The sequence below is a fragment of the Boleophthalmus pectinirostris genome, unplaced genomic scaffold, assembly GCF_026225935.1.
Source record: "Boleophthalmus pectinirostris isolate CB_2022bp ecotype Guang Dong unplaced genomic scaffold, ASM2622593v1 HiC_scaffold_6, whole genome shotgun sequence".
Classification (NCBI taxonomy): domain Eukaryota; kingdom Metazoa; phylum Chordata; class Actinopteri; order Gobiiformes; family Gobiidae; genus Boleophthalmus; species Boleophthalmus pectinirostris.
The window spans coordinates 6,580,551-7,470,550 of NW_026571447.1; the positions used below are offsets into that span (position 1 = coordinate 6,580,551).

Genomic DNA, 890,000 nt, shown 5'->3' on the forward strand with positions numbered 1-890,000 from the left:
CGAATTTCAGGTGGAGGGCAGGAAGTGAAGACAAACACGACAAACACGGCTCTGGAGAACACAGATATGGAGAAGAGTTCTTATTGTCAGGATTTACAGCCAGTAGCGAGGCAAAAGTACGAGCAGTTAGTTGACAAATCTATCGGGCATGACCCCATCTTATTGAAAATGAGAGAATTTTCAACCGAAGTAAAAGATTTGCCGACAATCGAGGCAGAGGAGATCACGAACTATTTAGCTCTTCAGACATCGTTCTACACCAGACAACAGATGAAGGCAAAGTACAAAAGTTTGGAGGCATAGAACTTTTTTTGTCAGTGGATGGATCCTCAACCTTGGTGCAAAACGCCTAAATGATGATTATCGTTTGGTCTTCGCCGGGGTGAGTGTTTCTCTTATTTTATGTGTATAGATGTTATGGGAAAAACTGCAGTGTATCGCAGTAACCTCTATCTGAACTATTTAATGTCAACAAACGTCGTTAGCCGTTAGTCGTTAATGATTCGTTTATGTTTAGGTAAACCACAAAAAACAATTTAGCTTTGGAACAAACCTTTGACGAAGTGGTCACTGCAGACACGAGCATTAGCGAATTCTGCTCCTCCCGACCGAAAACAGCTTTTCCCATTTCTGACCTTTGTGGACGACTATATTCGGTACTCTAAAAAAATCGCTTTTCCTTCTCTCGGTTAGAACAGTTGGCACAGCCGTAAACTACACAACACATCGGCATTTTCCTCCAGTCAGTTCACTTCCTGCCCTCCATCTGATTTTGCGTGCTGACAAACGTAGCCCTGTGACGTCACGTGAAACCCACCTATTAAAGATTACTCAAACATGAACGAATATAATAAAATTTCGGCTGAGTAAATGCTGAGGGAGAAACAACTCTGCCCTACAAAGGCAAAAGAGAGTGTAAAACTGAGAAAAATGACTTTCAAGTTTCTGTTTTGTCAAGACAAAAGTACAATAGGTCTGGCTCCCAAAATTTGACAACAACGAAATATTGAGCTCAAAATGGACCTTTGACCCTTATTTGTCAGTTCCTGTACTCTGTCTTTAAATCATGTGCCAGAAATAAGGAGTCGTGCAAAGGCCAAAGACAGTAACAGTAACAGTAACAGTGTATGTCTTGTGATTTACTTAATAAATATATTTTATTTGAATATATATATTGATTGGCCAAAATACAGATATTTAGCCTTGCCTTAATGTGCATAAAGCTTTATTTGAACACTTTTTTGTAGTAAAACGTTATGGAAAGGTTGTGGATAAGTTTGTACTTTAAATTCAAATTCGATAGTTTGGTCGATGCCGATTATGGTCATTTTACAAAATCTTCAAGTGTAACAACAATAAAGCATATGTTGTGATGAGGAAACAACGTCATAACATATCTCGGAGAATAGTGTAATATGATACGTTCAATATCTGCATTCTTGTTTTAAAAATGATTGGACAATGAGGCTATTTTCTAGGGGTGTAACGATATCCAAGTTTCACAATACGATATTGTCACGATATGAACCTCACGATACGATATTTATTGCGATATCTTGGGAAAAGTCATGATATGGTGGAGAAACTCACGATTAGGGATGTAACAATATTCAAATCTCACGGTACGATATTTATTGTGATATTTTGTGGAGGCTAAACAGCTAAAACTGTTCATATGCTACTTTTTCCTCTTTAAATGCCCTGACAAGACTTAAGCCAAAGAACTAAGACTTAAAAGTGCTTAGAAGTGTTATTTCTTCATGTAGTCTGCACTGAAATGGAGCAAAGGATCATGGTCTATGTAGTTCCCTCTGTATTTTTATTTATTTATTTATTTTTTTGGCAATTGCTGCACCATAACTCTTAATTTAAGCAAAGAGACTTGTAATTCGATATATTGAGATGGTCCATATTCCTTGGTGAGGTGTTCTTATAATGGATATATGTATGGTGAAAATCAAGCAAATAATGGAACGATCACGTCAGCTTCTGCCTTTTATCTTTGCACGACTCCTTATTTCTGGCACATGATATAAAGACAGAGTACAGGAACTGACAAATAAGGGTCACAGGTCCATTTTGAGCTCAATATTTCGTTGTTGTCAAATTTTGGGGAGCCAGACCTATTGTACTTTTGTCTTGACGAAACAGAAACTTTGAAGTCATTTTTCTCAGTTTTACACTCTCTTTTGCCTTCATAGGGCAGAGTTGTTTCTCCCTCGGCATTTACTCAGCTGAAATGTTATTTGGAGTGATTCGTTCATGTTTGAGTAATCTTTAATTGCTCATTTTCAAGACGCCTATTGCCGATCAACCGTTTTTACCTCCACCAGCACACGCCCATTGTTCTGCACGTATTTCATTCTCCAATTTTATTTTCTTAACCTGTAGCTATAGATGAAATCTATATAGTACACAAAATAGCTCAATAGATCTTCTTTATTTAAGCCGATATATCGATTGGCCAAAATACAGATCATTTGTTGGGTCCAATCAGCTGCCTTAATGTGGATAAAGCTTTATTTGAACACTTTTTTGCAGTAAAACGTTATGGAGAGGTTGTGGATAAGTTTGTACTTTAAATTCAGTTTCGATAGTTTGGTCGATGCTGATTTTGGTCATTTTACCCAATCTCTAATCATAACAATCCAATAAAATATGTTGTCATGCAGAAACAACATAATGCCATAGATCAGAGGCCTTTTATAAGTAAAAAATCTTGGACAATGAGGCTATTTACGTTTGTTTTTTAGATTTTTGTCATATAAACATTTGGAGTGGTCCTCACCTCTGTGGCTACGGTCAGGGCGGGCATCAGGGGAGTCAGCATGTTGTACCTCAGCATTGTTACCATGACAAGACAGCGCAGCATCTCCAGGAGCCCGGCCTTTGGTCTAATGAAGAAAAACAACAAGGGACATTTTACAACATCCACTGCTGTGTAAATGTCAGAGCAAGAAGAAATCATGTGTTGAGCTGAATGAGATTACAGTGTATTTAACTATTTTGAAAACATGGAAGAAAGTTGGATATTTTCACCTATTTATTGACTACTGTGATGAGATGATTGTTGTGTGAACCAAAGACAAGCTCAGTTAATTAAAATAGTATTACTTAAGGGGTCATATTCTTACACTAACTCCTCTATTAATACACTTGAACCATGTTATAAGCGGTTTCCCACATCATTAGTTTACACTGAGTTGTACTTTGTGTATGTTGTCACATAGTAATATTAATAGCAATAGTAATAGTAATAGTTATAGTTATACGTAGTTATTGTAATAGTATAGTATTAGGTATAGTAGTGGGTAGTTATAGTTATAATATAGTGTTAGGTGTAGTAGTAGGTATTTACCGTTATAAAAAAAATATTAGGTATAGTAGTAGGTAGTAATAGTAATAGTACAGTATTAGTTAGTTATAGTAATAGTAAAGTATTAGGTATAGTAATAAATAGTTATAGTAATGTAGTATTAGGTATAGTAGTAGGTAGTTATAGTAATAGTATAGTATTAGAGGTACAGTAATAGGTAGTCATAATAATTATACAGTATTAGGTGTAGCAGTAGTTAATTATAGTAACAGTATAGTATTAGGTGTAGCAGCAGGTAGTTATAGTAATAGTGTAATATTAGGAAGAGTAGTGGGTAGATATGATATAGTATTAGGTATAGTAGTAGGTAGTAATAGTGTAGTAAGAGTATTATTAGGCATAGTAGTAGGTAATTATAGTAACAGTATAGTAGTAATAGTATAATATTAGGTATTGTAGTACGTATAGTTATAGTAATAGTATAGTATTTGGTATAGTAGTAGGTAGTTTTAATAATAGTGTAGTATTAGGTATAGCAGTAGGTAATTATAGTAATAGTATAGTAGTAGGTATAGTAGTAATAGTATAATATTAGGTATAGTAGTAGGTACTTTTAGTAATAAATATAGTTATAATTCTGTAATAATTATAGTAATAGTGTAGTATTAGGTATAGTAGTAGGTAGTTATAGTATTGTTATAGCTCTATAATAGTAATAGTAATAGTAATAGTGTAGTATTAGGTATAGTAGTAGGTAGGTATAGTAATAGTAATAGTGTAGTATTAGATATAGTAGTAGGTAGTTATAGTATAGTTGTAGTTATGTAATAGATATAGTAGAGTGCACAATAGTAATGCAGGTTGTTTTCTAAGTAAAAAGCAAATCAAAATCACATTTCCAGACACATTTTGGATAACTGAAGCACATTTGAACAGAAGGTCGTAAAGGTCATTTGGATGTACCTCTGGTCGATGATGAACCCCAGTGCGGTGAGTGTGAGGAGGATGTAGCAGGTCATGCCAAAGACGGTGATCGGAGACAGCAACTGTGGACACAACATCAGCCTTAGAACCGCACAAGATGATGATTTCAAATATAAGCTAGCTTGAATATAATTGTCAGGTTCTTGGTGCGCAGTCAAAGAGCAGTTACAAACCACAGGCCTGCTCCACTGTTTACTTGAAACTGTGATTTAAATATGTCAGACACTGGCACGTGCACTTTTTAACATTCTGCCTGTTATTTTACCCATGACAGCTAACTGGGTCACATGACTTTTGGTTTAGATAAGCCAAAATAACCACCACTATTAGCAACAAACAAATTGTACCTTTTTTTTTTTTTTTTTTTTGGCAAGATAGTAGCAGTGTTTCCAATTAAACATGGAGACTATGGTGGTCTCCCATAGTCTAAAATGAACCTAAACTATACAGTGGCACTGATGTTTATTTTATTGTGATTAATATAAAAGTTAATAAAGTGTTAATATATTAATTACAAGGAGTAAGTGGGTTTTACATTCCACAAATCGCATGAAAGAGAATTATAATATAAAAAGTCTATGTGCCACTAAAGTCTACGGGAAACACTAACTGGGTCACATGACTTTGGATTTGACCAGTTTTAGGCATTGCTGGTTTAGATAAGCCAAAATAACCACCACTATTAGCAACAAACACATTGTACCTTTTTGACAAAATAGTACTAATATTTCCCATTAAAAGAGGTGGCCCTCCATAGTCTAAAATTAACCATAGTCTAAAATGAACCTGAACTATACAATGGCATTGTTGCTTATTGTATTGTCATTAACATAAAAGTAAATATACTGTGAATATATTCATTACAAGGAATAAGTGAATTTTCCATTCCACAAACTGCATGAAAGAAATTTATAAAACAGAAAGTGTATATGCCACTAAAGTCTATGGAAAACACTAACTGGGTCACATGACTTTTGATTTTTACCACAGTTTAGGCATCGCTGGTTCAGATAAGACAAAATAACTGCCACTATTAGCAGCAAACAAATCTTCTTTTTTTTTTTTTTTGTGCAAGATAATAGCAATGTTTTCCATTAAAAGTGGAGACTGTGGTGTCCCTCCATAGTCTAAAATTAACCTGAATTATACAGTGGCATTGATGCTTATTGTATTGTCATTAATATAAAAGTAAATATACTGTGAATATAGTAATTACAAGGAATAAGTGAGTTTTACATTCTGCAAATTGAAAAAAAATTAGAATATAGAAAGTGTCTGTACCACTAAAGTCTATGGGAAACACTAACTGGGTCACATGACTTTTGATTTTATCACAGTTTTAGGCATTGCTGGTTTAGTTAAGCCAAAATAACTGCCTCTATTAGCAACAAACAAAACGTACTTTTTTTTTTTTTCCATTAAAAGTGGAGACTGTGGTGGCCCTCCATAGTCTAAAATTAACATGAACTATATAGTGGCATTGTTACTTTTTATATTGTCATTAATATAAAAGTAAATATACTGTTAAAAATATGAAATACAGGGAATAAGTGAGTTTTACATTCCGCAAATTGAAAGAGAATTATAATACAGAAAATGTATGTGCCACTAAAGTCTATGGGAAACACTAACTGGGTCACATGACTTTTGATTTTACCACAGTGTTAAGCATGGCCGGTTTAGATAAGCCAAAATAACTGCCGCTACTAATACTAGCAGTAAACTAATAATTTCAAATCAAATCAAAGATAGTAGCAATGTTTTCCTTTAAAAGAGGAGACTATTGTGGCCCCACATAATCCAATATTAACCTGAACTAATATACTATACTAATCCTGTTTTATCATGCATAAAAACTGTTAATCCTTTAGTTTCACATGGTCATTTCAGTATTTTTCATCTGGACGTGTTGGGTTTTTAGGAAAATTCTAATTATTCCTAAATGGATATCAGTCAGGCGTGATAATAATGTACAAAGTAATAACAAAACTAAAGGTGGGTTCAAGGTAAAAAATATAAGTTTAAATTTAAAGGTGCCCTATGTAACTTTTTGGTTGGGGTCTATCACCTGCTTGTTTCTATGTTCCACAATATGACACTGAACAGCTCTACTTTACATTTATTCAATTACAGGTGGTTTAACAGCTAAAAAATACTCAAAAACAGGGATTCTGACTGTGAATGAGGTCACCTCTCCATAAATCTGACCTGTAACTTGGTTTAGTTGGGTGTCTATGAAGATAGAAATGTTTAATATCATACTGTGAAACATTCCTGACAAAGCAATAACGTCTCCATGGAGAAAAGAATTTGATTATCTATATAAAAGTGATATAACTGTACCAGGAAGCCCACATACCACTACAGTTTATTAACCTCGATAATGGGCCAGATTCTGCTGTCTGCAGCTGGCGACAGGGGATCGCCTGAGGAAGTCATGGGACTGTCAGCCACAAATCATCTGTTTGTGGCTCTGCACAGACCCACAGCACAAGTATCAATGGCCTTTTATGGTCAACATGAACCAGTCTGTCAACAGGAAGGACAACACATATGTCTTCTGTCTGACAGCTCTCACTGGGGAGCCTCAACGCTCCAGGATTCCTTTTTTTCTTTCTTTTGCATAATTTAACATGACTTATGACACTTATGCAATTTGTCTTTCACTTTCTAACTGATTCTAACTGAATACTTGGATTGGCGTCTTGGCCGAAACAGTTGGCAGCAGTGGGGAGTGGGCTGGCAGGGCTACAAACTGCAGTGTTGTTTACTAACACAACCACAAAATGGAACATTCTCCATGGCAATAGATCAATTTTTGGCAAACTGTGAAAAATTGCAGCCAAAAGAACGATATTTCCATGGACATAAGATAGAGGAGGCCTAAGAATCAGGTTTGCGGAGATGCAAGCCCGCTCATACAGTAGTAAGGATGCATGCTGATTGACATTTTTCAGTGCAATAAAAACATCCAAAATGAAAAAAAACAAACAAACATACTCAGGACTGTCGCAATAACCACAAAAATGAATCACCGCGGTACTCAGAGGCCCACCGTGGTGCATGTTGGGCCACCGCGATCACCGTGACCAACGTGACCTGACCCAGAGTCCTGCACGGGTCCATTTTTGCAGACCCACAACCGCCCGGACTCGTTAACATTCCACCCGTTACTCGTCCGTGCCCATGATAACCCAGGACTAACCCAGGACTAACCTAGGACTCATTCCAGGACTGAACCAGGAGGACTAAACCAGAACGGAAGCAGGACTCACTGTCGAGACGGGCCTGGAGGTGCGCCCGTGTAGACTGTAGGGTGACCGCAGGCAAAAGGACCGGCACCAAACTCCATGCCTTACAGAGATGAGTGCAGCCGTCACCCGATCACGCTTTGCGGACACCCTACTGCGCATGCTCTGGGGTTCTCTCTCTCTTAAGTTCATGGGTACTCGACCTGGTGCAGGACTATAACTCAACCTGCCACAGTGAGTTGGAGAGATGGCAGTGGCACTTGTTCAAAAGCCAAATGTTTCTTTTCCTTCTGCACTGCAGGAGAAATTCCCTAACTGCAACAGCCCTAAACATACTTTTACTTCTGTCTATAGTTTGGCTAAAATATTACACAGTGCGATTTTAAAGCCCAAGATAAGGTCAGATGAATTGTCCGACTTAAAACTCACTGCTTTTGATCAATTCTTTAACTAGATGGGGAGCAAACAATGTAACCCAGTCTTAAGTACTGTCTTAGCAACACTAGAAAAAAAAAAAAAAAAGTCAAAATGTTTTTTAATGGATTGAGGAAGCAAATTTGGCGCTTACGTATCCAGTCTTATTATATCATGATGTATTCTGGATCTAAAGGTTATGTGAACTTCTCCCTGTTTCACAACCCAAGGGACCCACAGCCCGGAGCTATAGTCACATGACCCGGCGTGTCACAGGGAAACGTAGTCAGTTTGTAGTCCGTGCTAACGCTAACGACGCTAGGCCCAGGGGTCGGCTTTGTTAGCTCTGCTGTCAGCTAATCATTTGGAGCAGCGGCGTGTTGTTCTAGTGTCCCCTGGGTAAAGGCCGTTAGCTCATTATACAAGCCACTACTGCAGCCGCTAGTAAACAGGGCCAAAGAGTGTAGCGTGTGACCAATTGTGTAACGCAAATTGTAAGAATCATGTCCCATTTTCTGTACGGCAGTGATTTCGGTCGCCCAGCCAGTCTCTTCTACATTCCGTTCAAATCTAGAATTGGACCAGAGAGCGTGAAAATCCTCAGTCCAAACTTGAGATGTTCCAACCACACAGATCTTGATTAGTTGCATGTGTCTCTCAAATGGAGAAGACAACTCCTCGAACAAAATACATGACTTATTTTACCTGAGATAAATAAGTTTTGCTGTTTCTCGGTCCTTTAATATGTTGTTTTTTCCACTTTTTTCCACATAAGCACTGACAGCCCTGTCTGTTTTTTTCTCTCTGATTCTGGTCAGTCGCGCCTCTGAAATTGGGGATATAGCTCCAGATCCACTCATCTTAAGTTTAAAGTTTGGTCAAAGGGTATGGCTCTGGCTGGACAGGTAATGATTTTGGTAGCATGAATAATTTGTTAATATCTGGATGTAATTGTGGATTAGGGGCACATTTCTTCAATTGTGTAAGAAAGTCAAATATTAAGACGATCCAAATGTTTGTTAGAAAAAGTAAATGTAAAAAAACTGCAAATTCACTCTTTTTATATACATCCTGGATTTAAAAAAAAAATGTATTAATATATTTTAACATTTTATTAATTAATGTTAAGTGTTTCTATTTTTATTTCACCAAAATTTGAATTAAAGGTGCACTATGCAACTTTTCTGGTGGAGAGGGTGACCACCACAAAGCTGTGATTGCTCTGCCTGTACACAGTATGCATTATATCTCGGAATGGGACTTAAAAAAAAAATCTAATTAATTACAGGCTCATTAATGGGTTAATGTTCCACCCCTAATTATATCTAACAAAACATTTCTATATATCTGTTTATTCAACTACAGGTGTTTACAAGCCTGTTATTTGTGCAAGTTTGGGCTGCTAACACCTCTTGTTGTTGTTGTACTCAGAACTGCTCCCGCCAACAGGTTCAGGAGTTTCTGTGCTTGCGGTCACATGTTTTGCATTTAAATGTTATTGTAGAGTTGAGGTGCTTCTGTGATCTACAAACTCTTCTCTCAGTTTGCAATAAAGAACACCTTTGTCAATATTTCCATCGGGTAGTTTTTTGTTGTTGTTTTTTTTTTTTATAGAAATGTACCATCCAGCAACCCAGAGCACTTTCATTGTTGCTCCATTGTTGTTGTAGCTGAAACTGTGTGCTTCAGTATGAGTGGCGTACCACAACATGGTGCACTGACAAATGTTCTGTGTTGTTTGGCGTGCTAAGTGTGATCAAATGTGTTCATATTTTTAATACATGTTATTTTCTTTGTAATAAATTAATCATAATTAACAGGTTAATGTTCCACCCCTAATTATATCTAACAAAACATATCTATATATCTGTTTATTCAAATACAAGTGTTTACACAGATCTGAAGTGTAACTTGCCCTGATTGCATCACCACCATGCCTCCATGAAGATAGAGAAGTTCAATGCAGGAGGTGGAACATGCATCACAAAAGTTACACAGTGCACAGTTAATGTCTATCCATCTATTTTCTTCCACTTATCTGGGGCTGGGTCGAGGGGGCAGCAGTCTAAGCAGAGACTCCCAGACTTCTTCCACCCCAGACACTTCCTCCAGCTCCTCCGGGGGGACCCCAAGGCGTTCCCAGGCCAGCTGAGAGACATAGTCCCTCCAGCATGTCCTGGGTCTTCCCCGGGGCCTCCTCCTGGTGGGACATGCCCAGAACACCTCCCAAGGGAGACGTCCAGGAGACATCCAGAACAGATGCCTGAGCCACCTCAGCTGCTCCTCTAGACGTGGAGGAGCAGCGGCTCTACTCTGAGCTCCTCCCGTTTGACTGAGCTTCTCACCCTATCTCTAAGGGAGCGCCCAGCCACCCTGTGGAGGAAACTCATTTGTCTCCACGATCTCGTCCTTTTGGTCATTACCCAGAGCTCATGACCATAGGTGAGGGTAGGAACGAAGACTGACCGGAAAATTGAGAGCCAGGTGGTTGGAGAGTCCTTGCCTCAAGTGGAGGAGTTCAAGTATCTCACAGTTAAAGTTCTAAATACAATTATTGGCAAAAGCAGCGAAAAAAGTCAGCTTTGGGAAACACTGGACAAGACTGTACGTGTAAAGAAGAGGCTATTTTAATCCCTCTTATTGATTTATAGTGCTCTTGCTCTTGTGCAAACAGGACTATTCCACATCCAGAGTAAAGTCAGTCTGGTCACAGTTCAGGGCCTCCGCTCCTGTTGACCCCGCGTCCAAACACACTGACCTCTGACCTTCTGTGTGTGCTCTTAGGGGGGTATTTACACACTGTTTAATCATCACACAACCCTACATGTGTGCCAAGGTCATTTTGAGTTTACGATTACACAACGGTTACCTCTTTATGTTTTGTTTTGTTTCCCAGGTGTTAAAGGTGCACTATGGAACCTTTTATGGTGAACAGTCCTCTTCATTCGTCCAGGAGTGGTTCAGCGTATGTGAGTTTCGTTGGTCGTCATGTGAGCTCTGTTTTTGTGATCAAGATACATAATTTTGTAAACAAGAGCAGGTCGTTATTATTGTAAAACTCCTCCCTTTTGGGGTTGGACTTAGGAACCAAGAATAAGATAAATTCCCAGTGGATCTGAAAGAGAAAGAGTGTCTCAGGGCAGTTTGAGGACAGGCACAGTCAAAAGTCTCCCTCCTGGCATCCTCTGTGTTTTGAAGTATCACAACAACTCATTCTTACTCAGTTCTGGTGTTTCAGTTGGCGAAGAAAAGGTTAATTCAATCAAAGTATTTCTTCTGGAAGGTCTTCTGCCACATCTATTAAAGCAAGGAATGTCTGTCTGTTTCCTCCTGTTTGTTTGTCTGTTCTACACATAAACACTTATCTGACGGATCTCAAATTTGGAGCGTGTCATCCTTATGGTACGAGTGTGTGCAGTGCCAAGTTTAATGTTGTTAGGGCGAAAAATGCCAAATAAATCTGACTTTTTTGGAGAAAGTCTATAGTCTGCTTCCTCCATCGGTTTGTTGATTTGTTTGTTTGTCTTTTCCATGCATAACTCTCGAACCGCTCTTCCAACTTATCTCAAATTTGGAGGGTGTCATCTTAATGGCATGGGGGTGCACAATGCCAAGTTTCATGTTTTTAGGGTGAAAAACGCCAACAACAAAAAAAGCAGTGTCTGTCTTGTTTCCTCCTGTTGGTTTGTTGTTTGTTTGTTCCACACTAAACTCTCGAGCCACTCATCCAACTGATCTCAAATTTGGAGGGTGTCATCCTAATGGTTCGGGTGTGTGCAGTGCCAAGTTTCATGTTGTTAGGGTGAAAAACACCAAAGATCTCTAGCTTTTTTTGTAAAAAGTCTATAGCAACGACTGTCTGTTTCCTCCTGTCGGTTTGTTGGTTTATTTGTTTGACTGTTCCAGGCATAACTCTTCAACCACTTGTCCAACTAATCTCAAATTTGGAGGGTGTCATCCTAATGGTATGGGTATGTGCAGTGCCAAGTTTCATGTTGGGGTGAAAAATGCAAAATATATCTGACTTTATTTTTGTCACAACCCTATAGCGATGTCTATCTGTTTTCTCCTGTCGAGTTGTTGATTTGTTTGTTTGTCTCTTCCATGTATGACTCTCAAACCGCTCATATGACTGATCTCAAATTTGGAGAGTTTCGTCCTAACCGTACAGGTGTGTGCAGTGCCAAGTTTTACGTTGTTAGAGTGAAAAATGCCACATATCTCTTGCTATTTTTGTAGAAAACCTATAGCAACGTCTATTTCCTCCTGTTGGTTTGTTGGTTTGTTTGTTTGTCTGTTCCATGCATAACTCTCGAACCACCCATCCGACTGATCTCAAATTTGGAGGGGGTCATCCTAATGTTATGGGTGTGTGCAGTGCCAAGTTTCATGTTATTAGGGTGAAAAATGCCAAAGAGCTCTGTTTTTTTTTTTTTTTTATAAAAAAACAAAACAAAAAAAACTATAAACTATAGCAACATCTGTCTGTTTCCTCCTGTTGGTTTGTTTGTTTGTCTGTTCCTTGCATAACTCTCAAACTCCTCATCTTCATCATCAATTTGGAGGGTGTCATCCTAATGGCACTGGTGTGTGCAATACCATGTTTCATATTGTTAGGGCGAAAAATGCCAAAGATCTTGGGCTATTTTTGTAGAAAGCCTATAGTAACGTCTGTGTTTCCTCCTGTTGGTTTGTTTGTTTGTCTGTTCCATGCATAACTCTCGAACCACTCGTCCGACTGATCTCAAATTTGGAGGGTGTCAAACTAATGGTACGGGTGTGTGTAGTGACAAGTTTCATGTTGTTAGGGCGAAAATTGCAAAAGAACTCTGGCTTTTTATTTATTTATTTTTTTAAGACTATAGCATCTCAAATATCCATAACTAGCTCCTTAGTTCTCCACGGATACGGGAAAAACAACCACTTAATTTCACCAATTTCATCAATCAGGTTCCAGTTCCATCCATCGAAAATGGCTCCTTGATCGCAAAAACAATCCAGACGACCACCAATGAAACCTTCTCTACTCCCTACAACTTTTGAACCTGCTGCACACAGTTCACCGCCACCTCCGTCTCTGAATAACACCGACCGTTTTTACACAGCGAGCCCCGCCCAGAGCCGTCACAGGAGCCTCCGCCGTCAAAGTTACCGAGTTGGACATTGTGCTTTGCTACAGCCACGTTCACTTTAGCTCTAATGCTGCTGTTTATGTTCCACTATAGCGTATATTTTTGCTAACCTATAATAAACTGTACGCGGCCGCCTGGTGATGTCATTGCAGGCTGTTTGAAATAGGCCCTGGTTTAGAATTAGCGCTAAACCCATAAATTGGCGCTGCGTGTGCCGGGGACTGTCAGGCGAAATAAGCAGGTGGGCTGGTTATAAATACATGACATGATGTATCGCGCTCGCTCTGATTGCTGCGTCCTCGCGTCTGTTTGGCCCAAAGGCTCGAAAGGAACTGGACAATTAAGGAGTTTGTGTTCACTCGAGGACCACCGGCCCGAGGAGAGAGGGAGAGAGGAAGAGAGAGAAAGAGAGAGGGAGGGAGTGTGTGAAACAGAGAGTGAAAGGAGGTATGATAGGACAGAAAGATGTGGAGTTACAGAGAGAGTTAGAGAGAAAGAAACACAGAGAAACAAAGAGCAAGAGTGAGAGTGAAAGGAGGGATGGATGGGATAGAAAGATGTTGTTAGAGAGAGTGACAGAGAGAGAGAGACAAAGAGAGAAAGGAGGGATGAAAAGGATAGAAAGATATGGCGTTAGAGAGAGAGAGAAAGAGGGAGTGTGTGAAAGAGAGAGTGAAAGGAGGGATGGACAGGACAGAAAGATATGGAGTTAGAGAGAGAAAACAGAGAAACAAAGAGCAAAGAGCGAGAGTGAAAAAAGGGAGGGACAGGATAGAAAGATGTTGTTAGAGATAGAAAGAGAAAAGCAAGATAGATAGGATAGAAAGATGTATAGCAGACAGAGAGAGAGACAAAGAGAGAGAGGATGGATAGGATAGAAACATGTGTAGTTAGAGAGAGAGAGAAACACAGAGCAAGAGTGAGAGTGAAAGGAAGGATGAATAGGATAGAAAGATAAATACTAAGAGAGAGAGTGAGAGAGACAAAGAGACAAATAGAGAAAGGAGGGATGGAAAGGATAGAACGATGTATAGCAGAGAGAGAGAAAGGAAGGCTGGATAGGACAGAAAGATATGAACTCAAGAGAGAAGAGACAGCAAGAAGACAAAGAGAGAAAAGAAGGATGGATAGGATAGAAAGATGTGTAGCAGAGAGAGAGAGAGACAAAGAGAGAAAGGATGGATGATAGAATAGAAAATGTGTAGTTAGAGAGAGAGAGAGAGAGAAAGGGAAAAGAGGGATGAATAGGATAGAAAGATATGTAGTTAGAGAGAGATAAATGAGGGATGGACAGGACAGAGAGAGAAAGAGACAGAAAAAAGAGAGAGAAACAGAGTGAGAATGAGAGTGAACGAAAGGAGGGGTGGATAAGATAGAAAGATATGTAGTTAGAGAGAGAGACAGACAGAGAGAGAGAGTTAGAAATGAAAAGTACAAACATTTGTTAAGAATTACCACATATTGTAAATACCACATTTTATAAACAAGATAAGATTTTTTATTTTGATTTTAGAATGATTAAAATTTAAAAAAAAAGAATTGTTACTGGGGGAGGTCAAGGCATCGTTCGATATCGAGAGTTGCACAGCGAGAAAGAGAGAGTGAAAAGATAGACAGATAGGCAAATAGATGTCAAAAGTATAGAAAATCAGATACTAATATTTAAAAAGTCAATTCTTTAGTATCAGAATTGAGTTTGAAATTTTGGGGTTTGTGACCAGTAATGTCAAGATACAGTATATTTATAATTTTTTGGCTCTGGATTCGATACCGATCTCACCCCGAATACCAATTTTCTGCTTTTTAATGATATTATTTACAGAAGATAGATAAATAAAGAGAGATAGAGAATGAGAAAAAAGATAGATAGAGCAAGAGAAAAAGTATAAAACAGCAACCACAACCAAAGACAGTAGTGCGTTGGATTTATGGCCTGGGTGGGACGGTGCGTGCTGGCGAACCACAACTATGTCCATACGGTATAAACGGCATCCAAAGAAAACTATCCTGAGGAGACCTGTGGGGGGCAGGGGGGCGGGGGGGGGCCGGAGGGGGTGCACGGGGCGCGTTTGGCCAGTGCAGCGGAAAATAATAGACAGGGGTTGTTCTGCGGAGGAATGTCCATCCGTCATTCTGTCACGGAGCTGAGACTTAAGTAAAGGACAAGACTCAAGCCACAACAAACCGTGGAACTGGGAGCAATAATGATGAAAAAATACAGCCTACAATTAAGGCCCCGGACCACCTAGCTCTTAAATAGGGACCGCTTTAGTTTTTTTTATTAGTTGATATTTTTGTAATCCATCAGAAACGTGCTAAAATGAGTGTAAAATGTAAACACTGCATAAAAAAAAGTCAACGAATTTAACCACAAATGTGCACAACTATCACGATTATACTCAAGTTATAATATTCTTCAGCTACCAACAACTAAACACTGTAAAAGATCGATTTAAACAACGCATTTTCAAGAGCCTGTGATTAAAACAAGCGTTCTTGGTCCTGTTTAGGAGTTTGATTTTCAACTAAAAATTATTAGAGTAACTGAAAACTGTTGGCTAATGATTAATGTTATTGCAACGTTGTTTTTTGTTTGAGAGGAACTTGTTTAAGAGCACAAATCAGCTCACTTGGTACAGATACAGCTGAGTAATAATAATAAATAATACATCTTTATTTACTGTATTTTTCGGACTATAAGGCGTTCTTAAAATCTTTTAAGATTCTCAAAAATCAACAGTGCACCTTTATATATTAATTCAGGTTGTGCTTACTGACCTCGAACTGATTTTATGTGGTACACGACGCTCAGAAATGGTTTAGTACAACTAAGGCTGCGTTCAGACGGCAGACTGAAGTGACCCAAATCCAATTTTTTGGCCCCTATGTGACCTGTATCTGATCTATTAATGACAGTCTGAACGACACAGATCCGATTTTTTCAAATGCGACCCAGGCCACTTGGATATGTGCTCCTAAAACCGATACATATCTGAACTTTTGACATGTGACTTCAGTCTGAACAAGCCACAAATGTCACTATTCTGTGCTGAAGTAGGCGAAAATTGTTAATGAACTCCATGTCATTGAAGTGAAGCACATCGCCACTCACCATTCACTCTATGTCTCCACATCCACACGTTCCTTTCAACGGACGTCGCTGCCGCTGCCCCACAAAACACCACGGCCAAAAACCTCGTCCTTCTCCTACTCAATCTCCTCCTTAAAATAAATCAGTTGTACATGTTCTGGCTCTGGTACGAGAGGAACTTTAAAATCTCCAGGTGCTCAATGCTCCGTCCATGTTTGGACAACTTCCGTAAACACAGAGACGCTCGCTGCGGTTGACGTCGTCGTATCTCCAGTGTCACATGCGGGACACTTTTGGGTCGTTTAATGTTCACACTGGAGTCACATACAAGTCGCATTTAATTGGAAATGTGAACGACCTCGCAAAAACATCGGATTTCACAAAACAATCTGAATTGAGCGTTAAGCCCTGCACTCTGAATGTAGCCTTAGCCGCACTGCTTGATGGATTATTAGAGCATTATGGCGACTGTAGTCAGGAGCCTTGCTGAGTAAAGGGTGAAGTTTACTTCGCCCTGCTGCCATCGCCTTGTCGCAGAAAGGATACATGTATGGCCTGTTTACACGAGAGCGCTTGCTAACACTAAAACAACTAAATATTTTATTGGAAGTGCCTTTCGTTTAGACGGTGACGGCGTTTTTGGGGCTTAAAAACATAAAAATCGGAAACCACCCTCCAAAGTGGAAAAGTTGAATACGCTCCACCGTAGCGTTTCCGTCTACACTGCCCAAGACACAAAACTCTGGTCAGATCTGCTCACGTCGCATACACATTTATGTCACATACATACAGCACACAGAAACAAACATGTCGGTTGGCATACATACCCAGTCAAATTCCACACACTTTTGCATCACCGTATGTACGCAGATTTCCTCCCAAAAACGCTCGTCTAAACGCAGAATAAAAAGTGATGACGCAATGCCACTTTTGCATCTTCTGTTCAGACGTCATCATATAAATGTAGTCATATTCCACTGAGTCATGTCCTTTAGTCCGACAGAAGCTCATCGCATCAGTGGCACAGGGAGCAAGCAGTTTTTAAGTTTTTTATAAGTTCCATTTTTGTAAAACATGAACAAGTGTGCGCAAAGCTGCATTAAACACATTATTACTCAGTGTATATTTGCATCATCCTCGTAGGAAATTAAAAAAAAACAACTTCAATTATTCACCCAGATTCACATTCATAATACACATTATTAACGCCGGGCGAATTACGCCACAATCTGCCAATGGATCGTGGACACCAGGGCTAAGGGATCAGTCTCAAGTGTCGTCGGTTTGTTTTGCTTAATGCTCCTTATAATCCAGCACCTTATGTATGAAAATAGACGAGAGAATTCAACATTACTGATATTGCACTGTATAATCTGGTGTGCCCTATAGTCCGAAAAATACAATATAAAAAAGAACAATACCGAAAACATAAAAATAGCATGTAGAAGGCATACAAAAACAGACATGTAAACAGTTCAATCTGTTTGCATCATTGTCTGTTCTTTATGGTCAGATTTTATTATAATAAAGCTCAGATTAAAGTCAAACGCGCCTCAGACAGAGCAGTACTTGAAGTTAGCATCACATAGGGTAACCAAATGTCCCTATTTACCCGGGACAGTCCCAGTTTTGAGCCCTGCGTCCCCTGTCCCAGCAGATTAATCTAAAACCACTGATTTGTCCCAGTTTTACACAAGAACTGTCCCAGGTTTCCCCATTTTTGACCAATTTGATCCCTGCCAACAGTAAATAGAGGCATAAATTGTCACTTGTTTCAGTAAAATACAGAAAAGCTGCTTAAATATGAACAAAACACAACACAGCGCCGAGTACAGAACAATTTTCCCGATTATGCACTCGTTTCTCATTTTTATTATTACCAACTAACCCTATTTTGAAAATCTAGTCACCTTGGCATCACAACCCCAAAAAAGTTGCTGCAAAGTATCAATCATTTCTTCTCAAGTTCTTCAGAGTACCAATAGACCCACGTACCATCTTGCTTTCGAAGAGGTCGTGGTAGGTCTTCAGCACCAGCACGAAGTGAAGCACCACGTAGAGCTGGAGAGGCAGGGCCCAGCGCGGGTTATAGGGCAGCTCCTTCCCCGTCACCTGAACACACAAAAACACAAGTGTGACAAAACAATACACACATCTGAACAAAGCAAGATAGACAACAAATAGCCTGATACCATAAATCTGACCTATTGCATTTGTTCTTATTGTTTATCCAATCAGAATGAATGTATGGTCAAATTTGGCTTGATTTATTGCGATGAATTCACAACAATTTTGACACTAGCAGCCGATATGTAGCAAAGACTTCAGTTATTTCAACATTTCACCAAAGAATCTGGTTTAGCTCTGTGAAAATTAGGTTCTGATATACATGTAATTCTCATTTAGTGGTTATGTTTATTATCCAAAATGTTCACTAAATCCAAAAAATAAAATTATGTATATTGCTAATCTCTCTGAAAATTGTTTTGTTTTGTTTTGTTTTAAAGAACTAGTTTCCCCCTAAAAGAGTTGACTCCTGGTTTGACAAATAGAGCCGCTTTGGTAAATTTGGTAGTTACCACAAAGTCAACAAAATAAAAGGGCAGATCACAAATGGCCCGTTTGTTTTTCAGTAAAAGTGCTGGTAAAAGTGGGTAGGTGTCTCAGAGGTGGTTGGAGTGATCTATATTTGAGCTTTTATTGCCCTGAGTCCGTCTTTTTTCTGCGTTTGGTGAAAATGAGCCTGTGGTGTTCCATTTACAGACCTCTGCATGTTTATGAGCTGTGCTGGTTTTGTCCCCAACACACGAGTTGTGTTGTAACAATGCACAGAGTCATAGTCAAGTGACGTGGAGATACACACATGTACACTATATATGCGTTTATACTACGCTACATACTACAATGGTTAACTGCCATGCGTTATTACTTCATAGCGCACAAGTAGTCTGGTGTTTTGTCGAAATGCGCTACCCTGTCGACCTTACGTTTTTCTGTTTACAGTTGTATAGAGCCAATAAAGCTAACGTCCGCAGTTTTACAACATATTTCATTGGATTAGAGACTCGGGTTTGATTCTGTTTGTACACAGTGATCACTCTTTATACCAGGCATGTCCAAACTATGGCCCGTGGGCCAATGCGGCCCTCAGACAAATTTTTTATTGGCCCTCAGGCTTCCAGGTGAATTGGCCCAAATGACCTTGCATCAATTAAAAATAAAATTTTTACTGCAAGTTTTTTTGAAAATCTACCTTTATAAAGCTAATAGTTAATATTTAGTGTGTGGTTTTAAGGATCTTAGCGTGAATAAAGCATCAGTCTACGGCCCTCGATCAACTCTCTGCTTCGTCTGTGTTTAGATTTGTGGCCCTTGATGAAAAAAGTTTGGACAGCCCTGCTTTATACCTTACTTCTGTACAATTTCAACTCATTTATATGAATATGTGTATTAGTTCATTTGGACAGTCGTATTCTGCTCAAATAGGGCTCCAACTAAAGGGAGCACTTATCGACAGGCCAATTTCACCATGGAATCATGCTCCCACTGGAGAATCACAATCCGTGTATCATTCATTTGTTTTTCAATATAAAACCAAAAATAAGAAAATGAAAAAAATAACTATTTTGTTCATTACTTGTCTCCAAAAACAAAATGAAAAAATGGATAACGATTTTATTTATTTATTTTTTTTCAGTTTTTGATTTTTTGTTCCCTGTCTCAGTCCTGGTCTCAGTCCCAGTCTGGTCCTGGTTTCAGTCCTCGTTTGGTCCCAGTCTCAGTCCTGGTCTCAATCCCGGTCTGGTCCTGGTTTCAGTCCTGGTTTGGTCCTGGTCTCAGTCCCGGTCTAGTCGCGGTCTCAGTACTGATCACCCAACAGTCTACGCAGGCGCACCTCTGGGCCCCTCCCGACACTCAGTACTGGTTTAGTCTTATTTTTGATTTTGTTTTTTTTATTTTAAAAATTAATGAACGAATGATACACGGATTAATCACCATTATTCACTCATTTCTATGAATTCGAGGAGAGGAGCTCATTTTGACAGGCCCATGTCTTCTATCAAATAAGGCTCCCACTATATTAGAGAAACAAATGACTGGAAGCACTGCAGTCTTTATATTTATATCATAGGCTACAGTGTGAATTTTCTATTATAATATAGTTTTTTATATAAAGTTTTCTACATATGGAAACAAAATAAAATACGATGTAATGAAAATGGTCACATTTTTCTATAGCGCTTTTCCACCTTCAAGACACTCAAAGCGCTTTACAACAAGGAACCACTCACCCATTCACACACACATTCAAAGACCAGTGTACATACACACTGGGGGCGAGGTGGGTTAAGAGTGTCTTGCCCAAGGACACAACGACAGCATTCATCTGTTGGAGCTGGATTCACACCAGCCTCTGTGGGTGGGTGAATCTGACCTCTCAGCCCATGATGTTTTAGCCTGATTCATCTGTTGTTGTTTTTTTCAGTCTGACCAAGCAGCATTAGAATTTGTTCGCTCAACAGTGGGCGGGTACTTTTTTCATTTAACCAGTCGCTGCTATTTGGTTGTGATTTATGTAATGCGCCACTAACAAGGCTAACTGGTATATTAAGCTTTTCCCAAATCCCATAGGAAGAAGGGCAATAATGTCTTTCCCCTTGATTAAATTCACAAAACATTCTCTTTGTTCCGGCTTTAAATCCTCGATCTCAGGAATCATTGCCAACACAGAATGTCTGGCTCTTCACTGATTGGCTGGTGCCCGGACTCACACTCCTGGGGTTTTTGCAAACCGACTAGTGTATTCCGATTCCTGACCTAGTCTCTGGAGAGAAATGAATTTAAGGGGAGGCACTAGGTGGCACCAGCCTGGCTAATGATGTTTATGTCGAGAGCGGGATTCAAACTGCCAACCTTCAGATCAGTGGATGAAAGCTCCACCAACTGAGCTACTGCCGATGATGATAAAATCAAATATTGAATCCAAACTATTTGATCATGTAAAGTAGGTATTCTGACACAAATCTAGCACGCACATGTCATTGCTTACACGCATAACTGGTCCAAACATACAATTTAAAAAAAAACACTTTGAAATGTTACTTATTACTCTACGTCTGCCTCGGGAGCTCAAATCAACGGGCATTTAAATTGTAACAGTGCTTGGAGAACACCGGCAACAGCCAAATCACTGTTCTCTGAGTAGAATGTGAAATAAGTCCTATTTGAAACATTTACACACAGTGGACAAAGTTTTCTCTGACTCCGCTTCATGCTTTAAAACTGCACAGTGCACGGCTCCTCGTTGTTTAATGCTTAACACATGTGAGGGCCACAGTTCAGAGATCACGGGCAGTCTTGTATCTACAGGCCCAATGACCGTGTTACTTTTTAATGTGAACGAGGACTCGCATCATAGATCAGGGGTGGAAAAAGTGGAAAAAGAGTGAGCAGAACCATTTGAAACTGAACACTTCCAAAACACACAAGCTGGTCATCGATTTTAGGAAAAATGTCTCTCATCAGCCTATTTCTATCAGTGGTGTAGAGGTGCACGTTGTTGAAAACTCCACATTTTTGGGTGTGACTCGTTCTCATGACTTGAGCTGGCATGAATATACAAGTGCAATTGCTAAAAAATCACATCGGTTTTTCTTCTTAAGCTTTTACCCCAAACCTGCAGCAGGAAACTTTATTTTTATTTATTTATGTACTTATCTTATCTTTGACTAAAATGATGTTTTAATGGAGTCTTTTACTTGTGCTCATTTTCTGTGGTTTGTGTTTTTAAAATGTTTAAATTTGTCTGTTTGAATGTGTGTACGAATGATGTGCGCTCCAGGCTTCTTGCACCCATTTTTCCGATGTGTTTTTTTATACTCCAAATGACAAATAAACTGAACTGATCTGAGTCTCTCCTCCGTTTGCTCCCCGCAGGTAGTCACTCCCCCTTCAGAGCGCTGTCACAACACAGTCAGTGTGCATCCCGCTAATGAAATTGTACTGTTTTGTATCCTGCTTTTGTATATTTATAGAGCATATATATGGGAGCATGGGTGACGTAGGCGTGTGCTTGAGCTTTGCACAAAATCTTACAGCAAATTGTAAGGAGAGTTTGAATAAGGCCCAGGAGAGATCACTAAATTACTCAAACATGCATGCATCTAAAACCTCTTTGCATAATACACCCTCTTTAAAGGTGCACTGTGTAAAGGGTGAAGGGTCTATTCATTGTGTTTCTTCTTGAAGATGTTATTGGTTTGTCTGGGATGTTTCACAGTATGTTGTTAAATATGGGTGTAACGGTTCATGTATTTAAGCCGAACTGTTTCGGTACGGGATGTTCGATTCGGTGCAGAGCTGTGCATGAGTAAATTTGTGCAATTTGTGTGTGTTGACATTCCGCCACTACATGTGCAGCTACACTGAGGCTCTTTAATATTCATGAGGGAACTCGTCTGTGATTGGGGTGGCAGTGTTTACCGCAGCGCTTTATAGTTAGGATGGCCACCTTGACAACAGTTGCCCCCTGCCTTGACTACGTCCCTCCAAACCATGTAAATCCTTGCAAAACTACGGTGTCACGCCCTGGTCCTCACTTTTGCCTTTCGCCAGCACCGAATCTCCACCCCACCCCCTCTATCCATACCCAAGACCTCTGTCCCTAGAGAAAAGGGCAGGGGACACTGTAACTGCAGTAGATCTGCACTTACTGCAGACAATGTGGATAAAGTTGTTTTTTTCTGGTCAAAAATATGTAGATTCAGTAAAATTTCATGCTGGAACTATTAGTGCTGTGCTTTACTTTTTGAAAAGTGTTCACTGTTTACAAAGAATTTATTTTGTATAATATTTCATTCATTTGTTGATTATTTGAGAATATTTAATTTAACTTATAAGTATTACCAAGCAGCACTTTGCATGTATTTTATTTTAATGTTAAAACAAATTGTTGGTTTAATAAACACACAAATAAGCAACAAGCAAATGGTTTTGCATTTTGTTCCCAAACTGTACCAAAAATTAACTGAACCGTGGTACGTACTGAACCGTGATTTTTGTGTACCTTTACACCCCTAGTATTAAACATTTCTATCTTCATGGAGACCAAACCAGACCGAGTTACAGGTCAGATCTGTGGAGAGGCGACTCCGCTCACAGTCAGAATGCCTGTTTCTCTAGGTATGTATGTATGTATGTATGTATGTATGTATGTATTTTTGAGCTATAAAATGTCCTGTAATTGAATACATGTACTGTAACATAGAGATGTTTAATGTCATACTGTGTAACATTCCCGGCAGAGCAATGACATATCCATAAAAACAAGCAGGTGTTGGACCCCCAACCGAAAAGTTACAGAGTACACCTTCGAGAACAATGCCTTGTCATGTTTCTATCCTAATGATCTGATTATAGGAGACTCACACGAGCAAATGAAAATGTTCAAACTAAACTGGACTCGTCTTGACTGTGGAGGGGTTTTCCAGCAGCAGTGAGGCAGCCGATCAGCACATGTGCGTGGGCCCCGGCATCTCCCCGGTCCCAGGGCAGGTATTACTCCACGGGGCTCTGCTTTAGCTCAAACCTCACAGCCCTGTCCCCCTCTCCCCTTTTGTCCCTCCGCCTTTGTGCGCGCTCGGCTTCGGTTCCGTGTTTGGAATGGTCCCGCTGGGTTTAAGGAGCCAATTTAATGGTGAGAGTCCGCGGCACGAGGGGGACCCAACCCATGACACCATCGGCGAGATTTCAAAGCTCCCCAAGGCCCAGGCACAGGCACAGCACAGGCTCCATGCGGTTTCAATCCAGACTGCGTTTAATGAACTTATTGTGCTCCCCCTACAAAGAGTCATTTGATGTGGCGCTCACTTGTAAAACTCGGAGAATGGGAACAATAAGGACGGCTCAGAAGTCATTCACGTCTTTTGTCAAAATGGCACACTTTGGAGGCATATTATGATTTATTCAGGCCATTTTAATGCGTTTAATACTAATACCTTTGCTTTTGGTATTTCACGTTTTATTACTTAAGATAATGTGTATGTATGGAGAATAAAAAGGTCTTTGGTCATGTTCAAAAAGGAAAAGCCACACAGATCATTTTAGTAACAGACGTGCAAGAAAATGGGTTCAGTTCAGTTTTTTTTCCTTCTTCCCTTGATCTCTTTTGGGTTAGTCTTCAGATTTATTCACGCTTTAGCCTTACATTAGACTCGGTTCAGGCTGAGTTGGGCAGGGTTGGGCTTGGGCAGTGCTTGGATTGGAGACCTCTGGGGACATCAGGTGCCACAGTCGGGCGCCAGTTGTGTCCGCAAACAAGACGCTTCACCCACACGCCTAGAATGAATGGGGCGTGTGTGTGAGGGTTGGTCAGAGGAGCCAGTGGCGCAGATTGGCAGCCTTACAGTCTGCCCCGGGCGACTGTGGCTACAATGGTCTACAATCGACTTTGAGCACCTGGAAAAGTGCTCTATAGATTTATTACTTATTAATATTATTATTAGTTTAGATGTGGGTTAGATATTTTTTGTGATCAAATTTTTATTCAAGTGTTATTATTTGCAGTTACACATAATCCAGTTAGCATTGTATTTTTCTCCCTTTTAAACCCCACACCCCCCACCCTTAAACTCCCTATTGATGGGCATCAACAGAAAACATATGTACACACATACATACACATAAATACATTTACAGGATACACACATATGCATATATAATACATATGAGGGATGGGCATGATTAGTTGATTAATCGATAATTGATCATTAAGAATTTCATCGATTACGTCCATTTTAATTGACAAACCGATTGTAGGTTGTAGTGCGTAGTGTAGCGTGACCAAACAGGGGTCCGTACATGTAGCTCTCTGCATCAGAAGGAGCGAGACACAAAAAGTCAGTCAGTCTGCAACATGCCGAAGCGCAAATGCGTATTTAATGATGACTTGTACAAGAAATTCTACACTTTCCGTTGGGGTCGGGACAAGTGTGAGGCCATGTGCACAGTTTACAAAGCAGCACATATGTTTCAGTGTCCAGTGGGAAAAAGTTTTGCCAGGTGAGAGTAGCACAATGTCAACGACGAGTCCCCACCTCCCACCCCCCGTACGGTGTCCTGGTTTGCCTTTGCTTAGTTTATGCAAATTAGCGATGCGGTTTTAAGTTTCGTTTCTGTGAGATTTGCGCAAAGCTGCATTAAACACATTATAATGTCAAACGGGCTGATGTGGCTCTAGAGTGGTTACGGTTTATATGTCGTAAAGTTGAATTTATTCATGCAGATTAGTAGTGCAGATAGTAATAATAATGATGATCATTTTAATATAAAAACATTAATGATTAATCGATAATGGATCGTTAATTTTCCCGATGATCGATTAAGAAAATTTAATCGAATGCCCATCCCTAATACATATATACAGCAACTATATAAACACAAATACCCATATACACATATTATAGTATATATATTATATATACATATACATGTATATACACATTCACACACACACACAAAACATATCCATATCCAGGTTTATATTCCCTCTATACAAAACACAAATTTCCTCCGTTGAAAGACATCAGCAGAAATTGCGTTACATACATACTTATTAAGTACCATACATATAAAGTTGACTGACTCTAAGAACATATATTATAATGAAAAATCTCCAGGTAACAACTATACAATAGATTCAGATCTCAGTTTGATCAATAGATTGGACCAGCAAGAAATGTTTTTGTTTTTTGCTCTGTGCATTCGAGCAGCAGAAAGCTCCAGTTGAACGATTTCTCCGAAAGATAGGAGCCATTCTCTCACAGTCAGAGGCTGAACTGATTTCCACTGGCATATTACTTTTTTTTTTTTTTTGGCAGCTGTAAGACCTGCTTGTAATATGCAATGATCATTAATTGTCAGACTTAGTTTGGACATGTCATTTAGCAAAAGAAACCTCTGAGTGCAAGGTATGGTTATTCCTATTCATTTAGACATTTTCTCTGTGACGTTATCCCAAAATTGTGCCACCTCAGGGCACTCCCATATCATATATACAAAAGTGCCCACAGTTTTTTCTATGCCAAAATCATCAGTGTGGATTGTCTTTTATTTTCATTTGGTGTAATCTTCTAGGGTAGGAGCGAGGGTTAGATCTAATGGAATTTGGAAAGCTTGTATTTTTTAGTTTGTACTTTGAAAAACGGATAAAGGTTTTGAAAAAGAAAATGATATCTTATGTAAAACCTTCAGCTCTTTTTAAATGCAGTGTTTCTTACCTTTGGATTGTCCTCGTGGTCGCCCAGACGAGGTTTACCAGGCTTCCAGCTCGGCCCGTTGAGGAAAGTTAAGAATTTGTGAGCAATACTTTTGTAATGGGTGGACTTATTCCACAAGTACCTGTAGTAGTGGAGCTAAAGGGAGAAGAGAAAACAAGGCTTAAGTCAACACACAATCAAACGCTACATTTACCTGATCTATGTGAGTCCAGGAGCCAGTGTGATGATTCATGTGGACAGGAAAAGATCAGGTTTTGTACAGCTCTCATAGTGGTTTGTCCAATTTTAAGCAGAGGAAAAACTTTTCTTTAACTGCTTTTCTGCGCCTCGACTATAAGCACTCTGTTTGAAACTAATGTAAGTGCAGAAAAGATACTTAGCCTAAAACCAGCACCAAGGAAAATAACATCCATAAATCATCCAAACGTGTGAGCTAACTTGAGTCACCGGTCTGGAATGACTCTTTCAATTAGGGCCGCAAGATCAATCGAAATCAAACCGAAATGGCAATTTAAATGGACGCAATTAGCAAATAGCAAAAGCTGCAGTTTTTAAAGTACAATAATTATCTCTACAAACAGCAAAATATCCAGTGTAATCCTGCACAAAACTGCTAACACTGTAGTTTAGGTCTGTATAAACATGTTCTGGAATGTGATTCTTGTAATTAGTTTAAGCCACTTTGCCTAAAACGTATTAGAATTTGAAAACGTTTGTTCAGCTCTAACCTGAATGTAGATCATTTCAAAAGTCTTGATGGGGAAGACCAGCCCATAGATGACTTTCTCAGACTCCTCTGCGAAAGTGCCTGTGATGAAAGATATTAAAGATATTACACTGTTTTCTGATCTATGTTACAATGTTGTTCCCTCAACAAAAAACATACCTTAAGTTATATTTTGTTTCATTCACACATGTTTAACACACAAATCTTGCACTTTAAGGTTGAGTTCTTCTCTCAAATAGAAAATAATATATTTCTATTCCAACTTGTGATGTCATGTGGTAATACAGGAAGCTCCACTGTGTTTTTAAACTCCACAGACCTTCATTAGAATAATATGGATAATTTCAGCCCTAGATTTGACAAATCTTTACTAAACAAAAGGTAAAACATAGCTGTTAACTACCGCTTCATGACATCACAAGGTAGAAGAGAGCATTTTGAGTTTTGAAGATGTAAACGGACTAATAATAAAGGGTTACTCAAACATGTGTGAATGAAACAAAACACAACTCCAGTTCTGTTTTTGATGAGATAACAACATTATAACATGGTTTAAGTGTCCTTTTTTTTTTTTCTTTCTGCAACCACAGCACTTAAACATTATCGCCTGAATATGTTATAATTGACTCACCAAAGAGACGGTCCCAAATGATCAGAATGCCTCCGTAGTTCTTGTCGATGCAGTACAGATTTCTCCCTGTAAAAATAGAAGAAGGTAAGTACCCTCACAAGCTTACAGTACTCTCCTCAAGCTTTCATTTAGTTTACTGTCACTCACCATGGTGGACTCTGTGGTGTTTTGGAGTGTTGAAAACCCACTCCAGAGGCCCGAGGTGTCTGATGACCTGAAATACAGACAAAAAGAAACTTAGACAAACTTGATCCACAAGGGAAATGATTTGGACACAGTAGCTCACACATCACAATATAACGTAAAAACAAGAAACAAATATATATATATTTTTTTATTTATTTATGTATTTATTTATTGGTATTTTTTTTATTTTCATTTATCATTTTTTTTTTTTATTTTTTTTATTTTTTTTATTTTTTTTATAATTTATTAATTTTTTGTATGCGTGTTAGTTCTATATTTAGTTAAATGATACTATTTTTTAAAAAAGGCATGAGTAGGAATCATCTAAATGGCAACTATATTACACAAAATTGACTTCTGTGAGACTCTTGTGATGTTATAATGTTTCCTTCTCAAAAACAGACCTGCAGTTGTGATTTGTTTCATTCACACATGTCTGAGTAACTCTTTATTGTTGGGCCCAGTTTACACGTACATCAAGTCATTTCCCGTCGTTTGTACCCATCTTTTACAAACAAACATCCAATTCTACTCTGAAAATGAATCTCCGGTTAGAGCGGAGATTCTGGAAAACTACAATTTGGCGTTGGCGTGCAATGTGAGATCAATGGAGTTTTAGGAGCTGACATGCCAAAAGTGCGACCAATGTTTACCTTTTGCTATGATGATGATCGTGGAAGCATTCAGAGTAGGATTCTGATTGACTTGCAGAGCGTTCTCCTTCTTCCTACACTGCTGCAATTTATACGAACACGTTTTTGAGAACGATACTGTGTGCACGATGTTATTTTGGAAAACGGAGGGAGGGAATATTCTTTTCTCAACATACCTGACTATGTGTAAACGTAGCCTTAGTCTGTCTGTATCTCCAAAGCTCGAAACGCTCTGCTCCACCTTGTGATGTCATGAAGTTGTAGTTTTCAAGTTAACAGCAACAAACAGAAATGATCCAAATGATTCTAGTGAAGGTGTACAGGGTTTAAACATACAGTGGAGCACTTTCTGTATTACCTCATGACATCACAAAGTGGACCCGAGTGTTTTCAGTTTGAGAGAAGAACTCAGCCTAAATATGCAGGGTTAGTGCATCAAACATGTGCGAAGGAAACAAAATACAACTCCAGGTCTGTTTTATGATGAGGAAACAACATTAGAACTGTTACATACTGGCGCCCGTTTGCACATCCCATTGCGTGTATTCTTATAATTGTGTCTGTTTTGTGGCGTGGTTGGTCCGGGTATAAATAGGCCGCCTATCAGTGGTGCGCTCTCTTGCTCCTGCGCTCTCGCTACACACCGCCTCACCCTCCGCACACCTGGGCATGCGCTCGTCGCTTTGCTCGCTCCCTTGTCTTGGCTGCTCGGCACAGACTGCACCTGCCTTTTAGCTGTTAGCCTTTTGTGTTTGACCTGGTGGGACCAGCTGTTGTTTGGTCAGGTTAGTTTGGGGACGTCTTTTTTCCTCTAGGTTAGCGATGTTGGTACCGGCTTCTATGGTCCTGTACGGGGTTGGCCCAGTGCCGCATCATTTTGTTCTGTTTGGCCGGATCACTAGGTCCACCTTTCAGTTGTTACTTTGTTTTTGTACTTTTTTTTTTCTAGCGTTTTTAAAGTAAATTAAAATTAACTTAAAAATAAAAACATCTTTTACTTTTGTAACTTTTTCACCTCCTGTGTCCTCTTTAATATGTTTGATCCACCCGGGTCGTAACAAGAACATAGGTCAGAAGATACTAAGGCTACGTTCAGACTGCAGGGCTTAACGCTCAATTCAGATTTTTTTGTGAAATCCGATGTTTTTGCGAAGTCGTTCACATTTCCAATTAAATGCGACTTGAATGTGATCTCCAGTGTGAACAGTAAATGGCCCGAAAGTGTCCCGCATGCACACTGGAGGACACGATGACGTCAACCGCAGCGAGCGTGCTCTGTATTTACGGAAGTTGTCCAAACATGGACGCAGCATTGAGCACCTGGAGATTTTAAAGTTCCTCTCGTACCGGAGCCAGAACATGAACAACTTACTTGTTTTAAAGAGGAGATTGAGAAGGAGAAGGACGAGGTTTTTGGCCGTGGTGTTTTGTGGAGCAGTGGCAGCGGCAGTGAAAGGTTGAAAGGAACGTGTGGATGTGGAGACGGAGCCAAGAGTGGTGAGTGGTGATGTGCTTCACTTCAGTGACACGGAGTTCATTAACAATTTTCACCTACTTCAGCACAGAATAGTGATGTTTGTAGCTTGTTGATAACGTGTAGGTCGAATGAATGCGCTTTGGCCGTTCAGACTGAAGTCGCATGTCAAAAGATCGGATATGTATCAGTTTTAGGAGCACATATCCAAGTGGCCTGAGTCGCATCTGAAAAAATCGGATCTGTGTGGTTCAGACTGTCATTAAAAGATCGGATACAGGTCACATGGGGGCCAAAAAATTGCATTTGGGTCACTTCAGGCTGCAGTCTGAACGCAGCGTTAGATAAGATAGGCCCTTTAACGTAACCGAATTAATACACACATTTTGAGAGCTTGACATCACTGCTGGTGGTTCCCCCATTCAAATATGAGACGTGTGGAAAAAATCACCTTTCAAAATCACGCCTGGACCACTGTGATGTGCAGCAGACTCACACATGGCCCATTCAGTTTCTCTTTTATGTTTTGTATCAGAAATTCTGACAAACGTCTCGATACAATTCAAACTTTTCCTTTCTTTCTATTTTTTATGGGCTCGTCTGGCAGCTACCCGAGAATTTTATCTTGTATGAAAGGGTCTCCACCACCTCTCTGCTCTCACGCGGGGGGAAAAAAAGTGCCTCAATAAATTCAAAAAACTTCAAAAAAAACTAACCATAAAACGAAAATTACATCCCTACAGAAAATACTGACTATTACGAATGCTTTTTGTAATAGCGCGCTCAAACTGGAAGACGTAATACTGCTGTAAAAGTGATACTGGCTCAGAAAGCGCCCCTTTGCTTCTGTTTGGAGTCTTTTCGAAATCTCATTATTTTTTATTGAAGGCAGGTCCCATGGCTGCGCTGGGGCTGGGGCGAGCGGGCGATTAGCCTTGGCACGGCGCGAAAGAAAAGTGCCCACACAAAATCCTGCCCGTCGCGTTACATTTGTCACTTGTGGATTCATAAAAACAGATTGAGCGTGGCGTTTTGCTCATTAAAACCCGCCTTTAAGAATGATCACTGTTGGCACAAGTCGGGCTAGTCATTTCAGCAAATAAATTTAAGTGTATACAAAATAATTAGGTAAATTTTGGCCAATTTTCTAGTGATCGTTATACTGACAATATTTTTTGACATTTTTATGGAAAATTTCTCTTTGTGGTTTTATAATGACAATTTTTCTGGAGTTGCATGATTCTTTGCAACACTTAAAGGGCTCATGTTACACTGTATTCAGATTTATATTATAATATTGTTTCCTCATCACAAACAGAACTTGAGTTGTGTTTTGTTTCATTCACACACTTAACCCACAAACGCTGTATATTTAGGCTGAGTTCTTCTCTCAAACTGAGCACATTCTGTCCATACAGGAAGTGCTTCTCTGTGTTTTTAAACCTTCCAGATCGACGGTATAGTATACGATACAATGTTTTATATAACCGTGCATAACTTTCCAACTATAAAAGAAAGAAACTTGCTTTTTTTTTCCCTTGAAAAGCTGACAGTTGTTAGTCAGTTAGTGCCACCTAGTGCCTCCGCTCAGTTTAATTTCTCTCCAGCGACTTGGTCAGGAATCGGAATACAATAGATGGTTTGCAAGAATACCGGAAGTGCAAGTCCGGTCAGTGAAGAGACAGACATTCTGTGTTGGAAATGATTCCTGAGATTGAGGATTTAAAGCTGGAACAAAGAGAATGTTTGGTGAATTTTATCAAGGGGAAAGACGTTGTCCTTCTTCCTACAGGATTTGGGAAAAGCTTAATATACCAGTTAGCCCCGTTAGCGGCGATTGGTTAAATAAAAAAAGTGCCCACCTACAGTCAAGTGAATGAACCCTAATGCTGCTAGGTCAGACGGTTTCCATGAAGTGAATCAGGCTAGAAAGTTGCAGCTTTACGAGTACATTTCCGGCATTATCACATATACGCTGTGTGATGTTTTCCACCAAACTCATGTACTCCATCCATTTTGATTGACCCAAACTTTGCCAAAGAGTGTAGTGAGTCAAAATGATCGATGCTCTGAGCATCTTTGTTCATAATAATTGAAAATATCGCTCTAAGTGCAGCTATTTCTCAAATAAATGGCAAATTATGCATCTTGGTTTGCGTAATTGCGCATCTCTTGCTATATTTATTGGAAAGGTTTGTTTCACTCAAATGTACAAATCCAAATGTAATAAACCCCATGGAAATGCAGGAAGTGATGTGGCTCTGTGCCCTGGACCCGACACCAGCTGTTTCCATGACTGCAGCAGGAAAGTCATGGGGCCATTGCACTTTTTAGTTTTGAGGCAATAAGGATATTTTGAGTTTACTTAAAAACTTGATATTTTGCACTTTTGTACCTAAGACCCTAAATTAAGTATTTTTTTATGTCCAAAATGTTTATACAAGTTTTTTGTGTGTTTTGTATGAAAGAGTGTCAATTTTATTTTCCATTTTGTATCATTTGTATTTCTGGTCCTATAGCTTTTATTACAGCCATATGACACAACTACAGCAGCAGATTGTGAAATAACAGGTTGTAATGAAAAAAAGGATGTATAACACTTCATTAGGGGGTAAAAGGGGGAGCTTTAATACCAAAATTAAGGAAAAAAAGGACAAATGTGAACTCCATACACCTTCACTAGATTCATATGGATAATTTCTGCCCTGGAATGATCAAGTCTCTACTGAACTAAAGGTAAAAGATACAGTAGGTAGGTTCATGACATCACAAGGTGGAACAGAGCATTTTGAGCTTTGGAGATGTAAACAAACTAATAATAAAGAATCACTCAAATGTGTGAACGAAACAAAACAGAACTCCAGGTCTGTTTTTGATAACATAACAACATTATAACATGACTTAAAGCTCACAAGAGTCAATTTTACGTAACATAGGACTCTTAAAGATACACTATGTAACTTTCCGGCAGTGGATCGTCATTTACCTCCGTGTGAATCCAGAACTGGTACAGGAGGTTCAGCTGGATGTGGACTGCAAAGGCAGAGGGAGGAACCAGCAAGGCCAGAGGCAAGTAGAAAATCTGAAGGACAAAGGCAGATGTTTGAACACAACTTATCTTGGGTTTAATGTTTCATATTTTGCTTTAATTTTTTGTTTTACTTATTGATTTTTTCCATAATTCGAGCATATATATATAGATTACACAATGCAGCACAGATTATGAAACAAAACAAATAAAAAAAAGAGGACAGTGAGCAACAAGAGAGTTCATCTTTTCAACTCAATCATTACAGATTTGTGAAGTTATAGAAAACTTTAAGTGGTTGCCAAGTAGAAGAAAATGTTCTCAAATTTCCCTGGTGTATGTACCTTATTTTTTCTAATTGGAGCTGTTTCATAATGTCTTTCATTAAGATTGAGTAAGATGGGGGTGGTGTTTGTTTCAGTTTATGTACCACACTGATTTGAGGGCGTGATAGATGCCAACTTGACTCCAAAGAGCAAGTATTGGACCTGGCTTTTGCATTTCAATCCTTTTATGAGTCTGTTATGTGCTGTGTTTTTGACTTACCCATGAGGTGAACTGCTGGCTGATGGACTGACGCAGGGCTGTGGTCAGGTTGTAGTACTCAGAGCTGTGGTGAACCTGGTGAGCTGCCCACATAAAAGCCACCTCTGAAAACACAAACACACACGGAATTACTTGCTGTACCTAAACTAATCCTTCTGTTTCTATGGGAGTTTGTTCCAGTCTGATTTATCAGCCAGTTTCACTTCGTAGAAACCGTCTGACCTCGCAGCATTAGGATTTGTTTGCTCAACGGTAGGCGCCGCTAATGGGGTTAACTAATATATTAAGCTTTTCCCAAGTCCTGTAGGAAGAAGGGCAATAATGTCTTTTGATAAAATTCACCAAACATTCTCTTTGTTCCGGCTTTAAATCCTCGATCTCAGGAATCATTGCCAACACAGAATGTATGGCTCTTCGCTGATTGGCTGGTGCCCGAACTTGCACTTCCAGGGTTTTTGCGAACCGTCTAGTGTATTCTAATTCCTGACCACGATTGGTGTGGTCTTGACTACATCACTAGCTGACAATGAACTAGTTTGTTTTATGAAGTTGTTTCAGATGAATATTGTGATGTCAAATGCCCAAATGGTAACATAATGATCAGACTAGAACTATACAGCAGACACAAGCCCTTTAGGTCCTCTTTAACGCTGAACAACAAGAGCATTCATTCAAGAGCTTTTCAACTTTTCAACATTACAGATTTGTGAAGTTACAGAAATCTTTAAGTGGTTGAAAATGTTGTGTAAGTATCTTATTTTTTTCTAATTGCAGATCTGGGGTTCTTGCAAACCGTCTAGTGTATTCCAATTCCTGACCTAGTCACTGGAGAGAAATGAAATTGTGCGGAGGCAGTAGTTGATGACACTAGTTTGTTTCACCAACAGACTGAGAATTATACTGTCCATTGCACTATACAAGAGACTATACCAACACTGAAGACAAGCAGATTTGGATGTGCATTCAGCCATCCATCTCCATCTTAAAACCACAAACCCCTGTTTTGGAAATCATTACATCAGTGGCCTTTTGATGGTTTCTTTTAATGGGTTTAGGTTGTTCATTAATGGTCTAGGGTTTTAACTTGCTACCTAGTAACTTACTGTAATTCTGTTATCCTGTGTAGAACATTCTGGCCTTCTGCCTCCACAGTCTGTTGCTCAGATCAATACTAACTTGTTTTTCTACTGATTGTTGACCAGTCTTGTGTTGATTTGTCCTCGGAGGAGGATTGTGTTTTATCCTATGTGTTTGCATCAGTCCTGTGTCTTATGCCAGTTCGTGGGGTATAAATACTCTGTAGGCATTGTTATGTTGCAGCTTAGGGACGGGTAGTTCTGTGAATGTGCGCACAATTGCTTTAAAGGGACAGTCTGGAATTTTGGACATAGGCCCTCATTTCCTAGTGAGCCAGAGTGTTGGAGACGTGTGGAGACACTTTTTAAAAATTTTCCATACAGTCCTTGTATTTGCAGAGGTCGCTGGTGCTAGGCTAGTGCATGTCAATGGTCATAGTTAGCCTTCTACTAAAACAGTTTTACCCACTCCACAAAACACCAGAAGCAAAACTATTATTACACCAGACTGTCCATGTAAATGTCTGTGTCAATAGTATCATTTTAGAGATAAAACCATCCTTGCATTTGAAGGATTTCTGTCTGAGCAGCAGCAGCGAGTTGTGCTTCCTGATAGAAAGCTTTGCAGCGGCGGACTGATATATGAGAAAATAGTCCCTCAACATGTGACAATTCAAGTTTAGTTTTATTTCAAACATTATTATATCAACACAGACATTTACATGGACAGTCTGGTGTAATAATAGATTTGCTTCGGGTGTTTTGTGGAGTGGGTAAGACTGTTTTTAGTGGCAGGAGAACTACAACCATTGACATGCACTAGCCTAGCACCAGCGACCTCTGCAAATACAAGGACTGGATGGAATATTTTTAAAAAGTCTTTGGATGTCTTTGGACACTTTGGATAACTAGGAAATTAGGTCGTATGTCCAAAATTCTGAACTGTCCCTTTAATAAATCAGACTCCTTGATTTCTGACAACTTTTCAGTTCTTTTATTGTTTGTAGTCTAGAAATTCCACAATAATTTGGCGTCAATGACCAGTTCTTTCATCCAGTTCTTTTTCTGTGATTTTGATGAGGTGCAGATTAGAAAGGGCCCAGATGAGAGATAATGTTGTTTCCTCATCACAAACACACCGGGAGTTGTGTTTTCTTTCATTCACACATGTTTAACACACAAAAGCTGCATATTTAGGCTAAGTTCATCTCTCAAACAGAAAACACTGTTCCACCTTGTGATGTCCAGATGACCACTGATGAAACCTTCTTTGCATTTTTATTTATTTATTTATTTTTTTGCATTTGTTGTGTTTTGATCTAGTCTTTTAGAACTTGTAAAATTACACAGTTACACAGCTACCACAATTCTGTAAAAAATGTAAAAAATGCTGCAGAATACAGTAAAAAATGTTCTCAGTGCCTCAGTTGCCATGACAACACTGACCAGAGGTGAGTAGATAATAACATAACTTTACTTCAGTCTAATATTACTCAAGTAGAAGTACAAAGTAGTAGTCTGACTCAAGAGTAAAAAAGTATCTGTGAAAACTACAGCTCAAAAGTAATCTGATTTATAATTTGAAGTGAATGTAATTGGATGAACAAAGCATTACATAATCTCCAAAATCTGGTATTTTCAAAGGACATACACAAAAAATTTGAAAAGTTACATGATATCTGAAAGAATATATGCAAAAATGATGTTTCATGTTAAAATCAGTTTATATTAAATGAAACGCTTAAGTTCCTGTAGAGGTTTAAATGCAAGTGTCATGGGTTGTTTTTGATGAAAAAGAAATAATCTGGCGTAGTCAAAACAGTGTTGGTGATTTTATTAACAGAAGCGCATTAAATAGTGAAAAATGAAAATAATAAATATATTTACAGTTAGTACCAGCTCTTAAATAGCTCCGGAACACCACTGAGAGGACCCTTTTATAGTACGAGGCTCCTCCCCCAAATCAATTAATAATGAAAAACTGTATTTTCTCCACAAATAGAAACAGATACATTCCCTCTATTCCCTCTTTAATACTGAAAAATCATAAACATTACCATAAACGGAAATACACACAGCACAGATAGGAAAAAATTATGTTATTTATTACAAAAACGGAACATCACATTACTCGTGACGCAACATAATGCAGAAAACCGACTGACACTCGAGTTGGCCGACTGACACATGCACTGAGGAGACGGTGGACATGGAGGAAAGTTGGGCAAAGAAACAAAGGCTATGGGAGGAAAACTCAAGGATAGCGGTAAACGGCCGGGTAAGTGAAACGCCGGTATGAGTGTGCATGTGTATGAAAATCAGCACAGGCCTCCCCGCACGAGCTAACGGGATTACTTCTTCACAGCAGGGAGCAGCACCTTAAAAGTGAAAAAATGCAGAGCACACTCAGGACCTTTCATTTAGACGTGACGGAGTTTTTGGGGCTTAAAAATGCAAAAATCTGAAACCACCGTCCAGAGTGGAAAAGTTGAATACGCTCCGCTGTAGCGTTTCTGTCTACACTGCCCAAGACGCAAAACTCTGGTCAGATCTGCACACGTCGCATACACATTTACGTCACATATATCACCATCACCACCTAGCCTCCTGACATGCAAACCCAATCAAATTCCACACACTTTTGCATCACCATATGTACGCAGATTTCCTCCTGAAAACGCTCATCTGAATGCAGAGTAAAAAGTGAAAACGTGACGCCACTTTTGCATCTTCTGTTCAGACCGTCATCATATAAACATAGCCTTAGTATACCGTATACTGTGGTCCAAAGCAAGAAAAATTATCTGACGAAGGCTTTTTACTGAAACATTATTAAAAAATAATAATAATAATAAACTTTTGGGCATCGGACATCTGAGTGTGCTCTACATTTTTTTCCACTATTAAAAATCTGTTCATATTGTCAACATAAAGCTTTTGTATTGCAGTTTTCCAGGGGAAAGAGCTGCATCTGCGGCTGTAGTCTGCCCTGCATTGAAGACATTTACATCAGCAGGTGCAGGACAAAAGCCCACAGCAGCATGGAAGACTCCACCCACCCAGCACATGGACTTTTTACAGCTCTTCCGTCAGACAGAAGGTTGCGCCACCTACAAGCCAGGACCACCAGACTATGGAACAGTTTTTATCCTGATGCCGTGAGACAGATCAGTTCTGTCAGAAAGCCCAGACACTAATGCACCTTACAAAAGAGCACTGACTTGGAACACACTTTAGAAAACAGGGGCATGTGGGGACTGTTTTTTAAAGACTGTATTTGACATACAATATTTTAACTATTTATTCTTATTATTATCTATGCTGCTGTTGACCTGGACCTAAGTGCAGTATTTCATTTCTGTGTATTTTTTTATACTGAAATGACAAATAAATTCTGATTCTGATTGTGAAAACTGCCATATAAAAACTCAGTAAGATCAGAAAGAAGCCTTTTGTACGGCAATTTTCCTGGTTTTCAATTAGCATGCTAAAAGCAAACTTCCTATTTCTCTGAAGATAAAGATGCAGACGCCACGTAGTGGACATATTTTAACCTTAAGAGCTGCTTTAATATAATACTGTATATTGAGCAAGGTGTATTCTGCTCAGATACATGGGAAAAGAATCAAGTACGGGACATTTAACTTCCTCAGCTGTAGCGTTGAGCCGTGGTGAAAAGCTAAAACCTTTCGGGTGTCCAGCTCTAACTCTTATGGAGCTTTTCCTCCAGCTGGTCAGAAATCCCCGCGCTCCTTTTTACATTCCTCCAAAGCCTCGTGATACTCGCCACGTTAAAATCGACATTTCAAACCTGCGAAATTCAACATGCTCGTTAGGTTCCACTGGATACAGAGAGCGTTTCCGGACCACCTCTGCTCCTGTGTGCTTTTTGGCCCTCGCGCAGGTACAGTAAGCTCAGAAAGAAGTAGCCCGGTAGTCTCCTGCAGGCTGTGTACGTGCTATAATGTCTTCTATATAGTTGTTAAGTGAGGTTAAGAGCTCAGAGGGGCCCCAAAGAGAGGTGGAATTTGGCCGAGATGCATAAAGATTTGGATGCAGACTTATGTTGACAGGAAAACTTAACGGCGTCCAATAATGGAAGATGAGTAGGCGGTGGGTTGGGGGCCAAAGATAATTTTTGTATGTATTTTTCTTTAGATTCACTCTCAGTGGTGTTAAAGCCTGGAAAAATTAAAAGGGTTTGTTCATAATGCATAGAGGATCTGTATATTTTTACATTGTGTAGTTTTATTCACATGTGCAACAAATACCTGGAGTACTTTTATTTTATTAAGTCTCTGTAGGAACCATGACGTGCTCCTCTGCATTTTTGAAGTCCATATCTCTTTGCTTTCCTTACTATCCATCCATCCATCCATTTCCAGTTTAATCAGGGACTCCCAGACTTCCTTCACCACGGACACTTCCTCCACCTCCTCCACGAGGATCCCAAGATGTTCCCAGGGCAGCCCAGAGACATAGTCCCTCCAGAGTGTCCTGGATCTTCCCTGGGGCCTCCTTCTTGTGGGACATGCCTGGAGCACCTCCCCGGGCAGGCGTCCAGGAGGCATCCGGAACAGATGCCTGAGCCACCTCAACTGCTCCTCTCGACGTGGAGGAGCAGCGGCTCTACTCCAAGCTCCTCCCGTGTGACTGAGTTCCTCACCCTATCTCTAAGGGAGCGCCCAGCCACCCTGAGGAGGAAACTCATTTCGAGTGCTTGTATCAGTGATCTCGTCCTTTCGGTCACTACCCAGAGCTCATGACCATAGGTGAGAGTAGAGACGTAGATTGACGGTAAATCAAAAGCTTTGCCTTTGGACTCAGCTCCCTCTTCACCACAATCGTCTGATTCAGCAATCGCATCACTGCAGAAGCTGCACCAATCCACCTGTCAATCTCATGCCCCATCCTCCCCTCACTCGTGAACAAGACCCCGAGATACACTTTGCTTACTCATTCTGATAATCTTGCTGCTCTCTACTGAACTAAAGGTAAGTGGTCATTTGAAAACTACTACTTCATGACACCACAAGGTCGAACATTTTTGAATTTTGAGCTTTGGAGATGTAGACAGATTAATACACACAACTCCAGGTATGTTTTTGAGGCAGGAACAACATTATGACATGACTAAAGGCTCTCAAGAGCCAGCACCACACCCGCCCGTTAACCCCTGATTATATCAAAGTTAAACCCGCACATGCCCGGACCCGTTAACGTTCCACCTGTGACCCGCCCGTGCCCGTGATAAATCACACACAAAATAAAAGCATTGTAATAGAAGCATCCATCAGAATACGAACTGAAAAGTTACGACTTCAAGAATTACAATCAGGAAATGAAACGGTTTCACTTTCTTGAGTATGGATACGAATTCACAGATGCCACTCGACTGTCATCACTTCACAGGCTTTATTTACTGAGCAGAAGAATCATTGATCGAAATGCCGGACGCCACGGACTGAACCGGGACTAAACCAGGACTAAAACAGGAATAAAACACAACTAAACTAGGACTAACCCAGGACGAAACCAGGACTAGACTAGGACTAAACCAAGACTAACCCAAGACTAACCTGGGACTAAACCAGGATTAAAACAGGACTAGAACAGGACTAAACCAGAACCAACCCAGGACTAACCCGGGACTAAACCAGGACTCACTGTTGGGATGGGCTCGGAGGTGCGCCCGCATAGACTGTTGGGTGACCACAGATGAAAGGGCCGGCGTAGAGCTCCACACCCCACAGGGCAGCAGCGCAGCCGTCACCCAATCCTACTTTGCGGACACCTTGCTCCACGGGCTCGGGGTTCTCTCTCTCTTAAGTCCAAAATTAGTCCTGGTTTAGTCCTGGTTTAGACCTGATTAGACCTGGTTTAGATCCAGTTTAGACCTGGTGTAGTCCTGGTTTAGTCCTGGTTTAGACCTGGTTTAGACTTGGTGTAGTCCTGGTTTAGATCTGGTTTAGACCTGGTTTAGTCCTGGTTTAGACCTGGTTAGACCTGGTTTAGTCCTGGTTTAGACCTGGTTTAGACCTGGTTTAGACTTGGTGTAGTCCTGGTTTAGATCTGGTTTAGACCTGGTTTAGACCTGGTTAGACCTGGGGTAGTCCTGGTTTAGACCTGGTTTAGACCTGGTTTAGTCCTGGTTTAGACCTGATTTAGATCTGGATTAGACCTGGTTTAGACCTGGTTTAGTCCTGGTTTAGACCTGGTTAGACCTGGTTTAGTCCTGGTTTAGACCTGATTTAGACCTGGTTTAGACTTGGTGTAGTCCTGGTTTAGTCCTGGTTTAGACCTGTTTTAGACCTGGTTTAGTCCTGGTTTAGTCCTGGTTTAGACCTGATTTAGACCTGGTTTAGACCTGGTGTAGACCTGGTTTAGACCTGGTGTAGTCCTGGTTTAGACCTGGTGTAGTCCTGGTTTAGACCTGGTTTAGACCTGATTTAGACCTGGTGTAGACCTGGTTTAGACCTGGTTTAGACCTGGTTTAGACCTGGTGTAGACCTGATTCAGACCTGGTTTAGACCTGGTGTAGACCTGGTTTAAACCTGGTTTAGATCCGGTTTAGACCTGGTTTAGACCTGATGTAGTCCTGGTTTAGACGTGGTGTAGTCCTGGTTTAGACCTGGTTTAGACCTGGTGTAGTCCTGGTTTAGACCTGGTGTAGTCCTGGTTTAGACCTGGTTTAGTCCTGGTTTAGACCTGGTTTAGTCCTGGTTTAGTTCTGACCCTCCCGTGTGAAATCACTACCTGCCCGCATTACCCACCTGTAAAATTCGGGCACCTGTGGGTACTTGACCTGGAGAAGGCCTCTGGTCCGTGGACGTACACGAGTCAATGTACTGTTCTATTCTAAACTATTCTGGGAAGCTTAATATCTGTTCTGTGAATGTTTAGTATCGATACCTGCTGTAATATCAATTAGTACCAGATTTTCGATACTTTTAACAACTCTAACCTACAGCCCTAATATTTTTACTTTAATGTTACACTTACTCAAGTCGATTTATACACGGCGTAAATTCGAAGCGCCTCCTCTCTTCTTTTACGCACGTATAGATTTATAACACTTGTAGGATTCCGTTGAATGTTGGATAATCCCGTCTTTGTTCGTTTTAGTGTTTTTTTTTCTTTCTCCTCTTCCTCCTCCCTGGCAGCTCCTGGGCTCGGGTCGGGGGAAGATTGATGCGTGTTGTCAGTGATGGGAAGTGGGGAGCGCACGGCCGGACTGCGCCCGTACGCCCGTGAACGGAGCGGCGCGCGGCTCAGCGGGACGCCAAAGGGTTTGGATCGAGGCCGGAGAGAGGAGGAGCGAAAAGGAGTGAGGAACGGTGAGAAACTCTGACCCGGAGGAGAGTTCCCAGCAAGAGAGAGGAGAGGGGAGAGGGAAGAGAGGAGAGAGTGAGAGGAAGGGAGGAGAAGAAGGAGAAAGGGGGTGGAGAGGCAAGGAGACAGGGAGAAAGGGAGGGAAGAGAAGATTGAAAAAAAGGAGAGAAAGAAGAGGGTGAGGTAAAGGGATAGAGGGGGGTGGAGGGAGGTAGGAGAGAGAAGAGAGAGAGGGAGGAGGAGGTGGAGGAGAAAGAGCAAGAAAGAGACTGAGTAAGAGGAAAAAAGAGAGCAAAAGCAAGAGAGAGAGAGGAGAAAGTGGGGGATGGAGAAGAAAGGGGTGATGAGAGAAGGGAGGAGAGAGAAGAGATCGGGGGTTGTGGGAGGCAGAAGAGAGAGACGAGAGAGAGGGAGGGGGGAAGAGAGAGAACGAGTGAGAGGAGAAAAAGAGGGTAAAAGAGAGAGAGGAGAAAGAGTGGTTGGAGAAGAAAGGGGTGATGAGAGAAGGGAGGAGAGAGAAAAGAGCGTGAGGGGGAGAGAGAGAGAAAGAGCAAGAGAGAGAATAAGTGAGTAAGTGAGAGGAGAGAAAGAGAGCGAAGGAGAGAGGGGAGAAAGAGATGTCGGAGAAGGAAGGGGTGATGAGAGAAGAGAAAGGAGAAAGAGGAGAGGGGAGGTAGGAGAGAGGGACGGGGAGAGAGAAAGAGCAAGAAAGAGAATGAGTGAGAGGAGAAAAAATAGAGGGAAAGAGAGAGAGAAGGGTTGATGAGAGAAGGGAGGAGAGAGAGGAGGAAAGGAGAGAGAGAGAAGGGAGGAGAGAGAAGATGAGGAGGGAGAGAGAGAGAGAGAGAGAGAAAGGAGGAGAGAGAGGAGAGGGGAGGTAGCAGAGAGAGACAAGAAAGAGGAAGGGGGAGAGAGAAAAAGCAAGAGACAGAATGAGCGAGAGGAGAAAAAGAAAGGGAAAGAGAGAGGAGAAGGGAGGAGAGAGAGAAGGGAGGAGAAAGGAGGAAAGGGAAGGGACTCTGCAAAAACTAATATCTAAGTAAAGTTCAAATTCCTCAAATTAAGATTTAACTTGATTTGAGCAGATTTCACTTTAAAAAAAAAAAAAAAAGTCAAATGATCTTCCACCGAAACAAGTTTTTTTTTCTTAATTCACACAGCATACTATTGACTTTCTTTACTCGATGTACTCATATCAATACAACATGTTCTTAAATGAAGTCGTTTTAACTTGGCAGGATTGTAGTTTTTGTAGTGCAGGCGTAAAAAAAAAAAAAAAAAAAATGAGAAGAGAAGAGCGTGATGGGTGAGAGGAGAGCGAGGGAGCTTCCATCTGGACAGCAGCGAGCCTCACCGTCCACAGGAAAAGCAGGGACGAATGCACCTCCAGCAAGACGGACAATTGGAATTATTTATTGTTCTGCCAAGATTTCCCATCACACTGACTTCAACTGGAGAAGAAGCTCTCGAGAGGAGAACAAACCTTAAAGAAGACGCGCTTTGCTTTCGTCTGCTGGTGTAGTTAGTCAGATATAGAGAACTTACAAATGCACTTTTTTGCCACTCAAAAAAGTGCATTTGTAAAAGATGAAATTTAAAACATGCCAAATCTTATAAAAAATCTAATATTTTTTTATGACTGTGCATAACTTTCCAACCATAAAAGATAGAAACTTACTTTTTTTCCCCTTTGAATGATAAGACTTTGATAAGATGTCAGGAAAACGGGTGTCCAATATGAACTTTGTTTTCTGCCAAACTCATGTGCTCCATCCATTTTGATTGGGCCAAACTTTGCCAAAGAGTGTAGTGAGTCAAAATGGTCAACTGCTCTGAATGTCTGTGTTCGTAACAAGTGAATAAGTTGATGTAAGTGCAGTTATTTCTCAAATAAATGGCAAATTTTGCATCTTGGGGCCATAAGAACGCTTGCGGGTAAAAACGACAAAATATTTTATTGGAAGTGCCTTTTGTTTAGACCAGGGGTGTCAAACTCATTTTGGTCCGGGGGCCGTATTCAACCGACTTTGATCCCAAAGGGGCCGGATCAGAAAACTCATGGCATATAAACCCCATAAATAATAAGTTCAAATATTTGTGCAGAGAAACGGAAATCTATTACAGAAATCTTTTTTAGCTGATGAACTCTTTCTTTTACAAAATATTATAATATTATGAACAACCTGAAACTTTAAGAAAAATGCAATTTCAACACAATGTTTTAACATTAACTTGTTTGCAAATAGGAATAAGTCAATTTTTCTTGTAAAATTCTGCACTCGGCTCCACTTTTCTCATGTTGGACATTTTTCTGATGAGGGTGTCACGGTCAACAGTCAAAACGATCGTCTTTTAAGAGAGTTTGGAAAGAGGCAAGTCTTCATTTGTGCTGCTCTGGTGGGAGGGGCCACGTACAGAGAGAGAGTAGAAAATCAGCCGAGGGCCAGATTAAAGGTCTTGGAAGGCCGGATCTGGCCCCCGGGCCGTATGTTTGACACCCCTGGTTTAGACAGTGATGACATTGGGGCTTAAAACTTTTTCTATAAAACTATTTCTGGTCCTGTAGCTTTTATTACAGCCATATGACACAATTACAGCAGCATTTTGTGAAATAACAGGTTGTACTGAAAAAAGGATGTATAACACTTCATTAGGGGGCAAAAGGGGGAGTTTTAATAGCAAACTTAAGAAAAAAATCCAGGCGAGGACAGGTGTACTAAAAATGCTCTTAAGTCTGGAAGGGTTAAAGCGAAACTTAACCTGCTCTCAGATAAGATTCAAAAACTGTTCTACAATTGAATGAATTCAAATACAACCTGAGAGGATTCTGTGCATGTGTGTTATCAGACATGGTGTAGACTTATGGAAGAGTTTAGATGACAATATCAAAGCTTGTACTAACTCGGTGCACTTCAAAAAACAAAATACAAATCAAATCTTACAGAAAAAGAAGAAGACTGGATCCATTGTCTTCACATGTAAACCAGGACTATTAACTAAACACATGCTTTTCTTTAACATTACATTTTATCTTGATATGGTCATAAATGATACATTTTGTGCCTTCTTTGTTATTGTATTAGTTTGTACGACCATAAACAAACAAAAAAACCTTACATTCGTCATTCTGAGGGCCTTTACACGAGAACGCTTGCAGGTAAAAACAACAAAATATTCTATTGGAAGTGCCTTTCGTTTAGACGGTGGCAGCGTTTTTGGAGCTTAAAAACGCAAACATTTTAAACCACCTTCCAGAGTGGAGAAGTTGAATATACTCTGCAGTAGCGTTTCGGTTTACACTGCCCAAGACGCAAATCTCTGGTCAAATCTGCTCACACTGCGTACGTGACGTGATAGTGTGTCACAGCACCATTCTAGCCGCCTGGCATGCATACCCAATCCAATTCCATACACGTTTGCATCACCCTATACATGCAGATTTCCTCCCAAAAATGCTCCTGTAAACATGGAATAAAAAGTGAAGACGCGACGTCACTTTTGCGTCTTTTGTTCAGATCATCATCATATAAATGTAGCCTCATTTTGCTTATTTTGCACAATAATAAACGATAAACTTTCGTGCCTTCATTAACATTAGTGTTAGTTTGTGCGACCATAAACGGAAAAAAAAATTGTCCTTACATTCTTCATTCTCATTTTTCTTATTTTGTACGATCATAAACAATCAACTTTTGAGCCTTTGTTAACGTTAGTATTAGTTTGTACGACCGCAAATACAATACAGAAAAAAAGAAAGAAATTGGGTTAAAATTATATATATTCTTCCCACTGCTTTTCGAGAAATGTGCTTTTCTGTTGTTTAGAATATGTATGTAGTATGTGTATGATTATTGTTTCTCTCTTGGCACAAACTCGAAATAAAAACAAATCAAATCAAATCTTTGACTTCCAAAAGGCTTCCAAACTTTTCTGGCCGAGATCCCCAAAATAACCGTGTGAATAACGGTAATTCCTAGTGTCAAGCTGCGTCATTCCGTTTATCTGAGCAGTTTATTGTGTTAACTGACCTAATTCCACAAAAATATACAGTTTTCAATTAAGCTGTCATTATTGTTAAGTTTCATGACGTTTTCGTGTTTCTGAGTTTGATGTGGAACAAAACACAGATCAGGACGCCTCTAGACCCACCGGTTTTTCTCTCACACGTGTTGTTTCAAGCGCCCCTCCACGGCCCTCACTGCAAAACTGCAAAAACTCAAATCTCGCCAAGTTAAGATGGCTTGAATGAAGAAAGTTTCATCATGTTTTGAGTCAGTTTCACTTGGCAAGTAAAATGATCTACCAATGGAACTTTTTGTACTTAAAATATGAAAGTACATCCTGCTGCACTTAAGATAAACAATAACTTTTTTGCACTTAAAATAAGAAACAAAAATCAAATGTTGCTCGAATTAAGAAAACTACACGTAATAGGCTCTATTCGCTTACATTTGGAAACATGCAGCGACGACTTTTGGTGTAGTTCCCGACACTGGACTCGCCGACCGACTGTGATCAAACCCACTGACGTAAATGTGATCAGCGGTAAAATTTGGAATCTTGAATTTGGCCCCTCATCTCTTCTAATCACATGTGTGTGCTCAGAGTTGTGGGGAAATGATCAAAACTGAGGGATGTATGGAGTAAGAAAGCGTTCAGAAATATCCGTGTGCATGAGATAGAAATCTGTGCATATTTGACTGTAGTTGAGTATAAATAAATATCTGTAAACTCTCAAATGAGTCCAGTCGTACATAAAATGTCCTGTGTGTATTTTATCCATCAGAATACAAATGGAAAAGTTACCACATCAAGAATTATAATCACAAAATTCTACTTTGCGGACACACTACTCCGCGGGCTCGGGTTTCTCCCTCTTTTCTCTCACTCTCTCAATTCCAAGATTAGTCCTGGTTTAGCCCTGGTGTAGTCCTGGTTTAGTCCTGTTTTAGTCCTAGTTCAGTCCTAGTTCATTCCTGGTTTAGTCCTGGTTCAGATCTGGTTTAAGTTCTGGTTTAGTGCTGGTTTAGATGTGGTTTAGACCTGGTTTAGACCTGTTTTACTTCTGTTTTAGTCCTAGTTCAGTCCTGGGATCAGTCCTGGTTTAGTCCTGGTTCAGTTCTGGTTTAAGTTCTGGTTTAGTGCTGGTTTAGACCTGTTTTACTTCTGTTATAGTCCTAGTTCAGTCCTGGTTCAGTCCTGGTTCAGTCCTGGTTTAGTCCTAGTTCAGTCCTGCTTGAGACCTGGTTTAGTCCTGGTTCAGACCTGGTTCAGACCTGGTTCAGTCCTGGTTAATCCTGCGATCAGTCCTGGTTTAGTCCTGGTTCAGTTCTGGTTTACTGCTGGTTTAGACCTGTTTTAGTCCTAGTTCAGTCCTGTTTAGTCCTCCTGGTTCACTCTTGGTTTAGTCCTGGTTTAGTCCTGGTTCAGTCCGTATGCGGCGCAAAAGTCCGCCATCTCAATCGATGTTTCTTCTGCTCAGTAAATAATGTTTATGAAGTGATGATGTATTTTTTACAATAAAGTCGCGTCTGTGAATTCATATTCATACTGAAGAAAGTGTAACCATAAATTTTCATTTCGTGATTGTAATTCTTGATGTCGTCACTTTTCAGTTCGTATTCTGATGGATAAAATACACACAACACATTATTTGTACGACTGGACTCATTTGAGAGTTTACAAATATTTATTTTATGCTCAACTCCATATATGCACAGATTTCTATCCTATGCACACGAATATTTCTGAAAGCTTTCTTACTCCATAGGTCTGGTTGTAACTGTTGATTTGCCAAATATAAAGCAGCACTATAATGACATGGAGATAAAGAAAACTGGGAAATTTTCAAATTTTCCTAGATTTTGTCAGACTTACTATCACAAACAGAGTTGTTATCGCATGTTTCCAAACGTTTTTTGACATGAGCATGAATAGAGCCTGTCACACATAATTATTATTGTTCGTTATTGTTATTATTTATTCCTTGTTTTTCTTACTTTAATATGGTTTGAACTCTTTGTTGAGTTGCTTACACCCTTTTAGTTTTTGGTTTGTGTTTTTTTAATGTTCTTTTTCCATAATAATAAATTAATAAAAAAGAAAGAAAGAAAAAAGCACTTATTCCGTTAATCTGTCTTGTCAAGATGAATCTACTCAAATAAAGCAAAACTTGACTGTAGCTGGATGTTGTGTTTGGGCAGTGTGTGTGGTGAGGACCTTTAGCACAGAAACCACAACAGAGATAAAGGGCAAATGGCTCAATTACAAAGAAAAACAAAGACAAAAAAAAAAAATTCTGGTTGTGTAAACTGGGGAATGGGGTCAACATTAGACAGAGAAGCACCGAATCACGATAAGACGATTTTAAGGATGCACCGATATCGATACTGGTGTCACATATTGGTGGAGATACTGGAAAATTTGCTGGATCGGGTATCGGTTCCATATCAGTGAAGTCGATATCCTGGTTTGGCATTTAATTGGATGTAATGAGACTATTTACAGGCAGATTTTGTCTCGTTTCATAATATTTGGACATTTTTCCCTTTTTTCATACAATGCGGGATAAATAACCATTGCATAACACTTTTTTTCTTTATTGCTACTTATTTAGAAGTTTTATTACCATTTTTATATTTTTTTACTCTTTGTTATTGTAATATATTAGGTCCAAGTGATTTCCTGTTTGGATCAATAACATTTGTGAACCCTGACGCTACGTTCAGGCTGCAGGGCTTAATGCTCAATTCAGATTTTTTTGTGAAATCCGATTTTTGTCCGAGGTTGTTCACATTTCCAATTAAATATGACTTATATTTGATCTCCAGTGTGAACTTTAAATGCCCCAAAAGTGTCCCGCATGCGCATTGGAGGACACGACGACATAACATGGAGCGAGCGTGCTCAGTGTTTGACGGAAGTTGCCTAAATGTTGGGCTTGTCTTCCAAAATATGGTCCAGTTCTTCATAAAATGGACAAGTTACATGTCCACGATCGCTTTGTTTGTTTGAGTCTTTAGCCTCCTTGTATTTGGCTGTATTTTTCATTGACATTGGAGCCAGGACCGTCTGTTGCCGCGTTCGGACATTTCTTTGGCAATCATTTCAAAAACCACCCGGTTCTGATAAGACCCCTCCAATTTCACATGAATACAGTGATCCCCCCCAAATATTAATTAACTTGATAACCTCGCTTTCCCTCCATTGACGAGACTCCGAGTCTGACGTGTAGGTGGGATGAATGTGACCTGACCGTTCAGACTGAAGTCGCATGTCAAAAGATTGGATATGTATCACTTTCAGGACCACATATCCAAGTGTCCTGAGTCGCATTTGAAAAAATCTGATCTGTGTCGTTCAGACTATCATTAAAAGATCAGATACAGGTCGCTTAGGGGCAAAAAAAAACAGATTTGGGTCACTTCAGGCTGCAGTTTGAATGTAGTCTAAGTCTAAGTGTAAGTCAATGAAACTATTTAAGGAAATCCCCGCACTGGTATTGCTTAATATCGGATATCTTTAGTCAAACTGTCGATATCGGGACTGAAAAAGCTGAATCGATTTCACAGAGATAGCATATCTTCATAGGAAACAGATAATGACTTTAATCTTAATGAATTTATGATGTTATTGGTGAGGTTAAAGTCATTAAGGTGAAAACGCTGGACTTTGACGATGCTGTAAAACCCACTTCATCTTTGGATCACGTGAACCACCAGCCGAAAATACGACATATTTTAAAGCTGATGGAGGCACTTAACAAAGAAGAGAATGTGGAAACGGCTGATATATTTATGTGCGTATTGTTTGCTCCTAATCAGTCTTAGAATATTCCGAAAAATAGAAAACACATACACGCAAACAGCTTCCTCAGTTTGTGCAAAAAAGTTGTGTACAAATGCTCTAAAAGATGAAACTGAAGGTTAGGAGTTAAAATCAACTACATACTGTGATTATGTTGGTGGGAAAGAAACTTGAAGTGAAATGTTCAAGTACTTTGGTATTCCTAGATGTTATTGGCACAAAAGGGCAGCTGTGTTTACATCAGTCTCCCTCAGGAAAGCAGCAGTGCCAGTAAGTAATATTAATAGTATTATGTCTTATGAACTAATACAAGTACTTTGACTGCACTGACAAATATTTTTAATTGAGCAAATGCTATAATTAATTAAACTTTAATGCCAAAATAATCAGGTCAGTATGGCAATCCTATTACCATTGCATCACACATTACACAAAATTGATTATTGCGAGTTTTAAGTCATGTTATAATGTTTTTCTCTCTTCAAAAACAGACCTGGAGTTGTTTTGTTTCATTCACAGGTTTGAGTAATACTTTATTATTATTCTGTCTACATCTCCAAAGCTCAAAATGCTCTGTTCCACCTTCTGATGTCATCTAGTGGTGGTTTTCAAGTTAAAAACTGCTTTTTACTTTTTGTTCAGTTGCAATTGGCAATTCCGGGGATGAAATTGTCAAAATGATTCTAGTGAAAATGTAAGGGGTTTGAAAACACAGTGGAGCACTTTCTTTCAGATTGAGAGAAGAACTCAGTCTAAATATGCAGAGTTTGTGATTTAAACATGCGTGAATGAGCTAAAGATATTCATTTTGTCTTCTTATGTACTTATAGCCAGGCTGGCGCCACCTAGTGCCTTCGCTCAATATCATTTCTCTCCAGCGACTAGGTAAGGAATCAGAATACACTAGATGGTTCACAAAAACCTCAGAAGTGCAAGTTCGGGCACCAGCCAATCAGCGAAGAGCCATATATTCAGTGTTGTCAACGATTCCCAAGATCGAGGATTTAAAGTCGGAACAAAGAGAATGTTTGGTGAATTTTATCAAAGGGGAAGATGATATTGCCCTTCTTCCTACAGAATTTGTGAAAAGCTTAATATACCAGTTAAACGGTAAAAAGTACCTGCCTACTGTGGAGCGAACGAATTCTAACACTGCAAGGTCAGACGGTTTCCACCAAGTAAACCCGGCTGATGAATCAGGCTTATGTACTTAAGCTTTTTGGGTTGTTTTTTTACAGACAATGCAGTAAAGTGTATTTACCTTGTTGACATGTTTCGGCTGTTGCTGCATCTTCAGAACTGTCCCTGGAGTTAGTGGTGACGTGTCATACATCAGCTGAAGATCCAGCAGCAGCAGCCAAAACATGTCAACAAGTGAAATACACTTTACTGTATTGTCTTTAAAAAGAACCCAAGAAGTTAATGTGTGAATGAAACAAAACACAACTGTTTTGAAGACGAAACAACATTATAACAGATCAGAAACAAGCTGGTAGTGTTGTGAAGTAATAGACTTAACACCCCCTATTCCCATGTGGTCTTATATGTGTGTAATCCCTCAGTGGTCCAGGTAGGTTCCATAGTCGTCCATGTGTGTACACTAGTCTATGTGCTCTTATACTTGTTCTGATACAACTCAACATCATCCTAAAGCAGGGGTCGCCAAACTTTTTTCTCTGGGGGCCACATTATCGCTCCTGATTGTGCTGGGGGGGCCGGGGTCGGGTAGGCCGATGAAGGAATACATGCCGTTGAGGAGCCAGTCCGCCTTTCATCCACCGAATCCTGTCTTCTCCCGTTCGCCCTCGCAAGGTAGCATACCATATTTTCCAGGCTATTAGGCGCTCTGGATTATAAGGAGCACTGTCACAGAATAGTCTAGTTTCGAACTTTTTTCACAAATAAACCGCACCGGACTTTAAACGAAACACAGCAGTTGGACTTTGTTTGTTGCGTTCACGGTGACTCTGGGCTTTGTTCAGTTGTGGCGTGTAGGGAGGGTGCTGTCTGGGACCAACGGATTGTCGGCGTGTTCGCAGTGACTCAGTTGTTCAGTTGTGTCTAGAAGTGGCACATTGCACTCGCTTTTTAGGTTTGTTTTTCCATTCCATTCCTCATCCGTGTGGAGTGATGAGTGTGGCTGTGAGTGTTTTTCTCTGTCTGCTCTGTGTGTGTGTGTGTTTGCGTGCGCTGCGGGTGGTGCAGTTTTGTAGTTTACTGAAGTCGTGCTGGGACACCCGAGTGGATTCGTGTATTGGGCGCTCTGGATTGCTTTTTTGATGGGGTTGGAGGCTTAAGCGCGCGCGTAATAGCCCAGAAAATATGATACACTTTGTGGCGGGTTTTGTTGTGACGACGCAGATTATATTCTGTGAAAACCGCCACACTTTCTTTACATGTCAGACAAACTGCACAGTCCTTACACTGAACAAAAAAAAATCGGTCGTCCACTGTTCTTTGAAAACTCGGCACTCTCTGTCAACTTTTTGTACTCTAACACTTTTCATTTTGCTGTCCTTAACTGCACTACAGAACTTTGCGAATGCATTGACTGTCACTGTCTGATCTTGAGTTTGTCAGGTGACGAAAATTCGGCGGAAAATGTAAATACGTCATATAATTATATAAATATAAATACTTCATATAAATAAATAAAAAATCGACAAAATACAAGATGCAGATGTGTTATTATTTGCCTAAAAGTAATTTTAAAAAATCAGCCATGACAACTTTTGAGGATTGCTTCATAGGGTCAGTTTAAGTGTTGGGGAGCAGAAGGGCTGGGGACCGGTCAAAGGGGTGTGGAGGACCGGAGTCGTCCCACGGGCCTTAGTTTGATGACCCCTGTTCTAAAGCTATTCAGGAAAGGCTCATTTTTGTGCTGTGAGTGTGACTTTTTTAGTATCAATTCTTGCTCAAATAAGTTTCTAGTTCTGATTTGAGTTTTAATATTGATTAGAATCTGATTTTTGTTCGCTTTGACAAACTCACAAACTGGAAACATAATGAATTCGGTTGCCATGGCGTACTTCCCTAAACATTTTCACTAACTAATCGCGTCATTTGAAAACAGCTCTAGAAAGTCTGACAAGCAGAAAACTAACCACAAAGCAGGCCCGTTCAAACACGGCATCTGGAGGTTTGAAAGGGTTTGAGTTTGCGTCCGTCAGCTGCTCGGAGCCCCAGCGTATACGCGACGGAGCTTTGGCACTGACCGGAGAACTGACCTGTCACTCATGGAGGTAATGGGCTGTGAAGGGGTTTGGATGTGAGGGGGTCCAGGAGGAGGAGGAGGTGGCGGAGAGGCCAACCCAAACAGTGAGCTCGGAGCTGGGTAAGAAGCCAGGACGGTCCCCCTCCCTCTTCCTCCTTATCCTCCAGGCTGAACTTCTGCCACGGCTCATTCTTCTATACACAGAGCTCAGTTATTATAATGAACACTCCAGCTCTGGTCACACCCAATTACTGGTCAAACTATTGAAATATTGAAATGAAAATGAGAAATTGTGTATTATTTTTTTGACATTTTGGTTTAGAAATTACTTTGTTATAAAAAGGCTTTTCACCCACTGCCAGTCAAAAGTTTGGACACACCCTCTCGTTCAGTTTTCTTTACTTTTTTACGACTTTATACATTTCAGATACGTACAGAAGACATCGAAAATATTAAAGGTGCATTGTGTAACTTTTCTGGTGGAGGGTTTGTCATCAACTTCTCTCCATGGAGATGTTGCCTGGAATGTTCCACAGTATGGCATTACACTTATTTATCTCTACAGAGACAGCTCAGATTACATGTCAGATCCATGGAGAGGCGAGTCCACTCACAGCAAGAATGTTTTCAGTCAATAAAACCGCATGACCTTGAGTAAAAGCAAAATGGATAAGTATATAGCCATACTGGGACATTCCAGAGCAAGCAACAGCATCTCCATGGAGACAAGCAGATGGTGAGCTCTCCACCAGAAAAGTTACATACTGCATTTTTAAGCAAGAAATAGTAGTAGTAAATAGTTAAATATCTGAATTATTTTTCTATATTTTATATTCAAATCCTCAAAATATCCATCCTTTGCTTTGTTGACAGAGCTGCAAACTCTTGGCCTTCTCTCACTGAGCTTCTTGACTGAAGTCTCTTGAAATAGTTCACTTCACAGCTGTGTCTATGTCAGGGTCAAGAAATGCCAAAAGTGCAAACCACCATTCTAAGCAAAGAGTGGATATTTTTTACTGTTTTGAGTTATTTTGAGTTTATTTTTGTTATTCCATATTCATAATTTAACATATTTTTTCAGGCAAATAATTGTAGACATAAAGGAGGAAATTTCAAACTTCAACACAGCACTAAGGAATAAACCTGATACTCAATACTGATTAGTACTGATGAAACTCACTACAGGAAAGAGGTAGACCTTCTGACCATACCAGCTTGTCAAAGCCTAATCCTGTCACATCTCAGAAGCTAAGCAATGCTGGGTCTGGTTTGTACTTGGATGGGAGACCACTGGGGAAAATAGGGGCCACAGTGGGGGCACCAGTCACAAAAAAAAAAAAAAACTGTTGTTGTGTCCTTAGGCAAGACACTTCACCCATATTGCCTAGTATGAAAGTGGTGTGTGCTTGAGTGATGGTGGTGGTCGGAGGGACTGATGGTGCTGAATGGCATGGCAGCCACGCTTCTGTCAGTCTGCCCCAAAAGCAACTGTGGCCACAACAGTATCTTACCACCACAAAGTGTGGAGTGAATGAATAATGATCCATAAAGCATCTTTGTGACAAATGTCTAAGAAAAAGTGCTATATAAATAAAAAAAAAAAATGACTTATTTACTTCTGACCATAAGGTGCAAAGACAACAACCTCCAGCTGAATGTCGGCAAGACTAAGGACAGTGTTGTCGACTTTAATATGTTTATGTTCATGTGTATACATTTTTTAATTCAACTGAATTTATTCCTATACTGCAATGATGGTCTTATCACAATAGAATGGGGTTTTACACTATTTGTGTGTTTGACTTGTCATGCTGTGCTTTATCGTCCAGATAACTTTTATCTTTTATAGTCGCATAGTCACGATTAGCCAATAAATCACTGCAGCTCTAGTTAATCCAAAACATGCACATAGAGGAAATCCTCCAGAGTAAAGTAGTCCTGACCAAGACTAGCTCAAGATCTGGAGATGGGTCCAGATCTGCTTCAGACAGGCTGCATTTGACCCATCCCTGGACAGTGGATATATGACAGTTTGAATAGTAAAACTGCATTTTTAAAAGTAGCATATTCCAGTCTTTTTGTCAATTCTTTCAAACATGTTTAAAATGTAAACTTTGACTCCTATTCTTAAAAAGGAAATCGCAAATCTAAACTACAACCAGTAAAAAGTCTTATTACATAACTTTTTGTGTCCAACCAGGACATCAGCGGTTTCAGATCTGTGCGTCCCTTCTTAGATCACTTCTGTGTTATCTTTTGGTCCCTCTTGGCTTTATCTGTGTTTTCAGCTGGAGAAATCCTCACATTCTGAACAAACACGGCCAGATCAGCAACCAAAACCATCTCCTACTCCTGACTCATTCCCCAGAGCAGGGGCCTATTGTCAGCCTGGAGATTTACAATGGAGCTCAGGTCAGATAGAGCAAGGCCTTTCACAACTAGGCCTGTCACAATATGCACAATATGACATTTGAAGTGCAAAATACTGGTGAAGAAAATATAGACGATAAAAGATCATAATTAACACCAATTTATACTGCTGATACAATAACCCTAAAGTAGGATTATCCCCAAAAAACTATTCTAAAAACATGAGTTGGAGTAAATAAATAGCAAAATGAGAATTTATAGTCAGAAAAAAATATATTTATTCAACCCTCCACAGCTTTTTTTTTATCACAGTACTAATAAATACCAAAAGGTTCCCCCAAAAGTACCCATGATAAATACTGACCCCTGAAAGCTATTGTTCTCTCATCAGACAAGCCTATAATCTACAATTTATGGTTTCCAGGACCATGGTGCATCGGAAATAACTGATTTAATTCCAACAGTGATAACAGCACAAAGCTGTCCAAGGAGGTAAAAGGTTATCTGAAACAGTTTGTCATGCAAGGAATGACTAGACAACTTTCATAGCACTAAAAACAAACCATAATTACATAAAACGGAAGCAGGTAACACAACAAGAGCCACAAAGTGTACTCAAGTTCACACATGAGAAGCAGTTTTTATGCCACTAACTACACAACTAACCTGCCTAGATTTTTTTATTATGCAAAGTAGCCATGTGTTGTTTTTCCACCAGTCTAAAAATTATGCTTTAACTGAAAAAATTAAATAAATGAAAACTAAAAAGCTGTATAAAGAAGTGAACAAAGTGAGTGTGATGTCGCCCATAGCGTTCAGCTCCAGTCAAGTGAAGCTTGTTGAGGCTTGAAGTTACAAGTTAATTTGTTCCATATTTGCAATTTCAACTGCAACCAAAGAAGTGAGGCAGTAGAAGGCAATGCCACTTCTTGCTTTCACCGCTGGTTTTGCAGAGGGCAGGTGGGGAACAACAATGTCAATCAAACATGTTGATAACACCAGCAGGAGCGACCTCGGCGAAAGTGGGCACTAGTGTTTTGTAGTATTCAAGACTGATCTTGGTCTCCATACCGGCTTCGAGACAGTTTTTTTACAGTTTTGCGCTTGTTTGGACTCGGTCTTGTCTCAGTCTTGAAGGCGCTTGGTCTTGTCTCGGACTCGAGGTCTGACACTTGACGAGTGCGATCATAATTCATCATGACCACTGCTGTCAGTAATAAACTTGTACCGGTGTGCGTGAGAGCGTGGGACTTCTCACTGCAGCCTGTGCGCTCGTCTGGAGCCCCGGACAAAAAAAAAAAAAAACACCTTGAAGCAGTTTTCTGTAAAGTGCCAGTGTAAGTTCTCTTAAAGAAGTGGCTCTCAAAGTGTGGGTGAGGGTCCAAAAAAGGGGCACAGAGTGTTTCAGTGCAGTACAGTTTGCTTGTCTTATTTAAGCTTAAATTAACATTTATCTGATAAAATTGAGATAGATTTATAAAAAAAAAAAAAAAAAAAAAAAAAAGATATATATGTTTCAAAATAACTGTAACAAATAAATGTAGAAAATGACAAAGTGGTCTCTATTTGGTCTTGATGGGCTGTGGTCCTGGCCTTGTTTTGGTCTCGACCTCTAAAACTCCCAGTCTTGTCTCAGTCTCAACCCTCAGAGGTCTTGATCTTGTCTTGTTCTGGGGATCCTGTGGTCTCAGACTGGTCTTGGTCTCGATTAGTGCAGTTTTGACGACACTAAACACTAGTGGGCCGCTCAGTCATTGAGCCGTATGCACAGACTTTGATTGTTAAAGGCCGCCACACACTACAGGATTTTTCAGTCATCAACAATTTGTAAACGTGCGACAAAAAGCGAAAGCCACAGACACGAGGAGAATCTTATGAGACTTAAAATCTCTGATTGCAAAGACTGCAGTGGGATATGGTTGTGGACCACAGGATTTAAAGTTGTGGGCGCGATCGCATCAGCTGTTTCCTGTCTACAGTAAAAACACTCGCTTTGAGACTCTTAAGTGTTCAAAAGATCAGACCACTGCACTTCTATTTTAAATACAAGTCAAAACTGTGTTATTTGTGAAATGTGGTGCAAAACTTCAGATACAAGATTTTTAAAGTATAAAAGATTGGCGATAAAGTCCACAGGAAGTAGAGTCACTATCACTAATCTGCAGCTTCACCTCGATCCGTGCGCTGTGTGGATGTAAACAGACACACGTGAGGAACTACTCCCACCTTTTTACTTTCAAAGAACACTTCAAACCAGAATAACAGCTCATTTTTATGGACTGGATGTCATTATTTGCAGAAGACAATTTCTATGGATAATGTGGATGAGATGCTGCACTTTAAATTTACAACTTTACGAGAGCGTTGTTGATGTTTGGTGGTTACGACATGACACCACACACATGAGGAGCGCAGCAGCGTCAAAATCACACACTCAGATGAAAAGTCCGGTCACAACTCCCTGAACTCGAGGAAGCAAATCGCAGCCAAAATCGGACAAATCTTCTTGTAGTACGTAGCGGCCTTTAGTCACTACAGGTGATTTGAATGTACAGTACACAAAATGCTAAAGAGCTCAGTGCTGTCCTTGAAACTTTTGGTCTGACTCAGCATGTGGGCGAACCCACTCACAGGAAACTGCGCACCTTGGACCTGCTCATTACAAAGGGTGTAAATATTTCAGAGGTCAATGCGGTTCATGTTGCTCCATCTGATTATTTGTGCGTCCTCTTTGAACTGTCTGTTATTCCACCGTAAACCACCAGCTGGTCCTACACTTGTTCGAAGGAGACACAAACGATAACGCACATTGTTCACAGACATGATACACTCTGAAACTGCTTCTAATGTTTCTAATTTGTTGAACTCTGTGACTTCGAGTGTTCTGAATGTTCTCGACACCATTGCCCCGATGAAGGTTAATTATTGTTTTGTTTTTACAGCTCAAATAAACCGCTATTATTCCCCAAAAAGTCTCGACATACTCTAATCGTGTAATCTTCGTGTCTGGCCTTTTGACTTCCACATTGGTATTTTGTTTGTGTTTTGAATTTATTTTTTATAACGTGTTGCACTTGTTTCATCATTGTTTTCGCTCGTAATAACAGACCAGAGAGGTTGAGGGGAGCAGAGCCAAAAGCACTCCATCACTCCGCTTTAATGACTTGCATCCACTGAGCATATTACTAAAAAACAAAGGAAAAGAAAATCAGATGAACACGTACGCCAAGATCTTATTTTCCAATCATTAATATTCCAGTCGACATCATTAGCAATTAAACAACAGGCTATTGACCTCTGTCGCAAGGGTAGATTTCTGTTTAACTCAGCAAAACTGCAAACCGCAACCTCCCACACACCTACATATTACATAATGACAAACCTTATCTCCTCACCGCAGCCCATTAGTGGTTGTTGAAATAATATATCCTTCTAAGAACGGTTTATTTAAAAAGGCAGCTTTGAAAGTACAAGCTACTTTCATGTCAAAGTCAAATTAAAGTAGAATGCATTTGACCCAGGCTTCAAAGGGGCTGGGGCAACTGTCAGGAGCAAAAATATCAAAATAACTATATATCGTATCGTTTAATGTGATGATACAGTATCGATATCATGGGCTGATGTATTTCCAAGAGTATTTTTTGGTTTATTTTACTGAATTATTTTGTTACAGCTGCAGTTTTGTTCCTTGCCCAGAGGAAGGAAACTCATTTATGCGACACATTTGATATTTTCACTGTTTTGATGATTAAAAAGTTTGTGTTTCATCTGAACTGGTTTAACAAAGACTTTTAGGATTGCAGCCATTATTTTTATTGAAGCGTATCGAATCAATTTGAAATACACTACCGGTCCAAAGTTTTAGAACACCCTCATTTTTCCAGTTATTTCTTGCAGTTGAAGTTGTGCAAGTCCAATGAAGAGCTTGAAATGGTACAAAGGTAAGAACTGAATAGACAGAGGTTAAAAAAAAAGATAAAAGATACAAAACGCAAGTTCAAGCTCTGCCAAAACTACCTCAGGAAAAAAGAACAAGATGGTAAAGCTTGAAAACATGGAGTGTCCAGCAGCACAGTGTCCAGACTTAAACCCCATGGAGCTGGTTTGGGATGAACTGGACAGAAGAGTGAAGCAACCTACAAGTGCCACACATTTATGGAAACTTCTGCAACAGTCTTGGGAAGAACTTTCTGAACAATATTTGATTTCTATTGTAAAAAGAACGAGCCACGAGTGTGTTCAGCTGTTATATCTGCCAAAGGTGGACACTTTCATCAATCAAAAGTGTAGAATACATTTTGGTCAAGAAACTGGAAAAAGTGTGGTGTTCTAAAACTTTTGACCGGCAGTGTAGCCTCTATCGTATCGAAACGAAAATTCAGTGTATCGCAGGTATGTATCGTATCATGGCCTATGTATCAAGTTATGTATCATATCGGTAACTTCTTAATGATATCCAGCCCTAGTTATATATGTTATCCTACTGCTAAATTGTTAGTAATTTTTCGCATGTTGTATTAACAGTTCTACTTTTTGAATAACAATACATAAGTTAAGTAATTTTGTTAAGTAATAGTTAAGTAATACGCACTTGTGGAGCAATAAAGTCTGTCTAAGTCTAAGACATGTCTAGTGCTTTTCAAGATATTCATAGAATAGTAGAACAATACGAAGGTCAAAGGATTGATTCTGTCATTGTGTCTCTTTCAGGCAAGACACTTCACCCAGCTTGTCTAGTATGACTGTGGTGTGTGAGAGTGTTGGTGGTCAGGATTGACAGCCTTGCTTCTGTCAGTCTACTCCAGGGCAGCTGTGGCTACCAGCAACAAATGTGGAGTGAATTAATAATGACTAGTGTCATGCCACTAGTGTTTGAAACCTCAACATCTGAATTCAATAGAGTTAGAATAAGGATGGCCTCCACAGTGTCAGTATAATAAACCTGTGGGAAACACTGCTGCACCTGGGACACTTTTTGATTGTTTAGCTACTCTCAAGATGTGTAGAAAATCCCTCAGTCGTCCATGTAGAATCCAGAAATTCAATTTGTCAGCTGGACAAAGGTTTATGTTGGTCGAATACATTTTGCAGCTCATTCAATCTTCAGTTCTGAAGAAGCAGTCTAAGAAGTATTCAACCTAAAAAAAAAAAAATTCATCCAGGTGACAAATTGAATTTCTCCTTTTGCCATGTTTAGCTATGTTCAAGTCAGGAGTACTAGGTCAGGGGTCTCCAGCCTGTAGCTCAAGAACCATCAGTAGCTCTCCACCCACTTTCAAGTAGCTCCCCAAGAGATCTCTCGGTACGATATTATCACAGTATGCATCTCACTGTACGATATTTATTGGGATATTTTGGAGAAACTAATATAATTCTAGATAGGACAAGATTTTGGTGTGAATTATTTCTGTCATAATCCCAAGAATTCAAGTAAAAAACATATATCATGTTGTTTGCACTGAAATGAATCATGGGATATGTAGTTCCTTATGTTTATAAGCTGTTGCAACTATAAAACCATGCATTTAAGCAAAGGAACTTGTGATTCGATATATTGTGACAGCCCACGATATTACTGTGAGAATTTTGACGATACGATATCACGATATTTTGGTTACTGTTACATACCTACCAGTAACATTTCTGAACATGCAGTAGCCGAAATATGTCAACAATGTAAATACACGTTTATTGTTTGGGAAGTTTTTGCTGCACGTCATTTTTATTTGATTAATCAATCAATCGACAGCGCATTCTTTTGTCGACCAAGAATTTCCCCTTTCCCCAAAACCACCACCTCCCACGCCTTTAAACTAAATGATGAACCTTATCAGCTCACCGCAGTCCATTAGCGGTGGAAATATTCGGATCTGTAGAACTATTTATTTGTCAGGGTTGATTTGATCGGGCAAGCTACTTCTGGATGAACTCAAAACAGAACGTCGAAAGTAAAACTAACCACAAATGAGCTGATAGGGACTTTGCCTGAGCTATAAGCGTCCTGGTAGCCGGTGTGGTGAGACGCCATAGCTTCATTTACCTCATGTCCAATCTGGCCCTGAACAGACGAAGAGAAGACGAATGGATGAGTGTAGCTGCTTATAGACTCAGGGCTGTTATTAGTGGCGCTGCTGATGGCGAGTTTGAGCAAACACAATCAAAAGGCCTGTCAACAACATGGCCGCCTCCGGTCCTCACGGTCTCCTCCTCCGTCACCACCTCAGTGCGGGATAGGGTCAGAATAGGCACAGAAAAGCAGAGGCTGCTATCAGTCTGTCTCACGGGGTGAAGTGTGCAGACTGGTGGTGTGCACGTTTATGATGGATGACTAAGGATGGGACAAGATCACATACCACAAGATCTCGCAAGACAAAATTGCCACACGAGAAAAACGACCTTGTGTTACAATAATTACTATGTCGATGGTTATGGTTCAATACATGATGAATGGAGCAATCATTTTTACGGGTCAATATTTATCGTGGTTTCTTTTTCTTTGTAGCAGTGTAGTAGCCTTTGGTTATTTTTCCTGCAATAAGAAAAAAAAAGACATTTTGTGGTCAAGCGCACTGTCTGAAGAGGGGTTTGACCCCGAAACATCTGAGAGGGGGTCCACCGCCTATTCCAACATCCCTTCATTACAACATGTATACATTTACACAGAGCCGGGTATGTTGAGAAACAAATATTTCCCTCCCACCATTTTCCAAAATAACATCGTGCATGTAGCATCGTTTTCAAAAAAGTTTTGATTTACATCGACCCACATAAGTTACGCCATCGAGTGTCGTCATATCTACGCCAAGCCTCTGGGCGGCACCTGGATTAGATTCAAACCTGTAGCTGTTATTTAATTACAGTTGTAAGTTTTACTCAAAAATACCTTGAAAAACATGCATTACTAAGCGGGCTCGACTCTCCACAAATATATTAAAGAAGTGGTAAAATCACTGACCTCCAAACCCTCACTGGTCTCTGGTCGTGGATATGATCCATCAGCTGTGTGTGCAAATGCAAACACATGAAAAGTATTTGCACCAGAAGAAATGCGACTGCTGCTCTGAATGTTTCATGATCATCATCAAAGCAAATGCCAAACCGTAGTTTTTCAGAGTTTTTAGAAAGATTCATTTTCAGAGGCAAATTCGCCGTTTGCATGTAAAAAATTGGTATAAATGAAGGGAAATGTCTCTGTTTTTAAAAATACCCGTGTATGTTTAAATGGGACCTTATACATGCTGGTATTATGACATGCCTCTATGTAGATGTGCAGGTTTTTACTATCACACTTTTTAGTATCGCTATTCTGACACATAGTCAACCCAGGCGCGTCTCTGGCTCTTGTTGGATGTTCTTAATCTCAACAACTCTAAAATCACCACGGCGATCAGTTTGGACATTTTCCCATTGTCTGATATCCTATGTGACCAATGTATTCTCTGATCAAGTTCTTTGTACCAGCCCAAGCATCTTATGATCTACGGGAGCACAAAGTATAATAGGCTATCACATTAATATTATTCATGTCGGAAAAGCAAAATGTTAGAAAAATAGTAAAGTACCACTATTCCTACAATGAAGAAAAAAAAAGTAGAAGTAGTGGGAAGCTTGAAAAATAATGTTTACGCTGCTGCTCTGACAAATAGACGTCAATATCTAAATACCAGCATGTCGGAATAGCAGCGTGTAACCGTTGGGGAGCTCCAAAGAACTGCAGGGCGGATCTGTTTTTGTCTTTTAGAAAACACAAACTGCAAAAACTAAACCGCAGGATGAAGGATGAAACGCCTTAGCACTTAGTTTGTATCTTTAAGGAGTTATAAAAGTTATTAATTCAACTTTCTCAAGCTCAAATCCAAAACCAAAAAATAAGAAAATGTAGACACGATCAATATTGACCCCAAAAATACTGTTCCAGGTTTCATATATTCAAAGATAAGTCGATATTGTAATTATCGTGACAGGCCTAAGTCTTGGTATTTTCTTCGAATACCAATAAACATTCCGCACAGGCCAACACTTTACATTGAATGACACGCTGCAGTTACACGTGTTCACCATCAGAGAGCGCAAATCCTCACACCGCTCCTGTAAAAACACTTTGCGACCACCGCTACTACTATTCCAAACAAGCAGACAAGGGTCATCGCCCATCACGACGCTTTAGTGCAGCTAAAAGGATCCGGGATCACGCTGTGGCCGGCAGAATGACCCCTGCTGACCAGAGTGAGGAGTGAGCCGCGGGGCTGTGGTCAGGAACTGGCCCGCTCCTCGCCGTAACAAGGGGAAAACCGTGCATCCCCAAGCAGCACCACACAATTATCCACCAGCCCGCAACGTTCTGTAATCCAGAGCCCGGCAGGAGGAAATGAAAGGCAAGCGGAAAAGTTCGGGGAGAGCTAAAAAATCCTCCTCCGCCGCAGGGATAAAAGAATTCCACAGGCATAGAGTGAGTTATGTGACACCGATGTGGGCGGTGTTTGTACGCATCAGCACACCGAGAAGACACGGGGAGAGAAGCAGGAAAAAAATATGTATTACTTTAAAATCTGGAAGCAAAGGTGGTGTCAGTCCTTGTTATTGTTATCAGGGCATTTTTATCCTACTGCAATACCTCATGTGTATTGCAGTACCTATAATTATGGGATATTTTAAGCTGTCCTACTACCTACCCTACACAAAGGGAGCTGTCCACCTCATTTAAAGTACCTCATGAAGGGATTTCTGAATTATACATATTGTGCTGAATAACTAAAATGTGATTAATTAAATGATTATTACCATTATAAATCCATAATGTTGATGCACTAATAGATGGATTTATGTTTTATAAGCATCTAATTGTACCCCATCTTAGGCTCAAATATTTCTTTGGCATTTTAGTTTTTCAAAAAGTAGTGCACAAACTGGAGAGAGTTCCATTGGAAAACAAAAATCTGATTTTTCAGAACCCAGTTAAAGACATTTATAATTAAGACTAACACCACCAACAAGTTCTGGAGCGAGTGTGGTATTGTTGGAGACCACACCCATATTTTTTGGGACAGCCCGAAAATAAGGATATTTTGGGTAAGTATCAAGGAGAAGATCAATGGATCTGTCAGATGGAGTGTCTGACTGCCCAACTTCAACTTAAAATTTATATTTTTTTAAGGTGATGGTCGCACCTGTTTACTGTATTTATTTACATATAATTGGGGTTTAGAGTCCAATCTAGACACTTGTGATTTTTGCACTTTTGGCAATAAAGTTCTAAAAAAAAGAGTTTTAAAAAACAAAAAGTAGTGCGCAAACTGGAAAACGTTCAATTGGAAAACAAAAATCAGATTTTTCAGAACACCGTTAAAGACATTTATGATTAAGACTACCACCACCGACAAGTTCTGGAGAGACTGTGGTTTGGTGGTTGGTTGGAGACCACACCAATATTTTTTGGGACTGCCCAAAAATAAGAACATTTTGGGAAAGTATCAAAGAGAAGATCGAAGACACTTTTAGAGCAGATATCCCAGTGGACACTCTTGTATTTTTCTTGACTTGTATCCTTGAAACTCACTCACTGAGGACCAACAGTACATATTACATGTACTTCTGTTAGTGGCAAGGAAAATAGTGACCCTGAATTGGTTTAAGCCAGTTCCACCAACAATTGTTCAATAGACACAAACATTAAAGTATGTTTATCAGATGGAGTGTCTGACTGCCCAACTTCAACTTCAAATTGATATTTTTAAAGGCGATGTTCACACGTGCCATTTCTATTTGACTGAGCTCTGCTTTGTTTTTTATTTGTATGCCTCACCTGTCTACTGTATTTATTTACATATTAATTGGGGTTTAGGGTCCAGTCTAGACACTTGTGATTTTTGCACTTTTGGCAATACAGTAAAAAAAAAAGTTCTAAAAAAAAATAATATATATTAAAAAAAAGTAGAACTGGAGAACGTTCGATTGGAAAACAAAACGACAAGTTCTGGAGAGACTGTGGTATGGTGGTTGGTTGGAGACCACACCAATATTTTTTGGGACTGCCCGAAAATAAGAACATTTTGGGAAAGTATCAAAGAGAAGATCGAAGACACTTTTAGAGCAGATATCCCAGTGGACCCTCTTGTATTTTTCTTGACTTGTATCCTTGAAACTTACTCACTGAGGACCAACAGTACATATTACATGTACTTCTGTTAGTGGCAAGGAAAATAGTGACCCTGAATTGGTTTAAGCCAGTTCCACCTATTATTGTTCAATGGACACAAACATTAAAGTATGTTTATCAGATGGAGTGTCTGACTGCCCAACTTCAACTTCAAATGGATATTTTTTAAGGCGATGTTCACACGTGCCATTTCTATTTGACTGAGCTCTGCTTTGTTTTTTATTTATATGCTTTACCTGTCTACTGTATTTATTTACATATAATTGGGGTTTAGAGTCCAATCTAGATTTTTTGCACTTTTGGCAATAGTTCAAAAAAAAAAAAAAAAAAAAAAAAAAGTAGCGCACAGGAGGAAAAAGTTTGGAGACTCCTGCTCTAGTCCATTAATGACAATTCTCAAACAAAACCTATGTATTCTTGTTTAAAATGAAAATCTCCTCCACTGTTACTGCTCTTAAAGCTGTAATTTGTCTTAAAAATATGAAAAATAGAACTAGTCCATTTATAACTCCTGCTAGTGGCCAAAAGTAAATCCTCCTCATCAACACATTTCCAGCATCCTAATTATTCAATGTGATGACTTTATCTGTGTTCAGTGCTATTTGATTACCTTTTTTATAGTAAAAAATTAGAGCTAGAATCAAATGAAACAGGAAATGTTCTTGTAGAGGTGCAAATACAAGGAACAGTAAAATAAAAGTTTAAAAAATGCATGCACACTCAGCTAGCCGATGTCCCAAAGCTTTTTGTTTTATTTTTAAATAATGTTTTGGCATATAAAAGCTTTCATCAGATAATTTTGTTTTGTTTTGGACCACAGTACGCGTTCAGCTTTTTTGCTGAAACTTCAATTTCACCAACCGGTACATTGGGTTTATGTTTGCACTTTTTTTTTTTATCATATTGGCTATCGGCCTTAACTCTCCAGCACGTGCCAATATTTTGTTTTGGTTATTTGAACAGTTCAGTGCAAAAAGATAAGATTTGTGGAAAAAGGGGCTAAGGGTGAGTTTTGAGTCAATTTAAATAGCATAGTTTGAAAATAATAGTGAAAATAATCAAAATCTGCCCTACATTTCAGTCTAAAAATACTGGCAGACCTTGAAAAAATCCATATCTCTATTCTCTATTATTAAATTATTAGACATTAATCATAAAAATGAAATAATAATATACACTTACTTCACCCATGAGGTTAGACCAGTATCGAGTATCGATATAAAAACAATTACCACAAAAGTACACAGCAAAAACTGGAGGGTTAAAATTTTAGGATAGAATATTTCAGAGTTGTTTTTAACACCAAAAGTGTTATTTTAACTATTTGAAAGTTAAATGGGGGTTTGAGTTGGGGTTATTTGTCAGAGTTGATATGATTGAGGGTAATTCAACTTCCTCTAGTGTTAATTCAACTTCTCTTAGTGTTAATTCAACTTCTCTTAGTGTTAATTCAACTTCTCTTAGTGTTAATTCAACTTCTCTTAGTGTTAATTCAACTTCTCTTAGTGTTAATTTGGCTCCTCCCATTCACCACTTCAAACTCCTGCTAGAGAAGACCAGTTTGAACCAGTTTTGTACATAATTTCATCTTAAATTAACTAAAATAAAGTTAAAAAAAAAATAAAATAAAACACCTCTGTGTGTTGTTTAGCTAAATCAGAATAACTCTACAAAGTGTTATCTGTTTACTCTCAAAACATTAAAATAACTCTTGATTTTGGGGTTACAAGAACAAGAACTTTGGTCCAGTGTTACTTAATTAACATTTCAAAAAATGTTAAATTAACGCTAGAACAGATTGGACTCATATAAACCCTGAGAAAATGTTAAAGTTGATTCTGTGAGAGTCAAGTTTAACACTCCACTTTTTGCTGTGTACTTGTATCATTACTGATTCAGTACTAGTATACGAGTCTGAGTCCATGTTCTCTGACTCTGTTGTTTTGGACGGCCGATGGTGGCATGCCAGCGCAAGCCCTTTAAATACACGCGGTGATCATATTGTGCCCTCCACACAGAGCGGCGTGACCCGGGGCCATGCGGGCAGACGGCGGGCACGCAGCGGGCACAGTGACGTCCCTCTCACACAAATAAACAGCCACGGCGCCGCACACAAACCAGTGATTTCCGCTCTCATCTGGCACGCGCATCAGGAGCCAGCTGCGCTCACAGACCAGCCCTCCGCCATCTTTCATCCTCGCTCCTCGCCACTCCGTACAGGCTCTTGGCTTGGCTGGAGCGGAGCTGTGATGGACCTGGCTTTGGCTCCGGGCTGTGGGCCTCTGGGGATCGAGCGCAGCCTCTCATGTGCTCGAGTCCAGCTGCAGTGAGCTTTAAAATAATGACTTCCTCTGTAGAAGAAGCCAGTGTGTGCTGTCTCCTGCGCTGTCCTGCAGGAGAGGGGGCTTCTAAATCACCACTTCAGGCCCATACATCAACACGGGGCTTTGAACATGGTCCCACCGTGACACGCCGGGGCACTGACAGCTTAAGCAGATCAGGCTCATGGGGGCTACGCTGATAGGAGCTAGTTTGTCTTCTTATCAAAAGGGAATAGGTCATTTTTGGACACATTTTTGGACCAATTTTTACCGTATTTTTCGGACTATAAGGCGCACTTAAAATCCTTTAATTTTCTCAAAATAGGACAGTGCGCCTTATAATCCGGTGCGCCTTAGGTATCAATTCTGGTTGTGCTTACTGACCTCGAATAGATTTTATGTGGTACACGGTGCTAAAAAAAATCTGTCAAAATGTTTTAGTGCGACTTTGGTAAACTATGAAACCACACTGCCTCGCGGAGTAGAAAAGTTAGTAGTAAAGTAAAGGGTGTGTTCTTTCTGTCACCGAGAAAGAACACACATATTCCACTGAGTCGTGTCCTTTAGTCCAGCAGAAGCTGACCGCATCAGGGCACAAGGAGCGAGCTGTTTTTTATGCAAATGAGCCAAGTGGTTTAAGTTTTGTTTCTGTAAAAAGTAAACAAATGTGCTCAAAGCTGCATTAAACACATTATTACTCAATGTATATTTGAGTTGTCCTTTTAGGAAATAAAAAAAAAACTTAAAATTATCCACCCACATTCATATTCATAATACATATTCATCAAGACAGGGAGACAACGCCGGGCAAATTACGCCACGATCTGAAAATAGATCGTGGATGCCTGGACTAAGGATCAGTCTCAAGTGTCGTCCATTTGTTTCACTTAATTCACCTTATAATCCAGTGCACCTTATGTATGAAAATAGACGAGAGATTTCAACATTATTGATATTGTGCTTTATAATCCGGTGCACCATATAGTCTGAAATATACCTCAAGAATTCAAGGTTGAAATAGCCATGAGTCACAAACTAAGCCTGCAGACATTAATTGCCTATTATTTATTGATCGTTTCATATTTCTGACACCAAAACCAAACAATGAACTCTGTAATTTACTTTCGCGATTACCAGGATCATCGTTCCTACAGTACATGCCCAGCTTTGACATACTGACCTAAAAAATGTTCCAAGCCTTATTAAAGGTACAGTGGCTCTGTCAAAAGGGATTCCTCAATTACCATACGCATTTAAAGCATCCTAATTATTCACCAACATTAGTTTATAGGTGCTTTTCACAACTTTCAGAGACCAGAGTGAAGTTTTGCCATTACGGTAAAGCTAACAACAACTAGCATGCTAACACACACTTTCTGAACTGAAATGATTTACTCTAGCTTTTAAAATTCTCACCATTAGGGCCTTATTGAAACCAATTTTAATTCCATAATATATAAATGGTAGGGGTGTAACAGTACATGTATTGTGCCAAACCATTTCGGTATGGGACGTTCGGTTCAGTGCAGGGCTGTGCAATTCGTGCAATTTGTGTGTGTTTACATTCCGCCACTTCATGTGCAACTACATGGAAGTCTCGGCTCTTTAATATTCACAAGGGAACTTCGTCCGTGATTGGGCCATAATACCCGCAGCGCTTTATAGTGAGGGCAGCCACCTTGACAACAACTGTTTACAAGGAATTTATTTTTTTTTATAATATTTCAAACATTTGGTCACATTTTTTCCTATAGATCAGTGGATGAATGCTCTACCATCTGAGATACTAAGGCACTTTTGTATTTAACTTATTAGTATTACCAAGCAGCACTTTGCATTTATTTTATTTTTCCATTTGTATGATGTTAAAACAAATTGTTGGTTTAATAAACACACAAATAAACAACAAGCAAATGGTTTTGCATTTTGTTCCCATACTGTACTGAAAATGAACCGAACCATGACCACAAAACCGAGGCATGTACTGAACTGTGATTTTTGTCTACCGTGCCACCCCTAATAAATGGACAGAACTGACCTCCTAGTTGCCACGTTCAAAATAGGAAGTGAGCATGGGGACTTTTCTGGTTCCAGTTCCACTTGACACTGTATTGAAAAAACATCACCCCTTTCTCCGTAACTGCTGCTGTCAGTCTCCTCATTTTGGTGTTAAAATGTTCACATTAACCCAATCTAAATGATTCTGGGTTTTTTTTTTCTTCACATGATTACAATATTTTGTCTATTTTGTCCTTAATCAATTTCTATTCCTAACAGATAGAACTCTGCTCCAAATTCACCCATATAACCGCCTCATGAGCTTTATTTGACTGGAGTTGAACGCTATGGGTGACGCCACACTTTGGTTTCAAACACAGAGCACAGTAGCTTGTGGTAGCGTGTGGTAGTGTCTGGTAGCGTGTGGTAGCGTCTGGTAGCGTGTGGTAGCGTGTGGTAGCGTGTGGTAGCGTGTGGTAGCGTGTGGTAGCGTGTGGTAGCGTAGCGTGGTAGGTGTGGTAGCGTGTGGTAGCGTCTGGTAGCGTGTGGTAGCGTGTGGTAGCGTGTGGTAGCGTGTGGTAGCGTCTGGTAGCGTGTGGTAGCGTGTGGTAGCGTGTGGTAGCGTCTGGTAGCGTGTGTGGTAGCGTCTGGTAGCGTGTGGTAGCGTCTGGTAGCGTGTGGTAGCGTGTGGTAGCGTGTGGTAGTTTGTTACCGTGAGCGAAGCGGTGGACCCAGTAGTAGCCGAAGTCCACTCCCAGCAGACAGATCCACCAGGTCCAGGGGGAGTCCCACGGCAGCTCCAGGAGGCGGAAGTTTTCCCACACATACATGTAGGTCGTCATCTCGAAGCCTCTGAAAAACAGCCTGCAACACACGAGGGACAGCGCACAGTCAGGTTACTGGTTCAATTCCCACACCCTCCCATGGAGAGTGTGTTTGTAACAGAAAACACATGTATGGTTACTTGATATTTATTGTCAATAGAGATCGAAAAGTACTGTACAGACATGACCACTATAAGTTTTTTATTTAACTATTATTATCCAGTATATAACTATATATTAAGATTAGACTCTGATACCACGATGATAATAAAAAACACAACTTTGTTTAGACAATTTTTTCAACATTAAATCATAGCACTTTCTTTTTTTCATTACTATATGGTCTTATGTGTATAGTCCCTCAGTGGTCCAGGTAGGTTCCATAGTGGTCCATGGGTGTATACTAGTCTATGTGCTCTTATACTTGTTCTGATACAACTGAAGATCATTCTAAAGTTATTCAGGAAAGGTTCATTTCTGTTCTGTGAATGGGACTGTTTTCAGTATCGATACCTGCTCAAATTATTACCATATTTTTCGGATATATGTTGCACTTTTTTTCATCGTTTGGGTGGTCCTGTGACTCCGGTGTGACTTATATATTAAAATTTTCACAGTGAGAGGGCGCCCTAGGTTTGTGTGCCAGTACTACTACTATTACTCCTGTACCACTGTCACTTCACTCTACTGTGCATGTCTCCTGCAGAAAGAGCATCTGTCCTGTCTGTATCATGTCAGTCGATCGCACCATTACTTCTGTATCATTGAATTTTTAAAATTTAAACAAACGTATAAAGACGACTGAGAAGACTGAACACAAATGTCCCCAAAAAGAAAATCATATTTTGCAGATTACAAGTTGCAAGTGGCAAAATCTGCAGCTGAAAACAGTAATCGAGCAGCAGAAAGAAAGTTTGGAGTGAGTGAGAAACTTGTGACAACTGGAAGAGTGTGCCATGCAACTTTCCTGGAAGTCACTGGATGGATCGACAAATCATGGACTTCACTGACAACTGAAACCCTCCTGTCAGGATTCAGAAAGGCTGGAATAATTCTAACTGGAACTGATGCTGAGTTTGACGACAGCTACACAGAAGAGGAAGCGGTGCTCAGCTTTACCTTCAGAGGTCACGGAGTTGCACAGAAGTGACACCGAGGATGAAGAATTGAATGGATTTAGAGATTTGGAGTGAGGTGGAGAGTTTGGTAAACTTGTTCTGTTCTGTTGTTTATGTTATAGTTTATCTGAAGAACTGTTCATATGTGACGTTAACAGTCTGTTCTCTATTCCATAGTTATTACTATAACTTGCCTTTCAAGATGAAATGTCAGTTTCTGGTTTTGTTTTGTTTTTTCATCTTCATTATGCATTTTTGGCTGGTGCGACTTATAGTTTCGAGCGACTTATAGTCTGAAAAATATGGTATATAGCTTCGATACTAGTTTTAGTATTGATTATTATCTGATTTTCAATACTTTCAGAAAATGTACCTAAAGTAAATGAATCACTATATCCTTATTTGAAAGAACACGTTTGTTTTATGCAAAGAACCAATATTACACAAAATAGATTCTCGTGAGCTTTAAGGCAGTTAGAATGTTGTTATTTCCTCAAAAACCTAATTGTTATTAGTCTGTCTATATCTCCAAAATGCTCTGTTCCACCTTGTGACATCATTAAGTGGTAGTTAACAGCTACCTTTTACCTTTTGTTCAGTAGAGACTGGTAATTCCAATTGTGTGTTAAACATGAGATCAGAAAATAGTGTAATCTGGGCCCTTTAACTATGTTTTTGTCATCTGTACAGCACTTTAAGATAAAGGCCAATGATACAGACTGGTGACTTAACGCATGACATCCCCATTAACATGAAAAGCGTAAAACCAAAAGGACAGATTACAGCAGGAGCATGTGACCGCCTTCATTCATCCATCAGGTGGTTCATGGCGCTGTGTGACCTGGAGCTTGTGATAATTTGCTTCCATAAGACAACATCGGGGCCCACTAAGACTACACATTAGTTCAGTTTAGTTTAGTTTCTTCGGTCAGTTAACATAATCATACATACTACAGTGATTTAACATGGAAATTACACATCTTATGCATATCATTATAGTTTTTCTACAGACCAAAGGGGTTTAGGCTGAAGGTTTAACACTTATTTTGCCAAACCTTATTTACATACAGAACAGGACACAAGACGGCAGAACTGTTTACAGAAAATAACGCAAAAATCATCTGTTATGAGTGAGAAAAGAATACGTACTTAAATCTTTTGGGATACACACATACACAATACAGACACACAATCCAATATACGTCAAACACACACACACGCACACACACTGACCATGTACTGTACACTTTAGTATTCACACCTATTGGTATATAAATACACAGTCACTTCATATAATTGCGGGTTAGAGTTAATCTGTAAATTCCATGAGGTAAGATATGATTTATTTTATTTCTCTCTATTTTATTTTTTTATAATTCTGGTCTTATACATGTTTTTAAATGTGTAAATTGTTTTAGAGCCTTTTAATGTTTCGTCCAGACTAGGGATGGGCATGATTAGTCAATTAATCGATAATTGATCATTAAGTATTTCGACGATTTACATTTTATTTTTAATCGACAAACCGAATGTAGGTCGCTGTGCATAGTGTAGGGTGACCAAATGTCCGTTTTTCCCTGGACATGTCCATTTTCCACGTCTTGTCCTGGCCATCCAGTTTTTTTTTTTTTTTTTTCATTAAGTGATGCAAATGTTCAGGTTTTCATTACCTTACATTGGGTCATTAAACTGAGTGTCTCTCGTAGCTCTCTGTGCACTCACAAGGAGCGAACAGACACAAACAGTCGGTCAGTCTGGAACATGCCAAAGCACAAATGCGCATTTAACGATGACTTGTAAAAGAAATTCCCCCGCTTTTCGTCCCGGTCGAAACAAGTGGGAGTCCATGTGCACAGTGCACACAGCAGTACATATGTTTCAGTGTCCAGTGGCGGTGCCAGGAACCTCAAAGCACCAGGACACCGAAAAACATAAAAAAGCTTTGCCGGGTGAGAGTAGCTCAATGTCAATGACAAGGCCCCACCTCCCACCCTCCGTACGGTGTCCTGGTTTTGACAAATGCAAATATATATATTCCACTGAGTCGTGTCTTTTAGTCCGACAGAAGTTGACTGCATCAGCGCACAAGAGCTGTTTTTTTTTTTCTTCACTTTATGCAAATTAGCCACTCACTTTTAAGTTTTGTTTCTGTGAGACTTGCGCAAAGCTGCATAAAAACACATTATAATGTCAAACAGGCTGATGTGGCTCTAGAGTGATAATGGTTTATATGTTGTAAAGTAGAATTATTTGCAGATTAGTAGTAATAATAATGATGATCATTTTAATATAAAAACATTAATGATTAATCGATAGTCGATCATTAATTCTCCAGACGATCGATTAAGAAAATTTCATTGAATGTCCATCCCTAGTCCAGACTGTTCCTCTTACTGTCCTCACTCTCTGGGTTTGACCATCTCTTGGACACTTTGAGGAAACATTTTTATTACTTACTCCTCCAAATTTACTCCCCTGCAAACACTCTGAGGTCCCAGCTCCAGCTCTCGGTGCCTAAGACAAGACTTAAAACCGGGGAGGACAGGACCTTCTCTGTGGTTGGCCCTAAACTCTAGAACGCTCTGGCCTCCAAGTCCGAACAGCACCCACATTGGAGAGTTTTAAGTCTCGTCTTCAGACCCACTTTTATTCTCTGAGTTGTGTGGTCCTCTGTGTTTTTTTTTTATTATTATTTATTTTATTTATTTTTTAATGTATTTTTATTGTTTTTTTTATGATTTATTGCTATTCTATGATTTTGCTCTTATTTTATTTTACTGGTTTTATTATTTTAAGACTAGTATGATTATTTTACTAGTTTATTTTATCATTTTATTATTGTTGTTATTATTATGTATTTCTGCAGCACTTGCAAGTGATGGACCTCAAACCAAAAAGATCAACGCTATTTTCACAACAAAATAATGGACTTTGCTGAGTGTGTGTCTAAACAAGCACAACCTGTACTTGTACAAAAGGGCATGTGCAGTTAAAAGACACACGATGTAACTACTAACGTGGCTGTGATACAAAAAGTCTTTGTTTAAACCACTACATGTTAATACAAAATATTCCCACTTTCATCAACAAAACAGTGCATATGTCCTTCCTCTAAACAAGAACAACATTCATTCTGAGGTTCAGTTAGGGTGACCATATTTCCATTAGTGAAAACCCGGACACCTTACCGGGGGTGGGAGGTGGGGCTTCGACATTGAGCTACAGTCGTCCCTCGCTATATCACGGTTCACCTTTCGCGGTTTCGCCGTTTGTCGATTTTGCATGTTTTTTTTTTTTTTTTTTACACACGGGTGGGTCAGGACTAAACCAGGTCTAAACCAGGACTAATCTTGGACCTAAGAGAGAGAACGCCAAGCAGTTTGTCCACAAAGCACGATCGGGCAACTGCCACGTTTACCTCCGTGAGGTGCGGAGCTTCCATCGGTCCTTTCTCCTGCGGTCACCTCCGAGCCCGTCCCGACGCTGAGTCCTGTTTCAGTTCTGGTTTAGTCCTGGTTTACTCCTGTTTTAGTTCTAGTTCAGTCCTGGATTAGTCCTCCTCTTCAGTCCTGGAATCAGTCCTAGGTTAGTCCTGGATTAGTCCTAGTTCAGTCCGTGGCGTAGGCAGCGTAAAAGTTTGATATAATCTCTGGTTAACGGGCAGGTGCGGTGCTGTACTGGAGGTCTTCAAAAATGGACCAGTGCAGGACTCTGCGCTGTAGGCTCCATTACGGAATAAATTAATCTTCAGTTCGTTACATAAAGAAGGAGGAAAATAACACGACGACAGCAGCAATAAGTTTTAAGAAGGGTTGCACCTGCCCTGTCTGAAAAAAAGTGTATAAAGTGTGTGGTGAGGGGTTTTACAGCCTTAAAACAGATATAATAACTGTAAAATATAAAGTTGATACTTCGGGTTATTTTTAGAACGTAACCCCGCGATAAATGAGGGACCACACTTCGCAACCTGTGCACATGGCCTCCCACTTGTCTCGACCAGGATGGAAAACGGAGAATTTCTTGTACAAGTCACTGTTAAATGCGCATTTGCGTTTCGACATGTTGCAGACTGACCGACTGTTTGTGTCTCGCTCCTTCTGAGTCACAGACGCTACGAGAGACGCTCAGTTTAATGCCCCCAATGAACGGTACTGAAAACCCGGACATTTGCATCACTTAAAAAACAAACCCGGACAGGACACAAAATACGGACATGACTGCGGAAAAACGGACGTTTGGTCAGCCTAGGTTCAGTATTATGGGTGCTTTTTCTTTGCACCATTGGATTTGTTAAGTTTTTATTAATTTTCTAGTAATACGCCAAGATATTGAGCTAAGAAGGATTCAATAAGTGACTTCTCTAGCTCATTATTGCTTCTTTCAGCTATTTTTTGTTGCAGCTCATGCTTTTTAATGATACTGTATATTCAAAAATGTTTTACAGGGATTATCTTGCTTTATTTGAATTGTATCTATGGCATAAAGTAGTTTCAATATTATTGTTTATCCCAATATATTATGCTTCAAAATTTGTTATCATGAAACCTCAACTCCCACGTACTCTTTCAAAATAAACTGTGGTAGTGCTCCTTCTATCATGTTATGTAAGATAAACTTTTAGGAGTTCATCGTTATCGTAATGTGAGTTGTACTTGGATTGAGTCATCTATGTTTGAGTAGTCCAAATACTGTCTGTATTACTTAGCAGGCAGCACGTTCCACTATACATGAAGTTGTACTGTGGAATATTAAACATCAACACTGTTTGACTTGTCTTGCCACATCTGACTGTACATAAGGTCAGGTTTGATGGCCTGTTACATATTATACAGTAAAAAATGTGGAGCAAAGGGAACAGGACGTTGAAGGGCCCATATCACACAGTTTTCTGATCTACGTTCTCATGGCAAAGGAAAAATTCAATCTGTCAACTGGACAAACGTTTGAGGACAGTGAGGTACAGATCTGAGCCAGAGGAAAGAATAGGTTTGAGAGGAGTGTTAAAGAGGCCATTTTTGTTAGAAAAGACAATCCCTCCTTGAACAGAAATAGAGCCTCAGACATCATCTGTTTCCCATCTACAACTCCATCCTAAAACCTAAAACAAAGAGAACAATACGGTTATCCAGGTCAGGGCCAGAGGTGTGAAAATACACTCAGTATGGGCCTGAATGATTATGCTAATTTGACCACACACTCAGTACAGATGGATAGGTCTAGCTACAAACAGAAATTGTAAACAAGTAGAGTCTTAGGTGGTGTCCACACAGCAATGGTTTTTTGGTGGAAATGGTGAAGTTTGTATTCATTTTGGCCTTTCGTCCACACAGAGCTGGCGTCGAGGTTTTTTGAGATCGGGTTCCAGAGTGGAGAAATCTGAGAACGCCGGCGTTGCGTTGTCGTGTGGACAAGCAAACCGCAGCTTTTGGAAAACGATGAAGTCACAACCCCGTCGCAGCCCTCGAAATAACCTCGGAGGATCGCAAGACCGTTGCCAAAATGGGACAGGTGTAGCCTACGGCAACTGAGCTAATCTGCAAACGCTAATGCAAACAACAAAGATTATGCACGGATAATTAAACTGCTGGAATTTTCATCCAAATCTTATGGCTAAAAGCAAAAACTTAAGTTTAACCTTTGCAAAAGAAAACAGCTATATTTCTGGGATACATCTAAAATCGGCTAAATGTAAAGTAAAAAAAAAAAAAAAAAAAGGTGATGAGATATGCATTATTAAATATTATAATCATTGTTTACAGCACCACATACAGGTGTGGCAGATGTATTACATCGTTTTCACTCAGTGCTCCATTGTCGTCTGGATGTGAATATTTACTGATCCAACACGCGTGGACACAAATTTTTTTCAACCCGCAAAAAAAAATAATCTTGGAGCATTGTCATGTGGACATGGCCTTAGTTTCAGAGTAGTTTCAGTGTAGTTACAGTAGATCCTCCCTGCAGGCAGATATACGGCAGTGTCCACCAGCGTCTGAAGAACTGAAGAAGCAGCTTGGAGCTGCAAAACATTTTCAACCTAAATAAACGTTTGTCCAGTTGACAAATTGAGTTTCTCCTTTGCTGTGGATTCTACCTGGACGACTGAGGGATTCTACACACAACTATGTTATCATGTTGTTTCCTCATCACAAACACACCTGGAGTCGTGTTTTGTTTCATTCACACATGTTTAACTCACAAACCCTGCAGATTTAGACAGAGTTCTTCTCTCAAACACAAAACACTCTCTTCCACCTTGTGTTGTCATGTGGTAATACTTCACTGTATTTACTCCATACACCTTCCCTAGAACCTTTTTTTGATCATTTCAGCCCTGAATTTGACAAACTTTAAAGTTACAGCTATTGTTTTATTCAAGAGTATTGAATAGTATATATATCTGTTAACATTAAAACGTCCACTGAATAACATGATGAGGTAAAAGCATTTTGAGATTTGGGGTTTCAGTCTGTCCTTAATACAAAATACACTGGCTGTCCTGACTCACTGAGACTGAAACACATCACCTATCTATTTCAGGTCATTACAAACTATCAGTAATTTCTTCTAAATATCATATATTACATTTAAATGAACTAAAAATACCATTTCATGACATCACAAGGTGGAACAGACAATTTCTGAGCTTTGGAGATGTCGACTGACTAATAGTGCAGAATTAACCAAAGGTGTCAATGAAACAAAACACAACTCCAGGTCTGTTTCTGATGAGATAACCGCATTCCAACATGACTAAAAGCTCAAATGAGTCAATTTTGTGTAATATAGGATCTTTAAACATAAACATATAATATTGTTGAGAGACTTACAGAGGAATCCTGGAGACCATACCACAGGCGACAGAGGTGACCCCGTCGCTGATGGTGGGCAGAGGGGTGTCCGCCTTCAGAGCCCCCACCACCAGCTCCAGAAGCATCAGTCCTATGAAGTACGGAAAGGCCTGCACACGAGACAGTACAACGAAAGACTGGTGAGACTCAAACCGCCGGATCATGTTTGCATAGGGTGACCAGATTTTCAAAATAAATCCTGGGAAATCCTTGGTTGGTGGTGGTTAGTAATAATAAAATTGTGAAACGAGAAAAATGTTCTGCACTCAGCCCATTCAGGACTAACATGTGAGTCAGTAAAGTCACATTTTCTTTATGTTTTGGTCATTTTTAAGCAGCTTTTGTGTGTTTTACCAAAACAAATTACAATTCATGCCTCTCTTTACTGTTGGCAGGGATCAAATTGGTTAAAAATAGGGACACTTGGGACATTTCTTGTATAAAACTGGGACAAATCAATGATTTTGTATAAATCTGCTGGGACAGGGACACAGGGCTCAAAACTGGGACTGTCCCAGGGAAATAGCGACGTCTGGTCACACTATGTTTACATATTATTCATAAATATACCACTTTTTCACTCCCCATACGACAGTCAGACATGTAAAGAAAGTATTGAAATTGTTAGTCAAATTCAAAATACAAATATTTCTAAATAAATGAAAGTGTTCTGATCTGTTATCATATTTTCCTCATTAAAATCATACCTGGAGTTGTGTTTGTTTCATTCACTCTTTCAAACAAAAACTCTTTATTATTAGTCTGTCTACATCTCCAAAGCTCAAAACTCTCTGTTCCAATTTGTGATGTCATGTGGTGATACAGAAAATGCTCCAAAGTGTGTTTTTAAACTCTATACACCTTCACTAGAATCATTTGGATCATTTCAGTCATGGAATTGCCAATCTCTACTAAACTAAAAGTAACATGAAAACTTCCACTACATGACATCACAAGGTGGAACAGAGCATTTTGAGCTTTGGAGATGGAGAGAGACTAATAATAATGTTACTCAAACATGTTTTTGAGGATGTAACAACATTATAGCATGGTTTAAATCGCGCAAGAGTCAGTTTCATTTAATATAGGACCTTTAGTAAATAAAAACTGAACATAATATATTTTCTCTAAAGGGGTTGATTTACGATGGGCTGCTGGGGATCAGAGGGAGTCCTTTTAGGTTTAAACCAACTCCTCTGAAACTGGCAACCCAAATGAGAGACTCGTGTGAGGCTCCTTCTGCTTTGTGATTGAACCAACTAACATAAACAACTTAGTCATCATGTCATGTTTTTGTAATTAAGAATAAATCAGTATTAGAACTGTTGATTTGATTTGAGTATGTTTACCTCGTATCTGGGAAAACAGATAGATCATGTTTATGGAATTTAAAATCAAAAACTTACATTCAGCTCCTTAAAATGGTCCAGTGTGGCATTAATTATTAGCTCATCTTGCATTTGTACTCAATAAGAAGTGTACCCTCAAACACATATTCTGACTGTGACATCGACTGCCGTTCCTCTGATCCATAATTTAACATCTCCTTTATGGAAATCCATTTGTTTAAAGGTCCTATATATTACGCAAAATTGATTTGTGTGAGTTCTAAGCCATGTTAGAATGTAGTTACCTCCTCAAAAACAGACCTGGAGTTTCATTCATATATTTTTAAATACCATATTTTTTGGACTATAAGTCACACTTTTTTCATGGTTTGGGTGTTTCCTGTGACTTATATATTACATTTTCACACTGACAGCCTTGAGAGGCTCTAGGCTTGTATGTCAGTATCTGCTACTACTGTACCACTGTCACTTGGCTCTACTGCGCCAAGATTGTCCTGTATGTATCATGTCAATCGATTAAATCATTCTTTCTGTACCACTGAACATTTTAAATTTAAACAAACTTATGAAGACAACTGAGAAGACTGAAGACAAATGCCCCTAAAAAGAAAATCATATTTTTCAGATTACAAGTTGCAAGTAGAGAAATGTGCAGCTGAAAACAGTAATCGAGCAGCAGAAAGAAAGTTTGGAGTGAGTGAGAAACTTGTGACACCAGGAGGATGCACCATGCAACTTTCCTGGAAGTCACTGGATGGATGGACAAAGCCTGGACATCAGTGACACCAAAACCATCCTGTTGGGATTCAGAAAGGCTGGAATAATTCTAACTGGAACTGATGCTCTCTCTGTTCTATTGTTATTACTAGAACTTGACTTTCAAGATGAAATGTCAGTTCCTGGTCTCTGATTTTATCAAATAAATTTTACCAAAAAAGTGTGACTTTTAATCCAGTGTGAATTATATATATTTTTTCTTCACCATTGTGCATTTTTTGGCTGGTGTGACTTATACTCCGGAGAGACTTCTAGCCCTTTATTATTAGTCTGTCTACATCTCCAAAGCTCAAAATGCTCTGTTCCACCTTGTGATGTGATGTAGTGGTAGTTTTCAAGTTAACAGCAACATTTTACCTTTTGTTCAGTGGAGACTGGTGATTCCAGGGCAATGGAACACATCACAAGGAGGAACAGAGTGTTTTCCGTTTGAGATAAGAACTCATTAAATATGCAGGGTTTGTGTGTTAAACATGTCTGAATAGGAGATATGGGTTTTTTCATGACCAGTGCAAATACTGATTGTTTAGAATCCTGAGCAACTGATGGCTGAAAAGCTCTGTCGATATACAGGACCGATTTTGATCATTTTCTTTAAATTATGTCATTTAAATGTATTAAAAACTCACCCGTCACAGAATATTTGATTTCTGTTGTAAAAAGAACGAGCCACGAGTGTGTTCAGCTGTTATATCTGCCAAAGGTGGACACTTTCATCAATCAGAAGTGTAGAATACGTTTTGTTCAACAATAAAGGTTTTCTAAAACTTTTGACCGGTAGTGTATGCTCTATATGTATAATCGATCTACCTGTAGTGTGAATGAAACAAAACACAACTCTGGGCATGTTTTTGAAAAGTAAACACTAAGGCCAGGTATCAGTGAGTGTGTATACATGCACATCAGTGTCCTGGTTATTAGCCATATCCTGGTCAGTATTCGAGATACTGCATATACATGCACACTGAGAAACCGGGATACTCATATCCCTGTGGACATGATCAAATGGAGTATCCCGGTTTCTTGACATAATCTTACAAATGCCCAAATGCAAAAATTAACTTAAATCAATTTAATAAACCAGGAAAAATACAAACCATGAGCTCCTTTAGCAGAGGAAGCTCGGGAGGTTTAACCAGCGGTGAGGAAATATGAGATATCCCACAATCCACTGCACACATCAAACCCAACAAATTCTTCATTAAAATCTTCTGCATAAATAAACTCAACTTTACAACATATAAACCAGAACCACTGTAGAACCACATCAGCCCGTTTGATCATATAATTCAGCTCTGATCACATTTGTTTACTTTTTACAGAAACGAAACTTAAAACCGCATGGCTCATTTAGCATAAACTGTTAGCACTGATAAAAACAGCTGGCTCCTTGTGCCGCTGATGCGATCAGCTTCTTTCGGACTAAAAGACACGACTCAGTGGATTATGTGTGTTCTTTTAGTGACAGAAGAGATGCTGATGATGGTGAGTCTGTTCTGTGCGTGTGTTGTACAGGTACAGATAGTTCATGTTTTAGATTTTCAGCGATCACACGAGTGCAGGTCGTACGAGTGCATGTTGTACATGTGCAGCTTTAGTGCAGCTCTTTATTTTACACTCATTTCACTCATGTATGATCACTTTATTTATGCTGGTCACTTTATTTATGTCGCTACTGTTGCGGTGAAAAGACTGGAAATTGCTTGTTTTTGGACGCATGCACACTCAACTTTATGTTGCAGTAACCGGGATACTGAGTATACATGCCACAGTATCCCGGTTACTATCAGAATAAACCAGTGACAGTAACCTGGTTTCTAATAACAGGGATACTGAAACCAGGGTACTGCGTATACATGCACCATCAAGAAGCCGGGATACTCTAAAAACCCGATCATAACCGGGATACTGATGTGCATGTAAACGCACTCACTGAGAAATTGCCAATATGACACATACCTCAATACACAGGCCACAATGCGCTATGTTTTTCGATACAGTGCACTTTTTCAATTCAGTACAATTCAATATGATATGTTTCAAATCTATTCAATATGATTCAATAGCTAAATAATGTCTGTGATACTCAAAGTCTGTGCAAAGTTCATATTCAAAACAGTGAATATGTCAAATGTATTTCTTTCTCCAAATGAGCAACACACCAAAAAGATACTCTTGGTGATACAGCGATACAGCAGCTCAAGATATCGATACTGTATCATCAAATTAAAAGATAGATGTGTCAATATATTTACACAACAAAAGTAAACACCGTTATAAAACAGATCTGAAAACAGCCTAATATGGACCTATTCATAACGCAAACCCTGTAACATTTCCATTGTTTATTACACTTCACTTTCATTCACGAGTCTAGTCTACAATTTGACAACAACCATTGCTCATAACACTATTCTAACAACCTTTAATTAATCCCATGTCATAAATCACAGTTGGACGTGCAGACACAAACAGCAGCTCCGCACAGTGAGAGGACTCGCTATGGGGAGGACACTGTTTGCTTTGGAAGACTTTTGCGCACACGGACCTTTCATGTTTTGTGATCCATTCTGTTTGTTTCACTACGAGACTCAACTCTACGGCCTAAAACCACATTTGGTTGGCAGGCGAAGTATTGACTTTCTCTGGTGCTGGAAATCATCACGGAGCCAGTTCAGCAATATGAAATAGAATGGGTATTACCAGCGCTGGATGAAGTACTCCGTCTTCTTACTTAAACGTGCGCTGCGTAGCTTTTTGGGTGGGGGTCCGTCACCTGCCCGTCACCATTGCTCTTTTTAAAATGTTCCACTATATGACATTAAACAGATCTACCTTAAATGATCTACGTAGACTTTAAGTTAATAATGTTTAGGTCTGGAATTGGCACTAAAAACTTACAAAATGTACTTTGTGTTGATGCGAAAGTTTGTTTATAAGGGTGGTTCTCAAAATCTGTTTGTTTTTGTTTTTGGCACATATAAAGCCTAACTTCCCTTGAAATGAAATGAAATCATGTCATGGGTTTTTTATGTTACGTTGAAGGACAAAAAATCCTAAAATTACGTTAAGAAATGTTTACAGACCTCCAATAGAACATTTGTTGTTGCTAAAGTTGTACACTTTTATGACTACAGTTGTTGCCTGACCATGTATTGATCACGTTTTTCTACTCCACTACATTTTAGATCTGGATTGAAAAGTAAAAAGTACTTTTCTTTATGGTTTGAGACCATTTCATTTGAGTTTCTGTCCCAACTTTGAGCAAACCAAATACACAAAAACAGCTCGAAAAATTCATGAGATGAGACCAAGAATAGTGTGGCTGAAGGCATGTTTTTTTAATATGTTAGTTGAAGGACAAACAAGTTTCATGTAAGGAGTGAGAATAAGTCTGTTTTTTTTTTTGTTTTTGTTTTTGGCGCATATAAAGCCTAACTTCCCTTCCCTGACATGAAATGTGGATAATTTTATAAAATACAGTGGCAACCCTGACGTCAGAATTCCTTACCAGTCTTGTTAAACAGAGATGTCAGTGGGATGGGAACTAGGGCCACAGCCCGGGGAAGCTGTGAGGTCCCACACAGATGCACCACATTCAGACAATATGTGCTCTCAGTCAGAGGCACTACATTTTGGAACAGTCTCCCACTATCAATAAGAGAAACTCTCAACACTTGCCACTTCCAAATCCCACTTGAAACAGTGGCTAAAGTGAAACCAGACTTGTGGACATTTTTAGATTAGAACTGTCACTTGTTATTGTTTTTTTCTCTGTTAACTTTGTGGTGTTACCTGCCGAAGGATTATAGATGGAAATGAGCATTCTTGCTACAATCTGACATATTTACACTGCAGTGTCGTACATGTTCATTAATATGCACTGTCCTTATTCAATAAATAAATAAAATAAGATGTTATCATTTTGGGTGTACTACTACAGAATAAAAACAAGAACTCTGTGTAAACTTAATATTATCCATACTTTTCAAAGCCTGATCTCGTCTGATCTCAGAAGCTCAGCAGGGCTGGGCCTGGTTAGTACTTCGATGGGAGACACTGGGAACATCAGGTGCCACAGGGGGACACCAGTCGTACAAACTGTTGTTGTGTCCTTAGGCAAGGCACTTCACCCTCATTGCCTAGTATGAAAGTGGTGTGTGTGTGAGTGATGGTGGTGGTCAGAGGGGCCGATGGCGCAAATTGGCAGCCTCGCTTCTGTCAGTCTGCCCCAGGGCAGCTGTGGCTACAGTAGTAGTTTACCACCACCAGGTGTGGAGTGAATGAATAATGTTCTGTAAAGTGTCTTTAAATGTCCAAAAATATAAAAAAAACTGATGGATTATTATGTCTTCCCAAATTTTACATCCACAAATGTAAAATTGAGAAGTGTCCCCCTAACTTTGCTTGTTTTAAAAATGAACTCAAATCATATATAAAAGCTCTGAAATATATGAATGAACCTAAAGCTCAAAAAGTTTACTCCTACATGTGTGAAATTCCCCTGGACTTTATGAACTCAGGCTGAATGAACTCCACTCTCCTTTGCTATTATCCTTTTTCTCTTCCTAAATGCACTTAAAAAAAAAAAAAAATAAATGTTGTTTTATTACTATTGTATTGTATTGTTGCTGTATAATATGTTGTGTTTATGTTCCCTCATCCCAACATGTAACTGCTGACGACACACAGCCATGTTTGTTGTATCAAGTTTATGCACCCAGTTGTGTGTAAAAAAAACAAAAAAAAACCTGATGTCAGAAAAACATAGACTCACCAAAACTGGCAATTTTACTGAAAATGTGGAAATATAAAATTTGACAAAAGTCTGTGACAAAAGTAACTCAAAGTAATGTAACACAGTCGCCTTTTGGGATAGGAATGTTGTGATATAAATATATAACAAATTTTAGCACAGTAACTGGAAATATATAATGTATTACAATTTAAGAGCAACTTGTCCAACACTGGTTATAAATAAATGATCTAAAATTGGTGTGGTGTGGCGAAAGTTTTCAGAAATGCTTTTGCGTGGGGTTGGACATTGTCATGCCAGACTGGAAGGCAACATTTCTATGTGTGGCAATGGCCTAACATCTAGTCAATGTTCGTGTGTAAATAATAAAAATGTTCAGTGTTGTTTGGTTTGCAGCATCCATGTGTTAGGTGTGCACTTGTGCTTATCTTGAGCATACAAAGTCAAACAATCAGCAAACGGACCACTTTAAGACTCTGAGGCTTTGACAAATACGACAAGAAAGCCACAAAACATGTAGGATATAGGCCTGTGTTTCTCTAATTCCTTAAAAAGAAAAAAAAAAAAGACTATAATTTCCTCTAATCTGACTGGCAGCACAAAATATAGTTAGTTAATGCTCTAAAGCTGAGAAAATGAGCCAGAAAAATGGAAAATGAAATAATACCGAAGTGCCAAAGTGTTTCTATTCATGTCAGTGGGTTAAGGGTCAAATTAATCATGATAGATAGAATAAACTTGTATTTTTTATCTTAGTGGCTATATTCTGGTCAAGTTACACTAAATTCAGTTATTTTTTAGAGGCTAAAACTACATTTGATGCGACATTTAGATTATTTTTTCAATCTGAATCAGCTAATAAATGTACATCATTGAAACGTATTAATTCAAGTTCATGGAAAACTGAGGAATGGTTATGGAGAAGACATGGAAAACCTTAAGTCTGTGCGAACCCTGCAGTTTAATATTAAAAAACCTCATATTGAACACGAGTGGGGCTTTAGGTCTTATTTGAGAAGGTCACGATTACAATTGTGATTTCACGCACAGCATGGCGACAACAAAGTGAGAAAAACAACCTCCAAAAGTGATCATCCAGGAAGCGCATGACAGCAGCACCCGGAGCAGCTGGTCGCCCCTGGCAACGTATATTAGTTATGCCATTAGTTCTGATTGTGATCGAAAAAACTGATGGACCTCAACTTCTGTAACTGTTCTAGAAATATGTCATAACCTCCTCATAGCTTTAGTCAATATGGAGTCTTCAGTTTCTGTTATTATTATGCATTATTTCAACTTTTTAATACACCTTTGGACATCTCTGCATTGGGATTTTATACATGGTGAATAGGGCTGGAAATATGGCAAAATTTTCCAATTCTAATGTACAACCAAAGGACAGACTGTATAAACGGACATAGTTAAACCCCTGGCCGCTGTATTCCAAAAAATATATCTCCTGCCACAAGATCTGCTGCTGACTTCACAATGAAAAAGCCCCGAGTTGATGAATGAAAAGTGCACTGTGTAACTTTTCAGTTGGGAGTATGTCAGGTTCTTGTTTCTATGGACATGTCATTGCTAAAGATGTAACAATAACTGAAATATTGTGATATTGTATCGCCAAAACTCTCACAATAATAACGTGACCTGTCACAATATATTGAATTACAAGGTTGTTCACTGAAAATTATTTATAAAAGAGGGAACTACATGGACCATGATCCTTTGCTTCATTTCATAATTCTCTTAGCTTTTCCAAAATATTGCAATAAATATCGTACCATGAGATGCATATCATGTATATATCGTACAGTGAGATTTAGATATTGTTACATTCCTAGTCATTGCTCTGCTGAAAATGTTCCACAGTACTACATTAAACAGCTCTACCTTACGTTTATTCAATTACAGGTCACATCTTGAGAATAACTATGAGCCAAGCCACCTTAAGAAAGCTGGAAAAGGATACTAAAAGGTTAACAGAAAAGATGAATAATTTACGCTTTAACCTTAGATGTCGACAGAAGCAGCTTATACCCAAGACTTTGCAGAAGAAAGCACCAGAACCAGGACGTAGGGCATCCAGGTTAACCCAGCGTCACCTGAGAGTCATGCTCAGAGAAATAGTCGTCTCAATTATGACATTGGAAACTTAAAATTTGAAATAGAAAACTTACAAAACAGGATAACTTTTTTAGTCCCAAAAGAAATATGTCAGATTATCAGTGACTTCATAGCCACAGGTCAGTTAAGGTTGACCCCGAAGTGAAAGCACCCATTATGGCCCTGAATGATTCTACTAATATGACCCACACTCAGTGCAAGTTCAACAGGCCTAGCTAACTAAGTTTATGTTTACACTGAAACGAATCACTGTATCACCGTATCGGATCTAACCCTAACCCTAACGATTTGTGTCCAGACATGTCGTTTCTGTGTCCACAATCAAAGACTTCCCTATCCACACAGTAACACAAAACCGCCTGAAATGCGAGTCACATGACTAGGCTGGCATCACGACGTCACATGGGCAGTATAAACAAGGAAGTGGAAGATGAAGAAAGAGGTTCCGTTTGTCTATGCTTTGTTTAAACTGTTTGCCACAATAGCGTCACATGACCAATGTCACCAACCCAGCGTATCAGGAAGGTGCAAATCACAGTGACATGGTCCAATAAGGACACAACTAGAGCTCCTACGTCAGCGTATCAACGTTTTCAGGTGTCCACACAGTGCTGGATCAGATCTGTACTCAGATGAATTTGTGGGAGCTGGTGGCACCAGATCATTCCGTCTCTGGAGCCATTTTCCATCTGATTAGTGTGGATGAACATTGCATCCACAACGAAAACAACTCAAATATGTCCTAGTGTGGATGGAGCATAACAGAAACTGTAACCAAGTAGGGTGTTAGTTTCAGAGTAGTTCCCTTCGGGCAGATATAAGGCAGTCCCCACCAGCATCTGACCAGAACTGAAGAAGCAGCTTAGATGAGCTGTGAAACATATTCGACCAAATTAAACTTTCGTCCAGTTGAGTAACTGAATTTCTCCTTTTGTCATGGATTCTACCTGGAAGGCTGAGGGATTTTACACACTCAATTACAGGTAATTTTATAGCTTAAAAATACCACAAAAAACAGACGTTCTGAGTGGAGAATGTGAGTGAGGTTGCCTCTCCACAGATCTGATCTGTAACTTGGACTAGTTTGGTCTCAATGACGATAGAAATGTTTAATGCCATACTGTGAAACATTCCAGAGTAATGGAGAAAAGCATTTGACGGACCCTCCATCAGAAAAGTTACACAGTGCACTTTTAAAACTACTGAACAGACTTTTGTTTCTGTGTTTTGGTGACTGTATCTGCAGGATCAATTACACAAAGTCTGTTGCTCTGGAACACGCCCAAAGACCACTGAGGTTCAACACTTAAATACTGACGCTGAATTCCAAACACTTCCACAGTACAAGATGCATGTGGGTCTGCCGGACTTTTGGCTTTTACATTAGTGTTTGAGCTCAGGTAAAGATGATCAAACAGTGGACACATGTAAATGAAACAGTAAAAAGGGCCCTGTAGCTGACCTGTGACACCAACAGACAAGACCAAGAATAGTTATATGTTATGTTAAAGGACAAAAATTCCTAAAATTACGTTAAGAAAGGTTTACAGACCTCCAATAGAACATTTATTGTTGCTAAAGTTGTCACAGTACATTTTTATGACTACAGTTATTGCCTGACCATTTATTGATCACTTTGTTTGACATGAGCCTCATACAGGAAATTAGCCGGAAAGTTTCCAAGCTGGAAAGTCCCTCACTACAATTTTTAGGTATCTGTAATTTACTTAAGTCAGTTTTGCAGCGGATACATTTTACTTCTGCTTCACTACATTTGAGATCTGGACTGAAAAGTAAAAAGTACTTTTCTTTATGGTTTGAGACCATTTAATTTGAGTTTCCGTCCCAACTTTGAGCAAACCAAATACACAAATACAGCTCAAAAAATTCATGAGATAAGACCATGAATAGTGTGGCTGAAGGAATGTTTTTATTATTATTATTTTATGTTAGTTGAAGGACAACCAAGCTTCATGTAAGGAGTATGAGAATAAGTCTGTTTTCCTAAAGGAATTAAGGAATGTTTATGGACCCCCAGTAGAACATTTGTTGCTGCTAAAGTTAAGTTGACACAGTACATTTTTACGACTACAGTTCTTGCCTGACCATGTATTGATCACTTTGTTTGACATGAGCCTCATATGGGAAATCAGCCGGAAAGTTTCCAAGCTGGAAAGTCCCCCTGAATTGTACCTTTTTATGAAACTAAGTTAGTTACTCTATATACATATAAATAATAAAAAAAAACAATATATCTCAACACATTTGTTCATACATACAACCAAAACATGGAAAAACTATGCACTTGCGTCATGGTACTTCCACTTTTGATGAAGAAGTGAACAGACTATAGCTGTTCAAAAGGTTCATGGACAACTTTAAATGTACCATCAAGGTATCAAACTTTCGCTCTGGCTACGTAATCCAACAGTGGGAATGTAACTAGTAAAATTCTGTGCTGTCCATCATACTCAATATCCTTTTTTAGAAGAAATGTTGTCACTATCCAGTTCAAAGTCTGGTAGATAAAGTAAACTTCGCGAGCAAATGAGGATTATATTATTACATACTGCTTCAGGAAGATCAGTAAAATGACATAAACAAGACCCGACATTTGGTCTCACGACATTCACATTTCATTTTATTATGATATAGAATGCTGATTTTCTAACTCAATACACCACAGCGCGTGATGCGGCCAACTAAATGCCAGCGAGAACGTCCCCCCTCTCCCGGGCACAGCAGGTACCTGTCTGCTGGTCATACACATAGACCGTATATATGAATGGACGTATATTCTCTGTAGCATTTCACTGATGTCATAAATGCCGACGCAGAGCTATACTTTGCCGTTTACTCTGCGAGGCTCCTGACGACGGTAGCTGTAATGCTCCAACAATCCATCAAGCAGTGTGGTTTTGTAGTTTACCAAAGTCGTACTAAAACATTTTGTCAGATTTTTGAACGCTGTGTACCACATAAAATCGATTCAAGGTCAGTAAGCACAACCAGAATTAATACATAAGGTACACTGTCAATTTTTGAGAAAATTAAAGGATTTTAAGTGCGCCTTGTAGTCTGAAAAATATGGTATTTTTCGCACTTGTACATATAGGCGAGTTTCATTGTTGACAAAAGCGCGCGTTGCATGCTGGGAATTATTTTGGTCGGCGGCAAGAAACACAAATTCAACATGATGGACGGAGTGAGAAAGCACATAAAGGGTATTGATCCCGGTTATTTATCCACTCTAACGGCAGAGGACCCAAGACCATTTGACCAGAAATTGGTCATAAGCATCGATGGAGCCAAATCACCCTTTTCAACCCCGACAAAAGGTGGACCAAACCAAATTTCTGGTCAGAATCGCCAACTACCTGGACAAATATTCACTTGGGCGATATCCACAATGACTTGGTGGAAACTCCTGGGCCATTCACAGCAGAAAAGATGAAAACCTCCAAGAGTCTCGATGTGTTGTTGAACTTGTTGGAGTCCATGGTTTGCTAGGATCTTCTACGTTTGCTCTGCGAATGTTTGAAAGCCGTTTAATTCGCCGTTAGTGGTTCTTTTCACTCAGAATATGAAAAAGACATTTTCCTTCTTCCGTGCTTCTATTTGTGCATCTGATAATGCAGCAGGAATTTACCATTATCGGGGATAAATCCGTGAGGTTACGCACTGTGTTTGACCTCTATCGTGTTTCTTGCCTCCGACCAAAATATTTCCCAGCATGCAACGCGGGCTTTTAATAACAATGACGTCAGCTGAAACTCGCCTATACATTTATATCATTTGTCTACAAGGAGTCTACTATCACTACTATCACCATTTACATTTTTGCTCTTTGTTATGATATTATATTGTATTATATTGTATTTTATTGTGATGTGTGAGCTACTGTGTCCAATTAATTTCTCTCCATAAAGTTTGTCTAAGTCTAAAAACGCTTTATTGCAAATGGAATCATAACTGACAATGACTTTTCTTTCTAAATTGTTCATATTTTGGGTCAGAGACAGAGGCTGGGGGAGGTCTTACTTCCGTACTTTGCCGCACAGGTGGGAAGTGAAAGAGCCAGAAATCGAGCACCTCCTGAGAGCAGCGATCACACGCAAAGCCCCACATCCCACATCTGGAAACACCCTCCTTCCCCCTCATCCTCTCCTCTTCCCCTCTTCCCCTCCTGCTTTCCCCTCCCTCCTGTTTCTGGACGTGTCGGTGGGGCGCTCCTCTGCAGTCTATCAGAGTGACAGTCTGAAACACGCGGCCAGGACTTCACGCTGAGACGGAGTGATCGAAGCGTTTTCTCTCTCTCAAACTCAACTTGTGTAAAATCATTGGAATTTTGGGGTTGATTTGCTGGAAATTTGCTTCACAGTTTCACATGAGGGATCACGAGAGGCCGCTTTGGAATAAAAGGGACAAAAACACCAACAAAACCACCAAAAAACACTGTAAAACTGACATTAGGCCTGTTATGAAATACAATATTATCGGCTTATGTTAGATCTTTCAAGACATGTGAATATTTTAGGGGATTTTCTTTGCACTAGTGGGAATTTTTTGGTTATTTTACTCTGCAATAGAAGATTTGAGTTGTAGAAGGTTAAATTATGAACTAAAATTACTTATGCACTACGCAACATTTCTGGTGGAGCGTCCGCCACTTGTTTGTCTCCATGGAAATGTTATTGCTTTGTCTAGAATGTTCCATGGTATGACTTTCAACATTTCCATCTAGTTATTTCTAGTTATTCATTAAGGGGTGTTTTTATTGCTCAAAAATACAATCATTCCTTCTGTGAACAGAGGCACCTCTCCACAGATCTGAACTGTAGTGTAGTGCTGTCACGAATACTGGCTCGAGCGTCCCCCTGAAAGTCCCAGCACGAGGGTTCCATTCTCTCTTGCGTTAGAAAATCTGCATTCTATATCATAATAAAATGAAATGTGAATGTAGCGACCAAATGTCGGGCCTTATCATTGTCATTTTCATTTTACCGATCTCCCAGATACGGCACACCTTTTTTCAGTCTGTAATATCAATTTAATCCTCATTTGCTTGAAGAAGTTTACTATGAAATCATATTTTAAATATTGTTTTCTTGTTCCCCATGTCCTATAGCATCTGTAACTGTTGATTTGGGAGGAAATATGAATTATTTCCTTCACAGCTCTTCGCTGGGTTCTTGCAAACCGTCTAATGTATTCCGATTTCTGACCTAGTCGTTGGAGAGAAATGAAATTGAGTGGAGGCACTAGGTGGCGCCAGCCTGGCTAACATTTTAGATCTAATATTATTAAATCACTGCTCATTTTATTGTAAGGGCCCCCCATGTCCCCTGAGTTTCCTTGATCCACCCCTGTTCCAGTTAGGATTGTCAACAGTATCGAAAATCAGATACTAAAACTAGTATCAAAACTAGATGTTCATTTCAGCAAGTACAAAAAGTACAAAATCACATAACTGGACACAACGGGACAGAACCTGACCTTTTGTTGTTTTCTGTTTCCGCCTTGAATTTGATCAGAGCCAGTGGTGGAATGTAACAAAGTATAAAAGTAAAAGTACGGCTACAGTACTTAAATGTTTAGGTGTCTGTACTTTACTTGCATCAGTTTATCAGTGGATACTTTTTGCTTCTACTCCACTACATTTTAGATCTGGACTGAAAAGTTTAAAAAAGTACTTTTCTTTATGGTTTTGAGACCCTTTAATTTGAGTTAATGTCCCAACTTTGAGCAAACTAAACAAAAACAGCTTGAAAAATTAAGAAATCGGTTGAATACCTTAAAATCAGCTAAATTCTTTAACAAAATCACTACTTTTTTTTTTTTTGCTTTAATTGTTCTAAAAAATCTCTGTAAAATACTTTTACTTTTCAATAGTTTTACTTAATTGTAGATTTTTTCATATGATCCTTGTACTTGAGTCTTTTCTGAACTACTGTAATAAACAAAGGCTATTCTTTTGTGTTGAAAATCACGTTATTGTCTTTAAAAAAAAAGCTTTTAAAATTCTCATCTGGGTGTCAGAATCTGCACTGAGTATCAAGTCAAGTCTTTGGTATCGAAGGTGAGAAGAGTGAGTGAGAAATTGTAATATCTTGCCAATACTAGTTCCAGCGCTCACAGACTTCACTCTTTTCTCACTATGTTTTCATGCACAGAGATCGCCGAGTGCTAGTGATGGGACGACACACAATTTTTACAAGACGAGACGAAATACGAGATTGGGTCCACAAGAACGAGACAAGACAAGGATAAATAACTAGGCTCATAACCACTGCACTGTTCATTATTGTACTGAGGCCATGTGAAGACATGGGCCCGGTCAAGCAGAAGTAAACAGCAAGGCCAGAAATTCTAGTTAATGCATCTGATATAAAAATGTATTAAACAGATAGCATATGTTCTCTAGTTTATGTAGTTTTCTGTACCATTTTTGGTTCTAAAGTTTTAAACAGACCATGTATGAAACATGGAACAAAAATTATTTCCCAAATTTCAAAGACCTGCAAATCATGTCAATAAATGGATGTATTTCATCATATCTTGTGTTTTTCGATCTTTGAACTGCTGATGAAGGTACATGATTTTTTTTTTTTTTTATGTATTTAAAATGATAAAAATTTGCTTGGAAGGACTGACATATTTTATAGAAATAGTTACTTTTCATTTTGAAGTAATATTAAAGTATTCAGAAGAAAAAAGTTGACAAATTATGTCAAATCCTGCACCTTCTACTTGTTTGCACAATTTTCCCTCCGTTACTTTTCCCTCCGTTACCATGACCTTTCTTAATAAAAAATCTCATTACTCAAAAAGTAAGAGGTTTTTCAACCTAATCTTGTACCATATGGTAGAAAACTATATGAAGTAAATATTCAAACCAGTTTGTTAAGGATATGTAAGTGAGAACCAAGAGTTATCACTGTTTGGATTTATTGCCCAAAAAGTGCTGCATATTTCATTCCCTCCGTTACCGACATGAGTTTCCAATATTCCAATTTATCTAATAGCAAATGAACAAAATAGGGCAACGACTTATTGATGGGGATGTGCTGACTCACGACTCGTCACCCTGATCGTACCACCAAGATGTTCCAGTAATGGGAGCAAGATACAACATCCCCAAAGGCTGCTGACTGGCCTGTGCCAATGAAGAGGCACTAAGTCATATTTCGATACATAGGCCACGATACGATACATACCTCGATACATAGGCCACGATATGATACATATTTTGATACATAGGCCACGATACGATACATATCTCGATACATAGGCCACGATACGATACATATTTCGATACATAGGCCACGATACGATACATACCTCGATACATAGGCCACGATACGATACATATCTCGATACATAGGCCATGATACAATACATACCTCAATACATAGGTCACGATACGTTGCATATCTTGATACATAGAGCATGATACATACCTTGATACATAGGCCACGTTATGATACATATTTTGATACATAGGCCACAATACGATATATATCTCGATACAGTGCACTTTCGGTTTGATAAAATATATTTCAAAGCGATTCTAAATCATGGCTGTGATACCAAAAGTCTTTGTTAAACCACTTCTTGCACAAAGTTCATATGAAACACAAACATTTTAATCCTCAAAACAGTGAAAATATCAAATGCGTCGCATAAAAAAGTTTCCTTCCTCTGAACAAGCAACAAAACTGTAGCACTGTAACAAAATAATTTAGTAAAATATATCATAAAATACTCTTGGCGATATATCGATACAGCAGTCCCTGATACCGATACTGTATCATCATATTAAACGAAACGATATACCGATATTTTGCTATTTTTGCACGCCCCTAATCCTTACTATCTGATTCTAAAGTTATATAACAGTTCATACAAAAGCAGAGTTCATTTCAACATATTTTTGTATATTTTTGTCGACTAAAAGTGCTGAGAATTTTGTCAAATAATAAAAACGAAACATAAATAAACGAAAGAAGAGAGCGGACACTAGATCTGTGGAGGACTTCTCAAACCAAATCCCCTGAAGCAGACCCTTAACAAAGTCCAAGAACACGTCTGTGCAAGTCCCATCAGGCAATCACCTACTATCTCGCTTTATCGGAGATTTTAAAAACATCTGGTTAACTTAAAGGTTGTATAGAGGATGTTTTTAAGGGAAGAGAAATACAGTGACTCCTTTTTCAAATGTTGTGCATGCATGACACCACCTTCCTCCTCCACAGCTCCCTCAGTAGAAACATCTCCTCCCGCATCTTTACTCTAGAAATCATGTTTGTTTACAGCCAGTGCGCGTTCAGAATTACCGTTGAAGTGACCTGTCTAGAGGTAATTTAGCGACCGACGTGTCAGTTTTTAGGCCCTTCGTCTGCTTCATTGGCGCAATCGCTGAAAGGAATCTCCAAGAATCACCTCAGTTTGTCTTCGCTCCGTTTCCCCTTCTCTTCTTCTTTCAGTGACCTCAAAAACGGACTTTCTTTTGCGCCGAACTGGTCGTGGATTCTCGTCCGCCATCGCAACAAACTTTGTGCGAAATGCGAAGAAGCTACAGTTTGAAAAAGCCTCTAAGAACCGCTGCGTAAACCACATAATCCCCGCACGCCGACGAGTCAATTACACTAGAAACGTAGGGAGTTTGATTGACAACCGAACAGCCAATAGAAAATGAGGGAGCCTTGTTTTCTATTGGCTGATGTTTATCTGGCCTCACTACATCCACAGTTGATAGATTTTTATTCTTTTTTTTTTGGTCATCATAATTACAAGGCTGCTGCGTCTCTGTAATGGTATTTTAAACTTTCATTGACAATTTGAAACAAAAAAAAAATCCTCTATACAACCTTTAAACTATTACATATTTTTATTCCCTTTGGTGTGGCAAGTATCGGTGCACCTGAGCCCCGTTTCTTGGTTTAAAACTGCACTGTGTAACTTTTCTGCTGGAGGGTCCGTCAAATACTTTTCACCGTGGAGATCTTATCACTTTGTCTAGAATGTTTCACGGCATGGTGTTAAAGCTTTCTGTCTTCACACAGAGTAAACCAGATCGAGTTACAGGTCAGATTTGTGGAGCGGAGAGGCGACCCCCGCACAGTCAGAATGCCGAGATTTTCCAGTTATTTTTGAGCTATAAAACCACCTGTAATTGAATAAATATTGTGGAACATACCAGGTAGAGGAATAACATATCCATAGAAACAAGCAGGTGACGGACCCCAAACGAAAAAGTTGCACAGAGAACTTTTAATCTGAACTAAAACTAAAAATGGTTTGCTTCCTATGTGGGCCAGTTTGAGTCCAAAGATTCGACCTAGATTCGTGTTAGTGTTGGTTTAGTTCCAAGTTTAGTTAAAGTTTTGATGTGGTGATAGTGCAAGTGTGAATGCATTCTAAGAAAAAAAAAAACTACCGGTCAAACGTTTTAGAACACCACACTTTTTTCCAATTTTTTTTACTGTTTACTGTTGACCAAAACATATTCTAAACTTTTGATTCATGAAAGTGTCCAGCTTTGGCAAATATTACAGCTGAACACACTTGTGGCTCGCTCTTTTTACAATAGAAATCAAATATTCTTCAGAAAGTTCGGTAACACTTTCTTTTCGGGTGCACTTATTAACATCTAACCACCTGCTTATTAGCACAGTTGTAAAAGGTTTATTTGTCATTAATTAGTATTTATTTAGTCTAATTCCTCATAAGATTATTCTCTTACTGTATTAGTTAGACATTTACAAACACTTTCCTATTAATACACTCCTTATTACTGCTTATTAATATGATACTAAGCCATTTTTGTCCATGATTTATGATTCTAATAAGGACTAGTAGCAGAAGAAATTTTGTTTTTACTTATTTGCGCCAAAAGCTGATTAGAATCATAATTCATGAACAAAAATGACCTAGTATCGTATTAATAAGCAGTAATAAGGAGTGAATTAATAGGAAATAAGTGTTTGTAAATGTCTAACTAATAGCAGAATAAGTTTATGGGAAATTAGACATTAATAAGGACTGAATAAATACTAATTAATGACAAATAAACCCATTTTCTTCCGCTTAGAAAATGGGTTTATTTGTCATTAATGGATGGATGGATGGATGGACAAATAAACCATTTACAACTATGATAATTAGGAGGTAGTTAGATGTTAATAGTATAATAAGTGTTGCCGAAAGTTCTTCCCAAGTCTGTTACAGAAGTTTCCATAAATGTGTGGCACTTGTAGGTTGCTTCACTCTTCTGTCCAGTTCATCCCAAACCAGCTCCATGGGGTTTAAGTCTGGACACTGTGCTGCTGGACACTCCATGTTTTCAAGCTCACAGTATTGTTCTTTTTTTTTTGAGGTAGTTTTGGCAGAGCTTGGACTTGTGTTTTGTATCTTTTATCTTTTTTAAATCTCTGTCTGTTCAGTTCTTACCTTTGTACCATTTCGAGCTCTTCGTTGGACTTGCACGACTTGAAATTGCAATAAATAACTGGAAAAATTACGGTGTTCTAAAACTTTTGATCGGTAATGTCCATTAAAACATGATAAGGTCGTGTTTGAGAATCTTCTCTCTGAGCAGATCCTAGAGACAATCAAACACCCCAGTCTCTGTACACACTCATCTGCTTTGTGCGTCGTAAAGGACAGGGTCTTTTCTCTTTTATTAAGTAAAAGAAAGTGTCAATGCGATTAGTCTGCAGAATAACAATTTAAAGGTGCATTGTATAACTTTTCTGGTGGAGGATCTGTGAAATGCTTTTCTCCATGGATATGTTATTGTTTTGTCTGGAATGTTTCACAGTATGAGGTTAAACCAGACCAAGTTATAGGTCAGATACGTGGAAATACATCCCTCACTCACAGTCAGAATGTCTGTTTTTCTAGCTATTTTTGAGCTTTTTTTGAGTTGTCATACTGTAAAACGTGACATATCCATAGAAACAAGCAGGTGACCCCCCCCAACCAAAAAATTATACACCTTTACACCATTTAAAAAAAACAAAAAACTATTGTGATTTTTATTTCCGCTCTAATTTAGATTTTTGATTCAGGTTTCATGTTCACAGTGCACATAAACAAATTCACACACATGAAAAAGAATACATCTGCAATTAACAATAATCCCATGCACTTAAAAACAAATTAGGAGAGATCTAAACTACGAGATTTTCTGATATTTAAGACAAGATATTTTATTCCTATCCAAGGACATTGCATGACCTAAATAACTACTCTACCTATCACAAACATTTTACTCCAGCTATGAAACTCATTTACCTTCAAACGCTGGCATAGACCTGTGTTATAAACTATTAATCTTATAAAATAACTCATTAGTCCTGTTTATGAAGCTTTGGGGGGATCTGCATCTAGTTATCAAAGGTTTAAAAAGGTTACAGTGTCTCTAGGGGTGTGCAAAAATATAAAAATATCCATATATCGTATCATTTAATGTGATGATACAGTATCGATATCAGGGGCTACTGTATCGATATATCACCAAGAGTATTGTTTGGTATATTTTACTAAATTGTTTTGTTTCTGCGTTATAGTTTTATTGCTTGTTTATGTGACACATTTGACATTTTCACAGTTTTGATGATTAAAATGTTTGTGCTTCATATGAACTTTGCACAAAAAGTGGTTTAACAAAGACTTTTAGTATCACAGCCATGATTTTGCCTTTGTTTTTTGTTTTTTTGTTTTTTTTTATTGAACTGTATCGAATTGATTTGAAAGATATTGTATTCAGTGTTGGGAAGGTTTTAAAATGTATTCCCGTACAGATTACAGATTACATACGCCAAAATGTAGTTTGTAACGGAATCCATTAAATTACTTAAAGTGAGGAACGTAATCTGAATACTTTGGATTACTTAGTTTGCTGTAGAGAAGCAAAGACTAGAATATCGTAACATAAGATGTTTTATCTGCTAAAAGACAAAAAAAAGGACCAGATTTTACTGAACCAAATTAAAAATATTAATGATAGAAGAGGAGGAGACACGGTCCACACAGCATGATTTAGTCCTGTTAAATCCTGTTTGAGACATAGTTTAGACCTGGTTTTAGTCCTGGTTTAGTCCTAGTTTAGACCTAGTTTAGACCTAGTTTAGACCTGGTTTTAGACCTGGTTCAGTGTCCGTCAATGAGTGGAATTACCGAAAAAAGAAAAAAAAAAAAAAAAAGGGGAAAACAGGAAAATACCTCTGTGTAATCCATTTATTTCAACAAAGTAACTGTAATCCAATTACCACTCACTTAAACAGTAACTGTAACTGAATACAGTTACTCATAATTTGTACTCTAATTATGTAACTCTGGTACATGTAATCTGTTACTCCCCAACACTGATTGTATTGAATCAAAAGTGCACTGTACCGAGATATGTATCGTATCATGGCCTACGTATCGAAGTACATATCGTATCGTGGCCTATATATATATCGAGATATGCATTGTATTGTGGCCTGTGTATTGAGGCATGTATCATATCGGCAACTTCTCAACGATACCCAGCTAAAGTGTCTCTCAATTCCAAATGAGTTAGAAGAATTAGAACAGTGAGCATCGTATTCTAGCATTTGTCAAATTTTGTCCAAATGTTTGTACTATTTACATATTTTTTGAAAATATAAAAAAATAAAAATAAATGAAAGATTGCAGGCTGAGTTAGTTTTTCCACTTGCATAACCTTTGTCTTTTTATTTTTTTGATTCTGAGCATGTGTCTGTGTCATGGGTCTTCTGTAACACCATTGTGCAACTACACTGTGGGAACGGACTTCAGAAACTCACCAACAGAACTTTTCTCATTCTAAACACTGTAGTTATCTGTGCATTAGGACGACGCCATTCTGCCCTTGCACCGAGCGCGCACAGTACCCACCTGCTGCACGTACTGCGGAACCTCCTGCACCGTCTCGAAGGATGACTCGTTCGGCGTGAGCAGGGCGAACATGGCCCGGAACCCGACGGTGGACACGGGCACGGCCGGAGCAGCCATCGCGTCTACCTGCGCAGGTGAAACGTGGAGACCTCGGCTGAACTTGTTTTCCCCCTCGTGTCCCTGAAAGTGGGTCAGCTGGGAAGTGAAAGAGCGTCTCTGTGTCTCAGCTCCGCGGCGCGCGCTGACGCACTCTGAAGGCTGTCCGTGCGCGTAGGTCAGGCTTTATAAGTGAGGACAGGTCACCGGGGGGCAGAGTTTACCTTTGGTCACGCTCTGAAACTTGACTTATTCCCTCTGTCTGTGTCGTCCGGGGAGAATTCCACGGTCGTAGCCTAGTAACGCCCTCCTCTCTCGCGCGCGCACACACATACACATACACACACACGCACACGCGCATACACATATACACATGCCCCGCGCGTGATGAAGAAACATGAGCACATTTTCATTTTTCCCTGAGGCATGCACTGAATGATAAGCTATGGTTGACTGTACACGGTTGTTGCGTAATGGTTTGGTTTGGTTGCGTAAAAACAATATGTAATCCACACTAGAGTCATCATGAGTTAGTTAGCTGGTTTTATCTGTCCTGCATATTTATTGTTGTACTATTTGGCTGCATTAATTGTTGCATTAAGTGTTTATTACCACTAGTCTCAGCTGAAGACAAATAAACAAACTATTGGTTATGGCTTTTGTGGAGCTGTGGGAAACCAAACATGAAGCTTGATTACTAATATTTTATCATTATTCATCACTATTCCCTATTTTATGCAAAAATAGAACTCTAATGTATTAAAATTATATTGGAAATTCTGGTGGAAGTTCACACGTGCGTTTGATAAAAGTATATGGAATGTCAGTGTCGCCCAGTTGAGTTGAGTTGAGTTGAGTTGAGTTCATTGGCCATGAGTCCTTTGATCGACTGTAGTCTGACACTGGCCACACCCAGAGCCGCCGTCAGCTGTAATGGTTGTAATATCCATTGTTTGTTTGTTTTTGTGGTGAAGCCTGATGAAAAAGGGAGGAGCCTCAAAACCATTATGTTTGTAGACGGTTGACCACACAAGAATAGGAATATCATTAAAAACTGGAAATGACATTCCTGTTTGTCCTAATTGTAAAAGGAAACAACATTATTAGTCCATAACAAACATTCACTTGTTCATATGACTTGTATTTGAAATATTTTGTGTAAATAATTATACATAATCTTTTTTTCTGGAACCTAGATGGACGGTGAGTGTTGTCAGTCTTTTTCTTTCTTATTTGAAGATATCACATAAGAATGTGTTTTATAAGTCTATCACTACATTGCAACTATGTGAAACTTGTCCGTTTGTCTTTGCTCAAAAGAATTAGTTTTTGTTATTGCTTTGTGTCAAATTACATCTGACCCAGAGTGTTTTTACAGGGCCTCTGAGCATGAGCTGGATCCAAACATCACTCAAGTCAATGATCTGAGAGTGAAAGAACTTATTCCTCTAAAGCTCAGATGTGTCCTGTAAATTCATTCAAATGCAGCTACACCAAAGTGGGGAAAGTGGTGCTCTGTTTGGGAGCAGAGCCCCCCTCCTCCTGGAGCTTTAGTATCTATGGCTCTCTAAATGACATTTTTTCATTAATGATTACCAGTGAGAGGAAGATATGCAAACACCAAACACACATTTATACTCCACTGTGGACTTTTATTCAAACAGTCCCTGCAGACACAGCGAGACAAGTGATGATGAGGAGTTATTACAAACTGGTTTCACCTTAAAGAAGACATGTTATGCAAAATTACATTTTTAGGGCCTCGTTATAATTGTTTTCATTTCTCATTTACCCTCTCAAAGTTGTATTTAGAGAGTCTAATATTCTAGTAATTACTAGAAGTAATTATTGTGAACTGTGTGCTAGTGTCAGACACAGACTTGCTTCTTTTAGTCAGCAGTGTTAGATCAATAAAACGTCCATATTATAAACTAATGATGCATTTATCTATCTAGCAGACAAAAGCACAGCATGTCTTCTTTAAAAGTGGTAGACGAATCCCTGTCAGTGGATTTACAAGGCGCTGACTACAGTGGGTATAAAATCATGAACGTAATATTATTTACATGTCATTTACATTAGCTAAGCTAACTTTATTTCCTGACACTTGATTTGATCAATAAGTCCATTGCATACAGTAGAATCAAACTGAGTGAACAGTGCAAAGCTTTAGACTCCCTCACTCACAACATGGAATGTTTGCATCTTTCTTTATAAGATTTGCAATTCTTCTGTGATTCTAATATGGGGTGTAAAAAGGAGTGGACAAATCATTCATGAAACTGTGCATTGTGCAGAGCAGAGGTCCTTGGGGCTCTCGTTCTGGCAGTTCCCTTATTTGGAAAAAGGTCAGAGTTCAGAAGTATGATTCATCGTGGTTTCTATGTCAGCTGTTGCAAGCAATTAATGGAACGGTCAGGTCTCAGTCTCCATGTTCATCTGCACGGCTGTAGTCGGGGCAAGTCTGAGCTCAAAATGCAACCAATAAATTCAAAGTACATGACACTTTACAAACTGTCAGGTCAGCTGGTCTTTAGAGTCTTTAGAGTCTTTAGATTCTTTAGAGTCTTTAGAGCTGTAACAGCTTAGGGCTCGTCCACTCCTGTTTACAGTCAGGCGTCATTCGTCACTAATATGACTTCACTTTATATCTACACAATGCTTCTGCGCTGCTGCACTTTTTACACTTATTTAGCATCGCTGTGGACGATGGCAAAGCAGGAAACGGGCATCCTTTGGGCATCTTTGGGCATCCTTCTGGGTCGGAGTCTTAGTCCGAGTTGGGGCCGATCATAAGTGGGCGTGGTCAGAGCTTTGGTCGCTGTCGTGGCTGTCGTCGTTGGCTAGGGAGTCTGTGGAGTGGTGCAGCGCCGCGATCCCAGAAAACTCCGACGGCAGTAACGTTCCCTTCTTCACATTCACCAGTTCTTTCTCTCGAGCTGCTGCCCCCTGCTGGCCTCCTTTCACTCGCTTCCACTTCATCCGCCTGTTCTGGAACCACACTTTGACCTGCAGGAAGTAAAAAAAAAACATCTCTGTCATTTTTGATTAAAACTACGACACTTATCACAAGTGTAGTGTCTGGAAAACATTTGGAAATGCTCTTTAAAGAGGAGGTACGACACTTGAGTCCACACCTCTAACACAGAACATATTTACATCACCATGTTACTTTTTATTGTTTTGAAAGCAACATATTAACATACTTTATAATTTTCAGTTTCATTTTTCACGCTCTTGAGTCCTAAGTTGCTCCCCTTTCAGAGCACTATCACATTTATACAATCGGCCTGACTGGGCGACAGTTGCATGAGGCACTTAGATGAAAACTCTGTAACATGGAAAGGCTCATTTTTATTCATTTTTATTAACACAACATCTTGGCCATCAGGCTTACATGTCTTGGTTCATTTTGTTGACAAATTAGACACAAAAAAACATACAGAGCCAGTTTTTTGTATATATGTTTTGTTCATATGCATTTTTGTACTGAAAAATGGCGTAAAAATTTTGATTGTCCTAATATTTAGTGTTACATTTTTAATAAGTCAAGCTGAGGACATGTTTGAATACTCCTTTTACTAAAACACAGTTAATATTTCATAAAAAAATGTAAATATATTTTCCCATTTTGGCCATTTTTTTTTAGGTTTCAAAATATACTTCCGGGTTAGAAATCACGATATGACACTAGGGAATTCCACTATTGTTACCAAGCAATTATAATGTACACTGGGCCAAAGCTCCTCTAATGTACACAGAGATCTGCATTTGACAAATAAAAATGTACAGAAACACATGCATTTGTTGAAACAATGTTTAAAATATATAATAATATAATATAATATAATTTTTTTAGAATTCTCCCAGTGTGACGTCATCAGTGCTGAACTCTCTAAAATAGAACTCTTTACTTTACTTGTAATTTTCAACACATTTTTCAACTTTTCTTTGCAAATTCCTTCTAAATTGGTGTATTACTATAATTTATATCTTAAAAACTTATTTACAGCAGGTATAATCCCATCAAATTAAGTTAATATGAAGAGAATCATTAAAAAAAACAAAAAAAAAACAAAAAACTGTTACACACTTTAAAATAGACAACAGTCAAAATACAAGCTTGTTAAGTTTGGTGTGCATAGGTGCTACTTTAAGAGGTGATCTATATGCCCCTTTGAGAGAAAATAAATAAATATATAAAATTGAATTAATAATGTTCCATATAAATCTATGTCTGCAATCTGAAATTAAATATTAGAACATCTTCAGATTGGACACTTTTGTTGTTTCTATATGAAAGCTTATATGTTCAGAAAGGTGCATTGTGTAACTTTTTGGTTGAGGGTCCGTCACCTGCTTATTTCTGGATGGATATGCCATTGCTCTGTCTGGAATGTTCCACAGTGTGACATTAAACAGCTCCACATTACATTTTTTTCAATGACAGGTGTTTTTATAGCTTAATATCTAGAAAAACACGCGCTCTGACTGTGAGTGGGATTATCTCTCCTTAGATCTGACCTATAACTTGGTCTCTGTGAAGATAGAAAGGTTTAATGCCACACTGTGAAACATTCTAGAGAAAAGTATTTGACAGAGCCTCCACCAAAAAAGTTACACGATGCACCTTTAAGTGTTTTGTTGCAATTATGTATGTCCCAGTACAGTTTTCTATGGTGTATTCCATGGTGAATTCATCCCCAGTTCAATAATAATAAGTATTTTGAGATTTTTAAAAAAGCCAAATTTTAAAATACTCTAATAATTTGTAGCCTATAATACTGTAAAATAATATTGTTTTAAAGTCATCCACAGTACTAGCCTGATTCATCAGCCAGTTTCACTTCGTGGAAACCGTCTGACCTCGCAGCATTAGGATTTGTTCGCTTGATGGTAGGCGGGTACTTTTTTTTATTTAATCAATCACTGCTATTTGGTCATGACGTATGTAATGGGCCAAATCCCGTAGGAAGAACGGCAATAACGTCTTTCCCCTTGATAAAATCCTTGATCCTTAAATCCTTGATCTCGGGAATCGTTGCCAACACAGACTGTATGTCTTCGTTTACATCCATCTCGACCGCTTTGTTTACTGTTGTGCTGTTCCACCAGACAGGCGCTTGAGTTTGACGTCATGGCTTCACAACTCTTCGCTAATTGGCCGGTGCACGATCTACAACTTTCATGGTTCTTGCAAACTGTCTAGTGTATTCCTATTTCTGACCTAGCAACTTTAGAACATTAGATGACCTTTCAGCAGGACATCTCTAGTTGCAGTATCTATGTTTTATTGTTTATATGTTTTATAATTTGCCGTTTGAATATTCAGTGTTTTCTTATTGTTCTTTTCATAGATCTCTTTAATTACCTCCGCCAAGGAGGTTATGTTTTTGCCGGCGTTTGTCTGTTTGTTTGTTTGTTTGTTTGTTTGTCTGTTAGCAACATAACTCAAAAAGTTATGGACCGATTTTGATGAAATTTTCAGGATTTGTTGGAAATGTGAAAAGGAAGAACTGATTTCATTTTGGGGGTGATCCGGAAGAAATCCTGGATTCTGGATCACTTTGAAATTTTAGTTAACATTGTGGTAAATGGGGCCAAAAATTTTGTTTCTCAATATCTCGGTTAATTATTGACCAAACCCCATGAAATTTGACTCAGGGATGGACCATGGGATCCTCTTTCATATTCCAAAGGCTGATCCGGATCTGATCCAGAAGACTGATTTTATCGCAATTTATATAAAAAATGGGGGTAGTCCTTGGCGGAGGTCTGCGCTCTCTGACTGCTTTTCTAGTTTCATTTAATTTCATTCCATTTGTTTATCTGTCTGTCTGTCTTTTTACTTTATTTTTATTTTTATGTGCAGCTACATCTTGAGGAACATCTCCTGTTTCCTAAAAATGAAGACGGACCACAAAGATGACAGCTCCGGTTCGGCCCCCACCTCCGTTTTCCCTGACTCCACAGCTCCAGCCATATTTACATCTCCAGGACTGATGATTAAGCTGTTGCCTAAAACGGATGCAACATCAGGTAGCAGGGCTCGGGGGGCGCTGAGGGTGAAAAGGGGCGGGGTTATTTATTTCTGGGGTCTTTCATGGGGCTCGCGTGGTCAGGAATAGGGGCGCCATCAATTAAAGACATTCTTGGTCGACGGAAGGCCAGGGCTGCGAGATGAATTGAAGCGAAATCGTAATTTAAACGGTCGCAATTCCCAAATCGAAAATACTAAAATTATTTAAAGGGCCCATATTACGTTGTTTTCTGATCTATTATCATTTTGTTTCCTCTTCACAAACAGAACTGCAGTTGAGGTTTTGTTTTGTTCACACATGTTTAACACAAAAACTTGCATATTTAAGTTGAGTTCTTCTTTCGTTCTCGACAGAAAACTCTCTGTTCCACCTTGTGATGTCATGGGGCAATACAGCAGAGGTGGGACCAAGTCGTTCTTTTGCAAGTCTCAAGTAAGGCCCAAGTCTTTGACCTCAAGTCCCAAGTAAAATACAGTCAAGTCCAAGTCGAGTCCCGAGTCACTGGCCCATAAGTCCAAGTCAAGTCCAAGTCGTCTGCTTTGAGCTTCAACTCATTTCAAGTCTTTAAACCAAAATACCAAATATAGCTTAGATTTTTGCAATTTATATGAATTTTAAACTACGCTGTACTTTAAAAAGTCATTTATATATTTATATTATTTATATATGAGTATTTATAGAAATACAAATGTTTCCTTTTTAAATGTCTTGTCAAGATCTTAGTGCGAATCATTACGGTCAGAATAGAAAGTCTTCTCAAATCACAGGGCTCAAGTCCAACTCAAGTTCTAAGTTGTTGAGCTTCAACTCCAAGTCGAGTCCCAAGTCTTGGTCTATTTTATCAAGTCAAGTCTCAAGTCCTAAAAATTGTGACTCAAATCTGACTCGAGACCAAGTTACAGCTTGCAAGTCCCAACCTCTTCAAAACAGGAAGTCCATCTTCACTAGAATTTGGATAATTTCATTTCTAGAATTGTCAATCTTTACTGAATTAAAGGTAAAACTTGAAAACTACCACTTCATGACATCACAAGGAGGAACAGAGCATTTGGAGCTTTGGAGATGTAGACAGACTAATAATAAAGGATGTGAATGAAATAAAACACAACTCCAGGTCTGTTTTTGATGAGGTAACAACATTATAACTCGACTTAAAGCTCACAAGAGTCCATTTTGCATAATCTATAACCTTTAATTCAATTTCTATTCGATTAGGACGCCACTAATCGACGGACGCCAACCACCCTGGTCAGGAAGTTCACTGTCAGCACAAATATTTATCTTGCATCGTGCTGTGAGACTCTGGAATCCTCTGTAGCTCAGGGGCCACAGCGAGCGGCGAAGGGGCCCCTCACACGCACAGGACCTCTGCTTACACACAGCTCCAATAACACTCACACTTTTCCACTGGCACAAAGCACCAAACGGAAGGCTGTGCTAATGCTTTATGAAACAGCTATAAAACACTTAACGTGGCTGCCAATAGGACATTAAAACAGCAGCTCCGATGTTTGGGGACGACAAAGATTTAACACCACAGTGAAATGACTTTTTCCTTACAGGTTATAATTTTAAATAAACCTGTTTTATTCTGTGCAAATAGATTTAAGCATTTTTACTGCCCATAACAATGTAGATCATAATGGCTGGGATTCAGATTGCATTATAACATTCTATAGATCAGTGTTTGCCAAACTTTTTTTCTGGGGACCTGTATTTTAAAAGTCACAAATCTTCACGACTCAAGTCAATCGACATTATTTGTAAATCACAAAATAAATTTGGGACCATTATTGAACATTAATAAGGATATTTTATTGTTGACTGATTGTATCTCTCTGAACAATTGCTAATTATTACAATTAGCACTGAATTATAAGGCACAATATCAAAAATGTTGAATTCTCTCATCTATTTTCATACATAAGGCGCACCGGATTATAAGGCGCATTGAGCGAAACAACCCTTAAGACTTGACACGTTTTTATTTCCTACGAGGAGAACTCAAATATAGATTGAGTAATAATGTGTTTAATGCAGCTTTGCGCACATTTGTTTACGTTTTACAGAAACAAAACTTAAAACCACATGGCTCATTTGCATAAATTCTAAGCGATTGAAAAAAAAAGCAGCTTACTCCTTGTGTGCTGATGCAGTCGACTTCTGTCGGACTAAAGAACACCACTCAGTGGAATATATGTGAAAATCGGTTCAAGGTCAGTAAGAACAATCAACATTAATACATTAAGTGCACTGGATTATAAAACGCACTGTCTATTTGTCAGACAATTAAGGAATTTTAAGTGCGCCTCAAAAAACTGAAGAGCAGGGGGCGCGCTGAGATGTACGCATATGTATATTGCAGACCTACATGCAGATTATAACAAGGCGACCCATAAAAAATCTCTTGCGACCCACAACCCAGTCTTTGGGAAACAATGCTATAGATAGACTAATATTATTTAAAGGTCCTATATTATGCAAAATAAACTCTTGTGATCTTTTAGCCATGTTATAACCTCCTCAAAAACATACCTGGAGTTGTGCTTTGTTTCATTCACATGTTTTATTATTAGTCTGTCTACATCTCCAAAATGCTCTATTCAACACATAGATGTTTATATAAATGGACATAGCCGCCTCGTTCTAAATCGGAAGTTTGCATGTGGGCGCGTCCAGCTCCTACTGACCCTGGCTCCCATTGATTTACATCATAATATTGTCGCCCCTTTCTCTGTAACTGCTGCCGTGAGCCTCGTCATTTTGGTCTTAAAATGTTCATATTAAAGGAACAGTCCGGAATTTTGGACATAGGACCTCATTTCCTAGTGAGCCAGAGTGTTGGAGACGTGTGGAGACACTTTTTAAAATATTCCACCCAGTCCTTGTATTTGCAGAGGTCGCTGGTGCTAGACTAGTGCATGTCAATGGCCATAGTTTTCCTGCCACTAAAAACAGTCTTACCCACTCCACAAAACACCCAAAGCAAATCTATTATTACACCAGACTGTCCATGTGAATGTCTGTGTCGATAACCAACCTTGCATTTGAAGGATTTATGTCTGAGCAGCAGCAGTGAGTTGTACTTCCTGATAGAAAGTTTGGCAACGGCGGACTGATATCACCTAACACCTATCATACTGGCAAAGTAAAAATTCCACTGCTGCTGAGAAAATAGTCCCTCAACATGCGACAATTCAAGCGATGCAAGGTTAGTTTTATTTCAAACATTATTCTATCAACACAGACATTTAAATCGACAGTCTGGTGTAATAATAAATTTTCTTCTGGTGTTTTGTGGAGTGGGTAAGACTGTTTTTAGTGGCAGGCTAACTATGGCCATAAACATGTGCTAGCCTAGCACCAGCGTCGCTTAGTCCACTTTTTTTTATAAAGTCTGTGGTTCCACCTTGGCAGCTGTTAACTTCATGAAGTTGACAGCTGCCTTTTACATTTAGTTCAGTAGAGATTGGCAACTGAAACGATCAAAATGGTTGTAGTGAAAGTTCAGAGTTTAAAAACACAGTGGAGCACTTCCTGTATTACCACATGACATCACAAGCTCAAAGAATGTTTTCTGTTTGGGAGAAGAACACAAACTGCGCTGACTGTCGATGTAGAAAAACTTAAATATGCTTTGTGAAGTGCTCCACTGTGTTTCTAAACTCCATGCACTTTCACTAAAATCATGTTCATAATTTCAGACTTGGAATTTCCAATCTCTGTTGAACAAAATAAAAGAATGAGAACTTCACATGTCATTTACTTGACACGGGTGTGTTAGAGGAGAAGGAGCAGCCCAAGAACATAGAGAAAAATCCTGCTTACTTGAAAAATGTGAGATTTATTAGGACAAACCGTGTAACGTTTTGTCACAAGGCCTTGATCAGGCAAAGGTTTGCTTCACGACATCACAAGGTAGAACAGAGAATTTTGAGCTTTGGAGATGTAGACAAACTAACAATGCAGGATTAGACACGTGTGAATGAAACAAAACACAACTCCAGGTCTGTTTTTGAGATGGGAACAACCAAAGCTCGCAAGAATCAATTTTGCATCATATTGGATTTTAAAACTTCCTTCCTCAAGATGGACTCTGATTTTCAAGCTACCCAATACTATTTTTTTGTGATGTGTTATATCCTCAGAATTAGGGCTAAAGTCAGTGAAAAAAAGAAAATGAAATACCAATACTAGCTAACATAATGTGAATATTCAGTGGGACAATTCTCTTAAGTCACTCCACCTGCTCTTTATTTATTTAATCTGTCCATATGGACTTATCTTGATCTTGATTCTGACTGCCTGTTTTTATTATGACTGTTCTTGAACTCTGTGTTGCAACCATAAACTGTATAAAGAAGTGGAATAAGGAAGCGCGACGTCATCCATAGCGTTCAGCTCCAGTCAAATGAAGCTCATCGAGGCTTGTAGTTTTAGGGGCGAATTTGGAGCACAGTTGTTATTAATGTTCGTATTTTGATTTAGGGACGAAAGAATGAAATAAAAATACTGGGTTAAAATGAACAAAGACGGATGACATTCTTTCAGTACATGCATCAAGCAGTTTTCCGCTGTTAGGACATCCGACAACAACACAATTACGATGTCCGAACTAAAATATTACAATATCTGAACCACAAACAAAAGCGATATGGTTCAAAAGTCTTGAAAAGATCGGCTTAGACAATAGACGCATCCCACTGGGAAAACAAATGTGGCGGTTTGATGCTCACTTTTTTGGAGGACCCTTCCCAGTATGCATTGCGGGATGACCAGAAGTCCGAAATTTGGGATGCATGTGTAGGAAATGAATTGGAGTCGATGGAGCCAGAAGTGTGCCCATGCTCAGTTCCTATCTTATGTCTATCTTATATCTAGCTAAGTCCATTTATATATGCTATATCTATGGTTGCAACATTGAAATTTCCCTACTCTACAGAGGTAGCCCTGTCACAATAACGAATTTTGAAGTTCGAAATATCGCTGAAATAAATATCGACGATAAACGATAATACTGAAACCAATTTATACCGCTGACATAAAAACGATATAAAAAGAGCAGATTTAAGCCGCAAAAACTATTCTAAATGTACAATATAGTTAAAAAGTCATGAGTTGCAATACATAAACCACACAATGAAACACATCGTTTGCATCTGTAATGAGTTAGTTCAAACTTTTACCTCATAAATCTGATCATAGAGCCAAAAAAAATATATAACTATCAATTTCACAGAAGTGTAACAAAATAAACCCAAATACAGTACTGACCCCAAAAAATAGGATTCCAACTTTCATATATTGAACGATAAGTCAATATAGTAATTATCATGACCGGTCTAGGATCAGATGTGAGATGTGGGCTTTGTGAGGCTTAAAGGTGCACTGTGTAACTTTTCGGTTGGGGGCACGTCATCTTCTTGTTTCTATAGATATGTCATTGTTCTGCCTGAAGATCTACTTTACATTTATTCAATTACAGCTGGTTTTATAGCTCAAAAATACCTAGAAAAACAGGCATTCTGACTGTGAGTGGGGTGGCCTCTCCACAGATCTGACCTGTAAATTGGTCTGGTTTGGTCTCCATGAAGATAGAAAGGCCATACTGCCATACTTTAATGCCATACTGTGAAACATTCCAGAGACTAGTTTCAACCATAGTTAGAACTGAAATAGTGGATGAAGTACTCAATTTTGTAAAAGTACAGATACAAGGGCAAAAAGTTCCTCAAGTAAAAGTAAAAGTATTACATGAAAAAAATCTGCATAAAAGTGTAACTTTTCGGTTGAAGGCCCATCACTTTCTTGTTTCTATGGATATGACATTGCTTTGCTTAGAATGTTCCACAGTATCACATTAAACGGAAGTTCTACCTTACATTTATTAAATTACAGGTGGGTTTTTTTGCTCAAAATACCTAGAAAAACAGGCCTTCTGACTGTGAGCAGGGTCGCCTCTCCACAGATCTGACCTGTAACTTGGTTTGGTTTGGTCTCCATGAAAATAGAAAGGTTTAATACCATACTGTGAAACATTCCAGAGACCACTTTCAATCATAGTTAGAACAGAGAAAGTTATTCAAGTATTACATGAAAAAATCAGCTTAAAGGTACACTGTGTAACTTTTCAGTTGGGGCAGTGCATCACTTTTTTGTCATTCCTCTGCTTAGAATGTTCCACAGTATGTCATTAAAGAGCGCTACCTTACATTTACCCAGCCACAAGTGGTTTTATTGCTCAAAAATACCTCGAAAAACAGACATTCTGACTGTGAGTGAGGTCGCCTCTCCACAGATCTGACCTGTAACTTGGTCTGGTTTGGTCTCCATGAAGATAGAAATGTTTAATATCATACTGCGGCAAAGTAATAACATCTCCATGGAGAAAAGCATCTGACGGACCCTCCACCAGAAAAGTCACACAATAAAACTTTAAGGGTCAGAGCTCAAGAGATTATACAGACTTCCTTCCGCTCCATTTGTCTTCTATTATTTATTTCAGTTGCTGCTGTGACTGCCAGGGGCCCACGCACTGAGACCACTTTCTACCGTAGTTAGAACAGAGGAAGTGACTTGAGAGCAGAGGTGGATGAAGTACTCAATTTTGTTACTTAAAAGTTTGTGTAACTTGTATGTTTGAGGGTCCGTCTGTTTTTCTCCATGGAGATGTGCCTAGAATGTTCCACAGTGTCGCCGTAAACTTAAGAATTGTTAGGTAAAATTCTGAACTTAAAATTGTAATGTAAAATTCTGAACTTAAAATTGTCATGTAAAATTATGAACTTGAAATTGTTATGTAAAATGTAAAAACGTATGTAAAAACTTAAAATTGTAATGTAAAATTCTGAACTTAAAATTGGCACATAAAATGCTGAACTTAAAATTGTTATGTAAAATGTAAAAACTGTTATGTAAAATGTAAAATTGTTATGTAAAATGTAAAAAACTTATGTAAAAACTTAAAATTGTTAGGTAAAATTATGAACTTAAAATTGAGGAGACTTGCAAGTCAAATTACAGGGTAGATTTGTGGAGAGGCGACCCCACTCACAGTAAGAATGTTTTGTTTTTGTTTTTTTAAGATAATTTTGAGCAATAAAAAAAAAAAAACTATAGTTGAATAAATGCAAATAGGTTAGTTTAATGCCATACTGTGGACAATTTAAACCCAAGCATACATCTCCATGGAGACAAATAGGTTGCAGACCCTTTCCAAAAAGTTTTTATTTCTATAGCGTTTTTCACAGACATATATCACAAAGCTGCTTTACAGAACATTTTATAGATTCATTATTCTTTTTCACACCCATCACCAGGTGTGGAAACAGTGCTTAAAGACTAAAAAGTGAAAGTATTCTGCAGAGATTTTTAGACCAATTAAAGGACAAAATGTAGTGATTTTCATGATGAATTCAGCTGATTTTAAGTGTTTCCGTTGATTTCTCAATTTTTGTAGCTGTTTTCGTGTATTTAGGTTTGATCAAAGTTGGGACGGGCTAAAAAAGTCTCAGCCATTTCAAAGTACTTTTTATTTTTCAGTCCAGATCTAAAATGTAGTGAAGTAGAAAGTACAGATACACGTTCTCAAATGTAGTGAAATAAAAGTAAAAAGTATGCACTCTAAAATGTACTTAAAGATTACACAAAATTAACTCTTGTGAGCTTTAGGTCATGTTTAATGTTGTTACCTCATCAAAAACATAACTGGAGTTGTGTTTTGTTTCATTCACACATTGAGAAATGCTTTCTCCAAAGTTCAAGATGCTCTGTTCCACCTTGTGATGTCATCAAGCAGTAGTTTTCACGTTAACAGCTTCTAGTAGAGATTGGCAATTCTGGGGCTGAAATTATCTAAATGAATTTAGTGAAGATGTAAGGAGTTTAAAAACACAATGGAGCACTTCTTGTATTACCATGTGACATCACAAGGTGGAACAGAAAGTTTTTAGAAGAACTGAACCTAAATATGCAGGGTTTGTGCGTTTAACATGTGTGAATGAAAGAAAACACAACTCCAGGTCTGTTTGTGACAGACCTTTAATGTGGCCCTGGGCTGATTTTCTACTAAAATATTTTCATTATATTTTCTATTAAAATATTGGTAATTTTCTGTGGTGCTTATAATAGCAGCGTCTCCAGCGCCTCTGTGCGTGGCCCCTCCCACCAGAGCAGCACAAATAAAGACTTGCCTCTTTCCAAACGCTCTTAAAGGACGATCGTTTTGACTGTTGACCGTGACACCCTCATCAGCAAAATGTCAAAAATGAGGAAAGTGGAGCCGAGTGCAGGATTTTACAAGAAAAATTGACTTATTCCTATTTGCATACAAGAAATTGTTAAAACACTGTGTTGAAATTGCTTTTTTTTTTTTTTTTTTAGTTTCAGGTTGTTCATAATATTAGAATATTTTATAAAAGAAAGTGTTCATCTATTTATAAAGATTTCTGTAATAGATTTGCGTTTCTCTGCACAAATATTTGAACTTATTGCTGTTTTTGGGGTTTATATGCCATGAGTTTTCTGATCCAGCCCCTTTGGGATCAAAGTAGGTTGGATACGGCCCCCGGACCAAAATGAGTTTGACACCCCTGGCCTAGACAAAATGCATTGAAAGTACTTTATAAATACTAACAAAGCTATAATAAAGCATTTATTATTATGCATTTTACTATTAACTAACTTTTATTATGTGTTCCCTAATCTAAAGTGTCACACATAGATCAGATAACAGTATATTATGGGCCCTTTAAGTAAAGTACAGATACCTAAATTTGTACTTAAGTCTTGCATTTTTACTTTTGTGCTTCATTACTATCCACCCCTGCTTGTGAGACACTCCCTCCTTCAGAGCCTCTGTAGTCCTAACTGTGGTCAGAGTGAAAGAATAGAAAGAAACATCTGGAACACGATAGTCCCTCACTCTAGTACATCTGGAGCACAATAGCTCTCGTCTGAAAGTTAGAAAAATCCAGTAGCCGGTGGTGAAGGCCCCTCAGCTGCTCGTAGGCTTTGTCCGTTATCACAACACGGCGTTAATATCCAAAGACAAGCTCACTTTGCTCATGTTAACGTTGACTTCATACTGTGGCTTCAGTGTGTTTGGAGTGTCAAAATCAAGGCTGTGCGTATGTCAAACACAGATCACATTTACAATCATAGCAAAATCTGAAACGCCAGAAACCAAAACACTAAAGGCTTTTTTCTATTGTTGAGTGTAGAGTTTGAATCATAGTCAAATGAATAAGACTGTTGTGTATTTCTGCATTTTCTTTTCTCAATGGAGATGTTATTGCTTCATCTGGAATGTTTCACAGTGTGGCATTAAACAAAACCTCTCTATCTTCTTGGAGTCCAAACCAGACCACGTTACAGGTCAGATTTGTGGAAAGGCGACCAAGTTCACAGTCAGAACGTCTTTTTTTTTTTTTTTTTTTTTTTTTTGAGGTATTTTTCAGCTATAAAACTACCTGTAATTCAATAAATGTAAATTAGAACTGTTTAATGTCACACTGTGGAACATTCCAGGCACAGCAATGACATCTCCATAGAAACAAGCAGGTGACGGACCCCCAACCACAAAGTTACACAGTGCTCTTTTAATTTGATGGGATACCTGTTGGCCTGCATGTTGTAAATATACGTAATAATTTTACACCAATCAAATAATTAACATTTTAAAAACAACAGAGCATTTAAGCTTTTTTTTTTTTTACAAAAAAGGTTAGGGTTAGGGCCCATACAGTTGTATTTGTCAGGGAATAATTGCAGTGTACATTAGAGGAGTTTTAATTCAGTATAGTCCACTGCACAGTTAGCGTGACGTCATCATTTCCAACCGTTAAATTATGTAAAATTATGAACTTGAAATTGTTATGTAAAATTCTGAACTTAAAATTGATAAGTAAAATTCAGAGTTTAAAATTGTCATGTAATATTATAACTAAAAATTGAGAATTTAAAATAGTTATGTAAAATTATGGACTCAAAATTGTTAAGATAAATTATGAACTTAAAATTGTCTTGTAATATTATAACCAAAAAAAAAAATCTGAATTTAAAATAGTTATGTAAAATTATGGACTCAAAATTGTTAAGATAAATTATGAACTTAAAATTGTCATGTAATATTATAACAAAAAATCCTGAATTTAAAATAGTTATGTAAAATTATGGACTCAAAATTGTTAAAATAAATTATGAACTTAAAATGGTCATGTAAAATAATGAACTTAAAATTGTAAGGTAAAACTCTAAACATAACTCTTAATTCTGAACTCATTATATATTTATTTTTATTTATTTGTTTATTTATTTATTTCATTCATATCATATAAAAAGACATCAGCAGTGTCACAGGAGCAGAAAGAAGAGTAATCTTATGTTATCTGCCCCCTTTTCCCTTTTCTAGACAATACATCAACACTGATGGTTACTAAACATTATAACTAAAAACATTATGAACTTAAAATGTTAGGTAAAAGTCTGAATTTAAAATGATCATGTAAAATTTCCAACTCAAAAAATTCTGCACTTAAAATGGCTAAATATTGTTAAAATTGTTAAATATAAATATGTAAAAAATTATTATTATTATTATTATTATTATTATTATTATTATTATTATTTATTATTTATTTATTTATTTATTTTATTTTTTTTTTTTTTTTACAAAAACATTGCTTAAATCATGTGTCGTGTGGACTGACCTGTCTCTCGGTCAGGTCTAGGTTGACGGCGATCTCGTAGCGCCTTAGTCTGGTCAGGTAGTTGTGGTGGGCGAACTCTGCCTCCAGCTCCCGGATCTGCTCCTTGGTGAAGGCCGTGCGCTCCTTCCTGGGTTTACTGCTCACGTCCGATTTATAATTCCCGTCCTGTGACTCTGAAACCAAACACCACACATTTTTTTTAAATATCTTATTACGTAAAATTGACTCTTGTGAGCTTTAAATTACGTTAGAATATGCTGCTACCTTCATCCAAAACAGACCTGGAGTTGTGTTTTGTTTCATTCACACATGTTTGAATACCTTTTTATTATTAGTCTGTCTACATCTTCAAAGCTCAAAATGCTCTGTTCAACCTTGTGATGTCATCAAGTGGTAGTTCCTCAGTTAACAGCTATTTTTTTCTTTCTTTTTTTTTCTTTTCTTTATTCAAGATTTACAATTCAAGGGATGAATTTATCTTATTGATTCTCATGAAAGTGCGTGGAGTTTAAAAACACAGTGAAGCACTTCCTGTATTACCACATGACATCACAAGGTGTAACAGAGATTTCCATTTGAGAGACCAATTCAACCTAAAGATGCAAGGTTTGTGTGTTAAACGTGTGAATGAAACAAAACACAACTCCAGGTATAGTTTTGATGAGGAAACAACATTATAACAAATCAGAAAATAGTGTAATATGAACCCTTTAATCCTTTATTTTTAGTCTGTCCACAAGCTCAAAATGCTCTGCTCCACCTTGTGATGTCATCATAAAGTGAGCAGCTATTTCTAGTGAAGAGGTTTCAACAAAACAAGTTCAAAAACAGTAGATGGAGCTTCAAAGTTGGGCAATTCTTGGGCTGCAAATGATCCAAATGATTCTAGTGAAGGTGTATGGGGGAGCTCTTCCTGTATCACCAATTAATGACATCACAAGGTGGAACGGAGTGTTTTCAGGTGGAGAGAAGAACTCCTCAAGCCTTAGCACGCAGGGTTTCTTTGTTAAATGAATGAAATAAAACAACTCTATGTGCGTTTTTGATGAGGAAACAGCATTGCAACATTGATTTTTAACTTTTTTATTTTTACTTTTTCACTTTGAGCAGATTTATAAGCAAGAACCGAGCGCTGTGTGGCAGGTGCAGAGTGGTGTGCGAGGAACAATGGGGACTGTCCATCACACTTTACAGTTGGGACTTTGTTTATGGAGACTTTAAGTGGCTGGAAGGACTCACGCCTGCTGCACACATGTGGGACTTTAACTATGCTCTCTTTACAGCCAATAAGAGCCCCATCTGCACCCAGCTCTCAACGAAACCAGGCCTGTTTCGGTTTCATTCAGCTGTGAGGTAAATCTCTCTCTAAAAGTGTTGTGTAACTTTTCCGGTGGAGGATCAATATTCTTTTGTCTGAAATGCTTCACAATATGGCGTTAAAGCTTTCTGTCTTCATGGAGACCAAGCCAGACCAAGTTTTTAGGTATTTTTGAGCTATAAAACCACAGATATGTGAATAAATGTGATGTAGAGTTGTTTAAAGTCATACTGTGGAACATTCCAGGCAAAGCAACGACATCTCTGTAGAAACAAGTAAACTCTCAACCAAGAAGTTACACAGTGCATCTTTAAAGGCCCTGATTTGTCCCATGTTTTTGAGCATAATTTGTCCCAGTACATATATGTTGTATAAACAGCTCTTATGATCAGGAAGTGCATGATAGGATGCTAGTTGCTGTTAGCTTCACTGTGGCAGTGAAACTCCACTGTGGTCTCGGAATGTATAAAGAAAAAATGTGTTTGCTGTGTAACTGTGGAGTATTGTATTGTCCTTTAATCAGGAAGTACACGTTAGGATGCTGGTTGTTAATTTTACTGTGACAGCTCGTGAGGTGAAAATGTGTTCTCTGCATAACTGTGGAGTATTTTATTGTTCTGTGATCAGGAAGTGCACATTAGGATGCTAGTTGTTAGTTTTACGGTGACGGCTTGTGTGTAATTATAAAGTATTTAATTGTCCTACGATCAGCAAGTGCGTGTTAGTATGCTAGTTGTTGTTAATTTTACTGTGACAGATCTTGAGGTAAAAATATTTTTGCTGTGTAACTGTGGAGTATTTTATTGTCCTATGATCAGGAAGTGCACATTAGGATGCTAGTTGTGAGTTTTATTGTGATGGCTCGTGTGTAATTGTAGAGTAATTTATTGTCCTATGATCAGGAAGTGCACGTTAGGATGCTAGTTGTTTTACTGTGACAGCCCATGAGGTCAAAATATCTTCACTGTGTAAGTATGAAGTATTTTATTGTCCTATGATCAGGAAGTGCACGTTAGTATGCTAGTTGTTTTACTGTGACAGCCCATGAGGTCAAAATATCTTCTCTGTGTAAGTATGAAGTATTTTATTGTCCTATGATCAGGAAGTGCACGTTAGGATGCTAGTTGTTTTACTGTGACAGCCCATGAGGTCAAAATATCTTCACTGTGTAAGTATGAAGTATTTTATTGTCCTATGATCAGGAAGTGCATGTTAGGATGCTAGATGTTAGTTTTACTGTGATGGCTCGTGTGTAATTGTAGAGTAATTTACTGTCCTATGATCAGGAAAAGCACATTAGTATGCTAGTTGTTAGATTTACTGTGACAGCCCATGAAGTCAAAATATCTTCGCTGTGTAATTATGAAGTATTTTATTGTCCTATGATCAGGAAGTGCACATTAGGATGCTAGCTGTTATCTTTAAAATATCTTTGGGACATAACTATAAAGTATTTTACTGTCCTTTGAGCAGGAAGTGCACGCTAGATGCTAGTTCTTATCTTTAAAATATCTTTGTTGCTTAATTATAAAGTATTTTAGTGTACTGTGATCAGGGAGTGCAGGTTAGGATGCTAGTTGTTGTCTTGGAAATATCTTCCGTGCATAATTATAAAGTATTTTGTTGTCCTATGATCAGGAAGTGTACGTTAGAATATTAGTTGTTGTTAGCTTTACCGTGACAGCTCTTGAGGTCAAAATACTTTCTGTGCATGATTACACAGTATTTTATTGTTTTACGATCAGGAAGTGCACGTTAGAATGCTAGTTGCTGTTAGCTTCGCTTCGAAAGTGAGGAGTAATTTTGGACCACTGCAAACAGTTTGAAGTGATCCAGTTCTGTTTTTCACATTTTTAAGATGGTAAAAATCAGACACAGCACTTTTCAGACATTAGAATACAATTTCAAAATGATTGTTCCAAATCTGAATTGCTTCTAATCAGTATAGTATAGTATAAAAGTAGATGACTGTTTGAAATATAATGCGGGCCTGTTTTGGTCATTTAGCCATGTGTATAATCCAGTCAATAAGGTACAGGGATCAGTCCTGACAGTAGAGTTTCATTTGGAAAGGCATCTGGTATAAAATAATTGCCAAATGTGCCATGATACTTAAAATGACAAGATCTATGCGTAAGTTTTGATTATACAGCTTAGTTAATTTAGTTTGTTTATCAGAGGCTATGTTGTGTACAGGAGCATTACTCAAAGAATGTTAAGAAATACTGAAGAGAAGCTTTGTACCAGACTTTTCCACCTGCGGTTTCTGAGACATACAAAACACAGAACACACAAATAGAATAAAACAATGCACTCGATACACAATTACAATGACATTAAAAGCTCTATCCCCTCTGTTCCCACTCTGCTCCTCATAGACTCTTGTGAGCTTTCATCCATGTTAGAATATTGTTACATCTTCAAAAACATACTGTACCTGGAGATGTGTTTTGTTTCATTCACACATGTTTGAGCAACCCTTTATTATTAGGATGAATCCATAAATCTCAAAATGCTTTGTTCCACCTTGTGATGTCATGAAGCAGTAGTTTTCAAGTGAACGTCTACATCTATATGTTTTAACTGTCTATATGTTCCACATTTATATCAGGATTTTTTGTGCTTATATGTCTTGCTTCTACCCTACTGTTCACAGTATTGATATGTATAAATGTGTAAGTCTGTGTGTGCATATTGGTGCTGTCAAAAGTATTGCAGTTGAATAGTCTTTGTAATGATGTTGTAGTATGTAGGGGTGTAACGGTACATGTAATCTTGTCGAACCGTTTCGGTACAGGACGTTCGGTTCGGTGCATGGCTCTGCATAAGTGAATTTGCGCAATTTGTGTGTGTTTACATTCCACCACTACATGTGCACTACATGGAAGGATGTGCACTTACTGCACACTATGTGGACAAGTTGTTTTTTCTGGCCAAAAAATTTGAAGATTGAGTAAAACTTCATACTGGAACTGTTAGTGCTGCGCTTTACTTTTTGAAAAGTTTTGTTTACCGTTTACAAGGAATACATTTTTTATAACAATTCAAACATTTGTTGCTTATTTAAAAATATTTTATTTAACTTAATAGTATTACCAAGCAGCACTTTGCATCCCCCCCCCCCCCCCCCATGTATAATGTTAAAACTAATTCTTGGTTTAATAAATACACAAATAAAGAACAATCAAATGGTTTTCCATTTTGTTTCCATACTGTACCGAAAATGAATCAAACCGTGACCTCAAAACCCAGATAAGTAGTGAACTTTGTGTTTTTTGTGTACCGTCACACCCCTAGTAGTAAGTCTCTATATGTGTCTATGTAGGACCTGGGTGGGTGGTGGGTGGGTGATTGTACTGCCCAGATAAATAACATACACGTTGGAGCACTTCCTGTATTACCACATGACATCACAAGGTGGAACAGTGTTTTCAGTTTGAGAGAAGAACTCAGTATGCCTAAATCTGCAGGGTTTGTGTGTTAACCGTGCGAATGAAACAAAACACAACTCCAGGTCTGTTTCTGATGAGGAAACAACATTATAAAACAGATCAGAAAATAGCATAATATAGACCCCGTTATAAGTCTATGTGTCTGTATACCCCACGAGCTGTCTGATAAAAGATTCCTTGTCACTATCTATTTCTCTTTCGATGTTTATTCATTATTTTCGTCCTCTAATTTAACCACAAATTGATTGCGTGTGCCTTTTCAATCTGGAACCCATTGCGAAATCACACCACATCTCTGACTTCTCTTCCACTGTATATTTGAAGTGTCCGCTCCTTTCGACTTTCCCTGCGTACGGCCTGATCAAATATTTGACGTGAAATGAGGCAACAAATAAATAACGCCGAGGGAACGGATCCAAGAGAATGATCAATTAAAACATATGTTATTTGTATCACGGCCCCGTCCAGAAATGTCAGCTCCACTCGGCCCCATCAGCTCAGAGTCACAGCATTTGTTTGGGTATTTCCATAAACGTTCCGACGAAAACATGCTGGCTTAATTTGCTCCTTCAGACTTTCCTATTGTGAGCTGGTGTGTGGTTTGTGTGAAAGCTGTGTGATTGCATGCTAATTCCTGCGCCGAGCTGTTGTGTTGGTGGTGTTTTTTGGTGCCCTGCGTGTTAATCTGGAAAGAAAAATTGAAAAGATGCTTTGTTCCATTCTGCAGTTCCTGAGATGTACAAAAAAAAGAAAAAATAGAATACACAAATAGCATAAAACAACGCGCTCTACACACAAACAGTGATTTAAAAAAAAAAAAAAAAAAGACATTCCCACCCTGCTTCTTTTGTGCCCTTAATCAGATACAAGACTTGTGAGTTTTAAAGGTTGTATGGAGGATTTTTTTTGTTTCAAATTGTTAAGGAAAGTTCAAAATAGCATTATAGACATGCAGCAGCTTTCTAATTATGATCACCAACAATAAAAGAATGAAAATCCATCAACTGTGGATGTGGTGGGACCAGCTAAACATCAGCCAATAGATAAAGAGGCTACTTCGTTATCTATTCGCTGTTAGGTTGTCAATCAAACTCTCTATGTTTTTAGCGTAACTGACTTGCCGGCGCACTGGGATTATGTGGTTTATGTTCGCCTCTCACGCATTCCACATACGCAAGACATGTTTACTCAACCAACACAAAGGATCTTAGTGTCTTTCTCGAACTGTAGCTTCCTCGCAGTTTGCACAAAGTTTGTTGCGATCGCAGACAAGAATCCATGACCAGTTAGCGCAAAAGAGAGTCGGTTTTTGAGGTCACCGAAAGAAGAAGAGAAGGGAAAAGAAGCGAAGCCAAACTAAGATGATTCTTGGAGATTCCTTTCAGCGAAGGCGTGCACTGAAGCAGGAAAAGGGTCTAAATCAGACCTGGGCATTGTACAGTTCCCGAGCCACATACGGCCTTTTGTTTGACTCTGATCGACCCGTTTAAGCTCATTTGGAATTACAAAATAAACATATTTTATAATTTTACTAATTTACTACTAATTTTACTACTTTTATAATTTATTCCATTTTACATCTTGGTTTTAATTTTGTTACTTCCCTTACCCAAACGAGCTGGGTCGTAACACTCATGCATGGACTAAAGCTAGCCAGGCTGGCGCCACCTAGTGCCTCCACTCAGTTTCATTTCTCTCCAGCGACTAGGTCAGGAATCAAAATACACTAGGTGGTTCGCAAAAACCCTGGAAGTGTGAGTTCGGGCACCAGCCAATCAAATATTCAGTGTTATCAACGATTCCCGAGATCGAGGATTTAAAGCCAGAACAAAGAAAATGTTTGGTGAGTTTCATAAAGGGGAAAGACGTGATTGCCTTTCTTCCTGCGGGATTTGGGAGAAGCTTAATATACCAGCTAGCCCTGTTAGCGGCGCATTACATACATCATGACCAAATAACAGCGATTGGTTAAATGAAAAAAAGTACCCACCTAGTGTCAAGCAAACAAATTCTAACACTGCGAGGCCAGACGGTTTCTACGATGTGAAACCAGCTGATGAATCAGGCTAGACTAAAGCTGCATGCATTCTGTTTATTTTAGAGGTGTTTTTTCTTTTCTTTTTTTTTCTTTTTTAAAGAAATTTTTTTTGTAAAACAACCTCACTTTTTCATTGCTTAGTCATAACATAAACTCTTACCAGTCTTACCAGCTCATCAAAACAATGATATTTGCTGCTTTTTATAAAGAAATACAGCTAAAATTATGCAGAATTGAGTGAAGCATTTTGGCCTGGCCCTCCACAATAATTTATGGAAAAAAATAATTGCCCATCCCTATAAACAAGCATGATTTCTAGTGTAAGAAGGAGGTGTTTCTACTTGGGGAGCTGTGTGTCTGTGTGTGGCCAAACGGTCGCTGTATTTCTCTTTCCTTGGAAAATCCTCTATGCGACCTTAAAGTCATGTTATAATGTTGTTCCCTCCTCAAAAACATAACCGCAGTTGTGTTTTGTTTCATTGACACATGTTTGAGTAAGTCTTTATTATTAGTCTGTCTACATCTCCAAAGCTCAAAATGCTCTGTACCACCTTGTGATGTCATGTAGTGGTAGTTTTTGAGTTAACAGTTACCTTTTATATTTAGTTTAGTAGAGATTGGCAGTTCTAGAGTTGAAATCATCCAAACGATTTTAGTGAAAGTGTGTAGAGTTTAGGATGCTTGTTGTTGTTAGTTTTAGTTTGAAAGCAAAACTCTGCTCTGTGGACCATCATAAACTGTTCTGAATGAACTAGTTCTGTTTTTTTTTTTTTTTTTTTTTTACGTTTTTAAGACGATAAAAATCTTTCAAGACATTAGAATACAGTTTCAAAACAATTGTTCCAAAACTGAATTGCTTCTAATCAGTGTAGTATAGTCTGAAAGATCAACAATTCCAGGGCTGAAACGATCCAAATGATTCTAGTGAAGGTGTATGAAGTTTGAAAACACAGTGGAGCACTTGTTGTAAGGAGTATTATCTGTTACATAAGGGTGAGTTGTTGTACAGTTGTAGGGAGTATTATCTGTTACATAAGGGTGAGTTGTTGTACAGTTGTAGGAGTATTATCTGTTACATAAGGGTGAGTTGTTGTACAGTTGTAGGGAGTATTATCTGTTACATAAGGGTGAGTTGTTGTACAGTTGTAGGGAGTATTATCTGTTACATAAGGGTGAGTTGTTGTACAGTTGTAGGGAGTATTATCTGTTACATAAGGGTGAGTTGTTGTACAGTTGTAGGGAGTATTATCTGTTACACAAAAGGTTGTTCTGCAGTTGTAGGGAGTATTATCTGTTACATAAAAGGTTGTTCTGCAGTTGTAGGGAGTATTATCTGTTACATAAGGGTGAGTGTTGTACAGTTGTAGGGAGTATTATCTGTTACATTAGGGTGATTTGTTACACAGTTGTATAGAGTATTATCTGTTACATAAAGGTGAGTTGTACAGTTGTAGGGAGTATTATCTTTTACATAAGGGTGACTTGATGTACAGTTGTAAGGAGTATTATCTGTTACATAAAGGCGAGCTGTTGTTCAGTTGTAGGGAGTATTATCTGTCGCATAAGGGTGAGTTGTTGTACAGTTGTAGGGAGTATTATCTGATACATATGACCAAGTAGTTGTACAGTTGTAGGGAGTATTACCTGTTACATAAGTGTGAGTTGTTGTACAGCTGTAGGGAGTATTATCTGTTACATAAGGGTGAGTAGTTGTACTTTTGGTTTAATATATGGAAGATGGAACAGTACTTTTTTGGGGGGTTAGTGTTTATCGTGTGTACATTTTCTTTGTTTTTGTTTTTTTTTGTCATGTGGTGATACAGGAAGTGCTCCACTGTGTTTTTAAACTTCTTACACCTTTACTAGAATCATATGGGTCATTTCAGCCCTGGAATTTCTCATCTCTACTTAAAAAAAAATGTAGCTGTTTACTTGAAAAGTACCAGCTCATGACATCACAAGGTGGAACAGACCATTTTGAGTTTTGGAGACTAATAATAAAGGATTATTCAGACATGTATGAATGAAACAAAACACAACTCCAGGTCTGTTTTTGAGGAGGTGACAACATTATAACATGGCTTAAAGCTCACAAGAGTCAATTTTGCGTAATATAGAACCTTTAATAACTTCATTCTCCTGTTTATTTTTTTTTTCGCAGTTCATGATATTTTTTTTTTACTTCAGCATTCTACACTTCATTTAATACTGCGTTTTGGTGACAGTTGTACACGTCAGAAGCTGCAGTCTTCACCTATGACCCAGGCTTAGCTCCGGCCTCAGTGCAGCCAAAAGATCTCCCTCTAATTAAGAGAGTATTTTTACAAAACCAAATGAAGGAGCCAGGAGAAGATGAGGGGGGAGAGAAAGAGAGAGGCTCCGCACAAGTTCTATTTGTAGTAAAGAGCTCGAAAAGACGTTTATATTTTTATATTATGAGTCCTGCTAATTTGATCTCTATACTCATTTGCATTTGTTTCATATCGTGGATTTAAACCGATTTTTAGTTTTGTAGAGATCTTAAAAATAGGTCAGGTTTCAACAGCTAAATTTGTTGGAAATGATGCTGTGAATTTGAACATAAGCCCAGTTCCACAATATTGACTTTCACTATTAAAGGACATTTTCCGGACTGCCCCATTGACTGTGAACGCCTCCACATAGGACAAGGTTCAAAGTTCAAATGTGAATTCACTTTTTTCAACTGTAGTGCCCCGTTCTGTCTCGTGAAGTACTGCAGTTTTGTCAGACTATAATGTATTACAGCCAGTGGTAGATGAATTACTCAGTTTTGAAAAGTACAGCTACAGGAGTACAAGAGTTAAAAAGTTACTCAAGTAAAAACCAAAGTATCACATGAAAAAGTAAAAGTACTCTGCAGAGACTTTTAGAACAATTAAAGGACAAAATGTGGTGATTTTGACAAAGAATTCAGCTGTTGTACAGTTGTAGGGAGTATTATCTGTTACATAAGGAGTTGTACATAACAGTTGTGTTGTAGGGAGTATTATCTGTTACATAAGTGAGTTGTTGTACAGTTGTAGGGAGTATTATCTGTTACATAAGGATGAGTTGCTGTACAGTTGTAGGGAGTATTATCTCTTACATAAGGGCGAGTTGTTGTAAAATTGTAGGGAGTATTATCTGCTACTCTGTTACATAAGGGCGAGTTGTTGTAAAATTGTAGGGAGTATTATCTGCTACATAAGGGTGAGTTGTTGTACAGTTGTAGGGAGTATTATCTGTTACATAAGGACGAGTTGCTGTACAGTTGTAGAGTATCTGTACATAAGTTGTAGGGAGTATTATCTGCTACATAAGAGTTGAGTTTATTGTTGTAGGGAGTATTATCTGTTACATAAGATGAGTTGAGTATTATACTAAGGAGTATTATCTCTTACATAAGGCGAGTTGTTGTAAAATTGTAGGGAGTATTATCTTGTTACATAGGAGTAGTTGTACAGTTGTACAGTTGTAGGGAGTATTATCTCTTACATAAGGGCGAGTTGTTGTAAAATTGTAGGGAGTATTATCTGCTACATAAGGGTGAGTTGTTGTAAAATTGTAGGGAGTATTATCTGCTACATAAGGGTGAGTTGTTGTACAGTTGTAGGGAGTATTATCTGTTACATAAGGGAGAGTTGTTGTACAGTTGTAGGGAGTAAATGACATAATATTAAAGGTGCACCATGTAACTTTTCGGTTGGGGGTCCGTCGCATGCTTGTTTCTATGGATATGTCATTGCTCTGCCTGGAATGTTCCACAGTATGACATTAAACAGGTGGTTTTATCCTTTGAAAAAGAGGCATTCTGACTGTGAGCGTGGTCCCCTCTCCACAGATCTGACCTGTAACTTGGTCTGGTTTGAAAGGTTTAATGCCATACTGTGAAACATTCCAGACAAAGTAATAACATTTCCATTGAGAAAAGCATCTGACCACAAAAGTTACACAATGCACCTTTAAGAAAATAAACCAAATAATAAATATCAGACTATCAGGTCCTATTCTGTGACTGGTATTTATAACGGACAAGCAAAATGTATCTCAAACCGACAATGCAGTACTTTTTCAACGTGTATTCACATGAAGACAAATGAATAAAACATAAAAAATGAACTAAAACAGCTTTTCCGAAACATATTGAAGTCTAAGTTTTGACAATCCGTAATATTTCCAGTTGGAATACAGCCGTGTGTTGTCAAGTTGTGGTCTTTCAAACAGACTTTTCAAACAGACTTTTTTGATTAGAGTTGCTTTTAGATAGCACTTTACTACTTTCAAAGCAATCAAAATGTTTTTCATCAACGAACCACTCATCCATTCACACACATTCAACACCAGTGTACACAGACAATTGCCCAAGGACACAACAACAGCATTCATCTGTGGGAGCTGGAATCGAACTGCCAGCCTTCAGACAAGCGCTCTTACCAACTGAGCTACTGTTACTTAAATAAAAACTGTACAATTAAACGCAAGAAATGTTGATGGCAAAGTTACAAATCTTTAATTTCACTTCAAGTTGGATTATATCTATTGATTCCTAATACACGCTCAAAATATTAATATCATAATAGTGAGCGCTGGTTATTTAGAAAGAAAATCCAGTTGTTTTAAATCTATACTGTCTATTGAAAGGAATACATGTGCCAGAGTAATGGTATTATTACTATATTTTACTTACTACTACTACTACTACTACTACTCGCACTTTTTGGCAGGTAGAACCAAGACTAGGCTAGAAAATCATGTCTTTTTGTCAACTTTACTTTCAAAAACACACAGACTTATACAGGCTTTATGGATTTTTTTATTGATAGAGTGTAAGTGTAATGTCGCAAAGATTTTCATATATCTTATTTTCATGATTGATATTTTTGATACGTATATGTTTTGTTTTGGGTTTTTTTTTTCGATATTTTGTTCAGTCCTGATTGTGAGTGCCAAATGCTACAGCAGACGTCCCTGTGCCAGTCTCTGTGCCCGTCTCTGTGCCCGTCTCTGTGCCCGTCTCTGCGCCCCATCTCTGTGCCTGTCTCTGCGCCCATCTCTGTGCCCGTCTCTCTGCACCCATCTCTCTGTGCTGCCCATCTCTGCTTGCCCGTCTCGCCTCTCTCTGCCCATCTCTGCACACATCTCTGTGCCTGTTTCTGTGCCCGTCTCTGCACCCATTTGTACCCGTCTCTGTGCCTGTCTCAGTGCCCTATCTCTGTGCTGTCTCTGTTTGCCCATCTCTGTTTGCCCGTCTCTGTTTACCAGTCTCTGTACCCGTCTCTGTTTGCCCCTCTCTGTACCCATCAATAATTGCCCGTCTCTGTTTGCCTGTTTCTGTACCTGTTTCTGCTACAGTATCTCTGTTTATCAGGGGTGTATCGCCAAAATTATATGAAATATCTACAGTACATCGTTGATTGTTTAAATTGTGATGCGACACATTTGACATTTTCACTGTTTTGATTTGAACTTTGGGACTTTTAGTATCACAGCCATGATTTAGACTTTATTTTTTATTGGACCATATGAAACTGAGTTGAAATATATCGTATTGAATTATATCGAATCGTAAGCTCACTGTATCGAGGTATGTATCGTATCGTGGCCTATGTATCGCGATATGTATCGTATGGGCAAATTCTGAATGATACCCAGCCCTACTGTTTACCCATCCCTGTTTGCCCGTCTCTGTGCCCGTCTATGTGCCCGTCTCTGCCTCCATCTCTGTTTGCCCGTCTCTGTGCCCGTCTCTGTACCCGTCTCTGTGCCCGTCTCTGTGCCCGTCTATGTGCCCGTCTATGTGCCCGTCTCTGCACCCGTCTCACCCTCTGACCTCCCCATGGCTCCCCTGTAATTTGCTGGCGGTGAACACAGTGAACACAGAGCTGGTGTAAAGAGGAAAAAGAAAGAAACACGAGCAGAGACTCCAGATTCAGGCTCAACTTCAAATGAGCTCCAGAGTCTTTACGATTCAGCCACAGCACCACAGTAATTAGGCCCCACTGCACGAGCTTTCATGTGTCCACAAAAAACACACAAAAAGTACACAAAAACACACAAAAACACAGAGGAACACAGAGAAACACACGCACACAGACCCTGCCTGTTGTTTAAGGTACAAAAAAACTGCACTGAGTTAAGATTAAGAAAGATTTGTAAGTGTTATACAGCAAAGGTGAAAGAAGTACTCCCTTTTGTTACTTAAGTAAAAGTACAGATAGTGGTGCAAAAAATACTCAAAGTAAAGGTACTCAGTTTTGTTACATGAGTAAAGTTACAGATACTGGAGAAAAAAATACTCAAGCAAAAGTAAAAATACTCAATTTGGTTACTTAATTAAAGGTACAGAGACAGGAAAAAAAATACTCAAGTAAAAGTAAAAGGACTCAGTTTTGTTACTTAAGTAAACATACAGAAACCGGAGCAAAAAAAAAAAACAAAAAAAATATATATTCAAATAAAAGTAAAAGTACTCAATTTTGTTAATTAAGTAAAAGTACAGATACTGGAGCAAAAAAAAAAAAAAAAAAAAAAAAACTCAAGTAAAATTACTCCATTTTGTTACTTAAAAACTCAAATAAAAGTAAAAGTACCCAATATTGTTACTTCAGTAAAAGTACATATGCTGGAATAAAAAAAAAAACTAAAGTAAAAGTATTACATTTTGTTACTTAAGTACACATACAGCTACTGCAGCAACAAAAAATACTTAAGTGAAAGTAAAAGTATCTCTACAAGGTAAAAGTATTAAAGAACCTGTTTAAAAATGTACTTAAAGTGTAACAAATAAAGTTTTTCAAGTCAGAATATAAAATCAAATATAGATTTTTATTATTTGAAACAGGCCTGGTGCAGATAGATACTATTGTATATATAGAAGAAAGGTTTATATGCTTTCTATACAGGAGCAAGTAAAAGTAAAAGTATCACTATTTAAAATATAAGTACCTGTTTAAGACGTATTTAAAGAGTAAAAACTAAAAGTGTTTTGCTCAGATTTTAAGCTCTAATAAAACTGCAGTAACAAACAGTGGCATAGACAGAGTTAGAATTTAATATGTATATTTTGTCCTTGCTGTTTTGATGTATTGTATTTTTGTTTGCACAAATTACTAATGTGTTAAAAATAACTCCTCAGGCTTTGCACTAGAGAATACTCGGAAAAATACACGCACCCAGCCAGACCATTGTGTAAGCTAAAAAAAAAAAGCACACAAGATTAACTGCCATTTTCCTCAACCCGAGTTTCTTCTGTGTATTCGAGCAAAATTTGTCTTGAGCCATTACAGATATATTGTATAAGCAGCTCCTGAGATCAAAATACGCTAATGAAGTGCGCTTTAGCATGCTAGTTGCTTAGTTTATTTGCTTATTTACTAGGCAGAACGCACATAAAAAACACTGAAGTACACAAAGAGGTTTACAGTGATGGCAAAACTCCACTTTGGGCTGAGAAAGTTGTTAAAAATGCTTATAAACTCATCTTTGTGAGTAATTAGGATGCTCAAAATGCATAAGGTAAGTGAGGAATAACTTTGGACCACTACAACTTTCATGTTTTAAGACAGTAAATACCAGCTATGGTGTTTTTAGCATAAGTTTCAAATGAGTTATAATTATCTTTTCTATTCATTTGGATATTGCAACAGTAAATGCCTTAAAAATATAAGAATTACAACAAAAGCTTTCACCAGTTGCAACATTTCCTGTATTTGTTTGTATAAAGATTTTGCAACTTTGAATGTAACTATCTTGACATAGACACAAAATCAGAAAAGCAAAAATTATATGAATTATCTTTTAAAATATTTTTACACTGTCATTTAAGGTTTTGGGGCACATGAATAAATGGGAGGCTTAAACACTAACCGAGCAACTCAGTAACAAACACAGGGTCCACCACCTCTTCCTCCTAAAATCTACACATTACTATACAGAATTAGTCCTTTAAATTTACTGGTGCTAAAACAGACACACACTTTACACTTTGTATGCAACGTTGGACATAACTATGTTGACATAAACACAAAACCACAAAAGCAAAATGGTCAATGCTCACATTTTTATACAGTACTTTTTCACTTTCAAGTCTAAAAGTGCTTTACATCAATTAACCACTCACACATTCATACACATATTCACACACCAGTGCACACACACACACACAGTGGGGGCGAGGTGGGTTAAGTGTCTTGCCCAAGGACACAACGACAGCATTCATCTGTAGGAGCTGGAATCACACCACCAACCTGTGACCGCTCAACCAGTGATGTTTATGTCAAGAGCAGGATTCGAACCGCCAACCTTCTGATCAGTGGACAAACACTACCAACTGAGCTACTATTAAAAATGATCATGTGAATTTGAAAACATGCGAAGTTCCAATTTTGTTTACTTGCATAGTTAAAGGACTTTTTACAGTCTGCCCCGTAGACTGTGAATGGCAATTGTCAGAGTTCGAAGTTCAAAATAGTAAAAAGTCAAAGTATTTTCCACATATTTTGAAGTAAACCTATTATAAACCAGAATATAATATAGATTTTTTTTTTCTATCTTTCACAATTAAAGGACTTTTTACAGCCTGCCCCATAGACTCTGAATGGAAAATGTCAGAGTTCGAAGTTTAAAGGTGAATTCAAAAGATGAAAACTTGACTTTTAAAAGTATTAAACATATTAAAGTACCTTTAAAATGTACTTAAAGAGTAAAAAGTCAAAGCATTTTCCACATATTTTGAAGTGGCCTATTATAAGTCAGAATATAATATAGAATATCATAGATTTTTTCCTCTTTGTTTTTTATTATATTTTCTATCTTTCCCAATTAAAGAACTTTTTACAGTCTGCCCCGTAGACTGTGAATGGCAAATGTCAGAGTTCGAAGTGAAGTGAATTCAAAAGTATCACATGAAAACTTGACTTTTAAAAGTATTAAAAGTATTAAAGTACCTCTTTAAAATGTACTTTAAGAGTAAAAAGTCAAAGTATTTTCCACATATTTTGAAATGACCAAACCTAAGTCAAAATATAAGATAGAATTTTTTTTTTATTATTATATTTTCTATCTTTCACAATTAAAGGACTTTTTTACAGCCTGTCCCGTAGACTCTGAATGGAAAATTTCAGAGTTCGAAGTTCAAAGATGAATTCAAAAGTATCACATGAAAAATTGACTTTAAAAAGTACTTTAAGAGTAAAAAGTCCAAGTATTTTCCATATATTTTGAAGTGGCCTATTATAAGTCAGAATATAATAATAATAGAATATCATTGATTTTTTTTTTCCAATTTGTGTTTTTACTATATTTTCTATCTTTCATAATTAAAGGAGTTTTCATAGTCTGCCCCGTAGACTGTGAATAGCAAGTGTCAGAGTTCGAAGTTCAAAGGTGAATTCAAAAGTATCACATGTTTAAAATGTACTTAAAGAGTAAAAAGTCAAAGTATTTTCCACATATTTTGAAGTGGCCTATTACAATTACCGCTCACAATTCAAGAACTTTTTACAGTCTGCCCCGTAGACTGTGAATAGCAAGTGTCAGAGTTCGAAGTTCAAAGGTGAATTCAAAAGTATCACATGTTTAAAATGTACTTAAAGAGTAAAAAGTCAAAGTATTTTCCACATATTTTGAAGTGGCCTATTACAATTACCTCTCACAATTCAAGAACTTTTTACAGTCTGCCCCGTAGACTGTGAATGGCAAATTTCAGAGTTCGAAGTTCAAAAGTGAATTCATATTTTTCAGACTATAACAGAGCCCCATTCTCTCTTTGCCGTTTTGTCAGACTATAATGCGTTAAGACTTATACAACTTTCTATTTCAGGCTTTTAATATGTGCCAGGGAGAGGTCCAGGGCTTTTTCCCCTCTCTGTGGCGTCTGCAAAATAAAACTTCAAACCCTTTTTATTGTTTCAAAGCAAACTTTTAACAACAGTCTCTCACTAAAGAAAATCCACCCACAAGCATTCGGCTGTGGCACTAGACTGTGTCGCTAGAGCATTTCCACGTTTGATATTTTTTACTACATCACAGATTTTTAGGGTTCAAAATACACACATTTTCATTAACAAAACCCATGTGGTTCTGACTCGAAGCCTGGTTTAGTTTTTTTTGATACTTTTTGTCACATTTCTATTGACAGAATGATGCAAGCATTCACCAGCATATGCAAATGATGGAGGTTAGGGGTGTTAAGTGTCTTGCCCAGGGACACAACAACAGTATTCATCTGTGGGAGCTGGAATGGAGCATTTTCACATTTTATATTTTTTATTATATCTCCGATTGTTAGTGTTCAAAATATACAAGTTTTCATTAACAAAATCCAGATGTTACTGAAATAAAGGAATTTTTTTGTTTTTGTTTTTTTTTTGGGGGGGGGTTCAACACCGGAGTGCAACGTGTCAACGACAGCATTCATTTGTTTAAACTGGAATCGCACCGCCAACCTGCAGCACTGAACTGAGTCACCAGAGCATTTCCTCTATTGATATTTTTTTACTACATCTTTGATTTTTAGTTTGAAATACACACGTTTTCATTAACAAAATCCATGTGTTACTGAAATAAAGGCTAGTTTTGTTTTGTTTGTTTTTTTTAACGGTGGAGGAGAAGGGTTAAAAGTCTTGCCCAAGGACACAATGGCATCATTCAGTTGTTTGAGCTGGAATCGCACCACCAACCTGCAGCACTGAACTGCGTCGCTAGAGCATTTCAACGTTTGATATTTTTTACTTACATCGTAGATTTTTTGCGTTCGAAATACACGCGCTTTCATTAGCAAAATCTATGAGTTACTGAAAGAAAGGTTAGTTTTTTCGGGAGGGGTTTAACACTGGAAGGGAACGTTTAAGTGTCTTGCCCAAGGACACAATGGCAGCATTCATTCGTGGGATCTGGAATTGCACTACCAAGTTCTAAGACTGATCTGTGTCTCTAGAACATTTCCACGTTTGAATTTTTTTACATCTCTGATTTTTAATGTTTAAAATACACACATTTACCTTAAAAAAAAAAATCCATGTGTTACTGAAATAAAGGCTAGATTTGTTTTTTTTTTGTTTGTTTGTTTGTTTTTTTTAACGCTGGAGGAGAAGGGTTAAGTGTCTTGCTCAAGGACACAATGGCAGCATTCATTTGTTTGAGATGGAATCGCACCGCCAACCTGTGGGACTAAACTGCGTCACAAGAGCTTGTCCATGTTTTATATTTTTTCTCCGATTTTTAGTTTTCAAAATACACACGTTTTCATTAACAAAATCCATGAGGTTCTGAAATCAAGGCTAGTTTTTTTGTTGTTTTTAAAAAAATACTTTTTAGTCATTTTTGAAGACATAATGACACCCATTCACGCAAACACACTGGAGGGGAAGGGTTAAGTGTCTTGCCCAAGGACACAACAACAGCATGCACCTGTGGGAACTGGAATCGCACCACCAACCTGTGTCAGTAGAGCGTTTCTACTTTTGATATTTTTTAATTTTTTACTACATCTTCCCAGAGCGATTCGGACACGCAGCTCACTACACTCTGTTCACGTAACTCTGGCGTCTGGGTGAAAAAAAAATCCGCTAAACTCCGATAAAACTTGATTTCTGTCATAAATAAAGATCAGATCAGACGGACGCACGAGTGTTTATGGACTAATAATAATCGTATGAGTTTTTGTCACGCTGAATTTCACGTAAACGGACTGGATTTATTTGCTTTTTGTTTGAAACGTGGAAATTGTCGATCTAAGCCAGCGTTTTTATCTGCGTCATTCAGTCGTGTTATGTTCAGTCAAACACCTGTCGCTGTACACCATTGTTTTCCTGACTCTGGCGATGCATTGTGGTCTACATTGACCGCTCTAATGATGCCCACTACTTTTCAAGGTGCTTTGTTTGAAATTTTGAGTGCACTGCTTTTTCACCAACTGGACATTTGGACACTCCTGAAAATGGCAAGTGTTTTATTCTACTCTTTCTCTCTTTAACTGGATTTGAGTTGATTTCATTTCACAAGCAAAATGATTTAGCGGAATAAGTCTTTTTTTTTTTCGTAATTCAAACAACATGTGATTTACTTTCTTATTTTAAGTACAAAGAGTTGTTTTTCTTACAGTATCTTCAGTGTATTTTCATATTTCAACTACAAAACGTCTTGTTCCATTAGTAGATCGTTTTATTTTAGTTTTCAAGTGAAATTTACTGAAATCAATATAACGTTTTCTTAATTCAAGTCATTTGACCTTGGACTAGATTTGAGTTTTTGTAGTGTATCTTTTGCAGCTCATGCTTCTGTAACAACATTGTAGATTTAAAATAGTTTTTGTGGTTTAAATCTGATCTTCTATCTTCTATTCTACCTATCTTCTATCTGCTCTTCTTCAGCATTATGTCATCGTCAGAATCTGTTATCACAGCAACTGAAATCACACTGCAAAAATTCAAATCTAGTCAAGTTAAGATGATGTGAATTAAGAAAGTTTTACCATGATTTGAGTCAATTTCGCTTGACAAGGAAAATTATCTATCCTGATTCATCAGCTGGTTTCACTTTGTGGAAACCGTCTGACCTCGCAGCATTAGGATTCGTTCGCTCGGCGGTAGGCAGGTACTTTTTTTATTTAACCAATCGCTGTTATTTGGTCGTAACGTATGTAATGCGCCAAATCTCGTAGGAAGAAGGACAATAACGTCTATCACCTTGATAAAATTCACCAAACATTCTCTTTGTTCTGGCTTTAAATCCTCGATCTGTGAAATTGTTGTTAACACAGAATGTCTGGCTTCGTCTACATCCATCTCGACTGCTTTGTTTACTGTTGTGCTGTTCCACAAAAATGGACCCAGTCATGGCTTCACAGCTCTTCGCTGATTGGCCGGTGCACAATCTACAACTTCCAGGGTTTTTGCGAACCGTCTAGTGTATTTTGATTCTTGACCTAGTCGCTGGAGAGAAATGAAATTGAGCGGAGGCACTAAGTGGCTCCAGCTTGGCTAAAAAATGATCTACCAATGGAACAAGACTTTTTGAAGTTAAAATATGAAAATACATCTCACTACACTTAAAATAAAAAGAATGTTGCTTGAATTAAAGAAAACACACACACACTTATTCCATTGGTAGATCATTTTCAAGTTGATTCTACTCAAGAATCATAAAGTAAAATGCTCTTAATTTAAGTCATTTTAAAGGTGCATTGTGTAACTTTTCTAGTGGAGGGTCTGTCACCAGCTTGTTTCTATGGATACGTCATTGCTCTGCCTGGAATGTTCCGCAGTGTGACATTTAACAGCTCTACCTTTTACATTTATCCAGTTGCAGGTGGTTTTAGAGCTCAAAAATCCTTCAAAAAACAGGCGTTCTGACTGTGAGCGGGGTCGCCTCTCCACAGATCTGACCTGTAACTTAGTCTGGCTTGGTCTCCGTAAGAAAAATAGATAGAAAGGTTTAATGCCATACTGTGAAACATTCCAGACAAAGCGATAACACCTCCATGGAGAAAAGCATTCGACGGACAGTACACTCCACCTCCAGCAGAAAAGTTACACAATGCGCCTTTAGCTTTTGTAACTCTACAGCTGGGCTTCTACCTCAAACAAATTTAGCTGGAGGTGAAAAAGAGGAAATCGGAGCACACGTTCTGCACTTAAGCGTCTCTACGGCGATAGCAGGGGTCCAGATGGCGTAACCTGAGCGTGCGTGTATCTCATGCGATGGGGCTGGGGTGTGATGTTTGGACAGCTGATTGGGCGCGTTACACGGCGAGCTTGATTGGTGCGAAGGCGTCCGAGAATGCACGGTACTTTTGTTTTGGAGGAAGTGGGCTTTGGGAGCTGGCACTACAGTTTTCCGATACACTGTGTTGTTTGGAATGGGCCGTGAAGATGAAAGCTCGAGGAGAACAAAGCTGTGGAAATGTTCTGCGTGCTGAAAACTGCTCTACCTCGAGAACTATTCATCAGTTGAGTAGAAAACCATGATGTCCTGCGTTTGATTTTGTTATTAAAGGTGCATTGTGTACCTTTTCTGGTGGAGGGTGGGAGATGTTATTGCTTTGTCTGGAATGTTTCACAGTATGGTATTAAATTTAATCTAATCTATCTTCACGTAGACCTAACCAGACCAGGTCAGATCTGTGGAGAGGTGACCCCGCTGACAGTAAAAATGTCTGTTCTTCAAGGTATTTTTGAGCTATAAAACCACCTGTAATTGAGTAAATGTCAAGTTAGAGCTGTTTAATGTCATACTGTGGAACATTCCAGGCAGAGCAGTGACATCTCCATAGAAACGAGAAGGTGCTAGACCCCTAACCAAAAGTTACATAGTACAACTTGAAGTAAAAGTACAGAAAACGGAGCAGATAAGAATCCTCAAGTAAAAGTATCACATGAAGAAGTCTGCTTAAATAAAAGTATTAAAGTATCTGTTTAAAAATGTTAAAAGTAAAAGTATTTCACACAGATTTTGAGGTTCAATAAAGCTTCAAATGTAGTGATTTTGATAAAGAATTTGTATTTTTTTTCTACTGTTTTTATTTGTACATTTTTGTTTCCCCAGATTATGAATATGTCAAAAATAAAGCCTTTTCAGTAGAGTACTTTTACTTTTCAGTCTTGTTCAAAAATTTTGTGGAGTAGAAAGTACAGATACTTGCTCACAAGTGTAGCGAAGCAAAAGTTAAAAGTTTACGCATTAAAATGTACTTAAATAAAGTACAGATACCTCAAATGTGTACTTTAGAAAGCACAGATCTCAAAGCAGTGAAGCAAAAGTAAAAAGTATCCACAACAAAACGTACTAAAGTAAAGTACAGATACCTAAAATATGTACTTTACAAAGCGCAGAAACTTGCTCTCAAATGTAGTGAAGCAAAAGTAAAAAGTATCCGCAATAAAATGTACTTAAGTAAAGTACAGATACCTCAAATATATACTTCAGAAAGCACAGATACCTGCTCTCAAAGTAGTGAAACAAAAGTAAAAAGTACATGCGGTAAATCGTACTAAAGTAAAGTACAGATACCTAAAATGTGAACTTTAAAATGCACAGAAACCTGCTCTCAAATGTAGCGAGGCAAAAGTAAAAAGTGTCTGCAGTAAAATGTACTTAAGTAAGGTACAGATACCTAAAATATGTACTTTAGAAAACACAGATACATACTCTCAAATCTAGTGAAGAAAAAGTAAAAAGTATCTGCAGTAAAATGTACTTAAGTAAAAGACAGATACATCAAATACGTACTTTAGAAAGCACAGCTACCTGCTCTCAAATGTACTGAAGCAAAAGTAAAAGTATCCACAGTAAAATGTACTTGAATAAATTATGGATACCTAAAACACGTACTTTAAAAAGCACAGATACATACTCTCAAATGTAGTGAAGCAAAATTAAAAAGTATCTGCAGCAAAATGTACTTAAGTACAGATAAGATAAGATAAGATATGCCTTTATTAGTCCCACAGTGGGGAAATTCCAGTGTTGCAACGCGCAATTTCAGAACAGCAGGAAAATGTAACATACAGATAATAAATAATAGCTTAAAAATAATTTAAAAATAGACTTAAAAATAATTGCACATGGATATAATTGAATGGCACATGTTCAGTGTTAGCAGTGTTTGTTGTACAGTCTGACAGCAGCAGGAAGGATACCTCAAATGTGTACAGTACTTCACTACTTTTACTTCATTACGTTGCACACTGGTCCTGCGTAGTACAGTGTGTGCTCTGGTAATCTCATCTGCACAGACGCAGCCACGCAAAGTGGACGCCGTTTTTATTTATCTGTAATATTAAAATTTGACTTGTTATTGTTAAGTTTTAAATGAAACGTGTCTTGCCCAAGGACACAAAAACGGCAAGGGGGGCTTAGTTATTGTCTGTTTTTCCTTACGACCAGCTGAGATATATTTGTATTTCTTTCTTTATTTTATTTTTACTCGTATATTTTTATTTGTACATATGTTTTTGCTACTTGTTTTAAATTATTGTTACCCTTGATATTTTCTCTCGTCGTTGTTATAATATACTGCGTCCAAAGGATTTCCCTTGTGGATCAGTAAAGTTCGTCTGAGTCTAAGTCTAAGTGTCTTGCCCAAGGACACAATAACAGCATTCATCTGTGGGAGCTGGAATCACACTGCCATAATATTAAATTTTACTTGTAATTATTAATTTTTTTAATGAAATGGCCTGAAAGAATCTGTTGAGTTTGCGGCTGATGGAAATACAGAAAGTAGAAGGAGCTTTGCAAAAATATAACTACACTGATTTAGGCTTGTAGTGAATCTGAAATTATCTCAAAGTATCTGAAACTGACTTGAAATTACCTGAAAGCATCTGAAATTATCTGAAAGCATCTGGAACTTACTTGAAATTACCTGAAAGTGTCTGAAATTATCTGAAAGCATCTGAAATGATCTTAAATTACTTGAAATTATCTGAAAGCGTCTGAAATGATCTTAAATTACTTGAAATTATCTGAAAGCATCTGAAATGATCTTAAATTTACTTGAAATTATCTGAAAGCGTCTGAAATTATCTTAAATTGAATTGAAATTATCTGAAAGAATCTGAAATTATCTGAAATTTACTTGAAATTATCTGAATGCATCTGAAATTATCTGAAAGTATCTAAAATTATCTGAAATTCATTGGTAGACGTTTTTGTTCGTATGTAGCATAACAAAATTTGTAGAAAAGTCAAATTGTGTTATCTAGAAAAAAAAAATCCAAATAATTTTTACACATCGGTGTCAAAACATTGGCAAATTTTATCGGCGATGAGCTGCTCTGCATATGAAAAAAACTGGTCGTGAAAAATAAAAAAAACAGATTGTTTCATCGCTAACTAAAATGGTAATTAGAAATACGAGTATAATTTGCTAAATTATTCCAAAATCAAAAATATTTTTAAATCCAATCATTGCCATCCATATAAACATGTATAAACTTTCCATGCAGAAGTGGTGGAAGAAGTACTCAGTTTTGTTACTTAAGTAAAAGTACAGGTAGTGAAGCAAAAAATATACTCAAGTCTAATATTTGTGTAAAAATTGGTGTAAAAATTTGAAAGCACCTGTTTTACAAGCTTCAGATTTGAAAAGACTAGAGTTTGTTCCTTGGCTGTTTTTATTTGTTTATTTTTGTTTGCTCAAACTATGAACGTTTTAAAAATACCCCGCCATATTTTCAGCAGTTTTCATACAATAATCCAAATCCTTTTACTTTTCAGTCTAATTCAAAAGCGTAGATTGGCGTAGAAAGTACAAATATCTGCTCTCAAATGCAGTGAAGTAAAAGTAAAAAGCATCCACCACCAAGTCCACATACCTAAAAATTATACTTACTACTTTTACTACTACTTTTATGTTCCACCACTGGTACACAAGCAGCTACTACTACGAAGTAACAGTTGGTATTTGGTATTTTAACCCCGTAAGTCTCTCCACATGTGAATATACTTTATCTGTTAGTTACAGTGTCTACTATTTGTCACTATATGTTCTGCTTGTGCACGTGCTCGGTCTCGCCTGTTAGTCTCCTTAAGGTGGTCTGTTGAATAATGTGTGTGTGTCCGTGTGTGTGTGTGTGTGTGTGTAGGGGTGCAGGTGGTCCACGCGCTGTGCCCTTTCCCTGCCCCCGTAGCACCTCTTCTTCCACAAATGGAGCGCGCGCCTTCTCCGAAAAACGCCGGCCGATCGGGTTGCCTTCAGGAACGCCTCGGCCCGACCCGGCACCCGACCCGGCACCCGCCCCGGCACCCGCGCACCCGCCCCGGCACGCTGTCAGGTCCTGATTGATTAAGGCGCTGAGAGCGGGTTGGAAATGCTGTGCAGGTCAGCAAAGGAGACTTCACACTGTACTGCAGTATAAAAGCGAGTATCTTTAGGAGTACTTTATGTATTTGGAAGGATAAATGTAGATATGTAGTACTTTACTTTACTAATATAGGACCTGAATTATATTTTTGAAAGTACGGAAGTGCGTTTTTTTTTTTTTCTGCTGACAGTTATTAACACTTGACACAAAACGGAAATGAAACAAAACTGAAATGTACGAAGCCGAATTTGGAATCATTTATCGCTGGTTTTAAGTGACTGAAACTGAAAATATAATCTTTGTGATTTACAAATTTAAAAAAATAAAATTTGTTTTAGATTTTTATACCAGCACCAGTACTAGTTTTTTACCAGTACTCATTTTGCGTAATACAAAATGTGTTTCTTTTTATTCAGGTTTTAGTTTATAGTATAGTTATAGCGGAGTTACTGTGTATTTGTGAAATGTTTTAAAGTTTTAGAGAAGTTTTAAAGTAAATTGTGGATTGTTTTACTTCTGATTTCTCGTTTTAATGCAGGTTTTTCGCAAAAGGGGACAAAAATTCCAGCTAAAATCGTCTGCCGTGTTTGTGTACGTACGATAACTCACAGGTGTGGGCAGAACATGCACCTGCGCTTTGTGTGTGTGAGTTTGCGTGTGTGTGAGTGTGTGTTTGTGTGTGTGTGTGTGTGTGTGTGTGTAGCGGCGTTGAGGTCGACTGTGGTGGACCTGTGTTATTTACTGCGTGTTCGTTTAGAGGCTCGGAGTCACACTGAAGCAGATGTGGTTTTACAGCAGCTCGGCGCAACGTCACATCTGTGTTCAGTATCACAACACCAGGACGGGGACCCAGCCCAGGCCGCGCTCGGACAATAGAACTGCACGGGAATTTACAAGGAACGTTTGTTTTTCTTCTCCATTTTCGTCCAACTTATTAAAATATTATTACCTAATTAGACCATTTGTAGAGAAGTGATATAAATGAAGGTGCTTGCTCTGAGCTGTAAAGAATTTGGGGGGAAACACAATTACAATAAAATGAAAAAGTCCGATTTGAACACACATATTTTACGAGCGTGGTAAAGTTAAAAAAAAAAAGTGCTTATTTAAATATATAGTTTGTCTGAGTGTTTTGTTCAGACTCTTGGTTCTTACCTGAACTCTCGCTCTTCCTCTTGCTTCTCTTGTCGGCCTCAGCTGAGCTCAGGCCGTGTCGATATTCAGCTCCCGTGGGGGTCCCGCTGCCCAGCCCGGGGGTGCTGCTGCCCATGTTGGGGGGACTGGCGCACATGGCAGGCCCTCCGCCGTGGCTCATGTCCTGAGGAGAGGGCCCGGAGTCCTGCGGGTGCAGGGGGTGCAGGCTGTGGCGGCTCACGCTGCTGTTCCCGGGCAGGTGCGAGATGTGCCAGGGTGGGGCCGGGTGGTGCTGCGGGGGCGCGTGGTGCTGCAGGGGCAGGTGGGAGCGGTGCGGGTGGTGGTGCGGGTGGTACAGACCTTCTTCGGGGGGATACCCGGAGATAACGCAGGGAGACGGAGAAGGTGTGGAGGAGGAAGAGGAGGACGAGGCCAGGTCGGGATAAGACACATGATCTGAGCGTCCGTGCAGTGCGAGGGACGACGGGCTGAAGGCCGGGTGTAAGGCCTGACCCGGGCCGTGGGGGCTCCTCAGGCACCCGAAGAGCGTGTGGTCCATGACGGCGTCCCTCCACACAGCACCAGGGCCTGGGACTAAGACCTCCAAAAAGTGACCACGCAAAACCGCTTCGTCACAAATCTTACTAACTGAAGAAGAGCACAGAAGCACCTGTAACCGAGGTCCAAGTTGTGGTCAAGAAGACTGAAGTTCAGGTGGAGCAGGGCGAGCCTCAAACCGTGTACGACGAAGAACAAAACTTAAAGAAAGTCATGTTTGATTTGGGCAAATTCTGTTACCTGAAAATGTCAACTAAAGCTAAAGTCAGAACAGTATCACAGAAAACGTTCTAAATAAAAAAGAAAAACAACAACAATCTAAGCAAACTGCAAACCTTTGGATGAGGCAGACAGAAGTTTATGCAGAGTTAAACTGCAGCAGGCTGAACCTCAAACCCTCAAATCCATCTGGACGACTGGATGACAGACATAAATAAACGCTGCAAAATCCTCAATCCCTAAAGTCACAGAAAACACTGAAAATGATGTCCGTTGGTAATCCTCAAAAGTCCCAGATCTTCCACATGAATCCTGAGCCAGACCTTCTCCCAGTCCTCTCCCCGACGCTTCCTCAGATCAACAAGTGTTACGAGAGAAACTTTTGCAAACGCTCTTATTCAGGTTATAGCATCCAGGCAGCGTCGGACGTGCACGGAGCCTATGCAGATGTCAGCTCTCTCTCCGCAGGCTTAAGGAGGGTTCGGAGGAGCAGCCCGGCGCGGGGAGGATATAAATAGGGTGTAACAGGAGAGGGGGGCCGGCCCTGGGTCCCAGTCTCTGCAGCTACTGACCACATACATGCGATCAGCCTCCAACAAGCACAGCACAATAAATCTGAGCCGTAAAGAGTGTCACGGAGAGGCCCACTGTACGCGGGACTCCGAGCTGACCATCTGAGGAGGTGCTGTCTCATTTTTAGGGAGAGCGAGGACGAGCCGAGTGGGGTTCCAGGAGGAGGGGGGGGGGGGGGGGGGGGGGTTGTAGAGGTGTCAGGGGTTAAATCACACAGTCACGGGCTCTCTGCGGATTTGACCCCTTTAAATAACTGTGTGTAAGTTAGACAGGTCGGGGAGCGCACTCTGTTTCTCATGGTACTTAAGGAAAAAACTGGAATAACATTAGGAGTAAAGACATGGATCTGTTGGAGCGAGGACAAAATATGTTTCTCTTTAAATTACTTCTGTGAAATCTGTACGGGGGAAGTGATGGAACTAAAAACAGAGCAGAAAACAGAAGACGCACGGGCCAAGTTTTGTACAAAATTACTCTAGATACCAACAGATATCATCGTAAAACTGGGCGCAACATCTTTTTTTTAATATAGATTTAGTTCCGTCTTAAGTTATCCATGTAAGTTATAAATGTAGTGGGCCATAATTCACTCCCACATTGCCTTTGACACTGAGTAACTGACACTGACACCACTAACTGAGACAAAACTGTCCCCGGCCGCCATAAAATCAGACATTTTGAAATGGATCTAAAATGAAACACGTCATTCACAGCAGAAAGTCCAATCAAATGTTCATCAGGAGCGTCGGCAGATTGAACTCCCCGTGTTTATTTGACTTACGTTTAAAATGCGTATTAAAGCGTAGATGTTGCAAATATAACGTGAGCGTAATGTGCCGTTATGGAGCTTTAAGAGATGAAAATACGTGTTCTACATTTAAACGTATTCGCCAAACACAAGAACAGACAGAAGGCAGCAGTGCGAGGGGATTTAAACACACTCTTTATTTGTAAAACCAGTTTGGTTACATGACCTGTGTAAGTACATCAGGCTACTGAAGCATGCTCCTAAAATCATCGAATCGTAAATAGAATTTGATGTAATGACGTACATTGTTTTATGTAACCAGGATTAAACATTATTGGAATTACAAATATTCTCTTTTATAACACTGGTCTGGCCAAGTGGCAACAGCACAAAAATACATTTACTTTTACAAAAACTCACAATATTAGACCATGAAAAACAGCAGCAGACAGAGTTTCAGCAGAGGTTTGTGAAGGATAAAAGAATTTCTTTACTCGACTCACACTAAATATAATTCTTATTTTACTCCTGAGGCATTCAGTGACAAATGCTTCACTGTTTCACTGGAACCTCTTCTGTAAAACTACACATATGTGAAAGTGTGACGGATGATAAATACACTTTTTTGCACTTTCTAAGATAACAGTGAAATACTTTGAAATACTTTGAGTGAGTAGATAAGATACATATGTAGATAAGCTCGGGTTGTGGAGTGTAAAAGTCCAATAAACTCCTCAGCGTGTCACACTTCCCCCATAGTAAATGTGAGTTTGTTTATAATAATAATCCCAAAGAGCCGGTGCTTTCCTCTGTCTGTTCCTTCAGTGCCGTGTGCACATGAGTTATGGCTCCTCTCCGTGCCACATGCCGTGGGCTGCAGAGGAAATGATTCACATGAGTCTCGATGACTTTAGCAGATGCTTCTCTGCTCCCAGAGTCTGGGCCTAAAGCTCCACACACAGCCCCAGTCCAGCTCCGCTCTGCTCCCAGGCTCAGACCAGGCTCGGGCCCAGGTGAGTCCGTGTTTACTTTAGTAATGAAGAACATTAGCACGTTAGCCGCTAGCACCTGGCCACACACAGAACAGACTGCTGCTGCTGCGGAGTGAGTGATTACACACGCTCAGTGGGAACTTTCTCTGCACCACAGATACCTTTTATTTTTGTTGGAGAAGTTATTTTGTGTGGGATCAGGTTAAAACAATAGCCTTTCCTGACTTTTCCTTACTGTGCTAAATGAGTCATATTTGGAAGAACATCACTTTTATAATTATTCACTATAATTATTTTATTTATTGATAAAATAGAGTTTGAAAATGGAGTTTTAAAAGTTTGAAATGTGATCTTCAACTTGATGTTCTGGCACTTGTCACTGAGTGTGGAAACTGATCCGTACACTTGTTGGACTGGAGACACTGGAGATGGACTTTCTTAAAAATGAAGTGTGTGTGACTGAATGTGTGTGTGTCTGTGTGTGTGTGCTTGTGTTGTGTGTGTGTGTATCTGTGTGTGCATGTGTGTACTTAGATTTTATTCATCTATCTCTGTTTATCTTTATTGATCCACAAGGGAAATTATGTGTTTGTGTGTGTGTGTGATGTGTGTGCGTGCGTGTGTGTATCTGTGTGTGCATGTGTGTACATAGACTTTCATTTATTCATCTATTTCTATTTATCTTTATTGATCCACAAGGGAAATTATGCATGTGTTTGTGTATCTATGTGTGTGCACGCGCATGTGTGCTTGTGTCATATGTGTGTGTGTGTGTGTGTGTGTGTGTGTATCCATGGTTGCGTGTGTATGTGCTTGTGTCATATGTGTGTATCTGCGTGTGCATGTGTGTACTTAGATTTTATTCATCTATCTCTATATATCTTTATTGATCCACAAGGGAAATTGTTCATGTGTGTTTGTGTGTGTGTAGGGGTGTGTGTGTGTGTCTCTGTGGTTGTGTGTGTGTGTGTGCTTGTGTCATGTGTGTGTATCTTTGTGTTCATGTGTGAACTTAGACTTTATTCGTCTATTTCTATTTATCTTTATTGATCCACAAGGGAAATTATTTGTGTGTTTGTGTGTGTGTGTATCTGTGTGTATCCGTGGTTGTGTGTGTGTGTTTGTCGTGTGTGTATCTGTGTGTGCATGTGTGAACTTAGACCTTATTCATCTATCTCTATTTATCTTTATTGATCCACAAGGGAAATTATGCATGTGTGTGTGTGTATCTGTGTGTGTATCTGTGGTTGTGTGTGTGTGTGTGTGTGTGTGTGTGTGTGTGTGTCATGTGTGTGTATCTGTGTGTGCATGTGTGTACTTAGACTATATTCATCTATCTCTATCTTCATTGATCCACAAGGGAAATTTTAAGTGTGTGGGTGTACGTGTGTGTATGGTGTGTGTGTGTGTGTGTGTGTGTGCGTCTTTGTGTGCGTGTGTGCGTTCTCAGGTGGTGGACCTCCAGCTGTGTGTGTCACTCACGCTGAGTCGGAGCTCCCGCCCAGAGCCTGCGCACACAGAGTGGGATCATTCTGTTTTCTTTAATCACACGCTCTAAAATAAACACAAAAAAAGAAGAGAAAATCACACTTTTACAGATTTAGAATTTTGTTTTTTCATCACGACAAAGAATAGAGTTAAGAATAAGAGAGAAAAGAGTAGAGTTAAAAGGACAGAGCGAAAAGAAAGTTTAACTAAAACAATACAGAGTTAAATAATATAGTTGAACACTTAAAGTTAGAGTTAAGTTAGAATTTAAGTTAAAACAATCCAGAATAAGAGAGAAAAGAATAGAGTTTAAAGAATAGAGTTAAAAGGACAGAGTGAAAAGAAAGGTCAGTTAAAACATTATAAAGTTATAAAGGTATACAGTTAAAGTTAGAGTTAAGTCCAAATTTAAATTTAAAGAATAGATTTAAAAAGACAGAGTGAAAATTGGTAAAATGGTAAAACAATATAGTTATATAGTTAGAGTTAAGTGAGAATTTAAGTTAAGTTTAAGAATACAGAATAAATAAAGAATAAGAGAGAAGAGAAGAGATAGAGAGAAGATTTAAAAGAGTTAAAAAGAGTAGAGTTAAAAGAACAGAGTGAAAAGAAAACAATGGTAAAACAATATAGAGTTATACAGTTAGAATTAAGTGAGAATTTAAGTTAAAAGAACACAAAATAAAGCATAAGAATAAGAGAGAAAAGAATAGATAGCGAAAAGAATAGAGTTAAAAGAACAGAGTTAAAAGAAAGTTAAGTTAAAACAATATAGAGTTATATAGTTAGAGTTAAGTGAGAAGTTAAAAGAATACAGAAGAAAGAACAAGAGAGAAAAGAATAGAGTTAAAAGGACAGAGTGAAAAGAAAATAATGGTAAAATAATACAGATTTATACAGTTAACGTTAGAGTTTAGTCAGAATATAAGTTAAAAGAATACAGAATAAGAGAGAAAACAGTGGAGTTAAAAAACAGAGTTAAAAGGACAGTGAAAATAAAATTATAGTAAAACAATATAGAGTTATACAGTTAAAGTTAAGTCAGAATTTAAGTTAAAAGAATAAGAGACAAAAGAATAGACAGAGGAAAGAATAGAGTTAAAAGGACAGAGTGAAAAGAAAGTTCAGTTAAAACAATACAGAGTTAAAGTTAGAGTTAAGTCAGTATTTAATTTAAAAGAATACATTTAAAATAATAAGAATAGAGTTAAGAAAATGTAAATATAAGTATCAAATATAAGTAATACATTTTTATTTTTTTTTACATGAAGGACAATAAGTAGGGATGAGACGAGACAAAATTTCCACGAGATGAAACAAGATATGAGATTGGATCCACGAGAACGAGACAAGACGAGATTTTAACATAATTCCTAATCTATACATTTCACTGTTCAGTTTCCAACTTTGACCTCATGGTTTTGTTATTTATTTAATTTCTAGTCCTGCTTTTCAGAACTGGAAGAGATGTAACTCACCAACACGTGAGCCGTGAAAAAAAAAATCGCACAAGATCATTTTTCTTGTGGCAGTTTTGTCTCGCGAGATCTTGTGGCACGAGATCTTGTCCCGTCCCTAAAAATAAGTAACAGAACTTCATCAACTAAACTCCCAGTAAAAATAAAACGAAAGTGCACGTTTAGTCAAAAGTTTAGAGACACTTTTTTACACTTATTTGTATTGTAGATTCTCAATGAAGCAAATCAAAAGTATGAATGTACGTGTATGGAATGTAGAAAATAAAAAAATGAACTCAAAAGCTTAAAACTATCTACCCTTTGCTTTGATCACGACTTTGCACTTTTGGCGTTTCTTGACCCTGACGTGGCACAGCAGTGAAGTGAAAACCATTTCAGGAGACTTCATTATAAGCTCGTTGAGAAAAGGCCGAGACTTTTCAGCGCTGTCAAAGAAAAGGGAGGATACTTTGAGGATTTGAATTGAGTTTTTTCACTTTTTTTTTCTTTGCTACAGAATTCTTTATATCTTACTGTATATATTCGATGCCTTCTGTTTGTATTTCAAATGTCAAAGTAATAAAGAAATAAAACACTGAATTAGACGGTGTGTCCAAACGTTTGACTGGTATACTGAATATATTTTTAACTCAGTAATGAAATATTAAATACACAAAGACTTAACTGATGTTTAAAGTATCAGAATACAGCTGATGTGCGTCTTTTACTGGACACAGATCAGATGACAATTTGAAACGCTCTATATAAAACTTTCTAGGAAGCAGATTTTGTTTTTGGTTTTTTATTTTATTTTATTGGAATGCCCCTGGAGATGAGCCATTTTCAAGGAGGTCCAAAAAACACAAATATTAGTAATACACAAGACAATACAGTACAACAGACAGTATACAGGTTTACATTACTTTACATTACATACACACATACATATACACATGCACACACACATACACACATACATACATACATTTACACATGCATACACACATACATACATACATACATTTACACATGCACACACACATACATACATACATATACACATGCATACACACATACATACATACAAACATACATACATATACACACATGCATACACACACATACATACACACATACATACACACATACATACATACATTTACACATGCATACACACATACAAACACATACATATACACACACATACATATACACATACATACATACATACACACATGCATACACACATACATACATATACACATACATACATATACACATGCATACACATACATACATATACACACATACACACATGCATACACACACACATACATACATACATATACACATGCATACACACATACATACATACATATACACATGCATACACATACACACATACACACAGACATACATACACACACACTTACATACATCCATACACACACATACATTCATACATATATACACATACATACATACACACACTTACATACATACATACATAGACACATACACGTACACACACACACATACATACATACACATATACATATACACACATGCATACAAATGAAAAAATAACAATACAACAAACTGAAAAAATAAAAACACAAATCTGAAGGGGCCTTATACTAAACAGATGATTTCTCACAGAATTTCTCTTTTTCGTTTTAAAATATTCTCTCTATCTATTCTGTATATTTCATAGTTCAGGTTGTATCCAATTACTTCACTAGTTTGGAAAACATTTACAACATGATTGGTTTTCTGTTGTATATTTGCCCGGAAAACATAAATCACAGTTTTCATTACCTTTTTTTTTTTTTTTTTTTTTTTTTAATAATGATAGATTTTTTTGTGGGATGATGTTAGAACATTTGAATCTGCTCTTAAAGTGCATTTGACAGATTAACTTTTTTTTCTTTTTCTAAATGTTCCTGGTTTGGTGGGGCGGTAGCTGAAGTAGTCGTCATAGTTTTATGTCAGTTAAGTTAAGACGCTGCAGGTGAATAGGAAAAAAATCAAAAATTTAGCAAGATCTTTAATTTAGAGAGATAATTTTGAAACTTCTACTGTTGTTTACTCTCTTAAATGTAAATAAAAATAGTACAATTTATCTTTCGTGTCTTAAAATATGACATAATATTTCATATTTAAGGGTGTATCTGATTACTTGTACTGGAAGACATTTACAGCATGATTGGTTTTCCGTTGTATATTTGCCTGGAAAACATAAATCGCAATATATACTGTATTTACATTTTTTACATCATTTTTTGTTATAATAATAGATTTGTTGATACATTATTTTGTAAGTGGGATCATGTTGAAACAATTGAATCTGGTCTTAAAGTGCATTTGACAGATTTTATTTGATTTTTTTTCTAAATATTCCTAGTTTGGTGGATAGTGTCTGAAGTAGTCGTCATAGTTTTATATCAGTGAAGTTGAGCCGCTGCAGGTGAATAGGAAAAAATCTTAAATTTAGAGAGAACATTTTGAAACTTCTTCTGTAGTTTACTCACATAAATGTAAGAAAAAAATGTATTAGAAGGTTTTTATCATGTCATGTTTTTATATCAAAACAAGGCCATTTAGGTGTAAAAACTTCTAAAAACTATACAGAGGGGATTTGGGTGATCTTATTTAGTATTGGAGCAAACTAGACCTGACTGAAAATTTGCCTAAAAATTCAACTTTCAGCTCATTTTCTGGAGGTAAAACTTGGAAGAATTGGATTTAAAATGATGTCTGATCCTCATGTCCCAGTGGGGAAAATGTAATTTGAGAAAACGACCTTTGAAATTACAGTGTCCCATGGAACTGTGTGGGCTGGAGGTTGATTAAATGAAATATTAAAACATCTTTCAGTGCAGAGTGGATAATTCTGTAGTTACTTCATTTTACAATGGATACTTTTAACTTTTACTCCACTACATTTGAGAGCAGGTATTTGTACTTTCTAAGACTGAAAAATAAAAGTATTTTTTTTATTGTTGTATGAAAATTGCAGAAAAGAAAACATGAAAACATTTTCATAATTTGAGCAAAGAAAAATATACAAAAAATAAAAAGAGTAAAATAAATTCCAAGCCAGCAAATTCCAACTTTACGCAAAATACTCTTTACTCAAGTACATTTTAACAAGTACCTAGATACTTACTTGTATGTTTGTTCATGTGATACATGAGTGTTTTTTTGTTCTGGTATCTGTACTTTTACTTAAGTATTTTTGTTCATCTGATACTTTTACTTAAGTTTTCTCTCTCTTTCTCTCTCTGCTATCTGTACTTTTACATACATACTCTTACCTGAGTATTATTATTATTATTATTATTATTATTATTATTATTATCATGTATTTATTTTTAGTTGTTTTGGTCTTGTATCCATACTTAAGTATTTTTGTTCATGTGATACTTGTGTACTTTTTTGCTCTGGTATGTGTACTTTTACGTAAGTATTTTGTTCATGTAATACTTGTGTACTTTTTTGCTCTGGTATGTGTACTTTTACTTAAGTATTTTTGTTCATGTAATACTTGTGTACTTTTTTGCTCTGATATCTCTACTTTTACTTAAGTATTTTTGTTCATGTGATACTTTTACTTTATTTTATTTCATTATTATTTATGTATTTATTAAATTTTTTGCTCTGGTATCTTTACTTTTACTTAAGTATTTTTGTTCATGTGATACTTTTACTTTATTTTATTTCATTATTTATTTCATCATTTATTTATTTATTTATTTTCTCTGGTATCTTTTAACTTTTACATGAGTATAGATTTTTTTTTTCCTCTTGTATCTGTAGTATTTTTGTTCATGTGATACTTTTGCTCCTGTATCTGTACTTGTATTGAAATTACAAAAGTGTGTACTTCTTCTTCCAGGACTACAGTCTCTTGTCCCGTTCCTTCTTCACTGGTGTAATAGTGTGTGTGGTGGTGTGTGTATGTGTGTGTGTGCTCGTGTATGTGCTTGTGTCATGTGTGTGTGTGTATGCATGTGTGTCGTGTGTGTGTGTGTGCTCGCTGTGATGTGGGCTGGCCTCTGTGTGCTTTTAAACGCAGCCAGTGTGTGCGCTCCGTCATTATTAGCCCCTTTAATGCTAATATGGAAACATTTCAAGCAGCAGAACTCTTTTATAACATGTCTGAGCGAAAACATGAGAGGAAAAGGGCCCCGCTCCACTTTCATGTGCCGAATATTCAAACAGTATTACACAGATCAAATATGAACGCAGACGTATTATGCCGAATTGACTTTTAAGAGTTTTTAGCTGTGTTAGAAGTCCTTTCCAGTCTCATTTGCAACGTTGTTTTTTTCAAAAGGCTCATATTACTCCAAATTGACTCTCGTGAGCTTTTAGTCGTGTTAGAACGTTGGTACCTTATCAGAAACATACCAGCAGTTGAGTTTTGTTTCATTCACGCTGCATGCCGGAGTGATCCTGCGTTTATCGCCGTGTTCTGATCGTTTTCCAATCTCGTTTGCAAAGTTGTTTTTTTTTAAGTAATTCTTGCACGTTTAGGTAATCGATACTCTCATGCATTCAAGACGTTGTTGAGGGATTACAGATCCAGATACAGATAGAAGATCACATGGGAATATAAAAGAAAGTACTGCGATTTAATGTTGAAAATCACATTCTGTTGTCCAAATCACTGTGACATCGGTATCAGTATTGAGTATCAAGTTTGGGCATTTTAGTCTCGTGGTAGATAGAGACAAGCTCATTTCCGCTCCGTTTCTCTCCAGCGACTAGGTCAAGAATCGGAATACACTAGACCATTTGGAAAAACCCCAGAAGTGCGAGTTTGTGCACCAGTCAATCAGCGAAGAGTCATACATTCTGTGTTGGCAACGATTCCCGAGATCGAGGATTTAAAGCTGGAACAAAGAGAATGTTTAGTGAATTTTATCAAGACGAAAGACGTTATTGCCCTTCTTCGTACGGGATTTGGCACACTACATACGTCACAACCAAATAGCAGTGATTGGTTAAATTAAAAAAAGTACCCGGCTATCATCGAGTGAACGAATCCTAATGCTGCGAGATCAGACGGTTTCCATGAAGTCAAACCGGTTGATGAATCAGGCTAGATAGAGACATGCACAGCCAACAAAAATTGCGACTATGTGCTGGGTCCAAAGACAAAAATAGTACAAAGAAACCCAAAGAGGTCCGCATGGCAGTTCTTTGAAGCTTCCAATTTTTTATTTCAGTGACACCACAATTAGGGGTGTGGAACAATATCGAAATATCAATATATCGCATCATTTAAAGTGATGATACAGTATTGATATTGTTCCTGGCTGTTCAGACTGAAGCCGCATGTCAAAAGATCGGATATGTATCAGTTCTAGGAGCACATATCCAAGTGGCCTGGATCGTTTAAAAAAAAAAAAAAATCTGAATTGTGTCATTAAAAGATCAGATACAGGTCACACAGGGGCAAAAAAATTGGATTTGGGTCACTTCAGTCTGAACGTAGCCAAAGACAAGGGCAGGACAGACAAAGTAATGAGGAGCAGTCGTGTGTGGGGGCTGTAGGCTCTGAGGAAAAGGTGTGTTTTGAGCAGTTTTATGAAGACGTTTAGTGAGTCTGAGTTTCTGATGTGAAGGGGGAGAGGGTTCTCCAGAGGGTGGGGGCAACTGTGGCAAAGGCTTGGTCCCCCAAGGTCCAGTGCTTTGATTTGACCGTGGGAGTGAGGAGGTTAGAGTCGGAGGCGACAGGAGGGTCTGCGAGGGACGGAGGGGCCTGGTTACGGAGAGCTTTGTAGGTGTGGAGCTTTGTTGGATGGGGAGCCGGTGGAGCTGTTGCAGAACGAGGCTGATGTGATCATGAGCGGGTGTGGGTTTTGTTGAAGTTTTTGAAGGTCGGTGGAGGAAAGTCCGTAGTTCAGCAGAACGCCATAACATCATTTGGCCAAAAATGAGTTCATGTCATTTTGTTTGTATTTGAGACATACTTTATCATGTGAATAAATATCCAGAAAAAATTTTGAGCTCAAAATTGACCTTTGACCCTTATTTGTCAGTTCCTGTTCTCTGCCTTTGTATCATGAACCAAAAATAAGGAGTCGTGCAAAGACAAAAGGCAGTAACAGTGTATATTTTGTGATTTAGATAATAAATATATTTTATTTTAAAATCCAACCTCTCGCCTCATTATTTTGTTGTGGCCTTGGCACAGGGTCGGAATAAATATATTTGTATACTTTGTATTTGTTATACTTCAATGATGTGTCTTCAAACTGTTTAACTTTAACTGTGTAAGTGTTGCCACATGATCCTGTTCAGCACTAAACAGGAAATCCAAAGATATATATGTATATATATATATATATATATATATATATATATATATATATATATATATATATATATATATATATATATACACAGCGCTAAAATGTCCAAACTCGATACTCAATACCAATACCGATACCATAATGATAATAAAAAACACTCAGAATTGTGATTTTTAACATTAAATCGTAGTATTTTCAACACAGTTAGAGTTGAAAACCCTAACCAAGAACTTAGATTATACCTAAATTTAGGTTATAACTAAACATGCAAGAATGACTTAAAAAAAAAAACTTTGCAAATAAGATTGGAAAACGGACTGAACCAGGACTGAACCAGGAGTGTCAGGACAGGCCCGGAGGTGCACCTGCGTAGTTGGGGGATCAGGACTGAGACCGGGACCAGACCAGGATCAAACTAGAACTGAGACCCAGACTGAGACCAGTTTAGTCCTGTTTTAGTCCTGTCTTAGTCCTGTTTTAGTCCGTATGTGGCGTAAAAGTCCAGCATCACAGTTTAAGTAACGTTATCTGTTGTTTTTTTCCATTATTCATTTAAACACAAAATTAAAAACTGAAAAAACAAATAACAAATTGTTATTTGTTTTTTTCATTTATGTTTTGGAGACAAATAATGAAGAAAACTGTTGTTTTTTCATTTTCTAATTTTTGGTTTTATACTGAAAAACAAATGAATGAATGATACACAGATTTGGACAAAACTGACACTTTGAAGTCATTTCTCAGTTTCACACTTTGGAGAGTTAAGGTCTTTTGCATTTGTAGTGTAGAAAATATTACTAAAACATGTGTGAGTGAAACAAAACACAACCCCAGGTCTGTTTTTGAGAAGGCAACAACATTCAAACACAACTTAAAGCTCACAAGAGTCCATTTTGCGTAATATCGGACCTTTAAACTGGTTGACGATACCCGCGTGTTCTTTTTTGCAGCTTTCCTCCAGCTGTCCGTCTGTGTGTGAGAGAGACATCGGTGATAAATGCCTCGCACACACACGCTCGCTCATGTTGTGTGTAATCTTTATGGCTCTAACACCGCGCAGAGGAGCGGGGTCTTTGAACGCACCGCGGCCCTCGGCTCCTCTGCTCCAGTGACGACAGGTTTAAGCATAAGAGGAAATCCTGAATGGCGTGTCCATTGTCACGGCGACGTTAACAATGTCGATGTGTTCGTGCGTTGATAAAAGGTATGCCACTTTTTTATGAACATTTTATAATTATTTAACTTTTGATAGACTTAATAAAACACAAACCAAGACTGGATTTGTCATGAACAGTCCTATATTGCACAAAATTGACACTTGTAACTTATGTTATAATGTTGTTTCCTTGTCAAAAAACAGACCTGGACTTGTGTTTTGTTTTGTTGAATTGCGAATTAAACCAAACACAACTCCAGGTCTGTTTTTGATGAGAAAATATAGATCAGAAAATAACATAATATGGGATCTTTAATAATTATTCAGGTTTATCCTTGTAGAGCAATTTACCTTTTTTGTTTATTTTAATGCAGGCATGTCAAATTCAGGCCCAGGGACCAAATTTGGCCTGAGATATAATTATATTTGGCCCTCGAGATCACATCAAATATACAGATAGACTATAGAGACATTATTTATTTAAAATGTTGTTATTATTTTATATTTTGCTTGTTCTGCATTCAATGTTTAAGCAAAACTATTATTAAACATTTATTTTAATAAGAAAAGGTTTAACATTACATATCTCAAAAGAAGAGAAACATGCAGATGTTGAAATTTTTTAATAAATATTTAGTTTGACCCACGACTTAGTCCCAGTTTTTATTTTTGTCCCTCTGTGAATTTGAGTTTGACACTCCTGGTATAAGGTTTAGTTTTGTTTATTTTGTTTCTCGCAAGTTAATTTACACATTTAGTTTTGTGAATTTGTATATTTGTATTGCTTTTTTTAAATTTTACTTCGTTAATATTTCATTTTGGATATTTTACTAATAGTGATTTGTGCTTTTAAACAAATCCCTTTCAAATAAAAATAGTTTTTCAGTCACGCTCGCCTTTTTGCCGTATTTGACACCATTTCTTACAATTTTATTTATTTGTTTATTTATTTTACACTTATTTAGAATTTATTATTACTTTTTATACTTTTTTTCTCTCTGTTATTATCATATATTGTGATGTTTGAGCTTCCGTGTCCAAATAATTTCCCTTGTGGATCATTAAAGTTCGTCTAAATCTAAGTCGAACTCCTAACTCCTCCGTGAACATTCTGCCGTAGACGCACATGCAGAGCCCCCCCAGCACGATCGCAGCGGCGTATCAGCCCTCCAGCCCTCGCACCGGAGACTTTACTTTACTCTCTCTTTTAGTGTTCCTGCAAACGCGTAACATGAGTGAAGAGCGAAGCGTTGCCGTGGCGAAGCGCATGATGTCAGCGTCATTAAAGCGCACTGATCTTTTAATAAGTCTGAAATCACGTCGTTTCATGTGACTCAGTCTGTTAGAACATTAGTCACTCCACAAGTCACTCTGTAATATCTCCAAGTGGGATAGTACTACATCAACTTCATATTTTTATTTTGTATTTTTTATGTTGGCACAGTTTTATTTCAGCACCATTTATCTTGCACTGACATTTGGTTTTATGGTTGATTTTTTGTCTTGAGTGAGTAGTATTTTCTATTTTTGAGTCAGGATATATACTGTACACTCTGCAGTACTATAAGACTCTCATACTTGTACTACCTTTGTACTTTTCTTATTTGTATTAACTAAATAAAAGTGCAGTACTCCGTTTGACGGGTCTGATTTTATTTGTGGCACGGTGGTTGTTTTGTTAAATGTTTCGTGGCCGAACCTCCTCAAAGTCTCATCTCGCCAGATTTGAGAAGCTGAGCAGGGCCGGGGCGTGGGGAGTACTTGGATGGAAGAGTGGGGCCACAGTGAGGCGCCAGTGGCATTGTGTCCTAAGGCAAGACACTTGACCTACATTGAATTGAAAGAAAGCTGAGTAAGCGTGAGTGATGGTGATGCACAGTAAAAACGTTAAAAAAAAAGTTAAATGGGGGTTGGAGTTGGGGTTATTTGTCAGAGTTGATATGGTTGAAGTTAATTCAGCTTCTCTTAGTGTTAATTTGGCTCCTCCCACATAGCAAAAAACTAAATCTAGTCAAGTAAAGATGACTTGAATTAAGAAAGTAAAGTAAAGACAGTAAATTTCAATTGACAAGTAAAATGATCAGCGAATGCAACAAGACTTTTTGTATTTAAAATATGAAAATACATCTTGCTATACTTAAAATAAGAAATCCAACATTTTTTTGCTCTTAAAATAAGAAAAACATTTATTGAATATTGCTTGAATTAAGAAAAACACACTTATACCATTGGTAGATCATTTTACTTGTCAAGTTGAATCTACTCAAATAAAGTCAAATGTTCTTCATTAACTAAAATAAAGTGTAAAAATAAAACACCTCTGTGTGTTGTTTAGCTAAATCAGGATACAACGTGTTATCTGTTTACTCTCAAAATGTTAACATAACTCTTGATTTTGGGGTTAAAACAGGAATTTTGGTTCAGTGACTTAGTTAACATTTCCAAAAAGGGTAAACTGGACTCATATAAACCCTGAGAAAATGTTCAAACTGATTCTGTGAGAGTCGATTTTAACACTGCTGTGTGGTCTGAGTTGGCAGCTTCACTTCTGTCAGTCTGTCCCAGGGCAGCTGTGACTACAATAGCACCAAACCACTGTGGAGTGAATAAATCATGCTGTAAAGCAGAAATGTCAAACTCAGGCCCAGGGGCCAAATTTGGCCCATGATATAATTATATTTGGCCTGTGAGATCATATCAAACATGTATTTAGAGCTGCCCACCGGCTACAGATAGACTATAGAGGCATTATTTATTTAAATGTTGTTATTATTTTATATTGTGCTTCTTCTGGATTCAGTGTTTAAGCAAAACTATTATTAAACATTAATTAGAATAATAAAAGGTTTAACATTATATATCTCAAAAGAAGAGAAAACATGCAGATGTTTTTCAGTAAATATTTAGTTTAGCCCACGACTTAGTCCTAGTTTTTAACGTGGGCCTCTGTGAATTTGAGTTTGACACCTCTGCTCTAAAGTGTCTTTGAGTGTCCAAAAAAAAAAAAAAAACACGCAATATAAATTAAATACCTTATGATTATTATTATTCTTTGCATCTGCTGCAGTGAAGAAAACTAAACAAGCAGAGCCTGACTGTTCACACACATTTCTGGAAGCAGTAACGTGTTAAAACCTTTTTGCAATAATATTGTTCTGTTTTTATATTTAGAGTTTCCACTCATTTTGTATGTACACTCTTTTATCATCAGGACAAGGCCCGTTTATTTGTGTAACAGTTCAAAGTACTTTACAAAGTCCTGCCTGATTCTCAGACAGAAAACTACTTTGGCAAAACTCAACTCTTCTTTCTTTCTTTCTTGTTTCTGGAGGTGTATAAAGTGTGAGTGGAAACAGCTCTGGTCCTGGTTTGGTGCGGTCTGCTCGTGGTGCGCGCCGTGTGGACTCTGCGGTGGCCATTTTGTGAGCGCGTAATGGCGAGGGACAGCCGCTTAGGTCATCCTCTGTAATGGGGCCTGGAGCCTGCTCTGGAGCCTGGAGCCTGGTGACGCTGAGCAGAAGTTTCTCCTGCAGGCTCCACGACACCTCAAACAGCCCCAGGTCACCAGCCGCAGGCCAGCCTCCAGCTCCACGTGCAGCGCCAGGGGTGGGACCGGCACTCTGAAAATGTCTTTGGTTACAGAACACTGAATACTCAAATTAAAACACAGGGACCAATCAAAGTAGAGTTTTCTGAATACTTATTTACTCCAAGTTGCATTCTGTTATAGCTTTATATTTGTTTCACTTTTTGTTATGCACTTTTTCATGTATTTATTTCTTTCAAGCAGATTATTGAACACAAGAAGTACACACATATCGAGTACACTTTATGTACATTTCACTTATATTTTTTTTTTCTTATTTGAGTTATTTGAGTACATTTCCTATCACTGATTAAAGAAGGAAAAAATCACACAAGCTTCATCACAAGACCTGTGTTAATATTTTTCTGTGCAGGCCCCTAGTTTAGTCCTGGTTTAGTCCTGGTTTAGTCCCAGTTCAGTCCTGAGTTCAGTCCTGGTTTAATCCTGGTTCATTCCTGGTTTAGTCCTGGTTTAATCCTGGTTCATTCCTGGTTTAGTCCTGGTTTAGACCTGGTTCATTCCTGGTTTAGTCCTGGTGTAGTCCTGGTTTAGTCTTGGTTTAGTCTTGGTTTAGCCCTAGTTTAGTCCAGGTGGGTCCAGGCAGCTCCAGGTAGGTCTACGCAGGTCTAGGCGGGTCCAGGTGGGCAGCAGACCACCTCCTCTGTACCACACCAGCCTCCAGAGATGTGTGAACCAAAGTCCTGGTCCTGTGTTTGGATGCCCATCCTTCTGTACCTGCTTTTCCAGCTGTTGGTCTCACAATGTTCTTTTCTTTTTTAGCCCGTTGATATGGTACGTCACAGTTTCATTTAGGATCACAACTGTAGACTAAAGGAGTGTGAAGTCGTCCATAGCTTTCAGCTCCAGTCAAAGGATCCTCACAAATAACAATTATAGGAGTGAATTTGTAGCAAAGTTCCATATTAGGAATAGGAAGTGATTTAAGGATAAAAGAGTGAAATAAAAACACAAGGATCATCTACCGCGTGTTAATACGAACACGACTAAACTCCTGACAGCACCAGTTACAGAGAGAGGGCAGCGCTTTTTTCAATACAAAGTGAATCGGAACCAGAATCGATGGAGCCAGAAGCACGCTTATGAATATTTCGTATTTGGAACGCAACAGGTTAGCCGGTTATGTCTATTTATACACTCACTCTACGGCAGGGCTGTCAAAATGAAAAACTGGGACTAAGTCGTGGGCCAAACTAAATTTTCAACAACATCTGCATGTTTTTTCTTCTTTTGAGATATGTAATGTTAAACCTTTTCTTATTAAAATAAATGTTTAGTAATAGTTTTGCTTAAACATTGAATCCAGAACAAGCAGAATATAAAATAATAACACATTTTAAATAAATAATGTCTCTATAGTCGATCTGTAGCCGGTGGGCAGCTCTAATACATGTTTGATATGATCTTGCGGGTCAAATATAATTATATCGTGGGCCAAATTTTGTTTCAGTTTTTCTTTTATAATATGGACTGAAAAATATGTGTGTCTGAAATAAATAAATAAATAATAAATATGTCATTTATTTACCAAAGAATAGACTAAAATAAAAGCATGTTGTTTTTTTTGCACTGGTAAACTTACTGTATGTTCTTACCGTGAGCGAGCTTTCATCTCTGGGCCCAGTCAAGCAGAAGTAAACAGCAAGGCCAAAAATTCTAGTTAATGCATCTGATATAAAAATGTATTGAACAGATACATATGTACTCTAGTTTATGAAACTGTTGACCTTTTTTCTGTACCATTTTTGGTTGTAAAGTTCCATATGTTTTAAACAGACCATGTATGAAACATGGAACAAAAATTATTTCCCAAATTTCAAAGACCTGCAAAATCATGTCAATAAATGGATGTATTTCATCATATCTTGTGTTATTCCATCTTTGAACTGTTGATGAAGGTACATGATTTTTTTTTTTTAAATGTATTTAAAATGATAAAAATTTGCTTGGAAGGACTGACATATTTTATTTTCCTTTCATTTTGAAGTAATATTAAAGTATTTGGAAGAAAAAAGTTGACAAATTATGTAAAATCCTGCACCTTCTACTTGCTTGAACAATTTTCCCTCCGTTACTTTTCCCTCCGTTACCATGACCTTTCTTAATAAAAAATCTCATGACTCAAAAAGTAAGAGGTTTTTCAACCTAATCTTGTACCATATGGTAGAAAACTATATGAAGCAAATATTCAAACCAGTTTGTTAAGGATATGGAAGTGAGAACCAAGAGTTATCACTGTTTGGATTTATTGCCCAAAAAGTGCTGCATATTTCATTCCCTCCGTTACTGACATGAGTTTTTAAATTTTTTGTCAACAACTTGAAAGAATATCACAGGTTTAACTTGACCCTGTTGGAGTGTAACTCTTTCCTACATTCTGATACTTTACTTATTTCAATAGTCCCTCTAGTTTCTGAATAAGAGACTATTTGAATGTCAAAAATCTGCCCGTTTCCCTCCGTTACCGCTTGACCAGACCCCTACACAAACCTGACCTTATTTGGCCATGTTCCTTTCTCTGTAATATTCCACAGTGGCATGAAACCTATCTGTCTCCATGGAGAAAGTTCTGAAGTGTGGTTTTATGACTCTTTGGCTGAATTGATGAGTTGTTTAGACCCGAAACCCTGTGAGATTTTGACATAATTGTAGCAGATAAATGTGAAGCGGAGCCACGTGAGGACGCCCCGGTGCCGTATATTTACAGACGAGATGGTTTCATCAAAAACAAAAATATTTACACATTCTTGGTGTGATTTTCATATAATCACGGCGCTCCTCTCTCAGCTCATGGCATGTTTTAAAGTCTGTGTACAGTCTATCACATCACAGAAATGGTTTGATTACGCAGAGTGCATAATTATCTCAATAATTAATACAATTACGATTAATGGATTCATTTATCCCAGCGTTATTTTCAGTGCCTCCAACAGACTAAACACTGTGAGAAAATGTGTTTAATCTGAAGTATTGTTTTACTCATTCTTCCAGAACTAAATATCTCACTAATCTTGTGTTTTTGTGCATAATTAGTAACACTGATGACTATTAAAGGCCCCCTATTACACACAATTGACTCTTGTGAGGTTTAAACCATGTTAGAATGCTCTTACCTCATCAGAAACATGTCTGGACACGTGTTTTATATGTTTCATTCACACATGTTGGAGTAATCCTTTAGTATTAGTCTCTCTACATCTCCAAAACTCAAAATGCTCTGCTCCTCGTGATGTCGTGAACACCGCTGGGCAAGTTATTTCAAAACTGTAATGTGTTATTTATGACTTGTTACTGTCATTTCAAAGTGATTTGTTATATTACAATATTATTGTGTTTAAAATGTAAGACATTACACGACTATTGCAGCACTTTAAGTTCCTCTCACCAAAATAAGTGTCACTGATCGTCAAATAACAATCAGCGAGAGAAGATGCCAAACTGTTGCGCCGTATATGGACTGAACCCGGACTAAACCAGAGCTGAACCAGGTCTAAACCAGGACTAAACTAGGACTAAACCAGGACTAAACCAGGACTAAACCAGGACTAAACTAGGACTAAACCAGGACTAAACCAGAGCTGAACCAGGTCTAAACCAGGACTAAACTAGGACTAAACCAGGACTAAACCAGGACTAAACCAGGACTAAACCAGGACTAAACTAGGACTAAACCAGGACTGAACCAGAACTAAACCAGGTCTAAACCAGGACTAAACTAGGACTAAACCAGGACTAAACCAGGACTGAACCAGGACTAAACCAGGACTAAACCAGGACTAAACTAGGACTAAACCAGGACTAAACCAGGACTAAACTAGTACTAAACCAGGACTGAACCAGGACTAAACCAGGACTAAACTAGAACTAAACCAGGTCTAAACCAGGACTGAACTAGAACTAAACCAGGTCTAAACCAGGACTAAACCAGAACTAAACTAGGACTAAACCAGGACTGAACCAGAACTAAACCAGGTCTAAACCAGGACTAAACCAGGACTAAACCAGGACTAAACCAGGACTGAACCAGGACTAAACCAGGACTAAACTAGAACTAAACCAGGTCTAAACCAGGATCTAAACCAGGACTAAACCAGAACTAAACCAGGTCTAAACCAGGTCTAAACCAGGACTGAACTAGGACCAAACAAAGACTAATCTTGGACTAGGACTTGGAATCTAGGAATGCCCCTGAGAGAACCCTGAGCCCGTGGAGCAAGGTGCCAGCAGTCACCTGATGATGTACATGGGTGCACCTCCGAGCTCATCCCGACATTCAGAAACATAACAATGGTGTTTCCTCACTGATGATATCGCTGTGATTTTAGCAAATTTGTTTGAAGAAAAACGAAAAACCCACCACTTCAATCCAGGTTAAAAATGCATTGTAACGTGTGATACTGACATTTGTACCCAGTAAAATATTAAAAACGTTTTCCCCTGTAATGCCACATTACTGTTTTACAGCAAAAAGCAATGCATTACAGTCATTTGTTACTTTTATAACGAGTTACTCAGAACACTGGTTGTGAAGTTGTCATTTTCAAGTTAACAGCTACAGCTACTTTTTACCTTTAGTTCAGTAGAGGTTGGTGTTTCGTGGCTGAAATCATCCAAATGATTCCAGTGAAGGTTTATTATGACATCACAAGGTGGTGTTTTCTGTTTGAGAGAAGAACTCAGCCGAAATATGCAGGATTTATGCATTAAATGTGTGACTGAAACAAAACACAACTCCAGATATGTTCGTGATGAGGAAACAACATTATAACATATATCAGAAAATAGTTAGTCATCTACATCATTGTTTCCTAAAGACTGGGTCGCGGCCCTCAGGTGGGTCACAAGAGATTTTTTTTGGGGTCGCCTTGTCACGATATAGCCAGGCTGGCACCACCTGGACTAGGTGGTCATGAGTCAATTTCACTTGAAAAGTAAAATGATCTTACTCAGGCTGGAACCACCTAGTGCCTCCGCTCAATTTCATTTCTCTCCAGAGACTAGGTCAGGGATCAGAATACAAGAACCCCAGAAGTGCAAGTCTGGGCACCAGCCAATCAGCGAAGAGTCATACATTCTGTGTTGGCAACAATTTTCGAGATCGAGGATTTAAAGCTGGAACAAAGAGAATGTTTGGTGAATTTTAACAAGGGGAAAGATGTTATTGTCCTTCTTCCTATGGGATTTGGGAAAAGCTTAATATACCAGTTAGCCCCGTTAGTGGCACATTACATACATCACAACCAAATAGCAGCAATTGGTTAAATGAAAAAAGTACCTGCCTACCGTCGAGGAACAGGTTCTCAGCGAACGAGCGCGCCACGAGAGAATGTCCCGCAGAATGATCAGTGAGATGACCAAACAAATATTTGCTACTGTGAGAGATAACAGTCACAGTGTTTATAAGAATTTGAGTGTTTTGCTAAGAAAGATTTTTGTGAGGAAGGAATTAAGCTCCTGCCCCAAATTGCCGCTTGGTCTCAAATAAATGCCTGGTCTGTTAAGTGATTGAAACAAATAAACGCCAGGGCTATTAATTGGTATTTTACGGTACTCTTGTTCTTTTTTCTTTCTTTTTTACAATGATTATTTCAGCTATGACAATGGAGCTATAGAGACCTGGCATTTTTACCCCAGATGCCCTTCCTGTTTGGGATGAAAGTGGATAAAACAACAGCATGCGCCTTCAGTTTCTGCTCTGAATCGAAAATATAACTCATTAGGGCTGAAAGACTTTGGGGAAAATATTAAATTCTTCTTCTATGTTCAAAGTTCACATTTTAAAAACACCCCGAAGAATTGAAAATAGAATGGAATTGAAATCTGAATGGACAAAGACTGAGATTTAAACTACAGTCTTTGCAGTTTTGTTATGATTTTGTTGTTTGCAGAGGAAATTATGGTTCTTCAAAAATTGCAGCATTTGCGATTTTCTAGTGCGACCTTTTGATTGTGCTTAATCCCGCTCTGTCCCATTCATAAACGTAAATCCCAGTTTTACGATTCGGTTTTGTGTCTGCGCTCAGGTTCCAGAGTGTTGTTGAGGGTTGCCGTGGCGACTGTTCGATGGCTCCTGCGCTGAGGGGACTGACATGTTTGGAGACTGAAATCATCAGAGTGTAAAACCTCTTCTCTCTCTTTTCCACACCCTCCTTCTGACTTCTGCTATTCAGTAATATTAATAAATCTTTTACGTACTTTTGTGTTTTAATTTTCACAAACTTAACCTCTCGTGCTTGTGTCTAGACGAACAGGGAATAAGAAAATAAAAAATGTATTATTATTACCTCCGCCAAGGAGGTTATGTTTTTGCCGGCGTTTGTTTGTTTGTTAGCAACATAACTCAAAAAGTTATGGACCGATTTTGATGAAATTTTCAGGATTTGTTGGAAATGTGAAAAGGAAGAACTGATTTCATTTTGGGGCTGATCCGGAAGAAATCCTGGATTTTGGATCACTTTGAGATTTTAGTTAACATTGTGGTAAATGGGGCCAGACATTTTGTTTCTCAATATCTCGGTTAATTATTGACCAAACCCCATGAAATTTGACTCAGAGATGGACAATGGGATCCTCTTTCATATTCCAAAGGCTGATCCAGATCTGATCCAGAAGACTGGTTTTATCGCAATTTATATAAAAAATGGGGGTAGTCCTTGGAGGAGGTCTGCGCTCTCTGAGTGCTTTTCTAGTTTATATATATTATTTATTACAGTTATCAAATTACAGGTGGAAAAACAAGTATTCTGACTGCTGTGAGTGGGGTCGCCTCTCCACAGATCTGACCTGTAACTTGGTCTGGTTTGGTCTCCATGAAGATAGAAAGGTTTAACACCACACTGTGAAACATTCATTTCTTGGATTACTACTTTGTACCGGAGGTGGGGACTTGCATGTCGTGACTTGGACTTGAGTCAGACTCGAGTCACTATTTTTAGGACTTGAGACTTGATTTGAAAAAATACACAAAGACTTGGGACTCGACTCGGACTTGAGGCCTGTGACTTGAGAAAACTTGAGAAGCATTTTTAAATCTGAATTCTTTCTATTCTGACCGTAATGATCCACTCAAGATCTTGTCAAGACATTTAAAAAAGAAACATTTACATTTCTACAACTCTTCTATACTCTATAAATACTCATGTATAAATATACTATGATTATTTGAAGTACAATTTAGTTTAAAATTCATATAAATTGCAAAAATCTAATCTATATTTGGTACTTCGGTGTAAAGACTTGAAATGACTTGAAGCTCAAAGCAGACGACATGGACTTGACTTGGACTTATAGGCCAGTGACTCGAGACTCGACTTGGACTTTCCTGTCTTTGACTTGGGACTTGACTCGGACTTGAGGTCAAAGACTTGAGAGTTGCAAAACAAAGACTTGGTCCCATCTCTGCTTGTACTGTACTTTTTGATTTTAGGCCGTCCAAAGATATTCTGCTTTTTGTATTCCAGAGCGAAGTTTTGCAGCGGCAGTAACGCTTAACAACAACTAGCATGCTAAAGTGCACCTCCTGATTCTCGGGCAGTAAAACAATCAGACACAAACGGCGCACAGAAGACATGTTTGACCTCAAGAGCTGCTTATACAAAACATCTGTACTGGGGCAAAACACGTTCTGCTCAAATCCATGGGACAAAATCAGGTACACGTCTTTTCATTTCAGTTTTATTCAAGTAAAAAAACGCAGCAGAATTCAGATAGATTGTGCTCGTTTCAGTGTTTTTTCTGTATTTATTTATCGCTGATTAGAAAAGGTCAGATCGCACACACACTCACCACAAGAGCTCTGTGATCTCTGCGTAACGTCACGCTGTTTGAGGATGAAATTGCATGAAACACCACCATGCACTGCCCCCCCCTCCCGAGTCATGTGGCCTTTGTGAATGAGTCAGCTCTTTTGAACGGCAACTTAAGGCGAATGGTTGGAACGGGATCTCATTTTTTAAAGAATCGATTTTTTTTCTTTCTAATTTGTATGGATTTACTGATAAACCCTGAACTAGTGCTCAGTTTTGTTACTTAAAGATGCACTGTGTAACTTTTTTTTTGAGGGTTATTTCTGTCGATGTCATTGCTCTGTCTAGAATGTTCCACAGTATGACATTAAACAGCTCGACCTTACATTTATCAAATTACAGGTGGTTTTACAGCTCAAAAATACCTTGAAAAATAGGCATTCTGACTGTGAGTGGGGTCGCCTCTCCACAGATCTGACCTGTAACTTGCTCTGGTTTGGTCCATACTGTGAAACATTCCAGACAAAGCAATAACATCTCCATCGAGAAAAGTATTTGATGGACCCTCCACCAGAAAAGTTACAAATGCACCTTTGAGTGAAAGTACAGATACTGCATTAAAAAAAAATAAAGTAAAAGTATCACATGAAACAATCTACTTAAAGAGTGAGAAGTAAAAGTATTTCACACAGATTTTGAGATCTAATAAAGCTTCAAATGTAGTGACTTTCAAACACATTTGTGCTGAATTAAATGGATTTTTTTTTCTAGGGATAAAATAATAAAAAATACTTTTACTTTTCAGTCCTGTTCAGAAATGTAGTGGAGTAGAAAGTACAGACGCTTGCTCTCAAATGTAGTCAAGTAAAAGTGAAAAGAATCCACTTTTAAATGTAAAGTAAAGTACAGATTCTTAAGCAGATTCTTAAGTGCAGTGCTTTACTATTACTACTACTACTACTTTTAAGTACTTTGTTATGTTCCACTGCAGTTTTTTTTTCTCTTTCTGTGAGTATTTTGCAAAAGTATCACATGAAACAATCTACTTAAGTAAAAGTATTAAAGGACCCTTAAAGAGAGATTTGAGCTGAATTAAATTGAATTTTTTTTCTAAGTCTCAAATAATAGTAAAAAATACTTTTACTTTTCAGTCCTGTTCAGAAATGTAGTGGAGTAGAAAGTACAGATGCTTGCTTTTAAATGTAGTGAAGTAAAATTTAAAAGTGTCCACTAAACGTAAAGTACAGATTCTTGATATTTATATTTAAGTACAGTGCTTCACTACTACTACTGCTACTACTACTACTACTACATTTAAGTACTTTGCTACATTCCACTACGATTTTTTTTTCTTTTCTGAGTATTTTGCTGTTAAAATGAGTCTTCACAAAACACAAAAAAGAAAACCTCAAGTCAAAGTATCACATGAAAAAATCTACTTAATTAAAAGTATTAAAGACTTTTTAAAATGTACTTAAAGAATGAAAAGTATTTCACAGATTTTAAGATGTAACAAAGCTTCGAATATATCGATTTTATATAGTCAAGTAAAAGTGAAAAGAAACCACTTTCAAATGTAAAGTAAAGTACAGATACTTAATATTTATACTTAAGTGCAGTGCTTTACTACTACTACTACTTTGAGGTACTTTGCTACCTTCAACTACTGGTTATTTTTCTCTTTCTGTGAGTATTTTGCTCTTAAAATGAGAAATGAACTGATCCAAAAGATTCAGATCACCCTAAAAACCCGAAAGTCAATTCTCTATTTCAACTAAATTAAAGAGTAACTGTCCTGGAATTCACTCACTCGATTTTTCTTTCTAAATATATGCATTTTTAGCCCAGATGCCCTTCCTGTTGGAGTGACGAGTCCACAAAACATCAGTATAGTATTTGTTTCCAGTTATACCTCCTGCTATGAACTCCTACTTTACTTTACTTTACTTTACTTTACTTTACAACACTGTATGTATAATCCAAAGCCCATGGGTGCACCGGCTGACTCACACGTGCCCCCTACTGGACGCCCGACACATACACCAGCACGTACATACATATATAGTGTAGTCTGTGCGGTTGGTCTGGTCGAAGCCTCTAATGACAGCGTTTCTCTATATCCTATAATATGTCTGCACTTTCCGAGCTCGATTTAGGTACTACTGGGTGATTGGCAGTTCTGCTTCTTAGATCTGACACAGACAAATAGGAATAATAGAAAAATAGAAAAAATAGAAAAATAAAAATAGAGCAGTCGGAGACGGAGTTTAAAGGTTCATATTATGCTATTTTCTGATCAGTTTTTATTGCTTAAAAACATAACATAAAGACAGTTTTTATTCATTCTGATGGTGCATGTTATTTTTTGGGGTTTGGGGGTCCGTCACCTTCTTGTTTCTATGGTTATGTCATTACTCTGCTTCGAATGTTCCGCAGTGTGACATTAAAAAGCTTTACTTTACTTTTTTTTTCAATTAGACTTGGTTTTATACGTCAAAAAATACCTAGAAAAACAGACATTCTGACTGTGAGTGATTTCACCTCGCTACAGATCAGACCTGTAACTTGGTCTGGTTTGGTCTCCATGGAGATAGAAAGGTTTAATGCCATACTGTGAAACATTCTAGACAAAACAATAACATCTCCAAATACAGTGATACTGAAAAATGAGCTGGATAGGGTATCTGTTCCGTAATATCGATTAAAGCGATATTATAATTGGATGTAATACGATTATACAGACTAATTTTGTCCTAGAACGTCTCATAATGTTCAGACTTTTATTCAAAGAAAGCTTATCTGTAGTTATGTGAAGGATACATAAAAGTCAAAGACTAAAAAGAAAAAGTAAAAGTATTTCGCACAGATTTTGAGATCTAATAAAGCTTCAGACGTAGGGATTTTGAAAAGGATTTGTGCTGAAATTTGTTTTTTCTAGTTTGTTTTTAATAGTGTATGTTTGGTTGCTGAAATTATGAACATTTAAAAAATAAACCCTCAACTAGGGATGTAACAATAACCAAAATATCATGATATTGTATCGTCAAAGGTCTAATAATATTGTTTTGACCTACATAGACTATGAAGAAATAACTGTTCTAAGCACTTTTAAATCTTAGTTCTTTGGATTAAAGGTTGTATAGAGGATTGTCCTTTTTCAAATGTTGCGCATGCGTGAAACCACCCCCCCTCCCCTACAGCTCCCTACGTAGAAACGCCTCCTCCCGCCTCCTCTTTACGCCAGAAACAGGTTTGTTTACAGCCGGTGAGCTGCACATGACTTGTAAACAACTAACTACAGTGTTGGTTAGGCAAGACGGAGAAGTGAGGAGCGGGGGAGCGGTGTGTGCGGACATTTCGTTCGCGGACGAGAAGTGAGGAACAGGGAGAGGAGAGAGGAGAGAGGAGAGAGGAGAGAGGAGAGGGGAGCGGTGCGCGGAGATTCCGTGCCCGGAGAAGTGAGGAGCAGGGGGAAGAGTGGATGGGCAGCGGGGACAGGAGCAGGAAAGGGGTGCAGAGAAGGTTGCATGAAGATTCCGTGCGAATGAACTAGCTACAACACGCAGCAGCAAGCGGACTCTTTCTTTGCCTTGAAAATTACGTTTTCAGACATAGGATATCGCTTTCGTGTTCTGAAAAACGTTTGACTAGCTCTTGGAAATAAAGTACGTTTTCATAATAAGCAGAAGTTTCCTGTCCAGGAGTAATTTGTGGACCAGTGCGTCAGTCTTTAGACTTTGCGTCTGCTTCAGTTGCACCATCGCTGGAATGAATCTTCAAGAATCACCTTAGTTTGGCTTCGCTGCTTTTCCCCTTGTCTTCTTCTTTCAGTAATCTCAAAAACGGACTTTCTTTTGCGGCTAACTGCTCCTGGATTCTTGTCGCCATTGCAACAAACTTTGTGCGAACTGCGAGGAAGATATAGGTCAAAAAAAGCCATAAGAACTGTTGCGTTGGTGGAGTAAACAGCGTCTGTGCGGCTTGCGTCTGTGGACTGCGTGACAGGCGTACGTAAACCACATACCCGGCGGCGCAGGCAAGTCAGTTACACTAGAAACGTAGGGAGATTGATTGACAGCCTGTCAGCTCACAGATAACGAGGCAGTGTCGTTATCTATTGGCAAATGTTTAGCCCCACCACGTCCAGAGTTGATGAATTTTTATTCTCTTTTTTTTGGTCATCATAATTACAAGGCTACTGCACCTTTATAATGCTATCATTGACAATTTGAAACAAAAAAAAAATCCTCCATACAACCTTTAAGTCTTGTCAAGGCTTTATAAGGGGAAAAGTAGCATATTCACAGTTTTATTCACCTCCACAAAATATCCCAATAAATATCGTACTGAGACATGTATATCATAAGATCTCAACCCTCAAGCTTTTCACCAGGTCTTACACAATAAGTACAAATACCTAAAATATTTATTTAAGCACAGTACTTTACTACTTTTACTTTGTTACGTTCCACTATTGTTTTGTTTTTTTTGGGTTTTTTTTCACAATTGGACCTGTTGTGTAATAAGTGAAGCGTGTTTTAAGGAAATAAGCGCCAATTTCTATCTCAACTCTTTTATCAGTCAGTTTCAGATATCAACAGATACTTTAAAGCCAAAGTATCAATATCAGTATTGGAATTGAAAAACCTATATCACTAATGCATCTCTAATATTTAAGAATACATTTTTTTAAAGTACTTTTTTCCCAATTACTTACAATGCTTCTTGGATTTTTTTTAAATTCTGAAAACATGACATGATGAAAAACTTGAAATAGATTTTTCATACTAACCCAGACTGGTGTTTTTATTTTGCTGCTTTGTCCATAAATCAATTCCTATTCCTAATGTGAAACTCGGCTCCAAACTCGCTCCTTTAACTGCAAGCCTCGATGAGCTTTATTTGACTGGAGCCGAGCGTTGTGGGTTATGTCACACTACAAAAATTCAAATCTAGCAAAGTTAAGATGACTTGAATGGAGAAAGTTTCGTCATGATTTACAAGTAAAATGATCTTAGCCAGACTGGTACCATCTAGTGTCTTCGCTCAATTTCATTTCTCTCCAACGACTAGGTCAGGAATCAGAATACACTCGATGGTTTGAAAGAACCCCGAGAGTTGTAAACAGCGCACTGGTCAATCAGTGAAGATTGACAGTTTCAATAGCAGACTGCATACACGCTCCTCCTTTGAACTTCCTTTGTCAAATACAAACTTTGCATTTTTTATCGCACCTTTAATTCGCAAGTTCATCTCATAGAAACACCAATGATCACTGACAGACATGTTCACGCTCTGCTTTGTTTGCTGTTGCGTTACTTGGACACCACTGAGCGTTCCGGCGCACTAAGTACATCACGACCAAACAGCAGCGATTAATAAAAGTATCCGCCTACCGTCAAGCAAATGAATCCTAATGCTGCGATGTCAGACGGTTTCTACGAAGTGAAACTGGCTGATGAAAATTAAATACCTAACATCTAAAATGATCTACCAATGGAACAAGACTTTTTGTACTTAAAATATGAAAATATATCTGGCTACACTTAAGAAAAACACAACTCTTTGCACTTAAAATAAGAAACAAAATCGAATGTTGCTTAAATTAACAAAAACACACTTGTTCCATTTGTAGATACTTTTACTTGCCAAGCTGAATCTTACATTTATGCGAGTGAACGACAAAAGACGTATCGAATGGATATCTGTGTAAACGTTAGAAGTTGTCTGATTCACCTGCCATGTCTTGCCTTTTAAATACATATGCTTAATGAATATAATGAAATCAAACGACCTCGTATGCATCGTATATACACGCGATTCAGAAACAAAGTGTAGAGACCTTGAGACCTTGAGTCCTGAGTCAACAATGGAAAACGCAGCAACAGTCGTGATTCTTTTCCAGCCTCCACCACAATGGCTTCAAAGAACGTCCATAACTTCTGCCCATTACCTCACTGTGTTCTCCTGTTCACAAGTACATCCTTCCTCCACTTCTCCGTCTTTACAGCTTGAGTTCAGTTTTTAAAGGGCCCATATTACGCTGGTTTCTGATCTGTGTTATAATCTCTGCTCATCACGAACAGACCTGGAGTTGTGTTTTGTTTCATTCACACACGTTTAATACAGGTTCATACTGGTGATACAGGAAGTGCTCCACAGTCCGTGTATCATTCGTTTCGTTTTTCAAAATAAAACCAAAATAAGAAAACAAAAAAACAACAATTTTCTTCATTATTTGTCTCCAAAACCAAAATGAAAAAAAAAAAAAAAACAGATAACGATTTGTTTTTTTCAGATTTCGATTTCGTGTTTAAATGAATAATGGAAAAAATGGATAATGGCTGTTTCCCGTTTTGTGACTGTTGTAAACGGAATGGTTTAAACCAGGACTGAACCAGAACTAAACCAGGTCTAAACCAGGACTAAAGAAGGACTAAATTTGTCTCAGTCCTGGTTTCAGTCCCGGTCTGGTCCAGTCTGGTCCCAGTCTGGTCCTGGTCTCTGTCCCAGTCTGGTCCTGGTTTGATCCCGGTCTGGTTCCAGTCTAGTTCTGGTCTGGTTCCAATCTAGTTCCGGTCTCAGTCCTGGTCTTAGTCCCAGTCTCAGTCCTGGTCTGGTCCCGGGTTCAGTCTCGGTTTTGGTTCCGGTCTGGTCCTGGTCTCAGTCCTGGTCTGGTCCTGGTCTCAGTCCTGGTCTCAGTCTTGGTCTCAGTCCTGGTCTCAGTCCTGGTCTGATCCCGGTCTGGTCTCAGTCTGGTCCCAGTCTCAGTCCTGGTCTCAGCCCTGGTCTCAGTCCTGGTCTGATCCCGGTCTGGTCTCAGTCTGGTCCCAGTCTCAGTCCTGGTCTCAGTCCTGGTCTCAGTCCCTGTCTGGTCCTAGTCTTTTCCCAATCTCAGTTCTGGTCTCAGTCCCAGTCTGGTCCCGGTCTGGTCCTGGTCTCAGTCCTGGTCTCAGTCCTGGTCTGGTCCCAATCTGGTCCCGGTCTCAGTCCTGGTCTCAGTCCTGGTCTCAGTCCTGGTCCTGGTTCCGGTCTGGTTCCGGTCTGGTCCCGGTCTGGTCCCTGTCTGGTGCCAATCTCAGTCCTCATCTCAGTCCTAGTTCTGGTCCCGGTCTCAGTCTCGGTCTGGTCCTGTCTGGTCCCGGTCTCAGTCCTGATGACCCGACAGTCTACGTGAGCACACCTCCTGTTTTAGTCCGTATGCTGCGCAAAAGTCCGGCATTGCAGTTTAAGTCACGGAAATGGGAAAAAAAAATTTCATTATTCATTTAAACACAAAATCAAAAACTGAAAAAACAAATCATTATCCGCTGAAAAAAAAAAATAGCTGTTTTTTTATTTTCTTATTTTTGGTTTTATTTTGGAAAAACTAATGACCTGTGTGTTTTTAAACTCCATACACCTTCACTAGAACGAAAGATTTAAAAAAGTACTTGAAAAGTACTGCTTCATGACATCACAAGGTGGAACAGAGGATTTTGAGCTTTGGAGATGTAAATAAATAATAAAAGATTACTCCAATATGTGTGAATGAAACAAAACACAAGTCCAGGTCTGTTTTTTGAGGAGATATATCATGTCTTAAAGCTCATAAGAGTCAATTTTGCATATTATAAGTACAATTTTGGCAGCAGTAGTCTTCTTGTACATGTATTTACGTACATTTCCACCCATGTCCCCGTACTTTTATACTTTTACTTGAGTACAATCTCACAGTACTCCTTCCAAGCGCTGCTCTCACTCGACTCAGCTCAAACCCCGTGACCTCTGCATACTTTCTGGCTCCCTGGTCGTAGTTTCTGGCTCCCTGGTCGTGGCTGTTCCTGGGGGAGCGGAGCAGATGCAGACCGGCTCTCACGATGGGGGAAGTGGAGCTCGGTTCAAGCATTTCCCCCCCGCTCCAGGCTCCAGGCTCCAGAGCGCTGAGCTTCCAGAGGAGACGCGCGGATGTGACGTACGGCGCGGACAATAGCGGGATGTAAGAAGCCAGAGAAGGACCACGGAGGAACTGGAGTGAGAAGAAGCAGAGTCCGGTATGGAGCACATGGGTGTTTGTATAGGGTGAGCTTGTTTATAATTAAAGCCATTTATCACATTTATTACATTTAGTCACACACTGAACAAAAAATTATGTGTAGGTTAGTTAAAATGACTTAAATTAAGAACATTTGACTTTATTTGAGTCGATTCAACTTGACAAGTAAAATAATCTACCACTGGAATAAGGGTGTTTTTCTTAATTCAAGCAACATTCGAACTTGTTTCTTATTTTAAGTGCAAAAAGTTGTTGTTTTTCTTTTTTTTTTTTTTTAAGTGCAACAAGATGTATTTACATATTTTAAGAAGAAAAAGTCTTAGATCATTTTACTTGTCAAGAGAAATTTACTCAAATCATGATCAAACTTTCTTAATTCAAATCATCTTAACTTGGCTAGATTTTTTTATTTATTTTTTTTGCAGTGCAGTCGGATTCAGAGGAGGAAGTACTCTGTTTACTTGAATCATTTTAGGAAGAAGTTGTTTTTCAAAAGGTGTACAAACATAGGCCTGTACTTTTACTACTTTGACAGTTAAGGATACAACTAACAATTCATTTTAAATTATCGATTTATAGTCAATCAATTATTTCTTTTGGACACTGAGAGTTTTTATATGTATGCTCGACCAAATTTGAAATATGGAGGTTTCTAAATAGAGAATATTTACAAATAAAGTGTATTATTGATGAAAATCTGAAATTGATTTGTGTGTGTGTGTGTGTGTGTTGACATTTTCATTTAATTATACCACCGTCATAACAAGGCTATTGCACAAAGTGCATTAATAATACATCAGTCTTATACAGAGCTTTTCCAGATGTTCAAAGTCACTTTACAGTTTCGTTCATTCTTCATTCACTCCACGTTCACTGGTGGTAAGATACTATTGTAGTCACAGCTGACTTGGGGCAGACTGTCGTCGACCCCTTACAGACTTTATAACATGTTTTAATGGTTCTCCCTCATGATTAGTTTACTCACAGTTGTATTTTTTTTTTTTTTATCAACCCATAACATGCTGCACAGGTCTCCAGGAAGAATAGCTGATAGATAAGGTCAATTAAATATAATCAATCTATTAATCTGCCCATAGACTACAGGTGGAAATTAGAACTGGTGCTACAACCTGGTACAAGCATTTCTCCTGTTAAGGTTCATGTAAATTGTGCACTGTCCCTGTCTCATTAAATAAATAAATAAATATTCCTGCAGGTTTGAGTCATCCTGTTTTCCTCTCACTTATAACTCTTTGCACACGTCTGACTCTTGGTTGTACATAAATGTTACACAAGCATTTAAAAAAATCATATTATGCGATCGTTTTTCTCTCAAAAGCTGATTTAAGCATGAGTCTTCTTTAATATGCCCCATCACATTGGCTATGATGTTGGCATGTCTATAAAACCGAAGCCTATGTCTGTGTGCGACTGTCGCCGTGGTGACGGACTTCCTGTACTAAAGTGTGTGTTTGAATGTTCTCCACTTCATAAAGTGGGCCTGATAATAAGAACAATGTGGATGGGCCGAGCAGATCTGTGGAAAGCGAGGATTAAACTCCAGCTCTGTGTCTGGACATCTGTTGAACGCATCGTCCCGTTTGCGGCGGGACCCTGCCCTGTTTGCCGTTGCCGTGGCGATGGGGCGAGCGCGGGGGGCTCGGTGGGACCAAAGAGTGGGCGGCGGTTTGGATGGACGCGCTGTGTTCGGTTCCAGGGCTTTCCACAGGCTCCCAGGGGCTTCATTAAAACAAAAGGAGGACAAGGAGGGGGCGGGACTTCCTGTCTGACTGTTCCAGACCCACTATGACCCCTGAGAGTGAAAGCACTTAGCATCAGAAACTCTGCTCCAGTAACAGACATGTATCAGGACTTTCAAATGCTCAGCCCCACAGAAGAGCACCAGAAAAGGCTTGGAATTATATACTGCGCATGAGCTAAAGTGAGGTGTGAGCGTTGAGGGGAGATCATCCTGACACTCCTGGCCCACTGAAGCTCGTAAATGTGAACTTTTTTATACAGAGCTTTTCCACCTTCAAGGCACTCAAAGTGCTTACATCAAGGAACCACTCACTTATTCACACACACACTCCAGTGTACACAGTGACACTGGAATGAGGGGGGTTAAGTGTCTTGCCAAAAAACACAACGACAGCATTCAACTTGTGGGTCAGTGGATCTGACCACTATTTTAATTTCTAAATCATTTTCCATCAAATTTCTTTTCATGTGAAGCATGTGCAATTATTCACTTAGTTTCATGAATGTCTGAATTACATTTCTACAGATCACTTCATATAACAAAAAGTCAAGGTAGTTAAGGTATAAGCTGGTCTTGACCAAGCCTCAAGATGTGGAGATGGGTCCCTGGACGCTTATAATATGCAAACTTGACTCTTGTGAGTTTTAAGTCATGTTAGAATCTTGTTGTTGTTAGAATGTTTACACTGCAAAAAGAAACATCTAGGTAAGTTCAAATGACTTAAAATTTTCTTAGATAGTAGTGGAGTAGATTCAACTTGACAAGTACAATGATCTACCAAATGGAATACGTATCACAAAATGTATTATCATATTGTAAGTACAAAAAGTCTTGTTCCATTTGGTAGATCATTTTACTTGTCAAGTTGAATCTACTCAAATATGTCAAATGTTCTTAATTTAAGTCATTTGAACTTACCTAGATATTGACATCATCAGCTGCTCATTGCTCCTGACAGTTTGGCCCGGTAGCACTGGTTGTAGAATGGGTCAAATGCATAGACTGTAAATATAAACAACTGTTGTTGTGTCCTTAGGCAAGATACTTCACCTACATTGCCTAGTATGAAAGTGGTGTGTGCATGATTGGTGGTGGTGGTCGGAGGGGCCAATGGCGCAGATTGGCCGCCTAGCTTCCGTCAGTCTTCCCCAGGGCAGCTGTGGCTACAGTAGTAGTTCACCACCACTGAGTGTTGAGTGAATGAACAATGAACTGTAAAGTGCTTTGGGTATATTGAAAGGTGCTATATAAATGCAATGATTAATTAATAATTAATTCATAAATAGACATATATAGCTATATATATGTATACTGATTCTGATTCCAACTCACTTTGCATTCAACAAACATGGCCCCTCTCTCCGCTGCTGTGAAGCTTGTAATTTTGTTTTTAAAATGTTTGCATTAACCCTCTCTACATGACCTTGGTGTTTTTATTTCGCTATTTTGTCCTTAAATCAATTCTTATTCCTAATACGCAACTCTGCTCCGAACTCATCCCTACAACCTTCAAGCCTCAATGAGCTTCATTTGACTGGAGCTGAGCACTGTGGGTGATGTCACGTTGCAAAAACTTAAATCTAACCAAGTTAAGATGACTTGAATTAAGAAAGTTTTATCATCATTTGAGTCTATTTCACTTGACAAGTAAAATGATCTACCAATGAAACAAGACTTTTTGTACTTAAAATATGAAAATACATCTGGCTACACTTAAGAAAAACAGCACTTTGCACTTAAAATAAGAAATGAATGAAGAAAAACACACTTGTTCCTTTGGTAGATCATTTTACTTCTCAAAACAATTCCACTCAAATAAAGTCAAATGTTCTTAACGTGAGACCATTACGCCAATTTCAGTTTGTTTCAGAGTTGATTTTGAGATTTTATTGTTTGTTTTTAAAGCTTTGAATAGACTGGCCGCACAGCATGTCTCGAACCTCGTCCAGATTTACACCCCCGCGAGCGCTCTGAGGTCCGAGGTCCAGCTCCAGCTCTTGGTGACTAAGACCACACTTAAAACCAGAGGGGACAGGACCTTCTCTGTAAGTTCTGGAATACTCTGCCCACCCACGTCCGACCAGCCCCCACACTGGAGAGTTTTAAGTCTCGTCTTAAGACCCATTTTTACGCTCTGGCTTTTAACACCGCGTGAGTTGTGTGGTCGTCTGTGTCTTTTATTTATTTGACTTATTTATTGCTATTTTATGATTTTTATGGTTTTGCTTTTATTTGACTTTTACTGGTTACATTGTTGTAGGACTGCTATGATCGATGTTTTAGCAATTTGCGTTTTTGTTGTCTTCATTTTTCGATCTCTGTGCAGCATTTTGGCTTTGTTTGTAAAATGTGTTATATGAATAAAGTGGATTTGAATACCTAGATGTTGCTTTTTGCAGTGCACGGTCCCTTAAGGCCGCCACACACTACAGGAGAATTTGCCCAATTTAGGCTGCGACTTGCTTCTCCCAGAGTTCGGGGAGGCCAGACCTGACTTTGTGGCTTCATGTGCGATTTTGAAGTTGCTGTGCTCTTCATATGTGTGGTGTCACTGTTAGATCAGAACCACCAAACATCAACAACACTACGATAAAAGCCAATAAAACTGAGTAGCAGGGGCAGAGGAGTGACGGACACAGAGATGCAAGGTACAAACTCAGGAAACAGCGAAAATAATCAATACTCACCTCTTCTAAAGTTGTAAATTTAAACTGCAGCAACCCATGCAGCAACCCATGCAGCAGGCGGTTCCATAGACGAGGACCGTAGTACTGGAAAGATGCCTCTTCATGACTTTGGGAATGACCAGGAGCCTGCTGCCGGAGGAGCACAGAGTCCAAGAGGGTTCATAGGGTAAAAGCAGTTCTGAAAGGTAAGAAGGCCCTAGACCATCAAGACTTATGGACATGGACATGTGGACACATAGACAGATATAGATAGACCTTTATTCCAATAGACCAAGGGGATATTGTTTTTCTATAGAATGTGTTGCTATTAATTCAGTTTGAAGCATTCTCTAAAAGTAAAAAGGCAAAGTAGTTCCTCATGTGTGTCTGTTTACATCGGCATGGATCGAGGTGAAGCTGCAGATTAGCCATAGTGATTCTACTTCAGTCTTGCTCCAGGTTGGGTTCCCACAGATAAGGGCAAATGCTTGCTGAAACAGGCGGGTTTTAACATTTTGGAATTTTACGGGCTGGTGTGCGGGTGGGTAGTAATTACACACAGGCAGGTAAGAACTAAATCAGGACTAAACCAGGACTACACCAGGACTAATCTTGGACATAAGAGAGAGAGAGAGAACCCCGAGCAGGGTGTCTGCAAAGCTCGGCTGCATTTACCTTTGTGGGGCACGGAGCTCTGCGCGGTCTTTTTGCCTGCGGTCACCCGACAGTCTACACTGGCACACCTCTGAGCCTGTCTGACAATGACTCCTGCCTCAGTTCTGGTTTAGTCCTGTTTTAGTCCTGTTTTAGTCCAAGTTCAATCCTGGTTTAGTTCTCCTGGTTCAGTCCTGGAATCAGTCCTAGGTTAGTCCTGGGTTAGTCCTGGGTTAGTCCTGGGTTAGTCCTGGGTTAGTCCATGGCGTGTGTGGTGTAAAAGTCCAGCATCTTGATCAATGTTTCTTCTGCTCAGTAAATAAAGCCTGTGAAGTGATGACAGTCGAGTCGTGTCTGTGAATTCGTACTCATAATGAAGAAAGTGTAACTGTTTCATTTCATTTCGTGATTGTAATTCTTGAAGTTGTAACTTTTCAGTTAGTATTCTGATGACTCCTTCAGTTGGAATGCTTTTAATCTTTGTGTGATTTATCATGGGCACGGGTGGGGAACGGATGGAATTTTAATGGGTCCGGGCGGGTGCGGGTTTAACTTTGATAATCATGGTTTAACAGGCAGGTGCAGTGCTGTACTGCTCGGGTGTGGACGGGCACAGGTCTCCAAAAATGGACCCATGCAGGACTCTACTCTACTTCCTGTGTACTTTACCTCCAGCCTTCTGTGCATTAAAATAGTACTAATACTACAGAAACTACTAGGTTACTGGGCTTTGGTATCTAAACTAGAAGTGACTTAGCGAGGGGTTTCACTATAGGCGAGTTTCATTGTTGACAAAAGCGCGCATTGCATGCTGGGAATTATTTTGGTCAGCGGCAATAAACACTAATTCAACATGACGGACTGAGCGAGAAAGCACCTAAAGGGTATTGATCCCGGTTATTTATCCACTCTAACGGCAGAGGACCCAAGACCATTTGACCAGAAATTGGTCATAAGCATCGATGGAGCCAAATCACCCTTTTCAACCCCTACAAAGCCTGGACCAAACCAAATTTCTGGTCAGAATCGCCAACTACCTGGACAAATATTCACTTCGGCGATATCCACAATGACTTGGTGGAAACTCCTGGGCCATTCACAGCAGAAAAGATGAAAACCTCCAAGAGTCTCGATGTGTTGTTGAACTTGTTGGAGTCCACGGTTTGTTAGGATCTTCTACGTTTGCTCTGCGGATGTTTGAAAGCCATTTAATTCACCGTTAGCAGTTCTTTTCACTCGGAATATGAAAAAGACATTTTTCTTCTTCTGTGCTTCTATTTGTGCATCCGATAATGCAGCAGGAATTTACCATTATCAGGGATAAATATGTGAGGTTACGCACTGTGTTTGACGCTACCGTGTTTCTTGCCCCCAACCAAAATATTTCCCAGCATGCAACGTGGGCTTTTAATAACAATGACATCAGCTGAAACTCGTCTATAGACAGGAAACCAGGAAACAGCTCACAACTTTATATCCTGTGATCCGCAGACATATCCCACTGCAGTCTTTGGGATCAGGGATTTAAAGTCTCAGATGATTCTCCTCGTGTTTTTGGTGTGCTCCTTTTTGTCGCATGTTTAAAAATCGTTTAGGACCGTAAAATCCTGTAGTGTGTGGCGGCCTTTAGTCCAATTCTTTACACAGTCTATGGTCAAGTGCAGACAAATCATTTAACATGCACCTTATCTTTCTTTATTATTAGTTATTTCTCTTGAGCTTGGCAGTCCCTCTCAGAGCTCACCCTCTGTAGACTGCAGGCTGGTGTTAAACCTGAGTAAACATGGCTGTGTGTGGGGCTGGGTGCTAATGAAGCGTACAGAGTGTTTACCATGAGCTGATTGGTCCAAGTCTCTGATTACAAGAACACTAATGCTACCAATTTAATTTAAAGTGCAACAGTGGGGCTGGTACTGTAAACAGAGCGCGATGTCAGGACTCAGCAATTACTTGTGATTATAGATGAGGAAAAATTATGGTGAGAATTTTTGAGAATTTGGGAAACAACAATATCTGGTTATTATAAAATCTACAGAGGTGCAAAGGGGGCACCGCAACCTGATTAAAGATTGAGACGCAGGTACAATGTAAAGGGTCTATATTATGCTATTTTCAGATCTTTGTTATAATGTTGTTTCCTCATCACAAACAGACCTGGAGTTTTGTTTAGTTTCATTCACATGTTTAACACACAAACCCTGCATATTTAGACTGAGTTCCTCTCTCAAACAGAAAACACTTTGTTCCACCTTGTGATGTCATGTAGTAATACAGGAAGTTTGAGAAATGTACACATACTAATTAGCAGAGGTGGGGACTTGCAAGTCGTGACGCAAGTCGTGACTTAGACTCGAGTCAGATTTGAATCACTATTTTTAGGACTTGAGACTTGACTTGATAAAATGGACCAAGACTTGGAACTCAACTTGTAGGTTAGGGACTTGACTCGGACTTGAGGCCTGTGACTAGAGAAGACTCGAAAAGCACTTTTAAATCTGAATTCTTTCTATTTTGACCGTAATGATTCACACAAGATCTTATCCAGACATTTAAAAACAAAAATCAGCATTTATACAACTCTTATATACTCTAGAAATACTCATATATAAAAATACTATGATTTTATAAGTACAATTTATCTTAAAAATCATATAAACTGCAAAAATCTACTTTGGTTTAAGGACTTGATATGACTTGAAGCTTATTTCAGTCTTAAAATGTTTGTGATCCTGATGTTTTTATTTCACTATTGGAAACTGAATTGGCTCCAAATTCGCCCCTATAACTTCCAGCCTCGACGAGCTTCATTTGACTGGAGCCGAATGCTACGGGCGACGTCACACTCCCTTAGTCCATGTCTTTATCAGACTTCAGTCACTATTTTTAGGACTTGAGACTTGACTTGATAAAATGGACTAAGACTTGGGACTTGATTTAAAGGTCAGTGACTTGGGACTTGACTCAGAAGTGAAGCTTTTGACTTGAGAAGCACTTTTAAATCTGAGTTCTGTCTATTTTGACCGTAATGATTCAAACTAAGATCTTGTCCAGACATTTTAAAAAGAAAAATCTGCATTTATACAACTCTTATATACTCTAGAAATACTCAGATATAAATATACTATGATTTTGTAAGTACAATTTATCTTAAAAATCATATAAATCTACTTACCATAAAATCTGCTTTGGTTTAAAGACTTGATATGACTTGAAGCTCAAAGCAGATGACTTGGACTTGCATTTATTTGACTTAGGACTTGACTCAGACTTGAGGTCAAAGATTTGAGACTTACAAAACAACGACTCTGCTAATTAGTGCTGTCAAAAATATCACTTTATTAATGAGTTAACGCAAAACAATTAAAGTGGTGTTTATTTTTATCGCAAACTACTTTTTTCATAAGACATGGCCACTTCTGGTAAGAAAAACTACAGGATCCAGCTGTAAACAAGAAGCAAAACAATATGAAACTGAGAAGCCCCGTGTGCGCGCTGATGTTATTCATATGAGGAAAACATTAAATAAAGTCCGCTCCAAAACACACAGCGAATCCGCACAGACCTTGGGGTAAGGACTGTGGACAGAGACAGAAGTTTTACAGCCCCTCTTTCGGCTGTTCTCACTATTCTGAGCTGTTGTTACAACCACAAACTCACGGAGGAGCGCGTATCACAGCAGGACTCATTCCTCTCTCACTGTTTAATAGATACTGCGTCCACTGGATTTATTTTCTCCTAAAAGTGTTGTAAACAAACGGCAATGTGTGATGATGTTATCACCCTTAGTACAGCAGCACTGGGGCAGACAAACAGTTGCAATAAAAAATAAAAAAAAAAACATTTCCACAAAGCGAGCCTATCCACTTTTCTATGTTGATAAGAGTATTAAAATGATGATTCAAGGGACAAAAATGTGCGACTATTTTTGCAATTAATCATGAGTTAACTATGACATTCATGAGATTAATCGCAGTTAAATATTTGAAACGATTGACAGCACTAGTACTAACACTACTGAAACTACTGGGTTACTGGGTAAAAATTGATTCTAGAGTAGGTTACTGGAGTGGAGCACTTCCTGTTCGAGAGAAGAACTCCGCCTAAATCTGCAGGGTTTGTGAGTTAAACATGTGTAAATGATGAAACAAAACACAACTCCAGGTCTGTTTGTGATGAGGAAACAACATTATAACAAAGATCAGAAAACAGGCTCTTTATTTAAGAACAAAAAGGAAAAGTACTGTAGGAAAAATTTAAGCCATCTGGACTTAAAGACTTTTTTGCTGTTGTATCTACACTTTTACTCAAGTAACAATATATAAATGGACACAGCTAACCCACTAGCCTCTGCATTCCAAATAGGAAGTGAGCATGGGCGTGCTTCGAGCTCCATCAACTCCGCCCCTCTCTCCATAACTGCTGCTGTCAGGCCCCTCATTTCGGTCTTAAAATGTTTGTGATTCTGTTTTTATTTCACTATTGAAAACTGAACTGGCTCCAAATTCGCCCCATAACTGCGAGCCTCGATGAACTTCATTTGACTGGAGCTGAACGCTTAGTCCACGTCTTTATTGATGGCAACAACACTGAATACATCGACAGTAGCTCAGTTGGTAGTGTGTGTGTCCATCGATCCATAGGTTGGCAGTGGGATTTCAGCTCTCACAGATGAATGCTGCCATTGTGTCCATGGGCAAGACACTTAACCCATCTCGCCCCCAGTGTCTGCGTACATTGGTGGGTGAGAGGTTTTTTGTTGTAAAGCCCTTTGAGTAGCGTGGAAAAGCTCTGTATAAAAAGGTCACTATTTACCAATTTACCAAACATATAAAACAAAACTAGAACTAATCCAGTCCTTCTATTGCAAAAAAAGTCATTAGAGTGATTAATCATGCACCTCATGATTCACCTTGTGACTCATTCTTCGTCCAATCAAATGTTCAAAAGTTCTATGGTTTGGTCGACTTGTACACGGTGAAGTTCACACACAAAGTCAAACATAATGAAACTCCTGTTCCTTTGCAGGTAATGTTCACTCAGAGAGAAAGTAAATCTAATCTAAGGGGCATGTGTATGTTCAACAGGACACATGTAAGAACCACTCACATTTTTATAAAGCAAAGGAGTTAAATTATGGAACAGTTGCTGGAATGAGCCTAAACAAGCAACTTCTCTTTTTCAAATCAAAAATAACTTTAAAAAGAATAGTAATGGAAAAATATTTGAAAGAATAACCACAGTAAAGACATTTTTGTTGCAAGTAGGATAATTACGGGGCGGCAGTAGCTCAGTTGGTAGAGCATTTGCCCACTGATCTGAAGGTTGATGGTTCAAATCCACCTCTTGACATAAACATCACAGGTTGAGTTGTCAGATCCACTGACCCACGGTGATTCCAGCTTCCACAGATGAATGCTGTCATTGTGTCCTTGGGCAAGACACTTAACCCACCTTACCCACAGTGTCTGCGTACACTGGTGTGTGAGTGGTTCCTTGTGGTAAAGCGCTTTGAGTGCCTTGAAGGTGGAAAAACCTTCAAAGCGCTATAGAAAAATGTGACCATTTAATTGTTAATTTTTTTTTTTATTATTATAATGCAGTAAAATGTTGCATTAATGTCATTAATTTTGAGATCAATGTCCATGAACGTGCTGTAGTTGGAGAAAAACATAGGTTAAGCTTCAGCTTCTGCCTCCACCTGCTCAGTGACTTACTCAGTGTTTGATTTGGTTGTTCTACAGACTGAATGTGTTTTTATTTATGACATCAGATTGAATATAATGTATGTAGACTTTCTTCCAGTGAGTTACCTTCACAAAAAGAAACTACCAAAGAGCTACTCATGTTAACAGTCACACACACAAAAAAAAAAGAGCATAGAAAAACCTTAGATGGGGAACAGTTAAATACCTATAAAACATAAACCTGCACAACATTAGACACCAAAATCATATATTTCATCAAATTTGCGTCATTCAGCGCAATATGTATAATTCAGAAATCCTTTGGTGAGCTATTTGGAAGGGGCTCACCAAAGTACTGCTACCTGATGTAGACTGTAACAAGTTAATCATGGACTAAATAAAAACACATGAAGTTATGAACATGAACTTCTACCACTGCATATCTGTGATGACATAACCTGAGCACAGTTCTATGTCAAATAATACAAATAATAATCGGAAATGGACACAGTTAGTATATAACAATCCATGTATTCACCAGGCCTGTGTGTGCTCCTGGTGTGAGAAAATGTCAGTCTGTTTGGTGAGTCAGTATAGATACTGCGGTGGGAAACTGCAGTGAGGTCTTAGGAGCCAGTTCCCACCAAAATGAATACGCAACACTGATGAATCCTCCGTGTATCACTGATTACGAAAATCAAATTGCAGAACAAACTAAGTACAAAGCAGTGGTTGTGTATGGTGGCAGTGAAAATGAGGGTAGATTATAGGAGAATAAAGATTACAAAACACAACTCCAGGTATGTTTTTGAGGAAGTAACAACATTCTAACATGGCGTAAAGCTCACGAGAGTCCATTTTGAGTAATATAGGACCTTTAAGTACAGACACCTACAATATTTACTGCTGTATTTATACTTTTGTACTTAGTTAAGAGCAGTAATGAAAAGTAAAAGAACAATATTTAAGTAAAATTTGTAGGTATATGTATTTCTCTTAAGTCAGTTTTACAGTGGATACTTTTTACTTTTACTTCATTACATTTGAGAGCAGGTATCTGAACATTTTAGATCTGGACTGAAAAGTAAAAAGTACTTAAAAGTGTTAACGTTCCAACTTTGAGTAAACAAAAACAATTAAATACACAAGAACAGCTAGAAATTATAAGAAATCAACTGAATCACTTAAATTTTTTTCTCTATCAAAGTCACTGCATTTCATCTTTTAATTGTTCTAAACAATTTCTTCCGCTTCATTTTCTTCCATTTTTCATCCATTTTGTTGTTCTGATGGATGGATTGTTCAAAAAATCTCTGAAAAATACTTAGTTAATTTTACTCTTATCTCAGTATTAAAGTACATTTTTAAACTGGTACTTCACTAGTTTTACTTAAAGGTGCATTGTGTAACTTCTCTTGTGGAGGGTCTGTCAAATGTTTTTCTTCATGGAGACATCATTGCTTTGTCTAGAATTTTCCCATTATGGTATTAAACATTTCTATCGCCATGGAGACCAAATCAAACCAAGTTACAGGTCAGATCTGTGGAGAGGTGACTCCGCTCACAGTCAGAATGCCTTTTTTCTAGGTATTTTTGAGCTATAAAACCACCTGTAAATTAATTTTTCTGACTATAAATCGTACCGGATTATAAGACGCAACATCAGTAATGTTGAATTCTCTCATCTATTTTCATACATAAAGGTGCATTAAGTGAAACAAATGGACGACACTTGAGACTGATCCCTTAGTCCAGGCGTCCATGATCCATCGACAGATCGTGGAGTAATTCACCTGGCGTTGCCTTCCTGTCTTGGTGAATGTGGATTATGAATGTGGATGTAGGTGGGTAATTTAAATTTGTATTTTTATTTATTTCCTACAAGGAGAACTCAAATATACACTGAGTAATAATGTGTTTTAATGCAACTTTGTGCACATTTATTTACAATTTACAGAAACTTAAAACCACATGGCTCATTTGCATAAACTATAAGCGCTGAAAAAACCAGCTCGCTCCTTGTGCACTGATGCAGTCAGCTTCTGCCGGACTAAGGACTGTAAATTAGGCTTCTGAGTACAGTAGCTGTAATGCTTCGACAATCCATGAAGTGGTGCGGCTTCATAGCTTACCAAAGTCATACTAAAACATTTTGACAGATTGTTGAGCGCCGTGTACCACATAAATAATCGCTTTGAGGTCAGTAAGCACAACCAGAATTAATACATGAGGTGCACTGGATTATAAAGCGCACTGTCAATTTTTGAGAAAATTAAAGGATGTTAAGTGCGCCTTATAGTCCAAAAAATACGGTAAATGTAAGGTAGAGCTGTTTAATGTCATAGTGTGGAACATTCCAGGTAGAGAAATGACATAGCCATAGAAACAAACAGGTGCTGGACCCCCAACCAAGAAGTTACACAGTGACTTTTACTTGAGTAATCTTTTGCCCCTGTATCTGTACTTTTGCCTATGTAACAAAACGGAGTACCTCATCCACCACTGGTTAAGAGCGGAGTGAGTCGGGGGCATGCGAGGACACTATATATGCGCGCCCATAACACAGCGTTACCGTTAACGTGTCTGCCCCGCACCCCTCCTCTTCCTCTCCTCCTCTTCCTCTCCTCCCGCTCTGTTTACATGCCTCCATCACACCGCGGTCTGGCCCTCACCATCGAAAGTGATGAGCAGTTTGGAGGAACAAAAGCGCAGCCAGGCCCCAGAGTAAATAAGTCGTAAATCTCCAGCACACGAGCGGCTGGTACAGTGTAAACAGGAGCGCTGCGGAGGGGGGGGGCGGAGGGGGGGAAGGAGGGTGGGGTGGCGTCCCGGGGCTGCTGGGAAAATTCCTGCTCCTCTCCACAAGAAAGAGCGTGCTAACTGCAGCAGGCTCGCCGGGCATCTGCGCACTTTAATCACAACACGCGCCATTAGTCAGACGGAGAGAGGCCAAGTCAGGACTGAGAGAGACGAGCGGGGGGTCCTGTGTGGGGTTTCAATTTGGTATTTTATTTTTATTTTTAGACATATGTAGGCCTAATGGAAAACATGCACACTATAGGTATATTCTCGAGGTTGGACGACTCATTTTACTATATTTGAGATTTTACGAATCTTAAGTATTTGCCGATTCTCTCTCGTGCCAACACGGAGACGATGATGCATGCTTTTATCACCAGTCGAATAGATTACTGTAATGCCCTGCTCTCTGGTCTTCCCAAAAAGACTATTTCAGGTTTGCAATTATTACAAAATTCAGCAGCATGTGTCCTGTGTCCTGACGAGGACCAGAGGGCGGGACCACATTACACCGGTTTTAAGATCACTGCACTGGTTCCCTGTGAATTTCAGGATCGATTTTATTATTTTTTTTCATTTATGTTTTTATTAGAAAAGGTTCGCATCGTTACACTCTGTGGTATTACAGAAAGATCAGATTACTTTTCATTGTACAATCAAAATCAGCCCAAAAGGGGGGATACAAACTTTCCCAAATCTTATAGTATTTTTCCCTTTGTACTCTTAGAGTGTATGTCAATTTCACCAATTTTATAAATTTCTAAAACTGTACCAAACCAGTCCTCAAGTGTTGGGGGGGTTGGATTTAGCCATTTCCTAGTTATTGATTTTTTGCTGGCCGCTAGAAGTGCCTGTAATAGTTTAATATCCCCTCCTCGGTCCAAGATTGTGTTTAGACCCAAATACATAAATGAAAAGTCATCAGGAAACTGAGCAGCAAAAATACCGTTTAGAGCTTTATATATTCCAGACCAGTAATGTCGTAGTACCGGGCATTCCCAAAATATATGAAAATGGTTCGCCTCCATAGTTCCACATTTCTTCCAACATTCGGCATTTGCATTTTTATATTTACTTTGTTGGGGGGTCTTAAAGAATCTTATGATATTTTTCCAACAATGTTCTTTCCATGTCAATGAGCTAGTGGAAGTCCACTGGAAACGACAAATGCTTTCCCAGCTTTCTTTAGATACAATTATTCCTGCTTCGTTTTCCCATCTTTTCTTGATATGTAGAGTAGTATCATTTCTTGCATGAAGGAGAACATTATACAGTTTGGAAACTGCTTTTCTTATAGACGCATCATATGTCGATTTGATGATCTTAAAAAATTCTGTGTCGATTGGTGTCGGATTTTCAATTTTGCAATGCTTGTTGAAATAATCACGCATCTGGAGGAACCTGAAGAAGTCGGCCTGTTCCAAACATTCTTAACCTGCAGTCAGGATCGATTTTAAAGTTCTTTTACTGGTTATTAAATGTCTTAATGGTCTTGGGCCTTCTTATCTTCTTCTTATCTTTCAGAACTGCTTTTACCTTACTGTTATAGAATTTTTGTGTTATGAGCCATTTAAAATATTAATCTATGTTTAGTCATTGTACATAATAAGATGATCAAAATTGCTTTGTGTCTTGTTCAAACTGTATGTAACTATAGAACATCAGCTGATATCTGTTGATGCATTTGGCTGACACGGCACCCGGAGAGGCTGAGAAGGAACTTTGAACCGGGATATGAAATTGATGGTGTAAGCGGGTGCAGTGTCAGCTGTAGTCTGTTCATCAGAGATAACAACTAAAAAGCATGTCGTATAACTATGTCAAGGCCATTGTGTGATAAATAAAAGAGCTGTGGGGAGGACGAGAGCTCCAGTGTTAGGTTGAGGCAGGTAGCTCTCGCACTCCTTGCGCAAGTAAAACAAACCACTGTGTCGTCTGTGGCCTTGTTCTTTACTGATTGAGTCTTGGGTGAATTCCCTGACACTTACGAACCCTCGTGGACCCTGCGCTCCTCCGGCAGCAGCTCCTGGTCATTCCCAAAGTCAGGACACAAACTCACACAGAGGCGTCTTTCCAGAACTACAGCCCCCTTTATGGAGCTGCAGCCGGAGGAGCTCAGGGCTGCAGAGAACGTTCATGTTTTTAAGAGCAGCTCAAGACCCATCTTTTTAGCTTAAGCTTTTGATTAAAATCTTATAATTTTAATTTAATTTAATTTCTATTGTGCACATTTTATTATATGTATTTATTTTAGGCATATTTTTAGGATTTCCAGTGTTTCCTCTGTAGCTGTCGGGTCTGTCCCGTGGGCTCCTGGTGGAGGGTTGGTGCTTGGGCTTCATCTCTCCCCTGGACCCTGTGGTGGTTCCTGGTGGTGGTGGACGTCTCTCTGCTCCTGATATAGACGGCTCCTCTGATGGTGCTTTCTCAACTGGTTCACCTGTATTCAGCCTCACATTTTACTATAGGTGATTTTATGTATTTTACCATGTCAGTGTGTGTGTGTGCATGTGTGTGTGTCTGTGTTGTTTGGTTGTGTTGGGTCGGGCAGCTGTGGGGGTTGGATAGGTTGGTGGGTGGATGGAAATGTGGGATTGTTTTTAATCACTGTAAAGCACTTTGCATTACATTTTTATAAATAAAGTTTGATTGGTTGATTGATTGATTGATTTCATGGATCTATAGCATTTCAAATTGTGCTTCCTGGTTGGAAATCATGACATCCCACTAAGGATTTCCATAAGTGTTACCTAGCAACCATGTAATACTCCCGTAATGTACACAGTGAATATTATTTCATGAATAAAAATGTAAGAAAACACATTTATTTTATATGAATAATGATTAAAATATCAGACACAATTTACATGTACAAAACAAGAATTCTCTCAGTTTCTCTTTAAAATAGAATTATCTACTTCCTGTAATTTTCTTTTTTCTTTTATTTATTTATTTATATATATTTTTTATATATATAATTTTTTTTATTAAGGAATCACAGTATACTCATACAAGATTACAAATCACAATTATTTTTCCTTTTATATTATCAAAAATGAAGCAAAGGCAAAAAATCAAAAGATAATAATAATTATGATGGTGAAAAATAAAATTTAAAAAGGTAAAGAGAGGGAGGAAGAGAAAGAGGAGAGGAGACAGTAGGGTGGTGGGGGGGGGGGGGGGGTCAGTCTGTTAGTCTGAAGGCGGAGTTTTTAATGATTTGCAGTATTCCATAAACAAACCCCATTTCTGTTCAAAACTTTCTTCATTGCCCTTAGTTGCAATATTAATCTTTTCCAATTTAAGAAATCCTGAGACATCACGAAACCACTGAGATATTAAAGGAAGTGCAGCAGATTTCCAGAGAAGCAAAATATTGCGTTGAGCTATGAGTGAAGTACAGGCGAGTATTTTGAAATGAGTACTGTCAGTTAGTAAAGTATTAACTGGGAGACCAAATATAGCTTTAACTTTAACTTGTAGAGCATTAGAAAGTATTTCAGCATATTGTCTATAGTAATTTTGGGCACAAAAAGAACATGTGACTCAAGTTACACGGGCCGGCACGACATCTCTCACATTGGTCTGTAACCTGTGGGTAAATTTCTGATAAGTGAGATTTTACTTCCTGTAATTTTCAACATATTTTACCACTGTTCTTCTCATTTTATTTCTTGATTGGTGTAAAATTGTAATTTATATTTGCAACAGGTATTATTCTAGCCAGGCTGGTGCCACCTAGTGCCTTCGCTCAATTTAATTTCTCTACAGCGACTAGGCCAGGAATCGGAATATAGTAGACAGTTTGAAAGCACACCAGAACCATTTACCATGGATAAGCCCTGCAACACTTAAGTCGAGTTAATGTGATTAACGGAGTTTCAGGAGCCTGACCACGGCTTAACCTCCTCTCCAGCCAACCACGGCTTATCTCAACCACGCCGTCTTTACCAGAAGCCCTATTTATAAGGCCTATCCCAACAACACCGCCCACGTCAGCGCTCTCATCCCCCTCCCTTCCCCCCTTCTGTCTCTCATCCATCTTTCAGCCTGGAGACGTCATCTTTAAGGAAGGGGGTTACGAATCAGCTGGGTGACCATTTTGGATTGGAGACAGAACCCCAGACTTGAGTCCCCCTCCAGCAATCACATCTATCAGTGAGTGTGTATACATGCACATCAGTATCCCAGTTATTAGTCATATCCCGGTTATGGTAGTATTCGGGATACTGCGTAAACATGCGCACTGAGAAACCAGGATACTCATATCCCTGTGTACATGATCAAATGGAGTATCTCAGTTTCTTGACATAATCTTACAAATGTGCAAGTGCAAAAATTAACCTGATTTAAGTTAATAAACCCGGAAAAATACAAACAGGAAGCTCGGGAGGTTATTTGAATAGATCCATGTGTTCTAACCAGCGGTACAGAGCTGAGGTATCCCACAATCCACTGCACAGATCAAACCCAATGTGTAGATTTTTAGATTAAAATATTCTGCATAAATAAACTCATCTTTATAACATATGAACCATAACCACATCAGCCCGTTTGATAATATAATTCAGCTTTGTCACATTTGTTTACGTTTTACTGAAACTAAGACCGCATGACTAATTAGCATAAACTGTTGTTAGCGTTGATAGAATCAGCTCGCTCCTTCTGCTGCTGATGCGTTTCAGCTTCTGTCGGACTAAAGGACACAACTCAGTAGAATATGTGTGTTTTCTGTGACAGAGGAGTGGCTGATGATGGTGAGTCTGTTCTGTGTGTATATCGTATAGGAGATATTTCATGTTTAACTTTTCATTGATCATAAGTGTGCAGGTCGTACGAGTGCAGATTCCTCTGCAGGTTTAGCACAGTCATTTCACTCATGTATGGTCACTTTATTTATGTCTCTACTGTTGCGGTGAAAGGACTGAAAAGTATTTGTCTTTTGGATGCATGCGCACTCAAATTTCTGTTGCGGTAACTGGGATACTGCATTTACATGCCACAGTATCCCTGTTACTATCGGAAAATACCAGCTACAGTCACCCGGTTTCTCATAACCGGGATACTGCCATAACCGGGATACTGAAACCGTATACATGCACTATGACGAAACTGGGATACTCAAAAAACCCGATCATAACCGGGATATTCATGTGCATGTATAATAAATAAATCAATAAACATCTTTATCATATTCGATTGTTGTGGTGTGGTCCTTGCTCGTGAACATGCTTTTAGATCCAGTGATACAGATTTCCTTGATACTCAAATATGTTTATCTAAAACTTTGCATCCATAAACTTATTTCCAGCCCATGAAAACTTACCGCAGACTTCTTCATTCTAGTCTAGAGAGAACTTGTCAAGTAAAATGATCTTGTGGCATGGACTGATCATTTCACTACTTTTAAGTCATTTTCTGATAGATTCAAGTGTTTATATCTTAAATTTTGGCCCTGGTGTGATGTTATGATTTACTAGCCTCATTCATCTGGTTTCACTTTGTGGAAACTGTCTGACCTTGCAGCATAAGGATTTGTTCGCTCGACGGTAGGCGGGTACTTTTTTTGTTTAACCAATCGCTGCTATTTGGTCATGATGTACTTAATGCACCAAATTCCGTAGGAAGAAGGGCAATAACGTCTTTCCCCTTGATAAAATTCACCAAACATTCTCTTGTTTCCAGCTTTAAATCCTCGATCTCAGGAATCGTTGCCAACACACAATGTCTGTCGTCGTCTACATCCATCTCGACCGCTTTGTTTACTGTTGTGTTGTACCACAAAAGGGACCCAGACAGGAGCGACGAGTTTGATATCATGGCTTCACAGCTCTTCGCTGATTGGCCGGTGCGCAGTCTACAACTTCCAGGGTTTTTGCGAACCGTCTGTGCATTCCAATTCCTGACCTAGTCACTGGAGACAAATGAAACTGAGTGGAGGCATTAGATGGCTCTATCCTGGCTAATGATTTACAACCAGGAAGACAAATTTTAAACAGAAGAAAATGGCAAACTTTACCAAAGTTTTAAATCTAATGACGTTAACTGTGTTTCAGTTAAATGAGTAGTCCAACCTGTCATAAACACTTTAAGGTGGTCCTAACCAAGTCTTGCTCAAGATTTGGAGATGGGTCCCTGAGCGTCCAATGCAGAGATTGAATTTTATAGCAGATTTAGAACAACTGAACTGAACAAAGCCCAGAGTCACCATGAACGCGCCAAACAAAGTCCTACTGACCCATCTAACTGTTGTGTTTCATTTAAAGTCCGGTGCAGTTTATTTGTGAAAAAACTTTGAAAATAGACCATTCTATGACAGTGTGTCTTATAATCCAGAGCCCCTAATAGCCTGTAAAATATGGTAACTATAATTTTCCCCCAAAATAAATTATTTGAAAGTACTAAAATTTTTTTTACCTATACATTGCACTGCCCTACATAAGAATAATATAAGTTATGTTAATATCTCTTGGCGTGATTTTGAACATCCACAGTCCTGGGTGTATATTTATTTAAATTATTTTACCTTTATTTAACCAGGAGGCACCTGACAACACAATCAGAACAAAACTGTCAAATCACAAAGTATGACTTTATAAAAACCATTTGCCTCTCTCAAGAAAAACACACGTCTCGGTCACTGCACTTTACAATTTTCTTGAACTTATGACACAATAGATTCCAATTTAAGATCTTTCTGTAAATGATTCCAAGACCATGGTGCTGCGAAGGAAAAGGCAGATTTTTCCAACTCATTAGGGCACCGAGGGACAGTGAAGAGGAACTGGGAGGAGGAGCGAAGCCGGTAACTATCTGAGATTTCCTTCATTCAGCCAAAAGTGGTCCAGCGTAGAGAAGGTTTTAGAGGTGGCTACTGGACGCTGTTTTTGCAATCAAGACTTTTTAACTTTTATCCAGACCCCATTTTCAATTTGATGGTCCTTTGGCTTGAGGCATTAGATACTTTTAACACATTTAGAAACAAATTTGTATTCGAGGGCCGTAGATTAGTGTTCAGTACAGTAAAACTTTTGGAAGACTAAATCCAGGCCAAATTCAGGTCTGTATCTCGATGTAGAAGCTTGAGGTTACAGTGATGGAAATACTTGAATGTGCAGTAAAAAAAAAAAAAGTACAGGATATGGTCACACTGGACAGGTTTTGCAATCAAGACATTTGAGCTTTTATCCAGGGGCCATTTTCAGTTTGATGGTCATTTGGCTTGAGACCCCCTTAAGACATTTATACAGCTCTGAGTTAGACAAGTCCTGCCCCAGAGGTGGACTTCATGGACTAACAGAGTTTCTGATTTGTTATAATGTTGTTTCCTTATCACAAACAGACCTGGAGTTGTGTTTTGTTTCATTCACACATATTTAGACTGAGTTCTTCTCTCAAACTGAAAACACTCCACTTTATGATGTCATGTGGTTATACAGGGAATGGTCCACTGTGTTTTTAAACTCCTTATACCTTCCCTAATTTGTACTTATTTTACTTATGTGTTTAATGAGTAAGTTCTACTATAGTATCACCAATACATTTTAAAGGTTTTACAGTCACTACTCACAAACCCACAAATACTAAATAATACCCAAGTATACTAGATACAGAAAAGGCTGGGGTGGTAGCTCAGTTGGTGGAGTGTTTGTCCACTGATCTGAAGGTTGGTGGTTCAAAATCTGCTCTTGACATAATAAACACTGTTGGCTGGTTGAGGAGTCAGATCCACTGATCTACAGATCTGTGGGAATTCTAGCAATTCCCACAGATGAATGCTGTCGTTATGTCCTTGGGCAAGACACTTAACTCTCCTCACCCCCGGTGTGTTGTAAAATGCCTTGAGTGACTTGAAGGTGATGTATAAAACTGTGACCAGTTACCATGTATTATACATCAGTAAATACTAAACATACAATATTTACTTAATTATTTTGTCACTGCAATGCAATTAATTATAAATGTAAATGTATGTATTTATGTAAATATATATATTTACAAAAATACATACATTTACACTCTAATTTAAAAAAAATTAGTACTAATTACTCAATTTCAAAATTTGGTCAAATTTAAGCTGAAACCACAGGGCCAGACCTGGTGAAGAACAACATTTTTGGTCATATCACGTTTTGGCTCCAAACTGCCTTCAAATGACAAAACAATGCTATAATATGTACATCTGAGGTGGTCTGAGGTTGTTTGGAGACGTTTCCAGCAAGTTTTGAGCAGTTTCAAAATTTGGTCAAATTTGACCCGAAACGACAGGGCTGGACCTGGCGAAATACAAAATTTTTGGCCATGTCAGGTTTTGGCCCCAGACTGCCTTCAGATGACAAACGATGCTCTAAAGTGTACATAGTAAATTCATGACTGTTAATGGTGGTTAAGTACATTTTTACTTAAAACTGACAAGTAAATTGTACCTGATGTTACAGCAGTAAAATGTACTTTAAAAGTGCCAGTGCAAATGTTGTGAGGATTTTTTCTAGTAAATCTTACACTTTCATTTTTCAGTGTCTATAAGAGCTAATGATATAATAATGATGTTTTACTATATACTAGGGATGTCCCAGTCACATTTTTTAGTCCGAGTCCTTTGATTTTGAGTATCTGTTGATACCGAGTCCCGATCCGATCCTATAAAACATTATAAAATGAACTAAAAGCAAAGAATACGTTCCAGGATGTTTGGGGGGATCAGATTGTATTGATTTCAATGTGTAGTATTTGGGCTGAACTTGTGAAAAATCTTGGAATCAGTCTCGGAATGTGTAACTTAGTAAACTTAATGAACTGGACAAATCAGGAACCAGACCAGAATCAGATCAGACCTGAGACTCGACTCTGCACAATCTACACTTTGTATATTTGATATTATATGTTTGCCTGTGCATTATGTTTTAAACATTTAGACTCGTCTATGAAATCCAAATAGTACAAATAAAAACGAGATAACAGAAGCCCCACAGCCTCTCTCCCCCAGTCGCCTCCACTCCCCCGCACTGCCACCACATCCACAAACCCACTGCGGAGCGTGGACCGCAACATCGGTCCCACTGCTCAATAGACACTTCATACCGCTGGATGGGCCCTCACAGCCAAAAGCCCCAGCTCCACTGTGCAACAGCGCTGTTTGTTTTGTTTGCAACAAACAGCGCCGTGCTATGACTCCATCGGCCCCGCAGGTGTGAACACAGGTCATAGAACCACAGGTAAAAGCACTTGAGCACGGCACTGCAGGTGCTGCGGCAGATAGTCACGCTGACTAGACGTGAGCAAATCCAGCGCCTCAAAACTGTTGTGTGCTGTGTGCACTGTGTTGTATATGTATATTATTTATCCAATACCTGATCGGCACATAATGTCTGAGTCTGGATCGAGTCTGCAGTCACGCGATCAGTGCCGATTTCAGATCACGTGATCGGATCGGGACAACCCTACTCCTTACTCTTCGTTATACCTTCATCGTGGTGATTGCTGTGTACTTCCTTGAGTTTTCCCTGGTTCTGTGGGGGGCTGTAAGTGATCCCAATCCGCCTTGTTAAAGTCTCACTCCTCTGGACTCTTGCAGTGTGTGTGTGTGCGTGTGTGTGTGTGTGTGTGTGTGTGCATGGGGGTCGTGTGTGATCGGGGGTGGGGGGTGTGAAGGGTATACATTGCTCCGGGACACCTGGCTCTGCTCTGCACATGTGGGGGCCTGGGGGGGTGAGGCTCTGGAGGGGTACACAGCGCTCTGCAAAAACTCAAATCTAGCCAAGTTAAAATGACTAGAATTAAGAACGTTTTGTCGTGGTTTGAGTAAATTTCACTTGACAAGTAAAATGATCTACCTATGGAACAAGACTTTTTATACTTCAAATATGAAAATACACCTTGATATACTTAAAGGTGACTTTCTTGTTTCTATGGATATGTGACATTAAACAGATCTACCTTACATTTATTCAATTACAGGTGGTTTTATGCTCAAAAATACCTAGAAAAACAGACCTCTCCACAGATCTGACCTGTAACTTGGTCTGGTTTAGATATTTCTTTTTCCAGTGTACTTGTCAAGTTGAATCTACTCAAATAAAAAGTCAAATGTTCTTAATTTAAGCCATTTTAACTTACCTAGACATCGTTTTTTACAGTGACGAGAGCTAACCCCTTTAACGGCTGTGGCTCAAATTAGCAGCACTTTGTAAAGGGGCCCCCCACCCACCTGACTTGGCACGCTCCCCAGAGGCTCATTATCAGGGGTCACGCAGGGGTCAACACCAGGCCTGTCACGATAACGCATTTTGAAGTGCGATGTGTAAAAAAAACGAAAACCCAAACCATAAAGCAGAATGATCCATGAGAAAGCTGCAAAAACTCAAATCTAGCCAAGTTAAGATGACTTGAATTAACAAAGTTTGACCATGATTTGAGTCAATTTCTGCCAATGGAATAAGACTTTTTGTGCTTAAAATATGAAAATGTTGCTGCACTTAAGATAAGAAAAACAACAACTTTTTGCAGTTAAAATAAGAAACAAAATCGAATGTTGAAACTTGACGTTGATTCAAGTTGAATCGACTCAAATAAAGTAAAATGTTCTTAATTTAAGTCATTTTAACTTACCTAGATATTGAGTTTTGCGGTGAAGTATTCTAAATGTACAATATTGTTAAAGAAATATAAATGACAATCAACATAGACTGTACAAAGAAGTGGACTAAGGGAGCGTGAAGACAACCAAAGTGTTCAGCTTCAGTCAAATGAAGCTCATCAAGGCTCGCAGTTATGGGAGCAAATTTGGAGCCAGGTCCACATTAGGGAAAGGAATTGATTTACAGACAAAATAGCGAAATAAAAACACCAGGATCATGTAGAGCGGGTTACACAGAGGACGACAATTTTCCATTGTAAAGTGAATTGGAAATATTCGAAGATCAAGATTTCTCTAAAACTGTTCAAGAAATGTCTAACTTTGTCATGTTTGTGGGTTTTATCAGTATCAAGACTTGTTAAATGCAATATTGCAGAAACTAATCAATACTGGTTTTAGTAGCAATTACTATCTGATTTTTGATACTTCTGACAACCCTGTATTCAGAGGTGTAAGAAGTATTTAAGTAAAAGTACAGCTACCAGAGAAGTAGTAGTAGTGGAATAGAAAGTACAGATACTTGATCTCAAAAGTAGTTCAGTAAAAGTAAAAAAAATAAATAAATAAATCCACTGTAAAATGTACTCAAGTAAAGTATAGATACCTAAAAAAATGTGTTACCTTCCACTTTCGCCTGTATTGCCCAAATTTCTACTGCACTTAGTACCTTTTTGTAGTAATTTTTAACTTATTTAACACCAGTCACTTGTGATCTTTTTTGCTACTTATTTAAAAATTATTATTACTATTTATATTTTTTTACTCTTTGTTATTATATTATATTGTGATGTGTGAACTACTGTGTTGAAGTCATTTCCCTGGTGGATCAATAACCTTTGTCTAAGTGCAATGGTTGATTCACACCGACAGCAGCTGGTGCACCAAACATTCCATTCGAAGCAAAAGCTCTTAGTTTGGTAAATTTTTGTTGGTGTGAAAGCATCAGTCGCACTCGGATTAGCACTAAATTAAGTGGACCGAGACCTCAAAAAAGAGGTGGTCTTGGTCCGGTTGACTCAGGTTCGGTCCCTCTGGTGTGTATGCGATCTCGGGTCCACATCAGACTGTAGGTCCAAACAAACTGTGGACCACACTGGAGACATATTTTATTACATGGTGCGGACCAAATAATCATACTAGCGGTGTGAAAGCTCCCTCAGTCTAGAAGCGGCTTCCTGTGTTTGTAAAAAGAACATTCAAGATCAGGGGTCTCCAACCTTTTTTCTCTGGTGAGCCACCTGTACCAAACGAAAATGCCAGAGAGCTACTAATCAGAAGAAAATGAGTACCGTATTTTTCGGACTATCAGTCGCTCTTTTTTTCATGGTTTGGGTGGTCCTGCCACTCTGTTGTGACTTATATGTTAAAATGTTCCCACTGACAGCCACGAGAGGCTCTAGGTCTTGTGTGTCAGTATCTGCCTGTTACTCCTGTACCACTGTCACTTCACTCTACTGCTCATGTCGGCTGCAGAAGAAAGAGAAAGAGCCGCTGTCTTGTCTGGTATCATGTCAGTCGCACCATTACTTCTGTGTCACGGACAATTTAAAATTTAAACAAACATAAAGACAACTGAAATCATCCTGTCGGGATTCAGAAAGGCCGGAATAATTCTAACTGGAACTGATGCTGAGTCTGACGACAGTGACACAGTAGAGGAAGCGGCGCTCTGTTTACTTCGGGAGGTCATGGAGTTGCTCAGAAGTGACACCGAGGATGAAGAATTGAATGGATTTAGTGATTTGGAGTGAGATGGAGAGTTTGTTAAACTTGTTCTGTTCTGTTGTTTATGTTATAGTTTATCTGAAGAACTGTTCATATGTGACGTTAACAGTCTGTTCTTCTCTCTTCTATTGTTATTACTAGAACTTGCCTGGATTTTATAAAATAAATTTCCCCCAAAAAGTGCGACTTATAGTCCGGTGCAACTTATATCTTTTTTCTTCGTCTTAACACACTTTTTGGCTGGTGCGACTTATACTCCAGAGCGACTTATAGTCCGAAAAATACGGTATATATAAGAGCCACGAGAGCCTTATGAGATACAGGTAAACGCCTATAAAACATAAAACATAAACCATTATCCATTTATTAGTGCACAAAGTTAGGAACCAAAATCATACATGTACAACGGTAATAGATATTTATTAATCAGATTTGACTTATTCAGCACTGTAGTGGATACCTGTGCCACTACTCCACAGTGTTAAAATTAAGTTACAGTACATATAGTTAAATTTTTTCCTTTATTTAGACTTATATTCTGATTTGGGTGCACACATTTTTCATATAAGTCTGAATTATTTACTTACACTTGTTTTGTTTTTTTTTGTTTGTTTGTTTGTTTGTTTTTTTGAGTGGCCAGACAGCGGTAATCTGATTCATCAGCCAGTTTCACTTCGTAGAAACCGTCTGACGTCGCAGCATTAGTATTCGTTCGCTTGACTGTAGGTTTTTTTAATTTAACCAATTCCTGCTGTTTGGTTTTGACATATGTAATGCGCCGCTAACAGGACTAACTTTTAAGATTAATCCTGTAGGAAGAAGGGCAATAACGTCTTTCCTCTTGATAAAATTCACCAAACATTCTCTTTGTTCCGGCTTTAAATCCTCGATCTCGGGAATCATTGCCAACACAGAATGTATGGCTCTTCGCTGATTGGCTGCTGCCTGAACTCGCACTCTCAGGGTTTTTGCGAACCATCTAGTGTATTCTGATTCCTGATTTAGTCACTGGAGAGAAATTAAATTGAGCAGAGGCATTAGGTGGCGCCAGCCTGACTAAGACGGAGGACGCTTGGCAGAGACCATCCACGCTGAACAAAGGGGGGAACACTATTTAATTTGTTAGTTTGTCTAGTTTGTTTTAAGGTCATTTTATTATCACTTATTATTTTCTGTATTATACTTATTTGCCTTTTTGTCACTTTGATTAATTAAGTAGGTTTAGTTAATTATTTAGTGTAATTCTCTCCTCTTGTGTTCAGTTTTAGTTGGCCCTCATGTATTTAAACACTTCTGTTCTTTGTCTGGTTGGATTAGTTTTGTTCTGTTCAGTTTGATTTAAGTTACCCCAGTTGGACCCAGCTTTTTGTTAATGATTTACCTAATTTGAGTATATATATATATATATATATATATATATATATATATATATATATATATATATATATATATATATATATATATTATTTATTTTTTTTTGGGGGGGGGGATTTTATTAAATTTAAACTTATTTTTATATCTTGTCTTTGCCTTTCTCCACTACAAGCACAATCCATGTAATTCATAAATCCCTTGCTGATCTACTTGGAAGAGGCTGCAGAGCTTCAAGTAACTCCCGAGCTGCAGGTTGGAGACTCCTGTTCTAGAGGCTGGTTCTGATCCATACATTAACTCCAAAGCATTTCCAGAGGCAGAGTTAGAATTAGACTCCAAACATCACTGTGAAACATCAGGGCTGTTCTGGGGACACAAAACCACTTGACCACACATGAGTCACTCCAGAGCCTCTTTACAGAAACATGACATTGTGTAGCAGTGTTGTGCACAGTTTATTTACGTAACAATTAGCGCCAAAATTAGCATAATGCTAACGGCATGTAAACAAACATTTCTTAAATCTGACATTATGTTAGACAATAATGACACAACAGTTTAACAGTGAATGAAACAATGACTTTATGTCAGAGTCCTACGGGACACATGTTTATATCAGTAGAGTCTTTATTCACAACTATTCTAAACCAATAGCCCTTATTTCTTTTTTCTTATTTTATTTATTTGGAAAGAGACAGCACATATTAATGAACATTCAAAGTGTAAATACTGTATGTAAAAATTTGTCACAGGACATAGGACGAAAACAAGTCACATAAAAAGCAAATGTAACACTTGCACCTTGACCATACACACAAATATAAGAACAGGTTCACTAGCTAGGACCACACCAACGACAGCATAGTGCGAAGAAAGTTTATTGATAATGTACGAAGCAGGGCAGAGATGGCTGGGTTGAGGCTCTAGGTGGGGGCTCCGTCTCAATCTACAATTGGCCCAGCCGGAACGGGACCCCCCTTGTAGGCGTCTTATGACTGAAAGACAAAATAGGGGATAAGAGGGTGGGGTTGAGTTAAGGCCAATTTACGGTCCAGCGTCAAATCCTCTGCGTCACAACACAGAGAATCTGCATCGACATGTACCCCCTACACAGAGCCTCTGCATCAACCGACGTGCACCTCCGAAATTTTCTAACTACTGTATGCGTCAAAACGCCGCAGACAGCAGGGGAAGCGACGCAGACGAAGAGCTGTGATTAGTCCTCTGTACCACCGCTCTGTATACATTGCCTGTCGGCTTTCCTTTCTTTCAATATACATTGAGAAATAATGTGTCTTGTGCAGCTTTGTGCATATTTGTTTACATTTTACAGAAACGAAACTTAAAACCGCATGGCTAACTTGCATAAACAAAGCGCTCATATAACAGCTCGCTCCTGGTACACGGTCAGCTTCTCTCAGTGGAATATATATGTTCTTTCTGTGACAGAGGGATATTGCACTAATGAGTCTGTTCTGTGCTTTTATCGCATTAGAGATGGTTCATGTTAAACTTTTCAGAGATTATACGTCTGTGGGTCATACACACAGACCGTATATATGAATGGACAGATATCGTCGCCCCCTAGCGTTTTGGCAGTGAATTACTTTGCGGTGCACAGACCTTGACGCAGATCCATAAATCAAAAACGGTGACAAGGCAACGGCGGCAGTGCGCGTTGAGTCGACGCAGAACTATACCTCACCCTTTAGCCGAGACAAACAGGGATGATGGGAAAGGCTGCTACATACAGGCTTCTGGGAAATTCGAGGCGTGGTCGAGGTGAGTTGTGGTTCGCTGGTGAGAGGAGAGGGCGGCTGAGGCGTGGTCCTGCTCCTGAATCTCAGTTAATCATATTAACTACATTTATTTGAAGTTAGAAGTTAAACATTAAACCAGTAGCCTGTTAATGTTAAAATGTAATTGTGTTAAGCACAGTGATATGACTGACCGTAAAACATCCACTGTTTTAAACGTGTATTGTGTAACTTTTCCGGTGGGGGATCCCTCAGACGCGTTTCTCCATGGAGATGTTCTTGCCTTGTCTGGAATTAATTAATGATTTTATTAATTAAACATTGCATTTATATAGCGCCTTTCAAGATACCCAAAGCACTTTACAGTTCATTGTTCATTCACTCTTGGTGGTGGTGAGCTACTATTGACCACCACCAACACTCATGCACACACCACTTTTATACTAGGCAATGTGGGTGAAGTGTCTTGCCTAAGGACACAACGACAGACATGTTTCACAGTCTGTCATTAAACATTTCTATTTTCATGGAGACTAAATCAGACCAAGTTACAGGTCAGATCTGTGGAGAGGCGACCCCGCTCAGTCAGAATGTCTGTTTTTCTAGGTATTTTTGAGCTGTAATTGCATAAACAGAGCTGTTTAATGTCATACTGTGGAACATTCCAGGCAGAGCAATGACATATCCATAGCAACAAGCAGGTGAAGTTACCATAAGTTACACTTTTAAAGCTTTAGAAGATGGTGCAGGTGTTGAGAGCAAAAAAGCAAAGTCAGTCACCTCTAAAACCTGCTCTTATCGTTTGGTTTGGATTTCACAGGTTTGATGGAGAGGTCTAAGACTGCAGGTTGTCCTCTGTGTTTTTAAAGCCCATACATCTATTATCGACTCTTGCGCCCTCTGTGTGGCTGTTGCTTGGCGTCATCGGTGTAACCTGGGGGCGTGGCTTGCTCTGAGTGTTTACAGTAGACCATGTGTTGTGTTGACTGGGCGTTTTGACACAGTCTGGCAAAAACACCGGCTAATACTGGTGACGTTTTTTTCTGGACACACGGTTTATAATAAATCATATAAAACCGAGCTCCAAGTTTTGTGGCATCCGGCGTTTTATTGTTGCATAGACCGGCTCCGCGTACCCACAGCCTTTAGTTCTTCTCTCGCATGGAAAACGCTGCGTTCCACTTTGCCACCAAACAAAAGGTAAAAGGAGCTGTTCACTTGAAATTCCCGCTTCATGACATTTTGAGCTTTGGAGATGTAGACACAGTAATAATTAAAGGTTATGCAAATGCAGAGGTGGGGACTTGCAAGTCATGACTTGGACTTGAGTCACTATTTTTAGGACTTGAGGCTTGAAAATGGACTAAGACTTGGGACTCGACTTGGACTTGAGAAGACTTGAGATGCTTCTCCTGAAAATATATGTTTTTAGAAAATACTTTTCTCTTTAGATTAGCTACATGCTGTGCTGAATTTTACAGGAACAAACTGAAACATGTCCCTCCTACTTCTCTATTTGTTACTTTGGCTGTAACTGAAGTACTGTGATGTGGTATCCTCAAATGTACTACAGTAATATGCAGTACAGTACAGTAATATAGAGTACAATACAGTAATATACAGTACAGTAAAACAGAGGGGACTACATAGAAAATGATTCTTCTATTTCAGTGTAGACTACACGACAAAATATCTGTTATTAAGCACTTTTAAATCAGAATTCTTTCTGTTCTGACCGTAATGACACTAAGGCTACGTTCAGACTGCAGGGTTAACGCTCAATTCCGATTTTTTTGTGAAATCCGATGTTTTTGCGAGGTCATTCACATTTCCAATTAAATGCGACTTGTATGTGACTCCAGTGTGAACAGTTAAACGGCCCGAAAGTGTCCCACATGTGACACTGGAGACACGACGATGTCAATCGCAGCGAGCGTCTCTGTGTTTACAGAAGTTGTCCAAACATGGACAACAGCATTAAGCAACTGGAGATTTTAAAGTTCCTCTTGTACCGGAGCCAGAACATGAACAACTTACTTGTTTTAAGGAGGAGATTGAGAAGGAGAAGGACGAGGTTTTTGGCCGTGGTGTTTTGTGGGGCAGCGGCAGCGACGTCCATTGAAAGGAACATGTGGATGCGGAGATGTAGCCAAGAGTGGTGAGTGGTGACACGGAGTTCATTAACAATTTTCGCCTACTTCAGCGCAGAATAGTGATGTTTGTGGCTTGTTGATAACGTGTAGGTGGATGAATGCACTTTGGCCGTTCACACTGAAGTTGCATATCAAATGATCAGATATGTATCGGTTTCAGGAGCACATATCCAAGTGTCCTGGGTCGCATTTGAAAAAATATGGATCTGTGTCGTTCAGACTGTCATTAAAAGATCAGATACAGGTCACATAGGGGCCAAAAAATCGGATTTGGGTCACTTCAGGCTGCAGTCTGAACATAGCCTAAAATAATCTGTAATCACACTAAGATCTTGTTAAGACATTTAAAAAGGAAAAATGTGCATTTCTATAGCTCTTACATACTCTCTAAATCAGGGGTCACCAACCTTTCTGAAACTGAGAGCTACTTCATGGGCACTGAGTCATATGAAGAGCTACTGGTTTGATACTGAAATAACAAATGTGCTCAGTTTGCCTTTAGTTATACATTATTAATAATGATTCATGATAATCATCTAAGTGAAGACACTGATCACATTAATGATTTCTTACTATAATTATCAACAATTTTTCAGCATTTTAACTTTATTCATCTCAGTGACTATTACATTTTTAAGTGTTAGGGTTAGGTTTGCAATTATCATCATTTCTTCTATGAGTGCGTTTACGTGCACATCAGTATCCCGCTTATAAATGCACTATCCTGGTTTCTTGACATAATCTGACAAATGTGCAAGTGCAAAAATTATATATTTAATAAACGAGCAAAATATATAAACAACTATGAGCTCCTTTAGCATTGGAAGCTCGGGAGGTTCCTCACCAGTGGACACTGCACAGATCCACGTTTCCAAACACTATTGTACAAGTTCTACACTACAGCAGATTCTTACTTAAAATCTTCTGTATAAATAAACTCAACTTTACAACATATAAACCATAACCACTCTAGAGCCACATCAGCCCGTTTGACATTATAATGTGTTTAATGCAGCTTTGCCACATTTGTTTACGTTTTACAGAAACAAAACTTAAAACCACATGGCTCATTTGCATCTAAATTGCTTGTCTAAACTTCCTGTATAATAAACACTAATGAGTTGAGCTATTTTTAGAACTGGCGTGCGGGCGACTCATGTAGTCCTTGTGGGCGACCTGATGCCCGCGGGTACCTGTGTTGGTGACCCCTGCTCTAAATACTCATATATAAATATACCATGCCTTTTTAAGAACAATTTAGTTTAAAATCCATATAAATTGCTAAAATCTAAGCTATATTTGGTACTTTGGTTTAAAGATTTGAAATGACTTGAAGCTCAAAGCAGACGACTTGGACTTGACTTGGACTTATGGGCCAGTGACATGTGACCCGACTTAGGCTTTAGCCTGTATTTGACTTGGGACTTGACTCGGACTTGAGGTCAAAGACCTGAGACTTATTTGAGATTTGCAAAACAACAACTTGGCCCCAACTTTGCTCAAACGTGTGAACAAAACAAAGAAAAACACAACTCCAGGTCTGTTTTTGAGAAGGAAACAAGATTCTAACATGACTTAAAGCTCACATGAGTCAGTTGTGTGCAGTGTTGGGAAGGTGACTTTTTAAATGTATTCCCCTACAGATTACAGATTACAGACCCCAAAATGTAGTTTGTAACGTAATCCATTAAATTACTTAAAGTGAGTAACGTAATCTGAATACTTTAGATTACTTGATTTGTTGTAAAGTAGGAAAGACGAGGAAATCTTTACATCTTTTGTCTGCTAAAAGCCAATAAAAAGCCCAGACTTTACTTAACCAAATAAAAAATATTATTGATAGAAGAGGAGGAGACACGTCCAAGCAAAATGGTTTAGTCCTGTTAAATCCTGTTTGAGACATAGTTTAGACCTGATTTTAGACCTGATTTTAGTCCTGGTTTAGTCCTGGTTTAGTCCTGGTTTTAGACCTGGTTTAGACCTGGTTTAGACCTGGTTTAGTGTCTGGCAATGAGTGGATTTACCAAAAAGAAAAAAAAAAGGGTGTGATAGAACTTTAGATTGTGGAAAGATTTCCCTCAATCTGTCTTGGGTAAATGAATGTGATTTCTACCTGAAACCCAGACCAGTGTCATTAACATGTGTAAAGGTTCCTCAGGCACAACTGTCTCCGCCTTCAGGAAGCCTTTTGTTATCATCAACTGTATGTTCATTTAGCACCAGCCTCTGAAACCAAAGTCACTCTGAATTGATATGTATGCAACTTGTATTTCTGTATAAATACTGAGAGCTCAAATGTTCTGGAGAGACATGGGGAGAGAGAGATGGGGGCAGACATGGAGACATGTGAGATACTGCTGGTGGTGAGAGGCTGTTGGGCTTTGGCCGGAACAGGCCTAGGCCCTGTCCATATCTGCTGTAACAAGAATAAACCTTGGTCTATATTCCAAAAACTCATCGGGCTTCGCAAATGGATTCATTATTTATCTTCAAGACATATATAATTTTTTCCACAACAAGGGATATAGCCCAAAATGTGAAAACAGGAAAATACCGTCATGTAATCCATTTATTTCAACCAAGTAACTGTAATCTAATTACCACTCACTGAAACAGTAACTGTAACTGAATACAGTTACTCATAATTTGTACTCTGATTACTCCCCAGCACTGGTTGTGTGTAATATAAAACCTTTAAATGTAATGTAATACTGGTGACTGTTCTTTTTGGACACACCGTTTATATTAAATCAGAAAAATCCAAGCTCCAAGTTTGGTGGCGTCCGGTGTTTTATTGTTCCATAGACCGAGCTCGTACCCACAGTCCTGCGATTGGGAAACACTTTTACTTTTACTACGCTTTTACCGCACTGCTATTCCTGTTTTATTTCTGCCTGTGTGTACCATATATATATAACCTATAACATACATCTCCCTGGCCGGCTGTCTGCAGGTCCGGAAGCATTAGGCCCACAGACGTTACCACACTGGATTTTGTGGTGCCTCGTTTCTGAAAAGGGGGAAGTGTCGCTGGCTAGGCTCCGCTCTCCTTCAGCCTTTAATTAGATTAGCTCGGTCCCGCTCTGGCACTAGCTCGCGCCGCGCTAATATCTGGTCTTAAGCGAGAGGAAATGACCTCAGCGGCGGTCAGTGCGGTGTTCTGTTACGCCCAATGATGAGGGACTCCCGAGGGCCAGCGCCGCGGAGGAGCACAGGACCGGCTCTGTGGAAAGGGGCTGGCGGTGGCGGGGCGGGAAGGGCGCGGGTGGCGGGTCGGATCCAAAACGGCCAATTAGGTGCTCCGCGGGCCTGGTGGGGATCAATAAACGGCGTCCGAGCGTGGAGCTACTTGGAGGATTACACGAGTACAAAGTGTGTGAGAGCGGGACAAGTCATACGGGGTGGTTTTAAAGGGAAGGGTTGTGTGGGGTGAGTGCTAACATTATGGACTTTAGTGTAAATTCAACCAGAAACGATCTTTGCTTCTCGACCAATCACCTCTCAGACCATGTAGGCAATATACTGTAAATGCACTCTCTTTCCCCTCCGTTTTAGCTATGTACTATAATCAAGCGAATCGATTTCAACATTGGCATAGGGTGACCAGAATTTCAAAATAAAAATTATTGGGACATCCAGACAACCACTGGTGGTTGGCAGTGTTGAGGAGTAACGGATTACATGTTCCTGAGTTAAGTAATCAGAGTACAAATGATGAGTAACTGTATTCAGTTACAGTTACTGTTTCAGTGAGTGATAATTAGATTACAGTTACTTTGTTGAAATAAATGGATTACACGGCGGGATTTTCCTGTTTTCACATTTTTATTTTTTTTTTTTTTTCGGTAATTTCACTCATTCCCGGACACTAAACCAGGTCTAAACCCAGTTCTAAACCTGGTCTAAACCAGGTCTAAAACCAGGTATAAACTAGGTCTAAACCAGCACTAAAGCAGGACTAAACCAGGACTAAAACCCACCAGTCTAAAACCAGGTCTAAACCAGGACTAAACCAGCTCTAAACCAGCTCCAAACCAGGTCTAAACCAGGACTAAACCAGGTCTAAACCAGGACTAAACCAGGTCTAAACAAGGACTAACCCAAGTCTAAACCAGGTCTAAACCAGGACTAAACCAGGACTAAACCAGGTCTAAACCAGGACTAAAACCAGGGACTAAAACCAGGTCTAAACCAGGTCTAAACCAGGACTAAACCAGGTCTAAACAAGGACTAACCCAAGTCTAAACCAGGTCTAAACCAGGACTAAACCAGGACTAAACCAGGTCTAAACCAGGACTAAACCAGGACTAAACCAGCTCTAAACCAGCTCCAAACCAGGTCTAAACCAGGATTTAACAGGACTAAACCATGCTGTGCGGTCTGTGTCTCCTCCTCTTCTATCAATAATATTTTTAATTTGGTTAAGTAAAGTTTGGGCTTTTTTATTGACTTTTAGCAGACAAAACATCTTATGTTACTATATCCTCATCTTTGCTTCTCTACAGCAAATCAAGTAATCCAAAGTATTCAGATTACGTTACTCACTTTAAGTAATTTAATGGATTATGTTACAAACTACATTTTGGTGTGTGTAATCTGTAATCTGTAGGGGAATACATTTTAAAAGTAACCTTCCCAACACTGGTGGTTGGTAATAATAAAATTGTGAAACGAGTGTGTTATTGAGGAAAAATGTTATGTAGAAACTATTCCATGACTGACATTAGGGTCAGTATAGTCACATTTTCTTCATGTTTTGGTCATTTTTAAGCAGAATTGTAGCAGCCAATAATGTAATAATGACCAATTATGTAAAAACTGCCTATAACATAATATTTTTATGTAACAAAGCCAAAAATGTAATAATTTGCTGTAATGTAAGAAAATGTCTGAAGCGATAACGTAATAATCTGATGCCAATAATGTAGTAAGGCATTATATTAAGCACCCTGTACTTCCCTGTGGTCTGCTGGGGGAGCAGCACCAGTAAACGTGACATTGGGCGGATTGACTGAATTGATCCATAATAGTTACAGTTACAGTACTTTAATATTTACAGTTACGTAATTTTGCAAATAGCTTTTCTTAAAAACTGTGTTTTTTGGGCCCTGAGACCAAATGGGGCCGAGTTGGGGTTGGTCCCTATCAACTCGTGATGGCCCAAGATATAAGATAACAGGAAATAATAGTGAAAAAAAGGAGCAAAAAACATCCTGAGGGGTGGACCTGGCTCCCGGCCTGTAAATCATGTGATCGTCTGTGAGCTGAGGACATTTGTCACAGTGAAGGACACGAGGACACTGGACAAACTGCTCTACATCATGAACACTCCTGCTCACCCACTGCACCAGACTATAGAGGGACTGATAATACTCCCTACAACTGTACAACAACTCACCCTTAAGTAAAAGATAATACTCCCTACAACTGTACAACAACTCACCCTTAAGTAAAAGATAATACTCCCTACAACTGTACAACAACTTACCCTTATGTAACAGATAATACTCCCTACAACTGTACAACTCATCCTTAAGTAAGAGATAATACTCCCTACAACTGTACAACAACTCACCCTTATGTAACAGATAATACTCCCTACAACTGTACAACTCATCCTTAAGTAAGAGATAATACTCCCTACAACTGTACAACAACTCACCCACTGCACCAGACTATAAAGGGACAGATAATACTCCCTACAACTGTACAACAACTTACCCTTATGTAACAGATAATACTCCCTACAACTGTACAACAACTCACCCACTGCACCAGACTATAAAGGGACTGATAATACTCCCTACAACTGTACAACAACTTACCCTTAAGTAAAAGATAATACTCCCTACAACTGTACAACAACTCATGCTTAAGTAACAGATAATACTCCCTACAACTGTACAACAACTTACCCTTAAGTAAAAGATAATACTCCTACAACTGTACAACAACTCACCCTTATGTAACAGATAATACTCCCTACAACTGTACTACAACTTACCCTTAAGTAAAAGATAATACTCCCTACAACTGTACAACAACTTACCCTTATGTAACAGATAATACTCCCTACAACTGTACAACAACTCACCCACTGCACCAGACTATAAAGGGACTGATAATACTCCCTACAACTGTACAACAACTTACCCTTAAGTAAAAGATAATACTCCCTACAACTGTACAACAACTTACCCTTATGTAACAGATAATACTCCCTACAACTGTACAACAACTCACCCTTATGTAACAGATAATACTCCCTACAACTGTACAACTCATCCTTAAGTAACAGATAATACTCCCTACAACTGTACAACAACTCACCCTTATGTAACAGATAATACTCCCTACAACTGTACAACAACTCACCCACTGCACCAGACTATAAAGGGACTGATAATACTCCCTACAACAGTACAACAACTCATGCTTAAGTAACAGATAATACTCCCTACAACTGTACCACAACTCACCCACTGCACCAGACTATAGAGGGATAGATAATACTCCCTACAACTGTACAACAACTGATGCTTAAGTAACAGATAATACTCCCTACAACTATACAAATCACCCTTAAGTAACAGATAATACTCCCTACAACTGTACAACAACTCACCCTTAAGTAACAGATAATACTCCCTACAACTGCACAACAACTCACCCTTCTGTAACAGATAATACTCCCTACAACTGTACAACAACTCACCCTTATGTAAGAGATAATACTCCCTACAACTGTACAACTCACCCTTATGTCGATAATCCTATGTCCTGTCAATCATCATATCACTGTTGCACTGTTTTTCTTACGACCTCTTGTACACAGCTCAGATTTTATATTTTATTACTTATTTTTTCAATAAAGTTTGTCTAAGTCTAAGTTAAGGCGACATAAGTTCAGCTGCGACTGACCTTTTTTTTTTAAAGCAGTCACTTCAAAAATGTTGTGAAAGTACTTTATAACTTGCCTTTCCTTCTTTCGCCCAGATGATGAGTCAGAGTGGTGAAGTCGTTGCCGTTGGAGACGCCGGGTCCAGGCCAGAGGACCGGAGGCCAAAGCTCTGGCACCACATGAAGAGCGGCGGAGCTGGGGACTCACAAACCGAGGCTGGACTGGGACTATTACTGAATTATTGAATTACTGAATGAAAGTGAAAACTGCAGACAGGGGTGGCAGGGGCTCAGTGGAAAACGTGCCTGTACGTCAACAACCCCAGGTAGGAAGGTTCACACTTTTGCTTTTGTTGCGTCCTTTGGCGAGCCGCGTCAGCTCATTTGCCGGTACGAATGTGTGTGAGTAACTGGTGGTGCTTTAAAAGGATTGGAAAAAATCGAATAACTATGAATTATTTTGGAGGAGAAATCGTAATTTAAATTGGATTACGTTCCCAGAGCGCGTTTTACTCATTCAGGAGTCTTAATATTTGAGAGAAGACTGGAATATGAACTGAAAAACAAATGCATTTTGTGTTTGTAGAGGTTTAAACTACAGGGTTAGCAGGTTCTTTCCCATAAAAATTATATTATGTTGTTTGGAGAGGACAGCGTTTTACAGAAAGAATTTGACCGTACCTTCTCGAAAATTCGTTCTTCTCTCGTCGGATTTCTGAAGCTAAGCTGGGTTGGGCCTGGTTTGGACTTGGATGGGAGACCGCTGGGAACACTAATTCACGGGGCGGCAGTGGTTCAAGTACAGGCTGTTCTAGTGTTTTTAGGCAAGACACTTGGCACAGATTGGCAGCCGCACTTCCGATAGTCTCCTCCATCCAAGGCAGCTCTGGCTTCAGTGAACGAACAGTGCAAAGTGAAGTGTCTTTGGAGTGTCTAAAAGTGTTCTCTGAAGCTACGGCCAGACTGCTTCATGCTCAATTTGGATTTTTTTGTGAAATCCGATTTTTTTTGCGAGGTCGTTCACATTTCCAGTTAAATATGACTTGTACGTGATCTCCAGTGTGAACTTTAAACGCCCCAACAGTGTCCCGCATGTGCATCGGAGGACACGATGACGTTAAACGCAGCGACTGTGCTCAGGGTTTACAGAAGTCTAAAATAGAGTCCAGTTCTTCGTAAAATGGACAGGTTACACATCCACAGCCGCTTTGTTTGTTTGAGTCTTTAGCCTCCTTGTATTTTCTCGCAGGCTCTTTATTTTTTTCGTTGACATTGCCTGTAGCCGAGCTCGGACATTTCTTTGACATTCATTTCAAAAACCACCTATTTCCGATAAGACTCCTCCAATTTGACCTAAATACAGCGATCCCCTCAGATATTAATTAACTCGCTAACCTCGCTTTCCCTTCATTGACTAGACTCTGCGCCTGACGTGTAGGTGGGATGAATGCGACCTGACCGTTCATACTGAAGTCACATGTCAAAAGATCAGATATGTATCGGTTTCAGGAGCACATATCCAAGTGTCCTGGGTCACATTTGAAAAAATCTGATCTGTGTCGTTCAGACTGTCATTAAAAGATCAGATACAGGAGCCTAGAGGTGAAGAAATTGGACTTGGGTCACTTTAAGCTGCAGTCTGAACGTAGCCTAAGCCATTCTTTATCGTTTTGGTTTGTTTGTGTAGTAATCTAATCTAACATTATAACATGCTTTAAAGATTTACAGAAATGTTAGATAGAAACATGCACATCCAGTTAAAGTTGCGACTGCGTGCTGGACAGACAAAAATTGTGCAGAACACCTGGGCCCATGTATAAAACAGGTGTGAAACTGAACCGTTCACGTCAGAAGAACAGTCACATTGTGGTGTTATTAAAATAAAAATCCAGGAGCTCCAAAGAACTGCAGTGCGAATCTGTTTTTGCACAATTAAAGATTTACAGAAAATATATGTTGGAATAATTTACCCATGTCAATTTATATAAAAAGTGAATATGTCATCGTGAGAAATGAGCCTTGGTTAAAGAAGACCTATGGGCACTATTCATACTTATATCACAAACCAGAAAGACGATGACAACTTCCGGTAGGTTCTGTTCGTGGTAGTAAGTCTGAAATCTAGGAAAAATTAGAAAATGTCTCAGTTTTCTTCATCTACATGTCACTGTAGGGTCCCGTTATGTTCGGCTAATCAACAATTCCAATTATACCTCAGTTTTCATCATTTCCCCACTGACACACAACTCCAAGTCCACTGAGTACATGTGATTAGAAGAGACGAGGCGCCAAATTCAAGATGATTCCAAACAGCACATGCGTATTCAGTCTTCATTTTACAGCTGATCACATTTACTTCAGTGGGTTTGATCACAGTCACTCGGCGAGCCCAAGTTGTCGTCGTAAGTTTCCAAAAGTCTTCCTGGTTTGTGACGTAAGCATGAATAGAGCCAATTGTGCTTGTGTCTGCTGTATAGTTAGAATCTATGACACCTGTGGATCATCGTGTTAGAATTTGGACATTTTAAATTGCAATATTCATCTAAAAAGACTTCATTAAATAAACAAGTCTACAGATGACGAGTTTTTCATTTGTACCAAAATGGCTACGTGACGCTGTTGAATCCTATGTATATCACAGGTTAAGCAAATAAAACTGGAGAACGAAGTAAATAAAGAGCACTGGGCTCATACTAACGGCACTGAAAATGTAGCCAGGCTGGCACCATCTAGTGCCTCCGCTCAATTTCATTTCCCTCCAGCAATTAGGTCAGGAATCGGAATACACTAGACGCTTTGCAAGAACCCAAGAAGTGCACCGGCCAATCAATGAAGAGCTGTGAAGCCATGACGTCAAATCGTCGCGCCTGTCTGTGTACCTTTTGTGGTACAGCACAATAGTAAACAAAGCGGTCGAGATGGATGTAGACGAAGACAGACATTCTGTGTTTGCAACGATTCCCGAGATCGAGGATTTAAAGCCGGAACAAAGAGAATGTTTGGTGAATTTTATCAAGGGGAAAGACGTTATTACCCTTCTTCCTACGAGATTTGGCGTGTTACATACGTCATGACCAAATATGCTTTTGTTAAATAAAAAAATACCTGCCTACCATCGAGCGAACAAATCCTAATGCTGCGAGGTCACATGGTTTCCACCAAGTGAAACCGGCTGACGAATCAGGCTAGGGAAAATGGGGGTTGATCGGCAAAATGGCATCTTGAAAATAAACAATTTAAGATTCCTCAAACATGCACAAATCAGTCCAAATACAACTTCATGAAGGTAAACGAGAAGGGATACAACTATAAATATGGTTAAAAGCTCTGAAAGTTGATTCAGTCTCAGTCTCTATATCTGTCCATGTCGTCTCTCAGGACTTCAGTTGTATCTTAGGTTCGTGTGATGCCATGTAGTGAGGACTGTCCCAGATGACAGGGGGACTATGGGGACCGGTGGGAGTCTTGTGAAGTCTGGATCAGAGCCTGTTCATGGGAAAGACCAGCCTGGGACCAGTCTGAGACCACTCGGACAAATACATGTCACAGCAGGACATTTGGTCTTATCACGAGATTATCACATGCTCCTGTCCCAACTGGACACGCTGTAATCCCCCCTCATCAACTTCCACTGCACAATCTGATTTCTGTTTTCAATATATCCATACACCACAAAAAGTAGAGCCTTGTGAATACAGAAGTACATTAAAAACATGTATTTATAATTTACCAGAGTTACCAGACTAGAAAAAACTATTTGAGGTTTCTTTTAGTTCTATATTACACACTTACATTTGAAAGATTAACTAACAAAAACACAACTCACAAGCATGTTTTAATGAGGAAACCACATCATATCAGATCAGAAAATAGTTCAATATGGGCCCTTTAAGTTTGGTTAAATTAAGTATCTGATATCTGAATTAGAATCTAGATTTATTTTACAGTTTTTTGTATTATTTCAAGCTAAATTATGTGTCCATTATGTCATTATTTTCATTTTTTACTGTATGTCGAATTATTAAAAACTATTTTCTATCTCCACTAACAAATTCCAAAAAATATGAAATATGGAAAAAATAAGACACTAAACAGATTTATTTTAAAAGTCAAAACTCCAGAGCCACTGACAATTTAATACAACTTCCTGCAATTTCTGAATTGAGGCCAATATTTTGTCACAGCTGTGTTTTTGTATTGTATATTTAAAAAAAAAAAATAATAATCTACATCCTCAGTAGGGCTCCAAAAATAAATTTAATTAAATAAAAAATAAATGAAACCATCAAACTAGTATCTGTCTTGTAAATCTAATTTTAATGATCCCAAAAGCCCTCTGCACACAGTCACACGGTGAGTGGATGAGCACAGCCCTGCCCTCTGGCCTGACTGTGTCATCTTTGGCTTGGCCTACAGCAGCTTCCGTAGCCGTGGTGACCTCTGACCTGGGCCTTGTTTGTTTTCAAGGTCTCCAGGAAGAGTCGCTCTGTGTTAAAGTGTGTGACCTCGTGTCCCGAGACAAATGTCTCCCATGAGAGACAATAAAGGATTATCTTATCTCTTATCTTAAGTGTCAGAATCCTTCATACAGACACTATATGCTCGGGTTTAACATGTCCCCTGTGTGATTTTATTTACGCTATTTTTATCTTGTATTATAAAATATGTTTCATGCATAAAGAGAACTAAACTGAACTGTATTTAACTTTTAATAATTGCACAAACAGCTCCAGATCTAATAATTACTCTGTGATAATGTAGTTTTTGTTTTCATTGTAATGATACATAGAAATAAAAGTCACAATGTAGTGGAATGTACTTGTGATATACAAGAGGTGAAGGGGTCACTGTCCCTGTCACCTCTGTCTGATCACATTAAAACATGTACAGTTTGACCTCACAAACTGAACCTGTTAACTCTAGGGTTTGTTTGTAACTGTCTAACAGTGCCCTCCAGTGGATGAATCGTGTACACATCTGACATGTCCGGATGTTTCACTAATGTCCACGAGGTGGCAGCAAATTTATATAAATATTCATGCAAACGCAGGCGCTTTTCCTAATCACTGATGTGAGACAAAACTGGGGAGAAAGACAAGACAACTGAAAAGTTATTTTGAAGAAAACAATGAAAGCAAATGGTCAATGGTGCTACATCTGGAATATATTATTATTCTTATTTATTGGCCCAATTCACAAAGCACGTTCCCAGTTTGAAACACTGTGTTAGCTGACAAAGGCAATAAAAGCACAAGTACATTCTTTTTAGGAAAGAAGTCACCAAAAGGGCTGTTTAAGAATGTTTAAGAAAATACTGATGTTTATTTAGACACAAGATAAATATATTCACTTTACATGATTCAGTCGTACTGCTCCCATATTATTCTTACAGTCACTTGTCCTGTTATTTCATGGCATGGTTTCATGGTTTGTGTAGCAATTGTTCTTTCACTTTCCAGTCTGAGCGCTGAAGACAGCAGGGAGGATTAAAGCATAATAAAATGTTATTTAGCTTCACTGCTTTCAGGAACATGACGTTACGTCACACATGATTAATGCTGCATAGTGCTGAAGTAAACAGAAACACACTGAACATGTGTGGACACTGTGTGCTGTGTACAGGCCTTCAGTTTGCTGCAGGACATAGCGCTGATACATTTGCATGAACTGCAGGTGTTGGACCTTTAAGTTGAGTGCGTCACGAGGCAGGAGCTGAGCTACACTTATTTTGGGGGTCACAGCCTTAAAGGTTTAGGTCCCCCTGTTTTAGGCCTGCAGGAGCAGTCCCACAGAGGCCCCTCAGTGTGGTCCTCTCCTGGTGCAGGGGGCTGTGGTTTGGGCTGGGGTCCTCTCTCTCTCCTGGTTCAGGGTTCTTATATTTCCTCAGGCCTGCAGGAGCTGTCCCGTCAGGGCGGGCGTCCGGTCTTGGATCAGAGTTGATGTGATTTCAACGAGCCGTGACACTGACCTCTCCCAGCTCTCTGGATCCTAAGAGACACAAACAGAGTTATAGACTCAACAACATCACATGAGTCATCTCAGTTACAGGCCCTTTTCACGACACTGCACATCACTGTTCCAGGTGTATTTTTGAACAAAAGCTTTATTTGACAGGACAGTTATAACCTGAAATGGGGATCATAGTCATTCGGTAAATGGTCAGGCTGTGAAGCAAAGGCACAGTGCTGCGGTGCTATTAACCACACATGTGCCACACCCTGAACCACCACATCACCGACGAGCACGTAGACAATGGAGACAAGCAGAAGGAGGCAATCCCCAGGCCAAGTAAGAGTCAAGTTTGTGGAAATGCAAGCCCACTTTTTAAGTCAATAAAAATATCCAAAATAAAAAAACAAAACACGCAACATGTGTGTGAACAGCTCTGCACACTGCACTGTAATGCCTCTACCCTGACTCTTGCCTCACAGTCTACACTGGGTCTACAGTGGGTCTGTAATTAGTCTGCAGTGGGTCTTCAGTGGGTCTGCAGTGGTCTGTAGTGGGTGTGTAGTGGGTCTATAGTGGGTCTATATTGGGTCTACAGTGGGTCTACAGTGGTCTGCAGTGGTCTGTAGTGGGTCTGTGGGTCTGTAGTGGGTCTACAGTGGTCTGCAGTGGTCTGTAGTGGGTCTGTAGTGGGTCTACAGTGGGTTTGCAGAGGGTCTGTCATGGGTCTGCAGTGGGTCTGCAGTGGGTCTGCAGTGGGTCTACAGTGGGTCTGCAGTGGGTCTGCAGTGGGTCTGCAGTGGGTCTGCAGTGGGTCTACAGTGGGTCTGTCGCGGGTCTGCAGTGGGTTTGCAGTGGGTCTACAGTGGGTCTGTCGCGGGTCTGCAGTGGGTTTGCAGAGGGTCTGCGGCACAGACGGTCCTGGTTTCCATCTTTCAGTGGTTTTGCTCGTGGCTCTGAGGTTTTTCTTTGAGTTGCCGTCTGCTCTGCGTCACAGACTCATGTGTTGTATTCTGGAGTTCTTCATAAAACCGTGTTGAGATGTTGCTATGTGCTGTTCAACTGAGTCATTAAAAACTCCTTAAAACAAATAACTTGAATACTTGAAAGAGAGTTGTGTTAAAGGGGCATTATGTGACTTTTTGAATGAAGGCTTTATTAAGGGAGTCCTGACCAAGACTAGCTCAAGATTTGGAGATGGGTCCCACTGCTCCTGAAGTACCCGGCGACCTTGAGGGATGGGTCAAATGCAGGGGACAGATTTCCCTATGAGGTCCTATATTACACAAAAAGGATTTTAATGAGCTTTAAGCAATGTTATAATTAGAGCCTGGCCGATATTATCGGCCAATATGGGCACCTGGAGACATATCGGCTATCGGCCGATATGCTTGCTGATATGGGCCGATATTTCACGTGGGCATGTTATACCTCGTTATAAATCTTAGACTCTCTACATTATGTTCATTTAATCCAATTTACAGACAGATAAATGTCCTAATATGTGGCTCCGCATCAGTATGTATCTGCGGTGTAATTTGTCTGTGTCCGTACTGTCCCTGAACACACCACCAGAGTGACGTCACTTCACTCGCGTGTGTTTGTTTACACCCGCAGCGGTGCGCAACACTGAGATTATATTCTTTTTCGGACAATCGGTTTGAGTCTGGATTAAAAGGATATTTATTAGTGCAGATTTGTGATGTGAGGAGGAGCCTGTGTGAGCGGTGAGTGTTGGAAATACATCGACTTTGAAGCTAGTTTAGGTTTTGTTAGCGGTTAGCTGCTGTAGCTCTCCACACATAAACAGGCTGTTTTCTATTGGTCTATTGTAAAGTGACTACATTGGCCGTATATTTGCTACTGGACCTGCATTGATATGTAAATGAGCTGTGAATAGACGTGTGAATGATCCACATTTATGCATATAATTAACTACCGCGGTGCGCAGCATTTACGGCTAAAGGCTAATAGCGATAGTTTACTAGCTAGGAGTTATGGGTCGTTCGCGATCGAAGCGGCTCTTAGAGCGAACAACGGGTGCTTCTTATTGGGAGCCGTGTTTTCTCTTTTTCTCACTTTTTCTCTTCATGCCGCATGTAGACCCGTAGTTTGACAAGAGCAGCGGCTGAAAACGAAACTTTCAGAAATCTGCGTGTGCACAGGATTAAAAAAAAGTGCATATTTGGCTGCAGTTCAGCATAAAATGAATAAACCAGGACTAATCTTGGGCTCGAGTGCAGGAGAGAGATAGAAACCGAGTCCCGACACTCAGTCCTGGTTCAATTCTGGTTTAGTCCTGCTTGCAACAAAACAATCTCAAGAGTCGCTTGGGAGCTGAAAGAGCCAGCTGCTTTAGTGAGCCGAGCCAAAAGAGCCGGTTCTCCAAAAAAAAAAAAAAAAAAACTGGAATACCCATCACTAGTAGCTAGAATGTGATGCAAAAAAATGCCATTAGGCCAATCTACTGTATGTAAATATGATGTAAAGAGTCAAAATAACAATAAATGTTGCCTAAATAAACCCAATTTAGAATCCACTAGAGCCAAACCTAAGTTTTTTTTATCAATTCAAGATTTACAGTGAATTTTTACATCACTAAATATATCGGTGATTATATCGGCTATCGGCAGCTCCAACTCACATTATATCGGTTTCATATCGGCCACAACAAAATCCATATCGGTCGGGCTCTAGTTATAATGTTACCTCATCAAAAACAAATGTAGAGTTGTGTTTTGTTTCATTCACAGATGTTTGAGTAACCCTTTATTATGAGTCTATCTACATCTCAAAAGCTCAGAATGCCCTGTTCCACCTTGTGATGTCATCAAGCTGCAGTTAACAGCTATGCTTTACCCAGCAATGGACATTACCAGAGTCTAAAAACACAGTGGAGTCTTTTGGAACAGGGTATTTTCAGATCAAGAGAAGAACTCAGCCTAAATATGCAGGATTTGAGTGTTGTGTCATGTGTCGGTGAAACAAAACACAACTCCAGGTCTGTTTGTGGTGAGGAAACAACATTAAAACAAAGCTCAGAAAACAGCGTATCATGGGCTCCTTTAAAGCAACAACATCTCCAGGTTGTGTTCCCACCAGAAAAGCTCCACAGCACATTTGATTAAAACGTTTAATAGTGTAAAGCCTGTGTAACGTGTCTCTCGTCGATGGTATGTAGCGTGACTAGTACTCTCCTCTGATTAGACACTTGCTACATCTGCTTGCAGTCAACAAAATGCAACCAAAATATTCGTCCGTGAGCCCCATGCCTCATCGCTGATCGGTCCGGGGGAGAGACAGCTTCTCCTGATTACAGCTACTCGCTTGTTTACCCCATCACCAATCACGCTGCATTCCTCGCGCTGGTATCTAAAAGCACACGTTCGATTCGCACGCCAAAAATCACAAAGGGTGCTTGTGTTTGGTACAGAATGATAAATGGGACGATCGCGATGCCACCCAAGAGCCGTGCTAAGGATCATGGGAAAGTTGCGCCGAATCCTGTAGAACGCTGGGAGTACTGGAGACAGATACAGGCGTCAAAAACCACAACTAATGGTGAAAGTGCCTATGAGAGATTTTTATGATTCTTTAATTTTGACTTAATTTGGATGGATTATGACTATTGTAAATATAAATGATAGTTTTACACCAATCAAGAAGCAATTTGTGGGGAAAGGTTGAAAAATGTGTTATAAATGACAGAAAATAGAGTTCAAACACTGATGACATTACGCTAGGGAGAATTCTAGTCAAAATTTATCCACATTTTACACATTTTACACATAAGAAACACATTTTTAAATTCATCAAAATAAAGGTGTTTTCTTATATTTGTCAGATAATTACTTATGTGTAGCCTGGAGGAGTTTTTTTTCTAGGTATCGATTTGCAACGAAAAAGTAAAATTTTAAACCTAATAAATGTTTTCCCATTGGGAAAATAAGTGTGAATGTTTTTGCAAAAATCTTAAAGGGAACAGTCCAGAATTTTGGACATAGGACCTAGTGAGCCAGAGTGTTGAAGACGTGTGGAGACACTTTTTTAAATATTCTATCCAGTTCTTGTGTTTGCAGAGGTCGCTGGTGCTAGGCTAGTGCATGTTAATGGCCATAGTTAGCTTGCCACTAAAAACAGTCTTACCCACTCCATAAAACACCCGAAGCAAATCTATTATTACACCAGACTGTCGATGTAAATGTCTGTGTTGACAGAATAATTTCAGAAGAAAAAACAACCTTGCATTTGAAGGATTTATGTCTAAGCAGCAGCAGCGAGTTGTACTTCCCGATAGAAAGCTTGGCAGCGGCGGACTGATATATGAGAAAATAGTCCCTCAACATGCCATAAATCATGCAATGAAAGTTTAGTTTTATTTTAAACATTATTCTGTCAACACAGACATTCACATGGACAGTCTGGTGTAATAATAGATTTGTTTTAGGTGTTTTGTGGAGTGGGTGGCAGGCTAACTATGGCCATTGACATGCACTAGCCTAGTAACAGCGACCTCTGCAAATACAAGGACTGGATGGAATATTTTAAAAATGTCTCCACACATCTCTAACACTCTGGCTCACTAGGAAATGAAGTCCTATGTGCAAAATTCCAGACTATCCCTTTAAATATAATGATCTCAACAGTGAAATTAGTAGTATAACCTTATATAGGCATTGTGGAACTTTTCCAGTAGAGGGTCCGTCAAATGCTTTTCTCTGTGTAGATGTTATTGCTTGGTCTATAATGTTTCACAGTATGATATTAAACCTTTCTCTCTTCATGGAGACCAAACCTGACCAAGTTACAGGTAAGATCTGTGGAGAGGCGACTCTCGCTCACTGTTTTTTTTTTTTTTTTAGGTATTTTTGAGCCTTACAACCACAATAAATGTAAAGTAAAACTGTTTAATGTAATACTGTGAAACATTCCAGGCAGAGATGTGATAGATCTAAAGAAACAAGCAGGTGACAGACCCCCAACTCTAAAGTTACATAGTGCAGCTTTAAGTTGCCTGGCAGCCACAAAAAGACCAAAGAGAGACAGTCACGATCAGCGAGTGGGATCAAAGTTCTGCTTTTAGATTTGAATCTGGGAAATATGAAACATGTTTTATTAAAGTGGGTTATTGAAGCAAGAAGCTGCTGGAAAAACAAATACAGAGAAATTTGAGTTATGTGACTTTGTGACATGAATTTTTAAAAATGAAATTTCAAGTAGGTGCTAGAGACATTTTCTAAGATAGTAGCTTGAGTTGCATGTCACTGCGTTCAGCTCATAAATCTGTATACATGCTTCATTGGGTCCATTCAAAACTGATAATGTTTATAAGAGTTTTTTTTTTTTCTTTTTTTTCTTCTTCTTCTTTCCTGAAAAAACATGACCACGCCCAACCTCTTATCCAAAATCAAATTCATAATCTTTAATCACACATGGGATTTGTTTCTTTGGACCAAATTTGAAGTGTTTTTGATCCAACATGGCTGACTTCCTAGGGTTGGGTTTAAGGTGAGGCCATAATGTTTTTTTTTCATGTCCTGACATTCTCTATTTTTCATTACAGGATTTATCTTTTCACGCTGTTTTTTCCAGGTCTGACTCTTGTTGGCTTTATGAAAAATGATTAGAGCCCATGAGTTCTTATTTCTGATACTCGTCACTCGCATGTTCGTGTTTGTTTACTACTTGTTTTTTGTGCTTTTCGGGGTTTTGTAATATTTAAAAGATGTTTTATTCCAGTCAATTTGTATAAAAAGTTACATACTGTGTCTTTAAATCAATGGGTCTAGTTGGGAGCTGAGCAGACTTAAAGGAAGAAATCTGTCATCTAGCACATAATATGTTCTGCAATGGAATGACTGTATCGTTTACATTCAGGAAATAATATTGGAAGATCTTTTTTTAGTTTAATGTGGCCAGAAATTAAATCAAATTGCGCACACACAGACACACATGCACAGAAAGTGGTAAATTTTTTGTCATATCGCCCAGCCCTAATGTACATAACATAACCTTTTCGCTGTGTACATACTCCAAATAAAATAGTCCTTTTCCATGAGCCACAGCACCACAGCCACACAAGTATTCTGCCTTTGAATATGAACATTAGAGGCCAAAAAAGGAGCCTTAAAACGGGGACAATTAGCACGCCGTCTGCCCCTGGGGACGGCTGCTGCTCAGAAGGCTGAGTTTTCCTTCATCTAGTGCCAATAAGAGCGCGTGTAACAGAAAAAGTCATTATGGAGGCCTGGCATGAGCTGTGGAAAGACTGGAGAGAGGGCTGCGGGTCACACGAGAAGTGCCTAAGCAGATTTACAATGTTATTACTGCTGGATTCTTTTATATGAGCAAAAGTCCCAGTGGCCCTATGAAGTCATATTGACAGAGTCCACTAGGGGGCAGTAGAATTACTTTCAAAGATTGAGCTTCTGTTGGTTGGGTTTTTGTTTAGACCTGTTCCAGTCTTGTTGTTTTAAAAGGAGCTGTGTGTAGTTGTGATAACTGAACACAAGTGAACCTGGGTTCCCACAGCCTTAACCTGCAGGTGACATACACATTTGTCTCATTCTCAGTTTATGGACAGGTCATGTCTCATGTGAAAGCTCAGAACCTCCAAAATTCCCTCGGTGAGCTGCAAAGGCTGCACTAGCACTGATTCATGACTGTCTGCAGGCGCTGAGGTTTAGGTAGTGACCATTCAGATCAGAGAGAAGCTTTTGATTTTAAAATCTGAATTTCAGTATAGAAACTGGCAACACAAATGAGAGACTCATGTGAGGGTCATTCTGCTTTCTGATTGGACAGTCATCTTGAAAACTAAAGCATCAAATAAGAAATGGGGAATCATGTCCAGTATTTTTGTAATTAAGAATAAATCATCATTTGAACTGTTATCAAGGCTTTTTACCTCTTTTCTGAGGTCAGGTTAAAAAAAAAATTCTTACATACAGTTCCTTTCATTAAGTACACTCTAGATGTAATAGATATCAAATGTCGCACTGTGGGACATTCCAAGCAATGCAATCTCATCACCATGTTCTCAAACAGAATGTGACCCCCCCCCTACATACTGCAACTTTATGCCAGAACTTCAGCAGTTGGTGAAGAAAATCTGATTTACAACACTTGATTCAAGTTTGTTTTAGAGAGGTTTATTTATAATTGTTAGAGAAATTCTGTTTCTGTGCTGTACCTCACTACCGGCTGAGTCCTTGCAATCTTGGCCGACGACGTCATCAGAGATATAATACTCCCTATAACAGAGCATAGCCAGACTGGACTGTAATGGACTGAAATAGACAACATTATCACAGTGAGGGGTGCTGTACTGACGGGAAATGATGCCTCTTCTCTCCAATTCTCATTGTTTAAAAACTTTTAAAATGTATAATTCACCTGTCTTTAAATTTAAGTTTCGCTTGTGTATGGTGTCATCTAGTGGACACTTTCGGAATTGCAGGCAGAGGACATGTTTTGAAAAGAACTTTATTGAACGGAAGTAACAGTTGTAAGCAGCAGACATGGCAGCACGCAGTTTGGTTGCCTTTGAGTCCGTAAATTTATTTATTTTGAGGATGCATCGATTTTGTACACATGTTCAACAACTTTAGTCATAATTATTTATAAGTCCAGCATTATGATGTTTGTCTGTAATACTAGTATTGTAATATGGTACTTACACATGAGCCTTCAATGTGTGGATTTACAACCTTGTACTTTTAATCTTGTTTACTGCATATTTTTTGTAATTGTAATAGACATAGAGTAATTTTACATTTGTCTGCTCTACAGTTTCACCTTTTCAAGCATCATTAAACCTGCTTAAAGGTTGTATGGAGGATTTTTTTTTTTCAGTTTCAAATTGTCAATGAAAGTTTAAAATACCATTACAGAGCTGCAGCAGCTTTGTAATTATGATGACCAAAAAAAAAAGAATGAAAATCTATGAACTGTGGACTTAGTGAGGCCAGACAAACATCAGCCAATAGAAAACAAGGTTGCCTCATTTTCTATTGGCTGTTAGGTTGTCAATCAAACTCTCTACATTTCTAGGGTAACTATGCAGCAGTTCTTAGAGGCTTTTTCTACTTGTAGCTTCCTCGCAGTTCGCACAAAGTTTGTTGCGATGCCGGACGAGAATCCACGACCAGTTCTCCACAAAAGAAAGTCCGTTTTTGAGGTCGCTGAAAGAAGAAAAGGAGGAGAAAAGGAGCAAAGACAAACTGAGGTGATTCTTGGAGATTCCTTTCAGCGATTGCGCGACTGAAGCAGACAAAGGGTCTAAAAACTGAGGTGTCGGTCTCCAAATGATTTCTAGAGGAACATTTGAAAAAGGCCTGTCGCTGTATTTCTCTTTCCTTAAAAAATCCTCTATACAACCTTTAAGGACAACCATATCTGCAGAGTTGTTGATGTGAGAGGAGTTTATCGCCATCGTTCTAATTACAGCACACTCATTTATTCAGTAATTAACTTATTCACTCAAAACAGTAGTTTCTGTTTGCTTTCATTCAAACGTGTTGTGTCCAGTTACACTCCATTTTTCCTACTCTCACCATGCATTTTGGTCTGTATTGACGAGTTTAGCGACCTTTTGCTCTACTTTTTCATTCACTGAACAAAAAAGGCGTGATCCCTAAATAGTGCCCCTAAATGTGGAGAACAGAGTGGACAACAGCCTTAACTCATCAAAAAGTCCTAGAATATGGGGCAGGAGTTGGAGCATCCAGAATAATTGATTGACCTCGCGTTGCCCCGGTAACACACCAGAGCAGGATCTGTGGCCTGGGGCAGATTGAGTTCCAGAGTTTGTGACAGCTGCCATCTTGGACCTGATACCCTCCTTTAAAGGTCCAATCACAGCCAAGCTCCAGTTACTCCGGGGTCAGAGCTTTGATTAGAGCCACCGCTCCCTCTCGCCAAACACTCTTTGAACATTAGTGACGCTTTAACGAACGTCCTGTGTGAGGAATACCACTTAAATGTAATATTCGTGAGGGTGACAGGCAGCATCACACAAAATCTGCAAAGGTAAAGACCATAGGAAGTGATGTTTACCCAGCAGCTGAAAGGTAGCCAGTTCAAATCTATCCACAATCTGCGAGAGTCCTTGAGCAAGACATGTCACGCGCAATGATGGATAGCATAATATTCAAAGCATATTGTTGTAGAATAAACTGTAGTAGCCTGAGAGTTGAAGAGATGAGGCATGGAGCTGGAATTCTAACACAGCAGAAGTTTATTTACCATCAGTACAGTACAGGACCCAGCACCCAGAAACATGAAATAGTTTATTTATTCCAGCCTGGTACAGTCCAGTCTGGCTATGCTTCCATTGCAGGGAGTATCTGTGATGACGTAGGCCAAGATAACAAGGACTGAGCTGCCAGTGAGACCCCGCAATACAGCACACAAACAGAATTTATTTTTAAATTATGGTAGCGTACCACAGAAAATGTCAGATTTTTGCAATTTCAACATTTGTCCTCCATTCTTAACTCTATATGCTTATGTTACTGTATGTATACTGTATGTATGTATACTTATACATGCCTGACCAAACAACATCTTCTAACAAAAGCCACACTGAACGATAGAACGATAGAATGACAGAACGGTAGATAGAACGATACATAGAGATAGTTAGATAGATAGAACGATAGACAGATAGATAGAACGACAGATAGAATGATCGAACAATAGATAGATAGAAGGATAGAACGATGGATAGAATGACAGAATGATCGATAGAACGATAGAACGACAGACAGAATGACAGAACAATGGACAGAACGATAGACTGATAGATAAACAGATAGACAGAACGATAAATTGAATGACAGAACGATAGAACGACAGAACGATAGATTGATAGATAGAACGATAGAATGACAGAACGATAGATAGAACGACAGACAGAACGATAGATAGATAGAACGATAGACATAATGACAGAACGTTAGAACAATAGAATGATAGATAGATAGATAGATAGATAGATAGATAGATAGATACTTAATTGATCCTCAGAAGAGGAAATTCAGGTGTTCATGTAGCTCACATTCACACATTTCATCACACACTAAAACAAGTTTAAAAAATAATAAAAGGCAATAAATAATTAATAATCATTAAAAGTTTGAGCAAGACATGCAAAGTCCGTGTGCATAAAGTGCTAGTTCAGTAGGGTGACAGGCGGTGGGTGGGGTTATGATTGCTTATAGAGCCTGATGCTGTGCGGACAAAGAATTTCTTAAACCTTTCAATCTTACACCGGAGAGAGAGGAGCCGACTGCCACTGCTGCTCCTCTGGGCAGCCAGGACACTGTGGTGGGGGTGGGAGCAGGTGTCCATTATGACCTCCAGTCTGTTTCTAATGCGTTCCTCCACCACCGTACTGAGTGACCCCAGCACCCTCCCAATCACAGAGCTGGCCTTCTTTCACCAGCTTCTGCAACCTCCTGCTATTCTTATCCGTGAGACTACTGCCCCAGCACACCACCCCATAAAAAAGAGCACTGGCCACGGTGTGGTAAAACATCAAGATCAGCTCCGCACAAACATCAAATGCCCTCAGCCTCCAACGGAAGAAGAGGCGGATCTGACCTCTTTTATAAAGGGCATCTTTGTTTGGAGTCTAGTCCAAGTTTGTCATCCAGAAGCACCCCCGGATTTTTGTCAGTCCTCACAGCCTCAATGCTCTCTCCCTGAATGGAGACCACCTGAGAAGTCATCTTTGTCCTCCTGAAGTCGACCATCTCCTTCGTCTTGACTGCATTCAGGATGAGATAATTGTCCCCAAACCACTGACTGAAGAAGTTGATGAGGTTGGTGTATTCTCCCTCTTGTCCATTTCTTATACACACCACTACAACTATCATCCGAATACTTTTGGATGTGACAGGACTCAGAGTTGTACTTAAAGTCGGCACTGTACAGTGTATAAAGAAATGGAGCCAGCACTGTACCCTGTGGTGCTCCTGTGCAGCATGAACTTTACTAAATAGACAGAATGGATGGGTCATTTTAAAGGACTCGTCTTATGCTAAATCGACTTTTTTGAGCTTATAACCATGTTACAACATTGTTCATTCATCAAAAAAACAAAGTCCAATGTTGTTTGTCTCTGAGCCTCAGAAAATACACTAATTGAATTTTCACAGGATTGTTGCCTCATAGGTTGAAACGCTTTACTTCTAGAAACAAATTTCTTCTACATATGTCATATCTGCTGTCAATGTCCAAACAAGTAAAATTATAAACTTTAGCAAAATTTAAAACTAGAAAAACTTAGGCATGATTTTTTTTTTTGGTTTTAATCAAATGAGAATAGTGCAGGAGTGTGACTAGACTGAAGTTTCACAAGACGAGACGAGATACAAGATAGGATCCACGAGAACGGGACAAGACGAGATTTTAAAATAATTTACAATAATCTGATCTAGTTTAGAGTTTATTAATTCAGGAAAATTACCAAATTAAGTCATTTTCATCATATGTTTTAATAGCCTAAAAGCATTGTAGGCTTTAAACACACTGTTGCTTTACAATATACTCATTATACAATTATGCATTCTACTTTATAAACTAAATAAATAATTCATTATTGGTTCTTTCTGGCTCACTTGGAGCACATAAAACCATCTCTAGCTAATCTCTCATTTGTCAAAGTAAATTATTGGGTAAAATCTTTGTGAAAAATGAGGCCGGCCATTATCTTCTTTTACAGATTTATGAGCGGTAAATAGGCCGTGAGGGGACTAAACTCTAGCAGTGTTGACAGCTCCATCGATTCTCACAGCGCATTCTGGTGTAATATTGGATGTTTTCAAAGGACTGGCTCGGTGTCTTTCCTGTGTTTTAGGAGTTTATTCCCTCTCTGCGTCATCTCATCTCAAACTGACCAGTGCATTTTGGAAAATTCATAACTTTTATAATGTCTGTGTAACTGGTTCTGAAAAGCAATATTGTACTGGTTTTATGAGCCGCGGTGCACGTGTTGTATGAATATTCAAGGTCAGTACGGTCAGAAACTTTCCATACGCTAGCAAACAAGTTATTTTTTTTTATGTTAGTGCCTTAACAACAAAGTGTTCCAGGAAATTCGGAGCCCCCCAGAAATGCCTGGAAAGAGATTTGACAAAATACTTCACTATCTATACTACTAGACCAAAGGACACACCCCCTCTCAATGTGTTTTTTTTCCTTGTTTTTTACTACTTTCTATATCTTTAACATACAAAAAAGACATCAAATACATGAAGTAAGATGGAGAAAAGTTAAAGAAGTCTATTAATACATTAAAAAAATCAAGTCCACCCTTTGTTCTGTTGAAAAAAAAAACAGAATGTGACTGTGTGTCTAAATTTTTGGTAATGGATTTCACCATTTCACTATTTATTATCAGGTAGGTTAGGTTTAAGAACAGATATATTAGGCTTTTGGAACAGATATATAGGGAAATCAGGGGCTCAGAATTTCCCAAAACAAGGAAACAAAGATAGAGAGCTATGATTGGATGACAGCATACATTGGAAATAGCTAGAAGTGGATTGAGGAAGTGTGATTTCGCCCATAGCGTTCAATCGCAGTCAAATGAAGCCAGTTGAGGCTAACTGTTGTGTAACCAGTATATGGAAATCTGAAAACCAAATAACCAATCAAGAGTGAGGTTGTTGAAGTCATTCGCACCTTCCCTTAGCAACGAAGCATGATAGCTGTCAGTCAACCCTGCTGCTAAATCTATCTGAGGCTGACCTCGGGGAAAAACGTTCTAGATCTAGATTTATAGTAAAAATTGCAAAATAAAAGCACCAGGAGCATGTAGAATGGGAAGAATGAGAAACCTGACAGCAGCAGTTACAGAGAGAGGAGTGACAATATTTCAATGGCAGTAAATTTAAACCAGATTTGACCACTTCACACCCATGCTCACTTTCTGTACAATCTAACTAACGATGGTGCTTCTGTTCTTGCTGGCGGCTTCGGGTTTGTCCTGTTTGTGTTTGCGTCTGTGGCAGAGATACCAGCAAAAAAGATTGAAGACAGGACATTAAAGCTCCAAAAATACGTTCCTGTGTGTGTTTCTACTCTCTCATCGGAGTACTGTTCTGGATCAAGTGTCCCAGTACATGTATTCGGTCCTCCTAGAAATAAACTATAGGGTCTATTCATGCTTATGTTACAAACCAGGAAAACGTTTAGAAACATGTGATGACAACTTCCGGAAGGCTCTGTTCGCAATAGAAAGTCTGACAAAATCTAGGAAAAATGAGAAAATGGCCCAGTTTTCTTCATCTCCATGTCATTGTAGTGTTCTGTTATGTTCGGCTTATCAACAGTTCCAACCATACCTCAGTTTTCATCATTTTCCCACTGATGCACAACTCTGAGAACACTGGGTACATGCGATTAGAAGAGATGAGGCGCCAAAGTCAAGATGATTCCAAACGGCACATACGTATGGAGTCTTCGTTTTACTGCTGATCACATTTACTTCAATGGGTTTGATTAGGGCTGGGCGATATGGAAACCCAACGTTTCCAAACACTATTGTACAAGTTACACTGCAGCAGATAATTAATCAAAATCTTTTGCATAAATAAACTTTACATGACTAAACTTTACAACATATAAATCATAACCACTCTAGAGCCACATCAGCCCATTTGAGATTATAATGTGTTTAATGCAGCTTTGCACACGTGTTTACATTTAACAGAAACGAAACTTAAAACTATGGCTCATTTGCATAAACAGAGCACTCCTTGTGCCGCTGATGTGGTTCAGCTTCTTTCGGACTAAAGGACACGACTCAGTGGTATACAAGTGTTCTCTCTGTGACAGAGGAAGTGCTGCTGATGGTCTTGTCTGTAAATGGTGGAAAAGGTTTGTGGTGCTAGAAGCTTTTCACTGACCAACTTTCAGCGTTCACGCGGTAGTGAGGAGTGAATGAGACACAAGCAGTAAAATCAGGGAGACGGGGGCGCGCACAGATAAGGCAAACAAGCGAAGCTGCCAAATCAGAATTTAATATAAGCATTATATCGATATAGGCGATATGTCAGGATCCATATCGAGTTTAAAAAATACCTCGATATATTTAAAATGTCGAGATATCGCCCAGCCCTAGGTTTGATCACAGTCAGTAGGTACACCAGAAGTTGTCATTGCATCCAAACGTCTTCCTGGTTTGCGATGTAAGCGTGAAAAGAGCCCTTTAGAATCAGATGGGAACACTTCGCACCCATGCTCACTTCCGATTTGGAACGCAGCAGCTAGCAGGTTATTTCCACCTATACACTATGTCTGACAGTGACAGAGTGACAGAGGGTGATAGAAAGAAGGAACAGGAGGAATTGTCAGACTTTGTTATGGAATTTTTTTGGTTTAACAGGAATCCTTAAAAAAAAATAAAACAATTCTCTCCAACAAAATGTAGTGGGAGAGAGTGGTGTTTCCACAAAAGACCTTGAGCTGCGGGCTGCAGGCTCCTGACAGACGCAGCTCACAACACCGCTCTGAACAATGGTCTCTCAGTTGGACGAGGCATGAGGGCAGCTTGGACTCAGCAGGATTTATATAGTACACTTATGCCCACGCCCCACTAATGTGCGCCCACGCTTCATTTGCTTATCAGAGTTTGGTGCAACGGGTAAAGACGTGATGAGAGAGAAAAGAGTGGGTTCGTTAGGGAACATATCTTCTCTTTGCTCCTAGCGTTGAATAGGAGGTGATGGAATGGCTGTTGGTTCTGCTATTGTGAGGAAAAATTAATGAGTCGATATTCACCTTATTCCGGAAGACGCCACCATCATGATTCTTGACAGTAAAGAAGTTCAGTACGGACGATAAAGCTGTTTTAAAGCCCTTCAGAGAATCGGTGCAGTGTGACTTGTCGGCGCACATGAAAATCGAACGTTAAGATGCAAAATGTTTCCCAGATTCTTTATTGACATGAAGAGGTCCCTGATTAACTGGAAGTGCCACCATAAAAAAGTGTTATTTAGGAACATTTAGAGACAAAAGTGAGCAGGAATAAGATGGATGGACACCATTGAAATTTCTTTTACCACAGAGTGTTTCCGAAATATGTCTTGTGGTGCAGCCTCAGAGCACAGTATGTTGGTCTGCGTGTGTGTGCTGTTGGTGGAGTCTCTGTTGACACGGACGTTTATCATTATCATTATCATTATCGTCACTACAAACATTGCTTCATTAGTTAAACAATCAGCTGACCACCAAACTACTTCTAACAAGCAAAGAGACGTGCACACTTTACTGGCCCTACCACGAAGAAGGCTCGTAGACAAACCTCCCAAACTGCTCACTCAGTAGCAATAATTGTATTTACAAATATAAAAATGACAAATTCACGGTGAAGATATAGTTTGACATGAGACGTGCTCAGTTCTGTTTTGTCCACAACATCTACTATAAATAGGAGTGAACTGAGGGAGTGTGACGTCAATCTGTGTATCGTTCGTTCATTCGTTTTTCAAAATTAAATAAAAAAATAAGAAAACAAAAAAACTATTATTTTCTTCACGATTTTTCTCCAAAACAAAACAAAACAAAAATTGGATAATGAATATTTTTTTCAGTTTTCAATTTTGTGTTTAAATGAATAATGGAAAAATGGATAACGGGCGTTTTCTGTTTCTGTGACTTAAACTGTGATGCCAAATTTTTGCATACGGACTAAACCAGGACTGAACCAGGACTGAACCAGAACTAAACCAGGACTAAACCAGGACTAAACCAGGACTAAACCAGGACTAAAACAGACAGGACTGAACCAGGACTGAACCAGAACCAGGACTAAACCAGGTCTAAACAGGACTGAACCAGGACTAAACGAAAGGACACAGGAATAAACCAGGACTGAACCAGGACTGAACCAGGACTAAACCAGGACTAAACCAGGTCTAAATCAGGACTGAACCAGGACTGAACCAGAACTAAACCAGGACTAAACCAGGACTAAACCAGGACTAAACAGGACTGAACCAGGACTAAACAGACTGACAGACTGAACCAGGACTAAACCAGGACTGAACCAGGACTAAACCAGGGACTAAAACCAGGACTAAACCAGGTCTAAACCAGGACTGAACCAGGACTAAACTAACAGGACTACAGGCTCCCAGGACTGAACCAGGACTGAACCAGGACTAAACCAGGACTGATCCCAGGACTGAACCAGAACTAAACCAGGACTAAACCAGGACTAAACACAGACTAAACCAGGACTGAACCAGGACTGAACCAGGACTGAACCAGACTAAACCAGGACTAAACCAGGTCTAAATCAGGACTGAACCAGGACTGAACCAGGACTAAACGAAGATTGATTCGATGATTGAACCAGGACTAAACCAGGACTGAACCAGGACTAAACCAGGACTAAACCAGGACTAAACCAGGACTAAACCAGGACTAAACCAGGACTAAACCAGGTCTAAACCAGGACTACACTAGCTCCATACCAGGACTAAACCAGGACAAAACCAGGACTGATCGCTGGACTGAACCAGGACTAAACCAGGACTAAACCAGGACTAAACCAGGACTAAACCAGGTCTAAACCAGGACTGGACCAGGACTGGACCAGGACTAGACCAGGACTAAACCTGGACTAAACCAGGACTAATAATGATAGTGTTAGTTTGCAATAAAATGAAGCCAAACAGGGACCACATTTGGAAATATGTGTTTGAAACCAAGTCACTCACTCATTTCCTAATGTTAGGTGCTTTCTTTCCCGAGGTTCCTGCCACTAATTGGATTCTTATTAATGTTTATATCTTGGTTTGGGCACAGAATAGTGAAATAAATACACCAGCAGGTTAAAATGAACATTTAAAACAAGAATGATGAGCGTGACAGCAGCAGTTACATAGAGATTAACCAATAGAAGTCCACTGGTGCCAAACCTCAAAGCAGGTTCGATATGTCCATCTAAACATAAATTCTATGGTCCACTCTGGGTCAGAAGCAGCACGTGAAAACTACCCCTTAAAGCTGCAGCCACTGTATGCTTCAGTTCGTGTCGGTCCGATGTTTTGACAAGACCCGAAGGCAAAACATCCCATACATGATTTATGAAGTGTCACGCCCAAAACCTCGAACCCTCCCACGGCTCTCTCCGTACTCCCCGTGCGGTTCTCCTCACACTCCATCACTTACACAGGGCTATCTCAGGTCAGGTGCACGAGACGCCGGTGGGTTGAGGAATTTTGGCAGCGATGGCGGCACCCACACCTCCCCCTCTCCACGTGCACGAGATGGTATCACAATGGGAGACACGTTAACAGAGGTGCTACAGTCCCGGTGCATGTTTGTGAGAATAATAAGGGCCAGTGCAGACTAAACACCAGGGGATCGGGCTGCGCGGTGTGAGCTGAGCGATGGGCTGTGAAACATAGAGGGAGGCCCGGAGACGAGGTTTAACCGAAGCGAACGAAAGCACACACACAAAAGGAGGAATAGGATATAGTTGGTTATTTGTAATCAGAGACCGTATAAAGAAGTGGCCTAAGGGAGTGCGATGGAGCTGGAAGCGCACCCATGCTCACTTCCTATGTGGACCATGGAGGCTATCAAGTTAGCTCTGTCCATTTATGTTTGTAATCTTATAACACTTGAAAGTATATGAAAATTTGGTCGTACCTGTGGTAAATTGTTATCATAGTTTTACATCAGTCAAGTGGAATCTGAGGAATTTGAAAACAGGATACCTCTTTGTCATCAACATAGATTCCATCCAAAAAATAGTTGCCAAGTTTTGGAATTACCTTGACAAATGTTGTACCTGCTGCCCATTCTGAACCCTGAAGAAATATTCAAAAATGTTTCTATATTACATAAAATAGATTCTTGTGAGCATAAAGGCAGAACGTCATTACCTCCTCAAAAACATACCTGGAGTTGTGTTTTATTTCATTCACATATTCTTGAGAGAGGAATTAGTCGACTAATTGTTAATTGATCATTAAGAATTTCGTCGATCACGTTCATTTTTAATCAACAAACTGAATGTAGGTTGCCGTGCGTAGCATAAGGAAATGAGGCTGCGTCTGACACAAACACTGGAGTTGTGGCCTCACAGTCCCACGTTTGGGCTCTGGCTCCTTGGAGACACTGTACCATTCAATGAGTTTACAGCACATCAGCGTCCTGAGTATGATCGGGTTTTCTGAGTATCCCGGTTTCGTCATGGTGCATGTAAACACAGTATCCTGGTTACTGCAACATAAAGTTGAGTGCACATGCGTCCAAAAGATACACACTTTTCAGTCTTTTCATTACAACAGTAGCCAAAATAAATAAAGTGACCAACAGAACAGAACAGACTCAACATCAGCATCATCAACATCCCTCTGTCACAGAAAGAACACACAAAATATTCCACTGGGTCGTGTCCTTTAGTCCGACAGAACCTGAACCACATGAGCGCACAAGAAGCAAGCTGTTTTTATCAGCATTTATAGTTTATACAATGAGCCATGTGGTTTTAAGTTTCATTTCTGTAAAACGTAAACAAATGTGTCAAAGCTGCATTAAACACATTATAATGTCAAACGGGCTGATGTGGCTCTAGAGTGGTTATGGTTTATATGTTGTAAAGTTAAGTTTATTTATGCAGATTAGTAATAATAATGATGATCATTTTAATATAAAAACGTTAATGATTAATCGAAATTGATCGTTAATTCGTTAATTGATCGCTAAGGAAATTTAATCGAATGCCCATCCCTACTTTGAGTAATCCTTTATTATTAGTCTGTCTACATCTGCAAAGCTTAAAATGCTCTGTTCCACTTTGTGATGTCATGTAGTGGTAGTTTTCAAGTTAACAGCTATAGTAAAGGCTATTTTACCTTTAGTTCAGAGATTGGCAATTCCGTGGGTCAAATTTTCCAAATGATTTAAGCGAAGGTGTAAGGGGTTTAAAAAAAAACAACAATGGACCACTTTCTGTATTAAGACATGACATCACAACATGGAACAGAGTGTTTTCTGTTTGAGAACTCCCTAAATATTCAGGGTCTGTGAGTTAAACATGTGTGAATGAAACAAAACACTACTCCAGATATGTTTGTGATGAGGAAACATTATAACACAGATCAGAAAATAGCGTAATATGGGTCTCGACAGACTCATCACAACTCAATATTAAGGCAAGATATTATTTCCCTTCAGTTGTGATTGTGATGTATACTAGACTTTTCCACAAACCGCGCTCGCCCACACCCAAACATGCATGCGAGCGTTCAGTGAGGTCCCAGTAGACTGCCCTAGTACGTGTTGTGCTCATGAAATCACTCCTTAGCCTGCTGAAAAATGTGCGAATCTTAAAACTGCATGTGTCTCCTGCATGGATCTTTTCTTCTGTGGGTGGTCAGAACCTGCCCAAATCTCCAGGCCAAACAAACACATGTGACTGCCTGCTTACAAACTCCTAGAGAAAATCTGGCTTATGTCGATCTTTCAACACAACACGCAGCCTTGTTTGTAGCCTTAAAGTGCATACGATCAATTTTCATGTTTTTCTAATTATTACTTGGTTCGGGGCGAATATTTATCATGGTTTCACATAAATTTTACGTCAATAAGCAGTTGCCATGAACACAAAAATATTCCGTCCAAAATCCAGGAACAGTTCTTGTGTAAAGGGAGGTATTGTTGTGAGTTTATTCATTTGACAAAGAAAGGTGTTAGCATTTAATTTGTCATAATCTGCGATAATCATAACTATTGTGCCCTTGTTAGGTGAGTTTACTTTCCATTTGTAGTTAAAAACCACATTGGAAAAACATGTGCAAAAAGCTCAAAATGCATTAAAAAGACATTAAAAACCACCACATAAATAAACAATAGACAATTATTACAGGAGACATATTGACGCTATGAAATAAACAAGAAACAACCATTAAGGAACAAACAAGTTGAAAGTGCATGGTTCAAGCTTAGAACTAGAGACAGACCGATATATAGGCCAACGAATATATATCGGGCTGATGCGTTTTAGGCTATGGGCTGATATTTCATCTGGTCCATCCACCTGCCAAAATATGTACAAAAAATATGGATAAAGCTATACTTGAGCACTTGAGTCCAAAGAAGGTAGTAGAAAAATGTGACTACACTCTTATCCAGTTTTAAAAGTTTCTAAAACAAGGTTGTGAATGAGTTTGTACTAAACTGAAATAGGGCATTTATGAAATTACCAATATTGGCCCCATGGGTGTAGGTTTGCACAGGGACGGTGGGGACATGTCACAACCAGTATGTGGGGAAGACAAAATAGTCCCTACCAATATTTGCCATTTTATTTGAATAAACAAAAAATATACATTTATTGCGATATTTTTCCAAACTCACTAATATTAATTTAACATGTTTTAATTCACATTTTGTTTATTAGACCTTCTGAGATGTATTCAGTGATATGACGACAGGGTTGCTCCTGCCGCTGTTTCATTGGCTGCAATAGAGTGATGTCATTAGTGGAGCCAGAAGCCTAAACTGGGGAAGCGGCAGGACAGGGCCAGTGCCCGAAGACGGCGTCTTGAGCAGGCGTGAGTGAAGAGGCTGCACAATAAACTTTGAAAAACATTTCAAAAGGAACTTACTTGGCTTCATCTTCAATTAAATTTGTCTTATAATGAGTCACCGCAGAAAAGGGTGACTATCACCACAAGTGCACAACCCAAAAAGAGCCCTACTCGTGCCCAGTTAGCGGCCGGACTCTACAGACAATATTCCATGGAAAAATGAAATATCTCATCAACAACAAGCAAAGCGAAATCTGCACAAACTTCTACATTGCTGTTGTCCCCTAAAGAATCATCTTAGAAGGACAATGGACACAAACTGTACATTTTGCGAATTGAAAAATGAAACCACCTCTCACTTATTTTGGACCTGCCCAGACTCTGTGTGTTTTTGGAAAGAATTCATAAAACATATGGGGGGGGGTTGGGTTAGCTGATAAGGTCCCCACCAAAGCTGAGAGCAAACCCCTTGATCAGTCCTACAGATCGGCCCAAAAATATCGGCAGAGTTCATCGGCCATTGGTTTCCCTGGAAATGAAAAACCCATATGGGTCGATCTCTACTTATAACAGCAGTGGGTAGCTTGGTGAGAAGTCTTAGATTTACTGGAGCGATATCTTCCTTTAGAGGGAAAAAGCTCAAACATGTCTCTGCAGGAGGCCAGAGCGGTCGTGTATGATCTGAAGGGTTTGGTCTCCATTTGTAAAGAGCTTTGAGCACAGGCAGGTCACAGTTCAGTTGTTTTGGCAGAGTGGACCACTCTGTTCAAAGCTTTTCCTCTCTTTGCCTGTAAAGTTACAGAACCACACAGTGACAGAGCCATGGAAGGCTTTCTATGGTGATTAAAGTTCAGCAGGATCTTTCTTTACTTCCTTGTGAATTCTCTTAGTTTCTTCAAAAAGAAGCAACGTTGCCGAGCCTTTTTAAAAATGTTAGGATGCTTTTTCCCCAGCTTAGATCATTACACAAGGTCAGACCAAGAAATGTAAACCCTTCCACAATTTGAACATCAACATCAGCGATTAAAACAGACAAATTATATCGTTCCTTGTTTACATATGTTAAAACTTCTGCTCACAGACATGAAATTTTGTATCTCTGCCTGTTGCTACATCTCGATCACTCGATTTGGGATAACTTTTACTCAGAGTTACCTCAAATCTAAAGTTTCATCACATACAAATTCAAAATACTGTCAGTACATTTATTGTCGTCTCTTTTAAACAACATGTGCATAAGTTTGGAAATAATCATAATAGCCTAATGAGAACTTAACAGAACGTTGTAGTTGTGTGAAAGAGATACTAAAATTCCATAACTTTTCTAGGTCCTGGAAAATTACATTTTCAATTTCCATGACTTTTCCAGGATTTCCATGACCGTGGGAACCCTAACAATTTCATAAGCTTTATTCACGCTTACATCACAAACCAGGAAGACGTTTGGAAACATGCGATGACAACTTCCGGCGGGCTCTGTTGGCAGTAGTAACTCTGACAACATCTAGGAAAAATGAGAAAATATCCCAGTTTTCTTCATCTCCATGTCATTGTAGTGTTCCGTTATGTTCGCCTAATCAACAATTCCAACCATACCTCAGTTTTCATCATTTCCCCACTGACACGTAACTCCGAGTGCACTGGGTACATGCGATTAGAAAAGATGAGGCACCAAATTCCAGATGATTCCAAACAGCACATACATATGCAGTCTTCATTTTAACGCTGATCACATTTACTTCAGTGGGTTTTATCACAGTCGGTCGACGAGCCCAGTGCCGAGAACTACGTGGAAAGTTGTCATCGCATGTTTCCAAATGTCTTCCTGGTTTATGAATAGAGCCTGTTGAGGGCGCTAGAGGGATCATTTTTACGGCGAGCACTAGAGGGTAGTCAGATTGGACTGTTTTTACTTAGGGTAGATAGTTTTGTTTAACATTTCCATACATATTAAGGTTATAGGTAGAAGGAGGGATCTACAAACTGTGCATAGTTTTTTCTCTTAAGTTTTAGTAATATTTTCTGTTCACCGTGTTATAGTGAAATATGCAGTCTAACCTGTCAAATGCACCAACTCCTCCTAGCTGCAGTTATCCGTAAAATCCAAGTAACGTCACATCCTAACCCTGCGGTGTGTGGTTTCTTGATCTTAATCGAGAAAATCAAAGTTGAGTAAACAGGGCTTTGTTACACCCGGGATTGGCCACGGTGGATCAGGCTTGATGTTGTGCACATGTGGAAGAGGAGGGGGGCCGCCTGGAGGAGCTGACCCCACACACAGGAGGGGTCCGTGGGCTTCTGTCTTGTGTGGAGATGTCAGGATAGAGCACACGGCCAAGCACACATATCCACGGGGAGATTACGTACAGTTTAGAAGACATCGTTGGAAAATTAAGTGGTTAGCAAAGAAGAAGGAGGAAGGAGAGAAAGGGAGTTGGATGTCAGTCTGGTTAGTATGCAGAATAAATGCAGAGTATACTTTGGGGCTGCCTCAAGTTTTTTTGTTGGGGTACCTGATTTTCAAACGGTGAACGGATTAAGTAGGTATTTGCATCTATTTAAATCGGGACTAAACACCCAAAACCACATTTCAAATAGAGCTGCTAAAGAGATTGAGGGGGAGGGACGGGGTCTGAAGTTATAAAGAACAATCTGATCAGTCTAACAGGTATCGATGGCAAAAGAGAAATTCAATTTGTCAACTGGACAAACGTTTATTTTACCTGGATGACCGAGGGATTTTATACACCTCTAACAGGTAATCACATTTCAGACTCCGCCCCTGCAGCCTGGTGTGTGTACTCATCTGGATGTAATCAGGGCAGTCTCTAGTGATGTCACCAACTACAAGTAGTTGCCGTGGCTACTGGAGGCAACACACACTCAGTTTCACAAAAATGGCCAAAATGACTTGGACCAGTAGACAATACTATTAAAATGCCATATACACAGTTAAGTAGCAATAAAGCGTTTAGTTCCACTTTAACGCTAATGTTCAGCTCTAGAACAGCTTTTCAGACCGAGAAGTGAAGCAGGGTGGACACTCAGTTCTCATCCCAAACTGTCGTACAGTGACTCACATGGCTAAGATAAATAGTAGAGCCCGACCGATATGGATTTTGTTGTGGCCGATATGAAACCGATATAATGGGAGTTGGCACTGCCGATAGCCGATATAATCGCCGATATATTTAGTGATGTAAAAATTCACTGTAAATCTTGAATTGATTAAAAAACTTAGGTTTGGCTCTAGTGGATTCTAAATTGGGTTTATTTAGGCAACATTTATTGTTATTTTGACTCTTTACATCATATTTACAGACAGTAGATTGGCCTAATGGCACTTTTTGCATCACATTCTAGCTACTGTTACTGTCACTGCTAGTGATGGGTATTCCAGTTTTTTGTTTGTTTTTTTTTGGAGAACCGGCTCGGCTCACTAAAGCAGCTGGCTCTTTCAGCTCCCAAGCGACTCTTGAGATGGTTTTGTTGCAAGCAGGACTAAACCAGAACTGAACCAGGACTGAGTGTCGGGACTCGGTTTCTATCTCTCTCCTTCACTTAAGCCCAAGATTAGTCCTGGTTTATTCATTTTATGCTGAACTGCAGCCAAATATGCACTTTTTTTATCCTATGCACATGCAGATTTCTGAAAGTTTCGTTTTCAGCCGCTGCTGCTGTCAAACTACGGGTCTACATGCGGCATGAAGAGAAAAAGTGAGAAAAAGAGAAAACACGGCTCCCAATAAGAAGCAGGCTCCTGTTGTTCGCTTCAAAGAGTCGGCACTAAGAGCTGCTTTTGATCGCGACCGACCCATAACTGCTAGCTAGTAAACTATCGCTATTAGCCTTTAGCCGTAAAAACGTGCGCACCGCTTTAATTAATTATATGCATAAATGTGGATCATTCACACGTCTATTCACAGCTCATTTACATATCAATGCTGGTCCAGTAACAAATATACGGACCAATTACAGTCACTTTACAATAGACCAATAGAAAACAGCCTGTTTATGTGTCGGAGCTACAGCAGCTAATCGCTAACAAAACCTAAACTAGCTTCAAAGTCGATGTATTTCCAACACTCACCGCTCACACAGGCTCCTCCTTACATCACAAATCTGCACTAATAAATGTCCTTTTAATCCAGACTCAAATCGATTGTCCGAAAAAGAATATAATCTCAGTGTTGCACACGGCTGCGGGTGTAAACAAACACACGCGAGTGAAGTGACGTCACTCTGGTGGTGTGTTCAGGGACAGTACGGACACAGACACAGACAAATTACACCGTAGATAAATACTGATGCGGAGCCACATATTAGGACATTTATCTGTCTGTAAATTGGATTAAATTAACATAATGTAGAGAACTTTATAACGAGGTATAACATGCCCACGTGAAATATCGGCCCATATCAGCAAGCATATCGGCCGATAGCCGATATGTCTCCAGGTGCCCATATTGGCCGATAATATCGGCCAGCCGATATATCGGTCGGGCTCTGATAAATAGGTCTGTTTTTTTCACAGAGTTCTGCTTTTACAACAAAATTAGCTTTTTATGAGGAAATGAAGTTGGGCACTTCAGTTTTAACTGGACGATGAATTCTTGGTCAACTGACATTTTGGACCAGAGCAGAAAGCATAGAGTGAGTTTTGGAGTGAATTTAATCTGCCTTTATACACATTGTAATTATGAGTACTCTCTGTATGCATTAGTTATTATCACAGCTTGTAAGTGTGGTTAGATCAGATGTATAGTTGGATTATAGAGATAGAGTATGAGATCTATAGTTCCATGGTTTAGACCACAGTGGAGTGTACTGTGAACTCTGAATGCTAGCAACTAAATATTGTAGTAACACAAAATTGAAATCCAATTGGCAGATCCAAAATGACACTACATTAGGGGTGTGAAAAAATACTGAAATATTGTTTAACGTGATGATACGGTATCGATATCGTGGGCTGCTGTGTCGATATACTACCAAGAGTGCTTTTTGGTATATTTTACTAATTATTTTGTTACAGAGCTACAGTTTTGTGGCTTGTTTAGAAGAAGGAAACTCATTTATGCGACACATTTGACATTTTCACTGTTTTGATGATTAAAATGTTTGTGTTTCATATGAACTTTGCACAAGAAGTGATTTCACAAAGACTTTTTGTATCACAGACATGATTTAGCCTTTGTTTTTATTGAACCATATCGAACTGATTTGAATTAAATCATATCGAATCAAACGCTTACCGTATCGAGATATGTATCGTATCGCGGCCTATGTATCGAGGTATGTATCGTATCATCAAATTCTTAATGATACCCAGCCCTACTCTACATATAAAAAAAGACTGTAATACAGGATTATAAAGACGATGCATGTTTCCCTGCAGTTTGGTACTCCTTATAAGATCTTGGCCGGGACTCCTCAAAGTTTTTAATTGTTGGCTAATTAATTATTTTATTATTTTTTATCATTATTTTATTATTTACTATTTGTATTATTATTATTATTATTTAATTAGCTAATTAATTTTGATTTAAAAAGGCCTGTAGCTGACTTTTTTCCACGTACTTGAGCAAAATTTGTCTTGCCCCAGTACAGATATATTATAAAACGCTCGAGGTGAACTAAATTCACAGTCACTGCATCTAATTATAAATTCCGAAAATCAGGACGTGTACAGTTAGCATGCTAGTTGTTAGCATTATTGTGACAGCAAAACTTCATTCTGGCCACTGAAAGCTGTGAAAATCTCCTATAACTCTCAGTGAATAATAAGGATGCTCTGAATGCATTAGGTAAGTGAGGAATAACTTTGAACCACTGCAAAACATTTAAAAATGTACTAGTTTTTCATATTTTTAAGACAGGAAAAATCTCGTACAACAGTAAGTGGCCATGAGATAACTTTCTAACGATTACAATAATCCAAAAAACTTAAGTTTTTAGCCGTTTTTAGCCAGGTCTTCAGTGGAACATAAGAGTCAGATTAAAGGCTATGTGAGGAGAAAATACCTTACTACTCTGGACAATGGCTGGATTTGGTGAGAGCTCAGTGTGGAGTGTGCACCCGCCGCACACACAGGACCCATGGGTGCTCTGAGCTGACCCCTGTGGGTGTGAATACAGAGGTGTGACAGCTTAACCCTGGCCCAGCTCTGGTTCCCTGGCTCAGGTTTCTCTGTCTGCCTGTGAGGGGGAGCGAGCGCAGAGGAGATGTCTGATGGATATGGTGAGCGGAGAAAACTCTGAACTGGTCCTGCAGCTCCGATGAAAACATATGAGCAGGTTTTATAGCTGAGTTACACAAACAAACACTGAACAGGACTGAACAATTTAGGAAATGCACACTACCAGTCAAAAGTTTGGACAGACTTTTTCATTTGTTTCCTATTTATTTCCATGATTATTTTCATTGTAGATTCTCAGTGAAGGCATCAAAAGTATGAATGAATACGTATTAAATGTAGTAAACAAAAATAAACTGGAGTAAATGGAGAGTGGCAGTTAAAGTGGCCCACACAGGGCTGACTGTGACTTTCAGCATACACTGAGAACAATTCAACAAGCCTGGTTTATAAAATCATACTTTCAACAACTATTTTTTATAATCGTCTAGTCTAGGGTGACCAGATACCATTTTTTGGACTATAAGTCGCTCGGGAGTACAGGTCACACTAGACAAAAAATGGGTAATGAAGAAGAAAAAAGATATATAAGTCAAACCAGAGTATAAACCGCACTTTTTGGGGGAAATTTATTTTATAAAATTAGAGACCAGAAACTAACATTTCATTTTGAAAGGCAAGTTACAGTAATAACAATAGAATAGAGAACAACAGGCTGAATATGTGTCTGGTATGTTCCAGTTAGAATTATTCTGGCCTTTCTGAATCCTGACAGGAAGGTTTCGGTGTCACTGAAGTCCAGGCTCTGTTGATCCATCCAGTGACTTCCAGGAAAGTTGCATGACTCACCCTCCCGGTTGTCACAAGTTTCTTGCTCACACCAAACTTTCTTTCTGCTGCTTGTTTTCGGCTGCATATTTTGATACTTCCAGTTTGTAATCTGCAAAATATGATTTTCTTTTTGGGGGCATTTGTGTTCAGTTTTCTCAGTTGTCTTTATAAGTTTGTTTAAATTTTCAGTGGTACAGAAGTAATGGTGCAATCGACTGACGTGATACACACAGGACAGAGGCTCGTTCTGCAGGAGACATGAGCAGTAGAGCATAGCAGATACTGACACACAAGCCTAGAGCTTCTCATGTCTGACAGTGTGAAAATTTCAGTATATAAGTCGCACCGGAGTATAAGAAGCAGGAAACACCCAAACCATGAAAAAAAGTGTGACTTACATATAAAATACGGTATTCAAAATTCAGAACTGGCACACACCCAGACTTAATATAAATAAAATTGTGAAAAAAGTGTGTAACGTTCTCGTCATAATCTGATGGTCTTCTGTTGTTGCATTTTTTTTTTTTTTTTTTGCTTCATGGTCATTTGCAAACACAGATTGCTGTATTTTGGCAAAACAAATGACAACTTATGCTCTTCTTTACTGTTGGTAGGGATCAGACTAGTCAAAAATTGTGATAGTCCTGTTTTAGTCCTGGTTTAGACCTGCTCTAGTCCGGGTTTAGACTTAGTTTAGCCCTGGTTTAGATCAAATTAGTCAAAAATAGGGTCATTTCTTGAATAAAACTTGGACAAATCATTGGCTTTGTATAATTCTGCAAGGACAGGGGACACAGGGCTCAAAACTGGGACTGTCCCGGGGAAAATAGAAATGTCTGCTTACCCTAGACTAGTCACAAGTAGTCGCTTATAGCCCTGTCTGTTATTATTACTGTTCTGAGTCTCTGCAAAGCCTCTATGGTCAGTGTTAACATCCAGATCTCAGAGGACACGGACACCCAATACACAACTAAAATAGAACAAAGCAGTACATTTTTACTCCGTTTTGTCATGGGAAAAATACTGTACAGTATATAGGTATGGTATATATGGGTGGCTTCACAATCCTATGTTGACCTCGGGCATAAAACTACCAATTGGCCTGTCATATATAACATCAGCACTGAGTAACTGCTGAAACTAAAGACTTAAAGTTAAAGTACCCAGGACCCGGTGACCCCAGCCCAGATATGAAACCAGTGGTGTCCCGGCAGAACCTCACTGGCGGTGTCTGGTGTCGTCTGTCAGCCTTTCAGAGCGCGTTATGATCGGGTACAGCAGAATAGCCCCTGCCCCCCCTCCCTCTGCTCCATTCTTTCAGCTTCTTTTCTTCTGCGCCTTCCACTAATCTGCCCCGGTTTAGGATTCCCTTCGTGGCTCTGTGAGGGCCAGGAAGTATGGGCTAGAGTAAACATGAGGGCCCGGCGCAGGGGATTACAACAGCCATACATCACAATGACAGGGGCCTTTTCAGCACATGACAAGTGTCCGGAGCCTGGGAGGAGGATCCGATGACACCTCCCGTCTCCGCCGCGGAGAGAGACAGCCTACGACATCAGCACACAACTTCATAGCAAAAGTTATCAGTCTGGTTTTCACTTTTTTTTGCCCATGGTTCAGTCTGACAGACATATTTCCTATGAGAATATTTTTAGTTTTTACTATTCTGGTCTAGGGTCTGTCTGTCTTTTCTTTTGCTTTCAGGCCCCTCTACCAGTCTGATGTGTGCTGTCTGAATCTAACTGTGAAGCATGTTATTGTTGTTATTGGTCATCAGGAAGTGTGTGTTTGCATGCTAATAATGCTGGCTTTACTGATGGCAAAATTCCACTCTAGCCTCTGAGATTTCTGAAAAGTGCTTACAAACTCATTGCAGTGAGTACCATTTTTTTGGACTACAAGTCACACTTTTTTCATGGTTTGGGTGTTTCCTGCAACTTATAGTCCGGTGCGACTTGCGTATTAAAATGTTCACGCTGACAGCCATGAGAGGCTCTAGGCTTGTGTGTCAGTATCTGCTGCTCCTATTACTTCTGCACCACCGTCACTTGGCTCTACTGTGCATGTCTCCTGCAGAAAGAGCCTCTGCCCTGTCTGTATCATGTCAGTCAATCGCCCTATTACTTCTGTACCACGAAAATGTAAAATTTAAACAAAACTATGAAGACAACTGAGAAGACCCAACACAAATGCCCCCAAAAAGAAAATCATATTTTGCAGATTACAAGCTGCGAATGGTGAAATCTGCATCTGAAAACAGTAATCGAGCAGCAGAAAGAAAGTTTGTAGTGAGCGAGAAACTTGTGACACCGGGAGGGTGCATCATGCAACTTTCCTGGAAGTCATTGGATGGATCGACAAAGCCTGGACTTCAGTGACAACTGAAATATCCTGTTGGGATTCAGAAAGGCCGGAATAATTTTAACTGGAACTGATGCGGAGTCTGACAACAGCTCCACAGAAGAGGAAGCGGCACACCGTTTACTTCTGGGGGTCGCAGAGTTGCTACACCGAGGATGAAGAATTCAATGGATTTAGTGATTTGGAGTGAGATGGAGAGTTTGGTAAACTTGTTCTGTTCTATTGTTTATGCTATAGTTTTCTAAAGAACTGCTCATATTGTGAACTTGACTTTTAAGATGAAATGTTAGTTCCTGGTCTCGGATTTTATAAAATAAATTTCCCCCAAAAAAGCGTGACTTACAGTCCTGTGCGACTTATATATGTTTTTTTTTTCATCATGCATTTTTTTGGCTGGTGTGACTTATCATCTGAAAAACACGGTAAATAGAATGCTTGGAATAACTCTGTACCATTGAAAACTGTTAAAAATTAAATAGTTATGTTTTCTTCACATTTTTAAGGCAGTAAAATCTTGTACAGCACCTTTAACTGAAATGGTTACATAAATTCATTTGAATTACTTTGTGTATTTGTACAGTTCCCTCTCTGGTGAAAAATGACGACACGGGGGACAGTCATGCCTCATCACAGAGAAAGAACTTTCAATTCAGACAGACACGACTAAAGGATCACTTTCCCCCCTGACAATCGCCTCAGCTCATGTGATTAAACTATCAGGTTCGGAATCTATTTATCACACGGACGGAACGCCTCCAAAGCAGAGGCTCTAACCATCATTTTTCAACAAGAGTAAGAAGACCCCAAGGACAATAATAGAGAACTGTACAGTGAACATATGACCGCAGTTTAAGGTGCACTGTCTGTTTCTTCTTTTCTTTGTCATTGCCCTGCTTAGAATGTTCCAAAATATGACATTAAACTGTTCTACCTTACATTTATTCAGTTACAGGTGGTTTTATAGCTTAAACATACCTTAAAAAAACATTCTGACAGACTGGTGTCGCCTCTCCACAGATCTGACCTGTAACTTGGTCTGGTTTGGTCTTCCATAAACATGACTTACAGGATCCATGCTCAAATCAAACATAGCTTTCACGGGTAACAACTGTAATGCTGATTTATTCTTAATTACAAAAACATTGGACATGATGGCTCTAGATGCTCATGTTATAATTTGGTGTTTTAGTTCTCAAGACGATTATCCAAATTGAAATCTAGTTGGTTTAAATCTAAAAACACTCTCTCTCTGATCTGAATCCTCACTATCTGCAGACAATCATTAATCAGTGCGTCTGGTACTGTAATATAAGTTGAGAATGAGAAAAACTTGTAAGGCTACGTTCAGACTGCAGGGCTTAATGTTCAATTCGGATTTTTTTGTGAAATCTGATTTTTTTGCACGGTTGTTCACATTTCCAATTAAATGTGACTTGTATGTGATCTCCAGTGTGAACGTTAAACAGGCCAAAAGTGTCCCGCATGAGCATTGGAGGACACGATGACATCACAAGCAGCGAGTGTGCTCAGTGTTTATGGAAGTATGGACGCAGCATTGAGCACTTGGAGATTTTAAAGTTAGCTGTCGTATCGGAGTCAGATCATGTACAGCTTATTTGTTTAAAGGAGGAGATTGAGAAGCAGAAGGACGAGGTTTTTGGCCGTGGTGTTTTGTGGGGTAGTGGCAGCAACGTCCATAGAAAGAAACATGTGGGTGCCGAGTCGCCAAGAGTGGTGCGATTGCAATGTGCTTCACTGCTTCACTTCAATTGAGTTCATACACAATTTTTGTATGACAGGAAGAATGTTTGTGTACATTTGTGCCTACTTCAGCGCAGAATAGTGACGTTATTTGCTTGTTGATGACGTGTAGGTGGGATGAATGCGACCTGGCCGTTCAAACTGAAGTCTCATGTCAAAAGATGTATGGGTTTTAGGAACACATAGTGGCCTGGGTCGTATTTGAAAAAAAATCGGATCTGTGTTTGTTCATACTGTCAAAAGATCAGATACAGGTCACATTGAGGTGAAAAAAATCGGATTTGGGTCAGTTCAGGCTGCAGTCTGAAGAAGTCTTTGTGTTCTTAATCTATCTGCAGGTTTAGGTATTGGCAACACAGACTCAGTTGTGATTGTGTGTTGTTGTTTTTTACTGTATGAGCCAGTGGTGGATGAAGTAGTCAATTTTGTTACTTAAGTAGAAGTACAGATACAGGGGCAAAGGTTACTTAAGTAAAAGTAAAACTATCACATGAAAAAAAAATCTATTTAAGTCCCTGTTTAAAAATGTACTTAAAGACCATAAAGTTATTTAGTAGCATTTAGTATTTAGTAGTATTTTAGTAGTAGTAGGTATTTAGCAGAGCTCTTGAGAACAATTTAAGGATGAAAGCTAGTGATTTTCATAAAGAAATTAACTCATTTTAAGTGATTCCACTGAATTTTTTTATTTTTCTAGCTGATTTTGTATATTTGGTTTGCTCAAAGTTGGGACGGAAACGCAAATTAAATGTGCTAAAAAAAAGTCTGAGCCATTTCAAAGTACTTTTAACTTTTTTATCCAGATCTAAAATGTAGTGGAGTAGAAAGTACAGATACACATTCTCAAAACTGGTGATGTAAAAGTAAAAAGTATCCACTGTAAAACGTACTGAAGCAAAGTAGGGTTGCCTTTGTACTGTTACTTTTGTACTTTGTTACCTTTCACCATTATTAAGAGCACAGGCTACATACAGTTCCTTTAAAAACGTTTGAAAAGATTTAACTTCATTACCACCAAAGCTACAGTGACGTCTGGAAGCCTGGATCCTACCGCTGCACAGGCTCATGACTAAAAGCACTTCATCAGAGTTATGAGGACAAGTGCATAACGTGAGCAGCTCCCTTTTCAGCGTCTCTGAAGAGTTTAGACTAATCTACAACACAAGTCTTATAAGCAACGTCTGGTGGAAATCAAATACACATGTGGCCAGTTTACTGTTACAAATATGAAGTACCTTGTGTATCCTGTGTTAGAGAATTATGGAGGTGAAGTCTCATGCCAGAAGAACAATACACTAATCACCAGTTTTACTCTGAACTCTTACAGAACATCTTACAGGCTTTGTGGAGTTTGGGGCTTGCCTGGCAGGTCAGGACCACACACTTTTACAACACGTTACAGAGACGTTTGGGACTGGAGCTGTAGCGTGTCTCCCTGTTTTCCGATGGAGTGACTGACAGGCCGAATCGGAGAAATGCACGGTCTGAACGTGAAACAAGCATGGTGGCTTATGGGTAAAAAAGAAGGAGAGAGGAGGAACAGCACCCTTTGTCTTTCTTGTAATGTGTTTTGTTTTGATTTGTCCTTGCTTGCTGAGTTACATGCTTACTGAGCTCTGACTGCACTGAGTTATCTGTTATGTATGCATCTTTCTCTCTTTCACATATTTTTGCAGAATAACAAGCACCTTAAACTGTTTCTGAGATTAAAGAAGTTATACAGGGTGTCCGAAAACCTTTGATATCATTTCGTGGGCACAGAATGTATAGAAACAGATCAAGATTTTATATTTAGTGTTTTATTTTGGTTCTGTTTTCAAGTTTAGCCATTCTCTCCTCAAGTGGACTCTGCTCACACACAGTCACCCAAGCCTTCAATACAATATCTGCAAAAACTTCACCAACCGGCAAGCAAATTTGGGCTTGGTACTAAAAATTTAAAGAGGAAAGCCGCTTATGCAGGGCCAAAAGATCCAGATTCCTGCACTGGGTCGGGTACCCGCGGTATAGTTGCTGAAACGGGCGGGTTTTAACGTTCTGGAATTTTACAGGCGGTTATGCAGGCAAATAGTAATTACACACGGGTGGGTCAGGACAAAATCAGGATTAAACCGGATTAAACCAGGACTACACCAGGATTAAACCAGGTCTAATGTTGAAGAGAGAACCCCGAGCCCATCCTAGTTCAGTCCTGGTTTAGTCCTGGAATCAGTCCTAGGTTAGTCCTGGGTTAGACCTGGTTCAGTCTGTGGCGTGTGTGGTGCAAAATTCTGGCAACTCAATCAATGTTTGCGGGTTTAAATTTGATATAATCACGAGTTAACAGGCGGGCGGGTGCGGGTTTAAAAAAATTGACCAATGCAGGTCTCTGAAAGGATCTGGTAGACCAACACCAACATCATAACTGAGCTAGACTTAATAGTTTTCAAGATAATTGCTTTTAAAATTATGTCAATTTTTCAGTCCCATAATAAACTTATGATGTTCAACACCTAAACTGTTAAATTTCACTGAGCTGGACTTAGAAGTTTTCAAGATAATTGCTTTTATAATAATGTCACATTTTTGGGACACCCTGTATATTTTGTTCTGAATGTTATGAGAATATCTGTGAGGAGATCCCTTCCTCATTTGAGACACATGCTACAAATGACTGGAACGAGCCAAATATGGAAAGTTGTTTGAAGAACTTCCTGCATTTGAACCACAAACCGATGGCCATAGCTAGCCCATTAGCCACCACATTACGAAAAGGAAGTAAGCATGGGCATGTTCCAGCTCCAACGACTCCAATAGCTCCAATTCACTTTCTATTGAAAAATCATCGTCCTCTCTCTCCGTAACTTCTGCTGTCAGGCTTGTCATTCTATTCTTAAAATGTTCGTTTTAACCCGCCCTACATGATCCTGGTGCTTTTGTTATGTAAAGCAAGATATAAACATTAATAACAGACCAATCAGGTGCATTCTTTCCCTGAAGTCAGCTTCTGTTAGAGTTGCTGTCATAACTAGTATATAACATGCCCATGCCCCAATCAGTGAAATTATAGCAACATTTTCTTAGCACCTACTGACCAATTACATCAATCTGGCCATACTAAATACACAATAAAATATACCAGCTTTAAGCAATAGCAAAGATTTGTAAACAAAAATTGAACTTTTGAACAATACTGTCCTCTAACCAGGCCCGTCAACAGAGAATTTGGGGGCCTGGGGCAAGAAGCCTTACATGAGCTCCCTCTAATATAAATTACCATATTTTTCAGACTTTAAAGCGCACCGGATTATAAAGCGCAATAAATAATGTTGTATTCTCTCGTCTATTTTCATAATAAGCACCGGATTATAGGCGCATTAAACAAAACAAAACAGTCAGATAGGTCAAGCTTTATTCAACTCATTCACAATAACTCAGCCCAGGCTAAAGTGTGAATCAGGACGAATTTTTCTGTCCGAGCCAGGCCCGCGTCCGACAGAGGAGTGATCGAATCTAACCCAAGCCCGACACAATTAAAATCACACTATTTTCATAGGCCTAATGACGCACGTAGGACATTGTTTGTATGGCCGCTAAAGGACACAGCGATGCAAAATACAAAATTGGGCTATGGCGTAAATAATGACATTTAATACATAAGGCACACCAGATTATAAGGCACACTGTCGACTTCTGAGAAAATTAAAGGATTTTACGCGTGCCTTATAGTCCGAAAAATACGGTAATAGGAAGAGGGTAAAATTCCTGGACACCTAAAACCCTGGGGCCTGGGACAACAGACCCCTTTGCCCCCCTGGTCTACTGCCTTGTCTCTAACCACTCTCTTGACAACATGCACATGACGACAAGCAAACTCATCTGAAGCATAATTGTTGAAAATGTTAAAGTAATTACTAAAAAAATATTAGGTAGACATATGGCAGAAAAATTAAATATAAAACTGTACCTTGGAGTGCTGGACATGGATGCCGTACACGAGGATATTTTTCAGTTTGGCGTCAGAGGCCAGGTCCCTGATTGTTTCTGGCTCTGTCACAGTTTCTCTGATGGAAGACACGTCCACACCACTCAAATGCACCTGACAAAACAAACCATCAGCATATTTAGAAACTTAGCTGAAGTCTTAGCCGGAAATATCCTGTTTCAAATAAAGATTACCGGCTAAATTGTGTAGTTAAGATTTTCGCTTTGTCATAATCAACAGCTAGTGGTTGGCAATAGTGTTTAAAAATAAACCAAAATTATGAAATCGTTTTTGACTCTCATTTGCCTTTTCCCAGTAGGATATATTTGCTTGATTTCACATCTGACAGAAGGCCCACTGCTCACTCCTATCCAGTCGATGCTGATCTTAGCCGCTGCTCCATAACAGAAATAGGGTCACTGACATCCTGTGTTTTTATTGTGAACCCTTAGTTTCCTGCTAGAGTGGAGTGGTTCACTCCGAGTGTCCACGGTGAGAAGGGTCAGCTGTGATCTGACCTGCTCCTTCCCGAGGCTTGGAGATGTACAGGTCCTGAAGACGAGTTTCAATTAATCATTAATGTTTTTATATTAAAATGATCATCATTATTATTACTATTACTAATCTGCATAAATACACTTTACAACATATAAACCATAACCACTATAGAACCACATCAGCCCGTTTGAGATTATAATGTGTTTAATGCAGTTTTACCACATTTGTTTACATCTTACTTAAAACCGAATGGCTCTTTGTGCTGATGTGGTTCAGCTTCTGTTGGACTAAAGGACACGACTCAGTGGAATATGAGTGTTCTCTCAGTGACAGAGGGATGTTGATGATGTTGATGATGATGATGATGATGATGATGACGATGATGATGGTGATCATGTTTTCAGAGATCAGACATGTGTGGGTTTAGAGCAGCTCTTTATTTAACAGTCATTTCACTTTTTAGTTTATTTATGTTGGTCACTTTATTTATTTTGGGTCCTGTTATGATGAAAAGACTGAAAAGTGTTTGTCTTTTGGAGGCATGCGCACTCAACTTCATGGTGCAGTAACTGGGATACTGTTTATACATGAACCATGACGAAACTGGGATACTCAAAAAACCTGATCATACCCAGTACACTGATGTACATGTAAACACACTCACTGAGTGGTACAGTGATCTCCAAGGATGCACAAGTCCTGGAGACGTACAGGTCCTGGAGACATACAGATCCTGAAGATCTCGTCAGATCTCAGAAGCTAAGCGGGGCTGGGACTGGGTAGTATTTGGATGAGAGACCACTGGGAATTCCAGGTGCCACAGTGGGACGCCAGTGTCAAAAACTGTTGTTGTGAGACACTTCACCTACGTTGCCTAGTAAGAAAGCCACGGTGAAAATTGCCCGCCTCGCTTCTGTCAGTCTGCCCCAGGGCAGCCGTGACTACATTAGTAGTGTGAGTGTGGAGTGAATGAACAATAAACTGTAATGTGCTTTGGGTGTCTTGAAAGATGCTATATAAAAGCAATGATTAATTAATTAACAGGTCCTGGAAAGATGGAAGCTCCAGCCGATCACCTTCTCAGCAGAGCGCACAATGCTCTTCTATCTTTGTTGTGATGGAGGAGGTGAGGATGGACTCTGTGATGGTCATCATCTGGGCAGGAACATGGCTTTCCTTGGCTGCTCTCCACAGAAGGTACATCCTCTGCTGGGCCTTCTTGATGAGGGAGCTGGTGGTGGGCTCCCAGTTGGTCCTGGGTGATGGTGATGGGGCTGTCAGACAGAGCTAGGGGGAGCGGCGGTCTTGATCATCTCCACTTCTTCATGTCTTCTGGACATTTAGCTTTAATACACTATTGACTAACTGTAGGCTCTGCTCTGTCTGAAGCTCCAGTAGACTTTAATCTACCCTTTATATGAACACAATCTGGTCAGAGAGAGAACTAACATAGCTGGAACTACAAAAGGAGAGTTGATTTGTGCTGTTAAACAACTCTTTCACACATAAAATTACAGTCACAAGCTTGCTACCATTAGTCGATAGTTTTTCTGTTAGTCACTCTCGGCTTTTTATTGAAAATCAAACTCCTAAACAGAACCATGAATGCTCAAATTGACCACAGGCTCCTGAAAATGTGCTCTTTAAATACATTTTTCAGACCTTAAAAGTTTTTGTCTGTGTTTGCCAATATGTGCATCTTGTCAACATTGTAACAGCTGAACATTCTGCCCACAGAGACACATGCGGAACACCTCCAGAGTGATGTCACTGCAAAATATCATTACTCACATGTCCCCTTTAATCATAAAAACTGTATGTCTCATTGTGTATTATTCAGGGCCAACAAAAAGTGTCATTCGAGGTTGTAGAAGCAAAACTAGGACTGTTGTGAAAATGGGGTAAACATGTGTAAATCCTCGCTTGCGACATCCTTGAAAACGTATCCACAGAAAAATAAAGTGAGATTTTCATTTGGCGTGACATCTGGTATGTTTCAGCCAAATCTGCTTGAAATTTTTGCTGTGGCCGTTCGTGTTGTACCTGTCTGTTTCAAATCATCGTTCACATTTAGAAATCAAAGCACAAATATTTTCCTGGCTTGTATGTGCAGATTTGCCTGGTTTATTTTGGTATTAGCGCAGCATGATTTGAAACGTTCCCGCTGTTGAATGAGAAGTTCTTGTGCACATTCTAAACTATTGTACGTCAAAGCTTTTTTTAATAGTCTTATGTTTTGTATTATTATTTCAGAATTGCATTTTTGAGTTTTTAACCATGCAATAATCCCCACATCAAAAACATACTTGAAGTTTTATATTTGCTTAATGTGCTTTTTTTTCATTAATATTGCTAATAAGGTTGTTTTTCTCTGAGTGCTCAGAAATTACTCAACTTGAAAGGTGCATTTGCTACATTAACATGAGAGCTTTAATTCTGAATACAAATTTATTCCACTTCCACAAAGACGACGTAAACACATAATTCCTAATGAAAATGATTATTTGGAATTAAACTTAATCCTGAAGTAAATGGGTGTTTTATTGCGATTTTAATTAATTTATTCCTTGATCATGTAAACTTTTATTCCTCTTAAAAAGTAATTTGTTGGGTCGCCCTTCTTACACGACCCAGATGATCCGGCTCCACCAGTCCTCACTTCGGACTTTCATCCAGTGCTCTTTGGATTTGTGAGCAGGATGCGGGAGTGGGCTGAGGTAGAGCAACCATCAGTTTGTCCTCTTCCTCCCTTCTCCGACACTCTTCCCTTCTCCTCTTCAGCTGACAGACGTAAAACGTGATGAGAGAATTCTGCTGCTGCTTCAATATCATCGGAACGACTACGAAAAAAGTTTGGATCATGTTCCTGTCCGTGGTGTAACGACAAACCGAGATGACAAAAAAGCCGGTAGCAGCTGAAGTGTGCTTTTTCTTCTGGTCGACGTAAATACGTTGGTGTCCCTGTCCAATCAGAACCTTTCCCCACCCCCAGACATTGAGTGGAATTAAATAAAGGTGATTTAACATGTTTTTCAAGTAAACCTCAATTCGGAATTATTAATTCCATGTAAACTCGAAGAAGAATATTTTAATTCCGAACTATTTAATTCAAAACAATTAATTCAGAATTAAAAAACATAATAAAAACGTGGCCATTGTGTAACTTTTTGTGGTGGAGGGTCCGTCACCTGCTTGTTTCTATGGAGATGCCATTGCTCTGCCTGGAATGTTCCACAGTGCGACATTAAACCGCTTTTCCTTACATTTATTCAATTACAGCTGGTTTTATAGTTCAAAAAACAGATATTCTGACTGTGAGCGGTGTCGCCTCTCCTTAGATCTGACCTGTAACTTGGTCTGATTTGGTCTCCTTGAAGACAGAAAGGTCTGATGCCATACTGTGAAACATTCCAGACAAAGCAATAACATCTCCATGGAGAAAAGTATTTGACACACCCTCCATCAGAAAAGTTACACAATGCACCTCCTGCACAGAAAACATATTATGCATTCTTGTGGCTTTAAAATGCTTTTAGTCACTCTGGGATAAGGATTTCACATTTTCTAACTTAAAATAATGTCTGCATTTGTAAATTATACTTAATAAACTTCCCCTCTCCCTTTAGCATAACATTCTTGGGGAAGTCCTTATGCCCCATGAACACTATGGTAACAGAGCCACGCATTTGTTGTCAAGATAAATTAAAGTATTTGTATTTCCAGTAATGGTTTATGGGTTTTACCTGTGACGCAACTAAACAGGTAAAATGTGAACAGAGCATTTTTGAGTGCTCAGAGTAGATGGTGTTGGATTAATGGGGATTAATATAAGAAAGAAGCATGAAAGAAGCGTGAAAGAAGCAAAACACAACTCCAGGAATGTTTCTGATGAAGGGACAACAAATAAGTCAGTTCTGGTTAATGTGTTCCTTAAGTCCATAACAACCAAACTTGTTATGAGCAAATTGTGATCTCACCAAACACATGGATATACAAGCATGACAGCCCAGTTTTATTGTTAAATGGCTGCAATGTGTAAGCTAGAAGAAAAAAACATGTCTTGGAATGAAAAACACACAAAAGTACTTCGGGCACCGGTCGAACGGAACATATTAAGCCGTGAATGAACTGATTATGAACGATTAGAAAAACAGAAAATTGAAAACATGTCCAAGCTGAAAAGTCACTTAGGCTTACTGATGCATGTACACAGCAAAAAGTGAAATGTTAAAATTGACTCTCACAGAATTAATTTTAACATTTTCTCAGGGTTTATATGAGTCCAATCTGTTCTAGAGTTAATTTAACATTTTTGGAAATGTTAATTAAGTAACACTGGACCAAAGTTCCTGTTTAACCCGAAATCAAGAGTTATTTTAATGTTCTGAGAGTAAACAGATAGCACTTTGTAGAGTTATCCTGATTTAGCTAAACAACACACAGAGGTGTTTTATTTTTACATTTTATTTGAGTTAATTTAAAATGAAATTATGAACAAAACTGGTTCAAACTGGAGGGTGGAGGGTTAACACTAAGGGAAGTTGAATTAACACTAGTGGAAGATGAATTAACTTCAACAATATCAACTCTGGTAAATAACCCCAACTCCAACCCCCATTTAACTTTCATATAGTTAAAATAACGCTATAGATAAAATAACGCTTTCTGAGTTAAAAACAACTCTGAAATATTTTACCCTGAAATTTTTACCTACATATTTATTTTCTGATCTATGTTATAATGCTGTTTCCTCATTATAAACAGACCTGGAGTTGTGTTTTGTTTCATTCACACGATTAACACACAAATCTTGCATGTTCAGGCTGTGTTCTTCTCTAAAACGGGACACACTTGTGTCATACACCTTCACTTGAATAATTTGGATGATTTCGGCCCTGGAACTGTCGATCTACTGAATTCTTAGATGGTTTAAATCTCACAAAAGTACACTTTGCATAATCTAGGACCTTTAATGCAACTGTACACATGCACTCACCCAGAGGACCACCACAGGGCTGAGGAGAGCACGATCTGCTGCTTCTATGGCCGTCAGTAAGGTCTTCACTTCTGATGGACAGCCACTCACCTACAACAAAAAGAGAAGGGTAATTAGAAATAAGTAAAAGTTAAAAATGTGGCTAAAAGTTGCCAAGGTGAACATACAGATATTTGTATGAAGTTCCAGCCCTTGAGGAGGTACGTGGCATTGTCTCCCAGCACGTCAGGAATGATGTCCAGGTTCTGTCAGGTAAGAACAATAAGTGAATTTTATGATTATAGTAACACATTCTACAGACTGAACAGCTTACTTGCATTATAACAAAGCAGTTCGTGTTTAACGTGTTTAAATGTGTTAAAAGTCACTGAGTGCATGTCCCAACCCATTTCATGACACTGAAAACAATGGCTTCAATCTTGTTGTTTTGTATTGTATTAAAGGTTCTTCTTTCAAGGTTCTTTATTTATTTGTCGTTCAAGCATGCGAGTGAAACACATGACAGAACGAAATGTGTTCCTCGAGGCCCAGTGATCAAGAGAGAGAGATAAAAAACGATAATAAATAAGTAATTTTTAAAAGTACATCAAAAACATTTAGGAGTTCCAACAGACAAATACAAGTAAAACATGTGGCAAGATAGAGAGGCAGTCTAAGCAGGAAGTCAGTCTGCACTGTTCAAATCTCTGACAGCCTCAGGAAAAAAGCTGAACTTCAGCCAAGATGTTCTGGCTTTGATAATAAACAAATAAAAATTAGCTTGACTTAATGGAAAAGGAAATTGTGATTATGGATTTAAAAGGAAATATTTGTAAGAATTAGTTTTTAAATTTAATAATCGTGACCTATGAACTCATGCAAGGTAAATTGTTGAAATCAAACATAGTTTTTACTGATAACAATTGTAATGCTGATTACAAAAATATGGACATGATGGTCAAGTTGGTTGCTATAATCTGGTGATTTGGTTCTCATGACCATTATCCATCAGAAAACAGAATGAGCCTCACATGAGTCACACATAGACCGTATATATGAGTGGACATAGTTGATAGCCGCCGTGTGCCAAATAGGAAGTGTGTCAGGAGGCTCTTCAGGCTCCTTCTGACTCTGGCTCCAAGTGACTTACATGTGGATCTTGTCACTCCTCTCTTTGTAACTGCTGCAGTGAGCCTCGTCATTTTGGGCTTAAAATGTCCAATTGTCCATCAAAAAAATCCTATTCATAACATAAAGCCTGGTTCCAGATTTGCTCCTGTGAGCGTGAGCACCACAAGCCTCATTTGAGTGGTGCTGAACACTGTGGGTGACATATCACACTTGCTTAGTTCACTTCTTTTATACAGTCTATGATCTCACACCTGCGTTGCCAATTTCAATGCTGAAATCCAGTTGGCTTAAACCTCACGCTGAATGATTTATCAGGTTCAAAAAGTACTATAATCACAATTGAACCAGAGCCAGAGCCTTAACCTGCAGATAGAGGACACATAAAAGATTTTCTCATTCTCAATACATGGACAGGCCTCATGTAAAAGCTCAGAACCTCCAGAATTCACTCACTGAGCTGCAGAGGCTGCACTAGCACTGATTCATGATTGGCTTCAGGTAGTGACCATTCAGATCAGAGAGAGACATTTTAGGTTTAAACCAACTGGATTTCAGCATAGAAATGAGAGATTCACGTGAGGCTCATTCTGCTTTCTGATTGGATAATCTTCTTGAAAACCAAAACACCAAATAGGCTCTATTCATGCTTACGTCACAAACCAAGAAGATGTGTGGAAACATGCAATGACAACTTCAAGTTCCTGAGACTGGGCTCGCCGACAGACTGTGATAAACCCCACTGAAGTAAATGTGATCAGTAAAATGAAGACTGCATACGTATGTGCTCTTTGGAATCATCTAGAATTTGGCGCCTCATCTCTTCTAATCGAATGTACCTAGTGCACTCGGAGTTGTGCGTTAGTGGGGAAATGATGAAAACTGAGGTATGGTTGTAAATGTTGATTAGCCGAACATAACAGAACACCACAATGACATGGAGATGAAAAAAACTGGGATATTTTCTCATTTTTCCTAGATTTTGTCAGACTTACTATTGCAAAAAGAGCCCACCGGAAGTTGTCATCGCAAACGTCTCCAAACGTCTTCCTGGTTTGTGACGTAAGCGTGAATAGAACCTATTATAACATAAATAAAAGTGACATCATGCCCAATGTTTTTGTAATAAATGATAAATCGTTGCCAGTAAAGTTATGGGCGATTTTAAATTACCTCGTACCTCATTCGTGTTCAGGTCACGTTTATAAAATTTGAAATGAAAAAGTAATCTTACATAAGCTTCCTTTAAGGTTGTCTTTATTGTATTGTAAATCTGTGCATTCATTGCCTGTTGAGTAGCTTCAGCAGTAGGAAACAGCAGCACAATAAGCATTAAGCCGGGACCATTGTGTGTACCTAGACGGGATTAACTAAAGGAAGAAATCAGGGAGAACATGCAAACTCCTCACATAAAGAAACCACACACACAGAAACACCAACACTGCCGCTTTGTCCCCTGTCCATTTGTGCCTTTTTCACATTCTATTTATTTATTTGGACTTTCACACCATGCAAATAACAATTCACAAACAGGAAATAAACACTTTCTTGTGTTGATCTATGCTCGCCACGAGGAGAACACACACAAATCTGAAATGCTAAATGTTATTAAAACCATATGCGAGGTCTTCTGCAGGAAATCAGTTCAGGCCAGCGTGGAGATCAGCTGGGCCTGGAAAAGTTGTTCTAAATGATTTTGATCTAAAGCAGGTTGGGCATGAAATCCTCCAGAATTGTGAGTGTTTATTTGAGTTTAGTCATGCGCTACGGATCCAGGCTGTCATGGAGGCTCAGGACCACACTGAAGAGAGAGCTACCTGCACTGAGAAAAGCTGTTTTGCACCATTATGTTTAAGGTGGTAAGGTAAGCATTGTCTACTGCTGTGTTTGTCAAGTGGGGGTACAGGGACCTGGGAGTGCTTGGAATTATGTCAGATCAAAAAGGTGTATGACAAAATGTAGTTTGTAACACAATCTACATGTTCCAGAATGTTTTTGTAAGATGATTTGGACATTAATATTATTGAAACATGGAAATATAATAGTACCGTATTTTCCGCACTATTAGGCGCTCTGGATTATAAGGTCATTGAATGGTCTATTTTCAAACTTTTTTCACAAATAAACCGCACCGGACTTTAAACGAAACACAACAGTTGGATGGCTCAGTTGGACTTTGTTTAGCGCATTCACGGTGACTCTGGGCTTTGTTCAGTTGTGGCGTGTAGGGAGGGTGCTGTCTGGGACCAACGGATTGTCGCCGTGTTCGCAGTGACTCAGTTGTTCAGTTGTGTCTAGAAGTGGCACATTGCACTCGCTTTTTCGGTTCGTTCCTTCGTTCCGTTCCTTGTCGGCGTGGAGTGACGAGTGTGGCTGCTGGTGTTTCTCGCCGCACGGTCGCTGTCTGCTCCGTGTGTGTTTGCGTGCACTGCGGGCGTTGCGGCTTAGTAGTTTACTGAAGTCGTACTGGGACACCCGAGTGGATTCGTGTATAGGGCGCTCTGGATTGCGGCGCACAGTAATTTTTTGATGGAGTTAGAGGCTTAAGAGCGCGCCTAATAGCCAGGAAAATACGGTAATAATTTATCAAATTCTAGACAGATTCAGATCTAACAGATTCATACAGATTTTTGCATTCCCAAAGCTTAGAGGAGATCTGGAAAATCTCTCTCCTTCATTTTCTGACAGAATTCCGTTACAAACAAACTCGTGTTTGCTAGTGTTTGGTCAGTTTCCTTTTTCCTTTCACCTTAAATTTAGACGAATCACATTAGACATAGATGACATGGGGTGGAGGAGCACAACACAACATGTCTCTGTACTGTGCTGTCGACAACTGCCATACATACAGCCAACGTGGTGGCATTGTCCAAGGCCCCATCTCGACCAGATCTGTTGGTATGTAGCCGTAGAAGCCGTACATCGCCTTGACCCACCTCCAGTCCTGTCAGCCAGCACTGCTCGATTTGTTATTGTCCTTTAACTTCTTGTACATAGCCCACAAATTCTTGCTTTTTGTCCTGCACTGTCCCCTCCCCTTAACCACACCAAACCCCCATGGAAGACAGAACCTTCAGCGGTCCACCCCTCAAACAGAACACCAGTCCACTCCTATGAAAACAAGGCTTTAGATTAAGTAGATTAACAGCACAGACTGGCAAACACAGCACTGTCGGATGTAAATATGAGAGCTGAGCTGAGATGGAGGTGAAAAATCACAACTGGACAACTATTAATTAGGACAACTCCACCAACAGGGAGCCACCATCTGTTTCCTGCTCTGAGAGAATGAAGATCGAAACACTAGACTTATACAGCTCTTTATGGACACGCCACATTTAAATCTAACCACACAAGGAAAACCTCAGGACCAGGCCACCCAGGCTGTGGTCGAGTTAGGGCTTCAGCCTGCGAGATGGGACGTGTAAATGTGGAGGCTGTGGAAAGTGAAGCTGTCAGCGCGCTCCTGTGTGTGGGTGGAGCTAACATCAGGGGTCTTACCATGTGTAGAGGCCCAAAGGCTTTCTGAAGGGACTGGGCCAGTGACAGAGAGACAGAACAGGCACCAGTGAGGACACAGGAGGACAGGGACAGGGACTCTGCAAAGGGACACAGGAAACAGGCATGATAAAGGAGTAAAGAAGATATTATGCTTGAACAACTTTTTTGTAATTTTAATCAACTAAGCAATTGACAGCCTTATATATATATTTTTTTTAAATCTCATTGACTATTAATTATTTACTGGCTGCACAAGGATATGTTTTCTAATCAAATGTATTATTAAAGTTTTACTCCCACTTTCTTTTTGAAAAGTAGCACCACCTAAGACAGGCATGTCCACACTGGGACCCTGGTGCTAAGATTTTATTTACTAAAAGCACTTTAATAAATCTGTCATTATAAACTTAAAATCACAAATTTATCTTAAAGGGACAGTCTGGAATTTTGGGCATATGACCTCATTCCCTAGTGAGCCAGAGTGTTGTGGAGACACTTTTTAAAATATTCCATCCAGTCCTTGCATTTGCAGAGGTCGCTGGTGCTAGGCTAGTGCATGTCAATGGCCATAGTTAGCCTGCCACTAAAAACAAATCTATTATTACACCAGACTGTCGATGTAAATGTCTGTGTTGATAGAATAATATTTGAAATAAATCGTTGCATGTTGAGGGACTATTTTCTCAGCAGCAGTGGAATTTTACTTTGCCGGTAAAATAGGTGCTAGGTGATATCAGTCCGCCACTGCCAAGCTTTCCATCAGGAAGTACAACTCACTGCTGCTGCTCAGACATAAATCCTTCAAATGCAAGGTTGGTTTTACTTCTAAAATTATTCTGTCAACACAGACATTCACTTTGACAGTTTGGTGTAATAATAGTTTTGTTTCGGGTGTTTTGTGCAGTGGGTAAGACTGTTTTTAGTGGCAGGCTAACTATGGCCATTGATATGCACTAGCCTAGCACCAGTGACCTCTAAAAATACAAGGACTGGATGGAATATTTAAAAAAGTGTCTCCACACGTCTCCAACACTCTGGCTCACTAGGAAATGAGGCCCTATAGCCAAAATTCAGGACTGTCCCTTTAAGTTTAAGTAAAAATCTGTAATAACATTTTCCCTTAAATAAAAACAATAACAAAATGCATTTATTTGGGATGTAATCTTTGTAAAAACATACAGCCATAATACCACTCTGATGCAGATCTAAATCTATATCAGCCGATACTGATTTGGAATCACTATATTTCCCTTTGTTTGCCAGTCAAAACCACACAAGCCTGACTGGAGAGGCTTGGTGCTGGACATGGAGTTCGCTAAAAGGGTTATAAATGGACCAGTCCTCCTGGCACACCTTTGTAAAAATATACTGTATAGAAATGAATTTCAACATCCTACCATCACTTAATGCACAGTTTACAGTATGACCCATTCCAATAAGCCAAGTGTAGAAATGACTGATGTGAGAACTCCCCTGTACGTCTCTCCAAGGTGTGGTCAGACTCACAAATATGCTGCTATTTTTTACATCGCTCTGATTGTGGTGGTTTCACTAGTTCGGACTTGTACTGCGTTCATAGACTGCATCCACATGTTTAAACGATTATGCTCCTTTTGAGTGGAATTAAGATATATTTTGGTCCATTGTCTGTACAACTTCGAAATCCAGACAAAGTGACAAAGGAAGTTACTGGAAAAATATAAAAGTGTAAAGCAGAAACCAAGTCACCTTTTATAATGGACTCTGCAGCAGCCAAGTCTCTTTTATAGGTGACCTGAAAAATGAAATACCATTAGATCATCAAGTCTACAATCCATTTGAGAGATTCATAGCTTATAAAATGGTCATATTTTTGGAGGTTAAAGGATGCCAGACTTGTCACTGAGGGAGACAATAAAACAATTTTATATATTGTCGCATGGAGTCAGGACAATCAAGGCAAGCAGTGGTGGTTTTCCTGTAAAATCTCAAACCTTCTGGTGTCAAAATTATAATTATTATACAATCAATGGTGGAATTTTATGTTTTATGTGAACTGTCAGATTGCAGATGTGTTGACTTGGTTTATGGTTCACATCATTGTAATTACTGGGCCTATCCAAATAAAAACAAAGTTCAGCGTCTTCTTTGTCAGTATAAATAAACAAAAGTAAAATGTTTGTTTCACAACATCTTCATTTTTCAGCTCCAAAGATGTGACTGTGGTTCATTGAAAGACCTTAAAATCACAAGATTCATATGTAGGGATGTAACAATAAAATAAAATCGTATCGTCAAAAGTCTCACAATAATATCGTGGACCATCACAATATATCGAATTGAATTAGAGTTTATATGATTGACTGAGATTAAGGAGCAAGCCTCAACCTCCCCCTGCTCCTCTCCAGCCAATCACAGCTCAGCTCAACCACGCCTTGAATTACTTAGAAGCCCCATTTATACAGGCCTATCAGGGTCCTGAATCTACTGGGCGACCACCTGAGACAGAGCCCCCATCCTGAGTCTCCCAACCATCACATTTATGCATCATCAACAAATATCTTCATTGTATTCCTTTGTTTTGACATGGTCCTTGTTAGTGAAATAATAGTTATGGTGCAGCATAAGCTAAAAAAAAACAAAGGGAACTACAAAGACCATGATCCTTTGCTCTGTTTCAGTGCAGACTACATGAAGAAATAACAGTTCTAAACACTACATTTGGCTTATGGCTAGGGCTGGGTATCATCTATTATCTGTTTTATTGCATGTTACATTTTTTTCCCTGCTGTTCTTGAATTGTGCATTGCAACACTGGAATTTCCCCACTGTGGGACTAATAAAAGCATATCTTATCTTATCTTATTAAAAAGTTGCCGATACAATACATAGCTTGATACAGTGATCTTTACGATTCGACGATTCATTACGATATATTTCAAATTGATTCGATACAGTTCAATAAAAAAATAAAGGCTAAATCATGTTTGTGATACTAAAAGTCTTTGTTAAACCACATCTTGTGCAAAGTTAAAATAAAACAATCCCATTTTAATGCTCTTGGCTAGTAAGAAAGTAATAACAAGGAATTGGCTGAAGGATGACCCTTTGAAATTACAGCAATGGACAGATATAATGGAGGCAATTTATGGGATGGAAAAAATAACCTATTATTTGAGACTGAAAGCTGGTCAATTTGAGAAGCGATGGTTAAAATGGTCTATGTACAAAGCTTACTCCAATGTATAAGGTATTTTCTTTTTTCTTTTTTTTAATAGAACCCCACATATTGTTTGTTCTTTTATGTACATTTGTTAAAATTTTGAAAAAGCACAAATAAAAAGTAAAAAAAAAAAAAAAAACACTCCCATTTTAATCATCAAAATAGTGAAAATGTCAAATGTGTTGCATAAATTTGTTTCCTTCCTCTAAACAAGCAAAAAAAACTGTAGCTCTGTGACAAAATAATTTGGTAAAATAGAGCAAATAATACTCCCCACGATAATGTATGATCACATTAGACGATACGATATAGCGATATTTTGATATTTGTGCACACCCCTACTTGTGACTGAAGTTATTAAAGTCTTGTCAAGGCATTTTAAAAGGAAAAAGTTACATATTCACAGTTTGGTTAGCCTTGACAAAATAAATAAATATTGTACTGTGAGACGTATATCGTGATGATATTGTACAGATTGATTTAGATATTGTGACATCCCTGTTCACATGGTAAGTTAGTGGACCCAATCATTAACAAATACAAGGTTTCGAATATTTTCTTTTAAAAACAGTAAATTTCCCATAGAGTTATACAGGCCTTTACCCATTATCCATTATCTGATATTAAGAATCCTACAAGCCTAGAATGTAAACACAACATATGGAAGGAGGCAGATAGCAGCAGTAGATCTTCTTGTAAGTGTACAAGATCAAATAAAAATTGAAAACAGTGATATGAACGCTGGCTGACCTTCCAGAGAGTGGGCGGGCCCTCGATCAGTTTGGCGTTGGTGCCACAGTACTGCAGAGCCAGATGGAGACACTCTGTCCCGTAGTCCAGGTCATAATCTGTGCACTGAGACAGGACACATGTGAGGAACCAAAGTTAAGACCATTTTTATACTTCACCTTCATCACTGTGGCTGGGTTTTCAATGACATAAGAACATTCTATAGGCCAATAATATTTAAAGCCCCTATATTGCACAAAAGTGACTCTGTGAGGTTTAAAACGTGCACTATATAACTTTTTTGGTTTGGTGTCCGTCCGATTCTAAGGAGATGTCATTGCTCTGCCTGGAATGTTCCACAGTATGACTTTAAACAGCTCTCTCTACTTTACATTTATTCAATTACAGGTGGTTTTATAGCTCAAAAATCCCTGGAAAAACAGGCATTCTAATTGTGAGCGTTGCTGTTGGGAGTCGCCTCTCCGCAGATCTGACATGTAACTTGGTCTGGTTTGGTCTCCATGAAGATAGAAAGGTTTAATAGTATATTGTGAAACATTCCACACAAATCCGTATCGTTCGTTCATTTGTTTTTTAAAATAAAACCAAAAATAAGAAAACGAAAAAAACAACTGTTTTCTTCATTATTTGTCTCCAAAGCCAAAATTTAAAAATGGATGATGATTCTTTTTTTCAGTTTTCGATTTTGTGTTTAAATGAATCATGGAAAATATGTGACTTTAACTGCGATGCTGGACTGAACCAGGACTGAACCAGGACTAAACCAGGACTAAAATAGGACTAAACCAGGACTAAAACAGGACTAAAACAGGACTAAACCAGGACTAAAACAGGACTAAACCAGGACTAAACCAGGACTAAACCAGGACTAAAATAGGACTAAACCAGGACTAAACCAGGACTAAAATAGGACTAAACCAGGACTAAAACAGGACTAAAACAGGACTAAACCAGGACTAAAACAGGACTAAACAGGATTAATCCAGGACTAAAACCAGGACTAAAATAGGACTAAACCAGGACTAAAACAGGACTAAACCAGGACTAAACCAGGACTAAAACAGGACTAAACCAGGACTAAAACAGGACTAAAATACGACTAAAACAGGACTAAAAACAGGTCCCGGTCTCAGTCCCGGTCTCAGTCCCGGTCTCAGTCCCGGTCTCAGTCCCGGTCTCCCGGGCCCATCCCATCCTTTTTTTGTCCTAGTTTAGTCCTGGTTCAGTCCGTATGTGGCAAAAAAGTCCAGGCATCACAGTTTAAGTCACGGAAACAGGAAAAGGCCGTTATCTGTTTTTCCATTATTCATTTAAACACACAATGGAAAACTGAAAAAAACTAATCATTATAATCACTGTCCATTTTTTTCATTTTGGTTTTGGTTTTTATCTGTTTTTTGTTTTTTTTTTTCATTTTGGTTTTTATCAGTTTTATTATTATTTTTTTTTTTGGATTTGAAGACTAATAAAGAAGAAAATAGTTGTTTTTTCGTTTTCTTATTTTTGGTTTTATTTTGAAAAACGAATGATCGAATGATACACGGAATCAGTCAAAGCAGAGAAAAGCATTTGATGGACCCTCCAACAGAAAAGTTACACAATGCATCTTTACGACATGTTATAATGCTACAAAAAACCTACCAGCTCATTTGGTATTTGTTCCAGCTCATACTGTTTATTTAAAAAAGGTTTACTGGGATTATCTTGCATTATTGTTATTGTATCCGAGGCATAAAGTAGTTTTAATGTCATCGTTTATCACAGTATATCTCTATAGCAATATATGATGCTTAAAAATGTGTAGTTATTTTGTTTATTTATTTAAAACAAGGACAATGTACAGACACGCTCCCGTACTTTCCATCTGCATCTTATTGTGACAAGTCCAGTCACAGCAGCAAGACAAAATCTCAAATATCGGTATTGGTCCCAGATCCAGCAAACCATCGCTCCCCAGGTGTGACAGTGCAGAGGCTTTAAGATTGATAGCAGATAATTGATCCCAAGACTTCCATTTAAGTACCTACATTCTTCAGTTGACGTGAGCTCACTTTCAGAAAAGGCCAAAACCAACAGAGCGATGAAGTTCAGATCCAAATGTTCCACACATAAAAACACAGCGACTGGAGTTCTAATCAGAGGCATTCCACACGGCTTAGCTCAAAGCGCCGCGGTAATCGGAGCAACATCGAAAGTGTTGTTTACGTGTTTTCATGAGTTGCATTTCCGATATTAAACAGCATTTCGAGAATGACCATAAACACGGTGACAGAGGTGATTAAAGTGGATGATGAAACTCCATTACAGCTTTATTTGTAATCAAACATGAAATGGAGGAGAGAGTGAGTAAAGATAACTGGAAAATGGTCAAACAGGGTAATCAAAGCTCATCTTGCATTTCATGTGGCAATACAGGAAGAGCTCCACTGTATTTTTAAACTCCATACACCTTCTCTAAAATCATTTGGATAATTTCAGACCTGGAATTGCCCATCTCCACTGAACAAAAGGTAAAAGGAGCTGTTAACTTGTAAACTACCGCTTCATGATATCACAAGGTTGAATGGAGCGTTTTGAGCTTTGGAGATGTGGACGCACTAAGGCCCCATCCACACTAGTATGTACTCGAGTCCTTTTCGTTGCAAATGCAGTGTTTGTCCACACTAATCTGATGGAAAACGGCTCCAGAGACGGAACGATCCGGTGCTGCCAGCTCCCACGAATTCATCTGAGTACAGATTTGATCCAGCACTGTGTGGATGCCTGAAAACACTGATATGTTGATGTAGGTCTATGCACCACGAAGTAATTCACCGCCAAAACACTAAGAGGCTAGAATATATGTCCATTCATATAAACGGTCCATGGCTGTGACCTGCAGACGTATAATCTCTGAAAAGTTTAACATGAAACATCTCCAACGTGATGGGAGCACAGCACAGACTCACCATTAGCAGAACACCCCTCTGTCACAGAAAGAACACTCATATTCCACTGAGTCGTGTCCTTTAGTCTGACAGAAGCTGAACCGCATCAGTGCACAAGAGTGAACTGTTTTTCTGAGCATTCAGTTTATGCAAATTAGCCATGTGGTTTTAAGTTTCGTTTCGGTAAAACGTAAACAAATATGCTCAAAGCTGTGTGGATGGGGAAGAATTGCAGATGCAAATCGTTTCTGATACGGTGATTCGTTTCAGTGTAAACGCAGCCTAATAATAAAATTGTTATTCAAACATGCATGAATGAAACAAAACAGAACTCCAGGTCTGTTTTTGATGAGGTAACAACATTATAACATGGCTTAAAGCTGATCTAATAAAGGACCTTTAAAAGTTAAAACACATTCCCATTTCATTAATTCCAAAAAAAAAAACTAACAAAACAGTATTGGCCTGACCTTCTGATAGGCTTGGCAGATGACGTCGTAGATGAACCCCTGTGGCATCTCGCTGGCTCTGTACTTGACCCGCTCCAGGCTGTGGTCCAGGTATCCCTCTGAGGTAGTGGCAATCACTGTGGAGACCAGGGGCCGGATCGCTCCTGCTGCCTGTGGGGAGGGGATGCACTTCATTTGAGCTACAGAATGTTCTCCTATGACATGAAAGCAACATGTTAAAGGTGCACTATGTAACTTCTCTTGTGGGGAGCTCATCATCGATTTGTGTCAATGAAGATGTTACTGCTTAATTGGAGTTAAAGATCCTGTATCTGATTTTGTCCCATGTATTTGAGCAAAAGTTGTCTTGCCCCAGTACGGATGTATTGTATAAGCAGCTCCTGAATATATATATATTTTTTGTGTGTAATGTCTACATCTAATTATGAAGCGTTTTATTGTCTAATAACCAGGATATGTGATGTTAACATACTAGTTGTATTCCTAGCATCCTAATTATTCACCACGATTACAACATTTTTCTTATTATAAGACATACTAGGCATATCTATTAGGCGCACTTAAAATCCTTTAATTTTCTCAAAAATCAACAGTGCGCCTTATAGTCCGGAAAATATGGTAATTAGCAGGGGTCTCCAACCTCCAGTGAGCTACTTTTAAAAAATGAAAATGCCACAGAGCTACTAGTTTTAGTGGTCACAAGAAATTTAACATATATAAGAGTCACGGCGAACCTTGAGGCACAGTTAGACGCCTATAAAACATAAACCATTATCCATTTATTAGTGTATAAAGTTAGGAATCAAAATGACACATGACAAAGGTATCAAGGTGACAATATGTGTGACTCAGAAACCCCGTGGCGAGCTACTTGGAGGGGGGTGGAGAGTTACTGGTAGCTCCCAAGCTACAGGTTGGAGACCCCTGGTTTATAGTTTATCGCGTTTTATAACTCTCTTAGAGCAGACAAAAAAAAATTTTATTAATTACTTCCTGGTTCATGGAAATCAAAAACATGTTTTTAACTAGATGCATACCGCACACAGCTGTCTGCATCCAGCCTAAGAGTGTCGTTCTCATTTTGAGCCTAAGAGAGTCTTTTACAATAACTCTGTATCTGGGCGCAGACTTGCCGGGGAGCCAGGATACACACTTCACACTACAAAAATGTCAGTCTGGTCTCCCTGTTTTCAGATGGGCGTGATTGACAGGTGGATTAGGCAGTCAGGCATACACATGGTTCAACTGTTGGGAAAAATTTAAGAAAAAAAAAAGACCACAGGAGACTGACAAACATGGTGGATTTCAGCAGAATGAAAGAGTGAAAGACTAAACTTTGTGCATGTGAGGAGAGAGAAATTGTATTTTATTTGTAAATGAGCTCCTTCATTTCATATGTGTGACTGAAATGAACAAATCCAAATGGACAATCACGTATTGAGGGGTTTAGATGGGCTTGAGACGTGACCAAGAGTGTGGGGACCAGACGGCCATCAATCTGTATAAAAACTAAAGAGATGTACTTCTAGATTTGCCAGGCGAAGTACAGACCCTTAAAAGAAATAACAGAGCTTTGTAGCAAACTAACAAATGATGACAAAGCATGTTGTATTAAAAATCTATTTCTGAAACTAAATTTAATGCAGTTGAATCAATATCAGTTTTAATGATACTCTGTGTAACTTTTCTTGTGGAGAGTCTGCCACCTGCTAGTTTCCATGGAGATTAGGAGTAGGCACAAAGTCTCATGTCACAAGATCCAGCGAGATAAGACTGAAATAAATTAAAAGATTGTGCACACATGAGCAAAATAATATCGTGAGAAGATTCAGACCTCAATGTTATGAATCATTTGAATGTTACTTTGCACAGAGCCATCAGAACAGCGTGACTCTGGCCCCAGTGTTTTCCATCCATCACTGGAGAAACAAACGCTACGTCTGCCAGCCAATCTGAAGAAGTATTTAAGAGCAGGATTAAAGACGAGAGGGGGGAGAAGAGGAGGAGAGGAGGACAGGGAAGGAGGAGAAGAGAGCGGAAGAGGAGGACATGGGAGAAGAGGAGGACAGGGGAAGAAGAGGACAGGATAGGATGAGGACGGGAGAAAGGAAGAGAGGAGGGGAGAGGAGAAGAAGAGAGGAGGAGAGGAGAAGGAAGGAGGAAGAGAAGGGGGAGAGAGGTGTGGGGGGGCAGGAGAGGAGGAGGAGAAGAGGAGGAGGAGTGGATAGAGAGAGGGGAGGAAAACAGGAGAGGAGGAGAAAAAGAGAAGAGGCGAGGGAGAGGAGAGGAAGAGTGGATGAGGAGATGGGAGGAAAATGGGAGGCGAGGAGGAGGAAAGGAGAGGAGGAAGAGTGGATGAGGAGAGTGGAGGAAAACAAGAGGAGAGGAGGAGAAAAGGAAAGGGACAGGAGAGGGAAGGAAAACAGGATGAGAGGAGGGGAAAAGGAGAGGAGGAGAGGGACAGGAGGAGTGGATGGGGAGAGGAGAGGAAAAGGAGAGAAGGAATGGATTTGGAGAGGGGAGGAAAACAGGAGAAGAGGAGGAGAAAAAGAGAGGACGTGAGGGAGAGGAGAGAAGAAGTGGATGAGGAGAGGGGAGGAAAACAGGAGGAGAGGGGGAGAAATGGAGAGGGATGAGGAGATGAGGAGACGAGAAGAGGGACAGAGGAGAGGAGGACAAGAGTCGGGGAGGAGAAGAGAAGAACATACAAGTCTATGTTTGCTGCTTTTACGGTCGCCACAATCCAAAAACAGTCTTTGTTGTATTTTAAAATCAGGCCCGTTTATGTTTCATAACACACAAAATCAAATATTGTGTCAGGCGGCCATCAGGGTCAGCTGTCATCCCCGACTTAGACCAGCTCAGTTTAGTTTAGAATCATTTGTATGTTTATGCTCCTGAGACTTTTTCACACCAATTAAAATAACTGAACATTCCACTGCACAAACATTTAATTGAACTGGGTCTAAAATAAGAGTAAATAGGACTAAACCATGAGAAATCCAAGAAAAAAGTAGAACTATAAAAGGATAAAAAGGTTCATTCTCCCAGAGGTATGGGCGGTGTAAAATTCAAGTTCAAAAATGTGTTTCATAAACTTAAGGAATTATATGTAGGACTGGGTGATAAGAAAAAAACAAACGATCAAATTTCCTACTCCATATTGATTGATGACATTTTCGTTAATTAAATAAAAAGAAATCCACTAATGCATAAATGAATAAAAATAGCCTTCAGCATTCATTTCCTGAACATAAACAGTACTGTCTGTCATTGGCATTTAAGCCCAGAAATGTGAACTCTGCTCCAAACCACACGCTTTTACAGACAGAGGAAAGGCCTGAGAGCTCAGACACAACAACAGACTGTAAAGAAATAGTATAGTATAAAGAACTAGTTCGGCTCCAGTCAAATGAAGCTCATCGAGGCTTGCAGTTAAAGAAGAGAATTTGGAGTAGAGTTCCATGTGTGGGATTTCGACCGTGAGTATCATAGGACCCAAAGAGCCAGTCATCAATCACCACTGGTTTGGCAGGAAACGGGAGCTTAGAAACGCTGTCAATCAAACCTCAGGGAAATCTGTTATGTTATTAATGTTCATATCATGATTTACAGACAAAATAGCAAAACATCAGGATCATGTACAGTAGGTTACTATGAGTTTTCAATAGATGGTACTGGAAGTATGCTCATGCTCACTTTCTGTTTAGAACATGGCAGCTAGCGGCTTTAACTATGTCCAAACAGTCTTTGAACCCAAGTTTATTATTGACGATTAGAAATTAATTTTAATCCCCAAGTTGAGAAATGCAGCTTAGTTGTCCAAAAAGAAGGGTGCAATGTTTCCTGGGGTGGATGGGGGGGGCGCGACAACCGTAGTTTTGCGAGGGGATTCACATGGTTTGGAGTGATGTGGTCAAGGTGGGGGCAATTGTTGTCAAGGCGGCCACCCTAACTATAAAGCACTGCGGGAAACACTAAGGTGATAAATCAGCAAAGTGCACTTCAGAATACTTATGGATACCTTTTTCTGCTGGTTCAATTACTGAGTAATACTAACTGTTCAGAGACACGATCACTCAGTCAGTAATAAATGAATGTTCAATAATGCTCAAATCCACCTTTATTTTATGATTTATGAATTACGACTGTCTCGAGTTGGGTCGTGAAGGTTTGTGACTTTTAAAATATGTTTCCCTAGAAAAGCAGTTTGGGAAACACTGCACTATAGTGTTCATATCTTCAAAACAACAATATCAAGATATAACCAGCTTCCATTAATAGACATACAGTATATTGGAGATATATGTGGGTACTGCTTTAGTATGGAGAGAATTAAATACAAAATACTGTCAGAAAACTAACCCCTTGTTCCTTGGCAGCCATTGCTATCTTGTACAGGAAGTCCTCGTCCACAAAGGGCCTCACTGCGTCGTGTATGATGACCACTTTAGGCGGGTGCGTCCCTGCCGCCCCTGCCTCCGTCTGCTCCTCGGACTCCCCCAGAGCCTGCACCCCTCGGCGGATGGAGCGGTGCCGTGTGGAGCCGCCTGGTACCACCCGGACCTTGGTGTGTCTGTACCTCTGCACTATGTCTGTCATCAGGGAGAGGTGTTCTGTAGCCACGACCACCACAACACACTGGACCCACCGCACTCTGGATGAGAAAGGAGACAGACTTTTCAATAGTGTTACATTTATTATACTGGATTTTTTTTTTACAGATGGAAAATCTAACTGGATCAGAATGCCACTAAATGCTTTTTGTTGTAATACTGTAGAATTTTCAATATTACCATATTTTCCGCACTGTTAGGCGCTCTGGATTATAAGGCGCACTGTCATAGAATGGTCTGTTTTCAAACTTTTCTCACAAATAAACCGCACAGGACTTTAAATGAAACAACAGTTGGATGGGTCAGTTGGACTTTGTTTGTGGCGTTCACGGTGACTCTGGGCTTTGTTCAGTTGTGGCGTGTAGGGAGGGTGCTGTCTGGGACCAACAGATTGTTGGCGTGTTCGCAGTGACTCAGTTGTGGCTCAGAGTGGTACATTGCACTCGCTTTTTCGGTTCGTTCCTCCGTTCTGTTCCTCGTCGGCGTGAAGTGATGAGAGTGTCTGTGGGTGTTTTTCGCTGTGCGGTCACCGTCTGCTTCGTGTGTGTTTGCGTGCGTGGTGCGGCTTTGTATTTTACTTAAGTCGTGCTGGGACACCCGAGTGGATTCGTGTATAGGGTGCTCTGGATTGCGGGGCGCGCAGTCGTTTTTTGATGGGGTTGGAGGCTTAAGAGCCCTATGGTGCGAAAAATACAGTATTATTTTTTATTAGACAGTCTTTCTTACAAAATGTGTTATCGTGTCTATATTCATCTAACTTTGTAAATCTTCTATTGCTCTGGCCCTACCTGGATGACAAATATCTGAGATGCAGTTTTGTTTATTTTTTTGTATGTAGACTGAATTTATATTATATTTTCTGCATTATTTGGCAGCAATTTAGATCAAAAATACTTTGCTCATTTTGAAAGGTGCAATAAACCCAATGCATTCATATTATTACAATTAATATAATAATAAAACAAAACCATTCACTGATTCGTTCTGTCTATTAATGCTTCATCACTCTGACCAAGGGCTGAATGATTTGGGAAAAATATCAAATTATTTTTCTGAGTTGTGATATGTTTTAACAGTAGGATTTGTTTAAAATTCAGATTTTAATCACGTCCAGGAAAACTGCCAAAAATAACTACAGGATTAGGAGATTTTATGCAGATTAATACAGGATATTTTGTTGTTTTTGAAAGAAATTATGAAACTTCTAAAACCGCAGCCTTTGTGATTTGCTGATTGCATCCATCCATACAAGTTGCAATTTATTTTGATTCTTCTTGCTGCCTTACTCTTGAGTTTCATGGTCAACAGAGACTTCTACCAGGACCTATTCCATCCTTAACACTCACAGTAATACTCCTCCAGCCCAGGGTACAGGAATATGAAGAGACACTGCATCTGCTCTTAGACCCCTGAACATGAATCATTCTGAATTTAAGTTTTTCTTTTTGTGCATATCCAACAGTATTTTGAATCTTTGAACTACTTATCGATACTTTGCAGCAGTCAGCATTCCCTGGAGCTGTGATGTTAACTGTAGGCTCTGCTCTGTCTGTGGCTTTATTAGACTTTATCCTGAGCTTTATCTTACCACAACCTAACCATAAAGTAAGAACTGACTTAGCTGGAACAAGAAAATCAATCCCTTAAACTGGTATTGATCACAGGCTTGACTATGGTAACTCCTAAACATTCCAACATTAGAGATACATGTAGAACAGCCCCACAAGCTGTCACTCCAAAGTATCAATTATTACAAGATCATATAATATCATAGCGTAGGGTGACCAGAATTTCAAAATAAAAAAAAACTGGGACATATCCATTTTTTGATGAAAAATATTGTAATAATAATAAAATTTTGAAATGAGTGCATAAATAAGGAAAATTGTTATGCAGAGACCATTCATGATTAACATGTGAGTCAGTATAGTCACATTTTCTTTGTGTTTTGGTCATTTTTAAGCAGCTTTTCTGTATTTTACCGAAACATATCACAAGTTATGCCTCTATTTACTGTTGGCAGGGATCAAATTGGTCAAAAATAGGGACACTTGGAACATTTCTTGTATAAAACTGGGACAAATCAATGGTTTTGGATAAATCTACTGGGACAGGGGACACAGGACTCAAAAGTGGGACTGTCTTGGGTAAATAGGGACATCTGGTCACCCTAAACATTGTCCATTCTTAAATTACTTTGTAGGACTTCTGACAGTGCATTTTTTGTTCTTATGGTCATTTTCAAGCTCAATTTTCTGTATTTTAACAAAACAAATGACAATACATTCCCCTTTTTATTGCTGGCAGGTATCAAAGTGGTCAAAATAGGGAGACCTGGGACATTTCTTGTACAAAACTGGGACAAATCACTGGTTTTGGATAAATCTGCTGGGACAGGGGACATGGGACTCAAAACTGGGACTGTCCAGGGTAAATAGGGACATCTGGATACATAACTTTTACAAATAGCCAAACCTGCGTGCATCCATCTGATAAATAATGAATGAAAGTGCGTGTCTTGCCCTCACTGGGTCCTGACAGGTTTGTTTTGGTGAGAATATTATGGCTGGAGGCTTCCATAAGTATCCCTGGGGTGCGCACTCAATTGGATGACTTTTATTACACCGTTCCACGCACCTCTCAAAGGCCTGGACCGTGTAGCTGATGAGCGGCCTGCCCAGAAACGTGCAGAACTGTTTCGGTGTCTGGAGGCCGGTTCTCTCCCCCGTGCCGCCGGCTGGGAGCACCACGGACACAGGGAAGTCCACGCTCACATTCCCGGGATAAGGGTCGTCTTTACCGGGCTCGTAAGGAAGGAAAGCTCCGGGATCCGCGGGCCGCTCCGAACCCGACCGACCTATGACGCTTTGGTCCATGTTTTTAAAATTATTTCATAGCGGAATAGTTATTTTATTTAATTTCTAAAGCATCGCAAGCTCAGGGGCGGGGAAAGAGCGACGCGTGGAGTGGTTCTGATGCTGCTGTCAAGCCAAATGTGGAGCTTCATGTATTTCCGGTTTGTCCTTTCAAAATAAAGTTTATTACCGATTTTTATTTTATTTTCTAGCCATTTTTAAACTTTTAACGCCTACTAACTTATTTAATTCAATAAAAAAATTAAAATGTTCAGCAAAAAGAGCTGAAAACAAAACTACAACACATCAAAATCTTGTGTCTCGTGTGGTGTCTTGTCTTTTAATTTGAAAAAAACAACTCCGTGGCTTCTAGTAGATCCCTTGTACGTGAATATGTGACGCCTCCTTGATTTTAGTAAATAAAAAGTAATGAAATAATTTTTATACACTGGAATTAAAATGAAACGCATAAAAATGTAATATTTATTGTTTGAAACATTTGTTATTCTTCAAGTCTTATAGATTTGATACAAAATTATGAAAACAAATATAAAAATATAAAAAAATATATTAGGCCCTACATCATAAATCTTACAACATAACATCTGCATATCTGTAAAAGCAATACACGTTTTTTTCTGGCATTTTATACAAATATTTACATTTTAAAACTTTGAAAGTGTTGTTAACAGCGTAAAAAGAGAACAAAGCAGTTGAACGTATATATTTTCTGGAATTGTATTGCAGATACAATCCTTTGTCACATTAACAAAACCACCAAAGTTCAAGCAGGACTCTCCATTTCAAAGAAACTGTCTTGAGGGATATGTCTATGAAGCTCAGCTGTCCCGCCCACTTTGAAGTTGGCTCCGGTTCCGGAAGTAAAATTTCTATTCATTTTTTCATTCAGATTTTTTTTTTAAATCTAATATTAAAAGGTTCAAAGTTCATAACTCGGTTGTTTTAAATCCAAAAAGCACATTTAAAACACAAGATTTGGCTAAATGTTTTAATATCTTAGAGCAAGGGTCTCCAACCTGTAGCTCAGGAGCTACCAGGAGCTCTCCACTTGATTATAAGTAGCTCGCCAAAGGATTTCTGAATCATATGTATTGTAGAGAATAACTCAAACTTGATTAATTACCATTGTAAATGTGTTATTTTGAACTTTGTGCACTAATAAATGGATAATGGTTTTATGTTTTATAGGCATCTAACTGTACAACATCTACGGCTTGCCCTCCTATGTCCATTCAATTTCGTGCGATTGCCAAAATTAGTAACTCTCTGGCATTTTCATTTTGTAAAAGTAACTCACTGGACGCAAAAGGTTGAAGATCCCTGTCTTAGCGGTTCAAAACGTTTCAGTTACAGATTTAAAATAAAATTATACGCTACCACAGAGCTGATTGGCCCTGAGCAAGCTTTCAAACTCTGAAGTCTATGGGTAAATGAATGGAAAATGAATGGAAAATGCACATCCAGAACCGGTCACTGTTGACTCCATTGCCTTTGCTTCTGTCTGAGGCCATTACTAGTAGGAAACCAGTAACATTTGAGAGAACGAGAAAGGACTTCAAACTGTCTTGTTCTTATTTAGAAAACTGTCATAACCTTTTAAGATTGTTTTCTTTGTGACTACTTTGTGTAGTAGAATTTAAAGTTATTATTACTGATAGTACTAGGCCTATGTGAGTTTGAACTGAACAGATGAAGTTCAGTAATCACATGCAGTCAGTCATTGTGATTTAACCAAGTTCTTTCTCTAATTCCCCAAGTATCCAGGGTAGTCGGGCGCCCTTCCTGATTCTCGGACAATAAAAACGGTTTAGAATTAGATGAAGACGGCACACAGTTTTCATAAAATAAGTTGTAACCAAGTGGGTACCATCCTAAAAGACCCATATAGTCCATATTCTTCCAGCGGGTCCGTTCTCAAGGCTCGTGCCAGTTGTCCATGTACTTTCTCTTGCCCAGTCTCCTCTTGCTCTTGGCCTGGTGTTTGTGCAGGAGGTGCGGCGACGACATCACTTCCTCCTCATCAAACTTGCCTCCTGATTGGTTGTGCTGGCGGGAGTACCTCTTGCACTTACAGGAGGTCACCACGGTGATCTTGTACGTGCGCGTGCTCCCGTCCTGGCACTGCAGCTGGATGCGCTGGGTGCGGGTTTTGTCAGTGACGCACCTCCAGTCCGGACCCCCGCTGCTGCTGCCCCTCTTGCCCCAAAGGCGACTTCCAGGGGCCCCTCCGATCCAGTTGGGCAGGAGCTGGGTGGGGAGGCACTCGCCCGCGCACACCAGCTCCTTGATGGGCTTGAGGCTGGTGCAGTGCCCGTCTGAGATGTACTTGGTGGACCTCAGCTCCCTGCAGCCGATCTGACCTTTATCTGTAGGGAAATAAAAGGGTAAAGTGTCACATTTTTATATAGAGAGCTTTACAGCAAGGAACCACTCACCTATTCACACATTTATACCACACCACAAACACTATTCTAAATCTACAACAAACAAAAAAACATGCTGCATAAATAAAAAGCAGAATGAAACAGTTTTGCACTTACTTTGCATCTGTAATTAGCAGTGGTGTTGTGGGGATTTTTTTTAAGTGGGGGTACACAATTCAGGACTGAATCAGGAGGACCTAACTAGGACTAAACCAGGACTGAAGCAGGAGGACTACACCAGAACTAAACCAGGTCTATACAAGGACTAAACCAGGTCTACACCATGACTAAACCAGGTCTACACCAGGACTAAACCAGCTCTACACCAGGACTAAACCAGGACTAAACCAGGTCTACACCAGGACTAAACCAGGTCTACACCAGGACTAAACCAGGTCTACACCAGGACTAAACCAGGACTAAACCAGGACTAAACCAGGACTAAACCAGGACTGAACCAGGACTAAACCAGGACTATAACAGGACTAAAACCAGGACTACACCAGGACTACACCAGGACTGAACCAGGACTAAACAAGGACTAAACCAGCACTAATCTTGGATTTGAGAATGAGAGAATCCTGAGCCCACGGAGCATTGTGAACACAAAGCGCGATTAGGTGACAGCTGCGGTTAGCCCTGTGGGGCGTGGAGCTCTGCATTGGTCCTTTCGCCTGCGATCGCCCTACGTTCTACACGACCACACCTCCGGACCCATCCTGACACTCAGTCCTGGTTCACTTCTGGTTTAGTCCTAGTTTAGACCAGGTTTAGACCTGATTTAGTCCTGGTTTAGTCCTGGTTTAGACCTGGTCTCTCATGTCTCAGGTCACTATAGGACAGTAGTGCAGATATCATGAGCCTTTGCAGGTTGTTTTCACCATTGCCAAAAGCTCCAGTTTGACACTGAAGTTGTAGCTATTTTATATTTGTTATTTTTTTCATATCTCACGTCAGGAGAAGTGGGTGGACGGCGAACCCCCGCATACCTCGCCCACTACCCCCCTGATAATAAGTCATAGAAGTTATTTATTTAACCTTTCACAGCTTAAATCTTATCATATAGCTAAAAACATAACTAAAAATATATAGTTCCAGCTTTGGAACATGGAACAGTAAGTCAATATAGAAATTAGCATGACAGCATTCATTTTTCTCTTGGATGCAGCTCTGTGCTCAAACAAAGACTGTTTTAAATACTGTGAGTAAATGACAGATGGATTTACAGTCAGCTTTGTTCCACCTTGTGATGTCGTGAAGTGGTAGTTTTCAAGTTAACAGCTACCTTTACCTCGTGTTTAGAAGTGACTGAAATGATCCAAATCATTCAAAACACAACTTCGGGAATGTTTGTGACAAGGAAACAACATTCTAACAGATCGGAAAATAGGCTAAAATTGGCCCTTTAAAAAGCTTTACAGTATTTTAGTATGTTTTTTTTTTTTTTTTGCTTTTTCTGTCATGTGTTTATAGGGGCAGTCTGAAGATATGTGAAGATAGTGAAAGTATAATACAGTTATACGGGCTGTGGGTGTTCAGAGCATTACCTCATCACTACTATTATCATTACCCCCCTCCTTATCTCTCTCTCTCTTCCTCCTCCGCCTCCAACTCTCTACAGAAATACTGAGCATACCTGCACTTGTGTTTGGTTTCACCTGTGCACGTTTGACTAATCTTGACTCTTGTGATTTTAAGCAACATTAGAACATTGTTACCTCTTCAAAAACATAACCAGGGTTGTGTTTGTTTCATTCACACATGTTCGAGTAACCCTTTATTATTGTATCTAAACCTCCAAAGATGCTCTGTTCCGCCTTGTTGCAGTGAAGGGTTTCTGAAGCTTTACAGACCAAATCGCACCTATGATTGGTAGTTTCCAGATTCTAGAACGTGATGATATCATTCTTGCAGATGGGGCAAGGGTTAGTTTTCCCTATTCATTACATTGTACTTTACCATGAAATATCCAAAAGGCAAATGCACAAATGTCGAACTTGGTATTTTCTATTATTGACCAAACTCAAGAGCTCACCGTATTGCAACATAATTTTGCATTTTTACAATTTTTATTTTAGCTGCCCCCCACCTGTATTGGCCCTTAAAATGCTGTGATGGCATCAGAAACCCAACCAGGTTAGAGTAGTTGAAAATCACAACAATGAAATGATAAAAAAATTCTGGTATTTTCAAAATGTTAGACCATATAAACGAGAAAAAATACAATCATATCTGAGGGAGCAGTGCACGAAATGCAAATGTTCAAATAATTTCATTGTGTCCATAAGAAGTTTTTGTCACTTGCAGACTTATTCACAGTGGGAAGAGGAACCAAACTTTACAAAATTTACTGAGAACTGTTATACTGTCACAGGCTGTTACTCAAGTAGTACAGGTATGGTGTCTGAAGATTGCTCTGAGAAGATTTAAGAAGAAGAATTTTACTATAAAAATGACTTGAGCGATTGTATAAGCTATAGTGAAAGATCTCAATCAATGTAATCCCACAATTCAAGATTCAAAGTAAACCAAAATAAAACTGACTCTTGTGAACTTTAAGAGATGTTATAATGTTGTTACCTCCTCAAAAACAGACCTGGAGTTGTGTTTTGTTTCATTCACACATATTTGAGTAATCTGGTTTGTTCTACTTTGTTAACATCTACCTTTTACCTTTAGTTCAGTAAATAAAGGCATATTACCTCATGACATCGCAAGGTGGAACAGTGTTTTCCGTTTGAGAGAAGAACTCATCTGCAGGATCTGTGTTAAACATGTGTGAATGAAACAAAACACAACTCCAGGTACTGTATGTTTGTGAAGAGGAAACTACATTAGAACATAGATCAGACAACAGAGTAATACAGGCCCTTTAATTTGTAAAACAGGTCAGAATGTTCTGTACTACCACCACTGCACACGACTCTGACTGTATTCTGACATGGGCAAGTGAAAAGTCATTAGGCAAACGGGCTTTAGGCTATGTTGACCAGGACTAGGACTTGACCAGGAATAGACCAGTAATAGACTAGGATTGGACCAGGAAAAGACAAGGATTAGACCAGGACTAGACCAAGAATAGATCAGGACTAAACCAGGACTGGTCCAGGATTAGACCAGGATTATACCAGGACTAAACCAGGACTAGTACAGGACTAGACCAGGATTAGACCAGTAATAAACCAGTAATAGACCAGGACTAGACCAGAAATAGACTAGAAATAGACCAGGAATAGACCAGGACCAAACCAGGGCTAGACCAGGACTAGAGTAGGAATAGATAAGAAATAGACCAGGATTGACCAAGACTAGACCAAGACTAGACAAAGACTAGACAAGAACTTGAACAGGACTAGAACAAGACTAAACCAGGACTAAACCAGGACTAAAGCAGGACTAAGCCAGGACTAGATTTTACTATTATTACTATTTGATTGTTTGTTAGTTTGTTTCATTCATTTCAAGTATAAAAAGACATAAACAGTGTGACAACATACAAGAAATGAAAAGGAATGAATGAAAAGAAGCAGAGAGAAGACTTATATCATCTAATAGTTACTTCTAACTTTTCAAATTTATACATTTCATTTCAGTCACAAATATGAACCAATTGCAAAAAGATTTTCACTTTTATGCATAACAATTTACATTTTCTTTTTCATACTAAACACTGTATCCTGTTATTACACTGTTATCAGCCTCACTATTACTCTTTCTCTAACTTGAGTAATTTCTTGGACCACTTTGTACTTTTACTTGAGTAGGGCTAATACAGCATTTGAAGTAACTACTACTCTACCTGTCATGATAATTACTACTTCCACGTAACTTCAATATATGATACCTGGAACAATATATTAACTTTTTTGTGTGTGTGTGTGTGTACGTTTTCTTTGTTATTTTAGTTAATACGATAAGATTTGAGCTTTAGAGGGTTGAATAAATCACTTCTAAGGCTAATTATTATTGCTTAATTCTGCTATTTATTTAGCTTAACTGGGGACTTTTAATGATACTGTTTATTTAGAATGGTTTACAGGGATTATCTTGCTTTATTGCGTTTGCGTCAGTGCCGTAAAGTAGTTTCAATACAATCTTTTACTGCTATAATTCTTATCTGTAGCTCAATAAAATGTGTTATCGTGACAACTCTGCCCACCCGATATCGTTATTTTGTTGTTGTTGTTTTAAGTCTATGTGTCAAATTTAGTCTAGTTTTTGTGGTTGGGCTTTTTTTGTTTTTTAAATTTATCTTCCAGTGACTCACCGCCTCTGTCGTGCGTCGCTCCCCCGACTCCCCTGCCACCCGTCCGGGCTCGGTTCAGCAGCAGGGACGCGTTGCCCTGGAGCTCCGGGCTGCGGGCGCTGTTGTTGCTGCTGCTGCTGCTGCTGCTGCCGTCGTGGGGGGACAGCAGCTCCGTGGCGTCGTTGTTGAAGGCCAGGCAGCAGCTCCGGAGCAGCACGCACAGGCAGAGCAGGAGGTCGTGGCCGCTCAGGTGCATGGTGGCCGGGTCGAGGAGAGGGTGAAGCGGGCTGCTGGCGGCGGTGGAGGCGTGGAGCGAAGACCGCGGGGATGCGCTGGAGCTGGAGGAGCCGTGTGCGCGCTACCGGTCTGGCTTTTATACCCGGTTTTACGCACGGGGCAGGCACGCGCGCTCAGGTGCCGTTTCTGATTGGCTCATGGGATAAACACAGACGTCCACTACTTTCACTTTTTCGTTTTATTAAAGAGCCCAGATTACGCAATTCTCTGATCTGTGTTATAAAGTTTGTGTTTTGTTTCATTCACACGTTTAACGCACAAAACCTATATATTTTAGAGTTCTTTGCTCGGAAAACACTCCGTTCCACTTTGTGATGTCATGCTCCACTGTGTTTTTAAACTCCACACACCTTCACTAGAGTCCTGGAACTGCCAGTCTCTCCTGAACTGATCCACAAGTAAATGATTTGGACACAGTAACTCACACATTACAATAAATCATGCAAATTACTATGCACTAACAAAACCTCTTTCTGTTAAGCTAAAAGTATTTAAATTTTTTGATCTTGTTGACCTGAGAACAGACGTAGTGATGTACAAGGCCTATAATCATCTGCTTTTTCCTTGTTTACAGGAGTTATTTGAGCAGAGAGAGAGTCAGAATAACCTTAGAGGAACAGGTACCTTAAAAAAAAATGAAGATAAGAACTAAAAAAAAAAGCTGACTTCTGTTAGAGGGGTTAGTACATGGAACAACCTGAGTGATGATTTTAATAAGCCTAATACTGCAGAAACCTTTTAAAAAAGAGTATAAAGCGTTATGTTTTGAAAGATATAGAGCTCTGGAATGAATGAATTATGCATTAAATTCAGTTTGTTTTATTTTGTATTTTGTCTCTTATATATACAGTAAGTTGTAAGTGAAATTGTAAATACAAACTTGCTGTTCATATGCTGCTTTCTTGTTTAAACTAGTTTTTAGTTTATAACCCTTTATAAACCCTGTCAGTCATGGTCCATGGGGTTGTAGTCAATGTTTTATTTTGTTTTGTAGTGTTGTAAAATAACCGAATAAACTACTACTACTATCAAAATATAATATAATAAAGTGCAAAAATATAGAAAGGTAAAACAGGGTAGCTGTTAACTTGAAAACTACCACCACAGACATAAGAAGGTGGAACAGAGCTTTTTGAGCTTTGCAGATGTAGACAGACTAGGGTGACCACAATTTCAAAATAAAATTAAAAAAACTGAGACATCCCCTTTATTTTTTTGGTGGTTGGTAATGATAAAATTGTGAAATAAGTGTGTAATAAAGGAAAATTGTTATGAAGAAACCATTTATAACTAACATGTAAGTCAGTATAGTCACCTTTTCTTTGTGTTTTGGTCATTTTTAAGCAGCTTTTCTGTATTTTATCGAGTCAGATTACAATTTATGCCTTACTTTACTGTTGGCAGAGATCAAATTGGTCAAATACAGGGACACCTGTGACAGTTCTTGTATAAAACTGGGACAAATCGAGCCTGATTCATCAGCTGGTTTTACTTTGTGGAAACCATCTGACCTAGCAGCAATAGGATTTGTTCGCTGGATGATAGGAAGGTACTTTTTTTAATTAACCAATTGCTGCTATTTGGTCGTGACATATGTAAATGCGTCAAATCCCGTAGGAAGAAGGGCAATAATGTCTTTCCCCTTAATAAAATTCACCAAACATTCTCTTTGTTCCGGCTTTAAATCCTCGATCTCACGAATAGTTGCCAACATAGACTGTTTGGCTTCGTTTACATCCATCTCGACCGCTTTATTTACGGTTGTGCTGTACCACAAAAGGGACCCAGACAGACACTTGAGTTTGACGTCATGGCTTCACAGCTCCTCTACAACTTCCGAGATTCTTCCAAACCGTCTAGTGTATTCCAATTCCTGACCTAGTCGCTGGAGAGAAATGAAATTGACACTAGATGGCGCCAGGCTGGGTAGGACAAATCAATGCTTTTGGATAAATCTGCTGGGACAGTGGATACAGGGCTCAAAAGTGGGACTGTCCCAGGTAAACAGGGACATCTTAAGCCAGACTATTACTCAAGCATGTGTGAATGAAACAAAACTCAACTCCAGGTCTGTTTTTGAGGAGGTAACTGCATTCTAACATGACACAAAGCTCACAAGAATCCATTTTGTGTACTATAGGACTATTAATAAAATGATGAAATGCAAAAAATTACCACTTTATTACTTTCAAAGGGACTGGGAGTATATGCAGTGACTGAGCACAAGAAAAAAACTCCAAGTTTGACAAAGTAAACTACTGTCAAAAGAGTGTGCAGTTGCTGGAAGACCTCATATTTCTGGCTATAGGATAAGCCTGATTTATTTTCACTCCACCAAAGCCACTTTTGCCTTCATGATAATGTTAACAACTAGCATGCTAACACATATGTCCTGATTCCTGAACAATAAAGCGCTTTATAATTAGATGCAGACGGTATACAGTGAACTCATTTTGACCTCAGGAGCTGCTTATATGAAGATAAATTTTGTGCAAATACATGGAAAAAATAGTAGTAGTGTGCGCCCTACATAATTTTTGTCCTCATTGTGCTTTAACAAGTGCTGGTAATCCAAGTGGGGCGCTGGTTTTTCCGGTGTTTTTGACAGGCCTTGAATGCAGCAGGTGTTGAGTGCGTCTTTTTGTTTAGCCTCAAACAGGAGCGGCGCAGGTTCACTGGCTCCACTTCCGACCCGGACAAGAGAAAACTGTTTACACTCACAGATGAGAGAGAACCCTGCCCCTAAGACTCATGGGAAAAGTACAAGTGGGTGTAGTTTACTTAGTTACATATAAGGGTGCACTGTGTAACTTTTTGGTTGCCTGCTTGTTTCTATGGAGATGTCACTGCTCTGCTTGAACTGTGTGTGTATGTATATATATATATATATATATATATATATATATATATATATATATATATATATATATATATATATATATATATATATATATATATATATATATATATATATATATATAGTATGACATTAAACAGCTCTATTTTTCAGACTATAAGTCGCCCTTTTTTTCATGGTTTAGGTGTTTCCTGCGACTTATACTCCGGTGCGACTTATATATTAAAATTTTCACACAGACAGCCTTGAGAGGCTGTCATGATCCATGGGGTTGTAGTGCTACAAAATGACCCAATAAAAAGAGAGAAGGAAAAAAAGGAAGCTATGTGATTTGAATATATTGGGACAAAGTTAGGCCATGTTTAAAAAAATTTAAATCAAATCTTCATATTGTTCCTTTAAAGAGTATTTTTTATTGAGGTATACTTTTTTATTTGTACTTGAGTAAGAGTTATGTGTGGATGGATGAGCGGTCCTATATTACAGAAAATTGACTCTCGTGAGCTTTAAGATATGTTAGAATGCTGTTGCCTCCCCTTCACACGTTTGAGTAAAAGTCTGTCTACATCTCCAAACTCAAGATTCTCCACCTTGTGATGTCATGAAGCGTTAGTTTTAAAGTTAACAGCCCCTTTTATCTTTTGTTCAGTAGTAATCGGTCGGTAATTCAAGGTCTGAAATGAGTGGAGCACTTCCTGTATTACCACATGACATCACAGGTTGGAACAGATTGCTTTCTGCTTGAGCTAAGAATATAATCTAAATATGCAGAATTTGTGTGAATAAAACACAACTCCAGCTATGTTTGTGATGAGAAAACATTATAACAGAACCCAAAATACTGTAATATGGGTGCTTTAATATGTGCTATTCCTTTTCTAAATAAGTAAATAATACTTATACTTCTGTATCATATTTTGTAGTAAATCTGGGCATTGGTCTTGTGTGAGGACCTGAGGTTTGTGATGGAGACAGAGGAATCTAACACACACTTGTGACGTCACTTCTCTGGTTTGTGTTTGTGTCTCAGTGCAAACTCTGATCTGTATTTACCACAGCTGTCCTCACTAAGACAAAAGCTATATATGATCACTGGAATTACAAAGGACATAACATATCAGTAATAATACTAAAAACTTTGGTGGTGTAAAATGCTATATTAATATATATTTTGTTCACACAATCAAATTAAAAGTACTCTTATATATCTTAAAAAACAGTTTAAAGCAGGGGTGTCAAACTCAAATTCACAGAGGGGCTAAATAAAAAACTGGGACTAAGTCGTGGGCCAAACTAAATATTTATTGAAACTTTTCAACAACATCTGCATGTTTTCTCTTCTTTTGAGCTATGTAATGTTAAACCTTTTCTTATTAAAATAAATGTTTAATAATAGTTTTGCTTAAACATTGAATCCAGAACAAGCAAAATATAAAATAACAAAATTTTAAATAAACAATGTCTCTAAAGTCTATCTGTAGCCAGTGGGCAGCTCTAATGCATATTTGATATGATCTCTGTATAATATACATATATTTGTTGTTGTTGTTAGATTTGTACTGAAATGCAGGTACTGTTAATTATAGCTTATAATGTACAGGAAATGAACAGTCTATATGTATATGAACAGTAGAAAAAAGGGGTGGGGTTAAATAAGTATTCAAGTATTCCTTTTTCTGACACAAGTAAAATCTGCATGACATTTATTTTCGCTTATTATTATAGAAAAGAAATATTTACTTTGTGTTATATCTATGTATTTATGTTCTCTATGCATGTTCTATGTATTACTGTCCGAATAAACATTCATTCATTCATTCATCTCGCAGGCCAAATATAATTATATCATGGGGCCAAATTTGGCCCCTGGGCCTGAATTTCACATGTCTGGTTTAAAGGAACTGTATGCAGCCTGTGCTCTAATAGATTCTTATAGACCTTTATAGATGAAAACTAGCCTCCAGAATTCACTCACTGAGCTGCAGAGGCTGCACTAGCACTGAGTCAGGATTGGCTGCAGGAGCTGGGGTTATGTGACAATTCAGATCAGAGATTGTCCTTTTATGTTGGAAGAGGCACGTCATCTGCAAAATTCCATAAAAATTAAAAGTTAAAACTAAACTTGGGAACTTTTCTCCATCAAGACAGATATGTTTTATGCCATTCTGTGGAAGATTATAGCCAAAGAAAAAACATTTCCATGGAAACAAGAAGGAGAATTCTCACCTCTCGGCCAAATCAGTCAGATTTGTGAAAATACAAGCCCAGTCACGGTAAGGCCCCAAGCTTTTGTATGTTTTTCAATGCAATCAACCCATTTATTATGATTCTGACTTTGTTTTTGTCTATTTTTAGCACTGAAACTGTCAACCCAAATGAGACTCACTGTGAGGTTCATTCTGCTTTCTGATTGGATAATTGTCATGAGAAACAAAACACCAAATTAGAACAAACGACGTGCTCGATGTTTTTGTAATTAAGAATAAATCAGCATTACAATTATTATCAGTAAAAGCCATTTGATTTTGAGCATATTTACCTCGAGTCTGGGGAGAAAGAGGTCAACTTTATGAAATTTTAAATCTAAATCTTGCACGAAAGGAACTGTAAGATGTAAAATTTAAGTCAAAATTTCAAACATACTTGTTATCTAGTCACCCATGTACTAGATCACTATATGGTACAAAGTGAAATGATGCCCTCTGCTGGTCATACATCTGTACTTCAAACATATATTTTCTAGCTCTAATTCATTCAAACAGTTAATACTCATGAATCCTTATTCCAATAAAAACACATTAAGGAGAATGTTTATTTTATTGTTAAACCTTAAGGCCATGATATTCGAGGACAAGATGGTATTGTGCTGTTCCCCTTCCTACCACGAGCTATTATTATTACTACTATACATATTACACTGTGTCTAGTTAAATAATCAGATCCTGAGCATTAGCAATAATTCTATTCATAATCAAAATATTCTCTTTTGGTCTTTGCTATCCGGCTCCATCTTCAATCCACAACAAACACACATACAAAGGCTGTTTTTGGTTATTTCCACACATTTTGCTACAGACTCTTAAGGCAGAATGAGCACATGGCAGAACTTAGATTTCTACAGAGTTAAAATGACTTGTTTGTTGGTCCTATATTACACAAAATGGGTTCTTGTGAGCTTTAAGCCATGTTAGAATGTTGTTACGTCGTCAAGAACGTTGTGTTTTGTTTCATTCATACGTTTCAGTAACCTTTAGTCCTGCTTCTACAACACTCAAAATGCTCTGTCCTTGTAGTAGTTTTAAAGTTAACATCTACTTTTTACCCATAATTCATCCAAATAATTCTAGTGAAGGTGTCCTCATCAATATTACCACCTGATATCACATAGTAGAAGTGAGTATTTTTTGTTTGAGAGAAGAGCTCCTAAATATGCCGGGTTAACATGTGTGAATGAAACAAAACAACTCCAGGGATGTTGATGAGGAAACAACGTTATTACACAGACATACAGAAAAAAGGCATAATATAGACCCTTTAAAAACACATATTATGCTTGAACTCCCTTTTAAGTTAAGAAGTATTTCACATTTTCTAACTTAATGTCTATATTTACCATGTTTTTCGGACTTTAAGTTGCACTTTTTTTCATTGTTTGGGTGTTTCTTGCAATTTATATTCCAGTGTGACTTATATGTTAAAATGTTCACACTGACAGCCACAAGAGGTTGTTCTAGGCTTGTGTATTCCTGTACCACTGTCACTTGGCTCTACTGCACATGTTGGCTGCAGAAGAAAGAGAAAGAGCCACTGTCTGTATCCTGTCAGTCAATCCCACCATTACTTCTGTATCACTGACAATTTAAAATTTAAACAAACATAAAGACAACTGAAACCATCCTGTCGGGATTCAGAAAGGCCGAACTGATGCAGAGTCTGACGACAGTGACGCAGAAGAGAAAGTGGCACTCCGTTTAACCTTTAAGAATTCAAGTGATTTAGTGATTTGGTTTTTTGATGGAGAGTTTGGTAAACTTGTTCTGTTGTTTATACTACAGTTATTTGAAGAACTGTTCAAATGTGACGTTAACAGTCTGTTGTTCTCTCTTCTATTGTTATTACTAGAACTTGACTTTTAACATGAAATGTCGGTTTCTGGTCTCTGATTTTATAAAATAAATTTTCCCCAAAAAGTGCGACTTATACTCCGGAGCGCCTTTTAGTCCAAAAAATACGGTACTTCATAAAAATCTCCTTTTTCTCCTTTTCTATGGCTCCCTCTGGTGTCTGAAACAGGAACTAACATTTAAGCAGTTGAAGTCCTTGAATGCTAATAGAGCCATGTGTTGGTTGTAAACACACTAACTGTAGATGAAGTCCGGTGACAGTTTATGGACTTAAAAACCGCAAAAGACTAAATTTTACATGTGACGCAACAATCCAGGCAAAATGAAAACAGAGCATTTTTAAGTGCTCAGTTGATTTTCATAATATGTGTTCATTAAGGTATAAATAGAATAAGAATAGTCTATGAAAAACTATTCTTCACCTGGAATGTTCCACAGTACGGAATTAATCAGTACTGCATTCATTCAGTTGGACATGCAGTCCTACTATGAGTGGTCGCCTTTCCACAGACGTGAGTCTAGTAGTAGTCTAGTAACTTCCCATAGTGCCCCCACATATTTGTCTTGGTAATGTGCATGGTAAATGCCGTACAGTGGAACATTTCAAGAAAAGCAATAACTGATCAGAACCATAGACTAAATGGACATAACCAAACTCCAAATTCGCTCCTATAGCTGCCAGCCTCGGTGAGCTTCATTTGACTGAAGCTGAATGCTACAGGTGACGTCACACTCCTTTAGTCCACTTGTTTTTACAGTCTATGACCAGAACCAAACAAAACAGCAATCCCAACCAACTCAATGAAATTAAAATCCTTAATTCAAGTCATAATTCACTTTTCTGCAGTGCATCAGCCCACAAACATTCAGAACAATACGCAATATATAAAATAACACATCTCGTCTCAGTGGCACATCCTCGGTTTCCACGGTGACAGAAGTAAATAAATATAGTTTGGACTCCATGATGTTATTCTATTAGGTTTGAGTGTTTATGATGGGGTGTTTCAGTTGTCCGCAGCAGCGATGGGCACACAGTTTGCGTTTTCATTTTCTGTTGCTCCTTCGTTGTTTTTCACAGACAGATCCTCCATAGACTCTGTGGCCTCCTGAACCGCATTGGCATTTTCTGAAACAGGAAATGTATTTATTAAAATTGTGTTTTTAAGTTCCTATATTACACCAAAATTGACTATTATAATTCTATATAACCTTATACAAAGATATTTTCTGATCTGTTATGTTGTTTCCTCAACACAAACATACTCACATTTTTGTTTTATTTCATTCGTTAAACACACAAGCCCTGCATTATTTGGGCTGAGTTCTTTGCTCAAACTGAAAAACTACCTTGTGATGTCATGTGGTAACACAGGAAGTGCACCATTGTCTTTTTAAAGGGATAGTTCGGGTCTTTTGTCATGAATCTGTATAGCATCCCTGTCAGCAGTGTCGTGCATCCACACTGACTTAAACCCGACAGTGTCCGGTGAGCTGAGATCCTGGCCGGTTTTGGTGCTGACGAAAGTAGTCTGGGGTCATGAAAATAAAGTGTTTTTCTTCTCAAAACAATATATTTTCAAAAGAGTCACAAAGCCGTTGTCCACGAAAAAGTCAGACCTCAAAATAGCTTGGCACCATTTTCTCTCCGTTTGTATTAATATGCGCTGCCACCAGCCGCCAGCCGCGCATGAATCCAACACTTTTTTTCAGTAGTTTGGCAGTGTTTACATGCTCAGACCGATGACAGCCGTGATGCAAGAGAGCTAACGTGAGAGCTAAAGCGATAAGTATATAAGCTTGTATAAGCTATATAACATATCTAAAAAATGGTGTGGACTTGTTTATTGATTTGATTATCCAGGCTGTGGAAACCAAATTTCCAAAAATAAAAAAGATTTGTGTGTGCAGTGCGCAATTCAGCAACGACGATTCTGTTCCTTCATGCCCAGGACAGAATGAAGAAATCTGTCTTGAAGAGCACTGCTGTACCTGCACCCCAGGTAAGTGCAATGTTTACAAGCAAACAGGCTATGAAGAATCAGCTAGTAACGTTGTGTCATCACTCACTGTCATATTACCATTGACGTTTCTACAAAACATAACATTATATGTAGACTGTTAGGGGTCCAAGCAGTAGACAGAGCAGCAGTGCGCAGTGATACAGATTCATGTCGAAAGACCCAAACTACCCCTTTAAACTCCATATACCTTTACGTTTCATGACATTACAAGGTGGAACAAATCATTTTGAGGTTTGAGATGTAGACAGAGTAATAATACAGGATTACTCAAACATATGTGAATGAAACAAAACAACTCCAGGTCTGTTTTTGAGGAGGAAGCATCATTCTAACATGGCTTAAAGGTCACAAGAATCCATGATGTCTAATACAGGACCTTGATGTTCCACAGATGCTGTTACCTTTGTTCTGCTGCTGTCTGAGTTTGGCTGCCTCGGCCTCATGCTTTTCCCTCTGCTCCTGGAGCTTTTTACACACTTTCTTATGTGTGAACCAGTGCAGCTTCTGACACGTCTGGTTGCAGTAGATCACCTGAGGAGCAAAGCACATTTAGATACATTATCAGTCAAAAGTCTGGACACATCCTTTCATTTAATGTATTTTTCTTTATTTATCTTTTAAATGTCCTACATTTTCTTTACACACAAAAGACAAATATATGAAGCAAGATACTGTATATAGAAGAAATGAGGGGAAAAAAAAGTTTAATAAATGTACTAAATATGTTTTTCTATTTGGTATTCAAATCCTAGCCACACTGTACTTTCTATATATCTTGCTTCATATATTTGATTTCTTCCATATGTAGAAAGAAAAAAAAAAAAAAGAATATTTCCTAAATTTAAAAGGGCCCATATTAGGCTATTTTCTATGTTAAAATGTTTGTGATGTTTCCTCATCACAAACAGACCTGAAGTTGTGCTTCTTCATTTCATTCACACCTTTAACAAACAAACCCTGCAGATTTAGGCTCATCTCTCAAACTGAAAACACTCTGTTCCACCTTGTGATGTCATTGTGGTATAGGAAGTGTCCAATGCATTTGTAAACTCTATTCTCTACTGAACAAAAGGTAAAAAGTAGTTGTTGAATTGTACTATTGCTTCCTGACTCAAATATTTGTGAATGAAACAAAACACAACTCCAGGTTTATTTATGAGGAGGTAACAACAACATTCTAACATGACTAAAAGCTGACAAGTCAATTTTGTGTAATATAGGGCCATTAATATTAAAATAATATACAAAATAATAACAATAAAACAATTCTGTGACCAAGATAAACTGATTTCGCTTTGTTTCTGTGATGTGCCTTACCATTTTACAGATGGAGCACCTCTTCTCTGCGCCCTTCTCTCCACACGAGGTACAAAACTCAGTGTCCATGAAGCCCACCTGTCCTGTGATGGCCTGGGTCAGCACTGACAGGGCCGTGGGGTCATTACCCTACAGAGAACACAACAGGTGAGCTGTTAGTACAAATGCTTCATATTGACATCCAAAAGGGTTAAAAATGTTGAGCGGTGGGTGACATAAAGCATTTGCCACTTTGTCTGAATAAGCCATGGTTATTAACTCTTTCCCCCACGAAGACGACATTTGACGACCCTCCCTTGTTTCCTTAATGACGTCTTTTGACACCTCCACTGTATCACTAAAGACGTGATTTGACGACCATTAGAAATGACTCGGTTTTTCACATGTAAACAGATACAGTGATAGGTGGGGGCCACTACAACTCATACATATTGATATATGTATGAGTTGTTCCAAGTTGGCGTCCAAGGGGGAAAGAGTTAAAGCCACAGTATGTATTGTTGTATAATTTGTTATTGAGTACAACTTTTCATGGATTGAACGCATTTTGGACCAACAGAACCGGCTCAAAGGTAAGAAACGCGTATTTTATTCTCTGATTATGATGTGAATTTTTAAGTTATCGCGTTTTGGGCTCGTTGTATGGCATAAAATGAATGATATGGTGGTTTTATTGAGAAACTAAGCTTTCAAACGATGTATGGCATGCCAGTAGTGAAAACAATAATGAAGGTGAAAATACAGAGTGAAAATTTTTTTTGGGAAAATCGCCCGCTGGCGGGCGGGTGGATGGTAAGTGGTTTTAACTAAACTTTGACCTGAGAAAAGTATCCATTCTCTCATGTATATGTATATGTATCTATATGTGTGTAATTTAGGTTTTTCATGACTTACGATCTCCACAGGGGCGATGCTGCGGACAAGCTGCTGCAGGAGAGTGGCTTCACAATAAGGGAACTTCCGAATGGATTCTCGGATAAACTTCTCCTGGAAAACCGGGAATCCATCTGTGTCTCTGCCCTTCAGCAAACTGCAGGGGACGAACACATAGGTCAACTGTACAGAGCATAAAAATCAGACTGTACCCTAATTCAAGTACTTCTGTGTATTTACACTTGTCCACTTGTACACTGTCCACAATGAAATGTGTATAATAGTGAATGTGTTGTAAGTCTTGATGTTGTAGTGAGTAATGTGCCTCCATTGCCTCCAACTGAAACAGAGCATTTTTCTTAACACAGAGATACTTTTTTTTTTCATTTTTGTTAAATAAACCCTTCTACCTCGTCATTGAGCTATTTTCATTTTATGCTCTAATGAGCATAAAATGAATCAATGCATAAAACAATACAAATAAAAACAAAAACAATAGAATTAATAGGATCAAGTTGCAGTCACAGTGAGTTACAGCCATCATTGCAATAAAGTGTAAAACTAAACTAAACAGAGACCGGGACCGGACACTTAGTCCTGTCTTAGTCCTGTCTTAGTCCTGTCTTAGTCCTGTCTTAGTCCTGTCTTAGTCCTGTCTTAGTCCTGTCTTAGTCCTGTCTTAGTCCTGTCTTAGTCCTGTCTTAGTCCTGTCTTAGTCCTGTCTTAGTCCTGTCTTAGTCCTGTCTTAGTCCATATGCGGAGCAAAAGTCCGGCATCGCAGTTTAAGCCGCAGAAACAGGAAACAAATCGCTATCCATTTTTTCTTTTTGGTTTTGAAGACAAATAATGAAGAAAATTGTTTTTCCGTTTTCTTATTTTTGGTTTTATTTTGAAAAAATTAATGAATGAATGATTGATATACAGATTCTTTAGGCAGAAATTTTTGAGCTCAAACTATTGACTGCATATATAAATGGACTTAACCACCACTCTCTCTGTGACCCCTGCTGTGAGCCTCGTCATTTGGTCTTAAAATGTTCATATTAACCTGCTCTACATGATCCTGATGTTTTGTTTTTTGTTTTTATTGCTATTTTGTCTGTCAAAAAATACTGCTCAAAATACAGAGCATGTCTCGAAATTCACTCCTGTAACCTTTAGCATGGCGAGATTCGTGTGTTTGGAGCTGAACTCTATGGGTGAAGTCACACTCCCTTAGTCCACTTCTTAACACATTCAAAGGCTCGAACCAAATACCAGCCAAGACAGATAAGACAAGGCAGATAGCTATACGCAAAAAAGTGCAAATACTGGCCCAATATATCTCTATTCTGAGTGCGTATACTCAGTACATGTATTTGTAACTGGTGGTAACAGTCGTGAGGTGTACCCACCACTTGATGAGTCCGTCCAGCTTGTCCTCTCGGTCCCGGAGGAAGGCGGAGCACTTGTGGAGCACACAGCTGATGTAGTGCATCTTCATGGCCAGCACCTCGTTCATGTCCTGCTGTTTGATGCACTTCTCACAAATCAGCTCCATCACCCTCCGGCACTTATCCAGAGCCTCAGCCTCGGCCAGCAGGGGATTCTCCTTCACCAGCAGCACCATCTACAAACACCACAGTTAGGCCTGTCACCATGACACTCTTTGAATATGTGATATGTTGCTGAAATAAGTATAGACGATAAACATGTCTGTGTATTCTGGTGTGTGAATATATGTGGGAATGAGTAGGTGGTTCCTTGAGTGCCTTGAAGGTGGAAAAGCACTGTATACAAATGTGATCTTTAACTGTTTTTAACACAGGTTGTCAGCAATATGGTAAATGGAAAATTATCACATTTTTCTATAGCGCTTTTCCACCTTCAAGGCACTCAAAGCGCTTTACAACAAGGAACCACTCACCCATTCACACACACATTCACACACCAGTGTACGCAGACACTGTGGGCAAGGTGGGTTAAGTGTCTTGCCCAAGGACACAACGACAGCATTCAACTGTGGGAGCTGGAATCACACCAGCCAACCAGTGGATCTGACTGCTCAGCCTGTGATGTTTATGTTGAGAGCTGGATTCGAACCGCCAACCTTTAGATCAGTGGGCGAATGCTCTACCAACTGAGCTACTATCGCCCCATATCGAAGCATTTCCCAGCATGAAAATGTTAGCTGATGTTTGGCACCAATATTTTCTCTGCACTGCCCCATCTGTTTGTTATAGTAGTCATAGTTTTGTCTCTTTAGAAAATGCCACCAGTTTCACTCATGTTGCACAAAGTTTTAAAACAGTGGATGTGTGATGGTCAAATATGTTGCGATGTTTAACAAAATTATATTAGGGGTTGTTGGTTTAACTTTCAACTTCAAATAAAATGGCCTTATATTTGTGTGTATCGTAAGTTTGCTGGTGTCACATTTGCTTTTGTGTGATTGTTGCTGTACATTTCCCTGTCCTGTGACTGTTTGACAACCTTCCAATGGACTGAAGGTGGAAATTATCCATCTTGACTATAATCTTTACATACTGTATTTTTCAGACTGTAAGACACACCGGTTTATAAGGCGCAATATCAATAATGTTAAATTCTCTCGTTTATTTTCATACATAAGGTGCACCAGATTATAAGGTGCATTAAGCGAAACAAACGGATGACACTTGAGACTGATCCCTTAGCCCAGGCGTCCACGATCCATTGGCAGATCGTGGTGTAATTCGCCCGGCATCGCCTCCCTGTCTTGGTGAATGTGTATTATGAATGTGAATGTGGGTGGATCATTTAAGTTTGTTTTTTTATTTCCTATGAGGAGGACTCAAATATACAATGAGTAATATGTTTACTGCAGCTTTGCGCACATTTGTTTACGTTGTACATAAGCGAAACTTAAAACGACAAGGCTAATTTGCATAAACTATAAGCACTGAAAAAAAAACAAAAACAAAAAAACTGCTTGCTCCTTGTGCGCTGATGAAGTTCTGCTTCTGTCAGACTAAAGGACACATTCCGCGAGGCTCCTGACTATGGCAGCTGTAATGCTCCGACAGTCCATCAAACTGCGCAGGTTTGTCTCTTACCAAAGTCGTACTAAAACATTTTGTCAGATTTTTGAGCGCCGTGTACCACAGAAAATCAATTCAATGTCAGTAAGCACAACCAGGATTAATACTTAAGGTGCACTGTCAATTTTTGAGAAAATTAAAGGATTTTAAGTGTGCCTTATAGTCTGAAAAATACAGTATTTACATTTTAAGTTAATTTGGTTACAAAACCAAGTTAATTTGTAAACTGCACAATAATTTAACATAAATGTGGTAAATATCAACAAATATCCAATCCATATCCAAACTCCATACCAGACCATCCCTAATCATTTGTATCCGTGAGGTTTTCAGTTACAATCCCTGTTTTGTTTACCTTGACCGGGTTGAGGTTGGTGCTCATGATGACCTTGTGCAGGGGGCCGGCCAGTTTCGGGGGCAGTTTGGGCTCCTTCTCCAGCCCCTGGGCCCTGGTGTAATAATCCAGTCTGGCTCTGGAGAAGAAGTTGTTGATCACCGTCACACAGTCATGCTGACCTGACGACAAAACACACAAACAAATATAAATACCGTCGTAAAATCAGTTTTGTTCATCTCCAATCATTCTTGAGCGACACATTAAAACCACACTCAATACAACTACAACAGCCTTACATAACAGGTAACCTTAGTTCTGTCAATTATGTTATCATCTTTGTACTGTTTTCCTTACGGCCTCTTGTATATAGCCGAGATATTTTTTATTACTTATTTTCTCTTTTATTTTTTCTTGTACATACACATTTATATCATTATGCCTTATTTGACAAGTGGCTCTTGCTATCTTTTTTGCTACTTCTCTAGAATTTATTTTGCTCTTTGTTATTATAATATATTATGATGTGCGAGCTATTTTGTCCAAGGAATTTCCCTTTTGGATCAATAAAGTTTGTACAAGTCTAAGTTGTTGAAACATAACCACTTCTTCCTTATTATTTGACAAAGAAGGAAATTCTAACTAAAATATTCATAATTTTTAGCATTAATACCTTCATCTTATTTTTTTATTAGTGGTTATTCTTGACATGACCATTGTCCTTTGGGATACATAAAGTTGTGGATTGAAAAGAATACATCTGTTTAACCAGATCCCCATAAACATAGTCTAAGAAGTAACTCATCACTTTTAACCGTACCTACAAAAGCTGCCATCTGCGCGGCTGTTCTACCCACAGAGTTGACCACGTCTGTTTCTGCTCCAGCGTCCAGCATCATGGCGGTGATATCAGTCTTTCCTTAAGGCAGAAAAATAAGAATTTAGAGGGACTGCAATTTGTATATTGACATACACTCAGCCTCTCATTTAGTGTTTTTTTTCTATAAGTTTATGTTTTTTCTACATTCAATATACACACACAAGGCGTCAAAATGTATGAAGCAAGATACATTAAATGATTTAGTAAAGAGAAATAGTTACAAATATTTTTCAACAAAGCAAAAGGGTGGGTAATCTGAAGATTTGGTTATAAAATATATAAAAAAAATGATATATAGTTACGTATTTTTCCTCTGATACATAATTCCATTCCATACATCTTAATATATTTGATGTCTTGTATGTCTAGCAAAGTGCTTGTACTGAATACTTTAATATATGGTCAGCCAAAAATGTTTTGTCAACTGGGTAACACCTTGGATATTTACCACCCTTTTAAAACTACAATGATTCATTCTAAAGTCACAAACTCAAACTCAAACTGACGAAAGTAAAGCCTCAGCCTTTGTGCAGGGATAAGTGAAAAGAAACTGCTCAGGTTTGATCAGCTTTTTTGACAGAACCATTGTGTTTTACTGCGTACTCAGCTTCAGAACTATTCAGACAACTGGATAATGCACATATTTTTGTAGAATTTAAATTTGCTAATGAGCTTAAAGACAGTAATAGGTCACGGTAATGTGGGGGATTGTCTCACCTCTATGATAAGTACAACATCCTAAAATATTACAGCATCTCAACTGGATAACACTTCCCATCGACTCCATTATACGAGTTTTCTTGTTTTAGCCAAAGTGTTAAAGCTTTCACTCATGTTCAACAGATTACAGATTTCAACAAACACATTTATAAAACATTCATTATAATAGACAGTGGAGCATCAACTGGTTAAAGTTACCAAATATTTGATGTCTTCTGTATGTATATTAAAGTGTAAAATGTACACATATAGAAAAAAAAATACTGAATGAGAGGCTGAGTCCAAACTTCTGAGTGGTAGTGTGCATGCTGCTAAAGTTGAATACCTGACAGGCCTGCGAACATGAGTGCCGTGTATCCGTGCTCGTGCTGATTGCAGTTCACATCAGCTCCGTGTTGAAGCAGGAGTTTGCACATATCGGCTTTCCCTTTGTAAGCAGCGTGCATCAGAGGAGTCATCCCATACTAGAGAACAAAACACAACAGCTTCTGCTTGAAATCCTGAATGTTTGAAGGAAAAAATACTTGTGGGGAAATCACTGGGATTTTTTATTTTAGTATTATGCAAAATTGACTCTTGTGAGGTTTTATTCACGTTATAATGTTGTCACCTCATCAAAAACATACCTGGAGTTGTGTTTAGTTTAATTCACACATATTTAATTAATCGTTTATTATTACTCTGTCTCCATCTCCAAAATTCAAAATGCTCTGTTCCACCTTGTGATGTCATGTAGTGGTAGTTTTCAAATTACCTTTAACAGTTCCTTTCACCTTTGGTTCAGCAGAGATTGGCAATTCCAGACCTGAAATTATCCAAATGATTCAAGTGAAGGTGTAGAGTAGAACCCTTCCTGTTTTACCTCATGACATCACAAAGTGGAACAGAGTGTTTTCTGCCTGAGAGAAGAATTCAGCCTAAATATGCAGTTTCTGTGTTACACATGTATGAATGAAACAAAACACAGCTCCAGGTCTGTGATGTTTTCTCATATTTTTACTTGCCACATCATCTGCATGACTCTCAATCTTTTAGTGCTTTTAGTAAAATCAGCTATAATGAAAATACATGCAAATATTTATGTAAATATTTTGGCTAATAAGTTACATTGTGGGATCTTAATGAAAGGTGCCCCACACATCTGAGCAAAATTTGTCTTACCTCAGTAAAGTAGATACAGATTCTAACACTTATGCTAGTTTTGAGGCATAATAAATATTACAACAATGCCACAAAATGAAGTATTCTACAAATAAAAATAAGTGGGGAGTTGTTTATTTTAATTCATTTGATTCATTGTGCTGCCTAGAATGTTCCACAGTATGACATTAAACAGATCTTCTTTACATTTATTCACTTACAGGTGGATTTATAGCTCAAAAGTACCAAGAAAAACAGGCATTGTGACTGTGATTGGGGTCGCCTCTCCACAGATCTGACCTGTAACTTGGTCTAGTTTGATTTCCATGATGATAGTAAGGTTTAATGCCATGCTGTGAAAAATTACGGGCAAAGCAATAGCATCTCCATGGAGAAAAACATCTGATGAACCCTCCACTGAAAAAGCTACACAATGCACCTTTAAAATCACAAAATATTGATTAACACTGATTAACCTCTGATATGTTGCTGCTGCCCTCTTCCACTGTCTGCTAATTAACCCTGTAAATACAATGGTCCCTGAAAGTCTCCTGTTTGTGACATGGGGCCCCAGAGCCTCTTCAGGTGAACGAGTGCTCTTATCTCACACATATGGGCACCCGGGCTCGTACACAAAAGCTGTTGCTATAGTAACGTGGTGTTCACAGACAACGGAGGACGACAACGAAACATATCGACAAAGGTGGTAGACAAATCCAAGAAATGATAATATTGTAATTGTTGTTTTGGCCAAATGCTTAAGTAGAATACAGAATCATTCATCCATAATCAGTGGTGGATGTACAGAACTTTGTTAAAGTAAGTAAAAGTACAGCAACAGAGGAAGATGCTGCTCAAGCAAAAGGATCACATGAGAAAATCTACTTAGGTAAAAGTATTAAAGTGCATGTTTAAAAATTTAAAATTGTAAGGTTTGATAAAGAATTTAGCGGATTTTAAATGATTCAGTTGGTTTCTTAATTTTTTTTTTTTGCCTTTTTGTGTATTTGGTTAGTTGGAACGTTATCTCAAATGAAATGTGCTAAAAAGTAAGTCTCAGCCATGTCAGTAGATCTCAAACCATAAAGAAAAGTAGTTTTTACTTTTCAGCCCAAATCTAAAATGTAGTAGAGTAGAAATTACAGATACATTCTCTCAAACGTAGTGAAGTAAAAGTAAAAAGTATCCACTGTAACACTGACTTAAGTACAGATACCTAGAATTTGTACTTAAGTATTGTACTTTTCCTTTTGTACTTTATTACCTTCCACCATTGTTCATAATAAAAACTTTTTTCTTGTTAAGTGTACAAAAAGAGCGGATTTTATTTAAATACATGGAATACACTACTGTAATAATTTTGTATTTATTCATTTTACTGTGCATTTACAATACTTAGCACCATAGTGTCCTAAGTTGTCTGCTCTTGTGGCTACCCGGCTCACGCACTGAGCAGTTTTTGAAACCTGGTCCACCCCGGACACTGTGGGTTAAAACTAACATTTTAAGATCAAAACGACCAGAGTCTGAGCAGCAGTTACAGGGAGAAGTGCAGAGTTTTTCAATAGAAAGTAAATTGGGGTCAGACTCGTTGGTGCCGTAAACATGCTCATGATCACTTCATTTTTGGAACACAGCAGCATATACAGTCTATGGTTTTCATTTAGAACTCTCTACCTGTATTTTTCAACATGTTTTTCAACTTAAAATAGAAAATTGCCTCTTGATTGTCACAAAATAATTTTATTTTTTTTTTAATTAAGTCAAAATTTGAAAGTCATATTCACTTTCACATGTGGTCACTACAACTTTATGACTCTCCATCCTCAAACAACTGAAGCGACTTAAGTACCGGTCATTTTTGTCTTTCAAAAGGTAATGTAATTAGTTTGAGTTGAAACTGCTATAGGCTGTACATGCTAATCTTCCATACGGTTTCATTTACCTCATCCAGACAGTTCACTCGCACATCTTTGCATCCCAACAGTCGTGACGCCTCCTGGACGTTTCCTACAAGGACAAAATACAATAAATGAGAAGACAACACCAGATTTAACCAAGCTTTCATGCTAGGGTTAGTTTAGTTTGTGAGCCATTAGTGTGATGCGAAGATTGGTTAATGTCATACGTCAATAAAAGATCCTATATGACACAAAATGGATTTTAGTGAGCTTTAAGTCATGTTATAATGTTGTTACCTCATCAAAAACATACCTGTTCTATCTTTTACTTTTACCTCAGTAGAGATTGGCAGTTCCAGAGCTGAAATTATCCAAAAGAATCTAGTGAATGTGTGTAGTTTAAAAACACAGTGGAGCACTTCCTGACATCACAAGGTGGAACAGAGTCAGTGTTTTTGGATTGAGAGAAGAAATATTCAAGGTTTGTGAACATGTGAATAAAACAAAACACAACTCCGGGTATGTTTTTGATGAGGAAACAACATTATAACATAGATCAGAAAATAGCGTAATATTGGCCCTTTAAGCAAGTAAATAATAATAATAAAATTTTAAAAATAAATGATATATAGAGACTTAGGTTTTTTTTTGTTTGTTTGTTTTTTTAATTAACAAAATAATTTACATCATTATGGCAAAGTAAAATGTTCTGCAATTAACAGTCAGGACAGGCAGCTTAAATATTATAGAGGAAATATAAATGAACCAAAAAAAAGTAAAACTAAATAAAATTACTAAGGGACCATCACACTTTTAATTATGACAGCAGCTTTCATTTCCATAAAACATCCCGATGAGTTCTTTTGAAATGTCAGAAAAGAATGGCTTGCTTTTAAAGGTACTAAGGTACTATGTAACTTTTCGATTGGGGGTCCATCACCTGCTTGTTTCTATGGATATGTCACTGCTCTGCCTAGAATGTTCCACAGTATGACATTAAACAGCTCTGTCTTACATTTATTCAATTACAGGTGGTTTTATAGCTCAAAAATACCTAGAAAACAGGCATTCTTACTGTGAGTGGGGTCACCTCTCCACAGATCTGACCTGTAATTTGGGCTGGTTTGGTCTCCATTAAGATAGCCAGGTTTAAAGCCACGCTGTCAAACATTTCTAACAAACCAATAACATTTCCTTTCCATGGAGAAAAGCATTTGACAGACACCTCATCAGAAAAGTTGCACAATGCACCTTTAAAGAACCTGCATTGGTCACATTTAAAATCACATCGAATTTTTTCACATGCATAAGAGTAACAAATATTATATCCTAGCTGGTAAAGTCTGTTAAATTTGTAATCCTGGGTAATAATAAAAAAAAAAAACTATATGTGACCCCAAAAAGCCCAAAATCCACAGATCCATTTTTTTTTAAACATCACTAAAAAACAATCATCAAAACGCTATAAGTAATAATTTAGAGGGGTGCATGCCTGAATAAAATTAACTGGACTTTCTTAGCTTTAGTGGGAATGTTTCAAAGTTTCAAATCGCATAAATAAAATAGCAACACAACAAACCATTCCAAATCCACACCACGGATGATAACAGGTGCTAGCCAGCCCTGTGTTTTCCATAGGGATTAGCTTTAGCACAAGAGGCTTACCTCCTGTGATCACCTCGAACAGTTCCTTTTCACTCGGGGACAGGTCTCCTTTCTTGGGGGCCGACATGTTGCAGACAAAATGGACGTGAAATGGATGAGAAAAAAGGCCACTAGATCGTTATAATGTAGTTATTTCGACTGGCGTGTGCGGCAAGAGCTAAGCACATGAAGACAGCGCCGCTAATGGGAGGATCCACTGGACTGAACCATTGCGACAGTTAAAGGGTGGGAAAGGATTACAGCGGGGGATACGGCATAGTTAATATGTTTTTTCTTTTATATATTTTAGGAACTCATTCAATATATACAAAATACGGCTAAATTAAATGAGTCAAGCATGTAAAGGGGTTGAAAAAGCCATCGTTTTAATAGTGTATCGACAAGACGCACCCCTGTCCTGTTATCGATTTGACTTTCTAGAAAAATCATATGGAGGAAGGGCGCAAACGACAAACTGAAGTGTATAATAAACTACTAATTTCACTAAAACATTGTTAACGTTATATTTAGGAGCTTACGAAAAAAATCAAGTTTTTATTACTATTATTATTGTTATTGTTATTGTTATTTTTGATGGCTAATTTACACCGGTTTTGGCCTTGGCAGTCTTTGGCAGGACAACAGCACCATCTGCAGTTCTTGTGGAAAATTACACTGGTCAAATTAAAAGACACGGTAGGCCTACTGGTTTAAAGGGCCCATATTACGCTATTTTCTGATCTATGTTATAATGTTGTTACTAATGTCATTCACACATGTGTAACCTGTTCATTTTTACAATTGTAATTATATTTTGCTTGTATTTAAGTTCCTATTGAGCCGTTATGGAGTGGATTAAAGGGAGAGTGCCTCCAAAAGTTCCTGCTGTGTTCTGTGGCTCCTTAATGCACCAAAGGTACAGCAAAACAACACAAGCACATAAGTTTAACTCATGTTTAACACACAAATCTTGCATGTAGGCAATTCTTCTTAGGGGCGCATCAAATATTTTTGGTTGGTGAAGCTAAGGTGCTCCCTTCACATGTACATTTAGAGCCGTTTAACAACAGAGTGCACATGGCTACACCTGCACATATGTGTGCACATGTACACAAGTATCTATAGACATTCATCAAATTACACTTTATACACACACACACACACACACATATATATATATATATATATATATATAGATATAGATAGATAGATAGATATAGATAGATAGATAGATAGATAGATAGATAGATAGATAGATAGATAGATAGATAGATAGATAGATAGATAGATAGATAGATAGATTTTAACAGTTAATGGTGGTTTAATAAAGGTTTGATAATGTCCAGTAAAGTTCTACACACAGAGGGCAGCAATCTACAAAACCCAATATTTAATGCACTGGCATAAAATGAGACAACAACTGGAGGCCTTGTGTCCAGGCAAGCTTCCACATCTGCCGCTAGAGCTCCCCCACCTGTCTGATTATAGGAACTGTAGGCTCCTCCCTCCTGCCACCACCCTTACTTCACGTAAAAAAAACGTATTTATTTATTTTTTTTAGTATTTAAAATGTAATAAACTTCATATTGTAAAAATACAGAATAAGCCCTACAAAATCTGACCTTCATGAAAGCTGTGAATGCCCCACGGGCAGTTTGATTTCCCAAAAAATGTATTGCGTACTATGGGACAATATTTTCGGGGCTGGAGCTCCCGGGAGCTGCAGTACCTATGGAGCGGCCACTAATCGATCTCAGACAGAGAGGGAGTCTCCAGAGAGGGAGACCAAAATGGCAAAGCTCACTGCTGCAGTTACAGAGAGAGGGGCGACAGTTTTTCAATACAAAGTGAATTCAGTGGAGCCAGAAGTAGGCACATGGTTACTTCATAATTTGCAAAACACCTGAAAAATTGCACCTGTCCTTTTGCCTGCGGTCACCCGACGGTTTACGCAAGCCAGTCCTGGTTTTGTCCTCCTGGTTTAGTCCTGGTTTAGTTCTAGTTCAGTCCTCCTGGTTCAGTCCTGGAGTGTGTTGTGCTTTCCCAGTGGCTCTTTGGTGCCTCCCAGAGGAGGCGGGCCTCACCTATTGAAAACCGCTGCTTTACAACATTCTGGTAAAACCATCTGAATCCGATGGCAAAGCTTGGGCAAACTGATCGAGCACATTCTGAAATGTTTCATAGAACTAGGAAACAATTACTGCACTTTATTTGACTTGATTTCAGAAATAGACAGTTTCTGGTGAAGGCTTTTCCAAAACAATATTTTTAACATGTTGACAGAATGACAGAATGACAGTAACATGTTCAATATTATTCTTTAAGAATGTACACATGGGTTTAGAGGCCTGAATGATCTTTATACAATATTTTATTTCATTTCACAGATCTGGACCGTTTTTCAAGCAAAAAGTGACCATTACAATAAATTTGACATGAAAATGGCCTTGAAGTAGGAAGATAATATTGAAATCACATTCCTTTTATCAAGTCAAGTAGAAAAAGTGTCATTATACAACAATTTAGGACAAAAGGAAGGTGGGATACAACCTTTTCCCATTGGGAAACTTGTATTCATCGATTTTTAAAACCCTTAGGCCCATACCTAACTCCCAGCCAAAAATCAAAAACTTTTCCAGAAGTGCACAATAATATGAGATTTCACAGATTCCCTTCCAACTACTTTCTGCTGCAAACTGTTTAACATGAATATTTAGCAATAATGTTACTTTCTTTCTTTGTTTTTTGATGGAGAAGTCATTAAATGGACAGTCCGGACTTTTGGACATAGGACCTCATTTCCTAGAGTGTTGGAGACGTGTGGAGACACTTTTTTAAATATTCCATCCAGTCCTTGTATTTGCAGAGGTCGCTGGTGCTAGGCTAGTGCATGTCAATGGCCATAGTTATCCTGCCACTAAAAACAGTCTTACCCACTCCACAAAACACCTGAAACAAATTTATTATAATGACAATAAACGCTTTCTATTCTATTCAATTCTACAATTATTTTGGCACATAAATATGAATGTTTTTATAAATCTATCTCCATTTTATCTGGTTAATGTTCATTTAGGCCTAAAATAAGCTAAGCAAATTGTACTACACTTAAACACTCTGCGCCCCTTTTTAGACCCTCATCCACAGTTTGAACCCCTTCTTTACAGAAACTTCAAAGGTAATCAAGTGGGTTTTTCAAGTTCATTACATTTACTGTTACATGATTTTACCTTTTTCCAGTGATATTTGAAATATGATCGCATTTGTCGAGTGTCAGACCTAGAGTCCGAGACAAGACCGAGACAAGTGCCTTCAAGACCGAGACAAGATCGAGTCCGAAGACGAGACCAAATTCTTAAAAAAGCAGTCTCGAGGCCGGTCTCAAGACCAAGACTGGTCTCGAGTACTACAACACGAGTGTAATCCTTCATATATTCATGGGTTTCCGTTTTCTGTTACATGCAATATTCTGAGGATTTTTCCATTCAAAAGTTTTAAAACTGTTAATTGTCATGGCAACGATACCAGATTCTTATCATTCTGAAATCTACAGATGGCTCTAACTCTGCATGATGTTCAGTGGTGCACTCAATTTTATTACTTAAGTAAAAGTACAGCTGCTAAAATTGTAGTTGTGACTGAGTTATATTTTAGCCATGTAACGGAACTTAAACTTGAGTACAATTTGTCAGTACTCATTCCCTGTGACTGTAATGTAATCTGCACTGTCTGAGAAAGAGCGCAGGAAATAAAATACATTTTTCCCAACCCACTTTTAGTCTAGTGCAGTGAGAGGTTTTATCCAGCAGGTGTCAGTGTGCAGCCACAAATAACACAGATTTCTGCTCCACACTACAGTGGTCATAACTCTTACTGTAGGTCATATATTTTTTGCCTTCAGCATATGAAATTATGTCACACTGTCAGAGCCCATACACAGACTTCTCAGAAAAATACTAAATTAAAATTCTTAGAAATGGAACAAATTCATTTACTGTAGTAAGTGTTCTTATTGAGTTATTAGAGACATAGGGCTGGGTATCTTTCAGAAGTCTCCAGTATGATAGATACCTTGATACTGTGCACTTTCGATTCGATATTTTTGAAATCAATATGATAGGATTCAGTAAAAAATAATGGCTAAATCATGGCTGAGAGGCCTGTGCAAAGTTAATATGAAACCACCCTTCAAAACGATGAATACTCCATGTCCAGTGTTCTTCATAAATGAGTTTTCTTTTCTTGGCAGTATATCAATACAGCAGCCTATGATATCGATACTGTATTATTGATTTTTGAACACTTCTAATACACATTTGTATCTGTTATAAGTTGTATTCACCTTGTTCTGTTGCTGCCATCATCATTTGGGTTGTAGTACTTTGTGTGGGGCTGCTAATCTTGACAAAGTCGTTTTTAAGTCTCGGTGCACTGTGACTTGTTGGTGCTCATGAAAATTGAACATTTTACACAAACGAATGTACTTTAAATTATATTTGAACTGCAAAACCTTTCCCAAATTCTCAGTTGAAATGAATGGGCTCTTTAATCAGTAATGCTACAATAAGTAAGTGTGGTTTAGGAGCGTTTAGAGACAAAAAATGGGCAGGGCGGAATAAGGTGAATAAGATGTACCAGTGATTTATATCCCTCTTTGTAAAATACAGAGAGATATCATTCTGGACTAACCATGCAAGTTAAAAGTGACACATTCTACCAAATCAGCAAATTAACAATAAAGTCTAAAGTATAAAACTGAGATCAACTCAACACAGCAATTTAGGGCAGAAGCTGCGGACCCTGAAAACTCACCTGTTTAAAACTGCCTTTAAATAACTGCATCTCCTGTTTATAGCTCTTTCTTTCATTTGTGTCTGTGTCTGTCTGGATCTATGTGAAGTGTTCGAGCTCTATACAAGTGTTATGTATTACCATATTTTTTTGACTATTTTTGGACACTTTTTTTTTCATGGTTTGCATCCTCCTGTGACTTATACTCCAGTGCGACTTATATATTAAAATATATTATATATTAAAAATTTCACACTGACAGCAGCACGAGGGCGCTCTAGGCTTGTGTACCAGTACTACAACTGTTACTCCTGTACTACTGTCACTGTCTACTACGCATGTCTCCTGCAGAAAGAGCTGCTGTCCTGCTGCAAGTAGTGAAAAATGAATCTTGTGAGGGACTGGTGGAAAGTGGGGATGGAGAACACAGCCTCACAGAAACCGGGCGAGTGCCATGCAACTTTCCTGAAAGTCACTGGGTAGATTGACAAAACCTGAACTTCAGTGGCAACCAAAACCATCCTGTTGGAATTCAGAAAGGCCCAAATAATTCTAACTGGAACTGATGCTGAGTCTGACGAAAGCTACACAGAAGAGGAAGTGGTGCTCCGTTTACCTTCAGAGGTCACAGAGTTGCTCAGAAGTGACACCGAGGATGAAGAATTGAATGGATTTAGTGATTTGGAGTGAGATGGAGAGTTTGATAAACTTGTTCTGTTCTGTTGTTTATGTTATAGTTTATCTGAAGAACTGTTCATATGTGACGTTAACAGTCTGTTGTTCTCTCTTCTGTTGTTATTACTAGAACTTGACTTTCAAGACGAACCAAACTTTGCACCATGGGTGATCGGGCCTTCTCCTCTGCAGCTCCAAGGCTTTGGAATGCTCTCCCCGACCACTTGAGAGCCCCACAGTCTATTTCTGTTTTTAAACAAAATCTTAAAACGTACCTTTTTACTAAAGCCTTTTGTTAATTGTATTTTATTCTTGTTTTATTTTATTAATTCCTGCAATGGTTTTAGCTTGATCCACTGTTTACTGATGCACTTTTTTATTCATTGTTTTTACCTGTAGCACTTTGAGCTTATTTTATGTAAAGTGCAATATAAATAAAATTTATTATTATTATGTCAGTTCCTGGTCTTTATTTTTTCAAAATACATTTCCCCCAAAAAGTGCGACTTATAGTCCGGTGCAACTTATATATGTTTTTTTTCTTCATTACACATTTCTTGGCTGGTGGAACATATACTCCAGAGCGACTTATAATCCAAAAAACACAATATTATTATTATTACCACAGAGTTATCGACAGGTATGACCTCATCCAAATCCCAGCTGTACATTCTCACGTCTGCAGCTCTGATGACATCTCCTAATGCCCCGTTCTGTGTTTTTAATTAACCAAAGTGATGTTGTCCACGACAACCGGACCAGGACGAATGGGCCTTTCAGGAGAGAGTCCATAAAGCACAGTACATCAGATCAGGCTGTTCGCAGTGGGTCCCTGTATCACCGCTACATCAGCTCTCATCACAGCAGAACGCTCAAGATGCTGTCACCACGTCACGCTCTCCTGCCTCCAATTAGACAAATTACTGCTCTCATCATCACGACAACAACTGCAAGAGTCTTTATGGCCAATGGACAAGATGGCACCTGACCACTCCAAGAACAAATGTTGAGCCTGATCATTTCTTATTCACAACAAAAATCAGAATTTTAACAATATTAATCAATTGCTCACCATTGTATTAACCTGTTCATCTTCCGAGGAGCCTGATATGAGCACTTGTACCTTTTCGTAATACATTTCTGTTTGCTTCTGATTAAAGGGAACTCTCAATCTCATGGATCTGTGAAACATTAGCCCACTTTTTTTCAGTTAAATCAGCCATTGTGAGAAGAATCTGGACTAGAAACTGCCCCAAAAAATGATAAAAACAAACCCAAAAAAAAGGCTCATTACAAGTCCCTAAATCTCGTGTTTAGTGAGATCTGCTTCAGCTTTGACATGGGAATAGTCAAGACCGAACAAATGCTCCGATACTGTCTCTCAGGCCATAACCTGGGACCTATACCTATTCTTATATTTACCCCCAAATATTTAGGTGGAATTTGAAATCTGACTTTTCTCTGTGTAAAGTTTGTTCCCAGTTCAAATGAGAGTAAAGAGACAGTTAGAGGACAACAGAGATGTACAACTACAACTCCAGAGCCTCAGCTTCACAAAGAGTCCAGCCATTCATCTGAGCTCTAAAAGATTCAGAAACAGATTTACTTAGAGTAAGTCCGGAATTTTAGGAAAAAATAGAAACATAAAGGAGTTAAAGGCTTAGACTGTAAATGGACATAGCTAGTGTGCGAGCCTCCGTGTTCCAAATAGGAAGTGAGCATAGGTCCATTGACTCCAGCTCCAAACTGAATTTTAACTCTACTAATTATCTGATGTAACTTTCCTAGTGGAAGTTCTGCCTCCTGGTCTCCAAGAAGATGCTATTTCTCTCTGTTGAATGTCATGAGTATTTTTGGAAACTTCTCTATGTTGCATTTATTCAACTACAGATGTTTGTCTTGGCAAAAAATACCTTAAAACACTTTTACTTGCTGTAAGTGTGATCTTTGACCTGTGCCTGATGGCTCATTTTCTTGAAGCTTCATACTGTATTTTCTGCACTATAGGGCGCTCTGGATTATAAGGTGCACTGTCACTGAATGGTCTATTTTTGAACTTTTTTCACATATAAACCGCACCGGATTATAAGGCGCATTAAACGAAACACAACAGTTAGATAAGTCAGTCAAACTTTATTTAACGTGTTCACAATAACTCTCAACTTTGTTCAATTGTAACGCGTAAAAAAAAAAAAGTACTGTCTGACACCGTGTGTGGGCGTCCCTCTCGTCATTATCCGAGTCAGTGTGGTTACTGTTACCTGGCAGTTCAGTGATGATTCTGATCTTGGTGAAAGCTCGGACCACAGTTGATACTGAGCTTTAGCCCAGGCGTCCACGATCCATTGGCAGGTCGTGGCGTAAGTCGCTCGGCGCTGTCTCCCTGTCTTGGTGAAAGTGTGTTCGCCTTCTCTCATCCACTGCTCCCACGCAGCTCGCACTTTCACTTTATAAAAGCCTTGAGTTTAAAGTGGGCGTTGTGAGCGTGTCTCTTGACAGGTGCATTTTGATATTAAAAGGAATCACAGTATGTATTACTCCGCGATGCTCCTGATTATGGGAGTCTTAACGCTGCAAGTGGTGCGGCTTTAAAGTCGTACTAAGACACTCCAATAAATTCATATAAAAGTTGCTCTGGATTATGAGGTGCGCAGTTGTTTTTTGATCAAATTAAAGGCTTTTAAGTGCACCCTATAGTGCAGAAAATACGGTAATTTAATGCCTTACTGTAGATCACTTCAGGCAAGGCTAAAGCATCTTCTTACAGGTGGTAAACCTTTCTTGCAGTGTGCCTTTAAATATTACTGGGAGTTAGGCTGTTGTGATCTATAGATTGGACATAGCTAACCCTCAAGCCGCAAAGCTCCAAATGGGAATTGAGCGTTGGTGCAATTCAGCTCCAATGATTCGGGCTCCAATTCAGTTTGTATTGAAAAATGCTCCATCTTTCTGTAACTGCTGTGTCAGGCTTCTCATTCTGACTTTAAAATGTTCGTATTAACTCGCTCTACATCATCCTGGTGTCTTCATCAACATCAACATATGAACATCAATAACAGACCAATTATGTTCCTGCTTCCTCCAAGGTTGGCCCCTCAAGAGTTAGAAACATGTACCTTGAACAACCAAACTCCCTATTGGCTCTTTGGTTGTTGATACGCATGCTTGAAATTCCAAAATATGGAACTCGGCTCTAAATTAGCTGCTATAACTCTTAGTCTTAAATGGCTTCATTTGGCTGGAGCTGAACGCTATCGGTGACGTCACTCTACCTCAGTCTTTTTTTCTTGTTATAGATCATTTAAACTGACTCCAGGTAGCAGACTGACAGTGTTTCAGTAACTGGCATAGAGTGACCAGACACCCCTATTTACCTGGGACAGTCTCAGTTTTCATCCCTGTGTCCCCTGTCTCAGCAGATTTATCCAAAACCATTGATTTGTCCCTTTGTTTTATAAAAGAAATGTCCCAAGTGTCCCTATTTTTGACCAATTTGACACCTGCCAACAATAAAGAGAGGCATACATTGTAATCTGTTTCTGTAAAATACAGAAAAGCTGCTTAAAAACAACCAAAACACAAAGAAAATATGACTGTACTGGCTCACATGTGAGTCATGAATGGCCTTTGCTTAACAAATGTCCTTAATTACGCACTCTTTTCATAATTTTATGATTACCAACCACCAAAAAGAACGGGGATGTCCCAGTTTTTTATTTGAAATTCTGGTCACAAAGAGTCCAAAGAGCAGTGCGAGAATTGAAACAAAAATATAAAATCAAATAAATGAAAAAATTGTGAGGCCAAAACTGGAAACTGAATCGCAAAATGTATATATTAAGAATTATGTTAAAATTTCGCATCTCGTCTCGTAAAAATATTGTCTTATCACCCAAATGTTCACCCTATCCAGCACCTCTGTGCAGTGATGTAGTGGAGATTTTTTAAGTGGGGTATGTGATTCATGATTCAGGACTAAAACAGGACTAAACCAAGACTGAACCAGGACTAAACCAAAACTGAACCAGAACTGAACCAGGACTGAACCTGGATTAAACCAGGACTAAACCAGGTCTAAACCAGGACTAAACCAGGACTAATCTTGGACTTGAGAGCGAGAGGGAGAACCCAAAGACCGTGGAGCATAGTGTCCATAAAGCTCGACTGGGGGATGGCTGAGTTTAGCCCTGTGGGATGCGGGGCTCTGCACGGACCTCTCTTTTCTCCTGCAGTCACCTGAAGGTCTAAGCGAGCGCACTTCTAGTCCCGTTCCGACACTCAGTCCTGGTTCAGTTCCGGTTCAGTCCTGGTCCCTCATGTCTCAGGTCACTATAGTTCAGTAGTGCAGATATCATGAGCCTGTGCAGGTTGTTTTCACGATTACCAATTATATCTCCTGTTTGACATTTAAGTTGCAGCTATTTTATATATATCTCTACTTTTTTTATATTTCACATTGAGAGAAGTGTGTGGACGGCCTACCCCGGTGTCAGCGGCAAGGTGGGGCATTTGAGGGCCGTGCCCCCCCCCACGTCACGTCACGTCAACCTGCTGCGTCAACTCGTAGCAGCTTCACGATTAGCGGCAGCTGCTACTTTAGCATGAAGCTCCACACAGGAAATGGTGAGGACAGAGTCAAAGACACACTGACAGACCCGTAGCCGGGACATTCGCCGCCGGGACCCGGGGCTGTCGCTGCCGGGACTGGGTCAGTTGCCACCGGGCTGGAGCTCTCGCTGCCGCCGCCGGGGCCAGGCAGAGGATATAGTCTATCCGCTTTTGCCCGCTCGTTTCTGGGTGTAAAAGTTTGTCCTGGGCGTAGCGCAGAGGCAGAAGTCCACCTGGTGTCCTGGTGCTAATATGGACTGGTGGAACTTTCAGATTTAAGTAGCAAGTGGGATTAAGTTTTAGTTTTACAACCAGCTCGTGCACTCGGCTCCTGGACCTCGCGTCACGGACCAGACTGGACCAGGATTTGGACCAGTTTCATCTTTTCATATTGGACAATAGACTTTTGGAGACAGAACCAGTGGGACAGTGGATAGAGGAAACACTCTGCTTCAGTCTCTGGAGAAGGTAAGAGGCTTTTTTTCTTTAGTTTGCGGCAAATCTGTAGATGGAGCGTCACAGAGAAACAGTGTTCTAGTTAAATAGTGCGTAAATGAGCTGGTGTGTGCGGTGGAGCTGCTCTGGTTGTTCTGTCGTGTGCTGTAGGAGCGGCGCTGATGCCGTGTGTTCATGTTGTGATCAGAGCCTCTTATCTTATTGTAGTTTTGTTGACGTTGTTGGTCTGGGTGTGAACGGTGTGTTACGTTGTGTTGTTGCGAAGTTTTCGCGTGGCTGTTCATTGTGCTCTGATATTGTTCAGCCACTAGAAACCAAAATATTCATAATATATATTTCTAATTTTGGCCTTGGTGTCCCTACCAAAAATTATACCACCATTTTTTTTGTATATAATTTTTTTTAAATATCTCACATCAGGAGAAGTGTGTGGACGGCGTACCCTCACGTACCGCGCCCACTACAGCCCTGGTGCTGCCCGATGCGTTTCTATTTCTTGCCCCGTTGCTTCTTTCAGTGATGTTGTTCAGGGGTGTTTTTGATGAGGCTGTTGTTTAATGTTTACAACCAGTGTCAGGCCTTATTGTTTTTTTAATAAACCTCAACCTTTTATTATTGTCTTGTGTGCGTATCGTCTACCACACAGACTCAACAACTATTGCAGCTAATAATAATATTAACAATAATGATAATAATAAAAACACATAATTAGCCTAATACTGTTTAAGAACAACGTGTTTGAATCATTTCTGCTGTGTATGACTCCACCGCGTTAAAGTGTTTCTCAAATGGCATTGCCCCCCTGCTGGTGACCCACGCCCCTCCAGTAGTTGTGCTCTGACGCCGACTCTGGTCTACCCCCGCGTTCCACACCCACTACATCCCTGCATCCGTGTAGTACATACAGTGATTCCTTCTGCATTCATGAACAAAAACAGTCTTGACACTTTTGAATGCCAACAAAGGGTATTTCAAATCATAAAACGCTTCCAAAACTGTGAGAGTCAATAATGTGTTCTATTTTGTATTCATTAAAACGTGTCCTAAATTACAGCGCGATAGAGAGGCTGGGTCGTGGACTGAGGTGGCTCACTAGAGACTGTATTTGGGGCTTTGGTACATTTGCATTCACAGTGTTCCACATATGAGCGAGTTTGGAGTCATTAAATCCACGGAAGGCCACGCGAGGAGAGATTTTTAGGACAACCAAACCGGGAATACTCGTCAAGGTTTTGGAGAAACATTTGAAGTAATATCCAAGTGTTCGGTCGTCCTTGTTGTAAAAATGTACCTTGGAAAAAAGATGAAATATTTAGTATCTCACAATTTCACGGAATTTCTTTCAGTCTAACAGTGCCAGAGAAAAGTAAGAATTGGAAAGTTAACCATCTTATCAACTGTTTCTATCAGCCAATCATCTCCCCAACTAGTTTATATAAATACATTCTCTATCCTTTCCTTTTTACGTCCAGTTCAACTACTTACTACAGTCACTTAAATTCTGTCGCAGTCGCACAATCATCAACCTTTCTATTCTCTTTAACAGTTCTATTGGTGTCTTAGCTGTCATATTTTCTGAACAAATGCCAGAGTCTAAGCACCAAATTCTAACAAGTACTCACTCTATTTATTTCATTAATTCAATACTACTTTACTCAGTAATAATTTAATAATAATGATTTCAAGATGCCCAAAGTGCTTTACATTCAATTTGTCAACTGAAGAAATGTTTATTTAGGTCGAAAACTGAAGAAGGTTCTGGTCAGACGCTGGTGGACACTTCCTTATATCTGCCTGAAGGGAGGAGCTAACTACACTGAAACTACTCTGAAACTAATATACTACCTGTTTGCAGTTTCTGTTTGTTAGCTAGGCCTATCCATCTGTACTGTGGGGTCATATTAGCATAGTCATTCAGGGCCAAAATGTTTTCACAGCTCTGGCCCTAACCTGGCTACACCTATTGTTCTCTATGTTCGGTGTAGCCAGGTCAAGCGGCACCTGGCTAATTCTGCTTGTCTCAAAAACTGCGAAGCTGCACTTCCTGCTCCATTCATTGTGTATTGGGAATTAGCCGGGTTCGTCTAAAATAAATCTATATTATATATACTAATGTACAGCCTCTAGAAGACTTACAGATTACAGATAGCCAGCAATAACTTCAGCAATAGCTTCAGAAGTTGTCGCTGGCTACACATCCCTGTGATGTCATGTGACTCGTGTCATGTGACCCGGTCATGGCTCATGTTTTGTAGTCTTTGTTTATGCTTATTTTGGTGTATCTTTTGCTTTTAGTATAGATGCATCAAGAATTTCGGATTTGCGGTCATTGCACAATGCATACTGGGAAGGATTTTCCAAAAAAGTGAGCATCAAACCGCCATGTTTGATTTCTCAGTGGGATGCGTCCATTTACAAAGCCAGTATTTTCTTGTCTTTTGAACCATATCGCTTTTGTTTCTGGCTCTGATATTGTCATATTTTAGTTTTGGGATTCTGACATAGTTAATTGTGTGGTTGTTGATGTCCTAACACCGGAAAATGGCTCGAGAAATTTGTTTACGAACTCCATAAACGCAAAAGGGAATCAGATGTGTGTGACTGCACCCTCTGTTCAAACTGTTTCCCTTCCCAATGGAATTGAAAAATAGTGGAATTATAATATTCCTTTCTCTTTCAGTGTATACCGTTAAAATTCTAATTGGAATGAAAATAATTTCCATTTCTTCTTTTTCTGGTGATACACAACACACTGATCTACAGTCACACAACTAACATATACAGAACTCATGAAAAATTACTTTTTGTTACACACTAGTAAACACAGACATTCTCATGTGTGACCAATATCACACAAATGTTCATGGGCCTGTGCATATACACACATTGCATTGTGGATATAACAATCATGTAATATGGGCTGAGCTCCTCATAAGCTGCTTCTGTGGTGATGAACTGACCCCACCAATACCTCATGGGGGACCAGGTTACTATCTCAGGTTACTATCTCTGATTGATTAATATAGTTTTCTACCATATGGTACAAGATTAGGTTGAAAAACCTCTTACTTTTTGAGTAATGAGATTTTTTATTAAGAAAGGTCATGGTAACGGAGGGAAAAGTAACGGAGGGAAAATTGTGCAGCAAGTAGAAGATGCATGATTTTGTATAATTTGTCAGCTTTTTTCATCCAAATACTTTAATATTACTTCACAATGAAAGGAAACTATTTCTATAAAATATGTCAGTCCTTCCAAGCAAATTTGTATCATTTTAAATACATTTTTTCTGAAAAATCATGAACCTTTATCAACAGTTCAAAGATGGAATAACACAAGATATGATGAAATACATCCATTTATTTACATGATTTTCAGGTCTTTGAAATTTGGGAAATAATTTTTGTTCCATGTTTCATACATGGTCTGTTTAAAACACATGTAACTTTAGAACCAAAAATGGCACAGAAAAAAGGTAAACAGTTTGATAAACTAGAGTACATATGTATCTGTTGAATACATTTTTATATCAGATGCATTAACTTGAATTTTTGGCCTTGCTGTTTACTTCTGCTTGACCGGGCCCATTTACATCATAGCAAAGGTCTAAACACGCTGACGGTGATTATGTATTTGTAAGCTGCTATTCTCTGTCTAATATTTAAATACAGATTTATATTAGCACAACTCAGCTAATTTCCAGAAAGCAATAAATGTAGTGGGAAGTGCAGATCTGCAGTTTTGAGAGAAGGGGAACTCGCCAGGCGGCTCCATGAAGAGGGCCTGTTTGTCTTGGCGTAGGCATTCTCGCTTCAATTGCCTGTAGTTCATGCATTGATCTCCTGACGACGTTCCCCATTGATTAATTCTTCCTCCGCCCGTTCTGTGTTGTTCCACGGGCTTGTAGACATATTACAGTTCACAGTTACACAATGGGGCCAGTGTCTAATCGTAATACCATGTCAGCGGCGAGGTCACCTGATCACCGACCTAACCCGCGCCTCCCGACACCGCCATACATAACCTGCGTGTGTGTGTATCCAGCTACATAAAACAAATGATCAATAACGCTCGCCCCACAAAACGCAGTTACCCTGACAGAGACTAACGTGTCCCGCCCGTAGACACATGCGCATTCGTCAAACTGTCATGTCCTCAATCTGCCGAGACGTAATGATCCGCGACCGCCGCCATTTTGAGACGGGCAATTTGAAGAAAAAATGAGCGAGCAGGAGAGAGGAGTGAGGTGGTTAAGGCAGTGTATCAAACCAGTGAGGAGGATTTAAAGGGACTATATTGCTCTGTTTTTTCATCTATGTAATCATGTTTCCTCTTCACGAACATACTTGGAGTTGTGTTTTTGTTCCATTCACGTTTACCACGTTTACCAAGTTTTTAATCTCCATACACCTTCACTAGAATCATTTGGATAATTTCAGCCCTAGAATTGCCAATCTCTTCTGAACAAAAGGTAAAAAGGTAGCTGTTATTGCTTCATGACATCACAAGGTGGAGCAAAGCATTTTGAGTTTTGGAGATTTAAACAGACTAATATAATAAAAGGTCAAGGCCGCCACACACTACAGGAGAATTTGCCCAATTTGGGTTGTGATTTGCTTCTCCCTGAGTTCTGGGAGGTGGGACCTAACTTTTCGTCTTCTTGTGTGATTTTGATGTTGCTGTGCTCCTCCTGTGTGTGTGTGTGTGTGTGTGCGTGCGTGCGTGCGTGCGCGTGCGTGCGTGTGTGTGTGTGGGGTGTCAGTGTGACTCTGAGCAGCTCTGTCATATCATAACCTCCAAACCACGGTAACAGCCAATAAAACAGAGCGTCACGGGCAGAGGCACAAGATACAAATTCGGGATATGGCGAAAATGAGAAGACTAGCACTCATGGCTTACAGCAAGAGGGTTTCAGGCTTGATCCCTGGGTCGCCCGGGCATTTCTGTGTGGAGTCTGCATGTTTCTCCCCGTGTCTGGATGGGTTTCGTCAGTACTCTTCCAGACTTTGTGCTCCCATATATCATATGAGCCGATGCAAAACACTTGATCAGAGAATACTTCGGCCACAGAGGATATCAGACAGTGGGAAAATGTCCTCACTTGCGATTCATTTGCATTTAAAAAAGAGTGTCATGTAGACATGTAGTGCGGAGAACACCATACAGCCTAACCGATCAATTCATAGCGCCAGCTCAATAAGAAGACTTTATTACTCACCCTGTATTATCCATAGAATTTGTCCTCCGCAAAGATTGACATCCAGTCGACAACACCGTGCTATTAATCCATTTGAGTTGTTCTTTGAAAGTAAAAAGGTGAGAGTCGCATGTGTGTTTGTTTACGTCCAGCGTGTGCAGATTAGCGATAGTGACTCTACTTCCTGTGGACTTTAGCTCCAATCTTTATGCTTTATACATGATTTTTTCATGTATCTGAAGTTTTGCACCACATTTCACAAATAATAATAACTCAGTTTTGTCTTGTATCTAAACTAGAAGTGCAGAGCTCTGAGATCTAGAAGTGCAGTGGCGAATACTTTTGCTGTAGACAGGAAACAGCTGATGTGATCGCGTTCACAACTTTACAGCCTGTGGTCCGCAGACAGATCCCGCTGCACTACCTACCTATCAATCGATCTGTTGCATTCAGCACCATGGACAGAGAGAGATTTATATGATATGACATATCATATGATATGATTTAAATTGTCGAGCGGCAGCCTTTTAATAGGCGACGACACGTGTTCGTCTGCAATATGTGTCGTGCGCTGTGCATAAGTTAGACTGTCGTTGGGCATAAGTTGGGGACACTGGCACCACGTTAAGCATTAGATGGTATAAGTTACCTATAAGTTATCAAAACATTCTATATAAGTTACTAATATGTTATGTATATGTCCAACTCATTATGAATATGCTATATGTACACCCAAAATTGAAAAAAAAACATTGATGGTTCAGTGTTTGCCATCGTTTTAGGGAAATTCTGGTACGTCTGGCTAAATCTTCAAGGTGTGATCAATCAATTAATAAATCTGCCCAGGGACTACAGGTGGAAATTAGCACTGGTGCTACAACCTGGTATGATACATCTCTCCTGTTAAGGTGAATGTATATTTTGCACTGTCCCTGTCTAAATAAACCTGAAGGTGCAGCATCTCATTCACATTATCCACAGAAATTGTCCTATACAAATAATGACATCCAGTCCACGAAACCGCACTATTAACACAGTTTTGACTTATATCTAAATTGGAAGCGCAGTGCTCTGATCTTTTGAACAGAGTCTCAAAGCAAGTGGTTTTACTCTAGACAGGAAACAACAGACACGACCTCGCTCACAACCTTGTATCCTGTGGTCTGCAAACATATCCCACTGCATCTTTGGGATTTTGCGAGATTTTAAGTCTCATAAGATTCTCCTCGTGTCTGTGGTGTGTGCTTTTTGTTCGTTTAAGACCAAAAAATCCTGCAGTTTGTGGCGGCCTTTACTCAAACATGTGCGAATGAAACACAACGTTATGAATTTTTTAAATGAGGTAACAGAATTATAACCAGGCTAAAAGCTCACGAGAGTCAATTTTGTGCAATTATAGGACCTTTAAGAAGACGTCTTAAAGGTGTAATGCGTAACTTTTTTTGGTGGTCAGTATACTATCTGTTTGTCTATGTTATATGCAGTGTTGGGAAGGTTACTTTTAAAATGTATTCCCCTACAGATTACAGATTACATACACCAAAATGTAGTTTGTTGTGTAATCCATTAAATTACTTAAAGTGAGTAACGTAATCTGAATACTTTGGATTACTTGATTTGCTCTAGAGAAGCAAAGACTAGAATATCATAACATAAGATGTTTTGTTTGCTAAAAGAAAATAAAAAGCCCAGACTTTACTTAACCAAATAAAGAATAGTATTGATAGAAGAGGAAGAGACACGGTCCGCATGGCATGGTTTAGTCCTGTTAAATCCTGTTTGAGTCCTAGTCTAGACCTAGTTTAGACCTGGTTTTAGACCTGGGTTAGACCTGGTTTGGTCCTCGGTTTAGACCTGTTTAGACCTGGTTTAGTCCTGGTTTAGTCCTAGTTTAGACCTGGTTTTAGACCTGGTTTAGGCCTGTTTAGACCTAGTTTAGACCTGGTTTAGACCTTGTTTACACCTTGTTTAGACCTGTTTAGACCTGTTTAGACCTGGTTTAGACCTGGTTTAGTGTTCGGCAATGAATGGAATTACCAAAAAAAAGGGGGGATATAATCCAAAGTTAATTAATTAATTACCACTCACTTAAACGGTAACTGTAACTGAATACAGTTACTCATAATTTGTACTCTGATTATGTAACTCTGGTACATGTAATCTGTTACTCCCCAACACTGATTATATGGGCGTCAATAACATACAAATTTGTTCTTCATACATTATTTCATTGTAATTACAACATAGCAAATATAAATACAAAATGTTTTGGTCATCTACATGTATTTTCACTTTATTCTCATACACTTCTAGTACTCATTTTCAGCGTATTATTTTCACTTTACATCACACACCCTACCAAATGTAAGCCTTTCCATTTATTATAATAATAATACTTTAAGAATGTGTAATGTAGTATTTCACAGGCTTGTCAGAGTCTCTCAAAGTAGCACTCTGTAGTCACTATTCATTCACTCCACGCTCTGTAGTGGTAAGATACTTCTGTAGCCCCAACTGCTTCAGGGCAGAGCAAGGCTGCCGGTCTGTAGGCCTGTCACCATAATTACTCTATTGACTTATGGTTCAATACATGAAAGCTGGAACGATATATTTTGGAGCTGAATATATGCTGTGTCTACAATTTATTTGCAATGGTGGGGAGAGTGTTGCCATTTTTATGTAATACAGTGAGATTTCAGACGTAGAGGCTTGAACTACGGTTATAGTTAATTAGTGCTTCATTTGGCTGTTTATTTGTTGCAGCTCAGGCCTTTTAATGATTGTTTAAAAATTGGTTTACTGGGATTATCCTGCTTTGTGTGGTATAAAATTGTTCCAATATTACTTTTTATCCCAATATTTCCACAGGATAGTCAGACGGTGTAGCTGCCACCTAACGGCACACTGACACACTGTCGGTCTTTATGTGTCTGGACCTTCCATCTACAATGTGTCAGTCTATCTTCATCTGGCTCTACAGGTCAGAGATGTGGTCACTAGAAGATCCCACACTGCAAAAATTAAAGAAAATCTAATCAAGTTAAGTGACTTGAAAGAAGAAAGTTTTATCATGATTTAAGTACATTTAGCTTGACAAGTAAAGTGATCTACCAGTGGATCTTTTGGATTTAAAATATGAAAATACATCTTGCTACACTTCTTACAAAATCTAACATTGCTTGAATTAGAAAAACACACTTAGTCTATTGGTAGATCATTTTACTTGTCGTTCTAATCTACTCAAATGAAGTAAAATGTTCTTAATTTACCGTATTTTTTGGACAATACGGCGCACTTAAAATCCTTTAATTTTCTCAAAAATTGACAGTGTGCCTTATAATTTGGTGCGCCTTATGTATTAACGTATTAATTCTGGTTGTGCATATTGACCTCGAACCAATTGTATGTGGTACATGGTGCTCAAAAATCTGTCAAAATGTTTAGTACGACTTTGGTAAGCCATGAAGTCCGACCGCTTGATAGATTGTCAGAGCATTACGACTACTGTAGTCAGGAGCCTCGCGTAGTTAGTCTGACAGAAGGTGACCACATCAGTGCACAAAGAGCGAGCTGCTTTTTTCAGTGCTTATAGTTTGTGCAAATGAGCCATGTGGTTTTAAGTTTCAAACAAATGTGCGCAAAGCTGCATTAAACACATTATTTGAGTCGTAAAAATCCAAACTTAAATTATTCACCCACATTCATATTCATAATACACATTCACCAAGACAGAGAGGCAACGCCGGGCGAATTACGCCACGATCTGCCAATGGATCGTGGATGCCTGGACTAAGGGATCAGTCTCAAGTGTCGTCTGTTTGTTTCGCTCAATGCGCCTTATAATCCGATGTGCCTAATGTATGAAAATAGATGAGAGAATTCAACATTATTCATATTGCGCTTTATAATCTGGTGTGCCTTATAGTCTGAAAAATACGGTAAGCCATTTTAACTTGCCTAGATATTGCTTTTTGCAGTGTGGGACCCTCAGAATCATCAAGAACAGGAGGCGGCTCCAACACGTCTCCAACAAAGTGCTAAGAGCTCGCAGATGTCAGCCCATTGCCTCCTGCCTCGTAGCACAGCGATGTACTCTTTGGTCTGGCCGTATCCTCCAGACCTCCAGACTAAAGCCATTCTTTTTTTTGACCCCAGTGAGAGTGGCGTCCAGCGGCTCAGAATAGTGAGAGACAGGCACAACATCGTCAGCACAGGAAGAAACTGATTCACCAGATTGGATCTATGCATGACCACAACCCCGTCTTCTTTATTATTACAATTTTTTTATCATCACAGGCCTACCCATCGCCACCTGCACCATTAGCCACTTGGTCCAAATGGGTATCAATCCTCTGACTTTGGGATTGGTGGACAAAGCCGCTAAAGCACTGTCACTCCTATGGCCCCTTATACAGACTTAGCGCTACCTCATCTTGTCCACAGATGAGCAGCTCCTGGTGTGTGCCGAGTGTGTGGGTCAGGAGTTAATTGCGTGTGTGACTTGCATGTCAGACAGAGATATTTCATTGGTTCAGCGTGCAAAAGGAGGACAGTACCACAGACACTCAGAGACACCCGGAGAGTCGGGAGCACACGCTGGAGAAGTGAGGAACAATTAGCTTCTTAATAAGGCTGGAGCAGTGACACATCTATGTAATTACACAGACAAACTGCTGCCTCTGCGTTTGAGACGAGCACACACACACAAACACACACAGCTGCAACTGAACTGGAAGCAGGAGGAAGGGTGAAGACATAAAACAAGTGTACAACATGAACAAACCCTCCCCTATCACAGTGATTTGTTAATGACTAAGTATTCCCGTCAGGAAGCTAAAATCTTACTTGAAACATTCCCCACGTTGAAAGAAGAAACGTTTTTTCCTGATTGAAAGCCTGCATTGTTGCCTGGCAAATCCAGAAATCTCTCTGTAGTTTTATTACAGATTGATATCAGTCTGATCCCAATGCCCTCCAGTCCAACCAAACATTTGTCACTGATAATTTACAAGTAAAATCAACAGAGTTTATTGAGTTTATTCGCTCATTTATTCTGCAATAATACATCATGTTTTTCAGTTCCCTGTGATATTTTTCTCCTTCATTTTTTCAGATACAGACGGGCCATGTGTGACCCTGATTTGTTAATCCACCTGTCAATCATTTGGAAATGGTGAGATTCACATGTGACCAGATTCACATCTTCACTGAGCATTGATGAAGGGTGTATTCTGGATCCCAGGCAGCCTGCATATGCCACTATCAAATCAAACTAAAATTTTAAATAAATATCTTTCAAGTTAAAAAAGGAATTTATGGAAACTAAGGAGTCCCACAGGGGTCTTTGTTTGGACCAATGCTCTTTTAACATCACCTTACAGTGTCATCGTCAGGCTAAGAACACAACTTTCATCATATGTACACAGTGGTGTATGGGGGTGACGCAATTTGTGACGTCAGGAATATTTGATGTTTTTTTACTCAGAATGATGTGGAATTATGTTTATTAACATTATTGCCATTCATAATCACCTACAGAATATAAATCATAGACTACAACACATGTGCCCAGGACTAAACCAGGACTAAACCAGGTCTAAATCAGGTCTAAATCAGGGCTGAACCAGGACTGAATCAGGACTAATCTTGGACTTGAGAGAGAGAGGGCACACCTCTGGGCCCAACACTCAGTCCTGGTTCAGTTCTGGTTTAGTCCGGGTTGCAGGTCTCTATAAGACAGTCCTGCAGATATCATGAGCCTAGCCTGCAGGTTGTTTTCACCATTGCCAATAACTTTGGTTTGACATTTAAGTTGTTTCTATTTTGTATTTGTTATTTTTTTATATCTCACATCTTGAGAAGTGGGTGGACGGCGTACCCCCGTGTACCACTACACCCCTGTATGTACGTCATTATAGTTAATACTTGGAACTCCTCCACTTGGAGCCAGGGGCTCTCCACCCACCTAGAGAGATTACGGATACAAACAGTTTAAATGAATTTCCGCTGCAGGGTGGCTGGACCATCCCTTACAGATCAAGTGAGGAGCTCGGTGACACGGGAGGAGCTCAGAGTAAAGCCACTGCTCCTCCACGTCGAGAGGAGCCAGCTGAGGTGGCTCGGGCATCTGTTCCGGATGCCTCCTGGACGCCTCCCTTGGGAGGTGTTCCAGGCATGTCCCACCAGCCCCGAGGAAGACCTAGGACACACTGGAGGGACTATGTCTCTCGGGTAGCCTGGGAACGACTCAGGATCCCCCTGGAGGAGCTGGAAGAAGTGTCCAAGGTGAAGGAAATCTGGGAGTCCCTGCTTAGACTGCTGCCCCCGTGACCCGGCACTGGATAAATGGAAGAAAATGGATGGATGGATATAGTTAATACATTTGTAGACTTCATTCTAAAACAAATCTCAACCAAAAGTGACAAAAAAACAGGAAAGTCAGACCTCTGAGTGAACTTTCAAACGGATCGTACAAATCCTTATAAATCAGGAAAAAAGTATTCACGCTGAAAATATGCTAATATGGTACAGCCGCTAAAATATTCACTTCTGTACGATATATGATCTCTAATTTATGCAGTAATTAAAAGTCATGTGTCTGCTGGAGACTCACCCGATGACTTCTAATCTTTACTGATTAGGAAAAGCCACAGAGGGGAAAGTGAGGAGGCTATGGGAGAAGTATGGCCCAAAAATCACAATGTAATCTTAATGGGAAAATATCAGGGCTCATTGAACGCCGAGCAGTAATATTTTAACAGGGACCCGAGCGAGCCAGTGATACTTAACACAGTGTCAGGGCAGAGAAATGCTGTAGAGTAAGGTGACCTATAGATGAAGGATGGAGCGGAGGGGTGTAACGTCTAATAACTTACAAAGGGCAGGGGATGGCTCCAGAGAGGTTTGGAGCATCGATAGCTCAAACTGTTCTTCTATATTTTGTGTTCCTTGAAAATAACAACTGTCTGGAGTGATTTAAAGCGAGCGCAGTGGAAATTATTAATGGACAAGAGGAGGAGAGCTCAAACTCATGTGGATTAAAGGTACACTGTGTAACTTTTCTGGTGGGGGGTACTAGTCTCCATGGAAATCTTATTCGTTTAAGAAGAATGTTTCAAAGTACGGCATTACAATGATCTACAATGCAAGCAGGTGTTGCCCTCATAGCATTAGTCACAGTCGCCTTTTTGTTGAAAATCAAACACCATCATTACACTCGTATTGATCACGGGCTCCTGAAAATGTGCTCTTTAAATCCATTTAGCATTTTTTCGTGAGTTTTTAGACAGTCTTCAAACTTTTTTGGCCATGTTTGCCAATGTCTGCAATCGCCATGGTAACCTCTAAACAATCCGCCAACGCACATACACATAGAACACCCCCAGCATGATGCCACTGCAAGGTGTCAATAGACGAATGTAAGATAAAGCCAAGACATTATAGAGTCATATTATGAACTCTTAAACTCTTAAAGGTTGGTGGTTTAATCCTGGCACATAGCAATACATACTGTAGATATGTCCTTGGGCAAGGCATCACATAAACTTCTCAAAATACTTCTAAATATATATATATATACAGTAATAATAATAATAATGGAAGAGTTTCATATAGCGCTTTAATGGACACTCATAAATGCTTTACAGATCATTATTCATTCACTCCACACTCAGTAGTAGTAAGCTAGTTTTGTAGCCACAGCTGCCCTGGGACAGACTGATGGAAGCAAGGCTGCCAATCTGCACCATCAAACCACCACCATCACTCACACACACTGCACTTTCATACTAGGCAATAATAATAAACTAAATCATAATTTAAAAACAAGGTTTACAAAGTGCTGAAACAAAAAGCATAAAAATAGCAGATAGAATGAATGCAAAAACAGACAATCATGCAAACACTCCAATTAACTACAATAAATAAATAAATAATAATAATAATAATAATAATAATAATAATAATAATAATAAAATTAGTATTAAGAAGTGATTTAAAAGATGATACTGATGGTCCAAATCTTATCTTCTCAGGCAGGTCATTCCAAAGCCCAATCACCATTCGTCCAGAGCCTGGACTATGGAAGTGCCTTGCCTAAAGACACAACAACAGTTTTTGCCACTGGTGCCCCACTGCGGCACCTGGAATTCTTAGGTAGTTTTCCATTCAAGTCTACTCAGGCCCAAACCTGCTTAGCCTCTGAGATCTGATAGGATCAGGCTTTGACACACTAGTATGGCCACAAAAAAATGTCACTGTGAAACCTTTTAAAACAACATAAGTAGCCCCATATAAACACTTTGCATTCTGTTACAATACACAGCAAAAACTGGAGGGTTAAAATTTCAGGGTAAAATCACAGTTGTTTGTAACACAAAAAGTTTTAGTTTAACTATCTAAAAATTAAATGGGGGTTCGGAGTTGGGGTTATTTGCCAAAGTTGATATGGTTGAAGTTAATTCAACTTCCCTTAGTGTTAATTTAATTCAACTCCTGTGAGAGAAGACCAGTTTGAACCAGTTTTGTACATCATTTCATCCTAAAATAACTAAAATAAAGTGTAAAAATAAAACACCTCTGTGTGTTGTTTAGCTAAATCAGGATAACCCTACAATGTGTTATCTGTTTACTCTCAAAACATTAATATAATTCTTGATTTCGGGGTTAAACAGGAACTTTGGTCCAGTGTTATTTAATTAACATTTCCAAAAATGTTAAATTAACTCTAGAACAGATCGGACTCATATAAACTCTCAGAAAATCTTAAAATTGATTCTGTGACAGTCAGTTTTAATACTCCACTTTTTGCTGCGTAGTGAACTAGAACTCCATGGTCCACCCTGAGCCGTCCCCTGCTCCTGTCCCCTCAGAGACAGTGGACAGTGGACAGTGGACAGTGGACAGTGGACAGGACACAGGCCTCACGCAGCCATAGATCAGCCATCCGGACCAATCAGAGGTGCATTAGTTTACATCAGGAACACTTAACACTGTGGTTAGTCTGGTCAATACAATCTCCTCTCCTCTAGTCTACATCACTTGAGGACAGACTGAAAGGAGTTTTACACCTGGGAAATCCTATACCCACTATAACAGCTATTGTTTTTAACCTTATTTAAGTAACTGAAGTCTGATATATTTGGCTTGAAACTTGTGGCTTTAATTCCTTTTTAAACATTCTTTTAATCACTGCGGGATTAGTATTTCACATTTTCTAATTTGAAATCAAGCATGCATTTGGAAAACACACTTTATAAACTGCACCTCCATCTCCAATTAGGTGTTTAGGTCTGCAGCCAGTAATTGGAAAGAAGAACAATGAGAAAATAAATAAATGAAATAAACAAATTAAGTTTTTCGCCCCCGTGAATGCAAAGTCAATAGAGCCATGCACGGCCGGTGCTACGCTTTTGGTGGCCCTAAACAAAATTTTAGTTATGGCCCCCAGACAGACAATAAATTTACTTTTTAACCACTGAAAAGTTGAAAGAGATGTGATAGTTATGATTAGATAAATAACTTAGTATGACATAAAAAAAATAAAAAAAAAATCCTCACTCACTTTTATCCTGTGCTTCTTTTTTCTTGCTCAATTTATTTTTTTTTCTTTTTTCATCCTTCAGCTTCACTTCTGAACTTTCTTTTAGAAGCTATTTCTTTGATGACACTGATACTGTAAGGAGTAGTGTTGCAGTACTCGAGACTGGTATTTGGCTTGAGACCGGCCTCAAGACCATTTTTTGTGGTCTTGGCCTCGTCTCAGACTCGACCACGTTTGGACTCATCTTGTCTCAGTCTTAAAGGCGCTCGAACTCGATCTTATCTCAGTTTTGAAGACGCTTGGACTCGGTCTTGTCTTGGACTTGAAGGCGCTCATATTCAGTCTTGTCTCTGTCTTGAAGGCGCTTGAACTCTGTCTTGTCTCAGTCTTGAAGGCGCTTGAACTCTGTCTTGTCTCAGTCTTAAAGGCGCTTGGACTCTGTCTTGTCTCAGTTTTGAAGGCGCATGGACTCGGTTTTGTCTCGGTCTTGAAGGTGCTTGGAGTCGGTCTTGTCTCAGTCTTGAAAGCGCTTGAACTCGGTCTTGTCTCTGTCTTGAAGGTGCTTGAACTCGGTCTTGAAGGTGCTTGAACTCGGTCTTGAAGGCGCTTGGACTCGGTCTTGTCTCGGTCTTGAAAGCGCTTGAACTCGGTCTTGTCTCTGTCTTGAAGGTGCTTGAACTCGGTCTTGAAGGTGCTTGAACTCGGTCTTGAAGGCGCTTGGACTCGGTCTTGTCTTGGTCTTGAAGGCGCTTGAACTTGGTCTTGTCTCGGTCTCAAGGTCTGACACATGATGAGTGATAAAATGCAGGTAGATTCATAAAAAACATTGATATATACAGTATGTTCCCAAATAACTGTAAAATACAAATAAATGTAGAAAATGACAAAGATGGTCTCGAGTTGGTCTTGATGGGCCATGGTCTCGGTCTCAGCCTTTAAAAGTCTCGGTCTTGTCTTGGTCTTGATCTCGGTCTCTGGACTCTGTGGTCTCAGACAGGTCTTGGTCTCGATTAGTGCGGTCTTGACTACAACACTAGTGAAGAGTTTAGCACCTTCCTCCGTCTGTGTCTTGTCTTCTTCTAGAGTTTAACAGCAGCTTTCATCTAAAAAGTTGCATTACCACCATCTAGTGCCACTAATAAAAAATATATATAAAGTCCTGACTGAGATCAATAAAGTTTGATTTTTTTTATCTGATGTCTGCTCCTGAAGCCTCCCTCAGGTTTACTCCTTTCTTCCACGGTCTTCTTTGGGACAACACTTAATAGGACACATTTGATTGACAGCTGAAAAATGGAGAATCGAGAATAGGAGTCAAGGAGAAGTAAGCGAGGAAAGAGAAATGAGATGCATCCAAAGTCTTGTCTCCTTTCTCTCCTATTCATGTTTGTCTGTGTGGAGCTCACCGTTATTTATTCTTTATTTCAGACACAAATATTAATCAGTTCATAATTAAAAAGAAAAACAGGATACAAAAAATACACAAAGCAACCAAATTAGTCCATAAAGTTCATTAAAAAGTGTGGAGATTCAGTGCCCTTTGCTTTCTCAGAGCAGAGGTGTAACGGCATGAGCTCATTTGAGGACTGGTCAAAGTCTTTATGATGGAGTTTTCAGACACCTCCAGGCACTGCATAAATACACGCATCAAGAATCTCGGACTTCCGGTCATTGCACAATTCATACTGGGAATGATTTTCCGAAAAAGTGAGCATGAAACCGTAATGTTTGATTTCCCAGTGGGATATGTCTATTTCGATCTTTTCGAGTCAACCATATTGTTTCTGGTTCGTTAGTTTTGTTTCTCCTCTCGAGAAATTTGTTTGCGAACTCCATAAATGCAAAAGGGAATCAGATGTGTGTGACTGCAAACCTCTGTTCAAACTGTTTCCCTTTTCAACGTAATGAAAAATAGTGCAAGGTGAAGGCGATGGGCAGGATTGATATACAGGAAGGACGAAAAAGGTAACTTTCATTGCCTAAATCATCCCGAGTTTGTAGCGAACATTTTGTGGAGCTTCATCAAAGTGGGATCCCGATCCCTCACTCCACCTCAGTTACAAAGTCAACGCCAAAGCAAAAGGCACCAGCAGTTCACCAAGAAACACCTTCCACTGCAAAGCGACCGAGACTTAATGTTGCTGTAAAATCACAAGAACAAGACAGTGTGAGCTCAGCCTGTTTGACTTCTGCACCTCTCGCTTAACAAACGGGATCCCGCTTTGATGGCGCAAAATGTTCGCTACAAACTCCTAATTCCTTTTTCGTCCTTCCTGTAGATAAATCCTGCCCATCGCCTTCGCCTTTCACTATTTTTCAATTCCGTTGGGAAGGGAAACAGTTTGAACAGAGGTTTGCAGTCAAACACATCTGTTTCCCTTTTGTATTTACGGAGTTCGCAAACAAATTTCTCGAGCCATTTTCCGCTGTTAGAATCCAACAACTACACAATTACAATGTCCGAATCCTAAAACTAAAATATGACAATATCAGAACCAGAAACAAAAGCGATATGGTTCAAAACACTAGAAAAGATCGACTTTGACAATAGATACATCCCACTGTGAAAACAAACATGGCGGTTTGATGCTCACTTTTTCAGAGAATTCTTCCCAGTATGCATTGTGCAATGACTGGAAGTCTGAGATTCTTGATGTGTCTATAATTCTTTAATTCATCACCAGATTGTGCGTTACCTTTCGTGGTACAACACTTGGCTCTAAAACTAGATTTTCATATACCTGTTTTCTAATACATTTACCTTAACCTTACCTTTAGGTCCATGACTCCATCCCAGCTCCCGGTCCATCTCCAGCCGCTTCCACAGCCTTCGTTTCACTTGTACTCTGCTCCTCCTGCTCCCATCAACTATTTTTGGAAATAAAACTTGTAAAGTGAACATTTGCTGTGTCTGCCTTGAGGGTTAGTCTGGCTCTTGTCATTATAACAGATACCATGTTCAAACACAAAGCTTTTTTTCTCTTTTATTTCAAGTGCGTGCAGTGTGTTTGTAATTCATTGAAATAAATTTTGTCAGGCCACGGCAGTTTTCTCTGTGCATGTGTTCCCCCCGGTGGCTGTGGTCCTAAATAACGGCTTAGTATGTTTACGCCATGGGCCGACCCTGAAGCCAGGCGTACGCTTGTGAACACAATTTGACCACAGAATGATTCCACTGATGGTTTATGGACTTAAAAGCTGAGTTAGGCTACGGTCAGACTGCAGGGCTTAACGCTCAATTCGGATTTTTTGGTGAAAATCAATGTTTTTGCGAGGTCGTTCACATTTCCAATTAAATGTGACTTGTATGTGATCTCCAGTGTGAACGTTAAATGAAACTGTCCCACATGCGCGCGGAAGTTGTCCAAACAGGGACGAGCATTGAACACCTGGAGATTTTAAAGGTCCTCTTGTACCGGAACCAGAACATGAACAACTTACTTGTTTTAAGGAGGAGATTGAGAAGGAGAAGGACGAGGTTTTTGGCCGTGGTGTTTTGTGGGGCAGTCTGCTGAAAGGAACGTGTGGATGTGGAGACGTAGCCAAGAGTGGTGAGTGGCGATGTGCTTCACTTCAGTGACACGGAGTTCATTAACAATTTTCGGCTACTTCAGCGCAGAATAGTGACGTTTGTGGCTTGATAACGTGTAGGTCGGATGAATGTGCTTTGGCCGTTCACACTGAAGTCGCATGTCAAAAGATCAGATATGTATCGGTTTTAGGAGCACATATCCAAGTGTCCTGAAAAAATCAGATCTGTCATTAAAGATCAGATACAGGTCACATAGGGGCCAAAAAATCGGATTTGGGTCACTTCAGGCTGCAGTCTGAACGTAACCTTATCGAAGTTTGGAGATTTGCCTGTGATGTAAGAATCCAGGCAAAATGTAAACAGAGAAATTTTTTGCTGACTTTGGATTGATGGATTAATAAAAAAGCCAAAATACAACTCAAAGACTGTTTTTATGAAAGAACAATATTATATTTGGTTTGCATATTTCCATTCAGATGTAGTTAATTTTAAAGGATGCATATTTACGCTATTTTCTGATCTGTGTTATAATGTTAAGTTCTTCCCTCTAAAGGAAAACACAGGAAATGCTTTATTGTGTTTTAAAACTCCATACACCTTTTACAGCCGTTGGAATTGCCCATCTCTACTGAGCAAAAGGTAAAACGTAGCTGTTAACTTGAAGAATACCACTTCATGACATCACACATTGGAAAAGAGCATTTGGAGCTTTGGAGATTTAGGGCACACTCACACTAGGGCTTTAGAACCTTGCCGTGCTCAAGCATGATTGCGTAGAGTTCTATGGCTCGCACTTACACTTGCACATCTGCACCAGACCACGAGCTGTGTGTTTACATGTGCTAACACTTTTAGTGGAGAAGAAAAGTCCAGCGGCAGAAATATCTATTAAATAATGAGGCTGAAGTGCGTTTTTTTATGATCTGTGCTCTTCCTTGAGTTTACAGAGATAAAAACAGCACGAAGCAATGAGGACAGCCAGAGACGAGATGCAGATAAACTTCTGTCTGTCCTTTATTGAAGGTGAGCGCGGGTTTGCCATGTGTTTTGGAGCAGATTTTATTCACTGTTTTTCTCATATGAGTAACATCAGCGCACCTGACAAGGCTCTTACAGTAAAGTCGTGTGTGCCTGTATATGAACAACTGTGCCGTGCTTTGGTCCACCTCCTCCAACTGGGCCAAAGTCCCATTCTGGCTTCAACCATGCCTGAACATGGCTCCATTGTGCTCACACTGGACAAACGTACCAAGTTTTAGAGGCGATCTGTGCTTGGTCACTGTTCTAAAGTCCTAGTGTGATTGCACCCTTAGACAAAGGATTACTGTACAAAACTGTCCCACAGTACAGAGAGCGGAGTGAGCAGAGGAGTTGGACTTGGGGAGGATACTGTTTATGACTGTATAAAGATCTCCTCTGGGAAGTTTATGGTCACTCTGATGCACTTGTCTAAACACTTAACAGCTTAAGAGGTCTTTTGAAAGGGCACACTGTTTTACTGTAGTATTTGGCATCATGAACGACCAGGTGATCACTCATAAAAGTATGCAGGACAGTAATATCTGATCTATACTTCAGAGCTCTCTGGAGAGGACTGTGTATTTAGTTTGTACCTATTTTAAAGCAGCACTGCATGACTTTTCCGGGTGCATCGCCTGCTACTTTTGGGTGCACACAAGATTGGGGATTTTGTCCTGATCGTCCACTACTGCATATCTCAAGAGTTGTTAAGGTCAGAAACAAGCTTACAAACGGTGTACTGTGAAAACTTAAGATATTAGGAATTGTAGTTGGGTGCACCAGGGGACTGATCTGTTTTTATTGTTGAATAAATACTTTGAATGACTCTGTGTACAAATGATGCTTTAGAAATGAACTATATGTCTGTATTGTGCTGGAAGGAAAGACCTGAGAAAGTTGTATTATTTTTAAATAAATAAATGCATCCATTTAAATACAATACAATACAATACAGTAAAACAAAACATATTTAAATATACTATTACATCATCAAAGTTCCGTGTGCTTCTACTGACCGTTGCCAGGTCAACGCCAAAGTTCCTAAAGATCGATTATATAATAGTTCCGTTCTAACTGGTATAAGGACGCACACATCTCAGCACGCTCAGACACTTTTCTCAAGTTTGTCGCCTCTTGTGATTTCAAAACAATGGCAGCACGGAGACTGTACGTTTTAGAAGACGACCGTCGCGTGATCTTGCAAGGTTTGTAGAAGAAATTTTGGAGAATATCAAACAATTCCAGCCAAGGGGTCAAGTAGCCAAAGTTGTACTGTCCTTAAGATTACTTTTTACTTATGATTATTATTAAATGTGGCTACAAAAGTACAAGTAGAAAGTACTGATCGAAAAAGTACACAAGTAACACTAAAACATCAGAACACTACTTTGAGAAGTAGAGTTTTGTTGAGAAGTTACTTGAGCACATGTAAATGAAAGCACCCATCTCTGGTCTTGACTGTGCTTACATGAGTGTAATTTGGATACTTACATATAAACATGTAATAACTAAGTAATAACAATGACATAATGTGTTCACAGGATCCCGGCAGGCCTCGAGCAACTTTAAGACCGGACCGAGCCTTTTCCAAAACAGGAAAAGGAAATCCAGTGATCCAGTCTGTTGCTCTGAGCCCAAAAAGTTGTGTTGTCGAACCTCGACCGATGGGTTTGGAGGTGACACACTGCAGGGCGCTCCCAGGACAGACGGCCACACTGAAGGTACTATTGAAGGTACTACTAGTTGTACCTTGATCAAGTAAAATCCACTTGTTGCACTTTTTCATCGTGACACAAGTAATAATTGATCTGATGTATTTTCAGGCCGCAGTCCTGTGATCGCTCCCAGCTTGGACCAACCAAGCAAAACAAGAAAAAGGAAAGCCACAGACGCAGGGGACGAAATCAAACCTAAAAAATTTCAGCCTGAATCAACGACATCAAACTCAGAACATGAGAGTTTGGAGAAGAGGAGGAAGAAAGAGGAGAAAAGGCTGAGAAAAGCATTGAAGAGAGTGGCTACAGCTAGAGGTACAATACAGACTAACTATACAGAGAATCTGGAGGAGATGTAAACACTAAACCAGAACTAGACCAGGACTAGACCAGACTAGACCAGGACTAGACCAGACTAGACCAGGACAGGACTAGACCAGACTAGACCAGACAGACCAGGACTAGACCAGGACTAACCAGGACTAAACCAGGACTAGACCAGGACTAGAACCAGGACTAGACCAGGACTAGACCAGACTAACCAGGACTAAACCAGGACTAGACTAACCAGGACTAGACCAGGACTAGACCAGGACTCCAGGACTAGACCAGGACTAGACCAGGACTAAACCAGGACTAGACCAGGACTAAACCAGACTGACCAGGACTAACCAGGACAGGACTAGACCAGGACTAGACCAGGACTAGACCAGGACTAAACCAGGACTAGACCAGGACTAGACCAGGACTAAACCAGGACTAGACCAGGACTAGACCAGGACTAAACCAGGACTAGACCAGGACTAAACCAGGACTAGACCAGGACTACACCAGCACTAGACCAGGACTAGACCAGGACTAGACCAGGACTAGACCAGGACTAAACCAGGACTAAACCAGGACTAGACCAGGACTAGACCAGGACTACACCACGACTAAACCAGGACTAGACCAGGACTAGACCAGGACTAAACCAGGACTAGACCAGGACTAGACCAGGACTAAACCAGGACTAGACCAGGACTAGACCAGGACTAGACCAGGACTAAACCAGGACTAGACCAGGACTAAACCAGCACTAAACCAAAACTACACCAAGACTAAACCAGGAACTAGACCAAGACTAAACCAAGACTACACCAAGACTAAACCAAGACAAGACTAAACCAGGACTAGACCAGGACTAAACCAGGACTAGACCAAGACTAAACCAGAACTAGACCAGGACTAAACCAAGACAAAACCAAGACGGAACCAGCACTAAACCAGGACTAAACCAGGAGTAAACTAAGACTAAACCAGGACTACAGCAAGCCCAAAATGAGTGCTGTCAATAAAGGATGATCATACTAATATATTTTTTTCTGTAAAATGAATTCAGTGAGTGACTTGGAGACGACGTACGAGGAGCAGGAGGAGCTCGGGGAGGGTGCATTTGGGTCTGTCTTTTCCGGTGTGCGGATATCAGACCAACAACCGGTAAGATATATACTTTTCATCTTTTACAAAACTTCAAATGCACAGTTAATATAAGCTAAAATTATGAAGGTGCAAAGTCATTTTCATGTAGAGGGTCAGTCTCCATGGAGATGTTGTTTTTGTCTTGGAGACTGTTAAGAATTATGAATCTATGAATTTAACTCTAATTTCACATTTTCAGTCTACTTCATTATATAATGATGTTCTAATTTCTGATTTTCAGGTGGCAATTAAACACATCAAACGAGAGGATGTGGATTTTGTTCCAGTGGTAAGTGAAATATTTTGTTCTGGTTATATTTTCATTTGTGATTTTGGAATATCATTTTACTCTGTGTTTACCTGGGATTGTGTACTAATCTGTTTTGTTTACATTTTTTATTTTTAGACCATTAAAAAGGAGGTATACTCGGTCCCTGAGGAGGTGGTCCTGATGACCAAAGCTGCTCCGGATTGCCACTCAGTTGGAAAGAATCCCTCTGTAAATCTTCTCCACTGGTATCTCCAAGGCCAGGAGGTAGTGCTGGTCATGGAGAGACCCACCCCTTCTGAAGACCTGTTTAACTACTGTCTGAAGAACGCACCAATGCCGGAGGACCAAGCAAAGGTACGCCAAAAAAAAAAAAAAAAAAGTCTGAAAAATAACAAAAAAATTAAAAAAAAGAAGAAAATATACATAGGCTTAAATATTTAACATTTGCATGGACAGTAAAAGTGAGATAACTAGAATAACCAGATAGCCCAATATATATATTTTTAAGAGTATTGAATTTGGAAGACAAAGTTCAATCGATTTAAAAATAATTCTTTCAATCTTTTCTTTTTCATTGTTGTTTTGTCTCGTTCATTTGCCCTTTTTTGTATAAATTCTTCTCGTGCCACTTCTTCAGAGTTGAAGTTGTGGCTTGAAGAATAATGACACTACACCAAAAAGATATTTGTTTATTTTATTTTGTTTTGCATTTATTTTAGCGAGCTTATCTTGGAAACAGTAAGAAATAACATGGATGTTTAAACATCTAAGTCAGTCTTTCTCAAACTGTGGTCCTTTGCAGTTCAGATGATATTCTGATTATGTCCTCCTTTGGGGAAATGCTGTAGTTTAACTTTAGAACAACTCCTGCTTTAGTCCCACGGTCATCATGAAGAACTTGTTTAGACCTCATTTTCATTTTAAATACATTTTGTTACGTTTCTAATCCACGTTCTTCTTATTGTCCGGCAGGTGCTGATGCGGCAGGTTGTAGATGCGTTGGTGGACCTTCACTCTAAAGGAGTTTTCCATAGAGACATCAAAATGGAAAACCTCCTGGTCCAAACCACAGAGTCCGGTCCCAGGATTCGTATCATAGATTTTGGTTGTTCCTGTAATGTCCAATCAGAGCCCTACTGTGATTACAACGGTAATATTCCTAACAAACGTAGTAGTAATAGTAATAGTAGCAGTAGCAGTACAATATCATTAAAGGTGCACTATGAAATCTATCAACCTTCCTACTTATTTCTGTGTTTCTCCTTGTTTTTCAGGGACAGAAGAATTTGCTCCTCCTGAGGCCTTCAAGAATAAAGGTTACCACGCTGGTCCAACCTCAGTGTGGCAGATCGGAGCGCTACTATACGAACTACTGCGCCCTGATGAGAACGAAGAGTTCACCACAAAACGCTGGATCAAGGGAAAACTCAGTGTGAGCGGTGTGTCGCAAGGTACGAGCAGAGAAATACACACATTATTTAGTTATAGTTATAATTATAGTTATAGTCATAGTTATAGTTATATGCCGTACTGTGGAACATCCCTGGCAAAGTAACAACATTTCCATGACAAGCAGGTGGTGGACCCTCCCTCTGAAAAGATAGATTACACAGTTCACCCTTAAACAATGCACAAAACACAGTATGTAAAGAGTGGACCATATGAATTGGGAAATGTAAATCTGGAATGCACAAAAACACAGATCTTTCCCACATCTTTAATATTGTCAACATGAGTTTTTGTCATTTAAGAACTTAACTCACAGTGGGATGAGCAACTCTGAAATGTACACTCTAAAACTTCTCTTGTTTGTTTGTTTTTGTAGAGTGCTCTCACTTCCTCCAGGTCTGTCTGGCAGTGAACCCAACTTATAGAATAAGTTTGGACCAGCTGCGCCACCATCCGTGGTTCAGTGTGGTTTAACACTGCACTGTCCAACCCCATGTACATATTCTGTGTAAATAAGTTTTAATAAACATTCATTACTGTAAATATGTTGTTTTGTCCTACTTTATGAAATATGCTGCAGTTTTTGTTTTTGTGTGTGTGAATGAGATTAACTGAATGCACTGGTGTCATAGATTATAACTACAAGGCAGAATTTTCTTTTTTATGGTGACGGTGAACTTAGGTCACTCGCTTACTTATATTTTTAGATCATCTTTTTATTGTAATCAATAAACACCAAACAATTTATAAGCAAATGTGCAACTGACTTCATTCTAAAGCCAGTGTATTTATCATAATCATGTTAGATATAAGTTACATGCTACAATAGGGTGACCAAACGTCCGTTTTCCCCCGGACATGTCCGTTTTTTGCGTCCTGTCCTGGGCGTCCGTTTTTTTTTTTTGTTTTTTTAAAGTGATGGAAATGTCTGAGTTTTTATTACCTTTCATTGGGCCATTAAATTGAGCGGCTCTCATAGCTCTCTGTAACTCAGAAGGAGCGAGCAGACACAAACATTCGGTCAGTCTGCAACATGCCGAAGCACAAATGCACATTTAACAATGACTTGGACAAGAAATTCATGTGCACAGTTTGTGAGGTGAGAGTAGCTCAATGTCGAGGCCCCACCCTGGTAAGGTGTCCGGGTTTTTACAAACAGAAATATGCTCATCCTATGCTACAAGATCCAAAAACGTGCTACTCTGGCTTTCAAGTGCAAATTTAAGTTGCTTTAAAGTGCTGTGTGGGCACTTGGTAGTAGCATGTCCAATACTTTTTTCTTTATTTTTGTCTGTCCTTTGATTTTCATACTCCTACACATGATAAAATACAGTACGTGGTTATATAACCTGCATATATGTAAACAGGATCCTACTTAATGTTTTACATTAATCATAACTTCCTGGAACTTCAGAGGGAATTGTAAAATAAAAAGTACTATTTATTATTATACATTTGAGGGCCGTGCCCTCCCTAGTGGCCACATGTGCCCCACCTCCCCACCTCCCTTTGATCTACGCATTTCACTTCAGGTTGAGGGCACAAACTTTAGCGCCCAGACCAATGACATCACAGTCTCTGTTTATTTAGTGTAGTGTGATTGGACAACTGTTCTGTCACTCACGTCACGTCAACCTGCTGCGTCAACTCGTAGCAGCTTCACGATTAGTAGCGGCTGCTACTTTAGCCTAAAGCTCCACACAGGAAATGGTGAGAACAGAGTCAAAGACACTGACAGACCCGCCGCCGGGACCCGGGACTGTCACTGCCAGGACTGGGTCAGTTGCCACCGGGCTGGAGCTCTCTCTGCCGCTGCAGCGATGTGTGTAAATAGATGAGAGAATTCAACATTTTTAATATTGTGCCTATAATCTAGTGCCATTTGTACTAATAAGCAATATTTCAGAGAGACACGATCACTCAACAATCTACAGTCAACGATTATATATCCTCATTAATCTTCACAAATTTATTTTGTGATTTATGAATAATGTCTGTTGACTTCGGTTGCAAAAAATTGTGGCTTGTAAAATATGGGTCCCTAAAAAAAGTTTCCTTACTGTGGAACATTTCAGGCAAAGCAGTAACATTGTCATGAAAACAACCCGTTACATTTATATATAGATATATCTTGATGTACCTTTTTGATTTAGAGATTGACAATTCCAGTGCTAACATAATCCAAATGATTCTAGTGAAGATGTATAGAGTTTAAAAACATAGAGGAGCACTTTTTGTATTATTACATGACATCACAAGGTAGAAGAGAGTGTTTTCGGTGTTTTTTGAGAGATGAACTCAGCCTAAATGTGCAGGGTTTGTGTGTTAAACGTGTGAATGAAACAAAACACAACTCCAGCTCTATTTGTGATGAGGAAACAACATTATAACATAGATCAGGAGACAGAGTAGTGCAATGAGACTTCTGAGGTTTTGGGTGGTTTCAAGGACAAATATTGGCCTTATCAATCTCCTTAATTGTTCTACCGTGACTCGAGCGTAAACCAGGTCCTAGGAGCAGGAACCACTTTAAGAGCAGAAAATGAAAGTGTAATTTTAGCCCAGGACTCAGCAGATTAACTGAACAGGTGAAGAGCACGTTTACGTCTCCTAGCAACACTGCAATTCTCAGGTGCACAGATCAGAACAGACTTTTTAAATTTCAATTTCACTTAATTGTAGGTTATAATTTGCAGTTCACATTTAGTAAACACGACCTATCCGGGACCCAGATACAGTATGAGGTAAAAACGTTCAAAGCAATCAAGCAAAAATGACGGGACTAAAAAAAAAAAAAAAAAAAAGAATCCAAAAAGTTTTTACTGATAACATCTGTAATGTTTGATTGGACCTTTTGTAAAACTTTAAGAGCGCAGGCTACACACAGTTCCTTCAAAGGTTGGTTTGTTATATCATTGCTCTGCCTGGAATTGTTATGGCACCACAATGGAGGGACCCAAAAAATGGACACCAGACTAAGGCTACGCTCAGACTGCAGCCTGAAGTGACCCAAATCCGATTTTTTTCGCCCCTATGTGACCTGTATCTGATCTTTTAATGACAGTCTGAACGACACAGATCCAGTTTTTTCAAATATGACCCAGGCCACTTGGATATGTGCTCTTAAAACTTATACATATCTGATTTTTGACATGCGACTTCAGTCTGAACGGCCAGGTCACATTCATCCCACCTACACGTCACAAATGTACACAAACATTCTTCTCATACGAAAATTGTGTCTGAACTCCATGTCTGTGAAGCAGTGAAGCACATCGACTGTTTACAGATTGCAAAAAAGCTTGTCCGAATCTTAAGATATAAACACTTAAATCTATCAGAAAATGACTTAAGAGTAGTGAAATGGTTAAGATAATGTTAGTTATCTTAAAATAAATTAGTTTTAGACTAGAATTCAACAGTCTCAGAATGAGTAAGTCGATAATAAATCTGAAAACAAGATGAATAACCTGATAGAAGTTTTAAAATCTTGGCCAGATCAGTGAAATTTGTCTTGTATATTGACTGACAACACAATTTTAGCTGTTATCTCCGATATTGTTGCGATAATAATATTACTAAGAATGTTCCCCGTGTTTTTTTTATTCTACAGTCAATACTTAAAGGTGCATTGTGTAACTTTTTTGGTGGAGGGTTTGTCAAATGCTTCCCGCCATGGAGATGTTACTGTTCTGTCTGGAATGTTTCACAATATGGCATTAAACCTTTCTATCTTTACAGAGACCAAACCAGACCAAGTTCCAGGTCAGATCTGTGGAGAGGCGACCCCACTAACAGTCAGAATGCCTGTTTTTCTAGGTCAGGGGTCAACGATGTTGGGGCCACATTATCGCTCCTGACTGTGATGAGGGGCTGAGGTCGGGTCGGCCGTAGAACAGAATTGTATGACCAGATCAAAATGACACAGTGCGCCTCATTATGTAGTAGAAATGATTAACCTAGCACAGTCATCCACAATTCTATATCAGCACATATTCGTTACTAGTGGTTTGCAAAAGTAATAAGTACTTCACACTTCATTTTAGTTTGAAATACCACAGATATTCCATTTATTTATTTTCTAATGGCAGTAACATCAAAGGTAAGAAACATCTGGTGACACCGGCAAAGGAGAGTGAAAATACAAATAGTAGGTAGGCCTGTTGGTGTTAACAATCATAACATTAATAACAATTGTATTAATAATAATTGTGTGCAGCACATATAAATAGGCCTGACTAAATAGGTTTAGTCCTGGTTCAGTCCGGATTCAGCTCTGGTATAGTCCTGGTTTAGTCCTGGTTTAGTCCTGGTTTAGTCCTGGTTTAGTCCTGGTTTAGTCCTGGTTCAGTCCTGGTTTAGACCTGGTTTAGTCCTGGTTCAATCCTCCTGTTTTAGTCCTTGGTTCAGTCCTGGTTTAGTCCTGGTTCAGTCCATATACGACGCAAAAGTTCAGCATCTTCACTGTTATTTTGGTGAGAGCAACTTAAAAGTGCTGCAGTAATAATGCAATGTCTTACATTTTAAATACAGTAATATTGTAATGTAACAAATTACTTTGAAATGACAGTAACAAGTCATAAATAACACATTACAGTTTTAAAGTAACTTGCCCAACAGTGGTAATTTACAGGTCAAAACTAAAGCCAAACAATAGAAAAATGGGAATCAAATTCAGTAGTATATGTAAGCATAGGTGACGAATTTGGCGGCAAATGTTAATACATGATTTCATTATTTAAATATAAATATAAATACTTTATATATCATTTTTTAATTGAAAAACAAAACAAAAACAGCAAAAGACAAGATGCAGACATGTTAATATTTGCCAAAAAGTATAAAAAAAAACAAAAAACAGGTCATGACAACTTTGGAGGATTGCCTCATAGGGCCAGTTCAAGTGGTGGGGAGCAGAGGGGCTGGAGGACCCGTTAAATGGGCATGGCTGGTCAGAGTCAGCCCGCGGGCCTTAGTTTGATAACTCTTGTTCTAGGTATTTTTGAGCTATAAAACCACCTCTATCTGAATAAATGTAAGGCAAAGCTGTTTAATGTCATACTGTGGAACATTCCCGGCAAAGCAGTGACATGTCCATATATCTATCTAATATAAGCAGGTGATGCATCCCAACCAAAAAGTTACACAATGTGCCTTTAATGAAAGTTAGTGGAAGCAAAAAGTACATCATTTCCACCATGATTTAGTCAAAGTTCCCTTTACAAAGCAGTAACAGTGACACAGCATGAGAAGGAAAAAAAAGAACAGATTTAAAATAATGGCACAAAAGCAGCTCTCTCAAAGAGCCTATGTCAGAGTGACCTGGTCCAGCTGACCTGGCTCACCGCTGGTCCCCTGCACTCCCACTCTGTGATCAGGGCTACTTCACAAAAAACCACTTCATCAGGAGCTACATTATTATTTTCTTGAGGACTCAATTATATTATATTATTATTATTATTGTTACATCATAGGGCTTTGTTAAAAATAGTCGTGGCTCTGATCTGTTGCCCCGGTAACACAGAATAGTCTTATTTGGGGATGAAGAGCTTATTGACAATTGTAGAAAGTGCAGTTGTGGAAGGAATTCTCAAATACAGACTCAAAATTTCCACTTGATTCCTGCCTAATAATTAAAGCCAGAGTACTCAGTTAAATTAATGAAGTAATTCAATTCTTAAAGGCACAGTACATGATTTTTACTGTATTAAAAAAATTAAAACAGAACTAGATCATTTTAAACAGTTTTCAGTGGTCCAAAAGTTTTCCTCACTTACCTTATGCATTCAGAGCATCCTAATTATTCCCCGCAATGAGTTTTTAAGCGCGGTAAAGCAAAAAGCAACTAGCATGTTAATTGTGCACTTCCTGTTTCATAAGGGGAAAAAAACAGCTTATATTTACATGCAGATAGTGTAGTAGTTTTTTTTACCTCTACACTTTTTGCTCAGATACATCAGCCCCTTTAAATTTATAATTTCAAGACTAGTTTTCAGACGCCATACTTTACCTCTACTTGAGTACCATATTTTTCAGACAATAAGGTGAACCGGCTTATAAGGTGAATTAAGCAAAACAAACGGGCGACACTTGAGACTGATTCTTAGTCCAGACATCCACGATCCATCGGCAGATCGAGGCGTAATTCATCCGGCATTGCCTCCCTGTTTTGGTGAATGTGGATAATGAATGTGAATATGGATGGATAATTTAAGTTTGTTTTTTTATTTCCTACAAGGAGGACTCAAATATACACTGTTTACGTTTTACAGAAACAAAACTTAAAGCCACATGGCCAATTTGCATAAACTATATACACTGAAAAAAAACTGCTCGCTCCTTCAGTTTCTGTCGGACTCTGCAAGTTTAAGATTTCAAGTCTGAAACTCAAAAAAAAGAACACAAAATGGATTTATACAGCACATTTTCCAGAGCTGTGATCAGTATGAGTTTTCATGGTCCTGTTCAGGAGTTTGATTTTCAACAAATGTTTTATTCTTTCTCAATTGTATGTTTTGTAGGACTAGAATTGATTCAAAATTTGAGCCGCTGAAAAGGTTTCTTCCCAGTGTCTCAACTAGGACTATTTTTTGTCGCCATTGCAGTTGCAATAACAGTTTCTCACCAATGCCTCAAGTTTGTCCCCTCCTGTTGCTCCTAGTGAATTTTAGAAGAATCAAACAAAACTCACAATAGACAAATCTAGAACTAGAATGAGATGAATTACAATGAGAGTCTCAGCTTTGTCTTCCGAACAAAAAAAAAGACATATTTGACCCAGCTCTGCTAGGGACAGGGAAGTAACAAAAATAAAACCAAGATGTAAAATGGAATAAATGTTTAATTAACGGGAATGTAAAGCTAAATTAACAAAATACTAAAATATACAGAAAATAACCTAAACTAAGAAACAGAACAACCGAATAAACTGAGTTTCATGCCACAAAAGGGGTCACGCAGGCTTACACAAAATGAGGATTTTTTTTTTTTTTTTTAGATTGTCAATGAAAGTTTAATATACCATTACAGAGATGCAGCAGCCTTGTAATTATGATGACCAAAAAAATAAATAAAATGAAAATCTATCAGCTGTGGACATAGTGAGGCCAGATAAACATCAGCCAGTAGAAAACAAGGCTGCCTCTTTTTCCACTGGCTGTTAGATTGTCAATGAAACTCCCTACGTTTCTAGTGTAACTGACTCACCGGCGTGCAGGGATTACATGGTTTATGCTTAGAGGCTTTTTCAAACTGTAGCTTCCTCGCAGTTTGCACAAAGTTTGCACAAAGTTTGTCGAGATGGCGGACGAGAATCCACGACCAGTTCGCCGCAAAAGAAAGTCCGTTTTCGATGTCGCTGAAAGAAGAAGAGAAGGGGAAAAGGAGCAAAGCCAAACTGAGGTGATTCTTGGAGATCTCTTCCAGCGAATGAAGCAGACGAAGGGTCTAAAAACTGACGCGTCGGTCGCTAAATTATTTCTAGACAGGTCACTTCAGCAGTAATTCTGAACGCGCACTGGCTGGCTGATTTCTAGAGTAAGGAGGCGGGAGGAGGTGTTTCTACTGAGGGAGCTGTGGAGGAGGAAGGTGGTGTCGCGCATGCACAACATTTGAAAAAGGACTGTCGCTGTATTTCTCTTCCCTTTAAAAAAATCCTCTATACAACCTTTAAGGGACACACATGAACTAAAACACAAGTTCCCCAAATTAAACCACATAAGCCCATAAACAGAATCGAGTGACCAAATCAAAAAAGGTACAAAACAGAACTAAACTAAACTACACACAAAACACAAAATGTCAGACTGGCCACTAAGACCAGCAGCTCTGAACAGGTGCTGGTCATCTCCTTAAGTAGAGGGCGGTGGCTGCAGGTGAGGTGGGTGTAGACATGCCCCACCAATCATGGACCCGTGCTCCCGCAGCAGGAATCAGGAGAGCTCAGCAAAATCACTCAAAACAAATTAGAATTAAGGCCTGGGCTGTAACAGTTGCCTAATACTAGCTAGATTGAAACTGTAATTTGATGTGTGAGACAGACGAAACATCTCACCTGTTGTAGTTCCAGCTCAAGTTCTTTATGTTCAGACTGTGTTAAAATTAGTGCTGTCAGGCGATTAAAAAAATTGAGAGATTAATTAATTATGATCTGTAATTAATTAATCTAATTAATCTCTTTTTCAATCTCACCTAAAAATTGCTGAGAAAAGCCTTCAACTTGAGGTATTTTCATTTTAATTCATTATTACATTATTGTGGCAGATCAAAAGACTGATATAGAACAAAAAAAAGTGACTTTATAAAGTCATTTATTGTTTAACAAACTTTAACAGATGCAGTCACTTACATTCCACAGTATCATCATTATTATTCCTATTACTAATGTGCATAAATAAATTCAACTTTACAACATATAAACCATGAACACTCTAGAGCCACATCAGCCCGTTTGAAATTATAATGTGTTTAATGCAGTTTTGCGCAAGTCTCACAGAAACGAAACTTAAAAACCGCATGGCTAATTTGCATAAACTAAGTGAGAAAAAAAAACCAAAATGCTCTTGTGCACTTATGTGGTTCAGCTTCGGTGAGACTAAAGGACACGACTCAGTGGAATATAGATGTTCTCTCTGTGACAGAGGGATGTTGATGGTGAAGGTGAGTCTGTTCTGCATTTGTTGCGATGTTTTCAGAGATCAGACATGTGCAGGTTTATCACAGATGCGGCGAGAACGAGAATGAAAAGTACAATTCTTTGCGAGAGTTTATAATAAGGCAACTCGCATACAGAAACAGTAAAGTTAGAGATTAAAAATGAGATTAACGCGATTAAAAAACATAACACGCTAAATATGACTGTAATTAATTCATCGCAATTAATGCGATAATTTGACACCCCTAGTTAAAATAAAGCACAGATTAAAGTCTAATAAAACCACAAACAAAGCAGAGTTTACAGTTAGCGACACACCACATCACAGGGAACGCTGATGACATCAGGTGCAAAGTACGATCTCTACTAAAAGTTTGGTTTCAGGACTGTTCCATGTGTTATGATTGTTTGGACATGACTGATAGTTGTAGCTTTACTCTGTCCAGCTTCATTTCACCGCTGCTGCTCCACTGAATGACTTTAAATCATGTATTAACATGGACTTCTCGAGGAAAGGACTGAGCCTCAAATGACTGTCTCAAGAACTCTGAAATGTGAAGAGATTTGGCCCTCACACTGGCGTTGGAGATGGTTGGAGGTGGTTGGATGGTTGGTGATGGTTGGAGGTGGTTGGTGATGGTTGGAGGTGGTTGGAGGTGGTTGGAGGTGGTTGGAGTTGGCACGTCATGTTCTTGCTCCTTCTTCAGTTAGTATTTCACTTTTATTACTGTTTGTGAAGCTCAAATATAATTCTGAAACTAGAAAGTTGTATTTTTACCAACCTTTGTGATAGATGCCAAGGGACAAACTACATTTTTACATTTCTACACAACACATTTAAAGAGCCCAACGCTATTTTCTGATCTATGTTATAATATTTCCTCACCACAAACAGACCTGGTGTTGTGTTTTGTTTCACCTTAGCTGGCTAGAACGGTGCCGGTGTGGTCAATATATATATAATGTTATAAAAGTGACCCCCCCTATAGGATTTTGACTTCTCTTACTTTTTTCTTGAGTAGTTACTTATCTGATCATTATCTCTCATGTCATTTACTTTTATTATATATTGCTACATATTCACTTTCTTTTAAGGTATTTTAAGGAATGTTTTGATGGAGAATGACTATTTTGTGTAAATGTAACGCATTGTTAAAATTGCATATACATAGTATTTTGTCACTTTTTATATTGTATTTTACATTGTTATGGTTTTTAGTTTGCCATGTTCAGATCATCTTTAATCATAATGTCAATTTAGGCAATGGTTTGTAAGAATAATGACCTTGAATTTTGTGATGTTGTGTTACGCTGTGGCTAGCACTCATGCCTCACAGCAAGAAGGTTCTGGGTTTGATCCCTGGGTCGCCTGTGCCTTTCTGTGTGGAATTTGCATGTTTCTCCCCGTGTCTGGATGGGTTTCCTCCAGGTGCTCCGGTTTCCCCCATCAACCCAAAACATGCTCCAGGTCTCCAGAACAGTTGATAGTCAAGGTCAGTTAAATACAGTCAATTCAATCATTGTGTCCTTAGGCAAGACACTTCACCCACATTGCCTAGTATGAAAGTGGTGTGTGTGTGAGTGATGGTGGTGGTCGGAGGGACCAATGGCGCTGATTGGCATGGCAGCTGCGCTTCTGTCAGTGTGCCCCAGGGCAGCTGTGGCTACAATAGTAGCTTACCACCACCAGGTATAGAGTGAATGAATAATACTGAATAATGCTCTGTAAAGTGTCTTTGGGGACAGAAAATGTCTGTGAAAAGCACTATATAAATTAATAATAATAATAATAATAAACATATTGGGGGGTCAGATTACTATAGCCATCGGATTTTGACCTCTTTATATATAATAAATCATCATCAATATTCAACTAAAATTACGTGATACTTTACATCATAATAACTATAATAAACATATTGGGGGTCAGATTACTATAGCCAGAGGTATCCCTTATTTAACTACTGAAGATTCCAAATCATTATACATCACTTTGATTACCTGACTAATTAATAACTACTTTGCATTTTCAGTAAAATATGTGTTTAAACAACTAAGTAATTTTTAACATTCAAAAGTTATAATCAACATAAAAAATGCATCTGAGTTCTTCAAAAAACACTTTTAAATATGTCGATATGTTTTAATTTGCAAATATAGTATTAATATTCAAAGTTTTTCTATAGAATTCAAGTTCTTTATTAATAAAATATAGATTTTCATAGGGAGGTCAATATTCTGTAGGGGGGGTCAACATACCATAATAGGCTTCTGACCCTGGGGTCAAAATACTATATGGTATGTTGACCCCGGGGTCACCTCACCGCGGGTCTATACCACACCGGTTCCCGCATCACTTATTCTGGGATCCAAAGTGCTCACCGCTGAACGACCCGTGTTCATACCATTTAAGTGAACACATGACGCATCATCGACAGAGTGTGATTTACCACCAGATAAAAACAAGGCCATACGAAAGCAGATGTCACAGAGTTGAAAATAACAATCATGGATCACATCATCCACACCAGCGAGCAGTTGTACTCATCATTATTTATCTGTGCCAAACTCTGCCGCAACATCTGCTGTGGAGAAAGCAGCAGCGACGCCAAATCCAAAGATGTAAATTTACCAGGTGTTACGAACTGGCTCAGGGTTCGAACAAGAGGGGGATGTTTAAAAAGCGGTACAAAAATAGATACTTATTTAAAAACAGGATGCTAGATAAATTGTGGCTGCGTGGTGGAGAGGAGAGAAGACAGCGAGCAGTCTCCAGTGACCAGCTTTTAAGGTGGTGGACCACACCTACACTCAGGTGCAGCTAGTTACATTGGCCCTCCCACTCTGGAATCTGGAAGTGAGGGGAGAGAGAGAGACAGCAGCAGCACATACACACCCATAAAATACAGACCCAAGCTGGGGCCGTAACACCAGGTGAACATGGATACAGCAAATATTTGGTCTCTTCCACTCACCACTGCACAATCTTTCTCCATCATATTTCACACACACATTAATTTATTTGTTTATTTTACCACGTGTGACCCAGATGACCTGCTGATGTCTACTTTGTCATCACGGTTCACTTGGAAAAAAAAACGTTTTGGTTCCTGAACTCTCAACTGATTTTCAGCGTGAACACGTCAGTTGGTTCAAGATTAGGTGGGGGAACCGGCATGGTTTCCTGACGGCCTGAATACGCTACTTGTGATGCCAAGTGGTAATACAGAAAGTGCTCCGTGTTGTTCTTAAACTCCATAACCCTTCACAAAAATTGGCCCTGGAATTGCAAATCAAAACAAAATGTAAACAGTAGCTGCTAAGTTGAAACCTACAGCTACATGACATCACAAGGTGGAATAGAGCGTTTTGAGCTTTGCAGATGTTACATGGTACCAAACATTAGAAACCATTAGCCATCATGTCATTTCAAAACGTGAATTGACTGCTGTGATTGGTTAAAACTCTTACAATATTAAAAGTGTTGTGCAGAAATTCAGTTTGTCCCTTGGCATCTATCGCAAAGGATGGTAAAAATACAACTTTCTAGTTTCATAATTGCATCTGAGCTTCACAAACAGTAATAAAAGTGAAATATTAACTGAAGAAGGAGCAGGAATTTGACGGGCCAAGTCCAACCAGGTCCAACCATCTCCAGCCATCACCTTCTGCCAGTGTGAGGGCCAAATCTCTTCACATTTCAGAGTTCTTGAGACAGTCATTTGAGGCTCAGTCCTTTCCATGAGAAGCCCACGTTAATACATGATTTAAAGTCATTTAGTGGAGCAGCCAGCGGTGAAATGAAGCTGGACAGAGTAAAGCTACAACCATCAGTCAAGTCCAAACAGGAGGATTACTCAAACGTGTGAATGAAACAAAACACAGCTCCAGGTATTTTGCATTTTTAAAGTCAGATATTACAACATTTTTGCCTGGTAGAGCAAACAGATGCATAAAATAACGAGTCGTGCAGACAGGTTGCATCATAGTTTCGTTTTATTCCTAGTATAAGAGACATACAATGATTTTCTATGAGACCAAATTTTGAAGAATCCAAGAAAAGCTTCATCCTGGAAATCAACAAACAGAACACTGACCCAATGGCGTCCACCGGGTTATGTATTTACACCAACTCAAAGTGAGACCAGTCCCCTCTCCTGTCGGCTCGGAAACAAGAACAAAATCAAATCAAACAAAAAACTAAATTAAAGAACACATATTATGCAGTCTTGGCTTTTGGTCAACTTTGGATAATCAGTGTTTCACGTTTCCGAACTTAAAATGATGTTTGGAAACTATCCCTCGGTTTCCAATCAAGCTTTTAGGTGTCGGAGCTCCCTCTGCTGGCAACAGTTTGCTTAAACTCCAGTAAAGTATGGCATTAAACTTTTCAGTCTACATAGAAACAAGCAGGAGACACCAACAGACCAATTTACGGGTGCGAAGATCCCACTCAGAGTAAGAATGCATGTTTTTAAAGGTATTTTTGAGCAATAAAAGCACATATAGTTGAATAAATGCATTGTATATAAGTTACACAGTGCGGCTTTAAAGTGGAACTAAACTCTAAATCCACCTTCGCTACTAAACTGTGTAAATGGTGCTTTAATGGCATTATCTATTGTTCCAACTGTCTTTTTTTTGTGTGTGTGTGTGTGGCAATTTTAGTGTGTTTAGTGTCTGCTGCAAGTAGTTGTTGTAGTTGGTGACATCACGTAGAACTGCGCTAATTACAGCCGGTTGTTTTTGATCACAAACGTCTAGCAGCAGGGGTGGAGTTTAAAGAGTGGATACCTGTTTGACCAATCACACTGTTCTTTCTCTCTCCAGACCCCGCCCCTCCTTCTTTTCTCACTCTCTTCTTTTCACTTTATTCCGGAAGATGCCGCGGGCGCTGCAATGATTCAGGTTGTTTTGTTTTATTTGGGGGTGCTGATCTTAACAGTAAATAAGTTCAGTGCGGACTATAAAACTGTTTTAAAGCCTCCCAGAGAATCGGTGCAGTGTGGCTTGTTGGTGCACATGAAAACTGAACTTTATGTCATATTTAAGACAACGTTTCCCAAATTCTGCTTTTACATGAATGGGAACGCCGATTAACCAGAAGTGCCACCAAAAAAGGCCAATTTAGGAGCGTTTAGACACAAAAGTGGGCAGGGTGGAATAAGGTGGCTAGTCCTCAGGTACTGCCTAGTTGACTGTGCGTTTGATTATCCTTTCGATTTGGTTTTCTGAGAAAGTTGCCTAGCGACTTGCGTGACATGCCCCTTTTTCTGGGACTCGGGCCTCGGTGCCAGAAAAAGTAGACCAAGCAAGGATTCTGAGTCAGAATCCAAGATGGCTACGCCCACTGTTGTGATGTGTAAATATGAAGTGTTTTTATTGTGTTTGGACACTTTGGTGGTTTAAATCACAATTTCACTCGTATCACTGCAATACCTCACTGTGTCCGTATCACTGGTTATGGGTTTGGTAGTCGGTGTTGTGGTGAGGCCAATATTGAGCAAATACTTGATTTAATGGGCAATAACGTCCCTAAGGTTGTAACAAATAGAAATCATAACATAAAATGAAGTGCAAGTTTAAAAAATTAAATGAATTAAAGTGGCAGAGGTTTCATAAGATGTGGGAATAGTCATAATCATCATCCACGTAGTCTGACACGCCAAACATAATAATAATAATACACTTTAAACTCGGACATGACATAAAATCCGAGGTCCAAGTGGGAGTTGCAAGATAATCGAACACAGGGTTAGCAGCTTTATTTGAAATGTGGTTGCTGTTTAGTCTCATCACTTAAATGTGTAGAAGTCTATATTTGTACCTGTGACCTGGTAAATTTTTTTGGTTTTTTTTCCTCAGAGCAGACAAGTTTGGATAAATTAAGCAAGCACCAACAAAACAAAACAGAACTCCAGGTTTGTTTTTCATGAGGGAACAGTATAACATTGTTAAAAGGTCAAAAAAGTCAAGTTTGCATAATGTGTGTTCTTTAACAAAATAACAGGTAGCTGCCACAATTCCTCTCTGCAGACGTAACGGCTACAATATTTGACCATTTCCAAAACCGATTTAATGCTCCACTAGTTTTTAATCTCCAACTCACCAAATCGATCATAACAAACCTTTGTGGCTGACTGTTTTAAAGCTGCATTGTGTAACTTTCTTGGTAGAGGGTCCGCCACCTGCTTGACTCGCATGTAGAGGTTACGGACACGAGCAGCCACATCAAGAAGCCAAATTACAGGTCAGATCTGTGAAGAAGTGGGCTCACTAACCGTATAATGCAAGCTTTTATGGTCGTTTTAAGAAATAAAAACTCCTATACTCGAATAAATGAAAGATATATTTGTTTCGCCAAAGTAACAACATCACCATGGAGACAAGCAGATGGCAGACCTTCCACCAGAAATCCTACGCAGTGCAGCTTTAACCATATTTTTTCATTTAGCCGCTCTGTACTTTGTAATTTGAATCAATAAAACAGACAAAAATAAAAACAAGTACGTGGTTGCACAGAAGTGGTCAGCGGCCTTTCTCAAATTAATTTAACCTCCAAATACTTTTTACAACAAAACTTAGAATCTACATATACTGAAATCTGTTTGTTAATTTTTAGTTTCACAGTCACATCCATTGTATTCTTCTAGACTGGATACATAAAACCATCAGCCATTATATTTCATTATGTTTCAACTTAAATCTTAAAGTGCGTATGACCTGCTTAAAGGTTTTTAGAATTGTGACTTAATTTGGTGAGAGAATATATGTAAATATAAATGAGTTTTACACCAATCGGGTTTCAGTTTGTGAAAAGAAGGTGAAAAATATGTTGAAAATAAGCTCTTATTCACGCTTGCATCGCAAAACCGGAAGATTTGGAAACCTGCAGATGACGACTTTGTTTGGGCTTTGAACTTTGACAAAATCTGGAAAAACTGAGAAAATGGCCCAGTTTTCTTCATCTAGATGTCAACGTGTTCTTTCTTTTTCCTTTTATAAACTGCCTATTCATTTGTGTATTATCATTTATTTTGTTAAATTAAAGACAGAGATGTGATTGTAGCGTTCAGTTATGTTCGGCGAATCAACAGTTACGACCAGCTCCCTGTGACACGGAAGATGCGATTCGAGTACCGTCCCCGTGGAAAGCTCTGGCAGGTTGTGAAAACCGCTGCTGCTGAATCTACAGTTTTATCTCGCGCCCAGAGTCGGTAACTACCATATGGTAACTACACCGAAAGTTGTCATCCCTGTGTTTCCAAACGTCTTCTGGCAAGTGTGAATAGAGCCTAGTAGAGCTGAAAAGTACTAATGACATCACACTAGGGAGACTCTAGAGTTCTATATCTATTTACATGCAAGAAACACTTTCATATATTCAACAAAATAAAGGCGTTTTCACATTTTTATTTGTCAAATAATCATTTCTGTGTACATTAGAGGGGTTATGGCTCAGTATACTATAGAGTTGTAGTTATAAAATTCCCTAGTGTAATGTCAGAGCTTCCAATTAGGAAATTAAACAAAAACTGAGAACTGGGTTAACCTTTTTTTTAGGTTTAGGTGATCTTTTTGTGATTCACTCAAACGAAAAGTCTGGTCATATGCACTTTAAGGTTCAAAGTTTCTTTATTTGTACCTTTGAGTAGATTTGCCGTCAGTACCATCCATGTTCATTGAAGCTATGCAGAAACAGTGTTACTCCCATGCATTCTAATGACACTAAAGAGGAGCTGTGAGCTGTGACACTCTGGCAGTGAAAAGGTGGACCAAGTCTGACGTGAGAAGGACTTTTATTTTTGACCATTTTTGAATCTAAATATCAGCTCAGCCAATCATGTGCTTCGTATATTGTTTATAACTTTAATGACTATCCCACGGTCCTTTGGGTCACACCCTCCAGACCAGTGTTTCCCAAAGACTGGGTCGCAAGAGATTTTTTTTTTTTGGGTCGCTTTGTCAAGATCTACATGTACGTCTGCAATATACAGTTCTGACACATGACGGCGCGAGTGAATCTCCTGTCCTCAGTAGGGCCAGTGCTTCTATACTTTTACCTTTCACTACTACTGTACATATCTGTGTGAATTGGGATTGTCTGTGCTCACAAAAATGAAGCCAAAGAACAGAAACAGACTGAATGCTGCTCCTGATCTCCTGCTGCGCTCTCCTCCTGCACCCGGACTGAACACGCTACAAAAACGCAGACAGGCCCACCTATCTCAATAGAAATTCCACAAAACCTGTCTTAACATTTCAACATTTCTAATCTTTTTGTCAGTATTTTATTGACTATTCTGTCCCAATATTGCTGGTTCAATTGAATGTTGAAAAAAAGAAAAGAAATGGGCTACATTTAATGTCCAAATTGGCGACTTATGGCTACTTTTCTTTGTATAAAACTTGAGTAATACTAATTGTCCAGAGAGACGATCACTCAGTCAACAATAAAATATCCTCATTAATGTTCAATAATGATCAAATCCAGCTTGTCTATTGACTAAAATATGGGTATAAACTGATGTATTGTATTACTATTAGGGATGTAACGATATCCAAATCCCTCTGTACGATATTATCACAGTATGAATCTCACTGTACGATATTTTATTGCGATATTTTGAAGCGGCTGATATAATTGTAGATGGGACACTTCTCTGCTTTTAAAATACCTTGACAAGATTTTGGTGTGAATTATTTCCATCATAATCTCAATAATTCAAGTAAAAAAAACATTTCTTCATGGTTTCTGCTCTGAAATGAATCATGGGATATGTAGTTCTCGATGTTCATAAGCTCTTGCTACTGTAAAACCATGAATTTAAGCACAGAAACTTGTAATTCGATATATTGTGACAGCCCACGATATTATTGTGAGACTTTTGATGATACGATATCAGGATATTTCAGTTATTGTTACTCTCCGTAACTATTATGCTAAAATATTTATCTCAAACTTGTAGGGAGCTGGATTTTAATGCTTGAGAAAAAGTCAGTTTGGCATATTTGGTATTAAAGAGTGAATATAAATGTAAAAATCTGAGAAGCTTGTGGAGCAAATATATATTGGGTGAGCAAAATCCTTTTATATTTGATAAATCGACATATAGAGTAAATATTTGAGTATTTTTAAAAATTTGAATCAGCATTATTTACTTTGTTTTTATGTAATTTCATTGTAAAATAACACAACCCCCCAGAATACTAAAATGGACAGAAATTTGGGGGCAAGAACACTGACATGGGCCTCCTCTAATATAAAAAGGAAGATAAGGTAAAATTATGGGCCCCTAAAATCCTGGGGCCCGGGACAACAGACCTCTTTGTCCCCCCCCCCCGTCTACTGCCCTGACTGAATCTAAAAACGTTGTTAATAGTTATAAGTCCAAACTCAGCCCACACTTTTCACTACCAGTCGCCACAAACTATTGCAGAAAAACAGAAAGATCTCATAAGAACCAGAAACTGCGAGTCAGTATAAGATAAAACATGTATTTGCTTTGTATAGATCTGCGATAGAGTCCAGCATCTTCACACTTGAGGGATGTGGATAGAACATTCCAGATCTCATAAACATGTGTAGTAAAATACTGTCATCTCGTATTAATATGTAACAAAAAACTCACAGTCAGATATGGCTAATACATGGGTGGAATGAGCGCGTCACTCCGTATGACACATTGACAAGCGTACAAAAAATGAAAATCAAAAAAATGAACCAAAAGACAGCGGGTAACACACTGGAGCCCCTTGCATCCCCCTCCCTTCCTTCGGTCTTAAATAAGGCACACATTAACACATACAGGTAAAGATTTGGCTAGTAGTTATTCCTTTATTTACAACCAATAGCACACAAAGTGAATAAGTAGACCGGCAGTCCATTCTGTGAGCGCCTTCTGAGAGAGAGGAGAGAGGAGAGGGAGGGAAGGAAAGAGTGAGAGAAGGAGGGGTGAGAGAAAGAGAGGGAGATGAAGAGAGAGAGAGAACGATGAGGACGGAGAGGAGAGAGGGGAGGGGAGAGAGGCTCTGACCTGCTCCTCAGCTCCACACTGGGCTGTAGTCAGAGAGAGTTTGGCAAATGCAGAGCGTGGACTGGAGCCGTAGCTTCTGTTTGATCGGGGGGAGAGTTTAATTTGCCCAAAGATGAGATTATTAATAAGGCCTAACTACTCAGGGGACTCCGACTGGACCACGACTTGCACAGACTGCATATGTATATGTATACATATACGGTGTGGCTATAAACACACACATATATACACACACATGCATAATAGAACACATCAGAGGTGGGCGGGGCTGCTCCAACACTACATCAGAAAAGGTTAAGCAAAAGCATGTATCCAAGCGGCGCAGGATCCTGGGTTTGAAGTCTTCAACATAAAGTCCTTCTGTATTTGTCCAAACAAAGTGGTTTAGTAAATCCACACACGACGTTGGCAGTTTAAAATGAGGAGGCATCGTGCCATCCCAGTCAGCGGTCTGTAGGAAAGCAGGGAGCCCAGCTATACCAATATGGTACAGAGATATTCGCTGGACAGACAGAGGAACCACGCTCAGCTGAGGCTTGTCCAGTGACACTGCAGTCACATGACCACCAGGGGGCCTCAGGTCTGATCGTGAGTCAGGTCCGTTCCTCTACAAACAGTGAGTCCCAGTCCTGTTGTAGTCCTCAGTAGTTGAACTTGCCTGGCTGGTTGACCGGGGAGGAGGCTGGGATGAACAGGGGCTTTGGGGGAGTGTCTGGTTTGAGGGAGGAGGCCCGACGCACTATGGCCCCTCTGTGGGGCAGGTCCTGCTCTCCGGTGTAGCTGTGCTGGCGGGACAGGTATCCGTTGGGGATGAGGGGGTAGTGGACCTCACAGCTACTGCCAGTGGAGTTCATTCGGGCCAAATGGGGCGGGGGCTGGTGAGGGCCCCCGTTCCTTTGGCTAAAACTGGGCTGGCGTGGGATCACTCCCCCTCCATTGGCGACCATCTTGTTGGCTGCAGTGAGCAGTGAGTGCCTCTGGGAGGAGTGCCTGCGCTCCAGGGTGGACTGGTGGTGTGGGGGGATGTCCGGGGGGACGTCCATGCGCCTGGTCAGGCTGTCCCGGGGCAGTGTAGAGGAGCTGTAGTACGGAGCCGACTCGGTCTCGGGGATCTGGGGCTGGATGCGGTTGGAGAAGGCCATCTGACCTGCTCCTCCACTCGCCATCAGGCTGGAGGGGCTCATGAGCTGGGTGGGCTTACTGCTGCTGCCCCCCTCGTGGATGTGCTTGAGCAGCTCGTCCAGGGAGGTGACCTCCATGACCTTCTGAGGGTATCCAGAGAAGGGCTGGGACAGAACCCTCTCCACGTTGTGGATCTTGCGCTCCTCAGGGTGCAGGCCGTTGGACAGGCCGTGGGAGTAGGAGTAGACCTGCTGGGGCAGCATGGCGGAGCTCGGTCTGGAGAGGCCACACTTGTCTTTGGCGTTGTTACAGTTCTGGTTCTTCTCCCACTGGTTCTTGAAGGCCTTCATGCTCTTAATGGGCAGCTCGGGGGTGGAGTCTGGTGTGGGCAGACCTGACAGCTCGGAGGAGTGGTGCAGATGGTGATGGTGCGAATGCATCAGGTCTCCCATGGTGACCGCATGGTGGCCGTTCCTGCGGGGCAGGTGGTGGTCTTTGCTGCTGCCAAATAGAGAGTTGTAGATCTTTGGAGAGGACACCTCCATCTTGTCGTCTTTGCTCTGGCTGTCCAGAAGCCCATTGAGCTTGGCCAGGCTGCGCAGAGACAGGGCGTGTGGGATGGGGGCTTCTGGGTCTTTGGCCAGCTTCTTGGTCTTGTGCCCGGTGTGGTTACAGTAACAGGACACGAGGAACCCAGAGAGGAACGCTCCCAAGACAAAGGCCACCAGAACACACGCGATCAGCAGGGTGTAGTGGACACTGTGGTTGGTCTTCTCCACCTCTGGGGGGCGCCGCACACCTGAAACACACACAGAAAACACAACTTCAGTTTAGAGGACTTTCAACTGAGTCAGTCAGTACAGACCTAATCTAGAGCTAATACAGAGCTAATACTGAGCTGATATAGATCAGGCAGCAGGTGGGACAGACTGACAGGCTGTGTACAGGTCTGCACTCTACTGACTGTCCACCGTCTCCTTCCCTCACCTTTCCTACTTCACAGTTCTTTCTCTGGGGGTGTCTTTGGTTTCATGAAAGCTCCCGTCCTGCTGCGTGAAGACTTTAAACACAGACTGGAGCGGAGCAGCCAATGTCATTTTCACACACCTCACTCTTCTGAGCGCCAACATCACAACAAGATCCCCTGGTCCTGACGCACGGCCCAAATCCACACTGCTATCTGATCAGAGAGAAGCGCCTGGGCCGGTCACATCCAGCGCTAATGAAGCCTAGCATAGGCCTGTACAAAACTCTGGGTTGTAAAGGTGTGGTAAATCTAGCATGCAGATGTCCTTGGACGCTGTGACCCCTCCAGTCGTTTTGCCTAATGGCGTGAAAGGCGGCGCGGACGGGAACCTGCCAGCTCGCCTAATCAGAGCCGGTGTGCACGAATGCGAATGCCATCTGTGGTGTCAGGGCCTGTCTACAGCGGGCAGAGGGTGAAGAAGAGGAGGAGGAGAGGAGAGGAGAGGCAAAGGTACAGAGATAGGACAGGAGACAGAAAAACGGATATGAATGGGATACATAAGGTTGATGAGAGGCGCAAATAGATATTATCCTCAAAGTAGAGACTGAGAGTGATTATGTAGAAAGTAAATAAATATGTTTGATTTGTTTGGAAAGTAGTTTGAAAGTAGTATTACACAAAATTGACTCTTGTGAGATTTAAGGCATGTTAGAACATTGCTCCTCCTCAAAAACAAACCTGGACTTGTGTTTGTTTTATCTCCAAAGCTCAAAATGTTCTGTTCCAGGTATGTTTGCGATGAAGAAACAACATTATAACAGTTATCAGCGCAAGCCCTCAAAGTTCAAAAGTAAAATAATCATTAACTTATCATTATTGTAACATACTCAATAGATACAACATGTTAAACTAAAGTCTATTCTGAGATGTGGCTGCTCCAAAGAATTCTCCACAATTTAAGATTTTTCTTCCAGTTAAGATCAGAGCAGATGACTAGAACATCTCGCTCACTTATAAATTCTGATCTGACTGTTCACTTTAAGCGTTCTGTGATGAGACAGTCTGCTTTCTCATACACAGCAGCAAAAAACTGGAACATTCTTGCAGCTGAACTTAAAACTTGCACTAACTCCCACACTTTGTCTCATGGGCTAAAACAATTTCTTCTGAGCAGCAGGCGTGTCAACATTAGGCTTCTTCAAATGTTTAAACATTCTGACTGATCTGACGGCACTATAGATGCATTGTGTAGATGTAAATGTATTTGAATTTTGACTTGACTTATGAAATGTTTGACTTATGTCGTCTGTCTTGTTGGTAATGTTGTTGATGAACTGTACAGCAGGTATCTCCAACCTGAAGCTCTGGAACTACCAGTAGCTCTCCACCCCCTTCCAAGTAGCTCGCCAAGGTGTTCTATGTATTGTGCATAATAAGTAAAATTTGATTAATTACCATTGTAAATGTATCATTTTGGTGACCGATAAATGGATAATGGTTTATGTTTTAGAAGCATCAAGCTGTTCCCCATCTAAGGCTCGCCGTAGTTCTTATATTTACTCAGGTTCTTTGCCACCTAGTGCCTCTGCTCCATTTCATTTCTCTCCAGCAACTAGGTCAGGAATCAAAATACACTAAATGGTTCGCAAAAACCCTGGAAATGTGAGTCCAGGCAGCAGACAATCAGTGAAGAGCCTTATACTCTGTGTCGGCAAAGATTCCCGAGATCAAGGATTTAAAGCCGGAACAAAGAGAATGTTTGGTGAATTTCATCAAGAGGAAAGATGTTATTGTCCTTCTTCTTATGGGATTTGGGAAAAAGCTTAATATACCAGTTAGCCCTGTTACGACCAAATAGCAGCGATTGGTTAAATGATAAAAAGTACCCGCCTACCGTAGAGGGAACAAATCCTAAGATTGCGAGGTCAGAAAGTTTCTACGAAGAGAAACCGGCTGATCAATCAGGCTAGAAATTAGTAGCTCTCTCTTTTTTGTTTTGTAAAGGTAGGAAAAAAGGTTGGAGACCCCTGTTTTAGAGGATACTGATGACAAAGAATTTAAGTGTTTTTAATGTGTAAATAGCTCAAGGACTGCAGGATTGCTCTACAGAGTCTAATGTTTTCTGTGCACCGTCCCTGTTTTAAATAAATGAATAATAATAAAAAGAAAATAGCGTAATACTTGCCCTTTATCAGTCATTCGCGTTTTGTTGTGTTATGTTATACCACAGCCTTGTCTGCACTCGTAATCTTTTTTTTTTTATTACCAACACTTTGATAGCTGAGGGCGAATTATAACTAACTTTGTGTTCTTTCCCTTCAATCCATCCAGTCTGAACAGTGGGTCGTCTACTTCTCCCCAACGTTACCGCCTCGAATACATTTTCCAATTAACAATCTTTCACTCGGAGTTCATTTAGCCTAATGTGCTCAGACTTCTGACCACATTAAAAAGGCATAGATCATAATTGCGAGCGCGATGGGGGAGGCAGTTAGCGGAGGCACACGCAGTGATGTGTGTGCAGACTCTGGCTTTGCTTTTTAATTGGGTGTAATTACATATATTACATAGACAGCCACCCGTGATGTCATAAAGTCAGCTGGAGGGCAGGGGGCGATATAACTTTATGGGAGATTCACTGATTTAGGAGGAAACAGTCAATGTTATGAGCCACAAATGTTGAACCGTATTATTTATTGGGAATTTGCCATGTTATTTTTATGGTTTATTTAATAGTACTGCCAAAAGGGGTTGAACTTTGTGTCAGTTTTTGATTCATATGGATAGGCCAGGTAATTACAGAGATATGAACCATAAAACAGTTCAACAAATCTGCAGTTTGACAGTTAAACATTCAGTTTCACAATAAAATTCTGACAAGTCTGCTCATTTTTAAAGGTGCACCGTGTAACTTTTTGGCTGGAGATCTGTAACCTGCTTATTTCTATGAAGATGTCATTGCTCTGCCTGGAATGTTCCACAGTATGACATCAACCGGTTTCACTTCCTGGAAACCGTCTGACCTCGCAGCATTAGGATTTGTTCGCTTGATGGTAGTCGGGTACTTTTTTTATTTACTGTATTTTCCGGGCTATTAGGCACTCTGCATTATAAGATGCACTGTCATTGAATGGTCTATTTTCAAACTTTTTTCACAAATAAACCGCACCAGACTTTAAACGAAACACAACAGTTGGATGGGTCAGTGGGACTTTGTTTGTGCGCGTTCACGGTGACTCTGGGCTTTGTTCCAGTTGTGGCGTGTAGGGAGGGTGCTGTCTGGGATCGCTGGATTGTCGGCGTGTTCGCAGTGACTCAGTTGTGTCTAGAAGTGGCACATTGCACTCGCTTTTTCGGTTCGTTCCTCCGTTCCGTTCCTCGTCGGCGTGGAGTGATGAGTGTGGCTGTGGGTGTTTTTCGCTGTGCGGTCGTTGTCTGCTCCGTGTGTGTTTGCGTGCGCTGTGGCTTTGTAGTTTACTGAAGTCGTGCTGGGACACCCGAGTGGATTCATGTATAGGATGCTCTGGCTTATGGGGTGCACTGTTATTTTTTGATAGGGTTAGAGACTTAAGAGCGCGCCCAATAGGCCGGAAAATACGGTAGCCATTTGCTGCTAATTGGTCGTGACGTATGTAATGCGCCGCTAACGGGGCTAACTGGTATATTAAGCTTTTCCCAAATCCCATAGAAACAATGACAAATACGTCTTTCTCCTTGATTAAATTCACCAAACATTCTCTTTGTTCCGGCTTTAAATCCTCGATCTCGGGAATCATTGCCAACACAGAATGTATGGCTCTTCGCTGATTGGCTGGTGCCTGAACTCACACTTCAATGGTTCTTGCAAACTCGCTGGAGAAATTGAGCAGAGGCACTAGGTGGCGCCTGCCTGGCATTTATTCATACATTTATTCAATTACAGGTGATTTTATATCTAAAAAATATTCAAAAAACAGGCATTCTGACTGTGAGCGGCGTCGCCTCTCCACAGATATGACCTGTAATTTGGCCTGGTTTGGTCTCCATAAAGATAGAAAGGTTTAATACCATACTGTGAAACGTTCCAGACAAAGCAAAAACATCGCCATGAAGAAAAGCATTTGACGGACCCTCCACCAGAAAAGTTACAGAAGACATAATTAAAGTAGATTTAAGCCAGACTCTAGAATATTGTGATGTTATGTGAATGCCACTGTTGTATGTATATTTTCTTTTTACATTTTTATATTACAAAAAGAATGTAAACAAATGGCCAAGAAGGCCAATTAAGGCCAAAGTATGTAACATTCATTCATAAAATCATTCAGTTAGGGTTATTGCACTGAAAAGCTTCCATCCTTACTCTGAGTTTGAGTCTAAGATTGTAGCGTTTTAATTGCCCTGCACTCTAAAGTACTTTGGATGCTATATGTGTTATATAAATAAAGTTGACTTTGACCTTAACCTGAGCAGGCTACATAAACCTGATTTATTTGGCCTGTAGGTGGGCCTCTCTCCTGCTTGTTTCCATGGAAATGTTGGCTAGAATATTTCACAGTATAGCAGGGGTCTCTAATAGTCTGATTCATGAGCTGCTTTCACTTCGTGGAAACTGTCTGACCTCACAGCATTAGGATTCATTTGCTCGACGGTAGGTGGGTACTTTTTTATTTAACCAATTGCTGCTATTTGGTCGTGATGTATGTAATGCGCCACTAACAGGGCTAACTGGTATATTAAGCTTTTGCCAAATCCCGTAGCAAGAAGGGCAATAATGTCTTTCCCCTTGATAAAATTCACCAAACATTTTTTCCTGCTTTTTTTCATTTGGCTGGTGCCTGAACTCGCACTTCGGGGGTTTTTGTGAACTGTCTAGTGTATTCCGATTCCTGACGCTGGACAGAAATGAAATTGAGCGGAGGCACTGGTGGCACCAGCCTGGCTAGGTCTCTAACCTTCTTCCTCCGAAATCATCTATCACCATGGACAATGTTCTGAAGTCTGATTTTAACTTTCTATTTCTATGGAACCAAGCAGGTGACAGTCCATCTCCAGAAAGTTACACACTGTCCCTTTTGTTGCTTGCTTGAAAAAAGAAGACTAATGGTGTAATACAGTTGACATATTTAATTAAATTGGAGCCCCATTAGTGAAAGGAAATCTGTTTTTCTTCCTGAGGTCCCTAACTATGTTTCCTAAAGGTGCATTGTGTAACTTTTCTGGTGGAGGGTCCATTACATGCTTTTCTCCATGAAAATGTTATTGCTTTGCCTGGAATGGTTCACAGTATGGTATTAAACCTTTTTATCTTCACAAAGACCAAACCAGACCAAGTTACAGGTCAGATCTGCTGAGAGGCGACCCCACTTACAGTCAGAATTGATGTTTTTCTTGGTATTTTTGAGCTATAAAACCATTTGTAATTGAATAAATGTAAGGTAGAGCTGTTTAATGTCATACTGTGGAACATTCCAGGCAGAGCAATGACATCTCCATAGAAATAAGCAGAAAAGTTACACAATGCACCTTTAAGACAAGCTTATGAATAAAACGGTTTCACTTAGCAGTGTAACAATTTGATCGATTACCGGAACGTGCACCCCTTTACCGCATATAAAATCAAACCTCACGTACCCTTTTATTTTCCTCACTCTGAACATAACATTTACCTCAAAACTACACCAATATTCCGTTCACAACATCTTTAGCCTTTAATATCCACCTATAAATACTTTCCTGGACACTCCTCGATGTCCCACAGACTTGTCTTCTGTCGGATTTTCCATACACTTTCAGGTATTGGAAAACTGTCCTATACTTTTCAGGTTAGCGTCCTTAAATACTCCCTTTTCTCTCTCTCTCAGTGCCAGTGACTCATGGGGGCCTGGCACAGACGCCTCCTGGTTAGAGGGCGCTGTGTCAAGTGTCTCAGCGGGAGGTGAGGAGGTAAACAGGGCTCTCGCAACACACACTGCGCATATGGACCTAAAACTAGTGAGAGGGAAAGATGAAATGCTCTACCAAGGGGACAGGGGGAGCACAAGAGCCGCTTTCGGGTAAAATAAAAGATCGTGTATTACGTGAAATTGATTCTTTTGATCTTTAAGCCAAGTTATAATGTTGTTACCTCCTCAAAACAGACCTAGAGTTGTATTTTGTTCCATGCTCTTGTTGGAGTAACCCCACATTATAAGTCTGTTTACATCTCCAAAGCTCAAAATGCTCTGTTCCACCTTGTGATGTCATGAAGCGATGGTTTTCAAGATAACAGCTACCTTTTACCTTTCATTTAGCAGAGATTATCAATTCCAGGGCTGAAATGATCGAAATGATTCTAATGAAGGTGTATAGGCGAGTTTCAGCTGACGTCATTGTTATTAAAAGCCCGCGTTGCATGCTGGGAAATATTTTGGTCGGAGGAAAGAAACATGATAGCGATCAAACACAGTGCGTAACCTTGTGTATTTATCCCCAATAATGGTAAATTCCTGCTGCATTATCGGATGCACAAATAGAAGCACAGAAGAAGGAAAATGTCTTTTTCATATTCTGAGTGAAAAGAACCACTAACGGTGAAGTAAACGGCTTTCAAACATCCGCAGAGCAAACGTAGAAGATCCGAGCAAAATGTGGACTCCAACAAGTTCAACAACACATCGAGACTCTTGGAGGTTTTCATCTTTTCTGCTGTGAATGGCCCAGGAGTTTCCACCAAGTCATTGTGGATATCGCCGAAGTGAATATTTGGCCAGGTAATTGGCGATTCTGAACAGAAATTTGGTTTGTTCCACCATTTTGTCGGGGTTGAAAAGGGTGATTTGGCTCCATCGATGCTTATGACCAATTTCTGGTCAAATCGTCTTGGGTCCTCTGCCGTTAGAGTGGATAAATAACCGGGATCAATACCCTTTACGTTCTTGCCGCCGGCTAAAATAATTCCCAGCATGCAACGCGCGCTTTTGTCAACAATGAAACTCACCTACAGAGTTTAAAAACACAGCGGAGCACTTCTGTATGACATCACAATGTGTAACAGCATTTCTGGTTTGAGAAATCTGCAGGGTTGGTGTGTTAAACATGCCTGAATGAAACAAAACACAACTCCAGGTCTGTTTGTGACGAGGAAACAACATTAGAACATAAAAAACAGAAAACAACGCAACATGGGCCCTTTAAATATTTAAAATGAAGTCTTTTGTCATGTTTGCCATTTTATTTATTTTGAAATTTGAATTTTATTGTGATATATATTTTTTTGCTTTTATTCATATCATGTAAATGTGTTAGTATTCCCAGAGGCGGGGACTTGCAAGTCGTGACTTGGACTTGAGTCAAACTTGAGTCACTATTTTTTAGGATGTACACAATAGTAGATCATTCACACAAAATTATTTCATTAATTGCAATACTACTCATGTGGTATATCGTCTGTCTTGCCCTTGTCCAGAAGGCTTTTTCTATGTTGGCCGCACTAAAAGGCGTATGCGAGATCGTTTAGCTGAGCACAAATACGCAATCAGGGTTAAAAATCAAGATTACCCAATGGCTCGCCATTTTTGTGAGAATCATAATAGCAATGACACTCTACTTCGTATTGAGGGTATTGAACATGTGAAACCACTGGCAAGAGGTGGAGACAGACTTCAAAAATTAAATCAAAGAGAAGCTTTCTGGATTCATAAACTGAGAGCATGTGAACATCCAGGGTTAAATGAGGACTTTGATTTGTCCTGTTTTTATAATTGTTCTTTTATAATTGTTTTTTATATATATATATATATATATATATATATATATATTATATTTTTTTTTTTTTTTTTTTGCCTGTACCATGTCCTGTTCTTTGTGCACCTGTTTTGTCTGCCTCCAATTTACTCCAGTCTTGCTATTGGTTGATGTGTTCTATTTGAAGGCCACACCCATGCTTTGTTCTTAATTAAGCCCTGATGAAGACCAGTTGAGGTCAAAACATGTTGGCTTTGGCCATTCAAATAAAGGCCTTTTAATTATATATTTTTCCTTGTGTGATGTGTTAAATTTTTCTACTGTTTTGGAGTGCCTGGAATCCGTTGTGTCTTGAGTCTTGATCCTTTTTTCCAAGAGCACCCTCTATTTGCTCCTACTGATTGGAACACCTGCAGCAAACAGCCACATTTTTGTTCTTTCTGCACTATTTTTTAGGACTTGAGACTTGACTTGATAAAATAGGCAAAGACTTGGGACTCGACTTGGACTTGAAGGTCAGTGACTTGGGACTTGACACGGACTTGATGCTTCTCCTAAAATATATATATGTTTTTAGAAAATACTTTTCTCTTTACAGTTGATAAATGCAGTGCTGAATTTTACAGGAACAAACTGGTACGTGTCCCTCCCACTTCTCTATTTGTTACTTTGGATGTAACTGAAGTACTGTGAGATGGTATCCTCAAATGTACTACAGTAATATACAGTACAATCCAGTAAAACAGAGGAAACTGCATAGGAAATGATCCTTCCATTTCAGTGCAGACTACACGACAAAATAACTGTTGTTAAGCACTTTTAAATCTAAATTCTTTCTATTCTGACCGTAATGATTCACACTAAGATGTTGTGAAGACATTTAAAAAGGAAAAAATGGCATTTCTACAACTCTTATATAAATACTCATATAGAAATATACCATGATTTTTTAAGTACAGTTTAGTTTAAAAGCAAAAATCTAAGCTATATTTGGTACTTTTTTTGGTCTAAAGATTTGAAATGACTTGAAGCTCAAAGCAAACAACTTGGACTTGACTTGGACTTATGGGCCAGTGACTCGAGATGCGACCTGGACTTGCTCGTCTTTGATTTGAGACTTGACTTGGACTTGAGGTCAAAGACTTGGACTTACTTGAGACTTGCAAAACAATGACTTGGTCTTAGCGTACAGATATATTGTATAAGAAGCTCTTTATTGCTGTGCACTCATGAAGTGTTTCATTGTCTAAGAATCAGGAAGTGTGCCGTTAGCATGCTGATTGTTGTTAGCTTTATTGTCATGACAAAACTCCGCTCTGGTCTCTGCAGTTGTGCTTCTAAACTCATCACTGTGAATAACTAGGATGCTCAGAATGTATAAGTGAGGAATAACTTCAGATCACAACAAAGCTGTATAAAATGAACAAGTCCTGTTTTTCATGTATTAAAAAATAAAAGTACTAAAGCCCATGTTCCAACTAATGAGCCAAATAATGGTCTAAAAATTTTGGAAGGAAAACAAAATCAAATAACAACAATTTCCGAAACATTTTTAGACTCAAACTTTTGACCTGTAGATGCCAGAACGCTGGATTTGTCTTCTGTGCTTTTATATTGTGCACACAGAATAAATTATAATATTACAATTATGAGATAGTGATAACGCGGGGGCGTGTGAATTTTAAGTTTGACCTGACAAATGGAAATGAGCAGTGCTAGAGTGAAGAAAAATAAAAAGAAAAGAAAGAAAACGGGTTTATTTAAAGATTCGCCAAAAGCTTTTTCTCCATGGAGACGTTATTGCTTTGTCTGGATTGTTTTGCAGTACGGTATTAAACCTTTCTATCTCCATGGAGACCAAACAAGACCAAATTACAGTTCAGATCTGTGGAGAGGCGACACCACTCACAGTCAGAATGTCTGTTTTCTAGGTATTTTTGAGCAATAAAACCACCTGTAATTTAATAAATGTGAGGTACAGTTGTTTAATGGCGCATTGTGGAACATTCCAGACAAGCAGGTGACGGACCCCCCATCAAAAAGTTACACAGTGCAGCTTTAAGCATCACATGTTTTAACCTGATGCTTTGTGGTGTAAAGATGCATTGTATAACTTTGGGGTACGCCATTTTTTTGTCTTTTGGGAGATGTTTTTTTCTTTGCTTGGTAGGTTCCGCTAGCCCGATTCATCGGCCAGTTTCACTTCAGGGAAACTGTCTGACCTCGCAGCATTAGGATTCTTTCAGAAAGAACAAAAATGCGGTTGTTTGCTGCAGGTGTTCCAGTCAGTAGGAGCAGGTAGAATGTGCTCTTAGAAAAAGGATCAAAACTCAAACACAACGGATTCCAGGCACTCCAAACAAGTAGAAAAAATTTAAAAAATGCACGAGGAAAAATATAGTTAAAAGGCCTTTATTTGAATGGCCAAAGCCAACATGTTTTGACCTTAACTAGTCTTCATCAGGGCTTGCCTGATGAAGACTAGTTAAGGAACTATATTTTTCCTCGTGCGATTTTTAAACTTTTTCTACTTGTTTGGAGTGCCTGGAATCTGTTCTGTTTGATTAGGATTCATTCGCTTGAAGGTAGACAGGTACTTTTTTTATTTAACCAACTGCTGCTATTTGGTCGTGATGTATGTAATGCACCACTAACGGGAATAACTGGTATATTAAGGTTTTCCCAAATCCACACATTCATACTCTTTACTTTGGCTTTAAATCTTCTATCTCGGGAATCGTTGCCAACACAAAATGTATGGTTTCGTCTACGTCCATCTCGACAGACGCTTGAGTTTGACGTCATGCCTTCACAGCTCTTCGCTGATTGGCCGGTGCGTGGTCTACAACTTCCAGGGTTCTTGCAAACCATCTAGTGTATTCTGATTCCTGACCTAGTCGCTGGATCGGAATGAAACTGAGCGGAGGCACTAGGTGGTGCCGGCCTGACTAATGTTCCGCAATATGGCATTAAAAATCTGTTCAGCCTTTGTTTCATTAAAGGTCATTTTATAGTTCCACCAATCAGATTTGTACCTTTGCCTGCGCACCTCCATAGAGACAGAGAAGTTTAATGTCATACTGTGAAACTTTCAAGGCTGAACTGTTAAGTACATGGAGACTAGCACGTGAAGTACCCTCCCCAACAAAAGTTACACAGTGCACCTTTAACAATATTCCAAAACGCTTTATCTGTATTCAAAATATCGTCAAAAACTCATATAGCTGAAATGTGCATTTGAGCTTCCCGACCTAAACTCTGAGGGAAAAAAGTTTGTGTTTTGTAATTTTTGGGACAAATTGTGAAACTTTTTCTAGTTCATGGGGTGAGCCAATTTGACCGATTTCATTTTTTGCCAACTAGGACTGTAAATTAGACCTTCGGAATGATTCAATATCACCAAAACTCGTGAAATGTCATGAAAAATGTAAAGTCTGAGTGTCATTGGAAATCTGCATGTCCAATTAAGATGCTGCTAAAATACAGTGTTATACAAGTAAAGGTACAGATATAGATATACTACAAAGAAAAGTACAAATATCACTTGAAAAAATCTATTTAAGTAAAAGTACTATGGATGTAACAATACCCAAAATATCTTCAAAAGTCTCTCAGTAATATCGTGATCCATCATAATATATCAAATTGCAAGTTTTTTTTTGCTTAAATTTATTGTTATAGTGCAGCAATAGCTAAAAAAACAGAAGGAACTACATATACCATGATCCTTTGCTCCATTTTGGTGCAAACTACATGAAGAAATAACAGTTCTAAGCACTTTTAAGTCTTAGTTCTTTGGATTAAGTCTTGTCAAGGCATTTTAAGAGGAAAAAGTAGAGTATTCCGAATTTTGTAAGCCTCCAGAAAATATTGCAATAAATATCGTACCGTGAGATGTATATCGTGAAAATATCGTACAGTGAGATTTGGATATTGTTACATCCCTAAAAAGTATTGAAGTACCAGTTAAAAATGTACTTTGTGAGTAAAAATATTCCGGACAGATACTTTAAAATTCAGATGTAGTGATTTTAATACATGAATAATAATACATTTTATTTCTATAGCGCTTTTCAGGACACTCAAAGATAAAAAATGGGCTAATTTCAACTGATTTTATTCTTAATTTTTCTAGTTATTTTTATTTGTATATTTTGATTTGCTCAAACTATGAACATGCTTAAAATAAACGACTCAAAAATATCTGCAGGTCTCAATCTATAACAAAAAAATACTTAAAAACTTTAACTTTTCAGTCCATAGACTAGAAAGTACAGATAGATACTCTTTAAAGTGGTGAAGTAAATGTAAAAGTACACCGTTTCAAATTTAAATACAGATATCTAAAACTTTACACATAGTACTTTAATGTTTATACCAAGTTACTTTATACTTCTAAAATCTCATATTTCTGTAAAACTGTATTTGTAAAGTGACATTTGGTCCTACATTATTATTTTCACTTCTTAATAGATCCACCCACGAGTCTGCCAAAAAGGTTGACCTAGGTTGAAGATTTTCAAAACTTTCTTGTTTACAGAGTGAACTTTTCCAATTCCAATTAATTTGCCAACTTGGTTTGAACATTTTATATTCAATATGACCAAAAGTTGTAAGGTGTGATAGGGGTTGTGTCCATTTCACTCTGAGAAACAAAACTTCATTTTCATCAGAGATCTGCAGCAGCTCCCGTCTTCTCACCATTAATTTAGTATCTATGGTGTTAGAACGTGTGTTAAAGGCTGTGTGAAGTGAGACGGGAGTGCTAGCAACTCCACTTGAGCGCTTGTAAAAGAATGATCATTATGTTAAATTAGAAGACCCATTGCTTTTTTGCAATGTTTGTTGTTGTTGTTCTTGTTTCTGTTGGTACGATTGCACTGATGTCAATATGAAGGATACTATGTTCCATTGTAAAAGAACGTAAATGTTTACTTGCCCAAAATAAGTAACTGAAAATAAACAACAAGACTGGCCAAAATGCAACAGAATACAGGAATTAAAGTGTCTTGTTTAAACAGGGAGTGAAATTAAAAAAGAAAAAAACATAACTTCTCGGGTTCTTTTTAAAGACAATACAGAAGATGTATTTACCTTATCGACCTTATCTGCTGCTGCTGCTGCATCTTCAGAACTGTCCCCGGTGTTGTTGCTGACGTGTCGTATATCAGCTGTTGTTACTTCCTGTAGGCGTGGTCAGCCTAATGGAGCTGGCAGGTCGCTCAGACTGACCACACCTCCCGTCGTCAGGTGTTCTCTGGAGGAGGGTGTCCCAGGTGTGGAAAGGAGGAACACTCCATCATCACTGTTACTGCTGTCCACGCCTCGTTTCCTGATTTCACTGGCCTCCCTGATCCAGAGTTTGAACTTGTTGTTCGCCAACCCACTGCTCATTGGGCGTTCCTCCTTTCACACACCTGGGACACCCTCCTCCAGAGAACACCGGGCGACGGGAGGCGTGGTCAGTCTGAGAGACCTGCCAGATCCATCAGACTGACCACGGCCACAGGAAGTAACAACAGCTGATATACGACTGGTCGCCACCAACAACACCGAGAACAGTTCTGAAGATGCAGCAGAAACATGTTAACAAGGTAAATACACTTGACTGTATAGGTGAGTTTCATTGTTGACAAAAGCGCGCGTTGCATGCTGGGAATTATTTTGGTCGGCGGCAAGAAACACCAATTCAACATGACGGACGGAGCGAGAAAGCACGTAAAGGGTTTGATCCCGGTTATTTATCCACTCTAACGGCAGAGGACCCAAGACGATTTGACTAGAAATAGAAATTGGTCATAAGCATCGACGGACGCCAAATCACCCTTTTCAACCCCTACAAAAGGTGGACCAAACCAAATTTCTGGTCGGAATCGCCAACTACCTGGACAAATATTCACTTCGGCGATATCCACAATGACTTGGTGGAAACTCCTGGGCCATTCACAGCAGAAAAGATGAAAACCTCCAAGAGTCTCGATGTGTTGTTGAACTTGTTGGAGTCCACGGTTTGTTAGGATCTTCTACGTTTGCTCTGCGAATGTTTGAAAGCCGTTTAATTCACCGTTAGTGGTTCTTTTCACTCAGAATACGAACAAGACATTTTCCTTCTTCCATGCTTCTATTTGTGCATCCGATAATGCAGCAGGAATTGACCATTATCGGGGATAAATACGCGAGGTTATGCACTGTGTTTGACCGCTTAGTGTTTCTTGCCTCCGACCAAAATATTTCCCAGCATGCAACGCGGGCTTTTAATAACAATGACATCAGCTGAAACTCACCTATTGTCTTTAAAAATAACCCAAGAAGTTAAAGTATATAAGAAGACAATTGAACAGCTTTGGTTTAGAAAAAAAAACATATACATATTTTTCCAACAAGATGTCCCTCATTTTTAAGCTTTGTCCCACATTTGGTTGTTTTCCATCCGGTCACTCTACTTGGTGAGATACATTTGATTTGATTTGGTTTGACAGGCAAAATAGTACAAGGCCACAAACTGTGAAACTTTGTCGAGTTTATGAACTTAACCAACTTTTCCAATTGTAATTAACTTTTCCAACTAGGACTGAAAAGTCTATGCTCAGTATTAAAAACTTGAAAAACATCTGCTGAAACTCATCATTGTTAATCTGTATGTCAATCACACTACTGCTAAAATCTCCATAAACTGTTCATGTATTTATAAAGTTACATTCAAAATAGAGTTTGGAGCACAGACTTTGACTACCACCAAAACTTTATTCAAACTTCTCTCTCCGTCTGGCCTTGAACACAGTTTGGCTCGACATTGTTCTTTTCACTTTGTCGCCTTATTCGATTCTGTTTCTTTTAAGCAAATTGTGTTTTTTTTTGTTGTTAATATAATAAACCTACTTTTCACTTTCCAATACTAATCATTTTTCTAACTATAATTGACTTTTACTTTGTCGCCTTATTTGATTCTGTTTCTTTTGGGCAAATTCTAACATTTTTGTTTTGTTTTTGATAGAGATAACAATTTCCAATTTCAAATATGAATCATTTTTCTAACTATGAGTAGCTTGTCATTGTAAATCTGCATGTCTAATCACGCTGCAAATAAAATCTCCGTAAACTGTGACAAGCAGCAAAACTTTCTTATATTCGAAACATTTGAAAAACTTCTCTCTCTGTTTGACCTTGAACCCAGCTTGGTTCTGCAGTTTTTTTTTTTTACTTTGTCGCCTTATGCAATTTTGTTACTGTGAAAATTTTAATACAGTTAAGCAACTTTTTCTTTTTTGTACTGTATTTTGCCGATTATGCTTTAAAATGTCATATTCACTGTAATAAAAAATTGGAAGACGTTTGCTGAAACTTGTATTTAAAAGTAACTTGTCATTGTAAATTTGCACGTCCAACTACGCTACAACTAAAATCTCTGTAAACTGTTAATATATTTATAAAGTAAGATTAAAAAATATAGTTTGCAGCACATATTTTGGCTACCACCAAATCTTTATTCCATTTGGCTGAATTTGAAAAACTTCTCTCTCTGTCTGGCCTTGAAAGCAGTTTGGCTCTGCATTGTCCTTCTCACTTTGTCGCCTTATTCGATTCTGTTTCTTTTAAGCAAATTCAGATTTTTTTGTTGTTGATAGAATTAACCAACTTTTCACTTTCCAATATTAATCTTTTGCTAACTATGATTGAAAATTTTACATTCAATATGATCAAAATTTGGAAGATTGCTCTAACTCATATATAAAAGTATCTTATCTTTGTAAATCTGCATGTTTAATTACACTATTACTACTGTATTTTTTGGAGTACAAGTCACACTTTTTTCATGGTTTGGGTGTTTCCTGCGACTTATACTCCAGTGCGACTTATATGTTAAAATGTTCACAGTGACAGCCACAAGAGGGCGCTCTAGTCTTGTGTGCCAGTATCTGCTGCTCCTGTTCCTCCTGTACCACTGTCACTTGGCTCTACTGCGCATGTCTCCTGCAGAAAAAAGAAAAAGAGCCTCTGTCCTGACTGTATCATGTCAGTAGATCGTACCATTACTTCTGTATCGCTGACAATTTAAAATTTAAACAAAGACAACTGAAACCATTGTGTCAGGATTCCGAAAGGCCGGAATAATATTAACTGGAACTGATGCCAAGTCTGACGACAGTGACGCAGAAGAGGAAGCGGCGCTCTGTTTACCTCCGGAGGTCGCGGAGTTGTTCAGAAGTGACACCGAGGATGAAGAATTGAATGGATTTAGTGATTTGGAGTGAGATGGAGAGTTTGTTAAACTTGTTCTGTTCTGTTGTTTATGTTATATTTATCTGAAGAACTGTTCATATGTGACGTTAACAGTCTGTTGTTCTCTCTTCTATTGTTATTACTAGAACTTCACTTTCAAGATGAAATGTTGGTTCCTGATCTCAAAAAGTGTGACCTATAGTCCGGTGCGACTTATATTTGGGTCCTGGTCAAGTGGTAACGGAGGGAAACAGGGTCAGATTTTTTTACATTCAAATAGTTCTTATTCAGAAACTAGAGGGACTATTGAAATAAGTAAAGTATCAGAATGTAGGAAAGAGTTACACTCCAACAGGGTCAAGTTAAACCTGTGATATTCTTTCAAGTTGTTGACAAAAAATTTAAAAACTCATGTCGGTAACGGAGGGAATGAAATATGCAGCACTTTTTGGGCAATAAATCCAAACAGTGATAACTCTTGGTTCTCACTTCCATATCCTTAACAAACTGGTTTGAATATTTGCTTCATATAGTTTTCTACCATATGGTACAAGATTAGGTTGAAAAACCTCTTACTTTTTGACTAATGAGATTTTTTATTAAGAAAGGTCATGGTAACAGAGGGAAAAGTAACGGAGGGAAAATTGTGCAAACAAGTAGAAGGTGCATGATTTTGTATAATTTGTCAGCTATAATAATAATAATACATCCATTTATTTACATGATTTGCAGGTCTTTGAAATTTGGGAAATAATTTTTGTTCCATGTTTCATACATGGTCTGTTTAAAACACATGTAACTTTAGAACCAAAAATGGTACAGAAGACTACATAAACTAGAGTACATATGTATCTGTTGAGTACATTTTTATATCAGATGCATTAACTTGAATTTTTGGCCTTGCTCTTTACTTCTGCTTGACCGGGCCCCATATATGTTTTTTTCTTCTTCATTACACATTTTTTGGCTGGTGCGATTTATACTCCAAAGCGACTTATAGTCCAAAAAATACAGTAAAATCTCCGTAAACTGTGACTAAGACCAAAACTTTATTATATTCCGAACATTTGAAAAACTTCTCTTTCTCTGTTTGACCTTGAACGCAGCTTGGCTCCACTTTGTTCTTTTTACTTTGTTGCCTTATTAGATTCTGTTTCTTTTCGGCAAATTGTAATTTTTTTTTTTTGTGCTGATAGAATTAACCAACATTTCACTTTCCAATATAAATCATTTTGCTAACTACGATTGAAAATTTTACCTTCAATCTGATCAAAACTTGCAAAATATACGCTGAAACTTGTATATTAAAGTAGCTTGTCTTTGTAAATCTGCATGTCCAATCAAAATCTCCGTAAACTGTTAATGTATTTATAAAGTTACATTCAAAAATATAGTTTGCAGCACATACTTTGACTACCACCAAAACTTTATTCCATTCGCCGCATTTGAAAAACTTCTCTCTCCGTCTGGCCTTGAACGCAGCTTGGCTCTGCATTGTTCTTTTCACTTTGTCGCCTTATCTTTTTTTTTTTTTTTTTTTTTTTTTGTCGGCGTCAGAACGGTCTCGGCTCGGCGGCGGCTTAATATAGCCATCTCCGAGTTTGCCAAAAAAGGTACGCGCGACAGATGGGCTGAAGAAAGAGACGGCGAAGGAGGAGATCAAACGCGCTGCGGTGACAGGCGGGGAGCCAATCAGGACGCCCGATGGAGGAAGGCGCGTCTACAAAGAGGAGTGGGAGCAAAGCATGATGGGAGAGGGAGAGGGGGAGATGGAGAGGGATGAGTGAGTGACAGCCAGACGTTCCGCCGCGCTCTGGCAGCTGGGAGGAGGTCGGCGGATGGCCTCGGCGCGACGGGGGCGCGTGGAGGTGTGTGCGCGCTGCTAAAAATAGTCCCAACAGGTGGGTATGTAAACAGATTAAGAACTCGCCGGGATAATTAATGAGTTTTGAATATAATTAATGATGTTTTGTTAAGTTGCTAAATTTAGATCTGTAGATTTTGGGGTAGCTTAGCGTCGGTGAGTCATGCTCCGCTATGTGACTTTTCTACAGGGGGTAGTCAACTGTCTGCTTGGCTCCGTGGAAATGTTATTGCTTTGTAGAGAACGTTCCGCAGTATTGCATTAAACTTATCTAGAGGTCAAGTTTAGGGGTGTGCAAAAATATCGGAATACCGATATATCGTATCGTTTAATGTGATGATACAGTATCGATATCGTGGGCTACTGTATCGATATATCACCAAGAGTATTTTTAGGTGTGTTTTACTAAATTATTTTGTTACAGAGCTACAAGTTTTGTTGCTTGTGGAGTGAAAGGAAACTCATTTATGCAACACATTTGATATTTTTACTGTTTTGATGGTGAAACTGTTTGTGTTTCATATGAACTTTGCACAAGAAGTGGTTTAACAAAAACTTTTAGTATCACAGACATGATTTAACCTTTATTTTTTTATTGAACCATATCGAATCAATTTGAAATATATCATATAGAATCGAAAGTGCACTGTATTGAGATATGTATCGTATCGTGGCCTGTGTATCGAGGTATGTGTATCGAGGTATGTATTGTATCGGCAACTTCTTACTGATACCCAGCCCTAGTCAAGTTACAGGTCTGATCTGTGGAGAGACGTGCCTGCCGACAGCAAGAATGTTCTTTTTTTTTTTAGTATTTTAAGTAAGAAAAACAGCTGTAATTGAATTGAATACTTATGTTGGCGTGCAGTGAAACACTCCAGGCAACATCTCAAACCTATGCAAACAGGAATGGCACCAAAAAAGAAGAAATTAAGTTCTTTAAATATTTAATTTTTCATATTATAACAGTACCAAAGGCTTTTCAAGGCCAAAAGGAAGAAGTAACATATTCGGAATTTTGTCAGTTTCCCCAAAATATCGCAATAATGCTGGATTCTATTGTGCTCGGGACTAGGGGAAAACTGACCTCCACCTCGAGAAAGTGCAATGGAACGGCCAATCAAATCGCAGCTAGTTTGGCGCAAACGGAGTTGGTTGGATTTATGTCACAGCAAAAATGTCAGCGCGCACAGTAAATGGGGACAACTGTCTTTTCGTCATTTTGGTATGTGAAGTTGTGTATGTGTTGTGTATGAGAAAATGTTTTCCAAAAACTTTATAGTGACATTTAGACTTTCATTTGACAGTACACAGAAGCATGTAATAGTCACATTACATTAAACTTTGTTGGGCATCCGTATTTTCCCCAACTGTTGCAATGGAACGTATTTACAAGGGATGTCGGGAGAACTGACTCAGATTTAAGGACTACCGACATTCAATAGAATGTGGGGTAAATATCGAACCGTGAGATGCATATCGTGACAATATCGTATCAAGGGATTTTGATATCGCAGGGTTCCCACACTTTTTCACTGACAAAATTACAAAACTTTTCCATTACTTTTTTATGACCTAAAGTGAATTTTCCATGACTTTACAGCACCTACATGTGTAGAATTGATCAGACTTTTAGGGCTAAATATGAAATGTTAACTCTTTCCACTCACCTTATGGTTTGGGATTATAGTTTCATAGTAACAGTAACATTCAGTAACATTCAAAATCCTGTCAGTGCATTTATTGTCATCTCTTTTAAACAAAAGGTGCAGACGTTCAGAAATAATCATAATAGTCTAATGATAACTTAACAGTACGCTGGAGTTGCATGAAAGAGAAACTAAAATTCCAAAACTTTCATGGAATTTACAAAATTCTATGACTTTTCCAGGCCTGGAAAATGACATTTTAAATTTCCATGACTTTTCCAGGATTTCCATGACCATGGGAACCCTGATATCATTACATCCCTAATTAGAGATATTGGAGTTATTTGGATAATAAAAGACAAACAGATTGATAATGCTGTATTGATCCAGAACTTTTTTGAAATCATTATGTGTCTGTGATAGTCATGTTTGGGAAAACTTTGGATTGACTGCTGATTCTTGCTTTCTGCATTTGCGTTTCTACGTGTAACTGCAATCTTATCCTGTCACTTAACATCTTGTACTTGCTCTCAGCTCGTCTACAAATGTATAAAGTCTTGGATATTGCTCGAAGTCATCAGTTGTGCCCAGAGGACATTAGCTGGTTCAGTCTAAGTTCACTGCATGCCAACAATCCTCCTGGAGCCTTTAAATGAGGAAATGTAGCGCGCTGTCTCCATTCTATTACAGTTATCTCCTAGACTAGAGCCTGTGCACCAAATAGTTTGCGTTCACATGACGTCACCTACAATTCCTTATAGTTGAAATTCTATGGTGGAATTTTATATGTAACTGTCAGATTGCAGATTTGTTGACCTGGTTTATGATTCATATCTCTAAATACCGGGCCTATCCACATGAAACAAAAACTGACACAAAGTTCAACGTCTTCTCTGCCAGGATAAATAAAGAAAATGTAAATATAGCCTCAGAAACAGGTGTCATGATTAAACCCCAAAGATGTCAGCTGAAGGGATTTTAAGACATAAGAATTGCCCATTTTACATGAGAGCTTTAATTCTAAATAAAGTAATTTAATTCTGAATAAAATTAAATTCTGCTTTAAAACAGACCATGTAAACACTGAAAATGATTATTTGGAGTTAAACTTAATTCTGAAGTAAGTGGGTGGTTTATTCAGATTTTAAAGCCAAATTAATTTATTCCTCGATTATGTAAATATTTATTCTTCGTAAAAAAAAAATAATCATTTGGTCGTTCAGCACATGCTCGTTGGGCCGCCCTTCTAACGCAATGACGAACTGCAAGATGGTGGCTCGGAGCAAACGTTGGTCTCGAGCCAAAATAATTTTTTAAATAGTAAGTACGCTGGAAGAACTATAAATAATGAAAAAAGTAGACCATCGGAACGACTGCGAAAAAAGTTTGGATCATGTTTGTGTCTGTGGCATAACGACATACCGAAATGACAAAAAAACGGTAAGCAGCTGAAGTGTGTGTTTTCTTCTGGTCGATGGTTCCGGTCAAGCGGTAATGGAGGGAAACAGGGGCAGATTTTTTACATTCAAATAGCTCTTATTCAGAAACTAGAGGGACTATTGAAATAAGTAAAGTATCAGAATGTAGGAAAGAGTTACACTCCAACAGGGTCAAGTTAAACCTGTGATATTCTTTCAAGTTGTTGACAAAAATTTTTAAAACTCATGTCGGTAACGGAGGGAATGAAATATGCAGCACTTTTTGGGCAGTAAACACAAACAGTGATAACTAGCGGTTCTCACTTACATATCCTTAACAAACAAAATCCTTCCCCACCCCCAAACGTTGAGTGGAATTAAATAAAGGCGAATTAACGTGTTTTCCATGTAAACCTCAATTCAGATTTATTATTTCCATGTAAACTCGATGTAATTCCCAACTATTTAATTCAGAACAATCAATTCAGAATTAAAAAACATCACACAAACGTGGCCATTAAAAGGTCTTAAAAGCAGTTAAACGGTTTGCAGTGGTCCAAAGTTACTCCTCACTTAACGTATGCATTCTGAGTGAAGTTTTGGTATCACGGTAAAGCTACCAACGACTAGCATGCCAACACGAACTTCCTGATTATCTGAAAATATAACTCTTTAAGATTATATGAGGACGGCACACGGTGGAAATCAAATTCTAAAACCTGAACGCAACATTTTAGCTTCCAGTCTGGCTTTTTGGTCCATGGCGGGCAGCAGTAGCGGCGGCGGGGAGGGGAAAAGTGCGCCGCTAACCCGTGTTCCTGAGTCGTGCTGGTGGGTGTGTTTCCAGGTCATTGTCCTAAACAGCAGAGTGTGCACAGGTCTCCATCAAAGCCTTTCAGATTCCTCCGGTGTTCACATAATGGGATGCGGCCGCCCACACCGAGAAGGCCTTTCACCGCAGAGTTTGGACGCGGGCGAGTGAGACGATAGATGGAAATGATGGAACTGTGTGAATGCCAGTCCTGCTAATGGAGTACTTTTTTTTAAATAGTTTTTTTGTTGAATCGAAAATCAGTACGGAAAGTGAAAAGGCATTTGTCAAAACAGAGATTTGTTTTAATATTGGAAAGAATGAATTGTTCCTGAGATAAAAGAAACCAATTTTAATTAAAATTTTAAAACAAAAACAGAAAAACGGTCTCGCCGCACAGTGAACTGACTCAATATTTTTGGCTATTTGATTCATAATGTCAGGTTGGTGGTTTTAGTGTTTCACTTTGAGTCGCGAAAACGTGAAAGTACTTTTGAAATTGACCACAAAAGCCAACATGTACACATTTCATTTATAAGAAAGCTTTATATATCTCGTTATGATTCTGATTTTGTCAGTATGCAGATTTTTGGGTATTGTTGGGTTTTAGATGACATCACAACATTTTCTAGGACAATATTAATTAATACAGATGGAGAGTAGCTAAAATTGAAATTGTTAAAATATAAAATAATGTTGTAATAATAGGTTCTTGTGTTTAGTCAATAATTGAAAATATCAGGTTTAACATTTGTGAGTTTACCTTTAGGAGATTTCATGACAAAGTACTAAGGATGTGCAGTTAATTGAATTTTGATCACGATTTCGATTTGTGTGTCAAACCATCTCCAAACATCGAGTTGAAACGATTTAAAGCTTAACAAAGTTTATTTGGGATATTTTTATATAAATAAGTATATCTATTTTATTTTTAAATATAGACATTGTAGAACAGCTGGATATATAGTTTATTTTGGATACATTTATGTTTTTCTGCTTTATTTCATGTTCAAAGTATATTTTATTCATTTTATATTTTTACATCCCAAAACTGCTCTAAAGTTCATATTTATTTTCAATTTGAAAGTTTTGCTTAAAATTATTAATAACCATGTTTTTTGAGAGAGAAATGCTGAATAAATGCATAGCGTAACTAAAAAATAATCGTTTGAATAACTGTGATTTCAATATTGACCAAAATAATCATGATAACGATTTTTTCCATAATCGAGCAGCCCCACAAAGTACAATGAAAATCTGACCCTTGCCCCCCATTTCAGACATCATATAACATCATCACATTCTAAACTATGAAAAGTACCAATAGGCTGGACTGTTGTGACATCCCAAAGTCTAGAATCTCTACAGTATAAAACAGAACTGGAGGACAGGTCAGAATTCTATGGCGGAATTTGCTATTTGCCAATTCATTGTCAGATTACACATTTGTTGACCTGGTTAGTGGTTCATATCTCTGTAATCACTGGGAGTGTCCAGGTGAAACAAAAATTACATGAAAAGATCAGTCTCCTCCTTTTGCTTGTTTTCAGATTCTAAAATGCAACGGTCATTCTCGCAGATTGTGGACAAGAGCCATTTTTCCCAACTGATTACACTGTACTGTGCCATGAAATATCTAAAAGGTAAACAAATGTTGAACCTGAACATTTCTCTTATAGACCCAAGAACTCACTGTATTACCAGGAAAATCTGCACTTTAACAATATTCATTTGAGCTGCCGCCCATCTGTATTAAATAATATTGTCCTACAGAATGATGTCATCTGAAACCCAGCAATAAATAACACTACTTTCACAGCTTTCACAGCCTCAGAAAGTGGTGCAGAACTGAAGATGTGACTATTGTCTGTTGTTGTCTGACCTAAAGTCGTGGTGGCAGTTTTTGATATGGGTGAGGTGGGCAGAGGTCCAGGGTGGCACTGCTGAGGGGCGGCAGGAGGAGGATACGGTCGGGTCGGTGAGATGTTTCAAAAGCCCCTTCATGCCCACTTTCCTTTACAGCAGGGTTGGGCAATTATTTTTTCCACGGGGCCACAAGAGTAACAGAAAATCTCAAGGAGGGCCGGGCCAAAATGCTTTACTCAATTCTGCATAAGATTAACTGTATTTCTTTATAAAAAACAGTAAATAACATTGTTTTGATGAGCTGGTCAGACTGGTAAGAGTTTATGTTATGACTAAAGCCGGCGTACACTGCGCGATTTTTGGCCCTTTTTGAGCTGATTTTTCACTCTTGCCACAGTTTTTCGAGGATCGGGCTGAGTTTTGGCTTAATCATGTGTCGTCCTTTGTGTAGTAAACATGGGGTAACGAGAACCGATTAATACCTCACGACCAGCTCCCGAATCGACAATCTTAGGTCTCAAGAGTATTAAACCAGTTTGAAATCCAGTCGCCTCTCGTGAGGGTTTCTCACTGATGAAGTCGTTCGTACAGTGTGAGAACATGAATCGTGAGCTGTGAACTTTTAAACCCTGTGATTTGGTCGTACAGTTTGAACTGGGGCTGAGTGAAACAATCGAAAATATCGCACAGTGTATGTCCGGCATAAGTAATGAAAAAGTGAGGCTACCCTACAAAAAATGTCATTTGAAAAAAACACCTCTAAACGAAAGGCAATGCAGCTTTAGTCCATACGTGAGGTAAAATGATAAAATATGTTTATTTTGTAATTCCAGTTTAGCTTAAACCTGCAGGTCAGAGTCAACTAAAGGGCTGTATGTGGCCGGGCACAGTCTATTTCTGGGTATCTGATGATATCATAACATTCTATCGGCCAATATTATTTAATACTGATGGGGGCACCTAAAGTTACCATAGGTGTAATGCAGGTTTTAGTTGCAATACAGGCCAGGGGTGGGCAAACTACGGCCCGGGGGCCATATGCGGCCCTTTAATCTTCTTAATCCAGCCCTCAGAACTTGAATAACAATAATAATAATTTTCAGTGTTTTTCAAAGTCATTTCAAGAAATAGTAAATACCATGGGACTTGAAAGACAGATATTTTGTTGTAGAGCTTTGTAATGATTTTCAATTATGGGATATTTTAATAACATGGGACATATTTTCTACATATCCCATGTTATTTTGTTCTCTTATGAGGTGGATTGCCAAAAAACTCCATCCATCTGCCCCTGGTTCGGCCCTTCCGTCAAATTTTAGAAACCTTTGTGGCCCTCGAGTTAAAAAGTTTGCCCACCCCTGGTCTAGGCACTAATAACAATGATCAGGCTCAACATTTGTGCATTTAGCATTTAGATATATCAAAGCAGAATGTAATCAATAGAGAAAACTGGCTCTTGGCATCATCACATTCCTGAATCTTAAAACCACCAGAAGTCATGATGGATGAACCAATAAGTCAAAAGTTAAAGATCAAGGACTTCAAGAGTGTCTTCCTTATAAATGTCTGTCTAAAGAGGTTTCCAAAATGTAAACAGAAGTCTTGCCAACTTGGACAACACTTTGGTGACAGTTTGTGCTTCCTGAACTTCAGTTCACACAGGGACACCCATCTACAGTAGAATAGACTGAAGTATGTCTGTGTGTGTTATCGCTGCCTCCGCCTGCTCCTCTCACTCCTGCTCCCTGTCAGAGTACACCACTCTACCTCGACTTTTTTCTTACTTATTTATTATGTCACAGGAGCCAAGGTATAGCTCATGACGGCGTCCTTGCAGTGAGAGAGAGTGAAAGGCAGGGAGGATTTATGAACCAAAAGCTGCCAAAGAGAAAAGACAAACGTGTGGTGTCACATTGTCCACTGTAAATCACGATCAGAAGTCTACCAGGTCTAGACAACAGGAGACCATTTTTATTTTTCTTTATTTAACTTTAAAAAAAGCAAAAAATGTTGCTTAGTTTGCCCTGTACCTGATTTCTTTCCATGAATTTTAGAACATTTTGAGCCCTAGTTCAGATATATTGTATAAGCATCTCTTGAGGTCAAAATAAGTCAGCTGTGTACTGTCTGTATCTGGTTAGAAAGTGTTTTATTGTCCAATAATCAGAAAAAGTGCTGTTAGTGTCTGCATATGTCGTCGTAAGCTGTTCCATGATGGTTTGTTGGAATATAATGATGTTAACTACCTCTGTGTCTGTCTGTAATCTGGGCCGTCTCCTAAGAACATGAAGAATCTTGGCAACAGAGCTGTACATGAGCTGTCCACTGGGAGCAATAGTGAACACAGCTCGACAGTAGAAGCTAAACTTTAAAAAAAAAGTGACTAAAACCAGCTGCGAAACACATAAATGCACCTCATTTTTCTTGGCTCTTTTCCAACAGATGTAATCTAAAAACTGCTGTGGGCGCTTAGTATTTGTTGCGCTACTTGGTCTGTTTCAGTCCATTCTCAAACTAACTTTAAGCACCATCTGGTGGTTGTTTAAGAGAATGCAGCCTTCACATTAGAAATATTAGGCAGTATAATAGACCTTTTTCACAACTGCCAGAAGTGCCCCGCTGTAGGGTTTGCAGAACTTCCGGATAATGGTTTTCTATGGCAAAATCTGTGTGGAAATGTCTTGCAATAGTATTCTCCACCAGCTTCAGAAATCTGCCCATCACCAAATCTTCAGCCAACAAGGTCATCAAAGGATAAACATTCTTACATGAAGAATTTACCCATAACTATCAAGGTAAGAAAGACGAAAACTTAAAGGCAGACAATGACTACTGAGCAAAATTATGTTCAAACTTATGGTATCCTAGATGTCTAGCATTTGAACTGCACAAATCGATTTTCAATTTTAATTTTAGAATCAGTCTGAGATAACAAGTTACTTATGTTTGATTCATTATTCATCATTATTAGTGTTAGTTTTGCTCAGTAGTCGTCGTTTTTGTCTTTCTCACCTTGATAGTTGAGGATAAATTCTTCATGTTTATCCTTTGTCGACCTTGTTGGTTGAAGATTTGGTGATGGGGCAGATTTATGAAGCTGGTGGAAAATACGTGAGACATTTCCACAGAAATTTTGACATAGAGAAGCATTAACTTGAAGTTCTACAAAGCTATTGTGGGGCACTTTTGGCCGTTGTGAAAAAGGTCTATTGCAGTGACGGTTTCTACGCTTGTAACGCATGAATCTGTTTCCGTATGAAAGTGGAGCCTTAAAAATGCACTGTGTAACTTATCCACTCAATATGAAGATATACTTTGCCTTGATTATTCCACAGTATGGAAATAAACTTGGTAATCACAATGGAGACAGGGTAATGGTCAGATCTATGGAGAAGCAAGCCTACACATGGTAAGATCTGATGTTTTTGAAGGTATTTTTGAGCTATAAAACATCTGTATTTGAACAAATGCAAAGGAGATCGGTTTCAGGCTACGTTTATATGATGAGGGTCTGAACAGAAGACGCAAAAGTGGCGTCGCGTCTTCGCTTTTTATTCCACGTTTAGACGCAAAAGTGTGTGGAATGGGATTGGGTATGCTTGCCGGACGGCTAGGTGGTGACGCCAGGTGCTGATGTACGCGACGTGAGCAGATCTGACCAGAGTTTTGCGTCTTGGGCAGTGTAGACGAAAACACTACGACGCAACGTTTTCAACTTTTCCACTCTGGACGGTGGTTTCAGATTTTTGCCTTTTTAAGCCCCAAAATGGCCGTCACCGTCTAAACGAAAGGCACTTCTGATAAAATATTTTGTCGTTTTTACCCACAAGTGTTCTCGTATAAACAGGCCCTAAGGTTCTACTATGGAAAATTCTAGGCAAAGAAATAACATCTCCATGGAGACAAGCAAGTAGCACACCTTAGAAGTTACATAGTGCATCTTTAAGACTTCAATTGTTTTACTTACACTTGCACATTTTTTATTTTAGTAGCACCTAAGCAGAGTGAAAAACATCCTAAATTTGTTTTGCAATTTCCGACATTTTCCACAATTTTCCTCAGACTAAATTTACCATCAGCAGTCTTCTAAACTTATGCCTACCAACAGGGTGCAATGTAACAGCGAGGACCACTTTGAAGGACTATTTTTGTAATCCTTCGTCTTCACACCATCTTTAGAGCGACTGTGTTAAACAACAAATCTGTCTCGAATCTCATATCTCCACTTATTGGTGTGTCGCGCTAAAACAGCTCAAGTGAAAAATATGGCTGCACGTGAAGTGAGAAAGGGAAGTATGTTTAGTATGTTGTGTTATAGAATTTCATGTGGTAATTTCAGATGGTGGGCAAGGGATTATGGTTTTCAGATTCTATAATGTGATGGCGTCTTACTTTCATTTTAAGGGATGTAACGGTACACGAATCTCTCGCTACAATACTGTCACAATATGCATCTCACGGTACGATATTTATTGCGATTTTTTTTTTAGAGAGGCTGATATAATTGTAGATGGGACACTTTTTTGCTTTTAAAATACCCTAACAAGATTTTGATGTGGATTATTACTGTCATAATCTCAAAAAATTCAATTAAAAAACATATTTCTTCATGTTGTTTGCGCTGAAATAAATCATGGGATATGTAGTTACTGATGTTTATTAGCTAGTACTACTATAAAACCATGTATTTAAGCAAAGGAACTTACAATTTGATATATTGTGACAGCCCATGATATTACTGTGAGACTTTTGACGATATGATTTCAGAATATTTTGGTTATTGTTACATCTCTACTCATTTCCCTACTGAACATTGAACTTTGCCATGAAATATCCAAAAGTTAAACTCACAAATGTTGAACCTGGTATTTTAAATGAGTAAATACCCCAAGAACTCTAAGTATTTGCATTTTAATTCATATTGGTGGTAGAAAACCTTCCAAATAAACAAGATAAATACACATTATCAACTTATAAAGAACTGGAATTATCTATATGAATCATTTAACTACACCTACAGTCAATCTTTTTCCTCTGGTGAGCTCCTTTACAAAACAAAAATGCCAAAGAGCTACTTATTTTAACAGTTGGAAGAAATTAAGTATATATAAGAGCCACAGCTTTAGATTGGGGACAGTTAGATGCCTTTAAAACATCAACCATTATTCATTTATTAGTGAACAAAACTGGGCATTAAAATGATAGATTTACCAAGGTAATTAATCAAACTGTACTTATTCAGCACAATACGTATAATTCAGAAATACCTTGGTGAGCTACTTGGAATGAAGAGCTACAGGTTGGAGACCCTTGACCTACAGTATGTCTTTTAATCTTTGTGTATATTGTTTATCTGTTTTCTTGTATGCATGTTTATAATAATTACTTAATAATAATCTGTATGTAAATTTGCAATAAATTTGATGGGAAAAAGACACATTTCCTTATTGATTACACTATATTTTCTCCTGAAATATCCAAAAAGTAAATGAACAAATGTTGAATCTGATCATTTCTATTAGTGACTAAACTAATAACAAGAATTCATTGTATTACAACACAATTTTGCATTTTAACCATTTTTACTTTAGCTAAACAGAAATGGAATAATGTAAATACTGTATATGTCTTAATATAGTGATCTCTTTTTTATTACTTTGGCTATTTGTATATACTAAATAAATAAGTAGTTAGGGACGGTACAAGATCTTGTGCCACAAGATCTCGTTAGACAAAAATACCTCAAGACAGTGCACATGTGAGGAAAATGTGAGATTTTTACTAGTACTAGTACAGAGACTAAAATATGAAATCAAATAAATAAAAAAAATGGTGAGGCCAAAATTGGAAACTGAATTGTGAAACGTATATATTAGGAATTGCGTTCGAATCTTGTCTTGTCTTGTTCTTGTGGACTCAGTCTTGTTTTGTGGAAATTTTGTTAGTTATTTGACCGAGATTAGAAGTGTCAAGAAAGTATTTTGGTGCTACGAGCTTCATTTGCATCAAACATGAGGGGGCGCTGTTGTTTCGAGCTGTGCTTCTTGACCAGATTTAAAGTTTGTTTTCAATTTTTTTTTTTTTTTGGCCCTGAGAGCAAGTTTATAACTAATTTTACTGTAACTGCACAACTGATTTCAAATTTTTTACTTTCAAAATTGTGCTGAATCCTATTGGTTATGTAATCAGATAATCAGAAATCTGTTTACTTCCTAAAATTGAAAAAAAGCAGCCTTGTGAGTTAACTAAGACTATTTTAACACTAATTATAACACTAATTATAATAAACCTTAAAATATTAGCTTTTAACTAAACTAATACTAAACAATTAGGCATATTTTAAGCTTTTTACAATATTTTCTTTAAACTGTTGTCTGCAAGTTATATTTTTTTTCTTTACATGTTTAATTTCAGACATTTTTGCAAACATTTCATTTTTCATGTGCAAAAATATACAGTTCATACATTTTCATTCAATTTCATAAAACTGATCATGCAGGTTAATTCATTCCATCACTCAAAAAAATCTAAAATTCTATTATTAAAATTCCATACTGGTCAGTTATGTATTATGTATTTTATGTCACATGCAGTAAATAGTTTGAATAAAATTAACGAACTAATGCAAATACGGAGGTTAGAAGTTAGTAGTTGATTAAGATTTCACCCTGGAAAAACACATGCATTTCAGATTAAAGGGCCCATATGACGCTATTTTCTGATCTATGTTATAATGTTTCCATGTCACAAATATACCTGGAGTTGTGTTTTGTTTCATTCACATGTTTAACACAGAAACACTGCATATTTAGGCTGAGTTCTTCTCTTAAACTGAAAACAACTTGTTCCACCTTGTGATGTCATGCTAGATTTTACCTTTTGTTCAGTAGAGATTTGAAATTCCAGGTCTGAAATCATCATGACATGACATCACAAGGTGGAACAGAGCGTTTTGAGCTTTGGAGATGTAGACAGACTAATAAAAATGCTCAAAATGCTCCACCCTGTTCCACCTTGTAATGTCATGAAGCAGTTGTTTTCAAGTTGACTGCTCCTTTTTACCTTTTAGTTCAGTAGAGATTGTTAATTCCAGGTCTGAAATGATCATGACGTGACATCATAAGGTGGAACAGAGCGTTTTGAGCTTTAGAGATGTAGCCCGACTAATAATAAAGGGTTAATCAAATATGTGTGAATGAAACAAAACACAACTCCAGGTCTGTTTTTGAGGAGGTAATAACATTATCACATGTCTAAAGTGACCAGATGAGTCCCAGTTTTGAGTTCTATGTGCTCCTGTCCCACCAGATTTCTCCAAAACCATAGATTTATCCCAGTTTTATTCAAAAAATTTCCCTCTTTTTGACCAATCTGATCCCTGCCAACATTAAAGAGAGGCATACATTGTCATTTGTTTAGCTAAAATGCCGAAAAGCTGCTTAAAAATGCCAAAAACAAAGAAAATGTGACTATACTGCCTCACATTAGTGCTGAGTGCATAACAATTTTACTTAATTACGCACTCGTTTCACAATTTTATTATTACCAACCCAAACCAGGGATGTCCCGGTCTTATTTTGAAAATCTGGTCACCCTAAACATGTCTAAAAGCTCTAAGAAAACTATACGGGCGATTCTAAGTATTTTAGAGTTGTAATTTTATATTTAGTTTTAATTAATCCTTTATGTATCTACTTATTGACCCAAATGATGAGGAAATGTGACATGTTGAACCAGAGTGATTGGGCATTCAGGGTTATCGTTATGTTAGCATGTTTAGCCGTTAGCGTGTTAGCTCAGTACTGATGCTATTGGGAACCAGCGGCGCATTCTCTCCTAACAGGGCGGAGTTACCCACGAACAAGCCCCGCCCCCTTACCCTCCATCTCCACACTGATCGGCTCCGAGTCAGGTGACCCCTTCTCCCTCACTCGGGGAGGCGGGCCTTCGGGACCCGCGCCTCTGCGTGGGTCACCTGTCTCCTTGGGGGATGCCGGCCCCTGATTGGTTGTGCTGGCAGTTGTGGGTGTGGTCTTCCCTGCGGTGGCGGTGAAGGGGGGAGGGGCGGAGGAAGGAAGGAAGGAGGGAGGGGGAGGGCACAGAGCGAGTGATTAGTGAAATGAAGAACACTGCGGAGAGATGAGGTGAGCCTGGATGGAGAGAGAGCCACCACCGTTAGCAAAAGCAAAACCACCCGTGTACAAGGAAGCAGCCCCGTCTCACCGAAAATACACAAACATGAAACTGTTACACGGACTAAAGCGTGTACAATGTTTACACCAGAAAACTGTGGAGACTTTAACCTCTGCATGCATGTTTCTACACAAAGTCAAATTTATAATGTACCGTATTTTTCAGGCTATAAGGCGCACTTAAAATCCCTTCATTTTCTCAAAAATCGACTTAATCCACTCCAAAAATCTTATAATAATGTGCCTTATAATCCAGTGCACTTTATGTATTAATTCTGGTTGTGCTTACTGACCTTAAATTGATTTTCACATATATTCCGTTGAGTCGTGTTCTTTAGTCTGACAGAAGCTGATATTTTATGCAAATTAGCCATGTGGTTTTAAGTTTTGTTTCTGTAAAATGTAAATACAAGTGCACAAAGCTGCATTAAACACATTATTACTCAATGGATATTTGAGACGTCCTTGTAGGAAATAAAAAAAGGCTTAAATCTCAAGTGTCGTCCGTTTGTTTCGCTTAATGCACCTTATAATCCGGTGCACCTTATGTATGAAAACAGATGAGGGAATTCAACATTATTGATATTGCGCCTTATAGTCCGAAAAATACGGTATTGTTAATTCTTTAAGGGCCTAATGCCGCATTCTGTCGATAGTCGATAAATCTGAATCAGTTCTCCCAAAATCCGTTGTAAATGTGTTCCATTGCAACAGTTGGGGAAAATACGAGTGCCCGAGAAAGTTTAATGTCCAGCCAACTCTGTCTGCACTGAACTAGGCTGAGGTTGTGTTTCGGAACCCCTATTTGATTGGCCTGTTCCATTACACTTTCTCGAGATGGAGGTCGGGTACAATAGAATGCATCATAAAGTATGCAAAAAAGTGACTCTTGTGAGCTGTAAATCATGTTCGAATGTTGTTGCCTCCTGGAGTTGTGTTTTGTTTCATTCACATGTTTGAGTAATCCTGCATTATTAGTCTATGTACATCTCAAAAGTTCAAAACGCTCTGTTCTACCGAGTGATGTCATGAAGAGGTAGTTTTCAAATTAACAAATCTTACTTTTACCTTTTGTTCAGTACTCGTGACAATTTCAGGGCTGGAATCATCTAAATTATTCTAGTGAAGGTGTATGGACTTTAAAAACACATTCGAGCATTTCCTGTATTACCACATGACATCATCAGGTAGAACAGTGTGTTTTCAATTTGAGGGAACACCGCCTAAACCAAAAAATGCAGAGTTTGTGTGTTAAACATGTGTGAATGAAACAAAACACAACTCCAGGTCTGTTTGTGATGAGGAAACATTATAACATAGATCAGAAAATATCATAAATTCATCATTGGCCCTTTCATAGTCTGATTTAACAGTATTCAAGCTGCATTTCGTCGACTGATTGACGATTGTTGGTCAAATACTGGATGGAGTTCCACGCTGACTTTGACATTGAATTCATTTTGATGTGTCACTATGGTTACCGTCTTGCAGCACCCAAAGTCTTAGTAATATAAAATGTGGCGTGACACTTTAACATGTTGAGGTGCTAAAGACGAAGAAATACAGAACTGTTACATCTTATAGTCAAATGACCTCATCTCTTTTTTTTCACAATTTTTAATTGAAATTTAAATATATAAGAACTTTTCTCACCACGTACTTTAATCCTAGTGTAATAGTGTTTAGTGGTAGTGTAGCAGTACTCTGAAAGTTGTGGTAACTCTTTCCACTGTGAGTAAGTCAACTTTCGTCCAGTTATGCAGAATTTATTTTTTTTAAGGGTAGGATTACACTGACTTTTAACTAGACCCTAAAACTTGCCAAGACAAAAAAAAAATCTGAATTTTAACAATATAGATTTTAGTTTAGCCCATTTGTATTAAATATGATTGGCCTAGAATGTTGTAAAATCATCTTAAACCCAGCAACAGGTAAGGTACATACACACTACATAAACATTGTACACACTTTGGTCGCTGTAACTGTTTTACTCTGTCGATACTTTAAAGGTTACGCTACTTTACGCCATTACACCATTAGATCTGTTATAATGTTTCCTCATCGCAAATATACCTTGTGTTTTGTTTCATTCACTCACACAAACTCTACATATTTAGTCTGAGTTGTTCTCTCAAACGTAAAACACTCTGTTGGACCTTGTGATGTCATGTGGAAGTGCTCAATTCTGCTTTTAAACTCCATACAACTGAACTAGAATGAACTGGATCATTTCAGCTCTGGATTTGCTGATCTGTACTGAAAGTAAAAATTTGCTAAACACTCAAAAACAATAGAACAGAGCATTTTGAGCTTTAGAAATGTTGACAGATCACAGAACTATAATAAAATCTGGAAGATGAATCCAAGATGATGTTGTATTGTTTTCAGTGGCCTGTGCTCATTGGTGCACTGCCCAAAAAAGATTTTCACTTCTGCGTTACATCCTGAATATTGGCCCTACGCTGCAAAACGTGGCAAGTCAGAAACGTACAGTTCTGACCGGTTAAAGAGCCAGCCTCTAGAGCAGAGCTTGGTTAACTCTTACAAAGCTGATTTTTAGATGCTTTGATGATTAAGAAAATAATAATAAAGTCCATATTGTAAGAATATAGAAGAAGCCGTATAAAATCTGACTCTTATGAAAGTTGTCGATGCTCTGCGCTTTATAGAACAATTCTTTCTGGGCCAGAGCTCTCGGGAGCTGCAGTACCTATAGAGCTAATCGATCTGGAGTGTCTTATCCAGTTCTTATTATAGATCCATGACACAGACTCGTGGTTAAAGAATCACTCAAACATGTGTGAATAAAACAAAGCACAATTTCAGGCATGTTTTTGAGAAGATAACAACATTCTAACATGGCTAAAAGCTCACAAGAGTCTATTTTGTGTAATATAAAACCTTTAAATATCACTGGCCTATAGAATGTTGTAATGTAATTTGAAATACAGTAGTTGAAGTGTTGGTCAAAATATAAACATTGTACATACTTTGGTAGCTGAAACAGTTTTGCTTTGTCCAAACTTTAAAAGGCGCATTGTGTAACTTTGCTGGTGGAGTGTCTGACAACTTTTCTTCATGCTTTGTCTGGAATGTTTCACAGTACGGTATTAAACCTTTCTATCTTCATGAAGACCGATCCGGACCATGTTACAAATCAGATCTGTGGCGAGACAACACCGCTCGCGGTCAGAATGTCAGTTTTTCTAGGTATTTTTGAGCTATAAAACCACCTGTAATTGAATAAATGTAAGGTAGAGCTGTTTAATGTCATACTGTGAAACATTCCAGGTCCCCCAACCAAAAAGTTACCCTTAAAAATCATACATAAATGCATTGTCATTAGTGAGACAGGGCTGCACACACAACAATGACAGTGACAGAACATGATGGAACAGACATCACCCACATGGAGACGTGTGGTTTAGACCTGCTTAAGTTTCAGTCCACACGCTTGGATCAGCTCACACCTCTGGTCCCGTATACTCTGAGTTTATGCAGCGTCGCTATATTCGCCGCACGTTTCAAAGCGCTGTGGTAAGAACGCTACGAAGTGCATTTCTGAATTTTGTCAAAGCCACAACACAGATACCCGTCAGGTTCCGACAGGCGTGCCAAGTCAAAAGATTTCTGTGTAAGGTGTTTGAGTGAAACTTGGGTTGAGTAAGTTCAGCATAAAAAGTGATAAGAAAGCATTACCAGTACTTCATAAATGTTACATAGTTTCACTTTGGTTATGTTGAGCTAGTCTTCAGTTATACTAGCTGCGTCTTGCAAAATAAAATTAAATAAAATAGTCTCAGTCGCCTTTGTGTCTTAGTCAAAGGTCTGAGTGCAGTTGAACAGGAGGACTGGTCAGGGAGGGTCAGCAGATCTGTGTCAGGGCAAATTGAGGAGAGAAAGAGCCAAAACTCTTCCTCCTCTGTGTCCTGCAGCATCCCAGCAGCCTCCAGGGGGCGCCAGGTGACCACAACAGGAAAGGCCTCATTCTTACTCCACTCTGAATTTTCGGTTGATGTTAAAAGTACTTCCTCTGGAAGGTCTTCTGCCACATTTACTGAGACAAATGGTATAAAAATAGCCTCATTCATCAGCCGGTTTCACTTTGTGGAAACCGTCTGACCTTCCGTCTGAGGATTTGTTCGCTCAACAGTAGGCGGGTACTTTTTTATTTAATCAGTTGCTGCTATTTGGTTGTGCGTCACTGACAGGGCTAACTGGTATATTAAGCTTTTCCAAAATCCCATAGGAAGAAGGGCAATAACGTCTTTCCCCTTGATAAAGTTCACCAAACATTCTCTTTGTTTGGGCTTTAAATCCTCGATCTCAGGAATCGTTGCCAACACAGAATGCATGTCTTTGTCTATATCCATCTCGACCGCTTTGTTTACTGTTGTTGTACCACAAAAGGGACCCAGACAGGCCCAACAAGTTTCACGTCATGGCTTCACAGCTCTTTGCTGATTGGCCAGTGCGCGGTCTACAACTTCCGGGGTTCTTGCAAACCGTCTAGTGTATTCTGATTCCTGACCTAGTCGCTGGAGACACTAGGTGGCGCCAGCTTGACTAGTGTAAAAAGCCTGTAGCATCGTAAATGTCTCCATAGATTCGGGAAAAACAAATCACTCATTTCATACAATCCTTTGAACTGAACTGAACTGAACTGCTGCACTTCTTAGTTGGTTAAAATCCCATGACATGATGTTAAAAACTGAGCTAAAAAAAAAAAAAAAAGTCTCAAAAACTGTTCAGCATATGAGCCAGGCAGCCACAAACCACCAATAGTTTTGTGGTTTAAATCTGCTCTTGGTTTTGGTGTCAGTAGCATAAATTAACTTTATTATTATTGTTTATTGTCTATATTTACTTCAGCAACATATCACATTTCAGAATTTGTTATGACAGGCCTACCCATTGCTAATAACTGGTTGCCAACTACCACAGTGCCCCCACAGGCCAGCGTCTGCCTCACATTCTCCTGGACGACTGCCGTGCGACCACAATCGTATCCATGGGTTTGGTGTGTTGTCACGGTGACCACCAGACCCCCCGTAACAGCTGCTGCTCGGTTTGGCACACAGCCCCCTTCATCGCCTTTATCGTTCACAAGTGCTGATAACTGATCCGCAGCTCCAGACTCGAAACAGCTCAGCGCGATTCGAACAGAAGAAGAAACAAAGACACAATTAAAGTCCACTGGAGCGGCGTTCAGAGGGAGCACCCCGCCGTAGGTGCGCACAGCGGGGGGCTCATTGAGAGGGCTCAAATTTGGAGTGGTGAGTCTTCTCCTGCAGCGAATTACAAAAATGTCTCTATTTCTGTAGTGATACTTTGCAATGACATCACACTAGGGGGTTCTGCACATATGTCTATGAAGGAATGTTTATCGGTTACTATGGTGACATAACGCACACATTACCAAATGCTGACTGAGTTTTCAGATGTGGAAAAAAACTACAAAATGGATTTAAACAACACATTTTCCGGAGCCTGTGATCAATACGAGAATTCATAATCCTGTTTAGATGTTTCTCCTGTTTAAATGTAGGTCCAACCAAGTCAGTTCTTTATGGTGAGATTGTGTTAAAACTTTATTCAGATTGAAGTCTTGAAGGTTTAAGTAACAGAGCTTCAGACAACAGTGCCTCTAGTTAACTTCACCCCCCAGGGAATGTTGATGACATGAGATGCAAAGTATCACTCTTGTGGGAGTCCAAAGAGCTAGTGGTTTGTTTGGTGGCACAGGGGTAGAGTGGTTCTATTTCTCGTCTGAATTAAGGTTATTCTCTTCTCTGTCTGGGTTGAAACTAATTGGCGGCAACCAGACTTACCAGCAGAGATCAACAGTGAATATTTCAGTGTTTTCAGGATTGTCGCAAATGCTGCCGCTCCAGGCCGTGTTTTAAATGGACACTGTGGATTGAATTTGGATTGTAGGACATTTATTACAGATTTTAAAGCAGGAGTGGCCTGCGCTCTTATGGTTTTAAAATGGAACTAGTCACAACTGAATCTGTGTTGCCAGTAGGGATGGGCTTTCGATGAAATTTTCTTAAACGATTGTCAGAAGAATTAACGATCGATTATCGATTAATCATTAACGTTTTTATATTAAAATGATCATCATTATTATTACTATCTGCACTACTAATCTGCATAAATAAATTCAACTTTACGACATATAAACTGTAACCACTCTAGAGCCACATCAGCCCGTTTTAGATTATAATGTGTTTAATTCAATTGTGCGCAACTCTAACAGAAACAAAACTTAAAACCGCATCGAATAATTTGCATAAACTCAGCGAAGATAAAACTACAGCTCTTGTGTCGCTGATGCGGTTCAACTTCTGTCAGATTAAAAGACATGACTCAGTGGAATACAGGTTAGTGTGACCATATTTGTGTTTGTCAAAACCAGGACACCGTACAGGGGGTGGGAGGTGGGGACTCGTCATCGACATTGCGCGACTCTCACCTGGCAAAAATTTTCTCACTGAACACAGAAACATATGTGCTGCTTTGTACACTGTGCACATGGACTCACACTTGTCCCGAATGGAATGGAAAGCGTGGAATTTCTTGTACAAGTCATTGACTGTTTGTGTCTCCTTCTGAGTGCAGAGAGCTACATGTACGGACCCCTGTTTGGTCACGCTACGCACAGCAACCTACATTCGGTTTGTCGATTAAAATGAACGTAATCGATGAAATTCTTAATGATCAATTATCAATTAATCGACTAATCATGCCCATCCCTAGTTGCCAGAGCCTTAAACTGCAAATAGAGGAGATGTATAAATACTTCTCAATCTCAGTATATGGACAGACCAGGCCTCATGTGAAAGTTCAGAACTTCCAGAATTCCCTCACTGAGCTGCAGAGGCCTGCACTAGCACTGAATTATGATTGGCTGGAGGTTTTGGGGTTTAGTTAATGACCAATCAGATCAGAGAGAAGTATTTGAGGTTTAAACTTAACGAAAAAGGAGTGGAACCAGAATAAACCTTGAGCTTCATTCTACTTCTTCTCAAACACTGTTGTTAAATGTTACATTACATCATGTTTTGTGTTAATACTGTTTGAGACAAATAAATTTCATTCATTCACTGAAACCAACTGGATTTCAGTGTTGAAACCGGCAACCCAAATGAGAGAGTCGAGTGAGGCTCATTCTGCTTTCTGATCTTCTAATTAAGAATATATCAGAATTACAAATGTTATCAGCATAAGCTACATTTGATTTGAACATTTTTTACCTCATATGTGGGTACAGAGATAGACTTTTTTTTTTTTTTTAATTAAATTCAAAATCTAAATCTTACATACAGTTCCTTTAAAATCTGCCTTATGTGCATGAAATCGATCGTTTGTTTTGGGAAATTATTTTTTTGAAAATTCAGATTAATGTGAGGGGGAAAACTGATAATTTTACCTAGACCAGATGGTTCAATATTTGTGGACATCTTGCTTGGCTATTACTAGTGGGGGTTTCATTTACATGGCTTTTGGTTTTGGACTTTTTCAAGACTTTTGTACATTCTAAAGTTCTAAAATGATCATAAGAATGGTTAACTTCTATACTAACAGTTCACATTTTTCAACACTCCTAGAACTGCTTGAATGTTGTAACATTTTTAACAACGTTGACCGCTCAGAACACGACTCACTCAGCCATTCTGCTTTACTAGCATCATACTAATACCATTACAGACAAAGGTTGTGACTCTGCTCATAGGCAGAGTCAAAGCCGAGTGCACAGAGGGGGGTTTAACAGTGGCGCACTCTCCACATGATGGGCCCACAGCTCATACTAATCACTGTGCTGGATCCTCCAACACCACGAGGTCCCTTAGGTCCCAATTTGTCCGGTCCAAAAAGAGAATGGTCCTTGAAAGTCCTCGCAAAGTTGAGCGGGGTCCTTTGGTGCGAAGATGAAAGCGAGTGGAGCAGGCTGAGAGCGCAATGATGGAAAACAACGAAGTCTGACTATCTGACTGTGTATCTGACCGCACTGTGCTAAGATTGGGATTAACTTTAAAGGCTTTAAGCTAAATCAAGGCAGGCGTAAACCAGGACTAAGACAAGGCTAAACCAGGCCAAAAGAAGGGCTAAACTAGGGCTAAACAAGGGTTAAACCAGGGTTAAACAAGGACTAAACCAGAGCTATTAAGGGCTAAACCAGGATTAAATCAGGGCTACACCAGAGCTAAACCAGAGTTTAACTACACCAGGACTCAAACTAAACTGTTTGGTCCAGGATTAAACCTGGACCAAACAATGGCTAAACTAGGACTACGCCTGGATTAAACCTGGACTAAACCAGGGCTAAACCTGAACTAAATCAGGGCTAAACCAGAGCTAAACAAGGGTTAAACCAGGGTTAAATCTGGACTAAACCACGACTAAACCAAGGCTAAACCAGGGCTTAACTAAACCAGGAGTAAACAAGGATTAAACCAGGGCTAAACCAGGGCTAAACCAGGAGTAAACCAGGAGTAAACAAGGACTAAACCAGGGCTTAACTACACCAGGACTACACCAGGGCTAAACCAGAGGTAAACTGAATAACCACATTTGTTTTGTATTAGAGTCTTACATGTTCACACTCCTGGGTGTGTGTAAGTCGTGCATTGAACTGAATTCTGATTTGAAAACTTAAATTACAAAGTTGGTCAAAAACTGGTACCATCACAAAATCTACTTTCTAAAAATAATTTTTAAAAACTCTAGTCTCTATATCTGCCCACATTTTAGCTTACTTGTAAAATTTGATGTAAAAAAAAATCTCCAAGCCACATGAGAAATACTCGCTTGACTAGTCCACTACTCAAATAATTAGTAGCTGTAGCCCCAACCTCCCCTGTCCTGTGTGAAAGCTCCACAGCTCAACAGCCTGGCCATGTTCCTGTCCCGGTACACCCGTGCCAGGTGCATTACCGCACTCTCCACCAGGGGGAGTAATGGGCCGTGACGGGGGCAGATGATCATTCTCGATACAGGGCATTAGGCGGTCAGAGGCCGTTCAGGGGCTGGTCAGTGTGACGCACGGTCCCTCACATGACAGAGAGTGAGACGAGGGGCCCCACCGTTCAACTGTCCCTGCCCAAAGCCGCTGCACAGACCACCGGAGTCCACAGTCCCGCTTCAGTGTTCTCAATATGGCTCTGCTCGGGCTTGGGAAATATGTCCAGTATTGTAAAATGAGTTTGAAGTTTGCACTTTTAAATAGGATTGTCAAAAGTATCATCTATTAACCGATACTAAAATCAAGATACTCATTTGAGAAGGTATTGATACAAAAAAAAGTCACATTCACAGGAAAGAAATGAACCTTTCCCAAATAGTACTATGATTTAATGTTGAAAATCGAATTCTATTGTCTAAAGAAATTATGTTTTTTTATATTATTATTAATGTGGCATCAGAATCAGCACTGAGTATCGAGTCTATTTCTTAGGATCAAACTGGAGTTGGAAATTCTTTATCGTGACAACACTAGTTTCAATGCAAATATGGATACTGGCAGCTGAACAAACTCCTCTCTTTGCCCAAGTGAAATGGTTTTGTGGGTTTATAAATGTGTTTAATGTTGACACTGTTCATAACTACAGTAGACCATTATTTAACCAAGGATGTCAATTAAATCTGAGGCAAATATGCAGGGTAACTTGATGGCTTCTATGACAAGTCACCGCTTTACACTCATCAATAAATTCTGTGTTTCAGGTTTCCTTTGAGGTCAATATTTTTCGTTTTCTGACTAAATTTAAAGGGGCAGTCTGGAATTTTGGACATAGGGTCTCATTTCCTAGTGAGCCAGAGTGTTGGAGACGTGTGGAGATGCATTTTAAAATATTCCATCCAGTCCTTGTATTTTTAGAGGTCGCTGGTGCTAGGCTAGTGCATGTCAATGGCCATAGTTAGCCTGCCACTAAAAACAGTCTTACCCACTCTACAAAACACCCAAAACAAATCTACTATTACACCAGACTCTCGATGTAAATGTCTGTGTTGATAGAATAATGTCTGAAATAAAACTAACCTTGCATCACATCAAGTCTTTGCATGTTGAGGAACTATTTTCTCAGCAGCAGCAGAATTTTACTTTGAGACATAAACTTCTATAGACTTTCAGACATAAATCCTTCAAACAACATAAACATAAATCTATAGACTTTCAGACATAAATCCTTCAAATGCAAGGTTAGTTTTACTTCTAAAATTATTCTATCGACACAGACAATTACATGGACAGTCTGGTGTAGTAATAGATTTGCTTTGGGTGTTTTGTGGAGTGGGTAAGACTGTTTTTAGTGGCAGGCTAACTATGGCCATTGACATGCACTAGCCTAGCACCAGCGACCTCTGCAAATACAAGGACTGGATGGAATATTTTTAAAAATGTCTCCACACGTCTCCAACACTCTGGCTCACTAAAACATTAGGTCCTATGTCCAAAATTCCGTACTGTCCCTTTAAGATGGCGGTGCCCTGTGTTTGAATAAAATTTAATATCTACAAAAATTCATGGTTATATTATTTTTTCTAATAATTATTCACAACCGTCCACCCGCTGTTTGTGAACCTGCTCCTGTGCAGTGTTTGAGCCTCTGCAGTTACAAATGTACAGTTATGTTAATGTTGCTAATGTCTACAACATAGACTGTAAATATAAATCAACATAGCTAACCTGAAGTGAGCATTGGCACACTTCCGGCTCCACTGACTCTGGCTCCAATTTAATTTGTATTGAAAAACTTTGCTGCTCTCTCTGTAACTGCTGCTGTCAGGCTCCTCATTTTGGTCTTAAAATGTCTATACGATCCTCGTGCTTTTATTGCCAGCCTAGATGAACTTCATTTGACTGGACCCGAACGTTGTGGGTGACATCACACTCCCTTAGTCCACATCTTGATACAGTCTACAAGTAGATCATGTCATTAACGTAAAAATAAATCACAAATCTTAATATATAACTCATAAATGCAAAAACAATGTCCAGGTTAATAAACAAACTTCACATTTTTTTCGATTTTGTCTTTTCGTTTTAGATACTACTTGTTTCTGCTTTTGCTGTACATAACTCAGACATTTTTTTTTTTTTTATTTCAAAGTTGTGCACAGAAACCATATGCATTGTTTTTGTTTAGGGCCCCAAGGTTTTAGGGTCCCTGAGATCGGACACTCTTCCCATATTAGAGGGGGGGCCATGTGAGGCTTCTTGCCCCGGGCCCCCAAATTTCTGTCGACGGGCCTGCTTTTATTGGTAGGGGCGAATATAGTTCCTGAAGGCGACCCATTTACCAAGAAAGTAAACAAACCAAAACATAATGACACTCAACCGAATCTGTTTTCCAGTCAGTGATTTCTCTCCATCGCAATCATTACAAGTAAAGAAATCCTCCATTTAAATTCTAATACCTTTTGTCTGTTCAAAGTTGTTAAAAAAAAAAGAGAATTTAATTTTTCACTGACCATATGCCGAATCCGCTGCTGTGTTCTGTCTCCGAGTGGTTGCCAGGACATCTGCAAACGAACAAAGAAACGCTCATTAAAAGTCTCACTAACTGCTTTGCGGAGGCTAATTACTGAATGGGACCACTTCGTATAAAAGCACTATAGTTTGTACTAAAGTCTAATGACACTCATAGATGTGGTTTTGCATTTAGAGGAGATGGAGAATATTAGACCCGTGGAAAAGGCCAGTGTGGGTGGACAAAGCTGCCCTTTGTGAAGAAAAAAAATATTTGATAATCCATTATAGTGTATTAGAGCGGGAATCACTTACTGCATATGACGGGTTAGACTACACATTTTACCAAAAATATAGTTACCGTAATTACATTTAACGATGCAGTGTGTAACTTTTCTGGTGGAGGGTCTGTTTATACTTCCATGGTAATGTTATTGCTTTCCCAAGAATGTTCCATGGTATGGCATTAAACATATCTCTATCTATCTAGCGTTTTTTAAATTATGGGTGTCAATACAATAATTCTGTGAATAGGGACGACTCTCCACAGATCTGAACTGTAATGTAGCACAGCGATGTAACCCGCCTGTCTCCCACATGATAGATAAGTTTAATCTGTACTGTGGAACATTCTAGACAAAGCAATTATATTTCCATGGAGACAAGCAGGTGGTGGACCAGTCACGACAAATCTTAAAATTTTACCAAAAAAATCTTGCCTAGTTTTTGTTCTATTCACGCTACATCACAAACCAGAAAGACGTTTGGAAACATGCGATTACAACTTCTCAGGCCCCATTTTCTTCATGTCCATGTCATTGTAGCATTCCGTTATGCTCGGCTAATAAACAATTACAACACGCAACTCCGAGAGCACTGGGTACATGCGATTAGAAGAGATGAGGGCACCAAAGTCAAGATGATTCCAAACAGCACATACGTATGCAGTCTTCATTTTCCCGCTGATTATTTCAATAGGTTTTATTACAGTCGGCTTTAATAGATCCATGTTGAGCGAGCCCATTCTCGGGATTAACGGCGGAAGTTGTAATCACATTCCAAAACGTCTTCTTGGTTTGTTATATAAGCATGAATAGAGCCTATACACCTTCACTAGAATCATTTAGATAATTGCAGATCTGGAATCACCAATCTCTATTGAAAAAAAAAAAAAAAAAAAGAAGAAAAAAAGTTTAAAGGTAGCTATTACTTCGAAAACTACCCCCAGATGACATCACAAGGTGGAACAAGGTGGATTACTTAAACGTGTGAATGAAACAAAACACAACTCCTGGTATGTTTTTGAGAAGGTAGCACCATTCTAACGTGCTCACAAGAATCAATTTTGAGTAATATCGGACCTTTAAGCTTGGCAATGCACTATATCATGGATGCAAATGGAGGTGTACTTACCGTGGCAGGTATCAGGATGCTGGTGATAGCCATTTTGCACATCTTGTTCGAAGGCGCCCCTGTAGATAGATAGAAAAAAAAAAAGCCGTCAGCGAGAAGCGAGTGGATAATGATCAGTTTTATAATGTGTAATGGTTTTAAAAGGTCACGGTGATTAGGGTTTACAAGAGGATTCATTCGAAGGAAAGATACCATCGTTCATCTACGTACTTTTCTCGTCATCTTTGCTTCTACCTTATCAAGTTTTGCATTGGAGTTTGTTTAGTAATCTTGATGTTAGTGCAGATCTCGTAGGACCCATCTCACCCAGCAAACAAATTTACAAGCCTGTATTCAAACACTAATCCCAAAAGCTAGGAAAAGGATACAAAGCAACCACAACATAATAGGTAGGATTCTCGTAGTAATCAAAACTGTTCATGTTTTCAAATGGAGCTGAAGGGCAAGTGAAAATTCTACGGTGTTGTGTGTTGTTTAACTGTTATTTTGCAGATGCGTGTACAGTTGCGATCTCTGTAATTACTGAGCCTGTCCACATGAAATAAAAAATGGCACTGAGGTTTGTTTTTTTTCCTGTCAGCCCAAAAAAACTCTGATTTTAAGGTGTTCGATTGCGGGTAAAAAGTAGGGGTATCATTCAATAACAAATAAATTATCATGACGGTCAGTTGAATAAACTCGAAAGGTGCATTGTGTAACTTTCTGCAACACCCTTAAGAGTTATTTAAGCTTCTGCATAAGGCTGCTTGATTATAGAAAAAATCATTATCACGATTATTTTGGTCAATATTGAAATCACGATTATTCAACAATTATTTTTTAGTTACACGTTACACATGCATTTGTTCAGCATTTCACTCTTTAAAAAAACAACAAAAAACAACACACTATTGATAATTTATGCAAAACTTGTAAATGCTTAAAACATAAAATCAATAAAATATACTTTGAACATGATATAAGGCATAGAAAAACATAAATGCATCCAAAATAAACTACATATCCAGCTGTTCTATAATCAATATATTAAAACAATTTAATAAATATACTTATTTGTATAAAAAATGTCCCAAAATAAACTTTGTTAGCTTTATCGTTTCAACTCGATTATATGAGTTTGGAGATCGTTTCACACACAAACTGAAAATCGCGATCAAAATTCGATTCATTGCACAACCTTACTTCTGCATAACGTAATCTGGTTTAGGTCTGATCAAGTACAGGTCTAGACCTAAAAGGACTCTGAAAACAAAATTAACTAAATTTATTTATTCTATTCTTCTTTAATACTACGTTGTAAATATTCCACATACATGTCTGAACTGGAGAGTGAGTTGCTGTTAATCTTTTAATCTCATTGTGCATGTGTATAGTGTAAATTGTAAATGTGTACAGTGAAAATAAAAGGCATTCTATTCTATTCTAAAATCTTATCTTGGTGATACTTGGGGTGAAACGTTTGAAAACCACTGCCTTAAAACATTTCCTACACATAAAAAGTCCTATATTGCTCAAAATGGACTTTTCTGAGTTAAGTCATGTTATAATGTTGTTACTTAATCAAAAAGATACCTAAAGTTGTGCTTTGTTTCATTTAAACTTTTTGAGTAACCCTTTATTATTAGTCTATCTACAGCTGTAAAGCTCAAAATGCTCTGTTCCACCTTGTGATGTCATGTAATGGTAGTGTTCAATTTGACAGCTACCTTTTTCTTTTAGTTCAGAAGTGATTGAGAGCTGAAATCATCAAAAATGATTTATGAGTTTAAAAAACACAGGCCCACTTCCTGTCATGACATCACAAGGTGGAGTGTTTTCAGTTTTAGGCTACGTTTATATGATGACGGTCTGAACAGAAGACGCAAAAGCGGCATCGCATCTTCACTTTTTAGACAAGCGTTTTTGGGAGGAAATCTGGTGACGCAAAAGTGTGTGGAATTTGATTGGGTGTGCATGCCAGGCAGCCAAGTGGCGATGTATGTGACGTAAACACATACGCGACATGAGCAGAACTGACCAGAGTTTTGCGTCTTGGGCAGTGTAGAGAGAAACGCTAGGGGGGCGCGTATTCAACTTTTTCACTCTGGAGGGTGATTTCAGATATTTGCGTTTTTAAGCCTGTCACCGTCTAAACGAAAGGCACTTCTGATAAAATATTTTATCCTTTTTACCCGCAAGCGTTCTCGTGTAAACAGGCCCTGAGAGAAGAACTGATCGTAAATATGACAAATTTGTGAGTTAAACATGTGTGAATGAGATAAAACACAACTCCAGGAAACAACATTATAACATAGATCAGAAAACAGCACAATATGGGCCCTTTAAGTCTTCTATCATTATCTGTGTCCTATTACTGAATACAAAAAACAATTCAAAGTTGTTCAAAGTCATGCGCTCCTGTACCTCTCCGATATCTTCCTGCTTACCCATAAAACCTCTCTTTTGTCCTACTTTAGTTCCAGAAAGAGACTGAGACAAGAGATAAGTGCCCCCAAACTAGATTACGAGTCCTTTGTGTCTCGCCGAGGTCAGTAATTCTTTCAGTGAGGAGAGAGCCGTAGTGCCCCGAATTTAATTTCAACTCTCCTTACATGATTGCACACCCCCAATTTGCAACAGCGAGAGGGACCCGTCTAGTTCCTGGAGTTATTTTTCAGATCACCATCCACTTCCACCGTGTCCTTGCTTGCTTTCCCCGGACACTTCTCAACTGTACTCCAGCTATTCATTACCCACAATTCCCCAGTCTCTTTGGACGTCGTACTTTGAGTAGCAACACAGTATTGCGCTCTATTGAGACTGGTCAAATTGGTACCTGCACCCCACTTAGTCCCCTCTCTCGCTGTCAAGCTGCACCATGAGGAACAAGTGTCTTGGATGGTCCCATGCAACTGCTTCCATATGGTTCTCATCCAACTATTTGTTTAACTGAAAAAATGTGACTTTATGGTTCTCATAAAATGACAAGAAGTTCAAATCATTACATTAAAATCAACTTTTTGGAGCTTTCTACAACGTTATAACGCTGTTCCCTCATCAAAAACTTGCTTAAGAGGTTTTATATGGCGTCCATGCATGTTTGAATAATCTAGTGATCTCTCCCAGGCAGTTAGCAGTACGATTCTGTCCAATGCTTCGCCCACACGACAATTTTCCATAAATATACCAAAGCATGATACAAAACAATACACTACAACTTCACAAACCTGATACTATGTGCACTAGTTTCATTAGTGCTATGAAAGGGTAGTGACTTAGCCAGGGGAGCAAACGGAGGGGAGACTCAGAGCATTAAAAATGAAAGTGAAATTTATGAAAAGTGCTTCATTGGGATGTTAGTGCTTTGTCTAGAAGGTCCCACAGTATAGCATTAAACTTATCTATTTCCATGGAGACAAGCCCGCAATGCCTCCAGACCAAGTTACAAGTCAGATCTGTGGAGAGGGGAGCTACTGTACGTTTTCATAGTATTTCTGAACACTTAAACACCTGTCATTGAATAAATACAACACAGGTTTAAAGTAAAACTGTGAAACTGGCAAAGCAAAAATATAACATATATAACAAGTTAATATTTAGTTTGGCAAATAAAGCATTAAAAAAAATATCTCTCTTGGTATTATAAGAAAAGTCTGTAACATTTCTGGACTAAATATCTATACTTACATTATACATAGTTTAATTTATCTCTATGTGTCATATTGTAATAAAGTCTGGGCAAGTGTAATGGTAAAACAAGACAATTTAAAAATTATATGAAAAATTATACAATATTACTACTGTTAAATATAGAATTCATAATAGGATTTATTTTCAAAAGTAATTCCATTGTATTGGTACATGATTATTATTTGTATTACATGATTATATTATACAGTTTTCTGGTGTTATGGAAAGATTTTAGTTTTTATGAAGCACATTCCGTCCATTGAACAGCAGGGGGAGCTCTGGTTTGGTGTTGGGTCATTAAAACCACTGACTTGAGACCTGAACGACCGCTGTTTTATTTACTCAAGTTTTATTCCCCTTTTTCAGGTAATAATGTGGTTTTGGTGTACTAAGTTTGTATAAAAGTGATATTATAATTCATATTTGTCATTAAAACCACTGACTTGAGACATGATCGACCGCTCTTTTATTTGCTCAAGTTTTATTCTCGTTTTTCAGGGGCCGTGGTTGTAACACAAGCACTTTCTCAACTACTTGGAACAAAATATTACTGTTGCAAAAACGTTTAGTTTGAATTGCAACTCATTCCAAGCCACTAACATCATCTGCGTAAGTGTTCATCAAATTTAACATTCTTAATAGTTATCAGATTTGTATTTTTATGTATACAAATCTTTACAATGCAACTACGATCCCTAAACATTTCACATTTTACTTTAAAACCAATACAGAGATTCATCAATGCAATACTCGTCAAAACTGTAATTTTCACGTTCCAAAATGTTGATACAATACGATATAAGATACAGATTAGTGACGGCATCAGAAACGTTTAAAAAGTGTTTGATAAAATGTTTGATAGTTCATGATCATGTCTGATAATCGTTCAATTGTGAGATTTCAAATGTATTTTAACCATGTTTGAATCAAATATATTTAATGCAAGGTGTTTAAATGTAATTTTTTAGTAATGCAAAGCTACAATGTTCAATTTTAATGCATTCATAAACACTTTTGGGTTTTTTGCTTCTTCAGGCCTTTACTTTTTATCTAGTGTGCCTTTTTTTATTGCTATATACGTGCAAAATAAATTAATTAAAAAATGGCAGTTAGTATCCCATTGAAGCGTAACATTTCAGGGAGGCTTGGATTGGAACATGACCATAACCTCTCTTGAACTTCTCTGCGAAACATTCTCGTTATTAGCTAAATATTTACTTTTTTAAGCTACGTAAACAGCTTGATAAGATGTGAGGCGTTGGCGTGGGACCGTCTGTACTTGGGAGTTGTTTTTGCGAATACCATTGACTTCCACCGTGTCCTTCTTTTCCCCGGACCCACCTCGACTGTCTGTACTCCAGCTATTCATTACCCACAATTCCCCAATGCGACATCGCTTTGTACATATCACTTTGAGTAGTTACACAGCATTGCGCTCTATCGAGACTGGTAAAATTGGTACCTGCAGGCGCGCCCCTAGTCTACGCAATTGTTCAATGTCAGTGGAAAATATTGAGTGGACTACCAATCTTAGCGCCGATCTGGAGGGACGGACACCCAAACCTGTCATCATTTCTGGGCAGGCGTCGTCGGGCTGCTGGGCTAATGGCACTGGAAATATTCTTGACGAAATCTAAACTGGCAGAAGCAAAAATAGACGATGCAGCGTTTGTGCAAGCTGCTACAGGTTTCCACGACTAATGCTTTTGGAAGAGAAAATGAAACTGAAATTATGTGATTAGCGAACGAGGATTTGCAGTTTGCGTGGCCAGAGATGCATTAGGCCTGTTTTTCCTGTGGGTGAAGAGAGACTGGAGCACGCTCAATATGAAGTTAATGTGGGGAAATTACAAGGTCCTGTACACCATTTTTCCCATGTATTTGAGCAAAATCTGTCTAGTGCCAGTTAGGCCTGTCACGATAATTACTATATTGACTTATTGTTCAATATATGAAAGCTGAAACTATATATTTTGTGGTTCAATATTTATCATGTGTACATTTTCACTGTAAAAGTGGGTAAATTTGGGGTATTTTTGTTCTAAGAAAGTAATACAAAAGTGAAGATGTATGGAGTTTAAAACACAGAACTATAATAAAATCTGGAAGATGAATCCAAGATGGGTTTGTATTGTTTTCAGTGGCCTGTGCTTATTGGTGCATCGTGCCAAAAAAAGATATTTACTTACACAGTACGTCCTGAATACTGGCCTTACGCTGCAAAATGTGCAACAACAGATCTAGGCTAACTCTTACAAAGCTGACTTTTAGGCGCTTTGATGATGAAAAAAAAAGAGAGGAAAGTTTATGTTGCAAAAATACTGAGGAATCTTGACAAAATCTGACCTTTACGAAAGTTGTCGATGCCCTGTCAATTTGATTTCACAGAAAACACCAATGGAGCAGGCACTAACATCGATCTCGGCTCGTGGACAAGGAGGGTGTGTCTTATCCACCAGTTCATAAGTTCCAGTTCAAAACACAATGGAGCACTTACTGTATTACTAGATGACATCACGAGGTGGAACATAGTGTTTTCTGTATGAGAGAAGAACTCAGCCTAAATATGCAGGGTTTGTGTGTTAAACATGTGTGAATGAAACAAAAACAGGTATGTTTACAATGAGGAAACATTATAACATAGATAAGAAAATAGTGTAATTATTTTTCCAGCTGTTTTTGTAGATGTAAATTTTGTTTGAACAAAGCTGGAACATTAACTGTGAAAACAAATGTTAACTAAAAACTTTGAACATAAGATTTGAGCTATGAAAGGTCGAATAAGTGACTTCTATGGGTAATTATTGTCTCATTGTGTTATTTGTTGCAGCTCATGTCTTTTAATGATACTGTCTATTTAAAATGGTTTTCTGGGATGATCCTGATTTATTGTTTTTGTATTTATTTATTTATTTGTTTATTTATTTATTTGAAACAGGGACAGCGCACAATTTTGACATTAACGTTAACAGGAGAGATGCATTGTTCATCAGGTTGTAGCACCAGTGCTCATTTCCACCTGTAGTCCCTGGGCAGGTTCATTGATTGATTGTATTTAACTGACCTTGACTATCAACTATTCTTCCTGGAGACCTGTAGCATGTCTTGGGTTGTTTTTTTTTATCAGTGGCATAAAGTAGTTTCAGTATTATTGTTTATCGCAATATTTCTCTGTAGCAATATATCACGCTTCATTATCATGACAGGCCTAGTGACAGTACAGATATTTTGTATAAGTAGCTCTTGAGGTCAAAATATGTCAGCTATCATAATATCATCTTAACCGATATTATGGAACAGATACCCAATCCAGCAAATCTTTCAGTATTGTGGCCAATATTTGATACCGGTATCATATCAGGGCATACTTATCTTTTACTTCAAAGTTGTATTGGACAAAAATAAGTGAACAAAATTTCACAAGATCATTTTCCTCATGTGTGCACCTTATTGTGACATTTAAATATTTTGAGATTTTGTGGCTCGAGATCTTGTCCCATCACTAATTCACATTGATGTGAATGAGTTCTCTCCCATTTGTCACATCACTGAAGTTATAGTAAGGCAAAAGTCAAATTATATGAACTTTTTTATAGCCAACTAGCAAATGAGGGAAGCTAACTTTGTAGTTTTTCTGAACTTTGTAAGTTTGGTTTGTTAATGTGGAAGAACTCTCTCCGTTGTCACATCACTGCAAAATCTCTGCAGTGTAGACTAGTGAAAGAGGTTTTATAAAGTTTTGGATAAAAAGTAAAATTATATTAACATTTTTACAGCCAACTAGCAAATGAGGTAAGCTAATTTTGTAGTTTTTCAGAACACATACAGGCCACTTGATTACTTAGCTCTAAAACGCTAGATTAAACATTTATATTGGTGTGAAAAGGCTGTCTTTCCATTGTCCAATCATTGAAAGACGTTATAGCAAAAAAGTAAAAATATATAAACTTTTTACAGCCAACTAGCAAATGAGGTAAGCTAACTTTGTAGTTTTTCCTAAGTTTGCAAGTTTTTACTCAGCTCTAAAATGTGGAAGAACTCACTCCGTTGTCACATCACTGCAAGAACTCTGCAGTATAGACCACTGAAAGAGGTTTTATAAAGTTTTGCATTAAAAGTCAAATTATATTAACTTTTATTAACAGCCAACTAGCAAATGAGGTAAGCTAATTTTAGTAGTTTTTCAGAACACATACAGGCCAACTTGATTACTTAGCTCTAAAACGCTAGATTAAACAGTTACATTCGGTGTGAAAAGGCCGTCACTCCATTGTCCGATCATTGAAAGAAGTTATATAAAGTATACCAAAAAAATATGTTAACTTTTTACAGCTAACTAGCAAATGAGGAAAGCTAACTTTGTAGTTTTTCCGAAGTTTGCAAGTTTTTACTCAGCTCTAAAATGTGGAAGAACTCACTCCGTTGTCACATCACTGCAAGAACTCTGCAGTATAGACCACTGAAAGAGGTTTTATAAAGTTTTGCATAAAATGTCAAAAATATATGATTCACTTTTTTACGGTTAATTAACAAATGAGGTAAGCTAACTTTGTAGTTTTTCAGAACACATACAGGCTGCTTGATTACTTAGCTTTAAAATGTGAAAACTCTCCATTATCACAACACTGCAAGAAGTTTTATTAAGAACAGCAAAAAAGTCAAAATATACAAACTTTTTTTTACAGCTGGCTAGCAAATGAGGTAAGCCAACTTTGTCGTTTTTCAGAACACGCTTGATTACTTGGCTCCGAGATGCAATAAACCACAATGTGACTGTCTGTTTATCGATTCAGGTTCGGTGAGGTCCCTTGATTTGAATTTCTCACAGCAGACTCCCAATTTAGCGGCAGGAGTCGGCGGGCAGTTCGAGCAGCGGAGAACTGACGATTTGTCCGGAAGCGAAGGGCTCACTTCAAAGAATTAATCACTTCAATTTGGTGGATGTGTGCAGACGCCTTGACTGGGGCCGACTCCGAATGCGCCGCCCGGGTCAGAATGAAGGGGGGGGCTGCTTTTGCCAGTGGTGGATGAAGTACTTAATTTTGTGAAAGTATAGCTACAGCAGCCAAAAAGGGAAAATTATCACATGAAAAATCTGATCATCAGGTACTGAAGTGCTGAATTGATTAAGAATTGCGCAGAGTTTAAAGGTTCTTCATTACGCAAAATTGACTCTTGTGAGCTTTAAATCATGTTATAATGTTGTTACCTCCATCAAAAATAGACCTGAAGTTGTGTTTTGTTTCATTCGCACATGTTTGAGTAACTTTATTATTAGTCTGTTCACATCTCCAAAGCTCTAAATGCACCGTTCCACCTTGTGATCTCACATAGTTTTGAAGTTAACCGCTACCTTTTACCTTTTGTTCAGTAGATATTGGCAATTCCACAGCTGAAATCATCCAACTGATTCTAGTGAAGGTGCATGGAAATCGGTGTATCATTCGTTCACTCATTTTTCAAAGTAAAACCAAAAATAAGAAAACAAAAAAACAACAATTTTCTTCATTATTTGTCTCCAAAACCAAAATGAAAATACGGATAATGATTCTTTTTTTTTTTTTTTTTTTTTTTCAGTTTTCGATTTTTCTGTTTAAACAAATAATGGAAAAAACTGAAAACGCTTCCCATTTCAACCAATTTTGATCCTTACGAACTGAACCAGGACTAAACCAGGACTAAACTAGGACTAAACCAGGACTGATCCCAAGCCTGAACCAGGACTAAACCAGGACTAAACCAGGACTGAACAGCCGTTATCCATTTTTTCCATTATTCATTTATACACAAAAATTGAAAACTGAAAATTGTTATAACAAATTGTTATCCGTTTTTTCATTTTGGTTTCAGAGACAAATTCATGGAGTTTAAAAACACAGTGGAGCATTTCCTGTATGTTTTCAGGTAAATTATAAAGGGTTTGTGTGTTAAACATATGTGAATGAAACAAAACACAACTCCAGGCATGTTTGTGACGAGGAAACAAAACTATAGCATACACCAGAAAACATCAAAGTATGGGCCCTTCAAGTGATTCCATTGATGTCTAATTTTTCAAACTACTTTTAGATATTTGTACATTTTATTTACTCAAGGTTAGAACATTAACTATGAAAAAAAAAATATAGAAATAAATAAAAAGTTAACCAAAACCTATGAACCTGCTAAAATTACTTTCAGGGATTTTATGTGCAGGTCTCAAACCGTGAAGAGAAATACTTTTAATTTTTCAGTCCAGCTCAGTTCTTAAATGTAGTGGAGTAAAAAAGTACTTTAAAATTCAATTAAAGTTCAGGTTGGGGGTCTGCCACCATGGAGATACTATTGTTATGCCTGTGATGTTCCACAATAAGGGTATTAAACTTAGGCTAGACTTGCAGGTCGTGATTTGGACTCGAGTCAGATTTGAGTTACTAATTTTAGGACTTGAGACTTCACTTGATAAAATAGACTTGACTTGGGACTTGACTCGGACTTGAGCCCTGTGACTTGAGAAGACTTGATGCTTCTTCTAAAAAAATATGTTGTCTCTTTACAGTTGATAAATGCCGTGCTGAATTTTATAGGAACAAACTGGAACATGTCCCTTCCACTTCTCTATTTGTTATTTGGATGTAACTGAAGTACTGTGAGGTGGTATCCTCAAATGTACTACAGTAACATACAGTACAATGGTAAAACAGAGGGAACTGCAAAGAACATGATACTTCCATTTCAGTGCAGACTACGTGACAAAATAACTTATTAAGCATATTAAAATCTTAATTCTTTCTATTCTGACCGTAATAACACTCTTGTCAAAACATTTAAAAAGGAAAAATTTGCATTTCTACAACTTATGTAAATACTCCTATACCATACCTTTTTAAGTACAATTTAGTTTATAAGCAAAAATCTAAGCTATATTTGGTACTTTTTTGGTTTAAAGACTTGAAATGACTTGAAGCTCAAAGGAGATGACTTGGACTTGACTTGGACTTGCAGGCCAGTGACTCAAAATTGGACTTGCCGGTCTCTGACTTGGGACTTGACTTGGTCTTGGACTCGGACTTGGAGGTGAAAGACTTGAGACTTGCAAAACAACAATTTGGTCCCACTTAAGATGCATTTATTCCATTATGGATGTTTTTATTTCTCAAAAATACCTTTAAGAACATGCATTCTGACTGTGAGCGGGGTCTCCTCTTCACAGATTTCTCCTATAAATTTGCCTGGTGGCGTTTCCTGCTTGTTGTTATGGAGATTGCCAAGTTTAATGCCATACTTTGGAACATTCCAGACAAAGCAATAACCTCTCCATGGAGATAAGCATTTCACGCTCTATCCGTCAGAAAAGTTTCACAATTCACCTTATACTTTTGTACTTTGTTACTTTCCACACTGGCTTTTTACACACAACTCCACACCTGACGCAGTGAATTATAGTGCGCACAAATCAACCTAAAAAAGTGCGCTCCAGATAGGTTTCAGAGCCCGGTCCTTCACGAGGGGAGTGAGACAGGAGGTGATTATCCAGTCAGGAACATTTCAGGGACCCGGGGTTATTGTGCTGGAATTATCTGGGAGAAAGTAGAGAAAAGATAGCGTGGATGCGTGACTCAGGCTAGTGCGGAATGAGTCACTGAAATAAAAATGTGATAGAAATTTCCATGGTTACAATTGGAAAATATAAGGCTGGAATTAGAGCTGCTAGGTCATACCCCCCTAAGCTAACAATATTCTGTTATTGTTTTCTTGGGTTTAACTCCAGGAACAGTGATGAGCGCTGTCGCAATACTAAAGTCGAACTAAAAATTCTCGATTTTGATACTAAGGGAAAGTTTTAATATGCAATACCAATTTTGATGTTACGAAACATTATGTTTTAGATGTTAGATTTAGAGACGCACCAGTCTGGTATTGGATATCAGCACCAACACTGAAAAATGTTCCTTCTAAATATCAGTTCTGTCGATATCCTAGTTGAATCTATAAATTGGTGTACCGGATTATAAGGTGCAATATCAATAATGTTGAATTCTCTCGTCTATTTTCATACATAAGACACTCCGGATTATAAGGTGTATTAAGTAAAACAAACGGACGACACTTGAGATTGATCCCTTAGTCCAGGCGTCCACGCTCCATTGGCAAATCGTGGTGTAATTCGCTCGGCATTGCCTCCCTGTCTTGGTGAAAGAAGATTATGAATGTGAATGTGGGTGGAAAATTTAAGTTTGTTTTTTTATTTCCTACATGGACGACTCAAATATACATTGAGCAATAATGTGTTTAATGCAGCTTTGCCACATTTGTTTACGATTTACAGAAACAAAATTTAAAACCACATGGTTCAATTGCATAAACTGTAACCGCTGAAAAAAAACAACTCACTTTTTGTACGCTGATGCGGTCAGCTACTGTCAGACTAAAGAACCCTCGGCGAGGCTCCTGACTACGGTAGCTGTAACACTCCAACAATCCATCAAGTGGTGCGGCTTCATAGCTTACCAAAGTCGTACTAAAATATTTTGACAGATTTTTGAGCGCTGTTTACCACATAAAATCGGTTCGAGGTCAGTAAGGACAACCAGAATTAATACATGAGGCGCATTGTTGATTTTTGAGAAAATTAAAAGGATTTCAAGTGCGCCTTATAGTCCAAAAAATACGGTCATAAGAGTTTTTACTGGCATAGTTGGCCCAGAAAGCCAATGGACAATGGTCACATTTTTATATAGCTTTTCCACCTTCAATACACTCATTCATACACACATTCACACACTAGTGTACGCAGACACTGGGGGCAAGAAGGGTTAAATGTCTTGCGTAAGGACACAACAGCAGCATTCATCTGTGGGAGGTGGAATTCGCACTGCCAACCTTCCGATCAGGGGATGAATGTTCTACCAACTGAGCTCATGAACAACACATCTGGATCAGTTCTCTTAGTTTAGTTACAGTAGATAGAATGCAATTGTTCAACATAAATTTATGGGGATTTCTTTACTATTATCACGTGTTCTTAAATTAATTCTGATATGAAGATTATTCTAAAACTAGTCAGAATTTTCAGTATCGATACTTGATACTTCGTCCCCACTCTCGCTGCAGTGTTGCACCATGAGAAACAACCGTCTGGGATCGTTCCTGGCAATTTCTTCCACAAGTTCTTATCCAACTATGTGTGTAAGGGGTTTTACGCGTTTGTTACTTTATGGTTTTAAAACAACAAAAAGCCAAATAAAACGCAAAGGCAAAATTATACAGTTTCTCTCCCTAAATACAATGTGAACTCAACCCTTGTTTGAAGTGCGCATGTCAGGGTTTGATGTTTCTCTAATTTCTACTTAATTTGGTGTCGTAACTATAAATTATAGTTTTACATCAACTGAGAAGTGAAGAAATGTGAAAAATATGTTGAAAATTACAGGACATAGAGAGTTCGTTTTTAGACAGTTCCATATTGAATGAAAAAGGAGAATTCTGTACAAAATTTAGGACCATTTTATACTGATACTTCAAGCATGACTTTTTATTCATTGGTCAAATAACAAGAGGAGTTTTGGTCCAGTGTACATCATGGTTGCTAAGTAACAGTCATGAAATTCGCTGATTTGAATTGATGTCATGGTTCCCAAACAGGAAGTCAAGTTTGAAACCTAAAAAAAACAAATGGCCAGACTGGGAAATAAAGTGTGAAATCTTAAATGTAATGACGTTAACTGTGTTTTTATAAAATGCGTAATCCGACTTGTCATAGGCGCTTTAATATATTACAAGTCTAATTGCTATTACTACATGTCAGAAAATGGTAATTGGACATTATTCCAAAATGGTTCCGCCCCATTTCAGAGCTGCCCCGTGAGCTTGCAAACGACCACAAGAATGCAGCGGGGAGGTTTGTTTTTACAGTTGGATTGGAACATTACCCTAACCTGGCTTGAACTCCTCTGTGTAGTCTTCTCATTAGCTCGGTGTTGACTTTGTTAGCTACGTAAACAGCTTGATAAGATGCTCGAGCATTAGCCGCCATCTCAAGGACGTTTCTATACGAGCGAAGTTTGTGAGGTTAAACAAGGAATCTGGTCCAACTTCTTTCTTGTAAGTTTGAAGAAAAATCGAGCGAGTAAAATCCTTGGCACTGGCACAAAGAAGAAAAGTGTTTGCTATTAAACTGACCTGACCTTGGAATGGAGCGAGAAATTTATTATTCAGATTTTATTTTTGGTTCATTAATATCACATCTACAACATCTCAGCTTTATGTAACAGATAATACTCCCTACAAATGTACAACTCACCCATATGTAACAGGTGATACTCCCTACAACTGTACAACAACTTGTCCTTATGTGACAGATAATACTCCCTACAAGGTACAACTCGTCCTTATGTAACAGGTAATACTCCCTACAACTGTCCAACTTGCCCATATGCAGCAGATAATACTCCCTACAACTGCACAACAACTTACGCTTATGTAACAGATAATACTCCCTACAACTGTACAACAACTCAGTCTTATGTAACAGATAATACTCCCTACAATTGTACAACTCCTCACCCTTATGTAACAAATAATACTCCCTACAACTGTACAGCTCACCCTTATTTATTTATTTATTTTAAATCAACTCAACTGAATCAGTGACTGAATCAGTGATTCAATTTCTTTGTTTTTGTGTATTTGTGTTTTTGGTTTGCTCAAATGAAATGTGCTAAAAATAAGTCTCAGCCTTTTCAGTAGATCTCAAACCATACAGAAAAGTATTGTCCAGATCTAAAATGTAGTGGAGTAGAAAGTACAGGAAAAAAAAAAAAAAAAAAAAATATATATATATATATATATATATATATATATATACACACACGCATGCACACACACATACACTGTAAAGTTTACATAAAGGTGCATTGTGTAACTTTTTGGTTTGTGGTCCATCTCCTGCTTGTTTCTATTGATACGACATTGTTCTGCCTGGAATGTTCCACGGTATGACATTTAAACAGCGATATACTTTACATTTATTAGATTACAGGTTGTTTTCTAGCTCAAAACTATCTAGAAAAACAAGAATTCTGACTGTGAGCGGGGTCGCCTCTCTACAGATCTGACCTGTAACTTGGTCTGGTTTGACCTCTATGAAGAAAGAAAAGTAATATACTGTGAAACATTCCAGACAAAGCACTAACATCTCCATGGAATAAAGCATTTGACAGACCCTCTTCCTGAAAGTAAGAAAGTAAAGTACAGATACCTCAAAATTGTTCTTAAGTATTGTATTTTTACTTTTGTACTTTGTTACCTGCCATCACTCCTTGTACAATATGTGTGTACAGGGGCAAGACTCGTCTTTCGTTTTTCAAATACATGGGAAACAAATCTGATAGGCTTTTGAAAATTTCTCTCATGTCTTTTGGTTGTCAGTTCAGTTTAATGTTGATTAGTTCTTTTATCCCCAGACCACAAAAGATGTTTTCAAAATCTGGAAATCTCGCCAACAGAATCCAAACTTGTCATTTTCTATTGTGTTCTTTCAAGGTCAACAAACAGACTTGATTTCAGTGACGGTGAATCAGTTACACGGGTACTGGCATGTTGTTGTGGCTCGCTCTTCTACCTGACAATTTATTTTTTGTGTTTTTAAAGAGTTGTGTCAATGAATACAACACCTGACCTTCCAAGCTGATATCATGGGAACGAACTAGAATTTTGATTTGGATACAAACTTGATATTTTAGACAACCTAAAAAAAAAAAAAAAAAAAGAAAGACAAAATCCAAGCACCATGTACTACCAATTTTGATAGCACAAATTTATTTTGACCATGAAGTTTTCAAAAAGTTCAAATGTTAAGAGTCTGAAGGCATGTTGTCTGTAACAATATTATTTTCACTCTGTAAAACATCATTTATAGATTTTTTTTTCAGTATGTAACATTCTAGGAAAAAAAGAAAATAAAAGAATGTTGATGTTTTTTTCTTCTTTTTTTTTTTTGGTTCTGTTGCTGAAAAAAGTTGAAAAACATGTGTCCTTACTCTGAGTGGGCTCGCATCTCCACAAACCTGACTCTTCCAGCTTGTTTCTATGGAAATGCCGTTCCTTTGGCTATAATCTTCCACAGTTTCATAAAACTAGTCTATCCATGAAACTTATCTCTCTGAAGAATGTTCCAAAGTTTAGTTTTAACTTTCGATTTCCATGGACTTTTGCAGGTCATGTGTCACCTCAAAAACGTGACATACTCTACAGTTTTATAAAGTTTCAAAAATATACTGTAAATAAAATGTTGTGTCTTATCCTTGTAGTTACCACCACATCAAGTATTCAAAAATGTAAACATTCACAATCCAAAGTCTATTGGAAAAAATGATAGAAGCGATCAACTATTTACCTGTCCAGAGAAACCTTAACGAAACTTTACAAAGACGAGTGGATCTGGAGCCGTGTCCTATATCTCCCTAATTTCAGAGGACATGATTGACAAGTCGACTAACCAATCAGAGAGACGCATGCTCCAGTCATGTCAAAAACAAACTGACTGGAATTTCTCAGCGTGGATTTTCTCAGAATCAACAACTGACCGAACTTACTACTTATCTCAGGTAAAAGAAATTGCATATTTTATTTTGAATGTTACAAGAACTTTTAATAGGAGATGTCTTCTGCATTTAAGAGAGACGTGATACAAATGAGCAGCTGTGATTGAACCATCTCGAATTTGGACATAGGTTTTTCACGTTCTATAGGCTCTATTCTCGTTTACGTCACAAACCAGGAAGATGTTTGGAAACATGCGATGACAACTTCCAGCAGGGTCTATTCTATTATTATTTGATAATAAGTCTGGCAATATTTCCAAATGTCTTCCTGGTTTTTCACGTTTTATGAGCTCTATTCATGCTTATGTCACAAACCAGGACGACATTTGGAAACGTAATGACAACTTCAGGCAGGGTCTATTGTATTATTATTTGGTACTAAGTCTGGCAAAATCTAGGAAAAATGAGAAAACTTACTACCAAGTAATTTACAAAACTTGTTTAAAATGAGAGAGAGAACTCATCATTTTAGAGGCGATGGAAATTTCAAATTGCCCAATGTTTGAACTAACCATAAAAGTTTCTCTGTGTCTATATGTGGTGTAAAACTCTGGAACAGTCTGGATACACATCTCAAGCAATGCCAAAATATCCATAAATTCAAGTTGTTCTATAAACATATGGTCTGGTCACAGTATATAGAGAGTGGGTTTTACTATTAACAACAATACTGCCTTCTGTAGTGCTGCTTTATGCTTGTTGTTTCCTGTTTCTTGTATCTTTTGTCTGTTGCCATTGTTGGTATCTTTAACCTTACTATTGTTGGTATGCTTTTGTATTATTACAATATGATAAAGTTATTTTACCAAGCTATAACAGTTACTCATTGTCCACATTGTAAGTAGTTCTTGTAGTTTAATGTAAAATGTCTGAAAAATGCAAAAGAACGCTCGTGGTAAATTAGAAGATAGTAATGGAATTAAATATGTTTTCTTATTCCCACTCCTTTTTGGGCTTTTTTTTTGTGTGTAGTTATTTCTATTATGATTTCACTAATGTTACATGTTCCATTGAATAAGAATGTACATCTCTTACTTGCCCAAATAATTTTAAAAATGCCCAAGTTTTCTACATCTCCATGTCATTGTAGTGTTCCGTTATGTTTGGCTAATCAACAATTACAACTATACCTCAGTTTTCATCATTTCCCCACTGACACACAACTCCGAGAGCACTGGGTACAGGGCGCCAAATTCAAGATGATTCCAAACAGCACATACATATGCAGTCTTCATTTTACCACCGATCACATTTACTTCAGTGGGTTTGATCACAGTCGGTCAGCGAGCTCAGTGTCGGTAACTACACCGGAAGTTGTCATCGCATGTTTCCAAACGTCTTCCTGGTTTGTGATGTAAGCATGAATAAAGCCTATTGTCTACATATCATATTTTTCGGACTATAAGTCGCACTTTTTTCATGATTTAGGTGGTACTGTGACTTATACTCCAGTGCAACTTATACATTAAAATTTTCACACAGACAGCCACAAGAGTCTCTAGGTTTGTGTGCCAGTATCTGCTGCTCCTATTACTCCTGTACCACTGTCATTTGGCTCTACTGCGCATGTCTCCTGCATGTGTCCTGCTGCAAATAGTGAAATATGCAGGGGAAAACGGTAATCGAGTTTGGAGTGAGTGAGAAACTTGTGAGGGACTTGCGGAAAGCGGGGATGGAGAACACAGGTAAACGGGAGGGTGCACCGTGCAACTTTCCTGGAAGTCATTGGATCGCTCGACAAAGCCTGGACTTCAATGACAACCGAAAACCATCCTGTCGGGATTGAGAAAGGCCGGAATAATTCTAACTGGAACTGATGCTGAGTCTGACGACAGCTACACAGAAGAGGAAGTGACGCTCTGTTTACCTTCAGAGGTTGCAGAGTTGCTCAGAAGTGACACCGAGGATGAAGAATTGAATGGATTTAGTGATTTGGAGTGAGATGGAGAGTTTGGTAAACTTGTTCTGTTCTGTTGTTTATGTTATATTTATCTGAAGAACTGTTCATATGTGACGTTAACAGTCTGTTGTTCTCTGGTCTATTGTTATTACTACAACTTGCCTTTTAAGATGAAATGTCAGTTCCAGGTCTCTCATTTTATAAAATAGATTTCCCACAAAAAGTGTAACTTATAGTCTGGTGCAACTTATATATGTTTTTTCTTCAAGATGCATTTTTTGGCTGGAGTGACTTATAGTCTGAAAAATACGTTATGTCTCTATTCCAGACCATTCTGAACTGAAAAGAGACTGGCTGCTCAGGCAATCATGCTGTCACCTTTTTTTTTATCATCTCAAATATCTTATCTCTCCATCGCAGCAGCAGGAGAACCATCAGAACCTCCTCGACCTCAATCCGTGCCACGATGCCCTTCATGTTTCCCTTGTATCTTTAAAACTACATTATTTAGTACTTGACATATTTTCTCTGCATTTGCGTGTACTTTTTAATAACTCATCTTCACTTTGTTATGGGGGTTTGTTGGGAGTAGTCGATAACGCTGCGCTCTTAGTGGCGTATTGATTCTACTCCGAGACTGAAAAGCGGCTCCTGGCTCACTGTCCTTCAACTTAATGAACGGCGTGATGAGTCAACCTTACGTAACCCGCCGCGCTCTTTCAGGTTTAAGTTTGGGGGCTATAAATCAGGCCCTGCAGATAAGTTTGTAAACAAGATAAAGTATAAGAGGGCAGGAGAATCAATACGGGGCTTGTGAAGTTTAATTATAAAACCTGGGTTAAGAGAATATTCCGACGTTGCCAAGAGGTGTAGCGTTGCCAGGAAAGAGCTAATCAGATTTGGAGTTGCAGAATCTCTCACTTTACAGAATTCCCCGGTCTGACAAAGCACTCGAGAAATTTTAGTCAATTAATCTTTTTTATTTGATTATGGTGTTTCATATAATTTAAAAAGATAAAGTACCTGATTTGTTTTTGTTCTTAAAAATGTGAAACAAAATGAGCTCTTTTTAAATTATTTGAAGAGTTCCAACGCTCCCTCTCAGTGACCTTGTGCATTCTGCGCATCCTAATGTTCACAACTTTCAGAGATCAGTTCTGCCATCACGGTAATGTTCACAGCAACTAGCATGCCAATGTGCACTTCCTGATTATCAGAGAAAGCACTAATCAGTAATTGTTGATTCATGTATGTTTGAGGAATCCTGTTTTTGCATTTGAGGCTTGGGTGCTACAAACATTTCAATGTTCGTTTAAAAAAAAAAAAAAAAAATCTAAAAAAGCATACCTAAAATATAAATTATAAAAATATAAATTATAAAAAATATAAAAAATAATAAAATAAATAAATATAAAAATAAATTTAAAAAAATTACCATAAAAAACAACTGTTGGGACTTAAAAAATATATATAATAATAATAATTTAAAAAAAAAACATACCTGGAGTTGTGTTTTCTTTCACTCTTCACACATTTGAGTAACTTTATTATTAGTCTCTTTCCATCACCAAAGCTCGAAATGCTCTGTTCCACCTTGTGATGTCATGAAGTGGCAGTTTTCAAGTCAACAGCTACCTTTTGTTCAGTAGAAATTTGCAATTCCAGGAATTAAATTATCCAAATGATTCTAGTGAAGGTGTATGGAGTTTAAAAACACAGTGGAGCACTTCCTGTATTACCACATGACATCACAAGGTGCGCATCACAAGTGCTTTCTGGTTGAGGGAACGCTTGGGGGTAAAAACGACAAATATTTTATCAGAAGTGCCTTTCATTTAGACGGTGACGGCGTTTTTGTGGCTTAAAAACACAAAAATCTGAAACCACCCTCCAGAGTGGAAAAGTTGAACATGCTCCGCCGTAGCGTTTCCGTCTACACTGCCCAAGACGCAAAACTCCGGTCAGATCTGCTCACGTGGCGTATGCGTTTACGTCACATACATCACCACCTAGTGTCACCATCTAGCCCAAACCCAATTCAGTTCCACACACTTTTGCGTCACCGTATGCACGCAGATTCCCTCCCGAAAATGCTCATCTAAATGCAGAATTAAAAGTGAAGACGCGACGCCACTTTTACGTCTTCTGTTTAGACCATCATCATATGAACATAGCCTTAGAGAAGAACTCATAAAATCTGCTATCCTAAATTTGCAGGGGTTGTGTGTAAAACGTGTGTGAATGAAACGAAACACAACTCAAATTGTTTGTGACGAGGAAACAACATTATAACGTAGATCAGAAAACAGAGTAATATGAGCCCTTTAACCAAATACAAAACACTAAATATAAATAAAATCAAACTAAATACCAGAAAAGCATATGTCCAATTTAAACCATATCACATCAAACAACCCACAAAACTTCCAACATCACTCATTTTCATTTTTTACGACAGAAAAAAAAAAAAAACATAATTACAAACAGACTACAAAAGAGTGTCTGGACTAAAATATTTGACTATCGTTGCTCTGTTTGTGATTCCTCTCTTTTGTCCGTCGTTCCCTCTGCCCGTCCTTGGCTGTCTTTTGTTTTGGCAGAGATGGTTATGTCAAATGCATTATGTATGACTCAAAAACAGACGGCTACACAGTGTCTCTCAACTTCATAATAGAGGATTCACAAGCGCATTCTTCTGCGGCTCTGTCTCCAGTGTTTTTTTCAAGATCTTTCTTGTTTCTTCATCACAAACATACCGGGAGTTGTGTTTTATTTCATTCGCACATGTTTAACACACAATCCCTGCATATTTAGACTGAGTTCACCTTCACTAGAATCATTCGGATAATTTCAGGACTGGAATTGGCAATCTCTACTGAACAAAAGGTAAAAGGTGGCTGTTCACTTAAAAACTCGTGACATCACAAGGTGGAACAGTGTATTGAACTTTACAGATGTAGACAAACAAATAATCTTACTCAAACATGTGTGAATGAAATTTGAATTTTGAGTAATATAAGACCTTTAAGGCCTCAAGTGGAGGAGTTCAAGTATCTCGGGGTCTTGTTCACGAGTGAGGGGAGGACGGAGCGTGAGATTGACAGGCGGATCGGTGCAGCGTCGGCAGTGATGTGGTCGCTGTATCGGACCGTTGTGGTGAAGAGGGAGTTGAGTCGAAAGGCGAAGCTCTCGATTTACCGGTCAATCTTCGTTCCTACTCTCACCTATGGTCATGACCTTTGGGTAATGACCGAAAGGACACGATCGCGGATATAAGCGCTCGAAATGAGTTTCCTCCGCAGGGTGGCTGGGCGCTCCCTTAGAGATAGGGTGAGGAGCTCAGTCACACGGGAGGAGCTCGGAGTAGAGCTGCTGCTCCTCCACGTTGAGAGGAGCCAGTTGAGGTGGCTTGGGCATCTGTTCTGGATGCCTCCTGGACGCCTCCCTTGGGAGGTGTTCTGGGCATGTCCCACCGGGAGGAGGCCCCAGGGAAGACCCAGGACACGCTGGAGGGACTATGTCTCTCGGCTGGCCTGGGAACATCTCGGGATCCCCCCGGAAGAGCTGGAAGACGTGTGTGTGGAGAGGGAAGTCTGGGAGGCCCTCCTCAGACTGCTGCCCCCGCGACCCGGCCCCAGATAAGCGGAAGAAAATGGATGGATGGATAAGGCCTTTAAAGTGGGGTTATTATGCATAGTCAATTTTTTTGGAGCTTTCAAACATATCATAACATCGATCCCTCATCAAAAGCATGCTTTAAGTGGTTTTATAATTATGTAATCTAAGCATGTTTGAGTAATCTTGCGATCTGTCCTGGTCACTCAGTCCTGTTTATGGTTATACAAATTTATGGTTATACAAACTTCACAATTCTGACGCAATGTGTAGCTTTGTTAGTGGAATGCAAGCTGATTGTGTTGTGATGGCACTCGGGGAGCAAAGGCAGAAGGCAGGGGGACTCACAGTATAAAGGGTAACACGCACAGACTGTATAAGGAAGCGGACTTAATGAGTGTGATGTCACCCATAGTGTTCAGCTCCAGTCAAATGAAGCTCACTGAGGTATGCAGTTATAGGGGTGAATTTGGAGTCATTTCCATGTTAGGAATAGGAATCGATTTACACACAACAGCGGGAAAAAAGGGTCATGTAGAGCGGGTTGATAAAAACATTTTAAGATCAAAATGATGAGCCTTAGAGCAGTAGTTACAGACAGAGGAGTGACAATTTTTCAGTGCAAAGTCAACTGGAGCCAGAGCCGATGGAGCCAGAAACGCCCCCATGCTCACTTCTTATTTGGAACCCGGCGGCTAGTGGATTAGCTATGTCCATTTATAAATATAGTCTATGGGAACATGGTGATCTAAATTTATGTGTTGACAATTAATACCACATAAAAGTGTAATACCCCCTCTGTAAAACATATAGCGTCTCGAAGCTTTACTCTGCCCCTAAGCAAAATCTAAAAAATCCTCCAGAGTGGGCGGGTGTGGGGCGGGCTCTGGAGCGATGACTGACAGCCAACTGACAGTCACAACAATCGCAACAATTCTGTCGGACCGGTGCGCTCCAGGCTTTGAAACAGAGCAGACATTTGTGCTCAGATCACGCCTTTTCCCTTTTCTCCAGACACGGTGGCACATCGCGGTAACCGGTGGTGCCAGGTAGGGGCGTGGCTGAGATGGGCTCCTCACGTACCACCTGTAGACGCCAGTGGCTGTGCCCGTCACGTAATAACCTGTATTTGACTCTCTAATGGCCGTTAGTCCAACCCGAAAATTTAAATATTCCAGGTAAGCTAAAATGACTTCAATTAAGAACGTTTTACTTTTTTGAGTAGATTCATCTTGACAAGTAAAATGGTCTACCAAAGAAACAAATGTGTTTTTCTTAATTCAAGCAACATTAGATTTTGTTTCTTATTTTAAGTGCAAAAAGTTGTTGTTTTTCTTGTTTTAAGTGTAGCAACATGCATTTTCACATTTCAAGAACAAAAAGTCTTGTTCCACTGGCAGATAATTTTACTTGTCAAGTGAAATTTACTCAAATCATGATCAAACTTTCTGAATTCAAGTAATGTTACCTTGGCCAGATTTTAGTTTTTGCAGTGTACTGGCCGTAGTTCATCCTAAAGAGGCCGCTACAGCCACGGCGTTTGACCCAAAAGTCAGATTTTTAACAAATATGCACTAAAATGCCAACATAAAGCCAGGGATAGATATAAATCTCTATTTTCGAACCATTTACACAGTTTATGAGGAGACAAAAAGTGATTTTGGTGTTTAGTGGCCCTTTAAAAACAGAGTAGACTGGGGAGGAAAAGGAAACGGGAGGATGCTTGAAAGAGACAGAGAGGGGTGGTCCCTGGAGGGCTTTAGAGTGGATCTACCTCACAGTCTGGTCTGACAATCACTACTGTCTATTTCCATTTGTATTACGTAGTGACATCTGCTCTTTTATTTAGTATATAAACAAAAAGCAGGTGTCAAAGTCGCGTATGTAATGTTTATAATGTTTACAGATCTATAAGGTATCAAACAAGTCGAGATGAAAAGACGTAAAACTATATTCAAGTCAAAGCTGTGATCAAAGGGAAGGACACTTTGAAATCCGAGATGAAAGTAAAGTTTAATACGGATAAAAGTTATAAGTTTAGTTTTGATGATGTAAAAAAAGAAAAAAACGTAAACAAATCATAAAATGTAAAAAAAAAAAAGAACAAAGTAAAATAAATAAGTAATAAATCGTAAAAGTTGCTAAAATATAAAGAAAATAATTAAAATATATATTAAAAAATATATAAAAAATATATAAAAAATAAATGATAATTTAAAAAAATCTAAGAATTAAAAGACAAACAAAAAACTAAACTAAAATAAAATAAAGTTAAAGTTGCACTGAGACTAATGATACTGTGAAATATTCCAAGCAGAGCAAGAACATCATCATGGAGACAACGTAGGCAAACCTCCACCAGAAAAGGTACATAAAGCAGCTTTAAAATCCACCAAATGCTTTTATAATTCAATTCTGTACCCGTCTAACCCTGCTCCACTCCACCTGTGCTCAAACCGCTACACTTCAATCCACGTAATAAAATCTATCCTCCAATAACTCTGACCATAAAACATTTTCAGACAAAGTCATTTTCAAGATGGAAAACTCATGAACAACAGAGAGACAACTGTGGGTAGATTCCAGGTTTGCACATGGGGGATCCTGGTGCAGCTCCCGGACTGCACACGGCAATACTCCGAATGGGAAACAGATGTTAGCTGCTGGGACAAGATGGATGGCTTCTTCAAGTGCTCTTAAAGTCGCTTAAAGTACCCTATTTTTACAGTATTAAAAATGAGAAAAACCGAACTATTGAACTTTTAGTGGTTTGCAGCGGTCCTCAAGTTATTCCTCACTTACCTTACGCATTCTGATTTATTAGGTATTTTAGTTATATAGTATTATAGTTACTACTAATTATTCACAACAATAACTTTATAAACGCTTTTCAAAACTAAGTCATGGTAATGCTAACAACAACTAGCATGCTAACTGCACACTTCCTGTTACTCTGGCGATTAAACGCTTTATACTTAGATGTAGACAGTACCGAATTTTTCAGACAATAAGGCGCAATATGTTGAATTCTCTCGTCTATTTTCAAACATAAGGTGCAACGGATTATAAGAAGCATTAAGAGAAACAAACGGGCGACACTTGAGATTGATCCATTAGCCCAGGCGTCCATGATTCACTGGTAGATAGTGGCTTAACTCGCCCGATTTTTTTTATTTTTTATTTCATACGAGGAGGACTCATATACACTGAGTAATAATGTGTTTAATGCAGCTTTATGCACATTTGTTTACGTTTTACAGACATGAAACTTAAAACCACATAATTTGTATAAACTATAAGCGCTGAAAAAACAGCTCGCTCCTTGTGCGCTGATGCGGTCAGCTTCTGTCTAAAGGACATGACTCAGTGGAATATACAGTATATTCTTTCATTGACAGGATGTGCTGTTGATGGTGAGTCTGTTCTGTGCTTTTATCGTGTTGGAGATGGTTCATGTGAAACCTTTTAGAGATTATTACTCCTCGAGGCTCCTGACTATAGTAGTTGTAATGCTCCGACATCCATCAAGTGGTGCAGCTTCATAGCTTCCCAAAGTCGTACTTTGACAAATTTTTGAGCACCGTGTAACTCATAAAATTGGTTCGAGGTCAATACGGTGAACCAGGCGTACCGAATTATAAGACGCACTGTTGATTTTTGAGAAAATGAAAGGACTTTAAGTGTGCCTTATAGTCCGAAAAATACGGTACACTTTTATTTACACAATTGTGAATATGATACTTTTTCCTTTTGGTTCTGTCATTATCCAAAGGACTAAGATTTAAAAGTGCTTATAACTGTTATTTCTTCATAAAGTCTGCACTGAAACAGAGCAAAGGATCATGGTCTATGTAGTTTCCTCTGTTTTTTAGTTATTGCTGCACCATGACTACGCATTAATCTAAGCAAGAGTAATGCAATTCCATATATTATGATGGCCAATGATGTTATTGTGAAAGTTTTGATGGAACTGTATCACTATATTTCAGTTACTGTTGCTTCCCAAGCTGCTTATGCAAACTATCTGTACAGGGGGACGGGAAAAAAATGCTAAAAATACATGGGGAAAAAAATTGGATACAGGCTTCTAACGACATGTTCACCCCTGTGACTTTCCCACACTTATTTCCTGTTCTTGGTCATGTTGGTAACAGCAGCTAATGGCTCCATTTGGACAGCAGCATTCCAGTCTCCCTCCTCCAGGCTCTGCTCCGGTGCTGCTGTGTGCTGCTGGCTGCACGCACACGCATAAATCAAACATCAGCGAAAGGCTCTGAGGGCCACACTTCTTTTTCTATATAGACTTTCACCTCAAACTCCCTTTGTTTTATTTTTTTATTTGAATACTGAAGGGGATGCTTTTTTAGAGTTGGAAAAACTTTATGTGAAAGAAATGTATCAACATCTATGGTTCTGTGTTTCGATATTTACTTGTCGTCCTTGAGGAAGCAGCAAAAGAAAGTTCATTGTGTTATTAATCATGAGAGCAGGCAGTGGGATTAAAACTTGTTTTTTTCCCACTTCTTTCAAAAGTAACAATAAGTTTGCACATTACATACATGTTTTTAGTTGTAGGTCTGTATTGATGGCTACAAGAATGTTATTTATGTGATATTTTAAAGAGAACATTGTGCTTGTGTCTGCTCTATACTTACTTATAATCTATGACACATGTGGATCTTGATGATTAAATCACAATATTCATCTAAAACGACTTCATAAAAGACACAGGTTGGCCTACCTATTAACTATACACCTAGTTTGCTTTGAGAAACCCAATAAAACTAAAATGATTTCTAAACATACACAACCCATTAACTGTGTACACTGTGTAACTTTTCTTACTGCTTGTCTGAAATGGCATTAAACCTTTCTAAATTCATGGAGACCAAACCAAGCAAAGTTACTATTCAGATCTGCGAAGAGGCACAGTCAGAATGCCTGTTTTTCTAGATATTTTGTGAAATAGAAGCAGCTGTAATTGAATAATTGTAAGGTAGAACTGTTTACTGTCATATTGTGGAACATTTGAAGCAAAGCAATGGCATATCCATAGAAACAAGATGGTAACAAATCCTTAAGTACACAAATTTTAATTGCAAGAAAATGACCTAACTGGCCAAATGGAGAACTAATCCATCTCCCGCATCCAACTAGTTTAGAAGGCAGCAGCTCGGCTCCTCACTGGTCTTAACAGATATCAACACATTATCTTTGATTTAGCTTCCCTTCACTGGCTGCCTGTGTGTTTCAGAATTGATTTGAAGATTTTACTGATCATTTTCAAAGCTTGTTTAGGTCTTGCACCAAGTTACATTTCAGAACTTCTAACCCCGTACAAGCCTCCCGCAGCGGCAGATCCTCAGATAGATCCCTGTAGCTGTTCCAAAGTCCAGGCTCTGGACGAAGGCTTATGGAGCCTTTTCAGTCCAGGCGCCTCGACTTTGGAATGACCTGCTTGAGGAGATAATGCTCGCACCATCAGCATCATTAAAGCACTTCTTAAAACTTCAATTTTGGGTCATTCCACCTCAATTCACCCCCCAAAAATTGCTCACATTGTCCAATTGCAAAAAAAAAAAAAAAAAAAAAAAAGTTGGTGTTTGGGTAAGTCATAGCCAAGAAAGTCCAAATCTCAAATTTTAGCATGAGTAACGGTTGCTGAGATATCGCAATTTCATTTGTTCACTTTTTTGCACGGTCGCTGAATTTCAAATTGCATTCACTCAGCAACTACTGGTCTGATATCAAGAACCAAGGTATCTCTGGAAAGGGGATATGTGGATAATGGGAATGGATATTTGGCACGTCTTAAAATGGGGGTAAGCCAACTTCTAGGTAAATCTGTGTGAAAATAAAAAATAAAAACCCTCCAGATTTTTTTATATGTTGTAGTAGATGTATCAGGCTACATTTTTCCTGTTGGTGTCATTGAAGTCGGGCGAGTCTCTTACTGTCAGTTTCAAGGTCAAAATACAGGTCAAAAGGTAATTCATCTCAAAAGTACTCAAAAGCAAAAATGAATGCCAGATTCCTTATGGTTTCCCCTTTCCAGAGATCCCTTGGTTTTTGATATTGGATCAGTAGTTGCTGAGTAAATGCAATTTGAAATTTGGCGACTACACAAAAAAGTGAAAAAATGAACTTGCAAAACTTAAATTTTGGTTTTTCTGGCTATGATTTACCTATATACCAAGTTTCATCAAAATTTGACAAAGTATGGTTTAACTCATTGGGTGACCTGAGGTGGACTGACCCTTTTATCGGTTGGCCTTCCTTTAACTTTCTAGCTTGATTTTGGTTTTTAGCTTGATTTTATTTCTTTTTATGCTATTTCTTTTTATTTATTTATTGGATGGTTTGCATCACTGTCTGTTTTTGTATGCATTCTGTTTGCTATTTTTAAGTATTGTTCTTTGCTGCTTGTCCAACCTTGTTTTTAAAAGTGCATTATAAATAAAGAGTTATTATTATTATAAAACTGAACCAGGCTTAAAGCTACACAGTGTAACTTTCTGAAGGAGGCACATCACTGCATGATTCCATTGGAGTTCTTATAAAACCAAATCTCACATTTTTACTCTATAAAACTGGCACTGGCTTGACTGACAGGACGCCAGCTCGACAATTTCTTCCGGATATCAGTTTGCCCAAAGCGTCGGTATAACGTCCCTCCTGTCCACCATATTTCAGCTGTCAACACTAAGTGTAGGAAGCTTTGGTCCGCTAACAAAAACGCCACTATTTGGGAGTATTCTGGTGTCAGTCTACAGAAAATTCGACACTTTTTACAATCGCGGTAAATGGGAGAGAGGAGGGAACAGCCGCGTAGTCCACAGAGTGAACATGCATCAGTGTCTCGCCTTCCAAGGACCCATCCATCTTGTTTAGCCATTGCCCCAGACTGAAGCCCACTTTGGGGTTTTGTAGCCAGAAGCTCAGAGGGAGGAGATGAGAAAAGCTTCCAAAACCGAGTAAAAATAGAACAGAATAGGAAATATCTTCTGGATTTGTAGGTCAAACGCCAAATGTAGTTCATGGAGATGAAATCTGTCAGTGTGATGGAGTGATGCTAGCTCCCAGCGTGTAAACAAAAGCAACTTTTATGAAGCTAACAGATAATTAACCCAAATAACATGCATGCTGCTAACATTAACTTATTAGTTAATTGACAAGCACGAGACACAGACCTAATGGTGCTTCCTGACAAAAAGCAAAGGGAATTTTTGACTTTGCAAACACACTGACTGTCTGATCTGTTTTAATCACCATGGTTATTTGTTCTCTTAGAATTGTCCACAGTATGGCATTAAACTTGTCTGTCTTGTGTTTATTCAGTTGCAGTTGGTTTTGTTAGAAGTTTAATCTCGTACTGTGTTTTTTTTAGGCAAAGCAATAACATCTCCACAGAAACAAGAAGGTTGCAGATTCATCTTCAAGAAAAGTTACATAGAACACTTTTAAGTATTATGTAGTCAGAATACTGTTTAACATTTACATTTTCCTCTTTGTATTGTTGCAAATATAAATATATGATAACTAATACAATATTATTCAAAAGATTTTTGTGAGGAAAGTGTCTTGCCAAGAGATAGTTTTTCCAGTTAATAACACAGCACTTTATACTTCGAAAAAAAAAAAAAAGCTGCCAGTCTGCACCATCGCCTCCTCTGACCACCACCACTCGTGCACACAACACTTTCATACTAGACAAAGTGGGTGAAGTGTCTTGCCTAAGGACACAATGACAGAACCTGGTCCAAGTCAGAATTGATCCTCTCAGGTTGGGGGATCACTGCTCTGAACACTGAGCCACTGTCGCTCCAGTGAAAGGTAAACTCACAATTTATTCCACTTCCCTGATCCGTATGAAACAATATTGGTCCATAGACTTTTGTGACGTCATGTGAAACTCTGCAGTATGAGACCATCTATTCATTAGCTCAACTCTTTGTAAAGTATTGATTTAAATGTCCAGTTATTCCTCAGCCCATCTACATACATCTGTACAGATACATCTTTATAGATGATGCCAGCGCAGATAGAATGAACATGTATTGGCTGTAAGGCAGAGCCCAGGCAGACTGTCAGGGCAGTCTAAGCATGATGGATGGACAGACGTGTGGCTCCCACGGCTCGCTGCAACATTTGGGTTTATTACAGTGTTAAGGTATTCATCATACTGACACCGCCACTATGCTAACTCCAGATCAGCTTCGGAATAGCAACAAAGTGCACAGGGGAGGTGTGGCTGTTTGAGGAATGATTTTCAAACTTTATGCACAAAATTCATATTTCAAATAAAAAAGAAAATCAAGACTAAAAGAAGAATAAAACATGATATAACCAGAATAGAGTTTGGACTGTTGTTTTGAAGACCTTCAAAAGATACAAAATTCAGTTTTAAATGGCTAATTACAATGTTTATGTGGCAATATGTAACATGTCCCTCCTTGTTTCTATGGCGATGTTATTGCTGTGCCTGGAATGTTCCACAGTATGATCTTTCAGACATTTTTATATGTATATGTGAGCCAGTTTCCCACAGGGGAATGGAGAAGTTAAACTCAAAATATATACTGTTGTTTGTTTTTGGTTCATATAAAGCCCAAATTTCCTTGAGCAGATGAAATATGGACAATTTTATAAAAATACAGAGGCAAAAAAATGTATAATAAATTCAAATTGTAATGAAAATTGGGACATACAAAATTTGACCATGACAAAAGTAACTCAAAGTAACACAAAGTTACATTTTTGTAATATAGTTGCCCAATGCTGATCACAAGAAGCAAAAACTAAATAGAGTCTAAATGGTATAAACTAGACACTTAGTATTTATTCAAACCCAACTGGTCTGGAGGGCTCAACATTTCACGCCGGAGCTTCATTTGAAAACGATTACCTCGACTCCCGCTCCGCTGCACAATATTGACGGAAATACAAATGTGTCCACGGCGACGCAGACTTACGCCGCTAATAACGTCTTTATATAGCCACCTCCGCCCACTCCCGTTCCCAATGACCAGGCAGCGGCAGGGGCGGCAGGGGCGGGGGCCTGTAATTGGCTCCACGTTGGCGGGAGAAGAATTAGCGTGCGGAGCTTCCTGCCAGAGCGCCTGATTAAAAAGGAATCTGCGAGGGATTGTCTCTTGGCGCGAGTGTAATTAAAGGGATTTTGCAAAAGGAAGACGCATCGGACTGAAATGATCGTGCTGGTTTTATTAGGCGAGGTGATGTGAGGAGCGAGGGCTTTACATGTGCCCGTCTGGTAGATTAAAGCTGTATATTACAAGTTCGTGATAAGAGGAACTATTATTGGTGATTGGTGCGTTGTCAAACTCATTAAGAGATCCATTAGACTTCATTACCTTGTCTCCACTACTACAACCGTTACTACAATTTCTACTACCACTACCATCTACTATTACTAATATAACTTTTATTAATCCCACAGTGAGGAAATTCCAGTGTTGCAACGCACAGCTCAAGAATGGCAAGAGACTAGACAATAGAAAATATGCAAAAGTCAAGATAAATAAGTTTAAAAATACACTTTGCAAGTAGAGGAAAAATCACTACTACCAAATACTACTACTACTACAATAATAGGTACACCAATACCAACTACTATTAATGTACTCTTACTACAATTATTACTACTACCACCACCACTACCTATTAGTATTATTACAGTTAACATTATTACACTTTACTACTACTGAGATATGCCGAGATATACTTTGTTTTGACTTGTTAATTGCTACGGCAACAGTGGAAATTTTTTGTGCGTATAATACCATTTTGTTAATTTATTAGGACAAACCGCAATTATAATAAAGGTGCACTGTGTAACTTTACTGGTAAGGGTCCACCACAAGATAGAATAATTCCATAGAAGATATCATTGCTTTGCCTGAAAGGTTTCACAGTATGGCATTAAACTCATCTATGTTGCATTTATTCAGTTTGTGTTTTACTGCTCACAAATACATGCATTCCTACAGTGAACGAGCTCATCTCTCCACAGATCTGACCAGTAACTCGACCTAGAGGCATTGCAGGCTGGTCTCCATGGAAACCGATAAGTTTAATGCCATACTGTATGACATTCGAGACCAGAGGTGTTCAATAGGTGAGAAAAAATAACAGTCCACATCTGTACTCATCTGCAGCAGGACTGATATTGGTAATTGTGCGTGCGTGTATTAGCTGTAAAATTATGTCGCCATGACAACGTGCTCATAGTTTGGAGCGTCACCTTTGTTGCCTTGTATACACCGTGTGGACCTGGACGTGTCTTCTCGTGTACTCTGCGTGGACCGCAACCTCCTCCCGTACGAAGTGTGGGACGCACCTCTAAACCAGAACTAAAACCAGGACTAAAATCAGGTCTAAAACCAGGCCTAAACCAGGACTAAACCAGGTCTAAACCAGGTCTAAAACCAGGTCTAAACCAGAACTAAAACCAGGACTAAAATCTGGAGTAAAACCAGACCTAATCCAGGACTAAAACCAGGTCTAAAACCAGGTCTAAACCAGGACTAAAACCAGGGTCTAAACCAGGACCAAAACCAGGATTAAACCAGGACTTAAACCATGGCAAACCAGGTCTAAAGCAGGTCTAAACCAGGACCAAAACCAGGACTAAACCAGGTCTAAACCAGGTCTAAACCATGGCAAACCAGGTCTAAACCAGGACCAAAACCAGGACTAAACCAAAACCAGGTCTAAAGCAGGTCTAGGACCAAAACCAGGACTAAACCAGGTCTAAACCAGGTCTAAACAGGCAAACCAGGTCTAAACCAGGACCAAAACAGGACTAAACCAGGTCTAAACAGGTCTAAACCAGGACCAAAACCAGGTCTAACCAGGTCTAAACCAGTCTAAACCAGGACTAAACCAGGTCTAAACCAGGACCAAAACCAGGACTAAACCAGGTCTAAACCAGGTCTAAACCAGGACTAAAACCAGGTCTAAACCAGGTCTAAACCAGGACCAAAACCAGGACTAAACCAGTCTAAACCAGGTCTAAACCAGGACCAAAACCAGGTCTAAACCAGGTCTAAACCAGGTCTAAACCAGGACTAAAACCAGGTCTAAACCAGGTCTAAACCAGGACCAAAACCAGGACTAAACCAGGTCTAAACCAGGTCTAAACCAGGCAAAACCAGGTCTAAACCAGGACCAAAACCAGGATTAAACCAGGACAAAACCAGGACTAAAACCAGGACTAAACCATGGCAAACCAGGTCTAAAGCAGGTCTAAACCAGGACCAAAACCAGGACTAAACCAGGTCTAAACCAGGTCTAAACCATGGCAAACCAGGTCTAAACCAGGACCAAAACCAGGACTAAACCAGGTCTAAACCAGGTCAAAACCAGGACTAAACCAGGTCTAAACCAGGTCTAAACCAGGACTAAAACCAGGTCTAAAACCAGGACTAAAACCAGGTCTAAACCATGGCAAACCAGGTCTAAACCAGGTCTAAACCAGGACCAAAACCAGACCAAACCAGGACCAAAACCAGGACCAAAAACCAGGACTAAACCAGGACCAAAACCAGGACTAAACCAGGTCTAAACCAGGACTAAAACCAGGACTAAACCAGGACTAAAACCAGGACTAAATCAGGACTAAACCAGGTCTAAACCAGGACCAAAACCAGGACTTAAACCAGGTCTAAACCAGGAGTAAATCAGGACTAAACCAGGAGTAAATCAGGACTAAACCAGGTCTAAACCAGGACCAAAACCAGGTCTAAACCAGGATGAAAACCAGGACTAAAATCTGCACTAAATCCTACTCTAAGGGGAGGCTCATATTCACCCAATTCACCTAACCCCTGTTCTAGACTAAGCAATAACATTTCCACAAAGACGGGCAGGTAGCGGGCCCTTCAACAGAAGGTTCCATAGTGCACCTTTAAGCATAAAAGCATCAGGGAGACCAAAGCAAGTTACGGGTCAGATCTGTAGAGAGGCGACCCCGCTCACAGTCAGAATGCCTGGACTTGAGTGGAACATTCCAAGCAGAGCAATATTTCCATAGAAACGAGAAGGTGACCCACTACCAAAAAGTTACACAGTGCACACAGAATCCACTCTTAGATGAACCACACAGTTTGGGAATTAAACCTAGGACTTTTTTGGGGTGCTGCTACACTTCGAGATACATTTCCTAAAGACAAAAGAGCAGCTATCTTTGTGTGCTACTGTGGCTTTGACATGTCACAGGGAGCATTAGTCAGGCTGTTCCTTTGTGTTGCCATGACACTCACTTGAATCCAGGCGAGACGGTGGAGCAGGTTCCAGACTTGAGCCAGACGCAGTAAGGATCGCGCGAGGCCAGACAGCTCCTGCGAGGGAAACACAAAACATCACAGATTAAACCGTGTCCCTGTGTCACTATAGTTCTGTTATGTGACAACTTTCCACCGTTCCAGTGTCCAATGTCCAGCGGCAATTTTATAAGGACGACAAAAATAGGTTCTGACAATACACCAACTCCATTTGACACAATTCATTTTTTGCAGATTGTTGGTGCTGACCGTAGCAGTGAGGCTTTATTTTATTTTATTTTTTTGCTATGAAAGAAGAGTCGAATAAAAATGTGGAACCGTCTCCGAATTGACCAGTCAGCAATCCATTGACAGTTCTATTTTTCCTAGGAGGAGGACTGTTGCCATAGCGATTAACAATATAAACAAGGACGAAAACAGGCCCTGATTATTCACCAACGCCATTTGACAGTATTTATTTGACTTTTCGCACATCATCGGTACTGATCGTAGCAGTGGGAAACAGCAGAATAAAAATGTGGATCCATCTTTGAACTGAGCAGTCAACAATCACTATGTATCCATGGGTTTCAGAGTTATGAAAAGGACTGTTGCCATAGCGATTAACAATATAAACAAGGACGAAAATAGGCCTTGACTTGACTTTTTTGCAGATCGTTGGTACTGCAGTGAAGATTTTATTTCATTTTTTTTAAACTATGAAAAACAGTAGAAAAAAAATAGAAAGCCATCGTTGAACTGACTAGTAAACAATCCCTATGTACTAAGTATCCATGGGTTTCCGAGTTATGAGAAAGACTGTTGCCCTAGTGATTAACAACATAAACAAGGACAAAAATATGCTCTGAAAATAGGCCAATGCCATTTGACAGTTTATTTGACATTTCACAGATTGTTGATACTGACTGTGGCAGTAAAGATTTATTTATTGTTTTAAACTATGAAAAACAGAATAAAAATGTGGCCTTTGTATCCATGGGTTTCCCAGTTATGAGAAGGACTGTTGCCATAGCGATTAACAATATAACATCATATGGTTTATCTCTTTAGTGGGTATGGGTAAGTTGTATAACAGGAAGTTAAAACCCATGAACGGCTTGCAATACTTTTTCTTTAAAGATGCACTATGTAACTTTTCCTGAGGGTGTCATCTGTGTAGCCATACCAGCTTGTCAAAGACTGATCCCATCTGATCTCAGAAGCTAAGCAGGGCCGAGCCTGGTTAGTACTTGGATGGGAGACTGCTGGGAAAATCAGGTGCCACAGTGGGGCGCCAGTGGTAAAACTGTCGCTGTGTCCTCAGGCGAGGCACTTCACCTGCATTATCTAGTATGAAAGTGGTGTGTGCGTGAGTGGTGGTGGTGGTCAGACAGGTCAACAATGGCGGAGATTGGCAGCCTCGCTTCAGTCAGTCTGCCCCGAGGCCTCTGGTGCTATTTTACCACCACTGAATATGGACTGTAAAGCAACTTTGGGTGTCTTGAAAGGTGCTGTATAAATGCAAGGATTAATTTAAAAAATAATTAATCTGCTTGTGGAGGAGGCAGCAGAGAAGACCCAGGACACGCTGGAGGGTCTATGTCTCTCGTCTGGCCTGGGAACACCTCAGGGTCCCTCTGGAGGAGCTGGAGGATGTGTCTGGGATGAAGAAGTCTGGGAGTCCCTATTCAGCCCTGGATAAGCGGAAGAAAATGGATAGATGGATAATCTGCTTGTCTCCATGAGATATTATTATGTTACCTCGAATGTTCCACAGTGTGATATTAAACTGATCCATCTTTATTCAATTACAGGTGTTTTTTGTTTGTTGCCAAAATCATGCCTTAAAGCTTGCCTCTCCACATACCACACCAGTAAAGTGGCCTTGTTTGTCTACAGATAGATAGATAAGTTTAATGCTATAGTGTGGAGCATTTTAGACAAAGAAATAAACAGGTGGCTCATATTAAAGGCCTGTACTAGATTTTTCCTTTATATTTGAACAAATGTTATTTCCATGTTATTAGTTCCAGTACAGATATATTGCATAAGCAGCTCTTGAGGTCAAAATATGTCCCCTACAAGCTGTCTGCATCTACTTATAAATGAGCATTTTATTGTCTGATATTCAGAAAGTGCGCTGTTGGCATGCTAGATCTTATTAGCTTTATGACATGACCCCAAAACTTCATTCTGGCCTCTGAAAGTTTAGAAAAACACATATAAACTCATCATGGTGATTGATTAGGATGCTCTGAATGCATAAGATAAGTGCAAATGATTTAAAATTTAAGTCTGATATTTTTTTTCCGAAAACTTGTAAAATATGCAAAGCGGTTTTCAGCGTTACCCAGATTGGTTTATGAAGATGAATAGAATTTAATAGCAGCTCTTCTGTGATTCAGATGTCCCCAAGAAAAGCAAAGCCAGTGTTGTTTCTCTCATGAAAACATAATCCAATTTCCTGGATGGTCCTTATTACAAACCATTATTTTTGTTTAGACTTTTAATAACCAAAAACAAGGGGAAGAAGGCATCCATTTTGAGATAGAGTGATCACGAGCTGTTGTACTTTTACGCTGGTCCCAAGTTTGTGTAATGAGAATTATGCATCAAAGTGCCAAATTATAACTTTACACAAACTCGTGATCCATGGTCTCTGTCAAAGTGAACTTTCTCAAAATGCAAATGGGAGTAATCTACACAAGCATTCCAATTAATACTTCTACATGCAGTAATCTTTCACTAGTACTGCAGCTTCTGTTAGCAACACATGATAGGCTGTAATCAATATCAGAGTTTAATCCAAAAACTTTCATTTAGTCTTTTTTTGTGCATTATCTTCTTGGGTTCTTTTTAAAGACAGTTCTGAAGATGGCTTGCAGCTCACAGCCCAAACATGTCTAAAAGATAAAAACTTTTACTGTAGTGTCTTTTAAAAGAACCCAAGAAGTTCAAATATCATAGTTTCCTCTTAGCTGTGGTCATGATGTTGTTAAAATGGCTTAAGATTTTATCCAAAACTTTATGACTGAAAACCAATGGATACAAATTTAATGAAAACAATCTAATTATTATAAGCTAAAATATACAAAAATAACACAAAATGACAACTTTAAATAGTCACCACCCATTCATCTATCCATTTTCTTCCACAGTCTAAGCAGGGACTCCCAGACCTCCCTCACCCCAGACACTTCCTCCAGCTCCTCCGGGAGGACCCCAAGGCATTCCCAGGCCTGCCGAGAGACATAGTCCCTCCAGCGTCTTCCTTGGGGTCTCCTCCCAGTGGGACATTAATTAATCATTGCTTTTATATAGCACCTTTCAAGATATCCAAAGCGCTTTACAGTTCATTATTCATTCACTCCACACTCAGTGGTGGAAAGCTACTGCTGTAGCCACAGCTGCCCTGGGGCAGACTGACATGCCCGAAACACCTCTCCAGGGAGGCGTCCAGGAGGCATCCGGAACAGATGTCCGATCCACCTCAACTGGCTCCTCTCGACGTGGAGGAGCCAAAGGAACAACATGGAACATTTCTATATAAACAAGCAAGAAGAAGCGAGAAGTCTGTAAAGATGCAAGTCCTCTCACGATAAATAGTGAATCATGAAAAATTAAATGAAAATACATGCTGCATTTTAGTCTATTCATAATGTGGCTTTAATGATTTAGTGATCTCGTGTACAATTCATAGTGTTTTGAAAAACTTGAGAAAAGATACAACCAAACACGGGAGACCACACATTAGGGTTTTGCATGAACTGAAATCTTTTGTCAGTTTAAAAACCGCATTAGCAACTATCAAAATCCAAGCTAGTCATCTCATTTTCTCCAACAGCCTAAATAAATGACGGTGTACATTCTCCTCGCTCGCAGCATTCACATCCCCTCGGCCCTGAGACCTAATTACACAACACTTATGTGAATGGGACACTGGCAGATAGCGTCGTGTACAAACAAACTCTCAAAGCAGACTATCTCACCGAACAGCGTACGAAGCGAGCTCCTTCAAACGCGCTCAAATGCTAATGCGTTCCTCGAAAACATTTGGGGCGAGTGAGGAGAGACGCTTTATAACGAGGCGGTACACGGTTTGTGAACGTGGAGGTTCGAATGAGGGAAGCGCGCAGTAAAAAAGACAGGTTTCAAGAGTAGGGACCAGTAAGTTGGACTTGTTTAATGCCCTACTGTGGAGCATTTTAGGCAAAGCAATAAATAAGCAGCGTATATGAAAGGCCCTACCTGATTTTCCCCATGTATCTGCCTCCCATAAGCATTTTCTTGAGGTCTCCTGCATACTGTCTTTATCTAGTTATAAGGTGTTCTATTGTCAGTAGGGATGGACATGATTAGTCGATTAATCGATAATTGATTATTAAGAATTTCATCGATTACATTCATTTTAATCGACAAACTGAATGAATAGCGTGACCAAACAGGGATCTGTACATGTGTCTCTCTGCACTCAGAAGGAGCGAGACACACAAGTCGGTCAGTCTGTAACGTACCGAAGCACAAATGTGTATTTAATGATGACTTGTACAAGAAATTCCACGCATTCCGTTCCGGTCAGGACAAGTGTGAGGCCATGTGCACAGTGTATAAAGCAGCACATATGTTTCAGTGTCCAGTGGGAAAAAGTTTTGCCAGGTGAGAGTAGCACAATGTCGATGACGAGTCCCCACCTCCCTCCCCCCGTACGGTGTCCTGGTTTTGACAAACGCAAATATGGTCACACTAACCTGTATTCCACTGAGTCGTGTCCTTTCCGACAGAAGTTGAACCATGTCAGTGCTGTTTTTTTTTTTCTTTGCTTAGTTTACGCAAATTAACGATGCGGTTTTAAGTTTTGTTTCTGTGAGAATTGTGCAAAGCTGCATTAAACACATTATAATGTCAAACGGGCTGATGTGGCTCTAGAGTGGTTACGGTTTATATGTCGTAAAGTTGAATTTATTTATGCAGATTAGTAGTGCAGATAGTAATAATAATGATGATCATTTTAATATAAAAAAGTTAATGATTAATCGATAATCGATTGTTAATTCTCCCGGCGATCGATTAAGAAAATTTAATCAAATGCCAGTTCTACACATGCAGGTGCCGTAAAGTCATGGAAAATTCACTTTGTCAGTTTTTTTTTGTCAGTGAAAAAGAGTGGTGACCCTGTGCTCTGTTCCACCTTGGGATGTCATGTAGTGGTCGCTTTCAAGTTAACAGTCTCATTTTACCTTTTATTCGGTACAGATTGGCAATTCCAAGGGCTGAAATGATCCAAATGATTCTAGTGAAGGTTTATGGAATTTAAAAACACAGTGGAGCGCTTCCTGTATTCCCTCATGACACGACAAGGTGGAAGGTGGAAGTGTTTTCTGTTTGAGATGCAGGGTTTGTGTGTTAAACATGTGAGAATGAAACAAAACACAACCCCAGGTCTGTTTGTGATGAGGAAACAACATTATAACAGATTAGAAAATAGCGTAATATGAGCAATTTTAAAGTATTTCGTTTGGACTTTTTTGTCGTTTGAATGGTACTGCACCCCTTTTATGCTTATAAAACATTAAATGAGGGATCATGCCTATATAGAAGGAAATTTTTAAAAAAGGTAGAAGGGGGTTTGGTGTTTCTCCCAAGACATTTTGTACAAAAGAGGTGTAATTTCCTGCATTTTAGTGGGTTTTAGAGAAGGTTTTTCAAAATCCCAACTGCTTTTATTTTTACTCTGAAGGCAATACCAGTCTCTATTACATTTCCAACAATACAGCAAAGCAAAAGAGAGGAAACATTTTCAAGGACACATTTTTTTTAATGTGTTTCTCATGTCTAGAAAACAGGACAATTATTTTCCATAAATATTAAGTTCTTATCACCCTGAATGTTACGTTAATCGAGCTATTTACTCTCCCTCCTGTCCTCCTGACCTGCAACACTCAGACTATATTTACACTGAAACAAATCCACATATCACCGTATCGGAAATGATTTGCGTCCAGACATGTCGTTTCTGTGTCCGCAAGGCTTCACTATCCACACAGCTTTGAGCATATTTGTTTACGATTTACAGAAACAAAACTTAAAACTACATGGCTAATTTGCATAAACTGAGCGCTCAAAAACAGCTCGCTCTTGTGCACTGATGCGGTTCAGCTTCTGTTGGACTAAAGGACACGACTCAGTGGATTATATGTGTTCTTTCTATGACAGAGGGGTGTTCTGCTAATGGTGAGTCTGTTCTGTGCTTCTATCGCGTTGGAGATGTTTCAAGTTCAACTTTTCAGAGATTATACATCTGCAGGTCATAAACATAGACCGTATATATGAATGGACATATATTCTAGCCTCTTAGCATTTTGGGGGTGAATTACTTCGTGGCGCATAGACTTACATCAGCGTATCAGCGTTTTCAGGAGTCCACACAGTGCCGGATCAAATCTGTACTCATGAATTTGTGGGAGCTGATGGCACCAGATCGTTCCGTCTCTGGATCCGTTTTCCATCGGATTAGTGTGGACGAACACTGCATCCACAACGAAAACGACTCGAATACGAACTAGTGTGGATGGGGCCTCAGTCACTCCCACATTTCAAATCCAAACTGAAAACATACCTGTTCAAACTGGCCTATTCACTCCACCACACCATAGCTGCACTGTCCCACTTTAACTGTATGCTTGTAACTGTATGTTTTTTAATTGTATTTAACTTAGTTTGTTTGTATTTGTTTACTGTTATAAGGCGACCTTTGAGTGTCCAGAAAGGTACCTAATAACTAAAATGTATTATTATTATTATGCATTTGTTGTGAACCCAATTGTCTGCAGAACAAATCATGGAGAAGTCCAGATTTTTACTTATGACGCAACAAAACTGGCAAAATGCAAACAGAGCATTTTTGAGAGTGCAGAGTGAATTAATGGATTAAAATACAACTCCAAGTATGTATATGATGAGGGGTCAACAATATAATACAGTTAAAGCTTAAAAAAGTCAAATTCTCTATAATAATAATCCTTTAAGTAGTCTAGAAAGCAGCCATATAAAAATGTTAAGTATATTGTGACCACAGCTTTAGTCACAGATTTTACAAAGTAACAGTTTCTTCAAATGAAATGTCTTATATTGCACAAACTTGATTCTTACGAACTTTAAGTTATGTTATAATGTTGTTTCCTCACCAAAAACATGCCCAGAGTTGTGTTTTGTTTCATTTACACATCTGAAAACATCGCCACTAAGGATGCATCGGTACAGTTTTCCCATGATTGGATATTTATTTCAATACATGGGTCATGATATTGATTCGATTTTGATTTGTTTTTTTAAAAATCTCATATAATTCTTTCTACTGATGAGTACTATATAATAACGCCATGATATTAATGAAAAAATACATACACTACATTACAGTACAACTACTGTACAGTTATAGTTTATATGAATGAAGTGTTTTAGTTCATTTGGTTCAATGATTCACAGAATTTTTATTCAGTCAAAAAAAGAACAAAGCTTTCTCAGTTTGTTTTATATTTTACAATACAGCCACTCTACTCTTAATATAGACTGCAGGGCAGCTACACTATCAGACTTTGCCTTTTTTTGATGATGATTTGATGATTTCTTTTCCGTCTCTCCTCTCACTGAGTTCACACGCCTCATGCCTGTGTCTGCGCTGCTCTGCCTCGTCTCCAGCAGAGACAGTACGTAGCTCCTCCCACTCTGCCCCTTACAGTCTGTGTTCTTATCTCACAGACACACTGTGCTCGTCCATCCTCTTTCTGGACACTCAAACTTTGTTATTTTAGACAATTTTCTGAGTAAAATTTGAGATAGAGTCTGAAAAACAGATCATGTATATTGCGAGTCGTGTTGCGGGTGTGTATACAAGCGCATTTGATTAAAGCCGATGTAAAGCCAAAAGCGATTCTAAAGTATTTTAAAGTTAATATTTTTGTCATTCTTGTGTCTATCAAAGTAAACTAAAAAATGAGTGGAAGATAGAATCTACGTCTGATAGAATATTTCTGCTGTAAGTCCCTATAGAGCCGTTTTCTTGCTGCATTTGAGGACGCTGCGATAACGGTTTTCCTTTCAGACCAAAATAAACAACACAGCGCACACGGAGGGACACGAGCATATCGAACGAACACGTGTATCGAATCGTGACACCAGTATTGAACTATTAGATATTACATCAAATATCGTTGCACCCCTAATTAGTTTAAGTTAACAGCTACATTTTACCTTTTGTTCAGTTAAAATGATCAATTCCAGAGCTAAAATGATCCAAATGATTCTAGTGAAAGTGTTTGGAGTTTAAATGGCCCATCTCATGCAAAATAACTCTTTTCACATTGTATCTTCTGCACATATACAAGCAAAGTTTGGGTTTTGGAACATCCATTACACAATAGTTATGAAATCTTATTGATTTCTTGGAGGCAGTCACAGACCAGGAACTATGAAAGACCGACTACTGCTCATCCCCCCGCCCGTCCTGAGAAAGCACAGGCTCCGCCCTCCAAACGTGACGTAGGTGACGAGTGAGCCGCCCTTCCTCCGCCCATCTCAGGGAGGGAGGGGGAGACAGACGTGCACCCTGATAGACGGTAGGAATAAACTTTTATTCATCATGGTGATACAGCGCGTTCAGCCGCATGTGTTGGACCCGAAATCGGACGAGGACTTTGAGGTGCATGAAGCTCAAGCACCGCGTCAACATCAGCTGAACATTACTGATTGGTAAAGTATTAATAAACACTAGTAGATAAACTTATTATATCGTGTACACTGCAGTGTAGAACAGTGAGCTTATGCTGTTGCTTTTGTTTAGGTGTTCATGTGGGAATTGTCAGACGATGCACACAGAAATGGAGTGGGGGACAGGGGCGGGTGCGAAGCGCTCTCTGCTACATCAAAAGTGTCATAGGTGTAGCTGGCCATGTCATTGTTGTTGCAGGCTTTATAGAAAATGTCTAATAGAAAAGTTGTGTAATCATATTGTGTCTAAATGTGTTTGTTGACATCCAACATACACATTTTACGTTAGCTACTTTTAAACTCTTTGAGTTATCTGACCAACTGCATGTGATGTTTATAGTTTGTTCTACCCACACTGTTGATGTATTTTGGAGGAACATGGAGTATTACATGCGAATATTACAATGAAACCAACCAAACCAGGTTATTTTTGCATCAAAGGGTTAATGTGGGTAGGTCTTATAGCTTTGGAACTAGCACCATTTGATTCCCTGACCCTGAAAATGTGGGTTTAGTAGTTAAAATCAACATTTCAACTTATTCACAGGCTGAAATATTTCAAAAAGAGATTTTTGACAGCCATTTTTTTTTTTTAATTCAATATGGCCGCCATATAAACATCTGGGCAAATGCAAACATTGATTTTCTGACTCGATATACTATAACCTTTCCAAAAATATATAGTTTAGCAAATTCCCACTAAGGTTAAAAAATACCGTATTTTCCAAGCTATTAGGTTCTCTGGATTATAAGGTGCACTGTCATTAAATGGTCTATTTTCAAACTTTTTTCACATATAAAACACACCGGACTTTAAACAAAACACAACAGTTGGATGGGTCAGTGGGACTTTGTTTGGCGAGTTCACGGTGACTCTGGGCTTTGTTCAGTTGTGGCGTGTAGGGAGGGTGCTGTCTGGGACCAACGGATTGTCGCAAGTGACTCAGTTGTTCAGTTGTATCTAGAAGTGGCACATTGCACTCGCTTTTTCGGTTCGTTCCTACGTTCCGTTCCTCGTCGGTGTGGAGTGATGAGTGTGTCTGTGGGTGTTTTTCGCTGTGCGGTCGCTGTCTGCTCTGTGTGTGTTTGCGTGCTCTGCGGGTGGTTCGGCTTTATAGTTTACTGAAGTCGTGCTGGGACACCTGAGTGGATTCGTGTATACGGTGCTCTGGATTGTGGGGCGCGCGGTTGTTTTTTGACGTGGTTAGAGGCTTAAGAGCGCTTCTAATGGCCCTGAAAATATGGTATAAAGAACCGGACTATTAGTTCGTTGTCACGTGGGAGGGTGGCAGAAATACGCTGCAATTTGTTTAAAAAACACTTTGGCGACATATACAAGGCCCACACATCACTCTTAGAAGGTAGAAAGCTCTGAAAAGTTGATTTTGCATGAGATGGGCCCTTTAAAAACACAACGGAGGACTTCCTGTAGTACCACATGACATCACAACGTGGACCTTTAAGTTTCTCTTCCCACTGCGACTACACATGACAAAAGCTTTATGTAGACCATATTAAACCATCTGAACATTTGCATTTTTCTTTTCTTTTTTTGCACACAACTCAATAGTTCAATTTCTGGAGGATTTGTTTGAAGCTGAGCCGTCGTGTCACGAGCGTAAACAACCCCCCGCCAGAGTCGTTTTCTCTTTTTAAATAATTCCATTTGTTCAACACGAGCGGCGAGTTCACGAGATTCTCCTAAGTGTGCGGTTTTCAATAAAGCTCGTATCCTTTTGTGCTGCGTTCAGGGCCCCTCCGCACTTTTACCGTGTTATTATGAAAAAAAAAAAGTCCCATTTCATACATTTCATACTCTTCTGCGCCCGAGCTGCAAAAACAAGGACTTTTCTGAAACCTAATATTGGCAGCAGAGGCCCAGAGAGAGGGAACGTGCCAACACAGCCCTGACAGACAGACAGAGAGAAAGAGAGAGAGAGAGAAAGAGAGGAGGAGGAAAAGAGAAAGTGAAGGAAGAGAGAGGAGGTTAGGGAAAGGAGGAGAGGGGGAACGTGCCAACAAAGCCCTGACAGACAGAGAGAGAGAAAGAGAAACAGGAGGGACGGAGGAGAGGAGGAGGAGGTGAAGGAAGTGAAGGAAGTAAAGGACAGGACGGAGGTTAGAAAGGAGAGGGGGAATGTGCCAATGCAGCCCTGACAGACAGAGAGAGAAAGAGAGAGAGAGCGAGAGAGGGAGAAGGAGAGGAGGAAGAGGAAAAGAGAAAGTGAAGGAAGAAAGAGGAGGTTAGAGAAAGGAGGAGAGGGAGAATGTGACAACACAGCCCTGACAGAGAGAGAGAGAGAGAGAGACGAGAGGACGAGGGAGGAGGAGGGACAGAGGAGAGGAGGGGGAAAAGTGAGGAAGAAGAGAAGTGAAGGAAGAAAGAGGAGGTTAGAAAGAGGAGGAGAGAGGGAATGTGCCAACACAGCCCTGACAGACAGAGAGAGAGAGGAGGATGGAGACAGGAGGAAATGAAGGAAGAGAGAGGAGGTTAGAGAGAGAGGAGAGGGGGAACAGTCAACAAAGCCCTGAGACAGAGAGAGAGAAAGAAAAGAGAAGAGAGAGAGAGAGAGAGAGGAGGGATGGAGGAGAGGAGAAAGTGAAGGAAGAAAGAGGAGGTTAGAGAAAGTAGGAGAGGGGGAATGTGCCAATGCAGCCCTGACAGAAAGAGAGAGGAAAAGAGGAAGGTGAAGGAAGTGAGGTGAGGGAGATGGAGGGAAGAGAGTGGAGGGGAGTGGGGGGAGTGTAGGGAAAGAAGGGAAAGGAGGAGGAAAAGGTGAAGTGATGAAAGAAAAAGGAGGAGGGAAAGAGGAAGTGAAGGAAGAAGAAGGGGAAAGGAGGGAGGAAGTGAAAGAAGAGAGAGGAGGGAGATGGAGGGAGAGGAGGGGAGTGAAGGAAAAGAAGGAGGAAAAGAGGAACTGCAGGAAGAAGGAGACGAGGGAGGGAGGAGAGGAGGAGGAAAAGAGGAAGCAAAGGAAAGGAGGGAGGAGAGGAAAAGAAAAAGAGGAGGTGAATGAAGAAGGAGACAAGGAGGTAAAGAGGAAGTGACGGAAAAGAGAGGGGGGAAGATAGAAGGAGCGAGAGGAAGGGAGTGAAGGGAAATGAGGAGAAAAAAAAGGAAGCGATGGAAGAAGGAGAGGAGAGAAGGAGAGAAGGAAAGAGGAGTAGGAGAGGCATGAAGGAAGTGAAAAAAGAGAGAGAGGTGGTGAAGTAAGGAGGAGAGGGGGGAGAGAGAGAAGAGGAATGAAGGAAGCTTGAAGGAGAGAGAAGTAGTGTAGAGAAGAGAAAAATAGAGGAGAGTGAAGGAAGCACAAAGGAGAGGGAGAAAGAGCAGGAGAGAAAGAGATGGGCAGGATAGATAGAGAGAGGAGTGAAGGAAGAACAAAGAAGAGATTGAGATAGAGCAGGAGAAAGTGAAAGCAGAACAAATGAGAGACAGAGCGGAGAAAGAAAGACATCGGGTGGAGAGAAGGAGAGAGAGAGAGAGAGAGATGGGGAGATTGGGGAGGGGAAAAGAAAAAAAAAGAAGAGAGGGGAAAAAGAAGAAGTCAAAGGAGAGGGAGAGAGAAAGGGAGGTGAAGGAAGAACAAAGGAGAGAAGGTCAGTAGGGTAGAGGGGGAATAGAGGAAAAACAGACAGCAGAATGATCGTCACATGAGTCTCATTTGGGTTGCCAGTTTCAAAAGTGAAATCAAGTATTTTTAAAGCTAAAACGTGTGTGTCTGATGTGAACGGTGACTCCACAAACCCCCGAAGACTCTGAAAACTCAGGTCCAGTCGGGATTGGAGCTTTGGTAAAACAATAAACGCTCCGGTCAAATCCTCGTCCGTTCAGGTGTGTGATAAATAAATGAAGCTGGATTTGGAGTTTTGGAAAACGTTTGACGAGTCTGCTCCACACTTCACACCGTTCACTAACGCGCACAGCCTCCTCTTCATCGCTGCGCCTTTCTGTCGGACGCACAACGGCCGCGGGCGCTCGGCCAATCAGCTGGATCCAATTTATGATCCGAGTCGTGTTCCGAGCGTCTCCGGGAGCGACGAGCTCGCGGGGTTAACGTGAGACGACACTCAGAGCGTTCACCGCCAGAGAGAGAGAAAAGAAAGAAAGAAAGAATAACACTGGGGGAGAGGCGAGTGAGAAAGAGGAAGAGGAGAAAGGGAGAAGGAGAAGGGGAGAGACAGAAAAAGAGTGGGAGAGGGAGATACAGCAAGAGGAAGAGAAAGAGAGAGAGAGAGAGAGAAAGAAGAAGAGGTAGAGAAACAGGGAGGGAGAAAGAAAAGGGAGGTAGAGAGAGGAGAGGAAGAGAGAGGAGGAGGGAGTGGAGGAGAGAGTGGGTGAAAGAGAGAGGGAGAGAGGGAGGAAGAGAGAGACAGTGGGAGGGAGTGGGAGAGAGAGTGGGAGAGACAGAGGAATAGAGAGAGAGAAAGAGGAAGAGGTAAAGAGGCAGGGAGGGAGAAAGGAGAGAGAGAGAGAGAGAAGGAGCGAGGGAGAGGGAGATACAGAGAAAGGGAGAGAGAAGGAGAGTGAAGGAGAGGGAGAGAGAGAGAGGAGGGAGAGGGAGGGGGAGGGAGGGGAGAGAGAAAGCGACAGAGGAGGCGAGAGAGAAAGAGAAAGACAGAAAGGGAGAGAGAAAAGGAGAGAGAAGGAGAGTGAAGTAGAAGAAGAGAGAAGGAGAGTGAAGGAGAGGGGGAGAGAGAGAGGAGGGAGAGGGAAAGAGGAAGGGGGAGAGAGAGAGCGACAGAAAGGAGGCGAGAGAGAAAGAGAAAGACAGAAAGGAAGAGGGAGAAAGGGGGTGAGAAAAGGAGAGGGATTGAGAGGTGAGGTAGAGTGGGGAGAGAGAGGAAGAGAGAGAAAGGGAGAGGAAGAGAGAGAGAGAGAGGGAAGAGGGAGAGAAAGGGACAAAAAGCGGAAGAGAGAGAGAGGAAGAGGTAGGGAGAAAGGTCAGTAAAGAAAGAAAGAGGGGGGGAGGAAGAAAGGGAGAGGGGGAGAGTGAGCAAAGGAGAGAGATAGCGAGAGAGGGAGGGGGGGAGAGGGAGTGAGAGAAAATGAGAGAAAGAGAGGGGGGCCTAGAGTGAGGGCGAGCATTCCGCAGAGTTCCAAAAATAGCAGTCGGGTCGTTGAACATTAGAAGAGTGAAAACAGGACCAGGAGGTTTCTGTGCACTCGAAAAACACCAACAAAGACAAAAACGGAAAAGACTACACAATAAATGTAATCAGGGTCAACTTCTCTTATTTTGAGTGTACCACCTAAAATAATAATAATAAAATAAAACAATGCTAACTAACTTTTTTGCATTTTTGGGTTTTTTTTTTGCAGTGCACGGACGAGGAGCAGGATTTGAACGACGTTGGATCAGTGTCACGTTTTAAGCAGACAGCTGCTTTAGTCCTAGCACAAGATATACACAGTCTAAGCCCTCTGGATAACTCCCGGACTAACCTCCGTACTCGTATTTTACATTTTATGGAAGTGTCCAAATATTATTACTCCGAAATAACTCACACATGGCCGGGATTTACTCGAGTCTACTTTCCAGTGATAAGAAACTTTAACTCAACGTCACATCAGACAAACTTCAGATTTAGAAATGGCAGATTTAAAAGCACAGAAAGGATTTTAATGCAGTCTCATTTTCTCAAATCTTGATGTACGTTGTGTTGAGATGTTGATGGTCTTGATGTTTAAAGTCTTATATGATGCAAAATTGACTCTTGAGAGATTTAAGTTATTATAATTAAGAATGTGCAATTACCATATGTTTTGGACTATAAGTGGTTCCAAAGTATAAGTTGCACCAGCCAAAAAATGTGTAATGAAGAAGAAAAAAACATATAAGTCACACCGGACTATAAGTGGTACTTTTTGGGGGAAATTCATTTAATAAAATCAGAAACCAGGAACTGACATTTCATCTTGAAAGGCAAGTTATAGTAATAACAATGTAAAACATTAATAATTATTTAGATGACTATAGCATAAACCACAGTACATAAGTTTACCAAACTCTCCATCTCACTCCAAATCACTAAATCCATTGACTCCACTGAATTCTTCGTCTTCGGTGTCACTTCTGAGCATCTCTGTGCAGCTTCGGTTGTCACTGAAGTTCAGGTTTTGTCAATCTATCCAGTAACTTCCAGGAAAGTTGCATGTTGCCCCCTCCCGGTTGCCGTGAAGCTGTGTTTTCCATCCCCGCTTTCTGCCAGTCCCTCACAAGTTTCTCACTCACTCCAAACTTTCTTTCTGCTGCTCGATTACCGTTTTCTGCTGCAGATTTCACTACTTGCAGCAGGACAGTGGCTTTTTTTAGCAGGAGACATGCGCAGAAAACTGACACACAAGACAAGAGCGCCCTCTAGAGGCTGTCAGTGTGAAAATTTTAATATATAAGTCGCACCAAAGTAGCAGTCAGCAGGGCCACCCAAACCATGAAAAAACTTGCAACTTATAGTCCGAAAAATATGGTAACTGAATTTTGATCGTGATTTCGATTTGTATGTCAAATGATCTCCAAATTCATATAATTGAGTAGAAACAATTTACGTGCCGGTGAAAGTGAGGACCGGGGCATGGCGATCGTAGTTTTGCGAGGATTCACATGGTGCTCCCGCAAGCGCTTGGTGTCCTGTAATGTGCGTAATGTGAAGCTACAATACCGAATATAACCATAAGCTCACAGAGGAATGTATCACAGCAGGACTCATATCTGCCTCACTATTTCATCGATATTTATGCCGCTGGACTTATTTTCTCCACTAAAGCATTAGCTCTGCTGCCGTGTGATGACGTCATCGGCCGTGGCCCAGTCCCACAGCAATCGGCACAATTTTAAAGTCCTAGTTTCAATTCCTAGTTCAGTTTCATTTCCTAGTTTCTAGTTCAATTTCATTTCTCTCCAGCATCTAGGTCAAGAATCAGAATACACTAAACGGTTTGCAAAAATCCCGGAAGTGCAAATCTGGGCACCAACCAATCAGTGAAGAGTCAGACATTCTGTGTTGTCAACGATTCCCGAGATCGACAATTTAAAGCTGGAACAAAGAGAATGTTTGGTGAATTTTGTCAAGGGGAAAGACGTTATTGCCCTTCTTCCTACAGGATTTGGGAAAAGCTTAATATACCAGTTATACCCGTTAGTGACACATTACATACGTCAACGACCAAATAGCAGAAATTGGTTAAATGATAAAAAGCACCTGCCTACAGTTGAGCGAACAAATTCTAACACTGCGAGTTCAGACGGTTTCTACAAAGTGAAAACGGCTGATGAATCAGGCTAGAATAAATGTATTGCATAACTAAAAAAATAATCGTTTGAATAATCTTTGTGAAAAATTGTGGTGATTTTTTTCCATAATCAAGCAGCACTGATTATAATGCTGTTACATCATCAAAATCCTCATCCAGGTCTGTTTGTGATGAGGAAACAACATTATATCATAGATGAGAAAATAGTGTAACACAAGGCTCTTTCAACTCTTTTAAAGCGATCGAACCTTTAGTCACTTTGCCACTTATCACCTCCCAACGCCATATCTCCAGGAGAAAGACGGAGGGACCACTTTTTGTCAAAATGGAAGCAGCCCAATGGACAAACGGTCCAGATTACAGCTCCAGGCTTCGGTCCAGGGCCGTAAGCGCAGGATGAGTGGGCACATTTAGGAATTGGCAGCAAATGAAGCCGCGTTTTCTTCTTAAACGCGTTAAGAACATGCAGGGATTAGCAGTGTCTTTACTCATTTCAATTTAATATGCTGTAATTTCTGTACACCAGGCTTTGCCCCTAATCCAGAAGTGTGGGCGAAGTAGAGACGCTCAGGCTGCCATGGAAACGGCTTTATGTAATATGGGAACAAACTTCTCATTTGTAATAAACATGGACACTAAAGCTATTTGACATTTACAGTTTTGGACAGGCTTGAGGGCATTACTAAAGTTTGCTGTTTACTTTCAATTTAGGCTTTTTGTGCCCTTTGGCAAGACCCTTCAAGCATTTAGTCAATATCTTTTTGATTCACTGTGCTGATCTTTCCTGTATCGTTTCTGTTTATTTAGGGTCACCAAACGTCCGTTTTTTCCTGGACATGTCCGTATTTTGCGTCATGTCCGGGGCGTCCGGTTTTTTTTTTTATTAAGTGATGCAAATGTCCGGGTTTTCATTACCGTTCACTGGGGGCATTAAACTGAGCGTCTCTCGTAGCGTCTGTGACTCAGAAGGAGCGAGTCACAAACAGTCGGTCAGTCTGCAACATACCGAAGCACAAATGTGCATTTAACAATGACTTGTACAAGAAATTCTCCTTTTTCCGTCCCGGTCGGGACAAGTGTGAGTCCATGTGCACAGGTTGTGAGGTGAGAGTACAGTGTCCCTCGTTTATCGTGGGGGTTAAGTTCTAAATATAACCCACGATAGGTGAAATCTGCCAAGTAGTCAACTTTATATTTTACAATTATTCTATCTGTGTTAAGGCTGTAAAACCCCTCAGCACAAACTTTATACACTTTTCTTAGACAGGACAGGTGCAACCCTTTTTACTTCCTTCTTAAAACTTGTTGCTGCTGTCGTCCTTGTGTTATTTTCCTCCTTCTTTATGTAACAAACTGAAGATTCATTTATTCCAGCAGAGTTGCTTGACTGTACAACACTGCACCCGCGCAGACAGGACCGCACCTGCCTTGTATATACTTTTGCGCTTTGAACCAAGACTTCCTTGAAGAGGAGGACTTATTCTGAAACATTTTTGACCAGGAGAAAGGACCGGCTTTCACAGTTAAACATCCAAATTTTGTTTAAGAGATTAGTCCTGGTTTAGACCTGGTTTAGTCCTGACCCACCCGTGTGTAATTACTACCAGCCTGTAATACACAATACGCATTCATACGCTTTAAAAAATTGCAAAATTGCAGTTAAAAAAAATCAGAGAAATGTCTCCTCTTGCACATTCAGAATAAAATATGCAACTTCTTTTATCTGGGATAAATAAGTTTGGTGCTTCAAATGTTGATTGTGTGACAAGCCACACTATTTCAAAGTCCTTTATGTTGTTTTTTTCCCCCTTTTCTTATGTGTAACTAGTTCAACGCTAAGTATCAGATAACAAAAGCATAGTATGTCTCTAAATGTTTGTAAATGTAAAGACGGATCTTAGACGAGTGCACTGACTTCTTGAAAGAAAAAAAACTTAGAGGAGAGAGAACAGGAGAGGAAAGGGAGAAGAGAGAAAGAAGAGACAGGGAAGAGATAAGAGAAAAGGAGAGAGGGGGAAAAGGAGAGAGAGAAGAGACAGCGGAGTTGGGTGAAGGGATGAGACCGAAGAGAAGAAAAAAAGAAGAGAGGAGAGAGAGTGGAGGGATGAGAACAGGTGAGAAGAAAGAAGGTGAGACAAATTGAAATAGTAAAGACAGAGCTTAGACTTCTTGAAAGAAAAAAAAAACTTAGAGAGGAGAGAAAAGAGGAGAGTGAGAGCAGAGAAAGAAGAGAGGGGGAGAGAGGAGGTAAAGAAAGAAGGGGAAAGGGAGAAAGAGAAGAGACAAAGAGGAGTGGAAAAAAGATCAGAGAGAGGAGAGGAGAGGCACTGACTTACTTGAAAGAAAAAGAAAAAAACTTAAAAGAGAGGAGAGAGATGAGCGGAGACAGAGAGGAGAGGGAGAACAGAGAAAGGAGATAGTAGATAGCGAAAAAGGGGAAAAAAAGGAGAGAGAGAAGAGACAGAGACGAGTAGAGAGAAGGGAGGAAGGAGGAGAGAAGAAAGAGGAGAGAAGAAAGAGTGGAGCGATGAGAGGGGGGAGAGGAGAAACAGAGAAATGGCATTGACTTCTTGAAAGAAAGAGGAGGAGAGAGAAGAGGTGAGAGAGAGAGAGAGAGAAGATGGGAGAGACAGAGGAGAGAGAAGATGGGAGAGACAGAGGAGAGAGAAGAGGTTAGAGAGAGAAGATGGAGAGAGAGAGGAGAGAAAAGAGGGGAGAGAGAGAAAAGATGGGAGAGACAGAGGAGAGAGAAGAGGTGAGAGACAAGAGTGAAGAGAAGGGATGAGAGAGAAAGTAAGGAGAGAGGACAGAGGAAAGAGTGAAGGGATGGGAGGACAGATTAGAAAGTAAGGAGAGAGGAAAGAGGAAAGCGAGTGAAGGGATGAGAGCGGGGAGAGGAGAAAGAGGAGATGAAGAGAGACAAATGAAAACAGACAGCTCTTAGACTTGGAGTGCACTGACTTCTTGCAGGTGCTGTAGTCTGCGCAGCGGCTCAGGGGGACTCTGATCACACATCCGGAGAAGGCCACAAACAGAGCGTGATGGTCCCGGTCCAGCTCCAGGCCCAGGACACGCCTCTCCTCTCCGGGGACGCGCCGCTCGTCTCCACGCACCGTACACCTGAAGAAAGAAAAAACAAACAAACACATCAGTAAGATATTAAACTGTCAACGTGCATTGTGTTTGATTTCTGTGTTAGTCTAAAATGTTTACAAAAGCATTCTGAACCGCTTTGGAAGACAACTAAGGCTACGTTCAGACTGCAGGGCTTAACGCTCAATTCAGATTTTTTTGTGAAATCCAATGTTTTTGCGAGGTCGTTCACATTTCCAATTAAATGTGACTTGTATGTGACTCCAGTGTGAACATTAAACGGCCCAAAAGTGTCCCGCATGTGCACTGGAGACTAGGGATGGGCATTCGATGAAATTTTCTTCGATTATCAATTAAGTCATTAACGTTTTTATATAAAAATGATCATCATTATTATTACTATCTGCACTACTAATCTGCATAAATAAATTCAACTTCACGACATATAAACTGTAACGACTCTAGAGCCACATCAGCCCGTTTGACATTATAATGTGTTTAATGCAGTTTTGTGCAACTCTCACAGAAACAAAACTTAAAACTGCATCGCTAATTTGCATAAAATAAGCGAAGATAAAACTACAGCTCTTGTGTCGCTGATGCGGTCAATTTCTGTCGGATTAAAAGACATGACTCAGTGGAATACAGGTTAGTGTGACCAGATTTCTGTTTGTCAAAACCAGGACAGCGTACGGGGGGAGGGAGGCGGGGACTCGTCATCGACATTGCGCGACTCTCACCTGGTAAAACCTTTTTCCCACTGGACACAGAATCATCTGTGCTGCTTTATACACTGTGCACATGGACTCACACTTGTCCCGAACGCAACGGAAAGCTTGGAATTTCTTGTACAAGTCATCGTTAAATACGCATTTGTGCTTCAGTGCGTTTTCACTTCAGTAACACGGAGTTCATTAACAATTTTCACCTACTTCAGCGCAGAATAGTGACGTTTGTGGCTTGTTGATAACGTGTAGGTCGGATGAATGCACTTTGGACATTCAGACTGAAGTTGCATGTCAAAAGATCAGATATGCATCAGTTTTAGGAGCACATATCGAAGTGGCCTTGGTCGCATTTGAAAAAATCAGATCTGTGTCGTTCAGACTGTCATTAAAAGATCAGATACAGGTCACATACGGGCCAAAAAATCTGATTTGGGTCACTTCAGGCTGCAGGCTGAACGTAACCTAAATGCTCCCCTAGTTTGTGAAGTCTTCAGTCTTACAGCTGGATTTTCACTCCACGAAAAGACAAAGTAGTAGCTGTTTTTAACTCTGTCCAATTTACCCCTAGTTGGCACAAACCCTTTAGAATACCTTTGTCAGACAGTGAAAGTGAAACCAGGATGGACAGCCCGAGTGCAGTCAATCAGAGCACTGCTTTGGTGCTTACTTCTGAGTTGAGTTGAGTTGAGTTGAAAAAAAAAAAAAAAAATCATCTCATTTAGTCAGTAAGGATTGCTTTGACAGTATACTCTAGAGGCTATAAGAGAATTTGCTCGATTTTGGCTGCGATTTGCTTCTCCCCGAATTTGGTTTGGAAGAATAACCCGATTTTAGTCTTTGTGGGGTTTTTTGACGCCGCTGTGCTCCTCGTGTTTGTGGTGTCAGTGTGACTCTGAGCTGCTCTGTCACATCGTACACACCAAAAATCAGTAACGCTACAGCAACAGAAAATAAAACAGAGCGTCAGGGGCAGAGGAGTGACGGACACAGAGGCGCAAGATAAATAGTGAAGTAAATAAAATAGTAAATAGTGAAAATAATGAGGACTGTTATTATTCACCTCTCCTAAAGCTGCAAATAGAGCCCTGCAGTCTCGACGGGACTCGAAGCAAAACAGTGCAGCGCGGGACACATTTTGAAAGCTCATTGCGGGCATGGGCGGGAGCGGGACTGCATAATGCCGGAGTGGGCGGGTAGAATGATAAACTGCAGCTCCCGCAAACTAAATATGAGTGTAAAGTAAAATATACAAATGATGAATGAATGTTATGAATCATACATAACATTTTAAGGTCTAATCTCGCACACATTTTAGACAATTCCTTTCTGGTTCTCCGTGTTTGATAGAGCTTAAGAAAGCGAACGTTCCCATCTTGCAGGAGTTATAGGCGGAAGCGGGACAAAGTATCGCAGATGCGGGTGGGAGCAGGAATGAAAATTAGAATTCTTTGCGGGAGCAAAGGACTCCACAATGCAGAAGTGGGCGGGAGCGGGACTGAAAATTCTATCCCGCACAAACCTCTACTTGTAAATTTAAAGTACAACATCTCCACCGCATTATCCATAGAATTTGTTTTCTGCAAATAATGCCATCCAGTCCACAAAACAACACTATTAATCCAGTTTGAGGCGTGCTTTAAAAGTAAAAAGGTGGGAGTAGTTCCTCATGTGTGTCTGTTTACATCCACACAGCGCACGAATTATATTTATGTTTTAAAAATCCTGTATCTGAAGTTTTGACTTGTATCTAAACTAGAAGTGCAATGCTCTGATCTTTTGAACACTTAAAGAGTCTTAAACAAGTCAATTTACTCTCACAATGTTATATCCTGTAGTCCGCAGACAGATCCCGCTGTATCTTTGCGATTGGAGATTTAAAACCTCATCAGATTTTCCTCGTATCTGTGGTGTGCACTTTTTTTTTTGCACGTTTAAAAATTGTTTAAGACTGAAAAATCCTGTAGTGTGTAGCGACCTTAAGGGAGAAACTTGTCCTGGCTTTGCTCTTGGTTGATCATCAGTTCTGAGTTTAGTTCCAAGTTTAATTCCTTCCGGTTTTTAGCGCAGGATTTCGTTTTTGGATTTAGTGCCAGTTTAATGTAGATGTTCAAATGAATAATGCATGAAATCGTAAAGCGACATAGAGCTTCTAGAAAAGCTTTAGTCTTACATAAAAGACTAATGCATTATGATTATAATATTTAAATAAGCCATATAGTCTAGGTTTAATAAGGTAGTAAATCTCCACAAGTCCGTCCTTAAATCAGGTTTGTGAATAGAAGTAGTTGGAACATTTGTAAAGGTAACATTTTCAAAACAAAAGATGCACTTAAAGGCGTCTTTTGGCTGCAGAGAGAGTGGAGCGGAGCACAGCGGCACAAATCAAAGCACGAGCGCTCGACTGGAAAAACAAGTCCACACTAAAGCCGCAATAAAGCCCCGTGTACGGAGGAAAGGGCAAGAAGGAGAAATAATACACTACATGTGACCGGCCGGACAGAGGGAGGGAGAGGAGAGAAGGAGAGGAGGAAGAGAAAGAGGTGGAGGACAGAGAGGAGGAGAAAGAATAGGGAACAGGAGAGGACAGAGGAAAGGGGGGACGGAGAAGGAGAAAGAGGAGGAGAGAGAGGAAGAAAGGACAGGATAGAAAGAATAAATAGAGTGAGAAGAAATTAATGAGGGAAGAAGAGAGAGAAAGGAGAGAGGAGAGAAGGGGGGCAGAGAAGAGAGAGGAGAGGGAAATAGAGGGAAAGGGAGAGAAAGAAGAGACAGGGGAAAAGGAGTGAGGAGAGGAAAAGAGGGAGAGGAAGAAAAAGGAGAGAGATGAGCGAGAGAGCGAGGAGAGAAGAGAAGAAGAACAGAGAAGAAGAGAGACAGCAAAAAGGGAAAGGTGAAAGACAGAGAGAGAAAGAAAGAAAGAACAGAAGTGAGAGAGAAGAGAGAGAATAGGGGAGAGGAGAGGACAGAGGAAAGGAGGGGACAGAGGAGAGAGAAAGAGAGGGAAAAGGCGAGACAGAAGAGACAAGAGCAGAGAAGAGAAATGAGAGAGAGAGAAGAAGAAAGGGTAGAAGAGAAAGAATAAACAGAGAGAGCAAAGTGATGAGAGAAAGGAGTGAAAGGAGAAAAAGAGAGAGAAAGGAGAGAGAAGAGAGAGAGAGTAAGTGGAAAAGAGAGAGATGAGTAAGAGAGTGAGGAGAGAAAAGAGAAGGTGAGGAGAGAGACACAGAGAGAAGGAGAGGAGAGAGGGAGGAGGAGAAGAGAGAGGAGATGGAGGGAGAGAAAAGCAGAGAAGAAAGGAGAGGAGAACAGTGAAAGACAGAGAGAACAGAAGTGAGAGAGAGGAGATAGAATGGGGAGAGGACAGAGGAAATGGGAGGAGAGAGAGCAGAGAGAAAGAGGGAAAAGGCGAGAGAGAAGAGACAGGAGCAGAGAAGAGAGAGGAGAGAGAGAGGAAGAAAGGATAGGAGAGAAATAATAAACAGAGAGAGAGCTGAGGGATGAGCGAGAGGAGTGAGAAGAAATGAATGAGGAAAAAAAGGGGTGGAGAAAGGGCAGCGTAGAAGAGAGAGAGAAGAGAAACAGGAGAGAAGAGAGAGAGACATATTAAACAGTAAAGACAGATCTTAGACGAGCGCACTTGAAATGAAAACAAATCTGAAGAGTGGAGAGAGAGAGAAGAATAGAGAGGAGAGAGAGAAAGAAGAGAGGTGAGGTAGAGGAGAGGAGGAACATACTTGTCGGGGTTGTAGATGTCCATGTCCTCCAGGAGCTGTGTGTTGAAGCTGGTGTTGGAGCCCTGAGTACTGGCCAGGATCTTCAGCACGTGACCGTTGTCCGAGCCCAGGAACATGACCGTGTAGTTTTTGTACGGGCCGGCGGCGGTGTCCACGGCGATCTGAGTCAACTTAAACCTGGAGGAGAGACAAAAGAAGAAGTTAGATTTAAATATTACGGTTCATGGTAAAACTCAAGTCTGGAAAATATTGTTTGGATTTTTAAAAGGCGCTGTCAGTTTACTGGTCAAAAGTTTTAGGACACCACACTTTTTCTAGTTTTTTACCGTTTACTGTTGACCAAAATGTATTCTAAAGTTTTGATTCATGAAAGTGTCCACCTTTTTGCAGATAGAACAGCTGAACACACTCGTGGCTCGTTCTTTTTACGATAGAAATCAAATATTCTTCTGAAAGTTCTTCCCAAGTCTGTTGCAGAAGTTTCCATAAATGTGTGGCACTTGTAGGTTGCTTCACTCTTCTGTCCAGTTCATCCCAAACCAGCTCCATGCGGTTTAAGTCTGGACACTGCTGGACACTCCAGGTTTTCAAGAGTAAACAGTTTTCAGTTTTTCCAAAGTTCTTCCTCACTTAGTTTATGCATTCTGAGCGGCCTAATAGTTCACCACGATGAGTTTATAAGGGCTTTTCTCAGCTTTCACCTAACAGTGAAACAGGAGTTCTAACTACAACTAGCATTCTAATTAGGGATGGGCATTCGATGAAATTTTCTTAATCGATCGTCGGAAGAATTAACGATCGATTATCGATTAATCATTAATGTTTTTATATTAAAATGATCATCATTATTATTACTATCTGCACTACTAATCTGCATAAATAAATTCAACTTTACGACAAATAAACTGTAACCACATCAGTCCGTTTGACATTATAATGTGTTTCATTCAGTTTTGCGTAACTCTCACAGAAACGAAACTTAAAACCGCATCACTAATTTGCATAGACTAAGTGAAGATAAACTACAGCTCTTGTGCACTGATGTGGTTCAATTTCTGTCGGATTAAAGGACATGACTCAGGTGAATACAGGTTAGTGTGACCATATTTGTGTTTGTCAAAACCAGGACACCGTACGGGGGGAGGGAGGTGGGTCCTCGTCATCAACATTGAGCGACTCTCACCTGGTAAAACTTTTTCCCACTCGACACCGAAACATATGTGCTGCTTTGTACACTGTGCACATGACCTCCCATTTGTCCCGAACGCAACAGAATGCGTGGAACTTCTTGTACAAATCATCGTTAAATACGCATTTGTGCTTCGGTACGCTGCAGACTGACCCACTGTTTGTGTCTCGCTCCTTCTGAGTGCAGAGAGACACATGTACAGACCTGTTTGTTCATACTACACACAGCAACCTACATTCGGTTTGTCGATTAAAATGAACGTAATCGATGAAATTCTTAATGATCAATTATCGATTAATCGACTTATCATGCCCATCCTTAATTCTAATACACACTTCCTGATTATCAGAAAATAAAACGCTTCATAACGCAGACGGTATGCAGCGGACTTACAGTATTTTGACCTCAAAAGTTGCTTATATATTTGCAATATGCCTGGAATTTACTCAAGCATATGAGAGAAAAAAATATTGAATTCAGATATTGTGTTGGGGTCAAGTGGTGATTTTATCTTTTTTTTTTTTTTAAATAACTTGGTGCAGGTTGAAAAAAACACTTGTATACTACACACTGTAAACTAGTCGGTGGCATGTAAAGGTGCACTGTGTCATTTTTCTGGTGGAGGGTCCGTCAAATGGTCTTTTTTTTTTTGCATGGAGATGTTATTGCTTTGTCGAGAATGTTCCACAGTAAGGCATTAAACCTTTCTATCTTTATGGAGATCAAACCAGACCAAGTTACGGGTCAGATCCGTGGAGAGTCAACCCCGTCCACAGTGAGAATCTCTGTTTTTGTAGATATTTTTGAGCTATAAAACCACCTGTAATTGAATAAATGTAAGGTAGAGCTGTTTAATGTCATACTGTGGAACATTCCAGATAAAGCAATAACATTTCCATGGAGACAAGCAAGTGACAGACCCTCCAATGCACCTTTAATGGCAGTAATATTCCAGCTTACAAAAATTTAAAAACTCTAGAAATACGACTCCACTCCATTTCATCCGTGAAGGACATGTGAAATCAGCCAGTGAAATCAGATAACTAGAATAATCAGATAACTCAATAATTGGATCTGTGTTTACATGCACAAAAGAAATTTAATTCTAAAATATCTCTTTCAATCTTTTGCTTTTTCTCTTTACTTTTTGTCTTTGTCACATTCGTTTGCCCCATGACTGCATAATCACCTGCAAAAAAAAAAAAAACCTGCAGAGATGTGAGATGCAGAGATGCTGACACGGCATTTCAATAATCTGATAACTCCAGAAATCAGATAATAGTCAGATTTGTAGTGTGCATGTAAACAGAGCAAGTGTTCATCTAAATACTAAAGTAGTAACAAAACTAGATGCTCACTTGAGCAGGTATCAATACTAAAAAAGTCACACTCACTGGACAAACACATGAACTTTTGTTGAATGTGTTTAGAATGATGTTGAGCTGTATCAGAACAAGTGTAAGAGCACACAGACTAGTGTACACGTCCATGGACCACTGAGGGATTACTGACTAGGGTTATAACTTTTTGAACTTTTTTTCCAAAATCAAAGTCCTGTATCATGATTGGATGAACTTTTTGGTATAATTGAAGACAACACTTTTTTTAAAAAAGTCCCCCCAAAACAAAAAAAATATTAAATACACATTACAGCCAATGATATGAAATGCGAAACCGTGCTAAGTTATCACAAGGGCCATAACAAGTCAATTTGACTGAAAATGGATCAATAATATGTTGGTTATGAGTTTTAAAAAATCCCCAACATCAGCAATGCTCGTTGGAATTCAAGAGCCATCCTTGCTATTCTTGCCTTCATACTCATGGCAGATGCAAGGTGTAGGCTGAAGTGAGTTTGTCTCTTCATTTGCACTGCATGAGCCGACTGATGGTTCTCAGAGCAGAAGTTCCGTGTAGCCGACTTTGCTGAGTTAGAGGAGGCTTAAGCGCCCGACCAATCAGCACTGGGGTGTGTCTCAGAAGACATTGAAAGCAAGAGCCATCAAGAGTTGATATCCCACGCAGTAACCAATGCTGTGAACGAGCAATCAAAGTGATGCAGGAAATTCATGCCACATGTGAGGACAAGAGGAACGTTTCATCATTTCTTGACTTTTACTGGCCTATTTTATATGATCTTTACCCTGATGATGTGTTTTGTTCCTGTGTTATTAAAGAGAAACATTGCCTTTGGTTATTTTATGATTGAACAGATATTAACCTTCTAACGGTTTGATTCTGGTTGTTGGTCGGCTTTACGAAAACTTCATTTTGAGTCCGGGGGGACTTTTTTCAAAAATATGACCAACTGAAGGTCAATTCCTTTCATTACTAGCAAAAGTTCATCAAAATATGATACAGGGTATAGAGGTTGTAAAAAAGTTATAACACTATTACACACATATAAGGCCACATGGGAATATAAATTTGTGTTGTTCAAATACCATTTTTTTGGGATCAGATCCAAAACCAATACTTGGCTTTAGTGTACTCACCAATACCAATACCAGTCCAATACCACATAGTGTAAAGAAGTAGACTAAGGCTGCTCTATTTTGTTACATTACAAGAGCAAAAGTTAAATCTACAAAAAGTTTATCTCTAAAGAAATCAATAGAATAAATTAGATTTTGAGTCAAATTTATAATGATTTTGACCATAAGTGGTGCTGATTTAAGCACTTACTTGCCGTGTCTCTTTCTACCATAGTGCATGGATAAAAACAGTGAGGCCTGCAGAGTAAACAAAGTCTAAGTTAGCGCTGTTGCTGTTGCTGTTGCTATTGCTCTGCACTCTCTGTAGCGCAGTTTTTCTACTAAGTTGAGCGTCCACACTAAAGGCTAAATGAAAGCATCAAAGGCAACGCAAATGTTTTTTCTGTTATTATCAGCATGTTAGAGTCATGTAAGAGTCTGTAGAACATCTAGACCAGAGGTGTCAAACTCAAAATTCACAGAGGGACAAAATTAAAAACTGGGACCAAGTTGTGGGCCAAACTAAATATTTATTGAAAATTTCAACAACATCTGCATGTTTTCTCTTCTTTTGAGATATGTAATGTTAAACCTTTTCTTACTAAAATAAATGTTTAATAATAGTTTTACTTAAACATTGAATCCAGAACAAGCAGAATATAAAATAATAACAATATTGTCTCTATAGTCTATCTGTAGTCGGCGAACCAGCTCTAATACATATTTGATATGATCTCATGGGCCAAATATAATTATACTGCGGGCCAAATTTGGTCCCTGAGCCTGAGTTTGACATGTCTGCTCTCTAGTCTGCATTTAACCTACTCTGAGCATTTGCAGTAGTATTACATAGATACATATATTATTATTCCACCAATGTAAACAGTGGACGTGAGGTCTTCTTTGTGGAAAATACAGAGTGGTATCGGATCGGTGATTTGGGCTGAGTACATGCCGATACCTTGCAGAATACAGATACCTCAAAAAATGTGCAGTATTGGAGCTTTTTCTGACAGTCACCCTAATATAAATGAAAGAATTAGGATTTAATGTTGAAAATGACATTCTATTGTCTAATTAAAGAGTGTTTTTATTATCATTGTGGTATTGGAAATGGTATGGAGTATCGAGTCTATTCCTTCCTCTATCTTCCTCTCTTCCTTCGAGCTTGTGTAGTAGTGTTGACAAAATACTATTACACACAATACACAACACACAATATTTCAAACTCGTACAGCAACTGCCCCCTTCTTCACACATCACACACTGTATCATCACGGCAGTCCAGTTCGCTCTCACCCTCTGCTTTCATTTTGAGCACCGCACTGATTCATATTCACAGACTTCTGCGGCAGGCTCCCGGGGAACAGCTGGGGATTAGGCGACGCGCTGAAGGGCACCTCTAGTCTTAACAGTTGTTGACTTTTCTTTATTGTTCGCTCATTTGCGGCAGCCATATTTCGACGCGGGGTCTGGGGGAATTCCGACAGACTCCCTCTAATGAAGCCGGAGGATGTTTGGCATTCCGGGTTGCGCTCCCGTTCGCGTCGCCGGTTCCTTTTCGGGCAGATGGGCCGGGATGGCGTGTTTACCCACACAGAGAGGAGCGCGGCGACTGGGGCCGTGTCGCGATTGGCTGCCGGATGGATTTCATTTGTGAGTGTGCCCGTAGGGGGGGGGCGGGCACGGCAGATGCGGTGGGTTTTGGAGCCAGATGTGAGAGGAAGGCGCGTGTTTGTCCCCTGAGCGCGGGCTGCCAGGCTGGCTCTGCTCCAGGAGGCAGCAGGAGCAGGCTGGGCTGAAGTGTAAGAGTGTGAGAGGAGAGTGTGTGTGTATGTGTGTATGTGTGTGTGTGTGTGTGTGTGTGTGTGTGTGAGGGACAGAGGACAGAGCAGGTGGAGGCTGTTTGTGAACATATAGTGGAGCTTACTGTGTTAAATAAAGTACCATTTTATTATCTTGAAGACTTTTGTTTTGGTATTTTATGTTTTAGAGCTTAAAATAATGGGTATTTATAGTTTCCCCGAGCGGTTTGAAGGACACATTTCTCCACAGAGACAAAGTGTATTTTAATCGTACTACTACCACCCCTACTACTACAACTTCTACTGCAACAACGACTACTACAACTTCTACAATGACTACAACAATAACTAGTACAACAACAACAACTACTGCTACTGCTGCTACTACTACTGCCCAGATTCCCCAAAGGGCTTTGAAGGATACATTTTTCCACAGAAACAAACTGTATCTGTAACAACTTCTACTACAAGTACTACTACCACCAGCACTATTACTACTACAACTCCTACAACAACAATAACTACTATAGCAATAATTACTACAACGACTACAACAACAACTACTGCTACTACAACAACAACATCTACTACTACTACTACTACTACTACTACAACAACCACTACAACTACAACTACTACTACAACAACACATACTACTACTACTACTTCTACAACTACTACTACCACTACTACTACTAACAACTACTACTACTACTACTACTATTTCTACTACAACTACTACTACCACCATCATTAACACCACTACTGCAACAACTACTACAACAAATAGAAGTACAACAATTACTACTACTACAACAACACTGTACTTCTGAAATATTCATTTTTATTTTATTTTATGTAGGATATTTATACAATTTTTAATGTACTTTCTTTGCCTTGCTTAATTTGTATTATATGTAGAAGATACATGTTTGAAATAAAGAGTCAAACAAAAATTACTGCTACTACAACTGCGACAACTACAATAACAACTACTACTACTACAATGACTACAACCACAACAACAACTACTACTAGTAGTACCACAACTACAACTACTATTACAACAAACAGCTACTACAATGACTACAACTACTACAATGACTACGACTACGACAATGACTACGACTACTACAATGACTACGACTACAACTACAACAACAACTACTAGTACTACAACTACAACTACCCCTACTATTACAACTACCATTACAACAAACAACTACTACAACTACTACAGTGACTACCACTACAACAACTACTACTTCTACTACAACAACTACTGCCACTACTACAATCCTACTACTGCTACTACTTCTACATCTACCTCTTCACCTCTTTTCTTCTTCTCTTCACCACTATTGTTAGCGTGCTATAAGGAGAGGCTGTTGGTCTCTGACCAGTGCAGGCCCTGTCCATTTCTGCTGTAACAAGAATAAATCTTTGTCTGTATTCCAAAAACTCAGCGGGCTTTGCAAATGGATTAATTATTTATCATCAAGAAATATATAGATTTTTTTTTTTCTACAACAATACACTCTGTACACCTCCCTTGTGTACATGAAGCGTACCTGCTGGTGGTGCGGGTGAAGTAGGGCCGGTCGTTGACAGAGGGCACAGACTCGTCCATCAGGGGGTAGGACTTGATGAAGGTCAGAGTGTCATCGGGGAACGTGGTGGAGGATTTGTACGAAGCAGCAGAGCCCTCCCCCGCACAGCACCCGGGTCTGGACAACACAGAGATGAAGAAGACGGTTAGAAGAAGAAGTGCAACATTTAATCTCCATAGAGAAAAACATTTGACAGATCCTCCACCAGAGAAGTTACACAATGCACCTTTGTACCAGATCTAAAAACAAAAGTAGTTCATTTTAAACAGTTTGCAGCGAGCCAAAGTTACTCCTCACTTAAAGGTCATATATTACACAAAATTGACTCTTGTGAGCTTTAAGCCATGTTAGAATGGTGTTACCTTCTCGAAAACATACTCAGACTTGTTTTGTTTCATTCACTCATGTTTGAGTACTGTATTTTTCGGACTATACGTGGCACTTTTTTTCATGGTTTGGGTGGTCCTGCAACTTATACTCCGGTGCGACTTATATATTAAAATTTTCAGAATGACAGCTGCGAGAGGGCGCTCTAGGCTTGTGTGTAAGTATCTAGTACTACTATTAATCCTGTACCACTGTCACTTCACATTCTTCTGCGCATGTCTCCTGCAGAAAAAGACATTGTTCTGCTGCAAATAGTGAAATATTCAGCCGAAAACTGTAATCGAGCAGCAGAAAGGAAGTTTGGAGTGAGCTTGTGAGGGACTGGCGGAAAGAGGATGGAGAACACAGCTTCACGGCAACCGGGCGGGTGTGTCGTGCAACTTTCCTGGAAGTCACTGGATGAATCGACAAATCCTGAACTTCAGTGACAATCGAAACCATCCTGTCAGTATTCAGAAGGCCAGAATAATTCCAGCAATGTCGCTGAGTTGTTCAGAAGTGACACTGGATTTAGTGATTTGGAGTGAGATGGAGTGTTTGGTAAACTTGTTATGTTGTTTGTGCCACAGTTATCTGAAAAATTCTCAATATGTTATGTTAAAAACCTGTCGTTCTCTATTCTGTTGTTATATTATTATAACTTGCCTTTCAAGATGAAATGTCGGTTCCTGGTCTCTGATTTTATAAAATAAATTTCACCCAAGAAATGTTACTTATAGTCCCGTGCAACTTATATATGTTTTTTTCTTCTTGATTACGCATTTTTTGGCTGGTGCGATTTATACTCTGGAGTAATTTATAATCTGAAAAATACAGTATAGGGAGTTGTGGTTTATTTCATTCACACATGTTTGAGTAAGTCTTTATTATTAGTCTATCTACATCTCCAAAACTCAAAATGCTCGGTTCTACCTTGTGATGTCATGAAAAGGTAGTTTTCAAGTTAACAGCTATCTTCTAACTTTTGTTTAGTATGTTTAGCAATTCCAGGACTGAAATTATCCAAATGATTCTAATGAAGGTGTGTGGAGTTTAAAAACACAGTGGGGCACTTCCTGTATTATCACATGACATCACAAGGTGGAACAGACCAGGCAGTGCAATTACATCTCCATGGAGACCAGACCAAAAAGTTACACAGTGAACCAAACCAGTCGTAGCAGCATCAGCTTATTTGAATCTTTGCAAAATAAAAAAGCATCAGGTCATAATTCAAAACGCACTTCGTTGCATCTAATATTATAATTAAAAGAAACCAAGGAACAAAACATCGCAAGCCAAATTCTGTCCTGTGATAATAAATGTCTACATTATATTGTAGATAAGCGTGCCAAGTCTCCACAAATAAAGACTGCGCCATCAATTTAATGTTCAGAGCGCTGGGAGCAGTCTGGTACACAGCGGATTTACTACATCAATTATTACTAATGCATTCAAGTTTGGTAAAAAGCACTTTACATTATACTACAATACAGGCACAAAGCAGTTGGCTCTCCTGACAGAATGCAAAGAGGCCCGATCATGAAGCGAGTTCTTGAGAGGGTCCCCAAGCTCTGCACTCATTCTGAGAAGTTACACCGTGAAATTGCCAGATAGGGTCAAGTTGTACAATAGTGGAATGTGACTTGTTTCATAGGCAAGAGGACAGTGGTGGAATGTAACAAAGTAAAAAAAAAAAAAAAAAAGTACTGTACTTAAAGGAGCACTGTGTAACGTTTCGGTTCGGGGTCCATCACCTTCTTGTCATTGCTCATTGTCACCTTTGTCATTGCTCTGCTTCAAATGTTCCACAATATGACATTAAACAGATCTACCTTACATTTCTTCAATTACAGGTGGTTTTATAGCTTAAAAACACCTAGAAAAACAGGCATTCTGACTGTGAGCAGGGTTGCCTATTCACAGATCTGACCTGTAACTTGGTCTGGTTTGGTCTCCATAATGACAGAAATGTTTAATGCCATACTGTGAAACATTCCAGACAAAGGAGTAACATCTGGAAAAAAGCAGGTGGTGAATCCTCCACCAGAAACGTTACACATTGCACTTTTAAGTACACATTTTAGGCATCTGTACTTTACTTATATACATTTTAAAGTGGATACTTTTTACTTGTACTTCACTACATTTGAGAGCAAGTATCTGTACTTTCTACACCATATTGTTTTATAGTTTGAGAACTGTCAAAAAGGCTGAGGGTTTATTTTTCATTTAACAAAACTGAATATTTCTTCCACCACTGCAAGATGACGTCCAGCTGACTAAATGTAATCATTTTTGCTGTTGTTTCTCAAATTTACTCAAATCAAGATGGACATAATTATTTCAAGCAATTCCAAAGGAAGGGTGTGTATTTGTAATTCAAACTTTATAAACATGGCCCATCTGCGTCCCTGGATACGAAGTAAACATGATCAAATCAAATATTGTTTTCACCGATATCAATGTGAAGTTTATGTAATTTATTCTTAATTGCAAAAACACTAGACATGATGGGCAAGTCGTCAACTTCTCATAATTTGGTGTTTTGGTTCTTAATCCCATTATCCAATCAGAAAGCAGAATGAGCCTCACGTGAGTCTCTCATTTGGATTGTTAGTTTCAATGCTGAAATTCAGTGTGTTTAAACCTAAAAAGCTTCTCTCTGATTTGAATGGTCACTACCTAAAGCCCAGCCAATCATGAATCAGTGCTAGTGCAGCCTCTGCAGCTCAAAATTCAGGAGATTCAGAGACATGAGGCATGGCCTGTCCAAATACTGAGAATGACAAAAACTTGTACGTGTTGTATCTGCAGGTTAAGGCTCTGGTAACACAGGGTCAGTGATTGCAGTTCCTTTTTTAAACAAGTGTACAGTTTACATCAGGGGTCTCCAGCCTTTTTCCTCTGGTGAGCTACTTTTACAAAACAAAAATGCCAGAGAGCTACCAGTCTTTGTAGCCACAAGAAATGTAATCAGTGTAAAAAACAGGGCAAGCCTTAAATGCGGCAGCGTTAGATGCCTGTAAAACATAAACCATTATCTAATTACTAGACTAACAAACTTTATTGATCCACAAGGGGAATGATTTGGACACAGTAGCTCATACCTCACAATATAATATAATAACAAAGAGTAAAAAAATATAGATAATTGGTAATAATACATTCTAAATAAGTAGCAAAAAAGATAGCAAGAGACATATGTGAAATAAGATGTAATTATATAAATGCAAATGCACAAGTCAAAATAAAATAGAATTATTAGTGCACAAAGTTAATACATTTCCAAATGCAACAGGCATTAAGAAGAGAGGTACTGGTATCTTCTGTGCTACAGAATGGAGAGCTCTGGTTTACATACACCACCTTTGTAAAGCGTTTTGAGTGATTGAAGGTGGAAAATCGCTTTATAAAAAATGTGACCACTGAACATTTCACCCCCCACCTTTTCTAATCCAGACTCTAGCAGACTTCCATCCCAAACTGCACTGCACTGTCCTGACCCTAACCCCTCTTTTACTGCTCATTTTCTTAACCACTGGTCACCTGTCTGCTCCTGTCGCCTTCACACACACTTGGCAGCCTGCTCCCGACAGCTCACACTTGTGCCATGTGAGGAGTAAACACACGATGCTGTGTTCACTGTTCTGCTGCAGATGTACAAGGCCCTGGCAGCTGCTGGACTGTGGCAGGAGGGACGGGCAGGTGCCAGGGAGCGCTTCTTTTGTGCGGAGGGGACGATAAACATGTCTGCGCCGTGTTTCTGTCGGGTATTCAGGGAAGGACTGCAAGATTCACCTCAGTCGAATCCAGATTTGAACGGACAAAACTGGTAAAAGGCGGCTATTTACCATAATATCTGTCACGCACAACAGAACATTCTAACCTTGCATTTCAGCTCTGTGCAAACATGTTCTGAAATGTGATTCTTGTATTAATTTGTTGGCTTATATTTCAGGGTTTTTGTCAACAGAATCCTATTAGGAAAGCAATTCTAATTCTTTCAAATCTCAATTAGATATTTTTCCCAAATTTTCATATATTATGCAAAATTGACTCTTTAATCATGTTGGAATGTTGTTACCTTCCAAAACATACCCAGAGTTAAGTTTTGAGTCATTCACACGATTGAGCAACCCTGAATTAAAAGGATGTCTATCTCCAAAGCTCAAAATTCCACCTTGTGATGTGACTGATGAGATAGTTTCGAAGTTAACACCTATTGTTAGTCTCAATTTTGCCTGAATTGTTACATCACAGGTAAAAATCTGGACTTCTCCTGCTCAGTTTTAGTCCATAAAGCATCACTGAACTCATTCTGCAGTCAAAATGTGTTCACAACAAAGGCAACAAGGGCTTAATTTTGTTTTTATTTCTCATTGTTCATTCCCGTTGCTGACAGCAGAGGGAGCTCCTGCGCAAATGAGTGAAACAAAACACAACTCCAGGTATGTTTTTGAGGAGGTAACGACATTACAACATGACTTAAAGATCACAAGAGTCGATTTTGAGTAATATAGGACATTTATGTTATGAAACGCTTATCCCAAAGTTGACCAAAAGGAAACTAAAGCCACAAAAAGGCCTCATATATTTTCTATAAAGTTTCTAAAGTCTCATACCTGGGTTTGGGGACCTGCTCCTCGGGCACCGGGGTCCAGGCAGACTCACTGTTCCTCTGCTCCTTGAATTTGCCGCTGAAGGCCTTCTCGATGTCGTCCATGTAGAAGGCACAGACTGCTGAGCCTGTGATGCTGCAGGAGGGGAGAGAGAGGAGAAAGTACATGAGGGGAGCACAAAGTCGGGGCTGCTTGGCTGGATTTAAGACAGTTTTAAAGTTTTAGGCGCTGTACCTGACTTTTTCTTACTTAAAACAGAATTAGTTCATTTTACACAGTTCACGGTGTACTCACTTACTTATGCAATCCTAGCATCCTAATTATTCACAACTTTCACAGGTCAGAGCAAAGTTTGTGCATCAAGTCCTTGCTAACAACAACTAGCATGCAAACAGCACCTTTGGCCCTGTCCACACTAGTACATATTCGAGTCGTTTTCGTTGCAGATGCAGTGTTCACTAATCCGATTGAAAACGGCTCCAGAGACGGAACGATCTGCTGCTGCCAGCTCCCACGAATTCATCTGCGTACGGATCTGATCTGGCACTGTGTGGACACCTGAAAACACTGATACACTGATGTAGGTCTGTACTCTGCGAAGTAATTCACCGCCAAAATGCTAAGAGGCTAGAATATATGTCCAGTCTATGCGTACGACATGCTGACGTATAATTTCTGAAAAGTTTCACATGAACCATCTCCAACGTGATAGAAGCACCGAACAGACTCACCATCAGCAGAACATTCCTCTGTCAGAGAAAGAACACATATAATACACTGAGTCATGTCCTTTAGTCCGACAGAAGCTGAACCGCATCAGCGCACAACAGCGAGCTGTTTTTTGAGCACTTAGTTTGTGCAAATTAGACATGCCGTTTTAAGTTTTGTTTCTGTAAAACGTAAACAAATATGCTCAAAGCTGTGTGGATGGGGAAGGCTTGCGGACACAGAGACGACATGTCTGGATGCAGATCGTTTCCCATTGGTGATACGCAGACTCGTTTTAGTGTAAACGACGTCTTAGTTTTATATTAAATGCAGACAGCTTATTCCCGGAAGTTGCTATGGGCGTCGCTGTCGGATGATCTTTACATCAAACCAGATCTTTCGCATTTTTTGCCCTAACAACTTGAAACTTTGCACTGCACACACCTGTACCATAAGTTTGACACTTATTGATTAGTTGGATGAGTGGTTCAAGAGTTATGCATGGAACAGACGAACAGACAAACAAACCAACAACCCAACAGGAGGAGACACAGACAGATGTTCCTTGCATAAATAAGTGCAATACGGACTACAAAGCTGTTTTAAAGTACCCAGAGAATCTGTTCAGTTTTCATGTGCACTGACAAGCCACACTGCACTTTTTACACAAATGAAACAACTTAATGTCATATTTAAGATGCAAAACGTTTTCCAAATTCTGAATTGACATGAATGCTATTTCCGTTTAATCGAAATTATCGCCACAAAAAAAAAAAAAAAGGTTTAAGAGCATTTCGAGACAAAAGAGGGCATGGCGGAATAAGGTGGATACTGGGATAAAAGAAAAAAAATGTCACTGCGCAGTTTGGTTCAATAAATAGTCGCTGGAACACATTTTGGCGTGGATCAACATTTATCGTGTGTATTTTTCATTGTACCAGTGAGGAATGTTTGGTTCATTTTTCTGTATAACGATAAGATTTGAGCTGTAGAAGATTGTATTTGTATTTATTTATTAAAGAGCCCCCGCATATTAAAAGACAAGAATCATGCAAAAAACAAACATGTACTTGTAAATATGCAGGACTGTAGCCAAAGCTAATTTCCATCTTAGTCCCCTGATGGACCAAGGCCAACCACATAACCCAGATTGAATAAGTAACTACAGTGACTCAAAAACTAGTTCAGCACTTTGGAAAGCTTTGGCTGTTTTAAAAGTGCTATACAAATATGATGACTGACTGCTACTCTTACTGCTACTATCCTCATCTGTGTCCCAGTCTGACCTGTTGGCTTGCGTGGTGAACACTCCGAGCACGGCGGGGCGGTGGTTGATCTGCAGGACGTTGGTGAGAGACTGGAGCACGTCGAAGTAGAAGAAGGAGTCCCCAGGCACCGAGCAGTTGAGCCGGGCTTTGAGGAAAGAGGTCCAGTACCTCTCCAGCACCCGGGGGGACCCTCCATTATCATTCTTACAGACGCGAGCCACACGGGAGAACACCACCTGAACAGAGACACAACAGTCAGTGTGATATCGTGAACCAACTGTACTCGTAGAGTCTATAAACTTCTATTTTAATACTTCGAGAAATCATAGACCCACTCAAATAAAGGTTCAAAACTTTCTGGCTGGGGCTCTGTCACCTGCATGTTTCTATGGAGATGTCATCACTCTGCCTGAAATGTTCCACAGTATAACATTAAACAGCTCTACCTTACATTTATTCAATTACAAATAGTTTTATAGCTCAAAAATACCTAGAAAAACAGGCATGGGGTGAGGTCTCGCCACAGATCTGACCTGTAACTTGGGCCTGGTTTAGTGTGCATAGGTTATACCATACTCTGAAACATCCCAAACAAAGCAATAACATCTCAAAGAAGAAAAGCATTTGATGGACCCTCTACCAGAAAAGTTACACAATGCACCTTTTAAGACATGTTGTAATGCTGTTACCTTCTCAAAAACATACCCAGAGTTGCGTTTTGTTTCAATCACACATGTTTGAGTACTTCTTTATTATTAGTCTGTCTACATCTCCAAAGCTAAATATTCCTAGCCTGCTTCATCAGCCGGTTTCACTTCGTGGAAACCGTCTGACCTCGCAGCATTAGGATTCGTTCACTCGACAGTAGGCGGGTACTTTTTTAAATTGCTGCTGTTTGTTCATGATGTATGTAATGTTCTACTAACAGGGCCAACTGGTATATTAAGCTTTTCCCAAATCCCGTAGGAAGAAGGACAATAACGTCTTTCCCCTCAGGAATCGTTGCCATCACAGAATGTCTGGCTTCATCTACATCCATCTCGACCGCTTTGTTTACTGTTGTGCTGTACCACAAAAGGGATCCTGTCATGGCTTCACAGCTCTTCACTGATTGGCCAGTGCAGGGTCTACAACTTCTTCTTGCAAATTGTCTCGTGTGTTCTGATTCCTGATCTAGTCGCTGGAGAGAAATTAAATTGAGCAGAGGCACTAAGTGGAAAAAGCCTGGCTAAAACCTTCCCTGTTCCACCTTGTGATGTCTTAAATTATCCAAATGATTCTAGTGAAGGTGTATCGAGTTTAAAAACATAGTGGAGCACTTCCTGTATCACCACATGTTTTCAGTTTGAGAGAAGGACTCAGCTTAACTCTGCAGGGTTTGTGTGAATGAAACAAAACACAACTCCAGGTTTGTTTATGATGACGAAACAACATTATAACACAGATCTGAAATAGGGTAAGATGGGCCCTTTGAAAAGAAAAGTGATTATTGTTACAAATTCAATGCATGGACAAGGTTTACTTTTGCCTGGTGGTGTGGATATACAGAATCGAAGTAAACTTGTTGCCAGATACAATAAACTCAAAAGATGAATACAAATGCACGAGCAGTCAAAAGTGGACAGGCTTTTTCATGTTATGGTTTTCATTGTTTTCATGTCTGTTTACATTGACACTGAAACCATCAAAACTGTGAATGAACACGTGTGGAATGCAGTAAACAAAAACTGTGAATTGACTCCACACATGTTTTATATTTTTGATTCGTCTTAACTTGGCCCTTTGTTTTGTTCAGTGCTTTAGGGCTTCAGCGCTCTTGGCTTTTAACTCCCTGTGAAGAGAAAACCATGTCAGATGACTTCATGAAGCTCAGTGTGAGAAGGTTGAGAGTTTCCAGCACTGTCAACAAAGCAAAGGCTGATTTTTTTTTCATGCCTTCATAATTTCATACATCTTGTCTCATATATTATATCTTCAGTATGTACACAACAAAAGTTTGGACACACCCTTTTGTTTAATGTGTGTTTTTTTCTTTGTTTACTACTTTTTACCAGAGGTCGGACCAAGTCGTTGTTTTGCAAGGCTCAAGTAAGTCTCAAGTCTTTGACCTCATGTCCCAAGTCAAATACAGTCAAGTCCAAGTCGATTCCCGAGTCACTGGCCCATAAGTCCAAGTCAAGTCCAAGTCGTCTGCTTTGAGCTTCAAGTCATTTCAAATCTTTAAACCAAAGAACCAAATAAATTTATATGAACTTTAAGCTAAAAGTCATGGTATATTTATACATTTCTATAAGAGTTACAGAAATGCTACTGTTTCCTTTTTAAAGGTCTTGACAAGAGTGTGAATTATTACAGTCAGAACAGAAAGAAATAAGATTTAAAAGTGCAGTTATTTTGTCGTATAGCCTGCGCTAAAATGGAAGGATCATGTTTTTTGTAGTTCCCTCTGTTATATTGTATTGTTACTAGGGCTGGGCGATATGGATCAAAAAATATATCTCGATATATTTTGCTATATCTCGATATACGATATATATCTCGATATATGTTCAAGAAAAAATAACCCCCTAAAATTGAAAACTGCAAAAACAAATCTGCCAAATTCCACAAGGTCTTTTTTTTATTGAAGTGTAAGAGGTCAGCAGTTCATATAGGAACATTTAAGATTACAAAAAACCCTAATTACATAAATAATAATTTAACTGTAAAATAAAAGAAATAATACATATTTCCTTCTTTTCATTCATAAATAAAACAACTCAACACAAGCTCATCTTTGCATTAACTCTGTTATCCAGACCAGAGCCAGAACCATGAGCTCATTTAGCAGAAGAAGCTCAGAAGGTTCCTTATTTTAACAGATCCATGTTCTTATCCAGCAGTAAGGAGCTCTGAGGTTTAATCCCACAATCCACTGCAGATCAAACCCAACGATTCCAAACACTGTTGTACAAGTTACACTGCAACAGATTATTAATTAAACTCTTCTGCATAAATAAACTTTACAATATATAAAGCATAACGACTCTAGAGCCACATCAGTCCGTTTGCGCACGTGTTTACATTTTACAGAAACGAAACTTAAGTGCATGGCTAATTTGCATAAACAGCGCACTCCACGTGCCGCTCATGCCGTTTAGCTTCTTTCAGGCTAAAGGACGAGACTCTGTGGAATATGAGGATGTGCTGCTGATGGCCTTGAAGCTTTTCACTGGCACCAACTTTCGGTGTTCGCGGCGATAGTGAGGAGTGAAGGAGACAAGAGCGCGCAAAGTCAGGGAGGCGGGGACGCGGAGGCGACGAGAGAGAAGGTAAACAAGCGAAGCGGCGAAATCAAAATTGAATATAAGCATTATATCGATATATACGATATGTCAGAATTCATATCGAGTTTAAAAAATATCTCGATATATTTAAAATATCGATATATATCGCCCACCCCTAATTGTTACTGTACTTTATATTGCTGTAGTACATTTGAGGATACCATAGTACTTCAGTTACATCCAGAGTAATAAATAGAGAAGTGGGAGTTTGAGAAACGTATAAAAATATATTTTTAGGGGAAGCATCAAGCCTTCTCAAGTCACAGGCCTAAAGTCTGAGTCAAGTTCCAAGTCACTGAGCTTCAGGTCCAAGTCGAGTCCCAAATCTTAGTCCATTTTATCAAGTCTCAAGTCCTAAAAATAGTGACTGAGTCTGAGTCAAGTCTAAGTCACAACTTGCAAATCCCCACCTCTGCTTTTTGCATTTTCAAAACATGCAAATTCCATCAAATATATGAAGCAAGATATATGGAATTATGGAGTAAAAACAAAAAAACGTTACATAACTGAACTAAATATGTTTAAATGTTATAATCAAATCCTCAAAGTATCCACGCTCTGCTTTGTCGACAGAGCTGAAAACCTTTGACCTTCTCTCAGTGAGCTTCTTAAAGTTGCCTGAAATGGTTTTCACTTCACCACTGTGCCACACCAGGGTCAAAAAAAATGCCAAAAGTGCAAACAAAGGTTCAGAGCAAAGGCTGGATATTTTATTTTTTCAAATCTAAAGCAAGTTCTGTTATTTTGAGTTTGTTTTTTTGTTTGCTACATTCCATATGCGTCATTCGTTTGAGAATGAACAATGGAAATAATCATGGAAATACAGAAGTAAATTAAAATAAATGAAAAAGTGGGTTCAAACGTTTTACTGGAATGAATATTAACAATGTAGAAAATATGGAACTTATATACAAGAGCTGAAAACCTTTGACCTTCTCTCAATGAGCTTCTTAAAGTCTCCTGGAATGGTTTTCACTTCATCTCTGTGCCATGTCAGGGTCAAAAAAAATGCCAAAAGTGCAAACGAGGGTTCAGAGTGAAGAGTGGCTATTTTATTTTATTTTATTTTTTCAAATTTAAAGCAAGTTTTGTTATTTTGAGTTTCGTTTTTGTTTGCTACATTCCATATGCGTCATTCATAATTCAAATGCCTTCAGAGAATCAACAATGTAAATAATTTTAAGTAAGTTTTAAGTTTAATTGGATATGTATGTGCAATGCATAAAGTAGGGAACATAAATATACAAAAATAAAAACTTTGAATAAGACTGTCTACCCAAACTTATGGTTGTGTAATTAGTAAATGTCTAAAAGAATACTGTTGCAAATACTGGTCAGACAAAAACTGTCATCTTATAGTAAATTTGTGTACTTTTTAATATAATTTGATGATGGTTCTCAAGGCATTTCGTGAATATGGATGAACTGCCTTTTACTGCCAATCTATTGTTTTAAAATCTAAGAAATACAAAGGTACAAAAGGGTTCAGGAAAAGGTTTTATATTTAAAAAAAAAACAAAAACGTAATGGACTTGCTTTCTGCCTTTCTCACCAGTCTTGAGCTCGGGTATCTCAGTTTGTGTTTGTGTAACTGTTGAGAGTGGAGAGTATGGAGTGTATATTTGAAGTAATGACAAAAAAGCTCCGATGTTCCGTTAGCGTGGCCTTACTTTGCCCAGAGAGGTGTACTCTACGGCGATCTCACTGAAGAAGAAGTACACGTAGTTCCCGTACTCGATGGCGTGAAGAAAATGTGGCTCTGAAACAAATAAGCAAAAAAAAAGCCCATGTCAATAACTGCACAATGTTATTTCCAAGGCCCTGTCTGTTTTTCCATCTATCTGAGCAAAATGTGTACAGATATATCGTAGAAGCAGCTCTTGAGGTCAAAATAAGTCCACTGTGAACTTCTCAGCATCTAAACTGGGTTGTATCAAAAGTAAATCAGATACTAATCAATTTAAAAACTAGATACTCATTTGAGCAAGTATCGATACTAAAAAAAGTCACATTTAAAAAGGACAGAAATGAACCTTTTTTGAATGATCTTGAGCTGTATCAGAATAAGTATAAAAACACATAGACTAGTATACACAATCCATCATCGTGGTGTCAAAGCATGGTCAAAAATGAAGTTTCAGATAACCTTGATTAGAACCCTGCATTAGGTTTTAGGATCCAACAGATTTATTTAGGAAGATATTTGGAATGCTCTAGAGGTCGCTCAAGCTGCATGAAGTTTCCTTGAACTTAATGGACTTTCTAAGCAACATTTATGGACTTTCTAAGTAATTTCTATGCAAGTTTCAGTTTGTGTTTGCAGAATAAAATGACAAATTATTTGAATACGCGTTATTTATTTGGTTCACTATGTTACGGCATTGTTTTTCAACTGGGAAACCTATCTGCCTGCCCTGAACACGTGTATACTTGCAGCTAAAGTTGAGAAATGCTTGCTTGATTGTCCAAAAAGAAGGGTGATAAATCCGGAAAAGTCAGTGCACTTCAGGATACTTATGGATCCTTTTATTGCTGGTTCAGTTATTAAGAGTAATCACTAAATGTTCAGAGAGACACGACTCAGTCAGTCAACAATAAAATATCCTCAGTAATGTTCAGTAATGCTCAAAACCACCTTTATTTTGTGAATTACGAATAATGTCTATTGACTTGGGTCGTGAAGGTTTGTGACTTTTAAAATATGGGTCCACAGAAAAAAAACTTTGGGAAACACTGTGTTATAGTATCGGCCAATTTTCAAGTGTCTTGAGCAACCTCTAAATATTTATTAATTTGCATAAAATGTGGACCTAAACATGTCGTCCAGATACGGAACCAAATGCAGGGTTCTAATCTAGAGAATCTAGAAAACACATTGTTTGGACCACCCTAGTATACACCCATGGACCACTGAGAGATTACACACATACAAGACCACACGGGAATAGAAAAGAAAGTACTGTAGTATGATTTAAGGTCAGTCTTGGGAAGGTGACTTTTAAAGTGTATTCCCCTACAGATTACAGATTACATACCCCAAAATGTAGTTTGTATCGTAATCCATGAAGTTACTTAAAGTGAGTAATGTAATGTGAATACTTTGATTTGCTGTAGAGAAGCAAAGACTAGGATATCGTAACATAAGATGTTTTAATATAATAAAATAAAAAGCCCAGACTTTACTTAACCAGATTAAAAATATTATTGATAGAAGAAGAGGAGGAGACACTGTCCATGCAGCATGATTTAATCCTGTTGTAGTCCTGTTGTAGTCCTGGTTGAGACCTGGGTTAGACCTGGTTTGGACCTGGTTTGGACCTGGTTTGGACCTGGTTTGGACCTGGTTTAGTGTCCGGCAATAAGTGGAATTACCGAAAAAAAAAAAAAAAAAAAAAAAAAGGGGGATATAGCCCAAAATGTGAAAACAGGAAAATACCGCCGTGTAATCCATTTAGTTCAACAAAGTAACTGTAATCCAATTACCACTCACTGAAACAGTAACTATAACTGAATACAGTTGCTCATAATTTGTACTCTGATTACATAACTTCGGTACACTTAATCCGTTACTCCCCAACACTGCTTAATGTTGAAAACCACATTCTTTTGCCTAAATAAATAGATTTTTTATCATTATTGTGTTATCAGAAACGGTGTCAAGTATCAAGTGTACTCTTAGTATCAGAATTGAGTCTGAAACTGTAGTATTGTGACACTACATCTAAATATAAATCATTTTGTTGTCCGATAATCCAGAAGTGCGTGTCAGCATGCTAGCTGTGGTTTAGTTTTACCGTCGCCACAAAATGGTACACTTGTAAACTCATCGTGGTGAGTAATCAGGATAATCAGGATGCATAAGTGAGGAGTAACTTCAGACCACTGCAAACTCTTATTAAAAATACTGGTTCTGTTTATTGATGTTCAGGAACAATCAGGTAGAGAGCTTTTAACGGGTAGCATCTCATCTGATCAGAGATAAACAAATGAGTGTGTTTTGAAAATAGGCCCTGGAGAAATGGAGGAAAAGGTGTAAGAGACGAGCAGACAAAATAATAATGAGGATTACATGAGCACAGCTGTAAGTGTAGCCCAATGGAGCAGCTCAAACACTAATAGAAACAGTCAGATCTGATTTCAAACATCTGCTCAATCACACACATATGCTTCAATTATTACGCTATTCAAAACACAACTACTGAAGCTGCAGTGTTGTGCTTTTATGGCCAGATTCGAGGATACGCCCCTTCTCAAAGTATAAATATCTACAGTACTGCAATTAGATTTTATTGTTGATTGATATGCTACAAAATTTAATAATGTTTCTGGAGTTTCCGTCAAATGCTTTTCTCCATGGAAGTGTTATTGCTGCGTCATTGGTTGGAATGTTTCACAGCATGGTATTAAACCTTGCTATCTTCATGGAGACCGAGTTACAGGTCAGATCTGTGGTGAGGCGACCCCTCTCACAATCAGAACGCCCATTTTTCTAGGTATTTTTTTGAACTATAAAACCAACTGTAATTAAATAAATGTAAGGTAGAACTGATTAATGTCATTCTGTGGAACATTCCAAGCAAAGCAATGATCCATAGAAACAAGCAGGTGACTGATCCCCAAACAAAAAGTTACACAGTATATCTTTAAACACAATAGTTATAGTAAAAGTAAAGAATCAATCGTGTATTCATGAACTGAAAACTCTGTACACTCACTACAACAGATTAGTAGCTGTATTAGATGTATGGTTGGACTAAATTAAAGGTAAATAAACAGTTAAAAAAAGAAAGATTTTTTTTCGTCCAAGGTCCTACATTGCGCAAAACTGACTCATGTGAGCTTTAAGCCATGTTAAAATGCAATTGCGTGGGTTTCCATAGGGACGGTGGGGACATGTCACAACCAGTATTTGGGGAAAACAAAATAGTCCCTACCAATATTTACCATTTTATTTTAATAAACCAAAATATACATTTATTCAAATGTTTTTCCAAACTAAATAGTATTAACTGAACATGTTTTAGTTCACTTTTTGTTTATTAGATGTTCTGAGATGTATTCAGTGAAATGACGACAGGGTTACTCCTGCCGCTGTTTCATTGGCTGCAGCAGAGTGATGTCATTAGTGGAGCCTAAATTGGGGAAGCGGCAGGACAGGGCCGCACCCGAAGATGTCGGCTTGAGCAGGCGTGAGTGAAGACGCTGCACACCAAACTTTGATAAACTTTTCAAAAGGAACTTACTCCGCTTCATCTTGAATTAAACTTGCCTTATAATGAGTCTCCATGGAAAAAGAGCGACTATCACCACAAGTGCACCTCTCAAACAAAGCCCTCCTCATGCGCTGTGACCAGCACGACTCTACTGACAATATTCCATGGAAAAATGTACATGTACGTACATGACCTCACAAATATCTCATCACCATTAAGCAAAGGGAAATCTGCTACAAACTTCTACATCACTGTTATCCAGTAAAGCAACCTACAATTAAGTACAAGTAACCCATCAGTTGGTTTCATCAGTTGGTTTACGCCCTTGTTATAATGCTATTACCTCCTCAAAAACAGACCTGGAGTTGGGTTTTGCTTCATTCACACATGTTTGCGTAACCCTTCATTTTCAGTCTGTTCACATTTCCAAAATGCTCTGTTCCACCTTGTGAAGGTAGTTTGCAGGTTAAGAAGCAACCTTTTACCTTTTGTTTGGCAGAGTTTGGCCATTCCAGGACTGAAATCATCTAAACGATTCTAGTGAAAGTGTGGAAGGTGTATGGAGAAGGGATGGGCATGATTAGTCGATTAATCAATAATTGATCATTAAGAATTTCATTGATTACGTTCAACTCGACTAACCAAATGTAGGTTGCTGTGCTTATATTTTATATTCCACTGAGTCATGTCCTTTAGTCCGACAGAAGTTGACTGCATCAGCACACAAGAGCTGTTTTTTCTTCATTTAGTTTATGCAAATTAGCCATGTGATTTTAAGTTTCGTTTCTGTGAGAGTTGCGCAAAGCTGCATTAAACACATTATAATCTCAAACGGGCTGATGTGGCTCTATAGTGGTTAGGGTTTATATGTTGTAAAGTTGAATTTATTTATGCAGATTAGTAGTGCAGATAGTAATAATAATGATGATCATTTTAATATAAAAACGTTAATGATTAATTGAAAATCGATGGTTAACTCTCCCGACGATCGATTAAGAAAATTTTATTGAATGCCCATCCATAGTATGGAGTTTAAAAACACAGTGGAGCACTTCCTGTGTTATGTGTTTTCTGTCTGAGAGAAATATGCAGGATTTGTGTGTTAAACATGTGTGAATGAAACAAAACGCATCTCCAGATACGTTTTTGATGAGTAAACATTATAACATAGATCAGAAAATAGTATAATATGGGTCCTTCAAAGTTTTTTTTTTTTTTTTAACCTAGGTTTATTATTTCTAGGGAAAAAAATATTTAAGATTTACTTAAAAACATTCAAATATAATACAGTTTATTATCACTATATATATAATACTGTTAATGATCACTATACTTACACTATACTTCACTAACCACATTTATATGAAGACATTTTCAGTCACAATAGTAAAAATGGGTTTGACCTGACGTCTCAAAGTGAGTGCACAGTAAAAGAATGTGAGATCTACAATCATGTTTTCCCTTCATTTTGAACCAGTGCTGGGACACTAGTGCCTGCAGGGGTTGCCAGGTGTGCTCTGAAAAAAAAAAAAAAAAATCCCATTATTCGGAACTGATTCACACAGTCATTTAATTTACCCTTTTGGGATGCCATTAACCGATTTCTGAACCAGAAAAGAGACCAAAACTACTGCTAATTTTGCACCTAATTTCTTTGTCTCTCTTTGGTGTCATTTGGTCATGTTCTGATGGAGCGTTTTTCAGCAAATAAAGTGTGCTACAACAGATTCACTGACCCACAGGTTGGCGGAGTGATTCCAGCCCCCACAGATGTATGCTGTGTGCGCTATGAATCTGTTGAAATGCCTTGAAAATGGAAAAGCGTTGTATAAAAATGTGATAATTTACCATAACCACAATCACGTAACAGATTCTTTTCTACCTCAAATAAAAACATTTTGGTTAGTATTTTTACAAACGTGCTTTCTCTAAACTCAGAGATTCAGCTGCTTCCCTCTGGTGAGAGATTTTTAGTCCCAAGATTTAGAACGAATGGTTTTAAAAGGAGCTTCGTTCCAGCTGCTATCACACTGATGAATAATTTGTAGTCTATTTACTTATCGATTTTAGTACCCTGTCTTGGAAAATCTTGTTTTTTATACATTTAATATTTATAGTGATTTTTAGCCAAGAGTGATGAACCATTCTGCACTGGAGCACTGTAACACTTTATTTGTAATTGTATTTTTATGTGTTTATTGTGCAGAGTGTGGATGAATGAAATGTGAAATGTGGGACCAGTCTCTCAAATCTGTAAAACAAATTTACCTACGAGTAAAGCAACTTAACCTAATCGAATTTTTACAAAAGTGACAAGTAAATTTGTGGTCATTACTTCAATTTAAAGGTGCACTGTGTAACTTTTCTGATGGTCCTTCATCTACTTCTCTATGTTGTTGCCTGGAATGTTCCAAAGTATGTCATTACACTTATTTATCTCTAAGGAGACAGTAGGTGGCACCTCAGGGCCAAGTTACATGTCAGATCTGTGGAGAGGCGAGTTCACTCACAGTCAGAATGCAAGTTTTTAAGTCAATAAAAAACATTAACGAAGAAAATGCAAGATGGTTTCTTTTAATGGAGTTTAGTGTTTAAAAAAATTGACTTAAATTACCGTATTTTCCAGACTATTAGACACGCTCTCAAGCCACAAACCCCATCAAAATACGACTGCACGCCCCACAATCCAGAGCACCCTATACACGAATCCACTCGGGTGTCCCAGCACGACTTCAGTAAACTACAAAGCCGCACCACCCACAACCACACTCATCACTCCACGCCGACGAGGAATGGAACGGAGGAATGAACCAAAAAAGCGAGTGCAATGTGACAATTCTGGCCACAACTGAACAACTGAGTCACTGCAAACTCGCCAACAATCCAGCGGTCCCAGACAGCACCCTCCCTACACGCCACAACTGAACAAAGACCAGAGTCACCGTGAACGCAACAAACAAAGACCGACTGACCCATCCAACTGTTGTGTTTCGTTTAAAGTCTGGTGCAGTTTATTTGTGAAAAAACGTTCGAAAATAGACCAATCAATGACAGTGCGCCTTATAATTCCGAGCGCCCTATAGTGCAGAAAATACAAAAGTGACAAGTAAATTTGTGGTCATTACTTCAAGTTTAAAGGTGCACTGTGTAATTTTTCTGATGATCCGTCACCTGCTTCTCCATGATGCTGCTGGAATGTTCCAAAGTATGTCATTACACTTATTTATCTCTAAGACAGCAGGTGACGCCACAGGGCCAAGTTACATGTCAGATCTGTGGAGAGGCGAGACCACTCACGATCAGAATGCAAGTTTTTAAGTTAGTAAAAAACATTAATGAGTAAATGCAAGATGGTTTCTTTTAATGAAGTTCAGTGTTTAAAAAGTTGACTTAATTTACCGTTTTTTCCGCACTATAGGGCGCGTTCTTAAGCCTCCAACCCCATCAAAAAATGACTGCGCGCCCCACAATCCAGAGCGCCCTATACACGAATCCACTCGGGTGTCCCTGCACGACTTCAGTAAACTACAAAGCCGCACCACCCGCAGCGCACGCAAACACACACGGAGCAGACAGCGACCGCACAGCGAAAAACACCCGCAGACACACTCATCACTCCACGCCGACGAGGAACGGAACGAAGGAACGAACCGAAAAAGTGAGTGCAATGTGCCACTTCTAGACACAACTGAACTGCGAACACACCAACAATCCAGCGATCCCAGACAGCACCCTCCCTACACGCCACAACTGAACAAAGCCCAGAGTCACCGTGAACGCGCAAACAAAGTCCCACTAACCCATCCAACTGTTGTGTTTCGTTTAAAGTCCAGTGCGGTTTATTTGTGAAAAAAGTTCGAAAATAAACCATTTAATGACAGTGCACCTTATAATCCAGAGCGCCTAATAGTGCGGAAAATACAAAAGTGACAAGTAAATTTGTGGTCATTACTTCAATTTAAAGGTGCACTGTGTAATTTTTCTGATGATCCGTCACCTGCTTCTCCATGATGTTGCCTGGAATGTTCCAAGGTATGTGATGTACACTTATTTATCTCTACAGAGACAGCAGGTGACGCCACAGGGCCAAGTTACATGTCAGATCTGTGGCGAGGCGAGTCCACTCACGCTCAGAATGCACGTTTTTACATCAATAAAAAAGTATTATTGAGTAAATGCAAGATTATTACTTTTAATGAAGTTTAGTGTTTAAAAAATGGCTTAAATGAATTCAGTGAAAGCTCCTGGAGATCTCGTTTTCAAAGAACAAGAACATACACCATATAAACAATTGATAAACACACAAAAACTCCATAAGAAACGATCAAATAAGACAAAACAAAAAAATAACAGGACAATCTTGCTCACATCCCTCCCTACCCATCACAGATCCATCTCATCTCATCTCAACAGCAATGAGAGTCAGTTTTCAAGGAGCCTAGAGAACTCAGTGATGAAGCCAGATTGTTCCAAAAATCAGAAAAAACTGTTCATTGTATATATTTTCAGTGGTCCAAAGTTATCCTCACTTAACTTATGCATTCTGTTCATCATGTTTATAAGAGCTTTTCACACTCTCGAGAGACCAGAGCTTATCGGACAATAAAATACTTGCTAATTAGTTGAAAACGGCAAGCAGCAGACTTATTTGACCCTCAAGAGCTGCTTATATAACATATTTTAAATAGGGCAAGACACATTTTAATCAAATACATGGGGAAAAGAATCAGATACGGGTGTTTTAATGACTAGTTTGGGGTTGCCTTGGGTTTAAAGGTCCTACGTTACGCAAAACTGATTCGTGTGTGGATGAAACAAAACACAACTCCGGGGATGTTTTTTGATCAGGAAACATTATAATAAAAAGTAGTAGATCAGAAATGGGGCCTTTTAGTGAACCGGAGCGCCTCTCCTCACCTCTGAGCCATTTGGAGTCGTACTTGACGGTCCTCAGAACTGGACTGCTCTCTCCCAGACTGCGGTAGATGACGGCATCACTCGCCAGGAAGTCCGTCATGGTGGCTGAGTAGAAGTCCCCACCTGTTGGCGTGGAAAAAAAGGGGACATGACGTAAGGTTTCAGGGCTCAAAGATACAAAAAGGTGTGTCATTAAACATTTTAGTACCCCTACTCTGAGTTCGATTCCAATTATTCATTCTATCTAACAATGTTTATGCCAATTTTGTCATATTGAGACATTTCAAGGAGGTAAAATGCACTGCAAAGAACATTTTATAGTCAAAGAGTAAATACTGATCTAATGAACAAAAAATCAGTTCCATTATCAGTATCAGAGAGCTTTTTTTTTCCTTCCAAGAGATCAACTGATGGCTTTTTTTTAATGGTTGTTGCCAGTACTGATTGTGTTCAGGGCAGTAGACGGAGGGGGACAAAGGGGTGTGTTGTTCCGAAGTTTTAGGGTCCCAGAATTGGACCTTCTTCCTATTAATTCATATTAGAGGGGGGCTCTGTAAGGCTTCTTGCCCGGGGCCCCCAAATTTCTGTCGACGGGCCTGTGTGGAATACAGAGCAAATGATAGCCGATAAGTTCTGCCAATATTTTTTGGGCCAATAAATTGGGTCGATATTATTTTTCACAATTTATGTCATTGAAATTTCATAAACTATCAGCCCCCTTTTTTAATACCACAAACCATTAAGAGAGTTGTATAGTCAAGTTTTAGGCAACAGATTTACCTAAATAAAATCTCGGCCTTTGTTAAAGATTTAAGTCCGATTGCCTATACGCTAAAAAGTTCAAATATCGGTCTGATATGTCGAACAATGAACATATATCAGTCTCTTAAGTCCTGATGAAGACCAGTCATGGTCAAAACATGTTGGCTTTGGCCGTTTAAGACCTTTAACTGTACTTTTCCTCATGTGCCTTTTACTTCTTTGGAGTGCCTGGATTCCGTTGCGTCTAAATTATATCAGTCTATGTCTAGTTTAATTTTCCTCCCAGCAGATACTGATATAACATTATATTTAAAAAAGTCTGTGCATGCCCATGTTTCACTCCCAGTTTGTCCTCAGTGCATCAGACTTGTTGTTTTGAACAGTACAAATGAAAATAAAAGAGCAATAAGGCAAAAATAAAATATAGTTCTATATTTACACTAACATGTAACAAATTGTTTTATTTCCCCCAAAATAATTCTGGTTATTATTTTTATAAAAGGGAAAAGTCAGTTAGTGATCTTTAACTTAAAATACATTTGTGGGCTTTGCTATAGATTTTATAAGCTAAATATCAGTACTGGCAAATATGAGTTATCGGTGAAGAAGCAAGCCAGATATTGGGGATCGGTACTGGCAAAAAACTCAAATTAAATAAAATAAAAAATGAAATAAAAATCCATAACGGACCATGCTTGGTGTCATCTGTGGTCACGCATGGCTCTCGTTGGCCTTTGGAGCAGATGTAGCAGGGCCGGCCGCTTTATTAACGTCATGTGTGAACTTTGCACAAATGTCAGAGGAGACCTGGAGCTGCTCAGGTATTAGCACAGGGTTAGCTTACACCAGCGATATGTGCAGAAGAGGAAATGCTAATGAGAGAGCGCGCGAGCTTGTAGTCTGACTCTGGAGCGGTCAGATCACCTTGTCAATGCTCCATCTCGCCTGATCTGAGAAGCTGAGCATGCTGGGACCTGGTTAGTACTTGTATTAATGGAAATACCAGGTGCCACACTGGTGCAGTAGTGGTTTTAATAATGTATTGGATTATTTAGCACCTTTCAAGACACCCGTGGAGCTCTCTAGTGCAGTATTCATTCACTTTATACTCAGTGATTGTAAGCTTATTACACCCACAGCTGCCCTGGGGTAGACTGAAAAGTGAAGCTCCCGATTTGCGCCATCAGTGATACGGTTCTAGTGCGTTTTGCAGTGGTATACCATATTTTTCCAACTTAAATCCTTTTCTCAAATTTTCTCAAAAATTGACAGTTAGCCTTATAATTCAGTGCACCTTATGTATTAATTCTGGTTGTGCTTACTGACCTCGAACCAATTTTATGTGGTACACGGCACTCAAAAATCTGTCAAAATGTTTTGAAACGACTTTGGTAAGCTATGAAGGCGCATTGCTTTATGAATGTTGGAACATTACGGCTATCATAGTCAGGAGTCTCATGGAGTACGTCTGACAGAAGCTGACCACATCAGAGCACAAGAACAGAGCTGTTTTTTTTCAGAGCTTATAGTTTATGCAAATGAACCATGTGGCTTTAAGTTTCGTTTCTGTAAACATAAACAAATGTGAGCAAAGCTGAATTAAACACATTATTACTCACGGTATATTTAAGTCCTCCTCGTAGGAAAAAAAAACAACTAAATTATCCACCCACATTCACATTCACCAAGACAGGGAGGCAATGATGGGCAAATTACGCCACGATCTGCCAATGGATCGTGGACGCCTGGGCTAAGGGATCAGTCTCAAGTGTCATCTGTTTGTTTCACTTAATGCGCCTAATAATCCGATGCACCTTATGTATGAAAATAGACGAGAGAATTCAACATTATTGATACTGCGCCTTATAGTCTGAAAAATACGGTACTCAGATTAAAAGATGTGTGAAGAATCCCTCAGTCGTCCAGGTAGAATCCATGAGGAGAAAATTCAGTTTGTCGACTGGACAAAAGTTAGTTTGGTTGAACTAACTTTTGTCCAGTCAACAAACTGAATTTTCTCCTCATACTCAGATTAAAGTCAAAGCTTTGAGACAGAGCAGTGCCTCATGTTAGTTTACAATTCAATAGCTACAATTCAGCCTGTTTACAGCATATTTTTCATCTATGTTATAATGTTGTTTCCTCGTCACAAACATACTTGAACTTGTGTTTTGTTTCATTCAAACACACAAACCCTGCATATTTAGGTTGCGTTTTTCTCTCAAACTGAAAACACTCTGTTCCACCTTGTGATGTCACATAGTAATACAGGAAGTGCTCCCTTATGTTTTAAAACTCTACACACCTTCACTAGAATCATTTGTATGATTTCAGCCCTGGAATTTCCAATCTCTCCTGCACAAAAGGTAAAAGGTAGCTGTTAACTTGAAAACTACCTCTTCGTGACATGACAAGGTGGAACAGAGCATTATGAGCTTTGGAGATGTAGACAGACTAATAATAAAGGATTACTCAAGCATGTGAATGAAACAAAACAACTCCAGGTCTGTTTTCGAGGAAGTAACAACATTATAACATGGCTTAAAGCTCATAATCGTCAAACCAGACAGACAGAAGTTTAATAGTAAAATAATTTGTCATTTATTTTAATTAGCGGGAACAACAAAGCCACAAGTCATATTGCACTGTAGTTTCAAATTCCTCTGTTGGTTTACGAGGTCATATTTCAATCTCCTCTCAAATGTTAAGTCTCCTATTTTCAAATTGTCCTATAAATCTGTCTTAACTGTTTGTACAATAATAAATCAGCATCCATATAAACTACATTACCATAATATTTGATTACACAAGCAATTATTCCGTCTTAATTTCTGTCACGGCCATAATCAAAGTCTAGTTAAGTTGTCAGCGCGTGCTTTGTTTTCTAGCTGTAAGTGACACGCTGTTTGCTAAGACTTCTCTCTTTTATCAAATGTCTAAACTGGATAAACAAGAGATTAGCAAAACACTATTTAATTTTTTTTTTTCCCCATCTAATTCTAAGTCTTCGTCATTGACAGCTCTTTCTTGTGTGAGACAGCTTTATACATCTGACAGACGCTCATTTTTGGTCTTAGTGATTACTGTTTTGTGGTTAAAATTGTGCAGCGTGAGTAAAATTTGAATGATCAAAAGCTTTATAAAATGTGAAATGGTTTAAAGGTTGGATATGATGCAATATTGAGCTTTAATGAATTAATAATTAGGCTTTCTACATCTCCAAAGCTTCAAATGATTTTAGTGAAGGAGTATGGACTTTACAAACACAGCGGAGAGCTTCCAGTTACCACATTATAACATAGATCCGAAAATAGTGTAATATGGGTACTTTAATAAACCATATTATTGTTGCTGGAAAACTGGCTTTGCACTGTAATCATAATTCATATTAATCGTGATATAGTTTGGTTAGGGTATATTTTATTGTCTCTGCATTTGAACCAGCCTACAATGCCACTGTGGCCTGTTGCCATGGGTGACCACAGAGTAGTAGCGCCCATGTATGGACTTTGTTAGGACCCCCTAAGATGGAGGGAGGATCAGCATATTGTGATGTTTAGGTACTGTATTTTTCGGACTACAAGGCGCACTTAAAATCCTTAAATTTTCTTAAACATCGCCTTATAATCCGGTGCTCCTTATGTATTAATTCTGGTTGTGCTTCGAACCATTTTTATGTGGTACGTGGCGCTCAAAAATCTGTCAAAATGTTAATTGGTAAAATGGTAATCTATAAAGTTGCACCACTTGATGGATTATCGGAGCATTACGGTCAAACAGAAGTTGACCTGCATCAGCGCACAAGGAACGAGCTGTTTTTTTCAGCGCTTATAGTTTATGCAAATGAGTCATGTGGTTTTAAGTTTTGTTTCTGTAAAACATAAATGTGGCAAAGTTGCATTAAACAGATTATAACCCAATGTATATTTGAGTCGTTCTCGTAGGGAAAAAAAAAAAAAAAAAAACTAAACTTAAATGACCCACATTCACATTCATAATACACATTCACCAAAACAGGGAGGCAACGATGGGCGAGTTACGTGGACACCTGTGCTAAGGGATCAGTCTCAAGTGTCGTCTGTTTGTTTCACTTAATGCACCTTATAATCTGGTGATCCTAAAATAGATGAGAGAATTAAACATTATTCATATTGCGCTTATATAATGCATATAATATAATATATATATATATATATATATATATATATATATATATATATATATATATATATATATATATATATATATACGGTGCACCTTGTAGTCCGAAAAATACGGTATATGAAATTTGGTTTGGTCCTGTTCTAATCCTAATTTCGTCTCGGTCAAGTCCTTGTTTATCTTTAGCCTTATTTTAGTCCCAATTTTGAAGGGCGAGTGTTTATGTTTATGCAAATTTTAACTTATAGGAACTAGCAATTTTGAACCACTACAATTGCTTCGACTTAAATTGGAATTTTGGGTTGATTTTGATATATAAGCTCTATTCACTCTTACCGGAAGACATTTGGAATCATGCAGATGACAACTTACGGTATAGTTACAGATACTGGACCATAGACTGTATAAAGAATATTTATATATACAGTCTATGTACTGGGCATGTGAAAAAAACATGGATTCAGCAGCAGAGGTTTTCACAACCTGCTAAAGATTTCCATGGGGGACGGGAATCTAATCACATCTTTTATGTCACAGCTGGTTGGAACTGTTGATCTGCCGAACATAACGGAACGCTACAATGACATCTTTATTTTATTTTTTCATTAAGTTAGACAACTTATAATACACAAATTAATAGGCAATTTCTAAAAGTAAAAAAGAAAGAATACAGTGACATCTAGATGAACAAAACCCAGGCCATTTTCTCAGTTTTCCAAGATTTTGTCAGTGTTATTATCGACAACAGAACCCAAAGGAAGTCGTCATCCACATGTTTCCAAATGTCTGCCAGTTTTGTGACGTAAGTGAGAATAGTGCTCACTGTGCATCCTTACTATCCAAAAACAATTAGCCAAAGACATATTTTAAGTCCTAAGCTGAAGCATTCATATTTTTTGGGGTGTAAACTGTCTATTCCAAATTTTTCACCCAAGAGTTTCACCCAAGTTTAAAAAATATAGGATTATTTTCAAATTTTAAACATGTATAGAAAAAATTACAAAAATACTGAAAAATTATCTGACAAACTAATATGAGAATCACTTTTCAGAACATGTTTATGCAGATCTAAACTACAGGGTTAGCCGCCTTTACGCACAATAAGACAGGATATTTGGTTGTTTGTGGAGGAAATGACGGTACTTCAAAAACTGCAGCCTTCCCGATTTCCTCATTACGCCCATTCAAATTCTGATTTTGATTGTGATTAATCTTTCAGCGCTACTTACCGGCAAACAACCCGACGTTGGACTGTCTGGACTCGAAGGGACAGCGCGCCTGGCCCACCACCTCCTCCCCCTCCTGCTCCAGAGTGGACATCTGCAGATAAGAGACGAGACACAAGCCGAGTCAGTGGGACACATCATACAAGCACTTAGCCTCACTGTAAACGTGCTCTTAAACCAGCCTTGTTGCCATGAGACGTTTTATTAGAAATCACTGAAGCATCGTAGGGAGGATTAAGATTGGTTTCATAGAACGGCGTATGGGAGGGCTGCTTCAATAAAACGGTTGAAAGAGCATCTTAAAGCACATATTCACATGCTACCTCGTGTCAGACTTTATTGTTACTCTAAACTAGCATGCTAACAGCTCACATTCTGATCCATCGACAATAAAAGGGTTGAAAGAGTGTCTCAAAGCATTTATTTAGGCGCTACCTTGTGTCCGGTTCATTTATAATGTGGTAAAAACGGTTGTATTTTATTGGTTTCTAAGCACTTTTCACAATTTACAGAGGCCAAACTTTTGTGTTAGGCTAATACAAACAACAACTAGCATGCTAACAGTGCACGTCCTGATCCATCGACAATAAAAGGGTTGACAGAGTGTCTCAAAGCACATATTTAGATACGAGCTTGTGTCCTGTTGTTTATAAAGGTGGTAAAATTTGTTGTATTTTATAGGTTTGTAAGCACCTTCCACAGCCTACAGGGACCAGACTTTTGTGTTATGCTAAAACAAACAACAACTAGCATGCTAACAGCACACATTTTGATCCAATAAAAGAGTTGAAAGACAGTTTCAAAGCACATATTTAGATGTTTGCTTGTGTCTGGTTGTTCACAAGGTGGTCAAAATGGTTGTATTTTATAGGTTTCTAAACACTTTTCACAACTTACAGAGAGCATTCTTTTGTGTTACACTTATGCTAACATCAACTAGCATGCTAACAGCGCACGTTCTGATCCATCGACAATAAAAGAGTTAAAAGAGTGTCTCAAAGCATTTATTTAGATGCTACCTTGTGTCCAGTTGTTTATAATGTGGTAAAAACTGTTTCAGAGGCCAGACTTTTTTGTTACTCTAATGTAGACAAAAACTAGCATGTTAATAGCACACGTTCTGATCCATGGGCAATAAAAGGACTGAAAGAATGTCTCAAAGCACATATTTAGATTCCCTCTTATGTCCGGCTCTTTATACAGTGGTAAAAATGGTTGTATTTATTGGTTTCTAAGCACTTTTCACAACTTACAGACGAGATACTTTTGTGTTAGGCTAATACAAACAACAACTAGCATGCTAACAGCGCATGTTCTAATAAATGGTCAATAAAAGGGTGTGTTTCAAAGCACATATTTAGATGCTAGCTTGTGCCCAGCTGTTTGGTAAGTTGGTTAAAAGGGTTGTGTTTCATTGGTTTGTACTGCTGCATTCTATTGTGCTCAGAAATCGAGAAAGTGCAATGGAACGGCCAATCAGATCGAGGTTCTGAAACATAAACTTGGACTAGTTGCAGCGCAGACCGAGACGGCTGGCTTTAACGTCACAGCAAAAACTCTGTAGGGACATTTTGACTTTCTTTTACACCATTTGACAGTAGACACAAGTTTATTCCTCAACATGTACTAGTCAAACTGCTGTAATTGAGTCGCCGACAGATAACTTTATCTTTCTAAGCACATTTCACAATTTACAGACGTCAGACTTTAGTGTTAGGCTAATACAAACAACAACTAGCATGATAACAGCGCACATTCTGATCCACAGACATTAAAAAGCTTTATTAGAAATCAGTGAAGCATCATAAGGAGGATCAAGATTGTTTTTATAGAGCGGCTTATAGGGGGATGCTGCAATAAAATGGATGAAAGAGTGTCTCAAAGCACGTATTTAGATGCTACCTTGTGTCCACTTGTTTATAAGGTGATAAAAAGGGTTGAATTTTATTGGTTACTGAACACATTCTCTTTCAGCATTACAAATAGAAAAGGCAGCACTGGGGCTTGCGTCGCAGTAGAAGTATTAATGATGATGAATGAGTCTAATATGGGGAGATATTTGCAGTTAAAGGTTATGCAAAAAACAGGGAATAGAAAATGTGTAGACGTGTATATGAGGTATTGTGTATTTGCAAAGAACAATACATAGTTAAAATAATAATTAAAAAAATAAAAGTTATAACTAGCTAATTTAAAAGTGAATAATGGGTCATTTTGGGAGAAAGAAAAAAGAAAAACAGACCAGACTTTTGTGTCACCCTAATGCTACCAGCAACTAGCATGCTAACAAGACACTAAAAAGATGCTTAATTAGGTGAAGATGCAACGGTCTCAATTGACCCTGAGAGCTTCTTTTATAATATCTTTACTGGTGTGACAGAGGCTTGTGGAGTGAGCACTGCACATAATCTTAAAGCTTTACAATTTTCTGGATAAAAAATTACACAATGGGGCTTTAAACTGAATTCATTGTAGGCATTTATTGCAGTATCACATATGTGAACCACAGTTTTACATACAGCAACACGGACTGAGGCTAAAATAAAATAAACTAGAAATAATTCTGTTCAACTATAAAAAGTAAAATGATCACAAATAATTCCAAGACCAAACAATTTTGATGCCGTGTTTATGCCAATATGAACTATAGGAACTAGAACTTTGAACAACTGGACCAACTCAAATTGCAATTTTGATTTCATTTTGACATATTGTGCAACCCGTGTGTGAAGGTACCCTTACTGTCTGAAAATGATTAACCAAAGACATATTTTATGTCCTAAGATGAAGCTTTTTTTTTTTTTTTGGGTGGAAACTGGCTATTGTCAATTTTTCACACAATAATTTATGATCGTGATTTGCAATTAATGTTTTAAAAATATAGGGTTCAAATTTTTTTTTAAGTATAGAAAATTCCAAGATCAAACACTCATTCTTGTAGAACTGAAGTAGATTAAGAGTTAGAATTAACATTGTCATAGAGTTGTCCATTCCAGTAGAGTCCAGTCTAGCTATGTCGTAGGGAGTATTATGTATTATACCTCTGATGACGTAGGCAGCATCACAAGGATTGGGGCTGGCACAGCACAAAGACGCAAAATAAACACTTATCTCTACCAAACATACTTCACAACCCCCCTCTGTGCTAGTCCTGAGCCCAGTGGACACAAACGCATACACAGAGACAGAGACATAAAGACACAGACAGGTGGATTTGACGGTTGACGCTCGGTTGGACTGTCACCGCGTGTTGGACAGCCTCTGTGTGGTGCTCCGAGCAGCTGTCTCCGCAGTCTGCCCACGTGCACGCATGGACAGCCATTCATGTCAACACCGCTCCACTGTCCCACCGGTGTATGACGGCAACAAACCAAACACATGTGCGCGCTCTAATATGGAGGCAGCCAGAAATCATGCACAGACGCTAATATGGAGCTAGTGATAAAGAATATGGCTGGAAATCACAGGGTCCCTCACGAGTCGAAGATGCCTGGCTCACAGTACGATATAATTTTGAAATACATATGATTTAAAATGTCTTTCCTATTACTGACTGTAAAACAAGCAGAAAAATAGTAGCACTGTACCAAAATAGTCAATACTAGATACATCAATAGATTGTGTCGTAGTACCCCAGACCGTTTTTTTTATGGTCTTAGCCTCGTCTCAGACTCGACTGCGTTTGAACTCGGTCTTGTCTCAGTCTTAAAGAGGCTTGGACTCAGTCTAGTCTTGGATCTAAGGTCTGACAATCGTCGAGTAAGATCATATTTCAGTACGGTCGCTGCTGTCTGCAATAAACTTCTTACCATGACATGTGGCTGAAGGTTGCCAATAAAAGTGCACAAATGCATCTGTGTTTGGCTAAGTGCAACTGCAAAACCAGTAAGAAAATGTAATTCCAGTTAGAAACTTGAAAGAACAGGTTTAAAATTATTTTTTTTCTGTAAAGTGCCCATGGAAGTTCTCTTAAAGAAGGGGTTCTCCAACTGTGGTTGAGGGAGCGTGTGGGTGTGCTTGGGTTATCTTAGGCCTAAATGAACTTAAGATAGACAGATCAAATTCAGATAGATTTATAAAACCATTGATATATATCTGCCAAAATAAGTGTAAAATACAAACAAATGTCGAAAATGACAGATGGTCTTGATGGGCCGTGGTTTTGGTCTTGTCTCGTTCTCAACCCTCAGAGGTCTTGGTCTTGTCTCGGTTTCAGACAGGTCTTGGTCTCGATTATTGTGGACTTGACTACAACACTATGAATATATCAGCTTAGTATTTAGTAATTAGTAGTTGTAGTATTATGATATTATTATTATCATATTTTAGCATGCCCTGAAAATAGAACATAATAATACACTATGTAAAATTGCTTGAAAAATACGCATTCTTATGGTGACAGGGCTTGCCTCTCCACAGATGTAACCTGTAACTTTGCCAGATGACTGAACCTATTCTTTACTTTATAAATGCATTCCATTCAAAAAATAAATAAAAACACATTGTAATTATGCACTGCGATATGTTTTTAAGAGCTTTTCACAACTTACGTAACCTGTAACTTTACCTAGTGATGTCACCTGCTTGCAGTGCTTCACTGTGGAACATTACTATCTCCATGGAGACAAACGGGGGAGGGGCCTTGAAGGACTAGAAAAGTTACCTAGTTCACAATTAAAGAGGAGATATTTTACTTCTATGGGATAGTAACTGCTAAGAGTAACATATTTGCTGTTTTTGTATCATGCTTTTGAATATTTATGGAGAATTGTCATGTTGGAGCATGGGTGGCGTAAACTTGTGGACGGAGCTTTGAACAGAATCTTACAACTAACCATAAAAAAGGATTTGAATAGCTCCCATCTAAAACCTCTTCTGGTACGTTTTTGATGAGGCAACAGCATTAAAAGCAAAACAAAATAATTCAATAAAGTATTCGATTTTGCTTTAAAAGTATATTATAGATACTGCAAGTTAAAATCATGAACCCAGATGCTACTGTGTAAAAGATTTCTTCTTGTGAGACCACAAAACATAACTAAATCTACCAAAATAAACAACAACATAGCAGGCTCTTCTCTCTTTTATATTTAATCTACCAAGTTCCGGAGTGAATTTCTAATCCATTTAAAATCTAATTAACTTGATCATTCTGCTTCTCGCATTAAGACAAAACCTACAGCGTCCTATTCTGAGGATTAACATTTTAATCAAGAAGGGATCACGCTATTGCTAATTTATAATCAGCGAGCCTATCCTTCACTGTCACTGCAAAGACGACAAGTTCTTTTGCATCATTTCAAACACAATCACGATCCAAAATGTTGTTCATGATTAATCATTCATTTTCAAAGGCGTGTAGCTTTTGTGTTGAAGGGTCCGCCGCCTGCTTGTTTCCATGGAGATGATAGGGTCTTAAATGGTCTTCAGTATGGCATTTAACTGATCAATCTCCATGGGGATGAGGAAGTGACGCTACCAGGCCAGATTAGAGATTCATGGATATTTGTCTTTTAAGATTTAAAAAACCTGCAATTGAATAAATTCAAGATGGACAAATTTAATGCCATATACCTGCCATAACACTGAGACAGGACATGACTCTCCTCAACGGAAAAGTAGTAGAAACCCTAGTAACCCTTCTGACCACGTGGTGCAGAGACAACAACCTCCATCTGAACATCAGCAAGACTAAGAAGATTGTTGTTGAATTCCAGAGAGGCCACACTCAACTGCCACTGACCATCGATGGTGCTGCTGTGGAGAGAGTGAGCAGCACTAAATTCCTGGGGGGTGCACATCAGTGAGGACCTCTCCTGGACCAACACCGCAGCACTGGTGAAGAAAGCCCAGCAGCAGCTCTACCTCCTGTGGAAACTCAAGCGGACAAGTGCCTCACCACCATCATGAGCACATTCTACAGAGAAACCACTGAGCATCCACCAGCTGCATCACTGTGTGGGACGGAAGCTGCAGTGACCATGAAAGGAGAGTCCTGCAGCCCCGCAGAGTGAACACAGCCAGGAAGATAATTGGTGCACCATTTGCCTCCCTGCAAGACATCTACACCACCCGCCTTACCTGCAAAGCCATCACAATAGAGTGATGCAAGTCGCCCTGAACACAATCTGTTCAGCCTCCTGCGCCCCAGGAGGAGGTACAGGAGCCTCTGTTTCCACACCACCAGACTCACTAACTCCTTCATCCACCAGGCTGTTAGGATGCTGAACTCTCTCTCCTCTCTAACCACCACGCAGTCAGGAAGCAGGAATCTACATCTCCCTAAAGAAGATCTTTGGACTTTTCCTTTTATTTGATTATTATTTAATTTAGAAGATTGAGAGTGAGAACATAATTTAAATTTTCCATATGGAAATTGGACAATAAACTTTTTTAATTGGATCCAAATTGTTTTGACACTTTAAATTTTATTCTGCATGATTCTGTGGAAATAGAGCCATGGATTATAGTCAATTTTCATGGAAACAAGCAGGTGGAGTCAGGTTTGTGGAGACGCAAACCCACTCGCAGTAAGGACGCATGTTTGTTTATGTTTTTCAGTCCAATAAAAACATCCAAAATTGAAAACATGCTTTTATTTTAGTCAATTTTCTGGCTAAAAAGTTACACGATGGAGCTTTTAACTGTATTCATTTTAGGCATTTGTTGTAGAACCACATATGTGAACCATACTTAATTGACTAAGGCTAAAATAATACAAATAAAGAAATCAAATAAAGAAATAATATATAATGGTACTTTTGCAACAGTCAAAAGGACCATTTACAAGAATCAAAAATAAGACTAAAATTCAGCATGAGCCAGTCTCAGTGGAGTAACAAAAAAAAAAAAAACAGGCCAGGAGAGGTTGACTAAGTGATGGCTGTAACCCGAGGACACAAGCTCCCAACCTTGGACTGAATATTCCCCTAAACCCACTCCCACCTCCTACCTCCTCTGCCCTGGGCCCTGGTCTGATACACTAACACTCTAATACGGATTTCCGGATAGCGTTTTTTCCCATTTTTTCCTCTCTTCTTCCTCCTCTCTCTCCAGGCGTCCGGATAGGCATCTCTTGTACTTTTTTTCAAATGGCCGAGCAGACGCGCAGCAGGGGTGGAGATGTCAGGATGTGTGTGTGAAGAGTGAATCGTCTCCTCTGGCACAGACTTATGTAGGTCAGTGGCGAGGTTTTGGTATTGGATGTTTTTAAAGGTGTGATGTGTAAAATGCCGTCTGTGGTTTGATTAAATGGAAGGAATGGAAGGTTTAAGACTACGATATAACAAAATTTTTTTTATAAATGTTAGAGATGGGTTAGATAAATGCAACCTAGAATGTACAGAAATTGTCAACTTACAGCCACAGTATGTAACTTTTGAGCCAAAAAATAAACTGAAATGTTTTTTAAAATGCATGTTTGTTCCATTTGTGTCCTTCTGAACGGGCTTGCTTCTCCACAAACCTGACTCTTACTTTGCCTGGAGAAGGGTCACGTACTTGATTCCATGGAAATGTTGTTCCTTTGACGTTAATCTTCCACAGTATTGCAGAAAACATTTATTAAACCGAATGACTTGTGGAGAGGTGACCCTGGTCTGATACTGTTAACTTGAAAACTACTACTACATGACATCACAAGGTGGAACGAAGTGTTTTGAGCTTTGGAAACTAATAATAAAGGATTGATCAAATGTGTGTGAATGAAATAAATCACAACTCTGGCTATGTCTTTGTAGAGGTAACAACATTTTAACATGACTTAAAGCTCACAAGAGTAAACTTTGAATAACATAGGACGTTTAAATTTCATGTACGAGTTAATGCAATCAGGCAGACGAATGTCAAATAATGCACAGATTTGTTTTCCTTTTGATTGTGTTGCACTGAATAACATGTCCATGTGCCATGTAAGTGTGCTTGCTTCTCCACAGACCTGACTCTTGGGCCCCGTCCACACTAGTATGTATTCTAATTGTTTTCGTTGCGGATGCAGTGTTCGTCCAAACTATTAAGATTTAAACTGGCTCTAGAGACGGAACGATCTGGTGCAGCCAGCTTCCACGAATTCATCTGAGTACGGATCTGATCCGGGACTGTGTGGACGCCTGAAAACACTGATACACTGATGTAGGTCTATGCACCGCAAAGTAGCTAATTCAGAGCTAAAACACTAAGAGGCTAGAATATATTCATATATATGGTCTATGTGTATGACTTGCAGACGTATAATTTCTGAAAAGACATGAACCATCTCCAACGTGATAGAAGCACAGAACAGACTCACCATCAGCAGAACACCCCTCTGTCACAGAAAGAACACTCATATTCCACTGAGTCGTGTCCTTTTTAAGACGGACAGAAGCTGAACTGCATCAGCACACAATAGTGAGCTGTTTTTTGAGCGCTCAGTTTAATGCAAATTAGCCATGCAGTTTTAAGTTTTGTTTCTGTAAAATCGTAACGTAAACGTAGCTGTGTGGATCAGGAAGGATTGTGGACACAGAAACAACGTGTGTGGACGCAGATCGTTTCTGATACTGTGATACGCAGATTCGTTTCAGTGTAAACGAGGTCTTACTTTGCCTGGAGAAGGATCACGTACATGTTTCCATGGAAATGTTGTTCCTTTGACATTAATCTTCCACAGTATTGCAGAAAACATATTTATTAGACCCTATGACATTAGACCTGTAGAGAGGTGACCCCACTCACAATTAGAACTTATTTTTCAACATGTTTTTTACAATAATATCACCAGTAATGAAAATAATTAATGACATACAGTGGGACATTCCAGGCGACGCAATAAATCACACCTCCATGGAGACAAGCGGTTGACCCTTCATCAGTAATGACTTGCTGAAATATGTCGTGAGCACAGACTGAGGTCACAGGCGGGTCACAGAACTCTACATCAAGAGCAAGGGCTGATGGGAGATGTGCATTCCTCATTTCAATTCCAGTCTCCTCCTCTCTCAGATTTACAGTACAACTGCTCCTCTGCTCCGTCTGCTGCTGGGAACCACACGCCTGAAGCCTGAGCTCACCTTCATCCAAAGTTCGGTCCAATCGTCTCAGAAATTAACTCTTGCATTCTGTGGTTTTAAACTAGCGTTGAAATAAATGACGCAATGAATTACTATCAGTGTCAAAGCAGAGCAAAGGGTCATGGTGATGGGAAAGCTATTCAAAGTTGACTGCGTGCAGATAGCCACTTCACTGCTCGGACTTGGAGTTAAATCGATGTGTAACTGCCCCAGGAACACAACGTGCTGATGGTAATTGCAGATACAACAACAAATGCACATTATATGTCTTTTGAATGGGATGCACGGCTATTCTCACATCTAGTGTTAGAGCTGGGAATCACAGGGTCCAACACGATACGATACGATACAGGATACAGGATACATTTACCATTCGTAGTTGACACAGAAAGTCTCGTGTTTGAACTTTTATTTCTAGCTGTTCTGAAGATACTTGAGGTATAAATAACGACATGACACATTTGGATCAGTTTGTATTTTCAGTCTCTGCACTTGTATTGGTTGATGTAAGAGAATTTAAGTAATTTATCCTTCATGTACTGTACATCTCTCAGTTTAATAATGACTCACAGGAGCTAGAGTAACACGATCATCGTCCCTTGGCATACTGTTGGCATACCATTATTTAAACTGCGGCATATTTCTGTCTAACCGGTGCCTACTTGCCTTCATAGTACCGTACTTGCTTTATAAACCTCCTCCTATGGATGCATAGTAAAGTGGATTGAAAACTCAAAGATCATACTATATTCACTTTTGAAATCATACTATGTTCACCATTCAAGTGCCCCCTAGGCCTGCATTATTGATGGTAAATAAACTTCTCCTGCTTAAAAGGGACAGTCTAGTATTTTGGACATTTCCTAGTGAGCCAGAGTGTTGGAGACGTGTGGAGACACTTTTTTGAATATTCCGTTTCAGTCCTTGTATTTGTAGAGGTCACTGGTGCTAGGCTAGTGCATCAACGACCATAGTTAGCCCGCCACTTAAAACATCTTAAACGTCTTAATCACTCCACAAAGCACCCGAAGTAAATCTGTTATTACACCAGACTGTTGATGTCAATGTCTGTGTTGATAGAATAACTTTAGAAGTAAAACCAACCTTGCATTTGAGGGATTTATGTCTGACCAGCAGCGAGTTGTACTTCCTCATAGAAAGTTTGGCAGCGGTGGACTGATATCACCTAGCACCTACTTTATAGGCAAAGTAAAATTCTGCTGCTGCTGAGAAAATAGTCCCTCAACATGCGATAATTCATGCGATGCAAGGTTAGACATTTACATCGACAGTCTGGCGTAATAATAGATTTGCTTCGGGTGCTTTGTGGAGCTAACTATGGTCATTGACATGCACTAGCCTAGCACCAGCGACCTCTGCAAATACAAGGACTGGATGGAATATTTTAAAAAGTGTCTCCACACGTCTCCAACACTTTAACTAACAATGAAGTCCTATGTCCAAAATTTCAGACTTTACAACATCCAGTTGGTCTCCAGTCTTTTACTTCCACCTTTTCTTGGACAAGCTGGAAACTTCTACAACAGTTGATATCAGGTTTTGGATCAGACAAAGTATTGGAACTGGTATTAAATTGAAAAAGCTGCAGGCAACCCAAAGACAGACTCAAGTGAGGTTCATTCTGCTTTCTGATTAGATAACTGTCTTAAGAACCAAAACACCAAATTATAACAGACAATTTGGCCATCATGCCTACTGTTTCTGTAAAGTAAAAGTTATATTTGATTTCAAAATGTCTGCCATGTCCTGGAGGATACAGATTTATGGAATTTAAAATACATACTGTCCCTTTAAGTGCTCTTATAATCGCAGGATCATTATGTCATTTTAAGATGTGAAATTTTCCTCCCTCTGCTATTTTCTTAATCATTCCACCACAGACAGACATTTTTGGTAGTGGAACATAAAATACAACATAATTTAAACACCACACAGCGATAATGTTTTCTCTCCATTATTGCCAAAGCCTTTCTCTTTCACAGCTCCTCCTCCTCTCCCTGTGACCCTGAGGTACAGTCTCTTACATAAAAGCTGCCTGTCTCTTTCTTCTGGCCTCCTGCTGTGTTCTGTCAACACGCTCCTGTTTACTCAACATTAGGTTCTATCATCACCCCTCTCTGAAGTCACATGACCTTCTACGAGATATTGTTATGCCATGAGTATCTGCCGCATGTCACCGGTGTTTTCTGCTGACAGCTGCACTGACAGATCCAAACACATGACATGTTTATTAGTTCTCTGCATTATTTACTGGCGAACTGCCATGGTTGTTTTGGAATGGACGGATGGGTTCTCTGATTGGTTAATCAAGCTGTCAATTTATTTATTTATTTATGCCCGTCAGAGTACAGTTTGGATGTAAAATGTACTTTAAAATAAGGTCTCTAATAATTTCCTCATCACAAACAGACCTGGAGTTGTGTTTTGTTTCATTCACACATTTAACACACAAATCCTGCATATTTAGGGTAAGTTTTTCTCTCAAACTGAAAACACCTTGTTCCACTTTGTGATGTCATGTGGAAATATAGGAAGCACTCTCATGTGTTTTTAAACTCCACACAGCTTCACAAGCATCATAGATCATTTCAGTTGTGGAATTGCCAATCTCTGCAGAATTTAAGGTAAAATGTAGGTGTTAACTTGAAAACTACCACTACATGACATCACAAAGAGGAAAAGAGTGTTTTGAGCTTTGGAGATGTAGACAGACTAATAATAAAGGATTACTCAAAAGTGTGTGAATGAAAGAAAACACAACTCTGGATATGTCTTTGTAGAGGGAACAACATTGTAACATGACTTAAAGCTCACAAGAGTCAATTTTGAGTAACATAGGACCTTTAAATCTCATGTACAGTACGAATTAATGCAATCAGGCAGACGAATAGGGCTGGGTATCGTTAAGAAGTTGCAGATACGATACAAACCTCGATACAAAGGCCACGATACTATACGTTTTTCGATACAGTGCACTTTCGATTCAATACAATTCGATACGGTTCAGTGAAAAACAAAGGCTAAATCATCACTCTGACACTAAAAGTCTTTATCAAACCATAAAGTCTGTGCAAAGTTAATATGAAAAACTGTGAAAATGTCAACACAATTGTAGCTCTTACACAAAATAATTTAGTAAAATATACCTAAAAATACTCTTGGCAATATATCGATATAGCAGCCCACGTTATCGACACTGTATCATCAAATTAAACGATACGATATATCGATATTTCAGTATTTTTGTACACCCTTACAGACGAATGTCAAATAATACACAGATTCGTTTTCCTTTTGGTTGTGTTGCACTGAATAACGTGTCCTTATTCGGAGCGGGCTTGCTTCTCCACAGACCTACCTCTTACTTAATATAGGACCTTTAAATCTCATGTACGAGTTCATGCAGTCAGGCAGACAAATGTCAGATAATGCAGATTCTATATACAGTGCAGCGATTCAACAATCCTGGAGAATTTTAAACCAGCAAGCATCACTGTTCAGAAGGTTTTTAAAGATCTTAATTCAATGAAAGTTTTGGAAAAGTCATGGAATTTTAGTATCTCTTTCACGCAACTACAGTGTTCTCATTAGGCTATTATGATTCTTTCAAAATGTACTGACAGTATTTTAAAAAATGATAATCCCAAACTATAAATTGAGTGGAAAGAGTTTACATTCCATATTTAGCCCTAAAAATCTGATCAATTCTATACATGTAGTGTGCAGCAAAGTCATGGAAAATTCACTGTAGGTCATGAAAAAGTTATCAAAAATGTTTGAAATTTTGTCAGTGAAAAAGAGTGTTAACTACAGGCTTAGAAGTTTTTGTGCAGAAAAAGGTTATGTTCTCTCTTGTAGTGGAAATGATGGTACTTCATCATCAAAAATTATGACTTGCTAATTGCGTCCATTTAAATTGCTATTTCCATCTGATTGTAATTAACTTGTGGCATATTTTAATCTTTGCCAGTGTAGTAGATGAGAATACCATTGTCGACTTTTAGCCAATCAAGGAAATTTAGATTATGACACAAACTGGCCCTCAAAATGCATTGTACGCCATAGCCAAAGATCCTATTTCAACTGTAAATATATAAAGCAGATATATGTATGGCCTGGGAGCCCTCTTACCTTATAGTTCCTGCAGGTGGGGTTGAAGGCGTTGGTCCCACAGGCGAACAGAGTCTCATCGTTCCGTGGCACCAGGACTTTAATGTAGTTGTAACATTCATCCTGAGAGACACACATGAGTCTATTAATATAAATAATATAAACAACTATTAACACAAACACGTAACATACTTCAAATTCACAAGTACAGAGGGGCCATTGGATAAGAAGTATCTTGCCTCTAAGGGTGAATATTTCTCAAATTTAGAACCTAAATTTGTCAGTAAATTTAAGCAATTTTAACACATATTTTTAAACCCACTTTATATAAAACAGCAGGCCCGTCGACAGAAATTTGGGGGCCCGGGGCAAGAAGACTCATATGGGCCCCCCTTCTAATCTAAATTAACAGGAAGAGGATCCAATTCTGGGCCTCTAAAACCCCAACTCCAAACAAAAGAAACATGAATGGTACTGTGATCATTTCATGCTAAAACCAAGATAGTAGATAGTTGGATTAAAGCGGATTTCCTTTTAAATGAATGAATTGCAACTATCCTGAACCCGTCTTTAATAGTCATATATTTTGTGTGCCCAGACTTTTTAAACTGACATTTGCACATCTTAAAGGGACAGTCCAGAATTTTTGACATTCATTTCCTAGTGAGCCAGAGTGTTGGAGACGTGTGGAGACACTTTTTGAAATATTCCATCCAGTCCTTGTATTTGCAGAGGTCGCTGGTGCTAGGCTGGTGCATGTCAATGGCCATAGTTAGCCTGCCACTAAAAACACTCTTACCCAATCCACAAAACACAAAGCAAGAGTATCGATGTGAATGTCTGTGTTGATAACATGTTTGAAATAAAAGTAACCGTGTATCACATGAACCGTCGCATGTTGAGGGACTCAGCAGCAGCGGAATTTTACTTTGCCACTTTGCTAGGTGATATCAGTCCGCTGCTGCCAAGATTTCTATCAGGAAGTACAACTTGCTACTGCTGGTCAGACGTAAATCCTTCAGATGCAAGGTTGGTTTTACTTCTAAAATTATTCTATCAACACAGACATTCACATCGACAGTCTGATGTAATAATAGATTTGCTTCAGTGTTTTGTGGAGTAGTTAACTGTTTGTTTTTGGTGGCAGGCTAACTATGGCCATTGACATGCATTAGCCTAGCACCAGTGCCCTCTGCAAATACAAGGACTGGATGGAATATTTTAAGAAGTGTCTCCACACATCTTCAACACTCCGTCTCACTAGGAAATGAGGTCCTATGTCCAAAATTCCAGATTGTCCCTTTAATAAAATACTGTATACGATTCACAATAAATACGCAACTTTTGTTTCTTTGTTGCTGCTGCCAAAATTTTAATTTCAGTATCTGTATCTGTCTCTGTCTCTATGTTCTGAACTGAAGTACGGCTTGTTTTCATGTAAATATTGTTACTGTACTGTACGTTCCAAAGTATGATTTCTGTTTCTATGTAATCATGCTGGTGATTTCAGAAAGTCACACATTGTACCTTTAAACTCTACAGTTCTGGGCATAAAAAATACGACTGTTGTTACCATGTTTTGTCACCACCTGAGTAGTGAAGCAGTTTAACTTACGTCACAAAAATAGCTTCTAAGTTCGAAAGTCTACCCCTTGTCTTATCCACTACACATGTTTGCTTCCCCATTTTCCATTACAAAAAAATATTCAACTAAACCAGGCCACTGTTCCTCTAGACCTGGAGGCATCAAAAATATCATCTGCTGTTTCCTTCCCATCAATAAACTCTCCTAGCACCTCGCCTTCTTCTCAAATCGCTTCCGAAATGAATCTCCGACCGAAACCAGCCGAAACAACAAAACCACTCACGCTGTTTTTTCCCCGCACCGTACACTTGGCCACGTCCTTCGTCTTCCAAGTCAGCTTCTGCGAAAAAGAAGGGAAAAAAAAACACAAAAACAAAACATGAACAGACGGAAGAGTGGAAGAGTGTGAGCTCCGAGACAAGCTGCTCCTCACTTCGCTTGTTCCAGTGCTATTAGCGGACAGCTGTGCCCGAAATCTCATTAACTTCAATAAACTGTTGTAAGGGAAACACAAATAGACAGAAATGTGGGGTGGTTTCGGAGCGTTGGGAATCTGGTTGAACTCGATGGGAGAATAAAAGATGGAATTCAAAGCGGCGAGAGTGTTATGGCGGAGTAATTAGCGACAATTAACCTTGTGGACTGGTACAAATATATTCTGCAACGGGCTCCTACAGCTCCGCTCAAAAGGAGAGAGATACAGGGCTACATTCATGCTATAATACTCCCTACAACTGTACAACAACTCAGCCTTGTGTAACAGATAATACTCCCTACAACTGTGCAATTACTCAACCTTGTGTAACAGATAATACTCCTTACAACTGTACAACTCACCCTTATGCAGCAGATAATACTCCCTACAACTGTACTACAACTCACCCTTATCTAGCAGATAATACTCCCTACAGCTGTACAACAATTCACCCCTATGTAAAAGATAATACTCCCTACAACTGTACAACTACTCAACCATTGTGTAACAGATAATACTCCCTACAACTGTACAACAACTCGCCCTTATGTAACAGATAATACTCCCTACAACTGTGCAACTACTCAACATTGTGTAACAGATAATACTCCCTACAACTGTATAACTACTTAACCTTGAGAAACAGATAATACCCCTTCAACTGTACAAGTCACCCTTATGTAACAGATAATACTCCCTACAACTTTACAACGGCTCACCCTTATGTAACAGATAATACTCCCTACAACTTTACAACGGCTCACCCTTATGTAACAGATAATACTGCCTACAACTGTACAACAACCCTATGTCCTGTCTATTTAAAAAAAAAAAAAAAGCTATTTTGTATGTTACAAAAGTTAAACACAATTTTATGTATACATTTTGACAGCAAGTTACAGAGCATGCACTAAAACCATAGCTTTTGATTTTTTACCCCCCCCCGCGAAAGGTGAACCGCGATATAGCGAGGGACGACTGTATTATGTATATTACGTTTTTTTCATTCACACATGTTTGAGTAACTTTTTATTTTGAATCTGTCTACATCTCCAACAGTCAAAATGTTTTACCTTTTCATTTTGTTTAGATAGAGATGGGCAATTCCAGGGCTGAAATTACCATTACAACATTATAACATAGGCCAGAAAATAGTGTAATATAGGCCCTTTAATAACAACTCGTGTGACTGATTTCCTGGGTGCTAAACTGACATTTTCAGCTTTAAAAGTCATTCTATAAGCGGTAATGTAATTTCTCTCACCCTCCATACATTTACAGTCTCCTCACTCGTACCTTTATCCCTTGGCTTGTGTGGCTTTACGAAGTTATTAGTAAAACAAACCAAGCATACATATTGAGGTTTTAATATGCAGGTTCTGTGGTCTTTACTTATGCACTGTCTCACCTGAATAAGCCCCCATGTATTACGGATATTCTATAGGGATCTGTGCATAATGGCATATATAGGAAAAAAAGTCATATATTGAAATTGAAATGCAAACCTTGTCATTCACTAGAGGCACTTGAAGAAATTAGTTATTTCATGTGGAGTAGAGAAAGTGGTCACAACCTAAACTAGAGTTTCAGGACGTAAGAGTATTTTCTGATCCATGTTTTAATGTTTCCTCATCACAAACATACTTGGAGTTGTGTTTTGTTTCATTCACGCATATTTAACACACAAAGCCTGCAGATTTAGTTCTTCTCTCAAACAGAAACACAATACAGGAAGTGGTCCACTGTGTTTTTTAAGTCCATCCGGTAACGCTTTATAATATTTAGCCTTAATAAAGCATGAACAAAGGCTTAATTAATAATCATTCACGCTTAGTAACTACTTAATTACTACCTTAATTAGCAATTGCACTTAATTTGCCTGTGCTGTAAATAGTTACTCATAATTATTTCATACTTAATTACTCATGGACTAACCATTTGAGCATTTATTAATCATTAGTAAGCTAGGGGTGAGATGGAGAGTTTGGTAAACTTGTTCTGTTCTGTTGTTTATGTTATAGTTTATCTGAAGAACTGTTCATATGTGACATTAACAGTCTGTTGTTCTCTCTACTATTGTTATTACTAGAACTTGACTTTCAACATGAAATATCGGTTCCTGGTCTCTGATTTTATCAAATAAATTTCCCCCAAAAAGTGCAATTTATAGTCCAGTGCCACCTATATATGTTTTTTTCTTCTTCATTATGCATTTTTAGCTGTTGCGACTTATACTCCGGTGCGACTTATAGTCCGAAAAATACAGTATGAAGCAAAACATATACGAATAAGAGACAGGTGTCAAATAAGAAATTATTTTATAAATGTATATGTACAAGTCAAAATAAATAGAAAAATAAGTAATCAAATCTAAAATCTCAGCTATATACAAGAGGTTCTAGTAAGACAGTACAACAGTGATATAATGATTGACAGGACATGGGGTTATCAGTTACACAAGGGTGAGTTTTTGTACAGTTGCACTAGCTACAAAACCTCCTTGTTTTGTTGCTTCCAGGTACTAACTCCAGTTCAAGTTGTGGCCACTTTCTCTCTTCTCCATGAAATAACCCACTTTTCTCCAAGTGCCTCAAGTTTATGCCAAGGTTATAATTTCACGTTTCACACTGCACCTTTAACTAGCCTGTTTCACATCAATATCCGACTACCTAGACTCATTCAGGCCTTATCTGAATGACTTTCTTTGTGCTTGAGAGAGCCTGTGTATAAGTGCAATCATGTTTCACAAATGAGACCGTGATCGGACGAAGCCGGCCACTTGAAAACTAATACAAACCTGCCTCGCGACGGCCTGGACCACTGCCACTTGAAACAAAAGAGGAAAAAAAAAAACGCTGCCATAAGATAATATAAGAAAATGAAAACAAGATGGAGTGCGTAGTAGTCCTCGAGAATGCGGGGAGGTTAAAGCGGGTCAAATGTTTTTATGATGATATATTAGCCGCTGTATGGTAGCTGGCAGCGTCCATAAAGCATTTTCACTGTTGCAGAAGTAATGGCGCTGTGTTTAATTATAACAGAGATGGAATACACTGAGATGCAAACTTTTATATTAGTATTGATTTCTTAAAAAGGACACCGCGAGCGTTTGCCGGCCATTTTATTAGGTACGGCGACGTGACCAAATGATGGAGGATTGATTGTGTTAATTGAATCATGGGAATTTTAGACGTACTCATTAGGAGATAATAGTTCCCATATGAAAATCGCAGCAGTAAACAAATAAAATAGTGGAAATTGGAGACTAGACGTATATTTTTTTTTAAAGGTTGCTCTATGTAACCTTTCTAGTGAAGGGTTCGTCATCTGCTTGTATCCATGGAGATGTTACTAGTATGTTATTTGCCTCATATGTTAAAAGCCCCTTCAGATTGGAATAGAGTACATACACCATTAAGAACTTTAACATCTTTCAATTCATTTAAATCATCTTTATTTTCATATTTCCAAACTCCTTGTTTATGTTTTTAGCTTGTCTTTTTTATTTTTCAGTTTGTTCTATTATTATTTTCCATTTGCTTGTTTCATTTTTATATAAAGTATAGAATTACAAGACTTTTTATTATTATTATTTATTTTATTTTTTTTAATTTAAATTTTAAATGTTATTTTTCATTTATTTTATTTTATTTTTTTATAAATCTGGTACTGTTGCAGGAGTTGGGAGGAGTGCATGAGGGAGCAAGTGTCTGTGTGTAAGTATGTGTGTGTGTATGTTTTGTAATGTAAACCTGCAAGTTTTGTATTCTGTCTATTGTATTGTACTGAATTGTATTGTGTTGTGTATTACTAATTACATATGTTCCACAGACAGGCCAAATTACAGGTTCAGTTCAATTCTGTTCTATTTTCCCCACAATTTTAAATTACCGTATTTTTCGGACTATAAATTGCACTTTTTTTTCATGGTTTGGGTGTTTCCTGCGACTAAGGTACGACTTATATATTAACATTTTCACATGGACAGCCTTGTACCACTGTCTCTTCACTCTACTGCGCATGTCTCCTGTAGAAAAAGGCGCTGTCCTGCTGCAAATAGTGAAATATGCAGCCGAAAACGGTAATCAAGCAGCAGAAAGAAAGTTTGGAGTGAGCAAGAAACTTGTGAGGGACTGTCGGAAAGTGGGGATGAAGAACACAGCTTCACGGCAACCGGGCGGGTGCGCCATGAAATTTTCCTGGAAGTCAGTGGATCGACAAAGCCTGGACTTCAATGACAAATGAAACCATCCTGTCAGGATTCAGAAAGGGTGGAATAATTCTAACTGGAACTGATGCTGAGTCTGACGACAACTACACAGAAGAGGAAGCGGTGCTCTGTTTATCTCATGGATCTAAGGTTTATCTCCAGAGGCTGCACAGAAGTGACACCGAGGATGAAGAGTTCAATGGATTTAGAGATTTGAAGTGAGATTGTGAGTATGATAAACTTATGTTCTGTTGTTTATGCCATAATCATCTGAATAAATGTTAATTAATTACTATTCAGTCTGTTGTTCTCTGTTCTGTTGTTTTTACTAGAACTTGACTTTCAAGATGACATGTCAGTTCCTGGTCTCTGATTTTATAAAATACATTTCCACAAAAAGTGTGACTTATAGTCCGGTGTCACTTACATATGTCTTTTTCTTCTTCATTATGCAGTTTTTGGCTGGTGTGACTTGTAGTCCAAAAAATACAGTATAATCCCACAAAGGCACAGATTTATATGTATATGTAAATATGTTGACATATATATTATGTACGTCCATATGTGTTAACTGTGAAAAAAACATGGACTCCCAAGGAAGCTGGGAGGTTTGTATATATGGAGTCCATCATAACAGCAGGATTAATTTAGTGGCTTGACAGGTTCAGTTTTTCGGTTAAAGTACAACAGACAAGACAATAAATTCATAATAATAATGATAATAATAATAAACGCAAAAGGAAAAAAAAAGGTCAGGTCTCTGAAGAAGCGATCCCTTGTCTTGTCAGGTTATTTTTGCACAATTAAAAGATCACCAGAAAAGTTCCGCAGTGCTCCTTTAAAGTTTGATGGGGGTTAATTAGCTCCAAGTGCAAAGTGAAATTTCAACTTTATTTCTATAGTCTTCAGTCATGGATATGTTATTAGAATGGTCCACAGTGTGGCATTAAACATGTCTATCTCCATGTAGTAGTAGGTGATACTACCAGGCCCAATTACAGGTCACATCTGTGGAAGGGAGACTGGTCGCAGTAAGAATTCATGTTTTTAAAGTCATTTTAAAGTAATAAAAACACCACTAATTGAATAAATGCTATACTTCACCAGAAAAGTTCCATAATGCTCCCATAAACCTTGATGAGGGTTAATTAGCTCATGCTCATAAAAAAGTCATTTTTGTCAAGCGAAGTCAATTTTCAGTTTATCGGTTTCTCAATGGTCCATTAGCTTCAGCCATAAAATAGTTGAATTTGTGGAAAAGTTGGAAAAAGAAAAAAAAAAAACTTAAGTGGAAAAGTGGACAATTGATGGAATGGCTGGTTTAATTATGAACGTATTTGAGGACTACATTAAATTTGTAGTTTTTGCGTCCGATAATCAGGAAATGCGTGTTTAGCATGTTAGTGGCTGTTACTATTACCATGCTGAGTTATGAAAAGCACTTATAAACTCATTACGGTGAATAATTACGATGTTCAGAATGCATTAAGTAAGTGACGAATAACTTTGGACCACGGCAAACCATTTTAAAATGAATACAGTTCAATGCCGTACTGTGAAACATTACAGGTAAATTTACATCATCTTTGTTGTCATATCTCAAAATTTCTTTTTCTTCTTTATGTTTTTAGTTTGTCTTTTTTATTTTTATTTTTCAGTTTGTTCTATTATCATTTATTATTATTATTTTCCTTTTGTTTATATCATGGTTATATAAAGAATACTACCGTAATTTCTGGACTATTGAGCGCACCTGAATATAAGCCGCATCAACTTTTAACAATAATTTAAAATTGTAAATATATAGACCGCACCTGAATATAAGCTGCATCAACTTTTAACAAAATTTTTTAAATTGTAAATATATAGACCGCACCTAAATAAGCCGCATCAACTTTTAAGAAAATATTAAAATTGTAAATATATAGACCGCACCAGAATATAAGCCACATCTACTTTTAATGCAGTTTTAAAAGTGTAAATATATAGACCCCACCTGAATATATCTTGCCTCTCAAAGCTTTTGTCGTCTTTTTGCATTGAGTCACTTCATCACTCTGCCGTCGCCAAAGTCTCACCATTGACTCACTGATGCCGAGCTCACGTGCAGTCGTTCTGTTTCTTTCTTTGACAGCCTGATCAAACGCCTTTAACTTAAATCATCTACATTTCTTCATGTGTTTTCCATGCACATGAAATGCAAAATAACTGTTCAAACACAATCAAACTAGAATCTTTCTCGGCGCATCACCCCCATCTCTTTGCGCACTCTACTGTGCATGTCTCCTGCAGAAAGAGCCTCTGTCCTGTCTGTATCATGTCAGTGTTTTGTAGGATTTCAGTAGATTTCAGATTCTCCAGGGGGCGGGGTTAGTTGTATCGATCAGGTATGAGTGGATGTCCGGCTACTGAAGTTTGAGACGTTTCATCTCATCATTTACGCACTCACCTGCATCTAACGCATATGGGTAATGACGACATATGCCACTCACTACTGTTCATTTAGCATTTATTCATTTAGTAGTAGTTATCATTACCACGTTAAGTTGTGAAATGAGCTTATGAACTCATTACGTTGAATGATTACGATGTTCAGAATGCATTAAGTGTTAACTGTTTTCAAATGAATATAGTTCAGTGCCGTACTGTGAAACATTACAGGCAAAGCAAAGCGTCTCCATGGCGACTGACCCCTCACTAGAAAGGTTACATAGTGAACCTTTAAAATTGTCTTCTGCCATAAGACGCAAAACAAGTAAATGTAAAGATGAGTCCAAAATGTGGATTTCAAAAACAGAAATCACTATACTGTGCTCTAACCTCAGTAAAATTAATTTGTTTTTACTGCCAGTTGATTTTAGCGATCTCAATTATTTCAAACGGGATTTTGGTGCGACTCTATTGATATTTTATTGTTTTTATAGTTTTTATAGCTGTTCTTTTATGGATGTTTGAGCTCCTTGTTGTAGGCTAGGTTTTATGGCTTAGTAAAAGTGCATTAGTTTTGTCACTGGCGCAGGTTTTGATGGCAGCCGAGGGAGCGGGAGAAGGGACACAAAAGGAGGTAGTAAAAATGAATCCTCAACACGTTTTGTATCAAGAGAGCTCTGGGTGCTTTCAATATGGTGATACAGGGCTGTTAGAAAACTGTGGGATTTGGATGCAAGAAGAGTTAGGATGTAAGGAGAGATATTGACAGATACTATCCTGCCAAAATGTGTTAAAATCCAGATCTGTAAGAAGTTCAATATTGAGAGGACCTTAACAACAACCCCAAAACAGGGAAAAAAAAAATCTCAAATGATTTAAGGTCCTATATTCCCATATTTTTCGGACTATAAGGTGCACCAGATTATAAAGCGCAATATCAATAATGTTGAATTCTCTCGTCTATTTTCATATATAAGGCTCACCAGATTATAAGGCACATTAAGCGAAACAAGACAGACGACACTTGAGACTGATCCCTTAGTCCAGGCATCCACGATCCATTGGCAGACTGTGGCGTAACTCGCCCGTTCGTCGTCTCCCTGTCTTGTGCCTTATGAATGTGATAATTTAAGTTTGTTTTTTTATTTCCTATGAGGAGGACTCAAATATACACTGAGTAATAATGTGTTTAATGCAGCTTTGTGCACATTTGTTTACATTTTACAGAAACAAATCTTAAAACCACATGGCTCATTTGCATAAACTATAAGCTCTGAAAAATGCAGTTCAGCTTTTGTTGAACTAAAGGACACGACTTGGTGGAGGTCGGTAAACACAACCACAATTAACACAAACGGCGCTACGATATATAAGGTGCACAGTCGATTTTTGAGAAAATTAAAAGGATTTTAAATGCTCCTTATAGTCCAAAAAATACGGTACATAAAATTGACGCTTCTGAGATTTTAGCCATGTTATAATGTTCCCTCATCAAAAACAGACCTGGAGTTGTGTTTTGTTTCATTCACATTTGAGTAACCTTCATTATTAGTCTGTCTACATCTCCAAAAATGTTCTATTCCACCTTGTGATGTTATGTAGTGATAGTTTTCAAGTTATCAGCTATGTTTTACCTTTAGTTCAGTAGAGATTGGTAATTCCAGGTCTGAAATCATCCAAATGATTCTCGTGAAGTTGTGTGGGGTTTGACACAGTGGATCACATGACATCACAAGGTGGAAGCAGAGTGTTTTGAGCTTTGGAGATGTAAACAGACTAATAATAAAGGTTACTCAAATGTGAATGAAACAAAACACAACTCCTGGTCTGTTTTTGAGTGTTTTCTGTTTGAGAGAAGAACGCAGCCTAAATATGCAGGGTTCGAGTGTTAAACATGTGTGAATGAAACAAAACGCAATTCAAGTTTTTTCCAATTCAAAAACTTGCTTTAAGAGGTGTTATATATGTCATCCATGCAGGTATGAGTAATCTAGCGATCTCTCCTGAGTCCTATTTGAACACTCCTTAAAAGTACACGATGTAACTTCTAAAGGCGGAGAATCCTCTACTTCCCTGTTTCCATGGAGATGATATTTCTTTGCAATGAATGTTCCACCGTATGGCACTAAACATATTTTGCCTTGCATTTATTCAATTCCAGAAACATTCCATTTATTGAAAAACATGAATTCTTACTACGTGCAGGCTCGCAGGCTTCTCCATACATCTGAACATTAACTTGTCTCCACTGTTGTAACCAAGTTTATTTCCATACTGTGGAATATTCAAGGCAAAGCAATAACATCTCCATGGAAAGAAACTCCTCCAGAAAAAGTTCCACAGTGCACGAGTGAACGTCAAAAACAAAACTGAAACCAAAATCAACGTTTTAATGCTGTTTTTTGAGAATCTAGCATTTTCAAAACAATAAAAGGCAACATGCTGATCTAAATATGTCATGTTTTAATTATTAACCTTTAGAACTCGCTGTTGAATTGCATTTTTATATAGTTTTATTTTTAAAAAGCCTTGGTATTCATATTTTGCGTAAGTACAAAGATGGGAAATGCATTGAATTCTTGTTAATATGGAAAATATGTTTGAAGATGATTATGTAAGATTTCAAATGAGGATTAAAAGCGATTTCTTGTCTTTCGTGGATAACTTACAATATTGTCTAAGCACAACTATTGAGACAATTAAAAACAGATAGAAACAGATTAGATTTATTTGTGTCTATATAAAATGACAGTCTGGTGTCCTTGTAGATCGCACGTTTTTTCTGGTTTTCCAAATTATTCATCATTAGTTAGCAGAACTCTGGAAAAATTTGCATAATATTCACATAATGGTCTCATATAATGCTTTTCTACACACCAACCTGCCTTTCATTTTCAAGTCTCCTTCAGCGTTCATAATAGAAATGTGTCCAGCCCTCCTGAATGCCATTTATCTGACTGAATGCCGTTAATCTGCGTTTTGATTTGAAGACGGCTCTCCTTTATGGTAGAACTCGGGTAAAAATGTGAACTTGTCTCCTCGCATGTAACTATGTCAAAGCCGTGATGGATGAGGCGCAGTGGAGACAGAGCACGGATCCTACCTGCTGTGGGATGATCTGCTCGGACGAAGACGCCAGGTTGATGGCAAACACATGGTCCCTGTGAAAGAGAGAGAGAGGGGAAAACAGAGAGGAGTGAGCCATCTGAGCGTGACATGTATCTCAGATTTGGAGACCACTTCCTTTGGGCTCCCATTTTAAATTCCATTCATATCAGAACAATAATAATAATAATACCCTTAATTCGATATGGTAAAGGTGACACACAATGCAAATTTGACTTTTAGTAGCTTTTAATGACAAGTAGTTACGGGCGGAGCCACTGACCTACAGGTTGTGGTATGATTCCAGCTCCCACAGATCAATGCTGTCATTATGTCCTTGGGAAAAACATTTAACCCATCGCCCCCAGTGTCTGTGTACACTGGTGTATGAATGTGTGTGTGAATGGGTGAGTAGTTCCTTGTTGTAAAGTGCTTTGAGTGCCTTGAAAGTAGAAAAAGTACTATATCTCTAACATGCTAGTGCCATATGAACCATCTCCCACTCTGAGGAGCTCAGAGACAGACCTCCTGCTGGTGCCCAGAGCCAGAACTAAACATGGGAAGTCAGCTTTCAGATTCACGCAGCTAAAACCTGGAAGAGTCTTCCTGAACATGTGAGACAGGCCTCTACTCTGACGCTGTGTAAATCTATCCTCAAAATGGTTCTGTTTAGCTGCATATGACTGAAAGGTTTTCATTTTTCATTCTGCACTCTTCTCTCTAATTTAATGTCTCTCTCTTTTTACTTCTATGATGATTATTTATGTTTTTATTTGTTTTTATTGTGATTTTAATGTAATTCTTATTCTGAAATTTTTTGAATTACTTTGTGTACAAATTCTGCTATACAAATAAACTCACCTTGCCTATATAAAAATATCAACCAATATCTATACAGATTTGCTGGCATCTTATCAGCTGTATCAATGCAAAAATATTGAAATATCAATATACTGTATTGTTTAATGTGATGATACAGTATTGATATCGTGGGCTGCTGTATATATGAGTATTTTGGGGTATTTTTTACAAAATTATTTTGTTTCAGCTACAGTTTTGTTGCTTGTTCAGAGGAAGGAAACTCATGCAGCACATTTGACATATTCACTGTTTTCATGGTTAAAATGTTTGTGTTTCATATGAACTTTCCACAAGAAGTGGTTTAAGAAAGACTTTTAATATCACAGCCACCATTTAGCCATTAGTTTTTATTTAACCGTATCGAATTGATTTGAAATATATCGTATCAAATCGAAAGTGCACTGTACTGAGATATGTATCGTATCGTGGCCTATGTATCAAGGTATGTATCATATCGACTGTTTAAGGATACCCAGCCCTACTGCCCAATCCTCTGTGTGCACAGACTAATGAGTCAAAATGGAAACAGCAGAGTTAAATGGCTGTATATTTCACAAACGTAACAATAATGTGTTATTTTATATTCTAGATAAATATATTTTGTTAGTCTTTTTACAAAAGTGAAAAGTTAATTTGTGATCACAGCAAGCCAAGATATTGGTTTCTGCTACAAAAAAAATCCATATTATTTCCTTTTTGCAAGTCTGTAAAATTCATTGCTTTGATCAACCCCCATTTTCACTGCCACTGGCTCACGGCCACTGCTCTGTACTTAATTTGTTCTCCAATTTTATTTTCGGTGATACGCGTAGGATTCAGAAGCATCGCATAGTCATGAAAAAAAATATCCACTTCTCGGTATCATGATGTGCGGCTATCCATTGGAGTTGCTTTTTGTTGTGAGCGGTTGTTAGCGTGTCTGATCCCAAGGTTGGCAGTTCAAATCTCGTTATAAACATCCTTGGTAGGTTGGTCTTGTGATTCCAGCTCCTGTAGATGAATATTGTCATCTTGCCTTGTGCAAGACACTTCACCCACCTTGCCCCCAGTGTTTGCAGATATTGGTGTGTGAATGGTTCCTTGGTAAAGAGCTTTGAATGCCTTGAAGGTGGAAAAAACACTATATATGTGATCATTTACCATTGATATGCACTATAACGTTCACTTCATAAACATATCTTAGTGGGGATTTGCAATACAGTGGTTTCAGTATTAATATCGACCAGTATCGATACAGATTTGCCAATATCAGATTGCCTGATATCAATATTCAATATGAATATTGTTTCAGCTGTTGTAGTCTCTGTGTGCCCATTTTGAAAAGAGCCAAAATCGTTTTTTACTTGAAGCCCTGACAGTCCTGCACAAGAATTCCAATGTGTATGGATTTTTATGTGTTCACAAATGGCAAATACATTTCTTGAATCTTTAATTTCTTGCCGCCCCTCGGTAATGCTCCCCTGAACATCTGCCCGCCTCACTCACACAATGTAGTTATAAATCTGAATTGACCAATTGTTACAAACCAGTGCTAGGGACAAAGGAAAGTAACACAAACAAGATGTGATGTAAGGTAAGTGGCTTTTATAAAGTAAATGTAAGTAAGTATAATAACAAAAAAAAAAACAGTTTTACATATGATAAATCAAAATTTCCAAATACAACTAAACAATACCTCGATTGGGGTAAATAACTCAAAGAAAATACAAATGCCCAAGGGTCGAGCCAAACTAGCAAATACAAACAAACGACAGCACTTTTATTGGACGAGCTGATGGGATGTGTAGGAAGGGGATTGGAGGAAGGGGATGTCAATCCTCCAACGGGGCACGACGAACATCGGAACACACCCAACAGCGACGGGACCACACCCCACCAATCAGGCGCCAGGTACCACACAGGACATGTCAATATAGAAGGCACACACGGTAAAACAAACTGGGAGCGCCGGGCGAGGCAGAGCCAGGCCGCGAGCCGTAACACCAATGACACTTTGCAGTGACATCACGCTGGGGGTATTCTACAAGTTACAATGATGACAATGCACACATGAGCAAAAAAGTTTTAAGATAGTCTGAAAACTCAAGAAAAATTACAAAATGGATTTAAACAACACATTTTCAGGAGCCTGTAATCAATACAAGTGTGCCCTGTCCTGTTTAGAGGTTTGATTTTCAACAAAAATAGTGAGCGTGATGACCTGCAAATCTAACTTGGCTAATAACTTGTGTCTAGAGAGTGATTTGAGTGGGAGATCAGCTCACCTATTGTAGCTCCAATCAACTCTTTCTGGTCAGACTGTGTTAAAATAAACCTCAGATTAAAGTCTAACTTGAGTAACAGACCTTCAGTTAGCTTCACAGCCCCAAGGAATGTTGACGTCATCAGCTGCAAAGTATCAACACAAAGATGTCCAACAGCAACCAGAATAAAATGTGTAACACGTCCCATTTGACATGCTTTACGTGCAAGCCTGACCCAAAGCAGTCGGCGGCTCAATGTCGTGAGTGTAGCTACAGTAACTGGCTCCTCTTCCCTTTACAAACCTCCCAACACGGACATTTCCAAATATTGACCTAACCTGCATGAATCACTTTGTGCAGGCTGCAGCTGTGAGGTATTGGCCGGCTCCTGGTTCGCCGTTATAAAAGCGCTGTACCTTTAAGAGCTTCTTGGCAAAGCTCGGCGCCGCAGTTTGGGATTAGAGCCAAGCACTGAAACAAGATTTAGCCTGCGCCATCCGAGGAGCGGGCACGGGGACAGAGCTCGGACTTCTGCAGAATTAACCTGGGATGAGGACGGAGGGAGCGGGGCGGGTGGTTAGGAAGGAGAACAGCAGGTGTGGAAGGTGGCAGGATGGTCCAAATTGGATCTAATTTCAGTTTCGATTTTTATTTAAATTTGCATGTTTTTGCTTTTTTATTTTTTGTTTTTTTACATATAAATTTAAGCTTGTATGTTTTTTAATTCATGTTTTTTTTATTTGTATATTTATTTATTTTTTTTCTTTTGCATGTTTTTCATTTGTATGTTTTTTTTTATTTGTATGTTTTTTCATTTGTATTTTTTCAACTGTATTTTTTTCATTTGTATGTTTTTTTCTTTTTTTTTTCATTTGTATGTTTTTTTTTTCCTTTTTACATTTATATGTTTTTTCATTTGTATGTTTTTTAATTTACTTTTTAAATTTTTTTTTAATTTAATTTATTTTTGAGTTGCCAAATAGCCAATAGCAAGTATTTGCTGATAGTGAAATCCATAACTTTGTATGTAAATTTTCTGCTTGTCAAATGGAGATGTGATTACTTTGACTGGAATGTTCCGCAGTATGTTTTTAACCTTATTTAACTAGAATACAGTTTTCATTGCTTAAAAACACAGTTAAAAACATGCATTTTTACTAGGCATAGGGTCACCTATCCACAGATCTGACCTGTAACTTGACCTACTGGCTCCACCTGCCTGTCTCAACTAAGAGTGATAAGTGACAAGCGATGCACCATCCACCTGAAAAAGTTACATAGAGCCGCTTATAGCAAGATCCACAGATTGAAGTAAACATGTAAAACTCACTATGGCTATGTTCAGACTGCAAGGCGTAAAGCTCAATTTAGATTGTTTTGTGAAATCTTATTTTTTTGTGAGGTTGTTCACATTTTCAATTAAATGAGACTTGTGTGTGGTCTCTGAAGTCGCCAAAACCTGGAGATTTTGAAGTTGCCAGAGCCAGAACATGTACAGCTTATTTGTTTTAAGGAGGAGACTGAGAAGGAGAAGGATGAGGTTTTTTGATCATGGTGTTTTGTGGGGCAGTGGCAAAATCTGTGTATCATTGTTTTTCAATTGTTTTCATAGAAATCAAGAATTCAAACAAACAAAAAATAAAATAAACAGTTTCTTCATTATTTGTCTCCAAAACCAAAATGAAAAAATGGATAACAATTTACTTTTTCAGTTTTTTATTTTGTGTTTAAATGAATAATGGAAAAAACAGGTAATGGCCGGTTCCCGTTTCACACGGAGTTCAGACACAATTTTCGTATGACGTGTAGGTGGGATGAATGCGACCAAGCTGAAGTCACATGTCAAAAGATCAGATGTGTGTCAGTTTCAGGAGCACATATCCAAGTGGCCTGGGTCGCATTTGAAAAAATAGTTTTATAGAAAATGTAATGCAAAATGTATTTATCTTGTATCTGTTGTATTTTGATGATTGTATAACATTCAGGCTTCCATTGTTGCTCTTCTATTTCCATTATAACTCACTGGTCTGTTTAAAAGGACATGTCTGATGCACAAACTGGACACGGGGACAACACAGAACAAAATATCACTGCAAAATATTAGGACTTTTTCAATGTCTGACCAATGTGTGTTGAAAAAAACCTTAGCAGCGAAATACAGTCCATCCCTGTTAAAGGAGGTTAAAATAGACAGGCCCCAAACGCCTGAACTGAATGAGCGTAATGTTCCTGCATTAGCATCACACAGAGGCAGTAAACAGTGAGTAACAGCCTGAGGTCTGTGGAGCTCGGATCAGCCTGAAATACAGCTCCGATTAGACCCGTGTGGAGGTGAGAGAGAGACTTAAAATGTTTCACTAAAATATGAGCTCCAAATGTGATTCTCCTGCTAAACTATGAGCGGGGAAATGCTTCAGAGCGCATGGGGCTAATGTGGTGTTTGGAGACGAGCTTTTCTTTTGCAGGATACAGGGATCAGTCTCCTGGTAGGATGGGAAAAACAATACTGGTCATTGTATCAAAAACAGTGACTGGCAAGAATGATGTCTCGCTGTATATTTTATTTTTTTATATCATTGCTTCTGTGTAATAATCAGCAAGTGCACGTTATTATGCTACTTGGTAATTTTACTGTGACTGACAGCAAAACTTAACTATGGCCTCTGAAAGTTGTAAAAAGCGCTTATAGCCCCATGGTGGTGAATAATTGAGATGCTTAAAATTGGGGGTGTAAGGAAAAAAATAAATAAAAATCAGTGATACAGCACGATACTTCACTTCAAAATGTGATCTTTTAAAGTTTAAAAAAAGTTCCATTTACTGTTCTGATGATTATTAGATCCAACTTTGTTCTTGTGAAGGTGTATTTCAGGGGTGTCCAAACTTTTTTCATCAAAGGCCACATATCTAAACACAGATGAAGCAGTGGGCTGATCGACGGCCGTAGACTGATGCTCAGTACAGTGAATAATTGAAATATGTGGATGTTTAACACGTTAGAATGAGCCATCAGTCTTTATTCATGCTAAGAACCTTAAAACTACACAAAATACTACACAAAATATTAAATATTGGCTTTATCCTGGTAGATTTTCAAAAAACTTGCAGTAAAAAGTAAAGTTTTAATTGATGTAAGGTCATTTGGGCCAACTCACCTGGAAGCCTGAGGGCAAAGAAAAAATTGTCTGAGGGCCGCATTTGGCCCACGGGCTATAGTTTGGACATGCCTGTTGTATTTAATCATAATATACGTAACTATTAGTAAATCACAATATATCATCAACATTTTGAATATTAGTGATATATTATTTTAGTATTTAGTGATGTATTGTGATGTATTCAATGATGACACGTATATTTTGATACACATCAGATCATGGCAATGTACTTCTAAACTCAAAATGTGAGAAAAAACTCAAGATCACTGCAAACTGCAAAAACTTTAGAGTGAACTACTTCTGTTTTTCATGTCAAGATGCTAAAAATCAGGTCATGACATATCCCAAGGCAAAAGGTGTTAGTGTAACCTGCCAATTTATAACCGTATAATCTTACATGCAGTAGTAATGAGGGATGTAACACCATTTAAATCTCTCGGTACGATATTTATGACGATATTTTGGAGAGGCTGATATAAGTGTAAATATGACGCTTTTTCTGCTTTTAAAATACCCTGACAAGATTTTGGTGTGAATTATTACTGTCACAATCTCAAGAATTCAAGTAAAAAACATATTTCCTCATGGTGTTTGCTCTGAAAGGAATCATGGGATATGAAGTTCCTGATGTTTATTACCTAGTGCTACCATAAAACAATGTATTTAAGCAATGTAATTCGATATACTGTGACGTCCCACGATATTATTGTGAGACTTTTGACAATACAATATCACAATATTTGGGTTATAGTTACATCCCTACTGGTAATATATTTCAGTACAATTAGTTCCACTCAGGTCTAATAATAATAATAATACATCAGATTTATATAGTGCTTATTTGGACACTCAAAGATGCGACACTGTAGAAAATGGGGAAATCGTGGAGGGAATGCCAGTTTGAACAGGTGAGTTTTTAAAAGTGATGTGAAGTGCTGCAGTGAATCCAAGTTCCTGATGGGTTGTGGGAGCGATTTCCAGAGGGAGGGGGCAGCGGCGGCGAAGGCTCGGTCTCCCAAGGTCCGGTGCTTTGTACTGATGAGGGGAGTGAGGAGGTTGGTGTCGTCTGATCTGAAGCGGCGGGTGGGACGGTACAGACGGTGGAGGTCGTTGAGGGAGGGGCCAGGTTATGGAGGGACTTGTAGGTAATGAGGACGACCTTGTATTGAATGCGGTATTGTGCAGGGAGCCAGTGGAGTTGCTTAAGGACAGGTGTCTATTCTAATATTCAAACGTACCTGGCAGCGATGTAGAGCATGTGGTTGATCCGCAGCATCCTCTGGAAGTCCAGCCCCAGACGAGCCGTGTCGTTGTCCGACATGAGGCCCTGGAAGCTGGGGTACAGGTAGGTCGCTGTGGAGAGAACACACACAACAGTTTGGATAGGCTCCAATCAAAGACCTGCTGTAATTACTCTGGGCTGCATTTTTAATCACAATCACAAGCTAAAATTTACTGCAGACTAAATATTTAGTCTTGTTGTGTATAAAACCTGCTGCCTATGTAGTAGTTGAGACATCCACAATCTTAAACTGCAATGCCAGACTTTTGCACCGCATACGGACTAAACCAGAACTAAAACAGAACTGAACCAGGACTGAACCAGGACTAAACCAGGACTAAACCAGGACTGAACCAGGACTAAACCAGGACTAAACCATGACTGAACCAGGACTAAAACACGACTAAACCAGGTCAGAACCAGGACTAAATCAGGACTGAACCAGGACTAAATCAGGACTGAACCAGGACTGAACCAGGACTAAACCAGGACTAAACCACGACTAAACCGGGACAGAACCGGGACAGAACAGGGACAAAACCAGTACTAAACCAGCAATGAACCAGAGTGTCGGGACGGGCCCAGAGGTCCATCTGCTTAGACTGTAGGGTGATCAGGACTAAGACCAGGACCAGACTGGGACTGAGACCGAGATGAAGACCAGACCAGAACCAAGACCAGGACTGAGACGGTCCTGGTCCTTAGTCCTGTTTTAGTCCTGTTTTAGTCCCATTTTAGTCCCGTTTTAGACTTGTTTTAGTCTTGTTTCAGTCTTGTTTTAGTCCTGTTTTAGTCCTGTTTTGTGGTGCAAAAGTCCAGCATCGCAGTTTAAGTCACAGAAAGGGGAAACGGCTGTTACCAGTTTTTTCCATTATTCATTTAAACACAAAATCGAAAACTGAAAAAAACGAACCGTTTTTGCTGCCTATGTAGTAGTTGAGACATCCACAAACACGTTCTGAAATGAATGACTGAAAAGTGCATTGTGTAACTTTACTGATGGAGAGTCCGCCACCTGCTTGTTTATATGTATATGTCATTGCTCTACCTGGAATGTTCCAAAGTATTACATTAAACAGCTCTACTTTACTCACTACTTTATTCAGTTAGAAGTGGTTTTATAGCTCAGAAATACCTAGAAAAACAGGCATTCTGACTGAGCGAGGTCGCCTCTCCACAGATCTGACCTGTAACTTGGTCTGGTTTGGTCTCCATGGTGATAGAAAGGTCACTGAAAACTGTCCACCCCCACCAACTACAACAAATAAGTTTTAGGAATAGCAGCTGGTGGCAAAATTGTAGTGTAGCCTTGTTATTATTAAAATTCTTAAATTTCAACAAAATTTCAACAATTTCTGAATGCGTAAATGGCATGTTTTTACAGTTTTTCTTTATTTTTCTTAACAATCAAAAAACAATTTCTGGTAACCCAAATTAACAAGACACTTAAGTTCAAGCAGTTGTTGGCCCTTCGTATTTGTTCACTTTTAATGACCACATAATTAGTCTCCAAATGAACCAGCAGCCAATTATTTCCAAACAATTATTCACAAAACAAAATTTGAATCTTGTAAAAATGCGTTCCACCTTGGTATTTAAAAAGCGCTCCCAAGGTTATCCCATGACCTTGTGTTCCTGGAGCAGACAGTGTATGCTAATTCGGGCTCGTGGAAGGTGGACTTTGGAGGAACGAAGAGCTCCTAAGTTGCAAATTAGACGCTAGTGTCAAAGAAGTCAGCGCGATTTAAATAATGGTTCCCGGCGGTGCACGTTTCCGGGGGACCGTGCCAGGAGTCGGGCCAAAACAAAATCAAAAGGCAACTCAATTAACAAGTGTCCCATCGCGAGGGACGAGGCATTCTTTTTGGTATGAAGGGCAAAACAAGACTGCACTTTCATTGTTATAAAAGAGACTTGTGCGAGCTAATGTATTATTGTTAACTCTGAAATGGTTGTACAGAGAGACTTGTTTGATCAACCAGTTCTTTTGGCATTCAATTCAAATCCAGAAGGGACTAAGACTGGACCAAAGAGCGTGAAAAAACTCAGTCCAAACTTGAGACGGTCCAACCACAGCTGCTCAATTGTAGCACGTGACTCTCAAATGTGGAAGCCGTCTCCTCTCGAAAATTCTTCGTAACACTCAGAACAAAATATATAACTGCTTTTACCTGACATAACTACCATATTTTTCTAACTATAAGTCACACTTTTTTTCATGGTTTGGGTGTTTCCTGCGACTTATACTAAAGTGCGACTTATATATTAACATTTTCAGACTGGCCATGAGAGGGCGCTCTAGGCTTGTGTTTTCTGAGCATGTCTCCTGCAAAAAAAAGCTGCTATCCTGCTGCAACTAGTGAAATATTCAGCTGAAAATGGTAATCGAGCAGCAGAAATAAAGTTTGGAGAGAGTGAGGAACTTGTGAGGGACTGGGGAAAAGTGGGAATGGAGAACACAGCAATCAGACGGGTGCCATGCAACTTTCCTGGAAGTCACTGAATGGATCGACAAAGCCTGAACTTCAGTGACAATCGAAACCATCCTGTTGGGATTCAGAAAGGCCCAAATAATTCTAACTGGAACTGATGCTGAGTCTGATGACGGTTACGCAGAATAGGAAGCGGGTCTCCGTTTACCTCTGGAAGTAGCGGAGTTGCTCAGTGACATTGAGGAAGAAGAATTCAATGGATTTAGTGATTTGGAGTGAGGTGGAGTGTTTGGTAAACTTATGTTCTTTTATTTATGCTATAGTTTTCTGAATAACTGTTAATATGTTATGTTCACATACCAGACGCCTATTCAGTCTGTTGTTCTCTGTTCTATTGTTATTACTAGAACTTGACTTTCAAGATGAAATGTCGGTTCTTAGTCTCTGATTTTATAAAAAAAAGCGCAATTTATTTCAATTCAACTTATATATGTTTTTTTCTTCTTCATTACGCATTTTTTGCTGATGCAACTTATACTAGTCAAAAAAATAAGGTAATAGTTTGGTTTCTAGACCAGCCAGTCCCTTCGACATTCTGTTTGAATGAAGTAGGGACTGGGACCGGACCACAGAGGGTGAAAAACCTCTGTCCAAACTTGAGACAGAAGCCATCTCCTCTCAAAAATTCTTGTAACATTCAGAGCAAAATCTAACTTTTTTTTTTAACCTGAGATAAGTCATAGTTTGGTGTTTGTTTTTCATGCGTCTCTCTGATTGGTTAACCTGCCTGTCAATCACACCCTCTAAGATCGCGGAGAAAAGACACAGCTCCATCTCCACTTGTCTTTGCAAAGTTTTGAGAAAGCGCGTGGTTCTGGCTGACCAGGTAACAAAAACACAGCAAGTACAAGCTCTTAATTCAAACGAAACGCGAGCAAATCTAGTTGGAGCGCAGAGGAGGACTGATGCAAAACATGGCTGACACAATATCGCGTTTGGGATTGCGGTGTTTCATTTTTCATTGTTCGCAGCAGCATTTTAGATTGTGTCCTTGGGAAAGTCACACGCAGCCAGATACAAAAGAACAGACTTTGAGGAGTTCAGAGGTTTTGTCAAACTTCTGGTGGTGGAATAACTCTGAGCTCTGAGTTATTGGCAGGCAAAACAATAAATGATGCTGACAATAGAGGTTGGTTGTAAAATTTCATTTGATAAAGTGCTTTTCGGAGTAGTTTTGTGACATCATACTTGAGTAATATATTTGACAGTATAGCAGTACTCTTACTTGAGTAAAAGTTTTGGTTCCTCTTCACACTGTGACAAAAGTTTCATGTTGACCATATGAAATGATTTGAACACTTGTGTTTCGCTCCTTCAGATATGATTTAGGTTCTCAAATTTTTGTGGTCTTTGAAAATACTGGATATTGTGGATTATTTAAAACTTTATCATTCTAATTACACTAACTTCAAACTATAAATCTGATGTTACAAAAACACAGTTACTCCCTTTTACTCCTAAATCAGAATTTTTACTCTTAAGCCAGTATTAACTTTAATAAAAGTTAGAGTAAAAGTTTTGGTTCCTCTTCCCGCTGTAACAAAAGCTTCATGTTGACAATATGAATGTGTTTCTTGCACTGCTCCTTCAGATATGATTTAGGTTCTCAAATGTTTGTGGTCTTTCAAAGTACCAGATTTTGTGCATTATTTCTAATTATACTAACCACAAACTATAAATCTGATGTTACAAAAACACAGTTACTCCCTTTTACTCCTAAATCAGTATTTTTTACTCTTAAATCAGTATTAACTTTGTAGTACTTGAGTAATAGTCTTTTGAAATGACAGCACATAATTGGCGTGGTGGTTTCAGTAGTTCTACAAAAGACAGTAGATTATGTTGTGGTTGAATTTCTGTTTGATTCATAGTTTGGTAGTACAATTGGTAGTACTTTCCGGAGTAGCTTCCTCTATACTTTTACTCCTACTTGACTAATATAGATTATTTGACAGTGTAAAAGTACTCTTACTTGAGTAAAAGTTTCGGTTCCTCTTCCCATTATGACAAAAACTTCATGTTGACGTCTCTATCTTGCCAGGTTTTTACTGCTTGTTCACTGGACTGCTAAATGTTGTTGTTTTAAATATATATTTTTTTTTAACATTGCTTATTTATTATTGTTTTTATCTCTTTCTGGATCACTGGGCCTCGGGGAGCACATTTCGTCCTGTCATGTGTTTCTCTCACATGTTTGAATGACAAATAAAGAACCTTGATGACACGAACGACACGAATGATTTGAACATTTGTGTTTCTCGCAGCGCTCCTTCAGATATGATTTAGTTTCTCAATTGTTTGTGGTTTTTGAAAATACTGGATTTTGTGATTTACCGTTTTTATCCTTCTAATTACTCTAACTTCATACTACAAGCCTGACTTACTCTTACTTGAGTAGTATTTTCCTTTTTACTCCTAAATCAGTGTTAACTTTGTACTACTTGGGCGACAGTCGTTTTCAGGCGGTTTCAGTAGTTCTACAAAAGACAATAGAATTATGTTGTGGTTGGTTTATGTCGTTTTATGCACAGGTCGGTAGTACAGTACATATGCTAAAGTACTTGATACATATGATACAGTATTGACAGTGTAAAAGTACTCATACTTGAGTTAAAGTTTTGGTTCCTCTTTCCACTGTAACAAAAGTTTCATGTTGACAATATGAAATGATTTGAACGTTTGTTTCTTACACTGCTCCTTCAGATATGATTTAGGTTCTCAAATTTTTGTGGTCTTTGAACATACTTGGATTTTGTGGATTTTTTCCTGTTTTATCCTAATTCCACTAACCTTCAAACTATAAATCTGATGTTACAAACACACAGTTACTCTTAGTAGTTTCCTTTATACTTCCTAAATCAGTATTTTTCGTCCGAAATCAGTAATAACTTTGTATTTACTTGAGTAATAGTCTTTTGAAATGACAGTACATAGTTGGCGTGGCAGTTTCTGTAGTTCTACAAAAGACAGATTATGTTGTGGTTGAATTTCTCTGGTTCCTGCATATTTTGGTAATACATTTGGTAGTACTTTCCAGAGTAGTTTTCTGACCATACTTTTACTCCTAATTTAATATACAGTATTTGACAGTGTAAAAGTACTCTTACTTGAGTAAAAGTTTTGTTTCCTCTTCCCACTGTGACAAAAGTTTCATGACACTGACAATATGAAATGATTTTAACATTTGTGTTTCTTGCACCGCTACTTCAGATATGATTTAGTTGCTCAACTGTTTGTGGTCTTTGACAATACTGTATTTTGAGGATTCTTTACTGTTGTATCTTTCTAATTACACTAACCTCAAACTATAAATCTGATGTTACAAAAACACAGTTACTCCCTTTAAATCCTAAATCAGCATTTTTTACTCTTAAATTATGCAACGAATCCCTCAGTCGTCCAGGTAGAATCCATGGTGAAGTTTGTCGACTGGACAAAAGTTGGTTTGGTTGAAGACGTTTCGCCCTACATCGTATTAACTTTGTAGTACTTGAGTAATCGTCTTTTGAAATGACAGTACGTAATTGGTGTGGTGGTTTCAGTAGTTCTACAAAAGACAGTAGATTATGTTGTGGCTGGATTTCTCTGTTTTATGCATAATTTGGTAGTACAAGTGCATTTGATAAAGTACTTTTCAGAGTAGTTTTCTGACCATACTTTCACTCATACTTGAGTAAGATATAAACTATTGAGTAAAAGTTTTAACATTTGTGTTTCTTGCACTGCTCCTTCAGATATGATTTAGTTTCTCATATTTTTATAGTCTTTGAAAATAACAGATTTTGTGTATTATTTAATGTTTTATCCTTCTAATTACACTAACTTCAAACTATAAATGTGATGTTACAAATACACATTTACTCTTACAGTTACTCTTACTTGAGTAGTAGTTTTCTTTTTACTCCTAAATCAGTATTAGCTTTGTACTGCTTGAGTAATAGTCTTTTGAAGTGACAGTACATACTTGAATACTCCATCTGGCTACTGTGCCCATGTGTGGTTTTAAGACTGTGTCCAACTCAAAGAGAAATGGAAACTCGTCTCCTTTCGAATGATCAGCTTGGGACTTTTTAATGGTGAGGTCCACAGCCAGTTCTCTGTCAGCAAAAGCATGTGGTTTGGAGCAGAGTCCGGCTTTTTGGAGACAGAAATGGTACTATTTTTGGTGTTAAATGGCACTGGAATAAAAATCTGTATTGTGTGTTCATTTAGTTTTTGAAAATAAACCAAATCGAATAAAAAAATAAGATGGATCAGATGGAAAAATACAACAAACAACATTATTAGTACTGTGTTTTTTTCTATGACATAAGACATTTATATCCAGGAGTTATTTCAGTGGAATCCTCTAGTTCAGGGGTGTCAAACTCATTTTGGTTCGGGGGCCGTATTCAACCGACTTTGATCCCAAAAGGGCCGGTATCAGAAAACTCATGACATATAAACCCCAAAAATAACAATAAATTCAAATATTTGTGCAGAGAAACACAAATCTATTACAGAAATCTTTTTTAATTGACTAACTCTTTTTTTTTTTTTACTAAATATTATAATATTATGAACAACCAGAAACTTTAAGAAAAATACAATTTCAACACAAAGTTTTAATATTAACTTGTATGTAAATAGGAATACGTTATTTTTTGTTGTAAAATCCTGCACTCGGCTCCACTTTTCTCATGTTGGACATTTTTCTGATGAGGGTGTCACGGTCAACAGTCAAAACGATCGTCCTTTAAGAGCGTTTGGAAAGAGACAAGTCTTCATTTGTGCTGCTCTGGTGGGAGGGGCCACGTACAGAGACGCTGGAGACGCTGCTGTGATAAACACCACAGAAAATTAACAAGATTTTAATAGAAAATATAATTAAAATATTTTAGTAGAAAATCAGCCGAGGGCCAGATTAAAGGTCTTGGAGGGCCGGATCTGGCCCCCGGGCCATATGTTTGACACCTGTGCTCTAGTTCATGGAGCAGCGACTCTACTCAAAGCTCTTAGAACATGACAGAGCCCCTCCCGCTTCTCTATCTGATAATATTACACACACCTAACATAACTCCTGCAAAAAACAAACCAGCTGCTGCAGTAGTTAATTGACTCCAGTGTATTATGGGATGCACAGTTGGCGGTTGGCGTTATCAGTGGGGTTTGATAGACTGGTGCAGATGGTGCTTCGTTGCGGTGCCACCCTGTCACCCACTGGAACCACCGGTGACAAATGGCCCTCATTAGGCCCGGGACACGGCGGCGCACGCAGGGCTAATGGCGTGGCTATTCCTGCTAATGCGTGCGGCGCTCTCTTCCTGATAGATCAATTACGGTGCGCGGGCCGCGGTCTCCGTCACCTCTGGAGTCAATTACCGGTTATTACGTCAGCGGGCAGGGGCTACGGCGGGTGCAGCTCGGGGCAGTGGCCGGGTGGACCTCGGGCAGGGATAGGGTGCACTTCGGGAATGACAGGGTGCAATGACAAGATGCATATTTAAGAAGTGACTAGGTGCACCTCTGCAGTGGCTGGGTGCAGTGACAGGTTGCAGTTCGGGAGTGACTGGGTGCAGTGACTGGGTGCAGTGACTGGGTGCAGTGACTGGGTGCAGTGACAGGGTGCAGTGACAGGTTGCAGTGACAGGTTGCAGTTCGGGAGTGACTGGGTGCAGTGACTGAGTGAAGTGACTGAGTGAAGTGACTGGGTGAAGTGACTGGGTGAAGTGACTGGGTGCAGTGACTGGGTGAAGTGACTGGGTGAAGTGACTGGGTGAAGTGACTGGGTGCAGTGACTGGGTGAAGTGACTGGGTGAACTTCTTGAGTGACTGGGTGCAGTGACTGGGTGCAGTGACTGGGTGAAGAGACTGGGTGCAGTGACTAGGTGAAGAGACGGGATGCAGTGACTAGGTGAAGTGACTGGGTGAACGTCTTGAGTGAATGGGTGAAGTGACTGGGTGCAATGACTGTGTTCAGTGACCGGGTGCAGTGACCGGGTGAACTTCTGGAGTGACCGTGGGCAGTGACTGGGTGAAGTGACTGGGTGAACTTCTGGTGTGACTGGGTACAGTGACTGGGTGCAGTGACAGGGTGAAATGACTGGGTCCAGGGACAGGGTGATGGGACAGGGTGAAGTTCTGGAGTGACTGGTTGCAGCAACTGGGTGCAGCGACTGGGTGCTGCGACTGGGTGCTGTGACAGAGTGCAATGACTAGATGCAGTGACAGGGTGCAATGACTGGGTGCACCTCATGAATATCTGGGTGCAGTGACAGGGTGCACCTTGAATCAGTGACTAGGTTCACATTGGGAGTGACAGGGTGCAATGACATGATGCAGTGACCAGGTGCAGTGACCGGAGGCAGTGAATGGGTGCACCTTGGGAGTGACTGGGTGCCATACAGCGAACTTCCTGGGTGCAGTCATGTGGCACTACATCATCACTGTCATATTGCATCTCCAGTTTCCCCTCCCACTAAAAACATAAACAATAGGCTCCTCCCCTTTTTGTATTTCAGAGGGACTAAATACTAAACAACTGTATAGTCAAAAAAACTAAGTGAATACAACAACAAATAAATATTCCGCAAATACATACACGCTCTGAAGTCCTGCTCACCTACTTTACATGGGAAGATTTGAAAATGTAGGTGAGCCATGATTTTATTTGACATGTGTTATCCATCTTAAATGATTTTCTGTATGAACATTTTATTTATGTACTGTGGAGCCCTGCCTAGAATCATATATCAAACTCTACTGGAGAACTTCCAACAAATGCTTTAACGTCCGCAGATATAATGGACTGTAGAACAAGGTGCTTTTGACAGGAATGATCAAACTTATAGCAAGATCCAAATGCCCGGATTTGCCATAAATTAACCCCAGATGTGTAACAGGACAAAGAGCTCGCAGCTGTCTCAACCTCCGCAGAACATGCAACGAAAACGTCCAACTAGGGTATGAGGAATCACTTTATCCTTATTGCGCCATTAGACGACGTGAATGAGTGAATTATGGGCCCGTTTTATCTTTTAAAGTTAACTTTTCTGATGGCAGGTGAAATATTCCACAACATTAAGCATTAAACTTGACTTGTATCCATGGAAATAAGCGAGTAATGCAACCAGACCAAGTTACAGGTCAGATCTACAGAGAGGCGAGCGAGTTTGCAGAAAGAACGCATGTTTTTAAATGACTTTTGAGCAATAAAAACATGTAAAAATGAATAAGTGTGGGATAAAGATTAATGCCATACTGTCCAAAGCAGGTATAAAATCTCCATAGCAACTACCCAAAGTATTACATGGTGTATCTTTAAAGGTGCATTGTGCAACTTTCTGGTTACTTTTCTCCATTGAGACATAAATGCTTTGTCTGAAATGTTTCACAGTATGGCTTTAAACCTTTCCATCATCATGGAGACCCAACCAGATCAAGTTACAGGTCAGATCTGTGGAGAGGCGACCACACTCACAGAATGCTTGTTTTTATAGATATTTTTGAGCTATAAAACCACCTGCTGTGCAATTAATTTAATTTTGATCGCAATTTTGATTTTGTGCGTCAAACGATCTTCAAACTCATAAACGAGTTGAAATAATTTATTTTGGGATATTTCTTTTATATAAATATATACATTAGTATATATAGAGATTGTAAATATAGAGATTGTAGAACAGCTGGATATATAGTTTATTTTGGAAGTATATTTTATTCATTTTATGATTTATACACCACAAAACTGTTCTAAGGTACAAATTTGTAGCCTATATTTATTTTCAGTTTGAAAGTTTGTGCATAAATTATCAATAACAAAGTGTTTTTTTTTTTTTTTTTTGAGAGCGAGAAATGCTGAGTAAATGCATCGTGTAACTAAAAATTTAATAATTGTGATTTCAAGTATTGACCAAAATAATTGATTTTTTCCATAATCAAGCAGCCCTAAACCACCTGTAATTGAATAAATCTAAGTTAGAGCTGTTTAATGTCATACCGTGGAGAGCAATGGCATCTCCATAGAAACAAGCATGTCACGGACCCATAACAGTTTCACAATGTCATAAAAGTTTCATAGTGCATCTTTAAACTAACATTTGACATTATGACATGGCTACTTCCGACAGTGCTGCTCTTAGTCTTTCCCCCTTTGCTTTACTGTAGAAGATCACCATGGTAACAGACTCACCATCTCTGCCCACCGTGCTGATGGGCTCCAGGTCCTGGGGGAACGGGGTAGCGCCGGAGGACGGGTGCGGCACGAGGGCGATCCAGGCCAGACCCAGGAGAAGCAGGGGCAGAGAGGAGGAAGAGGAGGAGGAAGAGGAAGAGGAGGCCACGGGCAGCCTCATGATGGCACCAGAGCTCCCCTCAGCACAGGCACATGATCCAACCACACGCTCTCCTCTTCTGCCTGTGGGGGAGGAACACAAGATGGGTTCAGATGGACTGGTGCATATCAGGACACTTACATTAAAAGAAATGTATGTATCTTCGGCTCGTACAGTTTTACAAAAAGGTACTGCAATCAAGGCTGAACATCAAGTACTTAAAGGGCCCACAGTACTTTATTTCTGATCTCTGTTCTAATGTTTCCTCATCACAAACAGACCTGGAGTTGTGTTTGGTTTCATTCACATGTTTAACACACAAACCCTGCATATTTAGGCTGAGTTCTTCTCTCAAACTGAAAACACTCTGTTCCAACTTGTGATACCATGTCATAATACAGGAAGTGCTTCACTGTGTTTTTAAACTCCACACCTCTTCACTAGAATCATTTGGACATTTCCTGGAATTGCACATCTTTACTGAACTAAAGGTAAAAGCTGGGAACGTGAAAACTATCGCTTCATGACATGACAAGGTGGAACGAAGCATTCTGAGCTTTGGAGATGTAGACAGACTCATAAAAAGGGGTTATTCATGAGTCAGTTTTGTGTAATATAGGATCTTTAAATGACACAAACTGCATATTCTGACAAAAATTTTGCTGCTTGCATTTCATTTTAATAATATAACTCCAAAGATGTGATAACAATCCACAGCCAGTGTATAGAAAGGTCATGAACCTTATGTGAAAAATGTATATAGTATTTTAGATTCTGTAGATTAGAACCCTGCATTTAGTTCCATAGCTGGCCAAAATATAGGCTCTATTCACGCTTATGTCACAAACCAGGAAGACGTCAGGAAAGATGCGATTACAACTTTTGGTGTAGTTACCGACACTGGGCACGTCGAATGACATCTGAGGTATGGTTGTAATTGTTGATTAGCTGAACATAAAGGAACCCTACAATGACAGGGAGATGAAGAAAACTGGGCCATTTTCAATTTTTTTTTTTCAGTTTTGTTGTCAGACTTACAACTGCAAACAGAACAGTTGTAATCGCATCTTTCCAAATGTCTTCCTGGTTTGTGAAGTAACGTGAATGGAGCCTATTAGGTCCAAATTTTATGCAAATAAATTAATATTTAGAGGTTACTGAAGACACTCTATACTGTAATATATCGAACCAAACAAATAAGACGTCTTCGAATAATTTGCCATTTTATTCTGCAAACACAAACTGAAACTTGCATAAAAATTACTCAGAAAGTCCATAAAAAGTTACTAGAAAACACAAAATTACCAGTAGTCATTTTCCAGGAAACATGCAGCTTGAGCAACCTATAAAACATCTCCTTTTTCTTTCAAATTTCTTCCTAAATCATCTTTTGGATGCTAAAACGTAACGCAGGGTTCTAATCGAGGTTATCTGGAACTTAGAACACCCTAGTATATAGTTATTTTTTGTCATTATGTCCCACTTCCATTAACAAAGACGTTATTTTCATGAGACTAAGTTGACCAAGGTGACTAAGTTTATCAATTCAATCATCATTCATTATTATTCCAATTTTACTGTGTGTATGCATTAGCCTCTATGACACTGACATCGACTTAAAAGAGGTATACACGAAAACAACAACTCAAAACCATAATTCACTGTATACTCCGCAGACCCAGCCTTATCAGCGCTCTTATTAGTGTAAGTGCAGCAGTGTCAGTGGCAGCCCTGCTCTGATTTGCATGCAGAGCCTCGTGCCACTGCAGAGCACCCACTGGCACCTTCCACCACACACGGGGGAGATGGAGGGACGCGAGCGAGAGACAGATAGAGGCGGATGGAGAGAGGGATGAAGGGAGGAAGGGATGAGGAGGTGAAGATGGCCTGACACTGGCGGGCCATGGTAACAGCTCAGCAGCCTCATTTAGCTTCACTCATGGTTCATTAAAGACTTTGGGAGTGGACAGTGCGTGCGTTAGCCCCACTGTTGACACTAGCTTTGACAGCTCCTATCAGCTTTTAAAGGTGACTGTCTAGAAGCATCATTATAATCCTGGAGATCTGCGGTGGTCTGTCAGGGTTAACATGTACCTAAAAATGAGAAAGGGAAAACGCCACTCAATTAACTGGACTTCTTGACCAAATGGGAGACAGTTCTTAGCTTGGTTCTTGAGTATTGATTAGCAGTTTCAGATATCTTGATAAAAGGGATGACAGTATGTGTTTGAACTGATTGGTCCGTCACCTGCTTGTTTCTTTGGATATGTCATTGCTCTGCCTGGAATGTTCCACAGTACGACATTAAACAGCTCTACCTTACATTTATACAATTACAGGTGGTTGTAAAGCTCAGAAATACCTAGAAAAACAGGAATTCTGACTGTGAGCAGGGCTGCCTCTCTACAGACCTGACCTGTAACTTAGTCTGGTTTGGTTTCCATGAGCATAGAAAGTAGTGTCGTAGTACTTGAGACCTTTCGAGAATGGTCTCGTCACAGAGGTCTCACTCTAGTTAGGAATAAAAAAAAAAAAAAGGTTTAAAAATTCGACCCACTTTCTTCACGGTTTTCTGTAAAGAGCTGTAAAGTTCTCTCAAACTGTGGGTGAGGGTCCAAAAAAAGGGTGTTTACCTGCAGTACAGTGTGCTTGTCTTATTTTAAGCTTAAATTAACATTTATCAGATAAACTGGAGATAGATCTATAAAAACATTGATATGTACTGTATTTTCTGGGCTATTTGGCGCGCTCTTAAGCCTCCAACCCCATCAAAAAACAACTGCACACCCCACAATCCATAGTGCCCTATACACCAATCCACTCGGGTGTTCCAGCACGACTTCAGTAAACTATAAACCCACAGCACACGCAAACATGCACGGAGCAGACAGCGACCGTGCAGCGAAAAACACCCACAGCCACACTCGTCACTCCACACCGACGAGGAATGGAACGGAAGAACGAACCGAAAAAGCGAGTGCAATGTGCCACTTCTAGACACAACTGAACAACTGAGTCACTGCGAACACGCCGACAATCCAGCGATCCCAGACAGCACCCTCCCTACACGCCACAACTGAACAAAGCCCAGAGTCACCGTGAACTCCACAAACAAACAAAGTCCCACTGACCCATCCAACTGCTGTGTTTCGTTTAAAGTCCGGTGTGGTTTATTTGTGAAAAAAGTTCAAAAATAGACCATTCAATGACATGCGTCTTATAATCCAGAGCGCCTAATAGTGCGTAAAATACGGCATGTGCCAAAAAAAACTGTAAAATACAAATAAATGTAGAAAATGACAAAAATGGTCTTGATTTGATCTCGATGGGCCGTGGTCTTATCTCTGTTTCGACCTTTAAAAGTCTGGGTCTTGTCTCAGTCTCAACCTTCAGAGGTTTTGGTCTTTGTCCTAGTCTTCGGACCCTGTGGTCTCAGACCGGTCTTAGTCTCGATTAGTGCAGTCTTGATTACAACACTAATAGAAATGTTTAATGCCATACTGTGAAACATTACACACAAAACAATAACATCTCTAAGAAAAAAAAGCATTTGACAAACCGTCCACCAGAAAGGTTACACAACACACCATTAACCTTTACTAACGCTGATTAATGATTGTCTGCAAGTGCTGGGGTTTAGGTAGTGACAATTCAGATCCGTCCTTTTGGGTTTAAACACTGAATTTCTGCATTGAACCTGACAACCCAAATGAAAGACTCGTGTGAGGCTCATTCTGCTTTCTGATTGGGTAATTGTCTTGAGAACCGGACCACCGAATAAAAACAAAAACATTTTCGTAATCAAGAATAAATCAACACTACAATTGTTATCAGTAAAAGCTATATTTGTTTGGACCTCATATGTGGAGAGGAGACACAGTGGACAAAAATAATATTGTAGTTAATTCTGACTGGCGAGTTGGGTAGAATGACCAAAAATAAAGGACAAAGTTCCAACAGAAGTATAGAAAATCAGATAATAATCGAACCGGTATCGATACTAAAAAAAAAGTCGCATTCACAAGAAAGAAATGAGCCCAACTGTTTTCAAAGCTGCTGTCAGAGCTGGGAGGAGACCATAATAATACAAACCAGGAGAGTGAACACCGGTCCGGGACATGTGCCGTTTTATACGTCTCTCTGAAGCTGAAGCAAAGTCTGGCTAATCTCCAAAGAGTGATTTATGTCCCGCTATTACAGGAGATCTGGAGTGAGCGTGCCAGATCCACTCACACAAAAACACTCATTCAACACTGACAATATTTAACCCACATTTGGGCAACAAGGTATTTAAAAGCAATATGGGGTATTTTGAAGAGTGAGGATTTGAAATATTATAAACAGCTGGATGTGTTCTCGGGAATCATTTATTGCAGTCTTGGGTTACAACTTCTCTCCTGATAATTCTGTGCCAGGATATTGTCTTGCTAGAAGAAATAACACTGACTGAGATCTTCCACGCATTATCATAGAAAGTGAAAGAAAAGTCATTATTCAAATCTCGATTGGCCCTCGTACCAAGACTGGGTCACTATAGGAGAGAGATTGGGACGAGGGACAGGGGTTAAAAAATAAAATCTAATTCATACCTGAATCATACTTTTAATCTCAAAGTTTCACAAAGGATATTAACCTCTTAATGCCTAAATTTATACAGATGTATAATGTATTTTCCGGGCTATTAGGCGCTCTGGATTATAAATCGCACAGTCATTAAATGGTCTATTTTCGAACTTTTTTCACAAATAAACCGCACCGGACTTTAAATGAAACAACAGTTGGATGGGTCAGTGGGACTTTGTTTGTCGCGTTCACGGTGACTCTGGGCTTTGTTCAGTTGTGGCGTGTAGGGAGGGTGCTGTCTGGGACCAACGGATTGTTGGTGTGTTTCCAGTGACTCAGTTGTTCAGTTGTGTCTCGAAGTGGCACGTTGCGCTCGCTTTTTCGGTTCGTTCCTACGTTCCGTTCCTCGTCGGCGTGGAGTGATGAGTGTGTCTGCGGGTGTTTTTCGCTGTGCGGTCGCTGTCTGCTCCGTGTGTGTTTGTGTGTTCTGCGGGTGGTGCGGCTTTGTAGTTTACTGAAGTCGTGCTGGGACACCCGAGTGGATTCGTGTATAGGACGCTCTGGATTGCGGAAAATACGGTATATTAAAAAAAAAATTGTGTGTTTTTGCTTTCAGGTAGATGGTAAATTAAGTTGAGATTATTTATTTGACTATAGCCAAAAAAAAAAATCAATAAATAAAAAAAAAAGAAATATGTGTATATTGCAAATTTGCGACAACTAGAAACAAGTGTTTGCCAAAGGTTCTGAGGAAGGTTCTGCATATGCACTAACTGGAAATGAAGCTGGAAATGAAGCCGCTGTCTTGACTTATATCTTGATCCAAATGGTTTGTTGTGTATTTGTGACAGTCAGCGTAAAGGGGTTAAGTAATTCTAAATTTGTGTAATGTGATGCGTTGAGTTTGGCAGTTGTTAGATGCATTATGTACTGGAAATATTACATATAAAACAGGAAACAGCTGTTGCTACATGCCCTAGCTTTGTTCTGTGAAGCATGTTGGCTCAATATGCCATGTTTTTACTTAACTCTGCATCGTCTCTTATCCAGTTATCTCACTCTGTTCATTAGCTCTTCCTTAACCAAAGAGCCTCAGATCCCTGCAGGGTTCGCTTCAGACCTCTAAAAGGGCCAGTACAGTTTGCAATGGAAACTGTAAATACTTTCAGATAGATCCGCTCTAAATCACAAGGCTATAGTGTCCATATGCAGAAATACACCAATATAACTATCGGCATTAAAGAGACAGTGTGGAATTTGGACATAGAATCTCATTTCCTAGTGAGCCAGAGTGTTGGAGACGTGTGGAGACACTTTTTTAAATATCTCCATTCGCAGAGGTCGCTGGTGCTAGGCTAGTGCATGTCAATGGCCACAGTTAGCCTGCCATTAAAAACAGTCTTACCCACTCCACAAAACACCCGAAGCAAATCTGTTATTACAGCAGACTGTCCATGTAAATGTGTCGATAGAATAACTTTAAAAGTAAAACCAACCTTGCATTTGAAGGATTTATGTCTGAGCAGCAGCAGCAATGAGTTGTACTTCCTGAACGATTGACAGCAGCAGACTAGCACCTATCTTACCGACAATGTAAAATTCCACTGTTGCTGAGAAAATGTGACGATTCATGCAATGCAAGGTTGGTTTTATTTCAAACATTATTCTATAAACACAGACATTCACATCGATAGTCTGGCATAATAATTGTTTTGCTTCGGGTGTTTTGTGGAGTGGGTAAGATCATTGCCAAGCCATTGACATGCACTAGCCTAGCACCAGCGACCTCTGCAAATACAAGGACTGGACGGAATATTTTAAAAAGTGTCTCTACACGTCTTCAACACTCTGGCTCACTAGGAACTGAGGCCCTAAGTCTAAAATTCCAGACTGTCCCTTTAAATCTCCAGCTAATATTTTGTTTTGGTCAATCTGCTGCTTAAAAAATACACACAAAGCTTCATTCTAACACTTTAATACGAAGCGATAGCTGCACAAAGTTTTGACTACACAGCTCTCTTATGTGTTTGTGGTAAAAAGAGGCCTGGAGGGAGTTTGCAGTAAATTAAATTACATAATTTGAGGAAAATAATCAAATTGGCCCAAAAACATCGGCAGAGCTTATCAGGCAATCGTTCGCTCTTTAAACAGTATCGGCCCTGAAAAAAACAATATCAGTCCATCTTTATCCATACACTGTAAAAAGCTATATTTAAGTAAGTTAAAATGACTTAAATTAAGAAGATTTTACTTTATTGTCAACTTGGCAAGTCAAATTATCTACCAATATAATAAGTGTGTTTTCTTAATTAAAGCAACATTTGATTTTGTGTCTTTTTAAGTGATTTATTAAGTTGATTTCTTAAGTGTAGCAAGATGTATTTTCATATTTTAAGTTCAAAGTCTTATTCCGTTGCATTTCATTTTACTTGTCAAGTGAAATTTACTCAAATCATGATCAAACTTTCTTAATTCAAGCTATTTTAACCTGGTGAGATTTGAGTTTTCGCAGTGTGGGTATTTAAATACGCCTCTCTTCATGCAGCGCACGTCGTTCTACCTGCCTTTATTAAGCCCGGTGTATCCTCAAGTAGCCCTGACATATGACTCATCGCAGTAGTGTTCATGTCCAGCCACTCCTAAGTGTTCTAGTAAACCCAGTCACCAGCCACGTCAACTCATCCGTACACCCATATCAGCCCCGTTCATTTAGATCCCGGAGAAGTGCGCCGCATTTAGCTCGGGGGTCAAGGGCCATCCCGAGCTCCATAAATCGGCAGGTGGGCGGCGTTGTGCTCCTGTTTACGCTGTGAATTACAACAGCTTGTGCGGACCGCCTCTGGCCAAACAAGCGCGAGGACGGAGCTGAGAAATGACACCCAAAAGCTTTCATTTATGTTAGCGGTGTGCTCGGAGGAGGAGCTGATGGACCGGAGCTTTCATTTAGGAGAGTAGCTGCAGGTGAGGGTGCAGACATGGGCATTTGCACACTTTCGCCACATTTGTAAGAGCAATTTAAAATGATATACTGCAGTGTTTGAGGCAGGGTGTAATTGACCTGAAGACTGTATGTAGCCTATGTTTTTACGGTTTAAAAAAGTTACCGCAATCACAACTGAACCTGGGTGCAAGCGTCTTTAAAGGTCCTATATTACGCAAAATTGACTCTTGAGAGCTTGTTACCTCCCCAAAAACATGCCTGGAGTTGTGTTTTGGTTCATTCACACGTTTGAGAAATCCTTTATTATTAGTCTGTTTACATCTCCAAAGCTCAAAATGCTCGGCTCCACATTGGCAAATCCAGGGCTGAATTGATCCAAATGATTCTAGTGAAGGTGTACGGAGTTTAAAAACACAATGGAGAACTTGTATAACCAGATGACATGTTTTCTGTTTGAGAGACTAAGGCCCCATCCACACCATTACGTATCCGAGTCGTTTTCATTGTGGATGCAGTGTTCGTCCACACTAATCTGATGGAAATGGCTCCAGAGATGGAACGATCTGGTGCCGCCAGCCCCATGAATTCATCTGAGTACAGATCTGATCCGGCACTGTGTGGACCCTGAAAACATTGATACGCAGATGTAGGAGCTCTAGTTGAAGTCCTTATTGGACCACATCACTGTGACTTGCACCTTCCTGATTTGCTGGGTCGTGACATCAGTCATGTGACGTTATTGCAGAAAATAGTTTAAACAAACCATAGACAAACAGGAAACAGCTGAAGTAGAACTACTTGCACAGAACAGACTCACCATCAGCAGAACACCCCTCTGTCACAGAAAGAACACTCATATTCCACTGAGTCATGTCCTTTTTAAATCCGACAGGAGCAGAACCACGTCAGGGCACAAGGATCTGACTGTAATGCTGTTTTTTTGAGAAACATTCAAAAGTTTTATGCAAATTAGCCAAAATGCAGGTTTTAAGGGGTTCTATGTTTACTATAAAATCTTTAAACAAATATGTGTCTTTAAAGCTTGCTGTGAAGCATTAGGGAAGGCTTGCGGACACAGCAAAGCAGTGTGTCTGGCAAACGCAAATCTTGTTTGACGCGATCATGAGTTTGAACTTATCTTGTCTAGTGAATTCGAGTTGATTCAGTTTGCATTGCTTAAACACCAGGCCAATTTACAGGTGATATCTGTGAAGAGGCGACCCCCACTCACAGTCAGAGCATTAAAAACACCTATAATTGAATAAATGCATCCTTTATCCTTTAATACCATATTGTGGAATATTAAAGGTACAGCAATAGTATCTCCATGGTGACCAACCCCAACCTGAAAAGTGGCACAGTGCACACTTAATGTACAAATGAGACTGCTGTGTGTTGTCTGCTTGTAATCAAAGTGTTTTATCCTCTGAGAGTCCAAAAGTGCTCTGTTAGAACTGTTAGCATGCTAGTTGTTAGTAATTGGCTCTGGTCACTGAAAGTTGTGAAAAGTGCTCTTAAACTCCTCGTGGTGAATAATTAAGAAGCTCAGAATACATAAAATAAGTGAGGAATAACTCTGGACCACTGCAAAAACAGAACTAGCTCATTTTAAAGTGAGTGAAAGTCAGGTACAGCGCCTTTAAGTCTCCTCTAAAGTCCACAGTGTGCTGCACAAAAACAAACTGTGCCCCTCTGTATTTGTTTTCCACAGTCCTTCATGATACCGGATCCAAACATCAATTGTAGTAGAGTGTATAGGGAGACACTGGCCTAAAATGGTCTTGGCTGAGAACTTGGGGATATTCTTGTAAACTGGAGTGAAACATGAGCGGCCAGTCTATGGGGAAGCTTTTACAAAACAAAAGGATGGATTACCTTCAGTAACATCGTGGTTACGCTTAGGCCGGGGACTATTATGAGATGGCCTGTGCGTACGAGTGTGTAGTGCTCAGTTACATTTATATAAGTAACTTTTTAATGATGCACTGCGTAACTGTTCTGGTGGAGGGTCCGGTATATACTTGTCTCCATGGAGATGTTATCGTTTTGTGTGGAATGTCCCGCTATGCATACTCCAGCATACTTTTTCTCCTACTTGTGTAATATTTTTATTGAAGTAAAAGTATTATTACTTGAGTAAAATGTGTGGTTACTCTTCCCACTGTGAGTAAATCTACAAGTGACAAAAGTTTGATGTCGACAATATGAAATGATTTGAACATTGGTGTTTCTTGCACAGTTCCTTCAGATGTGATTTAGTTTTAATAATTTTTTTGAGTCTATCCTTCGAAAATATCAAATTTGTGACATATTTAATGGTTTGTCCTTCACATTACATCATCTGCAAATTATAAATCATATGCTATGTCTTGACAGTTAGCTACTCTTCAAAGGGCCCACATTACTCCATTTTCTGGTCTATGTTATAATGATATAATAATATAGTTATAATGTAGTTTTCTCATCAAAAGCATAGCCGGAGTTGTGTTTTGTCTGATTCACACATGTTTAACACACAAATCCAGCATATTGTTATTCTCTCAAAAAGAAAATACTTTGTTCCATCTTGTGATGTCGTGTGGTAATACATGAAGTGCTCCACTGTGCTTTTAAACTCCCTTCACCTTCACTAAGGCCCCATCCACACTAGTATGTATTCAAGTCGTTTTTGTTGTGGATGCAGTGTTTGTCCACACTGATCCGATGGAAAACCGCTCCAGAGACAGAACAATCTGGTGCCACCAGCTCCCACGAATTCATCGGAGTACAGATCTGATCCTGCACTGTGTGGACGCCTGAAAACACTGATACGCAGATGTAGGAGCTCTAGTTGCGTCCTTATTGGACCACGTCACAGTGACTTGCGCCTTCCTGATTTGCTGGGTTCGTGACATCCGTCATGTGACGCTATTGTGGAAAACAATTTAAACAAACCATAGACAAACGGTAAACAGCGTAGCTAGAACTACTTAATACTTCCACGTTTGCCATCTTTCTCAACTCAAAATCGGCTGCTGCAACTTCAGACATGGTGTTCCACTTCCTTGTTTTAACCGCCCACGTGACGTCATGACGACACGACGATGTGATGCCCGCCTAGTCATGTGACTAGCGTTTCAGGCGGTTTCACGTTACAGAAGGCTTTGATTGCAGACACAGAAACAACGTGTCTGGACTCAAATAGTTTCCGATACGGTGATACAGTGATTTGTAACCTAAAATCATCTGGATCATTTCAGCCTTGCAATTTCCAATCTCTACTGAACTCAAGGTAAACTGTTAACTCGAAAACTTCCACTACATGACATCACAAGGTGGAACAGATCATTTTGAGCTTTAGAGATGTAGACAGCCTAATAATACAGGATAAACGTGAATGAAACTAAACACAACTCTAGGTATGTTTATGAGGAGATAAGAACATGACTTTAAGCTCACAAGTATCCATTTTACGTAATATAGGACCTTTAACTTACTCTTAATTGAGTAGTAGCTTTTCCAAATGCTTTTTTACTCTAACTTCAGTAATTTCTTGAACTGCTACTTTGTTCTTCTACTTAAGTAACATTATTTTGAAGTAACAGTACTAGACTCTTACTTTAGTCCAATATTTGGCTACTCTACCACCTCTGCTCTCATCCCTCCATTCCAAAAGCAGCAGGTGCGCATAGAAAAGACCTATTCCTCGACTCAGTGGTCCAGCACAGACTCTTACTATGAAATTGGAATTTTTAAAACACGACTTTTTGTGGAATCATCGACGGCTGCCAGGATCACAAAATGGCGGGATTGTATAAATTTAGCTCACGGACGGATGCCAAGTTTCACAAAGGAGATTCTATCCTCATTAAAGTCCCCAACGCTTTTATTAATCCAGGAGTCGCAGCCCTCTCGTTTGGCCAAATGAGTGTCGGATAATCAATGGACTGCCCTGCTGGAGCGGCCCAACTGCCAATGAGTCCCAGATGGCTTAACAAGTCCAGTTCATTAAAGAGAGAATGATCTAAACCCCAAAGATGCGACAGAGGATCAGTGACGGAAGGTAAGATAAAAGTAAAAGTGCAATACTTAAAGGTGCGTTGTGTGACATTTCTGGAGGAACCTGATATCTCCATGAAAATGTTGTTGCTTTGTCTAAAATGCTCCACAGTACAAATTAAACCTCTATGAATCTATCACAAGGGAGACATGCAGGTTACAATTATAATTCAGATCTGTGGAGAGTCGCCATTCACAGAAGGAATGATGGTATTTCTGAGCAATAGAAACACCTGTATATGCTAGATGGATGTGTTTAATGTCATACCATGGAACATTCCAGGCAAAGAAATAACTTCTCCTTGGAGACAAGCAGGTGGCACACAACGCAAAAGATGCTTGTCTAATGCAGATGTTTTTGCTTTGTCCATAATGTTACAGTATAGGATTACGTGGAATATTAATTATCCATGTTTTTATTGCTCAGAAAACAGTGAGTGTGGTAAATGGTCACATTTTTTGTATAGCGCTTTTCCACCTTCAAGCCACTAAAAGCACTTTACAACAATGAACCACTCATTCACACACACATTCATACACCAGTGCATACAGACAATGGGGGAAAAGTCGGTTAAGTGTCTTGCCCAAGGACACAACAACAGCATTCATCCATGGGAGCTGAAATCACACCAGCCAAACTGTGGGTCAGTGGATCTGACCACTCAACCCAAGATGTGTATGTCAAGAGTAGGTTTCGACCTTCAGATCAGTGTCAGGAGAAGGAACCAACAACCTCCAGATCAGTGGCTGAATGCTCTACCATCTGAGCTACTGCCATGTGCTTGCCTCTCCACAGATATGACTTGTAACTTGGCCTGGTAGTGTCACCTACTTGTCTGTATATTAGAGATGGATAAGTTTAAACCAATACCGTGGAACATCTCTATGAAGTAGGGATGGGCATGATCAGTCGACTAATAGATAATTGATCATTAAAGACAAGGAAAGAGGCTTTTTTTTTTTTCAGCGCTTACAGTTTATGCAAATGAGCCATGCGGTTTTAAGTTTCTGTAAATCATAAACAAAAGTGTCAAAGCTGCATTAAACACATTATAATCTCAAACAGACTGATGTGGCTCTATAGTGGTTATATATGTTGTAAAGTTGAGTTTATTTATGCAGATTAGTAATAGTAATAATAAAGATGGTCAGTTTTATATAAATAACTTTAATGATTAATGGAAAATCAATCGTTAATTCTCCCGGTGATCGATTAAGAATATTTAATCAAGTGCCCATCCCTACTATAAAGACAAATAAAAAGTTGCACAGTGCACTTTTAAGTTACAAAATTGAGTACGTCATCCGCCACTGCAGAGGACACAGAAGGACTATTTCCTGGGGCGGCGGGGGTCTCGTCACTCACCACACTGTGGCTGAGACACACTGATAACCTTTTGATTTCATGCACAGGCTTGTGTCGACTTAAGCTGATGACGTCAGTGCTAGCATGTTAGCTTTCATGGGCAATTAGAGCTAAATTATAGATAATGGTAGACAGTCTGTTGCTGACGGAACACCGGGGCACGGTAAACAGAAATGTCCTCAACATACCATGAATATAAACAAGCCTCTGTGCTTTATGGTATATAAAATTGCGCCCGCAGTACTTAAAAAGTCAGTCGGAACCCAGAGTAGCTGTGGTACAAACAATGAAAAAAAAAAAAAAGGGTGGTTGTTGCTGTTTTAAAGGTTTTAGGTGCGCTGCGCAACTTTTCTGGTGGAGGGTCCTCTACCTACTTGTCTCCATGGAGATGTTATTTCTTTGCATAGAATGTCCCATGGTATTATATTAAACATATCCTCCTGAGACCTGGCCCATTCACTTGTGTCCTTTATAGTGGACATTGAGTTAACTAGTTATACTTTAAGTGTTTTGAGATAGACTCTTAATATGGGGACTAGGTTTATGTTATTAGGTTCTTTTTTTCAGACCAAGGGTTTGTTTTTGTACCTGACAGTTTCGACTGCTCACTAGAGGTCTTCTTCAGAGTGGTCACGTGATGTTGCTATGACGTGTCTGGTCAGCTGATTTATACAGGTTTTGATGCCGTCTTCCTACCGGTGGAGGCAGGACAACAGCGCCATCTGTAGTCTGACTTCCTCAGGACAGTATCCCAGGTGTGTGAGAGTAAAAAAGCCCCCTCGTCCTGGTTTATAGTCCCATGGGCACGTTTCCGTATTTTGATTGCCTCTTTAATCCAGCAGCGATGTTTGTTTTCCTCTGTCCCAATGATGTTTGCTCCATCCCAGTCCATAATGTGGTTCTCTCTTTTACAATGGTCAGAAATGGCCGATTTGAGTTGTTCCTGTTCTACTTTGTGTTTTGTTGCTCGTGTGCACACCTTCGCCGTTTCCTTCTCACATTCTGTTCTATGTTTCTTTTTTCGTGTACTGAACGCCCTCCCTGTTTCCCCAATGTACGTTTTATTGCAGGACATGCAGGGTATCTCGTATATGACATTACATTTATTCTCTGGTTCTATTTTATCTTTTGGGTGGACGAGTAGTTGCCTGAGTTTTCTGTACGGTTTCATTGGTGTGTTGATATTGTGTTTTCTCATTGCTCTCTGCACTTTTTCTGTTATGTCCCTGATGTATGGTAAAGTTATCACGCCTGTGCTCTTTTTTTTCCCATTTTATTTTTGTTTTTCTGGTTCTGTTTCTCTTTCTCTGTTGTTTTCCTTTGTTGGGTGACTAGGTTCCGCTGCCTAAATAGGGCTGAGGGATTATAGGGCACTATCATGTCCAGGATAAATAAAATAAAATAAAAACATAACTCTATAGGAGATCATTCGTGGCTGCACTATGATTTAAAAATGATGAAATTAAAAGGGAGTCTAAAAACTATTTGAGATGACTGTAGAAGCTTGTCAAAGATGTTGGTCAAAGAAGTTGTTTTTGTTAGTTGGTTGATTCACATGGATTTAACACCTGCATCCATTACAGAGGACATGTTAAAACAATTACACAACAAAATCTAAATCAAGGTGTTCATTTACCTCTAAATAGATAGAAAATCACAAAAAATATATATTGCAATACACTTTTTTTCTTCAGGTCCCAGGAACATATACATCTAAGAATTTGTTTATTATGGGTGTTTCTATTGCTCAAAAATGCAATCATTCCTTCTGTGAATAGGGGCGACTCTCCACAGATCTGAACTGTAATGTAGCACAATGCTGTAACCTGCAGGTCTCCCTTGCAATAGGTTTAATCTACACTGCGGAACATTCTAAACAAAGCAAACAATAACCTTTCTATGGAGACCAGGAGTTGGCAGACCCTCCACTAGATCTGTTACACAATGCACCTTCAAGTATAGGGATCAAGAGAAAATATACAAACCTAAAAGGCGCTGTAGATGTTCTTGAAGTAAAAATTCATTGCGTAAAATTCATTTTTCCCACAAACAAAAGCAATCGGGACTGAATCTGTGTTGCCAGAGTCTTAAACTGCAGATACGACACTACAAGTTTTCTAGTTATCTTTCTCAGTATACGGACAGGTCATGACTCATGTGAAAGTTTAAAACCTCTAGAATTCCCTCCCTGAGCTGATTCATGATTGGCTCTCGCTGCTGGGGTTTAGGTAGTGACTATTCAGATCAGTATGTCCGTTTGGATTGATTTCAAACTGGTTTAACTTGTAGGATCTGGCAACCCAAAGTGAGAAGATCAACACGTTCTTATTGGATAATAGTCTTGAGAAAAACTTGGCCATCATGTTTTTGTAATCGAGAATAAATCAGCAGTACAGTTGCAGCTACGTTTGATTCTAACCTCGTATGTGGGGACACTGTGTTGCCCAAGGACATAACGGCAGAGAGCATTGTTTGGAGCTGAAATTCAACCACCGTCTTTGTGTTAGTGGAGCGTACGCACTGCACTGACCCCCTGCCTCCCCAATATACTATTATTCCATATCTGGGACCAATTTCAAACAATAGAGCTCAGCGTGATACAACTGCTTTTCATCACTTTTTACCATATGCATTTTTATACTCCGTTGACAGCATAACAACGCTTCAAATTTCCGTATCACCTCTCCGAAGCAATTACCGTATCAAAGCCTCGTCTGGGCCTTAAAATAGCGTCTGCAGGTGTCAGGACTGTCTCTGCCTCTCAGACCGAAAGCTGATTTGGACTTTTTGTTTTCCATCCACAACAACTTAATGGAATTTTAATGTGACATGGCCGAAAACAACCCATGATACGAGCAGGGCCCTGTTTAAACAAGCTCTGCATTGTTGGCTCCGGTTTTGGAAGCCGTCCGTCCTCCACAGCATGCCATCGCCTCATCGTCTCATGACACCAATCACACGCGCAACAACAAAAAGCCAAAAGCTGCCCGTCTTTGGGAAACAAATTTGAGGTCGTGCGGGTAGCCGTGGAGTGGAGGGGCAGGTAGTGGTGTTTTTTGAGTAAGTTTTGTCAGGGTTTATATAAATTTTAGGTTGTTTTTATGAATTTAGAAGTGGTGTAAAAAGGTGTACTGCGTAACTTTTCTGGTGGAGGGTCCATCACCTGCTCTATCTTACATGTATTCAATTACAGGTGGTTTTATTGCTCAAAAATACCTAAAAAAAAAAAAAGTATTCTGACCGTGAGCAGGGTCGCCTCTCCACAGATCTGACCTGCAATGCAACTTGGTCTTGTTTGAAGACAAAAAGTTTTAGTGCCAGACAGTGAAACATTCCAGACAAAGTAATAAAAGTAATAGTAGTAATTATATGCGTAAATGCCGATCATTCACACCTTTATTCACAGCAATTTACAATCAATGCGAGTCCAGTAACATGTGTACAGCCACTATAGTCACTTCACACTAGGCCAATGTAAAAAAAAAAAAAAAAACTGTTTATGTGGGAGCTACAGTAGCTAACCTCTAACCAATGAGGAAGAACCAAAAGTAGCTCCAAAACCGACACATTTGCAACACTCACCGCTCACAGAGGCAACACTCAGATCATAAGTCTACACTAATAAGTTTGATAAAAACAAGTTTTGTTGCTGATCTAAATTGTGCTGAACTCAAATTTATTTATAGTCAGTCAGTATTGTTGATCAGGCACAAGAGCGTTTAAAGCCTCAGTATTGCCCACATGAATTTTGTAAACAAGCACATGTGACACGACTCTGGTGGTGTGTTCAGGGGCTGTACGGCATCACAGAGACAGACAAATTACTCTGCAGATAAATATTGATGCAGCACCACATCATCACATATTAGGACATTTATCTGTCTGTAAATTGGATTAAATGGACACAATATAGAGAGTCTAAGCTTCATAACAAGGTATCACATGCCTACGTGGACTATCTGCCCGTATCGGCAAGATTTAGGCCGATAGCCAATATGTCCCAGAGTGCCCAAACGATAGATTAGTCGGGCCCTAAACCCCATGGAGAAAAGCATTTGACAGACCCTCCAACAGAAAAGTTACACAACGCTCTTTAAAAGGCACTGTCTTAAAAACAGTGGGAAAAAAACAGAACTAGTTCATTTTTAAAGTTATTTCCCACTTACCTTATGTGCTTCGAGCATTGTAATAATTTTGTGAAATACGTTTATACAACTTTTGCTGTCACTGTAAAGTTCAGAACTAGCATGCTAACAGCGTGCTTCCTGATTATCTGACAATAAAACATGTAGACGGCATGCGGCGGACTTATTTTAACCTCAAGAACTGTATATGCAATACATATGAACTAAGACAAAACAAATTATGCTCAAATACACAAGAAAAAAAAGGGTACAGGTCCTTTAAGTCTTGGTTTAGCTCAAGTTCAGACCTAGTAAAGCTGTTAAAGCCTGGCTAAAACCCCTTTAAGATCTGACGAAGCAAACGCAACTTGGATTTTCAGTCTACTGTAGTCTTTTTGCATATACTTGATAAGTCTTTTTATCCAAGTTTGCCAGTGTCATTTTCCATCGTTAATTTATGGATCAAAATGTACAAGTAAGTTTATAATCAAGTTACGGATGCATTGAAGGGCATGGGGAATTGCAGAAAACACATTTTGAGCCAAGTAGAATGTTAAAGAGACGGCAATCAAATTACATTAGCAACATTATCGATCCATCTCCACTTTCCTCATACACTGTAAACCATAGAGACCAAACTCTTGTCATTTATTGTTACATTAAAGTCGTGTTGTGAAACTTTGCTGGTGGAGGGTCTGTCACCTGCTTGTTTCTATGGATATGACATTGCTCTGCCTGGAATGTTCCGCAGTATGACATTAAACAGCTCTACCTTACATTTATTCAATTACATGTGGTTTTAGAGAAAATAGAAAGGCAATACAAAGACAAAGCATTAAGATCTCCATGGAGAAAAGCAGCTGACCTGATAGACCTTATATATAAATGGACATAATGCACTAGTTGCCGTGTCCAAATAGCAAGTTCGCATGTGGGCGCTTCTGGCTCCTACTGCCTCTGGCTCCCATTGACATACACACAGAGGGGTGATAATATTCCAATGTAACTGCTGCTGGGAGTCTTGTCACTTTTTAAATGTTCGTATTAACCCACACTACATGACCCTGGTCTGTTAAAAAAGTCCTTTTCTTAATAAAGAACAGGGCTGGGCAATTACTGTATCCATGGGGGCACATGAGAAACAGAAAATATTGGAAAGCTCTGGGCCAAAATGCTTAACTTAATTCTGCATAATAGTAATAGTATTTTTATAAAAAGCAGTAAAGTAAAGCAACATTGTTTTGATGAGCTGTATGACTGGTAAAGGTTTATGTTATGATTACGCAATGAAAAAGTGAGGCTGCCTTACGAAACATGTTCATTAAAAGAAAAAAAAAAAAAACGCCAAATGTTCCACAGTATAGATTAAACCGGGATGGGCAATGATTTTTTCCATGGGGCCACATGAGAAACAGAAAATATTATGGAGAGCCCGGCCAAAATATTTAACTCAATTCTGCACAATATTAATTGTATTTCAATAAAAAGCAGTAAATAGGATTGTTTTGATGAGCTGGTAAGACTGGTAACAGTTTATATTATGATTAAGCAATGAAAATGTGAGGTTGCCATTAAATGTCATTTAAAAATAAATTAATTAATAAATAAAAAACACTAAATGTTCCACAGCATAGATTAAATCAGGATTGGGCAATAATTTTTTCCACGAGGCTACATGATAAGCAAAAATTATTGTGAAGGGCTTAACTTAATTCTGCATAATATTAATTGTATTTCTATAAAATACAGTTTTGATGAGCTGTCATTACAAAAAACAAAACAAAAAAGTTCCACAGTATTAAACCAGGATTGGGCAATTATTTTTTCCAAGGGGCTACATGACAAGCAGAAAATATTGTGAAGGGCTGGGCCAAAATGCTTATCTTAATTCTGCATAATATTAAATGTATTTCTTAAAAAAAAAAAAAAAAACAAAAAAAAAACAGTAAATAGGATTGTTTTGACAAGCTGGTGAGACTGGTAAGAGTTTATGTTATGACTGAGCAATGAAAAAGTGAGGCTGTCTTACAAAAAAAATGTCATTCCAAAAAAAAAAAAAAAAAAAAAAACACCAAAATGTTCCACAGTACATATTAAACCAGGGGTGGGCATTTTAGTATTATTTTTTTCTCCACGGGGCTACATGACAAGCAGAAAATATTGTGTAGGCCTGGGCCAAAAAGCTTAACTTAATTCTGCATAATATTAAATTTATTTCTTTATAAAAAGTAGCAAACAGGATTGTTTTGAAGAGCTGGTGAGACTGGTAAGAGTTTGTGTTATGAATAAGCAATCAAAAAGTGAGGCTGCCTTACAAAAATTGTCATAAAAAACACCTCTAAAATAAAACAATGCAGTTTTAGTTCATGCATGAGGTAAAATGACAAAATACGTAAATTTCTAATTCCAAATGATCTTAAACAGGCTGGTCAGAGTCCAGGCCCGGGAGCTGTGCAACACCCAGGTCCGATACAGAGAGTGGCTCCAAATTCGCTCCTGTAACTGTTAACATCACGAGTTTCATTTGAGCAGCGCTGAACCCTAAGGCTGACATCACACTCACTTAGTCCACGTCTTTATACAGTTTATGCATTTGACAGACCCTTTATCAGAAAGGTTACACAATGCACCCGTAGAAAAATGAACAGCATTTACAATTTGCTTTACAAATCTCATTACTCACAGTTAAAGAAAATATGTATGAAAATATGTACTAGACATTCGTTTGAATAATCCTTTTTATGTGAAAATAAATCTTCTGTAGGAGAATTCTTTTGGAGAGCAGAACATTCTTCAGCTGCGTCTCAACACCGTGTACAAAGCACATTTAGTCACAAAGGTAAAAGTGTGTTCAGAAGAGTACAACAGAGCTGCTTCTCTATTCAGCTCTGAGTATTATTCTCAGTCTGCCTCATGTTTAACGTTGTAAACCATGAAAACACTGTTATAGGACGGTATAGCTCATTAGTTTTGCCGATGACTCAGAAAAGCTGACATCTTAATCTGACGCTGCTCAGAGTATTACAGTTTAATAACTCACTTCCACTTTACTTTTATACTCACGTTTTACTACAAGTTATGGCTCGTCAAGTTATTGCTCATAATAAAAAGTGTGTTTATCTTTTGCTTTATAGTTCGCTCCACAGTTTTTCCAAAAAGCTGTTGGAAAAAGGAGATTAGAGGAGAGAGACCAAAAGCAGGTTGTGAACCACCTTTGGCAGGTGAATATGAAAACATCTTTAGACACATCAGTTTGAAATTTCCTCTCTAATTTAGCTGCATAAAAAGTAAGAAAAATGTGTTCAGTTTTTCATCATGTAATGTTTTCATATCAAAGTAATGCATTTTGTCTCTAAAAATTGACAAAATTGATGATTATTTGGAGCATGTGAATCTGAACACTTTAATGGGACAGGTTTACATTTCTTGCGAGAGAAACTTGTCACAGCAGGAGGGTGCACCATGAAACTTTCCTGGAAGTCACTGGATGGATGGACAAAGCCTGGACTTCAGTGACACTGAAACCATCCTGTCAGGATTCAGAAAGGCTGAAGTAATTCTAACTGGAACTGATGCTGAGTCTGACAACAGCTACACAGAAGAGGAAGTGGCGCTTGGTTTACCTTCGGGTGTCACGGAGTTTCTCAGAAGTGACACCGAGGATGAAGAATTGAATGGATTTAGTGATTTGGAGTGAGATGGAGAGTTTGGTAAACTTGTTCTGTTCTGTTGTTTATGTTATATTTATCTGAAGAACTGTTCATATGTGACGTTAACAGTCTGTTGTTCTCTCTTCTATTGTTATTACTAAAACTTGTCTTTCAAGATGAAATGTTGGTTCCTGGTCTCTGATTTTATAAAATAAATTTTCCCCCAAAAATGCAACTTATATTACGGTGTGACTTATGTTTTTTTTCTTTTTCATTACGTTTTTTTTGGTTGGTGCGACTTATAGTCTGAAAAAACCTGTATTTAGACCGAGTTCTTCTCTCAAACAGAAAACACTCTGTTCCACCTTGTGAGGTCATGCGGTAATACAGGAACTGCTTTGCTTCACTGTGTTTAAACTCCACACACCTTCACTAGAATAATTTTGATAATTTCAGCTATAGAATTGCCAATCTCTACTGATCTAAAGGTAAAGGTAGCTATAAACTACCTTAACACTTGTCAACTACTACTCAGGCTTACTCAAACACACGTGAATGAAACAACACAACACCAGGTATGTTTTTGATGAGGTAACAGCATTCTACCATGGCTTAAAGCTCACAGGAGTCAGATTTGCATAATAGGACCTTTAAAAGACCAAGCTGTTTTGCCTGTGGTGTTTTTAAAAGCTTAAAAACCGGAAGTAGTGACTCATACTCTTCCCCATTGACGTTCCCAGCGCCCCCCCTCGCTCCAGTCTTTTAAAACTCCATTAGCATCTGCGGTTGGAGCCCTCGCGCTTTTTTACCCAATCAGAACGCTCCGAATCAATGCCCCCTGTTGTCCTTTACCTCTGTGGATTAGCCTGTCAAATACACATCAGTATAATGTAGTCTGTTTCTTACGGAGGGGACGAAGAGGGGGGAGAGGGGCCAAGACGTCAGCCGTGATGAGATAGGCGTGTCGGGGGGGTGGGGACCCGGGCTGCCCGCTCTGCCACTCACATCGTTCCCGCGGGATTGCCGTTTTAACCCGGATGCCCTCGCGGTTCGGCACATGGCGGCTGGTTCTGTCGGGGAAGGCCAACGGCTGTCACCTCGCGTCAAGACTACAGCCCCCGAAGAGGAGCGCGTAAGTTTTGAGTTTCAGAAGTGATTGAAGATCTATAGAGGCTTTGTGCAATGTCTTTCAAAACTTATATATTTTTGTTATGCAGTGCGCAGAGTTAAAAGCAAGTGTTATTCTTATATTTCCGGCTTTGAAGTATCAGGAAAGAATTTAAAGGTCCTATATTATGCAAAATTTACTTCTCATCAAAAACGTACCTATAAAGCACAGATAACCCACCAAACCAAATAATTACAAAAGCACAAAAGCCTGTCGTACGCACTTTAAGCCTCTAAATACAATGTCATTTCATCCTCGTCGGTGTTTAAGATGTAAAAGTCAAATTACTCGAGCTTGTCCTGTTAAGCCAGTAGCCAAAGTGCATTCTGAACAGCTTAGTGCACAGTTTCAGCGATGAAGCAAAAACTCATGTCAATCAATGAGAGTTTTGACAGTAAATGACAGAGAGCGGGGTGGGAATTCTCTGGAGAACATTGTCAAAAACAATTGGTATGCAGCAACCAAGCCAAGAAGTGCATTCACTTTTGTACATGAAGAAAATGATAAGGAAACCGTGTGTTCACAAACTGACTATAACAAGTGGTGGATACTAGTATAGTAGCAGTAGTAGTAATAGTATGCACTGTATGATGCTGGTATCTGATATCGGAGCAGATGTTAAACGTTTTCATGGATTGGATATCAGTTTCAGTTCAGCCGATCCCATTTTGGTTTATAACTTGGTATAATAAGATGATTTACTGCCAAAAAATGTCTGATAAAACTTGTATTTTTACAAAGCTTCTCAAATGATAAATAACAGCTTTTACCTCATGCTGTTTGTGTTTAAAGAAAATAAATTATATTTTCAGTCTGCACTGGTATTAAATATTGGATATTGACAAATACTTAAAGCCAACAGAAATTCTGGATCAGTGCATCCCTCATGGAGACCAGTGAAGACAAACAAATGGTTTTATAGCATTAAGCTTATAGAATAACACTTGCAGCTGTAGTTGGTTGAATCATTTAAGTAACTTTAACTATATAGTTTTATAGTCTAAATGAAATGTTTTGTTACAATTTTTGGTCGGCTTAATCGACTGAATGACTTCCAGACCACAGCCCTGAGTTTGCTTTAGAGAATCCTTTCTTTCGTGAAGTTGTTGAAGTTCTGTGGGCTGTGCGGGAGCCATGTGGTACTTTTTCCTAATGGTGTCTCTCTCAAAGAAAAGCTCCAGTCTCCCTCAGTCTTCCTCAGTCTCCCCCGGCCAGAGCAGCTTCTACAAAGGACAGATGGGCCCGGCTTCACGCGGAGGGATACGAGGAGAGAGCAGACTGTGAGACGGCCATCGATCTGAGAGAGCACCGCCGGCAACATCCAGCCTGTCTGTGAAAGTAGGACCAAAACCTCAAACTAACTTTATCTATATACGGCAAGGCCATTCTTCCAGAGAGAGGGTTAGATTAAAGGAGATGTATTATGTAAGGAGTAAGAGCTCTTTGTTCAAGTGTTTTAAATGACTCTCTATTGGAAGGCTCAGAGTGGTGCGTATATGTCAACTGTCGGCAACAATGTGAGTGTGCACAAGGTTATTTAACAAACTGATAGTGTTTGAATTGGCCAAGTTAAGTATGGCAAGTTAATTGTCCTGTGAATGGATGTTGCATAATACATCGTGAAGTTGATTAGAGCAGATTTATCTGATATTGAACTAAGATAGAGGAACATGGACGTTTGAAGTACAGGCTATATTTATACCATGGCATCACCAGCTTTCTTTTCTATTTGGTTTTCAACAAAATGAGTTTAATTAACACAAAGACAATACAATCCAGCTGCATTTTTGTTAACTAGAGGACTGAGTGCAGGGCCACATTTGGCTGATGACCTCTGCTGATATTTTTGGAGTGATATGTAGGCCTGAATTAATGTAATTTAACTTTGCTAAACACTAGTGCTGTCAAAAACATTGCATTATTAATGAGTTAATGCAAAACAATTTTAACTGCATTCTTTTTTTAATGGTGAGATTAACGCTCTTTTTTAACCTAGTGAACTAGTTTTTTCAGAAGCTGTGGCCACTGCTAGTCAAGTTAGAAAAACTACAGCACGGCACTGTTCCTCATGTACACACACACACATAACTTCACTATACAAGCCCCGTCAGGTCTGCTGATGTCACTCATAAGACGAACACACAAAACACATGACGAATCCACGCTTACCTTCAATAAGGAGCACAGCGACAGAAGTTCTGTGGCCTCTTGTCTCTGACTGTAATCACTGCTCCATGCTGCTATTACATCCATAAACTCACGGAGGAGCACATATCAGTCTTATTACTTAATACATATTTTATGCCGCTGGACTTATTTTCTCCGCTAAATGTGAAAGCTCTGCTGTGCGACATGTAAACAAACAGTGCTGGATGACGTCACCGGTCGTGGGTCAGTTCAGTTGTGTTAGTGTGAGCGAGGGCCGTAGAACCCTAGGCAATCGTGCTTCAACACGGCACAGTTCAAAAGTCCACGTGTGAGCGCGCCTTTAGTACAGCAGGCGTTGAGGCAGACAAATACAGTCGCACTAACTTGAGATTACTGGCTGTCCCTCAGTAATGAGAACTACCTCAGGGTCACAGCACATTATTTCACCCACAGTGGGAACTTCAGTCACATGCTTTGACTGTTATGAAGACACAAGAGAGGCACTTTACAAGCACTGCTGCAGAGCACTTCATCAAAGTGGAACATGAGAGTGGAACACTGAACACAAAGTTGTCTTGCTAACAATTGTTATGATTTGCAATAAAAAGAGAATTTGCACAAAGCAAGCCTATCCACTCTGTGTTGGTAAAAGCGTATTAAAATGATGATTCAAGGGACAAAAATGGGCGATTAATTTGTGATTAATCGCAAGTTAACTATGACATTCAGGAGATTAATGGCGATTAAATATTTGAATCGACTGACAGCACTACTAAAAACTCTCCCACTCTCCCACCCAGCTCTTCAGTTTCTTTACCTTTAATGGGTATATTATTTTGTTAAGTGTAATTGGTCCAATTGGGACTCATATTAAAAACAGGTCTATTGACTTCCTGTTCAAAACTGCAGACCTGCCTCAATGAAAGAGCAAACTTTCAATTACTGGCCATTATTGACTAAAGTGACAATGTGATATGTATGACCCGGAGTCGGAATATTTTGGAATAATCAAAAGTGGGTGGAGATAGAGGGTACAAGAAAAAATGTAGATCAATACAGGATTATGCAACAGCTGAGTAAACTAATGATGACCCAACACATTATAAACTAGTTAAAAACTCATTAAGGTTGATTTATATCATATGTTCTCTTAAGTCTATGGAGTCTTATATTCATTCTTGCACTGTCCCTGCTGATCAGAACTCATCCATCGTCAAGGGTCGTCATGGCATTTGCAGATTCCCCAACCTCCCTACACTCAAGCAGTATTAAACATGCATGCCAGCTCTGAGCCATCCCTCTCCTCCATCTCCGTCTATAGATTCCAGTGAACGTTAACTACCCCCTTTCAAACCCCCATCCCTCCATCTTTAATAATTCATCATGTTATTGCGAAACATTACCTGGGCTCCGTATTGACCGAAACCCAAGCGCAGTCACTCCCCCCCCCCAACACTGGATACCCCCAGGAGGATCAGCATGGAGGAATCGGGAGAGCTGGAGGATGCTGGCGTTTTGTTGTCGTCTGGAATTTGCGTTGCTAAAAATACACCGACATCTTTGGGACCTGAATATGACCCCGCGACTAAAGAACAACAAACGAGAAGAGTTCGAACTTGAAAGATGCTGAAGTTACGGGCGTGACGCTGGCTCCTACGTCAGACGGCCGCCTTATTTTAGCGCGCGCTTGACGTTACCAAAGCGAAACGCATTAAAAGTAGCTAATTATTTCTCCACTACTGCCGAATGTGTGTGGAATTTTAATAGTCTGCATTCAGCGTCCTTGACATAATTTTAATAGAGACTTGTGTATTGATATGCTAAATAGTTTCAGGCTGGGTAACATTTGAAAAAGATACAAAAATAAGGTGAAAATAAGATGACCGTTTTAACATTGTGGATTTTACACTGAACTGGCTTTCTGCGGACCAAAGATACATGCAATAATCTGATTAGCTACAAGTACAGGAATTTGAGTAGTTATTATGAAGTTAAATTAGTATTAGGAGGTATACTGTAGTAGGGCTAAGTTGATAAGGCTTTTTCTTCATTGAATTACGACACATTAGAATTATTATTTTTCTTCTTAATATATTTAGTAAAGAAGTGCCGTGTTCCAAAAAGGAAATGTTCGTGGGGGTTCTTCTGGCTCTGTCAACTTTGGTTTCAAGTGACTTTACATAAATTGTGGCCCATTTTGGTCTTAAAATGTTCGTATTAACCCGCTCTACATGATCCTAATGTGTTTCTATTTCACTACTTTGTGCGTAAATAAATTCCCATTCTTAACATGGATCTGGCTCCGAATTTGTTCCTATAACCACTAGCATTGTGAGCTTCATTTATTTAACAGGACTATTCATTCCCTTAGTCCACTTCTTTATACAGTCTATGGCAGTGTTTCCCAAAGAGTGGGTCACGATCCTCAGGTCAGTGGCAACGGATTTTTTTTTTTGGTTGCCTTGTCACTGTCTAGCCAGGCTGGCGCCACCTAGTGCCTCTGTTCAATTTCATTTCTCTCCAGCAACTAGGTCAGGAATCAAAATACACTAGATGATTTGCAAGAAGTCCAGAAGTTCTAGACCACGCAATGGCCAATCAGCGAAGAGCTGTGAAGCCATGACGTCAAACTCAAGCACCTGTCTGGGTCCCTTTTGTAGAACAGCACAACAGTAAACAAAGTGGTCGAGATGGATGTAGATGAAGCCAGACATTCTGTGTTGGCAATGATTCCCGAGATCGAGGATTTAAAGCCAGAACAAGGAGAGTGTTTGGTGAATTTTATGAAGGGAGACGTTATTGCCCTTCTTCCTACAGGATTTGGTGCATTACATATGTCACAACCAAACAACAGCGATTGGTTAAATTTAAAAAAAGTACTCGCCTACCATCGAGCGAACAAATTCCTAATGCTGCGAGGTCAGACCTACATTTAATGTCCAAATAGATGACTTATGGATCCTTTTATTGCTGGTTCAATGGCACGACAGAGACACAATCACTCAGTCAACAATAAAATATCCTCATTCATGTTCAATAATGGTCAAATCCACCTTTATTTTGTGATTTACGAATAATGTTTATTGACTTGGGTCACGAAGGTTTGTGACTTTTAAAATGTAGGTCCCCCCCCCAAAAAAAAAAAAAAAAAACTGGGGAAACACTGGTCTATGGTGAAGATAAAACTAAATGTGTATATTATTTAATAGACCAAAGAACAAGAACTTTGCACATCAGGTTCTTGAAACGGGTGCGTTGGAGAAGAGGGAGCAGCCCAAAACTATGAATGGAGAAGAATCCCGCACATCGTTCTACTTGCAAATTGTGAATTTAATTAGGACATCAACAACAACGTTTCAGCAACAGGCCTTCAACAGGCAAATAGACAAAGAGCTCCAGGTTATCATCTTATTATTTTAACACAAAAAGTCTAATTTCTTCCACTAAATCTGCCCATCAGCTGTGTACTGTCTCCACATAATTATAAAGCATTTCTGGTGGGGTCTGAAAGTTTTGAAAAAGATTTGCAATTATTGGACTACATGAGTGAGGAATAACTTTATCGCAAACTGTTTAAAATTAACTTGCAGGTTTTTTTTGCATTTTAAAACCATCAAAATCAGATACAGCGCCTTTAAAGTCTGCCATATCAAAGAGCCAAGAAAAATTGACCGCAGCAGCTCTCAAACTTCAGTGAGGACACCGCTCTCAGCAAAATCAATAACATCTTGGACAAACATTTTCTGACAGCTTAAAAAGTCAATTACAAGCAACCAATACATCCTCTCTGAAAGATTTGATATTGTCTGTCATGATAATAAAATAAAGCACTAATCGACAGAAGCCATCTCCTGTCCTCAAAGACTCTCCATGGTTTCGACGGACTGTGGGGGAGACCTCTGCCACCACTCCATGTAAGTATTTTTGAGGGATGCACTGAAATGAAAAATTGTGGCCAAAACAAATAAAAATTTAACGTTGGCTGAATACCAAAACCAAAACCGAATATAAAAATACGGTTAAGTTTTTCACAATTTTTTAAAAATATTGCATACATAACCTAGAAAACCTTTTCAGACATGTTTTTAAATAAAGTAAATTTAATATTCTTTATATATCCCAGTAGCCTTTACAGTAAGTATACCAGTGAGCTTTTCATTCATATTAGGCTAGGGCTTCAAACAAAACAACAATTCCAAAAAAACTTAAGTGCATTAAAGTGGATAAACCCACAAGTAGATAGGCAAAAAATGTAAACAGAAGGCTCAAGTAAATGTCAAGTGTGTGCTGGTAACCTCATACACTTCGAATGTTTTCACACTGCTGTCATTTTAAAGAAGGCGACATATCACCACTAGGGATGGGCATTCGATGAAATTTTCTTAATCGATCGTTGGAAGAATTAACGATCGATTATCGATTAATCATTAAAGTTTTTATATTAAAATGATCATCATTATTATTACTATCTGCACTACTAATCTGCATAAATAAATTCAACTTTACGACATATAAACCTGGAGACCAAACCAGACCAAGTTACAGGTCAGGTCTGCGGAGAGGGGACCCCGTTCAGAGTCAGAATGCCTGTTTTTCTAGGTACTTTTGAGCTATAGAACCACCTGTAACTGAAAAAAAAAAAAAACGTAAGGTAGAAATGTTTAATGTCGTGCAAGAGAAATTACACATCCATAGAAACAAGCATCGACGCACCCTCAACCAAAAAGTTACATTTAAAATTAATTTTACACCTTTGTCCCTGCCGTTTCTGTTTGGTCCATTACACTGAGCCATGATGAGGCCCTTGAGAGTTCCATGGAGGAGGTAAGAGTCAAAGATCTCCAGCAGAGCGTAGTTGGTGCATCAAAGACTGGGCTAATACGCAGGGGGCGCGGACTAAAGAGAGGGAAGAGAGTGAGCGGCCATCTCGTTGCCAGGAGATGACTCTGATACCGATAAGAAGAGCAATAAAGAGTTTGGACCATGGTCAAAAGAATCAGGTGAGTACATGTGTTGGAAAGTGATGCTGGAATCCTTCAGGGGTTTGCGGAATTGGAGACTTTGTGGAAACAGCTGTCTGCAAGGATACTGACTGTATTAGGAGCGGTGTTCATTTTGGCAAGATTTTTTTTAGTTTTATCACATTTTTTTTATTGTTTTAGTTAAATTATTCTTTTTAGCTTTAATCTCATTTAGTCTTCTGAAAAGTCTTGTTAATTAAGTTGGCAAAATCCATAATTAGCACTACACTTACACTATTTTCTGATCTGTGTTCTAATGCTTCCTCATCAAAAACGTACCTGGAGTTGGGTTGTGTTTCATTTACACATGTTTAACGCGCAAACCCTGCACATTACAAGCTCACTGCAAAACATCACAAGGTCGAGCAGAGCATTTGGAGCTTTGAAAGTGTAGACAGACTAAGGCTACGTTTACATTGAAACGAATCACTGTATCAAAAACAATCTGCATCCAGACATGTCGTTTCTGTGTCCGCAAACCTTCCTATCTAGACAGCTTTGAGCATATTTGTTTACGTTTTACAGAGACAAAACTTAAAACCACATGGCTAATTTGCATAAACTAAATGCTCAAAAAACAACTCGCTATTGCGCACAATACGGCGCCGCGCTCAACGAAGCCGAGGACAATCTAGAGGACGACTTCTCCAACGCGGCCGTCAACATCAGCTCCAAACCGCCCAACATCCTGGTTTACACCGGAACGAGCCAAGAGCGTTTTCAGATCATTCAAAAAGTTTTATCAAAGTGCATCGATGTGAACAAGTACATGATTTACCAGCTGTTCAGCTTTTACGGTTCAGCTTCTGTCAGACTAAAGGACACGACTCAGTGGAATATGAGTGTTCTTTCTGTGACAGAAGAGTGTTCTGCTAATGGTGAGTCTGTTCTGTGCTTCTATCGTGTTGGAGATGTTTCATGTTAAACTTTTCAGAGATTATACATCTTCAGGTCACACGCATAGACTGTATATATGAATGGACATTTATTCTAGCCTCTTGGCATTTTGGCGGTGAATTACTTCACGGCACACAGATCTACATCAGAGTATCAGCATTTTCAGGCGTCCACACAGTGCTGGATCAGATCTGTACTCCGATGAATTTGTGGGAGCTGGCGGCACCAGATCATTTTGTCTCTGGAGCCGTTTTCAATCGGATTAGTTTGGACGAACACTGCATCCACAACGAAAATGACTCAAATACGTACTAGTGTGGACAGGGCCTAAGAATAAAGGGTTACCGTATTTTGCGGGCTATCAGACGCGCTCTTAAGCCTCCAACCCCATCAAAAACCGACTGCGCGCCCCGCAATCCAGAGCGCCCTATACACAAATCCACTTGGGCCCTGCACGACTTCAGTAAACTACAAAGCCGCACCACCCGCTGCGCACGCAAACACACACGGAGCAGACAGTGACTGCGCAGCGAAAAACACCCACAGCCACGCTCATCACTCCATGCGGACGAGGAATGGAGTCCATGTGCCACTTCTAGACACAACTGAACAACTGAGTCACTGCGAACACGCCGACAATCCAGCGGTCCCAGACAGCACCCTCCCTACACGCCACAACTGAACAAATCCGAGAGTCACTGTGAACGCGACAAACAAAGTCTCACTGATCCATCCAACTGTTGTGTTTCCTTTAAAGTCCGGTGTGGTTTACTTGTGAAAAAAGTTCAAAAATAAACCATTTAATGACAGTGCGTCTTATAATCCAGAGCATCTAATAGCCCGGAAAATACGGTACTTAAACATGTGTGAATGAAACAAAACAATTCCAAAGTATGTTTTTGTGGAGATGACAACATTATAACATGGCTTAAAGCTCACAAGTGTCAGTTTGTGTGATATCGGAGCTTTAAAGCCTGTTATATTCTCACTGTTTGCAGTCTTTACACACCTGGTTTTAACTTGATTTATGCCGTAGATTTTGCGGATTATGGGATTCCAAATATGACTACCGTGTCCCGACTTGACCTAAGGTACGCTCTGAACTACACCTTTAAGACAGAGTTTGCAAATAGCGTCTTTATCCGAAGAGAAACCCAAACTTTCACATGGGAAACGGTGACGGGATCAACACCAAAAATATTCTCTTGCTATGGGCCATGCTATGTCAAAACACAACAGCTGCCAAACACATATCTGAAAGTTTTACACAGTTTTGGTGCTTTTTTCGATTTGGGGATTTTTGGATGCAGTGCAAAAGCTGAACTCTGAAGTTAAGATGACTTGAATTAAAGTTTTATCATGACAAGTAACATGATCTACCAATGGAACAAGACTTTTTGTACTTAAAATATGAAAGTACATCTTGCTATACTTAAGAAAAACAACTCTTTGCACTTAAAATAAGAAACAAAATCAAATGCTGCTTGAATTAAGAAAAACACACATTGGAAGATACTTTTACTTGTCAAGTTGAATCTACTCAGAGTCAAGTGTTCTTAATTTTAACTTCGAGATAGAGCTTTTTGCAGTGTGTGATGATGGCATAGTCCCAGATTGGGGACAAGGGCCAGATATTTCTATTGATTACGTGATACTTGTGAATTCAAAAATGTCAAATCTTAATTGTTTCTATTCATATTTTTTTGCAGTGACATCACGTTCAGGGAGCTGCATGTGTTTTTTTGGAGGAATGTTATGCGGTTACCATAGTGACAAAAAACACACACAGCACACACAGTTTGATTATGATTTTTAGATTGTCTGAAAACTAGAAAAATGGATTTGAACGGCACATGTGGAGTCTGTGATGAATGCTAGTTTGGGACTCATTTTAACGGCACAATTCAGCTCATGTATTGTTTCTGTCACGTTACTCCAGCCAAAGCCTTGTTCGCACGGGATTAGTATGACCTGTGGACCTTTGGTGATTTGTAATAATTGCGGAGGATGCCTGAGATCTTAATCCCGTGCGAATGCGCCATGTCTGTAATTTGTTAAGTAAAAATTCCACACAAATTACCTACTAAATTTCGCCAAACACAGACGTCTGGTGATAATACCAGTCCCGTGCGAATCTGCATCTTAATGTCTGTTGTTGTAATTACGCGCCTTTTCTAGCTCTTTTTTTTCTTTCCGCATTCTTTGCTCTTTCAAGCTCTTGTAATTGCGTGCCTTTTATATCTCTTTCCGGCATGAGTAATGCAGGCTGCAGTAGAAAGTTTGATTCACAGTTTTGACAGCGTTTCAGGGGCAAAATATAATATGGCCCCATATCGCACTACATGGAAACCAATCCGCAAAAACAGCAAGAGACCCATGATCGCAGAATGTTTTTCAGTTTTGTGGTCTGGTCACAGGAGTAGCAGCAGCTGTCTTGCTGTTAGCAGTGCAAAAGAGATAGAAACAGATGTGACGAGATATCCGGTTGTTATGTCTGTAACAGAGTCATGTATGGACTTTGCTTATCGCGTGTGAATGCGCTGCAAGTAACACAGAGGTGGGGTGGTAATTTGCAAATTTCCAGATGTTCCCAAGTTGTGCTGTGTGAATAGGGTTTAAGTCAGGTCTTTATGATCAGATGGTGTTAAAATAACGATCAAAGTCCAAAGTAAGTTCCAGAGTTTCAAATAGAGCAGTGCCCCTTGTTAGCTTCTTCCTCACAAACAATGTAGATGGCATCAGCTGAAAGATCAACAAGTAACTAGACCATATCTCCCTATAGTTTAATACTGATTTTAGCTGTCACCAACTGTATTAAATATTACTGGCCTATTCACAGGATTTAGTTTCCTGTTATATGCAGCATTTTTGAAGACTTCGCCTTTCAAAATATATCATTTAATTAAAATTGTTAAAAGGCCTTGTTCCTAATTTCGTCCACACATTTGAGAAAAATTGTCATCAGGAAGTCCACTTTAGCAAGTAAATGAGGAAAAACTTTGGTTCACTGCAGAACTTTTTTTTTTTTTTCAAAACTAGTTCTGTTTTCACATTTGTATGACAATTAAAGGTCAGGTACAGCACCTTTAATTACCACAGTAGCTTAATTTTTTTATTATTCTGAAACCCAATGATAGAATGCAGTGAAACAAAGCAATATCAGTAGTGTAATAATAGCACTCAAGAACAAGTTTCACGAGAACCCTCAAAAGAACCTTGGTTGAAACCACACTCCTTGGTGACTCCACAGGCCTGAAACTAACCCGCAGCCGCCATTTTGTGTCCGTTCGTACTTCGTATTGTGATTTCCCAACTTTTTTGCCTCACAAACTTTTTAGCTTCAAGTAAAAGACTATTTTAAACCCAAAAGCATCCCAGTTCAAATCCCAGTGTTTCAGGGTGTGTTGCTGGCACTCATGAAGGTCACATAATATTGTAAAAATTAGGTACAGTGTCTTTAATTACCATAGTAAAGTGTATGAATTTATTATTATTATGAACCCAATGACAGAATGTAGAGAAACAAAGCGAAACCAATGAAGCGTTACTCGAGAACAAGTTTCATGAACCTTGGTTGAATCCACACACCTTGATGACTCCACGGGCCTGCAGCTGGAAACTAATTGTTGCTGAGTAAAGCGCGGCCGCCATTTTGTGTCCATTCGTACATAGATCGACCGTCAGGAAGGAGCTCTTCTTTATTAAAGCCTCCTCTTTGATGTGGATCTCCCCCGTGGTACCAATTAGCTGGCTGCGCCGTTTGCATTTGGTTGCGCTTCCTATTTCCGAAGACATCCTGCATGAATTATCAATCCAGCGGAACTTTTTATTCCCACTTGATGAAAAGTGAATTGTGACTGTTCGGAATGAGGTGAAGACACTGCAGAAATTGGGCTAATCTTACACTGCTGAAATTATTGCTAGCGAAGAGTCAATATAATCTCTCCGGGGTAGTTCTCGCGTGAAGGTCGTTGGATGTTTTTGTTTTGATACACCCTGTTCAAGGACGTAAAAGAAAATAGACAAATTGCAATGGTGAATGACTAAAAATGGTGAGTTAAAAGGGCCTATACCCATAATTTTTTTATTTTATTTTAATTTTTTGCCTCATCTTTCCCCTTGTATAAGCAGCTCTTAAAAAGTACACTGTGTGACTTTTTCTGGTGGAGGGTCCGTCACCTGCTTGTCTCCATGGAGATGTTGTCTGGAATGTCCCGGTATGGCATTAAACGTGTCCATCTTGCTTTTACTCAATAACATGGGTTTTTATTGACTTAAAAACTTGCATTCATACTACTACTACTACTACTACACTACTACCACTACCACTACTACCACCACCACCACCACCACACCACTACTACTACTACTACTACTACCACTACTACCACTACCACTACCATTACTACTACTACTACCACCATTACTACTACTACTACTACTACTACCACCATTACCACCACCACTACTACTACTACCACTACCACCATTACCACTACTACCACCACTACTACAACTACTACTACTACCACCACTACTACAACTACTACTACCACTACTACCACTAGAATATTAGCTGTTTATTTAAAAATGGGAGGGAAAAAAAAGAGAGAAAAGGAATTTCAATTATGAATTGGCCAAAATATATCAATATAAGTGGGCCTAGCGGTGTCTTTATGTTGCTCTGCCACATTCATTTTGTTTTATTTAATTTGTGTCAGTGTGTGTGGTCCGGGGGAAATGGGGGAGGCTTTTTGTTTTGTTTTGTATTTATTGTGGGTGTCGCTTTATGTTTATGTGTTTGGTTTTGTTAAATGTTATATTCTGTTGTCCTTAAAAAAAAAAAAAAAAAAAAATCATATCTGTTACAGATCTGACATGCAACTTGGTCCTATGGAGTCACCTGCTGTCTCCACATTAATAAATAACTGTAATGCCATACTGTGGAATATTTCAGGCAACACCATGGAAACAAGATGTTGGCAGACAATCCACCAGAAAAGTTGCACTTTTAAGGTCAAAATAAGTTTGTTTTGTACAGTCTGCATCCGATTTTAAACAGTGTTATTGTCTGAGAAACAGGACGTACACATTAGCATGCTAGTTATAACAGCAAAACTCCCCTCTGGTTTCTGAAAGTTGTGTAAAACGTTCAAACTCATCGTCGTGAATAATTAGGATGCTGCGAATGCCTAAGGTAAGTCAGGAACATGTTTGGACAACTGCAAACCATTTACAATGAACCAGTTCTGTTTTTCATGTTTTAAAAACCGTAAAAATCAGGTACAACTGTCAATAATTCATTTTAAAACCCACAATTTTCCCAAACTAGTCTCTAAATTTATTTGACAACCCATTCATTTTAGATCGCCGTGCAAAAAAGATGACAGGTAGTCCAAAGTTACCAAAACCACACTCCACAATTTTCTTCTCAGTTTAATAAATCATAGCTCAGACGTTGAGAATTCTATTGCTTTGACTGGTTTTAAGGAAAGCTGCACGTTATTGGTTGAAATTGGACAACACAAGGCATGTAATTGTGATTATTCAGGTCGCAATATAATCCTGAGAATTCAAAAATAATAGTTATTAGGGGTGTGCAAAAATATTGAAATACTGATATATGGTATAATTTAATGTGATGATGCAGTATTTTTATTGTGTGCCTGCTGTATTGATATATCACCAGGAGTATTTTTTGGTATATTTTACTCAATTATTTTGTTACAGTGCTACAGTTTTGTTGCTTGTTTAAAGGAAGGAAACTCGTTTATGCGACACTTTTGACATTTTCGCTGTTTTGATGCTTAAAATGTTTGTGTTTCATAGTCACTTTGCACAAGAAGTGGTTTAACAAAGACTTTTAGTGTCAGAGCCATGATTTAGCCTTTATTTTTTTATTGCACCGTATCGAATCGATTTGAAATATATCATACTGAATCGTATCGAATCGTAAGATCACTTTATTGAGACGCGTATCCTATCATGGCCTATGTGTCGAGGCATGTATCGTATCGGCAACTTCTGAATGATACCCAGCCCTAATAGTGATACATTTGGATGCAAAAATCAGATAAATTCGCTGTTTCTCTTTCGCTTTTATATCACATTAAAGCTACACTTTGTAACTTTTAAAAGGTCCTATATTATGCGAAATTGACTGGTGAGCTTTAAGCCATGTTATAATACCGTTATCTCATCAAAAACACTTAGAGTTGTTTTTTGTTTCATTCACACATGTTTGAGTAATTCTTGATTATTAGTCTGTCTACATCTCCCAAGCTCAAAATGTTCAGTTCCACCCAGTGATGTCATGAAGCAATAGTTTCCAAGTTAACAGCTATGTTTCACCTTTATTTCAGTAGAGATTGGCAATTCCAGGGCTGAAATGATCCAAATGATTCTAGTGATGGTGTATGGAGTTTAAAAACACAGTGGAGCACATCCTGTATCACCACATGACATCACAAGGTGTAGCATTGTACTTTCAGTTTGAGGGAAGAACTAAGCTTAGTTTGCGATGAGGAAACAACATTATAACATAGATCAAGAAATTTAGATTTGAGTTAGATTTATTGTCATTCTACAAAATACCACAAACATTCGACAGAGCAAGTCTGTAGCAGTAAAAAAAAAAAAAAAACTGTAATAAATAGTAAATAATAGTAAATAAATAGCGTAATAAAGGTGCATTGTGTAACGTTTGTGGTGGAGGGTCCGTCAAATGCTTTTCTTCATGGAGATGTTATTGCTTTGTCTGGAATGTTTCGCAGTATGGCATTAAAACTTTCTATCTTCATGGAGACCAAACCAGCCCAAGTTACAGGCCAGATCTGCGGAGAGGCGACCCCACTCAGTCAGAATGCAACACCTCTCACAGTCTGTTTTTCTAGGCATTTTGAGCTATAAAACCACCTGTAACTGAATAAATGTAAGCTGTTTAATGTCATACTGTGGAACATTCCAGACAGAGCGATGACATCTCCATAGAAACAAGCAGGCGACGGACTCCCGACCACAAAGTCACATAGCGTACCTTAAAGTTTTGTGCTTCTAAACTTCTTATTGTGATTGTCTGTACCTTTTTATCTTCAAGTAATGGCCTGTTTTAAACCCAAAGCATGTTCCACTGCGCTTGTGTTCAAAGTGTGTTCCTGGCACTCGTGGAGGTCACATGATATTGTCAGTGTTGGTGATTGGATTAAACACAAGATAAATGGCATGACAATCCTTCCGCTGAGCTAATCCTTGTTAGCGAAGGCAATCACAGAGAGGGCCCCCTCCAAGATCCATCGCTGTCACATTATCCAGATGAGATTATAAAGCACGAACGCAACAAAACGCCTGACCAAAGTGCAAGCGCCGTCTCTCTCGACAAAAACGCCGCTTTTCGAAATGACTTTTTTTTTTTTTTCCACATCGCCGGTGGTCGGAGCTGATGGAGGCAAATATAAATCAAGGGTAAGAGTGAAGCGTCTCGGGAGAGTGAGGCCCTGAGATAATGGCGTCATCATGCTTGTATGCTTCTGTGTTTCCTTGGAGATTAAACGCTTTATCATTGTCTTCTGTGAAACCGCCAGCGTGCATCCAATTACCAAAGGGCTTTTTCAGTCAAATGTGACAGTGGTGCGTCAGCCTCTCTCAATGGGGTTTGTTGGATTCGTCGCAATCGCAGCGGCATTTGAATGGACGCAATTAGCAAATAAAGGCTGCAATTTTAGTACCGTGATTTCCTCATCAAAACACCAAAATGTCCTGTTTTATTCCGGGTACAAGCGGCTAATCCTGTAGTTTCGATCTCTATAAACACGTTCTAAAATGTGATTCCTTTATTAGTTTCAGTTCTCGTTTTTTGGTGAATGATTCTAGATGGATTTAAAATGTGGACTTTGAACAGATCATTAAGAGAGTATTGTGTAACTTTTCTAGTGAAGGGTCCATTGAATGCTTTTCTCCATTCTTGCTTTATCTGGAATGTTTCACACTATGGCTTTAAACCTTTCTATCTTTCTATCATGGACACCGAACCAGACTAAATTACTGGTCAGACCTGTGGAGAGACAACACTTCTGTTTTTGTCTGTTTTTCCAGGCATTTTTGAGCCATAAAACCACCTGTAATTGAATAAATGTAAGGTAGAGATTCCAGGCAGAGCGATGACATCTCCATAGAAACAAGCAGGTGATGGACCACCAACCAAAATGTTACATAGTGCACCTTTAAAGGGACTAAATGTGGCCTGCATTCTGAACCTGGGTTGCCAGTACCCTAACCTGCAAATAGAGGACACATACAAAGCTTAGAACCTCCAGAACTCCCTCCCTGAGCTGCAGAGGCTGCACTAGCACTGATTCACGACTGGCTGCAGGAGATGGGTTTTGGTAGTGACGGTTCAGATCAGAGAGAGTCCCTTTAGGTTTAATCCAACTGGATTTCAGAACTAAAACTTTAAACGAGAGACTTGTGTAAGACGTATTTTGCTTTCTGATGTGGTTCCAAAGATGATTATCCAAACACCAAATTATAACAAACAAGTTGGTCATCATGTCCAGTGTTTTTTGTCATTAAGAATAAATCATCATTACAGTCGTTTTCAGTAAAAGCTCTATTTGATTTGAACATGTCCACTTCATTTTTGCAGTTACAGTTGGGTCAAGTTTATCGAATTTAAAATCAAAATCTTACAAACAGTTCCTTTAAAGGTGCACTATGTAACTGTTCTGGTGGAGGGTCCACCTACATTTTTGTCTCAGTGATGTATGATGATGTAATTATGTTGCTTGGAATGTTTCACAGTATGGTATTAAACTTAAATATCTCTGTGAACACAAGCAAGAGGTACCGGTTAGATCTGTGCAGAGGATGGCCCACTGACTGTAGGTGTGCATGTTCTTTGAGCAATAAAAACACCCAGAACTGAATCAATGGTAGATGGATCATTTTAATGCCATCTCCATAGAGATGGCATTAAATGGAGACAAGCACATTTTGGACTCTCTACCCGAAAAGCTACACAGTGCAAACAAATTGCAAATCTAATCTCAGTTACAATGAAAGATTTTTTTCCAAAATCAGCCCTATCCCTCACCATACGCTCCTGAGACCAGAAAAGATGAAACCAAAATTATCGGGTAGGGATGTAACAATAACCGAAATATTATATATATTGGGCCATCACAATATATCGAATTACAAGTCCTTTAAATTCTTTGGTATGGTGCAGCATCAGCTAAAAAAGTTGAGGAAACTACACAGACCATGATCCTTAGCTCCATTTCAACACAGACAGCATGAAGAAATTATGTTACTAAGCACTTTTAAACTTTAGTTCTTTGGATTATGACAAAACCAAAGGACTGTCAAAGCATTTTAAAAAGAAAAAGTAGCATATCTACAATTCAGTTTGCATCCACAAAATCGTACCATATTGTGAACATATCGTATCGAGGGATTTGAATATCGTTCCATCCCTATTATCAGGCCCTGCAGTGGAGGCCCTCGGCGGCAGATGACCTTCCTCTTATTAGGCTCCTCACACTCCTCGCGGCGCAGATAGCATCGAGCACATGCTTTCAGCCTCTTTATCTGACATTACGGCGCTAACAAGGCCCTCCTGTGCGAGGGGCCTGTGGCAGGGACCGGCGCGACGTGGCTCTTCTCACCTCAGAGCCTCAGGAGTGTGAGCGAGTGTGGGCAGCTCGTACATCATCTGATAAGGCTGCTGTGGTTTACTATGGGAGCGTCATGGGGCTCCAACGGAAGACTGGGGCTATTTTTTATTTCTTTTTTTAATGACTGAATGAGACTTTTTTTTCCCTTCATTTTGGTTACATAAGCTTACTCCGATTCTTATATTTCACAATGTTTTTATCCGCTATTATGTCTGTAATTAAGCATTAAAGGTGCACTAATCTTTCTGTAATCTTTCTGGTTGGGGTCATCCATCAGCTGTCTCCATAGAAATATTATTGTTTCGCCTGAAGTGTTCCTTACTATGGCATTCGATATTCAATATATATTTAAGCATTTTTTAATAAGTGGTGGAAAAAAAAATCTATTCTAACTTTGATCGCGCTAGTCTCTCTGCAGGTATAATCTATAAAGCGATTTGATAACGTTACGTGCTTGCTTCCAGAGAGATAAACTGGGTAAGACAGACTAAACACTAGAATCTAGAAATATAACAAAGCACAAAGAACTCAGAGTGTGCTACGAAACAACGAAATTCAAGTAGTATTTGCCCCCAAACCTGTCAAGACCATTCATACCCAAAGACCGTTTAAAAAAAAGGACTAAGGGAGTGTGACGTCAACTGTAGTGTTCGGCCTAGTCAAATGAAGCTCATCGAGGCTTGCAGTTATAGGGTGAATTTCTCTGTCTTGATTTACGAACAAAATAGAGAAATTAAAACACCAGGACCATGTAGAGCGGGTTAGTACGAACATTTTCAGACCAAAATCCCGAGGCTCCTGCAGCAGATACAGAGAGAGGGGTGACAGTTGTTCAATCTAAACTGAACTAGAGTTGATGGAGCCAAAAGCGTGCCCGTGGTCACTTTGTATTTAGAACGCAGCAGCTTTCGGGTTAGCTATGTCCATTTATATATACAGTCCATGCCAGGGGTGGGCAAACTTTTTGACTCATGGGCCACAAAGGTTCTAAAATTTGATGGAAGGGTCGGACCAGGTGCAGATGGATGGAGTTTTTTTGGTCATCCACCTCATAAGAGAAAAAAATATTATACATATTATTGAAATATCCCATAATTGAAAATCATTACAAAGCATTACAACAAACATGTCTGTCTTTCAAGTCCCACGGCATTTACTTATTTATTGAAATGACTTTTAAAACACTAAAATGTATTATTATTATTACTGTTCTTCAAGTTCTGCGGGCCGGATTAAAAAGACTGATGGGCCGCAGTTCGCCCACCCCTGGTCTATGCTCTTAGCCTGTCTACAGCAAACCAAATATCAAAAATCAAACTTCTAAACAAGACCATGAACACCTGCATTGATCACAGGATACTGAAAGTGTATCTTCTTTAACGCTGTTTAAATAGGCTCAAAACTTTTCTGTTTAACTGTGCATATGACTGAAAGGTTTTCATTCTGCACTCTTCTCTTTAATTTATGTCTCTCTTTTTTAATTTTAATCTTTATGATTATTTATGTTTTGATTTGTTTTTATTATGATTTTAATGTATTTCTTATTCTGTAAAGCACTTTGAATTACTTTGTGTACAAATTGTGCTATACAAATAAACTTGCCTTGCCTTGCCTATTGTTTAAAATCCATTTTGTGTTTTTTCTATAGTTTTCCGACTATCTTAAAACTTTTTTTTGACAGCATTTGCTAATGTTTACATTGTGTCACCTTGGTAAATAGTAAATGGTCACATTTTTCTATAGCGCTTTTCCACCTTCAAGACACTCAAAGCACAAGGAACCACTCACCCATTCACTCACCCATTCACACACACATTCACACACCAGTGTACGCAGACACAGTGGGCAAGGTGGGTTAAGTGTCTTGCCCAAGGACACAACGGCAGCATTCATCTGTGGGAGCTGGAATCACACCAGCCGACCTGTGGGTCAGTGGATCTGACCGCTCAACCTGTGACGTTTATGTCGAGAGCTGGAATCGAACCGCCAACCTTCAGATCAGTGGGCTGAGCTACTGCCGCCCCACCTGAACTACTACTGAACATTCCATCATAGGTCCACATGTAGAACTGCCCCAGCAGTTACATCACTGCAAAGTATCAATTAACCACTTGATGCATGAACCGCGAATTAACGCAAATGAATCACTTTGACTATTTTGACTAAACACATATGCAAATCAGGCTTGGTTTCTCTGAGTGGGGGAGCGAGGTACATAAGCCGCACCGATATCCCACGGTAGCATTTACACATAAATTCCATCAGTCCTTGTACCTTTGTGAGAGCAGATGACACAGCAGTTCTGTTTATGAGCGCGGACTAGAGTGGTGCAGTTGGTTTCTATTATATAACCATCTCCACACGACATGCTTTCTATACAGGATATGGATGAGCAGTCAGGTCACATAAACTGAATTTACTCGTAGTCAAATGTTAAGAATATGAAAAAGAACAAGCCTGATCAATGCAATTCGAGAGAAAAAGGGTCATTTTTAAAGTACCATATTATTGAGGAAAATATGAAGTTGTTCACCCACACTGCCACACTTTTGTCAGTCTACCCCCGGGCGGCTGTGGCACCAATAGTATCTTACCACGACCGAGTGTGGAGTGAATATATAATGTGATGTGATATAAAGTGCTTTGAGTGCCTTGAAAGGTGCTATATAAATCCAATACGTTATTATGATGATATCTTTTTATGCAGTTTACCATTCGTGCCATTCCAAGGTGAGACAGGTTCAGCTGAGCTTATTGCAGTGAATAGCAAATGGTGTCTATGAAGAAGAAGAGGCAAAATCAGGTCCTTCGCTGCGTGTGGTAGTTACACATAAACATTGAAATGTACAACAACCAATAAGACAGAAATATGCTCACTTTTTAAACGTTTTAACATTAGTTATAGTGTTGTTCCAGTTCAATTTTTTTTGCCAATGCAATAACGATACTTGGCCTGGGTGTACTCACCAATTAGCTTGATTCATCAACCGGTTTCACTTCGTAGAAACCATCTGACCTCACAGTACTTTTTTTCATTTAACCAATCACTGCTATTTGGTCGTGATGTATGTAATGCGCCGCTAACGGGGCTAAATGGTATATTAAGCTTTTTCCAAATCCCGTAGGAAGAAGGGCAATAACGTCTTTCCCCTTGATAAAATTCACCAAACATTCTCTTTATTCTGGCTTTAAATCCTTTGAATCTCGGGAATCGTTGACACACAGAATGTTTGGTTCTTCGCTGATTGGCTGTTGCCCGAACTCGCCCTTCCAGGTATTTTGCAAACCGTCTAGTGTATTCTGATTACTGACCTAGTTGCTGGAGAGAAATGAAATTAAGCAGAGGCACTAGATACGAGCCGGATACCAGCCTGATACAATTTTGTGAAGAAGTACACTTAGGCTACTTAATTTTCTAACATACAAGAGCAAAAAATAAATCTTCTAAAACGCTATTTTTAAAGAAATGTATAAGGATTTTGAGATAAGTGGTGCTGATTTAAGCTGATTTAAGCACTATAATTTTCTACCATACTGTGGATAAAAACAACAGTGGGGCCTGTAAAAAGACGCTCATCCTCGGAGCACATGTCTAATTATGCAAAGTAAACAAAGTCGTATTAGCGCTGTCGCTGTTGGCGCCGTTATCATGCTGCACTCGCCCAGTTATTTAACCAAGTTGAGCGTCCACATTAAAGGCTAAATGAAGATATCAAAGAGGTAACACAAATGTCTTTTCTGGCATTATGAGCGGGTTTTGAGCGTCTGCAGAGCCTCCACAGTCTGCGTTTAACCCGCTCTGGGCGTCTACAGGTCCTCATTCAGGAAAATACACAGTGGTATCGAATCTGTGATTTGGTGTGAGTACTCGCTGATACGATACCTGAAAAACGTGTGGTATTAGAGCTTTTGCTGACACCAGTCTCAGAACAACCCTAAATAATTATGTTGAGATAGCTTCTGTGACTGCACCATTTATTCCATTCATCTGCAAAAACAAATTAGTAACCAAGACTTGTGGGTTTATTTCTCCAACTATGGGTCTTAGGAGGGAGATGTTTTAATTTAATGCAACACTGTCTGCAAAATTCTGGAAGTGGTACATCACCTTCAAGTTAAAACCATATTTCGGAGCATTCTCCATGGAGATAGATGTTTTATAGCCAGGCTGGCGCCACCCTAGTGCCTCTGCTCAATTTCATCTCTCTCCAGAAACTAGGTCAGGAATTGGAATACTCTAGACGGTTCGCAAAAACTCCAGAAGTGCAAGTTCGGGCACCAGCCAATCAGCGAAGAGGCATACATTTAGTCTTGGCAACGATTCTCAAGATCGAGGATTTAAAGCTGGAACAAAGACAATGTCCGGTGAATTTTATCAAGAGGAAAGACGTTGTTGCCCTTCTTCATACGGGATTTGGGAAAAGCTTAATATACCAGTTAGCCCCGTTAGTGACACATTACGTACATCATGAACAAATAGCAGCGATTGGTTAAATTAAAGAAAGTACCCACCAGCTTTCGAGCAAACAAATTCTAATGCTGCTGAGGTCTGACAGTTTCTACGAAGTGAAACCGGCTGATGAATCAGGCTAGATGTTTTATGCTGTACTGTGTAATATTATAGTAAAAGCAACAAAATTCCCATGGAAACAAGAAGAAAGAGACCAACCTCCAGGCCAAACAAGAGTCAAGTTTGTGGAGATGCAAGCCCATTCACATTAAGTTGTATTGTCTGTTTTCAAGGCACTACAAACATGCAAAAAAATAAAAAAGGGGTTAGGGTTTGGCTTTTCTTTTGACTAAAAAGTTCTACGCTTTCACATCGTCATTTTACTTTATTATTATTAACTTTAGTCTATGTTTTGATGAAACACATGACCTCATATTACCTTTTGGATTTTTATGCAGAGATAATTGAAAACCCATTCATAATCCAATTCCGTATTATGCAAAACATTACAAGAATTCTTTGAACAAGCACATAGTAACAACAGAGAAAGCAGAGCATTAACAGCCCTATACCAGCACCACTCTTAAAATAGTCCCTCGGAGCTTTCTAAAGACTCCGCGCTCTGCCATACGCCTCATTACGGCTGCCACATGTCTAATTGTTTGAAGTCTCGTGCTTTTTCTGACAGAGAAAGTCAAGTCAACATTCTCTCTCCAGCTCCATCTCCACAAATATAAAACAAGTCCTTTACAGCGGGCGATCAAAGCACCGCGTGGGGTTTTTCATGTATTGACACCCGAAACATCAGGACTGCTCTGTTCTCATTGGGAAAAAACAACAGCAGTGGTTTGTAATAATAGAAATATACACTCTGCACTGTGCTATCCTTTAAAAGTATTGGACGAGATAGTGCTGGTGGGGGGTGGTGTTACAAAGAGAGATTGATAAATGAACTGGGCTTGTTGGGTTTAAGATTCTCATTAGTCAGTGTAGGAGAGCGGAGCGGGGGGCGTAGCTCTTGGGGTAGATGTGGCACAGGGTTGGTGCAGACGAGGGGGGTCTATAGATTTAGAAGCTGGTGGAGGTAAAGTGGAGTCTCAATTAGGTAGATTGAATTACTGTGTAGTGGTTGGTGTAGTGAGGAAGAGGAGCGGAGGCGATGCATGTTACTGATGGGTGAACGGATGGGCAGGGGTAAGGCTGGGGATCACACGGTCCCTCATGATTTAATATGATGCATGGCTGCCAATACCAATTAAAAAATGCTTTGTGTTATATATCAATACAGCAGCCCATGACAACAATACTGTATCACCAAATTTAGTATCATGATATATCAATATTTCAGTATTTTTTGCACACCCCTAGAACTAACCAGAACTGGTTTCAGTCCTCCTGGTTCAGTCCTCCTGGTTCAGTCCTCCTGGTTCAGTCATAGGATAAGTCCTGGTTTAGTTCTGTTTTAGTTCTAGCTCAGTCCTGGTTTAGTCCTCCTGGTTCAGCCCTGGTTCAGTCCAGAAGGGTCAAAATTGGATGAAATGGGAAATGGTCGTTATCTGTTTTTTTTTTCCATTATTAATTTAAACACAAAATTGAAAACTGAAAAAAAAAAAAAAAATCTTTATCCGTTTTTCATAGACAAATAATGAAAAAAAAGTTTTTGGTTTCTTTTTGTTTTATTTTGAAAAATTTATGAACAAATGACACATGGATTAATCCCACTCCCACTCTTCTAATCTAACACAACAGGTTTTCTTTGGCACTTTTCAGACATTTTACATTAAACTATATGAACTACTCACAAGTGAGGACAAAGAGTCACTGTTATAGCTTGGTAACATAACTATCATCATATTGCAATAAAAGGACAAAGTTAAAGTAGTTCACAAAAGGTAACCAAAGGTTGAAAGCTGAGCAAAGTCTAACCTGAACTGGAAACACTCCATGGTAGCCCCACTTTCCCATCTCCACCACAGCAGCAGAACCCGCAGCCTCCTTGGCCCCGTCCATCTCCTCTTCATCACCATTCTTCCCTTCACAAACCCATTCATCCATCTCCACCTCAGCAGCAGAACCATCACCGTCTTCAACCTCTCCATCTCCTTCTTTTCACCATGTACCTATCAAGATCCAGCTCAACCAAACTCCATTCACCACCTTCAGTGTCCTCAACCTCTCCATCTCCTACTCTTCAGCACGACGTAACCATCCCGAGACCCAGTTCAACCAGACTCCATTCACAGACCCAATTCACGTATTATTTCACCTCAGCAGGAGAACCGTCCACCTTCTCAACCTCACAATCTCCTACTCTTCTTCACCATGTACCTACCAAGATCCAGCTCAACCAAACTCCATTCACCCTTTCTTAGGCCCATTCATCTACCTCTACCTCAGCAGCAGAACCATCAGTGTCCTCAACCTCTCCATCTCTTCTTCACTTCAAGAACCTAGACCAAGACCCAGCTCCACCAAACTTCATTCATCCCTTCACAAACCCTTTCACTTATTTCTCCACCTCGGCAGCAGAATCGTCAGTCTCTTCGGCCTCCTCATCACCACCATATAACCCATCTCCAAACACCATTCCACACCTCTAAGCACTAAAGTTTGTCTATTCAATTTACAGCTCATCGCACTTCACAGGTTTGTCATTTTTTCCCGCCATTTGACCTTTCAACGACTGCAAAAAGATTATAAAAGCTAACGGCATTCTTTTTTAACTCCATTTATGTTCAGGGTCAAGTTCAAATTTACCTGGTGTGACAAGCAATTTACTATCCATTCTCACCCATTCAACCTCACCAGTCATGACCCAACTTCTACCACTTTGTAAAACCAACACTTTAACTATAAAGCAGTGGATGATTTTATTTTTCTCTTTTTTGCTTTTTTCAGATTTTGGTAAAAGCCTCTCCAACAGCAAAGGACACAATGTGAGAAATGCGAGCCTTGTGTGAAAAGTGCATTAGCGGGCTGCCCATGTCCCAGAATGACAACGGGGTTTTTTGTATCTGGAAATGTTTCATAGTAGGAACGCATGTAGCCCAGACACACTTTCCCCCAATCCGCAGGCAGTACGCGTCTCCGTGTGTCAAATTCAACACTCGAAAATCGCGAAAAAAATGAAATAATAAAATAAGTGAAGTGACTCGCCTGCAGAGGTGCTCAGAGGAGACAAAATTTGCACTAAAGTAGAGAGTTTTTCCCATGTAAATGTGTCTTGCCTCAGTACAGATATATTGTATAAGCAGCTCTTTGAGGTCAAAATAACTCTGCTGTGTACTGCCTGCCTCTGATTATAGAGTTTTATTGTAAGATAATCAGGAAGTGTGTGTTAGTATGCTAGTTTTACCATGGAATTCATAAGGTAAGTGAGCAATAAGGACCACTGCAAAACGTTTTAAAAAATAGTTTGATTTTTCAGATTTTTAAGACTGTAAGACCTGCGTGTCTCTATGGAGATGTTATTGCACTGCCTGGAATGTTCCACACTATGGCATTTAACTTGGCTTTCTCCCCTGACACAAGCTGGTGACGCCACCAAGTTAGTTAAGGTCAGATCTGTGGAGTGATGACCCCCTCCCACCTAAGAATGCATGTTATTCGAGCTATTTTTGACCAATAAAAAAACCTTTGTAACTGAATAAATGAAAGTTTAATGGCATACTGTGGAACATTCCAGGCAAAGCAATGGCATACGCATAGAGAAAAGCCACAAATGCAACTATATTAGGGATGTAGCAATAACCAAAATATCGTGATATCGTATCGTCAGAGTTCTCACACTAACATAGTAGACCATCACAATATATCGAATTACAAGTCTTTTTGCTTACATTTAGAGTTATGGTGCAACAACAGCTGAAACAAGACAGAGAGAACTGCGTAGACCATGATCCTTTGCTCCATTTCAGTGTAGACTACAAGAAGAAATAACAGTTGTAAGTAATTTTAAGTCTTAGTTCTTTGGATAAAGTCTTGTCAAGGCATTTTAAGAGGAAAAGTAGCATATTAAAAGTTTTGTTCGCCTCCACAAAATATTGCAATAAATATTGTACCGTGACATGTATATTGTAAAAATATTGTACCGAGAGATTTGAATATTGTTACATCCCTAATCCTGAGCCTCCCCTCTATGTCGCTAGCTTTCCCACAATATCGCAATAAATATCGTACCGTGAGGTTCATACAGTGACAATATTGTATCATGAGACTTGGATATTGTTACACCCCTAAATTATATTACACTTTAAAACAACTTTCTCCAGCTAAACTCTGACAAGACTGAAGTCATAGTGTTTGGTCCACAGAAACAAAGGGACAGTGTCAGCATCACCTCCAGTCTCTCTCTCTAAAACCTTCAAATCAGGCAAGAAATCTAGGGTTAATAATGGACTCAGACTTGAACTTTAACAGCCACATCAAATCAATAACATCTGCAGCCTTTTACCATCTAAAAAACATAGCGAAAATCAAAGGTTTACTGTCTAAAGCAGACTTGGAGAAACTTATCCATGCGTTTGTCTCCAGTAGATTAGACTACTGTAATGGTCTGCTCACTGGTCTCTCCAAACGAGCTGTGAGACAGCTGCAGAACATCCAGAACACTGCAGCTCGGGTCCTTACTCGAACTAGGAAGTACGAGCACATAAGTCCTGTGCTCAGGTCTCTGCACTGGCTTCCTGTGCCTCAGAGAATAGACTTTAAAGCAGCTCTGCTTGTGTACAAGTCTCTCCATGGCCGAGCACCAAAGTACATCTGTGACATGTTAGTGTCATATGAACCATCTCACACTCTGAGGAGCTCAGGGACCAACTCCTGCTGGTGCCCAGAGTCACGACTAAACAAGGGGAGTCAGCGTTTCAGGTTCATGCAGCTAAAACCTGGAACAGTCTGAACATGTGAGACAGACTCTTCTGTGACGCTGTTTAAATCCAGGCTCAAAACTGTTCTGTTTAACTGTGCATTTAACTGAAAGGTTTTCATTCCGCACTCTTCTCTCCAATTTATGTCTCTCTTTTTTAAAATTATAATTTTCATGATTATTTATGTTTTGATTTGTTTTTATTATGATTTTAATGTATTTCTTATTCTGTAAAGCACTTTGAATTACTTTGTGTACGAATTGTGCTCTACAAATAAACTTGCCTTGCCTACACAAAATTGACTCTTGTGAGCTTTTACCCATGTTAGAATGTTGTTACTTCTCAAAAACATACCTGGAGTTGTGTTTTGTTTCATTCACACGTTTGAGTAATCCTGCATTATGAGTCTGTCTACATCTCCAAAGCTCAAAAAGCTCCGTTCAACCTTGTGATGTCATGTAAAGCTGTACTTTTCAAGTTAACAGCTACTTTTTACCTTTAGTTCAGTAGAGACTGGCAACTCCAGGGCTGAAATCATCCAAATGATTCTAGTGAAGGTGTATGGATTTTACAAACACGGTGAAGCGCTTCCTGTATTACCAGGAGAGTGTTTTTTTTTTTTTGTGTTTGAGAGAAGAACACAGCCTAAATATGCAGGGTTTGTGCGAATGAAACAAAACACAATTCCAGGTATGTTTGTGATGAGGAAAACAACATTATAACAGGCAAGAAAATAGCATAAAAACATTGTCAACCCATCGAAAACCAAAACTTTTACTCAAGTGGAAGTATTAACAAAACATCACTCAAGTAGTAGTAAAAAGATGGTGTCAGATGTACAATTTCTTCAACAAGGTACTCAAGTAAACGAAACAGAATACTACTTATCTACTCTACGACGGTGGTGCCTTACAACAGTTCAGTGGCTGTGTAGTCGTCTGGACGTCTAGTCAAATCGATACAGTCTAACGTTACCACACGTGACCACAAATGACATCCACGCACACGCTGGTATCACCACACAGCAGCGCCCCCTTCCAACACCCCCGTTCGTCACCGCTGATAAGGTTTGTCAAACTATTCCTGGAGTCACTCAGACACCTGTCCCGATTTGACGCTTGGTTGACGATTTTCAGTTTTTCCTTTCAAACGCTTGAAGAAATTTGTCCGACCAAATGACCTTGAAGCCCGGTGGAGTTATATTTTTTACGACACACAGGAGCAGAGGAGAGAGTGCAGTCTAGTTGTTCAGATTTTACATTCAGAGCAGTGCGACGCTGGTGAAATTGCTTGTTGCAGTGTTTATTGCTTGTCTGTCTGTCATTGTCCAAAACTTGCGCAAAAAAAAAAAAAGATGGTATTTGCATGGTATTGTCTCAGAACTATAGATAACAGATGTATTTGCTTTAGTGGGTATGGCAAATGGATGCAGCATGAGGAATTTTAATGTGTAAGAAAGAGTTGGGCAAAGTTTGACATTGGAAAGTGAATGAGAGTGAGTCTTTTAAACCATATTGAAGTGAAAACAATAGAAGCTCAAAATGGAGACTCAACCAAAATTAAAAAGGATACCGCAAAGTTTAGGGTGTAATCAGATTCTTAGCCAGGATCTCGGTCAAAACTAATTATCTTAAGGATGAGTTTATTGTAAAGGATTTAAATTGATAAGGGGGGGCAACTGGAAACTCACCCAGATGCAAAGAAACCTGCAAAAAATCTCTACTATCTCAAAATCAAATACATCCTTTTCCTGGTTTGATCTGGGTTTATTCCACAATGTATGGTCTAGTCCTGGATCCAGTCCCAGGTCCAGTCCAAGGTCCAGTCCCAGGTCCAGTGCCAGGTCCAGTCCCAGGTCCAGTGCCAGGTCCAGTGCCAGGTCCAGTGCCAGGTGTAGCTCAAGGTCTTGTTCTGTGTCTAGTTCCAGGTCTTAGTCCCAGGTGTAGTTCAAGGTATGGTTCGGGGTCTAGTCCCAGGTCTAGTCCCAGGTCTAGTCCCAGGTCTAGTCCCAGGTCTAGTCCCAGGTCTAGTCCCAGGTCTAGTCCCAGGTCTAGTCCCAGGTCTAGTCCCAGGTGTAGTTTAAGGTCATGTTTGGAGACTAGTTCCAGGTCTATTCCCAGATCTAGTCCCAAATCTTGTGCCAGGTCTAATCCCAGATCTAGTCTCAGGTGTAGTTCAAGGTCTAGTTCCAGGTCTAGTTCCAGGTCTAGTTCCAGGTCTAGTTCCAGGTCTAGTTCCAGGTCTAGTCCTAGGTCTAGTCCTAGGTGTAGTTCCAGGTGTAGTTCAAGGTCTTGTTCAGGGTCTAGTTCCAGGTCAAGTTCCCGGTCTAGTCCCGTGGTTACAGGTTTAATTCCAGGGTTAGTTCCAGGTCCAGTTCCAGGTCTAGTCTTATCTCTCAATTTATATGTGTGTGTTTATTATTTAGAGGGATAATTTCCATTGAATAATTTCCACCCATTGTCACTGTTATTGGCATGGCGGACAAAATGTCTTGCCAAAGGACAAAACTGAGCCGGGTTTCTATTTGTGACGCAACAACCCTGAAAAATTCAACCCAAGTGTTCAGTGACGACTCAGGGGGAGGGTCCCTAGTGCACAAGATCGAGCATGATGAAGCAAAATACAAGTCCCGAAAAGTGTTGGATGAAGGAACGATGTTATAACATGGTGAAAAGCTCAAAACTGTCAATTTAGATTTTTTATTTATTTTTTAAAGATACACTGTCCCTTTAAGAAGACTCCTGCCCTCGTGTCCTCGTCATCCTTCACCATTCCACATTGAAGTTAATTGGATGCTATCTCCGACCGCAGCACTAATCAGTCACCGCGTTGGCTTTGTTTATCTTCCCCTCTTTGCTCCTAAGTCATTTGTGAAGGCTGCAAATATGTCACCTCATTACAGTGTATTCCAGGAGACCGGGCCGTCTACTGTAATGTAACTGCCAGTTCAACTAATCTGCCAGTTTAACAGCTGTCCGCTCTGCTTTTAATTAAAAAATGTTGGGCGTTCACAAATGGGGCGTTTGTCTGTAATCCCCGGATCCGTTTGCCTTCTCTGTCTGAGCCTAAGCCTTCGCCATGACACGGGGGGACTTTTAATCACGTTTTTCAATGACCAAGCACAAACGGAGGCAGGCGGCGAGCTCCGAGTGCGCCGTGTGCTGCTCCAATCACATTATCGGATATAGCAGTTGGCTCTTAATGTTGGAAATTTGGTTCATTTTGTTTCAGAGTTGAGGCAGATTAAATGCACTTTTCGGGTTAGAATGTCATACGTTTATTCAGTTAAAGGTGCACTGCGTAACTTTTCTGGTGGAGGGTCTGTCAAATGCTTCTCTCCATGGAAATCTTATTGCTCAGAATGGATTTGATTGAGACTTATGTATGTGCATGTATAAAATCCTCCTACATTTTTATTTTATATTTGTGTATCTGTTTTTTTTTTTTTTTTTTATGATAACAATAATTATAATATTTTTTTAAATTGCTATCATTATCTTTATTAAATTTTATTATTACTATTATTATTTTATTATTATGTCAATTTCTGTATATAATTTATTTTAGTAACTGTATAGGTTTTACAAGTATTTTTTCTTAAAGCTTAAAAAATAAAAAAATAAGGGAGATGTAGTTAAATGTTTCCCAGTATGGTGTTAAATATTTCTATCTATGGATGTAAAAATAACAAAAAAATTTTGATATTGTATTGTCAAAAGTCTCACAATATTACTGTGGGCTGTCACAATATACTGAATTACAAGTTACTTTGCTTAAATGCATGGTTTTATAGTTGCAACAGCTTATAAACAGAGAACTACAACTCCATTGATTCATTTCAGTGCAGGCAACATGAAGAAATATGTTTTTTACTTGAATTCTTGGGATTATGATGGAAATAATTCACATCAAAACTTGTCCAAGTATTTTAAAAGCAAAAAAGTGTCCCATCTACAATTATATCAGCTTCTTCAAAATATTGTACCGTGAGATGCATATTGTGACAATATCTTACAGTGAGATTTGGATATCGTTACATCCCTATTTCTATCTTCATAGAGACCAAACCAGACCAAGGCTACGTTTATACGTAGCCGCGCATGTTGAGAAACAAAACATTTCCCTCCATCCGTTTTCCAAAATAATGTCGTGCACATAGCATCGTTTTCAAAAAGGTTTTCGTCGCACTTTTGGCACGTCAGCTGCCTAAAACTCCATTTCTCACACTTTACGTGCAAACCAAAGCCGTAGTTTTCCAGAATCTCCACTCTAGTCAGAGTTTTTAGAAAGATGAGATTTCAGAGGTGAATTCACTGTTTGCGTGTAAAAGATGGGTACAAATGAAGGGATACCCATGTACAGGTCAGATCTGTGGAGAGGCAACACCGCTCAGTCAGAATGTTGAGTTTTTAAGGCATTTTTGAGCTATAAAACCATCTGTAATTTAAAAAAAATGTAGGGTAGACCTTTATAATGTTATACTGTGGAATATTCCAGGCAGAACAATGACTTTGCCATAGAAACAAGCAGGTGAAAATGACAGAATGCGCTTTTTACTATTGAAAGTGTTGTTCATTTTGTTTTGTTTTAGAGTTGATGCAGATTAAATGCAGTTTTCTGGTCACAATTTCATCCATTTATTCAGTTAATATGTGGATGTTTTGGGGGCACTGGGTGGAATATTATTATGCTAAATCGACTTTTAGGAGCTTTTATCCATGTTATAATTGTTTTCCCTTCACCATTACCCACTGGAAGTTGCATACAGAGTGATCCATGCAAGTTTGTGCATTCAAAACGCCATTGCTCCAAAAATTTCCATTTTCCTCTACCCCCATACACACCCACTAAATATTATAATTACAATATAGCAGACAAAGGCCTAATATGTTTTCCTGAAATGAAAAGCAAGCACATGGCAAGTTATAGATAATAAAGTCCACTATACAAAATAATGCATAATAGCTTTGTCACAATACTAAAATTACAAACTGGATTTCGATACTAAGGAATAAACTCAATACAAATTCCGAGACCACAATGTGATTTTCAACATTATATCATAGTACTTTCTTTTCTATTCCCATGTGAACTTATATCTATGTAATTCCTCGGTGGTCCAGGTAGGTTCCAGAGTGGTCCATGGGTGTATACTGGTCTATGCACTCTTACACTTGTTCTGATCCAGCTCAAGATCATTCTAAAGTTTTCATTTCCATCCTGTGACTTTTTTTAGTATCGATACATGCACAAATGACTATATAGTGTCGATGCTAGTTTTGATATTGATTACCATCTCATTTTAGATATTTTTGACACCCCTAATACATATTTGAAAGGGTTTATTACATTAAAAAACATGATCTGCGTGTTTTTCGAAGCTACCATATTTTTCGGACTACAAGGCGCACTTAAAATCCCTTAATTTCCTCAAAAATCAACAGTGTGCCTTATAATCTGGTGTGCCTTTTGTATTAATTCTGGTTGTGTTTACTGACCTCGAACCGATTTTCACATATATTCCACTGAGTCGTGTCTTTTAGTCCAACAGAAGCTGACCGCATCAGCGCGCAAGGAGCGAGCTGGTTTTTCAGAACTTTGTTTATGAAAATGAGCCATGTGGTGTTAAGTTTTGTTTCTGTAAAATGTAAACAAATGTGCTCAAAACTGCATTAAACACATTATTACTCAATGCATATTTGAGTCCTCCTTGTAAGAAATAAAAACAAACTTAAATGATCCACCCACATTCACATTCATAATCCACATTCATCAAGACAGAGAGACAACACCGGGCGAGTTACGCCACGATCTGTCAATGGATCGTGGACGCCTGGGCTAAGGGATCAGCCTCAAGTGTCGTCCATTTGTTTTCACTTAATGCGCCTTACAGTCCGGTGTGCCTTATTTATGAAAATAGATGAGAGTATTAAAACATTATTGATATTGTGCCTTATAATCTGGTGCACCCTATGGTCTGAAAAATACGGTAATTCACACAGAACACAAAAAGGAGACAAATTTATCATATTGTGGTATCAGTGTATCAGGTATCGGATATAGAGTGTCAAATATGGTATAGAAAATGTAATGTGAAAATTCATTATGACAACCTGAAATGCCTAACACTAACATGTTAACAGCGCACTTCCTGATTCTTGGACTGTAAAATAACTGAATAATGGATGTGGAGAGCAAACAGAGCTGCATTTACAATACATCTGTACGGAGGGAAAACAAACTCTGGTCATCTGATGCTCGGCTCTAACCATTCCTCCACCCGTTTCACACCAAATGTCTTCTGTGTGATTTAGAGAACACTTGGAGGTCCCGGGCACAGGACTCACCTTCACTTGTCCCCTATTGTAAATCAAGATACACAGAAAGGTAATGCTGTTACTGGCTTTGGATCACTTCAGTCTTGTGTACTGTAAATATCCACGGCTTTTATCGGCCTAATTGCGACAAAGTAAAGCATAAATCAGGGCTTCACCTTGTGTGTGGACGGGCAGATAAACAAAAGCAAAAAAATAAATTAAAAATCCAGCCGCAGATCAGACACACGTGTGCTAATGTGCCACCCCTGTAATGAGCAAACACGGGAGGCTAAAGAGAGACAGCCTGTTTGGTGCTGCCCTCCAAATAAATGCATAAAAGCAAGGTTACCAACACGCTGAAATCACTGGCATTTATTTGAAGGATCTAATGAACAAGTTAATGGAGCTGAATGTAGCCTGCGCCCCCACTCTTTTAAAAAAGGTATTACAATCACAACTCATTCTTAGTATACGGACAGGCCGTGCATCTAAGGTTGCCCAAAGTATGGAAAATCAGATACAAGTACTGAAACTTGTTACTTGTTTGGGCAGGTATCAATGCTAAAAAAGGACAAGACAGAAATGAAGCTTTCCTGAAGAGTTTTAGAATGATTGAGCTGTATCAGAACAAGTATAAGAGCACATAGACTAGTATACGCCCATGGACCACTATGGAAACTCCCTGGACGATTGACTAAATAAAGTACTGTTTTTTATGATAATTGTTGTATCAGAATCGTTATCGAGTCTGTTCCTTAGTACCAAAATAGAGTTTAAAAATTTAGTATCATGATAACATTACATGCATCTACAGGATTTCAGCATTGAACCTGGCAACCCAAATGAGAGACTCCTTTTAACCTGCATTGGTGACATGAACTTATGTAAAATGCACCATGGGTACTTAAAATACAATGCTGTCTTACTTTAAAACAGTGTTTCCCAAACTTTTCTGGTGACACATTTTAATAGTCGTAAAAGTTCATGACCCAAGTCACTAGACATTTGTAAATCACAAAATAAAGTGGATTTGAGCATTATTGAACATTAACGAGGATATTTTATTGTTGACTGAGTGATCGTGTCTCTCTGAATAATTAGTATTACTCAAGTTTGAAAATGAATGAAAAACTGTCATTGAACAAGCAATAAAAGGATCCACAAGTCGCCTATTTGGACATTAAATGTAGCTCTGTATATTGCAGACCTACATTCACATCGTAACAAGATATCTTTGGGAAACACTGTTTTAAGGGCCCATATTACACAGTTTTCTGATCTATGTTTTAATATTTTTTATTTCTCATCAAACACATACCTGGAGTTCACACACGTTTAACACAAAAATCCTGAAAAACTCAACCGAAAACACTTGGCTCCACCTTGTAATGTAATGTCATTTTATCATTTCAGCCCTCGATGAAGGTAAAATGTAGCTGCTAACTTGAAAAACACCACTTCATAACATCACAAGGTGGACCAGAGCATTTTGAGCTTTGGAGATGTAGACAGACTAATAATGGAATAAAGGATAACTCAAGCAATGTGTGAATGAAACAAAACACAGTTCCAGCTATGTTTTTGATGCGGTAACAACATTCTAACATGGCTTAAATGTTACGAGAGTCAGTTTTGTCTAATATAGAGCCTTTAAACGACATGTGGTTTCTAGTTGCTGAGTTTGCTGACCGGTTCCACATGTTCGAACAGCGTGCTCCAACCCATTTCAGGAACATCATTTATTCAAAACCTCTGCACTTTTGTTCTTGCACTCCATACCGTCAAGTTGTTTTTTGTTCACTTTTCACCAGCAATATATTTATTTTTTTCCTCTCTCTCTCTCTCTCTCTCCACTAAAGGCATGTTCTTTTGCATGTTCTTGTTACAAACTGGCGTGCCTCCAACTTCTCGCGGAGTCTAATGGCGTGTACACATGTCACATACTTGTCCATGTTCTGTGCGTGCGTGTGAAATGATAGAAACCAGAAACCAGCCAGATGGATTAAAGCTCTACGTCGAAACTTTCATCATATGCATGCTTTTTCTGGTTTGATCCTGGTTGAATTCCCATGTATGGTCTAGTCCCTGGTCTAGTTTTATCCTAGTGCCAGGTCTAGGGCCAGGTCCCAGGGCCAGGTCTAGGGCCCAGGTCTAGGGCCAGGTCCAGGTTCCAGGTCTATGTTCCAGGTCTATGTTCCAGAAATAGTCCCTGGTTTAGGTTACAGGTCTAGTCCCAGGTCTATGTTTCAGAAATAGTCTCTGGTCTAAATTCCAGGTCTAGTCCCAGGTCAGGTCTCAGTGCCAGGTCCAGTGCCAGGTCCAGTGCCAGTGCCAGGTCTAGGTTAAAGGTCTATGTTCCAGAAATAGTCCCTGGTCTAGGTTCCAGGTCTAGTCCCAGGTTTATGTTTCAGAAATAGTCCCTGGTCTAGGTTCCAGTTTTAGTCCCAGATTGGGTCCCAGGTCTAGTCCCAGCACCTGGTCCAGTGCCAAGTCTAGAGCCAAGTCTAGTCCCTGGTCTAGTCCCAGGTCTAGGTTCCAGGTCTAGTGCCAGGTCTAGTCTTAGTGCCAGGTCTAAGTTTCAGGTCAAAGTTCTACATCAAGATTCCAGGTCTAGGTTCCAGGTCTAGGTTCCAGGTCTAGGTTCCAGGTCTAGGTTCCAGGTCTAGGTTCCAGGTCTAGGTTCCAGGTCTAGTCTGAGTGCCAGGTCCAGGTTCCAGGTCTAGGTTCCAGGTCTAGTCCCAGTGCCAGGTCCAGGTTCCAGGTCTAGGTACCTGGTCTGGTCCCAGGTCTAGTCCCAGATCTAATCCCAGATCTGATCCCAGATCCAATCCAAGTCCCAGGTTTAGTGCCAAGTCTAGTCCCAGGTCTAGTCCCAGGTCTAGGTACCAAGTCTAGTCCCAGGTCTAGCCCCAGGTCTAGTCTCAGGTTTAGTCTTATCTCTTAATGTATATGTGGTTTGCGCTAGTGAGTCGTTTTTTACCCAAGTTTTCTCTGTGTGCGTATGTGTGTGTGTGCGTGTAAAGATAGAAACCAAGCCAGTTCGATTAAAGCTCTACGCCGAAACTTTCCCACCAGAAGTTGATTAGGCGTCGATAAACATAAAAGCAAGCATCGGGTTTGTTTGAAGTGCAAGAGAAAGGGCCAGCGTCGATACAGATCTGCCGTTAGAAAGCTCGCAACATCACAGATGAATAACAACTGAAAACCGCTCGATAACTGAATTATTTCTGTGCTTCTCGGAGTCAGGGTCAGATATTCGGGCTTTTTTTTTTTTTATGTGTAAAAGTCGGAGAGGCAGAGCTGCACAAAGTATAGGGACTGTGAAAATCAGCTGTGAAATCATGCAATTTCCATATATGAAATCAGGCACTTCATCTACAGTAATAAGCCCAGTACAGAAATATTGTAAAAGCAGCTCCAGAGAAAATATGTCAGTTAGAGAGTGTCCAATAAGCAGGAAGTGTATGTTAGCATGCTACTTGTTGTGAGCATTACCGTGATGGCAAAACTCTGCTCTGGCCTTTCAAAGTTGTGAAATGCGCTTATAAACTCATGGTGAGGAATAACTTTGGACCACTGCAAACTATTTTTTCATGTTTTTAAGACGGCAAAAATTAACTTAGTTCAAATATTTGCTCCAGGTGTTGTCTTGGTTTTGATATAATTACAAATTGCTTCGTAAATACTGAGATTTTCATCAAGACGGCAAAAGTTCTAATCATTCGTTCGTTCTAATCTTGTTAAAAAGTGCACTGCGTAACATTTCAGGTGTCCTGTCCATCACCTGCTTGTCTCCATGCAGATGTTATTGCTGTTCCTTGAATGCCCCACAGTGTGGCAGTAAACAGATCTACTTCGCATTTATTCACACATGTTTTTATTGCTCAAAAATAATCATTTCTCTGTCCACCTTTCCACAGATCTGACCTGTAACTTGCCCTCATGGCAGCAGTTTAATTATGTGGAACTTTAGGGGGGGTGGGATTAAATCAATTTTCTTCTTCACGCTCCTTTATGGGCAATTTTTATTTATTTATTTTTTTCTTGTAGTTGTTATTTCTATTATGATTTCATTAATGTTACATGTTCCATTGTATAAGAATGTAAATCTCTTACTTGCCCAAAATAAATACATAAAATAAACTAAACTACGCGAGCATCATCCAAGATTAAAGGTGCACTATGTAACTTTTTGGTTGGGGGTTCATCACCTGCTTGTTTCAATGGATATTAGGGCTATAATGATATCCAACCTCACAGTACGATATTTATTGCGATATCATGGAAATGCTCACGATTAGAGATGTAAAAATATCCAAATCTCTCGGTATGATAATTTCACGATATACATCTCACGGTACGATATTTATTGCGATATTTTGTGAGACTAACAAAACTGTTAATATGCTACTTTTTCTCTTCTCTTGACAAGACTTAATCCAAAGAACTAAGACTTAAAAGTGCTTAGAACTGTTATTTCTTCTTGTAGTCTACAATGAAATGGAGCAAAGGATCATGGTCTATGTAGTTCCCACTGTCTTTTTTTTTTTTTTAGATGTTGTTGCACCATAACTCAAAATTGAAGCAAAGAGACTTCTAATTTGATATATTGTGATGGTCCACGATATAATTATGAGAACTTTGACGATATGATATCACGATACTTCAGTTATTATTACATCCCTAATGGTTATGTCACCACTCTGTCAGGAATGTTCCACTGTATGACTTTAAACAGCCGTATATTATATTCATGGCTCAAAAATACCTAAAACTCTGATTGTGACCTGTAACTTAGTCTGGTTTGGTCTCCACGAAGATAAAAATGTTTAATACCAAACTGTAAAACATTCCAGACATCTCCATGGCGAAAAAGCATAGATTTCTCTTTATGTCTTACTTTATTCATAAGATTTATTTTATGCTGTGTCAAAATGTTATCAGGAAATCTTCAATCCAACATAAGTGAACTCCCGGTTTGTCTCCTAGCGTGCAGCCTTTCTAAGAACCCTCTATACAACTGCGCAGCTGATCCACATGCTCTGAAGGCCCTGGGAATACATCCCATCAGCTGATCAATACGCCGCGCGGGTGAGTGAATATGAAGCAGGCGTGGGAAACTTCTCCAGTCACGTTTCACCACAGCTACAGATAAGGCCGCAATTATCAGCCCCCCCGCCCTCCGCAAACAGGCCCAGAACAGAGCCAGAGCCGGAGTCAGAGCCAGAGCAAACTCAAATCTGTATCTACCACTGCTGCGAGGAAAACCAAATAGGGCGTGATTCAGAGTACTAGACTAGCCTTGCTCATGTGAGAGATGACGTGAATGTGATGATGACATACTCCGAGATGGTGGTCCTATTGATTACATTGCACTTAGTTATGAAATATCTAAACGGTAAATCCACAAATGTTGAACTGGATCATTTCTATTAGAGAACAGACCCAATAACTCACTGTACTGCAACAGAAATTTGGATCTGAACGATATTAATTAATGGTCATGGAAATTAGGGTTTTGTTTAACACTACAAATCATCTCTTCTGTTGTAGTTCCAGCCAAGTTAGGCTACGTTCAGACTGCAGGGCTTAATAATTTGGATTTTTTTGCGAGGTCGTTCCCATTTCCAATTAAATGTGACTTGTATGTGATCTCCAGTGTGAACTTTAAACGCCACAAAAGTGTCCTGAATACGCAGTGGAGGCAATGCAGCAAGTGTGCTCAGTATTTACGAAAGTCGCCTAAACATGGACAGGAGCATAGAGCACCTGGAGATTTTAAAGTTGGTGTCGAACTGGAGCCAGAACATGTACAGCTTATTTGTTTTAAGGAGGAGATTGAGAAGGAGGACGAGGTTTTTGACCATGGCGTTTTGTGGGGCAGTGGCAGCGATGTCCGTAGAAAGGAACGTATGGGTGCAGAGCATAGACCGTAAATATGAGTGGACATAGGTAACACGTTTTCAATGAGGCTCTTCCGGCTCCTTCTGACTCTGGCTCTAATTGACTTACATTGGGATCTTGTCGCCCCTCTCTTTGTAACTGCTGCAGTGAGCCTCGTCATTTTGAGTCTTAAAATGTTCGTATTAACCCAATCTACATAATCCTGAATTTTTTTTTTCCTATTTTGTCCATCAAAATAATCCTCTTCATAACAAATTCGCTCCTATAACCGTTAGCATCGCGAGCCTCATTTGAGCGGCACTTAACGCTATGGGTGACTTCGCACTCGCTTAGTCCACTTCTTTTATACAGTCTGTGGTGCGGAGTCGCAGTCAAGAGTGGCGGGATTGCGATGTACGTCACCGTTTCATTGACACGGAGTTCATACACAATTTTCGTATGATGAAAAGAATAATTGTGTACATTTGTGACCTGTAGGTGGGATGAATGTGACCTGGCTGTTCAGACTGAAGTCGCGTGTCAAAAGATCGGATATGTATCAGTTTTAGGACCACATATTCAAGTGGCCTGGGTCGCATTTGAAAAAAAAAGATTTGTGTCATTCAGACTGTCATTAAAAGATCAGATACAGGTCGCATAGGGGCAAAAAAATTGGATTCAGGTCACTTCAGGCTGCAGTCTGAACGTAGCCTTAGTTCTTATGGTTAGGTTGTGTTAAAACAAAACTCAGATTAAAGTAGATCTTGAGTAACAAATCTAAAAACAGAGCAGTGCCACTCGTGTAAGTAATGTTGATGACATTAGCTGCAAAATATCAATTGTACACCATGAACTGAAACCATTTGAGAAAAGTTTCGCTGCTACAATATGATATAAAGTAGGCTGACACTGCACCGATTCTTTGAAAGGCTTCAAAACGTCTTTGTAGTCCACACACTAGTAGCTTATTTGCTATAAAGAAAACAGAAAAATGATCTATAAATATTTCCCCCATTATGCTAACAACTACCATGCACTCTACAACTTCACTTTTGAGTATTTCTAGTTTCAGTTTACCATACCAAATTCTAAAAAAGTTCAAAAGTTCAATCAGCACTTCCAACTGTACACACCTGACAGCGGAGTTACATAACCGTCACAATCTCCCCATTCTATAAGCACCTCGGCGTCTCCCTTACTGTTGGTGAACTTTAATTGGGACCCATCTCCAGTCACAGTCTAATGAGCTGTGCCGTGGAGGCCTGGCAGGAGACTGATCTTAGCACAGAGTCCCGGGGGGGGTTGCAGCCGAGCGGGAGCAAAGCCTCGTGGGTAAACAGACTCTCAAACCTGTCGCTCTGGAAATAGAACACAATGCCACATGTATGTCTCTGCGCGGGGCTCGCCGTCAGGGCTGTGTCTGTCTCTCCGGTACATCCTTCTGTGTTTCCACGCCTAGACGACTGCTTGACATTCTATAAGTCTGTAGTGTTTATACGGGGGGGTGCGATGTCTGCTAGGGCTGACGATCACAGGGTCCGTCAAGATTTGATAGGATGCATGGTTCACAATGCGATATTATCATGAAATGGTGATGCATCCAGTCTTGGACGAATCCTGGTTTAGTCCAGCTTCGGTCCTGCTTCAGTCCTTGACACATTTACAACCTGTTCATCCTGGTTAAGTCCTGTCTGAGACCTGCTTTAGTCCTGCTTCGGTCCTGCTTCAGTCCTGTTTCAGTCCTGGACACATTTACAACCTGTTCATCCTGGTTGAGTCCTGGTTCAATCCTGGTTGAGTCCTACTTCACTCCTGCTTCAGTCCTTGACAAATTTATGACCTGGTTAAGTCCTGCTTCTGTCCTAGGCACATTTACATCCTGGTTTAGTCCTGGTTGAGTCCTCCTTCAGTCTTGCTTCAGTCCTGGACACATTTACAACCTATTCGTCCTGGTTGAGTCCTAGTTGAGTCATGTTTTTCAAATCAAGCCATTTTTCACAGAGAAATTGTTGTTCATCTATGTTGTTATACAAATGTAACAGGCAATTCTAAAAATAATTCCCAGTCTTGGTCCAGTCTTGGTCCAGCCTCGGTCCAGCCTCGGTCCAGCCTCGGTCCAGCTCTCTCCAGCCTCGGTCCAGTCTCTCTCCAGCCTTGGTCTTTCAAATTAAGCAATCGTTTACTAAGAATTTGCATTAAGAAAATAAATACATAAAAGACAGGATTGCTGTTCATCTATGTTGTCATACAAGGATAATTGCGAGAATTTTAGAAGCAAAACCATATCAATTCAGTCTAAATCAAAGAATTAAACCTAAAAGTGTAAAGTTGCATCACTGTCCTGTCTCATCGTCGTCATACGCAAACAACTCACGTCTGACACAAAGTGAAAGCAACAGCGGCGTATACACCACACCTCGGCATTAGCCTGATCTGCCTGTCCCTGCCACAAGCCCCCTGCCTTTCCATGCCTCGCTGACAGTTTGCCACCGCCGCGCCCACACGCCATTGATCCTAACGGGGATGGAAGGCTGCTCCGAGCGGCTGTCAGGAGCTGGCTGGCGTTCCGAGGGTTTGGGGGGGGCAAGGGAGGGGAGGTGGTTGGTCTGAATCGCGCGCAAACTGGAGCATGTGTGGCCTGGCTGTGTGCGGAGGGGAGATCAATCCATGTCACTGGAGCCAGGCGCGACAGCCCGTCTCCTCTCCCCAGCTCCGGCGCACTCTCCCTGGGACAATTTGTCACGGAGCGGCGGAGTGTGGAGGTTTAGCGTTAGCCTGGTTTTCTTCAGTGGAGCTGTGTGGGGTTTATATTTAAAAGGTCCTGCATTACGCAAATTTGACTCTTGTGAGCTTTAAGTTACTCATCAAAAACACATCTGGAGTTGTGATTTGTTTCATTCAGACATGTTTGAGTAACTTTACTATTAATCTGTCTACATCTCCAAAACTCAAAATGCTCTCTTCCACCTTGTGATGTCATGAAGTAGTAGTTTTCAGGTTAACCCCTCCCTTCCTTTTACCTTTTGTTTAGTAGAGATTGTCAATTCCAGAGCTGAAATTGTCCAAATGACTCGGTAACACTTCAGTTTAGGGACCACATATTAATAGCTAGTTACTAGTAAAACACATAATAATAAATGCTTAATTACAGCTTTGTTAGTATTTATAAAGCACTTTCAATGTATTTTTGCCTCAGGCCATATTTCACCAGTACTAATCCATTATCTGTTTGCTTCCCATTGAACTAGTGGCAATCACAGTAGATGTTTTTGTGCATACACTGAAATCTAAATAAGGATTAATAAGTGCTTGATTAATACCAACTAATAGCTAAGTAACAGTTAATTACCACTTAGTTAGCTCTTAATATATAGTCCCTAAACTAAAGTCTTACCAGTGATTCTAGTGAAAGTGTATGGAGTTTTAAAACACAGTGGAGCACTTCCTGTATTACCGCATGACATCACAAGGTGGAACTGAGTGTTTTCAGTTTGAGACTCTGCCTAAATATGAAGGATTAGAGTGTTAAACATGTGAATGAAACAAAAAAACGCAGGTATGTTTGTGATGAGGAAACAACATAACGTAGATCAGGAAATAGCGTAAATAGCCCTTTAAAGGTGCACTGTTTTTAACTATCTCCATGGAGACAAAAAGGCGACATCACCAGGCAAAGTTACAGGCCGGATGTGTGGAGAAGTGGGTCAGCTCACGGTAATAATGCATGTTATTGTGGTGGTTTTGATAAATAAACACACCGTAACTGAATAAAGATACATCTGTTAATGCCATACTGTGGAAAATTCCAGGCAAGGCAATACCATGGAGACAAGGAAATGGCAGACCTTCAACCAGAAAAGTTACACAATGCACCTTTAAGATCCTGAATGCAATACCTGGAAATTCAAGTTTAATTTCAGTCCTGTGAATGAAAATTATCAATACTTGTTCAAATTTCGTACTAGTTTTAGTATTGATTAGTATCTCATTTGACACTTTTGACAACCTTAGTTGAAATCCAGTTGGTTCAATCAGCGCTAATGCAGCCTTTGCAGCTCAATGAGTGAATTCCGTGTTCTTATTAATCAATCACAATTAGTTTATCTTCCCGGAGTAGAAAAAAAGGTAAAATGTTTTCCTTCAAAGTCTGAACTCAGCTCCAAACCAGATATTTTTACTGACAACGTTCAAGACTTACTTATTCATCTGCGAGTTTTAATCAAATTAGATCAAAATAAGGATTAACATTATTGACGCAACAATCAGCCAATCCCGCTGCAATGTCTAACCAAACACACCCCGCCAGTTAAAATAAAAATCTATCTTTTAGTATCATTTCGCCCATCACATCGAGTCTTCTCCTCCGCAGCTCCCTCTTCCTCTTCCTCTGCTTCTGCTGTGCCAATTTGCCCAGGGCGGTGGTGTGTATCTTTACCCGACCTGGCAGAGAGCGGAGGGAGGGGGGAGGGGTAACAAAGGCTGTGCCCGCGGGGTGAACCAGCGGGTGAGGTCACCTGGAGTTTAGCGCTGGGCAGAGACAGGAAATGGAACAGCGGGGACAGAGACGGCGGCGAACGGTGAGGGAGCTGCGTCGGACAAGGTGCAAATTGGAGCGATGACACCGTGGCATGCTGGGAAAGGAGCTCGAGCAAAGGGGGAGGTCAAAATGCAGTGGCTCTGTACTTTGGGTTTCAATGGGTTTTATGTAAGTCTAATATATGGGGCAACTCGCGGCTGGCATTTACACTCTTCACTTTAAATATAAAAGGGTGAATACGGAACAATGGTTTGCCTGGGATCAAGAATACACACTTTTCCAATGCTTTACAAAGTCTTTTCGGTATATTATGTATTATTTTCTGATCTATGTCATAATGTTTCCTCATCCTCAGTTGCGTTTTGTTTCAGTCACACATGTTTAACACGCAAACCTTGCATATTCTGGCTGAGTTATTCTCTCAAAATCCTGGTCGTGGTTCAGTCGTGGTTCAGTCGTGGTTCAGTCGTGGTTCAGTCGTGGTTCAGTCCTGGTTCAGTCCTGGTTCAGTCCTGGTTCAGTCCTGGTTCAGTCCTGGTTCAGTCCTGGTTCAGTCCTGGTTCAGTCCTGGTTCAGTCCTGGTTCAGTTCAGTCCTTGACAGTCACCAACCTTGGCATCACCTTAGACAGTGATTTTAAATTTGACAAGCAGATCACTGGCGTTTTAAATAAAGTTTTTATCATTTGCGGCTTTTATCTAAAGTCAAACCTTTTTTATCTTTTAAACTTTCTGAACAAGTCATGCATGCTTTTATTTCATCATGTCTGGATTATTGTTATGCACATTATTCTAGCATCTCACAAAACGCACTTTACCGACACTAGTTAGTCCAAAACTTTGCGGTGCGAATTTTAACAGGAACCAAAAGAAGAGAGAACACATAACCCCAATCCTTGCATCTTTGCACTGGCTTCCTGTTCATTTATAGAATAGATTTTAAGATTTTAATGTTGGTTTTTAAAGCTTTGAAAGGACTGGCCCCACAGTACGTCTCGGACCTCCTCCAAATTTACTCCCCTGCGAGTGCTCTGAGGTCCAAGGGCCGGTTTGTGGTGCCTAAGATGAGACAAAACCGGGAGGACAGGGCCTTCTCTGTGGTTGGCCCCAAACTCTGGAACGTTCTACCCCTCCACGTTCGAACAGCCCCCACAATGAAGAGTTTTAAATCTCATCATAAGACCCAATTTCATTCTCTGGCTTTTAACACCGGGTGAGTTGTGTGGTCCTCTGTGTCTTTTATTTAATTTACTTATTTGTAATTTTTTATTTTATTGTTTTATTTATTTATTGCTATTCTATGATTTTGCTATTATTTTACTTTACTGGTTTTATTAATTCAAGACTAGGATGAAACTGTTTGTGAAATGTGCTATAGAAATAAAGTGGATTGGATTTCTACAACCTGTCCGTCCTGTTAGCCTGGGATCTAGAATACACACTTTTCCGATGCTTTACGAAGGTGTGAGTCTGGTCACGGCTGAGTCTACGAGTTCAGATGGGCGTGATTGACAGGTGGATTGGCCAATCAGGGACATACATGCATGGGCCATTCATACAACCGTACAACAACTCACCCCTACGTAAAAGAAAACCATATATGTCATGTCAATCACTATTTCATCTTTGTTTCTCCTGTCTCCGAAGCTCAAAATGCTCTGCAGATTTTTACCTTTTGTTCAGTAGACATTGGCAATTTGATTCTAGTGAAGGTGTACGGAGTAAAAACACAATGGAGCACTTCCTGTATTAACACGTGACATCTCAAGGTGTTATCCGTCTGAGAGAAGAACTTTGCAGGATTTGGTGAACGAAACAAAAACACAACTCCAGGTTTGTTTTGATGAGGAAACAAGACTATAGCGTAGATCAGAAAACAGTAGTATGGGTCCTTAAAAGTGTTAATCGCTATAGCAACAGGCCTAATTTTTCATCATTCTAAACCCCATTAATTCCAATATGGCAGTCAAAATTCCATGATAACACTGCTGCATGCTCAATATGCTACAGACATAGTTATTAGAGCTGATGTTACACAGTCTAGACACGCTACTTATAGTACAATTTAGCCTATAGCTTAATCTCTTAATGACAGCTTCTCATCCTCACAATGCAAGATAACTCTTCAAATAACATGCTACAGAGACCGACACGGATCATATACGCTGAACTAGACTCAACAAATTGCAGCGGTGACAATGGGGAAGACTTAAATTACAATCAAGGCTGTGTGTGGCATAGAGTTTGTTATCTGAATACTGTCTCTAACGCGGAAACTTTTCGACAGCAACTATGGAGATACTATTGCAATTGCCTGTAATGCTTCACAGTTTGGCATTAAACTTATTGATTGAGGTGATGTGCACATGCCAAGTTGCAGGTCAGATCTGTGGAAAGGCGACCCAGCTCGTGTAAGAATGCAAGACTTTTTTTGTAGTAAAAGCAGTTGTAGTAGTATAAATACACCATAATCTTTAAAAGGACCAATCGGCGTTTTAAAATAATATAACCGATATAATCATAACCAGCATAACCATAACACTAAGCATCAACTATACAAATTATCACTTAGCAACTAATGTGTGTTTCCTAAACTAAAGTATTACCAATCCAAAATAAATTAAACTACCGTATTTTCCGGGCTATTAGACGCGCTCTTAAGCCTCCAACTCCATCAAAAAACGACCGCGCGCCCCGCAATCCAGAGCGCCCAATGCACGAATCCACTCGGGCCTGTCCCAGCAAGACTTCAAACTACAAAGCCGCACCATCCGCAGCACACGCAGCACACGCAAACACACACGGAGCAGAAAGCGACCGCACAGCGAAACACACCCGCAGCCACACTCATCACTCCACGCAGACGAGGAACGGAACGGAGGAACGAACCGAAAAAGTGAATGTAATGTGCCACTTCTAGACACAATGAAAACAACTGAGACACTGCGAACATGCCGACAATCCAGCGGTCCCAGACAGCACCCTCTCTACACGCCACAACTGAACAAAGCCCAGAGTCACCGTGAACGCGCCAAACAAAGTCCCACCCACCCATCCAACTGTTGTGTTTCGTTTAAAGTCCGGTGCGGTTTATTTGTGAAAAAAGTTTGAAAAAATACACCATTTAATGACAGTGCGTTTTATAATCCAGAGCGCTTAATAGCCCGGAAAATACGGTACTAAGGTTTTACAATTCAGCATATTGTGTAGGGATGGTATATCAGTTTTGGGCAATATTGGTGATAGAGAATTTCCAAATGGTATAATTATCAGTCAGATATAAAAAAAATTTGCAGATATTTGACTGCAGTATTTTCTGATCTTTGTTATGTTGTTGTTTCCTCATCACAAACATACCTGGAGTTGTGTTTTGTTTCATTCACAAATGTTCAATGCACAAATCTTGCATATTTAGGCTGAGTTGCATGTAGAATCCCTCAGTCGTCCAGGTAGAATCCATGGCAAAGGAGAAATTCAATTTGCCAACTGGAACAGCAACAGGGAAAAAAATCGGTTTGAGAGGGGAGTTAAAGAGGCTATTGTTGTTATGAAAGACAATCCTTTCTTGAACAGATATGGAGGACTTAGACATCATCTGTTTTACATCTAAAACTCCATCCTCAAACCTAAAACTAAGAAAAATGGGGGTAGCCAGGTTGGGGCCAGAGGTGTGAAAACACTCATTATGAGCCTGAATGATTATGCTAATAAGACCCCACACGCAGTACAAATGAAGAGGCCTTGCTAACAAACAGAAACTGTAAACAAGTAGGGTGTTAGTTTCAGAGTAGTTTCAGTGTAATTAGCTCCTCCCTGCAGGCAGATATAAGGCAGTGTCCACCAGCGTCTAACCAGAACTAAAGAAGCAGCTTGGATGAGCCTGAGAAACATTTTCAACCTGAATAAACATGTGTACGGTTTGACGAAATGAATTTCTCCTTTGCCTTTAAGATGAGTTCTTCTCTCAAACAGAAAACACATTGTGATGTCATGTGGTAATATGAAAAGGTAAAAGATACATTGCAAAAAGCAGTATCTAGGTAAGTTAAAATGACTTAAGAACATTTTACTTTATTTGAGTTGATTCAACTTGACAAGTAAAATTATCTAACAATGGAACAAGTCTTATTTTCTTAGTCTTAATCAAGCAACAATAGATTTTGGTTTATTTTAAGTGCAAAGAATTGTTATTTTTCTTATCTTAAGTGTAGCAAGATGTATTTTCATATTTTAAGTACAAAAAGCCTTGTTCCATTGGCAGATAATTTTGCTTGTTAAGTGAAATTTACTCACATTTTAATAAAACTTTCTTAATTCAAGTAATTTTAACATGGCTAAATTTTAGTTTTTGCATTGTAGCTTTCAACTTGAAAACTACCACTTTATGTCATCAGAAGGTGGAACACGGCTAAAAGCTCACAAGAGTCAATTTTGTGTAATATAGGACCTTTAATATCAGCATTATCAGCCACAAAGGCAAGACAAATACCAGATATCGCTATTGCCTCAAAAAATCCATACTGGACCGTCTTCTTGTCTTTTCTAAATTTGTTGCCCCAATAACTTCCCCAAATCCTACTTCCCCAAAATCCACTCCCCTATTTTCTCTACACTCCAAAACACTACTTCACTCAACAGTTGTGAAGTAAATCCACTGGGGAATATCTTTGTTGAGCTGAACTAATATTTAAGTTAGAAACCACTGAGCGCGTAAACTCCTGACCCCCGTTTTGGGCTCCTGGGGGACGCGGTGTTATGTTTTATTTAACTCCAATAATAAGATGCGTGATTGTGATTCAGGCGCCGTTCTGGAGATCTACTTGTATTGTTGTTCTTGTCACTCATACAATGTTAATCTTCCCAAAACAACGCTTAGAAAGTGTACTCAAGACACACGGCGCATTGTGAGCGAGTGGGTGACATGCTATGAACGCTATGCTAGTCCGTGTTTGGCAGTATAAAGAGCGTATTCAAGCGCGCCGATTTCACCCGCGCTGACACGGCTCCGTAAAGGGTTGAGCACGCGGGGACTGAATGTCACTCACGGTGTTGACATGCGCGACGTAGCACGCTAGCATCATTAGCATAACACTGAGACTTGTGCTTAGACTGCTCGTAGCTGTCACTCACAACGTACGGGTAACAGATCATGATGCTTAGCTAGATTCACATTATATTTAATAATAAAGGGGGCCGGGTTAAACTTTGAGCATTGGAAGATACAGCCTGAATAATAGAGTTAAAATTGTGGTACTATTGTCCAGCTACATGGAACTCCAAAGCTTACGATACGTTGGGGAGGCTCACGATTAGGGATGTAACAATATCCAAATCTCTCGGTACGATATTTTCACGATATATACATCTCGCAGTACAATATTTATTGCGATATTTTGTGGAGGCTAACAAAACTGTTAGTATGCTACTTTTTCCTTTTAAAATGTCTGGACAAGACTTAATCCAAAGAACTAAGACTTAAACTAGCTTAGAACTGTTATTTCTTCACGTAGTCTGCACCAAAATGGAGCAAAGAATCATGTCTATGTAACTTCCCCAAATTCTACTGTCTTTGCTACTATTGTTGCACCATAACTCTTAATTTAAGCAAACAGACTTGTAATATGATATACTGCGACACCCCACGATATTATTGTGAGAACTTTGACGATACGATATCACGGTTATTGTTACATCTCTACTTAGAGGTGAAATGTCCCTAAACAAAGTATTTTGAAAGATAACCCTATGGCATTAGAACAATTTTACAAACATGTTCTGAAATGCACGGGTATTAGCTTCTGTTCATATTTCAGTCTTTTATCAAATGTTAACACTCCTGGAGTTTTTTTTTTTTACAATGAGTACGTGTGTACGATAAGTACTGTGAACAGACTCCTCTTTTTTTAAAATCATCAATTGAAAATCTAGTCACAATACCAATACTTTTCAGAAAAATGGCAATTAAATTTTTGTTAAAAATTGTGCAAACCAAAATAACTATAATAATATTACAATTTTTTTAAATATATTTTTTACTATGAGTTATTGTGTTATAATGTGATGTGTGAGGAACTGTGTCCAAGTAATTTCCCTTGTGGGTCAATAAAGTATATCCAAGTCTAAGTCTAATATGTCTCATATTGACCAAAATTAATGTTACTGAGATTACCCTCATGATGATATTCAGACAGTAGTTGTGTTTTTTTGTTTGTTTGTTTTTTTAAGTTAGTAAGTTTACTTTTTCTTCGGTCAATTAACCTAATCATTAATCATATTACAATGATTTAACACAGAAATTATGTATAGCACTTAAGTTATTCTACAGACCTTAGGGGTTTAGGCTGAAGTTTTAACACTTATTTGGCCTAACAATATTGACCTAGAGAATGGGATACAAGACGGCAGAACTATTTACAGAAAAAAACTTTTAAAAAATCCATGAGAAATGTGCAGAAACATGCAAGTAATTGTTGTGATGGAGTTTCAAGTATCATAAAAAGTGCACAAATAATTTGCCGTAACTTTTTTTTTTTTTTTAATAATATGTATACACTCAGCATTCTAATGGTGCATAACCGTTACCAAGAGTCCAGAGTACACACTTTACTCTGTTTGGCTGTATAAGGAGTATACTCGGGCATGCTGATTTCACCCAGACCGACATGGCTCCATAAAGGTTTGTACGCACAGGGAGTAAAAAGCACTGACATGGCAACGCAACTGGGAGGGAAAGGGTCGTACGCGTTGGGACTAAATGTCACTCACGGTGTTGACATGCGCGACGTAGCATGCTACCATCATTAGCATAACACAAGTGATTTATGTTAGGACCGTTTGGGGCTGTCAAAACAGAATAGCACAACATGATGCAATGCTATTTTTATATCATACATGGATACAGAACCACAAACATGCACTATGTCTATTTTTAGTAGGGATGGTACAAGATCTCGTGAAACAAAATTGCCACAGGAATGTGCACACAAGAAAAAAAGATCAGAGAAATTTGCAGTGATGCAGAATAGAAACAAACATATGAAATTAAAAAAAATAAAAACTGTAAGGCCAAAATTGGAAAATGAATCGTGAAATGTATATACCTTATTTTTCTGACTTAAAATCCTCTCAAAAATGGACAGTGCGCCTTATAATCCAGTGTGCTTTATGTATTAAATCGGGTTGTGCTTACTGACTTCAAAACGATTTTATGTGGTACACGATGCTCAAAAAATGTTTAAGTATGACTGTGGTAAGCTACGAAGCCACACCACTTGATGTATTGTCGGAGCATTACGGCTACTGTACAGTCCCTGACAAAAGGATTCCAATCTAGGATTGGGTGCATCATATGACAAGGCGACAAAACTTTTGTCTTGCTAAAATCTGACCTTTCTGTGTTCATTAAATGATCAATCTTTCTTCAGTGAAGCAAATTTATTTTAGTATATTGAGCATAATTTGGGAGGGTTTTAGCTTTCATATGAGACATTTCTAAAACCAATCGATTAATTTAAAGTCAGGTTATAAGCTTTTGTTTCTACAAAATGGATAAGCGACAAGACTTTTGTCAGGGACTGTAGTTAGGAACCTCACAGAGAAAGTCCATCAGAGGCTGACCGCATCAGCGCACAAGAAGTGAGCTGTTTTTTCAGCACTTATAGTTTATGCAAATTAGCCATGTGGTTTTAAGCTTAGTTTCTGTAAAACATAAACAAATGTGCACAAAGCTGCATTAAACACATTATTACTCAATGTATATTTGAGTCCTCCTTGTAGGAAATTAAAAAAAACAAACTTAAATGATCCACCCACATTCATAATCCACATTCACCAAGACAGGGAGGCAACACCGGGCAAATTACACCACGATCTGCCAATGGATCATGGATGCCAGGGCTAAGGGATCAGCCTCAAGTGTTGTCCATTTGTTTCACTTAATGTGCCTTATAATCCGGTGCGCCTTATGCATGAAAACAGACGAGATAATTCAACATTATTGATATTGTGCCTTATAATTCGGTGAATACAGAATTATGTTAAAATCTCATCTCGTTTCATTCTCGTGGACCCAATCTCGTATTTCCTCTTATCTTGTGGAAATTGTTTCTTGTCCCATCCCTATTTTTTTAGCTTTAATTGAATGTTTACTCTGCAAATTTGCATTATAAATTGTAATCTACTCTTTTTGTAGACTGAAGAAATGTATTTAATTGAATCTTTATGTTGTTTATCTCTTGCCAGGGATCCAAAATACACACTTCTCTATGAAAACCCGCACTGACATGGCAACGCAACTGGGAGGGAAAGGGTCGTACGCGTTGGGACTAAATGTCACTCGCGGTGTTGACATGCGCGGTGTAGCATGCTAGCTCCATTAGCATAACACAAGTGATTTACGCTACGACCGTTTGTGGCTGTCAAAACAGAACAGCACAACACGACACAAGGCTATTTTTATATCATTCACACATACTAGTACAGAACCACAAACATGCACCAAGATCTATTTTTAATTTTTAATTTTAATTTGTAATCTGCTCTTTTTGTAGATCGCAGAAATGTATTTAACTGAATTCTTGTGTTGTATTTTTCTTGCCAAAAATCCAGAAAATCCACACTTCTCTATGAAAACTACGCCAGTCTGTGTGTGGCAGTATAAGAGTGTGTTCAAGAGCGCTGATTTCACCCGCGCTGACATGGCAACGCGACTGGGAGGTAAAGGGTCGTACGCGCGGGGGACTGAATGTCACTCACGGTGTTGACATGCGCGGCGTAGCATGCTAGCGCCATTAGCATAACAGAGATGCATGCTCCGACTGCTCGTAGCTGTAACTCACAACACATGTCTATAGTTATTTTTATGTGATACTTAATTTATACTAATGGGGGATGGACTGAAATTTGAAAAGCGGTAAAGCCAATATCAAAATCAAATTAAAATCACAATTTGAATAGACACAATTATTAAAGTGAAAAGACTGCAATTATTTAGGTAAAAAAATGTCCATTAAAAGACAGAATATTTTATTTTTTATAAACAAATAAACCTACAAACATGTTCTGGAATACATGGGATTCTTGTATTAGTTTATCAGCTCATGTCAGTCTTCTCTCAAATGTTAACACTCCTGGAGTTGTTTACAAGGTACACTCTGAACAGAATTATTTCCTTTTTTTTTTTTTTTTTTTTTAATCAAATGGAAATGTAATCATATTCACAATACTTACAATACAAAAAAAATAAAAATTGTTTAATCTATATTTGTGTAGCCCCAAATGAAGTGTCCCATATTGACCAAAATTGATAAAAATAAAAAATATTTGTGTGTTTATCCTGATGATGAAATTCAGACGATATTATTGGTTCCCTTGGAAATGTGCTGAGAAATATGCCTAAAAATGTTGATTGAGGATAAGACAAAAAACCCAGTGGACCACAAAAACTAGATAAAGATTAATTTTCAGCTATTATTTGAAAGGCAACATTGAAAGTCTGAATAAAAAATGTCAATTAAAAAACAGGATATTTTATTCTTTACAAACAAATAACTACAAACGTTCTGAAATTCAAGGGATAGTACAAGGGATAGTTTATCAGTTCATATGTCAATCTTCTCTCAAATGTTAACACTCATGGAGTTGTTTACAATGTACACTTTGAACAGAATTTCTTTTTTTTGTTTGTTTTATCATCAAATGGTAATTTAAACACACACACAAAAAAAGTGTGTCCTATATTGACCACAATTGATAAAAATAAAAATTCCCTCAGAAATGTGCTGAGAAATATGCCTGAAAAAGACAAAAACCCCAATGGATCATAAAACTATGGAAAGATTCAGTTTCAACTATTATTTGAAAGGCAACATTGCAAGTTTGAATAAAAAATGTCTTTATTCTATACCAACATGTTCTGAAATACATGGGATTCTTATATTAGTTTGTCTGTCTTCTCTCAAATGTTAACACTCCTGGAGTTGTTTACAATGTAAACTCTGAGCAGAATGCTTTCTCATCAAATGGGAATTAAAAAAAATATAAAATCTTTTTTTTTTTTCGGTGTCCCATATTGACCAAAATCGATAAACATTTGCGTGTTTATCCTGATGATGAAATCCAGACGATATTATTGGATCCCTGAGAAATGTGCTGAGAAATATGCCTGAAAATGTTGATTGAGGATAAGACAAAAACCCCAATGGACCACAAAAACTAGAGAAAGATTCATGTTCAACTATTATCTGAAAGGTCACACTGCAACTTTGAATTCTAATGTGTGGTCTAATCTTTCTGCAGTCTTTTTAAATAATTTCTATTGCGGAAGATTTTGCAAAATTTCCAAAGCAACAATTGCAGTATTATCAATTTTCTCTAGCTTTTTGATAAAAAATAATACGAGGAAGTTTACCACATACAATTTTGGCATTTCAGAAAAGAGGTAACCCAACAATCTCTACTCTACTTTTCAGAGTACTTGTCTAGCAGCATACTTTTACTCCTAGTAATATTTATATACTGTATTTTACGCACTATAGGGCGCTGTGGATTATAAGGCGCACTGTCATAGAATGGTCTATTTTCAAACTTTTTTCACAAATAAACCACACCGGACTTTAAAGGAAACACAACAGTTGGATGGGTCAGTGGGACTTTGTTTGTCGCGTTCACGGTGACTCTGGGCTTTGTTCAGTTGTGGCGTGTAGGGAGGGTGCTGTCTGGGACCACTGGATTGTTGGTGTGTTTGCAGTAACTCAGTTGTTCAGTCGTGTCTAGAAGTGGCACATTGCACTCGCTTTTTCGGTTCGTTCCTCCGTTCCGTTCCTCATCTGCGTGGAGTGATGAGTGTGGCTGTGGGTGTTTTTCGCTGCTTTTCGTGGATTCATGTATAGGGTGCTCTGGATTGTGGGGCGCGCAGTCGTTTTCTGAAGGGGTTAGTGGCTTAAGCGCACACCCTATAGCCCAGAAAATACAGCACTCTACTTCTACTAAGTTTTGATAACTCTTCCCACTGTGAGTAAGTCTACAAATGACAAAAGCTTTATGTTAACAGCATGAAATTATTTGAACATTTGTGTTTCTTGCACCGCTCCTTCATATATGATTTTAGTTTTTCAAATTTGTATGTCTATCCTTTGAAAATACCAAATTTTGTACATTACTTAATGGTTTGTCCTTCAAATTACATTAATTTTGAATTACAAATTAGATGTCACATCTCAGCAGATGGTGTTTAAAGGTGCATTGTGTAACTTTTCTTCATGGGGATGTTATTGCTTTGGATGAGAATTTCACAATATGATATTAAACCTAAAACCAAACTAGACCAAGTTACAGGTCAGATCTATGGAGAGGTGACCCCACCCACAGTCAGAATGTCTATTTTTTAGGTATTTTTCAGCAATAACACCACCTGTAATTGAAAACATGTAAAGTAGATCTGTTTAATGTCATACGGTGGAACATTCCAAGCAGAGCAGTGACATCTCCATAGCAACAAGAAGGTGACGAACCCCAACCGAAAAGTTACACAGTGCACCTTTAAGTTGCTCTTACTTGAGCAGTAGTTTTCCCAAATACTTTGTTACTCTTGAATAATTTATTGGACCACTCCTTTGCACTTCTACTTAACATAACTTTGAAGTAACCTTAGTCTTACTTTGGAAATTTTTTTTGGCTGCTGTACCCACCTCCGCAGTTTAGTCCGCAGCAATAAACCCTTTGAATTTAAACCAATGCCAAATACACTTAGACCATCCTGATGTGATTTTGGCCAATTTTGTAAAACATCAGTGGAACTTGCATAACTAAACCTCCTATAACCAAAAGCCTTGAAACTCTGCTTTTGATTTAGTCATTTTTTAACTCAAAAAACTGAAAACAACATATTGAGTAGTGGCCACAATGAAACGGTACAAAAACAAACGTGGCCGATGAGTCACTGCTTTGTGCTCGGTTCTTGTTTATGTTCTGATGCATGTGTGGGGAGCGGACGGATCCCTGTCATACTTGTGTAATATGGCCACTATTGACTATTGTGGCTTGGGTTACGCGGTTATTTCACGGTAACTGCTTTAGCGCTGTCAAGAATCTAATTACTGTGTATGGAATATGTTTATGTTCAAGGTAAAGGAGAGCGGCGAGGTTGATCGCAGACAAAACAGCGATACGAGTGTTGGCAATCAATTAGCAAAAGGCAAAAGGTTATATAAGCAATAGTACATCATCTGCAGAGAATATACGGTGAGGATAGACTAGTTTAATGACATACTGTGGAAAATTCCAGGCAAAGCAATAACATATCCATGAAGACGAGCACGTGGAGGATCATCTACCGCTAAAGATACATACTGCACATTTAATTAGACTTCTAGAACTTGCAAATCACAGTCTTTAAGACCTTCTTTAGCTTTTATGACATTTATATTTTTAGTTGTCATATTTTTTTCATGTATTTTAGTCCATACTTCTCGGTGTCTCGCGAGTCTCATTCCATTAATGAAAGTGCCCTGAGAACTGAATCTTTATCGGACTAAATAGCAAAATCGAAATGTCATTGTAATACCAAAAAATTATATAAATGTATATTATTACTACTGCTAAAAATGAACTCTATCCAAGCCCATGTAGATACAGAGTAAACATATTAAAATCAAATGAAGCTTTTAAAGACAACAGTTATAACAATGATGTAGTCTTAATTGTTAAAAGACTGAACATGATATATCCCATTTATTTATATATGTTAGTGCTTCAGTTCAACAATCAGAAAGTTTCTCATTTGGGTTGCCAGATTCAATTCTGAAATCCAGTTGGTTTAAACCTAAAAAGTCTCTCTCTGATCTGAATGGTCACTACCTAAATTCTACTTATATATATGGAATGAAAAAACGTGTGTGTCCTCTATAGACACTGGCAACCCAATTTCAGTTGTGATTGCAGAAACATTTTTATATCACTAAGAGCACAAGATACGTACAGTCCCTTTAGCCCAGGGATCTCCAACTTACAGCTCTCCACCATTCACACTTATGTCACAAACCAGGAAGACATTTGTAAAGATGCTATTACAACTCCCAGCGGACTCTGTTTTAGGAAAAATGAGAAAATGGCCCAGTTTTTTTTTATCTAAATGTCACTGTAGTGTCCCGTGATGTTCAGCTAATCAACAATTACAACCACACCTCACTTTACATCATTTCCACACTGACACCCAACTCTGAGTACTCTGAGTACAGGCGATTAGAAGAGATGAGGCGCCAAAATCAAGATGATTCCAAACAGCACATATGTATGCAGTCTTCATTTTACCGCTGATCACTTTTACTTCGATGGGTTTGATCACAGTCGGTTGGCGAGCTCAGTGTCAGGAACTACACCGGAAGTTGTCATCAAGTCTTTCCAAACGTCTTCCTGGTTTGTGACTTAAGCATGAATAGAGAATATAGATTTCTGAATTATACATGTTGTGCTGATCAGTGTTGGGAGTAACGTGTTATAAAAGTAACAAATTACTGTAATGCATTGCTTTTTGCTGTAACGCAGTAATGTGGCATTACAGGGAAAAGTTTGTAATATTTTACTCAGTACAAATGTGAGTAACGCGCGTTACAATGCTTTTTTAAGCTGGATTGAAGTGGTGGGTTTTTCTTCATACAAATTCACTAAAATCATTGTGATATTAGCAGTGATGAAATGCCGGAGACACACCCGCGTCGACCATAAGGTAACTGCGGGCAAAAGGAGCGGCGCAGAACTCCGCGATGTTTAGACCAGGTTTCAACCTGGGTCTGTTCTGGTTTAGACCTGGTTTAGACCTGGTTTAGTCCTGGTTCAGTCCTGCTTGAGACCTGGTTAGTCCTGGTTTAGACCTGGTTCAGTCCTGGTTTAGACCTGATGTAGACCCGGTTCAGTCCTGGTTTAGACCCGGTTCAGTCCTGGTTAGTCCTGGTTCAGTCCTGGTTTAGACCTTTCAGTCCTGGTTCAGTCCTGGTTCAGTCCTGGTTCAGTCCTGGTTCAGTCCTGGTTCAGTCCTGGTCAGTAGACCTGGTTCAGTCCTGGTGTAGACCTGGTGTAGACCTGGTTCAGTCTTTCAGGGTTGTGTGTGTTGTATGTGTAATCTGGTTACCATAGTTTTATCTTGCACTCTGACCTTGAGTTTTAATATTATTTACTATTAATGTAATTAATATTATTCACTTTTAATGTAATTCACTTCATATAGTACAGCAGTACATAAGTCAACTCTTTTCAAATATTGTTTCTATTTAAAAAAATCCTGCTTGATCCCATAAGTAATGGTAAAGCCTGAAAGTTCTGCCTCCTGCCGATTTGAGGTACAGTGAAGAACTTTGGTCATACCAGCTGTTTCCCTCTCGATACAAAGGTCATCTTGGGCTTAAATTGAAGCTTATGAACATGGGAAGTTTTTTATGTACATTTGAGGCAGTGATATATGCAATAAAATGCTTGAAAATGATCACTTTTGATGACAATTTGTCAGGCGGACAGACATTTTTTAGTCTTTTAGGACATGTTGAGGGTGATATTTGAGAGTAGAAAGGCAGCAAGCCCCAAAATATTTTTCTGCTAGTTTCCCCCATGTGTCAGGATACACCATGCCAAATTTTAGGGTTATTTGACCATGTATGCAGTTGCAGTACATTAATATTTACAGTTACATCATTTCGCAAATAGCTTTTCTTAAAAAGTGTGTTTTTTGGGCCCTGAGACCAAACGGGGCCGAGTTGGGGTTGGTCCCTATCAACTCGTTATGGCCCAAGATATAATATAACAGGAAATAATAGTGAAAAAAAGGAAGCAAAAAACATCCTGAGGGGTGGACCTGGCTCCCGGCCTATTATGAAACTTCTGACGATATGAGGCCACGATATTTCGGTTATTGTTACATCCCTGCTACTAAATTTCTTGCAACTGCTAAAATTAGTAGCTCTCTGGAATTTTAGTTTTGTACAGGTAGCTCACCGGAGACCCCTGCTTTAGCCCTTCTAACCCACACTTTACCGTGCCTTTCCTGTATTATCCTCCCTTTACTTTTGACTGACAGGTGGTGATCTGTTCCCCTGACCGTATGGCCGCACCTCCAGCCTAAAGAGGGATCACGGCACAATGGAAGACCCCGAATGACAGCCCGGCATTAGCCCCATTTGTCAAATCAGGACACACACACACACAAAGCTCGGGGAGGGGGACAAAGCTCTCTTTGCTACCATCAAAACAACGTGCTTATGCTGTGTATGATGTGTTTACTTGTCTGGCTGGCGCGGCTCTGATTGGAATCTATGGAGAGTCCTTGAGCCACTGGAGAGCGCCACTTGAAAATCAGCAAAGGGTTACTCAATCAGGTATAGGAGGATATAGAAGGCCATTAGCGTACAATGACGTGGTAAAAGTAGCATTATTCTGTGGGGATGTAATGGCGCATATGAGCTTTTAGTCCCGAGTGAAACAATACTTCTGTTTGTTGAAATTACCATATGGAGACAACAACGTAAAGTCATAAATATTCACAAAGCAGAAGGTGAGCCAAGTTCTCATTTATAGGCTTGACTGTGGTGACCTGATACAACCCTTGTGTTATACGGATAACTGAGTTTAAATCCACAGGAACAGCTTGTGACAATAATGGATGAAAATGGGTTATTATGAACTTTAACTCATGTTATAATGTTGTTATCTCATCAAAAACATACCTGGAGTTGTGTTTTGTTTCATTCACACATGTTGGAGTATTAAGCTGCATTGTTAAGCTGTCTACATCTCCAAAGATCAAAATGCTCCACCTTGTGATGTCATGTAGTGGTAGTTTAACATCAACATTAACAGCTACCTTTTAACTTTAGTTCAGTAGAGACTGGAAAAAGGAGAAACTGACTGGACAACTGGACAAAATTTAGTTGAATACATTTTGCAGCTTCTTCAGTTCTGGTCAGATTGCTTATGGACACTGCCTGAAGGGTATAAGAAGGTAGAAGGTATAAGGCACTTATAAGTGCTTTGTGTTGCAATTTTGTATGAAAAGTGCTCTATAAATAAAGTTAGATTGATTGATTAAAGGAAGTGTCCAACAGTATTCTGACCAAAACTGAAGAAGCAGCTTGGATGAGCTGCAAAATGTATTACAACAAAAAAAACTTTAGTCCAGTTAACAAGCTGAATTTCTCCTTTTGCCATGGATTTTACTTGAACAAATGCGGGATTTTATTAGAGCTGGGTATCATTGCGATACATACCTCGATACCTAGGCCACGATACGATACATATCCTGATACAGTGAGCTTTCGATTTGATACGATATATTTAAAACAGATTCGATACGGTTCAATAAAAATAAAGGCAAAATCATCGATGTGTTACTAAAAGTCTTTGTTAAACCACTTCTTGTGCAAAGTGAATATGAAACATGAAAAACATTTTAATCATCAAAACTGTGAAAATGTTAAATGTGTCACATAAATGAGTTTCCTTTCTCTGAACAAGCAACAAAACTGTAGCACTGTAACAAAATCGTTTTGTAAAATATACCAAAATTTACTCTTGGCGATATATCGATACAGCAGCCCATGATATCAATACTGTATCATCAAATTAAGTGATACAATATATCGATATTTCAATATTTTAGCACACCTCTAAATTTTACAGACATCTTTAGTAGAGCTTGGCAATTCCAGGGCTGAAAAGGTTTGAATCATTCTAATGAAGCTGTCTGGAGTTTAAAAACACAGCAAAGCACTTCCTTTTACCTTATTACCACATGACATCACAAGGTGGAACAGAGTGTTTTCAGTTTGAGAAAAGAACTCAGCCTAAATATGCAGATTTGTGTATAAAATTTGTGTGAATGAAACAAAACACAACTCCAGGTCTGTTTGTGAAGAGGAAACAACATTATAACATAGATCAGAAAATAGCGTTATATGGACCCTTTAAGAATGACAAAATGTATGTAGAAATTGGAACAGAATGTGCGGCTGGAGCTGTGTAGTGATCTCTGATTATTCATCTTCAACCATCAGCCTTGGCGTAAACACAAGTACAAAACATTAAACTTACCGTGCGCTGTTCCTGTATTGTCCAGCGGAGTGTCCCCTCTGTACCTCACTACAGGTTGTGTTCAGCCAGCAGGGGTCAGCACATGCCTTAGAGAAGAAGATCCAACCAAAGCTAGCTCTGCAGGCGGACTTCCTCTTCCTGTGGACACATGAAAAGTACAGATGAGGTTAGGTTAGGCTACTTATTTCTCGAAAAACGTAGCCAACTATTATATTTAAGATACCACAATGATTATAAAAACAAGCTGTATTTAATCAATACATATTTCCATGTGGTCTTCTGTCTGTGTAATCCCTCCAGGTAAGTTCCATAGTGGTCCATGGGTGTATACTAGTTTATGTGCTCTTATACTTGTTTTGATACAGCAAAATTATTTTTGTGACCGCACTACAGTTTTGTTGGTCATTTAGAGGAAGTAAACTTGTTTATGCAATACACTTGACATATTCACTGTTTTGATGATAAATATACATGCACTTCATATGAACTTTGCACAAGAAGTGGTTTAACAAAGACACATTGTTGCTAAAATGTGTTTGGTTCTTTAAAAAACAGCAATATATCCCAGAGAATCATGTGCGATATATCGATTACCACATGAATCGCCATATCATGATAATATCGCATTGTGAGCCATGTCTCATGTATTGAATTGTGAGGGATGCCGTGATTCCCAGCCTTACTTTTAAAGGTGCATTGTGTAATATTTTTGGTGGAGGGCCCATGAAATTTTTTTTTATTTTTTTTTCTCCATGGAGATGTTTTATTAGTCTGATTCATCAGCCTGTTTCACTTCGTAAAAACCGTCTGACCTCGCAGCATTAGGATTTGTTCACTCAACGATAAGGGGTAAGTTTTTTTTTTAACCAATCACTGGTGACCAATCATTTGGTCATGTCGTATGTAAAGTGCCAAGTCCAGTAGGAAGAAGGGCAATAACGTCTTTTCCCTTGATAAAATTCACCAAACATCTTCTTGTTCCGGTTTTAAATCCTCGATCTCGGGAATCGTTGCCAACACAGAATGTATGTCTTCGTCTACATCCATCTCGTTTGCTTTGTTTACTGTTGTGTTGTACCACAAAAGGGACCCAGACAGGCGCTGGACATTGACATCATGGCTTCACAGCTCTTTGCTGATTGGCCGATGCGCAGTTTAAACCACCTGGGGTTCTTGGAATACACTAGACAGTTTGCGATTCCTGACCTTTGTCTGGAATGTTTCACAGTACGGTATTAAACCTTTCTATCTTCATGGAGACCAAACCAGACCAAGTTACAGGTCAGATCTGTGGAGAGGCATGTCCGCTCATAGTCAGAATGCTTGTTTTTCTTGGTATTTTTGAGCTATGAAACCACGTGTAATTGAATAAATGTAAAGTAGAGCAGTTTAATGTCTGTGTAATACTGTGGAACATTCCAGGCAAAGCAACGACATATCCATAGAAAAAAGCAGTTGAGGGACCCCCGACTGAAAAAAATGACACAATAATCCTTTATAAACCAGAGTATGAACACTCCTGAAAGTACATAAGGACGAACCACAGCTGCTCCCTCTGGCCTCCTCGTCTCTGTCTTAAACGGGGGCCAGTGACCTCGGGGCCCCGTCAGCGTAATCTGCCCCGTCACCACTCTGTCAAAACACAGGCTCTCGCTCGGCCGAGGTCAGATACAGAGCGTAGGGGGGGAGAGGGAGTCATGCACGAGAATAGCCCCATGTTTACATTGGTATCCTTTAAATATTTAGTACGAACAACTGAAACTTCACTCCACGCCGCAGGCCCTTTGAAAGATGGATGCACTCTGCCAACCTCAAAATCAACATTGGTATGACTGCTACTCTTAACCTTAGCATGGCAGCAATTGCGCAAAAGCAGAGGTCAGAGAATGAATAAAACATGTTTGAGTGGTGTTAATTGCTAACACTTCAAGCTAAAAAAGGAAGAAATGCATTTAAAAAAAACTGCTTGGCAGCATGGTCAAGTGGTAGAAAACCTTTGTGAGGATGTCTAGAGGCGAAAAAGTAAACATTAATTAAAAAACAAGAAAAGTGAAGGCAGAGGAGAGCCAGAGCCAAGCACAAGTGGGTATGTGATGGGTTTTGAAATTAAATACAGAAATTGTTTAGCATTTTATCAAACCGCTCGGTATGAAAAACCAGAAAAGAGAAAGATGAAAGAGTAGCAGTATTGATTAGTGGTACTTGACGTGGTACTTGAAGTTGGAAGTATTGATATTTCTCAGAAGGCTTGTGAAAAGTATCAAAAACCAGATACTAATTGATACTAAAATGTCCTATATTATGCAAAATTGATTCTTGCGAGCTTTAAGTCGTGTTATAAAGTTGTTGCCTTGACAAAAACATACCTGGAGTTGTGTTTTGTTTCATTTACACAGTTTTATTATTAGTCTCCAAAGCTAAAAATGCTCTATTCCATCTTGTGATGAAGCAGTAGTTTTGAAGTTATCAGCTACCTTGTACCTTTTGTTTAGTAAAGATGGAAAATTCCAGGCCTGAAATTATCCGAATGATTCTAGTGAAGCTGTATGTAGTTAAAAAAACACAGTGGAGCACTTCCTGTATCACAGGGTGGTGGTGGTGATAGAAGAACTCAGTGTGTTAAACATGTATGGATGAAACAAAACCCAACTCCAGGTATGTTTGTGATGAGGAAACAACATTATAACATACACCAGAAAATAATAATAAAATTCTTTTTTCATGCTTTATTAAGGCCAATTAAGGTGTACCGTATTTTTTGGACTACAAAGCGCACTTAAAATCTTGTCAAAAATCAACAGTGCACCTTATAATCTAGTGCACCTTATGTATTAATACCGATTTTATGTGGTACACAGCACTCAAATATCTGTCAAAATGACTTCGACTTTGGTAAGCTACAAAGCCACACCGCTTGATGGATTGTCGGAGAATTACGGCTTCTGTAGTCAGGAGTCTCGCAGAGTAAAGGGCGAAGTATATTCTGCGTTGGCATTTATGACATCAATAAAATACAGAGAATATATGTCCATTCATAAATATGGCCTGTACATATGACCTGCAGACGAATGATCTCTGAAAAGTTTCACATGTGCCATGGAAGCACAGAACAGATTCACCATCATCAGCACATCCTCCATCACAGAAAAAAAAAAAAAAACACGCATATTCCACTGAGTCGTGTCCTTTAGTCCAACAGAAGTTGACCGCATCAGCGCATAAGAAGAGAGCTGTTTTTTCAGCACTTATAGTTTAATAGTTTATGCAAATTAGCCATGTGGTTTCTGTAAAAGTTACACATGTGCATAAAGCTGCATTAAACACATTATTACTCAATGTATATTTGAGTCCTCCTCACAGGAAATAAAAAAAACAAGCTTAAATTATCTATCCACATTCACATTCATAATACACATTCAGCAAGACAGGGAGGCAACACCGGCTGAATTACGCCACGATCTACCAATGGATCGTGGACGCCTGAGCTAAGGGATCAGCCTCAAGTGTCGTCCCTTTATTTTGTTTAATGCACCTTATAATCCATTTCACGTAGTTGTGAGAATTCAACATTACTGATATTGCACTTTATAATCCGGTGCGCCTTATAGTCCGAAAAATACTGTAAAAAAACAAGTGTAATGTGTTAGATAATCATATTTATATTTAAAATTCTAAAATCTGATCTAATTATTGGGTTATCTGATTTCTACAGGCCATGTAACTGTACCCAGCAACAGAAAGGCTTGTTTTTTCTTGTTTTTTCCTCCTCTCGTCCATCACGCGCGACTCCAGGGCCTTTTACAGCTAATACTTCGTAGTGAGTCCTGGAGCTGCACGCTGTCCCAGAGGCTGCTGCCAGACACTGGAGGGACATTAGCCTGTTCATTAGCATCATTAGCATCATTAGCCCAGCGTACCACAAAATCAGCCATCGTTTACCGGGACCCCTGTGGAGTCCGAGCACCGACCCAACCACTGTGTGACCTCAATAAATAGCAGGGTAATGGTGGTTAGGAGAGTTAACTGCTTTAGACTTAGTTGGATTCTGTTATAGTCCTGGTTTAGACCGGCCTGGTACTAGTCTAGTCCTAGTTTGATGCAGGTTTAGTCCTGTATTGGCTGTAGGGATGTAACAATATCCAAATTTCTCAGTACGATATTATCACGATATGCATCTCACGGTACAATATTTATAGCGATATTTTGGAGAGGCAAATATTATTCTAGATGGGACACTTTTTTGCTTTTAAAATACCTTGACAAGATTTGGTGCGAATTATTACTGTAAGAATCTCAAGAATTCAAGTAAAAAACATATTTCTTCATGTTGTTTGCGCTGAAATAAATCATGGGATATGTAGTTTATATGTGTGTTTATTAGCTGTCCCTACTGAAGAACAATGCATTTAAGCAAAGGAACTTGTAATTCGATATATTGTGACAGCTCTCGATATTATTGTGTGACTTTCTGACGATACGATATCACGATATTTCCGTTATTGTTACATCTCTAGCAATTTGACAGAGCAATGTTGGTAAAGCCTTTGTATTTTATTTTTCATAAAAAGAAACAGCATCTGCCTGGAGATAAACAAATGCCTGACAGAAAAGTTAAATTTGAACGTTTAAAGCTTTTTTATTGCACCGAGAAGCTTATACAAAGTTTCTTAATGAGAACGTGCTTGCCTCTCCATAAACCTGACTCTTACTTGGTTTGGAGGAGGGCCACTTCCTACTTTTCTTCGTAGAATGTTTATTTTGCGATAATATTCCATAGTTTTGCCTTTAAGTATCGGCCATATCAACTAATATCCACCAAAACTAGGGGAGAGACTGAAAATATTATTTATTTCCTAAATGGAGTATAGTTAAAAAAAAAAAAAAAAAAAATCATTAATATTTATCATTTAAAGTACCCACAGAACAGCTTTGAAACATGACAGCTTTGTTTTATTACACCAATCTATAGACCAAAATGGGATATCAATTGAACAAATATCTATGAGCAAATATCCTAATTCATTAAAAATGTATCTTCCAAAATAAGGCAAAAAAACACAGACTGGGTTTAATGAGAGATCTCCAGTGCGGTCGACCCACTGGACCCAGCATGTGTTTAGGTGTTAGCAGCACGCCACTGCACTCCAGTTCCCTCCAGGGTGCAGGATTTCTCTTTGCTGGATTCAAAGTACATAAACTCAAAACTTTAAAAAGGCATCTTGGATAGTTCTGAGATATTCAAGTATAAAGTTCTAACCACTCAAATATGTGGTACTGGGTTTTTGCTTGTGTAAACCTAGAAAATGCAACAAACCAAACAGAATTTTGATAAATTATGATGGGTGGGCAATTATTTTTGCCATGGGGCCACATCAGAAACACAAAATATTGTGCAGGGCCAAAATGCTTCACTCAGTTGTGCATAATGTTAGTTGTGTTTCTTTATTAAAACACAGTAAAAAAGCAAAAGCTGGTAAGAGTTTATGTTATGCAATGAAAAAGTGAGGTTGCCTTACAAAAATGTCATTTAAAAAAAACACCTCTAAAATAAAAGCAATGCAGCTTTAGAGAATGCATGAGGTAAAATGATAAGATATGTTTATTTTGTAATTCCAAATGAGCTTAATCAGGCTGGTCAGAGAGTGGCTCGAGAGTTGTACAATGCCCAGGTCTGAATTACCGTATTTTTCGGACTATAAGGCACACTTAAAATCCTTTAATTTTCTCAAAAACCGACAGTGCGCCTTATAATCTGGAGTGCCTTATGTATTAATTCTGGTTGTGCTTACTGACCTCAAATCGATTTTATGTGGTACACAGCGCTCAAAAATCTGTACAGATGTTTACGACTTTGGTAAGTTACAAACTTGCACCACTTGATGGATTGTCAGAGCATTATGGCTGCCATAGTCAAGAGGCTCGCGGAGTAAAGCCCAATTTACGGTCCTTAGTCGGACAGAAGCTGACCGCATCAGCCCACAAGGAGCGAGCTGTTTTTTCAGTACATTATAGTTCATGCAAAATAAATGATCCATCCAAATTCACATTCATAATACACATTCACCAAGACAGGGAGGCAACGCCGGGTGAATTACACCACGATCTGCCAAAGGATTGGGGATGCCTGGGCTAAGGGATCAGTCCCAAGTGTTGTCCGTTTGTTTCGCTTAATGCACCTTATAATCCGGTGCGCCTTATGTATGAAAACAGACGAGAAAATTCAACATTTGGTGCGCCATATAGTCCAAAAAATAAGGTAAGCTATTGGTAAATGGTCAAATTTTTACATAGCGCATTTCTACTTTCAAGGCCCTCAAAGCATTTTAAAATAAGGAACCACTCAGCTATTAACTTACACATTCATGAACATAGTTAACTGCTAACCCGTTAACTGCTGTGTTCCAAATAGGAAGTGCTCATGGGGGGCGCTTTGGGCTTCATCTACTCTAGTGGACTTTATATTCAGAAAACTGTCGCCTTTCTCTCTGTACAGTAACTGCTCTACATGATCCTGATGTTTTTATTTCGCCAGTTTGTCCGTAAATCTACTCCTAGTCCTAATGTGGACCTGGCTCCAAATTCACCCCTATAACTGCCAGCCTCGTGAACTTCATTAGACTGGAGCTGAACACTTTAGTTGACATCACTCTGCCTTAGTCCACTTCTTTATACAGTTTCAACCCTTCATGTTCCTGAGAAGAAACGAACTGCACTCCATTTTCAACTGTAACCCCATATCTTCACCGGAGACTGACCTTCTGGCAGTGGCCTACATACCGCTCACCCAAACAGCAGCGGAGTGGACCTGCCTGTGAACTTAAAGCCCGTCTCCGCACACACATGAGCTGCATGAATGAAAGAGGCCAGTGACTGCAGCTGCTCTGACCCTCTCCACCCCTCGCGCCTCCCCAGCCTCGTGCCTCCTCTCTGGGCTCGTAAACAGCTCTCGCTCCCCTCCTCGGCTCTGGGTCCTTGCGTGTGTGTGTGTGGCTGTTTACTGCTGAGGTTAGGGCCCCGGTGCCGGATGGGAGAGGGAGTTTAGTCATGGGAAACACTAGTAAGTAGGACTGTGTTTTTGATCCAGAAAAATATCACGAACGATGTTGAAATTCTGTTATAACACTATCACAATAACCTTAAACGGTGCTGTATTTGATTTTTGTGTCTGTCTTTTGGTTCAGGGTCCATCACCTTCTTGTTTCTATGGATATGACGTTGCTCTGCTTCAAATGTTCCACAATAGGACATTAAACAGCTCTACTTTACATTTATTCAATTACACGTGGTTTCATAGCTCAAAAGTACCAAGAAAAACAAGCATTCTGACTATGAGTGGACTTGCCTCTCCACAGATCTGACCTGTAACTTGGTCTGGTTTGGTCTCCATAAAGATAGAAAGGTTTAATACCATACTGTGAAACATTCCAGACAAAGCAATAAAACATTAGCCAGGCTTGCACCACCTAATGCCTCCGCTCAATTTCAGTTCTCTTCAGCGACTAGGCCAGGAATCAGAATACACTAGACGGTTTGCAAGAACCCCGAAAGTTGTAAACCGAGCATCAGCCAATCCGTGAAGAGCTGTGAAACCACAACGTCAAACTCAAAGGCCTGTCTGGGTCTCTTTTGTGGTACAACATAACAGTAAACAAAGCGGTGGAGATGTATGTAGACGAAGACAGACATTCTGTGTTGGCAACGATTCCCGAGATCGAGGATTTACCTTAAGGCTGACACACACTACAGGATTTTACAGTCTTAAACGATTTATAAATGCACGGCAAAAAGCGCAAACCACAGACACGAGGAGAATCATATGAGACTTAAACTCTTCGATCGCAAAGACTGCAGCCAGATGTCTGCATACCACAGGCTATAAAGTTGTGAGCAAGATCGCGTCAACTGTTTCCTGTCTAGAGTAAAACCACTCGCTTTGAGACTGAGTGCTCAAAGATCAGAGCACTCCACTTCTAGTTTAGATACAGGTCTAAACTGCATTATAAATACTTGTGAAATGTGGTGTAGTACTTCAGATACATGATTTTTAAAGCATAAAAGATTGGCAATAAAGTACACAGGAAGTACTATCACTAATCTGCAGCTTCACCTTGATCCATGCGCTGGTTGGATGTAAACAGACACATGTGAGGAACTACTCTCACCTTTTTACTTTTCAAATAACGCTTCAAACTGGATTAATAGTGAGATTTTGTGGACTGGGTGTCATAATCTGCGGAGGCCGATTTCTATGGATAATGTGGATGAGCTGCTGCACTTTAAATTTACAACTTTACGAGAGGTGAGTGATAGTCTTTTCATCATTTTCGCTATATCTCGAGTTTGTATCTTGCGTCGCTGTGTACGTCACTCCATCTGCCTCTGATGCTTTTGACATTTTATTAGCTGTTATCGTAGCGTTGCTGATGTTTGGTGGTTACTATTTGACAGAGCCACTCAGAGTAACACTGACACCACACGTCGGCTTAAAAAAAAACACACACAAAGACACAAAGTCGGGTCACATCTCCCCAAACTCGGGGAGAAGCAAATCGCAGCCAAAATCGGGCAAATTCTCCTGTAGTGTGTAGCCGCCTTTACATGTATTTACAGGTGCTTTTTTTAATAGCTCAAAAATACTTCCAAAACAGGCATTCTCACTCCGAGTGCGGCTGCCTCTCTTCAGATCTGACCTGTAACTCCATGATAAGATAGTTTTCACGCCATACTGTGAAATATTTCTCATTCCTCCATAGAGAAAAGCAGGTAATGACACTCCACCACAAAAGCGACACAATGCACTTTTAAGATGTGGAAAAACATTTTAGATCGTTTGTGGTGGTCCAAAGTTATTCCTCTCTTCCCTTATGCATTCTGAGCATCCTAATTATTCACCACTTTTCACAACTTTCAGAGGCCAGAGAGGTGTTTGTCGCCAACAACAACTTGCACGTCAACACATACTTCCTGATTCTAAGAAAATAATAATAACACTTTATAACTAGATGCAGTACACAGACTTATTTTGATCTAAAGAGCTGCTTATACAATATATCTGTACTAGGGCAAGAAACGCTTTCTTCAAACGCATGGGAAAATTGGATAGTCCATTAAGCGTATCATCAAACATCTACACCTTGCATGTTATGATTTTGGCCAAATAGTACATCCATGCAGAACGTTTTGTGTCAGATTGGTACTTTGCAGCTCATGTCATCAACACTGCCTAGGGGTGTGAAACTAAATAAAGGCTCTTCTCTGTCTGAAGCTCTGTTACTCAAATTGGACAATAATCCGAGTTTGTTTTAATACAATCTGACCATAAATAACTGGCTAAAATGGAACTACAGCAGTTGAGCTGATTTGTGCTGTTAAACAAGTCCCTCTCATTGGCTGCTGACCTCTTGTTGGACCCAAAGATCTTTTTGTTACGTTTCCTGATGGTCTCTCTCAAGATCAGTGCTTTCTCTTGCATCTTCTTTTGATGACTGCAAGAAAAATGATCACGACCTACCGACTGAAACCTGAGACACCGACCATCGATTAGTGGATATCAAAAATCAGACAAGTTTTACAATGGAACTGTAAACGGCTCAACTACAGCTAAAAGTGCCAACTTTTGAAAAGAAGTTGGGTCTAATTATTGATTTTTCAAATAAGACACTTACCGTATTTTACGGACTACTAGGCGCTCTGAATTATAAGACGCACTGTCATTGAATGGTCTATTTTCGAACTTTTTTCACAAATAAACCGCACTGGACTTTAAATGAAACACAACAGTTGGATGGGTTCGTGGGACTTTCTTTGGCGCGTTCACGGTGACTCTGGGCTTTGTTCAGTTGTGGCGTGTAGGGAGGGTGCTGTCTGGGACCGTTGGATTGTTGGCATGTTCACAGTGACTCAGTTGTTCAGTTGTGGCTAAAAGTGGCACATTGGACTCGCTTTTTCGGTTCGTTCCTCCGTTCCGTTCCTCGAGTGATGAGTGTGTCTGCGGGTGTTTTTCGCTGTGCAGTCGCTGTCTGCTCCGTGTGTGTTTGCGTGCGCTGTGGGAGGTGCGACTTAGTTTACTGAAGTCCTGCTGGGACACCCGAGTGGATTCGCGCTCTGGATTGCGGGGCGCGCGGCCATTTTTTGATGGGGTTGGAGGCTTAAGAGTGCATCTAATAGCCCGGAAAATACGGTATTTATTTTTTTTCCTTCTAGGGAAAAAAAAAAAAAGTTAATATATAAACTGTGTGATGGCCCAGTCTCAGGACACTGTTGATGTAAATTGATTTGTGGCAATAAAAGTGAAAAAAAAAAAAAATCAAATCAAGTCCCTCTAATTTTTCAGTTAATCTCTCGCACCATTTTCCTAAGCAGAATCATGAACACTCGTATTGATCACAGGCTCAGGAAAATGTGTTGTATAAATAAATGTTTTCTTGAGTTTTCAGACTCTTTTAAAACCTTTCGCAGTTTTTCAAATGTGTACATTGTGTCTCCATATCTCTTGCACATTCCACTATAGGCACACATATAGAACCTCCCCAGCACGATGTCACTGCAAAGTATCAACAGAATGCACCTTGACCTTAACCCTTAGAGACTCTTAATTCAGTTCATGTCATTTTGCCCTAGGACTGAGAGTCACAGTACAGTAAACTGGTTGTGGTCTCTCCCTGGTTGGTCTGTGTGCGGTGGTGGTGACGTGTCTCTTGGTTGAATTAACATTTGGTGCTCAGCTGGAGCCCCGTTTCAGCCTCTGATATTTCTCTGAGGTAAAATCTGCTACACTGATGTCTCTTTTGGTTCGGCTGCAGGAGGGAACGGGTGTTAAAAAAATGACTAGCTGTTTGAAAATGACAGAAAATGATAGAAATCCTATGCAAATTTACACAGACTAATACAATAATAGAATGTGTGAGCTACAACGTCCAAGAAATGTCCTTTGTGAATCAATAAAGTCTGTCGAAGTCTAAAGAAAAGCAGCATTCTTTCATGTAGTAGTGTTGTTAAAGGTACAGTACGTAACTTTCTGGAGGTGGCATGCAACCTGGATGATTCCACGGAAGTTAAAATTAGACTTTGGAACATTCTCCGTGGAAATAGATAAGTTGTATGTCATGCTGAAGAAACAAGCAAGAGGAGATAGAAGAAACCAAGATTAAACCAGGTCTAAGTAAGATCCAACCAGGATGATGTATCACAGATGAACCCAGTCTAAACCAGGACTAAACCCGGACTAAACTGGACCTCAGTATAAGAGTCAGGTTTGTGGAGATGTGAACTTACTCCCAATAACATGTTTACCAGTGCAACTTTGCCAAAAATACTGAAAAACAGACACTGATCGATATTAAACCTAGTAGGCGACTCACAGTGCGTCTCTGTCGGTTTTTCTAGGTATTTTGAACTATAAAACCACTTGTAATTGAATACATGGAAGGTAGATCGTTAATGCCATTGTGGAACATTCGAAGCAGAGCAATGACATATCCATAGAAACAAGCCCTCCAAGCCCTCAACCGAAAATTTACCGAAAAGTGCCCCTATGTACTTGATTTTCACACAACAAAATTTGGAAGTAGGTATAAATATGTCCAGTTTTGTAGCTCTCACAAACCCTATTCAACTTAAAGGTGCATTGTGTAACTTTTCTTGTGGACGGTCCGTCACCTGCTTGTCACTGCTCTGCTCTGGAATGTTCCACAGTATGACATTAAGCGTCTCTATGTTACATTTATTCAATTAAAGATGGTTTTATAGCTCAAAAATACTTAGAAAAACAGATATTCTGATTGTGAACGGGGATACTTCTCCACAGATCTTACCTGTAACTTGGTCTGGTTTGGTCTCCATGAAGATAGAAAAGTTTATTACCGTACTGTGAAACATTCTAGACAAAATAATAACTTCTCCATGCTCCACCAGAAAAATTAAGGCCCTCTCCAAGTGATGTGGCCCACAGCACATCTTAGAAATATTGCAAAAACTAAATTCTCTTGTTTACTTGTTTACTCCTGCTTGGTCTTGGTTTAGGCCTCGTTTCTATTTTGGACCCCCAACCAAAAAATTACAAAGGTGCATCTTTAAAGAACCTACTATTATTCTGTGTTGAAAATTGCATTCTATTGTTTAAAAAAAAAAGTGTTTTCCCAAGATATTCTAACACACATTTGAACTTTTAGCATCATGACAGCATTAGCGCTACTCTACTGTTATGCTAATGTGCAAGTTAACCTTGAAGACCGCTAACTAACCCGATTATAGCTGTTGGCAAAGCGCTACACAAATTATCCCGAACAGATTCACACACTCGGGAGACTTTGGCGCGTATAAGGTCAAGGACACCAACCTGGAGCTTTTGGACGCGCGTACCTGTTTACCGGTTTGCCCTTGTCCCCTGCCCGCTCCGGCACTATCGATTTGGCCGGCGCTGTATCAGATGAGGGATAATAATGGCGCGATTGCTTCATTGGCGCTGTTGTGAAGCTACGTATAATTTCTAATCTCATTTACTAGGAATGATCCCAGCGAGCAGCAGTCCCCCGCACCCTTTTTCGAGCTGTAATAGTTTGGAGGTGAGCCCCATTAACCAAACGAGCCTTTCGGAGCACAACATTCCCATTATAATCCCTCATTTCCCCCCAAACTGCGCCCAGTATTCCCGCGGGGGGAGTACTCACGCGGTGGACCACCGAACCGCACTTCCAGGTCTATATCTGCGCTCGCATCTGTGCTCCGACTGTCCCTGTAGGGCCTTCTATAGCGGAGGTAAACAAAGATAGTGCCGTTGTGTAAGAAAAGTGGTTTTAAAGATGCATTGTGTAATTTTGCTGGTGGATGGTCTGTCACCTGTTTGTTTTTATGGGTATGTCATTGGAATGTTCCACAGTATGACATTAAACAGCTCTACCTTACCATTTATTAATTACAGATGGCTTTGTGGCTCAAAAACGCTTAAAAAACATGCATTCTGACTGTCAGCGGGGTCGCCTCTCTACAGATCTGACCTGTAACTTGGGCTGATTTGGTCTCCGTTAAGATAGAAAGGTTTAACATCTACATGAAGAAAAGTATTTGATGGACACTCCACCCGAATACAGAAACAAACACCTTGAACTCCGGTGAGTTACCTTTACAAAACAAAAATGCCAGAGAGCTACTCATTTTAGCAGCTGCAAGAAATTGACACGATTATAAGAAAGAGGGTGAGATTTGGGTACAGTTAGATGCCTATAAAACCTAAACCACAGGTGTCAAAAATAAGGCCCGGGCTCCAAGACCTTTAATGTGGCCCTCGGCTGATTTTCTACTAAAATATTTTAATTATATTTTCTATTGAAATATTGGTAATTTTATGTGGTGCTTGTCATAGCAGCATCTCCAGCGTCTCTGTACGTGGCCCCTCCCACCAGAGCAGCACAAATGAAGACTTGCCTCTTTCCAAACGCTCTTAAAGGACGATCGTTTTGACTGTTGACCGTGACACCCTCATCAGAAAAATGTCCAATATGAGAAAAGTGGAGCCGAGTGCAGGATTTTCCAAGAAAAATTGACTTATTCCTATTTGCATATAAGTTCATGTTAAAACACTGTATTGAAATAGCATTTTTAGTTTCAGGCTGTTCATAATATAATATTTTGTAAAGAAAGAGTTCATCAGTTAAAAAAGATTTCTGTAAAAGATTTGCATTTCTCTGCACAAATATTTGAACTTATTGCTATTTTTGGGGTTTATATGCCATGAGTTTTCTAATCCGGCCCCTTTGGATTCAAAGTAGGCTAAACCATTGTCCATTTATTAGTGCACAAAGTTGGGCTTGAAAATGAAACTTTTACAATGGTAACAGGCATGTCATTAACCTTTTTTTTTTGGTTATTCAACACAATGGTATAGTTCCAAAATTCCTTAGCGAGCTACTTGGAAGGGGGTGGAGAGCTACAGGTTGGAGACCCCTGCCTTAAACTTGTTGTTTTTTTTTTTTTTTTTTTACCTGGTTGTGTGTTTTTTGGAATGATTAAGAGACATACTACAGTTATTTAAAATGTCCATATTACACTATTTTCTGATTAAAGTTATAATGTTGTTTTTTCATCACAAACATACCTAGAAATGTTTTGTTTCATTCACACACCCTCACATTTAACACACAAAACTGCATCTTTAGGCTAAATTATTCTCTTAAACAAAAACCACATGACATCACAAGGTGGAACAGAGCAGTAATACTCGAAGAGTTCCACTGTGTTTTTAAATCGACACACCTTCTCTATAGGGATGTAACGATATCCAAATCCCTCAATATGATATTTTCATGATATGCATCTCACGGTATGATATTTGTTGCGATATTTGGTGGAGGCTAACAAAATGTGAATAAGTGACTTTTTCCTTTTAAAATGCATTAACAAGACTTTGGTTCTGTCTTAATCCAAGATAATTCTTCATGTAATTTGCACTGAAATGGTGAAAAGGATCATGGTCTTTGCAGTTCCCTCTGTTTTTTCCCTCTATTATATTGCTGCACTATAACTTAAGAGAGTTCGATATTTTAAATAATGTACCGGTCCACGATATTAATATGAAGAGTTTTGACGATACAATATCACAAAATTTCGGTTATTGCTACGTCCCTACTTCTCTAGAATCATTCGGATAATTTCAGCCACTTGAAAACTACTGGTACATGACATCACAAGGTGGAACGGAGCATTTTGAGCTTTGGAGATGTAGACAGACCAAAAATCAAAGGATTACGAAAGCGTGAAAATGAAACAAAACATAATTAAAGGTATGTTTTTGTTGAGGTAACATTATAACATGTCTAAAAGCTCACAAGAATCCATTTTGTGTAATGTCGGAACTTTAAAACAATTCTAAGGGCGCCATAGCATAATAAACATTTGGATGTAGCATTCAGACTCTGCAGCACTAATCGTGTTTCTCATAAATATTTAATGGCGCACTATGAAACTTCGGTGGGGTCCGTAATTACCAAGAACGGAATGTTACACAGTATGGCCATTGTACGTATTATTTGACTTTTTACGCGTTTTTAAAGCTGAAGCATACTTTTTAAAACATGTATTCTTACTTGGTTGGCAGCTTGATCGATAAAGTATGACATCAGATTGGCAAATTAAATGCCATCGTGTGGAACATTCCAGGCAAAGCACAATCATCTAGATGGAAAAATGTAGGCTGTAAAGTTGATACTGAACTGTTCTTCACAATACATAAAAAAGCATGATACAAAAAAAAAAAGTTCTCGAATCACGCTACTCTAGGGATGCAACAATACAGTTTTCCCATGATTTAATTCTCCTCTCATTACATGGGAGTTACCTCACAATTTTCATGGTTATTATCAACATACTTTTTTTTTTTCTTTTTTCAATTTTAACAGTCATTTCCATTTTAATGAGAATTTATTTATACAGCTGCTTTCTTGTGTATTTCCAAAAATATGGAACGGATAAGCTAAGGCTAGGCAAGTGTTTATGTGTATGAGAGTATGTGGACTTTAGAACAGTGTTTAAATGAAGTGACCCTGTATCAGGGGTGTCCAAACTTTTTTGATCCAGGGCCACATAAATAAACACAGAGAGAGCAGAGGACTGATCGAAGGCCATAGACTGGTTACTGGTTACAGTGAATAATTGAAATATGTGAATGTTTAACACGTTAGAATGAGCCATCACTCTTTATTCAGTCTTTATTATTATTTTAGATCCTTAAAACCACACACTAAATATTAAATATTAGCTTTATCAAGGTAAATTTTCAAAAAACTTACAGTAGAAAGTTAATTTCTAACTGATGCACCGTAATTTGGGCCAATTCACTTGGAAGCCTGAGGGCCAAGAAAAATTCGTGTCAGGGCCGCAATTTTGGACATGCCTGCCCTATATCATATATGTTTAAGTTATTTGTGGTAATTTTATTTATATACAGTGCATTTAATGTGCATTTCCAGTATTTACACCAAACGGCTCAGGGACTACAGGTGTAAATTAGCGTTCATGTTATAACTTGGCACGAGCTCGTTTCCTATGCAGATAGATAGATCCTAAAGATAGACCCGATATATTTGCACTTGTTAGCACATCAGCCTGAAATGACCAGAGGAAGACAATATTTTGTTTTGTTGTAATTTTCAACTCAAAATAACAGTATTCTGCAAAAACTCAAGATGAAGCTGTTCAGGAAAGGTCAAATTTGATCCAGTTATAAGTTTTTTTTGTTTTATGTTCGTTATCGATATTTGCTCGCTTAAATTAGTATCTAGTTTCGATAGTAGTTTTAGTATTGATTATTATATAGTATTGATCTGATTTTCGATGCTTTTGACAACCTTAGTTTGTTGTAAGTTTTGATTATTTTGGGTAAATAATCGAAATCAGCCCCACATCGGCTGCTCTGGATTCTACAAACAAAACCAAAACAAACCATATCAGTCAATCTCAACCTATGACCAATGACTTATTTAATATTGATTTTTACTGTCCCTGTATAAATAACACCATCCAATACTATACCATAAGAGTACACATTTGTTTACTACACTAGTTTAGCAAAAAATCAAGATGAAGCTGTTCAGGAAAGGTTAAATTTTATTTTTTTGTTCAGTATCAATACTTGATTGCTTAAATGAGTATCTAGTTTCAATACTAGTTTTAGTATCAATTATGATCTGATTTTCGATGCTTTTGACAGTCCTAGTTGTAGATTCTAGGTTTTGGGTAAAATAATCAAAATCAGCCCTACATATCGGCCCCAAAATTGCGGCAGAGTTTATCGGTTGCTCTGGATTCTACAAACAAAACAAAAACAAATCATATCGGTCAATCTCAACCTATGACCAATGTTATTTAATACTGTTTTCCACAAACAGGAAAAGTACAAACAGGAAAAGTCTAATTTTATCCAGATATGCATTTTTGTTTTTTGTTCAGTATGGGTACTTGCTCGCTTAAATGAGTATCTAGTTTTCATATCGATTAGTGTCTGATTGTCCATAACAACACTATTTTGCAGTAAATTTTGATTATAGGTTTTGGGTAAAATAATCAAAATAAGCCTTACAAATCCGCTCAAAAATATTGTCAGATCTTATCGGTTGCTCTGGATTCTAATCGATATCGGCATTGACCATGAAACTAACCAAATCGGTCTATGACCTATGACTTATTTAAGATTGTTTCTCACTGTCCCTGTACAAATAAAAGCATCCCATACTATACCATAAGAGTATACCCCTGTGTAATGACATATACACGATCACACTGAGCCACATACAGTACTGCGAGAGCCACATTGAACCATTTGATATTATATAAACTATTGTTGCCTCCCTGCTCCACGCTGTATATGGGCGGCCATGTTGTTTATAACCCCATTAAACCCACACAGAGTCGTATTGACCGCTTCTTACACAACTGCGCCACATATGCTTCCTCTCCGGGGACGTTTGCCGGCATGAGCTCACCGGGCTGTGGTACTGATCAATGCCCCCCCTACCCATCCCCGAGTCCTCCCGGGGGGTTCCGCGAGTCGGGATGGGGGCCTTTAAAGAGGGGCTGTTACACTTCTATGGGGTATTATTATTATGGGCTGACACATGACCTATTTATATCACCGTGTTACCTTTTGTTGTTTTGAAAATGCTATATTCACCGCATACGCAACTGTGTGAACACTAAAACTTTTATTGTATTTTTGTAATCTTATTGCACATTTGTGTAATTTTTGATGTGTTACTTTTAAGTGTATTTTTTTTTTAGGATGCCTTTTTGACATCTGGCAAAGGGACTACCGATGCAAATTAGTTATCAGCTAACTCAGGCACATTTACATTGTTTTGATGTTGATTAATGTGCATTGTCCCTTTTCAAATAAATAAATAAATAAATAAATACAACATATTAACACTAGGGTTGTTGCAATAACCACAAAAAAGAATCACAGTACTAAGAGGGGCCACGGCGGTGCATGTTGGGCCACCCGCAATCACCGTATTTGACCAACGTGACCTGACCCAGAGTCCTGCACGGGTCCATTTTTAGAGACCTGCCCGTTACCACCCGTGCCCGTGATAACCCAGGTGCGCCCGCGTAGACCATCGGGTGACCGCAGGTGAAAGGACAGAGTTAAGAGCGGCCGTCGCTCGATGGCGCTTTACGGACACCTACTCTGCGTGCTCGTGGTTCTTTCTCTCTTAAGTCCGCGGGTACCCGAGCCGGTGCAGGACTCTAACCCGAGCTGCCACAGTGAGAGCTGGAGAGATGCAGCGGCACTTGTTCCAAAGCCAAATGTTACTTCTCCCACTCTACACACGCTATATATCCACACGACAACCAAGGTACATGTGCATAAGTGAAACAAGCACTTCATCGGAGAGAGTTTTCAGAGTCGCAAGAGATAGTTTAACTCCGGGGGATGGGGTTGGGGGAGGGGGCGCGATATCATTGCATATTGCGCTGTTGGGCCATTATACTACACCACAAGAGAAATTCCCTAACCGCGACAGCCCTAATTAACACGTTTTACTTTAGTTTTTTTGGGCAGCAGTAGCTCAGTTGGTAAAGGTTGGCGGTTTGATTCCAGCTCTCGACATAAACATCACAGGTTGAGCGGTCAGATCCACTGACCCACAGGTTGGCTGGTGTGATTCCAGCTCCCACAGATGAATGCTGTCGTTGTGTCCTTGGGCAAGACACTTAACCCACCTTGCCCACAGTGTCTGCGTACACTGGTGTGTGAATGTGTGTGTGTATGGGTGAGTGGTTCCTTGTTGTAAAGCGCTTTGAGTGCCTTGAAGGTGGAAAAGCGCTATAGAAAAATTTTACCATTGTGTTTGATGCACTGAGTTTCCGCTCCCTTTGCTCTCCGTGCCAAACCACTCCCCCTTCAGAGCACGGTCACGTTAAAAACAGCGTGTATAATGAAACTGCTGCACATACGAGCACACAGTAGGGCGACTGGTGCGAATCCAGCTCCCACGGACGAATGCTGTTGTTGTGTCCTTGAGCAAGACACTTAACCCACCCCGCCCCCCCCAGTGTCTGCGTACGCTGGTGTGTGCGTGAATGGGTGAGTGGTTCCTTGTTGTTTTAAAACCGCTCTTGAAGGTGCCCTGAAGGTGGAAAAGCGCTGTATAAAAAAACGTGACCATTTACAATTTGACATCGCACCAGGTTTGTGAAGTTGTAGTGTACAGTTTCACGCTATGTTTTTATGTTTTTATATACTTACGGAGAATTGTCGCGTGGAAGTTTGGGTGACGTGGGCTTGCGGGCGGAGCATCGGACGGAATCTCACACCTAACCGTAAAAAGTGTTTGAATGTGGCACAGAGAGATCACTAAATTACTCAAACATGCATACATGACATCTAAAATCTCTTCAGGCATTTTTTTTTTAAATAAAGGAACAGCATTATAACATGGTAAAGACAAAAAAAAAAAAAAGGTTGATTTCACATAATACTCGGTCTTTAATAATTCAGGGTCCGGGCCTGTCATATCCTCGATTAGCTCTGGGGGGAGCGGGGGCGCTGCATGATTGATTACTAATTAGATTAATTGCAGTCTTTTTGAAAACGAGGAGGGAGTAATAGACTTGTTCCTGTGAAATGTGACGAGAAGAGGAGAGGAGGAGAAGAGAGAAGAGGTGAAAAAGAGAGAAGGAGAGAATGAAGAGAAGAGGAAAAGAGAAGAGGAAGCAAAGAGGAGAGTTGACGAAGAGGAGTAGAGAACAGGGGAGAAGGAGAGAAAGAAGAGGAGGAGGGAAGAGGAGGCAAAGAGGAAAAGAGACGATGAGGAGAGGAGGAGAGAGTGAAAAGGAGAAGAGGAAAAGGGTGAGAGGAAGCAAAGAGGAGAGCAGACAAAGAGGAGGAGAGAAAGAAGAAAAGAGAAAAAGGAAAGGAGGAGGAAAGCGGAGGCTAAGAGGAAAAGAGATGACAAGGAGTGCAGGAGAGAAAGAAAGAGGTGAAGAAGAGGAAAAGAGGAGAGCAGATGAAGGGGAGAGGAAGAGAAGAGGGGAGAAGGAGAGAAAGAAGAGTAAAGAGGAGAGAAGGAGGGAAGAGGAGGCAAAGAGGAAACGAGATGACCAGGAGTGGAGGAGAGAAAGAGGTGAAGAAGAAGAGAGAATGAAGAGGAGAAGAGGAAAAGAAGAGAGCAGATGAAGAGGGGAGGAGGAGAGAAAGAAGAGAAAAGGAAAAGAGGAGAGGAGGAGGGAAGAGGAGGCAAAAAGGAAAAGAGGAGAGAAAGAAGAGGAGAAAATGAAGAGGAAAAGAGGAAAGGAAGCAAAGAGGAGAGGAGGAGAAGAGGGGAGGAGGAAAGAAAGAAGAGAAAAGGAAAAGGGGAGGAGGAGGAAAGAGGAGGCAAAGAGGAAAAGAGATGACGAGGAGTGGAGGAGCGAAAGAGGCAAAGAAGAGGAGAAGAGGAGAAAATGATGAGGAGAAGAGGAGATGAAGAGGGGAGGAGGAGAGAAAGAAGAGAAAAGGAAAAGGGGAGAGGAGGAGAGAAAAGGAGGCAAAGAGGAAAAGAGAAGATGAGGAGAAGAGGAGAGAATGAAGAGGAGAAAATGTAAAGAGGAGAGGATGAGAAAAGGGGAGGAAGAGAGAATGAGGAAAAGAGGAAAAGAGGAGAGGAAGAGGTGAAGAAGAGGAGGAGAGAATGAAGAGGAGAATTAAGAGGAGAAGAGGAAAAGAGGAGAGGAAGGAAAGAGGATACAAGACGAAGAGGAGTGGAGGAGAGAAAAAAAAAAAGAGGAAAAGAGGAGAGGAGGAAAAGAGGTGATGAGGAGAGGCGAAGAAAAAGAAGAGGGGAAAAAGAGGAGGAGAGAATGAAGAGGAGAAGAGGAGATGAAGCAAAGAGGACAGTTGATGAGGAAAGGAGAAGAGGTGAGATGGAGAGAAAGAAGAGAAGAGGAAAAGATGACGAGGAGAGGAGGCAAGAAAGAAGAAGAAGAGGAGAGGAAACGAGGAAGAGGAAAGGAGGGGAGGAAAAGAAGAGCAGCAGAGAAGAAAAAGGATAGAAGGAGAGGAGGAGAAGAAGAAAAAGAGAAGGACAGGAGGAGAAGAGGAGAGGAGATGGAAGAAGTAATGAAGGATTTAGTTGCGTCCCACTGTTTTGTTATATTAATTTTCAGGACTTATCGCGCACAGTATCAGCGGAGGATCTGATAAGACTTTGAGGAAATGTCACGTTGATTCTTGTTGCAGGGGTCTGATTAGAAGTCCTCGGAATGAGCTGGAAAGACGGAATGGAAATACTGAGGAAAAAAAACATGGAACGCAGTCAACTAAATACAACAGCAGGGGGAGTGATACCGTTTAAAGAAGACATATTGTGCTTTTGTCTGTAATTTTGGATTAAATTATAATGTGTCATAATAGATAAAGATTGTTATTTTTCTTTTTCTTTTTCATTGTAAACAGCAAGATTGATTAAAGAACGGTGCTGTAAAAAAAAAAAAGAGGGCAGCTTCCCGTTCAAATCCACAGAACTGTTAGACCCCACCTCTAAATATTGGTGTTTTACGGTAGAATGCATCAGGTCATTTCTATCTTCGTGGAGACCAAACCAGACCAAGTTACAGGTCAGATCTGTGGATAGGCAACCCCGCTCACAGTCAGAATACTTGTTTTTTAGGCATTTTGAGAAATAAAACCACCTGTAACTGAAACGTAAGGTAGAGTTGTTTAATGTCATACTGCGGAACATTCCAGGCAGAATGACATCTCCACAGAAACAAGCAAGGTGACGGATCATCCACAGGAAGTTACACAATGCACCCTTAACAAGTTTTTTTTTTCCTTTTTCTTTTTTGCAAATTAACCAATTGACGCCGGATGCTGCGCAGCACAGCGCTGAGTCACCTGTCCGGATTGTCTGGTGATCAGCGTAACTGGTAAAGGCGGGGCCACACCTGGAAGCACTCGCTTCCATTCACTCCCGAGACGAAAAAATCAAATTGCAAACATCCCGAACATGCATCAAGACCTGGTTTGAAGTAACAAACGTTGCTCTTTACTGCCAGCGCATGAACGCGCTCAACCACTTGATCTAGTCGCTGCTCCAGACGCTCCTATAACAGGTGCCATATCACTATGTCGTGTAACAAACATGGTTGTTTTTTTTTGACCATGTTCATTTGTTACACGACATAGCGATATGGAACCTGTAATAGGAGCGTCTGGAACAGCGAACAGATCAAGTGTTTGAGCGCGTTCATGCGCTGCAGTAAACAGCAACGTTTGTTACTTCAAACCAGGTCTTGAAACGTGCTGGATACATTTGGATTATTTTTCAATGGAGAAATAATACACCACGATAAAGAAGGTTTAACGCGACAGTACAGCTCCGGCAGTTTTACGCCCCCCATGCTTCCAGGTGTGGCCCCGCCTTTACCAGTTACGCTGATCGCCAGACAATGCGGACAGGGGAGTCAGCGCTGCGCGACATCAGGCGTCAATATGTTAACAATGCTTTTTTAAACTAGTTTTGTAGTCGAGACCAAGACCAGTCTGAGACCACAGGGTCCCGACCAAGACAAAGACTTTTAAAGGCTGAGACCGAGACAAGACCAAGACCATGGCCCATTGAGAACCAAACCGAGACCAACTTTGTCCTTTTTCATATTTATTTGTATTTTACAGTTATTTTGGCACTGTATATCAATGTTCTTTTAAATCTATTTCTATTTTATCACTCGTCAACAGTCAGACCTCAAGACCGAGACAAGACCGAGTCCAATCGGCTTCAAGGCCGAGACAAGACCGAATCCAAGATCCTTAAAGACCGAGTCAAGACCGAGTCCAAGACCCTTCAAGACGGAGACAAGACTGAGTCCAAAAGGCTTCGACCGACCGAGACAAGACCGAGACAAGACCGAGTTCAAGCTCCTTCAAGACCGAGACAAGACTGAGTTCAAGCACCTTTAAGACCGAGACAAGACCGAGTTCAAGCACCTTTAAGACCGAGAAAGACAGAGTCCAAACGGCTTCAAGGCCGAGACAAGACCGAGTCCAAATGGCTTTAAGACCGAGACAAGAACGAGTCCAAACACAGTCGAGTCCGAGTTGAGACCAAGACCGCAAAAAATTGTCTTCAGGCCGATCTCGAGACCAAGACCAGTCTCGAGTACTATGACACTATTTTAAACCAATATGTTTTCGAATACTCTCAAATACACAGCAGTGGGTGGAGATAGGGGGAGGTGAAAACTGATTTTCTGATAACTCCTGTCTTAAATGTAGGACAATGCAGGGTTATTCAAACATGAATCAATACAAATACAACTCTACGACAATGACACTTTAAAGTCCACGATAGTCAAATCTTCCATAATAGAGTATTTTCTCTTTAAACCTTTAACTTCTGTAGACTCACTGCAAAGATTATATTCATACAGTTCACTTGAATTAATGTCAAGGTACAACATCTGAATTGAAGTGAAAGAGTATATGACAAATCAACTTCCAAATGTGTCAAAAAATTGCCCTTTTAAAAACTCTGTGCTAGTATTATGCAAAAGTAGTAACTTCAGATCTGCTTTCACACTAAACTAAAGTATAAAACATTTTGAAGCTTTTTAGAACAGATGACTACAATTCAACAGTCACAATTTCTCTTAAAAGGGCTCCATTATGACTGTCAGTGTGGCTTGGGCTAAAAGTATTTCACAGTTTTATCTAGGAATGATGTCATCTTTTTGCTAAAAGTCAACTTTAAAATACAGTATTTTAGTTATGAAAATGTATAGTTTTAATCACTGAAAAAGAATCAACAAAAAATGAAACAGACTCCAAACCAGGATTAGCAGTAATAACGTTTTAGAGCATTTAAGTTGTTTCCTTTCTCATTCACCCTCTCCAAGTTGTATTTAGAGGGATGTTTGTTTGAGTAACCTTGACGGGACAAGATCTCGTGAGTCAAAATTGCCAAAAGATTGTGCAACCATGAGAAAAAAAATGATCTCATGAGACTTTTTCCTCTTTAATTTACTTTTAGCTTGGATAAAAAAAAATAATAATAATTTTTTTAAGTGAGTTGTACAATTTGAGAACCTGTAGTTCCAAAAAGCAGTACTATAATGATCACAAAAGTATTACATAAAATAAAGGAAGCCAGCATTGTGAAATGGATTGGAAAACTTTTCCATGAAATTTTCATGACCTAAAGTTAATTTTCCATGACTTTACGGCACCTACGTGTCTAGAATTAATCAGACTTTTAGGGCCAAATAAGAAATGTTAACCCTTTCCACTCACCTCAAAATCCTGTCAGTGCATTTATTGTCATCTCTTTTAAACAAAAGGTGCAGACATTCAGAAATAATCATAATATCCTAATGAGCACTTAACAGAACGCTGTAAAGTTGCATGAAAGAGAAAGTAAAACTCCATGACTTTCAGGCCCGGAAAATGACATTTTCAATTTCCATGACTTTTCCAGGATTCCCATGAGCGTGGAAACCCTATTTATTACAAATTATGTCAAAATCTCATTTGGTCTTGTTGTTCTCTTGGACCCAGTCTCATGGTGTGTCTTGTCTCGTGAAAATTTATTCTGTATCCAAGACGTCACTGTTCCAATCTACCCTCACTTGGAGTGTAACGATATCCAAGTCTTACAATACAATATCGTCACAGTATGAACCTCACAGTACGATATTTATTGCGATATCGTGGGAAAGCTCTAGATACGGTGGGGAGGCTCATGATTAAAGATGTAACAATATCCAAATCTCTCGGTACGATATTTTCATGATATACCTCTCAAGGTGTGATTTATTGCAATATTTTGAGAAGGCTAACAAAACTGTGAATATGCTACTTTTTCCTCTTTAAATGCCTTGACAAGACTTAATCCAAAGAACTAAGACCTTAAAACGTATTTCTTCATGTAGTCTACACTGAAATGGAGCAAAGGATCAGGGTTTATGTAGTTCCCTCTGTGTTTTTTTTGCTGTTGCTGCACCATAACTTTTAATTTAAGCAAAGAGACTTGTAATTCGATATATTGTGATGGTCCATGATATTATTGTGAGAACTCTGACGATATTTCGTTTACTGTTACATCCCTAGTAATTTTATTTTCTTCATCGGTGATACGGGTAGGATTCGGCAGCATTGCAATCTTTATTGTGCCATTAACTGCAAACAGACTGGTAGAAATCGCAATTTTCCAACCTGGAAGTGAGTGAATTTTGTTTTTAATGTAGTCACTTTAGATCAATATTGTGATTTTAACAGCCAAAATACAACATTGATCTACAAAAACGCAACATGTCTTCTTTAATGACTGGAAAAGAGTTTGAGGTTACCCAAGCAGCAATGAAGGATGGGTCAAATGCAAGACAAAAACATACCCATAGTACAAAAATAAAGTCACGCCAACCCGGCAAAGTGAATCAATAAAGATTAGAAGTTTGCCAATGCAATCTCTTGGCTATAATTCTTACACAATACATCTTTGCCAAGTTATTCTACCATCTTCTTTATTCCCTGCATTTTTCCAGGATACTTCAGGGCCCTGTTTGGCGGTCGTTTACCAGAGCGCTGTGTATTAAATGGGCGTTTGGTGCAAATCCATTTACTTTACAGAGCCTAATAACAGACAGTAGCCCCGGCCGGCCTCCCTCTGAGATGCATCTGCGGACAGCAAATGGAATCAAGTGAGCAGCAGTGACCGCAGTGGGAGCTCCGGACAGGCTTTTCATTTCAGAACGCTTTGCCCTTGTCTTTCTCGCTTTCTCTCCCTCCCGTCTCTCTCCCTCCCTCTCTCTCAAATGCGTTTAAGTCTGCTGCTATCTGGAACACGACCACGGGACTCTGCTTGTCGTTGATTAGAATGTTGCTTAACCAGAGAGCATGGAAGAGGGAGATTGTATGTCCTTTTAAATCAAACACTTAAAAACGTGTTATGTTATGCAAAACTGAGGAAAATCTTGGAGGTTTCTGCCATGGTCTAATTAGGGGCATGCAAAAATATTGAAATATCTCTATATATCGTATTGTTTCATGTGATGATATCATGTAGAGTATTTTTGGTATATTTTACTAAATTATTTTGTTACAGTGCGACAGTTTTGTTGCTTTTTTCGGCATTTATACAGTGAAGGTCTGAACAGAAGACGCAAAAGTGGTGTCGCGTCTTCACTTTTTATTCCGCGTTTAGACGAGTGTTTTCGGGAAGAAATCTGTGTGCATACAGTGACGCAAAAATGTGTGGAATTCGATTGGGTATGCATGCCATGCGACTAGATGGTGACGGTAGATGGTGATGTATACGACGTAAACGCATACATGACCTGAACAGATCTGACCAGAGTTTTGTGTCTTGGGCAGTGTAGACGGAAATGCTACGGCGGAGCGTATTTAACTTTTCCATTCTGGAGGGTGGTTTCAGATTTTTGCTGTTTTAAGCCCCCAAAACGGCGTCAAAGTCTAAACAAAAGGCACTTACGATAAAATATTCTGTCATTATTACCCGCAAGCGTTCTCGTGTAAACAGGCCCTTAGTGGAAGGAAACTCGTTTATGTGACACATTTGACATTTTCACTGTTTTGATGATTAAAATGTTTGTGTTTCATATGAACTTTGCACAAAAAGTGGTTTAACACAAGACTTTTAGATTTAGCCTTTACTTTTTATTGAACCGTATCAAATCGATTTGAAATATATGTATCGAGATATGTATCGTATCGTGGCCTATGTATCAAGATATATATCGTATCGTGGCCTGTGTATAGAGATATGTATCCTATCAGCAATTTCTTGATGATACCCAGGTCTAGTTATAATGTTGTTCCCTCATTAAAAAACATGCCTGAAGTGGTTTTATATGCCATCCATGCATGTTTGAGTAATCTAGCGATCTCTTCCAGACCTCCTTACAGTTAGCAGTATGAGCCCACACCTCTTGTACAAGGCACCAATGTGGAAGCACTGATACGAATAGAATTTTGGCTCAGATATTGAAGATTTTAGTGGATCTCAGTTTCTAAGATATCGATTCAGCTGATATTCCATTTTGGTCTATGAACTGGTGTAATAAGACTATTTACTGTCCCAAAACATCTCATATTATTAAACTCTTTTTCCAGAGCTGTTCTGTAAATGATTAATAGCAGTTACAAAGCACATTTGGATATTTTGTTACCACACTAGGTTTGTGTTTAAAGAAAATAAAATCTGTTTTCAATCTCTGCCCTAGTATTGGTTGATTCAGGTATTGCCAGATACTTAAAGCCGAAGTATTGGCACTGGAATAGAAAAAGTCAGATTGGTGTATCCCTACTCACCAACGCTCCCATGCAACAATTTTCCAACACACAATACGCTACAACTTCACAAACCTGACGCGATGTGCTGTAGTTTTATTAGCGGCATGCACGCCGATTGTTTTGGAATGGCAGTCTGAAGGGTGAGTGACTTAGTGTGGGAAGCAAAGGGAGCAGGGACTCGAAAACAAAACTGACACTGAAACCAATTAACAGAAAACATTTCAATATGTTGTTTTCTGCAAATCTAGCATTTTCAAAACAATAAAAAATGATCTAAATATGTTACGTGTTAATCAATACCCCATAGAAGTGTCATAACCCTTTAATATAACGGTTGTACAATTTATCCTACTCAAAAGTTTCAACTGTTACATGTTTGAAAAATCTGTCAAGCAAAAGCACTTTGGATCAGAAAATACTGCTTAAAAAAAGGTCAACAAAAAAAAAACATAAACGAAGTCAAACTATTAAGATGAAGAAAATGGAGGCACTCAAAAAGTTCAAAATGATTTAAAAGCCTTTATTAGCAAATGGCAGACTTAACCGCCATATGGTAATAAATGCTTTTAAATCATTTTGAACTTTTTGAGTGCCTCACATTTCTCCAGGATTTGGATTTGCGACTGGTCGCTACAAAACCAAAAGGACAATTTTGCACATTCTCTGCACTGCCTCCTAAAAGTCAAACTATTACAGTTTTGAATCCAAATTGAAAAGAGGGGGAAAAAATCTTGTTGTCTTGCTTAAGTGCGCAGCCATTTCTTTGATTCTTTGAGCCGTACATTCTGAGCTACTGTGCTAAAAGGTAATCTAGAAGTATAAAGACTGGGGACGTAACGATATCCAAATTTATCTGTATAATATTTTCACGATGTGCATCTCACGGTACGATATTTATTGCAATATTTTGTGGGGGCTTACAAAATTGTGAATATGCTACTTTTTCCTTTAAAAATTACTTGACGATTCTTTGTTCTGTCTTAAACCAAAGACTTAAGACTTAAAAGTGCTTAATAACTTATTTCATCGTGTAAACTGGACTGAAACAGAGCAAAGGATCATTGTCTATGTAGTTTCCTGTGTTTCTTTTAGCTACTGCTGCACAATAACAATGAATTTAAGCAAAAACACTATGATGTGATGGCCCACGATGTTATTGAGAGACTTCTGATGATATATGACGATATTTCGATAATCATCACATCTCTAATAAAGACTACCACATTCACAGGTAAGGTAGAAGCGAAGTGTCTTGCCAAAGGACAAAACCACGTTCCAGAAAGCAATTCTAGGCACTTCTTCAACCACCAATCTCCTGGTTAGAGGATAAACATCCACCAACTCTGACAGAGCCGTTCCAAACTCACCAGGTTAAGTCGCATATTAAAAACTTGCTCAGGGTTGCTAGGAAACAAAATGTGACAAAGGGTGAAGAAGTATCAAAGACGTACCACAATTCTAAAGCTAAATACATCCACATTCTATCATAACAATTTTATTTGTATGTATCAGATGCACTATTCTAGGTGCTATTTTGTGTACTATATTCCAATCTTAAATATTAAAATTTTCGCAAAAACCCCAGAAATGCAAGTTTGTGTGTGCCAACCAATCATCAAAGACTCACATATTCAGTGTTGTGAATGATTCCCGAGATCGAGGATTTAAAGCCAGAACAAAGAGAATATTTGGTGAATTTTATCAGGGGGAAAGACTTTATTGCCCTTCTTCCGACGGGATTTGGGAAAAGCTTAATATACCAGTTAGCCCTGTCAGAGGTGCATTACATACATCACAACCAAATAGCAGCGATTGGTTAAACGATAAAAAGTACCTGCCTACCGTCGAGTGAACGAATTCTAACACTGCGAGGTCAGACGGTTTCTACGAAGTGAAACCGGCTGATGAATCGGGCTAACTTTATTGTTACCTCAAAAACAAACTCATCAAAAACATATTTGAAGAATTATTGAATTATTTATATTCATTCACACTTGTTTCACTAATTAAATTAAAGTTTACATCTTGCCCGGATTGTTGCATCATAGGTAAAACTTCTCCTGAGCAGTTTTAAGTCAATACATTTTTTCTTCTACGGTCAGATTGTGTTCACAACAAACATGTATTAATATTACGTTGTTGTACTAGAATAGCATTCATGTGGCCTTTACTTTTTGATTGTTCATTCCTGTTGCTGCCAGCAGAGGGAGCTCTAACGCCTAAACTCCTCTTTGGAAACTGACGTGTAGTTTATAATGTGTTTTTTTTTTTTTTTCTTTTCAGATTTACACTTCATTTTTAAAAGGTGCATTGTGTAACTTTTCTGATGGAGTTATTGCTTTGTCTAGAACATTTCACAGCCTGACATTAAATCTTTCTATCTTCCTGGAGACCAAACCAGACCAAGTTACAGGTCAGATCTGTGGAGAGACACCTATGGACAGAGTTAAAATGTTGTTTTTCATGGCATTTTTGGGCGATAAAACCACCTGTAATTGAATAAATGTAAAGTAGAGCTGTTTAATGTCACACTGCGGAACATTAAAGGCAGAGCAATGGAATCTCAGAAACAAGGCGGCGACGGACCCTCCACCAGAAAAGTTACACATTTAAGATACAAAATTTGAAATCCCAAGGTGACCAAAAGCCAGTGCATAATATTGGTCTTTTAGCGTCCATCTTCTCAAATATTAGCCTTAAATGAGCAGTTCAACGATCCTAAACCCTGGACCAAAAACACTACGCAGATAAAAATATAGCCACTTATTACGAATGAGTGTTGACTTTCTTCTCTCCAAAAGCAGGCTGCCAACAAGTGCCATGGCAGCCGTGCGTGTGAACTGTGCTAGCTGCAGACTAATTGGCACATAGTGGGCCCGATCATTACACGCCCACACTTCCAAAGCACAAATAGCCCGGCTCTTCGGAGGGGAGAAAGCTTTCGAATAGGACCATGTAGAATTCATCTGCACAGGGGACACCGGGCGCATCGGGGGAAAGGCTAAAGACGCAGCAGACCTGAGGAGATACAGAGATAATAAGGACGGACTCAACACGGACTCAAGTATTCACATTTTAGAGTGTAATTGTGTAGTGCTTTTACTAATAGCTCTAAGGTAGTGAGGATACAGTGAGGATACAGTGAGGATACAGTGAGGATACAGTGAGGATACAGTGAGGATACAGTGAGGATACAGTGAGGATACTGGGGAAACTTGTATATTTTGCAAATTTTCTCACATCCTAAAAAAAAAATAAGTAAAGCATATTATGTAATAAAAGTCTATACCTGCAACTTGTATATTAAGGAATATTTCAAAGAACTTCCCACTACTACTTCCTCCACTACTACTACTACTACTTCTACCACTACTACTACTACTACTTCCACTACTACTTTCTACTTCCACTACCACTTCTACTTCTACTTCTACTAATGCCACTACTACTTCTACTTCCACTTCCACTACCACTTCTACTTCCACTAATGCTACTACTACTTCTACTTCCACTACTACTATTGCTACTACTTCCACTCCCACTACCGCTTCTAGTACTACTTCCTCTATCACTACTACTACTTCTACTTCCACTACCACTTCCCCTTCCACTTCTACTACTACATCAATTACAACAACTACAGCTACAGCTACTACTGCTACTACTACAACTAAATATAAAACAACTACTACAAGAACTACAACAACTATTAAAACAACTACTTCAACTAATACTACAACAACAACTGCAGCAACTACTACAAATAATAATCCATGCAGGAACTGTTGTTTCAAGGCTTGCCTATTACCAAAATCTCACTTTAAATCTTACCCTCTCTATCTTATCTTCAAAATGCAGTCACATTACTGTCCAATTAAACTTCAAACTTTTAAACTCTCCCTTTACACCCTTGGCGACGCCTTTCTTTTCCTTTTTTACCATGCATTAGGCACCAGACGATTGATCGGGAAGCTGGTGGAGTGTAGTCATTTGTCTAATTGCAGAATGACAAAGAGTCCATTACATCTGATGCACTGCTCTGTACACATCCATCGGGCCGTTTGGAGTGAAATGCAGTTTTATTGGGGATGGCAGCTGGAGCAGAGGGGAGCGTGGTCACCATACGGACCCCTTTATCTCCCGCCCTCTTATCCCGTGAATTGTAATTAGGCCGGGCCCATCACTATGTTTGACAATGAGATGGGTGGCTGTCAGGAGAGCGGGCAGCTGGAGGGATGAAGTAGAATATTAGGCTGGTTAATAATTCCTCTCTCTTTCGCTGAGCTCAAAGGCAGGCCAAAAAATCCTTCGTTCATATTTTCCAAGGTTCAGCGTGACAGCGATGGAGGGGAATTCATCAGCGTGGCACTTTGAGGTTGAGATAAAAATGAAGTAAGAATTCTGCAAAAAAGTTGATTTGAAAATTGACCTGATTTAGCTATTCTGACTCGGTCTCCATGAAGGGTTAGAAATGTTTCATATCATACTGTGAAACATTCCAGACAAAGTAATAACATATCGATTGGAGAAAAGCATTTGACTGACCCTCTAACAGAAAAGCTACGCAATGTATCTTTAACTATCAAGTCATTAGAGCCATTTGCAACTAAACCAGACTGTTTACATTAAATTAAACACGAATAAAGGTTCAATGTGAATTTATCAGCGCAGCAATTTGAGCTTGAGATAAAATATTAAGTGACAAATCTCTAAAAAACTTACTTTGAATATTGACCTTTATTCAGCTATTCCAAATGGCGTACTTACTGACTGGTTAACGGTAAAGTATGCCAGATTGGGCGCATGAAATGAAGCCTGCGTAATATGTGACCATGCTGAGTATTTTGAGGATAGTTCTGCAATTCCACATGGTTCATTTCATGCTGAACAAAATTATATGGCATTTTAGTCAAAATTGAAGAAAAGCAACTGTACCAAGACTAAATCAGTGCTAAAATTGGACCAAAAATAAGCGTTTCCGTGTAAAATTGTCAAGTCCAGAATCAAATCTCGCTGTAGTTTTTTTACACATAGAGAAATCAGTCTGGTTTCGACGCCCCTTGGGTCAGGCACAAACGCAAATGTCCAATCAGATTTGTTTGAAACGAAGGAGTTCATTGGTCGCTCATCATTTACAAACAAATTGACATTTCTCTCACCTCAGATAAGCAGACTTTAATCATTCGCTCATTAATTCTACAAACACTGTGCAGTGTTTTTGGTTTAGCTTTCTTTTTTCCTAGAAAGCAGACACATCTGCTTTGGAATCGATGGACCATGTGTGACCCTGATTGGCTAATCCACCTGTCAATCACACCCACCTGAACTCACCGGTGACTCAAGTATTGGAAGAGTGTGTATCCTGGATCCCACGTTCAATATTTTAAGAGACTTTTACCGATCCCTGCTACTCGTCTGACCCTCAAACTGTACTTGTCTACTACTACAACAACTACTACTACAACAACTACAACAACTACTACAACAACAACAACTACAAAAAACTACTACAACAACTACTACAAAAAACTACAACAACTACTACAAAAAAAACTACAACAACAAAAAACTACAACAACTACGACAACTACAACAACTACAACAACTACCACTACTACAACTACTACAAAAACTACTACAGCTAATAAAACAACAACTACTACTACTACTACAACAAAAACTACAACTACTACTACAACAAAAACTACAACTACTACAGCTAATAAAACAACTACTACAACAACAACAACAACAACTACTATTAAAATAACAACTACTACTACAGCTACAACTACTACAACTAAAACAACTACTACAACAACTACTACTACAAAAAACTACAACTACTAAAACTACTACAACTATAAAAAACTATAACTACTACAACTATGACAACTACAACAACCACCAAGACAATTACAACAACAATAACTACCACTACTACAACTACTAAAACAACAACTACAACAACTACTACTACAACAAGTATAACAACAACTACTACAACAACTATAACGACTACTACATGCAGGACCTGTTGTTTGAAGGCTTGTCTATTACCAAAATCTCACTTTAAATCTTACATTCTATGTTCAAAATGCAGTCACATTACTGTCCAATTAAACTTCAAACTTTTAAACTCTTCTTTTACACCCTTGGAGACACCTCTCTTTTCCTTTTTTGGTCACTTACCATTTAGAAACAAAATGACATTTTTCTCACCTGAGATTAGCCGACTTTAATCCTTCACTCATTAATTCTGAAAAAATATTCAGTGTTTTCAGTTTTCCTCTCTTTTTTCTAGTAAGCAGCCTTATTTTTTTTATATGGATGGACCAAGTGTGACCCTGATTGGCTAACCCACCTGTCAATCACACCCACCTGAACTCACAGGTGACTCAAGTATTAGAAGAGTGTGTATCCTGGATCCCACGTTCAATATTTTAAGAGACTTTTACCGATCCCTGCTACTCGTCTGACCCTCAAACTGCACTTGTCCGTCTGTGACCCCTCTTCCCAGCCGCCGCCCCTCTGCTCCAGCGCCGGGACCCCGCTGTGCTGATTGAACACGACCCTGACCCGCCCTTCCTCTTCAACGCTCTCCTCGACGCTTCATGCCCTGCCGCGCTCCCTCCCGCCCAACGGCCGGCCTTTGAGTGAACCGAGGCTGAACAATTTGTGAAAATATATCTAATAGCCCACTTTACAGATGAAGTCGCAACCTCAGACAAACAATCCAGCAAGTGGCACGCATTCGACATTTAAACTGTAAGAAATGTGTATGAAAAATGTTAATATTACAGAATGTTAGAGGTTGAAATGAGGAGGTGGTCTTGATACCGATTCTACCCATAAAGCTTTATGGTAAGATGTTATTATTTTTTAGCAGAGGTGGGACCAAGTCATCGTTTTGCAAGTCTCAAGTAAGTCTCTGACCTCAAGTCTGAGTCAAGTCCCAAGTCAAATAGAGGCAAGTCCAAGTCGAGTTTTGGGTCACTGGCTTATAAGTTCAAGTCAAGTCCAAATTGTCTGCTTTGAGCTTCAAGTCATGTCAAGTCTTTAAACCAAAAAAAGGACCAAATATAGTTTAGATTTTTGCAATTTATATGACTTTTAAGATAAACTGTGCTTATAATGTCAAAGTATATTTATATATGAGTATTTATAGAGTATATTAGAGTTGTAGAAATGCACATTTTTTCTTTTTAAATGTCTTAACAAGATCTTAGTGTGAATCATTACAGTCAGAATAGAACAAATTCAGATTTAAAAGTGCTTCTCAAGTCTTCTCAAGTCACAGGCTGAGTCGAGTCCCAAGTCTTAATCCATTTTATCAAGTCTCAAGTCCTAAAAATAGTGACTCAAGTCTGACTCCAGTCCAAGTCACAATTTCCAAGTCCCCACCTCTGATTTTTAGCATTGAGATTGTTTTTCGATTTGTAATGTTTTAATATTAGGATTCTGTTCAAAGTTCACATTTTAAACTAGGGATGTGCGATACATTGAAATACCGATGTATCATGATATTAAATCTGGTGATACAGTATCATTACCATGAGCTGCTGTATCAATATATCACCGATACAAATTTTGGTCGACTAATACACCATGAGCCAATTAATCGACTAAAGAGCAACATCCAGACTGAACTTTTTCTTTTCTTGCTTCTTATTTCGCCCGGCAAAAGGTGGAATGTTCCCAGGGACGAGGATCCAAGGGCGTACACGGAGAGACAGGGCTGGGTCTCTGCGGAGCGTGCCTTTAGTTCTGTGGACAATGAAGAGCTCGATCTGGAGACTGGAGGTGAGGCTGCGGATGGCAGGTGCGTGCTTGTCGAAGTGTTCCTTTCAGTGCAGGATCATAATGTGTCAAAGCTGGACCGGGTTTGGATGGAATAACAAAAGGACAGATCGTTTCAGGCTAACAGAGATTTCAGAATAGAAACATCAACAGAGAACAGAATCACAAAGGATGTCAAAATTATTCAGCAGTTTTCAGGAAAATATAAAGACTACAACTGCATGGGAGTTAATGTTAAAATGTTTGCAGAAAAACTATGAAGAAACAATATATTTATATAGAACTATAATCTGCCTTTTACATACAAATATGAAAAAAATACCAAAATTCCAGGTATCTCACTAACTTCTGCTGTTAATAAAAAATGCATTTCATTATAAATTAAATGATGTATGTTTTAGATGCAAACATTTTAGCCTATTTTAGTTAACTCCTCTCTTCAGACAGATATTTTAAAAAGTACAATAACTTTCTTGGGTTGCCATGTCACCTGCTAGTCTAATTCATCAGCTGGTTTCACTTCGTGGAAACCGTCTGACCTCGCAGTGTTAGGATTTGTTCGCTCAATGGTAGGCAGGTACTTTTTTTATTTTACTAAATGCTGCTATCTGGTCGTGACATATGTAATGCGCTGCTAACAAGTCTAACTGGTATATTAAGCTTTTCCCAAATCCCACAGGAAGAAGGGCAATAATATCTTTCCTCTTGATAAAATTCACCAAACATTCTCTTTGTTCCAGCTTTAAATCCTTGATCTCAGTAATTGTTGCCAACACAGAATGTATGGCTTCATCTTTGTTTACTGTGTACTGCTGTACCACAAAAGGGACCCAGACAGACACTTGAGTTTGACGTGATGGGGCTTTACAGCTCTTCACTGATTGGCCGGTGCGCGGTCTGCAACTTCTGGGGTTCTTGCAAACCGTCTAGTGTATTCCAATTCCTGACCTAGTTGCTGAAGAGAAATTAAACTAGGTGGAGGCACTAGGTGGTGCCGGCCTGACTAGTCACCTGCATGATTCCATGAAAATATAAAGTTACATTGATCTGGCTCAGATACTTGCTTCCAAATATTAGTTCAGACAATATCCTAAGAAAGCTCTTTTGTGTTGCATTTTTTGTATGAAACGCGCTATATAAATAAAGTTTGACTGATTGACTGATCCTAGTTGGAAATACAAACCGATGTAATAAGACTATTTACGCTTCGTACTCAGCCCCAAATGTCTCATAACGTTTGAACTTGTATTTACAAAATTCTGAATTTACTTGAGAGATAAATAAGAACTACATTTACTTGGATAAGTCTTGTCTTATTATTGTTTAAAGGAAATAAATGCTGTTTTCAGTCTCTGCACTGGTATTGGTTCAAATCAGGCATCAGCAGATACTTAAAGCTATAGTATCGGAATCAGTATATTAAGTTTAAAAGCTGGATCGGTAGAGTCCGAGTTAAAACTATACTTTGGAAACATTGCGGAATAGTAATCCCATGGAAAGAAGAAAAAGGAGGTACTTCTTCAGGCCAAATAAGTCAGATAAGGTTTGTGGAGATGAGAGTCTGCTCTCCGTAAGGACGCATGTTTTTCAAAGCGATAAACACATCACTAGAATTCTCATGCATGATTTTTTTTTTTTTGGCCACTAGAACAGCTTTAGAACAGCTTTTTCAGGCAGAAAAGTCTAGTCATTACAAGAAAAAAGTTGGGAACTTCAGGTTTAAGTTAACCTTCTATTAACAGCTCCAAAACTGTTCATTATAAAACTACAAACCACGACCATAAAACTATGAGTGATCGAAGTGCTTGCGTCTTCATTCTGCTGTCTTCAGGTACATGTTTTGTCTGTTCAGCTGAGAGCTCTTCAGCCCTGTTTAGTCATCTCACTGAAGGATGCTCCCAACACAACACAAGCGCACAATGTTTACACAATCAAATTCATGCTAACACTTTTAATATCAGCAGAGACGCCACATACTCCTTGTACATGTTCTGCCAAGTGTGAAGGCGTGGGCTAATAGACATGGCAACAGCTGCAGGTTAGACATAATGAGATTGCTGGGTTTAATTCCTTTTATCGAGGTACTGGGGTATTCAGAGTAAAAAGCCTGTTGGTTTGGTTGTTATCGGGGCCTGTAACGTAATAGTCCCACAGCGCGCTCATAAATCACCCCGAGAGCAGCTACGCCACATCCACTGACACCTCCAGTCTGCAGGGTACAGGTCTCTATTAAGCTGTGTGTATTATAGAAGAAAGAGTGGCCTATATCTGCAGTGTTTTAGTAAACCGCTTTATAATGACCGCGACTTAAAGGTGCACTGTGTAACTTTATGGTTGGGGGTCCGTCACCTGCTTGTTTCTGTGGCTATATATGGTCATTGCTCTGCCTGGAATGTTCCATAGTATGACATTAAACAGCTCTATCATACATTTATTAAAACACAGGCAGTTTTATAGGTCAAACATAACTAGAAATACAGGCATTTTGACTGTCCAGAGATGTGACCTGTAACTTGGTCTGGTTTGGTCTCCATCAAGATAGAAAGGTTTAATGCCATACTGTGAAACATTACAGACAAAGCAATAACCAATAATCTCCATGGGGACAGCCTAGTGCCTCCACTCAATTTAATTTCTCTCCAGCAACTAGGTCAGGAATCGGAATACATTAGCCAGTTTTCAAGAACCCCACAAGTTGTAGACCGCACACTGGCCAATCAGCGAAGAGCTGTGAAGCCATGACGACAAACTCAAGCACCTGTCTGGGTCCCTTTTGTGGTACAGTCCAACAGCAAACAAAGCAATCAAGATGGATGTAGATCAGGAGTCTCCAACCTGTATCCTCCTGTGAGCTACTTTTTATAAAACAAAAAAACCCAAAGATGTACTAATTTTAGAGGTGGCCAGAAATTTGGGAAATATAAGAGCCACGGTAAACTGAAAATGAGGTACAGTTAGATGTCTATAAAACATTACCCATTATCCATGCATAAAAAAAATATACATTTACAAAGGAAATAGGCATTTAAACAATCAAATTTTAGTTATTCAGTGCAATATGTATAATTCAGACATCCCTGGTGCTACTGGTAGCTCCCAAGCTACAGGTTGGAGACAGCTGATGTAGACAAAGACATACATTCTGTGTTTGCAACGATTCCCGAGATCAAGGATTTAAAGTCGGAACAAAGAGAATGTTTAGTGAATTTTATCAAGGGAAAAGACATTATTGCCCTTCTTCCTACGGGATTTGGTGCATTACATTACATGACCAAATAGCAGCGATTGGTTAAATAAAAAAAGTACCTGCCTACCGTTGAGCGAAAGAATCCTAATGCTGCGAGGTCAGACGGTTTCCATGAAGCAAAACCAGCTGATGAATCAGGCTAAAGAGACGGACCCTCCACCAAAAAAGTTACACAATGCACCTCAATAATGCATAAGCCAAGACTAAACTGATAAATATTGCTGTGTTATAATATTGTTTCCTCATCACAAATAGACCTGGAGTTTTTTTGTTTCATCCATACATGTTTAACACACAAATCCTGCAGATTTAGGAGTTCTTTAAATGAAAACACTCCTTGTGATGTCATGTGGTAATACAGATCGTGTTCCACTGTGTTTTTAAACTTCATACACCTTCACTAGAATCATTTGGATTGTTTCAGCCCTGGAATTGCCAGTCTACACTGAAATAATTAAGAAAATGACTAGGAATAGCTCAGACGACCATATCAAAGCTTGTACTATCTTGGTGCACTTCAAAAAACTATATAAAAATCTAATTTTACAGAAAAACCTGGAAGACTAGATCCACTGTCTTCACCAGTAAACCATGACTATTAACTAAACAAATGCTTTTTTTGATTAGTTTGTATGACCATAAACTTTTTTTTTTATTTTTTTCATTGTGATTTCTTTTGTATGATCATAAACTCTAAACTTTTGTGCCTTCGTAAATATTATTATTAGTTTGTACGACCGTAATACAGTACAATACAAAAAAAGAAAGAAATTGGGTTAAAATGTGTATGCATAGTATGTAATTTAATTTGATATATGTAAATATTTTTTAAATTTCATCATCAATGTACAGAGGCAACCACATATTTTTAGAATTTTAAACTATGTAATGAACAGGGGTGGGTTAATATAAGTTTTTTTTCTTCTTCCCACTCCTTTTCGAGAAATGTGCTTTTCTGTTGTTTACAATGTGTGTAGTATGTATATGATTATAGTTTCTTTCTTGGCACAAACTCAAAATAAAAACTAATCAAATAAAAGTGCAGGCTTACATTTACGTGTTTTTATTGCTCAAATGCATTAAAAACCTGCTTTCTTATCCTACTGTTATCTCTCCAAAGATCAAACCTGTAACTTTACCCTGTAGCATCCCATTCTCGTCTTCATCACATACTGTGGAACATTCTAGTCAAAGCTTTAACTTCTTAATGAAGACAGGAGATGGAGCAGTGATGAATTGGGCTTTTTAAGTCTTAGAAAAAAGCCTTATGTTCTAATGTGGATCCATAACTACAATAACAGTAGAGACCAAATGGCTGACAAATGAAAAGTGCACAATCACTGCACTCACAGTATGGCGGCAAAAAAAAAAAAAAAAGCTACAGAAGCCATAGAGGACAAAAAAGAAAAAGAAAAAAGGCAGTCAAAGTACAATAAAATACAGAAGAAATAATGAAACATGTCCAAATCTAAACAACAAATCATAAAACTTTTCTTAAATAATAACATAAAAATATATACGTAATATTTTTGTACCGACCAACAATAAATAAACATTTGAGCCTTTCTCAAATTGACGTTTATATGAACTTTTGAACTATTAGTGAGTCTATGTGGACATATTTACATAACTATGATGTTTATTAAGGAACACTCTCCCACTGAAAATTAAGTAAATAAACTAAATAAAACCCAGAAATCTTCCGGAGCCTGTCTTACTTGCATCACCAGTAAGTTCATTTAAAAATAGCAACGTTTCATCTCTTTACGCTCATCACGCTAATGATCCAACCAAACCCTCGTCAATCACCCCATATGTCTATTTCCACTAAGCACCCAATCACCTTTAACATTCTGGGAGCCTCTCTGCGCACGACGTGGTCCGGTGAGTCAATGAAGCCCTGACAAAGACTCTCGGTGGTTGTTTTTGACGCACTCCTGTTTCACAATCAGCCCCATTGTCCTCCTCCCGCAGACTAGCATCAGGCCCAGCGTTAACCTGACGCACGCTGTCTGCTCGGACGCTCTGTTCAATGTGCTGTTCTCAGGGTTCTGTTTGTGCGCAGACGGCCGCTGCTGTTGACGGTTCTATTGGGAAGTGTTAGTGGCATTATACGAGCTGGGGAATAGTGATGGGGTGGTAAAAAGCAGTCTTAGAAAAGCAGAAATGCAAGTTAACAAGCGGGACAGGGTGAAAGTTGAAACTAGAGAATGACCTAAAACTGGTTGTGTTGTAAAAGGTGTACAATAAAAACAACAGCGTATTTGTAGAGTCAGAAAACAAATTACAGAAGCGCCGAAAGGTCAAAACTGGACCAGGTAGTGGCTCATATATTATATATTTTACACTTCAAAAAGGCCACTTTAAAGACGACAATTTTTAAGTCAAAAAGCTAAAATTACAAAGTGATACCAGAAGTAAATGCACAAATACACAAAAACGGATCATTTTTCATTTTTCTCTTATCTTTGAGGTGTTTTTTTTTTTTTCTTCAGTGCATTATGTTCTTAAAATTCCCAGGCTGTAGGAAAAGACCCAAATCCAATTTTTTCGCCCCATGCAATCTATACCTGATCTTTTAATGACTGTCTGAACGAAACAGATCCGATTTTTCAAATGTGACCCAGGCCAGGCTTCTGATACTGATACATATCCGATCTTTTGACATGCGACTTCAATCTGAACCGGAGAGGTCGCATTCATCCCACCTACACGTCACAAATGTACACAGACGTTCTTTTTTTCATACGAAAATTGTGTTTTAATATCAATTCCACCACTCTTGGCTGTGACTCTGCACCCAGACGTTCCTTTCTACGGACGTTGCTGCCACTGCCCCACAAAACGCCATGGCCAAAAATCTCGTCCTTCTCCTTCTCAATCTCCTCTTTAAAACAAATAAGTTGTACATGTTCTGACTCCAGTACGACTGCGACTTTAAAATCTCCAATGCTGCATCCATGTTTAGGCTCCAATGCACATGTGGGACACTTTTGGGGCATTTAAAGTTCACACTGGAGATCAAATACAAGTCACATTTAACTGAAAATGTGAATGACCTCGCACAAAAAAAAAAATAAAATTCCAAATTGATTCTTAAAGGCATAGTTCAGGATTTTTGACATGAATCTGTATGTCATCCCCGTGAGCAGTGTCGTGAATCCACACTGACTTAACCCTGACAGCGTCCGGTGAGCCGAGATACTGGCCGTTTTTTATGCTGATGAAAGTAGTCCGGCAAGTTGGCTGGGGACTGTAAAATAAAGCGTTTTTCTTCTCAAAACAATCTGTGTTCAAAAGAGTGATACATTTGCATCACAAAACCATCGTCGCCTAAAAAGTCAGACCTCATTATCGCTTGGCACTATTTTCTTTCCATTTGTATCACTGCGCGCTGCCGCCAAGTGACAGCCGTGCCTGGTTCACTTTGTTTACTGCTCGGAATGTTAGCGACAACAGGCGACAACAGCCTGGATAATCAAGAGCTCGCACCATTTTTTCGATATATTCTTATCTATCCTATACAAGCTTATATACTTATCGCTCTAGCTCTCATGTTAGCTTTCTCGCGGCGTGGTGGTCTGCGCATGTAAACACTGCCGAACACCTGAAGAAAGTGATGGATTCGTGCGCGGCTGTCACTTGGCGGCAACGCACAGTGATACGAATGGAAAGAAAATAGTGCCAAGCGATAATGAGATCTGACTTTTTAGGCGACGATGGTTTTGTGATGCAAATATGTCACTCTTTTGAACACATATTGTTTTGAGAAGAAAAACGCTTTATTATACAGTCCCCAGCCAACTTGCCGGACTACTTTCGTCAGCATAAAAAACGGCCAGTATCTCGGTTCACCGGACGCTGTCGGGGGTAAGTCAGTGTGGATGCACGACACTGCTCACGGGGATGACGTACAGATTTATGTAAAAAATCACGAACTATCCCTTTAAGTCCTACAATCTGAACATAGTGTAAGTCTCAAATTACTGCAGTTCAGAATAGTACATTTTGATAGTGACAAGGCATACAAAATATACTTAATTTTTTTTTTCAACAAATTGCAGTTTTAATGAAATTTTAACCCATTTTTAAATAAATTATTGTTGTTTTTTAGCTCATCTGCGTATATCATCTACATATATTTAGTTTTTAGATCAAGTTGGGGTGAGGAAAAAGGGAATTCATCATAGTATCAGTTTCAATGCCTTTTAATAAGTAAGTCTTTATTTAATACAATACAAAACTCATTGTATAAGTATCAGATCGATAATACTTTGCATCGTATCGAAAGGAAAATCACTGGTATCGCTCATCGCTATTTGAGAGCTTAAAATGGTTACAAATCCTGAGAAAAACAATGATAAAACAGTCCAAACTTAAACATCTCTGTCGTGGATATAATGTTTGTATGTTTTTAAATCAATGTCAGGCCCCTTTCAGTTTACACCAGATTTGCATAATTTGATGGACAGCCATTTCCGCGATGGCAAATTGAAAATCTGTCTGTCAAAATCCTGAAACTTGGAGAGGTTACACAAGTGCCCGTCTCTCCAAAACACAAAACCTCTGACGCAAATCTGGAGTGAAAAACACACCTCTCTTTTGGTCGGAAATTAGAATGTCAGGCTTTACGTTTCGCGAGACCCATAATTAGATGTTTGCCTAATCAGAATGCTAGCTTGCCATTAGCCCCGAGAACGCTGCCTGTCAACTTGTGTCATCTCAGCCCGGAGTGGAGCGATACAGAGGGCCCCATCCAACATGTCACACACAACCACGAGCGAGACGGACGGGAGACTGCAGGCACAATCATGGTACACACATTATCAAGAAAAGAAATGTGTCCCTAAAATACATCTTCGTTTGTATAACATTTTCAAAAACAATGTCTGTACAAGCCAATGCCAAAAACAGACAACGATGCAAACAACTCAATTTATTAAAATAAAGGAATTAATAAATGCTATCAAAATGAGTAAGGAATAAAATCTAACTAAAACCAGTTAAAGGAAGGCCAACAGATGAAAATGGGTTTTACAAAAGATACTGATGGTGCGAGCCTTATCTTCTCAGGCAGGTCATTCCAAAGCCGAGGTGCCCGGACTGAAAAGGCTGAATCACTTTGTCCGAAGCGTGGATTTTGGAACAGCCACAGGGACCTACCTGAGGATCTAAGGGTGTGGGAGGCTCGTATGGGGTTAAAAGTTCTGAAACGTAACTTGTAAATAAGACTTTGTGTATTTTCTGTACCATAGGGCGCGCTCTTAAGCCTCCAACCCCATCAAAAAACGACAATCCAGAGCGTCCTATACACGAATCTACTCGGGTGTTCCAGCACGACTTCAGTAAACTAAACCACCCTCAGCGCACGCAAACATGCACAGAGCAGACAGCGACCACGCAGTGAAAAACACCCGCAGCCACACTCATCACTCTACGCCGACGAGGAACGGAACAGAAGAACAAACCGAAAAAGCGAGTGCAATGTGCCACTTCTAGCCACAACTGAACAACTGAGTCACTGCGAACACGCCGACAATCCAGCGGTCCCAGACAGCACCCTCCCTACACGCCACAACTGAACAAAGACCAGAGTCACAGTGAACGTGACAAACAAAGTCCCACTGACCCATCCAACTGTTGTGTTTCGTTTAAAGTCTGTTGTGGTTTATTTGTGAAAAAAGCTCGAAAATAGACCATTCTATGACAGTGCGCCTTATGATCCAGAGCGCCCTATAGTGCGGAAAATACGGTACACTACCGGTCAAAAGTTTTAGAACACCCTAATTTTTCCAGTTATTTATTGCAATTCATGTCGTGCAAGTCCAATGAAGAGCTTGAAATGGTACAAAGGTAAATACTGAACAGACAAAGGTTAAAAAAAACAAAAAAACATACAAAACACAAGTCCAAGCTCTGTCAAAACTACCTCAGGAAAAAAGAACAATACTGTGAGCTTGAAAACATGGAGTGTCCAGCAGCACAGTGTCCAGACTTAAACCCCATCGAGCTGGTTTGGGATGAACTGGACAGAAGAGTGAAAGCCAAGGAACCTATAAGTGCCACACATTTATGGAAACTTCTGCAACAGATTTGGGAAGAACTTTCTGAACAATATTTGATTCCTATTGTAAAAAGAACGAGCCACGAGTGTGTTCAGCTGTTCTATCTGCCAAAGGTGGACAATGTCATGAATCAAAAGTTTAGAATACGTTTGGGTCAAGAAACTGGAAAACATTTGACCGGTAGTGTATGTGAGGCTCAACTTAAAATAGAAATTCAGCTGTACTGTAAGAGCATGTACACGTAGTTATCAGTGTTCTTTTGCTTTGTATAGAACCATTTTAGCTTAGTACTCTCTTTCAACTTGTGTTTTACTGCTACAATTACCTTTCTTTCAATAGAATTATCAATGTTTGACACCAACCAAAAGAAAACACACGAATAACTGCACTGTTCTCTGAGATTGTGGTTGTGAAGAGAGCCGACCCGGGCCTGGCCACCATTCTGACGTGAAGAGACGACGGGAACAATAGAGGCTGACAGATCTAAAACCAGATCTGCACATCCAAATCTGAGACATGAAAGATGACAGGCCAGAGCGGATAAGAATAGTACAGGGTCATCGTTCGTGGTGACGCAAATTCTCCTATACCTATCAAAGAAACGCTTCACTTTCTCTGCTGGAGCTCGGCAGTGAGGAAGAGCTTGGAGACAAATATTGAATGTGTGTCTAGAGACCGACTGAGGTGGGTTTTTCCGTGGTCGATACCGATTGTTTAGAGCAATCATTATGATCTGATGATATTTTGGGCTGATATATAGGGCAGATTTGGATTATTTTGCTCAAATTATTATGTAATATAAACTTATCAATCAGTCAAACTTTATTCATAGAGCCCTTTAAAACTAGCCAGGCTGGCGTCACCTAGTGCCTCCGTTCAATTTCATTTCTCTCCAGCGACTCAGCATTGGAATACGGTTTGTGAAGAGCCATACATTCTGTGTTGGCAACAATTCCCGAGATCGAGGATTTAAAGCCAGAACAAAGAGGATGTTTGGTGAATTTTATCAAGGGGAAAGATGTTATTGCCCTTCTTTCTACGGGATTTGGGAAAAGCTTAATATACCAGGTAAACCCATTAGTGGCACATTAAATACGTCACGACCAAATAGCAACGATTGGTTAAATTTAAAAAAAAGGAACGGATACTGAAATTTGGTGCCAATGAAAAGTTTCTAGCACCACAAACCTTTTCCATCATTTACAGACAAGACCATCAGCAGCACATCCTCTGTCACAGAGAGAACACTCGTATACCACCGAGTCGTGTCCTTTAGTCTGAAAGAAACTGAACCACATCAGCGGCACAAGGAGCGAGCTGTTTATGCAAATGAGCCATGCGCTTTTAAGTTTTATTTCTGTAAAACGGAAACACGTGTACGCAAAATTGCATTAAACACATTCTAATCTCAAACGGGCTGATGTGGATCTACAGTGGTTATGCTTTATATGTTGTAAAGTTTAGTAATGTCAAGTTTATTTATGCAGAAGATTTTAATCAATAATTTGCTTGTACAATAGTGTTTGAAAACGTTGGGTTTGATCTGCAGTGGATTGTGGGAGACCTCAGAGCTCCTTACGCTGGTGATGAACATGGATCTGTTAAAATAAAGAACCTCCCTAGCTTCCTCTGCTAAAGGAGCTCATGGTTATTGTACAGTTAACAGAGTTCATGCAAAGGTGAGCTTGAGTTGATCTATTTATGAATGAAAAGAAGACAATATGTATTATTTCTTTTATTTTACATTTAAATGATTTTTTTATGCAATCAAGGATTTATTTGTCATCTTAAATGTGGCAGAAGCATTTTGCGCCTACATGAACTGCCGACCTCTTGCACTTCAATAAAAAAAAAAGACTTTGTGGAATTTGGCAGATTTGTTTTTGCAGGACTTTTGGGTTTTTTTCCTGTACACATAGAGATATATATCGTATATTAGGGCTGGGTATCATTAAGAAGTTGCCGATACGATACATACCTCCATACACAGGCCACGATACGATACATATCTCAATACAGTGCACTTTCGATTCGATAGGGTTCAATAAAAAATTAAGTCTAAATCATGGCTGTGATTAAAAGTCTTTGTTAAACCATTTCTTGTGCAAAGTTCATATGAAACACAAACATTTTAATCATCAAAACTGTGAAAATGTCAAATGTGTTGCATAAATGAGTTTCCTTTCACTCCACAAGCAACAAAACTGTAGCTCTGTAACAAAATAATTTAGTAAAACACACGTAAAAATACTCATGCTGATATATCGATACAGTAGCCCATGATATTGATACTGTATCATCACATTAAACGATACCATATATCGATATTTTTGCACACCCCTATCGTATATCGAGATATAGCAAAATATATCGAGATATATTTTGTGCTCCATATCGCCCAGCCCTAGTGCAAAGTGTCACTACATTACTAAGAGTTAAACGCCAGTCTGAACAGATGAGTTTTGAGGATTTAAACAGGCCAAAGTCCGTGATAGTGCGTAAATCAGGGAGCAGTTTGTTCCAGAGTCTGGGGCCAGCGACAGAGAAAGCCCGATCACCCCAGTGTTTGAGCCTGGCTTTGGGGACTTCCACTAGAAGCTGGAAATTTACTGCCAACTCACACAACCTTTATTTTTTTACTACAAATCTATAAGACAGCTGTGTGGTCACGTTTTGCGCAGCTATCTCCTCGTATTAAGTGTTAAAATACAGCATTCTGTGTGTGATTGGACAATCCTGCGTTAAGACGGTCGTTTTGCTTTCCATACAGGCCTCGGCAGCGCTGGCATCCTGATTATCGGACAATAAAAGTCTTTACAATCCGTTGCAGGCGGCGCATAATGGACATATTTGGACGTTAAGAGCTGCTTACATACATTAGTACTAGGAAAAGAAGTGATTTGCATGGAAATGGTTGCAGCCACAGCTCTTAGTGAAGACACTGACGGAGGTGACAGTGTGGCCCGTGATTTCTGTGCATTTTCCCAAAGACGTCACACTGGGGTTCACAGCTGCAGTCCTGGTGCGGAACATGCAGACGTCGCAGACAGGTAATCCAGGATTAGAGAGGAGATATGTCTCTTCTCCTCCTCCTCCTCCTCTCAACCTCGCTCTCTCTCTCTCTCTTTCCTCTCCTCTTCTCGTCCTCTTTCCTCTCTTCCCTTTTCTTTTCTGATTCTCTCCTCCTCATATCTCTTTCCTCATCTCATCCCTTCTCCACTTCTCCTCCTTCCTCCTCCCACCTCTCCCCCACTCTTCCTTTTTCCTTCTCTCCTCCCTCCTCTCCTCCCCCTCTCTTCCTCCTCTTCTCCTTTTCCTTCTGTACTTCTCTGATCCTCTCCTTCTCCTCTCTTCTTTACTCTCCTCCCTCCTCCTCATATCCCTTTCCTCATCTCTTCTCCTCTTCTCAAACCTCTAACCCCTCTTCCCTTCTCCTCCTCTCCTCTTTTCTTCCCTCCTCCTGTCCTTCTCATACCTCTTTCCTCATTTCTTTTCCTCCACATCTCCTCCGTCCTCCTCCCACCTCTCCCCCCTCTCTTCCTCTCCCCCCTCAACTTCTCCTCCTCTCTTCTTTCTCTTCCTACTCTCCTCCTCCTGTCCTCCTCTCTTCTCCCACCTCTCCCCTCTCTTCCCTTCTCCTCCTCTTCTCCCTCCTCTCCTCTTCTCCTCCTCCCCCTCCTTCTGTACTCCTCTCCCCTCATCCACTTCTCTGTCCTCCTCACATCCCTTTCCTCATCTCTCCTCCCACTTCTTCCCCTCTCTTTCTTTCTCCTCCTCTCCTTCTCCCCCCCTTCTGTACTCCTCTCCCCTCCTCTACTTCTCTGATCCTCTCCTTTTTCTCTCCTCCTCTCTGTCCTCCTCATATCCCTTTTCTCATCTCTTCTCCTCTTCTCCCACCTCTCCCCCACTCTTCCTTTCTCCTCCTCTCCTCCCTCCTCTCTTCTTCTGCCCCTTCCTCTCTTCCTCTTTTCTCCTCTTCTCCCTCTCGTTCTGTACTTCTCTGGCCCTCTCCTCTTTACTCTCCTCCCTCCTCTTCACATCCCTTTCCTCATCTCTTCTCTTCTCTCCACCTCTCCCCTTCTCTTCCTTTCTTCTTCTCCCCCGTCCACTTCTCTTCCTTTTTTCTCCTCTTCTCCTTCTCCCCCTCCTTCTGTACTCCTCTCTCCCCCTCTACCTCTCTGATCCTCTCCTTCTCCTCTCCTCTTTACTCTCTTCCCTCCTCCTCCTGTCCTCCTCACATCCCTTTCCTCGTCTCTTCTCCTACACTCCTCTTCTCCTCTCTTCCTCCATTTCTCCTCTTCTCCTCTCCTCTCTTTCGCGGAGTGAAACCCCGTCCGTCTGCCGCTCCCATCTCTCCCCGGGCGCCCGTCAATGGAGCTCCGTGGATGGGCATAGACCACCAGATAATGAGCTCCCGTTGCCGTGTCAACCAGGCGCCTCTTTCCCCGCTGACACTGCCAGCTTCCTGTTTCTTTTTCTTTTCTTTTTTTTTCTTTTTCTTTTTTTTCCGAGGCACGCGCAGCTTTGGTAAACAGAATATCTAGACTGGAGATGGAATTCGAGATTGTCGCTAATCCGCAGTAAATGGGCATGTCCGTCTAGGCCTGTCACGATAACGAGTTTTGTCATGTAATCATTTTCATTTCATTTATTTCGAACAAATTCATCAAAACAACAAGTATACAAGCATCTAGCACATTTAATACACATTTCACATATACATTAATTTATTTTTATTAGTGTTTAAAGTGATTCCTCATTTAACTTATGCATTCCGAACATCCTAATTATTCAGCGAGATGAGTTTATAAGCACTTTTCACAACTTTCAGACACCAGAGCAATAATGACAGCAACAACTAGCATGTTAAGTGTGCAATTCCTGATTCTCTGACAATAAAATGCTTAGCAGTTAGATGCAGACAGTACACAGCATAATTATTTTGACCGAAAGACTCATTTCGCTCAAATACATGGGACAAAAAATCCCGTACAATATCAAAATATCGATATATTGTATTGCTAATTGTGATGATACAGTATCGATATCGTGGGCTGCTGTATCGATATATCGCCAAGAGTAATTTTTGGTTTATGTTTCTAAATGATTTTGCTACAGCGCTTAAGTTTTGTTGCTTGTTCAGAGGAAGGAAACGTGTTTATGCGACACATTTGACATTTTCATTGTTTTGAGGATTAAAATGTGTTTCATATTCACATTGCGCAAGAAGTGGTTTGACAAACACTTTTAGTCTCACAGCCATGATTTAGCCATTATGTTTTATTGAACCGGAGTTGAAATATGTCGTTTCGAATCGAAAGTGCACCGTATCGAGATATGTATCGTATCGTGGCCTATGTATCGGCAACTTCGTAATGATACCAGCCCTATTTGGTAAACAGAACATTTACACCGGAGATGAAATTTGAGATCGTTGCAAATCCACAATAAATGAGCCTGTCAATCAGTGGAGTTTTGCTGGAAAGACATAATTAAAATTCTTCTTCCTTAAGTTGCATTATGTAACTTTTTTGTTGGGGTCCATTACCTGCATGTTTCTCTGGACATGTCACTAATCTACTATGAATCTTCCATAGTATGATATTAAACAGCTCTACCTTATATTTACTCAATTTACTCAATTACTGATGGTTTTATAGCTCAGAAACACCTAGAAAAACTACATTCTGATGGTGAGTGGGTCGCCTCTCCACAGATCTGACCTGTAACTTGGTCTGGTTTGGTCTCCATGAAGATAAAAAGGTTTAATATCATACTGTGAAACATTCTAGACAAAGCAATAACATCTCCATGGTGAAACGCAATTGACGGACCCTCTAACAGAAAAGTTAAACAATGCACCTTAAAGTAAATACTTCAAAATAATATTACTCAAGTAGAAGCACAAAGTAGTGGTCCAAGAAATGACTCACTAGTAATACAGTATTTGGTAAAATTACTAAAGAATGAATAACGGTCTGAATATAATATCTGATTTATAATTTGAACTTAATGAAATTGGAAGGACAAAATATTAAATACAAGAATCTGGTATTTTCAAAGGAAAGACAGAAACAATTGAAAAAGCCACAGAAAAATGCAAGAAACCCAAATGTTCAAATCATTTCAAATTGTCCACATAAAGCTTTTGTCACTTGTAGACTTCCTCACAGTGGGAAGAGGAACAACAACTTTTCAAGTAAAAGAACTGCTACTTCAGTAAACATAACTGAAGCAGGAGTAAATACTGCTCTAAAACTATTTTTCATAAAGCTACTCAAGTAAATGTACCTGAGTAAATATAACTTGAGTACATCTCACCTCTGCACGCGATGAAAACCTGTTTACGAGGCAATAAAAGGATTGAAACGGAGATAAACAAGAGATCAAATGGGGACAGGTTTTGAACGCGTGTTAGTGATTTATTTTGCATTTCGGGCTGTTAGTCGGCCAACAATGGAGACAATAGGTCCTAGATAAGTGCCACATCACAGCAGACCGAAGAACTGATTTTCATATGCAATTGAACTCATCATGAAATCTCTGATAGAATCTAAGGCTACATCCACACGACAGTGCTCCTGATTTTTTATTTTTTTTTTAAATTTGCATCTACACGCGTGTCAGATCAGTAAATATTCGCGTCCACACGACAACGGAGCACTGAGTGAAAACTATGTAATACATATGCTACACCTGTATGTGACGCTGTTAACAATGATAATAATATTTAATAGTGCATATCTCATCACCGTTTTTTTTTTACTTTTAAGATAATTTAGCCTATTTTTGATGTATCCCAGAAATATAGCTGTTTTGTTTTGCAAAAGTGAAACATAAGTCATATATTCCACTGAGTCGTGTCCTTTAGTCCGACAGAAGCTGAACTGCATCAGTGCACAATAGCGAGCTGTTATTTTTAGCTTAGTTTATGCAAATTAGCCATGCAGTTTTAAGTTTAGTTTCTGTAAAATGTAAACAAATGCACAGAGCTGTGTGGACAGGGAAGGCTTGCGGACACAGAAGCGGCGTGTCTGGACACAGATCGTTTCTTATACGGTGATACACGGATTTTTTTCAGTTTAAACGTAGTCTTTGTTATTGATCCGTGGAGGCTAGTTCGAGGGCTGCAAGCTTCGGTGCATCAGAGGACCCTGGAGATGACGCGATTGTGACGTCACTATTTTCCAAAAACTGCGGTTTGCTTGTCCACAAGACAACGCGACGCCAGTGTTCTCAGATTTCTCCACTCTGGAACCCATTCTCAAAAAACTCAATTTTCGCCCACCTGAAACTCCGGCTCCGTGTGGATGAAAGGCCAAAAACGAATACAAACTTCTCCGTTTTGACCAAAAAACATTGTGTGGACGGCCCCTAAAAGTAAAGGATACTGGCTGTAAAACTGTTAATACTTTCAGAATACACATTCTTGCAAGGACAAACTTCTTTGAGTAAAATGTCACAAGATACAAGAATAAAAACTGTAAGTAATGTTAAAATAATATCAAAGCATCCACATTGACTATACATATCTAAGGATTCATCGTCTTGGAATTGAACATAGTTAGAAATAAAAAATATGTGAACTAAAGTGTGTTAACTGTAGCTACTAGAGAATGAATCCTGCTGTGGAGTTTTACCTATGACACAACAATAAAGGCAGTGCTCAGAGATGTCTACTTTGGTTTAATGGATTAAGGAAACAAGCGTGAATGAAACAAAAATGCAACTCCAGGGTTTTTGACATTATAACATGCTTAAAAGCTCAAAAAAGTTTGCAAATGTGATTTGAACAAAGAACAATTTCACATGTCACAGAAACGGTCTTTAGTTTAAAAAAAAATGTGAAAATAAATTAAACGTGAACATGCATTATCACAACTAGAAGTATTAAGTGTACTAAGTACATGTACAAATACAAAACCCAAGAGATTATCAGACCAAATCCAGATCTTCACAAAACTAAGTTCAAACATGGGTCAAACTTTTAGCGAGGTTTGGCGATGGAGTCATGACAGATTAAAGTAGGATTAAACCAGAAAGACAGAAGATACCACGACTTAAACTGGATTAAACGAGCACTCAACTTCTACAATGGCCTTCACATGGAGCCAAGAAGGATTTATTAGGACCAAACAAAACCAACAAAAACTACACCAGGATTTGAGAGAAGGCTTCATATACGGGGATATACTGAACCATTTGTAAACCAAGATTATTTACAGTTTCAAAATAGAGGTGGAAGATACATGTAAAAAGAAATATCTCCGTTGTTGTTTTGGTGGTAGTTAAAACTGTTATAATGACTTAAAAATCCCCAAAACAAAACAGACGTAATCTCCAAAGCAAGGGTTTTATGTAGGGATAGTACGAAAAAACATTTTGAGCTGATTTCGAAATCCGATATTTGCCTTGCTGTTGCAGTCAATAACCAATATTAGCCGAGATTAAAGGTGCACTGTGTCACTTTCTGGTTGGGGGTTTGTCACTTGCTTGTTTCTATGGATACATCATTGCTCTGCCTGGAATGTTGCACAATATGACATTAAATAGCTCCACCTTACATTCATTCAATTACAGTTGGTTTTATAGCTCAAAAATACATAGAAAAACAGGCATTCTCACTGTGAGCGGGGTTGACTCTCCACAGATCTGACCTGTAACTTGGTTTGGTTTGGTCTCCAAGAATATAGACAAGTTGAATGACGAAATTGACTGACATTTTCACTGAGACTTTGGACTGATAAATGTAACAGATATTGGTTGAAATTGTCCGATTACACTAAAACGCTAAGTACTTGACAGTGCGTTTATACTTTGGCTTCGATATGCTAAAACTGTGAAGACAGATAATTATTATTTTACTCAGGAGCTGCTCACACTGAACATGATTCAGTTTTATTGTGGTCTGCCTTTTTATTTTGTTTTATTCTATAAATGTATCAAAATTTTCAAACACATATAAAAATAAAGCTTGGAAAAAAAACCAAAAAATGAACAAAATATTCCAGACAATGCAATAAGAGTTCTATGGAGAAAAGCATTTGATGGACTCTCCATCAAGAAAGTTGCACAATGCACATTTAAGCTTTAAAAATCCATAGCAGGGACACTGATTTATGTTACAATATAGTAAAATTCTCACATTAACTTTTGTAAAAATAAGACTAAAATGGATTTATCCGGGACATAATACATTTTCAGTTTAATTTCATTTCAAGAAAAAAATATTGGTGTTGGTACCGGCTTAATTTCAATGTCAGACTGATACAGGTATCTGGGGAATCGCCTCCTGATAAAACCAGTATCTTGATTCGTACTAAATAAAGAAAATATCTGTTCTTTTGTGGTTAGTTTGATGGTTCCCTTAAGCTTTGCGCTAGGACTCAAACTCTTAACCAACACATATACAGATTACCAACGCCTTGATCAAATAGTGTCAAAGATAATCAAAAAATAAATAAATCTAGCCATTTTTCACTCAACATCTGCCACCTCTGTTTTAAAAGCAAATCCACAAACATCCACTCACTCACTCTTTGCTTGTGTTCGTGTGAGCTGCTTTCCGTTTCAAGTCCCGTGTTGGATAATAACTCCCATGTGTTGCTCGTAGCGTTGTCAGCAGTATTTTAAACCCCAGCGCAGTACTCTTCAGATGTGGTAGGATCGCGGGACCGCATTCCGCACGCTATCTCCACGCCGATCGGAGCGCTTCCTGTTGGGCGGCATTCTCGCGGTGAGCGTGCCACTCAGTCACTCAGGTGTCAAACATGAGGCGTGATCTTAAGCAAGCAAAACAGCTCGAATCTCAGCCCACTACAAATTCATTGGCTCATTAGGATCATATAACAACTTTAAAGGTGCATTGTGTAGCTTTTTTTGGTGGAGGGGCCGTTCACCTTGTTTCTATGAATGTGTCATGGCTCTACGTAGAATGTTCCACAGTATGACTTTAAACAGCTCTACTTTACGTTTACTCAATTACAAGTGGTTTTAAAGAATAAAAAATACCACCTGTAACTTGGTCCGGTTTGGGTGTCCATGAGAGACAGGTTTAATGCCATATTGTGAAACATTCCAGATGAAGCAATAACATCTCCAAGAAGAAAAGCATTTGATGGAAAAGTTGCACAATGCATCTTTAAAAACAACACTTTTAAAGCTGTATAGGGGAACAGTGAAATACTGGCTACATGATTTCATGGAAGTCTAAAACCATACTTAAATTTCAGAAAACTTTCTTTCTTCAATAGCATTTAGCACAAACAAGTTTTTTTTTGATGTTTGTTTTTTAATAAATTTTTTAGAATGTTTTAATGTAAAGCACCATTTGTTTTAACAAAGCCAATTAGAAATAGTAGACAAGTCCAAAATATTTTCTATTAGCAAAATAAGCACTTTGTATTAGTCTATTATTAACTTTTTACCAACAAACACTTGCATACATACAACTTTTTTTTTTTTTTTTTTTTTTAATGAATGCATCTTCAAAGAAACCAGTCTAGCTTAGGACTAAACCAAGTGTAGCTCAGAACTAAACCCAGCCTAAACCAGGTCTAGCCTATGCAGGATTAAACCCGGTGCCTAGAACAGTATTCCTCGCGTTATGCTGCGTTCCAGTCGCCCTCAGAGATTGGAACTCGCAATCTCAGAGTTAAATATCAGATGCTCTAACTGACTTTATGGCCCCCTAGTGGTTATTTAACAGAATACATACACTACCAGTCAAAAGTTTGGACACGCTCAGTGAAAGGAAACAAAAGCAACAATCTGACAGCTCATATTCCAATATAATTTGAGTCTCATCAACTTTTTTGATTTTGTATTGTAACATCGCCCACCTCTGCAGTGCCAATTTTGTTCACTAATATTTCCCTTCTGTAATTCTCTGATAAAATACATCAATGTCACAGTAACTTTTTGGACAAAAAAGTTATTGGATTTTTCATTTGGTTTTGTTTTTTGCACAGAAAAATGACTGAAAACAACAACACAAACCTCTCTGACCTGAAGGACCATTGGAAATGCTGTTCCTTTGGCTACCGCGACCTACTTGTCTCCATGGAGATATTATTGCTTTGTCTGGAATGTTCCGCGGTATGACTTTAAGCATATCCATCTAGAATTTATTCATTACAGGTGTTTCTATTGCTCAAAAATACCCTATTTCCTTCTGTCAACAGAGGTGACTTAGCCTGATTCATCAGTCGGTTTTGCTTTGTTTCACTTCGTAGAAACCGTCTGACCTTGCAGTGTTAGAATTCTTTCGCTTGACAGTGGGCAGGTACTTTTTTATCGTTTAACCAATCGCTGCTATTTGGTCGTGATGTATGTAATAACTGGTATGTTAAGCTTTTCACAAATCCTGTAGGAAGAAGGACAATAACATCTTTCCCCTTCATAAAATTCACCAAACATTCTCTTTGTTCTGGCTTTAAATCCTCGATCTCGGGAAACGCTGACAACACTGAATATATGACTCTTCGCTGATTGGCTGGAGCCCGAAATTGCACTTCCGGAGTTTTTGCGAACCGTCTATTGTATTTTGATTTGACAACCTAGTGCCTCCGCTCAATTTCATTTCTCTCCAGCGACTAGGTAGCTCCACCCTGGCTAGGGGCGACTCTCCACAGATCTGAACTGTATTGTCGCATAGTGCTGTAGCCTGCTTGTCTCAGCCTAAATATCCAGGGTTTCTGTGTTAAACGTGTGCGAATCAAACAACAAAGCTCTTGGAAGATTTGTGAAGAGAAAATAATTTAACCAATAATAAAACCAATGAGAAAAGAGTGTAATATGGGCTCTTTAAATAAATAATAACATGAGTGAAAAGTCTGAGTCTAAACAAACTTCTATAAAACTTACAGTCGTGACCCCAATACCCCGTAAACCAGTATCCCTTTCTTTGTGTGTTTGTCAAAAATGTATCCAACACATCATGTTTCTGTGTAAATGTTTGCCTTGCGTCCATTTCCATCTTCTCTCTTTATTTTCACTCCGAGACAAGTTCCAAAATCGTGGCCTCATTTCGCGGAGCCCTGTAAACATCCCCGGGTAGCTTCGGTTTAGTTTTACAGTCCAGACTATCTGCCAAATTCTGCCACTAAGTTTGGACAGGCTAATATTTCTCGCTCGCTGCCTCCTCCTCCTCCCGCTTCTCCTCTTCCCGGTGGAGTTGTTCTTTTGGTTCGGAGGAAAATAAAGAGAGATTTCCTTTGCAAATACAGCTGATAAAACAAAGGCTAAATGAACAACGCTAGAAGTGGAGATGGCTTCGGAGGCCTGACCAACTGGTAGGTTTTAGCCTCTCACCCAGTTCTGTCAGATAAGTCGTAGCCGCGGTTTGAAATTCTAAGCAGCTGGTTTCTATCCAAGAGAAGTGGAATAATTTGATTTTCAGTTAGAATTCTTTGGCAAATGCTTAAAGGCGTTGTACCTGATTTTTACAGTCCTAAAAAACTAAAAACTGTTCACCGCATTGTGGATTCTTTAATTTTTCTGGAGGGTCCATCAGCTGCTTGTTTCTATGGATACGCCATTGCTCTGCTTCGAATGTTCCACAATGAATGTTTACATGCACATCAGTATCTCGCTTATTAACCATATCCCGATTATGGCAGTGTTCGGGATATGCTGTTTACATGTGCGCTGAGAAATCGGGAAACTCATATCCCTGTGTACGTGATCCGGTTTCTTGACATAATCTTACAAGTGCACAAGTACAAAAATTATATATTTCATGAACCAGGAAAAATACAAACAACCGTGAGCTCCTTTAGCATAGGAAGCTCAGGAGATTCCTCATCAGCATGTAAGAGATATCCCACAATCCACTGCACAGATCAAATCAAACGCTTCAAAACACTGTAAAAGTTCTACACTGCAGCAGATTATGCGTTAAAATCTTCTGCATAAATAAACTAAACTTTACAACATATAAACAACCACTATAGAGCCACATCAGCCCGTTTGAGACTATAATTCAGCTTTGCACACATACAGAAATGAAATTTAAAACCAAATGGCTAATCTGCATAAGCTGTAAGCGCTGAAAAAACAAAACAAAACAAACAGTTCACTTCTTGCGGTCAGGTCAAAGGACAGTGGATTATGTGTTCTCTTTGTGACAGAGGATGTGCTGCTGATGGCGAGTCCGTTCTGTGCGTATATCGCATTGGAGATGGATCGTGTTAAACTTTGCAGAGATCACTTGTGTGCAGTTCATACATGTGCCGATAATACGTGTGCAGGTTTAGTGCAGCATTTTACTTAACAGCAATTTCACTCACGTATAGTCACTTTATGTTGGTCACTTGCATTATGTTGGCTACTGCTATGATGAAAAGACTATAAAGTGTTAGTCTTTTGGACGCATGCACATTCAACTTTATGTTGCAGTAACCGGGATACTGCGTATACATGCCACAGTATGACAGTTACTATCGAAATATACCAGCTACAGTATCCCAGGATTTCATAATACTGGGATACTGGCTTATTCGGGATACTGAAAGCGGGATACTGTGTATACACGAATCATACAAAATTGAGATACTCAAAAAACCCTGAAACTGCTCTTTATGACATTAAGCAGCTCTACCTTACATTCACTCAGTTACAGGTGGTTTTATAGTTTAAAAATACCTCAAAAGAGAGACATTTTGGCTACGTTCAGACTGCAGGGCTTAATGCTCAATTCAAATTCTTTTGTGAAATCCGATGTTTTTGCGAGGTCGTTCACATTTCCAATTAAATGCGACTTGTAAGTGAACTCCAGTGTGAACAGTAAACGGCCCGAAAGTGTCCCACATGTGCACTGGAGACACGATGACGTCAATCACAGTGAGCGTGCTCTGTGTTTACAGAAGTGGTCCAAACATAGAAGTGAGCTTTGAGCACCTGGAGATTTTAAAGTTCCTCTCGTACCACTTACTTGTTTTAAATAGGAGATTGAGAAGGAGGAGGACGAGGTTTTTGGCCGTGGCGTTTCGTGGGGCAGCGGTAGCGACGTCCATTGAAAGGAACGTGTGGATGTGGAGACGGAGCCAAGAGTGGTGAGTGGTGATGTGCTTCACTTCAGTGACACGGAGTTCATTAACAATTTTCACCTACTTCAGCGCAGAATAGTGACGTTTGTGGCTTGTTGATAACGTGTAGGTGGATGAATGCGCTTTGGCCGTTCACACTGAAGTCGCATGTCAAAAGATCAGATATGTATCGGTTTCATTAGCACATATCCAAGTGGCCTGGGTCACATTTGAAAAAATCGGATCTGTGTCGTTCAGACTGTCATTAAAAGATCAGATACAGGTCACATAGGGGCCAAAAAAAATCAGATTTGGGTCACTTCAGGCTGCAGTCTGAACGCAGCCTTTGACTGTGAGCGGGGCTGCGGCTCAACAGATTTGACCTGCAACTTTATCTGATTTGGTCTCCGTGATGATCGAACAATGTAATACCAGACTGTGAAACATTCTAGACAATGTAATAATATCTCCGTGAGGAAAAGCTTTGATGGACCCTCCAGCAGAAAAGTTACACAATGCACCTTTAAAGGCATTGTACCTGATTTTTACAGTCTTTAGAAACAGTTGAATTCCAAGCATCCTAATAATTAGTTTTGCTGTAGCGGTAATGCACCTGCATGCTAACTGTGCACTTTCTAATTCTCAGACAATGCAGCACTTATAATTAGATGCAGACAGTACACAGCAGACTCATTTTGACTCCAACAGCTGCTTATAAAGTATATCTGTAGTAGAGCAAGCCCAATTTTGCTCAAATACAGGGAACAAAAAATAGGCCCTATAGATAGTAATTTGAACATTCACTTTCGCATCCCTTATTCTGTCTAGCAAACACGTCAACAGCTTTTTGGCCAATCACTCATATCCGATCATAATGGATAAGTACTTCACAAAATGGCTTCCAGATGGCCGAAAGAGGCGTCGTGCAAGCCAAAAACGCTTTCGTATTAAAAATTAAAGCGTAATTAACGGCAGTTTGCATGAAAAATGATCAGGGTCCAACAACGCGAGCCAGATACTTTTCACTTTGGGGTCAATTTGAACGACTTTGGCTCCTGGAATGAATCTTGGCAGCAGAATTTTGAATGTAAACACAGATGGACTAAATATAGCGCTTTGAGAGTTCACGCTGGTTCGTGATGTATGGAGTTTAGAAAGTCTATTAAAAACACTGCATTTCTGTTTTGAGCTTACTTCCTGTCACCTGCTAGTTGTAAGCCAATCACAGCGCAGTACCTTTGCTTTGCAACCACTTCACTCAAAATGCACAGACAAGACAAGAAAAGTAAGTTAAATTGGGTCAAGTAATCTATATTTTTGTCAATCAAGATGCCATAAAGGATTACAGCCCTACACTGACAGAAGGGAGGCTGCCAATCTGCTCCTTCAACCACCACTAATCACAAAAACACAAAATTCATACTAGGCAAGGTGGTTGAAGTCTTGAAGGACATAACAACAGTACGCACTGGTCAGAAATGGGTTTACACCAACAACTTCATTTGGAAATATGGTTCAATGAAGACACAAGCTGGTCTCACTCTAGTTCCGAAGTGCATTGGTATTGGTATGACATCAACATTCCCTAGAGACTCTGCTCTGTTTGAGGTAGAAACCCGAGAGATCCGACACAAAACAGTGTGGCGTGGGACATATTTGAAAAGCTTTTTGCGGGCACGGGCGCGGGTGGGAGCGGGACTGCACGATGCGGGAGCGGGCGGGTGACATGATAAACTGCAGTCCCGCAAACTAAATATGAGTGTAAAGTTAAATATTCAAATGATTCATGTTTGCCTATCATTAGGGATGTAACAATATCCAAATCTCTCGGTATGATATTATCACGATATGCATCTCAATATTAAGTACAATATTTTGGAGTGCAAATATAATTCTAAATAGGACACGTTATTGCTTTTAAAATACTGACACGATTTTGGGGCAAATTATTACTGTCAGAATCTCAAGAATTCAAGAAAAAAACATTTCTTCATGTTATCTGCGCTGAAATGAATCATGGGATATGTAGTTTCCTATGCTTAAATGCACTGTTCTTTAGTAGGAACAACTAATAAACAAAGGAACTTGTAATTCGATATACTGCGATAGCTCTCGATATTATTCTGAGACTTCTGACGATATGATATCACAATATTTCGGTTATTGCTACATATCTACCTATGATACATCATTTGTGCTGGATATTTTATTTGGCATTAGTAAAAACATTTTAAACAGGTTAAATTTGTGGATGTGGTCTAATCCCAGGCACATTTTAGACAATTCCTTTCCACTTGATAGAGCTTCCAAGAGTCAATGAAAAGCCCTTTGTGAGAAACAAAGAGAACATCCCCATCTTGCAGGATTGCTGGCGGGAGTGGGACAAAATATCTCAGATGCGGGCAGGAGCGGGACAGAAAATTACAATTCTTTGAGGGTGCGGGTAAGCCAGGCTTGCGCCACCTAGTGCCTCCACTCAATTTCATTCCTCTCCAGCGACTAGATCAGGAATCAGAATACACTATATGGTTTGCAAAAACACCAGAAGTGAGAGTTCAGGCACCAGCCAATCACCAAAGTGCCATATATTCTGTGTTGGCAACGATTCCCGAGATCGAGGATTTAAAGCCGGAACAAAGAGAATGTTTGGTGAATTTTATCAAGGGGAAAGAGGTTATTGCCCTTCTTCCTACGGGATTTGGGAAAAGCTTAATATACCAGTTAGCTCTGTTAGTAGTGCATTACATACATCACGACCAAATAGCAGCGACGGGTTAAATGAAAAGAATTACCTGCCTACCGTCAAGCGAAGGAATCCTAACGCTGCGAGGTCAGACAGTTTCTACGAAGTGAAACCGGCTGATGAATCAGGCTAGGTGTGGGTGGTAGCAGGAATGAAAATCTGACCTCTAGTCTGAAGCTCGGTTACTCAAGTTAGACTTTAATCTGAGTTTTGTTTTAATATAATCTGAGCATAAAGCAGCCACTACAACTACAGGAGAGCTCATTTGTCTTTTTCTAGAATTAAAATGAACAGTTCTTCAGTTAGTCACTCTCACCTTGTTGAAAATCAAACTCCGAAACCATGACCATGATCGCCCGTGTTGCTCACAGGCTCCTGAAAATGTGTTAATTAAATCCATTTTGAGATTTGATTGCATCACCATGGTAACTGATGAACACTCCACAGTAAAGACACATGTAGAACACCCCCAGCGCGATGTCACTCCGAAGCATCAATTGCCGTGACCTCAAAACTCTGGCTACCGGGGACAATGTTGCCGCTAAGACCCTCTTCACCACGGCCAACCCACGGGCCGATCGGCAGAGCTCCAGCCTCTGGGAACACAGTGGGGTGCGGTCCACAGCTCCACTCCTGCCAAGACCTCCGTAATGACTTTCCAAGTTTAGGGCGACCATTTGTCAGGCTGACTGATGTCCGTGCCATGTGGATCAATCAGTGGCCCTCATCCGTCTCCTCGGAACCAAAGGGAAAGTACAGTGAATCACATACGAAGGCAGGCCCAGAACAGCAGGCTCCCGGGCCAGACCGAATCAAAGACACATCCATTATTCAGGCTTCCAGGTGGAGGTCTGGCTGCAGTTTGTTAATATTGATGCATGGGTTCGAGAATGAAATCCAAGATAAAAATGGCAAAAAGGTGCTGCTTCTGAAACTAATGTGTGTTCTGCAGTGTGGGTTCATTGCCAGTTTCGCAATTAACCGCCAACAGTGTGGTTAAAGGTGCACTGTGTAACGTTTCTGGAGGTCCGGCTGCAATTTGTTAATATTGAAGCATGGGTTTGAGAATAAAATCCGAGATAATAATGGCGAAAAAGTGCTGGTTCTGAAACTAATGTTCTGTTGTGTCTGTGTGTGTGTGTGTGTTCACTGCCAGTTTCACAATGAACCACCAATGCTGTCGATGGGTTCGGGAAGAAAATCCAAGATAAAAATGGAACAAGTTTGATATTTCTGATACTAATGTGTTATAAAAAGATCTCTTATATTATGTAGTGTGTGTATTCATTGCAATTAATCGCCAAGTGTGGTTAAAGGTGCACTGCGTAACTTTTCTGGAGATCTGGCTGCAATTTGTTAATACTGATGCATGGGTTCGAGAATGAAATCCAAGATAATAATGGTAAAAAGGTGCTGCTTCTGAAACTAATGTGTTCTGTTGTGTCTGTGTGTGTTCACTGCCAGTAACACAATTAACCACCAACAATGTCGATGAGTTTGAGAATGAAATGCAAGATAAAATGGAACAAATTTGCTATTTCTGATACTAATATGTGTTATAAAAAGTTATGTAGTGTTTGTATTCATTGCCAGCTTCAAAATTAACTGCGAGAGATGTGGTTAAAGGTGCACTATGTAAGTTTTCTGGTTGAAGTTTTTTAATATTGACGCCTGGGTTTGGAAATGAAATCCAAGATAAAAATGGCCAAAAAAAAGTGCTGCTTCTGAAACTAATGTGTGTTCTGTAGTGTGGGTTCATTGCCAGTTACGCAATTAATCGCCAACAGTGTGGTTAAAGGTGCACTGTGTAACTTTCTGCGGGTCTGGCTGCAGGTTGTTAATATTGATGCCTGGGTTTGAGAATGAAATCCAAGATAAAAATTGTGAAAAGGTGCTGCTTCTAAAACTAATGTGTGTTCTGTAGTGTGGGTTCATTGCCAGTTATGAAATGAACTGCCAACGATGTGGTTAAAGGTGCAATGTGTACATTTTCTGGGAGGTCTGGCTGCAGTTAGTCATTGATGAATGGGTGCGGAAATGAAATGTACCATTTCTGATACTAATATGTGTTATAAAAGTTTCTTTCATTTTATGTAGGGTGTGTGTTAACTGCCAGTTAGGCACTTAACCGCCGAAGTTGTTGTTAAATGGAAAAAAAAAAAACAAACCCTGCAGTAAAAGTCCGTAGTTTTGTCTGTGACACAACAAAACAAAGCATTTTTGAGTGTTTGGTGAAGACTATTTTGAGTTCATGAATTGATGAAACAAGCATGAATAAAACAAAATACAAGTCCAGATATGTTTTTGATGAGGGGACACCATTATAACATAGTCAAACCTAATTTTTACCTGACATTGTTGAATACAGTAATACAGACAGCCAACATAGCCTTTTAAATGATATAATAATAATAATAATTCCTCAGTTTCATTGTGCTTTCAAGACACAAATATGACTGTGGACTCCTTCAGTGCTCATTAGTTTGTGTGTATCCTGCTGTGCCCGTGTCCTACTCCACTTTTTCCCCACTCTCCTGAGAATGTTCCAAGCCTTTAGCTGGAACTGAAATAACACACATTAATAAACTAAAAGGAATTCAATCACAACCACGAGGCATGTCTCTGCACGAATGTCACGCCACTGAGGGACCCATATTATGCTGAATTGACAAATCTGATTCGAACTCGGATCAATTCGGCCTTTGAACTGATGTTCCAATGAAATTTTCAAGTATAGACCCTTCCAGGAGCGATGTGTTTAGGATGACTTCCATAGACTGTTTGAAGAAGTGGACTGAGGGAGTGTGACGTCACCTATAGTGTTTGGTTCCAGTCAAATGGAGCTCATGATGCTTTGTGGTTATACGGGTGAATTTGGAGCCAGGATCATATTAGAAATGGGAATGAATTTATGTATTTATGCGAAATAAAAACACCAGGATCATAAAGAGTGGGTTAATACAAACATTTTAAAACCAAAATGACGAGACTCACTGCAGCAGTTAAGACAATTTTCCGATGTATGTACAGTCTACGATTACTGTACACACACCTTTGTACTGATATGAATATTCTGTAACATTCATTTTAATAAAACATCATTTTACATCTGACAGTGACTAATAATATTCAATCACTAAGTTCCAGTTTCTTAAGTTCACTAACACATTTGTGGTGCTTGATGAAATAAAAACTAAAATTTTACTGTCAAACTTGACTTGACATGATGATAAGAAAACAATTTTACAAGATGTCATTTTAACACAAAAATAATAGTTAGAATAGAAAGTTACTATACAATCCTTTTTGTAGTTGCAAGTTTGTCTGGATTTTTCCAACAACATAAAAAAAGATGCTATGGGAATCTTAAAGAGGAGGTGTTACACTTCTATGGAGTATTAACTGTTATTAGTTTTTTTTTTTTTTTGTTTTTTTTTTTTTTTTAGGTGAGTATGAGTCATAGGATCTTATAGCGAACGAAGGAAGTTTTGAATAGGGCTTAGGAGGATCACTAGATTACTCAGACCTACATGGATAACATAAAACTACTACACAGAAGTTTTTGAGAGAACAGTATTTCACAATATGGTATTAAATCTTTCTATTTCCTTCATGGAGACCAAACCAGACCAAGTTGCAGGTCAGATCTGTGGAGCCTGAGTCTGAGTGCATGTTTTTCTAGGTATTCTTGAGTCGTAGTACCGGCCTCAAGACTGCTTTTTTACGGTCTTGGTCTCGTCTCGGACTCAAGCTCATTTGGACTTGGTCTTGTCTGAGCCCTAATGGTGCTTGGATTGGGTCTTGTCTCGGACTCGAGGTCTGACTCACGACAAGTGCGATCATATTTCATTAAAGTTGAAAGAACTTGAAAAAAACTCACATGATTAACTTTGAAGTTGTTTTCTGTAAAGCACCAGTGTAAGTGGGATTAAAGAAAAGGTTCTCAAACTGTGGATGAGGGTCCAAAAAAGGGGCACAGAGTGTTTTAGTGCAGTACAGCTTGCTTGGCTTATTTTAAGCCTAAATGAACATTAATCAGATCAAGTGGAGATAGATGTATAAAAACATTGATATGTATGTGCCAAAATAACTGTAAAATACAAATAAAAGTAAAAAATTACAGATGGTCTTGATTTGGTCTCAGTATTGGGACATGGTCTTGGTCTTGTCTCGGTCTCGACCCTCAGAGGTCTTGGTCTTGTCCTGGTCTCAGGATCCTGTGGCCTTGGACATGTCTTGGTCTTGATTATTGCGGTCTTGACTACAACACTACTTAAAACCACCTGTAATTGTATAAATGTAAAGTAGAGGTGTTTAAAGTCACACTGTGGAACATTCCAGATGGAGCAATGGCATATCCATAGAAGTAGGTGACGGATCCTCAACCAAAAAATTACATAGTGTATCTTTAAACTCTCACAGTCTCTGCCAGCCCTCTAAGCGATTTCTATTAAAACCCAAAAAATAGAATCCAAACCCTAAAGCCTCCGGACAGACTTTGTGCGAGTGGGAGCGGGTGAACGAAGTGTGGCAGGTGCTTTGGGTACAGGGGGGATGTAAAATGGAGGTGGCATCTGGAATAAAAGCGCTGTGGTCAGGAAGAGTTGGCGTGAAGGGAGCGAAGGCAGGGGTTTCCAGGGGCCCCAGGTGAGCCCCGTGGAGGGCCAATCCGCAGGGCTGTCCACTGACTCACCCTGACAGGCTCAAAGCTCGGCCTCACCACACAGCACGAGAAACTATTTCAGTCTGCCAATGGTGGAAGAAGTACTGAATTTTGTAGTAAAAGTACAGATAACAAAGCAAAAAAAAAAAAAAGTTGAAGTATCACATGAAAAATTCTGCTTGGTGTATTGTTTAACTTTTCTGGCAAAGTGTCCGTCAAATGCTTTTCTCCATGGAGATGTTACTGCTTTGTTTGGAAAGTTTCACAGTAAACCATTCTATTTTCATGGAGACCAAACCAGACCAGGTTATAGGTCAGATCTGTGGAGAGACGACACCGCTCACAGTCAGAATGTTTGTTTTTCGAGGTATTCCGAGTTATAAAACCACCTGTAGTTTAACAAATGTAAGGCAGAGCAGTGACATATCCATAGAAACAAGCAGACCACCAACCAAAAAGTTACGCCATGCACCTGTAAAATATGGGCAGTCAAGTAAAGAGCCCTGCACTTTATGTTATTGCGTCATTAGTGTAGGAAAATCAATTGCAGAACATCAGAGCTAAAAGGCTGTGTACATGACGCCGAGGGAGACCACAAACAGCATGTAAACAAGCCTGCGCTTGCATCCTGGGCCCAGCACGGAGATTACAACAGCGTATCTGTAACCAGGATGCTACAGTTATTATCAGTTTTCATGGATGAGTCAACTGTCAGCTCTGAAAACATGATAATTAACTCTCCTGAGCAACACGTGTTTTGTATGTTATGATGTGAAACATGCAAACAAATATACACAAGTCACAACACAAAACACAGGCTATGTACCGTATTTTTTGGACTATAGGGTGCACTTAAAAATCTTTAATTATGTATTAGGTATTAATGCATTAATTTTGGTTGTGCTTATTGACTGCGAACCGATTTTATGTGGTACACGGCGCTCAAAAATCTGTCAAAATGTTTTAGTATGACTTTGGTAGACTACAAAGCCGCATCTTGAGGGATTGTTGGAGCATTACGACTACTGTAGTCAAGAGCCTCGCTGAGTATGACAGAAGCTGACCGCATCAGCGCATTAGGAGCGAGTTGTTTTTTTCAGGGTTTATAGTTTACCGTATTTTCCGGGCAATTAGATGTGCTCTTTAGCCACGAACCGCATCAAAAAACGACCGCGCGTCCCGCAATCCAGAGGGCCCTATACACTAATCCACTCGGGTGTCCCAGCACGACTTCAGTAAACTACAAAGCCGCACCACCCGCAGCGCACACAAACACGCACGGAGCAGACAGCGACTGCACAGCGAAAACACACCCGCAGCCACACTCATCACTCCACGCAGACGAGGAACGGAACGGCGGAACGAACCAAAAAAGCGAGCGCAATGTGCCACTTCCAGACACAACTGAACAACTGAGTCACTGCGAACACGCCGACAATCCAGCGGTCCCAGACAGCACCCTCCCTACACGCCACAACTGAACAAAGCCCAGAGTCACTGTGAACGCGCCAAACAAAGTCCCATTGACCCATCCAACTGTTGTTTCGTTTAAAAGTCCGGTGCGGTTTATTTGTGAAAAAAGTTTGGTTTACAAGACGCACTGTCATTAAATGGTCTATTTTCAGAGCGCCTAATAGCCCTGGAAAATATGGTATGCAAATGCATGTAGTTTTAAGTTTTGTTTCAGTAAAATGTGCGCAAAGCTCCATTAAACACATGATTACTCAATGTATATTTGAGTCCTCCTCATAGGAAATAAAAAAGCAATCTTAAATGATCCCCCCACATTCACATTCATAATCCACATTCACCAAGACAGGGAGGCAACGCCGGGCAAGTTATGCCACGATTTGCCAATGGATCGTGGATGCCTGGACTAAGGGATCAGTCTAAAGTGTCGTCCATTTGTTTCACTTAATGCGTCTTACTAATCCAGCAAGCATTATGTACGAAAATAGACGAGATTTCAACATTATTGATACTGCGCCTTATAGTCCAAAAAATATGTTCAAGTCAAGTCATATCATTCATTCCGTTTTCTGATTGGACCAACTTCTAACAATGTCCAGTATTTTTCTAAGAATAAATCAGCATTACAGTTGTTATCAGTAAAAGCTATATTTGTTTTGAGCATGTCTGTATTCAATCAATCTTACATAGTTCCTTTCCTATCAAGGACAGTACTGCGTATCTAATATTATACAGTATGTTCAAGTCTTTCAGAATACACAAACACACACAATCTGTTTTATATTTATGGCTGTTTTGTTTGTTTTCTCCATTCTTCCTGACACAGATGCAATACGTTACATTGGACAACAAAAATAACTGAGTAACTGACGTCATGGTATATATGATAGAACAGGTAAAAATAAAACTACTTTCCACATGAAGATACACACAGTTTTACGCAACAGATGCAGTGAAGAGAAAAAGTAGTTCCGTACCTTTAAAGAGCTCTTTCACAAAAACTTCGAAACACAAGGTCTCTGGAGTTTATAATCCTCTGATTTGCTGATACCAGTGGTTCTGGAACAACCTGCAAAACACACAAACACCACAACATATTTAGAAATTCCTGTGTAGATTTTTGAGTAGGTTTTAAGATCCTCATATTCTCATCAGCAGGCAAGTTGACAGAAAATTGGGGGTCCGGTCCAAGAAGCCTCACGTGGGCCCCCGTCTAAGATAAATTAACAGGGAGAGGTCAAATTTTGGGCCCATAAAACAGTGGGGCACGCGACAATAGACCCCTTTGTCATAGTAATATTTTTGTTGTCAAACTATCGAAAATGAAAAAAAAACAAAACAAAAAAACAACACATCAACAGGACGGAAATTACAATGGAAATGAGTTTGAATATTTTTATTAACATTGTGGCATCGGGTGTCAAGTCTATTTCTAAGGATCAAAATTGAGTTTGAAATTTCAGTATTCCTGTAGAGTTCCACTTTAATTTGGTGGTATTCAGAATATAGTTACTTTCTTAAAATACAAATAATACACTGTAGTATTTAGTCACACAATTTAGGCTTCTAACTGCACAGTTTCAGTGAGGAAAACAGAAAACTTTGCTCTTAACATGCACGTAAATTTTTCCTTCAATTACAGACAAATAAATGCGTGACACTGTAACAAAAATAAAGAATGCCCTGCTGTATTTTTAGACTACAACATAATGCAACTCAATGTCAAAGTATTTTAAGTCTTCAGAGTACAATTTTCAATATGCAAAGTGTTCTACGCAAAGCACTGAATATAATAAGATCCAATTTGGTCGGGGTTTGCTGTTGCTATGCCTGAGAATAGATCGCTTCTGTTGCCAGGAAGAAGTGAAACATATGGCAGTGTAATGGTGCAATTGACCGGTGATGCACACGCCCCCCCTGTGGATGAGTGGAGGGCCTTCAGGATCTGAGCTGAAATTTAACCAGGAAGATAAAGTTATACTCATAATAGTTTGGTTCACAGGGTTGTCGAAGACTCCCAAAGCACGATAGCAGCACTCTAGTCATTATTTATTCACTCCTTACTCCCTATTATTCTAAGTTCCTATTGTTGCCACAGCTGCCCTGGGGTAGACTGAAAAAAGTGAGGCTACCAGTCTACTGTATTGTCGCCGCCGATCAAGATTAATCACCAACTCACATGCCACTTTCATACTAGGCAAGGTGGGTTAAGCGTGACAGAACTTTCTATTAGCCAATCACAGCCTGATAAATACACACTTTTATATACACACTATATTGCCATTTTAGCACCAAACATACCTGGAGTAGTGTTTTGTTTCATTCACATGTTTGAGTAATTCTTTAATATCTGTCTGTCTATCTCCAAAGCTGAAAATGCGCTGCTCCATCCAGAGGCGGCGCTACCATTAGGCAACAGTAGGCGGCCGTCCAGGGGCCCCCGAACCTGAAGGGGCCCCCAACCTATTGCCCTCAGTGCCACTAATGATCAAGGCTTCAGAGCAATTTGACTTTCTCAATATGACTTTACTTTTAAATAAGAAAACACCATCACAATAGTATCTGATTGTCAAATCTATTCAAACTGTCAAAGCATTTCACCCTTTCATGACAGAATGGATGAGTCAGCTTGACCCTGATTTTAACATAATTATACCAAAATCATAATAATAATCATATATGTAATGGATGTAAACAAAAATATAATCGTACAAGGAAAAAAAAAACAACTTTCAACTCTGGTTCTATCTAGTAGGCTTCCTAACTAATAAAACAAGTTTCCAATCCAACCTAATTCAAATAAAGATGTGTGTGTCTCAAAAAGAATGGGGAAAAACAGACAATAATATATATATATATATAAAAAAAAATTATATTACATTATAGTTAGGGCCCCAAACTCAAGTTCACCTAGACCCCCCAAACTGCCAACTCCACCACTGGTTCCACCTTGCGATGTCATGAGGCTGTAGTTTTCCAGCTACCTTTTAACCTTTAGTTTGGAAGAGATCAGAAAGAGGTCTAAAATCATCCAAATGATTCTAATAAAGGTGTGAACATAATGGAGTGTTGTATCACCACAGGACATCACAAGGTGGAACAAAGTGTTTTCGGTTTGAGAGAAAAACTAAGCCTAAATACGCACAGAGTTTGAAACACAACTCCAAGTATGTTTGCGATGAGGTAACAATATTATAACATAGATCAGAAAATAACGTAGTATGTGCTCTGTAAACAAATCGAGATCCAGTTTGGGTCAGTTTAATGGAGAGGTCTACAGCCAATCATCTGTTTGTAAAAGCGTGTAGTTAGGAGCAGAGTTCAGACTTTAGTAGAAGAAATTTGGATTTTTATTTTTTGTCACATGGAAAAATGGAGATCGGTCTGCATTTCACATCACCGAACCATGATTTTGCCTTTCCGGGGTGAAATGTTTGCGCTTACAGAGACCCATTGCTTTACCAACCCCCAAGTACACAAAATACCTAGTTGTCAACTGTCACAAACTTTGCAATTTCCAGTGTAGTTCACTTCACTTCCTGCACTTTTTTTGTTGGGAAATGCCTGTCGAAAGCCGGCTATCTCGCCTCATACCGCTTATTTCTGCCATTCTGAAACGCTACCTATAAGAAGTAGCGGATAAGGTAGTTGTTAGGGCGGCACCTGTCTATCTCAATGTGAACGCCGCCGACAGCCCCGGTGCCATTTGTCAGGTGCGCGGTGGGGGGCCGGGTGAAGGGCGTGGGGGGTCTTATCTGCCAGAACAACCGCCGTTACATCACCGCCGCCCCCCCGCCGCCGCTCCCGCCGCGACACCGAACCCACACGCAGGGAAAATGAGAGGGAAGGGCCCCAGACGGAATATACCTGGGTTACAAAGATCCGCGGGGAAGACGAGATTCAGGCAAACTTTTGTTCTGGTGAAAGTGAAATATCGACGCAGGTGATAATTGAACCTTTTATTTTGAAATCTGAGAACTTCTGCCGCTCACTTAGGTTTAATGCGTTTAGACATGTACAGATTGTCTCGAACGTGGTGTGCCCGCCGAAAAAGTATAAAAGGTTCAATTGAGCGATTACGCAGACCTTTTCAGAACTTTTGAATGTTGATGTTGAAAATCTTTTGGAATTCATGAAAGGACATGAAAAGAATTTGGATTTTCTGAGAGTAAAAATGTATTAAAAGGTTTTTTTTCCTCCCCATTCTTTGTTGAATTGAATCACAAACGCCAACCTCTACTTTGTAAACCCTTAGCCATTTGAAGGCTTTGAAATCTGCATTTTTCTATACATTTAGGGCAGTGTATCTTTTAAAGGTACTAATATAGTACACAATAAAATGTCTCCTGGTACCACAAAAAGTTACAAGGTTTAATAAAAACAACTGCTATATAATGTTAGTTATGTCAGTTAATGGATTTTGTAGTTTTGCTTTGTCATTCAATAATGCAAAAACAGGTATTGATACACGAATCCAGGTTTCATTTCACGTACTGCCTCCTCAAAAATCGAAAAGTATCCGCTATCCATACATGTACGTTATATATGACTCAGTAATCTAGTCATCCCAATCTGTCCACATGCACACTTGTGGAAACTTCTAACTTCTCAAAACTCACATTTTACCAGTTTGAGTGACTGGGAGACATTTTTACATTAGCCCTACAATGCCCATTCCTTCTGTCTTTAATAAACTGAAGTTATGCAGTACATACATTTTTACTGAGGCCATGGTAATCGAGATTGTTTTTGAAAATGCTACTACGCAAATTATTTCTTTTCACTTCATTAAAGTACTGATTTAGAGTATTTGTTGACAAAATCTACTAGTATATCACAGAACTTTTGCGTACTCTTGTGTACTCTTCCATTAGGGTGACCAGACATCCCTATTTACCCGGGACAGTCCCAGTTTTGAGCCTTGTGTCCACTGTCCCAGCAGATTTATACAAAACCACTAACTTGTCCCAGTTTTTTACAAGAAATGTCCTATGTGTCCTTATTTTTGACAAATTTGATATCTGCCAACAGTAAAGAGTAGGGGAGAGCAAAAATATTGAAATATCAATATATCGTATCATTTAATGTGATGATACAGTATTGATATCATGGGCTGCTGTATCGATATATCGCCAAGAGTATTTTTTGGTTTATTTTACTAATTTTTTTTTGTTTCAGCGCTACAGTTCTGTTGCTTGTTTAGTGGAAGGAAACTCATTTTTGCGATACATTTGACATATTCACTGTTTTGATGATGAAAATGTTTGTGTTTCATATGAACATTGCACAAGAGGTGGTTTAACAAAGACTTAGTATCACAGTCATCATTTAGCCTTTATTATTTTTTGAACCATATTGAACTGATTTGAAATATATTGTATCAAATCGAAAGCGCACCATATCGAGGTATGTATTGTATCGGCAACGTCTGAATGATATCCAGCCCTGCCCTGAAAAGCTGTTTAAAAACAACCAAAACACAAAGAAAACGTGACTGTGCTGACTCACATGGGCCGAGCGCAGAACCATTTTCCTTAATAATAAAACTGTTAAACGAGTGAGTAATTATGAACCATTCCAAATCGGGAGTGTCCCAGTTTTTCTTTTCTCCACCGGGGGCGCCCCAAACTAAACGCATTACCTCCCTCCTTTTTCTGTAAACGGAGCCAGATCTGCTGTCAGCACACTGGGGGACTGAGCCGAGGTGTGAATGCAAGATCCCAGGTGCTATGCTAATTGCGAGCTTAATACCGCGGCTTGTGTGAACAGATAGCGTAGCGTAGCCTAGCCGCGGACTGTGTAGTATGTGGCACCTGTGTGTGGACAGACCGTGACATAGTGAGAGGAAAGTGAAAGCAGCATTAATGCGTGCTAATGCGATCCTGTGCAGTACTGTGATGGATAAGAAGCAGTACGCCAAGAGGACTCAACAGTACATGTACACTTAAAGCTGCACCGCGTAACTTTTTGGTTGGGGGTCCGTCGCTTGCTTGTTTCTACGGAGATGCCACTGCTGTGCCTGGAATGTTCCGCAGTACAACATTTGCATTTATTCAATTACAGATGGTTTTATAGCTGAAAATTATCTAGAAAAACTGTTCTGACTGTGAGCAGGGTCGCCTCTCCACAGATCTGACCTGTAACTTGTCTGGTTTGGTCTCCATGAAGATTAGGGGTGTGCAAAATTACTGAAATATCGATATATCGTATTCTTTAATTTGATGACACAGTATCAATATCGTGGGCTGCTGTATAGATATATCGCCAAGAGTATTTTTTTGTATATTTTATTACTTTTTTGTGTAAAATCTACAAAAGTGTGGACATTTTCACCGTTTTGATGAGTGAAATTGACGTTTTTCAAATTAACTTTGCATGGACCTAGTGAACTTTTAGTATCACAGCCATGATTTGGCCTTTTTTCACTGAACCATATCGAATTGACGTGAAATATATCATATCGAATCGTACTGAATTGAAAGTTCACTGTATCGAAAAGCGTATCGTATCGTGGCCTATGTATGAAGGTATGTATCGTATTGACAACTTCTTGGTGATACCCCGGCCCTAATGAAAATTTGAAATTAAAATAGGAAAGTTTAAATATTTTCATACTGTGAAACATTCCAGACAAAGTAAGAACATTTGGATGGAGAAAAGCATTTGACTGACCATCTACCAGAAAAGTTGCACAATGCACCTTAAGAATGATGTTTTTCAAGGTATTTCTGACGAATAAAAATAAGATAGATATGTTTGAAGGCCCTAACTATTTGTGTGACCATTTCTTTCCCACATATTGGAGTAAAAATTGTGATATATATTGCAATACACTAGATACAATAGAATCAAGCCAGGTTATGAAAACTTTAATTAAGAACATTTTTATCATGATTTCAGTAAATTTCACTTGTCAAGTAAAATTAACTACCAATGGAACAAGACTTTTTGTACTTAAACTATGAAAATACAGGCACTTAAAATAAGAAAAAAAAATTGAATGCTGCGTGAAGCAAGAAAAACACACTTATTCCATTCCTAGATCATTTTACTTGTCAAGTTGAATCATCTCAAATAAAGTAAAATGTTCTTCAGTTAAAAGGTGCAATGAGTAACTTTGAACTTTGTAGGGTTCATCAAATATTTTTGTCCACGGAGATGTTATTGCTTTGACTGGAATGTTTCACAGTATGGTATTAAACCTTTTTGTCATCATGGAGACCAAACCAGACCAAGTTAGAGGTCAGATCTGTGGAGAGGAACCCTGTTCAGTCAGAATACCTGTTTTTCTAGGTATTTTTGATCTATAAAACGTAAGGGAGAGCTGTTTAATGTCATACTGTGGAACATTCCAGGCAGAGCAATGACATTTCCATAGAAAATAAGCAGGTGATGGACCCTCCACCAGAAAAGTTACACAATGCAACTTCATTATAGTTAAAGTCAGTAAATATATATTGTATTTCCATTTGCGTTGTGCCTTTGTACCAACTACAACAAGTCAATGATCTCTAAACTGGTTCAGCATATATTTTAACCCAGATGCCCTCCTGGAGTAACTTATCTCTTCATGACTTTTACGTACTCTTGTGTACTTTTTCATTAGGGTGACCAGATGTCCCCGTTTCCCTGGGACAGTCCCAGTTTTGAGGCCTGTGTCCCCTGTCCTAGCAGATTTATACAAAACCATTGATTTGTCCCAGTTTTATACAAGAAATGCCCCATGTGTCGTTATTTTTGACAAATCTACTCAAATAAAGAACCATTTTCTTCATTTAAAAGGTGCACTGTGTAACTTTGCACCTTGTAGGGTTCCGTAAAATATTTTTGTCCGTGGAGATGTTACCGCTTCAACTGGAATGTTTCAGTGTATAGTATTAAACCTTTCTATCATCATGGAGACCAAACCAGACCAAGTTACAGGTCAGATCTGTGGAGAGGCAACTCCACTCAGTCACAATGCTTGTTTTTCTAGGTATTTTTGAGCTATAAAACCACCTGTAATTTAATAAATGGAAGCAACAGCTGTTTAATTTCATATTGTGGAACATTTCAGGCAAAGCAGTGACATCGCCATAGAAACAAAGCAGGTGATGGACCCTCCACCAGAAAAGTTACCCAATGCAACTTTAAGTTATTTTAAGTTGATTTGATTTTTTTTTTTTTGCAGTGTAGTACAGATATATTGTATTATATGGTGTATACATCTAATGAGAAACTATTTTATTGTCCGATTATCAGGAAGTACATGTTAGCATGCTAGTTAGCTTTAACCATCACAGCAAAATTCTGCTCTAGTCTCTGAAAATTGTGAAAAGAGCTCACAAATTTGTTGTGCTGAATAATTAGGATAAGGTAAGGCACGAATCACTATTAATGCCATATTGTGGAACATTCACAGCAAAGTAATACCATCTCATTGGGGTCAGGCAGGTGGCAGACCCTCCAACAAAAAAGTTACATATTGCACCTTCAAATCAAAGTCCAGTGTAGTTCCAAGTTCCATGACAAGTTTTTTTTTTCTTTTTTTCCATTGGCGTTGTGCCTTTGTACCAACCACAACAAGTCTTCCAATTCAACAATCTCTAAATTAGTTGAGCGTATATTTTAACCCAGATGCCCTCCTTGAGTAACTTATCTCCCCTCCGTGACAAACTAAAACCTCCAAGATACCTCAATTTTTTTTCCCAAGCAGATAATATTTCCCCGAGCGTGCGTATATGTAAATGTAATCTATTGTGTTCCGTGTAACATGTAAACAGCGTCTCTTGTTTTAAACATTAGTGGCTCCCTCTGATGGATGGGGGTGTCATTCGTTTTACATAGAGCCGGGCCTGCGCTGCGGATCGCCATTCATCACGAGACGGCGTGAAGGGCCCGGCGTTCATCTTAATGCATTACAGAGCCCCGCGGGTCCAGGGTCACGCGGCGAGCTCGTACATCCCACTGTCGGAGCTCTAAAAGGGGGCGCGAGGTTCACCGGAGGGCCCCCGCGATGGGAGGTGAGGCTGCAGACAGGCCCGGTGGTGTTTTAATCCGGGCGGCGTGAAATGGCAAAGCTGATTCATAGATAGAAGGGCTGAATGAAAAAATGTCCAAATAAGATTTTTCTGATAAGCACTGCGATAAGATTTGCGGTTTGCGTTTTGATAATAGGATTCTGTTTAGGGCAGCACAATATTTGCCTTGCACGTCCTGAATGGGCTCTCTGTATTTGTTTATAAAGAGAACCAAACATGAAATGAGTTTATTTCAGTGTAGGCCTGTCAAAATAATACATTTTGAAGCACGATATACTACTACAGAGGAACATCATGATTAAGGATAATACTGAAACTACTTTATGCCTCTGACGCAATCAAATTAAAGCCGGATAATCCTGGTGAACCATTTAGTTTTTAATTCAGAATCATTAAAAAGCTTAAAATGAGCCACAACAAATAAACAGCAGAATTAAGCAACAATTTGTCTTGGAAGTTGCTTTTTCATCCCTGCACAGCTCATATCTTACCGTATTATGTAAAAACTTGCAGAAATCTCCAAACTATTGTTACAAAAATATGCACTAGGGATGGGCATGATTAGTCGACTAAGCAATAATTGATCATTAAGAATTTCGTAGATTACTTTCATTTCTAATCGACAAACTGAATGTAGGTTTCTGGGCGTAGATATGAAGCTGCGTCTGACACAAACACTGGAGTTGGGGCCTCACAGTCCCACGTTTGGGCTCTGGCTCCTTGGAAGATCACTGTACGACTCAGTGAGTGCGTTTACATGGACATCAGCGTCCCGGTTTCGTCATGGTGCAGGTTTACGCTGTAGCCCGGTTACTGCAACATAAAGAGCTGCACTAAACCTGCACACGTACGATCTTTGAAAACATCGCGACACACAGAACTGACTCAACTTCAGCATTGACATCCCTCTGTCACAGAAAGAACATGCTCATATTCCACTGAGTCGTGTGTTTTAGTCAGACAGAAGCTGAACCGCATCAGAGCACAAGAGTTTTTTTTTTTCTTCACTTAGTTTATACAAATTAGGCATGCGGTTTTAAGACTTGCGCAAAGCTGCATTAAACACATTATAATGTCAAACGGGCTGATGTGGCTCTGGAGTGGTGATGGTTTATGTGTTGTAAAGTTGACTTTATTCTTGCTGATTAGTAATAGTAATAATGATGATACTTATTATATAAAAAGTTAATGATTAATCGAAAATCAATCGTTAATTCTCCCAACGATCGATTAATAAAATTTCATCGAATGCCCATCCCTAATATGCACAGGACAAATAGAGCCCCAAAAAGTCCTGTTCCAGCTTTCATATACTGAATAATTGTTGACAAGTTGATATAGTAATTTTCATGACAGGCCTATTTCAGTGACACTTGTGAAATGAAGAAGCTCATTGGTCACTCATCATTTAGAACTAAATCAAATTTCTCTTGCCTCAGATTGACATTTTAGTGCTTCGCTCGCTGATTCTGCAGAAATCCACCATGTTTTTCAGTCCCGTGTTTGTTTTGATATGGATGGACAGACCATGCATGTCCCTGATTGGCTAATCCACCTGCCAATCACGCCCATCTCAACTCAGGGAGATCTTCATAAAGTATTGGAGAAGTTTGCATTTTGGATGTTACACAATATATTACTCTCCAAATTAGAGTTAGTACAATTGGTAAATCGCCAAGTCTGTAATTATTTACATAGCAAAGTGTCCTCAGAAAGAAGAAAATATCCTGTATTTTTTATTGGAAATCTTATGCCTGTAGTTCAGACTTCTACAAACACTTTCTGAAATTTATGAGACTCTTGTATTAGTTAGGGATGGGACAAGATCTTGCGAGATGAAATTGCCACAAGATTAGACACACATGAGAACAATAACAGATTTTATTTCCCATTTGGATTAGACAAAAGAGTTAAGTGCTACTGACTTGCATTTTTTGAGAAGCCGTTGTTCCAAAAGGCACTGCTGGAATGACAACAAAAATATTAAATGAAGTAAATTAAAATTCTAAAGCCAACTTTGCAAACTAAATCGGACTATTTACATATTAGAAATTATATCAAATTCTCGTTTTGTGTCATTCTCATGGACCCAACTTCGTGTCTCGTCTTGTGGAAATTGTGTCTCGTCCCATTCCTAGTATTTGTCTATCAGTTCATTTTCAGTCTTGTCTCTCTGTGTTACGGAGTTGTTGGCAAATGTAATCGCAATACTTGCCAGAAAAGTCCTTATTTTCAAAAACTACTCAGCCCCAAATCTATTCAAAGTTCACATTTTCAACGCACCCATGAGAACTGACAAAAATACTGAAATAGGCCTTTGCCCTGACAATCTAATACAAGTATAACAAGCACTTCAGATCTGTTGTTTGTGGAGGAAATAATTGTAAAAATTGCGAGCTTTGGGTTTTGCCAATTTCATCCATTCAAATGATGATTTCAGTCCAATTGTGATTAACCTTTGCAGTATTAAAAGAGAAAAGAGAGTTAAAAACGACAGGTGTGAATGGAGGGAGGTCAGTTCTCTCAGATTAGCCTCCCTGGTTTAGTTTGTGTGTTTTTTCATGGACAGAATATGTATGCAAGGTCCCTTTGGAGAGCTCCGATTTGGGCATGTTTCAATTGGGATACGGCCTGGCCTGATACATTTTCTATTTCTATGCAAACAATTAGCTAGTCTCAAATGAGTTCAAAGTGACAGAAGAACTTTGTAGACAAATATAAGCTGACACAGTTGCCTCAGAGTCCTCCAGCTGTAAAGGTAGTCCTGACCCAGACTAGTTCAGGATCTGGAGGTTGACCCAGCGGTATTGGTAGAAGGATGGGTCAAATTTAGAGAATGAATTTCGCTCAGAAGAGGTCAAGAAAGTGCACCTTAACTTCACATTATTATGTATAAGTTATGTTGTTGCAGACTTCAATTAAAGGGCCCATATTAAGATATTTTCTGATCTATATATAATATTATAATGTTGTTTCCTCATCAAAAACATACACGAAGTTGCGTCTTGTTTCATTCACACACGTTTAACACAAACCCTACTACTTATTTTGGCTGAGTTCTTCTCTCAAACTGAAAACACTCTTCCACCTTGTGATGTCATGTGGTAATAGGGGTGTGCAAAAATATCGAAATATCAATATATCGTATCGGTGGCAAAGGAGAAATTAAATGTGTCGACTGGACAAAAGTGTGTTTGGTCGAATACGTTTTCGCAGCTCATCCGATACAATTCCTCCTTTGTCCAGGAAACACATTTGACCAAAGAGTCGACAAATTGATTCTACCTGGACAACTGAGGGATTGATATATCGCTAAGAGTATTTTTTGGTATATTTTACTAAATTATTTTGTTACAGCACTACCATTTTGTTGCTTGTTTAGTGGAAGAAAACTTGTTTGTATGACACATTTGACACATCACCGTTTTGATGATTAAAATGGGCGTGTTTCAACAAAGACTTTTAGTATCACAGCCATGACTTAGCCTTTATTTTTTAATGAACCGTATGATTCTAGTGAAAGTGTATGGATCTTAAAAACACAGTAGAGCACTTCCTGTATTACCACATGACATCACAAGGTGGAACAATGTTTTCAGTCTGAGAGAAGAACTCAGCCTAAACATGCAGGGTTTGTGTGTTAGTGGAAGGAAAGTCGTTTATGTGACACATTTGACACATCACTGTTTTGAGGATTAAAATGGGTGTGTTTCATATGAACTTTGCACAAGAAGTGGTTCAACAAAGACTTTTGGTATCACAGCCATGATTTAGTCTTTACTTTTTATTGAACCATATCCAATCGATTTGAAATATAAAGTATTGAATCGAAAGTGCACTATATTGATTTCTATATTGTATCGTGGCCTATGTATTGAGGTGTGTATCGTATCGGCAACTTCTTAATGATACCCAGCCCTATGTGGTAATACAGGAAGTCCTCCACTGTGTTTTTCAACTCCATACACATACACTAGAATCATCTGGATAATTTCAGCACATATACATCATGCCAGAAGCGCTCGCTAACTAACAGCAGCTACATCGGGCTGGCATCTGTTCTGATCCTGAGGGGCTGCTCTGTGTTAAACCAGGCCAAAGGTAAAAGAGGCTTCTGCACATCTCGTCGCTGTGATGAATGTGCACCATCTCTCTTTACATTCCCGGGCTGCCTCTGCTCCTGTGGGCCGCTCCTATGTGTTTAGCCAATGTTAACACGCACAGCATGGCACGGCGCTGGGGAAGCTCAAATGCAGGGGTCAAACGGAACACGGCAAATGCTTTTACTTTTAGGTTTACACAGGACAATACTGCACGATTTTGAATGTTTGTTTGAATAGTTTATAGTGATAGGATGTAATTCTGCTAAAATATAACATCGTCAGTGATGGAAGAAGTACTCCATGTTGTTACTTAAGGAAAAGTAGAGATACTGGAGCAAAAAAATAAAATACCCAAGCAAAAGTATCACATGAAGTAAACGTTTTTGTATCTGTTGTTAAGTACTGTACTTAATTACTACTTTCATTTTATTATTTCCATCACTGACAGTTTTAAACAGTGTCATACTTTTCTAAAATAAAACCATCTACAGATCTTCAGCTCATGCCTTGCGGCCAGAGGTGGTCAAAATACTGCATTTCATTACTTCAGTTTAAGTAAAAGGTACGCCTGGTCAAATATTACAAGTTAAAGTAGCACTGCCAAATTGTTAGTTATATGACATAAAACAACTCTACTTTATATTTATTCAACTAGAGGTGGTTTTATAGCTTAAAAATACCTAGAAAAACATGTCTGTTTGAGCCTGTAACTTTGCCCGTTTGGCCTGTAACTTGGCCTGTAACTTTGCCCGGTTTGGCCTGTAACTTTGACCGGTTTGGCCTGTAACTTTGACCGGTTTGGCCTGTAACTTTGTCCGGTTTGGCCTGTAACTTTGACCGGTTTGGCCTGTAACTTTGACCGGTTTGGCCTGTAACTTTGACCGGTTTGGCCTGTAACTTTGACCGGTTTGGCCTGTAACTTTGGTTTGGCCTGTAACTTTGTCCAGTTTGGCCTGTAACTTTGTCCAGTTTGGCCTGTAACTTTGTCCAGTTTGGCCTGTAACTTTGTCCGGTTTGGCCTGTAACTTTGTCCAGTTTGGCCTGTAACTTTGTCCAGTTTGGCCTGTAACTTTGTCCAGTTTGGCCTGTAACTTTGTCCGGTTTGGGTCTGTCCATGAAAATATAAAGGTTTAATACCATAGGAGAAAACATTTCTGTTTACATTCGGCTTTTCCCTCACGTGCGCAGTGGCTGGTAGGCAAAAAGTCAGTGAGGTTGCTCATTTGTGTTGACAGTTGCATATGTCTGTCATGAGATAACGCCTCTTATTTTGAAGTAGGTTTTGCATTTAATTGTTTTGACATGACTTCACCATCTTATTCTAAGTCAAAGAATGTTGAAGATCAAAAACATTACTTTGAAAAGTTAAAACTCGCTGATAACTGTTGACAATGTTGATGTTGTAATGTTGTATGAGGATTGTTGATGTTGTACGCTGATAACTGTTGACAATGTTGATGTTGACTTGTTGATATGAATGATTTTTCCCTACCAAAATGGCTGACATGACATCTTGTATATTGTGAACCATTCCAGATAAAACAATAACATCACCATGGCGAAAAGCACTTGACGGACCCTCCACTGGAAAAGTTACACAATGCATCTTTAACCCACACAAGTTTATGATTCATAATGCAACCACAAACCAAAATCTGTCAGCAAGCGCATTATTTTCGAAAGCCCTCATACTTCGGAACAGTTTGTACAGGCTTAACTTTCAGAGATTTTTAAAAAGCACATTTGCAGCTTGCACAACATTTCCGAGATCCATCCAAAATCAGGGGGCAGCTGGAGTGAGGCACGACGGGTGAGAAGATGCTCGCAACGGAAACAATCACGGCGGCGAAAGGAAAGCGGCCTCGACGAGTCCGATTTAATTACATCTAGGGCCATTCACGGGTTATTACGTCCTCATAAACCTGTGATACTGAAGGAGACTGATTATACAAAATTGCCTTTATAGAGTTTTTAATTGCGTTAGTATTGTTTTCCGTTCTCATTTAGCCACTAGAAATTGTATTTAAAGTGAGTTGTGCTTGTTTGTGTAATCTTTATACTGCGTTCAAGTCACTATTGCTTTGATATTTTCCACTGCTGTTTACTTTGTTTTCTAAAATTCTTTTTTTAATTGGTGATACATGTAGGATTCGGCAGAGTTGCTTGTTGTTGTTTTAGCACAAATGAAAAAAAAAAAAAGCTTGCTGGCGTGATATATAGATCTGTTGTGATGTGTTCTGATGTGGTTTACGGCAAAGATTAAGGTTCCTAATACCTCCAGACAACTGGGTATTTGAGCTTTCTTTAGTCATTTAGATTACAAAATTACTGAAACATGCATGGATTTTACCCTTCTGAAGCTCAAATCTTTTCATGTTACACTAAAAATAACAAAAAATTCCCCATAGTTGTAAAGAAAACATCCATTTCTCTAGCGATCAGTTGACGTAGTAATGATCGTGAAGGGCCTGTTGGGGACCGCAGCTCTAAAAGCCGAGCCACCGTTGTCTCTTTTCGTAATTTAGAATGCACTTGTTTACAAACTTTCACAGGGGTCTATTTGGGCTTCGGTCTCACTAAGTCAACGGTGACACTAAGCTGAGAAAGAAGTGAAGCTGTCGTCACGGTGATTGAATCGTCTCATTAGCTTTCCTCAGCGGTCGGCGGAGATCGGTGATGGAGGAGGGAGGGGGGGCGGACTAATGAAGCCCCCTGCAGCGCGTGTGTGTGTGTGTAGGAGGGTGGTGGGGGGGGCTGCTCGCACCTGCCGGGCTCCCTTCACCTGCCGAGCTGCCTTCACCTGCCGAGCTCCCTTCGCCTGCAGAGATTCCTTCGCCTGCAGAGATTCCTTCGCCTGCAGAGATTCCTTCGCCTGCAGAGATTCCTTCGCTTGCCAAGCTCCCTTCAACTGCCAAGCTCATATCACCTGCCACGATCCCTTCACCTGTCGGGCTCCCTCCACCTGCCGGGCTCCACAATCATGGAGATCACACACAAAAAGAGCTGTCTGCGGCGTTTACTACAAGTGGGAGAAAAAATACCACTACAGTAACAAAAGCACAGAAGGAAGCGGTTATTGACTGACCAACCAAAGCATACAAATACTAAAGAGACACGGAGATTTGCAGTTTGAGAACTTTTAATGCTGTTTTTAATGGCAGTAGAGATAAAACTCATGGTTCAGGTGTAATGAGCGTGAATATATTAGCTGAATCTAGTTGATGTCTGCATTTTATTGGTTGATAAGGGTTGGAACAATAATGAAAATATCGTGATATCGTATTGTCAAAAGCCTCTCAATAATATCGTGGCCCATCACAATATATCGAATCATAATATTTATTGTTATGGTGCAGCAATAGCTAAAAAAAAAAACCAAAAAACAGAGGGAACTACACTGACCATGATCCTTTGCTCCGTTTTGGTGCAAACTACATGAAGAAATAGCAGTTCTAAGCACTTTAAAATCTTAGTTTTTTGAAGTATTGAAGTATTGTCAAGGCATTTTAAGAGGAAAAAGTGTCATATTTACAATTTTGTTAGCCTCCACAATAAATATCGTACAGTGAGATGTGTATCAAATGTCAAACCGTGAGATTTGGATATCATTACATCCCTAGTTGGAACTACTGATTTGTTTAATTCTCGTCTTATTGATTATGCAGTATTTGACTAATCATTATCTGCGCTATTAACTGTACATCATGTCCTGAGATTGTGTCGGTAAAAAAACAAACAAAAACAGAGCAGGAGTTGAGTCAAAATATAACAAAGTCTAGATATTTCCAGACGAATTAATGCGAATTATGTTGAAAGCCCAGATAAGCTGTATAAGCAGCTGTTGAGGTCAAAACATGTCAGCTGCGTGCTGTCTGCATCTAATTTATAAAGCCTTTTATTGTCCTATAAGCAGGGAGTGTGCTGTGGTTGGGTTTACTGTGATGACAAAACTCTGGTCTCAGTTGTGAATAATTAGGATGCTCTGAATGCATAAGCTAAAATAACTTTGGACCACTGAGGACCTTTTATAATGAAGCAGTTCTGTTTTTCAGGTTTTAAGATGGTAAAAATCTGGTACAACGCCTTGCATATCATATTTTTAGATGCATTTTTAAACGTACACTGTGTAACTTTTCTGGTTGAGGGTCCACCATTGCTTTCCCTCGAATGTCCCACAGTATGGCATTTAACTTCTCTATCTCTATGGAGAAAAGCAACTGACTCCACCAGGTCAAAAATACGTATTTTCCAGGAATCTAAGAACAAGAAAATGTACCACTAATTACATAAATGCAAGATGGATACATGTAATGCCATACTGCATAACATTCCAGTCAAAAGTAACAAGTAACTGGCAGACCGTGCCACCAGAAAAGTTACACAGTGCTCCTTTAAACTACAGCTTTTCCCCGTGTCCCATTTCAAAGCAGACATCCCGGAGCACAACGATTCCACCATAAATCCATAATGGCACGACACCAGCAGACAGGAGGCTTTGTGTGTGCCCCTGTACCCGCTGTGCCGCGTGGGACAGAGGCTGGCGTGGAATAGATTTGTGCTGATGGATGGTACCGGTGGCGCTGCACCCTGCGAGCCGCCCGGGCCCTGTGCTGAATCACCAACGGCGCGTTCGATTCTGTGGGCACAGCGGAGCCCTTGTGCCCGCAGCTTGGCTCTGATGCCCACCCTGCCACCCTGCGCATGCCAACAGCTCCTCACTGCTGCCAAAGGTTTAGCCACGCACCAAAATGGAATAAAGAGGTAGAGGTGGCTTTCTGAGGTGAACACTTGGCTTTAAAGAAGACATTGTGCTTTGTATACTACATAGTTATAATCTGAATAATTATATTTTGGACATTTTAAAACGCAATATTGTTCTGAAACAACTTCAGTAGGGGGCATTTTACTTTAGTATTAACTAGTGTTTGTAGTTAAGACCACCCGAGGCCAGGACAAAATCAAGACTTCTGAAGGTCGAGCCCAAGACAAGACCAAGACTTTTAAAGGTCGAGACCGAGAAAGGACCAAGACCATGGCCCATCGAGACCAAACGCCATTTTTGTAATTTTCACAATTTCACAGTTATTTTGGCGCATATACATCAATATTTTTTATAAATCTACCTCCTTTTTATCACTGGTCGAGTGTCAGACCTCGAGCCCGAGACAAGACTAAGACTACAAAAAAACGGTCTCGAAGCCGGTCAAGACGAAGAGCGGTCTCGAGTACTGCGACACTAGTATTAACTGCTAAAACATAACATACCGCGATCACCATGTTACCTTTAAATGCTTTGAAAATGCTATATTCGGCAAAATAAATGTATGTTTTTCCCTTTGCTGTCACTCTGTTGTCATAGTAGGTTTGTGAAGTTGTAGTGCATTGTTTTGTGTCATGATTTTGCATATTTATGGAGAATTGTTGTGTGGGAGCATGGATGACGTTGGCTTGTGCGCAGAGCGTTGCACAAAATCTTACAGCCAACCATAAGGCGGCACTATAACTTCACAAACCTGATGCAATGTGCAATAGTTCTATGACTGAAATGCATGCTGATTACGCTAAACAAGTACATTCAGTGGGTCAGTGATCAGAGCTGTGGTTCCCAATCGGCCTGTCATGTTCATTGCTATATCAACTTACTAATATACAAATATAGTAATGTATGGTTTCTTTGCAATAGTGAAGGATTTTTTTGTTGTTTTTGATGTAACACAAAAGGATTTGAGCTTCAGAGGGTTGAAAAAGTCACTTACATGTGGCTAATTATTGCTTCATTCTGCTATTTACTCCAACTATTAGAATGAAAAATTTCAATTCAGAAAGTCAAATCCATATATTCTGAGTGAAAAAAAAATATCCATGCTTTTTGCTGTCACTGTATATATAAACATTTCATTCCTGGGATAATCCTGCTTTTTTGTTATTGAGTCAGTGCATAAAGTAGTTTCAGTATTATCATTTATCGTTGTATATCTCTGTAGAAATATTTCATGCTTCAAAATTGGTCTGGTTGTCGTTTTCTCAGGCAAGACACTTCCATCCACATTGCCAAAAAATTTAAAGCTTGTAAAGACAATCCTTAACAATACAGACAGTTTAACATTTTATTTTATTTTATTATATTTTTTTTAAAACAAAGTAGATACTTATGTAACTACCTGAAATGTAAAGATACACATCTACTGTCAACTTCTTTTCACACAGCAAAGTTCAGACCAAGTTTCAGTCTAAAATTTTAAAACATTTTTCAAATTTTGTTCTTTGCAAAAGGACATTCTATTCTCTAAATAATTGCAGCCTTTGGGACTTGTTAACTGTGGCAATTCAAATAGCAATTTTAATTTGATTGCAATATATTGTGCAGCCTTATTTAAAAAGAATATTGCAATTGTGGTTTCATTTTTTTTACTAGAGCAATTCTTGAGTTTCATGTTTTATAGGTAAGATTTTGAACATTTTTAACACACTAGGAATGGTCAAATGCATGTACAGTATTAACCTATAAAATCAAATAGATAAGTTTTTTTTTTTACATAGGGGACGTGATGAAAATGGATTCAAAGGGCCTATATTACAAAAAAATTTACTATTGTGAGCTTTGAGCCATGTTAGAATGTTTATACCTCCTCAAAAACACACCTGGAGTTATTTTGTTTCATTCGCACACGTTTGAGAAATCTTTTATTATAAGTCAGTCTACATCTCCAAAGCTGAAAATGCTCTTCTCCAACTTGTGATGTCATTTAGTGGTAGTTTTCAAGTTAACATCTAACTCAGAGGTCTCAAACTTGCAGTCTGCTGGCCAAATAAGGCACCCAAGATCATTTCTACAGGCCCACAGGACAATTTCTCATTTCTATTGCCAATAAAATGCACAGTGGAGCACTTCCTGTATTACCGTGACATCAGTGTTTACTAAAATCAACCTAAATATGCAGGGTTTGTGTGTTAAAACTGAATGCAACAAAACACAACTCCAGGTATATTTTCAATGAGGAAATAGAGTAATATTGGACATTTAAATCAGGTCTGAGCTAGTTAAATTTGACAATTCTATGACCTTGCATTGCAGACACAGGTTTAAAATGAGGATGCAAGACCTTTACACACAATTGAACCTTTAATATTATAAGCGACCTTCAAAATATGATGAAACATTCAGTCGGATGAGCCAAGTTTGCGTTAATTTCAATAAAAAACACAACTGCCCAGTGCCAGCTCACTCTGTCGTGACCCCAACCACGCAACAACAGCTCTAAGGTTTACGGCGAGCAAAAAGTTAGACCCTCTTCAAACCCTCTCGTATGTGCCCTTATTATTCACCACGCTGGCACGCCTCGCAAAGCCGGAGCTGCTGACTCAGGCGGGGAGCAGAGATCAGTCGATGCGTCTCTTTCTCTCCACTTCCAAGGAGGGAAAATAATAAATAAAAAATAAAAACGGGACATTTGGTGCACGATCCTGAAATCCAACCACCACCCCCCCTCGTCCTTCGGAGATCTGCCCCACTTTCAGACAGCTCGTGTGGCATCAGTCTTTCTCTGGCCTGACACGGCTCCGGAGAAGGCTGTGTCACTTTCATTTTCGCTGCTGGGGTTTGTTGTGTGGAGATTGGAAGCGTCGAAATCCTGTGATCCCAAAATTTAATTTTTGCTTTGAATGATCTTGATAACAATATTCACATGATATATTCAAGCCAACGCAGTGTGGCTGGGTGAGGAACTCAGTCACACGGGGGGAGCTCAGAGTAGAGTTGCTGCTCCTCCACGTCGAGAGGAGCCAGCTGAGGTGACTCGGGCATCTGTTCCGAATATTAAAGAGACAGTATGCAACTATTTAGCTGAAAAAATGCACTAAAAGAAAAGCTCGTTTTTGTTGTATTTTTTTGCACTGAAAAACATGCCTCCTTACTCTGAGTGGGCTTGCATCTCCGCAAACCTGACTCCTACTTGTTTTCACTGATTTGTTTTTCTTCCCACGGATATACACGTTCACAGTATGTCAACAAAACTATAATTTTACTTTCCATTTCCACAGAATCATGCAGGTGATGTGCCACCTCCACAAAGTTACATACTCTTTCTATGCATCAGAAAGTGCACAAAATGTATGAGTAAACATCTCGGTTATGGTTTGGTGAAAGAATGAAGCATAAACTTAACCAAAAAAAGTCCATAAATATCACTTATATACATAATCTATAAAAATACCTCAAAAAGAAATATTTATATGTACTCTAGGGTTGTCAAATGGAAATCGCAATTTGAAGTGACCCTGTAGCAAACTGCAATTATTTAAATATCAAACAACCGTAAAACAAAATATTCTTAATTAAAAATCACATAAAAAACACCAACCTTCTAGTATCATATCATTTTTTTAACAGTAGTCTCTTGCTATTTTGGCTACTTTTTCAGAATTTATTATTATAATTTTAATATTTTTTTACTCTTTGTTATAATTTTTTATTGTGTGAGCTACTGTGTCCAAATAATTTCTAATATTTCAGTCTTTTTGTCAACCCTCTTGAAATATTTGTGAACTTTGAACAGAATCCTATTATTACAACACAAATCGGCAATTGTTTAAACCTGCCATCCAAGATATTCTAAAAAAAAAAAAAAAATGTCCTACTGCAATATGATGCATTTTTGTGTAAGCATTTATAGACTCTCCAAATCCTGTATACACGCCTTTACGCAGCCACCTTACTTAAATCTTCTCCGCTTGCGACGATTAGCCGTGAGACCACCCGCAGAGCGTCGCCCGAGACCTCCACACTTCTATCGGATTTTCCCTTTTTACAAACGTTGCTGCGGTTCCGTAATGGCGTCGCTCTTATTTTTGTTTCCATCGCGGCGTCTCTTTCGAAGCTTTTAACCTTTCATCCAAAAGAAGGAGGAGAAAAAGAGGTACATGTTTTAAAGGTGAGCCCCAGCCTGTGCGCCGCAGATAGAACGCTGAACTCCGTGCGTCTCCCGTTTCTTTGTAGGAGCCAATTTCGTGCCATAAGCTCTCCTTTGTAGTGGAGGCGCTCACTTTCTTCCACTTCTTATTCTCGGGTCCTTGAAAGAGGGCTGCTAGAAAATGAGCAAATTACTTTCAATTCAGGTGAGGTTTTTGGAGATGTTGTCAAGGGCTGTGGAAAATGCACGGCGGATATAGGCCAGGAGTTTAATGATGCACAAGGGGTTTTCTGACTATACGGTAAATACTTTTTGAACGTAAATGCAAAAAAATTTGATTCAAATTGGGTTAATGCGAACTGTATTATGTGTGTATAATAGAGATGAGTCAATGCTGGTACCGTAACACCTCAACTTTAAAAAGGTGCGCTACGTAACTTTATGGTGGAGGGTCAGTCATTGCTCTGCCTGAATGTTCCACAATATGACATTAAACTGCTCTGCCTTACATTTTATTCGATGTATTTTATTCAAATACCTAGAAAAACAGGCGTTCTGACTATGAGCGGGGCGTCTCTCCACAGATCTGACCTGTAACATGGTCTGGTTTGGTCTTTATTCAATTATTCAAGTGGTTTTACAGCTCAAAAATACCTAGAAAAAAAACAGGCATTCTCACTGTGAGTGTGGTCGTTTCTCCACAGATTTGACCTGTAACTTGGTCTGGTTTGGCCTTTATTCAATTACAGGTGGTTCGAAAGCGCAAAAATACCTAAAAACAGGTATTCTGACTGTGAGCAGGGTCGTCTCTCCACAGATCTGACCTATAACTTTGTCTGATTTGGTCTTTATTCAATTACAAGTGGTTTTAAAGCTCAAAAATACCTACAAAAAAAACAGGCATTCTCACTGTGAGTGTGGTTGTTTCTCCACAGATTTGACCTGTAACTTGGTCTGGTTTGGTCTTTATTCAATTAGATAGTTTGAAAATGCAAAAATACCTAGAAAAATGAGCATTCTGACTGTGAGCGAGGTCACCTCTCCACAGATCTGACCTGTAACTTGGTCTGGTTTGGTCTTTATTCAATTACAAGTGGTTTTAAAGCTCAAAAATACCTAGATAAACAGGCATTCTGACTGTGAGCGGGGTCACCTCTCCATAGACCTGACCTATAACTTGTTCTAGCTTGGTCTTTATTCAATTACAGATGGTTTGAAAGTGCAAAAATACCTAGAAAAACAGGTATTCTGACTATGAGCGTGGTCGCCTCTCCACAGATCTGACCCATAACTCGGTCTGGTTTGGTCTCCATGAAGATAGAAACGTTACACAATGCACCTTTAAAGAACCTGTGTCTTGCCCCTGGACAGATATATCGTATAAACAGGTCTATAGGTCAAAATAAGTCCTGTTTGCTTGTCCGATAATCAGGAAGTGCACCTTAGCATGCTAGTTGTTTGCGTTACTGTGACAGCTCTGGTCTCAATAAGCCCTTTTCACTATTTTCAATCTCATGGCGGTGAGTCTTTCGGGTGCTCGGAATGCATAAGGTAACTGAGGAATAACTTTGAACCAAAAATGAACTGGCTCCGTTTTTCACATTTTTAAAACAGTAAAATTCAGATACAGCACCTTTCAGTCGCTGTTCTTTGTATCATATTGGAGTGTTTAGTGTTTAGTTTTAGTGGTACGGGTCTGCATCGCCTCTATTCTGGTGATAAGATGCATATTACAGTTCACATCCTGATATATCCTGAAAATGACAACTTATTTTAGACTCGATACGACTTTAAAAATCTTCCACAAAATTACAACAACCATTTCATTTTGTCTGCTTTGATGACTTATGAAAGAAGACACACAGTCTGCTAAGAACACTTTCTGCAGAACACTGGTATTAATACTGAACCATTCACAGTGAAAGGGTTTATACTTTTGGCACATCAAGTACCATTTCCAACTATTTCGCTTCTTCTAAAAACAATTATTTGAAGTTTTTAAACATAGTAAGTATTTAAAGTATTTAATTTGTGCGGCAGTGTTTAACAGCGTAGTTATTTTTAAGTAGTGTGTCCTGGCAGAAGTAATCAATTTTGGCCAATTGCTGCATGGATTTCAAATGCAACAAAGACGCCTTAGTAATATTAGTGCCTAAAGAGAAAAAAATTATCGTATACATGCTACATATACACATTTTTTGAAAAGGAGTGGGTAGAAGATAGCTTATATTAACCCACCCATATTCATCACACAGTTTCAAAAATGATGTGATTTCTCATGTACATTGTTCACGTGACTTTACAAATATTTACATAAAGCAAAATTACACATTATACATACCAAATGTGTTCAACAGATTAAAAAAAAAATTGGTATTGTGCATTCATATCATACTCAGATGTACAACAACTCACCAATATGTAACAGATAACACTTCCTAAAAGTGTACAACTGCTCACCCTTATGTAATATATAATACTCCCTACAAATGACAACAAGTCACCTTTATGTAACAGATAATACTCCCTACAACTGTACAACAACTCACCCTTATGTAACAGATAATACTCCCTACAAGTGACAACAGCTTACCTTTATGTAACAGATAATACTCCCTACAACTGTACAACAGCTCACCCTTATGTAACAGATAACCCTATGTCCTGTCAATCATCATATAATTGTTTCTATGACCTCTTGTATTAAGCTGAGATTTTATATTTTATTACTTATTTTTATATTTTATTTTGACATGTACATATACATTTATATAATTATGTCTTATTTGACACCAGTCTCTTGTTATCTTTTTTGCTATTTAATTAGAATTTATTATTACTATTTACTCTTTGTCAATATAGTTTAAGTCTAAGTACAGTATCATGTTTTACAATTATTATTTTAGCTGTATACTGTATACTCATAACACTAGAAGTTGGGGTGGGGGGGGGGCTTTAGGGGCCCAGAATTTAACTCCTTTCCTATTAATTTCTATTATAGGGGGCCCATGTGTTGCTTCTTGCCCCGGGCCCCAAAAACTCTGTTGAAGGACCTGCTCATACTACTACTAATACTAGTATTGTCACTCAAAGTACTGAGATATTTGTGAATCCATCTCCCCTATATAAGCGGAGGGCAAAGAACATGTGTAGTTATATTAGCCATGTAGTTCTATGTCCATTCAAACTTCGCGTACAGCACCATTTTGAAGCAGAGGATTTCACTTGTGAGCGTCGCCTCTCCACAAACGCGGACTGCATATCAGTACATTCCCTGTGACCTGCTTGAGTCGGTGCGGCGAGCGTGACAGATCCTTGTACCTTGTGTCTGCACCGCCCCGGGAGATCAGCACCTGTCGTGACACCGTCGCCATGGTTACCGGCGCCTGACACCTCGGGCGGCGGCAAATAGACTGACCGCGGCGTGAGCGTTTGAGCCGGGGCTGGCGGGAGACTGAGGGACAATAAAGAGCTCGGGGAGTCGGGGAGTTGGTGGTGAGGGAGAGAATAATGAAGAGGAGGAGGAAAGGGGGAGGAATAGGGCTGGGTATTATTAAGAAGTTGCCAATACTATACATACCTCAAAACAAAGGCCACGATACGATATATATCTCGATACAATGCACTCTCAATTCAATACAATATATTTCAAATTGATTTGATACAGTTCAATAAAAAAATACAGGCTAAATCATGGCTGTGATACTAAAAGTCTTTGTTAAACCACTTCTTGTGCAAAGTGAATATGAAACACAAACATTTTACTCAAAAATGGAAATGAATTTCCTTCCTCTAAACAAGCAACAAAAATGTTAGCCTCATTCATCAGCCGGGTTTACTTAATTTTACTTCGTACAAATTGTCTGACCTCGCAGCATTAGGATTTGTTCGTTCGACTGTAGTCAGGTACTTTTTATCATTTAACCAATCGCTGGTATTTGGTCGTGACATATGTAATGCGCCGCTAACGGGACTAACTGGTATATTAAGCTTTTCCCAAATCCCGTAGGAAGAAGGACAATAACATCTTTCCCCTTGATAAAATTCACCAAACATTCTCTTTATTCCAGCTTTAAATCCTCGATCTCAGGAATCGTTGACAACACCGAATATATGGCTCTTCGCTGATTGGCTGGTGCCTGAACTTGTACTTCCGGTGTTTTTGTGAACAGTCTATTGCATTTTGATTCCTGACCGCTGGAGAGAAATGAAATTGAGAAATGGTGCTCTGTAACAAAATCATTTTGTAAAATACATCAAAAATTACACTGGGTATCGTGGGCTGCTGTATCGATATGTCGCCGATACTATACCTTCACATTAAACAATACAGTACATCGATATTTTGATATTTTTGCACACTTCTAGGGCGGAAGAAGGCGAGGAGAAAGAAGAAGTGGAGGAAGAACAGGAGGAGGTGGTGGATTATATAGAGAAAGAAAAACAGAAGAAAAAGGGAAGGAACAGGAAGAGGAGGATGATGAAGAAGAAGAGGAGGAGGAGGTGGGGGATCGCAGGGACAGAGGAGTAGGGGACATCTCCAGCTGGCACCACCTGGACTGGTAATGAGCCCAGTGAAGACTATAGAGCTCTGTCCAAAATGCCACGCTGGGCAGAGGCACAACACCCCAGACTGAGGTTCAGCGGTGTTGGACTAAAGACCAGAGAAAGCGGCAAAACAGTGTGGCCTGGTTTGGTACAGCTGCTCCTGAAATGACACCATCCATTCTCCATCACCGGGCCAATGGTCTCCAAAACCACCACAATGCCAAACTGAAAACACATTTATATTAGCTGGGGTTTTCTTCTCATGCAGCATGTTGTGAAGGTAGTACAAACTAGGAACAAAAAACAGCTTTAATATTGGCACCAGTATTTTCTTGAAGCCGCCCTGCCCTTGTTTGTCCGTGTGCCATTACAACTACAACTAGGCAAAAATGTAGCTTTGTAGAAATCATGCACGGAAGTATTTTACATTCCAGATAAATACAACATTTTCATGAAAAACTGTCTACTTGTGATGTTTACAAGTTAAAGATAAATCTGACCTTTACAGAAAGTGAAGATGACAGCGCTTGTAGTATAAAAAATTACTGTCGCAGAGTAAAACGCAGTCAAAAAAATAAATCAATTCCAAAGTATGCTATTGGGGCAAAAAGTGCATTGTGCAACTTTCTGGTTGGGGGTTCATCACCCGCTGGTTCTATGGATGTCATTGCTCTTCCTGGAATGTTCCAAAGTATGATATTAAACAGCTCTGTTTTATGTTTACTAAATTACATGTGGTTTTTATAGCTTAAAAATAACTTTTAAAAAAAAAGCAACTGATCGGGGTCACCTCTCCCCAGATCTTGGTCTGGTTTGGTCTCCATGAAGACAGAGGTTTAATACCATACTGTTAGGGGTGTACTGTGATATCGTATCGTCAAAGTTATCAGAATAATATCATGGACCATCACAATATATAGAATTACAAGTGTCTGCTTAAGTTAAGAGTTATGATGTGGCAACAGCTAAAAAAAAACAGAGGGAACTACATAGACCATGATCCTTTGCTCCATTTCAGTGTAGACTACAAGAAGAAATAAGTTCTAAGCACTTTTAAGTCTTAGTTCTTTGGATTAAATCTTGTCAAGGCATTTTAAGAAGAAAAACAAGTATATTAACCTCCACAACATATCATGAAAATATCGTACCGAGAGATTTGGATATTGTTACATTTCTAATCGTGAGCCTCCATACCATATCGTGAGCTTTCCGATATCGCAATAAATATCGTACCGTGAGGTTCATACCATGACTATATCGTATCGCGAGACATGGATATCTTTACACCCCTACATACTGTGGAACATTCCAGACAAAGTAATAACATCTCCATGGGGAAAAGCATTTGATGAACCCTCCACCAGAAAAGTTACACAATGCACCTTTAATTATTACATGGGACAAGCCAACGCGTTTCAGCACAGGTAGTTTCTTTGCCAGGGCATGTAACTAAACATGTAATATATAAATCTGATGTTACTTTGGGTTTTTAAAACTAAAATTCTATAAATATCGATTATCAGATACAACGTCAAACTAAATATCGGATATTGGCAAAAAATATATGTATCATTGAATAACCATTATACTGCAAACAGGTCTCAAAGTTGAAAACACCACACACCAATTCCAGCTATTGCGTCACTCTTGTCATGTTTCTTGCTCTAGACACTTGTGTGTGTGGCCAATTACTTCATAGTAGTAGTTGTAGTCGTGAAGTACTTTTGGCACAGCTTAGTGGGATAATCTTTTTACTATTACACGAGACACACCTCTACAGCAAAGGTTGTACAAATAGGACATATTTTCCCCTCACCTCATTCCAGACCTAAAGTAGTCCTAAAGTGGTTCCAGTTACTCCCCTGCTCTCCTCCTCCTCCTCACTCTCTGTAGCGTTTTGTTTTCATATTCCCATACTCCGTCTTTTTGCCCTTGTGCTGTGCTGTTTACCTCGTGATGAATGGCTCTATTTCGACTTGGGCTTTCTTTTACGAGCTCGGATAGATTACAATCTGAGCAATTGTGTGGAAACAAGATTGATCTAGCTAAAAAAAACATTAGGAGGTGTGGGGGGCATAGGAAGTGCCTTTATATAAGCACCGCTCGGTAACACAAATGTACGCGGTTGGTGGAGTGATTGGACAGTGATGGTTAGACTTTGAAAGCGCAGGCGAGTGTGGGGTTGTTACATAGTCTGTATCTATAAATGGACATACCTAACCAGATAGCAGTCGCGTTCCAAATGCAAAGAGAGGATGGGGGCACTTCCGGCTCCATCGTCTCTGACCCCAAATGATTTTACATTGGAAGATTGTCGCAAGATTGTCCCGCAGTCCTGTACCCCCACAGTTTTTAAGTTGAATTGGGAATAACTATATGAGGGGATATTTAAGTCATTTTTATTATGTTTATTTCCAAATTGATTTATGTTCATGAGTTTTTCCTATGTTAAATTTTTAAAACCCTATGTTTCGTTAATTGGTTAGCCCAGGGGGAGAGACTAAGGGGTATATAAGGGGGAGCTCCATTCATTCGGTCTGTCTGTTTTTGGCCCGACTACGTGAGTGCTGGCTACTGTAAGTGCTATTACTATAAATATTATTGCAAATATTTTTTTTGGACTCTACCTCATCATTTCCACTGTAAATACTGCACACTGCACATTGGGCTGTGGTGTGAATAAAAATGCACTTATGCAAAATCAACTTTTCAGACCTTTCTACCTTCTAAGAGTGATGTGTGGGCCTTGTATATATGTTGCCGAAGTGTTTTTTTTTTTTTTTTTTTTTACATATTGCAGCATATTTCTGCCACCCTCCTACATCACACTAAACTAAAGCTGCTACAACGATGACGCGGCAGATACACCTATGACGCGTTTGACGTAGCAGAAGGCACTTTGCACCCGAACCCGTCAACAAAAAGCGACAGCATAAGCTATTTGTTCCTCACTGCAGGGTACACGATATAATAAGTTTATCTACTAGTTTATTAATACTTTACCAATCAGTAATGTTCAGCTGATGTTGACGCGGTGCCTGAGCTTCGTGCACCTCAAAGTCCTCGTCCGATTCCAGGTCCAACACATGCGGCTGAACGCGCTGTATCGCCATGATGAATAAAAGTTTATTCCTACCACTATCAGGGTGCACGTCTGTCTCCCCCTCCCTCCCTGAGATGGGCGGAGGAAGGGCGGCTCACTCAGAGCTTACGTCACGTTTGGAGGGCGGAGCCTGTGCTTTCTCAGGACGGGCGGGGGGATGACAAACAGTCAGCCTTTCTGGTCTGTGACTGTCTCCAAGAAATCACTAAGATTTCATCACTATTGTGTAATGGATGTTCCAAAACCCAAATTGTGCTTGTTTATGTGCAGAAGATACAATGTGAAAAGAGTTATTTTGCATGAGATGGACCCTTTAAGTGAAGTTTTTTCGACTGAACCTGTGACAGTGTAAACCATTATAATTTCACATTTTGCTCATTCTAAACCACTATACTGTTTGAAAACTGTGGAAATACAAAAAATTGGATCGTTAACTTCCTGTTCAAACAGAAAACTTTCACTGCATTTTCTAAAAGTAAAAACAAAAACAAAAAAAGGAAGGGCTTTAATTACTCTTAGCATTTACTTGTATTACTTAGAGCATGTAAAAGGAATTAACGTAAAACCACTATGTGAAACAAACTTGTAAAACAGGTCCAGCGACAGCAACGGCAACACCTGCAATTATATTCAATTACCATCATTACTACAGTATTAATACACTATAATATTAATGTCTTATGTATTAATGAGTACTTTGAACCTTTTTGTTGAAATGGAAAGTGACCATTGACACAGTAGTGAGTACATCTGAGGCCACTGCTTTGTCAGACCTGCTTTAGGCCCTAAAAGATGATTAAGTCTTATGTAGGATTCCAACATAAATGTGACAGCTGCAATCTTGAGCGTTTTATTCAACCGTACTGGAAAAGAGAGATAACACAAGCGCAGCCACAGAATATAAAAAAGTAATGGCTTCTTCACACCGCAAAATAATAGAACGCGGATTGTATTAAAGATGTACTTAGTAACTTTCAGGCTGGGGGTCGATCACCTGCTTGTTTTTACGGTTATGTCATTGCTTTGCTTGGAATATTCCACAGCATGACATTAAGCAGTTTTAATTTTCATTTATTCAATTACAGGTGGTTTTATAGCTCAGAAATACCAAGAAAAACAGGAATTCTGACTAAGCAGGATTGTCGCTCCACAGATCTGACCTGTAACTTGGTCTGGTTTGGTCTCCATGAAGATAGAAAGGTTTAATGTCATACCGTGAAACATTCCAGACAAAGCAATAACATCTCCATTGAGAAAAGTTTGACAGTTTGACCTAAAATAGACAACTGAACTAGAATAAAAAGGTCAGGTACAAACCATTTAAAATGTGAAATGCAATGTTAAATTTGAGTTTCACTTTTATTTAAAGTTGAAGTTTTCTGGTAGAGAGTACGTCACCAGCTTCTCTCTATGGCAGTGGTCCCCAACCCCCAGACCGGGGACCTGTACCAGGCCGCGAAAGCGCAAACCCCCCCTCCCATATGTCGTGTGGACTGGCCCCCCCTTTCCTGTACGGCGCGCAGATTGTCCCCCCTCCAATATGCTGTGGGGACGGTCGGACACTTCTAAACCAGAACTAAAACCAGGTCAAAACCAGAACTAAAACCAGGACTAAACCAGGACCAAAACAGGTCTAAAGCAGGACTAAAAACAGGATTTAGCCAGGACTTAACCAACGCACCACGTCTCCTCATTCCATACCCACCCCGGTCCGTGGCAAAAAAAAAGGTTGGTGATCATTGCTCTATGGTAGATGTTGCCTAGAATGTTCCACCGTATAGGATTACACATATTCATCTCTACAGAGACCGCAAAGGACGCCACAGAGCCAAGTTACATGCAAGATCTGTGGAGAGGCGAGCCCACTCAAAGCAAGTTTAAGTCAATAGAAACCCATTTTATTGAGTTAATGCAATATGGATAGATTTAATGCCATACTGGGATATTCCGCACAAGGCAACATCATCTCCATGGAGACAAGAAGATGGCAAACCCTCCACCAGAAAAGTTACACTGTGCACCTTTAAAATCAGATCAGATTCTTTTCTTTTTTTGGACATCTCTCTTTTTAGGACTTCTCATTTTTAGTTCCATGCCATAATTTCAACACAAATTGGAATGTTTTTTGTGTAGATAATTTCTGCCAAAATCAAACCTATCACCATGGAGACAAGCTTCACCAAACCAAGTGTTTAAGCCATTTAGATGCTTGTTATTTAGTGAATGTCACGTAGTTCCATACTGCGGAAAATTCCAGGCAAAGCAATAACATCTCCACGTACTAAACCCTCAACCAGAAAACTTCCAGAGTTCACTTTTACCATTCGAACAAAACCACGAGATGTATTGCTTTTTCTTCATTTGATTCAAGTCTGTGATATTAACAGGTTACAGACTCGCAACTCATTATGATTTCACAGTCTCTTATCCGGCCCGCGGCCCAGACTGAATATTGAACAATACCTAAAAATTACTTGAACTAATAATTACTTTGCACACAATCCATCCAAATTAACCACACAGGGCGAGCTGATTGGAAAATGGAGGCTTCCTGTGGTATGCTAAAGTACAGAATCGGCGCAGCTCAGGCCATGACAGCTGCAATAAAAGGCTTTGGAATGGAGAAATATCCAAGTCGTGACGTGTAATTAAATGCCACACGTAAATGAGTAAAAGCGTTAGGAGAAGTGGGGAGAATAGTGGTGGGCGGGGAGAACGGTGGAAGGTGGGTGGTCGAGTGCAAGACCTCAACTCCCCCCCAAAAAGGGTATACTCTCCACAAAGAAAGTTACAATGTGTACCTTTGACTGACTCTAAAAAGATGCATTTTATGTACCACCACTGAACTAGGAATGACAAAAATTTAGCCCGATGTGTCAGTTATGCATATAGTCTCTTAAATAGCCCATATTAATTTTCTGATCTATGTTATGATGTTGTTTCCTCATCAAAAACATACGTGAAGTGTAAGGCTGAACATTCTGTTTTGGACCGAAAATCGGGATCTCAGACAACACAATTTTGGGAGCACAAAGCTGCGTTTTTTTGTTTTTGTTTTTTTTGCAGAGCTCCTAAAGCCCAATATAAGGGCAAAGTTTAGTTCTGCGTCGACTCAATGCACACTGCCGCTCTCGCCTTGTTGCTATCATTTTTGATTTATGGATCTGCTCTGAGGTCTATGCGCCACGACATAATACACCACCACAACTCTAGAAGGCTACGATTTAAACCTGGTGTTCGTATTAAGTTGACATGAACCGTCTCCAATGCAATAGAAACACAGAACAGACTCACCATGTTGTGTCCTTTAGTCAGACAGAAGCTGAACCGCATCAGCGCACAAGGAGCGAGCCGTTTTCTTTTCAGTGCTTCTAGTTTATGCAAATTAGTCATGTGGTTTTAAGTTTCGTGTCTGTAAAACAAACAAATGTGCGCAAAGCTGCATTAAACACATTATTACTCAATGTATACTGAAAGAAAGGAAAGCAGAGTCCAGGAAATGTATGTAGAGCGGTGGTAGAGAGGACCAATCACAGCCCTTATTGTTTGCGTAAATTGGGCTTTGCAATCCAGTGTCAAAACGTCGGTGCAGGACTCTGATATGATGTACAGTATTTTACGCACTATTAGGCGCTCTGGATTATAAAGCGCACTGTCATTGAATGGTCTATTTTCGAACTTTTTTCACAAATAAACCGCACCGGACTGTAAACGAAACACAACAGTTGGATGGGTCAGTGGGACTTTGTTTGGCGCGTTCACAGTGACTCTGGGCTTTGTTCAGTTGTGGCGTGTAGGGAGGGTGCTGTCTGGGACCGCTGGATTGTCAGCATGTTCGCAGTGACTCAGTTGTTCAGTTGTGTCTAGAAGTGGCCCATTGCACTCGCTTTTTCGGTTCGTTCCTCCGTTCCGTTCCTCGTCCATGTGGAGTCATGAGTGTGGCTGCAGGAATGTTTCTCTGCGCGGTCGCCATCTGCTCCATGCATGTTTGCGTGCGCTGCGGGTGGTGCGGCTTTGTAGTTTACTGAAGTCGTGCTGGGACACCCGAATGGATTCCTGTATAGGACGCTCTGGATTGTCGGGCAGTCGTTTTTTCATAGGGTTGGAGACTTAAGAGCGCGCCTAATAGCCCGAAAATACGGTAAGTTTCTGTGAAGTTTGCAAATGTTCATGCGCACTGAAACCTGATTTGAAAAAAATTGTGAATGAAATCGAAATCGCAATATCTGCCAGAAAAAACTCAATTAACATTTTTTCTTAAAATCGTTCAGCCCTACTGGTGTTGTGTTTTGTTCAAACATGTTTAACACACAATGTGATGTAGAGCAATTTGAGTGTTGGTGATATAGACAGACAATAATAAGATAAGATAATAAGATAATAAATTACTCAAACATGTGTGAATGAAACAAAACACAACTCCAGGTCTGTTTTTGAGGAGATAACATTTTAACATGGTTAAAAGCTCACAAGATAGCACCTTTAAATATTGTCACTGTATCCCCTGGTGGGTGGGCAAGACAGAATACCATAAGAACTACAGGCGACAAAATGAGAAACTGAATCTCTGAATGCACGAGTGGAGCAGTGCACAGGAGCTGTCCGAGGTCTCACAGTCTGAACAGTTTACGCTCCGGCTGCCAGCTCGCGTTTCGTCTCCGTGTCACTATTTGCAAAGGAAAGCAGTCCTCCCAAACCCAGCCTCACCCGAGTTCTGTCACTCAACATTACTCCAGAGCGGGGAGACGCAAACACCACTGTAAACTCTGGTACGGAGGAAGACGGAGAGACAAGAGACAGGAAAAAAGGAGAAAAGGCATGTTTAATCTAACCGGGGGCATGGCGGTGAGAGCTGGCTACTTGTGCGAGGTGTAAACCAACTCTGCAAAGTGTCTTTTTGGTGTCTGCAACTTGAAATTGGCTTTGGTACATTGAAAATAGTATCATTTTAAAAATAGTACCACTTTATATTATGCAAAATTGACTCTTGGGAGCTTTAAGACACATTAAAATGCTGTTACCTCCTCAAACATCAAAACATACCTGGAGTTGTGTTTTGTTTCATTCACATATATTTGAGTAATCCTTTGTCATTAGTCTTTCTACATTAGGGATGGATTCAATAAAATTTTCTTAATCGATTGTTGGGAGAATTAACGATCGATTTTCAATTAATCATTAATGTTTTTATATTAAAATTATCATCATGATTATTATTACTAATTACAAACTATTATTACTATCTGCATAAATAAACTCAACTTTACAACATATAAACCATAACCACTATAGAGCCACATCAGCCCGTTTGACATTATAATGTGTTTAATGCAGCTTTGACACATTTGTTTACATTTTACAGAAACAAAACTTAAAACCACATAACTAACTGCATAATGCATAAGCTATAAGTGCTGAAAAAAACAGCTCTTTCCTTGGCCGCTGATGCAGTCAGCTTCAGTCAGACTAAAGGACACGACTCAGTGGAATATGAGTGTTGTTTCTGTGGCAGAGGGATGTTGATGATGTTGATGATGTTGATGATGTTGATGATGTTGATGATGCTGATGGTGAGCCTGTTTTGTGTGTATATCGCGTTAGGGTTAGAGATGGTTCATGTTTTCAGAGATCAGATGTGTGCAGGTTTAGCACAGCTCTTTATTTCACTGACTTTATTTATGTTGGTCAGTTTATTTATTTTGACTACTGTTGCGATGAAAAGCCTGAATAGTGTCTTTTTGGAAAGTGTCTTTTGGATGCATGTACACTCAACTTTATGTTGCAGTAACTGGGATACTGTGTATACATGCACCATGATCATACCCAGGACACTGATGTGCTGTAAACACACTCACTGAGTGGAACAGTGCCTCCAAGGAGGTGCCAGAGCCCAAACATGGGACTGTGAGGTCACAACTCCAGTGTTTGTGTCAGACGCAGCATCGTCTCCTTACACTACGCACAGCAACCTACATTTGGTTTGTTGATTAAAAATGAATGTGATTGACAAAATTCTTAATGATAAATTTTTGCTTAGTTGAATAATCATGCCCATCCCTAGTCTATCTCCAAAGCTCAAAATGCTCTGTTCCACCTTGTGATTTCATTTAGCCATAGTTTTCATGTTAACAGCAACTTTAACCTCTTGTTCAGTAGATATGGTCAATTCCAGGACTGAAATCATTCAAATGATTCTAGTGAAAGCGTATGGAGTTTAAACCAAAGTGGAGCACTTCCTGTATTACCACACGACACCACAAGTTGGAACAGTCTTTAGTTTGAGAGAAGAACACAGCCTAAATATGCTATGTTTGTGTGTTAATTAGGGTTGGGCATTCGATGAAATTTTCTTAATCGATCGTTGGAAGAATTAACGATCGATTATCGATTAATCACTAATGTTTTTATATTAAAATGATCATCATTATTATTACTATCTGCACTACTAATAATCTGCATAAATAAATTCAACTTTACGACATATAAACCGTAACGACTCTAGAGCCACATCAGCCCGTTTTAGATTATATTGTGTTTAATTCAGTTTTGCACAACTCTCACAGAAATGAAACTTAAAACCGCATCGCTAATTTGCATAAACGAAGCGAAGATAAAACTACAGCTCTTGTGTGGCTGATGCGGTCAATTTCTGTAGGATTAAAAGACATGATTCAGGTGAATACAGGTTAGTGTGACCATATTTGCGTTTGTCAAACCAGGACACCGTACGGGGGGTGGGAGGTGGGGACTCGTCATCGACATTGCGCGACTCTCACCTGGCAAAGCTTTTTCCCACTGGACACAGAAACATTTGTGCTGCTTTGTACACTGTGCACATGGACTCCCACTTGTCCCGAACGCAACGGAAAGCGTGGAATTTCTTGTATAAGTCATCGTTAAATACACATTTGTGCTTCGGTACGCTGCAGACTGACCGACTGTTTGTGTTTGCTCGCTCCTTCTGAGTGCAGAGAGACTCATGTACAGACCTGTTTGGTCACGCTACGCACACAGCAACCTACATTCGATTTGTCCATTAAAATTAACGTAATCGATGAAATTCTTAATGATCAATTATCGATTAATCGATTAATCATGCCCATCCCTAGTGTTAATTAATCCAAAAGTCGTATTCTCTGAGCACCCAAAAGTGCGCAGTTCATATTTGGACATATTTGTTACATCATAGATAAAACTCCAGTCTTCTCCTGTGACCAGAAACATATTTAAAAGTGAATTAAGGCCACAAGAATATAACAAGTGTTCTTTGAAGCAGTGGCACTTCTCATCTCCCCATCTAATGTCAATAGCTAATGTCAAGTTGCAGACACCACAAATTTTGGAAAGCTCAGAGAAGTAGAAAGGCCTTTCAGTGATGCTACTGGTGACATAAAACATGAGCTGGGATGCGTTTCTGAGCTAGTAGCAAAAAGACTGTGAGAAAGTCCTTTTTTAAACATGGAGGAGAGGAGGTGGAACAGTGACCTGAAAATGGAATTTGCTGCGAGTGGTAACATGTGTCTTATCTAGGACTACCGAGCGTGAGATCTGATGGAGGGGGAGCTCTGGAGAGAGGTTAGTGGTAGATTTTGAGGAAAGGTTTCGGGTGAACACGCTTAAAGTTAGTAGTGCTGAGGTCAAAGCCAAAATCATACGCACTGGTAGTAAGTACGATCCAATATTGGGAAAGGATGAAGCAAATCAACGTTGTGACAGAGTACTCTTTAACTCCAGCAGTTTCAGCAATGGATTAAGGAAAATTTGGGATATATCTTTTTCTTCTGCAAGACAGACCTAAAAATATTGTAATTTACTGTGAATATTTCCAGCACCTCAGCATAATAGACAGGATAATAGACCTGGGCTTTGCCATTAACTAATCAGTGAACACAATAGGACATTTATCTCTGGTAATTTTTGATAGCAGGAAAGGTTGGTCTAACAAATTTCTCAAGTAGAAACAAATGTGTTGGCAGCACATAGAATGACAGAATAACAGATCAAGGGATTCAACAGTCCCTTTTTTTCATTTTCGATACTGATACTTTCGAGAAAAATCCCGCACACTGATTTATTAGGACAAACCGTGCAACGTTTCGGCACTAGGCTTTCATCAGGCAAAAGCTGTTTGTCTTAATAAATCTCACAATTTGCAAGTAAGACGATGTGCGGGATTTATTCATTTATTTTTTTATGTTCTTGGGCTGCTTCCTCTTCTCCAATGCACCCATCTCAAGCAACTGATGTTCAAAGTTCTCATCCTTTTATATTGTTGGCTTGATACCGATACTTTGACTTTAAGTATCTGCCAATACCTGATATTAACCTATACCAGTGATACCAGAGATTCAATTGTGTTATCCAACTACTCAACAGCTTCGTATGAATAAAAGTTCAGACATTATGGAACATTCTAGGCCAAAAATCAATGTGTAAATTGACTTATTGCATCCAGTATTGATTGGCTTGATCTATATCCTGGAACCGAAGTTTGATCCAGCAAATTTTTCAGTATCAGTGCCAATATTCTATTCCAGTATCTGTATTGGTGCATCTCTAACCATTTCTATCATTTTCATTCATCTAAGCTTTATAGTCTGCTACAGTCTGAGCAAAACTAGAGCTAACAGTTGTATTTCACCACACCATGCAGGTAATTCTCTTAACTTGAACTTGAAACTACCACTACAAGACATCACAAGGTAGAACAGAGCATTTTGGGCTCTGGAGATAGCAGTGTTGCGTTTAAGTATAACAGCACTACATTTTCGGTAACGGAGTAATCTAATTAATGACCCTCCCCATCGTTACAACGCAGTTATCGTTACCCGGAAAGCAAAGTGGCACGTTACAGTTGTGTTGAATGAGGCTTCATGCAGAGGACAGATACACATCATCAGCAGGAGCGAGGAGAGTTTGCGAGAGTGCAGGGCTGCTCATGATTGGCTAAGAAGTTGGGTGGGCGGAGTCTCTGCTCACGCTGTCTTGTTGTTTCTTTCCCGTACAATTCGAGTGAAATGAGACAAACTCAACGAGAACAGGACAATGACCAACCAGGGACATTCAAAGGCAGCGGTTTCAAACAGGAACTACCGACAGTATTCAGTTTTAGTACTTATATTTTATTATTTATTTTAATTTCTAAGCTAGAGCCAGTTACAATGTGTTCAATTTGAATAAAGACATGCTGAAATGTACTGTTTTTATTCTTCATTCAGTTACTATAAAACTTCTTTGACACAAAAATAACTGGATAATAATTACTTTGCGGAGAAATTAATTACTTTTACAGCATGGTACTTTATGAGGGAAGTAATTTGTAATTGCGTAAAATGCCCAAAACTGGGAGATAGACAAGGTAATAAATGCAGGATTACTCAGACGTTTGTGAATGAAACAAAACAACACCAGGTCTGTTTTTGTGGAGTTAACATAATTGTAACTTGACTTAAAGCTCACAAGAGTCAGAATATAAGACTTTTAAACTACAACTAGCCTTATGAGACATGTCAAAGCTTTATTCAAAATTCACCGACCATATTCCTACTACACTCTTATCCATAAAAGGTTTTCATTTCCATTTTGTACCGGGCTCAGAGAAGCTACAGTCGCCCTTTTTAAATGTTCTTAATTAAAAAGAGCTGAGGAATTAAAAGAAGTGTTAATCATCCCGTCAATATTTAGGAGCTGTGCGTGGCTGAGTGTGCAGTGAATGATAGACTCTGAGGAGGCTCCGGTCTGCGTCACTCATTTGAATATCAAAGCCAAATAGTCATTAACAGCCAATTACACTGAGTCTGGTGAGCGCAACAAGTGCAGAAGCAACAGGAGGGGAGTTTCAAGTACGCTGGAGTGTGAGAAGAAAAAAACCTGCAGATGTCCCAATGAGATTACGAAAAATGGTTTGAAAAATGTTAAAGAAGACATGCGTTCTTTCCAGTATTTGGTATTAAAGGACCTAATATTATGCAATTTTATGATATACTGTATGATCATCACAAACATGGAGCTGTGTTTTGTTTCATTCACACATTCTTAGTGCACAAATCCTGCATATTTAGTTTTTATATTTAGTTCTAGACTCCTTGTGATGTCATGTGGTGATACAGGAAGTGCTCCACTGTGTTCTTAAAACGTCATACACCTTCACTAGCATCATTTGGATCATTTCAGACCTGGAATTGCCCATCTCTACTGAACTAAAAGGTAGATGTGAACTTGAAAACTACCACTTCATGACATCACAAGGTGGAACAGAGCAATAATAAGGTTTTTTCAAAGATGTGTGCATGAAACAAAACACAATTCCAGGTATGTTTTTGATGAGATAACATTATAATTTGGCTTACAGCTTGCACGAATCCATTTTGCGTAATATAGGACCTTTAAACTTTAAACTATAACACAGGTAGTTCATTTTACTTTATTTTTTTGTTCATTTGTAAATGGCAATACTGATCTCTAACAGGTTAGTACTACAAACAATACCAGCGACTTCCTGTTATTGTCGAACTGTGAACTTCTGAGGCATTTCATCATTTCTAGTGGCAAATTTTCATTTCTGTTTCTATTGTTGAAAAATGGCTTCAAGACATTTCAGAACTAAGACCGTACAAAAATGTTGAAATATTTATATATTGTATCGTTTAATGTGATGATAGAGTATCGATATCGGGAACTGCTCAATCGATATATCGGCAAGAGTATTTTTTTTTTGGTATATTCTGATAAATTATTTTGTTACAGCTACAGTTTTGTTGCTTGTTTAGTGGAAGGAAACTCGTTTATTCAACACATTTGACGTTTTCACCGTTTTGATGATTAAAATGGGTGTGTTTAATATTAACTTTGCAGAAGAAGTGGTTTAACAAAGACTTTTAGTATCACAGACATGATTTAGCCTTTATTTTTTATTGAACCATATCCAATCGATTTGAAATATATCGTACTGAATCGAAAGTGCACTGTATTGAGATATGTATCGTATCGTGGCCTATGTATCGTATCAGTAACTTCTTAACGATACCCAGCCCTATTCAGAATATTGTACATGTGTGATCTTTCTTTGTGTGTGAATAATGACGAATAGGCACAGATATAGGGGGTAGGTGAAAACTAATTTTGTGAGCACTCAAACCTTGAATGCAGGACAATACAGAATTACTCAAACATGCATGAATTAATCACAATACAAGTCTCAGCACGCTAATTATTGGAGAACACAGATATAAAAGCTCATGAAAGGCAATTATACGTCCCCTTTAAGAGGAGTGGGTAGGTGGCTGCTGGTTCTGCTGCTACGGTGGACTTGGGAGAATTTGTTGCATCAGCTTGTACAGTAACAGTAAAGGAGGATGACTACGGTTGAATTGCAGAATATGGGACAGAATTCTCTTTCATGTTTCCAGTTGAGCTGCCGCGTACAGCTTCACAAGCCAAGCATATCCATACTGTCATCTACGACACCGACCGAGCTCACAGAAATGTAGAGCAAATGTATGCATTTTATATCAGTCTCTCTACGGCCAAGCATCAAAGAAAATGTCTGACATGATATGGACTGCATTATGAGACCCATACCCCTGTCCTGGTTTAATCCAGGTTGTGGTCCAGGTTGTGGTCCAGGTTGTGGTCCAGGTTGTGGTCCAGGTTGTGGTCCAGGTTGTGGTCCAGGTTGTGGTCCAGGTTGTGGTCCAGGTTGTGGTCCAGGTTGTGGTCCAGGTTGTGGTCCTTGGTTATTGCTCTGGTTATAGTCCTGGTCCTCGTTACAGTCGTTGTTGTAGTCCTGGTTTAGACCTGCTTAAAGTCCTGGTGGTAGTCAAAGTCACAGTGGTCACAGTCCTGGTCACAGTCCTGGTCATAGATCTGGTCATAGATCTGGTCATAGATCTGGTCATAGATCTGGTTTAGCCCTGGTTTACTCTAGGTTTAGTCCCGGTTATAGTCCCAGATATAGCCCTGGTTATAGTCCTGGTCCTGGACCTCAGAAACTGGCCTCGTTTAGTCCTGACTAAATGTGGGGAATCAGCGTTTCGGTTTTATGCTGCTAAAATCTGGAACAGATCTCCCTAAAGATGTGAGCCAGGCCTCTGCTCTGACAATCTTTAAATCCAGACTCAAAATGGTTCTGTTTAACTGCGAATAAGACAAAGCTTTTTACTCTGCACTTTTCTCTTTTAATGTACATTTTATCCTGATTATTTATTTATGGATGTTATTGCGAATTAATGCGTTTCTTATTCTGCAAAGCGCTTTGAATTTCTTTGTGTACGAATTGTGCCATTATCATCCCAAATCTCAATGGAAATGTTATTGTTTGACAGAATGGAATTAAACCTTTCTTGGAGAGAGTTACAGATCAGATCTGTGCAGAGGCGACCCCGTACACAGGCAGAATACCTGTATTTCTAGGTATTTTTAAGCAGTAAATTCACCTTTAATTGAAAAAAATGTAAGGTAAAGTTGTTCAATTTCATACTGTGGAACATTTCAGTCAGTAGCAACATCGTAACCATAAAAACAAGCAGATGACTGACCCCGTGACCAAAAAGTTACACCTTTAAATGGGCCTTTAAATCGTTTTTGTACCATTGTAACATGAGAACAGACTGAGAACAGATTTTTCCATTTAGAAAGTGCACACGAGCAAACAGTTGGGACTGACTGTATCATTTTATTATTAGAGCATATCCTCATTTCCATCATTTCCTTCATGAATTATAAACCAGACCCTGTAAGGCAGCGTTGAATTAAGAACTCCACTCCGCTGGGAATCTCAATGAGGTTTTTCTGTTAAAGCCTGCCAAACAAAGCCTGCCTTCTTATAGCGAGCGTTCCGTAATAACCGCAGTCCTACAGCCTCCCTCATGGCAAAGTTTCAGCTGTACGACTCCGCATTACTTATTTATACTCCAGTAATGAAGGATGAACGGGGGGGTATGAGCCGAAGCAGGACCACTGAGCAGGGCCGCCTTTGATCAGCAGTTTTGAGTTCGGAGAAGCGAGATGGTGCGTGTTAAAGGGCCTCTACGTGATTTTAATTTACTTAAAGTTAAAAGGGCCCGTACTCAATTTTTTACCATGTTGAGCAAAATGTGTCTATATTGTATAAGCTGCTCGTGACGTCAAGTAAATAGAAAAGTATCATCAGGAAGTGCACGTTAGCATGTTAATTGTTGGGAGCTTTAACATCACAGCAAAATTACGTACTGGAAGAGTTATGAAGTGCGCTTAAAAACTTCTTGCAATGAATAATTAAGGAATGCATAAGATAAGTGTCCTTTGGAGTTCTGTTTTTCACGTTTTTAAGAGTAAAAATCAGGTATGGCGCCTTTAATATTTGGATCACACATCATGTTGTGAAAAAAAAAAACTAACTCTGAGAACAAAACTGGCTGTATGACAACCCAAGCATTCTCCAAAGCATTTAGTTGGACAAGAACAAGTGTAGAAAAAAAAAGTAGGTGCTAGGGTTGCGCAATATGGCCTGATTTTTCTAACAGTGTAAATTAGAACATTTGTTTTTATTATCAGTAGGGGTGTAACGATATCGTCACGGTATGAATCTCACGGTATGATATTTATTGCGATATCGTTGGAAAGCTCACGATATGGCTCATGATTAGGGATGTAACAATATCCAAAAATTTCAGTACGATATTTTCACAATATCCCTCTCACGGTACGATATTTATTGCGATATTCTGTGGAGACTAACAAAACTGTTAATATGTGACTTTTTCCTCTTAAAATGCCTTGACAAGACTTAATCCAAAGAAGTAAGACTTAAAAGTGCTTAGAATTGTTATTTCTTCATGTAGTCTGCACTGAAATGGAGCAAAGCATCATGGTCTATGTAGTTCCCTCCGTCTTTTTTTTAGCTATTGCTGCACCATAACTCTTAATTTAAGCAAAGAGACTTGAATTACGATATATTGTGATGGTCCACGACATTATTCTGAGAACTTTGACGATACAATATCGCGATATTTCTGTTTCTGTTCCCTAATTATTAGTAGTACTTTCTTGGGTGAAGTAAAAAGTACTTATAATGCCAAACCCCATTAAAAAAATGACAGAATTCCAAGAAAGAAAAGCAGAGTATGAACAGCAAGTTTGTGTTTACAATTTCACGTACGACTTACTATATATATATATATATATATATATATATATATGAGAGAAAATATAAATATAAATTAAAAACAAAATGTAATGCATAATTCATTCATTCCAGAGGTCTACAGCTTTCCAAACATAACACTTACCTCACACACTATACTTTTTTTTTTTTAAGTCTTCTACAGTGTTAGACTTTTTTTTTTTTTTTTATCATCACTCAGATTGTTCCATATACTAACTCCACTAACAGGAATATAATCTTTTTTTTTTCTTAGTTCTTATCTTCATTGTTTTTACAGATGCCAGTTTTGTTTTTTTCCCAAACTAATAATGTTAATGTTAACGAAGGCATAAAAGTTTATTGTTTAAGATCATACAAAATAAACCACAATGAGAATGCAAAAAATATATTAGGACTTGCGACAAATTTTCTTAATCGATCGTTAATTCTCTCGACGATTATTGATTAATCATTAATGTTTTTATCAAAATTATCATTATTATTACTATCTTCACTACTAATCTGCATAAATAAACTCAACTTTACAACATATAAACCGTAACCACTCTAGAGCCACATCAATCCGTTTGACATTATAATGTGTTTAATGTAGATTTGCGTAAGTCACAGAAACGAAAGTTCTTGTGCGCTGATGCGGCACGACTCAGGTGAATACAGGTTAGTGTGACCATATTTGCGTTTGTCAAAACCAGGACACCGTACGGGGGGCGGGAGGTGGGGCCTCGTCATCGACATGTGCTACTCTCACCTGGCAAAACTTTTTCATGTTTTCGGTGTCCTGGTGAACTTTTCCCCACTGGATTCTGAAACATATGTGCCTGCTTTGTACACATGGCCTCACACTTGTCCTGACCGGAATGGAAAGCGTGGAATTTCTTGTACAAGTTATCCTTAAATACGCATTTGCGCTTCGACACGTTGCAGGCTGACCGACTGTGTCTGCTCGCTCCTTCTGAGTGCAGAGAGCTACATGTACGGACCCCTGTTTGTCCCCGGACACAGACGTTTGGTCACCCTGGTTTGTCGATTAAAATGAACGTAATCGATGAAATTCTTAATGATCAATTATTGATTAATCGACTAATCATGCCCATCAAACTATTCATGAATGCAATGATCTTCTCTCATCTATCTTATTGTATCACCTCATGGTCCCAGGCCTCCTCAACTACATTGAAACCGCTTTGTTCATTTTACAAACTGAAACTTAAGATCCTTGACAAAAAGTCCAAACACTGGCACCACTGTGAAATTACAAAGAAACATCAACTTTTTAACTTTGAAAATTTTATCAATTTTAATAATCTTAAATTATTTTTTAAGTGTCTTAACTGCGATACACCACTGCACTCAGAATTTGCCAGGACCATAAAATGTTCACACAGAGCAAACACAAGAGGAGCTACTAGTGGTAATTGTGCTGTTCCTAGGTACAGGACGACTCCTGGTCAGTCCTCGTTCTCTTTTAAAGGGGCCAGTCTGTGGAACGGTTTACCAGCTCATTTAAAATTGGAAACCAATAACAACAAATTTAAAAGGAAATTAAAATTATTGTATGTTTCCAATCAAAACTGCATCCACTGAAAATGTACTGTATATATTTTATCTGTATGTAATTTATGTGTGTAGTTTATATTTTTATATGGACAGGTGTTGAAAACTAGCACTTGTGCTAAAACACTCAGAGCAATGCATCTGGCTTGTCTAATGCGATTGTGATGTCCTTAATAAACATAAATTAAAAAAAAAAATCCCTGAGTACTGATAAAAAAACGTATCAGCCTACCGATACTGGAACAGATATACATTGTCCATCTCTAGTTAAAGTAAAACTAACACACTGAATCCACTTTTTTCACTACTAACCTGTATATATTTCATGATACTGTGTACATCATGAAACACCGTCCTGCCAGGTGTTATCAGGAGACAGTTTGAAGTGTAAAACCTGTTAGACCAACCACACTGTTCCTCATACGTCCAGGCATTTAGTTTCACTTTAATACTTGCCTAACACGACCTTTACCCTCATGTTCAGTAAAAATGAGTTTACACTATAAACTCCATGCACAATATTCAATAAAGACACTGCGAACAGAACAACAGTTTGATAAATAAGAAGTTTGATAGCCTAAAAGCATATTGTGTGGGAAGCAGACGCAGACAGTAGGAGAGACTATTGTTTTGAATCCAAGGCTAAAAAGACGCTTAAAGAAACTGTGCATAATAAACAAAAGGTTAGTTCCATAAGTTAGCAACATAAGCGAGGTTTGTCAGTCAGCCAGACTTCAGAGCGCTATACTGCCAATGATCAGCTTCACTGCCAATTCCTGTAGCATTTATCTGCCTGAGATAAAAATCTGATGAAACGCAAATTATAGTGCGTTAATTAAAATTCAAATCACCTTCAACAGTTATACAAGTATTTCAATGTACTATACAATATGGCCCAGACCTACCAGGGTTTCAGACAATCTCAGATCATTATAAGACAAGTCATCAAGAGTGAAAAATGAGTGAGAAACGAGTGGGTGGGGATTGATGAGAACCATTTGAGGACAATGCAGGACGCTATTCCAGAAAGTTGTTTGTGTATTGTGGTGCAATAACAGTGTCAGGAAGGACTAATTAGGTGGGGCTAACTGTTCAGACTTAAAATGAGCTTCTAAGTGATTTACCGATCTGGCTTTTTCAGTTCCGATACTGATTTCCAGACTATAGCTTTAAATATCTGCAGATACCCAATATTAGTCGATCCCAGTGCAAAGACTGAAAGCAGTGTTTTGTTTCCTTTAAATAAAAATAAAATAAGACGAAAACTAAACAGCTTTGTGTAAATAAAAGTTAAAATAATACAAGACTTTCTGGGTCAACTATGGCCGTAAATTGTCTTATTACATACATTTTTAGGCCCAACTAGGATATGAGCTGAACTGATATTTGGAAGCAGATATCTGATCCAGCAAAGTTTTCAGTATCGGTGCCGATATTTGATACTAGGGATTAGTGTTGTAGTCAAGACCACACTAATCGAGACCAAGACCAGTCTGAGACCACTGAGGGTCGAGACCGAGACAAGACCGAGACCACGGCCCATTGAGATCAAACTGAGACCATCTTTGTAATTTTCTACATTTATTTGTATTTTACAGTTATTTTGGCTCTCATAATTTATTTATTTTTTTATATATATATAAATATTTCCTTTCGATCTAATTACTGTTAATTAAGACAGAAAATAAGCCAAGCAAGAACCCCTTTCTTTAGTGCCACTTCCACTGGCACCAAGACCGGTCTCGAGTACTACAACACTACTAGGGATGTAACAATATCCAAATCTCACGGTACAATATTTTCACGATATACAAAAAAAAAAAAAGTGAATATGCCATTTTTTCTTTTTAAATACCTTCACAAGATTTTGGTTCAGTCATCATCCAAAGACCCAACATTCAAAAATGGTTATTAACAGTTATTTCTTTGTGTAGTTTTAACTCTTGCTGTACCATAACAAAGAATTTAAGCAAAGAGACTTGTAATTCAATATATTGTGAGACTTTTGGCGATACGATAATTTGATATTTTGGTTATTGTTACGTCCCTGTTTGATTCTAACATCGAAATGATTCATCCCTACTCTTGTCATTGATCGAAATCAGGTGCCAGTCGCTTTTAATGCAGCAGAACCATGAAATAAAGTGGTCTTATCCAAAATGAGTGTCTACCAAACCTGGACAGAAATGAACAGCTACATGAATAGCTGGAGGACCTGCTTGGCGTCCTTCTTTAATTAGTCAGAAATGGTTGACAATTGCGCTCTTGAGTGGAGAGTGTCGTTTAATGAAGAGGATTTTATCAGTGGAGAGAGGGGAGAGGGGTGAGGGGACAGAGGACAGGAGAGAGGGAAGAAGAGAGAAAAAGAAAGAGAGGGGTGTAGAGAGAAAGGGGACAGGGAAGAAGAGAGAGGAGAGGAGAGGAGAGGAGGAGAGAGGACAGAATAGAGTGAGAGATGAGAGAGGACAAAGGAAGGGAGAGAGGGGAGAGAGAAGAGAACAGGAAAGAAGGGAGATAGAAGAAAAGAGAGAGGAGGGGAGAGGACAGAGGAGAGAGGAGAGAGGGGAGAGAGAGATGAGAGGGGAGAGAGGTGGGAAGAGAGAGGATAGCAAAGAGGGGACACCGGAGAAAGGAGAGAGAAGAGGGCAGAGGAGAGAGGAGAGAGGTGAGGGGAGAGAGAAGAGAGGAGGACAAAGGAGAGAGAGGAGAGAGAAGAAAGGAGGGGAGAGAAGAGGAGCGAGAAGAGAGAAGAGAGGAGAGAGAGGAGAGAGGTGAGAGATGAGAAGAGAGAAGAGAGAGGAGAGAGAGGAGAGAAAGGTGAGAGAAGAGAAGCGAGAAGAGAGGAGAGAGGAAGAGAGGAGGAGAGAAGAGAGAGGAAAGAAGAGGAGAGAGGACAGAGGAGAGAGAAGAGAGGAGGACAAAGGAGAGAGAGGAGAGAGAAGAAAGGAGGGGAGAGAAGAGGAGCGAGAAGAGAGAGGAAGAGAGGAGGAGAGGAGAGGAGAGAGAGAGAAGAAAGAGGAGAGAGAGAGGAAAGAGGAGAGAGAGGAGAGAGGGAACAGAAGAGGAGCGGAAAGGAGAGAGGAGACAGAGGAGGAAGAGTAGAGAGGAAGGAAGAGAGAGGGAGAGAGAGAGAACAAAGAGGAGAGACTGGGTTTAGCGGAAAGGAGTGGGCTGAGTATTGCAGAGGTGCGTTTGCCATCCGTGGGTCTTTGGAGCAGTGGTTAAGTGGATGATTATCAACGTACCAAGGCTTTTGTCAAATGAAACGCCGCTCTCTGTAGATGATTCAGCTCTGACAAACTTCTCTCACTCTGCAACTTGAAGCACACAAAATACAAGTGCAGTCTACTTTTGAGGTCAAAGCTAACTGCCCATTCAGGAACTTTCAAATCCTATTAACCATTTTTGTGTTTCCTCATAGACCATCTTCAGAAGCAATGTTTTATCATTTGCAAAAAAATATGAACTTATGTCATCAGTAAAACGTGAAAAATACATGATACTAATACTAATAGTGATGGGACAAGATCTTGAGCCACAAGATTATGTGAGACAAAATTGCCACAAGATTGTGCGCACATTGTAAAAATGACCTTGTGAGATTTGGATTGAAAAGTACTGGTGAGTTCGATTTTTTAAGAATGCATAGTCCCAAAAAGCAGAGCTACAATGACAGCAGAAGTGCCTGATCCCATCAGATCTCAAAGCTAAGCAAGGCTGGGGCCCGGTCAGTACTTGGATGGGAGACCACTGGGAAAATCAGGTGACACAGGGGGGTGCCAGTCATAAAAATAAAACTGTTGTTGTGTCCTTAGGCAAGACACTTCACCCACATTGTCTAGTATGAATGTGGAGTGTGCATGAGTAATGGTGGTGGTCGGAGGGGTCTAGGGCAGCTATGGCTACAATACCAGGCTATACTCCATACCTGGTGGTGTGAATGAATAATGATCTGTAAAGCATCTTTGTGACACACTGTATGTCTGTGAAAAGCACTATATAAATAAAAACTTACTTACAAAAGTAAATTAAAAATGGTGAGGCTAAAACGAGTAACTAAATTCTACAATGTATTTATTATAGCCTAAATAATGTCACAATCTCGTCTTCACTTGTTTTCGTAGCTCCAACCTCGTGCCTTGTCTCGTCTTGTGGGAAATGTATCTCATCCTGAAAATATAGTAGTTCAATTATGCAATCTAAAAACTAGGATTATCCAAAGTATTGAAAATCAGATAATAATCAATACCAATTAAAGTAGTATTGAAATTAGATACTCATTTGAGTAGGTATCGATATTAAGGAAATCACATTCACAGGACAGAAAGCTGTATCAGAACAAGTACAGTATAAGAGACCAGGCATGTCCAAACTATGGCCTGGGGACCAAATTCGGCCCTCATATCAATTATTCTTGGCCCTCAGGCTTCCAGGTCAATTGACCCAAATTATCTTCAGTAGTTTTTATTACAAGTTATGTGAAAATCTACCTTGATAAAGCCAGTATCTAATATTTAGTGTGTAACTTTGAGATTGTAGGGTTTAATAGAGGCCTGGTGGCTCATTCTAACATGTTACAAATGCACATATTTCAATTATTCACTGTACTGACCACGAGTTGATCAGCTCTCTGCTTCATCTGTGTTTTGATATGTGGCCCTTGATGAAAAACGTTTGGACACCCCTGACATAGACTATACGGATTACACAGATATAAAGCCCCATAGGAAAGAAAGTACTATGATTAAATGTTGAAAATTACATTCTATTGTCTAAATAAATATCCATATTTTTTGCAGTATTGGAATCTGCATTGAGTATCGAGTCTATTCTTTAGTACTGAAATAGTTTGAAATGTTAGTGTCTTGACAACACTCGCCTAAAATCTATTCGTTTAGATTAGTTTTTCAGTTGTGCCATCTAAAAGCACTCAAATGTTGTATGAAAATGTCTCGTAGCCATTTCCATAAAGCAATGCTGTCCACTCTATGCAAACATGTCAACAAATCAAATCAGGTCAAGTGATATGGATTCTGGAAAACTGATGTGAAATTCAATACAAAGAAGACATCTGAGGAAAATCCAATTACGACTGTCAATAGATCTAATATAGGTTCCGTAATTGCGTTAGATAATCATGTTAACATATCAGACAGGCCGTTGACATTTCTCTACAGTATACATACCTTGAGCTTCAACTTTTTCAAAATGATGGACCAAAAAAAAAAAAAGGGATTTGTCATTTCCACACACAATCAGTAGTGGAAAGTACTGAAAGTTTGAAGTACAAGAACAGCTACATAGTTTAAAATGTAGTAAATATGAAGTACGTGTACTGCTGTCAAAAGTACTTAAAGGTGCACTGAAGGGTCCGTCACCTGCTGGTTTCCACGGAGATATCATTTCTCCCCCTGGAATGTTCCACAGTATGACAATTTATTCAATTACAGGTGGTTTTATTGCTCAAAAATACCTTGACAAACAGACATTCTGATTGTGAGCGGGGTCGCCTCTTCACAGATCTGACCTGTAGCTTGGCCTGGTTTGGTCACCGTGAAGATGGTAAGGTTTAATGCCACACTCTGAAACATTCCAGACAAAGTACCGTAAATTCCGGACTATAAGCTGCTACTTTTTTCTCGCACTTTGAACCCTGCGACTAAAAAACAATGCGGTGAATATATGGACAGATTCTTTGTTTGGCACATTGTGCATTCATATAAACGGTCTATGGTTTGGTAACACAGCGGATACGTGCAGCCTAACTGCAGAAAACGCTGCTGTCTGTGCGGTTACACATGGATCTAGGGTTAACATGAAGTTGCTGCACTAGCTAGAGATACTGTCAGCGCACTCTTATAGTTTATCAGCGTTTGATAAAATAATTTGTGATGCTAAATGAACATTAGTTAGGGAGATACGTCTTACCCATATGTGTAAATGACAAGAAGAAACGTCTCAAACTTCAGTAGGTGCACATCCGCTCATACCTGATTGACAGAACTAACCCCGCCCCCGAGAGAGTCTGAAATCTGCAGAAATCCTCCAAGACACTGACATGATACAGACAGGACAGAGGCTCTTTCTGCAGGAGACATGCGCAGTAGGCAGATACTCCGTTTGATTGTGTTTAGAACAGTTATTTTGTGCTTCATGCACACACCCTCCTCATGGAAAACACGCAAAGAAATGCAGATGATGCAGCTTTAAAGTTAACGGCGATTGATGTGGCTGTAGAAGAAGGAAACAGAGTTGCTGTACGTGAGTTCGACATCAATGAATGAATGTCGATGGTGAGATTTTGGTGACGACAGCGTGACGAATTGACTCAATGCAAAAAGATGACAAAAGCTTTCAGTGGTGATAAAAGCAGAAGACCCGAACTTGAAAACACCTGCAGTTTATATTCAGGTGCGGCCTATGTATGTACAATTTAAAAATTTTGTTGCTGTGGCTTATATTTAGGTGCGCTCAATAGTTCGGAAAAAACGGTAATAACATTTCCACGGACAGAAGCGTTTGATGGATCCTCCACCAATTAATAGTCTCTCTTTGCGATTCAAAAAAGTAATACACTCACTAATACATGACCTTTGAAAGTGAAATCCAAACTCCTCTCTTCCATAAGTCACAAGATTAGGCCTGTTTTCTTTCGCGTGCTGGACCCACCTTATAAAAGTTCGAACACGCTGCTGGCACTTGATGAATGCCAGTTAATGTGCCCGGGGCCATGCCAGCTGCGGCTTGGCACACACTGAAAATTTGTGAACGAGTGATGAAATTATAAGTCCAGTGTGAATCGGCTCCATTCAGGGCTTAATCAGGCTCAGGCGGGCCAAGTGCTCCGTGAGCTGTGCTTATATACTCGTGTGCGCGAACACTTAAAAAGGCCAGTGTTGAGGTAGATTTATAATGAGCTGTGTGCAGGAGCTGGAAAGTAACTACATCCAATTTTGCACTATTCTTCCTTTGTTGCATGTCTGTTATAGAGTAGATTTTTGGATAATTGTAATTGAGTATAATTCTAGCCATAACACTGTAATTGCCTACAGCTTATACATCTTATAATGTAGCCGAGTAAATGTTCATGGCATGGATCTATTAAAATAACTGGATAGGGCATTGCTGCTTGTAGCTGCTTCCAGTTGACGTAGTGACACTCACTGGTACTTCAGCGAAAAAAATCCCCCGGGCTGAAAAAGTATTTTTCACATAGAGCGCAATGTCATCACAAACTGCTTGTGTTCGGCTGACAGGGCACCTACAACTTTCAAAAATGTCGAATTTTGTGGCAATTTTTATCTATTTTTAAATCAGAAACTTTTTTTTAGCTCAAAAGAGACTGTTTACTATTTTGTTTTATACTTATCGATTTCTAAAAAAAAATAAATAAATAAAAATAAATAAATAAAAACACTTTATATTCGTTAGTTCTGATTCTACTCTGTTCCACTCTGGCTCCTCTAGCTCTGATTGGTCAAAGCGATCACATGATAAACGAGACCGCTCACGTGCATCGGCGTGTGTCTGTGGGAGAATCGGCCACTGGAGTACCTCATAGGGCTAAAGGCTAATCTGGAATCATGCGTCATTGAGCTCGGCCTATAGGGGAGTTTCAGCTGACGTCATTGTTATTAAAAGCCCGCGTTGCATGCTGGGAAATATTTTGGTCGGAGGCAAGAAACATGATAGCGATCAAACACAGTGCGTAACCTCGCGTATTTATCCCCGATAATGGTAAATTCCTGCTGCATTATCAGATGCACAAATAGAAGCACGGAAGAAGGAAAATGTCTTTTTCGTATTCTGAGTGAAAAGAACCACTAACGGTGAATTAAATGGCTTTCAAACATCCGCAGAGCAAACATAGAAGATCCTAACAAACCATGGACTACAACAAGTTCAACAACACATCGAGACTCTTGGAGGATTTCATCTTTTCTGCTGTGAATGGCCCAGGAGTTTCCACCAAGTCATTGTGGATATCGCCGAAGTGAATGTTTAGGTAGTTGGCGATTCTGACCAGAAATTTGGTTTGGTCCACCTTTTTTAGGGGTTGAAAAGGGTGATTTGTCGTCCATCGATGCTTATGACCAATTTCTGGTCAAATCGTCTTCGGTCCTCTGCCATTAGAGTGGATAAATAACCGTTATCAATACCCTTTAGGTGCTTTCTCGCTCCGTGTTTCTTGCCGCCGACCAAAATAGTTCCCAGCATGCAACGTGCGCTTTTGTCAACAATGAAACTCGCCTATTGACTTGAATGGGTGGCCATTTTGAAACCCCGGGGCTTGGGTCATGTTCACATTTTTATACAGCGCTTTTCCACCTTCAAGACACTCAAAGCACTTTACAACAAGGAACCACTCACCCAGTCACACACACATTCATACACCAGTGTACACTGACACTACTGGTGAGGCGGGTTAAATATCTTGCCCAAGGACACATCAAGGGCATTCATCTGTGGGAGCATGAATTGCACCACCAACCTGTGGATCATTGGATCTGACTGCTCAACTAATGATGTTTATGTTGAGAGCAGGATTTGAACCACCAACCTTCGTTTCTGAAGTTCAAGTAACCAAGTAAATGCAACCGATTACTCTCCACCTACGCTTAAAAACTACAGACCCTCAAGTTAAGGTGCATTGTGTAACTTTTCTGTTGGAGGGTCTGTCAAATGCTTTTCTAGATGGAGACGTTATTGCTTTGTCTGGAATATTTCACAGTATTAAACCTTTCTATCATCATGGAAACCAAACCGGACCAAGTTACAGGTCAGATCTGTGGAGAGGCGACCCCATTCACAGTCAGAATGCTTGTTTTTCTAGGCATCATTGAGCAGTAAAACCACCTGTAATTGAATAAATGTAAAGTAGAGCTGTTTCATGTCAACCTGTGGAACATTTTAGGCAGAGCAATGACAATAGAAACAAGCAGGTGAAGTTACACAGTGCACCTTTAAATCTCATTAGCAGCTCTCTGTAACCATTTGGACCAAAACGATAATACAAAACCTGCCAATGTTAAGTCACACAACATAGCCACTGGATCGGCTGATATTTTTCACTATTTCAGAATTGTTAAGGGTGACCTGATCATGTTGACGAAATGACTTGAAAGAAAACCAACGGCCCGGAATGACCTACAAGTTTTCAAAGGCTTATAAAAGTGTGGAATTTAAATAGAAAAATCAGCATTTGCAAAAAGCACACGTAAGACAATGTCAACACTACATCATTTGGCATTTGGATAACGCTCAAGTTTCTGAGGTATGGCAGAGAATTTTAACGGGCCCATATTGCGCTATTTTCTGATCTATGGTATGTTCCCTCATCCCAAACATATCTGGAGTTGTGTTTTGTTTAATTCACACATGTTTAACTCACAAATCTTGCATGTTTAGGCTGAGTTTTTCTCTCAAACGGGAAAGACCCTGTTCCACTTTGCAATTTCATGTGGTTTTAAACACCATACATCTTCATTAGAATCATTTGAACAATTTCAGCCCTTGAACTGCCAAACTCGAAACTTGAAAACTACAATTTCATGACATCACAAGGTGGAACTGAGCATTTTAAGCTTCAGAGATGTACACAGAATAATAAAGGATTTCTCAAACAAGTGTGAATGAAATAAAACACAACTCCAGGTATGTTTTTGATGAAGCAACAACATTCTAACATGGCTTAAAGATTACAAGAGTCAATTTTGCGTAATATAGAACCTTTAAATACATCTTAGTAAATAATATATTTAGAAATATTTAGAAACAATTGCTATATATCTATTGCAAATGTCCTAACTTTGTTTCAGGAAGGGTCGCACACTAAAATACAGACAGTGTTTGGGCAACTGAGGACCACAGACTGGAGGTCAACTGTGAATAATTAAAAAGGGTGTAATTAGCAGAGGTTAGACTGAGCCACCAGGCCTTTAATTAAGCTCTGAATCCCAATAAGGCACAATGAAATGTTTGATAGAGGGTTTATAAAAAGGTAGATTTTTTAATTGTAGTTAAAAAGGAGCCACAGTTGATTTTTATGGTTTTAAAAACTTATGTAAAGCATAGGCTGTATAAAAAAGCGGACTAAGTGAGTGCGACATCACCCACAGCGCTCGGGTCCAGTTAAATGAAGCTTGCCGAGGCTGACAGCATAGGCTAAATTTGGAGGAATAGGAATTTATTTACGGACAAAATAGTGAAATAAAAACACCAGGATCATCTAGAGCGGGTTACTACGAACATTTTAAGACCAACATGACGAGGCTCACTGCAGAGGTTACAAAGAGAGGGGCAACAATTTTTCAGTGTAAAGTCAAATGGAACAAGAGTCAATGGAGCCGGAAGTGCACCCATGCTCACTTCCTATTTGGAACACAACAGTTATAGACAAAATCTGGAGAAATAGGAATGCATTTACGGACAAAATAGCGAAATAAAAACTCCAGGATAATGTAGAGTGGGTTTATATGAACATTTTAAGACCAAAATGACAAGTCTCACTGCAGCCATTATACAGAGAAGGGCCACAATTTTTCAGTGTAAAGTGAATTGGAGCCAGAGTCAATGAAGCCGGAAGTGCACCTATACTCACTTCCTATGCATTTACGGACAAAATACCAAAATAAAACCACCAGGATCATGTAAAGCGCGTTAATACACACATTTTATATATCAAAATGACGAGGCAGTTACAGGCGACAATTTTCTCATGTAAAGTCAATTGCAGCCAGAGTCGATGGAGCCAGAAGCGCGCCCATGCTCACTTCCTATTTGGAACGCATGATAGCCATGTCTATTTATATATACAGCCTATGGTCCAAAGTTTATCCCTCACTTACTTTTTGCATTTGAAGCATTCCTGTTTATTCACCACAAAGAGTTTATAAGCATTTTTCATAATTCTCCGAGCAGAGTGTTGCCGTGACTTTAACACAAACAACAACTAGCATGCTAGCGTACACTTCCCGATAATTAGACAATAAAATGCTTTCTAATTAGGTGCAGATGGCAAGCATGGACTATATTGTGATCTCAAGAGCTGCGTATACAATCTTTCTTACACTAATCCCAGACTAATAATTCACCATGAAATCTGAGGGAAAAGAAAAACTGTTTTGGACACACCGGATCTATAGTATGTCTCATATTTGAACACAGTTTTAGCTCAGCGGTGCAATAGGCTACTCAAATAATGTTTTGCGTTCGGTTGAGTCAAACTGTAACTTCACATTTGGCAGCGTTTCCGTGTTATTTCTGTCCAATTCTGAAAATGGCAAGCAATGTCCATTTAGTCAATTTCACAGTGAATCAACTTTTATATTTTGGTGGTTTGAATATGTACTGTGTTAGAGTTGCAAAAGTATCGAAAATCAGATACTTATCGAGATTAAATCTATCAAAACCAGATACTTATTTGAGCAATATAATATTATAATATATCATATTCACAGGACAGAAATGAACCTTTCCAGAATAGCCTTAGAATGATCTTGATGTTGCTGTATCAGAACAAGTATTAGAGCACATAGACTAGTATACACTAATGATGGGCCAAACAAGTCGACACGTGTCAAGCCTGTGTTGAACTGTGTTGCTGTGTGTACCACTATAATAAAAGCCACGTGAGCGATACATCTACTGTAACGTTTGGTGTGTCTCGTGTCGGGAGCGCTGAGGCAGCTCGTGTAGAGTGAAGTGCGCGGGGCTCAAATCTATCGCAGTGTCTCGGTTCATCACCACAGAACCACAGAGAAACAGAAGATGGGCCTGTTCTGTGTGGGCTCATTTTAATCAGTTCCAAGTGGAGCTCACAACAGATTTACTGAAAGAACTATATTATTTTATTATTATTTGACTATCATTTTCACAACCATTCATTCACTTCGTTGTGTATCACATATTTGCCTACTTTATTGTACAATAGGCTGTGATTTGCATTGTCTTGGTCACATCTTTCATTTGCTGGATATCAAAGTGTTCACGTGTCTGAATGAACGAGCCCTGCGCTAGAGCCCTGCACCCACGGGACCCGACGCAAAACAGTGCGGCGCGGGACATATTTTGAAAGCACATTGCGGGCACGGGCAGAAGCGGGTGGGATGATAAACTGCAGTCCCGCAAACTAAATATGAGTTTAAAGTCAAATATACAAATGATTCATGTTTGCCTATCATACATCATTTGTGCTGGATATTTTATTTGGCATTAATAACATTTTAAAACAGCCTAAATTTGCAGATGTGGTCTAATCTCACGCACATTTTAAACAATTCTTTTCTGCTTCTCTGATAGAGCACAACTGAAAATTACAATTCTTTGCGGGAGCAGGACTGCACAATGCGGGCACGGACGAGAGCAGGACTGAAAATTTGTTCCCGCGCAGACCTCTACCCTGCGCTGTCAATGCTTCTACATGGTAAACATGTCATTTTTAAACCAACAGATTGCGCTATAGAATGCACCAACAGAGTGTTAGAATTGGGTAGATGAGGTCTCAAGGGGTGTGTAACACATCACTAGTATACCTCCATGGAACCTACCTGGACCACTGAGGGATTACACGGATATAAGACCACATGGGAACAGAAAAGAAAGTACTATGATTTAATGCTGAAAATCACATTCGATTGTCTAAAGAAAGTTTTTTAAATCGGTATCGAAATCAGTATTACGTATAGACTTCCATTCCTTAGCACTGAAATAGATAAAATAAATAAACTTAAATTTCAAACTAACACAAATATATATAATTTTTTTATTTAAATGGAAAAATCTGCCTATGCAAAAAGCACACAGAAGACAATGTGAACGCTATATTATTTGGCATTTGGTTAACACTGAAGTTATTGAGGTGTGGCAGAGAATTTTAAAAGAGTCCGTATTACGCCATTTTCTGATCAGGAAAACACTACGCTGTGTTTTTAAACCCCATACACCTTCACTAGAATCATTTGGATAATTTCAGCCCTGGAATTGCCAATCTACTGAACAAAAGATAAAAAAAAAAAAAAAAAAAAACATTGGCTGTTAACTTTGAAACTAGGATGATTTCTGTCCTCACACAGAGTACCTCCCTTCCCTTGTCTTGAAATTTTAATTTTTTTCATCCTCATATCTCTCCTCTCCTCGTCTTGTCTTGAGGCTGGAACCCAAAAGCAGGAGGAAGGAATCTGGGGCCGCTGTGTTGACAAATGAAGCCCATCCAAGCGCCAAGTTCAACAAGTCACCGATCCGGCTCGCTGTGTGCCCGCTGCACTTTGCCCCCCCGCTCGGGCGACTCATCTTCTCTCCCCTTTCAAATGGTAATGCCAGTGAACCATGCTGGTGCTCCGAGGTTTTTGAAGTGGACCCTCCGTGCGGACACAATTTATGGATGGTCATGCCGAGTTTTGAAGGTCTAGCCCGGCAGGCAGTTGGGAGTTTTTTTTTTTTTTCCTCTTCCATGTGGTTGGATCATTTCTGGCCACAGTTTCGCCAGCTTACCAAGGCTGGCTCTCTCCGGGTCTGGGCCATTGTCGGCGCGCATAATGGGGCAAAATCCGGTTTCTATACCCAGTGCGCGCGCCATGCCACAGAACCGGCTGATAATGGAAGGGGGGAGGGATTACTGGGTTGGCTCCTGCACGCCGCTGTACTGACTGCTGTTCAAACTGTGACAAAGTGAACAATTGAAAAGCATCTCTGGAGCAAAATAAACAAATGGCGTCCATCGCTTGCTTCAAAGCCCGCTTACGCACGGTACTGCCAGTAATGATCAAAGGCGTATTGACAACTTTGTTATTTCAGACTCGTTTGGGCAAATGCGTCATAGAAAGCAGAAGGGATCACAGCAAAAAGTGAAAAACTGCCGGATCAGCGCAGGGTTTTATTTTTTATTTTTTCCCAGGACAACAGTGTAGAATAAAGTGTGCCTTAAAGGTGCATTGTGGAATTTTTTTTGGGTGGATGGTCTGCCTAGTACAAGGTTCAAGGTTCAAGGTTCAAGGTTCTTTATTTGTCATTCAAGCATGCGAGAGAAACACATGACGGAACGAAATGTGCTCCCCGAAGCCCAGTGATCCAGAAAGAGATAAAAACAATGATAAATAAGCAATGTTAAAAAGTAAATACATCAAAACAACAACATTTAGCAGTTCCAATGAACAAGTACAAGTAAAAAACGTGGCAAGATAGAGAGGCAGCCCAAGCAGGAAGTCAAGTGTGCCCTGTCCAAAAGTCTGACAGCCTCAGAAAAGAAGCTGAACTTCAGGCGAGATGTTCTGGCTTTAATGCTCCTCAGTCTCCTCCCAGAGGCAGAGGAACAAACAGGTGGTGGGAGGGTGCGAGGGGTCCCCCATGATCCTGGAGGCCCGTCTTCTGCAACGCTTCTCATAAATCTCACTGATGGGTGTAAAGTCACATCCAGTGATCTTCTCTGCCGCTCTGACCACACGCTGTAGAGCTTTCCTGTCCTGGGCTGTGCAGTGGCCGTACCACACTGTGATGGACTGGGTCAACACACTTTCCACTCCACATCGATAAAAAGACATGAGAGCAGGGAGGCCTAGTCCAGCCGGCTTGAGTCTCCTCAAAAAATACAGATGCTGGTGGGTCTTCTTAACAATGCTAGCTGCATTAGTGGACCAAGTTAGGCTGTCGGTGATGTGCAGACCCAGATACTTCCAGCAGAACACCCTTTCAACTTCTGTGCCCATGATGTAGAGAGACGGCGGTGAACAGCTGTTCTTCCTAAAATCCACTATCAACTCCTTCGTTTTAAAAAGGTTCAGACAGAGTAGTACGGAATAAAACAGCTCTACCTTACGTTTATTAAATTACAGGTGGTTTTATAGCTCAAAAACACTTAAAAAAAAGAAAATTCTGACTGTAAACCGGGTTGCCTCTCCACAAATCTGACCTGCAACTTGGCCTGGTTTGGTTTCCCCGATGATAGAAAAATTTAATGCCATACTGTGAAACATTCCAGATAAAGCAATAACATCTCTATGACGAAAAGTCTTGACAAAGTTTGCTGTTCACCTTTAAGAAGATTGTCGTCATAGAAGCCAGGAGGGATCAGACGAGAAGTGAAATATTGCCCGATCAGCGCTGGGTTTTTGTCAGTGCTGCAGTCTTTTCTTATGTGAGACAGAAGCTCAGATCGTGCTTTAATGTTGTTTAAAATGTGAGCTGGTCCCGGTACAGGTACGCAAGGTGACGTGGCAGGACTCTTAAAGTGCTTCTGACAGCTTTGACTACTCATTTTGCCAAAACACAGTTAACATCATTATATTAAGATTTCTGTGAAAAACATTCACTTTCATTTTCCTAATTTGGGCCATTTTCTAGGTTGAAAATTTCACTTCTTGGTCGGAAGTCCATTATTGTTACTTAGAAAAACTCCATTGTGCACAGGCATTATTATCTGAAAAATACAAATGAGAGAAACTTCATTTTGTTGAATTAATGTTTAAAAAATATGTTTCTTATGCATAAATTGTGCAGAACTGTGCTCAATGTCATCATTAGGTTTTAGAACTCTCTACTAACTAATTTTTTGCATTTTTCAGCTTTTCTTCACAAACTGCTTCTTGATCAGTGTAAAACTAGCATTTATATTTATAGGTATATATATTTCTGGTATTATCCCACCAGATTAAGTCAAAATTAGAGAACCATAAAAACCTGTCTCTGCGTTATAATGTTACTGTGATTGTTGGAGGGTCCACTACCTGCTGGCCTTCAAACAAATTGTATACTTTTGTTTTGAAATGTTCCACAGTATATGGCATCAAACCTATCCACCTTGCATTTATTCAATTAGGTTTTTTTTTTCTCCAAAATACTTTGAAAAACCTCCACAGATTTGACTTGTAACTTGGCTTGCTGGGATCACATGGAGATAGAGACGCTTAATGCCATACTGAGAAACATTCCAGAAAATCAATAACATTAAATGGAGACAACAAAGTGCCACCATATCTGTGTTATGTTAGTGACTGTTGACATTTTACGGTGGATAGAATGGGGGAAAAAAAATACCTTGTTTTTCTATTCAATTGGTAATTCTCTTGTAATTAAATCCATTTTATTTATTTATTTTTTTTAATATAGGCTTTATTGATCAGAACATACTGTATATTGAAGCTTTAATGTTATTGAAAACCGGAGCTGTTCCTGGTACAGGTAATGTAAGGTGAAGTGGCAAACACTTAAACACCATGTCTGCACTATAATGTTAGTGTGACTGTTGACATTTTATGCTGGATGGAGATAATTGCTTTAAGTGTACTTGGAAAAAGTGCATACTACATTTTTTTTCTTTTCTTTTTTTATGTAATTAATCCTTGTGATGGCAATTATCTTGTAATTAAATCCATCCACATCTTGTATCTTGTGTAATTAAAAGTAACTTTTCAAGTGAAGAGTCCAGCATCAGATTGTTTCCAAGGAGATGTTATTGCTTTCTCTGGACTATTTAAGAGCATGGCATTAAACCTTTCTTTCTTCATGGAGACCAAACAAGGCCAAGTTACAGGTCAGATCTGTGGAGAGGCGACCCCGCTCACAGTCAGAATACTTGTTTTTCTAGATATTTTTGAGCTACTGTATAAAACCACCTGTAATTGAATAAATGTAAAGTAGAGCTGTTTAATGTCAGACTGTGGAACCAAAAAGCTACACAGTGATCCTTTAAGTGTACTTGGAAAAAGCGCTTAATACATTGTTTTAGTCTTTTGCTTTAATGCTTGTGATGGCAATTATTTTGTAATTTGCATCTCATTGTATTATTGTGTCATTTCATTTTTACATGTAGAGGATTTATTGGACAAAACATTTAGAACAAGGAGGTAAGACATGCAGCAATACTGTTTAAGCCTCGATTCTTGGACTTTAGACCAGAGGTGGGCAAACTTTGTGACTCGTGGGCCACAAAGGGTTCTAAAATTTGACGGAAGAGCTGGACTAGGAGAAGATGGATGGAGTTTTTTGGTAATCCACCTCATAAGAGAAAAAAAACAACATTATGTAGAAATATGTAGAAAACACATCCCATGTTAGTGAAATTTTCCATCACTGAAAATCATTACAAAGCATTACAACAAAATATCTGTCTTTCAAGTCCCACAGTATTTACTATTTATTGAAATGACTTTTAAAACACTGAACATTATCATATTATTCAAGTTCGGCGGGCTGGATTAGAAAGATTAAAGGGCCGTGTATGGTCCCCGGGCCGTAGTTTGCCCACCCCTGCTCTAGACCCTAGACAACATAATGTGATTTTCAGCATTAAATGGATCAAATGCAGGGATCAATTTTCAGGACAATAGAGTGTACACTCAAACTCGGATCAGCAAGAGTGGAGAAAAACCTTAAACGTAAAAGGTAAGGTGCAAGGTATGTAACTTTTCGGGTGGAGGATCCGTCACCTGCTGGTTTCTACAGATATGTCTTTGCTCTGTCTTAAATGTTCCACGATATGGCATTAAAAACCTCTACCCTACATTTATTTAATTACAGGTGGATTTATAGCTCAAAAATACCAAAAAAAACAGACATTCTAACTGTGAACTGACCTGTAACTTGGTCTGGTTTGGTCTCCACGATGATAGAACATTCCAGACAAAGTAACAGCATCTTCATGGAGAAAAGCATTCGACGGACCCTCCACCAGAAAAGTTACACAATGCACCTTTAACAGTATCCGATGTAAAACCGATCGTTGACGTTTCGGTTGTGATAGAGACACAAGTCGGCAGAAATATTATCTACTCAAAAATCACCTCACTGTAACCTGGAATTGGGGCTGGTTGACTGTACCCGAGGTCTTGACAAAGTTTGCTGTTCACCTTTAAGAAGATTGTTGTTTTGGCAAATATCCCGATTTCTCAAACTAGGCTAAGCTGGGATCGGTTTTAGAGCGGAGAAAACCTGGGAGACAAAGTGTGAAAAGTGTGACAAAGCATATCCAGGTTTATGACAGCTGCCAACAAACTGCACCGAGAGAGAGGCAGGCTCCGTACAGCAAAACAGAAATAGCACAGCCAGCAACTTTTATACTGCAACTTTCCTAAAGACACTGGGAGAAACACTAAATAATACATAGTTTACGGTTTAAAAGTTGTGTTCTTTAAAGGGCTTATATTACACAAAGTTGACTCTTGTGAGCTTTAGGCCGTGCTATAATGCTGCTACCTCATCAAAAACAGACCTGGAGTTGTGTTTTGTTTCATTCACGTGTTTGAGTAATCCTTTATTATTAACCCCTCTCATAGTCAAAGCTCAAAATGCTCCGTTCTACCTTGTGATGTCATGTAGTGGTAGTTTTTAAGTTAACAGCTTTTAATAGAGATCGGCAGTTCCAGGGGTGAAATTATCCAAATGATTCAAAAGTGAAGGTGTATGGAGTTTAAAAAAGTGGAGCACACTGTATTACCACATGACATCACAAGGTGGAACAGAGTGTTTTCAGTTTGAGAGAAGAACTGTGGAGATATTTTTTTAAATATTCCATCCAGTCCTTGTATTTGCAGAGGTCGCTGGTGCTAGGCTAGTGCATGTCAATGGCCATAGTTAGCCTGCCATTAAAAACAGCCTTACCCCCTCCACAAAACACCCGACGCAAATCTATTATTACACCAGACTGTCAATGTGAATGTCTGTGTTGATAGAATAATTTTAGAAGTAAAACCAACCTTGCATTTGAAGGGTTTATGTCTGAGCAGCAGCAGTGAGTTGTACTTCCTGATGGAAAGCTTGGCAGAGGCGGACTGATATCACCTAGCACCTATCTTACTGAGTAAAATTCCGCTGCTGCTGAGAAAATAGTCCCACAGCATGCGATGATTCATGCGATGCAAGATTAGTTCTATTTCAAACATTTTTCCATCAACACACACATTGACATTGACAGCCAGTGGGAGTGGGGGCGGTCGGGGGAGAGAGGCTGTGGGGCTTCTGTCATCTCGTTTTTATTTGGTAAGATTTTGTATTATTTGGATTTCATAGACGAGCCCAAACGTTTCAAATGTAATGCCCATGCTTCCATAAAATATCAAAAATACAAACTGTAGATTGTGCAGAGTCTAGTCTCAGGGTCTGATCTGATTCTGGTCTGGTTCCTGTTTTGTCCAGTTCATTAAGTTTACTAAGTTACATGTTCCGAGACCAGACTGTGAAAAGTCAAGGTTCTCAACAATGATGGTGAATGGTTAGAAAAGTTAATAAAAATTTTTTTTAGTTTTGGACATTTGGTTTTTCACACTAAGTTCAACCCAAATACTACACATGAAATCAACACAATCTGATCCCACACACATCCTGGATCTTATTCTTTGCGCTTAGGTCATTTTATAAAGTTTTATCGTATCGGGAATTGGTATTGGCAGATACTCAAACTCAAGGGACTCGGACTCCAGCAAAAAAATGTGATTGGGACATGCTTAATCAAAAAGGAAAGATACGTAGCCTGTGTTCTTACTGGTTTACACTTTAATCGCAGCAGAACCCGGGTTGTCAGCGCCTCAACCTGCACACAGAGGACACATGCAAGTTGTGTCTCATTCTCAGACAATATCTGGACAGGCCTGGCCTCATGACTCATGTGAGGCTCATTCTGCTCTGATTGAATTATAATCTGGAGAAACAAAACACCACATGACGACATCAACCACATGGCCATCGCATACAATGTTTTGTTATTAAGAATAAATCAGCATTACAAATGTTATCAGTAAAAGCTCAATTTGATTTGAAAAGGTTTATCTTGTATTTGGCGACACAGATGGGACCAGTTTATGAAATTTGATATAAAAATTCTACCCAGCCTTTAAGCTTTTCACACACATGTACAATTTGCAATGAGAATGAAGACACTAAAATATTATTATACCTCCATAATTCAAGGATTCACTGTGAGAGTGCACATTAAATATGTTTTGAAATACAATGAAATATGGCTATATAATCCAGAAATCCAAGTTACAAAGTGATGGCCAAATACTGACCTAATACAAGTTTATGAGCATTGGCACTGACTTCCACAGACATTATACAGCAGGGGTGTGCAAAACCATTTATCGATATATCGTATCATTGAATGTGATGATGCAGTATTGATATCATGGGCTGCTGTATCGATATATCACCAAGAGTATTTTTTGGTAGATTTTACTAAATTATTTTGTTCCAGCGCTAGTTTTGTTGCTTGTTTACAGGAAGGAAACTCGTTTATGCAACACATTTGACACATTCACTGTTTTACTGATTAAAATGTTTGTGTTTCATATGAACTTTGCACAAGAAGTGGTTTAACAAAGACTTTTAGAATCACAGCTATGATTTGAAATATATCGTATCGACTCAAAAGATCACTGTATCGAGATATGTATCGTATCGAGGTATGCATCATATCGGCAACTTCTTAATGATACCCAGCCCTATTATACAGAGTAACTTTTTAAATAAATTGTACTTCTCAGATTAGTTTTCAGACTCTATACTTTCACTCCTACTTGAGTAACACATTTGACAGTGTTACATTACTGACAAAAGCTTTATGTTGACAATATGAAATTATTTGAACATTAGTGTTTCACGAAATACTCCTTTGGATATGACTTAAAGTTTTTCCTTATTGTTTTGTGCTCTGTACTTTGAAAACACCAGATTTTGCATCATTAAAGTTCTGTCCTATCAGTTACATTAACTTAAACTATTAATCCAATGTTATTCCATTACTTCATTTCCTCAAATACTTTTCTTTATGCTTAATCGAGTAATTTTATGGACCACCACTTTGGACTTTTACTTAATGGTGCAACTTTTCTGGTGCGGGGTCTGTCAACACCTTGCATCTATGGACATGTTCTTGCTTTACCTGGAATGTTCCATGGTATGACATTAAACAAACACATCTATCCAGAATTTATTCATTTTAAGTCTTTCTATTGCTCTAAAACACAATCATTCTCTTTGTGAATAGTGTTGCCTTTCCACAGATCTGACCCGTAACGTGGCCAATAGTTGTCTCCCTTGAGACTGATTGGTTTCATCTCTACTGTAGAACATTCTAAAAGCAATAACATCTCCATGAAGACAAGCAGGTTGCGGACCCTCCATTATTTTGAAGTAAGGTTACTCTAACGTCACTTGAGAACAATTTCTGGCCACTCGACCCACCTCTACTGGTTGCTATGGAATTAACCACAACACCACAACTGTCGCTAATGTAAACAAGACACTAAAATCAATGCAGTGTAGTATGACTCTCACCTATAGTTTCAATAGAGAAGATAAATCCATATAAAGTGTCGCTCCAAGCTGGCGAGCATCAAGTCCAACTCTGCAAAAGCGTATTCATAAATGTTTCAAAGAGCCAAAGTGACCAGATGCCCTCGGAGCAGCAGAGACAGAGAGTGAGAGTGGATATCCGCGAGCTGCTGTGCCGTTTTCCCAAGAAGCAGTTTGTTTCCAGGCGGAGGCAGGTGCTGGCAGGTGCAGGCAGGCATCGGGGAGGGCACATAATGACACCTGTTTGTACCTGCTGGCTGCCGCTGCACTCTGCCAGCAGTTTTTTCCTTCCACTCCTGCTTTTTAGCGCAGAGTCCCACGCCCGCCTGGAACCGGATTCGGAATCGTGTACACAACAATCTCACACCCACAGGCCTCGAGATTGCAGCCAAGTTCTTCCATGGAACGCTGGTGCACAAGTAGCGGGCACAGAAGGCAGACTATATGCTGCCCAAGGTTCGAAGATAACAGTTGCTGCCTGGACCACAATAGACCAGCTTTTCGGAGTCGGGAGTATTAACAGTGTTGTGCGAATGAAGTGTAAGATTTTTGTTATGTGTGTGTGAATATTGCGAAATAGCTCCAGGGTGAAAGGCTGATCGATGTTCAGATAACAACTCAAAGGTGACAAACATGCTTTAAAATGCATCTTGGTGTCAACAAAAATACAGGCCCAGGCAAATATGTTACGCAACACTTGTTTGAAAAAACACTGAAACGACAAAGAATGGATTTCAGGCGCATTTAAAATAATACTGTGCCTTGAAAATGGAGATGCTTTCATTAAAAATAAAAATAAAAAAAAATCTATGACTATGACTCAATAAAATACAATTCCAGCCCCACATTTCTTATGCAGAAATATACTACATGCACAGTGGGCAGTGTTTACCATAGGTTTATACAAAGACTATGGTGGCACAAGTGATCCATACTTTAATCATTTTATTTAAAATGATAATTTTGTGTATAAATGTCAGATTTTTTGACTATGTGGGTGTGAATTAAGACTATGGGGGGGAACCTATAATGGGAAACCTGAAAATGGTGTGAAATCTGAAAATGGGCAGGAGAACAACTGAAAACTCCAGTCAAATGACACGATGTTGTTACAATACTAAAATCTTCAAAAATGCCTGCTTTTTTTCCTTTTTCTTTTTTAAAATATATGTATACATGTGTATGGATATGTTTATATTTATGTGTATATAGTCTGGAGGCACAATATATAATTTTGGTGGATCCACAGACAACAAAATCTATAATCTTTTTTATTTATTTATTTATTAATTATAATTTTTTAATTAATTTTTTTCTCTTTTCCCATATCGTGCAGCACTATAAAGATCAACTATATTTGTGTATGAGTGTGTGTGAGCGAGTGGATGGGTAGGAGAGTATGTGGGAAGGACAGAGACTGTTTACTATTTTGTTTTTCACTTTTTGTTTTCTAAAAAAAGAAAAAATGCTTGCTACTCCATCCCCATTTTGATACACAGTGGATGCAGTTAACTGCGATCCAGGATGCACACTTCTTTGTTACATTATAAAAAAAAGTGAGTCCACAAATTCAAATGGGTGTAGCTGACAAATGGATTGGGCACATGTACGGTCCTCCATACCAAAACAAATTTGGTTGCTTACAAAAAAAAAAAAAAAAAACTATCACAGCGGATGTAAAAACGTCACACATTTCTGCAGAATTAATGAGCGAAGCACTAAACTGTTAATCTGAAGAGAGATTAATTTAATTTTGTTGCAAAATGATGGATTACCGATGAGCTCCTTTCACATGCGTCAAAAACCAAATCTGATGGCACGATCGTGTTTGGTTCTGGCTCAAGACACAGCTGACGGAGTGGGGACCAGACTGATATCAATCTGTATAAAAATACAGAGATATTATTCAGGACTGGCCAGGCAAAGCATGCAGATTTCAACACACTCTTTATTTCGTAGTGTCTAATATCATGTGGGTTTATACTAGTTCTGCTATAGATCCAGACTTAAAACTATAAAAAAAAACTAAACTAAACTAACTAAAACTATTAAGGAAACGGTTATAATTATTTTTTCAGAATCAGTATCTAGTTTTAAGCCAAGTCTTAGTCATTTGTATGAGTTTTTTTTTTTAAGTTGTACTGCACATTTTTTTTTCTGGTGGAGTGTTCACTACCTGCTTGTTTCCATGGAGATGTAATTGCATGTTCCATGGTATGACATTAAACATATCCATCTAGCATTTAGGGCTGGGTATCATTAACAAGTTGCCGATACGATACATACCTCAATACATAGGCCACAATACGATACATATCTTGATACAGTGGGCTTTTGGTTCGATACGATACGGTTCAATAAAAATGAAAGGCTAAATCATGGCTGTGATTCTAAAAGTATTTGTTGAACCACATCTTGTACAAAGTGAATATGAAACACAAACATTTTAATCATCAAAACTGTGAAAATGTCAAATGTGTCGCATAAACGAGCTTCCTTCCTCTAAACAAGCAACAAAACTGTAGCTCTGTAACAAAATAATTTGATAAAATACACCAAAAAATATTCTTGATATATCGATACAGCAGCCCATGAAATCGATACTGTATCATCACATTAAATGACATCGATATTTCAATATTTTTGCACAGCCCTACTAGCATTCACTTATTACGGGACTCTCCATAGATCTGAACTGTAATGTGGCGTAGTGCTGTAACCTGCTTGTCTCTCTTGTGATGGATAGGTCTATACTGTTGAAAGCTGAAAAAAGCAATAGAGTTTCCATGGAGACGAGCAGGTGACTGACTCTCCACTGAAAATGTTACGCAGTGCACCTTTAAGTTTCAAATCTCTAAACTATCTACTCGGGTAATGGAAATGCTTTAAAAATTCCAGCGATTTACCAACACTTTCCGCCATGAGACATTTAAGTGGTCAGAAAGCCCCGGTGCTGACGGTTGAGCTGTGTGATGCTCCCTGTTGACAGAACGCTGGAAGCCATGTCCCGGTCTCCACCTCTGCAAAAGTCTGCCTGACACAACATAAACTCAGCACTATGAGATCGCGCTCAAATCACCATGGTAACAGGAGACGGTAGTTTGGCAGACTTTAAACCAGGGACGTCATGAAATCAGATTTGTTTGTGAGGAGAAAGATCACAATGTTTGATTATTCACAAATATTGGCGCCAGGAGCAAACAAATGGTGAAATTTCTAATTCTTTTTTAATTCAAAAAGCCTCATTCTAAAACAGATCACTGTTCCTAGACTAATTTTTCATTTTTATTTCATGTATTTATTTGTACCGAGTAAATTAATGAACACAAATACTGAAGTAGTAAATGCTTTTCTATGTGGAGATGTTATTGCTTTGTCTGGAATGTTCCACAGTATAGTATCAAACCTTTCTATCTTCATGGAGACCAAACCAGAGAAGTTACAGGCCAGATCTGTGGAGAGGCGACCCCGCTCACAGTCAAAATTCTTGTTTTTCTAGGTATTTTTGAGCAATAAAACTGTTATTGAACACATGTAAGGTAGAGCTGTTTAATGTTATACTGTAGGACATTCCAGGCAATGATATCTCCATAGAAACAAGCAGAAACAAGACAGACCCTCCACCAGAAAAGTTACACAACACACCTTTAATAGTAATTTCACAGATTAGTTGTTATTTAAGCTTGAAAAGGAGTGGGAAAAAGAAAACGTATTCAATGCCACCCCTGTAGTTTTATGAAATCAGTCTTTCTGGATGATGAAATAAGAGAACGTGACAAACAGCCAGAAAAAAAACAGGCTTTTTAAGGAGTTTAAAAGGGATCAGATGTACGATTTAGATTTTCCTAATTTGTCTCCCTAGATACAACGTAAACAAGATCAAATCAAATCGGTTAGTTAGGTTAGGTTAGTTTATTTGCCATTCGTAGTTAAGAACCACGTTGGAAAAACATGTGCTTTTACTAATAACAATTGAGGCAGATTTATTCTTGGTTACAGGAACATTGGACGTGATGGGCAAGATGTTTGGATAATCGCCTTGAGAACCCAAACACCAAATTATAACAATCAGAAAGCAGAATGAGCCTCGCATAAGTCATTGGGGTTGCCAGTTTCAATGCAATCCAGTTGGTTTAAACTGGATGCCTGTCTCTGATCAGAATGGTCACTACAAAAACCCCAGAAATCATGAATCAGTGCTGGTGCAAACTTCTTGAGGTTCATGAAGCATGGCCTGTCCATATATTGAAGCTACGTTTATATGATGATGGTCTGAACAGAAGATGCAAAAGTGGCGTCGCGTCTTCACTTTTTATTACGTGTTTAGACGAGCGTTTTCGGGAGGAAATCTGTGTGCATACGGTGACGCAAAAGTGTGTGGAATTCGATTGGATATGCATGCCAGGCAGCTAGGTGGCGACTCTAGGTGGTGATGTATGTGACGTAAACGTGTACGGGATGTGAGCAGATCTGACCAGAGTTTTGCGTCTTGGGCAGTGTAGATGGAAACGCTACGGTGAAGCATATTCAACTTTTCTACTCTGGAGGGTGGTTTCACATTTTTGAATTTTTAAGCCTAATCTAATCTAATATGGTTTTATATTAGTTCTGCTATACATCCAGACTTTTCTAAAACTATTAAGGAAATGGTTATATTCATCATTCAGTATCTGTACCTTCACAAATAAGCATCAAGTTTTGATCTGAGTCTTAATGAGTTTATTTTATATTTTTTATATATAGGCATATTGTGCTTTTTTTTTTCCTGGTGGAGGGTTTGCTTCCTGTTTGTCTCCATGGAGATGTAATTGCTTTCCCTGGAATGTTCCATAGTATGACATTGGTGATGGATAAATTTAAACTATACTGTGGAACATGGAGTTTCCTTGGAGACAAGCAGGTGACTGACCCTCCACTAGAAATGTTACGCAGTGCATGTTTAAGCTTAGCACCATTAAGTTTCAGATCACTAAACTATCTACTAGAGTATGACATGGGTGATGGATTAATCTATACTGTGGAACGTCCAAAACAAAGCAATAGTGATGCAAAAAGTGTGTGGAATTTGATTGGGTATACATGCCAGGCTGCTAGGTGGTGATGTATGTGACATAAACGCGTGTGTGACGTGAGCAGATCTGACCAGAGTTTTGCGTCTTGGGCAGTGTAGACTGAAACTCTACGGTGGAGCGTATTCAACTTATCCACTCAGATTTTTGCGTTTTTAAGCCCCAAAACGCCGTCAACGTCTAAACGAAAGACACTTCCTATAAAATATTTTGTCGTTTTCACCCGCAAGCGTTCTCGTGTAAACAGGCCCTGCGATTGAGAAAAATATGCATGTGTCTTCTTTATGCAGGATAAGGCTCTGGCAGCATAAGTTCAGTTGTGAAATACCTTTTTAAACTGTAAGATCACAGGTTTAATGCAGTTCCTTTAAAGGCAACATTTCTAATTAGACCCCATAACCCCACTTGATGCTATCTACGCTACAGCAGTCTGACCGTGTGCCATAAAGAAGAAGACCAGAGAGCACAGGTGAGTCTGAACAAAGGCCAGGTGAGGGGAGGGGGGTAACAAAATCTATTAACATACAGATTGTAGCTTTAAAGGTGCTGTACCTGATTTTTTCTGTATTAAAATAGTGAAAAAACAGAACCTTGTTGATTTTAAATGGTTTGCAGTGGTCAAAAGTTATTCCTCACTTAACGTACGCATTCCATATTCACCAGACCAGAGTAAAGATTTTCTGTGACGGTAAATCTAACAACAACAACAACTAGTATGCCAACACTGCACTTCCTAACTATTAGACAATAAAAAGATTTCTAATAATACAGACAACAGCAGACGTCTTTTGTTTCTCTGTGCTGGATCAAGACACGTTTTGCTTCAATATATGGGGGAAAAGATCAGCTGAAATTATTTTGCCTCTAAAATCCTCAGCATTAATATTTAGTCTTTATAATTACACTGTCCTGATTAATCTCCACATCTCTGCTTGAAACTCTCCTTTTGGCCTTTGAAGAGCTTCGCTGTGGTGCTACATCTCCACGACGACTACGGGAAAAACCTGAAATGGCTCCACACGCCCCGGCTCTGATCATGCTCTACTTCGTTATTCATCCTCTCGGAGCTCGGCGAGGCAATCATCACAGGAGCGGAGTCTCAGCCACAGCAGATAAAGGCCTGGAGATTGTCGGTAATGACGTGGTCGGCTGGCGCATCCACACTTCCCAGGGCTGCTTGTTTCAGCAGTAATTATGACGGCGAGAGGGTGCACCGTGACGGCTTCTGAAAAGCTTACCAGGCTTTTTAGTTCTTTTTTTTTTTTTTTTGCTTGTGATGTCGTGTCAACTTTTCTTCGGTGGGTGAGTCTGTTGAGCAAGTACTAAAAAGGGGAGACGAGGGGACCAAAAAGCTAAACAAAATTCGGGAAACAAAAAGGAGAAAGGAGGAGGCGGGTAAGAGGTGATGAATAGGGATGAGATTGGAGGCAAAAAAGAAAAGATTCTGTCATCAATGCCAAGTGCAGCGTTTGTGAAAAGAGCAGAGTTGAGTGGGAAGACAGGTGAACATGGAATTTTAATAGGAGCAACAAGAGCCACGGAAAATGACAATGGACTCTTAAAGTGTTAAAATTTTTGTTTGTGAGGGATTTTTGTTGCAATTGTTGACTCCGTGACCAGACAAAGGTCGACTTTCATTCACAATCTTAAAATGTGCATTGTATAACTTTTCTGGTGGCCACATTTGTTTCTTCAGGGAGATGTTAATATTTTGCTTGGTATGTTCCACAGTATGGCATTAAAATTCTATTCAGCTATTGTTTCTTTAGGTGTTTTTGCTGTTCAGAAATACGTTTAAGACGCATTTTTGTGTCTCACCACCAAACTGATCTGTACCTTTCCCTGTTTGTCTCCATGGAGAGAAGTTTAATGCCTTACTGTGAAACATTCCAGGCTGAACAGTTAAGTACATCTACCGTATTTTCCGGGCTATTAGGCACTCTGGATTATAAGACGCAATGTCATTAAATGGTCTATTTTCAAACTTTTTTCACAAATAAACCGCACTGGACTTTAAACGAAACAACAGTTGGATGGGTCAGTGGGACTTTGATTGATTGTGGCGTTCACTGTGACTCTGAGCTTTGTTCAGTTGTGGCGTGTAGGGAGGGTGCTGTCTGGGACCGCTGGATTGTCGGCGTGTTCGCAGTGACTCAGCTGTTCAGTTGTGTCTAGAAGTGGCACATTGCACTCGCTTTTTTCGGTTCGTTCCTTCGTTCCGTTCCTCATCCGCGTGGAGTGATGAGTGTGGCTGCGGGTGTGTTTCGCTGTGCGGTCGCTGTCTGCTCCATGCATGTTTGCGTGCGCTGCGGCATTGTAGTTTACTGAAGTCCTGCTGGGACACCCGAGTGGATTCATGTATGGGGCGCTCTAGATTGCAGGTCATTTTTGATGAGGTTAGAGGCTTAAGAGCGCCCAATAGCCCGGAAAACACGGTACATAGAGACTTTGGCGTACCCTCTCCAACAAAAGTTACGCAGTGCACCATTTCAGGACTAGTATTCTGACTTATTGCTACTAAAGTCCTCATCATTATTATGTTTTAGTGTGTATGGATTTGGATTATAATGTATCGATTATTCTTGACATCTTAACTCGCGGCGTTTCTTTTTCGCTTTTGAAGGCCTTGACCTTTTTTCTGGCTTGTGATGCTGTGTCAACTTTTCTTCAGTGGGAGAGTCTGGGCAAGCATTAAAGGGACGGACTAAGAAGCTAAAAAAAAAAGAAAAAAAAGAAAAGAGGATTGGAGAGAAAAAAGAAAGGATCCTGACGCAACAACACCAAGTGCAGCCTTAACTTCTTGGGTTATTTTTAAAGACAATGCAGTACGTTGTTGACCTTGAACCTTGCATCTCCTAGTGTACTGTTTTTAAAAAGAACACAAGAAGTTAATGTACAAAAAGACAAAATTAACATTTTTGGATTTGCCAAAGTGTAGCCTTTGTGAAAAGAGTTGAGTGATAACACAGGAGAAGCATGGAATTTTAAAACTGACCCAACAAGAGCCCCTGAAAGCAATGAACTGAACTGTCATAGAACTTTACACCAGAGATGGCACACGAGCAAACAATCGTGAAGTCCTTGGTTCACTTTCATTCACATTCTCTAATAGATCACATTCCAGAGCATACTGTATGAAATCAAAGTTTGTGATTATGAATCAAATGTGAATGTGGCATGTTTTAATTATGTTTTAAGTTGCTGTTTTTTAAGTTGATTTTTTTAATTTTTTATTTTTTTAGGTATATACATTGAACTGAAATTATTTATTGTTGGTTCTAAAATCGTCCCCTTAGATTCGACTAAATGTGCTCAGATATCGGCTTTTAAACATGGGTCCAGTCAATATCTTGGTTGGACGTACAAATTGATATAAAAGACTATTCACTGATCGTAGTTGGCCCTGAAAATCTCAGTGGTTGAATTGGTTTTATTGTACAAACTTGTTCAGTAGTTACGTTTTTATCTTTTTTCTGTCTTGTGATGCTGTGTCAATTTTTCTTCAGTGGGAAAATCTGAGCAAGCACTAAAGGGGGACTAAGACGTTAAACAAGAAGGCGAAAAGGAAGAGGACTGGGTAGAGCCTTTGTGAAAAGAGCAGAGTTGAGTGATAAGACAAAATTTCAGCCAATATCCTGGTTGGAGTTATAAATTTGTAGCCTGATTCATCAACCAGTTTCACTTTGTAGAAACCGTTTGACCTTGCAGCATTAGAATTCGTTCGCTCGACGGTAGGTGGGTACTTTTTTAATTTAACCAATTGCGGCTATTTGGTTATGATGTATGTAACACGCCGCTAATGAGGCAAACTGGAATATTAAGCTTTTCCCAAATCTCATAGGAAGAAGGGCAATAACGTCTTTCCCCTTGAGAAAATTCCACAAACATTCTCTTTGTTCCGGCTTTAAATCCTCGACCTCGGGAATCGTTACAAACAGAGAATGTATGGCTCTTCGCTTGCACTTTCGGGGTTTTTGCGAACCATCTAGTGTATTCTGATTCCTGACCTAGTCCCTGGAGAGAAATGAAACTGAGAGGAGGCACTAGGTGGCGCCGGCCTGGCTAATAAATTAGTTTGTTATAATAAGAGTTGGCCCTGAAAGTGTCATAACATTTGAATCAATAGTCTTAAGGCAATTTTGTTTTAAGAGAATGTTCAGTCTGCACATTGGTATCAGGTAGCAGATATACTGGGATCATCTGATACTTCAAGTCACAGTACCAAAATCACCTTCAGAACTGAACAAGCTGGATCAATGCATCCTTTGTTTTTATACCAATTAATCTCCACCTCCACTCGAAGCGTTCATTTTTAGCTTGAGAAGGTCTTGGGTTTTTATTTCTAGCTTGCGATGCCACGTCAACTCTCCTACAGTGGGCGAGTCGGCTGACAAAGTACTCCTAACCTAAAGCTAAAGAGAATCCGTGAAACAAAAAGGTGAAAGGAAGAGGCGGGTAGAGGACGAGGAGGTGATGAGTAGGACTGAGATTGACGAAAAGAAGATGGAAAAAAAGCTACCACAACAACGCCAAGAGTGAAAAGAGTGGCGTGATCACACAGGTGAACATAGAATTTTAAAAAGCACCCAAACAAGAGCCATTGATGATGACAACGTACTCTCAAAGCGCTTTAGAACTTCAAAAAGGAGTCAAAAGCAAAGCGGCTTGATCCTTGACAATCACTTCCCCCCATCTTCTCCTCCTTCTCTGACCATACGCCCACACTTACACTAGTCTTTCCGTGGAGAGCGCTTAACCCTACTCCAAACCTGAGACAAAAAAAAAAAAAAAAAGGAACAACAAAACAGCTTGGAGAAGACTGTACTTGTCCCAGAGGAGAGAATGAAGGGAGGGTTGCCAATATGAATAAAAAAGAAGCGATTTCAGGCTCCCACACCGAGGTAAAAAAACATTATTCGACATTATGGGAATTGCATAGCCTTGGGACAGACATTAGCAAACAGTGTCAGCGTTCTCGTGAAGGCAATATTCATAATCTTGCTGACAGTAAACTTCTTCAAATGTTCTCAAATTGAATTAAAAGTTTTGACGGTTAAAATTGTATAATTATGGCCATCGTTGCTATAGTTGCAGAAGACGTTTTTAAAGAGTCCGTGTCACTATTTTCTGATCCATGTTGTAATGGAGTTGTGTTTTGTTATAAAATAATAGCAGATATTGACCTAAAAATGCAGGCTTTGTATGTTAAAGTACTCCTTTTGCATGACTGACAAGCCAAAACACAAGCTCCAGTTTGTGACTTGTAATTTGAGGTATGTGTTCTCTGCAGTATGTGGCTGAATCCGTGTGGTCATTTGTGTGATTCAGGAACATTCAAGGCTATGTTCAGACTGCAGCCTGAAGTGACCCAAATCTGATTTTTTTGGCCCCTATGTGACCTGTATCTGATCTTTTAATGACAGTCTGAACAACACAGATCTGTTTTTTTATTTTTTTTCAAATGTGACCCAGGCCACTTGGATATGTGCTCCTAAAACCGATACATACCCAATCTTTTGACATGTGACTTCAGTCTGAACGGCCAGGTCGCATGCATCTGAACGACTCGTCAGGCTCGGAGTCTTGTCAATGGAGGGAAAGTGAGGTTAGCGAGTTCATTAATATTTGGGGGGGATCGCTGTATTCAGGACAAATTGGAGGGGTCTTTGAAATGATTGCCAAAGAAATGTCCAAGAAAAGGCGGTCCTGGCTCCAATGTCAACAAAAAATAAGGAGCTTGTGAACCAAATACAAGGAGGATAAAAACTCAAGAGGCCGTGGATGTGTAACCTGTCCATTTTATGAAGGAATGGACCGTATTTTGGGAGACAAGCTCAGCTTTTTAGCTACTTCCGTAATGAATGAGCAAGCTCGCTGCATGTGACGTTGTCGTGTCCTCCAATGTGCATGTGGGACACTTTTGGGGTGTTTAAAGTTCACATTGGAGATCACATACAAGTCGCACTTAATAGGAAATGTGAACCTTGCAAAAAAATTGGATTTCACAAAAAAAATCCAAATTAAGCATTAAGCCCTGCAGTCTGAATGTCACATTTTATTACAAAAAATTGACTCTTGTATCTGCATTATTAGTTTGTCTACATCTTCAAAGCTCAAAATACTCTGTTCCACCATGTGATGTCATGATACTTTAAGTTAACAGCTACCTTTGACCTTTTGTTCAGCAGAGATTGGCAATTCCAGGGCTGAAATTATCAAAATTTTAGTGAAGGTGTATGGAGTTTCTAAAAAAACACAGTGGAGCATTTGCTGTCTTACCACATGACATCACAAGGTGGACCAGAGCGCCTTGAGTTTCAGGGAAGAATTCAGCCTAAAAATGCAGGGTTTGTGTGTTAAACATGTGAATGAAACAAAACACAACTCCAGATTTGTTTTTGATGAGGAAATATTATAACACAGATCAGAAAGTAGCGTAATATGTTCCCTTTAAAAGTTACTCAGCTCCATTGCTTGTAGATGTAATTAAAGTTTGGTGTAACTTCGCTCCCTCCCTTTGCCTGTTCCGTGCGATTGTTGCAGCTCTACTTGAAGCCTGCACATGTCTACTCCTATAGAAACCTCATCCGTCACGCGTCAGCCAGATGACCGGCCGTTTGAACCCGAGGCGAGCTCACCGAGGAGGGGCACTTCATCCACCACGGCGCCCCTGGAACACCATCGAGATAATGAATGGCCATTGTGAGCGCGGAAAAACGAAAGCGGTTATTTATAGTTACTTCAATGGATATAAATACATACTTGAACGCGGAACAAGTCCCTCTAGGCCCAGAATGAATTTGAATGCATTTAAATGTGATTAATTCAACGTGGACTGCTGCTTTCTCACCTTGGGAAAATCTATTTACCATAATGGGTGGAGTGACGATTATTACAAAAACAACTCTGATAAGACTTTAATTAAAGAGAGATTGTGTGGTATTATCAAGTAAGCTTCTCTGCTTTAATATCACTGTTACCAATATTGTTCTTAAGACAATATTACAGTTTTACAGAAACATCGAGTGTAAGAATTTGGGTTATTTCAACAAGAAAAGGACATATTTTGGTTCATGGAAATGTTATTGCTTTGTCTGAAATGCTTCGCGCTTTGGCAGTTAATCTTTCTATCTTCGTGGAGACCAAACCAGACCAAGTTACAAGGTCAGATCTGTGAAGAGGCAACACCGCTCAGTCATTTTTGAGTTTTAAAACCACCTGTAATCGAATAAATGTAAGGTAGAGTTGTTTAACGTCATGCCGTGGAACATTCCAGGCAAAGCAATGGCATATTTGTACAAAGAAAGAGGTGATGGTCCCCCAACCAAAAAGTGAAGAAGTGCGCCTTTAAGACAATTTTACAGTGGAATAAAAAGAAGACATTTTGGTCCAAGTAGCAGCATCAAACCAAACATCTGTTTTGTTCTCTTAATAAATTCCATTAACCTCAAGCAGGGCCGATTCACAGTGCGGGAGCCTCCAATTACCTATTAGAAAGCATACATAAGCAATTAATACAGCAATCCTCCTTAATGCCCCGCCTAGGGAGCAGCTAAATTGAGAAATGAACAGCGGCTCAGATAAAACGCGAAAAGTGTCCACACAGCAGGATCCCGGCGATAACAAAATAACAAACTTGAAGGTAATATGTTCACAAATTAACCACCCCCGCGAAACCATTTCAGAAGCGTGAGAGGAGAGTACGAGATGAGTCCTCGCCACATAACTCAAAGAAACTGCTGAAAAGACGGTTTACGATCAAAATCAGTGTTATTATTGAGATTGTGCAGAGAAACACATAAGAGAGACGCATAACTTATTTAGATCACCATGCTACGTTTTATTGTTTTGAAAATGCAATATATGCCGATATTAACATGTTTGATAAGTTTCACTATCGTCTCCCCGCCCTGTGCTCTCCATGCTAAGTCACTCCCCCTTCAGAAAAAAACAAAAAGGAAAAGGAAGGAAACTTAAAACAGTGGAGGAGACCTTTTACCTATGACTTCACAAAACTGGAAAATTCAAAATTGTGCTTTTTGATGAGGGAACAATGTTACGCAAAATTGTCTTTTAATCAGTTTTTAATAAGAAAATGTTAAGAATGTAATGATCTATATGATAAAAAAAAGTTATTCAATGTTTTGCCAATCTTGCTCAGTCCAAACTGAACTTAAATTGTCTTATACAAGTGCATTTTCACTGTTAAACAACAACTAGAAGTCCTCTGCCAATAGCACTAATCTGACAGGTCTGTCTGCATTAGAGCACAGCCCTGCTCAATAACCACATGTGGAGTCGATATTGCTCTTTTAGACCCAGGCCTCGAGCTCGATACAGCCCTGCTCTTTGGGCCTTACGTCGACACAGCCCCATGAGCTCCACAGACTCTGCTCAATGTGTCCGGAAGTCATCACCTGCTAAAAGATGAGGTCTGCTGATAGAACGATCACACCAGAATCATACAGAGCAGATAGAACAGTGACACCTGCTCCATACAAGAACATGAAAGAAAACAGGAAGGATCAGGCTTTGGTTGGAGAGAAAACTGTTGCCATAGTGAAAGGAACTGACTTTTGTGCTAAATTTGAAAAGGAACTTCCAGCACCTAAAGCAGAATGATAAAATCTCCAATCCACTTAAGTAAGCAGCACTAATGGAATCATTTGAGTGGTGGAAGATAAAAGGCATTTATAAAAGCAATATTTAAAGGATTTATAGAGACAATAACCCCAGGGTGGCAAACCACGTGTGTTACATGTGTTACATGATTTCATTAGAAGATAACATGGAGATGCAAAAAAGTTTTTTTTTTTTACTTATTGGTTTTTTTGGAACCATAAAAATAAGATGGATTACATCTGTCGGCATTGCCCTGTTTGTTTTGGTTCATTTGGGCGCTTCACCTTTGGCTTCTGCCCAAACCACAATGCTGCTCTGTGATTGGTCTGATTTCCAGCCTCCAGTGGCTGGGCCAATCGCACCAGTGGGAGCCTGCCAAGATAGATTCCTGTGAGTTTCTGACCTCACAAATTACACGATAATTCATCTTGCTGTGCAAGGTTAATTGAAAAGAGCTCCTAACATAAATATTTAGTCAAAAAAACAACCAAATCTGAGCTGGTGTACACACACGTGTACACGCGAGTGAAGATTTTCTGACACAAGTGATAGTCACTCAGTTTTTACATTACATAACACCCCTGTCATCATGTAAACTTTGCACAGCTCAGTGTTTGTGAGCTCCCTGTGCCAGACTGCAGTATAAGAAAGTGCAGTATCAGTGACAGGGCCAGAGGCTCCTGCTGCTGCCCGTCCAATCAGCACAGTCATTCCCACGAGAGCAGCTCTCCCAGAGGAATGGCAGAGGAATGGCACAGGGCACAGAGCCCTGGGACTTTACTGACGCTGGACCTCATTTTGTCCCACCTCGTCAACTCCCTACAGCCCCGGGCTTTGAAGTGCAGCCAGCGCAAGGCTTTGAACAGGCCCACAATCTCCCACCATGACCAGCCGGAGGATTAGCCCAGCGCTGCAGGAGTCACAGGAAAGGGGACAGAAGAAGGTAGGAGCTCCAGTAACAGGCATTCTGTGAGGCCAGTGTGTGCTTACCTCCAACCAGAGCTGAGGGGGATTAACAAGCTACTAAGGAAGCAGCCAACAGACCCCCAGCCTCTTTCCACACCTCCACTCAGCCAACACAGCCCCAGCCTCTTTCCACACCTCCACTCGACCAATTTACAGAAGCTCTGAGGAGGCCATGTTTAGCACTGCCGCCCCTGCTCCGAATCACCACCTCTGGGACTCTCGATCAACAAAACCTGTTTAAGACAAGCACAGCCACATCTCCCACAGTGTGGAAAACAGGAGGAAAACTGCTCCATTAGGCCTGCATCACTAATACAAACCACAGGTGATCGCATTTACCTCTGCTGCTTTGGTCTGAGCACATTTATCAAGGTACGGGCCTGGAATTTTTAAAAAGAAATTAGAGTCATTGTCACGCACAAAAAGCCCACAGAACTAATCCCAAACATATTTCCTAATGTGCCAAGGGAATCAACACTGAAGAATGCAAATTAGAACAGACTCATGAGGGAATATATAAACAGGTTAAATATTGTTAGATTTGCTTGGGATTCAGAACACACAGTTCTTCACTACTTTACAAAGATGTGAGTCTGATCACCAGTGAATCTGCTCAAGTTCAGATGGGTATGATTGACGGGTAGATTAGCCAAGCAGAAACACCCATGGTCCGTCTAACAAAACAATAATTCTTCTTGCAGGAAAAAAAAAAAAATATCACAAAGGGACTGAAAAACACTGTGGATTTCTGTAGAATGACCAAGCGAAGCACTAAACTCTGTTAATCTGGGATGAGACAAATTTTGTTCTAAATGATGGGAGTCCAATAAGCTCTTTCCTTTCAAATGTGTCAAATCATGTTTGGTTCTGATTTGAGACACAACATAGGGAGTGTACAAACCAAGTAAAACCAAGGCAAAAACGATATGTCAAGGTACAACAGACTTAAAACAACAGACGGGACCAAAAGGGGTTATTATAAATGGATGAAATTGTGCTTATTTTTCTAATTATTTAGCTAGACCAATGCAAAACTAATGCCCCAAAACAATCCGTGTGTGTAGTAGTACAAGGCTGGTACTTGTAATGAACTTGTAATAGTTATTAAGAGTATAGATCTAAAATGTAAACAACACTTTCTTTCACAGAGTCAAAAGCAATTTCACTGCTACGCATTTATTGATTTGGTGCTTTGTTATAGTGGACAATAATGCAGTTTTTCATTTTTTTTCACAAAAGACATCGGTTTATCAAAATGCAAGCTTCTAGCCAAAACTTTCTTTAAAAGCGCTACACTACTGCTCTAAAATCCTCCATCTCAACAGCTCCATCAGTGAGAGCATCGTCACCCAGAGACGAGCGGAACGATTGAAAGACAACAGGCCTTGAGAAACAAACACCGCCATCTCCGGAGTGGAGCGTAGGCAGCGGTGCTTTGGAGTAAGGGGCTCTTTAGTCTCGTGGAAAAGGCTGGAGAGCTGGAGGACTTCGCCCTTTTGTTGTGGAAGTGTCTCTGGCGGAAATGGGAAACTTGAGCTGGCGGTGTGGGCGTGTGAGGCAGAGCTACGTGAGGTGAATAAATGATTTGGGGAAAATATCTTAATAGAGATTTTTCAAAAAGTAAACCTGTAACAAAGGCTACATCTTCTGAATGAACTAAACTTGGTCACTGCAACACCATCTTGAATTAAAGCGCCCATCTCATGCAAAATCAACTTTTCAGAGCTTTCTACCTTCTAAGAGTGATGTGTGGGCCTTGTATATGTCGCTGAAGTGGTTTTTGGATTGATTTGGCATTTTTTTAAATCAAACTGCAGCATATTTCTGCCACCCTCCCACATGACAATGAACTAAAGCTGCTACAACAATGACACGGCAGCTACATCTATGACATGTTTGACGTAGCTGAAAGCACTTCGCACCTGCCCCCCTCCCGCACTCCACTGCCTCCGCCCCGCCTCCACCCCGCATCAGCTGACAATTCCCACATGATAGCACGATAATACTTTACCAATCAGTAATGTTCAGCTGATGTGGACGCGGTGCCTGAGCTTCGTGCACCTCCAAGTCCTCGTCCGATTCCAGGTCCAACACATGCGGCTGAACGCACTGTATCGCCATGATGAATAAAAGTTTATTCCTACCGATATCAGGGTGCACGCCTGTCTCCCCCTCCCTCCCTGAGATGGGCGGAGGAAGGGTGGCTCACTCAAAGCCTACGTCATGTTTGGAGGGCGGAGCTTTCTCAGGACGGGCGGGGGGATGAGCAATAGCCGGTTTTTCATAGTTCCTGGTCTGTGACTACCTCCAAGAAATCAGTAAGATTTCAGAACTATTGTGTAATGGATGTTCCAAAACCCAAACTGTGCTTGTTTATGTGCAGAAGATACAATGTGAAAAGAGTTATTTTGCATGAGATGGGCCCTTTCATTTATACAATATTTAAAGAGACGATTTTGCTTATATTACTGTATATATAACAGACGATTTGTAAAGATACGTGTACTTCTAAACAGGCACGTGGACAGAAATTTTGGGGGCCTGGGACAAGAAGCCTCACATGGGCCCCTGTCAACTCTGGGCCCCTAAGACCCTGGGGCTGGGGACTACAGACCCCTTTGTCCCTCCCTTGTAAACTTCTCTGCCGGTAAGTATGTTGGTGTAATTGTTGGCGTTAGTTTTAATTTTTATTTTTTGTAATTATTATGATTTTTCTGAAAAGCATTGAGATACGAGTTGTGATTCGTTTTAATTATGAATTCTGTTCAAAGTTCAGATTTCTGTCCGTAATTCTTCTGGGCATGTTTACATTTGGATTGACAAACTAATACAAGAATCATGTGTGTTTCAGAAATTTTACAGATCTAAACAACAAAGTTAGAAGTTTCTATGCGCAACATGTTTATGGTGGAAATTGCGATACTTCTACAATTGCAGCTTTTGCGATTTGCTAATTGCGTCTGCTCAAATTGCGATTTCGATTGCGATTAACCCTGCTGCCCTACAGGCGGCCGTGCCAACACATTCGACTGGAGCGGTCTTAATAAAGCTCCTCTATCCACCCCGGAGATCTGCTCACCCCAATTATACGGCTGACACCTCTCCCCTCTAGAGCACCAGCGCCCTCCCCCCTCCCCTTCACAGCACCCACCAGCACCCTCCCCCTCTCTCCCCACAGCCCACATCACACCGCGGCTCTGCTGTGTAAAGCCCTGGAGACACTGGCTGCTGGTGGTGGTGGCTCTCTTACATCAATACTGGGGGGGTTATGCAACGTGATCGAGCGCAGTTAACTCATATTCTATTGTGTTTATATAGTGATTGAGGAAGCATGACAGCTAGGGACAGCGTGTCTTGGTATCTTGGCAACAGTGAACAGTTTTTACCATATGAAACTCTATGAAAGTACTAGGGATGTAACAGTAATTGAAATATCGTGATTAGGGATGGGCATGATTAGTCGATTAATCGATAATTGATCATTAAAAATTTCATCGATTACGTTAATCTTAATCGACAAACTGAATGTAGGTTGCTGTGCGTAGCGTGACCAAACAGGGGTCTGTACATGTGTCTCTGCACTCAGAAGGAGCGAGACACAAACAGTCGGTCAACCTGCGACGTACCCAAGCACAAATGCGTATTTAACGATGACTTGTACAAGAAATTCCATGCTTTCTGTTCCGGTCAGGACAAGTGGGAGGCCATGTGCACAGTGTACAAAGCAGCACATATGTTTCGGTGTCCAGTGGGAAAAAGTTTTCCCAGGTGAGAGTAGCACAATGTTGATGCGAGTCCCCACCTCCCTCCCCCCGTACGGTGTCCTGGTTTTGACAAATGAAAATATGGTCACACTAACCTGTATTCACCTGAGTCATGTCTTTTAATCCGACAGAAGTTGACCGCATCAGCGACACGAGCTGTAGTTTTATCTTCGCTTAGTTTATGCAAATTAGCGATGCGGTTTTAAGTTTCGTTTCTGTGAGAGTTGCGCAAAACTGAATTAAACACATTATAATCTCAAACGGATTGATGTGGCTCTAGAGTGGTTACGGTTTATATGTCGTAAATTCGAATTGATTCATGCAGAATAGTAATGCAGATAGTAATAATAATGATGATCATTTTAATATAAAAACTTTAATGATTAATTGATAATCGATCGTTAATTCTTCCGACGATCGATTAAGAAAATTTCATCGAATGCCCATCCCTAATCATGATATCATATCGTCAAAGTTCTAACAATAATACCATGCACCATCACAATATATCGAATTACAAGTCTCTTTGCTTAAATTAAGAGTTATGGTGCAGCAATTGTTTTAAAAAAAAAAAGACAGAGTGAACTACATAGACCATGATCCTTTGCTCCATTTCAGTGCAGACTACAGAAGAAATAACCATTCTAAGCACTTTTAAGTCTTAGTTGTTTGGATAAAATCTTGTCAAGGCATTTTAAGAGAGAAAAAGTAGCGTATTAGTCTCCACAAAATATTGCAATAAATATCGTACTGTGAGACGTATATAATGAAAATATCGTACCGAGAGATTTGGATATTGTTGCATCCCTAATCGTGAGCTTCCCCACAGTACCGTGAGCTTTTTCACGATATCGCAATAAATATCGTACCGTGAGGTTCATACTGTGACGATATCCTATCGTGAGACTTGGATTAAAAAGAGTGGAACCGAGTGAAGGGTTGATCATTGCCACTTGCAGGTATATCTGATGTCATTATTTGTTTAGTTTTTTGTTTTTTTTTCCTATGTGATTATACGGCTTTATTTCAGTAAACAAGAAAACAGAAAAGCACTTTTGGACCATATTTTTGACAGCGTTTTCTCAAAAGGGAGCTGCAGGTGAGGAGCTCTATCGCTTAAGTTGTTTACTGCTGGTCCAATAAAATGGAACCAAAGCTTGAATGCAATAAAAGATTGACATGTTATCAATGAAATCCCTCTTTAAAATCAACCCAAAATTTTTATTTTTTTTTATTTTTTTCCTGTTTCTTTTCAATTTTCAAGCTCACCAAAACAAATCAATTGCGCACTAATCAGGCAGCCGTTTACTTCTGATGCCCTTCTGTGTCTTGCGATAACTCATAGAATTCTGACAAATGGTAAAATAGATAGAGGTTTACATAGTGCTTTTGTAGATACTCACTTTAATGGTGCACTGTGTAACATTTCTAGTGGAGGGTCTGCTTGTCTCCATGGAAATGTTATTGCTTGGTCTAGAACGTTCCACAATATAGATTAAACCTCAAAACTAAGTACTAAAGTGTTTCGTTCTGCTGTTTATTTACTGTAACTCATGATTATTTAACAATATTGCACATTTAGAATCGTATTTTGTGGTTTAAATTGGCTCTTGGTTTTTGTGTCATGCACTTTCTCCATAATTCTGCTGCACATCTTTTAACTGGAACCAAAAAACATGTGAGCACATTACCCCAATTTTAGCGTCATTGCACTGGTTTTCAGTTCATTTTAGAGTTGATTTTAAGATTTTGTTGTTTGTTTTTAAAGTTTTTAATGGACTGGCCCCACAGTACGTCTCGGACCTCATCCAAATTTACGACCCCTACACGCTCTGAGGTCCGAGGGCCAGCTCCAGCTTGTGGTCCCTAAAACGAGACTTAAAACCAGGGGGAACAGGACTTTCTCTGTGGCCAGCCCCAAACTCTGGAACACTCTGCCCTCCCACGTCTGAACAGCCCCCACAGTGGAGAGTTTTAAGTCTCGTCTTAAAAACTTTTACTTAAAACCACTTTTTACTCCTCTATCTACTTTATTTTATTTATGTACAGCTATTGTATGATTTTTATGGTTTTGTTTTTATTTGATTTGACTGGTTTTATTGTTTTAGGACGGGCATGACCAAATTTTAGCATTTTACCTTTTTGTGGTCTTCATTTTATGATCTCTGTGCAGCACTTTGGAAACTGATTTGTTTGTGAAATGTACAACAGAAATAAAGTGGACTTGGATTTGTTAGTATTTCACCATTTTACCGTTTATCGCTGATTATTATTATTTGCTTCAGCAGTTTAATGTACTTCAAACCTTGTGCCAAGGCTGAGTCAAAATGCACCGGGACCAATCAGCCACTCCAAAAGTACATGGACACCCCTGAATATCTCACCCCAAAGCCCCCTGACGACTCTCCCCTCTCCACTGATGTGCTGTCCACTCTGTTTTTAGACATGCTTTGGCTCAACGCGCCTGTTTCTCCGTGTTTCCAAGGTCACTGCAGCCCTGCATCTGCCCGACCATCTGCTCCGAGCGTCCCCAGAGCCCTCGCCCCGCCACTGGCACCGTCACTGGCACCGCTCAGGCCCGTCCTCTGCTGTCCGCACGCAACACCACGCCACACACGGAGACACACGGAGACAAATGGGCACGCAAGACGAAAGGTACTGGGGCTACAAGTCTGAGAAAAAGTTTCAAAAAGTTTTCCAAGACCTGCGCCAAAGTACATAGATATATCAGCCATGACAATCAATGACACTTTGGATACACAGCACAGTCTGGACAAGTTTGGACACATTCTCTCATTCAGTTCTTGCCATTTTTGTGACTTATTTTGATTTTTTTTTTTTTTAAAGCATCATTCATTTCTTTGCTCTTTGTCATTGTATTTATTGTGATGTGTGAGCTACTATGTCCAAATAATTGCAATTGTGGATCAAGAAAGTTTGTCTAAGTTTAAGTCCATCAATGTTTACAACTTTTTACATTGTAGATACACACTAAAAACATCACATATTTGACACAAGATATATGGAACTATGTAACAAAGATAAACCTGTTAAATAACTATGTAAATAATAGGGATGTGACAATAACCAAAACATCATCAAAGTTCTTACAATATATTGAATTGCAAGACTATTTGCTTAAATTAAGAGTTATGGTGCAGCAACAGCTAAAAAAAAAAAAAAGAATGAGGGAACTACATAGACCATGATCCTTTGCTCCATTTCAGTGCAGAATACATGAAGAAATAACAGTTCTAAGCACTTTTAAGTCTTAGTTCTCTGGCTTAAGTCTTGTCAAGGCATTTTAAGAGAGTTTTGTTTGCCTCCACAAAATATGGCAATAAATATCGTACCGTGGGATGTATATCTTGAAAATATCGAACTGAGAGATTTGGATAATGTTACATCCCTAATCGTGAGCCTGCCCACCATCTCGTGAGCTTTCCCACGATATCGCAATAAATATCGTAGCTTGAGGTTCATACCGTGAGGATACTGTATCGTGAGACTTTGATATCATTATACCCCTAGTAAATAACTATATAAATATGTTTTATAATTTAGACTCTTCAAAGTATCCACTCTTTTGCTTTCTTGAAAACACTGGCCTTCTCTTAATGACATTCATGATGAAGTCTCCTGAAATGGTTTTCACTTCACAGCTAAGCCTTTTCGGGGTTTATTAGTGAGATAACAGTGATCAAAGCAAAGGGTGGTTATTTAGAATAATCTATACAAAATGATGTAAATTATCATAAATGTTTGTTTTAAAAAGTTGTCTCCAAATGTCAACATTTCCGGAACTGGAATACACTATTTTAACCTCTTAATGTAACTAAATTCATATAAATAATAAGAAACGCAGAATCAAAAATAAAATATGCAATATGCAAATTTGGAGGCCAATTTATTGCCTGGAATGTACCACAGTATGGCATTAAGTTAGAGACAAGCAGGTCACTCCTCCAGGCCAAGTTGCATGTCAGATCTGTGGAGAGCTGACCCCACTCACAGCTAGAATGACATCATACTGTGAACATTCTAGGCAGTATTGGCATCTCCATGGAGACAAATAAGTGATATCAGCCTCAGTGTTGGACATCACAAACTCATTTCTGCAAATTAAATACGTATATGTACTGTATATAGGAGCTTATTTCCACATCCAAACATCATTACATACCTTTAACTCCAATGTTCCACCAAACGCAGTCTTGACAGGCTCGCAGACCGGTGTAGACCACAGATCAGTATGCCTATGGGGAAGAAGAAAGAAGACGTGATTAAATTTGCATGTCAGATTCGAGTCGTCCTCCAAGAAACTGTACCGAAACATATTCTGTATTTCCAAATGAATGCTAAAAACACATGTTGAAAATGTGTAGGTTTGCCATGACAACAGGTCGTGCTTCAAATATAACAGATTCTTGGCGGCCCCCAATCTGCTCCGCCGATCTGGTCCATAATAAATCTACAGTATATGTTATGGAAAATCTGACAAAATAAATGCGTGATTAGTGACATGTCAGCTTTTATTTATTTTGCAAAATTACCTCTTGTGTGCTTAAAGTTATGTTATAATGTTGTTAATTCTCAAAAAACATACCTGGAGTTTTGTGTTTTGTTTCATTCACACTTTTGAGTAAGCCTTTATTTTAGTCTGTGATGCTCTGTTCCACGTTGTGATGTCATGATAGTTTAAGTTAACAGCTACCGTTTTACCTTGAGTTTAGAACAGAGATTGGCAATTCTGGGGCTGAAATCATCCAACTGATTTTAGTGAAGGTGTGTGGCATTTTCAAACACTGTGTAGAACACCTTGTATTACCACATGACATCACAAGATATGCAGGGTTTGTGTGTTAAGTAAAGTAAGTAAAGCAAGTAAGATAAGTAAGTAAGTAAAGTAAAGTAAGTAAGGTAAGAAAGGTGAGAAAGTAAGTTAAGTAAGGTGAACAAGTAAGGTAAGGTAAGTAAGGTAAAGTAAGTAAGGTAAGGTAAGTGAAGTGAAGAAAGTAAAGTAAGTAAAGTAAGGTACCGTATTTTCTGGGCTATTAGGTGCACTCTTAAGCCTCTAACCACATCAAAAAACGACCGCGCGCCCCATACACGAATCCACTCGGGTGTCCCAGCACGACTTCAGTAAACTATAAAGCCGCACGACCCGCAGCGCACGCAAACATGCACGGAGCAGACAGCGACCGCACAGCGAAACACACCCACAGCCACATTCATCACTCTACGCCAACGAGGAACGGAACGAAGGAACGAACCGAATAAGCGAGTGCAATGTGCCTTTTTGAGCCAAGGCTGAGCAGCTGGGTCACTGCAGGCACGCCAACGGTCCGTCGGTCCCGGACAGCGCCCTCCTATATGTGCCGCAGTTGAACGAGGCCCAGAGTCGCCGTGAACGTGCCAAACGGAGTCCGACTGACCCATCGAACTGTCGTGTGTCTTTTAAAGTCCGGTGCTATTTATTTGTGAAAAAGTTGAAAATAGACCATTTAATGACAGTGCGTTTTATAATCCAGAGCGCCTAATAGCCCGTAAAATACGGTAAGTAAAGTAAGTAAGGTAAGAAAGTAAGTTAAGTAAGGTAAGTAAGGTAAGGTAAAGAAAGTAAAGTAAAGTAAAGTAAGTAAATAAACTAAGTAAAATAAGTAAAAGTAAGTATGGTAAGTAAGGTAAGAAAGTAAGTTAAGTAAGGTGAACAAGTAAGGTAAGTTAGTTAAGTAAGGTAAGTTAAGTTCGGTAAGTAAATAAGTTAAGTAAAACAAGTTAAGTAAGGTAAGTAAGTAAAGTAACGAAGGTAGTAAGTAAGGTAGTAAGCTAAGAAAGGTGAGTAAGTAAGTACGTAAGGTAAGCAAGTGAAGTAAGTTAAGTAAGTAAGTCAAGTAAGGTAAGTAAGGTAGGTAAAGTAAGTATGTATGTACAGTACCTGTTCACAGAATTTAAGTGCTTTACAGAGTGCAATAAACAACATGTGAAGAGATGAATTAAAGACACAGTCAACCAAAAGCTTGTCTAAACAGCAGTGTCTTGAGCTGCTTTTTAAAAGAGTCAATAGTGTCTGACTCACAGAGGGCTAGGGGCAGAGCATTTCTCATAATTCAGGGGCCACAGCCTGAAAAGACTGGTCGACCTGTGGTTTAAAGCGGGTCTTTGAGAACATCAAGAGGCCCTGACCTGAGGACCGGAGGCTGCGCCCTGAGGTGTAGGGGCGCGGTAAGTCACTGATGTACTGGAGCGCCTGTCCATTTAGAGATCTGTAAGTTAAAACCATGATTTTAAAATGGAAGCCAATGCAATGAAGATAAAATTGGTGTGATAAAAACCTTTGCTGCCGCGTTTTGTACAAGTTGCAGCCACTTAAGTATGGATGTGTTAAAGAGAATTACAAAAATCTAAACAAGATGAAATAAAAGAGTGAATCATCTCAAGGTCAGCATTTGATAAAACGTGTGTGCGAATGTAACAAAAACACAACTCCAAATTTGTTTATGATGAGGAAACAGCATTATAATATAGATAAGAAAACGGCGTAATATGGGTGCTTTAATGCCAGCTTTTGACAGTGCGTTCTCTTGTGGCTAACACCAGATATTGTTTCACACATCCAAGAAAACCAATCAAGTCTGCAACATGATCTCCAAGGGGATTCGGAGTTAAATATAAGTCACATCTCTATGAGCAAATGCGCACTTTGTCATTTTCAAAATCCATTAACCGGATCATTGTTCTGGAAAAGACGGTTACAAAGTTTGATGGAGGAGTTTGGTAAAGAATGGAGATTTTATTATTTTGAGCACAGAAGAGGGTTTTAATAGTGTTTTGTGATTAATAAGGATTGTAGAGATCAGAGGTGGGAGGAAAAAAGAAAAATACATGAACACGGGGTATGAAATGTTGTGTAGTCACTTGGACATTGGTTTTGAAATCAAGAGGATTCGGCTCCCATCAGGAGGTCATTTTGAGTTGAAATTTAAATATGCAAAATTAGATGATCAAGTACAACACGAATTATGAAAAAGAATAAATGAATATGGAAAAAAGCTGGAAAAGGAGCTGATAAAGAAATTGCAATGTCAGCTTTCAAGTAGCAGGTCAGCCACAACGTTATCTGCCCTTGCTAGAAATGTAAATTGTGCATTGTGTAACTTTTCTGGTAGAGGGTCCATTAAAAGTAGCCAAGCTAGCGCCACCTAGTGCCTCCACCTCTCCAGCGACTAGGTCAGGAATCTGAATACACTAGACGGTTCGCAAAAACTCCGGAAGTGTGAGTTCGGGCACCAGCCAATCAGAGAAGAGTCATATATTCTGTGTTGGCAGCGATTCCCAAGATCGAGGATTTAAAGCCGGAACAAAGAGAATGTTTGGTGAATTTTATCAAGGAGAAAGACGTTATCGCCCTTTTTCCTACGAGATTTGGGAAAAGCTTAATATACCAGTTGGCCCCGTTAGTGGCGCATTACATACATGTCATGACCAAATACCAGCCATTGGTTGAATAAAAAAAACGCACCCGCTTACCGTTGAGTGAATGAATTCTAATGCTGTGAGGTCAGACGGTTTCTCTGAAGTGAAACCAGTTGATAAATCAGGCTATGTTAAAAGCTTTTCTCTGTGAAAATGTTATTGCTTTGTCTTCACAGTCTAGGATTAAAACCTTTCCATCTTCATCTACCTTCATGGAGACCAAACCAGACCAAGTTACAGGTAAGACTTGTGGAAATGCAACTCTACATAGACTGGTGTTTCTTAAAACTGGTCTGTTTCAAATAGTGACGCATGTTGGAGTGGTAATGATGATTCTGCACAAAGTAAATAAATAAAAATAAATGTTCCAGCAGTATGGTACCACTTTGAACTGGAAGTCAAATCTAATTTCTATTAAGTCGTTTTTGATCACTAATGTGTTTTTAATGTGTGTCATAGATCAAAAAGACATATTAGCCTTTTTCTTGGTTTACGGTTGAATTTCCTTTGCAACAATGCATTTGTTGCCAATTGGCTGTGGAGGCTAACAGGATTTAAAGTCCTCAATAAACTCAAATGTGCTATTCTTGCCAGCAGTGGGTCTGCCTTTCACCTATCATCTATTCACTGTATCTTTTTGTGGTCCATCAATACGAACGTAATTAAGTGATAGAGGCTCAAATCTTTCTGAATACTATAAAGTCCAATATTGATTTAGAACCTTTTGATTACCGCTCTGCTTTTTCTGTGTTTTCAAGGATTTTTTTATTTTTTTTATTGTATTGTTGTTTTTTGGGTTGCAGAATGTGATGTCATACTCCCAAATAGGGGGCAAGGGCCAGATTTCCCTTTTGATTATATCGTACTTTGCCATGAAATATCCAAAAGGTAAATTCACAAATGCTGAACCTGGTATTTTCAATTACAGTGGTCCCTTGTTTATCATGGGGGGTTACGTTCTAAAACTAACCTGCGATAGGCGAAATCTGCAAAGTTGTCAGCTTTACATTTTACCTCTCACCACACACTTCATAACTTTTTCTCAGACAGGACAGTTACAACCCTTTTTGCATCCTTCTTAAAACTTCTGTCGTCCTTATGTTATTTTCCTCCTTCTTTATGTAACGAACCTATGATTAATTTATTCCATAATGGAGCCTACAGCGCAGAGTCCTGCACAGGTCCATTTTTGGAAACCCACACCGTGTTGCACCAATGCAATACAGCACGGCACCCGCCCGTTACCCCATAATTATATCAAAGTTAAACCCTCACCTGCCTGGACCTGTTAACATTCCACCCGTTACCCACTCATGCCCATAATAAATCACACAAATTAAAAGCATTCTAACTGAAGCATCCATCAAGAATACGAACTGAAAGGTTACGACTTCAAGAATTGCAATCACGAAATGAAACTGTTACGCTTTCTTCATTACGAATACAAATTCACAGACGCGACTTTACTGTCATCACTTCACAGGCATTATTTACTGAGCAGAAGAAACATTGATTGAGATGGCGGACTTTCGCGCCGCATACATTACAGACTGAGTGAGGGACGACTGTATTGACTAAACCCAAGAATTCACTGTAGTACAACATCATTTTAACAGTATCAATGTTAACTGCCCCCCATTTGTATTAATTAATAGGTGTGGGACGAGACACGAGATTGGGTCCACGAGAACGAGACAAAGAATTTAGTTCCCAAAGTTGGCTTCAGAATTTGTATTTACTTCAGTGAATAATTTTGTTGTCATTGTAGCAGTGCTTTTTGGAACTACGGCTTCTCAATCGTACAAGATTATTTCCCGTGTGCACACAGTCTTGTAGCATTCTAGTCTCGCGAGATCTTGCGGCACGAGATCTTGTCTTTTAATTAATTTTGTCCTGTAGAATGTCGTGATGGCATCTGAAACCCAACAATCCAACCAGTGTCACAATTCCCTTTTGGATCAATATAGTTTTTCTAAGTGCAGCACAGTTATCTTTGACTTGTGTGCAGAGGCTGGCAGAATAAACCTCCGAGTGTAAGATCTGAACAGCTTTGGAGAGCGTGGGCTGAGAGTTCACAGCAAACAGCCCAGTACACAAGCATGTGGTCGGACAGCGTACAGGCGGATCTCAGGCTGCATCTCACCCTCTCCTCCCCCGCCAAAACCTGCCCCACACAGACAGCACTTATGTGTTTTGTCAGCAGCTGTGAGGCAGGGGCTCTGTGGAAGTACGGGGTCAGATAATCATTTGTCCTCTTCCATTTTCTTCACCGAGTTCTGACCTGATGTGACCCACGCTCCCAAAACCACACTGCACACTTAGGGGTCCTATAATACACAAAAAGGATTCTTGTGCGCTTTAACCCATGTGATGATGTTTTCTTATCAAAAACATACTCGGAGTTGTGTTTTGTTTCATTCACACATTTGAGTAACCCTTAATTATTAGTCTTTCCATATCTCCAAAGTTCAAAACTGTCTGTTCCACCTTGTGATGTCACAAAACAGTAGTTTTCAAGTTAGCAGCTACCGTGAACCTTTTCAGTAGAGATTGATTTTAGCCCTGGAATTGCCAAAATGCTTCTAGTGAAAGTGTATTAAGCTTAAAAACACAGTGGAGCACTTCCTGCATTACCACATGACATCATAAGGTGGAACAGTGGAGTGTTTTCAATTTGAAAGAAGAGCTCAACCTAAATATGCAGGGTTTATGTGTTGAACTTGTGTGAATGAATTAAAACCAACTCAAGGTGTGTTTTTGATTAAACAACATTATAACATAGATCAGAAAATAAATTGTGTAATATGGGCCCTTTACATTATTATTATCTTTTTTTTTTTTTAATTTTTTGAGAGTTTGCATATTTTGGCTCCCCTTGTGGTGGCACATTAGCCAGGCTTGCGCCACCTAGTGCAGGTCAGGTCAGGAATTGGAATACACTAGATGGTTCGCAAAAACCTCAGAAGTGCGAGTTCAGGCACCAGCCAATCAGTGAAGAGTCATACATTCTCTGTTGGAAACGATTCCCGAGATCGAAGATTTAAAGCCGGAACAAAGAGAATGTTTGGTGAATTTTATCAAGGGGAAAGACATTATTGCCCTTCTTCCTACGGGATTTGGGAAAAGCTTAATATACCAGTTAGCCACTCATTACATAGGTAAATAAACCAAAAGAAGTACCCGCCTACCATCGAGTGAACGAATTCTATTGCTGCAAGGTCAGATGGTTTCTACGAAGTGAAACCGGCTGATGAATCAGGCTAGTGTCACATAAGCAGAAAACTTGCCTGCTCAATGCTCGACACTCAAGCTCATTCTAAAACTATTCAGGAAAGGTTCATTTTGACAACCCTACATTGGACACTTTAAAAGGTGCATTGTGTAACTTTTCTGGTGAAGTGTCCGTCAAATGCTTTTCTCCATGGAGATGCTATTTCTTTGTCTGGAATGTTTCACAGTATGGCATTAACCCTTTCTATCTTCATGGAGACCAAACCAGACAAGAGTTGGAGGTCAGATCTGTGGAGAGGCGACCCCACTCACAGTCAGAGTGTCTGTTTTTCTAGGTACCTTTGAGCTATGTAATTGAATAAATATAAGGTAGAGCCATTTTAATGTCATACTGTGGAACATTCCAGGTAACGCAATGACATATCCATAGAAGCAAGCAGGTGACTGACCCCCAATCAAAAAGTTAGATAGTGCACCTTGATTTTTATTTTTTTATTTTTTTGGAGAGTTTGCAGATTTTGTCCCTCCTCATGGCGTCGCACAGGCAGAACTTAAAACTCGCCTGCTTTGCTGTTGCTGCTCTTCCATAACTGATTGCGTCTGCGCTTATCTTGGCTTGTTCCAGCTGATTTCCACTGATCAGAGAGGAGTCCGGCCAGCGTGCGAAGAGAGCCACTACAAATGTCTTCAAAGTCTGAATTTAATGATGGTAGTTTGGAGCTCTTTGGTCTATGGGAATTGGAAGATAATGATGCAGTGATGGAGTTAGGATTTGGCGTGGTTCGGGCTTTACGATGCCCATGGGAACGTCCTAATGAAAAACAGTTAAAGTGGGGCCCTTTTAAACAGGCTTTTTGTGTTTTAGGAGATTTATTATGCACAGACGTGAGATTATTCAAGATTTGGGAGAACTGTGAGAGGAAAGAGAATTGGGTTAGCATCGAAATCAGAGAATGACTCTTTTTTTTCATATATTTGGGAACGGTGACAGTTTTTCTTATGGATATAGTCCATTGTAATAGCGTCGCAATGCATTCCTAAACTCATGATTTAATGCATGTTTTTTGGTCCTATATTACGCACAACTGACTCGTGAGCTTTTAACCATGTTAGAAAGTTGTTACCTCCTCAGAAACATACCTAGAGTTGTGTATTTTCATTAATATTACATAGATCGGAAAATAGCGTAATATGGGCCATTTCAGCGCTTTGCACAACTTTCCGAGACCAGAGCAGAGTTTTGCCATGACGGTAATGTTAACAGCGCATTTTCTGATTACCGGACTATAAAACGCTTTATAATTAGACGCAGACACTACACTGACATATTTTGACCTCAGGAGCTCGATGGACTTTGCCAATTATAATACCGACCTCACAAAACCTCCCGGTCCCATCGCTGATAACACAGGGTTTCTGTTGAGTGTTGGGTTTTGCTTCAGAAGGATAATGTGGCCGTGTCTTAACCTGATCTGAACCGTCAGCAGAAGCAGCATGTGGTCTCCAGCTGCTGTCTGCTCTAATCCAGCCCCGGCACCACCTCCTGGGCCCGGCTCCTGCACTCGTGTGAGTGAGGTCAGGGCTCCACTCATCACTATGGAACGGAATTAGTCTGCTACAAACTCTAAAGATAATACACAGCGCTCCATAAATAAGTGCAAATATATCGATATGTTATTGTTTAACTGGAGGTCCACTGTAGATATGTCATTGCTTTGCCTGGAATGTTCCACAGTATGACATCATGTGTAACTTTTCTGGCGGAGGGTCTGAAAAAAATGGAGACGTTGTTACTTTGTCTGGAATATTTCACAGTATGGTATTAATCAATTAATTGGCTTTATGTTCAAGGAGACCAAACGAGACAAGTTACAGGCCAGATCTATGGAGAGTATTTTTGGGTATATTTTACTAAATTGTTTAGTTACAGCTACAGTTTTGTTGCTTGTTTGGAGGAAGGAATCTCATTTATAAAACACATTTGACATTCTCATTGTTTTGAGGATTAAAATGTTTGTGTGTCATATGAACTTTGCAAAAGAAGTGGTTTAACAAAGACGTAGTATCACAGCCATGATTTAGCCTTTTTTTTTTTACTGAACCGTATTGACTCAAGTTGAAATATATTGTATCGAACTGAAAGCGCACTGTATCGAGATATGTATCGTATTGTGGCCTATATATCGAGGTATATATCGTATCGCCAACTTCTTAATGATGCCCAGCTCTAATGGAGAGGCAACCTAGCCTGATTCATCAGCTGGTTTCATTTTGTACAAAAAGTCTAACCTCGCAGCATTAAGATTCGTTCGCTCGACGGTAGGTGGATACATTTTCTAATTTAACCAATCGCTGCAATTTGGTCATGCCGTTTGTAATGCGCCACTAATGGGCTAACTGGTATATTAAGCTTTTCGCAAATCCCGTAGGAAGAAGAGCAATAATGTCTTTCCCTTGATGAAATTCACCAAACATTCTCTTTGTTCCGGCTTTAAATTCTCAATCTCAGGAATCATTGCCAACACAGAATGTATGGCTCTTCACTGATTGGCTGGTGCCCGGACTCACACTTCCAGGCTTCTTGCAAACCATTTAGTGTGTTGGAGAGAAATGAAATTGAGCAGAGGCACTAGGTGGCACCAGCGTGGCTAGAGGCAACTCATCTTACAGTCAGAATTTGACCTTTTTCGAGGCATTTCATTTGAGCTATAAAACCACCTGTAATTGAATAAATGTAAGGCAGAGCTGTTCAATGTCATACTGTGGAACATTCCAGACATATACATAGAAACAAGAAGGTAACAAACCCCCAACCAAAAAGTTGCACAGTGCACATTTAAAGGCTGATGGCTGATATGCAAAAAAGTCCAAATACCTCTACTAGACAGGTTTGGATAAGGGAGCATTAAAAGCTGAAAAATAAAGTTTGGGTGAGTTAACTAAAACATCCTAAACATGAAGAGTTTTAAGTGATTCGCCCTTGACAACAGCAGATGATTAGACAAGACAATTGTATCCCGCGACAACCGCCCATTAGCATTTTGATTTGGCTGTGATTAGGCTGGGCGGGTGAGCACGGAGACAGCTCCAAGCCTCCCACGCACGTTCCCCCGCTCTCTGCCCATCTCCTCCCAGCAACGCCACGCTTCATCTACAACGCAGAGGTTTTAGTTATCATCATTATCCAACCGCCATCGCCAGCCACGCAGGGACGACTACCGCTAAACTCCCTGCGCATCCGGTGGGGTTTTACGAAGGACGGGCAGGCGAGGCAAAGCAAAGCAAGGAGAGTTTATTTGTAAAGCGCAATTCGTACACACTGCAAAAACTCAAATCTAGCCGAGTTAAGATGGCTTGAATTAAGAAAGTTTTATCTTGATTTCAGTCAATTTCACTTGAAGCGTAAAATTGTCTACCAAAGAAACAAGACTTTTTGGACTTAAAAAACGAAAATACATCTTGATATACTTAAAAACAGCAACGTTTTGCACTTTGCACTCAAATGTTGCTTGAATTAACACACTTTTTCCATTGGTAGGTAATTTTACTTGTCAAGTTGAATCTACTCAAAGTAAAATGTTCTTAATTTAAGTCATTTTAACTTACCTAGCATGCTTTACAGAATAAGAAAGACATTAACTTCACAATACACAAACAAATCAAAATAAATCAAATCAAGCAAGCGGACACAACGCAGGACTCCAACTGTCAGAAGTCAAGATGGACGGATTGAGAAAGAAAACGTAAGAAATTAATTTAATCTGTCTTTTTACATCAAGCCAAAAAATACCAAATCTTAAACTAACTCGCTGATTTTTCCTTTCTGCGGTTGTCACATAAAAATCCCCCCCAAAATTTGTTTTTCCACTACAAACCAACAGAACATCAGTCACTGTTAGAGATTTAAATGTGCATTGTGTAACTTTTCTGGGGGAGAGTCCGTCAAATACTTTTCTTCATGGAGATGTTATTGCTTTGTCGGTAATGTTTCACAGTATGGCATTAAACCTTTCTATCTTCACGGAGACCAAACAAGACCAAGTTGCAAGATCTGCGAAGACGCAAAGTAACTCACTACCTTTTCCTTTCTGTGGTTTTGCCCAAAAAAATCTATATAATTTGGTGGTTCTTTGTCTATTTTGTTTACATTTTATAACAATAAAATGATTTGTCGACTATTACAAAATCAAGCGGACGAACACAATGCAGGACTCCAACTGTCAGAAGTCAAGACGGATGGACTAAGGAAGAAAACGTAAGAAATAGAAGAGATACAGGCAAATGTATCTATGCATTTTCCTGTCATAATGGGTTACAATAATAAAAGTAGAGTAATACATGGAGAGTGAAGTCTAAAGAAAAGCATCTGGAGTAAAATTATTCCATGCACTGAACGAAGCAGATCAAATATAGTACAGATAGTAGAGGTCAATATTAGGGCTGTAACGATATCCAAGTCTCACGATACGATATTGTCACGGTATGAACCTCAGGGTGTGATATTTAATGCGATATATCGTGGAAAAGATCACGGTATGAGTGGGAGGCTCATGATTAGGGATGTAACAATATCCAAATCTCTCGGTACGTATTTTCAGATATACATCTCACGGTACGATATTTATTGCATTTTGTGGCTAACAAAACTATCAATATGCGACTTTTTCCTCTTAAAATGCCTTGACAAGACTTAATCCAAAGAACTAAGATTTAAAAGTGCTTAAAACTGTTATTTCTTCATGTAATAGATACTGAAGTGGAGCAAAGAATCATGGTCTATGTAGTTTTCTGTCTTTTTTGCTCTTGCTGCACCATAACTCTTAATTTAAGCAAAGAGACTTGTAATTCGATATATTGTGATGGTCCACGATATTATTGTGAGAACTCTGAAGATATGATATCATGATATTTCGGTTATTGTTACATCCCTAGTCAATATATAACCAACCAATATCTGCACTTTTTAACGTATCAGGTATCAGCCTTAAACCTAAAGCAGTGGCCGATATTTAGTTTAACCTCAATATGCCTGAAAAATATCTGCACAAATCTGTATTTGAACACTAAAAGTCCAAAGAGGGTACTGCAAAAAGTTGACTACAATACTCTTTACACATTTTGCAGTAAAAACAAGGTTGTAGATGAGTTTGTACTGATTTATGATTCGATACTTTGGGCTAAATGACCAATATCGGCCCTATATTTCAGCCTAAAAATATCCGCAGATCTTGTCGGCCATTGGTTCTTCTGGATTCTAAAAGCATCGTCCGTGAAAAAATGCATATTGGACAATCCCTAAAAACTTTTGGCAATGCGAGCCTCAAAAATTACAAGTTATTTACGGTCTTAAAATATGAAAATCAGAACTGGTCATTTGCAGCGTTCCAAAGATATGCCTCACTTCCCTTATATGCATTCCTAGCATCTTAATCATTCACCACAATGAGTTTAGAAGCACTTTCCATCACTTCACGACATCACAAGATGGAACAGAGCATTCTGAGCCTTGGAGATGTAGACAGACTAATAATAAAGGATTACTCAAACTTGTGTGAATGAAACAAACAGAACTCTAGGTAAGTTCTTGATCAGGTAACAATATTCTAAAGTGGCTTAAAAGTTCAAAAAAGTCAGCTTGTCACTATAATCTTAAACTCTGTGAGAAAAACTGGTTAAGATAAGTTTGTGAAGGACGAGCGGGTGGACACAAACAGGACTCCAACTGTCAGAAGTGGAGATGGATGTATAGTGGAAGCAAAAGCAAGAAATGTGGGTGGGCAAAGTCAGTTAAGGGTGGGCCAAAAAAACAGTAATGCAATTTTCTGAGAGCCAGATGTCGATTCTGATTTTATCGTGATTCACGTGAACTTTTGTCACCTCTTCAAGGCAATAGAAGTGTACAAACATCTGCTTCTTCTGAAAATTCACACTTTTACAACTGGTCAAATTCACCCGTCACTCACTCAGCGCTGTCACAATACTAAAATTTCAAACTTGACTTCAATATTAAAAAGTGCATTGTGTAACTTTTCTAGTGGAGGGTCCATCAAATGCTTTTCTCTATGAAAATGCTATTGATTTGTCTGGAATGTTTTAAAGTATGGCATTAAACCTTTCTATCCTCAGACCAAACCAGACCAATTTACAGGTCAGATCTCTGAAGAGAACTGTGCCAGTGCCCACACCTAATCTCGAACCGACAAAGATTTTCAAGCTGAAAATCGGAGCATTCGGGAACTGAAAAGTTGTTTTATTTCCAAGCGAACCACGACAATACAGTAGATGTCAGCAGGTTCATCCAGGTCACACACGGTAAAATAAACAAAGAAAACATGTGTTTGGAATATGGTTGAGAAATCAAGTGACAAGAAGACCATGTTGTAGCAGAGCTTGGCACATACAAATAATTATTCGTACGAGTATAAATGCTCGCTGGTGTGGATGATGCAATCCATGAGTATTTTCATTGCTGTGACATTCGCTTTCCTATTGCATTGTTTTTGTTTTTTTTTGTTTTTTTTAAAATGGCAAATCCACACCCTCTGTTGATAATGCATCATGGGTTCACTTAAGTGGTATGAACGCGGGTCGTTCACTGGTAAGCACTTTGGTTTCCAGTGGAACTAGTGCAGGAACCTGCATTGGCACCGTTCTGGCCGGCCTGAAAACAGCTAGTCAGAATGCCTGTTTGCCTGTTTTTCTAAGTGTTTTTGAGCTGTAAAACCACCTGTAAATGAACAAATTCAAAGTAGAGCTGTTTAACGTTACTGCTTTGTCTGGAATGTGACGTCTCTATGGATAAAAGCATTTGACGGACCCTCCACCAGAAAAGTTACACAATTCATCTTCAAACACACTCTTTATGTAGACAATAACATGACATTTTCAACCTTAAATCATACTACTTTCTTTCATATTCCCATGTGGTCTTACATCTGTGTAATCTCAGTCATCCAGGTAGATTCCATAGCGGTCCGTGGGTGTATCAAGTATAAGAATAGTTTTAAATCTTGATTCAACAGAAATGCCCTTGTCCTTGATGACAAAACAATTGCTATATGCACACAGGGACATTTAGACAATAGAATGTAATTTCCAACATTAAATCATAGTCGTTTCTTTTCTATTCCCATGTGGTCTTATATCTGTGTAATCCCTCAGTTGTCCAGGTAGGTTCCACAGTGGTTGATAAGCGTATACTAGTCTATATGGTCTGATACAGATGAATTGTTTTAAAATCTTGATTCAGTGGAAGCGCCCTTGTCCTTGATGACTACGAAATTGCTGAGACACCCAACAGGACCCAAACGTAGCCTACTGCAAATGAGTTTCAGTCAGGGGAGTCTATTCATTTGTGATGCTCTGAACCAGGGTGAAGCAATTATCAAGGGACAACAAAGAATGCTTCACTGTAGTCTAGAGCTACAATAGTCCACTACAGAACTGGCCCTCTTTGGCCAGCTTCAAACACTGTGCTCTGAGCCAAAGAATATAAAAGCACTGATCATTTTCAGATGTTAGAAAAGGACAGCCAGGATTGCATTATGTTCAATTTTGTAGTTTTTCACAGCTTTCTTAGCATGTGTTCCGTATTGACACCAACTGAAACATGGTAAGCTATGAGTTATGAACAAGAGGGAATGTCAAAATTGTTTGGTTTTGATTCCATCTGCACTCCAAAGTTCAAGGTGCACGATGTAACTTTGACATTATTTATTACAGGTGGTTTTATAGCTCAAAAAATATCTAGGAAAAGAGGCATTCTGACTGTGAGCGAAGTCACCTCTCCACGATTACCGGCTCGAGCGTCCTGCTGGCTTAAACGTCCCAGCGCGAGTATCCCATTCTCTCCGCGGGCTTTAGTAGGCCACGCACATACAAAATCCTGCATTCTATATCATAATAAAATGAAATGTGAATGTAGCGACACCAAATGTCGGGCCTTGTTTGTCATTGTACCCATCTTCCTGAAATGGCACACATGTTTTCAGTATGTAATACCAATATAATCTTCATTTGCTCACAGAAGTTTACTATGAAATCGTACTTTAACTCATGTTTTTTTTTCTTGTTCCCCATGTCCTATATCATCTGTAATTGCTGATTTGGGAAGAAATATTAATTATTTCCTTACTTGCTTGTCATAAACATAATTTGTAAGCAGCACAACACAAGAAATTTTGAAAGCTACAGAATTTGTTCAAAAATCATTTAGAATCACTTTTGAAATGTATTTCGTTGTAATGTAAAATAAAATCCTGAAATAGTTGTGGCACTCACTCCAAAATGTTTTTGTGTGCATATAGATTAAGTTCATAAAGGGTTTCATAAAGGGTGCAGTTCAGGGGGGGACTTTCCAGCTTGGGGACCTTCCAGCTGATTTCCCTCTCCACAGATCTGCTGACCCGTAACTTGGTCTGGTTTGGTCTCTATGAAGCTAGAAAAGTTTAATTCTATATATAGTGAGACATTCCACACAAAGCAACATGTCTCCGGGGAGAAAAGCATTTGATGGGCCCTCCACCAGAAAAGTTACACAATGCACTTCTAAACAAAATAAGCCTTTTATTACAATTTCTATTATCTATGAGCATATACTAGTCTGTGCTCTTATACTTGTTCTGATAAAGCTCTGATCATTCGAAAACTATTCAGGAAAAGTTCATTTCTGTCCTGCGAATGTAATTTCCTTTTAGAATCTATACCTGCTCAAATGTGTATCCAGTTTCGATACTAGTTTTAGTATTGCTTAGCACACGATTTCCGATACGTTTGCCAACCCTACAACCAACAAGCACCGGTCCCGTCCCTTTTGGCCTCTCATTTGGCTCACAGCCCTGCTCTGCCCTCCTGTCTGTAAAAGGGGAAACATGTGTCCAGTGTCGTGTTTCAGGCGTGTTGGGACAGCTCTGGTTCCGTAGAGCGTTCCCTCGCTCTCTCCGCACCGGGCAGGCCTAAGTGGTTTGACCCCTCTCACCCGCGCACACTGGATGACCCCTGCTCTGCCCTGGCTCGCGTGTCCCGGGCGCATGTTTGATGCCCGCCGATGCTAATGCGCTCCTTGTGTTCGCGAAGAGGTGAGGGGGAGGTGAAAGTAAAGACTGGAGAAATCAAACTGAACAATCTTCCAAAAAATAATGTATAATATATTAATAACTCTTGCAATATTAAAAAAAAAAAAATTAAACTCCAAGGAATAGACTTGATGAAGACTCTGATACAATGATAATTTAAAAACGCTATTTAAGCAACAGAATGTCTTTTTCAACATTAAATCACAGACTACAACACTACAGTAGTACAATTTGATATCATAACATCCCTACCAACAAGTGATCATAATGATACTGTTGATGATACTAAGGAATTAGACTCAATACTCAATACCGATTACTAGGGTGTAACAGTGTATGTATGTATTTGTGCCGAACTGATGACGTTCGGTTCGGTGCAGGGCTGTGCATGAGTGAGTGAGCTTAATTTGTGTGTGTTTACATTCCACTACTACATGTGCAGTTACATGGAAGGCTCGGCTCTTGAATATTCACAAGGGAACTCATCTGTGATTGGGGTGGCAGTGTTTCCCACAGCATTTTATAGTTAGGGCGCCCCCCACCTTGACTCTGTCCCTCCGAACCACGTGAATCCTCGCAAAACTACAGTTGTCGCGCCCCCGTCCTCACTTTTTCATACATTTGTTGCTTATTTGAGAATATTTTATTTAACTTATTAGTATTACCAAGCAGCACTTTGCATTTATTTAATTTTTCCGTTTGTATAATGTTAAAACTAATTGTTGTTTTAATAAAGAGACAAATAAACAACAAGTAAATGGTTTTGCATTTAGTTCTCATACTGTATCCAAAATTAACCATGACCTCAAAACCAAGGTACGTAACGAACCGTGACTTTTGTGTACCATTACACCCCTACCGATTAAGATACCATGATAATACTAGAAAAGCACTCAGAGAGCGCAGACCTCCGCCAAGGACTACAGTCCCCCTCATATTAATTGTGTTTTCCATAAATATTTGTCTTGTATCTTTCAATTTGGAATATGAAAGAGGATCCCGATTGTCCATCCCTGAGTCAAATTTCATGGGGTTTAGTCAATAATTAACCAAGATATTGAGAAACTAAATTTTTGGCCCCATTTACCACAATGTTAACTAAAATTTCAAAGTGATCCAGAATCCAGGATTTCTTCCGGATCACCCCCAAAATGAAATCAGTTCTTCCTTTTCACATTTCCAACAAATCCTGAAAATTTCATCAAAATCAGTCCATAACTTTTTGAGTTATGTTGCTAACAGACAAACAAACGAACAAACAGACAAACGCCGGCAAAAACATAACCTCCTTGGCGGAGGTAAAAAAACACTCTATGTGGACAATAGAGTGGAATTTTCAACACTGAATCATAGTACTTTGTTTTATATTATATCACTATATAACCTCATATCTGTGTGATAGCTCAGTGGTCTATTGGTCCATACACATTGATTCATTCTAAAGCGATTCAGGAAAGGTTCATTTCTGTCCTGTGAATGGGACTTTAATATACCTGTTCAAATGAGTATCTAGTTTCTATTTTTATTATAAATTAATATCTGATTTTCAATATTTTTGACCACCCTATAATGTATACCAGACTAGTAAATATCTAAAAGGACTCAATGACATGGATGCTAATTGCATTTTCTGCATCTACAACCCAGATTTTGAATTTTTAATGTCTCCCCGTTCTTTTCCTTTGAGTAGAACTGGAAACAAACCTCAACAAAAAGCAAATGAACCAAAGAATACAAATGAGTTACTTAGCAACCAAAACCAACCATGTTAACAAGGCCAAAACCTGTTTTTATTTGTCTAATAATAACTATAAACTGTAAACACATTTTTCCTATTTAAACTGTCAGAAAAATGTCGTCCTTGTGCATAAACTGTCTCTTTTGGATGGATTTATTATTTTTTTTTCTGCTGTTGACATAAGTAAAGGAATTCTGTATTAGAATGGTGCACTATTTCCTCTATTTTACACCTTTCTTAACTTTTTCCCTCAAACCGCCACTTAACGGATGTTAAATTATATGATAAAAATTGACAACAGGTATTATCACACCAAACACCATAATAAAAAGAAAAACATGAAAACTTGCCATTTGCACTTAAAGCATTACATAATCAGGAAGCTACACTGAACATTCTCTGTGGATGCACTGATCCAGCCTTTTTCAGTTCCAATACTTGTGCTTTTGCAATCTGCCGATATCCGATATGAACCGATACCAGTGTAAGGAGGGAAAAAGGGGGTTTTATTTCCATCAAAACAGGTAACTTGGTACAAAACTAACCCAATTATGTTGTTTATCCAGCAAGAACAGCTTTGTATGAATAAAGTTAAAACATTATCAGACGTTCCAGGCCAAAATCAGCCAGTATTTAGTCTTATTACATCCAATAAAATGCCTAATCAGGATATTGGATAAACTGATGACATAAAACTGATCCAAAAAATTTTCCTGGATTGGATATTCATTACCAGTATTCGTAGCGGTGCATCCTTAAACTTAACCTCCCAGTTTTTGAACATTTTGGACGCCAGTTTGCAGGGAGATGAATGAGGTGTGGGACATATCTCTGGACATATCTCCTTCTGTATCATATAAACCGAAATCTTTTGTTTTATTATCTGTCTGTGTGTTCTTTCACCTTGCACACAGTCTTATATTTGCACACTGATGTCCGCACTTACCGCACTCTCCGTATCATTTAATTTATTTCTATAAAAACAGGAGTGGGAGGGGGAGGAGTGACCCTGTGCACCTTGAGCGCGGTAAATCCACCCGAGCGGTTCCGAGGTGGGCCGACCCGCGTGTGACCCGGGCTCCAGAGACGCAGCAGAGAGCTCCGTCACAGAAGCCAAAAGTGAATTAAAGTAAATTTAATAGAAAGGCGGTTGATGCGATTTGGGCTGATAATTCTGTTGGTGTAGACATGGCTGCAGCTGCGTGCCTGTAAATTCCTCTCGTGATGAAAAACAGACCGCCATCAGTCAAAACAGTCGTACTGACGTGTTGAGCTGTGAAGTGAAGGCAGATGAACAGTAGGGCTGTAACAATATTGGAAATATTCGGAATCAAACCGTTATATAATTTAGCTCCTTAATCTTTGTATCTTGCTTATTTCGCAGTGACATATGCCATCCATAATGATTGTTTATTACTTAGATGGTGGTTTCCAATGTTGTTTTTAACTCCAGATGGAAATTTAACAAATCTAACTCACCTAAGTGTAATCAAATGGCACTACTGTCAGTCAGAACTTCTTTCAATCTCAATCTAATCGACTAAAGACCAGAGCAACTCTCACAGAAATCTCTAAGACCAAGTTATTCAGGTCAGATCTGTGGAGAGGCGGACTCCCGTCTCGACAGTCAGACATGACCTGTTTTTGCACATGCACTTGTATGTTGCAACGGAAATGGAATACAAGTCATCGCACGTACACTGACTGACCGACTTCTGAGTGACATGTACGGAATCACGCACAGCAACCTACATTCTTGTTTAATGTAAATAATTCTTAATGATGGTAACATGTGGAACATTCCAAGCAGAGCAATGACATCGATCTATTAACATCTATTTCCTGTTGGTTGGGTTGTTTGTCTGTTCCACGCATAACTCTCGAACCGCTCATCCGACTGTTCTCAAATTTGGCTGGTGTCATCCTAATGGTACAGGTGTGTGCAGTGCCAAGTTTCATGTAGTTAGGGCAAAAAAATGCCAAAGTTCTGGTAAAAAGAGTGATATATTTTAAATATAAACAACGTTTGGAATCACGGACACCACGGGTCGCATGAAATGGGTCACATCACACCACGGGGAAGTGTTCAACGACTTGCGTAGCATGTTGGATAACTTCATAGGTCCAAAACATGCTACACAGGTCTCCAGGAAAAACAGTTGATAGCCAGGGTCAGTTAAATACAATCAATCAATGAACCTGCCCAGGGACTACAGGTGGAAATTAGCACTGATGCTACAACCTGATGTACAATGCATCTCTCCTGTTAAAGTTAATGTCAAAATCGTGCACTATCCCAGTCTCAAATAAACAAATCACTGGCTATACTTGGAATCCGTAAGTCTTCTACAGGCTGTGCTTAGTACCTAGTATCCATAGAAACAAGCAGGTGACGGACCCACTACCGAAAAGTACACAGCACCTTTAAATAAGCTCAGAGATTTATGTGGAAAAATTCAAATAAATCAGGACCATAAAACAGGTCCAATATTAAAGGGCCCTGTAGCCAATTTTTCTCCCATATACTGCAGCTCTTGAGGCCAAAATAAGTCCTGCCTGCATTTAAGAATTTCATTTTCTGAGAAGCAGGAAGTGCACAGTCAGCATGCTACTTGGAATACCTAAGGGAAGTGAGGAATAACTTTGGACCGCTGCAAACTTTTTAAAAATGAACTAGTTCCATTTTATTTTTAACATGGTAAAACTCAGGTACAATGTGATGCGCAGCCTACAATGCATTTTTTTGTTCTGTTTTTTTTTTTTTTGGTCAACACCATCTGTTTAAAAGCTAATATTTGATTTGTTGTTCTCAAAGTTGACCCATTTAAAATATCCAAATATATCTCCCGGAGCTTTATCATTATGTAAAAAGACACTGGGCCCGTACGAGTGAACTCAAGCTGTTAATATTCCATCCCCGTCTGTTGTTACCTTGAACACAACAAACCAGTGTTTTAATCAGCACGAGAAAGTCCCGCCGCCTGCAGCATTTCAGATCAGCTCATTTTCATTTAAAGTCACCAACGACTAGCGCTATCACCCTTCTGTGTGTGAACTCAAAAGGTGCATTGTGGAACTTTTCTGGTAATGGGTCCGTCACCTGCTCATTTCTATGTCATGATTTTAAACATATCTACCTTACATTTATTCAATTACAGGTGGTTTTATACATTAAAAATACACAGAAAAGTATGTATTCTGATTGTGAGGGAGGTTGCATAAACTAAGTCTGGAAAAAAACAGCTCGCTCCTTGTGCGCTTCTGTCGGAGTCCGCAAGGCTCTTGACTACGGTAGCTGCAATGCTCTGAAAACCATCAAGTGGTGCGGCTTTTACTAAGTTTTTACCAGTTTACCAAAGTCGTACTAAAACATTTTGACAGATTTTTGAGCGCCGTGTACCACATAAAATCGGTTTGAGGTCAGTAAGCACAACCAGATTTAATACATAAGGCGCACCAGATTATAAGCGCTGAAAATTTTTGAGAAAATTAAAGGATTTTAAGTGCATCTTATAGTCCGAAAAATATGGTAATTAAAATCAAATTGTAATGCTGATTTTTTCTTTATATATTTACTTCATATCAGGGGTTACAGTTTGGTTATATTTATATACTTTCAAATCATAATCTTACATACAGTTCCATTAATCCTGCCTGTAAAATACCCTTTATTCTATTGTGTGTGTTTTTTTTTTTTATTCTTACGCAACAGCACGACTGCACTGAGGGTGGTCACGCACTCACTACAAGAATGTGAACAATGTTTGACAGGGCAATTCTACAAGTGTGGTCAACGGCCCCGCTCAGACCTGCAGGGAATGGCCGACACTTAGTCTGAGCGTGCCCAGAGTTTGTCCTTTAAAGGTGCATTGTGTAACTTTTCTGGTGGAGGGTCCATAAATGCTTTTCCCCATGGAGATGTTATTGCTTTATCTGGAATGTTTCACAGTATGTTTTTAAACTTTTCTATTTTCATTGACACCAAACCAGAGCAAGTTATGGGTCAGATCTCTTGTTTTTCTAGGTGTTTTTGAGCTACAAAACCACCTGTAATTGAATAAATGTAAAGTAGAGCTGTTTAATGTCATACTGTAAAACATTCTAGGCAGAGCGATGACATATCCATAGAAACAAACGGCTGATGGACCTCCAACCAAAAAGTGTAGCTTTAAGGCAGATTGCAGGGATTTGTATTATGATTTAGCAAGCCAAGCAATTATTTGTGTAATACAATGAAGTAAACATCCCATCTTCTCATGTTCCTGCCAGGCCTATCATGATAATTCCTATACTGACTTACTGTTCAGTGTATGAAAGATAGAATACTACTTGGAAATTGCTGGTTAGTTTTTAGCAGCACAATAAGATTTAAAGGTGCATTGTGCAACTTTTCTGGTGGTGGGTCCGTCACCTGCTTGTTTCTATGGATATGTCACTGGACATTGGCTCTGGAATGTTCCACAGTATGACATTAAACAGCTCTATTTTACATTTATTTAATTACAGGTGGATTTAAAGCTCAAAAATACCAAGAAAAACAGGCATTCTGACTCTGAATGGGGTAGCCTCTCCACAGATCTGACCTGTAACTTGGTCTGGTTTTGTATGCATGGAGATAAAAAGGCTTTTTTTGGGGTCAGAGATTCAGGAAGTGCACTGTTAACATGCTAATTGTCAGCATTACTGTAACGGCAAAACTCGAAAAGTGTTTAAAGGGCCAATATTTCGCAATTTTATGCTCTATTTTTCTGTTATAATGTTGTTTTCTCATCACAAACATACCCCAAGTTTAGTTTTGTGTCGTTTACACGTTTCACACACAAACCCTGCATGTTTAGGCTGAGTTCTTTGTTGTTGTTTGTGCTTTGAAAATGTAGACCGATTACTCAAACACTTTTCCACCTTGTGATGTCATGTAGTAAAAACTGTTTTTAAACTCCATACACCTTCATTAGAATTATTTCGGTAATTTGAGCCGTGGATTTACCGACCTCACTGAACAAAAGATTTAAAAAAGGGCGCTGCTAAATTGAAAACTACCACTTCATGACGTCACAAGGTGGAAAAGAGCATTTTGCACTTTGGAGATGTAGATTACTCAAACATGTGTGAATGAAACAAAACACAACTCCAGGTACGTTTTTGAGGAGGAAACAACATTAGAACATGGATTAAAGCTCACAAGAGTCGATTTTGTGTAACATAGGACCTTTAAACTCATCATGGTAAATAATTAGGATGCTCAGAATGCGTAAAGTAACTGAGGAATAACTTTGGACCAACGCAAACAGTTTCAAATTAACTAGTTCTTTATAGCTCACATTTTTAACAACGAGCAAAGTGGGAAAACAAGCACTTCTGAAACTTAACAACATCAACAAACTGAAAATACAATAATTCCCAGCTTTACTGAGCCAAATTTGGCAACAGCTTCGGGTCTCTAATATCCCTGTTGCCATGCGATAAAATCCATTAAGCTACCACCAAAAACAACCACACACTTACGGCATACTTTTATTTGCTACTGGAGCGTGAAGTCAGTTGGAAAGCGAAGTAGTGATCTCAGCTATTGCATCATGGTCTGTGTCACCACTTTACAGCCCCCCCCCCCTGCTGTGGACACTAGAGACGAGCTTCGAAAACATCGTCCAAGTACTGTCTGAAAACTAAAGAGTCCATCATAACTGCAAGGAGAGTAAAAGCAGAGGACAGAGCAACAGTTTTCACCAATTAGGCTTGTCAAACGTATCAATACCGACTCGGGACGCAACAACATAATATTGAATCGTTCCATACAATGTACAATGTGGCTCAATAACATGGCTGCCACAAATAGGAAGTGTTCATGGGGGCGATTCTGGCTCCATCGACTCAGTTTCCAATTGACTTTACATTGGAAACTGGTCACCCTTCTCTCTGTAACTGCTGTTGTGAGTCTCGTCATTTTGGTGTTAAAATGTTCGTATAAACCCGCTCTACATGGTCCTGGTGTTTTTTATTTTGCCGTTTTGTCCGTAAATAAATTCCTATTCCTAACCCCGCTCCTTATAAGCTTCATTTGACTGGAGTCGAGTGCGGCGGGTGACGTCATACTCCCTTAGCGCTTGAGTGTATTGAGCATAGGCTGTATAAAGAAGTGCACTATTAAGTCTGCCATTCTTGCGCAGCTACAGGGAGTAAATGGCTGCATAAAAAGGCATAATGCTGTTATATCCGAACAGAAAAGACAGCCTAATTGAACCAAATGGTATATTTATTGATATTCAGCATAAAAATAAAAGGCAAAAACATAAATGGGACAAAATAGGATCTTCGCTGAAAACTTTGAGAACGGTCTAGAACTATATCACATTACATGCTGATATGAAAATGTATGTGATATGACAAAATAATTCATTATAATGTTTTTCCATGTGTGCGAGTTCCCACTCTTTTTCACTGACAAAATTTTCATGACTTTTTCATGACCTAAAGTGAATTTTCCATGACTTTACGGCACACAAATGGGTAGAATTGAGCATGCTTTTAGGGCTAAATATGAAAAGTTAACCCTTTCCAGTCTAGGGCTGGGTATCATTAAGTAGTTGGGGATACGATACATACCTCGATACATGGACCACAATATGATACATAACTCGATACAAGCACTTTCCGATTCAATACGATTATATTTCAAATCAATTTAATATGGTTCAATAAAAATAATGGTTCAATCATGGCTGTGACACTAAAAGTCTTTGTGTTTCATATGAACTTTGCACAAGAAGTGGTTTAACAAACATTTTAATCCTCAAAACTGTGAAAATGTGGAATGTGTCACATAAATGAGTTTCCTTCCACTGAACAAGCAATAAAACTGTAGCGCAGTAACAAAATAATTGAGTAAAATATATCACCAAGAGTATTTTTTGGAATATCGATACTGTATCATCACATTAAGCAATAAGATATATCGATATTTCAATATTTTTGCACACTCCTATTCCACTCACCTTATGGTTTGGTATTACAGATTAACATTCAAAATACTGTCAGTGCATTTATTGTCGTCTCTTTTAAACAAAAGGCGCAAACGTTCGGAAATAATCATAATATCCTAATGAGAACTTAACAGAACGCTGTAGTTGCTTGAAAGGGATGCACAATTTCCATGAACTTTCCAAGATTTCCATGACCGTGGGAACCCTGTTGTACTGATCGATACATTTTTGATCAAGTTTTGCTTATTTAATAGAAGTATGGCATTAAATGTATACGTCCATAAATACTTGCAGGTCATTGAAATTCACTGAGTGGACCTTTCTCAAACTCAAATGAACTCAGCCACAGGAACATGCCCAGACTCTTTGTGATGTTAGATCGCTTATAGCCGGTAACTACGCGGCAACAGCTCATCTACGATTCTCATTAACGAGGTGCTTTAGCCCGACACGACAAACCCAAATTACCGACCGTTCCGTGGACATGACGCTGGTCTGTGGTTACAAGCGACTGAAGGAATTGCCTCGCTTGAAAACAGTTGGTGACATTCAAACACTTGGCAGGGGTCTCCTCATTGGCGGTGCATGGATGGGGTGGGAGATGGAGAGGTGGAGGGGGGGAAGTTGGTGGCTAAATTAGCATAGCGTAATTACACCGGGGGTCCTAAGAGCAAGACACAACCCATAATTTGGCATTGTACGAGCGCCGGATTGTGTGTCGGGAGATAAACGCCGGGATCCGGGGCCGTCAGCTTTTTGCGCGCCGAGTATGGTAATAACCTAGGACAAACCCAATCCGATGGAGCGCTTTTTTTGCCAACAGCTCTTCGCCACCTCTCCCTTCTCTCCGTGGGGGTATTATCATGCTAATCTAAAGAGAAGCGCTGCACTGCCTGAACACTAAAATGGTCCATCGTGATCGCAAGGACAGTCAAAGCAGAGGAGAGAGTAACCGTTGTCGCCAATTAAGGCTATAAAAAGTATAAAAAATTACTATATTGCCTTGGCGTTCAATAAATGATTGTAGGAACGATAATTTTTGTTAGAAATATTTACCGTGTCTACTAGTGAGATCTTTTTGATTATTTCTTTTGCAATATGATCAAATTTGAGCTTGAAATGGTTTAATGGTGAACTTTAATTTTCATGATGGCATATAGCCCCGTTACTTCTAACTTCCTTTAACATGTCCAGAAGTCCAACTTTTTGTGCAATGGTTAGCATTTTCCTTTGCCTTTTGAGTCTTTGTGGGTGCAGAAAGTTCCGTCGACATTGTGGGTTGTCTGGGAGAAAACTTGCAAACATACAGCACTTCAGAATCACACTGCTAGAGATCCAACATTTATGTAAATTTGTCAAGCTGAACGCATTCTGTACTGTAAAGGAGACACGGCACGGAGGAGATTGAGTGACAATGGTCTACAGTCCCTTACTCAATCAGGATGGAGGAGGAGGAACACACGTTAAAAGAACATTCAAAATTACACAAAAAAAATCTGCAAAACCTCGAGGCCACGAAAGGTGAACCGTGTTATAGTGAGGGACGACTGTATTTGGTTTGCTCTATGCTGGGGATGTTACCTCAAATTAAATGAGTTTCAGCCATGCAGGTCTCAAAACCATGAAGGAAAGTACTTTTTAGTTTTCAGTCCAGATCTAAAATGTAGTGGAGTAGAATGTAGAACAGATACATGCTCTCAAATGCAGTTAAGTAAAAGTAAAAAAAAGTATTCACTGTAAAATGTAAGTAATACTGGACTGGAATACACATAAAATCATACATTTGGAACACCAAGATGCAAGTATTAAATGCGGATTTAAAGAGCTTGCATTGCACACACCTTGAAAAATGAATAGCAGTTCTAAAATGTTGAGTTGTCGACAATTCAAATTCAATTCCTTATACTTGTTTTGGTTGCAGCTACTTCTCTGCAGCATTCACACAATTTCAAATGCAAAGTGGTCTATTTGTCACCAATAATTGTCCCTTTTAAACTTTTTCATTTTTCGGCAGCTCTCCGTTCTCTCCGCGGGGATATTGTCATGCTAATCTAAAGAGGAGCGCTACATCCGAAAAAGCGAAAAAGAAGGTTAGGACCTGTGGACTGGAACTAGACACAAGCCCTGGAATAGATTCACTGACAAATGGATACAGACTCCGCGCCGGGTTGGTTAATTAAACGAACATAGCCTAATTAAAGGGATCTGCGCCGTGAATGGTGGACACTGACCTCGCCGTGGACAGATTGCGTTTCATCCCCCAGATCAGAGGGGCCCGAGCGGGGGGAGTGTGGCGAGCGGCGGGCTGGGGTGCTGCATCGTAGCGGGGGGCGAGCTGGTTAAATGACTCGTGATTTCCATTACACTTGTCGACAGAGAAGCAGCACAAGAGCTTTGATTGAAGCAGCTCCACTTTGATTCGGTCTCATTTTGACGTTTCAAATCTGTCCAAAAATGGGATGTCATCATTGGTGTGTGTTTTTAACCGTGTTCGTCTTATGGGGGTAGAGGAAAATCGAGCACGTGTTTATCACTTCATGGAGAAAAGCGAAAATTCTGAAATTTTGCGATACTTGTCAAGATAACTGCCCAATTAGAACCTTTAAACGAAGTGATCACTGAACAAATACCCACTTAAGCCGGGATTTTTAACTTGTACAGCCAAAAAGAGAAAATCTTGGACACAAGCTAAACTCCAAAAAGGCAAGTCTTTGGATTTTCAATCATAATATGAGTGAATTTGGAATAAATTAAGAAAAAAAATCTGTTACTCAATACTATGGTCTGTGGGAGGCACCGACAAAATGCAGCAAAGTAGGCTCCCATTGAGCAATTTTCCACCATGGAAAGTTAGCAGCTCGATTCTTTTATTTTAATTCTTTTCAAGATCAATATTGCAACGCAAAATGTACAAATTATAACAATGATCCATGGCTGTGGATAACTTTATAGCACACAAAAGCACAATGGGGTCTTCTTCCGTGGTGCACGTGCAGGTTCAAGTAGTGAGTACTTTTTAGGTTTGTACCAATGAGATTTCAGCATTGAAACTGGCAACAAAATTAGACTCATGTGAGAACCAAAAGAAACAAATTATAATAATAAATGGCTTAAAAAACATGTCTACCTTATATCTAGAGACACAGATTGTCAAGTTTATGAAATTCAAAATGAAACATGGTTCTTTTAGTGCTATTAGTTAATGGTCACATTTTTAGCCTTCACTCTAAAGCACTCAAAGTGTTTTAAATCAAGGAACCACTCAACTATTCACACACATTCATACACCAGTGTACGCGCACAATGAGGGTGAGGTGAGTTAAGTGTCTTGCCCAAGACCACAACAACAGCCTTCATCTGTGGGAGTTAGAATTGCAGCAGCAAACTGTGGGTCAGTGGATCTGACCGCTCAGTGTAGAGAGAGGGAGTCTATTGCCAACCTTTGGATCAGTGGAGAAACACTTTCCCAACTGAGCTACTGTGACCCAACAGTCCCACACAAGCAGACACAGCACACATCGAGGACAGCCAATGGTATTAACTACTGGTCAAAACAAACATCTGATAAGCAAACAGTACCCATTTCTGTTTGTAGATGGTCAATAAAAATTACGCTGGACTAGGGGTGTAACGATATCCAAGTCTCACGATACGATATCATCACGGTATGAAGCTCACAGTACAATATTTATTGCAATATCGTGGGAAAGCTCACGATATGATGAGGAGGCTCACGATTAAGAATGTAACAATATCCAAATCTCTTGGTACGATATTTTCACGATATACATCTCACAGCAAGATATTTATTGCGATATTTTGTTAATATGCTACTTTTTCCTCTTAAAATGCCTTGACAAGACTTAATCCAAAAAACTAAGACTTAAAAGTGCTTAAAACTGTTATTTCTTCATGTATTCTGCACTGAAATGGAGCAAAGGATCATGGTCTGTGTAGTTCTGCCTTTTTTTTAAGCTTTTGCTGCACCATAACTAAGACGTGATTCGATAAACTGTGATGGTCCACGATATTTTTGTGAGAACTTTGACGATACGATATCACGATATCTCAGTTATTGCTCCACTCCGACCCTGGACAGTTCGTATTTTACTTCTATGAACATACTGACAATTTATTTTCCCACAAGTAGATACAGTACAAATCAAGCACAACTAATGGAATTAACTACTGGTCTGTTTGTAGATCGCCAATAAAAATGATGCAAAACCGCTGTAATTTTACTTCTATCAAAATACTGCCAATTTATTTCCCCGCAAGTATACCATTGGCTGTCCTTGATTTGTACTGTATCTAAAAAAAAGATTAAAAAAAAACAAAACTCCGCCAAGCAAACAGTCAGTACCCATTTCCGTTTGTAGATGGCCAATAAAAATTACGCCGGACAGTTCTTATTTTACTTCTATCAAAATACTGACAATTTATTTTGCTATTCTGATGACAACTTACAGTGATTTGTTTACCACGAGCTGCTCTCCTGTCAGCCTCCCAGAAGTCGGTCCAAAACACGGCAGTTTAAAACGTCAAAGTGGGGCATTATGGGAGCGCTGTAGCACGCAGGCTGGATACACGTCGTGCTTTCGGGAGATTGATAACCATGTTTTGAAGTTACCAAAGTCGGAATTGGAATTTCTCCAGGCACACCCACGGGAATACACAATTATGGCTAAAATTAAAATGGCTGCCTCGGAGACTGTGCTTCAAGGAACACGTTTGACTCATCCAAATCAATGTTTTGGACCGCAGCCTGATCCTGTTTTTTTTCAGCGCACACTGCTGCACAGACTCACCTACGCGGGGTATTAAAAGATAGGTTCAACTTTCTCTTTTTGCACAAATGTTTTTTTTTTTCTACATATAACATGAGCATTATCATATCCAGGCCAGTCACAATGGTTTGTATACTGACTTACATCGACATTTTTGAACCCTACATGTGTAAGTTATTTAGTCATTCCAAGAAAAATCTAAGTGGGTGGGTATAGCGACTGGAATCTTCTGAGCTCTCAAGCCTCAAATGCCGGACAATACAAGACGATACAAACATGCACAAACCAACCAAAATACAACATTGTTCAATATATGAAAGCTGGAATATTATATTTTGGTGCTCAACATTTATCTTGAGTGCATTTTCTTTTTAAAAATGTGGTGACCTTGGATATTTTTGTTATAATCCAATTACATTTGAACTGTCAAGGGTTGAATAAACTTTGTTGGCCCAATGAGATTCACTTGAAGTCATTAGTTTGTATTTCAGGCCAAGAGTTTGTTTTCATGCCTGACACTTTTTGATAAAACCACTGACCGGAGTAGGGGTGTGCAAAAATATCGAAATATTGATATATCGTATTGTTTAATGTGAAGATACAGTATCGACATCGTGGGCTGTTGTATCGATATATCGCCAAGAGCATTTTTTTGGTATATTTTACAAAATTATTATGTTACGGAGTGACAGTTTTGCTATTTGTTTAGAGGAAGGAAACTTGTTTATGCGACACATTTGACATTTTCATTTGTTTTTGATAATTAAAATGGGCGTTTTTCATATGAACTTTACATGAGAAGTGGTTTAACAAAGACTTTTAATATCACAGCCATTAAGCATTATTTTTTTTAAATATATTGTATCGAATCAAAAGTGCACTATCAAAATATGTATCATATCGTGACCTATGTATCGAGATATGTATCGTATCGGCAACTTTTTTATGATACCCAGCCCTATACCGTGACATGTCACAGCAACATCACGTAACCATTTTGACCATTTTTAGACCTAATAGTGGAAACTGTCAGGTATGAAAACAAACTTGGTCTGAAAAAAGAACCTAATGACATAATATTTCATTGTTATTTATACGTTGTAGCTCATGCCTTTTAATGATACCGTTTATTTTTAAATGGTGTTCTGGGATTATTTTGCGTTGTGTCAGTGGCATAAAGTAGTTTCAGTACTATCGTTTATTATTGTTACGTTTCTGTGTAGTAATACATCATGCTTCAAAATTTGCTAGCGTGACAGGCCTGGTCATATCTGATAACAACTTCTGATCAGCTTCCAAACATTATTAATGGCAAATTATGTTGGAATGCTCTGTGATTTCTGCTATGGGACTTTAGGCTCTTTTATGGGATCCAAATCTGTTTTCTACACATATTTTCAATGCTTCTTTGCCCTGTCTCCTACTCCACAAATACAGCATTGTCTAAATAGAATTAAAGGCCCTGTACCTGATTTTTTTTTCCAATATATTTGAGCAAAATCATGTGGTACAGATAGTTTGATGAAAAGCTGCTTTTACAATACGTCAGCTGTGTACTTTGTGCATCCAGTTTCAAAGCGATTTATTGTTCATCCGATAATGAGGCGGTGCACATTAGCATGCTACTTACTGGTAGCTTCACCGTCTTTGCAAAACTCTAAAATGGTCTCATTGTGAAAAGTTGCAGAAGTGTGTGCAAACTCATCACAGTGAATGCTAGCGCTCGGTATCATTAAGGAGTTGCCGATACACAGGCCACGATACGATACATATCTCGATACAGTGCACTTGGGGTTTGATACGATATGTGTCAAATCGATTCAATGTGGTTCAATAAAAATAATGGCTAAATCATGTCTGTTATTCTAAAAGTCTTTGTTAAATCACTTAATGTGTAAAGTTCATATAAAACACAAACATTTTAATCCTCAAAACAGTGAAAATGTTAAATTTGTCGCATCAACCAGTTTCCTTCCACTAAACAAGCAACAAAACTTTAGCGCTGTAACAAAATAATAAGTAAAATAAACCAAAAAAATACTTAAGGTCATATATCAATACAGCAGTCCATGATATTGATACTGTATCACCACATTAAACGATACGATATATTGATATTTCTATTTTTTGGTACACCCCGAGTGAATGCATAACTTAAGTGAGACATTTAAAGTGAGCTAGTACTGTTTTTCCTTTTTTCACATTTTAAAAAATAAAATTCAGGTACAAAAAGCCTGCCACAAAGAAGCCTAGATTAAACGGCTCTACCACGCTACAGTCAGTGATGAATAGCGTGGAAGCCGGGAGTTTTCGGTCATAACTGGTGTAAGCGTGGAGTCGACGCTGCCCCCGGGCCCAGCATTCACAGTTCAAATATGTAATCATACTTAAGTGTCTAAACGAGAAGTCAATCTTGTGGTGACTATTGACATTTGTGCGCGCTAACTCCAGGGCCTCCCACTCACAGCTGTGGTCCTGAGTCAACACATGGAGACGAGAGAAAGAGACAGATACAGAGAGGGGGAGAGAGAAGAGATACAGAGACAGAGAGAGCAAGAGAGTGAAAGAGGGGAGAAAAGAGAGGGGAGACAGTGAGACAGTGACAAAGAGAAGAGAGTGTGAGTGAGAGAGAGCAAGGGACCGAGGGAGAAATAGAGGAAAAAGAGACAGCAAGATAAAGAGACAGAAGGGAGAGAGAGACAGGAGAGAGACAGACAGAGACCAAGACAGAGAGACAGGACAGAGAGAGAGAGGACAGAGAGAGAGAACGGACAGAGACAAAGAGAGAGAGTCAGAGGGACATAGACACAGAGAGCAAGAGAGAGAGAGAGAGAGGAGAGAGACACAGAGTAAGACAGAGAGAGAAAGTGAGACAAAGAGTCAGGGAGACAAAGAGAAAGACACAGAGATGCAAAGCGAGAAACACAAAACACACACAGAGAGAGAGAGAGAGATGGACCAAGAGATAAGCAGAAAGACAGAGAAAGAGAGAGAGACAGAGACACACAGAGAGAAAGAGATACACAGAGAGAGAGAGGGACAGAAACATGCACAGAGACAGAGATACAGAGAGACAACGAGAGAGACACAGAAAGACAGTGAGAGAGAGGACAGAGCTACAATGAGAGAGAGACAGTGCTACAATGAGAGAGAGACAGACAGAGAAACAAAGAGAAAGACAGATACGCAGAGAGAGGACAGAGAGAGAGAGAGAGTCACAAAGACAGTGAGAGGACAAATAGAGAGACAAAGAGACAGTGAGAGAGGACAGAGAGAGACAACGAGAGAGACACAGAGAGAGACAGAGACACAACGACAGAGAGGACAGAGCTACAACAAGAGAGAGACAGAGAAACAAAGAGAAAGACAGATACGCAGAGAGAGGACAGAGAGAGAGAGAGAGACACAAAGACAGTGAGAGGACAAATAGAGAGACAAAGAGACAGTGAGAGAGGACAGAGAGAGACAACGAGAGAGACACAGAGAGAGACAGAGACACAACGACAGAGAGGACAGAGCTACAACAAGAGAGAGACAGAGAAGCAAAGAGAAAGACAGATACACAGAGAGAGAGAGAGAGGGACAGAGAGACATGCAGAGAGAGAGAGAGAGAGAGAGAGAGAGAGACACAAAGAAACAGTGAGAGAGGACAGAGAGAGAGACAGAGAGAGAGAGAGAGACACAAACAGAGAGACACAGAGATACACACAGAGAGAAAGAGAGAGACAGAGACGACGAGAGAGAGACAAAGAGACAGTGAGTGACAGAGGACAGAGAGAGAGACAATGAGAGACAGAGAAAGAGTGAGACAGAGAGACATAGATACAGAGAGAGAGGGACAAAGAGATACACAGAGAGACAGAGACAGAGAGACAATGAGAGAGACACAGAAATACGCATAGAGAGAGAGAGAGAGAGAGAGACACTTTGTGCAGGGGGAGGAGCTTCTTCTCTGGATCTGTGCCTAGTTAGGATTCATATGACAGTAAACTGCTTCCCCCGACGCTGTACCCCAAACACTCAGCCCGCCCCCCCCCAAAGACTGCTTTAAAAATAACCGCACGATTGCATGGAAGAGGTCCCGGGGGTTCTGGGAAATGGAGGAAAACGACCGTGCGGACTTATCTTACGCCACGTCTGAGCCAAAATATTTGTATGCCGAGCAATAAAACGGGGTGGGGAAAAAAAAGCGTAATAGTCCAAACAGGGAGCGCGAAAGCCGAAAGACTCCCCCTTTAACACTGGGAGGCACGTATAAGTAACGGTGCAATATGTAACTTTTTGGTTAGGGGTCCATCACCTATTCAATTCCAAGTGGCTTTATATCTCAAAAATACCTAGAAAAACAGGCATTCTGACTGAACGTGGTCGCCTCTCCACAGATCTGACCTGTAACTTGGTCTGGTTTGGTCTCTGAAGATAGAAAGGTTTAATATCATACTGTGAAACATTACAAACAAAGCAATGACATCTCCATGGAAACAAGCATTGGACAGACCCTCCACCAGAAAAGTTACACATTGCAGCTTTAAGGAACTGTATGTGAGATTTTGTATTTGAATTGCGCAAACACGACCCAACTATAACCCCGGATATGAGCAACATGTTCTAATCAAATATGGCTTTTACTGATAACAATTTGTAATGCTGATTTATCCGTAGTTATAAAACATTAGATATGATGGCCAAGTTGTTTATGTTTTATGTGTAACTTGGTGTTTGGTTCAATAATTCTCCAATCAGAAAGCAAAATGAGCCTTATACAAGTCTCTCATTTGGGTTGCCAGATTCATTGCTGAAATCCAGCTGGTTTAAACCTAAAATGACTCTCTGTGGATCGAATTCTCAAACCCCTAAACCCCCTCTATAAACTTCTAGGAGAAACTTCTACGTGTCCTCTCTAAGGCACCGGTAACCCAGTTTTAGATATAATTGTGGTAATTTTAAAGGGAAAGAATGCAAGCTATGAAGTTAATTTAAAATGTGACACAGTATATGAAACAGACGGAGATTTTAAACAGATTATAACAGTGTTTGGTTCGGTGCAGGGCTGTGCAGGAGTGAGTTCATGCAATTTGTGTGTTTAAATTCCGCCACTACATGTGCAGCTACACAGAAGGCTCGGCTCTTCAATATTCATGAGAGAACTCGTCCGTGACTGGGGTGGCAGTGTTTCTTCCAGAGCTTTATAGTTAGGGTGGCCATCTTAACAATTGCCCCCTTGCCTTGACTACGTCCCTTCGAACCACGTGAATCCTCGCAAAACTACAGTTGTCGCGCCCTAGTCCTCACTTTTGCCTTTTGCCGGCACAGAATCTCCACCCCCAATGTGGACAAGTTGTTTTTTCTGGTCAAAAATATGAAGACTGAGTAAAACTTCATGCTGGAACTGTTAGTGCTGCGCTTTACTTTTTGAAAAGTTTTGTTTACTGTTTATAAAGAATTTTTATTTTTTAAAAAAATAATATTTCATACATTTGTTGCTTATTTGAGAAAATTTTATTTAACTTATTAGTATTAACAAGCAGCACTTTGCATTTATTTTATTTTCCAGTTTGTATAATGTTAAAACTAATTGTTGGTTTAATAAACACAAATAAACAAAAAGCAAATGTTTTTTGTTCCCATACTGTACCGAAAATGACCGTGACCTCAAAACCAAAGCGATTTGTGTGTACCATTATATCTCAATTTAAGTTGTATTTTGATTGATTCATGCATGTCTGAGTATTTCTGCATTGTCCTGCATTAGATGACTACAGTGCTACAAAAAGTTTAGATTTTACCTACCCCCCATCTCCGCCCCCTTCTCTGTACTTATTTGTAATTATTTTTAAGAATCTAACTAATATTAAGAGTAAAAAAAAAAAAAATCATCATCTAGTCATTTTTCAGCAGTTAAAAGATGCAACTGAACCACTCTCTAGAGGCGTTTCAATTCTGCAATTTTGAATATCAACTTAAAAAGGGACAGTTTCTATTATTCAATTTACAGTTTACAGTCTACACTGACTTGCATGGTTAATTTTTCTTCACTTTGTTCAGAGTTTAATACTAAATAACCCCCCAAAAAACATATAATACGTCTAAACCTGGAGATATGCAAAGTTTTGGGAAATAAACTCTGCGAGAATTCCTTTATCGCCCCAGAACAGAGACAAAGCATAAGGAGCTTGTGTGAGTTTATACACTATCAGCGACCCCGGAGTCTAAAATTAGCAGGGGCAGAGTACAGTGACAGCCGGATACGACGGGGACATTGGACTAACAAGGTCAAGCGGCGACTATTTCGGGACAAGTTTGGAGATGAGATGGGGGTGGGAGAGGGCCGTGAGCGTGGGGGGCTTTACAGTGCGGAGAGGAGCCAATTTCGCCCCCTAATCACGCGTGCTGATGAGCGGGGGCCCATTCTCCGGCTCTCAAAGCTTAAATTAAATCTGCGAATAGCGATCGGCGGGCGAGCGGGAGCGGGCTGGTATCGGGGTGATCCAGAAAAGAGCTTATCTTGGACTTTTCATTTCCTGCTTCATTTCGTGTTGCGGCAGCGGAGGAGAAATCTCATTTGGAGAGATCCTCAATGACGCGTGATCATAACTTTAAATGACTTCTATGGCAGTTAAAGAGCAGAGCCTTTTCCGCAGTGAGATCAGGCTCACTGCTCGGGTCGACATGTTCTCTGAGACCAATTTACAAGGAATAGCGTTTAAAGTTGCACTAAGGAACTTTTCTGGAAGGTGGTGCGCTATACCTACTTGTCTTCTTGCATGAAACTGCTTTATTGATCTTTTCAACTACATAAAAAACTAAACTTTGAGAACCATGAAAAAATGTATTCTTATTGTGATTGGGCTCGCGTCTACACAGATCTGGTCAGTATCTTGGCCTGTTGATGGCAACTGCTTGTGAAGGTAGATCTCCTCAGGTAGATCCCCATAGACCTAAACAGAAGTTGGACCATGCAACAGAAAAGTAACATTGTACACCTTTAACTTAATCACAAATAAAGTTTGTACTGTTTATAGGTTCATTTACACTTTGTTTCATTGAGTGGGCTTTATCTTGTTCAACTGTTTGCTTCATTGCTATTGGAAATGAAGACTGTGCCTGCACAGTCACTGTTTAACTCTCCACAGTTAGGCAGGGTTAGGGGCAATGGGGTTGTTAATGTCAAAATAGGATAATAATCAATACTTCAAATAGTATCAAAGTAGATACTCATTTAAGCATGTATCGATACTGAAGAAAAAAAAAAAAAAAGCCACATAACTGGATAAAACTTGAACCTTTAAATTAAACTATTCAGGCATCATCATCAAAACTAATAAATAAACAAATGCTATTCTTTTGTGTTGAAAATGACAAAATAATATATTAAATTAATTATAACTTTTATTAATTAATCATTGCTTTTATATAGCGCCTTTCAAGACATCCACAGCACTTTACAATTCATTGTTCATTCGTTCCACACTCACTGGTGGTAAGATACTGGGGCAGACTGACGGAAGCGAGGCTGCCAATCTGTCCCCTCCGACTGCCACTGACACTCAGGCAAGACACCTACATTGCCTAGTAAGAAAGTGGAATATGCATAAGGACATAGTGACAGTTTTTGCCACTGGCGCCCCCCTGTGGCACATGGAATTCCCAGTGGTCTCCCGTCCAAGTACTACCCAGGCCCGGCCCTCCTTCACTTCTGAGATCTGACGAGATCAGGCTCTGACAAGCTGGTATGTCTGGTATATGAGCTTTTAAAATGACCTCCTGTTTAGCGCACAGAGTCTATTCTTTAGGATCATATTTTAGTATTGTGACAACAAAACGATAAGATTATACTGATGATGCCATATTGTTAATATCTTTAGATACTGACAATGTATTTGTGAACTTAAAATACATCAAGTAAGCTCCTGGATTTAAGCTGCAATGTTTGACTGCAGAGAGAAACTACATAAATCATTGATACGCTTTGTTTTGATTTTGGAATTTGATATCAGATCCACACAACCTTATTATCTACCAACACTGCCAAGAATGTCCCTCTTTACCATGAACAAAACTGGCATTTGGCGCTCATCAAACTTCATGTTCCAGCTTGTGTGAGAAGAGCTCTTTCATCGCAAAATGGAATAAAATCTTAAATCCTTTCCATTGCCAAGTCTATGTTTACACAACACGCAGCCGCTGCAGACCCCATCATTAGCATTCCCATGTCATTGTTCTATGATTTGTCAGACTTGATTGTGTTATCAAATCCACAATGTTTTCAAACACCGTAAACAGCAGAAGTGCCTCTGTGGGACCCGGGTTATTTCACCAACGCTATAAATCTCCACACAACAAAACATTTTTCATTTTGCGGTGATAAAAAAACAACCAAGCCATGTCTTGTTTGGACGCTAGTGTTTCGGAGAGAGGGAGCGACCAAAACGGGAGGTGGTTGGGGTGGCTGTAGGTATCTGCGAGGACTTTCCTGGGAAATAACTCTTGGCACAAAGATGGATGGTTGCATTCCCGGCAGCGGCAGCAGCAGCCCTTCGTTTGGGGGGAATAGAGGAGTAACTGGGGCTGTTAGCGCTAAGCAAAAAAAACATTCAAACAAACACAGCTCAAACTTGAAATTGGAAAGCAAGGAGTTTTTGTACGAGTCTGCCCACACGCTTTTGAGTGACAGCCTATCTCTGAGACAAGGAATAGCATTTAAAGTTGCACTATGTAACTTTTGTGGAAGGTGGTCCACTGCCTGCTTGTCTCTGTGCATGGATTTGCTTTGCTTCAGCGAACTTTTCAACTTTTTCAATTAAAAGATGCGCTATGTAACTTTTCTGGTAAGAGTCCAGCACATGGTTGTGTCCAGGGAGATACACTAGAGAGATTTCTTTCCCTGGAATGCACCACAGTATGGCATTAAAATTGCTTATTATTTAATTATAGGTGTCTTTTTTAATAATAAAACAATACCTTGAAAAACATGCATTGTACTGTAAGCGGGCCCACCTCTCCACAAACTGGACCTGTAAACTGGCTTGGTGCTTGTTTTCATGGAAAAAGATAAGTTTAATGTCATACTGTGAAAAATTTGAGGCAAAGCAAAAACATCTCCATGGTGGCAGACCCTCCAAACGGAAAGTTACACAGTGTGCCTTTAAGTCTGAGGCCCCATTTTTTTTATTTTATTTTTTTTTATTGTTTTTACTGAACCATAGCTAAACCGACTTGAAATCGTAAGGTATTAAAGCGAAAGTGCAAAATTGTGATGCTACTTTTTCTTTTTAAAAAGGCCTTTGGTACTGTTATAATATAAAGAATTAAGATTTTAAAATGCTTAATAACAGTTATTTCTTCATGTAGTCTGCAATAAAACAGCAAAGGGTTATGGTTTATGTAGTGTCATAGTACTCGAGACCTGTCTTGGTCTCGAGACTGGCCGCGAGACCACTTTTTATGATCTTGGTCTCGTCTCAGACTCAAGCACATTTGGACTCTGTCTTGTCTCGGTCTTGATGGAGCTTGGACTCAGTCTTGTCTCTGACTCGAGGTCTGACACTCGACGAATGCGATCATATTTCATTACAGTCTGCAAGTGTGCAGAGGCCGCTAAATATCACTGCAAAACCAGTAAAATAATGTAAAAGTAAATGTTATGAACTTGAAAAAACTCACTTTATTAACTTTGAAGTTGCTTTGTGTAAAGTGCCAGTGGAAGTGAGATTAAAGAAGGGGTTTTCAAACTATGGGTGAGGGTCCAAAAAAGGGGAACAGAATGTTTCAGTGCAGTACAGTTTGCTTGGCTTATTTTAAGCTTAAATGAACATTAATCAGATAAAATGGAGATAGATTTCTAAAAACATTGGTATACATGTGCTAAAATAACTGTAAAATACAAATAAATGTAAGAAAGTACAAAGACTGTCTTGATTTGGTCTCGATGGGTCATGGTCCTGGTCTTGTCTTGGACTTGACTCTCAAAGGTCTTGGTCTTGTCTCGGTCTGGCATTGGTCTTGATTAGTGCGGTCTTAACTACAGCACTTGGTCTATGTAGTTCCCTCTTTCTTATTTATTTGTTTATTTTTAACTATTGCTGCACCAAAACAATGGATTTAAGATTAGCAACTTGTGATTTGATATATTGTGATGGCCCACGATATTACTGAGAGACTTAGTCAGGACTCTTGTTATCTCCTCTAAACCAGCTTCAAAAATACATCAATTACAATGCAACAACACTGCAATAATGGTTTTCCCCAAATACGCCACAAAATTACGTATTCGCCAACATATTTACACAATCCATCCTCACAATCAACCGAAAAAACAGTCTGCGATACTGCATCGCCAAACGAGGTCCACACAGCACGTCACACTACAAAACAAACACAGCTCAAACTTCAAATTGGAAATCAAGGAGCAGAGTTTTCGCTGAGGGCCGCCCACGCGCTTTTGAGTGACGGCCCATCTCCGAGACGAAAGGCGGTTACAAAAGAACAATATGGCGCGGATGTTATGCTACAGGGAATATAATGTGAGGCTGTAAATGTGTGCGATCAGAAGACAAGTGAACAAAGGCTCCAAACAAAAGGCTGACAGACTGTATCTCAACTGAACCGTGTGCAAAGTTTTAAGGGGAAATATTACAGAAATAAAAAAATATTGGTTCAAAAAGTCACAATTTGCAGTTTATTTTCTTTGGTTACATTATGTTTGAAAGAACTTGCTCAAAAACTTCAAAGAAAACTATAAGAAATACCAAGATACTGACAGATATTCACTGGAACTACAAAGAAAATTTGGACTTTTCCAGAAAATCTTCATCTTTATCAGAAATAGTATAGGTCCAAGTAATAAGTTATCAAGAAGATTTTGTGTTTTGTCATTTTAACGCTACTTTTTGAAGTAATTATGGTATCAAAATTGGTATTTAGTATCAAGCCTTTTCTTTAATACTGAAATTTTTAAAAGCGTTACTATAAAGCAGCGCCTTACTGTCGGATGAGATCCAGAAGTCTGTTTTTCCTCCTTTTTTGACAGCACAAGAGACAGAACTCCTTTTCAAACATCACTAACCGACATCAGAGAATTTGTATTTCTCACGTATTCTTCAGTAGTTCATTGAATGAGTGATAAGAGCGAAGAGAGATTTGAGATACAATTTGGGCTGTGAGTCTGACAGACACTGGGAGAGAAGTGGGTAAAGTGTCTTGCCCAAGGACAAAACGGCAGCATTCATCTGTGGGAGCTGGAATTGTACTGCCAACATCTGGACCACTAGATCTGACTGCTCAATCGATGATGTTTTATGTCGAGAGCCAGATTTGAACCACCAATCTTCGAATCAGTAAATCAGCACTACCAGCTGAGCTACTGTCATCCCTTTCTGCCTTTTTGTTTTGTGAAAATATATATATTTTTTTGCATTAAGTAAGAGGCCGACTTCTGAACCTGTATGGAATATATCGAATTGCATCAAATCGAAAGTGCTGTATATGTTTTTTTTTCATGGCTGATGCAGACACAGATGGTTTAGAATCCAGAGAAACCAATGGTTGATGAGCCATCTGCCAAAATGTTGAGGACGATTCTGATTATGTTCCTCAAATCAAGTCATTTAAATGTACTACAGACTCACCCACAGTCATTTTTTTAACTACAAATCTTTAAGAAAGCTGTGTAGTCTAACTTTGTGCAGTTATAGTCAGGGTTAGGCATTATAAATACTTATTACTTCAGCCTAAACCCTTTCGGTCATATCATGATCCAGATGGGGTTGTAGTCTATGTCCTTGTAGTGCCGCAAATGACCAAATAAACTACTACAACTAACAATATTAAAGTCTTAAAATAAGGCTTTAAGTGCTTTTTTATGCAACAGATCCACCAAAACAAAAATATTGGCTGATGGCCGTTATGCTGAAAAGTTCAAACACTGGTCTTATACATTAACTCATGGTATCCACTCCTAACTTCATATCATGTTCGTTTTTAATCGACAAACTGAATGTAGGTTGCTGTGTGCAGCGTAGCGTAAGAAGACGAGGCTGCGTCTGACGGTACAAACACTGGAGTTGCAGCCTCACAGTCCCATGTCTGGGCCCTGGCTCCTTGGAGATCACTGTACCACTCAGTGTCAGTTTGTTTACATTCACATCAGTGTTACAGTGATGGTGCATGTAGACGCAGTATCCCGGTTACTGCAACATAAAGTTGAGTGTGCATTCATCCAAAAGAAACACTTTTCAGTCTTTTCGTCACAACAGTAGCCAAAATAAATAAAGTGACCAACATAAATAAAGAGCTGTGCTAAACCTGCACACGTATGATCTCTGAAAACACGAAACCAACTCCAACGTGACACCCACACACACACACACAACAGACTCACCATCAGCAGCACATCCCTTTGTCACAGAAAGAACACATATATTCCAGTCCTTTAGTCCAACAGAAGCTGATCGTATCAGCGCACAAGGAGTGAGCTGTTTTTTTCAGTGCTTACAGTTTATGCAAATGAGCCATGCGGTTTTAAGTTTCCTTTTTGTAAGACGTAAACAAATGTGTCAAAGCTGCACTAAACACATTATAATGTCAAACGGGCTGATGTGGCTCTAGAGTGGTTATGGTTTATATGTTGTGAAGTTGAGTTTATTTATGTAGATTAGTAATAGTAATGATGATAATTTTAATATAAAAATGTTCATGATGAATCGAAAATCTATTGTCAAGTCTCCCGACAATCGATTAAGAAAACTGAATCAAATGCCCATCCTTACTCCTAACCAGCTTAAAAAAAAGCATCATTTACAACACAACAACACCGCAGTAACCTTCTCTTTCTCCCAACAATCCAGGAAATGATGTCTTTGCTGACCTGTTTGCGAAAGTACAATAGCTCTTCACAATCAATGGAAATGGCAGTCTGTGATACTGCATCACCAACCAGGGCACACACAACACGTCACAATATTGATATCTCGTCCCACTCCTCCATGTTTACTCCCATTAACACCGCTAAGAGTAGAACGTCTATTTCTCCGGTCATTTGTTGTTGCGTCAAAGTCTATTCTTGGGGGCAGTAATCTGGCTGTGCCACGGCGGCCCGCTCCTGCGCCGGGGGTCGATAATGTGTGAGGCCAGTTTGTCATAATGAGGTGATTAGAGATCATTTGCAGCAACAAACTTTAGTTACTGCAGCCTCTTTCTCCTCCTCCCTTTCTCATTTTCTTCTTCTTCCTTCTCCTTTTCTCGTTCCTTCAATTTCCCTTCCTCCTCTCCCTTCTCCTTTTTCTCTCTCTCTCTCCTCCTTTTCTTCCACCTCTTCTCCTTTTCCTTCCTCCTCAATCTCTTTCCCCTCCTCCTCTTTCTTTGTTTCTTCTTTTCCTTCCTCCTTTTTTCCCTCTCTCCTTTTTCCTTCCTCCTCTCCCTCCTCCTCTTCTCCCCTTTCCCTTCCTCAGTCTCTTTCCCCTCCTCCTTTCTCCTCTTTCCCCTTTTTTCTCCTCCTCCTCCTCTTTCTCTCCTTCTCCTTTTCTCCCTCCCCCTCCTCGTCCTCTTCCTCTCCCTTCTTCTCCCCTCCCTCTTTCCTTTTCTCCTCTTTCTTTCCCCTTCTCCTCCCTCCTAATTTTCTTCTTCTCCCTTCTCCTTTTCTCCCTCCTCCTTCTCCTTTCCTTGCTCCTCTCTCTTTCCCCCTCCTCTCCCTCTCTCCCTCTCTCTCTCTTCCTCCTCTTCCTCCTCTTCCTCACACACATAACACTTGTACAATCAATAGACAGTTTGCGCAGCCATAGGGCATTTCCAATCACACTTGTTTCCTCGGCACTAAGGATGCTTCCTCCAATTATGCGTGCGGCAGAGGAGGAGAGAGGAGCTGGAGAACAGTCGGGCAGCCAGATAAACCTAAATCAAAACAGAATTGCAATCTGAATGGGAGGATTTGTGGAAAAAATATCAAATTTTAGTGCCAGGTATTGTGATTGGATGTTTTAACGGGCCTGTATTACACTCATCTGTTCTAATGTTGTTTCATCATCACAAACATACGGGGAGTTTAACTGGAGTTTAATTTAACACACAGACCCTGCAGATTTAGACTGAGTTCTTCTCTCCAACAGAAAACAATCCGTTCCACCTTGTGATGTCATGTGGTAATGCAGGAAGTGTTCCGCTGTGTTTTTAAACTCCATACAGCTCTACTAAAATCATTTGGTCGATTTCAGTCCTGGAACTGCCAATCTCTATTAAAATAAAAAGGTAAAGGGTAACAGTCATGACATCACAAGGTAGAACAGAGCATTTTGAGATGTAGACCAATAACAAATGATTACTCAAACATGTGTGAATGAAACAAAACACAACTCCAGGTCTGTTTTTGAGGAAGTAACAATATTATAACATGGCCAAAAGCTCACAAGAGTCAATTTTGTGTAATATAGGAATGAAAGACATTAACTCTGACCACAACAGCATTTCAAACAAAAATATTAAATTGGGCAGTACCTGAGGATTAAAGATGTCTGGGTGTATAAGGAGCAGTGTGATTGGTCTAACAGGTATCCGCCCCTGCAGTCACGTTTTTGTTTTTTGTTTTTTTTATCAGAAACATCTAGCTCAGTGGTCTCCAACCTTTTTCCTCCAATGAGTTACCTTTACAAAACAAAAATGCTAGAGCTACTCATTTTAACAGCCACAAGAAACTGAGACGATTATAAGATATATGCACCTAACTGTACCAAAAGTCTCGCCCTCTAACACCTAAAAATTTGCCAGTTTATTAGTGCACAAAGTTGAGCTTCAAAGTGAAACATTCACAATGGCAATAGGCATGTCATTAACCACATTTTTGATATTCAGCACAATGGTATAATACCGAAATCCTTTGGTGAGCTACTTGGAGAGGTACTGGTAGCTCCAGATCTACAGGTTGGAGACCCCTGATGTAGCTGTAATCAGGGCAGTCTTTAGTAATGTCACAATGTACTTCAAATTGCAGTGGCCAGTAGAGGCAGAATACCAATATCATATATTTTTTTTGCTATTTCTGTCTAAATTAGGTTCACATTTGCAGCTTTCTGGTCAAAAACTGACTAAGAACAGGAGATAATGCTACCATGCACAGAGTTGAGTAGAGCGAAAGGTGCATGTAATGCTTTGTACAGAATGCCATTATTAAAGCGGAACTAAGTTCACGTTGTAAAGTGACAAAAGCACTCACATGGATTGACAAACTGACACAAGAATTAGATTTCAGGTAGTGTTGTACTGAACTAAACTACAGGGTTAGCAGTTTTTATGCAGATGAAGGGCGCAATTACCAAATCGCAAAGGCTACACTTTTTGAAGTACCATTATTTTCTCCACAAAAAAAATTAAAAAATATGCCGTTTCATTTTGCATAAAAACTCCTCATACTGTATCAGTATTTTTGTCCATTCTTTTTTATGCATTTAAAAGGGTCCATATTGCGCTATTTTACACACAAACCCTGGATACTTAGGTTGAGCTCTTCTCTCAAACAGAAAACACTCCACCTTGTGATGTCATGTGGTTATACAGGAAGTGCTCCACTGAGTTTTCAAACCCCATATACTTTCAGTTGAATAATTTAGATAATTTCAGCCCTGGAATTGCCAATCTACTGAACAAAAGGTAAAAAGGTAGCCATTCATTTGCAAACTACCTCCACAACATTATAACATGGCTTAGAGCTCACAAGAGGCAATTTTGCGTAATATAGGGCCTTTAGAAAAATAAATTGCAAATCGAAGCACAAAGCTTGTCAAAAAAAAAAATAATAATAATAATAATCGTAATAAGCTATTTTCCGGAAATGGTTCAGCCCGAGATCACATTCTTCAGCGGTGGTGGGGTCCTTCATGTAAAAGCTCTAGAGACTGAGAGATCCTCCAGGTGTCATATATGAAAGGGGAGACTCCATATGAAGCTGGGTTTGTTATTATACCAGAAGAATAAAGCTGGATATTATTAGATCAAGAACACTTTATTACATTTTCTTAATGCTCCTCATCTTCAATACCTTCCTATACTTTTCCGCAGCTATACGTTAACAGTGAAGAAATGGAGGCTCTGTTCATACAGCAAAACAGACTCTAAGGGATTTAAAAAACATAGCTGAGTGGGCGATACTGACAAAAATAAATCCCAGTAATTCTATTTTGTCAACAGAAATGTGCTAAAACTAGATTTTAAAATGTTTAAAATCATACAGATGTGAAAACTGTGTGTAAAAATGGTAACAAGTGTAGAAATATGACTAAAAATGTGCATTGTGTAACTTTTCTGGAGGGTCTGTCACCTGCTTGTTTCTATGGATATGTGATTGCGCTGCCTGGAATGTTCCACAGTATGATATTACAGGTGGTTTTATAGCTCAAAAATAACAAAACAGGATTGTGAACGGGGTCACCTCTCCACAGATCTGACCTGTAACTTGGTCCGGTTTGTTCTCCATGAAGAAAGAACTGTTTAATACCATACTGTGAAACATTCCGGTCAAAGCACAAAGCAATAACATGTCCATGGAGAAAAGCGTTTAATGATGGATCCTCCACCACAAAAGTTGCACAATACATTTTTAAACATTATGGAACAAGGTTTTTCAGTTCTTTAAATTGTGACTCTACCCTTTGTGGAGCTTTTGTTAATCATAAACAATAAGCTCACAATATAATCATATCAGCCATGAAAAAATGCATATCAGTCGATCTCCACTTCTGGCTCAAAGCGGGACAGTGGGAGTGGTGACCCTAACTGACATGTCCCTGCATTAAAAAACAAAACAAAACAGATAAAGCAGTCTAGACTTTACAGGAAATATCTTCAAATCTGAAAACAAAATAAAATCAAATGAAAAAGGTCCCATATTACCTGCAAAATGGACTCTTTAAGCCATGTTATAATGTTGTTACCTCATTAAAAACACACCTGGAGTTGTGTTTTGTTTCATTCACACATGCTTGAGTAATCCTGGATTGTTAGTCTGTCTACATCACCAAAACTCAGTGTTGAATGCTCTAATGCTGTATTCCACCTTGTGATGTCATGCTGTAGTAGTTTTCAAGTTAACATCTACCTTTTAGCTTTAATTCTGTAGAGACTGGCAATTCCTGATCTAAAATTATCCAAATGATTCTAGTGAAGGATGTATGGAGTTTAAAAACACAGTGGAGCACTTTCCATATTACTAGGGATGTAACAATAACCAAAATATTGTGATATTATATCTTCAAAAGTCTCACAATAGCATCGTGGGCAATCAAAATATATCAAATCACATTGTTTCGGTGCAGTAATGGCTAAAAAACAGAGGGAACTACATAGACCATGATCCTTTGGTGCCATCAGTGCAGACTACAAGAAGAAATAAGTGTTATTTTAAGTCTTACTTCTTCATATTATAACAGTACCAAAGGCTTTTAAAAGGAAAAAGTAGCATATTCACAATTTTGTTAAGTCTCTACAAAATATTGCAATAAATATCTTACCATTAGATGCATATGGAGAGATTTGGAGACCATTACATCCCTTTTTATTACCTCATAACATCACAAGATTGAACAGAGTTTGAGTTTTTAGAGAAGAAAAGAAAAGCCTAAAAATACGCAGAATTGTTAGTGTTAAACATGTGTGAACAAAACAAAACACAACTCCAAGTCTGTTTGTGATGAGGAAACATTATAACGAAATTCAGAAAACAGTGTAATATTGGCCATTTAAAGCCCAGAAAGATTTTTAGTTTTCCAGCTCCCCTACCTGCACTTCACAACATTTCCACAAGTTATAGTTCCTTTTTCATGTGGAGGCACACTTTTGCGAACTTCAAACAAAAACATTAGCAGTGGGGGTACACCGTTAGCACACTTCCCTGTAGGTAGCACACAGAGTCCTCTTATTATCCAAATCAAAGCCCCGGCTCTTTGTAAAGGCCAAGACAACAGCATAAAAACATAAAAACATTAGCACTCGGGAGTGTTCTCCGGATGACAGGTTGGACTGCGGAGTTCACAAAAAAAACTTTCACACTTAACATGGAAATTTTACTAAACACGTGGGAGTTGGAGTGCGCAGTTGAAAGTACATCAGGTATGAAAACAAACAAAACGTTGGTCTGAAAAATGAATCTGTTGGAATAAAGGATCTGCCAACCAACCTTTCCTATTTTTGTTCAACTATTTTACCAATTTTATTCACAATTTTTCTATTTTGTATTTTTTTATTTTGGTATTTATACTTTTACTTCATGGTTGGACATGCATGGGCAGCAGATAACTATAACTTTGACCTATAGGACAATTATAACAAGGTCCAAAGCTTGTCCAAATGGCACAACAGTGACTGATGACCATAGAATGTATATATAAACGGACATAGCTAATGCTCTAGCTGCTGCGTTCTAAATAGGAAGTGAGCATGGGGGAGCTTCTGGGTCCATCAAATGTTTCCAATTGACTTCACATCAAAAAACTGTCACTCCTCTCTTTGTAAGTGCTGCTGTCAGCCTCATCATTTTGGTCTTAAAATGTTCATATTAACCTGTTTTACATGAGTCTGATCTTTTTATTTCGCCATTTTGTCCATACATACAGTAAATTTGTATGTCTAATATGGACCTTACTCCGAATTCACTCCTATAACTGTTAGCCTCAATGAGCTTCATTTGACTGGAGCCGAACGCTACAGGTCACATTCCTTTAGTCTAATCCATAGACTGTAAAGAAGTGAACTAATAGAAATCGACACCTTTATTTTGTTAGATGAATGTTTAAACTGTCAGAAAAATGCCATTCTTATGTGTAAAATATTCCTGTATTTTAATTGGAATTTTCTCTATTGATGAAACAGGTGGTATTCAGTTTTAAAAGGTGCACTGTAGGGATGTAACGGTAACCGAACTATCGTGATATCGTATTGTCGAAAGTCTCACAATATATCGAATGACAAGTTCCTTCGCTTAAATGCATCATTTTATAATGGCAACAGCTTTTAGACACAGGAAACTACATATCCCATGATTCATTTCAGTGTAGACAACATGAAGAAATATGTTTTTTACTTGAATTCTTTGGATTATGATGGAAATAATTCACATAAAAATTTGGTCAAGGTATTTCAAAAGCAAAAAACGCTTCCCATCTACAATTATATTCAGCCTCTCCAAAATATCGAAATAAATATCGTACCATGAGATGCATATCGTGACAATATCGTACCGAGAGATTTGGATATCGTTACATCCCTAGTGCATTGTGTGACTTTTAAGGTGGAAGGACCGTCTTTTCTCCATGGACATGTTATTGCTTTGTCTGGAATGTTTCACATTCCAGAATGTTAAACCTTTCTAATCTTCATGGAGACAAAACCAGGCCAAGTTACAGGCCAGATCTGTGGAGAGGCAACTCTGTTTACAGTCAGAATGCTTGTTTTTCTACGTATTTTTGAGCTATAAAACCACCTGTAATTGAATAAATGTAAGGTAGAGCTTTTTTAATGTCATACTATGGAACATTCTAGGCAGAGCAATGACATCTCCATAGAAACAAGGTGGTGATGAACACAGTGCACCTTTAAAATTCAGCTCTACTTGTATTTTTCCTCAATTTCTTTTCCATAAACTTCCACTTACTAACACTATAATAAAATATTTGCCGCAAGCACAATCCCTCCAAACTAGGTAATAATTAGAAAACCATGAAAACCTGCCATATGCACTTTAAACCCACAACCAAAACCTTAGTCCTGCTTAAACACCTTAAACAAAGCTTCCTTTCATTGCCGCGAGCTCTACAACTGTGAATATTTGCTGACATAGCGTGCTCCAGGTTCGCTTTCCCCCCTCTGTAATAGCTGGCCTCTCTCCGCTGTTTCATGGAGCGTAAACCACACTGTTCTTCCTACGCTCCCGGTCCAGAACGCTTGTGGCTCCGCTGGTCTGGCTGGGTCTATCCGGGCTCGTGCTTGGAACCCGGGGGGGGGTGCGGGCTAGGACTTCGCTATGCCCAAACCGCAGCGAGACAGGCCGGGTTGGATGGATGGGTGTTTGGTCGGCCCCCCCCGCCGGGCCGGTCCTTGAGCTTCCATGGCATAGCCTCTCCGTGAACTCTGGAGCTTTTCCGAACACGCCGTGGTTTCTTTATTCCGAGGATTGGGCTCGGGCTGCAGCGGGAAAAGCGGAGGCACGAGATGGTTTTTTCGGGATGGGGGTAATTACAGCCCGCGGAGGTTTGGGGCTAATAGCTGACGACGGGAGAAGCGAGCGAGGCGGCTCACTGGAAACACATGCGGCAAATGTCACGGCCGCACTGAAAGGCTCTGTATGAATGAAGAGAGGGCCTGTGTGCTGCTACTGGAACTACTACTGCAACGACTACTGCAACGACTACTGCAACGACTACTGCAACGACTACTGCAACTACTACTGCAACTACTACTGCAACTACTACTAATATAACTACTGTCCACTACTACATTTACAACTACCTATGTAACTCCTACTATCAAAAGTACTACTACTACTACAATTACAACTATTGCAACTACTACAATTACAACTACTGCTACTGCAACGACTACTGCAACGACTACTGCAACGACTACTGCAACGACTACTAATATAACTACTGTCCACTACTACATTTACAACTACCTATGTAACTCCTACTATCAAAAGTACTACTACTACTACAATTACAACTATTGCAACTACTACAATTACAACTACTGCTACTGCAACTACTACTGCAACGACTACTAATATAACTACTGTCCACTACTACATTTACAACTACCTATGTAACTCCTACTATCAAAAGTACTACTACTACTACAATTACAACTATTGCAACTACTACAATTACAACTACTGCTACTGCAACTACTGTAAGTACTACTGGTACTACTACTATTACAACTACCTCTGTAACTACTACTATTACAACTGCTACTACTATAACTACAATAACAACTACTGCTACTGCAACCACTATAAGTACTACTGGAACTACTACTATTACAAATACCTCTGTAACTACTACTATTACAACTGCTACTACTATAACTATAATTACAACTACTGCAACTACTTTAAGTACAACTGGAACTACTACTATTACAACTACCTCTGTAATTACTACCATCACAACTACTGCCAACTACTACTATAATTACTATGGTAACTACTACAATTACAACTACTACTATCACAACTACCTCTGTAACTACTACTATTACAACACCTCTGTAACTACATCTACCTCTGTAATTACAACTACAACAACAATTATAACTACTGCTACTACAAGTACTGTAAATAGTACTGTAACTAATATAAATACTACTATTACAACTACCTCTGTAACTACTACTATCACAACTACCTCTCCAAATACTATCACTGCAACTACTGCCAACTACTACTACTACTATAATTACTACTGTAACTACTACAATTACTGCTATTACAACCACTGCTCTGCAACTACTGCAACTACTACTCTAGCCATTATTACTACTGCTACTACAACTGTAACTACTACTGTAACTACTACAGTTACAACTACTACTATTACAGCTACTGCCAACTACTGCCACAACTACTGCAACTACCACCATCGCTGCAACTTCTACCACTACTAGGTTCACGACTAGTACTTCTGCAACTATTACTCATAGTGCTACTGCTACTGCTAGGCCTACTCCTAGTACTAATGCAACTACTACTTCTACAACTATTTCTATTACAACTACTACTGCAGAAACAACTAATACTTAACTACCACTGTAACTACTATTATTACAACTATTACTATAACTACTATTACAACTACTAGTGCAGCTTCAGCTACTACTATTCCTCCTAGTGCTACTGCAACTACTACTCCTACAACTCTTCTACCACCAAAAAACTACAGTACCTTTTCAACAAATGTTTTATGATGTCCATTTTCCACAAAGACTCTTTCAAATCTCTAAAGGAAGTGGGTTTTTCTGGCCCTGTAGTGAGAGTTAGCTGTGTATTTTCAGTACAGAGTTGTTCATTGGCTGAGGTGCTAAAAATACAAGGCTGGTCTCCCGGTTTATTTTCATGGTCCACGGTCCACAGAGCAAGCCGAGCGTTTAACCCACTGCCCGAGTCTCCTTTTGACCAATGGGAGTCTCCTGTTATCCCAACTGTGGAAATGGGGTCTACCTCCAAGCCAGTGACTTTGAAAAATGACTAAAACAATGTACGGAAATACTTTCACGACACTAAATCGGTAAGCTTTCTCTAGCAATAGTAAGTAGGGAAGTAAGTGAAATTAAATCTGAAAGTAGTTTATGTTGGGTTAAATATAAGCAGTGACTAATCAAGTGTTATTTTTAATCCAACTGTAACGGTTTAAAAGACACACTAGACATTTGGACCGTGGACTTTTTAGCATATCGGCTATCGGTCTTAAATCTATTTTGCTTTGGCCAACCTAGTGCATAAAGAATACTGACTGACTATGCAGCTCTCAAAGGTTTGTGGTAAAAAAAACGGCTGTGGTTGAGTTTTTAGTCAATTTTAATTACACAATTTAGGGAAAATCTGTTTCTCTGGATTCAAAATAAGTGTCGGCCAAGGGGATGTTACCGTTTTGTTTGGAATGTTCCACAGTATGGCATTTAGCTCATCCATGTTGCTTGGATACAAGTAGGAGTGCTTTTCTCACTGCTTAAAAAATAAATAAATAAAAATACTACTGTGGTGCTGATACTACTGAGTGGGGGGCAAGTCAGCCTCGATACAGAGAAGCAGGGGGCAGAGAAACCCAAAAAGTTACATAGTGGGTCTTTAAATATCAAAATGTATTAGCGTTTATTAATGTAAGTCTCACTCTTATTTACTTACTATTAAAATTTTTAAAATGAAATGTAAAGCTTGTTTGAGTACTGGTGTCACAATAACAAAAAAGTCAAAATCAATTCAAAATGTCAAAATCAATTCCAAATTTGAGGAATAGACTCGATACTCGATACTGATTTCTAAACAGGGCAGTAGACGGTACAAAGGGGTCTGTTGTCATGGGCCCCAGGGATTTAGGGGCCCAGAATTGGACCCTCTTCCTATTTATTTATATTAGACGGGGGCCCATGTGAGGCTTCTTGCACTGGGCTCCAAAATTTCTGTTGATGGCCCTGATTTTAAATATTTTTCACATTAAGTGTATTGTTGAGGAAAATACATAATTATTGTTGATTAGTTTTTGACATTTTCATTTAAAAGCACCCTATGTACAGTTACATAATGGATCTTTAAATATCAGAATATTCAAGTGTTTATTAATGTACGCCTCACTATTGTTTTTGTTTACTTACCATTAAAATTTTAAAATGAAATGTAAAGCTTGTTTGACTGCTAGTGTTGTCACGATACTAAAATGTCAAAAATTTATTCCAAATTTGAGGAACAGACTCGATACTCAATGCCAATTTCTCCTGTGAATATGACTTTAGTATTGATACTTCTTCAAATGTATCTAGTTTTAATTGTAGTTTTAATATCAATTAGTATTTAAAGTCCAAGTCATTTAAAAATTAGTTAAAGTTTTAATTTCAGAGCCACTTGACATGAGCACGGAGCCCACTGGGGACCCTGTGCTGGTGGCGTGCTACAGTCCCCTGCTATTCTTAACCTGTGCATTTGTGACGCTCGGTCTGTCGTGTTAATGTGATTTGGAGGCTGGAGCCGGGGCCTGGATTATGGATGAGCCGGAGCCCGCGGGCCTGACAGGTGATAATTCACTCCCCAGGGGTCGCACACCCTCTGCTGGACACACACACGAGCCGCGGAGAGAGGGGGAGAGAGGGGGGGGATATGGTGAACGGAGAGAGAGGGTGGACAGATGGAGAGAGAGAGGGAAAGAGTGGACACGGAGAGAGAGAGCGAGAGTGTGGCCGGATAGAGAGAAAGGGAGAGCGCGAGACAGCGAGGGTGGATAAAGAGCGAGAAAGAGAGAGGAATAAGGTGAACAGACAGCGAGAGAGAGGGTGAAGAGAAAAAGCGAGGGTGGAAAACAGGAAAGAGCAAGAGAAAGGGTGGAGAGAGAGAAAGGGGAAGGGGAGTGGATGGAGAAACAGAGAGAGAGGGTGGACAGCGAGAGAAAAAGAGGGTGGACAGAGAACGAGAGAGGGGTGGTAAAAAGAGAGAGGGGGTGGACTGAGAAAGAATGAGAGAAAGAGATAGAGAGAAAAGGGAAGGGGCTGGACGGAGATAAAGCAAGAGGGTGGAGAGAAAGAGCAAGTGGAGAGATGGTACATAGAGAGAGAAAGAGCGATGGTGGAGAGAGGTGGACAGAGAGAGAATGACAGAGCAAGAGAGAGAGAGTAAAGAAAAAAAAACAAGGCAAATAGAGACAGAAAGAAGTGAGAAGAAAACCAATGAGCGAGGAAGCGAGGGAGAGTTAGAGAGGAAGAAAGCAAGAGAGAAAGACAAACCGAGAAAGAGATGGAGAGATAGAGAGGTAGGTAGAGAGAGAACGAGTGCGTAGGGCGTGTACCAGTCTCCCCTCAACAAGCCGCGTCGCCATTGGGCCGCTGTTGCCACGGGTAACGGGCCATTATCAGTGTGAAATATGAGGTGGCAGTGACCGCGGAGGCTCCCAGGTGCAGGGCCAAATACAGTCGCATATGTCGTGGATGAGGAGGCACATTACAGGGAGCACAGGTCTCTTCTTTAAAAAAAAAAAAAAAGCTTCCTGGGGCGGTAATAAGATACATGGGACTATTACACCAAACATAAAGCTGGTTCAACAATATTAACTCGCGCCGTTAGGGCTGTGACTCGCCATTATTTTAGACGATTCAGTTTTCCGATTGGTTAACCAGTCAAAGGATTATTTCTGCTGTACATAAAAAACTTACTAAACACATTATGAATCAAATAAAGGTTAAAATATGGTGAATAAGGGCATTCTAAACAGGGTAGTGGGGTACAATGAGGTCCGTCCCCAGAGTGTTAGGGGCCCAGAACTGGAGCCTCTTCCTATTAACTTATATTAGATGGGGGCCCATATGAGACTTCTTGACCCAGGCCCCCAAATTTCTGTCAACAGGCCTGATTGTAAATACAGAATATTTACGCAAAAGTGTATTCTTGAGGAAAATCTGAAATTGTTAATTATTTTTTGACATTTTGATTTAAAGGCGCCCAGTGTAACTTGTCCGGTTACTTGTCATCTGTTTGTCTCTGGATATGTGGCTAGAATGTTCCACAGTATGGTTATAAACTTAAGAATCTCCATGGAGACCTGCCAGACAAATTACAGGTTATGTTTGCGGAGAGGCGACCCCACTCACAGTAAAAACTGATGTTTTTAAAGATATTTTAGAGCCTGTAATTGGATAAACACAAGAGATTAGTTTAATGCCATACTGTGGACAATTTTAAATCAACATCTCCATGGAGACAAACAGGTTGTGGACCCTCTAAAGAAAAGTTACAACATGTGCATCTTTAATAATGCTGCCGTCTTTGTTATAAAAAGGTCTTTTCATATGCACTTAAGACCCTGTATTGTCCAGATTACGATTATCAAACTGATCAACTGATTATTTCTTACGGACTATTTCACTTTGTTGAACTGCAAGTGGCTGAAAAACAAATGAAATTCACCCCATTCAGAATCACCTGTTTGACATCTAGACAGGAAGCAAAATATAATTGGAGTAAATTTCTGATAAAAACCCAAGAACTAAACCTCCAGGATGTTTTATACAAGAGGCCAATCAAAGCTTCATAAGAGAAATAATGAGGCGAATCAGTGTCAGTAACTTTGAGAGTCAAACTGTCAAGAATTCTTCCAAAGCCTTTTCAGTCCATCACAGCGCACTTGTACTCTAAATTAGGGCTGCATGATATGAGAAAGAGATGCCATTTTCAATAACCATGGTTTGTATAGTCATGTCAGTATTTTAACATTCTTTTTGGCACAATAAATTCAGCAAATTTAAAACAAACAAATGCACACAACCTTATTTACTAGTCAAACTGGGTCAAAAGAAAAACTTAAAAACAAAACTAAGACCAACCTGAGTCTAAGGTAAGATATAATAAGTAGAGATAGACCGATACTGGGTTTATATATGGACTTTTTAGCATATTGAAATTAAATCTACCAGCACAGGCCGATATTTTGTTTTGGTCGATCTGCTGCCTAAAAAATACACACAAAGTTTAATTTTAACATTTTAATGAGAAGAGAAAACTGCACAAAATGTGATTACAGAGATCTCTAATGGGTTTGTAGTTTTAAAAAAAAAGGGCTGTGGGTGAGTCTGTAGTAAATTTGCATAATTTGGAGGAAAATAAATCAACATCAGCCATACATAGAGGCTCAAAAATATCGGCAGACTTCATCGGCCATTGGTTTCGGCTCAAAAGTATCGGAGTTTATCGGCCATTGGATGTTCTGGATTCTAAACAATTGGTATCGCCATTGGCCATGAAAAAACCCATATCAATCGATCTCTAATAATAAGAAAAAAACTTGAATCAAAATCTGCCTTTCTGTGCTTTCTACTTTCCAATACACTTCTGTAAAATGCAGAACTTTGTGTGGTTACGTTAGATTTTCCTCCTATATCTACCATTGCATCAGCCAGCCTTTGTGATCTCGATATTTTCACAATATACTGCACAACCTTGCGTCAAAATTAACATACAACACCACTTCAAATGAAAAGAAAAGTTTGCATAGCCATCTCATCGTCCCCATCAAACTTTGGAGCGATTTGAACCAACTAAATTGTCTGAGTGCTTTTCATATTCTTATATCGGCCACTTGAATAAAATCTGCCTTTTTGTCCATTTTATTTTCCAGTATTAGGAAATATTTTCAAGCCGTCTCACTGCATCAGCCAAAACTCACTGGCTCATCGTCCTCATCAAACATCACACTGAAATGACCTGGACTAAGTAAATTTTCTTGCCATATTGATCTCTGCATCAGCCAAGATTGTGATCAATATTTTTGAAATATATTGTACAGCCCTACTTCAAATTAATACATAACGCTACTTCAAATGAAAGACAACTGTTATGATATATTTTCTAGCTATATCTATTATTGCATTGGTCACGATTGTGATCTCGACATTTTTGCGATCTCAATATTTGTGCGATATATTGTGCAGCCATAGTTCAAATTAACAAAGGTGGGATGAGATACAATTTCCATAACACGAGACTAGATAAGCGGTTGGATTTACAAGAACGAGACAAAACAAGATTTTGACATTCATTATAATACATGAATTGTGCAATCCAGTTCCCAATTTTGGCCTCATCATTTTTGATTTACTTAAATTTTTTGGCCATTTTGTAGTAGCAGCTTTTGGGACTACAGCCTATCAAAAAAAAAAATTAACTCACCAGTACTTAACTCCATTTCTGTATCCAATCCAAACATAAAAATGTGGTAAAAAAAACATCTCATGAGATAATTTTCAGCATGTGTGCACAATCTCGGGGCAATTTTGTCTCACGAGACCTTGTCCCATGCCTATAACGTACTTCAAATGAGTCAGTGAATCGCTTACTCAAACTTTTCTTTCACGGTCCCCATCAAACTCCGGAGCGATCTGAACTAACTGTGTATCTGCGAGCACGTTTCACATTCTTATATCTGCCACTTGATGTCAATAGTGTAAATGAAAACGAGCTGAATGTCCCCCCGTGGGCCCCCGTCCCTCGGCTGCAGTCGGGAGCCTATTTCAACCGCCATTACCCAGCGGCCCATTACTGCAGACGGCGTATACGAGCCCGGGACCCCTACCGCCCGCCTGCCCGCCTGACCCGCCCGCCGCCACACCACCGCCAGCGCCAGCCTCTTGTCACTTCCAACTAAAAACGCAAGCGCAGGAGTGGAAATAGGAAATAAAATTACAGCGCGGGGTAAATGCACCATTAAGCTCGCTAACTGAGCGGCGAACCTATATCGGGGGCTCGGACTGGCGGAGTTTCAGCCGTGCTGGTGAAATGAATAAAATGAATGCGGAGGCTAGTCAGCAGAACGGGGCTTGTGCTAATGGTGTTTTGAAGGAAATTAAAAAAAAAAAAAAAAAAAAAAAAACACGAGTCACAGATAGAGGAGAGCATTGTCGGCGTGGGAGGCAGGCGCTCACAAGAGGAGAATATAGATCTCCAGCGGGACTAAACATAGCGGGCGTGGGAATGAGACAAACTGCCGAGGAGAGTGAACTTCACCTGTACTGTACCGAGCAGAAGAGATGACAAATGCTTTAAACGATATAAAAATGCATGAGTCACGCGCACTTTTTTTTTTGCACAGTCACCTACAAAAACTGAGCAATTAACTGAATTTAAAGGGCCCATATTACTCTATTTTTGGATCTGTGTTCAAAATGTTGTTTCCTCGTCACAAACAGACCTGCAGTTGTGTTCCGTTTCATTCACACACACACAAACGCTGCATATTTAGGTTCTTTTCTCAAACTGAAAATACTCAGCCTTGTGATGCCATGTGGTAATAAAGGAAGTGTTTCAATGTGTTTTCAAACTCGATACACTTTCACTAGAATCATTTGGATGATTTCAGCCCCAGAATTGCCAATCTCAACTGAACTAAAAGGTAAAAAGGTAGTTGTTTGGCTTGAAAATGACCACGACATGACATCACAAGGTGGAACAGAGCATTTTGAGCTTTGGAGACTTAAAAGGTTTAGTCAAGCATCAGTGAATGATAGAAAAAACAACTCCAGGTTTAATCTGCAGTTTTAGATATAAATACCAAAATATACAAAATATTCAGCTAATTCACCAACTTCTCCTTTCTGGTGCTTAACTTAAAATTATGTCTACCTAGTGGCTCTGCTCAATTTCATTTCTCTCCAGCGCCTAGGTCAGGAATCGAAATACTGTAGACGGTTCGCAAAAACCCCAGAAGTAAGAGTTCAGACACCAGCTAATCAGCGAAGAGCCATACATTCTCTGTTGGCAACGATTCCCGAGATTGAGGATTTAAAAGGCTGAACAAAGAGAATATTTAGTGAATTTTATCAAGAGGAAAGTTATTGCACTTCTTTCTACAGAATTTGGGAAAAGCTTAATATACCAGTTAGCCCCATTAGTTGGTTGGTTGGTTAAATAAAAAAGTACCCACCTAACGACGAGCGAATTAATTCAAACGCTGCTCGACAGTTTCTACAAAGTGAAACCAGCTGATGAATCAGGCTAAATACAGCCATTCATTCATTGTAAACTATGTGAAAGCAGAAAGAGTTCATTGATGATTGTTTATGGACATTTTATCTGTGACGCAACAATTCAGGCAAAATGCAAACAGGGTACTTTTGAGCACTCAGAGAAGGCGATATTGGATTCATGAAACTAGCTTGAATGAGGACAATACAAACTTGGTTAACAGTTTTGTCATACTGCCCTCATTCAAATTCTACTGAAATTCTAAACTGCGTGATATTTTCAATAATACACAAAAGCATGCTCGAGGATAAAAGGACAATGCCACTGTTGTCAAAGCGACCAGCGCCATCCTTTGCCATCTGCTGTAATCTATAAGGATATAACAAGACAGCAATTCCGTTTAATTAAAACGTTAATTAAAGCCTATCGCCATGGTCACTGCTGAATGGGAGACAGTGAAGTTATGTCACCTCTGAACATAAAGAAAATGCGAGCTTCGGGCATTCGAAAGCACCAGGATAAAACTGTTGATTGGGGTCTGTGAAAACATTTAAAAAGGTGAATTGTGTAACTTTTCTGGTGGAAGGTCCGTGAAATGCTTTTCTTCATTGAGAAGTTATTGCTTTGTCTAATGTTTCACAGTATGGCTTTAAACCTTTCAATTAGGCTTGCTCGATTATGGAAAAAATCATTATCACAATTATTTTGGTTAATACTGAAACCACAAATTTTTCAAACTATTATTTTTTAGTTACACAATGCATTTATTCAGCATTTCTCTCTCAAAAATAGGCTACAAATATTTACCTGTATAATGTATAAAACAAAATTAATAAAATATACTTTGAACATGAAATAAGGCATAGAAAAACATAAATGTATCCGAAACAAACTATATCCAGCTGTTCTACAATCTCCATATTTAAAAAATTAAATATACTTTACAATTGTATAAAAAAGTACAAACTTTGTCAAGCTATTGATCAACTCAACTATATAGGTTTGGAGATGGTCTGACACACAAATCGAAATCACGATCAAAATTCAATTAATTGCACAGCCTTATTTTCTATCTTTATGGAGATCAAACCAGACCAAGTTACAGTTCAGATCTGTGGAGAGGCAATCCACACTGACAGTCAGAATCAGGGATTCTTAAGATTTTTATGAGTATTTTTGAGTTATAAAACCACCTGTAATTGAAATATATGTAAAAAAGAGCTGTTTAATGTCATACTGTGGAACATTCCAGGCAAAGCAATGGCATATCCATAGAAACAAGCAGGTAATGGACTCTCAAAGATACACTGTGTAACTTTTTGGTTAAGTTAGTAAAACAAAAACTGCGCTAACCGACTGAGCAGAGTGAACGGCCTGTAGAGGAAAGTGAAATACGGCTCTGTATCGCACTAGATCTCACCTGCTCCATCGATGTTTGATCTCAGTGAACACTTCATGTTTTGAGGGCTTGTGTGTCTACTTGGATAAAAGAGATGGGAAACAAGATTATGGGTTGTCTGTTATGAATTATAATGACACTGACCTCATGTAATACCAGCAGGGGTTATCAAAGGAAACAATTCATATGCAAGGATACACTGGAGGCGACTTTTATAATGTACTGCTTTTACTGACAAAGCCTGCATTCAATTGGCGTTATGAAACGGCTTGTGTTACATATGCTCTTAAAATCACTGGACTTCTACTGGAGACTGAAGACTTATGCTGACTGGTATGTTATTTAGTCTCAATAGAACAGTTGTTGGTATGGAAAATTGCCTAGGCTTTCAATCACGGCTATTAAATGGAGTATTGCTGAATTTTTCTTGTGGAGGTTTCGTCAACTGCTTATATTCATGGAGATGTTATTGCTTTGTCTAAAATGCTCCACAGTGGAGATTAAACGTATCTATCTCAAGGGAGTCGACTATAGGCTGCACTACAGGTCAGATCTGTGGAGAGGCGACCTTATTCACAGAGAGAATTACCGTATTTTTGAGTACCCGAAACACCCGTAATGAATAAACGCTAGATGGATTTGTTTAATGCCATACTGTGTAACACTCTAGATGAAGCAATAACATCTCCATGGAGACAAGCACGTTATGAACTCTCCACCAGAAAAGTTCCGTAGTACACCAAATTTAAGTAGTCATCACCTTAAAGGAACTGTATGCAAGACTTTGATTTCAAAGTTCATCAAATTGATCTATCAGTGTCTATGGATACAAGGTAAACAAGTTCAAACTGAATTATTGCTTCAAGTGATGTGAAGTTATAATTTCATATTTTGGTTCTCAAGATGAGATTATCTGATCAGAAAGCAGAATGAGTCTCACATGAGTGTCATTTGGGTTGCTTTGGGAGTTTTAGCGCTGAAATTCCCTTGGTTTAAAGTGCCTGTTTGCACAACAATGCTCGTGGGTAAAAACGACAAAATATTTTTCCGTTTCGTTTCCGGTTAGACGGTGACGCCGTTTTTGGGGCTTAAAAACGAAAAAATCTGACACCACCCTTCAGAGTGGAAATGTTGAATACACTCCGCCGTAGCGTTCCCATCTACACTGCCCAAGACGCAAAACTCTGGTCAGATCTGCTCAGGTCGCGTACACGTTTACGTCACATACACCACCACCTAGAGCCACCAATTAACCTCCTGGCATGTATACCCAACTCGAATTCCACACACTTTTCCGTCACCGTATGTACACTGATTTCCTCCCAAAAATGCTCGTCTAAACGTGGAATATAAAGTGAAGACGCGACGCCACGTTTGCGTCTTCTTTTCAGACCGTCATCATATAAACATAGCCCAAATCTAAAAAAAAAAAAAAAATTTCTCATCTGAACAGTCACTGCCTAAACCCCAGCACCTACAGTCAGTCATGAATCAGTGCTAGTGCAGCCTCTGCAGCTCAGGGAGGGAAATCTGGAGGTTCTGAGTTTTTACATGAGGTATGACTTGTCCATATACTGAGAAAAGACGACACACACAAGTTTTAGTGCATTTTTTTTTTAAGTGTAAGAGAGCAAGCTACACACAGTTCTTTTAATTGGGCTGTTAATTTTTTATTTATTTTTTTTCTACACCTTTCCTTTATTTCTGGGTATTGACTAGGGCTAAAGGTATCACCTATAGAACAGAAAAAGGGTTGAAGATACCAACAACATCTTCTTAAATCATCACTACGCTATTGCACTTCTCAAACATTCAACCTTTTTATGATACAGGTATTCTTATCCTTATTGGCACAGACTTAGCCACAGCCGGGAATGAACAAAACCCAAGCTTAGGTCATGTTTCCCTACATTAAACACCATAAACAGCCTCCTTACACTTCCACTTGCGAACATGCACCACTTTCACACACAATGACAAAGGCCTTGTTTATTCTCCTCTCCAGCGCTAGCACGAACCAGCCACCCTCAAACCGCACCACCGTGTCCTCTGGGCTGCACAGTCACTGTACAACAACATCACCGCAAGCTGTTGGTGGCCTCCTCCGGGCTGCAATCACCCAAGCAACCAGAGAAAAACGTTGGAAATGTTGACAAGTCAGGTAGAGCTGTGCAAATAATCTAGATTTAGTTCAAACTGCTTCAATCGTTTCTAAACGTCCATAATACGTAAGAGTCTTTTATTGAGAGATCTACAGCCAGCTCTCTGTCAGTGAAAGTGTGTGGTTTGGAGCAGAGTTCAGACCTTGGAAGAACATTTTTGACTTTTTAGTTGTTTTAAAACTCCACTATGTAAGATTCGCTATTTGCTTAGGGTTGTTCCGAGCTGCAATCACCCAAGCAACCAGGGAAAAACGGGGAAATATTGAAAAATTACTAACAAAAAGGTAGAGTAGGTATGCAACGATATGTAAAATCACACAGTATGTTATAATTACGAGATATATTTTACTATGTTACAGAGATGCTGTAATTGAAGAAATGCTGGTTTTTCCTTTTAAAAAGCCTTGGAAAGCCACTGGAAGAAGACATTTTTAGTCTTTTAAAGCTGAACTATGTAACTTCTAAAGGTGGAGTGCCTGCTATTTACTCATCTCCATGGAGACGAGCAAATAGCATTTATATGTTTAACCATGGATTATTATCAACAGCACTTGAGCTTTTTGGATTTGTGGATCATCAGAGAGGGGAATCCACTGTATACAGACTTATATAAAAAGCCTACCGTTAAAACTCATTCCTTAGAGCCGACTCAAATCATCCACTTCCTCTCAAAAAAGTTTCCCATATAGCCAGTTCTGAAGGCTTAAAAGAATATACATATTCAAATATAAATGATTTTGTAAGAAATTTAAGCAATGTGATGACAAAGAACAAAGAAGGTTATAAGAAATGTATTTTGAATGATGGTGCCACAAAGAAAATGTAAATCAAGCTCTAATTTTCTTACGGTCGTTGCCAAAAAGTGTATTATATTCACAACTGTGTAATCAAAACCAGTAAAATAACTTAAAAACATCATAACTAAAAATTTCTATATATTACAAACTGACCCTTCATTGGGTGTGGCTTTTAAAAGACCCCTAGTGGTGTAGAAAAGAGGAAGAAACCTTAGAGACAGAATGGTACATTCCTACCTTCCTCCAAACCAGACTACATCAGTCCAAACTACTTTGACTCCTATCCCTGATGGTAATCACCGCTGTGGTGGGTGCAGTCAGTGCTACTACACCTATCGCTGCAACAGCTTTAAGGATCCTCACACTGGAAAAGAAATACTCAAAGGAATTACATCCTGTAATACTGAATCTGTCATTTATATGATCATCTGCTCCTGTGGTAAAGCCTCTGTGGGTAAAACAAAGCAGGGCTTTAAAAACATGTACTGCAGAGCATAGAAGTACCATCAGATGTAAAAATATGAACTATTATCCTGTGGCAGCTCATTTTGTAGATTTCAACCATCCCAGCTCTTCCTTAAGATATATTGGCAATAAACATGTAAAACTGCCCTCTAGGGGAGGGAGTCTCAAAAAGAGAGCATTTCTGGATTCACCAACTTAAGACTCTTGCTCCCCACAGATTTAATGTGGACTTTGACCTAAGATGCTTTTTGTGATATGGTCAAACTATTTTTGTATTTTATGAGATGTGTTTATGTAAATATCTAACAGTTTTTCTAGTTGTAGAGTGGGCTGATCTCACTGGGTAACCTCACTTTGGGACCTCCCATTCGTCGGTGGGGATATGAGCACCTGCACCGGCAACCATTTTGTATACTGTGGTTCAAAGCAAGAAAAATGATCTGATGAAGGCTTTTTGCTGAAACAGAATTTAAAAATAAAAAAAGCTTTTGGACATCGGCCGTCTGAGTGTGCAATGCAATTTTTTCACTTTTAAATAGCTGTTGGTTGCGTTTGCACCTCTACGAGAACTTTGGTGTGCGTTTTCTGTTTCACTTGACTTTAAAAACATATGAGGCTTCTAATCGCAATCCTTCAGTAAAACCGTATTTCTATTTTTTCCCCCCAGAATCATAAGCAAAGCAGAAGCAAAAACTTTAACCAGGCCTGCGCTCGCCTTAAGACTTTTTTAGAAGTTCAAGTAGCAAAACAACTCTCCCTTTCAGCTATGAGAAAAAAACACAACTAAATTGAATTCTGTACAAAATGCTGTTTGTTTCTACATAGAGATTTATTTATTGTTGAAATGTTCTTGGGCTCATCTGAAATCGAATACGCGCCCAGGGAGAGGGGAGCAGACCAGCGTCCCCATAAGCCCTATACGCCTGCAGCCCAGCTTCTATTACACAACAAAGCAACTCGGAGCAAGCACAGACCCCGGGGAATCCTAGAAGAGTAAGAAATACATCGCATTCTCATCTCAAGTTCATATTTAAAGGAGCCATGACACAACTTTTATGAGCTTTTAAAAGGTGCGTTGCGTAACTTTTCTGGTGGAGGGTTCGTGAAATGCTTTTCTAAATGACTATGAGATGTTAACTGCTTTGTCTGGAATTTTTCACAATACGGTAAAACATTTCTATTTTCATGGAAAGCAAACCAGACCAAGTTACAGGTCAGATCTATGGAGAGGAAGAATGCATGTTCTTTTAGGTGTTTTTGAGCTATAAAACCACCTGTAATTGAATAAATTTAAACTAGAGCTGTTTAATGTCATACTGTGGAACATTCCAGGCACAGCAATGACAAATCTATAGAAACAAGCAGATGACGGACCCCGAACAAAAAAGTTACATAGTGCATCTTTAGCCATATTGCATTTTTACTCAACATAAGACCTTAACATACCTTAACATAGACTCAATACCGATTTTGATGCCTAAATGATCATTTTAAAAGCTTTTTTTCTTTTTTTTTTTTTCTTTTTAAATACTGTAATTCTAAACTGAAAATTATAGCATTTATTTTCTTTTTTTGGTCTTACTAGTTCTATAAGACTACTTTTTTTCAGTTTCAACATTACTTTTGGTATTGTTTAGTATCAATATATAAAAATTTCGATATTTTTCAGCTCATGCATGTTTGAGTATTCTTGCATTATCCTGCCTAACCCCCATCTCCACCTACTGCTCTGTGGATAACTTACTTCAAATTATTTTAAAAATTCAAGCACCAGGTCATAAATTTAAGATTCAAAAATGTCACATCGGCGATTCTCAACAATAAAAGCAAGTAAATAAGAAATCTGTCACGGTAAAGCGTCACCACGAAGACGCGGGGACCGACCAATTCTGCAATTTTACACAGAAACTCAGTGAACCACTTTCTATTATTACGTCGTTTTCGATCAATATTGCGATTTACAATGAACCAAACATAAAATACCAATGTAAATACGTTACAGTTCAATACTAAATGCACAACAAAAATCACCATATGTCCTCTTTAAGTTCACATCGGTCTGGCTGTACGCTTGTTCGCTTCGCTACTCCAATCCTGCGAGCAAAAAAAAAAAAAAAAAACCTCGGACCTGTAGAACAATGATCTCATCGCTTTCTGCTTGCAAGTTTGGCATGAAGACAACAAAACTACCAGACAACAAGCATCGTTTTGCACGCAAACCGTACACGCTACAGACAGTTTCAGATACAGCACAGTCATCATTGTTCCTTCTATTATGCTGTCACAAGCGGATAATATGGCTCCGAAATAACTAGAAATGCATTGTCCAAGTTCTGATCCGTCCCTATACGCAGAATCCTGAGCTTTGACAGACAAGGAATAGAACGCGGGGTGTTTTTCGTCGTAAAAACGTGTCAAATTAGCGGGAATTCGCGCGTAATAAAAGAGAACAGCGCGTTTAATGAACAGCGGTGTTTGACGCGTGATTGTCACAACTTATCGTGCAATTTAGAACAAAATACTAAGACAACAACAATTACAGTATGTTTGTTTAGATGCAAAATAAGCAAGTTATTAAAGCGTTAAAGAAATGCGTAAAAAAAATATGAAATTGCACTGATTAAAAGCGTGATAAATGCGTTTTAAAATCATCTCTTCTAATTGATAAGGAAGGTACCGTTATAAACAAGCTCCAAACCCGCAAATGGCTTATGCAAGACATGCAATTTTACTACAAATCAGCGGTGGAAAATCTCAGGGATTACAATGACACTCCAAATTAGTGAAAACTAGCAGTTCCAGCGTTCAACTTTTTAATTTGGTATCTCGCGGCAACGCCAAAAACTCCTAATTAGCCAAGTACGTACGGCACAGCTGCGGCACACGCAACTCTCTGCCAACTACTGCAACCTGAAACCGATCGTTTTTATTACCTTATTCCCTTTGTTTCCCGGAGACAAAACGTCGTAGAGTCAAAGAAAGGATATTCACGTCGAGATGGATGCGTAAAACCGCGCTGGTAAATGCAGCCGTAGTTAGTTTACGCGTAGTTTGCGTCGCCGGAGCGGATAGTATTCCCAGTAGCGGTGAAAAGGCGCCCTCCTCCACCGCTGTGACAAGACTGAAGTCAGGCTGGAATCACAACACTCCGGCAGGCGAACAAGACCCGCCCCCCAACGCTTTTTGACAGGTGCTCGAGCCAATGACGGGCGAGATGAGAGACGTGGGTCGGGTCGGATTGGCGGAGAGGTTTTGGAGCGGTTACGCAGGCCCCGCCCCGTCCAGATGTTGAACGTCTAAACACCAGGATGTCTAATAAATGAGTTGACAGTACGAGAGCTCGGGCAGGCGTTTGGAAATGGGTTTAAAAAGCACGAGAGGAGGAGTGGAGGGTTAAAATGTAGACGGCTAACCAAAACAGCGCGGAGATAAGAGCAGCGAGTGTTATGTAACTTTATATTACACCGCATATCATATAGACAGTTTCTTCTTCTTATCATGTCTATTAAAATATTTCTGAAAACAGGTACATTTACAACATTTTTGTGTAACTGTAAAAAATAAAGAAATAAACCTACACATAGTTTAATTTTTTAAACTTTTTTTTCCTATTCATACCTATATTTTTTAACGAGAAATATTTAAAAGGGAAAGATATAAATAATAAAATATGCAATAATTATATGCCGTTTCTGGGAGAGTTTCGAGCACCATAATTAAAGGACCCATATTACAATGTTTTCTGATCTATGTTATAATGTAGCCTGATTCATCAACCGGTTTCACTTCGTGGAAACTGTCTGACCTCGCAGCCTTAGGATTTGTTCTCTCGACGGTAGGCAGGTACTTTTCTTATTTAACCAATCGCTGCTATTTGGTCGTGATGTATGTAATGCGGCGCTAACGGGGCTAACTCATATATTAAGCTTTTCCCAAATCCTGTAGGAAGAAGGGCAATAACATATTTCCCCTTGGTAAAATTCACCAAAAATTCTCTCTTTATTCCGGCTTTAAATCCTCGATCTTGGGAATCGCTGCCAACACAGAATGTATGGCTCTTGGCTGATTGGCTGCTGCCCGGACTTGCACTTCCAGGGTGCTTGCAAATCATCTAGTGTATTTCTATTCCTGACCTAATCACGGGAGAGAAATTAAACTGAGCAGAGGGCACTAGGTGGCACCAGCCTGACTAGTTATAATGCTGTTTCTTTGTCAAAACAGACCTGGAGTTGTGTTTTGTTAAGTTGACATGTTTAACTCACAAACCCTGCATATTTAGGCTGAGTTTTTCTAACAGAAAACACCATGGTCCACCTTGTGATGCCAGGTGGTAATACAATAAGTGTTCTAATGTGTTTTTAAACTCCATACACCTTCACCAGAATCATTTGAATAATTTCAGCTCTGCAATTTCCAATATCTACTAAATTAAAAGGTAAAAGGCAACTACCAATACGTGACATCACAAGATGGAATAGAGCATTTTGAGGTCTGGTATGTAGACAGACTATCAATAAACCATTACTTACATCTGTGAATGAAACAAAACACAACTCCAGGTAAGTTTTGGGGAAACATTATAACATGGTGTAAAGCACACAAGAGTCAATTATGCATAATATTTAGATTTAAACCTTAAAATCCTCCAGCTATATTAGTTATGACCAAGACTATGGTTGGTTGTCCCAGCGGGATTGAAGGATGGGTCAAATGCAGAAGATTCCTCTACCTATGAGGAAAATTTTTGGTTTCTATGGATATGTAACTGCTCTGCCTGGGATGTTCCACAGTATTTATTCCATACTCAATTGCGGGTGGGTTTATAGCTCAGAAAAACAGGCATTCTGATTGAGCGGGGTCTCCACAGATCTGACTTGTAACTTGGTCTGGTTAGGTCTCCATAAAGATAGAAAAGCTTGGGCCTGTTTACATGAGAACACTTGCGGGTAAAAACGGCAAAAGATTTTATCGGAAGTGCTTTTTGTTTAGACGGTGACGGCATTTTGGTGTTTCAAAAAGCAAAAATCTGAAACCACCCTCCAGAATGGAAAAGTTCAATACTCTCCGCAGTAGCTTTTCTGTCTACACGGCCCAAGACGCAAAACTCATGTACACGTTTACGTCACATACATCACCACCTAGCGTCACCACCTAGCCGCCTGGCATGCATACCCAATCGAATTCCACACACTTTTGCATCACTGTATGCACGCAGATTTCCTCCTGAAAACGCTCGTCAACAGCTCGCGGAATAAAAAGTGAAGACGCAGCGCTACTTTTGCATCTTCTGTTTAGACAGTCATCATATAAACGTAGCCTTAATGGCATACTGCGAAACATTCCAGACAAAGCGATAACATCTCCATGAAGAAAAGCATTTGGCAGACCCTTCACCAGAAAAGTTACACAATTCACCTTTTACATACATTCAAAGTCACTCATTTGTAAAACTTTGATGTCAGCGAACATTTAGAGTAGTATAATTCTACTAAAATACATTCAGCTCAGCACGATTATTCATTTACAATTGCATTAGTGCGATATAGTTGCCTGAACAGCCAGTCCTCCATTCCTCTATTTAAATGCATAAGGTTCTGGAAAGAGGCCATGGAGTAAAACAACTGTCCTTACTTCAGACAAATGGACCTTGTGTTTCTCTGATTTGTTTAACTGCTGATCTGGAATCACAAAGACAGAATATGGTTCCAGACCCACATTTCTCTGTAAAGGATTATAAAAGAGTGTGGTTTCGGCAGACCAGGGAGTGAAATAGCCTTTTTAGGTTGCATAAAACAAGTACTCTAGAGGCATTTACTGGCTTCAAATGAGATGTTATAACTTTCTTTTAAACATAATTAGGATATACTGTAAGTCAGAGGGTTTAGACCTCCTCCTCTGTTTTGAATCGTGTGTGTGCGGAGCTCAGGGAGGTTGTGTTCCCAGATATTTGCTTTGTGATCTCAAAGCACCTAAGCTCTGCTGACTCTACAGGGGCTCATTATGCGTAAATGCCATGACCACTGGCCCATTCTCTACATTCATTTAAGAAGTTACTTTATTGTTCACAGACTGGAAAGCACAACTCTGCACAGGTGAATCACACACTGTTTCTTAGTGTTAGTCACATTGTTTAAAAGTTACACAGCCTTCCCAGCACTGCCAGTGATTGATCCTAGTCAGCGCCAGTACATACTATTGTTGTGTCCTTGAGCAAAGACACTTCACTTATGTTGTCTGTGTATGAATATTAGGGATGTAACGGTACAAAAATCAAGGTTCAGTACATACTTCACTTTTGAGGTCACGGTTTGTTTCATTTTCGGTACAGTATGGGAACAAAATGCAAAACCATTTGCTTGTTGTTTGTGTGTTTATTAAACTAACAATTTGTTTTAACATTATACAAACAGGAAAATAACATATAAGTTAAATAAAATATTCTCAAATAAGCAACAAATATTATAAAAATTGATTCCTTGTAAACAGTAAAAACGTTTTAAAAAGTAAAGCGCAGCAGTAACAGTTCCAGCATGAAGTTTTACCCAATTTTCTAAATTTTAGGGAGGGGCAGAGATTCCGTGCAGGCAAAAGGCGAAAGTGAGGTTGGGGCGCGATGACCGTACTTTTGTGAGGATTCACATGGTTCGGAGGGATGTAGTCAAGGCGGCCACCGTAACTATAAAGTTGCAGGAAACACTGCCGCCCCAATCATGGACGAGTTCCTTCGTGAATATTAAAGAGCAGAGCCTCTGTGTAGCTGCACATGTAGTCTCGGAATGTAAACACACACCAATTGAGCGAACATCCCATATCAAAATGGTTCGGCACGAATACACATACCGTTACACCCCTATTGAATATAGAGTAGTGCATATGAATGTAGTGTGTATGAATGTATATGAGTGATCAAATATGTTTTTTTGTATTGAACTGTATGTAGCAAGCTCGTCCGCAGCCAAGGGGGTGTAGTCATTGCTGCTGATCTAAAAATGAAACAAATAATAAAATAAAATAAAACAAAAACAAATGTCTAATGTTTTCCTCATGTTGCCTATTAAGTTCAGAATGAAATCACTGTATTTTTTATGCAGAGGGATATCAGTCTGGTCCCCACGCCCTCTGACGCGTCTCCTGCCAGATTCAGATTATCAGAGTTGACTTTTTTAGTTCCCTGTGATGCCATTTTTTCCCTCTCTCATAAGCAGCTATATTGGTTTTGATATGGACCATGTGTGTCCCAGATTGGCAACTCCTGTCGATCACTCCCATTTGAACTCCGGATGATTCAGCAGTAGACCCAAGAACTCACTATATTACAACCAAAATCTGCATTTTATCAATATAAATGTTAGCTGCCCCATCCCATCTGTATTAAATATTATAGACCTAAAGGATGTTGTGATGTCACCTGAAGCCCACCAATAGGAGAAGAGCGTATTTTGGATCCCGGGCAAACCTTATGCAGTTGAATGCCTCTCCTAGTAAAATGAGACTGTGCTGTACATATGTCTCAATTCTCTTTCCTCGCTTCCTTCTCCCTGATTCCTCTCCTCGATCCTCCATGTTTCTGCTGTCAATCAAATGTGTCATATTAAGTAGTGTCCCAAAGAAAACCTCAGAATGATAGAGTAAACATGAGGGACTCTTCAGGAGGTGGATATCAGATAAAACAATCAAACTTTAGTGGTCACAGTGAGGAGTTTATGTCATCCATCTTCGCTGTCTTCTCTGTGGGCGGGACTTCCTCACCCATTTCCTGCAGAATTGACAAGTGGAATCAAGGAGAACGAAGCGAGGAAACAGAAATGAGATGTGGTTATGGATTTCTTCAGATGTGTTATCTGGATCTGGGAGATTCAAATCACTGTACCTCAAGTCGTAGTTCCCAGGTTCACATGCATTTTGAAAAATCGGTTTAAATTAGACTAGACCAGCGAGTGCCAAGCCAATGCTGATTCTGCGTTTATAGGTGTTGGAAGATAATCCAATAAATGAGCGTGGACTCAGCCCCACTCATCTCCTACTTTCATCTTTCCCATCACCGCTTCCGTCACTCCTGTCCAAACGTCTTATGGGCCATTTCAAAAAGGAGCAGGAAAATAATAGGCACACTATAGTGTCCATATATTACAGAAGATGCAAAGTATTTAAAGATCGATTTATGTTTAAATTTGCCAGAGATTTCAATCAGTTAAAGCAGATCTGTAATACAAAATCAACTTTTCAGAGACTATACTTTCTAATTTAACCTCTCAAGGTTGTATTTTCGTAAAGTAGAGATGCTTAATGTCATATTGTGGAACATTTCAGGCAGAGCAATGACACAGTCATAGAAACAAGCAGGTGATGGACACCCATCCAAAAAGTTAGACCACTTTTAAAGGGACAGTCCAGAATTTGGACATAGGACCTCATTTCCTAGTTAGACAGTGTTGGAGACGTGTGGAGACACTTTATTAAATATTCCATCCAGTCCTTGTATTTGCAGAGGTCACTGGTGCTAGGCTAGTGCATGTCAATGGCCATAGTTATCCTGCCACTAAAAAAAAAAAAAAAAAAAAAAAGTATAATTCTGTTGCTGCTGAAAAAATAGTCCCTCAACATGCTGCAACGATTCATATGATGCAACATAATTTTTATTTCACACATTATTCTATCAACACATTTACACGGACAGCCTGGTGTAATAATAGATTTGTTTCGGGTGTTTTGTGGAGTGGGTAAGACTGTTTTTAATGGCAGGCTAACTATGGCCATTGACATGCACTAGCCTAGCACCAACGACCTCTGCAAATACAAGGACTGGATGGAATATTTTTAAAAGTGTCTCCACACGTCTCCAACACTCCGGCTCACTAGGAAATGAGGTCCTGTGTCCAAAATTCCAGACTGTCCCTTTAACTAATAACGTACTCCTAAAGGTGCATTATGTAACTTCTAAGGTGAGGGCCAGCTGCTCGCTTGTTATTTGCATGGAATGTTCCACAGTATGGCATTAAACATATCTGCCTTGCATGTATTCAATTACAGGCATTTCAAAGCTCAAAAAAAAAAAACATGAATTCTTACGATGTTTTCTAACGACGGTTTGCTTCTCCAGAGATCTAACCACTAATCTGTCTCCATTTGTGATAACCAAGTTTATTTCCCTACTGAATAACATTAAAAGGTGAATCAATTACATTTCTGTGGAGACAAGCAAGCAGCAAACCCTTTACCAGAAAAGTTACACAGTGCACCTTTAACTGTAACAAAAAATAAAAAATGGAGAACTGGAGCATGTTAGTTTAAGTCTCCTCTTCTCTTCAGACAGATATAAGGCAGAGACTTACCAGTATCCTGTCAGAAGTGAAGAAGCTGCTTGGATGAGTGGTGAAACATATTTTCTCTCAAAAACTTTTGTAAAGTTGACAGAATTCAATTTTCTTTTGCCATTCTCGGTAGTGGTTACACGAGGCAAGGCTTAAAATAATGTCAGTGGAGTGGTAAACAGAATACAGGATAGGCCATGTACCAGAACAGAGTGAATCATGTTTTTTCATATTGGCATGTAAGTAAAAGTGTTATGTGGGGGAAAGAAAACCATACATTGGGGATCAGATAGTTAAAGGGTCCACATTACGGTATTTTCTGATTATAATGTTTATATTGGAACAGAGCATTTTGAGCTTTGGAGATGTACACAGATTAATAATAAATGGCTACTCAAATGTGTGAATGAAACACAATGAAAAAAAAAAAAAAAAAAAAACTCCAGATATGTTTTTGATGATTTTGAAGCTCACAAGAGTAAATTTCCCATAATATAGGACATTTAATGGGCTAGGTGGCATGGGTCCTTCATGTAGACAGGTTAATTAGTACTGAGCTATAACTTGCCATTACAAGGTCACAAATTTGCCTATGGACTTGATTTTTTTTTTTCCCTCCCCAAGTGTAACAATTTGATTATCTAAGACAATGCCTAATCTCATCTGACCTTAGAAGCTAAGTGGGGTTGGGCCTCGTCAGTACTTAGATGGTAGACCAGGTACTGTAGAAGGGTGGTAGTGGCTCTACCCTTAAACAACACACTTCAGAGAGTGGGGGTAGGTTGGCAGACTGTCCATCCACTGACCTGAATGTCAGCATTTAAACCCCTCATTAGCTCAGTTGCTAGAATGGTCATATCCACTTTACCCAAAAGCTGGTGGTCTGATCCCAGTTCCCACAGGTGTTTAAAGGTGCTCACTCACCCTGGTATATGCATGTGACATAGAAAAGCATTTTACTGTAACGTCACCTTTAATTGGGCATGGCAGTTTTCTAACGCGGAAATCAAACTATTTTTATTAAGTGGTTTTACGCGATTTAAATATTGCGATTTAAACTTATTTATTTTAACTTATTTAAACAAATTCTACACCAGAAGTAAGGATGCTATCAGGCTGAATAAAGGGTGCTATCGGGCCTTGTTGGCTCGTGGGACTCCTGAGGCAGCTGATGGGTAACGACAGGCCAAGCGTGCCACAGCTTGTGCGGTCACAGAGGCAAAAACTCGGGGTTGGAAGGAGTTCAGAGAGGGCATGGAGGAGGACTATCATTTGGCCTCAAAGAAATTCTGGCAAACTGTCCAGCGCCTCAGGAGGGGAAAGCAGTGCTTCACCAACACTGTTTACAGTGCGGGGGGAGAGCTGTTGACCTCGACTGGGGGTGTTGTCGAATGGTGGAAGGAATACTTTGAGGATCTCCTCAATCCCACTGTTACGAAGAGACTGGGGACTCGGTGGCGGACTCGTCCATCACCCTGGCTGAAGTCACTGAGGTGGTTGGCAAGCTCCTCAGTGGCAAGGCTCCGGGGGTGGATGAGATCCATTCTGAGTGTCTTAAATCTCTGGATGTTGTGGGGCGGTCTTGGCTGACACGTCTCTGCAACAACGCACAGCGGTTGGGGACAGTGCCTCTGGACTGGCAGACTGGGGACCGAAGGGAGTGGAGGAAGTGTCCAAGGTGAAGGAAGTCTGCGTGTCCCTGCTTACACTGCTGTCTCTGTGACCCGGCCCCGGATGAGTGGAAGAAAATGTATGGATGGATAAACAAATTGTAACATAATGATTCATGGGTGTTGTAGATTACAGTATAGTATCGCAGACACGGGTACAATATGTCTTCTTTAAACGTGTACAAGTTTCACTTGCTGTGGCTTAAATCTGTAGGTATGATCTTTTTAAATAACATTTTTTGTCAGTTGACCAGTGTGCAACAAATTCTAAAATGCTAATGATCACAGATAGCACCACTGCTTAATTTGTACATTCTTGCGCCGAAAATATTAAAATTTAATCTTTCCGAATATCTGCTGATAACAGGCTTCAAATGGATTCTAATTTCAGTCTTGCAATTCCCTCGACTCTCAGCCTGCCGCCCAATCACATAGGGGCAAATGTCAAGCTGTTTGCATTATCATGATCGGACACAACAAAGGCCAGTCAGGTCTGGCCTCCAAACATGAGCCTCATTCACGAGTGTGGCCCTGAGTGAAAATGAGTCTAACACCAGCTCATGTAATTCTACGGGGATCGCCACAGCCCGTCTCTACACGCTGTCGTCTGCAGTGGATAGAGGAATAATTACATGTGACTAAAGGCAGGTCATGGCTGGAGATATTGGTCAGATAATGGACACTGAGACAAATGGGCTTAAAGACATGTCCAAAGACTGTGTGTAACAATTCGACGCAGCTTTATTTATGGTGGAAAAAAGGTCCGCCACTTACTTGCTTGTATAGAGATGTCATTGCTCTGCCTGGCATGTTCCACAGTACAACATTAAACAGCGCTACCTTACATTTAATCCATTACAGGTGGTTTTATAGCTCAAAAATACCTAAAAAAAAAAGGCATTCTCCAGAGATCTGATTTGTAATTTGGTCTGGTTTGGTCTCCATGAAGATAGAAAGGTTTAATGCTGTACTGTAAAACGTAACATTTCAGACAAAGAAATAGCATAACCATGAAGAAAAACTTTTGACAGACCCTCCACCAGAAAAGTTACACAATGCACCTTTAAAACAGAAGTCATGATGAATGTGGTCCCACACGCATAGAGTGTATCAAATGGTTCAATAACTCTTATCCAGTGGCAGAGTGAGCAATTAGGGAGCCCTAGGCGAACTTGAGTTTGGGGCCCTCACTATAATGCACTGTTTTTTAAATATATTTATTGTCTGTTTTTCCCCATTGTTCTTCAGACACGCACATCTCGATTTATTTGATTTATGGTGGATTGGAAACTTGTCTTATTAGTTAGGTTGCCTACTAGATAACCAAAACTGAAAGTAGTTTTATTTTTTTGCTAGTACAGTTACACTTTTGTTTACATCCATTAAATATGATTATCATTTTTTTTCTTATGATTATTGTTTAAATGTAAACTATTCTCATTTAATGTCATATTGAGAGAAAATCAAATTGCTCTGAGGCCTCAGACATTAGTGGCACTGAGAGCAGTTGGTTGGGGGCCCCTCCAGGTTTGGGGGCCCTAAGCAGCCGCCTACTTTTGCCTAATGATAGTGCCGCCTCTGCTCTTATCTGTAACAGGATCTGAACAACCCGCGATCTCATATAATATTTTACTAATGAAAAATGTGTATATAATGTATAAAGACTTATATTATGCTATTTTCGAGTCTATGCTATAATGTTGTCTCCTCATCACAAACATACCTGGAGTTTTATTTTCACGTCCTTGCAAATCAGGGAGATAGGACACAGCTCCAGATGCACTTGTCTTCATGCAGTTTTGTTTGTGGTTCTGGCAGGTCAGGTGATATGGTCTCATCCCAGTCCCTTCTGGATTCACACACGTTTAACACACAAACCCTGCATATTTAGAGTTAGATATTAGAGTTCTTTTCTGAAACAGAAAACAATCTGTTCCATCTTGTGATTTCATGTGGTAATACAAGAAGTTCTCCACTGTGTTTATAAGCTAAATACACCTTCACTAGAATCATTTCGATGAGTTTGGCTCTGGAATTGCCAATTTCTACTCAAGTAAAGGTTGAATGTTGAACCCAAAACATGCTACATAGGTCTCCAGGAAGAATAGCTGATACACAAGGTCAGGTAAATATAATTAATCAGTGAACCTGCCCTGTTAAGGTTAATATATATTGTGCACTGTCCCTGTCTCATTAAAATAAATAAACTAAACTAAAAGGTAGCTGTTAACTTGAAAACTACCACTACATGATGACATCACAAGGTGGAACAGAGTGTTTTGAGCTTTGGAGACGTAGACAGACTAATAAAAAAGGATTACTTCAACATGTGTGATTGAAACAAAACACAACTCCATATGCAGTTATAAAGAATAACAAATAAAACAATGTAATTATTTTGTATATGATTATGGAATGGAAACACAATTATACTGAAATAAAACCACCATTACCTCAGCTTTTACAGAGAGAAATTACAAACAGATATGAAATAAACAGTATTTAGACTGTATATAAAGTAATTGCGCATACACACAAAACATCAGCCAAAACTAACTATGTAGCAAAACTATTCAGTATTTTAGTATAAATATGCACAAAGGATTGAAAATATGTTCTCTAAAGCTCTAATTTAACATAAAATACTTACAGGTGAAGCTTTCTGTAAAACAACAAAGAAAGATGATTACATCAGACAGCTGTCAGCCATTTCTCAAATCTGTGCTCCATTTCTAACTCTACAGCAATTAACAGTGAACACAAGCATTAAACAACACAGTGCCTCCTGCAGGTGGAGGGGAAAACTACACCAGCACACAAGTAGAATTCCAAACTAGTGGTCCAAGAAATTGCTTAAATAAGAGTAAAGAAGCATTATATAAGTAAAAAAAAAATGTTTTAAACGTAAAGTTAAAACCATACTTCAGCACATTCTCTACAGACATAGCCCTAGATGTTTTATGTGGAATATTTTAGCCAGAGGAACAACAATGAACATGGAAACAAACAGGTGGAAACACTCCTTGAGATGAAAGAAGAGTCAGATTTATGGAGATGCAAACCTGAAAACATTTACTTAAGTAAGAGCACTGCTACACTGTCAAAAAAATAAATATGAAGTTATGTTATATCAAAACTAATCCAAGACATTCAATTATATAACGTATTATTTAAAGATTACTGTAGGAACTATGAAGTGCATCACTATAAGAGTAACAAAGGCACACTTAAATCACTTTAGATCCAATTTTCTTCAGTTGAAATTTGTTGAATTTAATGTGTGAAATTATGGCAGTTGTTAATAATATTTGTTTTATGAGGCTGTTGTAATAACTTGGACACTTTACTCATTTGTCATGTGATGAGCTCTGGCTGTAGGGTAACTGTAGTGTAACTGTAGAGTGATTGTAGTGTGACTGTAGAGTAAGTGTAGTGTGACTGTAGTGTGATAGAGTGACTGTAGTGTGACTGTAGTGTAACTGTAGAGTGATTGTAGTGTGTCTGTAGTGCGATTGTAGTGTGTCTGTAGTGTGGCTGTAGTGTGACTATAGTGTGATTGTAGTGTGATTGTAGAGTGTGACTGTAGAGTGACTGTAGTGTGATAGAGTGACTGTAGTGTGACTGTAGTGTGACTGTAGTGTGTCTGTAGTGTGACTGTAGTGTGATAGAGTGACTGTAGTGTGACTGTATGTAGTGTGTCTGTAGTGTGATTGTAGTGTGTCTGTAGTGTGACTGTAGTATGTCTGTAGTGTGACTGTAGTGGGACTGTAGTGTGATTGTAGTGTGTCTGTAGTGTGACTGTAGTGTGATTGTAGTGTGTCTGTAGTGTGACTGTAGTGTGACTGTAGTGTGATTGTAGTGTGACTGTAGTGTGGACTGTAGTGTGATTGTAGTGTGTCTGTAGTGTGACTGTAGTGTGAATGTAGTGTAACTGTAGAGTGATTGTAGTGTGATTGTAGTGTGACTGTAGTGTGATTGTAGTGTGTCTGTAGTGTGACTGTAGTGTGATTGTAGTGTGAATGTAGTGTAACTGTAGAGTGATTGTAGTGTGATTGTAGTGTGACTGTAGTGTGATTGTAGTGTGGCTGTAGTGTGACTATAGTGTGATTGTAGTGTGATGTGTGTAGTGTGACTGTAGTGTGACTGTAGTGTGACTGTAGTGTGACTGTAGTGTGTCTGTAGTGTGACTGTAGTGTGATAGAGTGACTGTAGTGTGACTGTAGAGTGACTGTAGTGTGACTGTAGTGTGACTGTAGTGTGACTGTAGTGTGATTGTAGTGTGTCTGTAGTGTGACTGTAGTGTGACTGTAGTGTGACTGTAGTGTGATTGTAGTGTGACTGTAGTGTGACTGTAGTGGGACTGTAGTGTGATTGTAGTGTGACTGTAGTGTGTCTGTAGTGTGACTGTAGTGGGACTGTAGTGTGACTGTAGTGTGTCTGTAGTGTGAATGTAGTGTAACTGTAGAGTGATTGTAGTGTGATTGTAGTGTGACTGTAGTGTGACTGTAGTGTGAATGTAATGTAACTGTAGAGTGATTGTAGTGTGATTGTAGTGTGACTGTAGTGTGAATGTAATGTAACTGTAGAGTGATTGTAGTGTGATTGTAGTGTGACTGTAGTGGGACTGTGTAGTGGGGACTGTAGTGTCTGTAGTGTGAGTGTGATTGTAGTGTTGTGACTGTAGTGTGACTGTAGTGTGATTGTAGTGTGTAGTGTGTAGTGTGACTGTAGTGTGTCTGTAGTGTGACTGTAGTGGTGACTGTAGTGTGAATGTAATGTAACTGTAGAGTGATTGTAGTGTGATTGTAGTGTGACTGTAGTGTGACTGTAGTGTGTCTGTAGTGTGAATGTAATGTAACTGTAGAGTGATTGTAGTGTGATTGTAGTGTTACTGTAGTGTGTCTGTAGTGTGAATGTAATGTAACTGTAGAGTGATTGTAGTGTGATTGTAGTGTGACTGTAGTGTGTCTGTAGTGTGAATGTAATGTAACTGTAGAGTGATTGTAGTGTGATTGTAGTGTGACTGTAGTGTGAATGTAATGTAACTGTAGAGTGATTGTAGTGTGATTGTAGTGTGACTGTAGTGGGACTGTAGTGGGACTGTAGTGTGTCTGTAGTGTGATTGTAGTGTTTCTGTAGTGTGACTGTAGTGTGATTGTAGTGTGACTGTAGTGTGACTGTAGTGTGACTGTGTGTGATTGTAGTGGGACTGTAGTGTGATTGTAGTGTGACTGTAGTGTGTCTGTAGTGTGACTGTAGTGGGACTGTAGTGTGACTGTAGTGTGTCTGTAGTGTGAATGTAATGTAACTGTAGAGTGATTGTAGTGTGATTGTAGTGTGACTGTAGTGTGACTGTAGTGTGAATGTAATGTAACTGTAGAGTGATTGTAGTGTGATTGTAGTGTGACTGTAGTGTGTCTGTAGTGTGAATGTAATGTAACTGTAGAGTGATTGTAGTGTGATTGTAGTGTGACTGTAGTGTGTCTGTAGTGTGAATGTAATGTAACTGTAGAGTGATTGTAGTGTGATTGTAGTGTGACTGTAGTGTGTCTGTAGTGTGAATGTAATGTAACTGTAGAGTGATTGTAGTGTGACTGTAGTGTGACTGTAGTGTGTTTGTAGTGTGACTGTAGTGGGACTGTAGTGTGATTGTAGTGTGACTGTAGTGTGTCTGTAGTGTGATTGTAGTGTGACTGTAGTGTGTCTGTAGTGTGACTGTAGTGTGGACTGTAGTGTGACTGTAGAGTGGCTATAGTGTGACAGTAGTGTGGCTATAGTTTGACTGTAGTGTGACATGTGTAACTGTAGTGTGACGTGTGTAACTGTAGTGTGACGTGTGTAACTGTAGTGTGACGTGTGTAACTGTAGTGTGATGTGTGTAACTGTATTAAACTGTCGGCAGTGAGCCCAAGATAAACTCCCTTTGGGGAAAATAAAGTCGATCTTTATCTTAACCAAATGTAACTAAGTACTGCCCACTGCTGTAATCATGCGTAACCCCGACTAACACAACGTTTAGCTTCTCCAAAAAGAACATGAAGTCCTCTTCTTGTCTATTCACATGGCTCATAAACCAACGCGCAGCAGTAGCATGTATACATTAGCATACATTAATGATTACTGACAGCGCTGTGGTGAATAAAGACACTTGTTCTCTCGGCTTTATGGACTGTGCCTTCCTCAGAGGAGCCAACACAAAAGCTGCCTTGTGCGTGTCATCATTATGCCCCATTCACAGTCCCCAGTCTCCCAGTCCTCTGCACAGCACCCAAGGGTGGGTGGGGAGTACTTAGTTACATTTACCCAGTTATATTTACTTGAGTAACTTTTTAAAGAGGGGGTAGTACACGTGTATGGGGTGTTAACTGCTAACACATGAAATATTTGGATCACCACATTTTTATTGTTTTGAAAATGGTATATTCGCAAAAAAACCCCAAAAACCTCTGATCCCTTTGCTCACTGCACTAAGTCACTCCCCCTTCAGAGCACTACACATTACAAGTGGGCATCCCACTAATGAAACTAATGCACATCACATCAGGTTTGTGAAGTTGTAGTGTACTGTTTTGCGCCATGCTTTTGTATATCAAACTGCTAACTGCAAGGAGGGTTTGAATATGGCCTGACAGAGATCGCTATATTATTCAAAAGGCATGATTTTGATGAGGGAATTTTATAATATGGTAGAAAGCTCAAAAAAGTTGGTTGTGCATAAAACCAGCACTTTAAAGAAATTGTACTTTTCAGAGTACCATTTGGGTGTTTCCTGTGACTTCCACTCCAGTGCGACTTATATACTAAAATTTTCACACTGACAGCTGCAAGAGGGCGCTCTAGACTTGTGTGTCAGTACCTGCTACTCCTATTACTCCTGTACTACTGTCACTTCACTCTACTGCACATGTCTCCTGCAGAAAGAGCCTCTGTCCTGTCTGTATCTTTTCAGTCAATCGCATCATTACTTCTGTACCACTGAAAATTTTACATTTAAACAAACTTATAAAGACAAATAAGCAGACTGAACACAAATACCCTCAAAAAGAAAATGATATTTTGCAGATTACAAGCTGCAAGTTGTGAAATATGCAGCTGAAAACAGTAATCGAGCAGCAAAAAGAAAGTTTGGAGTGAGCGAGAAACTTGTGTCACCAGGAGTCATTGGATGGATCGACAAAACCTGGACTTCAGTGACAACAGAAACCATCCTGTCAGGATTCAGAAAGGCCGGAATAATTCTAACTGGAACTGATGCTGAATCTGACGACAGCTACACAGAAGAGAAAGTGGCACGCCATTTACCTCCAGAGGTCAGAGAGTTGCTCAGAAGTGACACAGAGGATGAAGAATTCAGTGGATTTAGTGATTTGGGGTAAGATGGAGAGTTTGGTAAACTTGTTCTGTTCTATTGTTTATGTTATAGTTTATCTGAAGAACTGTTTCTATGTGACTTAACAGTCTGTTGTTCTCTGTCCTCTGTTGTTATTACTACAACTTGACTTGAACAACATGAAAGGTCGGTTCCTGGTCTCTGATTTTATAAAATAAACTTCCCCCCAAATGTACAAGTTATATATGTTTTTTTCTTCTTCATTACGCATTTTTTGTCTGGTGTGATTTATACTCCGGCGCAGTCCAGTCCGGAAAATATGTTTCTTTTCTGGCAGCATACTTTCAGTCCTATTTGAGTAAGATCTTGTTTTACGTAGCAGTACACTTACTCGAGTAAAAGTTTGGGTTAGTCTTCCCACTGTAAGACTGCATGCTAAATGACAAAAACTTCATGTTGGCAATATTACACAATGATTTGAAAATTTGTTTCCTGCACTGCTCCTTCAGCTATGATTTCGTTTTTTTGTCTTTTTTATGTATCTTTTGAAAATACCAGATTTTGTGCATTATTTAATGTTTTGTCCTTCTTTAAATTATAAACCAGATGTTAAGTCTCCACAGTTGCCCTTTAAGTTGAAGTAGAAAGTGCATGAGTAGCAGTTTTCTTAAGTACTTTTTCTACTCTTTCTTGAGTTATTTCTTCGACCACTACTTTGTAACTAAAGGTGCTTTGTGTAACTTTTCTTTCTTTTTTGTCTCCATGGAGATGTTAATGTTTTGGTTTAAATTGTCCACAGTACTACAGGTGTTATTTATTGCGCTAAAATATCTTAAAAAACATAAATTCTCACAGCGAGTGGCATCACCTCTCCACAAAAGTAACCTGTAATTTGACTTGCAAGTCTCCATGGAGATTCTTAAATTTATGGCTGTACTGCGGAACTTTCTGGGCATATCTCCATGGATACAAGCATGTGGCGGACCCTCCACTGTACCAGTTACACAGTGCACCTTCAAGTAATAATATTTTGAAGTAACGTTACTCTTCCTTCAGTATAATTTTTGGCTACTCTCCCACATCTGTGTACATTTGCACAAACAGCACGCGCACATTTTTTTTCCGAAAACAGCCCAAAAGTGACATGAGAACTCCCAGTGCGTCCGTAATAAGACGTTTGGATGCAGAGATGGTGGCTTAAATGCAGCTTTACTGGTTTTCAGTGATAGAGAAACCACAATGAGGAGATGATGGGAGGTGTTTTTCCAGCTAGTTCTTATAATTGGCATGTTTGGCATTTGCGGAGCTGTGATTAACATTTGAAAATGGGACTAGGTGAAAAATTTACAGGCGAAATAAACACGAGATAATGCCTGGTCAATTTTGCGGCGAGTTGGTTGTGACTCCAGAATTTGATAGAGTTTAAATCACAAACAAGCGATTACTGAAATGTAAAACATGGATAAATTACTAAATGCTACTGCAGGGTACAATATTATTTTATGCAGGTCAGCAGTAGAAAAAACTCTACTCTCTAATTGAGATTTAAAAGGAGTTTCATATCAGCGATGTTAGCTACACTGGAAAAGAGTACAGACTGATACTTTGCACCTGGGGTGTGACTCTAAGGCTATGTTCAGACTGCAGCCTGAAGTGACCCAAATCAGATTTTTTGACTTCTATGTGACCTGTATCTGATCTTTTAATGACAGTCTGAATGACACAGATCTGATTTTTTTAAATGCGACCCAGGCCACTTGGATATGTGCTCCTGAAACATATATATATATGATACATATCTGATCTTTTGACATGCGACTTCAGTCTGAACCGCCAAAGTGCATTCATTCACCTACGCGTTATCAACAAGCCACAAATGTCACTATTCTGCACTAAAGTAGGTGAAAATTGTTAATGAACTCCGTGTCACTGAAGCGAAGCACACCACTCTCACCACTCTTGGCTACATCTCCGCATCCACACGTTCCTTTCAACGGACGTTTCTGCCACCGCCCTACAAAACACCACGGCCAAAAACCTCATCCTTCTCCTTCTCAATCTCCTATTTAAAACAAGTAAGTTGTTCATGTTCTGGCTCCGGTACGAGAGGAACTTTAAAATCTCCAGGTGCTCAATGCTCGTGTCCATGTTTGGACAACTTCCGTAAACACAGAGCACGCTCGCTGCGGTTGACGTCGTCGTGTCCTCCAGTGCACATGCGGGACATTTTTGGGCCGTTTAATGTTCACACTGGAGATCACATACAAGTCGCATTTAATTGGAAATGTGAACAACCTCGCAAAAACTTCAGATTTCACAAAAAAATCTGAATTGAATGTTAAGCCCTGCAGTCTGAACATAGCCTAGCTGTAGGTATTACTCTGTCTGGAGCTCTGTTACTGAAATTTGACTTTATCAGAGCTTTATTTTAACACAATCTGACCAGAAACAGCTGACTACAACAGGAATTACAACAGGCGAGAAGATTTGTGCTGTTAAAGTTTTTCAGTTTGTCATTCTCAGAATTTTTGCTTAAAATCAAACACCTAAAGGCCTCCACACACTACAGGACACGAGGAGAATCTTATGAAATTTAAAATCTGCGATCACAAAGATTGCAGCAGGATAGGGCTGCGTACCACAGGATAAAAAGTTGTGAGCGTGATAGTATCAGCTTTTTCCTGTCTACAGTAAAACCACTCGCTTTGAGACTCCGAAGTGTCCAAAAGATCAGAGCACTGCACTTCTAGTTTAGATACAAGTCAAATCGGTGTTATTATTATTTGTGAAATGTGATGCAGTACTTCAGATACATGATTTTTAAAACAAAAAAGATTGGCAATAAAGTCCACAGGAAGCAGAGCTACGATCACTCACATCGATTAATGCGTTGTGTGGATGAAAACAGACACACGTGAGGAACTATCCATCCATCCATTTTCTTCCGCTTATCCAGGGCCGGGTCACGAGGGCAGTAGTCTAAGCAGGGACTCCCAGACTTTCTTCACCCCAGACACGTCCTCCAACTCCTCTGGGGGAACCCCGAGGCGTTCCAAGGCCAACAGAGACATAGTCCCTCCAGCGTGTCCTGGGTCTTCCCCGGGGCCTCCCACTACTGCCAGCTTTTTGCTTTAAATTAAGACTTCAGACTAGATTAACAGCGCTGTTTTGTGGACATTTCTATGGATAATGTGGATGAAATGCTGCACAATTTACCATTTTACAAGACGTGAGTGATAAAGTCGCCTCACCATTTTCGCCATATCCCAAGTTTGTATCTTCTGTGTCTGTTACTGTAGCGTTGTTGATGTTTGTTGGTTCCAATCTGACAGAGTGGCTTAGACTCACACTGACTCCACACACATGAGGAGCACAGCGGCTTCAGAATCGCACACAAAGACACAAAGTAGGAACCAACTCAGGAAGAACCAACTCACAGCCAACTCTTTCCTGTAGTGTGTGGCAGCGTTAAATAGTGCCATTCGTTTTGATCACAGACTCCTGAAAATGTGCTGTTTAAATCCATTCTGTATTTTGTACCTCACAGTTTTTTTATGTGCACTGTGTCACTGTGGTAACTGCTAAACATTCCACCTTTAGAAATACACGTAGAACATTCTCGGCATGATGTCACTGCAAAGGATCAGCAAGTCAACTCACCATGTGGTTTATTGTTAGATCCCTACTGAACAAATAGTGACAAGAGCAGAACGGCAGGCACAGCTCAATGTAGCTTTGAGCCATAAAAAGTGACCAAAGATTTTTAACCACACAAAGGCAACACAAAGCAAGTTTATTTGTACAGCACAATTTGTACACAAAGTACTTTACAGAATAAGAAAGACATTAAAATCACAATAGAAACGAATCAAAACGTAAATAATCATCATAAAATTAACATTAAAAGAGAAGAGAGAAGAGTGCAGAATAGATTTGTAAAGTAAGGTACACTTTACTGATACTTTGCAATGACGTCACGCTGGGGGTGTTCTACATGTATTTGTATTGCTGGGATGTTCATAAATTACCACGGAGACACAACACACACATTACCAAACACTGCTGAATAAGTTTTTAAGATTGGCTGAAAACTCAAGAATAAACACATTTTCAGAAGCTTGAAAGCAATGTGAGTTTTTGTGGTCCAGTTTAGGATTAAAATTTTCAACACAAAAGGTGAAACTGACTAAATCAACAATCGAAGCACCAAACTATTAGCCCGGCTGGCGCCACCTAGTGCCTTCACGCAGTTTCATTTCTCTCCAGCGACTAGGACAGGAATCAGAATACGCTAGTTGATTTGCAAGAACCACGGAAGTTGTAGACCACGCACCAGCCAATCAGTGAAGAGCTGTGAAGCCATGACGTCAAACTCAAGCGCCTGTCTGGGTCCTTTTTCTAGTACAGCACAACAGTAAACAAAGACATACATTCTGTGTTGGCGACGACTCTCAAGATCAAGGATTTAAAGCCGGAACAAAGAGAATGTTTGGTGAATTTTGTCAAGGGGAAAGACGTTATTACCCTTCTTCCTATGGGATTTGGCGCATTTCATACGTCACAACCAAATAGCAGTGATTGGGCAAATAAAAAATTACCCACCTACTGTCAAGCGAACTAATACTAATTTTGCAAGGTCAGACGGTTTCCACAAAGTGAAACCGGCTGATGAATCAGGCTACCAAACTATTACTTATCTCAGGTAAAAAAAAAAGTGGTATATTTGTGGTGAATACAAACTGGCAGCTGTGCTTGGACCATCTTAAGTTTGGACAAAGGTTTTTCACTCTCTGTGGTCCGTTACTTGACCAGCCAATTCAAATTCTACATTCCAGCCAATCCTACATTCTGTTACAATCCAGAGGGGACTAGAACTGGACAATAAACACAACTGCTAATTTGTATCACGTGTCTTTCAAATGCAGAAGACATCTCCTCTCCAAAATATATAACTTTTTTACCTGAGATAAATAGTAGTTCGGTGCTTCGATTGTTGATTCTGTAAAAAAAAAAAATTGCACCGTTTCGCAGTTCTTTATGTAGACTTTTCTATTTTTTATGTTTAAGCAGCAGTTATTTTTGACCTAAACTGAGCATGTGACTCTCTGATTGGTTAATTCACCTGTCAATCATGTTCTCAGAAATCAGGGAGACAGGACTCAGCTCCAGATCCACTCGTCTTTGTGCGGTTTTGTTTGTGGTTCTGGCTGGTAAAACGGTCTCATCATAGTCCCTTCTGGATTCGAACAGAATGTAGAAGGGACTGGCTGAAAAACGGTAAATGAATCATACCACTAAAATGTCTCCCTTTCTCTCCACACCTCTTCCATCTCTCTGTTTTCCTCTACCTCCATGGCACTCTTTCATCAGAACAGGCAGGCGCGGTGTGGTTTTACACTGGCACCCCGCCTCTCCATTTGGCCATATCGCCTGCATCTCTGCACGCTGCCTTTCTGATCTCCGTCCAGTCCCGCCACTCCTAATCCCAAACAGGTCCCCTTACAGAACACAAGATTAAGAGCAGCTTGTTCACCGTGCATGTAAAAGTCATAGGTCAGCCGCGGGGACAAATGCTATTACTACCATTAGCGCGCTCCGTTTTGGTTCATCTGTGCCAAAAAAAAAACCCCAACAGAAATTAAAGGTCATTTATTACACAAAATTGACTCTTGTGTGTTTTAAGACATGTTATAAAGCTGTTACATCGTCAAATACAGACCTGGAGTTGTGTTTTGTTTCATTCACATGATTACGTAACCCTTTATTATTAGTCTGTTTACATCTCCAACACTCAAAATGCTCCATTCCACCTTGTGATGTCATAGTTGTCAAGTTAACAACTACCTTTTACCTTAAATTCAGTAGAGACTGGCAACTCTAGAACTGAAATTGTCCAAATGATTTTAGTGAAGGCATATAGAGTTTAAAAACACCATTGAACTTCCTGTATTACCACATGACATCACAAAGTGGAACAGTGTTTCAGCCTAAATATCACCTCCTTGTGTAGTTAATAAAGAAATGTTTTTACTGACAGATTGATTCATCATTATTATGGGCCAGTCTTGAGCTTTAAAGGGATAAGGAATAAGGTTAGTTTTATGTCAAACATTATTCTATCAACACAGACATTCACATGGACAGTCTGGTGTAATAACAGATTTGCTTCAGGTGTTTTGTGGAGTGGGTAAGACTGTTTTTAGTGGCAGGATAACTAACTAACTATGGCCATTGACATGCACTAGCCTAGCAACAGCGACCTCAGTAAATACAAGGACTGGATGGAATATTTTTAAAAGTGTCTCCACACGTCTCCAACACTCTGGCTCACTAGGAAATGCGACCCTATGTCCAAAATTCCAGACTGTCCCTTTAATAGATGCCACTTTGACCACTGATGCCACCAAAGCCACCGTTGAACCAAAATTAACAAACTTAATTTCCAGTTAGAATTGTATAATAATTAAATACAAATAAAATAAAGACATGGAAATGACAAAAAACATACCTCACTGGCTCGTCCGAGCACCACTGCTTGACAACCAGCTGTGTGTCTCTATCAAAGATCCGGTGGAGCTGAACAAAACAACAACAGTTCCTACTTGCTGACTACCAAAATAAAAGCACTATACACATAGGCCAGATCTGGGCATTGTCCAGCTCCTGGACCACATACGGCCCCTTTAAGCAAATCTCAAATTACAAAATAAACATATTTTATAATTTTACCTCATGCACGGACTAAAGGTAGCCAGGCTGGTGCCACCTAGTGTCTCTGCTCAATTTCATTTCTCTTCAGTGACTAGGTCAGGAATCAGAATACACTAGATGGTTTGCAAGAACCTGGGAAGTTGTAGACCACGTACCGGCCAATCAGTGAAGAGCTGTGAATCCATGACGTCAAACTCAAGCACCTGTCGGGGTCACTTTTGTGGTACAGCACAACAGTAAACAAAGCAGTCAAGATGAATGTAGATGAAGACATACATTCTGTGTTGACAACGATTCCTGAGATTGATGTTGTTGGGCCGGCAATGACTTGGACACTAATGAGAATTCCGGTTTCCACAAAGAGACTGTTTCCACAAAGTGAAACCGTCTGATGAATCTAAACTAAAAACTGTTTTTTTAAATAAATTTTTTTGGAAGGCAGCCTCATTTTCATTGCTTAGTCATAACATATACTCTTAGAAGTCTGACCAGTTCATCAAAACAATGCTGTTTACTGCTTTTTATAAAGAAATACAATTAATATTCTGCAGAATTGAGTTTAACATTTTGGCCCGGTCCTCCACAATATTTTCTGTTTCTCATGTGGCCACATGGAAAAAATAATTGGCTGCCCCTGACATAGGCTATTATTACATATTATGCACAAATGATTTAAAGATGCATTGTGTAACTCATTGCTCTGCCTGGAATGTTCCATAGTATGACATTAAACAGCTCTACTTTATGTTTATTCAATTACAGGTGGTTTTATAGCCCAAAAATACATAGGAAAACAGTGATTCTGACGGGGTTGCTTACAGTCAGAATTACAGATTACAGAATTACAGATTTGACCTGTAACTTCTGATTTGGTCTCCATGAAGACAGAAAAGAAACATTCCAGAGAAACCATTAACATTTCCATAGAGAAAAGCATTTGACAGACCCTCAACCAGAAAAGTTACACAATGCACATTTAAATAAGACGTAAATCAAAGTTATAGCACTAAAACTAAATATACAGGGTTTGTGTGTCAAATAACATGAACGAAACAAAACACAACTCCAGATCTGTTTTGATGAGGAACCAACATTCTAACATAGATCAGAAAATAGCTTAATATGGCCCTTTAAATGTTCTTTCACAAACCACCCACAGACTTAATAAACACGTACATCTGATGAGCCTTCTGTAGCGCGCCTCTCGCTGTTGCTGACTGAGTGCAGTGTTAAGTTATCAAACAGGAGCATATGTGGTGCCGAAATGGCTATTAAGCTCCGTCTGTTTCAATAGAAAAGCAGAGATAGCGTCGGATTGGAACGGCAATGGGCACACGCTAACAAACTGCTGTGTGCGGACGGAGCTAGCGCGACTGAACTGAGTCAGATGGTGCTGCTGAAACTTTGCTTGAACCGTTTTCTGTTTTTGCACTGAGAAATAAATGAAATGTTTAAAGGAGGCTGTGCTCTTACTGTTAAAAAAGGTCCTATATGACACAAAATGGATTATAGAGGCTTTGCACCGTCACGTGTCCAACATGGAAATGGTAACTACGCCGCCATGACACCGGGCACACTATGTCATTGACTTCAGTAGCATCGGAGAAACATGGGCAGGTTTTGTTGTGTATTTGGTTGTTCGAGACGCTCTGAAACGGATAAGACGATTCGTTTCTTCACTGTTCCTCTGGACATTACTCATCAGGGAGTTCAAACAAGGGAACATAAACCGCGAAGAGATTTCCTATGGTACCATCAAGACGTCACTTTCATCAAGGTATTTGCTATTTAAATTGTTTCATAGCTTATTTAATGAGAGAAGCACATTTACTGAACTAAAATGTAAAAAGAAAACATTTGCAGTGTGAGTGGCAGTAGAAACTGTATCTTCCAGCGCACATATAAACATGTCACTCATTGTAGGACTGATGTTTTCTTTATTGCCTTGCTTATCCACAACTAGGTCTTCTAGAATTAATTGCTTTTTGCAAACGGATCTTTCTAACGTTCACGAGGATCTTTTCATGGCCGATTCTTTGGAGGTTTGGATCACAGACTCTTCAACTCGTGCACCATGTTGATCATAGGAACCCAGTGTGGGTTTGTTGAATCGTAAACTCGTGTGGGTTTTCCTGGATAAATTTATGACATTTTTGTTCAGTAAATGTGCTTCTTTCATTAAATAAGCTACGAAACTATTTAAATTACAAATACCTTGATGAAACTTCGGGTGTCTTCGGGAAATCTCTTTGCAGTTTATGTTCTCTAGCCATAATCTGCATCTTTTTTTCGATAATTCCCTTGTTTGAGTTCCTGATGAGTAATTTTCAGAAGAACAGTGAAGAAACAAATCGTTTTATCCCTTTCAGAGCCGCTAGAACAGCCAAATAAACAACAAAACCTGCCCATGTTTCTCCGATGTTACTGAAGTCAATGACATAGCATGCCCGGTATCATGGCGGCGTAGGTACCGTTGCCATGGGGGTCACATGACAGTGCACTGGTGGATTTTACAGTGCGACCCCATGCTCCAACTTGTGTTTAATTACTTTTTTCTTTTTTTTGCTCATGCTATTATTTTCTTGGCATCAACTTAAAGAGAACAACAACAACTACAAAATATGAAAATTAACTAAATAAATACATATTTCTACAGTTATTTGCCTTGTCTTTGCTGCATGAACAAAAGGAACGGGAAGAAGATAAGTCTTATAAACCTTACTCCTTTCACAGGTCAAAAAATTAAATATGTCTTTAATAATTGTTCCCACCCCACTTGCCTATGTTTTCCATTAGGAGGGCACCGACTCTAAAAAAACACCTGGTCCCGCGTCACCTCACCCCAACAAAAAGAAAGACCTGGCTATCAAATAAGATTGGAATGCATAAATGTGGAGACTGCAACCATTGCGGCAATGTTTTAAGATCCAACACCTTCACAGATGTATTCAGCAAAAAAAAATCTACACATGCCAGAGCTTTGCCAACTGTAACAGCACTTACGTCATATACAGGCTTGAATGCGAATGTGGCTGCTTTTAAATTGGACACACCAAACTCAAGTTCAGAGAGAGATGGGCTGAACATAAATATGCCATTAGAATCAACAACATACTTTATCCGATGGCAAAACGTTACAAAGCCGTTGGTCACAGCAACCCCAACTCTCTCAAGGCCATGGTGATAGAGGTCAACCCCCAGGACCCCAAATAGGAGATCGTTAGTGATGGGCAAATGAGACGGAGCTCCGGAGCACGTCTCGTTCTTTCTGAAACAAATTGTTCTGAAGCTCTGCCTCGGAGCTTGTCTCCCAACGTGACCAAAGTGTGGAAGTGTCGGTCCCTCCCCCTACTGCTTCGCTCTGCTTGTCAATCGCTTCAGTGTATCGAAGCGTTTCATTGGCTCAGTGAATGTTCCGCTCTGTGATTGGTTCAGAGTGGTTCAGCGCTCTTCTGTGGTTTGACAAGCGCTAAACTGCTACAGTATAAAAGATGCACCAATATTTCTTAAAAATGTTGGGTAGTGAGGAGTATTGTGTGACGTTAGTGGTGATTTTGGCGACTTTTGGCATTTGTTTCATTTTCGATGGCATCTACAAGTGGAAAAAAGCGATCCATGGTTTGGGATCACTTTGATCTAATTCCACCTAACAAGGTAACACCTATTTTCTTATTTACAGCAGCTATTTATGTTGCTCTTTACATATTATTTTAAATCATCATTATTATTGTTGTTGTTAGGTACGGTGCATGTTCTGCACACAAGTATTGTCTTATTGTTAAATTTGTCCACTAGAGGTCAGTGTATGAAGGTAAATATGTTGCAAAATGAGAGAACGTGTAAACTTTGAGTGACATCTGCATCCATCATGACAGACACAACCACAATTCAGCCACTGCAACTTATGCGGTGCAAAAGTACGGCATCGCAGTTTAAGTCACGTAAACGGGAAATTTTGGCCGTTATTCCTTTTTTTTTTTAAATTTATTTTGGTTTTGGAGAAAAATAATGAAGAAAATAGTTGTTTTTTTCGTTTTGTTATTTTTGGCTTTATTTTGAAAAACTAATGATACAAGGATTCTTCATCTTCCCGCTTTCTGACTGGTCAACCCCTCCTCCCCCCAGCTCTCTACAAGTGCAAATTAGTTTTGCCACATGCACATCGCAAAATGTGTTGCAAAAGTCAAGGCGCGCAGATTTGAACCTGCTGGGACACATTTGAGAAGTTGCAGTGGCTGAATTGTGGTTGTATCTGTCGTAATGGATGCAGATGTCACTCTGTTCATGCAAGTATCAATCTACACATTTATTCATATTTTTCTGCCGTGTGTGTAAATATTTTCCACAAGTGAAAATTTCAATCCGCAAGTTCACACATTTTTTTCAAGCACTCGTGTGTTTTTTTTCACTGTAACTGCAAATTCAACACACGTATATGAAAATAGGTAATTACAAGTTCAAGGTTTTGTTCTATACATTCTCACATTATATTCTACAAGTTCTCAAATCAAGTTTACACACTCTCTCATTTTGCAACATATTTACCTTCATATCAGTGTTTCTCCAAGGCCTCAGACACGTCGAACCATTTGAGACAATATTGCGACTGAGGTGTCAACACTTCACGAGGCTTCATTCGCCCATTACTAGAGACCGTTTAAAACATCTTCTCCAAAGAGAGACGTTTTGGATTCATATTTTGAGGGCTACAGTCCACTCTGGTCTCAATGAAGAGGTGGATTTTTCACCGTTCCTGTAGCACACCCTCCGCTCCTGTGAACAATATGAACTATAAAGCCGCTCCTATAAACTATTGGAATTATTAAGCCTCTACATCAGAGGTGTCAAACTCAAATTCACAGAGGCCAAAATTAAAAACTGGGACTAAGTCGTGGGCCAAACTAAATATTTATTAAAACATTTCAACAACTTCTTTTGAGATATGTAAAGTTAAACCTTTTCTTTTTAAAATTCATGTTTAATAATAGTTTAGCTTAAACACTGAATCCAAAACAAGCATAATATAAAATAACAACATTTTAAATAAATAATGTCTTTATAGTCCATCTGTAGCCGACGGTCCAGCTCTAATACATATTTGATATCATCTCAGAGGGGCTAAATTTGGCCCCCGGTCCTGAGTTTAACATGTTACTACAAATATGCCTTCTTGTTAATTACTCTGTCTCAAGATATTATGTCTCTATATGATATTGTTGCCAGTTGTTAAGAGGGGACAAGATGCTCCCTCTTGACAATTGGCCACCAAAATCACAGGTTTATGAAAAATAGCAGGATATGGACCCTTAAAGAAAAAAAAGAAAAGAAAGAAAGTTAAAATTCAGTTTGTCGACTGGACAAAAGTTTGGTTGAAGACGTTTTGCAGCTCATCTATGCTGCTTCTTCAGTTCTGGTCAGACTCTGGTGGACACTTCCTTATATCTGCCTGCAGGGAGGAGCTAAATAACTACTCTGAAACTAACACACCTATTTGTTTACAGTCTGCCGTACATCTCCACTTAAAAGCCACGGGCCACTCATTTGAGGACAGTGAGGTACAGCTTTTAGCCAGAGAAAAGAATTGGTTTGAGAGGGGAGTGAAAGAAACCATTTTTATTAAGAAAGACAATCCTTCTCTAAACAGAAATGGAAGCCTCAGACACCATCTATCTTCTATTTACAACTCCATCCTCAAACCTAAATCAAAACAAACAAGAGAACAACAGGTGTAGCCAGGTCAGGTCCAGAGGTGAGGGAGCACCATCAAAAAGCCCAGCCCCTCTGCTCCAAGTCTCACCTCTCCTCTCACCTCTCTACTGTCCTCTCCTCTCCTCCTCTTCTTTATTAGTTGATGAAGTTATTTTGAGTCTGTCCAGTAGATGGCAGCAAGAAAAAACAGGTAAACAGGTGTGTCTCAATCATTTCATTAGGCCCAGGTGTGCAAACCAAACCAAACCAAACAAGGAATGTGAAGGAAAACAGAGACACACTGGTGAGGAAATGAACCTGTAACATTAGTTTTTAAAGTTCAGTTAAAATATGAAATAGAGTAAGATCTAAGTTAAAGTACCACCACTAGGACCTACATTCCGTAATTAAAGACTTGAAAACCATTATGGTCATGAATTTTTATGCTAATTAGACCCCACACCCTGTACAGGTGAATAGACCGAACTAACAAACAGAAACTGTAAACAAGTAGGTGTGTTAGTTTCAGAGTAGTTTCAGTGTAGTTAGCTCCTCCCTGCAAGCAGATAGATGGAAGTGTCCACCAGCATTCTGACCAGAACTGAAAAAGCAGCTTCACTGAACTGTGAAATGTCTTCAACCAAACTAACTTTTATCAAGTCGACAAACTGAATTTTCTCCTCCATGGATTCTACCTGGACGACTGAGAGATTCTTCACACTTCTAGCCATGGAGATAGAAGTTTGTCTCATTCTCACTTTATGGACAAACCTCGTCTCACTTGAACGCTCAGAACCTCCAGAATTCACTCACTGAGTGAGGTGGTGTAGGTAGTGACCTTTCAGACCAGAGAGAGACATTTTAGATTTAAACCAACTGGATTTCAGCTTAGAAACTGGCAACCCAAATGAGAGGCTTGTGTAAGGCTCATTCTGCTTTCTGATTGCATGACCATCTTGAGAAACGAAACACCAAATAATAACCAAAACAACATGGCCATTATGTCCAATGTGTTTGTCATTAAGGATAAATCAGCATTACAATTCTTCTTAGTAAGAGCTATACTTGATTAGACATGTTTACGTCGTCTCCAGGGACACTGATAGGTCGTGTTTAAGAAATTTTAAATCAAGATCGTACATGCAGTTCCTTTAAAAAAGACACGTGATGTTTTTTCAGTTATGACAAATGTAGATCAGTGTCTAACATTTGGATCATCAAACTGTAATATTGACCTAAAACAGGGCCTATCGACTTCCTGTTCAAAAGTGCACAACAGAAAGGTCTTGTCTCTTCAAAGTGCAATTTCATCAGAGAAACAACAAACTTCAAACATCATTTAAGCTTGAAAAATATTACATTTTCGCAAATTCTACTGAAAACAAATAAAACACACTTCAAATCCATTATTATGAATTATAAATGCGTTATTGCATAGATTTAAATGACTGCACAACACGGAAAACATTAAACAATCTCATTATAAAACAACGATTTCATCAAGCCTGTATTACTCTATTTTATGATCTGATATAATGTTTTCTCATCAAAAATAGCCTGGAGTTGTGTTTTCTTTCATTCTCACATGTTTAACACACTTCTCTGAAACGGAAAACACTTGTAATGTCATGTGCTAATACAGGAAGTGCTCCACTGTGTTTTTCAACTCCATACATCTTCACTAGAATCATTTGGATAATTTCAGCTCTGGAATTGTCAAACTTTACTAAAGAAAAGGTAAAAAGTAGCTGTTATTTTGAAAACTGCTTCATAACATCATAATGTTGAACAGAGCATTTTGAGCTTTGGAGATGTAGACAGACTAATAATCAGTGTTGGGAGTAACACGTTATAAAAGTAATGGATTACTGTAATGCATTGCTTTTTGCTGTAATGCAGTAATTTAAGATTTAAAAAAAATTGTAATATTTTACTTGGTACAAATGTCAGTAACATGCGTTACAATGCTTTTTTAAACTGGATTGAAGTGGTAGGTTTTTTGTTTTTCTTCATACAAATTCTCTAAAATCACCGTGATATCAGGAGCAGTGAAACGCCATTGTTACTGTTCCCAATGTCGGGATGGACCCGGAGGTGCGCCCGCGTAGACCGTCAGGTGACCGTGGGCAAAAGGACTGACACAGAACTCCACACTACACGGGGATAAAGCGCAGTTGATGCCCAGTCGCGCTTTGTGGACACCTTGCTCCATGGGCTCGGGGTTCTCTCAGGGGTCCTTGTCCAAGATTAGTCCTGGTTTAGTCCTGGTTTAGACCTGGTTCAGTCCGGTTCAGTCCTGGTTCAGTCCTCCTGGTTTAGTCCTGATTTAGTCCTGGTTCAGTCCTGGTACAGTCCTGGTTCAGTCCTGGTTTAGTCCTGGTTTAGTCCTGGTTCAATCCTCTGGTTTAGACCTGGTTTAGTCCTGGTTTAGACCTGGTTTAGTCCTGGTTCAGTCCTGGTTTATACCTGGTTTAGACCTGGTTTAGACCTGGTTTAGTCCTTGTTTAGTCCTGGTTTAGTCCTGGTTCAGTCCTGGTTCAGTCCTGGTTCAGCTCTGGTCCAGTTCTGGTTTAGACCTGGTTTAGTCCTGGTTCAGTCCTCTTGGTTTAGTTCTGGTTCAATCCTCTTGGTTCAGACCTGGTTTAGTCCTGGTTTAGTCCTGGTTTAGTCATGGTACAGTCCTCTTGGTTCAGTCTTGGTTCAATCCTGGTTTAGTCCTGGTTCAGTCTTGGTTTAGTCCTGGTTTAGACCTGGTTCAGTCCTGGTTCAGTCCATATACAGCTCAAAAGTTCAGCATCTTCACTTCACGGTTATTTAGTTAGTTCAGTTTTTTCAAGTACTGCAGTAGTCATGTAAAGCCTTTCATTTTAAACACAGTAATATTGTAATGTAACAAATTACTTTGAAATAACAGTAACAAGTCATAAATAACACATTACAGTTTTGAAGTAACTTGCTCAACAGTGCTAATAATAAACTGTTACACAACTCCAGGTATATTTTTGAGGAAATAACAACATTATAACATGACTAAAAGCTCACAAGAAACAATTCTGCATAATATAGGACCTTTAGGACTAATTAAAATACTGTTGTTAGGCTATATCAAAGTAACTCAGTGTTATAAAAATATGATCTGTCTTGGTTTGATAGTGAGCCAGTGTCCGTGTCTTGTTGCAGTCGTAGCAGTGAGCCGCCTCTGATTCATGTGCGGCACAAATACAAGGCCGGACACATGCTGACACTGCACTGTGGAAGATCACTGCTCTTACAGCTCCACACCCCCCCGTCATCCCCGTGTCTCTGCCCGCCAACGCTGCCCTGTCCGCGGGGAGGAGGAGAGCGGCGCCGGGAGGGGGGGCTGCGGTTCTGTCATGTGGGAGCTCATGATGGGCACAGGGCTGCAGAGGCACGCAGCGGAGGGGCTTTCGGAGACGTGGAAATTTGGGGGTTATCGTCGTGGTTGGTTGCTCTTGTGGACGGCTGGCTGGCACGCTGAGCAGTTTTTAAACTTTTTAGATTTTGGTGTTATGTTTGTCGCTTACTGTGTGACTTTTCTGGTGGACGGTCCATCACTTGCTTCTCTCCGTGGAGATATTGACTGGAATGTTTCGCAGTATGGTATTACACTTGGATATGTCAACAAAGGTTACGTTTATATGATGATGGTCCTGCGATGCTTTTTATTTCGCGTTTAGACGAATTTTCAGGAGGAAATCTGCGTGCATACGGTGACGCAAAAGTGTGTGGAATTCGATTGGTTATGCATGCCATCTGTTACGTACGGAAGCCGAGAGGGGTCACAGCAAACGCAAACGCCGCAATAAATACAAATGCGACAACACAATAAAAAGCCACAACACATCAAAAAGCCACAACGGAAATGACCGCGGGACTCTATTTTAATGCAAACGCCACAACAAATACAAATGCTACGACACAAACGCAAATGCCGCAACACATTAAAAAGCCACAACACATCAAAAAGCCACAACGGAAGTGACAGCGGGACTCTATTTTCCGACGGACCGATCAAGCGGCAAGTGAAGAAGAAGATCTACAAACGAAAACGAATAATAAAACAATAAATTACTTTTACTTATGTTTCCAACTTCTCCGTTCCTTTACTTTTCACGTTGTAGTTCTTCTTCTTCACTTGCCGCTTGATCGGTCCGTCGGAAAATAGAGTCCCGCTGTCACTTCCGTTGTGGCTTTTTGATGTGTTGTGGCTTTTTAATGTGTTGCGGCATTTGCGTTTGTGTTGTCGCATTTGTATTTGTTGCGGCGTTTGTTGTGACCCCTCTCGGCTTCCGTAGTTACGGCCCCAGTCCTGCAGTTCTTTAAGTTTTGTGTGTGTTTTAATGCCATTCCTGTCCCCATGGATCCTGCTCTGGAAGCCGTTGTTCGTGATTGGTGGAGTACCTTTACACCTCGCCAATCCTGCCTCACCTCCAGCCACCTCCCCAGATTTAAGGAGATTACCAGCACCTGTTCGGAGCTGCTGGCCTCGGTGGTCACTCTGCCATTTTGTGTTTGTTTCTGTGTGTGCAGTTCTGTTTTGTGCCTTTTTAAATTTGGTCACTCCATTGTGTTTGTGGGCTTATGTGGTTTACTTTGGGGAACTTGTGTTTAGTTTTGTGTGTGTCCCTTAGTTAACCACTCGTTTGTGTAAGCCTGCGTGACCCGTTTTGTGGCACAAAACTTGACTGGCACAAAACTTGTTGTCTGATTATTTTCTGTATATTTTAGTCTATTTTGTTAATTTACCTTTTACTACCCTGTTAATTAAACATTATTTAATTTATTCTATTTTAACATCTTTTTTTTTTTTTTCTTACCTTACCCCAAGTGAGCTGGGTCGTAACTGTGTACTGTATGTATGTGACGTAAACGCGTACATGGCGTGAGCACATTTGACCAGAGTTTTGCGTCTTGGGCAGTGTAGACGGAAACGTTATGGCAGAGCGTATTCCACTCTGGAGGGTTGTTTCAGATTTTTGCATTTTTAAGCCTCAAAAACACGCCGTCACCATTTAAACGAAAGTCACTTCCGATAAAATATTTTTTCATTTTTACCCACAAGTGTTCTCGTGTGATTAGGCCCAAAGACGACAAGTAAAACCACTAAGCCAAGTTAAAGGCAGTAAAGCCACCATACACGATTTTTCAGTCTTTTTTTTTAAACAATTTTAAAATGTGCAACAAAAAGCGCACACCACAGACATGAGGAGAATCTAATGACACTTAAAGCGTGATATGACTGCGGACCACAGGCTATAAAGTTAAGAACGCAGATCGCGGCAGCTGTTTCCTGCCTACAGTTCAAAAGATCAGAGCTCTGCACTTCTAGTTTAGACACAAGTCAAAACTGAGTTATTATTATTTGTGGTGCAATACTTCAGATACATGATTTTAATGCACAGATGGTTGCCAATAAAATCCACAGGAAGTAGAGTCACTATTGCTGATCTGCAGCTTCACCTCGATCTGTGCGCTGTGTGAATGCAAACAGACACATGAGGAACTATCACTTTTTTACTTCTAAAGAACACCTCAAACTGGATTCACAGCATTGTTTTGTGGACTGCATGTTATTATTTGCGGAGGACAAATTCTATGGATAATGTGGATGAGAGGCTGCAGTTTAGATTTACAACTTTACCAGACGTTTGCTATTTCCTGAGTTTTATTGTCTGTTACTGCTTTGCTGATGTTTGGTGGTTACAATATATGACAGAGACGCTCAGAGTCACACTGACTCCACACACATGAGGAGTGCAGCGGCTTCAAAATCACACACGAAGTCAAAAAGTCGGGTCACGCCTCCCCGAGCTCAGGGAGAAGCAAATCACAGACAAAATCGGGCAAATTCTCCTGTAGTGTGTGGTGGTCTTAAGAATGCAAGATTTTATGTTAATAAAAACCTGTGTCATTGAGTAAATATGAGATGGATGTGGTTAATGCCGTAACGGGACATTCCAGACAAAACAATAACATCTCCATGGAGACAAGCAGGGAAAATTACACTGTGCTCTTCATATTATGGGATTTTGACCAACTAAAGTGTTTTTGTTGGAGAGAAGAACTAAATATCCAGGGTTTGTGTGTTAAACATCTGTGAACGAATCAAAATAAATAGTGTAATATGGGCCTTTTTATAAAAATGTATGGTTAAAGGTGCTTTGTGTAACTTTTCTGATGGAGGGTCCACCACCTGCTTGTCTTTATCTTTATATCTTCACTGTGGTTAAACTGAGGCTTTTTTGAGTATTTGTGAGCTATAAAACCACCTGTAAATGAATAAATGTAAGGTAGAGCTGTTTAAAGTCATACTGTGGAACATTCCAAGCAGAGCAATGACTTGTCTATAGAAACAAACAGGTGATGGAACCCCAACCGAAAAGTTCCACAGTGCACATTTAACCTCTCTTTATGCATTGAGTTTGGCTCTCTGAAAATACAACGTTTTATCACAAGATGAAGTCAAGTTGGAGAGAGATTATTATTTTTTTATGCTTATATCTGCTTTTTACCATCTTGTTTTTCACCTGAGTCTGCGTTTTTCTCTTATCAGTCACCTTGCTGTGGTGCGTAGCTCTGCCTTGGCTTAAAGGTGCATTGTGTAAATTTTCTGGTGGAAGGTCCATCAAAATGCTTTTTTTCTATAGAGATGTTATTTGTTTGTCTGGAATGTTTCGCAGTATGATGATGGAACAATGTTTATACCCTCCTCTTTCAATTCAATTCAAATTTATTTAAACATTTAAAACTACTTCAGCTGACAAAAGTGCTTCACATGAACGTAAAGAAAAACAGAAGAAAAAAACAGATATACAGATACATGATACATAAGAAAACTACAAACAAACACAAAGATGTGAGATAAGATGCAGATGTCATTGTTTTGTCTTGAATGTTTCACAACAAGGGCGTAGGTTTGCACAGGGACGGTGGGGACATGTCACAACAAAACAAAATAGTCCCTACCATTTTATTTTGATAAACAAAAATATACATTTTTTCTGATATTTTTCCAAACACAATAGTATTAATTGAACATGTTTTAGTTCACATTTTTGTTTATTAGATGTTCTGAGATGTTTTCAGTGATATGACGACATGCCTCTATTTCATTGGCTGTAACAGAGTGATGTCATTAGTGGAGCCAGAAGCTTAAACTGGGGAAGCGACAGGACACAGATGTCGGCTTGAGCAGGCGTGAGTGAAGACGCTGCACAACGAACTCTGAAAAACTTTCTTGGCTTCATCTTCAATTAAACTTGTCTTATAATGAGTCACAGCGGAAAAAGAGCGACTATCACCACAAGTGCACCTCCCAAACGGAGCCCTACTTGTGAAACCCCCGACTCTACTGACAATATTCCATGGAAAAATGTTTGGACATGACCTCACAAATATCTCATCACCAGCAAGCAAAGAGAAATCTGCTACAAACTTCCACATCGCTGTTATCTGCTAAACAATCATCTTAGAAGGACAATGGACACAAACTGTACATTTTGCAAACTGAAAAATGAAACCACCTCTCACTTATTTTGGACCTGCCCAGACTCTGTGTGTTTTTGAAAAGAATTCATAAAACACATACCGTATTTTCCGGGCTATTAGATGCGCTCTTAAGCCTTAACTCCATCAAAAAACGACTGCGCGCCGCAATCCAGAGCGCCCTATACACGAATCCACTCGGGTGTCCCAGCACGACTTCAGTAAACTACAAACACACACGAAGCAGACGGCGACCGCACGGTGAAAAACACTCACAGACACACTCATCACTCCACGCTGACGAGGAACGGAACGGAGGAACGAACCGAAAAAGGGAGTGCAATGTGCCGCTTCTAGACACAACTGAACAACTGAGTCACTGCGAACACGGCCGACAATCCAGTGGTCCCAGACAGCACCCTCCCTACACGCCACAACTGAACAAAGCCCAGAGTCACCGTGAACGCCACAAACAAAGTCCCACTGACCCATCCAACTGTTGTGTTTCCTTTAAAGTCCAGTGCAGTTTATTTGTGAAAAAAGTTAGAAAATAGACCATTTAATGACAGTGCGCCTTATAATCCAGAGCGCCTAATAACCCGGAAAATACGGTGCATATACTTCTTCTCCCATTTGACCCTTTCCTATAAGATGTGCTGTTTGGTTTTTGCAGTGTGCATCAAATGAAAAGCAAAACTGAGACCAAAGCTACGCCCTTGTTTCACAATATGGTATTAAACCTTTCTTTTGTTATGGAGACCAAGTCAGACCAAGTTACAAGTCAGATCTGTGGATAGGCAACCCTGCTCACAGTCAGAATACCTGTTTTTGAAGTATTTTTGAGCTATAAAACCACCTGTAAGTTAGTAAATGTAAAGTAGAGCTGTTTAATGTCGTACTGTGGAACATTCCAGGCAGAGCGATGGCATCTCCATGGAAACTCTCCAACAGAAAAGTTACACAATGCAGCTTTAAACGATCAACATCAATCTATACTTTAACCAGTCAGAAACTAGAATGCAGCTATAATGGCACACGGCTATGCATAATGTTATCCTGAAATGAACTCACCTCCCACACACGCGCACAAACACACACACACACACACATACAAACACACACGCACACACACACACACACACACACACACACACTGATGGAGCCGAGCAGTGCAGAGTGTGGCACCGGGCATCAGAACATGGAGCTGGGGGGAATGGGTTCAGTACAGTTTAATTTCAGAAGTGAGTTGCCAGACACTGACCAGGACCAAGTCGATCTTATCTCCGCTGCATTTACATGAAAACAGTGCTGTGCTGATGTGGACTAGAGCCAGAAGAGAGGCCTGCACGCTATATCAGACTCACCATCACAGGGGCTCAAGCCAAGGCCAGTCAAAACACTACGTCGTGCAGAATTATCCACTACCATTTTTAGACTCATTTTCTCAACTTAAAGTGCGTTTAGTCACGATACTTGATTTTGAAACTAAGGAATAGACTCGAAACTCAGTACAATAGAATGTGATTTTCAACATTAAAGGTGCATTATGTACATTTTTTTGTCATCTGCTTGTTTCTTTGGATATCTTAGTGCTCTGTATCAAACTTTCAGCTGGTTTATGGCTGATACAGACATTCTGACTGTGAGCGAGGTCGCCTCTCCACAGATCTGAGCTGTAACTTGGTGAAGATAGAAAGTTTTAACACCATACTGTAAAACATTCCAGACAAAACAATAATATTTCCAGAAAAGTTACAAAAGCACTTTTAAATCATAGTTGTGTCTGTGTAATCCCGTGTACAACTCTATATGCATCTGTACTGTATGTGCTGTGAATTCTTTTGAAATTCCACTTTTCTTTTCTTTTTTTTTTTTTTTTTTTTTACTGCAAGCAAGAATTAAATACAACAAATGAAATTAAAGCTATTCAGGAATGGTTCATTATTTCAGTGGTTCAGAATTTACTTTTGATATTAGTTTTAGTATTGACTAGTGTCTGATTTTCGATCATTTTGACAACCCTACAAAAAATTGCATCTGGGTTTTCTGTGTGTGTGTAAAACTATGAATTGTTGCCTGAAAGGGGAGCAGCTACAAACCCTTCTGTGATGTGAAGCAGTTTAAAGGGGCTCTACATAACATAATCTTCTCGATAAGTGTCCATTACCTGCTTGTCTCCATGATTAGAATCCAAGATGATCCATAATTCATTAAGCTTAACGAACTCCATGGAGGTTAGATCTGTGAGGAGAGTCCACTCACACTGCTTCTCAGGGTATTTTTGAGCTATGACATCTGTAATTGCCTAAATCTAGTTTAACCATAGCACGCTTTATCGATTTCTGATAAAAACTAAGAATTACATTGTTATAATATTTTTATATTTTTATGTCCCTGATATATAAAACATTCATTTTTATATATGTTTTATTCATTTTGACTGAACACAATACAGTCACAACTGAATAATGATTTGCACCCTAACAACCCAAAATATATTGGACATATTTGTCTACATATGTGCACACCAGGTCCTAGGAGACTACTGCCATATCCTGGAGCATCAGTACAGATAAGGAGACAAGACTGCGACATGATTGGCTGTTATAGCTGAAGTGTCTTGCCCAAAAACAGTAGTGGGAAGCAAACCACAATTCTCCTGTCTGAAGGCCACAAGCTTAAAGATACATTATGTGACTTTTCTGGACAGAGACAAGCAAATGAATCTACCAGACCAAGTTACAAGTCAGATCTGTGGAGAGGCGACCCCACTCACAGTCAGAATGTTTTTCAAGCAGTGAAAACACTTGTAATCACTAAAACACAAGATTAGTTAAATGGCATTTGCCACAGCAATAATATCTCCATGGAGACAGGCAGGGAAAAGTCACATAGTTCATCTTTAACCTGCTTCCTGGTTACCACTTTTGTACACAACTTGCGATTTCCATAAAATAGACTCGATACTCAATACTGATTATGATACCATGATGATAATAATAATAAAAATAGACTGTGATGTGATTTTAACATTAAATCATAGCACTTTTTTTTATATTACAGGTAAAAAGTTCCACAGTTCATCTTTAACCCGGAGCACCACTGACGAAAAAATGATTTAATAGCTGCATTCGGCTGAAAAACAAAAACAATTCTACTGAAAGGATGCTGTTGTGTGGAAGCGTAAATGAGTCAACCACAGCCTTCAGCGTGTAGCCTGTAGCGTGTGAGCGAGTCTGAATGTCACAGGCTCAGAGCGTTCTGTGGGGAATACTGCGGCGAAAGCAAACACAACAACAGCCTGAGAAGCCAACGGTACTGTACGCCGCACCACGCTTAAAGGTGCATTATGTCACTTCTGGTGGAGGGTCTGTCACCTGTTTGTTTCTATGGATACGTCATTGCTCTGCTTGACATGTTCCACAGTATGACATTAAACAGCTCTACCTTACATTTATTCAATTACAGATGGTTTTATAGCTCAAAAACGCCTGTAAAAAAACAAAACAGGAATTCTGACTGTGGGTGGGGTCGCCTCTCCACCAGAAGTTTCACAATGTACCTTTAACATGCACTTAAAGGGCCCATCTCATGCAAAATCAACTTTTCAGGGCTTTCTACCTTCTAAGAGTGATGTGTGGGCCGTGTATATCTAAACAAAGTGTTTTTTAGATTGATTTGGCATTTTTTAAACAAATTGCAGTGTATTTCTGCCACCCTCCCACGTGACAGCGAGCTAAAGCTGCTACAACAATGACGCGGCAACTACACCTATGACGCATTTGACGTAACAGAAAGCACTTTACACCCACCGCCTTCACCTCTCCACCACCTCCGCCCCGCCTTCACCCCGCATCGGCTGACAATTCCCACATGAACACCTAAACAAAAGCGACAGCATAAGCTATTTGTTTTCTATAATAAGTTTATCTACTAGTGTTTATTAATACTTTACCAATCAGCAATGTTCAGCTGATGCCGACGCTTTGTGCACCTCCAAGTCCTCGTCCGATTCCGAGTCCAACACATGCGGCTGAACGCGCTGTATCACCATGATGAATAAAAGTTTATTCCTACCACTATCAGGGTGCACGTCTGTCTCCCCCTCCCTCCCTGAGATGGGCGGAGGAAGGGCGGCTCACTCATCGCCTATGTCACGTTTGGAGGGCGGAGCCTGTACTATCTCAGGACGGGCGGGGGGATGAACAATAGTCGGTCTTTCATAGTTCCTGGTCTGTGATGCCTCCAAGAAATCAGTAAGATTTCAGAACTATTGTGTAATGGATGTTCCAAAACCCAAACTGTGCTTGTTTATGTGCAGAAGATACAATGTGAAAAGAGTTATTTTGCATGAGATGGGCCCTTTAAGGAAAACTATTGCTTTATTCATCAAGAAAAGTATAATTGTATTTATTAATCACTGAATCACATTATTTACAATAGTGTATGCTCATACTGGTAGAAGAATTACCCATATTAGGACAACAGCTGGTTTAGAGGGTCAGTGAGGTAACTGATTCTTAAAGGGCCCATATTACGCCTTTTCCTGACCTCTTTCCTTATAATGTTATAGATCAGCAGGTTATGAGTGGGTTAATAGGAACATTTTAAAAATGACGAGGCTCACTGCAGCAGTTAGGGGAGAGAGGGGCGATAATATTCCAGTGTAAGTCAATGGAAATCAGGGTCAGAAGCATGGATAATCTATAATAAAAACTGGATAACGCGCTCTGTTCTGGCTCGAGACTGACAAGTGGCTGCTCCAGGTACTGCAGCTCCCGGAGCTTGGGACCAGAAAAAATTCTCCCATACAGGCACATTGCATTTTTTGGGAATTCAAAAAATGTCCATGTTTGAGCAACTTTTTCGACAGCTTTCACAAAGGTCATATTTTGTAGGGATTCTTTTCTATTTTCATATCATAAACTTAAAAAAAAAGAAGTTAAATCCTCAAAGCGCCTCAAATCCGCTCCAACAGCTTTCACTCTGATTGGTCCAAACGTCCCACACCGTCCACATTACCTACGTCACACGGGTGGGAGGCGCTCGCCCATATTGAGGAAGTAAATATGAAAGTGAACATTTTTTTTGGGCCATACGCCATTGAGCACAGGTCATTGAAAACAATACAACACCATCTTGGATTAATCTTCCAGATTTTATTATAGTTCTATGGTCGGAAGGAGCTGGAAAGAGCCCGCATGCAAACTTCCTATTTACATCCAGAACGCTGCAGCTCGGGTCCTTACTCGAACTAGGAAGTACGAGCACATGCGTCCTGTGCTCAGGTCTCTGCACTGGCTTCCTGTGCCTCAGAGAATAGACTTTAAAGCAGCTCTGCTTGTACAAGTCTCTCCATGGCCGAGCACCAAAGTCCATCTGTGACATGTTAGTGTCATATGAACCATCTCACACTCTGAGGACCTCAGGGACCGGCCTCCTGCTGGTGCCCAGAGTCAGAACTAAACAAGGGGAGTCAGAGTTTCAGGTTCATGCAGCTAAAACCTGGAACAGTCTGAACATGTGAGACAGACTCTTCTGTGACGCTGTTTAAATCCAGGCTCAAAACATTTCTGTTTCACTGTGCAAATAACTGAAAGGTTTTCATTCCGCACTCTTCTCTCCAATTTATGTCTCTCTCTTTTAATTTTAATCTTCATGATTATTTATGTTTTGATTTGTTTTTATTATGATTTTAATGTATTTCTTATTCTGTAAAGCACTTTGAATTACTTTGTGTACAAATTGTGCTATACATATAATAATAATAAACTTGCCTTGCCTTGAAATTTTGGATGTCATGTGGTAATACAGGAAGTGCTCCACTGTGTTTTTGACTCCATGCACCTTCACTTTTGGATCATCTGCCCTAATTGCCAAGCTCTTCTGAACGCTACTGAAGGTAAAAGATAACTCTTAACTAACTTGAACGGTACTGCACATCACAAGGTGGAACAGAGCATTTTGTTCTTTAGAGCTGTAGCCAGACTAACAATAAAGGGTTACTCAAACATGTGTGAATGAAACAAAACACAACTCCAG

At 39.3% G+C, this 890,000-nt stretch overlaps 6 protein-coding genes across 7 annotated transcripts in view; all 6 read right to left on the reverse strand.

Moving 5' to 3' along the window:
* agmo (alkylglycerol monooxygenase) overlaps positions 1–101,139 on the reverse strand; it is a 137,088-nt gene extending 35,949 nt beyond the window's left edge. The window contains exons 1-12 of the mRNA XM_020923727.2: positions 100,695–101,139; positions 78,756–78,886; positions 70,696–70,847; positions 33,711–33,814; positions 33,123–33,218; positions 27,971–28,037; positions 27,824–27,889; positions 27,194–27,273; positions 26,466–26,600; positions 18,184–18,300; positions 4,280–4,362; positions 2,789–2,894 (exon numbers count right to left, since the gene is read on the reverse strand). Coding sequence (XP_020779386.2) covers positions 2,789–2,894; positions 4,280–4,362; positions 18,184–18,300; positions 26,466–26,600; positions 27,194–27,273; positions 27,824–27,889; positions 27,971–28,037; positions 33,123–33,218; positions 33,711–33,814; positions 70,696–70,847; positions 78,756–78,886; positions 100,695–100,811 — 1,254 coding nt within the window. The 5' untranslated portion in view covers positions 100,812–101,139. The remainder of the gene's footprint in view (positions 1–2,788; positions 2,895–4,279; positions 4,363–18,183; positions 18,301–26,465; positions 26,601–27,193; positions 27,274–27,823; positions 27,890–27,970; positions 28,038–33,122; positions 33,219–33,710; positions 33,815–70,695; positions 70,848–78,755; positions 78,887–100,694) is intronic.
* A 1,296-nt stretch (positions 101,140–102,435) lies between these two features.
* Positions 102,436–144,564, reverse strand: meox2a (mesenchyme homeobox 2a). The gene is made up of 3 exons (XM_020923724.2): positions 143,311–144,564; positions 117,541–117,713; positions 102,436–103,799 (listed from the first exon to the last, which is right to left on the reverse strand). Exons 1-3 carry the CDS (start codon positions 143,846–143,848, stop codon positions 103,581–103,583), a joined length of 930 nt encoding a protein of 309 aa, XP_020779383.2. The 5' UTR covers positions 143,849–144,564; the 3' UTR covers positions 102,436–103,580.
* Positions 144,565–219,675: 75,111 nt separating this feature from the next.
* On the reverse strand, positions 219,676–280,834 carry crppa (CDP-L-ribitol pyrophosphorylase A). Its single transcript, XM_055164036.1, has 10 exons — positions 280,563–280,834; positions 277,675–277,966; positions 273,310–273,459; positions 269,913–270,017; positions 267,689–267,734; positions 265,961–266,058; positions 261,520–261,597; positions 261,353–261,442; positions 255,841–255,972; positions 219,676–220,285 (listed from the first exon to the last, which is right to left on the reverse strand). The coding sequence occupies exons 1-10, from the start codon at positions 280,799–280,801 to the stop codon at positions 220,181–220,183; spliced, it is 1,335 nt and encodes a 444-aa protein (XP_055020011.1). The 5' UTR covers positions 280,802–280,834; the 3' UTR covers positions 219,676–220,180.
* Positions 280,835–281,359: 525 nt separating this feature from the next.
* Positions 281,360–287,797, reverse strand: sostdc1a (sclerostin domain containing 1a). Its single transcript, XM_055164042.1, has 2 exons — positions 287,492–287,797; positions 281,360–283,167 (listed from the first exon to the last, which is right to left on the reverse strand). Exons 1-2 carry the CDS (start codon positions 287,724–287,726, stop codon positions 282,716–282,718), a joined length of 687 nt encoding a protein of 228 aa, XP_055020017.1. The 5' UTR covers positions 287,727–287,797; the 3' UTR covers positions 281,360–282,715.
* A 5,630-nt stretch (positions 287,798–293,427) lies between these two features.
* On the reverse strand, positions 293,428–308,852 carry ankmy2a (ankyrin repeat and MYND domain containing 2a). Its single transcript, XM_020923725.2, has 10 exons — positions 308,662–308,852; positions 307,041–307,105; positions 304,281–304,419; positions 303,176–303,274; positions 302,377–302,537; positions 300,357–300,571; positions 298,984–299,119; positions 298,090–298,218; positions 297,174–297,303; positions 293,428–295,877 (listed from the first exon to the last, which is right to left on the reverse strand). The coding sequence occupies exons 1-10, from the start codon at positions 308,726–308,728 to the stop codon at positions 295,756–295,758; spliced, it is 1,263 nt and encodes a 420-aa protein (XP_020779384.2). The 5' UTR covers positions 308,729–308,852; the 3' UTR covers positions 293,428–295,755.
* A 49,073-nt stretch (positions 308,853–357,925) lies between these two features.
* Positions 357,926–859,454, reverse strand: sema6e (sema domain, transmembrane domain (TM), and cytoplasmic domain, (semaphorin) 6E). Of its 2 annotated transcripts, XM_055163313.1 has the most exons (23): positions 859,374–859,454; positions 858,447–858,602; positions 782,629–782,701; positions 694,340–694,431; positions 626,068–626,205; positions 543,213–543,437; positions 532,507–532,621; positions 525,005–525,062; positions 515,070–515,126; positions 513,223–513,324; positions 500,024–500,114; positions 493,872–493,994; positions 485,412–485,500; positions 480,434–480,651; positions 478,443–478,574; positions 473,413–473,568; positions 466,374–466,550; positions 461,780–461,938; positions 442,798–442,875; positions 408,749–408,807; positions 407,338–407,388; positions 395,547–395,705; positions 357,926–363,967 (listed from the first exon to the last, which is right to left on the reverse strand). In XM_055163313.1, exons 6-23 carry the CDS (start codon positions 543,373–543,375, stop codon positions 362,688–362,690), a joined length of 3,267 nt encoding a protein of 1,088 aa, XP_055019288.1. In that variant the 5' UTR covers positions 543,376–543,437; positions 626,068–626,205; positions 694,340–694,431; positions 782,629–782,701; positions 858,447–858,602; positions 859,374–859,454; the 3' UTR covers positions 357,926–362,687. The 2 variants fall into 2 exon arrangements, with proteins under 2 accessions (XP_055019288.1, XP_020780265.1); XM_020924606.2 differs by lacking the exons at positions 395,547–395,705; positions 858,447–858,602; positions 859,374–859,454 and adding an exon at positions 848,676–848,846.
* Between the last annotated feature and the right edge of the window lie 30,546 nt (positions 859,455–890,000).

Bases quoted from the DNA above. Each gene is read 5' to 3' on its own strand.
- sostdc1a (XM_055164042.1), bottom strand. From the start codon at position 287,726: ATGCACCTGAGCGGCCACGACCTCCTGCTCTGCCTGTGCGTGCTGCTC. The intron at 283,168-287,491 runs GTGAGTCACTGG...ATTTCCCTACAG, and splicing joins AGCGACGCACGACAGAGGCG to ATAAAGGTCAGATCGGCTGC.
- sema6e (XM_055163313.1), bottom strand. From the start codon at position 543,375: ATGAGGCTGCCCGTGGCCTCCTCTTCCTCTTCCTCCTCCTCTTCCTCC. The intron at 480,652-485,411 runs GTAAGGCCACGC...GTCTCTGTTCAG, and splicing joins AGTACACCTCTCTGGGCAAA to GTGGTGTTCTCCCGTGTGGC. The intron at 408,808-442,797 runs GTGAGTGTCATG...ATCTATCTACAG, and splicing joins ACCGTCTCGCCTGGATTCAA to GGGCGCCTTCGAACAAGATG.
- meox2a (XM_020923724.2), bottom strand. From the start codon at position 143,848: ATGGACCACACGCTCTTCGGGTGCCTGAGGAGCCCCCACGGCCCGGGT. The intron at 117,714-143,310 runs GTAAGAACCAAG...GTTTGGTTTCAG, and splicing joins GAGGAAGAGCGAGAGTTCAG to AGTCACAGGACGGGAATTAT. The intron at 103,800-117,540 runs GTCAGTCCACAC...TACTTCCTGCAG, and splicing joins TAGACCTGACCGAGAGACAG to GTCAAAGTGTGGTTCCAGAA.
- crppa (XM_055164036.1), bottom strand. From the start codon at position 280,801: ATGGACCAAAGCGTCATAGGTCGGTCGGGTTCGGAGCGGCCCGCGGAT. The intron at 270,018-273,309 runs GTCAGGCCAATA...GTCCTGTCTCAG, and splicing joins TCTGCCAAGCCTATCAGAAG to TGCACAGATTATGACCTGGA. The intron at 220,286-255,840 runs GTACAGTTTTAT...TGTGTCTCTTAG, and splicing joins TCCATGTCCAGCACTCCAAG to GATCCAGAGAGCTGGGAGAG.
- ankmy2a (XM_020923725.2), bottom strand. From the start codon at position 308,728: ATGTCGGCCCCCAAGAAAGGAGACCTGTCCCCGAGTGAAAAGGAACTG. The intron at 307,106-308,661 runs GTAAGCCTCTTG...TTGTCCTTGTAG, and splicing joins GTTCGAGGTGATCACAGGAG to GAAACGTCCAGGAGGCGTCA. The intron at 304,420-307,040 runs GTAAATGAAACC...TTTGTTCTCTAG, and splicing joins GAGTGAACTGTCTGGATGAG to TATGGGATGACTCCTCTGAT.